Source organism: Podarcis liolepis (assembly GCF_965112155.1).
Source record: "Podarcis liolepis genome assembly, chromosome: 3".
Taxonomy (NCBI): domain Eukaryota; kingdom Metazoa; phylum Chordata; class Lepidosauria; order Squamata; family Lacertidae; genus Podarcis; species Podarcis liolepis.
Window position 1 is genome coordinate 90037378 of NC_139557.1, and position 1149789 is coordinate 91187166.

Consider the following 1149789-nt stretch of genomic DNA (forward strand, 5'->3'; position numbering starts at 1 on the left):
TAGCACAGATTCTGCAACCAGAAAAGTCACACTTATTGATCTGCCCACTTTTGCTTCTGGTCCTGCACACCTCTGGCCTTTGGAAGGATCTCCAGAATGGAACCATAGAATCACAGAATCGTAGAGTTGGAAGGGATCCTGAGGGTCAAGTGGTCCAACCCCCTGCAATGCAGGAATCTCAATTAAAACACCAATGACAGATGGCCATCCAACCTCTGCTTAAAACCCTCCAGTAAAGGAGAGTCCATAACCTGCTGAGGGAGTCCATTCCACTGTCTTAACATCATAGCACAGCTCTTACCATCATAAAGTTCTTCCTGATGTTTAGCCGAATACATTTAGGGAAGATGGCCCTTGGGCTGATAAAAGTTCACCATCCTTGTCCTGACCCGCCCCCCTAAACTAGTATGTTAGCCACAGATTCAGTAGGAAGATGCTATCAGTGTTGAAGGAAGTTTAACTTCCTGTTTGGTCGGCTTTGGTATGTGGAACGGGGGTGGGCGAGGTCTGTGCCTTCTTCCCTTTTGCCTTGGGTTGACCCAGCCTCCCATAGTGGAAAACAGTGCAAGGCTCATAGGTCCTTGATATGCAATGTCTCAGTCCTAAATTAAGTGCTGCTATGGCATGGCTGACATGTTGCTACTGAGAAAAGCTGTGCTCCAGTGGTTCTGCTGATGTTGTGTTGGGAGGGGCAGTGCTCTGTTACCGAGATAAACACCCGAGATTACTTTACCTGTTGTCTTGGGAGACAGTAGTACAGAAATACTTAATAATTCATTGCTCGTTCCATGAGACAATGAACCTCAAGTAACACCGCAGCTTGTGGGCGGCCATAGGGCACCAGAAAGACACAGCTCAAGCAAAGGCGATGGTTTCGGTGCTTGACAAATCCTTACCATTTCCAAAGGAAGTGGGAAACCATGACGACATCAGGATTGTCACTCATGAGACTTGGTTGCAAACTCATAGGTGGGGAGAGACTACAGTCAATCGGTTTTTAGCTCATTTATTCGTTATTTTGACCATTCATATTGTCAAATTGTCTCTAAGCAGTGCACAATGAGCTTAATAAATACAATAGAGATGAAATCAACGAAAAAATCAGAAATGCCCTAAAATGCCTGTTGAAATAAAAAGGTCTTCACTAGGCGCTGGAAGTTCAACAGGGGGTGGGGGAGGAGGAGGAAGGTAGTACAAAAAGGCAGAGAAGGGGAGAAAGTAAAAAAGTGGGGAAAACTTGAAGGGGAAGAGATTAATGAAATCATGGGCAGTGAAGACTCCAACAGGTTTTCACCTTGTCAGTGGTAGTTCCCCATTTTTTTCAATTTGCTTCCTCAGGAAATAAGTATTCTTCCCGCACGCATGCACACACCCCATTGGTAGCTTTGTACAACTTTTTTTCTTCCTCTTTCCATTGTATTGGTGGTCTTATGCTGGCTTCATGTTTGAGTCACTACTATTTTAGTTCCCTTCTCAGACAAAACTGGGTGATCTAGGGCTTGTCACTGTTGCGCAGCCTGCTTTACAGGGTCTCTGTCATGGGGAGGGCCATGACAGAGACCCTGAGCTGCTTGGAGGATGAGCAGGATAGAAACGTAATAAATAAATAAATAATAGTTGTTTGGTTTACTGGCTTGATTTCGAAGTTTTTGTTGTTTTTGTATATTCCATTCATTCATTGCTGTATTTATTACTTGCAAGAGTAATATCCAAACAAGGCAAATTTATATATGGAGATAGATAGACAGACATAGATATAATAAACAATAAATGCTGAGAAGTGTCTGCCCTTACTGAATACCTGCCTGTCCTGCAGCTGCACAGAGGCCTCTACCATAAGCAAAAAATGAATTATCACTGGATGTTTCCAGGTTGGTGTGTGTTGTGGGATCGTGGCTCTAGATGCACCCAAGATTTCTGCAGCATACATACAACAACACTGACATCAAAATCTCAGCCTGTATTCCACCCACCAGCACCATTTAATCTGGATTTACATGACCCGGGGGAAATCTGATGAACTGAAAAGAAAACTGTAGTCCATGAGCAGCCTGCAATGTAAAGCACTTGTCTGGAGGCCCCATTTTGGTTTGCTATACACGTGGTGTTAACCTGAATGCCAAAGCTGAGTTCTCCAGGAAACACTTCAGCTGAGACAAATGAGGAAGTTCTCAAACACATTGAGCATGAATCTAAATATTTGTCAGGGGATTAAAGAAAAGCACTCTTTGTTCCAGCTCTGGCTAAGAAAAGAATAAGTGGCACCTGTTAATAACCAGCAATATTTAGAGTTTCAATAGACCTTTAAACTTTGAAATAGCTTTCTAGGCTTTTCTTTACTTGGAGGGCAAAGTGAGCAGCTGTTACGTTGCTCTTTGTATTCTTCTCCCTTCCATTAAAGCAGCTTCATGCTCAGGAAAACTCTAAGATGTGCCTTCTGCTACCTCCCTTCCAGACATGATACTCCCTTCATGTCCAATCTAGGAGGTACCTCTGGTGCCTTCCCTTGCCACACAAGATCAGGGGAGGCAGCTGGGAGGAGATCTGATGCTAAGTCCTGCCTCCAACACCTAAGCCATGTGGACACCAGCACTAGTGTGATACAAATGTCACCTAGCCAGCCCACCAGAAGGAGTGCTTGTTTGCACGCCCAGTCTCAGGACTCCAGCCATTTGCCGTGCTCAATAAGTGTGCCTACTCCCATCCTTCAAAAGGAACGTGAAGGGGGCATGTTGCTATGTCTTAGCTCATGCTTAGCTCATGTAGCCTCTGAACCTTGCAACCTCCGACCTGTCTTATGTACCACTCTATTCTGAAAACAAAAGCTTCTGCCAGAAGCAGAGTTGTGAGTTCCATTCCTCACCAGATAGGGAGAGCTGGGATGAGGGAAATATGGGCTGTCATTTTGACATCTTGTGGATGCTACTCAAAGATCCAGAAGGACATCATGGGTGCCGAAAAAAAGCTTGCATGCATGAAGTGTACCCATCCCATAATAAAGACCTATCTGGAAACACTGTCAAATTTGAAAGCCACCTAGAGGCTGCCAGTGCTGATCCAAATGTTAGAGCAGGATCTATGGCAGGATCATCACAGATATCATATGCCCAAAAAAATCCCCATGTCCAGTTTTTGAACCTTCACTAAATACCCAATGCTGAAATTGCCAGGTTTTTGTGGGAGAAGGCTCAGTGATGGCATGGCTGGAAGAGGGCAGCACGCCATAGGAACTAAGAGAATATCTCAGAGGCTTTTGCACCTTTGCTGGGTTTTCCGACACCTGTGGCACAAAAGGGGTTCAACATATCAGAAACTGTGGCCTCTCACTAGGCAAGGGTCTGTGTCAAATAAGAAACAAAATGGAGGCACTGGTTCTCATAAACAGGGCCCGGCAGCTGATCTGGGCCGGCCCAACAGGTGCTTGAGATTACCTGAAATTTTCAGGCATGATCTATGCTATACTTGGGTAGCAAACCCCCAAATATGCAGAGATCAAACAAGCATGGGCATAAGGACTCCTGCCTAATAGGAGCTTCCAACCTTATTGTTATATTATCCAGCCAATGGTACAACATATTGGTTCTTTTCATGCTGCCGGCAGATCCATGCAATATCATATTGCTATCAATCTCCATTGTGCAGTCTGACAAAAAAACAGAGCAGGTTCCGAAGCCAACCTGTATTTCCTTTCTTCATAGCATCTGCAGCTTGTTCCTATGCCTCAGGGTTATATCGTGCTACCATTTCTCACAATGAGTAATAACTGACTTCATAAATAGTGCCACTGAAATCAATAAGCATAGTAAGGTAGGAAATTAATGGTAGGAGAATCTGAGCATTAACACTCAGGCCCTTAATTTATTGTTGGCATTCTGCACATTGCAAAACAGGGTTATAATGCATGCGTTGCTTCATGAGAAAAGCAAGGCTAGATTTTGTAGGGAGTGGGAAAGTGGTGAGGGACTAGGGAGAGTCAAATAAGGGCACCCTTGAGTAGGAGTGAGTAAACCTTTCAGTTTCAGTTTCTCTCGGTTTCTTGTTTTTCCCATTTTAAGTTCAGTTCTCCACCTTTCCACAGCAGTTTGAGATGTATTAATTAATTAAAGGACTTCATGAAAGTTCATCAGCGATTTTTTCCTAATATACTGTATACATATCTAGGCAATTTTGCATAATATACACATTTTAAGCTATTTTCCTAATATGGTACATTTTAATGGTTATTTTTACTAATATATTATGAACAGCTTGCCTTAATAGATGCATGTTTATACAGATTGGCTAGACAACTGCGTTGCAAAATTCAAAGAAGTGTGACTTTTGATGGATAGATGTGTTTTGGTTCATGCATTATTTCAGAAAGTGGAAATTGGATTGGTTCACCTTTAAAGGTGAACTGAATCAAATTTCTCCCCTATCCCGAAGCCTGAGACATGAATCAGCATCATTCAGCATTTAGCCCATACAGATATTGTTGCCTCCAAACTGACTCTGAAGTCAGTTAACCTGAGTGAGCCACGGGGCCAGCCCAAAACATTTTTCTGCCTGAGGCAAAGGACAAAATGCCCCCTGTCCCCTCATTCCACACACTGGTTCCAACTGGAGTGGATCCAACTGGCAATTGGACAACATCCGCCACTGCACCTGAGTCAACAAGGCAGCTTAGAAGGAGCAGAGCAGTGTAGCTTGGGTGGGAAAGACTGAGGGACTGTAGCTGCTTTCCGCCTCCCCACCGCCAAGCATCTTCAGTCTGAGGCAGCTGCCTCACTCTGTCTAATAGTAGGGCCAGCCCTGGAGAACTATAGCCATGAAGATCACACTAATTTTGAAGTTTGATTGCAATTATTCCAGAATCTAGGTGCTTGAATCAGAAAAGCTGTCCAACTGGTTCCCCATTGTGAGTGCAGGGATTTCCTGGGAGTGGCAGGAGCACCCCTGTTTATTTTTCCCCTTCCAATTTGTCATATCCTCCCACCATGGTAGCTGAATGGCAGTGCGGAAAACCTTTAGACGTGCCCTATTCCATAGTATGGTTCTATAGCAAGCAAAGGATCCTGTTGCAAACCGAGGCAGCCAGACCAAAGTTGCAGTTGTTTGAAAGCAACCTATATCTTTGGATAGGGTGACTTGGGGTTAGAGGATTCCATTGGATAAGCCACTAGCTCCATTTTTCTTAGAGGTGATAACCGTGAGGCTGTTGGGGAAGGCCTTTGGGGCAGGAGGCCCATTCAGCAGCTCAAGCAGGAAGGCTGCCAAATGCTGCAGGGGATACACATTACCATCTAAAAGCCGCCCTGCCAAGCCAGAGTCTAAAATTGCCTTGTTGCGCAAATGGGTCGTAAGATAGTGCCGCTTGTCATCAGCATGACCATGCTAGATATTATTGTTATTCTGCTAGCGTACAGGTCTCTTCAAGATAAGCAGTGGATTTCTATGCATCTGCATGCACCTTAGACAGATACACGCAGCAACCACACAACGGCTGCTGGTCTGAAAGTATCCAGCAAGAAATTGTTTTTTCAAAGTTGATGGCAAGTTCAAAGTCATGTATGTTTTCCATCTAACCTTTTGAAGTGATTCATTCTCTGGTCCATTTGATCCCAATGAGAAAATATAGTCCTTAGGGTTTTTGTTTTTTCTTTTGTTACGCTGTTCAGATTTTGGGGAGCTGGACCTTGGATGATTGATTTTATTAGAACAATAAATGAAGAGAAAGCACCAAGTCATTCTCTTTCAGCAATGTTTCTTCTTGAGGTGACAGCACAGCAGATTACAGGCATATGGTAAATTCCTAAATGCAACCAGCCAGCTTGGCACACTTAGAACATAGCACTGATTCAGCGGTTGCTAATAAACTGAAGGCATACTTGCTTGGAAGAAAGCTTCGTGAAAATCACCCCAAAATATCTTAAGTTCAAGGGGATAATCAATGAAGGTGTGTGTATGTGGAAAGTGGGCGCAGATCCCTTAAAACAAATGGAACACTATTCCAATTTCAGGCAGCCTTTAACCAGAAGCATGCACACAAACAGCTGCCCTTTTTGCTCACAACCAGTTTAGGGGGTGCCATTGGTTGCAAGTGTCCTCCTCCTTAGCCTCAGTAGAACTTCAACAGGGAGGAGGATAGAGACAAAACTAGAACTGGCTGGTTCTAGTTTGTCATTCCCACCGGCTCCGCCTACCGTTTGTCTCCTGCCTTCTGCCCAATGAGTACCAGCCACCCTTGTCCTGATACCATAATTAGTTCCTGCCCTTTAGATCAAAGGGTTAAGATTAAAAAAGGATGTGTACAAAAAATGGAAAAGGGGGGAAACCACCAAAGAGGAATTCAAACAAATAGCCAGCACGTGTAGACACAAAGTCAGAAAAGCTAAAGCACAGAATGAACTCAGGCTTGCTAGAGAGGTTAAAAGCAACAAAAAAGGCTTTTATGGGTATGTTTGTAGCAAAAGGAAGAACAAAGAAACAGTGGGGTCACTCAGAGGAGAAGATGATGAAATGCAAACAGGGGACACAGAAAGGGCTGAACTCCTCAATGCCTTCTTTGCCTTAGTCTTCTCCGATAAAGAAAACAATGCCCGACCTGAAGAATTTGGAGCAAATGATTCAGCAAAGGAAACACAGCCCAGAATAACTAAGGAGATAGTACAAGAATACTTGGCTAGTTTAGATGTATTCAAGTCTCCAGGGCCAGATGAACTGCATCCAAGAGTATTAAAAGAACTGGCAGATGTGATCTCAGAACCACTGGCAGTCATCTTTGAGAATTCCTGGAGAACAGGCGAAGTCCCGGCAGACTGGAGGAGGGCAAATGTTGTCCCTTTTTTCAAAAAGGGGAAAAGAGAGGACCCAAATAATTACCGCCCAGTCAGTCTGACATCAATACCAGGGAAGATTCTGGAGCAGATCATTAAGCAAACAGTCTGTGAGCACCTAGAAAGGAATGCTGTGATCACCAATAGTCAGCATGGATTTCTCAAAAATAAGTCATGTCAGACTAACCTGATATCGTTTTTTGACAGAATTACAAGCCTGGTAGATGAAGGGAACGCAGTGGATGTAGCCTACCTTGATTTCAGCAAGGCATTTGACAAGGTGCCCCATGATATTCTTGTAAAGAAGCTGGTAAAATGCGGTCTTGACTATGCTACCACTCAGTGGATTTGTAACTGGCTGACTGACCGAACCCAAAGGGTGCTCATCAATGGTTCCTCTTCATCCTGGAGAAGAGTGACTAGTGGGGTGCCACAGGGTTCTGTCTTGGGCCCGGTCTTATTCAACATCTTTATCAACGACTTGGATGATGGACTCAAGGGCATCCTGATCAAATTTGCAGATGACACCAAACTGGGAGGGGTGGCTAACACCCCAGAGGACAGGATCACACTTCAAAACGACCTTGACAGATTAGAGAACTGGGCAAAAACAAACAAGATGAATTTTAACAGGGAGAAATGTAAAGTATTGCACTTGGGCAAAAAAAATGAGAGGCACAAATACAAGATGGGTGACACCTGGCTTGAGAGCAGTACATGTGAAAAGGATCTAGGAGTCTTGGTTGACCACAAACTTGACATGAGCCAACAGTGTGACGCGGCAGCTAAAAAAGCCAATGCAATTCTGGGCTGCATCAATAGGAGTATAGCATCTAGATCAAGGGAAGTAATAGTGCCACTGTATTCTGCTCTGGTCAGACCTCACCTGGAGTACTGTGTCCAGTTCTGGGCACCACAATTCAAGAAGGACACTGACAAACTGGAACGTGTCCAGAGGAGGACAACCAAAATGGTCAAAGGCCTGGAAACGCTGCCTTATGAGGAACGGCTAAGGGAGCTGGGCATGTTTAGCCTGGAGAAGAGGAGGTTAAGGGGTGATATGATAGCCATGTTCAAATATATAAAAGGATGTCACATAGAGGAGGGAGAAAGGTTGTTTTCTGCTGCTCCAGAGAAGCGGACACGGAGCAATGGATGCAAACTACAAGAAAGAAGATTCCACCTAAACATTAGGAAGAACTTCCTGACAGTAAGAGCTGTCCGACAGTGGAATTTGCTGCCAAGGAGTGTGGTGGAGTCTCCTACTTTGGAGGTCTTTAAGCAGAGGCTTGACAACCATATGTCAGGAGTGCTCTGATGGTGTTTCCTGCTTGGCAGGGGGTTGGACTCGATGGCCCTTGTGGTCTCTTCCAACTCTATGATTCTATGATTCTAAGATCAGAAGGGCTCAAGGACAAGAGTAGGCAGCTCTCCTTCCTCAGTGAAACTGAATTGCCCTATAAAAAGGGACCTTTTTATGGGCAGTAGGTAAAAGGCGGTGGAGGCAGTAGCATGGTGGTGGAGGAAAGATCTCTGTGTTTGATGACCAGCCCTTAAGAGAGCCTGCTTCCCCCAGGTGTAGTGGGAAGGCTCCACAGCCATCTGGTTAGCTACTGTACATGGAATAGAGAGGCATCAACTTGTCCTTCATCTCAGGCAGCAAAATGTATTGGGCTGGTTCTGATTAAGATCAGTCTCAAGTGCTGAGCTACAACTGTTTGGAGCAATGTTTTTCAGAGTTTTGATACTTGTGGTACAGCGTATTGCTTTTCTGAGTTCAACAGGAGCTGTACTTTGCTCTAGGGTCAAAAAGCTCTATAATCTTGTGGGAGCTGAGTGACTTTTATTTGTGAGGCAGATTGCTGGATAATTATCCTAAATTAATGGCTGGCTGTCCTTCGTTGATAGATGCTAATGCTTAGCTCCTGGTAGCAGAGATCTCCTGGTTGCGGAGAATCTTTCTGTGTTTTTAAAATGAGCTACTCATCAGAGTTCAATGAAGGTAGTAACTCTCTGCTAAAGGGATGGGAGAAGGTAAGCGTGTGTGTAAAAGAGGTTGGGGCAGAAGAAAGAGAGAGGACTTAGCACTTTTAAAGCGACACAGGCAGATGGATGTGAGAAAGTAGATCATTCCAGTTGAAACTAGCTAAAACTGGGTTACAGACTGGCCAAAGTTGTTCTCTGGAGGATCCTGCTTTGTAAGCCTCTAATGATGCAAATAAAAGAAATGGTATAAATATTCCATGTTGTTCTCTCATCTGAAGGAAACCGTACCCAGATTCTGCTGCTGGAACCTCTCACTCCTTGGGAATGGGAGAGTGTGCAACTTAAGGAACGAAGAAGAACTGTGTGCTGCTTCTGAAAAATGCAGAGGACTCCTGATCATATTGTAGGCTGTAAAATGTGACCTTTAAATGTGGGCCACAGGAAATCTGCTTAATGGATTAAATATTTTTGAAGCTTCTCTAGTAAATATATAGGGCTATACATTGTAAGCGTTGTACACGTTACCCTATACTCGAAGGCCATTGCTTTATATGGCTTGCTTTACTCTCTTTGCTCTTCTGCCTCTGGCCTTGCCCCCCCCCCGGCATGTGGTCCCCTGAAGTTTGCGGGGAAGGAGACCCAGTCCTCCAACTGAAAATTGTCCCCCCACTCCGGTTATACACCCTGTCCTGGGAGGGGAGGAGGTGCTGGAGGAGACTCTTGAGAGTCCCATGGACTGCAAGAAGATCAAACCTATCCATTCTTAAGGAAATCAGCCCTGAGTGCTCACTGGAAGGACAGATCCTCAAGCTGAGGCTCCAATACTTTGGCCACCTCATGAGAAGAGAAGACTCCCTGGAAAAGACCCTGATGTTGGGAAAGATTGAGGGCACAAGGAGAAGGGGACAACAGAGGACGAGATGAGGGGATGACAGAGGACGAGAACACAGAGGACAGTGTTCTCGAAGCTACCAGCATGAGCTTGACCAAACTGCGGGAGGCAGTGGAAGACAGAAGTGCCTGGCGTGCTCTGGTCCATGGGGTCACGAAGAGTCGGACATGACTAAACGACTAAACAACAACAACAAGGCCAAAAGACCACAAAATGCAAAGGGTTGTAGGGGTCTGTCAAGAAAAAGATGGCTTCTGAAGAGATTGCATTTGCAATGCAACATGGGATGGAATCTCAGCACGTACTTCACATCGGTTACAAGTACCATTTGATAATTGTGACCAGCAAATGCTCATGTAAACAGTGCATGAACAGGAGCGACTCGCATCAAGTTACAACAGTCTCTACCAAACATGGCTTGGTAAACGGCCTCTCTCCGTTCTCCTATTTATTATTTCTTTCTGCTTCAGTGCAGGGTAGACCGTCCTTGCCTTAGCATCTTCCCCAGCTTCCTTTTGCTTGGCACTCTGCCTCAGAGCTTAATAAATGCATTTGTCTCATTCAACCGAGTTAAGAATACTTGGCATCTGTGAAAATCACCCCAGCCCGGTTGCCCAAGATAAACATTCCAGAAAAGGAGAAATGCTATACTCAAGACCGTTTCGGAAAATGTTGCTGGGAACATTTGTTGAGGACATGAGAAGCATTCATCAAGGCTGGAAAACAGGCAAGGGACACAGGATGCAACCGAACCAGAATTTGTTGTTGCTGTTGTTTGACTAATAGAGATTGCTTTGTATAATTTTGTGCTAAGGGCAAGTCCTGCATTGAGCAAGAAATACAGCTAGTTTAAATGAAATGCAAATTACATGTAGATAGATAATTGCATGTAGGTAGATAAGTTGTTTTGCATGAAAAAAGGTCTCGGGTTCAATTGCCAGAATCTCCAAGCTGGAAAGGTGCTGTTGGTCATTGTAGGCGCTATTGAGCCAGGCAGCTCCCAATGTTCCTGAACTGCGAAGGTTTAGGCAGGGGTAGTTTTAGGGTAGCACAACTGGTGTACAGTGGTACCTCAGGTTACATACGCTTCAGGTTACAGACTCCGCTAACCCAGAAATCATGCTTCAGGTTAAGAACTTTGCTTCAGGATGAGAACAAAAATCGTGCTCTGGCGGCACGGCAGCAGCAGGAGGCTCCATTAGCTAAAGTAGTGTTTCAGGTTAAGAACAGTTTCAGGTTAAGTACGGACCTCCGGAATGAATTAAGTTCTTAACCCGAGGTACCACTGTATCTCCAACAGTCCTTTGCAATTCCACTTGTGGAAGAGCAATTATCATTAGCACTTGGAACCTCGCAGCCAGAAGCACCCTTTACACAGATGGTGTGTGTGCTCCTCTCTGCCTGCCACAAACGTTAGAGCATTCACACATGCAGCCAGCCACCCTCCTACAGTCAGAATGGGTGCAGCAAGCCAAAGTCTTAGCATATGATTTGCTTTCAGTGTTGGGTAGGCATATTCATTTAGCATCAGAAGAGTGGCATGAGGATGGATACTTCACGCAAAGTTGGGACAGCTTATTTGCACAGAACTCTGCCGTAGATAGCTCAACGCCTCACTGAAAGGTGCAAAAGAGAACTGATTGTGCATAAGGAAGGGCAAGAAATTAAATTCAGTTCACATTTAAAGGCGGCCCTACCTAATTTGCATTTTGTTAAACTATACGTGAACCGAAACACAGCCATCCTTTGACATTTGCACTGCTCTGAATTTTGCAGTGCTGGCTGTTCTCCAGCTAAGTAGTGTGTATAGAAATGCATGCACTGGAACAAAGTGTGTATAAAAATGCACATAATAGGGAAGATAACATACCAAAATTCATCATCTTAGGGGAAATTTGTTTTTCAAACATGGGCATATTATGCAAAATTGCATACAAACATGTATACTTGCAGAAAATCACACAAAAATGCTGGTGATTTTTCTTTTTTTAAAATGAAATAAAATTGCACAGTGATGTGGAACTGAACCTTAGATGGAAAGAATGAGAAATGCACAGAAACCGAAATTGACAGATTCACCCATTCCAAGTTCTGCATAATTGAGCCAACTAGTTTATTAAAAGAAATATGCCAAATGCTGCTTGGCACACTATTCTGCAGTGAAAAAGCTCAGAGGCTGTGAGATTTTTGCTTCCCTGTCTTCACCCTCCAAGACAGTAAAGAATGTGATGTGCTTTTGGAGATCACTGTTTCTTCTAGGAACAAACTATTGATTTTACTCAGTGGTATGGCTAGGTATCAGCAGCAAAGTCCTGTGTTCACAATAAGCTAACGTTCTTCAGAGCTCGGTTTGGCCAGAGCCTCATTTTAACCCACCTTTGGGAACTGGAACAAGCAACGTTTTGTTTTTATTTTCTGTGAGCACTGAAAAGCATGCAGCGGGGGGGGGGGGGTGTTGAAAAGCTAAGCTTGCCACCCACTATAGCAGAAAGGCACATTTATTTCTGCGCAGCCAGGACCTGTACACTCACAAAAGTCGGCTCTGTTTCTCTTTTTCATCTAATCTAGGTACTGCCTGTAATACAGTGGTGCCCCGCAAGACGAATGCCTCGCAATACAAAAAACTCGCTAGACGAAAGGTTTTTCCGTTCGCGATTTGCCTCGCAAGACGAATTTCCCCTATGGGCTTGCTTCGCAAGACGAAAACGTCTCGCGACTTTTTTTCTTTGACTAAAAACAAAGACATGTTTTGTTTATAAAGTTAATTTATTTTCCCTTAAATTTTTGAACTGCTCTTTACAGTATGTGTGACTTTAAAGAGCAGTTAATAAACTGTTGTTGTACCAAATTTGGCTTTGTTTGGACTTTTTTTGACCATAGGAACGCATTAATTGATTTTCAATGCATTCCTATGGGATTTCGTGCTTCGCAAGACGAAAAATTCGCTAGACGACAAAAATTGCGGAACGAATTAATTTCGTCTTGCGGGGCACCACTGTATTTGAAAGAAGCTGGATACTTATTGAAGATGAAAGTCACTTCTATCACTCATTCTCCCAACACACATGTAGGGAAGTGGTCGGTAGATGCAAATCTGAGACTTGGAATGTCAATGTTCCTCTCAAAATGAGTGATGCTCCCACAGTTTTGTTTTCTTTCTTGGGCAGATAAACAAACAATTAACATAATAATAATAATAATAATAATAATAATAATAAATTTTATTTATATCCCGCCCTCCCCAGCCGAAGCCGGGCTCAGGGCGGCTAACAACAATAAAACAGTATAAAAGTATAACATAAACAACACTCTAAAATCATTCATTGTAAAATTAATTAATTCAGGCCGCTGGCAACCATTGGGCCAGAGCTCCGCGAAGATTGCCGAGGGAGGGAGTCAGGCTGTGCCCTGGCCAAAGGCCTGGCGGAACAACTCTGTCTTGCAGGCCCTGCGGAAAGATGTCGAGTCCCGCAGGGCCCTGGTCTCTTGTGACAGAGTGTTCCACCAACATAGTGGTCCCATCCTCAAGTCACAACAGAATGACTTCTGAGAAACCCTGCACTGGCGCATTGTGCTGGTGGGGAAATAATTGAGGCTAGCTTAGCAATACAGGTAGGGTTGCCACCCATATGGCGGGAAGCCATATTGTCCTTCAACTCAGGCTGCAAAATGTCTTGAGCTGGCTCTGGAAGGGTGGAGCTAACATACTCATCCTCACTCTCCCTCATGTGCTTCTAACAATATGGGGCATTAGACTATTCCAAATAGGGCTTCAGACTTTCTGGATCCAGTTGCTACCATGTACCTCATGCCATTTCTTCTGATATGACCCCAACTTGAAATAATTATCTGGTGGGACAGTTGGTGGCTTTGTATTCACAGATCTTTCCTTGGTAAAAAAATCTGTTTTTCTGAGGACTGATCATTCTTCCCCGCAAATTTTCACAGCAGTGAATTGAGAAAGAGGAGCCATACTAAAATTCAGCTCAGGCAGCAGAGGTCAATGGCAACATGTGAGTTTGAACCAGCCCAACATTTTTCCTTCAATAATTGACGCAACACTGTCAAGGTTACATAATTTTGATCTTAATAGGTTACCTGACATTCCTTCCCTTTCCTGAATCTCTATCAACCTCACCCAGCTGTGTTGATTGGGTAACAATAAATCCAGTTCTTCTGGAATATGTATTTTTAAACAACTTAAATCCCGCCCTTCCTCTCAACGGAGCTTGACTACAATGTGTGGCCTACTATTTCATCAAGACAATAACACCACCTCAAAATTGTGTCATGATGCTGGCAGGTTGGGCAACCTGACCCAATAACATACGGCAAGGAGACTGCAACCTTTGATTTACCATTTCACTATGTAACTAAATCTGACGTTGAAATGAGGGAGTTTCATTCTGGGTCAAAAGGTGATGTCCCCAGGAACGTAGTGTAGTCCAGTGGGACACCTGTTCACAGGATAGTCTCAGGTGTCATGTTTCCCTTTATCAGCAATTCCTCACCTGTAAAATGGGAATAATTTGTTTCCAATTTACAGGGGTGCTGAGAGGACAACTGTGCATATATCTGTTGTTGGAAATGGTTGGAGAATAAAATAAATATAATCAGTATATTGCGGCTTCCTTTCCCTAGTTCTCATGGAGTGTTTTCTGACTTGGTCGTGGAGATGTTGCATTGTAACAGGAACTCACTTATATGCATTGTAACAGGAACTCACTTATATGCTTCTTCCCATTATGAATTTTCATTTCCCAGCATTAATGCTCACTTCTAATATTTACCTAAATGAACTTTAAAAAGAGCCAAACAGGTGTTTTCCTTCTTCTGCAGAAACTCTACAACCTCCGTTCTCACCTCCTCAAATCTAGACTCACTCTCCTATATTCCCATTTATGGGTTATTCATCTTAAGCTATGATAACAGTGAAGGAGAAATCACTCTAAATTGTTTTCTTTTGTACCTACCGTAACTCAGAGATACACCTTTCCAACAATTGTGCTTTCCCCAGACAATTCAAGACTAAGCAGGGCTTAGCCTGATGGAACAAAACAAATTTATTTTGCTTGAACCTAGATAAACAAATATTTTATTTTCTTATTCAGGCATGTGTTTATCTTCAGCTGAAAGTGTCATTGTTACAGGATATGAAATTAATGGTCAACAGTTATAACATTTCCCTCACTTTGAATGGATCTTTGCCTTATGTATAATGTAGCATAATCATGTACAAGATGTTAGGATATTTCCGTTCCACCTTAAAAGGGAGCAGGCTTTGTGAGTCACAGAGTCTGCGCATGTCCTGTTCACAGGATGTTTATGTTTCCTATTGCTTTCGTTTTCTCTCTCTGTCAAAGACGCTGATGCAGACAGTCATGTCTTTCTTTGTTCTGATCAACGCTGAATAAAAGCTTGTAAATAATGCTCTCCTGAGTGCGACTTCTGGCTGTGCATTATCTGCTGATAAGAGTGTGCATGAGCCCTGGAATGTGGCAAAGTATTTCCAGGAAACTCGTGTCGCTAATAGCTCATACTGCGTGACTACAGAGGTCGATGGATCGTCCGGCAGCCGGCTTGGGGGCCATGATGGACTTTATCTCCCTGGCAGTATCCCAACACAAAAGGCTAAGTTGACCTTTCCTTTTCCTGCCTCTTGACATTCAGCAGTACATAGACTGGGGAGGCCCATGTTCAGATCTAAGTTCAGCCATGAGGCTCACTGGGTGGCCTTGAGCTAGTCATATCTTCTTAGGCTAACCACCATCACAGGACTGTTGTGAAGATAAAAGTGTGTGGGACAGGGAGAACCATGTATCCGGCCTTGAAAAGAAAGGTGTGGTATTAATAAACTGATAAACGTAATATATAGATAGATATGAGCCATATGGAGAATTCAATGATGTTTGCACCATTTCATAAAGAAACATTTCCTTTCATTTTAACTCTGCCTGGGTTATTTGCTGATTTTTATTCAGTGTGGTGGTTTTAATATTGGTGTTGTTTAAATTGTTGCACACCATCTCAGGGCAAAAGTAGTAGGCGGTATAGAAATAAACGAATAATAAAACATTTCAACACCTCATACAGCCTAATTTCACCTAATTTTCTCTATGCTTTCCTATTTGTTCTCTTGAGGAAGGCCTTTCAATACCAGTATTAGTGAGATTCTCACACCACCCCCTCTGTGTGTTGGATGAATTCTTAGGGCAGCGGGGCTGGGGGAGCTACGTTTGCTCCCCCCCCCCAGCATATTACAAACCCACCCCCTTGCCATCAATGTGCACTACAGTCATGGCCTCCACTGTCCGCTGCTTTTTATATTTGCATATTTTGAATGAGTGTAGCGATCCAAAGACTATCGGATCATGACTTTACTAAATCACCTATTCATTCTAACTTTTAATTGCATTTAATTAATTGCAGTAATTTCCACTGTTGTGCAGAATGAAAAGGAAAAAATACTGCTGTGATTAGCAACGTGTCAAAGTAAGATTGGAGAACGCTTAATGTTCTCTCCTCTTTCACCAACAACCTGGTTATTATGCTAGTTATTATGTATTATGAGGATATTGCCAAACAACAGAAAGAATTATATACTTTTCCACAGCATTGCAATATTATCCAATTACAGGAGAGTTTGGAAAATGATGTACTGCGTGTGTCATATTTTAACAACATATACAGCTCCTTAGTGGGAATGGGGATGATTTATCGAACACCACAGTTTCCATAAACAACATCTCCATTGGATTACAAAATCAAACATTTATATAAAAATTCACTCCATAATATAATAAGGCTTTTCCAGTCTAATGGTGGTATGCATTCAGTTAAATAAGACATTACAATTAATTATGTTCTGATCTACCAAAGAGCAAAAAGTGTGACAGTTATAGATGTGGGAATACACTTTCATTTCCACATATAAAAACTATGAATTATTAAAAATAATGTGGTATACAGACAATGCCTACTGTACTCAAATAAGCTGAAAAGATTCAGAGGCCATAGAATATGGGACTAAGGGTATTCATGACAAAAGTAGTAATAATGATCATTACTGTAATTATTATCTGTGTCATACACCCTTAGTTTCATATTCTAATTACTGTAATTATCACACTTCAGATGTATTGTATTGTGCAGGTTCGTCAGGCTTATAATCCGAAAAGAAAAGAAAATAGGGAGCAGTTTTTCCTGTTTTACACAATAGCAAAAATTAATGGATGCCCAATTAAAATTAAACCCAAATGAAATGTAAATCAACATCATTATATATATATATATATATATATATGCACAGTACATCTTTGATCTTGGCAACTAACATTTCCAAATGTTAATGCTAATAATCAAAATGTGGTTTCCAGGAAGAAAAGCAAGAAAAAATAATGAAACAAGCACCATTAAATGGCTATTATCTAAGGGGTCAGTGTATGCATCCTCTTGCTGGTTGGATGGGCAAATATTAGACTAGTGGAAATGATTGATGGGGGTTGATGTGCACTGTTAGTGCCCTGTGCCATTACAAACCTTTTCTGTAAGAGTCAGGCTGTTCTCAGACAGCTGTTGCTCTAATCTTGTGTGGCTGCTGTTTTAGAAGCTTCTGTTGAAGTGAAATCCTGAGAAATGCATTATTATGAAAGGGATGGATTATTGAAAATTACAAAACATATCCCTCTGTCTCTTTATGAGACGGGTAAGAGAGGGAGAGGGAAAGAAAAGTATTTCTGCTATGGTGGCAGGAACTCATGGGCACAAAAAAGGAGGCAATTGTCCTGCAGTAATACCGATCAATACATGTTGCTTTGTCCCACAGTAGCCCAGCAAAATGGATTTTAAATAAGCAGTGCATGCAGAACTAACAATGTGTTGGATTTTTATTTTTCTTAATCTGAAAAGCGGGTGACTCAAGCAGGCAGGTAGGAAGCTGGGCATGCATGTTGTTAAAATAATTAAAATTCCAACTTTCTTTTCTGAAAAGGGTCTTTACTCCTTTCCTTCTGGTAGATATCCTGAGTAATTTAATAATTGTGTGAGGGACAGAATGTCCAAACATGCTGGAAAAGCTGTACTTGTTCAGTTTGAGCTTGCCATTAGGATGTTGAATGCCAGAAGAAAGAGGTGGCAATCTTAATGTAGAAAGCAGTTTTCTTAAGTAAAGTAAATATTTTAGTCGCTTCGGGAAGAGAGACACAAAACTATACATTTCAAGTACACACAGCTCTTATGTACCAACATCCTTTTCTGACCCGCGTGGCAGTGGTTTGGTAACAGTGTTCCTAGGCACCTCACACAAATTGTAGTAATAAAATCAAAAGCCAAAAACTAACTGCAAGAGATCAAAATACAACAAAACATTAAATAAAACATTAAAGCAGAAATATTGAACATTTGATCAGAAACTTAAGAGCTTGGCAGAACAAGCAAGCTTTCATGAGACTCAGTGCCACCACAAATAAGACCTGCCTTTGTGATATCAGGGGGTGATAATCTGCTGCTTGCTATATGGCCATGAAGGCCTCCTCTGAAGATCATTGGCACTTCACTGCTGGTAGGATCTGAGGTCTGAGTCAGTGATAGGCAGGTGAGATCCAACCTAGGAGCTCCCTCTTCAATATCAGAGAGGGAGAGCGGGATCTGGTGTATCCTATGACACTTGGGACAGTCTCCCGGGGCAGTGCCAGATTTACATATGCTAAACAAGCTATAATTTAGGGCCCCACTCTCTTGGGGGGCCCCAAAAAAATCAAAGGAAAAAACCCTAGATGTACATTTCCGAAATATAGCATAAAAAAACAAATAAAATAAAACCTACATACAGAAGCAGTGTTTTGTGTTGTGTAGGCTCCTATAATGTAAGTAATGGGCCCTGCCTGCTAGCCTGCTCCCTAAAATATCACTGGTTTGCTCACTTCTATATAGAGAGTGCCTGCATTCTGCATGTACAAACGGCTTTAGATGCCTATTAGGTCTATAAATTACCATATAGCATATATTCAGCAGCAAAAACAGTGATAGTTTGCTGTTGACAAAGGACAGCTGGACATATAAAGGGCCCTATTACCTTCAGTAGCTTAGGGGCCTCATCAAACCTAAATCCAGCCCTGTCCCAGGGTGTGGGTCGGACATAGGATTGCAGCCTATGTAATTGAAACATTATGTTATAGGAGCTTAAAGTGACCAGAGTTGGTAATTTGGCCACCAGCTAGCTGAAGTGAATAAAAATACTTGAGCGTGACTATATTGCTATGCAATACCCTGTTCCATTCTGCCTTATGAAGAGTTCTGTGTAAGACGAAGACTGGCTCTTGAGATCAGCTCAATTAAATTTTCACAATTCATTTTTCATATTGCTTATTCTGAGTAAAAATATGAAGGCATAGAATATCACTAAACTGGGAAGGAAGTTTGTTTGACTTCAGCTTCAATCACCTTTCAGTTCAGCTGCTTGCCTAGTCATTGTGGCTCATTACAGTGAATGTATCTCAGAGGAAAACACAGAAGGTGCTGGGTGCAATTTGTTAGTGTAAAAAGCCTTGCATTCCTGACATCATTAAATAAAATAGTGGCATGATGAATTTGGTGAAGTGGCTTCATTATGGCCCAATGTGGGGCACGCCAGAAAATAACTGTATTTTAATTTCATTGTAGCAATGAGTATTGAGAGGGGCAGAACGACTCTGGGGCTGAAAATATTGGGCTTTGTTAACATCCCCTCACCCAGGCAAAAAACTCACACCTAATTGGATTAGAAGAAGTGCTGTGCTAAAAGAAATCTCCTGCGTTTTCCTACCCATTCCTTATCCATTAATAAGAAAATAAATAACATGTGAACATTATCGAAGACGAGAAAACAAATTGGTGAAATTCTCATGGATAGGGTGCAGAATTTTTCTTGTGCTTAGCTTACTTTTAAGGTGGGTAAGGGGTGTTTGTCAATGTACTTTCTTTCATTCCATAAGTTCTGACTTCCCAGCTGTGGAATGTTCTTCACAGTGAAGTTTGCCTGGCACCTTCAGTGAAATCTTTTCAGCACCAGGTAAGGACTTATCTTGCCCCCACCCCCCACCCTTGCCCTGCCAGGACTTTGCTGAATGAGCTGATTTTGGTATACTGTCAGTGTGATTGTTATGGGACTTGTTTCTGTGTCTCTCTGTATGTAATATGTATGCGCGTCTTCCAGATGCACTGGAAGAAGCAAAGATCGCCAGTGTCGAAGCAATGATTCTTCAACATCAGCTTCATTGGACTTGTCATGTTGTGCGGATGCCTGATTATTGTCTTCCAAAGCAATTACTCTATTCCGAACTTAAAAATGGTGGTCAACAAAAGAGGTTTAAAGACTCTCTGAAGGCAAATCTTTAAAAATGTAGTATAAACACCGACAACTGGGAAACACTTGCCTGCAAGTGCTCCAATTGGAGAACAGCCTTTACCAAAGGTGTCATGGACTTTGAAGATACTCAAACTCAGGATGAAAGGGAGAAATGTGCTAAGAGGAAGGCATGTTTGGCAAATACACACCGTGATCAACTCCCGCCCAGAAATCTATGTCCTCACTGTGGAAGGACATGTGGATCCAGAAGTGGCCTCCACAGTCACTTATGGACTCACTGTTAAGACTGTGTTCATGGAAGACAAACTTACTCGGCTACGAGTGATCGCCAAAGAAGAAGAAGATTTATGTGCACATATATGAATTGTAGGTTTTGTATGAAAACGTTTATAATTTATATGATTCTTGCCCCCCCCCATTGTATAATGGATTTATGTAAGTCACTTGAGTATCTTTCAGGTAACAAATTACTAATAAATCCAAATAACAACAACGTCTCCAGTGGTCTGTACTCTTTAGCATTTTTAGGAACTGATGCTTCCTGGAAATCCAATAATGTCCTTGACTAGGGTTTCCTGTAAGTGCAGAAGGCAGGAATGCTCCCTACTGCTTGCATGGCCTTGTTAAATTATTTTTAATGTATTTTTATTTTTAAAGAAATCAATACAATTTTTTTAAAGGTAAAAAGCAAGACTTCCCTCAAAAACAAAATCAGCAAGCCCACCAATATCAGGCAATTAGTAGCCACCTTCCCTGGCTTCCTACACTTACCGGTACATCACGATACCTTCCCCAAGGTTTTAATTTAACTCCTGCCATGGGACTTTTTAAGATCAGGAAGTATAAGCAGCTCAGGAGGTTGCAGAGCAGTGAGGAAATTACTTTTAAGGGGGGCAAATATGAAAATGCCCAATTGCAGTGATAAAGAAAGCTCAATCTCGCACCCACTGAAATTCTAAAGCGTCTTGCAAGAAAAACACAAGGAAACCTTTGAGAAGTTGGAGGGCGGGTTTCCACACAGCACGAGTCCGAACTGTTCTTGGTTCTGCGTGTCTAGCAACTGCACTAGAGTTGCCCCTAAGAACAAAAAGCAAGCTTAAAATTATGATCAGTGGTACCAAATACATAGTGAAGCTAAAATTGGCATAGTTAAGGTACTCTAGTAATAACAGAAATGCAAGCATGTGTTAAGTGGGCTCTGAGACACAATTCGCTGAAGAATCAGCAGATGAAATCTACAAGCTATAACCTCTCAGCTATCAGATAAGAATGTAAGCCTAATCAGGGAAAAAAATGTTGGTTCCACAATGGTGACTTAGTGAGAAAGCAGTGACACAATAAGTTTTTGGGCAGCGGGGGAGGGGGAGTTGAGTGGTGTTAATAGCCTGCATTTCCTTATTTGAAACGGAGGGCCCCAAGAATGATGATCCTCCCCATCTCTGTGGGATAAGAAGCATCATATAACCAACATGCTTAAATCTAATTAATGCATGAAGGGGTTAATGCCATAGAATAAGCTGTCCCGCCAGGCTTAGCTAAGTCACTCCTTGTCAGCTTGGGAGGAAGGGTTATCAAGCCTTAGTTCTCCTATTCCACCATGTGAACTTTATCAGTAAGGAGGTGTGAGCTGGATGCTCCAAGCTTAGACCAAATGGCTTAAGCAAGCCATCTTTGTTTGTATACAAATAATTTAGAAACATTTACCACTTTGGAACCTAGGTTTTACTGCCTGTGTTTTCTTACCACTGTGTGGGGAAAGCACATGAATTTGACCTTTGAAGAGTTTGTAAGTAAACCATTTTAACTTACCAAGCATAGTCTCTTTCTGTGCTAAGGGAGGAGGGAACTTTGGAAGCAACTAAGAAGGGGATTTTTTAAATGTCTAACAGCCTGTATTTCCATGCTTTACTTTGCTGCATATTTTGTTATTTTAAATCTCTGCTGAAACTCTCTAATCAAAGAGTACTTGCCCCAAACCTGGATCTTGCCATCCAGAGAATTCTCTTTTTATCACATATCAGTGTATTTTTTTCCTTTAACCAAATATACAAAAACCAACAACCTCCACTTCTTAACATTTTATCCCCAGCATCATATTAAAATGTTTTAGGCAGAAGCAGATGCAAGGAAGAAAAAGCTGATTATGTCAAGAGTATTATTATTTTTTGCATTTGTAATATACTCTGTTTTGTGTGCAGTAGAAAAGAAAGGCATTATCCCTGTAATCCCCTGCTTCTCTTTGTCTTCACTAAAATCTAGGCTTTGCATGAAGCTCTGCCCTAGGAAAGCCATGAGCAAGCATGGAACAATTTGTGTTTCTTTGTTAGCCTTTCAATAACCCATTTCCATTTAGTGCCTGCCTGCCTGCCTCTCTTGCGCTCTCTGATACAAAACCATTCTAAATAGCATAATGAAACCCATCAACCCACTGCCAAAGGCTTTCCTAGGAAGATTAACAGTAATATTATAATTGTTCTTAATTGTATTATTTATAAAACTATTACAACAGCAAGAGCATAGTGTGTATCTCCTTTTCTTAAAAAAAATATTAAGTGACAAAGCTTATTTAAATTTTACTGGATTCTTTTTACACTATTGATGACACACTGTAGGGTTTTTCTTTAATTGCAATACATAAATTAGGACTCTGGGTAGTATGACAAAGTTAAGTACTTTGAGTTCCACTGAAATCAATTAGATTCATAAACAAGATATACCTTTGAGTTCAGTAGGGCTTAATCCCAGAAAAGTGCAGCCTTAGAACAGCACCATAAATAAATCCCACCAGTTTCAATGATAAGGTTAAACTCGCATTTGAACAGCTCACACTCAAATCGCAGGGACTTAAAGGGATTTAACTTTAGCCAGGTTATATTTAAAATTATTTGGCCCAGGACAGAACAAAACAAATGGCATTCTAAACACAGGCAACTGTAGCACACCAAATCAGGCAATTGGACAATCTAGCTCTGTGTTTCCAGCACCTGCTGCTACCTGATCCTTTTAACTGCACATACCAGGGACTGGATGTCGGGGTGGAGCTAGCTTGTACAGCCCTCTCACAATTGTACCTTCTTTTGAAGTATGGGGTTGTAGATCACCTGAACCCCGCTCCCTCCAAAGTAACTACCACACAGCCACATAACATGGCCTTTGACTTAAAAAAAGGGGTAAAACAGTTTCCATGCGTCACAAGATGGTAAGCGGAGACAGCTGAAGCACATGGAACTGCCATGAGCCCTGTGAAGACCTCTTGGTGGGACTGGTCAGAGGGAGAGGGAGAATGGAAGGGTCAAGCTGGGTGCTGGGGAGGGGAAGAATAATAATACTGAGAGTGTCGGGAAGGGGCACAGTAGTCTGGCAGGACTAGTACTCTCCCTGATGGTGTCAAACATCTCAGAAGAGAAGGCAGAGGTCCCACCACATCTCCTACTAGTGGGACCTAAGCAGTTGGGGAGGCGCCAGGACCCAAATTGGATAATGAACTGGTTGGGCAGACCCTGCCCCTGTCTCCAAGTTTGCCTCCATTTGCTTACCGAGTTCTGTTACTCACGAACCAAATCCTTCAAATGACTATGCCTGCCTTGCTCTTCAAAAGGAAGGCAAAGTGGGCATGTCAGGTGTGAAGATGTATTGGTTTGTGCCTAGTCATGTCTCCTGGAGCTCTGCTTTGAACCACTGAACCATGTAACCCAGGGATAGGCAAACTAAGGCCCAGGGCCGGATCTGGCCCAACCGCCTTATAAATCCGGCCAGCGGACGGTCCAGGAATCAGCATGTTTTTACATGAGTAGAATGTGTCCTTTTATTTAAAATGCATTTCTGGGTTATTTGTGGGGCATAGGAATTCGTTCATTCCCCCCCCCCCCCCATATAGTCCAGCCCACCACATGGTCTGAAGGACAGTGGACTGGCCCCCTGCTGAAAAAGATTGCTGACTCCTGGTGTAACCTGTAACCTGATCTATGTTTACGCTGCATAGTGATTTTTTGAATAAAGCCTTCAGTAATAATTGAACCAAGTGTCTGAGTTCTGTGCCTATAAGTTTGAGAGCCAGGAACTATGGTTATGTTTGGAGTGAAATAGTCAACTAGGATTTTCACTTGCAAAATTATTTATCTCCTGCTCCTCAATAGTGTTGTCTTTCTGTTTTATTCTCCATGATGAAAAAACAATAATAATCAAATTTCACACTATCTGTTTACTGCAGTTTCAGATGCATGATTGAAATTAGCTGCCAGCTTGTGGACCCACAGGAGTTTCGGCTAAAGACATATTTCTTAAATGTTAAATTTAGGCTAATCGGAGGTGCCATCCTTTAATTTAGCAGACTGGAGCTCCTAATACAGTTGATGAGATAAAGTGTGGCACTGGAGAAGATGAATACTAAGCCCCTAAGTGATATTATAACCTATAATTATGCAAGTTCTGCTAATGATGAATAATTCAAGTCTTAAGAGATTTTGGTAGTCTAGGGGGCTGCAGCTATTTCCAATTTACATTACCGTTGCTAGGTTTCATTGGCTCCCTAGTGTTGCAGCATAAAATAAATGCATGAAGTTAACAGACAGGATTCAAAATACAGAATTTATATTAAATGCAAGCAAACCCAGTGAACGCACCAAAATATAGACCCCTTGACTGATGTTGAGATGCCTGTAAGCACCTCCTCCTCATTAATAAACATGGACTTATTGCTCCGCCTTCTCAATAATAAATATAAGCGATGGATCTTGGCTACAGGGCATTGTCTTTTTCAGTTATGTCTGTTCAAGGCAAAGGTCACCACAGAATCAGGCAACACAGCACTACAATTGCTCTGTGTTTCTCCCTCCCATGCTACAAACTTGAGCTGAGCTGAAATTTCTCAAAGACATTTTTCTGAGAAAAAGTCTGATATTTTTACTTTTTAACCACTCCCCTCTAAGCACCACTTTGCAGACTTTTCTCCAAATTTTCTCTACGCAAAGCATAATTAAACTTCAAAATTCACTGCCGCACGATATAGTGAAAGCCATCAATCCAGATGGCTTTAACAGGTGGTTACACGTATTTGTGAAGATTCAAGCTATCAGTGGCTACTAGTCACGATGGTTATGTACAACTTCCAGTACCACTACTTTGTTTTTTTTATAATATTTTTTATTGCTTTTTTTCCAGGGTCAAATACATCGTCAGTAACTCACCAAAAGCGACTTTACAGAATAAAGAAAAAGATTAAAAAAGAAAATATTCATATTTTCCAAACAATTTTTCATGATCTACTGGACTTCCCCACATCCTCCACACCCTGCGTTCTTTACAATAAAAAATAACAGCAAATTGATACCTTGTTTCATGCGTTTTTGTACTTTCATCTAATTATATTTTAGATTTAGGGTACTTGTTGTTAGCTCACTTTTTCCCATCATCAATCCTAAAAAAAAAGAACATTACTCTAAACTTTGGTCTTTTCACGGTCATAACTTAGTTTCCACCATTTTCAAATTTAATTGCTGAAGCTTGTTTTCCCAAAACTTAGCAAATTCTCAACATTCATATAACTTATAATGTTTTTGTAAATAGTCCTTAAATTTTTTCCAGTCCTCTTCCACTGCCTCTTCTCCCAGATCTCGGATTCTGCCAGTCATTTCGGCCAATTCCATGTAGTCCATCAGTTGCGTATGCCACTCTTCCAGCGTGGGTAACTCCTGTGCCTTCCAATATTTGGCTATAAGAATTCTTGCTGCTGTAGTTGCATATAAGAACCAGTACCACTACTTTGAGAACAGGATGGGTCTGAACTAGAAGGGCCTTTAGTCTGATCCAGCTTCGCCCTTCTAATGATCTTTTGGCATAGATATACCTAAATATTTAATGGATTTGGAACAAATATGGAATTGTTCCGTATTTTCACCTACTGGCATCAATTCTGATCTGGACCAGTTAGTAGAGTATCCTGGTATTTTAGTAAAGCATCTATCATTTGCATCAACAAGGGAATAGTAATAAGAGGTTTAGAAATAAACAAAAGAATACCACTGGCAAATAAAACCAGTTTATATTTAACTGAATTATGTACTGCTCCATATGTTGTTTAATAGTGCAAGCCAAGGGTTCCATGCAAGTATTGAAAAGCAATACTATGCTACTGCAAACGAACCTCCAGATCATATTCCTTTCTTATTGCCTTCATCTTATTCCATTCCTCTTGTCACTGTTTCCAGAAACACCACCGCGGGGTCCCACCATGTGGGAACCTGTTAAAATAGCACACCTTTAAAAATCAACGTTGATACCAAGCGAGCCGACAAATTACCAAGAGAGCACACTGAGGAGTGGCACCTGCAACAAATAGTCAGTGTAGAGTTCAGTATTTTAGCCAACAAGACATAGCCTTTTCTAGGAGTTGGGGTATTTTATTCATATTATTATTATTATTATTATTATTATTATTATTATTATTATTAAATTTAATTTGCCCTTCCTCCCATAGAAGTCCAAGGTGGCAAACATCAAAACGTTAAAACAACACAATTTAAAATACAATAAGAAAATGTTTAAAATCTTTAAAAACAATTAAAAACCATTTTGAACATCTAACAACATTTCAAAGCAATTGTATACCCTCACAATTACTAATTTCAAGGTTGGGATGATCAGTATCTATCAGCCATTGAATCCCTGGCTAAACAAGAATATCTTTAAATTTCTCATGAAAGTTAATAATGAGGACGACAGATATACTTCATCAGGGGAGTATTTCAGAAAAAAAGTGAACCACCACCAAGAAGGCCCTGTTATGGGGCAGTGCTGACTGGGGAATATATAGAGGTGGCACCTCCAGCACATTCTCCACAAGATGTCTGATATTGTGGGAGCCACTCCCTTAAGTACTTGGGCCCCAAAACACTTAGGGTTGGACTTGGTATCATCACTCTGCACCCTGCATGCACCATCCTAAGATTATTTTCAAGTGGAATACCTACTTTGAAGTAGAGACAGTCAGTAGGGATCTGATACAGTGACGCAAATCCACAATAAATCCTCAGAGGCAGAGGCTTTTTCCTGACCTCAGAAGACCCAGAAGGAGAGGGTCAATCTTCCCCAGTGGAGCAGGTTTGTGATAATGTCCACCACATGGGCAGGACTGAGTTAATGGGATCTTTCACATCCAATCATTGCCCAGCCAGGAAACAGGGCAATGTATCCCATCTATGAGATCACTTCATTCACAGTCTCCAGCAGGATCTCAGTATGGGAGCCACGATCTCTGAAGAGTCTGTGCAAATGAAGTTATGCGTGCATGAAGTGTGCCATAATTGGGGCACTTTTGGATGGAGAGTTTCTTGAATGTCAAATGCCCTGGCTGCCACACATTCCTCAGTGTTTTATTCTGACTATCCCTGTGTTGATCCCTGCTAGTACAGAGGACAGCAATGTGAAGATTCATGGGGGAGCATTCTAAACTAGGTTGGCCTCTTAAACATTGTCAAAACAAGAAAATATTAGCAATAAAATTATGTACACACAAACAACGTATTTTTTTTAAAAAAAGGAATAGTTACCATAGTTAAATAAAAATACATCTCATCACAGTGGAGGAGACTGATCTGTGTCCCTGCTCTGTTTGTTGCTCAGATGCTAACTTTAATACCCCTGTTCTTCCTTTTTAGGGTTCTTCATTCTGAAATAGGTTTGGACTGGGCAGCCCTTCAAACAAACAAAGAACTGTCCTCTGGCAGTCCTTCTATTCGAGGAATATCATCTGCAAAGCTGGACACATGGTCACCCCAAACAGGGCCAATAAATCACATGATAATTGCTGTTTCTAGCTGAGGGTCTTCTCCCCTCCCTCAGGGCTCCCAGTTTAGATATATAGCTCCAGAGAGAGCATTTGCTGTTCCTGAATTGGACTGAATGAATGCCCTGTGTTGTTCATTGGTTTTTAGGACTGCTAGACTTTTGTTTTATCACTGTTTTTAATTGTTGTGTTATAACGTTTTATTGTATATTGTTTTGCAGATTGCAGATTAAGTTTTACTGGGAGCCATGTCAAGAGGATAAGAACTGAATGAGCAAATGAGATTAATAAAAAGGCTGGGATGGGAGAATCTGCTGCCTGGATACAGCTCTGATTTGGTTTGTAAGAAACAAGGAAACAGTAGTTCTCAATCTTTGCAAAATGGCCATTCTAGTCTCTCTCTCTCTCTCTCTCTCTCTCTCTCTCTCTCCCCCCCCCCCTATTTATATACCACCTTGAGGAGATTTCACCCCTCCCATATCCAAGAATCGCCTGAGGAGTCTGCTGATTCTCCAGAGAGGAGGAGGCGTGTTCTGCTCTCTACTTATTCTGCTCCAGCACCAAATCAGTCAGTCAGTCAGTGTGTCGGGGAGAGAGAGACTGAGTGTTAGATAGAGATCGTGTGTAGAGATAAGGTTGCTGCTAAGGGCAGCTGCAGACACTCAGTGCAGTGCAGCATTCATTTATGCTTAGACCTATTAAGCTCTGTATATAGTTTGTATAGTTGTAGATAGAATAAAGAAGATATTCTACAGAGCTGCTCTCCGAGTTGTTTATATACTCTGCTAGACTCTGCTATACTCTGCTGTGCGACGACTGTCTTCTTGTGGAAGTGAATCCGGTGCTCCCAACTCTAAGCTGTGAGTCCACAGCACTTTGACCTGTTCCTGTGCAGAAGGTGGTCTCTGGAAGTGCTACCCAGCTCGCCTAGCCCAGTCAGGGCTGAAGTGGATGAGTCCAGTTAGTGGCACTGGCTCAAGGGCGATGCTGACACACCTATCCTTCAAAGAACTCAAGGTGGCACACATGTTTCTCTCCCCCCCCCCATTTTATCTTCACAACAATCCTGTGAGGTAGGTAACTGGCCCAAGAAAAACCCAGTGAGTTTGATGGCTGGGCAGGGATTTGAACTCTGGTCTCCCAGGTCCTTGCCTGACACTTTAACAACTAGTCACACTGGCTCCCCCTTGGGCTCGATTGCCTGATCCTTGTGTGGCAAGCAGACACCACTGAAGCTTATCTGAAGCACATGCTTTCCCTCAAATAATTCTTTCAGGGGAAGAATGTGCATTGGATGTGCTTTAAAGGTACAGTGGTACCTCGGGTTACATACGCTTCAGGTTACAGACTCCACTAACCCAGAAATAGTACCTCGGGTTAAGAACTTTGCTTCAGGATGAGAACAGAAATCGTGCTCCAGCGGCGTGGTAGCAGCAGGAGGCCCCATTAGCTAAAGTGGTGCTTCAGGTTAAGAACAGTTTCAGGTTAAGAACGGACCTCCGGAACGAATTAAGTACTTAACCCGAGGTACCACTGTATCTTGTGTACACAGCCAAAGAGATCTCTCTCCTTCATTTCTTACCTGTCACCCCAAGGCAACCAGAATAATTTGGGTTTGTATGAGAAGCAGCTTTGGCTATAAAACCATCCATATGATTCCCCAAGCACACAATTGCAATGCCATTGCATTCGCTTTAGTAGGAGTGGGGACGAACCGATGCCTGATAAATCTGATGGGGAACATGATCTGCTAGTGTTAATTCTTTGGACCTTCCATCTGATGTCCAGCCTGTACCACTGGTGAACTTTGGGCTTTCAAATATCAGCGGCACCCTGTGTGATGCTAAAACTCAGCGCCGCCCCCTGCCTTCCATTGTTTGTCACTGTTGCAGCACCCCCTGAAGTCTTCCCCTAAATCCGCCTCTGCCTGTACATACAGTGGTACCTCAGGTTAAGTACTTAATTCGTTCCGGAGGTCTGTTCTTAACCTGAAACTGTTCTTAACCTGAAGTACCACTTTAGCTAATGGGGCTTCCTGCTGCCGCCATGCCACCAGAGCACGATTTCTGTTCTCATCCTGAAGCAAAGTTCTTAACCTGAAGCACTATTTCTGGGTTAGCGGAGTTTGTAACCTGAAGCGTATGTAACCTGAAGCGTATGTAACCTGAAGCGTATGTAACCTGAGGTACCACTGTACCTGGAAATGAAACCTTGAACCACAGAAGCACCATCAGTGGCTGTCATCCCAAGGAAACAGAACCCAAGATACATGCTGGGACACCTGAAGCCTCTCACCATTTGGATATTGGAGCATGCATAATGGTATATTTACCAATGCCAAATATGAATTTACTGTAGAGACAGATGTTAAGCCACACTTGGTAGAATACATATTGTTATGAAGTATAGAAGACATTTCCTAGTTTTTGTGTACGGTGGTTTCAGATACAAAGTTCCATTTGACATTGTAGGCTTATACACCAAGAAGTTGTCAGAGTCCTTAAACACTTCTGTATGTCAGTGGGCAGGCTGGTACAGAGCCACAAACAATGCACTCTGGTGGTGTTGGTGGGTTTTTTTTCTTCTTCTCCAAATAAGGAGACCTTGAACTTTGCAGTTTTGTATGCTGTAAATGCCCTCTTGAATGCAGAATTTAACAAAAGGATAGCATAACCAAATCCCCTGGGTTAAAGAACATAAAAGTGAGATAACCAGAATGTGTTAGCATTCACTTACATCTCTGCAAGAGTCGAGTTATTTGATTAATTTGTTGCTTTCATGTTGGGCTTTTAAAAATCCTTTTGATTTTATTTCAAAGTGTAACTTAAAATTTAAAGTTTATGGAGACAGAACACGTTTGTCAGAATTAAAAACCAAAACATGGTATAAAAATATTAGATATAGTGTCACCTACTTTATTCCAATGATTCATCTTCTTTATCTACATTCACCCTTTATCCTGCTTTTTGTGTGTTTTGTTTCAATTGTTGAATCTTAACGAAGCGTTTAATTTGCTCTATAAAAGCATAAAAAGTTATAAACGTTGTGATCTTCCAGTTTCAAAGCTTGTGGCAGTGTCACCTGCATACTAATTGATAGCCTCATTTGTTTTCAGACAAAATAGTTTTTCTTCGGTATTTTACGAATATACGTGCATTTTGCTTTTCCTAATTTTAAGCCTTACATACTGCTCTTTGACAAGTGACTGATTTTAGGATCAACAGCCTAAATTCCTGTGTCACAAACAGTTGATGCTCAATAGTTGCATATGCTGTAGCACTGCTGGTGTTAATCACTGTGCATCCTTGGGTAATGGACAAGTCATTTCAACATCTCTTGTTCAGTGTGATATGTATGAAAAAACTTGCCTCTTTTGACTGTAAGTCGTAATTAACTAATCATGCTTGCAAATCATCTCAGAGTTTCAAATGACTTGGGCCGGTGGAGTGATTATGTTATTAAAATCCATAATAATTCCATATTCCAATATTCATAGTCCAATTTGTTCATGCTTCCTATGTATTCATAGTGGGCTTTTTGTTTTGTTTTGTTTTTCAAGCATATCTTCAGTTCGGGTTTTTTAAAAATGCAAACCTTAGTTCCCAAAGTATTTGAGAAAATTAGGTGGGAGTGAAGAATTTTGGCTAAGCTGGAAGGATATGACCAGCCCAAGGTCACTCAGTAACCTTCAAAGGCTAAGTTGGGATTTGAACCCGGGTTTCCCTTGCCCACTCAAACCGCATCACATTGGCTCTTCAGAAGTGCACCCCTCTTCTTACTTGGGGAAGAAGTCATGGTATTGTTGGGCAAGAGATTGTATCATTCTCTATTAAAAACCCTCATCATACTTTTAAACAGCTTAGTCATGGCAAATTGAGAAGTCAATGATTTTCACAAATGTAAACAACTTACTTGAGAGCTTTTCATTGTTTATGAGGTCTCCTGGAGAGCTTTTTTTTACATTCCTGTGAAATTAGTACTACTTGTTATGCTCAGGAAACACAGAAACTGGAGAGTAGGGTTGTGACATCAAAAGCCTGACAAACAAGTGAGGCTTGGGAAACAAGAGGTATCATCCATTATTTTGTTAGGAATAATGAGGCTCTGAGTTAGGTCTCAAATTTTATCATGCAGAGGTTCCACAAGGCAAACATAGACACACAAGTTTAAGGCTTCCCAAGTGTGTCATGGTTTTTTACCTTTTACCATGGTTATTTCGTATTTAGCCTATTCATTTCACAGGACCCTTCTTGTCCTCAGTGTAAGGGTGAGCTGGTAATTAGAAAATGAAAGAAATGGGGAGCAAAGACAATAGGGAATTAAAAACACATTAAACCTGATAATTTACTATTTATAATTGTTTTTACCATCTATCAGCCAATCACCCATTCCCACCACCTCTCTGAGTAATACCCCTCCCCACCCTCTCACTATATATAAGGGTCTGGTGACTTCTGTTTCAGTGTATCTGAAGAAGTGTGTATGCACACGAAAGCTCATACCATTAACAAACTTAGTTGGTCTCTAAGGTGCTACTGGAAGGATTTTTTGTGTGTGTGCGTTACCATCTAACAGGTTGTGGTAGATGGCCCTGGGCTACTACAGCCAGTACTATTTTTCTAGAGGTGCCAGAATCTACCATGAACACCTCCCTTGTTCTCTTAGAATGCCAATGGTGCCCACATGAGAGGTGCTGTAATGGAGTTGCAGTGAGTTCCAGCTGAAAAAAACCCTGACTACAATTGCTGTGTCTTGTAGCTTCTGGCCTCTGACAACAGATGCAAGAGGCACTGGAGGAATAAAGATGCGTATAAGTCAGCCCCAGTCCTCAGGTGTTGATAATCAGTGTGGAATAGCTTCAACAAGTGATTCATGGGGTCATTTCTATGCCAACTCTTGTGATGGATAAAGAAGTAGTGAACCACGTCCTCCTTTGCTTTGTAACTTAACAGTTGTGTAGAAGATGGAACTTAATTAGGTGCAGCTTATCACGCAGAGGTGAGGAAAGCTGTGCCTTCTGAAATCCGTCCCTGCTACCCAATTATTTCAAGTCCAGAAACCCTGTCTTCTTGGTCATCCTATTAGCAGTATGCCAGCAATGTTATATCAAAAATGGCAATGTATAGGAAGCAGCAGGAGAACTGCAATGTCCTGGCCTAAGCAGTAACCAGGAACCTTTGCTTTCATCCATGACAAGCCAGGCTTAAGAGAAAGGGAAAGGATGATATTGGGGGGGAAGAACAAAGATGCAGAAGGAAAAGAAATAAGGAAAATCAGAGACAGCTGGGGTGTGTGTGTGCTAAATTATGGTCAGATGGCCAATTGCGTCAGCAGCACTCGCAGCAAGAGAAACAGACAGCACACAGCAACAGACCAAATATATTACAGGGGCTACTGGGGTTGGTAGAGCTGAGCCGAGCAGGGTGGGGGGAGTTCAGATTTTAGCTGCTTAGCATGGAGAGCAATACTTTTGTATAAGTGAAAGCCTGCAGTTCAAGGGACAAAATAAACCAACCATGTCAGGCACACCTTTACTCAAGTATACCTTGTGATCACTGCCCCATTTCATTTTCTTCTTCAACCTGCCTCTTCCTCAGCTTAGTTTATTTGGTAGTTTTCTTAAAGAAAAGCTTATTTGGCAGGCAGATAATTGGCAAATAGCACCTCTGGAGATGGTCATTGCCCCTGCTGAGAGATAAACGATGGTGGTGCTTTGTCCCCATAGTCCCTGCCTAACTGCACTACTGCAGGAGCAGTCAGAAGACAGATTAAGAATGGAGCCACTGTACTCTTCCAGCCCATGACATGTGGTCATTGGGACAATACAAACATAGGAAGCCTCTGTCTGCACTGCAGTTTCTATTCGCCTGTTCCATGTGCCCTGGCTTTGGTTCTGCAAGGAATAAAAAATCAAAATGTTTGGCTTGCAGTGGCAAGAAGTGGACTGGAGCGTTTGTATTCATAAAAAAATAATGGCCATGCTTCTCATTGCCTTCCCTGGTTATAATTGGAACTTACCAATTGAGAGCCAGTGTGGTGTAGTGGTTAAGAGCGATAGACTCGTAATCTGGGGAACTGGGTTCGTGTCTCCACTCCTCCACATGCAGCTGCTGGGTGACCTTGGGCTAGTCACACTTCTTTGAAGTCTCTCAGCCCCACTCACCTCACAGAGTGTTTGTTGTGGGGGAGGAAGGGAAAGGAGAATGTTAGCCGCTTTGAGACTCCTTAAAGGGAGTGAAAGGCGGGATATCAAATCCAAACTCTTCTTCTTCTTACCTGAAATTGGGAGCTTATAGCCACCCAGGTTACAATCTAGTTTACATATTTGCCAGGTATTTCCTCTGTGGTAGACATTGCTGCCACTTGTGACAAAAGAGAAGGTTGTTAAGCCAATACACAGAGGTGGGCAATCTTTTTGTGCGTGTATGGAGGACTGCATTTCCTCAGGGATAAACTGTTAGGTACCGCTCTGATGAAGAGTGGGACGGGAGAAAAAGGGGGGCAAGGGATACCCACTTTTCTCTGTTATGTTTCTGCTACTCCCTCCTCTCTCTTTCTGCCACTCCTTTCTCCCCATTTATCCCCTCCTTGTTACCTGCATGAAATAAGGCAAGAAACTGCACCAAATTTAATTTTTATGGCACCTCTATCTACATTACAGTACTCAGGATGGTTTATAACCCACAGAAATGTCACAAAATTCAGAAGAAATCACATTGTCATCCTGTAACAATCCAACCAAAATTAATTAACAAAATTCAAACATTTATTTCACACATAGCATTGCAACATAGTAAAGGTAAAGGTACCCCTGCCCGTATGGGCCAGTCGTGTCCGACTCTAGGGTTGTGCGCCCATCTCACTTAAGAGGCCGGGAGCCAGCGCTGTCCGAAAACACTTCCGGGTCACGTGGCCAGCGTGACGAAGCTGCTCTGGCGAGCCAGCACCAGCGCAGCGCACGGAAACGCCGTTACCTTCCCGCTATCAAGCGGTACCTATTTATCTACTTGCACTTAGGGATGCTTTCGAACTGCTAGGTGGGCAGGAGCTGGGACCGAACGACGGGAGCTCACCCCGCCGCGGGGATTCGAACCGCCGACCATACGATCGGCAAGTCCTAGGCACTGAGGCTTTACCCACAGCGCCACCCGCGTCCTCATTGCAACATAGTACCAACAAAATATCAACAAACAATAAAACAAAATGCATCAATTACAAAAAATAAAAATAAAAATAAACAGTTGTGAAACAGAGTTTTATTTCTCCAAGATATCATTTCATTTGGAAGTATTTGTAACCCTGCATCTTGGTTATATGTTTTGCAGATGACACAGGCTATTCTCGTTTTTTTTGTATCTGCTTTATGCTCTGGTATCTTATTTGTATCAGTGGCTTAATCTATGGTTCTGTTGAATTATGTCTTCAATTTTATTTTTTGTGGGGGAACAGTTGCACGAGCAGGAAGGCACTAACTTGAAGGTTGCACCCAGTGCACACTTTACTCAGAAGTAAACCCTCCTTAAGTCAATGGCCCTTGCTCTCTGGGGTAAACATGCATCATGCCCTGGAAATTGACAAGGTGGGAAAGAAACCAAGGAAAAGCAACTTGGCTGTGGCTGTGCTAAATTAAGAGCCTCACGTGAGTTTCTCAGCCACAGCAGCTGAAAGGCCACTCTTGGGGCACACAGGGAGAGCAGAGGGATGGAGGGCCAAGCAGCAGTGACTTCACAGGGAGACTGTTGCACAAAAATAACTGCCAGCCCCCCTGCCGGCGGACTTGGGAGGGGACAGGCCTCTGCAGGGCTGCTGTCATAGCCAAGGCACTAAAAGAGATGCAATTGGGGGGGGGGCACTGTTGAGGGGGCCTAGTCACCACCACACTTTTGGTGGTGGTGAAAGGGTTAAAAAACCTCACTCAGGACTGCAGCATATATCTATAGGCTTTCTGATATACCAGACTTACCCAAAAGAACACTCAAAATGAACTTTAAAATATGTATATTCCTCCAAGCCAAGCAAGTGTCTCTTGCATAAAAGGCTGGCACCTTTCTTCCCTTTTCCCCTTTTCAGCAACAAGCATGGCCAGCAACTAGGGATGATGGGAGCTGTCCTTCAGCAACACCTGGAGGGCCAAAGGTTCCCCACACCTGATTTATAGCTCAGTATTGTCTACATCTGACTAGCAGCAGCATCTCCAGGATCTCTGGCATCCTGCTTGGAAATGCCGGAGACGGAACTTGGGCCCTTCTGCATGCAAATCATAGGCTCTGAGCCACGGCCCTGTTCAAAGTACTCTGTTATTATAATTATATGAAATTATCTACAGAAGGTAGAAAACAATATGCACATTGACCGCACACCCCTTTTCACACTTGTCAATACCTTCCATTCCGACAGCAGGCTGCGCAAATACAGTGAACCCATGTGAACCCTAAGCAGAATTGCCAAATCCAGGCTGGGGAATACCTTTATTGGTACCAACAAAACCTGTCACAAAAATAGTAAGCAACTTTTGGAAATGAGAACTGGGAAACCTGGGACATGGCAACACCATACATTTAAACCACATTCAATGCACGTTCCCAAAGGATACTGGTCTCTGTAGCCTAGGGGTCGGCAAACTTTTTCAGCAGGGGGCCGGTCCACTGTCCCTCAGACCTTGTGGGGGGCCAGACTATATTGGAGGGGGGGAAATGAACGAATTCCTATGCCCCACAAATAACCTAGAGATGTATTTTAAATAAAAGCACACATTCTACTCATGTCAAAACACCAGGCAGGCCCCACAAATAACCCAGAGATGTATTTTAAATAAAAGGACACATTCTACTCATGTCAAAACATGCTGAATCCCTGGACCATCTGCGGGCCGGATTTAGAAGGCGATTGGGCTGGATCCAGCCCCTGGGCCTTAGTTTGCCTACCCATGCTGTAGCCTGTTAAAGGTGATGGGAATCACAGTTCTGTGCGGGGCGGGCTGTTGTAAACAAAAATTGCCCCTTTCCCTTATGGAGTATCCAAGAGCCCATATAGAGTCCTTACGTTAGGTTTCCTATTGGTAGGAGAAAATAACAGAGGCTAACCAGAGAATATTGAGAAGCAAAGCAGCTAGTAAGCTTGATCTTTATTGATCTGTTGCAACAGGGTGCTCCCCTCACCCACAGAAAAGGAGGAGGAACCCAGAACAATGGCACACAAGGCCTTATAAAGACTTTTGAAATTCCCACCCTGTAGATCAAGACCACCCCCAGAAACATCATACCTACATCACAGAAAAGGCGGTCTAAAACAGAAATTTGAATGTTGTTTTTCCTGTTTGCCAGGTTATCTGATTGCCTTTCCTGATAGTCTGTCACCCATTAAAATGTTGATTACTCAATTCCTGAAACAATGGGAAGGCTCCCTGACCCTCCTCCTTCCTTGCAGGGAAACATTTGCTCAGTTTGGGAATCAAAATGGTTTCAGGTCGGTCTTCCTGTGCTGATCTATCTACGTCCTTGGTTGGTACACTTATGAACATTACCAGATATCTAAGACCTCAAAATTCCTATCACGGGGGGACTACAATTCCCAGGATTCTTTTCGGGGAAGTCGTGTTCTTTAAATGCGTGGTGCAGCCCTTGCTTATTGTTCTGTGAATTTGGGAGGGTTTTCACTCCTCCCCCTTTAGGGAGCAACAAGGCTGCCTTTCCGCGCGAACTGAATCAGTAGATGAGAAAAGAGCAGAAATGAGTCTGGCCCTGTGGGGGCTTCTCTTTCCTATTATACGCAGCGCTCGAGGAAAGCTGCACGGTGTTCAGCGCGCAGCAGGCGTAGAGGCTCCACTTTGCATTTAAGCACTAGGCCCCAGCCCGGTTACCAGGAGACACAAGCGGGATGGAAAAGGGGAGGGGGGGAGAGAGAGAGAGAGCGAAGAGAAAGAAAGGCAGGCAGGGTGAAGCGCGTGCGCGCCCACGTGAGCGCCCGGGCGTACGAGCGAGAGGCTTCGCGAGCCCGTCGCGCCTGCGCGCTTGTTGCCTCGGCTGGCGCCGCTCCGCAGCCCTCTCTCAGAACCGAACCCGATACTCCCGCGCAGTTGTTGTTGGAGTATAAGCAACAGCGGCAAGAGGCGCGGGAGGAAGGATCGTGGAAAGGAACTCGCGGCGCATGCGCGGCGGGGCCTAAGGCAGGCAGGAGGGTGGGGAGGAGGAGGAGGATTGGCGGACTCGGTTTCGTGCCTCTTTCTCTCCCTCCCTCTTCAGCGGAGCCGGAAAGCGAGTGAGCGTTGAGGGAAGACCCCCTCCCTCCCCGCAACGCTCGCTGGGCCGGGCGCTTTGAGGTCCCGCGCTCGGGCGAGTTGCCGCCGGCGGCGGGAGGAGGGTCCTTGACGAGACGCTGTTGCTTTCGTTGCCGCCACCGCCTCCTCGCCGAAGCACCGTCTCTTTCCGTCCCCGCCCGGGACTGAGTCCATTAGCTACAAAATGGCGGACGGGGAGCTGAATGTGGATAGTCTTATCACCAGGCTGCTGGAAGGTGAGCGCGCAACCCTCCTCCTTGGAGGCAGCGGGGTGCGGAGGCCCGAGCGGGGAGGCCGGGGACAGGGGCATTTCTGAACCTGGGCGAGCGAAGTTTTTCCTCCTAAACGGGAGTCTTGCGGGCTTGGTGGGGCGGACTCCGCGGGCGCCTGAGAAAAGGGTGTATTGGGGCTCTCCTTTGGTCGTGTGAATCCCGTGTCGTGAAAACAGCCGCCTTCCTCCCTCTTCTGCCTCTCCCCCCCCCTCGCCGCCGCCGACTAATAACCTCATTTAATAAGCTCATTTAGGCGTTTGTTATCCTTGCCCTAATTGGGGGTGTGGAAGAAAGCGGTGGTAATCGCTGGGTACTTTAATTAAAGTTGGGTGCCTTTATCTTTTTCCTCCATATCCCACCCGCACCCGTCTCCCAAGGAATAAACGCTCTCGCCGCCAGTACCTCTCGCTCCCATAACTTACTACGGCGGGAGAGGCAGAAAAGCGTAGGTAGAAGTACGAGGTTTCCCTTTGCAGTCTCATCCTTCCCACCCCCATCGCTTCAGCCGCTGTCAGTCTCTTAGCACTCCCCTGCCCTTGTGGATATATATATGTACTATAACTTCAGATTTATAAACTACAGGTTAACCTAGAACCCGGGATTCTCATTCTAAGGCTGCTTTTTGTTTAAAAATTCCGCCTGACTTTACTGCTTGATGGACAAAGATAATCCAGTATCCTACGACTGCTTTCTGTCATAGTGTTAGTATGGGTTTGTTTGTTTTTTTTGTGCTTTGTCAGTGCTTTGTGATATTAAATGAGAGCTTGAATCTGAACTTTTTTCTTTCTCCTGCAGCTGTTGAGCTATATTTATAAATCAAATCCATGTGCCTTTCCTACTCCCCCCTCACAAAACACTCAAGCATTATCTAGTTCTGCCCCCCCTAAAATCTATCTTATTGTTTCTGTGGTTATAAAGATGTCTATGTAACTTGGTGGTTTTCACAGTGTGTGAAAGCACAAGCTTGGTTTCTGTAGATGAGAAGGAATTGTGTGCAGGACAGTGAGCAGGCTAGTCGGGGAGGGACTCTGTCCCTCCTAGGTGCCTTGCATAGAAATGCATTAGACTGCTGCAGGGAAGAAGGAATTATCTGTCCTCCTTGTGCCAGGCCTCACCAGTGTAGTAACTTTTGTGGGTATGTTTTCAAGACTGTAACATTAATTAAAATACTTTTTTAAACATATAGTGAAGAAACCTGCAGACATCCAATTCATTTTGTATTTTTATGTTGTGAACCTCCCTGTGATCTTTGGATGAAAGGCAATATACAAATTTAATACATAATAATAATCTAATAATAATCGGAATCCTGTTTGATGTATCTATGAAGTCATTTGTACAGTAAGTCAGTATTGTAGTTTAGTTTTAGTACAGATAAGCTGACACTATGTTGTGCTAATGTTACTGATACAGCAAAACTGAGAACTGTTGAAAATATAGTGTAACTATAGGATTGTGAAATGTAATGTCACTTTCCTACAGCCAGCTTTGTCTCACATCCACTGATGGTTATCTCCATGTGAAAAGAGTTTTCCACACATGTATCTACTCTAATGGTAGAGTGCCTGCTGCACAGGAGCAAAATCTTTGAAATCTGCAATGAGTGTTTAGCAGTGGGCAGCATCACTGTATTGGCACCACCCATATTTTTTTATTATTACAAGGGGCTCCGCTAAGAAGCCCATCACAACTGTTTGGTGTGCAAGCAGGGGCAAGACATGCAGGGGTAAGGCTCGCTGAGGTGAGACATTTTAATAATAAACTATAATGGGAAAGGGGAGTAGACAGAGGATGCCAGAACCAGGACTAACTCAAGACATACCATCTTGACAACTCTTGCCTGAGAACTTTGTGGGGTTGCAAAGGGTTTCTGCTCTTCAGCTCTGTGACTATACTACCAGACAGGCAGTGTTCTGAACACTTGCAATTTTCTGGATTGATGCCAGTATACTTATGATTTCGTTGCCAGTTGTATGTATCAGATAAACTGGAGGGTGACTATACTGACATTTCAGGTTTTGGATTTACTTGTGAGCTATAACTTCAAACTGTAGACAGTGCAGCCTTGCTTCAACATAGATACTGCTGTTTCAAAGCTTGGTTTTGATAGAACCATTTCTGAGTTTTCAAAATACTGGATGGGCTTCCTTTGTCTAAATTTTGTTTACTTTTCACATTTAACTTCATGTCTCGCTGATACACTATACTGTGAGGAGCAGCCTGGATAAAGAGGATTTTTAGTTTTAAGGATTTGCTTTATGTAATTCAGACTGGTTGATGGCATTTTAATTCATGTTATTTGACAATGCTGTTATGGTGAGTTGAGCTTCAAAGTAAGACGACTATGTTGATTATTAGCTGGAAAATGCATTTTCAGTATTTCTGAGGCATGGTTTCTGGCAACCAGAACTGTAAACTACCATATCTTAGAAAAGCTATTGTAGAGCAGGAAAAAGTGCAAGAAAAGGCCAGCCAAAACCTATAGAGAGGTTGGTTGGACATCATCTGTGAGGAAAAACTGAAGTGGGGCTTCTTAGTTTAGGAAAACAACTGAGCAGGATATGACTTGATTCTTGAGCAGCATCCAGACCTGAAACTGAATATTTCATTATATTGGAGGGGGTGTGTGCATGTGAGAGAGAATTTGTTATTGATTCAGTTCTAGAGAGTTGGAATAGGAAAATGGTTTATTCCTGGGGGGAGGGGGGAAGCTGCATAACACAGGAAGAAGAGTTCTTAACCTCATGGCAAACATTCTTCCTCCCTTCCCCCACCCAGTGATTCCCTACTATAAAAGTTAGGGGAGGGGCTTTTCTTTTACATATTATTTTGAGTTTTTAAAATGACAGTTTTAAAAAAATTGTTATACAGTCATACCTCGGGATAAATGTGCTTCAAGTTAAGTATTTTCGGGTTTCTCCGCGAGCGCATGCACAGACGGTAAAAATGACGTCACGTGCATGCGCAGAAGCAGCGAAATGTGTGGAGGCGGGTTGCGTTCGCTTCAGGATGCGAACGGGGCTCCAGAACGGATCCTGTTCGCATCCCGAGGTACCACTGTATAGCCTTGTGTTTAAACAGTAGCCTGGTAGCCATACTGCTACTGCTATAGTAGCAGCGGAATTATTTATTCATTCTCTGCCTTCGCCCCTAAAAGTTTGTGTAGCCTAGTAACTGTTGTAGGTTTATATACCTACAATTTATATACATAATTTATAGGTATATACCAAAATTCATAGGATTTTAATATTTCTATACAAGCTTTCTTGGCATTTCTATAAAGAAACTGCTGTAGCATTTCATCTCAAAATGAGGAGCAGAATATAAATTATTTTAATGATGATAATTAATAAAGAAGCATCAATAAAGCTGTTTCCCAATGTGGTATTGTAATTGTTACTATTAATACATTTTGTATACTGCCCTTCATCCAACGATGATAGATCAGTTTACAATATAAAAACACAGAAATACATACCATAGCCAAAAACAAAAAGAATACACCCCCTTACTGTTTAAAGGGCCATCGATTGGCTAATTAAAGAAAGGCCTGGGAGAGGAGGACTGGCATCTCAAGATATGTAAACAAAGGCACCAGGTGAGCCTCCTTGGGGGGAGAGCATTCCACAAGTGGGGAGGCACAGCTGAAAAGGCCCATTCTCGTGTTGTAGCTCTACAGACCTCTTGCAGAGCAAGCACAGGACACAGAGTATTGCATTCTGATAAAACTCTCACTTTATGCCAGGCACATGGAACCTTTCTTCAGCCTGAGGGCTGCATTCCCATCTGAGCAACCTTCTGGGCATCACATGCCAGTAGGCATTGGTTTCAATGTAAATTTTACTAGTTTCTACACACACTTGCCAGCATTTGAAACTCCCATTGTTCAAGGCACGTTTTGTGACGGAATTTCATAAATGTGGGCAGTTTCTGAGCTCTGGGAGCAGTACTGCGCCTAAGATTTCAGATTAAAATTCTCACTGTTACTTGGAAGTAAATTCCAACCAAGTTCAATGGGACTTCTCAAGTAAAACGTGCATGAATTGGGTACCTGAAAACTTCTTTTCCTTTTAAACCCAACATGTTATGCTTAGGTTTTAGTTGCCTTGTTTAATGTGCTTTTAATGTATGATGTGCTTTTCATTCAAAAAATACTAGCCAGTTAGTTATGATGGCTTTTTAAGTAGTGCATGTTAAAGTGTTATCTACCTCAGACTCACAGTGATGCTTAAAATCAAAACAAATTTTGAAGTGGGAGCATTGAAGGAGACTTAAATCTTAGGTTTGCAAACTTAACGGGTATCTTTGCCATCAGTTGTGTAGGCATTTAATATGTGTTAATTGTGGTGCCAACAAGATACATTTATATGAAGGAAAGGGGGTGTAGGGAAAATCCAGGGCCTGTTCAGAGTGGAAGGAAAGGGGGACCTTTTTCTGCCTCCACTTCTAACCACGCTCTGAAGACTGCAGAAGGGACCCTCTTAAGAATATGAGTGGGGGAGGCATGGCTGTTTTTTGAAGTCTTCAGACTAGACCACATGAAAAATGAACATAAGATTTTTAGCTGCAGTTCATTCATTTTCATCTTTGTATTCTTGTTATAAAAAGTGCGCCTAGACATTCCGATGTTGTGCGCATAACCTAGGTTTAATATGCTGTTTAGCTCCTAGCTTTCATATCTCAGTTTCTAACAATGACACTCACACACCTATCTCCATCCTCCATCCAGAAAAGCCAGAGTTCATAACTGAAATACTCAGTGAGGGTGCAAAGCAGGACCAGTGAGGGGTGTGGGCTGGAGAGAATAGTGGGGTGGTAGTGAGGCCTGGAGGGCTATGTTCTGCCCATGGGCTTGAGGTTCCCTATCCCTGATGTATACAAATGTGTCAAATCTATGCTGGGAATGTGGAAATATTAGAACAGCCTTCCCTACCCTGGTGTTTTCCAGAACAGTGTTGTACTGCAATTCCTGTCAGCCACGAGGAATGCTGAGAGATGTAGTCCAAAATATCCAGAGTACACCTAGTTGGGAAAGGCTGCATTAGAAGAACCATGGCTTACATAGGAATGTAGGGATCTTAAAAATGAATGGAAAATATTATTTAAAAATATTATTGTTGGCTTTAAGCTTTAATTGGCTCATTTAATTGTACTGGAGATTTGAAGGGAAAGCAAGTGAATATGACCCATTAGTAGTGATCCATATGTTAAGAGCTCAAATGTTGTTGGCAGAAACCTGGAGATTGGTTCAGTTTCTATCACGCTAATGAATAAACATTTATTATAAAAAAATGAGTCAGAAAGGTGAGGCAATAGACTTTTAGGAGAAAATGAACTAGGAATAGGAGACCTAGATAATTTGTAGTACATGATGTTTTGAATGTGGTTTGAAATATAAAGCTGTTTCAGCTTCAGGTGCCTAATTAACTGTCTCCCCTCCCACCCCCAACACCCAGTTTCCCTTTTCCCCTGAATTAAGTACCTTGACATTCTCTGTTTTAGTGTGTTTAACACACATGGTTGTTAATCTAAGTTCTACTTAGAGTAAACCAAAGTTTGACATAAACATTAACTTTAGGTGGTCTACTCTTAGCATGGCTAACATTGGATACCACTTTTTCTTTTAATTTACCAATTTATGTGCATCTGCATCCCTAGAAAGCCCCCATTGATGTAGAAGCTACTATCTTATTTCTCGTGGCTCCAAAATACTTTACAGCCTGATTTTTGTTTCTAGAGGAAATGATCTTAAAGTTTTCACAAGTAAAATATCCAGAACATTTTTTTAGTTTGAAATCACAGGTGTTTCCTTTACCATAGTGATAATTTCTCTCCCTCCCTCTCTGTGAGCTGAGCTAAAACTCATTTTCAGTTTTCAAGTTGTGTAATTTTTACCCTCTTACAAGTATCTATTTTACTCTCTTACAAGTATCTGTATGATGCAGCAAGAAGCCACTTGCCTGTACAATACTGAATATACATTGGATTTCCACATTCTGAGATGCAGTAACATGGTTTAATAATCATACTGGATTCTTAAAACTGTAACTAACAGAGTGAATCACTTCTAGGACGTGCTTATAACTTAACTACTATCTTTTAGTAATGTCTTCCTGTTAAAACATTATCTGAAGTCGTTGAAAACAGACATTGATGACCAAGTTACAGTACAATCCTTATACAATTCAGTATACCGAAGTATACCATGCATACACACACTCACTGGGACTTTCTTCTATGGGTTAGGATTGTGCTTTTAATCTCTTGAGTTCTGTTTCCAAGCAACTTTTCCTATCTGTCCTTCCTGCTGCTATGTCAGACTTGCTATCCTTAAGAAGTTGTAAAGCTGCCCTTACCAGTATTCACTCCATAAATTGTATCCTCTGCAACAGAACTGTGATAATCTCTGTGGTAAATAAATGAACAGGGGGCATAACTCTTGAAGACAAAAACAAGTTCAAGGTTCTAACCTTTGAATGCTTTTCTTATCCGGCCCAATCGCCTTCTAAATCTGGCCCATGGACGGTCCTGGAATCAGTGTGTTTTTATATGAGTAGAATGTGCCCTTTTATTTAAAATGCATCTCTGGGTTATTTGTGGGGCATAGGAATTCGTTCATATTCCCCCCCCCCAAAAAAAATATAGTCCGGCCCCCCACAAGGTCTGAGTGACAGTGGACTGGCCCCCTGCTGTGAAAAAGTTTGCTGACCCCTGGTTTAGAAGTTCTGCTGTCACTTCTGAGTATCCTTTCCTAGAGAACTTACCGGTAACTGTACAAAATAATAAGTTTCTTTCCTCAACCCAAGTTGGAAGCTAGCAGGGTGCCCAAGAGCTAGTATAGACTAGCAGCCGCTGGATGCAAGAGCTGTGAACCAGGAAGTCACCTGTTCACACGTTACCTCTCCAATAACTCTTGGCAAGCCACTCCTTTACCAGTTCATGACCACTTGTTTATTTTGAAGTATCCATACCCTAGCAGTTTGAAAGTACGTCAAAGTGCAAGTAGATAAATAGGTAGCGCTCCAGCGGGAAGGTAAACGGCATTTCCGTGTGCTGCTCTGGTTCGCCAGAAGTGGCTTAGTCATGCTGGCCACATAACCCGGAAGCTGTACGCCAGCTCCCTCAGCCAGTAAAGCAAGATGAGCTCCGCAACCCCAGAGTCGTCCGCGACTGGACCTAACGGTCAGGGGTCCCTTTACCTTTAGACCCTATCTACTAATTGAAGTATTCACAGTATATCTGTATATATTTTATTTGTATATGTTTGTGCTCTGTATTCAGTGTATTCTCTCTGTGTGTGTACAATAGAATAAGACAGTGATGCAAAAGCTAGTGGAATGGGACAAAGATGTGTATAATTTTCCAACAATTGCCATTTCGCCGTTGAATTTTCTGGCCTGAAACTGACTGTTGAAACAGCCAGATGTTAGTCGCTCGCATGCCAGGCCTTCTCAGTGGATTGCTGCTGCTGTCTCTCACAAGCTGGAGGAGTGAAATGTTAAAAGACAGTACAGTGGTACCTCCGGTTGCAGACAGGATCCGTTCCGGAGGTCCGGCCGGATACTGAGGTTTTCGCAACCGGAGGACCGTTTTTGCGTTTGTGTGCACGGCAAAACCTGGTAAAATACTTCCAGGTTTGCTGCTTTCACATCCCGAAGTTTACGTAACCAGAGGTACTACTGTAATTAGATTTTCCAACTGCCCTGCTCATATCAAGTTCAGTCACCCCTTGCCATTGGGTAGGATTGAGGCTTAATTACATCCTTGAATATTGTTCCTCTTAAAATCTGCTTGAGTACCTGCCATGAGTCAGCAGCCGTTTTGGATCCATGGCCATATTGTGGATTTTGAGTAAGTGCTATCACAAATGGCTGTCATGTGGGGCATGACATTCACAAAATGACAGCTGTAATGGTTCTGACCAGTCACAAAAACACAAATTTCCTTTTAGAAGGAATCATTCTCTCCTAGGACACAGAAAAGGAAACAAAAACAGAGACCCAGAGGAGGAAGAGAGGGAAATGCACAGCATAGACATAGCCAGGATTTATTGGGGTGGGGGGGGGACGATGGAACCAAGCTATCTGCGACTTGATTGGTCAGTTAGTTAAACATTTTTATTTATTTTCTTGATTTAGGGGGCAGCTGCCCCCCTCCTCCCTCCTGGCTATGCCCCTGATGCACAGTCAGAGAAATAAACATGCTCCTTCTTTCTCCCCCACCCCACTTCATAATACCTCCGTTTGGTCTCATTGCTCTCCCTTGCCCTTTTCTGTCTTTTACAAGATACACTCTATCTCAGTCTTTCTTTACTTTCTGCTTGGGTACTAAAGTCAGCCTAGAAAGGTTCATGGAGTTAAAAGAGGAAGTGAGCACTTCACCTCTATGCACACTTCCAGGCAGTGATTGCGAGCTCTAGGGAGTCATCTTGGGTGCAGTTGCATCTACAAACACCACATTGTGAATACCAAGTATGTACCAATATAAAGAGAGGAAGTAGTTATGGAGTGGGAGGGAATTCTTTGCACATGTGAAAGTATTCTATACCTGGGTCAGTTATTGACCTCCTGTGGTTAGGAAAGACATGGCTCTCTTGAGCATTTGAGGGAGGTCTTATTTGATGGTTCATTAATATGATTAATATGCTATTTTTCTGCTATTCTGTTTGCTTGTGTGTGTTTTTTTAAGTGGATTGTTTGCTGTATTGGGGTTTTCTTACAGACTAAATTATGAGGTACAGCTATTTTATTAAATACCTAAAGTACTGCTGCTTTAGTTCCATCTGGCATAATTTATCTGTCTCATAATAAATTACACTGGTCAACAACAAATTTGTTGTCTGCGTTTTTTCAGCTGATTTAGGATGAATCTGATGCGCTGAATCCAAAAATCACATTGGTTTTGCTCAATCAGGTCAAGTTTTTGAGCTATAGCCACATGTCTTTTTTTACGTTTTTGTTCACATGTACGCTTGTGTGGAGCATTTTAGAAGAAGTTGGTGGGGGTAAAATGCCTTGTCAAATAATTGTTTTGATTGGAAATGATTATTTTAATGACAAGAAGTATTCAGGTCCGATAGTTCTGGGTGATTATGTCGAAAAGGGATCAGTTTGAAGTTATAAAACCTCGAAATCTTCCATAAATTGGTCCGGCAAAGCATAAAGTTGGGGGATCAAAACTAAGTTAATGAGGCAGCCGCCCCACAAAGTATCCTGATCTTCAATCAGCACGTCGTCCTGTAGCTCATTGTGATGAAATTCCAGTGTCTATCTTCGGAGAACTTCCTGACATTAGTGACGAAGATGCCTCCAGTGTTGAAGGACATGAAGAAGAAGAAGTGGTTCTTGAAGATGATGCTGCACATCCATTTTCCCAAAAGGAGTTGAATGATCCAGTTCGCGACCTCAGCTTGTCAAAGGACTCTGCCGAACTGTTGGCATCCAGATTGAAGGAAAAAAACCTCCTCCCTGACAGTGCTCGCATCAGTTTCTTGCGCAACAGGCATCAAGAGTACCTCCGTTTTTTCTCGGAAGAGAAGGACTTGGTGTACTGTGCAGATATCGCACAGCTTCTGCTCAAGCTTGGGGTGCCACAGTACGAACCCAAAGATTGGAGACTGTTCATTGACAGCAGCAAGCGATCACTGAAATGTGTTCTGCTACACAACGGCAACCAGTTTGCCTCTATACCCCTGGCTCACTCAAGTACACTGAAGGAGAACTATGAAACGGTGAAGTATGTGCTGGAGAAAATTGGTTATGATCAGCATAAGTGGTTTATTTGTGTTGACCTGAAGATGGTGAACTTTTTGTTGGGACAACAGTCTGGCTTCACCAAGTACCCATCTTTTATGTGCATGTGGGATAGTAGGGACCGTGCTCAGCATTACACGAAGGAGGACTGGCCTGTGCGGGAGGAATTGGTGCTGTGCAAAGAAAGGAACGTCATCAACGACCCTCTGGTGGATAGAGACAGAATACTCTTGCCACCGCTGCACATCAAGCTCTGCTTAATCAAGCAGTTCACCAAGGCTCTGGACAAGGATGGTGACTGCTTCATTTACTTGTGCCAGGCTTTTCCAGGATTGACCATGGAGAAGTTGAAAGCTGGCATCTTTGACGGTCCTCAGATCCGTCAGCTCATCAGAGATCCAGAGTTCGGAAACTCAATGAACGAAGTGGAACTGGAAGCATGGAAGGCATTTGTTCTGGTAGTGAAGAACTTTCTTGGCAACAATAAGGCCAGAAACTACGCAGAACTTGTCAACAACATGCTGACTGCTTTCAGAAACCTGGGCTGCAACATGAGCGTCAAGATGCACTACCTATTTTCACATATGGACCGGTTTCCTGAGAACCTGGGTTCAATGAGTGACGAGCAGGGGGAGAGAGTCCATCAGGACATGAAAGAGATGGAGACCAGGTATCAGGGTCGCTGGGATGCAGTCATGATGGCTGACTACTGTTGGACTCTGAAGAGAGACCTCCGTGCTGCTGAGCATTCCAGGAGTTCCAAGAAACAGAAGTTCAAGCCTTGAAGTTTGAAAAATGGTGAAGCAACATGCAATTTACGTGTACTTAACTTTATCAATGCCCACCATTCAGTTTACAGAAAACCTGACCTGATGGAGAGAAACGGATGCCATTTCCTGATTCAGCAGTGCAAAAATACCCTAAATCAGTTGTAGAAATCTAGACAACATTCAAAAAGTAAAAAATTGTTGCCCAGTGTTATCGAACATCTAGCCTGTGAATCAGCAGCCATACTTGAGATGGTTCATTGAAGATGTCTGGTCACTTTTGTAAAGCTGGTTATTTGAGATTGGGATCTACAGTTTTATCTGACTTGGCTCTGACAAAATCTTCAGTTTTGAGGAAATATTTTAGAACTGTTACAAGTGAGCAATTGTTGGTTTTCATGAAGGAATCATTTTGTTTTTCAAAGAGAAACTCCATTGTGAAACTGCTGAATCACAACATATCAAAAAGTTACATTATGTTCATTTGGGGGATCTGAATAGAGTGGTGGTTCACTGAGACCAGCGGTCACCAACATGCTGCCGTTGGGTACTGTGGTGCTCTTGGGGTCATCACCTGGTGCCCACAAATCCTTGAGACCCGCCCCCTCTGCCCTTTCGGTCATGAGAAGATAAGGGTACAGTGGTACCTCGGGTTAAGAACTTAATTCGTTCTGGAGGTCTGTTTTTAACCTGAAACTGTTCTTAACCTGAAGCACCACTTTAGCTAATAGGGCCTGCCACGCTGCTGCTGCGCGATTTCTGTTCTCATCCTGAAGCAAAGTTCTTAACCTGAGGTACTATTTCTGGATTAGCAGAGTCTGTAACCTGAAGCATCTGTAACCCGAGGTACCCCGGTAGTTACCTTTTTTCTTCCTTGAAAATACCGGTACATAGAGCTGAAGGATGGAGTTGGAAGAAGCTTTCCCACTTCTTCTTTCAGCTCTATGAGCTTTTCAAAGCTAGATTACTTTCTCTGGATTTGACTTTTACCCAGATTGTGTGTGCATGAATCTCTTTGTGTCTGGAAGAAAGAAGGGAGTGGCGCCCATGACACTTGCTGGAGAATCCAAATGTGCCCACAGGCTTAAAATGTTGGTAACCTCTCCCAAGACAATTACTGGTGTTTTGAAGCATCATTTTGCATATTTTAAGTTGTCATTGTATTGTCAGTGTACTGTTGTATACAATTGCCATTTAACTTCAACCTTTACCTCGTAACAGCGAATCCCACTCCTTGTATCTGATGGAAATTTCAATTCTATAAAAGACATAGAAAGCTTATGCCATAATAAATTTTGTTACATTTGAAGATGTTACAAGATACTTTGTGTTATTTACTGCAGGAAAAAAACAACCAGATACTCATTTTGAAGTTGGTTTTTGTGCTTGTAGTTCAGAATCTGACCTTTTCCTTTGCGGTTTCATTTGTCCCACTGCAACTATTTATGCATCTGGAAGTATGAAAATCTTATGCCAATGTGCAAGATAAAGGAATCTATGTTTAGGTTATGTATAATTTTTACTAAAAGTTTTTACGATTTATTTTTTTGCTAACATTTACATGAGCGTGGATCTCAGAGGTGAATGGATGAGCTCCTGTTAGAGAGCACAGAGAAGCTCTTCAGCTTCCTCTGTTTTTGCTTCATCAGAGCCGGTCTATAGAGGGGCAAATGCAACACTGAGACTGTCTTGTCTATACTTTGGGAAGTTGGCAAAGATAGCAAAAACTCAAGCCGAGTTTCCTTCTGACCTGAGGTAGTAGAAATTAAATCCATTAATGCATGTAGAATGCATGCAGCCAGAATGCATGTAGAACTGTGTGTTTAGTCTTTAGTAGAAGAAGAAAGGCATCACAGTTTTTTGAGCTGTTGGAGATACAGGTTGAGGAACTAAAATAGTGTTCCTCAATTTGATGACCTTTAGATGTTTTAGTCTATAACCAGTGATGTGGGGTGGAAATTTTTCTGTACAATATATTCCATTTCTTAATTCGTAGCAATGAATGAACGCCAGTTGAATAAATATCAGTCAAGCATGGCAGCTCCAAAGTTTTTTGCTTAGTTTACTAAATACAAATAAAATGCTAAACTAGAGCATCAGAAAACTTTCTGGTACAAACTGAACATTTTCTGATGTGAATTAACTCCTATGCAAATTACCCTGATTTGCATAGGAACATTTTTCAATTCTAAATGTTCTGGAAAACCCACGTCACTAGCTACAACTCCGTCAGCTTTGGCTAACATGGCCATCTTAGTAAAAAGTAACTGGAAGGCACCAAGTTGGGATAGCCTAGTCTTTCAGATTAAATTGGGCTTCCCCACTTACTTGAGCTGCCTAAGAGGGCTGAAAGCAGATAAGTGCCTTCCTGGATGAGCTCCTGTGTGAGATTCTAGATTTACCTGGGAACAGGCTAGGCATCTTGCGCTTTAAAAGCAAGTAGCTCAGAAAATGTCCTCCAAGGGCCATAATCTAGCTTCTCCCATTTGCTTATAAAAGAGGATTTGCTAGGGCATTCATTTGCTAAGGGCACCTTGAAAAGCTATCATGACAAGTGCTGTTTCTGTTTCCTGATTTCCCTAAGGATGTTGTAGATTAGTGTTGTGGAATTTAGAGAACAAAAAGCCTTGGCCAAAGAGAAACTTGAGAATATTATTACAAGTGCCCCATGGTGTTACACATTGAAGATGGGGTTGCCAATCTGGTACTTTCTTTTAACATTTCTGGGCAAGGGCCCCAGACTCTTTGGTATCATCCATCCATCCTAGGAATTTGTGGAGCAAAATGTACCTGTAGCTTTCTAAACTATTTCTGTGAAATAAGCTAGCCTACCTGCTCCCACCTGTCAGTGTGAAGTAAAGTGAGTAAAGTCAGAGCTGTGATTGATAAGTGAGATGTTTGGACACAAAGCAATGGGAATCCCTGAGGATCCGAAAGAGCTTCTATTTTCCTTTTTTGCTTTAGTGTACTTTCCCAGCTTCTGGCTTATTTTCCAGTCCTTGGAATCTTTGTCTTTTGCCCTTCTCCCCCCAGGGTTCAAGATGCACCCTCTCTGTGGTGGGGTCCTCTGAGAACAAGTAGTCAGTAGAGGTTGGGTTTTTTTTTGTTTTTTGTTTTTTTGCAAATGCTGCTACATGATAAGTGTAGGTGGATGTAAACTAATCCCCCTGCTACCACAAAAGGCAAATGTGAAAACTTGGCAAAGAGGCTTAGGCATGTTTCCTGCTGTGCCGGAGCTAAAAACCAGGGACTTATTAAGAATTCACTGTATAGTTAACTTATACAATGTTACACATGTCCACTCAGAAGTAAATCTTTGTGTTTAATGGACTTTGGTTTACAGTTTGTCTTGGGGAAAAACAGAATTCTTGCACCTCTAATGATCATCTGTCAGGCAGAAATTCAACAGACTATGCTTTTTCTTGCATTGCTGCTGTGCTGGACGTTAAAAAGACTGGACGGTGTGTGTTTTGACAATAAATTTTAGACTTTTCAGTTCTATTCCCCTGTGTTGTTAAATGTTTTCCTGTGCTCTTTCTCTTAGTACCTGTGCTCCCTTCTAATCTTATTAGTGTGCTGCTATTTCATATCCTTGTCCTGGGCTAGTAGAGGAGACAGAGAGAGAATTTTGCACTGCCTTTAGGTCACTGCATAGCTTTGCTGTGGAAGCTGGGGCTTAAATGAGTATGAGAGCCTTTATGCTGTATTAAAACGGGGCAATATTAAAGCAATCTGTGTAACCGCTGTTATGTCAGTGGCAATAGAGATGAGCCACATCGTCACAAGTAGTCAGGTGAGAGATGTTTTTACAAGTTTAGAATATAGTTTAGCAATGAGAAGCTGATTCATTTGTGAGATTCCTATGATGGTTCATAGTAGAGTTAACAAACTGGCAAGTTTTGCCAAGACAGCAGTTTTCAATAAATACAGGGGGAGAGGTTCATACAGAATCTGGAGCATATTATGGTAATTCACAGAAACAAAAATGTACTATGTGGAGAAGTTGGTATTAGTTTCTTTTGATCAACATATAGACTAAACAGTATTGTTTTCTACACGTTGTTTTTATGAGACTTTTAACTGGGATCATTTTGTTAAGGAAACAGAATATAATTTGCTTAAAATTGTATTTCTGTACCCACTTTTTTCCAGGTAAGTCCCACTGAACTCACTGGAGTTTACTGTTCAGAAGGATTTCACTGTAGATACTAGATTCATAGAACTGTAGAGTTGGAAAGACCACCAAGGGTCATCTAGTCCACCTCTTCAATGCAGGAATCTCAACTAAAGCATCCATGACGGATGGCCATCCAACCTATGCTTCAAAATCTCCAAGGAAGGAGAGTCCACCACCTCATTGGAATCTGTTCCACTGTCAAGCAGATCATTTCTTGGGAATTAAATAGTGGCCCTGAATTGCATATACAGTGGTGCCCCGCAAGACGAAAAACTCACTAGACGATAGGGTTTTCCGTTTTTGCGTTGCTTCGCTAGACGAATTTCCCTATGGGCTTGCTTCGCAAGACAAAAACGTCTTGCGCTTTTTTTAAAAAGCCGCTTGAAGAGGCGCAGTTGCGACGGACCGTGCTTCGCAAGACGAAAAGACTCGTGGAACGAATTCTTTTCGTCTTGCGAGGCACCACTGTATTTGGTAGTTAGTTTGTATTTTTTTTTCTTTCAAATTCAGATTTTAAACTTTTGAACAAATGACATGCCCTCCAACTTTCACTGTGACTTTGTACTCAGTGTGAAATGTTTTGGTTCAGTTTATGGGCTCTTGATCTTAGAAAATTGTGATAGATCATATATTGATCTTCAATGTGCTTACCAGGTTGCCATTGGCTAGTAATGGGGGATAGAAAATTTTCTGTTGGTACATTTTCCCATGGAAAACTGAAGAGTTTCTAAAAATGCATATAATAAATTACTGTAGTGCTAGTCAAAATGGATAGTTACATGGTTGTAATCAAGTTTTGGAGAGTGTGCATCCATATACGTGTAATGAATGTGCTCAAAATGTCATACTTGCATTTTCAGTGTCTTTATTCTTCCCCAAAATAAAAACAGTGTAAGGAAATGTAAGCTATTGATTTGACAAATCTTAAAATATTTGCATTAAAATACTGTATTACAACAACGGTTTTCCAGTTGAGTCTTTGATTTTTAAGATAACATTTAAACCACATAATATGTTATTCCCCCTGCCGTGAAATATTTCAGTTTAAATACCTCAGGTTATTAGAAACTTCTTGAGATATTGAGGAAGTCAAATTAATATGGAATACTTCTTAAAATTTTGTTTACAAAATAAAATGTAACCATGATCATTCAGATCCCAATCAACTTAGGAATTTAGTAAATCTAAACCAGAAATTTCTGGAAAATCCACACCATTGCTAGTAGTAACTGCATGCTGTGATCTGGCAAGTGCCTGCCCTTCTCATAAAGAGATGAGATGGGTGGGACTCTTCATTTCAGCTGTTTTGCTGGGCTGGCATTTGGAAGCACTGGTTCGGGCTAGGGAAGCAATTTACGGTAGATAGAACTGCATACAATAGTTCCCATAGGAAAATGTTCTGATGCACTAGATTGATTTGACTTAGCATTTACATTTTATATATGTTTAGTAAATTAAGCTAAAAACTTTGAAGTAGCCGAATTTGTTTCAAGTGGCATCCGTTTATTGTGAAATAATGGTAGACTGAACCTGGGTCCATGCGGCTCTTTTTTTTCTCCCCAGTGCTGATCTGTGATTAATGGGAATTTATTGTTACTACCAAACTTACAAAACTGACCATTTTCTAGAGAAAATTTTCTGCCCCACGTCACTGCTTGAAAGCAGTAAGAATTTCTTAAGAGGCCCCCTAGTTGTGGGTGCCTATTTAGAGGGATTGAATTTCATATCAAACTCACAGCCTGAAAGAACAGTTTATTTACTGTTTTGTAGCTACAGCCACCAGAGCTTTTGGTAACAGCCATGTCAAAGTTTTTCTGATTAATTATAAATACATAGTTGAGAAGGGGGGAGACTGCTGAACAACACACTATGGTAATGCTCCTTAAGAAAAGTCTTTTTTTTTCTACAAAAGCTGCAATTTCAGGGTCTCTGGATATGGCTGTGTAAACCCTTACCTTCCATTCTTTTGTGCAATTTTTCATGCCTATCACATCCATTATTCCCTAGTCAGCTGCGGCTGCTGCTTTAGGGGGTTGGGATGAGGGAATATATTGTAGTTGTCCAGGCAACCAGGCTGAAGCTCCTTGCCGCACTGGAAATTTCATTAACTGACATTGCCAGGTGGTAAGATTTTTGCCCTGTTCAGCAATGAACACATATAGTTACACGTGATTAGTTGGAGCTGGGTAGGGATTGGGATGTCAGTGTTACTATGAATGAGATCTGCTTTCCCATCCATGTTCTGCTGTATATAGTGAGTTTTACAGAACAGCAGCCAACTTGTTCCATCAGTGCAATGATTTTTCCTTGCACAATGCAACACCACCACCCCAGCAAAAAAAAAGAAAAAGAAAAAAGTACTCTGGTTTCCGTCACCCCTCTGAAGCATTTTTGCAGTGAGGAGAAAGGAGGAACTTCTGTTGTGCAAGTGGAAATCCTTGTGCTGATGGAATACCTACATTCTTTTGGGAAGGTGTGTGCATGACTTCTGCCAGGTGCGAAAAGTGCACCACATTTTTGCTTTAGTCTTTACAGACAAAAAAAAAGCCATGACATAAAACCCAGCTAGTTTACTGTGTTGAGCTTTTACAAAAAAGCAAGTTTCTTGGATACAACAGAAGTATTTACTTTTTTGATAAACTCTTTTTGTACTTGAGGCCCAATTCTTTTCTTAACTTAAAGAGTAAGCCACTCTATTTTGTTTTCCACGGATTAATATGGATATGTGACTCTTCATATTATGTAAAAGAAGAATTTGAAACTGGTAAAGTGAACTAAAGTGAATTAGTTTTAGGAGGGATCTTCCTCTTTTCAGTAAATGTTTTGTTACCTTGATCTAATGAATGGATGTGTAGCTCCTTAAAATAATAATAATTAATAGCAATAGTCATAATAGGTTTTTTATTTTCTTTCTGGTTCTTAGTAGGGAGGAAAATATGATTTATCTCTCACTGCCAAGAAAAAGAATGACTACTCTATGCCTCCCACCAACATGCTTGACTTGTGTTGTCTTTGCCATTTACGCTTATATCACCTGTAGCCTAGTATTGGATTTTTATGTAAATAATATTGAGCACAGGAGGGCCTATGTTCATACAGCTTTTCAGTAAATACTAGCTTTTGCTTCATATGATAATTTAGTAGCTTTAGCTTGCTTTCCACTATTACTGTTCTTACCCTTGGTTTGCCCTTAATTTTCTCTTGGTTTGCCCTTTGGGGATTGGCTTATTCATAGGTGTGGGTTTGTTTTTTTATATTGGTTTCTATTCTTGTTTGGGCATCCATTTCCTTATGGTGTTTTGTATTTTGAGAGACTGTGTGTGCCTGAATAAACTCTTGGTTTTTTTGTATCTTGTTGCATCTTGATATTCTCACTGTTTTGTGTGTGTGTGTTCTATAGCATCTTATATGGGATTTATATTCTTTGATTGTAATAGGCCAATATATTGTCCTTGCATGTGTTATTTCTATATTTTGCTCCGAATTCATTCCCTTTTGGTGGGCAGGGGGAGTAGGTGTGATTGTAGTTTTGTTGTTATGTTTATTCACCTGTGGTTTTTTTGAGCTGATTAACCCTATCTCTTTCGTTTCGGATGTCATTTATTTCTATCAACCATATGACTTCATGTGGAGTATGTTTTATTAGAACTTTTAACATCATTTTTATAGTTTGGGTTATTCCTTGACTAGGTGAGAACTCTTGGCAAATAAATGAAGTATTCAGAAGACAAAATGAGGTAGTTATTCCAGTAAAATTATAATCTCATGCAGGGCAGTCTGGTAGTGGTGCTGCTTGCCAGCATTGTCAAATATGTGAAGCAGTTATCAATAATTTATCACTTAAGTTCACTTCATATGACTGAACTACTGCTGTATTTCAGATGATAAGGACACGAATCTTGAATTGTGCCAGCTTTGAAGTGCTTATGATGCAAACAGAAATAATTTTAAAACTGCCTTTGTGATAGACAATTGGATTATTTTAACAGTTGAGATTACAGTATATCGGTTAAGTTAGCTATCCATTTAAGATGGGGACAGGCTTCACATGTATAAGTCTTTTTTGGAGGGGGGCGTCATTGATCTTCCCCATCAGTGATTTGAGATGCCATCTCACTGGGCCATGTCAAAGATAGCATGCTAGGATATTGAAGGTTAGGTGACCTAACATTTCTGATTTGATGGTAGTTTTTGGAATTAATGTGACAAGCTTCCTTTACTATACAGTTTTCCCCCTTATCTTGCATCTGTCTCCTCAGAATATGCTATGGGTAGTTTCCTAAGATTTTTTGCTAGCCAAATGAACATTTGTGGCAGCCAGGACCCTATTCCTCCCCTGCAGTGCAATCCTTGGAACATTTGCTATGCTTAGATGCAGTTATAGCATAGGATTGGGTTCTTGCTCCCAACGTGATGGATAATTCTCCCTCTCCTCTTCAGATTTAAAGCTGCAGTAGTTGATAACATCCTTACAGTTGGGCTTGGCATTTGAGAACATTGGAAGCCAGCACAGCTATGGGTTTCAAGTTCATGCAGAGCTTGTCTGAGACCCAGGATTGGGAGTCTTGTTAGAATAAAGTTATAAGCTTGAGCAGCATAAGTCTGGCAGGCTGCTCCCTGCCCAGCATGGGCCTAGTGGACATGACCCTTGCCTCCCTGCCAGCTCCAGACATGGAGCTTTTTTGGGGGGGGGGACAGGGACTTGTTTTAATTGTAGGCAATGTATCTGCTGCCCATTTCCCAAATGGCTAGCTACATCTTACTTTCCAGCTTGGCCCCTCAGAGGTAAATAGATATACTGTATACAAAGAAGAACTTACTATTTTCCCTCCTCCCTCCACCCCTCCCACAGATTTCATTCCCGACACTGGCAAGTGAAATAATGGTGCACAGAATATGTGTCCATGTGGCTCCATTTCATTTTTTTCTAGTGATGATCCCTTCTTCAGAGATATACGCAAGTAAACCAGCTGTCAGCTTTTGCTTGATGGCAGCAATTCTCTCCAATAGGTGGCCAATTCACTATCAGTTTGGAAGCGAAAAAGAGCCATCCAAAAGTAGTAGTTTCTACATAGGTGTTAAATATGTAGAAGAATATACCTTTGCAGATACTTAAAGTCTTACAGGGACCTGTAAACTTCTTCCAGCATATCCAGGAAGGGGAACGAAGGTTAGTCAAGAGGACATTTAGAATAGAAAAATTGTCTCCTAACAACTCTTAGTAAGTATTCAAGGGAAGGGACTTGAACCTGTGGTTGAGAGTGGATGCATGCCATGAGGTTTAAACAACAACAACATTTCACCACCACCACTAACTACATTTCCACCCTGCATTATACAGGGATGTTTTAGTAGGAATGAAAGGGGGGGAGATAATCTCCCCTTCCTCAATCTCCAGTGCCTCCCCCCAACTCTTCTGGATTACAGCTATTAAATATTCTGATTTGCAGGTGGCAGCCCCCAAGTTAAGCTTTTAACACTATAGGATGATGACTAGTGGCTCTTAGGTCTTGTCCAGAGAGTCGTCTGCTATCAGATCACTTTTAGCACATCGGGAGAAGGACTTTCTTTCCCTCCTGAATAATATATATAGGATTTACCAGTTCTTTTTTTTTCAAGCTGTCTGAAGTCCTGAGCTGGAAAGCTCGTCTTTGGAACTGGCACTACACTGCCAGCAAAAGAGAAATGTTTACACTTGCAACCATTAGTCCTAAAATACACTTCATAAGTATTTTTTTCTGATTTCAATGGTATTTCAAAGTGAGTGTTCTCCAGAGTGCCCGAGTAAACCTGTGAGTTTAAAGGATAGATATACAATTTCTGAAAAGTCTTGAAGCCAGAGTACAATATAATTTTTTTTACTCCTGTTGCAAAAAACAGAAATATCTGCAATGCTTAAAGTTTATTTAAGAATATATTATGCAGAACTTAAATTGTTAGTATTAAAGTTAAAAGTCTAAGTATCTGTTTTAAGTATAATGTATAAGTATAAGTATAATGTTAGATTAGAGATAATGCTGCAGTAGCTGTAAGGTACCTAAGAGTTTTGCCACTTGGAGAAATGGGGAAAAAAACCTTTTATCAATTAGGGATGCTTTAATTAATTAACATATATCTAACCTGTCCTTCATCAAAATCAATGTTATGCAACTTAAAACCATAAATATATAAAGTTCTGTACTCAATTTAAGTGCTGAAAGCACTTGCTACCTGCAGTTTTATCTTAGAGGCATTTGACCTTCAGGAATGTGCCTTCCGAAATAGTAGCTACAGCAACATGTGCATACTAAAAACATAGTATGTTTTTCTCTAGAAATATTATCATATGCAAATCTTTACAGATTCAAAACTTGAGATTTTCTGTTTAGTTCTTTGTTTGAACTATATGATGCTATAGGGAGCACTTAATTCATCAAAGCTGTTCATATTCATTTGTTAGTTCAGTCCTGCTTTTCCATTTTTTAAAAAAGCAACCAGTTGAAAACATAATTAAGTTTTCAGATTAAAATACAGAGTTGGCCATAGGACGCCCAAAATGGGTTACGAATAAGACATCATGATTCAAATCCAGGATTGGAAACAGTATCAACGTTATCCAGCCACCTAAGAAGAACCATACTGAATTGGATCAAAGGCCCATCTAGTCCTTTGCTCTGTTCTAACAGTGGTTAGCCAGATGCCTGTGAGAAGCACATAAGCAGGATATGAACAGCCGGTGCTTAGAGGCATCCTGCCATTGATCCTAGAGGGTTGTACGTTTCCATCATGACTAGCATCCATTGATAGCCTCCTCCTATATGAATGTGTATACCTGTTGAGTCTATGTGATGTGGTAGACATTGCTACATCTGGTGGTAGGAAATTCTGTGGCTCAGCTATGTGCCATGCGAAGAAGTACTTATTTTGTCATCAGCAAAAGTGTTTACCTTACTGTTCACCCTTAAGTCCAGATCATTTATGGACAAATTTAAAATGCTGGTCACAATACAGGCCTTGAAGGGACCCCGCTTCTTGTATCCCTCCATTGTTATTGCTGCCTTCTACTGCTTGCTCCTTAACCAGTTTCTAATCCTGAAGAGAACCTTTTCTCATATCCCAAGATTTTTAAACCTACTCAGGATTCTTTAGTGAAGTTCTAAGGATACAGTGTCTACTGGATCACCCCTATCCACATACTCATTGGCATCTCGGGATTGAGGAGCCCCCACTGATGTCATCTGTTGAAGTGATGAACAGGATTCTTTCACAATCCTTCAGATGTTGGTCCTGATAATTCCTCAACAAGCAAATCCCTTCCACATTTATGAGTAGATAGGTTCTCTGGTGGGAGACTCCTTAGCCTCCTTGCTCCATGAAGAAGATGAATTTTTTTGTCAAGTAAGTACCTGCAGCACTTACTTGACACAAAATTATGGACCCCTTAAAGCATTTGGGCCAACAAAGAGGGGTAGTATCAGCAGTTGGAGCTATGCAGAAAGGCCCCTTTCTCCATGTGAGATAAAGGTGGCTCAAACAGAACTTGCTCCCTGGTTCTTGGGTCATCAAGCAATCTAGTCAAGCTTGGAATGGAGAAGCATGCAAGGATGTTTCCTGTTCCATCACTCTCAATCTTTGCTTGCAGTGTTCTGATGCGGTTGCCAAAATGAAACCAGGGAAGCTCATTAGTATAACAGTTTTCAAACCAATAAGGTCATATGACAGAACTGTATTCTTAAAGCTTACTTTCTTTTATTTGGACACCCAGTAAGTTCTTGATGGCAAACATTGTACATTGAGCACATTTTTCTACCCTCCGCAGATAATAACAGAATGATGAACCATAGTGTGCATTAAAAGTTAATGCCTACTTTATTATGACTTTGTCGATCAATGGATATGGCACAATTCAGACAAATCATTTTACTATAAACTTAATATCTGGATAAATGTTAACCTGGGAAAGGTGCAGAGAGAAGAAATGGCATGGTGCATCTGAAACAGCACAACCGGACGCCTTCATCTGCCCCAGCTGCAGCAAGATATGTCTCTCCCATATCAGTCTTTACAGCTACAACAGGCACTGTAACCTTTGAACAGTTTGACTTCATCCCCAAAGGCACACTCCTCCATTGCCTCCCAAGATGGACGGATGCCAACCATATGCTTAAACACATTTTGGTTTAATGTGCTTTATAAATGCTGAGGAAGGCAAGGGCTTACTATTTGAAACACACTGTTTTCCTTGACAAATTTTCATAGACCTGAATTTATCATTTGTCTTTCAGTGCGAGGATGTCGTCCAGGAAAGATTGTGCAGATGACAGAGGCCGAAGTTCGGGGCTTGTGTATAAAATCACGAGAAATCTTTCTTAGCCAGCCCATACTTCTGGAGCTAGAGGCACCGCTGAAGATCTGTGGTATGTGGTGATTAATGTTGTATACTAAAGAAGCAAAGCTTTTAACCTGCAAAATAATATTTGCCGAATGTTGCTATGTATTCAAAATATGTAAACAGTAAAGAGAAGCAAAACCATTTAACATGAAAAGATAGCCTGCTTACCCTACTAAAATGTGGTAATTTGGTACACTTTTACTACATTGAGTGATTTATATCCTAAATACTCCTGCCAAGTCTTAAGCTAATTCAAAACCTGCTGTACAATGAAATACTGTATTTAATATATAGTAAATACTAATCTTGGGTTTAATTTAGTTCCTATATTATTAAAGTAATTTAGGAGACAAGACTTAAGTGCTAAAACACTTCATATTTTCACAGTTATTTTTCAGCCTACTTGTGCATTCTTTTTTGGGTAAGGCCCAAAAGGGGAGTGTCTTGCCTTTTGATGTGAAGGTCAAGAATGCTTGCTAAACAACTTTAGGCTTTGGGAGGAATGGCAACATGCCACTGCAGTTGCACTCTGAATGCCTTCATTTGCCTGAATCAGCATTCAGCAGGAAGAGTTCTGCCATCACTAGCTGAGCTTCAGCTCTTTGAGAGGCTAGAAGATTTCAGAGGGACAGTACAGACTAGAAAAGCAAATGCAGTTGCATCTGGGCTTAGTTTAGTTTAAATAGTACTTTATTAGCAGGTTTAAAAGCATTTGAGTGTTTCTGAGTGCATTCAAATGATAGGTTAAAAACATCTGTTTGTAACCTATCATTTGAATGCACTTAGAAACACTCACAAACTGATTTGTAATTGAAGTATTTTTTACTATTATTTGATATTTTTATCCTACCCTTCCTCCCTAAAAGAGCTCATCAAAATAATAACACAATAAAATTAAACATTACAATTAAACTGCTAAAACATTTTTTAAGAATATGTACAATTCCTAGTTCCTAAATGCATTTCAGGCCAGTGGTATGTTTGCTGTAGAGATAAGTCCTAGAAAAAGGCGTTGCCATTTATTTTTAAGGCACCAGCATGCTGCTCCTATTTCATTTATTTTAGTTGCTTATGATGCTGTTCTGTGAAGTATAAATCTATTTTTGTATTTCATTTTTAATATGTAATGCTTTTTATGTTTAAGAGAACATTTTGTTGTTCTGTTAATTATTCTGTTTTTAATGTGTACTTGGTATTAGATCTTAATTTGTAATATTTTATTTTGTAATGTTTTGGTTGATGCTATTAAGTTAGATTGTAGAGCACTTAGCGATTTAAAAAATTGGTATAAAAATGATTTTAAATAGTAATAAAGCCCTATTCTTTGCAAAATCTTGGTAATATTAAAGCCTGCAATATAGCAATAACTTTTTGTGTGCAGCATGATAAAAACTAGTAGTTAGTATGCAAAGATGTAGAAGCAATAACAGCTGTCCACATGGAGATTACAAGATAGTAGGAAGGCAGTACAATTTCCTGACTATTAGTAGCGGCATAGGAATGTGTGAGTGGTACTATTATAAACAGTGTCTACAACAAGCATATGAAAAATGTAGCATGCCTTGAGGCCAAGAAGGTATCTGTGATTTATTTAAATACTTCAGGTTGTATCCAACTAACTTCTACTTAGAATAGACCCATTGGAATCTATGGTCCTAAATTAGTCAAGTCCATTAATTTCAGTGGGCCTACTCTGAGTAGGCTATCCTTGGATACAATCGTTAAACTTCTTAAAGAGTGCAACAGTATAAAAGCTTCCATTTTCAAGGTGAAAAGTAAACTAGGAGAATGCTTGCCACCACCCAAAAAATGTGGCAGCAAGCCTGTTAAATGGTACATCTTTAATAACTGTATTGCACTGATCCTATAGGATCTGAACTGGCTTCCTGTACACAACTGGTTGGATTTCAGAGTGTTAATAATATCTTGCACAACCCTAAAAGTTTGGTGCGAGGGTATGTGAGAGAATGTTTTCCCCATTTTGTCCTGACTGATCATTAAAATCTACCTAGAAGTGTGTTTGGTGTCCATCCTCCCTGTCTCCCCTTTGGAAGCTGGTGGGGCTTTTTCACTACAGCACCTTAGTTATTGAACAGCTTCCCCTCAGAGGCTTGGGAGGTAATAGTGGCGGGGTCTTTTTGATGACCAGTTAAAACCTGACTGTTTGCATAGGTTTTTGGCTCATACTAATTTTAGCTTGCAGTGGGATCTGGTGGTTTACTTCACTGTTGATGGTGATTTTATTATTATTATTATTATTATTATTATTATTATTATTATTTTATTTTATTTTATCATATATTATATTGTATTAAAAGGTTTATGTAATGTATACTCTGCACTAAGAACTTAGAATAGAGGAGGAAAGAGAAATATTTTAATAAACTTAAATTGTCTCAAATGTTAGTCACATACAGTGGTACCCCGGGTTACAGACGCTTCTGGTTACAGACGCTTAAGGTTACAGACTCCGCTAACCCAGAAATAGTACCTCAGGTTAAGAACTTTGCTTCAGGATGCAAACAGAAATTGCACAGCAGCGGCGCGGTGGCAGCAGGAGGCCCCATTAGCTTAAGTGTTGCTTCAGGTTCAGAACAGTTTCAGGTTCAGAACAGACCTCCAGAATGAATTAAGTTATTAACCCGAGGTACCACTGTACAGAGTAGGCCTATTGAAATTAATGGACATAACGAAGTGGAATTGAGGAGGAAACAACCCCCTTAGTATTTTACCGCCAAAGCAGAGTATGTGTTTTGGTTTTTACTACCAAAAGTATATGTTTACTACCAGAGTATATGTTTTGGTTTTTACTAGATTTTCTTCTAATAATAATTTCTTCTAATAATTGTTTCATAAATATATCTGCAATCTTAATTTTTGTAGGTGACATCCACGGTCAATATACAGATTTGCTTCGATTGTTTGAGTATGGGGGATTTCCACCTGAAGCCAACTATCTATTTCTGGGGGATTATGTGGATAGAGGCAAACAATCCTTGGAAACCATCTGCTTATTACTTGCATATAAAATCAAATATCCAGAGAATTTTTTCCTCCTGAGGGGAAACCATGAGTGTGCTAGTATTAATCGCATCTATGGATTCTATGATGAATGTAAGTAGAGTCTTATATAAATGTTTCTAGTAGTTACCCTTATTATGACATGCTTTGAAACTTGTAGAAAAATTCACTTAACAATATTGAATTAATACTATTTTATGTTTCTCTTTAAACTTGTGAAATAACCTCTGAATTGCCTTTGCATTCAGCAGTTACTTAAATAAAGATGGCACTCTTTTTGAATGGTCAGACTACCGTATGTAATGTGATTAAATAAATTGCTGCTCTTCTAATCCCACCAGGTAAACGGCGGTTTAATATCAAGCTCTGGAAGACATTTACAGACTGTTTTAATTGCCTGCCTATTGCAGCCATTGTAGATGAGAAGATTTTCTGCTGCCATGGAGGTAAGCAGAACACATCTTTCATAACAGTTAAATTACTTGTTTCTTCAAAGTTTGGACAAAAGTCCAACCAATGAGTTTTCTTGTCCCTTACCTCTTAACTAATATCAAATAAAGTAAATTTGAAATGCATTATAATGCCAGCATCTAGAATATCATTGGTTTCCCAGAATCTAGCCAGAGAAATCTTGATGAATGAGCATATACAGCTTGCCAGCAGGGTATAGCAGTTTGATTAATTTTTTATAGTCCTGAAGAAGGCAGAGGTTATAGATTTGAAGTGATGGGTATGTTGACCTCTGGGTCTTTTGACTGATTTTAGTGTTCAGTTTTAAATACTGGTCCTTTATCATTTGGCCTTCCCTCATTCTTCAGGCTCATTACAAAGATTGTGGTGATCTTAGATAGCATTTTCAAGGCTACATCCGTACCTCTTGGCTATCATTAAGGACATCAGCATAGGAAAATAGCCTACAGAGGAATTGATGAAGGATGTGAGAAGCCGCAAGGAAGCAAAACTTCCTGCTGAGCAGGAATTTTAAGTTACTTAATTCCATCTCAGGGATTTGCAGCACCCACATGACCACATCACTAAGTGGTCCTGTCCTTCAAGAAGGAAGTGCATTTACTAGCCCAGCTCAACCGTATTGGAGCCTACTATGAGTAGTGCCTCTGGTCATCTTCCTGGGTCCTCAGAGGATTCTCAACCATTGGATAGAATGCAACGGCCATCTCTGAAAGTGAAACGGTATCCCTATTTCAGTCTGTTAACCGCAAAAATAGGACCATATCCTCAAGAGATCATGCTTCTATTCTGCTAGGTAGAAAGGTGCATCTCTTTGAGCTAATAATATATTGGTATGAACAATCAGGAAACCAGCTGGCTCAGAGGGAAATGAACTTTGAAGAGTAAACCATAGCCCAAATTTCATTCAGAGTTTGAGCATGTGGTCTCTGGTCAGGCCTCCACATTTGACCACCCAGGCCATTTTCAGAAAGCCAAACCCACATGAGCATTGGGCAAGGGTGGGATTCCAAAGGAACAAATCAGGAACTTAAAGGTCCCACTTGTTCTTTGGATCTAGTATGGCATGCTTCCACTCACCCATCAGCTGTGATGGGCAGATTATCGTGCACCTTCAGCCCCCTCACCCATGGTTCACTTGCTTTGAAATCCCAAGAATCGGGGCTTCAAAGAGAATCTTTAAAGGGAATAGTGACATCAGGTGATAGACAGGTGGGTGGCCTTGCCCACCTATCAACTTTGGTCCACCAGGCATGGGGAAGGTAAAGAACTGGCCCAATGGCCAGAAAAGATTCCCAGCCCTTTCTTCCTGAAAAGAGTGCTGATCAAGATGGGATAAATTGTGATATTCTTGGAATAAATTGCTGAAGTGTTGAAGAAGCCAAATTCAGAAGAAATTATCAGGATTCCCATCCTAGAAATAACCACAATGTGGATAAATCGGAACACTCAGCCATTATTGAAGCGCCTCACAAATACTTGGTTTGCTTCCTAATACATTTGCAAAATACATGTGTCACACGGTTGTTTCTGTTCTGTCTCTTTTTTAAAAAGTTGTACTAGCTTAAAGTCTTAAAAGAAATTAACCTTTTTAGTTTATGTGTTAAAATGATATGGATAGACTACTTGCAGGGATGTGCCTGATTATGTGCCCTTTGGATCCTTGCCCATTACAGCTGGTGAAATTGAGCCTGGGGGGAGGGTTATTTCCTGGTTGTGGGCGACAGCGTCATTATGTAAGTGAGTGGTGCCTGCCACTTTGGTGGTGCAATCATTAGCAGGGGGAAAGCCAGCCTGGTCACTAATACTCTCCATTGGAGGAAAGTGTTTGAGAGGGTCATGCTAGAACAACTACAGACACTTTTGGTTAAGACTGATTTATCTGGATCGATACTAGTCTAAATTCAGAAACAAATTAGTATTAGACATCATGATGACCTTTATGGCAATAGGAGCAGTGGAAGTGCAAGCCCACTCTTGCTGCTGTATCTCTTAGTGGTCTTTGATATTATTATTATTATTAGTAGTAGTAGTAGTAGTAGTAGTAGTAGTAGTAGTAGTAGTAATTATGTGTCCTTCACCAGCAGGTCCCAGGGCAGGTTAAAATAGTTATATTATTAAAATAGTTATTTATTCCTGCCCTGTGCAACTCCTTGCCAATAGAAGTTCAGCAGGAGTCACCCCTGCTTGCTTTCACATATCTTTTGAATACACTGTTGTTCAGACAGGCCTTCGTAACATGACTCTTGCTATCAGCCAGTTTTCATTGATATGTTGATGTTTTTGCTGTTATTGTAATGTTGTGTTTTTATGTTTGCACACTGCCTATGAAAGTGTAGTTTGTAAATATTTCACAAACTTGGCTCAGATATTTTCTCCACCATAGCTTAAGCTGGAGAACCACCCCTTAAAATAATTGGTTTAGTAAACTTTTGCAGCTTGGTATAGAATAAAAATAATTTTGTAACCTATATTAACAGAGGGAAATATCCAAGTAGAAGTCATCACTGAGGGAGGTGTCTCGGTATGCCTGCTACTTGAATTCAATTCTTTTTAGTGAAATAGGTATCTTGTCCTCAGATGTAAATTATTTTGCATTTGTTTAACAATCAAATTATTCCAAGTAAGGATCACTTAATTTTAAATTAAAGTTTCTTCATTATGAAGAATAAGTGTTCCTTAGGCATCTTGTACACCTTGAGCAATTTTATAAAAAGAAACAAACCCCACAGTCATGAAATGGAGAGCTCTTAATGCTTCCAATAAAGAATGGATGTTTTGTGCAGTTTATTCTTAAATGTTTAGAACACAATTGCATGCTCTCTGTTAGCAATTTTTGTGATAAAAATTAGTTTTATATCCATTTGCAAAATCTTAGAGATGGACCTGTCTCAGTGTAATAGCTATTGAGCCATGAGGTGGGGTATGAGCATAAAAAATCAAATGGATATGGCTACCAATTGGATGGCATTACATTGGAAAATAAAGGAATCTATTGTCTAAATTCTTTTCATTGACATCTTCTATGAACAATGAAAAAGAGTTTTCTCATTCATGTTGTCAGGACTGTCACCAGATCTGCAATCAATGGAACAGATTCGAAGAATTATGAGACCCACAGATGTTCCTGACACAGGTAAGGCCCACCTGCACAAATTGCTGCTCACTGTAAATAATTTTAAAATTGTATTGTGGCATATATCAGTAGTGTGTTCAAAGAGGTAGTGAAACTTCCCATCTGAAGGGTTTTGAGGAGCGCTATTATACTTGTGCTGCTTGGAAGCTAAAACTCCTTGTTTTCATCATTTGAGGTACAAATTGAAAAGAGCCATGTGGAAGTTACCTAGTTTTGAACATAAGGGATTAGATCCAGACTTAGTTGCACTATTATTCCCTTGGTTTCACCCAAACCTATATTAAATTGATTTTTGGATGCTGAAGAAGGTAGAGGGTGTGGGTGGGTGTGGGTGTGTAATAGAGAAGCAGCATAGCTTGTTAATTAGAACTTTTAAGTTCTCTCTTTTTAAATCCATATTGCATTCTAGAATGTGACTTGAAGCAATTTGGTTGTAAGACAGTAGTTGTAGGTAGTTGCCTTGGAAACTAAACTTAGTAAAGTAAAAATAAACATGTGTATTTGTATAGTACTTTATAGAAGCAGAGATTCAAATAGAGGATTTCCTAATTTTAAGTTAAACCTGAGTCCCTATGCAAGGTGGCTGAAATTTTGGCATATAGGAAAACCTTTGTCTTCTGCTGCAGCTCTAATGCTACTCCAGCATTAAACAGGAAACAGTAATTTTTGGAGAGTGAGGTTCATACTGAATCCATCAACATGAGGCATGCCTGAGCTACGATTTCAGGATTTTTTGGATCTATGGACATTTGTTGATTTGTTTTCATTCTAAACAACTTGATTTTTCTTGCTGGAAGAAAGTTAAAGATACTGGCTCAGTTTGCACATCATATAAAGCCATAGTTTAAAACAAGCTATGGTTTAATGTGATGTGCACATCAGACCACAGACCATAGAAAAAGTTTGCACTGTTGTCTCCAGTAGGAGTACATTGCAAATCTATAACTGTTACACTTGTATAGCCTCATGTGTACAAAGTATGCATACCAAAATCTCAATCATGAGAGGTAAATATTTTGTACCAAAAAGAACACATTAGGGTCCTGTTTGAGACTTGTGCTCTTACTTTCAAGGCTTGCTGTGTGACCTGCTGTGGTCTGATCCAGACAAGGATGTGCAGGGCTGGGGTGAAAATGATCGTGGTGTCTCCTTCACTTTTGGAGCTGATGTGGTCAGCAAGTTCTTGAATCGTCATGATTTGGATTTGATTTGTCGAGCTCATCAGGTATGAATTTGCTTCTTTCTAATTTGGGATCTTTACCTTCTAGTTTCCAGGGCTCTGTGTCATTTACAAATACAAATATGGTGACAAGTAGGTGAGCTAGTGCAGATCAGGCTACAAATTTAGCTATATATAGTCTTTAGAACTGCCCTGAGATCTACCGGTATAGGGCAGTATACAGATTTAATAAATAATCTTAAATAATATTGAACACAAAGCTGCCCGAGCTGTCACATCCTCTCTGCACACATATTTCTGGATTTTGAGTCCTTTGTTTCAAAAATGTTGCAGAAAAACTGGAGGTCTTTGTGTAACTAGTCTACAGCACAAATAATAATTTGCTTAAACTTGTTTGTATTCTGCACCTTCTGATTTCTGTACTTCAAATTACCTTTTTTACCTACTTCAAATTAGTTTCCTTCCCACCATGGAGCAGGCTTTCATTGGTGCAATTTACCTTGGTGCTCCTCTTGGAGCCCTCCATATACCCCTAAAATTGCTTTTGGGGAGGCAGTGGGGAGCTGAGAAGAAAGAGAATTCCCATTGTGTTTGGAGAAGCCAACTTGCATGATAATGGATCTTGCATGGAATCTTAAGTTGTGTTGCATTCATTTTGCTATGTGTTCTCTGAAAACTCTTAGACTGCAGGTTATGGGATAAACATTTTGGCTCAGATTACAGAAATATTTTAAGTTACATCAATATTGGTTATGTGTTTTTCCCACTGTCAGGTAGTTGAAGATGGCTATGAATTCTTTGCTAAACGACAGCTGGTTACCCTATTTTCTGCTCCTAATTACTGTGGAGAATTTGACAATGCTGGTGGCATGATGAGTGTGGATGAAACTTTGATGTGCTCTTTTCAGGTATGATAAACATGGATTATAACCTCTATATTGAGAGGATAGGTCAGAAAGTTACTATCATTGTACGGCTTGAATAAAACTAGAGTTAGCCGGGGCAACCCAGCCAATTAAGTGAGGTATAAATAATAAAATTATTTATTTATTTATTTATTTATTTACTTTTAAGGCGCACTGTTGCTTGTATCTCCCTTGTTGAAGGCTAGCATTCTCAGCAAATGTTATGATCTTCCTTTAGTTCAAAACTAATTTTCTAATAACTCATTGTCATAGTATTACTAAGCTAAGGTGAATATTTGCCTAAATAAAATGGGATCAAGCCACTCTGTTGATGGAGTCTCTTGAAAAATAATAAATAAAATGGATTACTCTGAACTGGCTAGGGGTGTCTGGTTCTCTGTGACTGCTTTGACGGAGTCAGACTATTGGTTCATCTAGCCCAGTATTTTCTACTGCAGCTGGTTAAAGTCTTCCCTAGATCTTTTAACTGGAAGTTGCTGGGGATTACTGTATTTACTCAAATCTAATGTGCACCCTAATTTTTGTGAGCGTTATTTGGCCAAGGAAGGTGCGCATTACATTTGAGTAAATATGGGACCATCTGTATGCAAAGTACTATGCTCTGGCAGTTTGCTTTCATCCCTACCTGGTTAGATGAGTCCACAGAATGGGTAGCCCTAGCTGTTAAATAATTCTTTTTGTACTTTGCAAATGCATATTCAACAGTTGTTGTAAATAGGAAGCCACCTCAAATGTAGACAGCAAGCTATCCATTCATTGTAAGGCTGGTTTAATGGATATGTTGTGTTGGTTTGAAGAGAAGTTTATTCATCTTCTTAATTCATCCTCTTAAGATTCTGAAACCATCTGAGAAGAAAGCAAAGTACCAGTATGGTGGACTGAACTCTGGACGTCCCGTCACTCCACCTCGCACAGCTAATCCTCCGAAGAAGAGGTGAAGAAAGGAATATCATAGAAAACCCATCAGATCTATTAAGGACAAAACTCCATATATACAGTATATAATAAGTGTGCACTGTAAAACCATCCAGCCATTTGACACCCTTTATGATGTCACATCTTTAACTTAAAGAGACGGGTAAAGGATCTTTAATATTTTCTAGTTGACAGATGTGCAACACTGTATTGTAACAAGTATACTCCAAGCTCTAATAACCAACATAGAGTAAAATCAAATCTAAACAAATTATTTTGGTTGCATATTCACATCACAGTTTTAAAGTTGACCAACATCCCAATTTAAGCTTGATGTAATAGTTAAATCAGATGAGAGCATGATGTTTCATTTGTGTAATGTGGTCTTACTGTTGCTTGATTGCTTTTATTTCTCTTATTTTGTAGCTAGAATGATGGCAAAGTATCTAGTCATGTTTCCTGGCTGAAAATGATTTGTGGAAGGGATTTTTGGGGCAGCTGCTGTTCTCCCTCTTCCCAGTATTCTTGCTAACTAAATGTGTGCCCCATAATAGGAGTTTAAAGACACAAACCAATCTCAAGCTCGTGACTCCAGTAATGCTCCTTATCCAGACAACCCAACAGTCAGTATTTCTCATGACAAAAAACTTATTACTTTTTATCTTAGATTGCCACAGGATGACTTTGTTCATTGCACCGTTTTAAACTAACATTACACTCACAATGACACTTCATTTAACTTAAATAGGGCAAGAATGGTATTACTTATTAGTCGATAACTTGATTATGTGGTACCTTGCATTAGATTTTATTAGCATGAAACACCTTTTGGCATGCTTAGCTTCCTGATAATGTCATATTTGCATTAAAGTGCATTCTGCATAGCTCACCAAACATGAAGATCCTTCTCTGATATGCCTGGAAAAGCTAGCTCTCTTCTTCCTCTCCTCTTCCCCGCCCAACTGTGCACTCTGCCCCACCCTCCAGGAGGGTATATTTAAATGGATGTTGATCATTGAGCAGTAGGTTAACTATGGCTAGTGGTGGTTGGACTGTCTAATATTGCCATGTGAATGTTCTACATGATTGTAAGGCTTATGTCACTAAAGATTTCTATCCTCTGGATTTTCATGACCAAGGTTCATATACTATTGTAGAAACTTCTGCTTTGTAGTGTACTATAGTAGCAATAATTTCTGTACATGATCAAGAGTTGATGCAGTATTTCTTTTCCTGTTTTCCTTAAAGGGTTCATATTGGCAAATGGCAAAGTGTAAAGAAATGTGCAAAGATTGTAAACAGATAAAAACTGAAAGGCAGCGACTTGATTGGAAATTAATACAATGGTTTTTTTATTGAACACAGTCAAATTTATAAGATTACTTAGTAGGGAAGCTTCCAATTTAAATTATTCTAAATGTGCAACAATGTAGAACTCTTTAATATTGTCTTTGCAAATGTTAAATCGAGAATTCTAGCAACTTGCATTTAATGAACTGACACGTATTATGCAAGGGATTTCTGGCAAAGTGAAAAGTTCTTACATGGATTTAAGTCTCTTTTCTAATTCCATTTTGTTTTAAAACACATATTAAATGTAGGATTTTTCATTTAGTAAAGTTGTTTAATTGATTTGAAGTCTGACTGGTTATTCCAATCTTTGTTATGAAATAATTTGCCTTTGGACACTAATATAGATTTGTGTTGGTGGATATTTAAAAATACAGCAGCTCTGTATGGAAAAAAATCACCTCAAAGAAGGTAAATGGAATGTGACAAGATGGAAGCAAAGCTTTGCCATATCCAGCTCTCTCTCTATTTTATTTTATTTTGTAAAGTGGGTAACTTTGTCATTTTTACACTGCAAGAGCACCTTCATTTCAGATAATATAAAGGAGCCCAAAATGTGTTTAAGGGCAGTAGTTCAATATGTATAATTGGGTTTAACAAATTATTTTGGGAAATTGCTTTTACAACATTGCCCATGTATGCAGGCGTGCATGTGAAGCCATCTTGAAAGACAGAAACATTTACTTGCGCTGTAATTTGTATTCTTTTTCTGTCCTCCACCTCACTTGTCACTACTTAACATCTGATAATATACTGCAAATTTTAAAATACCAGTGAAACCAACAAAGAATGTAATGGCTAAAACCACTAGTTATAATAATTACCTGTAAACAACTTTTCTGGAAGCGTATTCTTTGAAGCTGCTTAAGACTGCTCATGATCAGTTTTTAGATCCTGCCCATGAATACAAATGCTGGTCTCTGTAGGCTTGAGGGTGAGCTCTAGTCCTTACTAACAGATGCCACCGGGGGAATCAAGTGAGATGTGTCATTTTCTTGGCTTTGCGATTTGTGTTAAATATTTTGGCCAAGGGTGTGTAGCCTTTCTGTGTAACCAGAATGGAACTAGTGATGTATTTCAGCATGGTTCTAACTATTACTTTACTGTCCTCTCCCCCTTTTCTCTTTCCTTAATAAAAGGAAACAGACACCTTTTACTGCCCCCCTTAAAGCTTCTATGTCTTTTTTTTTGTAGCATTCTCCTATAATTTACTAGTAAGTAACCTTTATTTACCGTAGTAAGCTTTCATTCCTACCATTGTTCCGTCAGAATGTGTCATGTAAGCAGCTTATTCAAAGACAACCTTGTGCAAATGAGTCTAGGCTGCTGGATTCCTAAATAAAATTAGTTCACATGATAGTTTTTGAACAAATTTTACAACTGACCGGCTTTTTTCACATGTGTGACTGCACATAAATTGTTTGAAACCCATCGTGTGGATGCAAAACATGACATCTGAGTTGGTTGTGTCTTGCTGGCTTGGAAGGAAATTTGAGTTTTAGGAATAAACTTTACTAAACCTCTTGATTCTGTATTCAAGTCTTGTTTTGCACACTGTAGCTGACTCAATCTCAGACCACCACATTATTTTGTAGACTGTTTCCCCAGACAGTCATGTTCCCCAAATGGTTGCATGTACTATTTAAATCCATTATAGATTTCATGTTTCAAAACTGAAGGTTTCAATGCTGTTGATTTCATTAGGACTTCGTTGAGACATATTAAAACCATTTGAAGTATCTGGGGATGTGGAGAAGAGTTAGATAATGAAATGAGGGCAGGGACCCTGTGTCGTCATTTAGGAGGAGATACAAAAGTGCAACAGAACCTTAAAGAGATGTGCAAATGGTACTGTTGCTCTAGAAACTTGCAAGATGGTGCTAATGAAAAGAGATTATGTGTAGAAGTGTTTCTCCCCTGGAGATGAAAAATCCCTCTTGGAACCAAAACAACAAACATACATGAAAAAAGAGCCCCCCAGATTTAGGAAATTGTAGGACTGTTTTACAGATTGATATTGAGGTCCCCATTTGTGTATTGATAAAAATCTGTTGGAACATTTCATTTTTTGATTTCTTTCCCAACAGTACTAATGGATGAACTGTAACTGGTTGTTGTTTGAGGTCATAAAATTTACTTGATTATGCTGGGGAATCTTTTATGTAGCATCATCATGGTACATGGCCTTGGTTGCATTTAGCTCATCTACTTTCAGTTATCTCTGTGGAGCTAGTGGAAAAATCAATATGTTGCTCAGAGGTTTAACAAATTCTGTGACCAACCAGTTGAATGCTGTAATTTGTCTAAATTATGCAAATTTGCTTGCATAATTTAAGTGCTTTCTTGTTTTGCACAGTCTTGCTTTTGCTTGTCAACACCTCTTCCTCTCCTTTTCTTTTCTCCACTGGCCTCCTGTTAGGTATCTGTTTTCAGCCTTCTGTTATTCTCTTGCTACATACTGTAGCTGGGTGACCTTATCAGATCCCATGGCTTTAATGCCATTTATATGTTGATGACAACCAGCCCTACCTCTCTATTACCAGAACATATTCCTTTCTCCAATCTCGCATGTACCTGATATTTCTGCCCTGCCCTGCCCGATCAGATCCAGCATCCTGTTTTTCACAGTGGCCAACCACATGTCTTCATGCTCTGCTTTTAGGCTTTCTAAAAGCAACAGTCTTCTGCTATATCAGGTTACAAGCCATTGCTTCCAGTCTGCATGGCCTATGAGCTTACATGATGGGAGTTGTGCTCAGCATCTGGAGGCCATAATGTTGGCTACTCCAGTTCTATAAAATGGTCGTGATGAATAGACCACACACCATGAATTGGTCTGACTTCCTTTTAAAGGTATCTAAGCTGGAGGCCATCATAGTATCTTGTACCTATAAAGTTTGGTTTGCTTTGCTTGAAGTACTTCTTACAAGTTGTGAAACTAATGCCAATTACTGACATTGGGTGACCCAACACTTCTACACACGATGCATAATTTGATAAACATGCTATGACTTCTTTTGTGAACCACCCTGAAATCTGCAGATGAAGGACTGTATACAAATTTAACAATTTTTTTTAAAAAAATATTCTTTATTGGAAAATAAAAAGTACAAAATTACAAGTGCACAGAATAAGATAAGACACGAAAAAGAAGAAACAAGAAATAGTACCCATGTCGAAAACAAAACACAAAAAAGACATTGTGTACATTGTAAAAGGAGGGGGGGGGCTTGTAGTTAACCAGACCTTCATCTAATATAGTATTTATAAAAAATTCCAAATATCTTTAAATGTGTCTATTGCAAGTCTATGTTTGTACACAACTCATTCATGTGTAGTGAGTATGTACATATCTCCAATCATAGGGCGCCATTTTTTATTTTTCCAGTTCATCAATACCAGTCATCATCATCAATCATCATCATTGCTAAATGAAGAAAAACAAAGCAAAATGCTGTGGCCTTTCCATTGCCTTCTCTCCCTTGTTTTACTGTCAAATTCTGATACATTGCTGCCTATGATTTTCTTCTAACTGCCACCTTCATATATCATCCTTTAAACAATTGAATTACTGCTGTCATTTAAAACTTCCTCCTTTAGAATGACTGCTTAGTGGTGACTGCATCTTCAAATCCCTTCTCAAACCGACTGCTTCTAAGTTTTTAAGTCAAAGGCTGTATAGATCTCATTCCCCTAATTCAGAGGTTTTCAACCTTTTGGAGTCCACAGCTCCCTTGACCAACTACATTCTTTCTACGGCTCCCCTGTGGGGCTCAGGAGCCTAGTTATGTCACCTGCAGGGCTGGTAGCCCCTCACACCTTTTCGAACACCCTCCCTTGCGTAGTGTTCCCTCAGCCTCCTCTTCTCCTTGGGAGTCCTCTGGGCAGCTGCCATCCCTGGCCTCTGAGCTGCCCCCCTTGCCCCAAAGAGAGGTGCCTCCTCACACTGCCTCATTCCCTGGTCAGCCCCAGAGGCACAATTCCCTTGGGGAGCTTGTAGCCAGGGCTGCTGCAACAAACAGCTGTGCAAGCCTTTGGGAGGGAGAAATGTAACACGGCATCGAAGGAGGGAGGGAAGGAAAGAGGTACAGAGGCCAGTGTTCTCCGCAGCACCCCTGACCATTATTCAAAGCACCCTAGGGTGCCATGGCACCCTGGTTGAAAACCACTGCCCTAATGAAACAGTTACATTTCCTGAAAGCCTTGTCCTGATTTTTCCTCGCATCAAAATTTTGATTGTTCGCTTCTCAAGGCAGAGACCTATAAGGTGCAACACACCTTAATGGTGCTATTAGAATAACAAAATTAAAGCCTGCTACATGGACCACTGACACGGGTATCATTTTACTATACCTTCATTTTGAAACTTGTCTTCAAGTGGGAGAAACATGAGCCAGACCTATAAAAAATTATGTAGAGTAAACTGGGGGAGGCAGGCACCTGCTTGCTCCTTTAGGAATCATGCTATTTAAATATTAACACTTTTTTAAAAAGGGATTTCCTGCATTCTAATAATTAGCTACCAGGTTCCACCCATCTCACCCGGTGCTATGTATAGACCTGCTCCTTCAGTAGTGTTATAAAAGTACCTCTTCAAGTTTTCTGAGCTGAGTCAATTTTTAATGTTCTTAACCACAGACAGCCAGATTGTCTTAGATTGACTGTTAAAACCTGCTCAGTTTTGAACAGGAGTTGTAGCCATGTTGGCTTCATCCAGGGGCCGATTCCAAGTTAAGACGTGTGCAAAAGAATCCCCATTAAGCTATTAGGTACATCACCATTTACTTTTCTCTTTAACCTGCTACTGAGTTAGCGCAAGTAACAGTGTAGTTCAGGCATGGCCAAACTTGGCCCCCCAGATGTTTTGGGACTACAACTCCCATCATCCCTAGCTAGCAGGACCAGTGTAGTGCTTTCTGCATCTCAGGTGCTCCATGTATGTATGGTTGCAGCACCTGAGATATATAAGAGGGCTCAGTCCATCCCTGTTGCAGTGCATGTTGAGAACTACGGGATTGGAAGAAATGGCCAAAGTGCACCAGAAAAGGAATGATGGTGATGCTCTACTGGAAACCTGGGTTGACAACAAAGAATCGTGTGTTTGGGGTCAGATTGCCCTTTTTAAAAGATTCTGCCCCACAATGTTCTTCCAACACTTGACTTGCCAGTTTGCTTCTGGCATGAAAAGCTGATTAAGGGTTGTCTTGTCCTTGTGTTGGTTAGATGCACTTGAAAATTGTGATGGAATAAGCATTCTAAAGCTTCGGTGAACCATAGGGACATGTTCCTATCCTGCATCTACAACTTGGAAGAAAGGTGGGAGTTAGTCCCCATGATTGTGCTGAGCCTTGAAGGTGCTTCTCCCTGTGCGTCTTATTACCCCCAGAGCTTAGCAAGATGTCAGACAAGAGCCTTCCTTTTCCTGATCAGGGTCAGAGACAACTACATGCTTTGACAGTGCTAAGGCCAGACAAAAACTGAGGACCCCTGTTCTTTGCAGAACCAAGTGGACACCAGCAGCGGTACTTGGTAATAAATATTTCCAAGATACTGTATCTCATGGCTAAAAATATGGGCAAAGATCCAAGGAGCTCCATGCACGTACACCAAATATCTTTTGTGCAAAGGACGTTTTGCTTCTGGCTGTATGCTGTATCTGATGCCAGTTAGAAATGTTTAAGGGTTTTTTAGTCAAAGGCCTTGGCAAAATGAGCAATGCAGGGGAAAAAATGCAAAATATGAAGTTGTCCTGTGGGCAATTAAAAGGTGTCTCTAACGAAATAAATATCTTTTCACTGGTTTCTTAGCAGTAGTAATAAAGAGCTACACACTAAGTCATATATTTATCCATATCTATTAGCAACTCAAAGGTGGTGCTGTGGGTTAAACCACAGAGCCTAGGGCTTGCCGATCAGAAGGTCGGTGGTTTGAATCCCTGCGACGGGGTGAGCTCCCGTTGTTCGGTCCCTGCTACTGCCAACCTAGCAGTTCGAAAGCACATCAAAGTGCAAGTAGATAAATAGGTACCACTCCAGCGGGAAGGTAAACGGCGTTTCTGTGTGCTGCTCTGGTTCGCCAGAAGCAGCTTAGTCATGCTGGCCACATGACCCGGAAGCTGTACGCCGGCTCCCTTGGCCAATAAAGCGAGATGAGCACCGCAACCCCCGAGTCGGTCACGACTGGACCTAATGGTCAGGGGTCACTTTACCTTTACCTATTAGCAACTCAGAGGAGCAAAAAGCAGCTCCTTTAGTATTCTTCTACAAGTCACATTGTTAAACAATAAGGTCCTTATGGTAAGAGCAATCCCAAGCAGTATTGTGAAAAGTCCTGTTCAACACAAAATCTGCATCCATTTTTTGTGCTTGGTACTATCCCTTGAAAATGTCTCCACCACACCCTATTTAGATCATATACAGCCCTACTATTTTCAGTGGACTTGCACCACATCATTTTATAGATGTAGGAACTGAGGCTTGGTAATATTGCCTTGTCTGTTAGAATCCAGCAAATCCCTTTCTTCACTGAAATATTACTCTCTTTCCAGGATCACATTTATTTTCAAATTATTCTTCATCCCTTAAGTAAATAGAAAAAAATTATGCGTTAAAACATTAAACATTGCTTATGGCATAAAAATCGGCCTCTGTCTATAAATACAGAATGCTTAAAAGGGATCGAAAGCACAAATATCTGATCAGAGACAGAAGGATAAAAGTAATGCTAAAGCATCATGTTGGCAGTGCAAGCTAGCCATGCATTTTTTTGTGCTGTTAATGGGCATGATTGTGGGGAAAACATCTGTGAGGTCAACAGATAGTCAAGGCACCAAATTCCCCCTATATTTCACTTATTTTTACAATTTATATGCCACTTAATTATGATAGATGAGAGAGAGAGAGAGAGAGAGAGAGAGAGAGCCTGGAAGTGCCCTTGGTTTGTTTGGAATCAGGGCCTCAATACACTTAGGTTAAAGGGAAATGGAGTTAAGTTTCAGTCCACCTAGTTTAATCTGTGAAAACAGCTGAACTATCAAGGCTTGCCTTCAATGTTGACTGTGGTCTAATAGTGCCCCCTGGCGTACAGCTAACTGTCTAAAGTTCACCGCTAAGATCTTTATTTCTATTTAGTCTATTGAATTCTACAAACTAGATAGAAATACACATTCAGTAATAGATCAGTTGGGGACAAACTACACATTACATATATGAGTGCATTAAAATGATGGCAGCTGGGTTTTTTTTCTAAATAATAGCAGCTTGGGAGGTACTTCAAACAGAGAAGTGACCATGTAGAGTGAAAAGAGTGCTTAACCCATGCCAGTGGAGAGGGGAATCTGCAAAATCCCAATCCCACAGGGATACCACTCCAGGAACCATAAGTTTGAACCCTTGAGTTTTTTCTATCACTGCAAACCCTTCTCAGATCTCTCCTCCCTCCCTCCGTCTCAGTGCACCTCCAATCAATCAATCAATCAATCAATCAATCAATCTTTATTATGATCAGAGATTAGCCACAAAACAGAGCTTCTCTATTTTTACATTTTAAAATATGCGAGTCTAGCTGCTGTGGAAGATATATTTTACATACTGTCCTACTTTTGTGGTCAAATTCCTACATTCCAAATTATGTCTCACACAACCAGCTTTGGAATCGCTCCCCATTCTCCATATACACAACAACCTTTATTTTGCTTTAGAGCCAGTTAATTCCTTGCTAGACTTCATCAGTCCAGGAAAACTAAGGAACAGATACGTTCACTGCCTCTATGAGTCTATGGACCAAGTGAAGCACCGCAATAGGCAGAAGGAAGGGTTTTGTTTTGCTTTTAGTTGATGAACAAGCTTTCTTAAATTCCCTTTGCACTCATCCTCTTCCTGTGTATGAGACTTCAGATAATATTTGGGTTGCCATACCTCCAGAATTTCATGGACATAGCCAGGATTCAGTTGTTGGAAACCGTGTCTGGGCAGAAATTGCTGAAATGTCTGGGAAAATCCGGACGTATGGCAGCCCATGTCGGAAGTGTAGATTTTTGAGAAATTAATTAAAAATAGCTCAAAAACTTCATTTTTTTCATTTGATATTTTGCAAGAAAAGCTCAACAACTTTTGTGTCCAGATCTTCACTTTTTGAAAAATGGCAACCCTAGATAATCTAGTTTTAACTATTTTATCTGCAATCATTTTTTCTACTGTGTTTTTTCCCCTGTATTGTCATTACTGGTGTGGATTATTCATTTACATATTAAACTTATTAGTTGCTTGTCAACTAACATTCAGCCGTGTTGATCTGACACAGTCAAAATAAAAATAAAAAATAAAAATTGTCCAGTAGCGCCTTAGAGACCAACTAAGTTTGTTCTGGGTATAAGCTTTCATGTGCATGCGTATCTGAAGAAGTGTGCATGCACACAAAAGCTTATACCCAGAACAAACTTAGTTGGTCTCTAAGGTGCTACTGGACAATTTTTTTATTTATTGTCAACTAACAGGTCTCCAAGTGACATACAATGAAGAACGTATACATAAATACCTTATAAAACAGAGTAGAATGAATGCTGCTGGGCTAATGACATTGTGGTTTTTGGAATTCTATTCTTAATGTTGTAGTTACAGTGTCTTAGGGTTATTGCTGATTACTGTTATATACATTCAAAGTTTATATGCTGGAAGCCATCTTGAGAGGGGATGACCTGAAAGGTAGCCTCTAAATACTTCAAGTAAAAAACAACAGCACATTTATTACATATCAGTAGGATGGCTCTATGTGATTTCCAGACTTCCTCACTCACGTGTCTCCAGAAGGGAAGCTTTTGGGAGTCTTAGCAACAAGGCTCGCTTCCCCCTGATTGGCTGGTGCCTTTTCTCCCTCTGGCCTAGCGCTTTAGGGCATCCTTTCCTTACCAGGGCGGATTGTTCAGTCCCTTGCGTTCTAATTGGCCAAGGCTTCTTGTGCCTGCGTCCTGATTGGATGTAGTGGGGGTGGCTCCTTGCCCTGGGTGATGCTGAGATCCCTTCTTACGGCAAATGAAAATGTCAGTCTGAGGAGATTTTTTGATTGGTGGCGATTGGTTGTGATCCAGCCCGTTTTCTTTCCCCATGCAGGTTGCATATAACCTGAGGTAATTGTCGCGCTTTCCTGGTAGCTCATGTTTCCGGGTGCCACTAGCCGCAAATCCTAGTTCAGTCTTTGGCTCATGGATTTTCATGAAGGGAAACGAAAGGCCTGGACTGACTTTGTCAATCCTTTGTCTATGACAAATCCAGGTAGTTCTCTTGGGAATGCCACAATGATACTGCTTCTTTTCAGGGAGCAACAGGCCGCTCTTAAGTACTTTCTGTCCCTTCACAGCATTGCTGCCTCCGTCAACCGCAGCAGCAGAAGCAGCAAGGTGGCAGCAGGGATAATCTTTTATTTATAACAACAGATAGAGCTTCTTCAAACAAGCACAACATACAACAAGTTTCTTGTAGAGGAAATTCTGCAGTGATGCTGCTTTATAAATGGCACTGATATCCTTCGGCCAGAGGGAGAGAGCTGTGTCTAGCTCCACCCTCTGGGCCAAAGGATCCTGCTCCTGAAAATAAATTAAAAAAGCAAAATATATACCCTCAAAAAAGGAGGGCATTGAATCCACAGAAGTACTTATAAGCACTGAAGGATACAAGGTAACACCTTTGATATGTCCTTTATATGAAAGGATGTTTGTGGGTGGTTTTGCTTTTGTAAAAAAAACAAAAAACATGACCGCTATCACTATCCTCACAGCTCCTGGCAGCCATTTTAAATATAATCATAATAATATGAGTTTGCAGGTGGCTTACATAACACGGCTCTACCCCCCTTTTATTCCTCCCCCCCCCCCCCTGCTGAAAGGTCCTAAAGGTTGAATGGAGCTGCTTCATATAAAATGGTAAGGCCGGTATACAAATCACTGCCATATTCCCACTTGCACTCATGCAGTTCTCTGTTGGAGCACCATTAAGGGATGTTGTGCAGAAAGGGTGGAGATCTCCTTGTGAGGATTTTTATCTCCATGTGAGGCTCTGTTTGTGCTGTTGACAGACACTTGTGCCTACACCACTTCCTCGTTTCTAAGCTTTCCAAACATTTATTTTTGGAGGGGAGGAGGACAACCAGGTTTTGAATTTTTCAGATAGCAGGGTGTGGTTTTTTTCCAGGGGGGAGGCAATGGTGAAAATAAATAAATAATGAATTTCCCTGATAATCCCCAGCACTGAAAACTAGTACAAGGAGTGAGAGATACAGACTCCTGCTGCACACTGGCAAGGAATGTCCAGCTCCATCACACGAAAGGGTATGTGGGTGGAAAAAGGCTATATTTGGGCAAGAACACCTCAACTGAGTCAGGCAAGCTGAAATTCCTCCCCTTTTACCAGTCCTTAGAAATCTAAGGGAGAGGTGTGCAAGGTGGGGGGTGGGGGACGACCCACTGGAGTAATAGATTCAAATGCTATGCTATGGTTCATATTTACCAACTTCGCATGTCGTGAAACTGCTTTCAGGAGTTGCTGTTATGTGACATTTTTGCAGTGTGTGAATAACCGATTTAATCATTTTTCAAATGTGAATATTTAGATTCCATCCAATAAACATGGACATTCATTTTCACCCAGTTTAAATAGACTACCCTAGTGACTCTGCCCAGGAACAATCGGACCTTGTTCTGATCTGTCAGTCATGGCCACTCCATATTTATTTGCTGTGTAGGTTTGCAAAAGGGGCTGGGGCAAAATAGAGTGAAGCAGAAAGGAGAAACTCCGTAAAGAAGAGAAGGCAAATTGCGAAGTGCACAGGTTCCTGTCTTCCCATACTTAACCTCACAAACTGTCATGGGTGCTCGTTGTAAGAAATAAGAGTATTTTAAAGGCATTCCCTCTATAGGTAGAAAAGGGAAGCATGTGACATCAAAAGGGATGCAAGGCCTGGTTGTAAGAATGAAATCGTACCATTTACACTATTTTAGGGTTGCCATATTGCAGAAAGTAAAATTCCTGACACCCGCAAAGTTGTTGATAGCAAGTGCTTGGGAAAGTGGGGCTAATGCCTGTACAGTACTATTACACAGTACAACTTGCAGGAAGTAATATCAAAATTAATGGGAAAGAATATAAAAATCTATTAAATAACATTTTTCATAATAGTGAAAGTAAAACTGGAGAAGAGAGATTAATGCCTCTCTCATGCATTATCAATTCAGCTAATAATTTAATTTTTATTTTAACAGGTAACTTCATCTAGAAAAATGAAACATAATCAGAGCTGCTGTCAGACACCTCCCAGTGTCACTGTTCGTATAAAATCAAGTGCATCCAGATCTTATCAACAAAAAAAAGCTCTTAGCCTTAAACGACCGAAATTTAAAGATAGCCAGGAGACCTATGGGGAAAACATTAATAATAATAAGCCAAAACGGCCAAAAGGTTCATGTCTTGTAATTCAGCGTCAGGAAATGACAGCTTTCTTTAAGCTATTTGGTAGGTTCCTTTATAAATCATTTTGTAAAATGCACCAAGTATATGCGTGTAGAACTTCACATTCAAAAGCAGTTGTGTCCAAAATGCTTTTTTGTGAGACATTTCATAAAGACTAATCTGAAATTACCTTATAAGCTAGAAGGGGTATATGGGAACTTAAAACTGTATCTCACTGAGCCATACGCAAGGCTGACTTCACTACATCATGATGGTCATCATGAGATACTGGCATGCATAATGTACTATAAACTAGACTATTTGGGTAGTATCCAGTGGTGATTGCCTACAGATGTCTTTGTAGATGGAAGAAAAAGTCAGTAGAATGATGAGGAGACCATTTTTGGCACGCCCTTGCACTGCAGATTGACCCCCTTCTAAATCTGCTCCAGAAGGTTGGGAAACCCTTCACAGAACATTTAGGGGGAGCCTAGGGCACAGCAGGGGAGGGTGCAGAAAATCACCATTAGAGAATGGAGAGAGTGCTTCTATTGAATCTGTTAATTTAATATGCCTCCAGATGGGGTCTAAATATTGTAATAACACAAATGAGTCATTGGATTTAAAAAAAAAAACTTATTGGATTTTCCCCAGAAAGTACGGTAAATTTAGACTAAAGGTGTAGGACAGGGAATATGTGCTGACATGTTGCTACGATGTAAAACATTTGCATGCATGAGGAGTACCCATCACACAATAAACTCCCATCTGAAACCAGCCTGGTCAGAATAACCTCTGCGCTCAAATGTTCTGTCAAGTAATTCTCTAGGTCAGTAGTGAGAAACACTTCTGCTTCCATTTGCCTGGAAGGGGAAGAGCAAATTGTTTTAATTTGTTAAAGGATTGTCTTGAATTAATGCTTCTTGAGCTTTGCATTTAATTGTGTATGTCACAGCTGGCTTATTTTACAGATGATGACTTGATTCAAGATTTCTTGTGGATGGATTGTTGCTGTAAAATTTCAGACAAGGTAAAACTGGGTGTTGTCTTGAAAGTCTGTGAAACTTTAAGGGTGAGGAAATTGAGGATTTTGTTTCAATTACAGGCCAGTGCATTTGGGGTTGTATTCAGTCTTGTGCTCAGCAAATCATTCCCTCAGCATAACTTCTTCCTGCGCAATGGAATGACCTCCCTCTCTCCTCCCTTCACATGCTCTCTAATTTGTTCTGGGAGTTCCTCCAATCCTCCAGAGCAGATTTGTGGATGGCGTAGGGCACATGCGGAAGAGAAGGGGGAATCATTGAATACCACCCATTGTGGCTCTCTGAACTGTACATATCTTGCAAATGCAAATAGAAGTCCCTGTTTTTCCAGTCTGTGGCAGCCAAAACTAGAAGCTCCGGAGGCTGGGTTCCAGTTCACATATAATATGCAGGCTGTCCTTTGAAACATTTGTTTCAGATTAAACTCATGTTCCATTTATCTTAATGCCTATGCTCTTGTTTTAAACAACATGATTCACTTAAAGCTTTTTTGATTAGATAAAATTGTTTACTAGGAAGTTCCCAATGAATTCAGCGGGACCAGCTTCCTAGATGAGCAAGGCATTTTAAAAAACTCTGCTTGCAAAAATGTTTGATCACACTTAATCTGCTGAGACTGAGAGCTTCATGAATCTCTGCTGTTTTTCTGGTCAGATGTATGGAATACAAGGTGTACTAGAAAATGTTTTTGAAGGAATGACCCATTTCCCCTTGTTAAGAAGCCATTCACAGACCTTGGCTCGCCATTCTGCCTCTTTGTCAGAGGATACAACTATGCATTTTCTACTAGTTGTTATGCTCACAGTCCCGCTTTCACTGCACATTAATATATTGCAGCTAAAATATGAGGACCATACTGTTAATGCCAGATTCAGTTAATGAAAATGAAGTATATGCTTTTCCCTACTGGTGAAAAAATATTTTAGGGAAATGTTAAGTCATTTTAAGAAAAAATAATAGCCAGAAATTGATATTTTATCTTTTCCAACAGTACCTTTTGGCAATGACTTTTGTTTATTTCAAGCGAGCAGGCTACAGTATAAACGAACACACCAGGCTTAATTTCTTTGTAGCTCTGTAAGTATTTTCCAAATATTATGATTACAATTAAAATGTGTCAGAGGTTTCTTAAGAGTTTATTATTTGAGATAACAGTGAAGTTAGAAATAAACCTTACTGCACCATCAATTACTTATTTAGGATGGGGTCTTGACTCTTGAAGGGTTATAGCATGTTGGAGATTAATACGCGGGTGCCAAGACTATGGTGTTAAATTACCCGTTGAACCTAGTTTATTAGTTGTTAAACTGTCATTGATTTCTGCAGATAAAGACTTTTGTCTCCCAAAGCATCCTCCTTATTTGAAAAGCTCCCCCGTCCCCCAATAAAGGTTGCTGAGGGAGAAAAGCCCACCACAGCACAAAGCCTTCATAAGAATCAACTGGGCTTTTATTTCCCAGGTGCCACCTTTGAATGTATCCCCTATGCTTCTACTTTGGTGATCACTCGTAGCCAAGTAAGATTGTCTTCCATAAACACAATTTTCTTTTGATTTGCCTCATTTGCTCTGTTTCTGTTAGCCGTGAGGGACAAGAATCCCGCCCACTGCACAATAGAAAAAATGATACTCGGCATACACTCTGGCTTATGATACTTCATTAAGCACTGCCCCCACACTTTCAACCCTTTTAAGAAGTAGAAACATGCTTTCTATATGTTAAACTTGAGATTTTCAGCATTCTTAATTGTGTGCCCATCTTTTCATCTGGTGAAAAATCATTTGGTAACATTTGTCCAAACTAAATTTTCAGCACTTTGGAATGTATATAAATACCAAAGAAAAAGAGGAGGGAGAAAGTTAGCAGTATACAAATGAGATCAAAACCATATTTAAGTGAGTCATATTCCTCATCATTGTAGGTACCTGGCAAATACAGTTGAAGAAGATGATGAAGAGTCAAAATATGAGATTTTCCCATGGGCTTTAGGAAAATCCTGGAGAAAGCTTTTTCCTGATTTCTTAATTCGAAGGGATGAACTCTGGAGCAAGATGGATTATAGGGCTATTGTAAGCAGACGCTGCTGTGAGGAGGTAAGGCGGGTATATTTTATATGCATCAAGAAAGAGCAAATGCATTTTAATAGGCAGATTCTGTTTTGTAACAAGCCTCTTTCTGTTTTTTCACCAAGCTATATAAAGGAACTGTTTGTAAACATTATCCACCCAGTTATAATGAGTGGCTCAATTTAACTGCTGGTTGATACTTTGCTTTCAAAACATCCCAACAAATTATTTACCTTCAATGAAGGGGATTCCCTTATCAGAAATAATGACATTAGCAATTATTGGAAAATATGAAACCATTCACAGGGAATGTTTACACTGGTAAATTAAACAGAAAAAAATACATTAAAATTGACCAAGTCTGCAGTTGTATTCACACTTATTTGGGAGTAAGCACCTTTAGAATCAGTGAACTTACTTTTGGCTAACTATGCAAAGTGCAAGAAAGCAGTTATCAAACAGCATACTTTGCTTTTATTACTAACATGAATTAAGGATATAGTCAGACCATTGGTAAGGAAATGCTAATGCTGTTTCTCTTCCCGAAAAAGACCTTTATGGTACCATATAGCCAGCTTTCCCATTAATGGATTACCATCAAACTCAGGTGTAAAGGGTTGCTACTTAGTAGAATAATCAAGATTGTGAATAAAAAAATTAGTTTGGGGCAGGGCAGTGGTAAATACATTTACAAAAAAAAATCTTCCCGATTTTTATTCAGGAAAATGGGAGAAAATTAAAATAAAACCATAGAATGGACACTTTCATAGTACCAATGGAGGTAATTGCAATGCATCAGATCCCCTACAAAGAAAAGTTACAGTATTTGGGGTTCTCTGTGAATTTCCCAGAGATACCTAGCTGGCCAGTGTGGGAAACAGGAGGCTAGACCAAATAGGCCTTTGATCAGCAGGCCTGTTCTTTTGCCTGTCTGCTTTACCCATCATAAAACTAATTTCACCACTAAGAAATTGGCCTAGTACAGATGCAATGACAAACTGTAGTTTATTCTTACAACCATGGGCCTTGAGTTCACATGCTCCCCCCATCCTCTTTATATGTGAAGAGAGATTCTGGTTTTAAACCCATGGTTTTAAACCCATGTTTCCTAAGTTTGGACGAAACAATAAAAGTTTAAATGAACAAGGGATAGAAGCTTTAAATCTTCTTCCCTCATGCATAAACCTGAAGCCATAGACTTAGAAGCTTTACTATCTCAAATGAGATTTTCTATTACAGAATAGTTCACAGGTTTTTTGGATGTAAAGTAGTACAGTAGTCTGCTTTCCCCACAGTTCAAGACAGGAGCTGTGTTTCATTTTCATGGAAGTTAAATGCTAAAATACTAATGTATTAGTATTATCTATCAAATGTTACATTATTTATCAAGTCGCACATTGTTTACACATGTATTAAAATAGATAATCAAAATTTGAAAAAATTAACAGCTTTAATTATGTGTAATTTATTAGTCTTTTGTATATCTGGATAGCTGTTAGTAAATGAAAAAATGTGTTTTTGTTCTAAGTTAGGCCTAATTAACATTCCCAGGAGTGGAAAAGTGGTTTGTTCAGGATCTTAAAAAGTAGGCCAATAAATAGCAGCTCATTCCTGTTCCCTGCTCTGTAACTGTTTTACTAGCAATTAAGAAAGCTAACAACACCAACTAATGATCCTTTGTGATTTTTATGCATCATTTGCTTGTTCTGATAATAGCTCCATTTTGGATTTTTGGTTTTTTTAAACACAGGTAATGGCTATAGCTTCGACACATTATATATGGCAGCGGGAGCGTTCTATTCATCATAGTGGAGCTACAAGAAACAATAGCAGAGATGGAGTACAGTTTCCTCGAGGACCCAATGCCACACCTACAGACTGTTTGCTTTGTGGGAAAAAGACAAGATACATACGGCTGGGATTATCCTCCTCTTCCTCCAATGGCACACTGGAAATGATGGAACAACATATACCTCAGGGATTGCATGACTCTCTTCCAGCTGGTAAAATACCTGAGCCATCTCTGCACTGTTATTCACAAGGTATGGTATGGTAAACACTGAAGTAATTTTATTTATGCTACCTTCACAGCCCCATACTAGCTGTGTCATTCAGAAGTCAATACCCTTGATTTAATGAAACTTGCTTAGGTATACTCAATATTCTCAGCAATGTTATCGCTATTGGTGTATCGGTTGATTCTACATCCTTTAAGCCTCGTAGGTGGATCATAGTTACTTACAGCCTCCTTGACGGAGAAAAGCCATTGCCATATGTGCAACAGGTGCATAAAACACAGTTCTGGGCATAATGTTTTGATCACACCTGCATCCTTTGGTGGTGGTGTTCGCATTCCAGCTTTTTCCTGGATGGAAGCTTCTCTCTGTCCCTGGTCCTTATGATTGTTCTATCTCTCCTTCTCAGTCATTTATAGAATGCTTCCCTTCCCTTCTAAATTGTGAATTTGGTAAATGATAGATTTTGTAAAATGAACTACAAGAAAAATCTAAGCCTTTATAGCCCCTTCTCAAAGCCACTCAACTCAGTTTTCCAGCAAATTACATCAAATATGAGCTGAGTTTTGTAAGTTCAATTAAAAGCGAAACTGACTCTCCTACAAACATTAGTGCTGGGAAAGTGAAAAGAAATGTTAAAAGCATGTATGTGTTTTCTGCATATACTTTTTTAAAATAAAAAAATGATGAACACTGTCCCTGGAACCTAACTGCTTGGTAAGATATGTAGTAATCAAGACATGAAGTAATCAAGCAGTGTCTATCAAAAGTGATCAACTTTTTGCTTTAAAGCGATCCCCTCTAGTTCTAAGATAGCAATTCTATACTCCTCCTTGTTGACTTCTTGGTGACTCCTTTAATTCAGATTTATGTTTATAGTGCTAAACAAATGTAGGGTGACACCTTCTGTTGTTAGTATAAAAGCACTGCTGTAAAAGGATCCTGATTTGTCAGTTCTTTATGTACAAATGATGGGATGAACTCAGCAGTTGGCAATGAAGTAGCATCTGTCACTCACAGTGAGTATGTGGGGCAATACAGCAGGTACCGTAGTAAGTAAGGATTCAACTACCCAGCTGTAGGGAAGAACAACAGATGGCTCCCGAACAAGCGTAGCATTTCATTGGCAAGCCACTTTACAACCTTTTCTTTGTTTATAGATGGAGAACAGATATTTTTCATCCTACATTAATTATCCACTACTCCTATAAGTGTAACCCATCCTATAGAACACAATAAGCATGTCACGTTACCTGGGACAAACTGCACTGTAATCCCATATGCATTCAATGTGAATTTCTTCCCTAATTTTTCATAGATTGCAAACATCTGCCCAACAAAGGAAGAAAAAGTAGCTGCACATGTCAGGATAAAGCCATGGACTGGTTTACTGGAAATGAAGAATAAAAAAACCACACTTCAGCCAACAACTTAAGAAATTATCAGGAAGCCCAATTAATTGTCTGAATGAAATACATTTCACAATATATGATTTATTCTTTAAAGTTTTGTATTTCACTGAATCTTTTAGTATCAAAAATATTGTCAACATAAATCAAAGTTGTGGATTCCTAATTTGCATAAACAACAATGATATAATTTACAATTTTAATCCTGGTGAAGTGCAATCTTCAAATCAGCATATACCATTTGAAGTAGTATTTGGATATGCCGGGTTAAATTTCCGCAGCTTGACAAGAAAGGCTAGTTTGGAAGGAAAATAAAACATCAGCATTAGTGATACAACACATAAGTAGCCGGAAAGCAGAAATATTTATTAATTAATTCAATTTTTCTTTGAAAAAGTAATAGTGCTTATGAAAAAATAGTAGTAATAAATGTATATCTTATAAAATATTTGCCAAGCCATTCTTACCTGTGTGCCCAACTTGCCAAGGGTAAGGTCTAGCAATATATGGTGGTTTTGTCTCATCAGAAACGAGAGCTGTTAAAATAAAATTTAGAAAGTTGTTGTGCAACACTCTTAATTCCAATTTCTGCTATACATAATTCTACCTCAGGACATTCTTTTCCACGTTGAACCCATTTGTTGTTTCCTTCCCTCCCACTTCTGGAAAACCCCTTCTCTCTTTTCTCTAGATAGATCTTTGTTCTCTCATATGTCCTCACTCCTCAAAGACAATAGTGGTAAAGGTACTAGAAAGGTAGGCTAGAAATCTCAGTGGACAACATTCAGTTGTGCCCATTCATGAGTGAAACAGATTTCTACTCTCCTCCTTTCTGCAGCCCCCCAGATATGCTCCAGAGATCCGGGTGATTCCCTGGAGCAGATTTGGGGGGCCCATAGAGGCTGCAGGACAGAGGAGAGGAAGGGAAATTTCACTTGCTCAACACTGAATATCACCATCATAAATAAGAACCCAATACCAGGCCCTTACAGACAAAAATACAGTAGCAGATTGTGTACCCAGCAACAGTCTGCTGGTGGGCAGCTCAGGCTGCATTTTACATAAAGGTTCACATCTCGACACAGCATGTGGGACTGCAACATTCTAGTGACTGCCACAAAACAAGATCTCATTAGAACTTGGTCCATACCATCATCTTCTTTGTTCTGTTGAGCAGGAATCTCCTCATTTTCATCATGACAAGCTGATTCATTGTTCTTGTTCTGATTGGATTTCATATTGTGGAAAACGCCACCAATTTTCCAGGAAGCTGGGATTACTATCCAATCTCTGTGTGTCACCTCAACTATCCTTTCACAAAAAAGGTTTATCTTGCTGGTCCGGATGGCTTCCACCAGATCAATAACCTGGGTGATACTTTTAGAAGAATTCAAATAATATATATTGCCAGTGAATAAATCTACACATATGCATAAAATATAATAGTTTGTACAGTGGTACCTCGGGTTACATACGCTTCAGATTACAGACTCCGCTAACCCAGAAATAATACCTCGGGTTAAGAACTTTGCTTCAGGATAAGAACAGAAATGGCAGTGTGGCAGCAGTGGGAGGCCCCATTAGCTAAAGTGGTGCTTCAGGTTAAGAACAAACCTCCGGAACAAATTAAGTACGTAACCAGTGGTACCACTGTATTGTAAACCTATCCTATGCCTATTCACTCAGAGGTTAGTCCCACTTCCAAGTACGTGTGCATAGGACCGCAGTATTTCACTTGGTTAAAGAGCTATATTTAAATTTGACTGTAGCCAGCCCAAATGTTTTTACTAAACTAGCTCTCTTGCCTGAACTACAAGTTTGTTTATCCCAAAGAGCAACGAGACTATAAAACATGACAAACAGCCATCAGTTATCACTTATTAGGAACTAGGACACACTGATGATGTAACTGACTAGCCCCAATGCTATCTAAACATTAATATTTTGCCTTTCCCCTTCAGCTTAGAAGCACACAAGGCAGCATATCAAAAGTCTATTACAATAACATTTATACTAAAACCATATTAAATGCAATGATCTCAGTCAAAACAACTTTAAGAAAGAGCCTTAGATCTGTATTTTCCCTTCTTGGGTGCCTGGCTTAGAGGAATATATTGCAGTTTGTTAAGTCACAGTTTCCCCAGTTTGGATGCCACAGGAAGCTGTTTTAATAAACCACATTCTTTTCATTGAAGCTTGATATGCAAAGGGAGATAGGAAAAGGAGAGAGGACAAGGAGGAAGGTTCAATCTCAGTCCACTATAAATAACAGTATATCGGACCAAGAAAATTGTGTCTGTCAGTTATTATAGCTTTTTGGAAATCTGAAGTTAGGATAAATGTACTTTATAATAATCTTTAAGACCCTTTATAAACAAACTGCATGAAGCCATTGCAAGTTTAATGAAGCTATCACTCCATGTAGCAGAAAGGAGCATGTAAATAGGCAGGATCAATACTTACTTTGCAAGGTATACTGCACAAACGCCCCCCATTTTAAGATTTGGGATAGCCACAGATAAAACATTCTGGGGCACAAGCATATCCAAAGCTATCTATGGAAGAAACATACAGCTTTAAAAACTTTAAAGGAGAATATAAAGGATGTGTTTTCTGTGCAAATCTATGAGGATATTAGAATATTAATTTGGATAAATTATATTAAAAGGTGAAAAGAAAGTGATCAAGGTAATGGAAAAGTCATGGTGAGTTGCAATAATACAAAATAGCATCACCAATAATACTAACAGTAATAATAGTATTATTTTTATTTGCCTTCCAGCAAACACTGAAATCTCGATATACCTTCTCTGTGCTCACTAGAAGTAACTGCCCACCCACCACCACCAAAAAACCCCAGCTAAAAACTGAAGCAGAAATTATCAGGATTTCAATCAAAAACCCTCACAAGTTTCTTTCTAATGGAAGCCTTTTCTATTCACTGTTTCAAAGAATGAATTGGGTTGGAGAACAGAACTTACTCTGTTTTTAAACACTTTAAAGGAGAACATAAAATATGTGTTTTCTGTGCAAATCTATGAGGATATTAGACCAGCAGTAACACCACTGCTGAATAAAGTTTGAATCTAGTGTAACTTTTTACCACCTTAACTTAAAACTGGCTTCATTTACACCAGCTTTTTGCTCCCTAAATGTACCATTACTAAGTACTTGCTTTCTAGCTTTGGAAAAAGATCAATCCACTTTTCTCATATCTCTCTTTTCTCAGGGGGAGATGTGATAATTCCAGAAACAGGGTGCCCGTTTTGTTTCTTTGTTGCTGTTTTTTTAAATATACTTACTGCATCAAATGCTACATTTTTCAAAGCCTCAGCTGCTGTTAAAATGTCTTCATTAATGAAATCCACATTATCTGGCCACTCTAAAGGATGACTCATTTTCCATGCATCACGCCACCTCTTATAATTCTTTTTCGCCACTCTGTAGTGGTCTCTCCGGACTTCATAACTTACAACACGTCCCTGTGGCCCAACTGAAAACAAATAAAATTGAACCAAAATTAGTTACTGCTCTCTTCATTTATGCCAAGTTGAATAAATGACACAGGAAATGAAACACTAGCATACCAGATATTATAACTTATTTCCTAATATTACAACCACTCAGAGCATAATGGCTAACAGGGCTATAAAGCTTACATGGCAGTAGGGCTTTATTATTTATTTATTATTATTATTATTATTATTATTATTATTATTATTATTATTAATTATTAACATTTCTATACTGCCTTTTATCCAAGGATCACAGCACAGTTTACAATATAAAACTGCAATACTATTATGGCACTCACCTCCTAGAGTCATTGCTTATCCCCCACTGGTTGTTTTCAGGAGCTACCAAATTTTAAGCTGTAACATACAGCATTGCAATGTGCTTTAGTGGAAGGGCCATAGCTTGGTGGAGCATCTGCTTTGCATGCAGAAGCTCCCTGGCATCTCCAGTTAGGGCTGAGAAACACTCCTGTCTGAAACCCTCAAGGCCTGCTGCCTTGTAGTGTAGTAGAATACTGAGCTTATATGGCCCAAGGGTCTGACTTGGTATAAGGCAAATTCCTATGCACCTGCAGAGAAGGAAGAGACGTGTGGTGGTGGCAGGTGACTCCCTACGGAGTGGGACAGAGGCAGCAGTGTGTGGAAGAATGACTCGTGGTTTCAGTTGTTTCTACACAGATACACAGAGGATGGGAAACAAGCAAGAAGAAGTTGAGCTCTTAAGACAGGATGACAAATATGACCTAATAGATATTACTGTGGATATCTGCTATAGATCTCCAAGCCAGACTGAGGACTTGGATGTCTTCACCTGAAAGGAAAGCAGTGCTCAACTTGGCAATAACAGAATAAATAATGAAAGGCAGGAGCTGCACTTCAAGATAGCAGATTGTATTGGTCACAGAAGTATGCCTGCACATTTATGCAATTACCTTGTAATAACAGCTAGGTGTAATTACCAGAATGCTGGTCCTGGCCTGGGACAGGAAGGTAAAGGGACCCCTGACCATTAGGTCCAGTCGTGACCGACTCTGGGGTTGCGGCACTCATCTCACTTTATTGGCCGAGGGAGCCAGCATACAGCTTCTGGGTCATGTAGCCAGCACGACTAAGCCGCTTCTGGCAAACCAGAGCAGCACACGGAAACGCTGTTTACCTTCCCGCCGGAGCGGTACCTATTTATCTACTTGTACTTTGACGTGTTTTCGAACTGCTAGGTTGGCAGGAGCAGGGACCGAGCAACAGGAGCTCACCCTCTCGCGGGGATTCGAACCGCCGACCTTCTGATTGGCAAGTCCTAGGCTCTGTGGTTTAACCCACAACGCCACCCGCATCCCTGGGACAGGAAGGCCCATGATTAAATCTACAAGCAGCTATGATGCTGACTGGGCAACCTAAGACTAATCGAAAGCAATTCCTGGTCCCTTTGTGATGTTTTTGGATTACAACTCCCATCAGCCCCAACCAGCATGCAGTGATGACTGGGACTTGCAGTCCATCACCACCAGGGAGCTAGCACATTGGCTCCCCTGAGCTAATCACTCACTTAGTTCAATGAACTTTCCTGAATTGTTTGTGGTTTTTAAAAACAGCATAGCCCCATGTTTGAGACCTCCAGGTATAGGACAGTATATAAATTCAATAAATACAGTGGTGCCCCGCAAGACGAATGCCTCGCAAGACGGAAAACTCGCTAGACGAAAGAGTTTTCCGTTTTGGAGGTGCTTCGCAAAACGAATTTCCTATGGGCTTGCTTCGCAAGACGACAATGTCTTGCGAGTTCCTGCTGGTTTTTTTTCCCTTTCCCCCTCCTTTTCCTAAGCCGCTAAGCCGCTTATCAGCTGATCCGATCAGCAGATAAGCCGCTAAAAGCCGCTAATAGCGCTAATCCGCTAATCCTTCAATGGGCTTGCTTCGCAAGACGAAAAAACCGCTAGACGAAGAGAATCACAGAACGGATTCTTTTCGTCTTGCGAGGCACCACTGTAATAATAATGTACAGCACCCTGAACTTATTAGTGAAAGGCAGTATGTAATTTTAGAGGGGACAGTACACCAAGGCTTGATTCTCACATTTAGTGTCCAAAGTGTCAGTGTCAAGGTGCCTAAAGAGTGTTCCTATGCCCCAAAGTGCATCCATTCTCACATGCCAACATTTCCTCTGACTTCAGTCCTGTGTGATGAAATGAGAGCTCTGCCATTTTCTGGAAAGCAGCTAAAGTTCCCAGCACATAGGACTGAATTTGAATAAATTAGAGGAATTCAAGAGTAATTCAGGGCATGATAATGACAAGGGGGACAATGATAGAGCACATGTTTTGCATACAGAAAGTTTTGGGTTTAAATCCTAAGCATACCAATTAAAAGGGACATATAGCATAAGATGAAGAACCCTGGAAAGCCACTGCCAGTCAGAGTAAGCAATATTGGGCTAGGCAGGCAATCTGACCCAATACAAGGAAGCTTCCTGTGTTCTTAAAATGTGTGGGAGAGCTGGGATTCTGTCAACAGACAATATTTTACCTGCTCGTGATAGAAATAAACTCATACCACCAGACCCAGAACCTGCTTCCAGCACTGTGTCGCCTTGACTGACGTCCATTAGCAGCAGCATTGCATTAATATCCTACATGTTAAAAGAGCAAAGAACATAAATGTTTAGCTTAGCCCTTGTGCTTTATAGCATATTTGTGCTTTTTAAGCAAATTGATAACCGCTGGCTAAGACTTATGGGGAAATAAGAATACTACTCAGCACTTATATACCATTTTACAGTGTTCAAAGTGTTTCACTTATATATCTTAGTAAACCTTTCAAACAGTGAGGCTATTAGGTAATTTTAGATTCTGAACCTAATGGTGGTGGTGGCTTAAGACGGGAAATCTCCAGATTTACTGCTCTAAAACCAGGGCAATCAGTGTTTCAGGTTTCTCTCTCTCTCACTGGACTTTGTTCTGGGACCTGCCATCTGACCTGTAGCCCCATTCATCACTTAGATTTTGCAACTACTGTACTAGTAACCTTAATTCCGGGAGCCATCGGAGAAAAAGTGGTCCAAGCCATCATCAGGTTCCCCCTTAAGGCGCCTCCATCGCTATCGCTGGATCAACCCGGTTGTCCCTGGAATTACAACTCCCGCCATCCCTGCCCATTGGCCACGTCGACTGGGGTTGATGGGAGCGGGAGTCCAATGACAGCTTGGGGGCGGCGGCGGCAGCGGCAAAGCTCTCGCACCTTGGGATACGAGATGGTGGGTCCTCTCTCCATCAGCAACACAAACTCTTCCAGCGAAGGCCTCCGAATCAGGAAGGTGTGGTCCGTGGACGTCCGGAACATCTGCCCGGGCAGCTTGCCCACGATGTCGGCGTGCTTCACCGCCCCCCAGGTGCTCGTCAGCACTCCGTCGGCGGCGAGTTTACACAGCTTCTTGAACTCGGCGTCGCGCCTCCGTCGGCTCTCCGCTAGGAACAGATCCCCGACCTGGAAGGGCGCGTTTTTGGAAGGCGCGTCCCGGAGCTCCTCGGAGGGAGAGTCCCAATCCGGCTGGAGTTCCTCCTGGGGAACGACGTCGGCGAAAGGAGGGGAGGAGGATGCCTCTGCGACGTGCGGGGAAAGGTGCTCCCCGTGCTGGACCAGCTGGCTCAGCCTCTCCGAGGGAGAGAGGGACCTGTGCCACGCGCGCCTCCGAGCGACCGCCGGCCCCGGAGCCGCAGCAGAGCCGGCCGGCGGTCCCTGGGGCTCGTCCCGTCCATCCTTGTCCCCGGCGGAGCTAGAAAGCGCTCTCCGGCTGGAGCCGAGGGAGCCGATCCCCGCGCGCAGCAGCAGCGGCGCCCCTTGCAGCTCCCTCGGGTGGGCGCTGCAGGTCTCTGGAGCCGCAGCCTGGAAGCCCAGCGTGTCCCTCGACGGCGGCCGCGGCTGCTTGCCCGCGAGAGCAGCCCGACTCTCCCAGCTCGAAGCGCGCACCCCCAGCAGGCTCCCGAGGCGCCAGCACCTCATCGTCGCTTTTATACACGGCCGCCTCTTCCTGGACAAGGCGCCCCGCGGACCCTCCTCTCCTCTAGGTCTCTCCGACGGCCACCGCGGGGTTTGCACCGCTGCAGGTTCCCCCGGACCGGAGGGCGGCTTGCATCGCTACGCACGGCGGTGCAGGAGCCCCGTGGAGCCTGAGGCCGTCGGCGAAAGTGCGGACGTCTAGTAGGAACCTCGCAGGCACCCGGGCAGAACAGGGCAAGGAGGGGCCAAAGGGTTGGGGAAAGCAAACGGAACTCCGCGCGGCTCCCACCTCCGGTTCCGATTAGGCTCCTCGAGGGGCGGGGCCAGAGAGGGGACAGGCGTATTGTGAAAACGGAGCAGGCTGGGTTAGAAATGGTTGCAGAAAATGATTGTGCTCCCCTCACCTTTAAAAAGAAAAAATGAAGAGGCGCACTACTGCGTTTCCGTGATAGGGAAGACTGGACCTGTTGAACCTCGGCCCGCTGGTCTTGAAGGGTCCGTTCTCTTTCCCTGCCTTATTTCTTCTTTTTAAATGGAGAAAACAGTGTTAGCAACCCCCCGCAGCAAACAGAAGCTTGTCAATGGCACTCTTGCAGTCTTCCAAATCGAGGCAGCTTCGAGCGGCGCAGGCTCATTCCTGCATCTTCATCGAGTTCTGCCTTTCGTAGACAAAGCTGCCGTATCAGGAAAACAAAAAGTCATGGTCGCCTGGTTTCTTTTGTACCACCCCCCCTTTCTCTCCAAGAAAGGAGGCATGGTTCATTTAAAGCACCGCAATGGAAGAGAGCCTTTAAACTCTCTCGCTGTATTCATAAATGCACATATTTTAATTATTGCACTATTTTTTTATACCCCTCATGCCCCGCAAATGGAGGACTTTATCCGCTGCAAATGGAAAGCGGACGTTTTACTATAGGACAATGAGACTGTAGTCCCTTTGGGGAGAGGGAGCGCAAGCGTGACGTCAATGCCGTGCGCCCATCTAGCTCCACATGGTTGCCCACATGTCTCCCAGCGTCTGCAGCCTTTCTTCAGCTGTGGATGCTCAGAATACCTACTTATTAGGTGTAGCATGATAGAATTATAAGTTTCTAATGAAAGGGGCGGGGAGTTTGTACGGTTGTCACAATGCACAAGTGTCAATCGAGTAATCATTTACGGCAGCGAGCCTATGCACACTTATTCGGACACTTAACGAATAAGTGAGACTTCGGAGTGAATGGCTGGATTGCACTGTAAATCTCGATCAACTGACATACAGCTAAATCAATACTTCTAAAGGGCAAAGAACAGTTCTTCAAAGAGACAAGTGCATGGACTAGGAGTGTCCTTACTGAGATGGTGCAATGTTTGCAATGTTTTTTTTTAAAAAAAACAGATTATTGAATTAAAATACATTAAAAATAAAAAAGTTTTTCAGTCAACTACATACTGCAGCTCAAAAATCAATGGGGATAATATAAACAGTTTGTGAGCAATATTTTCTGTGTTTTGTTTCTTTTTTGTTCTAAACAATTAACTTTTTTTTAGTGGTATGGTGTACCAATCTATTCTTAATAATGGGTGAGAATTCATCAAGTGGAGGATAGGAGTCAGAAACAGGCAGCAGCCAAGTGGAGACAACCTTCTGACATGAATCCCAGTAGTTTGAGTCCTTCAACATAGCTTACTTGGTATGGCCGTACAGCAGCTGCTCCTTTTGCTGTCCCACATTGAGGTAATACAAAATTAGAAGCCACATGAAACATTATAAATGAGTTGGTTTAGATAAACTGGAGCATTCAGAGCAAATATAAGTGGAGAATACACCTCTGAGATGAAAAAATTATAAAATTAAATGGAAAAGGGGCTTTAGAAGGTAAAGGTACCCCTGACCATTAGGTCCAGTCATGGACGACTCTGCGGTTGCGGCGCTCATCTCGCTCTATAGGCCAAGGGAGCCGGTGTTTGTCCGCAGACAGCTTCTGGGTCATGAGGCCAGCGTGACTAAGCCACTTCTGGCGAACAGAGCAGTGCATGGAAACGCCGTTTTACCTTCCCGCTGGAGCAGTATCGATTTATCTACTTGCACTTTGATGTGCTTTCAAACTGCTAGGTGGGCAGGAGCTGGGACTGAACAACGGGAGCTCATCCCATTGCAGGGATTCGAACCGCCGACCTTCTGATCGGCAAGCCCAATCACAAGCAAAGCCTGGTTTTAAAGCTATCTTAATTTCAAATAACCTATTCAAATATGTTATTGGTACCCCAGTTAGATATTAAAAATCCCACCCATAAAGTTATAGGGGAACCGAGTATCTTTAGAGTTTGGAGCACAGCATTTCTTCGTTTTGGAGGTGTAATTCCACTTTAAGCCTGAATGTGGGGGGAAATGTTTCAGTGAGCATGTTAGCCATTTTGAAACAGTGTTCAGAATTTCCAATCTGTTTGTAGCAACCAAATCAGATAGCAGGGCAGGGACCCACCATGAACAGGTAAAAGTTCTCTGCCGCAGAACCTTTGTCCCCCATTTCAGAACACAGCCACTTCACATGTGATTAATGTCTATCCTGCTCCTACGAAGATGATAAAATGAGGTTTTTTTTCTCTGTCACTGAGCTCCTTAGAGGAAAGACGGGAGTACGTGAAGGATAAATAGGTGCAACAAGCACAGCCTCAGGCATGTCTACTCAGAGGCTAGTTGAGCGCCGCATCCCATAGTCGCCTTTGAATGGACTTCAACTAGCCAGAGGTCCTTTACTGCGTTCACTGAGGCTTACTCCCGGGTTGCAGCTTCAAGTCAGCCATAGCGATCGCCTAGCTTTCCTTTGTTCCACATTGCCGGCGCGTAACCGGTATGATGATGATGATTTTTTTTAATAACTGGGTGGAGACGACGAAGTGACGCTATGACAGAATAGCGGCGTGCCAAACATGACAACTAGTCAACTCCTAGCTCAACTCCTAAGCATTGGATTCCGCGTTGCAGATCCTGCTGTGGATCCCCACGGGCTTGCGAGCAAACCACACCAGAGCTGTCAACGTTTTCCTTTTTTTAAGGGAAATTCCCTTATTCCGAATAGGATTCCTTGCAAGAAAAGGGGAAAGTGGACAGCTATGAACCACACAGACGCTGGAGGAGACGAGCCACTGTGCCCGCCCCTCAACCGACTAAACGAAGCCCCTGCCTGCCTCTCTCTGTCTTCCTGCCTGCGCGCGCGCTTCCCCGGGCGAGAGGAGACGCCTTACACCCCGTCAGCGCATCCGAGACGCGCTAGGCAGGCCGAGGCTAGCGCGCCTGCGCGGGGAGGAAGGGGGGGTTCCGGACCACGTGGCTGCCGCGGGGCCGCCCGCTTGCCTGCTGGGAGCAGAGAGGGCCGGGCCTCGAGTGCGGGAGCGAGCGAGCGAGCGCCATGGCGTCGGCGTCAGCGGCAGGAGCATGCTCGAGAGAAGAGGCCTCGGCCGTGGCGGCGGCCCCCACCGGCGCGCTGCCGGTCTTCGCGGCGGCGGCCCCGTGCGCCTTCTCCCCCGGCGGGCGGCGCTTGGTGGCTCTGTCGGGGCCCGACGGGCGGCTCCGCGTGTGGGAGACGGGCAGCAGCCGCCTGCACCACGAGTACGTGCCCTCTGCCCACCTCAGCGCCGCCTGCACCTGCCTGGCCTGGGCGCCGCCGGGAGCAGGAGGAGGAGGCCGCCCGCCGCCCAGCAAGGTATCCCCGTCCTCTCGGGGCTGAAGGGGGTCAGAGCGGGACAGGAAGGGAAGGCTGGGCCTCCTTCGCCTCCCCCGACGGGAGGGAGCCTGTCAGTCTATGCAGGGGGGGGGGAACGAGGGGGGAGGCAGGAAAGTGGAGGCCTCTCCCACACCCCCCCCGAAAAAAACCGAAGCAGCAGCGAGCCTTCTTCCTCACGTGCGGCTGGGCCTCGGGTGCCCAGGAGGAAAAAGCAGGGCTTTCTGGCCTGGCCTCGTAGGGAGTGTAGTGGTTTAGCAATAGGGGGTGAGGGGGGGTTCCTCCTCTTTCCCCGATTCTTTTTTTTTGGGGGGGTTGAGGATTTCTGCTCTAGCGGGCCCCGTCCACCTCCACCACCACCAGGGCTCCCTTGGGCCTCAGCTGCAGCACATGTGTTCCGCTGTGGCTCCGCCCCGAGGCCGTCGCATGGTGGCTGGCAGAGAGGAGTTTGCGCCCCGTGCGAGTGGAATCTGCGCCACCAGGGCGAAACCGCATCCTGGCCTTGACTAGGTAGCCTAGCCTCGGTCTGTAAAGAAGCCCTGGGTGGTCGTTCTCCCTCCCACCCCCCAAGCTCTAAACAAGATCTCAAGTTAGGAACTCAGGGAGCTACTTTATTCCATTAAAAAAAACCACACCTATCATCTGCACTCTCTGGGAGTATAGTATCTTTTCAGGTTTCACACAGGAGGGCTGAATTTGGGGTGGTTTGCATAAAAAAGCAAGTAGTGGTACTACTGAGATATGGCCCCCCTCCCCTTTCCTAATCCAATTCCTGAGTCCAGAGATGATGCTGAGGACTCAGCCTTGGGTGGTGTGTGTAAGTTTCTCCCTCTCTGTGTATAGGAAGCCAGTCTCCATAATGCTATTCCACTCAAGTGATACTAAGAAATAAATCCCCACCCCTCAGATCAAGTTAGGAGTGGGCTGCATCCTTGATAACAGAGCATGTGGGGCAGCCCCCCCCCCCGGTTATGTTCTTCAGTGCACCCCTTTACTTCATCCTGTGCAAATGAATTCACTCCAGTGGGTGATCACTGTAGGGGTGTCAAACTAGTTCCTGTACATCTCAATTTCTTTAGTGAGAGTAAGGATAAATGGCAAGGGAGCCGTGTAAGAGATATAGAAGCTAATTGCCAAATGGCACCTTAAACCCAGGTTACAGTTGCCACAACAGAATGTCTAGGTACCTTTTTTTGGCAATGAGATTTCTTACTAATATTTTCATTCCTATACCGCTTTATATATTAAAGGAAAAAAGTCTCAAATCTCAAAACAATCCAGAATAAGACAAATTCATGCTTCAAGGAAAATATTTCAGATCCTTCTCTGACGTTTTGCTTTCCCCATATTTATTTATTTACCTACCTAATTTATATAGCTGCCCCATAGCAGAAGTACTTTAGGAAGCCAGTGTGGTGTAGTAGTTAAAGTGTCAGATTAGGACTTAGGAGATCAGGGTTCAAATCCCCATTCAGTCTTGAAGCTCACAGGGGGGACCTTTGGCCAGTCACAGCCTCTTAACCTACCTCACCTCACAGGGTTGTTGTAAGGATTGTTTCAAAGGTTGCTTTTGAAGACTGTAGCCTTGTGCTGCAACAGTTGTCCTCATTTGGCACATGGGTGTTTTTCAGCAAAATCCCATCCCTGTTTATTCAAATGTAAGTCCTATTAAATGTGTATAGAATGTAGCCTTGGTGTCCTAATTTACTATTTTATTTATAACCTGCTTTTTCTTTTAGTTCAGATATTTTCTGCACAGTCCATCAGTTGCTCAGTATTGATCCCAGTGGAACAGTGGCCTTGTGAGCTCTTTGTACTAAATCTGATATGTGAACAAATAAATAGTCAGCCTTTTCAATATCACCACATCATTCACAAACTTAGAAGGGTTTCCTTTTTATCTTGGTTTTCCAAGGAATGCAGCAAAGTTACTGCTAGTCTTGTAGCAAGTGGGAGTGCGATTTTGAAAGAAGAAATTTAGTGCACGTTTTTTCCTATGGTCACATATAAGTCAGTGTAGAGTACAGACATAAACTTTGTTTCCATAGGCACATTTGTTAGCCAATTCTGTTTTAAATGTTGCAGAACTAAAACACCCTTTCTTCATGTTGCTCATGTTATTTAATAATACATAAAAATCATTACAGTTGTATCTTGGATTCCGAACGCCTTGGTACTTGGACGTTTTGGCTCCCAAACACTGCAAACCTGGAAGTGAGTCTTCCTGTTTGTGAATGTTCTTTGGAACCCAAACATCCGACGGGGCTTCCGATTGATTGGCTGCACCCTGCAGCCAATCAAAAGCCGTACTTTGGTTTCCGAACGTTTTGGAAGTCAAATGCGTTTCCGGAACAGATTCCGTTCAACTTCCAGCGTAGGACTGTATTCTTGATCAGAATAATTCATGTGCCAAAACACCTCTGTTCACATGAAGCTTATCTATATATTGTAACACCACAGATTTCTCAACACCTTTTAATGTATTAAAAAGGGCTACACATTTTTGAGAGGGAAGGCTTGCTACCAAGACTAAGAATGTCCTGGAGATGAGTATAAAACAGAAAGCAGATTTCCTGGCAGCATTCAACGCAACCTGGGCAGTCTATATTTCAGGGTACTTTCTTTCTTCTGTCCATACCCAGTTTGAGCAGGAGTAAGCCCCCCCCCCCCGAGATCGTAATGCTGTATTGCTTCTTTGTGCTGAAATTTGAGACCTGTAAAAAAACCAGTGGTCTGCAGAGAGAAAGAAATGTAACTGTTTAGATAACATTGATTCCAAAAAGCCCTAACATCTCTAAAACTCACAGTGTTGGCTTTTGAAATCAGTACTTCATTCAATATGATTTACTTGTAACCTTAAAATTAAGAACCCAAATGCTTACTAAATTTGTTGACAAATCTGAATTTATGTGTGGAAAGGTATAATCACTTAGTGGAGAGTTTTGTGTGTAGGTGGTTTTTTTTTTGTATTAAATGAAATTATTGTAGCAATTGATACAATTGTTAAAGCTACACACACATACTCAGACCACACTCTCTTATTCCTTTCCTCACATCCTGATTCAGACATACTGTGATTCACTGCAGTGTCTGAAACAGGCAAAAATGGTTTGTATGAGTTGTAGTAAGATTCTAAAACAGAATCAGAAGCTGAGCTGTAAATATTTCCAATTCTGATTTGAAAGCAAACGACCATTTATGTCACAGATGGTCAATCTAGGCCCTCCAGATGTTGTGGATTAATCAGCCCCAACTGGGATGGCCAGTGGTCAGGGATCATGGGACTTGTAGTCCAACAAGCTTAGTGTGGTTGTAGATGTTAATTTACACACACACACACACACACACACACACACACGTACAGACATATAAGTGATTTGTATATGTTTTTGGTTCTCCTTTCTACTTTAGGTGCCAGAAACCAAAGTTTGTTCTTGTGGCTTGTGCAGAGCTTAATTCAAAACAGTACAAACCTAAAATAAGTTTAAGAAAGTAGACTTCAGGTTTTCATGCTAGCAGTTCAGAGAGAATCAGCTTAGTGAGTTTATAGGTGAGAAATCAAATATGCTCTTTGTGTGGTGGTCTAGTTCAGAGTATTGTCCAGACTGACACCTGCCAGTCATGCTGTGTGTCTTGCCTATGCCTGAGACTCCTTCACTGGTGTCACTTGTGGGAAGGGTGAAAATCTTGAGTAACATTACTGCCAAACCTGGAAGGCAGATGTTGGTCTGGGAGCGGGGGAGCTGGCCTGCAGAGAAACAGCAAAAGAGAAACTGAAAGCAGAGAGGAGGGAATTGCGATTTATGTGGAGCAAAATGGAAAAAAAATGGTTTAATATTATAAACAAATAGGGCATCAGAAGCCTTTGGGCAGGGAAATAGAAAAGAGAGGGGGTAATGGAGGGTGGGGCTCACATCCATGGTGGCAAGGAGTGAAACCCAGTTTGCAAGTAACACTAAACCAAATCTTGACTTACTGTGTGAGCATGTGGATTCCCAGTGAGGAGACCACAGCCGCTGCACTCATGCCCTTGTCCTGCTGCTGTGCTGCCCAGAGCTATGCCATGGTTTGGCTTAGTATGTTGTCAAAACTCACATTTGTGGTTTGTCTCATTCCAGGCAAATTGCAAGCTGTTTTTTTTTAATAAGGGGGAAAATCCTTGGTTATTGGTTACAAGCTTGTGGTTTGGATGATGAACTAAGTCACACCATGGCTTTACCCTGGGTAGCATGGTGGCAGCAGAATTCGGAGAGGAATGCAGCAGCGACAGTTTCCTCTCTGGGAAACACCACAGTAAGCCATGGTTTGGCTTAGTGTTATGAGCGAACTGAAGCAGAGAGGAAAGACTAGAGGCATACTACAAAGAGGATGGTGAGAGCAGAGCACACTGGGGGAGAGGATTAATAAAGAGATTCAGAGAAACAAGTTAAAAAAGAGAGGAGGGGTTCCTACAGGCTGCTGGAAGAAAAAGGAAGATAGAAAATCAGTTAAAATAATGAAACTATAGCAAAAATGGTTGTCCATTGTTTACTTAGTGAGACAATCCTCCCGAGTTAATAAAAGCATAACTGGATCGGAATGATTTGAGTTATGGCCCAATATTTTTTAAAGGTGGCAGTTAAGAACAACATTTTCTGTTAATTCATATTAGCTCTTTTTGTAGCCTTAGGTGAATAACATACTTTTGGCATAGTCTTTTTAAATGAATAAATTGAAGATGATGCCTTCCTCTTTATGTGGCTGGGAGAGAGATTTTGCAAAATATTTTTAGCTTGTTTTGGAGACGAGAAAAAAGAGAGCAAAATGTGTGCTTTTGAACTTGTTCTTGAATATGGCCCTTACTGGAATAAAGGCAATACTTAATATTGAGTATAGGTTGTCTCATTTGGGGAATAAAGCATTTAAAGCAGGAGCTTGGTTTTGTTCTGGGTTTTCTTTGAAATATACAACTAAGGCTCTAAGTTCATCCCCTTTAATGTGTGAATACACTTTGTTTTGTTTTGCCCAAGGATAGCAAACATGGAGCCCTCCAGGTGTTGAACTGCAACTCCCATTAGCCCAACCCAGTATGATCAGGAAAGATGCAAACTGGACTACAGCTTCACCTGGAGGGCACAATATTGGTTATCCCTGACCTTGCCTGTAAAACTGTAATTTAATATAGCCAACCAGACATTTCTTCTGTCTTCATTTGATCACTTTACAGGAAGGCCCTCAGAGAAAGAAGAGGAAATCTGAAGCTGCAGAAGCAGGTGAACAGTTAGATCTTTTGGCTATTGGTACTGCAGTTGGCAGCATTTTGTTATACAGCACAATAAGAGGAGAATTACAGAGTAAACTAGTAAGTATTACTTGCAACAACATTCAATGTTTTTCTACGACTAAAACAAATTGTATTTTTCTTAACATAGGTTTTATTAGACTAGCTTAATCATAACTCACATAAAATGGTTCAAGCATTGATGCAGTTAGAAACGGAATTTGTAAAACCTGCAAGGTATCATGGGAACCTGAAATGCCTGTGTTTTTGGTGAAATACATGAAAAGATAAGAGAATAAATTACCCAGATTTCATGCAGCTCTGACAGTGTGCTGCCTATATGAATTTTACTTGAAATTAACAAAGTTCTTCATAAGTAACTTATTTAGATTTTGTAAAAGAATGTACTTCCCTGTCTGTGACTGAAAAGGTGGGAAGTTAATATTTGGGTAAATTACAATGTGTCTGAAGGATCTCTCTTGGTGGACCTGTGGTTTTTTAACATGTATATTAGTGTCCAGGTAAGTGTACTTAAAGGAATAGCAAGATGTATAAAGAATTCAAGGGGGGATAATTCAAGTTAAGCCAGAAGCAGGCTGAAATGCCAGAAGGGTCTCATGACACAGATGGACAAATTTCGCTTCCTTGATATTCTGGAAGTATTCCCTGGTATTTGGGTAGTAAGTCAGTGGCTTGCATCATGCATTTCCGCTGGGCTGCAGTTACCAAAAGGTAAAAAATTTCGGAGGGTGATTAGAAATGTTATACAAATGCATAAAATATTCATACCTCCTCAATATGTCAGTAATAAGCAAGTTCAGGTACCCATAATGGGGAACCTTTGGCCTGCCGGGCTGTTTCTAGCAATCTTTGCCTGCATGCCAATGATGTGATGTAATTTGATGTTACCTGTTACTCGTTTTAATCTTCCCCACCACTTTTCACAGTTTTCCTAGGGTTACACTTGAAGTCACAGTTTGTAGTTCCTTGCTGTGGCTTTTATTGTACAATTTTTAAAGACACATTTGAAAATGGTACATATTCTGCATCTTCTGTCCAGTTGCTAGAGGGGTTTCTGCAGATTCTCATATCATCTATGGTAATGCTGTAGAGCCTCCTTCTTAAAATGATTCAGGGAGAACTTGAAAAGTAGAAGAGCATGAGAGAGTGCACACATCTCTTATATGACTAGATGTAGTGATTATGGGACAGCTCAGGAAAGAGGTACAATTAAAAACAAGGATATAGTCATGTTGGTCCATAAGAGAGGAAAAACCCCCTCCAACGCCCACTCTTAGATAGCACCTTTATTAGTACCAACCCAAAAAGTCAGAAGAATGTGGCAAGCTGTTGGGCTCTTCAGGATTTTTCATTGGGCATGGCGTTACCTGGGATGGAGACAGTAGTTGGATGAGGAAAATTAACTGCTTCTCAATCTAACCTGCCTCACAGGGTTATTGTGGGGAGTAAATTAGGAATGGGAGAACCATGTTTGTCACCTTGAGCTTCTTGGCGAGAAAGGTGAGATATAAATGCAACAACAACAAATGACAACAGTGATGCTACTACTAATAATAACAATCCATCTGTGTTCAAACATGGTCTGTCTGCTGCTACTATGTCTAGTTCAACCCTGGCTAACAAAGCCATGTGTTTTCCACTACTTTGTCCTGAAGACGTTTGTCCTAAGCATTAAGTTACTGGGTGTGAACAGAGTAATCCACAAGCACCCCAGTGACAAATGTTATTGCAAAAGTACTGAAGTGGCCACAGAAGGGATTGATCTAACCCCACTAGGGAAGTGATGTTACTTGCTAATAACCTTTTCTTTTTATCTAGAGTGGTCATGGCCGTAAAATAAACTGTGTACGGTGGCACCAGTACAATGGCTGCTTATATAGCTGTTCAGATGACAAACACATTGTGGAATGGAACACACAGACGTGCAAAGTGAAATGGTGAGTCTGGTTTTAAAAAACAACACAAAACAGCTACAGAGAATTTATTGCTGGAGTAGATGCCATACATGGAGGTTTAAGACATTTGGGGGGGGGGGGAAATGGCATATTTTCTGCAGCAAATTATTTCCTCTATATTATGATGTGCGTGCAGTAAGAATTCTCATTCAAGTTGGGGAGCTTAAGGCCTTTACTTTATGTAGCAATTAAATTGGTGGCTGCTATGTGGACGCTAGGTTGTTTTGCTGCTAAAAGGATTTATTTGTGAGTTATTTTAGTTGTAATCAGGGAGCACATTCAGTGTAGAGAACATGAGATAAAAATCATAGGTATATGAGAGATGAGATGTTGCAGGTGCCTGGAGGTGTTTATAGCTGTACAGTGATAATATCACTACTGATGTTATTACAGGAGTGAATCTGACTTTATTTCAGATAGGTGCATTTAAACTCTGTCTTTGGGAGTATTTCCTGGATTCAGAAGAAGCTCAGCATTTTAAAGTTTCTTAAAGGGGGGCGGCAGGAGAAAGCACAAGGTCTATTTATCTGTTTTGGTTATTAAAGCACATTTCCTGAATATTAAAGCATGCAAACTTAATAGGAGACTTCCTGTGTTGATCAAGTCCATTTGCAAAAAAGGGAATGTTTCTTCCTCACTTATTTTTTCTGGCTTCTCTGAAGTTATTGAGGTTCTGCAAGGAATGGCTAAACCAAAATATATATGATTTGGAATACCGGAAGCCTAATGCAGATTTACAGACCTTACACATAATTGCGTTGCCTTCCCTGCTCAGCCTAACATTTACATGTTGCACTTGGCATACAGGCAACAACCAGTTGATGTCCAATTGATGTGTGGCCATGCACCCGCGCATCATGGCAACTTGGAAGTGGCCAGAAAAGGGGGCGGGGCGGATTTATGCGCACTTCACCATCACACGATTACCTGGGATGCAACCCACATGCAAATTGGAGGTTGCCTGTATATGTTAGCATACAAATGCCCAGAGTACAGTTGTGTAGGTCTCTTAAGCTGTTACAAATGAGGTCAATATTTGAGTGGGCTGGGCTGGCACAGTTCTGATGAGCCCTGAAAAACTATATGCACATTTATATATTTAAAATATATATACTATTGTCAGATAAAACCCTTAACAGCTTGGGACCAGTTTACTTTCAGGATTACCATACCTTATACATGTCCACTCGACTGCTTTGATCTGTGGACCTGGTTGTGTTACAGGTGCCACATAATACTCATTCTACAGTTGTAAGATACTGTGGCAGCACCTACACTTTGGAACTCCCTGCCTGTTGATACCAGGCAGGTTCCTTCACTGTATTCTTTTTGATGCCTGCTTAAAATATTTTTGTTTAGGCAAGCCTGTCCAGATATATAGGTGCTGATGTGTTTTGATCTTTTAAATGTTTTAATTACTTGCTTTTAATTGTTTTTTTTTTGGGGGGGGGGGTAATTTTAATACTTCTTGCAAATCACTTCCCATGGCACATTAACACTCTTGAAACAAATGTTTTGAGGCTACAGAATTCTATTATTTTAAATGCTCCTCCTTTTATTTTTGCAATGGTACGTACTCTTGCCAGGGCTGTGCTCACTGTTCTTCCCATTCTTCTCAAACTTTCTAGCAAATGGAAAGGAGATAACAGTAGTGTGAGCTCACTATGCATCAGTCCTGATGGAAAGATGCTTCTTTCAGCTGGTCGATCTATCAAATTGTGGGACCTGGAGACCAAGGAAGTCTACAGAGTAAGTATTCACTTGGGGTAAATAAGAACATAGGGAAGATTGCTAACTTCTTATGGTGAACTGAGTTGCTTCACTTCATCCTGTTTAAGTAATATAATTTAAGATAGAGGTTTGCTGGAAGGTTTGCTGTGATGATACTGTCAATGTGGTTTCTACTGGCTGACAGTTGAATGAGGACATGAGATTCCTTGGCTGTGTCTGAGCACTGCCAGCAGCCTGTTCACCAAATTACATCTGCATTATGGAAAAGCATAGAGTTGTGTCCAGGGCTTTCCCTAAGCAGACAAAAGGCTCTTTGATCCAGAAGAAGACTCTTGTCTACTCTCAATCTCAGCTGTTACGTTTGCTTGATTATGTGGGGTCTCCCAACCTTTGGAAGAGTCTTTTTGGTGTGCTGCCATGGGAAAGAGTGGGCAGGGAAGTCTCCTTCCATCAGCCTCATCACACACACACTTTTCTAGATTTTTAGTTAAACATAACATAAGTGTAATGCTAGAGTAGACCAAAATCCTGTCTTGTCCAGGGTTCTGTTTCCCATAGAGACCAACCAGGTACCTATGGGAAGTTTATAAGCAGGAGATGAGAAAAATAGCCGTTGATTGCCTTATACAACAATAGTTTGTCTAAAGCTTTCTAAGGCGGTTCCCAGTCTAACACAACAATTTATGTTGTTGAGCTGATGAGCTCGAAGCCTTTTTTCCCACTTAGCTATGTCTTAGTTCCTAAGGTAGATTTGGATATATCCTTATCAAATGGCGGATATACCCAGACCTAGAAGTTTGTTTCTTTTGAAGCACACTGACCAATGATTACCCTGTGCTTATTTTTCCACTAACTCTGGAAAAATGATTCTGTTACGTGCAGAAATACAGTACCTTTGAGCACATGAGAATGACAAGCTGCCTGTCCCTCCCACCCCTAGACACTGTAATGCATTATTATGCAAAACTAATTTGTAATAGGTTTCCTGCTATTCTAAGGAGCCTCTTTGATTGTTGAACCTGACATTTTTTATATTACCTTTCTGGGAAGCTCTACAGAAAGATGGAATAGATTAACTCTTATGGAAAGAATAATGATTGGAGAAATAGAAAGCAATAACATCATGAGATAATGATCTAATGTACTGAAATGCATTCTTAAAATGACTTGCTCGAGCTCATCATTTCTTTTTTGGATAAAGAACATCGTTACCAGTTTACCTCTTCATTTATCCCAAACACAAGACTTACAACTTCTGCTGCAATGCATATAAGCTCATTGTTATTGGATTTAAAAGTGGTTTTCTTTAATACTTGCCTTTCATCCTAATCCTAAATTCATTTTCTCGTAAGAAAATGCCATTGATTTTGGTAGAACTGGTGTGTAGAACAGATCTTTTATCTTACATTTTTTAATTGGGTTTCATTTCTAAAATTTCTTCTCTAGCATTTCACAGGACATGCTACAGCAGTTTCAACTCTTATGTTCATCACAGTACGGCCTCCCAATGAAAATCAACCCTTCGATGGAATTACAGGGCTATATTTCTTATCTGGAGCAGTGCACGACCGGTTACTCAATGTTTGGTATGTAGCTTCCCCCCCAGCAATCAGTGTTGTCAGTTTGTACCCCAAAATATGAAATGTACTTAGAAACACAAAAAGCTCCATGATCAGAAATGTGGATTTTGGATAGTTGCTGTGAACAGATGTAATGAAAAACGTGGCTTCTACTCCTTCACAGTTCAGTGCAGAAATGAATTTCCAGGGTTCTCTGAGCATGTGCTTACGTTACACTATGGTGTCATTGCTTTGTTATTTTTGCCTCATTTTTGTCACTATTATATCTCAAGGCAGGTGAGATCAGACAGGAAAGAAAGGAATGCTGTAATGAGTTTCATGGCTACAGATGAGCCAATCCATATTGACCTGACAATGTCAGAAAGCAAAGAGGAGGTAAGGAATAATAATAATAATAATAATAATAATAATAATAATAATAATAATAATAATAATAATAAATTTATATCCCGCCCTCCCCAGCCGAAGCCGGGCTCAGGGCGGCTAACAACAATAAAATAATCCAACATTCTAAAAACATTCCATTATAAAAATTAATTAAAATCAAATTGATGGCAACCGTTAAGCAAAATTCTGTGCAGGTTGCCAGAGGAGGGAGTCAGGCTGTGCCCTGACCAAAGGCCTGGTGGAACAACTCTGTCTTGCAGGCCCTGCGGAAAGATGTCTCTTGTGACAGAGCGTTCCACCAGATTGGAGCCGCAGCCGAGAAAGCCCTGGCTCTGGTTGAGGCCAGCCTAACCTCCCTGTGGCCTGGGACCTTCAGGATGTTTTTATTTGCAGACCGTAGGTTCCTCTGTGGGGCATACCAGGAGAGGCGGTCCCGTAACTTACCTATTGATTTTCTGATGCCACTGTGTAGAAACTATTTTGGCTCAGTTCGGATCTATTTTGTATAACTGGAGAACTTAAAAAGCAGCCATTAAAAATAAACTTTGTGATTTTCGATAATTAAGTTGTATTTATAGTAAATGTGTCTGATGAACATTTCATAGAATCATAGAGTTGGAAATGGACCCTGAGGATCAACCCCCTGCAATGCAGGAATATGCAGCTGCCCCATACAGGGATCGACCTGCAACCTTCGCGTTATCAGCACTACACTCTAACCAACTAACCTATTTGACCACATTTATAGAAGTAGAGAACATATCTGAATTATTGATATGGTAGTTGTTTTGTGATCTGATTATGTATTATTATTTTTTAGCCAGTTAAACTAGCAGTTGTATGCAGAGATGGACAGTTGCACTTATTTGAACAAGTCTTGAATGGGTAAGTTGGTATTTAAACATACACACATCTCTATTTCAATAGTGTGTTACCAAAGCGTGGAAGAGAGTAGTGGGGCAAATCTTTGTTGGCAGCAAGGTTCAGTTTGGATGTAGCTGAAACACTGAATACTCTTTTTAATAAAGCGCAATATTTGTGTTTGTCTTATAATTTGATCCTTAATAGAAGTCCTTTCAGCTGTACTTTTTGAATTGTTTTAAATGACTGAGGCAGAGGACTGTGAAATTGAGGGGGGCGGCACTCAGGTTTGCAATTGATTATCACTTTAGGCAAATATAACTTGCCTTTGTTAACCTGTCAGCAAAATGGCAAACTTGAGGCTTATTCTCCTTGCCATCTTAGCACATGGTACCTGTAGTTCTGTAGAGCGGTAGTCTTGTAATCTGGGAAACCAGGTTCACGTCTCCGCTCCTCCACATGCAGCTGCTGGGTGACCTTGGGCTTCTTTGAAGTCTCTCAGCCCCACTCACCTCACAGAGTGCTTGTTGTGGGGGAGGAAGGGAGAGGAGAATGTTAGCCGCTTTGAGACTCCTTAAAGGGAGTGAAAGGCGGGATATCAAATCCAAACTCTTCTTCTCTTCTTCTACAGCCTTCAAACTCTAAGGTAGTTGCGTTGATGGCATACTACAAAGAATTTGATTGGCTACTTGATGGTCTTTGGTTGGTTCTGTCAAGGCAAACCAACCTGGGATAATTTTTTTTATGAAGGAGTGTATACAGATTAATGCCTAACTTCATTCATCATGGATCTTGAGCATTGATTGGCAGTAAAAAATAGCTTTGGAAGGTTGTGAGGCTTGCTCCCATGTTTGACTGTGAAGAGATTTTAAAACTGCGGAGACAGGTGTGCAGAATATAATATTTAACAGACTTATTTCCTTGCAGTTCCTGCAAAAAACCATTGACATCAAAATGTACAATCCAGGTAGCAACATCTGGAGAGGGAAGTGATGCCACGCCAAAGCCAATCCCTATTCTAGCAGCTGCATTTTGTTCCGATAAGGAATCGTTGCTACTTATGTATGGAAACTCCTTACAGCCTGTCATTGAGAGAGTGGTATGTGATGTCTTTTTGAAACTCAAAAGTTGATGCCTTGATACAAAATCTGAATCTAAATTGAGATTATTACTATTTCATGCTGAGTTTTATCTGATGCTCCTTGTAGTATTTCAGGAAAGCTTTGATTTTGCTTCATAATTAAAAATTCATTAATTAAAAGTTCATATAGCCTCTTGTTTTTGCAATTCAGTTACAATAAAAACTTTGTTAGCTTAGTTTATACATAGGTCACATGATTGGGGGAAGTGGACAACCTAAAAAGCTTTCATTCAAGAGTCTTCCCTGTTACTGAAACTACTTGGATACTGTGACTAAAAACTGTTACTGACCTGTGAAAGTATTGACATCTATTTTTGTGTCTCCCTCTGTTGTAGCCTGTGAATACTACAGAGTCACATATGTGCTTAGTAAGAGACATTCAGAAGACCTTGATGCTTAAAACAGAAATGGCTGTGACAAAGGTAAGATTGAAATCTATTTTTAAGTAATCCTTTTCATAATGGAGATGTTGGTTTCTTTGATATAATATATAGAGTAAAAAATAAATAAATGGCAAGTGCATGATGGCATCCCAGAATGTATTTTTAAATACACTGGCATTTTTGTCTATGAAGATGATTTGAACCTAGGATACATTTCATCCATTAGAATTGCTCTGGCACACATAGTTCAATTCTGCTATGCATATGTTTAAAATGAGGGATCTGTGTGTATTGTCATGATGATAAGAGTCTATGTTATCTTAACAGCGCCTACAAAACTGTTCTGTCTTCAGAGAGCCAGTGTGGTGTAGTGGTTAAGAGCGGTAGACTCATAATCTGGTGAACCGGGTTCGCGTCTCCGCTCCTCCACATGCAGCTGTTGGGTGACCTTGGGCCAGTCACACTTCTCTCTGAAGTCTCTCAGCCCCACTCACCTCACAGAGTGTTTGTTGTGGGGGAGGAAGGGAAAGGAGGATGTTAGCTTTGAGACTCCTTTGGGTAGTGATAAAGCGGGAGATCATATCCAAACTCTTCTTCTTTCTTGATAGTTTATCCACTTGCATATTGGCATAGATGGGCGAATGTAAGCTTTCTAACAGTGAACTTACAGGGCTTCTTCTGCTACGCTAGCCACAAAGGAAGGGAAAGTTTAAGGGTCCTCGGGTATGCTGTGATGACTTTGATCTTGGTTTCGCTTTTTGCTGAATTCCAATGACGACACATTTCTCTTGGCTGTCTGAGCATACCTAACAGATGAAAAGCAATTTGTATATCTCACAGGGGCATGCCTCTCTGTTCTAGGAGCCCTTATAATTAGTATCCAAACAAAGCCCACCAAAAGAGTAGACTCATTGTAAGCAGGATAGTTACTTAATGAGCCAAATGAGTGTTGCTTAGTGAGCCAAAATTATGCTGCAATCTAATCATCTTTGGGAATAAGCACCATGGAAATCAGTGTGGCTTACTTCTGAGTAGACATGCATAGAGCATTGTCCTGTAATTACTGAAAATATGTAAGTTCTGTTTTTGTCATGCATCTGGTGCTATTAGCTGTTGCTTATTTTGTTATTTATCCGTGTACAAATTGAGCATGGATGGTTCCAGTGGTTTAGTTTATGACCTTTGGCGAAAACTCAGATTTCCAAAATGCAGACTTTTCTTGCAAACAAATTCATGTTAAAGTAACCATATCTTTCAAAAGTTGTACCCAATTAAGTTCTACTCAAAGAAGGCCCACGGACCCACTGTTGTGCATAAGGATTTTAATTGCATAAGTGGGGGGACAGACACTTCCACAGGCAGAATAAAAGAAAACCTGGGAAGGCCATTTGAGCTTCTGCTGTCTTGCTGTAAGAATGCAAACGGAAATCCCATGGGAAATTGTCATGCTTTTGCTGACCTTTGATACCCTCCACCCACATATATGACTTAAGGAGTGATCAGTTTACCTACCTTGTATCTCCTGTTAATATGCTTCCTGGGAGGAGGGACTGGAGAGCTTGCCTTTCCCTAGCAGCTGCCCATTGAATCTTAGCAATCAGTATAGTTTAAGCCACTAATAAAGGTGTAAAAACAAAACAAAAAAACTGAGGCAACTGAGAACTGGCATATGGCGGCATTAGCTGTTCTGCCATTCCAGCAATAATGGGTTTCAGTTCCTAAGGCGCAAGAGATTTCAACAGGTTATTAGGAGGAGGTTTTTTTAAAGTGCATTTTAAAGATCATAAAATTTAAATTCTAGGTATTAACCCTGCAGTTCTGTTTGCTTAGTAAGTATCTTGTTTCTGTTATTTTTCTTACTGTTTAAATTGTTTAAATAACGAACTAGCTGCCAGATATGTTTTCTCTTAAAAGAACCGTTTTGGTTTCAAGTGAAATATCTGTTGTGCAAATTAAATTGGAACAAGATCAAAATTACTGTGTAAAATAGGGGGGCAGTTGTACTCGTACAAATGCAGATATCTTTTCTTCTTCTTTTTTAAAAGGTGAAAACTCCCATTATCAACTCAGAAGTCAAAACGCTAATGCCTGGACTTCCTGGACATAGTGCAGCTATCAAACCTTCATTTCGTGGAGAGAAAATGGAGACCAAAAGAAAGTCTACTGCAGCTGGTAGAGAGGTGAATTGATGTTTGGCCTAGAATAAATGCACAGCACAATCATCATGTATGACTGTACAGTACACACTGTGGAGGAGAATGCACTTTAGATATTTCTTCAGTACACTAACTTTCACGTTGTATTCTGGGATCCCTGTGGTTTCTCAACAAGAAGGCCAAATACAGTGGATAAGCCTCCTTGAAGTACAATTCTTTGCTTTCCCTTTTGCTTTTCTTTATAGTGTACACATTTGCGGGGCAGTGTTGGGGCACATTCTCAGTTCACATGGGGCAGTGTTGAGGCACAGTGTGTCTGGCCAGTATGCCATATCAATGGCATATATACCTGTGAAGCTACACGCTTTGTGTGTATATTTTGTGGTGGTGGTGGGGAAATGATTGCTATTTGTTTTTAAGTGATTATTCTAACCAGACAGTTCAGAGGTTCACATGAAGTGGTCAAAAGTTCAACCCAGGGAATTGAAACCAAATCATTTTATTTGTATGCTGCCTTTCCAAGGACGGCTTAGAATATACATATTTTAAAAAAACATATGTAACTACAAACATAAAAAGTCATAAACAATAAGCAAACATCAAAAAGTACACAAACAAATTGAACAATTTCCACATAAATCATAAGATACAAGCTAAAGATACAAAGAATTAACATCCACCACAGTAACAACACCCCCAAGCAAAAACTGATAAAGAATACCCCACTTTCCTGGTTATCCATTAACTCTTGATTTTGTTCTGTCCTTAAGCTTAATGAATGGCTGGTCTTTCCACATGCAACTGTAGTGCTGTGAAGAGGGATTTGGCTTATAGGTGGGAGGCATAAAAAGTACCACAAAGCTTAATTATGGGGATATTGTCCTGTATGTAGTGCCCCTTGCTGTGCAAAGAATGACCTTTTCCTTGCTGTATAGGAGAGCATTGAAGACCGCCTTGGTGCAATGGATATTGATGTGATGAAAATGAAACAGTCAACGGGAGGCCTTCCACAGACAGACAATTTTGCAGTGCTTTTAGTTCAGGGTTTGGAAAGCAGTGATCCTGAAATACTAAATGTAAGTATAAAGAGTGTTGTGGTTAGGGAAGACTCCCTCTTGTACCAAATAGCCATATTTAGTATTTTATTTATTAGGTTTTATGTATTGCTTATGTGTAAGTCACCCTGGAAGCTTTACTGAATGGTAGCATAGAAATAATTAAATGAGGGGTTTGCTTTGGTTACTGCATGCCTGTTCATGCAGCAGGCTACCCACACCCTAGGGTTGCATGTTCCACATGTTCCCTCTATTTTTGATGTTGCTGCTGTGAATTCTGTTGCTTAAATGGTAGCACATGTTTTCAAGAGGGGGGAGGAGACTGTAAACTTGGGGAACCCCAAAATTTGCAGAAGTACCAAAAGAAATCTTTGGGGGGGACAAGCCCAATGAGGTCTAATTTTGCTCAGTCAACACATAATGCTGTCATAGTGTTTCATCCAGTACTGTATTATGCACACGCAGAATGGAATTTCACTTGCACAAAGGGACCACTCTCCCTTGTGCACCATCAAAATCTGCTCGGGAGAGTTGGGAGATACTCCGGAGCAGATTTGGGGTGTGCCTGGGGGGAAGAGGGGAAGGTGGAGTCCTGTTGCGTGAGTGGAAGTACATTCATGCGGTAGCTGTTTGGAATGAACTGAAAACCTGGTGGGAGGGTGGCTGGAACTCAAGTGTTGTTGAGGAAAGCATGGCTGACAAGTTTAATAGTGAGCATGACCACTCCACGTTGAAACATTTTGTTTTTGTATTATATTCATAGTATTGTAGAGTTGGAAGGGACCACAAGGGTCATCTAGTCCAACCTTCTGCCCTGTATAGGGCTTGAATTCATGACCCTGAGATTAAGTCTCATGCTCTACCAAAAGAGCTGTGGTGTATGTGTGTGTGTGTGTGTGTGTGTGAGAGAGAGAGAGAGAGAGAGAGAGAGACTGACTGACTGACTGACTAGTCCAAGGCCATCTGATGAGTGGGACTTTGAACTTTGGCTTTACCAGTTGAATTACAGTGCACTACTCAATATGCCACACTGGCTTCTGATACAGGGCATTTTTGGTGCCAAGCATAAGCTAGTAACATGGTTCTTTCACTGATTTGCTTTTCCCTCTTTTAACAGAAAGTGCTTCAAACCAAGAAGGAAGCAATAATAAAGAAAACAGTAGCCAGAATGCCTGTGTACTCTGTCATTCCTCTGCTGCATGAGGTAAGAAATATTTTATTATAAGTCACTACAATACCAACATTACACCAGAGTCTTAGTTTAAGCAAGGCAGACACAAGCTTTGTCATAAACTGGAATGGTATGGCTCTTTCATATGAAATGGGGTGGCCTTTAGTTCTCAAGATTTTGTGCCTTGTCAAGCTGAAAGCCAGTTATGAAAACAAGTTAGTTTCTTGTCACATAAAACCTGATGCAGCACCAGAAGTGAAATAAATGGTTGTTCTGAAAAATGGAAACAGACAGCACTGTATCTTAGTAATATCTGCATAGAATGCATTTCACCACAAATGAACGTAGTTCATTGCATTATTCCAAGCGGAATGGCTGCCATGACATATTCAGAGGAGAATATTGCCGCTGTGCTACTTGACAGAAGTTACCCTGTTAAGACTATCCAAATATTTTTTTATTGGTTTTCATGTAAATACTAGAACTACATATAAAGAAAGAGACTTAGGGATCATAATTGCAGATAATAAATGGCAATCAATTTGGCACAACCCATCCCTATGAACCATCTCTGCTCGTTTGCAGGAGGCTTCTCTTTAAATTATATTTTGCTGTTCAGACTAGTAAACAGCTGTGTGTAGAAACCAAAGCGATTTGTACACAAACCACAGCATGTTGTCTTGAATTTGCCCATTGGCTTTTATTCTGATGGCAGCTGAATACGGAAACATCACATTATGTTGTAACTTGTGGTTAAAAATGAGTGCAGTGCATGATTTTGAATTTTATATCAAGTTCCATTCGGCTTTCTCAGTGTTCAACAGAGCTATCACACTATAATCAAACTTGCTGAATGATCACTGATTAAACCAAGGGCTCACTTTGTGCAGCCCTTTGTGTAAAAATAAAAAACCAAGTCTGAAACCAGCATTTAACCAATGGACCAATATTTCAATAAGCTGATATTGATAGATAAGGTTTTGCAATCTGGTTTGGCATGTAGTACAGTTTTCTGGGGTTTTTTGTGCTCCAGTAACAAAACTGTGCTATAAAAAATACTTTATGATGACGATGAATAAAATAGCAAATGGAACAGAAAGCTGAGTTACAAACCTATTTGGAAGCAAGGTTTTGAACACTTGAGAATTTATATTTGCCTTACTGAAGAAAACTGTTTATATCAGTCTTGTTATAGCTGTGCCTGCTTTCTCTATTCCATTTTAGCTCACAAAAAGGCTGCAAGGGCACCCATATAGGTAAGCAGAGATTACATATTTTTCTTCATTAAAATGTGAAAGCACAACTCAGGGCGTAGGTCAACATACATGACATAATTCTGCAAAAGAGTTACTATCAAAGGAGACATAACCAGCAGTTAATGATCATAAAAACATCTGAAACTGTACTAATCAGTATTTAAAAGGGAGGAAAGTTTCTTATAACAGCTCTGATACATCCTTCTGTTAGACTGTGATAAATGATAGTCTCCTGATCCAGCAGTAGTGGTGCTTAAAAGAGCATTAATGTTCAGTTAGTAGCACCAGATGTGCATTTTGAGTGTGTATCCATTTTAAAGGAATGCAGCATGGCAGGGTGACATCCGCAGACAGATGTGCATCTGATTTATTTATCTTTCAGGCAAACTGATAGTTATTGCTATTGCAAATTCATCAATTATTAAAGATGACGGAATGGCTAAATCTGTCATAATAGCTTAGAGCTGTCCTGGTTGATCTTTGCCTGACGCCCTGGGGAGCCAGGCGATTCTGGGTTAGATGGTCTTAATTCTGCATTGAGGTAGCTTTCTATGTGCACTCTCATCTGCTTTGGGGAAATGAGATGTGAGTGAGGCCGTGCTGCACTTTGGGCTGATGTAAATGCCACTGCTGTGAACTGTACTGCTTACACAGATGGTGCATTGTGCACATCATGATTTCTGACAGTTTCTTCATTTGCATCCCTTTGTGAAGTGGGCTGGGTTCTTCATCTTGAGATATGAAGCATGCTTTGTATTGTTTTTCTAACCCATGTCAGTAAATGCAGGTCACTCTCTTTACTCCTTGTTTTCCAGCGCCTCACAAATGGTTCGATGGCTAAAGGCTGTTTTAACTATACATGCATCTTACCTTTCAACAGTAAGTACTCTTAAACGCTCTCCTCTGTCCCAGCTTTGTGCTTCAACGATCCCATTTGTGTGACCTGAATTCTTTGCCTGTCCCAAAGCTCACTGATTCTTAATGCTAAGCCCCATTGCATGCAAGCAGAAGCTCTGCCCATGGTTCTGAATTGTGCTGATATTGAGACTATGGGCAGATCCACACCTTCGAAAATTGAAACCCCACTGCAGCAGTCCAGTGACAAATAACAATGGTGTCTCTCATGTGTGCCTATTCGGGCCTCCCTGTTTGGTCCAAATATGCCCACCTGCCCATCATCTAACATCAGGTGGGGAGAAAGGAAGAATTGGACACTAATTCTTAGTACCTGTAATACTTTTGCTTCGTGGGAGAAAACCATTACTGATGCTGCTGGTCTCATGCCCATGGAATGGAATTTCAAAACTGGGGAGTCACCACAGAGAAGGCCATATTCCAGAAGATGAGACCCAGTAATTGGTTGTCTCTTTGACATCTGATGGGAAGGCATTCCACAGGATGAGCGTCACTACCAAGAAAGCCCTCAGAGCTGGACCTCAGTGTCTGGGCTGAACAATGTGGGTGGAGACGCTCCTTCAGGTATACTGAGCATGAGGCCGTTTAGGGCTTTAAAAGTCAACACCGATACTTTGAATTGTGTTCGGAAACATACTGGGAGCCAATGTAGATATTTTAGGACAAGGAGTTACATGGTCCCAGCGGCTGCTCCCAGACACCAGTCTAGCTGCCGCATTCTGTATTAATTGTAGTTTCCAAGTCACCTTCAAAGGTAGCCCCACATAGAGCATATTGCAGTAATCAAAGTGGGAGATAACCATGTACCACTCTTATGTATATGTGTATATTTAATATTTATATTTAATATTTATAATATTGCAGCTGGCTTGGTGTTATAATAAAATGTTGACTATTCCCATGTATCTTGTTAAGAGACAAATGCTTTCTCCCTCTCCTCCTCCTCAGTTGCCAGATCTGGTCCCTCAGCTGGGAATGCTATATCAGTTAATGGAGAGCAGAGTGAAGACTTTGCAGAAGCTCTCTCGCTTACATGGGAAACTCTACCTTATTGTCACCCAGGTGAGTTGAAGTGGGTTGTAGGGCACAGGAAAACTATGAATGTAAGAATGGAGGGATGTTACATCTTACAAGAATCATGGCTTATATTCTCCTGGGTGTAATAATTGATTTTAATAGTACTGTACAGTATTTCTCACAGTCCTGTTGCTCCTTAAAAGCTAATAGTCGTGACATAAGCAGTTAAGAACTAAATCCTACATTGTCATCTTGATGACAATATATCCTGCAGTATATTGGTTCAGTCTACTGTGAAGAATACATCTGAGCAGCTAACAAAGTTCTAGCCCCTGGACGTTTTTGCCACAATAACGTTTTAAGTCTTTCAGATGCCAAAAGGCTCCTCATGATCTATTACAGAGAAACGAGGATATTTCTTTGGAAATATTTTGAAAGACGTATATGTCTCTGTGTGATTATTTTTATATTACAATAACATACTATTCTGGATAACTTTCTGGCATTCATTAAGTCTTACAATTTTCAAGAAGTGTTTCTGAGCATATGGGTAGAATCAGGTGTTAGAGATGCAAACATTTAATGTAACCGTCTGAAACATCCACATGCTTTTAGTTGTATTGTAAACTTTTCTCATCCAACAGGAACCCAACAAGCTCTCTGAGCAGCACTGCTTTTTAATTGCACGCAATTCATTTTACTTTCTATGAAGTAATGCAAGTTCTACACATGTGGTAGAATGGCATCGTTTTATAAAATATTGCTACAGCCCCTGTTAATGCCATACATTTATTTTCAGGTTGCTGCATTGGAACAGACTCAGGATGTGCCTGATGTCAACCAGACTGCAAAGCTGGTGTATGAAGAAGGTAAGGAAAGGGACTTAAGTGGAGGTGCCTTGGGAGCTATCAGGGAACAAGATGGGCTCTGTTAAGGCCATGGCCCCTTTGTTTCAGATTTAGATTTGTGCGTGTAGCATTTTGGTCTTATAGACTGCAATTGGTAAGGAAGAGAATGATCCCACATCGCTGAAATAAGCCTCAAATAGTTGAATCAGTTTTATTGCTGTGTTCATGTCAGGCTCTCAAAAGTTGCTTCCAGTATTAGTCTCTGCATGGAAGGAAGAGTTGGACTGAGCCTGCTGCCCCATGTTCAGCATTGCATGTCCAGTCCCCTATACTCAAGAGTTCAGCAAAACATCTGAAAAGGCCGTTTCCATCCAGGCATACAATTATAGCCATGTAGGGGCCCTTTTCAGGTGTCCCCTTGAACATGCAGATGTTTGGGCTAGTGGGGACAGGTGACATGGTATAGACAGGGGGAGGAGATGCTATATAAAGCCTTAAGACTGCATGTATATAGGCTTTATATAAAATCTATATAAAATGTATATATCCCATCAGAAATTGAAACGCTACTGCCGCAGTCCAGAGATCAAAAACAATGGTGTCATTGATTAACCTGATGGGGACTCAAGATGGCTTGCAGATAATAAAGAAGCAGCTAAAACCCCCCAACAACAATTAAACATTAATATAATTAAAACACGATCTCACTCGTATGCGTGTATGTTTGCATATATAAAATATCTATTTAAAAACATTATTAACCATGCAGCTTGCCTAATTGTAGTGCCAGAGTGTTTGGTCAGAATAATTCTAGAAGTTGGCTGGCTAGTTTATTGGTCCTGAATGACTAGAGGATTTGGTGAGGGTTAGAACCAAATGAGAAGCATAAAGGGGTTTTTGCTTCCATGTTAACCAGCTTGTTAGTCTTCTTTAAGAGGGCTTGGGGACTGCTGTTAAACTTTGAACCCTACTGAACCTGTTTTTTTCTGCCAGCAAAATTGCTTTGGATCTTCCCAACTAATATAACAATAGGTTAAATGAAAGAGTTTTTTAGCATATAGTAGTGCACGCTCTTAGTATCTCTTTGAAGAAAGGTCTGTCTCAAACCTCGTGCATTCTGTCCTGACAGAATCATCAGAGGAAGGTTCGGATGATGAGATGGCTGGAGAAAATGATTCAGATGTAAGTAAAAGCTCCCAGTTAGTTCCTTTCCCCACGCTTGGAGGTCAGGCTCTTAAAAGTGATCACAGTAGTCACGTGTCTTGTTACTTTCTCCTGCAGGAGAACTGGGATGAAGAGGATGAGAAAGAGAAAGAGGAAAGCGATGAGAACGATGAAAGAGATGAACTTTCAGGCGATGAACAAGAAATGGCTATAGAAAAAGAAATCAATGGGGAATCAGATTTGGATCCAGAAAATGAAAGTGAAGAAGAATAGCATATGCTTTAAAAGGGGGCGAAAACTCCTATTAACTGGCCTCCAAAACTTTCTGGACTGCCATGCTGAAAACCGCTTACAACACACAAGGGATACTTGGCCCCAACGGCTGTGATGGCATATTGGGACACTGTATTTCCAAGCCCAGAATGTGTAACAATGCCAGCCTTCTTATTCCTTTACCGCCTGTCCTATACTTCCTGGGATCACAGTGAAAGATTTTTCTTCTACATAGTAGGCAAAGATTGCTCCCCCATTTTCTGGACATTTCATTTTGCATCTTGAATGAAATAGTTTTACCAAGGCTCTTTGGATGATAAACTTGTTGCGGCTCAGTTTCAACAGTTCCAAATTCGGACGGAATGAAGACCACTTCTACCTTAGCCCTCTTTAGTTAAGTACTTTTCCAGTTGGCACCTTGCTGCATTTTTTGGAAGAGAATAAATATTTTTGTAAGACCTGAATGTTGATTGTTCTTCCTCTTCTCTCTCTCCGCCCATGTCCGTTCGCTCATAACCGAATTACTTAGGCCTTGGCAGTGGTACAACGCCAATCAGGCTGAGCAAAGCATTTTCTTTTTGAAACCAAACTTTTTATATGTGTGTGTGTGTGTGTGTGTGTAAAATCAGTCACTTTTCTTGTACTTCAGAAAAACAAAAGAAAATTAGGTTCATTGGTGGTTCCTGACCTCTTAATTTTAATTGAGCTTGTATATAAGTTTAATGCTGACCCAGAGACAAGAGTCCATCTTTGGAAGGATAAGGATAAAAAAAAAAAAATGAAAAGGGGGCAGATGCTTGTGAATAATGTAACACAACGCGTATACATTTATTAGGAATTTTTAATCTTCGGGGCAGAACAGGGGTTGCCATTAGTTCAATTAAACTGAAGTGGTATGAACAATTTTTGAGAGCAAGGTTGGGTAAAGGTTTTGAGCCATTAACCAGTATAATGTACAGTTATTTGTCTATAATTGGAGCTGTTGCAACCAAATACTGCCCTCCTTTGTAAAGTGAATAAATATACATTGCCTTTATCATGTACTAGTCCTGTCATGTGTTGGGTTATAGTTGAGTGCTTGCAAGTTGAATTTTGTACTAATGATGATTTATCAGTTCTGTAGATTTATCAGATTCTTCCACTAGTCTTCACTCTTAGGTTTGAAATTACTTTTACAGAGACTCCTTTTTATGAAGGTTCTTGCAGGGGTGGGATGCTCAGTAAGTTCTGCAGCTAATTGTTTATTATTTATTAAATTTGCATACTGCCCTTCACAGATCTCAGGGCAGTTCACAACAATAATGTGAATTATTGGCAATCTCAAGTATCACCTCTTTTTAAGTATATGGGTTGTATTAAAAGTTTTAGAGAGGCAGACATACCTAAAACAAATACTGTCCCACAACAATTACTATAGTCTGTATTTCCATATCAAGAATTTAAACGTTCTTATTACATTAAGTTTATTCTATAAATGTAAGCAACTCAGTCCAAGTATTTACATGTACCTTGCTTTGTTACTTCAATTTTGGTGGGACGTCTATTATATTTTTTTAAAGATTCATTACGGCACACTCCTTTTACCTCAAAATTAATTTAATATTATATAACAGAATTCTGACTCCAAGGGAGTTTAGGAGAATAGGTGTCAGGCACTATATGTGTTCACTGTGTCAGTCTGAACTACCTGCCATTTTAAAAACTGCAGTGAGAAGGCCACCTGTCAAAAACGAAAGAAAAAAGTTGCAAAATAGCAATTGCCCAAGCCACCACTACCACAGATAACAGTGCTTTCCACATAATGAAAGTATTGCACAACCATTATGGATCTTTTGGCAAATGACTGAGTTTTGGCAACAGGCAAAAAAGTGGTTTGAGGACTGCAATATTCCAGAGTTGCTATGAAATGGTAATGTCATGTGGAAGTATTCGGGGGCCGGGGGGGGGGGGGGAACAAAACAGGAACTTCCCTTGTTTCTGAGTCCAATACATTACTGGGTCCCATATCTGTATATGAACAACCAAGTGATTGAGGAAATCATGGAAGCAGTTTCTGGACCACATTGAAATGATGTTATTGAATTTGTATACTGCCCTTCATCTGTAATGGTTCACAATACAAAATGTTGATGGCAATTCCTTTCAAATATGTCATGGACGCTTTTGTGGAAGCTAATTTAGCCCATCCTCTACCACTGTATTGTGATTTTAAAAGTGTTTGAGTTATTCACACATGTCTTAATCATTCTGACCAAGAGGTGCTACCCCATCTGAAGGGCAAATTCCAGCCAGGCAAAAGCACTTGAGGGGACAGAACAGAAACCATTGGGGCAAGACCTAGGTACAGTCCCCAGGCATCACAATTTTTCTGATGGCACAATAAGCCTGCTTATTATTTTAAACATACTGCATGACACTCTGTTTACTTACTGTTTACTTGTTTATTCTTAACCTAAATAACACAAGAGCCTGCTGGATCAGGTCCATGGCCTATCAAGTCTAGCAAGCTGTTCTCACAGTGGCTAACTAGATGCCTGTGTGATTGTCAAAAGATCTAGCACTTTTATTTCATTGCTTCCTCAAACTTAGTTTAAATCTATCACAGTTTGTTTACTGCTATGTTTTGATGTTCATTTATCCCTGGCAAACCCCACATTATTTTGAGTTCGGTGCCAAAGTTTCTTGTTCTGTTTCTAGTTCCAAAGATGGCCAGTGGGTGTCAGATTAGTGCCACAAAATGGTGGGAAGTTTCTGGTCAGAAGTGATTGCAAGGTACTGTGGTGTACTTTGGAAAGACTTGCTTTTTAACATTTGAATTAGAGCTTTGTCTTATATTTCCATTACTGGTTACCTTCTGCAAAGTGCAAAGCCCATGGGAGAAACCGATAGGCTCTCTGCTGGAAGCCAGTGGTTAAGTGGTTAAGCCCTATCACTTGGAAGTTCTGATTTGTTAACATTAGTATCAGCCTGGAAGAATTCCACCACCATCCAAAGGCTTGCTGTGTAGACCTTGTACCTCTACTAGTACCATACAATGTTCATTCATTGAGGGCACCAGTCCAAAACTGGCATTAGAAGAGGAGCAGATCAGGGCATCTGAGCACCCAAGATTATGAAACTCCTTGCCTAGGGAGGGAGGGCTGTTTGGCACCTTCATTCTTGGCCTTCTCTCATGTACTCAACACACTGTCTGGCAGGCATTTATCCTGTTGCAGTGGTAATTTTTAGAGGACTAATATCTATTGCTAAATGTGTTTATCTGTTACTGCTTCTGTTACAAATGCAAATTGTTAGCCACGTATAGAAGAGCAGGGTAGTAAATTGAAGTGAAAAAAAAATCTCTTACCACGTCTTGTGTGGCTAATGGGCAGTTTAGCCTGAAATGTGGATCAGTAATATCTCTTGAGAGTCCCATGGACTGCAAGAAGATCAGACCTATCCATTCTTAAGGAAATCAGCCCTGAGTGCTCACTGGAAGGACAGATCGTGAAGCTGAGGCTCCAATACTTTGGCCACCTCATGAGAAGAGAAGACTCCCTGGAAAAGACCCTGATGTTGGGAAAGATGGAGGGCACAAGGAGAATGGGACGCCAGAGGACAAGATGGTTGGACAGTGTTCTCGAATCTACAAACATGAGGCTGACCGAACTGCGGGAGGCAGTGGAAGACAGGAATGCCTGGCGTGCTCTGGTCCATGGGGTCACTAAACAACAACAACAAGATCTCTTCCCTCCAGTTATTTTGGGATGAAGGCCGTCTTGTCTCTTCGCTGGAAGCACTGGTGAATGCAATGCTTAAAACTCAGCTCAGGGATGGGAACCTGTGGCCCTCCAGAAATTGATGGGCTTCAACTTCCATCAGGAACTTACTGCAGGGGAGAGCACCAAAAAGCCTCTTTAGCACACAGAAATTACCATTAGATCAACTTGGAAGCGACTGAGGCTATAGCTGACAAACCAGTTTTCTTGTGGCAGCATTTAATTGTGGCAGCCCTGATATTTGTTGCAATAATTTCACCCATTAGGCAATTTTTAAATCTTTTGCAGGGATGTCTGCAGTTTTTGTTACGTGTTCTGTTCAGTTAACCAATACATGTGGTAGCTGTGGGTTGAAGAACCTTAATTTTATCTAGTCTTTTCACAGGTAAGTTAATTTCTTCCGTGGTTTAGATCTCACCTGCTCTTAACAGTTCCAAAACTTTTCTCCTTCCACACCCAACAAAGCCACCGAACAAACAAAAACGTAGAGAGTAGCCTGGGTAACAAGCTTTGGCTTCTATTCCCAGCATCTGAATAGACATGGTACTTCATGCAACTGCCTAATTCCCCAGTGCTGCTCTTCACACCAGTAATACAAACAAGACTCCTGGGGGTGTGCATAGCTGGACCTCATGGGAGGTGCTGGTGCAGTGGAATCTGTGGTCAGATATGGAAACTTTTCACAGGTCTTCTAAACTTATGAGCTGAGGTCACACAGAACTGCTTTTGCTTAAACAGCAAGCAGCGTGAACAGTCATATTCTTAAACAGAGCAGTGTTGCCTTTTCCTAGGGAAAACCGTTCGCTTGAGCTGAAGGTTTACAATTCTCTGCGAATTATCCCAAATATTTGCAATTCACATTGAGATGTGTATGGTGCCCTTGCACAACGGAACTCTTTTTAGGAAGGGGGGAAGTGGCAAGTTAATACCTCTCAAACCTGCCCCACATCTGCCTGTCCCCTTGCCCATCCATCCACTGTAACATAAAGGGTGGTGTAGAGTTTGGTAGCATTGGGGTAGATAGCAAACGAGTAAGAATCAGGAGGATAAACAATCCACCCTCGGAGTACAGAAAGGCCAGGCTAGATCTGCTCTGATGTCTAAATCACTACCAGAAAGTACACATTTTAACAGTTTGTATGAAACATTAGATCTAGAAACTTTAAAAAATAATAATTAAATGTTTCATTTACTGGAACTTTGCTTCAATGGCATTCTGTTCTAGAAACAATATTTTCTTCTCTGTATTAGCTTCATATTATGCAAATATAAAACCTAATATGGACACCCTGAGAATCTCTCCTTTCTTTCCTGACAAAGTGCTTGGAAATGTCAATGTGCCTTTTTGTCATGTTTGTCTTACCATAATTTCCAGATGTTTTTTTTAAAGAAATCAGAGTCACAAAAGTGTATTTTTTTTAAAAAAAAGGTTTCAAAATATGAAAATATGTATTGCTTAATTTAGTCCTCCCAAAACCTCTCAGTAGAAGAAAAACAAACACAATTGAGCACAGAACACATATGCTCTGGCTGAGCTCCAGATCACAGCTTTCTGGGACCAGGGGGTCCATAGACAGTACTTTGCTTCTCTTCCACCTCTGTCCTTGCTATGATGCCTCTACATATATCCTATACCAGGGGTCTGCAACCTGCGGCTCCGGAGCCGCATGTGGCTCTTTTACATCTTTGCTGCGGCTCCGGGGCGGATACTAGCGAGGGGAAGAGGCGCATTGTGCACCCCGACACTCCTCACTGTGGCAGGCGCTGTACTGGCTGTGACGTCACATGGGGGCGGTATGCGCGTTAGTCACGCACCGTCCCGACGTCACCTTTCCGCCCGCTGTCAGATCGTGGCTCCGGAGATATATTTGTTTTAAATGTCGCAATGGTTTTGCGGCTCCCAGTTGTTGTTTTTTCTTCGGAAATGGGTCCATGTGGCTCTTTTTGTCTTAAAGGTTGCAGACCCCTGTCCTATACTCTCTCCCTCTCTCTTACTATAAGCCATTAGTTGCAATTACCATATAAGAGATGCAAGGGAGGCAGTAAGTTTGGCTGATGGGGTAATTGAAATTTTTTCTTAGTAATTGAAATTTTTGCATCTGTTTTTCAGAAAGTGCTATATCCCAAATTGCATTGTACAAATGCTTCTGATTGTGCATTTTTAAATTGATAATATACTGTATTTTATTTTGTTTTGTTTTAATGCACCATGGAAACCTGGTAAGAAATAAAATAACAACAACAACAACAACAACAACAACAACAACAACAACAACAACAACAATATAAAATAAAGTATGGTGTGAATTTATCCTGCTGATCACACAGCTGCCCAATTCACATATTGGTAGCAAAACAATCTATTCTGTACTTCATACAGAATGGCACTCATGCTTCCCACCCCTTCCTTTGCCTCAGAAAAAGAAAAAACCCACCCCATTTTCATTTGTACATGAATGTGGGAAGGTTGCTCTGTTTTAATCTCTCTGCTTGTGACTTTAAAAACTCTCATTATTATCTGGGTCTCATCCAGAGATTTCTCTCTCTAACCTGGCTTTCTGAAGTGCAGGCAATGAAACTGACAGCATCTATTGCTGGCTGGTATCACACTTCTGAGAGGGGAACCAGTCTCTGCACATTGGATTTGCTCCTACCTAGTAAGCCCATTCTTTATATTCTGTCGCTGACCATTGGGGGGCAAAAAGAAATGATTTATAACCATGGCAACAGTTGCTGCGAGAGACTGGGATCAACAAGAATCTCTTTCATGCCCACATCAATGAGTTGAAGATGAAGAGCCTCTCACATCCATTTGGACAAGACGACTAGTGCCACTTTTTAATTTTGATTGAGGTAAGTTCGCTTGAAATGTTAGACACACACACTCGGTAACTTGCTTAAGGGAACTTGTTGCTCTGACCTATTTTTCTGAATTGGAGTTGAGTATTCCCAAGGGACTATCTCACCCTCTTACCTGCTAACAGACCCTCTTCTCTCTTCCTCATCCCACCACCATAAGTGAACGGGCTTTTCTTCAAATGACTTAGAGTGCTTGCCAGAACCCATAGGAATCAATCTATGCTCTGGCTCTTAGCTTCAGAACTTTCTCTGCAACACAGGATGATTTTTAGGAAGAATGTTCCCTTAAGCTGTGCTTGTTTCATATCCAATAGTCATCCTGTGTATTCTGTCGCCTCTAGGGCACATGGAAAGCTTGGATTTGTTTAAATCTTTACATTTGAAAATACTTGCTGAGTACCCTTCACGTACTTCTCTAAAAATCATAGGAAATATATGTATATCAGTGTTGAGTGATAGTAAGGGAGAAAACAGGAAAAACTTATTCATGCTACCCTCCCCCCACCTTGAGCCCTTGAAAGAAGCTTTAATAGTTAATGGTTAATAACCTACAGTGTAGCAAGACAATTCACTGGCAAGGCTATGGTATTACTTGAGAAGTTTTACTTTCGCTTGCAGTTCATGTGCTAAGGGGTGAGGAGGGATGACCATGCTACCAAGTGACAGCTGTAGCTATCTCTAGGACAATGCACTCTTCCCAATAGTAATTAAATAGTACAGTGGTACCTCGGGTCACAGACGCTTCAGGTTACAGATGCTTCAGGTTAAAGACTCTGCTAACCCAGAAATAGTACCTCGGGTTAAGAACTTTGCTTCAGGATGAGAACAGAAATTGTGTGGCGGCAGCGTGGCAGCAGTGGGAGGTCTCATTAGCTAAATGGTACCTCAGGTTAAGAATGGACCTCCAGAACAAATTAAGTACTTAACCTGAGGTACCACTGTAGTAGCATTTTGTTCATTCATTTATATGAATATTTATATACAGTTGACTCCCCGTTTACACGGGGGATACATTCCGTACCCCCACATGCATATGCAAAAGCGCGTAAAATGGGGCACTCACCAGTATCAGCTCAGCTGATGGGTGGGGAAGAACCTTCTCTGCCCTTCAGCTGTGCCAATCCATGGAGCCATGCCATTCCTCCACTCATGAGAGCTGGAGGGACAGTGCGGGTTCGTGGACCGGCACAGCTGATGGGTCCACAGAGTCATGTTGGAGGGACAGCCCAGCGCTCACACAGCTGATGGGAGGGGTAGGGGCTGCTGTCTTGCTACTCTGCACACCAGCTGTTAGGTGGGAAGGCCTCCTGCTCACAAGGAGACCCTCTCCAGTGCATGAAGGGGACGCCCTTTTTGGGCTCTGGGAAGGGTCTCCTCGCGAGCCAGGACTCCTCCCCAGGGTGCTCCCCATTTCCAGGATCGTGGCACCGTGTGTGTGTTCGGTTGTGCACAAATATGGTGTGTATAAAAGACCTTCACCTTACAGTCACTTGTTGTTTGTACAACAAGTAGAAACTTAATAATGCAGACATGAAATTTAAAATTACAACACCAAAGAGCAACGCCATAAAACCGCAGAACAATAGACAGCCAGTGTGGTGTAGTGGTTAAGAGCGATAGACTCGTAATCTGGGGAACCGGGTTCGTGTCTCCGCTCCTCCACATGCAGCTGCTGGGTGACCTTGGGCCAGTCACACTTCTCTGAAGTCTCTCACCTTCACTCACCTCACAGAGTGTTTGTTGTGGGGGAGGAAGGGAAAGCCGCTTTGAGACTCCTTTGGGTAGTGATAAAGCGGGATATCAAATCCAAACTCCTCCTCATCTTCTTCTTCTTCTAATAGCTAACAAAGGCAAGCCTTTCTAACAGCACTGTTGTTCGCGATGGGGAACTTGTGACCCTCCAGATATTGCTGAACTAAAGCTCTCAGCATCTGTGACCACTAGCCATGCTGGCTGGGACTGATGCTGGTTGGTGTCTAACAACATTGGGAAGAGCCACAAGTTCCTGCTCTGTTTCAGGTGCTGTTTTGTTAGACAGGGTATCCAGGCTGCACCTCAAAATGATGGTTTGGCTGCTGCTTCCCAGTGCTGTTGGTACTATACCACTTTAACAGCCGTGGCTTTCCCCCAAAGAATCCTGGGATCCGTAGTCTGCTAAGAGGTGTTGAGAGTTGACAGGGGAGCCTGTATTGCCCTCACAGAACTACAATTCCCAGAGCTCTATGGGAACAAGGATTGATCATGAACAGTAGCTCTATGAAGGGAACAGGTGGCAGTGGAAGACAGGAGTGCCTGGCGTGCTCTGGTCCATGGGGTCACGAAGAGTCAGACACGACTAAACAACTAAACAACAACAACACTCAGCACCCTTAACAAACAGTGCAGACGAGGCCTTAATAGATTTAAGTTCCCCTTCCGCAATGCCCACTTCACCATCTCTGTATGGTGGAACATTTATTGGGTTTTCATTTCCTGATAATCTGCTAGTTCCCAAATATACACCATCATTGTTCTCAAGCCATAGACATTTTCACAGTCACCTGACACTTATTTGAACAATCAGGATGTACTTGATGAATTGAGCTATTTGTGTCTGTAAGAGCGGGAAAGCTTGGCAGAATGGACAGGAAATGAACCTGCTTTTCATCTCCTGAGCAGTTTTGCCATTTACATGTACAGCTCTCCCCCTGTGTTTCCCCTGTGTTTCCTCTGTAAATGTCCCCTCTTGGGTTGCTCCCACTCCCCACCCCCTCTATAGAAACCTATGCTCCTTTGTTTCCATTTTCCATCTCCTGTCATCTCCTGTGAACAGGTTCGGTCTTTCCACCCATTGTGGAAACCCAGAAAATGAAAACCTGAATAGGGCTAACACGTCTGTCACTTTAAGCAACGCAAACTCTTCTCACACAGGAAATGAATTTACAATAAAGCCGAATGAAAATGGCAGCCCAGAATTCTTCCTCTTATTTAGGGGCAGAAAAAGAAGGGTTTTTGTGTTTCATTTTGCCAAATATTATCCAGAGGGAGGAGAATTTCTTCAGCAGTTTCTTGGAGATGGGGATTAACATGAACACTGGCAGCAGAAACAACACAGCTTGTTGCTTTTTTTCCCCTTAGAGAGCTTTCCATTTTTTTGTGGTGGGCTCTTTTGTTTTGGTTTTATTGCTGCTACTCTTTGTATTGTCTGTGGTGGCGGCTGAAACTGTGGCATTCTCCCCAATGCCCTGGAATTAGTGTCATTATGAGGTATTGTGGGTAAAAAATGGCAGCAGCCAAACAAAGAAGGAGAAGGAGACTATTCTGCAAAATGGCTCTCATTACTAGACAAGGGTGAGCTGAATAAAATTATCTGATTCCCACCCCCTGAAAAAACCCCTCTCCTGAGGAATATAGGCTCAGCCCTACTTTTAAAGTATGATGCGTGACTCACTGTGCCTGTTCCGTTGACTTATTAGTATTTGAGGGAGCTAAAAGTGTCAGAATAGTTCTTCATGAGCAAAAGAAGAAAAAGCACTTCTGTATAGGAAGGAGAAGAAAAATGATACCTCACATACGAGTTCTAGAAAAACCTTGTAACCTCCCAACCACATTGTAATTTAAACTCTGTGTGCTGCCCATGTGTAAATTTCTACACATAATGCTTTGCTTGTAGATAGTTACTTGGTTTTCCAGGCCAGCCCTTGGCATTTTGCTGCCTGAGGTGAAGGAAAAGATGGTGCCCTCACATTCCACATACAAAATCTGACCAGGTGGGCAGTTGACTCCGCTTTAGTGCTGATGATGGGAAAACATCCTCCACTGCACCTGAGGGCAGCAAATGAGGGTAGGAGATGCAGAACAGGCTAGCTTGGGGGGCTCAGGGGGAATGGGGGCAGTGTTGGCACGCTATTGACACCTCCAGCATCTGCTACCTGAGACAGCTGCCTCACTCTGCCTAATGGTAGGGCCAGCCCTGGTGCTGTGTGAAGCATCCCTAGAAAGAGGTTTGTAGTCCTTCTTTCCTTTCCAATTAGTCCTTGAATAGTCTCTGCCCTGACATCTAATGTTTTACAGCTCTGGGAATGTAATGATTTGTGGAGACCTCCCTGTCTAATTCCTGGTTATATACTGTTGGGCCTGTCATTACTCGAGGTGTATTACTGATTGCCGCTGCAGCTGGAATGTATATCTACCCACGTCTGTGTTTGGGGTGTTTATCTGATCTTGGAGCTGCTCCTGCTATTACTTGTCAGCATTGTTTATGAAGCCTGGTGGAATTAAATGTTATTGATTACAAGGCCAGGAGTAACTGCGAGATCAGCAAGTGGAAATTTAGGTAGAGATTTGTCAAAGGATGGGACTGCAGCAGCTAAAACTTTTAATTGGCTGTGCCAGGAATCTTTCCCACTAAGGCCAGCCATCATGTGTTCCATTTTTGTGTGCAAGAATAATGGCCAAACATCGGGATTGTTTTCTCTGCCCCACCCCCCACCCCAAAAATGCTTTGAGTGTCAATCTTTTGTATGATTCAAATGGGCAAATCTGTCGGTTTTGGTTTCTTTTCCCCCCATTAATGAGTGCAGTTATTCACATTTCCACCTCAGTTTGCATTTGGTTATAAGTGTGTGTGTGTGTTCCACATGAATATTCATCAACATTTTTGTATGAATTTCTCCCAGTGTACATGCTCGCATTCAATTTTGTCTAATATAAAGCACCCTAAAATAGTGCATCTGTGTATGTTATTTTCATGAATATATGCATTTTTATGGTCACTTTACTGCACTATGTGCATTTTTTTAACCCATTACTTGGGAGGAGAACTGCATTGCAAAATTCAGAGATGTGTACAGTACATAGAATTGTACAGTTGGAAGGGTCCCTTCCACGATTATTAAATCAAGAACTGATGGAAAAAGAATCAGATTGCTTTCCCCTCCCCTTCAGTGTGTGCTGTGTCTTGCTTCTTCTTTTTATAACGTGGATGTGCATTTACTCTAGCTGTCCAAGGGTTGTGCAGGACAGTGGCCCCTACAGGAAGGAAAGCAGACCCCAATTTCCTATCACAATGTCTCATCAAAACTGCTGTTCCATGTGCAATTGATAATGTTTCTTTTTACTTTCCATCAATACTGGCCAGTACTGGTTAAAAAGCACTTCAGAAGGTGAGGAGGAAATTAAGAATGCTAGGAAGGAATTCATTTTCAGTGGTACAGAGGCACTAACGTGGTTTTCCCATGGAAAGGGGGGGGGAGCTTCTGCTTGTTGGTTTTATGGGCATCAGTGATCTGCCTTTTGACTGAAAATTCTTTAACACTCAGGAACTGGTGCTGACTTTCTTTCTCCTTTTTAAAGCTAGCATGTTGGCAGGTCGCCTGGTCTCCCCTGACACCCAGGTCCCACAGATCTGTTTGCATCCCATGTGCCAAATGCCTAAAAAAAGGAGCCAATCAAATCACGCCTGTCTTAATGCATTAATGAATCTCCTTATGTGCTGCTTGTAGGCTTAATTCCTTAGCAAATGGTAATGGTGCTTTCGTATCTAGCAAAACAAATCCAAGGAAGGGTCCAGAGGGGCAGGGGCAAATGATGTTTTGGGGAGTGCAGAACCCCAACATTAGACCTGCCTCACTGTGGAAATTCTGAAGCAATTCCTACAAGTGTTAATTCGGGGCATCTAGTTGAGAATGGAGGTAGGTTGCTTTTCTTTCTGTCATTGTTGCAGCAAATGTTCCCTTTGCTTTGTGGTTTCTGCCATTTGCCAAGTAGCTTTCAGCTGATTTGGGGGAAGCAGAGCTGAATAGGATTTATTTACTGCTCTAAAGTGAGCTGTTTCTTAGGGGACTCTTTAAGTGTTGTAAAAGCTAGTAGCCTGCTAGGCAGAGTGCACTCAAAATGCACAGCAATGCATTGCTACGATCTGTTCTGCAATGGCACTGAAAAAGTGTGGAGGCAGTAAATTTAAGCATCTCAGAGTTAAAAGGATCACTTTCTTTGTGGCAAGTATAGGAAAGTGGGCAGTTGAGGTTAGTGAGAAGCCAATCACAGTTCAGATAAAAAGTTGCTCTAGTCAAGAACGTCTCTCTCACTTTGTCTACCTTCCCTATCCTGGAGTATGTCTCTTTCTTGTGCTTCTCAGTTTGAACCAAATTTACCAAAGGAGTCATGAATAAAGACACTTTAAAATACTGCAATCAATTAAAAAACAACCCTAAGATGGCAGCAGGCTGGAAGACTAAAACAACAATAATTTAACAATTAAACCAACTAGTGTGCTGAGTTCTCATCATATAGCTGTTTGCCACTGAAGGTCTTAACTTGGCATCTAAAACTGAAGTTAAGAAGGCACCAGGTGAACCTCTCTGTGAAGGCAATTCTAGAAGCTGACGACCACCACCACTGGAAAGCCCATCTCCCTGGCTGCCACCCACTTGCCTCATTTCTGAAGGCGGAAGCAGCTGGAGAAGAACACCTCACCACAAACTGAAATTGTGGACAGGATTGGATGGGAGAAGGTTGCCCTTCAGATCAGTTTATGAAATTTAGAAGTAGAATTCAATTAAGTGTGGTTACACTGATCAGAGATGCCCTCCCCTTTATTTTTTAAACACACACAGTTTTATATTAATGGGCCAGATTTAAGACAACTCTGCCGATCTCTGAGGTCGGGTATTCTGGCCTATCTCCTTGTTCCTTGGCATTTAAACTGTGCTAATCTTATTTTTTTCATTCCACACATAGCAGAGTTATTTTGCCATTGAATATATTACCGGTTATGTGAGCAGACTGTTTGCTCTCCAGGTCCTGACCTGGCCATACATTGCTTGTGATTATGTCTTTTAGTGTTCCTGGTCTTGAATACTGTTCTCTTTTTGTAGCGCAGGGCACCCATTCCTTCTGCATATGAATGATGCTAATTAGTATATTAACCTTTTGCTTTATGCTGACTTGCTTGCTTTTGTATGGGAGAGGGGACTATTGAAGGGGTTTCTCAGTCTTTGGGTCATGACCTTAATGACACGAACTATTTTCTTTGCTAGTGCTGTTGATTTGGGTCATGACAAGCCCAGCAGAGTTTATATACAGGCCTTTGACTCCAAATGAGTCTGAATAGTCTTGATGCTTTCCCCTTTAAAATACATTGAAGCTGCCGTATATTTTTAAATGGAATGCTCTGTCACAAGAGACCAGGGCCCTGCGGGATCTGACATCTTTCTGCAGGGTCTGCAAGATGAAGCTGTTCCGCCAGGCCTTTGGCCGGGGTCCAGTCTGATCCACTTCCTTCTTTCCTCTTTCTATGGGACCCTGTATGTAAGTGGTCTCTTGGCTCCTTCTATTGGCCCACATGGGACCAGCACAGGTGGCCAGGCCTGGTGAACGTTTAATATTCCTTATGGTTGTGATTCGTGGGTTCCCACCTAATTTTATTTTGATTTTAAATGTGATTTTGAACTGTATTTTAATCAATGGTTTGATTTTGTGTTTTTAATGTATTATATATTTGGTGTTAGCCGCCCTGAGCCCGGTCTTGGCCGGGGAGGGCAGGGTATAAATTAAATATTATTATTATTATTATTATTATTATTATTATTATTATTATTATTATTATTGAAAAGCTCTGTGTGAATTTTGCAAGGATGTGCCCTTCATCACACATATGCCATACACACATAGATTTTTAGGAAGAGATTTTGGTGGAGATCTCTTGCTGTAGGAAATGAATGGATGCTTAGGGGCCTGTCTAATTCCAAGTCGAATCATTGGTCCATCTCAGTATTGCTTATACTGGCTTTTAGCTGGTCTCCAGTGTTTCAGGCATGAGTCTTCCCTAGCCCTACCTGGAGATGCAAGCAATTGAACCTGGATCCTTCTCTTGACCTACAACCCTTCCCGTGCCAGTTTATATTATAGTGGAGCTAATGAGGACCTCTCATTCCAGAGGGGCTTACAACAATTTCAGTAAAATTATCAGGAAGTACACAGTGTAATCATTAGACACCTTCCCCCACCCCCTTGCTGTATTGGACCATAGGGAGCCATATATCGGGTTTTTGAAACATAATATTTTGTTCTAGCTTTAGTAATATTTCTTTTTCTGAGTTTCTATGTAGCGGTAAATAATAAAATAATTTAATATTTTACGGATAAGTCTATATATCCATACAGTGGCGTAGCGTGGGGGGTGCAGGGGGGCGGCCGCACCGGGCGCAACATCTGGGGGTTAGGGGGCGCAAATCCACGGGTTAGGGGGCGCAAATCCATGGGTTAGGGGGCGCAAATTACTTGCCTTGCCCCGGGTGCTGACAAACCACGCTACGCCACTGTATCCATAGGAATAGTTCATGAATATTATAGAATGGTAGAAGGGCTAGGCACTGAATGCCCAGGGCTCAACCTGTTCACTCTGAGCCTTAAGACTCTCCTGCTTAGTGAGGAGTTAATCTCTGATTCTAAGCCATAGGAAGTGAAAGCTCTGTAGGAAGTTGGCTGCTGAGTCCAAGAGGAGAGTTGCACCTCTTCTCCTCCTTTATGGATTAGCATTGACTACAGCAGCAGCCAGTCTTTTCTGTCTAATTATCCTTGAGGAGGCTGAGGCTCAGGTCCTTCTTTCCTTCTGTACTGTTCTGAGGTTCTGGCCCTGCATGCAGATTGGATAGAAAAATTCTATCCCATAATTCTAGTCTCCCCCAATACCTTAACTTAAGAGAAGACAAGTTTCTTTTTCAATTTACTTTTCGTTCTTACTAAGAAAAAATCACCGGCATCCCTTGATTTTTCTCAGGATATAACGAAAGAGCATTAAGTGCTGCTCATGTTCCTCTTGCAATCAGGCAGCAGCATCTACTCAGAGTGATATGAAGGAGCCTGCCAAAGGCCATCAAAAGTGTGTTTTATTTTGTTAAAGCAGTTTGTCTTTCTAATGTTTCGCAAAACTTTGTAGCCCTAGAGCTGCTCAACTACTTCAGGGTGGATTGTTGCTGAACGAAACTTGGGTCCAGTATAATGAAGGACTGCTACTGCCTTGAAGAATTAAAATATCAAAGCTTCCCCACTATTAATTCTGCTGAGGAATACATCATGGGGCTTGCGGGGTACAGTGGTGCCCCGCAAGACGAACGCCTCGTGAGACGAAAAACTCGCAAAACGAATTTCCCTATGGGCTTGCTTCGCAAAACGAAGCTTGCCCCGCAAGCTCCGGGGACAGCGGGAAGCGCAGCGCGTCTTCCCCGCTGTCCCCGGACCTCTTTTGAAGCAAGGGACGGCGGGGAGAAGCGATCTTTTCCCCACAGCCCCTTGCTTCAAAAGAGGGGACAGAGCGGCGCTTCCCCTCTGTCCCCGGACGGTCTCCATAGGAACGCATTGATTGATTTTCAATGCATTCCTATGGGAAACCGTGCTTCGCAAGACGAAAAACTCGCAAGAAGAAAAAACTTGCGGAACGAATTAATTTCGTCTTGCGAGGCACCACTGTATTTTGCAAAATCCACAGCCTCCAACCCTGACTTCCTCTCACTAGCCACATTATGGTCCCACGTAGCATTCTTAAGAGAGCCAGTAAAACAGGTAAGAGAGTTGGGCCTGCTTCTGGCTCCTATAATTCAAGCACGGCCAACTTGACTTTCTCTCCTGCAAATTCTTCCCATTCAAAATATTTCTACTGACTTTAAGATATTCATCTGAAGCGTTGCTTTTTGACCTTCCAGTGAAAGCTGTTAAATTGGCAGGGCCAGGCTTTTGTGGTGGCGGCTGCAAACCTTTGGAACTCATTTCCTAGGGAAACATGCATGGTTTCATCGCTGCTAGCTTTTAAGGAAACTCTTAATTCAATCTGCATTTGGTTAATTTTTAACATGCTGTGCTTTTAAAACAGTTTATTGATGCTGCTCATAAATTGATGGGATTGATGGGGGTAGGTTGTTGTTATTTATTGTGTTGTATTTTAACTTTTTGTAAATTGCCTTGGGACTGCAGTGTGCCCTGAAACATGGGTTAGAAATCTTTTAAATCTTTTTCCTTCCTTTTTTTGCTGTGAGACACCAGTTTGCCCTGATTATAGCTTCTTAAAGAACAGAGAAGGAGAGTAACATTTAAGGAAGTGGAACATGTAATGATAGAGGCATCTTATTATTCTTTCTATCCCTCTATCATCTCTGAACACAGATTTTTCAGGGTTTTGGAATACAGTACAATGCAAACCTGTGGGATGTGTGTGCATGCCATGGGCGTGGAATGGAGTGGCCTCTCCTGTATAGCTCCTTCAGCTCTCTCTGCAATCTCTCTGCAAAAAATAAAATAAAAAATACACATACTACCACCATGCCAAGTAAAAGCTGATTGTAATGCATGTGCAATGTGTAATCTTCCTTTTCTCCTGCCTACAACTATATCCCCTAGTTAAAGTTTGGAACTCTTGGGACTATTACAGTTACAAATAATATCCTGCAAGTGTATATCACTTGCAGACGTCAAGCCTAAATTCAAGACAAGAGCATGTCTCTTGCCTTAAATTTGTTATTAGTGGAGGAAAGCCATTTCATGTTTCAATGTAATAAAGTGCTATATAAATGACTGTTTTAGGCCAAATCCTTGCAGCCACTCTAAAAAATTCATGTGGGAGTCCATTTTTTTAAATGTTTTATTCGCAGTCCCAACTTAACCCTGTTTAGAGCCCATTAAGAGCTTATGTTTTCTTGCCCTCATCTTTTCCTTAGCCGAAGGAGCTTCATCTGGAACTCTGGGGCAAAGTCAAAGTATACTGTTAAGCCACAAGAAGCCTAGCGAGGCTATCTTCAGATCACATGGTTCTCATGCACGTAAGCAGTTCATAAAGGTATAGCTGGAGGAGGATGCATGGGTTTATTTTACAAGCCTCCAAGTACAGCATTCCAGGAATTAGCTCCTACCACTGAGTTTCCCATACTGCATTTCTGCTGTTTAGTTTTCGGTCAATGCTCCACATGGAATAAGGCACGACAAGCACATTCTGTCACTAGCCTCATGTCTAAAAGTCACCTATACCAGGCTTCTTCAACCTCGGCCTTCCAGATGTTTTGAGACTACAGTTCCCATCATCCATGACCACTGGTCCTGCTAGCTAGGGATCATGGGAGTTGTAGGCCAAAAACATCTGGAGGGCCGAGGTTGAGGAAGCCTCACTATACATTAAAAATTCCCATTAACCTCCTCTTTTGTCCCTATGGCTCAGGTATTTGTTGTAGCTCAGGAGGCTTTCAAACGATGAATTGACTTTAGCTATTTGCCTTAATTCCTGCGCTGCTACGACCATGTCTGTTTACACTCCAGAGGGGGGTCTCTTTAATACTCAGGATGTGCTTTCCCCCAGAGCCAATTATTTGTCTCCTGGAGTATCTCCCTCTACCACTTTATAAATTCTTGATTAAGAATCAATGCCTCCTTCTTGGGAGAATGCACTATTATTGCTAGAGTTGCCTAACAAGTGGAAGAACAAATCTTCTGGAAGAATCAGCACGTATTCTGCAAAAGGAAGTCTTGCCGCATTCACTTATTAGTGAGCTGGAATTATCAGCATTAATTCAATGAAGGTCTTGTTCACTTGGACATCCATGAGTGACATCTGCGCCAGCAGCTGCTAACACCAGTTCGTGGTGGTTCTTAAGAAGAGCTTGCTGGATCAGGCCATTGTCCCATCTAGTCCAGCATCCTGTTCCCACAGTGGCCAACCAGATGCTTGTGAGAAACCCACAAGCAGGACCTCAGCACAAAGTACTCTCCTGTTATTTCCAGGAGCTGGTATACAGAAGCATTACCATCTCTGACTACAGAGGCAGAGCATAGTCATCATGGCCAGTCGCCACTGAGAGCCCTCACCTCCATGAATTTGTCTAATCCTCTTTTAAAGTCATCCAAGTTGGTGGCCAGCATTGCCTCCTGCCATGCCTTGCAACCAAAGAAAGAAAGAGAGCCAATGGCTTTGATTTCACTGAACGTTGTAATTAACATTTAGGTCACAAAGCTTAAACAAACTCCATTTGGGATTAATTTAGGCCACATCCACACCATACATTTAAAGAAATATTATACAGTGGTACCTCGGGTACTTAATTCATTCTGGAGGTCTGTTCTTAACCTGAAACTGTTCTTAACTTGAGGTACCACTTTAGCTAATGGGGCCTCCCGCTGCCGCCGCGCCGCCGCCACACTATTTCTGTTCTCATCCTGAAGCAAAGTTCTTAACCCGAGGTACTATTTCTGGGTTAGCAGAGTCTGTAACCTGAAGCGTATGTAACCCGAGGTACCACTGTCCCATTTTGACCATCCCAAACATCCTAGGAACTCTTAAGTGTGCTGAGAACTGTTAAGAGACCTTTATTGCTATCACAGAGCTACAATTTTTGGAGTTCTTTGGGTTCATTGTTTATTGAAGCACTCTTGGTATTGTAGCTCTATGCAGGGATGAGTGGCCTCCTTAACAGCTCTCAGCACCATTAGCAGACTACAATTCCCAGGATGTTTTGGGGGAGCTATAAGTGTTAAAGTGGCATCATAGTGCTTTTAAATGTAAGGGGGAGTTGTGGCCTCAAAATAAGAAGCAGAAGCAGAATTGGAACAGATTAACCAATCTGGCGCTATCTCTCATGGTTTATAAATGGACTGTGGCTACTTCTCCCACAGCAAAATAATATGCAATATTCATGCTTTGATTCTCCAGGACATACCAATTATATTTGGATTGCATGTTCTATCCATGCTTTACACTCCAGCTGTCAGAATGTAGTGTTTGCAGGTGCTCTGTGCCTGTGGGCAGATAGTGTGTGTGTGTGTGTGTATATATATATATATATATATATATATATATATATATATATATATATATATATAACCAAGCCCTGAAACTTCATAATACTGTAGGACAATTCTGCTTGTGGGGGGAGGAAGGAAGGAAATGAAAAACAGCATGGGGAGTTTTTGCAAATGAGTGACTATCATGTAATCATCTTTCCTAGAATCTTGCTTCTATCAATAGTTTATTTCATTTCTCTTTAGCACTGTAGGCTACTTTAGAAGTCAGCATGCTCTTGCAGCTAGGACTGCAGAGTTTGCCTTCCGTGTCTCTGCAGGACCCTGTTCAGATTTTTGGCGGTGAATTATTAATCCCCTTCTGTTGCTCTAGGTCGGGTAGTAAGTGGCAGTTCTGTATGAAAAGTGGCCCTCTTTGTTGGGCTCTAATTAATGCTTATGTAATCTCCCTCTCCCTCTCCCCCCCCATCTCTCTTGTGTGTGTGTGCACATCCTTCCTGGGTGCAGTTTGAATGGTGCAATCCTGTGCAGTGAGATTCCTTTTTTGCAGTGCACAAACTGGAAATTAAATAAACACAGGAATGGTTTCAAAGTGTGAGGAAAAAAGAAAGTAGACTGGTAAGTCAGTTATGGTAGCTTCTGGATGACCTGTTTGTTGAGCATTCACCCTGATTTGTCTGCACAAAGTTTGCAGGAAGGTTAGATGTGCGGGCTATTTATTGGCCATCGGTTCTGATTTATTTGGAGGATGTGTATACGTACAATGCATTAAATGAATGTTATTCCATCCTACACTTTCCAGTGCATTACCCTGTCACTTTACTTTTCACTTTATTTTTACCCTGTACAGTGTTTTTTTTGTTGGCCGGGGGCAGGTTTATTGCACAAGAAATGTGATTCTATCCCACCCCAAAATAGTGGTAGTCTGGGATCAAAATATGTTTGCTGGAGAAGAAGTAGAACAGTTATGGATTCACCTGAAAAGAAGTGCAAGCAAGGCCTTTTTTTTTCTTCAGCTGGAGCTCACCGGAGCTCAGTTCTGGCGCCTCTCAGGTGGGCACCTCTGCCATTCTAAGACAAGGGAAAAGTTCACGATGAGCTCCAGCACCTCCTTCTCTAGAAAAACAGCACTAAGTGTAAGCATCCTCTTTGATCACTGGTGGTGCCTACTTCACAAGGTTGTTTTGAGGATATATGGCATAAGAGTTGCAAGGCAGTTTGAACCCTCAATTGTATTATTCCTTCATGAAGGAAAACCCAATTTAGGGAAGGGTGTAACATGGATATTATATCCTGCTATCAACAGAAGTTTGTTTCCTCCTCTCATTCATAAATAGAGCTTTCAAAACATGTGTGTGCGGGTGTGGGGATGTTTGCTGTTTTGTGAATGCTTATCGGATCTGGTTACAGGTGTGTAGAATCCCAGAATATCCAACCCTTTTCCATTGTTGTTTGAAACCTGTGGCTTCCTAATTGTCTGGTTGCAGTCAAGGTCACTCAGCCAAACAGCCAGGGAGACGCCTACCAGGAAAACCTCTTCCTCACTCCTGCATCTTAATACTTCTTTAAAGAAGTTGTTGCTATGCAGCCTTGTTTGTTCACGGTATGTGACACTGTTTGCCTGCTCTGTATGTATAACTTGTTAAGTGTGAGTCAAGGGTTGGCCTGAGACAGAGATCCCTGCAGCTTTCCAAAACTGCCATCTGACCTACAGGTGAAGGCAAAATCGCTAAGGGGGAAGACCCTCACAGCCAAGTTCTGCGGCTGTCCCAAGAGATGGCAAATTTGAAAATGTGAGGATCTGGTTCCTGAAGTATAGAGGAGTTTGCAAAGCAGGTGAGTGACCAGAACTGCAGTCTCTTCTGGCTGCTCTCTGAGGACTAGGCTGTCCCTTAGAAGGCTGTTTACATTGACTGTGCAGGAAATACATGAGTCGGTTGCACAGTATTCTGCTAGGGAGTTTGTTATGTAACTGTCATGTCATTTGTTGTTCATCCTTGAATTAGAGAGGTATATTATGAGGAGAAAGGGGGGGGGGGACTCCAGAGAAGGTTTCCTACCAGCTGAAGCCCCAGTGATTGTCAACCAACCCTTGGAGAACTGAGAACAGGCTGTTCAAGTGACTTTTGTCCGAAATATGACAGGGGTGTTCAAATGTGATGAGGAAAATGTGAGGGGAAGGAGCTACTTGACTGGTTTCCCTACCTTTAATTATATATATATATATATATATATTTGCTTTCGTAGATTTTCACGGGTACAGGAATGCAGGTTTTGGTGTCTTCGGGTGTCTTCCCGTGTAAGAGTTGGGGTGTCTAGGCGACGTTTCGACGAGGTCTCACTCGTCATCTTCAGGCTGGTGCTTTCGGCTTCTTGTTACTGGAACAGAGCAGGATCTCAGTGTTTGAGTTCCTATAAATACTGTTGAGGGGGTGTGGTGTATAGCCTCCAACGTTCTGGGCAGAGAGGAAGTTCCCAGGTTAGTGTGCCTTTTCTTCTTTTGTTTTGCACAAAACCACAGCTCGCCCCTATACACGAAGCCAAGCCAGAGCACAACTAAGTGCAGTACAGCCATCTTCTCAGAAAAACTCTTCACAAGCTCAAGAGGTCAAGACACGAAAGCTTTAGCAACTAATCCACACCTAATGACCCACCTAAGTGGTACTCAGAATATCACTCAAGAAATCACTCAAGATATCCCTCAAGTAATTAAGGAACAAAAGAAGAAAAGGCACACTAACCTGGGAACTTCCTCTCTGCCCAGAACGTTGGAGGCTATACACCACACCCCCTCAACAGTATTTATAGGAACTCAAACACTGAGATCCTGCTCTGTTCCAGTAACAAGAAGCCGAAAGCACCAGCCTGAAGATGACGAGTGAGACCTCGTCGAAACGTCGCCTAGACACCCCAACTCTTACACGGGAAGACACCCGAAGACACCAAAACCTGCATATATATATATATATATATATATATATATATATATATATATCAAGGAGGAGTGAGGAGAAGAACCAGAGAACTACATTTACCTCAGTGAAAGTGAGGTAAAGTTGCAAGAAAACAACATCATTCATTCTTCAACCCTTCAACAAAGCCACACAGAGTTGTATACATGGTCTCTGCTTTATCTTCACAGCAACCCTGTGAGGGTAGGTTAAGCAGAAAGGCAGACAAGAGAAAGAGAGTATACTCTATCAACCTACCACACTGTAGCCATTGTGCCTTTTTGGAGGTGAGTGACAAAAGGTGCCGCAAGTACTGCTGTATGATTGTAGGCATTTCTTGCACAATGTTGAGTGAGCTGCATGGAAGCTTAATTCCACCATTAAGGATGAGCCTACACGGCCTGTCAAGTAGCCCAAACTGTACCATTTTTGACAGGCCTCGGAATTGTGATGTACCATTTCTGGACAGGCTTTGGAATTGTGAAGTGCAGTGTCAGGGGAAAAACAATCTAGTCGGGGCATTTTGGCACTGTGGTCTAAACCACTGAGCCTCTTGGGTTTGCCGATCAGAAGGTCAGGGGTTCGAATCTCCGCAACGGGGTGAGCTCCCGTTGCTCTGTCCTAGCTTCTACCAACCTAGCAGTTCAAAAACACACCAATGCAAGTAGATAAACAGGTACCGCTGTGGCAGGAAGGTAAACGGCATTTCCGTGTGCTCTGGTTTCCATCATGCTGCACCAGAAGTGGTTTAGTCATGCTGGCCACATTTTGCGGACAAACGCCAGCTCCCTCGGCCTGAAAAGTGAGATGAGCGGCTCACCCCATAGTCGCCTTTGATGGGACTTAACCGTCCAGGGGTTCCTTTACCTTTTACTTTTTGTGGTTAGTTAGCATAAGACAGATGAACACACATGCAGAGTAATGGTGGTTCCATTTGTTGTGTTCTATGCATTTGTTTTCTGTGAATAGTGTGCTCTTGTGAACCCAATGGCCACACCGCTTTACCCGGGGGGCGGGCGGTTGCGGCTCCTTGCTTTCTGCCTCCTTCCCTGGCAGCCAGAATACACAAGTGAAACAGGGATGGTTTTCCCGCCAAAATGGTCTGCTTCAAACGGCCAATGCCGAGGGCAGTGCCTTTCTCACATACATGCTGTATTGCAATTTGGGGTCCACCCCTTTCTAGGAGACATATGGCGGTGGCTGGAGTTATTTTACAGGGTGTATTTGGCGAGAGTGCATGTGTTTGTGTCTGCATACACCTCCCCACCCCCCACCCCCGAGCAGAACCTAAAGCTGTCTCAGCTGAAATGGTCTGTCCTAGCTGTGCAGCGTCAGTGGAGCTGTCACTGTCTTAGTTAGATGAGCTGAGGGTGAGGTGGCAATCCTGGGCAGACTCTTTAAAAAGAGGACAGTGTTATCTTCACAGAAGAAGGAGTTTTGCACATGTCTGAACCCTTCTATTGGAAATGTGTGTCTCTAGAAAAGGGAATTCTACACATGCTTGGGAGCACTCAGTCCAAGGTACCAAAATTCTTTAAAAAAAAGTTGACAACCTCGGCTCTGGGCGAGACACCCCCGACTTCAATTCTAGCATCCCAGAATCAGGCATATTAGCAAGATATGTTCAGTGACAATAATTCACTGAGAGTTAATAAGTAGGCGATTCCACTTTTCAGGTTATAATACAGCTCAGCTCATGCTTCTTTGGGGTACCAGAAACAGGAAGCACAGGTCTCCGTACACATTCAGCCCCAACTGAAGCCTTTATTTATTTGAATCTCCTTCAACTGAGTGAAAATAAAGCTTGGCCCTTGAACCCCTAACCAGTGGTACCTTGGGTTACAAACACCTTGGGTTATAAACACTTCGGGTTACAGACTCCGCTAACCTGGAAGCAGTACCTCAGGTTAAGAACTTTACCTGAGGATGAGAACAGAAATCGCATGCCGGCGACGCGGCAGCAGCATTAGCTAAAGTGGTACCTCAGGTTAAGAACACTTTCAGGTTAAGAATGGATCTCAGGAATGAATTAAGTTCACAACCAGAGGTACCACTATAGTAATTGCTCAACAGTTCCTGTTAAATGGTTCAGAAATTTCCCAAAATGGGTACCCATGACTACTCAAGCAGTAACTGTGGAGCCGTCAAAGAGCAATGGCTTTTTGATGGCCGTTTAATTAAAAGTGTAATTTTAAGTACTTTATAGGGAAAGGGGAAAGCAAATTCTGAATTTGAAGCTTAAAAAAAATAAATCTGGATGTTTACTCAGTATGCCTCATGCTACTGATTGAGAAAAGGTTTTTCAAAGACTTCCTAGCTATTCATGTAAATCTGTTTTATTGACAGGAACAGCCTTCATTATGCTGTTTTGGAAGCAAGCTGAAATATTTCCTGTTTCAGCGGGCCTATCGAGACACAGAAGAATAGAATCATTGTAGCATTGTAGGGACTGCAAGGGTCATCTAGTCCAACCCCCTGCAGTGCAGGAATCTTTCGCCTAATGTGGGTCTGTAACTTCCTGTTGAGCAACAACTGCTTTTTATACCACAAATGCTCTGGCTTACTTTTGTCCCACTTTTGTCCTACATCACTCTTCCTGACAGCAATAATATAGCAACCTTGATGGAGCATTGCAGAACAAGCATTGCATGCAGGGGGGTTGGACTAGATGACCCTTGGGGTACCTTCCAACTCTACAATTATATGATTCTATGAGCAAACTAAAGCAGAATTAATCTTATGAACAAACTAAAGCAGAATAAATTTGCCACTAATGCACTATTGATGTATCAAGAATGTGATGCAGAATACACTCGCAGGAAAACACCAGGAGGAGTCCTCTGTTTCCTCTTTGTTGAACGTTAGGACTGTAAGCTTTCCTAGGCAAGCACCAATCTTGTACTTGGTAATGAATTATGCAGAGTGAGGGAACTATATCAATCAATAAAAATTAGTGACTGGAGTGGGGAGCAGAGAGAGAATTCTAAGGTGTCATTGAGTAGATGGATCTTGGTCACCTTTGTACGCAGATGGCAAATCCCAAGACTGTGCAAGAGCTAGTTTGCTGAGATGTCATTTGCCTCTCCAAATGGCTACAGTCTCAAGAAGCAGAGCTCTGCGAAAGCACAACTGATGGGAACAACGAATGCTTGACACCGGCTCCTCCTGGCTTTTGAGAATTCCTGAGAATGTTTTCAGCGATGCCATCCTTCTGTCATTGACAAGCAGTTTCAGGGACTCTCAGCGCCTCTAAGGGATATGAGGCGGGCACTCCCTTAGCTCATTATTAGAGATGTTTGCTGGTTACTCTCTTCCCTCTCTAGAGAGGAATCGTTTTCTTGCTGTTACTTCGGGAGATGCTGTCTCATCTCTGACTCGGCAAGAGGAAACTTGCCGGGGGATGTAGAGAAGCTTCTTGGTGCTTGCAAAAAGGGTTTTGCTCTGAAAGTGTCAACAGGCAGGTAAGGATCTCATCCATCTTGCAGATAGCGTCAGGTGTGGTGCGAAAGAGTCGAAGTGACCCAAGAGTTGCAGCCTCCTATTTGGTGGCATGTGGAACTATAGAATTATCTGAGTCATTTAGCATTGCCAGCTTTGGCTTCCATGCCTTGTAGCATCTGTTTGTTTGCAGACAGTAGCAGCTCAAGAAATCTGCTTTAATCTGCTCAAGAAATTGGAATGACTCTGGAGAGTTTCTGGTCAGCTGTGGTTACCCTATAGTAATTTCTTCTGGCCTTATGATCTGTTTGGACTAAAGCTCCTTTCAGTTCCTGACACCCAGCAGTCAGATAAGGATCTGAAGAGGCGGAGGCAGGTGAATCTTTGGTGAAGTTCCAAAATGGGTGGATAATGTGGGGACAAGATACATATCCCCAAGGACCAGTTGCTCAAGTTCAGGAACCATGGCTGGAGCAGCAGTTAGATTGAGGCAGCCAAGTCCCCTGGTCCAACTGGGTTGATGAATGGCCATAGTAGCCCCTGATGAGCTGCAGGGACCAAGGCATTGGAGCCTGCCCCCGGAGTCCCCAGCTCATGGGGTGCCTTAGCAATGACATAGTGGAGGCCACCATTCATTTACTCTGCAATAGCATGTCCTGCACGGGCTGCTAAAATATAAGAATGTTAAAAAGAATGCCCAATCTCACAATGGATCTGATTGTAAGTCTTTCAAAAGAGCTGTAACTGGAGAACATTCAGCCGTGTGTACTATCCAGATACTACGTATCCAGAGTATACTAGTTATGAGGGCAGGAAGGATGGAAGAGAATCTGCTGCTCTCTGATGCTACACACATTAACATCTTTGTGAAAGCATCTTCCAAGTCTGGGATGGGGAACCTGTGATACTCTGGATGTTTTGGGGACCACAGCTCCCACAATCCAAGACCATTTGCCATGCTGGCTGGCTAATGGGAGCTAAAGTCCAACAACATGCAAGAGGGCCGTGGATTCCCCACTTCTGCTCCAAGTATTTCCAAGCAAAATAAGGATAGTGATTGGCTAGGTACCACAAAAAGAGAGAAATCGTATTGGGTAAACAGGGCAGATAGAACCAAGCACACAGTGGTTTTTATATCTAAACTTATTCACACATGCAAATCACCACTGGATGTTGCAGCTATAGTATCACAGAACTGTAGAGTTGGAAAGGGATCCTGAGGATCACCTGGTCCAATCTAGTGCTAAGAAGAAATCCTGCCCACAGCAGTCCCTGGGAGGGCTCACACCACCCGCCTTCTGGTTAACAGCTAGATACACTGAACCATTGTGCCACTCAAGTGATGAACATGCCTGTATGAATCAACCCTCTTTCTGATGAAGAACTGAAGAATTCTCACAGATTTGTTTTTGAATCCAGCAGCAACAGTACCTGCAGAGTGATTATCTGGAAACTATATCATTTCTGTTTTTAGCAACTTCTGCATAAGATCTAGAATTCATTGAAGTCAACAAGAAGTATTTTTGTTGACTTCGATGCCCACTAGGTCAGTCCCCCAGGAAGCACAAATGAAAAGAAACCTTCTGTTCTCTCCTCTTTGTTTTCCTTAAATTGTTCTGCAACTTTTTGCAGTCAATCAGCCAACCTTTCAGAAATTAGTGTATCTTGGCCACAACTGTAGTGGAGACTGTAACAATATGTACTCTGAAAACACTGGGCACAATGCTTGAATAATTTGTTGTGTCCGAGTCTTGGCACTCATTATTGGTGTTTAATTGCTCCTGAAGTTTGGATTCAGAATTAATCTTTCCTGCTCTCACTCTCGTTCCTACTCATGCTTCTGCTTGTGATCAAAGAGGCTGGTTACTTTGCGATGAATCTGATTTATGCAACCTTTTGACAAATTACTGCGGCCTCCATCCCGTTTGAAGAACCTTTTGGTAACAGAAGTGGCATATGAAGAGATGGCAACAACAGCAAGTTAGGGTTAGCATTGAGGGGGGCCCCAGAACTTTGACTACTATGGAAATGGCATTTATTTGCAGAAGTACAATTTCCCCCTAGAGTGGCTGGGGAAACCCTCTCAGATAGGCAGGGTATAAATAAATTATTATTATTATTATTATTATTATTATTATTATTATTAAAAACATATAACAAATGCACACACTCACCCAGTGAGAACTGAGCATGCTCAGTAGTCATGCAAAGAAGAGTAACCATTGAAAACAAAAAAATGAAACACATGGACGAGAAGTCGAATGTCCTGCTTGGAGGGATTGGCTGGCTGGAAGCTTGAACAGGAACATTCTTTTTAGGAGGGAGGAGACACTCATTCCCTGATTCTGTTGCAGGTTCTGCTTTATTATCTATCTCCAGTTTGAAGGGTGCTTTCAGATGGGTGTTCATTGCTGCATCAGTGCTCTGCATGCATGCAAGGTTTCTTTTTGTTGTGTCCACACAATGCTCACATAAAAATGTTAGTCCATACGCTCCTATTAGAAATCTGTTGGCTTTTATTTACTTTGCTGTTTTGAGATAATCACCAAATGGGGGCTGTTCTGGCATCAGCGTGAACCATTTTTTTCAGGAAGAGAAGAGAATGGAGCCAGGCACACTGTCCTTATTCCTTCCTGATCTCACTTGAAGACTAGAGCTTGTGCACGTACAACAAATATGCAGGCAGGGCTTTATCCACACAGCTGGGAAGTCTGCTCTTTCCACTGTTATCTGCATACAGTTATCTATGCATATGTTCTATTGAGCAGAATCTTTTCCAACATACAAATAGCCATGGGGAGGTTTGGAGCAGGGGCAGCAGATGGGATTGGGGATGTTGAATACTGTATACAGTGGTACCTCAGGTTAAGAACTTAATTCGTTCTGGAGGTCCGTTCTTAACCTGAAACTGTTCTTAACCTGAAGCACCACTTTAGCTAATAGGGTCTCCCACCGCCACACGATTTCTGTTCTCATTCTGAAGCAAAGTTCTGGGTTAGTGGAGTCTGTAACCTGAAGCATATGTAACCTGAAGCGTCTGTAACCCGAGGTACCACTGTATTTATAAAAAACACATAGGGTACAGAGGAGTGCATATGGAGAGGTCTGAAACCCAATGGCTCCTACCTTGACAGCCGTGCATTCAAGGGTCCTGCATACAAGCTTCTGTGTGTATGGTCTGGGGCCCTTGAGTATGTATAAATAGGAACCAAGTAATGTATGTGCATGTAGGCTCCTTGCAGACACGACCTTCTGAGTATGTGGAGATCAAGGCTGCCTGGAAAGCGCTTCTGTGACAGTATTTTTATAGCTGTTTTCATTGTGAGCTGAACACAGCCTTTCTGGAAGAAGTGGCAGGATATAAATTTTAAAAACAAATCATTCTAAGAAAGACTGAGTTCTCCTCTTCCTAGCAGCCTTATGCAAGGCTAGCGTGCCTCTTTGCTGCATCAGGGCAGATAAGCCAATGAAAGCCAGAACCGCTACGGTGACTTTAGAGCTGATTATCCATCAAGGAAGAGGTCAAGAGAGGAGAAGAGATTGTTAAGAATGAAAGGGGGGGGGGCGCAATCCACAGCTTCAACTCACTTAGCTAGTTCATAAAGATGCCCTTTATCTCATTCAGTCACAAGTTTTATCATACTGGAGAGAGAAAGGAATTCCTATGATTTTTCATCAGTGGCGTAGCGTGGGTTGTCAGCACCCAGGGCAAGGCAAGTAATTTGCGCCCCCTGCAGTGAGAGAGAGTGAGTGAGCCAGGTAGGGGCAGAGAGCTGCAAGCGCCCCCCCCCGATGTTGCGCCCGGTGCGGCCTGCACCCCCACGCTACACCACTGTTTTGCATGATAGAAACCCACAGCTATATGAATACAAAGGGAGCACAAGAGCTTATATATATATATATATATATATATATATATATATATATATATATGCAGGTTTTGGTGTCTTCGGGTGTCTTCCCGTGTAAGAGTTGGGGTGTCTAGGCGACGTTTCGACGAGGTCTCACTCGTCATCTTCAGGCTGGTGCTTTCGGCTTCTTGTTACTGGAACAGAGCAGGATCTCAGTGTTTGAGTTCCTATAAATACTGTTGAGGGGGTGTGGTGTATAGCCTCAAACGTTCTGGGCAGAGAGGAAGTTCCCAGGTTAGTGTGCCTTTTCTTCTTTTGTTCCTTAATTACTTGAGGGATATCTTGAGTGATTTCTTGAGTGATATTCTGAGTACCACTTAGGTGGGTCATTAGGTGTGGATTAGTTGCTAAAGCTTTCGTGTCTTGACCTCTTGAGCTTGTGAAGAGTTTTTCTGAGAAGATGGCTGTACTGCACTTAGTTGTGCTCTGGCTTGGCTTCGTGTATAGGGGCGAGCTGTGGTTTTGTGCCCTGTGCCAGCCAGATCTGTGTAGGGATTGCAGGGGGGTGCAGCATCCGGAGGTGCCACTATGGTTTGGCAACTGGATGGTGTCTGTAATTTATCTGTGGAGAGGGTCTGGGTTTGGGTCTGGTGTGGTTGATTGGTGATGGCGTTCTGTGTGCCTCTGGTTCTGGTGTCGGTTTTTGTGGGGAGGGCTAATTTCCAGATGTCTGGCAGGCGGGACGTGTCGTCACGCTTGTTCATGTTGTGAGGGTGTTTCTCTATCTCGATGGCTTCCATGATTATTCTCTTGTGGTGATGTTCCATGTTAAAGAGCAATTTGGAATCTGCAAAATTAATTTCGTGTCCTGTTTCTTTCATGTGTTGGAAAAGAGAGGAAGTTTTTTCTTCTTTTTTGACGGCATTCTTGTGTTCTGCGATACGTGCATTTATTCGTCTGTTTGTTTGTCCAATGTACGTGGCTGGGCAGACTTTGCAGGGTATTTCATAGACCCCTTGGTTTTCCAACTGGATTTTATCTTTGGGGTTTCTGAGGATATTGGCTATTTTTTGGTTGGTGCAAAAGGCTGTTTTGATATTGTGTTTATGGAGGATTTTGCTAATTTTATCTGTAGTGCCCTTGATATAAGGAAGGAGGGCCATGCCATTGTTTTCTTCTGTGTCTTGGTTTTTGGGGGGTGTTTCTTATTCCTTATGCCCAGCCACGTACATTGGACAAACAAACAGACGAATAAATGCACGTATCGCAGAACACAAGAATGCCGTCAAAAAAGAAGAAAAAACTTCCTCTCTTTTCCAACACATGAAAGAAACAGGACACGAAATTAATTTTGCAGATTCCAAATTGCTCTTTAACATGGAACATCACCACAAGAGAATAATCATGGAAGCCATCGAGATAGAGAAACACCCTCACAACATGAACAAGCGTGACGACACGTCCCGCCTGCCAGACATCTGGAAATTAGCCCTCCCCACAAAAACCGACACCAGAACCAGAGGCACACAGAACGCCATCACCAATCAACCACACCAGACCCAAACCCAGACCCTCTCCACAGATAAATTACAGACACCATCCAGTTGCCAAACCATAGTGGCACCTCCGGATGCTGCACCCCCCTGCAATCCCTACACAGATCTGGCTGGCACAGGGCACAAAACCACAGCTCGCCCCTATACACGAAGCCAAGCCAGAGCACAACTAAGTGCAGTACAGCCATCTTCTCAGAAAAACTCTTCACAAGCTCAAGAGGTCAAGACACGAAAGCTTTAGCAACTAATCCACACCTAATGACCCACCTAAGTGGTACTCAGAATATCACTCAAGAAATCACTCAAGATATCCCTCAAGTAATTAAGGAACAAAAGAAGAAAAGGCACACTAACCTGGGAACTTCCTCTCTGCCCAGAACGTTTGAGGCTATACACCACACCCCCTCAACAGTATTTATAGGAACTCAAACACTGAGATCCTGCTCTGTTCCAGTAACAAGAAGCCGAAAGCACCAGCCTGAAGATGACGAGTGAGACCTCGTCGAAACGTCGCCTAGACACCCCAACTCTTACACGGGAAGACACCCGAAGACACCAAAACCTGCATTCCTGTACCCGTGAAAATCTACGAAAGCAAATATATATATATATATATACACATATATATACACACACACACACACATATTGTTGTTTGACACACTTACTGCCAAATGGTTTTCCTACACTGCATGCTCTCCTTGCTAAGATGGGATTTTTGTTCAGCATGAAAAATCCAAATTGTCTCCGCTCTTGAAACTTTCCTGCACCTCCATGTGATTAAATTTAGGAATTCATGTAGCAGAGCACAATACCGAGGAGAAACAAATGTAAATATATTGCTGCAAGGGGAAGATGCCTGAGAAATGGTTGGCAGGCTGCAGGCGTGATAAATGGATCAATAAATTAATAAATGGTCAACTCATCTAAATTTACAGTTAATTGGCTAGTATTTTATCCTTGCACATTTATTTTGTGTTGAGGCGTATACAGAGGTATTCTCAATATTTCATTTTTATTGGAAGAATGAATAAATACTTCTGGCTCTTCCATCCTAGGCTCACGCTCTCATGTCTTATGGCTTAACCAAGCATGAGGCATCCAATTTCTCCCCCTCACAAATCAATCGCTCTGAGTCCTCACCACTGTTGGTTTATTATGGGGATGACTCTTCCCTCACTCAGATCCTGTCTGTGGAATTGTCAAAGGTGTTTATCATCATAATCGTGCTTGCCTGTCAGTGAAATTAATGTGAATTTTACCATAAGCTGCAATATCTGCAGACCTAGGTTAGGTGTTTACTGTAGGATAGCCAGGCTTTGCTCTCTTGAGCTACATGGTGTCGTCATCACCAGATGCTTGTTCTGTGCTTTCCTCAGAGTTCTTCCATCTCTTTGTTCAGATCACGGAAGATCTGAGTGGTGGTTTCTTTTGCCTTGCTTTGTTTTGCTAAGAGCGCAACAGTAGCACCATCTTCTCGGGTGACAATTGTGTTTCTGCTACTCTTAGGACTTGCTTAAAGAGATATTATTTTAACATATTTAGTGCCGGAATGGGAAATATGTAGGTCTCCAGATGTTGTGGTACTAGAACTTCTGTCCTCCCCAACCATTGGCCATGATGGGTGGTTCTGATGGGAGTTCATAGAATCAAAGAATTGTGGAGTTGGAAGGGACAACAAGGGCCATCTGCTCCAACTCCCTGCAATGCAGGAATATTTTGCCCAATAAAGAGCTCAAGTCCATGACCCTGAGATTAAGAGTCTCATGTTCTACCAACTGAGATATAACAGTGGCCCAGCAGCACTTAGAGCTCTACAGGTTCCCAATCCCTGTTTTGTGTTGAAAGGCTTATTCACAACACCTCGGAACTTTGGGACACCTTTAGTATGACCTTTTCCAGTGACACCATTTTAGCCACTTATTTTTTTAAGTGATCTTTTAATTTGTGTGCCTGTGTTGCCTTTTACAATATTTGTACATTAGTCCTTAACTAATAACTGTACATTTTTTGGGCCTCTTCATAAGGAAATGATCCATGCATCTGCTTACATCAGGCATTCGTGCCATTGTATTGCAAGTCTCCAATGTGCAAGCAGCTGCCAGTTATAGGTTGGGGCTTGGACAGGGGTCACTCTTCATAGGAAGCCATGGATTACTATTAACATCTTGGCATGCAACACCAGTACTCGTGGTGTTATGTTTGCTTTTCTTCCTCTTACGTGGAGATTATCTCTGTGTAGGGAATTGTTAATGTAAGTCCATTCACCCTCCTTTGTGGGCAGGTGGCTTTGTGGGTGGGCCCTGGGCCTCCCTGGAAAACTGTCCTATTGCTGGCCAGATCGTATTTCCGCCACCAATCGAGCCAATGGCAGCGGGAGGTAGTGGGTGCAGGGCCAACCAACCAACTGTGGCCCTTGGTGCCATTCCCAGGGTTTCCCCCACTTGGCTAATTGGCACCGCCATTTGGGTTTTCGCCTACCTTATAGCAATCATCACAACTTTGTGAGGCAGTTAGGCATTGGGTAAGCCTAGTTTTGTTTGGAGAGGAGGTTGTAGCCTCCGCCTGCCCCTCCATGGGTAAGGCTATCCTGTTAAAAGGATCTGGAAGGAGTGGCTCCTGTCCGACACCAGTCAGGGGCTAGGGCCATACCACTCCTCCAAAAGGAACCGCTTGGGGGGGTGCCCTGATTTGACGTAGGTCACAGGGCATCCCCCCACCACCTTAGCAACACTCCCTGTGGATGGGCAGAAGTGACACGCACTGTTGCTTACCACAATGCCTATGGCCAAACCTCAATCTGTAACCAATAAAGTTGTGGCCTTATTTGATCCCAAACCAATATCCTGTGTGGTGTCTACTTATTTACACTTTAGGCTATAGGGTGGTCCCGGGGCCTCAAGACACAAGAAGCAGCCCTTAGCCCATAGCTGAGAGTTCAGGAGTTGCATTAGCTGATAAAGTGTAAGAATGTAGAGAATGCATCACCTGGGTTGCTTTGTCTTTGTTGTTGTTTTGTGCAGACCTTTGGATGTTCTGGGAGAGAAACAACAGCAGCTGTGGAGCCAGTAACAAGAAAGCCAACCAGTAGCCTCTTAGTTGTAGAAGTATCCTGGGCCCTGCCTTACACACATGGCAACACATGATGAGTTCACAGCAGGTAAAGATCTTTCTTTCTATCTTCCCGTATTTGAAACTTTCTGCTAGGTTATCACATATCATGTGTCTGGAGAATGCTCTTGCTTAAGATTTGTGTCTGGCTTCATCAGTGTTCCAGAATATACCATGGAAATTTCTCCATAAATACTTTTACTGGTTACAATACACCAGGAATGGGTAACCTGATGTTGGCCTACAATCCCCATCATCCCTGACTGAGGCTGATTAGAGTTAAGCAGCATTTACAGGGTGCCACAAATAAGGACATAAGAATGCTGCAGCTTCTGTCCTGACATTCGTTCATTACAATCAGCTCTCTTTCTGTTACGCTGTACTTCCACCAAATATTGTGCTACTGCTGCCAGCTGTTTAAAATAGGTGATATAGTTTTTGTGTAACTTACTTAGCATGCAATCTTTTCAGTGTAAAGCAAATGCCAAATGTAAAGGAAATGCCAAAAAAATAAAGAAACATAAAAAACAACCCTGCCAGGAGGTACACACAATCTCAAGATGATTAGCTTCCATGCAAATTTGGAGGAGCAGAAGGCCACTCACACAATGGGATTTTCTCAATTCCTTCCCAGCTCATGTTGACCTAGAGTCTGAGTGTGTGCTGAACCACTCACAAGGATATAAAATATGTAGTTCAAGCAAAACAAAATAAAAAATGTATTTATCCAAAACCCCTGCCCAAATCAGCCATGTGAAACTAACCCTGAGTATGGAATAGCAGTTTCTTTAGCAAACTCTGGGCATATCCAGACTTGTGCTTGTCCCATGTCTAGAAAGCATGAGTTTCAGTGGTTTTTTTGCTTGTCCTGTGCTTTCTAGGCATGGGTCCAAGTGGTTCTGCCCTTGACATGCTGCTTTCCCTTCAGCGATAAATTGGAGCAAATGTTGATGTTTGCTCTGATTCAGCATGGGGTTTCCTTGGGTGAAAGTTGTGGGGCAAGGGCAAGAGTGGATGAGCCCTCTTTTGTTTATCTACTCTATACTTGGGTGTATTGTCCAACAAGAACATAAGACAGTAACAGGGGATGGATCTACTATGAAACTGATGAAGCTTCAGGGACCCTAATCTTGGAGGGCCCCAGAAGCGACTTTAGTCGACATTGCTTAAATTATTTGGGTCTAGTAGACCAAATTTGAGTCACACAACTCAAATTAATTATTTTGTTGTTGTATATATTTCAACAATTCCAAAGTCTGAGAGTCTTGGCCCCATAAACATGGTCCGCCACTGGACAGAAACTTTTTTTTTGGCACAGTTACAAACATATACATCTACTACTCTTTTGTTGTACACCTTCTTGCAGGGGGAGGATATTGCAACATGTTGGCATCGTACTGCATGAAGGTGGGACCTTAGGGTTATATTCTGCTTTTTCAATGGCTGCAAGTGCTCCATTCCTGCTGGTCATGAGACATTTGTGCTGGCCATTCCTCCTGCTAACACAGTCTTCCACTGTGTCCCCTTCTGTACCTCTGCTGAAATTAGACTTGAAATAAGCATTCTGTTGCAGCTAATTTAATAGGTTGATGTCTCTGTGTTTGTGTGGTGCCCTGTGCAAACGACAGTTTCTCCATTTTGCAAATGGGCCTTGAGGCCAAAAAGGTTGGTGACCTCTGCACTGCAGTCTGAACTTGAGTGAAACCCATTCTTCTTAAAGCAGGAGCATTTCCAAGAGGGAAGAGTGTCTGTGCAAGCAACTTAGGAAACAGCCACGCATTTGCTGCTTCATAGACTTACTAATCCTTTGAATAGGCCTTTAGACATGGAAGATTAGCAAATGATTGCTCTGACCCTCCTTTTTCATTTCATTTGTGTTGTTTTTGTTTTTAAAGCCAAGCACCGAGCTCCTGTTGCGATATATTGCGGGAGCGTTCCCAAAGCAAAGCCTGGATGCAGGTCGCTGAGAGGAGGGAGCATCGATTCCAATTTGCAGCTCTGTGGGAACGGATGGACGACAGCAGATGATGGTTAGGATGGGGAAGACTAGGTGGGATTTGTGACCTGGAGCCATTCCAGACATCCTCAACAGTGTGCATTCATGATAGTTTGTGTTCAGGGTGGTATTGGGGCAGCTATATGCAACCTTTCTTTCAGCACTGTTTGCCCCTGTAAGAGTTTCAGGGTGGGCATGCGGGTGGCGCTGTGGGTTAAACCACAGAGCCTAGGAATTGCCGATCAGAAGGTCGGCAGTTTGAATCCCCGCGATGGGGTGAGCTCCCGTTGCTCGGTCCCAACTCCTGCCAACCTAGCAGTTCGAAAGCATGTACGCTGGCTCCCTCAGCCAATAAAGCGAGATGAGCGCCACAACCCCAGAGACGGCCACAACTGGACATAATGGTCAGGGGTCCCTTTACCTTTACACTAATTTCCAGTTGGTGCATGTCCCATAATGTCTTGCTAAAATCCCGTAACTTTTGACACCCCAAAGTTTTTTCAGAGTTGTGGGGGTATTCATTTTGTTTTGGTTGCAGAAGAGTGCAGTAACTTGGTAACCTTGGGGGAGCATTGGGGAACAACTAATAAAGCAGAACAATGTATGGACTGTCCTGTCCACTACTGATGCACCATTATTGCATCAGTAGGGTGTTGCAGAATACAAACACAGAACTACACCAGTCTGGATGGGTCCTGTTCCTGTAAAAGTAAAGCCCAGCTTGCAAGTGGGAAAATGAGATGCAGGCTGAAATTGCCTAATATCTAGCCGAGATTTTTATTCGTCTTACAAGTGGTATATAGCTTTTACGAAATGAACAAATAAAATAAAATAAATATAGGAGTAAGTCCCATAGAGTTCACTGGCTTTTATGCTTGTGTAAGTGTCCAAGGGATAGGCACACTGCCTTTGGTCACTTTAGCAAGAATGACAATTTTTGAAGATCTCCAAGCATGGGGACCGTTTGACTTTTATAGTAGAGGAAGGTAATATTTGGCCAACGTGCTGCAAATGTGGGAAGAGAGACAGGCCTACTCTGCTTCACATTCATGGCTTTCAAATAAACCCCTAGTGAAACTCTGCCCATTCCTTCAAGCAGAGCTGGTCAAAGACATTTGCTGCCTAAGGTGAAGGATGTATAGCATACAAAAGCCCAGCCATTGGCTGTGGTCCTGTTTAGCCTTCCATTTGGCAACTAGCTGGTGAGGGAAGTTCTAGCCAAACCAGCTGGCCACTGTGACCTTCTTGTTCTCTGCAGAAATAAGCAGGAGGGCTAAACCTGATTCCCCAATATGGGGGCCTGGTTGAGTAACTGAATGCCTCTCATTAAATTCCCTTGCAGCTTCTCTTCATTCAGTTCTAAAGAAGCAGGCATGTTTGTGGGGAGGCAAAGGAGAATCTCTGGATATTAGGAATGGCCTTCTGAAGAAGAATACAGACAGAGCAGCCATGGCTGACCTTTCTAGCACTCTGCCAAGGAAAGATCCCAGTGAACTGGAGGTGAGCAGTGCAGCCGTGGAAACTGCACAAATCAAGGACAAGCTCAAGAAGAGGAGAATGTCTGAGGGGATCCATGCATCAAGCAAAGGTATGATGGATGCTTGCCTACTGATTCCGATAAGAAGCATTGGTCTTATTTGCAGTGATGTATAACAGCTCTTTGTGCGAAGCGTTTGAAGTTCTTACAGCTTTCAGCCTTGCAACAATCCCTTGAGACAGATTTGCCATTGTTCTCATTTTACAGATGGAGAATGGAGACTGAGCCATAGTAAATAGCCCAGTGAGACTTATGGGTTCTGTTCCATTCCTAGTTCTAAAGCTCAACACTTCGTTAAACCACAGTGTTGAAAGCTGAACAAATGAAGGGAGGGCAAAATCTGCCATTGACACACACACACAAAAAAAATGGGAACCAACCTGGCAACGCATGTCTGCAAAATGTTAGCACTGAAAACTGCAGTATGTTTGTTTAAAATAGAATAGTTAAAGTAAAAAAATAAAATAAAAATCTGTTCTTAATGAAATTGTTGTGGATAAACTTGGGTTACTTTGGGAGGAAGGGCAAGATAGAAATTGAATAAATAACAACTTATTTTATTTATTGATAGAAGTATTCATATACTGCCATTTTATACAATATTACAAGGTGGTACAGTGGTACCTCGGGTTAAGTACTTAATTCGTTCCGGAGGTCTGTTCTTAACCTGAAACTGTTCTTAACCTGAAGCACCACTTTAGCTAATGGGGCCTCCTGCTGCTGCTGCGCTGCTGGAGCACGATTTTTGTTCTCATCCTGAAGCAAAGTTCTTAACCTGAAGCACCATTTCTGGGTTAGCAGAGTGTGTAACCTGAAGCGTATGTAACCCGAGGTACCACTGTATACAGAAAGATGTACAATAATATATACAGCATTATAAGAACAATATAGGATGATAATTAAAGTGACTGGCTGATGGGGGAAAACCCCATAAAAAGTTGCAAAGGTCTTCAAGAGAAGCCTGAAAATCACAGGGTTGCAAAATGTATTCTGGAAGAGTGTCCCATAGCATGGGGCCAGTGACACTAGGTGCCTGACTTCTAGGGAAGGCCAGTTAGGCCTCTGTAACATGAAGGACAACTATTGCCTTTGAGCCATTTCCACTGTTCCACCCAACATCACCCAACAGCAACCATTTCCAAGCCCCACTCTTGGTACTGCTGCTCAATGATATGACAACAGATTCTTGTTTGCCCCTATTGGTGTCTGTCCTCTCTCTATCCAACAAGAGATAATGCCCACTTGGCACGTATTCCAGAGACTGAATATACTTGAGCCATGGTTCCAGCAGCCTACAATCACAGCAGCATTTGACCTGGTATCTTGTCCAATTGCATAGCTGTTGGACATCATTGCAGGGTGAGAATGTGGTGGTATACAATTTTCTAGAGAGGGAAAAGGTACCTGGCTTTTCTACTGACATTTTCAAGTTTTTCAGGCTGTTCCCAACAACACCAAGCTGCTGTACGAGGAGCTCATTGTCCTTTATGTGATGTACTGAGTGTATGCGCATACGTTCAGGGGGAAAATGTCACATCCATTGTGTTTTGCATTTCCAGGCTTATTGAACTCTGTGGGTCCTCAGGGACTTGCCCTGAAACCAACCATTTCCAGATCTGCCTCTCAAAGACTGCTGGTCGCTTCCAAGCCCATGCCTCCTATTCAGAGCATCCCCACTACCCCAGAGGCTGACGGAGCTCGTGAAAGACAGCAGAAAGTGTTGGGAAACTGCTTGGAAGTTAGAGCGGACAACCGGGAGTCAATAGCAGACACTCAAGAGGTACTGTCAAATGAAGATGCTGAAATGTGGTGGTATTTGTGCCTGAGAAGATTTATGCTTCTAGAAGCATTTGGGTTCGCTTTATTGTTTCTGTTATTAAAAACTGAGGAGCTAATGTTTGCTGGCATGGCGAGGTTATGATGTTGGGTCAATTGCACCAAATCACATTTGATTTAGTCTGCAGCTGAATTGCAGAGTCTGTTGCACAAGCATAATCAAATTGGTATGAATGCGCTGTCTGTTGTTCAAATTGTATTGCTTTGAAGAGGGGCAGAAAATTACATGCAAAGGGATAAAATGTGTACTAGGAAAGAAACTGAACCTATGAAGCTACCTTATACTGAATCAAATCAGTGATCCTGCCTACTCAGCTGGGCAAAGGAATCAAGAGGCCTATCTGTTGGCAGTCGAGGCCAACAAGCCCTCACTAGTTCCACAGTGACATTAAGGAAACATCAGTTCGGCAAGATACCTGGCATTAGAAATCTCTTCCTGATACGGGAAGATCCTCTGTGTTATACTGCACAGTCCGTGAGATATGAAGCGCCTCTGGAGTTAATAACTTGCAGTTAGATATGACAAATTGTTAAGTGGCATTTGCAGAGGACCAAGGATCCGGTGATCACACCTTATCATCCAGGAGCTGAGAAGCTGATGAGGGCCGGCAGGAGGAGCACTAATGTAAAAAATTAATAGACTTCTGAGAAGCAGATTTTGATGGAAGGTCGAAGGAGTTGCAAAATTGGCTGGAGCTCAAGGCTGTCTGGCAGGAATAATAGATACATCCTGGAGAGTGTGATCGAAATTTATTCCAGTAAAATATATAAGAACAGAAAAAGGAAATAGAGTGTTGAAATTCTCCTGCCAAAGACAGGAGGAGGACAAGCAGAGGGCGCTATCATACTGCAGGTGATGCAGAGAGCACCAAGATGTTGGAAAATGTACTTCAGCTGAAATAGTCTATCTTTCATCCACACAGAACTTCCCACATTTTTGCCCCTTGAAAAGTTCTGTGCAGCTCAAGTGCTTATTTTTCTGCATCAGTAGAATTTGGTTTAGAGAGTCTTCTTTTTTTAAAAAAGAGGGCTGATCTATCCCTCTCTTATTCTTAGAGATTGATGCAGCAACTGTTGTTTATAAAAATATGTGAAGGAAAATGAGGTTAGTATCAGGGCTTATCCACACTTCCACTGCTTACCCCCGGGGAAAACTACTCTTTAGTGCTCAGTCGGAGCAAATGGCAATTTGGGTTTTCTCCAGATTGACGTTTTCTCAGATTTAGAGCTAAAGAGTGGGTTTTCCCTGGGAAAGGAGTGGGGCAAGGGGAAAGCCTCTCAGGCAAGTGCTTTCTAAGCAAGGGACCAGCCAAAGTGTTGATGAGCCCTTAGTTTCCCCTGTACCACCTTGTCTCCACTGTGCCACATTATTCTTTACCACTTCCCAGGACTAATCCTAGTCCCACTTTATTTTTTGCTTAGAGGACTTCAGGTTTCCAAGGGCATGGAGGCTTTTTGTAGAACAGCAGAATTCACCTAGAAGTGCTACTGCCTCGCGTGTGTTTTTCTGATTGTTTTGACCAACCCTTAGTGAAGTGACTTTCTGTGTCACATCTTAGTTCATGCATTAAAGTGACATTGTTCAGGCAGTAACAGCCATGTCTGAGGACACATTGCTACCAGCAGGTCAAAGTAGATTACTTGGAAGTCCTGCTCAGGAGGTAGGAGCAAATTTTAAGTGATTTTATATATATAAAGGGGTCAAACCAGTTGCTGACTCTGGCACTCCATGAGCCTCAACACAGAGGTGTCTTTTGGCTACCTGCAAATACTGAGTGATAATGTCATTGTCCCGTGTCTTTTAAACCATGCTTTCCTGCAGATCTTACATAGCCATGGTGAGAATCTGAGGAGGTCTTTAGGTACTGCTTTGATCCCACCTATCCCCAAATCAGCAAAGGCACTTGAAGAAGAAAATTCTCAGAATTTTCAAGAACTCCTTCCAGGCTCATCACAGTTCCTGCTGGAATCTGCTCCTCTTGTTACAGAAGATTCCTCTGAAACAAGGTAGATGGCTCCTGCTTTCATTTCCTTTGTTTATCAGACCTCTTGCACTGCCTTTGTTTCCTCTCTCTTTCAAAGCCTCGCCTGCAGTATCCAGCTTCCCCGAAGCTCAGAGGATACAACTTTCCCCTTTTATGTGAGCTCCAGCTCTCCATTGCATGACTGTGGCTTTCTGAGGCAGCTCTGAACACAAAAAGACCCCTGTTGGGTCAGATCACTGGTACAGCTCTCCCAGCATCCTGTTTCCCATAATGGCCAATCAGATGTGTCTGGGAAGCCCCTAAGCAGACTAAAGGCAATAGCCACCCCTTGCTCTAGCTCTCAGCAGCTACTCAAAGCCATAGTGCCTCTGGTGTAGCATAGTGGCTGAGCTACGCGTCAGGAAGTACCTGGTTCAAACCTCAACTCTGCCCTGGATTTGTTAGGTAGTCTTAAGCCCGTCACTGGCCTCATTTACACAGAATGCTGGCCACAAGCCATAGCTACAGTAGTGAAATTAGCCTGTGCATGAGCTTTGTGCTAGTGCATACAGCTTGAGCTCTTCCCACTTTGCTCCTTCCTTCCTAAATCAGGGAAATGAGCCATGGACCATCTGGCATAGCATTAGGCGTGAGCCTCCATTCCAAACAAACAGGGAGCGGAAGCCAAGGTTTCTTCTTGACTATGCTTGCTATGCTTGATTTGGGGGAAAGAACCAGGAGTCCTGGCTTGTGTGTCATGTTAAAAAGGGGAGAGACAAAGCAGGAGAGCGCCTGAGATCCATGCAGCTTTGGTCACAGGCCAAGCTGACTAAGCATGGTTTGTGGTCAATTTTACATATGAGCATGGCCACTGTCTTCTAGCTGCATCTCTTCCCTCCTCCCCATTAATTTCCAATATGGGGGTGATACTGACCTACTTTTTCAGATTGTTGAAGGTAGTGTGTTTGTATGCATGTTGAATAATTTAAAGCACCATATAAGTGCTGTAATATTATCTCTCTGGCAGAAACCTGGGTTCCCTCCTCCCACTTTGTTATTTTCATATTTTCCTTTTTCTCCCAATTGTTTTAAGGTCGGAGACTGGGCCTTTCAATGCTGAGGACAGCACCCTCAAGACTCTGGGTAGGTACAGGTCACATATATGTTCTATCAGAAAATGTGGGTGTGACATTTGGGAGACATTAATGCTGAAAGCATCTTCCTAAAAAACAACAACAATCCACTAGGTGGTGGTGTTAGAGATGCTCATGATGCTACTTTTATTAGAGAAAGGTTTGTGCACCCATGTTTCAAGATGCATACAAGAAGGCTTGCAAATGCCTGTGCTTCCCAGCACAAAGCTGCAAACCAGTCTGGAGAGCACACATCTTGGCAGAGAAGCAGACAGGGTCCTCTTACCCTCTCAATGTGACATTTACATACATAGTAGCTTGGAGCAGCCTTTGGACAAGAAGGTGCTCAAGCAAAGCAAATGCATTCAGAAGTCTGAGAGAGCGATGTGGTCTTGCCGCTTGTCAGCAGGTAAGGCATATGAATTCATGTGCCCACAGAGAAAAAATGGAATTGAAAAGTTCATTGACGGGACCTCAGCAGCTCCTCATGATTAAAAAGGATCGCAAGGGCTGGCAGGGACTGTTCATGTTCATCAAACCTGATCTTGGCGTGTTGACACAGGAGTTGCTAGACCTAACCAACCCTGGCAGATGTTTACCCAGTGTAGGAAGAAAGTAATTTCTCTGAGACAGAATTTGGGGGCAGGCCAATGTCGGGGTAGCAAATAAAACCGGATGATCAATCACGAAGGAAAGCTGCAATGTGGCAGCAGAAGGGAGGGCAGAACCAGGAAGCAAACAGAAGCTTCTAGGCCAGGCTGTGAGTGGAGCAGAGATCTTGAACCAGAGGGGTCAGGATTAGAAAATGGGGAAATAAAGAGTACTTATTGGAATGAAAGCACCGGACAGTCTTCCTTGCAGATATATTTCAGTCAGAGTCATGGTAAGAAGCAGACAAGAGGCATGGGAGGGCACAGGGGGCAGTCACTGTGATGTACATGTCAATGCCACATTCCTATGTCAGCTGCAAAATAAAAAACACTGGAGAAAAATTCTACTAATGCAACTTCTCCCCACACCCAAAAATCCTCAGTCTGTCTAGCTTTTGGGAGCAAGAGGCAGCCTTGAGAGCATGCATGGTGTAGCTTGCAGTCAAAGTGCAGACTTGGGTTCAAATCTCTGCTCAGATATGAATTGCTCTCCCCCACCCCTCTCTCTGTGCCTAATCTACCTCAAAGGGATTTTGTGAGGCTATAATATAGCCACGTGTGCTGCCTTAAGCTCCTAGGGGGCACGGCAGGATGTAAACGTGATAAAAGCATAAAATAAATAATAAAATAGAAAGAACCTCTTTCTGTTGCCACCCTGCTGGGCTTTGTGGCGTTGGAGAAAGCAGCCATGTGAAGATGTATTGTTGATCTGCTGAGCAAGGAAGGTGATTGTTTTTGTGTGGCAGCTTTAGTAGTAAAAGCACTCAGTAGGCTGGTAAGAACAGAATAAGAGAAAACGCTATTGATTTTTAAGCAGCATTGTTGTGTAAATTCCGATTAGTTTCTGGAGTGACTTCATTGCTTTTTAAAGCATGGCCTCTCTTAGTTCCCTGTGCCACAAGAAGCTCATCTGGAGAGCAAGTCCTGGGTTGTGTGTTAAGATGGAGGCTTTCACATTCTGCTCTCTGGGGTGATTGCCTAGTCAAAGGTGCTAATATCAAGGTGGCTGAGCTGCTAGCTTTGGTAATTATCCCACTTCAGGGGATGTGTCAGGAAGGGATTTATTGAGGCAACCGCTTCAAAGAGCTGAATTCTGTTAAAGTACCTCTTAATTCCCTATCCAAGAGAAAGGGGCATTTCCCCTGGATCTTCTCACAGCACAAGAGAAAACATCATTTCATGAACAAAATCCTGACGCTCTCCAATGCATATTGTTATGTATGTAATACAAACCTGAAAAAGTAGGAGATGAAATAATATATTAAATAAGGTTGGAAGTGGGATGCTTCAGGCTACAGGGCCCAAAGCAGCCACCCCACTCTCTTTATTTTTCATCTGGGCCTTTGTGTTTTCCTTGTGGTCCTTGTTCGTTTTCCCACTTCCACTGACTCCTCCAAATCAGACTTTTTGAATGCACACTCTGCTCAGCAATCTCACACAGCCAGGTGCCCATGGACTCCTAGATATGTAAGCAGTGCTGGGTTCAAATGAGATTCCTGTGGAGTGTATCTTCATAAACAGGCAGAGATTCATTTAACACATTAAACCAAAGATGTTCCTGTATAGGAGATTCACTTCCTTTCCCATGGCCTACTCTAATTTGTCCATCCTTGTTCATGTCTATTATGCGGTTGGGTTGGGAGAGAGGGAATATCTTGGCTGGGTGGGAGAAATGGGATCTGGTTTATTAATTATTAAGGTGTGTGTGTGTGTGTGTGTGTGTGTGTGTGTGTGTGTGTGCATGTGCCTATCTGTATATATGTGAGAAGCATAATCTATATGGACATACCCTCCAACATTTCTCCAATGAAAATAGGGATGTCCTAAGGAAAAGTGGGATTAAATCAGAAACTGGGACAACTTCTGTAAATCCAGGACACTCCCTAGAAAACAGAGACACTTGAAAGGGCTGCATGAATGAGAGAAAAAGCTATTCATTTTGGCAGCGTGGCCATTAGAGCTTTCTCCATCTGACCTAAGCACTAAATATCCATATCAATTGTAAATTGTACACAGCACCTGCCACGGTGTCTATGTTAAATAAAAGGCTAACATGACCACCTCTGAACAGGGCCAACCCACCCATGAGTCAAGATGAGGCAACCACCACAGATGGCAGTGTCTACAGGGGTAGCAGATCCAACCTCCAAGAAGTGCATCACCTGTTGTTCCCTGGTAGCAGTGACAGCTATGGCACACTCCCTGGAGGCTGGATCTTCTGTCTCCTCAGCAGCCCCCTGCCCACTGCCTCTAAAGGTGCAATGGTCTGCTCCCATCTTTGTTCCTGATGTAGATCTTTATCCCCTTCCCTTGTTCTTGATGTAGACCTTCAATCATCCCTCCTTGCCTGGTTGAGGGGACACCATTTTGTGGTTTGCCTCAGGTGTCAAAATGCCTTGGGCCAGCCCTGCCTCTGAAAATAGTTTAAGTGAATATGGAGTCGTAGGGAAGTTAAGGAAGACTGCACGTATTAATACAAGACATATTATGGGCAATCACCATAACTCAATACAGCTGGCCCAGGCAAGGACTAGCCTGGTATCAAATTTTGACAGCTTTTGCCCTCCAGATGTTTTGGACTACAGCTCCCATCAGCTGCAGCCAGCACTGGCCGAGGCTGATTGGACTTGTGGTCCAAAATATCTAGAGGGCACCAGGTTGGTGAAGGCTTCTGCATACAATACAATTGAAGTGTTCTTGACAGGACAGAGGGAGAGGCTACTTGCAGTAGTTAGTCTGTGGGGATGGGCATCAAGAAAGAGCAAATACTTGAGGAAATGTAAGTAGGAGTATGACTGATATCTTCAAGGTACTGTCTCCTCAAAGGGATTATCTCAGGAGAGAGAGAGAGAGATAGTTGAAAGAAATAATTATCCCCAGGAACAAACAACTGAAAGGTGTGAGCTTGAGCTCTCTGCCTCAAAAAGGAAAATAACCAATTTACCTAAGCTGATGAATCACTATTCCTAAATGAAGGCTCATTTTAACTCCAGTTGATGGAATCAGAAGTAGCTCATATGGAACCAAGTTCAATCACAAAATCAGAGAAAGAGTGAAAGAAAAAGCCTGATGGATAAGTTCAAGGGTCCTTCTACCCTGGCATCCTTCTTCTCACAGCAGCCAGCCTCAGGGAGCTCATGATTAATGTGTGAAGGCAACAGCCTGTACCCAGTGTCTGTTGTTCAAAGTAAACAGCTTCTGAACATGGAGTTTACAATAGCCATGGAAAGCCCTGTCCTCAATCACCAGTAGTAGAGATTGATTCACACCACGTATTTAAAGTGCTTTTATGCCATTTTAGCAGCCACGGCTCCTCTGCCCCAAGGATTCCTGGTTTGTTAAGGGTGCTAAAAGGTGTTACAAGACACCTCCCTGAGCTATAATTCCCAGCACCCTTAACAAACCACATTTCCCATGATTACTTGGGGGGGGGGGGAATTGCATGGTGACCTAACATTTATGCTACACGAAGTGCTATCTTTTATACTGACAGTCAGTTTTATTCACGAATGTTATGAGTGAGTGCATACTAGTGAGCGAGTGACAACTGCTCCTCTCATCTTGTTGCCCGCTCTCCACACAATTAATAATTTTATAAACCTCTATCATGCGCCCACATCCTTCTCTCCCTCCCCCTGCAAGGTGACTCACACATGCACAAAAACTTTAGTCATTTCGTGCAGGGAAGCTGCTTCATCCTCTTGTTTGGATTGCCAGATAAACATCATGTCTTTTTTGAGATGGGGTGAGCGGAACTCTATGCACAACACCATCCCTCTGGTAGCAAACTCACGTGGTGAGTGCTGGTAGAAATGGAGTCAAATCAGGGCCATTGAGAAACAGCAGGTTGCTATGGGCCTGCTTGGGGACTCCTGAGGTTTTATAGTAAGCCCTTGCAAACTAAAGGGGATGGTGGATGCTCAGTGGCCACAGAATGCAGAGGGTTAGTTGGAAAAGAAAACCACGAAAACCAAGGTAGGGGAAGTGCCGTAGCTCAGTGGTAGAAGGTTCCCAGGTTCAATATCTGACATCTCCAGCAAGGACTAGGAGAGAACCCTGACTGTGAAATCCTGGGGACCTGCTGCCAGTCAGAACAGACAACACTGAGCTCGATAGATGAATGTTCTGACTTAGTGTAAAGCAGCTTCCTATGTTCTCTATGTTCCTAATGGCTTGCTGTAGGAGGGCATGGCTGGTTGATTGGCTGGAGCCCCGAAAAACGAACAGGCTTTTCCACAGGTGAGGATCCACTGCAACATATTTTGTTACAGGTCCCACTTGACTACTACAATTTATTTACAAAGGTAATACAGTGGTACATCTGGTTACATATGCTTCAGGTTACAGACTCCGCTAACCCAGAAATAGTACCTCGGGTTAAGAACTTTGCTTCAGGATGAGAACAGAAACCGTGCTCCGGCGGCGCGGCAGCAGCGGGAGGCCCCATTAGCTAAAGTGGTGCTTCAGGTTAAGAACAGTTTCAGGTTAAGAACGGACCTCTGGAACGAATTAAGTACGTAACCAGAGGTACCACTGTAATAGCATAACCCACAGCTGACAGGAAATGGGAACAAGGAGGACAGCTCTTTCATTTGGCCTCTCTCTCTCTCTCTCTCTCTCTCTCTCTCACACACACACACACACACACACACACCACACACCCCTCTCTGAGTCCATCTACACAGGGAGTGATTCAATCTAGTGGAGTATCTCCTTGGCACAGCCTCTCGATTTACATTAATACATTGTCTAATTTCTTGGCTCACGCTCTCCACAGTAACACTTGTTATTTCATACATGCTCGCTGCCCGTGCTAACGTGTTTCTTATGCTTTATTGGCTCATCAGAAACCAGTGCACCGGAACCCGCTTTCAGAAATGGCCTGTCTGCATCCTTGAAGGTTACTGGGTGTCCACTAGAATCCGTACTGCCATTAACCGCCTCCTCTCCCGGTCTGGCTAAGGAAGGGGGCCAGCTCTCAAGTCCTTACCTTTTGAAAGATGACGAGTGGAAGGAGAGCAATGGAAGGGTATGCGCCTTCTATCCCCTTTCTAGTTCTAATGAGGGCACGTTGGTGCGCGATGTGTATTTAACTAAGCCAAGGGAAAGGTATGGTAAGTTAGCAAGCAGTAGCGAGGGTGACTGTGAGTGACATTTGATTATTGCTTTCTAAACGATGCCACTGCAGTTAAGCATGCTGGTTTGGAATTGTAGGGATCAGACCCATCCTTCAATGACTTGAATTGTCAGGTACCTGGGGATGTTTTCCAGTGAGAATCCCTCATCTGTAATCACCTTTAGGGCCGCACAGACTCATGCAACAGAGCTCCGCAAGCCTGATAAATTAAAACTCCTATTGCCAGTGACCCATGTGTGATATCTCCATGACCCATTTGCAATATTAAGCACCTGCCTGGAAGCGCTAAACTCCATCTAAATTATCTCATGGGATTCCTCATAGGATTAAAAGTGAGAACCCTGTGCACATTGTCCTGAGTTCTTTGGAGGAAGGGTGGGAAACAAATGTAGTAAACCAAAAGAATACTCTGAAGGAAGATGTACAAATTGTATGCAGCTAGAAGAAATCAAGTGTGTTTTTATTGCATTAAGTTGATTTTGCAGAAAGAGCCTCGGACATTTCTTTAATTTCTTGCATGTTTTCTTGCAGTGACAAAATGATACATAAACCACAGAAGGGGCATTCAAAGTGAAGTTTAGGGATAAAGGAATTAATTAACGATTTCTGAGGATCTGGTCTCACGTAATACTGCCCTTCTACATTCCTGCTAATATAAATTGCTTGCCTTTTTTTTACATAGCTCAAGCCAGATTCTTTTATCATCTGTCCAGAATAGTGCTTGCTAAAACTTTTCTCTTTCTTGGACTGAAAAAGCCTTGGTTCAGCATTTTTTAAAATATCAGCCTGAAACTATATGTGAAATCAATTATATAAATAATATAAGGCCGCATGCCCTACTTTTTCTGAAAATTTCCTGCTTCTCATCTTATAGAATAGTCTCCAACCCCACCCCAAGACTTCTGCCTAATATCTGCCTACACTTGTACTTTCTCTTTCAGCTGCATCCAACAAATTACAAGCAATCCTTGTTTTGTGCAGGGGTTCCATTTTGGACCCCCACAAGCATTGGCAGAGCATGCAGAAGCTGCCCCGTTCCACCGCTTTTCGTAATGTTTTGGTGCTACTTCCAGATTCAGTGCTGTGCGTGTGTGCATGATCCTAAGTCATTCAGATGCACCTAAACTGGGACTTGCCTGTAGATGTTGTGTGGGAAATCTACAATCAGGTTCCCAATGCTGTTTCCTCCCTGCTAAATGCAGCTGGGGCTGGGGGGGGGGGGCAAACTACAAGGGGAAGAACTGTCGCTCAGCAGTAGAACATTTGATTTGCATGCAGAAGGTTCTGGGTTCAATTAATGACAATAAAAATGTGTGCAGAGGAGGGTGACCAAGATGGTCAAGGGTCTGGAAACCGAGCCTTATAAAGAATGGTTGAGAGTGTTGGGTATGTTTAGCCTGGATAAGAGGAGACTGAGAGGAACTATGATAGCCACCTTCAAATATCTGAAGGGATGTCACATGGAAGATGGAGCAAACTTGTTTTCTCCTGCTCTGGAGGGTAGGACCTGTACCAATGGATTCAAATAACAAGAAAGGAGATTCCAACTAAACACCAGGAAAAACTTTCTGGCAGTAAGAGCTGTTTGACAGTGGAATGGTCTCCCTTGGGAGGTTGTGGACTCTCCTTCCTTGGAGGTTTTTAAGCAGAGGTTGGATGGCCATCTATCATGGATGCTTTAGCTAAGATGCCTTCATTGCAGGGGGTTGGACTAGATGACCCTTGCGGTCCCTTCCAACTCTATGATTCTATGAAGTCATGTGCTTTAAATGCCCCAGGTGACCTGTGTGCCTGCAATGCCTGCTGCTCAGGTGCTCACAGTTGATGGTCAACTTCAAGACCCCTGCTTCTCTCCCTTCATATGGGTCTTTATCTCCTAACAGGTACCCCATGTAGCTCTCTGTGGCTAAAACCAGCTTCAGGAAGAGAGCTTTAAGTTGGGGGTGGAAGTATTTGGGGGAAATGGAGTTAAATGTCCCATCTCCAACATTGCATTTCTGATTCAATCTCCTGGCCACTGCAGGGGCAGCCACTTTTAAAGAAAGAAAACAATGTGAGATCTAATCTAGATGATCCTCAGGGTCCCTTCCAACTTTATGATTCTGTGATCTGTGACCTTCTGTGGACTAGCCAGGAGCTCATAAGGAGGGCATTATCTTTTTATTGGCCACACAGCTTGTCAAGCAAAGACATCTACTGAACACGTCAGACATGCTTTTATATTGACTATGTTTCTAGGTGAAACCCACAGCATTCCTATGTACTCAATTTAAGTAGCTACACTGAAGAAAAAACAAGAAAATTAGCACATCCTCCATTTTGATGAAATATTTATCTTACTTTCTAATAAATAAGGTTTCAAGAAAATGGAGAAGTTCTGTTTGGGTTTGTGGAATCACATTACGCCAAGCGATTCCTCATGTGTGTAGAGTAGGGATGGAATTTTATGAAATTCTTGGTGTTGAGCTTATCTGTGCAATATTATTTCCTGACTCCTGTCTTCTCCTTGATCTTGATCAGAAGTGAGGGGTTTTTTACTAGCTCCACTAAATAATACAAACAACACTCACATATTATACACATTATTATAAATTATTATAAATATAATATTACATGAATGTAATGTGTATACAGTCCAGGTTTCCTAAGGGAACCAACACATAAACAGATAAATTCAACTACTGATATTTCGTATCGAGAAACAAGTAAGAATACTTATACCATAATACAGCAAAAATCCAGTACTACATGAGGCTTGACTTTTTTATGAATGTTACATATACAATATATACATATTTTTGTTTATAAATTTAAATATAATTTTGTGTATAAATACGCAGGCTTTTTAGAAAAAGGAAAAGAAAAAGATAATGTGCAAGCAGCTCAGACATAAGCAAATGCTCAGTGTAAGAGGTGGTCCTTTGTGGTCAAAGCTTGATCAGGTTGGAAGCACCAAATTCCATGTTTAAAATAGAGTCCTCTTCCATCCCTAATGTAGAACAACACACGTGTCCCTTATTTTTCATGCACTGCGTTTTGCTTTTGTTGTGTCCAGATCCACGTGACCATATCAAAGTCGGCTCAGGAGAAACTGCGCCAGAAGCAGTTAAAGGAGATAGAGATTTTGCGCAAAGAAAGAGAAAAGGAAAGAGAGAGAGAGAAGGAAAGGCTGACAAAGTTCGAAGAGCATCTACAGAAAACTGCTCGCGAAGGTATGTGGCAACTTGAGAAATAAAAGGAGCTCGTTATGCAGATTTCATATGCATTTTGCATCACCCTGAATTTCATTTGCCTTCATTTAACGCGCCTTGCAGAGATCAGATGCACACTGTGTAAGTCAGGAGAAGAAGAAAAAGGTGACCTACAGGGTTGCTACCTTCCCCTGTCTATGACAGATGCCTGAACAGCTAACATCCCAGAGGCCCCCTGTGTGAGTGGAGGTTATGGAGGAGTATTCACATGTCTGCTCAGGAGTAAGTCCCACTGAGTTCAGTGGGGCTTATTCCCAGGGAAGTGTGCTGTTTAGATGTTGTTGGAAGACATCTCCCAGAACCCCTGACTGGGATGGCCGGGGTTGATGGGCGTTTGACTCTAAGAACCTCTGGAGTGTCTATGTTCTCCATCCCTGGTGTATAGAGTGGCAGTCATGTGAGCCTCCTCTGTCTTCCACTGCAGCCTGCAGTGATATAGTCTACATACAGACTTGCCTCCTCACCTCCTATGTGAGAACTGGGCCAATGCTGCAGCACTGGGTGAACTCTGAAATACTCCCACAATCCCGTTGTCTTCATTGAACATGACCCTTTTCTTAGAAAAAAGGTGAGATGTGTCCTTGTGTACTTTGGTAGACATGAACAATATTGGAATAATGCACTTATAATGCTGAACAATCTGTGACTTTGACACTTATACAGTGTATTTCATCAACGATTTCACTGCGCTTCACAAAAGGTACACTTAAAAAGGAAGCTATCCTAGCAACGGAGAAACTGTCTAAGAAGGCAGACTGTAATAATATTATTAAAAAATTCCTTTCAGTAGCACCTTAGAGACCAACTAAGTTTGTTATTGGTATGAGCTTTTGTGTGCATGCACACTTCTTCATAATCCTGGACCATGTTGAATGGAGATCTATTTTCATCACTATGAAACACACCCATATTTCAGTATACCTGCAGCAATTACAGTTAAGCAACGCAGATGCTCTTCGCCAAAATTTATAATTTTATTAAATAAACTATAGCCAGGAGGAAATTTTCATGCGCAGGAAGCACTTAGCCATACAGTAAGAATCTCCCTGATTTAAACACCCTCCACACCCTTGAGATGTGATGCTTTTCAGATGAAATATCCAAGCTGTTACAATAGGAGTGCATATTTAAGATGGGGGAGGAGGAAGGTTTATGGCAGAGCTCCCTAAGTGATCTGATTGCAACTGACATGCAGTGATTGTGCTGCAGTATAAACTCCACAAAGGTCTGCAGCAGCAGCAGAGAAAGTGGCAGAGTCAGCACTCTGCCGGAACAAGGCTCTGGTGCAAGGTCACTTGCTCTTGCTCTTCACTGTGGGTGGGGGATGGAGGAATGTCAGCCCCAGAGAGCTGGGTGTACGTGGTGGGGATTTTCTTGCATATCGTTCAAAGTCCCATAGTGCCTACTATTACTACTATTACAGCTGTAGGGACACGGGTGGTGCTGTGGTCTAAACCACTGAGCCTCTTGGGCTTGCTGATCGGAAGATTGGTGGTTCGAATCCCCGTGACGGGGTGAGCTCCCATCACTCTGTCCCAGGTTCTGCCAACCTAGCAGTTTGAAAGCACACCTGTGCAAGTTGATAAATAGGTGCTACTGTGGCGGAAAGGTAAACGGCATTTCCGTGCACTCTGGCTTCTGTCCTGGTGTTCCCTTGAGCCAGAAGCAGTTTAGTCCTGCTGGCCACATGACCTGGGAAGCTGTCTGTGGACAAACACAATCTTCCTCGGCCTGAAAGTGAGATGAGTGTCCCAACCCCATAGTCACCTTTGACTGGACTTAACAGTCCAGGGGTCCTTGTACTATTACTGCTACTACTTCTATTAGTACTTGAGCTCCTTGGAGAAAAAGGTGGGTCATAAATGCAATTACTATTACTATTATTATTTCTCCAAATTTGCAGAGCACACTTCACCATGTCAATATGATTCCAAGGCGGTTTCAAGCAATGCATTGAAATTGTTATTTGTGGAGTGCCCTCCTTCTTAGAAGAAACATAATCCCCATCAAGTGATGTGTTGTGGTTTACAGAAATACATAAAAATACTATGAGCAAATAATATATACAAATGTTAAAAACGCTCAGTTAACAAAAAACAGAGCAACAGCAGGAGGCCATGCAAACTCTTGTTCGGGAGGCACACAAAGAAGGACCTCCGATTATGATAGTTAACTCCAAAAGCCTGAAAGACTAAAAAAGTACTTACTTGCTGGTGGAAACCAATTGTAGCCTCCCCTGTCCAGGCTTTCAGGGGAATGAAGTTTAAACAGTGGGCTCCAGCCTCTCAGGATTTGCTTGGAGTCATGCTGCTGTTCATACTGCTACCAAGTAAGCCCACCAGAGGCCCACCACCAGAGAACGGGACCCACCTGAGTACACATTTTGCCTAGGCGCCTCTCATACCTGGAACTGGCCCTATGTTCTTTCAGCTGCTAGTTCCCTTCACTCTCTGCTGACTTCCCTGAATTACTTTCTGCAGGTTCTGGGCCACTTAAAAGCAATGGAACCACCCCTGTTGGCCTCAGTCTGAGCAATCCCTGCAGAGCTCCTGTTGGGACGTCCCTGAAGAAACGGGTGAACAGGCCCTCTCTGCCCAGCATCCCCGTCATCAACCACGACAGCAGCTTCCTCAGGCATGCTTCAGGTGAGGCACAAAACAGGCTAGCAACAAACGCAGCTTTTATGGTTGTCAACAGCACTGGATAGAAGTATGAGGCACAAGCAAGGGCTCCCCCATAACCACAATGCGTACTGGAAAAATAAATGGGAAAAGAAACTTCTTGCTTCAAGTATTATAATCTCAGCCAAGCTAGCAATATCACTTTTTCCTTTCACTGGCGTTTTTCAGATCATCTTTTCTTGAAACATTTTTTTAAAAATGAAAGTTGTATTGAGTTTTCCCCCAATATTCCATAAAACAGAATAAATAAATCACAAACAACAAATACAGGACTGGCCAGCTTGTGGAGGATTGTGGCTTGAAACTTTTTGGGTAGCTCAGAAGAACTTGGTGCATAAGATTCCAACCGTGGACGATAAAATGAGGTGCAAAATTATAAAACATTCCCTGTTGCTGAACCAACATGCATTGGTTCATGTTGCAAATATGGAAAACCGACAGGTTGCCTTAGGAACTCCCTATTACACTACTACAAAAAGCCAACAGGTTGATTGCAGCCACTTCTCTATTTGCACCCCCTCATTGTTTGTGGCCATTTCCTATTGGGAGCGTGTAAGGCATGGCCAGAGAAATTCTTTCAGCACGAGGGCCACATTTGCTTCTGGGCTACCTTCCAAGGGCCACAAGAGAGTCTTTGGCAGGGCCAAAGTGAATGCAAAATTTGCCTTTGTACAGTGGACTGCTTTGTACAGTGGACCATCTTCTACTGAGTCATCTGGTACTAAAGAAATAACTACCCTCTATTTATTTACCTCTGGAGTTCTCCCTGCTTCTCCTGCCCTTTCAAGGTCCCTGTGCAAATAGCATATGACTCAGCATTCTCCTCTGTCCATAGAAAGCTTTATAGTGATTATTATTGTTTTGCTTCGGCCTGCTGCTGTATCACCTTGTCTCGTGGAATGGTTTAGATTTTGCAGTCAAAGCAGGCTGCCAGGATGATTTGATATTAATGCCATGTCGGCACTTCAGTGGGTCCTCCTGGAAAGTTATACCTCTCTAAAAACAGATATGGTATTGTGTGGTATAATTGTTAGGTGAACAACGAGCCCAAATGTAAGATGCCTCTTCAATGTTGCAGATCAGCCAGATGTCACCAATAGGACATAGTGCAAAGGTGGGATGGTGCAGAGTGGGCTTCCACTGCCTGGTGTACCTCTGCCCCCACCAGAGAAGCCACTCATGGGACTCGGAGTAAATGGGATGTTCAGCCCAATACACACTTCGGTGAAAATGGTCTGTTCTCACTGCCGTCCTTTCAATGGAATGCAATTCAGATATGCATCTACAACTCCATGGGAACAGTAAAATGAAATATGACTCCTTATAACAACAACTTATTTGTAGCGTTAATTGTAATTTCCTGACTGCCAGTGTTAATTGCATTTATATGCCTGGCTGTTGTTGTTTCATACTTACAGCTAACTCCCTGCCAGCAAACCTCCAGGGTTCTCCGGAATGGGAAGAGGACTTCGTAAATAGAGATGCCTTAGAAATAAGACCCTTGTCTTACCCAGAGCAGGGGCTGGTCGATGCTCTGAAGTGGCTCAATAGCAACGATTGGTAAGGAAAGAGAAAACTGTACCTTCCCCTTGTGCCTCATGCCATAAAGTTAGGCGAGTGGCCTTGTGGCTGCATGAAGGCTACAGTATAAAGTGAGATTCAAATTCACTTCCTCTGGTTTCCAGACAGCACACACTCCATCTGTTTTTGTCTCATTCCTTCCCTCCCACAAACCCACAGAGGATACCAAATTGATGGTGGACTTTCACAAGTTTGGTGGACTTTCACAAGCCCAGTTTCAAAAGGTTGTGGGCAATGTCAAGGCAGTCCAACTTGGGCCTCCCCTCCTATTTTTTCACCCAGCCCCATTAAGCCCCACACCCTGAATTCAACACCATGGACGGTGTCCAGCTAAAAAGTTCTGCTAGGGAAACATGGTGTAGCTGGAACTTCTCTGTCCTCCTTGTGCTGCCCCTAACCCTGTTCCAGGGTCTTCCCCAATCCTTGGGAGCTGATCTATGGGTCTCGCAGGGGACATATGGGGAGAGGAGAGGGCAGGGAAATCCCATTGGGCAGCTGAAAGTCCTTGCAGTTGTGGAACTGTTCAGTCAAATACTGTCCCACGAGCTTCTTATAGCTGACACCCCTGTGGAGTTGTCCTGCTTTGAGTGGCTTTCTCGACAGCATGAAATCTATGTGTGAGACAAGAGCAATGCCAGCGTTTAGCTCTTGATTAGAATTTGGCTGCCAAGCAGCCACTTCCACTGAATAAACCTTTTTCAGAGACAGCTAACTGTAATTTCCCCTGATTTATCTGTACAGTACAATTTAGAGCACAGGACTTAGAAAACATGACCAAAAAGCCTTTTAAGACTTGAGTCTGGAATACGATAATAAGACCACATCATTAGCCAATAAAGTAAGACTCAATTGCCTCTGCTGTCAAGTTTTGGAGAGTGGTGTTAAGGGCATTGTCAAGTTCATTTAGATACAAAATAAACACCAAGGGGGCAAGAATACAATCTTGCCCAAGGCAGGTCCAAGAGATGTTGCTGCCTGAGGCAGAGTAGCACTAGTATTCCCACCTCATACACATTAAGCACAAGGGCAGGTAAGGTATATTGGCGCCTGAGGAAGAAACTCCCCAAAGCACCTCTCCTACGTGCAGGCAGTAAGTATCTAATACTAATTAAATAACAATTAGCTGCCATTTTGTGACACCCCAAATCAGTTACTTCAGGTGGTTTCCCCACTTTGTCTAATAGTAGTGTTGGCCATGACCCTGCTTAACACCCCCTAGCACACAGACATTGTAATAATGCCAGTGAGTTACACATGTTACCACATTTAATTTGAAATGTGTTATTCCCATAGATAATCCTACTTTTTAAAATATACAACTTGAAAAAAGCCTTTCCTAACACACACCATTAGTTTTCTATGGAACTATAAAAGCTGTGCTTTCAAAAAGATGTGGAAGATTCAGTCTTCATTGCCGCTGGACCTCACAGTTAACATGATTTTTTTCTTTTTCATTGGATATATCTGCCAACCAGTGACAACAATTCACACGTCTCATGATGTGAGCCGTCGTCCACAAAGCTTATGCTATAATCCATCTGTTAGTCTTTAAGGTGCCATGATATTGTTTCTTGTTGCTAAGAGTACAAACACATCTACCTTTCTGTCAGCTGTTGCTCTGGAATTTGTCACCTGTGCTCATTTTTGTCGCCAGATCACCTGCAGATGGTGCTGTTAATTCAGAAAGGCAGAGTTGTGAGGGATTATTGGCCTTAAAAAAAGAGGGGGGGGGGACTCCACAAGCTTCACCTCTTGAGCCTCGCAAGAGAAAAACTTGCCATGCAGGTTTCAGCCCTTTCCAAGGATGGAGCCTATGATGTGGAACTAGTAAATCAATCACACTCTTTTATTCAGCTTAATTCGTAGGAGATTCTGTCTAGCACACAGTGGAATGTATTTTCCCCCAATAGTAGTTTTAAAACCATAGTGTATAAGAGCTTCTGTTAAAATTCAGCATCTTTGCTTTTCTGTATTCCCAATGTGTGGCTTCTGTGACACATCTCATTTTCAGACTCTTTTACTGCAGTGAGAAATCCTGTTTCTGCAAAATGCCAGGCGAGACCAATAATTTCCCTTCTCTTCTCTCCCTCCATCTTTCTGATAATTGCCTCTCAGGCATCTGAAGGAGAAAGGACTCTTCAGCATCCGGTGCTTGGCTACCTGCCATTCAGAAGTTCTCCAGTGTAGACTTCATGATGTTTCCTTGGCAGCCACAAAGGAGGTGGGAAATGTGCATTTAACATATGTCCAATCTATCTTCTCTTGTGGCTTACCTGACACTTTCCAATCTGTTTTTATTTAGCCAATGGGTCTCTGAGCAGCTTTTATACCTGTCTATACCTATTGCTGCCCAATATGCTCCTTATCTCTACTGGAAAAATAAGCAATTAATAAGCTGGGTATAACCTGCACGGGGGAGGGGGGCATTCAGCACAAAATAAATCCATGCAAATTAATTAAATTTGCATGCATTTACTCACTTTCCACAAAGCTGTCTGCTTCTGAAACTTAAGCTTTCAGTGACTTTTTACTCTATTTTAGCAAGGAGAATGGAAATGGAGTGAAAGAATAAAAGTTGAGTTAGTATCCATGGAAGAGCTGAGGTCCCACTTTCCTGTTTCAATGGAAAATCCAATAAGTAAAAACAAAAAAGCAAAACCGTCAAAACAGCAAATCTGAATTATCGTATTTTTCACTCTATAAGATGCGCCTGACCATAAGACGCACCTAGTTTTTAGAGGAGGAAAACAAGAAACAAGAAAGCAATGCAAAGCCTCTTGAGCGAAGAGGCAGGAGCGCTCCGGCTGCGCCCAAGAGGCTTTACGTGGCTATCGCTGAAGGCAGGAGAGCAAGAGGGATCGGTGCGCACCGATCCCTCTTGCTCTCCTGGCTTCAGCGATAGCTGCACAGCCTGCATTCGCTCACACATTTCCCCTTACTTTTTAGGAGGGGAAAAGTGCGTCTTATGGAGCGAAAAATACGGTAAATGGAGGAAATATATGGGGTGGCCTTTTGAAGAGGACAGGCATCATGTGGACCTTCTGAGAAACTTGCATACATGAGCAATGCACTGATAATGCCGCTTGTGTGTCTGGATGGAGAATATAGAGATGTGTATGCAGAAACTATCCTCCTATTGCACAAAGGTAAATTTTACATCCATTGCTTCAAGTACTTTTGCCTCTGGCCCCTCACACTACCGTCATGAGGCCCTTGGAAAGTTTTTCAGAAGGGAATGCAGCCTTGGGCTGAAAAAGTTTCCTCATTCCTGAGCTATGGCCTCTGCATCTTGGAGTCTGCCATGGTTTTATATAATAAATATATTTTATGTATAAATGTAAGTGGCAAATATCTGTCTAAAATAAAGGAATGAAGAAGAAAGAGAAATGTATTTGGGTTCTTGTACGCAAATACCCGTGAAGCATGTCAGTTACTGAGGATCCAAATGTGTATACTTCACTTAAAGCAGTGATTAGGAAAGGACTAGGGCCTTTCTGATGTATATCGGAGGTGGGTTTAAAGATACAGTTTAGTCATATTATGTAGCTTTCGTATCTGACCTGATGTACATGCATTTTGTACTTAGTTGTTGAAACCCAAATTCAGCATGTCTCACAGAAGAACCTGCAAGTCCAACCATGTTGATTCTGTCTCTTCTATCAACTGCATCTCTTTGTCTGAAATGCTTCCTCTATTTCCACCCAGAAAAAGGGAGAACAAAAGCTGATCTGAGCTACCTACATTTCCCCAAACCCAAATACGTTATGTGCTGGACTCTGTGAGGCAGCCAATTCTTGGATTCTAGGGAGCTTATTTACCCAACGGTGGCTCTTAACAGCTTTGCTGTTTATTTGATCGCTTAATGGAGAGGTTTTTATTGTTCTCATTTTAAACCCTTCTAATAAAAAGCAGGAGGTAAAAGAAGCCACAGGGGCCATTTCTACACTTGCTCATTGTTTGATCAGCCGACTGGGCTGTTAACATAGCAAAGTTGGCAAGGCCATTAAGCCTTCTGTCATCTGCAGCAAATAATGGCTGGCCATTTGTGTAATTTGTGGTCTCTGGCTTCTCTCTGAAATTATCATGGATGTAGACTTGATTCCCTGTTAATGGGAAGGTTGGAGCATCTTCAAACTTTAATTATCTGAATGTGGGATTCAGTTCTGTGGGATTCAAACCCTCCCACTTTGCAAAACACAAGCAAAGTGTTGACGGCAGGGTGTCTGTTTATACACATAGAAAGAAAAATGGATGGCTTACTTCCCTTCCAGAAATCCCCCCTTTTTTCGGTTCATATTTTTAAAAAGTAATATAAAAAATTAGGACTGATAAATATTTACAGCTCTTTTCAGGCATTGGCAGCTCACCCCCCATCTGTCAGGACATTCAGCTCCTGTTAAGTATTTTGTGTGTAAAAGTGAGGAAAGCTGCCCAGAGTGGCTGGGGCAACCCCGTCAGATGGGTGGGGTACAAATAATGATTTTTTTGTTCTTGTCTCTCATGTGGAGCACAGCAGCAAAAAGTTTGTTAGTTGCTCAAACCAGTGAGCAAGCCTGACTGTATTATTTATTTTATTTATTAAGCATTGATGCATGCATATGTTTTAAATGATGGTTAGGAGCTCCAGATTTAGTACTCTCCTTCCTTAGGTTAGATCTGCAGGTCGTTGTGCCCATTCAGATGGAGCCATTATCAAAACTGAAACAATTCCATGTTTCTCCTATTCATGATAGGAAGGCAATGCAGATTTACACCACGAGTGACTCAACTTGATTGGCACATCCTGGTTTATTATCCACACTTTGATAAGAAGTGTGGCATTTTGTGGACAATTACAAATAAATTGTCCTGCCTTTGGTTGGTATGTCAGCATTTGCAGCAGCAAACAGGATCACATGAATGCGCAAACGTTTCAGCTTGTAATGTTTCCATTGCCAGGTTAGCAACCTCCGGTCAAAAGTATCTCGGTTTGCTATTGGGACCCTAGCTGACCTCTTCAAGGCCATGAAGAAGCATATGGACCAAGAGGTTGAAGAGATTTCTCGGGTCCTTCTCCAGAAGGCAGGCGATTCTAGTGAATTCATCCAGAAAGCAGCTGATCAATGCTTGGGCGTAATGGCGCAGAATGTGACTCCCTCACGAGCGATGGCTGCCCTCATGGCCAATGGAGTGAAGTACGTGAAGGGCATTTTCCTCTGCATGCTTGTACTTCCTCAGTTATATCTGGACCAATTTCCCTAGATTTTTTTTCTGGGCCCTCACACCTCTTCTTCTTACCCATGACTTGTTCTTTTGAAGTAGAGTAGGGCTGCAATCACACTGGATAATAAGGCACCAGGATCATGTCCCTGGGGGGTAAACTTTCAGGGGATGCATGACAATGATGGGTGGGGCTGGAGTCCAAAATGGGTGTGGTCACCCCATGCGCTCTCCCTCCCTCCCCCTCCCCCTCTCCATCTTCTTCCTTGCTTATGGTTTGCAGAGCTGAGGCAATATACTCTCGCCAGAGATCTGAACTGATGGCTTACAGAGGGCTGCTCCCCCTCCTTCAACCACTCCGTCTGTTTCAGCTGCCCCCTTTCCGTTTTCCTGCTCCCGTCCTCCTTTTCTGCCTGCATGAAGTTAAGCCAAGTGTCACATTCAGGTTTCCCACCCATGCAAGCCAGTTTGCCAGTTAGGGTCAGAACTAGCTGGGTTGGGGTATTTTGGCTGAGGCAAGCTGGGGTAGCTGCCAGGCGCCCAGCTCTTTTTTCCACTTTGCAGTATAAGAAAAGAAGAGGTCTCATTCTTAGGACCACTGTGTTTGCAGCCACCGTAACCCCCTCATCCGGAAATGTGCGGCTGAACACTTGCTGGCCATCGTGGAGCAGATTGGGGCAGAGAAACTGCTCTCGGGTAACCGGGAGAGTACAGAGCTTCTGGTGCAGACGCTGGTCAAACTTGCTCAAGACTGCAATCAAGACACAAGGTAAACTGCCAGCCAAACAGCTGAGAGTATTTGAATGCATTTCATTGCAAGCTGAAATGGACCAGTCTTTCTCAACCTATTGCCCTCCAAATGTTTTGGCCTTTCATTTCAATCAGCCCCAGCTAGCATGGCCAATAGCCAGGTATGGTGGGAGTGGTTTATTTATTCAGTCATTCATTCATTTCATGAAATTCATATGCCACTCGATTGTAAAAACAAAAACAAAAAAACAAAACCAACAACAGCAGCTACCCCAAAGAGGTTTGTGAAAAGAATCTGAACCCTGATCTCCCAGGTCTGATCTAGTCCAATACTCTCATCGCTAGAGCACAGTGGTACATTGGTACATACATTTATTTTTATTATGAATGAGCGCTGGCAATGAAAAGTGTTCTTGATGTCTTGAATTATGGTATACTTCCTTCAGAATCTGTGGTGGTTCTATTTTTCTGAATTATTTTGTGATTTATCTTTTGTAGACATTTATATTTTACTCATTAATTGTGTATTTAATTATATTAATTGTGTGTGTTAAATAATAGTAACTATATTGTGAACACTTTGATTTACAATATGGAAATTTAATTCAGTGTGTGGCTCATGGGTTCTGTATCGAAGTACTATCGTCGCCCACTTGGCCTAAGAGGTTGGACCACCCTGAACCAGACAAATGCCACTTTCTGAAACAGAGTCACAATTTTGCCATCAAATGTTCTTAATTAACTTTTACCTCCCTGTGCTAGATTTTATGGTCGGAAGATGCTGAACATCCTTATGTCCCATTCAAAATTTGATGGGTATTTGAAGCAGTGTCTACCGTCACATGACTTGCGTGATGTCATGGCTGCAATTAAGCACAAAGTGAGTATGGAGGGGCACAGAATGTGTTGGGAAGATTTGGTGTTTTATTTCCTCTTTCTCTTTCTCTCTCTGTTTTTGTTCTTATTTAGATTATTATTTTTTTATCTTACTGTATTATGAAAAAGCTTTAATAAAATCTCTTTATAAGAAATATTTGCGCTGAAAGTGGAATCAGAAGATCAAATATATTTCATTCTTTGGTAAATAAAAATTAAGGGCTGGATCCAAGCTCAATCATGTTCAGAGCAAGACATATGAAATCTCTCAGACTTGTTAGGACCAGCAGCAAAGCTCTGCAGAATGCCTCTTTTCTTACCAAGTTGGCAAGAGGGGAGGCATTCCACCACCCAGCTTTGCTACTAGGCAGGAAGGAAGCTTTGGAAACTGATTCTCCTTCAAGAGAAGTGCTTTCTAAAGCTCCCCTCCCCACTGTAGTCTGGTGGGCTGGCAAGGCTTGACGAAGCCTTCTCTGAACCTCATGCCCCTCTCCACTGTGGGGGTGGCAGGGGGTGTTTTGCCTCCAGTGCTGAAATGTCTCAGGCCACCCCTGTGCACTCACATCCTGCTTGCAGGCTTCCCACAGGCATCCGATTGGCCGCTGTGAGAAAACACGATGCTGGAATAGATAGGCCATTGGCATGATCCAACAAAGATTTTCTTAGGATCTTAAGCATATGTTTGTGCCCATACATCTCCTCTTCAAATGTTACAGGAAAAGTTTGAAAATACTGCAACTTGTCTATGTGGAATTTCACTCTTTGTTAAAATGCCTATATCAGGGGTCACACAACTTCCCAAGCACCCCTGATTTTGATGGCAGCCATAGTGAAACAAAAGCATATTTAAAGCAGGCACAGTGTGGGGTGGATTGCTCCCTCCCCAGTCATTAGTTTGATCGAGTGCAGAGGGGGCTATAATCCTCCCAATCCAGCTCCTTTCTATGGAGAAGAAGAAGAAGAGTTTGGATTTGATATCCCGCTTTATCACTACCTGAAGGAGTCAAAGCGGCTAACATTCTCCTTTCCCTTTCTCCCGCACAACAAACATTCTGTGAGGTGAGTGGGGCTGAGAGACTTCAGAGAAGTGTGACTGGCCCAAGGTCACCCAGCAGCTGCATGTGGAGGAGCGGAGACACGAAACCGGTTCCCCAGATTACGAGTCCACCGCTCTTAACCACTACACCACACTGGAGGGTGTGTGTGTGCCTGTGTGTTTGAATAAGAGAGCGGGGCCAGAAACAACCACTGGGGCCACACCAACCACTGGACTGTAGTGCTTGGAGGGTTGACCAAAGGCCAGTGTGGCCTTTGACTCAAGAAAGCTTAACCACTCCTGGCCTATGCATTTCTCTATGCAGGGATTAGAAGACCAATCTTCTCAAGCTCCTTCTGCCAAAAGCCACAGAGGGTCGAAGAGCAGCAGTCTGACAACCTCACTGGACAGCCTGCCTTCAGAGGAAAGGTATGGAGCACCCCTTGGCTCTACTAAACTACTCTGCATGCTCAGAGCTGTTTTTCTTTTTGCTATCTTTTAGCATGATATGTTTTCGTGGGATCCATTGTGGTTTCCTTCATTCAATAAAAATGTCTGCTGAAAAGGCCCTTGATTGTGTTACTGAATGAAATTACCAGAAGCATGTGCTGTCCATCCCCATGAATCCTAGCTCCTTGCTCTCTATACCTTAGACAGGACCTTCCTGATTTCCTCCACCTCAGCCTTCTTTCACTTTCCCCACTTCCATTTTTTTGCCAGTCATCTTCCAGTTTGGCACATCGATAACTTTACAGACAAAGTGAATTATGTGGGTTCAGTAAATTAAAACATTTTGCTTCAGTGCATTATACATTTTGAATTTCAAAAATTGTGTTGGTGCTGAGTTAGGGATGGAGGAAAAATTCATTTCAGCTTGCATTCAAAGGTGAACCTGCCCAATTGGCCCTTCCCAAAACAACTGAAGAACTGAAACACAGCTGTCTTTCAGCATATGCAGTTATTAATGTTTTGCAGGACAGTTCTCCAACTGAGTAATGTGTACCAAAAATGCAGATGCTAAAGTGTGTATAACATGCATATATTCAAGAAAATAACATACAAAAAGCCATTAAATTATGAAAATTGTGTACAAAAATATATAGCAGGCAAAACTGCATATAACAGTGTGTGTATTAGGACAAATTCACACTAAGACATGTGTGTATGAATTTTCATGAGGATTTTTTTTAAAAACAACCACAAACTGATGTGGAAACGTGGAAGAACAGAAGCTATGATTGAAAAAATGAGAAACAGAAACAGACAATTCCCCCACTCCTAGTCATGAGAGCAATGTAATTGGGCAATGAAGAAGAGTTTGGATTTGATATCCCGCCTTTCACTCCCTTTAAGGAGTCTCAAAGCGGCTAACATTTTCCTTTCCCTTCTTCCCCCACAACAAACACTCTGTGAGGTGAGTGAGGCTGAGAGACTTCAGAAAAGTGTGACTAGCCCAAGGTCACCCAGCAGCTGCATGTGGAGGAGCGGAGACACGAACCCGGTTCCCCAGATTACATGACTACCGCTCTTAACCACTACACCACACTTGAGTGCTGTCATTTAAGTACTATGAATGCATAACACAATGAATAAACCTTTGGTTCTCAATGCCAGCTCTGTCCCAGATGTCCTAAGCATCCCGCAGTCGGTGGCTCGCCGCTCGTCACTTCGCAGCATCGAAATGATGGAGCAGCTCAAGGAGCTGAACAAGATGCTGGTGGCGAAGGAATTCCAGATGCGAATGGAGGGAGTGGCGTTGCTAATGGAGCACTGCAAGAACAACCCCCAGCTTGTGTCCTCAAATATCATACAGGTACTTGGATGCCATACATTTGGGTGCCAGTAGCCTTAATACAGGTGACCCATTCGCTGAGATTAGGTTGGGCCATCTTAATCCTGATTCCCTACTCAGTTTAACTGATGGGTGAACTATGTATCATGTGAGATACATGGCTGTGCCTTTAAGCACAGATTGGTAATGTAATGGGGGAAGGGACTTTAATCCTTGGCCCTACTGTGGTTGTGATCCAGATTTGGGGGCTCTGCACCTGCAAGTACAATAAAAGAGATCCAAATGGAAAGATCCCCTCTCCCAATTCAAATGGCACAATTTGGATTATGGCTACAGTGGGGAGTCTCCCCCCGCCATGCTTAAATTCCATTTTGAGTTACAGCCCCATGCTAAGATCCCAGTGTGGATTGCTAGCGCTTAAATGCACAACTACATAGCTAATATAACATATATTTTGCCCTTATGTAAGGGCAATGTTCAGTGTGCTGCTGTTTCTGAAGAACCTTCGTAGCAGTTGCTGCTTCTTGGCCTCAGTCTCTCTGTAAACTGTGGAAAGAAGAGATCTTGGTTTCCAGGAACATAGTGTTTGTTTACAGGTTGTATAGAGGAGTTAAAAACAAAACAAAACTGGTTACATTCAAGAGGGCAAGGAGGCAGCTATAGAGTACCACACCCTATTAATGGCCCAAAGAATCAATCAATCAATCAATCAATCAATCAATCAATCAATCAATCAATGCCCTCCCTTAACTACATGTTGCTGATCCTGGCTTGATTATTCCTTCACCATCATAGAGCTAACTTTTGTAAAACTTCCTCAACATAACGCAGTAAATTAGACAAGGATATCACCCTATCTCAAACCAAAATTATCCCCAGTTTTTTGAGTTTGGTTTGTTAGGAGCTATCTCTCCACTATGAGAAATGGTAGTACGTACAAAAAGAGATTCTGATGGCTGTGAAGACACTATATTGAAATGTTTTGCTTCCATATGTAGACTTGTAACTGACTCTGTTTCTCCACTCTTCTGTGCTAACAGCGCAGTATGCTATTTACAGTAGGATTTACTTGTTCTTTTTTGTGTTAACAGATCTTTGATGCTTTTACTCCGAGACTTCAGGACTCGAACAAGAAAGTGAATCAGTATGCATTAGAGTCAGTTGCTTCCATGATCCCAATCCTCAAAGATGGTTTAAATCCAGTCCTGGTCTCTGTGGTGACTGCAGTCACTGACAACCTAAACTCAAAGAATTCTGGGATCTACAACGCTGCAGTGAAAGTGCTGGACAAAATGATTATTCATCTAGGTATTTATTAATTTATCTTTACCTTTCTATCACACCTTTATATTGCTTCCCACCAGAGATCAAGGCTGGACCCCATATGCCTCCATAGAAGGCTCTCTTATGAAGCTGCTTGTAGAGTAGACACTTCTAAAGCTAAAATGAAACATTTTAAAATAGTTTTTAAGTGTTTTAAAAATTATCTGAGATGAGGAGCAGCCATTGCTTGTTTATCTCAGAATCCAAATTGTGTAACTTGATATCTGAGTCTATAAGCTGACCTCATAGCTACAACCTAATTTGGTTTTGGGTTTTTTTCCCCCTTTTCTTCATCTGCCTTACCCAGAGTTGGCTCAATATATTTTGCTGCCTGAGGAAGAAATGGAATTCTGTGTGCCTCCCCCTTTCAGGATACATTGTACCCATGGCCAGCCATGTTCCTTTGGCATCTGATGCAGAAAATCCTACTCCCACAAGCATTCCCCTTCTGAAGAGAAAAAATATAGTAACAAACTCACAGAGCAACTCTAATGAAAGAAAACCGACATAATTTATGACAGCTTAAGTTTAATATTTTAGCCCTTTTGTTTGTTTACTGCTTATGGAGAGATGTGCTGGTTTTTGTTTTTTTTTTAAACTGTGCTACTTTGGTTCTACTTTTGTCTACACAGAGTAAACCTGTTACTGGAGCTGTAAATCTGCCACCTTTCCCCTGTGCTAAATTCTTACAAGAAAAGAAATGTTATGCATGTGGAATGACGGCAGACTTGGAGCTGAAATGAGAGATGACCTTTCAGTGAGGGTCACTAGGGGAAAATGTTGTGCTGCTGTCAGGGAATAACGCCTCATTAAAAGCTTGTACAGTGTGATTAAAGTGACTTGTCCTGGGTGATCTGTACAGTGGTACCTCAGGTTAAGTACTTAATTCGTTCCGGAGGTCCGTTCTTAACCTGAAACTGTTCTTAACCTGAAGCACCACTTTAGCTAATGGGGCCTCCTGCTGCTGCCGCACCGCCGGAGCACGATTTCTGTTCTCATCCTGAAGCAAAGTTCTTAACTCGAAGCGCTATTTCTGGGTTAGCGGAGTCTGTAACTTGAAGCGTATGTAACCTGAAGCGTATGTAACCCGAGATACCACTGTACTCAGTAGGAGCAGATACATTTGTGTATTGCTCTTGGTACTAGGGTGTTCAGAAAATATTGATTTCAAATAAAATTAGCTTTACGTTGAAGACTGGACCAACATATGCATTACAACTGTGTCTAAGATGGAAGAGTAAATGCTATAATTTCAGATTTCAGGTGTGGATCCACATTTTTCATTGTTCACCACATAAAAAATTCCATGCATGTAGAAATTTAGGATATCAAGGGGAGAGGTTCTGGTCCTGCCATCTCCCTGCCATGCTGGTTTTATACTTGCAGGAAATATGTTGGAGAATATTAAGAAATGTGATGTTTCACACCTGAGGTCTGAACCTGAACATTCTGCCACCACAATCCCATCTCATTCTGCAGCATGTGGAGAGATACAGCCTGAAAAGAGTCCTGAACATGTTTATTAGAGGCAGGACTAAAGCCAGGACAGAAGCAAAGTATGGAACACTATGTAACTTATTTCTGAGCAAACATGGATAGGTTTACATAGTTAGGAGACTTTGACCTGGACCAATGAGCATGTTTGAAAGGTAGAATCAAGTAGAACTATGGGCTGGGAGCGTGGGATGGGTTTAGAAGGTTAGAACAAACCAATGGGAAACACTTGAGACACATAGCTTGGGTTTCATCAGCATTTTTCATCACAGCAGCTCTTCATGTTAGCCTGCTAAACATGGATTGGCATTTCTGGTGGCTTTTAGCATGTCGAACCAGTCTTGTGAATGCTCTGCATGTGCTCAGATTGTAAGTTGCCATATCCTGGAAGTCCTTTCCAAAGCATGTTGGATGTGGAGAATGTTGAAATCCATGGAAATAGTTGACTTCTATGAATATTGTCATGAAGCAGTTTTATGTTATAAAGGTTAAGGGATCCCTGACCATTAGGTCCAGTTGCGGACAACTCTGGGGTTGTGGTGCTCATCTTGCTCAACTTGGTACCAAATCCGATTTCTAACAAATGTATAGCTGAGAACACTTAGAGTCAGAGGCATAAATAGATAATAATAATAATAATAATAATAATAATAATAATAATAATAATAATAAATTTTATTTATACCCCGCCCTCCCTAGCCAAGGCCGGGCACAACCAATAATAAAACAAGTTGAATGAATACAACTTAAAAACAAGATTAAAATACAACATTAAAACATTAAAACATTAAAATGCAGCCTTATCACAGGAGGAGAAAGGAAAAAAGAAAGAGGGGGAGGGAATCAAATTGACTCCAAGCCAAAGGCCAGGCAGAACAACTCTGTCTTACAGGCCCTGTGGAAAGAAATCCGATCCTGCAAGGCCCTGGTCTCATGAGGCAGAGCGTTCCACCAGGCTGGAGCCAGTGTTGAAAAAGCCCTGGCTCTGGTTGAGGCTAATCTACCTTCCTTAGGGCCCGGGACCTCTAGGGTGTTGCTATTTATGGACCTTAAGGTCCTCCGTGGGGCATACTGGGAGAGGCGGTCCCGTAGGTACGAGGGTCCTAGGACGTGAAGTGGCAACTTGTCACTTCAAGTATGAGCATGAAATGAATGAATGAATGAATGGGGATATCAATTGTTCATAGGAAGGTCACATGATGAGATTTGTTTACTAAGCCCCAGCATCTGGTGAAAAATATAGTGTACTAGGGTGATGACAGCACCTGGTCACATGACAAAGCTAGTTTCTATCAGTTTCCCACATTCTTCCACATACCCTTTGGTAATTGTACAAATGGACTTTTTCTGGTAAAAAGTCATGTGTCTCCATCCCCCAAAGTATTTTGTTCTTGTAGCTATCTGGACATCCTAGTGAGTTATTTTGCTCTTGATGTGGGCGATAGTCCCACAAATAAGCTTCTTCTGCGCAGGTTCCATGGGAAGCCTTAAGTTATGAGTCTCAGCTAGCTCCTTCTCCTGTCTGTAGTCCATAAATATTCCCAGGCTGCACTCTTCTTTTGCAAAGGAAATTTATGGTTTGCTGAGTTCATTTCTGAAGAACAAACAAGCATAAATCCAGGTCTAAATGACGGCTTGTTCCAAACGTTGTTCTCCGTAGGCTGAAATTGCTGTTGCCAATAACTACACAACCAAGGACTGCTATAAATCCCAGGCCACGTGGATTTATGTTGGCAGTGGAAATGCAGTGTTGGGTGGGTAGGCAAGACATACTATAGGGTGATCAAGAGTCAGGACTGAAGTTGGAGCTAGCATACATGTTTCCTAGTCGGTTTGCTAATTTTCTTATAGGACAGATTTTCGAAGGACAGATTGTATGTGTGTGAAGGAGAATGGCCACTGTGTCTGAGGTCAGAAATGAATTTACTCCATGTTCTGATTTCTTGGTGACGGTGAAGCATAGGGGCAGTCATCTAGACTCTTGAATTCTTTGCGTCCAGTCCAGACAAAGACAGTTCCAACCAACAGTCAGAGGCAATATGCTTTTGAATACCAGTACAAGTGGAGAGGGTGCTGTTGCACTCAGGATCTGCTTGTGGCCATCCCATGGCCATCAGGTTGGTCAGTGTTAAAACAGGATGCTGGACTAGATAGACCTTTGGGCTCCTCTTACATTCTTATGTTATGTTCTTAATTTCCACAGAAATTAAAAGGATTTAAGTGCAACATGTGTTGTCTTCACACATTACTCATGGGGAGAAGGTTAAAATGGTGACAGTGGCTATGGGGGCCATGCACCCCAAAGCCACGCTGTTCCTCCTGCCCCTCCTGCGTTTATCATGACTAGTGTAGTGAGGAGCCTTCCTTAACTTGAGGAGGCTCCCTGTGCAATTTAGAAAACGGAGTTCCCAAGGATTGGTTTTGGGACCTGTGCTTTTTAATTTGTTCATCATACATCTAGAGTTAGTGGCGAGCAGTGAAGGTGGCCATGTTTGCTGATGATACCAAAATGTTCTGGAAACCCAAAGCCAAAAAAAGATTGCAAAGAGCAACAAAAGGACCAAACTGAGTGAAAGGGCAATAAAATGGCAAATGCAATTCAGTGCAAACAAGTGTAAAGGGATGCATGTCAGGGCAAAATAATAATAATAATAATAATAATAATAATAATAATAATAATAATAATAATAATAATATCACCATGGAACTGTAGCAGATAGCTTGATATTGATGGTATTGATACTGATGGTTGAACCAGTGTGCAGCAGTTGTGAAAAAGGCAAATTCCATGTTTGGGATGATTAGAAAAGGAAGTGAAAAAAGAACTGCTAGTATCAAAACAAACAAAACTGTGGTACAACCACATTTGGAATTCTGTATACCATTCTGGTCAGCTCACTTTAAAAAAAGATATTGTGAAATTGGAAAAGTTCAGAAAAGGACAACCAGAATAATCAAGGGTAGATCAACTTCCCTATGTGGAAAGTTTACAGAGTTGGGGGCTTTTGTGTTTAGAGAAAATAAAGTAAGAGATGACATAAATTTACAAAATTATGCCTAGATGGAGAAAATGGATAAAGTTCTTCTCCCTGCCTCATAACACACCAGAGCATATTGATATCCAATGAAGCTGAACGCTGGAAGATTTAGGACAGAGAAAAGGAAGTACTTTTCCAAACAGTGAATAGTTAAACTGTGAAATTTGCTCTCACAAGAGGCAGTGATGGCCACCAAGTTGGATGGCTTTAAAAGAGGAACAGAAAGATTCATGGAGGAATAAGGCTATGAGTGGCTACTAACCTTCATGGATATGTTCTGCCTCCACAACTGGAGGTAACATGCTTCTGAATACCAGTTGCTGGAAACCGCAGGAAGGAAGGGTGTGGTCGCACTCAGATCCTGCTTGTAGGCTTCCCATAGGCATAGGTTGACCAATGTGAGAACAGGATGCTGGTCTAGACGAGTCACTTGCATGATCCGGTAGGCTGTTCTTAGGACAGCTGTTTCAGAAAAGTTACAGCTTCTGCGAAACTCAGCTGACATAAGATAGAAGGATGTCTCATACTGTCTCATACTGAGGTCCACTTAGAGCAGTATGGCTTATTCATTTCTGACCGTCGTCATCGGCTGTGAAGGTAACAGACAGAACGTATTTACCTGCCTCTTAATCAGAATCACCAGATTTTTAAAGCTGGGACCTTAAACTTGCAAATCATGTGCAATGCCATTGAGTTCTGGCTCATCCTCTCTAGAATGCCATCTTAATTGCTGCATGTGTCTGTCAAAATCAGTGAACAAGGACATACATAGTGACATGCAGTTATTGGGCTGCCTCTAGATTATGAATCTCCCTTCCGCCAGGCAGTCACTTTTACAGTATCTTTTGGAAGCAGTGTAAAGTATTTCTATTTGGACTAGCTTTTAACAGCCAGGGTGAGGCTTTTAGCACATTTTATAATGTGTTTCCTTTTGCTTGATGTTGATATTATTATTATTATGCAATTCTGGAATATATAGTTGTCCACTTGTCCTTTTTAATTTGCAATCCACTCAATGATGAGTATGATGGAGTTTTAAGTAAATACAAGAAGAATGTGGAAAGTTTTTGGTTTGTTTTTTTCAAAAAGAGTTTACCTCCCAGGTCCCTTAAACATTTGCCCCTTCACAATTCGTAGCAGTCAAGAATCAACTGGAAAAAAGGAAAGCTAAGAAAACAGAAAACAGAAAATCCATTTTCTGTTTGACACTCTCTGTTTTCTGATGGTGATGATGTGTGTGCAGAGCCAGACAACATTGTTATTTCAGTGATGAATGAAAAGAATAGTTGCTGGCTTCAGCGGGATGAAGAAGTGCTTTGAAATGCTAATATAAGAAATAGAAGAGATGTGCAAAGTATTCATTATTGATGATCATTCACTTATTAGTACAGTATCCATAAAGACTTTACTTCACCTTAAAAACTGCTTTTGAAATTCAATTTAAACTAAGCACAATACATGTGTACTCCCCCTTTTCACTTTGTCGTTCTGAAAAGAGCACCAACATATAATGGAAAGGTGTTTAACCAGATCTCTTTTCAGTAGAGGCAAAGAAAAGGGATGTGCTGTAGGGAAGCAAAGCTTACCTTTACCTGCACCTAGGGATGGGAGAGATATTTGATTCAATTCACATTTAAAGGCGAATCTACCCAATTCACAATTCCTGAAGCAATAAAACAAACTGAAACACATCTAGTTTGGGAGATCTGCTCATCTTGGGATTTTGCAGTACAATTCTACAGGCAAGTCATGTGTACAGTTATGCATATACTAGGGTAAAGTGTACATAAAAATGCATATAAGTGAAAATAGCATACAAACATGCATTATCAGGGAAAGCTGCATACAAAAATGTATTAGGAAAAATCCACAGTAAACTGCTAGTGAATTTTCATGAGGACTTAAAAAAAAAATGGGGGGAAGGTGGAGAACTGGATTTGAGTTTGAAAAAATGAGAATTTGAGAGATCCGCTTTTCTCTAGATACAGATAACTTTCTGTCTGTTTCTGAAGGCAGCCCTGTATAGGGAATATTTCATTGTTTGATGTTTGATGAATCTTTTATATTTGTTTGAAGCCCCATGGAGTAGCTGGGGCAACCCAGTCAGATGGGGGCGGGGGAGAAATATTAAAGTTGTTGTTGTTTATTTTCTTGGTTTATAACAATGTCCAAACAATGTGTTTCTGTCCCTTTCAGATAATCTGCTTCTGCTTCAAACATTTGCCAGCAGGGTGCGCTTCACCAGTGGTCGAGCTCTGCAGGGGATCACAGACCACCTGTCAGGTAACAAATGACTTCACTAAACTGGAGTACCCATGGCAATGAACAAAGCAATAGCTTGTATAACAGCAGGAGGCAAAGGGCTTCTTTCTTCACAGCACAATTTCTTTTATTGTCGTTTACACCCTTTTGAAGTGGAAGTGAGGGCTGCTTCTTGTCTTGTCTTTAGAGTGTGTGTGTGTGTGTGTGTGTGTGTGTGTGTGTGTGTGTAATCACTATACAGTTTACTGTTACATATGAAGCAGAAAACTGGTTTAATCATAAACTACCAACAAGGATATCAAATAACAATTTGTTTGCAAAGCCACATTAAACCACAGTTTCCTAGTTCAATTGTAATGAGAAACTGGTTTAACAAACTGGAAGTTTTCTATTGTGGGTTATGAGAGAGGTAAAAGGTAAAGGTAAAGGACCCATGGACAGTTAAGTCCAGACAAAGGTGACTATGGGGTGCAGGACTCATCTTGCTTCAGGTCGAGGGAGCCAGTGTTTGTCCACAGACAGCTTTCTGGGTCATGTGGCCAGCATGACTAAACCGCTTCTGGTGCAACAGGACAGCGTGACGAGTGCCAGAGCGCATGGAAATGCCTTTTACCTTCCTGCTACAGTGATACCTAGTTATCTACTTGTACTGGCATGCTTTCGAACTGCTAGGTTGGCAGGAGCTGGGAGAGAGCAAAGGGAGTTCACTCTGTTGCATGGATTTGAACCACTGACCTTCTGATCTACAAGCGCAAGAGGCTCAGTGGGTACCTTCATCCTCAGTCAAACAAACCATTGTTTATTAGTTTCTTACATTCAAACTGGGTCACTTTTATGCACACACATGAGAGAATAATCATTTCAGAAAGCACACCTGTGCCTTTTAAATGTAAACTACAAAGCCACTTGCCACAGCAGCAGAAATTGTGACCACATTCCCAATGAATTTCTGATACTAGACCTGAGATCAGACTTTTTGTATCGTGACCCCACAGAACAGACTCAAGCCCCCAGACATGAAAGCAGCTCTCCTAATATCAAAGGTTTCAGTAAATTTTCCATCAGACATTTTGATTTTTGCAATCAACCTTTGACTCAAAAACTTGTTAAATCATTCTTTGTGAGCCCCTGACCACATGGCAGGACTCATAGAGCGCTTGTCGCTTCCTCATCAGATATCACCCAAAGGTCATTGGTGTCATGGGAGTTTGACCCATCATGTACACGTTAAGAGTTGCAGTCTGTGAATTTGATATGGCCATTTTAGACAGCTCAATACACGAAATAAATAACCAAGCCATCTATCATGGCATAGGTCACTAAAACCCAACAGCGTTCTAGAGCTATATATTTCCTGAGGAAATGTAGCATCGAAGTCTCTGGTTTCTAAGAATGATGGTCACTTAAGACCAGGAGCTCTTCCATTTAGTAACATTTACCTAATGAGAAAAGTCATCTATTCTATCTATCATTTTCTGTACTCTGCTTCCAGAGACTATAGCCAAATGCATTTTTTATACAGTGAAAATGAACGGTAGTGGAAAAATTGAAGAGTTATCAGGCATTGGGGTGTAGGATGTATGTGTTTATGCTTACCTTCTTAATTGTGAGAGGTGGAAAAAGCATAATAAGAGTAGCACAATTCTCCATGCACACAGGTCAGTAAGGAATGCCCATGGGCCTATGCAATATTCTGGGGTCTCCTGGGTGTCCCAGGAAGTGTTGCTGGGCTAGAAACCTGCATGTAGAGAGCCTGGTGCTATCAGAAGGTGCAACCCCCTGACCTTCACTTCTGAAAAATTATTCTAAGTTTTCCTACCCCTGCCCTCTGGTGGGACATCTTTTATTTACCACCACCCCTCTCAAATGGCCAAAAATAGTTCTGACAAAAGGTTCACCCCTGCCCTAACTCCTTGCACAATATGGCTATGCTTCTTGGATAACTAAAACAACACTGGGACTGAGGCTCTTTGTATGTTTAGGACAGTTTTCAGTGGGTATGTGCAGAGTCAGCGTCAAACGTCAGCATGATTGAGCATTGGCCAAGAGTCTACATCACAGAAAGGGGTCCCACTAAGAAAAGCCCCCTGGATCCCCACTGAAAGAGGTGGCTTATGGAGGGTATCTTGCCCAAGGGCCCTCCCAAACCCAGAACCAATTCTGGACATGTGTGATGGGTTCCTTTGCATGTAGAGACACAGATTATTCTTCTTCTTAACAAACTTTTGCATCCTGATTGTGTGACTATGTTCAAAGAAGTGAGCAACTCGTTATCTTTCTTCTGCATTGCAGTTCTTGTGGCTTTTGCTTATCCACGGAAACCCCAGGCTGTGGAGCGTCATGTCCTTCCCATTCTCTGGTATTTCCTGAGCAACATGATTGGCAATGGTGTGCTACATGGAAAGAGTGGAAACGTCAGAGCAGTGGTCTCCAAACTTGCTAAGAGCCTGCACAAGCAAATGGGACCCAAGCTTGAGGAGTGTGCCTCCAGCCAACCACAAAACGTGATCAGAATCCTCCAGGACCTCCTAGATACGAAACTCCCATGAAGGAGACACAGTACGATCTCTGGGACAATCTACTGTTTGCCGCTTCAAGAGAGATCAGAAAAAGAAGTTGCGGACAATGATACAGTGCTTGCCATTATTTATGTTATTTTTGAATATAATAACTAACTATGAAGAGTTTATAGTAATATTCCACTATGGAAAGTGTATATAATATATTTTGCAGTAGAATTAAATCCCCTATTTTTCTAAATCTTAGTTTGCTCAACTTTTGTCTCGTAGAGACTTACAAGTTATTATTTTTAAAAATCTGTGTACAGTTGTAATTTTTATCTGTATAAAGCAAAGCACTTTATTTATGTAATAAATATGTGTCAAAGGAGGGAGCAAGGGTGACAGAGATGAACTTCAGTGGGCAACATGTTATACCATAGGGGGTTTGCCAATGCAATTGGGCATGGTTTTTTTCCTTTTGGATTACATAGTGATCTGTGATTGATGGCCTGGGTGTTTCCTGTTTGTGTTCCTATTGCACCAGGTGCACATCCACCCCATACATTTACAGCACATGGCTACCCTCAAAGAACACTGGGAACTGTGATTTACTCCCCCACAGAGCTACAGTTCCCAGCACTCACGTCAAACTACAGTTCCTAGGGGTGGAGCCTTGCTCAGCCAGATTTGTAGCCAAGTTCTGTGTGACAGAACTAGCTGGGAGCCAAAGAAACTAGGATGATCACAAGAATGCAGTGAGGGAAAAGAATTAAAAGCCAGGAGCTGAACCAACTGTTGGTTTCACCCAACTGCTGCTTCAAGTATTAGAGAGCTGAGGAATGTTAAATTCTGTCCAATAAGTTACCGTGATCTTGGTGGTGGCACCAGGGCAGCAGAATGAGCAGGAGGGCTTCCAAATGCAGTGGGGCCTGACTTACCACATAAAGCAAGTGATTTAATATATAATATTATATGTCCCTATAGGTAGAGTAGTGCCCGGTCTTGAAATCTCCCAATGACAGGATTCACACCCCATGAGCTCTCATAATTTGTGTGTTATGCCTGAGGCTTAGTTCCCTCTGTGGTGGTAAACCCATACTTTGCAGACGGCAGGAGAGGCCTCATATGACCAGATGTGTCTTCAAAGAAAAAATTACAGCAAATGAAGCAGTAAGAAGAAGTGCCTAGCCAGTTCTCCATGTGCATGTTTTTGGTTTTGGTATGGAGAACATTTCAGTCATGCGCTGTCAGGAGTGTGGGCAGGAGCCAGGCTCTGTGACTGGTAGGGCCTTGCAGGACTGGGGGCTTCCTGAGCTTGGCCTGGAAGGGCAAGGCGTGGCCGCACAGGTGAGGCTTGACAGAAGACTCGTAGCACCTGTGGCAAGGGCCAGGAGGGGTATATAAGACCAGCATTTCCCTCTGGCTCTTCGCCATGGCAACACACTACCCACCTAGCTGTGCTTTGGCTTCCTGACACCTGGTATCCTGACTCTTGGACCCTTGGCTTCCTGACCCCTGGACTGCTGGTTCCTGCTTCCCGACCTCTACCACGGTCCCAACGTACCAAGCCGGGACTCCAACTGTCCGTAACCCGGACCGTGACATGCGCGCTCTCCAGCCTGAAGTTTGAAATGGTACCAGTTTATCACCTTGGTGAGAACATGGCCTAAGATGGCCCCCTTTGGCAAGGAACTTGTGAAACCTTTACAATCCAATGCCTGTTGGGTAGAATATGTGGTGTCAGATGGCAGTTGACTTATTGTACTATTGAGACCAGATTCTCATACCTACTTCTGATAAGGTCTAATGGCCACAGACTATTCTTATTTTTATCCTTCAGGTACAGATTAGAAGCACTGTCACAATCCTAGTGTGGTTGACTGGTGGTGGAACCAGCAGCTCCATTCCTGTTCATCTCGTGATGCTCCAGTATGCAATTCATGTGTGATGTGAGGGGATGTTGGAAATTTTTTTGTAATACTACATTCACATGGCATAATGAAAAAACAGACACCAAGTCAATAAAACTGCTAGCACATTTGGAAATCTAAGCAGGGTCTGGTATGGTTTCAAACTGGATGGGGGATGAGATTCCTGCATTGCAGGGGGTTGGACTGGATAACCCTTGGAATCTCTCCCAACTATAAATTCAATGATTCTAAGTCCTGAAAATAAGTTCTGTGAACTAGGTAGTTCACTTGAAAAGTTTGCATTTGAAAGTGGTAGCTTTGCAGTGTAAGACCAAAGGAATAGCATTCCAGGAGCACTCTAGTCACATGAAACTGAGGAGCAGAAGCCACCTCATGGCGATGTTAACACCTCAGAAGGAGCTATTGCCACTAGGCCTCGCACGACTGTTTTGAGGTGGGTGTTGAAGTTCTGGCAAAGCTACTGCTAACTTCTTTATTTGTTTGATTATTTGTGTTGTGACCAGTTATACGACAGAGACTTTACCTCACCATGCCACTTCACCATGCCAAGCTGAGGTATTTAGCTGTCACTTCAAAGCAGTTCTGTCAGCCTTGGACAAAAACTGTCCAAAGAAATCATTCCTAAGTAGAGAGGAGGAAGGGAAATAAATTAGAGGGCTAGAGCATAGGAAGTCAGCTTATATCAAGTCAGGCAGTTACTCCATCAAGCTCAATATTGTTTACACCGACTGGCAGCTGGTCTCTAGGGTTTCAGTCAAAAGTCTTTTTCAGCCCTACTTGGGGATACTGGAGATTGAAAATGAGATCTTTTGCATGCAAAGTTTCTACTGTGACCCTTTCTTCAGGCTGTGATGCCCTATTTTCCCGAAAATAAGACAGTGTCTTATATTAATTTTTGCTCCCAAAGATGTGCTAGGTCTTATTTTCAGGGGATGTCTTATTTTTCCATGAAGAATACGGCACACATTTATTGTCTAATTGTGAGTCAGCCAGAGTGAGCAGAGTGAGCAGCAGGCGGCAGCTTGTCCTGGCGCAGGCTCTCTGATTTAAAGAGACCTCGCACTGCCAGAACAGCTCCGGCTGCGCTGCGGCCAATCAGTGAGCTGCGCAGTGGCGTCCGCCGCTATGGTCCAGAGGAGTCAGACGCCTTACGGCAGCTTCGGGGGCCTTATGTTCGGGGGAGGCCTTATTATTGGGGAGGTCTTATTTTGGGGGGATGCCTTATATTACAGTGAGAGGCAAAACTGGAAGTAGGTCTTATTTTCGAGGGATGTCTTACTTTCGGGGAAACAGAGTATGTATGGCCACCTGAAAATACAAAGAAATATATTTTAAAGAAGTATTTGGACCTAAAAATAGTCTGTGAGAAGAGAGAACCTGGAATATTATATTACACACACAGTGCTTTTTTCTGGGGGGCTGCAGGGGTACACATACCCCTAAACATTTTGTGAATCTTTGTATTTTTGTCCATTTACTGTATTTGTTTCCCCTGATTTGAACCATAAAATAGTGATTTTCTTGAGTCAAAAAGAGAGTACCCCTAAAGCACACACACAAATCAAGTCACTCAAAGACAAGCATGAGTCTCAATAGTTTTTGTTTTCATCTGAGATGATGCAGTATGTTGCTGTTTTCTTTGTAGTCCTCTGAATTCACCACTCCTCCATTAGCAGTGAAGTCATCATTGCATAACTTTCTTTGGTAATGTGGCAAAGAGGTTTGGAAAACATGGAATTCTCTGAGGTTCCCTCTGCCTTGAAACAGCAGCATTCTGCAAGGACTCTGGAACTTCCAGGGACTCATTCTGATACACTATTGTAAACAAGACCATTGTGGAGTATAGTGATTGTGGTGATTTTCCGAAATGCTCTGGAGCAGTATTTCCAGAACTCTTGCAATTGCTAGCACTAGAAAAAGTTTTGCATGCTGTATGAAAGTCCAAGCTGGTTGTATCCAAATATTTAAAATAATGGTTTATTCCCCTTTTGTTTAGCTTTCGATTTCTGATCCTCTTTAGAAGGTTGAGTTTGGAAGACATATTCTCTGGACATTAAAATAGGAGAGTGATAGGGGAAATGTAGTGTTAAATTGAGAGAGAGGTATGTCGGGGAATTATATAATATGTATGAAAAGCAGGGTCAGCCCAACACATTTTGGCACCTGACACAAACCACAATATGGAGTCTTCTCCCTCCCTGTCAGGGAAGAAGGGATGAGGGAAGATCTATATCAGGAGCAATACAGAGAGGAGATATGTTAGCCACCGTCAAATATCTTAAGGGCCATAACATGGAGGATGCAGCAAGCTTGTTTTCTCCTGCTCTGGAAGGTAGGACCCGAACCAATGGCTTCAAGTTACAAGAAAGGAGAACACCAGGAAGAACTTTCTGATAGTAAGAGCTGTGGAACGGTCTCCCTTGGGAAGTGGTGGACTTCTTCCTTGGAGGTTTTTAAGCAGAGGTTGGATGGCCACCTGCCATGGATGCTTTAGTTGAGATTCCTGTATTGCAGGGGGTTGGACTAGATTACCCTTGCGGTCCCTTCCAACTCTACAATTTTATGATTCTATGGTCTACATTGGGGTCTGCTGCCGCTGTGGATCCTGCTGCCTGAGATGGTTGCCTTACTTTGGAATGTGCCACGGGCTATATACATACCTTACTTTTAAAACACATCCCCTGCAGCAATCCCAGTAACTATAATTTACCTCTCACAGAGCTACCATTCTCAGCAACCTTAACAATCTACAGCTCCCATGATTCTTTTGTGTATGTGTGCACTTTAAACCTTTTCTGGAGTAATAATTATAATAATAAAAATAAAACAATTTATTTATATCCCACCCTTCCCGGCCAAAGCCGGGCTCAGAGCGGCTAACAACAAGTAAAAATAGCAGTGTACATAAAATCACACAGTCAATTAATTAAAATACATTCTAAAATCAATTCAGAATCAAATTAATGGCAACCATTGAGCTAGAGTCCTATGAAGATTACAGAAGCAGAAGGGGGGGGGGGAGATTAAGGAATGTGCCTTTCCTTAATTATTCTACAAAGCAGGGATGAGAAACCTGTGACCCTCCATATAATGTTTGACTACAGCTCCCTTCATCCCTGATCATTGCCCGTGCTGGCTGTGACTGATTGGAAATGGAGTCCACCAGCATTTGGAAAGATTGTTGAAATTACTGATTGGGGTATTAAAAAGCCGGCATGCAACCGAAGGAAGGGGGATAAATTTGGTTCATCTTGCATATCTACACCTCCCAAAGCAGCAAGGAGCCTCAGTTAAATCTGGTACACAGCCCTAATAAATGAGAACACTCTCATTATATCTCATTATAGTCATAGTACCAGAACTCAAGGAAAAAGAAAAGAGAGCAGGAAACTGGGATAAAAACTCAGCTGAGAGTTCTCATTTTAGGTTGTCGTATAAAATGAACCTTGGAGCTTCATGATAAACACAGAGGAGTATTTCACAGAGAAAGCACTTCTATTTTTCTCTTTAATTATATAGGCATGCTGGTGGCAAGAGCAGTATTTGCTAATTCCTGACCAGCTGACTCTGAATTTGGATACCTTAATCCAGGCATAGATGTCAGTTTGTTTGGGTCACAGCTTGGAAAAGGCCTACAAATAAAACGGCAGGTCGTTTGAATGTTTGGTACTTTGCCACATACTTGAAAAGTTCCCTATATTGGCAACATCACCTTTCTAGAGCCCTGAGGTAATCGGGTTAGAAATAAAGAACATTTCAAGTGCCTGAGCCTGATCTAATATACCTGTTCTGGGAATAATAAATTAAAGACTTTATTGTGCTCCATATACTTTAATGGATAGGCGTAGCTGTTGTTACATCATATCCTCAGGGATTTCCATACACCGTGTTAATAACTGCATTCCATCCTTTGAGAATATCTGGCAAGGCACGATCCAATACCCTTCCTCTTAAATTCAACATACATATGCAGTTCTACTTTTCTAGAAAAATTGGTGCTGGAACTCACCATGAACGCCTCCCCTGTTCTCTTATAATGGCAATGGCACCTGAGAGTTGCTGGAATGGAGTTCCAAGGAGTTCCAGCTGAAAAAAAGCTCTGCATATATGTACAGGTAGGAAGAAGCATGGGAGTCCACAGGAGCTTTTTTCCCCAGAGGGCTGCAATATACCGTATTTTTCGCTCCATAAGACGCACCAGACCATAAGACGCACCTAGTTTTTGGAGGAGGAAAACAAGAAAAAAAATATTCTGAATCTCAGAAGCCAGAACAGCAAGAGGGATCGCTGCGCAGCAAAAGCAGTGATCCTTCTTCCTGTTCTGGCTTCTGGGATAGCTGCGCAGCCTGCATTCGCTCCATAAGACGCACACACATTTCCCCTTACTTTTTAGGAGGGAAAAAGTGAGGCTTATAGAGCAAAAAATACGGTGAATATTCCAAATAAATAAACATACAAGGCATAGCAAGTCTACTATTTCTGGGTCACCTGGTGACAGAGCAGTAGCAAGGCCTAGGTAGACCTTACCTTTAAGAAACTTGTATTCCAGGTTTCTTCATCCATGGTTCCTCAGTGGGCAAAGCTGTTGTCTATTGGCAAGTAGACTTGGCCTCTAGATGTCCTTTCCTGCTAAAACCCTCAATTATTTCCCCCTGTCTCCCTTCATCAGCCACTGCAGCACTCTCAGAGAGAAGTTTATTTCCATCTCCCCTCTGTTCAGAATAGATGGGATGGCAGGTGTGTAAGCCTGGCATCCAGTTAAATGTGGGCATGTTGTTCAGTGTGGGAGAAGCTGAACCAGGGCTGACAGGAAATGAGCAGTTACAGCTAGGTAGCCGTGTTGGTCTGCCATAGTCAAAATAAAAAAATTCCTTCCAGTAGCACCTTAAAGACCAACTAAGTTAGTTCTTGGTATGAAATGAGCAGGAAGAGCAGGTCTTTAGTGCACCGTCAATTTCTGAGGCGATACGTATTGAGGTTTTTTGCAGGTGCCATAGGATGTACTGGTGGGTACACTACTGACTTCTGATTCTTATGATGGTTTGTAAGTAGCCATTAAATAATATATTCAGTGGTACCTCAGGTTACATACGCTTCAGGTTACATACGCTTCAGGTTACAGAATCCGCTAACCCAGAAATATTACCTCAGGTTAAGAACTTTGCTTCAGGATGAGAACAGAAATCATGCTCCGGCGGCGCAGCGGCAGCAGGAGGCCCCATTAGCTAAAGTGGTACCTCAGGTTAAGTACAGTTTCAGGTTAAGAACGGACCTCCGGAATGAATTAAGTACTTAACCCGAGGTACCACTGTAAATACAAGTGGGGCCTGTAATAAAATGGTGCAGTGTGAAGTGCTCCTGTTCAGGATGCCAGCCAGCCACCAGAGCTTCTTTAGAATACTCCATTCCATCCCTGCATTCCCCAACAAACACTCATTGTGGTCGCTGAGCAGTCTTTGGGCCAATTGGGTTCTTTTTTCAAAGTATTTTTTTCTACTTGTGCAAACTTTGGGGTTCTCCAGAGCGTAGGAGCCAACTCCCAAGGGACCATGTGGGCTTCAGCCCCCACAATAAAATATTTGATGGGACCACCCCCCAAGTTGATGGGCATTCCCATTCAAATGGTGTGTATGCACTCCGTCATGTGATTGATTATGCAGGACAGGGCTTACCTGGGCCCCCCACAATATTTTATTCAAGTTGGCACCCCTGTTCCAGATCATGCCTACATCCCTCTTGTTTCCCAGCGGCTTGTCACATCTCAACACCTGATATATATGGTGTTTTAATTTTGTTTGTCTAAAGTTCTATTATGCCTGCTTCAGTATCCATGGAAAAAAAGCATTGCTCGAAATTTGTGCAGGTTGGATTTTCAACTTTTTAAAAGTATAATAAATCCATGTATTTTAAAAAGGACTTTTGAAAACGTAGTCTTCCCTCCAACTTGCACCCATAAAATGCGCTCTCGCTCTCTCTCTCTCTCTCTCTCTCTCTCTCTCTCTCTCTCTCTCTCATTGTGCTTCTTTGACCTGGGTAGTCAGTTTAATATAGAGTCATAATCTACAGCTTCCTCTGCGGCAGACCCAGTATGACCCACGACCCCAGTTATCAAGCACTACCAGAAAAAGTTCAGTCAGTGACAGTCAGGGCAGTTGTTGGCTGGCAAGAGTTCTGAACCATCTCAGGTTGCATCTGCCTCTACTGGAGTCAAGGCTGTTGACAAACAGAGTGTTCTACTTTCCACTCCATCTCACTAGTTTGACCTTTGCGAGGCCAGAGGGAGCAGCACTTGGTATATATACACAGGACACAGAAAAATCCACTGTCGGAGAAGCTAAGAGACCCTTGAGTTTGTAGCCTGTCCTAAATTCTCCGAGGTTTTCTTCTTGTGCCACTACACCACTTGTTATTTTTGAATACAAGCGAAAGGGAATTAAACATGCCTTTACAATGAGCTCCCTAAAAATAGAACAGAACAGAACCTCCTGCGTAGTTTTAAATTGCCAGTACAAAGGACTTTGTGTGCTGTCTTGAATTCTATGCCTTGAATTCTGTGCATGGACGGTGGGATATGATTTATTTATTTTTAATGCAGATCATAAAGCTGTTGATAAATGTAGAGCAACGGTTGCCAATCACCCATTGGTGCCAGTGTGCCCACCAATAGCTCTTGTGGTACCCATGAAAGGTCTCAGTAAATGCCTCCTCAAAAACCCACGATGTAATGGAAACCTTTTGCTGTTTCTGCTCAGTTTCTGTTTTCACTGGCTCGGTATTGGATACCAGGATTTGACACTCACCCTCCATTGTGCTCTGAACAGAAGAGAGGTGCAAAAAGCTGATCTCTGAATGAGCATGGCAGTGGCTGATGCAGAGGCCTTTCCCCCCTAATCGCGGGGGGGGGGGCTGATATGAGCAAATGTCTGCACCATTTTAGGATCCTATTGCTTTCTGTCTTTCAAAAGATTGCAAAATTTATTTTAAAATAGCATCTCTTCCTTTGCAATACATTGTTGTTTTAAACAATGATACACAAGCAGCCATATCCAGCACCATCATAGATCTACAAATAAATTACAAACACCATTACTAATTCACTTGTTCTGTTGTCCAACATCTGACTGATTTTATCTTCTCACGTTTATTGTGACTATTAAATTAGAATTGCATACATAAAGGGGGGGGGGAGTTCATCTGAAAGAAAAAAACAACCAAATCCTGTTTGGGCTTGGGAAAGACAATGATTCTCATGGCAATATTGTATAAAGAGGGATCAACTTTCCCAGAATCCATTCCTTCTGACTTCTGATGCTTTTGCCCTTAAATAAGGACTAAATTTAGCCAGCTTTGCAAGGTGTCCCCCCCTTTTTTATTAAACCAATCTTTCTGCTCTTTTAGATGTCGCTGGTGCTCACAGCACTTTCTCAAAATTCCAGATTTGCCCACTGGGCAAAAGGTTGGAGACCCATGCTATGGAAGGCAGGTGCCTAGGATGAATTACACTGGAAGGCTGGCTAAGTGGACCATGTGAAGATCACAGGTGAGATTGATGCTAGCGAACAGGGATGGAGTTCATCATAACACACCCACTTACAGACACCCCAAATGCGCAAGGTAATGCTTTGTGTCGTAAGCGAAACAGCACTATTTGTTATTTGGACCCTGAGAAATTCAATTGAAATTGCATCATAATTTCTACAGTCCTTCACCTACACAGTCTGTTGATGTGGTTTGTTTTGAACCTTAAGAGCCCTTTTCAAATGCTCAATAACACATAGATGGGAGGCACATTGTTATGTATTGAAGTTCTCACCCTGGCCACCAGGAGTATCGTGTATATACGTAGTTTTCACTCAGGTCCACATCAGTTACTTTAGGCGGGAAACCCTGGGTTGTTGTTGCTACAATTTTGACAGCTGGCTGCCTATAAAAGCAGGCCGGCTGAACTGTTTGCTGTTCAGTTCTGTTCCAGCTTACAAATAAAGAGCTGCTTTGGAGAAATTGCTGCGTCGTCTGCTATGTCTACCCACTATTTAACACACATGGCTGTTGTTGTTCTGTTGTGAGTGCTGTGCAGGAAGGAGCAGACACACACTCTGAGGTTGCTGAGTAACAAAGAATATTTTGCTTGTACAGCGCTGTTATTGCTGGCACCAACTAGAGGCATTAACTGTAACCGACTTTACAGCGACTATATCAGTGATGACTGTGTTCTACTTTCTCTTTGGAGGTACGGTAGTTTGCCTCTGAATACCATTTGCTGGGAATCACAGGTGGAGCGAGTACTGTTGCGCTCAGGCTTGTGGGCTTCCCATAGATGTTTGTGGTTGCCCACTGTGAGAACAGGATGGTAAACTAGATAGGCCATTGACCTGATACAGCATGCTCTTCTTAAATCCTCTTGGAAATTAACTCTACATAGATTTAACGTCTGAAAAACAGCTGTTTGCACCATCAGCTTTGTCCATGTGCTCGTGTGAGGAAAGGCTGCTCTGTGGACTGCTCACCTGGGGAGCTGTTTCTCTGATCACAGATGCTGGAAAAAGTTCTGTGACTATTATAAATATGGCTGTCATCTCCCCAAGCGTACAGTTAGGGTTTTACATGCCCGGCTATGTCCTTTCAGAATTCAAGAATGGGAACCGGCTCAGATATGTCTCCCTCCTGTTTGCGGGATGTGACTGCCGAGGTTCGTGAAATTCTGCTCATGTGATTAATTTTTGCCATGTTGGTGTTTTGATAAGTTTTGTAGTTCTTTGGTTGACAACATGAGACTGTCAAGGCATATTTGGACACTAGCAGCATGGCATCACATTGCAGATGCTTACTGTTTCAAGATAAAGCTGACCTCACACCAGCGAAAACAAGGGATTCGCTAAACTAGCAAAGGTTTATGTCGTGCCTTTCCCTCTTTCTATTCCTTTATACCAGCTGAGAAAAAGATTCAAACATGCCATTCCACCCGCCTCTCAGTCAATATTAATGGGTAAGTGTTGCCAATGCATAAGATGAGAGGCATTACAAATGTCTAACCTTGTTCTCCCTGCAGCCAGAGAAAGCAGCCATTCCTGCAGAATTAATCTCTGAGCTCTTGCTGTTCACACCACGTCTGCCTTGCCACCCTTTGAAGATGATAATAAAACTCAGCAGCAGGCTTAAAACTCCTGCAAATGTAAATATCTACTAGCAGAGTTCTCTGAATCAGATGCCTTCCCCATTCACATCAGAGGGAAACAAATGCAGTACATTTTGATCCTATCCTTAGCTCAGAAATGTAAAATAAAACCTCAAAGGATCAACAGTTAGCAGTATTTTATTATTATTGTTTTCCTTTCTAGCTCCGAAGATGTCAATTCAACCTCAACAGAAAGGTATGGCCAGGAAAGGAATTACTAGCTCAGCTCTACCCATGATCTGAGCTAAGCAGCCACTTGAGAAGGTGATAGATATTTATAGATCCAAACAATCCTTCTCCAGCTGTTGCCAAACACACAGCCAACTCTCAGTTTAGGGTGTCCATACTGTGGATGGGGGAAGAAATTCAGTTCAGTGTGTGTTTTAAATGTGAGCTTACCTAATTCACGCTTCCTGCAACAAGGAGTGAACTGAAACACAGCTATCCTTCACAATTTCCTGAATTTTGCGACAAACGTCTCCACTCCGAGACATGCATGCATTAGTGGAAAGTGTGCATTTAAAAAAGCTTGGACCCAAGTTTGCTGAAGCTATGAGAGGGGCAATGAGAGACACTATTGGGGCATAATCTTCCGCACCCACTCCATTCTGCAGACTTCCAGGTGTAAATATGACCCTTTGGCTGATTTAGAGTTTCAGCATTGAAATTTCACACTGTCCAGAGTTTAAGGTTTAAGCTGTGCACATGCCAGCACAGCTGTTGTTCAGGTAATGGGCTGCAAATGAAAGGCTACATGAAGTCCTTGCCTTATGGCTGCGCCAATGGCAGCTCCTGGCTGGGAAGCTGACACCGCTGGAACTTTCTTGCAAGGTAAGTGAAATGTGGGGAGAAGCACACAGGAAACTTCGCTGTGCCTTAAGCTTCCCACCAGGCCACTATCTGTGCGTGTAGAAACTAAGCCGGTTAGCCTTGCAAAGTGGATCTGCTCATGATAATCCAGGTTTAACCCTTGGGCTGAGGCCATGACAGTAGCAATAGTGAATCCAGGGCAGTACGTGTTCAATCAAGGAAATATTTTTGAAAAGGCAGTTTAAAAATAAAAGACAATCTCTTAAAAACAACAACACAGGTATAAAATGAGATTGACTGCTGCTAATTCTTGGGAATTTAACTTCAACACACGGTCACATCCCCAGCTGATTGATATCTAGCAGGAGGGGGTAGCACACTAGTATATATAAACCTGCAAACATAGATCTGCCAGGGGGCAGTGGGTGCTTCGGCACCCACAATAATATATTTGGGGGGCTGGGCCCCCTCAAAGTCAATGGGCAAAGTTGAAGCCCTTTGTTGCGGGCACCTAGTCTTTGGTGTGAGATGGCACCTGTGGATCTCCTAATGAGGCAGAGAATATTCTGATTCACGACTTTGTCTCCCAGCACCCTGACTAATGTGTCCGTCTTTCCCTGGCCTGTTGATCCTACTTTGCCTCCTCACCTCTGTCCAGCACTCTGCTGCTTGAATCATCCAGCATTCACATGGCTCAGACCGCGTGATTGTCATTCAATCCCTGTGCTGGCTTCCTGCCTACTCCCAGAAACAGTACAGGATCCTTGCTTTAAATCCCAGTGTATCTTTGCCTCAGTTGCCTGTGGCGATTGCTTACCTGGTTGCAACGCTCTCAGCCAGCAGTGGCCCCAGAGTCATGGTGGCACTACAGGACGGGGATGGGGTAGGGCAGGAGAAGGGAGTGGTGAGGTCAGGGCAGTTCTGCCTTGCCTGCATCGGTACCCTGCAAGTGTACACACAACCATGGAACCCCAATGCCACCAACTTGGAGCTCCCCTACTCTTGCCATGCCCTACCTTATCCTGATGAACATGGGCAGCTGCCTCCAAGAGAGTACTACTGCTTTTTGATCACCCCTTACATCCTACTGCTGCCCTCAGTCATATGAAGTTCTCTTCTCCATCAATAAATTTCACCTGTCCTCCTTTGCCGCTCCTTATGCTTTCAGCCTGCACCTATCTACACAGGCTCACCTCTCTGGCTTAAAAAATGTTGCCCTGTTTTCTGATTCTTGGTAACACAACAGCGTGATGATAGGGATGTGACCGAAACATGGGAAATTGCTTTTCAGTATATTGTTGCTCCATTTAGTAGCACATATAGGAGTTGACAGAAATCTGACCAACATAGGGCCACTGAGAAACACAAGGAAGTTATTGGCATGTTTGGTGAACCGCAAGATTTGCAGGTGTACAAAGATCTATTATGAAACCCAAGGAGTCAAATCTTTCCAAAATCAGGTCAATGAATAAGACCCATGTTCAGCTATCTCCAGGAGTTTGCAACTGGAGACTATATACAACTAAACAGTTGCACTAGCAGAAGTTAGAGCAACAATTCCAGCTAGTGCAAAGGGACTTCCCCCCCTCTTTTCCCCACTATGCACCCTCCCCAAATCTGAGACCCCCAGAGCAGTGCACAATGGGGTGAGAGAGGAGATTGTTCCATCAGTGCAAGCAATCTTCTTAACACTACTTTGAATATAACCCTATGATTTTAACTTCAAGGTTACATTTATTTTAACAATTTATTGGTGGAAAACCACAAAAGTGCAATATAAAACTCCGCAACTAAAAAAAAGCGAGAGATATAATTTATTCCACGGCAAGGTTTCTCACCGTGGCTTATAAAGCAAAGAAATGTAAGTTTTGAATATACATCACTGTGTAATTCATATTCACAAATATACAGACTTGGTGAAAAATGGAAATGGTATTTACACAAATATACATAGCAGTGTAACATAACTTTAAAAAAATACAGAAACTTTTAAAAAGCCAATAACCAATACAGAGTCATATAAAGCTGGTTGGTAGCAGAAATGTGGAATTTATGTGCTTATGTAATTATTCTTTAAAAAATACTTCATAAATAAATTGATGGTCTGCCTTCAATCTCAAGTGTAGCCTTACATTTAAGCCAGCCTTCTCCTACCTGCTGTCTGCCAGACTTTTTGAACTACATCTCCCATCAGCCCACCAGAACGCATGTGATTGGGGACGGGGAATGGGAGTTGTAGCCAAAAACATCTGTACAGCAGCCGGCTGGGGAGAGCCATTTTAATCCATATTAATGCAGGAGTGAATAAAGGACTCCTTTCTCTGGTGCCACCTTATGAACCAAATGAACATTATCACAATGAGAGAAATACTTGGTTGATTGGGCCCATGATCCCGTTCCATGAAATATGCAGATGCTTTCTGAGTGCTTCTAAGACCTGATTGGGCATGACACATTTGCTCTCATCAGGAATCAAGATGAAGCTTTTCTGTGATACAGAAGCAATGAGATTAAACAGTGGCTAAGGCTACATCATCTGGTGGGGGGGGGGGAAACCCCTAGACCTTGGAAAGAGAGCCTTATCTAAATCATTATTAAATTTCATAGATATTATTGTGCATAGATATTATTGGCTGGCTGCCTTTTGTTCTATTTTTGAGTGAGCCCATGCAAAACTGAAATTCAGAATTCATTAGATTTCCCTGAGATGCCACCTAGTTTTATAGTCTACCTGCACTGTCCAAACACGGAGTGGCTAGCAGGTGCAATATCTGCTCCAGGTTTACTACTGCAAGGCATTTCTCAGTGCAGCTGCCTATGCCATACCTTCTGCTCTGTTATGCTCATTTGCACTCTAGACAGAAGTTATTCCAGATATTGAGAGATAGTCCATACTGGGGCAGGAATAAAGTGGGCTACCTTTTTTTTACTGGTCCGGGAAGATTAGTTCTTCATGCATCCATTTCCTTCTAGGCGTGAAAGAGTGGGAATTCTTATGGTGCAAACATGCCTTTTAGTGTGTTCCTATACCTGTGGGATGTGGGTGGTGCTGTGGTCTAAACAACTGAGCCTCTTGGGCTTGCCGATAGGAAGGTCAGCAGTTTGAATCCCTGCGACAGGGTGAGCTCCTGTTGCTCTGTCCCAGCTCTTCCCAACCTAGGAGTTTGAAAGCACGCCAGTGCAAAGTAGATAAATAGGTACCACTGCGGAGGGTGGGAAGGTAAATGGCGTTTCCGTGCACTCTAGCACTCATCCCGGTGTCCCGCTGCACTAGAAGCGTTTTAGTCAGGCTGGCCACATGACCCGGAAAGCTGTCTGTGGACAAATGCCAGCTCCCTCAGCCTGAAAGCGAGATGAGCACTGCAACCCCATGGTCGCCTTTGACAGAACTTAACCGTCCAGGGGGGCTTTACCTTTAACTTTTTATACCTGTGTACTTGGAAGTAAGGCCTATTGAACTCAACGGGACTTACTTTCAGGAGAGTGTTATAGGGGTAGCCTGCTGTACAGAGGTAAAAATCACATTCATTGCTCTGACTGTGCTTGTTTTTGCCTCTGGCCCCACCCAATGCTGGCATGTGGCGCCCAGGAAGGTGGCCTTGGAATGATCTGCCACTATCTGCTCTGTAAGTACTTCCTTGCAGTTCTCACACACTCTGTAGCTCACAGTGGTCCGGACTGTGACCATGCAGCTTGGCAGATGATCTCTTGGAGGGGAAAGCTGGTCAGGATGACCTTCAGAACTCAAGTTCCAAAGATCTGTGATGCTAAACCAGGAACCAGTATTCATTCTTCTTTGACATGGTGAAGAAAGTAAAACATTGCAGCTTGGGGCTACACATGAAAAGATTCTTGGTCCTGGGCCACAGCTTTCTAGATGCCAGAATAATCACTTCCACTCAGTCCTTCTGGAGTCCTTGGCCCACAACGTAGAGTTCAGGGTGGGAAGATGACTTGCCTGCTTTTCTGCCCTCAGAGGAACATGGACTGTTCCAATAGTCCACCTCTTTCCTATGGCTCTCTTCCATTCTGCAAATAGAGAAGATGTTTAAGTCCAAAGGCTAATGACATATGACCTTTTAAAAGCGAAAGAATGGATATAACATGTAAACTCATGATGGAACACCCTCAGCAGCTATTTAGGTGTTTATTATTCTGTACAATCCAGTTTTAAATTCTTATTGCCTAACACCAAAATGAAGCTCCATTACATAAAAATCTATCACCATTTGGGAGCTAAGAATTATTAGCACAAGTCGTCAAAGGTAACGCAAATTCTGCATCAAGAAAAGTACACTTCTGTCATCTGTATAAAGTATGCAAATAAAAAAATTAAAGCGAGGAGGACTATTGGTTTGTTTTAATTTTTGTTTTATCGTGTATTTTGTGTTCTCATTTTGTATTTTTATGTTGTGAAGGAAAGTATATAAATTTAATAAATAATAACAGTAATACTTATAAAAATTAAGCAAATGTGCACATGGTTTCATAACTATGAAAGCTGAGGTTTTCAGAATGCTGAATATTCACATGAAATTCACATTCGCATGTGTTTCTTCATAGGTATATGTTTTATCACAGACTTTACCAACTTGGCACCCTCCAGATGATTTGGACTACATCTCCCATAAGCCCCAGGAAGCACCTCTGGGTAAAGGACCAGTGCTTCTCACACTGATGTAACATATATCTGACTACTTCCCATAAATTAAGTAATTGCTGGATAAGGTAAAAAATAGATTGCGCTATCTGCATCAATATTTCATGTTCAAACAATAAAAGATAACATGATCTGGTACAAATACATTTAATGAAAGAGCACCAATATACATATTGTTATGAGTTGTGGGTGGCCAGGGTTTGCAGGTGCCAGTTTCCCCTAAATTCCTGGGTCTGATAGGTGTTAGAATTTAATCAATGCTTGGAGTGTTAAAATGGGCTACCAGACAGTTCTATGATTCTGTATTACGTAAAGAGGTGGGCCATTAACAGAAAATAAAGACTGTGCAACCTGGCAAATAGGTGGAGCCCCTCCTTGAGCTCTGAGATAGTTAGCAAAGATAAAGCAGAGTAGAGTTTAGGATTTCAGTGATAGGAGAAAATAGTGGCTGTCTGTAAAGCACAGCAGGCTGGGGAGAGGGGCAGAGAGCACATTTGAGAGCAATGGTTGGGGTCAGCTTAAATCCAAGGCTGCTGTGGCTACTGGAGCAGCCAGAACCTCTTGGGGTATTGATGCTGTGAACCCCTCCATTGTAGGCTCAGGATGTGCAAATATGTGCAAATAAACCATATATCATAAAGACACCTGTGCCTCATTTTCCAAAAGGAAACACAGACCCTGGTTAAACATGCCTGGAAACCGTGGCATCTTGCACCTTTCAGAGTTTGGGGTAGCGTTTATCAACAGAGAGTTAGATTTAAGTACTTGAATATACAAAATCTGCACCTGGAGTTTGTGTGTGTCCTTGATCTTATCCACTTTTAAATTTTGTCCTCTATTTCTGTGTATGTTATGTGGCTCCGTTAATGGAAAAATAATGTGGAGCGTTTGATACACCTTACAATCCTACACATGCCTACTCACACTTAAGTACCAGGGAGTTCAGTGGGTATAGGGTTGCTGTCTTACACCCTTAAAAGAAGCGTTAGAATAATATCCTGATGAGGTCCTGATCCGATACAAATTTACCCTGTATCTGGAAAGATGACCCAAGGCTTTGCTTGGGGTCTGAGTCAAAAAACCAGCTTTGTGGCCCTAAGTTAAGTGGAATATTTGAACAGTATTTGTTCAAAGCTCCTCTCCCAGCTGTTACCCCATGGAAAGGCCTTTAATCTGATAGCCATCACTGGACTAAAATAAACTTTTTTTTCCTATTACACATGCACAAATCCTATTATGGATTAGCAGGATTTGTACGGGCAGAGCATCCGTGCTGTGAAAACGTGCCCCTCAGCTAAATTCCAGCAAAAGGCCAGCCTCATAAGAGCAAAGTAACTCACTAACCCCCTCCTATTACGTGAGCAGATGGTTTCTGGTTCCCATAGCTTAAAACACCGACAGGCCATTCCCCTGGTACTTATGAAGCTACAACAGATGCCAGAGCTCTCTAATTGGGGCCAGTGACACATCTCTCTCAAGAGAGAGCCCAGAGTAAAGGGAAAGAGCAAACGCTTCATTGGAAACTGATCCTAGGCCTGCGTTTACATAATCAGTTATTCTGGGATAACAACCCCCGGGCACTCTTCTGCCTCATTATTGTTTTGTTTACAAGTTGAAAGGCGGAACCCAAGGTTGAAGAGAGCTGGTTAAACACAGAAACAAAACAAGGGATTAGAAGATCAGAGGTGCTCGGATAGCTTCTTTTTCTTCCCAGAATACATATTCCTGTGGTAAATCAGCAGGACTGGTTTGAGGACTTAACTGGACTCTCGCAGAAGGCTTAATGTTGCAGGACAGGAAAGCAACAGTCCCATACCACTTCTTTCTCTTTTCTTTGTAATGCAAGGAAAATAAAATTATTCCAGGAAAGGTAAATGATGCCTTTGGCATTACGGATCCTGCAACGTCAAGTTAAAACCTGAGAAATGTTGGACAAATGTCTCAAACTGTCCCCAAGTTGCAATGCACCATGGCATGTTCATAACAACCTGAGAAACAGAATGTACCGTCCTGTCAAGTGGTGAGGGGGGGATCTACCATTTGGTATGCAGTTGTGGTAAAATTCTTCCCACCAGGAAGGCCTCCGTGCAAAAGGTCGTAGATTCAATCTCTGGCATCTCTAGGTGGGTTTGGAAGTGTCTCCATTCTGAAATCCCATGCTCGGTCAACGTACAGGATACTGACTTAGATGGACCAATGGTCTCACTCAGTATAGGATAGCTTCCTATATCCCTGGCCGATACATGTAAGTTTTAAAAACTTTTTTAAAAATATAATATTGTATTTACGGTTGCCAGATTCTGCGCACAGATTTGCAGGCACATGCCACCCCCGAAATAATTTAGTTCACTAGTAAAACAGCAAAGTCGGCCTCCAGGGTGTCAGGGCCAATTTGTATAGTAGTCCAAATTTTTAGGTCTTTATGTGTTTATGCGCTTATCTTAGATTTCAATCATTAAGCTGTTGTTGTACACTGCTTTAAATGTATATTTTATTCTTTTGAAAGCTGTCCCAGTTGTGCTTTTCGAGCTGGTCTTTGACCGTAATAAATTATTATGATGACATTGTATTTTAAATTGTTGTAACCTGCCCTGGAATCATAGGGTGAAGGGCAAGTAATAAATTTAATAATAATAATAATAATATTCTGTCAAAACACCCAGTGTATGAAGCTATCTCCAGGACACAACTGAAAACTGAAGGATGCTTCTGAATTCTCATACTTCATGCTATGAGCTAGTTCTATAAACGATTCATTGCAGCAGGTAATTCATGGAAAGGCACATAGGCTTTTAAACTGCAGTGTGAAAAGTAACCCATCATGCATTTCTTACATCAGCATCCTACGCTTGGCAGGGTGGGAAAAGGTCGCCGTTCAGTATCAGAGGACCTGGGCAGAAAGTCCCAGGTTCCATCCCTGGCATCTCCAGGTGGGGCTGGTAGAAACACCTGCCTGAAACCCTGGAGAGTTCAGAGAGCCTGATAGCTTCACTGCAACTTTGTGAAATAAGATATTCGAGGCATAAAGGCATAAAGGTGTCACAGGTGAGCAGGGATTTAGAATCCCAGGTTTCCCACACCCACGCCCAGCATGGACTCTCATAATAGTACTACGTGGAAAGCCAGTCAAGTTGGCAGCATGGCTGGTGGTGCTGATGTTGGGGTGGTTCCCCAGCTGTCATATGGGCAAATATGGGCAAGAGAGGAATCGGGGAAGGATTTGCTTCACTTCACTGTGCATTTTCAAAACCCATGTGCAGATGTAACACAAGGGAACAGGTGGTTTTGTTTTTTTTACCTATTCCTCACTCACACAAATCCTACTTGTAGGAAAGAGATATTAGTGACAGATATGGGTGCAACGAAGTTACTTGCCTGGACTATAAGGCTGACTATACATCTAAATGCAACTTAAAGGCTTTGAAATTACTGGCTCTTACCTTGTTTGAATTAGCACAGGTTCACTACCAGATGTGGCAAAGAATGGCAGCGGACGCTGAAATCCTGGCCTGCGATCAGAGGAACTCCTCCGCACAAAAGGTTGGGGATTGGCAGCACTGAGGGATACCCTCCTCTGTTGATCCCCACATTGCCTGAGATGTTTGCTGCTCCTCTGCGCAAATGCTGACCCTTCGGGATGGTCCGCCGTAGCCTCTGTTGTGGAGCTGTTAGGTGGCAACACCGGTTTGGCTTCAAATAACGAGGAAGTGGCTGGACAAAATATTGAGCGTGTATTGCTGACAATCTTCAGGATGGGAGTCTGCTGCTCATTCCCAGAGTCCAGGTGATTTCGTAATCCTTTGTGCAACCAAGATGGGGAAGTCGGTGGGGATGGGGTTGTTGAGAAAGGAGGTGGGCTTGCTTCTCTGCGGAGTGCTGGTGGGCTGGACACTTTCCGGTGGGTTGGTGGGCTCTGCTGCTTGCGTCCCAACGGTGGGCTAGACAGGTTTTGTTGGGTTGGTGGGGAAGGCTGCTTCCTTTGTGTTGGAGAGCTTGATGCCCTGGGATTAGCAGGGGGGCTTGGCTGCCGGTGGGTAGTGGGGGAAGAAGCTTGGTTTATGTGCCTGTGATGTAGTGGTGGGCTTGGGAGCCTTTTCTCACTGGGGGGTGATGAAGGTGGTGTTCTTGCGGGGGACACCCGTTTGGTAAAGGCAGTCATTTTCTCACTTCCACTGGGTGAATCAGGAGAGCCTCGCTTTTGAGCTGAAGCTGAAGGTGTGCTACAGTCTTTATTTCCTGGCTCAGGTGCATCCTGTTCTGGCATTTCTTTAGGATTTTGAAGAGGTATGAGCTTACATGTCTGCTTATACAGATCCGTAGTTTCTTCCACTTCATGTTCCTCTGGGGATGCTGATGGCATGTCTTGGTGGTTATCAGACACATAGCTGGAATTCAACTCCAGGGAATATTTTCTTGGTCTGAAGTCCATCCTAGCGCTTTTTGTTGCTTTGTTAGTAATGAGACTGGGACTGTTCAGATTCTTACTCGGTAACAAGTCAATTGAACACAGAGAAGCTTTCATTCGCTGAGAAATGTGAGTAACTTTTTTAGCGGTGAAATGCTCATTTGTTTTAGCAATTTCTGAATAGTTTTCTCCTGTTGTTGCATCTTTTGGATATGTAGCTGAATCAGGTGAGATGTCCATCAACATGTCAGGAGGTGGTGGGGGCAGGTCTTCCATGTCATCACTGTCATCGCCATCATCATCAGAATCCCCATTTGTGCCACTTCCGCTTGCAAATACAGGTGACCCAGTGGTACCCAAGGTACAGTGTGCTGGATTGATGTTTCGACAATTTATGTCTCCTATTGGTGAAACTCTATGTTTGTGATTTAAAGGCGCAAGTCCTCTAGGAAGTGGGAGACTGGGAGTGATGCTTGGAAGTCCAAACTTTCTGACGCATTTTATTGGGCCCAAAATTCTTAAACTTGGAGGTTTCACAAGACTTTCAGCGGTGCTGAATGTTTCAATTAACTTCTTTACAGATTTGCGGGGTGGAGCACAACCAACACTGTTCAGCTTCTGTGTTCCAGGAAGCTCATTTTCTTTCTTAGATGTTGAATCCATTGGGGTGGTGGTGCTTGTGACAGGCTTTCGACATTTCCTTTCACCAGTCTGTTGACCGATAGCATTTTGATCATGCCTAAACAAAGGGACTTTATCTTGATTAGGCAATATGCTGAAGTTTTTAGCAAGAGATGCTTTTAGTTTCTTAGTGGAAGATCTATGAATAACATGCTCAGAATCTTGCAAGTTAGATGGCTCTTTGGGGTTCAGTGATGCTGTCTTATCGTTTAGATCCTTGTTTCCATTAAGTGTGTAAAACATTTCCAGCCTTTTGTCAAGCCCCTTCTGAGTCCTTTGAAGTTCTAAAAGGGTTGGGTCTTCAGCATGACTTTTCAGAGACTCCTCTGACCTAGACCTTTTCTTTTTAACTGGTGCCTTCTGGCTTCCAGCTGCTGTGCTAGGCCGCCGCAGCATCTTCCCATTTTCATCTTCCACCCAATCCCTCTTCCCAGATTTAGCAGGGACAAACTTGATCTTTTCACTAATGGCATCTTTCATCTTGAGTGTAATTTCCTCATTCTCTGGGCTCTCTATCCGTTTGGTGGAAGGCCTCCGTTTACTGTAGGTTGCTGCAGGCGAAGATGTGGGCTGTTCTTTAGTTCCCTTTTCAGACAGACTTAAATTGTCACCTTCTTCAGAAAAGCTACTATCATCACTGTCTTCATTTGCGGTTGATTCACAGTCTTTGAAACAACCGCCCTCATGAATGACGCCACAATTCATAGAGTTAGGAGAAGAGGTTTTGGAGATGTTTTGATATTGCAGAACAGTGCTTCCTGGAGCTACAGCTGAAGAAGGCATTACACCCTTGGTGGGTGCAGGTGGGTAAAATATATCCTTAAATTGTCTTTCCAGGGCACAGTCGTGGGATCTGCCTGTGGCATGTAATGAAGTGCATGACCACGGGATTTCACCTGATGGCCTGGCTGGATTTAAGGATGGGTGGTCATGTGAAGAAGAATCACAATTTTTTTGTATTCCCTGTTTATCAAGAAGGTTCAGGTCTTTGACTGATTCGCTGTCAATCCCAATCCCACTGTCTTCAGAATAAAGAGTCATATCATCAGGATGAGAGTGAGAGGGTTTGACTGCAGATGCTTCAAGGAGTTTTATTGTCCTGAGCAAGCGCTCATCAAAAGCTTGTTTTGCTTTCAGTTTTTCCTCCAAGCTGCTACCTGCAGACTGTAGAAAGCTACAGGACTCCTGCAGGGCATCAGATGTTAAAGAGGCCACAGTGCCATTTAACAGCTGCATCTTATTGACTGTGTACTGTAGTAACTGCTGCAAGAGATCTGGCTGTTCTTTCAGGTTCCCTTTGCCAGCTGGCCAAGCAAGATTCCCTCCCACATCTCTTAGTAGGCCTTCTCCATCTTGGGCAATTTCTCCCAAAAGATGGTTGATTTCATCAAAACGAAGGAGTAAAAAGCTCACCATCTGCTGCATAATTAGTTGCGTTTCCGTGGCCTGGTTGGCCATGCACAAGATAACCTCGTATTTGGAGAGGTTGGGGTTTAAATAGGCATAAGCATTTTGATGGGCTTTAACAAGCAACTCTGGGAAATCCACCTTCTCCTCTGCCTTGCATTCGGGTGGGGTGGGTTTTTCTTTAATTTTGCAATGACGGCCTTGTTTTCTCTGCCTGATGCTCTTTTGCTTTTTCCCTTTCTTTGGATTTTGCTTTTCATTGTTTGCATCGTTGTCTTCCAAAGCAAAGCCAATTTCTTCCGATGCAGAAGAGTTTTGCTTTCTGACCTTAATATCCTCAACCATATGGGTGGGAGACACCGTCAGTTCAGATATGGCTATCTCAGTCTCTGAGATTACCCTTTCCATTTCCTTCTCTTCCTGGTCAATCTCAGGCAGAGAAGGATCCTCAGAGGAGGAGCGGAAATTAACATTTTTGTCCTCATCTGATGAATTTTCAAAGAAGTGATCTTTAATTTGAGTCTCTCTCTGGCACAACTCCTCAAGATCATATGAAGAGGAGCATTTGATCAGCATTGGGAGCTGGGAACCTTCGCCCTCGGGATCAACTGGCAGGATACCCCTGTTCAGTGACTTGATTCCATGGGTCACATTATGGTTAGCAATATCACTGTGTGAAGGAGTGCAGCCCATTATGCTCCTCTTCCTATCCTTCTTTACTCCTGAAAAATATCCAACTGATCTAGGAAGGAATAAAAAGGCAGAAAAAACTTACAAGTTCAGTTGATGTTAGGATCTTATGCTTCTGATGAAGCTTTCATCTTGAACAGCCCACAGTTTGGTAGGTTGCCTTCTTAGCTATTACAAACTTCAGCGTTCCCAGTGCATCTCTCCACAAATGTGCACAGTGTATTCTTCGCCTTTGCAATTTCCCCTTTGGATGCAAAGCAGCAGCGCACAAGCTCCATCGCCTTTAGCCTGAGCTAGTGGATTAAGCGTGCTTGTGTTGTGTGTATCTTGCTTTTGCCTTGACAGATGTCTACAAGAAATAAGATTTTAAGCTTATTAGGCTAAGTAGCCCTCAGCTAGTTTGTTGCATTTATAAAAGGACTTTCTTGTTACATGCTGCATTTGACAAATTAGGTGCTTACACATTACAATACATTTCCCCACGATGTCTCATCACTAAGGGGCACTTGCTGCTTTTGCAATCCTAAAAAATAAAAGGGTCAGTTGTAAGGCAGTTCTTCCAGAAAATATCCATTTGAATGGCAAAGTACCACTGCATGGACACGTGCAAGGGCAAAGCATGACGTTGGGAGGATAATGTCAATCAGGAAGAAAGCACAGCACTCCAAGTCAAAAGAGGTAAGAGATGGAAATGCCTATTTAGGCCATGCATTCGAGAGTGTCTCCAACTTTTCTGACCTGCAACGTCAAAACAGTTTTCCTTCTGATGCGTCTCACACGTGCTTCAGCCACCCTTTCCTTCCCCAAACCTATGGTGCTACATTGCACGATATTGTAAATGTCAAGAGTTAATTAAGTTTGATTCAGAGAAGATCTCTTGAAATTAGTGTACCAAAGGTAGTCATGCCTGTGTGAGCCCACTCACAGTAGGAATAACATTAGATGCAACCCTAAATGATTATTCAAAAGCAGTACCCAACTGAAGTTATAAAATTATATGGTAAGTAACAGAATCTTGTTGTGCTAATGTGGCATTGATTTCAAGTTTTAGGTGGTGCAGCAGCCCACTTCACACCGTTGCTTGGCTGTGGCCAAGTCATTGTCGCTCAGTCTAACCAACCCCACATGACTGCTGTAAGATTAAAATAAAACAACTAATGGTTTAGGATACTGTTGTGATGATTAAAGGCTAAAGCTTTGTTGCAGCAAACAGAGGAGCAGACAGAAGAATGGAAATTTTGAAGGAGGGCTGAAGTGGTGCAGAAATTTTAAAGGAGAGGATGAAATGGTGCAGAAGGAAATGAAATGTTTGTTTGCTCACCTGTGCAAAAAAATACAAGAACATATTTATGCAGCAGATCTTCTCCTTGTTTTTCAGATTAAATTTTGATGAGTTTATAACTTCGCATCTACTGAGAGATGCACTGATGAGTTCTTTGAATGATACATGGATGACAGTTTGTCTGTCTGAATACTAATGAGGAAGATGACGAGGCTATATTTTTCAAGGAAAATTTGGAATAGCCATGGTTATCCACAGGCAGTTAGTATCTGCTTAATGCAAATATGACTTTTGCACATGTCATGCTGCCTTTTTTAGCGCCATTGAACATAATTTGGAAGGATGTTATTAATTTCAAAACAGTGGGGAATGCTCTGGTGAAGCTGATCCCTTCCCACAGGTCAACTCTGACAGATGGGTGGGATCACTCACTTTTCAGTCACATGGCATCATCATGACATCAGATGATTGACAGATGGGTAGGGCCAATGAATTGTCAATTCCGTTGCTACCCCCGATGGCAGCCTCATTTCGTGACACGGTGTTTCCCGAGTCTCAGATGGAAGCGAGCGTTTAATGTGTGAAGTAGGAGTTGGAAGTAGGAGGGAAGTGTACACAACCTCATGCCAATGTGGAAGTTACTGTAAGCTGTCAGCTATGTAATATAAGGTAATGCATGTTCTTTGTATTTTTGTCCATTTACTGTATTTATTTTTCCTGATTTGAACTATAAAATGGTGGTTTTCTTGAGTCAAAAGGAGAGTACCCCTAAACATTTTTTTAAAAGAAAAAAAGCAATGGGTAGGGCTACCTACCAGTCAAAGTTGACTTACAGGGTGGGAGGAGATAAGAATATAGACCATTGGGCCAGAAATATTTCCCGCCTTTGGTCTAGAGCACTGCATCTTCCCAACACAAACTTAATATGAATGTTTGTCAAATACCTGACATCCTCAAAAATAAAAAGTTATGCAACAGCAAAGCAATATTTTGTTTAATCCTTTAATCTTCTTTTTGTCTTCTTGCCTCCTATAGTCTGGCTACAATATCTTCTTTTTGCCTTTAACTTTGACTTGGCGTACAAGAATACCTGCAGCAGTTCTTGGGTGGCCTATGAATTATTCACCAGAGTTGCATATCTCGGCATCGTGGTTGCATTTACTAATCTGTTCTGTGCCAAGAGCTGGATGAAGACAAGCTGGTGCAGCTGATTAGTCTAATGAAAATGCCCTTTAGGTAATTTTGGATGGGTTCCATCTACTTTACATCCAATACAATCCAGAAATGTAATCTGTTTGCATACTCTAGTCTCATGAACATTTTCACAGGGCATGGGAGATTTGGTATTGTGTTTGTTTATAACATTTATATGCCACCTTTATGAATTATGTATCTATTACTTTTTCAACGTATGCATTATTTTTTACAGTTCTCTTCCCATGTACCCTTACAATAACCTTGTGAGGAAAATTTCCAGTGTGAGAAGAGTATATTATCAAACACTTACTGGGTTGGAAAAGAATCCACAGCTCATATATCTAATCTAAGTCCCCATTTGCACTATATATAAAGCAGTAGGGCTTTTAACCGTCAGGGCTCTCCCCAAGGAATTCTGGAAACTGTAGTTTTTAAGAGTGCTGAGAGTTGTTAGGAGATCCCTATTCCTCTCACAGAGCTACAGTTCCCAGAATTCCCTGGGAAGAGGGATTGGCTGAGGAGAATAAGGGTTTCATATCAACTCTCAGCTCCCTTAACAAACCACAGTTCCCAGGATTGTTTAAGGAAAGTCATCCTTGTTTAAAAGTGTATGTTTAAATGTGTAGTTCAGATGGGGTCTAACACACTTATGTGGTGTGCAAAATAGCATTCTCAAACGGAGAGGCAGGTATCTTTCTGGTGCAGTATGCAGGCAGTTGTTAAGGAGAGAACAACTTTCCTGACCACTCTCTCCCTATGCAGGTTGTGTCTTTGTGTTGATATGAGGCATCAGGCATAAGCCTGCATTTTATTAATGTTTGATCAGGACTTGTATATTAAAAAGAGGGCTTAGATTTTCAAATGTTTCATGCCAGGCAGAGAAAACCTTGGCCATTCTCCTAAGACAAGGGCCCCTTTGATTGATAGCAGAAAACAATTCTCAAAGTCGTAAAAGCTGAAATTACAGACTGAGTAATGACACTGACCCTACATGTTACAGAAGATAACAAAGGCAGAGATAAATATAATTAAGAATGGGCAAATAGTAAAATGATACCATGGGCCTCTTTTAAACCTTGAGCTGTATTTTCTAAGGCCAGAGGCAAATGGGAGAAAAAACATCTAGCTGGGAAGTCTTTTTAAAGCATCTAGCTGGGAAGTCTTTTTAAAGCTGTTTCTTCCTTAAACAGATAATGGGAAAAGCAGCTTGCTGAAGGGGGGGGATGTAAACTGAAGAGCCTTCTTCTGAAACTGTTTTAAACTGAGTTCTTTTTTTTTCTTTCTCTCTCTGCTTTAAAAAGGCCTTATTCCTTTTAAAAGGTTACCTATGATAATGTATGAAATATATTAGCTTAAATATATTGGCTTAAATGTAATTATGCAAAGGATTTAACAAATGCTAGAAGAGTTGTATTTATCCTGGAATTAAGTCAGCCAGCAGTTTAGCCCCCCTGCCAGACAAGAAGACGCCATCAAATGCTGTCCTGATATATTAGCTGTCAGACATTTGTTTAGAAACCTTCAAATGAAGGATATCTTTCAATGTTGATGTGAAACTCAAGATCCTTGACATATGTTTAAGATAAAAATTTAAGATTAACCATTTGTTTTAGAAGGCAATAGGGCAGGGAGGGCAAGAGGTGAGCTGGTAATTAAGATTCCTTGTTGAGACACATGTAAGATATATTACTACTTATTTGTCATTTATAGATGTAACAATATATAGCTGTTTGTGTTCCATATAAGGACAGGAGGATGTGGGTGTATCTTTTAGGATTGGATATAGCAATCAGCCAATAGGAAATCCAACCAGGCTGATTGGACAGAGGCAGCCCAAGGAGGAGCAAAGGGGGCTGGATTAAGGGAATATAAGTGCTGGCCATAATGGCAGGAGGCCAGGCCAGAGCTTGGTAACCATATACCACTGTGCCTCTCATTTATTTGTCTGACAAATAAATAATTATTTTAAATTCTCTATTGCTGCGTTGAATATTTCATTCCAGCTAAGCGTTAACCACAAGCAGGGTGCTACATTTTATGGTGCCCTGTGACTCGGATAAGTGGTCTGCTGGAACGCAGCCCCTTCGCTCTACTGAGCAGGGTACAAGAGAGAGGATCTCTAAACTGCTTACCCAAGCGCGCACTGGTAAATTTTTCCAGGGGGAACGCAGAAGTCTCGTCTGTCTGATACCCTGCTCACTGGCGGCGACGGACCGGGGGGAAACGGAACCAACCAGGGGTAAGTGCACAAAGGGATTTTTGGCCCTCCAATTAATTGGGAGGAAGAGAAGTCTTGATCAAACTTCTGCGTCTCAGTAAGTGGGAACTGAGTACGCTAGGTGGTTGGATATATCAGATGGTGGTCTGGTGGGGGAAAAGGGAAGAATGGGAGGTAGTGTGTGGTGAAGTATCCAGCGCATTGTATGTGTGAGAAAGTACAGAGCAATCTGTAGCTGACCTGAGTGTGGAGTGGGTAGTACTTCGGTTCCCAGTGAGGCGACTCCATCTGGGCAAGGAAACCCACGAAGCGTGTGTGTGAGTGACTGAGTGGATACTTCACAGGGCCATACAATGGGAGTTGGGGGTTCAAAAGGGGAAAATACACCTCTTGAATGTATGTTAAATAATTTTAAGAAAGCCTTCTCAGGGGCGTATGGAGTCAAAATGACGCCAGAGCGCTTGAGAACGTTATGTGAATTAGAGTGGCCGAAGCAAAATACTGAATGGCCATCTCAAGGAACCTTTGATATAAATTTAGTAAGCAAACTTTGGTCTAACATCGCCAAAGAAATTGGAGGGTGCCCAGAACAATTTTCATATATAGATTCCTGGCTGAGCACATTAAATAAAAATCCTCCATGGATAAGGGAATGCAAAGTCCAACGATGCAAATTATTGGCTGTAAAAGCCGAAGCTAGAAAAGGAATCTTGCCAAATAAACTCAAACCCATTTTTGAGGGACCAGAGGAAGAGCTGCTTCCACCTCCACCTTATGCTCCACATCAAAGGGAGCCTAATCCAAACCCTCCACCAGTTGTAACCCCAAGGCAAGAAAGTGGAATGAATAATGGGGCTGGAGTCACAGAACTTGATTCCTTGATAGATTATGATAAATATCTTCAGGAGGCATTGGAGGCCTATAATAAAGCCCAAGCAGAAGTGGTTATTCCATCTGTGAGTCCCAGTAGAACTCCATCTACAGTCTCTTTTAGTGAAACAACTGATTGCCTACCCCAAACCCCTGTACATCCAAATCCTAGAGAATTATTACAGAAGTTACAGGGAGACCTTAATCGGTCAGCAAGCAATACAGCCAGGCGTATAAAGCTGCTAAAAGAACGCCTTGGGACAAATACCATCCCCTATGATTTGAGGCCCTTAGAGCAAAGCGAAGAGAAAGATCACGTAGTAGCCCCTCTCAGAAGAGTATTTGATGCACTTGAGGAGCCTGTGCTGGTTAACGGGCAACTCGGACCACGGCCACCTCGAACTTTGACCCTCCAGTACATTCCATTCACAACTACGGATCTGATGAATTGGAAAACACACACCCCATCTTTCGCAGAAAAACCTCAGGCTATGATGGACTTGGTGACTTCAATAATAAATACTCATAGTCCTACTTGGACAGATTGCCGCCAGCTCCTGAATACTCTGTTCACCACTGAGGAAAGGAGAGACATAATTGAAAAGGCACAGATATATTTGCGTGAGCAGGCCAGAGTGGGAAATATTTTTAATATTGACCGTCATCTCCAAGACAACTTTCCCTTGGAAGATCCTAATTGGGATCCAAACAATGTAATTCACCTGGCCAGACTTACCACCTACCGCCAGACGCTTGTGCAAGGTATCCGCAGGGCATGCCAGAAGCCCACTAATATGTCTAAAGTCTCAGAAGTAGAACAGAAACCAAATGAGAGTCCAGGAGACTTTTTAGAGAGGCTGCAAGAAGCCTATCGTATATGGACTCCTTTTGACCCTGAAGCCCCTGAAAACAGCAGAATGATTACTGCTACATTTGTGGCCCAGTGCGCTTCTGACATTCGTAAGAAAATTCAGAAATCAGAAGGATGGGAAGGGATGCTGATGAGCCAAATTATGGCCATTGCACGCCGAGTTTATCGGAATAGGGATGAGGCTGAGAAACAAGAGAAGAAGAAGTGGCAGAAGGAAAAGATGGTAATGCTAGCCACAGCAGTAAAGCAAGACTACCGCCCCTTAAATGGAGGAAGAGGGCGGGGAAGGAATCCACCACTGGGAAGGAATCAATGTGCAAATTGCAAGAAGGAGGGTCATTGGAAGCGGGAGTGTCCTGAACCCCTGAGGTTGGAAGAAGTACGCCCAGGCCCAGGCCCAGGCCCAGGCCCAGGCTCCGGCCCAAGAAACCAGGGACGGGGACGGGGAATGATCCGAGATGGAAGATATCAGAGACCTGGACAAGGACGGAGTAGGGACAATGTCATTGGACTGGCAGAGGAGGATTTTACCCAAGACTAGGAAAGACCGGACTCCATAAAGTTAGGCTTCCAGGAGCCCACGGTCACGATCCAATTAGGAAGCCATTTAATAGACTTTATGATTGATACTGGGGCTGAATACTCAGTACTCCCAGAACTATTGCAGAAAAAGGCATCCAAAAGTGTAGTCATTAAAAGTGCCACTGGTCAGTCAGCTAAGAGGTCTTTCCTCCAACCTTTGGAATGCCAGATTGGGGGACATCGTTTAACCCATCAGTTTTTGTATATACCTGAGTGTCCAATACCTCTCTTAGGTAGAGATATGCTGTCCAAATTGCAGGCCCAAATCACCTTCACTCCTCGAGGTCCAGAAATGAAATTGCCATCAAAGGCAGCAGGAATAATTTCCCTCTCAGTACCTAAGGAACAATCATGGCGCCTAATGTCAGCCCTGCAAGTCCAACCCACATTGGATACAGAGTTAAACAAGCTCCTCCGAACTCTACAGGTGCCACCAGGAGTATGGGCCGAAAATAGCCCACCAGGAATGGCCAAGAACATAGCTCCAATTGTAGTAACCTTAAAACCTATGGCTACCCCTGTATCTGTAAAGCAATATCCTTTACCCCGGCGAGCAGCAGAGGGCATCCAGAAACATTTGGACCGCCTATTAAAATATGGTCTGCTTAAGCCCTGCCAATCAGAATGGAACACACCCCTTTTGCCTGTTCGAAAACCTGGGACAGATGAATACAGGCCAGTGCAGGACTTGAGGCTCGTAAACCAGGCTATCGAGACCTTGCACCCAAATGTACCAAACCCATACACCCTGCTGAGTTTGATCCCACCAGAAGCAACATTTTTTACTGTATTGGACTTGAAAGATGCATTCTTCTGTTGCCGGCTGGCACCACAGAGCCAACCTATATTTGCCTTCCAGTGGGAAGACCCTTTGACAGGAACAAAAGGCCAGCTAACCTGGATGAGATTGCCCCAGGGATTCAAAAATTCCCCAACTTTATTTGGCACTGCCTTGGCGAAGGATCTAACAAGTTACCCCTCAATACCTGGAGAGAAGGTGGTTCTGCAATATGTAGATGACCTTATACTAGCAGCAAAGGATTTTGATACCTGTAAAGAAGGGACAGAGGAACTGCTCCACTTGCTCTGGCAAGCTGGCTACCGAGTTTCCCAGAAAAAGGCACAGTTATGTTTAGAAAAGGTCAAATATTTGGGCTTTGACATCTCACACCAACAACGAGCATTGAGACCAGAGAGGAAAGAAGCTATTTGCCTTATCAAGGAACCTACCACAAGGAAACAACTCAGAGGATTCCTGGGAACAGCAGGGTTTTGTAGACTATGGATACCTGATTTCAGCAGTCTGGCCAAGCCCTTACATGAAAGCACTCGAGGTGCAGAAAAGGACCCATTCGTATGGGGACCTGAGCAGCAACAAGCCTTTTTAGTTATCAAACAACGACTTATGGAGGCCCCAGCCCTTGGACTGCCTAATTCGGAAAAACCCTTTCAGCTGTATGTACATGAACAGAATGGGATTGCAGCGGCAGTCCTGACCCAGAGATTAGGAAGTTGGAATCGTCCAGTAGCTTATTTGTCAAAACAATTGGACTCAGTAGCAAAAGGATGGCCTCCATGCCTAAGGGCAGTAGCGGCCACTGCAAGCCTTGTCAAAGAAGCTGATAAATTTACCTTCGGCCAGACGATGTATGTGAATGTACCTCATGCTGTTCTGACACTCATGGAATATAAGGGTAGTTATTGGCTAACGAACCCAAGGATGGCTAGGTACCAAGGCCTATTGTGTGAAAATCCCAGGATTCATTTACGAGTAGTGAATATGCTCAATCCAGCGACTTTGCTGCCCCTACCAGAGGTAGATGATGAAGAATCACATGATTGTCTCCAAATAATGGATGAAGTTTATTCCAGTAGACCCGATCTGAAAGATGAACCATTGAAAAATCCAGATGTTGTATATTATACTGATGGTAGCAGTTACCTGCATGAAGGTGCCAGACGAGCAGGATATGCTGTGGTCACCAATGAGGAAGTTGTGGAAGCTGAAGCTTTGCCTGCTGGCACCTCAGCACAAAAAGCTGAACTTATAGGTTTAACTAGAGCTCTGCAATTGGCAGCCGGATGTAAGGCAAACATCTATACTGATTCTAAATATGCCTTCTTAACCCTGCATGCACATGGTGCTCTATGGAAAGAAAGAGGTCTAATAGGAGCCCACGGGAAGGCCTTGAAATATGGACCTGAAGTAGGAATCCTGTTAGAAGCAGTATGGGCTCCAGAACAGATTGCTGTAATGCACTGCAAAGGTCATGGACGAGGAAGGGATCCAATAACCAGAGGAAATCATGCTGCTGACAAAGCAGCCCGAGAGGCAGCCCAAAAGCCTGTGGGAGGATTTATAGCAGCCCTCATACCAGAGGTAGTTCCAGAAGAAGTTAAACCTCACTATACCCCAGAAGAGAGGAAGTGGGCTGAACTGGAAGGAGCAGTTGTGAAGGACGGTTGGATGATCCTGCCAGACAATAGGATTTATGTACCTCATCATCTAGCAGGCACAATTGTAAGAAATTATCATGAATCTACTCACCTTGGCGGTACTGCAACCAGAGAGAGTCTCAGTCGGAAGTTGTATATTATTAACCTATCACAATTAGCAACTTGCATTTCACAGAAATGTGTTCTTTGTGCTAAAAACAATCCCAGGCAGGGACCGGTACAACCTCCTGGAATCCAACATGTGGGATATGTCCCCATGGAAAGCCTAATTGTGGACTTCACAGAGCTGGTCCCTTCTAAGGGATTCAAGTATCTCCTTGTGTTTGTAGATACTCTTACCGGATGGGTTGAAGCTTTTCCCACCCGAACTGAAAAGGCACGAGAGGTAACTAAGAGACTCCTCACTGAATTGATCCCGAGGTTTGGATTACCTAGATGCATTGGAAGTGACAATGGGCCAGCGTTCATTGATCAAGTAGTACAAGAAGTATGTCGAGTCTTACAAGTGAAATGGAGACTGCATGCAGCCTATAGGCCTCAGAGTTCAGGGAAAACTGAAAGAATGAATCGGACTCTGAAAACCCAATTGGCAAAATTAACCCAGGAAACGGGATTGGGATGGGTAGATGTGTTACCCATAACACTGTTTCGTGTTCGGTGTGCACCCACAAAAAGACTTAAGTTGTCACCTTTTGAGCTCCTGTATGGGAGACCGCCCTCCTTTGTTCAGGATATTCCAGCTGATCTTAAACAAATAGGAGACCATGTGACACAGGGACAAGTGCAATCTCTCTCCCGTGTTTTTGTTTCTCTTAACAGGTGGGTCCTCGAGCGCACGCCGTGCAGCATTGCCGAGCCGATTCATCAGTTCCAGGCTGGCGATAGCGTATGGGTGAAAGAGTGGAAACGTGATCCACTTGCACCTAAGTGGCGTGGACCTTACACCGTCTTGCTCTCTACTCCAACAGCGGTGAAGGTAGCTGAGGTGACCCCCTGGATTCATCACTCCCGTTTGAAGAAGTCCGAAGGCAGTTGGACGTGCAAAGGTGACCCCTCTAATCCTCTTAAACTGACTCTCTCCAAAAACCCCTGTATCTAGCCCTACCGGGAACGGGCTAGGTCACGGGCAACATTAGACGACCGGCCTGCTGCAGCCACAACCTGGAAGCTGGCTGACCTGCGCACGCCTGAAGCTTGAGGAGCATCTGAACCAGCGATTGTGAAAGGACAGATTCTCTTATACAATTAATTGACTGCCCACCCCTTTGTGGAACAATTATCAGAGATATTACTCATTGGGGATCCTCGGGATATATGTTTTGGTCTTGGTGGTTCCCCATTCCTGTCACTGGGGGAATTATATTGGGACTAATATTTATTTGCTATCACAATAAGGTAATCTTTTGTGGAAGGAATGCATATGCTAGACATCAACATGATTCTATTATTAATCCTGATCCCTTGGGAAGGGGAAGGGTCCTTGAATCTGGCCAAATTGACTAAATATGGATTCCACCATGACCACAATATGTGGGTAGGGTTAGCTGAAATGGTAGCCAATGTTGCAAATAGGACCAATTGCCTTGTTTGCTCTCTTGGGCCAGATGATTCAGAGGGAGGTATGCCCTTATTACCGATACCATTAGATGCCATTGGTATGGTAAGCGAAATACCACACCAGACAGAAGTACAGAATTTCCCCGGATGGAACTCAACTAAACCATTACGAGTTATACCTGTACAAGGGGAATTCTGTGTACATAAATCATCAGATGCAGCTGATTCTACCATGATAGGCTCTTCTCATTGTCACTATACTTGGGATAATATTAAGAATACCTGGGCACACGATACTACCTATCGAACTCGGGATGCCTTGCCCTGTGCACCTCCTTTTATTCATGCATGGAAAGTGGTATGGAACATAACTGTGACAGAAAAAGGCAATCTAACATACTGCACTGTGAACTCTCTACCTCTTTTGCTATTTCGCCTTCTGTACTCCACGTACCAAAGACCTCAGACACGATGGTTGTGGTGGATATGTGGAGAATGGGCATACAAGAAACTCCCCTCCAAATGGAGTGGGACTTGTTTCCTGGGATGGGTATTACCACCAATGTGGATTATGCCTACTAATTTGGCCAAGCGTACACGAAGAAACGCTGATATTTCTCATATAGCAGGAGGAAGTACCCAAAGTTGGAGTGGTACTGATGATTGGCCACCAGAGCGCATTATAGCCTATTATGATCCTGCCTCCTGGAATCCGGGTGAGCTCATACAAGGGGCACGGGATCCTATTTATAATCTAAACAGAATAATTCGATTGCAAGCAGTAGTGGAACTTGTAACCAATGCAACGGCCCGGAGTTTGAGACTTATTGCACAACAATTGGATGAAAGTAGAGCCGCCATTTTGCAGCTGAAAATGGGAATGGATTATGTACTTGCCAAGCAGGGAGGCCTATGTGGAGTCTTGAACTTGACAGGGAATGCCTGTTGCTTTAACATTTCAGATAATGGTGAGGCAATCCGTGTGTTGGCCACAAAGATGGAGAATATAGCACATGTCCCAGTACAAACATGGGAAGGATGGGATATGGGATGGCTCACCAATTGGTTACCTAATGTCACAGGACTCAAAGGGATACTATTGTCTTGCTTGTTTTTCTTGACAGTAGTGGTAATGGTTTTATGTATGATGCCATGTATCATTTCATGTTTTAGAAGTACAATTAGCAAGATGGTTTCAAATGAAACTCTACCTCATATCATGGCCCTATACAGAGCTTTACCTCAGGAATATGATGAAGGTCAAGCTATCAAGGACACTTGGGACGAAGGTCCTTGAGCTTGAAAGGGGGGAATGAGGCATCAGGCATAAGCCTGCATTTTATTAATGTTTGATCAGGACTTGTATATTAAAAAGAGGGCTTAGATTTTCAAATGTTTCATGCCAGGCAGAGAAAACCTTGGCCATTCTCCTAAGACAAGGGCCCCTTTGATTGATAGCAGAAAACAATTCTCAAAGTCGTAAAAGCTGAAATTACAGACTGAGTAATGACACTGACCCTACATGTTACAGAAGATAACAAAGGCAGAGATAAATATAATTAAGAATGGGCAAATAGTAAAATGATACCATGGGCCTCTTTTAAACCTTGAGCTGTATTTTCTAAGGCCAGAGGCAAATGGGAGAAAAAACATCTAGCTGGGAAGTCTTTTTAAAGCATCTAGCTGGGAAGTCTTTTTAAAGCTGTTTCTTCCTTAAACAGATAATGGGAAAAGCAGCTTGCTGAAGGGGGGGGATGTAAACTGAAGAGCCTTCTTCTGAAACTGTTTTAAACTGAGTTCTTTTTTTTTCTTTCTCTCTCTGCTTTAAAAAGGCCTTATTCCTTTTAAAAGGTTACCTATGATAATGTATGAAATATATTAGCTTAAATATATTGGCTTAAATGTAATTATGCAAAGGATTTAACAAATGCTAGAAGAGTTGTATTTATCCTGGAATTAAGTCAGCCAGCAGTTTAGCCCCCCTGCCAGACAAGAAGACGCCATCAAATGCTGTCCTGATATATTAGCTGTCAGACATTTGTTTAGAAACCTTCAAATGAAGGATATCTTTCAATGTTGATGTGAAACTCAAGATCCTTGACATATGTTTAAGATAAAAATTTAAGATTAACCATTTGTTTTAGAAGGCAATAGGGCAGGGAGGGCAAGAGGTGAGCTGGTAATTAAGATTCCTTGTTGAGACACATGTAAGATATATTACTACTTATTTGTCATTTATAGATGTAACAATATATAGCTGTTTGTGTTCCATATAAGGACAGGAGGATGTGGGTGTATCTTTTAGGATTGGATATAGCAATCAGCCAATAGGAAATCCAACCAGGCTGATTGGACAGAGGCAGCCCAAGGAGGAGCAAAGGGGGCTGGATTAAGGGAATATAAGTGCTGGCCATAATGGCAGGAGGCCAGGCCAGAGCTTGGTAACCATATACCACTGTGCCTCTCATTTATTTGTCTGACAAATAAATAATTATTTTAAATTCTCTATTGCTGCGTTGAATATTTCATTCCAGCTAAGCGTTAACCACAAGCAGGGTGCTACAGATACACAATATCCACTTTTTCCTATTTTGTACAGGACAATGATAGTTGGTGTTGAAGCAAATTTTACACACCCTACTTTCTTAGGATCTCTCCCTTTTGGACCTTAAAACATACTTCAGAATCAAATCAGATGGAGTCTCTTTCCTCCTTATCTGCTTTCTCTGTGCCTTCCAATATAATTGGGTCACTTTTGTCCGCCCCATTACAGGTACACCGCTTGTCTGCAGTACGAAGTGAAATAGATTATCTATAAAACCCCCTGAGATGAAGACTATTAGAATGGTGATACGTTTTAGTAGTGCTATAAAGTGTGCTGAAAGCAGTAGGAGCCTCATGTTCTCTTCATGGAGGTCAGTAAAGGTCTGCAATACTAGTCTTTAACTAGACAAAATCGAATGAGGTATGCTGAGATGTTTTACTGTGAAACACCTTCACGGTGTGTACAAGTACACATTTAGAGGCTGATTCAGGGCATCCAGCCAATTAATTCGGCGATCCCACTTCCATTAGTTTTGCATGGAATGGAAGCGATAGGAATTTAGCAGCTGCAAGCTCATGTACAAGAGTTTGTTTCACTTAAAAGCAAATCAGCAAATCAATGTCAATGTAGATTGCGTGGAACAAGGAAAACAGCTGTGTTTTTTTCTATTTCTCATGTGTTAAACCCGTAATTATCTGATGATTCATCACAGCACAAAAGAGCCTCCCTGACAATGGAACTTTAGCAATATCTTGAACACTAAATTTGCCGCTTTTTACATAAATAAAGGGTGAATCACAGCTGAGTGACAATCTGGTTAGGGGGCTTAGTGGGACACCCAGCTTTATACATTACACCAGTGTTGAGATCTACACTGGCTGCCTCTTAGCCACCGAGCCAAGTTCAAGGTGTTGTTGTTGACATTGAAAGCCCTGAACAACTTAAGGCTTGGACATCTAGCAGACCACCTCCCTGGGCAGAGACCAGGATGATCTTTAGAATCTCCCAAGGAGACCTTGCTGGTAAACCACAACCAACAGACTGTCATTTGGTGACAATGCAGAAGCAAGCCTTCTCAGTGATAGCACCCACCCTCTGGAAAGACCTTCCTCATGAGGCTGAGACAGCAATTACCTTTAGATGCCTCTTTGAAAAGTATATCTTTACCGAAGCTTTCCTGGATTTCAGTTTTTAACTTTTAATTATCTGTTTTGTACGCTGCTCGATTTTCTTTGTGAAGTAGAGTTTCGATCTCGTTTTTAGGAAATTTTACAGAATGTCACTGTTGTGTTTTTATTGCTTTTTTGTAAACTATTAGATATTTGTATTACATTAAACTTTTTTAAAAATAAATAAATACTCTAGTGTGATGTAAGTATTCAGATTACAGAATCCTACCATTAGCCTCCAAGTATTTTAAAATTCTCTCATGTTCCTTAGTCTGGTGCTACTGCTTGTTTAGCTGTTCATGTCTAAACACCCTACCATAAAGCTTAGTTTCAGAATTAGCAGTAGATTTGCTAAGTGTGGGGGCCCAACCCTTGTTTTCTTACAAAACAGTGCAATCAGAAGTCAACACTATTTCCAAACACTGTTCTGCTCCAACAAGCTATGCAAGTTACCAGTCTCATCTTGCCTTTCTTGGGGCGCCCAATAAAAAAATCTTGGCTGGGCAGGTAATTTTATAATAACTACCTGGCATTAAGGCTTCATTCTCATGGGTGAGATGGTAAAATCTGTCTGACTATACCACTTCAGACTAAGATTGGAGCTCCTGCTGTTAATTATTACGTTTTTATCTCACCCTTTTCTCCAAAGAATTCCAAACAGTTCCCTGAACACAGAAAACTTGAACGTCAGGGTGTTCTTTTAAAAACTCAGCTGCCTCCCTGTGATGGTGGTGTCTCAGCTGGAGGTATTCAATCATACGATGTCCGTGCTTACAATCTGCGGTGGTGCGTTCAAGACCCAGGGTTGCCATTCCCATCTGCTGTACTCGTGCAAAGTATTACTTCTGGCATAGGCTTCATTTATTTTTTATTTTTTATTTTTATAATATTTTTATTGCATTTTTTTCCAGATACAGATACTAAGTCAGATATATAAAGAAATAACAGAAAAAGAAAAGAAGAAAGAAAAAAAAAGAATCATCCTTCCAAAACATTTTTCCATAACCAACCAGACTTCCCCACGTCTCCCTCACCATGCATTCTTTTCAATAAAAGTATCAGCAAATTATAACCTTGTTTCGTACGTTCTTTTGTTATTTCAAATAATTATATTTTAGGTTTAAAATACTTCAATTTACTTTTACTCTAAAAACAAATGTAATGTTGTTTTAAACATTAGTCCTTTCATTAATATAACTTAATTCCCCATACCACCAAATCTTATTGCTGAAGCTAGATTTTCCAAATCATGCAAATTCTTAACATTCATATAGCTTATAAAATTTTTGTAAATAATCCTTAAATTTTTTCCAATCCTCCTCCATTGTTTCGTCTCCCAAATCTCGGATTCTGCCAGTCATTTCAGCCAGTTCCATATAGTCCATCAATTGCGTCTGTCACTCTTCCAGTGTGGGTAAATCTTGTGTCTTCCAGTATTTTGCGATGAGAATTCTTGCTGCTGTCATTGCATACATAAAAAAAGTTCTGTCCTTCTTTGACACCTTCTGGCCGACAATGCCCAGGAGGAAGGCCTCTGGTTTCTTGGGAAAGGTGTACTTAAACATCTTTTTTAACTCATTATAAATCATTTCCCAGAAGGCCTTCACTTTTGGACAGGTCCACCAGAGGTGAAAGAATGTCCCTTCAGCCTCCTTACATTTCCAACATTTATTATCAGACAGATGATATATCTTAGCAAGCTTGACTGGGGTCATGTACCACCTGTATATCATTTTCATAATATTCTCTTTCAAGGCATTACATGCCGTAAATTTCATACCAGTGGTCCATAACCTTTCCCAGTCTTCAAACATAATGTTGTACCCAATGTCCTGAGCCCATTTTATCATGGCTGATTTGACTATCTCATCCTGAGTGTTCCATTTAAGCAGCAAGTTATACATTCTCGAAAGTACCTTAGTCTTTGGTTCTAACAGTTCTGTCTCTAGTTTCGATTTTTCCACCTGGAAACCTGTTTTTTTGTCCAACTTAAAAACCTCTTGAATTTGAGCATAATGAAACCAATCTTGCACCTTACTCTTTAGTTTTTCGTAGCTCTGCAACCTCCAATTGTCTCCAATTTTTTCTATTATTTCCCCATATTTTGGCCAGCCGGCCTCCATATTGGGTTTTTTTCGAGCCTTGGCCTCCGCTGGTGATAACCACCTCGGGGTCTTACCTTCTAATAAGTCTTTGTATTTTATCCAGACCATAAATATTGCTTTTCTGACAATATGGTTTTTGAACATTTTATGAGTTTTTACCTTGTCGTACCACAAATATGCATGCCATCCTAAAGAATTATTAAACCCCTCCAGATCTAGGACATCAGTGTTCTCTAAGAGTAACCAATCCTTCATCCAGCAGAAGGCTGCAGCTTCATAATATAACCTTAAGTCTGGCAGGGCAAACCCCCCTCTTTCTTTTGCATCAGTTAGTATTTTAAATTTTATTCGGGGCTTTTTGCCCTGCCAAACAAACTTAGAAATATCCTTCGACCATTTACCAAAACATTCCACTCTGTCCACAATCTGTAGGGTTTGAAACAAAAACAACATCTTTGGCAATACATTCATCTTTATAGCTGCAATTCGACCCAACAAGGAAAGTTTCAATCTTGACCAAGTTTCTAAGTCCTTTTTTACTTCTTTTTTTTTATAATAATTTTTTTATTGCTTTTTTTCCAAGGTCAGAATACATCATCGATGACACAACAAAAGCGATTTTACAGAAAAGAAGAAAAGATTATAAAAGAAAATTCACTTTTTCAAATCTATTTTCATAATCAACTGGACTTCCCCACGTCTTCCATCCCCTGCTTTCTTTACAATAAAAATAAACAGCAAATTGATACCTTATTTTATGTGTTTTTGTGCTTTCATTAATTTGTATAATCTGTAATTTATACTTTTCAAAATCATAACTTAATTTCCATCATATTAACAATCTCAATACTGAAGCATGTTTTCCCCAAAAGCTTAGCAAATTCTCAACATTCATATAACTTATAGTATTTTTGTAAATAGTCCTTGAATTTTTTCCAGTCCTCTAAGTCCTTTTTTACTTCTGACCAACATTTTTCATAATTATCTTTAAATAAATTCAAGTTTTTGGAAGACAAATTAACCCCCAGGTATTTCACTTTGGCATAGGCTTCATTTAAATCTAACATAGTCTGATTCTTAACCTCAGTTTTGTTTGTGCACACACCCCTTATCAAATGTGAATAGATACCTTGGTACTGCAACACTCAGGAGGTTGTGGACTCTCCTTCATCAGAGGTTTTTAAGCAAATGTTGGGCGGCCACCTGTCATGGATGCTTTAGATGATATTTCTAAATTGCAGGTGGTTGGACTAGATGACCCTCGGGATCCCTTCTAACTCTACAATCCTATGCACATTTACCCATAAATACCAATGTTGTCAAGGTACTTAGATCCACACCACACATTTAAAGCAAATGTCCTTTCCCAAAGAATCCTGGGAACTGTAGTTTAAGGGTGCTGGGGACAGCAGCCCTACTAGGGGAAAGCCAAAGTTCCTAGGATTATTTTAGGGAAGTAATGTACTTAGACCTAACTTCTGAAACTCACATCATGCATATAAAGCACAACCAATGCACATTTGGTTTCAGAAGTTAGGTCTTACTGAATTTATCTTATTGAAGATTCTTACTCCCAGGGAAGTTGGGATGTAGCCTGTTTGCATATATGGCTGTAGTTCAAGGATAAAAATTTAAAATTAGCTGAGAGAAAGCACCATTAATCTGAATAAATATGCACATGCACTATGGAAACTTACTCATTTTTTTGTATTGTTTGTAGCTTTCAAGGCCAGTATTTTACTTTTCATTGCAATTCTACACTTACTAGGGAGCAAGATCCAATGGCAGATTCTGCTAGAAAGGTGTACCGCAGCACCAACACTGATATGCGTAATTTAATAATGGAAAGTCAAAATGACTTGCTTTAAAATCAGTTTGTTTTTCAGAAAAAGACACTGCAGTATTATGTAAACATTCCACTGTCAGCTTTTTAGGCCACAAGTGCTGGGCACCACGAACAACTGCGGACATTTCCTGAATTAAAACTTACACACCGCTGCCTGCTTTGAGCAAATGAACCATTACTTGCAGCGTTCTAAGGGACTGTTAGTGAACACACACAACACACACCTATACTGCTTTTTGTATTTGTTGCACAGGATGTCATTCTCTCTTGCCGGTTTTATCTGCGTTAGATTTTAAGTTTTCCTTTCGGTATGACTAATTGAACAAATAAATAAATAATTTGCGGTGCTTCAAGGTGCTTTTTGCACTGCTTCTGTGACTGCGACCCTGTGCACTTTGTGACGTTTGTGACGCCTTTGAAGCGGTTTCCAAGCCAGGCTTGCTGCTTTCACCCAACCCGCCGCATTGTCATTTTTGCAAAAAACCACCAAACTGCGGAGAACGGTGGTCGCGCGAAGCGGCGCGCGCTGAGCTCCGAGCCACTGCGGGATGCGCGAGACTCCCGCCCCCACTCGCCTCTCATCCGCTTCATTAGCGAGGAGAAGCGGAGGAAGAAGAAGAGAGGTGATGCGCGCAGGCGCAGGCGCACGAGGCCCGCGTGGGGAGGGAAGGGGGAAAAGAGAGCCAAAGACCACACACACACCGAATGTGGGCGTGGCCTGACGCGCCGTTTCCTAGGAGCCGAAAGTGGAAGAAGGTCGAGTATGTAAAGCGGAGGGGCGGAGCCAAGGCCGCTCACTGGCTGAGAGCGAGGGTGAAGGGGCGGGGCCTAACGCCTCAACCTCTTGCTGCGCCTCAGGGATGGCGGATGATGGTGATCGACGGTGGGGGGGGCGGGGCATGGGAGGCGAGCGAGGGCGGGGGCGGCGCCTGGAGGGAACGGGGATTCATCCTTCCCCTCACTCCTCTCCCTTGTCTCAGGGAGCCTCCGTTGGGCGGAGAGGACAGGTAAAGGCGCGGGGGGGGGGCGTTTGAAGGAGCCGCTGTCACCTTGGCTTGCTTTCCTTTCCGGCTGTCTCTGGGGAGGGGGGAGGCCGGTGTGTTGCTGAGGGGGGGGGGAAGGGGGCTGGGCAGGCGGTGCTGCTGCTCAGCCCCAAAGGCGAGGGGGGGGGGAGATGCCGGAGGGGGCGGCCTAGGTAAGCCTACCTTTGTGATGTGATGTGGGCGTGGCGTGGCGCGGTGAGGGGGCCGGGGAACGTCTGAACGGCACGCCCACGTGGAGTTTGTAGGCATGGTCCTAGGTGGGGGAAAATAGCGCTGCCGGTGGATTTGTGGAGAGGTTTTTTGGGGGGTGGGGAGTCAAGCGGCTCTGAAAAGGTGACTTCTAGTGGGGGGAGAAATGAAGGGCAAAGGTGTGTGGGTTGCAGGTGACGGGAAGGACGCGGGAATCCTCCGAGAAGAGTGGGGTCAAATGCAGAGAGAGGGGCTTGCGTTGCTGTGCGCGTGGGCTCCGGAGGGACCCATTGGGGCCTGAGCTTGCAAAAAAGGCATTGGCATAAGATACACACGCTTAGGGAGAGGGGTGGTTGAAATGCATCCCTTGCTCTAAGGGAGGTCACCCCCCCAATCTCTGTATTTTTTGTCGCATAGAACTGCTGCATTCTTTTGGTGAACGTTCCCCTTCAGAGTCTTCCCCCCCTTCCACCTTCCTCAAAGCAATTTTGCAGGCAGTGTTACTTGTTTTGACTTAGTTAATTGTGAGCTTGGAGTAATGCCAGTTTGTATGTGTCAGGTCTCTCTCTCTTTCGACCCCCCCCCCCCAACCTCTTGTTCTTTGCAGCAGCAGGGATAAAAGTCACACTTTCGCATAAGAGGCTGGCTTGCATAGAGGGGCTTGCATTTAAGCACCACTTTAAAAAACCACACCAGCTTTTCTCAGAACTTCTGAATTGGAATGGAAGTACTGTAAGAGGAAAAGAGTGACACTGCAGTTGCTTGTAGTTTACTATTGAAGGGAAGTAGACTAGGTGGGAATGTTACTATTTGTATTAAAAAATAAAAACAAAATAAGGCAGCAATAACAATTTTTAGCATGAATGGCTAGGATTTCAGGGAGATACTATCCAGATATTCACAATATAATCCCAATACCAGTTAGTTTCTCTCATGGACTACCAAGTTTGGCTAATTATTCCGGAACACAACAGTTTTCAGTCGGTAGTATCTCTAACTCTTTTCTATACTATAAAATCACTTTACTTACTGTGTATGCTTTTACTGTGGTACGACTGCTCTCTAAACATGCACAAATATCACATGTTCATTAGTAGAACAAGAAGCCTCCTTTAATCTGTCAGGTGAAAACTAATTAACACTTTCCATGTCAAATTAGACTTCTAATTTTAAAGGACATATTAATCTGTGCTGCTCATGGCTCTGTAGATTACATGTGGTTGCCTTCTCGTGTTTACCTAGATTACTATGCAGTGTAATGTAAGTTCTATTTAGTTTTGATATTAAATCACATTTGGCAGATACATTTGACATTTGAAACTGTAGTGCTGAAACTTCTATGCAGAAAAGTTCGTTGTGGGTTGTACTGCATTCAGTGGTACATAATAACCCAATGTTTTTCTTTCATAATTTATTCAGAAAGCTAAGTTTTTGTTTCTAATAGCATTGACTTCTGCAGTCACCAAGTCATAGAAATTGATTCAGGCTACGTAGTTTGAGGGAATCCAGAAAATGGAATCTGTGATCACCACTTATTGAGCAAGCCAAATAATTGAAACTCATCCAGTAAGTGCTGGCTATATGCTTGCTTACTTTTTCGGCATCTTCAATAACATGCTTTCAGGTGGTGATTGTGAAAATCAAAACTTATTCTAAAAGATGGCCAAGGGATTGGGGAGCAGGACTGGCTGTTACTTACTTGTCTTTGAGATTCAATACAGTTATCTTCAGTTCATCTTATGGATCCAAAGTAAGCAGTTCTGTACTGAGAGAAAAAAAGGGAGCTTCAGATCCCCTTTGAAGTTTCTCTGTGATATAGTCAATTTCCAATCTCGCCATCATTTTTCTTAATTTGTAAAATATGTAAATTGTTAGCATAGCACCTCTTGATAATGAATGTTCTTATTGCAATTACTTCATGCTTTATGCTCAGGTAACTTTCTGTTCATGAATTTCATGGCTGAATAATGTTCCATGGCCTTTTAAATGTGTTCGTGGGACAGGGATTATTTGTTTGTTTTTGTTTTATTATGTATTTTGTGTGCTCATTTTGTATTTTATGTTGGGAACTACACTGTGATCTTCAGATGAAGGGCAGTTATTTCCAGATAAATAAATGTGGTGCTTTTTCAAGAATTCTGAAAATGATGGAAGACCTATGTGTAGGCATGCTATACCACAGTCTATAGCTGGCCGGATACTCCAATCGCGAAATATATGAAGTCCTTCCCATTCTATTCATAATCAGTTGGTAATAAATCAAGCTCCTTCTACTATAGTAAATGGAAACAAAAATTCCTGCGAGGTAGTTGTGTCTGCAGTGAGGATGGGGTTTACTGGCAGAAATAAATGAGGCCATCAGACATGTCTATCCTTTCCCTACTGAGTGATGGTATAGGTAGTATCACAAGGTGAAGCAAGTGAGAACTTTATGGCCTACCCTGCCTCTTCATGGCTGAATTATCCATTTCCACTATGCTTGTGGCAACATTTTTCTGTAGGTTGTTCTAGCCACTCCTTAGGACCTCTCTTTAGTTGTTCCCATATCTAGGTGAAAGATGCCAATGAGACAGCAAAGCTTATACAGTTGTACCTTGGGTTAAGTACTTAATTCGTTCCGGAGGTCTGTTCTTAACCTGAAACTGTTCTTAATCTGAAGCACCACTTTAGCTAATGGGGCCTCCTGCTGCCGCCGTGCTGCCGGAGCCCGATTTCTGTTCTTATCCTGAAGCAAAGTTCTTAACCTGAAGCACTATTTCTGGGTTAGCAGAGTGTGTAACCTGAAGTGTATGTAACCTGAAGCGTATGTAACCCGAGGTACCACTGTAGTTGTCATAAAAAGTATTTAATTTTGTTTTAGCATTTTCACTCTTTGCATGTTTTGCAAATGTTTGCAAGATATACAGTGGTACCTTGGGTTACAAACGCTTCGGGTTACAAACTCCGCTAACCCGGAAGTAGTACCTTGGGTTGAGAACTTTGCCCCAAGATGAGAACGGAAATCGTGCGGTGGCAGCGGGAGGCCCCATTAGCGAAAGCGTGCCTCAGGTTAAGGACAGTTTTGGGTTAAGAATGGACCTCCAGAACAAATTAAGTTCATAACCCGAAGTACCATTGTACTTTATATTTCATAGCTGATGTACCGTTGACCTCATTTTCCTTAAATGCTATTTACTTTCCTGTCCTTTTTTCTTACAAGTTCACAAGTTCCTCACTGTTTTCTACATGCATGTCTTTCTGATGTTCTTAATGAATAGGTTGTTGGGTTCCTTCCAGCATTGAATGTGATTTCATTTGACATGATACTTCCTAATTGGGGAATGATTTGTGGATGAGGGTACTGACTAGAGACAGGGGCTACCTATAGGCTGCTGAATACGCTCCTCATTATGACAACACTTAATTTGCTTCCTCAAGCTTTGTCCTAAGCAGTGAAGTAGCAATGACAAGTTCTGTAACAGCTTCTGCTATAATATCAAATTTCCCCTCTCACTTTTTCAGTAGTACAGTAGTAAGGTAAAGGGACCCCTGACCATTAGGTCCAGTCGTGGACAACTCTGGGGTTGTGGCTCTCATCTCACTTTATTGGCCAAGGGAGCTGGCACCCATGGGCAGCATGACTAAGCCGCTTCTGGCAAACCAGAGCAGTGCACAGAAACACCGTTTACCTTCCTGCTGGAACAGTACCTATTTATCTACTTGCAGTTGGTGCTTTTGAACTGCTAGGTTGGCAGGAGCAGGGACTGAGCAACGGGAGCTCACCCTGTCGCAGGGATTTGAACTGCCGACCTTCAGATCGGCAAGCCCTAGGTTCTGTGGTTTAACCCACAGCGCCACCCGTGTCCCACTACTTGTTCTTACTGCTCATTTGGGTTTGAGGGTTAATGATACTGAATATATATAGTACAGTGTTAATCTGTGGCCATGACATTTGCAGCATGATGCTAAAGCTGAAAAGTGCGTTTTAAAAAGATAATTATTGCATATTTCCCATGTCCATCTTCAAGAGGTCAGGATAGTTGGACACTATTAAAAATCAGCCCAAAATTTGTAGAATAAATACAAAAGCAAAATCAATCACTCTAAAACCAATATCTCATTAGGAAAAAAAAAGTAAGAACAATTCAGCCCAGTTTCAAGGTTTCTCCACCCAGGCAAGTAAAAGCAGTTCTAAAAATGGTATACATATTTAAAGTCTTCAAAGATAGATTCTGGAAGCCTACCTTTGGTTCCATCCACATGGGGCTACCACTGTGTGTTGGAGATCAGTGTTCTTTCTTTCTGACTTAACCTGGCTAGCATATGATAATTTGATAAAACGTTCCAATAATTCCTTATGATACTTCAGATTGCACATGAGAAGAACCATGCAAAGTATGCAGGACTCAAGCCATTTAGAGTTTTAAAGGGACAATAGTCACCAGTTGCCTTGCAGAATTCCAAAACACATTCAGGCTGTGAGCCTGAGTGACAGGCAAGCCCTTTTCAGTTTAACTATTATTTTGAATTTGAAGGGGTGGCTAAAGTAGGCTAGAAATAAATGGAATAATAAGGGCAAATATGCCCTGAAGTTAAATGCAAACCAGGGAGAAACAATTTTCAAAGTCAATATCTCACAAAGTGTGCCCTCCAGTCAACCTTCAGCTACGTGCGCTGAAATAGCTTAGTTTTTGCATGGGTTTACCTTCTGAGCTATGTGGTATAAATAATTGTGCACACACATTCTTAATTAAAGAATTGTGACCTTCTATATTCTTCCAGTGGGAACTTGACCCAAATAAGTTATGTAAGAGCTGATTTGTCTTCCTCAAATTTCAAAGTGTTACTGGGAGCCAAATCTACCAAAAATAGTAAGATGAAGACTAGCTTATATGTGTTTAATGGAAATTTTACAGGAATTTTAGGGGCTTGATTACTATGCTCAGTAGTAAACAGTGATTCTTGGTAACCCTACTAGATAATGTGTGAAGCTGTGCCATTCATTTACATGAGAACTTCAGGTTGTGTTCTGAATTTTTACATACATATTCAACCCCCCCATCCTAGAATGGCAAAACCACCTGCTATATATTAACGAAAAATTCCCATAGGCTACTTTGCTTCAGAACATTTTCTGATACAAAGCTAAAAACTTTGAAATTGCCAGGCTTTGAAATGGTAATGTATTTACAATTGATTACCAATTAACGTACGAAATGTTTTTTTTTTCCTTTTGCAGGCAAAAAATGGCTTAGAAAATTTGGAATATTTTCCACCCATCCCTAGTTAGTCAATTAAGACTGCTTTCTGGAAACACAGAGAACATACATCCTAGTATGTTTTCCATGCTTAGTTGGCATTACTTTGAGCAAGTGCTGCTCAAATGCACTGAAATTCTCTGGCTTTGTAAGACCTAATGCAGCTTTTGTGTTTAAAGGGAAAGAATTGCAAGTAAACCAATTTAACACCAGGCGTATATCAATGTGTGGACATACTGAATAAGGTTAAAAAACCACACCTGTCTGCTGATGGTTCTGCAGTACCATTATTTCAATTATTCCTATCCTACTTCACTGCCCCCTTTTCTGTCTCCTCACAAATTTTGTTGCAGAATTCTAGTGACCTAGATCACACCTGCACCGTCCATTTGAAATGCTATTATACCACTTGAACAGTCAAGGACAATAATGGGAACTCTAGTTTGAGGGTGACCCCACAGAGCTGCAGTTCTCAGCACTCCTAACAAACTAGCATTCTGAGGATTCTCCATGACTATTGAAGAGGTATCATAGTGCTTTAAATGTATGGTGTAGGTGTGACCTTGGAGTGGTGAAATAATTCCTGAGCTGATACAATTACTTTGGAGTTCAGATTATTTTCCATATATGTGGAATGTCTCAATTTTGGCAACCCCTGAGATCATGGGGGGCGGGGGGAGGGGACCTGAAAAGGGGACCTTTCCCACTGTTGTCCTGCATTCTGGAATGTGCTTTTTCCTTTCCATACCTGAAATTTCAGGTGTTTTAGTGTTTTGGGGTTTTGTATTGCTATATAGGGCTTGGAGATTTTAAAAATTATATGTGGTTTAAACAAATAATAAATTGTACTCAGTATTTTAGCAAGTAGTAGTAGTTAGTGCTGTATAGCTAGAGAGTCTTTAGTGATTACAGTCTTGTGCATATTTGGCAATAGAAGTATAAACTGCATTGTTGAATAGACGTTATAACACACCGTTGAGGGAACTCCCCTTTTTGTTTGTTTGTTAAAGGTGGCTTTCTAGAAGATGACCATAGAGGATCTTCCTGACCCTTCCATAGAAGGAGATCCATTGACTAAAAGATACCAGTATCTTATTCCGGGTTCTGAAGATTCAATCACCTATTCTGTTTCTGCAGCACCAATGCCTTCTGAATGTGGTAAGTATATTTATAAAAAGGAATAACTTGTAACAACTGTTTTCAGAATGTTAAGTTGAGGAAGATGCATGCAGATGGATTTCGGAATGATGCACTCAACTCGGAAAACAAAGTTCATTTCGAAATGGTCTCATCTGTCTCCCGTATTTAAAATGTGTCAAATCAGCATCAAATCAATGTGCTAGATGCTGTAGAATACAATCAATTTTACAGTCTCCCCAAGCAATCAATTTATTATGCAAATAATGCATAAACAACGCAGATTTCTTCTCTCAAAGTAACACACTTATTCCAAAATGACGTTTTCCCAGCACTCAGACAGCAATATTTTGGTGTGAGGCATCTATATTATTTGGAGTGCTGTGTGAAATATTTGTGGAAATGTCACAGGAGCCTATTGGCTAGCGTTCATGACACTGTATGTGTGAAGGAGTTGTGTGATATAGTGAACAGAGAGACTAGGGAGATGCCTGCTCAGAAAAAAGTGCAGTGGGGTGACTGCATTCAGAGCCCATTCATTAAGTTAAAATTTGAGTAGGGGCACATTGGAAACTGCATATGCCTCGACATTTTACAGATGGGGCACTTTTGTACAGTGGTACCTCGGGTTACAGATGCTTCAGGTTACAGACGCTTCAGGTTACAGACTCTGCTAACCCAGAAATAGTACCTTGGGTTAAGAACTTTGCTTCAGGATAAGAACAGAAATTGTGCGGCACGGCGGCAGCGGGAGGCCCCATTAGCTAAAGTGGTGCTTCAGATTAAGAACAGTTTCAGGTTAAGAACGGACCTCCGGAACAAATTAAGTACTTAACCCGAGGTACCACTGTATACTTATTGGCTAGTCATAGCCTGCATTAAGGGTCTGTTTGTGTTTTTCATGTGAGCGCACATGAATTAAGAGTGCTTCAAGCTGGCCCTGTATGTGTTCATTTTAATCCTTACCACAAATACAGCTCTGTGATAGCCTGAGGAAAAACAGAAGTTCACTGACCTTCAGTTTCCATCACTTGGCCAAGTGAGGCATCTAGTTTCCATGCCTTCTAAAAATAGCCCCAGCAGGCTTTATTTCCCCCCGCCTTCCCCCTATTTCCCAAGGTTTTGTTAGTATTCTCTTAATGGGGAGGACGCCATTGGTGCCTTCTGTGTCATTGTCCTAGTCGTATTTTTCTCTTCTCCAGCTTCTGCATCCTTGTCTACCCACATCAAAGTGAAATGTGCACACAGGGCCTCAACCCTTTTCTTATGCACACATCCCTTCCCGCAATGCAAGTTATGTACATGTTTGTACCTGCGTGTCACAGGTTCATGCCCAAACATACATTTCCTTTTCCTAGGTGCTACAGGAGACACAATATTATCATTTGGGCCAGCCCCATTTCAAGCAGGGTTGATGATGCGGTGTTATTTGAATTGCCCATGAGCACAACAGCTATCTTTGCAGTATGCTGCTAAATTTTAATCCCTTAAACCCACCACTTGGGAAGAATGTGTTCAGTCCCCACTGGGAATGCTTGTTTGCTGCCTGGATTTCTTTAGAATTAAATCTCTCCTGTAGCGACAGAAACTATGGCCGGTAACATTGCTTTAGTAATGAACTCTCCTTCATGTTAGGCTAGGTGGCCTCCTAGGACTTGCTACCTCCTTACCCAGCTTTCGTGGGCTATGATTGCTGTATATGACAGCAGCAACTGCATTATGATCCATACCTCAGCAATTATGGTATGACTTTTACAGGTGGCTCCAGTTCACAAGGCTGTATGGGAAAACAATAAGTATGATACGGACCTCTCTGGTGTAAAGAAAGCTGCTCTCAGGCACCGATGTTTACTTTAAAACTTCTTGCAAAGATCTCTGACTGTGCGTGGTATTAAATTTTTGGATTTGGAAGAAATAGTAATTCTTGGAATCCATTGCTAATGCAGTCCTCAACATGCTTGCACAGACATGAGCTTGAGTTCCCACAGGCTGTGCTTCAGTCACATTGAAATTCAGCATACATTGTCTCTACTTAGCTAGAGACTTTATTATAGAGTTGCCTTATTTTTTTTGTCAGTTCCTGAATATGTTTCAGTGAACTGACAGACCAGCCTGACAAGATGGCGAACCACCTTGACAATTCATCACACAAAGATCTTGTTTAGTGATTTTACCCTGTTCTTCAAAATCTTAATTGATGGCTGTATAGCAAGAACTGTGGGGAGGCCAGATCACTTAACATGCTCAGACTAATATTTCATGCATGGCCAAATTCATCCATCAAGAACTTGCAAGCCAAAAGTTTTCATGGCTTGGTTAAGGATTGTACCCACCTGAAATAAATAGCATGCTGCCAGGTAGATTTTCACTTTGAAAAGTACAAGCGTTAATCAGCGGTGACAAAGTGATGTGTTAGAACAAGTGATCCAGCTCTTAATTACTGTAGAAATCTCAAGTAGTGACTAAAAAACAAAACAACAAAAAAACCTTTCTCCAAATTATATACATTGTGCTTGCCTGACAGTTGAATAGCCTGTTTGCTTTCAAGTGAATGTTTGTAATGCCCCCTCTTTTCTGTGTTGTGCAGTCACTCCACAATTCTAAGAACTCTCCAGTGCAAGGCTCTCTGTGAGAGGCAGTTCGACTCTAGCTCATCCTGAAGGAGATGTCTTACTCATGAGCACATTAACGGTAGAATGCCTTTAGTCAGGGTAGTAAGAGAAACTATATAAAAGGGCTTGTCAGTCAGCTCAGTATTTATTTCACTGATCCTTTGCAGTGTGCAGGGCTTTCCCAGTAGGCACAGCAGTATATCTCAATGCTGTTTCAATTCAGCATATGTTCCTTGAATGTCAATTTTTTTGAAACATCAATTTCTCCCCAAAAGCTCGCTTGATCTTCAGCATATGAACCTGCTTTCGTTTGCTGGCAAATACACTGATTGGCACACTTTAATGCATTTTTAAAGCTAATTCTCCTTCAAGTTCTTGTGGGAATAAATGCCTTAGTCCTGAAAAGAAAGTTGGGCATCCTGAGTTTACCCTGATTTGCTTGCACAGTGGTTGTATGTTGCCTTGTTAATCATTCATCCCATACTTTTCAGTGCATTTCCCTGTCATCTCCCTACCTGTGGAGAGTCCTAGTTTTTTTATAAAGTATATTTGTTGTAGCAGGGTGACAGAGTGCTTTGATACACTTTCATTGTGCAAATCTTAATTTCCGGTATGTGCCTGAATGCGTCCCACAAAATTCTGCCCGTTTGGAGGCAACCTCTTCCTTCACAAGTAGCATGGAAATGCAGTGGGCCAGCAGAGAGCCGATCCTTCTTGCACCAGTCTGCTTAGTGGAAGGCTTTCCACCCTCTCAGCCTGTATTTCCATTCTGCCCATTTTAGAAGGAGACTCCCCCCTTGTGGGAATCATGGAAGTGCAAGCTACTAATAGAGACACGTTGAAAAATGAAAGAGAAGCAGGCTAGTACCGTATTTTTCCGATCCTTTTTGCTAAAAAAAGTTAAGCAAAAATGGGGTGTCATCTTATACACGGATAGTGAATGCAGAGGGGGGGGGCATGTGATTAATGGCAGCAGCAAGCAGGAGATTGGCAGTGGCAATTGGGGAGGTGATTGGCAGCTGCGGCAAGTGGGCGGATGGGCTGTTGGTGGTGGCGAGCAAGCAAACAATTGGCTGCAGCGAGGTGTGTGATCAGCAGTGACTGGCAAGCAATCAGCAGTGGCGGGCAGGCGGGTGAGCGATTGGTGGAAGTGACCTCCACCCCCCCCCCCAAAAAAAGCTAAACAACTTAATTTCTTAATTTTGGGTTAAAAAAAATTAGGGGTTGTCTTATGCATGGGGGCGTGTTATAGAAAAATACGATAATTTTCATAGACTTATTTACAAGGCTGTTATATATGTGAGTTTTCACCTGCCAAAGACAGAATTGGGCAAACCAGAGCCTGAATCAAAGTGGTCAACCTGCCACTGCTCCACACAAATCCTCATCTGCTTGGCTGCCCATGTCAACCAGGAACATGTGCTCTTTTCTGTAATGCAGATGCATATACCCCATATTGCTCATCATTCCTGGTCTTGTCACTGCTTGGTCTGTCCTCATGCTTGCAAAGAGATTTTAATATGAGCCAGCAGCTGCTGTTTTCTCCTCTTCTCTGTTATTGCTCATGCCCCTCTTCTTTTCTATTTCTTCTTCCCTAAGCTGACCACATTTGGGAAACTGCATATTATAAACGGGTCGTTCTTTCTCTTCTTGTATCCTCAGCACCTTACCGATGTATGAAGCTCTGGTTCATGTTGGGAAGAAGGCAATTGTCAAAGCTAATCTGTTTTAATTAGAAAAACCTTCCTTGCGTGGCCAAGGATAAGGGTGGTTAGCTCTCAAACGTTACCTGTTAATAGCCTTCCTGATGACTGACCTAACTGTGCAGTCACTAAAAATGTTTAATTGTGCCATAAATAAAACCAATTCCAACTGTACAGCTCTCTTAGTGCCAATAAATTGATCTGTTTATCCACTCCAGCGTTGCATACATCAATAGGTTTTTATTTAAACCACATCCTTAAATTTTCTTAACTGACAAACAAATGCAATTAACTAAGAAGTAAGGAACTGCTACTACTTATTCCTTATGCAAACTCTGTAAATTCTCAATAGCTAGCAAAATGTTGATTAATTAGGCTAAGCTAGGTTTCTGATGAGTGGCTTTATTTCTGATGCTAATTATTCTGGGTTATGTAAGTTAACTTTGTGTGTTAGATTTCCTCCCTAACCCCCTCTCCCCTCTCTGCTGCTGTAGCCCAGTATTCCTGAATGATTGCTGAATTAAACTTCACATTTTGCAGAGAGGCACACAACTCTTAGGAGGACCAAACTACTTGTTACATGCAATTTCATATATATATTTTCCTGAAAAGATTCAAAACAAAACAGCTGCTTGAGACTAAAGCCCAGAGCAAAAAAAAATGGGAGTAGTTCTTAACGCTTTCACTGCAAATTATATTTCATCTTAGAACTGCCTACCCCAAAACTTTTTGCTTTTCTTCCTACATAGGAGGAACTACTTTGAGGGCTATTTTTAGAGGAAATAATGTCCACAAGAGACATCATCATTGCCTCAAACAGTTACTTTTTCATTAAGCAAAAATCTGTTCAAGGGAATATTACACAGAACTCTTTCCAACAGTAGTTTGGTCCAGAGTTTATTCTTCCTGTGAAGTAATTTCTTTTTTCTTGAAGTATGCTGTATAGAACAATTGTGTGTTGATATGTGAGGGTTCTATTTAGTGGATATTATTTATATTTTGTCTTTTCAATAATAAAGCTACAGTGTTTGCCATCAAGTCAGAGAATTCTCTTTGTTTATATGTATATCATGTTCACAAATTTGTTGGGCATTTCTTACTGCAAAGTACTTTAGAAACTCAACCTACTTTTTCTTATTCCCATAGAGTTCTCCTTTTTTGATCCTAATGATGCGGCATGTCAGGAGATTCTGTTCAACCCCAAGACATCTGTGTCTGAACTATTTGCTATCTTAAGGCAATGGGTCCCCCAAGTTCAACAGAACATTGATGTCATTGGGAGCGAGGTGAGAAATATATGGTGATTTATAAAGAAAGGTATTTTTTGTGTCTGTGCCTTGACCTCTTTGTGGAACTAACTCACTCACTCTGCTTTTATTTGAGAGCTAACGTTATCAAAATAGCATCACCTCTGCGGGGCTTTGGGCTTAGAAACTCAGCTGTTAAAATAAAAACTTGAATTCTTGGTATCATATTAAAAGTGAGTGAGCACCACAAAAGTTGATTTTATCTTGTATTTTTATGCTGTGAACTGTCCCGAGATCTACAGAGATCTACAGATTTCATAAAAAATAAAATAAAAAGTGTATTGGTTGTTGGCATATATTCCTAGGCTTTCATAAGCTTAGCAGATAACAAAGTTCCCTGCTGAAACCCTGGAGAGCTACTGCTATTCAGTATAGACAATGCTGAACTTGATGGACCCAAGGGTTTGTGATTGTGTAAAGCAGCTTTCTGTTCCCGAGATAGTGCTAACAGAAGCATAATGTGAATGCATTAAAGGAGAGTATTTTGTTAATGTTGATGTTGTGAACCACCCTGTGATCTTTGGATGAAGGGCAATATAGAAATGTAATAAATGATAATAATGACAACAATATGGCAATAAGCCATTAGTTATCCCTTTGTTGCTGTGAAATGTATCACCAAATTGCTCTGATAATATACTAAGATGAAATTTGTTGGCAGGCATTGCCATGAGACTGGGATCTTTTTAGGTTAAATAGCTGCATCATATATGGTCCTGTTTTATCGTTTCTGCAGATCATTAAGAGAGGCTGCAATGTGAATGACAGAGATGGATTGACTGACATGACTCTCTTGCATTACACATGCAAGTCAGGGGCTCATGGTATTGGTGAGTGAATCAATTTGAGACCTTCACTGCCAGCTGTCTTTCTAGCAGAAGGAGAGGTTTCTCTACCTTTTCCACTGGCTGTGCTGCCACTGTGCTTAGATTGACTGGTTGAGGAGGGCTGTATCCTTGAAGCTATCCATGTACCCAGTGGGAATACAGTGGTGCCCCGCAAGACGAAAAGAATCCGTTCTGTGATTCTCTTCATCTAGCGGTTTTTTCGTCTTGCAAAGCAAGCCCATTGACGGATTAAAGGATTAGCGCTATTAGCGGCTTTTAGCGGCTTATCTGCTGATCGGATCAGCTGATAAGCGGCTTAGCGGCTTAGAAAAAGGGGGGGGGGAGGGAAAAAAACCAACAGGAACTCACAAGGCATTGTCGTCTTGCGAAGCAAGCCCATAGGAAATTCGTTTTGCGAAGCACCTCCAAAACGGAAAACTCTTTCGTCTAGTGAGTTTTCCGTCTTGCGAGGCATTCGTCTTGCGGGGCACCACTGTATTATTTAGCTATATTAAAACTGCTAAGCTGCTTCTTGATCACAGAAGAGTTCTCAAAGATGCATAAGAAGTACAGTCTCATGAACTTGTCAAGTAACGGTTAAGCAATAACCTTTTAGCAGCTGAGAAAAGCATGTACTGAATCGGCAGGAAGTCCAAGCAACAGCCTTTTGAAAGCGGCAACGAACAACGCTGTTGAAGGCTTGCCATAAAAGGGATGGTTTTCACTAGTTAATGAAAGATTATTAAGGAAATGTGCCTGATTCCTCTTCCCATTCCCAAATCTCTGGAGATTCTTGAGTATCTGCATAATCACCCAATCTTCCATAAAAGTGGAGCCTGGAAGCTATATGGTCACGTCTCTTTGATTGTACTCAGTAGTGTGCTTGTTTGTGGTTTCTTCTTGCCAAGTCTTCCAAAGATAGCATACTCTAAGATGAAAGCATCAGATTTTCACTTCTAGGGTTGTTGTTTTTTGCCTATTCTATGTCTCTGTAAGTTTTGTGACCTTCTACATGGCACTTTTTGATACACGTTTTCCCCTAGCAACACCGTGCAGGTGATTAAACGCAATGCAGGTGATATTATTTGAATTGGAATTTGATTCTTTATCTTGAAACATGATTAATAAAACTATTGGAAGGACGCAGTGTGGACACATGCTTTCTAAAACGAATGCTTTAAATTCTAACCCGGTCTCTGTTGGCTTTGTGTATGTGTGTCTATACATGCTTTAGAGCTGCGACTCATGATCCACTTGAGGTAGAGCATTTGCTTTAAACCTGTCTTACTCATATTCAAGCCAACAAGCATATCTCCCTTGGCACAAGTGTTCTGGTTTGATGTGCTTTGGCATTGTGCCGCTGAGTAAATGACCCACTCTGCCTGGGGTGGTTGTGCATCAGCCCTGTGCCATCATACCCAGTGCAGGGTAGGGAATATGATTCACTGTGAGTCAGCTCATGTCCCATCATTCCTGTTTTAAGATACAAAGGATATTTCAGCCCCTTCTCTTACTTCTGCAAACCAAGACTTAATTAAGCCTTAAATCAAAGCATTTTGAGCTGCCTGACGTATCATAAAAATCCTACAGAGAAGCCACTTCTATGTAGAACTGAATGCAAAAGCCACATATAGGCTTTCCCCATGCAAGTGCACATAGGAAGTCCTGTAAAGTTTACTTTCACTTTATTTTCCTAACTGTGTTCAAAGGCAATAACTGCCTGACTAGTGCTTAAATCTGTCTTATCAAGGAACATCTTGCTTCGAATGCCTTGGCTTCATAACTGTTGCTGTAAAGTTGCCAACAATCTTTGGACATGATGTCCAATTATCTAACATATTGATACAGCCTATTAAATAACCACAAAGCCAGTTATAAAGTGCCATTTTTAAAAATCTGCTTTGCAGGGGATGTTGAGACTGCCGCCAAATTTGCCTCCCAACTTATTGACTTGGGTGCAGATATCAATTTGAGGAGCCGTTGGACAAACATGAATGCTTTGCACTATGCTGCCTACTTTGATGTTCCAGAACTCATTAGCGTCATTTTGAAAAATGCAAAGTCAAAAGGTAAATATTGCCAAATGCAATAGCAATAGATGCTGTATTTCTTACCTGTGTTGATACCTTCAGTGTCACAAAACAGTTTTCCCCCATGTTATTTTTCTTGACACATGTATGAAACTACTGAAAAATGGGGAGCGATTTGCATCTTAAGGCATTTGTTGTGAGAACAAGGTCCAACAGTCCAAAATGGCATTGCAGGTCCAGTTTGTCTCTTTCCCATCTGTGCTGTGCAGTGAATCTTAGCTGTTTCTTGATGCAGCTCTGTCTTTTCCAACTTTGGTTCATCATCATTGACTGTTACATCATTGGTTGTGGGTAGGGGCATGGAGAACTTTACATGTCCACAGTTTGTCCTTTACAGTGTCCAGATAGTCAGATGCATATTTACCACCCATGCCCATCTGAATATGCTGATATTGTTAAAAAGCACATTTCTGCCATTCAAAGCTGCATATTTTGAACCTTACAAAGGTAATGCATCTTATGACAAAGTATGGAAAGCAACGTCAGAAGTGAACATATATGATGTGCAAACTTTTCTCTAATCTAAATTTTTGTATCTTTGTTTGGAATTCTTCTTTCACTTTGTCATTTTTTGTAACTCAGTAGTAACATTCCATGTCAATTGCATTCCACGTTTTAATATTTTGTTGGAAGCCGGCTTGAGTGGCTGGGGCAACCCAGTCAGATAGTTGGATGCTATTGTTAATCTTTTTTTTTTTAGCCAAGTAATATTTAAGAGAGCGAAGCCTTTATAAATTGCTACTGGGATGGGTGGGAAAATGCACATGTTTTGACTTGGTTCTCTGAGAATGCTGATTAAGTAATGGAAGAGTGAACAAACAAAGACAAACTTGTTTCAGTCACTGTTTCCTGACTTTTTGATCCCTCTTATTGGAGAAGTAGTGTTGGAAAATCTAGCAAATTCACTCTGGAGAAGGTGGGAAAAGTTGTAGCACTTTTCATCTTGTCCTTTGGAGCAGAATCAGAGAATTTGAGGCTATAACTAAATACTGTCACTAAAAAGGGTGTTTCTTATAATGGTGTTCCTGTGTTGAGTTGTCTGTCTTTCCCTTATAATGCATCAATTACCCCTTTTGTGACACCCCCCCCAATTGTGTGCATTTCCTTGTTCACATTCCATATTGTTGCCAGCTGCTGGCTGGAAAATAGAGTGTAATGCAGGCAGGAGAAGGAAACACCTGGCATCTCTCCCCCCCCCCCAGCATCCTTGTATTGCATGCAATGTTTAGTTCTTGCTTGAATATAAATGAACACATTTCTTCACTGGTACTGTTCCTATGACTTGCTGCTGACAAGCAACTCTATTTGAGTCAGGAGAGGCTGTGCAGGTTGTGGATCAGAGTCTGGGTGCAGTAGAGGGATGAATGAAGGCCAATATGCTGATGCTGAATTGTAACAAGATGGAGGCTTGGTGGTTCCTTTGACTGGGAAATGGAGAGAGAGCATGTTTTTTATGGTGTTGTATTCCCCCTTAAGCACTGGCTTTGTAGTCTGTGCGTACTCTTTGAACCATTTGTAACAATGGAGCAACTCCTCTATGAAAAAAGGCTGCAGCGTTTAGCTCTTTTTAATTTATAGAAAAGGCGCATAAGAGATGACGTGCTAGAAGTTTATAAAATGATGTATGGTGTGGAAAGAGCCCCTCCACCCAATAACACTAGAAATCATGGATATCCAATGAAGGTGAGTGTTGGAAGATTCTGAAGAACGTCCTTCACGCAGTGGATTGTTAAATCATGGAACTCTCTCCCACATGAGGCAGTGATGGCCATCAACCGAACTGGCTTTAAAAGCGGATTAGAGAAATTTGTGGAGGAGAGGGTTATTGATGGCGACTAACCATGATGGCAAAGGACGCGATTGGCGCTGTGGGTTAAACCACAGAGCCTAGGACTTGCCGATCAGAAGGTCGGCGGTTCGAATCCCTGTGACGGGGTGAGCTCCTGTTGCTCGGTCCCTGCTCCTGCCAACCTATCAGTTTGAAAGCACGTCAAAGTGCAAGTAGATAAATAGGTACCGCTCCAGTGGGAAGGTAAACGGCGTTTCCATGTGCTGCTCTGGTTTCGCCAGAAGCAGCTTAGTCATGCTGTCCATGTGACCCGGAAGCTGTACGCCGGCTCCCTCGGCCAATAAAGCGAGATGAGTGCCGCAACCCCAAAGTCGGCCACCCCTGGACCTAATGGTCAGGGGTCCCTTTACCTTTACCTAACCATGATGGCTATGCTCTGCCTCCAAAGAAGGGGCAATGTATCTGAACGCCAGTGGTTAGAAAGCACAGGACGATATTTAGTGTTCTTGGACTTGTATCCTGCTGACGGGTTTCCCACAGGCATCTGGTTGGCCACTGTGAGAACAGGATGCTGGACTAGACAACCCATTGTCCTGATCCAACTGGCTCTTCTCACATTCTTATGACCATTCTGACAGGACAGAATCCTCTTCTTCCCTTACCCTCGTTTTGATTTCAGTGTGACAGGTGAAAGGCATGTTTCTGTTTCAAAACAAGTTCCCAGAGAGGTTTCTCCACCCACGCTGATCCTGATCCAGGGATGGCAGCTGTTTGCCTGCTTATCTGCAGGGTGCAGTGATTTATGTAGTTAGCTTCTCATAGCGCATTTCACCAGTTTGACGGGCAGGGGTGTGATGAGGACTCGAGAGGCTTTCTGTCCCTCCCTCAATGGGCGATCAGAAATTCTTTCCCCCTCTGGAAACAGATGAGCTGGACAGTGAGAGGCTGACAGCATGAGTCAACCATGAGATGGCACTCACATAATTCAGGAATACTGCACATGATACTTGACTGCTGGACATTCTAACCTTGTTGCTAGCATCTCTCCCCCCCCCCCCCGAAACATCTTTATGCATATAGAGATAATCAGGGTGATTGCCAAAAAGATGGACAAACAGCTTCTGTTCAGATTGGCAGTCTAATGTTATATGATACTCCGAGCCATTAGGATCTGCAGCAACATGTTCTGTTCTCTTTGGTGCTAGGTAAACTTGTCTGCAGCTTGTTGGATATTACACGCCCGTTGTAATCTACTTCAGGAAAGTGAAGGGTTTACATAACCCTGAAAGGGAACTTTACTTGGTTGACTCCCAGAAGACTGAAACTCTCAGTTAAGGAAACTGAGATCAGGACAATGTTGCAACAGCTGATTTGATTTGGCTCATGGCATGTATTCCAAAATTTTCAGGGGTTTGATCTACAAATGGAATGCAGTTTGTGGAGCAACATCTCTCTCTGCTACCGTATTTTTCGCCCTATAGGACGCACTTTTCCCCCTCCAAAAATGAAGGGGAAATGTTTGTGCGTCCTATGGGGCAAATGCAGGCTTTCGCTGAAGCCTGGAGAGCGAGAGGCGTCGGTGGGCACCCACCCCTCTTGCTCTACAGGCTTCAGGAAGCTATCCACAAGCCTTGCGCGCCCGGCGGGAGGTCCCGCCGGGCGCGCGAGGCTTGGGGCGGCAGCCAGAAGCCAGAAGCACGGGGCGTCCTCCGGAGGATGCCCCGTGCTTCGGGGAGGTGCGCGCAAGGCTTGGGGCGGCAGCCTGTTCTGGGGGCTGGGGTCGGGGGAAGCTCAGGCTTCCCCAGCCCCGCGGCTGGGGGGGGGAATAATTTTTTTTAATTCATTTCCCCCCCAAAAATGAGGTGCGTCCTATGGGCCAGTGCGCCTTATGGGGCGAAAAATACGGTAATTAATCCATTGGAGTGCAGTTGTCAAGTTGCGTTGCTGCTTACAGGCAGGGATTTGCAACTGTCAGCTATATGGAATCATATTCGATAAATCTTCTTGGGGGACTCTGGATACCTTATTTTGTTTATTAATTTACATGTGTGTCAAGGTGACTTGCAAACATATAACAAAAACAGCTGAAAAACAGTTTTTTAAAAATGTAACAGAAAATAACTGGTAATAAATAGGTGTTTATTTTCTATTGTTTTAAAATCCTAAGACAGAAACCTTCTCATCCAGCTGGAAAAGCTTGTTAAAATGAAATGTCTTCAATTGTTTCAGGAAAGTACAAATAGTGGTCGCTTGTCATATCTCAACAGGCACCTTGATTATTTTTTTTTAATTTGCTTTCATAATTGCATCCAATTTGGAATGCAAGTTGTAGATGTGGGAATTGACATTTGGATATGTAAATCCTTGGGTTGTTTCACCAGATGTCCAAGGGCTCTGTTCTTTCAATGTAGGCTAACATTTCCCTATATAGAAGCATCTGGAAGCTGGCCAGTACTGGAAGCAAAACAAACCGCTCGTCCTCACTGGAAAATTGGTACCTCAGTATGTGGTAAAACAATTCATCAGTTTCTGCCCAGACGTCTGCACACTCTTATCCTGTTTTGTAGCACATTTTCAAGTCCAGCTGAACTGGCCTTAAGAAAGAAAGGGTCTGGGTTGGTTTATACTTTTCTTTAATCAAAAAATGCTGTTTTGATTTTCAAAGCACTTAATTTAAATATTGTCAAGTGTGTCTTTTTATAAAATCTGGTTATTTGTGTTGGTACAGGTATACATTCACTTGTGCATTAAACCATTGAGATAGTTGAAGCACATGATATAGCTGAGAAGGGCCAAACTAGATGTAACTCTAATTGCGTACAGGCATACATATGTGTAAATAGCAGCTATAGCAGAGCCTGAATAGCATTGAGGTAACAAGGGTGGGGAGGGAAAGTTTAACCCTTTGCCCTGCCATAGTCCCAGTGAAAGTCCCTTTCATCAAAGCTGCTTCTGCACTTTCCTCCTAACGCAAATAGCCACTTGGGGTTTTTACCCTGCTTGGAACCAAGGTAGGGGAGAAAGGGTTAAACTCTCTCCACCCCCCCCCCAGCACCATGATGCTGCTTTAAGTCCCTGTGGCTGCTATTTTGTATTTTAAAGCACATGTTAATTGCCTTCATGCATCAAATTGTTGCATCAAATTTGGCTATAAGCATTGATACTCTGGGACTGGTCAGTGCCTGCATGGGAGAATGAATCCTATGTGTACTCCTTGACTTCTAACACAGAAGAAACATGGGATATAAATTATGCAGTTACTACTACTATAGCATTGACTGTATCTTAAATTTAAAATCTGACATTAAGACTAATTATTGTATTTATCATTGGAATTCAGATTCTGAATGAAAACGAAACATGGTACCAGTCTAGAGTGTTCAAAATGGACAAATGTTTCTCGATGCTCATATCTATCTGGTGCTTAATTATAGATGTGGATGCCACCTGCAGTGACTTTGATTTTGGAACAGCCTTGCATATTGCTGCCTTCAACTTGTGTACAGGAGCTGTAAAGCGTTTATTGGAACACGGAGCCAACCCGGCCTTTAGGGTGAGGTTTTGATTTGCAACCAGTTTTGGTTCATCTGACTATATTTAACTCTCTCGTTCTATAGTTAGATACTGACAAGTGAAAACTGCTTTTTTTTTGCATAGGGGTTGGGTGGGGGGACAAATACTCTTATCTCTCACTCCATTTTAGGCTTGAACATATATTAGTTAGTCTTCAGGAACAATTCAGATTCCTAGATGCCAGCATTGACTTTTTCTGAGCTGCATGACCAATTGCCTTTTATTTTTAAGTTTCCTGTGCTTTAGACATTTAGCTAGAAAACTATTTAACTCTTGACCTTGGGTTATTTAATACCCAATTATCAATGTCACAGCTCTGTTTTTGAATCCTGTTCATCCTGTATCTCATTATCATAATCAAACTTGTTCATATCCTGCTTTTCCAGTTAATGCTCCAAGTAGCTTATATTGTAAGCTGCCCCTGTAATTCCCAGATAAAGGGTGGTATAGAAATCTAATAAATAATAATTATTATATGTCAGAAAAACAGTTAATCAATATATAGACACAACAAAGCCAGTAATAAATATATCAAACACATTACATAAATGTTGGTTGATATCCGGCATTGAATTATGCAAGTGGAAGAAATGGGAATTCCTCTCCCCGCACCTGGGCGCTCCTCCATGTGCTCCGCAAATCTCTTCTGGAGGGTTGCCCAAACATCTGCAGCGGATTTGGAAGCTGCAGAGGAGAAAGGAAGGAGAAATCCTTTGCAAGTATACCTATATTAGGTATACCTATATTAGGTATAAAATAATAATAGGTATATTAGGTATACCTATATTAAGTATACCTATATTAGGTATGAAATACCTAATAAAATAAGAAAATGTTCACATTAACATTCCCTTAAGCACCTAAATACACTCCCTTCCTGGTATGTGTTTTGTTCTACAGAATGACAAGGGACAGACTCCAGCAGATGTGGTTCCTGACCCGGTGGACATGCCACTAGAGATGGCAGATGCAGCAGCCAGTGCTAAAGAAATTAAGCAGATGCTCTTAGATGCAGTGCCTCTGTCTTGTGACATTTCCAAGGCCCTGCTTCCAAACTATGATAATGTCACTGGCAAAGATATGCTTGGATCCCTTGGCCTGAAGCTTGGAGATCGGGTTGTCATTGCAGGACAGAAGGTATGTCGAAAAACAAGCTGCAGAAGGGAAGCAGTACAATGGGTATGAGGAAGGGCCTATTGTAGATAGCAGTACTGGCATGGTATCTATCTATAGTGGGAAGCTTGCAGAAATGTTCAGTAGCAAAGGGTTCTGCAGGTTTTAACTCAGGGGCCTTATTCAGCTTGTTAGGTATATTGTCCTTATTATATCTTGGCCCACAGTTATTGCTCTTCACAGTTGTTGTAACTCATATATATATATATATATATATATATATATATATATATATATATGCTTTCGTAGATTTTCACGGGTACAGGAATGCAGGTTTTGGTGTCCTCGGGTGTCTTCCCGTGTAAAAGTTGGGGTGTCTAGGCGACGTTTCGACGAGGTCTCACTCGTCATCTTCAGGCTGGTGCTTTCGGCTTCTTGTTACTGGAACATGGGTTATACATATATATAACACATATAACACATTTGTTTTAGTGCCAGTAAGATTCACAGTAATTCTGTGCAAGTGGGATTTTTAGATGATGACAAACTCTGCTTCTGCTCTGAAATGTAATAACGTATAAAGTCATTTCCACAGCTGTCTAAGCAAACAGGAAATGAAAGTTGTACATAAAGCTTTGTTTCCATTGTGAATCTTCTCCACACATGATGCAGGAGGAAAAATCAACACTGGTTAGTGAAGTCTACATTTGATTCTGGAAAAGTTTCTCAGCCATTTGCTGTAATGAGCCAGTGGAGATTAGTTTTTAAAGGGCATTCATAACTCTGCTTCCCGTGGATAGGTCAGCGGATCACACCCACATATAAAAGTCATAAGCCTTGCCTACACAAGGGAGATGCAGCTGTTCTGTGTCCTAAAACCAATCAACAGAACACTGTCGGAGTGACTTACTGGGGCTTTCAAAAAGTTGTTTTCCCACATTGTTGCTCATGTAAAACTGAAGAACTCTTTGCATTTCGAGAATTTTACAGACTATATGGATCTACCCTTGCTAGCAGAAACTTCCTGAAATTCAGTTAAATGACTAATACTGGAATATGGGAATCTGCAAGTTACAAGTGCAATTGGTTTATTACATTTTTAATATAAAAAATGGAGTGGAATGTCCTGTGTGATTTTGCTCTTTTGTGATTTGTTGGAAAATACCTGTGTCGCATAACTGCTCCGGTTCATATTTTCACAAATGAGTAAAAGACAGATTAATTCTTAGCCTCTCAATATGTTAACTACTTTCAAAGTAGCACAGTTAGTTTTTATTGGAGGAAAATAAATCTTTAGCTTTTTACTAATTAAGAGTGTTACATTTCCGATCATTTGTAAGTGGGTTTTTTATAGTTGATGCAATTTTTGTAAAATAACTAATAAATGTTCAGAAATCTCTGGTTTGTGTCTTACATTCTTTACAAGTATGCTTACTTTAGCAGGAAGTTTGAATGAGTAAGGATTGCATTTGGGAAGCTGGGTATCTCTACATCTTAGACTCTGGATGTTAAAACATTGTAAGCATCCATCTCTACATAGAATCAGAGTTCAAGGGGTCTTAAAGGCCATTTGGTCTGTGACCTGCTCAGTATAGGTGTATCCCCAACAAATTGCTGCCTAGCCTGTGCTTGAAGTCCTTCTGTGACAGAGAATCCACCATCCTCTTGATATCTGGTTCCACTGTTGAGCTGTTCTTATGAATGTTCAACCAAAAACCTACCCTCCTGTGATGCAAGCCCATTGGAGTAGCAGCAGACAAGTCTTTGCCGTGTTCAAATATCTGAAGGGTTGTCACTTAGAAGAGTGATGTGTTAGGGAGGGACAGATCCATGACATAAAAAATACTGCACTTGAACTCTTCCCCTCCCCCAGATACCTGTATTCAGTCTTCACACTGCTGCACCTTTTTTCTTTTGAAAATAACCCATTACAAAGGTTGATGCATACTTTTTTACTCCCTCCCCTCTTAGGTTGGCACATTAAGATTTTGTGGCACAACAGAGTTTGCCAGTGGACAGTGGGCTGGCATAGAATTGGATGAACCTGAAGGAAAAAACAATGGAAGTGTTGGCAAAGTACAGTACTTCAAGTGTGCACCAAAACATGGTATAACTTTTTTTTTATTTGAGATGCATTGCCTTGCAGATGCTTTAATGGAATGCCTTTTTATTTGGCCATATATATATCATGTTAAGCAATTTTCCCCCACTTGCTGGATGTTTCTCTGATTGGAAGTTGGACTTTTGGGCTTAAAATAAAATGCATGGTTCTTGTCAACAATTTTCAACAACTATAGTTTTGCTAAGTTCTTAGTTATCAGTAGCATCCCCTTCTTTGCTTGCCATAGAGATAGTAATTTAGATGGATGTTTGCTGTGGATGTTACTAGTGATAATGTAAGCAGTATGCTCTATCCCTCTCTTAGCTGTGATAGCCCTATTTCTTAAGAAAGATAATTGAAGGCTATAGTTAGGAAAGATGGCAGCGATGGCAAAATGGCTAGGACACAAGTCGTGAGGCCAGTTCTCATCTCAGTCACAAGCTCGTTTGTGCAAAAGCTTAAGTATTTGTTTTAGTGTGCTTCAACTTGTATCCATAAGAGGAAAGTAGAATACTTGAAGCATCATTTAAGACTGCCTACAAAAGTGTCAGGTACTTGGCCGTTATTTAAATACTTGAACAGTCATAAATACTTGAATAAGGTTATCAAGGAGTAGCTGAGCTCTGCAATTAATAGCTTTTATTTCTCTTGTGTGTCTTCTCTGCCAGGTATCTTTGCACCTCTCTCTAAAATAAGTAAAGCTTCAGAACACAAAAAGAATGCAAAGGTTTCTTCCCCGCGACCTTCTCCCGCTGTCAAGTCCAAGAAAATTGATGTAACGCACATAACGTCCAAAGTGAATTCAGGTAAGCATGATAGCATTAAAGCCAAAGAACATGTTCGGAAGATGACCTATTTTTCGGTCCAAAATCACAACCCATTGTAGGCAAGTGCTGTGTTGTGTCAGAGGCTAAATAATTAAAAAATGTATAATATTTGGTTTAGGTCAGATCAGGGATAAACTTGCTTTCCCAAGATGGTTTTTAACCTCTTTTCCACATGTTGTTGTTTTGAGTGTGTGTATTGTGGTACTTGTTTTACTTTGGGAAACCGCCTTGAAATCTAGTTATACTTACCTTTGTTAAACCTGCGAGCCCGTTGATGTACCTGGGCTCCTGTGCTGAGGGAAGAGTCAGCCCTAGCCCCCCACCTGCTGGAGCAAACAGGCCTTGCAGATGAGGAGGAGATGCAGCTGCACTGGCCTCTGTGGATTTGAGAAGGCAGGAATTGTGACTCCTCCCCTGAAGTGCCAGCAGCATCTTTTGTTGTGGTTGGCTCTTGGTTGTGAGCTGCGAAATCCTTTATAGATCATGTCCTCATAGAACGTAGACAGCTGCCTTATACCAAGTCAAAGGTTTGGACATGTGGCTTAGTGCTGTCTGCACTATCAATGGCTTTCCATTATTCCAGGTAGGAGTCTTGGAGTTACCATGGACTCAGTTGATGTGCATTGCATGTGCTTCACTCACTGAGCTAGGATCCCATCCTTCTCATACGGTTCTGTACACCCTCTTCTGTTTTGCTATTCTGTTAGTGGTGCAGATTTTAAAAGATTTTTTTTTACATTTAAATTGTGGATTCCTCATCTCAACCTCTCACCACCTGTTCAACACTGTCCTTTAAAATTTCCATAAAACCTGTCCCCTCTTACAAAGACTTTGGCTCTAGGACTCTAATAGTTAAGCCTGTCCAGCTCTCAGGAGGTGGGGTTTTTGTTGTTTTGTTTAATGGGGAAACTGTTCCCCACCTTCCCTTGACTCAGTGGAGCCACTGGTGAGAGAGACTGTTCTAATAGATGTGGCAACTAAGTGTAGCTTTTAAAAATACTGTTTTTTCCCCTGTTGATACTCTTTTTAAAAGGAATGACATGGTTTGGGGCATTGGGTTAAATTTTAAAATTCAAATTCTCTGAGTAATGGCTGCTTTGTCAGATTTTTTTCCGGAAAAGTATTCATAAATTGATATGTAAACATGTTTGTTCTTGCTTGTCATGCTGGTCTTATTGAGGCTGGCCTGATAAACATCTAATAATAGAGTACATTCATGAATTAGTACAAAATGCAGCCCAGCAGCCAGATGAAGCCAATAGATATGCATTTAGTTGATAAATAATAAAGTTCTGCCCTTTATGTTTTCTGCCAAAAAAATCAGCTGCAGACTTGTTCTCTGATATTAGTGGCATGTCTATCAATGTGGAATAGAAGACCCATGGAACATTACTAAGGCTGATTATTATTTTCCATGCATAGATTATGAGGGATGCTACTGTTCTGACATAGGCTATTCTCTTAGGAAAACAACTGATTCTATTGTAAAATACTTCTATAGGTAAATGTATTTACCTATGTAAATGTAAAATACTTCTATAGGTAAATGTATTTTAAGTGCTTCAAAAGTTTTGAGTGCTTCAAAAGTTGATGGTGCTAGTACAAATAAATTTAGGGGCATAACTTTATGCGATGTGGGAAATCTGTGATTAGAATACCTTTGTGATTGAATAAATAGTAGTCATTCTGTTTGGGGGTATTTTCACATCCTTTGGTCTCACAAGTCTGGCATGTCAGCTTTTCAGCCAGCACTGTTGTCCATGCTCTGGAGGTACCTTGGTTCCATGTTCAAGCCCAAGGCAGTGTGCCCTTGCGTGGCTATTTCCGTACATGCTGATGTGAAGAGGAATGTTAAAAGTTCTTTAGGAGCAATTGGTGGAGTAGACAGGTGCTTTGTTCCAAGTAAAGCAAGTTGAGGACCGGGTTGTAGGTCTGCTTTGTATATTAAACTGAATTCTTTAAATGCCAAAACCCAAAATGGGTAAAGAGATTCGCAAAACCACCACATATGTATGTAATATCTAGTCTCCCCACATCCGTTCCAGCAGGTTGATGTTGCTCCTGGTATCATGTGGGATATTTGCACATGCATAGCATTTTAAAGAAGTTCTGTAACCCTATTGATGGGTGATAAAGAAACTAAATAAAAAAAAAGCAATTAAGTACTTTTTTTCAATCCTGTGCTGAAAGGGGGCAAGAAATAAGAAAGACACCTTAGTTCTGAATATTCATGTTTGTTCAGATTGTGATTGTTTAAATCAGGGCTGCTGAGCCCACAGTCCACATCGGGCCCACAAAACAGTTTCTAGTAGCCTAATAGCCCACTGCCCAAAATAGGCACTACTTCTTCCCATAGAAAAGTGCCTCTTCTCCCTCTGGTGCAGTGCCATTTGAATCAATGTCTTCTGAGTTTCCGTCAGAGGTTTTCTCAAAGTCTGATGCCTGAGATCGCTTAACTGGGAATGAACTTGGGAATCCTCTCATCCATTCAAGGCATAAGTTGTACTACTGAGCTTTTCAGTATTTTGTCTTCTTGTGGGGGAAATAAGACTTGGTATTCTTGTTTTACTCATAGGTGTAAAAGGATGAGGGAAATCTCTTGATAAGACTCACACATTTTGTAGTAGTTAGATTTTTAGGTGCTCTTGTCCTGCTGCATGTTTGCTCTTTGGAAGGTAGAAGAATTATTACTAGACTACGATGGTTTTATTGATTTGGTTTGGCTCACAGGCTTATCTGCATTGAAAAAAGACAGCACCCCAGATTCCACATTTTTGGGCAGCAAAGAAGGAATGAAAACTCCACCTGGTAAAGAAGGTATGTGTTCTTTAGATATTTTTGGCTTCTGTACTTGGTGTGACTTAAGGGAAATCCCATAACAGTCTCTCCCAAAGAGAACCATAGAACTATGCCACTCAAAACTATTTTGTGCCTGTATTCTGGCTCCATAAAGCCCTGTGATCACTTCACTAAGGTCTTATCCACACTTACCTTTCCTCCACTCTTTCTAGGCATGGTCTGTAATTTAAACTTCCATGTCCGAGTGCCCCCTCCCTGGAGCTTTAGCAGAATAAACCCCCAAATCAGAGCAAACGTCAATCTGCGCAAAAACCCCGAATTGACATTTGCTCTGATCCAGCTTTGGAGAGTGGGTTTTCACAGAGAAAGCTCTGGCAGGGGTGGGCTGGGGAGCCTGCTCTGCCTGGAAAGAGCGGGGCAAAAAGTAAATGTGGATCAACCCTAACAAGGAGGAATGTGGTGCATATATGGGGTGTATGGAATGGAATAGAGCAGAACTAGGTGGAAAAGCTCAACTCCTTTGATGCTTAGTCCCTCTCTGCTGGCCACCCTTCCAGGTCACATCTCTAGATGCTGCATCCCACAGACCACATTGCATTCCATAATAGGGGAGTCTCATTTTTATTGGCCGGAAGGGGATTTTTTATAATGAAGATGTTCAATCCTTCTTTGCAAGTTGCACTGCTTATGGCAATCTTGATAGGCCTTGCAAAATTCAAGGGCTTTCCTCCCCATATGATAGCCATGAACACTCTAAGGTCACACATTGTAAGATGCTGTAGCAATTTAGGAGCTCTTTGATAATGTCATCCCGCAAGGATACAGGTCCGTGCTAAAGCTTAGTACATGCAGCTGCCCCCCAGCAGTTTCTAATACAGGTAAAAGGCTGCAATCCAACCTCCTCCCCTCCGCTGCTGTGGCTTTGCAGAGCAATAGCTCCACTGTCGCACCTGCAGCATGTGATGGGTGCAGTCAAAGATGTTGGAGGCTACGCCATCCTGGAGCTGGTGCAGTGATTGGATCTGATGCTTTCATGTGATAAGCAGTGAGACAGGCTTGGGGTCAGACTCAGGCCAGGCTGGATCAGTCCTTCTGTGTGGCTGGAGCAGCCCATTTCTGGGGCCTTCCAGTGGCTGTGACCTGCTAGCATCCCACCAGTAGCACTCCCACTTGCAGGTTTAGTGGGTGGAGGGGGAGGGCAGCACTGATGGAGTGATGCTTGTGCTGGCTGGTGGGAGGTCAGCTTAGATGGGAGATCTGAGCAGAGCAATATCTTCGCCCAATCCAGCCCTCTCCCTCGCCTGCCAGCCTGGCACAAGGGGGATTTGGACTGCTCTGTTGCCAACATATCCAGTTTCATGGTTGAGATACACCAAGGGTCAAGATCTTAACTTAGAATAGGGCAGGAGAGGAAGCTATATGAAGAGAAAAGCTAGAGATAAATCTCTTTAGGCAGCTTGAACATCAAGATTTCACAAATTGAAATGAAAGTGATTTACCTCCCAATCTTATTTTATAGACTGGATTTTAATATTAATACGGTGCATAATAGTAGGCACTAATCCACGCACTTCATAATTCACCCGCAAAATGTCACACTCCCTGTTTCTCATCAAAGATTTAATAGATTGGCTATCAAAAGCAAAAGGCTGATGTCTTTTATTACTTGAGGCGGCATTATTTTTACAATTATGCTCCCTGCTTACAAGTATTACACAATATTAAAGTGGGTTTGAAAGACTGTTAAGTGGTGACCATCATGAAAAGTTAGCTTTATGCAGATGGTTTCTTTTCTTCTCTTACTTGGGTGAATGACATCTTTGACATCTCCTGTCTTGTATGCATCTTTTTCTTTATTTTGTGTGTCTGAATAATTCTTTGGTTTCTTCTTCTTCTTTTTTAGAAAAAGCAACTTCCCTTGGATCCAACAGCTCTTCCTCTTCCACTACATCTTTAGACAGCAAGCAGAATTGCTCAAAGAAGTGGAATACCGCAAGGAAAAATAAGAAGGAAGACATGAAAAGCCATTCTGCTGCAACGAAAGGTATGCTTTCTCCGCAGTTGCTTTTTAAATAGTAATGTGAAGACAGTGGTGGCACTAAGAGGTCCATTTCCTTTAAGTGTAAATCTGGTCTTTTCTTTCTGCAGCTATTAAGATAAAAACAAGTCATCTGCAGACTTCTAGATGAGTTTTTTGTAGTTGGAGTATGGGTGGGATTACAAGGCTGAATTAACCGTTTTGGTAAGTGCCACCTTGTGGACAGCATGAACCGGTCCTGTGGTGGCCAGATCTTCCTAATGTGGAAACTGCCTCTCCTGTTCATGCCTCATCACATGGTGGTAGGAGAGGCCATGTTCCTACCTGTATGTGTTTTCATAGCTCCAGGATGCTCAGATACTTGCCACTCATAAAACTACTATGATGTGACTCTCTATAGTACTTATTTAAGCAGGCTAACACCTTTCATACAGTTCTTAAGGTGTGTGTATAGACATGCCTAAAAATGAGAAGGGAAGCTGCTGTGGAAGTGGACCTGCAGTGTTTAGGTCAGATACAGACTTCTCTCCAGCATTCAGCCTAGGGGAAGCCACCTCTACCACTTGTCAGAAGAAACCAGCTGTACACAGCACTGATTGGCTAGCATTTGTGTCAGTAAGAACTGCCTCTCACAACTATCCCTGGAATACTTTTTCAACTTTTAGAAACACTGGCTTGATTTTCTATAATAGAAAGTGCTGAATGAACTTTTCAATACCCATATATGTGGCATTTTAAACAGTTGGTTAGAAAGGTAGACAGCCCAGCTCAGCCACTGAGTGTGAGTGAAAAATGCACACTTGAGAGTAAGCCCCATTTAATTCAGTGGGACTTATTTCTAAGTAAACATGCATATGTTTGGCTGTCTATTAATTAAAAATCCAAAGCAAGTGCATCTGTCATTTGCAGTGGGAAGCTGAACTCACCCTGCAGGAGAAAAAAAAATTGCATCATCTTCTTGATTTGAAGTAATGTCTATACTTGGCCGTGAGTACTCCATGTAGCTTTCTAAATTATTATTCAGTCTTCCCCTGTATTATACTAAAATTAATTTAGAAACTCCCTTTTTCCAAGATGCTAGCCTTTTGTGGCTTCATGAATTAACCCCACAAGTGAAAGAAGGAAATAAATTTCCCATTGCAAATGGGAGCAGAGATCTGATTCCCATAGCCTGCTACAATTTTGCTCCTAGTTGCTCCATCTTGATTCCATATAATTTGTGTATTTTAACTTAGCCTGGAGACTGCATAGGCATATTTGATTAGCTCTCTGGACTTGCTGCTGAGATCTTCTTTAGTTTTATTTGAGGCACCGACTATATTGGTTCAATATACGAATAAATATTAATGGTCCTTTTCTCTTACATTATTCAAATATCTTCTCCATTTCCTTAAATCTGGTTGAACAGGAAGAAACAACACTTTTCCATCTTCAAGAAGAAATCCTTTTGATGAAGGGGAGATTCAGATTGGAGACAGAGTACTGGTGGTAGGACAGAGAACTGGAATAGTTAGATTTTATGGGACAACTAAGTTTGCACCAGGTAAGCTTTCTGCTGTGAACATTTTGGGCAGAACTAGGATTGCCTAGTGTATTTTAGATCTGTGACTGAAGCTAAGACTTTTGCCAGAGAAAATAAAGCATTTAATTTGTTTCCTGGGCTTCATTTTTCAGAATAATTCACATTATAGCTTCCAGTAAGAAACAATGTAAAATGTTGGTTAAATACTATAAAATACAAATTCAAAACAAATAAAGTGAACAATCCATGTAAAATAAAATCTTAAAGCAGATTCTTGTAAACAGAGATGGCAGAGATGAAGTTGGAATTTGAACCTGGAACCATCTGCATGCAAAGCATTGCTGAGCTATGCGTCCTTTCAAAAGCAGTTGTGTTGGCATCATAAAAATATCAGCCAGCATAAAACCAAAGATTTCATTTTTTGCTGAAGAAGTGTGACCTCTGATAACTACATACACAAATTCAACTGCATTTGTTCAGCCCACTCAGTCAAGTGTATAGTGCTTGCAGATAAATAATCTGAGTAATTTCAAAACTGTATTTTAGTATGCAAGGAGCAGGAAGCATAAGTGATCTTCACTTCCTGTTTTGGATATTTCCAAGCTGAACTACCAGTCAACAGATGGTGCAAAGCTCATTAACTATTGTATGCGACTCTAAAAACGGAACACATTTTACTTGTCCACAGGGCATTTAGGGACTATTAAACTTTGCCTCTGCACACTGCTCTGCACACACACACATACCCCAATTATCACCCTAAACTTGCTTGGATTCAGGGGTGGGTGTGTGGCATTTATAGTTTATACAGAACTGAAAACAATTATCCAAATAGCACCACTATTTGACACTGGGATTATAGGTATAGTGCTTATTTTGGTGTGTGAGACTTACCTTTACTACGTATGGTGCTTATTCTGTTAAAATAAATGATATGGGTGGCTGGGGAGGGAGGAATCTATCTCAGAAAACCTCTGATGTGTGTTTTGACCTCAGGGAAAGCTTGCTCTTTTGCAGAAAAACTCCTCCCTGTAGCATCTTACTTCAGATGACAGCTTTCAGTAGTGAGCCAAGGCATATTTAGTTGCATAAGTGTTGCTGCTGATAAACTGGCAGAGAATCTGTCGCTATTTCTTTTGAAGGCAGGAAGAAAACAACTCTTCCCCAGCCGAGCCTTTTAAATGCATGATGGAGTTCTGGCTGCTTCAGCTTGTAATTAGCATTGCCCTTAAAAACTGCACCCTAAGCGCCAAATGACTTGAATTTTAATGTTGAGTCTTAATGGAGTTGGATAGCATGAGAAATAGGGCATTATGGAACTTTCTTCAGAATTAGCAAATGCAACACATACTGTAGTGTTTAAATGAAAGTGTTGCTGTCTGATGACTTTCTCGGTGCCCTGTGAGGAAATAACTTTTCAAGAAAGCTCCATCAAACAATTTATTTGCTTCTTACAGTGCACACTAGAAGGTTCTTATATCTTGGAAGACAAGTGAATGAAAGCAGCAGCAGTTCAAAGTATTGCTTGCATACTTTTGGATCAGGACGAAGAAGGCAGCCTTGACCGTGTACATTTAGAGGCCCACAGTTCTGAAAGCTTTATTGCACTGTCTTACTTGGATGCACGGGACGCGGGTGGCGCTGTGGGTTAAACCACAGAGCCTAGGACTTGCTGATCAGAAGGTCGGTGGTTCAAATCCCCATGACGGGGTGAGATCCCGTTGCTCGGTCCCTGCTCCTGCCAACCTAGCAGTTCAAAAGCACGTCAAAGTGCAAGTAGATAAATAGGTACGGCTCTGGTGGGAAGGTAAATGGCGTTTCCGTGTGCTGCTCTGGTTCGCCAGAAGCGGCTTAGTCATTCTGGCCACATGACCTGGAAGCTGTACGCCGGCTTCCTCGGCCAATAAAGCGAGATGAGCGCCGCAACCCCAGAGTCATCTGAGACTGGACTTAACTGTCAGGGGTCCCTTTACCTTTACCTTACTTGGATGCACAACACTTTAGAAGCCTCTCCTCCCCCGCTTTCCTTGCCTTTCTAAAATCTTTATACAGAGGAATGAGATTAAGTGCTACTTCAAAAGTTGAAGCAACATTTGGAGAGAATGCTTATTCATCTTGATAGCTTCTTCAAGCTGATCTATTTAAGAGGCGTTCTTTTTTCTCTGCTCTCAATTCCTACTCCTTATTTGCTAATTGTAGATTTAAATTTGCCAAGAGCAGAATGCTTCTGTGGCATACAGGTAAGATATCTGTAGTGAGCAACAGCAAAGCTGAAAAGAGTGCATCTTTGCCCTACCCGTGACTCTCTTAAAACATCTGGTTTTGCAGGGGTTTGGTGTGGAATAGAACTGGACAAACCTCATGGCAAGAATGATGGTTCAGTTGCAGGAATGCAGTACTTCAGCTGCCTCCCCAGATACGGTGTCTTTGCACCACCATCGAGAGTGCAGAGGTAAGTGCAGAGTTCATGACAGCGGGACAAAACGGGTTTGGCTTCACAGTTTGACCCAGACTACTTCCATCCATTTGGAGGGAAACCCAGAGGAGTGCCAGCACAAGTCTGCTACCAAATTATAGATCATCTCTGTTCTTTGACTAGATTAGTTGAGGGGAGCAATCTGTCTTTGGAAGGCAAAACAACATATATGCAAAGGAGATTAGATGAGAGCACACAGGCCAGAGGAAATAGGAAGCTGAATTACAGCAGGTGGTGTGTGGGGAGTGTCCTGGAGATTGTGAAGTGGAAAGAAAATGAGCTGGAAGCTGATGGGGAGAAGCATAGAAGAGTGGCACGATCGTAGCAGAAGAAATGGAAGGAGACTTTGGCAGTGTGTTCTAAATTTCCAGAGCAGGGAATGGAACAAAGGGAGAAATGACACTAAATAAGCATTGGACTGTTCTTTTTCTTCTTCTTCGCCGCCTTGAGAGAGAGAAGTGTTAAACATATTATTTCATTTGCAGGCTAGTGGGATCGCTAGACTCCCTCACAGATGTTTCATCAAGTAAAATGAATCATTCTCTCCCCGGTAAGAATTTGACAAGTACCTGATTTCATTGCTTCATATTACCTGTGCAAATTGCAGCAACTGTAGTTACTTGGGGATGGTGGGAGTGAAATGGGAAGGCCTCAATGCAGGAGCTTTTTCCATTTCTCTCTTCCCTCCCATTTCACCTTGTTTTTCTTTAAAGTCTGTAACCCCTCCTTTTTGAAGCAAATACAGAATGATATTTTAAAAGGCATTTTATTATTATTTTCAATATTCCTGCTCTGTTCTCAGAACTTCGTAGTGTGATTGCAGGGGGTTGGTCTAGGTGGTCAGGAGCCAAAATTCTATGATCTTTCTCAGTGAAATATGGGCATAACCTTGCCTACCTGTTGTGTGGTTTTACTGCTGTGTTAAGTTGCCTTTGTTTGTGGACTTGTTTCCTAAGACCCAGGCTCTGGGGCTGCCTTGGCAAGATTTTGAACTAGTCATTCTAGACACAGCTCAGCAATGCTGTGCAGTGTCCATTACTTTCAGTGGGACAGATCACAGCTGAATGGAGCCTGAGAAAACAGCACTGTAAAAAAGGAACGGAATAAATGAGTGTTGAGGAAAGGTGAAAGACTTTGATTTTTGTGTTCTCTATGGATATTGAGGGGAAATAGGCTTAGATATTTATGTATGTATGCCACTTAATAGACTGAATTGAAGTTTGTTTTTCTTATCATGTTCAGGTTTCCGACGAAGTTTTAGCACAACCTCTGCGTCTTCCCAAAAGGAATTAAACAGGAGAAACTCCTTTGTCAAGTGAGTGGCTCTTAGAAAAGGGAATACATGTCTGCTATGATTAGATGAATTCAGCACTCTTTTTGTCTCTGGAGGCATGCATCTTAGTGATTAACAGTGCAATCCTATGCATGTTTACCCAGAGTTATGTCTACTGTGTTCACTGGAGATTACTCCCTTTCCAGTGTCTTTAGGGTCGTAGTCCACAGAGTCATTTTGATATTGTTGAATAACTCCCAACACTAATCCTGAATGGTTATAGGAAGTCTCAATGGCAGTGATGCTTTTTTGCTTGCCTGCAAGTCTTGTTCCTGCACAGTGATGGCTGTCAGGAAAAGCTGGCTGTACATTTTAGAATTAATAACTGAAATCAGAATGGTAAAGAAATAGGCCTGCGCCAGGATCTCACTTCTGAGAATTATCGTGCACATTCCTTGCCAGCTCAACAGCTAGGCCAAAACGCTCCAGCTGATACACACACACCAATTTCCCCACTACCTTTTAACAGGAGCTGGCTTAGGGCCAAACTAGACAGGACATCAAATGTGTTTTTGCATTTAACATACATGCTTTTAAAAATGAAAATGGTAGGTGAGTTGGGTTAATAATTATTGGGATCACAGCAGGCAAAGAGGAGACACTTAACCCTTTCTTCCCATGCTGCACCCCTGCCAAAAATAGCTTTCGGAGCTGCTGTTTGCATTGGTAGGAAAACTTCACCATCCTTTTGAAAAGCTTGTTGACCTTGTGGTACAGGGATACACAGGCTTTTCTGTTGGGTTGATGATGAGCGTGTTGCGTGGCCTTTAACTGAAGGCATGTTTTACTGCCATTGCCAGATCAGAAGCAATCTGGTCCATATCAGGAGGCCCTGAAGTCTTTATCTTAGTAAGTCAGTGGCAGATTTCCTCTGTGTGCATATGCAATCTTAGTATCTTGTGCATTTAACAAATGGTCCACCTGTTGCCTCCTTTTATCTGCCCAGGTCAAAAAATGCTTCCCTGCGACGCAGCTGGAGCAGCACCACTACGGCCAGCGCGGAGGGGCCCGTCAAGCTTCATGAAGGCTCCCAGGTCCTCCTGAGCAGCTCCAGTGAGATGGGCATCATTCGCTACATTGGGCCCACAGACTTTGCTCCAGGCATCTGGCTTGGCCTGGAACTCCGAAGTGCCAAAGGCAAGAATGACGGCTCCGTGGGCGACAAGCGGTACTTTACTTGCAAGCCAAATTATGGAGTCTTGGTGCGTCCGAGCCGAGTCACTTACCGAGGGATCAACGGTGCAAAACTTGTGGATGATATCTGCTGAAAGCAAACTCCTCTAGCTCTTGAGATGAGGGCATAAGAAATAAAGCACACAAGACAATCCTGCCATCGCCTGCATGAAGTTCTGCCTTACCCAAAGTCCTAAAACTGCATTTGTATAACACTTGCACAGCTCTAGCCAGATTGGAGTTGCATTATGACTCTTGAGGAATGAAATCTTAATAGCTTCCCCTACAGAACGGTCCTCACCCGAAAGCTGCTTACATACTAAAAAAACAACTTGGGGTTGAGCAGTCCTGTTATTTGAATAATCTGTTTTTTATCTGGCTCCATGTTGACATGCTTTGCTGCTTTACAAATGATGTTTCCATCCCACATTCTAATGAAGCTGTAAAGTGACTTGAGATCGCCGAGCTTGTTAAACAAGCAGCAGGATTTGTCAACCTGCTAAACAGTCTTCACTTTCTTTGGGGAAAAAATAGCAATAAAGAGGGAGGGAAGTGACAGTATTTAGGGGGAAAATGTTGTGAGACAGGTAGCTTATTATCCAGACAGATCCTCCAAGCACAAAGCAACCAGTTGAAAAGAGAAAAAAATGTGCTTCTTCCATGCTACATACAGAAGCATCCTGAATAGAAGAAAGGGAAAAAAGAATAAAGCAGCACAAATATTTTCAGGTAAATAGTAAAAGCACTTTTTGTTACAGTATATAGAGATATACTGTATAATGGACATGCGTGTGTATTTTAAAGGCAGCAGCATGCCAGAAGCACTTTCCAAAAATGCCATTGGAACAAGTATTAATGCACTTTTATTTCTCCTTTCTGAAGAGTTTCCCCACTCAAGTTCTGGAGAAATTATTTTGTTAGTCAAGACTGAAGCCTGTAACACTGCAACGTTTTGCATGCATCAAATGCCCTTCAGCAAAGCTCTCCAGCCAGCAATCAGATTGGCCAACGGGTCATTTTAAGGTGAGGTAGCAGTATTGGGTTTAAGATAATGTGTGCATGGATTTGCACCACCTCCTCCTCTAGGAAACGTGCCCACTCATGGGTAGGTGATGAGGGAGCCTTTCTGCCTTCTGATTTTTGACAGTGTTCTTAACCTTGGTTAAAACACCCTAGTTTTGTCTTCTGGGAGGAGAAGCTTGTAGAAAGCCTATGGGAGATTCCATGATTGTTGCAGGTTCAAGTTTTCTCTTCCTCTAAAACCGTCACCTGGTTGACCTGGAACTTTTAGCTTGCCTTACTATGCCAAGCCACTGCAGGTTGAGTTAGGCCATATGGCAGCTGACCATCTTGCCCACAGGCCACCACTTCCTGGCTCTGGGCAGAACATTTAAGAGAGACCTATATTTCGGTGCTTGAATCCCAAATATCCCATGTGCAATAAGAATTCTGTATCACTGTAGACGCCAACCTTAGGAAAAGCTTGTCACAGTGCTAGGTGTTGAAGCCCTTGCCATTTTTATATAATGTAGTTGCTGCATTGTTGCCTAGAAGCATGATGTACCTTGAAATAAAAAAAAAAACTTTAAAAACATGATTATTTTACTGCACTATGCTTCTCTTTAAATAAGTGATTATAAATTTATAAATTGTATTGTTAAAAAATATATCTTATTTTAATTGTTATGACATATTTTGAACCCTTATTAAATGGATTCAGATAATTTAAAAGCCACAGAAGTCACTAAGCGGCTTCATCCTTGAAAATAAGGGGAAGAATTCAGTGTAGTGTTATGGTAACTGCCTCCCTTGTGCTAACAGCAGTCCTTGCACAGCCTTCCACTAGTGGGACTCATTAGTTGAATCCTGGCCAAGGTATCTTGTCAAATTGCACTCAAAAGTAAAACTACATTCTAGCTGTCTATAAAAGTGTATAGATAATATTTTTAAACATTGCTAGAACCATTTCCCCCTGATCTACATTAAGCATGACGAAGCTGCAATATTGCTTTATAGCTAATGGGTATTTTAAAACTAAGGGCAATGGTTGTAAACTGTGATTATAAACTTGTTCTTAATTAAAAGCCATCTGAAAACTGCAGAAATGCATTTGAGGACCCAGATGCACCTTGATGCACTGAATCTTGCCATGTCTGACATCTGTTTCCTTGGGTGTTTAAATGTATTTTTAAATGAGAGTGCTGTTAATGGTCGTTTGGTTTTAACGATGCCTGTTGCTTTTAAGAAAACTGAGCTATCACTGACCGAGTATCCTTTTTCTGAATCGCTTTCTTATAATGTTAACTTGCACATTATGCATTTAGGATAGAAAGCAGCAGCTGTAATATAACAAAACAGATGTTTTAAACACCTTTTATGTTTGTAATATGTTGATGTACTCTACAGACATGCTGATTTTGAACATAAAAATGTTTTGTGCATTCCCTATGTATTGGTCGGATGGTATCTTTCTTTTGCCCTCCTCTTCCTCTAGGGATTGTGACTTACAAGGTAAACATTGGTACCATTGAAAGAAAAATTATTGCGCTAATATGAACTGCCTCATTTTCCTATTTGCTCTTGCAGATCATGTCTGCCCAAACTATCAGCATAAAATCTACATGGCTTCAGTATTAAGAAGGACTGCTTGCAGAATGAGTTCTGCTGTATATTAGAAAGGAAATGAATATACCAGTAGGCCATGCATAGTCACCAAGGGATAAAATGAACTGAATATAGAAAAAGGAAACTACTTTATTAACCCAGTAACCCGGTGCCAGTATAATGTAGGGCTCTTTGTTGACAGGGCCCTCTCAGTGGCAGCTCCCCGTTTGCGGAATGCCATCCCTAGTGAGGTGTGTTCTCCCTGATAATTAACTTTCAGGATGATCTTAAAAACACCCCTGTTCACCCAGGTATTTGATGGGTGAAAGATACTGTTCCTGGCAACCTTGAAATTATTGCCTGTGAAGCTATGTGGCTTTTTAAATGTTTTTAGATAACAGTGTTTTATTTTTGATTGAATTCCTTTACCACTTTGGGGGTTGATGTGCTGGGCTCATTTATTAGGAAGGGTGGACAGAAATATTAACAAGAAGAGCTTCTCTGGAGTGAAATCCAACTTACCCTAATGATCAGCCAGGCCTTAAAAGGACATTAGTGGTGCATTTAGAAGAGCTGTACCTCCCCATCTCAATTAATTGTTCTGTAACCAGTATAGGAAATTTGTCACCTCCGCCAGGTAGCCTGGGTAACTTTCATTCTAGTTCAACAAGAACTTTGCATGACTTTGGGAGTCAAAATGGGACTTTAGTTAATCTTGTCGTGCTAAATGATCACTTGCATTTTACCCCCTGGCCAAGCTTAGCAGTTCATGTGCTGAATTAAAAGCCTCCTTGGTTTGGTGAGCCATTGTAAAGAGAATACACAGCCAGGCGCATGCTTTCCTTTACAGTCATTTTATTTTGTCTTCATGCCTTTAGCTTCACTACACTTGATTACAATACAAATACAATACAAAATACTTAATGATCATATATTAGCATTTTATCTTGAGAAGGATCCCTGAAACGCATAGGCCCTTGATTTATGAGCAATGTTGCATAAGCTTCTGTACAGATGTGACACACATTCCTAATGACAAAGCCTTGATACAGAAGGAGAGGCTGGGTACAGAAGGTTCAGACATAACTCCGTTGAGACTTCCGTGGGTGAGGTGACGGAGCTGTGAAAGGACACTGAAAAGGTAGTACTTGCTCAAGGTTTAGACGTATCTGGTGGCCTCACCTATATGAGCAGACACATAAAAGGAAAGTCTTGGCATACAGCTGCCGTACCTAGTCATGCACTGAAAAATGACTGGGAAATGCTCCACCAAAACCACTTCATTTTGAACTTCTGCATCCTTATGGGGAAAGGAAGCAAGTGTGAGGGACGTTCGATGGTGCTGCACTCCTATGCTCACTTGGAGGCAAGCCCCACAAAAGCTGAGCTGGGGGTTGCTTTTGAGTCCTCCTGCACTGGATTGGGTGAGAAAATGCACTCATTGGCTACTCAAATCAACGGACTGTATTTTGCACTTGAGCATATGGGACTCTTCCCACATTTCTAACGTCACAGGAAGCAGAGTCAATTCTTAGATGAGAGTTGGCCTAAAACCTCTAAGAGAAAATAATTTTCTGACAGGTTTGTGGAGAGTTGTCTTTTGCAGACTCCCCTAAACCATGACGCTTGAAGGAAGTAATGGGCTGTCTTCCAGTCCTCCTCTTTTAGGGTTAGGGTTAGGTGAGTGAACCAAACCAAACCTTTTCCTTGCATACCCTTTGATACCTCCTGGGCCAGTTCTACCCCCCTGCCCCAATTGCTTTAGGATAAATGACCTTCCTACATTTGCTGCCCACAAATAGGGTAAATAACTTTGGGAGGCAGTTTTTGCTCATAGTTTTCTTGTCTCAAAAGCTCCATTGTGTCTCCTGGCTAATCTCTGGTGCTATAAAAGGCCAAACACAGACGCTGAAGTGAACATTGCACTGGAACTGCTGAAAGCCCGTGATTTTGCTCTCCTGTATAGTCTCTATTTAGATTTTAATGTTGTGGAATCAATGTGAGTCTCTGATCAGGCACTGGGAAATAAAAATACATTTAGAAAGCAGCGATGGTGCTCCAGCTGTTTCATACTCCTTGCTGCCTAACTCATGGTAAAGTCATGGAACCGGCTTCTGCCTAGGTGGTGTCGTTTAAGGAGCAAAGCCCGCCTCTGCCAGTGTTTCCATTTATTTCTGGTGATACGGAAACCTCCGTCTGTGCCTCAGCTAACAAAGCATATGTGTTGGTAAGCTTTATCTCACCAAGTATAAATACTACGAGCTATTTTACAGTATTGTGACTGAAATCCTTTATTGCACACCTCTGCTGGGTGTGTAACAGGATTTAGTTTCATTTCCCTAATGAAAGACCCTGGATAAGTAGCTCTGCTGCTGAGAGTTGTGACATGCTACAAATGTGGCGTAGAACCTTCACAAACAAGTAATGGTATAAGACATAGCTCATTCTATGCTTCTAAGGTTGCCATTCATATTCCTCTACTTTGGGTGGTGGTGATGCCGGGGGGGGGGGGAGGGAGGTCTGTTTTTAAGGAAGCTTTTCATGAGCTTTCCCCCACAGTTGTAACACAAAAGGATGCTGAACTGGAGAAGCTCCTGGCTAGTGCTTTTTCTTCCAGGAGTGGGTTGGACTGCGAGGCTCTGCAGTGTGCCTTGATGTTAATCACGCACATGAACCAGCCAATCTGCAGTGGATTGTAATAACAGCACAGGAACTTGGCTGTTTTAGCAGATGACCATTCTTTTAAGCTCAGGTATCTTACAGCGTGTTAAGTTGTACTTTTGAATTGCCCCTTGGGGTCATCAGAGACAGTATAACATGCTCCCTGCTGTGAGCAAGTGGGACTTTCAGGCACAGCATCCACCAAACTATAATGAACTGAACACTGCCTCTGATTCGGTGAGCAGGCACACTTTTTTCAAATGAAGCATTTTTTATAGCTGCCTTATGAACTCAAGAAAAAATATACAAATACCTTCAGTGGCTGTGACGGCTGGAAGTAGGCCCAATACTTTTATCTGTTTGAGCTGCACTTCAAAGTTCTTGGTTGTCCCGTGATGGGAGCAAGACACATTACTGTACAATGGGGATCCATGATTAGATTTGTCCAACTGTAATTTGCAGCTAAGGATTCAAGACCATTCCCCATTGATTTACTGCTCCTCCAGAAAACAAGTATCTGTGGAAAGTGGATCTCTTTTCCCTATCACTCAGGAAGGTCAGATTTCTTCATTTATACATCAATTCCAATTGAATCGATGAGCCTTATGCAGTGCAATCGTGCACAGGATTGCACCTGCATTTATTTAGTAGCTATAAGTTCTTGAGCGAGGCAAGAGATACAAACCAAGCTTCCTCCTCGTTTGCTCTGCTCATGGGAACAAATGTGAGCACGAGGTTTGTATGCCCATATATACAGCTTCCATAGGGGTGATCTATTGCCTCAAAGTGTCAGTGGGGAAACAAGGATTATTAGTGGTCAACTGCAATAGTGGTGTGGTCTCCTAATTTGTAGCACCATGGTTATGCAATAGAATCACAGGCATTACCCTCTCCACTAATGCCTTTCTTTCTGCTGCCTGTGCTCAAGCAAGAGCAATTCTGGGCCCCAGTTCATTGCAGGATATTTTGACAGACTGTTTCAGTTCTGATAGCATGATAAGCTAAGCTGTGAAATATGCTGAAGCATGGATTGATGGTATGTTTGAGTCTGAGAATGCACTGAAGTTGGCAAGTAATTTTTACATCATATGCTCAAGTCCTGATTTTTCTCTGTGTGGATATTGACTCTTGTCAAAACAATGACTTAGAGTTGGCTACTGTGGTTGTTCTAAAACGTTTGTTAAAACACACTTGCTTTGGCGCATCTCCTACAGTGCCATGTTCGGCAATGCAATTCTAATACTAAATAAAATCATATCCTTATTCACTGGAAAAAAATGGGAGTCAGCACACACCACGGCAATCGACTACTTTCTGTTTGTCTAAACTCTGCCCCATAGTATTAACTGAAGCATAATAGCGGTGATTTCATTGTTGAACAACCTGACTCTTACCACCTTGATAATCTTATCCTCTAGCATGTGGCATAACCAACTACAACACGGAGGATTAAGTATTTGACCCTTGGCGTCCCACAACCACAACAGAGAAAAGGGGGAGAGGGCATCACCTTTTCAATCAAACTAAATCACTGACTTTCACCATGCTCCTTAAATTCCTGCAGTTTCCATCTTGTAGACCAAAGGCGTGGAAGCAAATGTGTTTCTGCTACCCTTAAGAGTACCACAATAGTTGTGCATGCTTGTGGAAGGGCCATGTTGGAGCTGAGTTACTGTTTGGGTACATGCCCCTTGGGAGTCCACGTTTATCTGATTTTGAAATTCAGCGAGAGTGCAACATTTCCCCATCCTCTCCTCAAATCTCTGGCAGCAAGAGGGATTTCCCTGACGCTGCATCTGGCAGTACAGGGAAATCCCCGGACATTAAACTCTCTGACAGTGAGTCTTGAAACGGCACATAAACAACAGAGAAGGAAGCAGCGCACAGGGAAGGGCACAGAGAACAACCATGCAGATGACTTTATGCAACTGAGAGTGGGGCCTTGCAGATAATACTGACTGTTGTCCTCGGGTGTTTCGAGTGTGTGTGTAAGGGGTGCGCGCGCTCTGACAAACGGAAGCTTCTTGCAGGTTCGAAAAGCAGAGCTTCCAAGGGTGGCACTTCAGAGCGCACTGGCACATTACAGAAGGGCATCTCGTTCTGCGCTCGTGCTTGTTTGGGTGACGCCGATGTTTGCACCAAGGCTTACGAGTCCCACAGGAAGAGAGCCAAAAGGATGGGATGTTTTCCGGGGGCCCTGGTGGGGCGAGTTGGCCTTGTTCCTAAGGGGAGGGCCCTCGCAGCTGCTGGCACAAGGGTGGGGCCGAAGTTTCCAAGGGCAATCCCTGCTGTTGGTATCCATAGTTAACGTTTCCACAGGGGAAATGGCGGAGCCTGAACAGAGGCACTTCCTTAACGCTGGCTGTCAGCGAAGATGGTTCTAGAAGAAGGGAGGAACTTGGCAGCCTTCCAGTCACAATGCTGGGCCCCAAAGTACAGTTCCCTTCATGCCCTGGACCTTCCCTCTCAGTTGCCTCTTTCTCCGCCTGTGAAGTGTTTTTGACTATGGGCTTCTCTGAAAACCAGGAGCCGTAGGTCGGGTTCCAGAGGTTGGTAGGCTTGTTTCTGGACCCTCGGCCTTTGTGGAGCTCAGTGGCGGGATTGGACTGAGTGTACGCCATGTTGACATGTCCCCCTTCCAGGGGGGCCTGTGTAGTAGCACAGACTGATGGATCGACACTAGCTGCTTTCACCAGAGCCTTCCCTGTAGCGATGGCTAAGGCCAAGGATGGTGGGGAAGGCAGGAGCTGCTGAACACCTTTTTTCTCTTGCTGCGGCAAGACTAGCAATGGAGGGATTGCTTCGGGGTCTTCAGGGCGCACGGGGACCTTTTCGTCCTCCTCAATGCAGGGGCCATATTCCACTGGCAGAACTGTGTTGATCACATCAGGATCCTACAGTAAAAAAACAAAGGATTCAAAACATGCTGCTGCTTTCTTTAACTGCTTGACGCAACAGAGTGCTGCTGGAGAAATCTACCATTGCTTCGTGAAAAGATTTTTTCTCTCCTAATGGACGCGTGCCCAATCACCCAATAAAATTGACTTTCAGGACAGCTCTGAGGAACAACTACTTCCACACAGCGTGCAATTAATTTATGGAATTCACTGCCAGAAAGCAATTGGACAAATCTATAGAGGGCAAGCGCATCTATATACCTGTTAGGCCAGGTAACCTCCATACTTGGGTAGAGATGGTTGAATCGATCAGTTTTGGTTTCTCTCAATTTCTCATTTCTCCAATCTTAAGTTCAGCTTGCCACATTTTCAGTTTGCAGTTTTCTTAAAACCCTCATGAAATTTCACCAGCATTTAACACTCTTTGGGGCAGGAGTCAGCTATTGAGTCCTGTCAACAGCAGCCTTGTGTCTGCTTCCTCCCCCTTCCTTCCTCCCATGTGCCTTCATGCCTCCAAAAAGGGGCTCTGGGGAGGTTGGGAGAACCCCCAGAATAGCGTACAGGGTGAGAAGAGAGGAGGAAAGCAATTGGAAATGCTTTCCATGACAAAATGTTTCTAACAGCAAGCCACCGAATTCCACCCTTGAATGCAATCTTGCCTAGCAAAGCAATTTCTCCTAAAAAACTATGCACTAAAAAACCCAAGAATATATGCATTTTTATTGACATTTTATCCCAGTATATGAATCTTGATGCACATTACTTACCTGGAGAACTACATTACAAAATTCAGAGAAGTGCACATTTAAAAGGATATATGTGTTTCAGTTCTCTTATTGTTTGGGAAACTGTGAATTAGGTACGTTCACCTTTAAATGTGGACTGAATTGAATCTCAGTGGCTCCAGTTGTTAGAGGGCCGGTGCAGGAGGGGGCAATTGCCTTCATGCTCTGCTTGTGGTTTCCCATAGGCTTCTGGTTAGCCACTGTGGAAAAGAGGTAGCTGGACTAGGTGGACTCATGGCCTGATCCAGCAAGCCTCTTTGAATGGTCTTATAACAAACCTACTATTGAATAATATATGTAATTATGCAGTAGAACACTTAAATGTCTTGCAGATCTGGTGAAAAATGATGACCTCATTCAGACATGTTAGGGTGGGGCAAAATATAAATTTCTTGAGAGCAAAATTATTTTTTGCTCCCAGTAGCAGTGGACAAAGAGGTAAGGAGCTACTATCAACTCATACTTAGATGAATCTTACAATTCAACAATTCTGGCATTATTGCATTGATTGCTTTTCTGTTGGCCACTTTGACTTTCGTTTAGGGAAGAAAAGTGGGTTATAAATATTAAATGAGCGCAATATTTCTTCATGCATCTGATTCTGGGATGTATTCCTTCAATGCAGGGTATTCTAAAGAAGTGTGGATTTACTGGACAGCACTAATGGCCAAGAGATCGGTTTTGAAAGCACTGAAGGCTCTGCTGCCCCTGGATTTTCTGCAATAAATCACAGAGCTGTGTCACTGGATGTGCGTAGAAAGGATAGATTAGAAGGATAGGAACAGCACCAGCAGTGAGGATCATGGGGCACTTCCTATTGCCACAACAATGCAGCAGGCACACAGCTTATTTGGCTACCTGTGTTGTTGCTGTTGCTCCTTCTCTTTGCTGTTGCTGCCTATTCAGCTACCCTCTAAGCATGCAGACAGTAACCAGATCGAGGAGGCAGAAGAACACAGCCTCTTCCCCTTGCCTTCCTTGCACTCTCTCCTTCTGGATGATCATGTGGATTGGACCCAGAAGAAGAGGGCAAGCAAATGGGCACTGTAAAGATAAAGGGACCCCTGACCATTAGGTCCAGTTGTGACCGACTCTGGGGTTGCGGCGCTCATCTCGCTTTATTGGCCGAGGGAACCGGCGTACAGCTTCCGGGTCAAGTGGCCAGCATGACTAAGCTGCTTCTGGTGAACCAGAGCAGCACATGGAAACGCCATTTAACTTCCCACTGGAGCGGTACCTATTTATCTACTTGCACTTTGACGTGCTTTCATAGATATTGACAAAAAGGAGATGCTGTCCCACCAGTTTGGTCATTGGACCTGTTGGCACGTGGCTTTCCTCTTCCTTTCCCTCTAGTGGGGAAAGAGAGCAAGCAGATGAGCCTGGAGCAGCTAATGTGTGGTTTCTTGCTGCCATGCACTTTGCACAGAGCAGAGCAAGATCCCCTGAAAGCAACGGGACTTAAGATCATTCCACCACTCTCAAAGGGAACTGCACGGGGGAGAGCAAGGATATTTCACCAAGTCCCATGTGCCAGCCAAGCCAGGCTTTGGGTGTCTGGAAAACCCAACTTCTTCAACGGAAATAATAATAAAAAAATTATCAGAGCAGAAGCCCTCAGACTCCTTGTAGCAAGGACTGCAGCTTTTGAAATGGATTCATGATCTGATCCAATTCAGAATCTACCTGGATCAAATCAGGTGAGGAGTCCGCTTTGCAATCCAACATATGGATCCACACACACACAGACACCCATCCCTAATCACCATCACACCCTGCCTCAAGGCAAGTTTTGAAAGGAACACTGGCTTGTTTTCTTGCTGGGCACTTCACATTTGATCCATAATGACTCCCATATATAGTTTGCATTGCTACTGAATTCACCTCTTCAGGTGGTCTGGGGAAGGGGTTAGGCAAGAGTCAGAGACATTGGCACCAGGTTGTGCTCTGGTTGTCTTGGCTCACCCATTGTTTCTTTTCCATGTGCTCCTTCTGGCATTTCTTAGAAGAAACAGCATAAAATAATTGCCCTGAGATGTTATAGATACCTGAGTGCAGTATTCAATCCTCTCCAATATTATGGCAAAGTTTGGCCGGTCTTCAGGCTGGTGTTGCCAGCATTGCGTCATTATTCGATACCTGCAATGAGAGCAGAAGACCAAATGGTGAATGGCAGGAGAGTGGGTTAGGACGCTGTCTTATTTATTATACAGAATCAAACCGACTGGTCTAGTAGCTCAGTATTCTTGACACTGACTGGCAGCAGCTCTTCAGGGTTTCAAGCAACAGTCCTTTCTGTAGATGGCGGGGCTTGAATCTGCAAGCCCTTTCATGCAAGACGTGCACTCAGCCACTGAGCTATGGCCCTTCCCAGGCTAAGGGACTAAGGCAAACAAGACTAAGCTGCTATAGGGCACTCCTGGCCACAGAGGACACTATTGTGAGTTAGCAGTGGGACAGGCATTGCTAAACATAGAATGTCTGAAGCTGGTGTTTTCTCAATTATTATTTTATCTCACTATCAAATCAAAAGTAACATTGGAGGGAGGGGGCTTAGTTCATAAATAGAGTTCTGATTGTGTCCCTGGGAATAACATAGCTGAAATTTGGCCAAACTTAGTTCAACCGAGCCACACCAAAAATTGGCTAAAAGTGCTTGAGATGGAGCAGGTTACCTAGTAGCTTGTTACTCAAATACAGTGGTACCTCAGGTTACATACGCTTCAGGTTACATACGCTTCAGGTTACAGACTTGGCTAACCCAGAAATAGTGCTTCAGGTTAAGAACTTTGCTTCAGGATGAGAACAGAAATTGTGTTCTGGCGGCGTGGCAGCAGCAGAAGGCCCCATTAGCTAAAGCAGTGCTTCAGGTTAAGAACAGTTTCAGGTTAAGTACGGACCTCTGGAACGAATTAGGTACTTAACCTGAGGCACCACTGTAATGCCTACCTACGTAAGGGGGAAACACAGCAGGGACCTTGATGATTCATTTCCTGGAAGCATCAGGACATATATTGTTATGTGAATTAAATTTAATTTGAGGCTCTTAGGCCATTTGTAAGAGAAGCGAAGGTGAAGACTCCTGAATTATTACAAGAGGATGAGGACTCTGAACATGGCATCAACTGGTAGTTAGTACCCACCAAAATGACAGTGACTGCAAAGTTAAACCATTACAGCTAATGAAAGAATTTATCCTACAGAAAATAGTGAAGCAAATTTTTATGAGGCTAATGGCACCGTCCATGAAAAAGAGGGACATATCAGAGGCTTGGGGGGACTTCAGGGTTTGCAGAACTCTCCCACTCTCCAAAACAATCCTCAGGGAAAAAAACTGAGAAGCATGGTCAGTGGTTATAGAATGCTGCTGGTTTGTTGTGGGTTGTGGTGTGCAAGATGGAATACAGGGATGGGGGGCGGCAGGATGCAATGGAATGGCACATCCTGGAAAACAACTTGGCTGGCTGGAACTCTGAATATGCTGCTCTGCAGCATTTCGTTGCAGGTTCCAGTCGTTATAGCAGATTGGTGAAATATATTATACTGGAAAACAATCTTTGCAGAGTAAACAGGATGAGAAGAGATGCCAGAACATGACAAGTTGAACCCATGGAGCAAGCAGATCCTTAAAAGTTTCCTACACAGGGCCGGGGCAGTTTTTGGGTGGATCCATCCTTCCTCCACTTGTTACGAACTCCAAGACCTCCTGGTTACTTTTGCTGGGATAGGGCATATACCCGAGAGAGAATATTTCCCACAGCAACACCCCAAATGACCTGGAGACGAAAGAGAAAGAAATATGGTCACAGATAGATACACTGAAAACTACGCAGATATACTTGGATTGGGGCCAGTACTGGCAAAAAGCCTGTCATGTGGTACACCCATTCACGACTGATTTTGTTGACTGCGAGGTCCTTCGGCAGCATCAGAGTTATTATGCTGTCTCTTCTTTCCACATAGGATCAGAAGTCTCAGGTCACATGAGAAGCGTTTGCAACACGCCGTGATTGCTGTCTAAGTGCTTCAATTCCTGGGAAGGGCAATGCTGGCATTGGAAAGGAGTCATTATATGGTGTCCTTCCATATGACTTCTGATCCTACTTAGCACTGCAGGAAAGCACTGCAGATCCTACATGGCTAAATGTAACGTCGGAAGGATCCTTGTGTTCTTGAAGAAAGGACATAGGTTGCTGCAGAAGAAACGTGGTTGCTACAGTACATTTAACCAACTGGCAGCAGGTGGCTTGAAAATTGGATGGAAAATACGGAGCAGGCTCACCAGGTATCCGTTTTGGATGTAAATATCCCTTCCATGAAGGCCTCGGGGGGCATCCATTTGACAGGGAGCATTGCACACCCTCCTTTTCTGTAGTAACTGGCTCTGTTGAGAAAGCAGGGGGAATTTAGAAGATGAAATCAGACATGAGTGCACAGTCATGTGACCATGGAGGCTGACCCTCATTGTTGTGGAATTGACTGACTGGGTGAACTTATATGCCACTTCTCCACAACGAGCTATGCTCAAAGTGGCTTACAGCAAACATTTAAAACATCTAAACGTATGAATTACAGAGCATGGCAGTAAATTAAAAAATATTTACAAAATAATCTCAGCAATCTAGGTTTAAATACAAGGCACAAAACTAGAGTAAACTGACATTAAAGTTTCTGATACCGGTCCTTCCTGCACTCCAAGGAGCCTGGCTTAAATACAGTTCAGAGGGCAGGAATTTCCTCACCAGGCTAAATGACATACAGTTGGCTCCCATATCCTTTCTCCAGAGGAGGCTGGCAACAGCCAAAGGCAGTGATGGTCAGTGATCCCAGCCTCCTGGAAGCACCAAGTGCTGATGCAGGGATGTTTGGGGTAAGGTGATCCCGCAAGTAAACTGGTTCCCACCCCGTTTGCAGTTTTTAAAAAGGCAGTGCCCCCCCCAAATGTTTAGAGGCACTCTCATTTTCCTACTCAGATTGAAGTATTGCGCCTCAATGAGGCCAAGCTTAGATTCACAACATGTTAACAACATGCATACCCCTGTGTCCCCCCCCCAGAAAAAAGCACTGTATAAAGGTATGAACTGTTCCAATCTTATGCCACATTTTTACTATAATGAATAATGTTCTTAAACAGCTAAGTTAAGTAAAAGGGTAAGTCATCTGTCAAAACTGTTGAGTGGCCCTTCATTGCGTCATGTGATGAAGCAGTTCTCCAGCCTGACATTAGAGGGCACTGTGAGTGTTGCTTTTCAGATGAGATGTAAGCAGAAATCCTGACCACACACACAGTCACTAAAGTCTTCCTGGCACTTTCTGTAACTGCAGAATCATTAATCCAAACCGCCCTGGATAAATTCCAGATTGGGTAATTACATTTTCCTGACCTTTCCCCCTCTTTTATATGCTGTAAACTAGAGAGATTTACTAATGACACTGACATAGAGACTGAAAGTGACAGGGTCAACACCAAGGAGTATAAAACAGAACACAAGAGTGGAGGGGGGGAAAGGGAGAAATGGGAGCGTGGCTGAGGATGCACTCACAACAGAATGCAGGATGATGGACTCCGAACGTGAATTGTGGAAGTTGGGGTTAGTCTCCAGTGTCACAGCAAATGCTAATACTGTCTGCAAGTTGGATCTGGAAACACTACAAGTCCAGGGCAAAAATATAAGATCCTGGAAAGAAGTTAAGCCAGATAAACCAACCCCTTTTTATGGAGTAGGCTTCCACTCGATGGAGCTAATAATAAGCTGTGTTCTCTTACCTGTATATGTCCCGGGCCATCCCAAAATCTCCAATTTTAGCTATTCTCCCAGGGCCTTTACATGTAAGGAGGCAATTTCGAGCAGCGATGTCTCTAAGAAACAAAAAGGAAAGGAGAAAAAGCATGTGAAACTGCCCTTGGAGGAGCAACGGCTCAACTTATTGGGAAAACTAAGGACAAAACTAATTGACTATTGAACATTTTCATTCTTCTTATTTTTTTTTGAGAAAACCAGTACGGGAGACTCAGCAGCACAAGATTTAAAGCTCCACAAATCACTCCAGTTGATGAATTTGAGAGCCAGTGGGGCTAGCTTTAAAACACACACACACACACACACACCTCAGTAGTGCATCATCATCATCATCATCATCATAATCAATGTATTAGTTCTACCCCACCCATCTGGCTAGGCTTCCACAGCCACTCTGGGCAGCTTTCAGCAGAACATTAAAAACAATAAAACGTCTAACGTTAAAAACTTCACTAAACAGGGCTGTCTTCAGATGTCTTATAAAAGTCAGATAGTTGTTTATTTCCTTGACATCTGATGGGAGGGTGTTCCACAGGGCAGGCACCACTACCGAGAAGGCCCTCTTCCTGGTTTCCTGAGACCTCACCGCCAGAAGGCCCTCAGCACTAAGACCCTGGTCTTAATGGTCTGATGGGGGACAGGCTGACACCTTCAGACAACCATGTATATTGCTCCTTTTGTGAAGCACACAACTAACATTTCTCCCTCTCTCTCTCCCCCCCCCCCCACATCAGAGGCATCCCTCTGCTCACTTCTGCTGGCTCAGCCACCGTCACTCCACCAGTACAGACCTCCCCTTTCTGCCTGTTGGTGGTACCTCTGCCAGCAGAGCCTGATGGATACTGACCGAGGTACTGACCAAGGCATCAAAGGGTCGGGAGGGGCTGACCCAGCCCAGGGTCTGCTGCATCCCAAGCCAGCTTTGATCCAAGCCCGATTGCCACACAAGCCTAAAGCTAGCACAGGGATTGGGCACCCAATCTGCCTGCCCCTCCCACCTTCTGCCATGCAAGTGGCCAGGCTGTGGATGCGGTGGTAGCTCCACTGCTTTGCAAAGCCTGAAGTCTAACTTGGGACTAAGCATCGTTTTGTATGCAGAGAAGGACAATGTATATTTAAACCGAAGACCTGTAACCATGCCCTTGCCTGGCCAGCTTATGTTCCCAGCTTTTTTTTTTATTATTTATAAAAAAAGGATACTGTGCCAATCAGCATCAGCCCTAGTGACCCCCAATGTCCCCATATTAGCATAGGTCTGATGTTGGGCCTGTCTGATACCACCTCTATCGTCCGCTGTTCTCTGTGGGGGCATTTGGTCAACTCCTTGGAATTGGACCCCACCTGCACCTCTTTGACTTTAGCTGCACCACTGACCCCAGAAGCTGAAGTAGAAGGAATGGCTTTGTCCGTTCTTCTCCACCAACTGGTTTAAACACACACAGACACACAGAGCCCACCTTGGCTGGGCTCTACCCTCCCACCTTGGCTGAACAGCGAGATTAGAGCGACAGTTATTCAAACAGTGCTGGAAATGCCATATATGAAAATGCTTTCAAAAGCTTGTTATGCCGCAGCGAAAATATAATACCTAATTTGCTCCTCAAACTTCCCTTTTATATATATATATATAAAATGTTCTGAACCTCTAGGGGGCAGTGGTGCACAACCATCCTCGCCCGTTTCCTGCTCCTATTCTCCCGTTAGTCCTTTCGCAAGCTAAGTCAGTCACACAGGGCGTTTGGAAGTGGTCCCTCAGCAACAAATGCTTCTGCTACTTACCTGTGAATGAAGTGATTTTCTTCCAGATACTGACAGCCGCAAGCAATGTCGCGAGCCACATGTAGCAAGTCCAGCATGCCTAGAGAAGAGGGCTGGCTCTAAAGAAATAATGCAAAGTATGACGCTTCAGAGGATTATCTTCAAAACCTGATCACTTTAAGCAAAGAGCTGCGTGGCTACAATAATAGGTGCTGAATCTGTTTCCTAACCCTTTTGGAAACTCCAGTTTGCATTTATTTTAAAGGCACACATTGAAGCTCGCACTGCTGCAAAGATAGTGCTGCTTTTTCACTAGCTGGAGCACGATCACACTGCCCTCAGCACCTCCACAGACCATCCTCTTGTGTCCTGGGCACCCATTTCACACCCGTTTAAACCTTTTCTCCACCATCCCTCACCATCTGCAACCTGCATGAAAAGCATTTTTAAAGAGGGAAGTTATCCTAATTGAGACAATTCATATCAAATGTACTAATAATGGCACTATGCTGGAACTAAGCGTGAAAGTGAACGAGGGCTGCTATTCTCCGATTCTGCTTCTGGGCATCTTACAGGCATCTGTTTGGCCTTTGTATGAACAGGATGTTGGACTAGATGTAAGGATGTCAGAGAATTCTGACAAAAAGTTTCAAGTGTTTGTCTATGACCAGGAACAGAAATCAGTCAAGTGAATACGATCAGTATTCAATCACATAGTTTGTGCTTAAATCAGCAAACATGACTTTTCATCACTGTTTTAATGTTTCCTTTACACTGAAATGAATGTAAGTTGCATAAAGTATGTAGAATAGTGGGCAGCAAGTATTGGGTGGAAACCAAATTGCAGTGGAACAGAAACAGCACTGATTGTGGTGAACACAGGCCAGAACAGAAACTGCTGTCCAGCTGAGGTGGGCCTCTGGCCTGTTCCAGCAGGACTTTTCTTGTTTTCTAAGTTGGTGAGAGGGAGATTTGAAGTGCATATTGTCTTCTAGTCTGCGTTTATGTCCAGGAGAGAGAGACCGCACTGATTACAGCGAAAATCAGGTAAAACAGGCTTCTAAGAACCTAATCCCAATCTAGTGCAGCAGCAGAGATATATTGTACAGGCACTTCTGTAAGAAGTCAGAAAGCTTTGTGCCAAACATTGGCTTTCCCTTCCAAAGTGCTTGAGAGGGAAACTCTATACCTCAAAGTTGTAACAATCCCCAGCTTCGTCCAACTATTGATACCCAAGAAAAGCAAAATATGAACAGATGTGACACAACACTCCTGTCATAAGCACCCTCTTTTGCTCTTCTTCCTTACCTGCCCTACTCTTTGAGTATGTAAGATTGGAGAGAGCAGCATCAATGTACCTGTGTAAATCTTTGTGCTGTCCCTTCGTGGATCTCTCTGCAATCTTGGTACAACAGACCCAGGTGATGACATTAGGATTGCCCTCACCAGGTAGGCAAGGCTACTGCTAAGTTTTATGTAAAACTCTTAGTTGAAGCAGAAAAGCGCCTCTGCTGCCTTTTATTTGGTCTCCGCTAAAGTAGAGGCTCTTCTTTTGCCAAGGGCAATTTAGCAGGGTAATTTGTTTGAGACATGAAGCGTTTGGGCCCATTTTGTACAGAGATGCAGCACACTGGAGTAGCCTTGAAATGCCAAGGAAATTCACTTTGCAGCTCCTTGCTGCTCTTGCTCCCCAGATGAAGGGATGATGCAGCCAGCTGGAAACTGTGTGGTTGTGGCTTGGAGGGAGGGAAGGGCTGGGAGCATTAAAGCAACGCATCCCCTTGTTAGGTCAAACCTTCCGAAAGGTGACCGCAAAACAAACTGACTCCATTGTTCAGCATAATCACTGCTTTGAGCAACATGCTGCAGGACACAAAGAAGGGAAATTACTGCTTATCTACCAAAAACCTCTCCTGATTGCTTTTCTATGTGAAAAACCCTTGAGCAGAGAAGTCTTTTAACACCTTAGGAGTTTGTTATGTTCAGAGTATTTGCACATTTCAATTTCAAGAATCTGGACAGCTTTGGGTCTCTGCCTTTATCAGTCTTATGTCATATTGGAGAAATAATGACCTTCCAACAGAGAATTTTCTGAATTAAGGTGAAATGCAAGTGAAGGAAATCATATTCAGTGAATATAAAATATAATAAAACATAAAATAAAATACAGTCTTAGCAGACTGTTGATTCAGATTGCTGGTGCAAGTTTACACAGTCAAAGAAGTCTCTCTTATCTGTATTCCACAAGGGTCTGTGTTTGTATTAAAACCCACATGGATGCACATTTTTCCTGCCAGAGCTTTGAGGTCTCATTTATTTCTCCAAAGATCCTGTCATGTGTTTGGTTTTTCCCTAGTTTTCTCCATGGTGCTTGCTTTTGTACATTATAGTAGGAACTGCTGTGGTCTGACTTACCCTATCATATTTGTGTTAAGAGAGCTAATGCAGTGCTCTATGACTAGCCACCGCTCTTCGTAGCTCAGGTTGGCTAATGCTATGTTCTGTCACTATGTGTCCCTGTTTTCTGCCACGTGTTTAGCTGTAAGGACTCATGCACTGTGTTGTGACGCGCAACAACCAACAATACAAAGCATCTTGCGCTCCTAGCTAGAGAGCATCAACGTTTAAAAATGACATCTACAGGCCTGCTTCTCAATCCAAGAAACCAACCACAGAAAAACAGCCACATATTGATTGTGTAAACTCACTATGAATAATTCTAGAGGGATAACTGTGTTAGTTTGCTGCAGAAAAAACACTGTGGCTTTTTTCTTGCGTGGGAAGGGATTGGACAAGGTGACCTATGAGCCCACTTTCAACTCTGATTCTATGGCCCTGTTTTTGTGTAACATTAAACCACGGTTTATCACTACACGTATGAGTGTTGGACCCTCATCTTTCTACCTCCCCTTCTTCTGCCCAGGAGGGCTTCTGCCGAGTTTAGTTTTGCTGTCAAACAATCTTCGTCTAGCGTTACGTACAAGCCAGGAATCCTGGTTTACAACAAACAATAGTTGTTAAACAAGCCAACTTCAAGCTACGGTTTGTGAAGCTGGCTTATTTAACTAACTGTTGCAAACCAGGATTCCTGGTTCTTTTGGCCATGTAGGAGGAGGAACACGCAAGCCCTATACTTTGCTCAGGCCTACGGAGGTTCATCTCCATCTCCCTAGCTGCTAATCATACATAATCAATGTTTTATGCAGATGTCACCAACAAGTCCTTGAAAGCTAGCACATTTGTTGAGCCACAAGCTTCCGTGGGCCAGATCTCTCTTTTTCAGATGCACAAAGTATCATCGTCAGTTGTTATGCGGACCATGAAAGCTCATTTTGAGCAGCCACAGGGATAGCTTTGAGTAGCCAAATGTTAAAAAGCAGAATATTGGGTGACATTTTGTACTCAGTGTTGGAAACAACAACAACAATACATCAAATATAATACTGTAAGCATTCATAAGAAAAAAATAAAATACTATACACAGCCTTGATTCCCTATGGTGTGCATTGGTTGACTTAATCTGAGGTGGCTAATTTTGCTGGTGGCACCAATTATTCAGGGTGGTAAAAACAAAACAAAAAGGGATTGCTAGTAGATTAAAAAGGATGTCTCTAAAGTGAGTGAATGGGGATTAAAATGGCAAATGCAAGCAAGTGCAAAGTGATACATGCTGGGGCGAAAAATATACATTAATTGAGATAAATAACTGGCAGGGAGAGAGGGCTCATGGAGAATAGCTTAGTGAAAAGGTTGACCCAATATGCAGCAGCTGTAAAAAAGAGCTGAATTTCATGTCCAGGACTGTTAAGAGAGGGATTGAAAATAATATTTCCAATATTGTAATGCCTTTTTACAAATCTAAAAAATGACCACATTTGGGGTACCTTGTTCAATTCTGGTTACTGCACCCCAAAAATGATAGTTGTGCAACTGGGAAAAGTGCAAACAAAGCAAGCAGATTGAGGAAATGTTCCAATATTTGGGGTGTTTTGTTTTGTTTTTAAAAATGTGAGTTTGTGTGGGGATGTAATACAGTTATACAAAATTGTGCTTGGTGTGGAGGAAGTGGAGACAAAGAGGTTTTCCTCACATATTAGCACCTAAGGTCATAAAATGAAGCTGAAGATTGGGAGATCCAGGAGAGGTAAAAAGAAGTAATTCTTCAAATAGTGCAAATCACTGGTTTGACATCAACTGATGGGAAGTGCCTACAGAGGGTGGTGAATGCAGCACAAGATATTATGGGCTGTCCCGTGAATCCGCTGGATGAAATAGCGGAAGAGCATTGCCTCAGGAGAGTGAGGAAAATTCTCAGGGATGATTCACACCCTGGCCGGCACTTTCTTGATCTCCTGCCCTCAGGCAGAAGATATAGAAGCATGATTAGTTGCACCAACAGGGTAAAGAACAGCTTCTATCCGTGGGCTGTTAGGCTGCTGAATGAAAAGATAACAACAGGGCAACTGACTTTCGGGTTTGGTAGGTGTGCGTCAGTAAACAAGGGGAATTAAGACTAAGAGAGCTGAGGGGGGGGGTGCTCGTCTAATCTCACTGTATACAAGTTGTACAAGTGACAATAAAGTATTTCAACATTTCAAGTTAAACTACGGAATTTGCTTCCACAAGATGTAATGATGGAGGCCACCAACTTTAAAGGGGGATTTAAAGATTGATGGAGGATATCAGTGTGTGCTACAAATGGTGGCTACATTACTTCCAGTAACAGAGGCAGCATGCCTCAGAATGGCATCATGCGCAGGAGAGAGCTATTGTGCTCAGTCCGGCTTGGGAGCTTAGCAAAGCAGAATGCTGAACTAGATGGCATTCATCTGATCAGGCAAGCCTCTTCTTATATTCTTCAGTTCCTTTAAATCAGCTTTTATTTAAAACGGATTGTGTCTTTAATAATAATAATAATAATTTCAGCTTCCCTAAAGTTGGGTGCTATGTGAGTTCATTACACCCTGGATCTGTTCTGACATGACAGTCACTATTTAGCAGTGGCTGCAATTTCTCTGCATGACAGGAGAAAAAGCAATTATACGAAGTTATCTTTTTCATGAAGTCGGTGCTGGTCAGTAATGGGAAGACTCTCTAGTAATTTGAAAAACACGTTTTAAAATGAAAGAACTACGTATGCTGATACCTGAGTGTCATTACTGGGGAACCCAGGGGAATGAGACTCACTGGGGTCAACACAGCAGACAGGCATTTCTGAACATACATTGCTTTCACAGCACTATTATTTCTGGTTTGAGTCAGTTTCTACTGAACAATAGCTTACACTCCGCTATTAGCAGCTAGCAGGACACCAAGGAGAGGTTTTGCCGATTAGAAACGCAGGAGAACTGCCAAGTTCCTTCAGGCTTGCTGGAAGGTGAAGTACAGAATACCCCTATACTGACATGTTCTCACCCTGTGTCACAGAACATGTTTCTGATACGCAGCTGACCTCAGCCGGCTAAGTGCTGAGCCTGCATTAACATGTTCTCAGTCACAACCACAATGTATCTGTGCCATTGTTCTGCATAAAAGTATATACCTAGCTAAGCAGAGATTTTTAATGCACCTCAACCTGTCTTTTTGCTAATAAGCAGGGTGTCGCTTATCAGCTTCACATACCAGAAAGGCGAAGTGGCCTTGAAGAGACTAGAAGCTCCAAACTGACCACTTCATGTAACAGACTACCAAAAATGCAACATTTTGCATGAGACAGATGAAGAGTGAATTTATAAACTATCTGATGCCATGGTACAGATAGTAGACAGAGCGTATTTTTTGCAGACCAATTAGAAGTGAACATGGGGAGCCCACAAGCTGTACACACATTCTGTTATCCAATCATGTCGCTGAAAGGGATCGTTCATGAGCTAGCCATGTAAACAGAATGTTATAAAAGTTTCTTGAATTTTGTATTCAGGGTCCAGAATTTGGAGAATTTCTTTGGATCATTTATTCTTAATGCAGTCTGCAATAAATGTGAACTCTTTCCATGACGCTGCTGTCTTTCTTTGGCCAAAGGGAACCGACATATTTCCAGACCACCTTTATAGGGTAACAATGCTATTAGCATCCTCAAACAAAGACTCAGACTCCTTGGTGCCCTTTTCAAACATTTTCTTCCTGTAACACCAGAAGAGTTTGGATTTGATATCTCGCTTTATCACTACCAGAAGGAGTCTCAAAGCAGCTAACATTCTCCTTTCCCTTCCTCCCCCACAACAAACACTCTGTGAGGTGAGTGGGGCTGAGAGACTTCAGAGAAGTGTGACTAGCCCAAGGTCACCCAGCAGCTGCATGTGGAGGAGCGGAGATGCGAACCCGGTTCCCCAGATTATGAGTCCACCGCTCTTAACCACTACACTACACCAGTTCCTTGTTCAATATTTCTAGCAAGATTTCTATTCTCAAAATTATGCAGCAGCACTTCAAAAAATGAATGCATAAATGTTATTTATTCATGAGTGAGGTAGAGTGCTATATACCTTGAAAACTTGCAAATTTTGAAACAGTAGGAACAGTCTGATCTGTACCTTTCATCCAGTCCAGAACTGAGAAACCGGTAGAGTAACAACTGCAGCTTTATCATGCTGATATTTAGAATGGTGGTAGATTCTCTCTTAATGCACACTCCCCTACGTTCAAGTGAGGCAGAAGATCACTTCAAAGATCTCGCTAGGAGTGCCAGCTTGGCCCCGTGACCGTGGGTGCCGGGGGCCATGGGTGCCATGCAGCATGCATGGCCCTGGCACCAAAATTTGTGCTTGCCCAGCCCCTTCATGGGGAATTTTGTGGGTGATCGGGCACCCAGGGGCCCAGGGAGTTGGCACCTATGGATCCTGGTGCAAGCTGGTTGCATGGTGAAGTGTTGCTCAGCTACCCCATCAGCACAAGACCTGCTTTGTGTTCATATATCTCCCCTAACAGCTCTAAAGTTCAAGAAAGGGTGGGAGAGGAAGAGCCACAAAACCCCCACAAAGATTCTTTTAAAGGAAGCAGTTGAGATATGTGAAGAAAATTAAGCTACATTTAACCAAGGGAGACCTACTTGGAGACAAGGGACCAGCATTAAGCAACTGTTTCCTCCTTACCGGCCTAGGCCGCGTCTCCCTCAGAAAAGATTTCAAGTCTCCTCCAGCCATGAGTTCCAGCAGAATAAAGCGTGGCAGAGCCTGCAAGCTCACCCCAATGCAGCGCACAATATTCTGATGGTTGAACTTGCTGAAAAGGAGATGAAGAAACAGCTTTTAAATCAAACGGTAAATACTTGCTGGGCAGACTTGAGATCCTGATAGCTTCAGTTATTGATCTAGCCCAGACACCCCCAAACTCATTCCTCCAGATATTTTGGGACTACACCTCCCATCATCCCTAGCTAACAGGAGCAGTGGTCAGGGATGATGGGAATTGTAGTCCCAAAACATCTGGAGGGCTGAGTTTGGGGATGCATTTGCTTTGGAAAATGTTATTCCTTTTGAAGTGGTGTCATTCTTGTAAAACAAGGTAAAAACATGATTGTGTAGACAAGCCTACCCAGATACTTAGAAAGCTGGTGTGAATTTTAACCTGTTTTAATATTGTAACTTTCTGAATGCTTCAAGCTATTGCTGTAATTTTTTTCCTTGATTTTCTTCTTTTATCTTTTTGTGAACTGCTTTGTTTGTTTGTTTGTTTACAGTCAAGCATGTATAAATTTTATGAACTAAATAAGCCTAGCGGCCAAAGAGACACTGTGGGAGAATCTTGTTCCTGCTATAAACTCACCGGCTAGGCAACCCAGTCAGATGGGTAGGGTACAAATAAAACAACAACAACAACAATTCCTAGGCAATGCCCTCTTTCTCTCAGCTTCAGTCCCACCTCAGGTAATTTGGGGAAAATAATGCTGACCTATCTTAAAAAGTTGTTGTAAGAAATACAACAAGAAAAACCACTTTGAACGCTCTTAAAGCATTATATAAATGTTATGTATTATTGAGATGATTTTCACCTGCATAAAAGCAGTCCAACATTTTCCCCCACCCACTGCTTTTAATTCTGCTGAGGTTGAAAGGCCATTGATCAACTTGAATTAACACACCTGATTATTAGAGCTTCCATGAGGAAATCCAGCTCGTCTTGCTCTGAACAAACCTCTGGCAAAGTCTAGACAAGAAAGAAGCAAGAGGAAAAACGTGAACAAACTGTCCTTCTCATGGACCTGCACGGACCTATTATAGACTCCATTCCTCTCACAAGGAAACTTTACAGTTGCTGCCTTTCTTATTGACAGAGGCACTCTGTATTTAAGAGCTGTAAAACAGGCAGAAACCTGTTTTCCCATCACTCTGTCTCCAAGCAAGAAAAAAACTCCAGTTGTCTGTTGATGGAACCACCCACAAGAACGGCTGTAAACCTAGAAAGCATCAGAATGCAGAAGGGGAAGGGGCTGGAAGGCAACAGGAAATCATGCTATCGCTTAGAGCAGGCATGGCCAAACTTGCCCTCCAGATGTTTTGAAACTACAATTCCCATCATCCCTGACCACTGGTCCTGTTAGCTAGGGATGATGGAAGTTGTAGTCCCAAAACATCTGGAAGGCCAAGTTTGGCCATGCCTGGCTTAGAGGATCCTTTCTAACACCCAGATATTCTTCAACTAACTGGAGTTTTTAAAGATGTGCCTGGGAATTAAAAATCTACCATTGTGTTGAACTAAAAGTGATAATGATTTCTGAAGAGACATTCTAGATTCTTCAGTTTCCCCAACCTGCCATAATCAGGAGAAACCAAGATAGTGAACTCAGACATGTTGCTTTCATTTGATGAAATATGGCACCTAACCACCACCACGGACACTGGTCACTGGTTTTTCCACTTACTTTTACAGCCACTTGCAAGGGACTGGGGTCGCTGGGGATCCCAACCACCTGACCTTCGTACACCTCCCCAAAGGCTCCATGGCCTAAACCCCTAGACAAATCAGAAAATGGAAGGAGGATTAAAATACCACACATATCTCAATATGTCAATTTCATACAAAACAGAGAAAGGTTAGGCCTACGTAAATCCCTTGAATGCACACTGTCAAATGTTCATTTAGGGAAAATTCATTTAGGGAAAGAGAAAGAAGTTCTGCACCCCTGAGATTTTGTGTTGCTCATGCCTGCTTCCCGCTTTATGGCATGTTACAAACTGGTTACATGGAGTACTGTTAATGTAATGTTACCATTGGCACTAATAGACACTCCGCAGAGGAACTTGCCACTAGCAACACCCTCAACTCCCTTGTTAAGTGGCACAGATGCTGATGAAATATTCAGAATTTGTATTTATGCATAAATTTGTGGTGTTCCAACACCCTGAAGTCCACCCCAGAACTAAATCGCATTGTATATGTTTTCACTGTGAATTAATCATTTTTGGCTCCTAGAAAAAGGAAAGTTTTTTAAAAAAACAAAAAGAATAATCGCATAATGACACATTATACATTATGTTGACTTGCTGCTTCCAGACAACATCTCTGACCATTAGCTACTATGGCAATAAATCACCTGTACTTGGCCAACCCCTTAGTTACGCAAAGGCCTCATTAGTGCAACTTACCCATAATATATTGCTGCTTAAAAACAAACAAACCCCAAACCCCAACCATCTCTAACTATGGTATCTACTATGGCAGCTGATCACTTATACTTGAGTTATGGGAAGGTCCATTCTCCCAACAAAAAGGGAATATGCTGGGCTGCCTTGACTAAGATTAAAATAGCCACGGCTTGATCAGGATTCTGTAATGAAACTGTAATGTTGTGGGCAAGATTCCTGCATTGCAGGGGATTGGACTGGATGACCCCTGGGGTCCCATTCAACTGACTCTAAATGTAAGCAAGATGAACTGTTCCCCCCATCCCCACTGCTATAATACATTGTGCAGGGAGCAGGGAAGCAATATGGGCAAAATCCTATTTTCATATGCAGTATAGGACAAAGTGAGGGAAATTTGTAACAGCCCTGCTGGATCAGCCAAAGGCCTATGCTATTCTAAGGTCCTGTTCTCAAAGTGACCAGCCTATGGGAAGCCAGCAAGCAGGACTTGAGTGATCTCCCCACTTGTGAGTCCCAGCAATTGGCAGTCTGAGGCGTTCTTCCTCTGACAGTAGAGGTAGAAGACAAGTCATCAACTTCCGACAACTACTCTTCCCAGTCTTCCTCTTTTCCCTCTGACCACTCACTGTTGCCCCACCACCACTCCCATTCTTCCATTGGCGATTCCCCAGCTGGCTCCTCCCACCATTCCTCTCCATCCAACCAGTCCATGACACTGGTTGACTGCTTCTACTGCCCATTAGAATGAGATGAAAAGGGGAGGCAGAGTTGGGTACCACCTCAGTCCGCATCTTCAGATGATCTCATTCAACAGCTTCAAGTAGATGTTGACAAGCATGGCAGACAAGATGGAATTATTCTAGGGGCCCCAATAGCACAAACGTTGCAGCCCTTTCTGGAACTGGCCATCCAGCATGGTGCTCCCAGTTCCCAACCCACATAGCCCAATCAGAAGGGTTTTATGGTTGGTAGATGGACTCATAAGGATAACATGGATGATGGCATCAAAGGATGCTGAATGGTCCAAAAGAATCAACAATATCACACCCCTCCATCTTTATTGTGGCATAAGTCATCTACTGGGGATATTAAGGTGGTTTGCAACTGCTGACTACAGACCGTGGCCTTAGCATGTTGGAAGTGTACAATGGGAGTAACAAATTCTGCATGGCACCCCAGACTCACAGCAGAGTAATTGTGTGCCAAAGCTAAGCATGATTACTGTAGATGTTGAACAATTTTTATAAAGTGGGTTTTGGGATTAATTATTTAAAAGAATACAGAAAACGAGCAAATAAATAAATCATGCACCCTGTTAAGATAGATTTTCTCCTGTGTGCTCATTACACAAGTTTTGTGTCACTGCTCATTCCAGCCTTTGATTAATAAAAATATAAAAACGTTGTACGTGCAGCAGAGAAGCAGGCAAATCTCAGGAGGGCTTTGGGGGTCCAGAGGCAGAACACGGCCACTGGGGCTCATTGAGTTGAAGGCTCAGCGTGTTTGTATGTGGAGGTAGGTAGAGGAAGAAGGGGAGGAATGGAGCTATCACCCAATGTCTCACATGCACAGAGAGTTGCAACTGATTGGGTATATTTGTGCAGAAAGGAAAATATTGAAAGCAGGCTTGAAACACCACAGGAAACAGCAAGAAAAATAGGCAATAAACACAAAGCACAGAACAATGCAGGCAGGCTTCTCCTAGGGAAAAGACTGCATCAATAAAACAAATTTCATCTCAAAGAACATCGCCAATTACTATTCCAGAAATCAACATAAAAAAGTAACTAAGAGATGGATTTTATTTTTATTTTTTTGCACCTTAAGGGGCCATTAGGAGGAGATGACAGATTTCTGACAAGTGTGATGGACTGACTGTCTCAGAAGGAGGGGCCTTGCAAAACCTGTCTAGCTGAGTTTTATACTGATAACTTAAAAACCAATACTGTACACAATAGTGGAGTCATCAAATTGCCAACAGACTTGCTTAGGACTTTTCCAGGAAGCTAATTTAAAACCATAGGTAGGTTTTGCACAGGATTTTCTTTCAATAGCAATACTTGGGTCCTGGAATATTATGTTTTCCCAGGACCCAAACCATGATGAGTAAAGAAAGACAACACCCTGCCAATTGCTCTTGCAACAGCTGGTTGCAAACCCATAATACACAGAACAACTGTCCGGGTTGGTGGTCTGATGGAAATCAACGACGGGGAGCCTCATGCAGAGAAGCCAGGGAGAGGACAGCAACCTTATAGAATCAGCTTGAACCATACAAGCCTCTTGCTTTGCCTAATCCTTATAGGACTGATAGCAGGAATGCCTCCTGCAAGTCATCACCTGTGGTGGTGTCTCTGTAGAGACAAAAGTTCTCTTCTCCATGAAGCTTCTAGGGCAGCACAGGCAATAAGAGTCAAGCAGACATGGCGTGGGAGACAGGTGGTTGCATCCCCCCTGAGTTTTTCTTTTTACCTCTGTTTTCTCATGGTCTAAAATGCACAATTCCAGCTGGGACTAGCCTGGTAAGAGCTTGGCACTTGGATCCTGCCACATCATTAGACCTTTGGTGCCTGTGCAGCAGCAGCACATCTAAGCCAACAATCGTTGCTATAAATTTTATTTTTTGGCTCTTTGATGGATATTGACTGGTTCTAGTAAATGCTAGATGGCCTGTATTCTGTTCAATTGGTGGCTTTATTTCAAGAGTGCCACAGCATGTGCTGTGAGGAAGGCTGCCTCACACTAGGGAATCTGAACCGACAATTTAGAGATTTGCCCCCTCAAACATGGGAACAAGATCCACTGCAAAGCTGTTTCTCCCCCCCCCCCATGTTCCATCTGCGCAGATATAATAAATTAGGAGCTGTTTCTACCTTGTGTTTTTCAGATGTTTGATTAAGGCTCCTAGCTAGTTCCTTGGCTTTTTGTACTGCGCTATAATTTCTTACTACAGTAGGATCACACAGCATGTCATGCTCTCCAGTGAACAGGCATCACCACCTCACAGCTTTACAAGCTGAAATGACATTGTCATGATAGCAGCTACCAATTACTCTTGACACAGGAAAGTCATTCTTACTGGCACAGGGCCACCATTTTTTAAAAAGCCAAATGTAAAGTGCAGCACTCAATACCCTCCCCATTACTTCCTTCTTTCACTTCCCTGGGTTCTCTGTCATGCTCCAGATGGATTAAAACTTGGTGATTTCCTCACTGCCAGTGTAGGGCAATGTCAGAATGCAGTGCTCCCTGGGGCCCATCTGGGCCTAAGATTCCTTATTGCAGATGGTGTACTCTTGTTATTATTTTTATGTTATTTATTGAATTTATATACCACCCTATACTAAGAAATTTCAGGGCGGTTCACAGAACAAAATCAAAATATCAAACCACAATATAATCAAAATAAAAACAACAACCCAGTAACACCCTCCTCATCAAAGGGCTGGGTGCAACACATGCTTCCAACTTCAGACTTTTTCTTTGTTGCTCCTGTGGGTAGGGCTGGAAGCAGTGGGTGAAAATTGCAGGGAAGCAGACTTTGCCCAAACGTTAGGAGAAACTTCCAAACAGTAAGAGTTCTTTGACCTTGGAACAGAGTGCCTCTGGGGGTGGTGTGGGCTCCCCTATGATGTATCCTGAAAGGCCATTTATCAGAAATGCTACAGTGGCATCCTGCATTGCAGATGCTGCCCTGAGCAACCTTGGGCTAGGCGAAGTCCAGTATCCCTTCCAACTTCCAACTCTAGAATTCAATGAATGTACAAGCCCTCTCTGATCAACCTTTGGCATCTTCAGAACAAAGACGCTCAGATATCAGAACCGGCGAAGATCATCCACTGCTAGTTCCGATGGCATGATGCTGGATGGACTAGGTCTCTGCCTAAGAAAGTACCATTGTGTACCCACCTGAAGGGTAGATTTGCTTGCCCAGTGTAGCCTCACTAGGTTGGGCTTACTTGCACCTCCATTGGATGAAGGCAGGAGTAGCTTTTACAGGAAATAGACTGGGCCCTCTTCAGTTTGGCATGCTCACCGAGCATGAACAGTCCGGAGCTAAAACTCAAAACAGTGTGAACCTATTTCCTACAACAAACCATTAACTGAAAGCCAACCGTGCAAACAGTGGCAAGTGAAATTTAGGCACCCCCATCCTCGAGGTTGGAACACCATTTGAGCATTTTAATTAGTTAGACCCAATTAATTCACAGTTCAAACATATGTGTTGGACACATAAAGCTTCATTAAGGATTGTTATTTATAACTGAGATAGTTATAAGAGAGATAGTGTACCCATAGACTGTAATGACTCTCATGTAAAAGCATAAAGTTCAGAAATCTTTCTTCCCCACCTTCCCTGGCCTCCCCTGCCACTCAAATCCTTTGGGATGTGTGTATTAAAATGTTAACAACTTTTAATTCTAACTGCTTAATTGGTATGAATCAGCTGTTGTATTAAGTGTGAAATCTGACCATATTTGAGATTTTTTCGACCCCAACATATTTGACGGGCTTAATTTTTCTGCCTCTCAGTGAGGAATAGCCTTTTAGTGAAATCTTCAATTTGCATGTGTATTATTATTATTATTATTTAATGTACACAGGGGTTTGAGCATATGAAGCAACAACTGAATGTGAGGGGGCACACAAAGTTAGGGGGGGGAATATAACCCTCTTTTCTATACCCTTATAGGGTCAGCTACAAATCTAAATACACAGATAAGGGTTAAAATTGACTTTCTCCTATTGGAATTTACCTTAACTTGCTAATGCTTTCCATCTAAATCCAGATCCATGTTAGACTGGCACTGCTATATCTGGGTTTTCTAGTGCCTGGCAGAGCAGATGCCTTTGCTGGTGTCACTTTTATTGTCAGAGACCCAGTCACAAGCACTGGCAGAACCTCCAAAAGGTCACTGCGCCAGATGTCAGTGCTGTCTAAGCGAGCCTGGGCAAATTATAGCCAGTGCCTGAGGAATTACTGAGCTTTATATATGATAGCTCTTTGGATCATCCATAGGAAGCAGGTGCCAAACTTTTCTCCCTACCTGTCAGGCTGAACAACCTGAGGGGAGGGCAGAGATCCAGCTTCCATCCATTCTCCACTATCTTTACACCCAGAAGACCATTGCCACAGCAGCAGTGGTCTTGCATGCTTGTGAATAAAGATGAGTGTGTGATACTGCCAAACAAAAGGAGAAGGCGCATGTGTGGATCTGCTCATGCACATTTGCCGCAGAGCGCATCTGAGCATAAAGGAGTCAGAGAGGCTGGTTTACCTTATCAAAGAGATATTTTTCCGGGGCACCTCTTTGAGGTCACTAATGGATGTAGTCTTCCCTGCAAAGCAGTAATTGGGGTTGTAGTCAGTCATAATGGTGGAGGTTCGCAGCTTGCTCAGTTTATACTCGGGGCTCTGTAACTCCATCTGCATAGCTTGAAGTTCCTGGTGCTTCCGACGGTACACTAGAAACAGAGCACAGTAAGTTAGGGGTGTGGGCTTTCATCCGAGTGTACCTTGAAAAGCAATTTGCACTAAGAGCTCTGGTTACTTCTACGCCGCTCAGTCTGAAGCTGGGGTTTCTTTTCAGCTTTGAAATTAAGATAGGAGGCGATGTAATACTTGTAGTTCATATGAGGCAGACAATCAAGTGCTGATGGATAGTTAGGGCCCATGGAGTTCTGTGCTGTGCTGCTTAGGGAGACCACCACAGAGTGACTGCCAAGGCAAGGTGTATGGGAGGGGTGCTGTGGACACACCAACAGTCGGTGATTAGCCAAGTGTCAGTCAGGCTGGAATCCACTCTCCAGGCCGGCACGAGGCCAATTTGGTGTTGCGCTGGCCTGGGGAAATACATGCCGGATGTCCCATGTCAGATCATGGGGCACAGCAGGCACCATCCCACAAAGGCGCCCAACCTCAGAGATAAGTGGGGTTGAATGTTGAATGATATCACAGCATGCCACAACTAGAGGCATCCATTCATGTGGTGCCCGCCCTGTGGAAGATTGGAACTGCCTCACTCCTTGGTGCACCATCATGGATGTTATTTGCAACCACATTTATTTTGGAATGCATGTGGTACTTCTTCCTCATGTCTCTCTCTATCCACACACACACACACACACACACACACACGCCCAGTGTCAGCACCCAACTTTCTCAGAGAGCTGCCAGGGCCACAGCAGGGCCCACACTAGTGCCAACCCTGGGTGCTGGGTCTGAGAGCCTCCCAGCATGTAAAACTTCCTCTAGTACCCCAGAGTGCATGATGGCCCATTTAGTTGTGAAAGATTTTAAATTTCAACCAGGAGCCCATGGATGTAGGTAGTGGCGCCTGCCCTGTGGAACGCCCTCCCGTCAGATGTCAAGCAACTATTTTACTTTTAAAAGACATCTGAAGGCAGACCTGTTTAGGAAAGCTTTTAATGTTTAATGCTGTATTATGTTTTTAATATTCAGTTGGGAGCCGCCCAGAGTGGCTGGGGAAACCCAGCCAAATAGGCGGGGTATAAATAATAAATTATTATTATTATTATTATAGGTACCAAAAAAAGAAAAGAAAAGAAGAAGTAACCATCACAAATACTCTTACAATGCATTTCTTTTTATACCCCACAGGGCCAAAGCAGATGTGGCATTTGTCAGGTACTTTGGGCTTCATGTAAAGCTGTTGTTTGCTATACAAATGAGTGGTATATCCCCTCCCCTGAGCTGGATCAGAACCATAACATGGAAGGAGGAGAGGGCTTTAACCCTTTCCCCCTGCAATGGACCTGATTCGATTCAGCCCTCCCTTGAAGTTTGCAAGTGAAGGAAAGGCCTCATTAGTGTCAATAAGGGATTTCCTCCCATTGAAAATACCAGGTGCAAGGCTATAGACTCAGGTCCCTATCAGACTCAGGGTGTGGGGTAGGGTTTTTGCCAGCTATTTGCAAAAGAAAACAACAACAACAAGAACAAGAACAACAACAGTGCAGGACCAAACTGCGTGAAAGTTGTGTCTAGCTCTTAATTTGCCTTCCACAGAAATGCCTTAGTTCTCCCCAGTGTAGAAAACTGAAACGGGGCTCTTGCAGAAAGTGTGTGGACTCTAGTGCCCATCAATATTAGTGACGCATGTGATCTGATTCACATGGAGCACAGAATAAATAAATATTTGGGAGAAGAATTTTGGAAGGGTTTTAGACCTAGTTTTCTTTACTAATTTTCTGGTCCTTTCCTGCCCTTGAGAGTGTTTTAAAGGGGGCAACTAACATTTTGTGGATTCCAAACTCATCCATCAAGTCCTTGTTTTAACCTTTCAAGTTCCTGTGGGAGCATTACATGCCTAGGGGGGAAAGTACAAGACTAGAATTAATTGGAAAGGCAAAAAGTTACTTTGAAAAAGTAATTGGAGCTGGGCATGAGAGTTCCCACAGCATGTTCTTGACTCTGGGCAGATTAACACAGTACTGCAGTACTTGTACTGTAGTTTCAGCTCTATATCTATTCCAACAGATAAGTTACTTTGCTGTGTGCAAGGGGTGGAGGGAAAACTGATGGAGTGAACCTGTTGTAGTAATAGGAGCAGGGATTTGAGAGCCTATTATCACGCCTCCACATTTCTCCTATCGCAAGACTCTTGCTTTTAAGAACTATGCAAAAGACTCCTTCAGGATTCCAAGGCAGAAGTGCAAGATGTGTATGTCCAAGAGGGGAAATTAGTCCTGCAACACAAACATGCAGCTTCTTTGTAATTTTTAACAAAGTAATGAAATTTAATGTGTGCTTGATTAGTTGGTTTGTTAAGATGAGGAATGGCCATTTGGTTGCTTGTGGGCCTGATCTAGTCCTTGTTGTTGTTTAGTTGTTTAGTTGTGTCCAACTCTTCGTGACTCCATGGACCAGAGCACGCCAGGCACCCCTGTCTTCCACTGCCTCCCGCAGTTTGGTCAAACTCATGCTGGTAGCTTCGAGAACCCTATCCAACCACCTCGTCCTCTGTCGTTCCCTTCTCCTTGTGCCCTCCATCTTTCCCAACATCAGGGTCTTTTCCAGGGAGTCTTCTCTTCTCATGAGGTGGCCAAAGTATTGGAGCATTAGCTTCAGGATCTGTCCTTCCAGTGAGCACTCAGGGCTGATTTCCTTTAGAATGGAGAGGTTTGATTTTCTTGCAGTCCATGGGACTCTCAAGAGTCTCCTCCAACACCATAATTCAAAAGCATCAATTCTTCGGCGATCAGCCTTCTTTTATGGTCCAGCTCTCACTTCCATACATCACTACTGGGAAAACCATAGCTTTAACTATACGGACCTTTGTTGGCAAGGTGATGTCTCTGATTTTTAAGATGCTATCTAGGTCCTAGGTCCTAGATCTAGTCCTAGAGGTTCCTTATCTAGTCCCTAGAAGCAAGACCAAATTTCATTACTGTGATGAACTCAACTAGATGGCCTTAGGCCAGATACTCTCTCTCACCCTCAGCTCCCCATCTATAATAGTAATAATAATAATAACTTTATTGTACTCAGCCCATCTGATTGGGTTGCCCCAGCCACTCTGGGTGGCTTCCAACAGAATATAAAAAACATATGATGCATCAGACTTTAAAAGCTTCCCGGTACAGGGCTGCCTTCAATTGTCTATGGAAGGTCGGATACTTGTTTATCTCTTTGACATCTGGCAGGATGGTGTTCCACAGGGCGGGTGCCACTACCAAGAAGGCCCTCTGCCTGGTTCCATGTAACTTCACTTCTTGCAATGAGGGAACTGCCAGAAGGCCCTTGGAGCTGGACCTCAGGCTGAAGCCCTGTATACAATACAGTGTACTATAGTGCTGGCCTTCTTTGCAGGGTTATTTTTTAAAGATTACAAACAGCACAATGTATTTGAAGGATGTATTTGTTGTTGTTTTTGCACTTTTAACTGTGAGGAAAACTGGCATCACCCGCCAGCTAGCATCACCCAGGGGTATGATTTGAACATACACACCAATATCTTTGAAGTAATGATAATGATAGAGATTATGATCGCACCATCAATGTTCATGGCACTTCACAGAATGCAGAAGGAATGGTCCATAACCAAGAATGTTTAGTCGTCTATAATTTGACCCAGACAGACAAAAGAGAGCCTTTTAGGGAAGCAGAGGCAGGGATAAACCGGATGGGGTGGGAGAATTATAGCAATTTGCTAAAGCCTGCTCAAGTGATTTTCTAGCTGAAGCGGGATTTTAACACAGGTCATATACAAACAGCCTACTTAACTAATCTATAAGGAGACAGCCAGAACACAACATGTGTGCTATTAATAACTTTTAAAAAACCTGAGGACTGCAATAAATCACTCCATCAGTCAATAAGCCAACCAATCGATACATTTCTCACTCCTTTAATTTAGTCCATTCCCTTAATTCAGCCCACTATGTGCTGCGTTGGTTGTATGTGAAACTAGGATATTCTGCAGCTCAGATAAAGCTCAGTTCTATAACTGGGCTCCTCTGCTGTATCAACAGCCATTTACAATGGTCACAACGGCAATAATTCTTGCTATGCCATTCAGGTGATTAAGGCCGGAGGATGCACCACATTCAGTGAGTATTGCTGATTTCAGCATGTTTTGGGTCAAGAAGGAACTCACCTATCATGATCCCAGAAAAGGCTAGAATCAGAGCAGCAACGAGGGCAGATGTCACTACAGACAAGACCAAGGAGAGGGAAGGATTCTTCGTAGGCAGTACAGGCTCAGCTGGAACAGATGTGCAAAGACAGAAGGCATTAAGTTGTTCTCAGCAGCCTGCGGTAGTTGCAAAATACCTTAAAAGAGATATAGACTATTAAGGTCTCTTCATACATTACATTTTTGGAGTGTAACAAGGAGGTTTTTGGTTTTTTAAAAAGAAGCTTACACCTAAAAATGCAATGTGCAACAAACAGGTGTTTGAAAACACACAATTCATGCAAGAATGGGGACTGGCTGCAGCGCCTACTGAGTGCACATTCAGTTGCAAATCCAGCTTTGTTATTGTATCATGCATGAAATTGTTTGGTTAAGCCAAACCATGGCTCAGTGCAGGTACACAAGCATGCATACTGCTGGGGAGAAGATCGCCGCTGCTTCACTCCTGCCTGGTCGTTCTGCTGTTGAGCCACATTGAGCTAGACCATGGTTTGGCTTGGTGTGCCATCCAAATCAAAGCTCAAGGTTGGCCCGCTCAGGAAATGAAGTGGTCAACTCAGGTGGCGGATCTGGGCCCCAGGAGTGTGCTGCTCATCACTGCTGCCTTCCTACATGAGTGTGCCCCCACCTCCTCCTCTTCTGCCATGGGTGCCCCCCACTGCTGCTGCTGCAAATACACTCTGCTGCAGACACCCCCCCCTATGGTGGTGGTGGGCAGTGCCAGATTTAGGTATAAGCTAAACAAGCTATAGCTTAGGGCCCCACTCTCTTGGGGCCCCCCAAAAAAATTTAAAGGAAAAAACAACTGTATGTACATTTCCAAAATATAAGATAAAAGACAAATAAAATAAAACCTACATACAGCAACAGTGGCAAATGGCTTTAGATATATATATATCAGGTCCATAAATTACCGTATAGCATATATTCAACACAAAAAACAGCGACAATATGTTGTTGACAAAGGACAGCTGGACATATAAAGGGCCCCATTACCTTCAGTAGCTTAGGGCCTCATCAAACCTAAATCTAGTCCTGGTGGTGGGTATGTGCCTACAGCAGAGGCAGCAGTGGCAGCGGTGATGGGACATTTTGCCTCAAGTCTGCTGTTATTGTTGCTATTGTGTTATTTTGTATTTAAATTGTTTTACATTTCTTTATTGCAAACCGCCCTGGGAACTTTATGTGATGGGATGGTACACAAATATCAATCAATCAATCAATCAATCAATCAATCAATCAGAAGGATTTTTTTTAAAAAATAAAAAATAGTGAACAATCTTCCACTTCCACTGCTGTATTATCTAATTTAACTCAGAGCTGAAACTGGCAGCTGCTTTGCATTTTGGGCCTGCCAATTTAACATTTTCTCCCTCTCAGCTTTTATGGCTTTTCTTTCATATCCATTGAGTGCCAATGTTAATTTCCTGGTAGAAAACCATCTGTTTCAATGGCTTGATCTTAATTGAGGCAAGTGGAACAATGGGCCATTGGAGGGTCACAGTTCCAGGAGAGCTGATTGCAGCAGAGGTTCACCCTGCTTTCTGCACAATGTAAAGATAGCAGATGGAATGAATGGGAGGGGCGGAGACAAAATACAGAGCCATGTGGCGGGAAGGCAAAGTTTGCTGTGGTATCTTAGGAGCTTCTTGGTTTATTATGCAGTGTTGGGAACACAAGCAGGGTTATTTTTCATCCAGAACTCACTGGAACTCAGTTCCTTCACCTCTCAGGTGGGCACCAAGGCCATTACAAGAAAATAAGGGAGGCATTCATGGTGAGTTCCAGCACCTCTTTTTCAAGAAAACTAGCACTGAGCACAAGAGTTCAGAAGCAGAGGCTGATTTCACTGGACAGCACTGATGAAATGAAGTGAAATTTTAGCAAGTGGCATATAGGCTGTGAGGGGATATAATATTCTGACAGGTAGAGAATTTTAAAGGAACCCACTGCAGGAAGCAGAATAGGTACACTCTCATACTGAGATATTTTCAAATAATGTCAAATAATTGCACCACAGTAGAGGTAGCATACTTAGTACGATGGTTAATCTAACCTTCTTGAGGATTTTTTGATGATTTGCAGCCCAGCTGCAGATTGAAGAGTCTTATAGAACAAGTATACATTTGAAAACGTAACCCCCGCCCCCACATTGACCACATGCAACAGGTTCATATTACAAAAGGGATATGGGGCTGTGCTGCTGGTCCTGCCTCCAACGACATGCCCACCCACTCCCCTCTCAGCTCCACTCCTCTGCAATGAGAATAGGTCTGAAGGGGGAAATGTCTCATGGAGGCTCCTCCACGGAATCACCAATGGGTGCAGAGCTCCCAGTCACATAGAGGAACCTTCACAGGCACAGCTGCCTCCCTCTTCAAACTTCTGCTCAACACACAAGAGAAGGAATGGTGAGGAAGCCCAGAAGATTGTGCGAAATCAGTGCGGCAGCCAGTAGCACAACCCTGCTTCCCATCTGAGCTAAAGTAGGCCTTTCCTGTCCGGCTTCTTACCTATGCAAGAGACACCATCATCAGCCAACACATACCCGAAAACACATATGCAAATAACCTCCTGTGTCTTCATATCAATGTGGCACATATCGTGATCACAGTGGCTACAGTTCACATGCACTTTGATTTCGACTTCACCGTGCCCATCTGTCACTAGGGAATGGATGAAAGAAATATTACTAATTTGTGATCTAAGTCAAACGCTCACCCAAAACAGGGCACAGGCACACCCATAAAAGATTTGTAAGCAAGACAATGGTAGACTACCAGCTGACCTGAGGTGGAATGAGCTGAGGGGCCTTTGCTATTGTGTATTAGGCAGCCTATTATCAAGATGTTCGTACAAATATTATTACCCCGTTGCTTAGAAGAATGCCCAGTACTTCTAGTTTGGAATCGTCCAGTTTATTAGAAGGCGGAAAACTAGAGATTATAGCAATAGTCGCAAAATTTTGCATGACAGTCTTCAAAATACACCAGTCGTGTTTACCCATTGGATCTATATAGCCTTTTCATCTTTCCTTTAAATTACTTTCCAGTTAAAAAACAATTCTCTGTCCTGGCTGCCTTCCGGACGAGTTCCCCTGAGGTAATTGGGGGGGGGGGGGCTGAAAGCAAGTGACTACCCCAATATGATCTCTATTACAGCAGCCTCCTCACTCTGAATCTCTTCCCTCATCATCATTGCAGAGTAAGATGGGGGTGTCTGTAAAGGGAAGACAGCTTCACATACAAACTTCTGGACTCACTGATTCAAGAAAAGAAACCCTATGTTATGTCAGGAGCAAGATTTGCTGTTGTTTGGCCTGAGGTATGTACAAGTTATTGTCTTCTTTAAAGGCTTTCGCCATGCCCAATTTAGCACCTTAAGAACTTTCAGATTATTCCAGACATATTGCCCATATTCAATCTAATATAGCCCTTCAAAAGTATTCAGATATTTTACAAACACATAACAATCACTCTCGCTGGCTGATTAAAATACCTTTTAATGCAGGGGTGTACAATGAACCATAATAATTATTAATAAAAGATACACCATCTTCTCCATCCATCTCAGGGTCATTGTTTTCTGCTGCATTGCCACCTACAGAAAACATGAAAACACCTTAAAATATCATTGTGATGCCAAGGTTTTAGAAGAAAAAAAATAACACAACACATATAAAAGAACAACAAAGAGTCTTGTGGCACCTTAAAGACTAACTAATATATAGCAGCATAAGCTTTTGTGGGCCCCAGATTCCACTTCATCAGATGTGGGTTAAGTAGATATATATACCCTGAGTACAGAGAGAAGAAAAATACATACACCACATTTTAGCAAACTGTAGCCCCCAAAGCCAAGCAATACGAGAGACTGTCGCAGATCTATCACAGTTGCACACAGAGGACAAAAGAATACAGAATCAAATACATGGCTGTGATCCATTCCTGACTGTCCCACTCTCATTTAATCTCTTTTCTATGCAAGAGAATGGGCACAAACAACATTTCTAAAATGACAGAGAGTCTTGTTGCACTTGACAAGGTTTACATATTTTGTTATGGTATGGCATAAGCTTTTGTGGGCTATAGCCCACACCATCAGATCAGTGTGATTTTTTTCTTTCGGAAGGCACCATATTTAGTCACATGGAAAGGAAATAATAGAATTGTCAAATCACAGAATTGTAGAGTTGGAAGGGACCCTGTGGGAAATCTCTCCATATATTTAGGATCCTACCCCATGCATCTGACGAACTGGGCTCTAGTCCACAAAAGTACACGTCGTAAGAAAATGTGTTAGACTTTAAAGTAGCACAAGGCTCTTTGTTTTTGCAGCAACAGATTAACACAGCTAAGCCTCTGAAAATTTAAAAAATGGGAACACTCAGAAAAGAGTAGGGGCCCATTTTTATGTCTCAGGACATTCAATAGTAAGATGTCAGAGCTGCCTTTTTCCAAATACTTTTCAAAGATGGATTCCAGCAATAATATGCTGAGCTGGAATTCATTAGTAAATCTCACTCTGCAGAATTTCAGCTGTACACTATGGAAAGTCGCTGCCATTTTTAGGCATCTTTTTTACCCAGTTGATTGTGCTATGCCAATTGCTTACCAGTGGGACTGCATCTCATGAAGTGGGCTCTAACCCCAAAAGTTTGTGCCACAATATTTGTGTTCCTTTAAGGTGCTACAAAACCCTTTGGGACAGAGCCAGATTAAGTTAGTTGAACTTTGGTTCCACTGAAATCACTGGGCAAATTGATCATGCCTAAAGCCCCCGTTGATTTCAATGGGAATGAAGTTAAACTAATTTAGTCAGGATATAAGACATGGTTGTTGTTTTCTGCAGCAGACTAGCACAGCTACCCTTCTGGTATTTGTCACTACAGCAGGTAAAGGAAAAATACTAATTACCAACTCTACAAAATAAAGAACATCTGGCAGAAAAAGGACAATCATCTGGCAAAATATTAAGTGACTACTGGGTCATTTTAAAGAATTTCAGTTTAATAAGTGGTTTGAATGAAGCAAATGAGTATTTCAGCACAATCCTGGGGAGATCCATTGAGCAAAAAGATTACAGTTGTGGGGGGTGGTAAACTGCTTTCAGGTTGTTGCTTTGTGACAATCAAGCGGTGTATAGTTTTAATGAAATAAATAAAAATCTTCACCAAGTTGTTTGAGTGACAGATTGAAAATGCTGGCATGTGCAAAAGTCAAACTGCTGTTCAAGGCATAGCAATAATCAGGTAAGTTTTCTCTTTTATCATGTTGAGTCTATGGTAGCTCATCTTTGGCAGATGCCATACATCAGGTATAGCCAAGGTGATGCTCTCTAAAGATGGTTGGGCTCCAACTCCCATCAGCCCCAGCAAGAATGACCAGTGATCAGGGATGATTGGAGCTAAAGTACGACATCTGGAATGCACCACATTTGCTATTCTTGTCATGCAGATCCGGGGTTATTACTATGTACAGTACAGATTCCTTTCTTGTTACCCATTCTTAAGCCTGCCTAAACCAAATAATCAATCTACCAGTACCAAGAGTGCTATTTAATTTTAATCTCCTCTGAAGAAAGGCAGGAAATGAAGAGGAAAACACATCTGAAAATTTAAATAATCGTACAAGGTTATTTTCAATTCTATTTTTCAGAAGCAGCATATATAATACACATGCAGTTCAGTAAGATTTTGAAATCATTTGCTTCCTCCAGTGTTCTCACATATATAGGTGGGTTCCCCCCCAACCATTTTGAAGTGGCAAACAATAGGATGGAGTCACTACAAGATGATTTTTGTTCTTGCATGAGGGATCATCTGAATGCTTCAGTACCTCTCAGCCATGTGTCGAGAGCAAGACATGCCACATTCTGGTCTAAACAACATTTCGCGTTTCCCAGGATTTAGCACATCCAACATGTATCTGAGATGTGCCAGCATTCAAATAACCAACCAGCATGCATAAAACAAAATTACCTCATGGTGATTTCTCCACAGCTGACACCACATCCATCACATGTTGTTCCCAAATAGGAAACTAGGGACCACCACAGATGAGAAGATTCAGGATGGCCCAGAAGATTGGAAGACAGGTAGTGAAAATTATTGTCCACCCAGTGATTTGAATTTTAGGCTCTGACAGCTGTCATAATAGGCCTTCAATACTGCTGTTGCAATTGACTTCTCTGGCAACTGGCAACCATCTGCAATGGAGTCAAGGACTGATTGTGAAGACTGAATTACTTGCCTTGTCTAGAGATCAAAGCCAATGCATATTTGTGGCACAACAGTCTTCAGGCAAAAGTACCTTGATGCCATAAAGCACAGCAAATGCCTCCTGCTACTATTTCATCATTCATAAACACAAAACATCAAGAGGACACCATCATTAGTCAAAATTCACAGCAAGACCTTGAAGGTTGATGGCATGTCCTTTTGAAAGAACTTCCCACCATTCAGGACTGGTGCTTTTGGTTGCTTTTGCCAAGAGTTATTCAACATACACTATGCGACCAGCACTAACTGGTGCATAGGCTAATAAGTACCAGAGCAGTTTGGCACAGCTGCAGTGTAAATTGCAGGGACTTGATGCCAAGTCAATCAATGCCAAGCCAAATACCATACCCCCCCCCCAAAATGGATAGGGGCGCCCCTGTCATTGTGCAACTCCCTTTGGCTCTGCATGTGTCCAGGGCAAATGTATGCAGCTGGAAGTGTGCTGTACTCATGCAAGTTCTCTGTGTGATCTAGAACCCTGTATGATCAGGGTTCTAAATCGTGTTGGGAGCCTGCGCTAGTGCAGCAGGAAGCCCACTTGCCCTGAATAGGTAGGAAGCCAGAAGGATTTGTGCAATAGCAGGGTGGAGCCAAAAGCATGGTCCTACAGCCCCTTTGTCCTCGTGTTGACCGTCTAGGCAAGTAACACCTGAATAGAGCTTGCATCATGTTAATGTTCATCTAGCATTAAAAGGCAACATATACACAGGGGGTCAAGAATGCTACACAAGCCTCCCGCCTCATCAGCATCTATAGCTGGAAATACTAAACTTCATATTCTAAATAAACGAGACCAAAATGGATAAGTTGTGCAATTCAATGCTGCACAACTCGATTCCATGGAATAATTTGCTTTTTCAAAAAAAGTAAAAACAACAACACCCAGACCAAACAACAAGGAGTGAAAAGAACACCAGGGGCATTGTGCAGGGAAATTAAGTGTGCTCATAATGAGGTCTGAAAGCTGCAGAGGCACCTTCCATGTAACCAGCTGAAGCCCTTCAGACTACCTCCTCTCTGCCCTCTGATCCTTTAGCACACCTTTAAACTCTTTTTCTATAGGTATGAGGGTGATAAACTTTGGGGAAGAGGGCACATATGAATCGGGATGCCCAGAATTCCAAAAAGGGACCCCATTATAGCAATGAATAGATTGGTACAACCTTGGCCATGCAGATTCTTAGACCCCCCGTGCGTTAACACTTAGCACTACATGACATTCAAATATACAGATAGCTATCGATGCAAATAGAGATATGCCAGGTATAGGGAAATTTTGTTTCAGCAAAATTTTGCTAAGCATTAGCACTAAGGGAGGGGAAGGGACACCTTGAACACGAAGCCACTTTACCTATATATCCTCCGCCTCCTCCACCTGAGGAGCACCCCCCTCCACCCCCTCCGAAACCCCCTCTTGTCTCCCACCCCCACTTCTTCATGGCCTGGGGGCAGGATTTTCCTCCGGTAGCGCCTTCCAGCAAGGATTTTCCCGACCAGAGGAAGGAAGTGTTATCATTCCAGCCACCTCCACCACCTGCAGTTTAAAAAAGAAGAAGAAGAAGAGTTTGGATTTGATATTTATCACTATCTGAAGGAGTCTCAAAGCAGCTAACATTCTCCTTTCCCTTCCTCCCCCACAACAAACACTCTGTGAGGTGAGTGGGGCTGAGAGACTTCAAAGAAGTGTGACTAGCCCAAGGTCACCCAGCAGCTGCATGTGGAGGAGTGGAGACGTGAACCCGGTTCCCCAGATTACGAGTCTACCGCTCTTAACCACTACACCACACTGGCTCTCCAAAAGGGAAAATGGTTTCAGTAAGTTCCCGTTGCATCCATAAAGGAGAAACTCAGCTAGGGTATAGGTTCCTTACAAGAAAGTACAGAATTTGTGGAGCACAAGTCTCATCTACACTATGTATATACTTTTTTAAAAAAGCGTTTAAGTGCTATAACAATAATTTATTTCTTTTACTCCTCTCCCCCATATGACTGGGTTGGCCCAGCCACTCTGGGTGGCTTCCACAAAAATACAGAGGGAAAGGTGCACGGCAGGGAGGGAAGAACCACATCAAACATTAAAAGCTTCTCAAAACAGGGCTGCTTCAGATGACTACAATTTTTTTTATAGTTGTTTAACTCTTTGCCACAGGGTGGGTGTGACTACCAAAAAGACCTTCTGCCTGGTTCCCTGTAATTTCACTTCTCACAGTAAGGGAACCACTAGAAGACTCTCGGAGCTGGACTTCAGTGTCTGAGCTGAACGATAGAGGTGGAGATGCTCTTTCAGGTACACAGGGCTGAAGCTGCAGCTTCCTCTGAAGTAGTATGTATCAGAATGAACGAGCGGGGGAGTTAGTTGCTGAAAATTCATTGCCTCTCTTTCAATGGAGGCTCAATGGAAACCTGACACACTTAAACCTGTTTTTGTGCAGTATCAGTCAAAGTGTACACATGCCTTTGATGCTGGATTGTGGAAGGTCAACATGACATTATGGTGCCAATAGGACTGGACCTGCCATGTACCAGGATGACGAGGAAACAGATGAAAGCAGAAATTGTGCCTGAATGCTGCACCAAGACTTTTAAAGTGTCAAATCTAGTGTATCTTTTGCTTTAGGTAGCAAAATGTCTTGGTCCAACACTGGCCAACAAAGGCTTTCTTTATATCATAACAGTAATATGGGAACACATATAGTATCCTCTCCGCAAATGACAGGTTAATCCAGAAGTTGGGCTAACAAGGGGAGAAACTAAAGCTTACTTGCAAAGCACATGCTTTTGTGTTTAGAAAGTGCCAGGTTTGAGCCCTGCCACCTACAATGAAAAGGATTGGGATACATCCCTCTGAGACTGGTGAGCTGCTACCAGTCAGAGTAGACAATACTAGGCTAGATAGTATAATAACCTGACCTTCTAAAGGGCAGCTTTCTATATTCCTGATTATTGTTTTTGCACTGGGTCTTTTGGAAAAGCAGCACAGAAATGGATCTATGAAACACAAAATTCACCTAGAAAACAGGATCTCAAAGAAGGCATTTACTTGAGAGTTTCAGACCCTAGGTCAGCAATGAAAGGACAGGGGCTGTTACAATGAACCCTATGTTGGAGTTTGACATTCCTTTGGTTTCTGTGTCACACTCCATTTCCTGCCTGAACTCTTTGAGGCATATTGTCAGGAGCTGGACTGAGGAGGAATGGTGAGGACCCCCCCCCCTGAACCTTCCCGAGAACAGGAGAACAGTATAGATTTATAGCAGTGGTTTGCAGAAGGTCATAGTTCAGAGGCTGCATAGAGAAGAAGCTGGGAAATATTGGGAGAAGAGCAGCAGGAAGAAGAAACACCAGGGGAGAGACAGCTGACAGATTCAGTGTCTTTAGAAAGTATTCCTGATCCTCCCCAGGACCAGGCAGGCATTGAGAGTAGTAGAATAGAAAGCTCAGAGGCAGAAAACTCAGATCAGCTGATGCAGGGATGACATAGAATAGGAGAGATGGAGGGGGTGGGACTTTACTCGGAGCAACGCCATTATCTAAGAGAGACTGCATTCCTTTCTCTCTCTCTCTCTCTCTCTCTCTCTCTCTCTCTCTCTCTGTGTGTGTGTGAATATTGAATAAAGTACTTGGTAAGAACTCTTCTTGTTCATCTGCTTCTTGGCTGCCACCGTGGCAGGGATCAGATTCCATGAAGCCTCATATATAGTGAGGCAGATGTTCTGATACTAGATATTCTCTTTTCCCTATCTCAGCAACCCCCAGCTGGAATCCACTACAGTGGTATCTCGCGTTAAGAACTTAATTCGTTCTGGAGGCCCGTTCTTAACCTGAAACTGTTCTTAACCTGAGGTACCACTTTAGCTAATGGGGCCTCCTGCTGCCACCGCACCACCGCCGCGCAATTTCTGTTCTCATCCTGAAGCAAAGTTCTTAACCTGAAGTACTATTTCTGGGTTAGCAGAGTCTGTAACCTGAAGCGTTTGTAACCTGAGGTACCACTGTATACAGTTGAGAGAGACTAGGCCCAGTTCACTCTAGAGAGAGCCTTTGTGTGGTTGGAAGAGGGTGTGGGCACCCTCTGTTTTGGACCACATAGATCATGGATGCAGACACCCTGTGCTACTGCATAATTGGCGCTCTATCTGAGCAATCTCTCTCCCTTTTAAGGATGGAGAATCACATAAATCAGGTGGGGCATCCACATCACATGTGACATTACCTGTGATGTGTGGGGGAGGAGTCTACTTCTGCTTCTGATCCATTTGGGGACACTGATTGGCTCAGTGTTTGAACTGGGCCAACAGTCATTCTCCTCCACCAGTGTTTTAAAATTTCCAATGGCTAGGCTAAAGAGAGTGCAGGAAGCAGTCTATCATTGTGAAAGGCTGCTTGTTCTACAAAAATGACAGAGATCTTCCGTTTTTGATTCCATCTCATCAAGAGGTCTGTTCCATGGGATGGATGAATCAAGCCTTTGGGAATTCAAAAGCTGTTTTGGCTGGATTAATATAATTTAGTTTGGGTTGGTAAATAACTACATAAATATATTGACTTTTTAACATTTTGGGGAAATTTCCAATAAACTTATTAAAAGAAAGAGAAAAGTTGTATTATAATAATTAAAAATGATTGCCAAGTACTTGCAGTAATATAATAATAATATAATATAATATAATATAATATAATATAATATAATATAATATAATATAATATAATATAATATAATATAATATAATATAATATAATATAATATAATATAATACTGTAACCAGTGGGAATTGACCTACAATGGCTTCTAAAAAGAGAACAAGAGCTGGAGACATTCATGCACATTAGCAAACTAATTGGAACTGGCAGAGAGTTGCTGCCCTTTGAACTCCCAACTCTGTGAGACATTCCTGGGTATGGGCTGCTGCTAAGAGAACAAAGTGATGAGGATGTCAGAAACTACCTAGCAGACAGTCTTGCAATAGACATTTACTCTGAAGTGCTTGAAAAGTGGGAACGAGCAAACAGTTCTTTTGTTGCCCCCCTTGTAAATTCACAAGCCACAATCTTACAGAAAATCAAAGAGAACCGGGAGAAGGCCAAAAACATATGTCTTGATAGAGGAAAACTAGATATTGAAGAGGTTTCCACTTTAAAACTTGACAAGCTTTGTGACATCCTCAAATGCAAGTGTATCCCCGCTGCTGCTGCCCTGAATTTGGCTGCCCTGCAGATGCTAATTGCAAAGAGGAAGCTCACAGTTAGTACATGCCCTAAGGAGATGAAGATCCCTGTGAAGGAACTTGCTTTCAAAGGTCAGAGAGAGAAGACTGGACCACATCTATTGGACTACATCAGACTGGCTTGCCAGATCTGCCTCAGCATAACAGACAAGTTAAATAGCGGAAGTGGCAAGATGAGAGAAGGAGGCTTGCTGATTATAAGCAAAGAAGAAAGCAGAATGCTTCAATACCATCAAATGAAATTATTTTCTCTGCTGATGAAAATGAAGAACAAATAGCTGCTGCCCAAGATGGAAATGATGGAAGTTAGGAATTAGGAAAACCAAGCAGGCCTTCCACTTCTAATAAAAAGACAGATTAGAAGTACATAATGTTGCTATGGAGAGCATCAGATATAATGTTGGCCTGTGTGCCACAGTTGCAATCCCCATTGCTTCCTTTATGGATGGTGTAGTTGATCACAATAAAGTCAAGAAGGGCCAAAGAAAAAGTTATGATAACCCTGTATCAGGAATTTGATTATCTTTGTCCGAAGGGTGAAATTGACTGCATCTTCTTGGACGGCTGTAAAGAGACAACTAAAGGTTGAAAGCATACATTTCAGATCAACAGTTCCCCATCAACACCACAGAACAGCATTATTCTGTGTGCAGTGAACCGGATGAAAGGTCTCTACTGCTTCACTCAAAGAGAGAAAAACCAGCAGAAGCTACTGCCAATAATCTTGTAGATTTCACGAAGAAGTGCAAGGATAAGAGCCTGCAGGCCATTGGAGGTGATTCTACAAAAGTTAACACTGGCTGGGAGGGTGGTGACATGCATTGGGTAGAGGTCAAGCTTGGTTGTAAGCTGATCTGGTTGGTTTGTGCCCTCCACACCAATGAGTTACCCTGCAACACTTGATCACAGCACTTGATGTGAAGACCTTGTCTGACAGCAAGTGGACAGGTAACACTGGCAAGATGCTAGACACAGTGGCAGAACTCGAAGCTGATCTTTCATTCACCAAACTCTCCATTGAGGAGCCTCTTACTTCATGGAGTGACAATGTCATAAAGGATACGTCTACTGATCAAGTGTACAGGTATCAGATCACACACGCCATAAGGTCAGGTAAACTTCCCACCAATCTGGCCCAGTGAGCCTTTCAAGGTGGTTAACAACAGCAAACAGGCTATGTCGCATATGAATGTAGACACATGAGAGATGTGAGGGCTGCATCAGTGGCCAAGGAACAAATTGGCAGCTGATGTCCATGAGCCATTCTGAGCAAGACTTAATGAAACTTCTTGTTTAAATTTCTTATTAACTGATGTCATTACTTTCTAATGTTGTTTTATGATTACAAGGTAATGTTGTATGCTTAGTAGGACATGTTTTATGCAGAGAAACTAAATTATTAATAGGCATTACCTGACCTTTTCAGAAGGTAAAATTAAAATTCTGTGGTTTTTCCTAGAGCAGCGTATGTGCTTTTTAATCAAACATAGATTTACCAAGCCAAATGTTGTCCAGTCACAAATAATAATAGCAGATTTGAATTCATCACACTGAAAAACATATTTTTAAGACCCCTCACTGAATAAATGTTTAAAAATTAAACGCCCTGCCCTAAAATGACATGTCCTAGTGTGGTGGTATCTACTCTTCAGAACCACTATCTTTTTGATGCTTATTGAAGACCTTCTTTTTTTCCAACTAACATTTTAGGTGGAGATTTTTATCCCAGTCTGTATCTCTATTGGAGCTAAATGGCTTTTAAATAGGTTCTTATTGTTGATGTTTTTATTGTTAAGTAGCCTCGGGACGTTTTATGGGAAGCGATTCATAAATGAATCAATCAAACAAACAAATAAACAAACAAACTATGGTTTATTAAGCTGGGAGAACCGTGTCTGAAAAGGATATAGAAGGATAAAAACATCAGAATTTTTAAAAAAGGAAACAGAACTGAAAAGACGCCTCTGTGGTAAATATCGGTGCATATGGGTATATGCAAAATAAGACTGCAGAAAAAGTTAATGATCTGTGTGGAGGAAGAAAAAGTGCCTCAGCAATGGCCAGAATGGGAAGCATCCATAAAATGTTTTTTTTTTTTCAAAGGAGCCCTGCTGGTGCTAACAGGTATTGTACTAAGTAAGGTGGGCGTCTACTTTTTGAGGTAGTACTTTTAGCAATTAAGAGAGACTGAGAAAGAGGGAACACTGGCCAGAATAGGGCAAGCATTGGGTATACCCTGTGTTAATAAAAAGCAGCAGATACTAGAAAATTGAACTATGCATAAATGGCATCTCAAAACTCTCCATCATATTTTCAGGTAGAGAAATCAGAGATACTACTTCCATGAATTATCTGACAGTTTCTGGAGTGGGGAGGCTGTGCTCACCATTAGCAAATGGCAGCAACCAAATTTCTCTCCCTCTCTCTCTCTCTCGGGGTGAGGGGGATGTTTGCATTGTCCACAACAGCCAGACTTTGTCATGTACTGCGTCTTTGGTAGGAATAAATGGTGGCTGCTGCAATGAATGAATAAATACTAGAGAATATTATGGGAAAATAAAGCGGCCTTCTTTTTCTAGCAGGCTGAGAAAGAAAAATATCCGATGTTTTCCTCAGAAAAATGTATTCTCTTCAGCTCTACTCAAAATAAACCACATAAAAATTGGATGAACATTTGGAAGTGTTCATAAATCCATTCTCCTTCAGTCTAGAATGATGTAGAACAAATACTGCATCTTGGTTCTACTCTCACAATCAGTACTGGACAGCATAATAATGGATCTTAAAACCACACAGATAAACGCACCAGCAACGTGTTATAACTAACCTTTGTAATTTATAATAACACTTGTTAAAATAATAAAAGGGATAGATTTCCCAATGTATGTAATGAATGTTTACAGAAATATTCTGTATGAAATCTCCAGGGGCAAATAAAAAACAATTTTATTGTATTTTGGATTGGCATCAGTCTGCAAAAGCTACCATTTTCTGATTTCATAGAAAATACGGCATTAAAATAATTTCCCCAAACTACTAATTGCAAGTACAAAAGATGGTTATATGTTATATAAGAGGTCGCTAATCTGGGTTAAGTGATCTCAACTTTATGTCTTGTCTGAGATTAATTTATATTCAAGAGTTCTGAGAAGCAGCAGATTATGCAGCAGAATTCCCAGTCCACTCGTTAAAAAATAATTATTTGGTGCGGGGGGTGGGGAGAATAGATGATGGGTGAACTGGTCAAACAGTTGTACCTTTTCTACTTCTTAATCACCATTTCAACATAAATGTTTTAAGGGGTAAATAGCTCACTTTTAATAAATGTCATGAACATTTGTGATCTGGTCAAGGTAATACAGGCCCTCTGGTTCAGCAGGGAAATAAAGTGACAGCTGTGGGCTCTAAGCTAACACCCATAACTCCTGAGCTATTCTTCTTTGCTAATGATAATGGCTGTGATCCAAAGAAGTTATATGAATGTACAGGGGAGAACCATATGGGCAGCCGGAGCTTTGTGTGATAAATTGTCACTGCAGCAGTTCCCAGGCTGAAGAGACAAGCTGCTGCTTTTTAAACTATACAACTGCTTGTTTCTCTGGCGGGAGATGCTGATGCGGCAAATGCGTCAAACAATGCTCTAGCCCATTGGGTGCTGCTTCTTTGGCTCAGAACCAAATGGCTTTTGCCAACCATCTTTGTTATGCCTGGCAAGGCGCTTGGAGTGAGTTAGTGGACGTTCCTTACCTGCGGCTCCTGGTTTCCCACTGAGCCCTGGAACAGATGTGTCATTCTCCAGTTTTTCTTGGTGAAATGTATATGCTTTGTCCCTGTAGGCCTTGCCACCACCTCCTGCTGCAACAATCAAGGGGACTGGCTTTCCATTTTCCATCTTGACAGGTGAAATCGAGAAACAAAGCTGGATTTTAGATGTGTCAGACATGTAAATAACAAGTTCGTTGCACTAAGCCAGCAACCCCCAGGCTTGTGGAGTAGCCCAGATTACTGCTGCATTATTTATCTGCCTGCATCCCAAAGATTAATTGTGACCATTAGGTTTCTCATGCACTGTAGGAGTAAAGAGCATTTGGCAATGGCATGCACACAGGGATGCCAACAGCACTGGGAATATACCACATTTTTTGTAGTAGAACACAGCGGACCTTCTATGAAGGGTTCTGTCACAATACGCTGCTATCACTTGTTAAACTGTGTGATCTGGCATGTACAGCATGGAGTTTTAAAAATAAATAAATCTCTTTTTAATTCCAATAAAAGTCCCTAGACATCTTTCAAGTGGACATAGCCTTCAGAAGGACAAGCAGACATTAATAGGGGCGTCACTCCATCACCTTGTTCATGTCTGCTGCCTTCTTCTGAACCATTTCCAACTCTACAATATCCCTTTTTGAGGTGTCATGACCAGAATTATACAGAGTTTTCCAAATGCGGTCACAGCAGAAATTTCCATTCTTGATTAACCACAGCTTGTTGTTTCAGTTGACCTTGAGAAGCTTTTTAATAATCTTAGCTGTGGTTTGTTTGAAACAGGGCAACTTCAAATACTGGTTTATGAAAACTCTGGGCTTTTTCAACCAATCACAGCTAGGATTAACTAAAGTTTGTATTTTGGAAGTTTGGGGTTAATAGAGAATGAAAATGAAAGCTTCCAATCTTATTGCAGCCACATTGGAAGGCAAGGGGAGAAGGAGATGATACATGAACTCAAAGGTCACTGGTTTAGCACAATATTTAATCTGGCCCACAAACGTAAGCATATGTGTTATTTTCACACTAGCCAGCTCCTTTACCCAACTGTGAATTCCTGAAGCTTAGGATAAAGGTTGTAATAGTGGCAGAGAACACACTCTGCAGGTAGAGCTAGAAAAAGCCTCTGCTTGGGACCCTGGGGAGCCACCACCAGTCAGTGAAACAATGAGCTAGACAGACCATTGGTATTTTCTATGTTTCTGTGGTCTGACTGTCACATAAGAAAAAGTGAGTTGGTGTGATGTCATCAAACAGATATGAGATAATTAAACAGCAACCTATATAAGTGCATGTGTTGCAATTACCAGGCTCATTTGAGGACAGGGGAGATCATACTTCCCCTAGTTCAGGCTGAAAAGGACCAAAAGGAAGGAAGCATAAGTAAACAGAGTGCCTCAAGCTGAAAGGACAAAGCTTAATATTTGTATGGATGGTGGATATTTGCGTACCTTAAATATATAAGTTGCTCCTCCACCTCCACCACCACCTCCAGCCCATTCATAGACACTCTTATTTACTTTAATTTCATCTTCAACGACATTATTCTCTCCAATGCAGACCTTCTGTATAACTTGGTTGGTCAGAGTCTGTAAATAAAAATGTCCAGAATTATACTCTTCCCATGGACCTGACATAAGACTTCACCTATCAAAAGCACCTCTGATTATGCCTCTACTGACTCTTACCCTTATTTAATATTCACAAAGCAATGGGCATCAGAGCAGATGTAAGTGTGGCCATGTCAATATAAGGGTTAGCCTACGCATGGCAGCAGAATGAGGGGGTAATGCAGAGGAAGAGCCCTGTGGGGGTAAAGTGGGCTGTATCATTCCAGACTGTACATGGGGAGGATCCCATTACTGAATGCTCTCCTACACAGAAAACACACAGAGAATGGGATGGGAAGAGAACCTTTCTCACTGATGTGCTAGCTAATGCTGCTGTTTCACTTGTAGGATGTTGGTTACATGAGAGAGGAGTGAAAAGTGACAACTCCACTTGCTGATTGAAGTGGAACAGTCCACTCTAGCTCACTGGGACTCTGTCACTTCATTCTGCTCCATGTGTAGATCAGGTCCTGGTCAATTGGCAAGGAACTGATAATGAGGCTAAAGATTCTGTGAAGAAGAACCTATTCTCTTGCCTATCTTAATTTGCTGCTTAATGCAATCATAAAAAAGTGTTAGGCAGCCCCATAAAGTGATAGCATTTTTTTTTATCTGCAAAGAGATTATCGGAAAAGAACCCTTTCTTCCTGCCAATAATTAGGACATTTGGCCTTCATGTATATTTCAAGGGATTCTTCAATGAAGATTAATGATTGGAACCACCTGACAAGCAGGAAGAAACAAAGGCACTCAATTTGGAGAAAAGGTCAGTGGTAGAATGAAGAATACAGAATCTGCTCCCAGCCCACCTAGAAGATCTTCCTACAGTGTGTTTCAGCTCAGCTTCAGAAATATGTAACGGGATGGGCAGACCCACTAAAGTGTCGTCCATCCCAGTTCTGCACAGGGATGGATCTAAGCCCCCCTCATTTTGTTTAAAATCTGAACAAAAACACAAAAGCAAAAAAACCAACCAACATTAGAATAAAATAAAAGCGCTTAAGATGCGCGTAAGGGCTGCCTTAATTTGGTAAGTTGGTAACATTTTTTTCCTTCCTTCAAAGAAGCTCAGTTATCTAGGTGTCCACAGCCTGGAAAGGCTAGTGTGTGAGAGGCTTTGAATAGAGAAGATCAAAGGGAGTGCCAGGACCTGATGTGGATTCATGATCTGATCTAGGTCATGATCTACTGAGATTGAATCAGGTAAGTCTGCTTTGGAATTCGACTTCTGTACATTCCTCCTCCATCAACTACGTGCAACAGAAATTGCACAGCAGCATCTGCTCCCCTGTACTGAGTACAGAACAATGTATTTATTATGAGAAGTGGATAAATGCACATAAATGCAAAATCTGAATTATGCTGCCCTAGGTCCTGTAGACTGCCAGAGAAGACGCAAAGGGAGGAAAAGGAAAGGCTCTGAGATACATTGCAGAAGGTGTTGACTCCACTTGCTCCAGAGACTACTCAGATGCTGACATAAAATGAGGTTGCTTCAGAAGACAAGAGTTGCATTGCTGTATTACTTACTTATTTATTGCATTTATAACCCACAATGTCTCCAAGGAGTCTGGTGGGTTTACATGGTTGACTCCCTTTCTATTTTATTCTCACAGCATGCCTGTGAGGTAGGTTAGCTTGAGAAACAGCAGCCCAAGGTCAACCAGTGAGCTGAATGGGAAGTCGAACCAGTTCTCTCCCACTGATGGTTCAATACTTTAGTCACTGTGCTATGCTGGATTAGACCAAAGGTCAATGCAGTCCTTCAGTCTGGTGCTAAATAGTGGCCAGCCATCGGAGATGGAACTTTTAGTTTAATATTAGCTCAAATGCAATGTTTTTCAATAGGCCACTTCAGACATTCATCATTGTCTGCTGTACACATGGATATCTTATGATTTCTCAGCAGTTGTCTGCGGTATACTACACTTGATGGTTGGCAACTGAGTGTGTAAACCAACTCCACTGAAAACCATTTTATGTGAAACGTGGAAAGATGTTGAATTTCTTGCGATGGCTTTGTATCTGTTTTGGCACCCCACTGATGCTGTAATTTCCAAGTGATATGCATGCAGGCCAAGGCTTGGCCCTCCTCCCCATGTTGTTCAGATCAATTTGACCTACAATACTGAAATAGGAGGGAAGGTGGCCTTGGTCCCTCTCATGATTTATAGGCCAAAGCTCAGCCAAGGGACATGAAAAACAACATAGGCCTAGAAAGAAACTATGTTTACAAAATTGCACATGCTGATGATTAACCAAATACAGCCTTGCTTTGAGGTGCTTTACCTTCATACGGAAATACTTTGCGAGGGAAACAGAAGCTGATCTACAGCAACTTAATCTTAAATTTATGCCTCTAAAGTTAAGCTTGTTGATCAATAGCAGGCTCTCAGAGCTGGTCCACAGAAGGCTGTGGGTGCTATAAAAATCCCAACACCTGCTAACTCTAATTCACAGTTGGAGAAGGGATGGTTAATCAAATGACTTAGTGCAATGACCCAGAGAAACCAATAGATCACAATTGGATTTTTTATTTTTTTAAAAAAAGAAAGACGACTTCATGGCAAAGACATAACTGATTACAATCCAATCAAGTTAAAGCCACTTCCACAAGTCAATGCAATCTCTTTGCCTCGATGAAAGAATTACATTAGCACTCAATAAATCTTTGCTAAGATTACAGTGCCCTGTAATTTAATGACTTCGTATATTATCGTGTGCTGCAATGCTCAGATTATGGATACAAAATAGGAGACTGAATCTAGATAGACCACAATCCAAAAAATATTAACCTCTTGCATTTATGTGCATGGTGAGCATGGATGTGAAAGGGGATGCACTATCCCCACCTAAGGAATTTTTTCTGGTATTGCTTGGACCTTTGTAATGGAGTCCCCCACTTTCTTTCTTCATCCTGTAATAACAGCATAAGAATCTGGTGTCCAGACCTAGTCATCTGAAATATACTCAAGCAAAGAACACTGCTGAATTCTTAATGCTCAGTGGAAACAGCACTGTGCAGTTCCAAAAAGAATCACTTGTCTTGGAGTTTTCACGTAAGGGACACAAGCTAAGCTAAAAAAAAATGTATTAGGAAAAAAAGGAACACACAACCTGAATTCACCCCCCCCCAACTCAGTAACATGAGAACTTAATTCAATGGTCTTGCGATCCCTTTCTTCCATTCCATTAATGTTCACTGAGTGTTATGACACAGAGAAGTGGAAACCACTGAAAGCAGCTCCCAGATTATTTAAATTCCTCTTCACAGAGATGCTACCACCTTCTAAAATTTCACCTCTGTGTTAAGTTCCCATGTACCATGTAGGAACACTCACCTCACGATGTAACATCATCACATTGTGTATTTCTCTACCTCTGGCAGTAGCAGCCAATCATACACAGGGGGGGGGGGGAACCCAGGAAGTGATGATGCCACACTGGTGGTTGAATGTTTTTACATGTAGCTCAGTGTTAGACCATGTGTTTTGCATACAAAAGGTCCCAAACTGAGCTAGATGAACCAATGGCCAGTCTTGGTATTAAGCAACTTCTTATGGTCCTAACTCCATCTAGGGATGCCATTTTGGTCCTGCCTCTGACTACTGTCCTGCATGTAGATTCTAGCCTCATTGCCAGGGCCATCTTGAATTTAAATGTATTTTGTTTAAGATGCACAGCCTTCCCTCATTGGCTCCTCAAAATGATCCCTGCTTAAGACTTTTGTTTTTCAGCTTCCTCTGCTTCAGCTGAAAGCCTCCAATTGATTAAGGAATCTTTAGTTGAGTAACCATCTGCTTCTCACTGATTAATTTATAACATGTACATAAAAACAGCAAATTACAAAAAAAAACTTCTTAGTGGTCTATCTAAATCTGAGCCTAAATCTCTCCACTAGGGATGGAGGGGGATGGGGAGAAATTTGATTCAGTTTGCATTTAAAGGTATCAGCCCTGAGTGCTCACTGGAAGGACAGATCCTGAAGCTGAGGCTCCAATACTTTGGCCACCTCATGAGAAGAGAAGACTCCCTGGAAAAGACCCTGATGTTGAGAAAGATGGAGGGCACAAAAAGAAGGGGACGACAGAGAATGAGATGGTTGGATGGTGTTCTTGAAGCTACCAGCATGAGTTTGATCAAACTGCGGGAGGCAGTGGAGGACAGAAGTGCCTGGCGTGCTCTGGTCCATGGGGTCATGAAGAGTCGGACACGACTAAACCACTAAACAACAACAACAAAACCAAAGCAATTCACTTTTCTGAAACAATATGAGAACGGGAACAAGCTGTCCTTCAAAATCTGCACTTATCTGAAATTTGTGATGCAGTTTCCAACTGGTGTTCACAAAAATGTATATATTAGAGGAAAGGCTGCATAAAAATGTATATAGATATGAAAACAACATAGAAAAATGCAGTATATTAGGGGAAATTGCTTGCAAAAAATGTGTATATTAGCCAAAACTACATACAAATGTGCTTATTAGGAGAAATTTGCACTGAAATACTGATGAATTATCATCAGCATTTAAAATAAAATAAAAATCAATATTGCAAATTGCTGTAGAAATGTGGAAAACTGAATTTGAGGTAGGAAAAGTGAGAAACTGAGAGAACTGAAATTGACGGATCTGTCCATTCCTAATCCACTCTTAATAAATGTGTGCCTTAACTCTCAAGGCCCAGATATTTCAATCCAAACAGACTGTTTCAATGTGTTCATGGATGGGGGTGGGGGGATGGCCTTCATCAGGATGAATGATAACTTACACTAGGGCAGGCATCTTCTCCTTGTTGTCCCACCAAAATATACAAGTTATCGTTCTTCTGGAGTTTAAATATTCCAACCACAGAAACGCCATGTGACCTCATGATACTGTTCTTCCCTTTGCCACCAGACGCCCCATAGCCTGAGACTCTGCAAGTAAAAGAAGAGAAGGAATAAGCCAAGGAGTGCCAATGGAATAAAATCTGCACATCACGTACCATTGGTATCATTTATTCTGAGCACAGAATAACCTGGGCTTCCCCTGGGGCAGAAGTAGGATTTTTCAGATTTTTCCTCCCCACAACTTTCCCTTTTCCAACTTAGTCGTTCATCTTGGCTCTGCTGCAGTGAGGATACCTAGACTCTATGCTCTTTCCAAAACAGACAGATACAAGCAAAGGCTTGGCTGTCAGACTGAATACAGAGCTCCAAGCAGATCACAAAGCAGAGGGGATTCTTGGACTCTGACCCAATGATGTTCGTGTCACTTTCTGCGACCCAAGCAATCATTCTTCCATAAGTCAGGAATGGACGCAAGAGAGAAAGCGATGGCCACAGGATAGGGTCCCCTGAACAGATGCTACGAGGAACAGGAATCATTGAGCTGATTTTTAGCAGGAAGCTATAATGGCTAATGAGGTGCACTATTGAGCAAGGCAAGCTGGCAGGGCTAATTGGCTGCAATTAGGAGCCATATTTTTCTGTGTATGAGTAGATTTTGCATATAAGCAATAAAGCCGGGAACCCAGAGAGACACGGTTAGTGCCTCATTCACCAGCTGTGAAGGATGAGGAGCGGCAAACCCTGGGTCACGGTTACTCCAGATTTGTCAAAGCCAATGGCTACAAAGAGGTTATTGGCCCGGCCATTGGTAATAGGCTGCAAATTTGCAGAGCTCCTATGAATGCCAATGACCATCTTGTCAGAATGAGTAAAAGTTGCTAAAGTAATAGAAATGCATGAAAGATCACCAGAGTCAGAAATAGGGACTCACTTTTGCAAAACAGACATCCACTTCTCTATTATTGTTGCTATGCTTAACACTGAACCTGGCTATAAAAAGCAGGGAGAAATTTTCAAACATATTGTGTTATTAGGAGTGTTGAAGGTTGGGGGGAGAAATCAAAGTGAAGCCTGCTGATTCTTTTTCAAACTTCTGTTAATAGCAAAAGAGAGTTCCTTTTGTTTAAAACAGAACACCATTGCATTTGCAGAAGGCTGAAGATCTGAGGCGAGTATGTAGGTAAGTGAGTTTCTTTTTCTTTTTTCTTAAAGTTTTTTATTGATACAACAAGAAAAAAGGAAAAAAAAAACCAAAGTGAAAGTGAATTTCTTACATGACATTTGTACTTGCTCCAATACGCAAATACAAAATACACGCATAACGGGTCAGTTATGAAGTGCTCACACATATTCCTTAGAAACATACGGACGGGACAAACATAGGGAGGAACAGATTGTTTCTCCCATGTAGTTTGGCAGAACGAAACCACACAGAATAATTGACAGGATAAGAATGCATTTTTGTTTTCTGGAAATGGAAGCAGAATTAAACATTTTCTAAGAAGGAACCTTTTAAAGGAGCTATTGTGTTTTTAGCAGCAGGAGCAGGAGCACTGCTTGCATGTATGTAGATTCTGTCTCTCTCTCTCTCTCTCTCTTTCTCTCTCTCTCCTCCTCTGGGATACAACAGAGGGGAGAAAATGGTTTTGCACACTGAAGCTAAAAGGCAAGAGATGATGTGCAACGATTCACTTGGACCTGAAGATGCACAATCTCCACTTGCCCTTTTCTTGCAATTGCTGCTGTCTTCTCCTCTCCCTCACCAGCCTCCAGCCAGTTAAGACAAGTAAACCTCTGGAACCAAAGAGAACTTTGGTCCCACTTCACAGTAGATGAGGGAGAAAGCTGCAATCCTAAACCTACTCACATGAAAACAGTGGGACTTTTGAGTGGACATGCATACGATTGCACTATACAGCAATGGAATGGGGGCCGCTGTTTTAAAATACTTGCTGTTCCAGTTTCTGGGTCTGCTGGCAACAGTGCACAGGACTAGACACTGCGACTAGACACTTTCACTAGGCCTAAGTCAGGACAGGGCAATTTTGCTGCAACAGTAGAAGCAGCTTAGCACCCTACACCAGAGCTTCAACATCAGAGTGGTCTTACTGCTCTGACAAAAAGGAGAAACCTCATCAGGTCTCGGTACTGTACAAGGGGCAAGTGGTGGTCATGGGCTGGCAAAATAGGGTATGTAGTAAGGATTTTTAAGGGTTTTGGAGGCATGGCAGGCAGAATGGCACGAGGGTAGCAACAATCAATGGTCAAATTGGCCTAGGCCCCTGTGGATGCCAACCATTTTAAGCAGTAGGCATTTCTGGAATTTTGAGAACGTGCTATGGGTGCCAGTCAAAACAATGGCTGCCATATCCACAATAAACAGCAACACACAGTGGCCCAGACAGACTAACATCTTTTGTGGACATGCTAAGAGGTACTGATGGCACCCACAGGCACTCAGCTAGAGACCCCCGCAGGGAAACCCCTTTGCAATACTGAAATAAGACATTCATAGTGGCTGCTTTCAGAACAGGGATGTCAACTCAAATTATTGTGCCTGCCTGATGTCCCAAGTAAGCTTGTGTTACTGGAACTGCGCAACGGGTTGTTATGTCTCGCCGGCGCTGAGGATCTTGTGAATGACCCACCACAACTTTTAAATGACTGGCACTAATTATTCAAACATGGACATACAATGCACAACATCCCATAAAAATCAGTCAGTGTATCAATGGCCTGCAACTTTTGATCTGCTTGCGAATGTATCATAGAACAAAGTCAGCCCAGGGTTGCTGGTGAATTTTGCTTCTTCCCCAGGCATTAACATTAAAGAAATGAGACTTCTGTGCATATAATTTACTGCTCCTCTATTTTGCTTCAGGGTTATATTTTAGATGCTTACATACTATATGCCAGTCTTGAAAAATTCTTCTCACCCGTTCCCCCACAGGCAAGTCATTCTTTTCTGGATGGCTGAGTGAAACATCATTAGTTTTTTCATTATCATCAATCGCCCTGAAAATGGGTAGGCGAGCAGATTTGGAACCTCTCTTAGTCCATTTTCCTAGACTCTTGCTCTTTGTTATTTTGTATGGCTGCAATACTGAGTCAAGGAGGGTGGTTCAGAACCCAACATTTCTTTTTATTATTATTAAAAATGTTATTAGCTTTCAATTACAAAAATCCAATATATACCACATTGTACCAATACCACATTACCCCACACATTACTCATTAACATCAAAAAATAACCAAAAACACACACATTTTTACCCCCCCCCCGCCCAAATCCCCGGACTTCCCTCCACCCCCTCTTCTGGTTCTTTAAATAAACCAAATCACCTTACATTCCAGATCCCTTTACCCAATTTTCCAACTACTAAACAATTAAACTTGTCGACCCCTCCACACAAACCAAAACAGAAAAAGCACACAAAGGCAACACAAGCTCTCAATCATACCTCAGATATTTTAAGCCATCGCTATGGTTTTTCAGCAAGGACTTCTGCATTAAAATCAGTAGCACACTCAAAGGGTTTCAATTTAAAATGTATGGAATTCAGTGCCTGGGCTTCTCAGTGGCAGTGGAGAAAGTTATTGCTTCAACAGGGATATTTGTGTGAATGGCTATTGGCTGATTAACATCCTATATCCTTTTAAATGTCATTGTGGGTGGGCTGGGTTTATTGGGTTTATTTTTGTTCTTGTTTTCATTATTTATTTTGTGTTTCTATATTGTATTTTTATGCTGTGAACTGCCCTGAGATTTTGAAGAGTGGTACACAAATTTAATACAAAATAAATAAATAAAATAAGGTACAAATTATTCAGGTACAAAATGTTATCGGTAACATACCCATTTCATTTAACATAATCATGTGGATTCTGATTAAAATTAAGATTCTCAGGCGGTAATGCCTTGACTAAATTCTGGTTTCATAACATGTGATATGATCATGTGATTGGTTTTTGGAGTCCAAAATTCAGCACTGTTTAGTGCTTCAGATATATCAGAAAATTCTGTCTCAAAGTAATAACATATTAGGTACTAAAGTTGGCATATAAGAGGGGAAGAGGAGCGATGGGGAGCTTGTAGGTTTAAGGCTTATTAAGTTGGAATTGTTACATCTGAACAAGGTATTAGTGATCCTTTTGAACTACTTTGGGTAAGATTTCTATTTCTGAATGAATCCTACTAGCATTTTAAAGTTTCTCAACTTGACCAAATTCTTTGTCTTTTTGGTACCTATCAATTCGGGATATGCTTGTGTGTGCAAAATGTGTCCCAAAGTGACTTACAGCAAAACCAACCAAACAAACAAACATTAAAACCCCATATAAAATGACAATACAGCATACTTAAACACGTTCATCCATGAACATATAGAAAAAGAGAAATCCAACCCATCCCACTAAAAATGAGAGGTGACCCCCACCCTTAAAAACATAACTCACTACCCTCTAAATTACATCCCAGTTAAACATCTATCATTGTGGTTTTAAACTGCCTCCAAACATCTTGAAAATATTTGACCTTCCTGGTTCTCCCTTTCAACTTCCTTTTAAAAACTTCATTCGTTTTTCTCTCTTTTAAAATCAATTGCAGCCATGCTGACCTGTCTTGGCAACTTTCTAATTACATATATATTGAATTTGATGGTACTGTGGTCATTCCATCTCAAGCCTTATGATTGTCAGGGGAGGCCCTACTGGTGGTGGTGCTAATACTGGGTGCTGTGTGGTTGGCATTGACCCATGACATGGCCTTCTTGGTGGTTGTTCCCCATCTATGGACTCCCCTCCCTGGTGAGGTGCACCTGTCTCTTTCATTACAGTCGTACCTTGGATTTCAAATGCCTTGGCTCCCGAACAAATCAGATCCCGAACGATCGAAACCCAGAAGTTAGTGTTCTGGTTTTCAAACTATTTTTGGAAGCCGAATGTCCGACGGGGCTTCCATGGCTTCCGATTGGCTGCAGGAGATTCCTGCAGCTAATCAGAAGCCACACTTTGGTTTCTGAACGTTTTGGAAGTCAAACGGACTTCTGGAATGGATTCTGTTCAACTTCCAAGGTACGACTGTATTTACGTCCAGGAGGAACTTACAAATTTGACAGCTTAAATATACTCATCCTGACATACTTGCCATTATTAGGTATGAGGGTATGGAGATATTTTTAGATGTTTTTGATTTCTTTTCTAAAAACAGTTTTTAAATTTCTAAATGTGTCTTTTATTATGTTTTCAATTGCCTTGTTTTACCACTTTGGTGTTTGCTGTCCCGGGCAACTTTGAGAAAGGGAGGAATAGAAATTGAATAAACACACATATGCATCTCAATCCAGAGCCTGGGCACCACTCAATATTATTCTCTCCTTTGTCCATTTTTATGACCAAGTATTCTGATGGACAATCATTTGGTACATCTAGGAATATTCCAGGCAGGCAATCTTTATTGAATTCCTTGAGCAATTGCATGCCCTCAAGCCAGTCACTGCAGCAGGCACAATATGGTATAGATTGCAGATGTGTGCCTCTTTAAAACTTGGCAAACTCTAGCTCCAGTCCTTGGTGATAATGGGAAGGCAGTTTAGACACACTCCTTGACACTCTCTTCATTACTACTTTTCATGCTCAAGAGATGAGCCCAGGCTTGGATAATAGGTTTCAGAGAAAAGGCTTGGAAAGTCCTCTGGAACTAATGAAAATAATAGAACTCTTACCTGTAAGTATTGGTTGCAGGCACTCTCCACACTTGTACACCTGGAAAATTATCCTCCGTCCCTACCACTACACTGAGATTGGAGTTCCTATAGGCATCATTGCATTGGGTCTGGGTGGGCCCTTGAGGTCCATTGGCACCACAAGTATTGAAGAGCCAATGATCTGAAAGAGACATGGAAATATACACTGAGTAGCAAATACAATCTTCCCTGATTGTTGGTTCCTTTGCCTCACATTAACGGCAGTGAAGTGGAGAATCTGCCACGGTGAGGAAATACACCACGGCCATCTTTTCCAGTTCAATCCAGATCTGGATCCATAATTCTGAATCTTGTACTCTCATGGCCATGAACAGTGTACTGGACTCTGTGCAATGTACTCACAAGGCTTACACCCACACCCACACACCAAAATACCAATAAAGATGGATATAGAAACAGACACAGCTGTAAATCAAATGCAAACCTAAGCTTAAAAACCAGGGCCAAAATTGGGGGCAGAAGGAATAAGGGAAAGTAACACTGCCTATGTAATAATGGCTAAGACACAGAAAACAAACTTTTTTTTTTTTTTTTTGGTAAAAGGATGGGGCTGGGATTGAATTGGAAAAGATGGGAAACAAACAGGTATAAGCCCAGATAGGGAACTGAACAAATGCTACCAAACTATTTCAGAGAGACGGTATTTACAAAAGTGTAGGGGAAGTGTGAGTTTGCTGCATCTTGAAACTATGCCTTCGCTCTTCCTCAACACTGTGTTTGAGAGTATTGAATGAAATTCTACAACTCTACAATGAGCCAATTCCTGTCTTTGCCTAACCCTGGTGTTCTCCTTAAATGGTGTTATAATTAATTGAAACATCTTGGAGACAGTCTTTGCGGCTTTAGAGAGGCTGGTGTTTTGTTTCTGTTTTTAGTTCTGGATCGGCACAAATCAGCACAAATTGATTTGAAACCGCCCCCCCCCCCCCCGCTCTGTAGCAATTTGTAGCTGCCACAACCTAATCCAGATCTGGCACAAATCGGCTACACAGCCCTAATTATTAGCTACTATTTGTAGAGATGAAGAGAGTGGATGCAATTAAACCTAATGACAATTGAGATTTATTAGCTGTTATTGCTTTTAGCTCCGCTTGGGCTTATGTTTTTCAGTGCAATCCAATGCATATTTATTTAAAACTAACTCATGCTGCATACAATGGGGCTTACTCCCTGGAAAGTAAGTGTGCACAGGTTTGCAGTCTTCACTTGCTCTTATTCTGGGTATTTTTATGCTGTTTTAATTGCTTCTGAAATGCTCCTTGTGAGCTTTTATAGCAGAAAGACAGAGTGTAAAATGCCTTCATTCCCTTAAATTGCAATCAAATAATGTCTACTCAGAAGAAAATCCCTTTGAGGACAATGGGACTTATTCCTAGGTAATGAGCAAAGGGTTACAATATAACATGTTAATGGCAAACATTCCACCATGTGCATGTACAGCACAATCATATATAAATATATACATTCAACAGAAATAAACATTCAATCGGTCTACTTCCAAGTAAGTGGGTACAGGATGGGTGACAGCCATTTTACATCAAAGCTCACCATATACATTTAGCAGACACTGAAGACAAAAAGGTGGGCAATCCAAAATGTTACCAACCAGAACAGTTATTATTATTAAAATCTCTTTCTCAATGGAACACATGAAAAATTCTAACATTTATAGAAATCTTTATATGGCATAATAGCTTTGCCAGATTTTTTCTGAAACACCTTTCTTCAAATAATGGAAAAGGCTAACGTACTGTAATATAAATCACTAGTGTTCATAAATCATGAAATGAGTATTATCACTCAGTAGAAGCTTAGCCTTAATAGATATTGGCTGCGACCCAAGCAAAGACATGGAGGTAGCATTATGTTGCAACCTTGCTAAAAGGATGCAGGCCTGAGTTTGATCATTGTCTTAGAACCACCTGTATGTCATATTGGGTGAAAGCAGCCTATAAACATAATAATTTGAATTTTTTATTATTTTGAGAAAGACTTTGTAGACAGTTAACCACGTCTGTTCTGCAAGACAGTTGGTTTTGATGTGAAACCCTGGAGCAAAGGCAGACAGAATCTCCTGATTCTGCCCTAGATGGACCTACATGTTCCAGCATATGCCTGCTAAATTTATGTGCCTCTTCTGGAATTTGTTTTGTATTCTGGAATCTATAGTTCCATTAAACATTCTGGAATCTAATGGGGTGGTTGCAGTTTAGATGGTCCTTGGGCAAACCTATCCATAAATGCTCAGAGGCCTTCTGCGGTGGCTTGGCGAGATAACATCGTTAGTAAGGTACGGTGTGTCACAGAAGTACCTGAAACGGCAACTGACCCTTGGGGTCCCTTTCAACTCTACAGTTCTATTATTCTATATTTCCAGCCCCTGTATAGACCTGTAAGCTCACTTTAATCATTTGGGGAAATTCCAGGCACTGCACCCTACAAAATATTATAGTGGGATGGCATTTTCTGCTGTTTCCTCTGTACTGCAGAGTGCTCTTTCCTTTGCCATATGTGAAGCAGCAACCATCAGCTGCTTCAGGTGTCTCGTTAAGACTTATCCTTTTTCTCAGGCCTTCCCTGATACGTAAGACTGGACATTGTTTTACATGTCTGAAGCTTCTGGATTTGCTTTATTAGCTTTTGTAAATATTGTTATTTTCCTGGTTTTAGGTTGTATTTTCGTTTTAACATTATATTGTTTCTTTGTTTTTAGACTGTACACTGCTTAAAGATTTTTTTTTTTTGAAATATTGAGTAGCATATTAAAAAATGCTCTTAAATAAATAACATTCATACAGTACAGTTCCTGTTAAGTCCAATCTGCTTTGGTGTGGTTTTGCCAGCAGCAGAACCACAGGCTCAACAACCTCTCTCCCCTGAATTTTTTTTGGGCAAAAAAAAAATGAGAGGCACAAATACAAGATGGGTGACACCTGGCTTGAGAGCAGTACATGTGAAAAGGATCTAGGAGTCCTGGTTGACCACAAACTTGACATAAGCCAACAGTGTGACACGGCAGGTAAAAAAGCCAATGCAATTCTGGGCTGCATCAATAGGAATATAGCATCTAGATCAAGGGAAGTAATAGTGCCACTGTATTCTGCTCTGGTCAGACCTCACCTGGAGTACTGTGTCCAGTTCTGGGCACCACAGTTCAAGAAGGACACTGACAAACTGGAACGTGTCCAGAGGAGGGCAACCAAAATGGTCAAAGGCCTGGAAACGATGCCTTATGAGGAACGGCTAAGGGAGCTAGGCATGTTTAGCCTGGAGAAGAGGAGGTTAAGGGGTGATATGATAGCCATATAAAAGGATGTCATATAGAGGAGGGAGAAAGGTTGTTTTCTGCTGCTCCCGAGAAGCGGACATGGAGCAATGGATCCAAACTACAAGAAAGAAGATTCTACCTAAACATTAGGAAGAACTTCCTGACAGTAAGACCTGTTTGACAGTGCAATTTGCTGCCAAGGAGTGTGGTGGAGTCTCCTACTTTGGAGGTCTTTAAGCAGAGGCTTGACAACCATATGTCAGGAGTGCTCTGATGGTGTTTCCTGCTTGGCAGGGGGTTGGACTCGATGGCCCTTGTGGTCTATTCCAACTCTATGATTCTATGAATACAGCTCAGCATTCCACAACACAGTGACCACTGGAGCCCTAGAGCAGGAGTGGCTAACCTTTGACCCTCCAGAAGTTGCTGGGCCACATCTCCTATCCCTCTTGGCTACTGGCCATACTGACTGGAGCTGGAGGGAGTTGCAGTCCAGCAATGTCAGGAGGGCGATGGGTTAGCCTCCCCCACCCTAGGGGCAATTAGTAATGCCACAGAGTAGCCGATCTTGTTTTAGTAATTCATCTCTAAAGTAGGTGCTAGGACTGAAGGGAACGAGTTATCCCTTTGTTCTGATGTTAGCCAGGTAGCTCATAACGCCAAGCCATAAAGGATGTAATCCCAATCTATAATATAAATGGCAGATTCACATTAACTTTAGTGGGATGTCAAGGTGCTCATATAGTTCCTATTTTCACAATGCCTTGAGGAAAAGAAGTGTGAAACCATACATGAGAATCCACAGAATTTCAAACTGATGGCGTAAAGGTTTCTAAATAGAGTGCTGCATAGGCTTCCAACATAAACCATTCCTGAGCCATTTTGATCGTTCTGAAAATGATGGATCTTGCACAGAAATTGATGTTCATCAGCTTAATTGCTAATAAGAAAACAGAGGGCCATCTTGCCGGCAGTCTTGGTGTCTTAACACTTTGTGATCCCAGTAGGCCTGGGCCAGATGCAACGGAGCATATGTTGAATAAAATGAGCAGGCAAAACCTTATACCAGGAATAATAAGACACACTTCTGATATCTCTGGTGAAAAATTAAATGTACTCCTGCAGGTGGGAGCAGGCGACCTTGAAAGAAGTAAAAAGAAAGAGAGAGAGGGGGGGGGGAGGGAAGAGAAAAAAACACCACATAGCAATGGAGAAGATTAAAACAGGAAAAATGAAGGCATGAAGAAAAATCCCCATATCTGGTTGAAAAATAATGGCAATTTAGTAGTTGTTTCATATACCAAGTATACCAAACTATTTTCTATATCAAGAGCCCATCCTTCATGTTGATTTCATTTCTGGCATTGATGAAAACCGTCTCTGGACAAAGGAGGCATAAAGTGCATTTGGGTGCACATTAATGAGATAATAGGTGCACAGTGACCTCCATATTCATGAACCTGTATTGATCAAGAGGCACATGACCTTCAGACTGAGAAAGCTTAAGCTTCTTTCCAGCCAAGGTTATGAAGGTGAAAATTACAAGGAACCTGACAATCTTTGACCTCTTTGGAGGATGATGGAGAAACCAGCAACAGCAGCCCTATCCCTCTACCCACCCAGATTGAATAAGAGGTGGGCTGCTTCTATTTGAGTGTTGGGTCTGGCGTATGACCAGGTCCTGGTGTCAGAGCATTATCCCCTTGTACCACTGCTGGAACAGTACCTCCTTATCTAATTAGCTGCTGCAGTATTTCTAACCCCTTTGACTTGCCATTGTGCAACAGCCTATGTTGTTGTTTTTTCCTTCTGAAGATGTCACTTAAGCAATGTAATATGAGAAAAATGCCCATTCTTCTTGACTCTGTTTTTACCTCCCCGCCACCTCCTGCCAAAAGGCAGATGATATTCAACATTTAACAAGCTAAACATCATGAATATAATAGAGAAGCGGGAGGAGATGGCAGGATCACACATATACTTAAGAACAGGCTGGCATACTTGAAAAGGGGAAAAGACAGGAAGAAAATAGTGTTTTGGGTAACTGCACTTTTAGAAAAAGGCAGCAAAGTTCAGATTGCCAAAATTAATCTAGGTGTAACAAAGAATTCACTTCTGTTTTTCCAGATGCATCAGGTTTCGATGGCGTATTTTATATAATCTCTCTCTAATATATATTTGTGTATGACTGTCATCATGCTGCAGTTTGTGTGGCAGCCTATAGGTGGCCATGCCAACTGCAGCATAGCAATGGACCAGCAGGCAGCCAAGTGAGCAAGTGACAGGGGTAGAGGGCAGCCCAGTTGAGCTGTTGAGGAAGGAGAAAAGTTTAAGTGATGTGGAAGATGCTTTGCACAACGATTTAGCAAATGGGTCTCTGAATCACAGCCTCCTCCCATCAAATGTTGCTGGAGGAGCATTTAAAGCAAGGTGGGAAGCACTTCAGAAAATGGTCTGGCAAAGTGCTCCCTGAAGCATCTCCCACCCTCCTCTAAAAGGGTTTGGGCTGGGCCAGCTAGGTGAGTGAGTGGGTGGGTAAGGTGTAAAGAGTAGGGAGGGTTGGCGAGATGAAAAGAGAGCGGGTTGGCCAGGTGTGGGAGAAGGGGGCTTGCAAAGGAGTGCAGATTTGGCAGGAAGGCACATTGGTGAGAGAAGAGAGCAGGGGTGGCATATATTTTTACATTCATAGCCCCTGCCAAGGAGTCAAAGGTGACATACTTGCTTCTTCCTCCCTCTCTATTTGATCCCCACAAAAACGCAGTGAAGTAACTTATTCTGAGAGACCGGCGGCCCCAACGTCACCCAATGAGCTTCATAGCTTCAGTATGGGGAGGAGTTTGATCCCTAGTCTCCCAAGTCCTAAATCAACACGGTAGGCAGTACACTATATATATGTAGGGCAGGGATGGCCAACAGGTAGATCACAATCTACTGGTAGATCGCGGGGTGCCTGTGGTAGATCTTGGGACCCCTCCCACCCACCCCTAGAGACAACTTTGATCTCCCCAAAAAAGCTTTGGTCAACCCAGTGGGTAATCACCACCAGTCTTTTTAATAGTGGGAGTAGATCGCAGTCACTTGGAAGTTGGACAAGCTAGTGTATAACCCTCATAAGGTACATAGTTGTTGACATTCAAGTCCTGTTCATTTCAACCCAACTAAACTGTGCGACAAAGTAAATGTGATGTTAATGATTTGGCAGTGCTATCGCAGTCTGTGAAAAAGAAGCTAGTCAAAAGAAGAAGAAAGAAGAAGCAGCTAGCTGAGAAAGATGATGCATTACAATGTGAGCGGTACAGGCTAATCCTAGTAACAGTAGCTTGAGCCAAGAAAGGGGAGCAGTGAAAACAATTCAAAATGTTGTTAATGTGAACCATTTGCAGGGTGTGGTAACGTCACTTAGTAAAGAACTGCAAGTGGAGGGAGCTTCATTACCTTATCCAGTCAGAGTTATATGCAAAGGTTATCTTGTGGTGACTGTTGTGGGTGGGTTAAAATGTCTGCCTTGTTACATCCCTGCATCGGAGCAAACATGGTTAGGATTGCGCTGCCATATCAAAAGTGGCAACGAGAACTCTAGAATCTGAAGTTAAGAATGTAAAAAAAGCCTGCTGGCCTATCTTGTCCAGCATCCTGTTCTCACAGTGGCTGAACAGTTGCCTCTGGAAAACCACCAAGGAGGATTCGAACACAGGAGCACTCTCCCCTCCTGTGGTTTCCAGAAACTGGTATTATGAAGGATTGCAGCCTCTTAACTGTGGAGGCAGAGCATAGCTATCGTGACCAGTAGTCATCAATAGCCCTCAACTCTATGAAATAAAATAATGATTTTTTAAAAAAATAATTGGGTGTGATTCAGACATAAGGATGAAAGAATCTGGAAGCCAGTGTGCTGTGGTGGTTACAGCTACCTTCGTGTGTGTGTGTGTGTGTGTGTGAGAGAGAGAGAGAGAGAGAGAGAGAGAGATTGCATCTAGATTCCTTGTGGGTATGTTACTGGTGGTATTTTAATGATGTGCAAATTCAAATCCTGCACATTGCTAAAAGTCCTGCACACTGATAAACTCTAGGCGAACGCACAAAATAGCAATCTTAATACAATCATGATATGCTTGATCACACTGAAACAGGCACAAGCACTGCCAAAACAAAACAAAAGCAATTTGTACATGTAGCTTTGTTTATGTAGAAAAGTGTGCGTGTGTGTGGAGATGCAAATGAAGGGACTGACGGAGGTGGCAAACTGCATCCAAAATTCAGCAATATAAAATGGAAGGAGAAATGATTCTGTACGCTGTGTTTTCACTTTAGAAGCAAAATCAGGGTAACTCACAACACCCAGAATGGGGAATAACTTCCAGGAAGGTGATTAGGGGTACATAGAAGTACCCCTAATCAGAAAGGGAATTAGGAATAAACATTGGAGCCAAGAGCTGGCCTTTTGGGTAGGTGGCATTATTCTCCACTCCAATTTTCCATCCCCTTAGTTTATTACACCACTAAATGTATATGAAGATGCCATTTATATAGTCTGAATCTGAATATAAATATGAAAGAAGTGAGTCACAGACTGATCTAATTCCCTTACCCACCCTGGGTAATTTCCATGAAACTCACATTGATCTAAAATCTCTATGTAACATTTGCCCGAAGCCTTAAGAATATCAAAACAGGTATTCAAAGCTCTTTTAAACACTGACTACATTGCCTCAGAGGAGGTCATTTCCATAAAAAAAACGAATGTTTCTCCTTTGTATATTATTGATTCCCCCTCCCCTCTCCTCCCTCCATGGACCGAGGAAAAGAAATCTTCCGGGTGTCACACATATGCCATTAAAACGTCATACAGATTGGTTTCTACAGGTTGCCACATGTTATGGTAGTTTTGAGTAATTCAATTTGGAGCACAGCTTTTGATCTCCACAGATGAAAGTAGCGGCGCTGAAATGGAACCCCTTTAACTAGCTCGAGAGACTGCAGTGTAGCATTTTCCATCTGCAAACAACCGTAATGCTGTTGTGCATTGTGCTGGCAAATGCATGGCTCTCTCTTTGTTCTGCAGTGCAGAACACAGAGATACAACATTGGTTGGATAATCTTATTACCCAGAGCACGCCGCATGCTGCAAGCCCCAGTCTTGGTTTTTTTAACAAAGTTGCTGAACAAAATCTCAGTTGCTCAAATTTTCAAAAGCAGCAAACTATTCTCTGAACTACTGGCATCGTGGCTGAGCTCTTAACTCTGAAAAATCAGGGTACAGACTGGGCCAGAGTTAGACCAGAAGGCAACCTCAGGCAAGGCACATCTTCAGCTTCCCCACTATTGTTTCCAACTTCTAAATACCTTGTTTTTATTGCACTTGCATTGCATTTTATGACTTTGAATTATATACAGTAGAGATGGGCAAATATACCAGTTTTGGTTTCTCTCAGTTTCTCTTTTTCCAGAAGGTTCAGTTCTCCACATTTTCACATCGTTTTGTGTGTGCCTTTTTGAAGTGCACATGAAGATATTTCAGCATGATTTTCTCCCAATATACAACTTTTGTGTGAAATTCCACTTAAAATACACATCTTTGCAAAGCAATTTCCCCTAATATAATGCATTTTTAATGTTATTTGCACTATTGAAATGCATTCATATACACACATTACACGATCATGTGCATTACTGTTCACACCACTGCTAAATTTGGAGAAGTCCACGTTCTGTACTATGTGTTTTTGTTTCGGAAACTGAAAATTAGGTAAGTTCACATTTAATTGTGAACTGATCCCAATATCTCCCCTGCCCCATAGTCTACTTCAAACTGTAGGTGAAGATTCACAAGAATGAGTGCTCTGCAGGAGTCAGAGCATTATATATTGGTTAGCTAATTTGATGGTAAATAATGTACAGTGGTGCCTCACAAGATGAAATTAATTCGTTCCGCAAGTCTCTTCGTCTTGCGGTTTTTTTGTCTTGCGGTTTTTTCGTCTAGCGATGCACGGTTTCCCATAGGAATGCATTGAAAATCAATTAATGCGTTCCTAGGGAAACCGCCTTCAGACCAGGTCCGGGGACAGTCTGTCCCCGGACCTCTTCTGAAGGCTGGGGGGGGGGACAAGGGCTTTTCTTCCCACCCCCAGCATTTTAAAAAACCCCGGGACAGCGGAGGACTTCTCCGCTGTCCGGGCGATCTTAAAATGCTGGCGGGCGGCATTTTAAAATCGCCCCGGGACAGTGGAGGACTTCTCCGCTGTCCGGGGCGATTTAAAAGCCCCTGGGAAGGCAGGCAGGGGGGACAAAGACTTTCGCCCCCCGCCCACCTTCAGAAGGTGTTCCCGCCCCCCGCCCTGCTTCGGAGCACCGGGAGAAGCGATCTCCCCGCAGCCCCTTGCTTCAAAAGAGGTCCGGGGGCAGCGCGAAGCGCTTCCCGCTGTCCCCGGACCTCTTTTGAAGCAAGGGGCGGTGGGGAGAAGCGATCTCCCCGCAGCCCCTTGCTTCAAAAGAGGTCCGGGGGCAGCGGGAAGCGCTTCCCGCTGTCCCCGGACCTGGGGCTGCGGGGAGAAGATCGCTTCTCCCCGCCGCCCCTTGCTTCAAAAGAGAAGACCCGCTGTCCCCGGGGCAAGCTTCGTTTTACGAAGCAAGCCCATAGGGAAATTCGTCTTGCGAGGCAACTCGAAAACGAAAAAACCTTTCGTTTTGCGAGTTTTTCGTCTCGCGAGGCGTTCGTCTTGCGGGGTACCACTGTACTGACTGAGAATTGTAAAATAACTAAAGGAACGGGACAAGGCTGCCCGTTGTCACCCTTGTTGTTTATATTAGTTTTAGAAGTATTGGTGCAAAGAATAAGATGTAATCAAGAAATTAAAGGTATAAGAGTGGGACAGACACAATATAAACTGAAAACATTCACAGATGACATGGTGATATCTGTAGAACCAATAGAGTCAATCTCAAAAGTATTACAAGAGATAATTTTTTTGGGAGATGTAGCAGGTCTTAAGATTAATAAAGATAAAACCAAACTCTTGGTAAAAATATGAATGATGAGAGTAAAAATAAATTACAAGATGTGTCAGGTCTAAAGACTGAAAGGAAGGTCAAGTATCTAGGTGTATGGTTAACAGCAAATAATATAAATCTATATAAAGATAATTATTTAAAAACCTGTGGAGATATTAAAATAAATCTGCAAATTTGGAGTAGAATGAAACTTTCACAGTTAGGCAGAGTGTTTACTATAAAAATGAATATTGCCAAGAATGTTATTGTTGTTTCAATCAGTTCCGTTGATTGGCAAGACAGATTGTTTCAAGGTATGGCAAAAATATATTTCTAAATATATCTGGCAAGGAAAAAACCTGAGAATAAAATGTAAAATATTGATAGACGCAAAAGAGAAAGGAGGTTTCTCCCTGCCAGATATGAGATTATATTACGAAGCATTTTGTTTTTGTTGATTGAAGGAATGGATGACACAGGAAAATCCAGGTATCTTAGATTTAGAAGGTCATGATAATATTTTGGGTTGCCACGCCTATCTGGGGTAGAAAAGGTGAAAGTAAAGGAAGGTTTTACAAATCATATAATCAGGAAAAATTGTATAGAATATGGGAGAAATATAAAAACTTATTGGAGACAAAAACTTTGGCTCTCACCATTGCAAGCCAAAGCAGTAAAGAAAAGGAATAAGATAGAAGTTTGGGCAACTTATAGAACTTTATTAAAGCAAGAGCAAAGTAAGTTTAAATTGAAAGAATTTAAGGATTTATAAGGAAAGTTAACAACATGGATACAATATCATCAACTGAATGAAGCATTTAAGAAAGATAAGAAACTAGGGTTTGGGGAACAAATATCAGAAATGGAGAGATCTGTTGGAATGTAATGTTAAAGTGCTGTCTAAAATGTATAAGATATTATTAGACTGTCAAACAAAGAATGAGCAAGTAAAATCTTCAGTGATACATTGGGCAATAGAGATTGGTTAAGAAAGATATGGAAGCATGGAAAAGATCGTGGAATACAGATATAAAATTTACAGCATGTTATGCTTTAAGAGACACTATGTGAAAATGTTATATAGATGGTATCTAACACCGAGTAAACTAGCAAAAATGTATAAATCAAAATTGAATAAGTGTTGGAAATGCAAAGAGAAAGAAGGTACTTTCTATCATATGTGGTGGTCTTATAGTAAGATTAAAGCTTACTGGGAAATGATATACAATGAATTGAAAAAGATATTTAAAATAACATTTGTAAAAAAACCCAGAAGCTTTCCTTCTGGGAATTTTAGGGGTATACCTAAATAGTATAGAAATTAATTCATGCATGTGACTACAGCAGCAAGAATATTATTGGCTCAAAAATGGACAGACGAAGTCCCGACAAAAGAAGACTGGATACAAAAACTCATGGATTATGCAGAAATCTTGAAACTTAACAGAAAAATAAGAAATCAAGGCAACAAACTTTTTATAAAAGAATAGAAATGGTTTATTGAATATTGTCAGAGCTGCTTGAAGATCCTAGCTCACAGAGGATCACGCTAGCCAGCGATCATTAAGTAAAAGTCTTTATTGAATTACAGTTTCCATTCTCACGCTGCTGTGCGCAACTCTACGTCTAGTAGCTAGATCGGCGAAGCTCCGTCTGAGTCTCCGCCCCGTGTGCACCAACTTAATATCCTAGCCTTGCTCCACCTTTTCCGCCTGACTGTCCTCCTCTGGGTCCCTCTACCCCCCGGGGCTTCTTCCTTCCGGGATTCTTCTGACGCTGACCCGGACCCTCCTGCCTCCTTGCGCCGGGCTTTAGGACCTGGTTCCCTTTCGGGGCTGCTTACTGCGCCGCCTTCCTCTGCATTTGAACTTGGCGCGCGCGCCCAACCTTCCACTTTCCTCTTAACCGTTTCTTCGCTCCCCGATGGAGGTGTGGCCACTCCTGACTCATGCCCTCCCTCCTGTGGTGAGCTGCCAGCGCTTCCCCCCTGGCTCCTTTCCTCTTCCCTGCTTCCTGGCGGTGACGCTGGTCCCGATTTCCAGCTGCTCCCCCCTGAGTCCCCTCTGGCTCTATCTTCCTGGGGTGCCCCCCTAGACTCCCCCCTTGCCCTGGCCACTGGTGCTCCTTTCTGTGAATCCTCTGATTCACTGGAAAGACTAGGAGATCTCGGGTCGTCGTCATCACTCATCTTTTCTTCTGCCTCCTCCCCTTCGCTCTCTGTTTCCTCCCTTGCCCGTGCCTCTGCTCCTAAACCCCTGACATCCATCCCCCCCTCGAAGCCCCCCATTCCCCCCTCCCCTCCTTCCGGTGCTGGAGCTGGGGGCTGCTGTTGCAAAGGGACGAACGTCGGATATCGGTCGCTTCCCGTGGCGGGTCTCCATCTGAAGTCTCGCGGGTCTTCCTCCCTGCTCTCGTCGACAACGGTCACCTCCGCTTCCATCTCTGTGCCGCCGTGCTCGAAACCAGGGTCGTCCCCGAAAACGTCCATGTCCGTCTCTCCCTCACTTCCTCCTGGCGGTGTTGCTCGTCCTGGGCCTTCCAGCCACCGTCTGCGGAACTGCTCCTCTGGTCTATCGTCCCACCAATACGAGGGTTCTGATGCAGATCCCGAGGGTGACCCCTCCGGGGAACGGACGTCTTGTGTCGGGTCCTCGTCCGAGTCGAACCCCCGGAAAGTGCTGGCCGAAAGCGTGGGCGTGAAAAGCCAGTCGTCGAAAAAGTCTGCTGGCATAGGTCTATGGGGGAAGAGGGCATGAAACTCGTCTTTGAGGAGAGGTTCGTCCAAGGCGTAGCCCGGCACCCAGCTGTTCGCACTGGCCGGGGTGCCCTCCTTGGCGAGAAAGTATTCTACCCCCTCTTCCCCCCATCTGGAGTCCAAAATCTCCGTGACTTCGTTGATGCGCTCCTTCTGTGCCACTCCCGCGTGCCCTGTTCTGTCTCTGACCGGACTCGGCGCCGTTCCGGGTTCCTGGAACCTGTGCGGTGCCCTGTAGGGAGTGAGCACCGATCTGTGGAATACCGGATGCATTCTGGAACCCTCCGGAAGTGCCAGTCTGAACGCTACCGGGTTGACCTGCTCTTCGACTTGGTAGGGCCCCAGTTGTTTATGCCCTAGTTTCTTCTTGGCCAACGACCTGGCCGGCACTGCGTGGGCTGCTAACCAAACCCAGTCTCCCACGTGGAGCTCTTCGCCAACCCTTCTGTGCTTGTCCGCTTGTACCTTGTATGCGTGCTTGGCCAGCTCCAGGTGGCGCCTCAGCTGATCGTGGACTTCCTGCAGCTCCGACGCGAACGCATCTGCTGTCTGCGGCTCCCCCTCTCCCATTCTTTCCAGTCCCGGGAAGGTTCTGGGGTGCCTCCCGTTGTTGGCGAAGAACGGCGTGACCCCCGTGGACACGTGCTTCGTGTTGTTGTAGGCGAACTCGGCAAGCGGCAGGTAATCCACCCACGTCGCAGGCTGTTGATTTGCATAACATCTCAGGTACTGCTGCATGATGGCATTGACCCGCTCCGCTTGCCCGTTGGTCTGCGGGTGTCTCGCCGACGCCAGGTTGATCTTGACGTTCAGGAAGCCCATCAGCTTCTGCCAGAAATTCGAGATGAACTGCCGCCCCCGGTCGGACAGAATAGACCGTGGCAGACCGTGAACCTTGAACACGTGGTCTATGAACAGTTTGGCGGTTTGCTCCGCCGTGGCCACCTTAGCACACGGAATGAAATGCGCCATCTTGGAAAACAGGTCTACCACCACCAGCACTGCCGTCTTGCCCCTCGAGCTGGGCAGATCCGTGACAAAGTCCAGGGCCACCCTTTCCCATGGTTCGACCGGAGTTTGCAGCGGTTCCAACAGTCCGGCCGGCGGTTTGTGCACTGGTTTGGCCCTCTGGCAGGTGTCACACCTCGCCACGTAGTCTGCGACCTCCCCTCTCATCCCAGGCCACCAGAAATCCCTGGCTACTAATTCCACCGTCTTCTCCTTGCCAAAGTGCCCGGCCGTGGGCGCGTCGTGCAGCTGCTGCAGCACCTTGGCGCGAAGGTCGTCTCCCGGCACGTAGATGGCCCCTTTACGGATGAGCAATCCATCTCGTAGCTGGAAACCGTCGGCCGCAGCCGTGCCCCTTTGCACCTCTGCCATCTTTGCTTGCGCGAAGGAGTCATCCTGCAACGCTCGTCGCACCGCCTCCAGGTCCACGGTGGCCGCGGCGCACGCCCATACTGTTGGTGCGAAGATGTGCATGGCGGCCGCTGGCGTTGCGTCCTCCAGATACTGTGGCTTACGGGAGAGGGCGTCCGCCATGATGTTAGTGTCCCCCGGGACATACTCTATGCGGAAGTCGAAGTTCGCAAAAAACTCAGCCCAACGTATCTGCCTCTGGTTTAGGAACTGTGCCGTGCGCCAGTGCTCCAGATTCTTGTGGTCCGTGCAAACCTGCACCGTGTGCTTGGCGCCGATCAGGAAGTGCCTCCACGCTTTGAACGCTGCATGAATGGCCAGCAACTCCCTGTCCCAGATGGTGTAGTTCTGCTCGGACTTGCTGAGCTTCCTGGAGTAGAACGCTGCCGGTCGCCACACCCCCTGCTGGTCCTTTTGCAGCAGGACCGCCCCCACGGCTCTGTCCGAGGCGTCTGTCTCCACCCTCATCGGCCTGCTGGGGTTGACGTGAAGCAGCTGCTCTTCCGACGCGAAGAGACGCTTGAGTGCCTGAAAGGACTGCTCCGCCTCCTCTGTCCAAACGAACTTCTTTTTCTTGGAGCTAAGCGTGTCTGTGATGGCCGCTGTCTGCATAGCGAAGCCCTTGATAAACTTGCGATAGAAGTTCGCAAAGCCGACAAACCTCTGGACCTCCTTCCGGTTGCGTGGACTCTTCCAATCCAATACCGCGCGAACCTTGGCGCTGTCCATGGCGAGCCCCTTGTCAGACAACTTGTAGCCCAGAAAATCCACCTCCGTCACGTCAAATTGGCACTTCTCCAGCTTGGCGTAGAGCCTATGTTGCTTTAGTCTGGTCAGCACTTCCTTGACGTGTCTGTCATGCTCCTGCTGCGATTCCGAAAAGATCAGGATGTCATCTAAGAAACAGACGCACGTCTTGTAGAGAAGTCCCGCCAACACGTGATGCATGAAAGCTTGAAAAACGTGGGAGCCATTTTGCAATCCAAAGGGCATAACTCTGTATTCGTAGGTACCCAGTGGCGTGAACATGGCCGTCTTCCACTCATCTCCCTCCCGCATACGAATGAGGTTGTACGCCCCTCGCAGGTCTAACTTGGTGAACACTTTCCCCTTCCGCACCTTCGCCAGGAGGTCGTCGATTCGGGGCATGGGGAAGTCCGACGGCTTGGTCCCATTGTTTAAAATGCGATAGTCCACGACCAGTCTTTTTTGGGGCGTGTCTCGCTTTTTAACAAAGAATACTGGACTGCCCCCCGCTGCCTTGGACTCTCGGATGAAACCGCGCTCCAAATTATGATCTATGAACTGTTTGAGTTCCTGCAGCTCGTCCTCTGACATGGAATACAGTTTCCCCTTAGGCAGCGCCACCCCCGGCAGCAGGTCAATCTTGCAGTCATATGGTCTGTGAGGGGGTAGCCTGTCTGCCTCCTTCTCGCAGAAAACTTCCAAAAATTCTGCGTACTTGTGGGGAATCGCTTGCAGCGTGCCTAGCAGCAGCTGTGACTCCTCTTCCTCTCCTTCCTGCCGGGGCACGATGCAGTGTTCAGCACAAAAGGAAGAGCCGAAGATCAGCTGCCTCTGGTACCAAGCCAGCGTTGGGCTGTGCTTGTCCAGCCAACTCATTCCCAATACAATGGGCGTATCCGATAGTTGATTGACATTGAAGCTGATGATTTCTTTGTGATTTCCAAGTCGCATCGCCATGGGCGGCGTCTGCTTCACCACTTGCCCCCCTAGCAACTCCCTGCCATCCACCGTGACAACCTGCAGGGGCAGTGTGGCCGGCAGCAACTGTATAGCGTGCTTGTCGACAAAGTCCTGCCCTATAAAGTCCGCGTTGCTGCCCGAGTCAACTGTGATGGGCACGTCAATGGTGATTCCATTGGGCAGCTGGAGAGATGCGGTGAGCCTCACCACTGGTTTGGGCGGGAGGGGGTTCACGGGCTGTAAAACCTCTGGGGACTGCGTCACTAACACGTCTGGCTGGGCCCCAGGGCCTCTTCCTCCAGCCAGACTGCGTCGTTTCCCTGCTGTGGTCCCCCTTGCTGCGTTGCTGCAGTCACCATTGCCGAGGCTGCAGTAAGCTTGTGGAGCCTCTGGGGACACTCTTTTGCCATATGCCCTGGCTCCTCACAGACGTAACACTTCCTGTTCCCTCTAGGAGGTTTCGCTTTCACTGCTGCCGGTGCTAGGGCTCTGGTTGCTGACTGAGCCCTTGCACCTCCAACCTCCATAGGTTCGGCTCCTCCTCCTGGCGGAGGCGTGGATTGCGCCCGCGCTGCTTCTCTGGGAAGGAAGGAGGGGCCCCTGGCTGGTTCGCGCCCTCCACGCCCTTCGTCCCTGCTCCACGGACGTCCTTCCAGCCTCACCCCCACTGCCAGTGCCCTCTGAACGACCTCCTGGGTGGTTCGGGGTCTCTCCCCCCTCGCGATCTCATCTTTAATCGAGTTGTGCAGCCCCTCCCAAAAGAGGTCTCTTACAGGAGCCGAATCTCTGTCCCATTCCAGGGCACTGACCAAGGCGAAAAAGCGGGCATGATACTGCCTGACGCTGGCCCCCCCTTGTCTCAGCCCATGCACCTCCTTCCGTGCAAGATCCACGTCAATACTTGATAAAAAACACCCATCCATCGCTTTAATAAAGGCATCTGCATTCTGGAGCGCCGGATCCTTATCTCTCCATAAATTGCGTAGCCATGCTCTAGCATCCCCATGCAAATGGGACATGATGAATCCCACTCTCTCTTGCTCATCTCTAAAGTCTTTATGCAGCAGTTGCAGTGCGCACAGTACGTCGGCTCTAAAGTTGGGATACTGTTGCAGGTTCCCATCGAAGTGAGAGACCAGCCCGCCTGTCCGTCTCGCCAACCCAATTCCCTCCTGCCGGAGTGTCTGCTTTGTCAGCACGTCTAACCTGACCTGGAGATTCCTGCAGGCGGCAGCTGCCTCCTCCTCTCTCTTCCTGGATGCGAGAGCCTCGGCATTCAGTTGTGCCACTGCTTTTCTGAGTTCCTCTATCTGCTGCTCAGCCGTCATGTCGTCTGCCGTTCGTGAGCTCGCTAGTAGGCACCTGTTTCTCTCCCCTCCTCGAGGCTGTAGATGCCCACAATCGTGAGACGGAGCTTACTGTCAGAGCTGCTTGAAGATCCTAGCTCACAGAGGATCACGCTAGCCAGCGATCATTAAGTAAAAGTCTTTATTGAATTACAGTTTCCATTCTCACGCTGCTGTGCGCAACTCTACGTCTAGTAGCTAGATCGGCGAAGCTCCGTCTGAGTCTCCGCCCCGTGTGCACCAACTTAATATCCTAGTCTTGCTCCACCTTTTCCGCCTGACTGTCCTCCTCTGGGTCCCTCTACCCCCCGGGGCTTCTTCCTTCCGGGATTCTTCTGACGCTGACCCGGACCCTCCTGCCTCCTTGCGCCGGGCTTTAGGACCTGGTTCCCTTTCGGGGCTGCTTACTGCGCCACCTTCCTCTGCATTTGAACTTGGCGGCGCGCCCAACCTTCCACTTTCCTCTTAACCGTTTCTTCGCTCCCCGATGGAGGTGTGGCCACTCCTGACTCATGCCCTCCCTCCTGTGGTGAGCTGCCAGCGCTTCCCCCCTGGCTCCTTTCCTCTTCCCTGCTTCCTGGCGGTGACGCTGGTCCCGATTTCCAGCTGCTCCCCCCTGAGTCCCCTCTGGCTCTATCTTCCTGGGGTGCCCCCCTAGACTCCCCCCTTGCCCTGGCCACTGGTGCTCCTTTCTGTGAATCCTCTGATTCACTGGAAAGACTAGGAGATCTCGGGTCGTCGTCATCACTCATCTTTTCTTCTGCCTCCTCCCCTTCGCTCTCTGTTTCCTCCCTTGCCCGTGCCTCTGCTCCTAAACCCCTGACAAATATGTACATATAAATCGTAAACAGATAAGGACATTAGCAAGATTATTGTAATAACCTGTAGTTTCTTAAGAGTAAATAATTAAGTAGATGAATAAAAGAATAAGTTAAGTAAATTCAGAATACGCAGGAAATGATAAGTATAAATTTAAGGAACTGCAGAAAGAGGAGGAAGGAAGTCAAGTTTTGAAATGTTAAAATGATTGTAAAAGTATTGAAATGTATATAACTGAAAATTACAAAAAAGAGAGCATCTGAGTAGTAACAAGTGACCCCCCTGCTTCAGTACCGGGTTTACGTATAAGCTAAACAAGCTATCGCTTAGGGCCCCACTCTCTTGGGCCCCCCAAAAAATTTAAAGGAAAAAACACCTGGGTGTACATTTCCAAAATATAAGATAAAAGACAAATAAAATAAAACCTACATACAACAACAGTGGCAAATGGCTTTAGATACCTATTAGGTCCATAAATTACCATATAGCATATATTCAACACAAAAAAACAGTGACAATTTGTTGTTGACAAAGGACAGCGGGACATATAAAGGGCCCCATTACCTTCAGTAGCTTAGGGCCTCATCAAACCTAAATCTGGCCCTACCCTGCTTCTTAGCTTCCCTGCTTTCTGCAGTGGTGTCTTTGTTCTCATTCAGCCTGCCCACCTTGCCAGCACATCTCATTTTGTCCCTAAGTTTTAGTCCCAGCCAAACTGATATTTTGCTTCCCTCAGAGGAGACTATGCCAAACATTCCAAGCTCCCTGATTCAGTCTCTCACAATTAAGCGTGTTTATGGTCATTCTATAAACATCCCAACAGCTCAGCTGATAAAATCCAAAAGCTGTGTTGCCTCCATTACAAAAAGAGAAAAGAATGCCTAAATGATTTATAGTATATATAACAGAATGACTGCATCTGGTTTGCAGAATTTGCTCTCCTCATTTCAGAGGCTGGAATAAAGAATTCATAAGACCCTGAACATAGTGACTCGCACATCCCTACGCGGCGAGGAACATTGTCAGTGTGAGTCATTCTGAAGCTGAACTTTTCTGCTCTTGTATAGCCAAAGTTCAGTCTGTAGGTCTTCCATAGCCACGGTAAAGAATAGCCTATGCAACTGTGAGCATCTCAGAGGTAATTTTAGAAAACTCAGTCAGGTCTGCAGAGAGAAAAGGCACACATATTCTGCTGGAATGGAAAGCAATTTTGCAGTTCACAAATGCGAGCAAGCAAGTGTAAGGAGAATGGCAACAAGCATGTTAGCTGTGCCTCACAGGTCTAAGTGCATTAACATAAGTAGTTCTGAGCCAATGCTTAATTAAGCAGATTTGCTCAAGAAAAGCTTTTATTAAGATTGGAGAAGATAAAAGCATCACAACCTTACATGCACCATAAAAGTAGCCGTAACTGGCATAAAATATTCTCTCCACACACCGAGCAATGCGTAATATAACTTTGGAACTTTCCCCCCAAAGAAGTAGCTGTAATAGTTGTTGGTTTTTTTGTGGGGGGAGGGGACATGCAAGAGTATTGTGGCACTTTAAGGACAGATTTATTATGCCATAAGCTCTCGTGGAGTAGAGCCATGGTCATCAGATGCATGAAGCGTGATCCTCAATCGGCAGGTATCCATCCCATCTCATCTTTCCATCACTTTTGCACTGAACTTGGATGATCCAATGCCTATCCGTCTGGAAATAGAATGGGGCCACCCAAAAATAAGGTAGTGATATTGACATACTTTGGAGACTCCCTGGATATGCAGAAGTATATTAAATCAAAAGAAATAAGCAACAAGAACATGTGCTCAGGGAACTTTCAGGATCTGTTTGGCATACTGAGAAGAAGTAAGCCATGGGATGTTGAGAGTTCCTGGTTAAAAGAAAAAAGAAAGGGGGAAATTGGCTTGCTTGAGTCCCTAGCAGCTTAAAGGGGATATATGAGGTTGATGCAATAAGACTATAAAATAACAGTCAGCCCATCCCCACATACAGAGAAGTATCTGGAGTGAGGAAAAGGGCACCTCCCCCATTTCCCACTCTTCAGAAACTTCTGCCCCCTATCTAGTAATGTTACCAGAGTTGAGGATGCATCATTCTAACAAGTTTGTGAATATTAGAAATTACTGAATGCTAGAAACTACCAAATGCTTGGAGTCTTCTCCTGGGATAGAAGTTGTTAAGCATGACAAAGGTGTTGATGGCCCATCAAAGAAAGATGCTTGGGTCTGTGAAATGGAGGGTAATGTGGGTATGATACACACAGGAAAAATGTTGTCCTTTGCACCATCTTTTCAGTGTTTTTGCCTGGCTAGAATGTATCCTCAAATTCTGATAAGGACTCTTATCTACCTGGATGGAGGGCAGGGAGAGGGATGTGAGTGTGTGGACTAGCCTACTGTACAAAGGTAAAATGTACATTAATCAACTTACTTTTTCCTCTGTCCCTATATACCTCTGGACTTTTTTGGTTGCCAAGACAGGAGTGCAGTGTATCAATCCTGCCCTATAGTCCTGAGCAGGGTCAGGCAACCTAAGGCCTGTGGGCCGGATGCAGCCCAATCGCCTTCACAATCCGGCCCACGGATGGTCTGGGAATCAGCGTATTTTTACATGAGTAGAATGTATCCTTTTATTTAAAATGCATCTCTGGGTTATTTGTGGGACCTGCCTGGTGTTTTTACATGAGTAGAATGTGTGCTTTTATTTAAAATGCATCTCTGGGCTATTTGTGGGGCAGAGGAATTCGTTCACCCCCCCCCCATATAGTCTGGCCCACCACATGGTCTGAGGGATGATGGACCGGCCAACGGCTGAAAAAGGTTGCTGACCCCTGGTCCTGAGGCTGCAAAGTCAGTGGTTGCTAATACAAAACAAAGAACACATACATTTAAACTATGCATAGCTTTGGTCTCGGTTTGAGTCTGTTAGCTTGTTTGCTTGGTCTCTTAATCCCTATTTTGATGCCAGAGATGACATAATACAAGGAGGTTATATATTTGCCACTCAATTTCAGGGAAGGAAGAATGATTCAAATTCACTATCCCAAATGTGCACTGAAGGCAGCCAGACAAAACACACCACCAATATCTTCCAAGAAACAGTAAGGAAGGAAACTTTTCATTTCTGTTGTTTCTGCTTAATAGTGTCCCTGTGTGCAATGGAGTGGGACCTATACCCATTACCTCCCTCAGCAATGAGAGGGACAAAGGTTAATGGTGGAGGGAAATGTGAAAGATGGCCTTCAAGCTAGCAGTGGATCTTCACAGAATCCAGGCTGTATATATATACGCAGCTAAGTACAGAAACTGAAAGGATGTAGAATAATGAAAGGGGTAATGGGCCTTTCTGCTCTGTGGAAATTATTAAATGGCCTTCCCAGCAGTGCAAAAGGAGTACTGAAGGAAGACAGGGAAATTGCAGAGAAGCTAAATGAATCATGCATGGCAGCTTTCACTGTGCAGGATATTAGAGACACCCACATCTGAGCCGTTGTTTGAGGGGGAATGAAATCTAGACCACTCTGTTAGGGAGAAGTGACAATTGGATTAAAATTCTGGATGCCAAACTAAAAAGAAACAGCCAAGGAAAGGAGCATGTGAAAGCTTGCTTCTACGTGTGCGGCTGAAAGGGTTGGAGGCTGCATTGAACCAGCTGGGGACAGCCATGCCAACTGTGTGTGTGTGTGTGTGTGTGTGTGTGTGTGTGTGAGTGAGTGTGTGGGTGTGTGCCTGAACTCCCTCCCTCCTTGCTCTGCTCAAATAGGTTCCTACTCCTCTGACCTCAGTGGCCTCAGTGACCTGCTATACAACCTCTGTAGTGGCCATAATGGTTGCAGGCCCTTGTGCAAAATAAATTTTGCTCCTCTCCTAATTTACTTCCATAGCACAGCTGTATCCTTCTGAGTGAAGATGAAACATTGACCCATTAACATACAGTGGTGCCCCGCAAGACGAATGCCTCGCAAGACGGAAAACTCGCTAGACGAAAGAGTTTTCCGTTTTGGAGGTGCTTCGCAAAACGAATCTCCTATGGGCTTGCTTCGCAAGACAACAATGCTTTGCGAGTTCCTGCGGGTTTTTTCCCCTCCCCCCCTTTTCTAAGCCGCTAAGCCGCTTATCAGCTGATCCGATCAGCAGATAAGCCGCTAAAAGCCGCTAATAGCGCTAATCTGCTAATCCGTCAATGGGCTTGCTTCGCAAGATGAAAAAACCGCTAGACGAAGAGAATCACAGAACGGATTCTTTTCGTCTTGCGAGGCACCACTGTAATGTTAAGCCAAACCACAGTTCAGTGTGAATGTACTAGTGTGAATGCTCCCAGACAGAGATTGTGGCCATTCTGCTCCTTCTCCAGTCCTGTTCCTGGACCATGGTGAGCTAAGCCATGGTTTGACTTAGCATGTTGTTGCAACCTAGGCTTGCGGTTTGCTCACTTCAGACAACCATAAGCTCTAGCCATTGTTTGCTCTATGGTTTACTGCTTGTGCTTTGCGGGGGGGAGGGGAGGAGGTGCCTAGGGAAGTGCAGCTCCAGAACCATTTTTTAAAGCAGCAGAAAGGACTTAGACCATCAGGGCTATTGATAGAACTCCCTTTCTCCAGCAAGTGAATAAAATAATGAGGTTTTAATGTTTAATTATTATTGCATATTTGTATGATCTTAGAATTGGCTTGGCCGTGAGGGTGAGTGGCTGTGACTATCATGAAGGGACCCTGCACTCCTTGAATTTGCTACTTGCCTTGGCCCAGTATACCTGAAGGAGCATCTCCACCCCCATTGTTCAGCCCGGACACTGAGGTTCAGCTCCGAGGGTCTTCTGGAAGTTCCCTCACTGCGAGATGTGAGATTACAGGGAACTAGGCAGAGGGCCTTCTCGGTAGTGGCACCCACCCTGTGGAACGCCCTCCCATCAGATGTCAAGGAAATAAACAACTATATGACTTTTAGAAGACATCTGAAGGCAGCCCTGCTTAGGGAAGTTTTCATACTTGATGCTTTATTCTGTTTTTAATCTGTTGGGAGCCACCCAGAGTGGATGGGGAAACCCAGCCGGATGGGTGAGGTATTAATAATAATAATAATAATAATAATAATAATAGTAGTAGTAGTAGTAGTAGTAATACACCCAACGTGAGAGGCAGTTGGGAGACTGGGATGGTACAAATGTACTGGCAGGAGTATAGTCTTCTGACTATACTCTCCTATTCACTCTTGTGAACAGGGTGTGGAGTGTTGTTCTTGAGGATATTATAGCAGCAAGGGCAAAACCTGCCTTCCACTGGGTAGCCCAGCCAAGGACCTACAGTATGTGTCCACGAAGAGCAGGCAGAGATGTACCACACATATGCACACCCAAGGCCCTTGAAATGCAAGAGCTGCCTCTTCTTGCAGAGAGACTTTGCTCATTACAATTACGGGCATTTTGCAGACAATAAATATTGACAAAACACTCTTCTTTACTTCGGCAGTCACCATAGAGGCTATCCAATCCCATCACCTATCCCAGCACATCCGCCGTGAATGTATGGGAAACCAATCTTTTCGGGGTTGGAGCTGTTCACTCAGTGAGTTAACTGCCACTTAATATAGAAATACTATTCTGCAGACATCTTTATTGCATTATGCCAACAGTTCAGTTAGTATAATTGCATGTGAAGAGCCAACAAATGTAATTTTCTTGTACTTAGTATTTGCTCCACTGTTCCTTTCAGCTCCTTCATCTGATTAACTAACGTGACTCAGAGGCCTTCCGAGAATCAGCCACATGGCCCTTGAAGCAGGACCTCCTCTAGCGCTAGACTCTAAAGGGCCTGTGAAAACCAGCTGTCATGGAGAGGGCAGAAGATGGAGCTGGGGTGGATGGGTGGGGAGAGAAACAACAGACGGTCCCATCTGAAACACAAAGCAATGTGTCAAAATCTGATGTTGGCCACAGGAGGAAAATGGATTAATGAAGATGATGCAGACGTTGACAAGTTGACAAGAGATTTGAGAGAGAACTGGGGACAGGGGGAGGAGGAGAAGTTACTTCTTAACTGCTTAATGAGACAGGTCTTTTATCAACAGAGTTTGGAACTAGCAGGGTGCAATTCAGAGAAAAAAAATGAGGCTTAAGCATTGAATATTTGAGAGCTATATTTACGAATATGACTAGGTGAGCTAGGAACCTACCAATGTTACATACAGCCTTTCTTATTTGTCGTGTATGTAAGAACGTCCCGCATTACAACTGGAGGGCGAGGTTTGCCCACAGTGGTCCTGCATCCATGAATTTGATTGTGTACAAGGGAAATCCAAACTGGGAGTCCAGGAAAAGCCAGAGATCAGAGGATGAGCCAAGAAACTGGTCTAGGTAGAGTACAAAGGGGCACAGGACAGAAACAATGTCTGGGAGAGGTGGAAGTAACAAACCACACAAGCTACAAGAAGGCCATATGATGGGGGAGATACTGACAGCAATAGACTAAACTCTCAACCACAGAATAACCTTGTTGCTCAAACTGCTGAGCAGAATTGCAATTAAATTATCAACATTCCTGGGTCTCATGCCTCATTGGTCACCACACAAACACCATTCTTGCAACATTTTGAAGCAAGTGGTTCTCAGTGCCTTTTTAGCACCCTGGGAGTGAAGGTTGTATTTTTTTAACAGCACTTGAAGCAGTACAATAGCAAAAATTACACAAAGTAGTATTCAAAAGGAGTGCCTACAACAGCACAGGGGAAAAAGAATGCAGCTATATTTACATTTGAGTAAGTAGGCAGTGGATTTCACCTCAGAATACGTGATATGTAGCCTAGTTGATTTCACAGCCATGTGTGATAAGAGAACCCTATCTAGTGAGTTACACAACCAGGTAGAAAACTTGTCTGCTTCATTTTTCCTTCTAGTGCTACTGTAAAGGTAAAGGGACCCCTGACTGTTAGGTCCAGTCGTGGACGACTCTGGGGTTGCGGCGCTCATCTCGCTTTACTGGCCGAGGGAGCTGGCGTTTGTCCGCAGACAGCTTCTGGGTCATGTGGCCAGCATGACTAACAGCATAACTGTGGCAAACCAGAGCAGCGCACAGAAAAGCCGTTTAATTTCCCACCGGAGCGGTACCTATTTATCTACGTGCACTTTGACATGCTTTCGAACTGCTAGGTTGGCAGGAGCAGGGACCAAGCAACGGGAGCTCACCTCGTCACAGGGATTCGAACCTCCGACCTTCTGATCGGCAAGCCCTAGGCTCTGTGGTTTAACCCACAGCACCACCTGAATCCCTGTTGTGCTACTGTACCATAGTGCAATTGTGAAAGAAAAAAAAGTGTCCATAGAAAAGGGCCTGAGGATTTCAGCTTTACAGGATTACAGCCAGAATATGCACAGATTTAAGCACTGCTATTTTTAATGTAATCTGCTGATTAAACAGCTAATTAAAGTATGCTTTTTGAGGAAACCTCACTCCTGGAAGCAAGTAATTTCGGTTACATGTACACAGTATGTTTAAAACACATCTATACCACTTCAACAGTCATGGCTTCTCCCCAAAGTTTCCTGGGAACTGTAAGTTTACTCATCACAGAGCTACATTTCTCAGAACCCTTAAATAGTGTCCTCCCTAAAAGAGGGCATGTGTTGTGGTGAGACCTGGAGACTGACCACCAAGAGGGGGTTGTACCCATGCCTGAGTCCAGGGGGGCATCTGGGAGGTGAACATAGTCTGTTCCCGGCTTTTTGCCTACCCAGGTGTTCACCCTTGGATGACCTATGCTGGTGCCCTGGGTCAGCGCTGCCTGCAAGGGTGCAGACAGCTAGTAAAACCAGAGCCTATGCAACCACTCACCTACTGTAATCAATAAAGTTGTGGCCTAAATTCTGCCAAAAACCAAAACTAAAATTTGAGTCAAGTGTGACTTTATTTAGGGGGGAGGTCTCTGGGTCTGAACATGCAAAAACAACAGTTCCAACGATACTTTGGGGGAAGCCGTGTGCTTTAAAAGCATGATGTGGATGCAAGAAGGGCGAGAGCCAGTAGATTCAGGAAAAGGACTTGCAGTGCAGGACATGAAGTGGGCCTGAGACCAGAAGCTCTGCTGGTAAACAACAGAGAATGGAAGGCATCCCCAACACATGGTGCCCTTTCCTCACTGTGCCTCAATAAGGCATTTTTGTATCCACCTCTGCAAATAGACTGTTCTGCTGTGCTTCTCTTTCACTCCTTAATGGAGTTTCTGTGGCAAGAAAAAAGATAGAAGCAGTACTGGGGTGGCTGTGTTTACCGTACACCACTTGGTCCATTGTAAAATTGTGCAAAGGGGGCAATTTTAATGGTGATTGCATATTGACAACCTTATCTGGGAGCCAAGTGTCAGAAGTCCCAAGTTCAATCCCTGATGTATCCAGTAGGACTGGGCTTGGGACTTGTTTGAAACCCTGGAAAAAATGCTGCCTTCTAGTGTAAACACTAATGAGTCAGATGGACTTGTGGTTTGGATTTCTGTAAGGTAGCTCCCTATGTTCTCATGTAAGAGGAAAAGTGAGTTGAATGGAAAGTACTTACTACAAGACAGATCTATCTGGACAAAGGAGATGTGCAGCAAAGGAAGAGAAATGGTTGCAAATACCAAGGATGACACATATTAAAACTATTCTTATAGTCCTGTTTTTCACATTCCAACCTTTATCAGGTGCATTGGGGGTATTTATGACCAAGTCTACATGCTCTCAGAAAGTTGTCACCTGTCTGCCTCATGGTCCTTTGTTCCCAAAGTCATGTCTTTCCCTGCTTCACACTTTTATAGATCCTTAGTTGTCATAACTGTCTTTTACTTCTCTCATGCTGAACATCTCTGCCTTCTCCTGTGCTTCTTTTCCTTTCTCCCTCATTTATTTTCAGGAAACACACTTTCCCTCTCAAACCACTCAGCAAAGGAGCTACCAAATTATAAAAGCATGCACTACCATGCTTCTTTTTATGGTGAAATCTCTACAGGATCTGCTGCCTCAGGGTAGGTTAGCGTAGGCTACAGAGAGTACTTTCAGTACCAGAAGTAGATTGATTTGGGTACTGGCAGGGAGGAAAGTGGGAATTTCCAGAGAAGACTCACTGGCATTTGAGGATGCTAGAAGAGAAATCATTACAGGGCTTGTTGATAGCAGAGATTTCAGGGCTGACTATCCAGGTTCCTACTCAAGACATGCAGACAGAGGCTGTTATGTAGAAGTAAGAAAGAGATCTTTATTCAAACAAGTAAAGGTGCAGGTTGGGAAGCAGACATAATGTTCAGGCGTCACAATTCATAGTTCAGGAACAAGGCAAGAAGTTTTGAACTGGACAGAAGCAATGGAGATGTCCCAACAGTTTTCACGCCCTGCCCATCAAGTTTTTAAAGATGAGATGCAACACACTCACAAGCCTCACTTTGTGGGTATGTCCGGAAAATCCTCCTGATTTCTCCAGCCCTCCTGATACAGCCTCTTGCATGGATGCTAACTTACAAATATATCATGAGGTTCACAAGAGGGCAGTATCTCCTATGAATCTGGGGTTTATAAGTGGAATGTCAAATATTGACATGAGCCACCTCCAGCAAGTAAGTCAACCAAGCTACACAGATGCATGTGTTAAGTTGTCCTTTGTCACAGTGTTCTGCACACATTCTCAGTATCATCTCAATGCTCAGTCATTATGAAGCTCTGGGAATTTAATTAGTGAATATGATGTAGAAAAGCAACACCATTCAGTGGAAGAACTAGTATGTTTTCCTGTGTGGACCAATCACTAAAGAAGAGTTCATATATTAAGCATTTGTTAGAAAGTGCAAGTGCAGAATCACACCCTCAGCTAGTTCCAGAGTCCAATATATAGAGGTATTCTCGGCACAATTAAAAGGAGCAGTGCTAAAAAGGGGTTTGCTCTGAACTGGTCTGAAAATAGATGAGTCTGAAAAGAATGAATATTCAACACTTTTTCTGGAATTAGCTGACCTACCCATTAGGGAGATCAACAGGAGACTGCCAATCCCAAGCTGGTCATAGATATAGCATAAATTCCATGGAGGAACAATTAAGACAATGGAACTTCTCCAGATGTATGCCTACATCATCTAATGTGGCGCATTTTAGCTGGTTCTTCAGTTGTGTGGGCTTTCAGGTCAGTTCAGGGACTCAGCAGAGGGAAGCAAGATTTTATCACTCTCTCTCAGTTGCAACAGAAACTGTGGCTCTTTGTTTTAATCTGATTTGCTAAGAAGGAAATGCTACAGCCTGTGAGCTATCAAAGAAGCCAAAGATCACATTAGTTGTAATTACTTTTTGCTGGCTCCGATTGATCATTGCCCTCCAAAGGATTTCACCGTGGTGCTGATGTTGCCAGTTCACCTGCCAGAAGTATATAGACAGCCATGAAACTTTCAACCCTGGCAGGATCAGGCCTTTGCTTCTTGAACTTGTAGCTGGGACTCAAAAAGGACAAGATTTAGTCATGCCTTATCTAAGGTTCAGGAACATACTTCTCATATTTATTTATGCCTTATTTTCTGGCGTGTCCTTTTGTACATTGCACTTTTGTTCCAAGGACTTTGAGGTGGCTTACAAGGTGTGTGTCCCCCCCCTCCCCCATTTTATCCCCACAAGAACCCTGTGATGTAGCTTTGGCTATGACCCACTAAGCTTCATGGCTGTGCAGTGGGGATGAGAACCCTGCTCTCCCTAGTCTTATTGCAACATTGTCACATTATGACTTGTGACTGAACGCTGGGCTTCAAGCGCAGAAAGGGTTAAAGAAAACAAGTAGGTTAAAGTGGTGATGAGTGACGGAGCTGAGCATTTAATTTAATTATAAAAAAATATTTATGTACTACTGTGACATTTAAAATATCAAAGTGGTTTACAACAAGGAGGTTTATATGCAATTAAAACCGTGTGAGCATTGAAAATCAGAGATCATCAACCGACACTTATGAAAAGACGCTTTCTTAATTGCCTGCAGAAGCTTTGCAGTATAGAAAAGTTTTCAGCAATCATTTAGAGGTAAAACTGAAGGTGGTTTCTGAATCTCTATTGGCAGAGCATCCTACAGATCTGGGCCAATGACATTGAAGGCTCGGCTTCTTGTTGCTGTCAAATTAGCCTCGCTAACTTGGGGGAGGACCAACAACAATCTCCACGATCAAATTGTAACATAAGCATTTAGGAAGTATTTACAGCACCCTGGACCTAAGTTGTTTGGGGCTTTGTAAATTAATACAAAGACCTTGAACCTGTCTTGGCTGTAGATGAGCAGCTGCCGCAGATGCTTTAACAGCAGTGTCCCAATGTGGACCATCCCATTTTGCCCCCTGAGGCAAAATTTGAAGATGGCGTTGCCGTTGCCCACCTCCCAAAGCCTTGCTTACTGGGATCACATGGCTGTGACTTCACTGGAACCCAGAAGCAGCTTTTCCAGTAGTGGCAACAGCAGGACAGGTGGGTGAGGTGCTCCCTGCCATGGGGAAGGTTAGGAAAAGCTGTGGCGGCAGTGAGATCTCACATGAGCTCCACAAGATCCCACCAGAAGCTATCACTTCTCCCCCTTCTCTGGTGGCGGGGGCAGAAGAGGGGTCCACAGGGGTGCCACCCCCTGGGATTCGGCTAACTGACTCCACTTCATAGACTCTGATGGTGTCATATCATGATCCCCAACAAGCAGTTTATGCACTTAAATTAATACACTTAGGATTTGGTTGAACTACTGAACTCAGATATTCAAATTAGACTCAAAGTCAGTAACATACACCAATTTACATTTTAATCATCATAAAAAAGAGAGGGATTTCATTATAGGGGTTAGAGAGATGGATTAATATCAAAGACGTCCAGCTTCTAATCTACACTCAGCCATGAAGTTTACTGAGTGTGTTTGTGACCTTGGCCAGCCACTCAGCCTAACCTGCTTATCAGGATTGTTGTGAGAATAAAATGGGGGTGGGGGGGAACCCTGTACACCCTGTTGAAGTCAGCGGAGGAGAGGTGGGCTTAAAAGGTAATAAAATAAACTTTAAAATGCATTGTGAGAATTTGAAATTTCTGCCTCAGTACACTTTGAAATTAAACTCAAAGTGCATTTAATTTTGAGCTGATGGTGCAGGATATTTCAGGTTGATGATGCACAACATACAGATTGCATCATTTGTATCACAGATTACAGTAACTTGGGGCCCATACATAAAGTACTGTAGTGGAAATTTAGGGGGGAACTATGGACCTTTGTAAGAAATCAAAGAAAATTTCTCTAAGCTTCAGCTGTGCTTTTAAAATAGGTATTCCTAATACTGATGCAGCAACTCAGAGCATGGTATAAAGTTGATTGTCTGTAAGGTGCTTTTGGTTATAGCACCGGGCATCTCTATTCATCGCACCCAGCAATGACAGTAGTGCTGGGTGCCTTATTGAAGAGGTACTTTTGATACCTTCTATACTGATCCTGCTAGCTGACATGGATTAGTTGTTTGGCAGGTGGATCACCGCTTCCCCTCCAGAGCAGGCATGGGCAAACTCGGCCCTCTAGATGTTTTGGGATTACAATTCCCTTCATCCCTGACCACTGGTTCTGTTAGCTAGGGATGAGGGGAGTTGTAGTCCCAAAACATCTGGAGGGCCGAGCTTGCCCATGCCTGCTCCAGAGCACCAATGAAATGCAAAAATCTGGTACTAGAGATTAGAAGGTTCAGTTAAGGCCAGTACACATGAGGCAATACTAGGTCCTGCTTGACAAGTGGTGGGGAGGACTAGGGAGGAGTGACAGGGACTTCTTTCTCTTGCAAATGATGTTGGGTATGGAACTGGAAGGAGTGTTGGGTTAATACACAGAGGGGGTCAAGTGAAGCTCTCCTGTGATTGGGAACCTATGCAAACAGCTCTTATGCAGTGAATGCATGCCAGGGGAAGGAGTGCAGCCTCCAGCCCTCCCTCCATAGATGCTTATTTATTTAATACATAAGCTGAATGCTTGCTTGGGACTATTCTCATTCCTATAACACATAACAAGCCCTAACACAAGAAAAGAAAAGAAGTCTGAATCAATATTTTCAGCCAATTTCTTTTTCTGTTTTGGACATTCATTTGTGGGAGGTGGGTGGGAATTGGTTCAGTTCGCATTTTGCTGTGAAACTACCTAATGAGTGCTGTCTGAAGCAACTTGCAAAATGATCCTTCAGAATTCACATTTCTCTGAATTTTAGGGTGCAGTTTTACAGCCAAAGAAACTGTGAGCGTAAAGAGTGTGCATAGAGATGAACAGTAAAAAAAAAGAGGTAAACATAGCATACACTTTTTGCAATATTGGAATTTATTCAGTGTTTGCCAAATTCTTTTATTTTTGTCATTTCTGAATTCACTGACACATTCTGTATACTGCATATTTGTATTTCCAAAAATCTGCATTTTGATGTTTTGAATGTTTGCTGTAAGCTGCTTTGGGCACTGCTCACTGTAGAAAAGCAGCAGTCAGCCAATCAATCAATCAATCAATCAATACCAAAATGCATAATATTAGATGTAATTGCTCTGTGTGAAAGGCAACACTGAATGCAAAAAATGTGTAAATTCATAGAAATGTGCATTTAAATGCTGACAAACTCTTGTGGAGACTTTTTTTAAAAAAGCAAACTCGTGCAGAAATGTTGTCCATCCCTACGGCGTTGTTGGGTTAATTGTGAGGACTTTTATGTGGTGTTTACATTTATAACATGATGAGGTTGAATGCTGTTCTTCATTTTAACTTCCAGCCCTGCATGCTGCCTGGAATGCCCATTGAAATATGTCCTATCGTGTTGTCTTCCCATGGACATTCTTAAACGTGTGGCCAGACAGGGAGGCTGCCTACAGAGCACCAGAGAGCAGCATGAGCATTACTTTTTAATTAGGAAAAACCAAAACTTCACACCAGTCCCTTACAACCCAAAGTCAGACTCCCTTCAATCTGTACTTCCTGGAAGACATTCTAAAAAGCGTGGAAGTCTGTGGAAGTCTGTAAAGCAGCACAAAGCTTTAAAGAATTTTAAGAAAGAGAACAGAACTTGACCAAGTTAGTAATGCCATCAATGTATACTTCAAGGGAAAAGCCAACCCCTTGCAACCTCTGAATTTCTCCTAAGATTGCATAAGCTGCAGGGGAGAAAAAAGCTCCATTCTTTCATATGGAACAAAGAGGTCCATGAAACTGGGTGTGGGGATCTGGCACAATTCTAAAAGATATTTAGAAAGCTGATGAAATACTGCACACCGTGGTTTTATTATTAACATTACTAGGGGCAGGAGGGACCTAAGAACAGGACAGAAGGCAATGGGAAAGACGAGGAGGGAAAAAGAAATCATTTGCAGAAATGTTCAGAGTGGAACACTTTCCAATTCAAAGGCCGATATTGATGTGCAAAGTTGTTCAGGTACCAAGCAAGAGAAATCAGAGCCCTGGTCTGCAGCCCAGCTGGTAGACTCGTAAACGCACAACGGGGTACTTTCACTTATTTCTGGTGGTTGTGTTCTCTTCCTTGATGGCTGGATACCCCTCATCATAGAAGTGACAGTTCTGCATTCCTGCCGGGGAGCAAGGGAATCGGATTCTGCTACCACTCTGCAGGGGTTGTCTGCCTCTGGTTTGAAAATAAAGCTAAAAGGGACGACAGGGGGTGGACCGTTTCTTCAGCATGGAATGATCAGGTATTTACTTCCTCAGCACAGCCTAATTACGCACCTGAAGCACAACACCAGACACCAACAAGAAGATGTAAGGAGCAAAGCGACACCAGTTATTTTGTGTTTATTTATACAAGTGATTTACTAGTTGCTCTTCAGCCCAAGATGCCAGTTTTTCAGAAGGATTAAAAATAAAAAGTACAGCGTAACAGATATCAAAGCAGACACACCACAAGCAGAATAGATCAAATTCCAGTATAATCTAATTAAAAACAAATTAAAGATCCTACAAGGCTAGGACAAATAGAGATGGTTTCACTTGGTGCTAAGGGAAAACAAAAACAGTGCCAGATGAACTGCCACAGGAAGGGAATTCCAAATATGAGGTGCCACTGGTGAGAAGGCCCTGACTCCAGCCACCACCTGCCTTACCTCAAGCACTAGGATGACTCAGAACAGAACTTTAGATGCCAGTTTCAGTATCTGGGCAGATTCATACAGGAGAAGGTGATCCTTCAGGTGCCCTCATCCCAAGCTATTTAGGGCTTTAGGTCAAAATTGGAACTTTGCATTGCGCTTGGAAACCACCTGGAAGCAAGTGTGTTTCAAAACTGGCATAGCATCCAGTCCCAGTTATAAACATGCTGCTTTGCTTTGCATTAGTTTCCAAACAGTTCTCAAACTCAGCCCAATGCTCACATTGAAATAGGCTAAGTGAGGTGAAACCAGTGCATGGATAATTGTGAGCAGGCGATCTCTGTACAGGATTAGCCAGAACAGGAGAATTAGACTCAGCTAGTGGAATATGTCTTGAGCCCCAGAATCTTTTGGCACCTCTGCAGATGGGGCCAGTTATTGCCATTGTTATCAATGGACACTGGTTCTAATCCTTCCACAACACACAAAGACCTGATTGTGCTGCTCCTGGCAGCAGCTAGGCTCGGAATTAACAAGTGCTGGAAGTCAGCCAATGGGCCGCTCCAATGGGTGTGTGTCTGAATAATATTCAGAATGTAGACTTTTCTGAGCATATTACGAAACATCAGAGAATAATAAAGGATGAAACAAAACATGACTGATTTGACAGAGTATGGTTCCCGTTGCTTTGCTACATGAATAAGAAAAGAGAAGGTCACCCAATAAAGTTAACGCTTTAGAGAGGTAATCTGACTGTGGTTTGCTCTATAATGCTGGGTATCAATGTAGTCTGCATTTTCCTGAGTCAGTGTTTTTACACACTGTTGAACTGATCTGTCCAGAACAGGTGGCACACCACATGCCAGTCCAGGCAAAGCACCCACCCACCCATTTCTGTGTAATTTGTATGGAGCGTTAATTTATTGGCTCCTATTCAAGCCATTACTGACTACTGAAACAAATCTACACTTCCACAGTTTCAACTGAATTTGATGAAAAGAGGAAACAGCTAGGTGTCATCAGCATACTGATGACAACTCATCCAAATCTTTCAGTAACCTCACTTAGTGAGTTTAATACAACAATAGTTCTCCAGCCCACCTTAATAAAAGAGTTAAAAAAACCCCACAAGAATGGAATCACTGCATAACCCTTATGGAGTCTCATTGGAATGATTGTTATGTCCATCCAGATTCCATCTTAAGAGTTTTAATAGATGCACACCATATGGCTTTAACGCCAGCCAACTTTTCCCTCTCTTCCCTGCCCCTTCTTAGTTTTGCTTATTATCAAAAGATGGTAAACATTTTATGATATTTTAGATGGCCTAATAAAGGCATTGTCCTAATATGGAGGTGGAGGGACACGTGGTGATCTATGGAGTGAAGCTATTGGTGAGTTTTGCTTATCATGAAACCAACTGAAATACTAAGTGAAGCTGAATTCTCTTTGTCTGCCCACTCATTTGTGAACTCTATGCCCTCCTGTGGAAGCCAATAAATTAAGAAAATGCCAGCCAGTTTTGATTTGGCTACAAAGTTTGGTATATATTTGCATATAGTTAATCTGCAGCAGCCTTCCATCAATTACCACACAACTGAGATTGCAAATGTTTGAATGCCAGACTAGATGGGATATTAATTGCATGATGACAATTAACATGTCTAGTTTTTAAAATTTAACAACAGGAGCAGCCAAAAGCAGGGGATGGGGCAGCAGCAATCAGACGAGGATCAGGAATATGATACGCAGGGAGGGGAGTTAACACTTTCCTGCACATCACAGCTTCCCAGCTGCTATTCACCAAGGAGAGAAGTTTCCATTAGCATCAGATCCAACGTTACTAGCTCCTTGGATCACCTTCTCTTTCTACATCCTCTAGACATCTGCAGCAGTGGAGTTATAAAGGAGCAGAGTTCAGAGAAGCAGATATGTCTATCTGCAATCTGTCTGCTGCAACAAGGAATAAGATACCTGAGACCAGCTGTCATGAGAGTCCCTTGTTCAAAACAGTACTTTACTGATCCGGCTCATGGTAAGTCAGGCATAAATTAAACTATGATTGTCACAAAATGGTTCCCTGATATTCATGCTACATCAATTCCCACCACCAACACTACTAAACATTCAGGGTCAATTCTTATGACCTTTTCTGAGTGCGACACCCACAGCTTTTGACAGTAAGGGCTGGTTAGAAACTGCATCTTCTGGCTACAGTTGTGAGAATCAGCTCTCCAGAGAGCCAATAAACCATTCTTGCAAGTTTTCCAAGGTAGCTTGCCTTCCTCCCCCCCTCCATTTCCCCGATGTTTGGCACAGTAAATATAAATAAATTTGAGCACTTTAGGAACGAATAATGCCCTGACCTGCTTTATTGCCTCTCGTATTGGGGAATGGCAACTCAAGTGCAAGCTTTCTTGCTGCACTATGCATGTTTTATACAGGACACGTTATAAAACCCACTCAGTGCAAGATGTACGGCTGTTGTGAGCTAATGTCAGAAAATCAAGCGCAGGACCAGGAATCTCCCTTCTTGTCAGCTCCATTGCAAACTGATTCATGGAACAACATTTCAGAAGTGCTTTTTATCTTTGAAAGTGCTGTACAAACACTCTAACTAATGAAAACAGCAGTGGGTGTTGTTAATATCTATGTTTACAGCATTTATCATGGCATTAATACATTTCCTCTGATATGCTAGGTCTATTTTAAAAATAAAAATAAAAGATGTGGAGTGCAGCCTGGCTACAGTAGGTCTACAAATTACTGGCAGCCCTCATCAGTCACCTGTATCTGCAGCCATCAGTTGCTTTCAGAAGCATCATAGAACATCAGAAAAGCCACTACTACTATCACCACCCATCGGCACTGCAACGTTTCCATATAAAAGACCCAGATGAGTCACCTTTGGACACAAGCCTGGCCAGCTCTTTCTGGGTGTCAAAGAAAACCAAGCCTTCACATTGTGATTAGGGTAAAAGTCTGCTCAACACTCCATTGATTAAGGCAAGGCAATTGCATAGGCGAAGACCGCATCAGCCAGACTCTCATAGAATAGAATCATAGAGTTGGAATAGACCACAAGGGCCATCGAGTCCAACCCCCTGCCAAGCAGGAAACACCATCAGAGCACTCCTGACATATGGTTGTCAAGCCTCTGCTTAAAGACCTCCAAAGAAGGAGACTCCACCACACTCCTTGGCAGCAAATTCCACTGTCGAACAGCTCTTACTGTCAGGAAGTTCTTCCTAATGTTTAGGTGGAATCTTCTTTCTTGTAGTTTGGATCCATTGCTCCGCGTCTGCTTCTCTGGAGCAGGAGAAAACAACCTTTCTCCCTCCTCTATATGACATCCTTTTATATATTTGAACATGGCTATCATATCACCCCTTAACCTCCTCTTCTCCAGGCTAAACATGCCCAGCTCCCTTAGCCGTTCCTCATAAGGCATCGTTTCCAGGCCTTTGACCATTTTGGTTGCCCTCCTCTGGACACGGTCTCATCTGAGCTGATCCAATAAGGTGTTCTGCTTACAGATATAACTTAACAGTTTTTATAGGAAAAACAAAGTTATCAGAACCCGGTTAATATGAAACAACAAGAAACTGGTTTTGCAGGAAAACGGCATTGTCAAAAACACTCAAAGGTTCCATGCTTCATCTTTTCACATTTCGCCTACCTTCATGCTGACTCTGTTTTTCCATGCTAAGGGAGATGTGACCTCAGAGTGAAAACTCGAGCCCTGCAGACTCCAGGTCCATGCATTCTGCTTCCACATGGGAAAAATACTGGGAAACTCCCAGTGGCTGACAGCAAGGGGATGGACTACTGTACCACACACCAGAACAGGCAATAAATAAAGGGAAAGCACATGTGCCTTTCAGAGGCATTATGGGTTAGAGAAATGTATGCCAAGTCCATGGCAGCTTCGATTAGTTATAGCAAGGATACAGACTTTTGATTTGCCATTGACTTTCCCACAGTGATCAGTTTGCCTTCCTTCGATGCATTCTTTTAATAATAGTAATAATAATAATAATAATTGGCATTAGGACACTTTTTTCTAATCATTTATTTTCCAAAACGGCAACATTCCTGGTTTTGTGAAAAGCCTTGCCCTAGCTGTCCAAATAAATACAAGAGACATTTCACAGCCCAAACATGCCAAATTTGCACGTTCTCATTTGCTGAAAAAAAGTCACATTGTTTCTCTTTTCATCACACAATAATCAATAAAGCACTTTACTGTATTTAATGGAAGCTTGCACTTGTGAAGACTTCTGTCCACTTGGAATGATGATTCTCAGCAAGAAACCATTTCCCTACCTCCAAGGCCAACTGGGGCAGGATCCTGTGTTGGCCTTTCTGTAATCTGCCCTTCCCCCCTGCCTCTTTCAGTGAGCAGATTGCCTGCGTCCGGGCTGTTGTCTCGAGATGTCTTCTCTTCATTGACTGGAACACACAAAAAAACAGCCTGGTTTATGACTGTGCAGATATGGCGTGTTAGCCTGGCACAGGGAGGACAACAACAGCTGGTGGTGGATCAAACTGGGCCAAAGGGCTTGCAACCATAACGGGTGATGGCGTTAAAAGGAAGGGCAGGCTGGCATCCATTGCTGCTGTGGGATCTGAAACAAATGGAGAGGAAAAAACAGGAGGGAAGCAGGGAAGAAAGAATGCTTAAGATGCTAACAAGGTGAAAGGACATCAGCATGATTGGGGGTGGGCGGCGAATACAGTGGCTGCTGTTTAATTGTCAACTTCCAACATGCATATTTAGCCTTTAAAACAGTGGAGTGCAATTCTTCTGCAGTTACAATGCAACAGCTACAAATAATTAAAAAATATATTCCCTTGTAGCTGCAGAAGCTCAAATTCAACTGTAGAGGCATTTGGCATTAGGACACTAGCAAATGGAATGCATTAGAAATAAGGGGTAGATTCACAGATGGCAAACACTATAGAGAGTGGTTGTAAAACAGCGAAAGAGATACAGTGAGTTTACATCAGAGGAGAAACTGGATAAAGGGATATTTAACACACAGCATTACTGATTATCTCAATGGTTGGAAGATCAGGGGCAAGAAAAGAGAGCTTAAGCCTAATGTCCAAGAACAAGGAAATGAGACAAAAGCACAGTAGTTCATGCACTGCTGTCACTAAACAGCCATAAATGTTTAAATATGGTAGCAATACAAGTAATATGATAACCCCAGTGCAAAAGGCAGTGGAGTATTTCAACTTTACAAACGTGCTTAGCGTAGTGCAACATTTCTGATAGGAAGCAGCTCCCAAAGATTCATAAAAGCAATGGTCTTTCCAGTCTGGAGGCAAAGGATCTTAGTAAGGTGCCGAGCCTGAAAGCCTTGAAGGTTAATCCTAGAGTTAAACTACCCTGGCCAGAGAGGGGTAGGATTTGGTGCAAGTCCCAGTGCTAATGGCTATTGGAGATAAATCACTCTTGGGGATACGACACCAGTGTAATAATGCCAGGTATATGCAGGCACAGTGTTACACTGCTGTATTTTTTATTTATTAGATTTATTAGATTTTTATACCGCCCTTCATCAAAAGATCTCAGGGCAGTTCACAAGATAAATCATAAATAATCTGGAGTAACCGCAGATCAGGTTCCAAAGGGCTCTTGTAAAACTGCCCAGCACTGCTGTACAAAAAGGCAACTCATTAAGGTTCCCATTTTACAGATGAAAGGCACTGAGGCTGAGATCATTAGACCTAAGTAGCAAGGGACAACAAAACTGTTGCCTGAGTGACCACTTCAATTTATTGAGAAAGCACGGCAGCGGCATCAGAGCCCAGAAGAGCATAGCTGTCAACTTACAGATTTGAAAATAAGGGACCAGCAGCCTCAAAAATAAGGGACCAGCAGCCAAAATAAGGGATTTTCCAAGCACAGGTATGTTCAACTTCTGAGCCCCTCCAAGCCAAAGGCAGAAAGCCCACCCAGCAGCCAAACGAAGCCTCAAGCTTCCCACAGCACAGCAACCCGGCAAAAGGGATGAAGCAAGGAAAACCACCGTCACCTCTCTGCTGGGAAGCACTGAGCAAAGGCGAGTCCCCAGGCAACACAGCCAATTTGATCGGCGCAAGGCATGCAAGCTCCACACCCCAGTCATTCTTAGACTCCTTACTGGGTGAGCAATGCAGCCAAGCAACACAGTTGAAGCCTCCCTCCTCCCTGGCGGGAGGGAGGGAGAGGAGCTGCTTCCTTTGAAACCCGGGAAATTTAAGGGACAGCATCAATAAGGGACAGCAGTGGGACACGGTGCTGGGATAAGGGACTTTCCCACCAAATAAGGGACGGTTGACAGCTATGCAGAAGAGTCATCGGCTGGAAGAGACAAGCCATTGCCCTGACCTAAGGCGATGCAGACAAACTGAGATGGGAGTGTCAGACTCTAGGCAGCAGCTTCTGAAATGTATGTGTCTCTTCTGCTGCAAGTACAGAGTAAAATGGCACCAGCCTACACCCACCTATATTATTATTTGCACTACTGATTCAACTCTAATGGCAATGAGGCCAAAGTAGTATCAGGGGTGTGGGACAGGAAGAGAAATCTAACAGTGCAATCCTATATAAGCATACACAGAAGCAAGCCCACTGAGTTCAATGAGCTTTACTCCCAGATAACTATGTATAGGATTGCAACAATTCTCTGAATTCTAAATCCTTTCCCGCCACTCCTCTCCTGGCTCCCAAACTAGCATTGCACTGCACTGGCAAAACAGATGGTGTAGATTAAACACTCCCATTGAATTAAACACCCCACCTTTGCCTGCTTTGCCCACACTGCAGCAATATTCTGCCTAACTCTGCTCTCAATCAAAACACAACCAGAGTGGTATATAATCTCCTGGGAAAATCACAGCAAGAATACATACGGCGCTACTGAAATTTCATAAATGCATGTTCATGATATCAGATTAACATTTGGCAAAACGGACATATATTTTCCTTAAATACAATGAAAAACTTCACTGCATGACATTCTATATATACTGAAATCTCCATTCTGTGATGAGCTAAGATAAAACTTCTTTGGAAACGTTTTGTCTGGATTAACAGTTATCAGGATGGTTGGTATAGGAAGGAGACTTCTAGGCAGATGAGAGCTTCCAGACTGCTATTTTGTGAGTAAAGATTCAATCACATCCCAACAAAAACACTAAGATTTATTTATTTATTAGCAAGGAAAGCGACAGGAAGATACACAGGAAAGTATGGGAGAACAATTGTTTGTCATGACATTATATAACCTCCCTGCAAACAAATCAGAATAAATTTTCAGAAAATAACTGACCCTGTATAATCTCCCTGCAAACGTTGTACAAACAGTTCAACAAACAGGTAACCAGGAAGGGACCAACAGCTCTTTTTTAGTTTAGTTGATGTTGGGATTTTAAAATGTTGGTTCTGGTTTAAAAACCTTTCTTTTTTCATTGTAGCTTGCGTAATGGAAATTTTATATTGAATTTTTTGCCTGACAGCTGCCAAGGCTGAAGGCTAGTATAATAAAGTTGATGACTGACTGATACAGTGCTAGACATTTTGGGGGCAACACCATGACTTGTACTGCTCTCACCTTGACCTGCTTTTCTCAGGGCCTCTTTGCACATGGTGTAGAAGTGCCAAAACAGGAAGCATGAGTGAGCTGCACCTACTTTCACACTTCTAGTGTAACAAGTGAAGACTTTAGTCAAAAAGGTATGTATTTGCAGTACCCATTGTACTGCGGTAGGCTACACATTAAAAAGTTAATCATAGGCTCGCTCACTTGTAAGATAGCAGTCCAGGCTGAGTGACACATTATCAAAAGCAATGATGGCTTCCGATCCAACTTTCCAGGATGTAACAATCTGAAGCCAAAACCTGTAAAGAAGAAGAGAAGTTATCAAATTCCGGCAGATGGAAATACCGCTTACCACAAACGCATTTGCTTTTGATATACCCAGCCCAACCTTTCAAAGACAGGGAAACAGTATTGACGCATAATGGGTATCCTGGTGTCAAACCAACCAACTGCTCCAAGGGGAGAGGAGAAGGAACATTCATCCAAACATGATATATCAAAATAAGCAGTGGCATTATGTGGAAGTATGATGGGCAAAGAGTTCTTCATGGCGATATCCCTCAAACCAGCAGCGCAACAGGTGCTCTAACTCTGAGTGCAATGGTGATAAATTGCTAATTTGCCAATTTTCCTGGTGGACTACTGCTTCACTGGGAACTTTCACAGTGTAAAGAAAAGTATTTCAAAGCCAAGTTTGGGGCAGGCAAAATTACATCATGTTGGTCTCTGTAGTCTGTAAGCCTCACTTATTTATAGTAGGAAACAGTTAGATTGAGAATTGTGGTCTGACTGAGTGGTTCTTGGATCAATTAAAATGCCACTGATTAATCGGGCAGCAGTCTTTTTAAATAAGAAGTGTAACTAGTTTTTAATGCAAGTACTTACAAAACCACAGCTACTTTGTTTCTGCTGTAATATGCCTCCCCCAAAGCATGGAATAATTGCTTGATGTTGGAATTAAATATGGGTCACAAAGACTAGAAGGAGACCATGGAAATGATGCTCCGGGCAGTGATCAATCAGGATGAATCTATGAAACAACTCTTTATGGTCAAAGGCACAACTCAGATGGAATATATAGCTGCTGAGGGTAAGCTTTGTGCGCTCATTAAAAGAATATGCAACCTTTGAGCTGAAAGGGAATGGTAGGATAGCCAATGTTTGCATAAGTGCTTAAAAATGGTGCCAACAAATTTAATCCTGATGAACAATGACCTATAGAAAGATCATGACACTTTCTTTTATCCACAGAAAATATGGAGCCTTTATACTGGTGATAAGCCAAAGACATGAAGTTGTAAGATTATAGATAGACAGAGCCATATATTTCAGGTCTGCGTCAATTTCACGTGTTCCATTTTTATTTAAATAATGGTTTTTATTAAGCATGTGTGTGTGTGTGTGTGTGTGTGTGTGTGTCTGTAGAACTTTTTTCTGGGGGTACACAAGGGTACACATATCCCTAAACATTCTGTGAATCTTTGTACTTCTGTCCATTTACTGTACAGTGGTACCTTGGGTTAAGTACTTGATGCGTTCTGGAGGTCTGTACTTAACCTGAAACTGTTCTTAACCTGAAGCACCACTTTAGCTAATGGGGCCTCCTGCCTGATGTTGGAATTAAATATGGGTCACAATTTCTGTTCTCATCCTGAAGCAAAGTACTTAACCTGAAGCACTATTTCTGGGTTAGCGGCGTCTGTAACCTGAAGCGTATGTAACCTGAGGTACCACTGTATTTATTTTTCCCAATTTGAACTATAAAATGGTGATTTTCTTGAGTCAAAATGAGAGTACCCTAAACATTTTTTTAAAGAAAAAAGCACTGTATGTGCCTGTGTGCCTTAATGTACTGATTTATAAAAGCATTTTATCAAAAAATATATTTTAATGCATTTTGATAAACCCTTTTTGAACTGAAAAGTGCACTGCAAAAATTCAGAGAAGTGCAAAATCCAAAGCATAAATACATTCTGAATCACACATTAGTTCAGGAGGTCTTGATCAGGTCAAATCCATTCAGAATTCAAAGAAAATGGATTTCTCAAGCAGCCCTAGTAAGGATATGCATTCATCTCATGATGCAAGTCTAACATCTCTGATACCAGAGCCAATTAAGATCCATCAGAATATTACCTTTGTAAAGGAGAGTTTGTTCAAAACAGAAATCCATGCCATTGGACATACTGGATAGTCCCCACCCCCACCCCTTGCCAATTTGCATGCCAATTTGGCACAGTGGAGAGCTTCCAAGATCCCAAATATGCTTAAGAATCTTGGAGTAACTCCTGCAACTTATTCTTAGCTGTGTACTATTGGTGATTTTTTTCCTCTTCTGCGCTGTTTTAATCCATCCATCTTCCCTGTTGTTGCAAGACTGATCCCCTTATGAGAAGTCAAGAGGCGCATAGGACTGGGGAGGGGAGGACCAGAAGCATAACAATCCTGCTAAATGATAAATGGAGGCAAGCTTAAGAAAAGCTGGTCATACAAATTGCCTGCTAAATGTGATGGGTTAATACCTGCCCTCTGTTATATCTCTACAATCCCCATCAAACTGATGGACTAGCCTCATTAATTCCAGCTGAGCAGCTGAGATGTAGCAGATTGCACAATTTGTTCATCTTGTATTTAGCAGATTTCTTATGTGGTCAATTGGAGAGCAATGCAAGGGACTCTGGCTTTCATTCATCAAGACAGAAGCACAGGGTTCCTTTTCTATTCTTGCTTTGGACTGAAAGATCCAAAAACCACATGGAGCTGTGGGAAATCGATAAGTATAAATCTGCACCACTGATTTCAAATGGGACTCCATTTTTCCTCAACGGGACTACTAGACCAAACTAAGCATGGCATTAAAGACGCTTGTGCTTGAAATGTGTACATTTTTTAAAAATGCGAGCAGCTACCTCATGAAAGTAAAAGCAAGGTCATCGCCATGTTGGGTGGAGAGGGAGACCTTAACCAATTCCTCTTTGCCATGATCTCAATGAATACCCCCTTCATATCAGAAACCTCCTTCCAAATGCTGCTACTTGCACTGAGCAGAACATTCTTATTGGCACCAATGGAATATTTCCTCTTAGTGCAAATAACAGCACCCAGGGGGCCATTTTCACCAAGGGTTAACCACCCATCCCCAGCTACCATGCCCCCAGTCTTGCTCAGGCCTTCCTGGTGGTGGCTACCTGCATTTCAAAAATATACACATTAACTGCAAAGTCACATTTAACATCACATTTAGTTTGGCCATCGGGCTTAAGTTACATCCCCACCCCCAAAGAATCAGAGCTTCATATTACAGGGGCTACTAGGACTAAGTGCAGCTGTAGCATATAGAACAAGACTGAAACCAGTTTCCAACAGTATTCTACTTTTGCATGAGACCTTTCAAACTTTATCTTGCAGCAGCTGCGTGCCCTTCAAGTCCTCCAAGGACAGGGGCCTTACAATAAGCAGCTCTTGAGACACATGAGGCTAGTGTTAGAAGGAAACACCCCCACCCCCACCCCAGGTTTGGCGTTGCCAAATTTAAAATTATACTATGAAGCAGAATGCCTTGTATGGCTGAAAGAATGGATCACTTTGGAAAAAGCAGATTTATTAGAACTGGAGGGCTATAATAACAGGTATGGATGGCACTCCTACCTTGCATATGATAAGATCAAAGTCCATAAAGACTTCAATAGCCACCTAATTAGAAACACGTTATTTAAAGTCTGGAGCAAATACAAAACGAGACTGGAGCCAATGACACCATGGTGGCTCTTACCTTTAGAAGCCCATGCCATGAAAAAATAAAACATGAATAAGGAATGGACAACATATAGAGATTTGATAAGGGAAGATAAAGGTAAACTTAGAATAAGACCATATGAGGAAATAAGGCATTATGTCTCCGACAGATGGCAATATATACAACTTGGAAGTGTCTTTAATTCGGACTCGAAGAAAGGCTTTGCTAAAGAGAATTCATTAATGCATGAAACATTATTTAAAAAACAACAAAAATTATTATCTAAAATGTATAACCTTCTGCTAGATTTGGATATGATTGATGAGGAAGTGAAAGAGACAATGATTAAATGGGAGCGAGACTTCGGCCACACAATATATTTAGAGCAAGGGGAGAAACTTTGGCAGGAAGATATAAGGTTTACCGCCTTTAGTACATAAAATAAAATTTCATCAAAATGTTCTACAGGTGGTATTTAACACCAGTCAAGTTAGCAAAAATCTATAAACTGAAATCCAACCTCTGTTGGAAATGCAACAAGGAAGCTGGTACAACAATGCATATGTGGTGGAGTTGCACTCCGATTAAGTACTTCTGGGGAGCAATACATGAGGAGTTGAAAAAAAATGCTTAAAATCCCATTAATGAAAAAACCAGAGGCTTACCCACTGGGCCTTTTAGAAGAAATACTGAAATCGGAAAAAATAATTTTCTTATATGTGACCACCACAACTAAGATCTAAATGGAAAGCTAAAGAACTACCTACCAAGGAGGAACGGATTCTCAAATTAAATGCATATTTAAAATTGGCTAAATTAAACAGCATCCATACGACAGCAGTGAAATATAAAACTAAAAAACAATGGCAATGCTATGATGATTATATGACAAAATATTGCTCTAAAAAAGACATGCTAATATGCTTAGATTAAGAATGTAAATGCATCAAAACAATAAATTATCAATGACATATGTATGTATATAGAGAAAATAAAAACAATCAGAATGCAATGATGAGGGTAAAATTGATTCTAGAGAAGACGAGTAGCGGTGGAGGGAAGTTAAACAGGGTGGTGGGTTTATTTTATTTTGTTTATGTTTTTTCTTTTTCTTTTTTTGGATATTGTATAATGATTTAATGTATAATGATTTAATGTTTCTTTTCTGTTATGTATAATTTCTTTTTTAAAATTAATTTGTATGATGGAAAATTTAAATAGAAATACAAAAAAGTAAAAAAAAAGTAATACACCCCTTCCCCCGTGCAATACTTGCACACTGAGTGGGGTTGGGATCTCTGGCCCATTTTTTTTCTATTTAATTTGTATGTGTGTCTGCATCCATTCTTTAAAATCACATTAATTTTTTTAAAATTACAAATCTTTGGATTTCACTGAAGCAAGTCAATCAAATTGCTAGTAACTAGCTTCAGTAGTTTTCTCTTACGGGGCTGATCTAAGAAATTTGTAATTATGTTTATCATGTGCAGGGGGTGGGGAAGTGTAGCTTCAGTATAACACAGAGCAGCTGAATTTCTCCTGATCCACTCACTAAGGATGCCCTTAAGACTTCCAGATAGTGTTACCTGGCCTCACCCGGAGTCGCAGCCTATATTTTGAAATGTACTGAGGCTCGGTCTCCAAGGCCTCTAATCTGTCTGATCTGTTACCAAATGATGATAGGATGGGATAAGAATTCTGGCCATTAAAAAAATTATTATATTAAAATCAGCAAGAAAAAGCACAGTACCGAAATCCCTACATGGGACAGAAAAGAAGGCAGGTAATTTCAACAGCCAACGCCCCTACCCTCAGCTTTTGCTCATAAAACAAAAAAGCATGGAGGGGGCTGTACTGCGCTCTCTCTCTTGGTGAAGAGTTCCAGAACAGTGGGGCCACTGATGAGAAGTCCCTGGTAGAAGCTAACTTAGCCTTCTCCTGAGAAGGATTTGGAACAGGAGCTAATCTGTGGATCTTAGATGTGTGCATGTATTTGGAGGGATCATGGGACTGGAAGGGGAGGAACATGGGTGAGAGGAAGTTCTGGAACAGGACAGGAACCCCAGTAATTAGACTGTAGCCTTTGCTTAGAGCTTTGATGCAATTGTAAGCATAGGCACAATCTCCATGAAATAACTTTGCCTCTTGGGAAAGGAGGGATAAAGCCTGCAACCCTGGTTTTCTCACTCTCACTCATTCAGGGAGTGTTTGCATGCCTTTTTGGTACAGTATTGTCATAGGGTACCAGAGTGTTCGGAAATGGAGGCAATAAACAGTAGTATTTAGATCGTATTGGGGATATGAAGGGAAAATGCAAGCTGCAGAACTGTGCCAGACAATAAATGGGTTTATTTATGTAAACCGCCTGGTTTAATTTATGTAAACCACCATGGCAGGCTAGCTAAGCACAGTACCATTAAGGAATAATTGGCAACCAAGTACTGAGCCATTAAGGGCCATTGGCGATGCAAAAGAACTGTCCTTCCTAGTCCCCGTCCCCCACTGAGGAGTGGACAGAGACAGGAGAATTGGCGGGTTGCCAAGGTGAAGGGGGCATGATGTCACAGGAAAATGCGTCCTTTTTGAAATCTAAAGGTTGTTCTGGGAACAAGAAGAAGGAAGTAGACAGAACCATATTGGCAATGGCTGGAGGAGGCTGCATCAAGAGCCATGACTGACTGCTGCTTTGGACCTGAGCTTACTGAAGTTATGAGAGGGTGATGAGAAACACTCTTGGGGTATACTGTTCTGTATCACCTCCATGGAAAACTCTATGTGTAAATATGAGTACAATAAACCATATTTCTTAAAGCCTCTGCTGTGCCTCAATTTTCCCAATGGAAACAACCCTGGGGGAGTGCTCAGAATCCCCTGGAATCCTACTACCGCCTGGCAGAGATGGGTGTGTGCGTCTGTGTGCAATCTTTGTAACAATATGCATGAAAAGTGAGGATTCCGCAGGCATAATAGCTCCCAGGATAAATAAATAAATAAAAAATCAGTGACGAAGAATGCTGAATGATAAGCTGTTACGTAGCTCTGGAGCGCTGCCAGTTTATAAAATGGCAGTGTGGTTCCTTGCGTTCTGTAGATTCTGGGAAGTGAGACGCTGAGCTGCTCAGGCTGTCACTTTGGGGATCCCACCATCGTCAGCTGTTAAGTTGGCAGCCTAACAGGGAGGATTTGGAAGCTGTGGTGAGCGCTGGAAGTGCTGAGAGATAAGGCAGGAGTGGCAGAGTTACAAAACATACATGGCAGCACTTTGGAAGGGAGCCTTTCCATTCAACATTGATAGTTCAGTGTGAGTGCATGCAGGAAAACGTAATCCTGGAGGCTACAGAAACTCATTTCCCCTCTACCCACAGTGCATCAATGTCCTTGGATCTGACTTTCATTGTTTTTATTGAAATGGCTCCTAAGAATGAAAAGGGAGTTGTGCCCCAAAGGCCCAGAATCAGCATAGCTTCATGTGATCAGTAGTGTAATGACAGGGCTCCTGCAGGGATTTGCTTTCTTTCTAGGCAGACAGCAAATGTCTTACTAGGCAGAAAAGGGAAAAAGGAGGGGGGAGAATATTCAAACTACCTGCTGAATAATTGTAGAACCGGGGAAAGCTTAATATTTAAGCTTGAAATTGGCCTTGGGTGAAACCCGGCAACTGTTCAAATACTGAAGAGCAAAGGATGAATAAAACCAGTTCGTGTTTTTCCCTCCCTTCCTTTTTTGCTGTTGCTTGTTCAGCATCAAATCAGAACTTCCTCAAGCAGTCAGGGAGCCTTATCAGGAATACTTTCTGTTTGGCCTGTTATTTAAAGAGGTTTCCATCCATGAGCTTTGTGTACAGGTTTGTAACTTCCTTTAATCTCGGTTTATTTTAGGTGTCTATGTTGAAAGGTCAATTTGCAAGGTTTTGCAATGTGCTAACGGCTGAATTCAAATTTTACATGCATCTAAAATTTCAAAATTTGAACAAAAGCGTGTTTTTTTAAGCCCATAACTCTATGCCCACTTATCTAGGAGTAAATGGCATTGCACTGAATAGGACTTAATTCTGAGTAGACATATATAGGATTGCACAGTATGCTAGTCAATCCAAGTGGTAGTAAAAAAAAGTTTTTAATTACCCTAATGGCGCCTAATTAAAATACTTAAAATTTAAAAAAAATACCAAAAGCTAAAAACATATCCTCTATCAGTATAACTCCCTGCTGCTAAATGTCAATACATGATATGAATTTCAGTGCTGAAACTCATACTGCTCCCATCATATGGTCTGAAGGCACATGCAACCACCACCTTGCTGAAACTAAGCAAGTCTGGATCTGGCAGGTGCCTGGATGGGTATCTGCCTGGGAGCCACATTTATGCTACCTTGGGTCCCATGATGAAAGAAAGATGGGGTGCAAATGCAATAAAACAAATAAAAGCATTTCCCAAATCACCAGTCTGGGTCAAGAACTGGAGTCACCACAACGACTGCCATAGCTGAGATTCTGTTTAGCAATCAGAATTTCAGAAAGTAGTGCTGAGACAGCCATCGTGTTTGTGCATGGATGTTTCTGCATGCAAGAGAGAGAAACCAAGGCTCTCTCCCCAAACTGCCAGTTTGCCAAGATGCTGGAGGGGACAACAATGTTGTGTGTGTGATGTTGCGATGTCCCAACATCACATGCATGACATAAGGATGATGGGAGGAGCCAGGGGTGGAGCTGAACACAGTGGCCGCATGGTTTCAGTGGGCAGTGGCACCTCCACCTCCTCCTCTTTCTCTTGGTGCTGCCACCAGAGGGAGGCTTCTTTATCCCTCCTTCCCCTCCATGGTAGCAGGAGCAGAAGAAGGAGACAGTCACTGCAGCAGCATGGTAGATTCTGTACTTTGCCTTCACACTCTCTGGACATTGGGGGGAGGGCAAAATGGCTCAAGCCCGCTGAAGCTGACACCCCTGCCTCCACAAAATACAGTGGAACCTCGGTTCTTGAACCTCTCTGTTCCTGAATGTTTCAGCTCCCGAACATCGAAAACCCAGAAGTGTTCTGGTTTTCGAACGTTCCTTGGAACCCGAACCCTGACGTGGCTTCCGATCTACAAAAAGCCTAGCTGTCAGCTAGTCAGAAGCAGTGCCTCGAAATTCAAACGTTTTGGAAGTTCCACTGTACATAGAACCATAGAATCGTAAACTTGGTAGGGACCCCAAAGGTCATCTGGTGTAACCCCCTCTGCAAGGCAGGAATCTCAACTAAACATGCACATGTTCCCCATGTGTCTACCTGTTCCATTCATTTCAAGAGAAGGGACGGCAATGTATTCACAAAGGAATGCTTATGTGGAGCTGTCTGATAAATGACGAAGCTCTTGCATATATGGGTTGGGGTTCAAAGAGACACTTTGGCTCATGTAAGGGGTTTAGTGTAATTTCTGATTCCCCCCTCCTGAACAGTCAACACTTTCCTCTGTCCCATCCCATGCTGTCTTACAAAACAGGGTCTTCTGTTTTCAGAAAAGAAAGTTTTGAGAACCACAGAATTCACCAAGTATGCTTCACGATTCTCTGAATCCTGGCCTCAGTGCATACCGAGACCCAGTGCTCAGGGGAGGTTGCTGAATTTGGCTGGTGGAAGTCTGTAACACTAAAGAAACATATGAATTTTATTTTAGAACTGTTGTTTACAGTCTGTATTTAGTAGTTCATTTGCTCCTAGCTGTGGGCTGGCAGGGAACTTTTCCTCCAGAGTGGAGACCTCAGCTGGTAGTTTTTTGTGTGTGTATAACCTTTTGGCACCTTTCCTTTAATAACAGTTTAGGCCCTGAGGCTTAGGGTATCTTTTGAGCAATTTAATGCTGGCTTGCAGGCACATCAGTCAGGATCATGCAGCTCTCCTTAAACTACAACCCAAGAATGGCTCCATAATCATTACAATCAAAAATCCATTAAAGTCAAGGATGGCTATCAAAAGGGAAACATGAGAGTCACTCACATACACTCAGAGTGAGATAATCAAGAGTGACTCAGAGACCTACAGAGATAAACAGAGAGTCCTGCACATACTGTTCCCCAACTTTTAAATGATATTTCCCTGAATGACAAGGACTGTTGCTATCTTGTGTGATTATTCTCAGCCTAGCTCTGGCCTAAAGTGCCTTGGCTTGAACAACAAACTTTATGAGCTCTGACTGCAGTCTGGCTGGAAATTCCTATTTGCTACTGAAGCACACATACAAATGAGAAGTGACACCCGTATAGCTAGCTGAAGTGAATACAGTGAATAGAGATGTCAGAGTCAAGTTCTGTCACAGATGGAGGGCTTTCATTCAGAAGTGAAATTCAGTAGGCCTTTACAATCCTAACAAGCTTAGAGTTAAGGCCAAGCCAAAAGAGGGAGGCTGAGTGATTCCCAAAAAACTTCATACCCCACCTCCCATGAAACAAAATGTAACCCCAAGTTCAGCAACTGGGGTAGGCCCATCTAGACAGGGAAGCTGGGTACATTTGCCCTGGGCCCCAGAAGGCTAAGTCGGCCAGCGGAGACGCACCAGGGGCCTGCCAGACTTACACTGCTATGCCAAGAACAAGACTGCCACCCCAGGCCTCACGCGGGCCTGAATTGGGGGCTGTAAAACAAGGCAATGCTTCTTATTGATTCAAAGTAAGGCCAGAAGGGATTAAATTCAGCGATTTAAAACCACCTCACTTTTTCACCTGACTAAATTGACTCTAGTCAAAGCAGAGACTGGACCAACCCAGAGTAGGTCTAGGCAACACCTGCCTTGATGCCCAGCAGTTTGCCTGCCTGAGCTGAAAGAGCTGGTCTCATAGGTGGTGCTGAAGACTCCCATACTGCTTATTTTAAGGGACTTCAAAATCCATGCCAAGGTGACTGGTTCAGGGGTGGATCAGGACTTCATGGCTGCAATGATGACCATGGGGCTATCCCAACACGTCACTGGCCCAACACATGTGGCAGGCCACACTCTGGACTTTATTTTCTCAACTGAGCAAGAGAGGATGATCTGAAAGTGGGGGATATTGACATAAGTACCTTGTCATGGTCAGATCCTGTTAAGATCTGTGGGGGAGGGAGACAGTGCTCCTGAAGGTAGGAGTCTATCAATTGATGAAGATGATCATCCAAATGTCATAGACCAAATGGAGCAAACAGCACGCGGACCTAGTGGTGGGAGGAAAAAATCCTTAAATAAGAGACACGGGGGAATGATTAATGGACTTCAATGTCTGTACACTAATGCGCAAAGCATGGGAAATAAACAAGATGAGCTTGAGCTCTTGGTACAGCAAACTAAATATGACATAATAGGCATCACTGAAACCTGGTGGGATAAGTCCCACGATTGGAATGTAATAATGGGGGGATACAATCTATTTCAGAGAAACAGACCAGACAAGAAAGGAGGAGGAGTGGCGTTATATGTCAGGGATGTGTATACCTGTGAAGAGATCCAAGATTTAGAACCTCAAAGCCAAAGTGAGAGCATTTGGGTCAAAATTAAGGGAGAGAAGAATAACAGTGACCTCATTGTGGGAGTTTACTATAGATCCCCAAGCCAAACGGAGGACATAGATGATGCCTTCCTGGAACAGATGGCCAAGCATGCAAAAGGAAGGGAGATAGTAGTAATGGGGGACTTCAATTACCCAGATATTTGTTGGACGTCAAACTCAGCCAAGAGCATAAGGTCAAACAGATTCCTCACTGGCCTTGCAGACAACTTCATTGTCCAGAAAGTGGGAGAAGCAACAAGAGGAACAGCCATTTTAGATCTGGTCCTAACCAATGTTGATGACCTGGTTAGTGGGGTAGATGTGGAAGGATCATTAGGCGCGAGTGATCATGCTCTTCTGAAGTTTACTATACAGCGGAAAGGAGCAGCCAAGCATACTAGGACTCAATTTCTTGACTTTAAGAAAGCCGACTTCATAAAACTTAGGGAAGTGCTGGGCGAGATCCCATGGACAGCAATACTAAAAGGAAAGGGAGTTCATGATGGCTGGGAGTTTGTTAAGAGGGAGATAGTAAAAGCACAACGTCAGGCAATACCAATGAGACGGAAACATGGAAGGTGCCTAAAGAAGCCAGGGTGGCTATCTAAAGAACTTTTAACTGAATTAAGATTAAAAAAGGATGTGTACAAAAAATGGAAAAGGGGGGAAACCACCAAAGAGGAATTCAAACAAATAGCCAGTACGTGTAGACACAAAGTCAGAAAAGCTAAAGCACAGAATGAACTGAGGCTTGCTAGAGAGGTTAAAAGCAACAAAAAAGGCTTTTATGGGTATGTTCGTAGCAAAAGGAAGAACAAAGAAACAGTGGGGTCACTCAGAGGAGAAGATGGTGAAATGCAAACAGGGGACACAGAAAGGGCTGAACTCCTCAATGCCTTCTTTGCCTCAGTCTTCTCCGATAAAGAAAACAATGCCCGACCTGAAGAATTTGGAGCAAATGATTCAGCAAAGGAAACACAGCCCAGAATAACTAAGGAGATAGTACAAGAATACTTGGCTAGTTTAGATGTATTCAAGTCTCCAGGGCCAGATGAACTGCATCCAAGAGTATTAAAAGAACTGGCAGATGTGATCTCAGAACCACTGGCAGTCATCTTTGAGAATTCCTGGAGAACAGGCGAAGTCCCGGCAGACTGGAGGAGGGCAAATGTTGTCCCTATTTTCAAAAAGGGGAAAAGAGAGGACCCAAATAATTACCGCCCAGTCAGTCTGACATCAATACCAGGGAAGATTCTGGAGCAGATCATTAAGCAAACAGTCTGTGAGCACCTAGAAAGGAATGCTGTGATCACCAATAGTCAGCATGGATTTCTGAAAAATAAGTCATGTCAGACTAACCTGATCTCGTTTTTTGACAGAATTACAAGCCTGGTAGATGAAGGGAACTCAGTGGATATAGCCTACCTTGATTTCAGTAAGGCATTTGACAAGGTGCCCCATGATATTCTTGTAAAGAAGCTGGTAAAATGCGGTCTTGACTATGCTACCACTCAGTGGATTTGTAACTGGCTGGCTGACCGAACCCAAAGGGTGCTCATCAATGGTTCCTCTTCATCCTGGAGAAGAGTGACTAGTGGGGTGCCACAGGGTTCTGTCTTGGGCCCGGTCTTATTCAACATCTTTATCAACGACTTGGATGATGGACTCAAGGGCATCCTGATCAAATTTGCAGATGACACCAAACTGGGAGGGGTGGCTAACACCCCAGAGGACAGGATCACACTTCAAAATGACCTTGACAGATTAGAGAACTGGGCAAAAACAAACAAGATGAATTTTAACAGGGAGAAATGTAAAGTATTGCACTTGGGCAAAAAAAATGAGAGGCACAAATACAAGATGGGTGACACCTGGCTTGAGAGCAGTACATGTGAAAAGGATCTAGGAGTCTTGGTTGACCACAAACTTGACATGAGCCAACAGTGTGACGCGGCAGCTAAAAAAGCCAATGCAATTCTGGGCTGCATCAATAGGAGTATAGCATCTAGATCAAGGGAAGTAATAGTGCCACTGTATTCTGCTCTGGTCAGACCACACCTGGAGTACTGTGTCCAGTTCTGGGCACCACAATTCAAGAAGGACACTGACAAACTGGAACGTGTCCAGAGGAGGGCAACCAAAATGGTCAAAGGCCTGGAAACGATGCCTTATGAGGAACGGCTAAGGGAGCTGGGCATGTTTAGCCTGGAGAAGAGGAGGTTAAGGGGTGATATGATAGCCATGTTCAAATATATAAAAGGATGTCACATAGAGGAGGGAGAAAGGTTGTTTTCTGCTGCTCCAGAGAAGCGGACACGGAGCAATGGAGCCAAACTACAAGAAAGAAGATTCCACCTAAACATTAGGAAGAACTTCCTGACAGTAAGAGCTGTTCGACAGTGGAATTTGCTGCCAAGGAGTGTGGTGGAGTCTCCTACTTTGGAGGTCTTTAAGCAGAGGCTTGACAACCATATGTCAGGAGTGCTCTGATGGTGTTTCCTGCTTGGCAGGGGGTTGGACTCGATGGCCCTTGTGGTCTTTTCCAACTCTATGATTCTATGATTCTATGATTCTATGATTCTAAGATTGAGTACATACCACCTAGTATTTCTCTGTCTCGCCACCATTCCCCAGGATTTCAAATCTAATGTAAGCTACCTTGTAGAGTCAATGAGGTATCTGTACATATACAATGTCAGTATATATATAATGTGTTCATCAGTTTGTATGTGTGTCTCCAAGTCCACCTTCTCCATAGCCCCTGGAACTGTGTACCCTCTTATCCGGTTCCTCCCTTTCATCTTCAGCTTGCTTTATCTTAGCCCAGCTAAGCTTCAGACACATTTCTAAGAGTGATCAATCCAGTAAATTCCCAGATCCAAGGACCATCTAAAGTTTCCCCTCTAAAGACCAAGTAGACTTACCTTCCCACACAACAAAGACAACCTGATACAATACAAAACCCCCTAAAATCACACACATCAAACTTCACAACCACAATGTTGCAATTATCTTAGAAATGCCAGTGATAAAAAAAATAATGCAGGAGTTTGAAACAGACTAGCCATATGGGAATTTTGTGGTTCAGAGCCATGTCTCACTTTTATAGGCTTTCTTTAATTCCAGCTATAGGAAATGATTCCATTTGAATTCCATTTGCCTTAAGGGTAATGAGTGGCGATATGCCCCAGTTCCTGCTAGTTTCATGCTACGCTAGGCTATTAATGGAAAGCATTAAACAATGACTTTTATTTCTCCTCACTTCTGAGCAAAATGTGAGTCTAGAAAAGCTGCTGTTGCTGTTGCTGCTGCTGCTGCAGCACTAATGCTCACCAGGAATAGAAGTAAAAGAGCATTAGTGATGCGCCTGCATGCAATGGAATCAATTCCAACTGGACTGCTGTCACTGATGTGGGAAATAAGCCCATTAAAAACAAAGGAAGCCCATCAATTTTGCACATATATTGTTTTTGCCTTGATAAAAAGGATGCAGATATTGCCAATGTGTATTCCCCTGGGTTTGCTCCGTGGGAATCTGCATTGAAACTGAATTCAGGGAACTGCTTCACTTGTTATGATTTTCACAGAGAGTAATGTGATTCTATGCAGGAAAAAGCAACAGCTACTATGAAGAAAAGGGGAATCTGTCTGATTCCAAGAGGCTCTGCATGTTGAAATAGACAGAGTGTAAGGAAGACAACTAATCCACTCATCCTCCTTGCCCCAACGAGACTGCTGTTATGCTAGGGGGAGAGCAGGGACAAGGCTGTTGGCCCTGCCTCCATCTGCCACATGCCCCTCTCACTGCTTCAGCAGACCCCCATGCACTGGGGGCCAAATGCCTGCAGCAGGAAGGCTGCTCTACTTGAGTTGGCTCCCCAAACTCTGATCTTCCAGGATCTTCATGGTGGAAGCCTACCAGAGTTCTGAGCTGCAGGAATGGAGAAAGAGATATGCAGCAGGGGATGGGAACAATGGACTCCTCCTGGCTCTACCACTCATGTAATAGTAATCACATGGGAGTGGGAGGGGTGCAAGTAAATAGGACTCATAAATCTCCAGTGCTATCCTCCATCTCTCTCCTCCAAAGCAAAGGAAGCACCATAGCCTTGCCCTGGACTTCTCACCAGGGACAATGGCTTAATAGCAGTGTGCCTTAGTTTCCCAAACTAATTGAATGTCCCCATATTAGCCAAAATGAATGCAACAACTGAAACCTAAGGAAGAAATGAATGTATGTGGGCACCTTCATTTCAGTTCTTTCATTTTTGTTTTAGCTTTCACTGAGGTGGTTGTTTCAAGTACAAAGCCTTGCATCACAAATAGATACACCAATACAATAGCTCTTATTCAGGCATTAAAGACCCCAAATAATTAGAATCATGGGGGGGGAGGGGTGGTGCTAGCTGGCCCACTCTCTCTGACTCATCTCTGTCATCCAGCTCCACTGACCCCATGGGTTGGAGGAGAAGGTCTGCAGTGGAGAGCTTTGGGGTTAGGGTTTTTAATTACATGATGCAAACTTGAGGATTAAAACTTGCATATCCAAGATACTTTCCTCTAATCTTCTATTCAGATACCAACGTGTATATAATTTATTGCGATGTGACAAAACCACCCTTATCTAAACTTATTTTAGTTCAATTTTGTATCTTTAGTAAATTGCAAGACTTGACCTGTGCTGGTATTTTCAGTGTGATTCCTAGAAGACCAAAATCTAAGCTGCTTCTGCAGTAGGTCAATTTAATTAAAGTGTAATTTAATTAACTTTGGCATGGGTAAATAATTTACTTTATTTCAGAGCAGCCAAGTGAGAAGTTCCCAAATGTTAATGTGTGTATCACATGAAGTCCATCTCTCTCTCTCTCTCTTTCTGCAACCAGATGTCCATAGAAAGATAGCATGTGGCTATCTACTGCATATATTGTTTTTCTGTATATCTACATATAGAAAATCACAGCAACCTACATTATAGCTTCCCAGTTCTATTGTGATATGCACTTACAACAACCCTAAGCAGTGGTGCCTTTGGATAGGAGATTAAGAGAGGCATAATTGCATGTTTGCAATGTTTGTTTGATTCACAAATATTGAACCAGGGCCTATTGAAAGCAAGCTGACTTCTGAAAACAAGCAGCAAAACCTCTGATCTTTCATCAGATGTCCAGATAACCACTGTGTCCAATCCTCCAAAAATGGACCAGGTTTTTCCTGCATCCAGCTACAATTCTTTGCCTGATGCTCTCAGAATCCAAATTTAAAACTGGCTCCAAATTTGTCTACTTCTCCCACTAGCCGGAAGATGTTACATTTCCAAACTTTGCTGGGTGTTACATTCCAAAAGGCTAGAAAGAGATTCCTAGTTATTAAGGGACATTACTTTGTTAAAGTCAGTTCCTGGCAACTATCTGTTTCTCTTCAAAGTCATCAAGACAGAATGATCTCATAGCAACACTTACGATCATTAATTCAGATTAAGCACCATACTTCACCAGTAAGAATGTACCAAATGCAGTGCTTGGAATGAACCAATTCACTGAATTAATAAAAAAAAATTTAATACATGTGAAAGTAGTTCCTATAATTTCTAGGTGAGTAGAATGTAGTAGTAGTAGTAATAATAATTTTATTATTTATAGCCTGCCCATCTAGCTGGGTTTCCCCAGCCACTCTGGGCGGCTCACAGCACATATCAGAACATACTAAAACATCAAACACTAAAAACTTCCCTAAACAGGACTGCCTTCAGATGTCTTCTAAAACTCAGATAGTTGTTTATTTCCTTGACATCTGAAGGGAGGGTGTTCCATAGGGAGGGTGCCACAACCTCTGCCTGGTTCCCTGTAACCTCACTTCTCTCAGTGAGGGAACCAGCAGAAGACCCTCGGAGGAGGAACTCAGGGCTGAACGATGGGGGAGGAGATGCTGCTTCAGGTATAATGGGCCGAGGTCGTTTGGTTCTGTTGTGGAGGAACTTTGGGTTATTTTAAAAATTCAATTCCATTTTAATTCAATAATTTTTATATATAGGCGTTTCACTGCACTTAACTCAGTTTGATTGTGGCCATTGCACTTACCATTTTTATCTGTCTGAAAAGTGATGCTTCTGTTTAAGCTTAAAGGTCATAATTGTTGGGGGGAATTAATAAAATGATTATTCCTATTATACCGTGTGATGTTTTCTTAGTTCTTAAGTATATTTTACACTTTAGCAAAGCAGCTTGTAAAATTGTGAAGGCTGGAAAAAATGCTGAGGACCACATGAATCAATTGTGTGTGAGAGAGAGAATCTTCTATTTTAACTACAGTCGTATCTTGGAAGTCAAATGAAATCTGTTCCGGAAGTCCGTTCGACTTCCAAAACGTTTGGAAACCAAAGTGCGGCTTCTGATTGGCTGCAGGAAGCTCCTGCAGCCAACCAGAAGCCGCAGAAGCCCCATCAGATGTCCAGCGTCCAAAAATAGTTTGCAAACCGGAACAGTCACTTCTGGGTTTGCAGTGTTCGGGAGCCAAAATGTTCAAGAACTAAGCTGTTCAAAAACCAAGGTACGACTGTATTCTGATATAGGAATGTCTATAGTATAGTTAAAAGTTACGGGGTAGTTAATCCACATTAAGGAATCCTGAATATACATTAATGATAGGCAAAATCCCCTAAGCTTGATTTGAAATCAGTTCAGTGCTTGTGAACTTCTTTGCTTTGAAAACTTAGAAAAAGCTTGCCTATTTTTCTAAGAGTTTGTTTCGAGCTCCTAACGTTGGCTCTTAATGACTTGTTCACACTTCCATTTGTCCCATGCTTTGTAGGCATGAGTCTGAGCCGTTTTCTGTTTGCCCTGCTGCTTTTCCTGGGAAATCAGCTCTTTACAACTGAATCAGAGAAAACATCAACCTGAGGAAAACCCAAGTGATGTTTGCTCCAGTTCAGTGGTAAAGAGAGAGGAGAATTATTTACCACTGACCTGGAGGCAGTGGCATAGCGTGGGTTGCCAGTGTCCAGGGCTACACGGAAGGATGGAAACATTCTTCTTCCTGGGGAGAAGCGGTGGGACAAGTGGAAGTCTGGATGAGCCTGTTTTGCTTTCACTTTTGCTATTATAAAACACTTTTTAGTGAATTATCAACTGCCTCTAGAAATCATCTATTTTTCATCCACATTCCGGATAATAATAATAATAATAATAATAATAATAATAATAATAATTTATTTATTATTTATACCCCGCCCATCTGGCTGGGCCTCCCCAGCCACTCTGGGCGGCTTCCATAGAAACCAAAAATACAGTAAATACTAATCACAGTTCAGATAGAGATATGCAAAAGCTTCCAAAGGGTGGTTTTTCAGGCTCAAGAGAACTACATTTAGAACTTCCCAGCCTAAATATGGATTGTAAGTGACTTGAGGCAGAGATTTGTGTTTTGCTTACGTTACTCTGTAAATAACTATTTCACACACCATATTTCTTATAGACTAAATATTGGACTTTGCACAACCTGATCTCTCTCTCTCTCTCTCTCTCTCTCTCTCTCTCTCTCTCTCCACCATATGTGTGTATACATTTTAGAGCCATTTTTGTTATAAACCTTTACCATTTAATTTCTTTAGCACATACCTAAGGGAACAGGATATGACTTTAGCTCTTCCACATACTTTTGTTTTTGAACATATTTCTAAAGCACTCCTGATTAACTGAATGCACTGACTGCTTCCATATATTGTTTTATTTCCCCTGAGATCACACAGAGTATATACATTATAGGAACAGGGTAAGTGCGCCATCCGAGGAAAACGTCAATGTGATTATCATTCACAAACGTGCACAGATGTGCACCTGACCATATAAAAAAGAAAGCAGTAAAATTATGTGTAGAAAGTTAATGTTAAGACAAGCTATGCAAGCATATACCACACGTATACAAGCATGGATGCAGTTAAAGGGGGAAATGTTACCATGGCAACACATAAATAAATTATTACTCCTAAATGATGCTAGCAAAATACTAAAGCTGTCTTCAAAGGAGAGCATAGATAAATGGAACACAGCTAAATGGAATGAAGCAACTATGTCTTCCTATGGAGAGAGGAATGGCTAAATAAGACAAATGTTGATATTTTTATCTTATATATTAATTATGCATCCCATGTCAGTGTCCCCTTTGTATTAGCAGCCTTTGTGTTCCTTCAAGAGTCAGAAAGATGAAAGACACTTTCTGCATAATATCCCAGGAGACAAGGTAGCCCATATAATGAAATCCATTTTTTTCCTAGGGCTTTAAGTTGAACAAAGAGATAAGGCTTGGGTCCTAACAATGCAACAAACAGTACATGTATCCTTTGCAACAAGGGCTTATCAAGACTGCGACCTCCCATATTTCTATATCAGGCACAACCAGGAGTGTGGGAAAGGCCCTGAGATGAATAGAAACTCTCGTGGCTTCCAGCCAAGTCTTTCTTTATTAGACAGATTTCCAGTTAATAGTCCCAAATGGTTAGATGATGCATTCTGTCAATGAAAGCAGTAAGGTGAACGTTCTCTGATAGGTAAGGAAAGCTATGTGTTTGAATGCTACACTCATCAGAGTGTGGAAAAACTGGTGAGACTGTTTTAGAGGGGCACCTGTTTTTGTGTGTGTGTGTGAGTGAGAGAGAGAGAGAGAGAGAGAGAGAGAGAGGGAGAGAGAGAGACAGAAAGTTTGCTAAAGGTGAAGTCACTGGGATAGTGGTTCCACTGACCTGGAGGCAGTGGCATAGGGCCACATGGAGGGATGGAAACAGATGGAGTAGGCATGCACATTCAACTGCCTAATGGCATCCGCATCACCCAGGAAATCATAAGCACATAGATTAGAAGAGTCGTTCTGTTATCTGGAGAGGTCACTTCCTGGTTCGCATGGAGAAGCCATTTTCAATGGAGCCCAGCAACGGAAGCAAGCAGCCGTATTGAGGCAGCATTGGGTGTTGAAATTTGGCAACCTTAACAATTCGTTTTTTAATATTCTTTATTGAGTTTTGCATTGATTAATTATATACATTTTCCATTCTTTCTTTAAAATAAGTTAACTTATACGTGAATATAAACCAAAATAAATCAATACTTCTTCGCAAGTGACTCCTCTCCACCTTATTGCGGCTTCTTATTTCTTATCTTTTTAACTGTGTTGTTTTCCTTATTTCACTTCTCTTACATAATATATGTTATCTATCTGTTATTTATGGATAATTAACTCAATGGGTATGGTAAACCTGTTGACGACTGTTAAAGACTGCAATTAATCCTATAGGACTAATTTGTTCTCCCACTATATATAAGGGTCTGGTGACTTCTTTTTCAGCATATCTGAAGAAGTGCGAATGCACACAAAAGCTTATACCCAGAACATTCTCATGTTGTTGCCTTTCAATATTTTCTTTAACCTGTTTGCCATCACATCTGCAAATAGTTTATAATCATTGTTCAAGAGTGATATAGGTCTATAGTTTTTGATTGATGTCAAATCTGTTCCCTGCTTTGGGATCAACGTTATAAAGGCTTCTTGCCATGACTCTGGTATCATCCCCTCCTTTAGGATCTTATTTATGACTGTCTTAAGTGGTGCTGAAAGCACATCTTCCAACTTCTTATAGTAAATTGTTGAGAGTCCGTCCAGTCTGGGAGATTTTCCTACCTTCAACTTTGTAATTGTTTGATAAATTTCCATAATTGTTATGGGAGAGTTTAAATATTCAGTTTTATCATTTGTGATTTTTGGAAATTTACTTTATAATTATAATAATAATTTATTATTTGTACCCCGCCCATCTGGCTGTGTTTCCCCAGCCACTCTGGGCGGCTTCCATAGAAACCAAAAATACAGTAAAATATCACAGATTAAAAACTTCCCTGAAGATGTCTTCTGAATGTCAGGTAGTTATTTATCACTTTGACATCTGATGGGAGGGCGTTCCACAGGGTGGGCGCCACTGCTGAGAAGGCCCTCTGCCTGGTTCCCTGTAGCTTTGCTTCTCACAATGAGGGAACTGCCAGAAGGCCCTTGGCGCTGGACCTCAGCGTCCAGGCAGAACGATGGGGGTGGAGACACTCCTTCAGGTATACTGGGCTGAGGCCGTTTAGGGCTTTAAAGGTCAACACCAGCACTTTGAATTGTGCCCGGAAACGTACTGGGAGCCAATGTAGGTCTTTCAAGACCGGTGTTATGTGGTCTCGGCGGCCGCCCCCAGTCACCAGTCTAGCTGCCGCATTCTGGATTAGTTGTAGTTTCCGAGTCACCTTCAAAGGTAGCCCCACGTTGAGCGCATTGCAGTAGTCCAAGCGGGAGATAACTAGAGCATGCACCAGTCTGGCGAGACAGTCCGCGGGCAGGTAGGGTCTCAGCCTGCGTACCAGGTGGAGTTGGTAGACAGCTGCCCTGGATACAGAATTGACCTGCGCCTCCATGGACAGCTGTGAGTTCAAAATGACTCCCAGGCTGTGCACCTGGTCCTTCAGGCGCACAGTTACCCTATTCAGGACCAGGGAGTCCTCCACACCAGCCCGCCCCCTGTCCCCCCAAAACAGCACTTCTGTCTTGTCAGGATTCAACTTCAATCCATTAGCTGCCATCCATCCTCCAACCGCCTCCAGGCACTCACACAGGACCTTCACCACCTTTACTGGTTCTGATTTGAAAGAGAGGTAGAGCTGGGTATCATCTGCATATTGATGGACACCCAGTCCAAACCCCCTGATGATCTCTCCCAGCGGCTTCATATAGATGTTAAAAAGCATGGGGGAGAGGACGGAACCCTGAGGCACCCCACAAGTTAGGGCCCAGGGGTCTGAACACTCATCCCCCACCACCACTTTCTGAACACGGCCCAGGAGGAAGGAGCGAAACCACTGCATAACAGTGCCCCCAGCTCCCAGCCCCTTTAGACGGTCCAGAAGGATGTTATGGTCGATTGTATCAAAGGCCGCTGAGGGATCCAGCAGAACCAGGAAACAACTCTCACCTTTATCCCTAGCTCACCGGAGATCATCAACCAGCACGACCAAGGCAGTTTCAGTCCCATGGTGAGGCCTGAATCCCGATTGGAAGGGATCCAAATGGTCCGCATCCTCCAGGCATGCCTGGAGTTGTTCAGCAACCACGCGCTCAATCACCTTGCCCAAGAATGGAAGATTTGAGACTGGGCGATAGTTGGCCATACTGGCCGGGTCTAAAGATGGTTTTTAAAGAAGCGGTTTAATGACCGCCTCTTTCAGCGGATCTGGGAATGTTCCCTCACAGAGGGAAGCATTCACCACCCCGCAGAGCCCATCGCCCAGCCCTTCCCAGCTTGCTTTTATTAGCCAGGATGGGCAAGGATCAAGGAGACAGGTGGTTGGTTTCACTCGTCCAAGCAGCCTGTCCACATCCTCGGGGGGTAACGGATTGAAATTGATTCCATGCAACTTGACCAGACAGAGCTCTAGCACTCTCCCGCCCCAGCCTTGCTCCCGCGGTGGTGTCTAGCTCCTTCCGAATATGAGTGATTTTATCTGCAAAAAACTTTGCAAAATCGTTGCAGGAGATCTTGGGGTCTTTACAAGGCCCCGGTGGTAAAGGTGGTTCCGTTAAATTGCGAACCACCTGAAAGAGTCTCCTGCTACTATTTTCTGCAGATGCAATAGAGGTGGTGAAGAAAGTCTTCTTCGCCGTTGCTATCGCCACTTGGTAGGCTCGACGTTGAGCTCTAACCTGTGTCCGGTCAGATTTGGAGTGAGTTTTCTGTCACCGATGCTCTAGCCGTCTCAGCGATTGTTTCATCACCCTCAGCTGCGAAGAAAACCACGGGGCTGTCCGGGCTCCATGCAATCGGAGAGGGCGCTTTGGAGCCAGACAGTTGATAGCCCTGGTTAACTCCGCATTCCAGCGGGCCACCAGGGAATCAGCTGAAAGGCCATCAACATGGGATAAAGCATCCCCTACCACTCTCTGGAAACCATTTGGATCCATTAAGTGGCGGGGCGGACCATCCGAATTGGTCCCACCTCCCTGCAGAGGGGAAGGGTCGCGGAGAAGTCCAGTTGAACCAGGAAGTGATCTGACCATGGCACTTCTTTTGTTTCACTTTTACTTAGTGTCAGATCACCCACGTCACTAGAGGTGAACACCAGGTCTAAGGCATGTCCATGACTATGAGTTGGGCCAAACTTATTCAGGGACAGCCCCATGGAGGCCATGCTTTCCACGAAGTCCCGAGCAGCCCCTTGTAAGGTCGTGTCGGCATGGATGTTAAAATCCCCTAGGACAACCAAACTAGGTGTCTCCAGGAGAAAATCCGCCACGACCTGAAGCAGCTCGGACAGGGAATCCTTGGTGCAGTGGGGAGGTCGGTACACCAAAAGGAATCCTGTACTGCCCCTATTGCCCAACTTCCAGAACATGCACTCAGAGAACTGGATCTTCCCAGTAGGACGCCTGGTGCAAGCTAGTGACTTCCTAAAAATCACTGCAACCCGCCCCTCCCCGCCCACATGACCTGGGTTGCTGTGCGTAAGAGAAACCTGGTGGGCAAGCAGCAGCAAGGACAGGCCCATCTGCTTCCTCCAACCAGGTCTCTGTCACACATGCCAGGTCAAATCCTCTATCCACAATCAAGTCGTGGATGGCAGTGGTTTTATTCATCATTGACCTGGCATTGCACAGCAACACTTTCAGGTCATGTGGGTTTCCCCTGTTGATTCCAGTATCCATCCGGTCAAGGCCAGACCCGGAGGCAGGGATAGTCTTCAAACAACGACTAAACCTGCCTCCTTGGTAATGACATGGTCTGGTCTTAGCGTAACTCCGCCTCCTGCCCATGATCACCGAGATCGGATGTCCCAGTGCTTCCCCCCCTGTGGAACTTGTCCCAGCCATCGTGTTGGCTGGGGACCCACTCCCAGGCAGCCCTGATCCCGCCCCTTAAAAACAAAACACAAACTATACAGAACCAATAAAACAACAACAAAAAAGGAACAGAACAATTATACTAAAATTAATCCCCAACCAACTATCGATCCCACCCACCCACCCCCAACAAAGGAAAAAAGGAAAAAAAGGAATAAAAATTTAAATTGACTTAAGTATTTTTCTATTTTCTCATCATCTTCCTTACCTGCTTGGTAGAGATCTTTAAAATATTTTGGAAAACTTTTGCTTATTTCCTTGGGTTCATCAATTGTTTCCCCTCCTTCTATGAGTTTTCCTATCATCTTTTCTTTTTGTTTCTTCTTTCATTGTCAAGCCAGCATTCTATCTGATTTGTTAGCAAATTCAAAACTTTTGTTTTAGCCATTTTAATTTATGTTCAATTTCATGGTTTAAAAATATGGAGAATTGGGTTTGCAACATTTTGATATTTTGTTCTGCGGTCTCGTTTTTTGGGTTTTTCAGCCTTTCTCATTTGTACTTTTCTCTTTCCTAATTTGCTACATTTTGTTTTCTCTAATTTTCTTCTGGATGGCACTTTGTTGGATACAGAAACCTCTCATAACAGCCTTGCTAGCATCCCATATTACTTTGATGTCAGTTTCCCGATTTATATTAATTTCAAAAAATTATTTTAAGGCCTCTTGTGCTTTAAAAAAAAAAATTATTGTTGGAAATATTTTCATTTATTCTCCATCTTCATCTTAATTTTCTACTGTTTCTCAGCTCTAAGGTGACTGGATTGTGGTCCGAGATCTGTCATAGTTGGATTTCTGCTTTTTTTGTTCTCAATACTAGGTTACTTGACATCCATATTGCATTACTTCTCTCTGCTGACTGTTTTGCATCTGAGAAGTGAGTAAATTCTTTCTCGTTTGGGTGTTTATGTCTCCATACATCCTGTAGATTGAAGTTCTCCACTAGTTGGAAGGTCATTGGTAATCTTCCTCCTTTAGATTCTTTTTCTCTAACCCTTAACAATTTTGTGCCCGGGGCAATAACTCCTGAGGCTCCCCACACACTATGCCACTGCCTGGAGGGTATCTTTTATGTCTCATTTATACTCTGCTTGGAAATGTGCAAATGAAGTACATATTACCAGCAGTGTAGTGGTTCACTCTGAAGTGCCAAAGCACATCATGACAGCTTCCATGCCTACAAGCTTTTGCCATGACCTCCAGCACAGCCCATAAATACAGGGAGTTGTGCTGAACATATAGGAAGAATTCATTTTTGTGCTAATGCAAATGTTATGTCAGTGCAAGAATTTCAGTTTACCAGATGGAAAGACCCACCTCCTCCCAAAACATGCTGTTCTGTGGATTCTCTTGATTCCCACTAGATAATTTTAGGGGGCGCAGGAGGTGCATGAGGAAAGAGAGGGGGGAAATCCCCAATGCATAAGCACAGGGCCTCTGCTGACAGTGCCAATTCGGTGAATCCCACCCTGTATCTATAGAAGTAACACAGCTGACTACAGTCATTTCCTTGTTTCCTGCAAGTATGTTCCACTGAATGCATGGGTGCTTTTGCCTGCATAGGTTCCCCGTACAAAACACAATGAGCTTTAACAAATAAATCATTAGCCAACTGAAATGTCATCATTTAGTTTTAAATTGCTAGTGCAAAGTAGGAACCCTGTTAAAAAAAAACCCACACAGCCCTGCTTTATTATTTCCTTTACTCTACAAATTCCCAGAGCTGCAGTCCTCCTCCACTTCACCAATGACACATTTTCTCCTAGAATGCCAAGTGTAGGTATCTAGCCTTGCTGACTGATCAGCAAGCAGTCTTTCGTAGTCATGTGGAAGTACAAGAGGAGAAGAGAGTAGTATGTAGGTTACCAGATGAAAGTTAATTCTCTGCACACAATGTTTGGTGAAAGCAAGTGAGGAGAAAAGGGGTGTTCAGCTGGCTCAGGCTTTCAATACCTCCCCCAGAAAAGAAATATGTGGTGGCTGCTCTGCCCACAAGTTAAAAGCAAGTTAAAATTGAGAAGGGGGTTTGGCACTTGTTGGTTGCCCCAGTATGGGAAATTTTCTGTCCTTCTCTCAAGAAATCCAGACATCCATTAAATTGAAAGAGGCAAAGAATGAAAAAGAAGCATGATGTCTCCTACCTGTCTGATACATCCGTGAGAGGCCTGAGCATCTTCTGCCACACCCCCAATCCTTTTCTATTTTCCAAGTGCCAGAGTTTCCTGCTCTGTTCCTTCCCAGTCTTGTTCTCGACAAGGACCAGGGAAACATCTCCAAGAAAGATGCCTTGGAGGAGCCACGACAACCGGAGCTACAAGTAAAAGATTGGTACAAAGCAAATTAAAACAGGGTAATCACAACCAACAACCTCCTTTCTTCCACTTCCACCCATGTGGCCACCAAATTCCTTCTTTCTACCGTTCTCCTTAAGGATGAATCGCACTGCAATACGCTGGCAGTGGGAAACTTATGGTCCATGGAGTTCCCCCACTGCAGAAAATATTTTACTCACTCTCTCCTTAGCAAGTGCTGTGCAGGTTTGTTTCCACATAGCAGCAGCTTGGGACTGCATAGAACATAAGAAGAGCCTGCTGGCTCAGGCCCATGACCCAGCAACCTGATCTCAACCAGATGCTTATGGGAAGCCCCAAAGGAGGAGTTGAACACAACAGTACTCTCCCTGCTTGTAATTTCCCTGCAACCGGCAACCAGAAGCATATTGACTCTGACAGTGGAAATAGAACATAGCCATTGTAGCTGGTAGCCTTATCCTCAATCAGTTTGTCTAATCCTCTTATAAAGCCATGCAAGTTGGTGGCCATCAATACTTCTTTCAGGAGCAAATTCTACAGTTTAACTATGTGCTGTTAGAAGACAATATTTGCTGCCTGGATGTTGCCTGTGGACATCACCTCTCCTTGCCATGCCATATACACCATGCAGTGTTCTACAGGAGCTGCTGTGCAAAACAATGGATATGGCAGAGATATTTAGGGGACCATTTCAGAGAAGGGGCTTTTAGCCCGTCTTTAAGCATTGGCCTCACCCCTTGAGTTCCACTGTCACCCCCTTTGCTTACGACAGAGTGCTTTGCTTTCTGTATAACGTAAGTGGTCCAGGAACAAAAGTCCTGAATTTCCTTCAGTGCAGCACAAGCATTTGTTCATCTTATTCCAACTTGTCTTATGATCACTTCCCACATTATATTGTTTACATAAATATTTAACAGGGCACTATTCATTCAAGTGTCATAGTGGTTTACAACACTAAAATAATACAATACAAACTTCTTCTTTTAAGATCCGAACTCCAAAAAGCAATGACAGTGAGCGGAAGTGAAGCTAAAAAGAAACCAAAGAAGTGCAAAACAGCAATTAATGCCCCCAAACCAACTGATACAGAAAGCATTTCACTTGTTTGCACAAGAGGCTATCCAAATTGCGCTTGAAACAGAATTCTATAATCTTGTAGCTGCTGCAGAAAATGTCTGTTTCTGGTGGAGATTTCTGTAGTCTCTCCATGAGATAGAATACAGAGAAAGGCCTTAAGTGTTGGGGAGAGGGTCATATGGGAGGAGACTTTCCTAAGATCAGTGCTTTTTTCCAGGGGGACGCAAGGGTATGCATACCCCTAAACATTCTGTGAATCTAACGGGAGAAGAAACTACAGTGGTGCCTCACATGATGAAATTAATAATAATAATAATAATAATAATAATAATAATAATAATAATAATAATTTATTATTTATACCCCGCCCATCTGGCTGAGTTTCCCCAGCCACTCTGGGCGGCTCCCAATCAGTGTTAAAAACAGTACAGCGTTACATATTAAAAACTTCCCTGAACAGGACTGCCTTAAGATGTCTTCTGAATGTTAGGTAATTATTTATCTCTTTGACATCTGATGAGAGGGCGTTCCACAGGGTGGGCGCCACTACCGAGAAGGCCCTCTGTCTGGTTCCCTGTAGCCTCACTTCTCGCAATGAGGGAACCGCCAGAAGGCCCTCGGCGCTGGATCTCAGTGTCCGGGCTGAACGATGGGGGTGGAGACGCTCCTTCAGGTATACAGGACCGAGGCCGTTTAGGGCTTTAAAGGTCAGCACCAACACTTTGAATCGTGCTCGGAAACGTACTGGGAGCCAATGCAGATCTCTCAGAACCGGTGTTATGTGGTCCTGGCGGCCACTCCCAGTCACCAGTCTAGCTGCCGCATTCTGGATTAATTGCAGTTTCCGGGTCACCTTCAAAGGTAGCCCCACGTAGAGCGCATTGCAGTAGTCCAAGCGTGAGATAACTAGAGCATGCACCACTCTGGCGAGACAGTTCACGGGCAGGTAGGGTCTTAGCCTGCGTACCAGGTGGAGCTGGTAGACAGCTGCCCTGGACACAGAGTTAATCTGTGCCTCCATGGACAGCTGTGAGTCCAAAATGACTCCCAGGCTGCGCACCTGGTCCTTCAGGGGCACAGTTACCCCATTCAAGACCAGGGAATCCTCCACACCAACCCGCTCCCTGTCCCCCAAAAACAGTACTTCTGTCTTGTCAGGATTCAACCTCAATCTGTTAGCCGCCATCCATCCTCCAACCGCCTCCAGGCACTCACACAGGACCTTCACCGCCTTCACTGGTTCTGATTTAAAGGAGAGGTAGAGCTGGGTGTCATCTGCATACTGATGAACACCCAGTCCAAACCCCCTGATGATCTCTCCCAGCGGCTTCATATAGATATTAAAAAGTATGGGGGAGAGGACAGAACCCTGAGGCACCCCACAAGTGAGAGCCCAGGGGTCTGAACACTCATCCCCCCCCACCACTTTCTGGACATGGCCCAGGAGGAAGGAGCGGAACCACTGTATGACAGTGCCCCCAGCACTTCGTTCCGCGAGTTTTTTCGTCTAGCGAATTTTTCGTCTTGCGAAGCACGGTGTCGGAAAAGCTTTGGAAAAGCTTCAAAAATCACCAAAAACCTCAAAAAAGGCTACCACACTGCGTTCTATGAGTTGCTCCTCGAAGTCAAGTTGCAACTGTATTAACGGTGTGAAGAAAAAGGAAACAAACTTGCAAGACGTTTTCGTCTTGCGAAGCAAGCCCATAGGGAAATTCGTCTTGCGAAGCAGCTCATAAACCGCAAAACCCTTTCGTCTAGTGAGTTTTTCATCTTGTGAGGCATTCGTCTTGCGGGGCACCACTGTATTTTTTAAAAAAATAGTTTCTTCTCTAGCATGGTGAATCGTCAGTTTCATTGCTACCCCCGATAGTGGCCTCATTTCCTGTCATGGTGTTTCCTGAGTCTGAAGAGAAAGCGAGCGTTTAATGTGTGAAGCAGGAATTGGAACCTAGCATGGTGACTGGTCAGTTTCTTTATATTTACTGCAACTGCCCCCCCCCCCCGATTTGAACTATAAAATGGTGGTTTTCTTGGGTTAAAATGAGAATACCCCTAAACACTTTTTAAAGAAAAAAAGCACTGCCTAAGATAATCCATTTAGGGCTTTAAAGGTAGGAATGAACACTTTTACGCAGCACCCACCATGCCACAGTACAGACCCCTGTGCTTCCCCCTCCCCCAGGCTAGCTATGCTACTGCTTTTAGCTCTCCCAGAAACAAATTTGCAGCCTGTGCAAGATAGGTATTTGGTCTCATTCAGCATGAACCTCTTTGTATTATGTTCTTCAAAACAGGTGATAGATAGGAATGCCAAACTGCACCTGTAAACAGGCAGCCTACCACGTTCTATATTAGTTGAAGTTTCCAAACTGTCTTCCAAATGGGCCCCACACAGAGTATGCCATAACAGACTGACACAAAAGAAGCCCAAGCACGAATGACAGTGCTTTAGCCTCTATCCTCAAGCAGCAGGCAAAACCAGCATGTTAGCCAAACTTGATAACAGGGACTCCGGGTGCCACCTGCCACCTGGGACTCCAGGCACCCCCAGCCTGCAAAACTGGTCCTTACAGGAGAGTCTGACTCTGTTCAGAACAGGCATATCCCTAGGCAGCCAATTCCGTTTATTCCCCTCTACAATCAGTTTCATTTTATCTGGATGGATCTTAACTTTATTCCTCTTCATCCAGTTCACCACTGATTGCAGGTGAGCATTGAAGCACTGCAGTGCTTCAGCTGGATTTGATGAAAAGGAAAAACAGAGGTGGGTTTCATCAGCATACCGATGCCACTATACTTCCTATCCCCTGGCAACCTTTCCCAGTGTTTTCATGGTGTTGGGCAGCATGGGAGACATTACTGAACTCTTAGAGCAGCGGTGGGAAAGCTCTGGCCCACAGGCCTAATTAGCAGCACAGTTTTTTCAAATGCCCATCAGCCCCACACCTAACATCAGGTGTGACTTCAGTCAGGTAAATATGCAGCTGCAAAAGAACAAATGGGTGCCTAAAGAACACTCCCAACTATTTCTTGGGAAGCAGAGCTTGCTGACAGCACCTATCATAGAACCATAGAGTTGTAGAGTTTTAAGGGACTCAAAGGGTAATCTAATCCAAGCACCTGCAATGCAGGAATCTCAATGAGATCATACATGACAGGTGGCCACCCAACCTCTGCTTAAAAACCTCCAAGAAAGGAGAGTCCACAACCTCCCAAAGCAGGGGTGAAATGAGGCTTTAATCCACCAAGGTCAAAGACCACTCAAGTGCATTTGCACACATAAAGGCTGGGAGCCTCAATGGTGTCCCTCTGGAGGCCTCACCCGGGGCAAAAAACCCAGCTAGGTCCCCCTCTCAGCTGCAGCTCTGCCTAAAGGAGACTGTTCCACTGTTGAACAGTTCTTACTGTCATGAAGTTCTTCCTGATGTTTAGTTGGAATCTCCTTTCTTGTAACTTTAATCCATTGGTTCGAGTCCTACCCTCCTGAGCTGGAGAAAGCAAGTTTGTTCCATCTTCCATGTGACAGCCCTTGAGATATTTGAAGATGATTGGTGATGACAACAAACCTCTCTGAAGCTGCCCACCTTCAAGTATGGTTTAGGTTCAAACTGTGCTTGCAAATGGACATTTTCCTTCTGCAGACCAGCTTTGAATGCTGCTTTGTTGCTCTGTGTTGGAAAAATATATCCATTTGCAGGCACGGTTTGAATCCAAACTGTATCTGCAGATGGATAGAGCAAGAGTTCACTGTCAACCACCAATAAATTGATCAGCTCTAACAGTGACCCTCTTTTATTGTGGAAAAGCAATAAAATGTTTTGTTTTTTTCTTTTTAAAAAGAAAATAATAATCAACTGACATCATAATGCCACCAAGTGATGGACAGGTGGGTCGCCCCATCCACCAATCTAAAAAGGTCCCTGGAGGTCCCTAAAAAGGTCAGTTCTGGATCCAGTCCTCAGGATGAAAAATATTCCCTACACTTGTCCAGAATGTTAGTTGTTGGCAAGTCCAGGTTATATATAATTTACAATTCTGAGGGCTTATAGAACAACCAATTTGTCACTTTTATTAATTTATTTTTGCCTAGAGGGCTGGGTGCACTGAGAAATCCTATCAATTATGCTTATTTTCATGGCTGAAACTAGTCTACTGATCTTTCTCTTGTCCCCAGTCCCAACTTTCAGTTTCCATTACAGGTTTTTGCTGTTGCGATTCCCTCCCCCTTTTCTTCCTGTGATCACATGCATTGCCAAAAAGCCAGGTATTGAATATTTAGCAGTTCTTATTCCCCATTAAATACTTTGCCAGAGTTGTCCACTCAGTTCCCCCTTAAATGCACATCCTCCTATAAAATGGGAGAATGTTAATGCCTGTGTTATCCAAAAGAGCAAGAATCCCTCTCTCCCTTTAGACATGGCCTAATAGATACAAGTTAAAATTGACAGCCTTTTCAGTAATGAACTCTTTTATATTCAGGCAAGCAGTAGAGATGAGCGGAAAGTCTGCAATAAGAGGGTGTTGCCAGCAATTACACCATCATCCCCCTTGATATTCCTTTCAAAAATTAGGTTTTTTCCACTCCTCTCTGCAGGTTATTATAGACTTTCCAATTATGATCCGGTGGTATTTGGATTTTTATTAATTAAAGTACCATACCCCAAAGTGGTCCCAAGGATTTCACTTGGGTTTAGTATAACCAAGTCCCTCTGTGACCCTTTATTCCTGCATAGAAAATTATTTCCTGGTGTTTTCTCATTTTAGAACTTGCTGGCTCTCATTGTCAGGTACAAAATGTAATCCTTTACAGTTTGGGCCAGTCTCAACACCTCTGCATTATGAACACTGCAGTGTACAGCTTAAAAAGCAGCAAAGTCTCTGCTAATAAGAAACAGCAAATGAGGTGTGGGTGAGCACACAGATTTAAGCAACTTCAAACTAAATACAACTTGAGAATACTGAAAGGAGTAACTTACTGAGGCTACAATAAATAATAGACTTTTTGGCATTGAGCGGATAATAAGAGAACTGAGACTTTTATCAAAGCAGTAGTTGTGTTGTTTTTTAATCTCTATTTTGAATTGTTTCATATGCAATTACTATCTCTTAGAGAAGCTTTTGCCAGATATTTTGGGTCAACCTCAGCTCCAGCTATCACAGCTGTGCTGGCTGGGGTTGATAAACACTCTAATCTAAAACATCTGAAGGACATCAGGTTGGTGAAGCCTGCATTATGTACAGGATCAGTCCTGCTACCCACTGACTTCTACTTGGCATTTTTGTGTGGCGTGTGTGTAAAAATGAGGTGCTGGTGCTCGTATCTTCATAAAAGTACCATGGATGCCAGCACAAAATGGCTGCCATGGGCAACACAAAATGGCTGCCAAGGCCAGCAACAAAAATGGTGCTGGTACTGCATACTGTTGATGACCATCATACACAAAAAGCACTGCTGCTACTTTCCCCCAGAAGTCTCTGGTGAGGAATTTGTTCTTTTCTGGTATAATAGTAAGGCCATGTGAATACATAGACCAAGAAAAGGACACCTCTCTAATTTGACAGTATAGCTTTTGATATTAAGTCCTTTTCAGATGTTATAGAAACCCTATAACTATGCATGGAAAATGTGGGAATGGAATTGCAACAGCAGGCTCCTTCCCTGACCCACATGTTCATTATAACATGTAAAGCTATGCATGGAGTTATCTACACTTGTTCTATTTATTCTTGGCCGGTTATGGGACAGGCTGGCTGTTGCGATTCCACTCCCACCTTCCCATGCACTTTCAGATGTTTTAAAAAAAGGACAAACGTTGAAAGCTTTTTAAAAGCACAAGGAGACATGTGACCTTCCTGACCATTGTGGCATGACATAGTACAGCAACTTTTCCCGACTCCTAGGCTGTCTCTCACCATTCAGACACATGATACCACTGCCATCAGCAACATGAGAATTGATATGTTATGGTTTGGCAGGACTCATGGTAAGATCTCAAGAAGAACAATGACCCAAACTGTACATTACACAGAAACATATAAACATACCTGGACAGCTGAAAAGCTGCTTTGGGATGCTATTCTTTGGCGCAGAATATTGCCCAACCTTTGGAGTGAGCAATGAATGCTGATGCACCTTGTGCTCCTGTGCATTAGTGCACAAAGAGTAGTTCGACCCCAATTCATCTTACATCTTAGTACTATAAATATGTCACTTAAATCTACCCTGAATACCTTGATTGATTTCCCATCTTCCTACAATCAATCATGGTAAAAAATCAAATCAACTTGGACCATCCACATCAATGCTTTTAAAACCACAGCTTCTGAAAGTGTAGCTTGGGCTAAAGGGGTACAAGCGGCATGAAGAGAGTCAGGGTCTCAGATTTGTTTGTTTTGTTTCTTTTAATTCAGAAAGCAGTGAGCTGACCAACTCCTGCCAACTGAGCACAATGTAGGTGGCCTCTCAAATTATGCTGGCTGATAGTACCGAAGGCAAATGATGCCAATTGCCTTTTGTTCACCCTGCACACAACCAAATGAGTATTTTACTCTCTCTGTGTGTGTTTGCTGTCAACAGGAAGAATGTAGAAATTATTGCTAGGGTAGGTCAGTTTGCACAACCAAATGAAGTAATCCCCCCTCCCACCATCAAGTAGTTACCAAAGTGCCAGATAATAATAATAATAATAATAATAATAATAATAATAATAGTAATACCTTTATTGTCAATGTACAACCTGTGTACAATGAAATTAACCAAAATTAATCTAGCAACCCCAGAGAGGTTAAACTCCTTAAACTGATAGGCCAGAATTGGGTCAGGAGCAACTCCTTAATCCCTACAAAACCTTCTATGTCAGACTTGCTCAGTCATCTGAACAACTAGGAGACCTGTTCCTCCTGTCTATTTGGGCCCCGTCCTGATCTCAACAAGAGCCCCATGGGGTGTGGTGAAGCAAGGTAGTGCTATGAGAAGGTCGGGGGAATAACTTGCTTCAAGATTTAAGAAAGGTCTGAAGCCTTTTGGTCTCAACCAGGGCCAAATCATTATTTCCTGGCTCAGCCCCTTCGTGGGAGGTCTTAAATAGGCAGGACTCTGGCTTGGAGGCTAGTCCTCCTCCTCCTCTTGGACAATTCCCTCCAGGACTGTTGCCTGAATTGATGGGGAAGGGTATAAACTTCTGGTGAACATGCATCTCAGAGGTTATGATTCAGAAGCTTCTGTCTCAAGAGTTCACCCAATCTGATGGGTCTGGACTCTGGCCCAGTCACAATGTTGGCACTTGGATTGATTTCCACCTCCTTTGCCTCTAGTGCTGTTGCTTCTACAAATTTGGTTATCCCTTCTTTAGTTGAGTCACAGCCCAGGCTGCTGCATGGGGTGGGAGTCTTCACAACCTTGTCCTTAGTCGCCCAGGAGCCAACATTAGACAACAGAGATGTCTGTATATCCCGAACCTGCCTGTATATCCTGAAGCTGTGCCATAAGCCTGCCTCTCGAAGCTTGTTATCAAACATATTAGACTGAAAGCATTTGGTAAATTGGAATGGATGCCACAGTTTGCACACACGTCAGCTGCTTGGATGAAAGGAGTTATTGGCATCATACATGGGAGCTCAGCATATCTGCAAAGAGTAAATACACAGGCTGTAATGAACTGGCTCAGATTGAATTAGCTGGCATGCTGCCTGAATGGATGCCTTTGGCTTTCATTTCCACAGTTCCTAAGCTCTGTAGTAGGACATTCCAAGGCCTTTAACACCTGCTGAAGTGAACACGAGCAGGCAATGATCTGGATGCCCCAAGCCATGACGCTCCAATGAGACTGGCGTTCATTTTGCAGATGATGGCAGATGGCACTCTCTGTGTGCAATGGAGCCTAAAGCAGACTCTGGGCATGTTTAAAAAGATATGACTCTAGGATCTCATTGTTATTGTTTCTGGGTTTCCCCCTCCCCTCCCAACCACTCCCTTGATATACATTTCCAGTAGCTTATTCAGAAGCCAGAAACACCATTAAAGAATGTAATCAACCATCCTGGTCTGACATTGTCTCATCAGTGCTTTGAAAGCCTTACTGATTCACTAAACAGAAAGCTGTACAATGAATTAGGAGAACTCTCTTGTTGGTTTAGTCCAGGGGTTAAAATAAATTGCACTCAGGCATAACTAGAGCAGCAACGATGCCTGTGTTGAACTGTGATTACCTCCCTGGGCAGCCTATCAGGCATGAGATGCTCCTAAACATCACTCTAAACTACAAGATCAGATGGGTTCTTGATCCTATCGGTTCCTTTGAAATTGCATAGAATGAATCAGAGTTCATTTCCAGGGCATGCAGTAATAATTACTCAAGACAAGCATGCAAGTTGCTGGCATCTTTCAGATGGAAGAAATAAGGACATAAGCTATCACTGGACATTCCATATCCTTGGGATGAAGTTTGAGTCCTTTGCTTGAATGAGAACAAGCTCTGTATGACTGTAAGAGCCAGAGCTCTGCTTTTATAACACCGGAGCTCTGAAGAGTAAAATATGAGTAACCTTGGATGGATACATTATATTTTCATCCATCAGATATCGCTGGCATAATTAATCCTAGTGTAGGGGAAATCCAGCAACAAAAGTGGTTCAGGCAGTTCACAAGATTAGAGTCACCACCTGGACCATTTGAAACCTTTCTGTCAGATTTCTGCTACCTGGTCTGACACTCTTTCTCGGCTATGCATAATCTGAAGCCCGCACTCCTGTGTACTTAACATATGCAAAAGAGCAATGGCCTTATTCTTCCTACTCTAGTAGAGGTGGCAACCTAAGCAGGAAGGTCGCCTATGACAGCTGCTTAGTAATTAAAGTTTTATCATGCTGGAGGCTTCTGACTTCTCCATTATCTATTGCATGGCTCAGGCAGGCAGATTGAAGAAGAGATTTGTGAGTAGAGAAGTTTGAAATTTTGTCCTCTAATGTGAATGCCCTGATTTGGCAAACGGAAGCTCCATATTCAGAAAACTCAGAGGAAACTTAATCATACAGTAGCTGCATGGAAGGGGAGATAGCAGCTGCAGAAGAATATATTTCAACACTGATCTAGCAAAGATTTAGATGGGTCTAATCCTCCTGTGACTTGTGACATCTCTACAAGGTCAAAACATGTTTTATGGGTGGATAGATGGATACATCATTAGGGGCATGTAGTTTACTATCACTTGCAATGGAAACAACTTTTGCCTGCTGGAGTAGAGGGAGACTCTTTAAAAGAGGGATATATAAAATATGAAGGTTTGACATGCAGGGAAGTGCTTATCTGAAATATTCACACCTCTGCACAAATTGGGTTGGGGCTCCTTTGAGTTAGGGAAGTCTCTGAACATTTTATTTTCAGAAAGGACGAGCAGCGCTATGAGAACAGTATTTTAACACCCTGCTTCTGGTCACAGGAGCAAAGTGAATAATGGAAATCTAATCCCTTCTGGTCTTTCCAATGAAAAGACATGAATCTGCATAGGGCAGGAGTGGCCAACATTTTGGGCAAATGGATCACAAGTCCAAGGTATCAGACAGGGCTTCTATACTGCCTGCTAACTAGTGTGTGTGTGTGGGGGGGGGAGGCATACATATAAGGTTAAAGGACTGGTACAGTTATCAAAAGTCAAGAGTATAGTGTGGATTGTGGCACTTGTCCTTTTGCCTATAAGATCTAAACTGCAATAATGTGCCACAACAAAAAGCATCACCATGTTGCCTGCATCATAGGTACTTCCAGGTAGCTAGGACACATGATTTGCATGCAGAAGGTCCCAGGCTCAATCCTTGGCATGCCTAGGTTTTTCCCCCCCAATGAACAGGTGATGGGAAAGGCCTCTGTCTGAGAACTTGGAAAGCTGCTGCAAGTCAAAAGTATGTAAAACCAGGTTAGATGGACAAACAGCTTCCTGTGCTTCTCATGGTGCAGGTGGAGACATCATTTCTCAAAACCCCATACTATCGTATCAGTAGACATTAGGATTGTCCACACTAGAGCAAAATCTGGATTTGCACCAGCCTGTCTCCCCATCAGTGTTGGCCATCCACAAGATGCCCTCCCCATCTCAGTGTCGTCTTGGACTCTTCTCCCTTTAAGTGTGAGGTTCTTCAATCCTTGGAAAGTCTGAAATGGCAAGGATGTTAAAAAATATAATGGGGGGGGCAGCACTAGGATGGGGTCTACATTTTGCTCCATGGTGGACAAGTCCATAGTGTTTTGGGGCAAAGCTACTTTCCCAATCTCATATATATTGGTTAGCTACATTCTGAACATGAAGCAAACTTTATCTGCTGAGGTAATGACATGGAAGCCCAGCTGTGGTAGCTCCTGTTTAAAAGAGTGCTGGACAGGTGAGGACTCACCTTACACACTTAGGCATACACAAGAACCCACATCCCTGGAAGTCATTGAGGGTTAGGGGGCATAGAGGGCTCCTACATACATACACAGGACCAGGATCTGAAGTTTTCCCCACTCATATCCTTACAGGAAAAGTGAAGGGGTTTATGTGGGAGACTTGGTGAGACAGGGCTCCAAGGTGAAAGCTTCACTGAGACACTGAGTTCAGTTCAACAACATCTTTCTGAAATCTACTGTAAAATTCCAATTGCTGGCCTGATTGTGAAATGCCCATTTGAGCTGTCAAAGCTAAAAGAGGTTGAGGGGAGGAGAGGAATTTTAACACGTAAATCCAAGCCAGTCCGACTGGGAAATGCTGGAGAGGAAATAAATATGGGAAAGCAGAATTTTAATTTCACCATCCTATTTTCCAGCTATGGCTCCATTATGAGGATGATCACTTGCTCCTATCCTCCGGGATAATTAGGGGGCAAGGACTTGCTCCTCTCCTTGCAATAGGCTTGGAATGATGTTGAATTATTCTGGTCACATAGATTGATTGCTCCAGTAAAATAGTCTTCGAAGCCTCAAGCCAGGGCTTGTTCAGAGCCGAGGCTTCTGCACAGTGTGAAAAGGAAGAAGCAAGAACCATTGCCAAAATCTGTTGAGTCTTTATTACCAACAGCTGCAATGCTGCATCTGCATGGGCGACTTTTAAGTGTCACCGGGAGTGACAGAGGTGGGGCAGTAATAGATTGCAACTTTCTCTTCCACTCCCCAATGCACTTTCAAATGCAAGTTTAATTATTCACCCTGTTTATGGACGGGGGGGGGGGGGGGACGAACACACCTTGGGAAATTATTCACCCGGCTTCTGACAGCAGGCAGATTATGAGAAATATTCACACTTGCTGGTCTGTGACAAAATGGAGTTTTAAAATATTTACATCTTGCATGTGCTGCAGGCATGAAGGAAGGAAAGGAGAGACTCTGGTAAAGGAAGAAGCAATGGTAGGCGAGGAAATTGAATAGGAGTGTGTCAATATGTCAATCGAAATTGAGGTAGCAAGTGTCTAATTGTCTGAAGAAAGATGTCCACTAGGAATAAATGCAATCAAATAATACAACATAAAAGTCTCCTAACCTAAGCTCAGGAAGAAAAATCACTATAGCAGAGGGATGTTGTCAGAGAAAAGGGGAGCCAAGGGATGACCCAGACATTGTGGGCATGCATTAAACACAGGGTTACTAGTTTGGATAAAGTGCGGGTGTGGGGAAAGGGTTACCTTTTTCAACATGAAGTGCGCAGAGGATGGGAACAAAACCTGCTTCCTCCCCTGCTATATGTTCCTGCTTTAAGGTATTCTCCCCCCACCCAGCCTGGCTCCAATACTGAAAGTAAGCAAGTCTCAGGAAAAAGGTCTTAAGGAAGTGTATCATGGGAAGTTTTGAAGGAGGGGAGGGAAAAGTTTCACTCCTCCCTGGGTTTTATTTATTTTGGAATGGGAAGGTGTAGGTGTGTTGCCTGTTTGGGGAATGGTGGCCTGAGCATCATCAATGTGCCTTCTGTGAAATGGGCATTTTGTGCTACCTCTTTGATTTTCAAAGGCCAAGGCCAAAGAACCCCTGGCTCATGCTCATTTTGCCCTTTTCCATTACGACTATTCCGTTCTTTTCATCCTGTTTTCTTCCATTAACTTCTCTAGTTATAGAGATTCCCCCAGCTGTCTGGAGCAGATTGGGGGAGGCTATGAGGCATGGAGGGACATGGGTGGCACTGTGGGTTAAACCACAGAGCCTAGGACTTGACGATCAGAAGGTCGGTGGTTCGAATCCCCATGACGGGGTGAGCTCCCGTTGCTCGGTCCCTGCTCCTGCCAACCTAGCAGTTTGAAAGCATGTCAAAGTGCAAGTAAATAAATAGGTACCACTCCAGTGGGAAGTTAAACGGCGTTTCCGTGCGCTGCTCTGGTTCGCCAGAAGTGGCTTAGTCCTGCTGGCCACATGACCTGGAAGCTGTACGCCGGCTCCTTCGGCCAATAAAGTGAGATGAGCGCTGCAAACCCAGAGTCGGCCATGACTGGACCTAATGGACAGGGGTCCCTTTATCTTTTTATGAGGCATGGAGGGGGGAGGAGTCCTACTACACCAGCAGAAGTCTTTCCCTGTGCACAAGGAATTAGCTGAATAGTTCCCTATGTATTCTCTCTGCTCTCATAGCAAGATGTTAACCTCAAGGTGACAGCTGAGGGAAGTAGGGTTCACCTAGAAACACAGGAAGCTGCTGTGATCAGACCATTGGTCCATCTAGCTCAGCATCGTCCGCACTAACAGCTGATGACTCTCCAGGGTTTCAGACAGGAATCTCTCCCACAGCTACCAAGAGACACCAGAGACCAAAACTGGAACTCCTTGAATGCAAAGCAGATGCAGTATCGCTGAGCTTTCTCACCTCAGCTGGAATAACTGAGGACAGTGGGCACACCATCAAGCTAGTCTATTGAGCAAGTTCATCTTATGTTGAGTTACACTGCAAGAATTGGATTTGCCACCCTTCCATAAATACTTGTTTCCATTCATATCTCTGGCGAATGTTGCACAAACACTTGATCCTGACAACAATTACTGTGGCCATTCATCCTGTGTGTATGCCTGGGTTTTGCAATTATGCACCTAAAACAGCAAGAGAAGAAACTCTGCAAACCAGGTCAACTCCACCCCCAAACAAACCCTATTCTTATTAGAGTTTCTTATTAGAGAGTCTCTTCTGAAATCTGAAATGTTGTTTTCCAGGAGTGGGGAAAGGGAGGGTACAAGGATACAGGTGCCTTTGCTTGCCTGTTGCAGCACTGTTTTTACATGGATTTCACTCCCAACACATAGTTGCCTGTATTTGTCCTCAACAATCTTCCTTTACCACAACCTTCACCAACCTGGGGTGCTCCAGATGTTTTTTTGACTACAGTTCACATCAGCCCCAATGTGAACTGGATGCAGCTGGGGGACTTGGAGTCTAAAGCATCTGTAGGGCACCAGGATGGCAAAGGCTGCTTTACAGAGTTTGCACTGAGACTTAAGTCTCTCAGAACTGTGGCTCTAAATGGGCATCTACAAGAATTCACTGAGTGCCAATTTCTTTTTGAAAATGTAGAAAATGTTAGCATTACTAATAAAGCATAGAAAATGTTGGTTTCTATTTCCCTCACTGAGCAGCAACTGCAGTCACATGACATTGTTTTGCATTCCACAGTCAGAGTTACTGTTGGATTCCCACAGGAATGGGAGACTGGATGTGACGTACACTGTTTCCTGTTTTTCACTGTTCTCTTGGTTTCTTTGTTAGAGAGACGGTTGCTTCTCTGCTCTCACAGAGGCAAGATGCATGTTTGTATTCTCTCAGCATAGAGTGGAAATAAAGTTAAGAATGTAGCACATACTGCTTATCCTTCTGCTGTGTGACGACGCTCTGCGTGGGCTCAAGATGAGACGAGGCTTTATCAGCTTCAGAAGGGCCTTCCGAAGCTGGTCAAAATCTCACAGAAAAATCAAACTTCAGATATATGGATGCAATGAATCTGAACTCTTTGGGTACTTATCCAGGATGCTTTTGTATGACCTAGCAGTTCCTATTTGCACAATTCTGCTGTAATTATTCCTACGCACTCTGCAGCACTAGTGGCAAAGCGGTTTCCAATTTTAATTTTATACGCCTCTTGGGTATGTAATTTTCCTGCCGCTGCTAAAGAGCACCAGTGATTTACATCAGCGATGTTAATTACTTCTAAAGGCCAAACATGACAGTTTTCATTCCCTCCTTACTTGAGTGAATTTATCATTCACAGAAGTACAATAGTCGTTCAAAGGAATGGGCAGTTCTGGCTGTCCCCTAACCTACGATGCTCCTGTCCCTGTACAAATTAAAAAAGAAATCTTAAGGGGAGCTTTAAGTCTGGCACACATTGATCTATCTTCCTTTCCCATTGGTCTAGGGATGAGTGAATGTGTCAATTTGGTTTCTCTCCATTTTTCACTTTTTCTAGCCTTAAGTTCAGTTCTTTACATTTCCATATTCATCTGCGTGTCTTTTTTAATAAAAAAAACTTTATGAAAATGAATTAGCATTTTAATGTGAATTTTGCCCAATATACATATTTTTGCAAGCTATTTCCCTAATATAATGCATTATTTCTGTTATTTTTTTACTAATATATGCTTTTTTATGCATATTTTATCCTAGTACAAACATTTTTGTCAACATTACTTAGCTGGAAAACAACATTTCAGAAAACTGCAAATTTTGAAGTTGTGCTTCAGTTCATCTATTATTTGAGGAAGTGTGATTAGGTAGGTCTGCATTTAAATGTGAACTGAACCCAATTATTTCACCGAGTTTCTTACACAGGACCCAGTTTTGAATGGCGCTTTTTGTGAGTCTTCTTTTTCTTTAGTCAATAACTCCAGTTCACCAGTGGAGGCGCTATTTCTCACAGCTGGTTTCGAACTCAGGGTCCCAAAGATCAGATTCTAAAGGTGAGAGAAGAGTGGAGATAATGGGTCCTCCACTCTTTGCTTGATAAACACAATTGCTGTGTATTTCACTGGGTTCCTTGCACGTACACATTCACAAAGGAATTCACCATGCTGTCCACAGTACAGAGAAACATTGGTGAACATGTAGTAACGATTGTCTTTGCTACTTAGAGTGCAGAGATGCTCTACACCACTGAAAGCAGCAGCCCTTGGAATGGAATACCCGACACTGCCCAAGCCATTCGTCTTTGTATCTCATGTCATTCAAATAAAAGGGTGATGTGAAGGGCCTTATAACAGCCAGACATACATCTTTTTTGACAATCTAAGCACCTTGCACACTTTTCCAGTTCGCAGCTAAGCAAGTATACTTACCTCACATGGTGAGTTTTTCATGGGAGCTGGAAACACAGCACTAGAAACCACAACTGTTTCTGCAGCTGGCATCTCACTGGTGTTAAGCAAAAGTGCACATTCTGGGAGGGGGCAAAAGGAGGGGAGAGAAGAAGGGGAGGTAACTTTGTTACTACTTTGATGAAACATTTCTGCAGCCGAACAGACTATTTGGTTGTGTGTGGGTGTGCACACACAGACATGCAAATGTCAGGTAGACCCTTATTATAGAGGGATAACACAACTGAAGTCATTTTTCAGTATTCTTTGGATGTAGTAATGCAGTTTCATATACCCCAGGGCCTCACCTTCAGAATTATACGCAAGCGCCCTGCCAGCTTCTCACAAACAATGTCTATCCCTGGCTTGGGATTTGTTTTCTTCACTTGCTCCGAATCAAAATGCATCCCACTTTTTTAAAAATTTGATTTGGAGTGAACCTCTGCCGTTATGAAATATGCAAAAGTAATATTTCACTGAAGCTTGAGGCTGAAGGTCACTTCTACCATCATCACGGCAACATGAAGAGAACTCCAAAAGAACGGAAATCTTGGTGCTGTGAATTGCTCAGGGCCAGCCTGACACATTTTGCTGCCTGAGGTGAAAGACAAGATGCCTCTCGTCCTCCTGCATTCCATCTCCTGGAGCTGACTGGACGGGCAATTCAGTCTTACTTCAATCCTGGTGATGGGGCTAGTGCCTTGCCACCACTTCCTGCCGTCAACATCTGCCATGTCAGACAGCCACCTCACTCTCCCTAATGGCAGGGTATTGGAAATAAATAAACCTTGGAAATTTTATTCTCTTTTCAATGACCTAAGACAGTGGTTCCCAATTAGCTAAGAACTGCGGACCCCCAATTTTTCAAAAGCGTAGCCATGGACCCTGACTTTTGAATTTTTTTTTATTTCTCTATGAAGTGCTATTTTTCTAGAAAAAGAGGTGCCAGAACTCACCGTGAACACCACCCTTGCTCTCTTATAATGGCAACAGCACCCACCTGAGAGGTGCCACAACTTGGTTCCGGTGAGTTCTGTCTGAAAAAAAGCACTGTCTCTATAGAAGTTTTTGTTTTGTGAATGGTGCCACAGGTGGGTTATGTGGACCTCCTGTGGTCCGTGGACCACTGATTAGGAACCACTGTCCTAAGACAATTAAATTAGGTCTATCCCCTTCCCCCTGTAGTATGGTACAACTCTGACATACCTTTCAAACAAAAATGGCTATGTTGTGGATTTCCAATATGCCACAGATGGGCTTCTTGGGAAGTTGATGAACTTTGAGTCCAGCCACAGTCTTCATCTTCAAAGGAGCAGTAGAAGCCAGAGGGAAGTTTTTCTGCAAGGAAAATTGCAGGAGACAAAGATCTGACCAGCAATTCCTGAGCACGGAATAAAGGGAAGTGTTTCTATGGTTCTTCTTGGGTGAGCAGATTGTTCCTTCACAGTGCTGCACCAGCAATGATGTATAGTGCTTTTCCCAAGGACTCCAAGAGGTTCAACAGCCATTATTTAGATTACCCTGAAAGGTAGGGTAATGCTATTGTTATCTATAGGTTATAGATGGAATCAGGGCTCAGGTTGAGAGATAGTGCCATTCTCTGAATTTTGCAGTGCAGTGCTCCAGCCAAGTGGACAAAAATTCATATACCATGGTAAAATATGCATCAAATGTATATTTCACACCCAAATTTACATTATGTTAGGAAAAATCACCTTCCAAAAACATATTAGGCAAAAATGTGTGCATTACCAAAAAAAAAAAAAAAAATCACGCTACAATGCTTATTAATTTTTATAATTATAAAAACCCACAAATTTCTGCAGAAATGCGGAGAACTGAATTCAGGTTTGGAAAAATGAGAAACTGGGAGAATGGAAAGTGACAGGGCAATCTATCTCTGTACGTAAAGTTCTCTGTTACTGTGTGTGTTGAAATTAATGCGGAGCAATTCCTGATATCGACAGCACTTCTTGACTACGCGCCATCACTCTATGGGGGAATTTTTACACATTTAATGTATTTTACATACTTCAAGGTGGAACTGAATGTAAAATATGTAAAATGTACATAAAATATATTGAATACTTAAAATTCCCCAGGATAGTGACAGCACATCATCACGATCCACAGCACCCGGTGGGACTTGCAACATTAATTACAACACGCTTAATGGCACTTGTAGGAATCTGGAAGTACTTTTAAAAACAGCAGCAGCAACAACAAAAAAGCTAAAATAGTTACGGGAAACATGGTAATGCTCAGCCAAGCTTATACTCTGAGTTTCTGTAAATAACAAGGGAAATTATGAGCTCAAACACAGCCAGTTTGTGAACCCCTAGTTTATTTCAGGTGATGTAGATTGCATACGAGAGCAGCTTCATTCACCTGGCCAAACAAGACTGCTTCTGTACCAGTCATGAAAGCCAGATTAGAATGCATATATGACCGTTTATCATTTCTCTATCCTGAACAATCAGTTTACTTTTAAGAGGAATTTTCAGCTTCCCATAAATATTTAATGTACCTAGCACAATCACACACATATTTTTTTCCTTTAAAGGGATGTCATTGTATTGATAACTGAGGGTAACTTACAGTACAATGATATTCCATGCGAAATAGAAAACTGACATACATAATTTTATTTTTGGAAGCTGAATTCATTTTCACAATCAGCATATTCTTAGTGCATTTAAGATCTTTTGCCCAGTTCTTGTTCCTCATTCTTGGTTTTCAATCTGTATTCATTCTGATACAGGTTTTATTCCATTTCAGATTTTATGTCGATATTTTATTGCAATTTTAGGTTTGGTTTGGTTTGGTTTGGTTTTGCTTGTTTTAGTGTAAATCATCCAGAGAATTTTTGTTACTTGAGTGGTATATAAACAAACACATATGAGGGTAACAAAGATGAGACCTTATCCAGTCGAGTCAACCATTTGCTATGGGTGCAAGCGCTTGATAAAGGCCCTGTCTACACAGACATCTTTATTCACTGCAATGAAGCCAGTCGTCCATATTGAAGTAAGTTTATATATATGTTGATCCATTGACATGAATGGCAGAGATGGATGGATCTGTCGATTTCAGTTTTTCTCATTTTCTCATTTTTCTAGTCAACTAAAGTTCTCCACATTTCCACATAAGCTTGCAATCTCCCCCCCCCCCCAAAAAAAAGCCACCATCAGGATTTTTGTGTGGTTTTTTTCCTTAACACATGCATTTGGGTATGCAATGTTGCCTAATATACTTTTAGGTAAAGGTAAAGCACCCCTTGACAGTTAAGTCTAGTCAAAGGTGACTATGGGGTTGCAACGCTCATCTTGTTTTCAGGCCAAGCGAGCTGGCATTTGTCCACAGACAGCTTTCTGGGTCATGTGACCCACATAACTAAACCACTTCTGGTGGTGATGTGGTCTAAACCACTGAGCCTCTTGGGCTTGCCGATCAGAAGGTTGGCGGTTTGAATCGCCACGACAGAGTGAGCTTCCATTGCTCTGTCCCAGCTCCTGCCAACCTAGCAGTTCTAAAGCATGCCAATGCAAGTAGATAAATAGGTACCGCTGTGGCGGGAAGGTAAACAGTGTTTCCATGCGCTCTGGTTTCTGTCATGGTGTCCCATTGTGCCAGAAGCGGTTTAGTCATGCTGGCCACATGACCTGGAAAGCTGTCTGTGAACAAATGCCCACCGCAACCCCATAGTTGCCTTTGATTGGACTTAACCGCCCAGGGGTCCTTTACTTTTTTAATATACTTTTATTACTTCAAAATAATTACCCCAAATATAATGCATTTTTGCATGTTATTTGCACTAAAAAGAGGATTTTATGCATGCTTTGCCCCTGTGTGTGCATTTCTCTACACATCACTTCGCTGGAGAACTGCATTGCAAAATTTGGAGACATGCACATTTTGAAAGATGGCTTTGTTTCGGTCCGTGTATTGTTTCAGGAAGTGTCAGTTATGTAGGTTTACCTTTACATGTGAACTGAACTGAATTTCTTCCCCCATCCTTAATGAATGAGCCACTCTCATAGTAAGGCAGCCTTCACCAAACCAGTGTCATCCAGTGGCTTTGGGCTGCAACTCTCACCAGACCCAGCCAGCATTGTGGAGAGCGCCAGCCTGTCAAATATTTCAGTAGGACCTCCCAGTTTGCACACACAGGGCTGTGAATCAGAGCGGCCGCATTCATCGTTGCTACTGCATACCCTTGTACTTTTATTCTTTCTTCTGTAGAGACTCTGTTACTTCTAAAATTCTGCTTTGGTAAGAATCATGTGACACATTCAACCTTTTTTTAGACCTGGAGGTATTTCTTTTTTTAAAAAAAAATCAATGTGTTTTACTGCTTGCAATTTTGAAACTCATATTTATTCAATTACTGTCTTGTCATATTAAGAAAGCTTCTATGCAGAAAGTAATATGGATTTTTTTAAGACATTGGATTCCTCACTAAATCAATATTAAGTCTAATATACTCATGCTCAAAGTGTTAGAGAGGTTTGTGGCTCTGCAAAACTCCTCTCTTCTTCTTTTTTACACTGTTTCCTCTCATTCTTGCCATGGTCCTGTTAAATGAACATTTTATTGTAGCCTGCCCTATTCTTAAAGCTCAGAGTGGGAAACAAGATTTCCTTATGTTTCTGTTGTTAATTTGTTTAACATGAAAACATTTACCTTTCTAACAAGTGTCCAAAGTCACTTCAAATTTAAAACAATAAAATTAACCAACTATAGTACTAATCGTTTGGTTGCTTGCTGCTGTTCCCATTTTCACCTTTGCAGACAATGAGATTGACATGACAGTACTCAATCAAACTCATGAGTGGCGATGAACTGATTTGTTTACACCAGAGGCTACCTATATATTTGCCTATCCATCTACCCTAACGTTCAAGTTGTCTGCCCCTGAAGTTTTGCTGAGCATTCCTTCTCCTCAGTCCAGACAGCCATCTGCACTCAGCTGCACACAGGGATCTCTTGCACAACAATTCCAGCGGGGGGAGGGAGAGTTATTCTGCATGCACAAACAGAAGTGTGTACAAATCAGCTATGCTAACAGAAATGAATGGAGAAAGCAATCAGGCCAGACACCTCCATGAGCACATCAGAGCAATTGCACATGGAGGGAGTTTTCAAATTAGGGCAGATGTGGTTTTGTTGCTAGATACAGTACTTGCAGGCTTATTCTTCTAAAATAAAGAATTCACATTCCTTCTCCACTCTACTCCATTCAGAGAAAGCAAGGGCAATGAAAAGCCACTGCCCTCAGTGATGTGAACTCTCAATGGCAATGAAGTGCCACATCACAACCACGCTGGGAACGTGATCTCTTGTTGTCTTGAGATTTTTTAGTAGGAAGAAGACATGGTTTTAAATGATCTGAAGCAGCTCATTTTGAGGTTCACCAACCACCCCTCTTCTGCCAAATGGTTTGCCTGCAAAATTTTGCATAGTTCTAGAAAAGTATTTTATTATAAAGTTCTTCCATATTGTCCCTTTATATAAATAAAATGGCACATTCATTCTACTTCCATTGGGATTTTGAACTCCGAAACACAGAAGATTCCGTCCCCACCTTGTGATTATTTTTACTTCCCCTCCTCAGGCTAAGTTCTGAATAAAATGTCACAAGTAAGTATACCCAGAATTCTCCTTGAAACAGCTCAGCATGCGGTCCAGCTGAATTCACTTTAGTGCCTGCTATACAGTATACAGAATGGTGTAAACAAGCCAGAGCAGTCAGAAGGAGACATCTAAGCATCAAACACTGCCTAGGGCCTGGGAGGTGGGGAAGCGGCAGGAAAGCTTATTGTGGAGCGAGAAATAGTGATGTATAAAAAGAGCAATTGCTAGCCCAGTGTACCACTTTCTTCTGTCATAAATATGTCTTTATGAACCTCTGGCTGTCTTGTACTATGAATGCACAGACTTCTTCACTTATTGTAATGCCTCCTACATGTGGCAAACCAATGACAGCTATTTATTGCAATTCCACTGCAAGCTTTGTAGTTTCTAGCTCATGTGTCAGATTACATTGTCCAGATTCTTTTTTTGGTTTGCACAGATTAGACTCTTATTAGCACAATCCTGATTAGCAAAGGCCTTGCACAGAGCTCACAAAAACACTTTCTGTGGTTATCATTTACATGTCTTGGTATGTTCGTATGTGCATTAAATATCAGATGCATGAAAGAACCACCATGACTCCATTGCTACAGACCATGACCTTATTCTGTTGAGAATAAACAAAGACTATAAATATAGTGATGACCATAACACCAAGGTTAGTTGCTAATTATGTTTGCAATTCTAGCAATGAGCATAATTTTGGATGAATCCTTTCTAATGTGACTTTTACCTTTTTTTGCTTCATTTATGGATTTCTTTTGGTCATCTGTGGATTTTTATCCAATTGATTGCAACATTCATATTTGCTGCACGTAATGAATCTACAAACTCCAAGTCACATTCCTTCACCTTCCTCTATAAATCACATAAGTAGCTAAGTCAAAGCTGCTAAAAGATCCTCAGAAAGTTCATATCCAGCAGTATATTTTAAGAATGAAATTAATCCCCCATACATTTGGGTAGAACCACCAAAAGTGAATAAAACTTGATAGATTTGCTCCATGCCCCCAGAAGGTTAAGTGGTCCTCCTTATTATACATCCTCTCAGAACCAGCCAACCAATGATGTGAGCTGAGGCAGCTGCTTCAGGCAGCACTTGAGAGAAGAGGCACCAAGGATGAAGAAGAAGCTGCTGTCCTGCTGCTGCTTTGCTTAGCAGGGTTGCCATAGCTACTGTGTATGGCAGCAGTGGCAGCGGCTTCTCTTCCTCTTCTTCCAGGTACCACCTTTCACTGGGCAGCCTGGGCGAACAGGCATGCTGCTTTCATAGTCTATGTACTAGAGCAGAAAACCTATTCACTGTGTGCCCAGAAAGCAGCAAGGGACTGCCTCACTGCTGCCATCCCTTCAAACAGTGACTATGAGGACTCTGCCTTGTAAAGCAGCAGCGGGGCAAAGGCTTCCCCTTCCACCTTTTCACCCTCCTTCTCCTTCCTTGCTCACTCATTTCCTCGCTAACTTGCCCTCCCTCTATGTGGTAAAAGGTAAAGGGACCCCTGACCGTTAGGTCCAGTCGTGGCCGACTCTGGGGTTGCAGCGCTCATCTCGCTTTATTGGCCGAGGGAGCTGGCGTACAGCTTCCGGGTCATGTGGCCAGCATGACTAAGCCGCTTCTGGCGAACCAGAGCAGCGCACGGAAACGCCGTTTACCCTCCCGCCGGAGCGGTACCTATTTATCTACTTGCACTTTGACGTGCTTTCAAACAGCTAGGTTGGCAGGAGCAGGGACCGAGCAACAGGAGCTCACCCCGTCGTGGGGATTTGAACTGCTGACCTTCTGATCAGCAAGTCCTAGGCTCTGTAGTTTAACCCACAGCACCACCTGCGTCCCTCTATGTGGTGGTACACACACTTAATTACTTATAACTGATACAATGCAATACACATTCAGGGGCAGGGGTGCGAACTAAAAATATTTTGGGGGGGTGGCAGGTAAGCCACACCCTGCATAATCAATCACAAGACATGGTGCATGCACACCATTTGAATGGCAATGCCCATCAACTTGGGGGGGGGGGTAGGTACCCTCAAATATTTTAGGGGGAGCCTGAAGGGGCCTCAGCCCCTAGGAGTTGGCTTCTATGTTCAGGGGCTATATATGAAGTTGTGAACTAGTCTTAGACAAATTTCACACTCTGGCTAAAAGATGGGAACTGTCTGTCGACACTATGGGAGGTACCCTGGCTTGAAGCTTGTAGTCTTGCTGTGTGTGTTGGTGATGATGAAGTAGATTTCTGACATACCCTTCACCATAAGGTCTCGCCGCAGATTACAACAACAAAACCAGCACAATTTAAAACAAAACCAATCAACCATGCACAACAATCAGCAGGTTAATTTACAGTTTTGTGGCATGTCACAAAACATTTCAGCTGTCAAAGGCCAGAGCAATGGTGCAGATGAATAATGATGATGTTAGGCACACTTCTGCAGGGAGGGAGTTCCACAGTTTTAAGGCTACCACAGAGGAAGCTCTCTCCCATGTGATTACTCAGACTTCTAAGGGTGATGGTGATGATCTTTGTGCAGGCCTCTGCACTTTTAAGGTTGGAGAGCAGAAGTCTTGAGATATGAAAGAAAACCCCAAGTCTCTAAATATCACCCTGCCCATATTCTAGGCTGTTCTTGTCCCTCTGGGCAAGGTACTGGTCTCAAATTTCCTCCACCCAATAGAGTTTTCTCACAGATGTGTTTTCAGGCACATTAGTGACACATTTTGAGAAAGTGGGGGAATACAGCCAGCCAATCATGAAATTGCCGCAGGAGAAAGAATACCTGCTTTGCACATTATATCCAGCAGCACTTTGAGTAATCCAGAAATGACTGTGCAGATAAGTCCTCAATTTGCAGAAAACTTTTTGTATTTATGTGGAGGAAGAACACTGCACTATTACAGAAATGTTATATTGCTATTTCCTTTGTGGGTAGTTTTGTGCTGGTTCGCATCTACCAGCAAAGTTCAAATGAATCAGCCTTTTTCATCATAAAATGGCCTCCACAGAACTGTCAGGAGAACGTTGCAGTCACCTGCTCGTGTTTCATCTAAAACTCACACTACTCATTTCCTGTCTCAACAAGAGGATACGGCAGGAAAACTCATTCCCTAAATCTCATTCTGCACACTTCCACCTCCCACACACAGTGAGTGAAGCTTGAATCACCATGTTTGATGGTGTTTCAGCTGCACAATTCATGTTTGCTGTGCCGATTTGTGTTATAACCTGGGCATGTCTATCCTTCTTTCCATTCCCTTTTTGTCACAGTAACTTTTCCAGATGTCAGAGTGCTCCCATTTGCAACCCTTGGACAAACTTTTAATTGACAAAAGCCTATTTCTATGAAATGCCACCCCCTTTCCACAGGCTGTCCATGTACAGCTCTGATGTCATCCCCTCCAACATTTCTCTCATGAAAATAGGGATACCCTATTCAGTTGTTGTTGTTGTTGTTGTTGTTGTTGTTGTTGTTGTTGTTGTTTTATTTATACCCTGCCCATCTGACTGGGCTGCCCCAGCCACTCTGGGTGGCTTCCAACATATATAAAAGCATAATAAACATTAAACATTAAAAAACCTTCCCTATACAGGGCTGCCTTCCATTGTCTTCTAGAGGCTGTAGAATCATACCCTCCATACCCTCCAACATTTCTCTGATGAAAATGGGACGTCCTAAGGGAAAGTGGGATATTCCAGGATCAAATCAGAAACTAGGACAGCTTCTGTTAAGATGGGACTGTCCCTGAAAAATAGGGACACTTGGAGGGTCAGTTACATGTCCTTGTACCTTCCCCCTCTTATTCATCATGAGCTTGATTGCCTTGTGTCCCCACCCCAAAGTGACTGATTTGCCTCTCATTTTACACCTACTACCTATATGTTGCACTTTAGCACCAGAAATTATAGGTATGCACTGGAGTTTTGAGTACTTCCCCAGTTACGAGGCAAATGGTGTCATTGGGGCGGGGCTTTTACATTCCAGAGTCAGATTTGTTTTTTTTATTTGTTTTATTTATTAAATGAATACACCACCTTTCATCCGAGGATCACAGGGGGATTTACGGTAGAACAGTAGAGATTGTATTATTGATGAGGTGCCTCAGGTAATGATCAGGAGTTTCCAAGTCACTCTGTAGATTCGAGTTTCCCCAAAATACTGCTGTTTTACCCTATCTGTTTATTTATTCATTCATTCATTCATGTATTTCTGAAGCAAAACTAAGCCGACTAGGGAAACAGCATGAGCAAAAAGGGTGGAGAGGCATATGCCTTGTCAGGGTGGATTCTTTCAGTGTGACAGGCAGGTCTAGGCTTTAATCACAGTGAATTATTTTCTCAGTGGACTCCAATTCCTGTACATATTGTTAAAGCATATTTCTGCAGTTCCATGCTGGGGTTTCCCTCCCCCCCCCCACATTACTCTTCCCCTATGCAAGTTGAAGGAGAGAAGAGGCAGTATCACAAAAAAAACCCACAACTGGTTGCAGCAGCCTGTTCCCATCAACAACCCTTGAGGTAACAAGACCTGAGTCAGGAGGCTGACATATACCTCATTGTTTCCTGGGGATCCATGTTATCCTCCACCCCATGATTCCTGTTATACCCACCCCAAAATGTTGAACTTTGCCCATATGGAAGAACCATTGACACCTGACAGGCTTCATCCCTTTACAAGGGGTGACTATGCTTACAAATTGCATCTAAGCCTGCCGAAAGCAAAACACACTTTCTTATTTTTTAAAGAAAGATTCCCTGCACAAAAGACCCCTGGATGTATCTCCCTACAATTGGGATTAACCTTCGATTAATCATGAAAATTCCACCCACTTCTGGATGGGGTGGGAATTATAGCTATTGTTAAAATCCTCATTATAGTGAATGGGAGGCGGGCAGAGATTTGTTTTTATCCAGATCTAAGCAGTTCCGAAACAGGCTGGGCTGCTGCTCAGAGCTACAGATACAAAGAAAATCTAATGACTGGTGTACACCGCTACTAGAGGTACAGCTAGAGCAAAATGAACACCTGGAAATTCTCAGATCTTGATGCACTGCTTGGGTAAAATGGCATAACCCGTACTGAGCCACAGGTCATTGATTTCAGCTTCTAGCCAAAAGACTACAGGAACATCGACTGGCCTTCTATGCTTTCAGAAGTTATCTTAGTTCTTGCCCATATTCCTTTGCACTAGGAAATATTATCCAGAATGTACAAGACAGCCAAGAATATTCCTTTTTTAAGGAGACACTCAATGGCTGAGCTTTGCTTCCCCCACAGGGACAAAGCTAGATATCACATTTGAGGCTAGAGGGGGGGAACATCCTAAGTCGGACAAGGTAGTGACCTTCATTTATTTGAATGCAGTGATGGAGCTTAGTTCCATGTATGGCATGTGCAAGCATTCTAAGCATCAATTCAGGTTCCCTGATGTGTTTAGGAAGGCATTATGTCGTTCCCATTGGTTTAAAGTAAGGGGGATATTAGGAAACAGTGTTGAATTTTAATTTACTTACTGCACAGCTGTCCCTCGTCCTCTCCCTCTGTACAGTCTCTGATGAAGTCACACACCTGTCCCAGCTTGATCACAGTTCCATTCCAGCAGCTGAAGGAACTCTGCAGAGCCATTTTAGGACCAGAAGGAGAACCTGTGTAAAAGAAGAGAGATCCGCTGAAATTTCTCCACAGCAATTTGTGATGCAGTATGCTATGCAGCTCCACGAAACAGGCCACAATAATCCAGAAAACTCTAGGGCCAGTTTAGGAAGGGCAAAAATTCGACCTACATCTCCTATACTCCCAAACTAACAAAATAACTAAAGTGATCAAGGTGCTGTTGTTCTTTGATTTGGGAGAAAGGGTAGGATAGAAATTCAATAAATAAATAAGATCAAAACTTAAGACAAACCTAGATGTTAAATATGTCTTATCATTTAATATGCAATTTTCATAGAGTAACCAATGGGGCAACAGGGAAGGTGGATAGGGTACATATAACTCTTTCCTTCCATACTGTGTATAAGAATGTGATAAATTAACAAAAGGGGACATAAAGCATTTAATAAGAATTTGGATAATACGTATTATAAAGTGGATAGGCGTTAAGCTCATTGTTTGCAACAAGCATTTAATTCATTTGCAATCAATTAAGATTTGAAATTAGTTAATTTATCAATTGCTTCCCATGAGGCAATTCAAAGCAGTTCAAAATACACTGACACATGTAAGGCAGTTAAAAATAATTGCACATAAAAACCATTTAGGAAACAACTATAAATGTTAAAAAGTTTTTAAAAGCATCACATACATGAAATCAATTGAAAATTGAAGCCGGATATCAACTGGGATAAGGTTTATAGAAGGTTTGTTGATAGAGGAATGCCTTTAGCAGGTGCCGATAAGGCAACAGAGAAGGTGTTTGTCTGGTTTGCCATGGGAGGGAGTTCCAAATGGTTGATGCCACCATACCAAAGGCCCAATTCTGACATTGTACCTGCAGGATGCCCTCTCCTGCAGAACATAGTGATTGATTGGGTATGAGGTGAGCTTTTAGGTATCCTGGTCTCTATCCAATGCTAGCACCTTGAATCTAGTCCAGTAGCTAACTGGAAGCCAGTGGAATTATTGCACCAGCAACATAACATGCTGTCAATATTCTTCCCTGATGAGCAGCTGAGCAGCTGCATTTTGCACTAGCTGCAGCTTTTGGGTCAGCTCGGCTTACAGCCATTGCAGTAAACCAGTTCTTTTCTAGAATGAACTTTCCGTGCCTGAATGGGAACTTTTGGGTCTCACTGCAGCTCCCCCATCCATCTCACAACCTCACTGCTATTGTAGTCCAAGACAGGTAGCCAAACAGATCTAAAAAGCACCTGGTGGGCCACCATGCCAGGTTATTAGGGTTGCATTCAGCTTGATATGTCACATATTTTGGAATCCTGCTTTGAAGCAGATCATGAGAAGGAACAAATATACCCCAGCCCAAATGGCGTAGTGCCAGTGTATGAGCCACTGGGTTTATGTTCCTTCCTTTTATGAAATCAGTCACCTCAGGGTCCAGTTAGCAGTCTGTGAGTGCTGCAGAATTACCAGAGCTAAATAGGCATTGATTGACTGGCAACCTGCACTGCCACCCCCCCCCCACTGCTTTATCTCTGGACATGCTGGCTCCGAACATGCGAGAAATGTTGGATGTGGCTTCCAGAGGAAGGCAAAGGGAAATGCTGCTGCTTCACATAAAGAAACCCCAATAAACACATGGAAGAAGTGAACTTCAAGTGGTTCCATAAATCGCAACCTAATAATGCATTTCCTTCACCACCTCCGGGATTCTTGCACTATTGAGGGAACTCATTGTTTTGAAAGAAAGAAAAAAGCTGGTGTGCTACTGTTTTCTTTGTTCTTGCTTTTATGTGGATGAATAGAGTTCAATCAGCAACATAGTCTCTTTTCATGAAAACTACTAAATCCCTTAAAATTCTTCTAGAAAGTTAAACGAATGGGAGATGCCAAAAGTAAGCCATGAGCTCCATAGAATTGTAAACGTATATAAATAAAATATTTTGATAGACTTGGCCCTTCTCCAGACGTTCAACCCTTTCCCCCCAGTGCTTCCCCTAGAGAAAGAGATACAGTGGTGCCCCGCAAGACGAATGCCTCGCAAGACGGAAAACTCGCTAGACGAAAGAGTTTTCCGTTTTGGAGGTGCTTCGCAAAACGAATTTCCTATGGGCTTGCTTCGCAGGACGACAATGCCTTGCGAGTTCCTGCGGGGTTTTTTTCCTTCCCCCCCTTTTCTAAGCCACTAAGCTGCTTATCAGCTGATCCGATCAGCAGATAAGCCGCTAAAAGCCGCTAATAGCACTAATAGCGCTAATCCGTCAATGGGCTTGCTTTGCAAGACGAAAAAACCGCTAGACGAAGAGAATCACAGAACGGATTCTTTTCGTCTTGCGAGGCACCACTGTAGAGAGATGCATAAATGTAACCCTATGGCTGGATCTGGCCAATGTAAGAAATAAAGAAAATGAGTTCTGTGATTAATAGTAGCAGAGGATAATTCGCACATGCATTTTCTCTATACATAGGCAGGTGTTTTCAGGCCTGCTAAAAACTTTTTTTAAAATGTATTTTTATTAAAGATTTTCTTGGTTTACAAAAGTATGTGCAATGTCTCTTTTTTAAGTAATATTTTTACAGATCAGTTTCATTTGTTGAGATATTAGTGTTACATTAGGAAGAAAAGTGGGAAAGAAAGGGAGGAAAGAGGTAGAGGGCGGAATGGTGAGTGTGGTTGGGGCTGGGTGGCAATGTTTCAATTTTACTTAAATTGAATTGGGGGGGTTTGTGTCAGTGTCGCTTGTGCTGGTTCTCTGCTATTCACTTGTGTTCGTTTGGTGGTGAGAGAGGTTGGGGTTGGCCTAGGGTGCGGTTGTTCATTTGTGATGAGCTTTGTTTTCATGTGTGAGTGGGGTGGGTGAGTGTTTTGGATCAGGTTAGCCATATTGATTCATATGTTGTTGGTGGATTCTTGTCATTGTCTTGTTGGGCTGTGTATGTGATAAAGGGAAGCCATAGCGGAGTGAAAGCATCTTCTATTTGTCCCTACCCAGACATGTAAAGCCAATATATTCTAATGTATGTCTTAAACTGTTAGTTTTATTTATATTCTGATTTTTTTAAATAAAAGTTACTTTTAATTTTGACATTTGCTGAAAATATATGTTTTATAGCTTTGCAAACTGCTTAAGGTTTTATTTACAATTAAGCAGCATACAAATTCTGTTAAATAAAAACTTGATCATTATACAGTTGAGCCCTTTTCATACATGCACATGATGTACAGAATGAATACATCATAGAGAAAGAGCAAGATTCTGCCTGTTGTCCATACACTCAACATCTGTACATCCATCGCCTCCTCTGTGCACAAAGCCTAAGTGCACACAAAATGGGTGGACATTTGAATGTCAACGGCAGCCAGCTACCTTTCCACACATAATCATTTTGCTTATTTTGCTTATTTGGTAAACATGTGCAAAGGGCTTGGAATGGCTGGAAGCTAAATGTGTGAGCTGACTTGCTTGAAAACTATTAGACTAGAACCAGAGAGCTCCTTATGGAGCAGAAAGCACTTCCAATCATGCAAGAGAACTGTCTCTAGTCTCAGCTGATTTCTGCCCCACCACATCATCAAATGCCCTTCCACAAGGTTTTGGGGAAAGGGACAAGGGGCTGCAGTGGAAAGGTGAAGGCAGGCATGGTCCATTGCACAAGCAGAACTTTCCTCATGGTTCTCTGGATCTAAGTCATTGTGTTGGAGGTGATGCAAGGAAATATGGTTGAGAGTCCTGGAAGACCTGCTCTCTGCCTTGAAAGCCTTTTCCAACCTGGCCTGGGTGAGTGGGGCCCTGACTGACTCCAACTACAAAAGCTGAGGCTGCTGAAAAGAATCTTGGGCTGGGGTATTGTTTGGGGGATTCTTTTGTCTGTAGGATTGTTGTTACTTTTTAAAAAAATCTTTATTTTGGATCTTATGGTTTATGTGGAACTTGTTCAGTTTGGTTGTGTACATTTTGATGTTTTGTTTATTGTTTAGGACTACTTTTGTTAGTTATGTACTTTTTTGTTAGTTGTAAGCTGCACTGAGGTTTTAACTTTGAGAAGGTGCCATGCAAATAAAATGATTGAGTGATTGATTCTGACTATGACGTTACATCTTTAATGACCCATTTAGTAATACAGATCTTCCCCTGATCTTGCACGCTGTATGTGCACAGCATACTTTCAAGACAACGCTGACACAAGCAATGAAGACAGATACTTAGCACTCCTGTTTTTAACTATTGGGAATATGGCATAAGGCAGCACAGGACTGAGACAAATATAGACACTAGGAAAGAAGAAGAAGAAGAGTTTGGATTTGATATCCTGCCTTTCACTCCCCTTCAGGAGTCTCAAAGTGGCCAACATTCTCCTTTCCCTTCCTCCCCCACAACAAACACTCTGTGAGGTGAGTGGGGCTGAGAGACTTCAAAGAAGTGTGACTGGCCCAAGGTCACCCAGCAGCTGCATGTGGAGGAGCAGAGACGCGAACCCGGTTCCCCAGATTACGAGACTACCACTCTTAACCACTACACCACACTGGCTCTCAGAACATGAAAGAAAGAACATGGCCCACCTGGGGGAAGCGTTTCTGTTCCATTACACATGGGCTACCTCATATGTTTCATATGTTTCACTGTATGGATGTCCTATGAGGAGGGAGGGATGGTTCTACATATATACCAGCATTTTTGTACCCAGAGATTTGGGGCAGTCTATTATGTGCAGGTTCAAGGTATATGAGAATGGGCTGAGAGGCTGGGCATATTTGCCGCTTAAGAACTTCCTTCATATATAATGATCATTCACATTATAGATATCTATGTCATGAAAAAGTAATGTAGGAATAACAGGGATGTTGGAAGATTCTAACAGAAATGGAAGTGGAAATTACTGCTGTTTGCATTTCCCTCTGTGGTCAGGAATGGAAATAAGTCTAGCAAACACAAACAGTATTTGTTGTGGTTGTTTTTTAAGTCCACAAATGATATATAATTAATTAGTTTTTTACATTGTTTTTTTATTGGGGTAACAGAGTCAATTGCTTACTGAAACCCTTTAGTATGTGGAGCAAGCAGAATTTGGTTACTTGTGCCAATCACACAAAGAGAGATTCTTGTAGAGTAAGAAAAATAACAACATAGTTTATTGTAGGAAGTACATAACTTGGATAGAAAAGTTTCTTGTTCTCACCTAATTAACTAATCTAGAGAAGAACAGGGCAGCTATGCTCTCAGAGGATAGCTCCAACAAGACCTCTTATCTTGAAGTCTAAGAGTGAAGTGTGAGGACGAGGAAGCTGTAAACTAAAAACTATGGTTTACTTTGAATGAGCAGTGTGCTGGTGCACACTGTTGAAAAGCTCTTGCTACACTCCTCTCCTGCTCCACAGAAAAAATAAATCAAAATATTTACATGACAACTTAACTCTGGCTCATTGTTTGTTTCTTGCCAAACAAACCACAAGTGGTAACAAAGCTTTGTTCTTGGCCTATTGCTCATGGATTGTTCAAGGGAAACAAATCACAAGCCCAGGTTCCAACTTCATGAAAAAAACCAGATTCTGGCTTGTCCCTTGCTGTGTGGTGGGACCTGTGGAGTGAGAACTGTTCAGCAGCATGCACTGTCATGCCTCCTCCTCATTAATCTGTAGTATGCAAACTGGGCCATTATAAGTTAGTATCTGTATTACAAGGTACTAACCATAGCCTGTGGGTTAAACCACAGGGCCTAGGGCTTGCCGATCAGAAGGTCGGCGGTTCAAATCCCTGCAACGGGGTGAGCTCCTGTTGCTCGGTCCCAGCTCCTGCCAACCTAGCAGTTCTAAAGCACGTCAAAGTGCAAGTAGATAAACAGGTACCGCTCCGGCGGGAAGGTAAACGGCGTTTCCGTGCGCTGCTCTGGTTCGCCAGAAGTGGCTTAGTCATGCTGGCCACATGACCCAGAAGCTGTATGCCAGCTCCCTTGGCCAATAAAGAGAGATGAGCGCCGAAACCCCAGAGTCGGCCACGACTGGACCTAATGGTCAGGGGTTCCTTTAAATTTTAACCACAGCCCTAAATAACCAGAAAACAGGCTGTTTTTATCAGAACAGGGCACAGGATTTGCTGCAGATTGGATTTTTTACTGGAACAAAAAATACCCTGTGCACCTTCGGAAACCTTAGGGAGAAACACTTATTCTTGGTCACACTGTGCTAACTATCCAATTACAAATTTCTCTCAGTTGAAAAACAGCAATGAAATCATATTCCTTAAAATGTTGCCTCAATCAAGGGGGTTGATTTGTGTACTGTACCATTCCATCAGAAGATCAATGTAAACCACCAAAGTTGCATTTCAAGTGGGGTCAAATAAAGGCACTAATTTGCTGATAAGGACTTCCAGCCTCCAGAGAGATCTATCACACTTGCAAGCAACAGTGACAACTGAAGCTCCATTAATTGTAATAGAAAGAGGTGCCAGTACAGTGGTGCCTCGCAAGACGAAATTAATTCGTTCCGCAAGTCTCTTCGTCTTGCGGTTTTTTCGTCTTGCGATGCACGGTTTCTGGCGTGCGGCATTTTAAAATCGCCCCGGACAGCGGAGGACTTCTCCACTGTCCGGGGCGATTTAAAAGCCCCTGGGAAGGCAGGCAGGGGGGACAAAGACTTTCGCCCCCTGCCCGCCTTCAGAAGGTGTTCCCGCCCCCCGCCCCGCTTCGGAACAGCTTTCCGAAGTGGGGCGGCTGGGGCAGGTGTCCCCGCCCCCCCTCCCCGCTTCGGAACAGCGTTCCGAAGTGGGGCGGCTGGGGCAGGTGTCCCCGCCCCCCCTCCCCACTTCGGAACAGCTTTCCGAAGTGGGGCGGCTGGGGCAGGTGTCCCCGCCCCCCCTCCCCACTTCGGAACAACGTTCCGAAGTGGGGCGGCTGGGGCAGGTGTCCCCGCCCCCCCTCCCCACTTCGGAACAGCTTTCCGAAGTGGGGCGGCCGGGGCAGGTGTCCCCGACCCCCCTCCCCACTTCTGAACAGCGTTCCGAAGTGGGGCGGCTGGGGCAGGTGTCTCCGCCACCCCTCCCCACTTCGGAACAGCTTTCCGAAGTGGGGCGGCTGGGGCAGGTGTCCCCGCCCCCCTCCCCACTTCGGAACAGCTTTCCGAAGTGGGGCGGCTGGGGCAGGTGTCCCTGCCCCCCCCTCCCCGCTTCGGAACAGCTTTCCGAAGTGGGGCGCCTGGGGCAGGTGTCCCCGCCCCCCCTCCCCGCTTCGAAACAACGTTCCGAAGTGGGGCGGCTGGGGCAGGTGTCCCCGCCCCCCCCTTCGGAACAGCGTTGCGAAGCGCTGCCGACCCCCAGCATTTTAAAATCTCCCCGGGACAGAGACTTCTCTGCTGTCCCTTGGAGATTTTAAAATGCTGGGGGTCGGCAGCGAACACTTCGCTCCCGCCCGCCAGCATTTTAAGATCGCCCGGGGCAGGCGGGGGGGGGGGGAGGCAGGCGGGGGGGAGCAAAGACTTTTGCCCCCCGCCGGCCTTCAGAAGAGGTCCTCTTCTGAAGGCCGGCTGTGGGCAAAAGTCTTTGCTCCCGACCGCCAGCATTTCCCTATGGGCTTTCGTCTTGCGATGCAAGCCCATAGGGAAATTCGTCTTGCGAAGCGCCTCCAAAACAGAAAACCCTTTCGTCTTGCGGGTTTTCCGTGTTGCGAGGCATTCGTCTTGCGGGGTACCACTGTACTAGGATAATAAAACTATCAAGAGAGTATAAAAGCCACCATGTTGGAGAAATCCATTCTTGAGAAAGAAGAACAGGGCAACTTACAGTGCAATTTTATACCTGCCAACTCAGAAGGAGGTCCCAATGAATTTGGAGGCTTACTCCCAAGTAAGCAAGCACAGGATTGCAACCTTCGGCAGCTGAATTGAACAGGACTTACTTAGTTCTATTTTCCCTCATTCTCTTAGAACGGTAATGTCACCCAACTGAGAGGTGCCGGAACTGAGTTGCAAAAAGGCCCTGGTCTTACTGTTGATTAGACATGTACGAGATTGTATTGTTAATGTACATGTTCTCACCACTCAGAGAAGGATGTACAAAGTATGAAAGGCACGATGTCCTTGCCTCCTTGTTTCCCACTTGCAGCTCTGCTTCTCCCTGGGCTCTTTCCTTGTACGAAACTGTGTTTGAATGATGCCACATCAGTAGCCCATCAGGGCTGCAAATCCTTCACGATGACAACTCTGATTTCTGTTTATACAATAAAAGATAAAACACAGAGGCAGTACCTGAACCCCCCTTGGCAGAATGAGCCATTGTTTGCCTGACTCATCCAACCTTGCTAAACAACACAGCTACATCATGTTTCCTCAGTACTACAGGGAGTCGGGAATCACTAGTGATTCAATTAGAGGTGCACTTGATACTTTTATTTATATTGCCTGACAAAACTAAAAATTAATGAAGCGTGAGGGAAAACAACCACTATTTTTCCCCAAGATGATTTTGCAGTGTAAATCAGTTCAGGAGGGGGCTTTTTTAAAAAATAAAGGGCTCTGGTTTCTAAACAGGGTACTCTGGATTACAGGCAGCTTTTTTATATTTATTTATTTATTTTCTGCAAGTTGCTCTGTTTCACTGAGCACTGCCCTTGTGTTTTGATCAGGGTCACTCACATCATCGCTTAAAAGATCTGATCTGAAAGCTGCAGGAGGGGAAGGGAGCTGTGAATTGCCCCACCTACTGTTCTTTAGTGGTTGACATATACAATTTAGGAGGCTGCAACACTATACATTCATGGGAGTGTCCATTACATAAATCTGGGAAATATACACTTATGTAAACAGATGTATACAGTGGAACCTTGAGTTGCGCACGTAATCCGTCCTGAAGGCATGTCCGCAATCTGACGCGTTCGCATCTACACACGCATGGCGCAATTTAGTGCTTCTGCGCATGTGCGAGCGGCGAAACCCAGAAGTAACCCTTCTGGAACTTCTGGGATGCTGCGGGACGTAACCTGAAGCGGACCCAACATGAGGTATGACTGTACTGCAGAATGGGAAAGCAACCACCAAGTCCAAAAGGATGTCAGTGTGGTTTATGAGCAGAATCGAGGAAACTCTTGGAAACAAGGTTTCTTTCAGAAAATGGAAGTCTTGCTGAAATGTGGAGGACAATAAGAATCACGAACTCGCAAAAGAAAAGATAGAGTGCAAGAAAGAAAGAAAAGGATTTGAGGAGCATGTTACTATAAACATAAAAAATGTGTAAGCATGAAATTAACTAGGAAATTGATTGGGCCTTTGGATGACAGGGCAATTAAGGGTGTGATAATGGAGGAAAAAATGGAGCTTCCAGAAAGACTGAATAAATTATTTCAGCTGTTTTCACCACGGAAGAAGTAGAACGTAACCTTGGACCTGAACTAACTTTCTCAGGAAGGGAGCCTGAAGAACTGAAGCAAATAGTAGTGAAAGGAAATTATATTCTAGGTCTCATTAACAAATTAAAAACACTAGGTTATCGTGGTATACACCCAAGTTCTTAAAGATCTCAAATGTGCAGATATTCTAGGAAAAATATTTACCATATACCTAAGATAGGCCTCCATATCTGAGGACTGAAAAGAGGCCAATGAAATACCTTTTTAAAAAGTATCCAAGAAAATCTGGAAATTTACAGGCCAATTAATTTAATGGCTCTTTCTGGGAGAAAGAATGGTTAAATATATAATTGCCAAGCACATAGCATAACAAGTTTTCCTGAAGAAGAATAAGCAGAGTTCCTATAATGGTAAAAAGGTAAAGGGACCCCTGACCATTAGGTCCAGTCGTGGCCGCCTCTGGGGTTGCGGCGCTCATCTTGCTTTATTGGCCGAGGGAGCCGGCGTACAGCTTCCGGGTCATGTGGCCAGCATGATTAAGCTGCTTCTGGTGAACCAGAGCAGCGCATGGAAACACCGTTTAACTTCCTGCCGGAGCGGTACCTATTGATCTACTTGCACTTTGACATGCTTTCAAACTGCTAGGTTGGCAGGAGCAGGGACCGAGCAACGGGAGCTCACCCTGTCACGGGGATTTGAACCTTCTGATCAGCAAGTCCTAGGCTCTGTGGTTTAACCAACAGCGCCACCCACGTCCCTTCCTCTAATGGTAAGTTCCATCTAATTAACCATTGAGAGTTCTTTGACAGTATCAATAACCATAACTTCACATATACACTAATGGGGTCTGAACTGGTGGTGGCTGACAAGAAAACACATCTGGAGTTCATGGTGCTGCATACTGACTCAATTAAAATGTTGGCCATGAAGGCCCACTGGTGTTTACCATGTTTTTTGTGGTGGCTATCATGCGTTCTCTGCCTGGGTAATTTTAGAGTTAAGAACATGTTGGCTGGGCAGCCAGGGGCAGACTTAGAATCATAGAATAAAATCATAGAATCATAGAGTTGGAATAGACCACAAGGGCCATCGAGTCCAACCCCCTGCCAAGCAGGAAACACTATCAGAGCACTCCTGAAATATGGTTGTCAAGCCTCTGCTTAAAGACCTCCAAAGAAGGAGACTCCACCACACTCCTTGGCAGCAAATTCCACTGTCAAACAGCTCTTACTGTCAGGAAGTTCTTCCTAATGTTTAGGTGGAATCTTCTTTCTTGTAGTTTGGATCCATTGCTCCGTGTCCGCTTCTCTGGAGCAGCAGAAAACAACCTTTCTCCCTCCTCTATGTGACATCCTTTTATATATTTGAACATGGCTATCATATCACCCCTTAACCTCCTCTTCTCCAGGCTAAACATGCCCAGCTCCCTGTGCTGTGGTAAAAAATGGAAGCAGTGTCGTCCATCAACCTTGCTGAAAGGAAGCCTCTGATAAACAGAAACCTATGAGGCTGCCTTATACAGAGTCAGACCTCTGGCCTAACTCAGTAGTGTCTGCTCTAATTATCTCCCCAGGCTTTCAGATGGGACCCTTTCCCCGTCTTAGCTGGAGAAGCCAGGGAGTGAACCTGGGACCTGTTGCATACAACATATGTGCTCTATCTCTCAACTCATTGGTGAAATGAGCACAGGGGAAAAAAAGCTAAATTCACTCTCCCACTTCCACAAGGATGCATGAAGTGGCTGACAGTAAAACGCTTCAACAAAATAGCAATTATTGTCAGAATAGTTCATGACCGCAGCAAATGGAGCCACATCTAAAACAGTAATTTGAAACAAAACAAAACAAAACAGCACAGCAAATGCTAGAAACCCAAGGGCCAGAGGCTTGCAGCAACAAAGTAAGTTTCCAGTAAACACCTGAAAGTTAAGAGATACTTGGGCTGAGCACACAATACCAGCACAAAAATGCAGCCAGGCTGTTCTTTTTCTTTAGTTTGCAGGAAAACTCTGCACAATACAGCATTCCATTATAAATGACTGGATAGGCACAAGACAGGATATGGATTGTGGATAATGGCATTATCCAGCAGTGGGAGCACACTGGATGCAGAGAAAATGGGAGCATGTACAGAGCCTTAAACAAAGAAACTTCACATCCATTTGACCAATGAAAATACTGTATTTCATGCAATGCTGAACTTGGAGCAGACTGCTCTTTCAATAAGAGAGTTACTCTAACACAGGACTATCCTCTGGTAGTCCTTCCTATACTGGACTGCTCTCTGTTAAGTAGGGCACAGGGCCACACTAGCACTGAACGAATCCCCATGTACACAGATGCTACCTAACTAGAGGAACACTAGCCCTGCTCATTCTTCTCATGCAATGAAGGGAAGGGAACAGGGGTCAACTAGCTTGCTCTGCTCTCCCTCCATCTTGGCCTCACTGCTGCTTCCATTGCTCTCCTCTTGTTGCTCTGTAACAGAGGTCTGCTGTACTCGTAGAGGCTCCCTGTCCAGTTTAGAACCCCAATGGTGCAGGGCTCTCTGTTATTCTGGGAAGCTCTGAAAGTTCAGCAGGATCCCTGCTGCGAATATTTGTCTTCCAATGCAAGGAGAGCGACAGCGATGGGCGATGGGCGATGTGGATGGGAGTGAACCATCAGGTTTGGCCAGGGTGCCCCCCACCCTCCCTCATGCCAGGGTGCCCCCCACCCTCCCTCATGCAATTCTAATCATGTGGGGGAATTAAATGCCTGAATTTGGTTGTGGAACAGACAATCCAGAGCCTCCTTTGCTTTCTGCACTTCCCTCCTGGAATGCAGAGCTTTTGAGTCTCCCAATGGCCATTGATCGCAATCATTTAAAAACCATCATTCTCAATCAGCCGTCAGGAAATTTCTACCAGCTACTGCTGTGAAACAACATACTGCATTTGTCTGCTCATTTATCACAGTTGACAAGGAGCTTGAATGAGCTTAGATATGCATTACACACACATACACACTTGTATTATATAGGTCAGTGTACACAAGCAGCAGCAACGTACACTGTGTGAGTTATTGGGGGTTTATGTCACCAGATAAATTGCTGTTCGGCTCTCCTGGTTACATATTCAGAGCATGCCTGCAGAAGGGGTGATTCAGACAGAAAAAGATTAGATGGCAAAATATGTATGAAAGGAAAAGCTCAAAACAAATTCCACTTTGTTTTAAACAATTGAACGTTCAAATAAATGCATTTGTATTCTAGCTCAGAGGCTGGGGCATTTAATTAATTTTAATTAGAATGATTTATTTGATATTAAAAAATGGACATTTAATTTTCCATTCCCAACTAGCAGTGCCTACAAGACAAAAACTGTGTGCTCTCGTCCAGATCCTGTCACATGCAAAAATAGACAATGGAGAAAGGGGTTGGGGGTGGGAGGATGAATTATTTTGAATAAGGATCAAAGTAAAAATTTGTGGGAGACATCCTTTATATTTACAACTGTGTTTACATAGCCTGTGGTATCCATAAATTGCATCAGTCATTAAGCTGTAGAATGGCTGGCTAGCTGTCTTATAAATTATTATTTAAACAGTAGCATTAAACAAATGGCACTTCAAGCTGCAACTTGACAGCAGAAACAAACTACTGCATGGAGGCCCTACCGGTATTTATTAAGAATCCATTCCTTGATCCTAGCCAAGATTCTAGAAGACCGCAGCTGTAAGCTAGTCTTTGACTGGATTAGCAGGATGGAAAGCAGACTGGGAGGAACAACCAGAGAATACTTTAATAAGAATAATAATAATTTATTATTTATACCCCAGCCACTCTGGGCAGCTCCCACCCAAATATTAAAAACACAACACAGCATTAAACATTAAAAATTTCCCTAAACAGGGCTGCCTTCAGATGTCGTTTAAAAGTAAGATAGTTGTTTATTGCTTTGACATCTGATGGGACGGTGTTCCACAGGACAGGCGCCACAACCAAGAAGGCCCTCTGCCTGGTTTCCTGTAACCTCCCTTCTTGCAGTGAGGGAACCACCAGAAGGCCCTCGGTACTTACAGCTGTGTGCGTCTCTGTATGTTAACGGGATATATTAAAAATGTCATTCTGCAGGAATTTCTCCCTTGTCCCTCATTCTCTGCAGAAGGTCCAGGATGTTTCCTATATCCCTGCTTCTCCAAACAAAATCTGATCATATCGTTGCACACCATCCCAATCTCTGAGAAGTGTAATATTCAAGGTGCGCTTAACCGAGGTACTGTGATGACAATGCAGTTAGGACCCTAATCTGCCTCACAAAACTGCTGCACCATGGATATGAGAGTGAACTTCTGAAGTCCTGAGCAAGCAGATGAGAAACAGCTCTAAACTATGGTTTGTATGTTGCAAAGCTGGAACCTCAAACTATGGTGTGAGCTCTTCTCTTATTAGCACATAAAGCATGGTTTTATGTTATGTCTGAACCCAGCCAGCAGTAATCGCAAGCCAGAGCTATTGTGAGAGTAAGAAGTTTTTGGATTTTCAAAAAAATGATTATTAGTTTAAGGGAAATGCTAGGATCCTTCCGCAAAAGCCAGCACAGTGCAGAGTATTGCAGAACAAATGAACGTGGAATACAGTGGGTGAAGAAGAGATTTCAGCAATGTGTTCCATCTAATGGGAGGGGTGCTGTTCTTGGTGCTGTGGTAAGTATGCAAGTGACCCTAGTTTAATATAGTAAATTTTGGAGTATGTATTTGCATGCCCCTTGCTACATTTACCAGGATTGATATTCAATTAATTTTAACACAAAGTAGACCCACTGAATAATAGTTGAATACTATCCTAGGGGCAAAGCCAACCTGACTGCCTGCCATGTTAACCCCCTAGAACTTCCTCTTCTCACCCCCATACAACTATCAAACTTCCTTTTCACCTTCCCAACTCCATTTCTGAAGCCACTTCTCTTTTCTATCCTGCAGCTCCACTTTGCACCCATTTTTAGCTGCTCCTTCCTCTTCCCACACATTTCAAAACATGCTCCTTGATCTCAGGAAACATGTTAAATTTGGCTAGGATACCTTAAGAGGTTTCCAAATGTATAGCGAACAAACTACCTTCTAAAGTATACTGTAGGTTTAAACAGCCTGGGTGAATTGGTACCAGCTGGCACACACACAAAGCTAAAGGCAACTGGGAAGGCTATTCCACAACATGGGTGCCACTACTGGCTATACAGAATGAATGGTCTTATTTACACTAAGTAATCACTTGAGTGACATTCCACAACAAGAATGCACAAGATGGCGAATAAGATGGTGAATAACACAGATTTTTCATAAGACACAGGCTCTAATCAGGTATCCTGTAACATTCCAGGGAAAAAAAACCCAATTTATTTACATATTTCTCTCTTATCACTGAACACTGACCAACCAAACAGAAGAAAGCATCTAATAAAGAACAAATAATTGAGAAGCCCCTGATTGCTAGGATAACGTAACAAAATGCGGTATCAGCAGAAACTCTTTAGCTTGCCCTTCTTGTGATAACTTTCTGTGTGGCCTTCCTAGTGTTTTAGGGCCTGTCATTGATAATGCTCTGCCTCCAGTTACCTTAAGCTACTTTTATTACCATCCCCCTTGAAAAGATTTGGGGAATGGGAAGTGCAGAGTGATAAAAGAGGTCTGCTCAAGGTCATCCCATGAGTCAATAGCACCACCTGGTAATAGAAAAACAAGAGCCTTAACTCCCAAGTCACTCTAAGCACCATGTTTAATAGAACCAATAAAATCTCTTTGTGCTCAGTCTTTAAACACCTCTGATTCAGAGACACCTGGATGCTGACAACAAAACGGAACAAATGAAATTGAACAACAGTAATGAATCCCCCCTGAGATACAAGGAGGATCAAGGAGGGCTTCACTTTTAATTACCAGATTATGGGTTTCCAGGATCCAGGTTATCTTTTTAATGCCACATTTTGGCCAAGGCGATGCAAATTAGAGCACAGCGCCAGGCTCCGAGACACCTTAATTAATTAAATATTGTAGAAATACGCCTTTGTTTTGAAAGAATACAGGGAGGGCTCATGAGGCAAAGCTTCGTGAACAGCTATTTCCGGCGGCTACTTGTATACAAATATAATTAAAACGCTATTCTCAGTGCATGCTAATGCCAAATGCCACACTGGGGGCTAATTTCGCTTCTACTGGAGCTCTTTCTGCTTTAATGATGGGAGTGGGCTCCATGCTCGGCAGAATGAGTTATAGAGGCATGGAATGGGGAGAGAGGAAGGGAGGCGATCTCTTTTTATTGGACCCAACAATTGTTAGGAGGTGCCGCAAGGTCTTGAGCTTCACTGAACTCTTCAGCAGAGCATAAAAAGCAGAGGATTCTGAGAACAAAAGTGTCCCAAAACCTTAAACTGCTCGTTTTGTGTTTCAGAGACAACAGAGAAAAAACCCTCCCTTCTTGCTTGCCTCCTGTCTTCTTATGTACTAGGTCTACTGGCTTAGGTGGCAGCACCAGCGGCAGTAACTGAGAGGTTTTTTGAGGGTGGTTCTAGCAAGAGCTCCCTGCATCTGTTATGGATGTTGCTTCCACAAAGTGAAGTAGGAGGGAAGTGACATGGCAGGCTACAGGTTGTTAGTAGGCACTGGGGGCTTATGGGTAGGTTGGGTGCAAGTTCTGGGTCCTATTTTGCTCCCTCTGATGATTCAGGCAAATGAAGATGTTGGAACTGGTTGCTGGAGGCAAGGGGAGTGAAGATAGAAAGCTTCCTGGTTACTATTCTGCTCCATGCTTGGTATAATCTGGCTGAAGAACAGAAAATGACACACAGCTGCTATGTGGTTGTGTGAACGGAGCCAAAGAGAAGCCCTGTTTGAAATGTCACACAATCCCTCGCTTTCTAAAATGACTTGCTTTCTAATGCTGAACCTCACCCCTAGTATTTGGAATATGGATCCAAATCGTGCAGTTTGATTGTATCGGTAATGTGAACCACTAAGATAAAACATTCGGAGAATTTTGCAAAGGTACCTCCTAATAAGGTGTGGAAATTGTTGGCAGCATGATATTACACTGCAGATAACTCCCTTAAAACTATAATTAAATAAAGATTTAGAGCACAAAGCTGCCCATGTTTCACTCTCTCCCTTTTTTCAATTATAATAGTTGATATTGGATTAATATTTATCTTCATTGTTCTATGAGAAAAACAAACAGGGGGAAAAATAACTGTTTGGTTGTAACAAACTACCTTGAAACGCTATTCCCTATTAATCTTGCACAGAAATGAGGTGGATTTTACTGTTTTTTGCTAGGGTACCCATAAAACGTGTCATTTTCTCCTGTGATTTGCTTAGTAATCAATGAACAGCTCCTAACAACACATTGTTGAATTAACAGCAATCAGCAGCGGAAGGAGAGCTCTGCACTGAAAGTAAGGAGACCCTCTAGCATACATTATAAATCACTTACACAGATTGCAGATCTGGGAAAACTTGTTCTCTCACCTTCACCCCTGTCCCCCACACTGGGAAAAATGGGACACATGAATCATAAATTTCATTCTGTGATGATCACCTCCCCATCCCACCCGTGCCAGGAATTCATCAAATATTTTACATCTTACTACTGCAGATACTATCCAGGTAAGAGGATAGCAACTATTGCATTATATGGAGTGGGGAGTGCTCCTGTGGGAGAGCCATTGAGAAGGGAAATGTGACTCTGTGTGGTTTACACTACGAAACAGGCTTGCAATTCCTTTCATATTGTGCAAGTAACAATGGGACTATTGTCATGTGTCCCATGGAAATATCATGGAGGGGATAACTGGATCATGAGGAGGGAGCTTGGGAAGCTGCAGCTGGATGACCATAGCAGGATGGGGGAGGTGAAAGTGGGACCCTAATAAGTGTCTGAGTCCAGGGACAGGGCCAGAAGTCCAGGGAGTGAACAGCTGGAGCCAGGGAAGGGACCAAATGGGTTGGCAGAAGAGTGTTTCACCCCTGGGATATTGGCTACCCCTGGTCAGATACCTCCTCCTGTCAAAGATAAGACTTCTCTTTCTAGGGAGGTGACAGAGATTAAACCAATGCCAGCATGAACAAATCTTGTAGACCCAACTCACTTGAAGGAGTACCAAGTTGCTTGCCTAGTCCTGGAACTCTGGCCACTTCTTGTACTAAGAGCTGTGCCTGCCCCATTCTTCAAAAGTAAGGTACAGAGAGCCTGTTGCTTGTTGGATCAACATCTTAGCTTATACTTAGCCATGTATCTATACTTTTTATGTACTTGCTGCATCTTGTAACCTGTGGCCTGCCTATGCATTAACAACATTAACGCCTTTGGCAGAAAGAGAGCTGGAAGTTGCAAGTTCTTCATTCAGCAGTAAGGACCAGGATGATGATCCATTAGAGTGGCTGAACCAAAATGCTCTACCTACTGCATGCCAGCTTCAGTCCACTGTCTTAAATTTAAATTAACCTATTGAATTGGTTAATTTAATCTGATGTCATAGTCACACTTATTTCGGAAACAAAGTCATGACTCTTCTGGCTGCGGAATGAACCAACATCTCAAAATCAACGGTGCTTCCAAACATATTTTAAACAGTTTAGAAGATGAAAATCTTCTCTAGCTCAGATTAAAATTCAAGATGGTGAGAAATTTAAGCCTTTCCTTCATTCCTTCTCCCACTTTCCTTGCCTCACAACCATCTACAGATACACTTCCAAATTTACCCTGGACTCATTGGGTGGTATCCAGTAAATCTGTCCAGTCTGTGAACAGATTTCCACTTGTGCAATAGTACAGGTGCCTTGCACCCTGCCCAAATCTTCTCTGGAGGGTTGGGAAACCCCAAAACAAATTTTGGGGGTTCACAGTGGGGGAGGAGACAATAATTACATTGTACAAGTGGAAGTAATTGCACTGATGGAACAAGTTAGTGGGATCCTGCCTATAGAGAGGGACAGAACCTTGTAGTGCCCACACTGACATCACTGAGAGGGAAAGGGTGTGAAACAGGCTTGGCATTGGATTTAAACCACTGAGCTGTTTCCCAAATTAGGGAGAAATTGTGTGTGCGTGTGTGCGTGTGCTTTTTAAAGAGCCTAATTCTGAGCCTGATTTGGGGTGGGGATTTACCTATCACTAGTTAATATCTGTATTTTGATCATCCTATGTGAAATTAAACTTCTTTCATCCATAGCAATAGCCAATGGCTTTGATGTTGTTTCATGGGGCTGATCTGTCGAATAGTATGGGGATTTTGTCAGAAAGTCCTTAGCATAGGGACATAAATGGAAAACGAATACACAAATGAATTCTGGAGGCAGCCTGAAAGACATCTGTGACAAGCCTCTCACTGCAACACTCAAAACTCTGCTTCTCCTATCCCACACTTGTTAAGAGTAAACACAAATGAACAAGAACAGGTGTGAATAAAATTCCCAGTTCCAGCTGCATCTGCATAACAGCAAACTGTATGAGATTAAAGCAGGAGAGCTAAGGTATAACCTACAGAGGATTGCAAACCTGTCTTCTGTTTCCCCATGTACTTACTGTGGGATTATTATTATTATTTTTCTATTCTAAGGTATAGCTATGACATGACATGAATGTTTTCTTTTAAAATAAGGCACTCGTAACAGTGAGTGCCTCTGATCATGGATAGATGTGGATTGTGCAGGGCCTTGCTGCCAACAAATTGAGCAGGCCTACCCACATAGAGTAGCACCCTTGATTTGAATTACCATGGCACACTGGGCTGAAAGTGGGAGGAACATATTGCTACCAATATGTATATAAGCTTTGTTTGCATGCCATGGAAGGCTAAACTATGGCTTTGTACATGGGCAGGCTCCCAGAGAGAAGCTCACAGCCATATTGCTTCTTCCCAGTATGTTTACTCTTGTGCTAGGCTAAACCAATCCAAAAGCAGAGACATCACCTTGCCAACAAAGGTCCGTAAAGTAAAAGCTATGGTTTTCCCAGTAGTGATGTATGGAAGTGAGAGCTGGACCACAAAGAAGGCCGATTGCCGAAGAATTGATGCTTTTGAATTATGGTGCTGGAGGAGACTCTTGAGAGTCCCATGGACTGCAAGAAGATCAAACCTATCCATTCTTAAGGAAATCAGCCCTGAGTGCTCACTGGAAGGACAGATCGTGAAGCTGAGGCTCCAATACTTTGGCCACCTCATGAGAAGAGAAGACTCCCTGGAAAAGACCCTGATGTTGGGAAAGATAAAAGGCACAAGGAGAAGGGGGCGACAGAGGACGAGATGGTTGGACAGTGTTCTCAAGGCTACCAGCATGAGTTTGACCAAACTGCAGGAGGCAGTGGAAGACAGAAGTGCCTGGCGTGCTCTGGTCCATGGGGTCACGAAGAGTCGGACACGACTAAACAACAACAACAACAAACCAATCCTTGGCTTTTGTGGTTATAAACTGTCTCCTCACAAACCATGAGCGGCAGCCAAGAACAAACCTCTCCTCTCTGGAAACCCCCACATTCATGTGGTCCTAAAATCATTAGTTTGGCTTACCATTTCAGGTGAAATATGGATACAGAATGGGAATGTGGTCCCAGACTCCCCTATTTTCATTTAATGCAGTCCATCCCTTAGCTCTATAATCTATACTTGCAGTCACTTCGTGGGTAGTTTGCTTGAAGCCTGTAGCTGTTGTTTCAGCTGCAACTGCCACAGAAGCCCTTGCTACTGCAATGAGAGGTACACCACTTCCAACTTGATGAAACTCTGGGAAATGTAGGAACCTAACTTTGCTCACTATCTCGGTCACTTCTTGCTTGCAATTCATCTGGCATTCCCTTTGTAACAGTAACCATCATATTTTATACAGGCAATAACGGAGCACAGCTAGATTAAAGTTAAAAATCCTATGCACATTTCTCCCTGGGAGTAAGACTCATTGAACACAATGGGGCTTCCGAGTAAAAAATACATAGGGCTGCGCTATGAAACTCCCTGCTTAAACTTTCTATGCTGTTTACTCACATCAGCCTCTATATTAATTGTGCAAACTAGTTGTGCAAACAAACCACAAGGCTTCCCCCTCCTCGTTTCCCCCAATATTTGATTCCCATCTCCAATACCAATATCCGCCTTGTCAAGAAAGCAGCCTCAATGTCTCCACACTGGGCCAATTTATGGCATAGCAAATGTGTCTAAAACTCAGGAGGAAACAAGGCAGTGACTGCTACTGCCTTTGGTTCCTGGAAAGCGTGTTTAAGTTTGTAATGAATGTGGTTTCTGGAGGTCGCATACTACTAACATGACAGCCTAACACAGCAATGGGAGTCCCAATACCAACAATAAAAAGTAATAAAACTTTGTGTGCTTTTGAAGATTTTCTTCCAAAGCTCTGACAGGGAGGCAGTGCACAGGCATGTGATGTGATTTCCCTCCTGCTGTGCTTTGAGATGGCAGAAGAAAAAAGAACAGAACCCTGGTATCCACATTAGCAGTCTCATGGATCCAGCCACAGATCCAGGTTTTATCCCCTTACAGGTCTTAAGCAGAAAGTTACAGAGAAAGCTGCTTTATTTAATCCAGGGGATCTATGCTGGACATAACTTATTAATGAATCCTGTAGCAAAGCAAGCAAGCCAGGCATCCCTTGAGAATACACACTGTAGTAGAAAAGAGCTTCACTTATTTTAAAGGTGCAAAGCAGGGAAATTATGGGTGCATAGCAAGTGTGACGCTTGCTAAGTAAACAGTGGATAAGAAGGTAAATATGAAGAAGATTAGCCTACTTATTGGAAGAAAATGGCTTCTTATGTCTTTTACCTTGAAGGAAAGTGGCACATGTGTGCATCATGGGTTGAACCTATACATTAAACTGCTTTGCATGATGCTCTTGCACAGAGTAGAAGCAATGGTATGATAAGTAAGACCCAGAACATACAATGGAATAATAGCCAGCAATCTGTCTTTCTGCCATTGGTTGTATTTGTTGTGGGTTGTTGTTTTTTTTACAGATTTTTTTTTTTAAATTACAGTACAATTATAGTAACATACAAACCAAAAATAAAAAGGCAAGTAAAAACAGAAATGGAGGACATGGTGTTTTGACACACTGCATTACAGTTCATGATGCCTAAGTCTCAGGGAAAGCTGACCAAACACATTCCCTTGTATTTTTCTTCTTTATCATGTTCACATTAATATACAATCTCAAATAAGACCAGAGAGTGCAAAATTACTAATCCGTTGTTGTATGGAAGATGATGATTTCTCCTTCCAATGCTGAAGCACCAAGAGCTTGGCTGACCCTCGTACCAGTATCACCTACAGCTTCCAAATAGTGGGGATGAGGTTCAGAAAAACATGTGCATATTTGAAATATAGTGAAATTTCCACGGCTAAAATTAAAATTTATCAAGATTTCTGCCCCCCCCCCCCGCAAAGGTGCTTTCCTTTGGACACCTCTGCACCATGTTGATAAGGGATCGGATTTATGTCCCACATCATCAGCACCTCAGGTATTAGTTATTTGAAGAACTGCTCTGCACCAATCTGCCTTGCATATGCGCCCTTGTAAACAGCTTATCCAGAGCCACCAAGCAGATGAATGTGGGAGGCACAGGCTACCTAAAACAAGGGAGAAGGCATGGAACAAGCAAAACAGGAGCCAGTGGAACACGACAGAGGCTGAATGGGTGAGTTATTTACCTTCTGAGCCGGAATGAGTAACGTATATGCACACGCACACACACACTTTCTTGCATAATAATAATAATAATAATAATAATAATAATAATAATAAATTTTATTTATATTCCACCCTCCCTGGCCAGAGCCAGGCTCAAGGCGGCTAACATCAAAATATATAATACATTAAAACAAAAATTCAGCAATCAACTGAAATACAGCTTAAAATTGGATTAAAATTAAAATAAGATCAGATGGCTACCCACAAATTATAACTATAGGGGTTGGGAACCTTAAGTACTCACCGGGCTATTGTATGAGCTGGTGAGAATAGTTAAAGAGGCCACATATGCAGGGTCTTGTAAGAAGGGGGGGGTATCAGACTGGGCCCGGACCAAAGGCCTGGTGGAACAGCTCCTTCTTGCAGGCCCTGCGGAAAGATGTCAAGTCCCCCAGGGCCCTGGTCTCTTGCGACAGAGCGTTTCACCAGATCGGGGCCACGGCCGAAAAAGCCCTGAATCTGGTCGAGGCCAGTCTAACCTACTTGAGGCCTGGGACCTCCAAGATGTTATTGTTTGCAGACTGTAAGGTCCTCCATGGGGCATACCAGGAGAGGCGGTCCCATAGATACAAGGGTCCCAGGTTGTATAGGGCTTTAAAGGTTAGAACCAGCACCTTAAACCTGACCCTGTACTCTACCAGGAGCCAGTGCAGCTGGTATAGCACTGGATGGATGTGGTTCTATAGTGAAGACCCCATAAGTAGCCGTGCCGCGGCATTCTGCACCCGCTGGAGTTTCTGGGTGAATTCACCTGTAAAAATGTGGGAGGGGAGGTAACCATAAACTTGAAAAAATTAGCTCTCTTGCCTAATCCCCAGGGTTCTCAGTAGACTACAATAAATCTTTATATCTTTTAAAGCACAGCAACCTAGCAGTCTTGCATGCAGAAGGCCCCAGGTTCAATCCCTAGGCAGGACTGGGACAGACCCGTCCATCAATGTAGACAATATTGAGCTAGATGGACTTATGGTCTAAGGGAGCTCCCTATGTTCCTGTTAAGTTGAACTGAACTGAAGGGTTCAGCCAGCCTGCTTATATAGAGCTCCACTACAACGCAACAGTAACCACTTTCTGTAACTATCCAATCACTGAACGTCACTTTCCATCCCTTATTTGCATATGTGGACCTGAGTGAAAACTATCTACAGTATCTCCCTGCTGGCCCAGGGTGAAAACTTCAGTACATAACAGTTCCAACTTGCCCAGGGCCACTCTGTACATTTTAATAGGGAAGAAAGGATTTTACCCAGGTTTCCTACAGCCAGAACTCAAAACCACTGTGTACTGTATTGCCACACTAGCCGGCTTAACATTACCTTGGGGGGTGGGCTAGTCTAGGGTGGCTGTAGTTAATACTATAGTGGCTTAAGCACAATGAGGGGAACAAATCGCTTTCACCTTGGACCCAATTTCAGTGTCACATATAATGGAGTGGCAGCTACCAGAAAGACTCAAACATGAGTGGAATGAAATTGCGCATGAATGTTTTCTGGCAGGGGGAATAGATCTGCACCAGCCATGCATGGTGGGTTTGCTGCCAGATGGATTTATGGCTGTTGTTGCAGAATGCCCGGCTTTCAGCTTGGTTTGTGAGAAAGAAAATCAGTGCTGGCCCACCCTGGCTTGAGAGCATGCTGCCATCGGTGAGCATAACGGTGCACTATTTATGCTTCCAGCCAAGTGCTCTGAGCACTGATTATACCTTTGCGCTCCCAAGGGAGATGCTGCTTGTCAACCTTACACACCATGTTGAGCTCCAGGGGCTTATTGTGCACGACCCTGAACATCTAAGAAGTGAGGCTGCTGAATGCTGGTGACCTCATCCATCAGTCCAAAGCCATTTTTCTACCTGTGCACTGACTGAGACAACCTGCCATATGTGCTGAGTGAACTTGACGGCACCTCAAACCGTGAGTCTCAAGGGTTAGAAAAAGCTATTAAAGCACAACTTGTGGTTTGGGCTATATATAATTAGGAGCTTCTGAGAAACTTCCTATATTGAGCTAGGATTCCACATGTGCAGAAATGGAAGGAAGAAGAAGTTCCAACAAAAGAAGAATGGGTAAATAAGATAATGGACTATGCAGAACTTGCAAAATTAAGAGAATCTAATGATGAGTGTTTTATGGAAGAATGGATGCCTTTTTCAGACGACTTAAAGAAATATTATAGTATGATGAACTTGCGAGCAGGGTTTGAGCTATGAACAACAGAAGCTTATAATTGTACAATATTATAACTATAACCACCATTATAATATTCTGGTTATGATTAGATAGCTAGAAGATAGGGTGCAGCCGAAGGGGAGAAACAACAACACCATAGAAAAAGGGGTCGACAAATATAAGAGAAAAAAAGATGAAATTGTGTTTAAAACGTTGAATCATATTTTTTTTAAAAAGAAACTTCAAATGTTAAATTTGAAACACAATGTAGGGGGAAAAGAAGGGACACACACGCATTATATAAAAACAACCCTGTGGCCGACCTCTGTATATTTGCAAGTCCTTTATATGTAAAAGGAACAGAACTTCAGTAAGAATTCAGTGAAAATTCACATTACCTAATGATTGTACAAAGAAAGCGAACAAAGAACAGTCCAAACACTTGGGATTTCTTACCTACTTACACAAGATGTGTTTTTTTAAAAAAAGGATAACAGCTGCCTCTGAATATCTCTGATCATGTAAAAAGTTATTTTAAACAATCTAGCACTTTGTGTAACCTGTCTTGAGGGATAGAATGAACTGGAATTGCCCTCGTATAAGTACTGACTAATTGCCTCATTAATAACATATTGCCAAGCACACATATTTTGAGCAATGAACAATGAAGATTTATGAGAGGAAACGAAGAAACACAGAACTGGAGCATTCAAAACAGCTCCCTTACATTCCTAAGGCTGAGAATGGAAGAGTGGGCATCCCATTAATAATAATATAATAATAATAATTTATTATTTATACCCCCACCCATCTGGCTGGGTTTCCCCAGCCACTCTGGGCGGCTTCCAACAGAACACTAAAATACAATAACCATTGCATGGACCAATCTAGGAACAAATCCTAGAGAACAGACTGCTTCACCAAAAGCCATAGAGTTGGACAGGGTTTAATGCACTCTTCCCCAAGCTGGTGGCCTCCAGGTGTTTTGGACTACAGCTCCAAACAGTTGGCTGGGGCTGAAAAGAGTTGTAGTCCAAAACATCTGGTGGGTACCTGGTAGGGGAAGGCAGGTTTAATAGGTCAATCAAACCAAATTTGGCTTTTGACACTTGAGATGTATATTTTTAGGACCTACCTTCTCCTTTTTTCCGTAATTTTAAGTTGTTTAAAATTGTTTTTAATATTGTGTAGTGCAGTCATAACTCGGGTTACAGACGCTTCGGGTTGCGTGATTTCGGGTTGCAAACCGCGCCAAACCCAGAAATACTGGAATGGGTTACTTCTGGGTTTCGGCGCTTGCACATGCGCAGAAGTGCCGAATCGCAACCCGTGCGTGCGCAGACATGGCGCTGCAGGTTGTGGGCGCTGTGGGTTGCAGACGTGCTTCCCACACAGATCACTTTGGCAACCCGAATGTCCACTGTATTGTATTTTAATATTAATGACCTGAGGGTGAAGGGAAGGTAATAAAATGTTAATAATAATAATAATAATAATAATAATAATAATAATAATAATAATACTTTTACAGAATTTGGGTAACAGAGCTTAGCGGTGCAAGAGGAACGCAAAACTGCTAGAGTTAGCCAATGTTATAAAACAGTCAAATGGTAGGATTTAGATAATACTGGAAGGGAAGGAAGCAGCCAGAATACATTCCAGATATCATGATATATTAGCATATCTTGGTATTCAACCGCTGATATCACAATGTTGAAAACCAGATATCGCCCAGCCCTACTAATGATCTTCTGTTGCCCTCCTCTGTGAAGTCACTGTAATTTGTCTACTTCTTGAACCGTGGTGCTCAGAACTGGACACAGTACTTCAGATGAAGTTTGATTAATGCAGAATAAAGTGGAAGAACTATTACTCATTTCTTGGCAACTATGGTTCTATTAATGCAGTCATGTTTGTCTTTTTTGGAGCCACAAAAAATATATATTTTGAGATGTATGATGGAGGGGACATGTGCCTGCTTCCTATTTCACCACCGAGGCCGGAGATGTGTGGAAAGTGGAGGAGGGAGGGAGGGGAAGGGCATGCATCAGGGATGCTGGTGGGGTAAGAGATTGTTCCACAGTTCAGTGATGTGCTTCAGACTCTAGCTGCCAAAACGTTCACTGAAGGTCTAATAGTTCTTAAGGTAACTGAACTATTTGGATAGATCCATCACTTCTCTTGGCTGCACTCAACTCCCCCCCCCCCCAAACTGCAAAGCAACAACAAAAAGTTTATTGAGATTGTAGTGTTATGGATGTGCATATTTCTGATAATGTTCAGGTAATTTATGCTGGAGGGAAGCTGTCAAAGTGCTGACACTATTTTTGGGAACTGTCTCATGATAGATTGGATGAAGAGCTTAGTCAAAGCTGAAGATACAACCCTAGCATTCAATTGTTACCTCTCTTTTAGCAGCTGATGAAACCCGTGTAGCAACGAAATGGAAAACTCCAATTTCTCTTCTGTGTTAGACTGAATACGGGCAATAGCTGATGTGTGTAAATAGAATATAAAATGTAAATGCAAGTGTGTGTAAATAGACAAAAAAGAAGAAAGAAAGGAAAAGCTAGAACAACAGATATTTGTGGGAAATTGGATTTTGTTTACAGTATTCATTACTCATATTTGCAAGATAACATGCATCGATATACTTTGTTCTCCCTTCTTTGTGCTTTATGCCATTTTATATATTGATAAGTAGTCAACTTTTATCTTCTTACTCTTTGCATTTTGTAAATCTATTTTCTTTTCTTTTCGTACAAGTACAAAAAGGCTGCTAACAATGCCTCTTTCATACCACGTGCAACTATTTGCAACAACTACCAACCGTCTCCAGGCATTGATCTACACAGTTGAACGAGTCCAATATGAATCCACAATGAAGTATACAATCTGAAGAGATGGAAATGTCCAGGTAAAGAGATGTGCCTCTCCTGCAAAATATCTATGTCAGGAACCACAGCTTCAAAGTGTGACTCTACAAGCTTGTACTTGTTTGACCTCAAGCTGCTTAAATTTCTTCCTGTGCCAGTTCCCTTTCCTGTACATTTTCGCTTGGCTTTCCTGGCCGAGAAGCAGTCACCAACTGTGTGTGTGTGACTTAGTTTCCTGAGGCTTAGCCTCATCTCCCAGTGCCGTGCTCACTTAACACAAAGTGGAAGCACTGCACCAACTATAATGAATGTCTCTAGACCAATATTAACACACCTGCTGCATCTCAGAGCCGCAGTCCTTAATCCATAATGCATAGAAAATCTACATTTAGAAAGTTCAGTGAAATAGCAGCGGCAAAAATTAACTGCCCTGAAATCTGTACCTAAACCAAAGAAATGACTCTTAAATTGGCCATCCAACTTTGCAAAGTGTTTCTTTGAGCAGCAGCAAGAGGCAGGTTTCCATGCGGTGGCATTTGCACTCAATGCCCTGAGCTCCACTTTGATGGAATCTTCCCTAACCTCCTCCCTCCAGATGTAATTACTGCTGTTTTTTAGTGAGCCATATAATTTTGAAGAGCCTGTCACCGAGGTGTCGCAAAAATGATAGAAGTGCCTTGCCCCAGCATCTAATAGGGATGGAATCAATGAGCCCCCGTCCCAGAGGCAGCAACACATCACAAAACGTGGGGCCCACTGAGATTCAATACTAGCAAGTTCTTCACGGATAATAGTCATTATGTTAGCAAAAGTGACAGGACTGCAGCAGACCTTTGCAAAAAGTTAAGGGGTTTTTTAAGAACCAGCAGAAAAGGCATATTGGATTTATAATCTTGTGGACCAGAGTCTCACAACTAGAAGGCAGCCACAGAGCAGGCAGCTGCAGAAGAATAAGCCCTGAAGCTTCTTGCTTGAAATTAATAGCAGATCAACACTACTAGAGGCAGTGGGAGATTGAAGAACCCTGTGTGTACAGGGGCTTTCTTGTCACTCACACAGAAGCACACTGCATGCGCAGTGGGGAATGCCTCTGACAAGGCATCATATAATCAAAGTGCCCTGTGCAAATGCATCATTCCAGACCTGCTTACCTTCCCTTAACGGTATCACAAAGCATATGGGAAGAGCTCAGAGTAACTCGGTGGCTGGGTGCTTATTGCTTTTTATTGTATCCCCTGGATAATCGAACTGGAGATGGATGCAGGTAGAGACAGGATTTGGGACTGTAGCACTACATGGGTGGTAGGGCACATGCTTTGCATACAAAAGGTCCCAGGTCCAGTCTCTGGGTTGGGAAAGACTCCTGTAGAGATGCTTGAAGATTTTGATTTTTTTGTGATGAACTGACCTGATCTGACCCGGGAGAGTTCTGTTGCGCAAGTAGAAGTCTGCTGCACAAGCAGAATGGCAGCACTGGATACAACCCCTATGTTCATAAGTTTCAATTGAAGCAAACTGGGTCAATTGGGGTGTGTGTTTGTGTGTGACGATAATGAAGACTTATGGCAGTTTACATTCTTATGTTAACTGCAGTTTTTGACCATTTGCACCACTTAACATAAAACACTTCTCCCCTTAAACCGATTTCTGCAGCAACTTAAATGACTACTTAATGTTTGTTAAGCACTACACAAGTGGTAAGTTGATGTTGCTTTCTCAACTGTTAATGGTATGGAAATTAAAGTTAATGCCAAGTTTACATTAAAAATTACATTGGCTATTAAGCTGACAAATTAATCTGATTTACATGCATTTGCAAACTGATTTGATGCTCACTGATTAATGCAGTAAATTAGATGCTTACAAATCCCATGAGTGACAATATAAATCACAAAGTCCCATATTCCATGTCAAGCGTTGGATGCAATAAGAGTGAGACTTTCATACTTTCAGATCTCATGGACCAGAGAATCTCAGTGTGGGATCAGAATTAGGTTCTGCACTGATGAGAGAGGGCTTTGAGACATCAAAATCGCTTTCCCATATCAAACACCCCAATACCATATGCCCAAACTTTCTGAACTCTATTCAGGTCTATGTTACACCATTTTACTGATTTAGGGAAATGACAATTCATTCTTCTGAACATTTCACAAATGGAAATAGTGATCACACTCCTCTCACACCCAGGATTACTGCCTTTTACTATTACATAGAGGCTCAGTATCTGCAGTTGGAACCCTTGGTCAACCACCAAGACACCCGGAGCACTGACAGGGCCCACAGATGACTAGGCACTCATACAATTTCCTCAGTGCAGGTATTGTAAGCAATATTTAATGGCAGCTTGTAGCCATCTGACCTTGGCTGGTGTGGCCAGGTAAGGCTACATATACACTGCAACTTTAAAGCACACACAAAACACATTTACCCCCTCAAAGAACATGCTTTAAAGGTACACCCTAATTGGGGTTGGTGCTGTCATTAGCCCAGCCAGGCAGCTGCCTAGGGAGCAGACCTGAAAGGGGCTCAGTATTGACCTTTGAGGGGCACAGTTTTATACAGATAATTGTTTGTTCTATCTTGTAAATTGATAATATAGTCATACCTCGAGTTGAATGTGCTTCGGGTTGAGCATGTTCGAATTGCCCTCCACGGCAACCCAGAAGTAACGGAGCGCGTTACTTCTGGGTTTCGCAGCTCGCGCATGTGCAGACGCTTAAAACGCCGTCACGCGCATGCGCGGAAGCGGTGAAACACGACCTGCGCATGCGCAGATGCACTATTACGTCTTGCGTTCAGGATGCGAACGGGGCTCCAGAACAGAACCCATTCGCATCCCGAGGTAACACTGTATTTTACTTCTATATTTTGATTTTGTCATTTTTGAAGTAATTCATACTTTTTTATGTCTATATGAAATAGGCTGTAGAGTTGATTGGAGGTTATGTAACATACACAGAATGAGAGAAGGGGGAAATGTGCTTAATTTAAAATCTTCCAGTAACATTTTAATCTTATTTAGAAAATATATTCAGTTTTCTAACGAGCTATGGCTGAACATCTGGAGCTCAGTACTGCAAATGAAAGGCAGAAAAAGCTTAGGGGCAAGAAAGCAAGGTGGGTTCTTCACGAAATACCTTTGTACACAGAAAGCATTTGAAGAACAGGACTATGACTATACTCTTGTTGGAACTAGAACTGAGGGAGCTGGATGTGGTGCTTCTACTTCAAATGATATAAACTAAGATAGAAGTTTTACAAACTGAATTGGAGTTATTTCTGGAAAACACACAGAGGAGAAAGAGGGTGCAGTTAGAGTATTGCAAAGTCTGCAAAAGATGGTACTGTGCCTGACTTGAATTACAGTGACCCTGCTAGCTGGCCTATTGCAATGATAATTTGCAACAACTTATAACAAAATATGAATGACAGCAGGTTGTATCACATGCTTTTCCCAGAGACTAAAAAGAAGAGTTTCTCCTATACATTACAAAATATGGTGCACCAACCCTACAAGAAGAAGGTTCAAAAGACTGGAAGAACACTCGAGCAATTCTGTCTTCACATGAGAGGAATACTGACCATTTAGAAAGCTATCAGACCTGAACCGAACTTGAATTGCACATCTGAAAACAGTATTGGCAACAAATCTTGGAACACCTGATTGGTTTGGTCAGAGTTCTTGGCATGCAAAACTTGACATTCTGTGGAACAAGTGAAAGGTTGTACAGTGCTAGCAATTGATTTTCTTAAAAAACTGCAGAATATCCAGCCCTTTTTGAGTCTCTCATAAATGAACATTTGCAGAGATGTAAAGTTCAAGAAACAATGGGGGAAATATCCAAAACGAGCTTGCACAGCTTCTGACAGGTGCTGTAAAGCAGAAAATTTTACCGCATACAAACTCAGCCAAATACTACTCAATTATTCTGCATTGCACACCTGATGTTAGTCATATTGAACAAATGACCATGATTGTATGTTACGTTGATGTAATCAAACTGTCAAATTAATGAGATGTTTGAGCCTGAGGTTATCATAATAGAACATTTCTTGGGATTTGTTCCACTAAAGGTAGCTTTATGACAGAAACTCTTCTTGGACCCTTGAGCAAATTGGATTACCAATTGAGAATCTGCATGGTCAGGGTTATGCTAATAGGAGCAACATGGAAAGCAAAGAAAAGGGTGTACAAAAGAGTCCTGGACATAAACCCACTTGTCTTCTTGTGCCCTGCCATATAGAAACTACAATGATACCACTAAGAGTTGTCTAGAAGCAATTAGTTGCTTCAGTTTGGTTCAACAGATCTATAATTATTTCTCTGCATCGACTCAGCATCGGCAAATTCTAACTAGCCATGTATCAGACAGACATAACTGTTAAGCCATTGAGCATAACAAGATGGGATTGTCGGATCAATGCTTCGAAACCACCGAGATATCACCTTGGTAGTATATATGATGCTTTAATATAGATCTTTGATGACACATATCAAAGAGATGACACATAGCTAAAAGGTTTATCTGGAAATATTTCTTGAACTGACGCCAAAGCCCTTACCGATGCATTTGTAAGTTCAAGTTTGTGGTATCCCTCGTTACATCCTTTTCGAAGTCATCTTGCAAGCAAGCCACTACAAAATAAGGAAGCTAACTGAAATTCAACCACAAGCAAATTGCAAGTGACCAAGATTTACACCTTGTGGACTGCAGGTGTGATGACGGTTTTCATCAAGTTTCAATAGATGCTACTAAGATTGCAAGCAGCTAGAAATGCTACAAAACTTTGAGACAGAACAAGCTGGGAAAAGGAGAAAAAAATAGCAGTTTAAGTATGAGGGCCAAGAAGAAGCACCACAAGATCTAAAGCAGAAATTCAAAGCGGCGACTCAGCTACACTAGTAAAGATGAAGCGCTTTATATGCATTGTGGCACTTTGGTGTCCTGTTTTTTGCCAACGGGATTTCCCTGTATGAAGTTTACAATGCGTTTAACTGAATCACTTCTTTGATGTATCTAGATCCAGCCCAGGTTTCTACTATATGTCTTAGACATGCTGTTCAATCTGTTGAAGAGCAATTCCAACAGCTACAACAATATAATTACCTATCTGGTTTGATGTATCAAGATATATATATCTACTGTATATCTACTGAAGATCAACACATCAACACTTGACCTGAAGGAATCGGTGACAAAATTTGCAAAGGAAAAAGAATGCAAAGTGAGATTTTGATGTGCTCGAAATTGAAACTTTTAAGAGACTAACATTTTTGCAATTCACAAGATCATTCAAAATGATTTGTGTGCTAAAACAATCTCTTTTGCATTCGAGAATGATAATCAAAGATTGTTGTATTACTTACTCTTGCAGTTTAAAATAATTTAGCAGCTTCAAGTTTTGTGCTTTCCATTTTTTCTACAAGACATCTGTTTCCGAAATTCCAAGTTAGCATTTTTTGGGCAGGGGGTTCAAGTAGTTAGCTTTGTATAGGGTGCAAAATAGCCTGGAATCTGTATTGAGCCTAAGTGTGGGAAGTCCACTAATAGAGGATGGGGTCCACCTCTGTTCATTTTGACAAGGACTCCCTCAAACCTCAAGCTTGACCTGATTGTGCATTATTACAATCTCTTCTCTTCCCACTTCACGTGATATTGATTTACTCCATCTGTTCTGCACTGTTTTAGAAGCATAAGAAGGCATTTGCTCCACAAAACAGAGTTGCCCTATTGTAATGTGTTAACACCAGCTCAAAATAAAAACTGTTAGGCTATATACTTCACTGTTGCCTTGGTGATCATGCTTAAGATTTTACATGGCTGTGTACTAGACCTAGGATGTGTCTTCCCACTACCCCTCAGGGTATTCTTCCAAATTCCCTCAGGGCAAAGGAGGTGGGGTAGAAACCTGAAGAACAAAAATTCTAGCAACTTTCAATAAAACATTAAAAGTCATACCCCAAATCTTTGTCAAATGGAAATAGAAACAATGATCCACCAGTGACAGGTATAGAAAAATCAGCGATTATCTGAAATAACACACCCCTCGTGTGTGCGCAAGATAGAGACTGGCTAGCTTATCTGAGAGCATGCTGATGGCATTATATTCCTTCAGATTTTGTTCTGGATTTCAGGGTTCCAGATTATCTGATCTTTCTTCCAGAGCAACACCAAAAATGAAAGAATGGTGGGTTGCTAATGTTTTGATTTTCAGACTTTTTAAAGATTGCTGCTTGTAATTTGCTGCAAGCTTCCATACAGACTACAGATTGACACTGACACACGTGCACATTGGTAATATCCAATGTTAGTCTAAGACAGAGTAGACCCACTGAAATTGAAAGTCTTAAAGTATTTAGGCGATTCCAGTGGTTTACTCCGAGTCTTACTAATATAGACTATGAGTAGGAGTGAATGAATCTGTCAGTTTCGATTTCTCAGTTTCTCATTCTTCCAGACTTAAATTTGGTTCTCCACATTTCCACAAGCTTTTTATTATTATTTTTTAAAAAGTTTCTTATGAAAATTTTGCAGCATTTTTGTGTGAATTTCTCCCGATTCACTCATTTTTGTGTGCAGTATTGCATATCTTCTCTAACATAATGCATTTTTAATGCATTACTATGTCCATGTTATGCACATTTTACTTTGTTATATATATTTTTGTATGCAATACCTGGCTGGAGAACTACATCAAACTTTGGAAAGTTGGCTGTGCTTCAGTTCACATATTGTTTCAGAAAGGGCAAATTAGCTATTTTCATATTTAAATGCGAGCAAAAACAAATTTCTTCCCCGCACCTAGCTTTCACCCATTGTTTAAATCACAGCACCAAAATCCTGATCTGATTACAACAATATTCCTTTTATAAAAATTGATTAAAAGTGATTTAATCAGTGTTCATATGCACTACAGTTGATGAGCTAAGTTGTAAATGGGGAAGGTGAAACTTAAAACTGCAGATATGTACCTCTTCTAAAAATAATTATAGAAATCCTTTCAATTAAACTGGAGGGCATGTGGAGAAGAATGCAAGCCTGAGTGCATCCAGGGAACAACAGAAACATACCACCATGCCCTTGAACACCAGCCACTGGAAAACAACAGCAGGAGAAGGCTATGGTGCTCATATCCTGCTTTTGGGCTTCTAAACCACAGAGCCTAGGGCTTGCCGATTAGAAGGTCAGTTGTTTGAATCCTTGTGATGGGGTGAGCTTCTGTTGCTCGGTCCCTGCTCCTGCCAATCTAGCAGTTAGAAAGCACGTCAAAGTGCAAATAGATAAATAGGTACCGCTTCTGGTAGGAAGCTAAATGGTGATTCCGTGCACTGCTCTGGTTCGCCAGAGGTGGCTTAGTCATGCTGGCCACATGACCTGGAAGCTGTCTACGGACAAATGCCGGCTCCCTCGGCCAGTAAAGCGAGATGAACACCGCAATCTCAGAGTCGTCCACGACTGGACTTAACGGTCAGAGGTCCCTTTACCTAGGCACCAGGTTGTGTATCATAAGAACATACTGCTGGCACTATACAGGTCTTTGGACAGATCCAGAAAGCCTCTTCCTTTATTCTTAAAAGGATGGAAGAAATCTGCTTAGTAATTTTGTGTTACTAACCAAACAAAATCAAGTGTCAAGGGAAATGTTGGAGTAGATGACCATCCTTCATGTGAAAAATTCAAGCATCCGCTCACACAAAATTATCACTTTGGTTTGGTTTAACAGCACTAAGCAGAAGAATGTAAGACCAACTGGAGTTAAACCAATACTACAGACGGCATTGCAGTAAACCCTAATAGCAGCCATAACAATAAAAAAGTCATTACAAGTACCTACTTACGTTGCAGAAATATACTAACTTACATGGGTGCAAGTCACTTCTGAGTAGGCATACACAGAACCCACTGTTAATCTATGAGCTAATGAATCTACAGTAGTTGCACACTGCAGATCAGAGGTGTGTTGCAATCTGGGGAAAGTCTCCTCCTAAGATGCCACCTGCTCACAACACATCTGTGAACAGGTTTGGTTATTTCATTGCCAAATGGTCCCATTCAGGAGGAGTTACCCAATCGTAAAAAAGCAGCTAGGTCAGATTCAGAGTAGACCCACTGAAATCAGTGGAATTAAGTCACAGAATCATAGAATTGGAAGGGACCCCAAGAGACATCGAGCCAACCCCCTGCAATGCAGGAATCTCAGCTAAAGCATCCATGACAGGTGGCCATCCCACTTTGTTTAAAAACCTCCAAGGAAAGAGAGTCCACCACCTCTCGTGGGATGGAAAGTGGAGAGGCAGTGATGGCTTTGGGGAGCCATATACAATATTGGTTGCTGAGTGAGAGGTTGGATCAGTAAGGTGGTTGTGCAGGGAGTCTGGGGGCAAATTTACCCCAAACCTGCTGCCAGAGGCAATTATCTCATTTTACTTAACAATAGAACGAGTTCTGTGCTTGGTTTTTGTTTCATTTGCTTTAAAATGTATTCTTCCTCTCCCAATCTCAGTTCAAACTTTTCAACTACAAGAGTAAAATAAACTCACTCTCCTTCCAAAGAAAATGCAAATTGAGATTTGTAGGATTCTGAGAATGAAGCCAGTTCTACCTTGGAATTCCATCTGGCGTGCTTTATACATACCTATTCCAGACCTCAAGGCTTCCTACAGTACATATATTATGCCACTATTTTATATAAATAAACTGTCAAAAAGTATCATGATTTTCTGATCCTCTAAAATGACTTTTTTTGATCTGGAGTCGAATATGGATGCAAATCGCATACACTACTGGTCTAATGCTGTCCTGAACCCCAGCCTACCTGGAAGCAAATCAGTATGTCAAATCCCCATTTTAGGGTCATTCCACATGTCCAAAGTCCCACAGAGATCCTAGGGCATCTAAGCTGAGATCCCTCAACATGGGCAGTTGAGCAGACACAGCCCCTCACCTCTGCTGCCCTTTTATACTTTCCATGTTGACTGCCACATCTGGGCTTGATGAGGCAGCTGAGGAATCACCTGCCTCTTCCCAGAGCTAGTGAGCCCCACCTGGCCAGCTGGAGAGCTGGGCTGTGGGCCCTTGCCTCCTGGAATGGCCCTCCCTCTGCTCCCTATACCTCAGAGCCCGCTGTGTTTGTAGAGACAGGGGCCCTTCTGGCTCTGGTGATAGGTCCTGCTGCTCTGGTTCTTGTGCACTGAACCCCATTCCCTCGTCCTCCTTTGTCACCCCATGAGTCCCCAGCTTGACCCGGTGTGTCCCAGTCCTGGCTACACCCCTCGCTGGGGTCCTCTTCCTCCTCCCCATTGTCCTGCCAGTTCCTGACAAATGTAGGCTCAGCTGAAAGAAGGTCATAAAAAAACACCATGATAATGCCATGTCTCATATACAAATATGATGCAGGAAATGTCTGGTGTGCAGCGAGACTGTGGGAGTTTGGCAAGTTTCCATGGCTAATCTCATGCTTTCCCACAATCCACCTTAGGACATGTTGGGGCCAAGCCATCCTTGCGGATGGCTACCAAGCGATAACTGCTAAAGTTTACCTAACAGTTAGTAGAAGCAATTGTGTGACTGCCCCATAAGTGACAGCCATTGCATCATAATTGCTAGATGTGCGGTAGAAGGTGTATCACTTGCCCGTTTGGCTTTTATTGTTGGGCCTCATGCTATAAAAAGCAACATCCATGACAAATTCCTAACATGTAAACAGATTACAGCAGCTTCAAAAGTTCAAAGTATCAAGTGATAACTGCAATTAGCATACAAATAACATAACAGATGATCTCGCTGTAAATTAGAACATCGCAAACTAAGGGCCATTTCTAATTAAAGCTGGACATAATGAAAGATGTGCATAGCAAATTCTAGCAGCATTTCTCCAATTAGCTGTTTAAAATTATTAAAGTGTGACAAGCCTATAACCAAGAAACTCGCACTGATTTTATATTTAGATAAACAACATTTAGTGTTAACTGCTTCTAATAAAGATGACATATTGACTTACATAATGTAAGAAAATACCATTTGGCTGCTGTTGCTCTTAGGAGCTTATTGCATGTAAAACATCCTGCCCGTTAAAAACCACACTAACACTGGGTGATCTTAAACAACTGGATTTGAAATGAGACTTAACTGTAAGTGGATATGCAGACATGAATCAAAGACCAGGGCAAAGGCTGAGATTAGTATAGATCTTAACACTATTTCCATCAATGCAGCCTACGGAATACACAGTGAAGTCAGAACTACAGACAGATGGCTTTCTAAAGATATTAGGCAAACCCACCAGCCTCTTTCCTTGGGTAAACTCCATTAAAATGAATTATCTTATGCAACCTCCGTTCCTCTCAAATCCTTTTAAATCACAGCAGAGGCTCCTGGGGGATGGTGTCCATTGTTACTTATGTATGTATGTGTTGTATGCAATGTTGCACTTGCAGTGATTTAACAAAATGATACAGCTCATACTCATGGATACAGAAAACAAAGCAAAGTAAGATAAATGTGTGAATCATGCTTGTTAAGGGAATAACTAGACTGTGACATAGCTGTTAGTGCACTTACAATAGGAGAGTTGGAGCTAATATTTAAAGACAACTCGATTTGTTTCTCCCCCCTCCCCCCGATAAAAGCTTTGACAAAGCATTTCCCCTGAAGCAACTAGAGGGGTGGTGTTGAAGAATAAAAATGAATTGGGATCTAGGAGAAGATGCAGAGACTCTAGAATTAGAATTTCTCTTGGAATTTCAAGGAAACAGCCTGGTAGGAATCTAGTTCCACTAATAGCTCAGCTACATTTTGGGCTAAGATTTCCAAATGCCACCCCAAAATCTGCTTGATCTATGGAAATCTGGCAGAAAAACGCTTTCCCCTGGCATAGGTACTGTATATATGCAATGTCACTTGCTAACCCCTGCAGATTAAGCTATGGCAAAAGGGACACACATAAGCGCTACTAAAATCTTTGTTACTGAAGATCCATCGACAGTGGTACCTCGAGTTACAGACGCTTCAGGTAACAGACTCTGCTAACCAGAAATAGTACCTCGGGTTAAGAACTTTGCTTCAGGATAAGAACAGAAATCGTGCGGCGGCAGCAGGAGGCCCCATTAGCTAAAGTGGTACCTCAGGTTAAGAACAGTTTCAGGTTAAGAACAGAGCTCCAGAACAAATTAAGTTCTTAACCCGAGGTAAAGATAAAGGTAAAGATAAAGGGACCCCTGACCATTAGGTCCAGTCGTGACCAACTCTGGGGTTGCGGTGCTCATATCGCTTTATTGGCTGAGGGAGCCGGCGTACAGCTTCCGGGTCATGTGGCCAGCATGACTAAGCCACTTCTGGCAAACCAGAGCAGCGCACGGAAACGCCGTTTACCTTCCTGCCGGAGCGGTACCTATTTATCTACTTGCACTTTGACGTGCTTTCGAACTGCTAGGTTGGCAGGAGCAGGAACCGAGCAACGGGAGCTCACCCCGTCGCGGGGATTCGAACCACCGACCTTCTGGTTGGCAAGTCCTGAGCTCTGTGGTTTAACCCACAGTGCCACCCGTGTCCCTAACCCAAGGTACCGCTGTACATAAATCTTCCAACCTCTAAACAATAAGGCTATAGGTTCCACACCACTTATGCCCAGAACAATTCTACAGTACTCCATGGCACTTTCAATTAATTAAGGACTTGCATTTGCTAGTTGCCTTACAGCATGCCTCTAGGTGGCATTCAATAATTAAGGTTTAAACGAATATAAAACATATCACTGAATGTTCTAAGCAATTCAATGAAAAGAACTCACTGCAAACAAACAGAATAAAGTTGCACACCTGCACTAAAATATCCTGATCACATAAAAAGAGATATGCCAAAGCCGAGTTAAGCCGGCCAAAGATGAGCAAAGCCTTTGCTGCAAATTTGTGCAAAGCTTTGCAGCTAAGAAAAAATATAGAGGTAGGTGGAATGTGCAAGTCGTGTCTCAATCAGATGCTGAAAAGTCATAATTTGAACTAAACTATGAAAGGCTCTGCAGAGATGTCGTAGCAGGAAGCACTGCAGTTGTTGGGCAAAGATCAGGAGAATGGTGGAAGGGTATTCCACCTGGCTAGTTAAGTAAGATGAGCGCCACACCCCATAGTCACCTTTGGACTTAACCATCCAGGGGTCCTTTACCTTTTACTTTTATTAGAGAAGTAGGTTCAACAGCCATAACTTTGTTGCATATTTTAGGGAAACCTCCCAGATGCTTTCAAGTACATTTTCTGCAAGTATCAAGTCACTAAAGAAATAATGTAGGGATATTATGAGATCACCAGGCAATTTTTGAAAACACAAGGGATGGAAAATTCGAGCATAAAGGAGAGGGTGAGATTTATAAACAGGAGAAAGAAAAAGTAAAAGGTAGGTATCCAACTTTGATAAGAAAAGGATTTGAAGAATTACTCCCTGGAAAACACTTGTAGGCACTGGTAGCCTTTTTTTTTTTTTAATGAGTTTGGCTTCACAAATCCTATCCATGAAATCTAAGATAGTGGCTGCCACCATATCTAAAGGCATTTAACTCTATAATTTAATTATGGACTGTGTGAATAAGTACTTTATTTTGTACATCCAGTTCTGGAGTATTTAGTAATTTTGGCAATCTAGATGACAAAAACTCACACGTCTACCATCTAGATGTGTGCAAGGGGGCAGAAAGAATACAAAAGTGACTGCCAAATATCCAGAGATTTGCTATCCGTCACTGGAGACCTTTTCCTCCTGATATTTGGACTACAAGTTCCATGAGCTCCAGCAAGCACATCTCATCAGGGATGATGGGAATTATAGTGCAAAACATCTGCAGGGAATCAGGCAAGGGACTTTGCTACAGATATCCTATCATAACACTGAGGAATCGTTAATGAAGAGCCAATAGGAGTAAATAAAAGAAGAGAAGGCAAGATGAGGAAGGGGAAAACACAGTCAGATGTATAATATGAGGGAGCTACCTGCATGAGATTATTAGGGCTGCAATCCTATGAACTTGAGTTGAGTAGGATTTATTTCCAAGGAGATAGAATTGCAGTGCAAGATAGCAAAGCAAGGTAGAGGAATCTATTTCCTCTACCTTGTTTTGCTCACTGGAGAAAAATCTGTTTTATTTTCACTTGTTGTCTCTTCCACACAGATGACATGAACATCTGTAGCTATAAAAGTAAGTGCAGATCTAGACAGATGCCTTGGAAAAAAATAGTGCTACCTGCTGCAGACCAGCTTTTCTGCTCAGATGAGCAACTGGAACATTGAGAGAATTTTAAAGGAAAGAAAAGCCAAGGACAGAAGACCCCGGTTATATTTAAAACACTGCTGACCCACTCAAGCCTTACTATTGAGCCAAAAAACCCCCTCCTATTTTCCTTCCCTCCTCTTGAATTGAGTCCCCGAATTCATATTTTTTCTATATATACCAAGCATGCCTGGTATGTAATTTCACTACTGAAATCTCATATGTTTCTGGACTGGTTTCATTAGTTTTCTCCAAAACAGATGGCAAGTGAATACTGAACAGTCAAAATAAATTTGTGCTTGCCTTTTTCATTATCTGTATCCCTTATCAGTACGGATACGGAATCTTCCTTTCATAGAATCATAAAATTGTATTGTTGGAAGGGGCCCCAGGGTCAGCTAATCCAACCCCCTGCAATGCAGGCATCTTAGCTAAAGCATCCATGACAGATGGCCATCCACCCTCTGCTTAAAGAACTCCGATGAAGGAGAGTCCACAACCTCCCAAGAGAGTCCATTCCACTGATGAACAGCTTTTAAAGACACTACCCTCTAGCTTCTCCTGCTTTTTCCTGTTATGATAGGGACGACTCCTGAGCCCCAGGTGGAACTGAGTCAAAATTCTTTCTGATGGTTTAACAACAGTGATTCAGGGCCCTTAGCAATGGTGCTATCTACAGAGTGCTGAAACAACAGAGCTGCCTTCATGCTTTGCGCTCTTTCTTCAGGAATGTCCGACTGACTTACTTTTTAAAATTAAAGCTAAGAGTCTGGGGGCCCTGCTGTCCCTGTTCTCCTGCAAACCCGGTCCGTCTAGTCATCTGTCTGCAGCTTAGGCTGGAACCCATGCACAAATCTCATGCATCCTCAGTGGGCCACTTTCCACAGACGTTTTCTTGGTGGGCCACACATAACTGAAGAACCACCTATTGAGAGCCTTCCACACGTACCTGCACATACACTCAGTTCACCATCAAAGGCTCTGCTCTGTGTTTCCCTGCCAACAGGACCTTTTCAGTCATGGCACCTAAACTGCAGAACAGCCTTCTGCAAGAGGTCCAGCTGTTTCTCTTTCCGTGAATTGGGGGAAAGTGGCTATTTCAGCAGGCATTTAGGATATATGTTTATTGATACAGGAGTCGGTTTTCTATTGTTGTGGGTTTTGTTGTCCACAATTGCTGTTTTGTGGTGGCTTTGTTGTTTTGTTGTTGTGTTAGTGACTTTTAAAGTCTTTAAACAAATAAATACATGTTGCAATCCCCAGGAGACAACAAAGACAGGCAAGTGGAGCTACCTTTTTCCTAGAGGCTGCAAATTATACCAACCTGGTTTACACACCTTCCCCACAGCATGCACATGAGAACTTCATTTTTGACTACTTTCCCTGTGGCACAATCCTCTTCCCTTTGTTCAGATGAAAGAGAACCTACATACAGGCCTTTCTTTTATTGTTTTCTTGGATAACAGACCTCGATCAATAAGCAGAAGGTAGCCACTGGCTTAGGTTTCATCTTCAACCCCAAGGTACATTTTGGCTGCCACTCATTTGTTGCATTCATGAATTCTACATGTTTCAGGAACTGTGCCCATAATAAACAGAACTCTTAGTCCCATCCATCCAGCTTTCAAGGTGTTGGAATGACAAATAACTTTGGAAACAGCAAAGAGAAACAACAAGAATGTTTTCCCCTCCCCATTTGAACACCCTAATAATGTTAAGTCGCTTTGCTGAAATATATTTCCTAATGCTATATTATTTATCATACGTGCACTGAAAACTCAAATTGCAATGCAGAACAAACAAAATGTAATAATGGTCATTAGGCATGTGACAAGTTTCCAACTCAGTAATATTAATTAAGCACAGTTCCAGTTCCACATTGGAAAAACACTACCTCTGAGTTTTGTTTTTTCAATGTTTAGCCCCCTTCTCCCCCCCCCCAAAAAAAATTAAGAGCGATTTTGCCAGAGCCAACACTGGAAAATTCCATAGTCTTCTTTGGTGAATCTACAGTGCCAATGCTGAATGGATGGAAATGTCTTTAAAGCACCGACTTGCCAAATTTATCAGTGAAAAGTCCTGCCTTGTTCTAGAGCAAATCAAATCCCTCCAACAAGCCCCCTCTTAATCCTTGACTAAGGATCTTACCCAATGTCTTATACACCAAAGTTGTGACGATTGCTATGAGGTAGGCGAAACCTTTAGGCAGGACCATTTAGTCTGAAGGAGAAATTCCTCCCTGGCCCCAAATATGGCGAATGAAAGCTCCATAGCAAGGTTCCATACCAAAGGAACCAACCCCTCCGGTGGGTGGGTGTGAGCCATGCAACAAGAGAGGGTGGGTGGGAGATACAAAGGCGACTACTGTGCCCGGGTGAGGAAACTGACCTTATTTAAGCCAAAGAAGCAGACCTGCTTGAAGACTCTGGCAGGAGTCCCAGACAGCTCCACCCAACCAAGGCTAGCCTCCAGGGGCGCTTGCGATTGGCCGTTTCGCAGACAGGCCAAATTCAAATCCTTATGGATGGTAGAAGATGATGTGATGTCTCCTGCTGGCCATTGAGAACCGCCCCGAGGAGCTTGGCAATGGCGGAGTGGCATTGCCGTGTCACACAACTGCTGTGTCATGTAGGAGGGGGAGCAGACTTAGTTGAAGTCTAAGCACACACTTTAGGGGATAAGCCCCACTAAAAACCACAGGCAACTCATTTCTGAGTAAACATATTTAGTACCTTTGTGGGATTCTAATGGAGAATATAGCACTGTACTGTATTAAGTTCGCTGTGCAACCATTGTTCACTCCACTGCCAGCTAATTCAAGAATAAATTGTAGAGTAATTCAAGAGTAATTCAAGAGTAAAGTGTGGAAAGGAGTTGCATACGAAGCACTGCTACTCTTCTGCTAATTAAATTGCTATTTTCTCTTTACATGTAAGAAGATAGCAGAGACAAATCCATCCAAGCTGCTATTTTGAAGGGTGCTTTGTGATGTAGTCAGACCTTCAAAAGCCAATAAATAGGAGAGAGAGGGGCTGCGTTGCAGCAATGTATGGTTGCCTTGAGGGATCTGTGATGTGATTAGGACAGTCAATGGAGTTTTATGACTAACAACAAAAAGGAAGGGTGCCCATCATGAGCAAGAACAACAGCCTGACCCAAAGTAAGATGGAATGAGCAAAAGACAGCATCTGCCAAAGAGAATAAGCCACTGTGAGACCACAAAAGCTACGTAGGTTCCTCGAGGCAAACTTCAGTATAAATGAGGTCAAGTTTGCTGAGAGAGCAATACAGCATAGAAAAGCATATCATTGTGGAATCCTTCTGTTAATTTATAGCTCAGGAAGTACTAAAATAAATTGCCATAGTACATGTTCTGCATAGTTAGCCTTTATGAATTGTGAATGCATTATTAAGATTGGAGCTTTTTGATCTGTATTGATATTTCTGGAGCAACACCACTCTTTACTCCATGCAAAAAAAGAAAGAAAGAAGTCTTTAGTGCTTACCAAAGTCAGCACTGCACAGAGAAGCATGCACTGATCATCTGCAGAGAGACCACATTTTATCACCATTCATTAACCATCCCAAATGTGAGACCAAATGGATGGTTGGAGAGGTGTGTTAAAAGTAATTAATCCATGCTAAATGATTTGGATGTGTGCACCATTGGGAATGTTCAGCCATGGAATGAAGATATTTGCATGGCTACCCAATTTGGTAGAGTAGCTACCAATCACAAGTTTGTTTTAGCCAAATAGCAACTGCAAATTTGCAACTAGACAAGCAGTGCCTTCATCTTATTCAAGCTTGCACACTGCTGAAACACTATCCTAGTTCCCTGCCTTGTTCTTTAATAGTTGGCAATTTCCCTAAAGGGGGAACGCAATGAATACTATGGCAGTTGCTTAAGTGTGCTCTTTTCTCTCTCTTATTCTTTAATAGTAGGAGACACAGGATGAACTTCAAAAGCAGTGGTCGCAGTAAGCGTTTGGACTTGATACCCCGCCTTTCACTCCCCTTAAGGAGTCTCAAAACGGCTCACAATCTCCTTTCCCTTCCTCCCCCACAACAAACACTCTGTGAGAAGAGTGAGGCTGAGAGACTTCAGAGAAGTGTGACTAGCCCAAGGTCACCCAGCAGCTGCATGTAGAGGAGTGGGGAAGCGAACCCGGTTCACCAGATTATGAATCCACCACTCTTAACCACTACACCACACTGGCTCTCCATCCATGACCACATGAGACTCTGCAATCTTCTTAGCTGCCAGACTCTGCTGCCTTCTGGAAGGGATGCTGAATCCCACTTCCCAATTCAGCAGCACTCAGTGGTAGTCACCTAGCAAACTATTGCTGCCAGCAAACCATTGCACAAACCACCATTGTGCTGCACACTAGCCAAGATGCCTGTCCTGGGATATTAAAGCTGGGAACTGCATAGCAACTGGAATGGCATAGGTTCATTGCCATACTCTTTCCCCCAAGGATAAGGGACAGCTGCATATACTGTCAACATAGTTCCATCCTATAGCAGATGCCTGTCTGAGGTTCAAAAAAAGTATGTCTAAAAAAATAATAATAGAAGAGCAGTGAAGATGGAAAGCAAGTGCCAGAGATAAACAGTGTAGGAGCCACTACCAGAAAGTCAATTAAATTGTTGAGGAGCTGGTAGAGGAGGAGCATTTAGTATGCTTCTAAACAGGTATGTTTCCAACTCCAGAATAATAACATGAGTACTGCACTCTCACTAGCTAAGCAAAAGAAAGCTAATCATTTTTGTAGGGCACTTGACAACCATTTTAAAGAGTAGGCTACTATATTATAGTATGTTACTAAAGGGCATTACAGGAAATATGAGCTGTTTGACTCCATGATAGAAATTTAATGCCTTAGATTTCCCTGATCTTTCAGAGCTCAAATTCTCTGGCTTAATGTTTCATTAATGCAAGTACATGAACATAATGCACATTTTCTTATTCTACACCTCAGGGGTTACTAGTGGCTACATATAAATCAATAACAGCAGTAATGGTAACACTACAGGAGCAATGAACTTGAATATTCCATTACAGTTCTTCTTATTTATCTGCGTAGTAAGGGTAACAGAATCAATACATGAAACCATGAATACAGTTGGAAAGGTTCGGGGGTGGGGGGAGAGAATAGAGTAGTGAAGAACATAAGAAGAGGCTGCTGGATCAGGCCAATGGCCCATCTAGTCCAGCATCCTGTTCTCAGATGCCAATCAGATGCCTGTGGGTTCAGACATATTCATCGTAACGATGGGAACCCCACAAATAGGTCCTGAGCTTCTTGCCTCTCATAGCTTCTTTGACTCTGCTCAACTATGCTTCCACGCTTTTGGTCCTGACAGTACCTCTCTTGATCTGAGGTATATATAATATTGTAGTTTTAAACAAGTCCTGGGCATTGGGAAGAGAACTCGCTCTCTTGTCTTTACTATTCAACTTCCTTTTTACCAATCGTCTCATTTGGGGAAAGTGTATTAACTTATGGTCTGTGTGTGTGGTTTGGGAACTCCACAGTCTGGGAAAAAACAATACTGTCCAGGGTTGTGAAGACTGCGGAAAGAATAATTGGGTGTACTCTTCCCACCTTGGATCAAATCTATGCTTCCAGGAGTCATAAGAAAGCTGCAGAGATAGAGCAGGATAGTGCGCAGCCCGGAAATGATCTCTTTCAGCTTCTGCCTTCTGGAAGAAGGTAAAGGTAAAGTAAAGGGACCCCTGACCATTAGGTCCAGTCATGACTGACTCTGGGGTAGTGGCGCTCATCTCACTTTACTGGCCAAGGGAACTGGCATACAGTTTCCAGGTCATGTGGCCAGCATGACTAAGCCGCTTCTGGAGAACCAGAGTAGCGCACGGAAACGCCGTTTACCTTCCCGCCGGAGCAGTACCTATTTATCTACTTGCACTTTGACATGCTTTTGAACTGCTAGGTTGGCAGGAGCAGGGACCGAGCAATGGGAGCTCACCCCGTTGCAGGGATTCAAACCGCAGACCTTCTGATCGGCAAGTCCTAGGCTCTGTGGTTTAACCCACAGTGCCACCGGCGTCCCTTCCTCTGGAAGAGGGTACAGGGTTATAAAGACTAGGACTAGCCGCCTGAGAAACATTTTCTATCCAAATAAGATTTTGGTTTTAAACGCAGTGTAAGGTAGTCTCTATGGGAGTATATTGTATTTAATTATGGGGTATCAGAGTTTTTAGGGGGCTAACCAGGCTGGGATAGCTAGGATTGCAGGCTTGTTGGTTTTGAATGGCTGATGTAGATTTCAATTTTGTTGTTCTGTATGGGACAATGACAATAAAGTTTATCGTATCATATCTTTCTCTTTGTTCTACAACCAATGCTGCTTTGTTCCTCCACAATCATTCTAGTAATCACCACCACCCCTTACATTTATAGGGCTTATTCGATCTTTCTGCCATTGCTCTTTGTAATGACCCTCATTCACTCTACTATAATTTAAGTGAACTGTTCCAAACATAATGGACCAATTTTCATCTGATCATCAAGTTCCTCTGTCTTTGTATTTAGTCTTTCATTTAATCATTTTTATGAACTGATTGATTGCCATTGTATTTAATCATTTTACTTAATTAACCAAGAGAACTATTTGTTTTCGTGGGCTCTCTGTCTGTTCAATCAGCTACGTATTTGTTTATGAATTCTTCCTTGGGCTTGCCTATTTGATTATCCCCAGTCACTTAGTTAAATTTACTTCATTAATAAATATAATTATTGCCTACCTTAAAACCCACTAACTTGTCCACCTTTCACATGTAACTGTTCTGCAATTACTTGATTCTCATAGCTCATTTTTACTTTCCCCCTCCTCCTTGTTTATTTCTATCTCAACCCAATTCTTCACGTGCCTTGATTTTATATTCCCAATTAATCCATTCAGTTCTCCTCTTCTTTTCCTTTCCATATTGCAAGCATTTATTATCGAGGGTGTAGTAGAAATTTGTATGACTGCATATATGGGAGGGAGTATATATGCTGACTCCTACAAATTTGCAATTCTTAAAATTAGGATCTGGAGCACCACAGGGGATGCCATTTACAAAGCATTGTTGGAGAAGATTAAAGAACATAGGAGCTGTGGAGACAGAGTCAGTATTATTCCTAAGCTGCCCTCTTTTCAAGGATTTCTTTGGGAAAATGTTTTGGGATAATATGCTTTTGAAAGAAAATAGTCTGGAATTATAATGCTGGTCTTGGACTATTAGGTAAAGGTAAAAGGTAAATGACCCCTGGATGATTAAACCCAGACAAAGGCGACTATGGAGTGCGACGCTCATCTTGCTTTCAGGCCAAGGGAGCCGGTGTTTGTCCACAGACAGCTTTCCAGGTCATGCGGCCAGCATGACTGAACCGCTTCTGGCACAATGGAGCACCGCGATGGGAGCCAGAATGCACGGAAATGTCATGGAATATTACTGCTCCCTTTTCCCTCCTCATACCCTTCCTTAGTTTTCCCTTTCTTGCTTTGATCTTTCTATTTCTTCTTTATTGTGGTTGTTATTGCTTCATGTGTATTAGAAAATAAAGAAATTATATAAAAAAGTATTAATAACTCAACCAGACTTTAGAAGATGTGTCTTTTTGGGTCATCTACTACGCTTTCATAACATTTTAGGGATATTTCCATAAATAAATCTGAGCGCTTAAGTCTGACAACTACTCTGGATTTTGTTTTGTTAAAAGTAAAATTTGGATCCAAAACAGGCTCATGAGGAGAAGAGTTTATTTTTTTGGGGGGTCATTTTTCACAAATGCTCAGATGTGGAAATAACATGTCTGACTGTTATGAATATGGAAAGAGCATATTGGACTTATGCCCTGCTTTTGGGCTTCCCATTGGTAGCTGTTTGGCCACTGTGGGAACAGAATGCTGGTCTGATCCTGAAAATCCCATCTTACTTTCTTACAGTTTGGATTCTAAGTCACTTCTTTATGTGACATTATGTTTAAAGTACACCAGTTTTGCTGAACATGATTCCAGCTGAAATCCTGTTTTGTAGGAGTATATATCTCTCAGCTCCGCATACCTGGAAATATTCGATTCAGTGGGACATACAGTCATGCATAGGACTGCACTGCTGTAAATTAGGATCCTAGTCTACTATGTAAAACTATTAGTTTTCAGACACACAAAAACTGAGACCAGACTGCAATCCACTAACAAACTGGTTTAGTGCACAGAGCTCTCTCATTAAGTTAGAGAAATATTTGGGTCTTAAAATAGCCTCTCTTTTTTTGTGAGGTATTACTGCTCTACAATTTCAGTAAATCCGAGCAGTTAAAATGCCGCAGAAACTAAATGACCCCAATTAATGGTAATAAAAATAAATTTGATGCCGAGAAAGAAGATAACGGAGTTCATCTCCTTACACTGAATCAACAGCTTTTCTCTTAGGATTGGCTTTAATTTAAGGGCAAGGGCAAAATTAAAATCATATGTAGTGATTTTAAAAAAGGATACTTTATGGCTCTGATCACTCTCCATTTCCAGCTGTGGCAAAGTAGGAGTGGAAGAATTCTCTTAGTACCTCATAGATTCAAGACTGCTGTGGGTCATTAATATTTTGAATTTTAAGTAGTATTTTATTTGAATCCATGCACTGATGTAACATAGATATGTCAATTATCACCTCTCCTTTTAATGACACGGATACACCCCTGTGAGCCACATTTATGTTTAAAGAAGAACAGTGCAAATATAATGATGGGGTTACAATGCATGTTTCAAAAACTCATAAAGTAGCCTTAAATGAAATTCAGATTTATTATACCTAAAGAAAATGATGGTTCTCTTCAGTTACCATGTTTCCACATTTCAGCACCATTTTGGATTTCGTTTTTTGTAGTCCTCATGGAAAATTTGTCATCATTTTAGTGCAGATTCTTTCCTACTAAACACATTTTTTCTATGCAACTATGCCTAACGCATTTGTTGTTGTTGTTTAGTCGTTTAGTTGTGTCCGACTCTTCATGACCCTATGGACCAGAGCACTCCAGACATTCCTGTCTTCCACTGCCTCCTGCAGTTTGGTCAAACTGATGTTGGTAGCTTCAGGAACACTGTCCAACCATCTCATCCTCTGCCATCCCCTTTTCCTCTTGCCCTTAATCTTTCCCAGCATCAGGGTCTTTTCCAGGGAGTCTTCTCTTCTCACGAGGTGGCCAAAGTATTGGAGCCTCAGCTTCAGGATCTGTCCTTCCAGTGAGCACTCAGGGCTGATTTTCTTCAGAATGGAGAGGTTTGATCTTCTTGCAGTCCATGGGACTCTCAAGAGTCTCCTCCAGCACCATAATTCAAAAGCATCAATTCTTCAGTGATCAGCCTTCTTTATGGTCCAGCTCTCACTTCCATACATCACTAGTGGGAAAACCATAGCTTTAACTATATGGACTACCGCACAATTGCACTCATTTCACACACTAGCAAGGTTATGCTTAAAATTATACAAGGCAGGCTTAAGCAGTATGTGGACCAAGAACTCCCAGAAGTGCAAGCTGGATTTCGAAGGGGCAGAGGAACCAGAGACCAAATTGCAAACATATGCTGTGTGGGAGTCATAAAGCCATGGCAGAGGCTTGTAATTGCTGCGTGGTGCCTCGCTGACCTCGGTGACCGGCATGTCTGTGCCTTGCAGTGTGTTGTGTATTGACCTTATATGGAGTTGTGTTCCCTCTGGGCAGTAATTACCTTATATGGTGATGGGTGTTGTAAAGCCATGATTGGGCATGTAACGTGAGACATTGGCAGACGGCCATGCAGGCGGGGAGACAAAGGATAATAAAAAATATACCGGAGAGGAGAGAAGTTCGAATGAGCTGCCCTCCACCCTGAAAATACTGCTGTCTCTCTGTGTGTTTTTTCTATGCTGTGCACCACCATTTGTGACGGCTGGTTTCCGTCAATGCTGGATTATGGAGAAAGCTAGAGAGTTCCAGAAAAACATCCACATCTGCTTCATTGACTATACAAAAGCCTTTGACTGTGTCGACCACAGCAAACTATGGCAAGTTCTTAAAGAAATGGGAGTGCCTGATCACCTCATCTGTCTCCTGAGAAATCTCTATGTGGGACAAGAAGCTACAGTTAGAACGGGATATGGAACAACTGATTGGTTCAAAATTGGGAAAGGAGTACGACAAGGCTGTAGATTGTCTCCCTGTTTATTTAATTTATATGCAGAATTCATCATGCAAAAGGCTGGGCTGGAAGAATCCCTAGACGGAATTAAGATTGCCAGAAGAAATATCAACAACCTCAGATATGCAGATGACACAACCTTGATGGCAGAAAGTGAGGAGGAATTAAAGAACATTTTAATGAGGGTGAAAACGGAGAGCTCAAAATATGGTCTGAAGCTCAACATCAAAAAACCTAAGATCATGGCCACTGGTCCCATCACCTCTTGGCAAATAGAAGGGAAAGAAATGGAGGCAGTGAGAGATTTTACTTTTTTGGGCTCCATGATCACTGCAGATGGTGACAGCAGCGACGAAATTAAAAGACCCCTGCTTCTTGGGAGAAAAGCAATGACAAACTAAGACAGCATCTTAAAAAGCAAAGACATCACCTCGCCTAACACATACATTTATGCAAAGCAATGTTCCTAAAGGTGCATTTTTGTAATTCTTTTTTACCTAATATATTCATTTTTTGTATACTTTACTTGGCTGGGAAAACTGCACTGAAAATTCAGCTAAGTGCACTTTTCAAAGGGTGGACTGTGTGTTTCAATTTACACAGGGTTTCGAAAAGTAAAAATTAGGTGGGTTCACCTTCAAATGTGAACTGAGTCAAATTTTTTCCCCATCTGCACTCAAGGTGCACCGACAGACTAAAGGGTTGAGGAATCTAATGGGATATAAAAGCATAACCCACCTACCTCATGCTGCACAACAAGCATTGAACTGACCTATAAAAGCTCCTTCAAAGCCATTTTAGTGGCACTTATTGAACAAATGGCTTATATTATTGTAACTAAAATGACGTCCCATGCATGACAAGCATTGGGGACTACATAGTACAGAAGAAAACACACACACACACACACACACACACACACACACAAATGGGGCACAGGATCCTCAGTGGCTATGTAGGGGGCTGTTAAAGGCTTCCCCGGCTCCATATGCTGTGCTGATGTGAGACTCTTCCAACAAAACAACCCTGACAGCTGCTGCTGAGCTTCTGGAGAGAGCTTTGCTTGCTCGCAGATACCTTGAAAGCAATTAATAGGATCACTGCTGAGGAACTTCAGATGTTAACTTTTTTAAAAAAAACAACCTCAAAAATATGCCTTTCCAGTTACACTTCTAAGCGTGAGATCCTAAAGCTAATCGCTTCCTCTCAGGCCTGCTGAGCTTGAGAAAAGATGCTTTTATCAGACATGCCATACCATAAACGCTCACATATTTTAAAAGCATTGTGCTCTTTTCTCCATTCTTAGACGAAAAAATCCCCTGCTTAGCCACGTTCAATTTACTGATGTTAACTAAAAACAATTACTTGTCACTTAGTTGTGCTTATTACTGAGTGCTTTAATTTAATTAAGTTTTTTTGTGAAATGATTTAGTAAATTAATTACTCAAAAATGAAAGAAAGTATTAGTAAGAAAACCATTAAATGCCATTAATAAGTCAATACATTACTCAGGAAATGAACTCAGCTTTTATTACTAGGAATTGCCATCAATTACTAAATATTGCTGTACCAATTACTGTACTTGTGGAATGGAAAAATTATTGGGTGACTGTTAATAATGTCACTTACAAATTACAATGGCAGAAAAGTGGTTAGTAAATTCTTTGCTCTGGGTTCACATATTAGTGGGTAACTTGTCACAAAACAATTATTCCTTTTAAAAAGAACCATGAAGTGAATAATGTCATGCATTTTACTGGGCTCCCGTCCGCCAGAGCAAAAGGATGAAAGCTTATCCTTTTTAAGAAAAACGGAAATCGGAATGGGCAATGAATTAAGAAACTTAAAGCTACTGATATCTGGCCGCAGTTTATGCTTGTAGAAGACTCTTATGAGACCTGCATGCAATAGCTACCATTGGTTCAGTAAAACATATTGTACTTTTGACGCTACATTACTGATACCACATAGTGCTTTTTAAAAAGGATAAATTTTAGTTCTGGCCTTACAAAGACAAAAACCATAGCTCGTAGAAGTCCAGGCTAGCTTTTGAGCTGATGTCAGTGGGCTACTTACAAAATTCACAAATGCTATTAAATCATAGCAACATCCCATGAGGCACAGTCAGTTCAGACACAACCGCTTACAGGTCTGCCACCCACCTCTGGAAAGTGGTGTTGTGAGTAAATAAAGTGTGATACAGTGTGCATTCAGGGCAGGTGCCCAAATTACTATTATTAAGGCAGCTTTGCATGGAAACTTCTTGTAGTAAAGCAGCTGTTTGCAGTTGGCTCTTTCAACAAAAAGCAGAAAAGCTGTAATGACAGGAAGCAGCCAATCTGATACTTGCATCACCAAGACCCTTTAGGATGCAAAGAAGGATGAGGAAATGGTCTGAAACACGCCAGAGGTCCAAAGCATTGGGCCAGATGGAACAAGCAAATGGCAAATCCTAAAGTAGACCACTCGTCCAATCCAGGGAAGGAATGCAAAGCCAGGGGGCAGGGGACACAGAGGAGCACGGACAGCTCCAATGAGCCTCCCAACAGGGTGGGCATTATTATTGATATAGATATTATTGGGAGCCTTAGATCAAGTTAGATGGATCATGACTTACTCCGGTTATCATAACTATCCTTCCCACACAGGCATAAATGGAAGATCTGACCAGAAAGCAGTCCTTAGTCTCTTGTGTTTCCCAAGAGTCTGGTCTTCCTAGCAGCCTGTTCTTATGAATTCCTGGTCCCTTAGGCTGTGTGCACACCATACATTTAAAGCACCCCTTAAAGAATCCTTGGAACTGCAGTTTGTTAAGGATACTGGGAACTGCAATTCTATTAAAGGTAAACTATAACTGCCATGATTCTTGGGGTGGTGGTGGATGTGCCTTAAATGTGTCCGTTCAGCATTAGACAGATTACCGAGGAATCAACGTACGCTGAAGCACAGATATTATGCAGTTTGTTGAAGGAATATTTCCTATCTGTGGTAGAAAGGAAATAAAAAAATGAGCAAAGAAAATCATAATTTTAGAGGAAGTAACTGCAAAGCAAAATTCCAGCAAAGGATCCAGAGACTTTAGCTGTGTTCACACGCCCATTTATTCAGCATTCACTGTGTTTCTAGTGCTGGGTTTTCAATCTGTGTTCACATGGCATTAGGCAAGACCATGAGTAGGCAAACTAAGGCCCGGGGCTGGATCTGGCCCAATCGGCTTCTAAATCCGGCCTGCGGAATCAGCGTGTTTTTACATGAGTAGAATGTGTCATTTTATTTAAAAGGCATCTCTGAGTTATTTGTGGGAATTCGATCATATATTTTTTTCAAAATATAGTCTGGCCCCCCACAAGGTCTGAGGGACAGTGGACCGGCCCCCTGCTGAAAAAGTTTGCTGACCCCTGGGCAGGACACTATGTATCCTGTACTTTTTTGTAAGATTCTACTGTTTCATGTGTTGTTTCTCAAACCAGCTTCACACGGATTGGAGTCCTTAAGCTGTTCTTAATTTATCTCTAGCCTTTGCATAGGATAATTGCATCCCTACTGGTCAAATCTTCCCGGTGTGTGTGTGTGTGTGTGTGTGTGTGTGTGTGTAGAACTGAACTGAAGCTGTGCTGATGTGAACAAATAGGGAAATAGGTGAACTCATCTTTAATTTAATTACATAGGTGGGACTCCATTTTAAGAACTTTTAAATGGTGGTCTTGTCTCCCCCTCTTGCTTGTTATTCCCCTCCTCCGTTTCTGAAAAGGCAGCATTTGAAAGCAACATAGAGATTCATTTGTTCCTTTATTGCCCTTTTGTTGAAATTTTGATGGCCCAAAATGAGACATCACTTGAACACCACACACCTCCATTTCAAAAGGTCAGTGCCTGGGTTGTATCCAGTGAAATAATGGTGCACATAGGATGACTTCTGTGAGCCCAGTGGATTTTTCCCTCCCCATAAGTGCTGCTCACAATAACCCCATATCTTCTCTGGAAGGTTGGAGGAGAAACCCCAAAGCAGATCCGAGTGGGTGGGTTTCTACCTACAAAATTCATTTAGGCTGTGTTCACACTCTTGTTTGCTGTGCACTCACTGCATTTCCAGTGCTGAGTTTTTAATCTGTGTCTGCACAATGCTATGCAAAATGCATATGTATCCTGTACTTTGTTGTGAAATACTACTGTTAGAGAATGTTGTTTCTCAAACCAGCTTCACGCCAGTTGGTCCTTAAGCCTTTCCTGATTCATCTCCAGCCTAGGTGTGACAAACTGATACACACCAGACATTAATTGCTCTGTTGTTGTGAGCAGCTAGGGGAAAGTGCTATGAAATGCAAGGGGGGGGGGGGAGGACAACTTCACTGAGCTCTAAAGACTGTAATATGAACACCCCCGTAGTTTAATTCAGCTCTCTGCTCCAGGCTCTGCTTCCTAGAAGGTGGGTTCCTACAGCTCTGCTTCTTTAGCTATTTAGACAGCATTACTGGCAGGCACTGAGTCATTCTTCTGCCAGGCAAAGGAACAGAACCTACTAGTCTTTTAATACTTTTATGTTTCTCCTTATACATTTCCATTCTAGATTTAAGTTGTTGCCAGCAGAAATTGCAAAACTGTCCATCTGGCCCTTCACAGCGCCCATAGATATGAATTAAGTTACCTAAACACAGCTGGATAACAACTCCCACTAGGCTTTAAAGTACATCATACTTCACAGATTGCTTTTACAGTTTTTAATTTATCCTAAAACCACCACAGTGGTGGAAAGAAGTATTGTTATTTTTCTTTGAAAAGGAGAAACCTAGAGTAAAAAAAAATAAAGCCTTGTTCTAGCAAACGGCATCAAAAGAAATTGGAAACAACTTCAAATGATTTATTCAGAGTTAGAACTGCAACTTCGGCAACTGTCTTAATATCACGTAACAAATATGTGGTACAACAGGAATATAGAGCCTCTTAAGTTCCTAAACCAAGGTTACCTCTTATCCTCTCACACACATACATTCTGTGTAATAAGAAGAATGCCTCTCTATAAGGCGTGAAACATACTGTGGTAACTATAGAGTTAAACATTATCTCCAGGTACTATGAGTTGGAGCTATCTTGCTTCATATGAAATCAGTAAGAACTTAGCACATACCTACTGCAAGTTTTGAAATTACAGCAACTAGTCAGTGTTGAAACCTGTTAACATGCTTCCCCCCTGCTAGAGTTCCACCAGGTTCTCCTTGTATTGTGTACCTGTTCATTCTTACCACATTCACATTAGTCCCAGGGTCAGATTACAACCTGCTGAGATTTGAAAATATAAATAATCCATAGTCTGTCCTAGCCACCCATCTTCAGATACACACACCTGAACCCAGCAGACTTGAACCCAGCAGACTGTAGGAGAGGGCACCGGGTCAAGGGGATGCAATCACAATAGACCACTGCAACTCTGCCTTGCACAACCCTCCCAGAGCCTGGCAAGCAAGGTGGAAGTGCTTAAAAAGTTGCGGTTGTGGAAGTGAAGTCTGTGTAAGATGCGTTTCAACCTGTACAATTTTGGCGGCTCCCTAAAAGAAGCTCAACAACCTAGGGAGTTTTTGCACCAGTTTTTCTAGCAAAAAAGCACTGGTTACTGAAAGACCAAAACCCAAGCCTTGCAGTATCCAGAATGCCAAATTTTTCACATTCATCATGAGCCAAGAAATATTACGCACAAGTAATTCAGATCACCAAATCAATCAACTTTGATTGATTAGAGACAACATTCAATTTCATTTGACATCAGTAAGAGTAACAACCTATTCAAAACAGAGTCATAGACTGCTGTGTTAAATACTGAATACTAATGACAGAACAGGGCAGAAAAGAAGAAGAAAGACTCATTGGATATCACTAGGTTGTAGGCAAAAGTAGGGGACTGGGATTCAAGAAGAGAGATGGAGCTTTAGATAGATAGAAAGTGGAAAGACTCCCAGTTCTAAATATGGCAGGCATTGGTTTCATTCATTTAAAATTTCACTGAAGGTAAAATCATAACTATTCTTGACTTATCGATTTGCAGACCCTTTTGAGAAACTTTTCTTGTCTTCAATAGGCTTTTTCTCAAACAGACCCCCAGATATGATTTGGATTTCTATGCAGGCAGCATTTTGGTGTCATCTCCACCTCCAACCCATCTGAAACCTTTTCTTATGTGTTTCTTATTTTGCTTATATCCCACCCTTCATTTAGGGAGTCAAAATGGTCTCTTGCTTTATCCTTGCAATAGCTCTGTAAGGTAGAACAGGCAGAGGCACACAGAGTGGGTATGACTGGCCCGAGATCCCTCACAGTATATTATGAATGAGATGAGATTTGGACAAATATCTCTTTGGAATCCAGTATGCTAAGCACTACACTGCGTTGGCTTGGGAACACCTACCATGGGAGTGAGTTGACAACAGCAGCATATTGCCATAAAGAGACAGACCATGCAGTTCTTTACATATCTACTCAGACGTAAACTTCATTATGTTCAGTGGGACCCTGAGCCCCTACTCCTTGATCACTGAGGATAAGACTGGAACCTGAGACTCCAATCTCGCACACACTTGCCAGAGAACACACCCCACTGAACACAGTAGGGCTTGCTTCTGAGTCAATATGCATATAATTGCACTGCATGTATAAGAAATAAACATAAAATTCTATCCAATTTTTGTAGAAAACAACAACTGAGCTGCTTTATTTACTCTATTATGAGTACTTGAACAAAACAATTGGTCATGCCATTAATAGTTTTCTTTTCTATTCAGTGCCCAAAGCAGCACCGTCTTTCTATTACAGTGGTGCCCCGCAAGACGAATGCCTCGCAAGACGGAAAACTCGCTAGACGAAAGAGTTTTCCGTTTTGGAGGTGCTTCGCAAAACGAATTTCCTATGGGCTTGCTTCGCAAGACGACAATGTCTTGCGAGTTCCTGCTGGTTTTTCCCCCTCCCCCCCTTTTTCTAAGCCGCTAAGCCGCTTATCAGCTGATCCAATCAGCAGATAAGCCGCTAAAAGCCGCTAATAGCGCTAATCCGCTAATCCGTCAATGGGCTTGCTTCGCAAGACGAAAAAACCGCTAGACGAAGAGAATCACAGAACAGATTCTTTTCGTCTTGCGAGGCACCACTGTAGTGCAGACACTAGTGGATTTGAGATTAGGATGAAAGCACTGAATGGAAAAAATATATTCCCCAAAGCATTTCCATAGGCAGAATTTTTACAAAACAAAGCATATATGTGTATGTGTGCTACTGTGCCCACAACCTTGTAAGTGGAATACATTAGAATTAGGGTGGGGAGAAAGACAGAATCTTTACCTGTGCTGCAGTTCTTCATTGCAAAGGAATCAATGACAGCTACACTTCTGTTCCCACTAGCAATATATTCCAAGGAGATCCGAAAAGGTTTCTCGAGGTGTCCCACTCTTTCCTGGAGAAGCACCCATCTGTTTTCGTTGCACACCAAGAAGAAAGAACAGAAGAAAATCATGGTAAGGAAAAGAGCTAGCTTGCAAGAAGTGCAGATGAAAAAGCAACTGTTCCACATCTGCCTCATCATATTGGCTCTCTACTAGGCAGCTTTTCTATTACTTTTCCCCAACACAAGCCCTTGCTTTGTTCCTTTTTTTTAAAAAAAATAGAATTTAAAGAGCAAAGACTTCTGGAGAGCCAAGATGTTACTAGTAGTATTCAGCTAATGACACTCCCCCCCACCCCCCCTTCTGATCTGTCACAGTTCTGTGCTTGGAGATCTCTTGCAGATGTCTATGCATGCTTTAAAAGAAACACAACTTTTGTGTGTATGTTTGCCCCCCCCTTCCCTGCGTGAATGAAGCTGTGAAATATGTAACACACAGGAATGCTTTAAATACCATCTCCCCATCTCAGTCTGTTATTCAGATTGAGAGCAGTAAGTTTCTCTCAAGGGGTTGTTGAGTAGCTGTAATTCCCAGCCTTACATCTCTAAAGTATTTTGCTTCACTCCGTCAAAATGCATCTCCTTCCCAACACTACTATAAGCTTTAAAATTAAAGCAGGCCATTTCCCCTTTTGGTTTTATTCTGCCTTTGGTGGTTTTTTAGAAGGGGAATTAATGGGTTTGGAAACCAAGGTCATGAACCAAGGCACCACACTCTACACAGGTAAGCATCACTTTTCTGAAGCTGCTTAAAGGCTATCTGTTGATCTCAATGGCATGGCAGAAATAATAGCAGGAAGTTTGGAAAACTCAGCAGTGGCCAGAGGATTGGAGAAGATCAGTCTACATCCCAATCCCAAAGAAAGGCAGTGCCAAAGAATGCTCCAACTACCGCACAATTTCACTCATTTCACATGCTAGCAAGGTTATGCTTAAAATTCTACAAGGAAGGCTCAAGCAGTATGTGGACCGAGAACTCCCAGAAGTGCAAGCTGGATTTAGAAGAGGCAGAGGAACCAGAGACCAAATTGCAAACATGCGATGGATTATGGAGAAAGCTAGAGAGTTCCAGAAAGACATCTACTTCTGCTTCATTGACTATGCAAAAGCCTTTGACTGTGTTGACCACAGCAAACTATGGCAAGTTCTTAAAGAAATGGGAGTGCCTGATCACCTCATCTGTCTCCTGCGAAATCTCTATGTGGGACAAGAAGCTACAGTTAGAACTGGATATGGAACAACTGATTGGTTCCAAATTGGGAAAGGAGTACGGCAAGGCTGTATATTGTCTCCCTGCTTATTTAACTTATATGCAGAATTCATCATGCGAAAGGCTGGGTTGGATGAATCCCAAGCCGGAATTAAGATTGCCGGAAGAAATATCAACAACCTCAGATATGCAGATGACACAACCTTGATGGCAGAAAGTGAAGAGGAATTAAAGAACCTTTTAATGAGGGTGAAAGAGGAGAGCGCAAAATATGGTCTGAAGCTCAACATCAAAAAAACGAAGATCATGGCCACTGGGCCCATCACCTCCTGGCAAATAGATGGGGAAGAAATGGAGGCAGTGAGAGATTTTACTTTCTTGGGCTCCATGATCAGTGCAGATGGTGACAGCAGTCACGAAATTAAAAGACGCCTGCTCCTTGGGAGAAAGGCGATGGCAAACCTAGACAACATCTTAAAAAGCAGAGACATCACCTTGCCAACAAAGGTCCGTATAGTAAAAGCCATGGTTTTCCCAGTAGTGATGTATGGAAGTGAGAGCTGGACCATAAAGAAGGCTGACCGCCGAAGAATTGATGCTTTTGAATTATGGTGCTGGAGGAGACTCTTGAGAGTCCCATGGACTGCAAGAAGATCAAACCTCTCCATTCTGAAGGAAATCAGCCCTGAGCGCTCACTGGAAGGACAGATCGTGAAGCTGAGGCTCCAATACTTTGGCCACCTCATGAGAAGAGAAGACTCCCTGGAAAAGACCCTGATGTTGGGAAAGATGGAGGGCACAAGGAGAAGGGGACGACAGAGAATGAGATGGTTGGATGGTGTTCTTGAAGCTACTAGCATGAGTTTGATCAAACTGCGGGAGGCAGTGGAGGACAGAAGTGCCTGGCGTGCTCTGGTCCATGGGGTCACGAAGAGTCGGACACGACTAAACGACTAAACAACAACAACAACAGGCTTGTCCATGTCACTGTAAATCAATCCACATAGTGGAGGGCTCAACTACACAGGAGTTTAATGTGTATTTGTAGCTGCCTCAGGTTTCTTTGGCATTGCCCACAAGATGTCTTCTTCATCCAACTGGCAGCCTGCACTTTTGTCCCATTAAATCAAGATTTTCCCAGTCCAGGTTAAATCTGGAAAACTTTTTTTTCTAAAAACAGTGCACATGCACAGGTAGACAAATACCTGTGCACATCCCACAATACAGGCCTCAAGTTTCTGGGACTTGCAGGGTGTGGGGGAGTATTAAATGAGGGGAGGGGACGACAACACAGAGCACAGATACACCCCAGCAAGCTCCACCCACTAATATGGATGGAAAATGTCAAGAGAGATTGCAGAGGCATTAAACCAAAAGCACTGTTGCGTGGGCAACAGCACACAAACATACATACACACTGGAAAAATGCCCATGTATGCATTAGCGCCCTTGTGCAGACACAGTCTGGGTTGTCCATGTGCAGCATTTTAATATATTTGTAACATGTTATCGTTGGTGGTGTTGTTGTTTTAAAAAACAATATAAGACTAGAGATAATTGCTTTGCATGGAAATCAGATCAGTTTGAAAGCAAGCCTGGGAAAGTTGTGGCCCTCCAGATATTACACTACAACTCCCATCAGCCCCAGCCACCATGGTCAGTGATCAGAGATGAAGGGAGTTGTAGTCCATGTTTCCACCCCATACTTTAAGCCCTCTCATGAAGTGCTTGTCTCCAGATAGCAGAACTGTAGCATACAGTTGCGTCTGTAAGAAAGATTGCTTAGGGTTAATTCATACCCATTTCTGTGGCTGCGTTTAGAGCACTCTTATAATAGCAATGGATAATCCTGGGAACTATCGTTTGTGGAGGGTCCAGGGAACTGCAGGCTTGTGAGTTCAGCACCCTTAACAAGCTACAGGATTGTCTAGGGGAAGCCATGACTGTTACAAGTGGTCCAAAAGAGTTTTAAACATACAGTGCGGATGAGACTGTGGTTACATGATGATGCAATATGGCCAGAACGGACTTGCGGTAACTTCTTATTGTCTCCAGTTCCTTAAGCAGCTCTTTCCTGCCTCTTTCTTTCTGTATACTGGCAAATGAACCCCTGTTCCCAGCATGTTAGCATCACAAATGAGATGCAACCTTGTCTTGCTGCATTTTACTTATTTATTGGGGGTTTTTACGCTACCTTTCAGCCAAAAACAACAACATCAAAGCTAAACTGAGCCAAACAAGGCAGTCCCTGCTCTCAAGTTTATAATATAAAAAATACCAAAGTCTTAAAGCACATGAGGCCACCATGGTTGGGTGTGGTTGGAAGGTGGTTTGTTTGGTTGTTGCTGTTGTTTTGCTTTTGTTTTTAAGGGATGGCATCCAATTTCGTTGCACTGGTGCAATGTTGCACTAGTGTAATGACAATAAAGAATCTATCTATCTATCTATCTATCTATCTATCTATCTATCTATCTTACTCCAGCTAAGTAGCTCTGAGTCCGGCCAGTGCTTGGATGGGATACTAGCTGGGAGCTATGTGTACTCAGTCTGGGACCCTGTGAAATAATAAAGGTAGGATATAAATGTAATAAAATAAATATAAATAAATGTGTGTGTGTGTGTGTGTGTGTGTGTGTGTGTGTGAGTGAGAGAGAGAGAGAGAGATGGATTGGGAGGGGGAGGAAATCAATGCTTCCTAAGTTATATACAGTGGACCCCCTGGATACAAATTAAATTCATTTTGGGGGTCCGTCCACAACCCCAAAAGTCTGTAGGCAGAGGCACCACTTCTGTGCGCATGTGCAGCAAAACCTGGAATTATACATTTCCAGCTTTGCCACATTCGTAACCCGAAGGTTACGTATCCAGAGTGGTACGTAACTAAAGGGTCCACTGTAATAGGGGTAACTAAACTACACTTCATTCAATTGGAGGAGAAGAGGTTCATTTCAATACTGAATATTTTCATATGCAGGTGGCAGCTGTTACCAACCCCCCATTTTTTTAACGTATTATGTAACAGAATTTTTATACCTCTTATACCATCATCAAAGCCTCTAAATGGTTTACATAAAATATAAATAAAAATGATTGATAAAATACAATGTTAAGAATTTGGTCTAATTTAAACAATAAAATTAGGTTTTAAAATATTCTATTCTATTAAAAGTATATTGCCACATGTCTCTTGAAATAGTGGGACCATTATTCTATAAATGTCTAAATACTGCTGTTTTTGTGGAAAACACAATTGAGTTTTTTGTTCTCTTCTGTTTTAATTGCAGCTAGAGTTGTTTTGAGAATGTTTCTAATGGGCCTTTTCAGGCACCTGTTCTTTTGTTTCCTTACTGATGACCAATTGCAATAAAGCTAAACAAGAAAATCTTACTAGCTTTTATGTGGTTTTCTTTTCTCTTTTTGGTAACCCAGCAGAATCTGTGAAGAGAAATTAAAAGTGCCCAAAGAAGAGGCCTGAAAAAAAAGTTCCAAAACTTCACCAACAAATATTTCTCCCCATTTCTCGCCATTACAAAATAGTCATGTTTCCTGTTCCTTAGCCACTTATTAAGCCAGTACTGTCATATGGCTAGAACAGAGGGACGGAGGGATACAGGAGCCCCTACAGGAGTTTCTCAGCTGAGAAGCTAGACTCCTCCCTCCGCCATCTTGTTCACTATTCCATCAGGCTGAGAAGGGATGCAGGGTCACTCCATTTGTGTAGCTGAGGGACTAGAAACATTGGGCTCTTCCTCTCCCATGTGGTCATTTGCAAAAGCTGTTGTTAGCCAAGCCACTTATATAACACAAACAGAGTTCAGAGAGAAAAGGTCTCGTAAAACTGTACTGGGGAAGATGGGGTGGGGGAAACAGTGTATACAGTAATTTGAGAGGAAAGGAGCAGGGAGGATTTGTCGTCTTTTGGTCAGGCCTTGTACCTAAGCTGGAAGACATTACATTAAACATACAGAGGAAAGCTTCTGCAGAACTACACAACCAATCAGAGCACATGCTGCCTCAGCAACAATCATGCCACTTTGCCTGGTTGCTAAGCAACATCTACACACACACACACACACACACACACACACGCCTTGGCTAATGTTAACAGAAATAACTCTTTAAATTGCAAACTAAATGATCCCTGCTGTTGCACTACCAACACATAGCTATGTCTGACATCACTAGATATCAGTGTTCTTAGTTATCCAGAAAAAAACCCTCTGAAATATTTTAACCCCATTTTGCAGACTTAATAACATTAAGTTTGCAAAAAAGTGGGACCTGTAACAAAATGTTGCAGCGAGGAATGTGCTCAGGGTGCCATGCATTCTTCAAGGAAACTCTGTTGCATCCATTCCCCCTTTCCATGGTTTTCTTGTGCCTGAATTCTGCTTGCTTGATGAGAACAGGATGCTGGAATAGAGAGGCCCTTGGCAGATCCAGCAGGCTCTTCTCGTACAGTGGTACCTCGGGTTAAGTACTTAATTCGTTCCGGAGGTCCGTTCTTAACCTGAAACTGTTCTCAACCTGAAGCACCACTTTAGCTAATGGGGCCTCCTGCTGCTGCTGCGCCACCGGAGCACGATTTCTGTTCTCATCCTGAAGCAAAGTTCTTAACCTTAAACACTATTTCTGCCTTATTTCTGTCTGTAACCTGAAGCGTATGTAACCTGAAGCGTATGTAACCTGAGGTACCACTGTATTCCCTAATTTGCACTATCATTAGTTGCCATTTGGACTGGGGAGTTTCATTTTGCTCTATGATTCCTATTCCTTCAAGAGTAATACGACTACCCTGTCGAGTGGTGTTCTCTAAATCTTCAATGACATTCAGTTTCTCGAAGCTTCTAATCCTGTGCAAACCCAGGACCAGATTTAACAACTCTGGTGCATAGCACTAAGAATTTAAAATAAATTAAAGAACAAAGATAAAGAAGAATGACAAACTGTAAGCATTTAAAAGATGTATTTTTAAAAAATGAACATAAGAGTCAAGAAGGCAGGGCAAGGAAACCAAAAGACATTATCATATTTATGAGCCTGAAAAATGAGAGAAAACGAAGATACCATTCTTTGTATTTTTATGAATCAAGGAAGACCAATGAGCAGCTAATTGCAATCATCAGACCTGCATACAGTAAGAGAATTAATGAGAATTTTAGTGGTATCTTCAGAAAGAGGGGAAATAATTCAGAAATATTTAGAAGTCAATAATAGCATGATTTTGAAAGGGCCTGAACATGCAATAAAGAAGACAAACTTTTATCCTTGTTACAAGACTGGGAAGTAAAAGATCCAACCCCAACTGCAGCAAAATTTGCAATGCAGTATTCTCTAAATCATTACCAATAACAGAATGTGAAACTTATCCAGCAACACTGATTTCCACAAGCTGGAAGCCTCTCTGTGTGCAGATGTGCTAGCAGATATAAGAGTGTGATTTACAGGCAAGAGACATGAGGAGTCCCAAATACAGTTCAGCATGAGGCTTCCCCATGTTCTTTACCCCAGTCTTGCCTGAGTCTCTTAAAACTCTGGCATCAAAAACAGCTGGACCTATGTCACATGAAGCCCTCATAGAGAATTATTCCTTCAGAAGCACGGGGATATGATTTACACTGAAATGCGGGAGCATCTGTGTGTCATGCAAAACATTCCTTACTGTTTCCAAGACAGATGGTTTTTAATTCCAGGTACATGGCAGCCCTCAACAAAATGATTTCTGTTTCTCTGCTACTACTAACCCCCTGGCTAAAAGTGTCATGAGTTTTAGGAATTGCTTCTCTGAGTTACTAGTGCAATAAACTTTACTTTCAAATTCTCCGGTCTCCCATAGTTTACCGCGGAAACTATATTAAATTTTCGGTGCTGATGCTGGGCAGGTATTTTATGCTGCTGGAATTCAAGACGGTGGAAGGCTCATTTGGGGCCAGATTAATTTAAAAATCTGCAACCTGAGTGCCTTGAAACTGCTTTGTTTCTGAAGTGAGTGATTCACATGAGGAAGGTGGCAGTGGGGTGGGGTGGAGTTCAGGCCAGTTATTGCAAAGTAGTTTCCCCGCATTGGAAACGAAAACCCCTGAAGCACAAATGCATCACTAATTGCCTTTTTTCTTTTTAAAGCAGCTGTCTTGGCAGAGGTGACACAGACTGAAAACCCCACAGAGAACGATTTGTCTTCGATCCTAGCAATGAGGCTCGGCTTATCCACATTTCAGCATTATGTAGCTGTTAATGCACTCTTTTGCCACTTGAATTGCCACTTGAGTGTGGAGTAGTCCGCACTCACACATATTAAAATTTGTATATGAAGAGCAACTTTGGTCTTTCCCATTCCTACCAGTAGGTATTCCTTTTTGTGCATTATGTCATTGCTTCTGTTGTGCATTATGTCACTGGTCCTGTTATGCTATCTATTCTGTTATGACACGGCACGCGCACAGCTTGTTGCATGCTCACCTTGCTGTTATTGCTTTTTAAATCCCACTTAGGAGTATGAAAAGGCAATTGTGAAGTTGTTAGTACAGTTTTCTGGTTTTGTGCAAAACCGAGGGAAAAAAGAAATATATACACTATAGCCTAAGCTCCTGACAAAATTGTAAATTCTGAGCACACATTTTTCAGATTGCTGCCCAATGTATATAGTGTATAATTTTTAATGTACCGTATTTTTCGCTCTATAACACGCACCCGACCATAACACACACGTAGTTTTTAGAGGAGGAAAATCTGTAGGCATGCCACCCGTAGGCATTTTCCCCATAAGACGCGCAGACATTTCCCCTTACTTTCTAGGAGGAAAAAAGTGAGTGTTATGGTGCAAAAAAATACGGTAATCTGCACATGCAGTTTTCTGGTTTTGTGCAAATAACAGGATGATGATGATGATGATGATGATTTAAACACATTCAGGTGTGTACTGGAAATAGCTGTGAGCACAGGCAGAAAAGAAATGAAAGCATTGGGGAAGTGGTGGGCATGGAAGAGGCAGTAGAAGAAAGTAGAAGAAAGGAAGGACTGAGCCTAAAACACTGAAACAGATTGTCTGTGCTATGGAATGGTCTGGAGTCAGATTTTCTCCAATTTATCTCCATATTTGAAATATACTCAGAGTCGAGAGTGAATTTCATGCTCTTTATTCAGCTCATAGTGGTGAGGAGGGAATGAATATTTCCCCGAAGTATCTGCTTTATATACATTATTTACACAATGGGCTGCACGTGATTGGTTAATTCCAGAATTCTCCTGTAGGCCAATCAGGTTGTGGATTCACTTCCATCTGGAGCTGGATTGGGTGGTTCCCTCAGACCAATCAGACTGCTGCATTGTTCTAGGACCAATCAGACTGCTGCATTCTGAATCCTATTGTTCTAGGACCAATCAGACTGCTGCATTTTGGATCCTATTCAACTCAGTACATAACAATATTGGATAAATCCAAATTTACAGGCTGGTGTTTGAGGGTAATATCATATAGACTACACAAATTAAATAGTTATTTATTTATGCCAACTATGACAAACATACAGCAAACACCTACCATGTTTTGTTTTTAAGGATAGAAGGGCTTCACTTCATAGCTCAGAAAACCTGGCACTTTTGACTTCGAAACTAGAATGCCAAAGGAATGGAAAACACCTTGTCTTGTAGCTTCATGTGGTACAGGACAATTTTTTCAGCTGCTGTGTTAACTATTCATATTTCCATCAGATTTCTATTAGACATATTTCACCACTTTTGATGGGATAATTTGTTTTATAAAATACCCTGCTGCTGAGCTGTGGCAAAGGGTTTTAAAACACTGTATTATATATTCAGTTAGTTTATATCCTACTTTCCTTCCATGGAACTCGAATTGAAGTAGTGCACATAAACATCTCTGGACATGTTGAAACAATTGGAGGTGTGAGGGAATTACGTATTAATATATCTTTTTTGCTGCAAGACAGTTCTACATACAGACTATACTTCCAATGACAAGAGAGGGAGTAAAATTTATTCCAGTGGTTTACCTTTGATATGTGCATTTTATGTTTACTTCTAAGTTATATGTCTCTTAAGTGCTAGCTCCGAGAGTACAATTTTATATACATGTTTACTCAGATCCAGTGAGTTTAGTGGGACTTCTCCCAGGTAAGAGTGCATAGGTTCTGCTAGGATGTGATATAATTTGTGTGGGGTTTCTTTCTTGCAAGACCTGAACCAGCTTTTCATTATTCATTCCCTCTCTTCTCTCCTTGAACTAAAATGTGGGCAAAGAGAAAGTTGAATCTATTTGCTCTTAATCTAGAACTGATTGATGTTCATCTCCAAAGGTATAAGAAAAAAGTTATTACTTTGAGTATTTCTAGAAGTCGACCTAAGAATGGGTTTCCATTAAAGGTTCCAAAAGGCAAATATCCTGTATCTCAGGCCTAACACATGGGAATGGGAACCCCAATGCATATTTATAAGACTCTTGAACTCTCATATACTCCAATTTTGCTTAAGGTTCCCATAAACATTTATTTTAAGACATCCACTTATTATTTAAAGCCTGAATCTTATTTCTAAGTGCTATGGGCTTTCCATAAGTTTTTGCTAAATCGAAAATGTCAAAAGCCTTATACAGTTACCATCTGCTGCAAACACTATCATGAAGAAAGACTCAGCTAGGAATCTGCCCCAGTGACAGAAACCACTTGATTATAGCTCCAAAGCCTAAGAGGTACAACAGAATATAGTATTTCTTTTTATTTAAAATATTTGTTATATCCTGGCTTTTGGCTACAAGAGTCTCCAGAATGGCTTCTCAGAGGTGTGGAATGCCCTCCCATCAGATGTCAAGGAGATAAAGAACTGCACGTACAAAACTTTTAGAAGACATCTGAAGGCAGTCCTGTATTGGGAAGTTTTTAAGGTTTGATGTTTTATTATGTTTTTATATGTGCTGGAAGCTGCCCAGGGTGGCTGGGGAAATCCAGCCAGATAGGCAGGGTATAAATACAACAACAACAACAACAACAACAACAACAACAACAACAACAACGATTTAAAACAAATGAAATAAACGAACAATAATAGCACAATAAAATACAGAAGAAATGAAAGTTTAAAAACAGACCTATCCTGTAAGACCTATTGCAGTCGTTAAGAGTCGTCAACAGGCTCATCTCAGCTATCTGCCAATCACCCATTCCCACCACCCTTCTGAGTAATACCCCTCCCCACCTTCTCACTATATAGAAGGATCTGGCAACTTCTGTTTCAGTGTATCTGAAGAAGTGTACATGCACACGAAAGCTCATACCAAGAACTAACTTAGTTGGTCTTTAAGGTGCTACTGGAAGGAATTTTTTTATTTTGACTATGGCAGACCAACACGGCTACCTATCTGTAACTTTAAAAACAGAGCAATTCTTGAAACCATGCGCAGCAACAGGATGCAAAATTAAAACAACCCAAAATCTTGGTCAAGTAAGACTGTCTTGACCACTTGCCCAAAGACTACAAGAAGGAGCCAGTGGCTGTGGCTATGAAGGAAATAAGATGGGCACTTAAACTCTAAGCTGTGCTCCAGGCCCAGAAAAACTGCTTGGAGCTAAAGCCATTGCTGCCTTAAAAAATTCAAAAGAATTCAAAAAATTCAAAGAAAGGAGAGAGGAATGCAAAAGCACTCAGAAAAGCTGAAAATGAAAGTCTTCACTCAATTCTTCCTGCCCAGTGATAGAAGACTCACTTCAATAAGGACATTAATGCAGGCAACAGCCAAAGATGGCACCACTCTCAAAAGAGGACTCTTCCTTGCTGGAGAAAGAAAATGCTAACAATATCTTAAGAGTTTGCAGCACAACAAGAAACCATAAAGGAGCTTATTAAAAATACTTGGAAAGAGCTAATGCTTATAGTGGGAACAAAACTGACAGAACTTAGCACGATGCTTGACTCTTTAATAGAAATAACTACAGCAACAAAAGAATTAAGCCAAATCCATGACAAAAAGATCAAAGAATTACAAAAAAGGGAAATATACAGATATACACAACAAGCTGGAAGATGAAGAAAATCGACAAAGAATAATTAATTTACATTTCTTATTCTTTTGAAGAAAGAGCAGAAGAAATTGATGCTGTACAATTCATTGCCTCATGGCTTGAATCACTGCTGGCAGACCTGATTTTCAATGGTCCAACAGAGTACAGTGGATGCTCGGGTTGCGAACATGATCTGTGCGGGATGTACGTCTGCACACGCGCGGGTTGCAATTCGGCGCTTCTGTGCATGCACAACTGCTGAAACCCGGAAGTAACCCGTTCCTGTACCTCTGGGTTTCAGCGATCCATAACCCGAAAAAACACAACATGAAGCAGCTGTAACCCGAGGTATGACTGTACTTGGACCCAAACAGAGAGGGAGCAACCCTTTGATATAATTGTCTGCTTTGCTCGTTGCAAAAAGGAGGAGGAAGTGTAGAACAAACTGAGGAACCTAATATATTCATAACTTATAAAAACAGCCCAGTTATGGTGATGCAGGATCTGGCTTCTGAAACACTGGAGAAACCAGAGCGCACAGAAACACCATTTATCTTCCCGCCACAGCGGTACCTATTTATCTACTTGCACTGGTGTGCTTGCTCTGGGTTCTGGCATGGTCCTCTGTGTGCCAGAAGTGGTTTAGTCATGCTGGCCACATGACCCAGAAAGCTGTCTGTGAACAAACGCCGGCTCCCTTGGCCTGAAAGTGAGAGGAGTGCAGCAACCCCATAGCTGCCTTTGTCTGGACTTAACCGTCCAGGAGTCCTTTACCTTTACCTTTTTTACCTACAATAGTACAAGCAAAGATATTGCTCTGTGCCAGAGGGCAAATGGGTAGGACTCCCACACCCCCACCTCACCTGCCTAGAAGTTAGAAGGACAATAGTCAAGGTGGCCTTTTGCGAGCTGAGCTGAAAAGCAGGCTGAGAAAGAGACATGATTGATTTGGACCTGGATCCAAAGCTGTGATTTAACGGAGGAGCAGGACCTTTTGGGGGCAGTAATGCTGTGAGCTGCTCCATCCTAGGCTCAGGTTGTATATACTGTATGTGTAAATAACCCACATATCAAAAAGAAAGAATTGCTAAAAGTCCTGACCTTTAGGGGCTGCAATCCACAAGATCTGAAGGAGACTATATTGGCTACTTTTGTGACATGGAGTATGTTCCAGTGATCCAGCCTGGATGTGTCTAAGGCGTGTGTGAATGTGCTTTTCCCAGGAGAGTGCACATATTATTATTATTTCCATTTATATCTTGTCTTTCATCTCAAAGGAGCACATGAGCTGAAGCTGTGCAAAGGCACTCCTGGCCATAGAAGCAACCTAGCTTGAAACGTGGAATCCTTATTTCCACATCTAGCTGATATAAAAATACTGGGGAAATCAACACAGATTTTTGTGGGTGGTTGTGTTCTTTTTTTACCTTGTGTAGAGATGGTAAAGAGCCTATTGCAATGTTCCATGAAGGGCTCAGATGTCAATTAGTTTAATTAGTTAGATTAATGATCTTTTGGAAGCATTTGCAGCACCTGGACCTACTGCGGAGCATTCAGATAACGACCACGCGTTCTGTATTCTACCTTGGTCTTACAAATCAAAGCACTCACGATGCATGGGAAATAAGTCCAAAAAGGAACTGAGTGAATTTCTCCAAAATAAGATCATATGAAGGGGTTTTATCCAGGGAATTAATAAATGAGTTTGTTCTGAATTCAGTTTCTCTTGAAACAGAGTCCCCTGCATTACCTTGCTCACAAGTTCTTTTTGTAAAATAGACTTCCTAAAATAGAATTCTGTGTGTGGGAGGTAACATTTGGACTTGTTTACAGACATAGAACAAAAACCAAAGGAATGATAATCATTTCACACCTTTGCTGCACGAAGAACATCACAGCCATTATCGTGTTCACTCTGTGACACTCATGTATGATCCTACTATTTAATCCCAATTTTACACATTGAGAAAGCTGCTTACTCACAACTACACAGCGGGTTAATGCTCATCTATGATTTAAACCCCAGACCAAAGGTATAGCTAGGAGGGGTGGGGGGCACTGGGCGCCACACCGGAGGCAGTGGCACTTATCAGCATGCAGTGCACCCAACCCAGGCATCTCTCCTGGGACCTGCAGGCTCCGCCCCATGGGTGGCTCACCCCGCCCTTCGGTGCAGGACAGGTGTGCTACCCCAGGTGCCCAAGCAGCTAGCCATGCTGCTGTCCCAGTTCCCAACAAGATACTTTAACTCATTAAGAGTGATGAATACCTTGAAAAAGACTGTCCATCTCTCGGTACACAAAAGGCCTGCTATAAATGTTATACCAGGTAGATAAAAATCTCTGACAAGTTAGATGTACATTATCCACACAGCTGATAACACATTTAAACCAAGTCACAGGTACATGTCAGGGGTGTACCACTAATGCTGGTCATGCATAGGCTTCAGTGACCCATTTTAATTTTAATGTCTGCACAAAGTCGCACGTGACTGAAGTTTTTACCCTAGTACTCAGATTTAATGAAATCTACAAGCCATTCCACACACCCCTCCCCATTTTAGCTTTAATATTATGGCCCGCATTGTAGCGACACAATCAGTAGCTAGTCTAAGTGGGACATCATAAAATGTCCAGTTTGTAATATTTCTTTTCAATTCTTTTATGTATGGGACAGAGCCCCCTGCAGTTAGTCACTGTTATTTTTTTTTACAGTTTGTGTAATCTTTACACCAGGCCTTAAAGATTCACTTGAATTGGGGTGGTGTGGGGACCAGCAACAGTTGCTTGAGCCTCTTAATTAATTTTGAATATAAAATTGTGTAATGTCCACTTGTCAAGCTGAAAAAGAATGGCACAACAAACAAAAATAATAATATCCAGGCTGAGGAAAAAGAAAAGAGAAATGACAACTAAGCGACCTCCTTATCATTCTACCCATGACTCAAGAGTGTGTCCTTGTCACAAATGCATTCAAGTGTGTGAATGGGGACCTCACATCTATCCCTAATGCTCTCTTGCTTATAAATGTGTGGCGACAATAGTTGTGTCAAAGTACTTCAGATCAGCCCTCCCACTCCCCCTTTAATTCCCTGCAATTCCAAAGAAATGAAGAAAGGATGAAAGCCGGTTTCATAGAAAAGGCAACGTGTTAATGAGAGATAAAAAAATGGGTGGGGTGGGGTGGGGGAGAGGAATATTGTCAGGATTCTGACAGACTTCTTTGCTCTCAGACTAAGGAATGGATCTGTGATGGAAAATCCAAAGATAATCCCTCTCTCTCCACAGATATTGTTCTGTATTTACAGCTGGCGAAACGGCTCCTCCATAACAATGCTGCGCGATCAAGTCGAGCAGAAGGAACGATCAACAGATGCTTCTATGAGGTGTGAACAAATGACATCCATTCCTAGTTGCAGCAACAAGGAAATGGAAATGGGGGTGGGGGGAAATACTTGCCTCGGCTGGCCATCACTGCTGAGGGAAAAGAGGGGAGGGGGAGTGTGAAATGAGCCATAGGAAGGCTGTCAGGTCCTTTCCTCATTAGATCAGATAGTATGCATGTGGCATTTCACTATGATTATTTTTAATTATCCTTGTTAAGTTTATTGCTCTTTATTGATCTTCAAATTACTAGGAAGGAATGATAGCAGTTGTGTTGTGTTATTGAGGCTGGTTATCTGCTTTTTTTTGACAGGATCTATTTTTGACAGAAGCTAATTAAACTTTAAATTAGTTTGTTTCAGTGGTCCTCAAGGCGTGAGCTAGGGCACCCTAGTGAGGAAATGATGGTAGCCAAGAGAAGTCTAGCTTTTATCTGATGTTTTCCAGTGCACACTCTAACAACAGACAGAGTGCCTCAGTTCTTATGTCATCAAGGCTGCAGTCCTGTGCTAACTAAACTGGGAGTAAGTCCCAGTGGGACTCACTTCAGAATAGATATGCATAAGATTACTCAGTAAGGAGTGTTTTCAAGCCTCAATTTTTCACAATATGCTTGCTTTTGTGCATAAGGCCCTTCAAGGGCTTCAAGCTTGCAAGGGGCCCATGAAACAGTGGGTGACTTCCGCAAGATTAGAATCAGGATTCTTTAGTACCACAGAATCTTCCACCAGCCTGAAAGAAATCAGAACAAATACCCAATTCTGCACAGTCCATTATAAGCCTCTTAATAGAAACTGCCTCTCCTGCCTTTTCCAACTGCAAATGCAATTCATTCTTACCTGTTTCTTATCATACTGATAAAACTGCTTCATCAGTTTTTTTTATTGGCAGGTTCTGTTCACCCAATGTATGAAATTAGATTTGGTCTGCCCTGCCTGTGATCTCACCTGGCTACAAGCCCATCTGGTAGGGGAATTTCTGCCTCTCAGCCTAACTCCTTCCTGACAAGCAATCTGTATTTTGTTCTGATTATGTTTGGTAAGGATTAAATAGCTATTACCTTGACTTATCCATTGACATAGATAGTTTAATTGACAAATATATTTTAAGTGTTAACATAATGGGATATCCACTGTATATAAATCTGTTTTAACACTTTAACTTTTGTATGTTATAAAGTATGGTTGCGTCCATAAGTTTTTGGAGGATTGGGGAAAATTTAGAGAGTATTTGAAAACTATATGTGAGGAGAATACAACGCTAGTGTGTTTTAAAGAGGCTTTGTGAAAAGTGAGGAATATCGCAAAAATGTAAATAAGGATATAAAGAAATTACTTAAAGGTGATACTATATATTAAGAAATGTGTAAATAGGAGAATTATTATGGATGACTGTCAGAGGAGTGGAGGGAGGTTCAACAAACTAAAATACGTGATGTGGAAAATGGAAAGATGGAAGTTTTTATAGAAAATGTAATAAAAAATATTTGCAAAAAAAAACAACTTTTGTATGTTATAAAGTATGGTTGCGTCCCCCCCCTTGATTTTACTGTTTTATCTTCTGTAAACCACTTTGAGGTTTAATTGGGGGGGGGGGTTACGATCAAGCAGTGTGTACATTTTACAAAATAAAGAAACAAAATAAATAGATATATCAGAAAGCACTTCTGTTCTTACATTTGGCACTTTTAAGAGTCCAAAACACTTGCTGTGCATTGAGGTTGGTCCATGTTAATGCCTCCATAATCGCAAATGGAGACTGAGTCTGAATATGTAAAAACTTGTGAAAAGTGAATTCATGGCAAAGGTGATCTTTGAACCAGGGGATTTCTGGTTCACAACTCATTTTGCGTGATATACTATCCCTTTACATGCCACACTAGGGAAGACTATGTAGTAGAGGCTGTAACACAACCTCTTTACCCCAGGCTTAATTCAAAGAGCTAGCTAAATGGTTTGAGTCCAGAATCCCTGGCAACTGCCTACACTCCTATCATCCTTCTGGCTCCTTAATGTATGTTGGAGAGGTTATTATCCAGGTCTGGTTGGTTGGAATGTGGGTGTGATTGGTTGGGATGCAATGAATCATTCTCCAGGTTTGCTTGGTTGGTTGCACTTAGGTTATGGAACGTCCTATCCTGAGAGGTTCATTTGGTCTCTTCCCTCTTGTTCTTCTGTCATCACCTTAATATATTTTTTTTCCAGCACGCATTTGGCCTGCAATGGAATAATGAAATGTACTGATCTGTTTTAAGTAATTTTAATGTGTCTGCTCTCTCCCCTTCATCAATATTCCTTTGCAGTTTTACAAATATTTATGCTTTTTCTCTCTCTCTCTCTGTTGTAAGCTTGGTGCTATAGTAGTGGAAGAGCAGGGTATAAATACATAAGCAAATAGTAGTCTGTAGACTTTATTTTCTAGCTGGTTTCTCCTAACATCCAAGGATGCTCCAACAGTGCATGGAACAACTTATAAGACAGAAAAATCAAGGCTGTGATCCATAGGTGCCAACTCCCTAGGGCCCTGGGTGCCCAAACACATACAAAATTCCCCATGAAGGGGCTGGGCCATGGCACCCACGGCCCCGGGCATTCATGGTCATGGGGCCAAGTTGGCACTCCTGCCATGATCTATATAGTCTCTTATCATAGAATCACAGAACAGTAGACTTGGAAGGGACCCCAATGGTCATCTTTCTAGCGTAATCCACTGCAATGTAGGAATCTCAACTAAAACTTCCATGACAGACGGCCTTCCAAACTCTGCTTAAAAACCTCCAAAGGAGAGTCCACCACCTTTCAAGGGAGTCTGTCCCACTGTCAAACACCTCTTCCTACCAGTAAGTTTTTTCAAATGATTAGTTGGAATCTCTTTTCTTGTAAATTGGAATTGATTGATTTGAGTCGTACCCTCCAGGACAGGAGAAAACAAGCTTGTTCCCTCTTCTACATGACAGCCCTTTAGATCATGGTAGGCAAACTAAGGCCCGGGGGCTGGATCCGGCCCAATCGCCTTCTAAATCCGGCCCACGGACAGTCCAGGAACCAGCGTGTTTTTACATGAGTAGAATGTGTCCTTTTATTTAAAATGCATCTCTGGGTTATTTGTGGGGCATAGGAATTTGTTCATACCCCCCCCCCAATATAGTCTGGCCCCCCACAAGGTTTGAGGGACAGTGGACTGCCCCCCTGCTGAAAAAGTTTGCTGACCCCTGCTTTATATATTATATCTTATCTAAGTCTCCTTTTTTCCAGGTCCATCCCTAATTCAGTCAACTGTTCTTCCTAAGGCTTTCCAGTCCCTTGATCTTCTTGGTTGCCCTCCTCTGCACACATTCCAGCTTGTCAATATCCCTCTTAAATTGTTTTAAGAACAGATCCTTCTCAACAAAAAATACAGTTGGAAATAATTTCAGTTTAAACTCTGATGAAAAGAAGAAGCCATTTTACGGCTTCCAGTTGCCTACCTATTTAATTCTACCGTGGGAATCTTGTATTATGAGATTTTGCAACTTCTTCAGAGCTTTAGTTAGTGCTGCTCTAAAGCCAATGCAATTTTGTCGATTGGCTTCAATCGTTTCCCTTCAGAACTTTAATTTCTATATTAACCGCTGATCCAATTACCGCCATCTCTGCCCTGACCCTGTAAAGGCTTTATTCTATGAGCAGATTTGATGGAATCAAGTTCAGAAGGCCTGATGCAATGCTCATTAAAGTATAGTGAAGTCTTGTAACGAAGATTAATGACAGTTGGACAAGATCCTGAATGGGATCAAAGAGTACCTGAATGGCCTTGAAGGGATGACGGGATGCACACGGAATGATGGGTCATCTGTCAATATAAGATCAGCTTTACTGAGCTACAATGAAAGACCATCAATCCAAATGTCCTGTATCCTACAATGGCCAATAAGGGAATCTACCAAAGAAGAATGAGTCATGCCCTTATTTACTGCCAACTTCAATTTCATCATTTATTGGCACCCTTGGCCAGCAGAAATTGATAACCTATAGATAGTTATTTTGCTCGTGGATGCCTAGTGTGGTGTGTGTCTATGCATAAGAGAAAGAGAAAATTAGTGACTGACAAGACAAACAGAGGCTTCACATTTAGCTAAATGTTTTACTTTCCACCTAAGTCAAAACAACAGACACTAGGAGCCAAAGTGATAATTCCAGGAATTATAAAGAGGAAAAAGAAAATCATGATCAAAGCTGGCCTTCAATCCTTTTTAAATCCTTGCTTATACAGTGGTACCTCAGGTTACATATGCTTCTGGTTAAGATGCTTCAGGTTACAGACTCTGCTAACCCAGAAATAGTACCTTGGGTTAAGACCTTTGCTTCAGGATGAGAACAGAAATCGTGCTCTGGTGGCGTGGTAGCAGCAGGAGGCCCCATTAGCTAAAGTGGTGCTTCACGTTAAGAACAGTTTCAGGTTAAGAACGGACCTCCGGAACGAATTAAGTACTTAACCCGAGGTACCACTGTACATACTTATATGGCAGATATCACCATCCGCAGAATACTCTTCATCCACAGAATTCCTTGGCTCCCAAAGTCTGATTTAAAATCTGTCTTTGTCACTGAAAAAGGCAAAGCTGTGACGCAGTTCTGCCCATCCACAAGCCCCGTGCACATCAGCCTAAGCAATTCCTAACCACATTGTACCATAAGCAGAGAACAAACACATTGCTGAAAGATTATGTCTGGCTGACTGTTCCAGACAACTCATGTCTTTGCTTAAGTGAGCTGCATGGTTCTTCTGCAATGGCTCATTTCAAGATCGTGTGTGTGTGTGCGCGTGTGTGTGTAAGGTAAACCCCTGGATGGTTAAGTCAAAGGCGACTATGGGGTTGCGGCGCTCATCTCGCTTTCAGGCCAAGGGAGCCGGTGTTTGTCCCCAGACATATATATATATGGGACGCGGGTGGCACTGTGGTCTAAACCACTGAGCCACTTGGGCTTGCTGATCGGAAGGTCAGCGGTTCGAATCCCCACGATGGGTGAGCTCCCGCTGCTCTGTCCCAGCTCCTGCCAACCTAGCAGTTTGAAAGCATGCCACTGCAAGTAGATAAATAGGTACCACTGCGGTGGGAAGGTAAATGGCATTTCTGTGTACTCTGGCACTCATCACAGTCCTCTGTGCACCAGTAGTGGTTTAGTCATGCTGGCCACATGACCTGGAAAACTGTCTGTGGACAAACGCCGGCTCCCTTGGCCTGAAAGTGAGATGAGTGCCGCAACCCCATAGTTGCCTTTGACTGAACTTAACTGTCCAGGGGTCCTTTACCTTTACCTATATATACACACACACACAAGAGAGAGAGAGAGAGAGAGTACCAAATGCCTTCCTAGCATTCTATCTCCCACCATTCATATATGATGAGATATTTCACTAGGCAAAAGTTAAACCATATTGTTTCTAGTGGCTAACCATTCTTGCTTTACAGAAGTGTTACATAACATAGACTTTGTTCTTGAGACACACCAGTGCACAGATTAGTCAGTTGCCTCCACTGGAAACTAAACTAAAGACAGTAACATTTACTATCATATTTTGTGGAATATTTCCTTTTTTGCCATTCTGTACCAGAGAATGTCTACCAAGATAACCCTCTGTGCAACTAATCTTGTGATTTACACTTTTTGCACATAAGAGTTTGGTCTACGAGCTAGTCCATATGCCTCCAGAAGTAAAGCTGTAGAAGATGGAAAACATGTTCCTTTCATTTCATGTTGGAGATGGATACCAACAGTGCAATTCATGCTGATGCATTTTGTAATTATGCTGTAGGTGGAGTTTCACATCTCTGATGTACAAATAAATTAGATTTTTTTGTATAAGACTTCCTTAATGCCTGATTGCTTTTCAGTTTCACCTCCTTCACACTCCTCTTTTTCTTGTATATACACGAGCCTAATTACAATTAATTTTACTAAGTGAACTTCACTAGAAATGAAATTGTATTCTATGAAATCAGAAAGCAACAAGCTGCTAGGAGAATAACAAGTAAAATCTTTACTTCCAGAATGCTTTCAAATGTAAGAGCATTGTGATGATATGAGGCAGCTAATACTCCAGACAATGCTACAAAGAAAACCATTCTTATTTCATTTTGCCAACGGGAAGAACTGCAACACAGAGAGTTAACGTGACTTGCTCAAGACTGGACAGAAGAGTCTACTTGCATGCAACACTAAAGGCATGGTTTGCAATCACACCAATGGCTTTTTCAAATTAAAATTAAATACCAGGTGTGTAGGGAAGAATACTCCTAGACAAATGTAGAGCTGCTGGACATGTTACCAACCCAAACCAAGACAGTGACTATTCCAGCTAGCAATAACTCTGATTCTTCTGAATGTCCAGGTTCTCCCAAGTGGATTTTCATTATAATCCATTTTGGTCCCCTACATTTCTCTGCATTTGGTTTTATTGTTAGCTGCATAGCAGAGCCTCTTTGGTTCAAAAGCCTGGATAAAAATATTTGTACAACCAAGCAACAACTTGAGGATAGATTCAATTGAGAGATCATTTTATTTTGTACAAAGAACAATTTGGAATTGCATTGTTTATGCAAAATGTGAGTCATAAGAAAAAAGCCCTCTACATAAAAGAAACATTAAGGCTGCAATCCTAACCCCACTTACATGGGAGTAAGCCCCAATGAATTTAACAGAACTTGTTTCTGAGTAGACATGGTTAGGATTGCTCTCTAGCGCTGCAATTCTATACCCACTTACCTAAGCCTTATGGAACTCAGCGGGTACTGTAAAGTATAGGATTGCACTATCTGACTAAGGTGACATGAACAACAGAGATTCCTGTGGGGGAAAGGCTAATCAAACAATTACACAAAGAAGAATGTAGAGTAGTCACCACAAAGTCTGAAAACGGGAACATTTTGAATTAATTGAACTGTTTAATGGCATTATCAAGGAGACCCACTGAAATTAAATTGCTATTACAGAGTGCAGAGGTAACGATTCACAGTAAGGCTGAAGAGGACAGTAAATGTCAAATTAGCTTTGCATTTATGGTCCAACTAACTATGTTGGTAAAAAACAACAACCACCCCCCAAACACCAACCCCTTTTAATGTTACAAAGAGGAGATACTGCATGATGTTTATTTCACAGTTCTTTGAAATACTATTCTTAATATAGCCTGGTGGGTTTTATGATAACATATTTCAGAACAGCATGTCAATTAATTAGATTAGTGATTAATTGAAGTACACTTTGGGTCAGAGAATAGTTAAAAGGATCTGTATGTGTCTTCTGGAGCAATGACTCTAATCCTACCTGACTCTGAAACTATGTGAAAATGCGCAGTTAAGAAATGAAGGGCAGCTTTATATGACCTACAATTTCTTGTTTGAATTTGGAAAACCTCAGCTCACATTTTAGTGCAACTGAGGGCTGAGCCAAGTCACCTGATGTTTTGCCCTGTGCATGCAGCAAAATTAATGGGTACAATGGGTGCATGGTTCACTGGTGTCAGAAAAGTGTTTCCTCCACTGCATTACTTTAGTTGTATTGAAACTTCTGAAACAAGAAACTATGTGAATGTCTAATCATTGATATGATGCACTTTTCATCTAGTTCAGAGCATTTCATTTTAGCAGCAAAAAAGAAAAGAAAAGAAAAGAAAAGAAAAGAAAAGAAAAGAAAAGAAAAGAAAAGAAAAGAAAAGAAAAGAAAAGAAAAGAAAGAGCTCTCTGTTGGCACTTTAAAGCAGTGCACATTTTCAACATTTCTGCATCCCCTCCTAAATATTTTATTTTTATGCATATGAACGTTTTTATCCCACTCTTCTAGAGCCTACACATCACTCAGGGCAACCAACAATTAAAAGCAACCATAAAATATAATAAAATTTTTAAAATACAATATAATAAAAACAGAGATAATTGCAACAGATAAAGTAGAGGCACCACATAAAAATGTATCAGATAAAACCAACAAATGCCTAAACAGTTTTGCTACGTGGCGAAAAATGTATTTTGCAAAAGATGTTGCGTGCATGTATTCACATCCACATAGAGAGACACACACCATTTCAGCTTAGCCCTAGTATTAGTCCATGTTTTAGTAATTCCCAAGCTTCTAAGTAAGGGATGAGGAAGCTGTGGGTCTCCACACGTTGGTGGAATACCATCCCTGACCATTGGCCATGCTGGCTGGGACTGTTAGGGATTGTAGTACATAACATCTGGAAAGGCACTAAGCTGGCTTTGGCTGCTCCAACAGAGTTTTAGGTGACTTGTTCCATTAGCACAAATATTTACACTTATGCAGTAGAACTCGCCTTCCACAATTTCCTCCCTCTGTGTGTCTTCTATATTAGTAATGGGCTTCCCTTCAACTCTGCGGATCAAATTTTGGGCAGGGCATGGGGGGGGGGGAAGAAAGTTCCAGTGCACAAGCACATATCCTTGCACTAACAGAACAAGTGTACTGGATAGGGCCCTTAGTGTTTAAGAGTGAACAGCAGCAATTCCATAGAGCTATAGGAGAGGGAGAGAGATAGGACTCCATCAGCTCTGCCGAAATACCTACTTCATCTAGTTCTCCCCTCAGCAGTCATCTACAGTAGGCATTCATCAAGCTACAGGAGAGGAATCTCTCCATCAGCTTCATCTGGCTCCTCCCCCCCCCCTTTGAAATCTTCCCATTTCAGCTGTAGCTTTGTGGCCAAATTCGCTCCCCCCCCCCTTCTCCCTCTCAATCTATTTTCCTTTCGTGTTGCAATCTTCCAAATTATGAGCCTAAGGATAGGGACTTTCTTATCACCAGCATTTATGAACTGCTTTGGATGCCTTTTTGCAGGGAAGGCGCTAAAGAGTGGTATAAACATATTTCAAACAAACATAGTTTGTGTGGGCTGACATGTTCATTCTCTGTGTGTTCACTGAATTGCACTGCGATGTGATCAGTGTCATGATGACCCAAGGAGGTCTGATGCCCACAGGTGCCCCAAGGAGATATTTACACCTTTTGTCTAGACTACCCAAGCAATATGCTCTTCCCTCTTTCTTAGACTCTGGGAGCTTCACTTCCAAACATTTGACAGAGGACATTCCTTAGCAATTCACACACAATGCCTGAATAATTGACCATTGCCTAATATCTTTCTTGGGTGGCACTGTGATCTTCAGCTTATTTAAACCCTTAGTCAGTTACAGGTCTTTGCATTTTTTCATTCTTTGTAGATCTCATTTTGAATATCCCTTCGAACCTATTACATCAGCAAGGTCTGGATGACATCATCTGCCCATCTGAAACTGCAGTATAGCATTCCGGTTGCTTTTGTGATCTGGTTAATATATCCTGGGCATGGAGGACTTCAGCAACACCAACCTTACAGGGGGTTTTTTCCTTTTGTTTTTCAGGAAGCTCTTGAGCACATGCACTTTGCCTTTTTCATCAAAATTAAGATTTATTGACTTTTAAGGCCTCTTGCTCTGACTTCAAAGTTTTTTTAACAAATGTGCCAAAAAAGCTACCAGATTGTGTGTGTCTGCCAGGAAGATCAATCAATACTGCTGAATAAAATTTCACCTGTGGATCACAGCTACCTTTGTATCTACCCAGCTCAAAGGTTTTGTGAGTTTTCAGCTTGTTACTCGGCGTTCAAACTCCTGGATGATAGAAAGTTCAGAAGTGCCTGCACTAGCACTAATACATTTTGCATGAATGTATAGTGTTGGGAAATAGGAAATCCCAGCTATAGGGGGAGAAAAAAAAACCTGGATGCTGATGGAGTCAGCATAGTGTAGCAGCCAGAAGAAAGATGCATGAAGAGAGAGGCCCCTGGGCCATGTCTACATCGCCACAGTTGATTGTGTTTGTCAGCTACTCTGCCTCCGCAGAATGGAGAACTCGCTATTCAGAGTCTCTGCATCCCTCAAGTGCCCTGAGATTATGGTTTTGCCAGGCATCCTAATTAAAGGTACTGTTGCACGCCACCCCAGCCTCCAAGTGGCGAGAGATTCCAGGCACTTACACAGGGTCCGTGTTTACTTTTGGGAATGAGGCACAGCATTCATGGTTTATTTACAAATGTATAGAACATGAGCCTGCTACGGAGGGGTTCACAGCATTAACACCCAATGAGGGTCTTGCTTCTCCCATAGCTGCAGCCGTGGATCCAAATAGACATCAGCCGTCAGGATCTGACCCTCTCTCCAGCTTGCTGCCTTTCATAGCCTGAAACCTTTCCCCCCTCTAGGTCAAATCACAGCTAACTTGAAAGCTCTAATTCAAAATTTGCCTTTGTCTTCTAACTAAAATAATAATAATAATTCCTTCCAGTAGCACCTTAGAGACCAACTAAGTTTGTTGTCAACTTTCAATAGTGTATATCTAAGAAAGGGGAATATATATATCTATTTTTGGAACATCCATCCATCTATCAACTTTATTCAATACTTCTCTCCCACACTTTTCTGTATTTTACTGATATGCCACCCACATTTTGTGTGTCTGCTGAAACACAAATTAATTAAGCATGAATAAGTGTGAGGCCATTGGAAGCAGGGAAACTATTTTTAATGTATATTAGCATCACAAATCCTAAGTATTCAGTAGCAGGAAGCAGCCACAGGTAATGAGGAATCAAGCCATATCAGTAAATTACAAATAATTGGACAGCAGGTTTAGAAGAAAGGACACGGGCAAATCTTAGGGCTGAACGCTGTCCTTTTGGCGTTACAGAGTTCCGGACATAAATTTTGCTTGCAGACATGAATGAGCAAGTCCTTAGCCAGTGGATGCCTAATGGTAATAATTACCCCAGTGGTGAATTTGGCTGTGTTCCTATGGAGATTCATGACCTTCTGTTTAGCAAAGGAGCTTTTAAACATCTACTCCTCTTACTGAGAGGACTTGGCATCCTGATGCGATAAGTGGACATAAAACAACCATATGTAGTAGGTAATGCCCCATTTAAACAGTCACATTGTCACAGCTAGAGAAACCATGAGTGCCTGGAGTTAATGGCATATGTTACATTTCTTGCTTACTGAAGTGGACCGTGGCAATTCCAGAATTTGTCTAGTAAATTTGGGATCTGCAAGGGATCAAAGATTTTCAGCAAGAAACAATACGCAGGAAAATAAATGGACTTCTTGAGGGTTCATAAGGACATGATGATATAAAACAACAGGCACGTCAACAGAAAATCTAGCAGATTAGTGAACTTGGTTGCATTCAATCAGTCAGTCATTTAGTTGCATTCAGTCAGATTGTGTTGATAAGCTTATTCAGCATAATGAAGTTGCTTTTATTTTATTAGTCCTAGTTAACACTGTTTCCCCCCATAAATCAGTCTCAACCAGTAAGCAAAATCACTGAAACAGCAAAGACAAAAATGCTGTAATAACCCAAACAGCAGGTATCGATCCTGTACAACCTACATTAATAATTTAAGCGGTGGTTTCCCTCAGTGGTAGTAAAATCAGCCTTACAGATGTTTGTCACTTCATAGCAAAGTCATAAATTAACCTATAGAGTTTGAGTAACATCACCAATCCATAGTAGCTCTTAGGTGTTTTCTTGTTTTCCGTATCTTCTTTGTTTTCTGTAAATAAGAATGAACCTGGAGAACATTTCTCGTTTAGGCTTAGCAAGAGGAGATGTGGTAAAACCTAGGGGTTATATCCAGTGGTGACTTCTGCTACGTCCAGATGGGACACCTGCTTTTTGTGTGGACACCCCAGCTACCCCCTTAAAAGTTGCTCCCCAGAATGGAAGGATCCTCTGAAACTGTATTAGGTATGATACAAAAGAGGGTGGTAGGTAAGGAAAATGGGGGGGGGGGGCAGGATATTAGTGTGTGAGAAGTATTTTCAACTAGTACAAACCCACCACTGGATAAAAGTCTTTGTGGGTGTATGTGGGATGACCACAACCTGGGGGAGAAAAGCATCCAGGTATGCCTTTCCCACTGCTGCCTTCTTCTTATGACCTGCCTTACTACTGCTCCTTTGTTGCCTATGCAAGCCTGAGATGTGAGCGGTATTGGCTTAGGCACTGGAACTGAACCGACTATATCTGACTCCTGCCCATCATATCCTCTCGGGGAAGTCTTTGACGCGAGCACCTAGTCCCCATACTCTACTGTAATGATGCCTAACAATGTGTAGCTAAAATAACCTAATATTATAAGAATAGTGTTGAAAATTAAAACATTATATGCAGTTGCCTCCAGCAAAAAGGTAAATCGTATGACCATAACAAAGTTACAATCTTATTTAGACTGCAACATATGAAATCATTTACAAATATTTGTTTGTGTTTTGTCTTTCAAAAATAAGTTCCATCTCTTGCTCAACAAATTCGTATTTGATTTAACCTCTTTAAGTCAACCTCAGGATGCTAACTTGGATGAAACTGCTGAATGCTATAATTTAGCTTGCCAGACACCATACAATTTTATACTTTCAGCCCCAACACATAAATTCAATAGCATCCAGTTTTGTTTTTTGTTTTTAAAAAAATATACATTCTCCCCCCCCAAAAAAAAAAATTGAAGCAACATCCTGAGAACTCCTGAAAACCAGTTTCCTTTGCTAAATGTATCAATATAAAAATACTAGATGCACCAATATTTTAATTACTAGAATTAAACAATTTGGCGATAGAAAGTGTTATGTGGAAACAGACTAGTTCTACCGTATATTATTTCTTTGAGTACCTGTTCCTCTATTAGTTTATTTTTCCATGCTCAAAGCTGAATTATTGATAATTCTGGATCAATGATAGCAAAAGCTCAGCTCTATCCCTTTGTCACCCCACATGAATGAACATCTCTTAGAGATGAAAATATCAAGTCTATTTCTGTCCCATGTCAGTTTGGCAGGTGCTCGTTCATAAATCAGTTCTGTTCCATTTCTACAATTAATCTGAGATTTATTTATTTATTTTTGAAAAACTGAATTAATATTTGTAATTACATAGTATTTTATTACAAAACACATATTGAAAGATAGTTGGTGTTGTTGCTGCTGTTATTAAATTTATTACCTGTCTTCCCAAGGTGGGTTACAACAATTTCAAATTCTAGAGATGGAGATGGGAGACTGAACATCTTCTTGCGACAGTTTGTCAACAGAGATAATTATGTGCGGGTTAATGATAGCCAAGTCATAATCCGTGGTTATCAAATCGCTCTGGATAAATAGACTGAACAAGGGATCAACCACTGATGCTCCAAAAAAGCTGCTTTCTGTGCCAGGAGACCGAGGGGGCTTGGGACATTTGGTTATTGGCCTAGAGAGGGGAGCTATCTGTAAGACTTGGAGGCCTGCCACCTATGCCTTCATCGGCCAGGTGGACCGATGAGAGGTTCTGGCCAAACTGAGGTATGCTGATTTTTGTATTACTACTACTACCACCACCACCACTACTAGCCTTTATTGGCATAAATTAAAACAGTCATAAAATCATACAAAGTCATCCAAAGACATCAATAATCTAAACACATACAATAGATAAAATACTAGATAGCCACCACTGAATAAATCAGGCAACTTTAGATTTAGCTTTAAAGATCTGGGCTAAGTACCCCAAAACAATCTTGGTAGTTTTGGGAGTATCATCCCTCAGCAAATATCGGATCACAGACTCTTTGTAAATCAATAATTTGAGCTGTAAGGGAGTCACTAGGAGATCTCTGCGATGGGTGTCAAGAAGAGGGCAACCTAAAATTATGTGATGTATTGTATCTGGTGTTTACTTATTACAGGAACAGAATCTGTTCTGGAAGGGGATTTTTTTGAAACCTTCCAAACAATACAGATGAGGGGAATGCATTTAGATGAGCTAGCATAAAAGCTCTGCGATGTGATAGAGCAGGGATGTCCAAGTCCCAAGAGACTGTGATCTATTCCTGGAAAAAAATTAGCAGTGATCTATCCATTTTTGGGGGGGCACAAAGTTGTTGAGTTTTTTTTAGGGGGCAGCGATAACTCCATCTTCGAAATGAAGGACAGAGAGAGGGGACGGGGACGGATGATTTTTTCCCCCACTGCTAACACCAGGGGATCAACCTGTTGATCGCGGTTGACTGGTTGACATCCCTGCAATAGAGTAATTAGCCACTACTCCATGGTGGTGCCCACCTAGCAGTTCGAAAGCACCCTTAAGTGCAAGTAGATAAATAGGTACCGCTTTCTAGCGGGAAGGTAAACAGCATTCCGTGTGCTGCTCTGGTGCCGGTTCGCCAGAGCAGCTTCGTCACGCTGGCCACGTGACCCGGAAGTGTCTGTGAACAGCACTGGTTCCCGGCCTCTAGAGTGAGATGAGCGCACAACCCTAGAGTCTGTCAAGACTGGCCCGTACGGGCAGGGGTACCTTTACCTTTACCTTACCATGGTGGGGCTGCAATCCTGAGTAAGCAGATGAATACACAAAAGGCTGGGAGGGGTAGAGTTTTTGGATTTCATGCTCTAGCAGCCTCTGCTTGATGAGGGAGAAGATTTGTGACTCATCCCATAGAAGAAGGGAATCTATTGCAATCCCTATTTGCCTGAGTTTGAGGGGTAATATCAGAAAACCATGTAGAATTATGTGTATCTCTCAATAAAGAAGTTAGCAAACTTTCCAGGTCTGTATTAAAATGGTTTTTTAGCTAGTATTTGAAAGTCAAAATCCAGCCCCTAGATTCTAGGAGATGCTGGCCTAACTCTGCACACAGAGCCAGATAGGAGACACATTGTGGAGCTCCTAGAATTTGTCGGAAGAAGGATGCCTGTATGTCCTTGACTTTGTTGTTAAAGTCAGTTATCCATAAGGGAATCCCATAAAGCAGAGTTGTGAAAGTTTTTGAGCTATAGGCCCTAACTGCTGCAGGCACATTCTGATTACCATCAAGAAAATAGAATCATTTCATTCATGCTGCAGAGCATTTAGCTAAGTTGATTATCCTGTTACGATGGGTCTCCCATTTTAGATAGTAATAAAAGGTGATCCCTAAGTATTTAAAGCTTTTAGATTTCTTGAACACCAATACACCATTTAGATGGATGCCAACTCTTTGAAAAGACCAAGATCTTGGATTTTGAGTAATTAATTGCTAGGTGATTTCCTTGACAGTAATGAAAGAATGCTTTTAGACACCTTTGGAGCCCAACATTTTCCTGGGTGTGGACAAGTCAAGATCAACGTTTGCTGTGTGGGTGTCCGTCCTGGGTCTGTAACAGCGGCAAAGCTCTGTAGGCTATATTGTAAATTTGTACTTTCTTCCAATAAAGCACAAGAATTGGCCATTCTGTCATTTTTTACTTCCTTCTTTGGTATCCCTGCAACAAACCACTCACACATGGATCAGGACGGTCATCTGTATCTGGGTCATTCTCAAATGTTCATCTGCTTTGTTTCCAAATATCAGAATATGTGTTTGTAGCTGGTTACTGCGTTTTCAGTCCAATTGCTATTATATTTATTATAGTTGTATCCCCTGGGAGCCTCAATCGTAGACCAAGCCCCCTTTCTGATCAGTACAGTGCAAAATACTGTTTTCCCCTCCAAAGGGCTTGTAAACTTACAGGATATGTAAACCTTTGCTGTCAGTCAGAAAAAGAAAGAACTAAATGTGCTGAACACTGTAATAAAGAATGTGGGATCCTTTAGAATTTTCCCAGAGGCTGACCTAGTAGATGCACATTGCTGATTCTATGTTGTTGGCTTGGCTTGTACTTAGGTTTAGCACTGCAAAACTCTACTTTTTGTTAACAGAAAGAAGGAGGAAAACTCATGGATTTAAAAGATAACCAAAAAACATCACTCAAGTGTTGGGAAGTTGATTTATCACTTGAAACAAAAATCCTCCTTTCTGTTATTGGCTCTCTGGAGACAATGCCAAGTATTTTTATTTTAAAGCAAGAGTAAACTTGAAATACCAAGTAAGTAAAATAATATGACCCAGGATAGGGTGGGAAAAGCAAGAGACAGACAGAGTATTCATATTTACATAGGGCACAAAGCAGAATAGTAAGAGGGCCTGCCATTTTTCACAGTTCTCTCTAATTTGGCGGCTTGTGGTATGTAAACATATTGCATACAAAATGGCATGGTAGTAGAACTGGGACTGACTGAAGAGGGAATAAGGCTGGGAAACAGCAGGAACTCCCGATTCCTGAAAACTTACATTACTCGTTAATGGAGCAACTGGCTTTATTTACTGGTCCATTTATTCTTATTTTGCTTTTCCAGTTACTGTTCAAGTGGCTACATGAGGCCATTGCCATTTGTTTCTTAACTCAGAAGTTTCTTATGTGTTGGGTTCAGAAAGGAGAATGGGGGGGAATGGCTGGTCCCTTCTTCTATTCCCCCCCAACCGCCTTTAGAAAGGAAGTTCTGAATTCTTTGCTTTGAAAAATCAAACCATGCAACAAGGGAGCACCAACACTGTAAGTGCAATCATTCACACAAAGTATAATTTGCACAAAGCACGTGCACCAATTTCCTTTCATTTTCCTGATATATTTCAGCCAGCAGTCTTCCTCCATCTGTTCCAGACCATCATGCCCCACAGTGCATCTGGGGAAGGAAGGAAGAATCCTTATATGCACTGTGGGATACAATGAAAGAGACAGAGGATTATTGCTGTGGTGTGGCCACAGGAAACTGGTGTAGAATAACTGTTTAAACATGAGAGAAGGGAAAGGATTGGAAAGGAGAAGCTGATAGTGTGTCTCATAGGTTGTTGTTTATTTTAAGGTAAATCTGCTGCCTGCTGAAAAGTGGCAGAACTTTATCTATGCCCATTTCTCTGTGCCCATTTTATCTCTCTCCCAATGGGCCAAAATAGATCTCAGAAATTCATTTTGCATGACCCTAAGAAAAATGGTGATTTCCATATTCGATATGGTATAAAATGATTCATAATTACTCCTTGACTACTGAAAGTCCCACTTTCAACTACCTCTGGTTTAGACTTTGGCAAGATCTGTCTGGGTTTGCCTTCTTCGTCTTGAAGTCTAGAAATAAGCTTTCCTCCTTGGTGTTTTTTGCTTTTTAAATGAGATGGCTCCTAGGATTCAATGGGAGCTCCCAGGCTGAATGTTAAAAGTCCATATTCTGCAAATTGCCAAAGACCTTTTGCCTGCACGGACTCAAACATACTGCTTCTCCCCACCTCTGTGCATCAGATCCCATCTGTTAAGTGAAGATAACAGCCATTCCCTGTCTCTCAGGGATGAGGATAATCACATTACCGTTTGCAAGGTACTGCTATAATCAGTATTTTATTACCAGAAAGGTAAGAGGGCACAATATGAACAAATGGGTCCAAGGCACTGAAGCAGGGAGAGAGAAACAAATTGCTCTGGGTTGATTTTCTCTACACCTTTCAACTCTCCACTCACCTTTCTCTGACACTCAATCCTACAGCATTTCAGCCGTAGCAAGTCCAGAACTGGAGACAGTCCTGTTTCGTTTGCATTCAGGAAAAAGCACTAACACATCTGTGAAGTTGATCATCATGAATGATGTCACCAGGAGTGGGGGGAAAGAGGCACAGGAACCCGTCTGTGTGGGTGTACAGCCAAGCTGTATAAATGACCAACCAGAGGAGATGGCAGCTCCTCTTCTGCTTAATCAGTCTTGATGATCTGCCTTACATTTCCCCGTAACCTTCAGAAGAAGTCCCACCCATTTTGTACCATAGAGGGAAAACATCCATGGAGTTTGTTTCTTCTTCACTTGTCCTTTAAACACACCATCCAATAGGGAAATGTTTTAAAAGGCTGATACCATGACACTTAAGGAAAACTCCCTAAATGATGTTCATTTACATAGGTAAAAGAAGAATACTGAGCAAGAATAAGTTCACAGCACACGGCTTCTTCCAAAGAATCCTACAAACTCTAGTTTGTTAAGGGTGCTGGGAATTGTGTGTAGTATTCTTGAGACCTTAGTTGTTCTGCATGCTAATTCCTTGGTCAGAAATGAGAAGCGCTTCAAAAGGGGTGGGGGGCTCTCCAAAGAACTGCAAGAATGGACAACTGTTCAGTGAATGTTTGATTTCAATGGCCATTTATTTTGATTTAATGTATTTGTAACTTTTCTATCCCACCGCTCATCGCACATGATTTAGGGGTGGATCAGAATTTTTTTAAACAACAACAACAACAAAATAAAATAAATATATTTTAAAATGCAACCACCCTCCCATCTGTTCAGTATTTCAGCCAAAGTAATCAAATGACTCGATGCACAAAATAAACATCTCAAAGGCATATAATGGCCAGTGACCTTGAGAGACAGTCAGTTCAGAGGAGAGTGATTTGTAGCTGGGAGATTACTGCAAGGAAGTCCTCCTGGCAAGCCACAAATCTAACCTCAAGGAGTGATGAAACTACCAGAAGAATCTCTTCAGGTGACCTCAAGGCCTGGGCAATAGTATATGGGGTGAGATGCTCCTTCAGGTATCCAGACATTTAGGGCTTTGCTCTAACACCTTGAATTAGACCTGGCACCCAGAACAAATCACTGAGCAATGGTGTCATATGTTTCCACACCCACGTCCACTAGCTCACATATATGCACATCAGTGTTCATCTGTATGCCATAAAAGCTTCTGTGTTGTCCTATAGCCAGCAATGCTAAATCTTCCAAGATTTGGTTTTGCTTACGACGTTCAGTAAATGAAACAATTGTTCTATGTTTGGTGTGATGCATAAGGAAAAATGTATGCCCATACTTAATTAAAGGTCGGAGACAAAGTAGGTAGGAGCTTCAAGAGAGATAGGAAACAAATGAAGCAAATTATAGTTAACAACTTACACTGTATGAAAACAGATTTAGCCCAGGGACACTCTCCTACTTTTTGCTACTGAAAATGAAATTAATATTGATTACAGTTCTGATAAATGATTTAATTGACCGAAAACTATGAAAACTCATAATTTAAACGGTATTTCTAATGCATTTTCTTTCTTGCTTGGTGCATATAAGCATGTAAGTGACTTGAAAGCAGCACAGCACTGACGCATCATAAATATTACAAATGTGAATGGTTATGACCTGTCTTTTTGGCTCAGCTCTAAATCACGGAAAAAGTAATAACAAAGGGGTTTAAAGCTTTAAAGTTTGCAGAATGCTGGTGAAAAACATGATTAAAAGTCTAAAATGGGTATTTATCAAAATACCACTTAGAATATGAGGAAATGCATTGATTTGAGTCTGCTATTGCACATTAAACTTTGCCTCAAAGGCACTTGTACAGCCTCAAAGGTGCTAAACAGACATTTCAAATGGAGCTGAAAACCTTAACAGCATGGAACATGCATTAGGGAGCGAAAAACACATACCTAGGCAGGTGCTGAGCTGGGACTGAACTTCGGCTGAGCACTATAGGTACTCCTAAACATGACCACCACTGCAAGCTGTGCAAGAAATAGCCATTAAAAACAACTCCAGAACACCCCTTGGGTGAAGGCACTGGTGGAGGAAGAGGAATGCAGGGGGAGCGCACCACCCCTGGCAGCACGATCCCATTGGGGTGCCATCGCGGCTGCCCCCCTGCCTGCGCTGGGTACCATGCCCCCGCAGACAGCACGTCATGCCCCCAGGATGCACGCCACATCCCTGTGGGCGGCGCGCCCCACCCTGGGAACGTGCGCCATCCCTGCCCCCGCCTGCTCTCTGCCCCCCCAGTGCCGGAGCATGAAGCTCCGCCACTGGGTGGAGGTGGGAAAATGTGTTATTTGCTCTTTGCACTGTCCAGGAAGGTATATGTATTTTTATTTATTTTAAAATGGATATAATTCATGGGTGGAGCCAAGATTTATGTTGGGGGGGCAGGACACCCACCTGTCATCATCTTCTGTCTGGATGTGTCTAGCAGATTCAGAATGAAATGTCTCAACAACAGTTGCTTTAAATCACCATATTTTTCGCTCTATAAGATGCACCAGACCACAAGACGCACCTAGTTTTTGGAGGAGGAAAACAAGAAAAATAATATCTGAATCTCAGAAGGCAGAACAGCAAGAGGGATCGCTGTGCAGCAATCCCTCTTGCTGTTCTGGCTTCTGGGATAGCTGTGCAGCCTGCATTTGCTCCATAAGACGCACACACATTTCCCCTTACTTTTTAGGAGGGGAAAAGTGAGTCTTATAGAGCAAAAAATACGGTACTTTCTTTTGAACCCAAGCGCTCAGAAAAATCTCAAAATCTTTACTCATTTGAAAACTAGGAAGTTAAATTAAAAAATTAACATCAAGGAGTACGTTTCATGTAGTTAACAAGTATATTTTGCAAATTAGAAAGAACATGTCTTATTTCATCTTTTTTTTTTTTAATCTAAACTAAAATAAATTTTAGTTGGATTTGCTGAAATAGGATTTGCTCCCATCCTTCTGTGAAATGTGCATTTGGCCCATATCATTCCTTTATTGGCAGTGCTTGGCCTTCCTGCACATGTAAACATTACTGGTTATTAAGAGGACTGTATTATAAACTTTATTAAAGCATAAAAAATATTTATACTGGAAACCTCTTTCAGAAATCTGCTAGGTCTCTTAGGCTAGAAGTAAGAAGTTACAAGAGAACAAAATAACTTTGAGTCACACTGCATGGCATTGGCACAAATCACTTCTAAACAAGCTAAATTAGGCCTAATTGAGCAGCAGATGTCCAATCCCTTGTCTGGAGCTGCTTTACGCTCATTATTCTAATCATTTAAGTCATCGTTAAAGAGCCACTTCAAAGTCCTCTAGAACTAGCCCTGTGTTATACTTTGACTGTCAATAGGGGGATGAGCACAAGCACTCCCTGTGGAACAAAAATTAACAATTTATCTTTTTTTTCTCTTTTATGAAGGAGACCACCTGTGGGGGGGAGTGATTCAAGTGGCTGAGCCCCTGTGCCCTATGAAGCTTCAGGTGCTAATCAGGGCAGATTATCAAAGCCTTTGTTGATTTCATTCCCCTGGGCGAACAAAGACAATGCATGCTCTCACTGAAATTCAGGTGGTGCTACATCAAAATGTAGCACCACCTGAATAAGAAGGGAGGGGAGGTGTACAAATTTGCATTTCCAAAGAGGAAGAGGATAAAAATGTTTGGGAGAAAACACCTTTATGAAAAGGATCAGCATGGTATATATTTGTTCTGCTGTTTGATGCAATGAGCGCTCACACTTTACATTGTGGGTGCCCTTTGCGGGATCGCGCGCGGTGCTACAGTTCCCAGGGAACTTACTGGCAAACAGGGACTGGCATGCCTCTCAGTGTTAATTTGTGGAGGTTCACGCCCAGCCCCAGTAGTCAAGTTTCATTGCTGGGAGGTGGGACCAGTCCCATATATATATAAGTGGGTGGAGCTGACAGTATCCAGGCAGTTGGCTCTGGAGATTCACCCTCCTTTAATTTAATGTTTTCTTGTTTGCAGGTTAACGGTTTTTTTCCTGTTTAGCAGGAGCTGCTACGGTCTATGACTGGTTGCTGTTGAAGGACCAGGAAGAAATGTTTCTGCATTGGCAGGTTTTATCTTCCCTGTAGCAATTCATCACAACTTTGACGGTTATGGCCGGCTTGGGTGGAATCCTTTAGTCTTTTCTTCCCTATAATGGGGGGTGGGGTGAAGTGGTGACTCACCCCCCTGCGGCGACGATTCCAGGGTCCCCTCTGAAAGGGGTTATATATAATGGGTGTCACTGGCCATACACCGAAAGGTAGTCAATGAACTACCCTTTGTGCAGGGATGTGGGCTGGGCTGGCTGCATACACTTGCATCTCACAGAGCACCCCCATATCCCATTTACCCTGATGTGCCCCAGTTCCCCTGGCTGGGGGGCTGGGAGGGATACATGCCCAAGGCCTAAGCCAAGGTCTTCCTACATTCAGAAGTTTAATAAAGTTGTGGCCTAATTTTAATTCCATATAACATTGTCAGAGACTTTATTCCTTCCTTATGATCCCTGGGGGCTGGGGCTGTCGCCGCCTGGGCACGCAATTACTAGAGTCTGTTTTTGTTTTTGTTTTGTTTTTCTATTAAAGATTTCTTAGTTTACAAAAATATGTGCATTGTCTCTTTTTTCAAGTTGTGTTTTCTACAGATCAGTTTCATTTGTTGCGAGACATTAGTGTTGCATGCAGTATTTGTTGAAGGTTAGGCAAATGGAAGCTGTTGTGATTATAGCCTGAGGAATCACAGTCGGAGCTGAAGGAGACAGGTCAGGCAGACTGTAGCTTGAGACATCCTGGCTGATATTGGCTGTGACTAAGACTCAGGTCCCCTGGATTTGTTGTGAACACTTATAGGTCTTTCAATCAACAAGATGACCCTTCAAAACTTACTTAGTGCGTTGAAAAGATCATTAGGTTTGAAATGATTACAGGGTGTTTTTTTTAAAAAATGATAATCTCTAGAGAGCAGAGATGAGAACTTCAAGAAAATACAGACTTCTGGCACATTTAATGATAGCAACAACAAAAAAGTCTTATGGCACTGTAAAGAATAATATATATATATTATGGCATAAGCTTTAAAGCCTACTTCATCAGACGAATGACGTATTTACCTGCGTTGCTGGTATACAGGTTGTATGTAACCTGTAATCAAGGGGCTACAGCCCATCCTAGACAATGATACGTCCCTTTCACAGGCCTTGAGTGGTAAGCCACTGCTGGCTTAAACAGCCCCCTAACCTGGAACAGCTACTCACTAGCAACAATAAGCTACAGGAAACAAAGACAGTACCCTGCAACAGACCCAGATGCCAACTTTGTCTCCCATATCTACTGAGGAAACACTAATACAGGTCCTGATGATGCCAGCCCCAATGCCAAGGATTCGATCACCTGTGCATCTTCCAATAGGGTGGCTGTGTGTACTACTACTTTGCCAAGGACAGCCCTCTATTTGACAGGCTGTCGGAAGACAATTCTCTGAAGGAGTCCACAATCTGAAGGTCTTTCTGTGTGATGTGTGGCTTAAATATTTTTGAAAAAGCAACAGAGAGAGATAGAGACCTTGAAGTTAGCACCTGGGTGGCTGAGTGAGGAGATACACAGGGCACCCAGTCACAGCCTTTCCCACTACAGTGAGTTGTGCTGCACTTCTTTTACAGTCCAGAAATTGTTATTAATTTGCATCATGCACACCTTACCCTATGTTGTGTTTTATGCTAATCATGTCCTCTGTTGTGTTAGGTTGATGCATGGCAGAATTGGCCAGCAATGCCCTTCTTCACTCAACACAGGTCAAACAGGCCAGCTTCTATTCAAAAGGATAACTGGACACAAATCCGACATTAGAAATGGAAATATTCAACAACCAGTGGGGGAAACATTGGAGTTCTCCCGGACACTGCACCACTGACCTTCAAGCAGCTAATCTTGAACAAAGGAACTTAAATGGAAGCCACTGAATGACAATTTTTCAAGAAGTTCAGTCTTAACACTTGTGGCTTGCATCAGGGTCATGATTTTTAATCACAGTACATGTGTTAACTAACTTGACAACCCCTGCATGTTTGTGCTATCACCTGCAAATACCTTTTTGCTGCAGCAGGCTAAAATGGGTACCCTCCACTGGAAATCTGATGATAGGTTAATTGTAAAATGTGTAAAACATTTGTAAAACATTATATTTCCTAGATTTGAGAAGGCTAATAGATAGACCAAGGCACTATCTCTGGATAGACCAAGGCACTGTGAAAATACTGCCCACCCCCCTTTCTAGTAGTATTTAAGTGTTTGGGCAAGGATGACAGTTTTACATTTCTTTCCAAGATATATACTGAATATACAGATAGTTATTTAAAGATGTGCTGCTTAGAAAAATACAAATCTTTTTCCTAGGTTTTTTTTAAAAAACACACAAAAGAATAAAAATGAAGAACTAGAAAAGAATGCCAAGAAAAGAATACATATTTTCTAAAACTGGGAGGGAGAAACCCATCCTGGGAACATAAAAGAGAAAAATAAAATTGGATATTATTGGCTTTTTAAGAATGTGGGAGCAGATGCTGTAATTTAATGCTGAGTATCTTTTCCTGTGGCTGCTAAAATTTGTCGGGTGGATGCTGAATTGTCTTTGACTGTGAAAGGATGAGAACAAGTACAAAGTGTGCACCAAATATGTAACAAATAGTTGCTTCTAGGGAGAGGCAGCTGCTTTGAAAAACAAATAGCTTAGATTTTTCAGAAAGTTACTGGAAGTATAGGAACACCTGTTGTCTGTAGAACAAATTTAAAACCAAAGCATATTTTACACAGTTGGACATGCTGGGACATTGGTGTGATGGGAACGGCTCAACTGTCAGAAAAGACTAAGAAATGGTGCTGTGATACAACTCAGAGCTTGCTGAATGAGTGCTTGCTATTGTCTTCCATAGTGGTGGTGGTTTGAATGATTTTCCCTGTAATTTTTGGGTGTCTTTTTAAAGATAAAGCATCTTAAGAGCCATTTGTCTGAATATCAGTATAGCAATATTTCTACACCTGCATTATGAATTGTTGCTAGATTTGGTAGTGGAAGGAAATTATTATACAGGAAGGTGTGATGTGGAATGTGAGAGACCCATGCTGATGTCTCCCCTGAAACAAAACATCCTGCATTCACAATGCTGGCATTGAAATTGTCCCTGAATACAAACAGCATCTGCAGGTGAATTTTAGATCTCTTATTTATTTTTCCCACTGGTGATCCGATTTATGACATAATGGCATTATTGTCTCTATTTATCATGCTATCATCGGATTGCTCGCAACACTTTGAGGCAGAATGGCCCCAGGTGGGTGAAAGAAGGAGTCACCAAAGGTGCAATTTTCAAAGAGGTTTGGAAAGTTCAGTACATAGACTTTCTGAAGATGGAATGAAACCAAACAGTACCATACATAATAAGAAAGCAATTTAGTGTGTGTCATAAATCTGGAAAAAAGCATAGATAAGAAGCTGTACTTTATACCTGTGAGCTTTGTTATGGCAGCAGGTGAGGAAGAAAAGTGGAGCAGATAAAGGTAGTGCATAATATACCGTAATAATAAAAGTAATAGTAATATTTATAGGGTTGTATTCAGTGGTAGCTTTCACTCGTGAAGAGCACTTTGGCTCATGCAAGATTTTGTTGAGCCCTTCGTATTTGCTGGAGGCCCCTGCACTCATCCTGAATAATAGTATGTGTCGGGCTATAGCTGCTGCTGCTGCTGCTGCTGCTGCTGCTGCTGCTGCTGCTGTTTAGTTGTTTAGTTGTGTCCGACTCTTCGTGACCCCATGGACCAGAGCACGCCAGGCACTCCTGTCTTCCACTGGCTCCCGCAGTTTGGTCAAACTCATGCTGGTAGCTTCGAGAACACTGTCTAACTATCTCATCCTCTGTTGTCCCCTTCTCCTTTTGCCTTCAATCTTTCCCAACATCAGGGTCTTTTCCAGGGAGTCTTCTCTTCTTGTGAGGTGGCCAAAGTACTGGAGCCTCAGCTTCACGATCTGTCCTTCGAGTGAGCACTCAGGGCTGATTTCCTTAAGAATGGATAGGTTTGATCTTCTTGCAGTCCATGGGACTCTCAAGAGTCTCCTCCAGCACCATAATTCAAATGCATCAATTCTCACTTCCATACATCACTACTGGGAAAACCACAGCTTTAACTATATGGACCTTTGTCGGCAAGTGATGTCTCTACTATAGTAGCTAGGCAGGATTAACAAAAACTGGGAGATACATCTTGTATCAGCCAAAGTACTTTCCACTAGTGAAATCCACCACTGGATACAGTCCATTATATCCAAACACCTTATTCAACAGCACACTATGACAAATGTTCTGCCCATGTAAGCATTTCAGCTTGTCAGATGGAATTATTCCCCTCTCCCCCCCCCCCTGCATGCAGCTTGGGGTGTGTGTCTCCTGACCTTCCTTGAGCTATTTCGGGGTGGGGGGCAGGGAAGAGAGGATGGAAAGTCCTGTTGCACAAGTGGAAGTCCTTGTGCAGGGTTTCCACTGACAGGACTCCTTAGGTGAATCTCTTTCCAGGTGCTGTACAGAACAGGCTTTTGAAAATGGCACATCCTGCCCACAAATCTGCTGTCTAAGGAGCAGGGAATGGGCACAGGAGAGAATAAGAGATGCAGAGATTGTTGTGAGTTGCATAATTCATTCATTACATATCCCTTTGCCAAGTAAGAATATACCTCAACCTCCCAAAAATCAATATTTCTGTGTGTCCAGGGCAGGATGGGTGTGGTTAGGGAATGCAAATGTGATCACATTATCAGACCACTCATTTGGCTATTCAAAATGTTTCTTTGGGATTCAAAGTTTTATAAGTGGGCATACAAAACAGCTGCATAATGTACAGGTACCCTATCTTCCCAGCACTTCTCTCTTGCAGTTCTTTCCCTTTTCTCTTTCATACTCATCTTTAGTGGGATTTTAACAATCTGACAAGGGAGTTTGGTCCCACTGTTTTTACATGTCTACTGAAAACTCAGATTATTTTTAAAACAAACAAGATGCAGACATGCAGAGAAATAGTGTTCTTTGTTGACATCTGGAGGGCAGACTATGGGACAAACCACATGTGAAATTAAAGGCATGTAAGTGTCTCTCCCTAGGGCTAATAGCATCTTTGGGGGATGTTTGGCAGTGTTTTGGTGTGCAAGGCAAGGGTTAGCCCCCCTGTCTCCATGCTCTGGTCCCAATACTGCCCCTCCATGGCTGCTATTTAAACTAAGGAAAGCAAATAACAATGACCTGTATACTGTAGTTCAGCTCTACATTAAGGTGACCCGCTAAGGATAGCAAAAAAGAAGTGCTTTTTCCCAATTATTGTACCTGATTGCCTGGGATACTTAGGGGTACATTCAAACTGGCCCCTAGAAGCAGCATTGTATTGAGACACATTGCAAAGAGAACAAGAAGAGGACTGCAAAGAGGAGGGGTTTAATAATTGCAAAAGAAGTGATTGACAAGGAAGACTCATGTCACCTGCCAAGTTGTCAATTGTGGTGATTAAAATTCATGAGACACAAAATTATTAATGAAATCTCCCAAGTGTTTCCTATATGAAAAGGCATCCATTATATATATAAAAATACTGTGTAGTGCTAACTGCTAAGGTACTTAAGCGGGTCAGACACATCAATCATCTTAGCAGACTGAAGCTGGCAAGCAGCAGTAATACTGCCCTAGCTGGCAGTAGTAGCCAGTATGGTGGGGAAAGAGCTGTAGAGTTACCCTACTGAAACGTAAATCCCTGCAGCTCACCTAGACAACATACCTGGTTCCACCCCACTAAACCAGCCACTACTGCTGGCTAGACCGGCAATAAGGCATCCTCTTTCTTCATTTAACATTCAGATGTAGTTTGTTCTTAGTATGACATGTGGCTGTCATTTTCTGTCCTGTTTCCAGTCCCAGCCCATCATTAATTTGTATGCCATGGAATATAAGAACAATACACAAACACAGGAAGATTCCTGCTGGATCAGACTGAAAGCTTCTTTCGTCCATCTGTTTTTCACAGGTGCCTATGGGAAGCCCACAAGCAGAACTGGAGTGCAACAGCCTCACCTGATGCTGTTTCCCAGAGACTGATGCCATTGTACCTGGCATCATGACTGGAATAGTACAACCTTCCAGCTCTGCTGCAGTGATGGGGCAATTTGGATCAACTCATGGTGCATGTTGTTCCAAGCTCCAAGCAGTGCAAGATTCCAGGGATTCCAGGCACACTTACCCAGGCTAAGCTTCTCAGTTTTCTCTCCTAAGCCTTGGCTTTCTCTGTAGAGTGAAGGGGGCCCCACCAGTTTGCCACATCACACCTTGGCTTATCCCCCCAGGCTATCACCTCCCAAGGAAGTTAACCTTGCTTTATTAGCTTTCAACACTTCTGGGGGTTAGCATTGTCTAGCACACAGCTTAATACTCATGGGCCTGGCTTAATACGCAGAAGTCTTACACCCAGTTTTAACACTCCAAGCATTGATTAAATTCTGACCTTCCCTTGATCTGGAGATTATGGTGGTCTAGCACCCACAAACTCAGAACAGTATTATCTCTTCAGTCATCTTCCTTTTGCAGGCCTGAATAGTTGGAGGAGACAAGATGGTTGATGACTGCAATGCTCAGATAGTGACAGCTTTGATTCTCTTTGAGTGCCTTTACAGCTTAAATGATACTCATTATTTCAGCATTTCCTCACGTTTGTATTGATTTTCTTGTTCTCTTTGTTGTTGTCTTACTAAAAGGCATGCAGGGCAAATTCAAGTATTCATTTTCCTGTGGCCTTGGAACAATATCACATTGTAAGTGTTGAACTTAAGATAATTTTTCCATGATCCACAGGCACACAATGCAGAAGGGACAGAATCTCTCTTAATTTAATATAGTTTATTTGTGCTGACTTTGCACAGTGAGCTGTTCCCAGCATTGCGCCTTTTAAGAGGTTTGGATTCCTTTTCATTTGCTAAGTGCACTCTGTTGTTTAAATAAAGAAAAAAATCCAGATTGCATGCTTCTGTATCCAGAACAAAATACATTTCTGGCATGGCTTATTGCAGGATGCTAACATGAATTATACAGGATACAGTGGAACCTCGGTTTTCGAACGTAATCTGTTCCGTAAGACTGTTCAACTTCCGAAACAGTCGAAAACCAAGGCACAAAGGGTGGTCTGCCAATTCAATAGAGAAAATTGTCAAAAACAGCAGATACACACAGCAAAAGTTGTTCAACTTCTGAGGCACGTTCGAAAACAGAAGCATTTACTTCTGGGTTTTCAGCATTCAAAAACCAAAATGTTCGGCAATGGAGACGTCCAAAAACCGACGTACCACTGTATTAAGCATGTTGAACATATAAGAGTTAGAATTGTATGCGCTCCTTTTGTATGTCTGCTCTCTCATCAGAGCATCTGTTCTTTGGTTTCAAAGGCAAAATCTGAGATCAGTCTGAATGAGGGCTGATTCATATAGGCACCTGAGTACATGTGGGTCTCAAATTGTGCACCGCACATTGGATCTTACCATAGCGAACCAATCAATGTGCAAAGATATGTTGCCCACCCCCATGGATCTACATGATTATGTGAACTGCATTGGAGTTTGAGAAAAAAAGTAAACAAACTTCTTTCCTTCTTCGGCAATCACTCGGAGCCAAATAAGAGTGACTTCCATGAACACAGTCTTAATGGTGTGTCTGTAGATGACTGTGGAGGCCACAGTGGGGACAGAGGATTATGGGCAGGAGTTGACCATGGTGAGGGTTTGCCAAGCATGCCTTCATCTTAGCACATTTCTCCCCAACGAGGAAGCCATTTACAAACCAGCCTGTCTTTGCTGAGTGCTGATGTGAGAGCAGACCCTATTAGGGCAACAAGCCTGAGTACAGCCAATGACTGATTGGTGTGCATCCGATTAATGCATGATCATGCAAATGCACACAGTGCTAAACCTGGAAGTGACCTGAAAACATCACTAAAATATGGGTGGAACGGGGGTGGAGTGGAATGCTTTCCACGGGCTCTACCAATGTGCAGAGGGATCAGGAATGTAACCCCTGCGCAAAACGAGGACTTCCTGTACTCTAGTCCTGGGGCCCACAGCAAAAAGGAATTATTATTGCAAGGTTCAATACAGTCCCAGGTGTGCATTCTATTTTTAAAAACTAGGGACACATGAATATAATAGCTTTCAGGGTGCAAGGAGCCATATCTGTAAATGAGGGACTGGAAATATCAGTTTTGAGGGCTTAATGTCGCCTTCTTGCCTGGTTCTCAGAACTCGCACTAGGCCACTTCCTCACTGGCTCAAGTGTTTCTGCCTGGCTGGAATGCATCCTTGGTTTATGACAATTTGTCTGGCTTGTCTGGATGGAAGATAGAGAGGTGTGTGAGAGTGCATGTAGAAACTAGCAATGCAAGGAGTGGAGAGCAAGGACCGGCCTTAGGGCTACACTTAGAATGGGGTTACATATGAAGGAAGTAGAGAGCATGAAGCAGAACCGCAGAGGCAGATACCTGCACTGCTGGATGGAGGTAGAGAAGGTTGATCTTCCCCAGTGCAGACTTGTACATAACTGAAAAAGTTGTGTCTGTTTATTTAAATCCACATATAGTGTCTTACATCACCATTCCTGGTTGGCAGGGTGTCAATGAGATGACTGCAGATTTGTAGCTATGTAAATGAATGCAGAGTTTTACCCAAATGTCATTATTCTCTTCCTCTCCAAAGCACACATTTACTGATGTCAAAAACTATAGTGCAAAGAAAACTGTAATTGCAAAGCTATCTTTGTCCTTTGAAACACAAACTTCAAATTAAACATCTTTAATTTTCTGTCAGTTTTCTTTGTTTAGCCAATGCAATTGTTTACCTGAGAAGAATTTATAAAACAGCCGAAGGTAGATTTCCTTCACTCAGGAAAGTGTCAGCAGATCCCTATGAGACATCAACCTCTAATGGGGTTAAAACAGGTGTTATGCCTGGATGGGAACTACAGTATTTGGGGCCATATTTTTTTATTTAAAAGGGGGGGGGGTAAATAAAACATAGCCCTTTGGGTATCCTGAGGGACAGTTCTTGTTGCTTGTGACATTATGAAATAAAAGGTTAAAGCCTATTTGCATGACCTACAGTAGCAAAAGAAATAAGAAAGCAGCTGTACATAATTGTCAAAAGGCTGACATTTTCAGATTGTACAAAAACCTCAGGTAGTACACTTTTCTTCCCACTTTAATCCCAAGCATCTGTTTCAGAACAAAATAGCCTTTTCTAGTCTACTGCAGATGGAAGGTTTTCATCAAGTAAGAGTCAGTAAATTCTCTCTCTGTGTGTGTTCTACATACATTATATCTCCGTGACAGTGTGGTCACATTACAAAGGGTTATTTTAAGAGTTTTTTTCAGGAACATTATTTTCAGGAACATTATTTATCCGCTTTTTTTTTTTTGCCACTTGACACAAATCACAACTTACAATTAAAACAGCATACAACAATACAAAGTACCATTTTTAAAAACACATCAATCAAGTACAACAAAAACCATTTTAAACAAGAAGGCTAAAGAAACACAAAATCCCTATTCAAAATATTAAAACCACCAGCTGAGAAGGATGATGCTCTAAAATCTGTTACTACTCCAGCTAAAACTGGTAAAATACTTAAAAACAACAACAACAAAAACTGATGAAAAGGAGGACTCCCCTGCGTGAGTGCCTGAGGACCCCGCTCCTGCCACTCACCACCTGGCCCAGGGTGGGGCCTGACAGCAGTGGTGTAGCGTGGGGGGTGCAGGGGGGGCCGGCCGCAACACCTGGGGGTTAGGGTTAGGGGGCGCAAATCCACGGTTTAGAGGGCGCAAATCCACGGGTTGGGGGCGCAAATTACTTGCCTTGCCCCGGGTGCTGACAACCCACGCTACGCCACTGCCTGACAGGCCTCATAAGAACGGTTGCTGCTGCTGCTGTTGCTGGCCAGGAGGATTCGGAGCGGTGTAGTGTTCTTTTTAAAATTCTATTTTTTCCCTTTTGAATTTTTTTTTATGTGGTGGGTGGGTGTGGGATGGATGTTTGGTTGGGTTCAGGAATTTGTTTTGATTTGGATGTGTTTGTAATTTTTACAGTTTTTTGTTCGTATTGTTTTATTGTGGTTTTTTAAAGGTTTTATTTTGCTCTTAAGGGGAGGGGTCAGCGCTGCCGGAGAGTGGGTCCCAGCCAACAGAATGGTTGGGGCAGGTTCCACAGGGGGGGATGCACTGGGACAACTGATCTCAGTGATCACGGGTAGGAGAAGGAGTTACGCTAAGACCAGACCATGTCATTACCAAGGGGGCAGGTTTAGTCATTGTCTGAGGACTATCCCTGCCTCCGGGTCTGGTCCTGACCGGACGGATACTAGAATCAGCAAGGGATACCCACATGACCTGAAGGTGCTGCTGTGCAATGCCAGGTCAATGATTCATAAGACCACTGCCATCCATGACTTGATTTGGGAAGAGGTAGACTCCACCGTGGGAGCAGGGCTGGGGCGGGAGAGTGCTAGAGTCCTGTCTAGTCAAGTTGTGTGGGATCAATTCCAATCTGTTACCTCCGAGGATGTGGATAGGCTGCTTGGACGAGTGAAACCAACCACCTGTCTCCTTTATCCTTCCCATCCTGGTTTATAAAAGCTAGCCGGGAAGGGCTGGGTGATGGGCTTCGCGGGGTGGTGAATGCTTCTCTCTGTGAGGGAGCCTTCCCAGACCCGCTGAAAGAGGCGGTTATCAAACTGCTTCTTAGAAAACCATCTTTAGATGCAACCATTATGGCCAACTATCGCCCAGTCTCAAATCTTCCATTCTTGGGCAAGGTGATTGAGCTGAACAACTCCAAGCACGCCTGGAAGAAGCGGACCATTTTGATTCCTTCCAGTCGGGATTCAGGCCTCATCATGGGACTGAAACTGCCTTGATCTGGTCGAAACTGGTTGATGATCTCTGGCGGGCTAGGGACAAAGGTGAGAGCTGTTTCCTAGTTCTGCTGGATCTCTCAGTGGCTTTTGACACCATCGACCATAACATCCTTCTGGACCGTGTAGAGGGGCTGGGAGCTGAGGGCACTGTTATACGGTGGTTCCGCTCCTTCCTCCTGGGCCATGTTAGAAAGTGGTGGTGGGGGATGAGTGTTCAGACTCCTGGGCTCTCACCTGTGGAGTGCGTCAGGGTTCTGTGCTCTTCCCCATGCTTTCAACGTCTACATGAAGCCGCTGGGAGAGATCACCAGGGGGTTTGGGCTGGGTTCACCAGTATGCGGATGATACCCAGCTCTACCTCTCTTTCAAATTGGAACCAGTGAAGGCGGTGAAGGTCCTGTGCGAGTGTCTGGGGACGGTTGGAGGATGGATGGCGGCTAACAGATTGAGGTTGAATCCTGACAAGACAGAAGTACTGATTTTGGGGGACAGGAGACGGGTGGGTGTGGAGGACTCCATGGTCCTGAATGGGGTAACTGTGCCCCTGAAGGACCAGGTGCGCAGCCTGGGAGTCATTCGGGACTCACAGCTGTCCATGGAGGCACAGGTCAATTCTGTGTCCAGGGCAGCTGTTTATCAGCTCCATCTGGTACACAGGCTGAGACCCTACTTGCCCACAGACTGTCTCACCAGAGTGGTGCATGCTCTAGTTATCTCTCGCTTGGACTACTGCAATGCGCTCTATGTGGGGCTACCTTTGAAGGTGACCCGGAAACCACAACTAATCCAGAATGCGGCAGCTAGACTGGTGACTGGGAGCGGCTGCCGAGACCATATAACACCGGTCTTGAAATACCTATACAGGCTCCCAGTATGTTTCCGAGCACATTTCAAAGTGTTGGTGCTGAACTTTAAAGCCCTAAACGGCCTCAGTCCGTCTCCACCTCCATCGTTCTGCCCGGACACTGAGGTCCAGCATTGAGGGCCTTCTGGCGGTTTCCTCGCTGCGAGAAGCCAAGTTACAGGGAACCAGGCAGAGGGCTTTCTCGGTAGTGGCACCCGCCCTGTGGAACACCCTCCCACCAGATGTCAAAGACAAAAATAACTACCAAACTTTTAGAAGACATCTGAAGGCAGCCCTGTTTAGGGAAGCTTTTAGTGGTTAATAGGTTATTGTATTTTAGTATTTTGTTGGAAGGCGCCCAGAGTGGCTGGGGAAACCCAGCCAAATGGGCAGGGTATAAATAAATAAATAAATAAATAAATAATTAATAATAATAATAATAGTAATAATTATATCACCTGATGCCAAGACCATTGGCCCATCTGTATCATTGCCTGACAGCCCAATCTCTGAGTGGTGTGAGATTCCAGGGGTTCCAGGCACTCAGCCAGGATCTGTGTTTTCTTTTGGAAATGTGGCACAGTAGAGACGGTGTTGTCCTTATGATATATGGTTTATTTACACATATATACAACCAGAGCCTGTGTTTGAGGGGTTCATAGCATTAACACCCCAAGAGGGTCTTATTTCGTCCAGAGCCACAGCCTTGGATTCCAACAGAAAACAACCACTGTGCTCTGACCTTCTCTCTAGCTTGCTGCCAATACCAGTCTGCAACCTTATCTTTCCTCCCCCTTCTAGTTCACATCACAGCCAGTTCTCGACTATGAACTCTGGCTTTTGTTGTTCTGTCTCAGACATGGAGAAGGGCTCCACCCATTTGCCTTCTGTCACAGAGCCCTGTCTGCTTGGCTTCAGTAATGGCTCATTATCTTTCTTTTGTTTTCTTAATGGTTCATCTCCCAGGTGATTACCTCATGAGGAAACTGTACTGGCTTATATTTTAACCCTTGCTGGATCCAAGGGTTCAGGAGGCTTGATTACCGTAAATTCTAATACTTATTGGGTCCAGTAATTTAGAAGTGCCTAGCACCCACAACCTCGTAACATTATTCTCTGGCAATGACTCTCTAGGTGGTCCTATCTAGCCGTATCTGGAGATGTCCCAGATTTAACTTGGAACTGAACCTGGAACTTTCTGCAAGCAGAACATGCACTCTACCACTGAGCTATGGCTCTCCCCCTATTTTGATGCCAATTAAAAAGAAAATCTTCCAAGTTTTTATATCAAGGAAACAAACACTGTGCATTCAAAATAAATTATGCAAGTCAGTATGAATAATCTTGCCTTGGGCTTTCATTCCCGCCAGTGTAAATAAATGCAAAGACAAACAAACAAATCAGACAACTGAAGAAATCTGTAATAACCAAAATGATTACAAACAATTGCTTCACATTTTGATTCCAGTTTGTGACTACTATGTTGCTGTATGTCCAAGTATCATACTAGAACTACACGTCTTTAAGGTGGTGCAATCCCCCAGTCAGTCAGTCGGCTGTGCAGCCTGCCACTGAGTCATCACGCTCAATTTAAAATATCAACCTGATACACATTTGCCACGGCAGATAAATGGCAACAGTAGGATATCCATTCCTACAGGACCACAGAACACTGGCAAGACTTTTCCTGTCTGTTGATTCACTGCAGTAACTAAAAATCAATTCATTCTGTAATAGTTGGGTCATACTGCAGAGAAAAATACCTGCTTGTTCTTAATTAGGAATGGAACCCACTTTCAAAAGAAAGATGCTTAGAATGCCATATGATGAAGGATAGTAAATAAAAAATTACTTACTTTCTATAACAACGTTTTCTGTTCCCCCCAAATCCCTGAGTGGCTTAAATGCAGCTTTCCCCCCCGAATTACGTTTTCTGTCACTGATTCACATCAGCCCTTTTGCACAAGTAATTCTACATAAAATACCTTTAAAGAAGGGGTGGCTAACCTGTGCACTTCTAGATGCAGTTGGACTACAACTCCTACCACCCCTGACTACTGGCCGTGCTAACTGGGGCTGATGGGTATTGTAGTTCAAGAGCATATGAGAGCTATTAGGTTTGGCATTCTGCTTTGAAGGAAGTGAGAGGCAAGTTCTTTAATTATAGTCCCGTGATGCTTTGCAATTATTGAGCAAGGAATTGAGTCATGAGGTCATTAGATAATGTGAAGAACAGCAAGATTAGGAAGGTAAGCTACCAGACAGTTGGGCTTGATACCTCAGGAATGGAACATCAAAGTGCTGAAATAGATATTTAGCAGCAGACATGTATGGGAAGTCCTATTCACAGCTGAAAGGCAGTATGGAAGAATGGTTACATTTGCAGGGGAGAGGCAAAGCTTTTCTCTGTTATGTAAATACATATCTGGGGCAGATAACTGGGGAAAGAGTTTCAGGGGAAAGCAATCACTAGGCGTCATAGCAACCTTACATAAGGAAGTATCTCTTCCTTTGTCCAGTTTCTTTTCTGCAAATTCCCTATTGTGTTGCAGTGACCATGATCCCAAATACTGTGTATGCAACTCCTAGACTTAGATTGTATTTTTGTTTAAATATATATTTGTTTATATAAAATATCACAGGGCAAGATATAGCCTAAAAACACATATTACAGTAAAAATGTCTAACACATTTGGCTGGCAAAGAATCTCAGGTTTTAAAGGCCTGGCTGAATAATACAGTTTTTAGAAGATGCTGAAAAATAAGCAGAGATGATTTCTGCCAAACTTCTATTCCACAGGCCTGCCACACTAAAGGGCTAGCCCTGGTAAAGTCTAGCAAACCCCAGGGACATGTGGGACCACCAAAAGTGCTCCAGCAGAAGACCTTAGCCATCAAGGTGGAGTGTAAGAAATCAGGTGGTCATTAAGGTAATTTGGGGCCTTGGGCCCAAGTTGTTTCGGGCTTTGGGAATTAACTCAAGAACCTTGAACCTGGCCCAGAGGAAAATTGGTAACCAGTGCAGCCATGGTAGCATAGTCTAGACCAGAGATCTCAAACCTTTCCAGACCCAGGACTCACTTTTGGCCCAAGAATGCATTTGGGGACCCATTTCTTAATCTTTTACCATATATTTGCATGGTGGGAGTGTTCCTGTTGTGACCCACCTTGATCAGGCTGCAACCCATGAGGCAGTCCCAGTCCACCAGCTGAAGACCAATGGGTCAAGGGTCAAATCCAAGGAAGCAGTTCAGTAGTTAGTAAGCAACAGCTAGTAAACAAATTGGACCGAGATATCTGAGAGATCTCCTTGCCCCTATAAATCTGCCTGTTCATTGCAGTCATCTACAGGGGCCCTCACTGTGGTGATGCTTGTTCCACAAGTTCATGCCATGGCAGGTTGCAGTATGTTCTTCAGTGCAGTATCACATGCCTTGTGGAACACATTGCCACTAGACAGGCTTTGCAGTTGTGCACATCTTGTTGGATGCTTTAAAACTCTACAGCAGAGCTTTCCAAATTGTGTGTTGCGACACGTTAGCATGTCAGCTGCAGTGTGTAGGTGTGTTGTGTGAAGGCTCCCCAAATTCCTCCTGGGGCTGGAAAGGGGTTAGTTTAACCTCTGGTTTGCTAGTAAAACTGAATTACTGTGTCACAAAATGATGCATGTCTAAAATGTGTGTCACCAACATAAAAAGTTTTGAAAACTAAAAATTTTATAAAAAAAAAAAATAAAAAGTTTTGAAAACTATGCTCTACAGGCTTTTTCCAGAAGGATGAGCTGATGTGGGCAGTATCGGATTTCTCTTTGGAAAACTGTTTTTATTTGTTGCACTTTTATTGCAATGATATTTATAATAATAATAATAATAATAATTTATTATTTGTACCCCGCCCATCTGGCTGGGTTTCCCCAGCCACTCTGGGCGGCTTCCATAGAAACAAAAAATACAGTAAAATATCACAGATTAAAAGCTTCCCTGAACTTAAGGCTGCCTTAAGATGTCTTCTAAATGTCAGGTAGTTATTCATCGCTTTGACACCTGATGGGAGGGCGTTCCACAGGGCGGGCGCCACTACCGAGAAGGCCCTCTGCCTGGTTCCCTGTAGCTTTGCTTCTCGCAATGAGGGAACCGCCAGAAGGCCCTCGGCGCTGGACCTCAGCGTCCGGGCAGAACGATGGGGGTGGAGACGCTCCTTCAGGTATACTGGGCCGAGGCCATTTAGGGCTTTAAAGGTCAACACCAGCACTTTGAATTGTGCTCGGAAATGTACTGGGAGCCAATGTAGGTCTTTCAAGACTGGTGTTATGTGGTCTCAGCGGCCGCCCCCAGTCACCAGTCTAGCTGCCGCATTCTGGATTAGCTGTAGTTTCCGAGTCACCTTCAAAGGTAGCCCACGTAGAGCGCATTGCAGTAGTCCAAGCGGGAGATAACTAGAGCATGCACCACTCTGGCGAGACAGTCCGTGGACAGGTAGGGTCTCAGCCTGCGTACCAGGTGGAGTTGGTAGACAGCTGCCCTGGATACAGAATTGACCTGCGCCTCCATGGACAGCTGTGAGTCCAAAATGACTCCCAGGCTGCGCATCTGGTCCTTCAGGGGCACAGTTACCCTATTCAGGACCAGGGAGTCCTCCACACCAGCCCGCCCCCTGTCCCCCCAAAATAATACTTCTGTCTTGTCAGGATTCAACTTCAATCCATTAGCCGCCATCCATCCTCCAACCGCCTCCATATAATTATATATATATAATTATGCATATATAATTATGCATATAATTATGCAAACCTGCCATAGGCAGAATACAGAACTGCTGCAACGGTCAAGCAGCCTTCCTGCTTCCTTGTGTAGGGTTGCCGGAAAACAGGGATTCAGTCAGATACAACAAAGCTGAATGCCATGCCAGTCCTCCTAGCACAGGTGTAAGCTAGCCAGAATAAAACTGAAAATAAGTCTTCCTAGTAGCAGATCTCACCTTGCTTCCCCCATATGTGCATACAAATCGACATCTAGATTTCAGACACACCAAGAAACCCAAACTGACCTGGTTACCCTGGTAATTGTTATGACTGCTGGCCAACCTTCCTTTATTAGCAACATCACTTGTTAATAGCCTCGATAGTTGATTGATGTTTCCTTAATGGGAGTTAATGTTTGGGAGATAGTGGAAACCAATCTGTGTGTCTAAATGAGATACCTATCAAAACCTTGAAGAGCTGAGGGGAGGGGGCTGATGAAAAAGCAGGGCTGGCAGTTTTGAGTGAGTGAATGAAAGTGTTGACTGAAGGCACTCTGGGATGCAGGATCAATCTCTCTCTCTGTCTCTCCCCCCCCTCCCCGGGGATCTGGTATGAGAAGCAGACAGTGGCGTAGCGTGGGGGGTGCCAGGGGTGCCAGCCGCACCGGGCGCAACATCTGCGGGGGGCGCGAGTCCAGAGGGAAGGGACAAGTTCCTTCCTCCGCCGGGCTCCCCGCCGCCACCGCCAGCCTTGCGCTCCTAGCGCGCGCGCGCCCCCCGCCGCCGCTGCAGCTGCGCTCCACTCACTGCTCGCAGGAGGAGCAGCTGCTGCAGCAGCGCCGAAGCTGCCACCGACGCCTGGCCGGGCACGGGCAGCCTCCGCACCCCGACGCCACCGCCATCCCCTCGGCCCAGCCACAGGCGGCAGCTGCTTCTGCCGACTGGGAGGGAGGAGAGCTCCAAGGGGCCTCGTTGCGCCTAAACCCTCCGAGAGGAAGCCGGCGGGCGGGCGAGGGTCTCCTGGCAGAAGGGGGCGCCGCTGGCTCCGGCTCTCAGCGCTGGCTCTCCGGCTCTCTCTTGACTCATGGCTTCCCGGGGCTGAGAGAAGCAGGCTCAGCCTGGAATAATATTGAGTTGGATAATGACTGGTGGGAAAGGGGTTAGGCAGGGACCCTCTCCTCTACGCTCTGCTGCCCCCCCCCGCCCTTCAGACTGCTCAGGCCAGGTAGAAACCTCCTTCTACTAAGTAAGACGTAGGAAATGCTACTAAAACAATTTTGCTTTATCCCAAAGCTGTGGAAACTTTAAAGATATTGTACACTTTATCCAAAAACGGTGTTTTTCTTGACTGAAAGTTACTCTGGCTGCTACTTCGTTCTGCAGCTCTAGCAGCACTTCTTGCAAAGAAACAGCAACGTCTTTTTCTTGTTTATTTCTCTAGGTCACTTCTGTTTTCTCCACTTCTCACTTCTCTCTCTGCCCCCCCCCCCAGTCTCGTGCCGTACCCGCCCCATTTACACAATTTTCATCTGTGGCCCCCTTGGAATATCCTGGGGGGAGGGCCCAGGGAGCCATATGGCTCCCAGTTGAGAAACACTGTGCTAAAAGATGGCCAGAATGCAGAAGCCTAATACAAAAAAGTCATAAAAATCCAAATCTGTCAGGAGACCCATCCCTCTGCCCTTCAGCCTCACTGGAGGCACCTGGCGCACAGAGGGAATAGACACCCCCCTGCGCAAAGCCCGGGTCTGGGGTCTCTCCTCGGTAGTCAGCGGGCATCGTGGGGAGCGTGGAAAGACCCGGTGCAGGATGTGAACGGCCATGTTTATGCTGTGAAGCGCCCTGAGATATATGGATGAAGGGCGGTATACAAATGTAATTCACCGCCACCATCATCTTCGAGGGTGGGGGCTGGGAAAAGAGAGGGGGGTTCTCCCTTTCTAGACCTCTTTAAAATATGCTCGCGATGACTCCTGGCCACAAAGGCTAAGCGTGGCACTCAGTGGCGTAGCGTGGGGTGCAGGGGGGGTGGCCGCACCTGGCGCAACATCTGGGGGCGCGCTCCACGGGTTAGGGGGCGCAAAATCCACGGGTTAGGGGGCGCAAATTACTTGCCTTGCCCTGGGTGCTGACAACCCACGCTACGCCACTGGAAGCAGATCAGCTGCCTGGAAAGAGTGCATGCTGCCTGTCTCCTATTATGCTAAGCAGAAACTACAAAAATACCATTAAGTCTTCCTCACCACTTCCTTTAGCCGTGTTGAGTTGCGTTGTCCCTGGAATTTGTTATAACCCCATAGTTCGTATTTAATGGGGCCTTGTAAGCATGCAGAATAAATAAACAAACAAAAGACACGATCCTTGAATACTTTATTTCAGTTGCTGTCTCTTCTTCCACTTTAGAGATTTCTCATAAAACCACAGAATGGTACAGCTGGAAGGGACCCAGAGGGTTATCTAGTCCAACTCCCTGCAATGCAAGAATCCTGCCCACAGCCATCCCTGCGTGGGCTCAAACCACCAACCTTCTGGTTAACCACCAGATACACTGACCCACTGCGCCACAGAAAGCTATAACTTTTCAACTGCACCTCAGGTCAAGTTGTACTCCTGATTGTGTTCCACAGATGTGGGGCCACCACTGAGCTGGTCCTGTCCCTGGTAAACACCAGGTGACTTTTAATGGTGTGCAAGGAAGAGAACGCTGCCTTTGAGACCAATCTTAAGATCATAGCTGTCAACTTTTCCCTTTTCTTGCAAGGAATCCTATTTGGAATAAGGGAATTTCCTTTTAAAAAAGGGAAACATTGACAGCTATGCTTAAGATCAAGTAGGCTCATAAGGGTGTAGATAACCCTTCAAATACCCTCACCCTAACTATTAGGGGCTTTAAGGATTAAAAACCAGAACTCTGAAATGAGCTTGTGTTATATGTGCAGGCTACCTGGTTTCCATAAGCAGTCTGGGAGCTCCCTGCATACTACAGCAGCTAAAGCTTCTGGGCTATCTACAAAGGCAGCCCAAGATCTTGATTCAATGTGAAACAAAACTAAATCCTTTCCATAAGGGAAAATAAACATTCCTGTTCCCCTTCTCAGAAAAGAAAGATTCTAGTCCGAGCAGGGTCACTGCCATTGTTCTTAATCGCAGAGTCACCAAAACCAGTTCCCGCTGCACCAGATACCTAAATTAAATTTCATGTCCAGGGGGCATGACTTCAAGGCTAGCTTGATCCCAGACAACTCTACCAGAAGAATCAAAGGAAGGAACAGAAAAAGGAACAAGGTATGCGAATGAAGCACTTGTGCAGAGTATGGGATTTTAAATGCCAGATGAAGAGAGATCTGGCATTCATTTGAAGACGGGGGTCATGGGGGTTATGTTGCTTTCAATTTGGCTTCATAGCACCTTTGGAGAAGTTAGTGACTTTCACAATACTCTAGGGATAAAGTGAACTCTTTCCCAACCTCTATATCACAGCCTCTGGTTACTATAATTGTAAGGGTTTGTGAGATGTGATGGTTTTTCTAGCTGCTCGGTAGACATTTGAGTTGGTTTTATAAAGCGTACCTTAGCTGTGTAGCATTTAAAAAAATTATTTCTAATGGAAAGCTTCAGTGTTGTGTGACCTGTGGCTAACGATACTTGCATGAAGATACAGCTCTGTAAGGAGGAGAGTGATAAGGTGGGAATCTGAGATGAGAAGCTATTGCTTTGACCATGTGTGACCAGAAGATAACGGATAGCCCTACCATTAGGCAGAATCAGGCAGCTGATTTTTTTTGGGCAGAGGTGGTCATGAAAGGACAGCAAATAGTCTGTTATTTAATGTACTGTATTATTATAGTTATTAGGCAAAAGATTCATCCCCTTTCCAAGAATGGAAGCATGCCTTCCAATGATCAGGCCTGGGCAGATTTTTAAACAAACAAGTCCTTTTAATATCACCTCATGTTAGGACAGTTACTGCTTTTTCTTCTTGTGGTCAGCTTGTCTGTAACCTGTGGCCCCTGCTAATTTTTAGGCTAAGTTCTCGGGGTAGAACTAAATGTTAAGCCTTTTCCACCGAGCCCTCTCATTGTGTAAAACAGCTATGAAGGATCAGAAGGGTGTGTGATGCGGTGTAACCCCTTCCTTCCTTTACCTGCTCAAAATTCCTGCCCCCACCTACAAGCTTCTCATTTCACAACATGTAAAAGCTATTGTTATAGTAAAGGTAAAGGACCCCTGGACGGTTAACTATGGGATTGCAGTATTCATCTTGCTTTCAGGCCGAGAAAGCCGGCGTTTGTCCACAGACAGCTTTCCAGGTCTCATGTGGCCAGCATGACCACAGCGCCACCCACGTCCCTACATATTGTTATAGATTGGGAGGGGGAACCCCCTAAATCCTATAAATTAATAAATGGTAGGATTTTGATTATTAGGGATGTGAAGGGAGAAATACAAGCTGCAGAGGAATTGTTAAACTACCCTATGCAGTGCGGCAAAACTAGGGCCAGTAAGAAACAATATAGGGCCATCAAGGGCCATTGGCAGTACAAGACAATTGTCTTCCTGCCTTGCACCAAGGTGTGAACAGAGACTGGGTATATAGATGGTTGCCAGTGTAACTGGGTGTGAGGTGACAGGAAAAGAGACTTTTTAGCATGGTGTTAGAAGAAGATGAGAGATGGGGATCCATCTTGGGCAGGTTGGCTGAAGGCTGGCTGGGACTCCAGGGCTGCACTGCTGTGGGGTACAAGCCCCTCTTGAAATGACCATGCGGTAAGATCTGGACTTCCTCCATTCAGAATGAAGGTGTAAGTATGTAAATAAATCATATTTCTTAAAGCCATGACAGTATCTGCTGTGTCTTAATTCTCCAAAGGAACACAGACCCTGGGCAAAGGCCTGGAACTCTTGCTACCATTTGGCAGAGATTGGAGGGGGGAGGGCAGCCAACTTTTGTAACAATATATTCCAGTATATTTTATCTCAAGAGGAGAAAAGCAGCTGGGCGTTTTGTATGTGGAATTTTGAGTAAACAACAGCTGAGAAGGAAAGGTTTAGACAGCTGCTTTCTTCCCTCGCCCTACTGGTCCTCAGCTCAACCTTAAGCTACTGCTTTACATAATAAAAGAAAGGCTTCAGGAAAAAACAATAATGGAATTGCAATTAACTTATAGTTCCATTTGCAGGCTGCAGGGGGTGGGAGTTATGAGTGACTGAATGCCGACTGAAGTGGTAGTGCAGCCCTGACATAGCTTTACTACCTCAATGAGCAATAGGACGTGTGCGTGTGTATAAAGTTTTAATTTAGGGAACAACTATCACATGTTATTGTAAATGTGACTGCAATTCAGAGATAATAAGGACACTTAACATTTCCATAGTGCATTAGAATATTCAAAGCACTTTAGCTGGAGCTGAACTAATAGGAAAATGGGAGGAAGTTAATGTTTGACAGTATATGGGGGGAAATCCTTTAAATTTGGAGGCTGAAAGGCTGTGCAGGCTTTAATTTGATAGGCTTGTTTGTTCTTGGTTTTGTTGTTGCTGTTTTGTGGGTCCCATGCAGAATCATGCAAATTGAAAAGAATCTCTTTTGCTTCTACTGGATTCAACTTTTACACAGTTGAAAAGCAAAGAATGTGTGTGGTTTTTTTTCTTTCTTTCTTTCTAATCGTCTGGGGGGTGAGGCTGACGCATGGGAGGGTGGAGTGGAGAAACCACTGCAAGAGGTACCTGCAGGGCCGGTCCAATACATTTTCACACCCGAGGCAAACCATAAAATGGTACCCTCTGTCCCCACCAGGGATGAAAGGGTAAGTGAAGAGTTACATCAGGAAGAAGGGGGGTGATGAAGATCAACATTGAGATCTCATGCCCCAGTGGATCCTGCTGCTTGGGGTGCTTGCCTCACCTTGTCTCATGGGTGGGCCGGCATGAGCTGCCTGCGACACACTCTCAAGATTCAGTCTATGACCAAAGAGCCCAGGAAGTGGGTGAGCCAATTTCCATTATGATGGAACACTAATTTGCTGGAGAAGTCCATCTGCAAAACCTAGTCAGAGGCAAAAATGTAGCAATGGTGCCTTTCAATAACTCAACCATGGTGATTTGTAGTCATAGGCAGAAACAAATTAATTATGACTACTGAGCTTTTGCATATATGCAACTATGTACTGTAAAAGACTTTCTAATCCAGGATACATCTTTTTTCTGTCATAAAAATAATAATATTTAATTATCCATATTCTGACTTAGTGAAAACAAAAGATTTTCCCCTTCAATTTGCAATTCCATAGCACCACAGTCCTAAAACTAATCCCGTTGTGGAATATCCCGAAGAGAGTTCATACATTTGTAATTGCTTAAATTGCTCTTATTGCCTTGGGATTCTTGTATGATTGAAAATGGATGTCCAAAAACACAGCAGACGATGAAGCAAAAGTCCAGTCCAATTTGGCTTCATTTATTTTATAGCAAAAGGGCTCCAGTAAGCTAGTTCCATCGGTATTAATAATACCCCCAAAGAAATTTAGAAATGCAATGACTCATTTTTTTCTTAATGTTGAAAACATTTATTATTATTATTATTATTATTATTTGCAGGGGCTGCAAATAATAATAATATCAGTCTTCATCAAACCTTTTCTGAATATGTGTTATACTGAAGTAACTAAAATGTGCCAGTTTGGTTATTCATATAATAGTTCCACAGCCTCACTTCCTTTAATAATAATTTAACAACAAAAGTTTCCGAAGTCTGGATGGGCTATAAGAGTAAAGTAGACACTGACTGAATCTCTACTCTGCAGAACCATGAAGAATTTTTTATGAGAGAAAGCTCTCTGAGGATTTTGAATAGTTCAGGTTTGGGGTTTTTTAAAGTTAAGAAAAAACATGCTTTTTTTAACAAGGCCTAGAGGGAAGGAACCATATTTAATAAATAAATAAATTTGATGGCGGGAGAGAATATTGAATCAAACTTTTGACAAGTCACCCAAAAATATTTTGGTGTGAAACTGAGATGCAGTTTTGAAGAAAGGTCAAATGTGTCCAAACATTCTGATCAAGTCACGGCTCCCAGTAATACTCAACTCAAGCCATCTCATTATTATAGAGTCCAGTGTCTTTAGTGAAAGTAAACAGAGTTGCACAAGAAGTTCCCATCCTTAACTGGTGAAGGCTTGTGAAGGTAGGCAAACAGAACTTCTAGTTGAAGCATCAGGAAGTTGTCACTTCAGAGCTCTCTTTTCACCCCCTCCTAGCTAAATGGAAAAAATGTAAATGAGAAATACAGGACACAGAGCACTCTGATATCCTGCCATAAATCCATTTTGCCATTTTACGATTCTGCTAAGATATATTATACAAATAATGCATTTGCATTTCCTCTGGGCTCCATCACACGTTTTAAGTCACGGCTCTTTTGTATATCATGTCCCAGCAGGTGAAGATCAGCATTACGTAGTAGAAAGAGTCAATTTTTCTGCTGCAAAAACTGATGTTTTCTAGATCAGAAAAAAGAGGGGCCTGTTTAAAGCTATACAGCCAGTGAAATGGAAACCCTGATTTAATAGAATTATAGAATCACCGAATTGTAGCGTTGGAAGAGACCCTGAGGGTCAGCTATTCTGACCCCACTGTACTTCTGTAGAATAGCATTAGTGGGGTCCCCCCCCCCAGTTGCATCACACTGTTGACTCATGTTAAGCTTGTGTTCCATCCCTAGATCATTTTCACATGTACAGTGGTACCTCGGGTTACAGACACTTCAGGTTACAGACTCCGCTAACTCAGAAATAGTACTTCAGGTTAAGAACTTTGCTTCAGGATGAGAACAGAAATTGCGCGGCGGTGCGGTGGCAGCAGGAGGCCCCATTAGCTAAAGTGGTACCTCAGGTTAAGAACAGTTTCAGGTTAAGAACGGAACTCCAGAATGAATTAAGTTCTTAACCCGAGGTACCACTGTACTGAAGGTAACCCTGGTGTCCTCTAACTTATATTTGTGCAGCTAGTTCTTCTTGCCTATGTGCAGAACCTCAAATTTGTTCCTATTGAAAGTATTCCCAGTATGGATATGTAATGATGGGCAGATTACAAAAAAGTCAAAGTTGGCAAATTGGCTTCATGTTGGCATTATCAGTAATATGGCTGAAGGTTGGCCAGACGTGGCCAGGCGGTGGTGTTGCCTCTGCTCCTATGGCCAGAATGCGAAAAAGCTGCCACGCTAAGATGGTAACGCCCATGAGATATCCTTTCTCTCCCAAGAGATTTTTTTTTGGGGGGGGGGTTTCCTCCCCCTGGAGGGTGTGTGTGTCATCATCTGAGCTCTTTTCCTTTCTGTTCAGGAGCAGACAGAGTTGGGGTGGGGCTCCGATTCCAGTCCAGGTTTTCCTTCCCACTACTGCAAACCACTGTTTCAATGTGTAGCACATTTCTCGTAAAACCATAGAGCTGAATAGCTAGAAGGGACCCCGCTGCATCTTGTTTCATCCACATCTGTTTTCCAGCACTTGGAATGTTTGTTATGCATTAATGTGCATGTGACTCATGCACATTATCTCATGTCATTGACTCACCTTTCAGCATTTGGAATGCTATCTATGTCTTAAATAATACCCACCAATTCATTCACCTTCCTGTTTTTGGATGGTATTGCCCTCCCCGTAAATCAGAAACAGGTTCTTAGTTTGGAGGTATTTCTGGATTTGCTGCTGCTCTTGGGTGGAGGTGGTCAGGAGTGGTTTTATCAATGAGTGCAAGTGCCAGGAAAGTCCCTTTGCAGAAAACATTGCAAAGGCATGGCGCCATAGCTGAAAGGGCACTGTCCCCATTCACCAACTACCTCACCTCCCAGGAAACAGAACATAGTTCCCATTCACTCAGTCCTTGATAGCCAGTCACAGTTAGGATGTGAAAGGCTGAAGTTCTCTCTTGCATTTCCCCCATAGCCAGCACTAGGCTCAAGGGAGAGCTTGACCCTGAGATGCTTTATGGTCTGCAAACAGTGGTGCCCTGGTGTCTCCTGCCAGCAAGCTTCTTAGGATATGGCAGAGTGGATGGCAGAGCAATGGCAGGGATGGATGGCTACACTCTGTACTCCTTAATCCCCCCAGAATGCTTCTAGGCTTTAATTCAGGGCCCAGAGGCATTTTAGGGAAGTGGTGAATTCTTTTCAGAATGCTAGGCCACATTTCTGAATAAATGAATAAAGACAGGCACCTCCAGTGGTGGGCCTTAAACTTTGCTGCACCCTGCCAGATGATGATGGCAGGCCTGATCCTCCCTGCACCACTGAAGGGGGAAGCTGGGAGTCCACCCTTGTTATGCTATTTCTACTTTATATTCCCCACTATTTACGTTCACCATCATTCTCTAGCACAGGGATGGAGCACCGGTGACCCTCCAGATGGATCCCAACTCCCATAAGACCAAGCCAGCAAGGTCAATGGCTCTCATGAATTGTGGGAGCAGCAGCCCATCAACATCTGGACAACCCCAGGTTCCCCATCTCTGCTCTCGCATGACCACATTGTCCTTGTTGAAAATATGGGACAAAGTGTTCAGTAAATAAGTACAATACATGGACCGTCTCGAGTCTCTTATCTGTTATTTATGCAATTATAAAATTGCTTGTCGTTTTTCTTTAGGCGTTTTGGGGTTGTTTTGTGGTATCTGATAACACCCATAAGCACTGCAATGCAAATTCTCTACCCAGAGATCTCATATCACTTTGGGGCTCAACTCAGCCAAGTCCTAATTTGTAGAGCTTGGCCCAGTCTTGTGCTTATTAATGACTCTGGAATAGCCAAGATGCTTGAAAGTTAAGACCACAGTCTCTAAGGGGCAATTAAAATCACTGTGCTTCTAAGCCTTGTTACAGGGTGGTCCAGTTCAGTAAAGCACATAGTTTTCACACTGAAAAATTATAGCAGCTTTGCCTTGGGGATAATTAAACTCATATCGTACCCGAAAGTTACAGCACTTGGAAGCCTTTGTATATCAAGCACTGTTTTAATTAGAAGGCAGCTTGCATATTTCTTTACCTCAAACAATTTACTCCCTTGAGCATCCGGGGTGGGGTGTGTGTGAACCTGGTTAAAATGCCCAATTCAGTTTGTTTCCCTACCCTGTACATTACCCACTTGTACAATAATATGGTGAAGTTGGACAACTTTGTGGCTTGCAAGGTGCTTTGTCAGCTTTAATGAGTTATTTCTGTGACCCTCAGAGGAGAGAATTATCTCCATTTCCCTGGTGGTGATATCTTAGATACACCAAGATTATTTAGTAGCCCAAGGTCACTTCCATAAAAATCAATGGCTGAGCCACAAACAGAACATAGGTTGTGACTTCTGCTCCTTTGCTCTCACTGCAGTTTAGTTAGGAAGGACTCCATATAATTTCACACAGCCATACAATACGTTCAAAGCACATGGCTTCCCCCAAAGAACCCTAGGAGCTGTCATTTACCCCACACAGAGCTACCATTTCCAGCACTCTTAGCAAGCTACAGGACCTACAAGTTAAGTGTTTGCCAAATACTATTTTCAGTGTTTATTACGCTGTCATTGGATAAAGGAACTAAATGCTTCCACAATCCTCAATCTAGGTCTACGGTTCCTGAATCTATAGTAACACAAAAATACACACCACAATAACAAACAAGCCCCTGCCGCCGCCCCCCCCCCATTTAAAAGGCCATAGTTTGTTTAATTAGCCAAAGGCCTGGGCAAAGAGGAATGTTTCTGCCTGGTGTCTAAAGATATGTAATGAAGGTGCCAGGTGAGTCTCCCTGGGGAGAGCATTCCACAAGCGGGGAGCTACTGCAGAAAAGGCCTATTCTCATGCTGCCACTCTCCAGACCTCTGGCAGTGAGGGCCTCAGATAATGATTGCAAAGTCCGGGGTGGTTCATATGGGGAGAGGCGGTCCTTGAGGTATTGCAGACCTGAGCCATTTAAGGCTTTACGGTGGTACCTCTGGTTACGTACTTAATTTGTTTCGGAGGTCCGTTCTTAACCTGAAACTGTTCTTAACCTGAAGCACCACTTTAGCTAATGGGGCCTCCCACTGCTGCCGTGCCACCGCAGCACAATTTCTGTTCTCATCCTGAAGCAAAGTTCTTAACCCGAGGTACTGTTTCTGGGTTAGGGGAGTCTGTAACCTGAAGCATCTGTAACCCGAGGTACCACTGTATAGGTGAAAACCAGCATGGGCCCGGAAACTAATTGTTAAATAGTGGGTAGACATAGCAGACGACACAGCGATTTCTCCAAAACAGCTCTTTATTCGTAAGCTGGAACAGAACTGAACTGAACAGCAAACAGCTCAGCCGGCCTGCTTTTATAGGCAGCCGGCTGTAACATTGTAGCAACAACAACCCAGGGTTTCCCGCCTAAAGTAACTGATGTGGACCTGAGTGAAAACTACATACACGATACTCCTGGTAGCCAGGGTGAGAACTTCAATACATAACACTAATTGGTAGCCAGTGCAATTGGGTCAGGATTGGCTTTATATGTTCTGGTGAGCAACCTGCCTATCTGACTGGGTTGCCACCCTGAGATCCTTGGAGGTGAAGTGGACTATAAATGTAATTTTATTGATAAACAAATAAAATTTGTGAGTGGACAGGATGGACATTTTATTTACATTTTGGAGGATTCTATGTTTAGGTGACAAGAGGAATGAGATACCTTTGTGGTTTCTTCTGGCCTACTTATTCTGTGACTTAAAAAGCATTCTTTAACCATATTCTCCACCACTTTCCTAACTTAACTGAGCATGAGTCATATGAGTTGTACGTAACCTGTGCTGTTGCAAAAAGATACTGCAGAGGCAATTTAATCCCGCAGCGTGGAAGCCTCAGACAGCTTCATTGATGAACGATCCAAATTGCATATTAAAACCACCAGGCACAGATCTATAAATGCCTCCAAACGAATATCCAAATGATATTGTATCTTGGCAAATGTATGAATGTTATTTACTGTGGAGAATTTACTGTACTTAATACAGGTCAGCAGTTTGCAGGCCAGTACTATATGGCACATACTATAGTCAGGCATAATAGACTTTGGCATTTAATTAAAAAAGTAAAGAGCTGTTTTCAAGGACCAAATAATAAACTTCATCTTATTCCCATTGAAGGTTAACAGAAATTAAACTTAAAATCAGTTGAACACAGAAGAGGGGATAGTATATATGCCTTCCTATATTAAACACAGAGCAAGCACCATCACTAAATAAATTCAAGGTTTTCCTATTTCAGGTACCTACTTCTCTCTACTGCTTCCCATTCTGTTCTACTAAAGGTTTTCTAGGCTTTGCTTTGGTTGTGCTTTGAAGCAGGCTAACTGGGAATTAGGAAGAATGCTCCCTGAGCAAGACATAGCTCAGTGGCAGAGAACATGTTTTGCATGCAAAAGGTCCCAGGTTCAAGACCCAGTATCACCAGGTAGGGCAGAGATAAATCTTCTCTGAAAAGCTAGCCAATAAGGGTGCCTTTGGACATGGAGTCTATTTTCCCAGTTATAATGCTAGCGCTTCCATAATGCTAGTGTTTTCTAACATTCATTTCACACTGCAATAACTGCTGCAGTATGGAACTATGCTTTTTTTTGGTCCACAGACTGACATGCCACATTAAATTTCATTCACACCAGTGGGCATGGTGTCATTGGACAACATCACTGGACAAGCCCCCACCTTTTCTGCATGTGTGTGTGTTCAGTTGCCCCATGATCTACTATGAAAACAACAGGAAATAAACTGTATGCCAGTATACCACCCCAAATTTCATCACTTTACTCCTGTGATTTTCTGGGTTAATGAGGTTGAAAGCAGGTCTCCCCTCTTTCTGGAATCAATTAACACAGGAATGAGCACAAAACTTTCACCATATAGATTTCCAGAAGTGGCTTTTCTGACATGTGAAAGCTCAAATGCAACAGAGAAATTAAGTTAGGGAAACGCTGGGAAAACATAATGAACTGCTGTGTGAATGCAGCCTCTGTATATAGCGGGTGGGGGCGCGCACACATAATTCTGGCTTTTACTAGAACCCTGGGGTCCACCAATAAGAACCTGGTGCAAAATGTAATGATTAAAAGAGCACACAAATTCACATAAAATCAGCATATGCTGTGTGCCGCATGCCGTTTGCACATTTGTGTCCATTTTTGTGGGTGGGTTGGAGGACCCAAAAACAAATCAGTAATAAGATGCTTCACAGATGACATGTTGACAGATGAAGCTTTTCCTTTCATTATGGTTCCATACTAGAAAAACCTGCCACATAGCTGTTAGAGGCAAAAGAGCCCTACTACGCTCCCCTAATGCCAACCCTAAACCCTGCAAAAAAACAAACCCAAAACAAAAAAACCCTCAAGTTTCATGAGATGTAAATCACCTATGCTATTGTCTCTCTTTCACGAATTGATCCTTCCTGGAAATACTACATTCAGTGTGATACGTGGTGTGATATTTCTTTTTTTATATATATATAAACTTTATTACAAGCACATAAGCTTACACATACATAAAATCAGACACATACACCTGAGAAAGAAAAAAAAAACCAAACAAAGAAGAAAGAAAAAAAAACCAATCACACCCTTACACACATTTGACTTCCAATAACCTCAGCTTTGGATTAAGTGTTCTACATATATCATCTGCAGTTATTTTCATTTATCTTTCCACGTCGTAGGAGTTAAACATCATCTACTGTTAAATTATTGATTCCCAAATCAATCTCAAGGTAACTTAAAAATTTGGACCAATCCTCTGTCTTTTTGGGGTTGTCCCGCCTAATATATTGTGTAAGTCTCGCCAATTCCAAATATTGATACAATTTCACCCGCCACTCTCTCATTGTTGGTATTTCGGGGGATTTCCATTTCTTTGCTATTAAAATCCTTGCAGCAGTAGTAGCATACTGAAAGAAGGTCTGATCTGGTTTTTTTATTTCCTCCCCAATCATCCCTAAGAGGAAAGCTTCCGGATTCTTGGGGAAATTATACTTCAAAATTTTCTTTAACTCCTCGTAAATTTGTCCCCAGAAACCTTTCACTTCCCCACAGGTCCACCAAATATGAATGAAGGTCCCCACCTTATCTTTGCACCTCCAACAAGTATTATCTGCTGTTCTATACATTCTCCCTAGTCTGGCCGGGGTCAGGTACCGTGGTGTGATATTTCAGGTGTTGTGGGATAGGATGGGGTGAAAAGGAGATTTGACATTTACAGCAGCCAAGGTTCAGATGCCCAAGCTAGGATAAATTGAAGGCAAGTTGTCAAAAGAAAGCACAGTGTATTCTAAGAGCATTTGGAGTGGTTGTTGGTCTAGACCTCATAATGACAATTGCAGTGTTTCCCACACAGGTCAGACAATCCTTTTTCTTTCTTTCTTTCTTTGAGCAAAGCAGATTTGGGCCTTTGACATTTAAGGGTCTACACCCAGCAGCAACAACAATCTAGCCCTAAGGATCCTACTATATTCCTCCACACCCATGGATGGGAAATCAATTCATCATACTCTCCCCTGTCAACTTCACAGCCCCCTCCCAACTGCATTTCCTTTTTGAAAAAGGCACCCCATGGCAAGAAAATGGATAGCAACTCTGGACTTCAGTGCCATGCTGTGCTACAGAACTTTCTCTCAGCCTTCTCCCCCAGCATCACGAGTATAACACCACTTTGCAGGGTTAACATAACCATGCTCCCCAACCACAGTGCACCCCCTGCAATAGGAATATGCTAGTAAAAGCTTTTATTTGCATTAGCATGCTAATTATGGCAATGTTTACACACTCAGTAAAAAGCAACATAAAACTAAAATAAAATGCCTGAAATGATAAAGCCTTAGAAAAACATGCTTTAAATTAGATCTAAGTTAGAAAGAGCATGAACTTTACAGCTACCGAGTGCTTTTGGGTGGACACACTACCACACAGCAATGGCTATAGTAAAATCCTTATTAGTTGTTTTCTCTGGGCATCAATCAGTTTTCTATAAGGGAAAATGCAAGGAAAGCTTAGTCATGAACCAGAAGTCCTTCAAAATGAACCAGGCATTATCTTCTCCATTGGCTGAGTGACAGAGAAATATCTAAACTCGTATGTGCACCTTGGAGAGGTCCAAAAATGGCTTCAGATTGAAGCAGGAAGTCTTGTCTCCATTTTCTCCCCATCTACCCGATTCATTATAAGGTGTTATGAGCTTCTGGGAACTGAATTGGGAACGCGTGCTTAGCACATGGCAAGCTACTGAACTGCATATAGCAGCATCTGCCTGTGCAACTGAATACCCCCAGCTCCTTTCTGGATTGACCTCCATCTCTCTCCCAGCACTGGACACTGAATTTCCCGGGAAAGAAAAGTCACAGGAGTGCTTACTGTTCCTTCATCCTGAGGCTGAGGAATGTGTGACCCTCCAGAAGTTGTTAGACTCAAACTCCCATATGTCTCAGCCAACATGGCCAATGGTCAGGGAGGATCAGAGCTGTAGTCCATCCAGTAGTTTCTGGAAGGCCCACAGGTTCTGCATCCCACTTTACTTTTTTGTCTGTCCATTTGCTCCTGCCTCTTGGTTTGTCCTGTAGACATGATAGGCTGCCCATAGCCCAGCCCCACTGGTTCATAATTAGTATGCATCAGTGCCAGCCATTTCTGCTGTTCGCTATTTCCCTTTCTCAAAGATATCTTGTGAGAGGGTGGAGGTGGGAGAGAAGAAGGAAACTAGTAGCTGAGAAGGTTGGGAATGGTAAAGGACTGCCTTGAATCTCCCTGGGCCACTTTCTCAGCATTCAAAAAAACTCATGGGGAAAACTGAGTTGCCCTAAAAGATTGGCAAGACTGGGTCCATTCTGAAAAAAATGTGGGGTGGGTAGGGTGTTCTCTACTACAGTAAAGTTATTGGGATACTGGGCTAGGTTTTGCATGCAGAATGCAAATAACAAACTTAACAAGAAACAATTACTTTAGCAAAGTGAAGCAAGTTAGAACTTTCTTTTTTCTTTTTTTGCTTAGAAAACCCTCAATGCCAATTAACCTCAGATTCAAATGTGCACACTGAGCAATAGCAAACGCTGCTGGGATAGATTTAAAACTGAAAGAAAGGCAGGGGGAAGCCGTTATGTAAAGATCAATAACAAACTTAATGAAAATTAGAACACATTTTGTGCCCCCTTGGAAATTGTTCGAGGATTAATAGCGTGCTTGTCTTTATTTCCCTTCCATCAGCTCTGTCATTCTATGGCACGCCTGCCCTGATGCAATATAGCTGTGAAACCGATAGTTTTCAACGATCCAGAGCCATGCTAATCCTCTGACATATGACATGGTTTACATACATAAGTTGTTTGAAGGAAAGAGATGGAGGGCAAAAGATTACACGATCAAGTCAGCTGTTTACACATGGATGTGTGTGTTGTCCAAGTCAATGGAATTACATTTATACTAGTCTTCTCTGGGCAATGCTAGCTGAATTCAAGTGTAAGCCAATAATGACTCTGTTTGATCTACTGTTGAAAATTGATCAAAACGAGCACAAGAGCTTTCTTTATTTCTCTGTTTAGTTGTAACATTTATATATCCCCCTCAAAGTGGGTTTTTTTTTGGGGGGGGGAGTTCAAGTGCTTCAGTTTCATTTGGAGGAAGAGATAACAGGAGACTTATGGCATTTCTGCAGTATTTGAGTCTATTTATAAATAAACTGGTTGAGCATAGATGGAGGAGGCACAACCTAATCAACACCAGCAAATCCACAGCCCCACATTAAATCCCCAGAAAGGCACCCCTGCATCTCCAGACAGCTCACAACCCAGTCCCCCCCCCCCAATTTCTGTCCTGAAATCATAGTTCCTATACAACAGCCTTCCTCAAGCTGGTGCCCTCCAGATGCTTAGAATTCCTAACATGAACATTCAAACCTCAACAGACCATGTGAAAGATCAACTATGGTTTGTTTGAAACAAACAGTCAAACCACAGTTTAGAAACCTGCCTCACTTCAACTCACCATAGTTAAGACTAACCATAGGTTAGAGCATAAAACACAATTTAGGGTTTAGAGTAACCAAACTGTGGTTAATCTAAAACCAAGGCAGAGGCTTCTGATCTCCTTGTTGCTGTGCTGGAGGAGGACGAATGTGAGGGCACAAACCCAAGGTTTGCTGAAGCTTATTCTTGTAATACTAAATTATGGTGTAGCACTGCATCCAAACGCAGCTGCTGAGAAACAAACTACAAAATCACCTATTTGATAACACAAACATAATTAAACAATAAGCTGTCTGAAATATACTAACACTGCACAAAACCACTCCCCAAGACAGTAATGCTCATTGCCAACAAACTCTCCTAAATAGATTAGGATTGCTGTGGAAATACCATAAACAACTACAGTGCTTAATTAGATATTATCATTTGTTCCTGTCTCAAAGAACCAGGGCAAAACCAAGGCTAGTGAAATAAAAATAAAGGCTTTATTGTCTTTCTAACGTAACTGATTCACTTTGTCCTTAATATGATGATCATGCAGTAATTCACCAATGCCTGAAAGTAGTGGGAATGCAAAAGTTTCAAAAGTCATTGAGTGGCATTTGTCTATTTCTTACATAAAGTAGACCTGCTGAAATTAATGTGCCTGACTTAGTCACAGCCATTCATTTCAATGGGTCTGCTGTGAGTAAAACATAGCTAAATGCCATTCCTTGAACACAGGAATGGCCTTTTGAATGAATCACAGTGCCGTAAATCCTTAAGGCTGAAAAAACCGCACATCCAGTATGACACAATGCATGCATTGCTTAACAACGGGAAAGCAAGGAACATATTACAATAGCAAATGCAACTGAGGGAGATAATGATTCCACAATTAAAACTGCCCCCACTGAGAGTGCCTTCTCACTCAGATTCTGCATGTGTGTGTTCTGCTATCTGTTTAGAAGCCTAATAATGTTGAGTTTGGCCTACTGGTGATGCTGGCTTGTGCTTTCTTTGTATTTAGCTGCGGCGGCAATGCTTCCCTCTCAGTCTTTTCACCTTTACTTTTTGTTTATTTCCTTTTTGTTCATTGTTTTCATTGATTTCCAAGCATACAACTGTGACTTCTTCAATCTGTATCCACATGACACAATGTATAAGAATGAGCAATAACAAGTTCAAAAAAGGCAACAAAGAAAACCAAAACCAAAAACCAAAAACAAAATCCACATGATATTTACCACCCACCCCAAGTTACTGCACGTGGAAACTACAGTCAATAAGACTGTTAAAGTCATGGGTGACAAAACCATAAATAGCTGTTTGAAATATTAACATGAGAATTCCAGGTTTAGACAGTATTTCAAAATTGTGCTTTATTGTTGCCGGCTGCTTGCTTTCTTCCCTGTTGTTTTCCTCTCCTGAAACCTTTCCTCTGAGCAGCAGAGGGGGGGATGCATATGCTTTAAATGAAAAATAACTTTAAAATATATAATGTATTTTTCATCTGCTATGTTGGCTTGTTTTACTTTTGTAAGCCCCCTGGGAACCAGTTTTGGTTGAAAGGCAGGGTATAAATAGAATCAACAGGTATTCTGACTGAACTAAAAGATCCTCCAGCACGTTGAAACATGGCGGATCTGATTATACTTATAGGTAAGGGAAAGACCACTATTAAAAGGCCCCAGTTTCTACCTGTATCAGCTTCTCCTCTCTGTCAGTCAATCTTTATTACAGTCAAAGACCAGACAACAGAAATCTACCTCAGCATAAAAGTGCAAAAGCAGTACACAAAACTGAAAATTTCATATATACTTATTTACATTAGAAGTAAAACTTCATCAACTACAAACTGTGATACCGTGTCTAAATTCAGTATTCATTCACCAACCGTCACTGTCACCACAGCCTGTCTTGTCTTCGTTGCCATAAAACAGAATTTCACAACAGGCTTGGTGACATTTGGGTCTTTGTCAGCAAGAAGGTATTTAACAGAAGTTTCCTCTGAGTGGCCAGGTAGGAAAAGTTGAATTAACTCTCTTTGGATAGCGCAGTATAATGGGCATATAAGAGAACGTGGCTAATTGTTTTGACTGGGATGTTGTGATATCCGCCCTCTAATAGTGGAGGGCATTAAAGTGGGCTCATTTCTCTTCTCAAAGGAATGGGACTCTAAGTAAAACTACTACTGTACTTCAGCTGTAAAAAGGTGAGTGGGAAGGAGGCTGGAGGATAGGGGTGAGGGGAAAGAATCCACAGAGATTGAGAAGCAGTTTTTACTTGAGGTGGATTGGAATAAGTCTTTCTTTTCTTTTCTGGTGAATAGCTAATGGTATTGAGAACTCGGATGGGGTATGGGTTATCACTAACTTCTGCATTGCAACCTCAGAATCCTAACAGCTGGGCATGTTTAGCCTGGAGAAGAGGAGGTTAAGGGGTGATATGATAGCCATGTTCAAATATATAAAAGGATGTCACATAGAGGAGGGAGAAAGGTTGTTTTCTGCTGCTCCAGAGAAGCGGACACGGAGCAATGGATCCAAACTACAAGAAAGAAGATTCCACCTAAACATTAGGAAGAACTTCCTGACAGTAAGAGCTGTTCGACAGTGGAATTTGCTGCCAAGGAGTGTGGTGGCGTCTCCTTCTTTGGAGGTCTTTAAGCAGAGGCTTGACAACCATATGTCAGGAGTGCTCTGATGGTGTTTCCTGCTTGGCATGGGGTTGGACTCAATGGCCCTTGTGGTCTATTCCAACTCTATGATTCTATGATTCTAACAGCGTATAACAAAAATCACCCCTATATTCTACAGGCAAAATGATTACTAACTGGGAACGAAAGGATCTCCCACTGAATTAGAGCACAGCATTAGAGCACATTTAGCTAGCGAGAGATAGGAAGCCATTATATCACAACAACACACTCATATACATATCTATTCAGGTGTAATCCCCATTGAGTGCCCTGGGACTAATTCCCATATGTGAATTTAGAAAAAAGTGGGTACTACCTTGTCTTCTGTTTATGTACGGATGTCTTCTCCTGTTTATGTACTGAAACATTGCAAACTGAGTTAATGGTAAATTAAGTGACTATTGACTGGGAGCCTGCACAGTGTAAAAGCTAACTCCTGCAGCAGCCAGGCCACACCTTGCAGTCCTCTCTCTGGGAGCTGGCCTACTGGATCATAGCTGTTTCTCTTAAAGGAGCCACATAACAGATACTTAATTGATAATACTGCAAGTATAGGAATGTAGTCCAAATGGTGCATATTTGCATATTCTCGCATTGCCAATTTATAACCCACAAGGTCATTGGAGAACCCCATCTGTTTCCATCTTATTGGACACATGATGCTATTGTTTGCAGAGCACAAGCCTACTTTATTGCAAACACCTGCCACACTTCTTGTCAGCATGAAATCACGGGAATATGAAGAAGGCTTGTCTCATACCAGGTACGCAATATGCTTCTTGGCTGCAAGCCAGGGATTAGTTCTGAATTTCTAAAAACCCTCAGTTGATACTCTGCTTGATTTATTAATGTTGGTAAAATACAGAACACCAGCAAACAGAGCTTTGGATTTTCTTGTTAGGACCCACCTCTTCTGAACACCATTATGTGCTTGACAGAGGCTGTTATTTTTACCTGGTCTTACATCATACAACAATGTGTCTAATGGACCACATCCTCCCTTTTCTTCAATTACAACCAAGAATATCTCTCAGACATGCTTGCCAAGGCCAAGAATTGATACAAGAAACAGTATTAATGTTTGATGCATAGCAATTCACCACACTCGAAGGCCTTTGGACCAATGCCTACACTTGAGGTTTAGCATAAGGTAGCAGCTATTCACAATGTGGTAAAAAATAATAATCAAGCATAGAAAAAAATAGCAGAAATCAAGTATGAAATGTTGAAACAGATACAAAGAGGGGGCCAGAGACATCAGCAATACATTTTAGATTTTGATATAATAGAAATTATAAGAAGTCTATAAAAAAAAATAAAAACACATGACTATCCATTATTTTCCAGGGGGATGAGCTGCATTTCCAGTGAACCTTAGTCTGTAAAATGCTGCACATATTCCTACTTTTTTTGTATTATCCACAGCCATTTATAGATTGGGGTGGCAGGGCGGGAGACTGGTTATGTTTTGCATTATTAACATAAACAATACAAATTCACATATTCACAACATGTTAGTCATATGGTTTGATGTTAAATGTATACAAATAGTCAGCAGAGGAATGCCAGTTCAGACTAGGATCCTGCTGGGAGGGGGTCCTTAACCATTTGCCCACACTGCAGTGCAACCCTGATATCATCCAACTGTATTATGGTTGGGAAAGTTCCCCCTGCCCCAGCAATAGATTGGGATTGTAGTGGAGAACAAAGGTGTTAAAGACCCCAAACCCCACCCACAAGGGTTCCATTCTGAACCAGGCTCCCTGTACCTGGCTGTAAGATAACCACTGCATGTGAGGGGAAACCATGAGATTGGCATGATGCATAGCTTAACACCACAGAGTCACGGAGTTATGGTCTAGGCTAGGGCAGTCCAACACATGGCTTGAAGTCCACTTGCAGCCCTCAAAGCCCTTTTTGCTGGTCCTCAGCAACATTTGATGCCCCCCCCCAGACCACAGGCTGCCTTCCCAAAGCTGGGTAAGCGAGGTTCTTGAGCTTTGGAAAGGAGGCATGAGGGCTCTGAAAGGGTCCTTAAATCCCCCAGCCTCCTTCCCAAAGCTTAATTAGTGCTTTCCCAGCTTTGGGAAGGAGGTGGGAGAGTTCTAGGACCTTGCCAGAGCCTTGCACTCCTTCCCAAAGCCCGTTGCCTTGCTTATTTAGCTTTAGTAGGGATATGTACAGCCCACTTGGCATGCAAAGCTAGACTGCCCTAGTCTAGGTTAAATAGGAAATAAATGACGCAGTAAAGAAAGGAAAGCGTGATTTGCTGTGCTAATTTCCCCCCAAAAATGTTCTGAGGATAAAAATTAAAATGAGAGAGTATTCATTAGTGCTCTGAGCTAATCATATTTAATTTAATTACCATACAGGTGAATTTTTGCATGCTGAGATCATTTACATAACAGTTGTACTAATATTTGCAAATGGCAGCCAGTTAAAAATCACCTGGAAGTATAATGTCTAAACAACTATACTTTCTGAATATGATTAACCATTAGCGTGTAGCACAAAGGAAAAACAATCCTTAATCAAACTGGAAAAAAAATAATCTCATCTCCATTTCCAAAACTTAGAAGCTTTCAAGCGGAATAATGAGTTGACACACGAAGTTGATAGCATTTAAACTTTATACTCTGCGGTAGAGCATCAGCCTTGCAAGTAGAAGATCATGGGTTCAGTGACCACTGGAATCTGCAGGCAGGGTAGGTAAAGACTCTCGCCTGAAACCCTGGAGAGCTGTTGTCAATCAGTGAAGACAGAACTGAGCTAGAAGGACCAACAGTTTGCCTTGGTATGAGGAAGCTGTTCCTATGCTCCTGTGCTTCTAAGGTGGAGGAAAAATACCTGCTGAAGTGTGGGCCAAATTCAGAACATGGTTGCATCTCTTTTCAGAAAGGTAACGTCAATGGATTACAAAGAAATTTGGCACAAATAAGGCATGCCAGAAATAGGCCCACTAGTTAATATGAGTACACACACACAGACCCCTTCTAATGCTTTGAGCAATATTAACTATGCAGTAAATGGATATGAGAAAAGGCTTCAAGACATCTGCAAGATATCCATTTCCTTTTCAGAAGCCTGATATTTTAAAGTGACATCAGACATAATCTGTTAAGGTGCCTTGAGAGACCAACTTCTATGGAATCAGATATAAAGCTGTAGCCAAGGTTAAGATTTACGAAGGCTAATAATGATATGAAATGGAGTTTTGATCTCAAATTTCCCGAAGTGGAAAGAAATGTTGGCTTCAGCCCACGCCATTTAGAAACAGAGTTGCAGTCAACATAGTGGCTCAGAAGCTGCTATGCCTTCATGGCCCAGAACCTCAGCATGTTTTACTCAAAAGCAAGAATCCTGCTCTTAGAATTTTAGCCTTCTAAGGGTGGATGGAACTGGATATATATTTCATCTTCTGCTGGAGAGCTGGAGTCATCAGATTAATTGTTCTTTCCCTTGTGAATTATTATTATTTATTAAATTTATATGCCACTCTTTGTTTGAGGTATTAAGGTAGGTAGTGCAGTGGTCAGTGTTTGCGTAGTATAGGAGACTGCATTCACTGCAAGAGAAACAGAAATAGCAACCATATTCCTCCATATACACTTATTCCAGATAACTGCTCTGCACAGTGGTAATCATTTGGCATAGACAGCAACAACAACAGATGCTGCTTATGCCAGATACCTGTTTAATCCAACTGGAAAAAAGCAAGAATTTGCACCAGCATATCCAGAAGTAGGGGGTGGGGAAGGAGCATATTTTATTAAGAAAGGGGATGTTATGATAAGGTATTATAGAAAAGACCTGAGTGCCATAATAACACTTTACATATTTCCATAAAACGCTATGCAACAGTGTAGCTGAGAATGGCACTCAGGGGTGTTATATTGTCTGCATTAGGCCTGGCGTTTAATTGAGCCCCTGCTTTATAAACAAACACCACAAGCTGAGAAGTGGTTTTCAGTCAATTAGTAAAGCGTTAACAAGCTAGAAAAGATACCTGAGCATAATCCAGTGTGTTACAACAAACACACACACACACACACACACACACAGTGAAGAGGGCCTTGGGGGAATTAAAATATCTGTCATGGGAAAGCTGGACGGTTTCAGTAGTTGACAAATTAACTGTGGAACAGACAGCACATAATGCAGGGACCAATTCTGATATGGGGAGTATGAGGTCGCTTATGCCAATGTTAATCAGGCAGGCTACAGAGGGAAGAGGAACTGGCAGGATAGAGGATATAGCTGAAAATGCCTTTTCCCTCTGTTCAGATTGGTCTGCATAATCAATCTGTCAACGTGAACCAGGGATGGAGAACCACCATCAGCAGAAGGGCCACATTCCCCCATCAACATCCTTTTGAGGTTCGCATGCTAGTGGTAGATGGGGGCAGAGGTGAAAGTGGGTGGGGGGCAGAGCCAAACATGGGAAGGGCGTTGGATGTGTGACTCTGCTCAGTTGGTAGAATATGAGACTCTTAATCTCAGGGTCGTGGGTCTGAGGCCCATGTTGGGCAAAAAGAAAAGAAGAAGAAGAGTTTGGATTTGATATTCCGCTTTATCACTACCGGAAGGAGTCTCAAAGCGGCTAACATTCTCCTTTCCCTACCTTCCCCACAACAAACACTCTGTGAGGTGAGTGGGGCTGAGAGACTTCAGAGAAGTGTGACTAACCCAAGGCCACCCATCAGCTGCATGTGGAGGAGCGGAGACGCGAACCCAGTTCCCCAGATTACGAGACTACTACTCTTAACCACTACACCACACTGGCTGTCAAAAAGATTCTTGCATTACCGTGGACTAGACTAGATTGTCCTTTCCAACTCTACAATTCTATGATTCTTACCTTTGCCTTACTGGCTGCATTTCAGCCACGCAAAATCCAGTTATTTCCACATGCACACACTCCATATGCATCTCCCTCCTTTCTCCACTCGGGCAAGCAAGAGAGGGCACATCTGAGACAGACAAAAGCACTCAAAGAAGGAGTGGTGGAGGGCTGGTAGGAAGTGTGGCCTGGGGCACAGGGAGGCTTGGGACTAATCTACACTGGTCAGTTATAACGTTAGAAATGTTACCACCTGTCAGAGCTGCTTGAAGATCCTAGCTCACAGAGGATCACGCTAGCCAGCGGTCATTAAGTAAAAGTCTTTATTGAATTACAGTTTCCATTCTCACGCTGCTGCGCGCAACTCTACGCCTAGTAGCTAGGTCGGCGAAGCTCCGTCTGAGTCTCCGCCCTGTGTGCACCAACTTAATATCCTAGCCTTGCTCCACCTTTTCCTCCTGACTGTCCTCCTCTGGGTCCCTCTACCCCCCGGGGCTTCTTCCTTCCGGGATTCTTCTGACGCTGACCCAGACCCTCCTGCCTCCTTGCGCCGGGCTTTAGGACCTGGCTCTCTTTCGGGGCTGCTTACTGCGCCGCCTTCCTCTGCATTTGAACTTGGCGCGCGCGCCCAACCTTCCACTTTCCTCTCAACCGTTTCTTCGCTCCCCGATGGAGGTGTGGCCATCCCCGACTCATGTCCTCCCTCCTGTGGAGGTGTGGCCACTCCTGACTCATGTCCTCCCTCCTGTGGTGAGCTGCCAGCGCTTCCCCCCTGGCTCCCTTCCTCTTCCCTGCTTCCTGGCGGTGACGCTGGTCCCGATTTCCAGCTGCTCCCCCCTGAGTCCTCTCTGGCTCTGTCTTCCTGGGGTGCCCCCCTAGACTCCCCCCTTGCCCTCGCCACTGGTGCTCCTTTCTGTGAATCCTCTGATTCACTGGAAAGACTAGGAGATCTCGGGTCGTCGTCGTCACTCATCTTTTCTTCTGCCTCCTCCCCTTCACTCTCTGTTTCCTCCCTTGCCCGTGCTTCTGCTCCTAAACCCCTGACATCCATCCCCCCCTCGAAGCCCCCCATTCCCCCCTCCCCTCCTTCCGGTGCTGGAGCTGGGGGCTGCTGTTGCAAAGGGACGAACGTCGGGTATCGGTCGCTTCCCGTGGCAGGCCTCCATCTGAAGTCTCCCGGGTCTTCCTCCCCGCTCTCGTCGACGACAGTCACCTCCGCTTCCATCTCTGTGCCGCCGTGCTCGAAACCAGGGTCGTCCCCGAAAACGTCCATGTCCGTCTCTCCCTCACTTCCTCCTGTCGGTGTTGCTCGTCCTGGGCCTTCCAGCCACCGTCTGCGCCACTGCTCCTCTGGCCTATCGTCCCACCAATACGAGGGTTCTGATGCAGATCCCGAGGGTGACCCCTCCGGGGAACGGACGTCTTGTGTCGGGTCCTCGTCCGAGTCGAACCCCCGGAAAGTGCTGGCCGAAAGTGTGGGCGTGAAAAGCCAGTCGTCAAAATATTCTGCTGGCATAGGTCTATGGGGAAAGAGGGCATGAAACTCGTCTTTGAGGAGAGGTTCGTCCAAGGCGTAGCCCGGCACCCAGCTGTTCGCACTGGCCGGGGTGCCCTCCTTGGCGAGAAAGTATTCTACCCCCTCTTCCCCCCATCTGGAGTCCAAAATCTCAGTGACTTCGTTGATGCGCTCCTTCTGTGCCACTTCCGCGTGCCCTGTTCTGTCTCTGACCGGACTCGGCGCTGTTCCGGGTTCCTGGAACCTGTGCGGTGCCTTGTAGGGAGTGAGCACCGATCTGTGGAATACCGGATGCATTCTGGAACCCTCCGGAAGTGCCAGTCTGAAAGCTACCGGGTTGACCTGCTCTTCGACTTGGTAGGGCCCCAGTTGCTTATGCCCTAGTTTCTTCTTGGCCAACGACCTGGCCGGCACTGCGTGGGCTGCTAACCAAACCCAGTCTCCCACGTGGAGCTCTTCTCCAACCCTTCTGTGCTTGTCTGCTTGTACCTTGTATGCGTGCTTGGCCAGCTCCAGGTGGCGCCTCAGCTGATCGTGGACCTCCTGCAGCTCCGACGCGAACGCATCTGCTGTCTGCGGCTCCCCCTCCCCCATTCTTTCCAGTCCCGGGAAGGTTCTGGGGTGCCTCCCGTTGTTGGCGAAGAACGGCGTGACCCCCGTGGACACGTGCTTCGTGTTGTTGTAGGCGAACTCGGCAAGCGGTAGGTAATCCACCCACGTCGCAGGCTGTTGATTTGCATAACATCTCAGGTACTGCTGCATGATGGCATTGACCCGCTCCGCTTGCCCGTTGGTCTGCGGGTGTCTCGCCGACGCCAGGTTGATCTTGACGTTCAGGAAGCCCATCAGCTTCTGCCAGAAATTCGAGATGAACTGCCGCCCCCGGTCGGACAGAATAGACCGTGGCAGACCATGAACCTTGAACACGTGGTCTATGAACAGTTTGGCGGTTTGCTCCGCCGTGGCCACCTTCGCACACGGAATGAAATGCGCCATCTTGGAAAACAGGTCCACCACCACCAGCACTGCCGTCTTGCCCCTTGAGCTGGGCAGATCCGTGACAAAGTCCAGAGCCACCCTTTCCCAAGGTTCGACCGGAGTTTGCAGCGGTTCCAACAGTCCGGCCGGCGGTTTGTGCACTGGTTTGGCCCTCTGGCAGGTGTCGCACCTCGCCACGTAGTCTGCGACCTCCCCTCTCATTCCAGGCCACCAGAAATCCCTGGCTACTAATTCCACCGTCTTCTCCTTGCCAAAGTGCCCGGCCGTGGGCGCGTCGTGCAGCTGCTGCAGCACCTTGGCTCGAAGTTCGTCTCCCGGCACGTAGATGGCCCCTTTTCGGATGAGCAATCCATCTCGTAGCCGGAAACCGTCGGCCGCTGCCTTGCCCCTTTGCACCTCTGCCATCTTTGCTTGTGCGAAGGAGTCCTCCTGCAACGCACGTCGCACCGCCTCTAGGTCCACGGTCGCCGCGGCGCACGCCCACACTGCTGGTGCGAAGATGTGCATGGCGGCCGCTGGCGTTGCGTCCTCCAGATACTGTGGCTTACGGGAGAGAGCGTCTGCCATGATGTTGGTGTCCCCCGGGACATACTCTATTCGGAAGTCGAAGTTTGCAAAGAACTCAGCCCAACGTATCTGCCTCTGGTTCAGGAACTGTGCCGTGCGCCAGTGCTCTAGATTCTTGTGGTCCGTGCAAACCTGCACCGTGTGCTTGGCGCCGATCAGAAAGTGCCTCCACGCCTTGAACGCTGCGTGAATGGCCAGCAACTCCCTGTCCCAGATGGTGTAGTTCTGTTCGGACTTGCTGAGCTTCCTGGAGTAAAACGCTCCCGGTCGCCACACCCCCTGCGGGTCTTTCTGCAACAGGACCGCCCCCACGGCTCTGTCCGAGGCGTCTGTCTCCACCCTCATCGGCTTGCTGGGGTTGACATGAAGCAGCTGCTCTTCCGACGCGAAGAGACGCTTGAGCGCCTGAAAGGACTGCTCCGCCTGCGCTGTCCAAACGAACTTCTTCTTCTTGGAGCTAAGCGTGTCAGTGATGGCCGCTGTCTGCATCGCGAAGCCCTTGATAAACTTGCGATAGAAGTTCGCAAAGCCGACAAACCGTTGGACCTCCTTCCGGTTGCGCGGACTCTTCCAATCCAACACCGCTCGAACCTTGGTGCTGTCCATGGCGAGCCCCTTGTCAGACAGCTTGTAGCCCAGAAAATCCACCTCCGGCACGTCAAATTGGCACTTCTCCAGCTTGGCGTAGAGCCTATGTTGCTTTAGCCTGCTCAGCACTTCCTTGACGTGTCCGTCATGCTCCTGCTGCGACTCCGAAAAGATCAGGATGTCATCTAAGAAACAGACGCACGTCTTGTAGAGAAGTCCCGCCAACACGTGATGCATAAACGCTTGAAAAACGTGGGAGCCATTTTGCAATCCAAAAGGCATAACTCTATATTCGTAGGTCCCCAGTGGCGTGAACATGGCTGTCTTCCACTCATCTCCTTCCCGCATGCGAATGAGGTTGTACGCCCCCCGCAGGTCCAACTTGGTGAACACTCTGCCCTTCCGTACCTTTGCGAGGAGGTCGTCAATACGGGGCATGGGGAAGTCCGATGGCCTAGTCAGACTGTTCAAAATCCTGTAATCCACTACCAGTCTTTTCTGGGGCGTGTCCCGCTTCTTAACAAAGAATACGGGACTGCCCCCCACTGCCCCGGACTCCCGGATGAAGCCGCGTTGCAAATTATGGTCAATGAACTCTTTGAGTTCCTGCAGTTCGTCCTCTGACATGGAATACAGTTTCCCTTTAGGCAGCGCCGCCCCCGGCAGCAGGTCAATTTTGCAGTCATATGGTCTGTGAGGGGGTAGCCTGTCTGCCTCCTTCTCGCAGAAAACTTCCAAAAATTCAGCGTACTTGTGTGGAATCGCTTGCAGCGTGCCTAGCAGCAGCTGTGACTCCTCTTCCTCTCCTTCCTGCCTGGGCACGATGCAGTGTTCAGCACAAAAGGAAGAGCCGAAGGTCAGCTGCCTCTGGTACCAAGCCATCGCTGGGCTGTGCTTGTCCAGCCAACTCATGCCCAATACAATGGGCGTGTCAGATAGTCGAGTGACGTTGAAGCTGATGATTTCTCTGTGATTCCCAAGTCGCATCACCATTGGTGGCGTCTGCTTCACCACTTGCCCCCCGAGCAGCTCCCTGCCATCCACCGTGACAACCTGCAGGGGCAGTGTGGCCGGCAGCAACTGCACAGCGTGCCTGTCGACAAAGTCCTGCCCTATAAAGTCCGCATTGCTGCCTGAGTCAATGGTGATTGGCACGTCCATGGTGATTCCATTGGGCAGTTGGAGAGACGCTGTGAGCCTCACTACTGGTTTGGGCGGGAGGGGGTTCACGGGCTGTAAAATCGCTGGGGACTGCGTCACTAACACGTCTGGCTGGGCCCCAGTGCCTCTTCCTCCAGCCAGACAGCCTCGTTTCCCTGCTGTGGTCCTCCTTGCTGTGTTGCTGCAGTCACCATTGCTGAGGCTGCAGTGAGCTTGTGGGGCCTCTGGGGACACTCTTTCGCCATATGCCCTGGCTCCTCACAGACGTAACACTTCCTGTTCCCTCTAGGAGGCTTCGCTTTCACTGCTGCTGGTGCTAGGGCTCTGGTTGCTGACTGAGCCCTTGCACCTCCCACCTCCATAGGTTCGGCTCCTCCTCCTGGCGGAGGCGTGGATTGCGCCCGCGCTGCTTCCCTGGGAAAGAAGGAGGGGCCCCCGGCTGGTTCGCGCCCTCCACGCCCTTCGTCCCTGTTCCACGGACGTCCTTCCAGCCTCACCCCCACTGCCAGTGCCCTCTGAACGATCTCCTGGGTGGTTCGGGGTCTCTCCCCCCTGGCGATCTCATCTTTAATCGAGTTATGCAGCCCCTCCCAAAAGAGGTCTCTTACAGGAGCCGAATCTCTGTCCCATTCCAGGGCACTGACCAAGGCGAAAAAGCGGGCATGGTACTGCCTGACGCTGGCCCTCCCTTGTCTCAGCCCATGCACCTCCTTCCGTGCAAGATCCACGTCAATACTTGATAAAAAACACCCATCCATTGCTTTAATAAAGGCATCTGCATTCTGTAGCGCCGGATCCTTATCTCTCCATAAATTGCGTAGCCATGCTCTCGCATCCCCATGCAGATGGGACATGATGAACCCCACTCTCTCTTGTTCATCTCTAAAGTCTTTATGCAGCAGTTGCAGTGCGCACAGTACGTCGGCTCTAAAGTTGGGATACTGTTGCAGGTTCCCATCGAAGTGAGAGACCAGCCCGCCTGTCCGTCTCGCCAACCCAATGCCCTCCTGCCGGGGTGTCTGCTTTGTCAGCACGTCTAACCTGACCTGGAGATCCCTGCAGGCTGCGGCTGCTTCCTCCTCCCTCTTCCTGGATGCTAGAGCCTCGGCGTTCAGTTGTGCCACCGCGTTTCTGAGTTCCTCTATCTGCTGCTCAGCCGTCATGTCGTCTGCCGTTCGTGAGCTTGCTAGTAGGCACCTGTGTCTCTCCCCTCCTCGAGGCTGTAGATGCCCACAAGTAGAGACGGAGCTTACTGTCAGAGCTGCTTGAAGATCCTAGCTCACAGAGGATCACGCTAGCCAGCGGTCATTAAGTAAAAGTCTTTATTGAATTACAGTTTCCATTCTCACGCTGCTGCGCGCAACTCTACGCCTAGTAGCTAGGTCGGCGAAGCTCCGTCTGAGTCTCCGCCCTGTGTGCACCAACTTAATATCCTAGCCTTGCTCCACCTTTTCCTCCTGACTGTCCTCCTCTGGGTCCCTCTACCCCCCGGGGCTTCTTCCTTCCGGGATTCTTCTGACGCTGACCCAGACCCTCCTGCCTCCTTGCGCCGGGCTTTAGGACCTGGCTCTCTTTCGGGGCTGCTTACTGCGCCGCCTTCCTCTGCATTTGAACTTGGCGCGCGCGCCCAACCTTCCACTTTCCTCTCAACCGTTTCTTCGCTCCCCGATGGAGGTGTGGCCATCCCCGACTCATGTCCTCCCTCCTGTGGAGGTGTGGCCACTCCTGACTCATGTCCTCCCTCCTGTGGTGAGCTGCCAGCGCTTCCCCCCTGGCTCCCTTCCTCTTCCCTGCTTCCTGGCGGTGACGCTGGTCCCGATTTCCAGCTGCTCCCCCCTGAGTCCTCTCTGGCTCTGTCTTCCTGGGGTGCCCCCCTAGACTCCCCCCTTGCCCTCGCCACTGGTGCTCCTTTCTGTGAATCCTCTGATTCACTGGAAAGACTAGGAGATCTCGGGTCGTCGTCGTCACTCATCTTTTCTTCTGCCTCCTCCCCTTCGCTCTCTGTTTCCTCCCTTGCCCGTGCTTCTGCTCCTAAACCCCTGACACCACCAGAAATTAAAAAAGAAATAAGAACATTGTTTATGTATGGTCTAACAGCAACTAGAATCCTTGTAGCAAGGAACTGGAAGAATGACATGCTTCCAGAGATTACTGACTGGCAGATACTCATGTTAGAATATCTACAATTAGCAAAACTGACAGGATCAGAGGAACATCAAAACAAAAAACAACTAGAGAATGGATAATATTCAAGAACTATGTATAACTTTATTGTACAAATAATTCCATATTAGCAGAAATTGAGTGATATTTGTAAAGAAAACGATTAGAGGAATATATACAAAGTAGAAATAAATTATATTATACAACACAAATCTGTGTTAAAAAAGAATGTTTATATTACAGTATACAGTGGTACCTCGGGTTAAGTACTTAATTCGTTCTGGAGGTCCGTTCTTAACCTGAAACTGTTCTTAACCTGAGGTACCACTTTAGCTAATGGGGCCTCTTGCTGCTGCTGTGCTGCCGGAGCACAATTTCTGTTCTTATCCTGAAACAAAGTTCTTAACCCGAGGTACTATTTCTTGGTTAGTGGAGTCTGTAACCTGAAGCGTATGTAACCTGAAGTGTATGTAACCCGAGGTATCACTGTAATGAGAAGGATGGGAAGGATGAGCACTTTTATTGTGTGTAAATAATGTTGTCTTGTCTTTTCTTTTCCTCTTTTGATTTTTTTATACTTCGTATCTTTGTTATTTCTTTATTTTTTTTCTTTTCCTCTTTTTTGTTCCTTTAGAAATTTTCTATTCTCTACATAATTTTCTTTTTCTTCATATGTAAAGAGATGGCATATAATGTTTGTATAGATATGTAAATTTTTAATCAATAAAGAATTAATTTTTTTTAAAAAAAAGTGACACCAGAGGGCATTGCAGAGCTGCGAGTCACTGGCAATGGAAAAATGCATTGAGCAGTATATAATGATGGATAACATTATTTTCAATAGCGTTTTTACAGATCAATGTAGATCCAGCCTTAGTCTAGGCAGAGTGCTGAAGTCTGGATAGAGAAGGCTGCATTTGGCACCTTGGCCTGAGCATTCCCCACCCCTGCTGTTCACATGGTGTCTAAACCTTAGCTTGCCGCCATTTGCAAATTAAAATAAGTCAAATGGCTACACATGAACTGAGAAAGTAACAAGATTGGGAACAGTTGGTTTGGGAAGAAAAGCTCTTTCATGAAAAGATAAATTTCCTTGCAATCAAAACACCCACTCTTGCATTTAGACATCAAGTCTGGCAGGTGCTGGGCCTTCAATGCACATCTGCAACTGCTTTGTTCACAAAACATCCTCCATTCACTTCAGTGATGAACAGAGGCCAACAGATGTGCACCTGTACTGTTGTAAGCAGGAAGGTAACCTACAGCCCCTGACCTCACCCCAAATCTTAAGGTGTCCCAATTGTGCATCCTGCCAGGTGTTTTCCACCTCTTTCTGTGTAGCTTCAAAAAGAAGCAGTATTTTTATTTCATCAAAATAAATTGCTGTATGAGGCCCCCCCCCGCCCCGCCGCTGCATGATTTAAGAACTTAAGAAGAGTTCTGTGGCCAGTGGCCCCCCATCTAGTCTAGTATCCTGTTCTCACAATGACCAACCAGATGCCCGAGGGAAGATCCTCAGGCAGGATCTGAGCGCAACAGCGCTCTCCTCACCTGCGATTCCCAGGTATAATGTGGAAGGAAAACATCACCATCATAACAGACACTGAGAAGCTTATCCTCCATGGATTTGCCTTATTCACAAATTTGTCTGATTCCCCTGACAATCAGTTTTACAGCTGCTCTGCCAACTTTCAGATTCTAAGTGACAACAGTCTGGTGGACCCATCCCTTGTTTGTACAAATCCAGCATGTCTCAAAATATCCCCCGGTTTATAACAGATTCAGAAGCCTCATCTCACCCATGCGCTGAGACTGCACAGCTGTTCCTGTCTTCCTAGCTCTGCACATGAAATGTGTAGCACTAGAAACTAGAATACATAGGCTAAATTTAAACCTTTTCCCATGGCTTCCTAAGCTAGGATTTACAAGCCACAGATGACTGCTTTGGCCATGCATTCCTTCCTCGCCACAGCCGTGCTCAGCTCTGGTACAGCGTAATCCTATGTCTACTTGGAAGTAAGCCCCATTGAGTTTAATGAGACTTCGTTCCAGGCAATTATGTACAGGATTTCAGCCTAATAGTGTATTCATGCCTTACGTAGTACTCTGGCCTGGCCTACAATCAACTTCCCTTTCCATTTTTGGAGCAATTTTCTGAAACAGACATCTTCTGCAAAAAAAAAAATCACATCTGCCCATGATTTAGTGATCTCTGTATAACTGTTGAAAATTTACATGATAAAATTTACCTTCTGGTATATCATTTAGCAAAGCAGGAGAAAGGAGTGGGGTGTTAAAACTGAATAGAAATTGCACTTAGCCTGGGGAGAGATGGACATCAGCGTCTCATGTTTCTCTTCCAGACTGAAGGGGGGAAAGCGGGCTTGTATTAGGTGAAATAGCTCTACATTAGTTTCCACACTCAACCCTCCATCTGCCACATGCTGTTTACATTAAGGCTGCAGGATGTGAAAATGCTCGGCCCACACAGTCCCTGGTTCCGCATATTTCACAGCACATTAGGAAAATGAAATATCTGAAAGGATGACTGCACTTTTGGCTGGTAGCTCAGGGCCAGATCCAGGGCCTACTGAAAACTTCTGGCAGACTCCTCTTGCTTTTAACACACAATGAAGCAGACCCCTCAAGACTACCAGTGTGACTAGTCACATCTGCATAAATCCTCCTGGGGTCAATGAGACTTGCACAAGGGGCACACGATGCAGGGTTGCTACCTTAATGAGCAGTTGAAACTTTTTTGGGGTGGAAAGTGGTATAAAGCAGCAGGGTTGTTTCCTGACACCCGGCCCAATTCATTTCAGGGTTTTGACAGCTTTTTGCATGCTTTGGGTGGAATATATCATGTCAGCAAGGCAACAGCCATTGCACCTGGGTGAATGAGCTACAGAAAACCAGCTATACAGGCTATGCCATCTGCACTGATCCTGACGGGGGCTAGTGCAGGCTGGAGCCTCTAGTGCAAAAGGAGTCAAGATATGCAACATATGTGACTACCTGCACACTGTCAAGCACTGTGCAGATGCGCTTTCAGACATGTTGTACACACTTGCTTGGGAATGAGTCATTATAATCAACAGGATTTACTCCTTAAGAACGTATGTGGAAGTTGCTAGGCTCAATATAGTACCTATGAGGACACTGCAAACAATTTGCATCCACACTTCTCAAAGATCCCTTGGGGATGCTTTGTGCATTATGATTTTCATTCAGGTGAGTGCGCTTGCATATGGGAATAATCTGTACCTCTGTTTATGTGCAAATTAGCAATAGTCATGCTTGCCTTGTGGGAGCACTGCTCTGACTAAAAATTGCTGGATGGGAAGTATGAAGAACACTGTGCATTTAATAGAATTGCATCAGCATGTTTGCCTTCGCATTTGATATAGAAAGGCTCTCCCAAAAGCCCTGCGGGCATAATATTTGAAAGCTCCTTATTGCATCTCTCAGGTCAATTGCACAAATTTAGTCTCTTTACCAATCCCAGATACTACTGCGGGAAAATGGGCCTTTGAAAAATATTTTTCTTTAAAATATGCATAGCCTGTTCTTCATAACCAAAAAGGCATCCCATAGCAGGTTGCAACGTTAAAGCATTTAACACACACACACACGCGCGCGCGCACACACACACACACACACACACTATAAAAAGTAAACGGCAATAAAAGTTGTCAAATTTCATTAGCAGCAACCACACATCCAAACACCTGGACAAATAGGTAGATTTTAAACTGGCAGTCAATACACATGATAGTCAGTGCCATTCTTATTTGAGAGGGGAGGAAATTCTAAACTTGCAGCACTTTAGCTGAGAAAGCGCTCTCCCACATTGCCACAGGAAGATGTGGCAACGCCAAAAGATATAAAATAATAGGCAGCTCTATAAGGGAGCAGGCACTCTGCCAAGCAGCTAGGCCCTAAGCTGTTGAGAGCTTTCTGTGTCAATACAAGAAGCTCAGATCTGGCTCAGCAGCCAACAGGCAGATAGTGAAGTCATCTCAGTACAGGTGGGAAGTGTTCCTGGCAGGCTACACCACACAACAACTGTGCTACCACGTTTTGTACCACCTGTAGCTTCCAGACCAGCCTCCAAGGCAGCCCCATACAGAGTGCATTGTAGCACTCCAGCCTTGAGGTTACCAATGTACAGTGATACCTCTGGTTACGAATGCTTTGGGTTATGAGCTACGCTCACCCAGAAGTAGTTGCTCCCGGTTGCAAACTTTGTGTGCGCGCACAGCAGGAGGCACCATTACTGAAAGTGCGCCTCAGGATAAGAACGGTTTCAACTTAAGAACGGACCTCCGGAACGAATTAAGTTTGTAACCAGAGGTGCCACTGTATGAATCACTGTAAATCACAGTATTTACAGTACTTCCTTGTGCAGGGCAGAGTCAATAAACATTATGTGTGTGTGTTGTGTGTGTGTGTGTGTGTGTGTGTGTGTGCGCGCGCACGCATGTGTGCGTGTGCATGCGTGTGTCTGAATAACCGCTCAATTTTCCATGAGTAATTTCACAACGTGACACTTCTCACACAAATAGATTGCTCATGATAGCAGATATTTTTGCACAAGTAAACTCTGAGACAGAACGTTAGTACTAATTGTAATATGCAACCAACTTTCGACCTGAAAAGTATGCTGCATGCTACTGCCCCCTAGTGGAAGGGATTAAACAACACAAGATGGCCATAGAGTTGGCAGGGAGCTATTCATTCATTCAGTCAGTCAGTCATTCCATCCTTCTACTAAGATATCAAAATGCTGTACATATTGGTGGATATTATCTTATCCACCCTGTGAGATAGGGTACTCTGAAATTTTGTGAGTGGCCAAGGCTGTACCTGCCCTGCAAGAGCTGTACTAGTTAAGTTTCTAGACACAATACAAAATGTTGGAGAAGTCATTTAACACCTTAGATAGCTTAGGTCAAGCATCAGTTAGGGGCACCCTCATCTCTCTGCCCCAGTTATGATGGAAACTTGGCTGACGAAGACTAGAAAAAGGACATTCTGCAGCCAACGAGGTGTGGTTAGCCCCTTCCTTTTATGGCGTGTCAACATTGGTTAATTGTTGTTAGTCACCCTGAGTGGTGTGCGGGCACCAGAAGTCCATACATGTTTCTATAAATACATACATAAAGTGTCAAGTGGGGATTTGAACCCAGTTCTCTCAAGCGGAAGAGCAATGTTCTAACCACTAGACCGCCCTGACTCTCTGGTCCAACTCTCTCTCAGATGGTATAAGTAAGCATTCACCAGGCACCCAGAGGTCAAGCTGCACAAAATGGAAACGTCAACGCATCTCACGATAACTAGAGAAGTGAAATCAGAGCTTAGAGCGCCACATGGCTCAAGTTAGTGAACCATCCCAACAAGCTGCATGGGAAGGCAATATAACTGAACACTTTCTCCCCTAGATATAAAACCTTTGTGAACCCCAAACGTTGCCATCAGTTAGGTTCAGAATACTGGAAAAATACATTCACACTAAGTAGTCCCAAAGTTGATTTTATTGGAGGCACAATTTCACAACGTCAATATTAGGCCCATTTGTCAACAGATGGGGGGAGTCTTTTAGGTCAGATACAGCAGCCATTTTGAATAACTGCATTCCCTGTGACATAAGAAATCATTCTGGAGCCTCTAATAGATTTCACCAAGATGGTTAAAAAGTCAGACAACATCTCTACCTAATCTTTATACAGGGCTTCCCAGCAAAGTGTAGTCCTGGAATTCCATATTGCGAGAGATACTTTATAATCTATGCACACAGAAGAAATGAGGGAGATTTATACTCCTGTTGTTGGAATTAATGACAATTACACATGTACCCCAAGGACAATGGACTCCTCCATCTGTAAAAGCACGAAATAAAATTTATAGTTCAGCCTTGATATCAAGCGCATAAAACCTTAATTACACTTACAGAGGAAACACTAAATACATCATTTCAGCGCTTTATGTATACAATGATCATTTGAAATAATTGCTAATGTGTGATAATAATAATGTGAAATTTGAAATACAGTTAATGCCTTTAACTCTGGTATTTTCCCTACCCCAAGAACAGTAAGTGGTAGGGAGGTAGTTTTATTACTTGAATTTTTCATTAAAGGAACAAAGCAATACATATCTCTCTTTGATCCCAGGAGTACCATGCCACTGAGCATAGCAGGATAACTATATCTGTTCCCCTCCTTCCTGCACTAATACTAAAACAGATTTACTTTTAGTATTCAGTAGTGGACATCTGGAAAAAACCTCCTTTCATTTCTCATTTGCAGCCTGATTAATGGGTCTTCACTCTATAGCTGCACTATCTTGCAGTGGAACGAGACGTGGAATATCTGTGCACAGGACGCCCACCAACTTTTTGTATACTTAACTAGGAGCCCCAGAACAGCTTCTTGTAGGAGAACTGGGGAAGTGGTGTCCTGAGAGAGGGAGTTTAATACAGTGGTACCTGTTTAAGAGCAGTCCTGTTTAAGAACAATTCAGTATACAAACTCCGCAAAACCGTCCCAGTTTGAGAACTTTGCCTCGGTCTAGTAACGGAATCCGAATGGTAGAAGGGCACCGGCGGTGGGAGGCCTCGTTAGGGAAAGCGCACCTTGGTTTAAGAACGGTTTCAGTTTCAGAACGGACTTCTGGAACAGATTTAAGTTCGTAAACCGAGGTACCATTGTAAATGCTGTTCCTGTATTTTTATGCCGAGATCTTTTATTAGTGGGCTGGACTTTTCTTTTCTTTTTAATGGTAGAGGAGGTAATTTACACTGGAGAAAGTCCATAGGAGGAACGGAATTAAAATCCCTCTTTCCTGATCTACCTACTCATCTTACAAAGCAGGAACTGTTCCATTAAGCCAAAAGTGTTGGAAGGAGGAGCAGGATTAGAGAAGTGAGTGCATGTGCACACAATGTGTTCCCTGTTCTCCAAACTATGGTTTGGAGGATCATAGAACATTGCATCTGAATACAACCATAGTGCATGGTCCTCGGGGACCTGTAAATTAAACAAGGTGTAAGATCCTGCAAAACCCTGACCACATGTTGGCTAGCATGACTTGGGAGAGAGAATATCGTCAATTGAAGCTCAATTGTGCCATTGTAAAACTACTGCAGGATTGCAAAGTAAGGGAATATCCCAGAAGAGAGGTTTATGCTTTTCTCCAAAAATTGATCTGTTAACTGAGAATGTGCTTTGTAAACAATAAATCAGAGAAACTGGAAGCAATCTAATTGTTCGTCTTGTCCAGCACCCTTGCTTCATGACATGACAGAATGGGAAATAATAGAATTAATCCTGAGAAGCCTTTGCTGTGCCACAACAGTATTGTTATCCCTGCTAGCACTCCCACTTTCGAGGAAAATCATCTAATTGTAAGGCTAATCTGTACACTCCAACTATAATTTTCAGATTCTGCCTTTATTTAGCCAGTTTCACCATTATCCCAGCTTCCTAAGCAATGCTACTACTCATATGCACGGGCCAGTTTTTCAGAGGCATGAAAAGGACTGAGGGCTACAGATGGATGAATCTGTAAATCTGTTTCTCTCAGTTTCTAATTTTACCTTTAGTTCTCCACATTTCTACATCAGTTTGCAGGTGTTTGTTTGTTAGTTTGAAAAATAAAGTCTTCATGAAAATTCACCAGCATTTTCATCCAAAATTCTCCCAATAAGCACAATTTTGTGTGTAATTTTGCCGAATATACCGAATCTTACCATTTCCCCTAATATAAAGCTTGTTTTCACTAATAGCTGCATCATTATGTACACTCTGATATCTGCATTTTTGTACATGTTATTTGAATGGAGAATGGCACTGAAAAGTTCGGATCAGTGGGAATTCTGAAGGATGTCTGTATTTTGGTTTGCAGATTGATTCAGAAAGTGCAAATTGGATAGGTTTCCCTTTATATGTGAACTGAATTTGTCTCCCATTCCTGGAGGACCCAACTCTGTCTCCTGCAGATTTCTGCAAGCTGGTTTGCTTATTAATTAATACAACTGTCGCTGGCGGAGGAAGGCGGGTGTCGGGTTGTGGTGTGTACCGGGTGTCAGCCGTGAGAGCGGGTGACATCGCCGTGCTGCCGCCCTGCTTGCTGTGTGGGCGGTGTCCCGGGATGCTCCCTGTGTGGGTGGGAGGCCGCTAGGGACAATGCTGCCATGGGTGGCTAGCGGAGCCCCCCCCCTCAATGCTTGTTGCATGGGCGGCTAGCAGTGCCCCTCCTGACGCTCACCGTGCAGGCAGCAAGGGAAGCTTGCTGCACAGGCGGCAAGCAGCGCCCCCATGCTTGTGGGAGTCGGCTAGGGACGCTCCCCGCATGGGCAGCTAGCAGCGCCCCCCCCCCATGTTCGCCGCACGGGCGGCGGGCGGCTAAGGACGCTCACAAGGTGGGCAGCTAGCCGAGCCCCTGCAGGTAGCTCTGCCCCTGACAACTGTGCCATATCTGAGCTGCTAGATATGCTAGATCTAATGTCTACCAGCTGACATTGGAAGACTTTTAGATCTGGGGTACCTACCTTCTTGGATTTAGCAAACACCCTTAACTGCTAACTTACATTTTCATTCAGCATGACTATTGACAAAGCGCTGCCTGAAAGGACTCCTGCTTTCTCGCTGCCCTCTTTGAACTGTGCTAACTTAGTGGAAATGAGGGGCTGCCAGGATGTCACTATTTTATATTTCCCTGGGCATTGTGGGGAATGTTAAATGGCTGCTCACTGCTCCTGTTTGGTACACCCATGTGTGACCGCAAGTGCACCCTACCAAAGTGCTGGGGGGCCATGGCAACTGCTGAAAGGCTCATTTTTGACACTGGGGTTGCCCAAGAAGATTAGAATTTACAAGTGAGGCACTGTACACATACACCAATGTGAAATGGGGCATTATAAATGGGTTTTGTTTTGAGCATCTGCTTAAAAACAGGATTTGAACAAGTATGAGTACCAGAATATCCAATCTCATTCTCTGGGACCTAATCTATGTTTTCTGGGAATTAATACCAGAGTCCCAGGGTATGGTCATAACAATTGGACCATAAAAAGGCTGATTTTTTTAAAAAAAGGAGAAATTGGCACTAAGATATTGGTGAATTTTCATAGGGACGCAAAAAATAAATGCAAAATTATGTGGAAATGTAGAGAATTTAATATTAGAATAATAAAAATCAGAGAGAAACCAAAATGGACAGATTTATCCATCCTAGCACATAGCAACTAAGACCCTGCAACTCTTCCACTGAATCTTGTCTGGAAATGGAGTGTTTCATGGTGAAAGATTTCTCCCTGCTCCCCATAGTGGTCCTTTAAGACAGGGATAGTGATTTTCTGGAAATGAAAAAAAAAAGAGTTTAAAATCTCCTAAAGGGGTGCTTAAAATGATTTTATAAGTAGCGTTCAAACCCATGGGAAAATTTAAATAGAACTGACCTCACCATAGAAAGCTTGGCTAAGTCAGATTCTACAACAATGTCATTTAGCCTAATTTGAATTAAGCCTTATCCCCATATGGTTTACTTCCATTAAACCAAACTAACAGAAAGCCATAAGATTGAATTAACTGCTCCATCTTAAAGGACTAGGTGTCCTTTAATGATAACCCCTTAGCTATTTGCTCCTACAAACACAATTTGGACTGCCTGATTTCTTCCTTACATTCGATTTTAATCCAATAGTTGAAAATGTGAACTCTTAACTGCAAAGACACTTATTGCAGACTGAAGAAGAATAAAATATAGTATATATAAGGTACCTCAAATGAATCTAAGCATTTTGTTATGAAGCCTTTTCCATCCTTATATCACCACATTTCAGCACCGAATCAAATCTGCAGGTACAAGTGTAGCTTCATTGTTTTTTAGTTCAAAAATATGAGGAAATCTTGTTTATGCCAAAAGCTTAAGTAACCCATTTGCTGCTTGCTCTGCTTCAGTCTAATTGATTGTAAATTACCCCTCCAGTTTCCAGTTTTAGAAAATGCATTCCCCAGATATGACTTGTCCAGTTCGGTGGTCATTAATTTTCCAAGCATGTTACCACTTCCAACACCCCCAACAGGTCAAACAACAATGTTAATTCCAACTTTCAGGGGAGTAAAACAGGTCTGCATTTGGATCGCCTTTTAATTGTTATATTAATGAAGTTACAACCTTATGAAATGGTGTCAAGTCCGCCGCTCTTATTGTCAATGTGAATAAATTATCTATTTCCTTATATACAGGCAACCCAGTTCTCTAGTGTGCAGGTGAGCTTGGGAGAGTTGTTGGTAGCGTAATGAAGTTTGGTAAAAATGGGTTGCTGACAATAAACTACGAAAACAAGGACTAAATTCCACTGCCTGCCAACTTCAAAACCCATAAAATAAAATTCCGTTGAATGCCAAATATAAAATGCAATATGCCATTGCTTGTCAGTTGTGAAATACCATTGAAAGTGCAGTGAAATTTCAGCAAATATGAAGATAATGTCCAGAGAATAATGGCTGCAGCCAATTGCAAAATATGAGTTTGGAGATCAGGTGTGTACCTGAACGCCACAGTGTACCCAAAAAGTGTTTCACCTGTATTTATGGAATACCTATGTATTTATGGAATACCTATGTACAGTACTAACTGCGCACAGTGGCTCCAGTTATAGAATGGAGATGGACTTTCCTGTTAATATTGGGCTACTTACTGTGGAAAAAAGCTAATATGAATGGATGCATCTCCTATACACAGTCTCTTACGAACCTGCAGTAGCTTTCTATCAACTACTGAGCCAACTTTTAAGGTCTTGTTACTTACATACAGCCCTGAACAACTCTGCATCAGATTACCTGAATCTGATAATCAGCACCAGATTCCTTCTGTTGTCCAATAAGGGTATTAGTATCTGCAAATATCTACAAATGGATATTGACATGGTAGTCCTACCATAGCCTGTTGACAATCAGCTTCTGGTGAAGCCAAGGAAGACTTTATCACTGGTGGCACCAGAGCTGTCGAATGCACTCGCTGCTGAAATATGAGAGGCCTCATCTGTATTGTAGGGTGGTGCTGTGGTCTAAACCACTGAGCCTAGGGCTTGCTGATTGGAAGGTTGGTGGTTCAAATCCCTGCGATGGGGTGAGCTCCCATTGTTCAGTCCCAGCTCCTGCCCACCTAGCAGTTCGAAAGCACGTCAAAGTGCAAGTAGATAAATAGGTACCGCTCCGGCGGGAAGGTAAACAGCGTTTCCGTGTGCTGCTTTGGTTCGCCAGAAGAGGCTTAGTCATGCTGGCCACATGACCTGGAAGCTGTCTGCAGACAAACACCAGCTCCCTCGGCCTATAGAGTGAGATGAGCGCTGCAACCCCAGTCGTCCACGACTGGACCTAAAGGTCAGGGGTACCTTTACCTTTACAACTGTATTAGCATTCCTGCAACTCTTGAAGACACACCTGTTCATTCAGGCATTCCCTTCAACTCTTGAACTGAGACTCTTGTTTTCATTGCTATATTTTAATGGAATTATTTTATTGTACATCTTAACTAATGCTTTAATTAATTTGTTTTATTGTGTGTTTCATTTAGGGTGCATTTTAACAATACAGAGTAATTGCTTTCTATATTTTGTAAACTGCTTAGAAACCTATTTAAGCCCCATAAATAATAACAATAATAAGTTCTATGCTGGATATTTATTTTTATTGTTGTGAAAGAGGAGAAAGGGGGAGGGACTTCAAACTGGAGCTTGTATAACCATATCTCCAGGTTTGTCTTGTTAAAATTTATTAAAGCACCTACTACTATTTTTTTTTTTACAGGAAGACTGAAAGCTACTAGCTAAACCTTGTCCGATCCTAAGTATTATAAAAGTCTACAAAGCTGACTTCTCACTTCTACAAAGATCTTTTGTGAAAATGTATGCAACAATTCTAGCGGTAAAGAAAACAACAACACAGAAATTGATTCTCCAGTAAATATAGAAGGGCCTCTGCAGGAAAAAGCACCATTTATTTATTTATTTTCCTTTAGCTTCAGAAATCCTTTCAGAAGCAGAAGAGATTTGAAATAATGTTGGACTTGTCACCCTTAAATTAAAAACGTTTTCACTGTATCTGTGATTATTACAAATAATTAATAGTAGGTCCATCAAGCGGTTACAAAAAAATTGTAGATCACTTAATTGTGTTGCTTTAACTGACAGATCAAGTCAATTAATAGATTAAGAAACACAGAAGGCAAAATCCCAGGATAACTCCAAAGCCTTCTTTAATCAGATCAGGTTGTATCACCCAAAAGAGTTTTTGTTTTTGTTTTGCTTTGTTTTTGCTTCTCTCTGCACCACCAGTTATGGATTCTTTATCCCTAGAACGGAGTTGACGCCACAAAATTACATCCCTTTGCACCCCTGGGAAATTATGCTGTTTCCTCAAAAGCCAGCGGTACCACATTACAGATGCAACCAGGAATTGTAATGTGCAATCAGGAAAATCAAATGCAATGCAGCCTTGTCCCTAATTTCATGTATGCAGGGGGGCTTTTTCCATAGGTGGGTGGAACCTACATGTGACAGCTCTCTCTCCCTGCTATGAAGTGGTACAGCCACTTCATAATTTGTTATAGAAATGAATTCTAAAAGTTGCTTCATGTGACTGGTTTATATAAGTACATAGGAGCCCTGCTGGATCAAACCAAAGGCCCATCTATTCCAGCATTCTGCTATCACAGTGCACAACCAGATCCCTTGGGAATCCCATAATCAGGCCATGAGCTTGAGAAAACTGCTGTTCTGCACATGTACTGCTTTGTGGACTTTCCCAAGAAATCTAGTTGGCCACTGTGAGAGCAGAGAGTATGATTGTATCTACCTGACGCTTTGTTTTCCATTCCCAATGAAAGGTCAATTTTGCCTCTGCCCACAGATTGAAGACCGGCAGCAATGCTTTGGGATGTTAAGGCTCCCAAGATTCAGTCTGCAAACTCACCAAGCTCGAAAGGTTAACCCAAGTTATAGAAGGAAAAATCAAACCCTATGTCCCAGACATATAGAGGGAAAAGAAGAAAATAGAATGAAATACAAATGTGCTGCAACTGGTCATAAGGGCAGGGCTTTCTTTAGCACAGAAACAGCAGGCAGCCATCCTTTGGAATTCACACTACTCAAAATTTTGCAACGAAGTTCTCCAGCCAAATAATGTGCTAAGGCAAACTGTGCATAAAAATACATATACAGTTGTACCTTGGAAGTCAAATGGAATGCATTCTGGAAGTCCGTTTGACTTCCAAAACATTTGGAAACCAAAGTTTGGCTTCTGAATGGCTGCAGCAAGCTCCTGCAGCCAATCAGAAGCCCCTTCGGACATTCAGGTTCCAAATGAACGTTTGCAAACCGGGTTTTTTGCATTCAGGAGCAAAAATGTCCGAGTTCCAGGATGTTCAGGTTCCAAGGTACGACTGTATTAGTGAAGATAGCATACAGAAAGTGGTATATTAGGGGAAATTTACATTAAAATGCCAATGCATTTCCATAAGGCCTAAAAAAAACCAACCTCAACATGATGTGGAAATGTAAAGAACTGAATTTAAGATTGGGAGAATAAGAAACTGACAAACTGAAACTGACAGACTTGCTGTTCCCCCTGATTTGCTAAAACCTACTGCTCAAGCTGCTGTCAAAAGCACAGGAGCAGAAGCCAGTAAAAAGATTTGGCAACTCTACAATTAGTGCATTTTTGGTAAGTGATAAATACATAGTACAGGTTATTTTCTTAAGTTACCAATGTCATACCCATTTGTAACAAATCTTGCTTGCTGTACAGGTATCAGCTCCCTTCCCATTTGGCCTCAGAGAAATTTGTGCAATCTCATCCCGCATAATTTGTGATTCTCTGCCTGGACACAGCCCACTAGCCACATGTGATGTCATCGATAAATCTCCTGGTTTTGCTGGCTGCTGGAGACTTCAAAAGCACGCAGCAGGCCGCTGGGTACAGGAGAGTTACATTCAGCTTAGTGGGTCAGTTGTGCAGGACTGGTATTCAGCCAGAAAGCTTATGCGCTTTGACAAGACTTCAACAATACAAAACATTACCTCCATATGTTTGTGAGTGGTTCTTAATCTCTACAGTTGACAATACTGATTGATAGAACAGGTTAGAAAGAAAGGCTTTTAAAAAATAAAAGATTATTGTATGTGTGTTTTGTCTTTCTCTGCATTTTTATCTGCTTGCATGACTGATAAAAGTTCAAACCCAGCAAGATTAGGCAGAACTCCGCTTACTCTCAACAGAGTCAACCTTTACTGCTGTTTTTTCAGCTGGAAAATTAGGTTTGGTAAACCTATTAAACAAGGGGCAAGAAAGCAGCTGCATTTGAGAGTTCTGTTTTCATACAGAAAAATAGTCATGTGGCTTCTAGATGCTTTTTGTAAATAACTGGCAACTATGTTCAGTGACTCAGAGAGTTAAATGGTATAGAAAAGAGGCCGCTGAAGACTCTTGCAAACTGTCAGCAAGGGAGCAAGAGCCTTTGAATGCTACTCTGGTGGGTCTGAAGCATCCACTGAGCCTGTTTTGCTGAGCAGTAAATCAAAATACTGTGTGCAAGATGTGAAAATCAAGATTGTTGCACTGACCCATTTCTGAACCACTATAAAGCAAACTGCTAAACAGCTGGGGGGGGGGGGCTCCAGTCTTGTGGGGATGAGACAATCTCGGGGCAGTGTGTTGTTGGTTTTGACTACACTATCTCAGATTAAGGGAGATTCTGCCAGATTGCCTTGATTTTGTCCCCAAACTGTTGGACTAGCCTCCACTGAAATGAAAAAGAGAGTGGCCAAGCCCCTGTGCTCTGGGCTGTGCTAAGCCAGCCTCTCCTTCATCCTAACACAATCTGGGCAACACGCTAATGCAGTAATACCTCATATTACGTCTGCTTCATGTTACGTTCTTTCAGGTTACATGCTGCGGCGACCCGGAAGTACTGGAAAGGCTTACTTCTGGGTTTCGTCGCTCGCGCAGACGGACAAAATGACGTCACACGCATGGACAGAAGCAGCGAATCGCAACCCGCGTGTGCGCAGACACGCCGCTGCGGGTTGTGCTCTTTTCATGTTGCGAAGGGGCCTCGGGAACGGATCCCATTCGCAACCAGAGGTACCACTGTATTCATTAATGAACAGTAAATAAAATCTTTGAGGACCTTTGCCACCTTAACTCTAGTATCAAACACAACTCTCCCCTTTATTCCTTTAAAAAAGTTGGTCCCAGATTCTCAGAACCTTCCAGCATATGGTCCAGCAGACCACGCTCGTTTGTCTTGTACTATTGTATTATGGCTGGGTTTTTTTGCCTTGTCCTTCCAGCAACTCCTGCAGCCACACTGGTGCCAAACGTATTGCTCTGCTTTCCTTTGGATCACATCAGTGAGGCCGGGGGGTGCGGGTCTTGTCATCTGGGCAGCACAGGACCTCCATGCACACTGCCCAGGCTTGCCTCCCCGCTCCCAGGGGAGGTCAATTCACTGCTGTTAACACAGCAGTTTGGCTTCACCCCCAGAAGTGCACTCCATTCTCTCTCGTGCAGATGGATGCCAACAATATTTCCAACCTCTGAACTACCTACACTACACTACACTACCTACACTGCCTCATTTGATTCTGGATGACCCCACCCTGGTCCTATACTTTTGCATCTAGCATTCCTGCCTGGTAAGAGTTCTAATGTGGCCTAGGACTTCCTGATCTCTGCACCTTTATGGATAGGGAAAAGCTATTCCTCCCTTCTTTCTTTTCTCATGTCTGATCCTTTAGCTCATTTCCCCCCACTTCTCCACCCACCTCAGTTTGCTCTCTCTGTCTCCTTTTCTCTTTCCCGCTGTCCCTGTCTAGGCGCAGCCGTGCACAACTCATTTCCTTTTCTCCTTCCTTTCGTTTCTAGGGTAGCTTTCAAATAACTAGACTGTGATTTTGTATCACAGCCTTTTAATAAAACTCATTTCCGTCTTTGTTCTGTTTTGTCTCCCTGGAACTCTACGGGGAGTTCCATTATCTGCACCAAAGACCCTAAGTTGCCCGTGCTGTGCACCAGTTAAATCGGCAGTTGTGCCACTTTCTGTGCCAACTCTATTGAACTGACAGCAGCCTGACTTTTGTCAAGAAATGAGCCTGGGGCTGCAGATGGAGGAGTTTTCCCAGCACCAGACTTAATTTTCCATTCATCTATCTGTTGTTGCTCCTGGGGAGCTTACTCCCTGAACACAGAAAATAGGCTCAGAAGTCTGTCCATGCCTGCTACATCATATTACATTCAAGTCACCTACAAACTATGGAAAGCCTCCAATCTTGCTTTCTAACAGATCCTCCATATTATTGGCACTTTCTTAACATAGGGTGATGGGGATATCTGGAAAAAATGCAAGTATCAGAACCAATTCTTAGAAAATTCAGCTACCTGGATTTTACACACACACTCCTTGACCCTCAACACCTATTGTAGCAAGAGCTCCTGTAAATTTCCCATGCCTGATCTTCGCAAGAAAACACCTTAGTCAGCTTCTCTGACAAAATGCAATAAGAAAGCACGGCTATCTCTCCACTCCTGGCCCATATGAGCACCCTTGGCACTGCTGATGAATTTATCCTCTTCTGCAATATAAAACCTCTTTGTTCATCACGGTTCTTTTTAAAAACACTGATCTTATCAAAATCTTGACCCTGGATTCAGTCAAGAATAGAACTGAATCCATAGTCAATGAAATGTCTGCCAGACTTACATGCTTGTTTATTTCAGTTCTAGGAGTGATTATTTCACAGCTTTCCCAGAGGTTTTTTAATCAATTGGGGTCTTTCAAAATCATTAGATATAAACACTATGGTATGATCTACTTTTAAAAAAAATGTTTGGACACCTTGTGCATATGTACACATGACAAAACATAATGTTTTTGCTTTTTGTGATTTATTGTATTTTGGTAATAATGCTTTTACTGTGAATTGTATTTTATACAGTATTTGATGTTTATGTAAACCACCCAGAGAACTTGGCTGGATGAGTTATCTACAAATGGAATGGAATGATTAAGTGTGGACAAATTTAACACTGGAGAACTACTTGAGCCCTCTTTATAAGATTCTATTTAATATCGGGGGAAAAGTTATTACATCTTCTCAATGTACTAAAACTAAACTAGGCCAATTAATCTCATTTCTTCTCAGCCATCTTGCTTTCTAAAGCATTCATTTCCGTGATATTATCAAATTCATCTGAAGCTTGCTTACGTTCTTTAAAAATAGTCATGACTGCAACTTTGGTTGATGTCAAGGACAATATGCTTCTGCTCTTACAACCTAATATAGAATTGGCCTTTAAAAAAGAATAGCTATCCTGTAGCTCACTTTTCGTTTCTGAACTAGTGCACTTTCCTTATACGCAATTTACTATTTCCTTTTATTTTTTAAAAATAAAAAACAACAACACAAAGGAATGGCATTGAGGGAAGGACACAGAAGCATGAAATATCAGAGCTATATCCTTTTCTGGTACATTACCAAACCAGGATGCCCAGGCAGACGCTCCTAATGCCTGTTGGTGTTGTCGCTGAATAGTAAGACTCTAACTTCCATGATTTAATGTGGTTGACGGGGCTGACTTGGTGTGTATTATCAAAGTAGATGAGATGGGAGGCATTTATCTCACTTAGTTTTATTCATTCAGGTATTCAGTGCAGAACCAACCTAGATCAGAAGGCTGGGGAGTGGGAGTGGCTGTCATCCGATTACATCTCCCTCCCTTGCCAGATCAATATTCAGAAATAGAATTTGGACCTGGTTTTCAGTTGCAGATTACGACCTGAGGTGTCTGAGGTGGTCTCTGAGGTTTCTAGAGACCCCCACCCCACCCCAGGTGTTGGTGCTGTAGGACCTCAACATCCATGCTGGGGCTCCCTCAGGATGGCCTCTGAGAGGCTATATCTGACAATTATCAGGCTGTCTCTAGCAGCATGGGACTGGGTGGGTCCAGGAGATGGTGAATTCCTCTGAGTGGCCCTTTAAGATACTTCAGAAGCTTCCATTAGTGCAGATCATGAGTGCAAGAATGTTGACTGGGCCAGCCACCTGGGATCACATAATATTAAACATGGAAGATCTCATTGGCTGCCTCTTTATTCCCAGGATGTATTCATTTTGCTGTTATTGACCTATAAAGCCCTTAATGACTTGGGTCCTAGGTGACTGAAGGAACACTTCTTCCAGTGTCAGAAGTGTTCTCCAGTTCTTGGAGGTGGCACTGAGATAACAGAGTGTCTTCCCCCTTGATGTATGCCAGATGCAAATTATTGTGACATCCTGGCACCAGGCAAATACCTGTCTTTTTGTCTTTATGGGATAGTAGTCTGCTACTAGGTTTTAAGCTGTAATTTTAATTTTGTTATTTTTTTAGCTGATCTATTCATTTATTTGAATGTATTGTTGTTGGAGATTTTTGGATGCAAGGCAAGCTAAAAATAAAGACTCATCTCTTCCTTCAGATCTTTGGTGGATGATCTTTGGTGGATGATCTTTGGACAGGGATTTCCAAGCTTTTGAGCCATGGGTATATTCACAGATTGCTGTGGGCACCACGCACACCCATGTCTATTGGCTATAACAGAATGCTTCTTTCAAGGCAAATTTCAACAGTGCAAAGGGACTCTGTGGGCACCAGGGAAAGCTTCTGATGGTACATATTATAGGGAGTAGATTAAACTCAATGCAGTTTGTGCTGGTTTAATGCTACATTGAGGAATTGCATTAAGTACATTTCTTCTTCTTCCATGGACTGCAAGAAGATCAAACCTTTCCATTCTTAAGGAAATCAGCCCTGAGTGCTCACTGGAAGGACAGATCGTGAAGCTGAGGCTCCAATACTTTGGCCACCTCATGAGAAGAGAAGACTCCCTGGAAAACACCCTGATGTTGGGAAAGATGGAGGGCACAAGGAGAAGGGGATGACAGAGGACGAGATGGTTGGACAGTGTTCTCGAAGCTACCAGCATGACTTTGATCAAGCTGTGGGAGGCAGTGGAAGACAGGACTGCCTGGCGTGCTCTGGTCCATGGGGTCACGAAGAGTCGGACATGACTAAACGACTAATCAACAACAACAACATTTCTTTATTTGAATGTGACCCACCCTGAGACCATTTGTGGCCAATGCCTGGATACATTCATACATGCAATAAAGGAATATGATAAAACGGTTTTTTGGTTTTTTTTATAAGTAAGAATTCAAGGTTATAATAATCCAAGAGGTTGAAGAGAAAATAAGGTGTTTTCTTGGTCTTTTTTTCTTTTCTTTTAAGCTGTAATGCTTTGAGATAAGGATTTGCTGCACAAATAATTCGAACTGGATATACAAGAAGGGGCGGTATGAGGAGGTCAGGGAAATATGTTATGGGAAAATAAGTTATGAAATTTATGTGTTTTTAATTTTTTTATGTTTGCTTTTTTCTTTTTGTTTGTAAAAAAAATGGAAACCTTAATAAATATTTTTTTTTTTAAGAAAAAAAAGGATACATGCATACATACAATGAGAGAACAACAGGGACTGGACGTATTAGAGCATGTACAGCCATGCACTTCATTGAAACTGTAGAATGGAAGTATGGGTGTGTGTCTTGATAATATTTATTGATAGTTGGCCATATAATATAAATAAGTAAATACATTCCCTTGTCTCTTTTTGAAGCCATCACTCAGAAGGGAAAAAATGGGGGGTGGGGGTGGGAGAGACAGAGAGATAGAAAGAACAGTAAGTTCTTCAAGTGTGCTTCAAGAAACAACATTCAAGTCTATGTAGCCACAGCTGGCAGAAGGCCCTTCATTTATTTTTCTTGGCATCTGTCAATGAAATCAAAGTGAGTGAGTTGTGCATGCCACAAAACCACCGTATATCATGTTTAGCAGTAACCTTCAAAACTCAAGTGCTGTTCTGCTGTTTAACATGCCAAGTACAGTATTGCCTTGGTATCTAATAAATATGAGTCCTGCAGACATTTCATCTTCAGCCTACCAGTCTGCATATTTATGCTGCAGTTTTGCATTCTGGGCTTAGGAACACCATTTTTATTTTTTATTTTTTGCTATACGGCAAAATATTCAAATAATGTCTGAAGAATATACTCTGAGCAAAAAGTACAAATTGATACTGTTATTAGGAAAGGCTTATAAACAGCAAGACTTGCCTCTGCTGAACCAGGCAGAAGGCCAAGGGAGATTGGGATGAATCAGCCCTGACGTAACCCATCATGTGGAAGGGAGGGAGTGGGCAAAACTCTCCCACCACCACCTGATCACCTTCCTCACCTCCATCATACATGCATGGGCAGAGCGTCTGGATGTCACCTACGCATGTACAGTTCAACACACAGAAGCAAATATCACTGTTAATTTCCTCTGGAAACAGATTGTCCAGAACAGTCCTCTGTGGTGCTCAACTGCATGTAGGCTTTCTCCTAAATACACCCCCATCCTTCGGCAGGGGGGAGGTTGCAATCCGCAGCAGAAGACTGCCATGGGAGCAGGGATGGGGAGCACAGGCTCCTTAATACTTCCCCTGCCAGCAGTTTTCATGTTAAAATTGCCCATTCCAGGTCTAGATTTATTGTGGTTTGGCCTATGAAAGGCTTTGTAAGCTGGGAGAGAATGGGCTCTGCTTTCTGTTCATTGCCACCCATGTACCACAAACAAAAAACCTGAGTGTGTGTAAGGAAGTGGACTAATAAACATTCTTTCGTGGGCTAGAAGCTTTTGTGGACTTAGCTGCAAGGCTGTACTTGAATTACCATAATATAAAAAGTTTATGCAATGGTTACCCCAGTCCAGAACTTTTGTACACTACAGAAAATTAGAAGCCTGCACAGCGACTGTAGGATTGTCTCCAACTGGTGCAGAGAGAGCATAGGTCTTGACTGAAGTATGGAAGGAAAGAGTCAGTCAGTGTCTTCTTCCTTGAGACTCATTTTTTCTCTCAAGAGATCAAAGAATGCATATTTTTTATGCGAGAGAGAAGAGGCTTGGGTAATTTAACTGACATGGACAATCCTACATCAGTTGCAGTGCTTTCTGCTTATTTCTGCCTCCCAGACAATGTTCAAGCCACACAATTGCAGTTACAATAATAGATTATGAAAAAATAATTGCCTTGCTCTTGCCTCTCTCTCTCTCTCTCTCCTCCCCCCTCCTTAGCAAAGTGATTTATAGGAACAGATTGCCCAAAGCATTCTTTAAGCAGCACAATAATACAATGCAGGAGCTATGTGACTAGTACCATTAGGGAATAATCTGACACTATTATGTACCCCGGGAGTAATTATATCAGCTCTTTTAGCAGCCAGATGGAATAATTGATTTCTTTATTACAAAAGGATCAATAAGAGTGCAGAGCCTGCCTATCATTTGCTGCAGCTTTACCTACGGAGAGACAAAGAAAACTGCAGTAGATGACAGAAGCGACCAACAGGATCAGAATGCAACGGTGGTGCTGGTTCCCCTTTGCAGTTCCGTCTTCTTGCAATAAATTCAATTTCAGTCACTTGCATTATCCCAATGAAAAAGTTTTGTGGAATTCAATAGGAATTAAATCAATGCAGCTCTACAGCTAGAAGTTTTGCCCACCATCTATAGAATGTAATACAGCAACCTACAGAATTCGAAAGCAGGGAGGCAGCCTTCTGTTTTAAAAAAGCCACATTTCAGTGGAGAAGCTTGCTTGCTTGCTTGCTTGTGTAGGTGGAAATGAGTGAAGTGCCCTAGCTGAGGGTCCTTACAGGTCCTCAGAATTAACAGTTATTTGAAGTGTACTACAGTGCATTAAATGCCATTGACAAACACCGTCAGTGAGCTAGTCGATGAGAAGCAAGTACAAGATAGGGCTGCACTGAATATTTGCTCATTTCATTTTTCAAGGCAAATGTACAACTTTGATGGTGTGTGAAATGTTTCCTGAAAACACAACACTTGTACCTTCCATGTGGCAATATCAGCAGCAGCTTTTTTCAGCCACTGGTTCTGTTCTCTGTGGCTGCTTTGGGACTATTTTCTATCCTTTCTCCTTCCAAAGTTGATCCCAAACAATTGGGCACCATTAAATGAGAAGTGTCATAACGATACTGCATTACCCATTTGATTTGGCTCTGTGATTATCCCCTTTTGTTCTCTGCAAAGCTAAGGGGACTTCTCTGTGACCCTTCCCCTCTGCAGGGAGGTGGGACCAATTCGGATGGTCCGCCCCCGACACTTAATGGATCCAAATGGTTTCCAGAGAGTGGTAGGGGATGCTTTTTCCCATGTTGATGGCCTTTCAGCTGATTCCCTGGTGGCCTGCTGGAATGTGGAATTAACCAGGGCTATTGACTGTTTGGCTCCGATGCGCCCTCACCGATTGCATGGAGCCAGGACAGCCCCATGGTTTTCCATGGATCTGAGGGCAATGAAACAACTGCTGAGATGGCTAGAGTGCTGGTGGCGGATAACTCATTCTGAAGCTGACTGGACACGAGTTAGAGCTCAATGTTGAGCCTACCAAGTGGCGGTAGCGACGGCGAAGAAGAGTTTCTTCACCGTCTCTATTGCATCTGCAGAAAACAGCAGCAGGAGACTCTTTCAGGTTGTTCACAATTTAGCAGAACCACCTGCTCCACCGGGGCCCAGTATGGGCCACATGATCTCCTGCAATGATTTTGCAAAGTTTTTTTTGCAGATAAAGTCGTTCATATTCGGGAAGAGATAGACTCCACCGTGGGAGCTGGGGCGGGAGAGTGCTAGAGTCCTGTCTAGTCAAGTTGTGTGGGATCAATTCCAATCTGTTACCTCCGAGGATGTGGACAGGCTACTTGGACAAGTGAAACCAACCACCTGTCTCCTTGATCCTTGCCCATTCTGGCTTTGCGGGGTGGTGAATGCTTCTCTCTGTGAGGGAGCCTTCCCAGACCCTCTGAAAGAGGCGGTTATCAAGCTGTTTCTTAGAAAACCATCTTTAGATGCAGCCAATATGGCCAACTATCGCCAAGTCTCAAGTCTTCCATTCTTGGGCAAGGTGATTGAGCGAGTGGTTGTTGAACAACTCCAAGCACACCTGGACGAGGCAGACTATTTGGATCCCTTCCAGTCAGGATTCAGGCCTCATCATGGGACTGAAACTGCCTTGGTCGCACTGGTCGATGATCTCTGGCGGGCTAGGGACAAAGGTGAGAGCTGTTTCCTAGTTCTGCTGGATCTCTCAGTGGCTTTTGACATCAGCGACCATAAAATCCTTCTGGACCATCTAGAGGGGCTGGGAGCTTTGGGCACTGTTATACAGTGGTTCCGCTCCTTCCTCCTGGGCCGTGTTCAGAAAGTGGTGGGGGGGGATGAGTGTTCAGACCCCTGGGCTCTCACTTGTGGGGTGCCTCAGGGTTTTGTCCTCTCCCCCATGCTTTTCAACAGCTACATGCAGCCGCTGGGAGAGATCATCAGGGGGTTTAGCTGGGTGTTCATCACTATGCAGATGATACTCAGCTCTACCTCTCTTTCAAATCAGAACCAGTGAAGGTGGTGAAGGTCCTGTGTGAGTGTCTGGAGGTGGTTGGAGGATGGATGGTGGCTAACAGATTGAGGTTGAATCCTGACAAGACAGAAGTACTGTTTTGGGGGGACAGGAGGTGGGCAGGTGTGGAGGACTCCCTGGTCCTGAATGGGGTAACTGTGCCCCTGAAGGACCAGGTATGCAGCCTGGGAGTCATTTTGGACTCATAGCTATCCATGGAGGTGCAGGTCAATTCTGTGTCCAGGGCAGCTGTTTATCAGCTCCATCTGGTACGCAGGCTGAGACCCTACCTGCCCACAGACTGACTTGCCAGAGTGGTGCATGCTCTAGTTATCTCTCATTTGGACAACTGTAATGCGCTCTATGTGGGGCTACCTTTGAAGGTGACCCAGAAACTACAACTAATCCTGAATGAGGCAGCTAGACTGGGAGCGGCCACCGTGACCACATAACACCAGTCTTGAAAGACCTACACTGGCTCCCAGTACGTTTCCGAGCATAATTCAAAGTGTTGGTGCTGAACTTTAAAGCCCTAAATGGCCTCGGTCCAGTATACCTGAAGGGGCATCTCCACCCCCACTGTTCTGCCCGGACACTGAGGTCCAGTGCTGAGGGCCTTCTGGTGGTTCCCTCACTGCGAGAAGCCAAGTTACAGGGAACCACGTAGAGGGCCTTCTCGGTAGTGGCGCCCACCCTGTGGAATGCCCTCCCACCAGATGTCAAAGAGAAAAACAACTACCAGACTTTTAGAAGACATCTGAAGGCAGCCTTGTTTAGAGAAGCTTTTAATGTTTAATAGATTATTGTATTTTGATATTTTGTTGGAAGTCGCCCAGAGTGACTGAGGAAACCCAGCCAGATGGGCGGGGTATTAATAATAAATTACTACTACTGCTGCTGCTGCTGCTACTATATTGCATTATGCTGCCTTTGCTCTGAATGGGCAAACACATGCACATCCATTTCCATGTGATCACTGGAAGATTGCTGAAGGGGGGAGCTTATTTGTTGAACCTTTTTGTGAATCAAGTAGCACTCCGTGAAGCCTGCAAGTGGTGAACCTTCTTCAGCCCAAGGGCAACATTATCTCATGGGTAAACTTCTGGGAATGGCCAGAGCCAAAGTGTGTGGTCTTAATGCAGTGGACAGAGTAACACAGAAGGGCTCATGAGGGGTGTGGTTTGGGGTGTGCTGTGAGGCCTAGAGGGCCACTTCCAGCCCACAAGCAGAAAGTTCCTGACTCCTGGTCTGCATTAAATTTGGAAGGATGGTCTAGTTCTGCTTTTATAAATGGGAATGCTGGCATTCCCCTTCTTGCCTTACTAATATGAAGGGTTGGAGTGTGTTAAAAAGTTTGCCGAGCCATACCTCTGGCCCCTGCCAGCATCTACCCAGGGTTCCCACCAGCCATAAATTTATGTGGATAGCGGAAGAAGGCAAGCATTTGCACACAGACCTCTAGCTACACTATTACATTTCTCCAGTTCCAGGAATCCTGTTTGATCAGCATTTCAGAACACAAGGAAGCTCCCATACATTGAGGTCCATCTACAAACTCTTTGGGACCTCAGACCTCCATGCAGAACACGTGGACAGCAAAGCCAGGAGAAGCCATGCAATTGTTGAGGGCAGGACCAGAGGCTTGTCTTACGTGGTGAGCCATGAAAACACATATTGTAGCATCTGTCTATGCAGGTAACTTTATTCAGCCATAAACTGACTCTTTCCACTGAAGTTGACCACTGCACTGTCCTGCACAGGAAAGACTATAAAAGTGCTTTCTGTTTGAGTTAGCTGCCAGAGATGATCTGTCGGCAGCCATAAGAATTGAACTGTGATGTGGGAATTTAAGCAAAGGAGCATGTCAGAGACCTGGGCCAAGAAACAAGCAGGAATCAGAATGGAGGAGCAAGCAGAAGTCAGATCAGTGAACAAGCAGAAACCAGCACAAAAGGCAAAGGCAGATGTTGAAGCAAGAGCCAGTGCCAAAGAACAGTTCACAAGTGTTCTGTTTCAGGAAACAGCCTCAGCCAGATGGGTTCGTAGCCAAGCATGGGGCTGCGGGCATGAGTACAGATTCCAGCAAGCAAAGTAAAACAAAATCAATCACAATCCAAGTTCAAGTAATAACAATAACAATTTTATTATTTATACCTCACCCATCTGGCTGGGTTTCCCCAGCCACTCTGGGCGGCACGCAACAGAACACTAAAAACAGAATAAAACTTCAAACATTAAAAACTTCCCTAAACAGGGCTGCCTCCAGATGTCTTCTAAAAGTCAGGTAGTTGTTGATTTCCTTGACATCTGATGGGAGGGCATTCCACAGGGAGGGCGCCACTACTGAGAAGGTCCTCTGCCTGGTTCCCTGTAACCTCACTTCTCACAGTGAGGGAGCTGCAAGAAGGCCCTCAGAGCTGGACCTCAATGTCTGGGCTGAACGATGGGGTGGAGATGCTCCTTCAAGTTATGTTATGATAAAGCAAGGTAATGTTCAGGTTCTAATAAGATGAAGTCAAGCAGAAGCAGGTAGTCCCAAGGATAGCTCCACATGGAGCTCTCATAGTCGGCAATATTCAGCAGTGTACCACAATAAGCTGAATTGCCATATTCAGTAATAAGTAAACCCAGACTGAGACTTAGAGCGAGCTACAGCTCCATCTCAACAGCAACCTCTGTTTCTAGTAAGTTAATCCTTTTTTATTTCAAGGGGCCTTGCCCATCAACTTTTACAGTACAGGGGAGATTGTGGTTCTGCTGGGGTTTTTTAATTGGAGTCCTCAGAATCTAACAACATAATCTCTTCAGGATGGAAAACTGTTGGCAAAATGGGCTTTGGAGACATCCTCTGAATCTACCTCCACATCCTGCAAAGATGAGAAATTGGACCCAGAAGAACTTAACAGCGAAGCCAGAAGGCAGAACTGAAGATCAAGGAAAGGGATGTGTCAGAGCTAAGAATATCTTGTTACTCAGGAAAGCCTTTTTACAGTCCTTCCTGTCCAGCAGCAGCTGATTGGCTACTTAACTGTTTTGGTACCTCAATTTTGCACCAAATTGGTGACAACAGAAATTCCTTATGTGCCCATGGGAGGCTTGTCAAAAGAAATACTGTAGGACTGCCATCATACTGCTCTTATCATATTGTCAAATTACTTTGTTATGCTTTATGGAAAGTGATCTACTGTATAAATGAAATAAACAAATTATTAAATAGGATTCAAAATCAAGATACCTTTACTAGATCAAAACTGCTGGTGAGAAAACCTCTTGGAAGAAGAATTTATGCTCCACAACAGAAATGTTTCGTGAATAATGATATCATATGAAACATTTTAGAACTTATCTTTGAGACTTTTCTCCTACAGTCTACCCTAGATTCACAGTTATTGGAGTCTTCAGAAAAAGGTTGCAATCATGTACACACTTAGGAGAAAGAGCATATGAAGATCACTGCTGGATCAGGTCCACCTGGCCTAACAACCTGTGCTCACAGTGGCCAACCATATGCCTATAGGAAGAATGCCAGCTAGACCCAAACACAAGAGTACTCTACTCTCCTCTAGTTTACAGCCACTTGTATTTATGTTGCACCCAACAGTGGATCTAGAACATAACTACCATAGTAGAGAATTGATCGCCTTATCCTCTATGAATTTGTCTAATCCTCTTTATAGCTTTCCAAGCTGGTAGCCATCCCTGCATCTGGTGGGAGAAAATGCCATAGTTTAACTGGGTTTTGTGAATAAATATTTTCTTTTGTCCGTCTGGAACCTTCCAACATTCTGCTTCATTGGATCACCCTGGGTTCTAGTATTTTGAAAGAAGGAGTACTCAAATAATGCTTATTTTTCAGGAGACCTGGCTAGACAGACATGGATAGTGTAAATGTCATGTCCAGCTGGTCTCATGTCAAAGTGACCCTCTGAAAAACACTGAACCCATTTGTCCTGGTTTTCTTTTTTTAAAGTGCCCAGTGTTTCTGGTGTCCCCCACAGCTCACGACAAATCTAATTAGATGGAGCCAATCAGTTGTAGAGTACAATCATGACTGTAACATTTTCAGGCATTTCAGAAACATGTATATTAATGACAGAGGCAAGAAGAGCACCCTCTTCTGTGTTCTGCTGTCTCCACACATGCAGATTATTTTATCAATTGTGTGAGAGAAGCAAGCTGGATGTTTTTCTTCTTAAAGTGCCCATTGACACAGCAAGGAGCACAGTTTCTCTTATATGGTCTTAATACTGGCTCCTGCTTTGTCGCATTACAGTTTAATCCCCCCTCCACAAGGTGCAAGCAAAAATCTTTGCTTGGCTGGCTTAACCCCAATCAAAGAGTAGTGCCTGACAGCTCTTGCTTTTTCTTCCTCCTGTAAATGGACATGAACTGTGAAGACCTTATCAGATATTAATACATGTTATTCGGGCTAACGGGGGAGAAAAAGACACTTGCTGACACAATGAGCAACTTGAGATATGAGAAAATCCGACCTGAAATTAATTTATCGCCATACTGCCTTTCAAGTGCATTAATTTCGGTGAAACACATTTTCTGCTTCCATTATGGAACCTGATTGTCAGAGGTGTCAAGTAGCCACCTCTTCCCTTTAGAAATTAGTGGGATTTGAGAATGTTCATCTCTTCTGGCAACCAGACTCATGCGCGAATGAAAATAGACTAACGCTACCCCAAAGCCTCATGTTCTAAGTTCAGGTTTCAGTGCAAGTACCTGAAACCCTTTTATTTTCTCTTTCTGCTACAGAGGGAACTGGCTTGTATTCATAAGTCTGGATCTTACAGGGTCAAAGAACACTGATAGCAAGAAATGAGCCAACCTGCCAGGACAGGTGAGAAGTAGGCAATTAGATATTTGAACTGTTGTCTAGGTTAGGGATGCTAAATCTGGCCATGGGATGGGATGGAACACACAGCCGCAGGCTGGAGACCAGCCAGCTTTCATGTACCCAGAGTAAGCAGGAGAAGGATTAAGAGCCTTGGCAACATATTCTCTACACCAGCCTTTACCAACCTGGTGCCCTCCGGATGTTATGGACTACAATTCTCATCTGTCACAATGGAGGGCACCAGGTTGGCAAAGGATTTTCTACAAATGGTTCTAGGACAAGGACAAGTAAAGTTCATTGAGGCAAAAACTAGAATGAATATTAAGCCAGCAGAATTTTGTAAGCCAGCAGTGGGGAATCTTTGCAGGCCAAGAGCTGCATTACCCTAGTGGAAATATTTTGGGAGCCACATTTCATTAGTGAGCAGGCCCAGACACACAGACAACCACACACCCTCACCACAGAGCACCACACATCCACAGAATCACACCCACAATGCTGTCTGCCTCTGATCCTTGCTCATCTTATCTGTGCAAATCAGCCGAGGGGGGAATGATAAGTGAAAACAGTCAAAAAGTTGTTTTATTTATCCAAAACTGTTCACATGGGCTATTTCCCCTCTAAACATCTTGAATCCTGAGAGAACACAGCTTGCTTTTCAGTCACCCGGCAAGCAGAAAGGATCCTTTATTTTGCTAACTTAATTAGTAGTGATAAGCCATCCTTGATCCACGGCAATAATGCTACCTGTGATTGCAATTTGTTTTAATTTGACATACAGTGGTACCTCAGGTTACAAACACCTCGGGTTACGAACACTTGAGGTTACAGACTCTACTAACCTCAGGTTAAGAACTTTACCTCAGGATGAGAACAGAAATTGTGTGGTGGCAGCAGGAGCCCCATTAGCTAAAATGGTACCTCAGGTTAAGAATGGACCTCTGGAACGAATTAAGTTTGTAACCAGAGGTACCACTGCATACACTAATGGGGTCTGAACTGGAGCTGACTGACCAGGAACAAGATAATGGGGTCATAGTAGATAGTCCTAAGAAGACATGTTTCAGTTGTCAAGATCTTTCTAAAAATGTTGCATGAGCATGGCTCTAGATGTGGTCACAATGTTCCAGAGATGACCTGACCATACATTAAAATAATAGCACAGGCATGGGCTACAGTTCTTTGGATATCAGCCCTTCCCTCGGCTATGTAAAAGTTTGTTTCATTGGAGATACATCTCCAGAACATTTAAAGAAATCAAAAAACCTAATGTACACTGATGTCTCAGCTGCTCATTTCCATAGTCACATTAAGAATTCTCTTTGAAGGCTTCCCATTCTCTATTAAATTATTTATAGTTTCTCATGGACACTGTATCCCAAAGACCAAAGTATTTTCACACAGAGGCAGCAATTCACATGAGGAGGGCTTTATGCAAGGGGAACAGCCCCAACCAATCAAAATTTATACTCCAGAAAAAAGGCAGCAAAATCCTCATTATGCATGCTAGAAGGCCATTCATTTTTCTGTCCTGTAAATAACTGTGGGGACGGATAATGGACACTTGACACCTGCTTAGATCATCAGCTGGTGTAGTCAAAGGGATAGTCATTTATCTGCCAGATTTAACATCCATGCAAAGCAGTGTTCAACTTTAATAAGTGGTTGAGGAGAAGAGAGTGATACCCCCTCCCCACTGTGGCAACCAATCATTCGTTTGAGTGAAATCCCAGCTCATGGAAGGCAAAAGGGGATTCTCTTCATGCAGCTGGGCATTTGAATCCCAGAATACTAAAGGCCTTGAGAACCACCTTCTGGATTGCAGACTACAACCTCTGAGTTGGACATTGGAAACACTGATATTGGTCAACAGTATTTCCAATGTTCAACTCGGAGGTTGTAGTCTGTAGTCCAGAGTTAAGATTTAATGCAGTGGCAAGTGCAGAAAGAAGCTTGCTAGCAAACCAAGCAAACATTTGTGGACTGATCTGCCTCCTTGCACTGGTCCTGGCCAAAGTTGGCACTTTCCACCACCACTGCTCCATTTAGCACTACTCACAAGTGGGCAAATGAGAGTATTTTTTGGGGTGGGGAGCTCACCACTGAGCAGGCAAAATTTCTGTTTTGGAAAACAGGTCTGTTTTCTTTACCTTCGACATCTGCATTTTCAAAATGTGGGAAAGATCCAGGAAAACAAGATGGGCTTGATGGGTCTTATGATTCAGGATGTTGGCCTAAGTGGTGTCAATGGAAGCTTCAGCTCTGGGGCTAATAGCAGCTGGGGGGAGGTGTGTGGAACAATGTTCATCAGGACTGCCGTGGGGAAGGGTAGAAATCTGCCTCCCACTACACTACAGGTGGAGAATTGGATCTCAGCAGCAGGACAGATGGTTATCTACCCCACCAATTGTTGGCCATGTTTGACAGGTAGGCAGCTCAATCAACTGACATCACAATGCCTCCCCCCCCTTTTTAATTATCTGCAGGGATCTTCAGAAGCCCTTTTCAAAGAACTACCTTGAGCTGATTGTCAGATCTTCAGAAGCCCCTTTCAATGTGCTGGGTAAGATAGTCTAAACTGTGGTCCTATTCCTGATAGAAACACCAGCTCCTGGTACTTTTTTTTGTTTTAAAGAAACATGCGCACAACTCCATATGATATGTTTAGCATCAGGCGTAGATTTCCCCTCTGAATTCAGTTTCTACTACTTTGTTTGGAGTACCTGGTATCCTTGTTTAGTGACACACACACCCTCCAATCAGTTAATCAGTTGTGTCTTCCCATACAAGAATAAGCCAGCATGGCTTACTGCTATAATCATTATCTCTGCAGCCTGCCATGTTAAACAAAACAAAAATATATGATGACTGGTTTGAATTATTGTTCGCAGTGTGTATTCTGCAGCCATGAAGGTAAACTTGGTAATCAGAACACCAGGAATTTATATTGAACATATATTCAAATTGAATTCTAAATTGAACAAAAAACATTACTTTAAAAGCATCCAGAATGAGTTTGCTCAACTGTGCCCCTGCTGTTTTGCTGCTAACCACAATCTAAGAGAACACACAGAGAGTCTGACAAATTGAGACATCACTGGCAATTAATCTTAATTACACAACTGGAAGGGGATATTTCGGCTGGCCAGAGCCCAGAAACAGCAAAACGCTTTCACTTGATAGAAAACCTGAGCATTCTTCTTGATACATACAACCTAATACTATTTAAAAAATGCTGGCAGCAATAAAACTCCTCATTGATTAGGAGCCCATCGGGGGGCTGAATTAATGCTTTTCTACATGAACTAGATTGACAGATGAGTTTCTGATTTCTTTACATTTCAGAACAGATATGGTTCAGTAGAACATATCCTTAGAAAAAGGCAGCTAATTTTCCTAGAAAAGAACCTGATGTTGGGAAAGATTGAGGGCACAAGGAGAAGGGGATGACAGAGGATGAGATGCTTGGACAGTGTTCTCGAAGCTACCAGCATGAGTTTACTTTAACCAAACTGCGGGAGGCAGTGGAAGACAGGAGTGCCTGGCGTGCTCTGGTCCATGGGGTCACAAAGAGTCGGACACGACTAAACAACAACAATTTCCCAGATCTTGGAGTAAGATTTGTGTAAAAGGACATAGTCAGACATCAAGGTAGAGCTACAGTTTGCACCCAAACCTTTCACTGGGGGATAACATGGATATCAGGATATTGACAAGGTTTGCTACACTCCATTCAAGACAATATTCCTCTCCCTTTTAAGAGATTGCAAATGAGCCAGTATTCATCAGATGTAGCTTTTACCATCACTGCATCAGTATGATGAGGAAAACTGTCCTTACAGGGTTTGTTTTTCCCTGCAGAGCACTTAAAAGAAAAATTAAGCCCTGTCCCAGATGGATAGACTTTGCCAATGCTATTTACTACTACCTTTTAAAGATATGAGGCTGTTAAGTAGTAAGAGGTGAAAGACCACCTGTGTCTCTCAGGGCCAATCTGCATATTGTACTAACAGGACATAAACTCCAGGCACTGTGCCAACAGAGGACACTGTACAGACAGTTTTGGACTGCACACTTAAGCTCCCCTTTGGTCTTACAGCTGTACTTTCTCTCCAGTCAGTTACTATCCAGGGACCAGGAAAGGAGGAGAGCTTCCTTTATTGGGTTATCCAGCTTGATGCTAAAGCAAAACTTTTCATAAGGAGTGGGATAAAATGCAGCCCCCTTAATTTGGATCTCCTTTAGTTTGTTTGTTTCATTTAAACACATGAATCACAGAATTGTAGAGTTGGAAAGAGCCACAAGGATCATCTAGTCCAAGTCCCTGTATTGCAGGAACCTTTTGCCCCATATGGAACTCGAACCCACAACCCCAAGATTAAGAGGCTCTTTGTTTACATAGTTTGCACACTTCCATAGATATATGTATGTCTTCTTGGACCTATGCGAAATGCTGCAGCTCTGTACTGAAGCATCAGCTTTGCATACAGAAGCCCCCAGGTCCAATCCAATTGGGACCTCTCAAGTGGAACTAATCCTAGCGAGGATTGTATCTGGTGCTGAATACAAGCTGCATTTGCAAAGGAACAAATCAGGAGTGTGTTTTAAGGCCCCCAATCGTTCCTTTCCAACTGCATCTTTACCTTCTCCATGCCTGACATAATAGATAATGTCAGGTTTGGGTTAGGTGGGCATGGCTTGGCAAAAACAGCATCACAGGCCAAATTATGACCCTGGCCAGGCCTAGTTGGATGTGTAGCCCAGATTTTTCCCACAGCTGCTATACAGGACTCAACCATGATACCTCCCAATGGAGATGGGTGAGCCCATCAAACACCAAAAGATGGCAGACCACATCAGGCAGCACTTCCTGAATGTAATTTGTTGACAAGAGACACATCGTGCAAACTGCTGTGATTGATTTCTAAAATGTGGGACAAATCCTGGCTAAATCCATCTCTTGGGATGGCATAGGGGAAATGATTTTAGATATCACTCTCCCAGTACAATGTAAAAAAAATTCCCCGTGAGATATGAGGCTGCTTCACCTCAACACCTCTAGTTGTTGGGTTTTAGTTTTTGCTGTTTTGATTGTGTTTGTGTATGCTGCAACCCACCCTGGGGACCTCTGCTGAAGGGGGGTAAGAAATGCAATAAATAACCATAATACTCCTCAGCATCGCCTAGTAGGGCTAGGAAATAATCCCACCTGTAGTCAGTATATGCAATACTGAGCTAGATGGATCAATGGTCTGACTCAGAGTAGGGCAGCTTCCTGTAACCTCATGGAGCAAATGCATGAGGAAGAGGTGGGATCATGTCTTTCCTTCAGCAACACTGCATCCCAGTGGCCCAGCCCTGACCTCCATGCACATAGCTGAAGGTCTGAAAGAAGGCCTTATTTATGGAAAGCATTATGAATCAGCTTTCTACCTTCAAAGGTGCCAAGGTAACATGCAATAAGGAAAACAGTACAACAATAAAAAACATTTTATAAAAAGGAACAAAATCAAACAGCAGAATTTTAAAAACCATCAAAACCAAATGAAACAAAACAGCTCATCTAGCACTAGGCAAAGATGGAGCCAAACTGGCCTTCCTAAGAAGAGAGTTTCACACTCAGGATGCTTCTGTAGAGAAGGCCTTGCCCCAGGTACTCACCAACCTAGCCTCTCTTGGTTGTACATACAAATCAGACCTCTGGTGAAGATGAAAAAAATTGTGCAGGCTCACATGGGAGGAGCTCTTTCAGATAGTTTGGCTCCAAATCATCTAGGGCTTTATCAGTAAGAACCAGCACCTTGAATTGTGGTCAGCAACAAATTGGAAGCCAATGCAGTTGAAACAAGACCAGTTTGACAATTTTCACACTGGTTGCTATTTCTAAATACTCGTCCACAGCAGTCCTCACTCTTTAAGCTTTATGCATGCAGGTGCTTCATGTGATCTAAATACCTTGCACAAACATGGTTCCCACAGACACCCAGCTTACATATGTAGGCAGCATATCCCATGAACACACCCAGCTTACATATATATATGGGCAGCAGAAAGGGGCAGTGGGAACCACACTGATATCGATAGAACCCAAAGTGCATTCACATCTTCTGGAGTGGAGGGTGAGCCTGTGTTGTGGCTGGTGGAAGGAGGTTTCCCTAGGACTCCTGACTGAGACTCCAACCCAGACAACACTGGAAATACTGGGCTGTCCATCATGAAAGGAGACACCTGGGCAGGTTAATTCAAATCAATGTACTATATCACTCACACAATTGCTGGTCTTTAAGGTGCTACTGGAAGGAATTTTTTATTTTGACAATTGCTGAAGACAGCACAAACACTTGAATGGCAAATTGCAACATTTGTACATTTCTCGTGCTATTGTTTGATGATTAAGATTTCAGACAGGAAAGCAACCAGCAGAACAATGTGAAAGAATTACCACTGCTAATCAGAAATAATCAAAATATAGGCATGGATAAAAAGGAAAGTGAATTATCTGAAAGTAGGATTGGATATAAAGAGTGGGTGGTGGGAGTAAGTATGAGCGCACTGAAAGATATTAAGAACAGCTGGCATAATCATAAAAGCCCAATTTGAACTACAACTGACAGAATGGAAGTTACTTTATTGTTGCAGCAGCATTCCTTCTCCCACTTAATCCATCTAAGCTGAAGCATTTGCACAATGAAAGGTGGAGCTAGGAAACAGTCTACAGATGCCCCCACTCCTACAGATTCCAATTCTTAATTCGTTAAAAAAACACACTAATCCTCTTAAAGCTAAATTCAAGTGTTATGCATATTAAAATATTATATAGTATTTATGTTGGACCTACCCGTGCTTTTCTCTGCTCGGTATCAATGGGATTTTGTTGTGGCTTTCATCAGCATGGATAACCTGAGCGACATACTCCCCACTTTGCTGGAAGTATCTGTAGACAGCCACTTGCACAGTGCAGTCTTCACTAGTGCTTTTCAGCCAAGGGCTCAAAATGAGGAAGTTCGTGCTTTCTGATGTACTGAGGTATAGGAACGAACCTGCAATGAAAGAGAAGAGAAGAAGCTGATTACCCTCCCCAAAAGTGTAAATGATAGCAAGGATTGTTGTACAAACTAGGGCTAGCAGCTTCCTTTACCTTGAAAAACAACTGTTCATTCTAGAGTCAGTCTGGTGTTATTGGGTTGTTCATCTAAAATGCCACTAAAGTTCTAAAGTTTGGCAATCTGCACACAAAACCTGAATCCACATTCCAGGCCCTGATATGGAGCCAAGAAGAGCTACTGGGTCTTGGCATGTATGAGGAAAGCTGATGGTGCCATAAACCCAAATCAGTAAGAAATCTCAGTGCCAAGACATGCTCTTGGGGCTCAGGCACAGAATACCTGGCATATACTTGGAAAGGCATTTCTGGAACCATAGCCAGATTCTCATTAGTCCTCCTGATTGTAACAAGGAATATGCCAAGGTTGTAGCTATTGTCAAATTATCTTTCTTTTCTCTTTTCTTTTCTTTTCTTTTCTTTTTTTTCCTTTTCTTTTCTTTTCTTTTCTTTTCTTTTTTCTTTGGTCCTGGAACTGACCCTAGGAATTCGGAGTCATGTGTTTACTTAAACATTTGCCTTACTTGCTGACTGAGAAATGTGAACAACCCTAACCCATGTCTACTCGGAAGGTACTCCTATTGAACCCATTGGGATTTATTACCAGGTTAGTGGGATTAGGATTGCAGCCCTAGTTTCCATTAGAAGAAGATCAGTGGAGGATTGTGTAGTATTTTGGTTTGTTTAAAAACATGTAAGTTCAGCAGACAGCTTAAACATTCTAACAGACAGGAAGATGTGCTGCCTCACATCAGTTCTCCAAATGCAGTCAGTCTCCAAGATGCTAACACAGCCCTAATAAGGTTGCCATATTTTGAAGAGCAAAAAAGGGGACACATATGCTGACTTCTACTTTTAACTAGGGATCACTATGATGACTCTACCCATGAAAAAGGGGACTTGTCCTGGAAGAAGAAGAAGAAGAAGAGGAGGAGGAGGAGGAGGAGGAGTTTGTATTTGATATCTCGCTTTATTACTACCCTAAGGAGTCTCAAAGCGGCTAACATTCTCCTTTCCCTTCCTCCCCCACAACAAATACTCTGTGAGGTGAGTGAGGCTGAGAGACTTCAGAGAAGTGTGACTGGCCCAAGGTCACCCAGCAGCTGCAGGTGGAGGAGCGGAGACACGAACCCGGTTCCCCAGATTACGAGACTACCGCTCTTAACCACTACACCACACTGGACAAATGGCAACCCTACAACTCACTTCCCTTCCTTTTTCTCTGTATCTACCGGTAACTCAAACTGCAGTCTCTCTGTCTCTCTGGTTCGTTTCATACACACTTTGCTTAGCTCATCCATACCTAGTGAGGGAAACCCCCTCCCTCAAACCCAGCTTTGAGAATACATAGGCTGTGTACCAGCTTAAAATGCAGAGAATTTCTTCTTTTTCACAGCACAGTATTTCAAATGGCATTTGCACATTAGCATGGCTTGATTTTTACGAAAGTCCCCTGCTGTATGACCACCCCAGTGGGCAGAGACCAGACGGGCAGTTCCCAATTCGGAATGAAGCTGTTTGGGGGCAGGGAAAATGCATCAAAACACAGTATTTCACAAGAAACTACAGGCTGAGAATTGTGACTAGTTGTGTGTACATGGCTTCCCAAACAGTAATAGGTGTGTGCAGCACATATCGTTAGGATGTGCACCCAGGGATTTTTATTCATTAGTTATTTCAATGAAGAATGGGGTGGGTGGGACAACAAGACAAACAAATAAGGACAATGAAGAGGCAAAAATCTAGCAAAACAACCCCAACAAGAGTGGTCAGGAAGCCAAAAGAGGGAATTTTTCTTGCAGAGAAAAGGGCCCATGCCAAGCTGACTAGAGGCAGGGCTGCTTGTTTTTTGTTACTCATTTTGGAAAATGTTGTCTGTCAATGACAAGGCAGCCCTAATTTGCAGTAAAAGGCATTTTATATGCTATAGGCATTTAAATATATATATCCGGGACCTTTAGCATACATATGACATCCAAGGAAGAAGTGGTGGTGGTTTCATACCAAAGTGACAAACTGTGTTGTGGGGCAGTTTGACAAGGTTATTAAAGCTGTAATCTATTCATACATTGCCCAGAAGTAAGTATTACTGAATTAAATATTGCTAACTTCTGAGAAGACATTATATGTGCTGCAAAAGTGTTGCATACTATATGGACAGCCCCAGAGAGAAAAATACAATATTAACGCTAATAGAAGAAAAGAAGGAATTTTACTATTATACACAAACACAGAGTCTAACATTTCTACAATATTTGGTTCAGGATGAGTGCTTAATGTAATTTCATTACTACAGCAGTTTGTTCTGACATTGTTATTTTACATGCACCTAATCCATATTAAAGAGTTTTGTCATTATCTGGTACATCAGTTCTCTTGGAACTGACTTATTCAAATAAGGTGGCAGAGATTTATCTGAAGGATAGAAATAAATTTAAAAAAATATTTATATATATTTCAAGTTGTGTTTAAGTTCAACATTTTAGTCCTCTATATATTAAAAAAAACAAAGCTGTGTGTGACACAAAACAAACAAAAGATATATACTTACTAATCCAATATATAGAAGGAATATAACTACTTCAACCATTCTATAAATTGCCTGCTTGTAGTGAGTATACCAGATGCATCTTGGGATGAAATAAGCTCTTGCCTATAAAAACTCATGCCACAATACAGTTGTTAATTGAGGGACCATGCTGCTTTAAGTTCTAGAAAATACTAGAAGGCAAACACCACAAAGAGACTGCATGAATATTACTTAAGGCAAGGATAGGGAACTTTGGGCTTTCAAGATGTTGATGGACTCCAACTCCAGACAACCCAAGCCAGCATGGCCAATGACCTGAGGTTTTGGGAGCTGTATTCCAAAACCACATGATGGTTTGCCTGCTTTCTTTGCCAGCCCATGCCCTAGGAGCTCTGTCTGCCTGCAGCCATTCAGAGGAGGCTCTTGGCAGCTTCCCCTCTCATGGTCATGGAGAACTCAAACAGGACTCTGTATCATGCATTGAAGATTACATTAGTTTCCCCAGTATCTTTGAGAAAGGTTTGGCTTCTTGGACTATGGCCTCTGCTCCTTTGAGGAAGGACTTCTGGAGAAGGATGGGTAGTAGCTCATAGCGGCTGGAAAGAATAAGTTTGCTAAGAGTTGCATGAACCTGATCAGGAGAGCTTTAAACTAAATCCTGAGGGGAAGGGAGACAAGATTACAAAAGACAGGAGAACACCCAGTACTGAGGATAATAGCTTCAACTGATGTACAGGAAACTAAGGTGGTGCTTCAGAAACTGCCAAAGGGCAGGAAACTACAAGAAGGAAGCAGCTAGAGAAAATGACTCATGATTTCAGTTGTCTCTATAATAATGCACAGCCTGTAGGAAACAAGCAAGACGAACTTAAGCTCTTGATACAGGATGACAAATATGACCTGAAAGGCATTGCCGAAACCTGGTAGGATGAGACTCATGATAGGAATGTAAAAATTGAGAGTCATAACCTATTCTAAAGAAGAAGAGGAGGAGGAGGAGGAGGAGGAGGAGTTTGGATTTGATATCCTGCTTTATCCCTACCCTAAGGAGTCTCAAAGTGGCTAACAATCTCCAGGAATAGACCAAACAGGAAGGAAGGAGTAGGAGCATTATGCGTAAAGGATGAGTACACTTATGAAGAGCAGCATGGAAGGCAGATTGAGAGTATATGGGCAAAAACTGTAGGAGAGGGAAGTAACAGTGACTTTATTGTGGGTGCCTGATATAAAACTCCAAGCCAGATTGAAGACTTGGATGATCCTTTCCTAGAGCAGATTACCAAACATTCAAAAATAGGAGGCATAGCAGTCTTCTGAATAATCACTTTTCTATATGAAAAAAAGTATTATCATTTGGATTGCTATGTTTTCCTATTGTGCAGAGGTAAAAACAGCCTCTGGCCACCCAAGGGGCTTTTCCAGAATGCCCATCTCATGTGTGATGGGAAGGGCCTTCATATGTCAGAATGTCAGAAAATACATTTTCATTTCTGCAGAATTTACCACCAGTCAATAGCATGTTTTACAATCGTGTCTTTCAACCTTCTACCGAAAACCACAAGAATTAGAGCTCTAAATCATGTAGATTTAATCATGTATCTCTCAGAGGAATGCAGAAATCACTGAGATGAGAGAGAACAAACTGATCTCAGCTGCTCGCAGACATATTTCTGAAGGCTGAAGTAATTGCAAATTATAACCTTGCTGATTCACAGGATGTTTGATCATTTTTTTGTTTCTTACAAAGAAGGGTTTCTTATATAATAAAAAACTGAAAAGAAGCTAGGCTGTTTCTTGCTCAGGTTGGGCAAAGCTATGCAACAGAATGTTACTGAACGTATCTGACCCCCTAATAGTTTGATGCCAGCTAGCTAGCATAGCACAGATTGGGCCCTCCCTGCTAATAATAATAATAATAATAATAATAATAATAATAATAATGTGGCAAATAGTTGGAGTCAAGGGTGAGTCCAGATGTTTTGGTGGTCCACGGGCAGAGTTCAATGGCTCTGGAAAGCCAAGGGATGGATCCTGTAACAAACACTCCAGACTCAAGTGTCATTGCTGCTTACCTGGGTAATGGTCCCTGTAGCTCCGATTTCACTATCACCCTACCCCACCATGTCCTGGTAAGTGCTGGTGCTGGGAGGTTAACTCTGTGCTCCCACTCCACCTCCTGTGTTCTGCTGGATGGTGCTAATAGTCCCGCTAAACCAGCCTTCACAAACCTGGTATCCTCCAAACGTTTTGGACTACAACTCCCATAAAGTCCCATCAAGCACAGCCATACTTGATAGGTTCTTATATTCTATTATCCCACCAGGCCTGGCAAGCACAGCCACAGTTGTCATCCCAAAAATATGGAGGGCACAAGTTCTTGAAGGCTGAGGTATATCTTCCCCAACAATGATGGAACATCTCAGTATTAGAAAGAAAAAACCCTGAAGATGCTACCAGTGGAGCACAGAGCCTGAAAGATGATTTTTATAGATCCCATAGAACAGGGGTGGCCAACTCCCAAGAGACTGCGATCTACTCACAGAGTTAAAAACTGGCAGTGATCTACCCCCTTTTGGGGAGTTCAGGTTGAAGTTGTTGAGTTTTTTCAGGGAGGAGGTAAAATATTGAGCTTTTTTGTGGGGGGAGCCATAGTTGTTTGGCTTCTTTGCAGGGAGCCAATGATCTACCAGTGATCTACCGCAGACGTCCAGTGATCTACTGGTAGATCACGATCTGCCTGTTGGACATGCCTGCCACAGAACAAGAGATGGAACAGCTCCTTTATGAAAGCCTGACACAACAATGTCACTAAAACTTTCTCCTGTGCTCTCTGCAGTTCCAGCTGAGGGCAGCAATCTCCAGGGCTTTTGTTTGGGGTGTGGTACTCCTGGGGTCCTTTTATGAAGATAATTACTAGAGTTTTGCCCTGAAAACCCACTTTAGATTCTTATTGCCAAGGCTGCACATTCAGATTGTTTCTCATAATGCTGGTTCAAAAGAATCCTGCACAAAACTGCTCTATTTCACAATCCAGTTGTTATTCCATTGAGGATCCTTGATAATAAATCTCTTGTAATAAATACCCTGTTCTCTAAAATAATTCATTCAAGTCAGCCAGAACTCCTGCTAAATATACATGCACTGGGGCATCTAAATCTTCCTTATTTTCCCATTGTAAAAAGTATGACGTTGGCGATCTAACTGAGAAATCCATGTAAGAATATGAGTTCTTTCCCCCCCTAAGAACCAGACAGGCTATCAACAACAACAATACTAATAATTTTATTTATGCCCCACTCATCTGGCTGGGTTGCCCCATATCTAACATATGAGCCACTGAGCCTCTTGGGCTTGCTGATTGGAAGGTCGTGGTTCGAATCCGGAAAGCTGTCTGTGGACAAACACCGGCTCCCTCAGCCTGAAGTGAAATGAGTGTCGCACCCCATAGTCGCCTTTGACTGGACTTAACCATCCAGGGGTCCTTTACCATTTTACCATACAGGAAGGAAGCAATAGCAATAGCAAGGTACAGTAGACAGGGTATTTTTTTCTAGTGCTACATGCATAAGATATAGAATTAGATAAAGCACTATTCTGCCCAAATAGTCTCTATTTTTTCTGGGTTACCAGTTAACAACAACAACAAAAATTCAACTTTTTACCAGCCCCTCACCATAAGGTCCCAGGACCTTTGTTTTTAGAGAGCTATTCAAATGGCAAATGACCAACATTAAATTTTTAAATAATCATTCTCTATGGAATTTCCAGTCTTTATATTGTCCTCTTGGCAATCCCATAGTAGTAGTAGTATTCTGTCATTTTAATATAACACATGAAAAACTCAGACAGAGAATATGGAACTTGACCAAGGCTATTCTGGGGGACTATGGCTTAAACACAGATCTTGGAAATCCAAATCCAATGATCTCACCTACTGGACCACACTTCTACACAATTCACTTGTTAGCACAGTGATGTGGGAGCTACATTTGCTGGATTCCAAAGTCCTTCAGGAACATCTGTGTGTAATTGATGAGCCTGCTACTTATTCCACCCTGGCTTGGTAATATATGAACATGGTCACCAAACTGTGTTGACCCACTTCACATGAAAATATGCTTTGCTTAGGCGAAATTATTTTCTATAAGGACTTCTAATGATTACTGGAAAATCAACAGAGGCTTCCAATTTGGAGATGAGACAGACATAATTCCTCTTATATCATCACCATCCTTCTTGTTGTTGTAAATTCTAATGTTAACTACTCAGCATGGACTATAATTCTTATCTCAGTCATCTTCAGACCCCTCTGCAATGACTGCCAGTACTCCTGATCAGTTCACAGCTTAGCTGGGATTTGGCTGAGTCCAAGTCCAGTGCAATGGACAGCCTTAGTTTAATGTGTCTGGAATGCATTATCTGCCACCCCTTTGAAAATCTACCCAAAGATAAAAAGGCTCTGGAAAGACAAAGTATCAATTTCTATGTGTTTTAGTTGTGACTCACAAGAAAAATTGGCAGCATTTTTCTGAGAACCTAGACAGCATGTTACCGTTGTTTAGCAACAACATAAAAAATACGACCCGTTTATCTTTCATGGGTAAACCAGCAGACCAAATTAGAAGCTGGCTCCTAATCTCTTCAACAGTTTTTGATTTTCTTCCAGAAATATAGCCTGTGTGGAACGTTGACTGGGAGATAGTCGCATAAGTCTTTACTACAGATTTTTTAAAGCTTCATATTTAACTTCCTTGGACTTCATTATTTTTTATCTTAACTGGATACAGCTCTAATGAGGCCCTTGGGGATAATCCAGGGTGAATGAATAAGAGAGATAGAACACTACAGCTTCAAACAGATTCCCCCCCTCTCCTGATACCTGAGCACCTTGAGAATAAAACCTAAGATGAAAGGAGCCTTCACGGAATGTGTTGCTAGCATCATGTTCTACCATGGGCACAATTAAAATGAAATTCAAACACCAGGGCACTGCAGCAGCCCATGGTAAAGGCCCCAAGGTAATGCAGACTGTGCAGCTGGTGAATCTGATTAACACGCTGAACCGGTCATCACAGGCAGAATATTTACCATGTGAGGCACTGCAAGGTTTTGCCATAATCACCTCTTTAATTAAAGTGGGTATGAACCAATGTTATGCCTCCACAGCACCTGTATGAAAGAGATGAACACTGGGAATGATTATGCAATCAATTGGTTTAATTTTAAATTAATTAAAGACACACTACTGGCATAGTAAAAAATCTGTTGTCAGAAAGCACTGGATGCTTTTTCAGAATGCCATTCACAATGGTCATTCAATCTATCTGCAAGCAAAGCTGAGTAAGACTAGTGGTTAACCCAGCTCAGCATTCAATTTTCCTCTAGATATAATGAGGAAATTTACAAGCAGGGCGCAGAGGTGATGTGCATTGCCCATCAGTCTTAAGTATCTGCTAGTCAGGTCTTGTCATGGGCATAACTTAGCAGCTATCTTGTTCCGACATATAAAGAAACATAGAGCAAATATGAGAATGGTGGTGGTTAAAGGAACAGCCAGTTTTTAACCTTGGCTGGCTGTGGGAAACTGGGGTTCCCATGATAGGCTACCATTGTTTCCCCACCATTGCCCCATTTCAATATCACTTGAGAAAGCAAGGAAACTTGGGTCTCAATGATGTCGTATCTGTTACGGAAAAGGAGCAATGCGGCAGCGAGCTGCAGCTGGCTGGAAAGCAAAACATGATGGGAATGTTTGGGACTGTACCGTGAGAACAAAGGGGCAGTCTATTCACTGTGCTGAGCACCGGATTTAGCTCAGAGTGTAATTTGACCTGTACAGGAAGTACAGGAGGTGGAGTTTGTCTCTCTACTGTTGGAGTCTGAAGAGAGCAGACGTGTTTCTCTGTAATGCTGCAAAGACAGAAATAAAGGCATGTAAATAAATTTCTGTCTATCTCTTTCCCCTCCCTGGGGGGGAGCAGGGAGCAGGGAAGAGTGGTGTGTCCTTCTCACGCTGGGGAGGATCACCAATCGCGACCTAGCCTGTATCCTGCCGGGAAACGCAGACATGGAGGTCAACAAGGAGATCAAGCCGGGTGCCTGGAGAGTGGCCAGTTTCTTCTGAAAAGGCTTGAATCCGACATGCTATGTTTTGTTTTTCTACACTTTACTGTAGAGGAAAGATTACACTCCAACAAGTGGTAGAAGAAGAGTACTTTGAAATGGAACCCATGGGCCACACACTGCTTTGTTGTGTGGGGTGTGGGGAATGAAGCCAAAATTTGGTGCACACACCCCATTCTGCTTTCCCAAAGCCAAATGAGCAAGGTACCAGGCTTTGGAAAGGAAGCACAAGACTCTGGCAGGATCCTATAGTGGTCCCACCTGCTTCCCAAAGCTGGGAAAGCATTAACTAGGCTTTAGGAAGGAGGATGGAGGAATCTAGGACCCTAGAACCCTGTCAGAGCCCTTATACCTCCTTCCTGAAGCTCAGTGCCTCCTTGCTTGACTTTGGGAAGGCAATGCAAGGACTGAAGGGGGGGCGTGTCAAATGCTGTCAAGGGCTGCCAAAAAAATGCCCCAAGGGCCGCATGCAGCCTTTAGGTCATATGTTGGACTGCCCTGATGTAGAAGAACCTCACACATTGGTTGTATCCCTGAACTAACTGTGAGTAAGTCATAAAGGTAGATGCTTCTTTGGGCATAACTGCTCCTTGGGAGAAATTGGGACACTCTGGATTAAATTTATTTGTATACTGCTTCCTAGATTGTCAATCTCTTGTTGATCCACTGTTGTTAACTGAATAAATATCACTGGTTGCACATACTTTAGGAATGAGTATGTATGGTGGGAAGGCTGCTATATAAATACTAAGACAGATCTGAAAAGAGAAGACAGCCCAGTCAGTAGAGCATGAGACTCAATCTCAGGTTCATGGGTTCAAGCCCCACATTGGGCAAAAGATTCCTGCATTGCAGGGGGCTGGACTAGATAACCCTCATGGTCCCTTCCAACTTTAAAATTCTATGAATCTATGAGACATATTTGCAACACTGTTGTTGCATTTAACCATTATTTAAACGCACCCACTTACAGAAGGAGAGCAAATGGATGTGAATTTGCTGGCAGTGTTACACAGCAGGGGTTTTACTTCAATTCACTTTTTATTTAAACACCAATGGCCTTGGTCAATAACCCTAACACAATTTCTTTCAGAACAAATAATGAGAATCCTAAATAATGCTTTTCCTAGGCCATTTATGCTTAAATCAGAAGAATTTCCCTACAATTATTTTCTTTACAATCAGCTCATAATGCTTTTCTTCATGAATGAGTTAGTTATATTGTAAGTTGCTGTTTATTAATTTGCTGTTACTCCAAGCCAGATGCAGAAAAACATATTTAATCAAAAGCTCAATGGAATTAATATAGCTGACACTAAAATATATTTAGTGGTCTCTAATTGCAGTAGCGTTCAGTAGGAGACAAATGAATTAATCTTGCACTCAAGGTTTTTCTCTAATAGTTGCCAGACTGTTGGCAGCATTTCAAAATTAATGGCATGAAAGTAAATGGATGTTTTAGAAAATGAGTGACAAGGCAGGATCACTCGACATCAAAAGATGTATTCTTGTTGCTATTATAGTCAATTTCATGGGGAATGTACAAGAAAAGACTAACGCAAGGTATTTAAATATCCAAGCTTTCACTGCCTGTCTTTAGAGATGGAGAAGAAATTTGATTCAGTATGCATTTAAAGATATATCTATCAAATCTGCACTCTCTGAAACAATATGCAAACCAAAACACAGCTATCCTTTGAAATTCACACTTATGTGAATTTTGCAATACAATTCAACATTCAAATTTTACAAAAATGCATATATTAGAGGGAAGTGCCTAAAATGATATTAGTGAAAATAACACAGAGAAGTGCATTATATTGAGGAAAATTGCTTGCAAAAATGTGTCCATTAGTCGAAGTTGTATGTAAAAATGTATTTATTAGGAGAAACTCATATTAAAATGCTGGTGAATTTTCATGAGGGTTTTTTTAAAAAACAAAATCGCAAATGGCTGCAAAATGTGGGAAACATAATTTAAGATTGAAAACATGAGAAACTGAAAGAACCAAAACTGACAAATCCTGATTTGTGGGCTTCCCTGCAGGACACTGGCAGCCCACCTCAGAGCTGATTTGGGCCTCTCCTCTCAAGCAGCCAGAATTGATCTAGCCTATCTGAGATACTGGAGCAGGCTAAATGCCGTTGAGGATCATATCCTTACTAAGCTCTGCTGCTTAGAACAACTAAGGACAGGGGGCTGGGCACAAAAGCGCCAAGATAAGCTTAGGCCTTATAATCTCCAAATGGAGAACTACTTAGTCCTTAGCCCACATGACTGTAGAAACTGGATTTTTGATCAGGATGCCAACCTGACAGAGCATCCACCATTACTCTACTTGGTGCACTCTGGTACTCATCATGGTGTCCCGTTGCACCAGAAGCAGTTTAGTCATGCTGGCCACATGACCCAGAAAGCTGTCTGTGGACAAACACCAGCTCCCTCGGCCTGAAGTGAGATGAGTGCTGCACCTCATAGTTGGCTTTGACTGGACTTAACCATCCAGGGGTGTTTTACTTTGTCTTTTTACCTTTTACTTGGTGTATTGTATCTTTGAGATGACAAGAATCCCAAGAGCATGCCTGCCAGTTAGGTTGTTCAGTTAAAGAAGCTTAAGTCTAATTGATGGATGTTGGGACAGATGTAGGTGCTTCGTCAGTGTGTACCCAATGGGTTTCGCCGTACTAGATTCATCAGGTACCGTTTGGTACACACTGACCAAGCTTCTAGCTGTGGGACTACTCAGGAGCTATGAGGACATTACCGCTGCTCAGGTTGTTTAGCCTGTCCCTTTGCTTTGCCTGTGAAGGAGTTTTCTGACATCAACACTGGCTTCAGGATTCAATTAAAGGGTTTTTTGAATTGTGCCACCAAAAATATTATTTATGTGGTCCAGTGCCCTTGTAATTTACTGTATGTGGGCAAATGTTCTAGATCTTTAAGGACTAGGATAGGGAAGCATAGATCTTGTATGAGAAATGCTGTGACAAGTGCCCCTCTGGTGGAACATTATTTCCAGGAAAAGCACAGCAACACTGATATACAATTTTTTGCCATTTGGCAACTGAAGTCTGACCCATACAATAGAATTAATACTGAGAAGGTACTCTTGAGACAAGGAATTTCATTTAGTCATCTTCTTAATACAATCACACCGCATGGGTTGAATATATCTTTATTTGGGGCTTTTTCCTTGTAGTACTTTTAAAAGAAACCCTCGGTGTTTCACAGTCTCTACTCTTAAAGGTACACTAGTGAGCTCCCTCTGTGCTCTGCTCACCAGCAAGCAGCAGTTGCCTCTACTTATACCCAATGTGGGACCTTGTTCACTTCACAGGTGAGTCAGCCTCCTCATGGTCTGGAAGAGTTTACATTATATTGTTTGGCTTGGGTTGCTACCATTTTATTTTATGTTGTCAGCTGAGGAAGGAGTTTCTCTTTGAAACTGGGATCACTGGACTTCAGTCTTGTTTGCTACCACCGCTCCACTGCTCCCAAGAATCCCCTTGCACCGGAGATAATGAAAATATATTATTAATTGTAATACTGTACTTATTTTGGTGATTCTGGAGTACTGCTTACATGTACTGCATGCCTTGTAATAGCGGGTACATTGTGACGAATACATTCCTTATACTTTGCTTGCCATATATTGTGTCTTTGTATGCCGGCCTGAACCCCTGTTTTTTTCTATTTGTGTATGTTGCTATACAGTGGGTTCCTTATTTTTGTGCTAGAAGCTTGAGCAAAGCAGGGGTGGTTCAACCCTGAGAAATGGGAAATGGTGGTTTTAATGGAGGTTTTAGTCATGCAGGGGTGGAGGAACACTGGAGTTTCTTTACAAAATAAAAAATCAAACTGGTTAGAACATGGAGAAATAGCAGGAATGGGTACAACACAGAAGCTAACCCCAAAAAGCTAACACAACAGAGCCTTTCCAAACCCCCTTCTTGCTGTACTCAAACCTTGGTTTGAACTCACCCCCTGCTCAGGCCAATCAAACCTCTGCCATTGTTTAAAAGGGTGTGGGGATCGTCTCAGTATCCTATCTTCTCAGTTGACTGTCCTAAGTTGTCATTGAGTATTATCCACACCAGTAAAAGTTATTATTTTAAACATCTTTGAAGTGTGACATATATCCCTGAATCCAGACACGGTAAAATGAAAAGTAAAAATGAGGACATGGCACAAGAGTTTGCAGCGCAGGTGGGCACATATTGCTGGACTACAACTTCTATTATCCCTGACTGCTGGCTATGCTGTCTGGAATGATGGGAGTTAGAGTCCAGTAACACCTGAAGAGCCACAGTCCCCCCACCTCCGGTTTACAGTGATATAACTCATGTTGATTGTTTGAAATAGCATCAGTCTAACACATGGCAGGACCACCTAAGTATCAAGCACAGACATTTGATCTCTAATTGCTGGAGTTTCATATTTTCTGTTAACATTGCCCAGAAAACCAAACTCAGAAACAAAGCAAGCCTAGCTACTTCAGTTGACCATACTTAGAATGTAGAGCAGGCTTCCTCAACTTAGGCCCTCCAGATGTTGTGAGACTACAATTCCCATCATCCCTGACCACTGGTCCTGCTAGCTAGGGATCATGGGAGTTGTAGGCCAAAAGCATCTGGAGGGCCAAGGTTGAGGAAGCCTGATGTAGAATTTTAACAGTCAACAGCAAAATAGTTATTCTAAATATGAACTTCATCTTAACACTGCAGGGGAGATGGGTTTATAGGTTGTTTGTTTTTTGTAAGAGTAAACAGCTCCGACAGATTAGAGCTGTAAAGCTCCTTAAAAGGCAACATACACTGGGGGCCTCATGAAGAATAAATAAAGCAAACTATTTCATGTTACTGACTTTGATGAACAAGGGAAAGCATTTTCATCAGGGTTACAAAATAAAAAGCTATTAAGATGTAGTACACTTCACATTCTGCTAACAACACTTGAGGCCAAGGGTCAAACTCAAAGTGACTGTGATATGAGCTCTATGTCTCCTCTTTGAGGAAAAAATACCAGCTGTCAGAGGAAATAGGTATCCCCCCCCAGCAGAAGCTTTTTTGGAATAATGCTAGGTCATAATATAGTCACTACATTGCATGTTGTTCCAAGGACATTCTGGGGATCAAATGCTGGCCTCCAGCTACCAAGAAGAGCAGCAATAAGTTTAAAAAGAGAGAAATCAATGCTAGTGACCCACACCACCAAGTGCACCCGTGAAACTTTTTTTGGGGGGAGGGGAGATCATTCTCCTGAAAAATCTATGTAATTTGACCTCCTTCTGCCATTTTCACCAATCATCATATTGGGGTAGGCCATTTCATCTCAGCTCTACCTCTCCTATGTCAGATGTTCCTTGTAAAGTCACATGCCTTCATGTTCCTCAAAGCACCAGGCACATGGATTGCCATATACAGTGGTACCTCTAGTTATGAACTTAATTTGTTCTGGAGGTCCGTTCTTAACCTGAAACTGTTCTTAACTAGAGGCGTGCTTTTGCTAATGGGGCCTCTTGCTGCCACTGTGCCCCTGGCACACCAATTTCCATTCTCATCCTTGGGCAAAGTTCTTAACTCGAGGTAACTCTTCCAGGTTAGCAGAGTTTGTAACCTGAGGCGTTTGTAACCTGAGGCGTTTGTAACTGGAGGTACCACTGTACTTTACAATGTTCATCTCAGGGAGATTCACCTGCTCTCATAAACATTTGCATTTCATTGTCTAGAATCATTATTGGTACAAATATTTATATATATAAATTCTGTCAATGAGACACTTTCAGAAGGTACGTGGCAGCTGATTGCTTTTTAAGAAAGCTCCCTATGGCTGATATGGAATTTAGCTTGTTGCTGCTTCTATGTAATTTCTATGTCAAAACAACCACACTGGTGGCTACTTTATTTCTGGGCCCAGTTCAAGGTGCACACATGAAAGCTTTCAACTACTTACAGCCCAAATATCTGACTATCCTTCCCCACTGACCCTCTCAGGTGTTAAAACCAATAGAGGGGGCCCTCTTGGTAGTCCTACCACCCTCAAAAGTTCACCTTGTGGTGGCCTGGAAGAGGGATTTTTCTTTTGCAGCTATTAGGTTGTGGGATTGCTTTCCAACAAAAGTGCACCTGGCACCTTCATTATATGGTTTCCACCATATGCTGAAAACACACTTCTTTACTCAGACTTTTGACACCTGAGAAGTGTGTTTTCAGGACACTCCCCATTCTGGTGAATGCAATTTGCGTTAAATTGTTGTAACCTGCCTTGATGGTGAAGGACAGGTAAATTGGAAATAATAATAATAATAATAATAATAATAATAATAATAATAATAATAATTATTATTATTATTATTTGATCATTTATTATTATTATTGATGATGGAACCATTGAACTGCAAGGGACCTCTAAGGTCATCCATGCAGGACAGCTAATATTACAGTATCATGATGGGTAGCAACCCAGCCTCTGTTTATAGCAAGATGGAGTCATCCACCTTCCACCTTTGTTCCACTGTCAAGCAACTCACAGCGTTAGAAAGGTTTTCCCAAACAATCTTAATGACACTTTAACTTTTGTGCTGTTGCTGCCTTGAATTTTCTTGTGAAAAAAGGTAGGATATAAGATTTACAAATCGGTATCACAACAGCACCATGGTATCTGGAGAGAGAGGAAATTATTTTAACACAGTGGAATGATAAACCACATATGATGGTAATTACATTTTACTTGCTTTGCCCTTTTCACAAAGTTAATTTCATACTTGCGCACTGTCTTTTAATATGATGAGTGTACTGTCAGCTGTGCACTTTTCCCTCTGTGTGCCGGATTAATTAGCTGCTTGGAATGTTGGTTGCCTTTTCTTCCTCAGCAAAATACTTACATTATGATAGAGAGTTGGTGGCTGAGTATGTTTTGATTACAGTAGCCCAATGGTAATTAAGATTATAGATGTTGATTTTATGTTGGTTTTGTTAATTTCACTCTCTCTGACAGTTTCATTCCAGGCCTTCTTCTGGAGGTTTTGCTGCCACTGAAATACTGTTTAAAGTAAGCAGAGAGGTACATGGATTCCTCTTGGAAACAGAGGGTGTCTGCTGCCATGTGAACAGTACCAGAAGGGGATCTGTCTAGTGGAATCACAAGGACTTGGAAATCAGAACAGAGGAGAATTTTGGGGTGGTTATTTGTTACTGTTTAGTCGTTTAGTCATGTCCAACTCTTTGTGACCCCATGGACCAGAGCACACCAAGCACTCCTGTCTTTCACTGCCTCCTGCAGTTTGGTCAAACTCATGTTGGTAGCTTCGAGAGCACTGTCCAACCATCTCACCCTCTATCGCCCCCTTCTCCTGTGCCTTCAGCCTTTCCCAACACCAGGGTCTTTTCCAGGGAGTCTTCTCTTCTCATGAGGTGGCCAAAGAATTGGAGCCTCAGCTTCAGGATCTGTTCTTCCAGTGAGCACTCAGGGCTGATTTCCTTCAGAATGGATAGGTTTGATCTTGCAGTCCATGGGACTCTCAACAGTCTCCTCCAGCACCATAATTCAAAAGCATCAATTCTTTGGCGATCAGCCTTCTTTATGGTCCAGCTCTCACTTCCATACATCACTACTGGGAAAACCATAGCTTTTACTATACGGACCTTTGTTGGCAGGGGTGGTTATTTAACAACATGTATTAAACCCTGAAGTAGTTTAGTCTCACAACTTCCCCACAAGGTGGGCCACAACCTGTGAGAATGTGGAGACTTTTCTTTATATATTCCTGTATGTCATTCAGGAGGCCCTTGAGGAAGCAATAATTTTCTGACAGTAAGAACTGTTTGATAGTGGAACGGACTACCTCAGAAGGTGGTGGAGTCTTCTTCAATGAAGGTGTCTAAGTGGAAGTTGGGTGGCCATCTGTCAGAGATTCTTTAGCTGTGGTTCCTGCATTGTAGGGGGTTGGACTAAGTGACTCTACAATTCTATGATTCTAAGAGGAGTGTCATCCCTGTCACATGTGGACATAAAGTTATGAAAAGAGAAACACTGCTGCCCTTTTGGCAATGGCACCCTCCAATGCCCCCCAAATTCCCCTTTCAGCCCCCATCCTGGCTGAAAGTAGGACCCTTGATCAGCACGATATCTCTGAGAAATTGCACCTCCTCCCACCAACCTGATCTGGGGCCTGATCCAAGACTTTGGATTAGTCCCAACCTGGATCTGCCCCTGAACTGATTTGGATATAGTGTTTTAAAACCACGATTAAATAAAGGGGGACAGAGAAAGGGGGAGGCATTGTGCATCTTTCCCTGCTTCCAACCACACTGCCGAGAGCACAACTGAGTCTTCCACTCACCATCTGGGGAACCAGCAGGAGAACACAGCCAAAATTAGCAGGACTGAATTTGCTGCTAACCAGTTGGTGAGCAGAGGATTCAGAGGATTCAGTCTTCCTTTACCAGGGAATGTGCTGGCAAAGCAAACCCTGGCAGCCAGCGGGATTGAATTCTCCCTTCACCAGCTCATGAGTGGATGGTTCAGTCCTGCTCATTTTGGCTCTGTGTGCATGTTTCCCTGCTGGGAACAGGTGCGCTTAGCCCAAAAACACGGCACAACTACTTCCCAGCACTCTTGCAAACAGCTGCACTTGGTTCTTTGCAGAGGCTGCCTGCTCTTCCAGCCCTATTTTTAGAAACCTAGCTGATTTGGAAATTAAAAAAATTAAAAAAAAAAACGGATCCATTTCAGGCATGCACCAGGTATCTTGTTAGCTGCACAATTTTAAACAGGTAATTTCACAATCATATGTGGGAGTGGGATTGCCCATCTTGACCAACAGAGCAACCAATATTTGTGAGAGGAAGACAGCACAATTAAGAAACTGCATTTATCTTTGTTTGTTTTTTTGTGGGTCCCAGGTAGGGATGTGCATTAAAAAAGACAAATGAGAAATTTTATCACTCTTATCAAAACTGTTTGCTTCCCTCTGAATTCTTTGGATGTTTCCTCCAAGCTGAAGGCCCCATATGCACCTCAAAGTTTTGCTTTTAATAAATTAATATTTTAAACACTTGGTTTGTCAGGTACCAGCAAAATGCCTTCATTAGCACCCTAAGTAGGGGCAGGCTTGGGTAATCTTTTGTAACATGGCACTTGTGCAAGGCCAAAATTTGGTGTCCCCAAATGAATCTTCCCAATTGTGGATCTTCTCAATTTTGTGCTCCCTCAGCTCAGCACCCTTTGCAGGGGAACTGCCCAAACCACCTTAACTCCAACTCTGCTGTAAACCAAGCACCTTTCTATTTCTGCCTCCTCCATGTAGTCCAGTTCTGTGCAGCTGTATGATATGGTGTATCATATGCACCATAACACACTGTGCTCCAACTGTTGGCTAATATTAGGCTGGAGGAAAAAACAACAATCCCAGCAGTTGCTCTTTACAGAGGTGTGTATTCAAATCGTGCACCTCCATACGTAGGTGTGCTTTGTACTCTGCAAGCAGTGTTATCATTGCTTTATTTGGCAAGTTGCAATTATACCCAGGGAAGAAGCATCAGAACCTCAGGTACCAGAAACACAACAAAGAGCAATATGAAAGGCATGGTTTTTAGACCGTAAGCATAAAGGCAGAACTTTGTTGTTTTTTTATATGGTACAACACCTTGAGAGTTATTATTATTATTATAAAGGCACATAGGAAATGATAAATATTATTATTACTCTGTTAGGGAAATTTTTCTATGAAAATCTTATTTTGTTCTAGCAAGATTTGTATTATATGTACTGATCAAATCACTGGGGGTGGGCGGAATGGATATAAAGATTCCAATATTGTATTCTCTTAGAACTATATGTCGTCTTAACTCAATTCCTAAATGACTCAACGGTGGTTTATAGCCCGGCTGATACTCATTGAACTGAAGTTAATTAAAACTTAAAATGCAGCAGTGAAATTAAAGCTTTACCGCTGAATTTAAATAATCCAGCACAGTTGATCAGTCAAGTTCAACGCAGCAGGACCTCAACAAAATTGTGTTTCTTCTCTACAGTACTGCGTAATGTTGTGTGCACTTTGTGTGGAAGGCCCCAATCCTGCTTCCTTCCGCAAGGTTTATTCCTCTGAGCACAGTAGGTCTTGCTTCTTCCTTAACCATAAAATAACCTCCATATACTGGGAGAATTAAAATATCAGCAGACTTGAGCTTTATTCAACTAAATAATTATGTGAGCAGAATAGCTTACACTTGTGCAATGGGACTTCCCTTCTTTGAGCACCCAAATCTGTTCCAAAGGTTTGGAACAAGCCCCAGAACCGATTTAAGGGCACATGGGGAGAGGGGAAATCCCAATGCACAAGTAGAAGTAATTCTGTTCATGCAAGGAACTTATCTGGTTCTGAATTAGTGGGATAGAACTGGCAATTTAACCTCTGGCACAATTTACCTGAAAGGCGTGCTAAAACATTCCTGTGGAGCAAACATTTGTCCCTCTTTTCCACAGGCTGCCCACTGCCTGAATAGCAGCAGCTTTGGCATAACATCACTCAGAAACTGGGCTGCTCTATCTGGGAAGTGACCCCACTTACTCAGGGATCACTCAGTAAACATGATTTATGTCACAACACCACACAGCCAATCACATTTGTGTATGTGATGGTGAAGTCATGAAGTCCATACAGTGTAAGTAGAATTCCTGGATCAGTATTGGCTTTGCTGTGAACAAACCATTTGTCCCCTTCTGCAATGTCGAAAAATGAAAACAAAAAAAAAAAACTGCTGTGTGGAGGATGCTTTTTGGAGCTGATAAAAGTTTAGGGAAAAGCAACTCCCCTTTCAACTCAGCCCTAGTAACTAGTTGTTATGTTTAAGCCAATATAAATGTATGAGAACAAAATGTATATGAATAATACAAAAGAGACAGAACAGTTCTTTTTGGCTTTTATTCAGAGCACTTTGCATAGCCCAGTACAGTCACAAAAACTGGAAAAACCAAAGCACAATATTTAAATTTGTGAGTGTTTCTGACAGCATAACAGAAAAACGTGTCTGGTACATAGTTTGAATATAGGGGCCCAAAATATAAGGCCCCTATTTAATCTAGTGCTGGAAACCAGAATAAATATGCTCACATTTGTTCCCTAGTGCTGTTGATTTTTTTTAACTCATTAGTGTCATGTTTTTTCTTCCTGGTTAGCTATTTGATTTCTGAAAAGCTGTGCACACTAATTCTCTTTTAAGTGAGTTCCCCCATTATGGAAATCCTGACTATCTGTTTGAATGCTATGTCCTCTATTAATCTTCCTATTCCAGTTAATAGCCTCTTAGCGCTGTGTTTGAATTAATCCACCACTTGCACAGCAGCTTGGTTGTAGAAAACTGAGCCCTGGAAGTAAAGTTGACAGATTCAAAGAAGTGCCGGGGATGTTGTATCATTAACAGTTGATTGAAAGGAGAATTCTGGCTGGCACAGTGTCTCCCGTCAAAGTTATGCATTGTGGGCCAGTATGGGCATAACACTACTGTTATGTACTGAGTTGACTAGGATCCAAAATGCAGCAGTCTGATTGGTCCTAGAACAATAGGACCCAAAATGCAGCAGTCTGATTGGTCCTAGAACAATAAGAATCAGAATGCAGCAGTATGATTGGTCCGCAGGAGCCACCCAATCCAGCTCCAGATGGAAGTGAATCCACAAACTGATTGGCCTACAGGAGAATCCTGGAATTAGCCAATCACATGCAGCCCATTGTGTAAATAATGTATATAAAGCAGATATTTTGGGGGAACTTCCATTTCCTCCTCACCACTATGAGCTGAATAAGGAGCATGAAATCCACCCTCGACTCCGAGTATATTTCAACTACCAAGTTCAGAAACTGTGGCAAGCTTCCCTAAACTATCTGGGTCATGGATACATATAGAATTGGGAGAAAGGGCTGTGGGCACCACCAAAAAATGGCTACCATGTGGGTGTGTCCCATCTTAAAATGAGAAGACACACTGGATCTTCTTCGCATTATATTTATACAGTGGTACCTCAGGTTACATACACTTCAGGTTACATACGCTTCAGGTTACAGACTCCGCTAACCCAGAAACAGTGCTTCAGGTTAAGAACTTTGCTTCAGGATGAGAACAGAAATCGTGCTCCGGCAGCGCAGCGGCAGCAGGAGGCCCCATTAGCTAAAGTGGTGCTTCAAGTTAAGAACAGTTTCAGGTTAAGTACGGACCTCCGGAACGAATTAAGTACTTAAACCGAGGTACCACTGTACAGGATTCCCTGCAAACCACGACCTAATTAAACCTTATAATGGCATCTATAGACTGCTCAGTAAGGTTAACTGATCCAGGGCTTGCTAGCAACACCATGACAAAAAAGGGGTGGGGGTATCAAAAGCACTATCACAGATCTTCATGATTTTATCAGGGCATGCCCCCCAAACAGCCATCAAACTGCTGGATGTATCTGTAGATACAAGCACCATCATGAAGCTCCTTTAGGATCTATGTGTCAGTGCAAGGTTTTTGTACAACCTCGGTACTGATAACCTCCATATTTGTTATGGTCCAGTCAGTGGAGACAGAGGCAATCTGTAATTTGATGGTGGCTTGAGAGATCCTCTACTAACCCCTCAGAACAGCAGACTAGTTTAGAAGGTGGAGCCCTGGCTGCATAGGGCAAAACAAGTCTGTTTTCTCACACCTCACCCCCTCCCACCCCCACAGGTCTCTGCCACTTGAGGTTCTTTCCACCTGATATTAAAAGACCCACCCCACAGAGTGAGAACTTTAATGCCAACGCAGAAAAAATGATTCTAGAAATCATGTCAAAATGTTTACCGTATAGTGTCATTGTCAACTCTGCAACTCTAACCTCTCCCACCCGAGTCTCCTTTTTATTCTTCTTCACGGTGTACATCTGTATACTCTTTTAGTACTGCAGGGCAAACTGATTTGATCTGGTAAATTAATTTCATGTTTGCACTGCTTTTTACAATTCAATAAATAAACAAATGGAAAGTGATTTCCAGGGCTTCATTTATGCATTGCAACTGGTATCAAGTTTGCCAGCAACAAGAACTTCGAGTTGCTTGTTTACTGCCTTTTAAAAGCAAGGCTAATACAAAATTAATTTCCCAAATCAAATAAAAGATAACAGCCAGGACACATTTCCTACATGTCAGGCTTTAATCTCACTTATGCATTTGTTGTTATTTTCAGTAATGTTGTATCACATATAATTAGAAAACGGAATCCTTTGGAGAGAAAAGGTTTTCTGATAAATTGGACTAGTTCACAGTGTACAGGGCTGTGAGATCCCAAGCTGTGTTTCTTGATATCTGAATGCCTTTGTGAGGATATACAATATTCATTTTGTCTTGCATCCACCTTTAGGGTGACCAAAGACCAAGGAGGACCTTTTGTAAAAGAGGTGTTGCATGCTATCATACAGAGGGAAAAACTGCACCTTTTGAAATTCCTCTGTTTTTAAGGTACAAAATTGTCCTCTTGACCTCCTATTGCATCTGTTTATCCTACCTACTGCCTACCTACTTACTGCCAATGAGGTGCAGGTTTATAGGCTGTCTATTCTATCACAGTTAGATGTCACTCCTGTCTTTGTGTCTATTCTGGCAATACCATGACAGGACCTAATAATATGATCCACAACATCAGCGGCTTTTTCACCTGGTCATCCTCCAATGTGATATCTGTCATCACTATCTTCCAGTGACACCCTTCTGCATTCTACATTGGACAATCAGGCTAGGCCCTATGCAAATTATTCAGTTTATTAATTATTTAGTTAAATTTATATACCACCCTTCATCTAAGGATCACAGGGTGGTTTGCATAACATAATAACAACAGTTCAAAAGGCCATAGATAGTTTAATTAGTCGCCTGGGAGAAAAGGAAAGTTTTCACCTGGTGCCTAAATATATGTAATGAAGGCACCAGGGAGGCCTTCATTAATAATGGGCACTAATCTGACAACAGAAATGGCAATGTTTCCAAATGTGGGGGGAGGTATTTCAACTTCCGTGGATGCTCTATCCTAGTCCTAAAGTGGACATTTTTGACCAAAGAAACTTCAAAGAGATGAATCCCTTAATTAGCATTCATCAACAGGTTTAATTATATCACCTGTGGCATGAATCAGGATAAAGGTTTTATTGCTCTATGTATGTTAATTAGCTCACCTATGCCAACATATCTCTGTGCTAACCCCCAACAACTGGTTTGTGAATGGCCACTGTTAATAAAATCATTGTTATGGTCTGTACCTCGTGTATTCAATTTCCCTCTGACCTTACGAGTAACAAACCCACTCAACTGTGTGTTTATATGTGTATCTGTATCTCAGGATAACACTTCATACACCTACTTCACGAAAGCATTTGCTGTGGCAAATTTGTTAGTATTTAAGCTGCCACGTGGCTCTTTTTTAGTTGTTTTATATAAAGTCAAACACTTGGCACTAGTACAGAATCAAAATTTGAGACTTGAGATGCCAGTGGATATAAGTATGGTCATGGCCAGCGCTGGCAGAGATGTTGGGGTTTTGCTGTTTTAAGATCAGACTTCTGTGAAGATGTGAATGCAAAGCTCTTTATGAATTCTATCTCATACAAATGTTCTCCTTGATAGTTGATAAGCTGAAAAAATTGTGTGTGTGAAATAGGACATACAACGAATCTTTTCTTTTCCTTTTTACCGTTTACCCTTTTAAAAACAATAAATCTATGGTTAAACTAGACTATAAACTCATGCAGCATCTCCATATTACTTGCTAGCCCAGTATATCATCACATTGATTATTTACCCATACAAACATCATGGGAAGCCTGAAAATAAAAAGGAAGATCTCCCATTTAATAGGACTCATTGTTCCATTTCCCTCAACCTATAATCCAGCCTACAACATGACCAGAATTCCTATTAACCTACCTGCTTAGGCTTTCTCCAAAGCAACTCCATTTCTACAATAGTGTTTTTAAAATATGCATTTAACATATTTTAGACAGCAAGCCAGTACACTGTAGAGCTGTAGTAACTCATCATGATTTTAAATCCATAAACAGAATATGAAATATGTCATTATAGAAATCCCCCTACACCAAAGCTATGATTTCTATTTTAGAATACGAATGGGAAAGCAATGTGCATTATTATGTTGATTTTAAAGCTACTCAGTCTTCTAACTATCTTCAGTCACTTTCCAATCTTACTTAAATTATCTAATGAGAGACAGATTTGGACACTCTGACTTCTCATCATTCCACTAGCTCTCTGAACAAATTATCTTTAGTTCACTGACATTCTAATTTGCCAGAGAGAGACAGAATTGTACAAGGAAGTTTCTGATCTATAATATTTATCTTGCTTGGCTACAATTATTCCTGCCTCCATTTCAACCATTCACCACTGTACAACATGAATGAGGAAATACAATTCAATTTGTTCTGAGCTGGCTGAAGATAGCAAGGTCTTATTTAAAGGCAATCCTGTAAGGCATTAAAACTGCATTCCAAACAATGTTAATTCTAACCAGAAGCATATAACAGAACTGTCAAAAGAATTGACTGGACAGCTGAGAAGAATGGAAATGAACTAGGAAGTAAAAGTCTGACAACTTACTCTGAAAAACAGTATGATTCATTTCAACAGAGTTTGCTACAAAAGGGATTTTATTCAGGCAATGTTTTGGGGAGTGACCATAGGAGTGGGATACCCATATCAGCTTTGGTGATCTTTGCAATTTCTCTGGGGGATGATTGAGCAGGAATGGCCAATAATTTTAACTGACAGACCATGAGTTTAAGAAATAACACAACACATGCCAAACTTCATGTCGAAAGAATCCCAAGGTGGGAATTTACCACACCTGGAAGAAATGCTGCACATTTGTGGCTATACTTTTAAAATAGAAGGTGGGCCTGATTCTCACAGTGGCCGACTGGATGCTTATGGGAAGCCCAAAAGCAGGACATGAAGGCAATCTCCTGCTGCTGTTCTCCAGTGACTGGTATTTGGTCATGGAGGTTATATATAGGCATCATGACTAGAAGCCATTGATAGCTTTATCCTTAATAAATTTGTTTAACCCCCGTTTAAAGCTATCTAAGTTGCTGGCCACCTTGAAATTCCAGTGCTTAGCTGTACACTGTGCAAATAAGTACTTCCCTTTGTAAACTCATCCTCATCCTCTCCAGCATGCATTCACTACTTGGTTAGGAAAGGAAATATTCAGTGGAGTGAGTTTGTTCTGTGGGATGTTCAAGCTCTGTGGGATGTTCTGTGGGATTATTCAGCTCTGGAGAGCTGAATAATATTTCATGCTCTTATCACCTTGTATAAGGTAATTGATTTGATACATGGTTAATTAGCAAGAAGGTACAGAATCAATATTTGTATATCAGGGACTATTTATTTTATTTGTATTTTTATTACAGGGCTATATCCTTCACAGGAGCAATTTATCGATGTGTCATTTGCTGTTGCCCTGTTGCCCTGGGACGGACTAAAGCGAAGAATTGATGCTTTTGAATTATGGTGCTGGAGGAGACTCTTGAGAGTCCCATGGACTGCAAGAAGACCAAACCTATCCATTCTGAAGGAAATCAGCCCTGAGTGCTCACTGGAAGGACAGATCTTGAAACTGAGGCTCCAATACTTTGGCCACCTCATGAGAAGAAAAGACTCCCTGGAAAAGACCCTGATGTTGGGAAAGATGGAGGGCACAAGGAGAAGGGGACGGCAGAGGACGAGATGGTTGGACAGTGTTCTCAAAGCTACTAACATGAATTTGACCAAACTGTGGGAGGCAGTGGAAGACAGGAGTGCCTGGTGTGCTCTGGTCCATGGAGTCATGAAGAGTCGGACACGACTAAACGACAACAACAAAACTTTCAAATGTCCAACACCTTGGCAGATTAGAGCAGGGATAGGGAGCAGATGACATTATACTCCAGTTCCCATCATCCCTGATCACTGACCATGCTGGCTAGGATTCCTGGGAGTTAGATTCCAATAAGATCTGGAAATCCATGAGTTTCCCATTGCTGGGTTAGCAGAACACTGGAGCAGCTGACTCGAAAGTTTGCAAGCAAGAATTATGTATTTCTACTGTAGACTCAGAGGACTATTAGATGCATTGTTTTTTGTTTGAAAGACAAACAACGCATTTAAGCTCTATGTTGGCAATTTCTCTGTTGTTCTGTATTTTATGTTTCCAACTAAAGAATTAAAGTGATTCTGTAGGTTACGTTACCATTATCACTGTCAACAGATGGGTAAAATTATGACCATGGGTGGAGAGTTATTGATCTGCAGTACCTGTTGCCTGAACCTATGAAATTCCTTGGTGTCCCAGGTCTAATCAGACTGTGTAGTGGGTGGTGTGGCAGACCTGCACTCACAACATTTGCGTCATTGCTGTTTACTTGAATGGTGCAAGGGCAGGGCAGGTTAGTGGTGAAATAAAGGCTGTGCAGATGCATTGGCTAAGCCAGTCTTCCACTCCCACTGGAAGATACCTGTGATGACGGAGCCAGGAGGGCTGCACTGCCCTACAATGCCAGCTACTCCTATGTAATCCAAAGCCAATGGCCCATACATAGAGCAATGGCGCAATTTTGATTATATTGAAAGTCAAAGCAAATATTCAATGCATTGTAATGCAACAAAGAATTGCACTTTTTCATTCTTTCCCCCTTTTTTGCAATCCGCTTTACTGGTCTGTCACTTAAAACTTTGACTATTTGGCTTTCTTAGTTTGTTGCTTGGGAAAGACAATGATAAATTTGATCAAACCTCTGTTGTTACTGTCCTTCAAAAGAAAAGAAAAACACCCTCACAGCAACCTTTCTATTGATCCCTGGGTTCAGTAAAAACGTGTTTTTACAAAGCCTTATTTCTGGGGCTAAATCGAACTGACAGGAACCCTTTATGGGAGAAAAACAAACTCCCTAAGGAATAAATGAGGAAAAAGCAGCAGGGATCTAAACTGTAATGCAGCAATGAATTGTAAACACTAGATTCTCCCACTTTTTCTGAAACACTCAACCTTTTGGGATTTGCCTCCACTGCCAATCAGCAGCTTCCCGTTTGTTCAATTACAGTTACTGTGCCATGAGCTATTAGTGGGGCTGAATCTGGAAAGATTTCACAAGACGTTCACAGCCCCCTCTTTTGCCCCCTACCTTTTCTTTAAGGAAAAAAAAGTTCTATGGTCTACTGAAAAGAGTAACTGCATACTGGCAACATATGACCACTGAGCCATAAACTACCCCAAGGGAACGGTTCAAATTTGCTGTCCATCAGCATCAATATTTAAAAGTTGCAAGTGTCACTCTGTGGCAACTGGTAGATTTTAGATTACATTCCTTTCCAGTTTTCTTTTTTTTTTTTATAATAATTTTTTTATTTGCTTTTTTCCAGGGTAAAAATACAACATCAATGACACTACAAAAGCAGTTTTTACAGAAAAGAGAAAAAGTTATAAAAAGAAAAAAGAAAGAAAGAAAAAGAGATTCACTTTTTCAAATCAGTTTTCATAATCAACCAGACTTCCCCGCGTCCCCCGTCCCCTGCTTTCTTTACAATAAAATAAACAGCAAATTAATACCTTATTTCAGTTGTTTTTGTGTTTTCATTTAGTTATATTATCCATGATTTATGCATTTCTAAATCTTAAACTTAAATTCTCTCATTTACCAATTTCAATACTGAGGCATATTTTTCCAAAGTACTTAGCAAACTGTCAACATTCATATAACTTATAGTGTTTTTGTAAATAGTCCTTAAATTTTTTCCAGTCCTCTTCCACTGCCTCTTCTCCCAGATCTCGGATTCTGCCTGTCATTTCGGCTAATTCCATGTAGTCGATCAGCTGCGAATGCCATTCTTCCAGCGTGGGTAACTCCTGTGTCTTCCAATATTTGGCTATAAGAATTCTTGCTGCTGTGGTTGCATATAAAAAGAAGGTTCTATCTTTTTTTGGCACTCTCTGGCCCACAATGCCCAGGAGGAAGGCCTCTGGTTTCTTGTGAAAGGTGTATTTCAGCACCTTTTTCAATTCGTTATAAATCATTTCCCAAAAAGCCTTCACCCTCGGGCATGTCCACCAGAGGTGAAAGAAAGTTCCTTCAACCTCCTTACATTTCCAACATTTATTGTCAGACAAATGATATATCTTTGCAAGCTTGACTGGGGTCATGTACCACCTGTATACCATTTTCATAATGTTTTCCTTTAAGGCACTACATGCCGTGAATTTCATACTGGTGGTCCACAACCTTTCCCAGTCTTCAGACATAATGTTGTACCCTATGTCCTGTGCCCATTTTATCATTGCTGATTTGACTATCTCATCTTGGGTATTCCACTTAAGCAGCAAGTTATACATTCTTGAAAGCACTTTCGTCTTAGGTTCAAGTAGTTCTGTTTCTAATTTTGATTTTTCCACCTGGAAACCAATTCTTTTATCTTTTTTAAAAATCTCTAAGATTTGGGCATAGTGAAACCAGTCTCGCACCTTTCCTCTCAATTTTTCAAAACTCTGCAACCTCCAGGTATCACCATCTCTTTCAATTATCTCACAATATTTCAACCAGCCACTCTCCATATTACGTAATTTTATAGCCTTAGCCTCAACCGGTGATAACCACCTCGGGGTCTTACTTTCAAGTAAGTCCTTGTATTTAGTCCAGACAATAAATAGAGCTTTCCTGACAATATGGTTTTTAAACAGTTTATGAGACTTTGCCTTGTCATACCAAAGATATGCATGCCACCCAAAAGCATTGCTAAACCCTTCCAGATCTAGGACATCTGTGTTTTCTAGCAGGAACCAATCTTTCATCCAGCAGAGAGATGCAGCTTCATAATACAGTCTTAGATCCGGCAGGGCAAACCCCCCTCTTTCTTTTGCATCTGTTAAAATCTTAAATTTTATTCGGGGCTTTTTGCCCTGCCAGACAAACTTCGTGATATCTCTCTGCCACTTTCCAAAACATTCCACCCTGTCCACAATCTGAAGGGTTTGAAACAAAAACAGCATTCTTGGCAATACATTCATTTTTACTGCAGCAATTCTTCCTGTCAAGGTAAGTTTCAATCTTGACCAAATTTCCAAATCCTTTTTAATTTCTGACCAGCATTTTTCATAATTATCCTTAAACAAATTCAAGTTTCTCCCAGTCAAGTTAACCCCCAGGTATTTCACTTTTGTAACCACATTTAATTCTGTTTCCTTCTGAAACCCCTCTATTTCTAAAGATGTCAGTTTTTTTGCTAAAACCTTAGTTTTTTGTTTGTTCAACTTGAATCCCGCCACCCGACCAAACTCAGAAATTAGTTCTAGAGCTCTTTTTGTACTGGTTTCTGGCTCCTGTAGTGTCAAAACCAAATCGTCTGCGAAAGCCTTAAGTTTATATTGCTTTTCTCCGACCTGTATTCCTTCCACCAGCTGATCCCTCCTAATCAAGTTCAGCAACACCTCCAGGACAGAAATAAATAGCAAGGGTGATAAGGGGCACCCCTGTCGTGTCCCTTTTTCAATTTTGAACTCCTCTGTCACCACGCTGTTTACTATCAATTTGGCCTTTTGTTCTGAATAAATTGCTTCAATACCGTTTTGAAACGCCCTTCCCACTCCCATCCCTTCCAAGTTTTTCTTCATAAATTTCCAAGATATATTATCAAAGGCCTTCTCCGCATCTATAAAGATCAAAACTGCTTTCGTATTCATATTTGTCTGTAGTAACTCCAAAACATCTATAATGTTCCTAGTGTTGTCAGACAAATGCCTACCAGGGAGAAAGCCTGCTTGGTCCTTATGAATTACTTCATTCAAAACTTTTTTCAGTCTATTTGCTAAGATATCAGCAAAAATTTTATAATCCACATTTAGGAGTGAGATGGGACGATAATTTTTAAGTTGGGTCTTTTCAGATTCCAATTTTGGTATCAGGGTGATGAATGCTTCTTTCCACGATTCTGGTGCCCCCTTCCCTTCCATAATCTGATTGCAAACCTCCATTAATGGCTGTATCAAATAATCCATCAATGTCTTATAGTATTTGGAGGTAAGCCCGTCTGGGCCTGGGGATTTGCCTATTTGCATATTCTGAATGGCTCTTTCAATTTCCTGTTGTGTTATTCTACAGTTCAGGGCTGTTTGTTTGTCTTGTGTTAACTTTTGCAGGCCATTACTCTTTAAAAAATTATTTATTTCCATCTCTGCTTGTGGTCCTTGAGTATATAGCTTTTTAAAGTATCTCTGGAAACACTTTCTAATTTCTTCTGGTTTCTGAATACATTCTCCTTCAACCTCCAGATTGGTAACAAAGTTCAATTTTTGCCTCTTCTTCAGCTGCCATGCCAGCAGCTTCCCACATTTATTTGCCGATTCAAATGATCTTTGCTTCATCTGTTTAATTTTCCATTCAATTTCTTGATTTATCAATTTTGTATATTGTATTTGATAGAATTTTATTTCTCTTAAGACTTCTTTTGATTTTGGGTTTAGTCTCAATCTTTTTTCTCCGTCTCTTATTTTATCCAAAATCTTGTCCTTTTTACCATTCCAGAGTTTCTTCTTAATAGTGTTCTGTTGTATCAGGAACCCTCTCATAACGGCTTTGCTCGCGTCCCAGACTGTTTTCTTTTCCACTGAAGTGTTCAAATTTATTTCAAAGTAGTCCTTCAACGTTTTTTGGGCCTTCTTCACAATCTCCTGATCTCTAAGCAAATGGTCATTCATTCTCCATCTGAAGGATCCAGCTGGTGTAAGTCTCAAATCCATTTTTAGAGCATTATGGTCGGAGCAGGTTTTGGGGCAGATCTCAGCTTTTTTTGTCTTGGGTGCCAATCCTCTTGATACCCAGATTTGGTCTATTCTTGTCCATGATAGGTGGGCCTCAGAAAAGAAAGTTCCCTCCATGCCTAGAGGGTTCTTTGTTCTCCAAATGTCTATCAAGTCCATGTTGTCTGTAAGTTCAAAAAAAGTCTTTGGAAGTCTGCCATCTTTGTTCAGATTTTGGTTTTGTGACTTATCCATATAGGTAGAGACTACCCCATTCATGTCTCCCATCAAAATGATATTTGTATAGTCAATATGGTCCAGCATTGTCTCCTGCAGCCTCTTGAAAAATTCCGACTTCCCATCATTTGGTGCATATATTCCAACTATCAAAAATTTTTCTCCTTGTGACTGTATTTCAATCGCCAAAATTCTTCCTTGTTCATCTTTAAAAACCAATTTTGGTGACAGGCTCTCCTTTGCATAGATCACTACTCCTCTTTTTTTTACCTTGTCTGATGAAATAAACTCTTGGCCTAGTCTCTTGTTAATTAGTACTCTCCTGTGGAGCCTGGTCACATGTGTTTCTTGAAGGCAAATAACGTCCAATTGTTCTTTTCTTAATATATGAAAAATCTTCTTCCTCCTTTCAGGAGAATTTGCGCCATTAATATTCCAACTAAGAAGCTGCAGAGACATCCTGAGTCAATTTATTTGTCAGCAGGGGGATCTTTTTTATCTTCTTCACCTGGAGGTGGAACCGGATTGAAGCCAAACGAAGGAGGTGGCCAGGGTCCTGCTACTCCTTTCCGAAGATCCTCCCCGTGGTCGTTTAGGAACTTTTCTTGCTCCTCCGCTGTTCTGATTCTTACCTTCCTCTCTTTCAAGGTAAAAGATAGTCCTTGAGGGAATTCCCACCTATAAGGGATTTTATTGTTTCTCAGTAGACTTGCTAAATCCTTATACGTAATTCTTAAATCCAGAAGCTGTTTTGGTATATCTCTGAAGATTTCTGCCGTCTTCCCCTGAATCACCAGTGGATTTTTGAAATGTAGGCCGAGTATGTTGTCTTTTTCTTGCTTAGATCTCAAAATGATCAAGCAATCTCTTGATTTATCCTTCTTGACCACTCTTCCTAGTCTGAAAGCGGTGACTATTTTAAAGTCCTTCTCTTCTGTCAATCCCCAAAATTTGGAGATTTCTGTTGTCAAAAAGCCAATCAGGTCCTCCTTCTCAAATTCTGGGATATTTCTCAATCTGAGATTATTTTCCCTGTTTTTCAATTCTGCCAGGGCCAGGTATGCTTGCTGTTCCGTTACCTGTCTACTGAGTGGCCTCACCTCCCCTCTTAATTCCTCTATCCTCTTTTTATTTTCATCTGCTTTAGTATTCACTTCTTCAACTAATTTCCGGTTTTCTGTTGTGACCTTTTCAATACCACTTATTGCCTGTGTATTTTTAGTGACCTGGTCTGTCAATTTATTAATGGAAGCTGTCACCTGGTCAAATTTAGCAGATTGTTCATCAAATCTAGCTGCCTGTTCGTCAGCTTTCTTATTCAGTGCTGCCAGTTGATCCAATATTTCTTTAGAGACAGGATCTATCCCTCCAGCAGCCATCTCCCCAAAAGATGGTTGTGTAAATTGTCCTTCTTGCAGACCTGTCACAATTGGGACAGACGATCTGCGTAACTGCCCAGGCAGAGTTGTTTGCACAAGTTCAGAATGTTTTGCTTTCCTTCCAGCCCTTGTTTTTGATGCGCCACTCATTCCACAGCTGTCCCGGCTTCAAGGTCAAACTGTAAATCCCATGGGAAACAGTCCTGAAGGAGTAAACATCCAGAAAAAGCAACAAAAGGAAAACCGGCAGTTCTCAGAGACTGTTAGTTCTATAATCCAGTAGAGGGAGCTCCCAAAAGCAAACTTAGAGGAGAGGATAGAAAGATTCCGCCATTAAATTCCCACAAAGGAGGAGAAAGAAAAGAAAATAAGAATTAAATAGCATCCAAAACAGGGGATCTTGCATTCAATTTTAACTGCAGAGAGAAGTAGTTCTTAACGAAGGTGCATGCAACAGTTCCCTTTTCTTTTCCAGATACAAAATAGCCCAATCTAGTTTTGCGATTTATATACAGTTACCGCAGTCCGATACAACTTATATCCAGGCAGATCGGGAGCCGGGTTTCGAAACTTTGTAATCCACAGATAGGGAAGAGGAGAGACCACAGCTTTAATCCAGATACGAAGCTGTTATAACTTCTTTTTAAAAATCAGAGCAGTCTAAATCAGGTTTGCAAAGTAAATTCCAATTTCTTTTGAACTCCTTTCAATGCTTCCGCTTTAGAAAAGTCTTTGCTTGATACTTTAGGCAGAGCCGGAAGACTGACTTCCTTTTTAACGTCTCCCGCTTTCAGCCGAATTTCACCAAATTTAGTTCTGATTTAAAGCTTTAGTTTTCTTACTCACGAGTAAGTTGTTTCGATCCAATTGTTGAAGGAAGAAAGGTCAGCGCTAGTCAGCAGCAGCCGCGCGGCTTCGCTTCCGCGGAAAGAGCGATGGATTCACAGCACCGCTACCCCCTCCACGTTCCGATACCCCTTACGGGGTCTCTTCTGCGTATCCGAGGTCGCTTCTGGTGCCCGCCGAACCCCACGGCCACGAGCTCACTCTACCCGTGGTTTATCTGGATGGGTCGTCGCTGTGCCGCAGCGCACGACCCTTTTCCGCGGAGCCCCTCTTCAGCAGCTGAAGAGGACCGCCATTGCTGAGCGCGCCGCCTCCGGAAGTCCCATTCCTTTCCAGTTTTCTTTAGGACTACAGCCCTTATGGTTGCTTCTTAGAGTTGCTTTTTTTTAAATGAAATTGTATTAAGATTTTTCACAATACAATAAAAAAAAACTAATCTAAACAAGAGAAAGAGAGAGAGAGAGAGAGGAGAATGTAAAGTCCTCTCTTACAGGTACATATCTTAACTTTTGTCCCAGACAGAAAAAGGTGAGCCCTCCCAGCTCTCACCTGGGAGCTTCCCTTTCTTACCCTAGCCTGTCACCCTTGGAGATCTCTCCTTCCCTGTCTCTCACACAAGGTCCTTCACCAACTCTCCATCAACTTCATCTGCATGCAATCCAATAGCTTTACTATTCTGTGTTTCATTTATTTTTTGATAAACAATTTTGTATTCCATCTTTCTAGTGCAGACAGCTTACTGTAAAACCATATTATCATAACATACATTAGAAATACAATACAAGCACAACATTAAAAATAAAGCAAAGGAAGAGACTACTGACAAAAACCTGACTTTTACAGCAAATACTTAGCAAGCAAAAGCCCATAGGACTAGATTAATCTATCCACTAGTATGCACTAATTTGCCTTCAGTATTGTGCACTCCTAGAATCAGCATTACTTATTTGAGCAAGAAAGGTTTGCCAATAGTGCTAAACAGCATTCATAATAAGGTAGATGTGCTTTCTATGACTGAATCATTGTAGCTAAGCATTAGTAGAAAAATCTCAAAGACTTTTGTCTAAGATCATGCTCTCTTTAATGCTTATCAGCAGTTGATGTACTAGAATATGTGTCCTAGACGCAATCTCATCCAATTCAGAAGTTATGTTGCTTGTCCTTTGACCTGCTAATTTCCCTTCTCAGGGGGAAGAAACTGCTACTCTGATGGTTTAGAGGGACCATCATAGAGCAATGGATGGAAGTCTAAGAGCACAGGCTGTGTAAAATGAAATAACGCTGAAGTACGGGGTGGGGAGAAAACCTCTGCAAAGATTGCTCTCTATTATTCTCTTTACAAAAAACAACCAACCAATAATCTATAAATCTAGAGTTGTCTCCAATCTGGGTTTATTCTGAGTATGGCTGATCTTAGGCAAAAAAAGCACTGGTTTCTTCCCAAATGTTTGCCTTGAGGGTAAGTGGGAGAACCTCACACCCAATACCAAAATTCAGCACTGAAATCTAGGAAGCACACGGCAAACAAAGCAAATTAATCTATCTAGACAGCCATGACTCCTGGCATTTTTGTAAGAGATTAGGCAAGCACAAAGAGAGTGTGGCAGATGGAGACAATCTAAGGGCTAGCACAACATAAAAGGCCAGTCTATGTGAACAGGTTTGCACAGTTCACAATTGTATTTGGACTGAGAATGTGGACAAAACAAAAGCCAAGAGTTTTATGGATGTCATGAAGGAAGTAGTAATCTGGCTGGAATCCTAGTAATCCCCACTGAAAAACTGGCAGAGGAAGAAATCGAAACTGTTCTAAAAGCCAAGAAAGCAATGAAGAGGGACTAGTTCTAGCTATCATGGGGATTCCCCAGACTGCAAATCATAACTGTAGTTAGAAAGCTTCCACTATATATCTGCTGCTATCTTTGCAGTAAGAGACAAGAAAAGGCATTTAAATGGACAGCCAGTTCTCTCCATTTGGCACTTGAAACCCTCTTGGCAATGTCAGCAGAAAAGTAAAGGACAGAATTTGTCATGGAGGCAAGATAGCATTCTTCTGGTATAGATGTTGGCAGGACAACATACAGGAGCTTAAATGCAGATTTCCATACTAGGGCTGCATACAGACTAACCCATTTGTAGCACAAAAATGTATTCTTTCTCTCTCCCCCCCCCCGCCCCCATCTGGATTGATTCATGCTCATCCTCAACATACTGCTTTCAAACTAGATTAATGCTAGATTTTGCTGTCCACAAGAATGGGTGCGGTTAATTGATATACATTTGAAACCCTCCCCTTGATTAGCTTATCCACACACCTTTTCCTCTCTGCACATGCCCTGACAAATGAAGAAGGAAGTGGTGGTTGTGATCTTGGTCTACACTGGTCTGGTTTGAATACACACATCCCTTGCCAGGACTACCTGCACCTGTTTTAATCTGTTTTCAAATGGACACACTGAGGGGTAATGCAGAATCTACCTGCAATGAGTATTTATTATTATTATTATTATTGGGAATGAAGCCAATTTCTCAAGAAGAGCTTTTCAGAGGCAAATAAAAATATTAGTTCTAGATTGTGTGTGGACTAGATGGGGGGGGGGTGACAAGCACTCTGATCTCCATTGATTCTAGAATAAATGTCATGTGTGTGCAGCCTAGATATATCCAGTGGTACCTCGAGTTAAGAACTTAATTCATTCTGGAGGTCCGCCGTTCTTAACCTGAAACTGTTCTTAACCTGAAGCACTATTAGGATATTTCCGTTCCACCTTAAAAGGGAGCAGGATGTTTGTGTCACAGCCTGCGTATTTCCTGTTTTCACAGGATGTTTCTGTTGTGTCTTTGCTTTCGTTTTCTCTCTGTGCTGGAGACACTGACACAGACAGTCATGTCTTTCTTTGTTCTGATCAATGCTGAATAAAACTTGTAAATAATGCTCTCCTGAGTGCAACTTTTGCTGTGCATTATCTGCTGCTAGAGTGTGCATGAGCTCTGGAATGTGGCAATATATTTTCTAGAAACTCATGTTGCTAATTGCTGATACTGCGTGCCTATGGGAGATCAATGGATCGTCCGGCAGACGGCTTGGGGCCATGATGGACTTTGTCTCCCTGGCAGTATCCCAACAAGCACCACTTTAGTTAATGGGGCCTCCTGCTGCCGCTGCACCGCCACCACGCAATTTCTGTTCTCATCCTGAAGCAAAGTTCTTAACCCGAGGTACTATTTCTGGGTTAGTGGAGTCTGTAACCTGAAGCGTCTGTAACCTGAAGTGTCTGTAACCCGAGGTACCACTGTATAACACAAGAAGATTAAAACAGGAAAAGATAACATCTTCATGTTCTGTCAAAAACAACCTGGTAAAGTAAAAATTAAATGAGATTTTTGGGGGACAGAACTAATGAACTGTACTATAGATGGATTCACTTCATGGCAGACATACATGAGACTAGTATTAAACAGTTCCCAAAAGATGGACAAATCTATCAATTTCAGTTTTTCAGTTTCCCAATCCTTAAAGGATAGTTTGCCATATTTCCAGTGTGCCCTGTTTTTAATTTTAAGAAAAGCTTATCAAAAATTGTCAGCATTTTAGTCTGCATTTTTCCTCATGTATGCATTTTTGCAATCCATTTCCACTAATATAATGCATTTTTATGTTCTTTTTCACTGATATATGCATTTTAATGCACATTTCCCATAATATATGCATTTTTGTACATAGTTTTCAATTGACATAGTGAATCCTAAAATTCAGATAAATGTGCATTTTGAAGATGGTTTGCATGTGATAATTAGGTTGGTTCACATTAAAATGTGTATCAAACAAAATCATCCCCATTCCTACCCATAAAGCCAAAAACAGATAAGCAATACATGAATACATGTTGCACTCTTCTCCTTAGAAATCTAAGTTGAATATGAGAAATCACTCTGTTTTCAACATTAACTTGAGCTATTTTTTGGCTCTGTGGGCATTGTGTAGGCAAGCCTCAAGGACTGAACACAATAATATAAACAAGCCACTCTGTTGTCAAATATGAATTGACCCCAACTACATACACTCAAGCAGTTGCTTGCCTGCACAGTTTGGCAATCGAACAAACACTATTCTCTGGAACTTGTGCAGGGCTATCCATCAATGTGCCCTGAACTATTGATTTTATTAAACACCTACCAAGATCAATTTGTGCGTGTGTATAGCTTTTGTCTTGCTAGCCAGCTCCAATCTTATTATGTCTGCAGTACTTATGCCAGCAGACAATTATTTTGCGCTACCTAGATAACAAGCTGATAATCCAAGACTCTGGAAGAAAAGAAGCCAGCTTTTCGTACAAGTACACTGCAGTTAATAAAGCACAGGTGCTTCTGCCTAAAGTAGGGAGACCATGAGCAAAACCACACAGTCCTGGCTGCCATGCTGTGCTGGTATCTGTCTGAGAGCATGAAAGCAGAGGAATGAAGTCGATCCCAGAAATTACAAGTGTCTACTCCAACGGCCGGGAAGTGGCTTCCACCGAAGCCAGCTCAAATCCAATAAGCCTTTCTGAAACTTTGATTATAAGCAGAATTATAACTCCATTACTGTAATCACTGTGGGGAGGGAAAATAAGCCAAACCGTGCACCAGGCAACACTAATTGGGAATTAGAAGACAAAGGGAGAACATATGGCTGTTCACGTAGGTGCAAAAGACTTTCTAATTTCTAAATTAAATTAAAGGAGGGGAAAGAACCAACAAAGATATTGCCATTGCTTTGAGGTATTGGGAATTCTCAAGCCTGAAAGAAAAAAAGCCTTCACATTACCCGTAAGTACTATTCAGGTTTGCTAGCTTTTTGCTCACCTGTACTGCTCCTGTACTTTTAATAGCAGCCTGAAAAAGGTGCTGGTTTCTTCAGCATTTTTTCATGCCATGAAAAATCTTTGAAGCCTAAATTTCTGAATGTCAAGCTGCTGTTAAAGACAGAGGAGCAGGGCCACTAAAAATATCTGGCACCCCTACTACTGTTATCCTGCATTAATTTAACACCAATAGCAGAGCTCTGATGTGTTGGTGTAATTTGGAAAAAAATAATGGGTGAAATTGCTTGGGTCATGTCTTGAGCAGTCCGTCCCCCTCGTCTGGATTCTGTTTAGAGGAAGACTCAGCTGCACTGAGTGGTTAGAAATAATTCAAGGCTAGAGATGGAAGGGAGAGACAACCCTGACCAAAGAAGAATGGCAAATCAAGTTGATGGACTATGCTGAGATGGCAAAATTAACTGGGAAGCTCAGGAATCAAGAAGACAAGAAATTCAAAAAAGAATGGGAAATGTTTATAATGTATATACAAAATTATTGCAAATGGGTCAAAACGTTAGCAGGATTTTAAACACACTTGTAATGTAATAGAAAGTACAGGTAAGTCAAGAAGATGAAAATTTGGAGAAGTATTGATATACAGTTGAAAACAGAATGAAAAGGACCCATGGATGGGATGGAGGGTGTAGTGATCAGATCATCTGATCACTACAGAGGGAAGACAGGAGATTCAGAGTATTCTCTGTATTTGGATTTTGTACTTTTTTATGTATGATTATTATTATTTTCTTTTTTCTTTTTCTTCTTTCTTTAACTTTGAAAATAAAAAAAAATTGAAATAAATAAATAAATAATTCAAAGCAAAATGCCTAAAACATAACTCATCCATCCTCCTTTTCTCTAAGCAATGTGTGTATGTGCAGTGGGAGATATGAAGCCAAGGCTGGATTCAGAAGCAGTTTACAAGTGTGAGGTATTGGCAGGTATTTGCTCAGTGCAAGTTATCAGTGGTGAAGCTGAGGATTACATGCTAGTATAGAATGGTGAGTTAGCATGATAAAATGATAGTGGGTATCTCTGTAAGCTTCTAGCTTAACCAGGTTTAATTCTAAGACCAGAAGAACTACATTATAGTAGATTAGGTCATGATGTACCAGTATCTCTTACTGTTTATATAGCTAGTGTATTTATGCTTGTCTTGTGCCATGAGACAATAAACATTTCATACTTTGAACTAAACTGAGTGGGCAAGGAGTTTTCTTAACCAGGAACTCTGGAAAAGTCTGACTAATGGAAAGCAAAGGAAGACTCTGGTGTTCTGCTGGAAGACGGTGCATACTCTGCTGATCACATTGGTCAAAGTTTGGTATAGTACCAACATCAGATGGTGGGCCCAAGTCAAACAGCTTATGGGCCAACTGATTTCTGCAAGCGTTATATGATGTTGCTTCAGCAATCATCAAACCGAGACACAGTCCTATATAGTGTAGTAGTATCAGCTGCAGTTCCATTGTTAGCTCTTGCCATGAGTCCTGTGGTGAGGCTGGTCCAATCAGGACAGGAAGTAGGAGGAGTTAGAGCCTGGTGACCCCATGAAGGGGCCAAGTCAAGTGGGATGGGTTTCAGAGTCAGCCAAGGAAGAGGATGCCAACCACGATGCAGACCTAGGGAGGAATCTTGGGAAAGGGTGCCAGCCCAACAATGCCTGGGGTTCCTGTCTTGCCCCCTCTTCCACAGAGCTCCTCTGGGCTCAAAGCTCCTGTCCATGGAGATATCAGAAGCCATGGCAGACATAGAGCTACCAGTGCCAGGGTAACAGACCTCTCAGGTCCAATCCTCTAGAAGGAGTGCTCACTTGATGGCTCAATCCAAAGACACTTCATGCTTGCCTCATTAATGCTGAACCCACATCCACATAGCATGGGCTCAAGAGTCATGTCAGCTAATGAGTAAATTTCTTAGCTTGCTAGTCATGCATTGCACTTGCTATGCATTTAACCCTTCCCTTCCTTTTGTACCCTACTGATTTAGTCAAAACCACAACCTGAGTTCCAGTTCTTCATCCAGTGGGAGCCAGGGCAGCCCTTCCTTCACTGAAAAGTGCCTTTTCACTTAAAGGGCCTAGTCTACTCCATTAGTCTTCCATCCTGGTCTCACTGGGGCCTCTGCAGTAGAGTCCTCCAAGTCTGAAGACAACAGCACTGCGCCTTCAGTCTGGAGTAGTACTTGCACCACAACTCCTCTGGGGTTCTAGGGCTGACCCTGCATGCCATTTCCCTTCTGCTTCAGAGTCCTCACCCTCACACCCTGAAGAAGGGGAATCTGACTCCAGGATCATATGTACTTATTTGCATGTACACCATGGGTAGGCAAACTAAGGCCTGGGGGCCAGATCCAGCCTTCAAAATGCGGCCTGTGGACAGTCCAGGAAACAGTGAGTTTTTAAATGAGTAGAATGTGTCCTTCTATTTAAAATGCATCTCTGGGTTATTTGTGGGGCATAGGAATTTGTTCATTCCCCCCCAAAATATATATATATATAGTCTGGCCCCCCACAAGGTCTGAGGGACAGTGGACCAGCCCCCTGTTGAAAAAGTTTGCTGGCCCCTGATGTACACAGTGGAAATTCTTATTGGTCACCAGTAATTTTGTTTATTTGAATTCTTTTGATCACCTTCTGCAGTTGGGAAAGAAAGAAAGAAAGAAAGAAAGAAAGAAAGAAAGAAAGAAAGAAAGAAAGAAAGAAAGAAGCAAGCAAGCTATGGCACATGTTAGGTTTTGAAAATATATTTCTAGCACTCTGAGTTTTGTCAGTGCAATCCTACGCTTGTTAATTCAGAAGAAAGTAGTCAATAAAATATCTTCCCCATTCCCCGCAAATCTCCTGAAAATTTCACACACTACATGATGTGAAAAACTCAACACTCATAATTGCTTCGAGCGTAGTAAAAAAATTGTCACCTGTTCAGACAGTGGGCAATTAGGTGCCAATTTAAAGAATGCATTTCCAAACCTGTAATCTTTCCTCTCCCCACCCTGCAGCAACCTGGATTAATTTGAACAAAATTCAAGTAAGTTTTATATTGGCTATTAACTTTCCACCATCATTGTGGGAAGTTTACAAATAAATATGAAAGTCTCAGTGTACTTAAAGACTATTGGAAACCAAATCACAAACACTGAAGATCTGCACACCATGGAGCTCTCCTACTGATAAGTCCTGTTTTGATTTGCTTTAAATTACATTCACATAAATAAATAGCTAAATAAATGCTGAATCTTGATGAAGCAAAACTGAGGTTATTAACAGGCTAATCGTTAAGCATGCCTCTAGGGCAGCAGGCTGCCTCTAGTCAAAACTTCATTATCTTTCCAAATTCTGTTAACTAAGTAAATGAGATGACCTATTTACTTAAGATATAAATTTAATTAGGAGGCTGATTTATTTATTCACCTCTCATCAATAACATCCTTCATCAATGTAGTTGCAGTCGTGAAGAGGTAAAGAGGGAGTGATAACTACACACTGCAGGTACCAGATTATACAGTGTCTTTTTTTGCAGCTGAATGAACTGTCTGCCGCAGTTATGACATTTCTTGGGCTTTATTGAACCAGGTATCATATTCAGGGCCTGTTTGTAACTCCTGGAAACTGCCTCATAAAGTGCAAAGGAGGAACAAGATACCCCTGGAGAAGACCTGATAACATGTATAAGTCATTTGCAGCGGTGTAGCGTGGGTTGTCAGCACCCGGGGCAATGCAAGTAATTTGCGCCCCCTAACCTGGGGCAAGGCAAGTAATTTGCACCCCCTAACCCCGGGGCAAGGCAAGTAATTTGCGCCCCCTAACCTGCCGCCACTGCCAGCTTCTTCTTGCTGCTGCCTGGTCTGGTCTGGTGTGGTTCTCTCCCGCGCTCAGCGCTGCGCTGGGCGGCCGCTGCACTGTCCCTCCCCCAGATAGTCCCTCGCTCTCTCTCTGCACCGCACGCCTGGCACCCACCCCCTCCACAGTGGGCGGCGACCCAGCGGCTCGGATTGGATTCGCACAGCCAGCACTGCAGTGAGAGAGAGTGAGTGAGCCAGGTAGGGGCAGAGAGCTGCGAGTGCGAGCGCCCCCCCCAGATGTTGCACCCGGTGCGGCCGGCCCCCCCTGCACCCCCCATGCTACGCCACTGGTCATTTGCTTCATACAACTGGAACTACAAGGATTGACTTCTGTTCCTTCACACTCCGAGCAAGGCACCTCCAATTAAACCACCATACTCTCACTTTGTACACGCCTCTCCTGATCCCTAGCTGATAGTGATGGTCAGGCAGTGGGGAATACCTTTAAGCCAAGCAACAGGTAGATCAGCAAACAAATCCAAAACTAAAGCTGAACAGGAAATGCCTTAAACAGTCCTTCAAGCGCTAGCCAGAAACCTACTAAGGTTGAAATATTGCTGCAGAGAGATGCATAGACTTAGCCCTGCCTTCCTAGAGGTTTTTTAGCTCTTGGGTTAAAAGGATTACACCTCTATTACCTGGGGTTGCATGGGGGCAATAAGGCTCATGGCATATGTACTACTGCAGGTGGTGGCTGGTGCCCATTAGGACTTGTGGAGCAGAGGACAGGGAGACCAACAGTTACGTGGAGTCAAAGCAAGTGACAGGTGGAGCTTGTGACAAGCAGATTGGTTGCAAGCAAAAAGGCAGGCTGACCTTGCTGCAGCAGAGACCCATTTGCCCTTATAAACCAGCCTCCACTGACTACTGTGTCTGGACTAGTACGCTCAAGGCAGGATGAGGCGGTTGTCCAGAAGCTGCTTCTGAGATGGTCCAGGCAAAAGGTCTCAATCAGTGGCAGAACCCTCAGTCTCTGTGAATTACTCTTCTGAGCCAGAGGATGAGTCTCGGTCTTGGGCCATGGCACCTCATTCAACATGCCTACCCAGTCATGATTTCAACCCCCTCCATTGCTCTTCACCTTTCTGCAGCTTTTCACCTGCTAGATGCTAATCTTCCTAGTCAAACACAATATTCTTCTCCAGAGCTTCTGACCCAACCATTCCCTGCCTCTGACGTTCATTTCACCCCTTTCATCATTTGGTTTCAATGTAAGTCTTTTTTCTAAACTGTCATGCTGTGGAGCTTTGGAAAAGCTGCCATTGCCTGACTCACATCTTCCTCTTTTGTTTTCCCTTTTGGAAAGGGGGGGGGGGGAGAATGTCTTTAAGGCAGCTTGTATAGATGACGGGTGGTATTCAACAAAATTTAACTCAAGCCCATTGAAATTAATGAGCATGGCTAAGTTAGATCCATTAATTTCAATGGTCTCCTCTGAGTAAAATCTAACTGAATACCATCTTTTATATTTAAAATATGAGGTTATCTACAAATAAGCAATATCAGCTTAAAGGAAATGGAGTGGGATCAAATATGCTATGATGTTAAAAAGTGATGACCACCCTTGTTTGCTCGCTTGGATGTATAATGTGGAACATCTTAGAGTAAGGTGCAAGAAGAGAACAGCAAAGGCACACTACAATCAGAGTAAGGAAAGGACGTGAAATGTTGGCCTATATCAGCATGTACATCAATGAATTGGATTTAATCACTTGAAGCGGATTTAATTTGTTTTCAAAATGGGAAGATGATGAACAGGGAAATCATTCTTGGAGAAAATTAAGCCACAGTCAAATTAAGCCCAATTGAGCCACAGTCCAGAAGTCTGCACTATAATGAACTCCTCAGTCTTAATCAGAAACAAGACTCTCCTTTGCTTATAAAAGCGTGGCTTTTAAAAATTGTAGGAAATTGTGACAGCATAACCAAAAGGATCAAAACGGCTACAGATGCAACAAAAAGTCGGCAGCTATAAGATTCCCCATCCATGCCATTACCACAGTAGGTTTGTTCATCTTCCTACACCAGCTCCTTCTCGGGAGGAGGTGCATGAGAGTACTGAATACTCTGAGGAGGAAGGGGGGAGTGAGCGCCCCGCAGGAGGAGGGGCAATTCTTGGAAACACTACCTCCATCCCCTCAATCAAGAAGGAGTGAGAAAAGCAGGCAGCGGAGGGGACAACAGCCAGTAAGGAGGAACAAATGCCCGAGATAACGCTCCTTCAATATTTAGGGCTGAGACAGAAGAACACACAGTGGCGTAGCGTGGGTTGTCAGCACCCAGGGCAAGGCAAGTAATTTGCACCCCCAACCCGTGGATTTGCGCCCCCTAACCCCCAGATGTTGCGCCCGGTGCAGCCGCCCCCCCCTGCACCCCCCACGCTACGCCACTGGGAACACACAAGATTTATTAAACTTTCCTAATGCTAGAGCACAGCTTGAAAGTCAGTGTAGTAAAAGGGGGGATTAGCAAAGCCTGCATTGTGTAGCAAAGAACAGAGGTTTATCTATGTGCATCATCCGAAGTGCCTCAGGGGGCTAATGTACCAAAGCTTTCTTTCAAGAAAAGTGAATGGGATAACCTCTAGGAGTTGCAGCTCAGTTCCTGGAGGGCAGGACACCCTGCCTTATATTAAATAAGAATTTAACAGTTATCCTCTGCTAATCTTAATATATCCTGCTGTCATTTATCTGGTATGTATCATCAAGGGCCATATGTTTTAGCATCCCACATATTTGATTTTCAGAAGCATTCCTTAAGGATGCTGACCTTAAAAATAAAAAATAAAAAAGATTCCTCCTACTTGTAAAGCAAGTAAGGTGTCAACAAAAGGGTTTTCGCTTGCATGCATGTATTGGACTTCACTTAAATAGCTAATGTCAACCTTGTAGGAGGGGGAGATACAAGATGAAACACTTGTTCTAAGAGCCAGTACTTCTTCTGCACTTCAAAATCTGGAAAGAATATAAATCAAGGCATGATATAAACTGACAAAGCTAATTTACTGCTTGGCGCTTTCATTTCAGTTGCGTCTTTCTCAATATCCTCAGCAACTTAACACGGGCCTTTCCTTGAAAGCCATATAACCACACACACAAAAAACCCCCCACACATGGAAATTTATGACTGCCTAAAAGGAAAGGTGACTCATAGGAATGTTGCGTTAACAAAATGGTGGATGAGAGAGAGAGAGAGAGACACCAAGTGCTTGCTCTGAACTGGTTCTAATGATCTAATGACTAATACCATCCATTAAGGAAAGAAGGTTAAGAACTCCCTAGTTGATTAACGTCGTTCCCTTATCTGTGTTTTTAATAAAAGTTTTAATATATATCACTCCTTGGCCATCTATGTGGTTAATTAAAACTCTAAAAGCTCCCCAAGTGTTCATTTCACTCGGTCGTAAGAAATATTAAACTAATACTTAAGCCAGGGAAGGGTGCTGAAGTGAAGCCAAAAAGAAAGGAAGAAAAAATGATGATGCTGTGTCTGTTTACCAAAACACATTTGCTTAGTGTAGTGAGCAAGTGATGGGGCTGCCCACGGAACTTGAAATTGTTTTGTTTTGTTTTAATATATATCATTTATGTCTTGCCCTTCATCACGTGACCGCAGGGTGGCCTGCAGTAATTAATTAAAGTACGTGCAGACCACATGTATGCAAACACATCAATCCATACAATGGTAGGCAGGGACCTGAACAGGTGGCAGGTTTGTTCACAAGATCAAACTGCACATGGATCCAGCCAAGGAGTGTTTTGCTGAGGATTGAACCTGAGACATTCTGCATGCAAAGCAGATGTTCTGCTACTGACCCTTCCCCGATTTCTCCCTCAATTTGTGTGTGTTCAGAGCATACTTCTGGAAATATTTGCCCTAGCACTGTGAAACTTCTGCTGTTGTTTGAAACAGCCACTTTTCCCATTTCAATGTCTTCCCTTCTCGCTTTACTCAAACATCTCCCTCTTCCATTCCTCTGCTGCCTCATGTAAGAGAGATAAGGCATGCAGAGCCCTCAAATAGTCTATAGTACCCTCACACAATGTACAGTGGTGCCTCGCAAGACGAAAAGAATCCGTTCCGCGAGTCTCTTTGTCTTGCGTTTTTTTTGTCTTGCGAAGCAAGCCCATTAGCGGATTAGCGCTATTAGCGGCTTAGCGGGCTTAGCGGATCAGCTGATAAGCGGCTTAGCGGATCAGCTGTTAAGCGGCTTTGCGGATCAGCTGATAAGCGGCTTAGCGGATCAGCTGTTAAGCGGCTTAGGGGATCAGCAGATAAGCGGCTTAGCGGATCAGCTGTTAAGTGGCTTAGCGGCTTAGGATCAGCTGATAAGCGGCTTAGCGGCTGGGGGAAAAGGGGGAGGAGGAAAAAACCCCTGCAGGAACTCACAAGGCATTTTCGTCTTGCAAAGCAAGCCCATAGGAAATTCGTTTTGTGAAGCACCTCCAAAACGGAAAACCCTTTCGTCTAGCGGGTTTTCCGTCTTGCGAGGCATTCGTCTTGCGGGGCACCACTGTATTTCACTTCTGGTATGAAACACTGTCCTCAACCCCTAGTAAGTACGTATTTTGAGAAGTTTAAACTGCTGAGAATTGTGTTGTAACATTCAGGCAAGTGTGAAATATGTGATAATATGTATTTACAAGTGTATTCTCTCTCAAAGTATGTATTTAAATGTGTATCTTATCTCAAAATACTTATAATATGCATTCTGATACATCTGCAGTGCTACGAACTGCATTGCACGTCTAGAGAAGTGTGAAATCTGGTGCATAGCTAAAATTCCAATCTGCACATTAGTCCAAGAGGTGTAGAGCAGGTCACTTCATATAGCAATTCACAAAGATTGAATTCCTGTAGCATCCCTAATGACACATGCAAAGGACCAGGCTGTGAGTCTGATAAATGTTTGCCTTCAGCTCTTACCTGATGACTAGCAGGAGGAGACCAGGAAAAATGTCTGCTTAAGGAAGGAATGTATCTGAGCTAAAATGTTTTGGTTTAATGTTTACCTCGTCTGATTTATTATGCAGTAGTAATGGCTGCTTTTTCATTTACATCATGAACTGCTTTTCAGGGAAGCTGATGTAAATAAGCTTTTATTTCTTCCACAGTATATTTTAAGGTCTTCAGATTAAATACACTTGCACACAAGCGTAGTGTGCATACTTAAAGTGCTACTAGTGTAAGCCCGGGGTGTATTTAAAATGACCGAGAAGCTTTGAATATCTAGCACACCGTTAATTTTTTGTTGAACGTTTTCCAAGCAACAGAAAATACAACAACCCCTTTCCTGTTATGGTATGGTATGGAACAGTATAGTAATCACAAATCCCTGATGATTTGGATGCAATTTCTTTCTTTCTTTCTTTCTTTCTTTCTTTCTTTCTTTCTTTCTTTCTTTCTTTGCAGACATCTTCCCTTAGAAAGCATCCAGTTGTTTCATACAAGTTACAATGTATAAAAAAACTGGAAAAGCAAGCAGCTTTGCCAAGGAAATAAATACTTGCAACTGTGCGTGGGAGTAAACTCCATTTAACACAATGGGACTTACCCTCCAAGCTAACATGCATTGGTTTCTGCTGCTAATTGTTATGTCTCTGCATGGAGGCGCCATCACATGTAAGTATTTCTCAGCAGTCTCCACGTTGCTGCTGTAATGAATAAAGCAACTCTGATTCAGGAAAGCGTTCATGAGAATCAACGAGGTCTTTGATAGGTATGGAATTCATTTGTAATAATTCTCTTCTCCTGGCTGTTTGCCTGGCTTCTGCTTACACTGGCCTGCTGCAATTCTACACAAAATGTGTTAATTTAGATTTGCTGTGCCTATCACAATCTCTAGGTGTTTAAAGCCTTGGATGTTAAATCAAAACTGTCAGAGACAGACAGAATCTCCTCCCTCAAAGCACCTTCCCTGTCCTAAAGCAAAACAACCAACTGTCAGATTGAAACATACCTAATAATACATCTTGGGCATTCTGCAATTAATCTCCCCAGCCATAAAGCATAAGCTTAGCTCCTTCCCTACATATAGCTCAGATATTCCCATAACAACCCCCCTGCGCTGGAAATAATTATTTGTGGCAGATATGTTTATTACGGAAATACGTCTTAGGCAACGCAGCCAAGGCATGCTTGCTGAAAGCTAGGAGTGAAAATGGGACAATAAGGGTGTCACAAGGCGACAGGTTTTCTCTGTAGACATAAAAGGGAAGCATGTGTATTGCATTGGTTTTGTACTTCAGTGCCTCTAAGCATCTGCACTTACCCTGCTAGACCATTTGGGCTAACCATCAGCACCACTGTAGTATAAAATTATATGTGACTGCCATCTACAAAAGACTAGATAGCTCAGAAGGAAACTCTAAAGTGCAGATTGTTTCCCCAAGGGCTCCATTTCTTATTTACCAAATTCTAATAATGTATATAGCTTTCTTCTTCTTCTTTGGTGATCACTCGTAGCTGAGTAACATTGTCTTCCATGAACACAGTCTTAACGGTGTGACTGTGGAGGCCAATTCTGGATCCACACATCCTTCCACAGTGGGGCATAGGTTTCTGGGTGGGAGTTTATCATAGTGAGGGTTTGCCAAACATGCCTTCCTCTTAGCTTGTTTCTCCCTTTCATCCTGAGTTTAAGCGTCTTCAAAGTCCATGACACCTTTGGTAAAGGCTGTTCTCCAACTGGAATGCTTGCAGGCCAGTGTTTCCCAATTGTCGGTGTTTATACTACATTTTTAAAGATTTGCCTTGAGAGAGTCTTCGAACCTCTTTTGTTAACCACCAGCATTACGCTTTCCATTTTTAAGTTCAGAAAAGAGTAGTTGCTTTGGAAGATAATCAGGCATCCGAACAACATGACCAGTCCAATGAAGCTGATGTTGAAGAATCATTGCTTTGACACTGGTGATCTTTGCTTCTTCCAGTACACTGACATTAGTTCACCTGTCTTCCCAAGTTGGAGTTGGAGATAGCATTTATAAGTGGTCCATGTTTCACAAGCATACAGTAAGGTTGGTAGTAGTATAGCTTTGTAAACAAGTATTTCTATTTCCCTGCAAATGTCCCAGTCCTCAAACACTCTTTACTTCAGTCAGAAGAAAGCTGCACTTGCAGAGCTGAGGTGATGCTGGATTTCGGCATCAATGTCTGCCCTTGTGGGATAACTGCCCAGGCAGGAAAAGTGATAGACATTTTCCAACATTACATGGTTAAGTTGGATTTGTGGTGCTGCAAAGGGGTTGCTTTGTGCTTGTTGGTGCAGCACTTTGGTTTTCTGGATATTGAGCGATAGGCCAAGCTTTTCATAAGCTTCTGCAGAGATATTTAGGATAGTTTGGAGGTCATCCTCTGAGTGTGCACACACTACATTGTCATCAGCATATTGAAACTCTGTGACAGAAGTTATGGTAACCTTATTCTTTGCTTTCTGCCTGCTCAAGTTAAAGAGCTTTCCATCTGTTTGATATATGATTTCTACCCTGGTGGGGAGTTTCCCTTTGACAATGTGTAGGATCATGGCAATGAGAATAATAGAGATGGGGTGATAATACTTGCAGTAGCCACATACTTGCAGTAGTGTGGCCGTTGCTGAAAGGTGCTTCCATGTGTTCATGGCTCCACACAGCCACAGGGAAGGGTAAAATCCACCTTTGGCTGTAGTGTAATAAGCTACAGTGGTGCTGATTTGGTTGCTTAACACATGATATAACCAACCCATGTTGGACTCCAGTTCACTCATATCCATAGCCACACTAAATTCCAACTATTCTAAGAAGTGCTCTCTCCTAATCATTAATCATTTATTCAGCACCAGGTTAAGATATTCCTCTACTCTAAGGCTTTTGATGGGATATGATGGATGGGTCAATTTTTAGAAGCATCAGTCTTATGCTGCTTGGCAGTTCCTGATTATTTTGTCTCTTTGTGGGAAGTCTTTTTTATTATTTAATGGAATTTATTTTTTGTATTATTTTTGCTTTTAATTTTTGTATATCTCAATTTGTTGTACAATGCCTTTAGTCATTTTTTAAAAAAAAAAAACTGTCTAGGAAATTTAATGAACTAAACTCTGCTGAAGCAATTTTCAGCAGCAATTATATTGCTGTAGGTATATGAGTTTGCCCAGTGACTCCACAGCTGGCAAGACTCAAACCAATGTCTCTTGGATCAAAGTGCAGCTGCTTAGACCTTGAACCAAACTAGCTACAATTGCTTTCTAAAGTATCAGTACTGGCCATGGTCAAACAAATGGGGGGAGGCATTCCCAGGAGCTATTGCAAGAGATTTATAACTTTGGTTTTGCCTAGTATAGAAGAATGTCCTGGTTCTACAAAGAGTGGGGATGGAGGATATGAAGGACAGAACAGGGAGTGCTTCTCCATATCATTTCCATCTGCTCCTGTCTTCTGCCATGACTTGCTGTTCTGAACACACAAGGCAGGTGCTTCAGTTTACTTTGCCTTTAAGAGGGTCCATTAACCTTCAGCAACTTCAGTTCCTTCAGAGTCCTATGTCTCAGGGTTTTAGGAGAGATTGGGTGAGGCTGTTCTCCCTTTGGGAAGTCCCAGCCTCTTCTCATAATCAGGAACTTAAGTTCCAAATAATATTGTTTAGCCACTTCATTCAGTCAATTCTCCTACAATTCCAAAGTTTATTTATGCTTTTATTCTCTCCGCATACACGCGCGCACACAGTTCATGCAATTGTAACGCCAGAGAGAACTAAAGGCTGGAGTCATCTGTCAACAGTTCTTTAAAATAAGTAAATCAGGTTTCAGAGCTAGAGGACCCACAAGAGGCACAGACCTCTGCCTAGCAACGCCACAGCTGCTTCAACATGTCTAAGTATATTATACCTAGGATGGTAGCTAATTCTGTATTATCTAATCAAAATTGAAATGGTGTGACCTTGTATGTTTCTGATCATGATCTATTGGCTTTTATTTGTTTCCAGGTCCTTTAACTAGGGATGGGGAGAAATTAGATCAGATATATACAGAGCTGCTTTACTGACATCACCCTGCTAATCAAAAAGCAGCATAAAAAGATGGGACCGTAGTCAGTGTTGCATGCCCTCTTTCTTTAAATCAACATGGTTTTGCAAACATCCCTGCTTACAGCAAATAGGCTTAAGCAAAAGGTTTTATGATGAAATGTAAAATGTTATTGAACATATATTAGAAGAAAATGAGGCTTTACGATGCTTATATTCCAAGGGCTTACATTTCAGGCTTTAGTATTCATAGAGGAAGAGGATGAAGACAGAAGAATAAAATGCAAAGCCAGCTGAATGGCATATATGTTTATAACCATTCCAGTATGAGTCGTTCAGAATCTTGCTTCTGGGATAAGGCCTTATTGGCCACGACAGGTGTTGCCTTTCGGTCCTCCTTATTGTTTCCCAGAAGCATCTGGCCAACCGCTTTTAGAAATAGGCTGCTGAATTAGATGAACCGCTAGCCTGCTCTTTTAGTTCTCTGATTTACATCTTTAAGCTATAAACCTTAGCTGAAGAACAGAGAGCATTTGCACAGGTCTCTACCCCAGTACCTGCCCCAAACAGCTGGGCTCTACCCCAGACTAACTCTGGAATAAAATCAGTAGTCTGCCCAGATTATTTCTAAATTTTTATTTCATGAGATTGCCCACACAGAGAGCCTCAGGTTCTATTAAGTAATGTAATCCTCCCATCCTTCATTTTCTCTTTACGCCTTTTTGTTTTCCTACAGATTTTTTCCCCTCTCCCATTGTCTTATCTTTACCTTCCCTTCATTTCTGCCTTTGCTGGCTTCATCTCACATCTTCGTACTCCTAACTTTGAAAGTTTTGAAATTTTCAAACTTTGCCCTTTAAAAATTGGAGAGACTAACTAGGGCATATGACCCAAGATCAGGTTTGTGATGGAAGTTATAGACAGTTTTATACTCTAGAGGCAGATTTGAATATGTTAATGTAGATTTAACAAAGAGTTTTCCTCCAGCTAGAGAAAGCTGCACAGAGTATGGAAATGGTTGTTCTCAGGTAAGTTGCTCAGGAGTTCTCCACAAGGAAAAGTAAATAAAAGAAGATTTGGTGGAGCAAATCAAGCTAGCTGAATGCAGATTTTGCTACTTCAATATATTTCTCCTACATCAAAGATAAATCAAACACGCTGACTGCACTGTTTTTGTGACTCCAGCGAAGAATTTATTAGACGTTTCTGCCACTCCATATTGATTTTACATAAAGTCATTTAGAATCTCTCACTTGCTCGGTTGGTAAGAAAAAGTGGGAAAAGATGGGGATGAATATTAAGGTTTTGGGGTTTGTAAAGGAATATGAAAAATGCAAACTATATTTTTCATTAATGAAGGTTTTTTTTAAAAAACAGCTATGTTTTAAAAAATTTCCTTAAAAGCAGCATTTAGTAAGCATATGCATTTATATTTTATCTCTCTTGGAGCAATATTTAAATCTTCCTGTTTACCTCAGTGTTGTAAGCAAAACTCATCTGAATTTTTTACCTGAAGCTGTCAACTTCTGCCCCCAAATGTCCATTTCTCCAGGACCTGAACAAAAAAAACACTCTCTCCTCTCGTGGTCTCGAGCAACTGGTATTTAGAACCATACTGCCATTGACTGTTAAGGCAGAACATATCTAAGTTTGGGTCCAGTTCATACTGTGCCATAAGTCCTGTATACATAGATTTCAATGCACAAAGGAGTTCCAGATTTCATTCTGTGAAACAATGGCTGCCTGAGTTGGGGAGAAAGAGCAAGGGGAATGATATCTGGGTATATGTAAAGCCATAACACACAGTGTATGTTCAAAGTTAGTTTTCAGATCATTTTGAGGGCGGCATGCAAACTCACCTTATGAGCAATGGCTATTTTCTTCCTCCGTTCTGCAAAGCAGCACGTCTCTGAATACCAGTTTCTACAAGTGGGGAGGAGGGCTATTGTGCTCATGTCCTGTTTGTGGACATCTGGTTGACCACTGTGAAAATGAGATGCTGAACTAGGTGGACCTTTGGCCTATTCTGGCAGGCTCTCCTTACATTCTTATTCTATTCTTTCAAACGTAGTTTACTGAAGCTTTCTCATTCATATGCCCACAAAACAAAGCATGTGCACATGAGCGCGACCACGCACACACTGGAGGATGTGATTCAATCTGACATTATTTGTTATATGAGACAAATGCAGTTTTGTCTGTAGAGGGTGGAAAACCTAACAGATAAGGATTTATACATCAACCTGTAGTCTGTTTAATACTTAGCTTATCTAGATCATTGTTTAAAATAGTGTTAGGCTATTCATCTTTCTGTCAGCTAGCAGTAGATCATTCGGTAGTAGCACTGCGGGAAACAAATGCTCCTTGTTTTTTGAATTAAAGTTTGTTTTGTTCCCGTTTGTGACATGTTCGAGCCCTTAAGTCACAACTCAGATGCTGCGCATGCACAAAACAGACCTTACTCTGGCAAAATGGATATTTGCACAGCTGAACTTAAGAGAGCTACAGAATTCAACTTAAAAATCCCCCCCCCCCTTCTTCAACTTTATAGGGATGGGGAACCTGTGGCCATTCGGAAGTTGTGGGACTCCACCTCCCATAAACAGCACGACCATTGGTGGGGGCTGATGGTAGCTGGAGTCCCAACAATATCCAAATGGGAAAAAGCAAAATTTAAATTTAATTGAGCTTACTCTAGGATTGTACTGTGTATTAGAGAATATTTAGATTCACTGAGCTGAAGCTTCAGCAAAGATACAGGATAAATTCTTAATAATAATAATAATAATAATAATAATAATAATAATAATAATGCTTTGCCTGTATAAAAACTCTGTATAATTTTAAAGCCCAGTAGTTTCAACATTAGCTCAATAAACAAAAGTTATAATATTGGTTGATTTGCTGTAATGGGTAATTATGGTACCGCAACCAGTCCTGTTTAAAGCCTATGTAGGCCTCTAATCTGATGGTAATCTTAGATTTATAGTTGTGTAAATTCACTGATGCCTCCCACGCACAATGTAACTCTACCAATGCAACCTCACACAAAGAGCACCCCAGCCTCTTTCTTCAATGCTAAGCAAATAAATCAAGTTGGATTACACACTTGTAGATTTGCAGTTTGTTCTACATGCAGGACTGAGCCTTTAACTCAGCACAATGAATCAGACTACTTTAGGAGGTGGAATTTAGAGGGATACTGATTGCTGAATCATCAGTAGAAATTGACATGGTGGAGAAAGACTTTAGAAACATTGGCCCTAGAACAGAAGGTGACTGGTACTTGGAGTTGTGCCTCAGGCAGAAAATTTCTTGGGCCAGCAACACTGTTCACTTGAGGTACAATATGCATTTTTTGTGTTTAATAATTTGATCATCAAAAATCCCCACAATTAAACTCATTAATAAATCAAATCAAACCATCAAGGCTATTTCTAATCATAGAACTATTTACAGCTCCTATAAGACTGATACTGTCTCTATCAGTATGTCTCTATTCCATGCAACTGGTCAGGCAGTTAGAACACAACATTTTTTTAAAGCTGCGGTATTACCAAAAGCAAACTGCACATTACATACTACAACATTGTTTAGAGAGGGGACATAAAAACAATATCACTGGAGTCCATTTTAGTACACTGGTTACACTTTGGCACAGCAGTAGGATAACATAAGATGGCCCTTCATTTTGAAGCTAGTAAAAGCAACATACATTTCCAGGGGAAGTGCTCTACAATGAGTCCATGAAACTGTTCAAAAGACATAAATCACCATAAGGGGATTTGAAAGATACTGTAACACCCCACTCCCAATCTCCAAGCAGTGAGAGATTTCAGCTAGCACATACCTCAGGTTTGCTTTCTTTAGAATGAAGGTCACTGGAGTCTTTGTGATATATGCATTCATTTATGCATATATACAGGCTGGGCGTAAGATGGAAGGGCTCATAACATTAAGTCTCCAGAATATCCTGCTCCCCCATTAGCATTTGATTAAGCACAGAAAGCAAGTCAACCTGCTGTGACTCTTCCCAGCCCAGTCCATTACAGACCTCATCCTGGGTGGAAGACTTGTCCCTTATAGCTACCTTTAGGAAGCAACCCCAGCAGGTAGTTTCCATGGTACCCAGTCACTTGTACTCTTTAGTCATGCAAAGAAATGCTTAAGAGACTTGGCTATGGCCTTTAACTAAACCAATAGACTGGTTTGACTACTTTAGCAACATTTATCTACTTACAGATTTAAAACCATAGGGTTGGAAGGAACCATAAAGAAGGCATCCAGGCTAAATTGTGTGTGTTTGAATCAATACAATAATTCATGCTCTTCTGATTTTCCATTTGTATGTGTGTTTTTATATTTATTTATTTTTCTTTCGATTCTATTCCAAATGTTAAGAGCACTTGATACCTATAAAAGCACCCAGCATTAGGATGCTGTCTCTGTAATACTGAGCAACCTATAGAATTCATGAAGGGACTATACAGACATAGGGCTACGGAGAGAAGGCCAGTCTCTATTTGCAGTGGCTCTTGCAGAATTCTTCAACATAAAGGGAAAGCAATCTAGACACAGTACGAGTCTGAAACCTGCTTCTTCTGGAGTCAACCACTAACAATGGATGCCATTCATAAACATTATTGGTTCTGGGCAGGATTGCCAACTGACACCCCCCCCCCCAAAAAAAAACCCACATCTGCCCTGATTGTTGTAGAGATGAGCAATAATAAGAAAGCACTTTGTACGATGAAAATTATAACAATTCCTCTCACAGAAACTTACTTTTGGAAAGGGCATTAAGCATATTGCAACTTACACCATAAAAAAATGAAATTGCATGTAATAAAATGAAAGTGTTCACAAAGGGCATTTGTATCTCTGCACAAGCTGCTCTTTCTAGACATCTTTGTACATGTTATTGTGACTGATACCCTAGAAACACAAGCAGCAAGTAATGACTTTATTTGCCTCTGTCTTTCCTTGAATCCTGAGAGGATTAATAGCTGTAGTAATTATGCCCTGCTCTGGAGAGAGGCCGTGATATAGGAGGCAGTTATAAAAGAACCATGGCTGACATTACGAATTATCAAAAGCTGGGATCAGTTGTTGCATTTGATGTACACTTTGTGCAAACTATTTTTTAAAAATCACATTTGCAACAATAGTGCCCATTCTGTAAGAGCAACTGAGTTACAAGATAACTCAAGTAGTTTGCATTCATTTAGCAGCATTGCCTATTATTTGTATGACTTTGGCAAATTGCTTCAGTTCTATACCTCTAACTTTAAATAGTATTTATTAAAAATAATCATTTATATAGCATGTGTTTATTGGGGATTAGTGGCCCTTGCGAAATCACATCATGACAGTGAGCTCATAATACACATGTGAAAGGTCACTTATTTTGGTAAGTTTTAATACACTTGCTAACATTGCTCCAATAGTTTAAGACTACAATCCTATATCCATCTGAGTGTAAATTCCATTTAATTCAGTGGAATTTACTTCTATATACAGCCCAACTGGGGAACCCATGATGCTCCAGATGTTACTATACTAAAACTTCCACCATCCCTGACCATTAATCAGGACAAGAGTTAGGGGTCAACATCTGGAGGCCCCACAGGTTCCCCACCCCGATGTACTGGATGAAGTTGCATATTTTCTGCTCCATGAAAGAAATGTACTGCTTTTCTAGGTCACAGATAAATTTGACTATTGATTAAAGCCGTTTTATAAAATAGACTTGCCAGGCCTTTATAACAGAATTAAAGTCCCTGCATTTACATCAACAAAAGACAAATCTAGACTAAACCTTGCCTCTTATACATCCTATGTAAAAGCAGTGGGTGGAATCCAACATAGGGCTAAGTGAACGTTCCATCACTTCTCTTCCATTGCAAGTGTAATAGAATGTCTCCCTCCTCTCCTCCCTCTGCACGCCTTTAAATCTGTTCTAATGGTTCCCTCGTTGAATACTATTCAATCTCAATAACTTACGAGGAACAAATTCATCACCAATGGCAATTGCCAGACCTGCAATGATTATACAGGCATCCCCTGCACTTATGCAGGGGCTACGTTCCGGGGCTCTGCGTACATAAGTGAAATTCCTCTCTCTCTCCAATCCAGACCAAAATATCTAGAGTTGAAGCTTTGGGGCCAGCTGGAGGCCACACAGGAAAGCAACTGCTGCTGCTGCTGCTGCTGCTGCTGCTGCGCTACCCTGCACGTCAGCTGTTAGGTGGGGAGGCTGAGCTCGCCTAAACAAAGCCCTGCTGCACCTCAGATCTCTTCAAGGCTTCCTCCACCCTCATTGACATCCTCTTCAGGTTTTGGGGAGGGTCTCCTTGCAAGCCACAAGGACTCTCCAGCGCTCTCCCACCATTTCATGATATGATCCTATTTACTTCGCAGTGGTTGAGTGCGAGTTGATCACATGTAATTGGGGTGACGCCTGTATATCATTTCAGCAGGTAGAATGAACCATTCAATACAGCAGAGGAAATAAGGATTTGTCTATTACCTGGCAAGCTGCAGTACATGGTTGTTTGGCTGCTTTCGGCTTGGTGTATTACGAGCTTCCGGCGAGTCTAAATGAGGATGTGGAACAAGATTGCCTAGTAGGCTGTGCTATATTATTTCTCATCCCAAACATGTATTTGTATAACAGAGGTAGGGGGGAGTTGTAGCTCCATTTTTTAAAAAAATTAACAGTAACATAATAAATAGTCAACTCCTTGCATCCGTCACAAGTTTCAGTTTAGCAGAACTGAAATTTCTCTACTTTTTGAAAACAAAAAGGTAAACCGTATGGTAATACAGAGACCGCAAAATACTACAAGGTGCTGTAAAGAAAGTAAATCTCATCCAGGATTGTGCTGGTTCATAAAACACACACAGGAAAATAAATTTAAACCCTGTCAAATTTATGAAAAATATTTTCAAGGTATAATAAACAGTGATATTCAATTCTAACATTACATAAATTTAGCTAGTTTGAACGTCCACTATTTACTGGGGAAGGATTCAAATTTCCACTTTTTAAAGAAAACAGACTATGCTTATTGAATTCTGAAAATATTGATGCAAATTCCAGTATAGAAAGAGGACGATATATTGTGGGGGTTTTCCCCCTCTTTCTACATTTCGATTTACAGCTCACCTTAGCTCAATAATTCATGGTAGGTAACCATTCACAAAACATCAGTAGTTAGTTAGATGGATGACTCCCACTCCTCAAATAGTTCATAACCTAATATGTGAGGAAAACTAAGGAGATGAAATACTATAAAAAGCACAAAACTGTATATAAAATATTTACCCTACTCACCTATAGATCCTTTTTCATGCAACACTCCATGATTAAATCTCAATTCAGCCTTCCTCTGGAGGTGAAACTGTTCCTTAATCCAAAACCTTCCTGCAGCCAACAAACATTCTTCTGCGAAAATTGCAGCTAGACCTACTTTTCATTCTCTGTCTGCTATCCTGTACACCAGGCTATCTAGGGCCTCTATGTTAATCATAACCATCTATGAAGAATGGTGAGCAGTTTTTGTCTATATTCAGCATAATATATATGCTCCTATTTGTTTAACTGAAAAGAGTTGAAAATAAAAGCACCCCTATCATAATGCCCTGGCGCATTTAGAATACTGTGTGCCATTCTGGTTGTATCTTATTATAACAGAGAACAGGATTTCCAAAATCCCAAGAGGTTTACATTCAAAAAATCAGATAAACAACAGAAGAAGTAAGGGAAATGGAGACAGGAGCAAATGGGAAGAATGTATGATTATTTTTGTTACACTTAGATACCATCAGGTAATATACTAATGCTAATACTAATAATTCCTTATTCCTTGTCCATCTGACTTGGTTGTCCCAGCCACTCTGGGACTAGGATGTTGTTCCAAGGACTCTTTCTGGAGGTTCATCAACATGTATGTCCTGTTTGTTGATTTAAAGCAGAGTCTCGTGCCCAGCGGAAGGATGAGGAGTACGTGCTGCATACTCTATATTGCTTTATTTATAGTTCAAAGCAGGTATATTACAGAAAGACATCTTGCCTCTGCCGGAGCAGAGAAAATGCATCCTCTCTCCTCAGCAGCTCGGAGAGAATCACACAGAGAAAAACAGGAAACCAGTGTACGTCACATCCAGCCTCCCTTTCCCGTGAGAAACTCCAACAGTACAGACTGTGGAATGTAAACACCTGTCTCGTGACAAGCCCTTTCGCTGCACAGTGAAGGAAAGCAGAAACCAACATCCTCCCCCTTTCTGTGAACATCACTGGGCAGCGTGTTCGTACAATATCAGTACAAACCCAACTTCTGCACATAGGTACAGTGTTGATCCCTTGATATAATCTTGGACAATACATCAGCAGGAATTTCATTACCTGGCATATAGGACACCGTTACGAGTCCCTTCTGAATACATTCCCTAGCATGCTGCAACTTTAATTGCAAGTGCTTCGTGCTTTGCTTACAACCTTCAGATTTCAGCAAAGCCAAACATGCTTTGTTGTCCTGGTAAACCTGGATTGGACATTTGACAGGAATTTTCATATCTTTGCACAATTGTACTAACCATTCACAATCCTTAAGTGAATAAGACAGTGCGTTCAGTTCAGCTTCACAAGTACTTAAGCTAACTGTTGTTTGCTTCTTGCATGACCAATCAAAAAGACCCTGATTGTACATGTAGCAAACTCCAGATGTACTTTTCCTGTCTGTAGTGTCACTTCCAAAACTTGCATCTGCAAATATCTCAAGACCACCAGACTTCTGATTGTTAAGTCTCAGTCTGTAATGCATAGTGCCTTTCAAATACCGCGCTATGCGTTTCAGAGCTTTCCAATCCTTGACACTAGGATTGTTGACTTGTCTGCTTAGCAAATTACAGCTAACAGCAATTTCTGGTCTTGAACATCTGGAAATGAAGTTTAGCTTGCCTAGCACACTTCTGTACAGTGTAGTGTCAGAAAATGCTTCTTCAGTGTCATCTACCTGATAACCTGTTGTCATTGGTGTGTCTACAGGGTTAGCATCCATCAGGTTTAGTTTACTTAACACATCAGCAATTTTCCGTGACTGGTGTACTAGAATGTTACCATCTTGATCTTTCTCTATTTCCAGAGATAGGTAGTTGTTTACCTCACCAAGATCTTTCATGTCAAAGTGCTCTTTCAGTTGAGCTAGGGCGTTATTGTACATTGCGACATCTTTCCAAAAGAATAATAAATCATCAACATAAAACAAACAGTACAGTTTCTTTTGCCCCTCCTCTTTGACAAATACACATGGATCAGCTTTCCCTTGCTGAAAACCTAGAGAAAACAATACTTCAGTGAGTTTTGTGTGCCAACACCGTGCACTTTGTTTGAGACCATAAAGGGATTTCTTCAGAGCACAAACAAATCCCTGTTTTACCTGTACGCCATCAGGTGGAAGCATATAAAGTGATTCATCCAGAGATCCGTACAGAAAAGCTGTATTAATATCATGGTGACTTATGTGTAGATTTTCCTCTGCAGCTAGCTTGAGCATAAGCCTAATGCTCTCATATCTCACTGTGGGTGAGTAGGTCTCGTGATAGTCTTCACCTGGTACCTGTGCAAAACCTCTGGCTACCAATCTGGCTTTGTGTCTGACTATCTTGCCATTTTGATCTGTCTTCGCTTTGAAGACCCATTTGCTTCCAAGTAGTTTCATTCCTGGAACTACTGGAACTAGTTCCCATGTTTTGTTCCTTTCTAAGGAATCAAGCTCAGCCTTCATGGCATTTAACCATGGCTCAGCTTCCTTTGAATCCAAACCCTGGATTTCTTGGAAACTTGAAGGTTCAAATACCTTCTTGGAGCTTTTAACAGCTGTTACTGCTATCGTAGCAAATTCATCAGCAAATCTCTTTGGAGGTTTGCCTTTTGTGGCTCTCTGTGACCTACGAATTAGCCTTAAGTCTTCAACACTCTCCTCTTCCTTCTTAGGAGAAAAGCGACCTATCGTGAACAATGGTTCCTCCAATTCTTGATCAGAGCTTTCAGAGGGTCGCATAGAGGCTTTCGCACTCTTGAAATCCTCTGAATCACCCGATTCAGTTTCAGATTCAGACTCAGAACCTTCATCAGTGGGTTGTTGTGGTTGCTTTTGACTATCCTCAGTCTCATCACCGTCATCAGGATAACATTGGAAAATTCCCACATTCTCCCCCCACTTTGCATTGTTCTCAACACTTCTCGTGAGCTTAATTGTCTTAGAGTCAGTCATCATTATTCTGTAAGACCCTTTCTGATAACCTAGAAAGATACCATGCAATCCACGCTTGTCTAACTTGGAGTTTTGTGGTGAGTGAACCCACATGTCAGAACCAAAAATCTTCATGTGTTTGATGTATGGCTTCTTGCCAAACATCTTCTCATAGGGGGTACAACCAATCGCTGAAGATAACCTGCGATTGTAACTGTAAACAAAACATGAGAGAGCTTCGGCCCAATAACTCTCTGGAAGATTGGCATCATGCAGCAAGGTTTTTAACCCTTGAAGCAATGTCTGATTTGCCCGTTCCGCAAGTCCATTCTGCCATGGCGAGCGAGGACTAGACAAATCGTGTTGAATTCCTTTCTCAGTCAGAAAAGCTTCAAACTGCTGAGAAGTGAATTCTCCCCCGCGATCACTGAAAAGAGTCTTTATCTTCTTACCATGCACATTTTCCAACCAAGCACAGAATTCCTTGAACCTAGGAAAAGCCTCTGATTTCTGCTTGAGATTATACACAAAAATATATCTAGAAAATGCATCAATGAGAACCATGAAGTACCTATTGCCACCCAAAGAGGGCGCTAGTGGTCCAACCAAATCTGCATGAACAACCTGGTATGGTTCTGTAGCTTGCCTACTAGACACCTTACCTTTCGCAGCCATTTTCACCTTGTTTGCTGCGCATGCTTTGCACTTCATGTGGTACCTGCAGGGTTTAATAGTCATACCTTCAACCAAGGCAGGCATTTTAGATACTGCCTCAAAATGCAAATGACCAAATTTTCGGTGAAAATCATGAATACATTCTGCATGCAAACTTTTGTTAGAACCTGCAATGCAACAAGTGTCATCCTGCACAACATCATCATAATACAAAACAAACAAACGATCAACATATTCAGCATGCAATACATAATCATTTTTCTTTGTGATGATGCACTTCTTGTTCTTGAAGGACACGTCAATGTTCCGCTCATTCAGCTGTCCAACACTGAGGAGATTATGTTTGGCGTCTGGCACGTAAAGCACATTCTGTATCGATAAGTCCAAACTGTGAAGAACAACAGTTCCGTAGCCTTTACTGGGAATAGTGTGGTCATCCGCCTGGTGAATCGCACCTTCCTGCGGTGTAAAAGACACAAACAGTCTCTTATCGTTGCACATATGGTGGGTTGCTGCTGAATCAACAACGAAGAAAGATCTAGACGTCTTCTGGACCTCTGCAACCTTTGGAGTGAAGCGTGAAACCATAGCCTTGTGCTGCGTTGTCCTAGACACCGGACCTTTGCCTTTGCCTCGGCCTTTTCCACGCGATGAGCTTTCGCTGCGCTGCTCTGTCTTGGCCCTGGGATATCTGCATTCCCTCTTCATATGGCCTAGACGTCCACACGAGTAGCATTTCACTGCCTTCAAAGCTTTGGCGCCATCTGGTGGTTCCATTGCACTATGGGATGACGTCTGTGAAGACTCCCCCTTGCCCATGCAGCTAGCACCCCGGCGATCTGCTTCATTCAATATCACGGCAGTTACATAGTCCACTGTCAGCTGAGCGGTTGGCTGCACAGCAATCTGGGTTGCAACAGACTCCCAACCTGAACCCAAAGATTGTAGTATCATGAAAGAATACACAGCCTCTGGAAAGTTGAGTCCTCTCTGTTGCAGCTCATGTCTCAGATTTTGCATCTCCATCAGATGTAAACGCACATCTCCACCTTCAGCAAGAGCCATATTATGCAGCTTGTTAAAGTAAAACATAGTAGACCCAGCTTCTGTCCTTAAGTGAGCCTCTCTCAAAGCGTCCCAAATTTCTCTGGCTGAGGTCTTATCACGCAATAGACAGAGCTCTTCTGGGGATACTATCAATGTAAGAGTTCCCCTTGCTTTGGAATCTTTAGCTTCCCATGCATCTGTAACTGGAACTGGGGGGGTGTCTGTAATCACCTCAAACAAACCCTCTTTCCGCAGAATTGCCTCTGCATATAGAACCCAGTCGTGGTAGTTTTTCTTGTTGAGCTTAGGAATCCCACAAGCATCCTGAAGGGCCATCATGACTCTGGCATTAGCCTTCAGCATCATATATGCTGCTTTAAATCTTGCTGCGTCACTGCTGCAGCTGCTTTATTCCAAAAGCGCACTTAAAAGTTACTTTCGATTTCCCCAGCATAGTGACTTGTGCCTGGGAGCCTTTTGCCTGTTCCCGGCAAAACGGCTTTAAAAGTTCAAAGTCCAGCCATAAAGCAATTAACTAGAAGCTGGCAGGCTGCCCGGAGCAGTAGCACATACCTCATCAATCACTTTTACGCGCAGAGCAGATTCCGATCTGATCTGTCCCTCTGCTTTCCGATCCTTTGCCGGCACTCCGATTCGACTTCTGGAGCCCATAACCACATGTTGATTTAAAGCAGAGTCTCGTGCCCAGCGGAAGGATGAGGAGTACGTGCTGCATACTCTATATTGCTTTATTTATAGTTCAAAGCAGGTATATTACAGAAAGACATCTTGCCTCTGCCGGAGCAGAGAAAATGCATCCTCTCTCCTCAGCAGCTCGGAGAGAATCACACAGAGAAAAACAGGAAACCAGTGTACGTCACATCCAGCCTCCCTTTCCCGTGAGAAACTCCAACAGTACAGACTGTGGAATGTAAACACCTGTCTCGTGACAAGCCCTTTCGCTGCACAGTGAAGGAAAGCAGAAACCAACACTGTTCCACCAATGTACTGGCTGGGAAGCTGGGTGGACGAACCTGGGGGTAGGATACTGACCCCATTCAGTGAACTCCTTTGCACTGTAGGAGGTTGGGCTAGATGATCCTCGGGGCACCTTCCAACTCTACAGTTCTATTATTCAAACTGCTAGGGAGATGGGAAGAGTCTGGAAAGGAAGAGCACCTCTTCTGTGAACCAGCACCAGAGAAGGCCAGACAAGGAACTACTGAACAATATTTTGAGTACTAAAAGTACTATTGAGTGGGACCACTGGGTGGACAGTCAAAAAACCTAATCCATGGAGGTTGCCTTAATGCCTAGGGAGAGAGACGTCTGGCATTGTTGGAGGTAACTATTAGGGTGTGCTGTTAGCACTTAATCCCTAATAAAAGTTGTGAACTGAACATTTCAGTGGCTGTGGCCGTCAGTGCAAGAAAATAAGAGGTCTGTGGCAATGGACACAGGGCTATGGAAGCCCAAGGCTAAGGGAGAAAGGGTGGTGATGGAACCACAGCATGGCAAGCAGCAGTTTTGAATATTAGATGTTCACATCTGTCAGCTTCTCTGCACGGATCCTTCAATACACACTAAGACAAAAATGTGGACTTGGGCCACAATATCAGCCATAAGGGCAAACTGAAATGTTTTGCTATCAATTCCACCTGCCAGGTTCTCTGCCTGCCATGTTCCACCCACCAACGTGTTCTTGAATCATCTCTGGCTCTACCCAAGTACCAGACTATTTTAAATGAGAGGTAGCGCACATGTTTTGTATACTGAAAGTCCCAGGTTACACTTAAAAGTAGCAAATGGTATGAAACCCTAAGGAGCTGTTACCAGTCAGAGTAGACCATACTGGGCTAGTTGGACCAATGGCATCAGTCAGTATCCTCTGTTCCCAGGTTGGTCCCCCTTGAGTTGTCTGATTTGTCAGATTGTATCTCTGGGGTCTATACAAACAGTCCATTTTGGATGCCTACATATAGGCAGAGAATCCACCAGTCTAATGATTCTGAAACCCCCCAGCCATCTCTGAGTCCAAAACATCCAAAAATGGTGTGTTTGCAGAGCTGAGCCCATAAAGCACACCCGTCTCATATGGATCTTAAAGGCCCTCTTATAATACATTAAGCTTAATGTACTCAATATTGGCACCATAAATAATATACAGCACTCCCTCCAAAGTTCATATGACATCCCAAATCAGGTTTCTGAGCATTCATCTGTCGCCTAAGGATGACAGGGGAGTACTTGACACTGACAAAGCTTTTCTACTCTTCTCTTTGCTACAGCAAGCATTTATAATTATTGTACAACTAACCTTGCCTGTCAACAGTTTCCACATCATCAAGCCTAACTGACTCTGACATTTCTGCATTAGCCTTTGTATTGCGACATGCCTATCTTTCTCTCAATTTAAATTCTTGTCAATGTATTTACTGTGAATTAGAGGGGTCTGCAGTGAGACAGGTGCCATACAAACCCAGCTTGCTGACTCTTTCCCACTCAGTAGCCAGAGATCTGGAAATAAGAAGTGAAAGTTGAGTCCTCCAGAACTGAGCCGGGTTTCAATAACTTTCCGAAGTGCATTGTAACTGGGTTACTCTTAATCTGTTCAGCAACAATTAGCTCTCTAAGCCGCAACAGCTGCATGATGCTGAGGCTTTCCAGATGCAAGCAAAGGAATTAAATCAAGAGCTAATTCAATTGGAAAATTGGGTGTAATTATGGAGAATGTGGAGTCTGTTAGGCTCCTTGTGGCAATTGCTCACTATTTTAAAAATAGCATAGTGGTCTTCTGCACAGTGTGTGCTGCATACAGATAGGTAGCCATGTTTGGAGAAATCTCATTTAGTTTCATGAAGATAAAGATTTAATGTTATTAGAAATGTACTTGACGGCATGAATATGAACCTCTGCTCACTACCCGTTTATTGGCAAGAAAAAGAATAATCCAATATCACTTGTGCATAGCATAATAATACTTTGCACTTATAGCAGCTTCCATCTGGAGAAACTCAAATTACTTTGCTTACAACAACAGAGCAATTCTCTTCAGAAGCCAGCAATGGAATTGTGAGCAGTGTCTATCCTTAAACTAAACAGGTCCTTCTTATCAGTCTGGTGATGGGTTCATTAGGTATATTGACTAACGGTGGGTTTTGTTTTGTGTTTGGCTCATTCTGCGAAACCAAATAAACACAAGAAGATCCTCAGTATATCTGGATATCTTCTGTTGACAATTAGTGAAGTTTATTTGCAAGTAAGGATGTTTAAGAATGGAATGTAAGCAAAAATGATCAAATTATATTTTGCAATTGCTTGGTATATTTTAATATTAGGAAACAGAAAGAACAAAAGGCCAAGTATGGGCAAACTTGAGGACTTCAGTCTAGAGCAATTTAATTGCACTTAATTGTTACTGAAATGAAGATAAAAATTGATGTAGTGATGATTTATTAATTCACTTGTATTTATCAAATTTATACCCTGCCTTTCCCCCCAAGGGAGAATTTAAAATATAAGGATTTTCAAAGGAGAAAGGAGTGAGGAGGGTATTAATTGTTTAGCCAGCCTACCAGAACAAAAAGCAACAAGTTTGAACCATTGTAAGGCATTTATGTAAATATTAGCTATGAGAACAACTAAGGAAGGGAATAAACTTGCTAAGTAGGTTGTAAAGTTGCTCCAAGGAAGCTCCAAGTTAAAGATCTCAGGTGGTATCAAACTAAGTCATACAGTAAATTTATTTAAATCAATGGATTTCAATGAATGGTCTCCAGTTTTTCAAAAGCTGACTCTGTGAAAGAGGCTTGTAGTTTTCTGCCTCATTTTCAGGGCAACTGAGAATTTATTTAGCATTTCTGTGGTTATTGAGTTTGTGTTTAATTTGTTGTGAGGTGAAGGAGGGTGGTGTGTATGTTCTTCTTTCCAACAAACATTTCTCTGGTGCTCTGGAGCCTTCTCAGCTGGAAAAACTCAAGATAGGGAATAAAAAGAAGAATATGGAACTTTAAGAAAGACCATTACTAGACATCACTGTCAAAATAAAAAAATTCCTTCCAGTAGCACCTTAAAGACCAACTAAGTTAGTTCTTGGTATGAGTTTTCGTGTGCATGCACACTTCTTCAGATACACTGAAACAGAAGTTGCCAGATCCTTCTATATAGTGAGAAGGTGGGGAGGGGTATTACTCAGAAGGGTGGTGGGAATGGGAGATAGGCAGATAGCTGAGATGAGCCTGTTGACGACTCTTAACGACTGTAATAGGTCTTACAGGAAAAGGCAAGGGGTGAGAAGGTGAGAAATGGCTTAGTCATGTATAATGAGATAAGAATCCAATGTCTCTGTTCAGACCAGGTCTCTCCATGGTTTTAAGTTTGGTAATGAGTTGCAATTCAGCAGCTTCTCTTTCCAGTCTATTTCTGAAATTCCTTTGTAGTAAAACAGCTACTTTGAGATCTTGTATAGAATCTCCTGGGAGATTGAAGTGTTCTCCTACTGGTTTCTCTGTTTTGTGATTCTTGATGTCAGATTTATGTCCATTTATAGAAGAATCTGGCAACTTCTGTTTCAGTGTATCTGAAGAAGTGTGCATGCACACGAAAGCTCATACCAAGAACTAACTTAGTTGGTCTTTAAGGTGCTACTGGAAGGAATTTTTTTATTTTGACTATGGCAGACCAACACGGCTACCTATCTGTAACTAGACATCACTGTTTCAACCTCTAAGCAAAAATTTGTATCTCTCTGCTTTCTGTTATTTTTAAAGTTTGTTTTTTATGTAACTTTCATTATTTAATAATAAAAATGGTTGCTTTGTATATATAAAAAGTGTAAAATCCGTTATTTTTTAAATAAAAAATTCAGCTCAGAGTTCTCTCATGTCATTGTCCACTGGGATTTAAGTGAAATGTGATTACCTGAGAAGGCTGTAGGGCACCTGCCATTAATTAGATGATTTGTAGAATGAAAGACACAAATATCCTTTGGCCACCTCAAAGGTAAAATAAGCACAGCACAAACCCTGCACCCCACCCACGAGAATTTCACACACACACAAATCTCTGGTGTTCAACAGCATGGGTGGGCAGTAGTGCCCTAACACACTCTGCATCAGTGTTGCCAAGGGGCTAAGACATAGTCCTCCATTGCTAGCACCCTAAAACTGTAGTTCCAGCACCCAATTCACCAACTAAGCCAATCCAGGAGAATACTGCAGTCAATGGTATCAAAAACTGCTGTAAGTTGATGTAAAAGCAACAGGATCAGAAATCCCCAGCCCTTCTCCCAAATAAGAGTCCATTGGGATGACCGAAGACCAAGACTGAAATAGGTACAGATACTCGGTTTCTTTCAATGGAGTCACAGCTGAACTGCTACTATGTTTTTGAGCACCTTGCCCAGAAAGGGAATTTAAGCGACCAGGTGTAAATGTCTAATACCTTGGGTCCAGGGAAGACTCTTCTGGATGAGGATGCACCACCACTCTGCTATTTAAAGGAGTGGATGCAGCAGGCACCATTCCCTTGCACAAAGATGCATCAACCTGGACCCACCTGGTCAAGCTCTCCCTGCCCTGACTAGTTCAAATCAGGACAAGGGTTGAGAGAGCAGGTTGTAGGCAGAAGTAAACATCTTGTCCATTTTTCCAGGACTCTGAAACTGATTTCACAAAATTGGACAAGCTGTTGCATCTGACACTGAGTTTTACAATAACAGGGGCATACAGGTTTACAATAACAGGGGAAAACAATAGTGGCATAGGAAGAAATTCAGGTTTTAGTCACAATTTCCCCCAGGGCTGGGAACCTCAGGCCCAGTGCAAATGCAGCCCTTCGGGCCTCTATATATGGCCTTTGGGAATCTCTCCAGGTCATGTCTTGTCTCCTCAGGCTACATGCCTCATTTGCTCTACATTATCCACCCCTTCCTACTTGCAGGGTGTACTTGGATTCTGATAATGCTTCTTGGATGGAAGACAGAGAGGGGTGTGTAAGCAATATGTTGACACTAGTCAGCTCTAAAAAGGTAAAATTGGAATTTATTGCTCTACCCAATTTTGCCTCTGGTCTAGTAAACCTCTGATATAGACCCCAAAAAGCTGCCCCAAAGTGAATACAGTCCTTGGTCAAAAAGATTCCTTTTGCACAATTTACATGCTTTAAGGTTGAGCAACATTGTGGGAAGAAGGGATCCTTTGACAGCTTATCCCTTCCTTTCCCCATTAGACACATTTCCAAAATCTACTGAGTTGGCATTTAAAACAATAACCCTTTTTAAAATAATTCAGTCCCATTCCCAAGAAAAAACAAGAGAACCTCCACAAAAAGCTATTTTAATTCACTGCAAAAGTTCACGGTGGTATAATGTGGCCTCTTAACTTCCTGTTTAATATTCATACAGACTATAATACTTTTAATAGTAGTGATTACATAATTAATAATTATAGCAATTATAATAATAGGCATAAATCATTTTCCAAACTAGACAAGCAGGGTGCTGGAACTGCCTTCTTTCTCAGAGGTTTTGGAGTCAGCCTTTCATAAGGTCAGTGGGCAGTTTATAGCAGTGTTTCCCAACCACTGTTCCGCGGCACACTAGTGTGCCGCGAGATGTTGCCTGGTGTGCCGCAGGAAAAATTAAAAAATTCAAAAGATTTTTTTTTAAAAAGTCAAATTTTCGATTGGGGCGCCGTCACTAGATGACCCCTGGGGTTCCCTCCCTCCCTCCCGCTCTGCGCCTCCCTCCTCCTCCTCCTCCGGGGAGGCCCTTCCTGGCTCTCGGCCAAGGCTTGGCGGCTGCCACTCACTCACTCACTCGCCCACCCGTCCCTCCATCCCTGCACCCGGCCTCTCCCCCTCCGTCCCCGGCGCGGGGGCTGCCGGGATCCTAGTCCCCTCGCCCTTGGGCTCCGCGCCTGCGCGGGGTGCGCGAACTACGTTTCCCAGCGTGGCCTGGCGGGCCGGGCGTTTTGTTTGAAGCGCTCTTCTCCCGGCCATGGAATGAGCGCAGCGGCGGCGGCCGGGCGGGCAGGGGCTCTTCCGCGCAGACCCCGCGCAGCCTGCCTGTGCCCCCGCGGAGATCGGGCGGCAGGATGGAGCCCGGGGATCCCCGCGGAGGCGGAGCGGCGGAGGCGGAGGCTGCCCCCCAGGTAGGGCTGCGTCGGGGTTTTTTTTATTTTTGCAATGCTGCATCCGTGCCGGAGGGGACGCATCGGACCGCGGGGAGACCCCTTGGCGGGCGTGCAAGGCAATGCATGCGTGCAGGCGTTGCATGGAGTGCAGTGCAATGCAATGGCAACGCGGCGCCCTGCATGCATGCATGCAACTTCCACCGGCGCTCCGGACTTGGCAGGTGAGGGGGGGTCCCCAGTGGGCGGCAGAGAGAGCCGGGAGGGCGAAGGGGAGCCGGGGGGAGCAGCGCTGCTCCCCGAGCCGAGCCCGGGGGGAAACTTCGGCGTCGTTGCGCCGGGTGTTGGAAGCGGAGGCTGGCGGGGGCCCTTCACCTGCAAAACCTGGTCGCCTCTCATATATTTCGAGCATTGCATTCATCGCCCGCTTTCTCCTCCAAGGAGCTCCCGGGGGCGCGCGTGGTTCTCCCCGTGTTATCCTCGCAACAACAGCCCTGCGAGGTGGGTCAGGCAAGTAGCCAAAGGGAGCACCCAGGGATTGTCCTGGCCAGGTGGGGTGATTTGAACCCTGCTCTCTGCCCGGTCTTCGTCCTCATTTAGCCCCCACATGTGCATGACTGTGCATGACTGAGGTTTTCCCCCCTCGTCTTGGCTATGGTGTGAGTCTGTGCTGTTAATTAATGGGGTTCTGCCTTCGGAGAAGATGAGCCAGCCCTCAAGGAGGTGATTATGTAATTTGCTAGCAATTCATGTCCCTCCCGGCGTGACGCTGCGCGCTGACGTCACGGGGCTGTAATGGTGGTGTGCCTCGAGATTTTTTTCATGAAACAAGTGTGCCTTTGCCCAAAAAAGGTTGGGAAACACTGGTTTATAGGACTGCAAGGTGCCTGGGCTCTTTATTCAAGAAGGCATTTGCAATGTGATGGCCCTGCTCACAAGATCTGCAATCCTACACACAATTATTAGAGACTAAGGCTTGCCAACAAAGGTCCGTATAGTAAAAGCTATGGTTTTCCCAGTAGTGATGTATGGAAGTGAGAGCTGGACCATAAAGAAGGCTGATCGCCGAAGAATTGATGCTTTTGAATTATGAAGAGGAAGAGTTTGGATTTGATATCCCGCCTTTCACTCCCTTTAAGGAGTCTCAAAGCGGCTAACATTCTCCTTTCCCTTCCTCCCCCACAACAAACACTCTGTGAGGTGAGTGGGGCTGAGAGACTTCAAAGAAGTGTGACTGGCCCAAGGTCACCCAGCAGCTGCATGTGGAGGAGCGGAGACGCGAACCCGGTTCCCCAGATTACGAGTCTACCACTCTTAACCACTACACCACACTGGCACTCTTATGGTGCTGGAGGAGACTGTTGAGAGTCCCATGGACTGCAAGAAGATCAAACCTATCCATTCTTAAGGAAATCAGCCCTGAGTGCTCACTGGAAGGACAGATCGTGAAGCTGAGGCTCCAATACTTTGGCCACCTTATGAGAAGAGAAGACTCCCTGGAAAAGACCCTGATGTTAGGAAATATTGAGGGCACAAGGAGAAGGGGACGACAGAGGACGAGATGGTTGGATAGTGTTCTCAAAGCTACAGGCATGTGTTTGACCAAACTGTGGGAGGCAGTGGAAGACAGAAGTGCCTGGCGTGCTCTGGTCCATGGGGTCACGAAGAGTCGGACACAACTAAACGACTAAACAACAACAAGGCCCATGGAACATAGTGGAGGCTCATTTCCCCTCCTCTTCCTACAATTTGTAAATCTGTGGAAGGAGGATGTGGGTAAAGAAGAAAAGTGACAACTTTGGTGATGGTAGAGGGGGTTAAACTGAGCTGGGCCTTTCCAACCTGTGGAGATTTCTCAGAAAAAGCCAGAGCTTTCCCCAATGTTTCTTTCTGAAGGCTCACAAAGAGTTTGCCTATTACAAACTGTTAAGTTTTCCCCATTTCTAGATGGATGAGAAGGTTAGTGGAGAATAAGTCACTGTGAGGGAAAAAAGAAAAATAGAGCATATTTTTAAACGTGAAAGAGGAAGAGGAATAAGTAGTAAGGTCGTTTGAGCCAGAGAAAGGAAGAGTAGTGATTTGTTGTCTTCTACACTTACCACGGTGTGTACTGTGACTAATAAGGTTATTTTAGCTACAGAGAAGTGCTCAATAACTCAGCACCATCATGAGAAACTGTTTGGCTAGGGTGATAAAAATGGCTTATTATCAATTACACAGCAAGTTAATTAATTTTTGCCAGTCAACCTCCTCATCAAGTCTTTCTCACTATAATGTGCATTTGTTTTTCAATTAACTGAGTATTTAGTGGGGGCGGGAGGGGCACTGCATCTTCTTTAACCACATACTGAGATGAAAATAAGATGAGTACCTGGAGGACATTCCATTAGCACTGAACAACAAGCACTGTCATGTCCGGCCTTACTCACTCAACCACCTTTATCCAGAGGCAACGCCAACTGGTAGCCCTCCCTACCCAGGTGTGGAGGGGCAGACTGAACCACAGTGGCTATGGGAAGTACAGTTATTTCTCCTGACACAGTGCAGCAATGCACAGTGGCCTCCATCTACCAAACACATTGGTTACTGAAGGTAATGAGGAGGAACAAAAGAGACCTGACCCTACTTACTCCATGGCTAGAGAACACTAGGGATTATTATTATTAAATAATAATAATAATTCTGGCATCCCAAATTAAGTGTTCCACATAAAGTATTATGCTTTCCAACAGTTAACATTGATCTGCAGAGAGGGGAACATAATGACTTGTTTTGCAATTAAGCCTAAGTTCACCAAATAGATATGTACAACAACACCATGAAATGTAGCATGTTGGCCAGTAATTTAAGTGGGAAACAATGCATAATTAAGTGCCGTGTCCTAATCACTTGAGAGATCTGTGATAAAACTCATTTTCCAAGAGAAGGATGTTTGTAGACCCACATGCATGTGTTGGGACTGCAAGACCCAACTGCCACAACATTTGCTGCTACCAGCTTGGTTTAAGGAAAGGCAAAAATGGGACAGCTGCTTAAACTGTCCACCATAATCTAATACAGAAAAGTGTGGTTTTCATTCCAGCCTTGAGTCTAGTGCTTCTCAAGTACAGATCTCAAAACAGTTTGCAAAAAGCCAGATCCATCTCTTAAATGGACCACTGTACAGAAAAACAATCACATCTATCTGCCTCACTTAGCTGAAACTGAAGCTGGTGCTACGTGGCAGAAAATTGAGGTGGGTATCAGCTTATGCTCTCCTGAAGGGACAGAATGGAGAATATTAACTCCACAGTCCTACACCCTTACATGACTCCATAGTTGCTGCCCTATATGCAGGAACACACTCTCAAAATGTGTTTGTGATTGTGCCTTTCTTTCTTCAAATCCCTCAGTTTTTTTGTTTTGTTTTTGCTACTGCATTTAAGTTGGATGCATATTAAGCAAATAAGAAAGGCCTGCTGGATCAGGCCAATGGCCCACCCAGTCCAGCATGCATTTTCCACAGAATCCAGACAGATGCCTGTAAGCAACCTTCAGGCACAAGAGCACTCTTCCCCCTGTGGTTTGCAGCAACTGGTATTCAGAAACATTACTGCCTCTGGCCATGGAAACAGAGCGTAGTCATCATGGTCAATAGCAAATCGCTAGCCTTATCCTCCATGAATTTGTCCAGTCCTCTTTTACAGCCTTCCAAGTTGGCCATCACTGCCTCCTGTGGGTATTTTTCTATTGTGAAATGTTTAGATTATAGACTCCCCAGGGCAGAGACCTTTTACCTTATCGTGGCAACACTATAATATGCCGCACATACTTGATGACACTATATAAATGCATTAATAAGATAATAACAACACAGTCCCAGACTGCAGGTAAGAAACACATTTCTGAAATGTTCCCCTACATTGAAAAACCATCTTTTTTATATAGAAAGAAGAGAGATGGCTGGTCAAGAGGCCCTCTCCCTGATGTGCTAGCTTTCTTCTTGCACCAAATTTTGTAAATTTAAACTCAGGAAGCTTTAACCCTTCACCCCATGCTAGAGTTATTATCTGATTGGAAGGGACTACATTGGCAATGTATGTGAAAACAGAAACCAACACACTACACTTAAAAGTACAGTAGCTAACTGGTTATCCAGGTGGGGGCTGTTCACATTGCCTCCATGGTGTGCATGAGCACTGCATCCCCTTTTTTGAGACACCAAAAGCAGACAAATTGCAGAAGCTGCCTGAAAGCAGATGCAGGAACTGGTTCTTTAAACAGCAGGTGTAGGAGGAGTACTTCTGGGGCTACAACTCCCTTATTCCAGGCGATTAAAAAGGTTGATTTTGGAAAGAAAAAACAACAACCTCACACAAGTCTAGAGGAAGACTGTTCTGGCAGATCTTGGCATTTGTTTATAAATGGGATCATTTATCATGTTCATTTACTAAGCTGTTTTTAAATAGGACCTCTGGCCTTGTTTAACAGACATTTACTTTATTATACGAGCTAAAAAGGAAAGTCATTAATTTTTAAAGAAGCCACAGCTTTTAAACAGAAACATCTGGCAACTCATTGTATTTGCTGAGCCCATCAGAATAAACTGAAAAACCAGTTTCCTGAGCTGTTAAACCACTTGTTTGGGATTCATTTGAATGAAAAGCAGCATAGAAATATAATAAATCAAATCAAATCACTTATATACATACATTACATGAAGGTCTCTCACTTGACTACTTGCCATTAATTATGTTTGAGGCAGGACAGGCATCAGCATTCTGGAGCAACTGCCCAAGTTTGCAGTTTTCCACAAAAAATATTATATTATATGTTTGTTTTTCTTCTTTAGCTAGCTAGCTTAGCACCAAGGTATCACAAATCACCATCTATTTACAAGAGTCAGATGGCTCTAAGTCCATCTCAACTAGGGATAAGGGAGAAATTCATTTCAGTTTGCTTTTATAGGTGCACCCACCTAATTTACACTTTCAAAAACAATATGTGAAGCAAAACATAGCCATCCTTCTAAATTGCACTTCTCTGAATTTTGCAGTGCAATTCTGCAACCAAGCCATGTGTACAAAAATGTATATACTAGGTTAAAGTGTGCATAAGAATGCATATGTTAGTGAAAACAGCATACAAGATGCATATGCGGAACACTGATTTGCAAAGAAGAAGAAGGAGGAGGAGAAGGAGAGTATATTAGGCAAAATTGCATAGCACGTTGTGTGTATGAGATTTTGACAGGAGCAACCCACAGTAAATCACACTGAGCAAATGGATATGCACAGGATCTGTCAGGCTTAATGAGCACAGTGACTCAAATCTTGCCCACACAAAGCAGTTGCCGAAACTAAAGGTCCCCACTTCCCTACAGCTAGCTAGGTCTCCTCCTGTCCAGGATGTGTTCCAAGCAATCAGAGACTGCACCTGCATGTCTGCCTTTGCTCCTCCTACTTCATGCCTCTCCTGGTTCTGGGAGACCAGAGGGGAGGGGAGCTTTTTGCAGCAGGAGGGGTAGACACCCGTGACTCTTCACCAGCCTGGCTCATCTCTGCCTCTTGGCCTCTCTCCTCTCCTGCTTTAGCTTCTGTCTCTGATTCCAGACTTCTCTCTGCCACAAACTCTCCCCACTGTTCACTTTTTGACATGTTCCCAGTCTTCTCCCTCTGACCATTCATAGCCATCCTACCACCAATCGCCAGGCTCTGAGCCTTCTTCCCTTGGGGGTTCCCCAGCTGGTTCCTCCCACCATTCTTCTGCATTCAACCACTAAATGCACTAAAATGCTGCTGAAGTTTAATGGAATTTGGCTGGGTTTTTTTAAAAAAATATTATTTGTAAACTTATGAGGAAAAGTGGGAAAATGAAGAGCAGGAAACCGAGAAAAACAAAAAACGACAGATTTGTCCATCCCTAATTTCAACCCACCTCCAAGTGCCTCCTTCAGCAAACTGACACCAGGTCTTGGTGCTGAAATGGCACATTGGCAATTGGATACCAAGCTAAATTCAATGCACTGGTACTGGTGCACAAAGCCCTAGACAGCTTGAGACCAGAATACTTTTAAAAGTTTCCCTCCTTACATATCCAATCAATCACTGCAGATAACATCTTATCCAGAAGTCCATTCTATACAATATAGGAATTGGGTCTTTAGCAACTACCCTTTGGGATTCCCTCCTGTTCCATATTAGACAGGTCCTATCTCTGTGTGTTTCTTTGGCACCTTCCTCTTTCTAAACAAGCATTTAAAGTTGCAATCTTTATCCCAGTCTGTTTTGTATGTGGAATTATTGTTTTATGAGTGTAACTGTTTTGGGGTTCTAGAACTGTACAGTGGTACCTCGAGTTACAGACACTTCAGGTTATAGACGCTTCAGGTTACATACTCTGCTAACCCAGAAGTAGTACCTCGGGTTAAGAACTTTGCTTCAGGATGAGAACAGAAATCGTGCTCCGGCAGCGTGGTTGCAGCAGGAGGCCCCATTAGCTAAAGTGGTACCTCAGGTTAAGAACGGACCTCCAGAATGAATTAAGTTCTTAACCCAAGGTACCACTGTATATTTTATTGCTGTAACCTATCCTGGGACCATGTGGTAAACAGCAGGTAAGAAATACAATAGAGTACACTTAAACCCAATGATCACAACAGGGCTACAATGCTCTAATCCAGCCAAGCTTTGACAACCAGGTTCAATCATGCCGACGCAGTGTTCTATTATTTTCATTATCATTCATTGCTTGTTAATTCCAGTAAGTGAAATGAATATCTCAATGGAGTAGTCTGATTCATCAGAGTCAGATGAATAGAAACTGTTTGGCCCTCTGCCTACATAAACTCCAATTAGCTAGTGCTTTGTAAAATAAGACCAGCCAGCACTGTTTCTAAATCATAATTTTTATGATAATTATATTCTTAAGATCCTATGGAAATGACTCAGTGATGTAGCACGCCATACACATAATAGAAAGATATCGAAGAAGACATAGGCAAACAGCTAGACATAGTTTCTTGTCGTTTCATTGTGGAGGGGAGAGCACTCCTTGCTGATCACTTTAACTGAATTAAAGCAAACGTAATAATTATCTGCCTTCAAATTGAAATAAACTCTCAGAATTGAATACTGGGATGGCATCTCTCTTATCTTCTTAAATTAGAAAGCTGCCCAGCTGATGATGTCAGCCATTAGTTCATCACCCCTTCCCCTGAGGATTGTTTAACTACAGCAGGAGTTCCATGGCGATTCAATACTTTCAAGATGCATTTACAATGTAATAATAATAATAATAATAATAATAATAATAATAATAATAATAATAAATTTTATTTATATCCCGCCCTCCCCAGCCGAAGCCGGGCTCAGGGCGGCTAACAGCAATCAATTAATCAAACAGTAAAATAGTTACACAATCTAAAAATATTTCATTATAAAAATTAATTAAATCAAATTGATGGCAACCAATTAAGCAAAATTCTGTGCAGGTTGCCAGAGGAGGGAGTCAGGCTGCGCCCTGACCAAAGGCCTGGCGGAACAACTCTGTCTTGCAGGCCCTGCGGAAAGATGTCAGGTCCCGCAGGTTACTATACAACTTCTAAGCATTATGCAGCATCAATATATGCAACACAGGGGCATTTTAGAAGTAGCACTTACCTGGTAATGAAACGTGGTATGTAAGAATATTCACAGACTACATCTGTGGTCCACGTATCATATTAATGACTTTTAAAAACCCAACCTCTTTCCCTATGGCATAAAGCGTTTTGCTAACATTACAGGTGACTTGGCACACATTTCAAAAGTCAGAACAGCTATGGAACCTAACAGATGTGGCAAGCACAGTGACAAGGTCCCTTGCTGGAACAAAGCCAGGAACTTTATGGAGAGAACCTTAATAGATAACATCCTTTTGTTTACTCCTGTGTCCTCACTGCTACCCCTTTCCTTCTCAACCCATAATGGACTAAGGAGCAATCCTAACTCCTGCCTGACAGCAGTGGAGCTGAATAGAGCCCCCGCCTCATCTGAAGCCCACAACGAACAGAGCAAGAGTGTGTGTGTTTCATCTCATTTTTTCAATGCCAGGTTCAGGCTGCTGCAGCAGAGACTCCTGGATCAGGTTCATTGCCTGTACCTGGACCACTTTTTGATCTTGACCTATTTAATGGTTTTTTTTGTTTGCTTGCGTGCTTGCTTTGCTGACTACTGGTGGCAGAAATACCACAGGTGGCAGCTTCAACCCACCAATGCAGTGCAGTGATGACCTCCGAACTAGTGGATGCCCATGCCAGCAGAGCTTTGTCAAGCTCAGCCAAGCAGAGACACATACACTATAGCCACACACACACACACACACACACACACACACACACTGTGGCAAATTGGAGGTTTGGATTGGAATTGGGATGCTGGTATGGAAAATACATCAAGAGACATGGAAGGGGCAGATTTGGCAGCTTGGTTTTCTAACCTAGATGCACAGACTGGTTTTTGTTTTTGTTTTAAATTACTAAAGTTCTGACATCAGTCATTGTCCATTTTAAAAAATGTTGCTAATTGTGCCCTAACATGCTTTAGGGTTTGCAGTCCATCTTTAATATCTATGCTATAGATTCTATGGCTTGGATTCTAAGTTCTAAGTCCTTCATGTAACAGTAGTGTTGACCCCTGCCAGTTCCCCCTCCATTCCCAAGTGTCCTCCAACTCCCAGGAACAGATTTTTAAGTGGGAAGACAAGAAAACTTTTGTTTCATGACTGAGAACTCTGTTCTGCTTATGGAGTAAAACTTAGAATCCAAGCCTGCATCTTCACGTACTTGTCTTGCAACCAATTACCATGGCTTTATTTTCCAGTTTTGAAGTGTTTCACTGAAACCCTTTCCCCCATACTCAGTGCATATATGAAGGTGTGTTGTATAAATTATGATCATGCCCTAGGAATGTCACTGATAAGACAGAGTGGTAGCAAGTATTAGAAGGCAGAGCATGAGGTCTTTGTGCTGCTAGGACAACATCCAAAGAAAGGCTCAGGGTGCCAGTGTATCCAGGAATGGCCCAACATGTGCATCATGAAAAGGTGGAATTTCAGGGCTAGCTATAGTTGACTGGACTTTGCTGATGAAATGCCTTTTCCCACCATCTCATTATATCTGATCCCAAATTCTACCTACCTAGTTGGACAAGCCCCCTACTGTGTCCAGAAACTTGTTCTAGAACCTGCTACTTGCCCTACTGGCCTGCCAGTAGATTGAGAACCTGAATATCATTGTCCTAGCATTGGTTGGAACCAAAGAAAATAGAGAAACAGGTTATAGGATGCATCTGGTTACTTGATGCATATATCACAGGTTTTGTGAATTTATGTAGACAAGGGCATTTTACTAAGCTGCAAAGCATAATATTATACATATACTAAACCACTACTATTAGTGCCTGGGATAGGAGCAGGTTTTAACTTGAAATATATCCTCACTTGAAATACCTTTACAATCTCCAAAAGATTCCATGAAGTTATATAGGAGAGAGTTATGGGTTACAGATAAGGGACGCTGTTGAATTGAGGAAAAACCTCCTTCCTCCTTTGAAAGCAGTGGTCCAAATGTCTGAGTTATTTACATTTATGGCAGAAAGTATAGGGTGTGCAATTTGTGATGCTGCTAAAGTTCATGCAACACATTGCCCTGTCCTGGACATGGGTGATCAAAGCATCAAGAGAAGAGGGGAGTGCTGTTGTTGTTGTTGTTGTTGTTGTTGTTGTTGTTTCTATCTCTTTGCATTGTTCTCTTCCCTATAAATCTATGGAAGCCACTCACTTATTTAAGAGACAGTAATAACTGATTCATACTGAAGGGCACATAAGTAATTATTTATACATACTTATGACATACTAGACATACTAAATATTTTCATTTCATTCTATATAAGAAGCCATTCAGTTCACAAAAATTCTAGGTAATTAAGTAACACACACACACACACACACACACCCTCTCAAGAAGATTAGCAGACTAACCCACACATATCCCAGTTCTGTATTTTAAATAAACATAAACCTATTGCAAAATTAGCAGGCATATGCAAAATTAAACATGTTAATCTACGGGTACTGCCTTTTTGGAGAAAGCTCATTAGAGCATAAAGGCTGTACTAACAAAGCTTCCACTGTGTCACTAATGAGGCTAATGCCCCTGAATTAGCTAGTTTAAGAGTGAATATTTTCTTTAAGCTATAAAGGAAGTTCCTCAGTACTTTACTTCAAAAAGTCAGGTACAATTGCCATGTGTTAACACCTCTGTTATGTCCTTATTGGAGAAGCTAGTATCCTTTCAGATTTTCTTTATATAAGCTGTATTGTTACATTTCTTTCTAGGTGGTCTATACTGATGTGCTGAAACATAGAAAAGACCATGAGACCATGGAGAAATCACTGGATGGGGTTCCCAGAGCAAACAATGTGACAAATGCCAAGGTAAAATTTAAAACCCAGCTCTTCTGCATTTTTCTGATGCAGCTGTCCTGATTGTGTGCTATGAAGAAGAAGAAGAAGAGAAGAGTTTGGATTTGATATCCCGCCTTCCACTCCCTTTAAGGAGTCTCAAAGCGGCTAACATTCTCCTTTCCCTTCCTCCCCCACAACAAACACTCTGTGAGGTGAGTGGGGCTGAGAGACTGCAAAGAAGTGTGACTGGCCCAAGGTCACCCAGCAGCTGCATGTGGAGGAGCGGAGACGCGAACCTGGTTCCCCAGATTACGAGACTACCGCTCTTAACCACTACACCACACTGGCTCACTATGAAGACAAAGCAGAAGTGTTCAGTCCTGAACAGTCTTTACTGCTAAGCAAGGCTGGCCTATCCATGAGGCACGGTGAGGCGACCATCTCGGGCAGCAGAATCCATGGGGCAGCAAGACCCATGGCCTCCAAGAAGTGCATTGCCCACTGCTGCCACAGTGACAGCAACAGTTATGGTGTGCTCCTTGGACGTCAGATCTGCTGCTTCCTCAGCAGCTTGCCCCACAATGCAGCCTCTTGGAGAATAGTCTCCTCCCACTCTTGTTCTCACTGTAGAGCCTTACTCCCTGCCACTTGTTCCTGATGCAGACTGTCACTCACCCTTTCTTCTATGGTAGGGGAGGGACATTTTGTGGTTCATCTCAGATGCCAAAATGTCTTGGGTCAGTCTTGCTGCTAAGGCATCTCAGTGACATAGGAAAGAGTCACTTTCAAAGTCACTTAAAGCACATTCCAACACACCATTAAAGTGCATGGCTTCCCCCAAAGATTCATGGGAACTGTAGTTTCCCACTCCCAGAGCTGCAATTCAAAGTATGCTTAACAAACTAAAGTACCCAGGATTCTTTCAGTATTCCAAGAATGGTCACATCGTAGAGGTGTATAACCACCGTGTGATCTTCGGCTGAAGGACGGTATAGAAATTTAATTAATATAACAACAACAACAATAATAATAATAATAATAATTAATAACAATAAGCCATTATTATATTTGTGGTTTTATTTTTGGTCCCTTTCCTAATTAGCTTTTGCATAGCTGTTTCACACACTGGCACACTGCCCATTCCTTATTTTAGCATCTTACATATCAGGGGGAATAGTCCTGAGAACGACATCTGAAAATATAGTGAGAGCTATGCAAAACTGGTTCTCAGATATGTGGCTACTGCCTTCAGCATTGTTTCTTTTCTTTGCACTGAATACAATCAATGTTACTCATCTGACTTGAACTATCCAACTTCTATGTACCCTTTTATCTTTCTATCTGGGTATTTCTTACTATATTCACTCTAGGAAGTTTGATGTTTCTTTGTTGCTTATTTTCTTGCAAGCCAATGCCTTGATTTATTCTCTCTAGTTACGTTAATATATAATATTTTGTTCAGGATTATCGCTTTATTATCCTGTAGTGTCTCCCTCATCCTTCTCTGTCAAAAGGACCATAAATTAAAGTCAGCAAGCATTTACAGTCCAATAATTCATTGTCTCTGAATGCTAATATTCTCACTGCCTAGCTAGGTCCCAGAACATTTTGTCCTGTGACCTTTTCGTCTCAGTACCTCTGTGAGAAACAAAAAGGAAGCATCTAACTAACAAAGCATGTAATTATTTTACATTTATTGTAACTTCATCAGATTTGGAGAGCTTCAACCCCTCAAAATAAATTTACATCTTAGAGAGAAAGACAATCACTATTTAGACGAAGTATATATTTTTTCTGCTGCTCATACCAACAATATTTATATCATACAGTTACGATATGATGGCTCAGGAAATGTCCAAAACATTTGACTAATTAGAAAGTTATCACACTTTCCGCATAGCAAGTTAGTTACAAATGGTTACCCACAGAGATCCGCATACATGGAGAAGGGGCAATAAATCTGGAGAACATTCCTTCTAAATAAAATTCAGTGAACGGATTTGTACAAGAGTCACATGAAGTCACATTCATCAATTTAACTGAATTCATTTAAAGCCACTAGAGATACATATCTGACTGAGGCCTGAATCCAGAGCCAAATCAGGATCCATGCCTCATTCGAGTCAGGATGAGACAGTAGCAGGTGTTATCCTATTCTAGGAATGTCTCCCACCAGGATCTTCAAACAGAAATAGATGGTGGGACAAATTTACTCCTCCTACTCACCATCTATGAATGGAGTTGAAACGGGAGGCAGCTAATTGGAATCACATTTTCAGGAAACAAACAGTAGGGGTTGAAATTACTATGCCTAATTATTTAAGATAGAAGCAGACCACACACAATACTTCTGTGCCAAACAGCTGTAAGCAAAATGATTTAAAACTGAATGGAAAATGCTCACTGAAAGAGCAAATTTTTCAAGTCATCATCTACAGACAGAGAAGGAAACAGCTAGCTGCGAATCACAAGAGTACAGTTCTCCTGAAGAGGCTCTGTCAGGGTTCACCTGGAATTTTAATGGTTACTCCCAGCCTGCTTATCTGACTCCACAGCCTTCATGCAGCACTCCTAAAGCAACCCTTTTAGGGCCATTCCCCTTTTGGGGTCATCACAGCATTTTGATGACCCCTTTTGGGGTCATCACAGCATAACCTGCTAATGAAATGTTAGTGAGAGCAATCTTAAACCACAGTGCTCTAATTATTTACAACTTAGAGATAGTTCACAAATGTAGTCTCCTCACCAAATTCCATCCTCAGGATCAAATTTCAACTTGCGTGTAATGTGAGTAGATACTTATTCCACAGTGGATTACAGCAAAATATCAACAAAATACAGATCAGGTCAATACCAACATTTCTTTTTTTAAAAAAAAAAAATTTGAACACAGTAGGTGATACACCACAGTGGTAACATTACCTAACCTCTTCCAAATGCTTGCACAAAATGGTTGACTTAAACTGACACTGAAATCCAAGTAAAATTGGTGGCAGCCACACTTCTGAGGGGCAGGCTTTACAGAAGCCAAGCACTACTAATCCAAAGACTTCTTTTCTTGTCATGACACCATGTACTTCCCCTGGTGGTGAAACAACAAGAAGGGCCTCCCCCAGAGACAGGCTGGTAAAGAAAAAGGTGTTCCCTCAAGTGAAAAGAGATAAATAGAAATGCTTAGTGTGAATTTCTATTCCCAGGAGTTCCTAGAGGGCAGCCCTGATACTTGGGATAGTGCCTTCTCCTGGTGCGCGCGGGGGGGGGGGGAGAGCTAGAAGAGCAAGGATAACCACTTAATCCCCATAATGACACATGGCTCAACAATCCCACCACTTCCCCAAGGAGCTATCTGAAGTTTACGAAACTGAAAACAACCCAAGTGAACACCAAAGCTCCAAAGGCAGCTGTCTGTGCTTCAAAATCTCTGCATAATACCACTTTCACATGCTTCTCACAGGCATTCCTTTGGGTCCCTCTCTCCTTCTGAAGGGAAGACCACAGAGGAAGAAAACACAGCCATGGGAGAATCCACTGCTAGAGTTTTCACAGTTCATTGCCCTTCTAGGGAAGTAGTAATTTTAATGTCTGCTGACCAGCTTGTTGATCTCTCCTGTCTGAATAGGTGTGAACCACCTCTGGGGATGGGATGGGGAAAAGATGAAGCAAAGATGACATGAGGAGGAGAATGGAGAGGTAAAGAAATTTAAGAGCGAGAGGGAGAAAGATGTGAAGAGGAAAAGCTGAACTCTTAAGCAGTACAGCTAAGTCCCAACCTTCAAAGTGGAAGGGCTGGTTTGGAGAATGGGATGGCTCCTCCCTCTAGATGAGGTCATGTGAAGAAGGACCTTGCCTGCATGCCAGGAGGAGGCACCGTCCTAAGTTCTAAGACTGCCCTCTAGGATCCTCTGGGAAATAATTGGCAGTTTAATTAAGGAGCTTTTGTCAGAAGTTACAAGAAGTTTGAATGCTATTTGCATGAAAGCCCTGCAACTGAATTCAGAACACACACTTGCATGGAAATAGCATTGTTACACCATGGCCTGGTGTTGATCCTGAAGACATTTGAACAAAGAGGTTATAGCAAAATCTTAGGGTAGATTTCAATGTCTATGCTGTTTGTTCGGTGGTTGCCATTATCACACAATAGCCTGTTTGCTTAAAGTTTCACCACATATTCGCCTTGTCACTTTCTAAAAGGAAAGTCCTCACATGTGTATCACGGCTTGTTAAGAGATTTTTTTGAATCTACCAATTAACATATCAGTTCTGGTTTGGGTTGTACAAGTTGTACAGGTAACATTTCCAGAGACTAATTGACTTAAAATGTTGTTCATAAGATTGCATGTCCTTCTTATTAGTCATGTAATATTTTTTCTTGTAACCTTTCATAGCAAACATTTTACATCTGCCCCAACACCTGCTGAGAAACAGACCATAAGCTCAAAATAAAATCCTATTCCTCCTGGAGTAATAAGACTTCGACCATCGTGTTCAGTGAATACAGATTGTTATTCTCACCTTCTGCTGAATTTTCAGAGTAATCCCTCTCTGGGCCATCCAAAAGATGGAGCCGTGAGAATTCATCTGCACTCACTCGGTGCCAGGATCTGTTATGTCCCTCCTTCATCGGTGGGGAATATTCTAGATCACAGTGCGATTCAAAATTGCAGTCAAAAACTGGAAAAAGGAAAGGAAAACAGAAAGTGAACATTCTAAAATAAATAATACAACTAACTCTGCCAACAGACAACAGATATTTCATTGCCATTGTTATAATTATTTTGCCCATTCCACAGTTAGGAAAACAGACCATATCACCATATGTTGAGGATATGTATTTTCTCACTGTGATTCAACTTCAGTCTGTACTGGGAAAGAAAATAGATCTCTACACCTAGGAATAAGATTTAGGAAAAGAAGCACATATGGCTATGCCTGTGCCATCAGAGCTCCTGCTCCAATACATCTATTTCTATTTTTGTTTTATTCCTTGTTGAGATGGGCAGTCCATCTGCAGAAAGAGCAGCACAGAAACAATAAGAGGAGCAAACCAAATTAACGGCACCATTTCAAACATAGCATGTTGCTCTCCTTACTCCTTTTTCTTCTTTTATTTTATTTTCTTAAAGAAGCACTAAATGAGGTGTGCTTTTCCTTGAAATTGTGGTAGTAGTGTTTTAGTTCTGCTTAAATCTTCCCCGCCCCCTTTTTTGTGACTCGAATTATGTTTGCCCTCAGTCTACAGTTGGCCTAGAAATTTCAGAACTTTGGGGATGGAAAACTGCTGCTCTTGGGAGATTTTCATTAACATCTATTCTTCTCGTCCCAGGATAAGATTAACCCAAATAATTGAAGTTGACACTAGCCAAACCAGCCAAGACATTTTTTAAACTTCAATTAGATTCTCTATTAAACATCTCATTTCTTCCCAGCCTGCATAGATTTATGATCTTCACCCCATTCTCTTGGAGGCATCATACCTTTTAATCCTAAGGTTAATACCCTCGCCCTTTCTCTGATCTATTTCAGATAATTCACCTGTTTAATGACAAAGTGAAATGAATGAGCCTTTTTACATTTTTCATTCTACTTTCTTTACCATATGTGCTACTACTTTTGTGACATTGCTAGCACCTTGTTCACTCCAGGTACCCAGCAATAACACACCACCAAGCAGCACATCAACGAGGAGAGAGATTAGCTCTTTTCAAAGCAGGTGGGCTAAATGTGTGGCAGCAGTGTGAGATGCCCTCCATGCCTACTCTGAACCTCCATGTATTTATCAGCTTCATGTGCATGCAGCCCTGTTATGTGTACAACCTGCACAAGTTCTCTCCACATAAATGGGGAAAACTGGGTTCTTAGTTGCTTAGGGAGAGCCTGTGCATGCAATAAAATTATATTTGCATAGTCTCTGTGCACACAGAACTGATAGACACCCAGAAGTCACAACTGAGGAAAGTAGAAACAATCCTGCACACACACACACACACACACACACACACACACACACACACACTCAGTCTACACAGTTTCTAACAGTGTGGGCTGGGTTTTCCTTAATATCAGAATTACTTCTTATGCCCTAAGCTATGGTGTCATGCTCACATTTGACTGTCTCCTTAGTCTGTGATATGTAGGAACCAGCATGTGGACAGTCCTGCTTTTGGGTGGCCTCAGGGTCCCTTCCAGCTCTATGATTCTAGGAACTGGGAGGAGGTGAAGCTAAGCAGGTAAATGAGCCCAACAAATAAATGAGTCAACAAGTAACAAAGCAGCTAGGCTGATAAGTTTGAAAGGAGATGAGCAGAGAGGCAATGAAGCATGGAAAGAAAGGGGCGGTGTTAGGGAATACCTGGGGGGGCCAGGGCCCCAGATCTTTTGTTCCAGGCCCCAAATCTCCTGCCCTTCCCCTGACTCCCCTGGTTTGTTTGTTTTTTTAATGTGTCTATAGGCTAGCCAGTCACAAAACATAGTGTTGGTGAGACTGCAGCCACCCACCATATTAATTTGTATTTTACCTTTAAGCCGCAGTCCTTTTCAACAGATTTTGGGCTGAGGGCCGACTTTTTCCCAAGCTGACTGCCACATAAAAGACCCTCCTCTAGATCAGCCATAGGCAAACTCGGCCCTCCAGATGTTTTGAGACTACAACTCCCATCATCCCTAGCTAACAGGACCGGTGGTCAGGGATGATGGGAGTTGTAGTCCCAAAACATCTGGAGGGCCCGAGTTTGCCTATGGCTGATCTAGATCGTTGCAAGACTTCAGCAGACTGCGACACAACTAGGAGGGCCTCATGAAAATATCTTAATAAGTGGAAAGGTTCATAAAAGGGAAAGTGTTTGTTCAGGGACCATCCATTCCACTCTTACCAACCACCTACTAAACCTGTTTAAATAGCAGCTGTTGGGGAGGGCACTAGCTTCTCTTCCCACCCCCATCAAGGCCATGCCACAGGGGAAGAAGACGTTCAAACTCATTCCACACCCAATGAAAATTGCCACCCCTGCACATGCATATGTTATTCACCCCAGCAGAGAAGCCTCAATTGGCTTTGTATAAAAATAACAGGCACTTAAGTTGTACTTGGTATCCATAAAATTGATGTTTCTAGGCAGGCTGCAGTAAGACAGGCTTTAATTTGGTCATGTTAGTCTTTCTCGACAGTGCTTTCAATTAATGTTCGGGTCTATACTGGAAAATCAAAAGAAGGAATGACAAAATCACTACTGCCTAATGTCTGGTACATAGTATCTCATTATTCTCATAAGATTAATACTCCATATTCCTGGTCTAGTCTATCCTCAATACATGTAACTTTGAAAGGGATTTCAAACAGGACACATTTTCCTTTGAAAGGCACTGTATTTACTTTATGTAGCTTAAAGGTACACTCTTAATTAAAAGCTCAGATGAAGCTAAGATTAGGAACCCATTTCAGCCAAAGTGCACATTATACATACTGTATATAACCTCATTTGTAAGCTGCCCATTCTTTTGTTCCTACCATTTTTTTAGTTTGCTGTCACAAAAATGTACTGTAGAAAACATATGATTTCTTTTAGCACTTGTGAGTGGTGAGTTGTTCATAATTAGAATTACTATTTATACAAGTTGAGGAACATTTCTAATGCAACACCACAATGGCCTGTTTCAGTGTATGCCAAATACTTGCTATTTAGCTTGGGTGTGGTGCGAGGTGCACTCAGCCTTTTGAAGCTCTTCATGTTTAAATAAAAGCCACCTTTTCCTCCAAGCTGGGGAAAGAAAATATGTAAGGGAAAGTAAATAAATTTAATAGAAAAACCAGGAGAGTTTTCCTTTTTATGCCACCTCTAAAAGACATGACTAGATATGGAATTTTAGGAAGTAGCTACAGTGCATACTCAGTAGCTTTGTGCAGTGAGATTTCCAAAAGATTTATATCAGTATATGTTTATGCAGCAGCTGTATGAAATCCACAGATCGTAAAGCCTTGGGAGGAATTGCTATGGTCCGGTGAATCACAAATCCAGATTTTCCATTTACACTAAAACATAAGGCTTTCCTTTTCAAGTCTTTTGACAAAGACACCAAAAGTTTAGGAAACTACAAAAAAGAGACAATTTATCACAAACTGTCTACCAGCACAATTCACCAGAAATCATTTTTTTGGTCTTCACTATAGTTGTTCTTCAGAAATGAATATATCTCTATAGCAAACTGAGGCTGCAATCTTTAGCATAAGTCTAAGGCGTAAACCTTGTTGTTTGTTTGATTAAATTTGCGTACCACTCTTCATCTGAGATCGCAGGATGGTTCACACCATAGAAATACAAAATGAAAACACCCACCCCAAAACTCAAGAACAAAAAATGTTGAGGTCTGTGGGATTTACTAAACACGTTCAGGACTCTACTGCCATGGTTAATATTGTGCAGGGGAGAGAAAAGGCGAATCTCTTAAAAGAGAAATGGGTGCATAGCACAGAATGAGAAACGACACGCACAATGCTCAAATCATCTAGTCCAGCGGTTCCTAATTAGTGGTCTGCAGATCTCAGGGGGTCTGCATAACCCACCCAGGGGTCCATGGTACTTACCCATCAACTGTCCAGGACATCCCGTTTGAGGGGGGCCTGTACTCGCACCCAAAAAACATACATTTTGGGGAACCATGCTCTTGCACAAGTCATGCGACATGTTGGAAGGCAATGTGGCTAAATTCACATAACAAAAACTACCACAGAGATACCAGTATTTTCAAAAGTAGGGGTCCATGGTTTGACTTTTGAAAAACCAGAAGTCTATAGTACTTAGCTAAAACCACTGATCTAATCCTTCTGACCTAATAAAATGCCAAGATCTGACACTTTAGTTCTGTGGTGTTTTGAATGGAGAGGCCTCTGAGCATACTGATGTGCCCATGTTCTGGCATGCTGTTTGGTCAGCATGTCTGGACTCCAAGTATCAGGCTGTGATTTCATTTCATTTGCATTTTTATTGGCTGTTCTGGGGTATGAAGAGTTTGCTGGGAAACCACAAGCATGTGACCCATGATCAACCTCATGCTCCCATTCCAGGGGAATTCATATACTCCCTTTCAATATATAGCCCATGTTCACTACTGCAAGGAGCAAAACTAGGCCTATAATTCACACTGGCCTGGGCAAGTGTAATCCACAAATACAAGCAGTATGGACAATGCTGAGACATTTTTACTACAGTAAGTCCTGCTAAATAAATATTCAAGGATATGCAATAGGGAGGAGACAGTGTTTAAATTGCTTTCTTGGGAGAAGTACTGTTTGGTGAGCCCTGGGGACCTCTATTAACACTGGCTAACCTCTATATACTTAATTTATAATGCCCATAAGCTTTTAATTCATGACAGGGAAGTGACATATTGATTTTCCAGTTACTAATTTCAAAAGCAAAGCCAGTTTGAAAGCTTCCCTCTTGGCCTTTTGACAATACCTCTCCCACCTCCCTAAGAAGGTGCATGGAGGTGGTATCAGAGGTGCATCCTGCTCCCTGACACTTCCCATTCTGGTAATTGAATGTATCTTCAGAGACCTAGAATGGGAAGGGAGGGATCCACACATCTGGGAAGGGTGATCCAACTTCTAGCATTGATTTCGGTGTGGGATAATTGATACGTTTGCTCTTGGGGTCAAGGAGTAATCCTGGGTTGGGAGCTGCATGGGCAAGCTGAATGCATACAGCAAGGAATTCAGAGATGCATCTGAAGATTCACTAGGAATGGAGTTGGGGTGATCTCTTCCTAGTCCCTTTCAGGTAGAGGGGTTAATTTGCCCTGGCTCTAACATACACTGAGACCAGAGGTTTTCACAAATGACTATTTAGGATTTAAATTTAATTGAAATTCCTGCATTGTAAGGAGTTGGACTAGATGACACTTGGGGTCCCTTCCAGCTGTACAATTCTGTGATTCTGTGTCTGTGCTTTTCATTGAGATGTTGCTAAACTAGTCCAAATAAAACACCTGCAGCCTGGTGTATCTTTGGCCAGGGTTCTTTTTCATCCTAGAATCACATTCTAATCAAGATCAGGAATTCTGATCCAGGGTACTTTTGAGAAGGCTAAAAATTACTTAGGTTCACTGGTCACAAAGTGGTAGTGCAAGGGCAAAGGCAGTAGAAAAAAATAAATGAAATGAAATGAAATTGTGACAGATGAAAGTGGAGATTAGAATAATCAGCTGCCAATTACTGACATCATTTTCTATAGATATCTAATCTTTATTTAAAAATGGCTAAATTCTTTGCCACAGTAATTTTTTTTTGTGGCAGGGAGTTCCAGAGTTCAGCTTTAATTTTATAGATCTTTAAAGCTGCAATGGAAGATGCTCAATAGCTTTTGTGGAGGAAAACAGCCTTAAAGTCTAAAGAGGAGCTCAGCCTTTAAAAAACCTGCACTCAATCTTTTGGGTATTAACTGAAAATTCGAAGGTCTGGGTTGTCTGAGCACATGAGATGAACACGTCTGAAATCCTGGAAAACTGCTGTCAGTCAGTGCTGGCTTTGAAGGACCAATGCCCTAATTTGATATAAGACAGTTTTCTGGTGTGTGTCACTTTTGCATGGGTTCACAGTGAGTCTACTCTATCCTGTTCCTTCCTTAACTTGTAATTTTCTTTTTAAATCCACATGTAAATTCAGTTATTTGCATATTTTCTCTCAAAATATGCTTCTCTAAACACATTGCTTCTAAATATTCCTTTTTAAAAAATGCACGTTGATACTTTCCCTTTAGCTGAGAACTATATCAGAACATTTGAGAAGTACAAAAGCTGGTGGATAACTATCTGCACATTAGTCTGTGATATGTAGATCAATTCAGTACCTATAGGAATTCAAAAATATTGAGTTGCTCAACCATTCCTACATGTACTAGAGTGGATATTGGCTACAGGCCTAAAAGAGCAGGAAAGGGATTACTGCTTCTGTTTGCCTCAGTGAGTACAGGAGGGCATGAGAGTACAGTCACTGAGTCAGCTAAGCCAGGCACTATCTCTCAGATGAACCTTTTTTTTTATTTAAAAAAAGGGATAAACTTTTAAGGATAAGGATAAACTGTGATATTCTCATGTGTTCCTTCTTAGGCTCTTTGAAGGTAGGATAGGATATAAGATGTTGTGAACTGCCTTGAGATCTATGAGCCTCTTGGGCTTGCCAATTGGAAGGTCGGCGATTCGAATCCCCGCAACGGAGTGAGCTCCTGTTGCCCTGTCCCAGCTCCTGCCAACCTAGCAATTCGAAAGCATGTCAGTGCAAGTAGATAAATAGGTACTGCTGTGGCAGGAAGGTAACTGGTGTTTACGTGCACTCTGGTTTCTGTCACGGTGTTCCGCTGCGCCAGAGCAGTTTAGTCATGCTGGCCACATGACCCGGAATGCTGTCTATGGACAAACACTGGTTCCCTCGGCCTGAAAGCGAGATGAGAGCCGCAACCCCAGAGTCACCTTTGACTGGAGTTAACTGTCCAGGGGTCCTTTACCTTTACCTTATAGGGCGGTATATAAATTTAATAAATAAAAATGACAAACAAACAAATACAATATCAATTAAAAACAGCAATAAACCACAAAAAATGGCAATAGTAAATTAATAGTAACGCATTCTAAAAACAAATCAAATTGAGTGATAAGGTCAACCCGTGTCATGCAGTGCAAAGTTCACCACAGTTGCAGAACACAGATATGAGAAAAGTGGCGGATGCATTCAGAAAGAAACAAATTTCACAATCTTCTCAAAAGGTTTCTCAGTACTGGGCATTGGTCCACATGTAGATACCTGAACTTGGATCATATATATGGAATGGTCAATTTGTCTTAGCTATACTAAGCACTGGCATAGCATTGCATCATTTATCATTTTATGAATAATTTTACAGCAGAGTGGATTAATAATTACCTCAGCTGAGCCAAGAAGTAAAATACAAGGCTGGGTGCTGAGCATCATGTAAGCCTCAAGTTAGAGTACTATCAGCAATGGAAACTGGAGATGCAACATTAAGTCAATACTGAGAGAATGTTTAAGAAGCTCTTGGCTTCAAGATCTCAAGCACTTGCCAATATGAGAGGGAGTAAGTGCAACAGGCCGGTGAGGAAATCATTCTAAGAACTGGGAACCTGGCCGTAAGCCAACTGAAATTAATTGAGTGCCTTTAATGACCTCAATGGAATTTGGATTGGCTTTGAAAGAAGGGGTAGGCAATAGTGGAAAACTTACTGACTATATGTTGCCTTGCCTTGAGTAAAACAAAGTGCATCCGTTATAATCTTGGGGAACGGCGCAGTTTGGTCAGTCTAGATGATGCCATCACATCTCAAGTCCTAAGTATACTTGCAGCAGGGTTTTCCCAGCCTTTTCATGTTGGTGAACACCTTTTAGACTGGCATCATTTTGCAACACAGTAATTCAGTTTTACTAGCACACCGGAGGTTAAACTAACCCCTTTACAGCCCCAGGAGTGTTTGTGCGACACACGCACGTACACACTGCCACGACACACAGTTTGGAAAGCTCTGACTTACAGGCAAGTTATGTGCCTAGCCCTATATTTCTACTGGCAGTGCTTTTCTTCTAGAAAAAAAGGTGCCAGTATACACCATGAAGTTGTTACAGTAATTGCCACATTTTTAAACAGTGCTTTTCTTCTAGAAAAAAAGGTGTTCTGCGTGCCCTTGAGTACCACCAGAAAAAGAAGAAGAAGAGTTTGGATTTGATATCCCACTTTATCACTACCCTGAGGAGTCTCAAAGCAAGTAACAATCTCCTTTTCCCTTCCTCCCCCACAACAAACACTCTGTGAGGTGAGTGAGGCTGAGAGACTTCAGAGAAGTGTGACTGGCCCAAGGTCACCCAGCAGCTGCATGTGGAGGAGTTGAGACGTGAACCCAGTTCACCAGATTATGAGTCCACTGCTCTTAACCACTACACCATACTGGCTGCTGGGCTGGGGTACACTTCTGAAGTGGTAAAGATTTTTCCCTCTCTCTTCCTGAAAGCTCCCCTCAAAAGCTCTGACCAATGCCATAAGACTCCTGTTCCAGACTGGTTTGGGAGGAGTGTTTTTTAACTTCATGTCACACAGACCCTTGAACATAAACTTGTCCTCAAGTTTGCTTATTTCTTCTTTCCTCCTAATCCATTTTCTTTTTGTGCTGTGTATTTTTATATTGTAAGCCAGACCAGAGAAGAAGATTTTTTAAAAAAACTTTCTGTAAACTGCTCTGGGTGGGCGTGGGGGGGGGGAATATTTAAATAAATAAAATAAAAGCAATCCTCCCTGTAGGCTTCTATAACATCTTAGGGGCTCAGACAGGCTAGTTCTCTCAACCCTCCATCCTTGCCCTCGAAATTCTCAGTGTTTGATGGCTCAATCATTCTCACCATTCAGATTCTGGAACTCATAGCTCTTTCCTGCTCCTTCTTCCTTTTAACTTCTAAACTGATATGCTTCTGTAGAGCTACAGGCGCTACTGCATATGCATAAACCACTACTTTAACTTTTGCACAGCCCTATTTCACTTCCAAACTGATAGACAATGGGCTGTTCAAGTCTGGCATTAGAAGGAAGGTGATACTGAATAAAGAAACTGTGTTCTGACTGACATGACCAGTAATCAACATCAGTTATTCATCCACTAATGGAAATAGGTGGTATTAACAATAAACAGTGAGGAGTGCCTAAACACCTGTTACTATATCATTCCTGCTGCAGTTTCAAAGAAGCTGATGACTTTCTCTTGTGACTATAATATGCAGTTTTAGAAATGCAGTCAAGACTCAAGCATTCAAGGTTTCCCTTCTCTGTGTATGTGTGTGTGTGTGTGTGTGTGTGCGTGTTGCAGGGGAGGGGGAATACTATAAAAATAATTTATTTCAGCTTTCAATCAATTAAAAAAACAAGGAAAAAATAATTAAGAAGACTAATATTTCCTCACTTCAGCAGTGCCAGTCACTTAATTAGAAGGGTCCCATCAGACTATTAGGCAAACAAAGTTTTAATAGAAGTTTTTATTAACACACACTTGTAATCTTAATCAGGCAACAAGGCTGTGAACTGTTAGGAAATGATTTATTCATTCCTTATATGGGAGTGGAGAGATCTTTAGAAAAAGAGGCCTGTGAGGTTTGAAAGGCCTTAAACAAATAGTTTAGCTGCACTTTAGCTCAGTTTTAAAATCTGCAAAATGGCAATGTGTGTGCATTAATGGGGCAATATTCATTTATGTACATGCTAATACAACAAATGGAGTTATGTTAGGGTTTAAACTTTATTTAAACTTCTAAACCAAATGTTTTCTGCTGGATGAAATGATTAATATATTAGAAGGCACAAGAAGAAGAAAAATCTGTTAGCCTAAGACGAAACTAGAGGGTTCTCATTGTTCAGGTTGATACAAAAGCAGGGAGCAGATATTCTCTGCCATTTGAACAAATGTGTACTGTACAACATAAAAGGCTAAGGCATAAATTTAGAGAAATATGTGATGCCTTCACACACGTAGGTCAAACTTTTTCCTCAAGCAGATAATTAGAGGCTTGGGGTGAGTAAATCTTATTAGCCTTTTTCCACCTCATCTGTTCCCACAAGAGGCTGGCAATAGATTCATCCTCCTTCATCTTCCAAAAGGAATGCTGAATATAGCCTTTCCAGAAGCTACAAGGACTGCAAGAATGCCTATGCAGGACCCATATTACTCTGAAAGAAACCATTATAATAAAGTCCATACTGACTCCATAGTCAGACGCCAAACATCAGTTAAAAGATGGCGCCAGTGACTCACATGCCCTTTTGCAGTTGGCTACCAGACTGGTGTTTTCAACAAACCAGTGATGGCAGGTTTTGCAATAATTACATCATCATCATCCTACCATTTGAAGTGTCTGCAATTTCTCCTGCTTTGTCCATTACAATTATGTCAGTGCAGGAACCAAGGATGCTGCCTTGTACAGAGTCAGGCAACTGGTGCATCTGCTCTGTGTTGTCTACACTGATGGGGATTTCTCTCCCAGTTCCACCAGGAGTTGCCAGGGATTGAACCTAAGACTTTCTATGTGCAAAGCAGATGCTCAACCACTGAGCTATGGCCTTCCTTTAAACACAGACAAGTGGTACCCGACCCACAAACAGACCTATCTATATTGCCATTTGAATATGCTGTTCATTAGGGTTGCCTGTCCTAACACAAGATATATTTGTTTTAATTTTTATTGATTTAAAATGCTTTCATACCACCCTTTGCAAACATCTTAAGGTAATTTCCAACATTCGGTATTTTAGTTATTTTTTATGAATATACTGTAATGCCTTCAATATGGTACTTTGAGAGTCCCCTTCCCTAAGGATCTTACAGTCTAATAATAGACATTTAAAAAGTAACAAAGGAAGGGGAGGGAATCGGAGGTAGGATATGGGATTGTTTCAGCTACCTATACTTACAGCAGTAGCTAGGGACGGAAAGGTTGTTCTCTCTATATATATTTATCCCACCTTTCCAGCTAACAACAAGCTTCCAAAATGGCTCACTATCAACAAAAAATAATACATAATAGGATTCTTTTTAAGGCAGTGAAGACTAATGAAAATTCTGAAGGGAACAATTATGTGAAATGTCCATTTCCAATATTGCCATATGGGAAGCCAGGAAACCTCACAGAACGGTGAGCCAGAAAGACATTGGTTTAGAACACATCAGTCCCACTGCTAATTGCTGGTAGCCCAAATGTCCTCTCAGAATCAGTCTAATGGTACAATTCAGATTCATGATTCACAATTTAGTGGCAAAAGCAGAAAACCACTGTGTTGGTTTATACTTCGGCTATGTCATGCTTTCCACACTATAATTCCTGGGGATCTTGCCATGGCCTAATTTGATATAAACTGTCAAAAGTGTGCCCCCCTCCATTTTTTAAATTTTATTTTGATACCTAGTATTCCTTCTACAATGTGCTAATATTGTACTGCAGTAGTAATTCTCCCAAGAAGAAACTGCAGTGAAATTAAATCACTGTATAAATCAGCAAAGGGGAACCTGTGACCCTCCAGATGCTGTTGGACCCCCAACTCCCAGCCAGCATGATGAGTGGTCAGGTATGATGGGACTGTTAGGAGTGTCCTATTCTCGTGTAGGACCCAGGCAGAGACACATGCGCGGCTGGCATGTTCTCTCCCTCCTGGTTGGTCGTTCGGGAGCTTCAAAAGCTTTCCTCTGCCCGAACATCACAGCGACTGATGCCAAAAGGCATTAGCACACTCAGGGATCCACAGAGTATTCGCATTTTGCGTAACAGAACTCAGTAGCCCAGCATTTGGCTAATCTACGTTTATTTACATATAATACACTTGGAACATTCTGGCTTAGCTCCTTCCGCTTTATCATCAGACAGCAAAGAGAAAAAGAACAAAGGACAATAGTCCCACTTCACGGAACCCAGTAACATCAAAACATCCTGTCTCCACCACTTCCCACACTGTGGAATGGAAACATACACAGACAACAATTCCATGACTGCAGACACGGAGAATGAATCTCCAACAGGGACTTGTAGACCAGCAAGATATAAAAGGTCAGAAATTGCCCATCCTGATCTAAAGCAAAACAAGGAAGGATGTGTGTTTTGCTAACATTACCCCTTTTCTCAATGCATACAAATTCAGGTTGGGCATTGATGGATGATTGTTAGTGTATGATAAGGTCAATCCTCTCACAATGGGGCTCCCATTTTTGAGACTGGTTTAGGGTTATGGAAGAAATGGTACAAAACGACTCATCATGGAATTGTAGAGTTAGAAGGTACATCTAGTTCAACCCCCTACAATGCAGGAATAACATATGACCAGTTTCAGCCATATAAACTTCCCTGTGCCTAAAGAACTGCAACTGAACCCTTGCTCATTTATCTATTTGCCAGCTGAAATCAGTAGTGCTCAGAGTAGGGCATTTTGTGGGATATCTTTTTGAAAGATGATTTCCAGGTAGAGTCACTACTTGTCTTTTGCTGGATGGTTAAGACTCTTCTATTTGTCAAGGCATTTTCAACACACTACTTTGGTCACTAACTCATTTGAAGCAGCTATTTTCATGCTACTATCTTTGTGTATTTTTAAAAAAGTTTTTAAAACATATTAAACTTATTTGTTTATCATTAGGGCTATGTGTTACTTGAAACTGTTAATGTTGTAATGCACAATTTCTGTATGTTACCATGCCAAAAATCTTTTGCTAATAAATTCTACAAACAAACAAATAAAATGCCAGTTTTTCATATGAGTGATTAACAAGGTTATCAAATAAATACACTAACGTGTGAGCTCATCTTTAAGTTAACAGAACACTGGATGATCACCTGAAATCATTTATGATATGGCATTATTTTAGGAAACACCATATTTGAAAACTTATCTAGGTGGTCATTTGTTTTAACATAGGATCATTTACTGGGAATGTAAGATGAATGTACTTACAGTGCCGCCCTCTGGGAACAAAGGAAGGGTAGGAATCTCTCATGACCCAGGACAAATTCCAAGCAGTAAAATCCAAAGAACGTGGAGGAATATTTGTTGGAGATTCTGGAATGTTGACACCTACCAATAAAAGAAAGAGATCATGATGCAAAAAAGTTGATATATTAATATAAGAATAGCATATGCCAACCAGAAATTTAAAAAAACATTCTGTTTAGTACATCTATTTAAAATTATCCTTGCAAGTGAGCATGAATAGCAATTAACCAACATTACCCAATAGTAGCAGTTCAGAGAAACTGATATGCAACCGCGAGCTACACATTCAGTGCCACATGCAAGACCAAATTACTGCTGATCACCTGTGGGGAGAGGGGTTAGCAGTGCTGTCAAACCTGACAGCAATGCCCCAACGGTTCAGTGGTGTGCATAAAAGCAAAGACACCCCAGGCACACTGGGCAGTAGTTGCCAGCTTCCTCCCATACGAAACTTTCCCAGAAGTGAATTGGGGGGGAAGTCATGCTTGTTGGAACAGAGCAATTACAATTGTTGGAAACCTGGTCAGCTTTGTAAATGCAAGTTTAATTAGCAGCACAAACTTTTCACCAATCTAGAATGTGAAATGGAAACCATATCTAACCAGAGAAAATGCCAACCTATGATTCTGTACTCGCAATTGCTATTGTGGGTTAAAATCAGAACTGAGTCAAAGTGAAGTGGGCATGTTTTTCATGATGACTTTCATCCATGCCTATGGTGTTGTGAAATTGTTTTCAAACTTCTTTAGTTGGGTGCTCTCATCACCACATCCTAGGGAAGGGTTTGCTATAAGGGCTTTATTCTCTATCCTGCTATGAAGGCTATCATCACAGAACAGACATGCAATCTAAGCGTATGGCTCTCAATATGATAAAGGCTGAAGCATACATGAGTGCTGACGTACAGGCACCTGTTCGTGGTAGGAAAGTGAAACACAGCAATCAAGACAAGTCACATAACACACACACATCTGCACAGATGTTTAGTGGCAAATATAATTCCTACTGTTAACCACTGACTTGAATTAATAGGTAAAATACTGGAAGCCCAGATTTGCAAAATATAATTGCCAAAGCATGAAATAATATTATTTCCAGCGCCATCCACAGCCAGGACTGTAAAGTTAAAAGTAATATTTACTTTTTTTCTTTCCATAGGGAAGGAAAACTAACTCCAGCACAGAACTGCAGGCAATATCATCTGGCTGAAGTAGCAGATTCTTGGCATGAGGTCTGACCTCGGAGCATTTCTCACTTTATTTTTAGCCTCTGGAGAGTTGGCTCATAGAGCAGGTACCTTCACACCCTGCTGAATTTCAGTGTCACAAATTAGAATGTTCGGTATAAGCCTTTGGGGATTATCATGTCCCAATGACCCCACATCAGCTGCAATGGTATATTTTCATCTCTATCCACTCCAAACACCTGCCAGGCCAGCATGATTCTGAAAGTGTGAGATTAGCACTTCTGCTGCTCTGATCAGGGAAGCAGGTAAACTCAACAGAAAACAGGGGCACAGAACGCAGGCCGTGTCATGGAGGCCTTTTACTCTTAGCTCCTACATTTTAATAGCTTGTGTTTGACAGCTTAATTTTTTCTTTTCATGTGTAAGAAGGAAAATGAAACCGGTAGAAAACCAGCCTGATTGCAACAGAAGGCTAGTCCTCACATTCTCACATAACTCCTATTGGCTTCATGAGGAAAATTGCAGCAGTCTGCCATCAGAACAATTCAACTTAAAATTGTACTTTGGTCTTTCACTTCTAATCTCTTGTGTCTCCTGCTAAGCTGTTCTCTGTGCTTGGAATGACCCCTATCGAAACTGCTCTGCCTTAATATTGGTTCAGTCAGCTACCAATGTACACATACGCCCCTTACATGCAATAAAACCAGGTATAGATATATAACACAAATGTCATGTACAGCAATGCCAGCCAACCACATGGCAAACCCAAAACTCCCACACCCCACCTCACTCCCAGTGCTAATACTTGCTGATATATTCTGCCTAGAAAGCAGGCAAGCTGTCATAACACAGAGAGGTACAGTGATAGCATGGACTCAGAAGCCCAAGGAGCAGCAATTCTTCCCCAAACACCCACGGCCTGTGTTATCATTAAGCCAACTAGGCAGCCACCTAGAACAGACCTCAGAGGAGTGCAGCATAGGGGCATAGTTTCATATAGATTCGTTTTTGTTATATCTTATAACTTTCTGATAATGTGGTTGTGAATTTATGGGCAGGGTTAGGCTGTATGATATCTGAGCCCCCTCTAATTCCTTGATCCAGGAAAGGTTAAAATATTATATTAAAACCTTATCCTACTGTTCCAAGTAGCCAGGCAAGAGCCATAATGGCCCCTAAGCATGGGGGGGGGGGAATGTGCAGAAGTCATTTGCAACTAGGAATGGCAACTGTCACAGCAAATAACAACCTTCATGAAGATTACATGACAATATTACTCCCAGATATTCCAGGGCTTCATTGCAATAGTCCTATAAGACTGAAAGAAAATGCCTCTGAGTGCTCCCAAAATAATCCAATGCAAAATTATTTTTTTGGATATTCTGTGGTTGGAAAAACGCTTTCCCTTTTCCCCCTCATTGTGTATCCTCTGGAGATGCAGGACTCAAAGTCAAAATATACCGAGGAACTTTAACTCTGGTTGGAACATGCAACTACCCTTCCTGGCTCCCTGGTTAAAGGTACTTTATCACTTTTCTGCAGCCATACTAACCTTTTAAATAAATGAATGAATTACAACGGGAGGCTGACGGCTCAAATTTTAGTAGCCGGGAGTTTGGCAGGGCACATTAAACCATGAAGAGAAGGCATGCTGAACCTCTCCAAGCTTTTTCATTTAAATTCTGCTTTACTAACTATGGCCATTTTTGACATTCCTGCCTAAAGGACAACTTAGAGCCAAATACTGCTCTCAGATACTCAGAGACTAGTACTAGTAGTCTGGAGTTGGTATGCTTATATGATGCAACATATAAGCAAGGGATGTCTAAACAACAATACAGGATTGCCTGCAGAATTATCTATGTCCTTTAGCTGTTACACCACCATCCAACTGCAGCTCCTTTTCTCCTCCCCCTCATCACAGCCCACTTCATTTGTCCCCTAAATTGAGTATGAAAAAGTCACTGCTTTGTTTTTTCAGAGTTCTTCATGCTAAGAAATCGGAGGTCCTTGTAACATCTCTGGTCAGTTTTGGGCACTGGGCCAGGTCAAGGAGCTTTGACAAGTCCCAGCCCCTGCTGCTGACCACAAGACAATTAATTCAGCCCAGAGTTTCCCAAACTTTCTGAAGGAAGGCAATTTTCACTCTTCTGGCTCAAAAGGTTTGGTGTAAAGATTAAAAGAAACCTACCTATGTTTCTGGGAGAGTTCTGAGCATGTCTGCTTCATGGGAAGCTAATTGTGCTGTATCCTTGCACTGAAAGTCTTTATGTTACCTCATCACATCTAATGCAAAGATGTGGTAGAGCTACCTAGCCCCAGCAGGGAATGACAGGGACATAGGCAAAGCCTGAGCACAAAACTGTGCAGAGATGCAGTGGGCAAAAGCTCCTCTGAAGGCCTATGTACTTTAGGAACTCAGATGCCTTCATTTTAAAAAGAAAAAATCATTTCTCACAGCACAACAGCAGTCTCCTTATGGTGCACTGGTGTGCTTTGGCCTGCGGTCTAAGATTTACTGATGAGGCCTAATCCTGAATTCTAAATGTGCAAGTAATTTGCATTTTCCTCAAGAACGCAAGTGCCTTTGGAGCACAGATCCCATGCCACCAACATCAACATGGGGATATTTCTGTGATTAAATGATAAAACTTCAGGGGATGCAAAGCTGCCCTGAATGACAGGGGTTTGGGAATGCAGAACATTTAAATAATTCAAACCTATTGTTAAAGACTTTTGCATATTCACACGAATGGGTGCCTAGAATATGATGAAACTTTTCAAATGAATACTGTCAAAGAAGGAGGCGATATAAGAACATGTTTCGAAAAAATTCAGTGGTGGTTGCTGCTAGCAACCCACCAACTCCCATTGTTTCCAGAAAATGCAGGTAGTGGATACCTGTCATATCTCGACTGGAATGCAGAAAAGGGGCAGTCACAGTCAAGGTCCCGTTCCAAGTTACTGTGATGCTCTTGATCTTATCTCAAACACTAGATTCACTAGATCAGTGTTTCCCAACCACTGTTCCGCGGCACACTAGTGTGCCGCGAGATGTTGCCTGGTGTGCCGCGGGAAAAATTAAAAAATTCGACAGATTTTTTTTTTTTTTAAGTCAAATTTTCGATTGGGGCGCCGTCACTAGATGACCCCTGGGGTTCCCTCCCTCCCTCCCGCTCTGCGCCTCCCTCCTCCTCCTCCGGGGAGGCCCTTCCTAGCTCTCGGCCAAGGCTTGGCGGCTGCCACTCACTCACTCGCTCGCCCACCCGTCCCTCCATCCCTGCACCCGGCCTCTCCCCCTCCGTCCCCGGCGCGGGGGCTGCCGGGATCTGTAGTCCCCTCGCCCTTGGGCTCCGCGCCCGCGCGGGGTGCACGAACTATGTTTCCCAGCGTGGCCTGGCGGGCTGGGCGTTTTGTTTGAAGCGCTCTTCTCCCGGCCATGGAATGAGCGCGGCGGCGGCGGCCGGGCGGGCAGGGGCTCTTCCGCGCAGACCCCGCGCAGCCTGCCTGCGCCCCCGCGGAGATCGGGCGGCAGGATGGAGCCCGGGGATCCCCGCGGAGGCGGAGCGGCGGAGGCGGAGGCTGCCCCCCAGGTAGGGCTGCGTCGGCGGGGTTTTATTTTTGCAATGCTGCATCCGTGCCGGAGGGGACGCATCGGACCGCGGGGAGACCCCTTGGCGGGCGTGCAAGGCAATGCATGCGTGCAGGCGTTGCATGGAGTGCAGTGCAATGCAATGGCAACGCGGCGCCCTGCATGCATGCATGCAACTTCCACCGCCGCTCCGGACTTGGCAGGTGAGGGGGGTCCCCAGTGGGCGGCAGAGAGAGCCGGGAGGGCGAAGGGGAGCCGGGGGGGAGCAGCGCTGCTCCCCGAGCCGAGCCCGGGGGGAAACTTTGGCGTCGTTGCGCCGGGTGTTGGAAGCGGAGGCTGGCGGGGGCCCCTCACCTGCAAAACCTGGTCGCCTCTCATATATTTCGTGCATTGCATTCATCGCCCGCTTTCTCCTCCAAGGAGCTCCCGGGGGCGCGCGTGGTTCTCCCCGTGTTATCCTCGCAACAACAGCCCTGTGAGGTGGGTCAGGCGAGTGGCCCAAGGGAGCACCCAGGGATTGTCCTGGCCAGGTGGGGTGATTTGAACCCTGCTCTCTGCCCGGTCTTCGTCCTCATTTAGCCCCCACATGTGCATGACTGTGCATGACTGAGGTTTTCCCCCCTCGTCTTGGCTATGGTGTGAGTCTGTGCTGTTAATTAATGGGGTTCTGCCTTCGGAGAAGATGAGCCAGCCCTCAAGGAGGTGATTATGTAATTTGCTAGCAATTCATGTCCCTCCTGGCGTGACGCTGCGCGCTGACGTCACGGGGCTGTAATGGTGGTGTGCCTCGCGATTTTTTTCATGAAACAAGTGTGCCTTTGCCCAAAAAAGGTTGGGAAACACTGCACTAGATGCACAGATATTGAAACAATTTAAGGGTTTGATTCTCAACACCAATGATCATAGAAGCAAACTCTGGCAGATTTTGAAATGTGGAGACACTTTATTATATGCTGTAGGTCAGAGCTCAAAACATTTTTCTATATCAAAACAAAAGGTCACTGGGAAGTCCCAATGAAATGAATGGCAAGGTTCTGGGTGTGCTATTGTATTTACATACAGGTGAACATGCACACATGAAGTTCTCTAGCAGAAAATGTACTATACTGCAACTTTATCTTACTACTGCACTCTAAGAACTGCCTTAGATGTTTGTATGATAAAGATAAAAAAGAGCATAGCATGTTGAGTCCTTGGATATGAAAAGCAATTTATCCAGAATGTAGCTGCTAGACTGGTGACTGGGAGCAGCCACTGAGACTACATAACACTGGTCCTAGAAGATCAACATTGGCTTCCAGTATGTTTCCAAGCACAATTCAAAGTGTTGGTGTTGACTTTAAAAGCCCTATATGGCTTCTGCCCTGCATACCTGAAGGAGTGTCTCCACCCACGTTGTTCAGCCCAGACACTGAGGGCCTTCTGGCAGTTCCCTCACTATGAGAACCAGGGAGAACTACAGGGAACCAGGCAGAAGACTTTTTTGGAAGTCATATCCTCCCTGTGGAACGCCCTCCAGGCATATGTCAAAGAGTTAAACTATATACATTTTTGGAAACATTTGAAGGCAGCCCGGTTTCAGGAAGCTTTTTATGTTTGATGTTGTTGTTGTTTCCTGTATTTTGTGGTTTTCTATTTTGATTTTAATCTGTGAATCACCCTGAGACCTCCAGTATAGGGCAGTATATAAATTCAATAAACAGCAGCAACAACAACAACATTTCTGCTGGAAGTTGCCCAGAGCGACTGGGCAAACCTGGTCAGATTGACGGGGTATAAAAATAAATTATTAGCAGGAGTAGGAGTATCATGAGTATTATGAGTATCCTTGGCTCTCTGGAGAATAGCAAAAATACTTTAAGTAATAATGCTTTAGTGTACAAAGTGATCACTTACATTATCTTGGTATTTCTTACAACAACCCTGTAAGGCGGGTGCGTGTTATTCACCTCATATTGAATTATGAGAGCTGAAGCTCAGAGAAAGTTCCTTCTCCAAGGCCACCTGCTGGAGTCTGAGATGAAACGAAGGTGTGGATCAGAGATAACAATAGCAGCCGATGGCGAACTCCACAGTCAAACCACACTTATGAATAAAGTATTTTTGTTTGCTTGTTCTGCAAGTTTAGAGAACATGTAGACAACATTTTGAAACATTATATTCGGGAGGATGCCTATTCCCAGCTACTGAAGACCAAGAACAAAACTTTTGTAAAACAGCAAATTTGGCCAGAGCAAAACTTCATCTTATTTCTAGGCACTGCTGCAGGTTCATCCTTTGGGTAATGTGTTTCTGCCAGGTAGGATACCAAGGCAGCAGGCATTTTTCAAAGCTCTAAAGTGCCATAATAGAATTGTAGTTTCAAGATTGTAGGTCAAATTCCACTTGGTTACATACTGAGCTTGGGGGATATATTGCAAAATTACTCTCAAACAGTTGTTTGAATAAAAGCCAGGAATTCATCGTAGTAGTAATTCAGGGCCTCTTTATTCATTTTCCACACGAGCGACTCTAAGAATGGATGCAGAAAGCAGAACTCTTACAAGTATACTTCAAAAAGCTCAATTACAAGAGTCTAAGTAGGTCAGGGGTACAGAGTTTCTGCCTTTGGAAGAAAAAATGAGAGCCTCTAATTATTTCCTTACAAACACCCTATGGGCCATATTTAATTTAGCTCCACTGCGATTTTGGTACGACTCAGGCCCATCTCCTTGGCTAGACCTGCTATGCCAAATCCATAGATTCCTTCTCAGAAGCAGTTTTCATAAGGCCCCTGATTAAGCAACAGCCCAGTTACTTCCCAAATAGTTTGCTTAAAGGAGAAAGGTCTAATCCAGGAGGGAGGAACAGGCTACAGTGGTACCTCAGGTTAAGTACTTAATTCGTTCCGGAGGTCTGTTCTTAACCTGAAACTGTTCTTAACCTGAAGCACCACTTTAGCTAATGGGGCCTCCTGCTGCCGCCGCTGCACTATTTCTGTTCTCATCCTGAAGCAAAGTTCTTAACCCGAAGCACTATTTCTGGGTTAGCGGAGTCTGTAACCTGAAGCGTATGTAACCCGAGGTACCACTGTATTCCTGGCTTGTATTTTACTTTTTCCTACCTTGTGCTCCATTTTGTCACTACTTGCTGAGAAATAATGACTCTGTGAGCCCATTTTACAGTAAGCGTGCATCTCTGTGCATGCAGCAAATAAACGCCTGTATCAACACTCGGGCCCTTCTCTGATAGCCAATGGTGTAATATGCATGGAGGTGAGGGAGAGAACTGCATTCAGCAGACCATGAGAACAGACACTAGAAATGCTCCTACTGTGTACACACGCAAGCCCAGTATTAGCTGACTCTCTGATCCTTTGCATGCATACCCATGTATGGTATGTTCTCAAAGTCTCCTGTGAGCACAGAAGGAAGGAGACAGAGGCTTGTGGAGACACATAGAGCATGATAGGGGATGTACTTCTCTTTCCCAGCCTAGTTTTTCCTGCCCCTGCAGCCAAAAGAAGAGCCTTGCTGTTGGTTCAGACCAAAGACCCATTTAGTCCAGCACTGTGTTGTCACAGTGGCCAACCAGATCTCAGAATCATAGAACTGTAGAGTTGGAAGGTATCCCGAGGTTCATCCAGTCCAACCCTCTGCAATGCTTATAGAAATCTCCATGGATGCCCATGGAAAGTCCCACAAGCATAAGATGAGCACAACAGCACTCTCCAGCTGGTCAAACTGGTAAGAGTAGCCATTGGTACTCTAATCTTATATGAACCTCTTTATATAGCTCCCTGAAAATTTTGCAGGCTGTGTGTGTGTGTGTATGTGTTTCAGTTTTACAAGTTTCAGACTGGCTCCCCAATATGTTCCATGCTTTTTCTACTCTTTACCCCCTGAAGACCTTGGGTCCTTTCTGAGTTAATCTCAGGGGAGCTTGGGAGAGCTCATCCATCTCAATAGTCACCTGACAAACAAGCTGGCTACATGGTTGGCCTTGTCTACGAATTGGTCTTAACTCCCAATGGAAAGTCACAATTCAGCCACATTTCCCCCCACTTATTTCAATGAGAGGGGTAAAAAGCATGCTTAATTCTGCTATGTTGAAATAAATGGGGCAGAAAAGTGCTGGATTTTCCTCTAGTTTGGTTGATTCTTGTACTAGTTTAGCTTTGCCCACTGTCCTAGCAGGGTGCATAGCCTCAGACCAAATATTCTCTTTTCCTTTTCCAAAATGCTCAGTGACAACCCATCACTTCATCTTTTCCAGTTGGAAAACATGTTAAATAATGTATTACGTTACAATGATTTTATGTCACACTCTGAAAGCTTGATGAGTGCAAATAAACAGTATTCTGGGTGTCAGAAAATCTGTACCGAACTCTTGCCGAGAAGGAGGGATACAGGTAGCAATTAGTAGGTGGTAGTAGATGCCAAGATGTTTCTTGAGGCTTGAATGGAATGTACTTTTGGAAACATTTACAGTGACTGACACTGTTGACTGACTATGATCAGCCTGAAAAATTATTTCGTTAGGCCTCGTAATGCTTAGGAGCATGCTCTCCCCTCCAGACCCCCAAGAGAATTAAACATAAATTCTAACAGCTTGTAAATGCTTTAATATTCCACTTGCCCAAACCCCAGTTCTTGCCAAAGCCTGGACTTCACATAAGGGAGCATGAAACACCTTTGCTCCTCTTTTTCACCATTTGTGCTGTGCTAATGTTGTTAATAATGCCAGCTACTACGTGGAAGAGACAGCCATATCTACATTCCCACCAATGTCAGCTTGATATTTTCATTACAGATGACTATAGAAAATCCAGATTAAAGGCTTTGAATCTGCTTTTAGTTTCCTTTAAAAATGGAGGAGGGAACTGAAAGCATCAGATAGTATCAGCAGTAATTTGGAAATGTTGTAAAAGTGCATAACTATTTCCTTCCCACGCTTTTCTCCAGTCTAACTTTCCCCCAGAGACATTACTATTTGCCCTACGGAGGGAAAATAACCATAGATGCATATTTTTCCCCAAGGGGGGATAGGAATAGGATCTGGGGGAACCATTTAAAATGGTTCCAGTTACAGATAGGTAGCCGTGTTGGTCTGCCATAGTCAAAATAAAAAAAATCCTTCCAGTAGCACCTTAAAGACCAACTAAGTTAGTTCTTGGTATGAGCTTTCGTGTGCATGCACACTTCTTCAGATACACTGAAACAGAAGTTGCCAGATCCTTCTATATAGTGAGAAGGTGGGGAGGGGTATTACTCAGAAGGGTGGTGGGAATGGGAGATTGCCAGATAGCTGAGATGAGCCTGTTGACGACTCTTAACGACTGTAATAGGTCTTACAGGAAAAGGCAAGGGGTGAGAGGGTGAGAAATGGCTTAGTCATGTGTAATGGGATAAGAATCCAATGTCTTTGTTCAAACCAGGTCTCTCCGTGGTTTTAAGTTTGGTAATGAGTTGCAATTCAGCAGCTTCTCTTTCCAGTTTTCAGAAGCTGCTGAATCATCAACAGGCTCATCTCAGCTATCTGCCAATCTCCCATTCCCACCACCCTTCTGAGTAATACCCCTCCCCACCTTCTCACTATATAGAAGGATCTGGCAACTTCTGTTTCAGTGTATCTGAAGAAGTGTGCATGCACACGAAAGCTCATACCAAGAACTAACTTAGTTGGTCTTTAAGGTGCTACTGGAAGGAATTTTTTCATTTAAAATGGGGAAATGATACAGGGCTAAAGGATTTACCAGCTCATCCTGGCACCATAATGTCAATCCAGTTTGAGATGTTAAACAGCATAGGATTTAAAGATAAGGAATGTTAAGAAGAGAGTGCTTGGACACTGAAGTTGTCCATCAACAATTAACACCTGGGCAGCAGAACAAGCAGGCACAATGGTCAACATTCCCCCACTATGGCAAGATGTATTGCATTTATATCTAAATTAATGAAATTGGGCAGATTCAACTAGCCTGTTCTGTCAGCGGGAGCACTGTGCAAGGTCTCCCACTTGCGGAACAGGGCTTCCCCCATAGGTTCTGGAGGATCAGTGCAAGGTAATTCCACCCAGCGAGCCAAAATGCTTGGGTTGATGGAACAATTGCCTTGGAATGACATCGAATTCCATCCATTATTTCTAAATTTGCATCCATACAAACAAAAAGCAGGTGTAAAAAAAGTACGCAGCCCTTGGTTCCTTTGGAGGAAGGGTGGGGTATAAAACAACAACAACAACTCATGCAAATCTTTATCCTGTCTGTGATGATGCATAAGTGGCTACACTTAATTCTTCTTCTTCTTCTTCTTCTTCTTCTTATTATTATTATTATTATTATAATGCTGGGAGGGTTTTAAAAAATATAGATTATTCCCACAGCTGCCATTAATCTACAGTTTGAATTGTACAATCCCCAAAATTGCACCTCATACTTCCCATATCGTGTGTTTTAGCTCTCAGTGATGTCTCCACTGGAGAATAAGCAGCTGAGGGGTGAAAGATTTCCAGGCTTCCAGGAAATATGATGGCTGCCGATGTAAAAGAAAAGCAGCCATGGGACCTTTAGAAATCAGAACAAAAATGTATCAGGCATGAACTCTAGCGCTCTCTCTCTCTTTCTCTCTCTCTCTCTATATATATTTGTGCACAGCAGATCAAAACAAATCTGAACTTTTAAAAAATCCTTCCGTAGGCCCATTAAACCTAGTAGAAAGTTTAAAATGACCACCATATATATTTATTTCATATATGAGAGAGATGTTTTCTTTTATTAGCTCTGCTCCAGCACAGATCCAAAAGGGGGATTTCAGAAACTTCGGGCCTGGTCTGAGTCAGTTTATTAGGAAAGAGGGGTTTTTTATTGCACTACTCATTGTCTCCCTGTGGATATATAGATTGATGCTGTTTTTGTCTCTTTTGTTTTCTTCCTCAGATGCAATGTATTCCGTGCTCTTATGGTGTGTGTTTTTAATCTCCAAAGTCAAAATAGCTAACACCCCCCCATGCTCATCCTGCCCCCATGTGAAAATAGTGCACATCTTTTTACAATCAACAATGAATGCAGCCCATCAAGCACTGCAATGGCGGGCCCCTATGGATTCCAGGCATGTGGAACTTACCCAGAAGCCATGCTTGCTGGATTGATTCCAACATATGTCTCGTTCTTTGTTGTGGAATTGTAATCACAAAAAGGTATCAGACAGTATTCCAGAAATCCATGAGCTTTCTATTTACTACAACACTCTTGAGTGTGCTTTAACAATTACATCTGCAAAGCAGCCCAGGTGGTTATGTACAAGGGAGCCACACAGGATGCGGGACATGGGAAACTCCAGGGAGATTAATGCACTATTGTTAATTATTATCATCATCACTTTAAGAGGTGGGACTTGTTACGGACAGCGGCTGGAATCAGCATGATCAGCAATATTGTGATAGCTCTTTTGACCCAATACACACAAGGGGGAATGCAGTGGTACTTTTTCTGTTTTCACTTTTGGATGCTAGAGGAAGATTGGGAGGGATGAAGCACTATGGGAAAATTAAACTTAAAACTCAGAAACAGTTTTGCGATGACTCTGCCAAAAGAGCATGGATACAGTGAGCACATGCACATGTTCATAATGTACGCCATGAATGCCTTGGGCCAAGGGAATATTTATGTGTTAATACAGATATGGTATATGTGGATGTCAGGGAACTGCCATCGGCTCAGAGGTGAGGAATAGAAGGGCAGTTGTGTTACAGGGAGCCTCCGAAAATCTTGCGAAGCACTTCCTCTTCCGGGGAGGAGGAAAACCCCACCTCCAGTGGGGAAGAGATGCAAGGACCAGAGGATGCTGGTGGGAGCCTTAACACCGCTCCTGGGCAAGCTGGACAGGAGGGAAACACGCCCTTGCCATCGCCCATCCTGTGCAGTAGCCTAAGGCTCAAAGAGGGAAGGAGAAGGTTGGGGGTAACGAAACTCTTATGTTGGGGGAGGTCCAAAAAAAGATGACTCCCGGATTCTGCTAGCGATTGAGCCAGACATGAGCTTTGGAGCTCTTCATTGTAAATAGTTTGCACCAAAATAAAACCTGTAAAACACAGGTTTGGAGTCCTGCCTGGTTACTCTCGAGCAACCGCAACAGCCATCTGACAATGGAGAAATTTGATATGATCACTCACAAGTGCCCTGTCCTGCAACGCACAGCCTGGTCAGCTCCCTGGTTTCCTGTAGTGCTGTGGGCTATAAAGCAAGCAGGGTGATGGGTAATACCAAGTGGCAAGTTAAACAGCAACCATGACTTAACTCTAGCAAGGAAACATTTTTGCTTCTACTTTTTGGCAATGATGGCAGCAAAGCAAGCTCACTTTTCTGCCACCACTGAATGCTCAGAGAGCTGTCCAGCAGAGCTTTTTTTTTGAGTGGTGAATGAGTTTTTAAGAATAGACACAGGAAAGGGTGGAACCCTTGGAAGCCTGCTGTGACAAATTTGAAAGGCGCTGTGAGGATAAAGTTGCTCATATGCCTTCTGAACTTGATGCAGATAGTGATGGTGATACAGATCCAGTGGAGGTGTCCAGAATATCACCTAGTCATTTTGCTTGGGAATGGTTTCAGTCAATGCAGCCCAAAGATGTGGATACTGTCCTTGATGGACTCTCTGCCAGCTACCTGAATTCTTAACCCTTGCATTTCTTTCTTTATCTCTGTGACTTTTGGTGCATTGACCATGGAATCTTGCTGGACCAGCTTGGTGAGGTGAGAGTTGGGGGAACTTTGATAGGGTTGGTTTCAGAAAAGGGCGTTGGGTGTCTTCTGTTTGGCTTCATAGCACTTGTGCTGTGAGGTCCCACAAGATTCCATCTTGTCCCCCATGTCCTTTGACTTCTAAGGTCAGAAGCTGGCTGCTTCTTGCAGCAGAGGATTTGAAGTAATAGGCCATCAATATATTAATGGCACTCAGCTCTATTCCTCATTGTCCTTTGAGTCAGGTGAGGTTATGCAAGAGCTGAACTGGTGCTTGGATTTAATAACAGGCTGGATGGGACCAATACACTGAGGCTGAATCCTAACAAAGCAGAGGTGTTGGGGGTGATTGGTTTCCATTCCCAGGAATTAGTTGTGCAGCCTGTTGTGCATGGAGTTGAACTTCCCTTGAAGCTTGGAGTTCCTCTGGTTGCAGCAGTGTCACGCAAGGCCATTGTGCCCTCAGTGATGAGGAGTGCTTCCTGCATCAGACCAAAGTCCCAACTGGTCCAGCATTCTATTCCCACAGTGGCCAGCTAGATGCTTACGGGAAGTCTGCAAGCAGGATATGAGCACAATAGCACTTCCCTTCTTATGTTCTCTAGCAACCGGCATTCAGCAGCATAGTTCCTCTGATGCTCAAAGTACTGCATAGTCATAACAACTAGTAGCAATTGGTAGCTAATCCTCTTTTGAAGCTGTTGAAGCTGGTGACCATCTCTACATCTCGTAGGTACAAAACTCAAATCTCTTTCCTTTTTCCCTGGCCAAGTTTAAACAGCAAAGATGTCCTTGCAACTCTCCTTGTCACAGTGGCTTTATTACAAACCCCATACTGGCAGATGAGTGGGACATATTCCAGAAGTCTGAAGTAGCTGCCTAATGGTCAGCTTAACGAGCCATTGTTGCCACTGTGAATGATCCAGCTACCAAGTCTACTTACTGCAGGGGCTACGTGATTAAGAAAGCATGTCAGGAATGCTATCTGCAACCTGTTTAATTTCTAAAAACTGAAAACATTCAGGCCATTAAAGCTAATGCCACAGAATGCTCCGAAGTTCCATTATATATGCACAATGGAAACAAATTATGATAGCTGTAGGGTACTGTACTTTTGAATTTCTTGCCTTTTGTGTGTATTGCCATTTATTAGAGTCATTAGGGTTTGGGGCTGAGAAATACCTTGGCACAAAGATAATGAACTTACAAGATGTTTCTAATGCAGAAAGAATACTGGGCATTTGTTAGCAGGAAAGCTGTATTACCCCTAGAAACAGCCAAAGAATGAGATTACTATTTCCATCTAAAATCCAGCTGTCTTGGCAGTAACAATAAAACCTTGTTCATATTCCCTTGACTGGGAAGGATGCCAGTGTGCTTATGTTGTCTGTTTTCACTGCAATATTTCTGCTTTGCTTAAGGTAAAGGATATCATCTCTGGCTACAACCATAGGAAATTTAAATACATAGGAGCATTTCTCATGAAAGTTTTGTAAGTGTTCCTGAAATGAAGGCCATAAAACACCTGAGTAAAACATGAAAAGCTCTTATCTTCACACAGATAGGCACCTCGGAACTGACTGCAAATGGAAGCTGTAGACGAGAAAATTACAGTACCTCATCATTTTGTTTTCAAACTGAAAAAGGGGGTTTATAGGAGAGAGATAGGAAATATTGGGAGATCTCTCTTAGATACACTACAAAATGCAGGCCACAACATTCCTTTTCCTCAGCTTGCAGGCTGCTGCTGCCAACCCATCTTCGTGGCTCTCCAAAGATAAATCTCTGCACCGGGCTTTCTTAGGGGATTAGACAGCCTCACTCATTTATCCAATTCTCATACTTCTTATACCTGGCATCTCAACCCAATACCTGCCCGGTTAAGGTAACAGTGAGGCTGGTGTTGGCAACATGCTGTGCTCATAATTCATATGGTTTTGACTGTACCTATGGTCCTTTTCTTTCTTTCTTGCATATCTCTGCCAACCTTAGATGTGGAAAAGACTCCTGTGTAGTGATGTCATAAAGGCAACACCTCACCATGTGCAACATGTGTGTACACAATCATGTAAAACAGAGGTGGGGAACCTAGTACCCCCCAAATTTTCTTGGGCAACACATCTCATCATTTCTTAACATTGGTAATACTGCTGGAGGTTGATGGGAATGGGACAGAATCTGGAGTACAAAATGGTTCTTCTTCCCTCCAGCAGAGTGCATTGGGGATTGTTTTCAGGGCTACTCTACCAGGTATTATTCTGCCCCTTGTCAAATATTCTTATTTGGTTTCATTGACACTTACAGCTCTCCCAGAACACCAACAAAGTTTCAAGCATCTGTTGTTGTTTTTTAAAGCAAATTTTAAAACACATTTTGTTGTTTCAAAAAGCAGGCGTACTTTATGTGGGCTTCCTTTAAAGACAATTCAGAAACTTCAGTTAGTACAGAATAGAGATGCCAAATGATTGATTGGGTTGGGGCTAAGCATTCAGAGAATTCTATGCTGATATTACATCAGCTCTATTGGATACTTGGTTGCTTCCATGTCCAATTTAAATACTGCTGTTAAAGCACTAAACTGTTTTGGACTTTTTGAATGGCAGTCATATGAACCTTATTAGGTCTTGAGATGAAGAGGCCAGGCCCACAGGACCATGGGGACAAGGGACAGGGCCTTTTCACCGATGGCCTCAAATCATGAAATGCCTTCTCAAGGGATGTATGTTTAGCTCCGTCAATGCTTGCTTTTAAATGAGCCTTACAATGCAATTCTAAGTGGGAGGGGGAGTGAAAGTGGGGAATGAAGTGCTGGACAATCTGGCCCCTCAAAAGTTCTACCCACTTCTGAAAGCCAGCAGGACATGGGAGCAGGGGAAACATGCTTCTTTCCATTCACAAATAGTTGTTTTTTCCTTAATTTTCCCTACCTCAAGTGAAACCAGTGGGGGAATCATCTACAGCAGCTCAAGTCTGTTGTTAGTAACAAGCCTGATCCTGAGGACCCTCAGAAGAATGAAGGAGCTTTGGATCCAAGAAATCCAAAGTCCCTCTTGCCCTGCCTTCATCTGACCCCGTGAATGCACTGTTTTGGAATCTAATCCTATCACTGGAAAACTATCACTGGTGGTTAGGGATGGGAGCAGTGGTGTATTTACAGGTAAGTGCAATATGCACAGAACTAAGTTCCAATTGGCTGAGGGCCCTCCAAGGATACCTTTGAAATATGACTACAAACAATGAACCGCCATTGCTGAATTTTAGTATTTTCAATTGTTGCATTGTTTATACTCTTTGCTGACCGGATTCTCTTTACAGATTCCCATTAAAGTGATTACTATCTGTTGATGCTACAGCCACTCCCCACCCCCTTTACATTTTGGTGGAAGAATAGCTGTGAATTGATGTATCATATGGCTGACTGGCAATGAAGCATTGTTAGCCCTACTCAGACTATAGCAATTGAAATTAATGGGCCTAAATTAGTAATGTTCATTAATTTCAATGGGTCTACACTGAGTAAGACTAGCTTTGGATGCAAACCAATGAGTTTGTGTTTCAAACTGAAGTTACTATTAAGGGAGCTTCTTTTGAAATACAAAGAATCCTCACGGGGTAGGCAAATGCACTCTGTGCATGCTCATGCCATTTATTTCTGGGGCTCTGTTCTGCCAAGGCTAGGTGGTTCTGGCAAGCAAGGTGGTTCTTTTATGGATTCAGAGGCGATTAGCATGCTTATGGGTAAGAGATACAAAATTGATTAATGCACAGCAAGCATAAACATAACAAGGCACAAAGGCATCTAATCAAACAGACACATAAAGCATATTGCTATGTAGTTAGGCAAAACTAAAAGAAACACAGTGAACAGCATACCTCATGTCCTTTCTGTTGCTGCCAGGGAAAATAAACCCTTACTGCTGAATTTAGTGTAGAATATACATAACTATGCATTTAGATCATTTTGTGCAACAACTGTAATTCTCACAGCTTTGAATTTACTCGTTGGCCATTTTTGTGACTTGAAGCTAAGCATTTGATCTGCTTTACTGGAGACAAAATCTGTGTGATTAGAAAGGCAATCTTTATTTCATATTGCTACTGACAAAAGAAGAATACTGAGCCTAGATAGGATGAAGAGATAATACATTTTTTTTATTAAAAAAAACAAACCCCACCATTTCTATTGATTCCTTTCTTCTGTTGGTATTTACTTCATAATATTTTTAATCATTTTCACTGAGGTAGCTTGAAGCATGAAGCCATTAGTCCTATTGAAGACAACAGGATAGTTGGCTTAAAATTCTGTTTGGTTTGTGAATCTAGGTGGTAGATCTCTGAGTCTTATAAAGGGCCTACACCTAAGCTATGACTCCAGTGGGGGGCACGGGCAAAGCCTTCTTCATGTAATAATAATCATACATAAACTGTGCATTTGGAGGGGATATAAACAACCCCATATTTTAACATGGTGATAAGCAATTTTAACATACTACAGTAGTTCTAAACTGCATGGAAAAAGTCTATGCACATAGGGCTGGAATTACATAGCCTGTTTTCACACCTTCAATGGCAAGTGTGGATTACGGGAGTTGAGTACAATCCTGATTCCATTTCTTATTACCTCTCCCTGCCCCTACCCCAAAGAAACATAGTTCAACCACAATATTAAATCTCCCCATCCGTAAAATGGGATCAGTAAACTTCTGAAGTTAATGTGGTAGTCAAAGAAACTGATGGACATTTGGTGTCTCATGGGACTCCAGATTACCAAATGTTAATCAAAATATGGTAAAAACTTTGCCCAGAGTTTCACTCATCAGAACAATAAGAAAGTTAACAAGGATCACATACAGAAGTTGGACATCTCTGAGTTTCAGTTTTTCACTTGCACCTGTGGCTCCAGGTTCAAGTCCCTGCTTAACCACAGAGCTGATGGCCTCTGGTATGTTGCTGTTTCCCACTCGAAGTGACCTCGCAGTTATGAGGCTAAAGAAGATAATGCACTTTGTGCTTTAGAAATGATTAATGATGCACCGGGGAATGTATGAGGCATGGAGTTGTGTCGATGGAATTATCTTCACTTTTATGGGTCAGCGAGGCTGCATGCAGTTGATTGACCATGCAACTCAATTTTGTACCTGCCCTGTTCAGCAGCCATTCTTCACATGTGGGTGCCTTTGATCTGTTCCCTTGAAAAAGAGCTTTAAATGAATCACTACACAAGCACTTTGACCACTAGATGCAGGAAGTAAATAGCTTTTAGCTTTGAGAAATGTGGGCCCCGCTTAGGAAAACAACTAACCAGTGTACTATTGGCAGCTGGCAGAGATTTCCTTGAGATTATTGCTTAAGAACCGTTATTTGCAAGCACCTTCCCTCATGAGGATTAGCTAGAGGAACAGCCAAGGGAGGAAGTCTCCTTAAAGAGGTTTCATCTGTCATGACAAGTTGCCTGTCCTGAAGAGACTTGTGCTGAGGCCGCATTATGATGACTGATGAGGCCGTCTGGAGCAGTTAACTCAGCCATTTGTAATCATTTCTCTTTCAGGCCTTTTGGTAATCACTTTGGGAAATTCTTTTCGAACAGCACAGAATCTAGGCGGCGGAAATGGGAGTGAAGTTATTTCACTTTTGGAGGAAGGGATTTAGACAGTCATAAACTCAAGGGGGTGAGGAAAGCAAGCTGGTTTAAAACATCCAGATATTTTGGCAAGGCCATTTATTCTCGAACTAAGTGAATGCTTTTTCCCCCCATGCGATGGGTAGAGAGATTAGGAGGACAAATTTCATTATTATAGATTGGAAGCATGGAGCATGGATTACGTGGTGGGTTGCTGAGGCATTCCGACTAGTAGTTTTAAACCAGCCTTCCTCAACCTCGGCCCTCAAGATGTTTTGAGACTACAAGCCCCAGCATCCCTGACTACTGGTCCTGCTAGCTAGGGATCATGGGAGTTGTAGGCTAAAAACATCTGGAGGGCCGAGGTTGAGGAAGCCTGTTTTAAACTATATTCTCCATGTTCACTCTCCTCACCTGACTGTTAGTGTCAACTTCCTTAGTTCACATCTTCCTTTGGTTGGTTCGCTACCAACTTCCACCCTTCCCATGGCCATAGCCCAGTTATTCTCAGCATGGTCAGTCCTACCATTAGGCAAAGTGAAGTGGCTACCTCAAAGAGCTGTTTTTGTGTGCCATAAAAGGGCAAAACATTGTTAACTGTTAAATTTAGTTTTACTGCCAAGGAGGGGGAGAAGCACTTGTGAGATTTTCTGTCTCATTTGCCAAAGTAACTTTGGCATCCTTGAAAACTACAGACCTGGACTCAGGAGGGGCGGGGGTGGGATTTGCAGTTCCACCTCAGACAGCAAAATGTCTTTGCCTGGGTCTGGTGCCCAGTTTCTTTCCCAGTCATCTTGTTCTTGGTTCCTGTCTGTGAAATGACCCTCCCCACTCCCTTCAGATATATCCGATACAAAAGAATCCAGCTTTGCATTGGTTGTATGACAGAAACAAGAGTTGTGATCTAAGGAAGCAAAGCATTCGAATGGCAGAACTGTACACTCAGGATGGAGCCATGTTTGATGTTGCCACTGTAGGATGTATCACCACCAAAGATGAGCAAGTCACCAGCATTACTGACTAGATATTAGCTGAAATTACTCTTTGTATTTCCTTAGTGCTGAAACTGGGGGTGGGGGTGTATCTTTTTGGAAAATGGTTTCCTTTCCCTTTCCCCCCTCCCTTGACTTTTTGACAGGCACTACCTTTATGAAACAAAAAAAGGTTTTCCATGCAATAGATACTTTTAATACAACAGAAACCTAAACTTTCAACAGAGTATCTTCCTCAGAATATTTTTCTCAAGGACAGCAAGTTAGAACTTCTTTTCTGCAAGCTTCAAAAGGATCTAATAACATTACCTATACAGGTCATAAGGTAGATATACCTACCAGAGAAACATATTTTTCTTACATTGTTTGGGATGACCGGTGTAAATAAAGATGCATGTGGGAGTGTCATGTAATAATCTTTTAAGCAGCATAACATACCAAATCCAGTGTAAAACTTCTAGTTTGTTATAAATCAATTTCACATAATATTGCATTTATTAATTAAAAAAACAAAGAAATAAAATGATGATTCAGGTTCATTATTTCAACTGAAGCTCTCTTCTAGTGTCTCAAGGCACCACTTAAAATCTTCTGTGTTAATCAATTTGCATACTGCTGCTGTATCGGCCTGTATCTAGTGTGCCGCCAATATAGCATGCTGTATCTGGTGTGGTAAGATGCTGTTTGTCATCACTTAGAGCTGGAAAGATGCTTTGAAAATCTATTTATTTGCTGCTTCTGTTCAGAAGCGTGCCAGACAATCTCTTTCTTGACCTTCAGATGCACACAGGAAATAGAATTTAGACCCAAAAACAGCTGGTTCAATTCCATTCTCTTGCCAGCACTAGGCCTAGCAGTGCAGCTGGCTGCCTTCTTTTTCTTGTGTTCAGCTGGAAGCCACAGCAGCACCTCAGGCTTACTACTGATGGAAATGAATACACGGTCCACATCCCTTCCAGTTTTGGTCAAGTAACCTAAAGTGAGGAAGGTGCTAAGGCCAGGCTACAGCTTCATTTCTATGGATTCAGGTGAAAAGAGCAAAGTGACAGAAAACTTGTTGCCCAATCAGAAGAAATACAAGCACATAAAACAAATATCAATGCAGGCAGGGGGCATAATAATAATAATAATAATAATAATAATAATAATAATAAATATGTTGTGGGTACCCTGCCATTCTGAAGGCTAAAAAGAAGCAGGCAGGCCTGGTCTACAAACACAATATAGGAGGTGGTAGTCTCCTGAGGTGGCGGAATGGACTGCTTCATTTCAGATGGGGATGCCGTTTTTAAATGTTTCCTTTCATTATTATTATTTTTAAAACCCCACTTCCTACAAATATATACCATATAACCAACTTTTACTTCACACTTTTCCCAGCAATTGCTTACCATCACTGTTCTGAAGTCTACAGCAATTATGTAGCCTCTGGGCTAATCTATGTGGTTTCTCACCCCAATTGAACTGTTTAATAAGCATTTATGTGGCCAATTCAAACTTGCTATATTGTTTTGCAGCACACTAATACATTTGGTTACATGTCATGATGTTCTCATTAGAAGACAACATATACTTCCTGAGGAGATAATTGCAACAATGCTAAACATAAAAAAACCCTCAGCTCTTTCAATTTAGAAACCACTAACGTCAGGTAATGTCGTTCTATGAAAGAGAAGAATCCCTCACACTGCTACTGAAGCAAAAAATAGCCCAGTCCAAAATAAGACATTTATTAAATGAGATCTTGGCAGAGGAAACAATATGATGTATATTATGATCCCCACGATAATTTGATAACTATAGAAGGAATGTTGTTTTTCAAGTAAAAAAGCTTTAACAAAGCTTTTTTGATAAAAACCGAAGGAACACAGAAATAAACTGAAGGCACACTAATAACTAGGCTTTTAATAAGTCTGCTGCTTGCTTAAATTAAAGAGGTGGGGAATAAGAGCTAGGATTTTTTATGGACGCTTTTAAAGCTATATAGCTAAGATTAATCAGGATACTCTGAAGAACACTGAATAGGTTATAAATTCCCCCACCAATCCTCAATAATTCAAATAAAGTTTCTTAATGGAGTGTAGTCATTTTGAATCTGTAGCCAGGACCAGTTTGAGGTTTGAGGGGGCCCAGACCACCAATGTCTTCAGGTGGGGCGCCTCATATCAGTGGGGGCTTGCCTGGCAGTGGTTGCAGGGTCCTGAGCAACGCTGGGCAGTTGGATCAACTTTTAAATTTTTGCATAGTTCTCCAGAGTGAGAATAGACTCAGAAAGTTAAAATGGGGGCTAGATTCAACCACCTGCAGTTGCACAGTGTGTGGGGGGAGTTAAGAGGGACTCAGGGCAGGCCCAAAGATTCCAGGTATACTTGTATTTTTTTACATGGGGGCTGATGGAAGTGCAGTTGTTACACTGAAGGGTGCACATGCATAGCCCTGTTGTGGAGGTGCTGGCCTTTACAAACACTTAGCACCCCTTAAAACACCTAATTTAATTAATTACTTTTAACTTCAAAAAAACCCAACAACACTCATGCCTCATCTGAAAAATTCAACGCAACTAACTAGTTAATATTCCAGAGGAATGTTTAAATATAAAACAATCTCCAAGTTGAACTCAGTCACAAAACTTGGGAGATTTATTTAACACATTTTTTAACTTAATGAAACCAACTTTTAAAACACTGGAACCCTCCATAAATATTTAAATTCCAGATGATAAAAGAAAATTTAAATTATTTACACAATTCCCTAATTTTGAGTTAGAATAAAATACAAAAATAAAACCTGTCATTTTATTTCAGCAGCAGATATAATAGTTTCAAAAGGAAGAGCCATCTTACACCTCTGCATTGGAAAAATATTAATTTTAGGTGGGGTTTCAAGGGGTTATGAGGTTCTATCTGTATTGGGCCATATGACTGATACAGTCATACACCTACTAGCAAACTTATTTACTGCCCCTGCTCCTAAACCTGTAGCTAGCTCCCACCGAATATCCATGCAAGTTTTGTGATGGGTAACACATATTTGGAAACAGAGGTTTTGACAGCCTTTGCCAACCTGGTGTCCTCAATATGTTTTGGACTACAACTCCCATCAGCCTCAGCTAGCATTTAGAAATGATTTAAGGTGAAGAAAGGGTCAAGCATTCTCCCTGCTGCTTTTTCCACTATAAATCTTTCCTTCCCCCAGCAAAGCTGCTTTTTTCTAGACTTGCTCCTGTTTGTTTGCTTGTGTGTAATGTGTAGTTAAGCCCTTACTCTGAGCAGCAACTTTGTAGGGTGCTCCAAGGGCAATTATGCTTGGACTGATGATGTAGAGAGCTGGTTTTACTTCTTTTTTATTATTAATTTAGCAATAGCAGGGCTTCAGATCCAGTTTTCAGGCTCTTTGGAAATCTATATCAAGGCTTGTGGTTTGGAGAATGCAAAACAAGGCAGACAGGTAAGCTGTAATGAGGAGACAGGGACTAATGACCACTTGCATAACCAGGCAATAGTTAGAGACTTTGTAGGCCCAAATGAAGCATAATTGATCCCTTACCATTAGTTCTTACTGAGCTAATAGCAAAATTAAGGCATTTTGATCGTCTGTGTGGTAGTCAACTGAACAAATGCTGCAGTTCCCAAAATATAGTGACACAGAGGATAGGATTGGATGCTAGAGTTTCTGACAATTTGCCCCATATCATAAAAACCTTTATTTATGGCACCCCTGCTTTTGCCTACAATTACTTATGAGGAATCAGCTAGACACCCATGAAGGCTGGGCTGCTTTTGTCTTTTATACAGTGGTGCCCCGCAAGACGAATGCCTCGCAAGACGGAAAACTCGCTAGACGAAAGAGTTTTTCGTTTTGGAGGTGCTTCGCAAAACGAATCTCCTATGGGCTTGCTTCGCAAGACGAAAATGTCTTGCGAGTTCCTGCGGGGTTTTTTCCCTTTCCCCCCCTTTTTCTAAGCCGCTTATCAGCTGATCCGATAAACTGATAAGCCGCTAAAAGCCGCTAATAGCGCTAATAGCGCTAATCCGCTAATCCGTCAATGGGCTTGCTTCGCAAGACGAAAAAACCGCTAGACGAAGAGAATCACAGAACGGATTCTTTTCGTCTTGCGAGGCACCACTGTAATTGCAATAGTACAAAACTGAATGAGGACAGTGAGAAAACCCAAGATTGAAGTGCCTGGTAGGAAAATCTGGCACTTGCATCCAGCCATGCTAGAGCTACTCCACAAAATAAAAGAAGCCATCAGTCTGCAGTGTCTATCAGACACACACCTTTCACCATGTTTTAAATTTAGTTACAGGAAATAAGTTTCTTTCAAGGAAGATTCAGCTCTGAGATGGCAGCTTTTAATCTCAAACTTTGCAGTAGTGGGCAAGTCAGAGAAGATTTCAGCTCACGAGAAAGAATAAAAATCCACCCATTTCCTTCTCAAAAGCTCCCAGTATCAACCATTACAGTGCTATCTACAGCAGCATTGAAGGCCAGTTCAATTTCTTCTTGTGTCATCCTGAAATATATGAGACCTAGTTTTTTTGTCTGTTACTATCTCAGAAGCACACCTGTTCACCAAAGATATGTTGATCAGAAATCCACTTCTGTGGTCGTAAGAACCCTCATTATCAGTAGCCACAGCCTGCTTGGATCACAAAAGCAACTCAATGTACTGTCTCATACATTTCCACTCAGAAGTAAGTCCCATTAAGTTTCAAAGCACTTACTTGCAGGTCAGTGGGTATAGGATCGCCTGACACAATCCTGCGGTATTTGCATTGCCTTTCTCACCCATTTTCTCTGAAGTGTGTATATTAACAGAAGGTAAACACAGATGTTCTATTAGCTAACCATTCCACCTCCACAGTATCAGTGCCCTGCCTAAATTGCTTGCTCATCTGAACATACTTTTTCTGCTTAGATCTACAGCAGCTTTTCATATTCTGCAGGATATTCAGCAAAATGAAGTTGAACCCACTGGCCACCACCACTACTGGATTTTGAGATGTCAGAAATTGTAAATCTGGATCAGATATGCAAGCTGACAACTTGTGTCAGTAGCATTCTACAAATTACTCAGGAGTAGAGTGAATCAACATTTCGCTTAGTACCATTTTGCACAACTCAGACCTTAAGCCAGCATCCTATGTGCTTCCTTTGCGAAATAAACTTTTCAATTTATCTCTGTAAGTATTGATTTATCTTTTTAGATACACAAATGGGACCTGCAACAAAATGCTGCCGTGTGAAATGCTGCTGTTTAGTATTCCAAAGGCACCATTCCATCCCCATTTCCCCTGCAGTCCATTTACTATTCCCCTACCCAGTGGCAGAGCTTCATGCCCTGGCATCGGGGGGCGGAGAGCAGGCGGGGGCATGGCTGGCATGCATCCCAGGGGCATGGCGCCGCCTGCGGGGGCATGGCACCCAGCGTGGGCGGGGGGCAGCCACAATGGCACCCCACTGGGATCATGCTGCTGGGGGCGGTGTGTTCCCCCCCCACTCCTCTTCCTCCACCAGTGTCCCTACCCCAACTCAGCATTCAATGGCCACTAAACAAACTCAGTCCTCCTTTGGGAGCGGGTTCCTTTTGATGGGTTTCTGCTTAAAGAGCAATTGATATTAAGCAGCCAATAAGTTCAGCATTTTAAAATATTGTTATTATTATATTTCTGGAAACTCTGGGGTTCCCTCTAGCCTGCTGACACCTCTTAGGGATGTGTTGTGTTGCTGTTTTAGCTACGAAAATGCAAAGACACTCGCAGCCTGAACATTGGGAATAACAGGATGGGCTCCATGACAAGCAGATTGGCTTGAAGCTCTTTAAACTTGTAGTATACACATTCCTCATTGCTCTTCTCTTTGAATTAAATTCTTTCAAAAATCTCCAGAGTTAAACAAAGAAAAGAAAAGAAAACATGACTGTTTCTTCATCCCACTAGACCCAGCTGCACTGGAGTTGTCTGTTCTTTCTGCACAAAGAGCAGAAGACCAAAGTCTTTTCATATTGTTGAGTTTAAGCACAGATTGAGAGCCAAACAGGAACACACAAATACACACACATCACACGCCAAAAGTATTTTTAACCCGCCTCTAGAAAAAGGAAGGAAAAAGCATTTGATCTTCCCAGTTGTATTAAAACAGTCAGTTATTATGGCCAAAATAACGGCTGCCTAGAGCAACTAGAGGGAAATAAGCCAAAATCTTTCTAATGAATAAAAGTCTTAATGGTTTGGCAAAACATCAGAAAGATACTTTGCTAAATAAATAAAAAAATCCTTGGTAATTTAAGTAACGTTTCTGCCAATATAACATCAGTGGCTGGGTTCCAGGCAATATTGATTAAGTATAAAAACCCATATTACGGAGATATACTCCAATACTTCCATCTCCTAACAGATTCAGAAAAGGGTAATTTCTGTGTTCTATATTGACTTTCAGACTCCAGGTTCTGGTTAGACCTAGTAACGTTAAACAAAATTAACAACAGCAAAAAATTTCATTTCAGCTTTTTAAGTTCCTTAATGTTCCAACATCACTTACTTTGAAACTTACTTCAGCAATTGTAAATCTCAAAGCTTCCCCTAACTTCTTTTATGTATTCTTGCAACAGCAACGAAAAGACTCAATCTTCCTACTCACAAATAGGATTAGAATATCAAAAAGGAAATTGGGTTCCTGGATCAGCATTGTTATTTTGGCCAGGTAATTTAAGGAAGTGCAGTCCTTCGGCAGGTGTGCTCTCTGCCTTCACTGCCACTGTGGCAAAACCTCCTCCATCGTGAGGCCTCAGCTGAGGCCTGTCATGGCCGCTGGTGTACTTATGGAAGCTGGTGGCATGCTTCCAGAAGCACACTTCCAGAAGTGTGGCCCAATTTCCAGAAGAATATCAGTGGCCTCAGCAGGCCTAGGCAGAGGCCTCACTGTGGAGGCCTCATGGTGGCAGCCAAAGTTGGACACCCAGGATTTCAAACAGAAGCCAGGACAGCTTCTGTAGATCCGGGACGTCCCACTCAAAGCAGGGCAGTTGGTGGGTATGCCATTCTCACGCCACAAGAGCCATATATTGAAGCATGGTTCCTTTGTGTCAGTCCCAATACTTCCATACTTCCACCACTTTCATAAGTAGTATCTATTCATAAGGCTTGTAGTCAAGAACATGGACTGGAGGATGTTGGATTCCCTCAACAAATCTTATGCAGAAATGTGCCCTACTTTCAATGACACTTACTCTCAAGTATGCAGCCAACTGTAGCCTTGGAGGACAATGTAGATAGATTTATTCAATCATCATGCCTTGCTTTTCCACATGAACGTGTCCTTTAGATAGTTTACATATTTTGCTTAGGGAACAGGGAACAGTAAATATATTAAAGGTGGGGGGAACTGTAAATAACATGCTAGGCAGAAAAACAGTGCCACTTTGGTGGGACATTATTGCAGTCAAACCAACAATTCATGTTTTGCTAGATAGGTACATAAAGGGGCTAAGGCTCACAGAGCTTTCCTGTAAAATTTGCTACAGATAAATCTGTGAGATCACTTCCCTTGTCTGCCTTGGAAGGAAGCTGTAATTCTACCTACTTCTTTCTTCATCATGCTTCCAAGCTAACCACATGTGCGTGTCTGTGCTCTGCAGCTCAAACAAAATTTTTGAGCTTACATGTTCTACTTTTGTAACTAGGGTAGTAGTTGTAAACCTAACAGAATAGAGACATATACATATATAAAATAAATGTCCAGTAGCACCTTAGAGACCAACTAAATTTGTGCTTGGTATGAGCTTTTGTGTGCATGCACACTTCTTGGTATCTTGGGCATGCACACTTCTTGGTATCTTGGTAGGACCAACACAGCTACCTACCTGAATCTAGAATAGAGACAGTATTGCTGCTGGTTGTTTGCTTCTTTAAAAATTGCTAAGCTGATTGACGGTTACTGATGTGGACGCTTTTGGATGTTACCCTTGACATCCTTGCACTTAATTTTGATTAAGCTACTGTATTAGCGTCATCCAATAAACAAAGCAGCCAAACAACAATTAGGCAGCTATAAATTAAGTATGTTTGACACCCAGGTATAAATAAAAATGCCAGCAATTCAAGCAAACTACATTAAAAACAATTTAATTTTGAGTGAAAGAGTCACCTGTTTTTTAAAAAGAAATCAGATACTGTGCAGTTCTGAAGACAATTACAGCTGTTGCCTGGTCTGATATTCAGTGCTTAGGCTCTGCTTTTAATAGACTTGCTTTGTGTTGATTTTTATTATTAAATAAAAGATGGTGACCCTGATACCAACGGACTGAGGATTCTTAGCCAAATCATTCACTGGTCAGTATGTTTGATTGATTATATTCTCTGCAGCCAAAGAGGGAGATGCTGTATACAGTCAGCAAAAACAAGACCTGGAGCTGACTGTGGCTCAGATCATCAGCTTCTTATAGCAAAATCCCAGCTTAAACTGAAGAAAGTAGGAAAAACCACTGGGACAGTAAGACACAATATAAATTTAATCCCTTATGAATACACAGTGGAAGTGAGAAACAGGTTTAAGGATTTAGATTTGGTGGACAGAGTGCCTGAAGAACATTATACAGGAGGCAGCAACGAAAACCATCCCAATGAAAAGGAAATGCAAGAAAGCAAGGTGGCTGTCCAACGAGGCCTTACAAATAGTGGGGGAGAGAAGGCAAGCAAAATGCGAGGGAGATAGTGAAAGAAAATTGAATGCAGATTTCCAAAAAATAGCAAGGAGAGACAAGAGGGCCTTCTTAAACGACCAATGCAAAGAAATAGAGGAAAACAATAGAATAGGTAAAACCAGAGATTTGTTCAAGAAAATTGGAGATATGAAAGGAACATTTGGTAAAAAATTAGGACAAAAGTGGTAAGGAACTAACAGAAGCAGAAGACATCAAGAAGAGGTGGCAAGAATACACAGAGGAATTATACCAGAAAGATATGGAGGTCTTGTACACCCCAGGTAGTGTGGTTGCTGACCTTGAGCCAGACATCTTGGAGAGTGAAGTCAAATGGGCCTTAGAAAGCACTGCTAATAACAAGGCCAGTGGAAGTGATGATATTCCAGCTGAACTATTTAAAATTTTAAAAGATGATGCTGTTAAGGGGCTACACTCAATATGCCAGCAAGTTGGGAAAACTCAGCAGTGGCCAGCGGATTGGAGAAGATCAGTCTACTTCCCAATCCCAAAGAAGGGCAGTGCCAAACAATGCTCCAACTACCGCACAATTACGCTCATTTCACACGCTAGCAAGGTTATGCTTAAAATTCTACAAGGAAGGCTCAAGCAGTATGTGAACCAAGAACTCCCAGAAGTGCAAGCTGGATTTCGAAGGGGCAGAGGAACCAGAGATCAAATTGCAAACATGCACTGGATTATGGAGAAAGCTAGAGAGTTCCAGAGAAACATCTACTTCTGCTTCATTGACTATGCAAAAGCCTTTGACTGTGTCGACCACAACAAACTATGGCAAGTTCTTAAAGAAATGGGAGTGTCTGATCACCTCATCTGTCTCCTGAGAAATCGCTATGTGGGACAAGAAGCTACAGTTAGAACTGGATATGGAATAACTGATTGGTTCCAAATTGGGAAAGGAGTACGGCAAGGCTGTATATTGTCTCCCTGCTTATTTAACTTATATGCAGAATTCATCATGCAAAAGGCTGGACTGGATGAATCCCAAACTGGAATTAAGATTGCCAGAATATCAACAACCTCAGATATGCAGATGGCACAACCTTGATGGCAGAAAGTGAGGAGGAATTAAAGAACCTTTTAATGAGGGTGAAAGAGGAGAGCGCAAAATATGGTCTGAAGCTCAACATCCAAAAAACCCCGAAGATCATGGCCACTGGGCCCATCACCTCCTGGCAAATAGAAGGGGAAGAAATGGAGGCAGTGAGAGATTTTACTTTCTTGGGCTCCATGATCACTGCAGATGGTGACAGCAGTCATGAAATTAGAAGATGCTTCTTGGGAGAAAAGTGATGACAAACCTAGGCAGTATCTTAAAAAGTAGAGACATCACCTTGCCTACAAAGGTCCATATAGTTAAAGCTATGGTTTTCCCAGTGGTGATGTATGGAAGTGAGAGCTGGACCATAAAGAAGGCTGATCGCTGAAGAATTGATGCTTTTGAATTATGGTGCTGGAGGAGACTCTTGAGAGTCCCATGGACTGCAAGAAGATCAAACCTATCCATTCTTAAAGAAATCAGCCCTGAGTGCTCACTGGAAGGACAGATCCTGAAGCTGAGGCTCCAATACTTTGGCCACCTCATGAGAAGAGAAGACTCCCTGGAAAAGACCCTGATGTCAGGAAAGATTGAGGGCACAAGGAGAAGGGGATGACAGAGGACAAGATGGTTGGACAGTGTTCTCGAAGCTACCAACAACCAAACTGCGGGAGGCAAAAGGATTTGCTGAATTAACTAACTGAACTGGAATACAAAAAAGGGAGGTGTGAGGAGGTCAGGGAAACAACTAAATGAAAGACAAGACATGGAAAGATTGATTTGTTTTTAAGTGTTTTTATTTTTCTGTATTTTGTATTTTTTCTTTTTTTCTCTTTTTCTTATTTTTGTAACCTTTTTTTGAAACTTTAATAAATATCATTAAAAAAAAAAACAACTGCGGGAGGCAGTAGAAGACAGGAGTGCCTGGCGTGCTCTAGTCCATGGGGTCACGAAGAGTTGGACATGACTAAACGACAACATGTCAGTTTGGCATTGTTCCACAACTAGAGAATAATTCTGGTCCAGCACAGAGCATTATTAACAATATGGCTTATCAACCACCTTAATAAGGTATCCATTATACTTATAAACATGACAGTAAACAAGTATTACTACTAATATTAACAGAAATATCAGAGGAATCCCAGAGGTCCACTAGTTCAACAGCTGATGTGTCCAAGTGTTGGTGAGCTTTGCCATGGCTCTCATGAGTTTTATGGTAGATAAACCGTTCCAAGCAACTGTTCTATTTTTGCTTGGAAATACATAAAGCCATTCCATTTGGAATGGCTTTATGTATTTTATAATTATAATGGTTTTATGTTTTTATAACTGTTTTATAACAGTTTTATAACTGTTGCTTTAAACTTGTGGTGAAGGGTAGGTAAGAAATTGTATAAATAAATGAATAAATATGCCACTTTCTGTTGGGACTTTGGCACCATCCTACTTTCTCTTTGCCTGCACAGTATTTTTCCAAAACTGAAAATGGTAGGAGATAGAGTGGGGAGAGAGCCTGAGCATAAATCCAGCTCCACATGCCAGAATAGGGCTCTCTCCTCCAGTTCTTGTCTTCTCACACAAAGAGGATAGGTGGAGAGTAAGTGGATTGCTATCCTTGCTTTACTCAAAGTAAAAGAAGCTGAGGCTTTTGCTTCCATGTTTTGATTCATGTTTCACTCAAAATCAGGATAGCAGTTATGCAGATCATTGCTAAACCAAAAGGCAACAAGTAGTAGCCTGTCTGTTATGAGTCCAATGCTGCTATACAGTGGTACCTCAGGTTAAGTACTTAATTCCTTCCGGAGGTCCGTACGTAACCTGAAACTGTTCTTAACCTGAAGCACCACTTTAGCTAATGGGGCCTCCTGCTTCTGCCGTGCCGCCGGAGCCCGATTTCTGTTCTCATCCTGAAGCAAAGTTCTTAACCTGAAGCACTATTTCTGGGGTAGCAGAGTCTGTAACCTGAAGCGTATGTAACCTGAAGTGTATGTAACCTGAGGTACCACTGTATATTTTCTTTAATTTGCTGGATGAAGGAGACATTTGCAGTAAGTTGCTAGATAGGAAAGAGTTGTAGCCCTATGACCATTAATGAGCTCTGTCTGGCACCATGCACACACAACCACATGTGAATAAACGTCTGAAGCTGACATGGACGGCTGACTTGGAAATCTAGTTTACTGAGACAGGATGGAAAGCCATGTGGGTTAAATCCTATCTATAAACCACTTCAGTGACAATTCAGGAAACCATGTTCAGTTTCCTGAACACGCTGATGTTATATTCTTATATGTGCTGATGAGGCTTAGAACTTTGTGTCAAACCACTGTAAGAGCATTTTGCTTCTTACAGTGTGTAAACCAGCTCCACTTAAGTTAACAACAAGACTTCCCACTGGCTTCCCACATTCTTTAATATTCTGCACTACATAGCTTCCAAATTTATCAAATGCAAACTATTATATTATCTCTAAGCAGGCATTTCATATCAATACAGTATCTCCTAAGTTTCTCTGATTAGCTTTAATAAATACAATGCAGTACATTCATTTTTCAGGACAAGAACCCAGAAACTTCATAACAGAGTGAGCTTAATGCAAGAATCTGCTGGGTTTGTTTTGTTTTCTGCTTTTATTGCTTTCCCATTATCAGTCTGAACCCAAAAAATCAAGAGTAATTCTCTACCTGGAGCTTAATCTTAAACAATAATGAGTAAACAGCTTTCATTTGATCTGTGCAAACCTGCAGTGAGCTTGAGAAAAGCGCTAGGGGCCTCTGGCAGTATTGAGATATTGGCAGAGACTTTTCTTTGAGTTATAGAACAGAGAGAAAAGACCCCTCTTAGCAAAGGTTGTTACAGCAGATTAGGTTTAGATCAATGATGTGCTTGATTATCTAACTTTATTCTACAAATCCCTTTTCAGGTTTTGGTGTTGCCAACCATGAAAATTAAGATAGTTTACAAAGCATCAGCAGCTCCCCTTCCAGTGTTTACCTTAGGAACAATGCAACTGATTCTTAGCTTTGAGTGTCTCTTACTCAACTACTGTGGCTGAACTACTAAGGAGTGACAGATGAGATAAAAGCTCCTACTCTTGACTCAGGACAAAGAATCCCAATATTGCAAGCTGTTGTAAATCAAGGGGGAACTGAGCAGTTCTTAGCATAACTTCCAAGCAAATGTGTTATTATTTTACAACCATTGCATTCATTTTGATATTTCAAAAACATTGCATAATAAAGTGAGTTAAAGGCAATAGGGACAGGAAGTCAGATGATATTAAGTGGTTGATGGTTGTTAATAAAGGTGCATGAGAGCAGCTGACAGGTCATGAATGGAGCCCGGTAATCTGAGAAAGAATCAACTGCAAGTACGTAAATCATTGCTGAATGGGCTCTGATGTTTACTAGGGTTTTTTTCAGAGGAAAGGGCAGGTTCTTAGCTCTTAGAGCTGTCATCACCCACTTTTGGGGTCACTTACAGCCACAGAAGAAAAAGGGGAAATGTGGATGTTCAATTAATGGCTAAATCCTGGGATCCCAGACTAGCACACCTTGCACCTCCAGCAAAATCCTTTCAATTTGCATAGCTCTCCAGTTCTCTGCTTTCCCCTGAAAACAGAGCAAATTCCTGGCTGTGCCAACTGGTCTTAGACCCCCCAATAGTGTGAAACCCAAAGTGATCTATGCACATGGGGATTTCCAGATTCTGAGACTGGCAAACACAGGCAGCCTCCAGTTTTGAAACTTTATCAAGAATATAGGCAAGAGGACAACAAAGTTCAGCAGAAATATTGAAAGCAAAAGGAACCCAACAAACCCAAAATTCAGCTATCCTATTTATTAACAGCCCAATGATCTCAGTCTACTCAGGAACAAGCAGAAAAGGGGATCATCTCCTCTGAGCGGTACATAGGAAGATCAGACCTGGACCTCAGATGGAGGAATGGGCCAAATGACCTAGGGCAGCCTAGCTTTAAACATTTTCTCTCCTTTCTTTGGTGGAGAATGGCCCCTAGCTCCTTCTTACAAACAAGAGCCACAGTCACATCAGTCAGGGCTGACTGCTGTTCATCTGACATAGACAATGATGAAGGAACAGACCACTGAGCAATCTAACAGCATTTATCAGCTAATCGATCTATACTGATCCATGTACTGTCAATGATCAGGAGATCATGAAGTTAACATACTTTGGCTGAATGTTGTTTGATACATAGGAATGAGATTTTTCCTGAATTTTTCCTCCTCTCCAAATGCAATTTGTGCGCCTTAATTGGCACAAAAATCAGACATAGATTAAAAATCTAATTAAATAAATTAGAAATGAAATGTTTCCCTAATCAGCCCTGTACAGTCTGTAAAATATGAACAGTTGTGTGTATACATAAACACACACGCACACGCTACACTGATTGACAATCACAAGGGCTATCATTTGCATGCTTACACTCCCCAGGAGTTGCTCCCTCAGAGGCACTTTGCAGGATTTGATCCCTGCTTAAAGAAGATGTCAAACCAGTGCATGACAACTGTGAAAAGCTGTGAAAAAGATATTTTATGCTCTTATCTTTCATAAACTGAATTGCATTCATTGGTCTTCTGCTGACATATTTAAAATAAATATTTCCATTTCATCCTCTCCGTTCCTGTTTGGTCACCATCTTCTCGCCCATTGATGGAAATTAGGGACCTCATTTTCAGGGGTAGGTCAAATTTAAGAGGCAAAAGAGTGAGGGGAACTGAATTATTCTCCTCCCACAACCGCTCTTCCTAGATCTGAGCACACTTCCAATACTAGAGTGCTGACAGGGAGAAAGGTTTAAGGGGAGAAGGGCATCAGAGAAGTAAGCAGTGGGAGTAGTAAGTTATTATCTCTTTACATATGCATCCATCCCTTTTGCCCTTTAGCTGCTCCTGCCCCAGGCCAGTTCTAAGTTATTATAGCAAGCCCATCTTTATACATTTGGATCTTCCACTACCACATTGTGTTTGGTTCTTGGTATTTTGTCAGGTAGTCTTAAAACACATTCCTGTTCTCCTGTGTTTAACAGTTCTTCACTTAATTTCATCCACTGAGTAGCACAGTTTGCCACTCAGCAGACCCTGTGACAGAGTTTGGAAAATACATTTGCCTCTGCATGTTGGAGAGAAGATGCATTTAGGTTTTCTAAAACCAAGAACTGGGTCTGCATTCCATGCTGGTTAATCCTGTCCCTGAACTGCCTGCCAAACATTTACATAAACACTATGCCTTTTCCCTTTTCAGTTTTTCAAAACATTCATTATGCTCTTGAGCATATACAGGATAACTGAATTACCAAGCTAAAATACGATCACTAGCGCCCTTTCTCAAGAGCAGCTATTACCTTTACTTTAGAGACAGCTAGAACTAAAATTATAACTAAATTAACCAATTGGGCAGAGGGCAATTTGATTTGCACATGGCACAAATCCTCATTTCCAGCTAGAGTGCTGTCTGTTTACGCATGACTCATGGAGATCTTTATTGTCTAAGACAGCCCGCATTTGATTTTGGTTCAGGTTCTGGAACATAGCTGTGACTGTTCTCCCTTTCTTTTTCTTTTTTTTAGACTGTAATAAGCAACCAAGTCCATAGCTGTATAAAAGCATTAGAGAATATGATGAACAGTTCTCCATATTTGTTGAACAACTCTACAAGTGAAGATCATAATATTTTATTGCCTTGTGACTAAGAGACCATTGCTACATTCATTTGGCTTCTATGACGCACTGCATGCCCGTTGCTCCTCAGGGTGCAAATAAAAAGTTTACTCAGCCATTAAAAGCAATTAGGTACAAGCAGCTGTTATCAACAACATTTTAAAGAAATAAAAAAGGGCAAAAGTAATGGTACGTGACACAAAACAGAATATCTAGATTTTAAACCAAGATGAAAATGTTAACCTTCTGTCCAACTACCAGTCTGCAAACTTTAAGGGAAGTCAAAGAGTGGTGGCATCTCTCCCATTCTATAGTACATCCTCCCACGTCGTTCTTTGTCATGAATTAGCTGAAGAGGAACAGAGGATTATGGGTTGAGATAAAAGGAAGAGCGTGATAGGAGCAACTACTAATCATCGGCCATTAGTCATGATGGATATGTTCTACCACCGCTGTTGGAGGAAGTATGCCTCTGAATGTCTGCTGCTGGGAATCACAAGTGGGTAGAGTCAATAGGAGTATAGCATCTAGATCAAGGAAAGTAATAGTGCCACTGTATTCTGCTCTGGTCAGACCTCACCTGGAGTACTGTGTCCAGTTCTGGGCACCACAGTTCAAGAAGGACACTGACAAACTGGAACGTGTCCAGAGGAGGGCAACCAAAATGGTCAAAGGCCTGGAAACGATGCCTTATGAGGAAAGGCTAAGGGAGCTGGGCATGTTTAGCCTGGAGAAGAGGAGGTTAAGGGGTGATATGATAGCCATGTTCAAATATATAAAAGGATGTCACATAGAGGAGGGAGAAAGGTTGTTTTCTGCTGCTCCAGAGAAGTGGACACGGAGCAATGGATCCAAACTACAAGAAAGAAGATTCCACCTAAACATTAGGAAGAACTTCCTGACAGTAAGAGCTGTTCGACAGTGGAATTTGCTGCCAAGGAGTATGGTGGAGTCTCCTACTTTGGAGGTCTTTAAGCAGAGGCTTGACAACCATATGTCAGGAGTGCTCTGATGGTGTTTCCTGCTTGGCAGGGGGTTGGACTCGATGGCCCTTGGGGTCTCTTCCAACTCTATGATTCTATGATTCTATGAGTGTTGTCATGCTCAAGTCCTGCTTTTTGGCTTCCCACGAGCATCTGTTTGGCCACTGAGGAAGCAGGATGCTGCACTTGGTGGTCCATTTGCCTGATCCAACAGGCTGTTCTCAGGTTCTTAGAATGAGCTTTGTCAACCGAGACGTCTGTCATTCCCCTATGTATGTGAATAACTTACTCTGAACAGGAACTTACCAGTTCTGAATCTTTGCTTGTAGCATACACTCACTAGGTGGCTTAAGGCAAGCTACCATCCATTTCATTACATTTCAAGTCTGGTGTGTGTATGTGTGTATTTTGTTATATTTACATTTTTGTGAACAAATTTTCTCCATGTGCCTGCTGGAAGAGAAGGGCACATGATTGATGTGCAGGAGGCATACGACACATGGCTCATTGTAAGGTCCTCATGTCATTCCATTACCACAATTTTGCTCCCTCGTGTCATCACTGTATGAGCTGTGCAATCGGTCTGTGGAATTATGTCTTATGAATGCTCCATTACCAAGATACTGTATGGATTCAGCCACAGAGTCAACAAGTTTTCTCATTGCACTACCCATTGCTCAGATGATCTTTTTCCACCTCCCTCTACACAATTCAGCCCTTCCATTTGAGAGAATAATATCCGCTAAGATAACATCATGCATAAAGAGCTGGATGGTTTTATGCCTCCCTCTGTTGACAAATACATTATTTATGAGTACATTCCTCCAGTGTATCCTCTGGTCTTAAAGATCGTCTAAGAAACATACATCAAATACATTATTCACAATTTTTTTTAAATTCTTCATCAGCAAATGTGGTCTTTGTGAATATTTTTCACCCCATAAAATCAATCTGTTTTTACTCAGAGGACAGAATATTTCTCACAATATTTCCTTGTCATGTTTTAAAAAAACCCAAAATCAATGCAACTTAGTCAAGAGAAGATATGGATAAATCACAGTCCTATGGATACTGTTTTCCCCTATATAACTATCAAAATCTGTAGGTGTTAGCTTATTAGTAAAAATAGCCCCTTGGCATTTCATAGATATAGGTGTCCTCAGCCCTACAGAACTGTGGCTCAGATATATACACATTCATTAAAAATAAAAAGTGCAACTTAAAATTGACACAATAGATGGAGTGTTTCGGGCTGTACACACAGTTACAGAAACAATGCAAAATCCACTGCAAAATTCTCCCCATGTGAGCAACCAAAGCCCCATCAATAAATAAATGGATTCAGGATATGCTGGCTTTGGCAGTACATGAAAACAAAAATCTATTACATCAAATTATGAAAAGAAGACAAATTGTAGGGATTCCTCAATTTCTCTATAGACTAACATGAAAACAAAGGAGCTTTTTTTATATAAAGGAATACCACAGGAACCTGTGCACTAAGCATATATATTAGGTGAACATTTATTTTTCTCTCCCCCTTTCCCCCTCCCCATTTCCTTTCCTTTCTTGTTCTGTCTTCCTTCTGGTTCTATCCTGGTTAGCCAATCATTTCTCCTAGTTGGTTTTTTAATTTGAAGCCTACATATACAGGGGTTCGACAGACTGGGGTGGTTCTATTGTGTGTTCATTTTCTGCAAAAAAAGAAATTACACTATAATGGTGCATTTGTGGTGAATTTATACTCAACTGTCCACACATGTCATTCTGTTTTGTTAGTAGTTATGTTTCCTCATTGTTACTGCATTCATTATTGTCATCTGCAGGGGCACTCTTGTGCTACATCTGGACAAGAAAAAACCCAAAAACCCAGAACATCTGTAGTATAAAAACTTACAGGAGTTTAGCAGGAAGCTACTTGACATGCACCAAATGGAAAGGAAGCAATGTGACTGCCCTGAAACTTGCAGGCACAAAAGGTATAAATGGGATTATGTATAACTGCCCTGATACCATCATGAGAAACGAATCATCATAACTACACAGTAAAAAGGATGTCTGGAGGGGCTCATAGTGTGAAAGGGATAGATCAAAGAAATGCAGTGGGGGACCAGTTATGGAGGATGCGGATGGGGATGACGGATGGGCATGGTAACATGGGCACTGTTATTTACTGAATATTAGCACAACACTGGAAATCTCCAAATTTTATGCGTTGGGTGCAGGGGGAAGGGGCAATTGGGTAACTGGAAATTGTGTATAAAAATAAAAAATAATCAATGAAATGCTTAAGAATACGAAGTCTGCTCTTTTATTAATTTCAATGAAGCCTGGGTGGGAAAACATTATGATGCAAGTGCGTACATACAGAGCCACATTGGCCTGATGAATCAAGCATATTTCATTTCCTACAAGCATGAAGAATGCTTATTTTGAGCTGGGAGTTGCCAGGGGTTAGTCCAGAGGCCTGTTTTCATTGACAAGAAATCAGCCACCAGAGGTATGAAATACTAGTAAAGAAGAGAGTGGAATTGTACTTTCACTTACCACTGAATAGGTATAATCAGCCTCTACCCATATGTGCAGTGAAGCAGTTGTACTCAATTCATTGCAGTGGGCATCAGACAGTGAAACTAGATTGACTAGTTCTATAACTCAAGCACAACGAAGCATAGGAATCAAGGACGGCAGAAACATTGCCATGAAAATGAGATTCACAAGATGCATTTCATACGTAGTAATGTAAGGTGCCTTATTTATATATACCAGGCTGGAAATTCAATGAGGTTCATTTGCAGCAAATTCTGCATCCAGAAGCAGTGGGGACTTGCTTATTGGTGTCAAAGAAAGCTGCATCAATATTTGCCATTCGAGATGAGCCTTACTAGATTTGTTCAGATTTTGAGTATGTGTGCAGCTGCGACAATCTTGCAAAATATCTCACTTCGTGGAGTATCTCTACTGCATATGTGGCTGCAGGGAGAAAACTACTTGAAAATTGAACTAAACATAAGTTATTATAGAAATAGGAACTTTTGTGTCCTCCTCTCACTCCATCTCTTTCTGCTGCTCAGGAACCCCTCAAGGAGTCAAGGTTATAACACTCAGGTAGCTCTCTTGATAGTTCCTCCACCCTCAGAAGTTTGGTGGGGATGGTAGTAACCTGGCAGAGGGCATTCTATGTGGCAATCCCTAAGTTGTGGGATTCTCTCACTGCAGAGGTGTGTCCGTCACTTATAGAACGTCATCATATTTTTACGACCCATTCAAGTTGTGATTATAATTTGTTCTCAACTGCTTTTAATGTTGTATTTTACACTGTTGTGACCCACTCTCTGGGACCTTATGGGCAGAGGTGCCGGAACTTGTTGACCTTTTTTTAAGGGGAGCACCCAGCTTTTTTTAGTATCTTCTTCGCACACTTGCGCCATAATCGTCCTCCACCGCGATGAACTATAGTATAAGAACAAAAGAAGAAGCTGTTGGATCAATCCAACATCCTGTTGTGGTCAGTTTCCTGTGGGAAACTCACAAGCAGGATTTGAGTGCAAGAGCACTCTCCCCTCCTGTGGTTTCCAGCAATGGGCATTCAGAGGCATTGCTTCCTCAAATTGCGGAGGCACAATGGATCTACATTGGGATTTGCTGCGCCTGTGGAACCAGCTGCCTGTGGTGGTCGCCTCACCTTGCCTCATGGGTGGGCTGGACCTGATAGCTATCATGGGTGGTAGCCATCAATAACCATTTCCCGCTGGCCTGTCTTGTTGTGCAAACCTGTCTTCCACAAAGCAAGAGGGAATGCTTTATGCTGGCACAAACTGATACAACCTCTGGTTGATTTGCTTATCTCTCTCTATTAATATTAAAATGTCAGTATCATTCTAAGGCTTTTTATATGAAGAACAGGTAGGCATCTTTTTAAACCTCATTTGTGATTGCTGCTAATCAGAATCTTATTCCGAGATGCATTCAGCTCCCCATGGTGCTCTCTGTCCCATTCTGCAAGGGGACCAAAAAGTCCAGGAACAAGAAAGCCTTTGTATCTTCTTGATTGCTGGTTCTGTTCCAACACTCAAACGATTCATCTTCTTCGTGGTGCTGCTTTGTGACTCCAGCTGACAATTGCAAGCAAAAGCTCATCAGAGAGCTGGCAGTCATTGTGAAAAAGGGCATTTTGCATCCAAAAGAATAACAATGATAGTGCCTGCACACAATAATGTAGTACTACTCTGTTTCTTCTCTCTGGCATCATGGAATAGCTACAACATCTTCCTCTAGCTATCCACTATGACTCCAGTGTATCATTCCTGGTGAGTCACTGCCATTAGTGTACAGGTGTACCTCAGAAATATTGTGGGTTTGGTTCCAGACCACCGTAGAAAAGCAAGTCACACATTATCATTTTTTGTTTCCCAGTGCATATAAAAGTTATGTCCAGTGGTTCCCAATTAGCAAAATACTGCAGACTCCCTATTTTTCCAATGCCAAGCTATGGACCTCCTACTTTTGGAACTTTTGATATCTCTATGGTAGTTTTCGTTGTGTGAATGGTACCACAGACTCCCCCCTGGGTGGGTTATGCAGACCCCCAGGGTTCTTGGACCACCAATTGGGAATCACAATCTATTAAATGGGCAATATCATTATGCTTAAAAAACAACAACAATGTGCATACCTTAATTAAGCAATATTTTATTGCTTAAAAATGCTAACCATCACCTGATCTTTCAGCGAGTTGTAATCTTTTTCCTGATGGAGGATCTTGCTTTGATGTTGATGGCTGCTGACTGATCAGGGTGGTATCTGCTGATGGTTGCGGCGGCTGTGGCAATTTCTTAAAAGAAGATAACAATGGAAGTGCTGCATTGATGGACTCTTCCTTTCATGAAATATTTCTCTGTAGCATGCGAGAGTCAAACCTCTCAAGCCCTGCTACAGCTTTATCAAATAAGTTTATGTAATATTCTAAATCCTTCGTTGTTATTTCAACAATGTTAACAGCATCGTAACCAAGAGCAGGTTCCATATCAAGAAACCATTTCCTTTGCTCTTCCATAAGAAGCAACTCCTCATCCATTAAAATTTTATTATGAGATTGCAGTAGTTGGGTCTCATCTTTAGGCGCCACTTCTAATTCTGGTTCTCTTTTTATTTCCACCACACCTGCAGTTACTTCTTCCACTGAAATCTTAAGGGCTGGAATCAACTTCTTCCAAAAACTTGTTTCGAAACGTCTCCTGTGGAAGAGCAGCAGTAGCTAAGCCAGTCTGGCTCCTCTCTACCTTTCTGGCTCCCTCCCTCCCCTGCCACATTACTTTTTCAAAACGCCCTGCCTCAATCTCCCATGGAAAGGTTGGAAGGAAGCTCAATGCCCAATCCTGAGAAAGCATGCTTAGCCCACCCCAGGCCCACCTGGTTGGAGGAGGGAAACCTGGCTCCAGCCCTGGCCAGCTCTACTCCTGTGGCCAGAAGAGGGGCTGTGGCAGTAATGGGCTTCCTTCCTGTGGCTGGGCTGCCTGCAGCTGCACCAATGTCCTCATAAGGACAAGCAGGAGCCACTGCTTGGAGGAGACAGGTTCTTGTTTCTAACCCAGCAGCAGCAGCTCCTCCAGTCCTTCTGTTATCATTTTTAAAAGCAATATGTGCAAAGTGCAATAAAGCAAAGATATGTTAGTTTAGGACATTTTGCCCCAATGGCTTACTTGCTTGTTTGGCATTAAGTAAACAACTTGCTCATAGTCCAGGTACAGAACAAAACAAGTCAGACACTCCTAGAATGTTATTGAAGCCAGGTGTTGTCTCTGACGGACAGCAACAGCAACCCAGTGAGAAGTCTCTGGCCTGTCAGGGACTTAGCATTCAGCTGTTTGGGCAGCCATATTTAGGGCAAGATTTTTTTCATGGGAGCTCTGCTGTGGCACAGCACCTCAGCAGCTGAGTAGCAGTTGCAGCATCTGAAGACTGGATGCAGCTCCCCCAGGGCCTCCTGTATCTGCCACCAGATCTAGGAGCTGTGAGGGACATCAGGAGAAGCCCAGTGAGGAAGCCCTGGCCCAGGTGGGACTTCATGTGCAACTGTATTGGCAGCCATTTCTGGGCTGGGTGAAGTTTCTGTATACTTTCCCCCTGCTTGAGTAAACCCTATCCATTTATTCTATTTAAAACACATTGTAAGCACCTTAAAAACATCAGTTATATAAGTAGTACTCCAGATAAATAAATGTCCATGAGACGTTGCAGCATGGGTTGCCAAAATAATGTTTAGCTTTCAAAAACACATTTCATCAGGAAACTCTACATTATAACCCCAAAAGTCAATATTCACATCTCAAGTTGATAAAATTAGACTTGTTGTCATACAAAATCTCACCTTACTACAATTTTTGGTGTTTCGAAATTCAGGTCATGCTAACAAAGCTGTCAGTTCAGTTCTCAAATAGTTCAGAAAGTATTATGCCAATGAAGCATGTACAATCTGCGGGGGGGGGGGGGAGAGACTTTTGTCTCAAATAAAAAATCAGAATACATAGTGGGTGGAATGCAATGCCAAGGCAATTGTTCCATCAGCCCAAACAGTTTCGCTTGTCACATGGAATGATCTTCTCTCTCCTCTGACCATATGCTGTTCTAAGGGTTCCCCCAACCTTCTAGAGCAGCTTTGGGGGCCCAGGGGAGCACATGGGGAGATGCTTGTGTAGGGCTTGTGTTGGCAAGACAGGCTAGTTGAATCTCAGCCACAGGATATATTTGGATTGCAAACTTGTATTGGTTTTATACCAGTTTAATTTTCATGGCTAACTAATTAGGGATCTGTTAACAGTCAACTCGAAGCATCCTCAAAAGAGCAACAGTTCCAAGATTCTTAAGGGAAAATCATGGCAGTTAAATTAGTATAAAACCAATGCATAAGTGAAATCCTGCTAAATTTATGTTTGTTGGGATAGTATGCAAGACAGGTAGTATGCAAGTATACACCTCTGTAGATACCGGTAGGAAGGCTAGTTGTTGTAGAGTTGGGATGCCATTCAAAAATTTCCATGCTGGTGGCCTGAGTGAATAGGAAGATACGTATCATCTTCAGAATTTTAACTTATTTATCTAATTTTTCTATTAACTTCTAATGATAAAAAATACATTGCAGAATACTCAATAACAATTACCTATTTTTCTGTGTATAGGACGCCCCCTTGTATAAGACCCCCCCCCCCTATTTTGGGGGACTCAATTTTAGGAAAATGAGGAGAGATAGTGCAAAGTTGTTGAGCCTCTCCCCCCATGCAGCTGCGGGCAGGAAACTCTCCCCACGCACATTGGCATCGGGGGAAGTGGTGCTCCTGGGTGTTAAAGATTCCTGCTCCGTATTTGCAGTCATTGGATTGTTGTCTATCACATGACGGTGTATGTTTTCATTCCACATAGTGGGATGTGACGGAGACAGGCTGTTTTGGTATTACTGTGTTCTGTGAAGTGGGACTATTGTCCTTTGTTTTTTTCCTCTCTGCTGTCTGATGAGAAAGAGGAAGGAGCTAAGGCAGAATGCTCCGAGTGTATTATATGTAAATAAACGTAGATTAGCCAAAATGCTGTGCTATTGGTTCTGTTATGCAAGCTGCGAATACTCTGTGGATCCCTGAGTGTGCTAATGCCTTTTGGTATCAGTTGCTGTGATGTTCGGGCAGAAGAAAGCTTTTGAAGCTCCCGAACAATCAACCAGGAGGGAGAGAACATGCCAGCTGGGCATGTGTCTCTGCCAGGGTCCTACAAGAGAGTAGGAGGCACCTAACACTGGGAGCACAACCTCCTCTGATGCCGTCATGCAGGAAACGATCCTGGGAGCGCCCGCCATGCGCAGCAGCATTGGGAGAATTTGCGCCCCCGCCAACGAGCTGGCTGGCAGCACACAGCTTCTCCCCCTCCCCCCATGCAGCTGTGGGCAGGAAACACCCCCAGGTCACTCCTGGCTCGCTGCGGCATCAAGGGAAGCTGCACTCTTGCCAACGAGCTGGCTGGCGGTACACCGCTTCTCCCCCCCCCCCCCATGCCACTATCCATGTATTGGACGACCCTAGTTTTTTGACGTGATTTTTGAGTCAAAAAACCTTGTCTAATACACAGAAAAATACGGTAAAACCGAGCTAAAAAGAGCTATGAAATAATACACCCATAGCAAGAAGGAAACAAGAAAAGCTCACCAGAGTCCGAAAGCAAGACAAAATAAATGCTTTTACAATTCACTGGACAAACATTCTGTGGTCATATTGGTTTTATATCAGTTTAACTATTCCAAAGAGTTCTGGAAATTGCAGTTTAGATGCTGTGAATTCTCTGACAAAGAGTCTCCCCTGAGAGGAAGAGAATGACTGTCTGCAGCCCATAGTGACAATACACATACCAAACCAATTAAACTTGTATTGTCAAACAATGTGGTTACCGGTAACTAACAAATGACTCAACTTTTAAAGAGTTTAAGGACAAGAAGGAAAGAGACTGTGGGAGGAAAAGGTAAATGAAAAGAGGAAATGAGAGAGGGAGAGATTACTGAGGAAATATGATTTTAGCTGCCTAAACTGAATTTGAGCTAGTATGACACATTCCAAAACCCACATGAAATTAAGCCAGTGATGAAAAAATCATGGCCACACCATCTCTGGTGATCAATAAACTTCAACTTTTATTCATGCTAATAGAGATGTGAATTTATAGAGCTATCTGTGATGAAATTATGTAGAATGACCTTTGAAATATTTTTCCCTGAAGGGACCAATTGAAATGTATTATACTGTTGCATGTCACCCCAATCTCTGAGCAGTGAGAGATTCTAGGGGTTCCAGACGTTTACCCAGGTTTTGTGTTTCCTTTGGAAATGAGGCACAGTGGTGTGTTTGCGATATATGGTTTATTTACAAATATATACAACTTGAGCCTAAGATGGAGGGGTTCATAGCATTAATATCCCAAGACGGTCTTGCTTCTCCATAGCCACAGCCTTAGATTCTAGCAGAAATCAGGTATGTCTCTCTCTCTCTCTCTCTCTCTCTCTCTCTCTCTCTCTCTCCAACCAATTTAGCCTCTGGCACAGAGCCACTCCCTTTTTTCCATTAATGACCCATACTTAGCAGGCTATTACCAGACTGGCCAGGCTATTTCAATAATTAGAAGGGGGTGCAGGTGTTAGAAGGGTCTCGGCCTACAACCTGATCCCCTCCCCCACCCTGAAACTCATAACAATATTTTGCAGTTGGGTGGTGGATGCCTTGGTGCAATTTCGGATGGGATATAATATTGTAAACAAGCAAGCGTCAATCAAAGATTTAGAAGCAGGTCCCCCTCAGAGGCAGCAGAAATGGCTTGTCTGCCATGTTCTGCCTATCTTAACCATGTCTACTCAGAAGTAATCCCCATTGAATGGGTCTTAATTCAAGGTAAACAGGGTAAGGATTACATCCAATCTCCGTATGGTAGGGCCATAAGAGCAGGTTATACTACCCAAAGAACATTTGTAAGATTTATATATATATATATACTAGTGATGATTTCCCTGATTCTGGTTCACGCTGTCCTCCACTGAGCTCCTCTTGAGTTCTGACCTATATCGGATAATTTTGAAAATTAATGCCAGAACTGAGGCAATAATGGTGAGTGCCAGTTCCAGGTTCCTGGGACTCTGGGGCATTGACACTCCCATCAGGCCCCCTCAGCAAGTCTAACCCTTCTCAGTCACTGCTGCCAGCTGCTGCTGTTTCTCTTCCATCATTAACACCACTCACTGGTTTTATTACAAGATAGATATCAACAAACAAGTGAGAGGGTCCAACTGATCTTTTAATCCCTGATTGACCTTTAAAACAACAACAACACAACCCTCCCATGCACTTGCTCAGTGTGGCTCTTATCTCAAAGTCTTACATGCCAGTAGCATTTCCTATATTGGTCATGTGATGTCAGGACAGTGACGTCAGTCACTGAATGAGGATACACTGGAAGCTTTGTAAAACTGAAGCAAGGATCTACCTTGGGCCCAGAGCAAAATGGGTCTTGCTTGTGAAGCAGCCTCCTACCCTAGGAGCAAAAGTAGGTTCCAAATCACAACATGTGATTTCTAAGCAAACACCTAAAAAATGTAGGTGTGAGAATGTAGGCAAAGTACCAAGATAATCTTGATAGGATAAATGGCCATCAAACAAAGGGGAGGGAGAGAAATAACAACAACAACAACAACAACAACAACAACAACAACAACAACAACAACAACAACAACAATAATAATTTATACCCCGCCCTCCCCAGCCAAGACCGGGCTCACGGCAGTGAACACCAGGTATAAAAACAATTGATTGAAATACAACTTTAAAAACAAGATTAAAATACAACATTAAAATGCAGCCTCATTTCAGTAGAAACTCAAATCAAAACCTTTTTTGGGGATGAAAACGTCAAGCCTTCACCAAGGCTAATGAAAATGAAAAGAAACTGAAATGAAACTAAGTTTCTTTGTAAAGTGGTTTTGGAAGATAAATAGGTAAGGAATGTGGGACTGGTGTTTGTACAAAAAGCTGTTAGGTAAGGCAAAGTTATCCTAATATATGTATCTAGAGGAATAGTAACTCAGACTTTAGAAATAAAATTCAATAATGCAGGCAGCTCAGTAGCTGCAGAAATTCTGGCCACATTACAATATGAAATGATGATCCTTATGCAATATTAAATGATGACTGACAAATGAATCACTGTGAACACAGGCTGAAATCCTCCACTCACTTACTTGTTCAATGATAAGGTCAAGCAATTCAATTCATTTGTACTGCTTTTAAGCATTTTATGTTGTTGTACACCTTCCTGACATTTTGTGAGAGGGCAGTATATAATTTTTTTTTATAAAAAAACAAAAACAAATAATGCCACTTTTGAAGTGAAAGAATCCTAATGGCCATTCTGCACCCGCCCCCATATTTTGAAATGGTGTTTTGTTTTGTTTTTTGTATTTTTATGTAAGGTACCCTGCGTGGTAAAATTGCCTTTAGTCACAACCAGGAATCTTCTCTAGGATGTGATAAATAAAATCTTAATCTATGTGCTCTCAGATCATCCCTTCAAAACTGAAGGGAAGAATTAACTTTTCCAGCTCAAAATCATTTCTCTGAATTGGTGCTCCAAGTCATTAACATCAATTAGATTTTTTTCAAAATCCACTGTGCAGATTATTGTAGCCAATGCAAAGATTACAGTATCCTATACATGTCAACTCAGAAGTCAACTGAGGACAATGGGTTTGATCTCAGTTAGGTAGGTCTAGCACTGCACCTTTGGTTCTCATCAAGGTAGTAAACCTGTGTCAGAGTTGTCTCACTTCATGCTGCAGGTGAAGCTGACATGACAATTCTTCCTTGAACAGAAACAGGTAAAATTAACTGCAGATAAAAAATTGCATTTCTAGTTATGCTTTCCCCTTGCCAACTAGCTTTCTAGGTGCAGGATTCCCCCCCCCCAAGTGATGAGCATTCAGTCCCAATCTGTACAGCTTCCACCTATGCGACTTTGACAGAACAAGGCCCCAGAGAAAGTGAATAAAAGCAGCCTGTCCGCTGACCTCTCAGCCCTTGTCTTAAGAATATAGCCAATCTATGCAATATTTCTAAGAAGCATGCTTGTGAATTAAAATTCATAACCATGCTGAATCCAAAGGACATTGAGTTAAATGGAAATCTTAAAGAGTCTTGGATCATTACTTGCAATTTCCTGCTGGCCAATGTATCATTCATGTTTTAAATGATAAAATGTGCTGTGGTTCAGCCACTATCCCACTTAGAATATTTGCACTTGTATCGAACTTTGTCCTACATACTGCAGAAAATAAAACTGCCATGCTGTTTTGCCCATTGAAGAGCTTTGTGTAACTTGAGGACCTGCAGTTTCATACTCCCACGTGAACAATAAGTTGTGTTAAGACCTGGCTATATAGCACTGTGCAAGATAAGCTGACCCAGTAAAAAGCTACAGTCTTAACTTAATTGTCACTTGCTCTCTGGGACCGATTTGGCAGCAGGTCTATACAAAGCAATATTTAACTCATTGGCTTACTCCTGGGTTCCGGGAGAAATGAAAGGTGGCCTCTCCACTCTGGGCTCCCATCTGCAACTGTTAAAAGCACAATAGCAGTCTAATTGTCTTGGTCTATCAATGGTTGTTGGTCTTAACAGCATGATAAAACTTCCATGTTCAAAGTCAGTATACATTTGAGCACTAAATGAACCCATTTCTGCTGCCCTGGACATGATGGCATGCCACAGTTGAATTGTGAGAAATCAAAATGGTGGGCAGCTCCCAGTCCCAGTAACTCAGCAAAGCCCCACAGCCTTCTTCCAGGCCAGGCGGTGGCATGGCAGCAGATGCTGCTAGGTTCCTGGAGCTGCCTGAACATGTCATGTGCCTTCTTTCAGTTCAGCCCTAAAGTGAAGATCAGTTAATGACAGGCAAGCTTCCAAGGAAAGCAGCTTGACCACTGCTACTAATTTTCCTCTGCAATGAGCACAGCAATAGGGAAAGAATTGGGTATGATCTAATATACATTCTCACTTTAACAAGGGACACAGATGAAATTGAAGAGCTTTGACTAGAACTCTCCATGAACTGACTATGCACCCTCAAATGTGCCCCCGAATCCTTTGTACTTCACAGGACTCACTGTGGCAGACAAGCCAAAATACAAATGATTTTCCAAAGGTAGGACATTTGAAAGGCATTGCTTTAGCTAAAGCAGCTTGCTTTTTAAAGAAATTTGCACAATGCAACATTAATAGCTCCTACTCAGTCCACCACTTTAGGTCAAAATTATGCTTGAGGAAAGCTATGTACAATAAAGATTTAGTGCACGCACATAAGAAATTCAAAATAATTTGGCATTTGACCATACAGTCGTACCTTGGAAGTCAAACAGCTTAGTTCCCAAATGTTTTGGCTCCCAAACGTCGCAAATCTGGAAGTGACTGTTCCGGTTTGTGAACTATTTTTGGAAGCTGAACGTCCAGCCGTTGGCTGCAGCCAAGCGGAAGCCGCACTTTGGTTATGGAACATTTTGGAAGTCAAACAGACTTCTGGAATGGATTCTGTTTGACTTCCGAAGTACGACTGTAATGTATTTTTAACACCCCCACCCCCATATGTTTATACATGTCTATACTTCATATTCATCCTTTGAGGGGGGGCGGACAAATCAGAACTCTTTGGTTGAGAGAAAAAAATAGTTGTGTTCAATAGCTCATACTTTCCACACCACCTCCTGGCAATGCTGAATAACTCTGTTAAAGTGAAAGTTATTTTTGCTGCTATTATTGTCAGCATTAAGAGATTCCTTTGAAAACTTGTCCCATTGTTCAAATAAACCACCCTCAGCACCAATTGACCTTAACGCTGCCTAGCTGTCTGACAGTCAATTATCTACTCATCTCCCTTCCACAGAGCCCCCTATGTTGAAATTACTAATCCATCAGTCAGGCAGGTTGGTTTAATAGCATTTCTTCTGTACGTAAAGTGTGTCTATAGCCAGAAAATGAGTCAAAGAAATGCTTTGCTCTCCCTGCTATGAAATATCAGCGAATGATTGTACCTGTTTAAACTAGGAATTACTTTGATCGGGGATCATTTCCAATCTAACTTCTTTATAAAAAGAAGAAGAAGAAGCTTGCATGAGCACTCTTTAAACATTTTTCTGTTTGCCCCAGGTGCTTGATGGTAGTAACTTCCTTTTATGGTGCTAGCTTCCTATTATACACATTTGTGTGTATGGAACCCTGATACTATTTTGTTCTTAAAACGCAGCTTCAGGAAGCTGAGAAACTTTGAATGGAAAAGTAGGAGGAGGAAGGAGTGCTTAACTATTTCCCTATGACAAATTGCCTCCCTCTGACTCTCCCCATGGAATTAGAATATGGTCAGCCCACATTTCAAAAGGGGTGTTATGGGAAGAGCAGTACCTCTGGTGGGGGGGGGGCAGGTCATGATCCTTTTGGGGTAGTTTGGTCCCCACTCTGCATTCAGCTCTCACCTGTGGCTCCTAGAAGTTGTCCGCATGCAACAGTGGCCACACCCTGGGAAACAGCTTTGACCAGCCAGCTAAACCAGGTGAGGGTAGTCAATGGGTCTCAGACCCTTGGTGAGTTAGAGACTTCCCCTGCATGCAAAGGCAGGCTCTGGTGGATGGAGTGGACAAGACCCCAATAGTGGGTCCAATGGTCAAGAAGGCAGTTACTGACCATGCTGCAGCCAAGCTGGTGTCAGATGTATTGCTCTGCTTTTCTTTGGACCACATTAGCGAGGCTTGTCTTGTCGTTTGGGCAGCCCAGGACATCCATATGCACTGCCCAGGTTTGTACCCCAGAGACGTCACTTCAGTGCTGCTAATGCAGCAAAAGCAACATGGGAGGCAGCAGTTGCAAGTTGCCAGTCTCTGCAGCCACAGCTGCAGTTTGACTTCAACCCCGCAGGCACACTTCATTGTCTCTTGAGACAGACGGATGCCAACAACATTTCAAATGGATGTTGTGGGGAAAATCAGCTGAGGTGCAGAAGTTGGAGTGCAGAAGTTACAGGCACAGAAAGAGTTGTGTGGCTTCTTCACTTTTCCAAATTGCCCCCAAGTTATTATTCTAAAAATATATTTAATATACATGTAGCTACCCTCTACTAATCCCCCTTAGTCAACTCCTACTAGAACCCACATTTTGCCCAAAATTTTGATCAAGTTGTCTATGATCTTGGAAACTCTATTGATCCCTTGAGATTTCTGTACTATTTCGATCATCTCCTTTCCCTAAAGCTTCATTCGGGGAATAGTGGGGGTTGTTCTTTATCTGGTTCTTCTGGCAGTAGGAAGGATCAAAGTCTTAGCAATACAGGCTTTCCAACACTTCAGTCTGTGTGACAAAACTGGTTTCAGGCTACAAAGCCTGATGACAAGCTTATGCCATCTTCATAGAGCTTTGGTTTGAACTTGTGAGCTCAGCCTTCAGCTAATTCGCCTTAACTGATAAAAATTGATTTGGAAACTCAGTTAAGATGAACATCACTTGTACTTTGGCAGGTTAAAACAGTTGCATCTGAAAGTGGGAAAGACAAACTTGCCCTGGCTCAATGTAGAATTGGCTTTGTACTTATGAGCTGTCTTAGCAAGTATTCAATCAGGTAATTATAAACTTTGTTGAAATCAGTATGGGTGAGTTAGATGGTCACATTTTCCTTGGTATATGCACAACTAGTTGTGATTTTTGCCCCCCAAGCATACTGTCCATATTTTGCTAATATGGCACCAGTAGAAAGGTATGCTAAGAGAGAAAATGTTGTCCATCTCCTGAAAAAAGCTAGGTTACATTGCACTCTTTCCACTTGGTTGCAGTGAACATGAAAGTAGCTTCATGTTACTTTCCATTTGCATCTTATTAAGCTAAAACTGATGGAATCATTAAGTTCTGAAATCTTCCAATTTGCCATGGTTCCCAGGCCTGTTTAAGGAATGAGCCTTGTCTGCCACAATGTTTATTCATACCATAAATAACATAAATATCAGAGTACTTCTTTAGACAGACTTGACTTTTGGACAAACTGATTCTTCTTTGTCAATCCAAATTCCAATTAGGAAGGAGCTATGATGTGTGTCTCCATTGGAATACTAACAGTTCTGCTGTTAGGTGCCTATCTACCCTTGAACAAAGTGGCCATCATGAAGAGACAACAAGATTGAGAACAAACAGAATGACAACAGCTATCTCTAGACATAGAGTTAGGGTGCTGGGTAAAATGCAAGGTGTGATATGAAGGTACATCAAGAAAGTTGTACCTTGCAGCAGCACAAACAGGTCCCTTCATCTGCCTCAGATGCAACAAAACATGTCTCTCCCATATAGGTCTCTACAGCCACAGCAGGTGCTATAACCTTGCAACAATTTGACTTCACCCACAAGGCACACTCTTCCGTTGTCTTCCAAGACAGACCAATGCTAACAACATACATTAAAAAATGGCAACTCTTTCAAGAGATGTACCCCTAGAAGCCTCCAGCTCAATGCTTCACTGCCCATTCAGCACTTTAGCACTTACTGAAGAAAGCAGTAGATGAAAACCACTCCAGATAGGTGTGGGTATGGAGTGGGGTTTCCACAAAATTCATGTTTGGATTGCACCCTCAGATCTGACTCATGAGACTGCATACCCTCCAACATTTCTCTGCTGAAAATAGAGACCCCACACATCTTACTGGGTTGCCCCAGACACTCTGGGTAGCTTCCAACATATATAAAAACATAATAAAACATTAAACATTTTTTTTTAAAAAAACTTCTCTATACAGGATTGCCTTCAGATGGCTTGGAGATTGGATGACTCCATAACCTCCAACATTTTTCCAATGAAAATAAGGACATCCTAAGGAAAAGTGGGACATTCTGAGATCAAATTAAAAACCGGGACGGCTTCTCTAAATCAGGGATGTCCCTGGAAAATAGGGACACTTGGAGGGTCTGAGATTCCACAGATTAGCATGAGGCTTGGTAGATCCAATCTCTATGCTGTATGTGAGGACTGGATCTGCTGAATCAGGCCACAAGAAGCCTCTTGAAGGCATGCGTGAAGTGAGTCTACTTTGCTAATCTGTAAAGTTAGTCTAAACCCTATTCCTCAAAAGCATCTAACTTTCCCTGCACTGCACTTTTGTTTTACCTTTGAAGCGTGCAGGGCAAGTGATGCTGCTTTATTCAAATCAACCTCGACAGTACTTTTTTACCCTATGAAAATGAATGCAGACAGTACATTTTCACTTTCTTCAGTTGCTCTCAGTCATGTCCTCCTTAACAGTCTTGGCTTGCTACACGCTTCTGACAACAGCAGACTTGATGAAAAGATATGGGCCTCCACTAAGATATCTCTGTTCCATCATAAAGGCCTGAGCTAAACTCTTCTATTATGCAGGAAGCTGCAGTACATGAGGCTGTGCCCAGAAAGGAAAAAGATGTCCTCCAAATGGCTTGCAACATGTTGCCAACAAATCAAAAGCAAGTTCAATAAATGTCAACCAGTCTTGCTGTTAAAAGAATATATATCTTAAAGGACTCACAGGCGCGCACAGAGTTACATCAAAGGCCCACTGCAGTTAATTTGTTAGGCTGCCTACACTGAATTATTCCATGTAGGAAGTTTCACACACAGCCATAGGTGCAGCAGTAGCTTTTACACACACACACAGACACACACACACACACACACACACACAAACCCCTATAAATCTATGCCAAAAGACACATAGTTTTATCACCTTGGATCTATAAGCATTTGAATTGCTGGCAAGAAGGAAACCAGATGTGATTCCAATGCATACAGATTAAACCCCAAAGAGTTGAGAGCAACCTAAGGCCTACCCTTTGAAATCATATCTAGTCAGTCCCTTGACTTCAGAAAGATTTGGATTAAAGCCTTGGTGAAAGCAGATAACTCAGGGGATGCATAATGATTTCACTTCTGTTAGGTGATTGCCCCGTGTCTGCTTCAGGTGGATCGAGGCAAAGTCACTGTGTTCCAACAACGTTTCTGTCTTTATAGGCATTCAGCACAAATCATGGAACCACAAAATGGCCTATGAAAGTAGCATATGAACGTATGCAGCTTGCCTTATAATCAGAACACTGGCCCATCTAGCCCATCAACAACAGTGTATATTCCAATTGTCAAGTGCCCTCTGGGGTCTCAAACAGAGAGGTGCTTGGAAGTCCTGCTTTCTGAGACCTTCTCTTCTCCTTGCTAGGGACCAAACTGAGAATCTTCTGCAGGTAAGAGCAAGTGTGGTGTAATGGACTAGAAGATGGAATATCAGGATTCAATCCCTACTCAGCCATGAAGCTCACTAGAACATCTTGGACCAATTTGTCTTTCTGTCTGCCTGTCCCTGTCTCTCCCACACACAGCCCAGCTTACCTCCCAGGGCTATTGTGGTGATTAAATGAGGAAAGGGAGAGTCATGTGCATCATCATGTGCCCCTGGATTAATATATGTATAATCCATTACTTGCAGGGTTCAGTGGAATGAATATCTTCCTTAATCCAGTCACACAGATAAAGGCCTGGGTGCATTTTTAAAAAAGAAAAAGATTCAAAGCACAATGGAAAAAGAATTGGTAGCTCAACAATGCTAATTTGATAATGCATGAACATGCAAAATGACCAGCATCTTTATAATGATGTGAACAACTGGGCATCCTCTCAAAAAGATAATAGAACAAGCTTTAGACCAACTCATACGAGATGATCAGATGATTGTGGGGGTGAGCAGGAAGAACTGAGAGGCAGGAGATGGGAAGAGAGAGAACTGAAGCATCCCGCAGAGATCTGATAATTTTAGTACCCAATTTCACTCTGGGAGGCAAAATTACTGAACATATAAACTGATGCAGAGGACAGGCCTCTTCATTCAGTATACCAAAAGCCAATTTTTAGCACAACACCACTGCATCAAAGCAAACAGCAAGATCACAATCATAAAATTATAATAAGAGTGGAATTGATTTTGTGTCACTCTTCCCCTATGGTTTCATTATGGCCTTTGACGAAAGAATGGATTAATTTAGTGCCATTTCCTTTTTAGCAGCTGAGATGTTTCTTTCTCCTCCTCTTTTTGTCAAGAGAATTAACTGTCAAGGGTGGACAATTTTTTGTTCTTCTCATGTATACCTCAAGCACTGCTGAAGCTAAGGAATTTACTTTCGGTGTGCAAGACCCTCAATCTGTGTTTTTCTTGCCATTCTGTCAGAATGTGCTGTAAAAATGGCCAGAAGCAGAAGCCATATAGCCATATGGAGAATAATATGGCTATGTTGACCAGAGAATAGTTGAGATCTCAGCAGCAGCCACTGGTGGCTTTTCTCTATAGCACCCAACAGACTTGTCCAATAGCTGGAATTCAACAGGCTTAAACTTTATAAATGGGAAATGGTCCATATTGCTAAAGCTATGGTTTTCCCAGTAGTGATGTATGGAAGTGAGAGCTGGACCATAAAGAAGGCTGATCGCCGAAGAATTGATGCTTTTGAGTTATGGTCCTGGAGGAGACTCTTAAGAGCCCCATGGACTGCAAGAAGATCAAACCTATCCATTTTGAAGGAAATCAGCCCTGAGTGCTCACTGGAAGGACAGATCCTGAAGCTGAGGCTCCAATACTTTGGCCACCTCATGAGAAGAGAAGACTCCGTGGAAAAGACCCTGATATTGGGAAAGATGGAAGGCACAAGGAGAAGGGGCCAAAAGAGGATGAGATGGTTGGACAGTGTTCTTGAAGCTACGAACATGAGTTTGACCAAACTGCGGGAGGCAGTAGAAGACAGGAGTGCCTGGAGTGCTCTGGTCCATGGGGTCACAAAGAGTCGGACACAACTAAATGACTAAACAACAACAACAATTAAGATCCATGTGGAGGGATGATTAGAACATTTCCTGTTTGGTTTCCCAGGGATGCTTGCATGGACAGTCAGCTGAGACGCCGCCACAACATAACCCAGTTCAACCTTAAGATAATTTTGATAAATCAAACTAATTTCCTATGTTGGGAGAGGTACACATGAGGTATACTATCCTATTGGAGCAGCTTGCAACACCTGCTTGCAATTCCTTCACAGGTTGCCACAGACAACAGGACCACTTGTAGGATGCTCAGCCTCCTGGGAGTCATGTTATTCCCCATCCCAGTAGAGAGGTCCCATTCCTCACACTGCCAATATTTTTTCCACATGCATACTGGCCCTTCTTCAAAAAGGCATGGCAAATGGACAAAACAAGTAACTGCAAGCCAAAATAAACAAACAAAGCCAAACAAGCTGAAATCAAGAAATTATCACATCACAATTAAAGCAGGCAAGCACTGCAGGCTGGGAGGGAAACAAACAATAGAAGAGGCTTCCCTGGTGAACATCCCCCAGGTGCCTGCATGGTGATGGAACACTGCTTAACCTGCATCAGGTTGATCAATTGAGGAGGGAGCATCCTTTTGGTCCTGGAAACCACTTCCAAATGCTAGAAAGGGATGGAGTAATCAGGTGCCCCTCAGCTCACCTTTGGACAACCAGACAAGAAAGGGCATGGAACAGTAAACTTACTGATTTGATGCCTGCAGCCAGGATGATGTCACTCACATGGGAGGCTGGGGAGAATTTCCAATTAGCCTCCCCAAGGATGGATTGAGCTACATGGATTGAGTCTGCTATGGATCCTTGTTTGTTATAGTTAATTTAAGATGTGGTTATTTGCCCAAATCTCGATCTCCTGTTTTCTTTCTTTGGTTGTGGGGATAGGGAAGAGGTTTGGGAAGGGGTTATCACTGTGACAAGCCCTGCCTCTGACTAATGCACATTCAACAGACTGTGTGAACAAAGAACCCCCCTACAAACTGCACACAATTGGAATTCCTGCAAAAAAAACCTCAGTTCCCAAGTGTATAGACAAGCCTATGCGCTTAGAGTTTGTATTCATGTAGGGTCTGTTCATACAGCTTGCACAATATGTATAAGTCAAGGGAAGGGTTGCAGCCCTGCTTCTACTACTCATTTCACATTCACCTGCCATGAATTGGTTACCTGAAAAAGGCCATAGATATGGATCTCTGAAATAAAAACCTCAATGGCCTTTTATAAACTGTTGGAGTCACCCAGTCCTCTGAGTCTAGGACTTAGACACACATCTTTTTTCTGGATTCTAATATCCTTCTGATTTATTCAGCAATTGGGGTTGTTTTATTTCTCTCCTCTCTCATTTACTGGTAGGAAGTTATCCTGCTGTTATCAAATTGCAAATAAAGCCAGGATATTGGATAACACTCTGCAGAATCCATCAGACGTTACAATTCCAGAACAATGATTACAAATGCATCAAACAGACCCCAGGAGCAAAATTGGTTGTGCGCTATAGTACCATACATTTTGGACGCATTTAGAAGAACACAGTCTGAAGGGAATTGAGACACGGCACAACCTTATCCAGCCGTTCACAAGCCCAGAGATCACAAAAATGTATTCACTCCATATATCTTTCACCATGGCAGGTGTTTGTAAGGCTGAATCCCTTTGCTACCCTTCTTCCATTTTTATTTCTGGGGCCAGATGGATACTGGTACCTAGTAAGACGGGGGGGGGGAATGCTCCTCCTATCATTTCCTCCACTTTTTTTGGTGTTGCTTCTTCAAAACTTGGGGTGGGGGCAGAGGAAATTTAAGCCTGATGAAGCTGAGCTGCCCTGGCAATAATCAGGGCATGAGGGAGAGCAAGGGAAGACTGTTGCTACTCCATAATCAACTGCTTCAGTTCATCACGCAAAGAGCTTGCCTGCTCTGCAAGGACTCAGGCTAAAATAAAAGGGACAGGTAATAGTGGCAATCAAATGGAGGCATGATTACACATAGAACACGAGGTCACCCTAAATGTACACCACCTGAAGTGTTGGCTATTGGGGGAGAAGAGAAATTCCTGTCCAACATTCCACATTCCACTTCCTGAATACAGAAAAATACATTACTAGCTCCTGAGCACAGAAAAGAGTTAAGCCATTCTTACATGCCAACTCTTGAACAAAACTTAACACAAGACATTCCTCTTCCCTGATAAATGAATCTTTTAGGCTGGCAACTAGATCACTTTGTTAGAATACTTACAATCTCTGTTTCCTAAACAAGCAACTGCAATCCTCTGGATAGAATAAACTTCCCCAAAACCCATAGCTGTGTGGCAATATACCAAGAGTGCTCAATGCTTCTGCCCGTGACTTGCATGGGTGAATGGACCATCAATCAATTAATAACCACTGAAATAATGTTTCTATCACCCATGACACATTAAGTTCCATCACATCAAATGCTGACTAATCAAGTGATGAAAAAACAAATGATGAACATGGCTATGTGAACCTGAGAAAAGACTTAATGGAAAGAAGAGTGTTTCTGGAGAGGGCAGGCTAAAAGCCCCTTCTGGCATCACCCCACAAGAAGCTTGAGAGCTGCTGTTTCATGAATCACTTGCAGTAGCTAATGACAGGAGCAAAAAGCCACATGGGGAAAATCATTTCAATGCAAGTTCTGCATTTCCTGAAAACAATGGCCAAGTTGCCTTGGGAAAGAGATGTGGTGGTAGATCCCATGTCACTCAGCAACTCGAGAGGCCCACCTATGAGACAAGGTAAGGTGACAGGATCCACAGGGGAAGCAAGTCCAGCCCGTTGCTGTTGCTGCTGCCGCTACCCCCATAGTGGCAGTGAGGCTGTGGCATGCTTCTTTGAGGCTGGATCAGCCTCTTCCTTGGCAAACCCCCATGCTTCCTCTACAGCAGCCTCTTGGTGAATAGCAGACATTGCTATTCCCACCTTTGTTTCCAATGTACATCTTCCTCTCTTGTCCCGAATGTAGATCTTCACTCATTTCCTTCTTCCCCGATGGAGGCAGGGGAACACCATTTTGTGATTCATCTAAGGTGCCAGTATGTATTGGGCTGGCCCTGCACAGCAAACACCCTAAAGGGCTTTTTGTCTGTGTTGCTGCTGGGATACTGAGTACATGAGAGCCAAGTGTACAAACTAAAGCAATATCATAGCCCTCAGATAAGGATGTTAATGTTGGTTTTTCTTGATTTCTAATTTTCCAATCTTAACTTCAATTCTCCACACTCCTACATCAGTTTGGGGGGGAAAGCATTCACAAAAATAGTATTTTAGTAGGCATTTCTCCTAATATATGAAATGTGGCTAATATATTTGTTTTTACAAATATTTTTCCTGAATATTAAGTATTCCATACATTACTTTCACTAGTACAGGCAATTTTGTACAGACATTCCCCTAATATACAATTTTTTATACACATATGTTGGATGGAGAATTGCATCACAGTTTGGAGGAGAATTAATTTTGAAGGGCAAGTGTGTTTTGGTTCATTATTGAGGAGGAGGTGTGAATTAGATTCAAGGTAAAGGTAAAGGGACCCCTGACCATTAGGTCCAGTCATGACCGACTCTGGGGTTGCGGTGCTCATCGCTTTATTGGCCAAGGGAGCCAGCGTACAGCTTCTGGGTCATGTGGCCAGCATGACTAAGCCGCTTCTGGCGAACCAGAGCAGTGCACAGAAACGCCGTTTACCTTCCCACCGGAGCGGTACCTATTTATCTACTTGCACTTTGACATGCTTTCGAACTGCTAGGTTAGCAGGAGCAGGGACCGAGCAACGGGAGCTCACCCCGTTGCGGGGATTTGAACCACTGACCTTCTGATCAGCAAATCCTAGGCTCTGTGGTTTAACCCACAGCACCACATGAATTAGATTAGGTCTGACCAAACTGAAATTCTCCCCCACACCTGTGCTCAGATAAAGGGGCTGGATCAGGACCTCCAGCAGCGCTGAAGCCGGGTTCATGTGCATTGACCTCCGGGAAGCCTAAGTGTTTTACATTATCATGTTGTAATGTGACTACAATATGTTAACTATCACCATTTTATTATTTTATAATGGTGAAAGTAACAAAATAAATGCACTAGACAACTGACTGCTTTAGTAACGCTTTAACTATGTCCACATGGCTGAACTCTATAAGCTAAGTTACATCAAGCTGAAAAAGCTTATTAGGAAAAGCACAAAATGTTCTTATACAAGCCAAAGTTCCATTGTCAAGAAATCTCTCAAATGCAAAATATATATAAAAAAATCAGAGATAACAAACTTTCTAGAACAGTGCCAGGACTCTGAAGAATTGGTAACGACATCCAACATTTGCATTCCTTCCGGATAAATACAAAATATTCTGATATGCCCATGAGGAATATATTAGGCTCTCATCTTTTGCAAGCTCGTTGCAGTTCAGGGCAGAACACTCTATGGGGGAGTAGCTTTTTCATTACCATGTACTTCTATTTTATAGTGTGTGTGAAGCAGAACAGTGAAACCTGCTCTGTGAATTAATACTTTAACCCACACACTTCAAGTTTCCCTCCATTTGCCTTGCTATGAAACTTTAAGGACCAAAGGCTAGTTTTAGTTTAAAACAAAACAAAACACCTCAAGTGACTACAGTACAGTGGTACATCGGGTTACATACGCTTCAGGTTACAGACTCTGCTAACCCAGAAATAGTACCTCAGGTTAAGAACTTTGCTTCAGGATGAGAACAGAAATCGTGCTCCGGCGGTGCGGCGGCAGCAGGAGGCCCCATTAGCTAAAGTGGTGCTTCAGGTTAAGAACAGTTTCAGGTTAAGAATGGACCTCCGGAATGAATTAAGTACTTAACCCGAGGTACCACTGTACTGCCTTTTGCAAACACAATGGTTACACTAATCTACACAACACACATGAAGTTCCTGAACCTATGAGAAGTATTTGAATATACAGGCCCTGACAGTAAGTCCGCTGCAATGGGCTGCGCTACAGAGTTCTCAACAGGGAATTCCTCATAGGGAAATCTGTAGCACAGCCGATCCCTGCCCAAAACAGTTTTGCTGCAAACACCAATCTGCTAACTGGTATTTACAACAAGCCCACTGGGATCAGTGCTTACAGCAAGTCCCGAAATGGGCTTGAAGTAAGCACAAATACTCCTTTGCACCAGTGGGCAATGCAAAGGTTCTTCCTCTGCAGGTTGGGCTTGAGCTGCACCCACAATGGGGGGGGGGAATACTTTAGTCACCTGATGTTATTGCGACAGATGGGTGGCCTTGCCCACCAGCCAAAATGACCTTCAAGACTGGGGAGTATTCAGGAGCTGGCCCACTGGGTGGAAAAGATTCCCCTCTCCTGGTATAGATGATACTGAAGTATGTGAATCAGTGGCCTGACTGAGTAAGGCAGCTTCTCCTGTGGGACATTGTCCAACCCCTCAAAGTGTCCCTATTTTCCAGTGACAGTCCCAGATTTACAGAAGCCATCCCGGTTTCTGATTTGAACCTAGAATGTCTCACTTTTATTAAGGACCACCTTGTTTTCATTGGAGAAATGTTGGAGGGTATGGAGTAGGATGTCCCCATTTTCATTGGACCCTTCTTGGTGGGCGGTGTTGCGTCCAGGCCCCAGACTTCACCAGGGATACGGCAAATAGCAGGCCAGATTGCCTGGCTGCTGGCTACTGGCCAATGCCAGCAGCCCATCAAATTCATATTCTGACTGCTGCTTTTGCTCAACCCAAAAGAGAATAAGCCAATTTAAAAAGCTGGAAAAGGCAGGACCTACTTTGTTTATATATTTATTAGCGGGAAACAGTATCTCTTGGTAAGAACAATAATTTTATTGATGGAACGAATTGGATGATTTTACTTAACCAAAAGAAAAGCATAAATAAGCTTTGAAAAACATGTATTGTTCAATAACCCGCAGTGTGATTTTAGTATCTCCTCAAGTATATATTATCTCCATCCTGACAGGGTTTTCTTTAACAGCACAGATGAGAATGGCATGGGGCATGGGAAATGAAGAGTAACCTCAGCAAAGTGAAATTAGCCTGGGTTAAATAAGTAATAATTGCAAATACATATGTGCTCATCTGAATGTGTAATAAATGTATTCAGCAGAAATAGAAGAGGAACAAAGCAGATCATATTTCAAGGGAGAGAGAATTAGAGAATAAAGAAGAGGACAGCTGGGGAGCAATACAATGATTTTTTATTTTTTATTTTACTACAGGACAAAGCCTTCAGGCAGTATATCAATGAAGGCAGCAGTTAGGGTTTTACAGAATGGAAATAAAATCTGTAAAATATATTCAACATTGCTCAGATATATTTTCAAGAAGACTATTAACGGCATGCCTTCTAGCAGGAGCCACACAGCCATGATTTAGGCAACCTTAGGACTGATGAGACAAGCCTGGAAGTCACAAGGGGGGAAAGACAGAAAGCAACTGACAGGTTGTATGTCTCAATGAGGAAATTCTTCAAAGCTCATAGATATTTCACTGAGCTCAACATCTGAGAGCTTTTTGCCACAGTAAATATAGTAGTACTGCCCTACATCACCACCAGAGGGTGGTTACTGTGCCTACCATCCCAACATAGATCAGGTGGCAAAAGAACCAGCATGGTCCCACCTCAGCATTAGAAGAACAGCTTGCTTGGCTCCATAATTCATTAGGGAGAGAGTTCAGGGAACAACAAACTCCCATAGGTGACAGGTGGTTAGCAGCCACGCCAGTAGGCGGAACCTAAGGGCCCTGGGAGCATAAAAGAGTTCAGTCCAGACTCCTGAAAATCCTGGCTCCAACTGCCCATGATTTTTGTAAATCTGGACTGAGGCTGTATTTTGCCAGACCAGAATTCTCCTGATCCACCCAGTCCACCCATGGATTCAGAGGCATCAGGGCTGGAAGGGACTATGTGTGTATGAGGCTGATACCATAAGGACACCTTAATCCACACCCAGCAACATGACCTCTGGAGATTTTAGAGGCAGGTTCCACCAGGAACTATATGGAGAAGGAGCACAGCAGACAAGGAGAGCATGAGGAGGACTTTACTAAGGAGGAGGAAAGAGGTGTAGACAGAGGGAAAAGAAGGAGGTTGCCCTAGCAAGGGCAGATGAACTGGAAGGGAAAGAGAACCAAGGAAGAAAGAAGGAAGGGTCAGCCAAGACAAGAGAAAAGGGCAGGAGGAAGGATATAACATAAGGAAACTATATTTATGTACATAGAAAGAGATTGTATAATGAAAGGGTGCAGAAATTTTTGAGCCAAGTGCCCTGTCTTGGTGTCTCTGAATGTAAGAGACGACTTGGAATCCTGAGGATCCTTAGGACCTAAGGATCAGACATTAATGAACCTCAGTTAGACATGCCTATTAATTTCAGTGGGTCTACTCTGACTAAAACGTAGTTGAATACAACCCATAGGCAGGACAACTATGACACTTTTACAGGCAAAGGCCCCCTTCTGAGATAATCTGAGGGCAGGTTTTAGCACAACACTAGATGATGTGGCATGGCTCTGGCAGCTGCACATGTTGAAGCTGTAAAGTAATGATTGGAGCAACTACAGGAATAGTATGATGTGTGAATGCCCCCTTCAGGGCACAACAAGCCAGCATGTAAGTGCTTCAGAAGGGGAGTACTAGCACAATGGCACGAAACAGAGCAGCATTCCAAAATGCAAGCCACTTTGTTCAACTGGGGCTACTCTCCTTCCTCCACTGTTTAATGTTTATCTGCTGTCAGCTTCTGCTCACTGAGTTGTTTCATTTGTCAGTATGCCGAATAAAAATGCTACTACTATATATTTATCTAAGGCAGACCAGCTTCATTAATATGAGAGCATTATGAATTTTCTGAACAAAAAGTGTTGACACATATTTGAAGGATGCCAGTACAAAGGAACCAACCTGAGTACAATTATATCTGAAGAGATTCATATAGCCTTATGACTCTTCCCACTTGCAGAAGTTATGGTGCAAGACAGTCTCTCATAGCAACTGAGCACCCATCCCTGTGAAAATCGAATCCTCCCATTTGTCACCTAACTAGAAATGATAAGAAGCAATTCCCTAAGCAACAGAACAGTTGAAGACCACCTGGAGTTGCTACTGAATCTGACAGCAGGACAAAGCTTCCAGGAAAATAGTCAAAAAATAAAATAAAAGGAAATGTACCTCTCAGAGTGAAAGTGAAGAACATTACCTACAAACTCAAAATATTAAATGTCTGGAGATAGATGAGGGAAGTAAGATTGCTTCTACAACACCTACTATAGCTAGGTGTTACACATGAATACAATAAAGACTAGCCTTGCCCACTAGTTTACAAACAAAAGTCTAAAACAGACACAGTGTTAAGCTTGCTTAAGCCCACTGAAATCAACAGCTGTAAGCGTGCCTAACTTTGTGTTGGAATTAGGCCTAAGTCATGGGATGCAAGTAGGGATGCTTGCCAAATTATCTTTCCATATTCCAATATTAATTGACCTAATCCCCACCTTCCTTGGAACCAATGGGGAGGAATTACTGGTACCCCACACAAGGGATCCACACAGAGGAAGAACAAGATACACCCACCACTCCATCTCTTGCCCCAGGTAGTGCAAGCCAGTAGGACTTCCTAAGTCCACTAGTCACTTACTTTGGATTGCACTGTCAAACAACAGGTGTATAAATAAAAGTTTTTAAAGAACTACAGAACAACAAAATTTAAAGGGTCTAGGAAATATAAAATATTCACCTGGTACTGTATAGATATTAAACTGGGTGCCAGGTGAGCCCGTTGGAAGACGATTCCAAACCTAGGGTACCACACCTAGGGTACGATTCCAAACCTAGGGTACCACAGTTAAAAAGGTCCTCCCCCTGGTAGCCTCTAGGATGAAACCAGAGAGGGGTATCTGATGAGAATCTCAAAGTAAAGACAGGCACATATGATGGGGACAGGTGATCTAAATCCCCTTGCCCCAAACCATGAAGGGCTTTAAACATCAGGTCCAGCCCTTTGAACTGAACCTAGGTATGTTCTGAATTACATGTTTAAGTGCAAATTTCCATGCAGGAAAAAGCCTGCTGGTTAGTATGGAACTGGGATGGAACTCACACATGTGAATGTGCCACAGACTGATTCACCCATTGCTAGACACAAGAGGGAAGGAGAAGAAGAGGAGATGCAGAGAAGAAAAGAAAAGGGAAATCCACTTGGGAGCCACAAGAAAGAAGTGAGTACTATGAAAGCATGCCCCCTCATGGGCTCACCTCCTCTTTTATAAACCAATATTTATGCATTTGGAATAACTTGTCTGAAAACTCATAACCATTATTTAAAACATTCTTGATTATGTTCATTCTTAAAAATATGAACTGAATTGTTCTGAGGTTTCCTCCCACTCCGAGAAATATGAGATTTAAAGAAACTTATTGAAATTTATTGTGATTATGATTAATGTTTGTTATTGTTCACATTCATTGTCATCATTGTTAATCCATGCACTGCTTTTTTATTCAATGAGAGCTTGTTGATGTCATTGTAGCTTTCCCCTGTGTGTTTGGGTGGTTGTTTTTTCCTCCCTCCCTCCTGCCACTCATTCTGCCAGTCTGTTGTTTTTCTACAGTACAGGTACTGTCTCAACATGAAGTTGGCTTCAATAATAGAAAGCCAGGAAATAAGTACTGTATATGTGATCTTTAGAGGTCTTCAAAGGTGTAATGAAACACTGCAGATTTTGAACATTTTAAAAACAGGACGCTTTGAGTACATTGGTCCAGCTGAGGGCTATGATATTGTGACACATACTCTACACATACTGAATATTTTCTATTCGCACATTATATTTACAGTCAGCCATGCCAACTAATTTGAGAGCTTCCCATATAACAACACCATTTGGCTTTCAACAATCCATGTCTAGGAATGTAAGCCAGCAGTGATTTCTGTCCCAGTCAGCACCTCTTGCAATCAGTCCTGTTTCTGTTTTGCTAAAATCTACATTGTTCATCTTGTTACCTACTATAGTCAAAACTAACCTAACGGATTATGTAATTAATTATATAATCAGCTTCAATGCATTTCAATGGAAGGGAAACATCAAAAACAATATTTTTAAAATGTAATTATTTATGTATTATTCGTGGAACTAATCAACAACAGCAATAATGACTACTGCTCATATTTACTTGCGTGATTTCCATTCCTGACCATGGGCAAGCCTGCAAATTGTAACAATTCCCTTTCCCATTTCCATTTTAACCAGAATTCTCTGACATCCATGGCTATGAAATTTATATCAGCTTTAGATTCAGCTATTGGAACACCTCCTTTTAGCCTATGCAATAAAACCATAGGACTGAAGGTGCCTCATTGAACATTTTGTGTTCTTTTCCTGGCCAGATTGAGAGTCCACATCCATTTAGCACCACTGTCTTTGCTCCCATTTCCTGCCACAGCCTCTCTTTACTCCGTATCATCACAACAGTGTTCAAGGGAAAGCAAGAAAAATATGTAATTTTGAAGCCATTTCTTTGAGGTCATAATGACAGGCATCACAGGTGTTGCATCTACATTAGAGATAGGGTCACAGACTTTTCATATGATACAGTTAATGAGAAGCTGCCACTACACCCACAAGAACCAGGTATATCAACTAATCAGGAATCACCACAAAATTGCAAATGTGAGCAGTCAGAGGAGGTCAACCTCTCCATTTCTTGTAGAAGTGAAGTCCTTGATGGTGGAGTTTTCTTACTTTGTAGTTCCACTGCATCAATTTTCCCATCAACCACAAATAACTCTGTTCCCAGGAATTACCAGCCATATCCCATGAGTCTTGTCTACCCAGTTTCAGTTGGCTATTCTGCATCCAGTTCCCAGACACAACCAGACACCATGTCTTTCTGCAGCCTTACACTACACACCTAGGCTCTGCATGCAGACATTAAGTGGAATGCTCCACCACCACACTACCATTGCAGAGTGTGGATGTTACTATTGTATAAGAACTGAGACTGCAAGGTGCACGTTGGATGAAAATGATAAATGCAATTGGTTTAGGAGAAGTGGAGTGTAAAAGCTGCCATGTAAGAAGCAGTGACAAGCAATATCAGTCTGGATTCTGAACCTTTTATTATGTCAGCCTCAACATTGTGTTGCAATGACGACTTTTCAAAGAATAATAAGCTAGTGTGTCTTAGCAGATTTCTACCTACATACCCTTAAGGTGTCTCATTCTACTTGAAAACATATCTAGACTAGATTGGAATTTTAAAAAATATACTGGAAACTATATTCTAGAGATAGCCCTGCTGTGCTCAAACATTAAAAAAATATTATCAGTTGACCTCCACTTGCTTTCAAACAAGATTTTTTGTTTTGTTTTGTTTTTGTTTAATAAAGGCAGACTTTTATAACTGACACCAGTCTTCCCTTCTTAGGCTTAGTTTTGATGACTGACCCAGCAACCCTAACCACACTTACTAAGGAGGGGTCTTACAGCTGAATAAACATAGATACAATTACATTGTGAATAAATTTTCTGATTTAAGACGAGTCTCTTTAAGGATTGCCTGTCTCCACATATGTGCACCCACAAGGTTAACATCTTCTGTAGGTATCCATAATGTGTTAGTTAAGGCAGGTGGCAACCAGGAAGAGGATCTCCTTAGCAGTGATGTGCCAATTATGAAATGATTTCTCAAGATCTACTTTGTTGCCCTTTCAGCACCAGGCAAAGGTGCTGTTTCCCTTGGTCCTTCAGCCTGTTTTCATTTGGCTGTTAAGATATTGCTTCCTTTTTAGTCTTCAGTTTCGAGTATTCTGGTTTGTTTCACCAATATGTTTTCATATTTTCAAAGGAACGTAAGAGAAGCCTGCTGGAACAAGCCAATGGCCCATCTAGTCCAGTATGCTGATCTAGAGAGACCAACCAGCTGCCGATGAGAAGCACATGAATAGGACCTGAGCACAACAGCACTCTTTCCTTTTATGTAAACCACCCTGGAAATTTCTATTGCACTGTGGTATAGAAATTTGTATCATTAGACCTTATGCTGCAACCTGACAATACCTGTTTGGCTGTCATAAGGCTGATCTGGATTCTATATTGTTTGTTTGTTTAATAAAATTTATACACCTCAAAGTGGCTTACAAAAGATAATTCTATGGATTTTAAAACAGTAAAGCATGTAAGAAATAGACCTTGCCTTCTATTTGGCCATCTTTAGGGGGAAGCATTTCTAGCTATTATACATGATTTTGGTATTTTCTTTCTTAGGCAAATGCTCACATTGTGTTGTGCATTCTACATTTATGTGTGTAATTAAACCAATGGTATTTGCTCTGGTTTGATTCTGCTGAGTTCCGTCAAAATACTGCCACCTGCTTGGTCAAACTACTCATTATGTTTTTGCTACAGACACTGGAAAGTTGATAGGAATATCAACTCAGTAGTCAGACCCAAGTCAGATATCTAATGTACATTTTCACCCACATCTCTCCATCTGGAAAAGCAACAAGCTATTCCTCCCCCCACCATGGTGTTGGTAACTTCATTATTATGTATCTAGTAACCTATCCCCACCATTATTTACTTAGATGTTCCCATAAACTTCACTTTTGCTACCATGACTGATTCATTAATTAATTAACTTTATTTATATCCCTCCTTTTCCCCAGAACCAAAACTTAAGGCTGCTCAAAAATATAAAATAAAACTCACATAGCTTTAAAACATATAAAAGGTTATTCTTTAAAAAATGAATGGTAGATTATTGTGTTCATAGTAGAGACAATTTTATAGTCACAAACACAGCATGGTTCAATTCAGTATTCTTAGTACAGAAGACATTTGGTAGGTTTCTAATATATGGAAGGACAAACAATATGTCTTGATTATCTCTTCCAACCTTAAGGTCTTCAAAGCCATTAAAATGTTAACAGTGTTGCTGATGCACAATAGGGAAACATGACATTTGGAGATCAACAAGAAGATGCACACCTATTTGCAAACGGAGAACGTAACAGCCAGTGACCCATCTTGCTTAGCGTCATGTTCTCGCAATGGACAACCAGTTGCCTATGGGAAGCACACAAGCAGAACCTGAGCTCAACAGCACTTCTCCCTCCTGTGGTTTCTAGCAACTGGTATTCAGAAGCATACTGCCTCTGACAGTGGTAGTAAGTGTCAAGCTTGACACCTTTAAAGGGGGGGGGGAAGAGTCTGTGAGAGGAACTGACCCTGTAAAAGTCCTCTGTGCTACTTGCCCAAGGGCAGCTTTAGGGCAAAGCAGCTTTTTACATAATTTAAAATAAGAATTCAGAAAGCTGTTAAAAAAATAAACTCATGAAAATATTTTCTTCCTAAGAACTTCACCACTGCACACTGTGAATAAAGAGCAACAGCTAGAGATAATAGATCTATTCAAAACCCATCACCTGAAGTTTAAAGAGATACTGCTTTCTGTAAGTATATTACCTGGAATATCAATTACTGAATTTTTAAACAGCATCTGCAGCTTGGGATAATATATATACATATACTGTTTGGCCTAACCCTTTTGTCTTTCCTTCTCCCAAGCAACAGTTTTTCAGGGGGATTATAATTTTGGTTGCCCTGTTTTTGTCTCCCACTATTGCTCTTTGTTTCCCTCCTGCCCTACTAGCACTGCGATCACAAAGCTTAGAGAATATTGTTCACGTACCAGTTCCAACTTGAATATAGAAAGCAACAACATGTTTTTTTTACAAGGCACTTGTCTTCGTGAGATTTATGGTACTATTGTGTACCACCGAAATTCTCGCCTCCATATTGGGCTTACACTGCGAAAAGTGCTCATAAAAATGCATTCACATTTTAAGATGAACTTGCTATGAAGGCTGATTCACACCTCTTTTCTATTTGTTTCCTATGAATAGTCTAGCAAGCATATTTACTAGCAGGAATATTTGCTGAGACAGTAAATTTAAAATATATTTGGCTAGGCAGTTGAATTGATGATCCCCGGTATTTACAGTGATCAGAAGACTTAATGCCCTTCATTCAGTTAACAGGGACTATTCTACCTGGGGCAGATGTTTTACTTATGCATTGTCCCAGTACATAAGTTGGGGCACCTTGAGTAGGCACACACCATACATTCATGTGTAGCGGGTAGCCCCTACTCTTGGCATTTGCACGCACAGTGTGAATGTCTGCATAGGAAGCCTTTACATACAGTATACACCTTGCATAATGAGTGGGTAAATGGCTGTGTAGAGCTTCTGTCAAGATCACTTTCAACATTATGGCAACAATATAGAAAAAAATGGGAAGGCACAAAACACGGGGGGGGGGGGTTGAAATGATGGAATGACAACTCTGGGTGCCCAAGAGAACTTCTTTTTTTACCGACCCCAGCATGTTTCAAACTGAATTCCTCCTCAGGGGCTCTGTTGCACAGCCAGTTTTAGTTGAAGTCTCTTCACACTGTTGCAAAACAATTCTGATAGAATTGGACTTGGGAAAACAAACAGAGAATTCTCTTGTGTACCCATAAGACTTCCCCCAAAGAAGCCTGGGAACAGTATTTTCCCCCTCACAAAGCTACAATTTTCATCACCTTTAATAAATTACAGAATTACAAAATAAATTACAGAATGCTCCCAGAATTCTTGTTGTGTGCTTTAAATGTATGGTGTGGGCAGCCCACTAGTGAACTCCAGGGGAAAGGACTCTGTTGGAATCTCCTGGAACATCAAATGTGGTCCACAGCAGTCGGATAATGGGCCACAGAAATACCTCAGTTGCCTTTTCTAGACCCTCACTTGAGGTTCATTCATACAATAAAGACAACTTATTTCCATTAATATTTCAATATCTCTTTATATTTCAGCCTTTAGCTGGTCACTGTAATCATTTCAAGTTTGTGAATCTATTATCAAGTTTGCGAATGTTTTCAAAAATTTCACTAAAACTTAGTCTTATTCCTTACATGCTCCACATGTGTCTTTTAAACTTATTTTATCTGCTTGGCATGGTGTCCAAATAGTTGGTTGCCAACAAGCCCATTAAAGCCAGTGTGTGCACATGCATGTCCTATGTCAATCCTTCCTTCCTTCCTTCCTTCCTTCCTTCCTTCCTTCCTTCCTTCCTTCCTTCCTTTTTCTTTCTCTCTCTCTCTCTCCACACACACACCCCATAACCAGGTTCAGATTCTAACATATTTACCATTAGTCATGACAGGGATGATTAATGGGGAGAAACAGCTTCATTTTCCAATAGCAGATTATGCTAGGTTTACTAGGAGTTAGAAAATTCCAGTTTTGATTTGTTAAGTGGAAAAGACTGATAGCAAAGCCACAGGCTTAGAATTGATCCAGGACTGTTATGAGCTATTAAATAATATATACCAGTATTCAGAAGCCCAGCCTATTTTCAAGGAGGATTCTTTAAAAACAAAACAAAACAGAAAATGCAGGCAATGTTAGCCCCAATGTTTCCATTCATCATAATAAATATTCTGAAGGTTTTGAGATACATTTTGCAAAGCACAGAAGGCAGTTATGTAACGTATACTTCTGACACTTCTTCACATAAAGGGTCTCTGTCTTTGCAAACTGGTCTTTCTCATCTAGAGCTGAGGCATACCAGAGCACCTCAACATCACTTCGGGCTACTGTGACATTACACACACACACACACACAGAGAGAGAGAGAGAGAGAGAGAGAGAGAGAGAGAGAGAGAGAGCGCTTTGGCACAGGAGCAAAGTTCACTTCATGTTGCTGTCTGAACTCCAACCTTTCCTTTATTTCATTTCTTCTATGATACTGCCATGGAAAACAGTAGCACTAGTTTCCCTATCCCCCCATAACCTGTAGGGTTACATACCCTCAGCCCTGATGTCATCATATCATGCATTTCTCTGCCCACTCCACATCAATGGCTACCACTGGCCAGAAGAAGAAAAAATCACATTGATATTATTTTTAAACGGTGAGTCAGTGATTCTACGCATTATGGGTGAGAAAGGGAAAAGCCAGCAGGCAATGCTGTTTTAGGAAACATCCCTGTTTCAAGTGTAACATGTAGTTCTGATTTTCCATAAGCTTTGGTGGGCCTTCTTAAAATTCTTGGGTAACACTGTTTCTAGAAGGGAGACTTTTTTAAAAAACAGTCACTTGAAGATCAGTCAGCTGGTGCTGCAAGCAGGTTCAAAAACATATTGTGGCACATAAGGGGGGCACTACAATTGGGGGGGGGTGCACTGGGGACACTTTTGTCCCCATTTAAGTGCCTACCTTTAAAAAGTGGCAAAAAAACAACACTAGTGTTCTTCCATGGTGGCTCTGCACAACTTGGGAAATGTAGCAGAGTGGTGTTTCATTCAAAGAAAAAGAAAAGAATTAAATTCCACTGAGCTAGCAGAAGATTTTGCAAGTGCCAAACTGATTCTTTGGACCCTGACCACTGTTTTTTATTGTTATGCGTTCCAAGGTTAACTCTTGGAACAAGGTTCAGCCCTGGCTCAAGCTAAGCCTCTGTTTTCTCCAACATAATCGGCTGCCTACAGGAGCCTACATGTTTGGGAGGTAACTGTACCATTATACCAGTTTCCATTCAAGTGGGTAAAGCTGTAAATTCTAAAGAGAGGATAAAAGCTGAGCAGTAGGCTTCCAGCAAAGATGATGCCAAGACTATGCCTCTAGCCTCAGCAGCATCTTATATGCAAACCAAGTACAGGAATCAGCAAAGAATTCCAAATGGGATTCAGCTGCATGAGCAACTTTTTTCCTTCCTTGCTTATTGCTCCTGACCTTTGCTCCAAGCAAAACCACCGGCAGTAGAGAATGCACATGATTCTGCCTTCCAACAAGTAAAATGAAAATCCATTGCCATATCCCACTCTGCTATCTCCTGCTTTCACCCCAATTACCACACTACCCAGACACTTTCTGTTCTCAAAAACGCCCAGGCCTGATTACATTCCTGCATGTTAACAGACACAAGACAGATAAGTCTCTTCCTCTTCCTCTTCCTCCTCACATGCTTCATAGTTTTGCTCCATACAGCCAGATTGCAGCTAGCAGGATTTAAGATGACCTTTCGGAATCAAGACTTAAAAGCATCATTATTACACATTATGTTTTGTGGCATGTTTTGTGCTGAGTTGCCTGACTGAGCTAACTTAAAAAATAATTAAATAATATGAAAGCACATCTGTAAAACCTTTTTTTCCCCCTGACACACATTATTTCTTCAGAAAGCCTCCACAAAGTAAATAAAATAATGAGCTAGTTGTCGATGAAACAAAAGGAAAGTTTGCACTTTGTAAATTGGATGAAACAGACTGAAAGGCTTATGAGATTTTTCGGAAGCATATAGTGTTTTGCTGCTTAGGATCAAAGCACTTAGCAAAGTGGTCTAGTGTGACCTTCTAGTTAAGTGCAAAGAAGGCACAGATTGTTCACCCAGTCATAGTATTGTGCAGGACTGTTCACCAGTTTCATTTGGGTAAGGATTGTGAAAGTAATGCTTGCAGAAAGTGAAATATTACATGAATCCACCCAATTATTGATGTGAATCTTCACTTCTCCCCACTGCCATTGCTTCCTCATTCTGCTGCTACTGTTTCAGCAGCATGAAAAACCTGGTTCTTCATTTATTTATTTTTTTGGAGAATAGTCATATGGATGATGCCAGCCAGCCAGAGACCACAGAGTGAACAAGATGAAGCTATCCTAAGATTTGCCACATAATGAATATAACTCCCCATTATTTCTGATCTCCAGTACAGGCTCATCTTTTCCCTCATCTCTCTTCAGTTATTCTGTGAAGAGAATCCATTGCTTCATCTACTTCTCCCTGTGAAACAAAACTGGTATTTATGTGCCGTGTCCACCTTAACACATCATTTCATAGGGGAAAATGTCACATAACATTACTCTTTTATTCTTGTAATACAGGAAGTTTTGTGTTTATGGGCAAAGAAGAGCTAAATTTAGAGCAGGGGAATGGATGGAAATCCTTCAGAAGAAGTGATGAGGTGATAAATGTTGTGGGTCAGATTAGGGCGGGTATAAAAGAGACAAGACATAAAAAGAAAAGGTAGCTGGGATGATCCTGGGATGGAGAAGATTAGTGATGAGCAAATCTCCTCTCATCTCTCTTCCCATCACAGGTTCAATTAAGAAATGTACTCAGCAAACCAAGCTATTTTCCCCAAAAGTAAGAAAACAGCTCAATTATTCCTCACACAATTGGACTCCATAATCACGCAGAAACCCTACCCATCTTTCTTCCATTGAATTGCCTTAACCTGGCAGTGGCAAGGAAGAAAGCCAGGTTGGGGGGGGGGTAGGGAGGTGCCCCTCTCCCCAAACCCATCCCCACTGAGACTTGATTCACTGCTATGCTGGTAACCCAGGCAACAGGTGTCTGGGGGAAATGTAATCTTCCAAAGGCATCTTATTGACCTCAGGCACTTTCAGAGAATTATATTGCCCTGGACTCCTGGCACCTGCGTCACTGTTCCAGATTCTGGGGGAGGTGGAGAAAGTAGAGAAACCTTCCTTCCACCTGCCAACTGTCACCAGAGCAGCAACCAGATAAGTGGGTAGGAAGGAATGGTTCTCTGGTTCAAACTGAAATCCAAGGCAGAGAACATTCTGAACCTAAATGAAGTTTGGAATGCAATGTTCACTTTGTATTAAGGTGGGCATTGCAACCAAGGTTCAGAGTTGCATGGGTCATAGAGCCACAGAATCATGATTTTCAGAGAGGTCATTAGACAGAAGGCATCGGAACAGCAATGCAAGATTAGCAATGCACAAAGCATAGAAGAAGGACCTACTGTAGCCTCTCAAGGCTTCTTTTGATTTTAAAAAGTGGGAGAAAGATATACGTAACTGCATGAGCCTAATGTTTATTGGATTTATTGGGTGTTTAAAAATGTGAATGGCCTCCCCTCCCTCTGCAAAACTATTCCTTCACAGAATGAACTATGAAAAACACCAGCCGCACTCTACCGTTCACACTGCCATGAAGAGAGCGACTTCTGCTCCCTTCTGAAACAATTTAACCTATAGTAGTTTATTTTTAATAGCTTTTATGCTGCAAGTCCCCAAAAGCTACTTAATCTTAGACGCACCTGTATAATTCATAGCGAGGGCTAATGGAGTTTTAGCAAATTGGATTCCATCCATCAAAAACTGTGACTCAACATAAATAATGAACACCTGAATGAAAAGGGACAGACCAAACTGTTTTCATGAAACTATGGCAAAACAGACACTTGTTCTTGATTCTGCAATATCCCTGAATGACAATATTGAAATCGGTGGGAAAATTTATGACCACAGCAGTTTCTACAATTTCTGCTGCTGATGCCACCCTAGTTATGGTGAACAGAATAGGCTCTATTGCTATGATTGGGCTAGCAAGGAGTCAGTGATCAACAGAAAATTAAATAAAACAGTGGTATCACATTCCTGTAAATGATTAATATTGCCTCAGTATTATTTTAGTAGTGATAGGTAGCCTTCCCCCATGGCTCAGCTCAAAATGAAGGGTGGGTTTGTTTGTTTTTACCTTTCATGGAAAAAGCTTTGGTCTTTCTGAGTCCCCCCCCCCACCCCCCAAGGAAGCTTAGAAAAAATAAACATTGTGGAGAGGAGGAATCACACTCCAGTCTTCTCTGCCAGAACTCTACCCTATCAAACAAGGAAGACAGAATTGGCAGTCAAAAGGGCTCCCAGAAGTCATAGAATCATAGAATTGTAGAGTTGGAACTCTGTGCCTGTGTACACACCATACTTTTAAAACAGCACATTTACACCTTGCCAATGATCTAGGAAATTTCCATATATGTTTTTGATGGTGGTTTTGGAAAACGATCCCTAAACCATGTTCCATAACTTATTCAACATATGTTTTAACACACCTGTTCTCATACCTGCAGCTCTTGCCGAAAGGTGGTTTGGCAATGAACTCTTGGCTGGAAACTGATCCCCTGACCCTTGGCATACAGGGAAGTGCATGAAAGATCCAAGGTCAGCCCAGTTTAAAAAGCATATTTGGTAGCAAGGCTGGGAATATCCCTTTGCTATCTCCACTGTTAGAGGCAGTGTAATTCTCAATGCCAGCTGCTGGGAACCACAGGAGGGGACGGTGCTGTTGCACTTAGGTTGCACTTGCAGACTTTCCAGAGGCATCTGATTGGCTACTGCAGGAACAGGAAGCTGGATAAGATGGGCCACTGGGTTGCCAGGCTCTTCTTCTGTTCTTAGCTTAGCTAGTGCACCTCTCTCTTGTCTATCTCCACAAATGCTGTTATTGCATTTCTCTCATGTACCCACTAATATGCCTTTTCTATTCCTGAAAACTTGGGTTTTGAATGAGTGCCAATAGGCCTCCCTTTGCCCTCAACCAGTTTTCCACCAGTTGCTACGGAAAGTATAAGAAAAACTGTCTCTGTCTCTCAGCCTCTGCTTCCCTTTTAAGCTGTTGTTTAAGCATCTATCCTATAACCACATTTCTGTACATTGGTTTTTACATACATATATTGTTTGCATAAGGTCATAGATTCCGACAGGTTGGGGAGGGTGGGGAAGGGTAAGGCAGAAGCTTCAATTGCTTCATTTAAAAAACAACAACAACACCTGAGCTATGGTCAAATGCCTTATACCTGCTAAGAAACAGCTGAGCAGCAAAATCTAGCACACAGGTTAAGATTTTAGCTCATTAGTAGACTAAGAAGCGCTTTGTTTTGTAGCCCACAAGGAACAATTAAAAAGAAAAAGAGAGAACAACATGCAGAATCAATGCTCATGTAAACAATATCAGGATAGTTCTTTAAGATGTGTGGAATTACAGTTTCGTGGAGACTAATTAAATGGGCTTCACACCAAGACAAATATCTTGCATAAAAGTCACCTCCATGTAAATAACTGCATATGTACCATGTGCAAACTCTTGTGTGTTATAGGATAAAAGTCTATTTTGCAGTGCCAAGATAAAGAGCAATTTGGCACAGCTGAGACACCTCAGTGTTTCTTTTTTGGTATCAAAAGGAGTTATCCTATACAGTCACCTGTTATTCAGCACCAAAGCTGTCCTGAGTCACGCACACTTTTAAGGACATAAGACTCCTACCCAGCCTAGCATTTGCGGAGCATCTCATTAAAATCTCAGGCATTATAAGAGTTGCACATCTACTTCAACAGACATCATTAATTCCAAAAGGTCTTCAGCAGAAGGACTTGGAAGTAGCTGGACTGCTCTCATGGTCTGCCTAATATGTAGAAATAGAGGTATAATGGGAATGAGAGAGCCAAGATAAATTCTCCAATAAAATAAAGTTTGTTTTAAAGCACTTTCTTCAAACTTGCCTGTGCCTTTCCTCCCCAATGTTGAAAGCAATGAAAGGTACAAGGCTTTAGCTCTATTTTTATATTCCTTTTAAAGTAGCACAGAAAAATGTGGCTGTCACTGATTGAATGCTGTTGTTAAAATGAACTGCTGTAAATTGAAGAAAAAGCACAAGAGGATTTTTTTAAAAAGACCCCGGTTGTTCATTAAAGCACTTTAGTACACTCTGTTCTGATGGTCTGATCCATTTTTAATTAGCTGGGGTGCTAAGCATCCTTTGTCATGGTCTACTAAAATTGCAAGTCTGTACCACGGAAGTGACACCTGAATGTAGCTTGCACCTCTTTTGGTGTCACAACTGTGCCGGCAAACTCTATGCTAATTGCACCTCAGTGTCCCATAATGTTGCTTTAGCAACTGCCAGCTTTCAGAAGTCTAGCTGTGGTGCCAACTTCGGGTAGAACTTGAATCCATGCTGACACTGTGCTATCACACAGTGGTGTTTGATGCGTATTTTACAATGGTTGTACACAACCTCAAGACAGATGTGGGAGGTGGCATAGAAATGTTTTAATAAATGGAATGGAATAAAATAAACCCATGATCAGACAGACTCTACAAGAAGCAAGGAAGAGCAGATGCAAAAGTGCTTCAGGCCACAGGTTTTTTTGTAAATAACATTTTATTGTATTTTCAATAGTGAGAGTATACAAAAATGAAAACAAGAACACAACAAAAGAGAAGAGCAAAACAGGAAAAGGGAAAAAGGGAAAAAACCATATAAAGCACATTATAAAATTCAAAGTAAAGAAGCAAAGATACGGATCACCACAATTTCAGCAAACATGAAGAAAAAGAAGCATGCAGAGAACATATGACAGTTGAGTGTAATTTAGCATATGCTTTTTGAGCTTTCGTTGTTATCATAAATTACACTTTCATCCCACCAATCAACATGGTGTACATTTTGTTCTCCCATTTTATCTTGAGGACTTTAACTCAGGTCTCAGTGGTCCATATGCACACTTTATCAGCCACATTGCAATGAGATCTTCCCTGTACAAGTTCCCCCTTGGAGACAAAAGTTGAAGTACAAAAATGGCAGTGCAATGTAATCACTTTCAGAGCTGTTGAAAACACAGCACCCCATCCCTCATAGCAGCGTGTATGGTTGTTCTGCAGGCCCACCCATGAGGCAAGGTGAGGCAATTGCCTCAGATGGCAGGATCCACAGGGCAGTAGATCCCAATGCCAACTTTTCTTCCCGCTTTGTTCCTGGCGTAGACCTTACTTCACCTCTTCATCCCAGGCACCATTTTGAGGTAGGCCTCAGGTGCTAAAATGGTATGTGTCCAAACTTAATTGGTTGTGAAGAACCAGAGAAACCATTTGCTTGAGAAAGGCTTCCTACGGAAGGGTTTTTGTTTGTTTGTTTTACTTAGACCCTTAAGACATGGGATATTGCTTGGTCATAGGAAGAGCAAAGCAAAAGAAAAATGTCCTTCCTAAAGAAGGAACATTATCCAAAGAGAGGCCTTCTTAAAAGCAACACTCTCCATGCAGCAAAGCAAAGAGCTCAACCATTCTGTGGGTGACGGGAGATCAAGGAATCAAAGTCCAAATTGACATGTGCAGGCTCTCAGCTTTCATGAATAAACTCCCTGGATTGTAGACAAGGTGTGTCACCTTGAGATCACTTTGAAGCCCTGGCATAGTTCTGAACTGCCACATTTATGTCCCTAATGAATTAGAAGAAACACTGCATTCTTTACTGTGAATTTTTCCATTTTGCAAAAAGAAAAGTTGTGTGTGTGTGTGTGTGTGTGTGTGTGTGTGTGTGTGTGTTGGAAAGTATAAGTATTGACTACTCAAATATATACACAAGATGTTCCTTGACTTCACTCCTCTGACTTGATGTGATTGCTTGGAGGTACCTGATAGCCTAGTCTATTTTCACTCTCCTTATTTCTCAAGGCAGCAGAAAAAGCTTTCTATAATTGGACAACTTTGCTAAATGTTTGATCATCTTGATGGATGAAAGGTGCTGTAGAAATGACAGGTAATTACTACTGCAGTGTTAATAAAGTAGGAAAATGCAGGTTTTCAGAAAGGCAATGCTTCAAGATAGGATTCTGAACTGATACGGAGATTAGAGATGACAGAGAAAATCTCTGCTTTCCAGTTTGGTACCAAAATCTCCCACAGTTCATCCCTGTTGTGCCCCACTAAAGCAGTCATGGCTTCAATGAATGATGGTGACAGTTCATTGGATTTTCTATACCTTGGTTCATATTTAAAATAAACAAACTCAAAATTCCATTGCTGAACTCACCAACAAACAAACAAACAAACAAACAAACACCATGGTCCTCCTAACTCCTGGCTGCTTTTCATAGCCTAGCTACTTTTTGTAGACTTTCTATGGTGTTACTTTGAAGAAGCATGAACTCAGGGCAAAAAGGAGAAACGAGCTAAGAGGAGGCACATTTGGCAAACCCTCACCATGATCAACTCCCACCCAGAAACCTATTTCCCCACTGTGGAAGTATGTGTGGATCCAGAATTGGCCTCCGCAGTCACTTACGGACTCACTGTTAAGACCAAGTTCATGGAAGACAATCTTACTCGGCTACAAGTGATCGTTCGTATTTGAAGCACTACTGAAATGTCTTTGAAATTCTCAGTGGGGTGCTTAACAAACAATGTAATCTACAAGTATGTTGCCTATGGCAAACAGTTTTAGTCACTGTAATGCTGCCCCCTGTCACTAGAAGCACAGATGAGTTGGACAGTGGAGAGGGAGGGGAGATGGAAGGAAATTTATTTGTTACCAAATCAGATCAATACTGTGTGGATGGCTGCTTCTCCACCAGTGATGGAGGCAGCAGGGCAGGCAGCGTGCCAAAGGGCCCCACCTCTGAGGCTTCTGCCATCTGAGGTGGCAGCTTCACCCCACCTAATGGTGCCAACCACTCTTCCTCATCCAGCCAGTCCCTGACAAGTGGCTATTCCATCACTCCCCACTCTACTTTGCCCCCATGGACAAGGAATAACATTTCATGGTAAGCACAGAGATGCTCAAACACCCCTAATGAACACCTAAGTTTCTCCTTTTTCAAAAAATAACCACTGCATTTTGTGGGTGCTGAGATTTAGGATGATATTTCAGTAGTAGACATTTATACTCCATCTCTGCTTTTTGTTCTTTTGCTTAACTGATTGCCACATATTTCCTAGAATTGCATCTATTTGCTTGATGCTAATAGCATAGTTTGTCAGCAGCTCCATTTACCTTGCAAGATAATCAGTTATGCTATTTCTCTAGGTCTAAAGTTATGGCTCTATATCTGCAGATGTGTTGGAACTTTAATGGAAAGAAGTGCCCCAAGGCAAAATATGCTCCTTTTAACATGGTATGGGACAATTCATTGCCTGCACTGTGCTAACCAGCAGGGCAGGCAGAGGTACTGGAGCTAGATATGTCCATTTGTAGTTTGTGCAGAAATACTGCATCTCTTGTGTGGAACAGGTGCCTGGATCAACACAGATGTGTGTCAGTTGGGTGCTGACACATCTAATACACATAAAACCCATGGGTTTGTGTGAACGCCACCACAGCCTCAGATGCCCTAACCACAATGACCCCATACAATGCACAACAGATAAATAACCGTTGGATGCTACTGGAATAATAATCTTCAAAATAACCACATTTGTTGAGTGCACTGAAAACTGAGTGTGTGTGTGTGGAGTAGTGTTATCTGAAATGAGATGTGACAGGGGAGAGAATGGCTAGAATATTGCTAACATTCCTTTCCTGCTACTCCTTTATTCAGAAGAACATGCAAAGAGCCCCATGTGATGAAAGTGGGCAATGCAGGGTGGTTGACCTTTGGACTCAGGAATAGTTTGTGCTCAGGAAATGGACTAAAGAGCTACATTATTCATTAGATGCTAGCCTTTCCTGCCAGTCTCTGTCATGGGTATTCTGCCAGCAGGAATTATTGAAAATGTGATCAAAGCAACATTGTTTTTAGGCAAAACAAGACAGGGCATTATCAGACTGAAGTAATTAGAGGCCTGATCTTGTGAGGTGCCCATGAACATAAAAATTTGTGGCATAAGCGTTAAAGCTGGCAGCCCAAGCTCTGCCCTGCTTGTTACCGTAAGGACACTGCTTTACCTTTAGCTGTGCTACCGTGTGTATGCAATCCCATTTAAAACGAACCTAGCACTGTACCACCAAGGAGTCTCACTCTGACAAGCATTAGGGACCCCGGCAGTCCAAGGCTCAAGCATTTTAGGAGAGTGAAGTTATTAAAATAAGACTGAAATGTAAAAAGCAAAACAAGTAAGACTGAGTCTGAACGAACCTTTAGTTAATATCTGGTCATTTTACCCAGCCTGATCCTGCGAATTTAATAGCCAAAAGCTTTGTAATCGAGAATACTGTTAACAGGGAGGAAATCTGGTTACCCACAGATCTTGCAGTGATGTACTAAGAAATTTATCTTCCTTTCACAATTTTCTCCTGCACTCCAATTGTTGCCTTTAGGAAAGCATAATTTTACACATTGGTGTTGTATTCACTGTCAGCTAGCATTCCCACAGGGAAGCCGCTGGCCAAGATCAGGTTTTTGTGAAACATGGGGTTTTGTAAAACAATAAATAAATCCACCTCTTCCTTGCTAGTGATGGGGGATAAATACATTCAGTTTGCATTTTAATGCGAATCAATCTAATTCACACTTCTCTTCTTTTTCTTTCTTTTTTTAGTTTCAGAAGCTTACAGATTTATTCAACCAACAGAAATACAGGAAAACACCAGGAAGCTAGTCTGTACTAATGCAGTCTACCCTTATGTCTATCCTGCTTTTGGCCCTTCAAGGCTTTGGGTTGTTTCTGCCCTCTCTGGGAAGGCTGACAACCAGGTACATCTTGCTTACAGCATCCCTTTTACCTTCTTTTTTAATAAATAAATAAATATTTATTTCCTAATTTCTTTTGTAAAATGCAAAAAGGCTTCACTTAAAAAAACAAAACAAAACAAAAATGAACAGTTGTCAGATGCATGGCAGTCAGCCTCTCTCACTTCCTGGGCAACCTAGCTGAGCAGGGTACAAGAACCTCAGGCACCCAGGAAGGCTGCAGAGAGATGATTTGTAGAATGAAAGGGAAACTCTATGGCCACTTTGACATTAAGGTAAGCTTAACAAAAAGTCCACACCCCATCCATGTCAATATACAGTATTCATTCCCCCTTTGATAATTGCTTTTAAAAACAAAAACAGAACTTGAGAATTTGGAAAAGTACAAAAGAAAAACAAAATAACCAAAAGAAGGGTTGTAGGTACAGGAAAGCCCATGGGAAATAACAGAGCATAAAACAGAAATACACAGTTTCTTGCAGATGGATTTTACAGCATCATAGAAAAATACAAATCAGGGGAGGTTTGCCAGTGGGTATAGGGATGGAAAGGTAGGTTACATATACCTCCAAACAAAAGCTAAATGGTTAATATGAGCTCTATGGGTTTCAGACATTTGGATGGCAAACAGACCACCAGACAGCTGAAAAGTCCTCAGGACAAGCTATGCCTCTTTGAACTTTTAAATGATGTGTGTGGTTTTTTTCTAGGGCTGTCATTAATAAAGGGTTTCTTTAATGCCACATTTCCAGATCCAAGTTCTTAGTTTATTTCCAATTTTGAGTTATGAGTAGATTTTCTGCCGCTAGCATGAAAACAATTGATTCTTTCAGGCAGAGAAAGGCATGTTGATTAGGAAAGAGTGATAGTAGATGGATCATAGGGAATATTTGTCTGTAATATTATACCCATTTCCTTCAACATCTGAGTCCTTTTTTTAATGTCCAGGCAGAACCACTGAAGATGGATGGATTTGCCCTGTTTCCCACAGCCTCTCCAGGAAAGGGAAACAGGTCTTTTAAAGATCTGGAACATCTGCACTGTGGGGGCACAGTACCATCAATGAATTTTCCCTTATGCTGAAGGAAGCTGAAAAAGAAGGGTTTGGAGGTCCCAGAACAGCTTGTTGCTCAATGGCCCTTTCATGATTGTTGAATGCAATTTGTTTGCTCATTAATTGATGAGGAATGGTTAAAAATAACTGAAGTACATTTTCATCGCAGCAGTAGTTTATGTGGGAAGCGAAATGGAGAATGTTTCTAGTCTGCTAGATTGTTGCTGGAAGCTGACATTCAGAAGCTGGGATCTCAGATGATGTGAAAGGTCCATGAGTATTGGTTTCTCTCTAGGGGGCTCCTTGTATGCCAAGACTTTAACATTTGCATGATCATTCAAGCTTAGACAAGCCTCATGCAATATTAAAATGTTTACGCAAGTCCTTTCTGTGCTTGGAGCAGCAGCAGCAGCAGCAGCAAGGGTTGAGGACCAGAATCTCAGGAGGAAACTACACCATGCTTCTAAGTTGGCTTCCAAGCCAGCTCCTCCATAATCAACACAATAAATCCCAGAGTGGTTAACTTTGCTTGCGCTGTACAAATCCCACTCTTTGCCACTGCATTTGGGAACTTCTTTAGCATGTAAGTTCTTCAATCATGGCGGAGAGCATACTTCTTCTTTTTTTTAATAAAAAAAAGATTATTCCATTTAATGTGATCCATTACTAAAGTGAGGCTGATACTCCTGTATTTCAGGGCTTTTTCACACAGCAAAAGAAGAAGCTTGGCTTGTGCTTTCTCTTTCCATGTTTCTCTACTACTTCGTGCTAAGAAAGCAGAATGGTGGGGTGGACACACCGTCCTGTTACCTGCATCACTGGTGCTTATCTGGCCAGGGCTGAAGTGAGATGGTGGCCAGGTTGTTGCACTAGCAGGATTACTGCCAGTCCAACAGTCCTGCTGGTGTAGAAGAAGAAGAAGAGTTTGGATTTGATATCCCGCCTTTCACTCCCCTTCAGGAGTCTCAAAGCGGCTAACATTCTCCTTTCCCTTCCTCCCCCACAGTCTTGTCACTGCCCCCAGCCCCATTCAGGTATGCCACATTGATGCTGGTTTTGGGGGTTGCCTGTGCAGCTCTGCCTCACTTCATACACCCCTAATGCAAAGGGAAACTTGGACATCTCTGCGGGGAGATTCATGAGCTGTTTCTGGAATCAACGCTCACATATCTCCTCAAAGGACTTCCTCCTTCATGTTTTATATAATGAAAGTATGTAGAGAGAAGATATAAGCCACGGCACTGCAGAACAAATATTCAGACATCTAAAAACTCCTGTGTGAAGTGGCACAGGCTGAATTCAAGATATTGGCAGTGAACCATAAAACTATACATGCCCCCAATGAGCTGAAGGAGCACCTCTCCCTGTCCCAAGATTGGCAGCAGAGACCCTTCTCAAACCTACACTGTTGGGAGCTGCACATTATGCAGAAATTCAGGAAATTGTCTTCTTTCCAGAGGTGTTTTGTCTATGGAATACCCTCCCCTTGGAAGCATGTATGGCATCAATGCTTCTTTGTTTCGCCATCAGGTAAAGACCCATTTGTTTTGTCCCAGCATTTGCAGGAAACTAGATTCTGGATACAGCTTCAAATCTGTAGAAGTTTCAGGTAAACAGAATAGGCAACTGCAATACGCTTTACTATACCTAGGTAGATACGTTTCAGGATACCAGACCCTACTGAGGTTGAATTCTCACTGCCTAGAACTAGAGTGAAATGCATTTTCTGTTCAACCAGTTCAGTTGAATAGTAGCTCCTCTAGATAGCAGCATGGTTTATTTGTATTACTAACAGAGGTCTAGACAATATAATTGCAAAAAATGAATAAATAATCTGAAACTCATGCGGGATCTGTCTCAACATCAGTTATTTTTAAAATGTTCTCCCCCCCCCCCGTTAACTCTTAAATCAAACAATTTGACATGCATGATTCATTAAAGATTTAGCCCACAAATAAACCAAACTTGAAAAATTCATTTCAAATGCTCAGTGTGATGAGCACACTCAGTCAATGTCTCTGTGCATTGAATCCATGTGGGTGTTGGAAACAACACACTAGCAGAATGTACTTCCTTTGGGAGCCTCATGTACAATTAAGAATGAAAAGGATAATCTCATTTTTAAACTAGCTCCGAATACATCCAGATACCATACATATAAGCTAACTGATTTCCCAGTCTCTCCAAACATTCTTAGCACATATTCCATGTCACATTGGTTAAACATTGCAAAAATTTCATAAGCTAGGCTATGGAAACTTTACTTTCTCACTTCCAGCCACTCAGCTGATGAAGTACAGCCAACCCACGAGTTGATACTGCAAGTAGAATCCAAGCCAGGAGAAAACAGTAGAGGGAGGAGACATCACAGCTGGCCTGATAAAAATCCACAGTTCTCAGCAGGTGTGTAGCCCCTGTTCACAACACTGGCCTATACCTGCATGGGAGCTGTTGCCAGACAACAATTGTGCATTTAAACACTGCTGACTCTGACACAGTCTACTTCCATTGCCATCCCCTGATGCTGATAGATAAAAGTGGGAATTCTCTATCCGCAAACTGTTTCAACAACCATTGCTGCTCCTGGGCCAAAGCTTTCAGAACTACCTGGCTTGAACAGTATCACACACACACAGTTGGTAACATTGCTGTAAATGGGATCAACCAAATGTTGTTGGTAGAAAGCTGTTGCAGGGACTACAAAGAGAACACAATTGCTGCTTATCAAAAGCAGTGCTGGATCCAGGACAAGGGTGGTGCTATGAGTGGGACCATATGGAATGGGCCCTGAACCTTTTTCTAAGAGCCTAAAGTGGTTCTGGGTGGGTAATGAATGAAGTGGTGTGTGTGTGTTACTGGATATTAATTTGGAGAAATGCATTGATTTAAGACGACTTTTTTTAGACATGATTTGGGGGAAGAATTGTGAGATAATGAAGGGAATTGAACTGATTTGTGTAAACTGTGGGTGAATGAATTGAAGAGGAACTGATCTGAAGTGATACGGGGTGGGGTGCAAATAATTTGAAGACTTTACAAGGAATGGATGGGAAATTCATTGGCTTGCCTTCTGTGACATTTAAATTCTAAATGTGCATCTAGAGCTAGACAAGGGGTCAGCAAACTTTTTCAGCAGTGGGCCGGTCCACTGTCCCTCAGACCCTGTGGGGGGTCGGATTATTCTTTTGGGGGAAAATATGAATGAATTCCTATGCCCCACAAATAACCCAGAGATGAATTTTAAATAAAAAGACACATTCTACTCATGTAAAAACACACTGATTACCTGTCCATCCACAGCCTGGATTTAGAAGGCAATTGGGCCGGATCCGGCCCCCAGGCCTTAGTTTGCCTACCCATGATCTAGACATATAAATTTACATATGCAATCTTTAATGCACATTTATATCTATGGGACTGTGTCCTGGATGTTTTAAGTACCTAACAAAGCCCCTAGTCCAGAAGAGAGTTGACAGGTGTCAACCATCCCAATACTTATTGGCATTTTGTTGTTGTTGTTTAGTCGTTTAGTCATGTCCAACTCTTCATGACCCTATGGACCAACTTATTGGCATAGTTAACCCCTTTGGGCCACAAGGACTTTCTTCCAGGAATAGAAACTAACCTGTGTGGAATAAGTTTTGATGTTTTCAACTTCATCCATTTGACCAAATCTTCTTAACTTTGGTTAGGGATATGTATGACTGTCCCTTCTACTGATATTTTAAATTCACGTTTAGGTTTTGTAATGGCTTTGTGCTAACCTGACACATACAAACAAATAAATGTTTGACTGACTGAAGGACAGCTATATGAACCCCAGATTTATTTTGAAACAACTTTTAAAATTTTTGCTGCATGCCCAGAAAACTTGAGAATGACACTGCAAGTGGCCCTAAAGTTAAGGAAACCAATACACTGAATGCTTCTATGTTTTATTATTTTTAATCTGGCAATTTGTTCTAGCATAAGCTGAGTTCTTGTAAATGCTTGGAGCTGACCATTTTCTTTCCACTTTCCAGAAAAAAGAAATCTTACATAGCATTTGTAAAAGTAAATGCATATTTTGGAGAAATGTAAATGAATAAACATACTAACAGTGTATTTCTAATATAAGTATACCATTATTGGATAAGATCAAGAGGTTAATTATCTGGTAATATATCACCTTGCAGGCCTAGAACATATTGGATCATTTTCAGTATTGTCCACTATGCTGCTTCTGCATTTTCATTGTGGCTGTTCTGTTTCGTATTAATTGTCTTGATAGCGTGCAATTGTTCCCAGAGGCTGTTGACAAATGCCTGTCTATAAATATCCGATACAGTTTTGTTCACACCTAAGTATTTATTTTATATTTGTAAGACAAGTGCAAAGTGGTGGAAGGATGCCTCCTCACTTGCTGCATGAATATGACAATTTTGGAATTCCAGATATTTATAGTTACAAAGGACATTAACATTTCATTTGCTGTATGATGCCGTTCTCTCTTTTAAATAGCTTTGCAATAAAATAAAATTGTGCATAGTTCCCCCCCCATTGAAATTTGCAAACATTTATATTGGGGCAGGGGCTATTTTTTTTAAGCTCTTTTGTGCAGGCATACTGTCCAGATCTCATAAATTCATGTACTGAATCTATATTCAGCTGTATTGCCAACTAAAGCATAGGCTTTGTTCTACAGCAGCATTGCCCCATTCCAAGGGTACATGAATATTCCAATGTGCAGCCATTGTTCCCGTGGTTGCAGCATTTCCCATACATTGCAGCAGAAGAGCCATTTAATCACATTGAAGTAAATGGAATAGACTCTGTGTGTGCTCAAAGATCTTCATGTCCTCAAGTGATTACTGGATCAGGGTACATCTGTGAAGACAGTGTACAACATTTCTTTACACGCTGCCTCAGTTCGCATGTTAACTATGCCAAACCATGGCTTAGTACATGTGTTCCTGGAAAGGAGATCATGGCTGATTTGCTCTCCTTCTGGTCCTGCTGCTGCTGTGCTACTGTGAGCTAAACCATGGTTTGGGTTCAGCATGCTATCCAGACTCAGATTCATGGTTTGTTTCCTCCAGACTGACATAAGCAAGACAAACACAGGCACAATGTGACATCAGAACATCCAAGGGCACTGAGATATACAGCAGGCATAAAGAGCTCAATAGCCTAGGCTGATGGGAATTACTATCCAAAACAGATGAAGAGCACCAGAGTGGCTTGAGACAGTGACATTTTCATTTTTGTAGTGGGCCACCTGAGCTCCTGCTGCTGACATCCTGGCTCTAGGGGAGAGAGTGGATAGCTGCCACACCCAACAAGTTAGCAAGCAGGAGAACAGTGAGGGTGGTATGGGGTGCCCCAACAGAGCAACATGGCAGCCCTACTCTTTAACACACAACTCTCTATGGGCCACTCAACCTCTACTATATGCATTTTAGAATGCATTTTTTTCTCCAATTCAGGTAATGTAATTCTGGTTAATAATAACTTTTCTGTTTTCTTTTAACCTGCATTGGATGCATTCTTTATAGATTTGTAGCAGTAACAGTGGTGTATACAATAGAAGTATCTTTTCATAAATCATCATTTGGACAGTTAATTTGCTGCTGAATGAGATGGTGTTAAAAGCAGCATGACTGAATATATTGGGTATAAAGTAGAAATAAACAGATAGAAACAAGAAGCATCTGATGCCTGTAAAAAGCAAGGGCTATCTGATTTGTTTAGTTACCTTTGGGAAGTTGAATAAAGTAGAAATATGTTTTGAACCAAGTAGGATATGCAGCATTGACTTTGTGGGTGTCTTTACTGATCGTATATTGTGCAATCACTTATGGTACAGAAACCATTGTACTCATCTGTCCTCTGATAATTCTTCATAGCTGCAAAACCTGGAGAGTGTGCTTGGCAAGTGGAGCAAGCTTCTCAGTTCTTCTTCCTGCCTTTGACTGTAACCCAACTATAAAAGCTTACTGTCAATCACAGATGAGGTTCCAATGGTACGTGGTGGCCAAAATGTCATTGACAGAATTCAGAACCATAGAATTGTAGAGTCAGAAGTGACCATGAGAGTCATCTAGTCTAACCACCTGCAATGCAGAAATCTTTTTGCCCAATGTGGGGCTCAATCCCACGACCCTGAGATGAAGAGTCAAATGCTCTACTGGCTGAGCTAATTTGTATATTTGTATACTACTTTATTATAAACGCCCCTAAGCAGATGGCATAAAATATAAAAGATACATAAAAATTATTGGTAAAAGTCAGACGTTAGAATCAAAACAAATCAAAATATAAATAAAACCAACAGGTAAAATTACATTATAAATTATAATTATATGTCTACATATTTGGGTAGGTCTGCCTAAACTAAAAGGTTTTCAACATATGTTGAAGACAATACAATGACGATGGGGTGCCTATTGTCAATGGGCAGGGATTTCCAGAGTGTAGGTGCAAGTGCAGAATGAAAATCATGTAGCATTGAAAAGTCCCGGTTTTGAAAACTGAATAGGTCGAGTGGGCATATATGGAGTTAAAAAAGGAGGGTCCTACTGGGTGGCTGCATCTTCACTGGGAAAGACAGAGTGAATTTCCTACCAGGCCACTCCTTCTTCCTGCCAGACTTTCCCCATCCCTGTCCTCTGAAGCAGCACTGCACAGAATCAGATCCTCTCACTGCACTACTGCTTAGCCATGGCAGTCTCTGCTCCTGCATGCAGGGAAGTCACTCTCAAAGGAGCAGCACTGTGCAAGATTACATCCTCCTGCTCATGAGGTGGGCTGAGGCAGCCACGCTAGGCATGGAAGCCCTAGTGATGCTGTCCCTGCAGGCACCCTTCCCACCCTGCTGCCTTCGCTGCCAGCGGAGCAGCACTGCCAAGATCTTGTGAAACCTCACTGAAATATCACAAGATCACTCGTGAGAGCTCACAAGAGAGCTGCCATCATCACTGCCGCTTCACAGGCGCTGCCGTGCAACCCAGATAAAAGAGGCTTTGGTGTGGGTGGGGCAGCAGTGGCAACAGAGTGGCTGCAGCTTCCCATTCTGCCTCAGAATGTGCCACCCCTGAAAGAACACTACTGCACAGGATTTGATGCTAAAATAGGGTTTCTAAAACCCTCAGCCCTCCCCCTTGGCAGCACAGGACAAATCAGCTTCATCCATAGGCCACAGATCAGGGCCATAGGGAAGATGGGCGAGGCTTTATAAGTAACATTTTGAATTTGACTTGGTAATGAATTGGCAGATAATTCTTTATTTATAGCATATCTGGCTAGGATGCCTCCATCAACATTGTTTCTCAGTTGCCTCTGGGCTTCAATAATAATAAGAGAATATTTGAGGAGACTAAAAGCATGAGACAGCGGCAATCAGTTATTTCAGTTATGTCCACTTTTGTCCCCCAAGCTGCTTCCAGTGGCAGAAACACTGTGTATAAATTATCCTGTTGTCAATAAACCAAGTGATAAACTTCAGTGAACACACTAATATACTTATGGCATTTTTTTGGTAGCCTTCAGTACTCTAAAGATGTGTTTTTCACAAGAGATTGTTGATTAATGGCCAACATGTAACCTTTGATTAATTAGCTGATATCCTAGGATAACATCCTTGAACTTTCAGGTGAATTAGTATAAAGAGCCCCTAGAAATTAATTACCGTACATCAAAATCAGACATGACAAGAGTACGTGCAGATAAAAGAAGTGGTGCCTTGAAGAGGGAATGAGATATTTATCCCTACTCTGTTCAAGAGGAACTGATGCAACAAGCAGTCTAGTTAAGGCTTCATTTCATTATACCATCCTTAGATAATCTGTGGCCTTGAATTTGACCTTAATGGGCCACTAATATGCTAGTAATATCTGAATCCTGGTAGAGCTTGCAACAGTGTATATCTCCTTGACCTCTCTTGCTCCAATCTTTGCCAAAACAGAATTCTGTGAAAATACCTATTGCCAGCAGAGAGAGGAGTTGCAGTGTAATTCAAACTCCTCACTCTGTGCTGTTGGATGGGGTTAGGATGAGGTGAAGGTGACCCTTCGGTAAATTCTACTGGCAATGAGGGGACTCGACTCAACTTCCATGGAATACGGCAGAGTGCATGTTACTGTTTGCTGTGTCCCTGCTAGCACTAGCCATTGGAAGGTTCTGAAACAGTGTGTTATGGGGAAGGGTTGGAGTGGAGCAGGCCTAGCAACAGAACTGCTTGTATCCCAAGCTAGTCCATTTCCTAGAGAGGGCTTCATCCAGTACCCTCTGCTGCACCAGCCTAGAGCTGGCAGAACACCACAGGCCTCCATCACACACACACACACACACACACACACACACACACACACACACCTTTTGCCCTGGTGAGCACAGTGCCAGGGCTTCAGATGCAATGTTACATCTGCTGCACCCCACTGCTCCCCACTTTGGATTGATTCCTTATATATGCTTGTGAATGATGTATTAGGAACATAGGAACACAGGAAGCTGCCTTTGGTCCACCTAACTCAGTACTGCTTATGCTGGCTGGCAGCATGTCTGCAGGGTTTTAGGTATGTCTTTCTCAGTTGTACCTGCAGATGACGGGATTGACCTTCTACATGCAAGGGAAGTGCTTTACCAATGAGCCACAGCCCTTCTCCAAGGGCCGCCGTACGTATTATAACTTCAGGTTCTTGATACGGAATTAGGTTTTTTTTATCAGTTGCTTCATATGCTGTGTAGTGCACACAGTACTGTGATGATAAAGATCACAATATCCTGAGATTTGTTATGTATGTATATGTTTTGCACCTCTGGCCATTAGTTAATCTATTTGGAAATATTTGAGAAACTTTTTATAGAGCCTTCCTGTAGGTGTATTATCAGGAATTTCAAGTTGTACAAATAAAGCAGGGGGTGGGAGGGAGAAAGAAATGCTAACATTATTTTTTTTTCCTAAGCAGCAGTATCTATCAGAAGGGTGAATGTAAGATGAAAGATTAAATAAAAAGTTATTGGCATTTTAAAATCTCCACAGATTCCATTTGAGTAAATATTTGAGCCTTAACTTATTTAACAGCAGATGGCACATATAAGCAAGGAAACCTCTGTGACAAATTGTTCATTTCTGATTATAATGGTTGCAATTATTCTTGTTATCTGTAGATATGGAAAATAATAGGCGTCACCAGAGTCATGTGAGGGGACAATGCCTCTTAACTACATATAGATTGTGTTTCCAACTCACCTACTCTCTTTCCATAGCAAAGGCAGACATGGAGGCCCTTGGCCCAGGTTGGAAGCACAACAAATTTTATCCTTGTTGTTGTTGTGAACTGCCTTCCATGTGAAGAAACTTATCTGTTTGAGGCCTCTCTGATATAGAGACCTATACTCAGATCTTCTGCTGTATCCTACCTAGAAGACTGGCCATGATGGAAAGCGAGTATTGCTGAATTCTTGAATTGCTGCAAGAAATAAACTCTGTGCCCAAGCAACAGCATTGATAGGCCCTCACTGTCAAGTTGGGCTATTTCTCTTACAGTGGTGAAAATCAGAATGGAAAACAAAAAACATGAAAAGAGGATGAAAGACAAGGCAGAATGTTCAACCATCTGTTACAATCACTCAATAAAAAATTACGATACTGATTATTTGTTCCCTTCAGTATCTCCAGAGAGCTCATCTAAATTAAATGGGAAAGGCAGCAATAATGACTTGTGAGGAAGCACTAATTTCCAGATCATGCAGTATTAGTACTAAGCCCTAAAACGAGGTTAGTAATTTTACATAGGTGATCTAGTCTACATCCCATAGGAGAGCTGCTACATCCCATAGGAGGGCTGCTATATTATGTATCGAGTTCATGAATTCATGTGCTGAATCTTACAATTAAGACCTAAATAGCTGTTAGAATAATTACTTTATGGGAAAGTTGTGGTGGGATCACTGATATAATAGGTTATGAGCCAATTCAATAGATATTGTGACATCTCTAGAAATATTGGCTAAGATCCAAACCTCCAATTGTGTGTGCAGACATGAAGATCACCAATTATTATTTTAAAAACACATTTATTAGTTTTTTTCCAAAAAGCACAGAAGTAACAAACAATATTCCGTCTTTCCTCCAAGGAGCTCACAGTGATGTACATGGTTCTTCCCCTCTCCAATTTATTTATAAAACAACTCTGTGAGACAGATTAGCCTGAGAAATGGTGACTGGGTTAAGGTCCCACAGTGAGCTTCTTGGCTAAGTGGGGATTTGAACTCTGGTCTGAAATCCGCCACCCCCCAACCTGCCAAAATCCCTTGTACCACATTGCATGCCACTATTAAGCATCCCTTGACCCTCTTGAGTGGCTTTTGTTGAGACGACTGAGGTAGTGCAGCTTGGGGAAATCAGTGATTCCCCACCATGTGTGAGCATTAATTCTGCTCATGTAAGTGGAGGTTGGTAAAAACCAAGTTCAGAGAGAGAAAGAGCACTACTGAGATGTTGGAAGAGGTCATAGATCTCACTGCTTTTCAGTTTTGTTTTGTTTTGTTTTGTAAAAAGAAAGAAAGAAAGATTGGTGGGAATATATATTTCATGGATAAAAATGGCTTTGTCGTCCCTGCTCAAGGTTTTCTTTGATAGCATATACCACAGCACAGAGACTACAATTTCAGTATATGATAAAAGTGCATTTCTGTAAATGATAGAGTAGCAAATGAGCCTGAAACCATCAGGTTGGACTTAAAACATGATCCAAGTTTTAGGACTGCTCTAAAGGATCACGGAGAGAGTTCTCATCCTGCTTTCTCAAGAAAAATCCCAAATTATTAGTGCACAAATTAAAACAACAAACTCTCAAAAATAGAATCGACTCTTTTTTAAAAAAGTTGATCACAAATGTTTGAGCATAAACAGATCAGAAATGAATCTAAATTATTTTATAATTATTACGTACAAAAAAACTTGAATCTGGACTCCGTCCAACAATATATGTATAGAAATTAATATGACTGAGAAGATCACAAGGAAAAAAAATCTCCAGTGACTGGAGGATATAATTAAAGTAATTAAGAAACTCAAACCCCACAAAGCACTAAGCATAGATGGTCTAACAGGATATTTTTATTTTAAAAATATTAAAAATTATCTGAGGCATGCAAAGTTTATTTAATAGCTTATTGCTTGGCAAGACAGTGCTTAAGTCCTGTAAAGATTCTAGAATTGTTGTGAGATTGAAACCAGGTAAAAATCCAGAGAATTCAGAATCATATAGGCTTAACTCATTAATAGGACACGATGCAAAAAATTTCACTGACATATTGGTGGAAAGAATAGCAAATATATTACCAAACGTGATTCATGCTAATCAGAACTTGTTACACATGGACATTTTATGAACCCTATACACAAAATGCTGAATGCAGTGCACTGTGGAAAAACCTCAGAAGAACCCTGTGTCATAGCTTCCCTAGACACCCACAAGGTGGGTGAATGGACAAGGCTAAAATACAAAGTGGCATCAAACAAGGATGCCCCTTGCGTGTTCAAACCCAGAAACCTCCCCCCGAAATAAATTCACACATGACTCAAAATTTTGGTTTGGTTTTTGGCAGAATTTAGGCCACAACTTTATTGATTACAGAAAGTGACTGGTTGCATAGGCTCTGGTTCGACTAGCTCCCTGCCATGCAGGTAGCGCTGACCCAGGGTTCCAGCATAGGTCAGCCAAGAGTGAACACCTGGATAAGCTGAAAGCCGGGAATGGGCTATCTCCACCACCCAAATGTCCCCCTGGACTCAGGCACGGGCACAACCCCCTCACAGGGGTTGACCAAACCATCGAGTCCCTGGATTCCTTTAACGGAATACCATTCACACAGGGATGGCGAGAGCGTTCCTCCATCCCTATCACCTGAACGAGAGCCTATCCGCAACCTTACAAGTTGTGACAATTTGCTACGCAGCAGGCAAAACCCAAATGGCAACAGCCAATCAGCCAAGTGGGGGAAATTCTTGCTGTGCCCCTGTCCCAATGACAGACAACTCACGATGGCATAGCAAGGTCAAGCGAAAAGCCCTAAAAGTAGGGAGAGGTGGGCGGGTGTTCCGAATGCACATGCCGAAAAAGGAAGCTCTGGGTCATGTGCATGGGCATAAATAGGTCATTTGAACCATTTGGACTGCATCCCATTGACCAGATTGTACCCAGCTTTGAGGGACCTACCAATTGGGTGTTGGGCTGACCAAACGTACCCACCCACAACACAGGGTGTCGGTTTTCCAGGTCTCATCGCAATACGTGCCCTCTTTAAGGGAGGACCCAATTTATCACTGTCAACAGATCCATTCTCTAGTGCTATCCAAAACAACCAGAAAATAAAAGGAATATTAAGACATTTTAACTCTTTTAAGTTAATACTTAGAAGACATTTGACACCTGTAAGGGTCAGCTATATAGACAAAACATCCTCTTGAGCATGCAAGTTAACTGGTACAATTTTCCATATGTAGTGGACATGAGCATTAGTGCACAACCATTTTGGGAATAAGCAAGAACATGAACCAGGACATACAATGTAATCCATGTCTAGGTTTATTTAGTCTTCAAAGAGACGCAGACTATTACACAAGGAACTTACCACTTTTCTTCTGCTAGTGGCATGATTACTTATAGCAAAGAACTTGATCACCTACACGTCACACAATGGAAACAGAACATAAGGACAATGGCTTTATCTGACAAACTAGCTAAGAGAGTATCCTATATGGACAATTTAGCTTAAATATGGCACCCCTTTATAAAATGGTCAAATGAACATCCTAACGACTGGCACCCACCAAATATGCACATAGACTTACGGAAAATTTTGATGCATTGGTCTTCTATTCTGCAGGAAGAGGTGAGAAGCGGGGGGGAGCCAATTGTTTTGATAATGTTTGTGTTCCATGTTCATAGTCTTAACAAAAAATCAATAAAATATTTGAAAATGAAGAAAAATGAGGAAATGGTTCTATTCCATCATTTTACAATAACGATAAACAAGCAAAGAAATCATATTGATAACCTATTAAGGGTAAACCTGCTTCTGAAAGTAAAGCTATTTGATACATTTGTTTGTCAGTAAATGTAATGATCTGGCAATGTCCTTGGTCTAAGACATAATTTTTATTTCCTATAAATCATGTCCTTACCAGGACCAAGAATGTGCCATAACTTGATTAAACTGATGCTGTTGAATTGGTTGGCGAATTTCTCCAAAGTGATGTCACAATAAATCCGTATCAATCATTGGAGTGCAATGATTTAGCAATCACTCTGTGATGGAGAAATATGATGCCACTTAAAGATCAGTGGTGAGAATTACTTGCTCAATAAATTATTATAATAATTATTTATATAGCACCTACTTCTATATAAACAGAAGTAAACACAAAGGAACCCTGCCAGAAGGCTCACAGAGTAAAAGATACAGAAACAGAAATTGAATTCAGCAGAAAGATCAACAGTAAAAAAATAAATTTTAAAAAAAGGTTGTCAGAGAAAGGCAGAGTAAAGGAAGAGGTCTTCAAAAGTTATTTAAATAAAAGCAAAGAAGGAGCAAAACAAATATCTGTAGGAACAAAACTCTAAACATAAAGGACAAAATAATAGCTAACAGAAGAACCAGTATAAGAGATAAGAGGACTGAGCTGTGGTTTAACAAAGAGAGAACAAAGAGAATGAGGAGGAATGCACAACTGAAAAGAAGATGAAAGATGTCTGTGAGCAAGGAAATTATTGCCTCCCCTGCTCATTCACTGCCCAGTGGTAAAGCTAGGACTGGACTTTGGGGCTGTAGTCCAGAGCCCTGCAGACTGAGGGGTAGGGGGGTGGAATGTGTACATAGAGAGTGGCAGATGGTGCACCGAGTGGTATATAGGCCCAATGTCAGCACCTGGGGCATGCCAGAACCTGCATGAGCTGATGCTTGTGACCAATAATAATAATAATAATAATAATAATAATAATATTTTATTTGTATTCCGCCCACCCCGGGCTCAGAGTGGCTAACAGCAAGTAAAAATAGCACAGTGTACATAAAATCACACAGTCAATTAAGTAAAATACATTCTAAAATTAATTTAGAATCAAATTAATGGCAACCATTGGGTTAGAGTTCTATGAGGATTACAGAAGGAGAGAAGGGGTCAGACTGTGCCTTGGTCAAAGGCCTGGTGGAACAGCTCCATCTTGCAGGCCTTGCAGAAAGATGTCAAGTCCTGCAGGGCCCTAGTCTCTTGTGACAGCATTCCACCAGATTAGGGCCACGGTCGAAAAAGCCCTGGCTCTGGTCAACACCAGTCTAACCTCCCTGTGGCCCAGGATCTCCAAGATGTTTTTATTTGAAGACTGTAATGTCCTCAGTGGGACATATCAGGAGAGGCAGTCCCATGGGTACATAGGCCGTATAGGGCTTTAAAGGTTAAAACTAGCACCTTAAACCTGATCCTGTACTCCACCGAGAGCCAGTGCAGCTGGTGAATGTGATCCTGTGATGAGGACCCCATAAGGAGTCTCGTCCCAGCATTCTGCACCCGCTGGAGTTTCTGGGTCAGTCTCAAGGGTAGCCCCAAGTAGAGTGAGTTACAATAATCAAGCCTGGAGGTGACCGTCACGTGGATCACAGTGGCTAGGTCAGGGCGAGAGAGGTAAGGAGCTTCTCTAAGGCATTTAATCTCCTTGTGTTAATCTCATTTTATGAGCTACTGATGCAAGGCATGGGTCAACTCATAGGAGGATTCCTCTAGCAATACAGTAAGGCTCAGATGCTTCTTAAGGCAATACAAGTCCAGGGCAAAATCCACTGTTCCTTGAGCACTTCTTTCATTCTGCTTGTCTGTGTTTATGTCTGAAAGGCCAAGGAAAAGCATGGGTACATGGAGGAGATAAGTCATCAGCAAGCACAGTTTGTGACTTTTCACAGTACAGTGCAATTTGTGATCATGGGGCACATTCGTTAAGGCATTAGCCTTGGTTTCCAGGTTCATGGCTTTGTGGAACCTGAGCCAACATGAGGTAGCCTTAACTCTGATCTTCAACCAGGAAGGTATTTTTTTTAATCACTAGCATTTGAGGGATTGGATACAAGCATATAGATGAAACCACAGGCTTCTGGCATTAAAATGTGAAATCTACAACCAAATAGAGGAAGGATATGGAGATATAAGCTGATAAGCTACAGGTTGCTTATAGATAACAATGAAAACACAACAAGAAATATATTTGAATATGAACAAATGATGAAAGAGTCAAAGGAAAGCCACTTCCGACTTAGAAAGGACGTGGGGTTGTGGGCTTCACCCTCCCACCATGTGCATGGGGGCTGGCTCTCAGCTCAGCCTCCGCGTGATTGAGGGAATCCCCAACCGTGTCATCCCCTGGCTGGCCGGGGGGCGTGGCCTGCTCCATTTAACGCAGGCGATCTCCCTCTTTGCCGCTTCCAGCTGCTCCAGTTCCCCATCCTCCCGCCCTTTAAGGTTTTTGTCTCTGACCTTGCTATGGACCTTGGTTGGTCACTATTAAGGGGCCTGGTAGGAATTTTTTCCACTTGGCAAATTGGCACCAGCCACTTGGTTTTTCACCTACCTCGTAACAAATTGTCAAAACTTCCTTGGTACTGGCGGTTAGGCATTGGTATTGGTATTGTTATGTAGATGGAAGGGGGGAGGAAGCGCCATCACCTCCCCCGCATATTGAAGGGTAGTCTGATAAAGGATTCCGGGGGGCGTGGCCCTGTCCGAAGCCTATGGAGGTGAGGGCCTAAGGCACGCCCCTGAGCGGTAACCCCGGCGAGTTCCTAGTTGATGTGCATCAGCAGGACTCCCCCTACTGGTGGTTAACCCTTCCCGGACTTCAAGCGAACAGGCTGAAGCTGGATAATTGGTTAGGACCAATGCCTAAGCCAATACCGCTCATCACCTGTAACCAATAAAGTTGTGGCCATATTTAGCCCATTAACCTTAAATATCTGTGTCATGTGTCTTTATTTCCACTGGGGGGGGGAGGGAACTTGCCATGCAACAAAAGAAACCAAGAAATAGGAATAAACAGGATCCAAGTGGCAGATTATGGCTAATTTCTACCAATTTGCCTCTGAATACCAGTTGCTGGGAATCACAAGTGAGAAGAGTCATGTTGTGCTCGGGTCCTGTTTGCTAGCTTTTCATAGGCACTTGGGCTGTTCTCGCAGCTCTTAAGCACTTATGTTCTTCTAGCATTATTTATTTATTTATTTAGAACATTTGTACCCTGGCCTTCAGCCAAGAAGGCTCCCAGGCTCCTTGTTTGTTTGTTTGTTTGTTTGTTTGTTTGTTTGTTTGTTTGTTTTTGTTTGTTTGTTTGTTTGTTTGTTTGAAATAACACACAAGAGGAAAGGGAAAGGGAGGTAAGAGGAAAAAGGCAAACTCAGACAGCAATTCTTAAATTGCATTTCTCATAATAACCAGCTGGCCCAAAAACAGCTCACAGGTAAGCAGGTACCTGACAGAGCTGGTTTTTCCGCAAAGCTGGTGGGATAAGCCCTGGTTCTCATCTATCCCACTGAGGCAGCCTGATGAAATGGCTGCTGCCAGGAGAGGAGGCACAATTTGGAAGAGTAATGAAATGAGAGAAACATCCAAAGGGGAGATATCTCCCTTTAGGAGATGGTGACAAGCGGAGGAAGGATAGGAGAGAATGAAAAAGAATCCAGACTGATAGCAAAATAAACAAAGGTTTAGAATGAATAGCAGGCTTCCAGAAAGCCCAATAAGTAAGATGGCAGATGACCTCAGATGCCCTGTGCACAAGGCCCTATGGTGTGAATTCTCCTCGGCACCATTTTTCCAAAATAGTGTAGCTCTCATCCAGCTCTGGTGAGATGCCAACTGAGTACAATGGACGCTCGGGTTGCGAACATGATCTGTGCAGGATGCACGTTCGCAACCCGCAGCATTTACAACCTGCATCTGCACATCTGCGCACACACGGGTTGTGATTCAGTGCTTCTGCACATGCGCACGTGCGACCGCCAAAACCCGGAAGTAACCTGTTCCAGTACTTCCGGTTTCAGCAGTCCTCAACCTGAAAAAACGCAACCTGAAGCGTCTGTAACTCGAGGTATGACTGTACTGGTTACAGAATATCTCTCCAAGCGCACAGTCTGCATGTAAGGCACAAGAAGAAACACCTTTGCTATTCTAAACCACTGTTACAAAATGGAGGTTAAACCCACTTCCCCAAGTGGTAGGAAAGGCAGCTTGGGATCAGGATTTGGATCTGGACTGCCCCACTGGGGGAGGTTAATTTAACCCTTCCCATCCAGACTGCATTTCCTTGACTGAAATCCTCCTGCGCAGTTGCTAAGATATGGGGAAGGGGTACAACATATTTGTCTTTCACTCCATCCATGGCTAATAACATCTTGGGGTGGGGCACTTTAAATTAGGCAGTGTTGCTGCCTTCTCTCTCCCAGCCTGCACCCCATTTTGGCTGTATAATTTTATTAGTTATGGCTGTTTTGACCAAAGTAATCAGAAGAAGAAGAAGAATAGAAAAACCTCTTGATCTACCTGTGTGAAATTTGGCATGGTTAATCCCCTCTTGGGGTGCTACTGTGTCTGCAGGTTACATGCACTTCCGTGCGTGGGGGAAACCCAAAACATTGTGGCCATTTTGGTTTCTCAATGAAAACCAATGGGAGGACTTCAGCTGCAGTTTGGATTTGGTGTCTAGGGCAACACTGCCTCCCCGCAACCAAAAAAGAAAACCAACAACATGTCAAACAGTCCCCAAAGCACAATGACAAGGTGGGGTGCTTGCACAGCACTAGTTCAAACAACCTGCTGCAGGGTTTGACTTGATTCACATTTAACTGGTTTTAATATTATTAAAAATAACAATAATAATAAATAATAGTAAGTAGAATCTCTACCATGTCCCTGCCAGTCTAGCTATGCAAGAGGGGATCTCCTGGGTTAACTGAACAATCCAAGCTGTTCAAACATCCATTCGCTGCCTTGAACCAAAAACAATTTTCAGAGCTGTGTCAATCACATAGTTAAATATTTTCCATAAACCTAGACAAGACCTAAACAAGTGTGGCGTTTTCTGCCCATGCTCAAATGCAAACTTACTACTCTTTTTTCTGTCGCTTCTGTTGCTCATGACTCATGAGTGTTGTCTTCCAAAGGCAGAGGAGAGGGATTTCCAGCCATCAAGGTACATTAATATTTCGATAAGAATATGACTAGGCTTAAAATATTAGTAATATTCTCTGATGGCTGGCAACTATTTGTCTAGAGATAGGCCCATTCACAGTAATGAAGATAAGACAAACTCAACACACAAACAGACACACAACCCTGTTAACTGTTTGTAATGCTTCATTATGTCAGGGAAGGGGCATAAATGTATTTCATATTTGTAATTATGCTGTACAGTATCATTAATCTTTGGTGTGATTCTGTACTTGTCTAGCAAGGGAGCACATAGTCCCATCTATCTAAAAAGACCCATTTGTGTGCAAAAATTCTGCCTTTGGAACCATTAGAAGTCATTAAATAGCAATTGGAAGGAGGGAAAAGGCATATAAGAGCCAAAACGTGCTGAGTTTAATGAATACCACAGTCAACACTCCCCCACACCTGCTTATATGTGACTGTACGCTTTGCCTATATCCTAGTTAAAGATTCTACTGCGATTGCAAGGGTACTTACAGAAAACTGAATGCAGCACCCAGAAGCTGATATGAGAGAGCAAAGCGGAAGTGAATTGTAATCAAGCTTGCATTATATATGGTTTTGATCCCTTTCAGTTGGAATTCCTTTTCTTTTTCCCAATCTCTGCAAGTTCGGGCATTTTAGATTTGACTCAATCAGTCTTAAGGGCTGAACATTTCAAAGCAGATTTGAAATGAGAGCCAATCTACATGTTACATACAAATTCACATATTTTTAAATCTGGAGCTTTAGGAATTTGGAGTGCAGACAAGTTGAAAGCAGTGCTTAGCCCAAGGCTTTCCCCATACAAGTCTACCTCCACCATCCCTGTCCACTTATCCTCTCCTATCAGTTGTTATGTGTGTGTTTGTCAATAAAAGCCTGGAACCTAATTGGCGGGGGAATAGCTTGGGGACAGGAGTGGCAAAAGCAATGGGTTAAGCACCATATCCCCACTTAACATTTCTAAACTCCAGGTGTGTCTGGAGTATTTATTTCCTACCTGAAAAAGTCAAAGCATAAAATAATTTGTGGGTATATTGGATTCAGGTAGCGGCTGGAGCTCAGGACGTCAGACATGGCAGGGGAAACTGTGCTTTGATATTGATTGATTGATTGATTGATTGATTGATTTAATATTTAGATCTCAACACAGAACTGTCTGATATGCAACAGGAGGAAGTCCAAAAGAACTCCATAGCACTAGATATTGGTACTAGTGTCTAAATCTCATTTTTATGTATGTTTTGTCTTCAACTAATAGGATTGAAATATATATAAAATTAAAGACACTTATAATACACACACCTTATGTCTATGTTTTAATACACAAATGGACAAACCTGCTTGAGGAAAATATATTTTTTTTCTCCAGCTAACGGATGACAAATGTTAAGGTTTCTGCTATATATGTAGGCATATGTGTACTATTCTGAAAATAAGTAATTCCTTTCTAACTTTAATGTGATGTACTCATTCCAGAATAGTATCTGTATTGCTCTGCTGAATAACAACAAAAAAATTCCCTGTACATTTATTTGAGAGGAGCCCAATCGAATCCAGTGGGATGCACTTCTAAGTAAACCTTCATAGGATTGGAAAATCTAATCTGAGGCAGCCATGAAAATTGAAACTGAATGCTCTTTCTACTGGATCACCCAGAACACATTTCTCTTTAGCTTCACCCATGGCCCCCATGCAGCCCAAGATGGTTACCCCTGGGGGAATGCAGCCCTCAGCAGAAAGCAGGTTGCCTATTCTTGCTTGAATATATTATTGCTATTATTTTTAAAATTCTGTAATATAAAAACAAAATAAGAATAAAACTCTTCACTCCTGGCAATGCCTTAGAAGGCAACATTGCACTGCTTATCTTTAACCCCCCATTTTAGGTCTCTGTTTCAAGCCCAAAGAGGTTCAGACCTCTGAAACTTCATGATGTTTCTAAATTTCTAGACCCTGCTGCTTAAAAGGAGCAAGAAATAGCTTATTACTACAAATCTAGTGCCAGAGAGTGCTGTGCAACCAACCATAAACATTTTAAATTCAATTGCCCTTATGCAAGGAAAGTGTAGGAGACAATTAAATAAAAATCAATGGTCATACTTGGCGTGGTATTTTCCCCACAGGGTTTTGATTATAAAATGCAGCCCCGACTAAGCAAATGTGCACCTTTGTGCTTTGTCCCCACCTCCTCCATGTTGCTGTTTTCCACTGATCTCCCTCAGATCTACTGCAATTGTGGAATAGAGCCACATGGAAGCACGTGGGCTGGAATCTGAATGACAGCATGAGTTTCTTTAGCAGTGCCCGCACAACTATCTATGCAGAATAATAAGCTGGTAGGAAGGGGGTAAAGGTAAAGGTAAAGGGACCCCTGACCATTAGGTCCAGTTGTGACCGACTCTGGGTTGCGGTGCTCATCTCGCTTTACTGGCTGAGGGAGCCAGTGTACAGCTTCCGGGTCATGTGGCCAGCATGACTAAGCTGCTTCTGGCAAACCAGAGCAGTGCATGGAAATGCCGTTTACCTTCCCGCTGGAGCGGTACCTGTTTATCTACTTGCACTTTGACGTGCTTTTGAACTGCTAGGTTGGCAGGAGCAGGGACCGAGCAACAGGAGCTCACCCCGTCACGGGGATTCGAACCGCCAACCTTCTGATCGGCAAGTCCTAGGCTCTGTGGTTTCAGCCACAGCACCACCCACGTCCCATGGAAGCAGGTGGTTATTTTAAAAAGAAAAGAGGATGGGAGAATGGAAGACTTGCTTCTCATACATAGACCTGAATGCAGCACATAGCATTTCTTACAGAGTTCCATACCTTGTAGGCAATCCAGTACAACTTTCTTCACTACACCTTTTGTGGAAATATTAATATGGACAACAGTAATCAGAATCCAGATAATATATATTTAGGAATATAGGTTGCTGATTTATACTGAGTCCAACTATTGGTCCTTCTAGCTTAGTACTGTCTGTGCCAACTGACAGTAGCTCTCTAGGATTTGAGGGAGGGTTCCCTCCCAGCCCTACCAGGAGACGCTGGGGATTGAAACTGGGACCATCGGCTTGCAAAGCAGATGCTCTGCCAAAGGGCTGTGGTCCTTAACTTGTTTTGTGCACACATGCTGATCTACCCATGTTGCAGGCTATTTCCTACCTGGAAGTGCTTTCAGTGCAAAACCTACCCCAACCTATTGCTTCCAGGTGTTTGGGACCAAAATGTGTGTAACTATGTAACTTTGCAACTATCTGTCTGCAGGAATTTTCTGGGAAGTAACAAAATGGTAGGTACCTCAAAAGTTGAGGACAGCCAGAGGAGAGCCTCATATACAAGAGATGATGGCTTAGCAGATATCTGGATCCTAACCCTTTGGGGCTTTAATGATCAACCAGAAATGATTCGGGAGCCACTGCAGATGTTTCATAACAAGCAAGACATCTTGCAGTCTGGCTCTGTTTGGCAACCAAGTTGCCACATTCTAGACAAGCTGAACTTTTCCTCAAATAATGTTCAATAATTTCATCAGGTCCGGGGAATATGACCTAACCAGTTACTGCCAACTTTTAAATTTCTCAAAAAGCAGAGGATCCTCTCAGTTCCAATCAAGACCACAGCACTGGGGAATTAATTCTTTCTCCCCCCACCCCTGCCCTGCCCTGTTTACCTTATTTAAAAAACCTGTTCTTACCCATCCCAAAGCACTTATTAAAACATTTAAGTTTTTAGTTTTTCCTAATGGGCCAAATACTAGCTTTGAGGGGAAATTTTCATTTGGAAAACAGTGACATGAGAAAGTGCTTAAGTCCTCCTCTGATCTGCATTCCCATTCTAAACAGGGATGGTAGGGGCTGCAGCTGCTTTTTTGCAAATATGTTAAGAGACCAGGGCAATCACAGATCTCCAGTGTATAATTTAGTTTGGCCCACATTCCATCTTAAAGAAGAAGAAGAAGAAGAAGAAGAGTTTGGATTTGATATCCCGCCTTTCACTCCCCTTCAGGAGTCTCAAAGCGGCTAACATTCTCCTTTCCCTTCCTCCCCCACAACAAACACTCTGTGAGGTGAGTGGGGCTGAGAGACTTCACAGAAGTGTGACTGGCCCAAGGTCACCCAGCAGCTGCAGGTGGAGGAGCGGGGAAGCGAACCCGGTTCCCCAGATTACATGACTACCGCTCTTAACCACTACACCACACTGGCTCTTAAAAACAATACCCATATCACAAGCCAGCAAGGAATGTTTCATTCGCAGATGTTTGTTTCTGCAACTCCCATTCATTTCAACAGGGATTGTACATGAGATTCTCTATGGTAAGTTTTGCCTTAAATCTGATGGAAGTCCAACAACATCTGGAGGGTATCATATTGGTTCCTTGCCATGGTTTCTGAAAAAACCTGATCACAATATGCTAATACTTCCTAAATATCAAGTCAATTTTTTTAGTAGCACAGAATATCAAAAATAAGATCTTTTGCATAATTCTGCTCCAATTGCTCCAATTATGCCTCTTTAATTATGTAAGCAGGCAGCACTGTTTTGAAAGATGCCATTGCATTCAGATTACAAGCACCCTGGATACCTGTCACTCCATGTGTCAGACCTACTGCACTCCCTGCAAGCCAGCTGTGAAGCAGAAGAGGAAACGACTAAAAATGAACACTAAAGCTCCTCACCAGTTGGTATCCCTCCACATTTTGTTAGATTGCTCCAGCTTTGTGCTTCCCCCCTGTGACATCAACTGTGAATTCACATTGTTTTCAAAATTGGAAACTAATTAGCACTCCATTGTGGCAGTAGGCAAGTTACCTCATTCATTACCGTACTAAATGGCTTATTGCCAAGGGAACATTCAGAAGGGAGCCTTTCACATACAGTCCTGCTTGCACTCCTGCAGACATAAGACTGGAAGGGGTGGGTGTCAGGCAGAAAGGCTAAACAATAAATTAGGTTGCTTTGGCTCAGATTGAATGGATCAAAGGTGAACTGTAACCAAACTAGGTGCAAGTAGGAGAACCTCTAATTCCAATGGGACACAAACACATCCCTTGTCAGTGTGGTTAGGTCACAGGCTTTGGGCATGAGAACTCCTTCTTCCCTCTCCTTACTTGTGAGGAGTTGATAGAGGAATAAAAATGCCTTCCTATTCTGGGCAATGGCTTGTGGACATGACTAGAAGAAAGGGAGGAAGCCCCCCATGGCTCTCTGATCCCAGCACATGAGCTTCCACAGAGAAGCTATATCATGGGCCTTCATGTGATTCATGTGATTTTCTCAGGAACATTCGCATTAACAGAATTTTCCATTTCTACTGAATTCTCTAATCTGTCTCATATCGGTCACTACAGCCACAGCAGGCGCTGTAACTCTCCAACAGATTGATTTTGCACGCAAAGGGGTCCCCTGGGGCAGATGGATGCCAACAACAATCTCAAATCTCATCTGCATGCCTATGTGATCACTAGACAAAAACAAAAACACCTCCTCTCATTGCTGCCAGACTTTCAGAGCAATCCTATGTATTATTGCATATGACCTCCATCTCTCATCAGTGCGACATTCCAGGGGTTCTAGGGGATTTACCCAGGGCCTGGTTTCCATGGAATGAGGGACAGCAGAGACTGTGGAGTCTTTATGACATATGGTTTATTTAAACATATATACAACATGAGCTTCTGGGATGCGGGTGGCGCTGTGGGTTAAACCACAGAGCCTAGGACTTGCCGATCAGAAGGTTGGTGGTTCGAATCCCCACGATGGGGTGAGCTCCCGTTGCTCAGTCCCTGCTCCTGCCAACCTAACAGTTTGAAAGCACGGCGTTTCCGTGCGCTGCTCTGGTTCACCAGAAGCGGCTTAGTCATGCTGGCCACATGACCCGGAAGCTGTACGCCAGCTCCCTTGGCCAATAAAGCGAGATGAGCGCCACAACCCTGGAGTCGGTCATGACTGGACCTAATGGTCAAGGGCCCCTTTACCTTTACCTTTACAACACGAGCCTATGATTAATATCTTGCTTTTCCCATAACCACACCCTTGGATTCCAGCAGAAATCAGTCATGGCTCTTTCTGCATTCCCAGCCTGCTGCCTTGCTGCCAGCTTCTAGGTTAAATACCGTATTTTTCGCCCTATAAGACGCACTTTTTCCCCTCCAAAAATGAAGGGGAAATGTGGGTGCGTCTTATGGGGCGAATGCAGGCTTTCGCTGAAGCCTGGAGAGCGAGAGCGGTAGGTGCGCACCGACCCCTCTCGCTCTCCAGGCTTCGCGGACCTCTCGGCAAGCTCCCGCTGCTTGGGGAGAGTTGCAGGCATCCTGAAGCCTGCGCGCGCTGATCTCAGCGCGTGCAGGCTTCGCGGATCTCTCCTCAAGCAGCGGGAACGCTCCCGCTGCTTAGGGAGAGTTGCCGGCATCCCAAAGCCTGCGCGCGCTGATCTCAGCGCGTGCAGGCTTCGCGGATCTCTCCTCAAGCAGCGGGAACGTTCCCGCTGCTTGGGGAGAGTTGCAGACATCCCGAAGCCTGCGCGCGCTGATCTCAGCGCGTGCAGGCTTCGCGGATCTCTCCTCAAGCAGCGGGAACGCTCCCGCTGCTTGGGGAGAGTTGCAGGCATCCCGAAGCCTGCGCGCGCTGATCTCAGCGCGTGCAGGCTTCGCGGATCTCTCCTCAAGCAGCGGGAATGTTCCCGCTGCTTGGGGAGAGCTGCAGGCATCCCGAAGCCTGCGCGCGCTGATCTCAGCGCGTGCAGGCTTCGCGGATCTCTCCTCAAGCAGCGGGAACGTTCCCGCTGCTTGGGGAGAGTTGCAGGCATCCCGAAGCCTGCGCGCGCTGATCTCAGCGCGTGCAGGCTTCACGGATCTCTCCTCAAGCAGCGGGAACGCTCCCGCTGCTTGGGGAGAGTTGCAGGCATCCCGAAGCCTGCGCGCGCTGATCTCAGCGCGTGCAGGCTTCGCGGATCTCTCCTCAAGCAGCGGGAACGTTCCCGCTGCTTGGGGAGAGCTGCAGGCATCCCGAAGCCTGCGCGCGCTGAGATCAGCGCGTGCAGGCTTCGCGGATCTCTCCTCAAGCAGCGGGAATGTTCCCGCTGCTTGGGGAGAGCTGCAGGCATCCCGAAGCCTGCGCGCGCTGATCTCAGCGCGTGCAGGCTTCGCGGATCTCTCCTCAAGCAGCGGGAACGCTCCTGCTGCTTGGGGAGAGTTGCAGGCATCCCGAAGCCTGCGCGCGCTGATCTCAGCGCGTGCAGGCTTCGCGGATCTCTCCTCAAGCAGCGGGAACGTTCCCGCTGCTTGGGGAGAGTTGCAGGCATCCCGAAGCCTGCGCGCGCTGATCTCAGCGCGTGCAGGCTTCACGGATCTCTCCTCAAGCAGCGGGAACGCTCCCGCTGCTTGGGGAGAGTTGCAGGCATCCCGAAGCCTGCGCGCGTTGATCTCAGCGCGTGCAGGCTTCGCGGATCTCTCCTCAAGCAGCGGGAACGCTCCCGCTGCTTGGGGAGAGTTGCAGGCACCCCGAAGCCTGCGCGCGCTGATCTCAGCGCGTGCAGGCTTCGCGGATCTCTCCTCAAGTAGCGGGTACGCTCCCGCTGCTTGGGGAGAGTTGCAGGCATCCTGAAGCCTGCGCGCGCTGATCTCAGCGTGTCCAGGCTTCGCGGACCTCTTCTCAAGCAGCGGGAGCCACCGCTGGGCTCCCACGGCTTGCAGAGAGCTGCCTGTTTGGGGGCTGGGGTCGGGGGAAGCTCGGGCTGCCCCAGCCCCGCGCCTGGGGGGAAATAATTTTTTTCCCTTTATTTCCCCCCAAAAAAACTAGGTGCGTCTTATGGGACGGTGCGTCCTATAGGGCGAAAAATACGGTAACTCAACTATCAATTCTACCTTCGTCTTTCTAACTACCAGTGAGTTGAGGAACGGGGAAGCATCCATCTGCCCTCTGACATCTGCTACCAAAATGACCCATACAGTGATACCTCGGGTTACAGACACTTCAGGTTCCAGACGCTTCAGGTTACAGACTCTGCTAACCCAGAAATAGTACCTTGGGTTAAGAACTTTGTTTCAGGATAAGAACAGAAATCGTGCTCTGGCGGTGCAGCGGCAGCAGTGGGAGACCCCATTAGCTAAAGTGGTACCTCAGGTTAAGATCAGTTTCAGGTTAAGAACGGACCTCCAGAACGAATTAAGTTCTTAACCCGAGGTACCACTGTACTTGGAGCCATTACCTCACCAGGAAACTAGCCTGGCTATTCCAGGAATTTTAATTCTTGCTTAGATTTTAGCACTTGCTGGATCCAAGAATTTGAAGTGTCTCGGCATACAATCTATGCACGCCCCCCCCCCGCAAAAAAACACAACTCATAACACTGTGTTGACTCATAAGTCCCACTGTGTTCAGTGGGGATTCCTTCCAAGTTAGTGTGTGCAGGGTTGAAGTGGTAATGTCACAAAAGGGCCCAAAAGTTGGTTTGTAGTTCATGTGTGATATTTTGTGCTGACATAGCTCCACTGAATTCAATTTCCAAGATAATATCTACCCAGGTCCCAAAGGCTCAAACCACCAATGTTTTACTCATTCAGAAATTTGTGCCAGAAATGCCTCCAAACAATGACATTTTTACTTTCACCACAGTATTCATTATGTTGTCCCTACCACTTTAGTGTAGCAATGACAAAATATAGTTTTTCTATTTGGATACCAATTTCCGTTCTCACTGCTTCCTTATGGCTTCAGGCAGAATGAAAGGTATAAGTCAAGCAGCAGCACAAGCACTAATATGATCAGGGTTCCAACTCCATACACGGGAAAATTATGAAGGCTGCTTTTAGACACCAGACTGAATTATTCCCCAAGAAATTCATTGCCACCCTCTCTCTGTCCTTTGTCCCATGGTGGTATAACCCTGTACTTTTATTCAAGTACAGATTATTCTGAAATGTATTGCTTTTCATAAGAGTGACTGATTGTCAGAGGTCTTTACATTCATTGACAGTCTTTCCTTGAATTTCTTTTTCTCCATCCATCCACAACCCCATTTTCTCTAGGTGTTTAAGAAGCTCTCTTTCTAACACTCCGTCTGTTTCAATCAGCTTTTTGGTGAAACTGTCCTCTAATTTTATATTCGTATGCCTGCCTGTCTGCTTTTTTTCAACTTTCAGTTGCCGTTTTTTGTGCAGTTCTCTGGCTGTGATACTATCCAAAGACCCACACCCAATGACCATGTGGGGGCAGGACCAGGATACTGCCCACTGGTCCACTTCTGTGTGCTATCTTTTGAATAAAGTGTACATGGCATAGACTTTGTTCAGAGCTCCAGGAGAGCTTGCAAGGGTCAAGTATAGTCCATACCTACACAAGCATACACACAGTAGTAGATAGGTAGCCGTGTTGGTCTGCCATAGTCAAAATAAAAAATTCCTTCCAGTAGCACCTTAAAGACCAACTAAGTTAGTTCTTGGTATGAGCTTTCGTGTGCATGCACACTTCTTCAGATACACTGAAATAGAAGTTGCCAGATCCTTCTATATAGTGAGAAGGTGGGGAGGGGTGTTACTCAGAAGGATGGTGGGAATGGGAGATAGGCAGATAGCTGGGAGAGCCTGTTGACGACTCTTAACGACTGTAATAGGTCTTACAGGAAAAGGCAAGGGGTGGGAAGGTGAGAAATGGTTTAGTTATGTATAGTGAGATAAGAATCCAATGTCTTTGTTAAGCCCAGGTCTTTTCATGGTTTTAAGTTTGGTAATGAGTTGTAATTCAGCAGCTTCTCTTTCCAGTCTATTTCTGAAATTCCTTTGTAGTAAAACAGCTACTTTGAGATCTTGTATAGAATGCCCTGGGAGATTGAAGTGTTCTCCTACTGGTTTCTCTGTTCTGTGATTCTTGATGTCAGATTTATGTCCGTTTATTCTTTGGCGTAAGGTTTGGCCTGTTTGTCCAATATAGAGAGCTGAAGGACACTGTTGGCATTTGATGGCATACACAATGTTAGACGATGAGCAATTAAATAGTCCCGAGATGGTATGTGTGATGTTGTTGGGGCCAGTAATGGTGTTGTCCGGGTGTATGTGGCAGCAAAGTTGGCATCTGGGTTTATTGCAGGCTCTGGTGCCAGTGTCTGTGTTAAGTCTGGTTGTAGTATTATTGTGGGTTAGGAGTTGTTTAAGATTGGGTGGCTGTCTGTAGGCAATGAAAGGTCTTCCTCCCAGAGCTTGAGAAAGAGAATTGTCATTGTCCAGGAGAGGTTGTAGATCTCTGATGATGCGTTGTACTGTTTTAACTTGGGAGCTGTATGTGATGACTAGAGGTGTTCTGTTATTTTCTTTTTTGGGTCTGTCTTGCAGCAAGTTCTCTCTGGGTATCAGTCTGGCTCTGTTGATCTGTTGTCTAACTTCATCTGCTGGGTATTTTAGTTCTGAGAAGGTTTGCTGTAGATCCCTTAGGTGAGAGTCTCTGTCTGTAGAATTGGAACAGATGCGGCTGTAACGTAGTGCCTGGCTATATACAATGGACTGTTTGGTATGTTTGGGATGGTAGCTAGAGGCATGTAGATATGTTTGTCGGTCAGTTGGTTTGCGGTATAAGGTGGTGTCTATGCGCCCATCCTGTATTTTTATAGTAGTGTCCAAAAAATGTATTTCTTGCATAGATTGATTCATTGTAAGGTTGATTGTGGGGTGAAAATCATTAAATTTCTGGTGAAAGGTGTCCAGGGTCTGTTGACCATGTGTCCAGATGATAAAAATATCATCAATGTATCGCAGGTACAAGAGAGGTTTGAGTGGGTAGGAGTTCAGGAAACGTTGTTCTAAATCTGCCATGAAGATGTTGGCATACTGTGGGGCCATGCGGGTGCCCATTGCTGTGCCGCTGATCTGAAGAAACAGGTCATCACCGAATTTGAAGTTGTTGTGGGTAAGCTCTCCCAGCTATCTGCCTATCTCCCATTCCCACCATCCTTCTGAGTAACACCCCTCCCCACCTTCTCACTATATAGAAGGATCTGGCAACTTCTATTTCAGTGTATCTGAAGAAGTGTGCATGCACACGAAAGCTCATACCAAGAACTAACTTAGTTGGTCTTTAAGGTGCTACTGGAAGGAATTTTTTATTTTAAGCATACACACATTCATTGAACAGAGACAAACAGTGTTATCCATTATCAGGAGCCCAACCATGCCCAATTTCTTCCTTGCTCTCAGATGGTGCCCAAATGCCACACCTCCCCATGTTTACAAATGGAAGACATACCATGAGAGCCAATCCAACTATAGTTTTAGTCAGGCCCAAACGCAGCACCTGTTATGGTGGAGCAAATGTCAGAGCCCATTGCTACTGACACTGGCCAACTTTTAGATGAATAAAATTGCCTTTTTTCCAACAGCCCAGCACCACAAAGAGAAGCAAATGGGTTACCCCAAAGCCATTCTCATAGAATCGCTTGATGCTTCTCTTTTCAGCATTGGACTGCTAGCCGCATCTTGTCCCTGCTGCTGCCTGATGTGGCAGCAACATCCGCTCTGCTACACCCTGGTGAGCAGCTTGTTCACACCTGGATTCTCTTCAGTGTGAAGCCTCATTCATGGAACAGGCAAAATGTCAGATAAGAGAGTGCAGATGAGCATGAACAACATAAACTCAGTGAGGAGTTTCAGCAGCCATCTAGATTAGGGTACACGGATCAGAAAGTACAGCTTCCAGGATGACTTGTCACTTATCCCACCCTTCTTCCCCCCACCCCCGCCAACCAAAGAAAAAAAAAGTTAACCAGTTCCCAACGCCTTGATATAAAATGTTCTATGTTTAAAGTATCCAAGCCAGAGAAATGGTTGTCCAAGCTTTTATCCTCTAAAAGAGGATATTCTGCATCAAGCTGATCTCTAGGAACTCAGGCGGCTCCCACCCTCTATTCAGATTGGCTTTTTCAGGATGTTGTTGTCTGATTCTAGTGCAGCAGACTTAGACCTTCTGAGATACAGGGAGCATACCTATCAGGCATGAATATATTCAGTTAGCATGGAATTTCTGGTTCCTCGTGTCAAACCCAGCTTTTAACATTATTCTTCTTCACTTCAAACTGCATCTGATACTTTCTTTTTTGAACCTTCAGCATGTTCTGCCTTAGGGTTTTGAACTCCAGAGCCCCCTTGAGGTGTGAGCCTTTGAGCCATTCCTTATATCAGTACTGGAGACTACTGAGGCTTCCTACAATCTCTGCTTGGTAGCCCCCTGCCTTGCCTAATCCTGTCTAGTCCTAATTCCAGGCCTCGTTTTATCTTAAACTCATAGGTCCTGATCTTGGCTACTTCCTTTTCCTCAGCCCTGATCATAATCCTATGTATCTGCTCCAATTGTAATTTCTTTATTAAAAAGCCTTTTTAATGTTCCTTTGCGAGCTTTCTTTGCAAAGGCTCATATTCCTTAAGCCAGCTTTGTCTTATGGATCCTTGCCAGACAGTCCCTTCCGGGAATACATATATTATTTAGCATAGGCAACAACGTCATTCCTATACTTTCCAAGTGGACAAGGTAGCTCCAAGGCTTGAAACTACACTCCGCTACATCTGATGCTCTCAGTGGCATCAGATACAGCCCCACACCATGGGGGCTACAAGATTGAAAACATGTCTGGGCAACAAGTACATACTGTATATTCTGTCTTATTATTTTATATTGTGTAGCACAGGAGTCACCAGTGCGGTAGCCTCAAGAAGTTGCTTGACTCCAGCTTCCATCATCCCTGATCACTGGCCATGCTGGCTAGGGCTGATAGGAGATGGAGTCCAGCAACTTCTGGAGGGTATTGTATTGACAACCCCTGGTGTAGTAGATAGATATTCACTAGGAAAATCAAGATTCAATCAAGATTCTTAAATGAGAAAGCCCAGTGGCTGAGTGTTGGCTAGTCATTATCTCTCAGCCCAGTCTATCTCTCAGAGTTGCTGTTAAGTATAAAAGTTGTATTGCTCTTACCTCCTTGAAGCAAGGGCAAGATAAAATTAAAATAAATATTTTGTTGTAAGCTGCCTTATGGGCCATTTTTAAAGCTGGGAATGAAAATGATAATGGCAATAACAGAACAATTTGCTGTGGCTCTTCACCATTCCCATTGGTGACATCTGCATAACATCAGAACACTACCATTCTTCCTGAGCAGTCAGACATGAAACAAGATATTAACAACTGGTGGCTGCTCTGGTAAAGCATGTACATATGAGAACGATGGCGAATATATATATATATATAAGCTGAAAGAGATAGTTGAAGATTCAGCACCACCCATCTAAAACATTTTTGAGCTAGAAAGCATAGTAATAAGGTAGTTTGTATGGATTACGCCCTACCTCCAGAGCTGATGCAGTTGCTTTCACTCAAACATTTGACAGAGTGCTGAAGTCAATCATCCCAGCAAATAACCTTTTTTTCTGAATATATATGCATGTGTATAAATAGTAAGGTGGGGTTATCTACGTGCTTATATTGTTTGGTTTTGATGTATATGAGATTTTACTTGTTTATTTATTTCGGTCCAGTGTCTATCCCAAACAAGCATAACAGATTGGAATAGGTGACAACAAACGAAAAACCTGTCCTGAGCACACACAACCCAAGAAGGACAAATGGTCAGTTGTTTAATTCTTTATTGACAAAGCACACACTGACAGTAGCTCCTAAGATGCACTAAACATGCACACACATGCTTCCGGCAACTAAATATCTGGCATCCCCTCCCCAGGCCTGTGCTCCAAGCTGCACTGTTGGAGCAACAGCAGGACTATATCTCCCTACAAATTTAAGTACCCTTGTCTGACAGGGTGCATGCAAGCAATTCGTGACTTCTCTTACAAGGAGGGTGTCACTGTGTCTGCCTCTTCAAGTCCCTCCTGGTCTTGGGGGACAGTGGGGAAGGGGACGAAGGCAATTCTACTGCACCCTCTCTCAGGCACAGTCTTCCTCTGCTCCTGGTGTGTCCTGCCCTTCTTTCAGGCCTGGCTTCTGCCCCGCATACTGCACCCCCACCCCCGTCCCCGACTGCTCAGACTCTTCCAGCCCTGGCTCCTGCTTCACAGGAGGCACAAAAGCCCTTAAATCACCATTCCCTTCCTCTGGATCAATCTTTGGCCTTTACCACATACTCTTAGAAGCCCTGCCAGTCCCTGGCTACACTAGGCTATTCCAAACCAGTTCTACTCCAACAGAAACCTCTCATAATTGGATGTCTTCTTACAGTATTTTGGACTTTTCAGGCCTCTGTAAGAAAGGAGCTCTACAGCCGTGGGTTCAGCCACTAATAATACATCCATTTCAGGGCTCTCTGCGATGGGAGGTTTTCATGTTTCATCAGAGTGGGCCTATTACACGAAAAAGAAAAATTGGTTTCCCCATGCAACCAAGGAAAAGCAAATAAAGATCCTTTGCCTTGTCATGTCCATAGCTGCACAAGGCAGCAGGCTGACTAAATATTTAAAAGGGAGAGAGAGCAGGATCACATGGACACTGACATCCCCTAACATAAAATATTCAGAAAGAAGTGTATAGGAAAGAGGCCGTTACCAGCATGCATGCAAAAATCCAAGAGTAGAGTTCTCATCTCTCCCAGCAACACTTCTCACCTCTTTACATCAGGGGTGAGGAACGTGTGGCCTCCAGATGTTGTTCAGATCCCATTAGCCCAGCCAGCACAGTCAATGGTCAGGGATTATGGGAATTGTTGTCTAACAGCATCTTAAGGGCCACAGGTTCCATAGCCTTGCTTTAAGGAGATGAGTCTCATGCTTTGATGACTTTATGGAGTTATCATATATGCATGTTAGACCTTGAGTTATAATCTATTTTTTTTTCCCTTCATTTTTTTAATAAATATTTTTATTACATTTTCAAAAACATAGTCGGGTATATAAAAATCATAAATAGAAAATTATATAAACAAAGAAAAAGAAAAAAATTAAGAAAAAGAAATCCACTTTTCAAAACATTTTTGCATAACCAACCGGACTCCCTCACATCTCCCCACCAAGCGTTCTTTGCAATAAAGATATCAGCAAATTATTACCTTATTTCATATCTTAATTTGTACTTTTCAAATATTATACTTTTAGATTTAAAATACCTTTTTTCAGTTACTTATACTTTAAATCAACCATAGTATTATTTTGAATTTCCACCTTTTCTTACTTATAACTTGTTTTCCGGTTCAATAAATCTAATCGCTGAAGCTAAAATTCCCAAATCGTGCAGTTATTAACATTCATACAATTTATAATGTTTTTGTAGATAGTCCTTAAATTTTTTCCAGTCCTCTTCCATTGTTTCTTCTCCCAAATCTCAGATTCTGCCAGTCATTTCAGCCAATTCCATGTTGTCCATCAATTGCGTCTGCCACTCTTCCAGTGTGGGTAGATCTTGTGTCTTCCAGTGTTTCGCAATGAGAATTCTTGCTGCTGTAGATGCATACATAAAAAAGGTTCTATCCTTTTTTAACACTTTCTGGCCGACGATGCCCAGGAGGAAGGCCTCTGGTTTCTTAGGAAAGGTATACCTAAATACCTTTTTTAACTCATTATAGATCATTTCCCAGAAGGCCTTCACTTTTGGGCAGGTCCACCAGAGGTGAAAGAATGTCCCTTCAGCCTCCTTACATTTCCAACATTTATTATCAGACAGGTAATATATCTTAGCAAGCTTGACTGGGGTCATGTACCACCTATATATCATTTTCATAATGTTCTCTTTCAAGGCATTACATGCCGTGAATTTTATTCCGGTAGGACCTTGAGTTATAATCTAGACCAGATTTAGACAATGTGGTGTCTTCCAAATGTTGTGAACTACAATGGCTATAATCCTCATCCATTGGTCATGCTAGTTGGAGCGAATGGGAATTACAGTTTGGAATATTAGTAGGTAAAGTAATTATGAGATGTTTTTAAGTGAGAGTGAAGCACTTGCTGCAAGATACAGATCCAAATCTATTTTTTCTTCTGTTGCTTGTGCAAATAAAGCCAAGTCCATTCTGATCTCTGGTTGCAAATCAAAACAGAAAAATTTGAAACTTTTACTGATTTGCACATCCATGCAAAAGGACTGATCCCATTCTTATTCAAATAGACACACCATGGGAATCACTGGATTTACTTCTGCTATATTGACATTTTATGGATGATCAGATTCAGATTGGCTATCACAAACCTTTATCTCCTGATTTCATGGAAGGAAATGAAATCCAAGCTCTTGATTCCCAACTGGTAACATCTTATGATGCAGCCATGTTGCTGGGCCAGCACACAAATCTTTTTTAAAGTAAACTGTTGACTGATCTACAGACTTGACCTCTTTAAGGAAAAGGTGTTTTGTGAGAGCTGATCTCACAAAACACCTTTTTTGTGGTCCTGATCTCAAAGTGCAGAAGTAGCTTTGGAGATAGTTTCATTGCAACTACCACCTTCCCCTTCCCGCTATGGCTACAGCCAGAAGCAGCAAAAGAGAAGGAGGTGTATAGTCTGCATGCAAATCACATTTATAAAGTGAACAAAATGTGTTCATTTGTGCCCTTTGGTATTTGAAACTGGATGTATTCTCAGGAACCCCACTGTTCAAACTAGTTCCACCTTTAAGACAGTTCACTATGGACAAAGGTGATTGAACAGTTTACTGAAAAAGCAGAGGCACACCCTAACCAGGAAATCCCACATACTTTCTGTAGTGTACAGTGGTGCTAAACTGCAATCACAGGCAATTGTCCCAGATATGGCTGTGATGCTCCAGTTGCTATCCAGGCTGATTCCTATGGAGCTGTCCACAGTGCTGAACATGCAGCTTGCAATAAATACTTGTGGTGTTGCATCCACAGCTGTGTGAAGCTAGTGATATAATGTAATAATGGCATTGCTGCTTTGAGAGTGTCCCTTTTACCACTGTATGTCTATGGCAAATCAGGAGCAGCTGAGAAAACAAAACATGATTTTGCATGTAATCAGGAGTCAAAATAAAATAGTCATTCTGGTATGCACAACAGGGCAATAAGTGATAACTGTGCCAACCTGGGCAAATCAATCTATTTCCAGTCTCTGACACTTTCACATATGAAGGTGTGGATGAGATCAGTTCATATCAGAATTTTCAAGGACTGGATTCCATATGGAAACCTTACTGTATTTACAGGTCACTGAGCACACCCTGTAAGTTGACTGTACAGCCCTAGCAGGCAACACGTTTCAAAAGGTATTTTGAACTGATCCAGGGCTGAAAGGCAGAAACACTGGCTCCAGCCACTGGCACACTAATCAATACACAAGCAAAAGACTCTTAACCCTCTTCTTTTCCTGCATGGACAGAAACAGAGGCCTTGGTCAGGGACCTTCCTGCGTTATTCAGTCCAGTCATTCTTTTCAGGACTGAATTCATGTCCAGTTCTTATGTGGACAGCAGACAGCAACAAGGGTATTTCCCAAGTTCTTCACTTATGTGTCAATCCTGTTTTCTTGAAATAATAATAAAAAAGAATCTTTTTTCAAGCATTTTCCACTTTTGCTCACAATAATCAGCCCAAGCCCAAATCAAGTCTGGGGAAGTTTTCACACCTCTAGTTTAAATACTGAGCTCAGGGCCAGAGATAAGCATTGATAAGCACCTGCTAAGGCCCATGCCCCTAAAGCCCCCCCCCCACTATTTCTGTCTCCAACCTCATGGCCCTCTTGCTTCTCTTCCTTAAAATCACCACCTGTTCACCTACCATCTCCAAGCATACAAACTTGAACACAGGCAAGGAGATAGAGCAGCATTCTCCACTTCCCTTATGCTCCTCCCCCCAAAAAAAGAGTTGTGTAGATTGGGTTAGAGGGAGAGACAGGGCAAATGAGTGGACTGTGCTGCCTTGGAGAAGAAGAAGACATCCCACAAGAGAGGGACCTCAATGACCACACCTTGTCTAAGGGTCCTTCAAAACTTGTAGTTTGTACAGTGGCGCTGGCTGAGTCTGATGAAATTTTAGTATAAAGCATCAGGATGACAACAAGTTGGTGAAGGCTGGTTTGTGGCTTTGCATACAGTTATGAATCCATTGCTCTATACACATCCAATGTAAATAATGTATGACATATGAAACATGAACATTTTGAACTATAAGCCAACTATGTTGATCCACTGAATAGGCTACAAGCCATGGAGAAGCTCATATAAAAGGAAATGTTGCACGTCAGGCTTGATGGTCACTTGAGTGTTGATTGCTACCTGACAGCCAAAATGGAGCAATGAAAGATGTCAAATTAGGTTGTGTCAGGTGCTGCTGGTGGTTGCGTGTGAGTAACCAGGCAGGACTCCGACCTGTCTTTTACAGGTTTTATTGGTGCAAACCATGTACAGTGCAGAAACCCAAAGTTCATGTCTGTCTTAGTCACTTGCAGATTCTGGGGAGTGCCCCTTTCCAGTTTCTCCCCCAGCATAAGAACTTGGACACCCCAAATCTCCGCCTCCCCTCCTTACGTTTCAACCCTCTGCGCATCAGGGTGACGGAAGTAGTGTGTGTGCCTCCTGGCTGGCTGGGCTAGGTGAGGTGCTGGGGCTCTCAGAAGCATCTTCGAGCTTTCCCTTCACTCGGCTATCCCCTCCCCCCCCCTGCTTCACTGGAGGTGTGGCCTTCTCCACTGCCGGACGAGGAGCTGCTTCTCAGAAGCTTCAGAAGCTTTCGGTATTCCCCTGCTTCCCTCCCCCGTTCTGATGGCAGTCCCCTGACAGGTTGGTCCAACATGTAGAGTGCTGTGTTTGAAATCTCTTGAGGGTGACACACCACCACAAACTATGAGCATTACAGAGTCCCTCTTAAACTATGTCTTTGAAGATAGGGCAATCCCCTCCTCTGAAGTAATTCTTAATACATTAACAATTTTATATAGGTCTAGCTAAACATAAATACAGTGGTACCTCGGTTTTCGAACGTAATCCATTCTGGAAGACTGTTCAGGTTCTGAAACATTCGGAGACCAAAAACTCAATAGCCGACAGCTAGGCCTAAGGATCTTGTGCTCAGCGGATGGCATGTTCGACTTTTGAGGTGTGTTTGAAAACCAAAGCATTTACTTCCAGGTTTTGGAGTTGGAAATCGAAATGCTCATCAATGAAGACGTTCAAAAACCTAGGTACCACTATTCCATTTTTTTATTGTCAAATTTTTCTTTATTTGTCTCCCTGTCATCAATAATGCAAAAATGTGGCCAATGAATTAATTAAATAAGAATGATTGAATTTATCCAGCTGTACTCTTCCACAAATGGAAGGAGTGCTTCCAATTTCCTAAGAGTTTTTGATCTAATAGATACCACGACTAACAGGAGAAGGGGCTGATTCTCACCAATTCCCTCTTCCCCTTGCATCCCCCAGTGCCACCCTGTTCTGGAGTTTTACCTTGTTATCATCAAGAGTAGATTTTCAGGGGCCACTACAGACTCCAAGAGGAAGAGAAAATCTGAAAAATCAGATCCTCTTCCATTAACAGGGGCTTTTACTGAACCAAAAGCTCTACTGTGAATGGAAGAATGCAACTGGATCTTATCCAACAGTTCTTAAGGAAGAAACATACTTCTTTGTTTTTTAGATGAACAGGGCCGTCTTTAGCATATGCACCAATGGGGTACAAAGATCCAGCGCCCCAAAATTTTGACACGACTGATCTCCTGACTAACTACTTCCCACATTCCTGGGAAAGGCAAGCGCCAGGCAAGCTCTGCACGTGCCCTGGGTGAAAACTGTGTTGCATGCCGGATGGAGCCATGGAAAAGCCATGTGGAGTGCAGCTCTGCATGCCGGGCTCCAAAGCCCGGACCAGACCAGCCTGGGGCTGCATGGCGGGGCTCCTTACATTTCTCCTTCCTCTCTGGCTGCCTGTTTGGAGCAGCAGGTCAAGCTTGGTCATGCTGGGGGCAGCGCAGAGCCTTCTCCTCTGGCGCGCCTGGTGCATATGGACAGTGGCGGCGGCCCACAGATTGGCTGTGCCAGACGGAGGAGTGTTGCAAAGGTGGAGCGAGGCAAATCACCGCCGGGCCCCATGGCTGAGCAGCCCAGGGAAAGCGCCGGGGGTGGGAGTGGCCTTGCACCGCCTTCTCTGCCAAATCCGGCCAATGCAAATTTGGAGCGATGCCGGAGTCCAGCCACACAGCCATCGGGGTACGGTAGGAGGCAGCCTGGAATCCCCCAGAATTTGGTGCCTGGGTGCCCCACACCCCTTGCACCCCCGGGTAAAGATGGCCCTGTAGCAGTGGCGTAGCGTGGGGGGTGCAGGGGGGGCCGGCCGCACCGGGCACAACATCTGGGGGTTAGGGTTAGGGGGCACAAATCCACGGGTTAGGGGGCGCAAATCCACGGGTTAGGGGGCGCAAATTACTTGCCTTGCCCCGGGTGCTGACAACCCACGCTACGCCACTGCCCTGTAGATGAAATACACAGCAGGCATCATCCATGAAGAGGCATGTTGTGGAAGAAAGAAGACGGAATGCACCTACACCACCCACTCTTTTAAAAACACATTCATTTTTATACACAAAAAAATAGAAGCCTGGAGCCAATAAATCAGGGTCAGTTTTTAATAAAACTGCTAACGCTAAGGGAGCAGCAAGGGATAAGAAGCTGCCCTTGTGAATGCACCCATTACTGGTTGTGTTTAGGAGCCAAACCCTTGAGACCGTTCTTCTGAGGCATTAAGAGACCTCATATGTAACTCAGAACTCAATGATCTTGTCAAGAGCTTTCCAGGACTAACTTAACAAGTCCTTGGATTTGAAAGTCATTTTATTCTGCTGACCCACATGAAGAGCAATCGCGTGTACAAGACGCAATAAATCTGAGCATCACATTCCAAGTGACAGAGGATTTTGAAAGGGGCCATGCTGCACAAAAACCGGCATTACAGAGCAAGCAGTCACTGCAGGGAAACAGCTTGCAACGTTGACCGCCCTGGGAAGCAAGCCTAAGGAATTTATTGAAGAAGCGCAAAGGCTGGGCTTATTACAGTCTTCAGTGGAGCTGGAAATTGTGTTGTGGCCTCTTTAAATTAAAGCGCACCACTATGGGAAAAAGTTATATTGCAGTAACGTGCTACAGCAGCACTCATTGCAGTTTGAAGGAAATAGATTGTGAGGAGTGAAAAGAGCAGCCATCTGAGCAACCTTCTGGCCCTGGCTGCAACGTAAACTGTAGCCATTTGGAACCGTCTTGCAATGGCAGAAATTATCGCTGTAAATGCCTAACACTATACAGAAGCCTTCTTTGAAGTAAAAGCCTTTGTGGCAGGAGAATCCTCTGCTTGGGCCCACTGAGAGGCCTATACCTTTGGTTATTACAAGGTGTAAACAGAGAATGACAGCATATTACCTTAAAATACACTCACATATTTACAGTCTGGAGGATGGAGCGTATGTATATATGTATGTATGTACTGCATTTACTGGGCTACAAGGCTCTGAGAGCAACTTACAGTAATAGTATAAAATTGTTTACATGTCAAATTGAAAATAAAGGAACCCTTGGGGAACTCTTGTATACACAACTGACAGATAGTTGGAAGTCACTTTTACTTATAAATCTCTCTCTTTCTTTATTCTGTCATTATTTTTATCTTCATGTATGTGTGTTTTCACTTTTCTTTTCCTTTTCCTTTCTTCCTTTTCTTTTGTTTCTGTCTTGGTCATTTAGTGTCTTTTGAAAAGCCTTAATAAAACTAGCCAGATGGGCGGGGTACAAATTAATAATAATAATAATAATAATAATATTAAAGAAAAAGAAAATCAAAACAGCCAACAGTGATCCATAACCTATTGGGGGCACGGGGAAGAATGAGAAGGGTGCTGGACAAAGCAACTAGTTTTACCAGCAGAACACTACCTGGGGAAGGGACCGTCAGTGTGCTGGACTGGTTAAAGTGTCAGACAAGGGCTGGGGAGAACCCAGGTTCACACACACCCCCCGACATAAAGCTCAGAGGGGTGGCTTTTGGCCAGCCACCATATTGCAACCTAATCTACCTTATGGGGTTGTTGTTAGGGGCAAATGTGGGAGAAGAACCATATATGCCAACTAGAGCTCACTGGTGAAAATGCAGGATGTAAATATAATAAAAACAAAACAAACATTTAAAAACTAAGGTTCTCTCTCTTCTTCAGAGTGGCCCTCTGGCACAGCTGGTGGCTGACCAGTGTTGTATAGCAAGAACACATAATGTTAGATACATAATTTAGATATACAGCTAAATTCTATGTGTGGGATCCTGCCTCAAGGGAGGATGTTGGACAATTGCTGTGACCCTCTGGCTATGCAGTTCTGTTTCTTTGTGGTTCTATTTCATCATTTTCCAAAATGTAAAATAAAAAGGCTGTTGTGTGTAAACATATCAAATTTTTGAAAATCATCAATATTGGCTCAATACCTTTAGTGGCAATTTATTTCTCTTTTAGGTAGTTCAGAAATACATTTTGTTGCTATTGAGGCTTGATTCTTCAGGCGCTGATGCTCATCTAGCACAAATCAAATGCTGCCAGAATCATCATCCCCTTATAGAGAGCAACAAGTTAACAACCCATTACATCGCTGCTGAACCTCTTTTCACTCAATGATTTGTCATACATTTATAACCAAAGAGTAGGCACAGCATGATAGCTTTCCTAAGGCAGGCATTTTCATCAAAAGTGAAATAATACAAAATTGCATTTTTCTTGTCATATCAGAACTGCATAGACAGGGACTGATTAGAACATCACTAAACAACAAGAGGAGACTATTATACCACATGAAACCACATTAAAATCCTCACCCCATCTGCCACCCCTTAGTCAACTCATAGAATAAATTATCACCCTGCAGAAGTAAAGGAAACCAATTCTGGCCTTTGACTTGCTGAAAGAAGCTAGGATTTTAACAAAATGACTCTAGTTTTGCACACTGCAGGAAACATCACAAAAGCATTTGACCTGCTTTTTGCATTTATGAGACAAAGTGGAGATAGGGAGTTCACATATCCCCACCCCAAGGATAAGGTGCATGAACTGAATCACAACTAGAATTTATGTGCCTCCCTTAAGGGAAGGTGGCTGCATTGCTCTTCACTGCAACACCCCAGAATGGCAAAACAAGGAAGCAAACCTAGTGGCTGTTTTTTTACCACTCCTTGAAATGTGGCTGGCTGGATCATTTGCAATCGAAAGCTTGGCTTTAGACACCAGACTGAACACCCTTTAAAAAAAAATCTATCAGCTTATGCAGAAGATCAACCCTCACAAAGATCAAGGAGGGAAAGGAAATGAATATTGACATCCATTAGTGAAAGTATCAAAAAGGAATATGGTGTGAAATGAGATTGGGGTGAGGGAGGCTGAGAAATGAATGCTTGAATCCAATTGTCTTTCACTGACACTTATAGTTGTAATGCTCAGAAAACTTGTGAGAAAGAGGGGAATGATCCAGGCCTCCTCGGGGGCAGAGTAAGCAGCAGCAATGAAGGCATTGTTGCCTAAACCTCCAATGGATAAAATCAGATCCTAGCCCCTAATTTATTTTGAAGGCTGGGTACCAAAGGTCACTTTTGAAATCTGACCTTGTGGTCAAGGCTCTAAAGCTCTGATGAGAAGCATGCACCCCATGAGTCATGTCTTCACTGAGGCTCATAAGAGTGGCTCCCTAGGCTGTTGTTAGACAATTCTAAATCCCAGCCACCCCCACTCCTCACTTTCTGCATCTCAGAATTCCTGCAAAGATGCAGTGTAACACTGTGGAGATGTGTAAATATGAAAAACAGTAAGCCTAGTGTGGTGCCCTGTAAATGAGCGTTTGAAGCCCTGCCTTCACCAGCAGACTCCTCCACAGCCTAGCACAGGAGTAGGGTCCTCCCAGAGCTACTGAACTACAACTCAGTTGTTTCCTTGAAAGACGCACCCAACCCATCCCAGAGCCTTAAAATTGTCTCCTGGAATGTTAACGGCTGGGCGACAAAGCAAATGGATCCTGAAGCAATGAATTTCATCTCTTCTTTCGACATTGTGTGCCTCCAAGAGACCTGGTCCCAACAAAGTATCGTTCTCCCAAATTATTGCTCCTTTAGCTCCTGTGCTCGTAAACTAACCAACAGGGGTCGCCCCCAAGTTGGCCTCGCCTGTCTTATTTCAACCAGCTTATCCCTCACTATTTGCGAGGAAATTAAATATTCCCCTTACTTTCTCACCATAAAGATCCATCTCCCAAAGACCAAAAGCCCATGGTTGATAACTACAGTATATCTGCCCCCAGTAACCAATGATTTCGACCGCAATGAAAGGTGGTCTGAACTTTCGTCTTGGCTCCATGATCTTCAAACAACTAACCCAGGACTTCCTCAAATCCTCTTAGGCAACTTTAATGCAAGAATAGGTCCCAACGACGATGATATAATATCTCACGCAGCACTCCTGGACAATCCCCTGCAGCCCCCCTGGGGAAACAGATGCTCTCTTGATCCTATAACAAATGCGTCGGGGAGGCTGATGGCCCAACTGGCCATGGAAAACGATCTCTGCATCGCAAATGGTAACATTACTCCCTTGTCCTCGCAGCAATTAACGTGCATCACTTCCCGGGGAACCAGTGTTGTCGACTACATTTTATTGACGCCGGAGCTATTCTCAATTTCTACAAAAATGGAAGTGGCTGAATATTTTGGTGGTGACCACCTTCCATTGACTCTAATGTTAAACCTAATAGAGCCACTTCCAGTCCCCTCAAACTATAGAACCATGGTACAAAGCCACCCTGTATACAAAACAAAGAAATGGACAAGCCTCAGCTCCTCTCTTGCCCTGGACATACAAAAATCATTTGATATGTCTGCAGTTCCCTCTGATCCAATCCTGCCCGCTGACCAATACCGGAAATTACTTGATGCTTTCTCAACAACTTACATAACCACCACCTCGCCTACTTACCAATGCCTCTTCTCTGAATCGCCCTGGTTTGACAAGGAATGTAAAGCCCTAAGAAGGCGAATTAGGAAAATGGTCAGAATCATCAAATTTCCCAACGACCCCCAAACCCGTGCAAAGCTCATAGATACAACTCCCATCAGCCCTAGCAAGCATGGGCCAGGGATGGTGTTGTAGTTCAGCAACATCTGGAGTACCAAAGGTTCTCCATGCCTGGACTAGCCACAGAAAATATTGGTCTCAGCAGGAGGGGGCAGAGCTAAAGCTGGACCCTCCCCAGTTGTCACCTAGCCACCTCGCACTGTCACCTTAGCTAAATTCAGAAACATCCTTTTCAGATAATGCTAGAGCCCCACACCATAGAGTCAGAGAATGACTTGAGCTCCCCTGTATCCTAATGCTGCTTCTGTGTGCCATCACCCATGGGGTGGAGAGGAGCTCCCAGTCTGGTTGGCAGTCCCCAGCTGCACCCACAAGCACTGAATAATTTGTTTGCATCTACTTTAGATTTCAGTTCTGCCCAGTTCGAACACCCAACTCACACAAACAAACAGGCCAGTAGTGGTCTTTAAATCCAAATTCTGTTGAGGCTGGTGCACATAGTGAAGCAGCTGCCTAGGGTGGTGGAATCCTGCAGGGTGACAACTTTTGACTAACTGAATGTTCTATGGCTTTTTAAAAGTGATTTTGGGAGGGGAGTTATTAGTTTCATTTTTTCCTGGTGTATATTGTGTTCTTATTTCATATTTTTATGTTGTGAACTGCCCTGTGATCTTCAGATGAAGGGTGGTATACAAATTTAATTAATGATGATGATGATGATGGCATGAAACATATTTTGAGGCTCCAGGAAGGGCAAAACACCTGTCAGAGTTTCAATATGACTACCAAAGCTCATCAGGAGAATTTTGTACTCTTAAGTTGTCATGCAAAATGAAATTTTGGAAGACCCCAAATGTGCTCTATGGGGTCCAAAAGACACATAGGCAACTTCCTCTTTTTTAAAATACAGTGGTACCTAGGGTTAAGTACTTAATTTGTTCTGGGGGTCCGTTCTTAACCTGAAACTGTTCTTAACCTGAAGCACCACTTTAGCTAATGGGGCCTCCTGCTGCCGCCATGCCGCCAGAGCACGATTTCTGTTCTCATCCTGAAGCAAAGTTCTTAACCCGAGGTACTATTTCTAGGTTAGCAGAGTCTGTAACCTGAAGCATATGTAACCCGAGGTACCCACTGTACAGTGGTACCTCGGGTTAAGAACTTAATTCCTTCTGGAGGTCCATTCTTAACCTGAAATTGTTCTTAACCTCAGATACCACTTTAGTTAATGGGGCCTCCCGCTGTTGCCACACCACCACCACGCGATTTCTGTTCTCATCCTGAAGCAAAGTTCTTAACCCGAGGTACTATTTCTGGGTTAGCGGAGTCTGTAACCTGAAGCGTCTATAACTTGAGGTACCACTGTACAGCAAGCAAGCTTTCAAGTTATGCAGAAGTCTTCTTCAAATTTTGTTAGAGTGAAATAATTGCCATATAACCAAGGTCATGTTAACCTAGCCAAGTCTGCTCCTTTTTCAAAACTTTAGTGCAAGAGATTGGAGCAGACTCTTAAGTTAATTAGATTACAAAGAGACAGGCTGTACCGTAAGGGATTCAATTTGCAAAAATATCTGGAAGCAAAGTAGTAAATAAGAAATTTATATATATTGCCTCTGAGAATACAACCACAAAATATAAATAGGGTACTTTTGCATTTCCAGTACTGTTTGGGCCACACAAAATCCTTAGAAAGTAAAGAGCAGGTAAGCAAAGCATAGTAGTCATTATATCAAAAAAGCTGGAGATTGCTTTTAGAAAGCACACAAGGGTAGAGAGTCAAGTGAAGTCAAATTTGATGGCGCTTACACAGTATTACCCAGAAAGCTGGTGGAAATGAACACTGCTCTCCTCAAGCACTTCACTCACCTGGACCTCACAAAATTGCATCCCATTCTTTAGCCACTTGTGCAGTAGGATGCTTAGAGACATACTGTTCTTGTTCAATTAGGCCCAGGGAGTTCTTTTGACTACAGTAAAGATTGATTCTGGAATTGTGTGTTAGCTGAGACTCCCTAATTCACTTTGGCCTCTTTTGTCCACTGGTATTATACCACTATTTGGACATTAGTATGGCTTGATCCCTAACAGCTCTTCCCACTTTTCACAAACTAAATCTTTGATTCCTGTGCTCAACCAGCTTTATAGCTGTCTGCCTTTTGAAGTGTTCTGGGAACACAGATGAGGCAATCTAATTCCTTATCTTCATGGGAGCCTTGACTCTCACCTCTGGCTTCCCGTTGAATGATTTTGGAGCAGCTAAAATATGTTATTTTCAGTCTAGTCATGAGCAGAGATGGAAAAGTTCTCTGTTTGGCCAAAGATCCTGAGTTCATTATCTTTTCTTTCTTAACAAGGTCTCATTTTGTTTCCTTCAAGTTTGAATTTCTTCAGGTCATTAATATAAAAAAAACCTCACATCTTTTTACAAATAATATACTGAAAATGAATTCATTATCCTGGACAGGGACAATTTTAAACAGTGTCAGCACCAGTTACACCTCAGTTAAAATCTTCTAAAATATATTTTAAAGTATGATTCTCTGGTGCAGTGTAAAGCATGCTACATTTACACACATATGCCCCCTTTTCTATATACTCCAATTTTGCTGGCAAGGAAAATCTGAAAAAAACAGAAGACCCTTAAAAAGATTTGTAGCATGACATGTCTGTAAAATCTGGTATGTTAGGTATATATACATTAGGTAATATATTTATTGTGGACGCAGGTGGCGCTGTGGGTAAAAGCCTCAGCGCCTAGGGCTTGCCGATCGAAAGGTCGGCGGTTCGAATCCCTGCGGCGGGGTGCGCTCCCATCGTTCGGTCCCAGCGCCTGCCAACCTAGCAGTTCGAAAGCACCTCCGGGTGCAAGTAGATAAATAGGGACCGCTTACCAGCGGGAAGGTAAACGGCATTTCCGTGTGCGGCTCTGGCTCGCCGGAAGTGCCCTCGGACAGCGCTGGCCCACGGCCTCTTGAGTGAGATGGGCGCACAACCCTAGAGTCTGGCAAGACTGGCCCGTACGGGCAGGGGTACCTTTACCTTTACCTTTAATATATTTATTAGGAAGCAAAATCAGGAGAGGTGAGAAACTGAAGCTGAAAGGGGAGTTGGGGTTCTATAAATGTTTCTGAAATTTGTTCTCTGAAAAGTTGCAATGGCCATTGGTCGAAAGCAATGAAAGCTTACTACACTGTACAGTGAATATTGATGAACATGTGCACTATCCAATTAAAACCACTGATAAAAAAGTTTAAAATTGTCATAATGGTAAAGCAGAGAAACAAAACATTAGCCACAATCCAACTAGACCTGACATCAAATGTGTGAATGCATTAAATAGGTTTCCCCCCTCCATCCCAAGTAACAGTTGCATGGGGGAGAACAGGATTGAGACCATGGTGCACAGGTAGGGATATTTGCCCTTCCCTCTGTAGTTTCAGTGAAAAGCCCCACCCATGCCCCAGAGCTGCTATCACCCCCCAGATGGAAAGCTTCCATTGGCACCAATTGGTTCTTTGTGGATCTAATAGCATCTTCAGGGAGGGAACATTTTAATCAGAACCACAGTGAGAGAAAGGGTTAACCCCTGTGCTCTTAGCACACCACAGTCCTAATTCTCATCCCATCTCAGTAGGTTCCATGGGACACATGACAATGTGTCCATTGAAATTAACTTTGCATTGAGTTATTGCCAATAGCTGGCTTTGAATAAGCTGTGGATGATGATGATGATGATTAACCAAATTAGAGCTCAGCCAAAATTTCTTCAAATACATTTTCCTTAGAAACTTTCTCGGGTTTTTCTTGCTCTCATCCAGACCACTGCCTGGACAAGAAGGTCACTAACTGAATATTCTCTGAGTACTCCACACAGTCGCTGCTGCCGCCACTTGTAGTGACAACCAAAACAAAACAAAACCCTTAGAATGGTGCTGCATTACTGCCACTGCTAATAATAAGTCACACCCCAGAAAAGCTGTTTTGGAATTTCTTCCCCTGGATAAATTTGGAAAAAATGTTCCACCCCCACTCCACTCCATTTCCCTGTCCGTAAATAGCATGGAAAAGTTTGAGAGGTCATTCGTACATAGCTCTAGTCCAAATTATATACAATTTACAACTTGTCATGCTGGTTGGTTTGCAGATAGGCATTTTGAGAAATATGACCATTAAAGCTATAAAAAAGGGCTTGCCAATGAAGCACAATCAGTACATGACTTTGTACAGTCTACACAGCATGTATTAGAACAAATCATGTGAAAATTAGCTGACATATCTTTAAAGAGAGGAGTGAGCTGATAAAGATGAAAACTATAAAGAGAACTAATAGTGATGCCTGAATTCACATTGCACAACATTTTCCATCATAATAAATTTCTATAGGCTTTTAATGCAAATTAGTTGCTCGTAATGACAGGATGGCCATGAACAATACTAGCACCCTCTACAGATTTCCAGTAGCTATTGCAGAAGGAACAAAAAGAATAGGTATAAGGCCACAAGAGAAAATGGGGAAGTCTAGCAATCAGACCTTACTTAAACAAAAAGCAAATACATTTCCAGAATAGCACTAAAGTTGACTTCCAGCAGAGAAGGAATGAGGAATACTGCACCTCTTTCCATTCAATAAAACATTTTTCATAGGTCAAAATCATAAATAGCAGTTGATCATGAAGTCGAAAGAGCTTTAAGCTGTTCGCTAAGGACAGCAATCTATCCACTTAACTTTGGGCAACTAGTTCCTCAAACTTCCATCTGTTCGTTCTTTTTCTATTATCTAAAACCAATTCCAGTTTCTCCTGCCACACATGCCTCTATTGACAGCATCCATCTTTACTAGAGCCCCACAGAAGCCACCACCTGACCTAGTGATTTATAGTATCCCTCATGGCAAAGTAAAACACGCAATCATTATGCATCAAGGCTTCCCACAATGAGAAAGAACTGCCAAGCACCAAAGGGGGAAAAGCACAAATGCAGGTGGAGGAATTCCTAAAGTCCCGGAAAAAATTGCCTGCTGATTGCAACTAGCTTTGGTTTGACTTGCCAATAGTTCTGTCCTCTTAAGCGTAAAATTGAAATAATGTGGCAGAGTATACTAAAATAGATCTTAACAATAGTGTAAAAGAGCAGAAATCCTATTTAGTTAAAGCAACATAATATGGCCAACTCTGTCCCTTCGATCTCTGTGCGTCGCAAGGATAGCTTCAACTTTCTCCAACACACTTTACACGTTCATATTAAGGTGAAGAGCCTTCAAGTGGGAATAATGTTACCTTCTTTGATTTATCTCTCGTATCAGTGCAGGCAAGGCCCTGACGCAATCTCACTTTCAGCTGCTGTAGGTGTCTTTCTCAAGCAATAATTCCTGCATTTCTTCACATGGGTCTTGTGCTCCAGCTCTTTACTATTTAGAGGATATTGCTCTATTCATCCTTAGCTTCATAGCCTCTTTTATGTTTATCTACCACCATTGCCATATTTCAGGCTGTGCTACTTAAAGATAAGACATTCTGCATCTGATTACCACCCTGCTATTTATTTGCTGGCATCTATCCCTCTTGCCATTTGGAAATATTTTGCCTGTTTGCTGACAGCTTTCACTACTCTATTATACCAATTGCTGTCACAGAATTAAAAACAGGAACATATCAATGACTCTTGAAGCATAAGCATCTAGCCATAGCCAATAGTAGTTTATTTATCTACCAATCTGTTCAGAATTAATACACTGTCAACCATAAAGGTACAGAATAACTCCTGTTATATAGAATGTGTTGGTGGAAGCTGTGGGTAAATCTACCAGTTCCTTTCAACATATGTGACATTTTAAAGTCTCCTAGCATTGGAAGGAGGATCATATAATCATAGAGTGGGAAGCCCAACCTCCTGCAATGCTAAAGCATCCATGACAGATGGCCATCCAACTTCTGCCCAAAAACTTTCAATAAAGAAGAGTCCACAACCTCTCAAGGGAGTCCATTCCACTGTCAAACAGCTCTTACTGTCAGAAAGTTCTTCCCGATATTAAGTCAGAATCTCCTTCTTTGTAACTTGAAACCATTGGTTTGTTTCAGGAGAAAACAAGCTTGCTCCATCTTCCATGTGACAGCCCTTAAGATATTTGAAGATGGCTATCCTATCTCCTCTCACTCTCCTCCTTTTCAGGCTAAACGTACCCAGTTCCTTCAACTGGTCCTCATAAGGCTTGGTTTCCACATCCTTGATCATCTTGGTTGCCCTCCTCTGCATATGTTCCAGCTTGCCAACATCCTTCTTAAATTGTGGCACTCAGAACTGGACACAGTATTCCAGATGTGGTCTGACCAAGGCATAATAGTGGTACTATGACTTCCCTTGATCTGGACACTATACTTATGTTGATGCAGCCTAGAATAGCATTAGGGGGTTACTTCCGGGTCAGCGCCATTGGTGAATGGCGGAGTTCCTACGACTGGAGGAACGGGCTCCGTGGAAACTGGGTCTTCCCGCCACGGTGAAGGTGGGGACCTGCTAGAAATCCCAGGCGGAGGAAGCCTGGGAACGTGGGGTTCAGCAGGGCACCAGAAGTGCCCCCCTACTCGCAGGGAATCCCATTCAGGGGCTCCGGAGCGAAGTGGGGTGAGAAGTGCGGTGCTACGAACTGATTGCTACTTTCACGGAGTGAAGCCGCACAGCCATTGCCAGAGAGTGCTGACTTTTTCCTGTGGACAATTGGATTTAAAACAAGTGCCCCTGAGTAGAAATGGAAAACTAGATCAAGAAATTGTTTAATTTGGTATCGAAGCGGGAAGGTGCAAACAGGAAGTCCGCCTTCCACTTTTTTGTATATAGACTAAAGCAAAACTTTGCAAGCTAAAGCCGGGAGCTGTCAAAAAAGACTAAAGTTCCTTCATTCAGAACTACTGAAACCCCCCTTGGAAGTAGGGGAAAAGGGGGGAGAACTCTGTTTAACATTGGCAAGAGAGGGAGTGAAGAAGGATAAGTTTCCACCGTCTCTAACCTGGGAATGGGGTGTCAGAGACAGAAACTGTTGGAGAGGTTCATTGACTGTGAACATAATAATTTGACAGATAGCTAATGAAGAGAAACAAGTGGATTCTAATGTTGCCTTTTGCATTTTAAAGTAACAAAATATCTGAAAAATATCTGAAATATCTGGAAAACGAAAGTAACTTTCCTTTGTCTTCAAAAAAAATGGATACAAATAGTTTGTCTCCTCTAGAGGGAGCTTGCTAAATTGTTGCTGTAGGATATTTGAGACCCAACATCTGTGAGATTAAGACTGTGGGAACAGTCTTTTCTGACCTTGAACAAAGATGAGCTGGGAGGGAAACTGGGTGCTTGCTCTATGCAAGACAAATGCTTTGCTGGAACAGATGCATGAGAAGATGGACTTGATGAATGAGAAAATGGATTTGACTGTTGTGGTTGATAACTGTGGACAAACAGGGAACACTGATACAGAAATCAGCCAGGAACCAACCTATGAATTTGTACTGACTGGGCAAGTGCAGCTGACAATGGAGGAGGATGCGGCTGCACCTCAAATGGTACAAATGGAGAGATCCGAGGCCCTACAGGAGCATAAGCCACTGTTATTGAAGATTGAAATTGGAGTGGGCCAAGGGGAGTCTGGAGATGAGGAGATTCCTAGCTTTGGAGAGATCTTGAAATTTGATTTTAAATACATCTTGGACTATATAGAGGATTGTGGGGAGTGGGACTGTGGGGAATGGGCGAGCTGGATGAAGGGTGATGGAGACAATTTTGGGTTGGAATCCCCCAGAGAACTACTCCTCAATGAGAAAGGAAAGAAACTAAGACAGAGACCAACAAAAGACAAGGAAAAGGGCAAGCACCAACAAGATGAAGAAGAATTGCAGAAGGGACATGGAAGAGACTTAAGGGCCTCGGACATAAGGCTTCCAGGTTGATGGACTAGATGGAATAGACAGTAAGGACTGACACGACCCGAGACCGGGAAGAAGAAACACTGGATGATGATTGAAAGAGAATTTATAATGGAAATTTTGCATTTTAGAATCAGCTTAATGAATATTAGGGAAAATGTGGGAATGAAACTATACGACTTTAGCAGAAATGTTATGAGGAGCTATGTATATTTGAAAACTAAGATTTAAGTCTTAAGCTACATAGGGGTAAGATAAGGCTAAATAAATTAAGATAATTTGAATAACAGAATATGGGGAAAGATGGAAAGGATTTGTTGAGTTAATTATTAGGTCAAATTGTTAAGATAAATTCTATAACAAAAATTGAGAAAGATGGAAAGAATTTGCTGGAAAAATTATTAAACTAGAATACAAAAAGGGAGGTGTGAGGAGGTCAATGAAACAAGCAAATGGAAATTATTGATATGCAATTTGGGATTTGTGGGGTTTTTTCCCCTCTCCTTTTCTTTCTTTTCTTCTTTTTATTTTCTTTTGCTGTATTGTTGTATATTTTGTGTTTTTCTCTTTTTTATTCCTTTTTTTCCTTTTTCTTTTTTCGTATTGTAGTGTTTTTGTTTTTTATTTTTGTTTTTCTTGTAATCTTGAAACGATCAATAAATATTATTTTTTAAAAAAATAGAATAGCATTAGGGTTTTTTTGCTGCTGCATCGCACTATTGACTCATGTTAAGCCTGTGGTCCACTAAGACTCCTAGATCCTTTTCACATATACTACTGACAATCCAGGTGTCCCCCATCGTATATTTGTGCATCTGTTTCTTCCTGCCTAAGTGCAGAACCTTACATTTGTCCCTACTGAAATTCATTTTGTTAGATTGGAAAACTGGGCCTAAACTATTAAGGTCATTTTGAATCCTGATTCTGTCTTCTGCAGCATTAGCTACCCCTCCTAGTTTGGTGTCATCTGCAAATCTGATGAGCAGCCCCTCAATTCCTTCATCCAAGTGATTTAGAAAGATGTTGAACAAGCCTGCTTGTCACTTTTTCCAGGATGATGAGGAACCATTAATGAGTGCTCTTTGGGTTTGGTCAGTCAACCAGCTACAAGAAATGAGATTCGTCTGGCATGACTTGTTTTTGAGAAACCCATGCTGGGTTTTAGTAATCATAGCATCCTTTTTTTAAGTCTCTCAGACCAACTGTTCTAGGACTTTTCCTGGTATCAATGTCAAACTCTCCAGTCGGTAATCACCTGGGCCTTCTCCCCACCCCACCCCACCCCTTTTGATGATGGCAGAACATTTGCCTACCTCCAGTCTGGAGGGACCGCTGATCAAATGAGGAAAGGGAGAGTCATGTATGTCACCTTGAGTTCCTTAGAAGAAAAGGTGGGATATAAATGCAATAAAATAACACAGGCACCCAGTGATCTTCAAGGACAAATGTAAATTTGAACCCACCCTTCAATGAGAAGATGTGCAGTGGCAAGTTTCCATGAAAGACAAGATGTCCATCAATCATCATCACCAATCTTGTCTTAAAATGCACAGCTACACAGAACATTGGGTGTGATCTAGACAGCATGGATTTCTCACTGTCTGATTTGAGCCTTGCTCACATAAATGTCAGGATATATTCTTATTCTTATTATTTGGTGGTGTAACAATAACCAAAAATAATAATAATCCATCTTATTACAATGGATTCAAAAACATGTGCAGTAGTACATTTTCTTAAACTTTGCTTCACCAATACATAGTATAGGAAATCTTTTCAAATCTCCAAAGAAAGTGTTGTTTTTAATAAATATGATCATCTACAGGAGACACAGCTTTCAATTTTTTTGTGTCTCTCCAGTACTTTAGCCAATTTCTCACGCCTTATATCCCAGCCAACCTTGTATATTTTCATTAGAATAAAAGTTTCCCTCACCATTAATCTTGCTGAACAACTAGGCTTTGGGTTGTTTTTTTACTGCCAGGCTCTATTGCCTATAATTTGGGGTCCCTAATTCCTGAATATCCATCACATGTAAATTGATTCTAAGCACTCCCATTACTCACATATTTGGACATGTCAAAGCAAGGCCACAAAAGAGCTGTGGTACCTCTTAGAATTCCCTTTGCTTTTCACACCAGAGAAGCCAAGGAGATACAAGTGAACAGTAGATTATTAAGGAAACTATTATTCAGGCAAGGCAGAGTGGGGGGCAGGAAAACTCATTCAGAAAAAATGGGTAAGTCAAAACAACAAAACTCCAGTTTCAGATGCGGAAATGTTTCTGAATACCATATGCTGGAAACTGCAGAAGGGGAGAATGTTCTTATGCTCAGGTCTTGTTTGCAGGTTTCCCACGGGCATCTTTCTGGCCAGCATGAGAACAGGATGCTGGACTAGGTGGGCCATTGGCCTGATCCAGCAAGGTTCTTCTTAAGTTCTTACAAATAACAAGTGTTTCCAATTGAATACATACCTAGGGTTGTATCTGACTAAGTACTACTCAGAGTAGATCTGCTGAAATTAATGAACCTAAGTTAGTCATGTCCATTAACTCAATGGGTGCACTCAGAGTAGGACTAGCATTGGATACCATCCACTGAAATTAGGGGTCTTAAAAATTAGTCATGCCAATTTATTTCAGATGGGGAGCCTGTGGCTCTCCAGTTGTCCTTGGACTCCAATCAGCCACAGGCAACATGGCCTGGTCAGGGCTGATGCGAACTGCAATCAAGCAACATCTGGATCGCCACAGGTTCTTCACCCATGGTGAAGCTGCTACATTGCACTGGTTAGGTTCTGGTAGTTACTCCAAGTTGGCTTGACATAACAAGTATGGATAGACTGATGGCTACAAACGGACAGTGATATAAGCATAAACCACCCTGTACTTCAAGATTCTCTTTCCACTTTCAGTAAGTAGCCAGCTGCACTGAGTCTTCCAAGAAGGTTTATGAAGTGTAGCTAATAGCTTTTTCATGTGGTGCAAATTCCCCAAATGATGGCATGGCTGGTGCCTGCTTGGAATACATTTCCTTTACATTTTATCTCTTTGGAATCCGTGTGTCAGTCATTGTTTTACAATCCCACCAAAACAAAACTCAAATAGGTTAGCTAGATTGGTAATAAACTTCAATACATTAAGTCATTCATAAGCTGGCTTTTGAAGACTTAATATCAGCCATAATAATCATCCATAAAGTGTTATTGAATCAGGTCTTAAAACTTAATGCTGCTTTCATTACCCAAGGAGGAAAAGGGTTTCAGATTGGCAGGCGCTGGGAAGAAACGTCAGGCCCCCATGACTGATCAAAATTTGTTCGTGTGATTTAAAACCTTAATCACTCCCAGAAAGTTTGCTATTCAAAATGTTATCATTTGCACTCCACAACGAACTCGTGTCAGTGAGCCTAATCTGTGCATACTGAGAGAAATAAGCAACCAACATTGCACCAATAGAAAAATAACAAATTCATTTCCACTTAGAGATGATGTCATTAGGATTAGCATGAGGAGGTTATATGTGCCAGTGGTGGAAAAAGGCAAACCAATGGAACCAAAGATGACCAACCACTCCTGAAAGAGCCTACCCTGCTTTGTGACAACTAGCACCCAATCACAAATACCCACCTTTTAGGGGAAGGTTGAAGAGAGGGTTGTGGCACAACAACTGTATGTACTCTTAGATGAAACAGCCTTGATTAAGGACTTAATTGGCCTTGATCGCACTGATGTGCACTGAGAAGGAAAGATGGAGTGTGACCCTGTTATTCTTTCTTGATCTCTCAGTGGTTTTTTATTCCATTGACCATCTGAACCAGCTTAGTGGGACAAGTATTGGAGGCACTGTTTTACAGTGGCTCTGATCCTTTCTCCATGGTAGGTTTCAGAGAACAGCATTTGGTGATTGAATTTTGGGACCCTGGCACTCTCACTCCTTTAGTTCTTTGCCCGGCTTTCTGTTATTATTTACATCAACTTCAAACTGCTAGTGCTCATGTTTAAAGTTATCACATCTCTGGTCCAACTATCAAATTACAAGTTCTGCACAAGCTCATCTTTCACTGTTTTGTTCTTGCAGTTTTTAAAATATAAATTTACCTGTTTTTTAATCATTTTATTGTATGCTGTTCTATAGATATAGCTATAGATATAGATGACTTATTATAATAAGAAAATAAACAACAAAAGATTTACAGTTTCCATCACACTGTCGCATAGATAGTGAACACATTTGGGCACAAGATATGGGACATAATATCCAGATGGTGGAATGGGAAAAACTATGGAAGAATGATATAAAGTTTACAGCATCTGTAGCGATTAAAGAAAATTATATGAAAATGATGTCTAAATGGTACCTAACTCCTGTGAAAATAGCAAAAATGTATAAATATAAGGAAAGCAAATGTTGGAAATGTAAAATTACAGAAGAGACATTTTTCCATATGTGGTGGGATTGTAAAATCATAAAGAAACATTGGGAAAGGATTTATAATGAGATGATGTTTAAAATAACATTTGTTAAAAAACCAGAAGCTTTCTTATTATGTATTATAGGAGGGAATCTACCAAAATTACAAAATAATTTATTTATGTATGCAACTACGGCTACAGGGACGTTATTAGCACAATTTGGAAAGAAGAATGTGTCCCAGCCAAAGAAGATTGGCAAGTTAAACTAATGGAATATGCTGAAATGTCAAAACTTACAATGAAATTAAGAGGAAGAGACAACAACGAATTTAAGGATGAATGGAAGATGTTTATTGCATATATATTAGCAGGGTTTTAGAACTACTTGTAATTTTGTTATGAATGGATAGTAAGTGATTTAAATAAGATTTTAAATTAAGCAATGGACATGTAGTACATTGATAAATAATGGAACCAAGGAAGGGACTAAAAGGGAAGTCAATTTGTTTTGTTTTGTTTTTGTATTGTTGTTATTCTTTTTAATTTTTGCTATCTTTGGAAAATCAATAAATTGCTATTTAAAAAAAGATTGTGAACACATGTGTCACTCAGCAACAACGAAGATTGTAGATAGAAAGCAAAATTGAAGTGCAATACAGATCCAACCATTGTATGCTGTTCTGAGAAGCTTTTGTCCTGAAGTGTGGCATAGAAATCTTAATAAATAAATAAATAGATACTACTATTGGTCCCATTTATCTCTTTTCACACCTATCTCTGAGATAGCTTACATGACTAGAACACATGAAAACACAATTTTAAACATAAAGATTTGTTGAAATATACATTACTGCAGGGAATATATTTCAGTATTGTGCCATGAACTCTTCTGCATGTCTGTTCATAAGTAAGTCCTACTGAGCACAATGGGAATTACTCCAGATACGGGTATATAAAAATGCAGTGCCCCCCTTATTTATACATTTATATACCCAACAGAGAGCTCCCACAAGAAAATCGATAAAATCAATAAAAGCAACAATAAAATCAGAACAAAATTAGACACATACAATATACAATAAAGGATTGTAATTTAAAAACAACAGTTTCAATAGATTATTGCTGCTATTATCCAGAATTTATTTATTTATTTATTTATTTATTTATTTATTTATTCATTCATTTATCCTGTCCCTCCTTCCCAAAGCAGCTTTGCATTGCAAACAACTGTTAAAATGATTTTAAAAAACCTGAAAAATAGTTTTTAATACCGATGCAAACTGGGAAAGACAGGGTGCCAGGGAATGACTCTGTGGGTCCATAGGTGCCCATGGGTGCCACATTGCTGACCCCTGAATTAAACCAATAAGCATCAATATGTAACATCACCAGACCAGTGTCCCCCCCCCCCCCCAAGACCTGACATGGCTTTCACTGTGTTTGACTTCAAGGGCCGGCTCAGAACTGAGCTCCTCCAATCAGGGAACGTCTGTCCAACCTCAGGATGAATAAGGTGACAGTGAAAACAATAGTTGTTCAAACACCGCCAACTCAGCCAGTACTTCTCCTCATCCCTAATGCAATGGCAGTCTCTGGAGGTGCCCTAATCTAACTATCATCTATCTGAGATGATAGCTGCATGCCAAAACTGACCCCTAGCAAAAGGCAGGGGTGACTCAGATACTCTGGTTTCCTGCCTTTCACAGAGAAGATTGGTGCCCACCATCTCGATGGTGCAGCCTGTAGGTGTCTGCTCTTTAACGCCAACACAAGCTATCCCCATCTTTCAAGCTATGCTGCAGTTCTTCATAACTTCAAAAGCTATGCTGTCTCCTCCTTTCAGTGCTTTCCTCTTGATATTTTGTTCACCGTATGGCTTTAGTCCCAGAATTTGTATTCTGTCTGTCTGGTGGCAACTAGGGGTTGTAGAAGGTTTTCGTTTTATTATTGAGACTTAGTCTAGATTTATTTATTTATTTGTTTTACTTTTATGCCACCTATTTAACTGCATTCTCTAGGCAGTTCATAGCATGTAAAAATCAATAAACCAATAAAAAACCCAACAAAACAAAACAGTTTTGCACCAGCACAGGCCGCAGGGGCAACTTCAATTCAAGAACCAAAGGAGAGAGAAAATACAGTTTAAAAGTTATTTTTAAAGGCCTGGGAGAACAGAAAGTTTTTATCTGGTATCTAAAAGAAAATAACACAGGTGCCAGGCAGTAGCAGGTCACATGATGTGGTGGCGGCACTCACCTGACTGCTGGCTGGTTGTGTTGCTACTACTTACCAGGAGTTTAAAGGAGAAGACACAGGCAGTGGCAAGGTTGGTGCAGTGCAAATACAGCAGCAGAACCAGCAGTGTGTTTGCCCTTTACCAACTTTACCATCAGCTCGCCCCTCCCCTTGTATATCCAATTAAACTGCAGTGGTGCAACTGACTGGAGGTCAGGTGAGTGCTGCCACTCCACCAGTCTGGTACTTACTATTAAATTGGAAACGTTCCCATATGTCTGTCTATCTATTTTTATTTTGTACTTATTTGAGCTGTGTGAGAGTGGGCACAGACTATATTCAGGAGAAGGCATATCAAAAGAAGGAGAATGACACAGATCAAGTGGATCCACAACATATGGTGAAGTCTGGCATAAGTGCAATTAATCAGAGATACATGAAAGTAACCTTTGGAAATAATAGATGGTTGCACCATTGATATAAAGAGCTGACAAGCCACACAAGGGCTGGCAGTTGCTTTCTAGCCTAATCAAAATTAGTTCTGGGAAATCACTTGTGCCTCTCCTGGCAACTGGCCACACCTCCCTGGGATGACCTGCCTTGCACTTGAGAATCACTGGATTTGCATACTCAGCTTCTGTATACAGAAATATCTCTACCAGTTGATTGTGCTGTACACTTGCCATTTGACAGCTAAGCAGCTGAATCGCTTATTGTTCTGTGGTCGGGTCATCTGGGTGATGGTATAGTGGAAGAAATTATTAATTTATAAAAGCTGTGGATGATTACAGTCAGTATTTAAATAAAATATTATTGAAGTTCCATCTGCAGGTATTCTATTTTCCCTAAAGGATTCTACGAACATCTGGAGAATTTGTAGGATAACATTTTATGCAGGCTGTTTAAAAAAAACCACAACCTGTTTATTTGATTATGCTAATAGCTAATTAATTCATACACCTGAGTCAATAGTTGAGAGAAAAACTGACTTCTCTAAAAATGGAAACCTCCCTGCCTTTTCCTAAGTGTTTTAAAAATGTACTGTATACAACCTAGGCTTCAAAAATGAGCTTAGTTCACCAACACGCTCATTCAGGTCTGCTGAGTAAGAAAGCACAGCAGAGGAATAAAGGGCTGCGTGTGGACAGGGGCAACCTCTTCTCTCTTGTGAACTTGGAGTTGGCTTCCTGTTTAGGAAACTAACTCCCCATCCCCTATAGTGATCGATAACCTGGCAGGTGCTGAAAGTCTAAGCATTGCTCAGATAGAAAAAGCAGAGGAAAAGGAAAGGAGAACAACTACCACATACAGAAGATGTACGTGTGAACCTTTTGCAGCTTTCTTGGTGTTCTCTCAAGACTCCTTTGATAAGATCATTAAAGAATCAGGGACACTGTAAGCATTAGGCATGGTTGGTGTGAACCCACTCACTATTAAAACAGTATACTTAACAAGTAAGCTGTAGACATGGATGAAGGTGTTCTTTCAGTTCTGAAGCTGTCAACTAGCAATATTCAACCATTGTTAAATGACTCCACCACGATAATTTAACTTGTGAAAATCTGTTGCATGTAAATTCACCATCAGAGTTTATCCTCCATGCTAAACACGCATGCCAATAAACGTTTTAAAGCACATCATTTTCTATATTTTGCTTTTTAAAAAGTGATCAGGACTCTCTTCCTGAATGAATATTCCCATCCATGAACCAGGGCTCATCCAAGACAGTTTGAGAAGGACAACATGGTGCCTCCCCCATTCCATGTCTAAAGGCCAAATAGAATTATATTTCAAACAACCTTGATAGGACAGTATCCTCTGCAGCATCTGAGGGGGAAAGGGCACTTTAGGAGGGTGCAGGGAAAGCGGTCTGCTCCCTGACTCTCAGCATTTGCCACCTGAGGCAGCTGCCTTACCCTACCCAATAGTAGGGCCAGCCCGGCTATGAACCAGAAACATAGTACACAGAAGGAACCATGAAATTCTAAGCAGCTCTACCACATGGTTACAAAGCAGCACCTGATAGTTTTCTTATTTGTTCAATTTTTTTTTAAAAAGAAATGTCCAGCCAGCTGAGTAAAGCAACCACCCTGGTGCCTGGGACAGGTAACAGCATCCTTTAATGGGTCACTGGGTGACCTTGGGCCAACCACTGCCTCTCAGCCTAACCTACCTCACAGAATTGTTTTGGGGATTAAATGAAGAGCAAGAGAACCATGTGGCCACATTTTGCTCCCCAAAGAAAATGGTGGGATATACCAGTGTATACCTGTCATATTTGCCAGGTCAATTTCCGTTCCAGACATGGGATGGACAAGCAAATACTGGCAATTCCCACTCTTGTCTACGTATTTGTTGGAATTATCTTACCTCCCTAGCTGTCACCTGTCTCTGGAAATCATTGGGGGTGGGGTCACAGGCTAGAAGGCCCTGGACAAGAGCTTTGAAAACTGACCCCAGTGATGTCATTGCATTGTGCAGAAGGACCAGCAAAAACCACCTCACACTCAAGCTTTGTGTATTATACAGAATGCAAGTAGTGAAGGTGCCATGAACCTTTTTGAAACCATTAGTGCTGGCTTGAAGCATTCTGCCATTAAAGCCTCTGTTGAAATATGCAGCAAAACAAAGCATCTAGCCCGGAAGTTGAATCAGGATAATGCTGCCCTCACCAGTACTGCTCTTTATAAGCAGGTATGGATGTACTCAGTGTTTTGCTACCTTTTTATTATTTAAAGTTTACCTACTGATAAGAGAAGCACAGGTGCCATTTTGGGTGAGCAGCAGGGTATGTAACGGGCTCTCTTAAGGGATTAAATAATTGACAATTTCCCAGCTGTGCTGACACCAGGCCTGACTCATAACAAATTCATCCAATTGTTTATTTTATTTATTAAATTTACATACAGCTCTTCATCTGAGGATCACAGGGCATTTTGCGGCACAGAAACACAAAAATACATAACATAACTAAACAGTACCCCCTCCCAAGACACACAGAGTTTTAAAAAGGCCATAGATGATATAATACGCCAAAGCCTTGGGTGACGAAGTGTGTTTTTGCTTGACACCTAAATATATGTGTGAGGGTTTGATTAGCTGCTTGTGCGTGAAAACGTGCTCCCTCAGAGTTTGTGCGACCCCACAAACCTCCGTGTGTGACGGAGCTCCTCAGACATGTCTGCTCTAGTCACTAGTAGAGTCCGACAGTGGCTGTCTGCGGAAGCGTTTCCAGCAAAGAAGTTCCTTAACGGAAACGCGTCTCCTGGACTCACGGCGTGACAGTTTCCTGCGAGGTGTGGGTCTCCCTATGGGAGACTCCGATACCTCTCCACTGTTCTCGCTGGAAGCCTCCCTGAGCCCTCCCTCCTGCTCGCATTCCCTCAGAGACCCACTCCTCCCCCTGCTGGTTCCTGCTTCAGCAGTTGAGTCTCTTTCATCCTGCCTGAGTCCCTCCACCACCTGATGCTCTGATGGCAGTTCCCTGACATCCACCTTCCCTCCAGGGCCCCCCTCACCCCCTCCCAATTCCTCCCCCCTGGGAGGTGAAGGGCTAAAACCCCGAAACGAATCTTCCTCATCTTCTGACGTCTCGAACAATTCTCTCCATCGATCGTCGTCCTGGCCAGCTGAATCCTCCTCCTCTTCAGAATCTGGGAACCCCTCCAACTCCTCTTCCTCGTCGGTGGTGGCAAAGTATTCCCTTCGGAACCTCGCTACAGGCTGAGGTTTACGTGGGAACCTCTGATGAAAAGTCTCTATTAAAACCTCGTCATTGACATCCTCTGCCCTAACCCAGGTGTTTTCCGACTCCGGTTCCCCTTCCCACATTACCAAGTACTCTACTTGATCTCCCTTCCACCTGGAATCGAGGATCTCCGCTACATGGTAGCTGTGTTCCTTCTCCTCCATTGCTGGTCCCCTATTGACCCTCCCCTCACTGTCTCCTCTATACGGTGACAGCAACGACCTGTGAAAAACTGGGTGCAGCTTCATGTGGTTCGGTAACCGGAGCCTGAAAGCCACTGGATTGACCTGCTGTATGACTTCAAACGGACCCAGCCTTTTGGGTCTTAATTTCTTACAACCTCCTTTGAATGGCAACCCTTGGGTTGACAGCCACACCTGGTCCCCCACCCTGATGCTTTCACCTTCCCTTCTGTTTTTGTCTGCCTGCCTCTTATATTCCTCCTTAGCCCTGTTTAAGTTGAGTTGAAGCTGGCGATGGATCGCTTCCATTTCTTCCACGAACTGTTCTGCAGCTGGAACGCTCCAGTTCTCCCCCTCCCCCCCCTGGGAAGGCTCTGGGATGGCACCCGTGATTAGCCAAAAAGGGACTCATCCCCGTGGACACGTTCTCTGCATTGTTGTAGGCAAATTCTGCCAACGCCAACTTCTCCACCCAATCATTCTCTCTGTCATTAACATAACACCTCAAATATTGTTGGAGAACCCCATTTGCTCTTTCCGCCTGCCCGTTGGTTTCAGGATGACGGGCCGTCGAGAAATTAACCTCTACATGCAGTAAGCTCATGAGCTTCCTCCAGAACCTGGAAGTAAATTGTTTCCCTCGGTCTGAAACCACCCTCAAGGGGGCGCCATGCAACCTAAACACATTCTCTACAAACAATTTGGCGGTTTCTTCTGCTGTAACCGCATGTGAGCAGGCTATGAAGTGGGCCATTTTAGTTAACAGGTCTACTACAACCATGATGGCTGTTTTCCCTCTAGACCTTGGCAGATCAGTCATGAAATCTATTGCCACTGCTTCCCACGGTCTCTCAGGTGTGGGCAGCGGTTCTAATAAACCAGCCGGCGCCTGCCTCTCCCCCTTGGCTCTTTGGCATTGTTCACACCCTCTCACATACTCCCGCACATCTTCCCTGACCTTGGGCCACCAAAATTCCCTGGTAACCAGCCACATGGTTTTGTGTTGCCCAAAGTGCCCTGCTGTGGGGCTATCGTGCAGCTGCTTGAGTACCTTCTCCCTCAATTCCCCTTCAGGTATATATAACGCTCCCTTATAATACAATGCCCCATTTCTCTCCTCAAAACCACCGGATTTGTCTTCCTCCCCTCTGAGATCCCTGAGTTTCCCCTGGGCGTATGCATCCTGCACCGTACCCTCTACCAATTCCCTTTGCCCCACCAAAGTCGCCCCACACACCCAGCGGTCCTCTGGAATGATATGGGTTTCTTCGGGTGCTCCCTCCCCCTCCAAATATTCAGGTTTGCGTGAGAGAGCGTCCGCCCTAACATTCTCTGGGCCTGGCACATAACAAATCTCAAAGTTAAATTTGGAGAACTCTTGGGCCCATCTCAACTGCCTTTGGTTGAGCACTCGCGCCGTTCTCCAGTACTCTAGATTTTTATGGTCCGTGCACACTTGCACTTTATGTTGTGCACCAACTAGCAGATGCCTCCATCTCCGGAACGCCTCATGAATAGCAAGCAGTTCTCGGTCGTACACCGTGTAGTTCCTCTCGGATTTGTTCAGCTTCCGCGAGAAGAAGGCGCACGGACGCCACTCTGACTCCTCCTTCCCCGGCTGCAGAAGAAGCACCGCCCCTATGGCTCTGTCAGATGCGTCTGTTTCAACCCTTAGCTTCTTTCGTAAATCCACATGCAGAAGTTGTTCTTCAGAGGCGAAGGCCCTTTTCAGTTCCTCAAACGCTCGCTCAGCCTCCGCCATCCATACAAACTTCTTTTTACTGCTGAGACAGTCAGTGATGGGCGCCGTCAGATGGGCGAAGTTGCGGATGAACTTACGATAAAAGTTTCCAAACCCTAGGAACCTCTGCACATCCTTCTTGGTTTTGGGTGTTTTCCATTCCAGCACTGCCTGTACCTTGCCGGGATCCATGGCCAATCCCTTGTCTGACAGGCGGTACCCCAGGAATTCCACCTCCTTGGTATGGAACCGACACTTCTCCAGTTTGACCCACAGCCTGTTGGCTTGCAGTCTGCTCAACACTTCTCTGACGTCTCTCACATGTTGCTCCTCATTCTCAGAATACACCAACACATCATCTAGAAAGGCAACGCAATTCTTGTAGAGCAAAGGGCCCAGCACGTGGTTCATAAAAGATTGAAAACACGCGGAGCCTGCTTGTAATCCAAATGGCATAACGAGGTATTCAAACGCCCCCAAAGGGGTAAACATGGTGGTTTTCCATTCATCCCCTTTCCTTATGCGTATCAGGTTGTACGCCCCCCTTAGATCCAGCTTTGTGAAAATCTTTCCCTTCCTCACCCTGGTCAAAATATCATCAATTCTGGGCATAGGGAACGCCACCGGTTCAGTCACTGCATTCAGCCGCCTAAAATCACATACAAGTCTCGGCTTGTCCGCATTTTTTTTGTCCACAAAGAACACTGGGCTCCCCCCTGCTGCTTTGGACTCTCTGATGAAGCCTCTCTTCAGGTTCTTGTCAATGAACCCTCGCAACTCCTGCATTTCCCTGTCTGACATGGCATACAACTTGCCCACGGGAAGCTGTGCTCCTGGGAGTAAATTGATCTGACAATCAAAGGGTCTATGAGGTGGTAGTTGGTCAGCTTCCTTCTCGCTGAACACGTCGCTGAGATCTGCATACTGTGGTGGTACCTTCACCTTCCCCATTACTTCAGTCCCTGCTAGGGTGGCTTGGGCCCCTGCTGAACCCTTCTCCCCTTTGCAGTGTTCTAGGCAATGTGCTGAACCAAAGGACACCACTCTTTGATGCCAGCCAACCAGCGGATCATGTAGAGCTAGCCAGCTCATTCCCAAAATAATGGGAGCGCCTCCCAGGGTGGCCACATTAAACGCTATCAGTTCTGTGTGCCTTGCCACCCTCATTATCATTGGGACAGTCTGCAAGCGGACTCCTCCTCCCAACAACTCCCTGCCATCAATCGTGGTCACCTGCAGGGGGTTGCTTAAAGGGATGGTCTGTATCTGGTGTTCAGCAGCAAACTCCTTGCTCATAAAATTGCAGGAGCTGCCTGAGTCCAATAGCGCCTTTATTTTTAGGGGGTGCCCATTCTGCAGCTCTAGCGACACTTCAATCACTAGAGCAGGTCGAGGAGCTTCTGGCACGGGCACTTTCACTGCTCTTTGGCCTGGCTGCAGTGCCCCAATTGTGGCAACCAGGCGTTGGCTTTTACCTGCTCCGCTCCCCCTTCTTCTCCCCCCTCAACAGCTCCCACCATCCCTTGCCATTCCTTCCTCTGGGGGCAGACTCTGGCAAAGTGGCCTGGCTGTTGGCAGAGATAGCATTTCCGGGGGCCCTTTCCCTCCTTCTTAGCTCCCTCGCTGGTTTTTGAAAATGCGCGCGCGCGCGCTGTTCCGATTTCCATCGGCTCTGCCGGCGGGAAAGCTGGCTCAGGAATGTCTGGAATGCGGAATTCCTTCCAACGTTCCCCTCTCCCTTCCCGCCTCTCCAAGGCTCTTGCCTCCTGCCGCGCTCCTATGGTCAGCGCAGATTTGGTCAGCTGATCCATAGACTCCGCCCTGGGGCTCCGTGCCAGCTCGTCTTTCACCCCCGAAGAAAGACCTTCTTCAAATAGCATTTGAACGGGTGCCGCCGATAAATCCCAACTCAGTCTGTGAATCAGCATGGTAAACTCAGTCCAATATTCACGGACAGATCGACTTCCCTGCTTACAAGCCATTAGCTGTCTGCGCACCACCCCTTCCTCAATATCGCTGGAAAACATGAGATCCATTGCACGAAAGAACTTCATTGTGTCCTTTAGTATGTCATTGTGCGTTGCCATTAGGGGTCGAACCCAGTCTCTAGCCCCTTTCTCAAGATGCCCAATTACAAAAGCAACTCGCGATTCCTCATCAGGGAACTCATCGAACTGCACATTAAGGGCATATTGCATCTCTGTCCTAAAAGCATGGTAGTCCTTGGGGTCCCCCCCAAATTTCTGCACCAATCCTGGTACCTTTCTGGGGAATTGCGTGGCTCTCCCCTTCTTGTCTGCATCCTGAGCCCTTCTCTCCTCCAACCTCGCCGTCTGCAGGGCCAGTTGAACCTCCAACGCTCGGTATCTATCTTCCAAGCTTGGACCAGCTCCAGCCCCTGCTCCTCCGGTTCCGGTTGGTTCGCTCATGATGCCTTCTCTTGCACAGGCAGCGTACAAAGACTGTCGGACTGCTGTGAGGGTTTGATTAGCTGCTTGTGCGTGAAAACGTGCTCCCTCAGAGTTTGTGCGACCCCACAAACCTCCGTGTGTGACGGAGCTCCTCAGACATGTCTGCTCTAGTCACTAGTAGAGTCCGACAGTGGCTGTCTGCGGAAGCGTTTCCAGCAAAGAAGTTCCTTAACGGAAACGCGTCTCCTGGACTCACGGCGTGACAGTTTCCTGCGAGGTGTGGGTCTCCCTATGGGAGACTCCGATACCTCTCCACTGTTCTCGCTGGAAGCCTCCCTGAGCCCTCCCTCCTGCTCGCATTCCCTCAGAGACCCACTCCTCCCCCTGCTGGTTCCTGCTTCAGCAGTTGAGTCTCTTTCATCCTGCCTGAGTCCCTCCACCACCTGATGCTCTGATGGCAGTTCCCTGACAATATGTAATGAAGGCACCGGGTGAGCGTCCCTGGGGAAAGCATTCCACAAATGGGGAGCCGCTACAGAAAAGGCCTGCTCTCATGCTTCCACACTCTGAACCTCTCACAGAAAAGGCACAAAAAGAAGGACCTCAAGTTATGATCACAGCGTCCGGGTCAGTTCATATGGGGAAAGGCAGTCCTTGAAGTATTGCGGTCCTGAGCTGTTTAAAGCCTTAGAGAATCCTGCCCCCTGCCTTCTTTTAAAAGGTATCTGAAGCTAGATTTAGGATACCACAGAGGATTTATCATAGTAAAATTGTCATCATCTTTTACTTCAAGAGATATATGAGTTCTGAAAGCTTTTTGAGGAGGAGTGGATCAGGGAGGAAAAATCTTTTTTTCCCTTCCTATAATCATAAGGGCTACAGCCTTACTTGGTTGTAAATGAAAACTGAAGAGGGCCACCCAAATTATGGGTGCCTGAACAACTACCGCAAACCTAACACACCCTACTGTTATCTGTTCTAAATAATACACATAGGCCAGCTGTAGAGACTGACATTCATTATACTTTCTTGAACAGTGATATCACAGCATAAATGATAACTTTTAAAAATAAATCACATACAACCATATATGCAAATACTGGAATTTTTTTGGGGGGGGTTTAGAATCATGGAAAATTCAGCATTGCTCTGTAAACAGGTTAGAGAAGATAGCTTATAAATGTTTTAAAATAATTTCACACTTACACAAACATTTGAGATTGAACTCAGAGTTTAATTGGGGATTTGAACTCTATTTGAAAGTATTAAGACAACCTGAATTACAGATTCCTTATAAATGTATTATTTTCTTCTTATGGTAGTACAAAAATTAACTGTTTCACTTCTGCATTTTTAGAAGGTTTGCATTTTTCAGAGTTAAAAGGTACACTGAGAAAGGCTTATGGGAAATATCTGCAGGGCAGACTATTATGTATTCACCATATGCACAGCATTTCTTTCCTTAAACATTTTATTAACCTTCTGCTGATGCAAAATGATTGCTGATCAAGCAATAGATGGGGGGTCAGTCCTGCAATTATGTTTTGAATTCTATTCAAACATATCTCACCCAGCATGAAAGGGTGGGGATGGGAGTTGATAAAATGAGTTGTTCTTGAAATGGGGTCTTTTAGAAGAACAATTAACCTACAATAACTGTTCTGGCCTCCTCTTAAGCCCCTGAATAGTAATCCTTCCTCATTAACTTCAAGTCTAATTAGCACCAGTAATGAAAACTGCTTCTGAAATAATCATAAGGTCATGCTCCCTTCATCTACAAAGTCTAATAATACCAATTAGTGCACTGGCCATTTTGATTTAACCACATGGCCATCCAGCTAGTCAACAGACATGGGCTGGAGGAACCTGTGCACCTGGGATAAGTCACAGCTTGGAATTAGTGAGTAGACTCGAGTCAAACCACAGGTATGGCCACATTTTGGCTGGATCTAGACACATCAAAGAAGCATTTCTGTTTTGTCTTTCTTCCCTTCTCCTTCCCATCTGTTTTTTCCTCTGTTAATGCTCACAGCATTTCTTCTGTGTCGTCCTAAGCATGGCATACAACTTTTCTCAAACTATACACAGCAAGTGGTCTTAGGGAGCAGTGGGTAGGACAGGTGTAGCCTATTTGGGGTGTTGTTTTTGTACCAAGCATTTTATGACTGTCAGATATACCTAAAATTTAGCACCTGCACTATTACTTATCTGAGATTCTTGTACTCAAAAATCCATAAATAAATGTGCCTGTTTTATTTTATTTTTAAAGAAAGCTGTTGGGGGCTACTAGAATAACAGCAGAACTGGAGGCCTGAGTTCTTCTTGAGAATGTTATTTGATTTTCTAAAAGATACAGGGCAGGCATAAGCAAACTCAGCCCTCCAGATGTTTTGGGACTACAATTCCCAACATCCCTGACCACTGGTCCTGTTAGTTAGGAATCATTGGAGTTGTAGTCCCAAAACATCAGGATGGCCAAGTTTGCCTATGCCTGATATAGGGCCTGAGGAGGTCTCCTTTGTTGAAGTGTGAGCTCATGAAGAGCTTCTATTTTCTGCTGGTCTAATACTCCAAGTGAAGAGATTTCAACTAGGTGAAATGTGATCCATTGATTGGATCGACTAATAATTTGTTGCAAGCTTCAGATTTGCAAGTTTTTCTTCAGGTATAGGCAATCAGGGTGGAAAAAAGAAACCCTACAAATGCAGCTAAACTGGAAGATACCTGGCTGAGGCTAGTGCTCCATGAACAAAGAATTATAAAATCATATTGTAGTAATTAATAAGATTACACTCAGTTAGACTTTGCCCAGAGGAACAGTTATTTCTGCCTTATGGAGAATATGTGATGGAAATTTTCAATATTGCAATCACTTAGTTTGATAAAAGATATAATTTAATTTACTACATATCTCTCAGTATACGGGATACAATAGTGCTGCTGACATTTCATAGCAGACTTGAGCAGATACTAACTGAATGGTGCTGAAGGCCAGCTCAGGAAAAGTGTGCACAGGATCGTATCCTTGGAGATGTTGGCACTGGACCTTGGATGGGCAGATCTGTCTATTCTTATTTCTATTAATTCCCTCAGTTTTCCCATCTTTCAGTACTCCACAGTTCAGTACTCCACATTTCTGCATCAGTTTGCAATTTAATTGTTTATTTAAGAAGCTCTTGTGAAAATTCATCGGCATTTCATTACAGATTTCTCCTAGTATAACACATTTTTGTATGTTAGTTTCGCTAATATGGGTTTGTTTTTTTTGCATACTTTACCCTGGTATATGCATTTTTGTACACATTACTTGGCTTACATGGCTGGAGGACTGCACTGCAAAATTTGGAGATGTGCAAATTTGGAAGGATCACTGTGCTTCAGGTTTAGTTCAAGTATTGTTTCAAAAGGTGTGGATTAGGTAGGTTTACCTTTAAATGCGAACTGAATCAGATTTATTCCCAATGTTTTATTTTTGTAACTAAAAGCAGCTTCCTGGAAAGAAATTATGGAGGGGAGATGCAGCTTAACTCTTCCCCTTCCAGACATTTTTGTGCATTCAAAAGCCATATACGCATTCTTCAGTATGCTTTTTATTTCACAGGGATAAATATATAGGTACCTGTCTCTTACCTGCTGCAGGACAAAAAGCAGCAGGAAGTTACCAATTTTCGGTAGAAAATGTCTGGAAGGAAAAAGATTTCCTACCACCACCACCACCTGCTCATCCTTCACCGCTATTCACAGCTTCTTGTCACTGCTTTCAGTTAAAACAAGGACATTTCTGAGAAAATACACACATAGTAACATGTAATTTGGCTCTAAAATGTAGACAGTAAAAGCTACACTTTCAGTTGACACCAGCAATCTGTACACACAAATTGAATTCTATGGGATTATGCCCATGGTTTGTTTGTTAAAAGAATAAAAGAAAAAACATAATTACCTAGGTCACATTTGTAGTCTAGGTGCATGCTAGTGCCATCTTCTGGATGTAGCCAGAACTACTCAATTAAAAGGAATGAATAAACTTGTACGGTCATTTATCAGTTTCTGTCAGCGCCTCCTTTCTGTTTTATCCCAATTTAGAGAATTACCTCTTTCTTGAACTCTCTGTTCCCAGCAATGTGTTTGTATAAGAGGTTCACCTTTCACACATACAGAAGTTTACGAGTATATGGAGTATTTAGCCAACTCATGTATTTCGGAGAAAAGTGTTTAAATAATAAGATTTTAAAGCCCCACTATCATTCAAAGCTGGTTTAGAGGAAGGCAGCATCCTGTGATATTATGAACTGATTCTGATTGCTTCCAGAGGCATGCTGTGGCGCAGTGCTGCATCTGTGAACTGTTTTGCATTAGGGACAAGGGTCCCTTTCTTTGCACTTCATAATGATGAATGTGATTCCTGAAGAGTGGTTCTCCGGTTCCAACCTCAGCATTGATGTATTAGCTGCCTTCTGTGCTCTCACAACTCCACTTCAGCCCCCCGAGGAAAAGGATGTGGCAAACAAAACGTCTGCACTGTTCTGAAGGTGCCTTGCTCTACCAGACCTGGCGAAACCTATGTATATATCTAGGGTGTGGTCACCACACTGTGTAGAAGCTAACTCAGCTGCTGTGACTGAGGAGCAAAAAAACCACCTCAGAGCAGGAGCTGCCAGCCTCTTGTGTCCTGTCACTGGAAAGGAGCTGTTGCATTGCCCCCAACCAATTGCAAGTTCATTATAAGGTAATAAATTGCAAGGACGTAACAATGTAAGCGAGGCCTGCTGTATCAAGCCCAAGTCCCGCCTAGACCAGCATTCTGCTCTCACAGTGGCCAACCAGATGCCTCTTAAATGAGGTAAAGGTAGAGGGACCCCTGACCATTAGGCCCAGTTTTGACCAACTCTGGGGTTGCAGCGCTCATCTCGCTTTATTGGCCAAGGGAGCTGGCGTACAGCTTCCGAGTCATGTGGCCAGCATGACTAAGCTGCTTCTGGAGAACCAGAACAGTGCACAGAAATGCCGTTTACCTTCCCACCGGAGTGGTACCTATTTATCTACTTGCACTTTGACGTGCTTTCGAACTGCTAGGTTGGCAGGAGCAGGGACCGAGCAATGGGAGCTCACCCCGTCACGGGGATTCGAACCGCCGACCTTTTGACCGGCAAGTCCTAGGCTCTGTGGTTTAACCCACAGCGCCACCCACGTCCCATCTTAAATAAGGTACTAGCTTTCAAATGAAGTAACTAAGAAGTGGAGTGCCAATCAGATAGCTTTAAGAAAATGGGCTGAACCAGAGTTCCTTAACCCACTTTGAACTCATCAGCAGACAGCTGCCTAACATAAATCAGACATTCCCTTTGAATTAACAGTGGATCTTTATCAACTCTAGGAGCAGTGTGCTTTCAACATACTGTGCTGAGTCTCATCAAAAAGACTGTGTGTGTGTGTGTGTGTATTTGATTGGTTTTGTTTATTTACTTTGGCCAGTGCAGGTGAAATAAAATGGTGAGCATACAACATAGCTCAGCATATCTTTAAAAGGACTACAGGTGCATCCAAAATATTCAGATAATCATACATCAAGAGAAAAAGAAGTGCTACTTCCCTAGGATTACATGTGGGTATAGTCATTACCTGGATGGAACCCTGTATAAGCTGCATTGTCTAGGAGTTCTATATATGCTACATTGTGTTCTACTGAAGAAAGGCAGGATATAAATGTAAATCTATGCAGTTAGGAATATTGTGTAGTGGCTTGTTCACTCAACAGGTTGTAGTGGTGTAGCAGGCATTTTGCTTACATACTCTGGGCCATGCCCCTGCCTCAGCCTAGAAAAGCTCCCACCATGTAGTAGTGAAGCACGGCCACCATTGTCATGGACTTGCCATGGACCATCATGAGCCTTCTTTGTGGATGTGAGGTTAGGACATTGCTTTCCGTTTAGCCCTGCCTCTTCTCCCTTTTTGCATCTCAACTTTTACCAGTTGGTCACCTTTCCATCCAGTTTACATCATGGTCCACTGTAAACTTATTGGTGTAGGGTGCATCATGGTGCTTAACTATGTGTCTGCTGTTCCTTACAAAACCTGTGTTACTCTCACACAGACATCCACCCAAACACACTGTGTGCAATGCTATGTCCCATTTTTTGTGTGGCATCTCAGTGGGACTTAAACACTTTCCCAATGTGTGTGTGTGTGTGTGTGTGTGTGTGTGTGTCCTCTCTCTCTCTCTCTCTCTCTCTCTCTGTGTGTGTGTGTGTGTGTGTGTGAGAGAGAGAGAGAGAGAGAGAGAGAGAGAGAGAGATGTGTGCACTGTCACCATATGGAATACATGTGCAGGCCTTTTACCTATGGGGGTGACTTGGATGTTGAGACTGGAATGGCTGGACTGCAAGGGAAATTAAACTCTTTTCTGAGAGGAAGCCTTGAGGTTGGTGGCTTCATGCATCACTTCAGTCGCTGCCCTTCTCACTGCTAGTCACTGGCGCCTCTGATAAGGGAGGCACTGTGGACTCTTCTTGGCAGCATTTTGGCAGCATCCTTCTGTATTGTGTGTGGGAGGTGGTGAGGACCAGGCTCCATAATATCATCATAGCCTCCTTACTGCTTCTGCATGTTGATTGATGCCCTCCATGCATGAATATGATGTGCTATTGTCAATACACAATGCCGTTATTGACTGGTGCTGCTGTAGTTGCCACTGTGGGAATGTCTGTCGGTGGTGCTACATTATTTCTTGTATGCTACTGTTCATGGTTGGTTTTCGGCTTTTGCTGCTGTGGGTACGTATGATTGAGACTAGAGGAGGTGCGCCTATAGTGTAGTGGATTGGCCTGTTATTCTCAAAATGCATTTCTTGCCTAAATATTTAAAGACATAAATAACCTCCAGCTATTCCACCTTGTCATTTTAAGCTTTCTGACATTTATTGTTGTGAAGAGAAGAAAGGTCAAACTTATCAAATCTGCATTTATGCTTCCATGACATTTTTCTCCAACCAAATTTTTCTGAATTACAGAGGCAAGACAAATGTAGCTCATTTCAGAAAGGACCTTTTTCATCTATGCATGGCCGCCTATGCCGTAGCACACATTTCTGAATATTCTTTGTATAAGGGAAGAGTAATAATTCAATCAGTTCAAGAGAAATTTGGGGAACAGTCTTGTGAGGTAGAGATTGCATTCCAGTTCTGCCACTGACCCATTAACAGTGTAGTTCTATACATGTGTACTCAGAAGTAAGCCAGGGTGAGTCAATGGGATTTACACTCAGATCCGTGTGTACAGTGCATAGGGTTGTAGCCGAAATACCTTGGGGAAAGGAATTTAGACCTCATTTTCCAAACATAATGACTAGTTTTAGAGTGCCTTCCTTTCAGGTAAACAAACATACAAAGTGGTTTGAATGCAGCATTCAGATGCTTTGAGCAGTAGGTATGCATGAAGAGTTGTTGCCTCCTGTTGATTTCTAGCTATAATTATATTTCTGCTAAATATTTACATAACGCAGTGTCCCTTGAGGGACTGCAAATTTTCAGAAACAGATGTACAAAATAGCCCCAGCTAAAGTAATCACTTGAAAAGAAATCTTGTATATTTTCCTATATATTAAACACTGTTCTGACTTGGCTGGTACATTGTGCAATATATTTTTACCTATCAATATTTTAGCAGGTTGGGTTACTGTTAAGAATTCTAACAAAAGGCAGCCGAATGAAAAGCAAATGTAAAATTATACTTCAGGAAGCAAACTTCAGATTCCTTGGCACAAGTCTATGTTTCCAAGTGTGATGCTCAGAGCCAGAGACAAATCCATATCACTGGCCTTCAAACAGGAGCTTGAACTTTGAATATCAAATATACGTAGTGACCTTCGCATAAGCAAGTTGCAGACCGAAAAACGTTTGCTGAAATTAGGTGGCAAATAACTCTGACAAGCCAGAGACATCCATAAGCTACAGATAGGCAGCGTGCAAACAGGGAACAAGGCTACGGTTTGTCAAATAAATTGTTTTTCATGAAAACTGCTCAGGAAGGGACGGCAGTGGGGAGGAGGGGTATAACTCACTACGTTTCAAAAGGACATTTTATTGAACAGATCAGAGAAAATTCAGGCATACTGGCTGCTGAATCTACTTGTTCTCCTAACTAAACAAGACGGAAGCATGTATTAACTGGAAACTTCTCCAGAGCCAAGTCTATTTATATGAAACAGAATTCCAACTTTTGGAAAAGTCTTGGAGGGATCATGGATGAGAACCTGCTCAGGCCAGGTCTCTCTTTGGAACTGAAGTATAATAAACAACATGCCAGCAGCAGTGCATATTATAGGTAATGACAATGGGGAAAATAATCCAGTGGTCATAGTGCTGCCTTGGGAGCTTCCTTGTCTTCTGAAGACACTTTGCCTCCATGAAAACAAAGCTTTTCTCTGCCACGTTTCCCCAAATGTAAATGTGAATAACCGCATCTCTTTACCATAAAGGAATACAGCCTGTACCAACATTTTGGTACACCTGTGACTTAAATGTCATGTTTAACTATTCTAGCAGTTTAGAGGGAGACGGATATACAAATACTTATGATAGACACCAAGATAAGTCAGAAATAGAGGGCTATACAGTTCTGCACTGCTTAGAAATTCCACCAAGCTCAGGTTATGCAGAAACTGCTCTTCATTCATAGTTCATAGTGCAGTTAAATTGTTCTCTGAACCTTACTTCTGTGGAGACCATTGAAAACCAATGTGGTCCACTGGGTAGTTGTTGTTTCTATAATTTAAACTTGGGTTCAAATCCAAGTTGAACTCATCTGTAAATTGAGAATGTTAATTACTGAGAAAAATGGGCTATGTAGAAAATGAACCAACTAATGGTAGAAATACAGAGACACACTGCAATTGTATACACTAACATCCTGTGGAAGTCAGTGGGAACTGAGCAGTTTTGAAGGCAATAGTTGCAAAAGTCATTTGCATATTCATATGCAGGTGATTAATAACTGGGCCAACTGAGAATTTTCACACTTTAAACATTAAGCATGCCTACACATTAGACTGACATCAATGAGAATCAATGGGGGAAATATTCCTTTTGAACTACAGGAAGATTACCAACTGAGGTTGCATTGCATCTGAAGTTACACCCCATTCAAATGAGGCAAATACAACAGAATTAAACACAAGCAAAATAATTGCACAGAGTTGATTTGTAAGAGCCATAGTGAGACAGCAGAATGAGGTAGCTATTGCCAGTAGCTTTCAGCATCTCACTCACAGTTTAAATATCTCACTCTTAGCATAATTTCTGTTGTCAGGATTACAAAATCAAACAAAAAGAATAACAATAAATTAATTATCCATCATGATTATTATCATATGATCCAAGCCAGGGGTGGGAAATGGCCAGCCTGTTGAGACCACGGAGGGTCATGGAGCCTCACCAACTGAACTGCAGCTTCTACTTCTTAGCCCCCCATCCTACCCCATCATTTAGGTTTGAAAACCTAATTCACACCTATAGAAGACTACCTTCAAGCATAATTCCAGCACAGGAACATTTTCAGTGGACCTGCAGCTGGGGAAGGAGTTAACATTTAATAATGACTTTGCACTAGATATAAACTGATTTGATAGTTGTTTCTGTTCTCCAGGGCAGGGAATGCTGGGGAGCTCTAGCAGAGAATTCTGAGCACCTTAATCAAACTATAGTTCACTGGCTTTTTTGTGGGAGGCCATGCTAGTTAAACTGGTATAAGACCAATATATGTGGGTAAAATACATAGCTATAGCATTAGTATCTAAAGATTTGTATACACACCACCTGTTGCAGCATTACTCTAGTGCAATTGCTATCAGCCCCAAATTGTACTGGAAGTTGGCTGAATTTACTTCCTAACAGAGTCATTTGCTCCCACCCTCTACCAGGGTGTCATAAAAATGGCCTATCCATAGCATATAGGACATAAAGATACCTAACCACAAACTAAGAGTGTCTGGTGGCTTCCAGGATTGTGTATGTTTCCTGATCCATGGGGGTCCCACCCACAAGGACAGATGATGGTCCAAGCAAGGTGGTGGTCTGTAGCCCCAAGATTCAAAGCAAACAGGAAGGCAAGGAAAGGAAAGTTCAGCACCTTGGAGAGGGACCAGTGTGTGGGTTTGAGGACCACTGTTAGTGAACCTGCAGAACATCTAAGTCAGGCATAGGCAAACTCGGCCCTCCAGGTGTTTTGGGACTACAACTCCCATCATCCCTAGCTAACAGAACCAGTGGTCAGGGATGATGGGAGTTGTAGTCCCAAAAACATTTGGAGGGTCGAGTTTGCCTATGCCTGAGCTAAGTTGTCTAAGCAATGCCCTGAAGCATTGGGCTAGGTTGAGGCTTCATTCCCTGAGTGCTACATATGGTCAGTTAAAGGGCCCTTTACGGCAGAAGCTGATGTCTTCTAGACCATCATATTTCAGTTTGTGGGGATCTCAGAGCTCTCTTGATCTCCCAAGGAGTCTGTGGTCCAAACATCAGGGTCTGATTCAGAGGAAGAGATGCAGACTCCAGTGTCCATGACTCCACGTGGCATAGAAAAGAGAGTTGATCCATCTCATCCTTGGGACTGCCATTGTCAGAAGACTTTATCTCCAAGGATTCCTAGATTCTACATGGTATGGAAGAAATACTACCACCTGCCACAGTGTTAACTTTCTGGCAGCTTGTCCATACTGAATTTTAACTGTGCTATACTTCGCACTGAATATTATTGAAGGAATATAATGTTAACAAATCCTAAGGCTAAACCCTAATGGGTAGGGCTATTGTGGAGTCTGCCAGCAGCTATTCAGAATCAGCAAGGCCTAGACGTAGGAGGGCTCCTACACAGGTACAACACAAAAACATGGACATAAGGAGGAGCCCATCCTTCTAAAACTGATTACCAGGGTGGTGCCAAGCACAGAGATATGGAGAGGGAGCAGGGGGGCACGCAAAACCACCCTCTTTTTTCAGAATTAAAGACCATGGAGGGGGTAGCACCTGAAGGCAGTGTGGAAGACAGGGCATCAAAGGATGATTCGGGAACAAAGCATTCTGAGAGTTACTGCATAGTGAGCCACAGTGACCTACCTCAAGCTACCTAGGAGAACATTCAGGCAGAGAATTTTCTTGGTGTCAGGAGAACTGTCAACATATTCTATTTCTAGAAGTCAATTACTGTGCCTGTCCCTCTGCTTTACCCCACTAGCCCAAATAACAGTCAGCACTGGCAGCAAAGTCCAAATGGAAGATTGCTGGGCAGCAGAGGAAGGTCATTTCACAACACCATGCAAAATTTCATGCTTTTTCTTTGTAAGTACAGTAGTACCTCTGGTTGCGAATGGGATCCGTTCCAGAGGCCCATTCACAACATGAAAAGCCCGCAACCTGAAGCGCCATATCTGCGCAGGTGTGTGGTGCAATTTAGCGCTTCTGCGCATGTGTGAGCTGCGAAACCCAGAAGTAACCGTTTCCAGTACTTCCAGGATTGACGGTACTACTTTTGGTTTAGCACTAAATTGAGCAACCTAAATACCCAAGAACTTGCCATGGGTGTAAGATGGAAGTACTTATACATCCATGCAACTAATTCCAGCCATCCCATTTGAAGTAGTTGAATTTCATATACTTTTCATTAATATTACATTTTCTCCAAGTGTCAGATCTTGAACGTAAGGTTGATATATTTATTTACTATGTTGCGCAAGGGTGTTTTAACATACACATTTGTTTTTTTCTTCTAATATGGCTATTTTAGCATCGGCAGTATCAAAAAGACAGATGAATCCTGCTCATGGAAGTATAAGCAATGCCCTTTCATTCCAATTTGGAAAGTTTCAGCAGGGCTTGATGTAGAATGAAAACCATCTGCTAATACCCATGTCTGCTTGCATTCTCCAATCCACTCTATCTGAGATGAAAGTATGAGCCTACAGACATTCCCAGGCCATGCAAGACCTATCAGCATATGTTTTATAGCTTCCAGGATGTGAAAAGTCTGATGACATCATGAACTACTTGATGTGCCAAAGACCTGCTTCCAGATCTCTCTGGACATCTCCAGGTTATGTTAAACCTTACATTGCAAATTGTTTCAGACCAAAACCCACCAAAATGCAATAGGTTCTAAGTCAGAAATCACTCTGCACTAGTTGGCATCCTGGCCCGAAAATCTAGTTGTAAACTAGACCATCTATATACTGGTCTCCAACCATTTCCCACTGTTTACTTTGTTCAGGTTGGTATATGTCTCCACCATATTTTCTTATTTCCATGCTGAAATCTAGTGGCCAGTTCTGACTACTTAAAACCTGAGGAACTTTGCTATTCGTGGTATGTAGAAAGTCTAAATAGGAACCAAAAGCTAGACTGAGGGAATCCTCCAGCACAACATTCCAGGTGCTTTTGAGGTGTGAGCGTAGCAGTAACTCTAACAAAAATGCAATTACACTCCCATGGCGCCAGAACAGCTTCAGACATAACCCCATATTAAATTAGTATTAGTCTACATGTGTGCTATAGATTAGGAAGAAATGTACCCTGAAGTCTCAAATGGACATACTATGCATTCCTATTAGGAACACTGTTCAACATCTCAATCTGTCTCATACATCAAAGTGGCATGACCTTCTGAATTGTCTCTAGACTGGCTTGCACTGTCTGTGCTTTAATATGCATCCCTATACACATACACTTTTGAATATATTGGTAACAATTCATCATCAATAAAAGTTAAATCCTCCTTACTATCTACAGATTACTGAAACATCCTAACAAACTTGCTTCAAGGAGCAAATGAAAACATTTCTGGCACTATAACAAGCAGATTTGTCTACAGTATAGATGAAATACGTGGACCAGTGGTTTATAGATCATTGCCTGATATAGATCATACATTCACTGGTGCTGGGCTAGAGCTGTCCTTCCAAGGTGGAGGAGCATGCTCACCCACTCCCCTCCACCACGCAGATAACATCTAATGTGAGCAGGGCACTCCATTCACAAAAATGCCCTATCACACAGGCAGGCCTAGTCCAGGTTGTCCTTTCTCCCGAACAGTGTGTGTTCATGAGTGAGGAAGGAGACTGTGTGAACTTGACAGCCATACGAATAGATGTTTGTGTGGAGCACGTGACTCACACGTGATGCCATTTGCATGGTGGAGGAATTAGAGCTAGCCCCCTCTTCCACCTTGCAAGAGCAGAAATGTCCCTGGCAAATGTAAGAACCAGGACTTCGTTACTAGAATTATCTAAGGTTATAATGTTTTCTGCATCTTCAGAGTTTGCCATTGCTAAATCTTAAGGACCTCCTGGCTGTAAACTGGCCCTGTAAAGCAGGAGTCAGCAAACTTTTTCAGCAGGGGGCCGGTCCACTGTCCCTCAGATCTTATGGGGGGGGGCAGACTATATTTTGGGGGGGGAAATAAAAATGAACGAATTCCTATGCCCCACAAATAACCCAGAGATGCATTTTAAATAAAAGCACACATTCTACTCATGTAAAAAGATGCTGATTTCCGGACTGTCCACGGGCTGGATTTAGAAGGCGATTGGGCCAGATCTGGCTCCCAGGCCGTAGTTTGCCTACCCATCCTGTAAACTGAGAACATTACTGAAAGCTGCAAACACCCTTAGAAAAAGTCACCATGGCAAAGGTTGCGAACCCCAGCACAGAACCCCCATAACACAAGGGATGTTATGCTTAACTGTTGAGAACTGAGCATTTCATCTAAGGACTTTTGTTGACACATTCTGTGGGGTGTTCCATAGAGCTTTTGCAGCCATCCTTTAAGATGGCTTTTCTTGAAATCTTTCACTGTCTTCTTAATAATACTTCCCACACACGCTGAGGATTATCCTTCATAGAAATCTCTTCCAGAGTGATTTGTTAAATAGGGAAAGGATATAGGCTTTAGCTAAGCAATTTTTTAAAATAACCTTCAGTGGGTTCTGAGTAGAGGTTGGAGTGACAGTTGAGGCAACAAGAACATTTACTGGAACTTCTTGCTCATTTGAGAGGCAGAGTTCAGCTACACTTTGCTTCCCAGACCATCAATATTTTAATCTCAATCTACAAAAAGAACAACTTTGCCAGCCTAAATAAATAAATAAAGTCAGGTTAATTATTAATCTCAACTTCTGGCAATTGTGAACTACTCACTAAACACGCAATAAGGAAAAGTCTACTGTTTACCAATGAGAGTGTAAAGGCTTTGCATTGTTGACATTAGGATTGCATTGTTTGCAACATGTTTCCTATTAAGATGAACAAATGCTTACATCTTTTGCAAGGAAGATCTCAGCTATGCCCTTTCTGCAACAACTTGGCTCCTGCAAACAACATTGGTAGCTCTTGTGTGTAGATGAGCTGCTGCTTGTAGATTGTGTTATTAACAAAGTATCAATTAAATATGCCTTCAAACTAAATGCATGGTCATACTTAATAATGGAGCAAATATAATATATTTGAAGCTATAACTAACAGCAGGTCTGAACTACTGTGAATCCCAGCAACAGAACCACTCAGAAAAATGGTAGGTAGCATATGGAAAGAATATTACCCACAGGTGTCCCAAATAGTAACCAGAAGGATCTGTGGGATCTGTTTCTCTGAAAATCACATCTTTGATTGTTCTGGAATTGAGGGCAGAGCTTCAGCAACATATTTTTTTTAAGTGTCCACAGGAGGTCCATCACCATAGCTCAAAAAACTGAGTATAAGCCCTGCTTGTCCAATTTTTATTTCGGTTAGAATGCTTTCAATCTTGATTGTGCCCACTGAAGTCCTATCAGCAATTTTAAACTTTCTGGACCATTTATTCCTATATAAGACAGAAGGTGGATGCTTCAGCTTTCATTTCCAAACCAATCAGAATATACAACTCTCTTGAAAGATGTATTTAAGACTGCTCTGCAGGCCATTAACTATGGGGTTACTAACACTCCGCTGATTAGGGTTCTGCATTATAAAATACTAGCTTATGTCCTTATGGCACATTATAAGGGATATGAGGTTAATTTATACCATAATTTTACTTAAATGACAGGGAAAAGAAAGAGCTGCCGTCTAGATCGTATCAGCACTCAACATATGGGGAGAAGAAGGGATCTGTTGTTGTTTTTTATCAGGAAATTCAACAGGGAATGATTGGAACAAGGGGGCATGCAATTCAGTGATCTCTTGCACTGGTCTAACCTTACAGGAGTTAATGAGACTGAATCAATATATATGGTCATCAGTCAATCTCTCAGAGGAGGGACAGGCAGTTTCTTCAGTCAGAAGAGACAGGCCCTGCCTGGTCAAGCTATTCATGGCCTAGAGAAATTTGGGAAATGATAGCATTGCAGCCACCAGGATATCTTGCCTATGCTTCCCTGAACAGAAGATCTCAGCAAGTGCCAATCTCATTCCAAAACAGAAGGACATGTGATGGACTTTCATACTGATTTCATCCTGGTAGTGGGAGTATCAAAGTATAGGCTGAATGCAGCCTGAAGGCTGTCAACTGGCCACTACTGTCATAGAATATAGAAGCATTCCCTTTGGATACAAAAATGTCATTAAAAGAAGAATGATACTAAGAGGTTTCCCCATGTGTATGCTTCTCTTCCAAGAATGTGTCTCTTGTCCCTGTGCATTGACTTTATGCACTGTCTAGGCATTTTTCCTTAAGAAATAAATTCTGGGACTTCTCAGTATACTCCGCTTGTGCATAACACACAGTACAGTCTTCACTCCATTTACTCTAAAGTAGCCCAAGGGAGCTCAGAACTACTCTGGAATCAGTAAACTGAAAACTGGCAGTCTGGTATACAATTTAATTAAACCTAAATGCTTCTACTTTACAGCAGTTTAGTCTACTTCAATTCATTGGCTGCATAAACTTAAATCAGTAGTTCAACAAAATTGAGGAGTTAGCTGTTATCCTACTTTATATCCCCATGGTAATCCATAATGTAATTTCTGTAACCTTACAAGCAAGCTATGGAGACAAACTTTCATCTGTTTCACTGAATTAATGTGTCATACATTAAATACAAGGAATTTAAATTACACTGTATCTTACAGAAAACTTTTTAAGGCATGCTGATAACAGTCAGTAGGAATCTATTGATTGAAGGAATGTGTTTAAGACACACATACTGGAATGCAGAGATATTGATTTTAATCCAGTAATTAATGGAAGAAGAGATAAATTGAAATGAAGACTGGTCACTGGTCATTAATCAGTTGACAGCTTTAGCAGTTATAGACTTACGTGAGACTAGAGAGACCAGAGAGACTTGTGAACCACAGCTAAAGAAATACATCCTGCTTATCAACCAACCACTTCATAAAGTCTTTTTTTCTAGGCTACAGTTCCTTGAAACTCAAACCACACACAATTTTTCACAAACATGCTTGATCCAATCAAAACTTCATTTTGTATCTCTCTTTTTCCAGGGCCAAGACATTCAAGACCCTCTCTACTCTCTGTCTTGAATAATCCTGTAAAATGTGGTTTACTTTTACTGGGTACATTTAACTGGAAATAATTCCCACTGAAATCAGTGGAACTTTCTTCTGGGTAACCAGGCACAACAGTGATTTGTTAGCCAATGTCACAGAAATTCAATGAACCACTTGCATCTCCCGAGATAAAATAAACATCTAGAACCAGAGCAGTCCACAGCCCAATTGCTTCTTAGTAGACTAACCGAAGTGCTTTGGAACCAAACTAGATGCTTTTTAGACCATAGTGATAATGATTACTCGTTTATTATTTTCTACAAGAGGGAGAGGGCAGCTTCCTGGTCAAGGGAAGGAAGAACTTTGCCTTTGATAACAACCCTTTATGCCACTAAGTGAGAATCAAGGTTCCCAAATAGAGTGCTGCAGAGCCTTATGCCCATCAGCCTGCAGTACAATATTTTTGCACTGGACACCACAAGGCCAAGCAATTAAGGGAGAAGAGGAATTTAGACAAGCACAACAGGCATGTAGTTTCCATGTAACTCTTTCAGTTCCATTCAGAAATACACACCCTTTCCTGCAGTGGTGACTGGTTATTTTAAGATCTGTGCAGAAATTTCAGAGCAGATGACAAACTCTTTCCAGTGGTTTCTTGTGATAAGCTACATAACCTCTCTACAAGAAGTAGAGTCGACTTTAGAGCCAGCAGGAAAATACCTCCTAGAGGTTTCTGAGATTAGGTTTCCTAATCCAAATCATCCTAGACCGAAGGGGTGGACTCTGGGAAGGCAAAGACACCTCTGCCCGCCCGCCCCCCCCCCCACTATTTCATTCCTGGTAGAGTTCCCAAACTTTCTCCAGGGACAGATTTGACTCCCATCCCGCTAGTAAGGGAGAAGCCCTGCATCTTGTCCGGATGCAGAAGTCGCTAAGCAGCTGCTCACCTCTGGTGGCCATCTGCAAGAACAGACGGGGCTGGGAGGCTCTGATCGCCGCTGATAAACTGCCTTCTCTGCCCTGGAAGGACGCCTTCCTCTCGGGCATCAGCCGGATCCTCAGCCTGCCTTCTCCAGAGCGGATCCACCAGCTGAATTCCTCGGTCAGGGTGAACTCGATCTGGCGTGCCTCTGCCTGGGCTCCTTCCCCGGCAGGATGCCACGCGCAGTCCTCCCGCAGGTTGGCTTCTCCCACTTCCAGCACCAGCTGCTTGGCGCGGCGCAGCTTCCTCACCGAGCCGCCTTTCAGCACCTTGGACGGGGCTCTGGCGCGGCCAGCAGGCGCCGCCGACCCGCTCCTGGGGAGCCAAGAGCTGACCGCGCGCAGCAGCGGCTGGCAGGCGAGCACCAGGCTGCAGCGCGCCTTGAACCCGCCCAAGGGTTCCCCGCCGCCCAGCACCAGCTCCCGCAGGTAGGTCCGGAACAGAGAAGGCACGATGAAATCCATGGCCAGGCTTTTCCTCTGCTGCCGGGAGAAACTCGGCGCATCCCGCTGCGGCGGGCGGGAGCCCGGAGGGGAGCTCCCCGCTTCCCGGGGCACCGCTTGGGCGGCCAAAGCGGCCAGAACGGCCAGAAAGAAGAACCGCGGCAGACCGGCGGCGTTCATCTTGCCATGGAATGGAGCGGGCGGGGAAGAGGCGAGAGTCCGAAAAGTAAGCTTCCTCCCGCTTCAGGCACCAGCGGGAACCAACTGGCCGCTGAGGCGGATCCTCCTGAAGCGGAGCCACCAGCCGCACACGAGGCGGATTCGCGCTCCAATCACCGCCGCCACCAGACGCGCCCGAGACGGTCTAAACGTCCCGCCACATCCTTGTGGCAACCTCTTCCCTGAAGAGGCAGGAGGAAGGTGGAGGCGGGGGCGCTTGCCTCGACCTCGCGCCCAGCCGCTTGCAGGCGGCGACAGGAACGCGCGCGCGCGCCCCTGACCGCCGGAGATTCGTTTTTGTTTTTGAAACAAGGGAACGGACCGCGCGTTTTCCCTCGCGCTTCGCCAAGTCTGTGGAGAAAGCCAAACGCCGCCGTCCGCTTGGTGTCTATGGGGGGGGGGGGGCGGAACCTTCCCCTGAGCGGGTTCCTGGGGGCCAGAGAACCGCCTCTCTCCGGATTCCTCCCGCCTCTGCCCGGCTTTGAGAGTTGCAAGGGGGCGGCGCGCAGCGTCTCTTCAAGTCCCGCGTCGTCCAGACGTCTCGGGAAGCGACGGGGCCCCCGCGCCTGGCCCGCTGGCGCGACTCTCCCAGACCCCGGCGAGCGCTCTCCTTTCCCTCCTCGCCGGGTTCTCCGGCGCAGGCTCCTTCCGAGTCGTTTGGCTCCGAGTCGCCGGAGCAGGCACTGAGCTCCCTTCGCAGCCTGGGCTCTTCTTCGACTTCCCTACTCCCTGGCAGGTGACGGAGGAGCTCCTTTTTGGCGGGAACAGCGGGCCTTTCGAATTACCTCAGGACTCGCCGTCGCTTTCTTCAGACGGGCCGGTCGCCGTGGCAGGTGAGACGCTCATTCTCTCCCGGTTGCCTACCCGCTCACCCTTCCCTCTCTCGCTGCTTTTTCTGAAGGAAAGGGGAAGAGCGTGGTGGTTTCGCGGTTTCGCTTCCAGCCGGAAAGGCAACTGCTACTTCTACTATTGCCGCCGCCGCCGCCACTACTAGTAGTCGAGACTCCTACTCCACGTTTGCTTGGCGCTTCAGCCTCGCTCTCTTCTATCTGCGGGCACCACCGCTGCGAAGATTTTTCACAGGCTCCAACTACCCGCCACAACCCTGGCATTACCCTGTGAGCGCTGACATCACGCACGAGCGCGGCTGCTGGCAGCCAATGGCCATTTCGGAGGAATTCATTATGCAAATGAACAGAGGTAGTGGGAGGGAGGCGCGAGCTGGAGAACAGCCGGCCATTGAGAAAAGCAATGAGATACACGCTCGCTCGCTCGCTCTCGTTCTCCTCTCATTCGCTCTCTCTCTCTCTCCCTCGTTCATTTCGCTGATGGCAGAACAGGCTGGCTGTTTTAGGCAAATGAGAGAGCCCTGCCTTGAAGGGAAATTTGCAACTGTGCACTTTCCCTAATTATGCATTAAAAGATTAAGCGGATCAAGCGAAAGAAAAAAGAGGGGGACAAGTCCCTATGAAATAGTACAGGATGTGCATAGGAGGGCTTTAACTCAAGGCTTCTCTTGGTGCCCTAACAAGATATAAATCACCGTCTTCTAGGGAACACGGATGGGGGAATAGAGAAGACTGTGAGGTCTAGTGTACTGGCACAGCATTGTATTATTAACTATCTCACAAACAGAGGCAGTAAGCAGACCTTCTGCTAAGTAGTGGTGGAGGTGAGCACATGCAGTTCAGAATGTGTCACGCCAATGTAAGGCAAGTCTAGATCATGCCAAATGTGCCCCTGAACTCATTTTCTCCACTCGCAGGGCAGGGGACACCAAATTCTTGAGACCTGAGGGCACATTTTAAATTGTATTTGTTTATTAGATTTATATACCACCCTTCAACATAAGATCTCAGGGTGGTTCACAGAATAAAATAGAGGATAGGTAAAGGTAAAGGTACCCCTGCCCGTACGGGCCAGTCGTGTCCGACTCGGGTTGTGTGCTCATCTCACTTAAGAGGCCGGGAGCCAGCGCTGTCCAGAGACACTTCCAACTTAGATGGCTTCAAAACATTGTTTAAATAGATCAAAATTAGCTATAGAGGCCCAGGGATCAATCATACTTTGGTCTGATGCAGCAGGGTGCTTCTAATGAATGTTCTTCAGTGCTATTCTCTAGAGACCACCTAATTGATTTGCTTTTGTGATGTTCTGTGAGCATTCAAGAAGACTGGGGTCAAAGCCAAAGGCACTTAACCCATCACTAGCCCTGAGCTGAGCTTGAGTTCCTGTAGCTCAGTGGTAGAGCATCCACTTTTCATTCAAGAAGGCCCTGGTTCAATCCCCAGCATTTCCAGGTAGGGCTAGGAATGTCCTGAAATTCTGGAGAGCCACTGAGAATCAGGAGAGACAATACTGAGCTATGTGGGCCAATGGTCTGATTTGGTTTAAGACAGCTCCCATTGATCTTTTCTTTAAAAAAAACCCCCACAAAATCTATATTTGATGAAGTCTAGTTCCCTATGAATGTCTCCTGGGAAACAGGGCTGTCTCTACCATAGACACACAGCTGCCTAGGTCCCGAGGATGTAGAATTTAGGGAGTGCCTGTTATGTGGAAGCATCCAGTGCTCTTCACTGCTTCTGATATGGCCAGCTCTCCACACAATTTGGGGCGTGCCTCAAGCCATGGACAGCACAAGAGGTTCTGCAGCACATGCTCAACACAAGCTCTCACTTACCTCTATACTAAAGTGCAAACAACAAACAAAACCACTTGCACCGGCCCTGTAAGCCAATGAGTTCAATAAGGCTATCTCAGAGAATCATTGGAATAAATTATGGTTTCATACAAGTCTTTTCCAAGAAAAGAAAAGAAATAAGTTCAGGTGGACCACCCACTCCCACCAAACTACTTGTGAGGCTCTCTGACCTTCCTTCTGACCCAATAAAACTCCCCTTCCCACCCACTTCTGGTGACAGAGGATGAGAGGAACTAAGGGAAAGGAGTGATCTCCCATGCCTTGCCCACTTCTTCACCAGCACCCTTTAAGCCACTACGCTCTATACCAGGTGCAACTAATCTGGGGAATGCAATTTTCCCATGGGCAACTGACATCCATCATTGTCTTTGGGTCTTGTTCTTGGCACACTTGTTCTTGGGTGCTGCAGGAGAAAATACCCTTCTTTTATCTCTCTGTGCCACCAGAACATTAGCAGATCCTTGCTAAGTGGTAGGCTGGAGGGTTTTTGGTAGGTGAGATATAGCAGGAGTTCAGTTGGGAAGGGGAAAGCATTTGTATTATTTTCTTTTGCTTGAATAAAAATTTGAGACCAGCATTACATGCCCCTACAATGCCACGTAACAGAAAACATAAGTTTTCACTAGTTACAAAAAGGAAAAAGAAAAGAAAATGATGGAACCTCTACACTTGCATTTAAAGCTTTCTATTGAGCAAAACGTTCCTGACCTTTCCCCTTTGCAAAAACTAGTTGATCTAATCGAATCTCACAGGGCCAATGCCTGAGACTACCAGATCACTATTAGGTTTAAAATTCTGAACTTCTTGAAAAATTCTGTCTATGACTTGTGTGCACACATCCATTTTCTCTGCACCAAGTGTGCTCCCACTGTTGGTTTGGGAAGCAGTGTACAAACAGCATTAGCCACAATCTACACCTATCCTGCCATTTGTATGAAATACAGTGTTTTTATGCATTCCCACCCCACCGCCCAAACAGCTTCAGTCCAAATTGGGGAAAAGAATGACCTAGCTACAAAAAAAGCTGGTGGTTGTGTACACAGCCACCTCTGTTCGAAAGACCGAAGTGTAATTTTTTTCCACCTCTGTTTGGCAGAGGGTTTCATGGAAGGTCACGTATGTGTGGCTTTTCCTGCCAGGTGAAGATTAATCGCCTCTGCACTGGGGTGACTTTCACACTAACATGTATTTATTCCTTTGACTTTATAAATAATAAAAAGGTGAGCATCGTTTGTAAAGCATTTCCAGTGTAGGAGGTACAATGCAAGTCAATATATCTGTGTTATTTCCAGTCTTTGGAGAAGGTTGCCCAACTTGCTAGTCAAACACCTGGTGAGCAGCATCAACACCCAGCTTTCTGTTTCAATTAATAAAGAAAATAAAAGATGAGGGCTTTACAAGTAAATGCCTTTTACCACTGAGGCATTGCCATAACCACCAGCCACCTTTGAAGGCAACAGTTTTCTAGATAAGGCATGAACCCTGATCTAGAAAACTGTTGCCTTCAAAAGTGGCTGGTGGTTATGGCAATGCCTCAATAGTAAAAGGAAGAGCACTCATACTATTCGCTCCCTTTCTGACATAAGGCTGATTTTTTTCAGGTATCTTTTGGAGTATGATGACTCCTTAACTGACAAACGAATGCTGCTGCTTTTATTAGTTTGCTGCCTTGGGTTTTATGCAATGGTTTTAATTTCTGCTCTTTTTAGTTATGTACTTTAAGCTGCCTTGGAGATTTTCAATCAAAAGGCAGCATAGATCTGTTTTAATAAACAAACTAAAACATGTGCTCAGAGGCAGTATACTTTTCATGTCTAGACAAAAACAATAGAGGTTGCTGAGAAGTTGAGATTTCATCTGACACCAGCTCTGAAAATTGATTCCATCCTTGGGATTGTCAGCATGATTTTTCCTCTTCCTCAATGGGCTCCTGTACCTGTAACACCTGGGTGACATGCAAACATACAGCAACTGTAGGAATTGGGAATTCAGCTTGTGGTGGTTGCTATTGATTAGATGTTTCCTTGTGTATATAGTGCCATTGATGTACACAGTGTATGCATGCCAGTAACAGAGGGAGTAATATGAAATATCAACTTATTTTTTAATGCACACCAACAGCAGCACAAGGTACATGAGTCCTGCTTGTTTGCCCAGAGGTATAATGTGGTAAAAATGAGATGGGAAAGAGATTGGGGCTGTAAGATTATTCAGAGTTATTGCAAATGCATTCATATCATAGCATGCTTTCTGGAACCAAACCCTGGCCACCCCTGGCTCAACCTACCAATTTATTTATTAATGATATTTATTCCATTTATACCCTGTCTTTCTTCCATGATGGAAAGGCAAGGCAGTGTACATGGTATTCTTCAGCACTCTCCCAGGCTGGATGACTGCAACAGACTAAATGTGGGGTTGTCCTCAAAAGTGATCCAGAAACTTCACTGAGTCAAAAATGCAATTCAAGTTATTGCCATTTAGAACATACATAACCCCAGTTTTAAAACAGCAGCATTGGTTTGTCTCCAGGCCCAATTCAAGGTGCAGCTTGAATTGATCAAAGCAATAAACAACTGAGGTCCAAAATATCTGAAAGACTGGCTCCTTCCCTACAGACCCTCTGAGGTATGAACGGGACCCTCTTGGTAGTTCCACCACCCTCAGAAATTTGGGGAGCCATGGCCCAGAATAGGGCATTCTCTGCACCTGCGCCTAAACTGTGCAATTCCCTCCCTACAGGTGCATCTGGTACCTTCATTATGTAGTTTCTCCCATTAGCTGAAGATGCACCTTTTTACCCTGGCTGTGTGCTTTAGGACTCATCTTATTTTCTTGATTATAATTTGTTTTTAACAGTTCTTAATATTGTAGCAGTGTGAGAGAGCCAGTGTGGTGTAGTGGTTAAGAGCGGTAGTCTCGTAATCTGGGGAACCGGGTTCGCGTCTCCGCTCCTCCACATGCAGCTGCTGGGTGACCTTGGGCCAGTCACACTTCTCTGAAGTCTCTCAGCCTCACTCACCTCACAGAGTGTTTGTTGTGGGGGAGGAAGGGAAAGGAGAATGTTAGCCGCTTTGAGACTCCTTCGGGTAGTGATAAAGCGGGATATCAAATCCAAACTCTTCTTCTACTACTACTACTTCTAAATTGTTGTAACCTGCCCTGGGACTTCATACTGAAGGGTGGGTAAGAAATCTAAAGAGCAACAACCATAGCCTATTGAGTTTTGTACTTCTGCACATACCGAGGACACAGGTGACCGGTGGTAGGAATGCTTATGAATACCAGTTGTTTGAAACCACAGGAGGGGAGAATGAATGTGCTTGGGTTCTGCTTTCAGGTTTCTCACAGTCATCTAGTTTGCATGAACAGGATGCTGGACTACATGGGCCATTAACCTGATCCAGCGGACTCTTCTTAGTTTTCATTACAACCCACAGTGTGCTGTTTGCTTAAAAAACACACCCAACAACCTGAAATGCTGGTACTAAAAGCCTCAAAAGCTTTCTAATCTATCCAATCCCTTTTTAATTATTCCTTTAAAAAAACCTTTTAACTCCCCAAGAGATAAGACATTTGAAAAATTAAATAACACCATAACAACACCGGCAACTCCCCCCATAGATATTCATGTTTATTACATATCCAGATGGCACACCTGTGAACAGTGATTATCTTCCAACTGCATTTTTGTTCAGTGCTTAGGGTTGTAGTCCTAATCAGGGTACACCCACTGAAGTTAACAGACATGACTAATTACTGGTAGGTAGCCGTGTTGGTCTGCCATAGTAGAAACAAGATTTTAAAAATCCTTCCAGTAGCACCTTAGAGACCAACTAAGTTTGTTATTGGTATGAGCTTTCGTGTGCATGCATGGTCTCTGAAGAAGTGTGCATGCACACGAAAGCTCATACCAATAGGAAACTTAGTTGGTCTCTAAGGTGCTACTGGAAGGAATTTTTTAAAATTTTGTTTAGACATGACTAACTTAGGTTCATTATTTCAGTTCATTTACTCTGAAAAGAACTTAGCTAGAGCCAACCCTTAGTAGTTCTAAGGGACTTAAAAACAACCACCTACAATTATAAACACAATATAATGCTTCTTTTTAAAAGTTCATGACGGAATGGAGCGGATATGATCCCTCATTCATGAGTAGCTAAATTATTTACTTACATAAACCACCTTGAGCATCATAGAATCATAGAATCATAGACTCATAGAATCATAGAGTTGGAAGAGACCACAAGGGCCATCGAGTCCAACCCCATGCCAAGCAGGAAACACCATCAGAGCACTCCTGACATATGGTTGTCAAGCCTCTGCTTAAAGACCTCCAAAGTAGGAGACTCCACCACACTCCTTGGCAGCAAATTCCACTGTCGAACAGCTCTTACTGTCAGGAAGTTCTTCCGAATGTTTAGGTGGAATCTTCTTTCTTGTAGTTTGGATCCATTGCTCCGTGTCCGCTTCTCTGGAGCAGCAGAAAACAACCTTTCTCCCTCCTCTATGTGACATCCTTTTATATATTTGAACATGGCTATCATATCACCCCTTAACCTCCTCTTCTCCAGGCTAAACATGCCCAGCTCCCTTAACCGTTCCTCATAAGGCATCGTTTCCAGGCCTTTGACCATTTTGGTTGCCCTCCTCTGGACACGTTCCAGTTTGTCAGTGTCCTTCTTGAATTGTGGTGCCCAGAACTGGACACAGTACTCCAGGTGAGGTCTGACCAGAGCAGAATACAGTGGCACTATTACTTCCCTTGATCTAGATGCTATACTCCTATTGAGTATAGGAGTAACCGTTCCTCATAAGGCATCATTTGAGGGAAAGTTGTGCCACAAATTTTACAATTCAATTAACACATGAATTAAAGCTTTGGGTGATGTTGGCGACACCATATCAGTAATGGTATCCAGTAACTGAGGCAGAACCAAGACACAAAACACTTTATTTTAAAAGTATAAAAGATAACAACAGCAAGAGGATTAAGCACCTGGGTCTGAGTTGCCCCGCATTGCTACTTCCTTTCATAGTAGGGGTAAGGGGCCTATGGCCCTCCAGATACTGGACTCCAACTTGAATCAACCTCAGCCAGAATAGCAAATAGCCAGATATCATTGGAGTTCCTGCTCAGTAATATCTGGAGTTTATAGTCCCATCTGTCATAAAGGTATACTACCTACAAAATGTCTAATTCAGTGGTGGTCCTGACACCATCACCTAGCATGGCCAGCAAATTCTGAGGCTCACAGACTCCAGTGAGCCAACTGACACCTTTTCGTGTCCACATTCCCCTCCCCCTTTTGTCTGAATCTTGGGATTCAGCTATACAGCTGCAAATAAAATGTTTTAAGTGTGTTGTAAAGTGCAATATACAAATGTGACACTAGATGGCAACAGTGAGCTATGGCAAAATTGATGTGTTTTTCAAAACTTTTTTAAAAAAGCATTTTCACAGTGTTTTTTTTAATATGTGTGTACATTCCACCTTGGAGTATTTGGTGCAACTTATCCTTCCGCACAGAGCAACACAACACTGTCAGTGGTGCCATGATGATCTGCTACTAGTCCAATTTTGCAGACCTGGGGATCCAGCAGAAATGGCAGAATTCACGTGACTGTAAGGTCTTCAACACACAAGTTGTAGTGCTAGCTGCAGGAAAACTCAGATTATAGTTTTAGCATATAATTATGTTGTGGAACACTGTGCAGGGAGACATGTGTCAGGAGCTGGAGTTAAGAGCAGGCCAGCAATTAAAAAAACACTGGTGTAGGTGAAATTAACTCTTTAGTCAAGGAAACCAAAACCATGCAGGCCTACTGATCCCAGCAACTCTTCCCAGTAGACCTTTCCCCAGTGAGGCAGTTGCAAGGCTCCTCCCCCAGGATCTTCCCAAGCAATCTGAGACTTCTTCACTGTGTCTATCTTTGCTCCTCCCTCTTCATACGTCCTCTGGTTCTGGGATACCAGGTGGGAGGGGAGTTGGTCACAGCAGGAGGGGGAGACTCCCTGGCTTATTCAGAAGCCTGCCTCATCTCTCCTCTCCTGCCTCTGAGTCTGGACTGCTCTGTGCCACAGCCTGCTCTCTGTCATAGCCTCTTCCTGCTCACTAAACGCAGTTGCCTCTTCTGCTTCTGACACCTCCCTCCTCTCCTCCTCCTCCCCTTAGTATGCTCCCTCTTCGCCCCCTGACCACACATTGTCATCCCACCAACAATCCCCTGGCTCTGAGCCTTCTTCCTCTGGGAGTTCCCTTGGGGGTTCCCCAGCTGCTGCCTCCCACCACTCCTCTGTATCCAGCCAGTCCATGACAACAGGACACTTTGAGCAAGGGGATAATATTCATCTTATCATGGGGTCTGGGTTAAGTCTAGATCACTTGAAGTAGTGCTGTTCTCATCAAAGTAGAACAAGACATTCTTGGGCACACGTGCTCTTAGTGGCCACAATGGGGAAATATAGACTTACTACTTACTGTGTAATATAAGCAAATTATAAATTATTCTGTCTGTGTAGTTCCCATGAAATCATTGGGACTACACTGCTAGATGTGTGAGGGAATTGTTCCCTAAAGAATTGGCACTACATTAATTGAAGACAATGACACCGTTGCCTTTAACCTTAATGGTTCAGAATCTGAATAAACTTAAGCAGTGCAATTACACTGTGGATGAGAACTAATTGCCTCCTGGTGCTGGTGCTGCCGATTTAAATAAATTAATGCCCCTTAGTATGTGTATTTTTTTACCATGCAGGTATGCTGACTACATAGCAATTCCAGCGACATTACTCTGTTGTGTACATTACCATATCATTATGGAAAATTAGCAGTAATTACAAGTGTACAAACACAAATCAATTTTTGTTTTTATACAACTATGCATTACGCTGAATATATGGTATAATTACAGCCAGCACATCCAAATGTATATCCAAGCATTTTTTATCTCCCTATGTTATAAAAAAATTAGAATGCTCATATTATTATAACGACACATCATGTACCATTAATATATACTGTATATTGGACAAGATTGTAAAAGTTTATAGGACAAGGCTTCTACCAGCACATGCACACGCACACACACTCTACAATATTATACTATATACACTTGTATTACCTTTTGTTTTTGTATTGTACATTGCCTTGTGCACTTTTTGTAGAATTATTATTATTATTATTATTATTCCAACAGAATGGTAGCTCATAAAAACAATATAAAAACACAAAACAGACCCATGCCTGGAACCAGGTACAGGCAGTCTGTATCTGCTCAAAGAGAATACTCTTTTTATTGCGGTTATAAAAATGAATGTATTGCCAAAAATGTTATTTTTGTTTCAAACATTACAAATTGTGGATAAGATGGATTGTTTCAAGAGGTGGAGGAGAAATATCTAGATTTGTCTGGCAGGGCAAAAAGCCCAGAATAAAATTTAAAATATTAACCGACGCTAAGGAAAGAGGAGGGTTTGCCCTGCCAGACCTCAAGCTTTATTATGAATCAGCAGCATTCTGCTGGTTGAAAGACTGGCTGCTTCTTGAGAACACAGACATATTAGACTTAGAAGGGTTTAATAATGTATTTGGATGGCATGCAAGGTAAAAGCTCATAAAGGATTCAAAAACCATATTGTCAGGAAAGCTTTGTTTAATGTCTGGATAAGATATAAAGACCTACTGGAAAATAAGACCCCAAGGTGGCTCTCACCAATGGAGGCAATGGCTCTGAAAAAACTTAATATGGAGGCCAGTTGGCCGAAATATTGGGAAATTTTAGAGCAAGAAGGAGACAAACTAAAATTGCAGAGTTTTGAGAAACTAAAAGACAAAGTGCGAGACTGGTTACATTATTTTCAAATAAGAGAGGCTTATAATCTGGATAAAAAAATTGGCTTCCAGGTGGAGAAATCCAAATTGGAAACGGAACTGCTAGATCCAAATGCTAAAATATTATCAAGAATGTATAACTTGCTGTTAGAATGGAACACGCAGGATGAAATGGTTAAGTCAGCTATGATTAAATGGGCACAAGACATTAGACATAACATTATGGCGGCGGACTGGGAGCAGTTGTGGACCACCGGTTTGAAATTTACGGCATGTAATGCCCTAAGAGAGAATATTATGAAAATGGTATACAGGTGGTACATGACCCCAGTCAAGCTTGCAAAAATCTATCATCTGCCCGATAACAAATGTTGGAAATGTAAAGAGACTGAAGGTACCTTCTTTCACCTTTGGTGGACATGCCCAAAGATCAAGGCCTTTTGGGAAATGATATATAATGAAATGAAGAAGGTATTTAAATATACTTTTTTGAAGAAACCAGAGGCCTTTCTTCTGGGCATAGTCGGCCAATTGGTGTTAAAAAAGGATAGAACCTTTTTTATGTATGCAACAGCAGCAGCAAGAATACTTATCGCAAAGCATTGGAGGACGCAAGATCTACCCACCGTGGAAGAATGGCAGATGCAAGTAATTGACTATATGGAGATGGCAGAAATGACTGGCAGAATCCGTGACCAGGGAGAAGACTTGGTGGAAAAGGACTGGAAGAAATTTAAAGACTACCTGCAGAAACATTGTAAAATCCATGAATGTTAAAATGATGTGAGATATAAAATAATATGGCATTAGTGAATAAGTTATGACTATGCAATAAGGAATTCAATTGGGAGGAAAGTTTGGAAACAAGATTTATTTAAATATTTTAATAGGGATCGAGATTTGAAAGAGGATAGGGATTTGCTGAATTGGATGGTAAACAGGAATACAAGGAAGGGAGGTGTGGGGAAGTCAAGAAATAGGGTTAAGAAACTTAGAACTTTAAATTAGTTGTTTTGTTCTTTTTTTTCTCCTCTTTTTATGTATTTTTTTCTTTTTTTGTTTTATGTTTTGTATTCTGTTATATTTGATGTATGTTTTTGTGTATCTCTTTAAAAAATCTTAATAAAATATCATATATAAAAAAAGAGAATACTCTTTTTATTTTGCGTGCTTCACAGTTGTGCCATGCATTGTTCCCTGCTATGCTGCTTTTTTCCCAGAGCAGTAAGTGCAACTGCAATGTGAAGCTCCTCCTGCAATATATAGCCCTGAACCAATGAGTCAGGCTGCCCTGTCTCAGTTCTGCATCCTACAAGTGTTCAATGTACCACTTTGTCTGCTTGCAGTCCGGGGGTCAGATCTACTATAACTCCCCTATTATAACCTTTCAGCTGCGCAGAGTTTCAGGCTCAATACAAGATGCTGGTTTACTTGTCCCAAACAGTTTTTGACTAGATTATCTGAAGGATAAACTACATGAACCTACTTGCATGCTAAGATCATTGGGGGAAACCCTGTTTCCCATCTGTTTACCTTGGAAAGCGCAAAAGTTGGAGGATCGTGATTAGGCTTTATCAGTGGTGGCTCCCAAACTGTGGAACCTTGTATCCCGGAGGCTCAGCTTGCACCATATGTTTTCATTTCAGATGGAGAGTAAAAACCATTCCAATTACAGTCTAATGCTATACATGTCTATCCGAAGTAAGCTCCCAGGTAAGTGCTGTTTTGCTGGGTAATTTATGTATATTTTTTATGTGGGGGGCATTACAGGTAATACAGCAACTGATATTTTACAATGTTATTTTGTGTAACTGTACTCTGGGAACCGTTGAGGTCAACAATTCTTATAAATATATAAATTAAATCCCTCAATGGTAACTTAATGTCCAGTCTTCTCAAACATCTTTACTGCTGCTTCTACATCTCACTAGAAAGGTTCCATCCTCTTCAGTACACAAGTGACCCATTCAACTCAGTGGTGCCACCAGAGCAGAAAAAGAAGAGTTTGGATTTGATATCCCACTTTATCACTACCCCAAGGAGTCTCAAAGCGGCTAACATTCTCTTTTCCCTTCCTCCCCCACAACAAACACTCTGTGAGGTGAGTGGGGCTGAGAGACTTCAGAGGAGTGTGACTAGCCCAAGGTCACCCAGCAGCTGCATGTGGAGGAGCGGAGACGCGAACCCGGTTCCCCAGATTACGAGTCTATCGCTCTTAACCACTACACCACACTGGATCTCGCAGGGCATCTGGGCAAAAGTCTGGGTCTCCACTAAAACAGAATGAGCAGGACAGCCTCCATATTTTGAAGTAAGCAAAGTAATACGCATGGCCATATAAAGAACCCTTGAATTTTAAGACCCTTAAGTTAGGGTGAGCCACAGCTCAGTGGGAGAGAATTTTCCTTGCATACCTAAAGTCCCATGTTCAATCCAGGTACGGCTGGGAGAGACCCATGTTTGTCATCCTGGAGAGCCACTGCAAGCCAGAGCAGACAGTACTCAACTAGATGGAACAATGGTATGACTTCATATAAGGCAGCCTCCTATGTTCCTATGTTCCCGAGTCTAAAATTACCTAACTGCATCATTTGACTATCACCCATTTGGCTCCTCTTAGAGACATCCTTTAAGGAGGGCTGGGGATGGGCATATTTCAGACTATATGTCTCTATTTCTGAGACATAAACAGCTGTACAGTAGCTATCTTAGCTTTCTAGTTATAACAAACAAGAGATAGAGAGATGCTAGAATTATTTCATATTTTATGTAAAGTACCTTAAACAATAGGTAGGTAGGTATTGGTATTCAAAAGTAAGCACAACAAAGAGCCTTGAGGTATTGAGGCCTTTGGCCTTGTTTTCTGGAGAACCAGTGTGGTGTTATGGTTAGTGTGTCAGCCTAGCACCTGGGAGACCAGGGTTCAAATCCCCATTGGGTGACCTTGGGCCAGTCACTGTCTCTCAGTCTAATATACCTCACAGGCTTGCTGTAGGGATATTATTATTATTATTAGAATTAGAATTTATATACTGCCCTATACCCAGGGGTTTCAGGGGGGAGGACACTGCATTGCACCTTGAGCTCCTTGGAGGAAAAAGGTGGAATATATATGCAATAAATAAATAAAAGCTTTCCCTCCGTTGAGTTTCTTTTACCTCTCCATAGAAATCTGAAAGGACACTCTGGGGATTCCCTAGTATATGTGGCCACCCACACTTCTTTCCCCTGCACACATCCCTGCTGCCGTCTCTGTGGGTCAATTATTTGTTCACTTTTCTAGCTGGATTAAAAAAGGTGCCCTTTCTTGACCCATCTAAAATTCACAGGCACAGCACAACAGCCAAAAACAAATTATACTTCTTCTGCACAATCCCCAAACAGCCCCCAAATGGCAAATACTCAAATCTTTCCCATAGTTACTTTGGACCTGTAAAACAGTGAAAACAATCTCTCACTCTCTCTTTTTTTTATTTTCCTCTTGACCCAAGAGCCCCCTTTGCAAAATAGAAGAACAATAAGTTACGGACTTAGCTATGGCCCACTACTCATGGTATTCTCTGTCCTGCAATACTAAAGCAAACCAGTGTCTGCTTTCATGGGGATCAAGAGTTCATTGCCCAGATTGCTTCTGCATCAAATTCTTTAGGACTACTCCCTTGCTCATGCAAAGCAATTTCTTTTCTAGTCAGCCTCTTACAAAAATGACATTTATTGGAGAGAATGAATTGGTGGGAACGGCAAGAAATTATTTTGAGTATTCTCTTTGAGGAACTGATTACAAGATGTTTGGCTGCTCGGTCAAATCTGATTTGCATCTATTTAAAGCAGCACTGGGGGGCTTCTTTTATGAGTTTCATTAATCTCTATTTCCAGATGTATTTCCGATGCATTAAATATGGAACATCATAGTCCTTGTTTTTGTGGGATAACCAGCCTCATATAACCTACATGCTTTAATTAATGCATGAAGGAGTTAATGCCATAGAGAAAGCTGTCCCATCAGGCTTAGCTAGGCCATTCCCCCTCAGCTTGACTTGAGGGCAATCAAGTTTTTGTCCTTTGGTCTACCATGTGAACACCAGCAAAGCCATCCTTGTGTTTGTATAGCAACACAAAGCTATCCTTGTGTTGCTATACAAATAATTTAGGAACACTTTAACAACTTTGGAATTAACCTAAGTCTTACCGCCTGTGTTTTCTGAATGCCATATAGAAAAGCACATGAATCTGACCTTTGAAAAGTTTGTAAGTAAACCATTTTTTGCGTACCAAAGATGTAGTCTTCTTCTATGCTAGGGAAAGTGGAAAACTTTGGAAGGAACTCGCAAGGGCATATTTTAAAGGTTTAAACAGCCTACGCTTTGCTGTACTGCATTTTTTGTGATTTAAAATCTCTGCTGGGGTTCTCTCACCCAAGAGTAGTAGCACCAAACCTGGATCTTGGCATCCATGGAATTTTTATACCTAAATTTTTCATTGCCAACCAACAGTTTTTAGTAATGGTCTGCTGTAGAAGGAGAAGCAGGAGAGCAAAAACTCAAGGTTGCATTTGTATTTAATGGCTTGTGGGTGCAAAGAGTAGGAAAAGCTGTGAGGGGGATTGCTCTCTTAGACAGTTATTTCTTTCCCCATGTAACCACTTTGTCTTGGAATATGATTTTGTTGATGTTGTTGTTAATAATGCTACAATCTGGACCTCAATTGCTGCCTTAGCCACTGATGCACATTTGCTTTAAATGTTTTGGGGACATTCACTGTGCATACTTGGAGCTATGAAATAATACAGGTTCTCCAGGCAGAAAAAGCAAGCTAAGTAAGCCAAAGTATTATAAAAACTGCATTATGCCAAAATTCATATGTGGTCTGATTTTCAGTGTGAAAGTTGCTGGGGCTTAGCAAAAAATCAGAGACTCCTTTCCACTTTCAATGCATGTTATTGCACCTGTTCACAGCTCCCATCAACTGCTTCTTCAGCACCATTCTCCCCCACTTGAGGTATAATCCCAGCCAATCAAGGACTAAATGGTGGACCTGACAATGTCACAGTGCCATATAACAATCAGATTAGGCTTTGTGATAAGCTCTCTGAGGGCAAATAAAATCCTTCCGTGGATTTAATTCTAAATGGAGAGGGAAAGGGGGTGCATGTCCCTTGCATAGGTAATCAGGCCATTGTCCTATGTCTTGCCAAGCTGGGCCTCCATTATCTGCAAGCGCTGTGTTCCAAGACTTTAACCCTAAACTCTAATCATACATAGATATTGTGTCACTAGTTGAGTCAGAATGTGGGTTGCACATTCAGACATCCATGTCACCTATACACACTGTATTCAGGAGTTCATTCAAATGTGCATCCTCACTGAAGTATGTGACTGGATTAGGGTAAGAGGAGCATTTTTTCTTCCCTTGACGCTTCCCTTTGTGAATAATTTCATACCCTTTTCACAAAAGGGTGCAAAAATGGATGAAAAGGAAGGGCATGTTTCACAGGCGTAAATGTTCGTGAAATACACTTTCCATATTGGCTCAGCCAAAAGTAAGCTGTAAAACTGGGATAAGAATACAGTTGATGATTGACCATGTAGGTAAAGGTAAATGACCCCTGGACAGTTAAGTCCAGTCAAAGGCAACTATGGGGTGCAGCACTCATCTTGCTTCAGGCAAAGGACCTCTGGATGGTTAAGTCCAGTCCAATTTGCCTAGGTCATCATATCTGTCAGCACACTTTGAGTCAGTCATATGTGTGTGTGTGTGTGTGTGTGAGAGAGAGAGAGAGAGAGAGAGAGAGCACCCTAGCTGTTCTCTGTCCCTCTCTTCTCCCCAGTCCTGTCTAAAAATATATGTGATAAAGGGAAACTTCCTGAGAACTGCAGCAAAACTTATTTGACCTTATTGTGACAGACAGGTCACATCTGCACCTTACGTTTGAAGCACATTTAAACCCATGTCTTCTCCCAAAGAATCCTGGGAACTGTAGCTTACCCCCCACAGAGCTACAATTACTAGCACCCTTAACAAACTTGAGTTCTCAGTATTCTTTGGGAGGTGCCATGTGCCCAAAATGTGCTTTGAATGTATGGTGTGGCTGTATGCTGTGTTGGTGTGGTAAACAATGAAGGTAAGAGCAAAGAGTGGCTCTGACACTCCTTCGTGATGTCACAGAAAAGCACTGAATGGATGCTTGCTGTGAGAACATGAAAACTTGCACATAATTGGAAGGAAATGTAGATGGTCCTACTCAATGACAGCTCTAGGATTTGGGGTGCAGTCCAGGTTTTCCCCCAGAAGCTGGGAGAGGCAGGGCATGAAAACCAATGACTATATTGCCTGACTTCCTGCAGAGTGAGAATGACGAGACCATTGGGGCAGTAGGCCATTTGCCTGGCTCAACATTGCCACCCTCTGGACCCAGCTTTGCTTCTACAACTGCAAATGAAGGGAAAAAAACTATATGTGTTAGCATTGAAGAGGAAGCACCATGACAAAGACAAGATGCAACTTCATTTCATATTATAGCACAGAATGGAGAAACTTATTCAGTCTAAGAGCCACATTGCCTTCTGGGCATGCCAGTGATTGGTAGGGCCAGAGGCAAAAGTTGGTGGAGCAGCAAATGTTGAGTTTTACTTTTGCACAGTAGACTCTCTCACTCATGCACACATCTTTATCCTATATCCAGACAAGCAAGAAGAATTAGCAGAGTTCAAGGATGCATTCCAGCTAAGCAAAAATGTTCAATATGTGCAGTAGGGCCAAGAAGGGGTTGGGCACTGAGAGAATTCTGAAGGCTAGATGGGGAGGTGTGGAAGTCTGTCTCTCACCTTCAGGCTCAAGGTTTCCCATAGCTCTTTCAGGGGAGGAAAAACACTGGCAGACTGTTGTGACTGGGTTGCTGAGATATTTCCAGTGGGTTACTGACAACAGTTTTCTTTGCAACTTGTTGGAATTTTCCTGGATAAATTCAGGGTAAATTCAGATGAAATGGCATTTTTATGACAATGGCATGATGTGGACACGGCAAAGAGCTCACATGCTTAAAGAGCACAGATCTCACAATAAACACATGTCTAGAAACACCCTCTGTGTGAGAGACAGACAGAACAAGCCCTACAGGGTAATAGGCTTGTTGATGGAAGAGGAGGTGCCTATATACCTTTCAATAGCAGAGACCACATAAAATGTCAGTTTTAGAAGAGAAGAAGAAGAGTTTGGACTTGATATCCCACCTTTCACTCCCCTTAAGGAGTCTCAAAGCGGCTAACAATCTCCTTTCCCTTCCTCCCCCGCAGCAAACACTCCGTGAGGTGAGTGAAGATGAGAGACTTCAGAGAAGTGTGACTAGGAGCAGGGAAGCGAACCCAGTTCACCAGATTACGAGTCCACCACTCTTAACCACTACCATGCACCATGCTGGAACAAAGGAACAAAAAAAAACCCCAAGTGTTTCCTTTGGGCAGAGGATGGACAATATAAATGCTTATTATACAAGGAGCCACTATAAAAGGACAGAAAATGTGCTTCTCTGCGTACTTATGAATACCATAATACCAAGAGAACATGTACAAAGGATGACAGCTGCAGCACCCTTTCCATCCACAGCCTGCATAGCTAAGATGTAATGCTCCAAGATCAGAAAAGTCATAGGAAGAGCTTTTGGAGGAAACAGTAAATCAAAGGGGTTCATATCTTAGGAAGCCTTGAATCGTAGACCCATTAATAAATAAAGAAGGAGGCAAATTTCAGATTTTGACGAATAATCTCCAGCGGCTGAGCTGCTGAACTATTTATTTGGTTGTTTTAATTATCTTTACTAAGGAAAGTAATAATAACTGATATGAACAACCAAACTAAGGTAACATTTAGCAAAGTGAATGCTAGTAAGGAAATATGGGGGGGGGGGCAAGATGATGGTTGTGGGACTATACAAGCCCACTTTAAAAAAAAAGTAATAAATTCATATTCTCTGACACTGGAGTACAGAAGTGAAGGAAAGCAAAAAGAGAACACTTAAAAGATTCTAGGAAAGGATGGGTGAAGCCTAAGAATAAAATGCAGATTCTTTGTAACTCTACACTTTGGCCCCCGTAGTAAATAAATGATGAGAGGAACAGCAATGTATCAGATTGTTGGGCTGGAGTCCTATGCATATTTACCTGGGAGTAAGTTCCATTGGACCGAATGGGAGTTATGTACTTCTGAGTGGACATGTACAGGATAACACTGTTGGTGTCATGAACTACAGAATATTTGCAGTGTGACTCAATACATGTTCAGACATATACATATATATATATATTTGCTTTCGTAGATTTTCACGGGTACAGGAATGCAGGTTTTGGTGTCTTCGGGTGTCTTCCCGTGTAAGAGTTGGGGTGTCTAGGCGACGTTTCGACGAGGTCTCACTCGTCATCTTCAGGCTGGTGCTTTCGGCTTCTTGTTACTGGAACAAGTGCCCATTAATGAAGCCTTGACAGCCATTCAAAACAAATACAATCCCCCCGAATACATCCTGGACCTGACCAACCACTGCCTAACCAACACGTACTTCATCCACAATGGACAAAGATACAAACAGATAGAAGGAGCACCTATGGGATCACCCCTCTCACCGGTCATCGCAAATTTGTACATGGAACACTTTGAAACCAATGCTTTAGACAAGTCAGAACACAAACCCAAACTTTGGCTCAGATATGTTGACGACACCTTTGTAATTTGGCCACACGGGAAAGAAAAACTAGATAGCTTCCTCACACATCTCAACAGCCTACACCCCAAAATACAATTCACTATGGAAATAGAAGCCAACAACCAACTTCCCTTCCTTGACGTCCTAATCTACAAAAAACCTGATGGCTCCCTAGGACACACTATCTACCGGAAAAAAACACACACCAACCGCTACTTACATGCACAATCACACCACCACCCTGCACAAATAAACTCCGTAGCCAAGACTCTCATCTCCAGAACCAAACGCCTGGCTGACAAAGACCACTTGACAACTGAGTTACAGAATCTCTCAAATGTGTTAATCGCCAATGGATACCAGCAAAACAGGGTTACGAAGCTAATCCAAAAAGAAACACCCCCCAAAAACCAAGACACAGAAGAAAACAATGGCATGGCCCTCCTTCCTTATATCAAGGGCACTACAGATAAAATTAGCAAAATCCTCCATAAACACAATATCAAAACAGCCTTTTGCACCAACCAAAAAATAGCCAATATCCTCAGAAACCCCAAAGATAAAATCCAGTTGGAAAACCAAGGGGTCTATGAAATACCCTGCAAAGTCTGCCCAGCCACGTACATTGGACAAACAAACAGACGAATAAATGCACGTATCGCAGAACACAAGAATGCCGTCAAAAAAGAAGAAAAAACTTCCTCTCTTTTCCAACACATGAAAGAAACAGGACACGAAATTAATTTTGCAGATTCCAAATTGCTCTTTAACATGGAACATCACCACAAGAGAATAATCATGGAAGCCATCGAGATAGAGAAACACCCTCACAACATGAACAAGCGTGACGACACGTCCCGCCTGCCAGACATCTGGAAATTAGCCCTCCCCACAAAAACCGACACCAGAACCAGAGGCACACAGAACGCCATCACCAATCAACCACACCAGACCCAAACCCAGACCCTCTCCACAGATAAATTACAGACACCATCCAGTAGCCAAACCATAGTGGCACCTCCGGATGCTGCACCCCCCTGCAATCCCTACACAGATCTGGCTGGCACAGGGCACAAAACCACAGCTCGCCCCTATACACGAAGCCAAGCCAGAGCACAACTAAGTGCAGTACAGCCATCTTCTCAGAAAAACTCTTCACAAGCTCAAGAGGTCAAGACACGAAAGCTTTAGCAACTAATCCACACTTAATGACCCACCTAAGTGGTACTCAGAATATCACTCAAGAAATCACTCAAGATATCCCTCAAGTAATTAAGGAACAAAAGAAGAAAAGGCACACTAACCTGGGAACTTCCTCTCTGCCCAGAACGTTGGAGGCTATACACCACACCCCCTCAACAGTATTTATAGGAACTCAAACACTGAGATCCTGCTCTGTTCCAGTAACAAGAAGCCGAAAGCACCAGCCTGAAGATGACGAGTGAGACCTCGTCGAAACGTCGCCTAGACACCCCAACTCTTACACGGGAAGACACCCGAAGACACCAAAACCTGCATTCCTGTACCCGTGAAAATCTACGAAAGCATATATATATATATATATAGCCTTTATGCAAAGAAGGTTGGGAAAGGTAGTATGGGTGAGAGATTCTCTTTTTTTACTGTTTTAGTTGTGTTTTTATATATTGCAAGCTGCCCTGGGACCTTCTAGTAAATGTTGGGTAAGAAATACTGTTGTTGTTGTTGTTGATGATGATGATGATGATGATAGTAGTAGTAGTAGTAGAGCAGGAAGAGGTTTACAAACCAGCACCAGATGTCCATGACTGGGCTTAGGAATCAAATTAGAAAAGAGAATGCAATGAGACTGGATGAATTAAATGCCTTAGATTTAATAGTTTGATTGCTATGTTGATCCCAGACAATTAGAGGTCCAAAAAAAGCATTTTGATATCTATGATTGGATCAGCTTCTGTGGGTGAATGAGACTGCAAGAGCTGAAGGTTAACAAACATCTTGTACAAGCAAATGGAAAGGTAGACTAGAAGCACACTAGACATTTTGCTTGCGGTGGTTTCCTTAATTTCATTTTGACGTAGTTCTATTCCTATTTACGTAGCTTGAATTGCCATTTTGAGAGTTCGACCATGGCTCCAGAGCGTGACTAAGAATGGGATGACAAACCTTCTGAGGGGTGTCAGTAATGACACATCCAGCCGTTATCTGAGTTCCCACAGTAGCCATCTCACGAACCTGTTTCATTGCAGTTAGAATGCAATCATCATGAGCAATTAAACAAACAGTCCAATATGGAATAAAAGAATTTGTGACCATCAGCCCTAATTCTTCACTCTCTGCAAAACAGGCCTCTGACATGTGCAGACAGTTCAGCCATAGCTGGTCAAAAGGCACCAAATCACTGGGTCAGTCTCCCGCAATCTGGCTAAAGCTGGTATTATTCATGAAGCATATGCTGGGTGCAGCTAAGTTTGTCCATTGGCTTTTATGGGTCTTAAGCGCAACTAACTCTAGCTGGCTCAGGGCCCAGTTGCTTACCCTTCTACTCCGGCTGCTTCTTTTAAAGATGCCACAGGCACAGGTGGCAGAAAGTTGTGGCCAAGGAAAAGCCAGTCACAAACATGGGGAAAGGGTGGAGAGGCAAGAGGACCTGTGTCCTGTAATGGGACATGTGCAGTGCATCAACATACTGAACATAAGAAGGCTCTGCTGCATCAGGCCAATGGCCCATCTAGCCTAGCATCCTGTTTTCACAGTGGCCACCCAGATGCTTGTGGAAATCTTGCAAGCAGGACCCAAGCACAAGAGCACCCTCTCCTCCAGTGGCTTCCAGCAACTGGTATTCAGAAGCATTGCTACCTCTGATCACCTGTGTCCTCAGTATCTGGAGAAGTGCAAACCTTGCATGGCTCTTTAAAACTTGTTTGTAGAGTAGGACCGAGACCTGAATAACAAGGAATTGGTTTCACATGTTATGACAGTGGTCCGGGCCACAATTGCCACATTTTGGATATCGGCAGCTTCATTTTCAGTTCCTTTTCTAATGATCCCCAGCATGAAATCTCCTTTTTTGCCGCAGCTGTCACACATTGGGTTCCTTCTTATCTCTTAAAAGGAGGGCTGGCGCTACGCAGTGTCATGGGTAGAGGGCAGGTTTTTCCCTCAACACAACAGTGCTCCCAACTGCATGACTTTGCTTTACCTCATAAAAAAATGAAAAGCAGCTCTAATAAATGTGCAATGCTATCCGTAGGCATCACAGTTGTTCGTGGCCAAATAACAAGTTTAAGGCGCATTGTAACTGGCAGAGCAGCAATGTGATCATCTGATTGCTCTGTTGTCTAGCCAGATCAATTTTCAATGTGTGTGAGGAGGCAAGTTTCCACTCCTTCACTGCAGGCTGAAAATTAATCTGGCGCCACGAGATGACCACTCTGCTGCATAGGCAGCTGCAAGGCACTTTGGATTCAACATGCAGCCTGTACTGCTGCTCAGCCATGAAAATTGGCCTACATACCCACATCAGATATAGAAAAGTAACAAAGCACTTTTTCATAGTCTCCGGTCATGTTAGGAACCTGCTTGCTCTTTGCATACTGCACATTTCATACACCTCCTCCTCTTATTAACCTGGGGTTTGTTGCTCCTTTCATTCATCACATCATGGTAATTAGTGTTTTCCATTTTGAACAGTGATCCTGCCTCAGAGCAATCTGGCCACTAATGTGGCACAATTAGTCTCTTGTTTTGTTGGACCAATTACAGATGCTAATGTTACAATTTGACAATGTTTATGTTCTAATTAAGAGTATGGCAGCATAGAAGGCATACCCAGCCCAGCCAAACCCTTGATCCTTTGTTTGGCATTCACACCTTACTCGCAGTTATTTCTATATGCTCCTGGCACTGTACTCAGGAAATAAAAATAGATGGGTCACTGTCTGGCTTGTTTTCAAGCGAATTCATCTCCTCGAGTCCTCAGTAGCCAATGTGATCTTGTGAGGTCGACTTGCTGGCCGAGGACTGAGTACACTAGGGATATCAGCAGGACAGAGACTCTAAGTAACTTAATTTAATCCATTTTTCATATGGAAATTCTCCGGTCACAGTACCAAAGCACTAAGAAATCACTCTGCAGCAAGTCACTCCAACATAAAAGGTTTTGACCACCGTGGGAAAAAAAAAAAAAGAAACAATAACCACATCAGGTCACAAAATAAGATGAAACTGCCATATTTACTTGAATGTAATGCATACCTTTTTTTTTTCCAAATTATGTTGTGCAAATTAGGGTGTGCATTAGATTTGATGGTGCACTGGATTTGCATAAATACAATATCTGTCGGCAAAAATTGTGATTTTGATACATACATCCATAGTCAGATAATGTTCTTGGTGATTAGAGAATAAGATTTGTGTGAGATCTTATTCTTATATAATATGACAATTTCCCCCCACCCCTCTCCTCTCTCCACATGCTTCCCATAGAGTTCCCCAGCTCTCTGGAGCAGATGCTGAGGGTGTGTAGGAACTTCAGAGGAGGGGAGAAGAGGGGGAAAGTCCATTGTGCAAGCAGAAATATGTTGTGCATATAGAATGGCAGTGTTGGATACAACCCTATGTTTCTAACTGAGTGTGCATCTGAGAACACTCTCCAGAATCCAGCACAGGGTTCTGTGGTATATGGTTAGTAGGCATGTCAATTAGAAAGTGTACACAATTTGGTCTGTATACACATTTCTCAGCAGATGTGTGCTGCCAGTGTTGACTGTACAGGTCTTATTTTAGATAGAAATTTGTTGTGGGGGGAGAGAATCTAGGCTTTCTTCCCCTACCCTTCCCCTACCCACCTCCAAACAGGTCAGACTCAGAGCTAACTACACTGACCATATATTTGGCAAGTAGACATACAAAGGACCTTGTGTGCAGCCATACTTGGGCAGCTGTCTTTTCATTGGGTGGATACAATACTTTTTGAACCATGTCCAGTCTGTGAATAAAAGTGACAAATCTCATGATGTTTTTAGGAAGCTCCATGAACCCTATATTTCTCCCACATTCTTGGGTATTTGTTTGGCAGTAATGCGGCCATGATGTGTATTCCTCCCGAACCATTCCACAGTTAGATTATTGGTTTTTTGCTGGACCTTCAGTTTCATTTTCATTAACCCTCCCTCCCTTACAGAGAGGAGTTGTCTGTGTAGCCACCTCTCCTCTGTTGTTACAGAGACACATTCCTCGGCAGCATTAGCTGTGCACCATCACACCTACTTGAAAAATCAGCCAAAACACTAGAAAGTAATATGGAAGAAATTGGTTCTCCTTCTTCAGCTCATCAAATGCTATGTTTGTGGCCAGCTTTAAGAGCCCTGAATCAGCTATCAAATGCAGACTGACTAACCGTAGTAAGCTTCTCTTCCTACATGATTAAATATCTCTTGCTAAAATAGACAGGTAAGCTTTTGTGTTGTGACACCTGCTGATTGCAATGACTGCTTCTGCTTGTTCACCACTGGAATCCATCAATAGTGAGGACTAAAGTCTCCTGGCTGTTAATTTTAATACAGATAGAAGAGGGTCACAGGCTTGGAAAATCAAGATGGAACATCAGCATATATTGCTGGTAACAGTTGCTTATTTTCTTGCCTAAATTAGCTGAGCAAGATTCTCAGACTTGGCTCTGGCCAATTAAACTTCTTTGCCTGTGGCCTGATCCTCACAAACACTAACCTTGAAGCTCAGTGATTTCAGTGGCAGCTTGGAGTTCCCATTATCCCTGTGGATGAGTGCATCTTTAAATCTGTATTCCTTAAAGTGTTGTACTTAAGTAGAAAGAGCTTGATTTTCCCCCTCCCAAATATAGAGTGTGGACACCTTCATTACCATTTCCTTAATTCCATGAGTGCCTAGATGCTTGATGCCTTTACAGATCACATTATTCTTTTCATGGCATCACAAAATCATTGGACTATGAGGCAGTTTAAGAACATGTGGTTCATTCCTGTCTTAATGCGGTAGCTTTCATATCCAACACTGCAGCATAGATTCACCTCTACCATCCAGACTATGGGAGAAACCTGGGTCCACCACACCAAGATAATGAATTTTAGCCAAAACACATTCAACTGCTATGGTCTGCTGCACCAGCTCCTTAGGGAAAAGTGGCCTCTTGGTAGCTTATCCAACCAGGTGTCTTATTACATCTTTATTATGAAGCATTCCTAAGCTTATACCAGTCAACTATTGCTCATATTCACTGTTGTGGTTGCTGCTGCTGCTGTTTATGTGCTGCCCATATGACTGGGTTGCCCCAGCCACTCCAGGAGGCTCCCAACAAAGTATTAAAAACACAATAAAACATTAAAAATTCGGCTCAGTGAGCTTTGGCCATCCCTGCCTCACTGCCCTGTCTTATAACTGACTTTGACTAATTTTCTATATTCCACTACTTTCTGTGGTCCTTTCACTTCCACCTCCTGTGTAACATACAGAATATGGGAAGAAGCAACAGTAGCTATTAATTTTAGACAACAGGCTTGCAAATAGACTGTACAAATATAAGAAGAGCCCTGCTGGATTAGTCCAAAGTCATTTCTATTCCAGCATCCTGTTTTTAATAGCGACCAACTGGATGCCTATGGGAAGTTCTGGATTCTCTCTAGATATGCTAACCAGAAACAAACAGAAACACACAATTTCTCAAGTACCACATGCAAATTGACACTTATGAACAAAGCATGAATGCATTGTTAACTGCTTTTCCCTTCCAAATACTCATGAGCACAGACCCCAACTGCTGCCCATCACATTTGCTTAAAGAGGAAAGTGGAGACATGCATACAGAATTCACACGCCACATGATCCACGTGCATATACAGGAATACAAAAAGTTGTGTGGGAATCAGTCCTGAACCCTCATAAAAAATTGAATGTTGAGGACATATGTTGAATGGAGCTATACATAATTTGGCATGTGTAATGTATTCACCATATGCCACACTGACAACTCAGCTCCTGTTTGCCAAGTTATTGCCATTGCCCAACTTACAATTGGTTCCTCTGCAATGAATGACAAGCAGTACAGTGGTACCTCTGGTTAAGAACTTAATTCATTCTGGAGGTCTGTTCTTAAACTGAAACTGTTCTTAACCTGAAGCCTTTAGCCTATGGGGCCTCCTGCTGCTGCTGTGCCGCCGGAGCACGATTTCTGTTCCCATCCTGAAGCAAAGTTCTTAACCCGAGGTAATATTTCTGGGTTAGCTGAGTTTGTAACCTGAAGCATATGTAACCTGAAGCGTATGTAACCTGAGGTACCACTGTATGTCAGTTGTGAGGATGGAATGAAGCAACCATACATCATCTGCCAAGCAGCATGGATCAGTTCAATTCTATGCACCCCTGCCTGGAATTAGGCTTCATTAAACACAATGGGTCTCACTTGTAAACAAACATGCATAAGACTGCATTGTACGACATGTTCTCCAGCCTTCAAGCTCCTAAGTCTCATGGGCTTGCATATTTTACAGTGCATTATAAACTATGCATGGTTCGTGTTTCATTTGTACCATGAAATTTAATGGTTACCAAGGTCATTTTAGATGATGGAACTCATTCTAATCCAAGTTTCCAACTGTTGTGGAATAATAATAATCAATGCCGCTTTGTGTTTGAAAAGACTACTTCACAGGATACTGGGAGGCGAAAAAGAATGTGAAGACCATTTCTCACAGGTACTGTGTTCAGCAGCCTTTTGAAAGCATGTGCTTGGGGTGTCACAATGAAGGATTCCTATGTGTGGTGATGCATAGTCGCCACAGGCTTAGCCACAGGAAAAGTGTGTTAGTTCCTAGTTCATGATAATATATGCCCATTGAGCATTCTTCTGTCCACCACATTTATACCCAACTTCTGTGGATCTCAGAGTCATGTCTTTTTCCTCATTTTATCCTCAAATGATCCTGGGAGGAAAGTTGCCCTGAGAGACACAACCAGCAGCTTGCTCATGATGACCAAAGTGCTTCATGGCTGAGTGAGGATTTGAATCCAGGTCTCCTTGGTCGAAGTCCAACATAATCTCCATCACATCACGCAGGCGCAGATGAATAGTTTCCTCTCATTGACTTCCCTTTCATTATCAGTGCCCTTTAGCACCTTCAGCCAGCAATTAATCTTTCAGCGATATGCTGCTACTGACATCTACAGTAACAAATAGATGAGTGTCCATTATAAACTCTGGCATCACATTACCGTTAATGCAGTCCCATCCACTGCCACATCAGCCCTTGTCTCTCCAGGAAGGCAATTAGGGTTGTTTTTCCCCGATTAAACAAGCTCTAATGGTTGCAGCCAATGGGCTATCTATTATCATGAATGAGTGCAATTACTATCCCAGTCACAATCAATATTTGCTTACATGAAGTTAAGAGAGATATTGAAAGCTTACAGTGTGTTTAAATGGCTGTTGACACCAGGACAATGCAGGAGCTCAAGAACGCAGAAGAATGTTACTTTAAACAAGGATAGCCTCTGACAATATTATTGAAGTCATCCGTGAAATGAACATTGGAAAGCATCGTATCTGGCATGGGCCCCCTCACATTGCACCAAGGGGAGAAGAGATTCAGAGAAAAGGAAAGGATTGTCAAGGGAGGAAGTTAATTGACCATTTCTGAAATATCACTAACTTTGGAAATTGGACCACTGCCCTACCCTCTTCCCCCATCCTATCTCATTCCCACACAAACTACCACATAGACTAAAATAGTTGGATCATTACACATTATCTGGGTTGGCCTCTGATTTGATAATCATTGTGAAGGGACTGATATCTCAATACTGATATCCTCAACTGTCATCCACAAATATTCCATAGGCATAAGGGAAGTGATTACTGCAGTGGATGATAGATTACATTAAACACATCTCTTATGAGGCAAAAAATCTGGGGGAGGTTGGGCGGGAGAACCTATACTAACTCATATAACAGTGTCTAAATCTGGAGTAAACAGTTTGCATGACTTTATGCCCTCTTGGTAATTTGCTTCTATCCCAGATTCTTTGTAGGGCTGCAATAGTGATAGTAAATCCACACATTCCAAAGACACCTGGTTGCATGGTCTAGGTAAGTTTGTGACAAAGTTAGTCGGACCAGTATTTGGCAAGATATAAAATTGGAAAGCGGAAGACAGGAGTGCCTGGCGTGCTCTGGTTCATGGGGTCACAAAGAGTCAGACACGACTAAACGACAACAAAATTGGAAAGTCGCCCACTGTGGCTGGCAGGGAACAAATGGAAGTTTTTCTTTTCTTTGTTAGAGAACCTATTGTGTCACACTTGGAAGGCATCAGAGACCATAAAAATAGAGGAAAGGAACCTGCAGAAGTGGGTAGGCTAACAAGGATTTGGAATTCTGTCAAGAAGTGTGAATGAGAACTGAAAAGCATATAGAACAAGGGAACCCAACATGGTGCCCTCCAGATATTGGATGTGTCGTCCCAGATATATCTCTGTATCTTTCACATCTAGAAAGAATCAAGGGCCCCTTCTGAGCCACTGGTATTTTTCTGGTCAAATCTGACTCTGGCCAGACATTGCCTTAAGGTCTCACCCCAATAACCAGATAGTAATCCTGTAACAATGTTGTTTTGCGTTGATGGTGAAGCCTCCAACATGGATTGGCTGAGCTGGTGTACCATATAATTGTTGAGAATCGGATAACAACTCTGAGCCTCAGAATATTCAGTTGCTCAGGGAACAAGGCAGCTTGCAGTCCAGAACTTATATGGGATAGGAAAATTGTCTATATGGCTGGGATTGAAACCTCACATGGGGACATCTGGGGATTAGAAACAGGTCCTGGGAGTTAGGGGAGCTAAGGAAGTCAAGAGAGACAAGGAGACTGAAGAAAGAGTGCAGTGAGAGAGGAGTCTAAGAGAAACAGTAAGTAAAGGAAGAGGCTTTATTATAGGCTGCTCTGAAGAAGAAGCCTCACAGCACTTGAGGTTAGTAGGGCTGTATATTTTGATGGGGGTGGGAGGAGTATTGCAGGGGTGAGGGCTGGTCAAGAGACAGAGCTAAAGAAATGGGGAGGGGAGGCAGGATCCTGAAAACCAGGAACTGAGAGAAGCGGTCAGTGGTGGAATGAAAATGAAGAAAGGAGGAAATAGTGAGGCCTGGAGGCAGGAGGGTTTTTGTTTGTTTCTTTCACTAGTGGCATGAATGAAACCAAGATTCCTTGTCCATTGCTGTATGGATCCTGACAGGGGAAGTCTGAGAGTACTGGAAGGGCACTTGTTCCAGTACTGAAAGTCTCAAAAATACATGATTTGGAAAAGGGATTGATATTGCCAAGCCACTTAAAATGGCATAATCTTGGAAATGGATGTACTCAAAACTGATATAACTGAAACTACACAGATGGTACAGGAAAATTTGATGCTTGGTACAAATGACAAGATCCCCTACAGCCTGGCCAATTCCACCTACAGACATCAACTTTATTTGCAGCTAACTCTTACTCCAGCTGAAGACAAGGTAGTGCTATCCATCCACCAAACCTGAGGGCAGGAGGCAAGCTTTGAGGGTGCAGGGCAGGGCATGTGGCACAAACAAATCTGTCTTCTAGTATCTTGCTGCTTCTCCCATGCATCAGCCGCCTCACTCTGCCAAATGATAGGGCCATTATGGTTTTGAGAGGCATATGGTCCCAATTTGACCTGAACACACACTATCTACATTGCCTGATTTTAATGGAGAAAATTGCTTGACTTCCACTAAAGAAGTTAATGGAAGAAAATTATAAATAAATAGCAAGTCACTTTTCAGTGCAAAGCCGGTCAATGGAAGTAAAATGAAATGCCACTCCTGGTGAAACACAGTGGAAGGAATGCTGTCACTGGCTAAAAAGAACCTGTATTGCATCCTTATTACTGCTAACCCCTCTGATCATGCTGTTCCCTTGTGTGAATCCAGTGTGCACAACCCACTGAGAAGTAGATGTTTTTTAGAAAGCCTGAGTAAGTTGGAGGCTTAAGCAAAGTACATTCAGTAGAAATGCAAATTTTGCTGAGAGAAAATCCATAATAATTTACAGAGCCCAATTAATTCTATTAGCACCTATTAGCTTGATTTTCTTAGGTAGCAATGCATTGTTGTTCCTGTCAATGGTTCAGCTAAATGCACAGTTTGTTTGAAATATGGTGGGTCGCAAGTCTTGTTGGATTGCAAGGTGGTCTTACATCCTTAAAAAGAAAGCAACACAGGCATATTTCATCCTAAAGAGTGAGCATATGGGCAAAGTGAACATGCAAACACTATAATGCCCCTTTCCACTTCCAAATAAGTCAAGTAGGATGGTAATAAACATAGAGAGAGAGAGTTGTTTTACCCCAAGGCAGGACTTTCTGAGACCATGGAGAAACAGCTAAGCAAAGAGATCATAAGTGACTATAGCAAAATCAATATAATATTTTGGAACATTGCCATGTCGTAAGCCAAGTGCTGCCTTAGCATTTATTCAATCATTCGTCAATAATAAGTCAGGATAAATGAAAACAGAATTTAATCAGGAAAAAAGTGTTGACACATGTTTCATCCTAAGTATAGGAAACCTAGAAGAATCTGAAATCATCTGTATTTCTCAAATAATTGTAGCCATTATTATCCCTCCAAAACAGAAATGTTGGGTTTCCTTGGTTAACTCACAATACGATCTGAATTACTGAATGTACAGTAGTTTGCACCAGCTTTGAGTGTGATACAAGGAAAGCAAGTTAATTACTGTATGTTGCATAGGCTACTTGCTGTTGTTCTCTGAGAAGTGTCTGAAGAAATCAATAAAGCCCTATTTTCTTTCCTTTTGTTGGACTGTGAGCGATCCTGATAGCATGCATGAGAGTACATCGAGTGAACAGATTCAGATTTATTGGATCTCTGAGGAACAGTTGAAATAGATTAAATCAGAAGCCGCCTTCTCCGACCTGGTGCCCTCCGTATGTTTTAGACTACAACGATCATTCGCAGCCAGCAAGGTCAATGCTCAGAAATGATAGGAATTGTGTAGTTCACAACATCTAGAACAGGGATAGGTAATCTGTGGCCCTCCACAGATGTTGTAGTCCAACAGCATATGGAAGGATAGAGGCTCCCTAGCAGAAGGAGGAATAGCTGGATACTATCCTGGAGTGAATACTTTGAATAATCTTTATAAATATAACTGACAGATGGAGAATTAGATGCTGTTTTGATTTATCTCTCATTTCAGAGAGCCAGTGTGGTGTAGTGGTTAAGAGTGGTAGTCTCGCAATCTGGGGAACCAGGTTCGCGTCTCCGCTCCTCCACATGCAGCTGCTGGGCGACCTTGGGCCAGTCACACTTCTTTGAAGTCTCTCAGCCCCGCTCACCTCACAGAGTGTTTGTTGTGGGGGAGGAAGGGAAAGGAGAATGTTAGCCGCTTTGAGACTCCTGAAGGGGAGTGAAAGGCAGGATATCAAATCCAAACTCTTCTTCTTCTTCTTCTTCTTCATTTCTTTTTCATTCTTTTATTATTTTTATCATCCTCTTTCTTTTTCTTCTTTTCCCCTTGCTGATTTGTTTCTTTTGGTGTCCTCTACTTTGGGTTACTGAGGGGATTGTGCGCACATGAAGGGGATGGATGGATGGATAGATGGATAATGAAGAACCCTGTGTGAGAGGCAGGGAAGATCTCCCAGGACAGGAGACTGGAAAAAGAAAGAGAAGCTCCCAGGTGAGAGCTGGGAGGGTCCTGCCCAGATCATGCCACACGATATTGACCAATAGCATCACCTCTTCAGATCAAGCCAGGTTAGGAAGGGGAACAATCCCTTCTCAATATGAAGTCATCCTTAACCTACAGTGTAAGGGCTTCATTTTTGAAATTTCCTTTCTTCTGAAGTGAGATTTTAGTATTACAGCTATTTTTTTCTATCCATTTAGCTGTCCAATCTTTCATCGATTAATATGCTAAAGCAATTTCTGCATATGCTAATTCAAATAACTTTCTGAATTCTAGACACATATAAAGGAAAATCTACCTTGAGTTTAGTAATCACCAGAAAGTGATAGGATATTTAAGGCTCAAGTGTTTCTTTCTCTTCATCCCTTCCTAATTGCAATACTTTCCCGCAGAGCCCAAAATTACTCCCTTTACTCACAGAGGTCAGAACATCAAGCTCTGGAAAAGCAACCTCAGAGAGCCCTTCCTTGTGTGGAAGGATTTTCATTGATCTTGATGAGAGGTCAAAATCAATATTCAAGTCAGAACAAAATGGATCAAGCAAGTATTTGCTTACATTTAGAAACTTCAGTGGTGCTATTCATGAAGATGATTACTGGAGGAAAGAAGAAATAACAGAACAGTCATATTCAATAGTTCATTATTCATTTATTCATCAATACATATTTTGCCAATTTATCCAATGATTGGTTTACGTTGGCTGTAAATGTATGGGTGGTAAGTAATGATGTTACATCATTCTTGTCACTATGTAGTAATAATCAGGAACAAGCACCAACCTCAAGATTTGGTTCAGTCCCTGATTTGGCACATTGAAAAACAGCCCACCTTGGCCTTAGATGCTTCATAGACTGCCCAGTTTGGCTTAGAGTCTGTCCAGTTCCATATTGCTTCTTCCCCCATTCATTATAGGGAATGAAAATTAATATAACGTCTTAATCTTTTGACAGAAGTGGATGGAATTTGCAAGCCTAATTGCTCTGCCATAGTGGATAAAGCCTGGCATATTACAAAAAAATAGGTCCAGGGGCTTTTGTGTTAGGCACATTTAAAGTTTTATTATTTTTTAAAAGGGGATGTCTATAACTTTTTTTTAATAGAATTCGATGAAATTTGCAGGCTCTGTCAACCCCTTTGAAGTAATGAATGCTGCCAGATTTCAGAAGGATGGCTACAGTGGTTTTCTTGCAAGGACAGCCATTAAGATTTTGGAATGGGTGAAATTAGGAATCAATTTCCCCATGTGTTTTGTGGGCCATTGGCCGTAACATTGCAGACATGAGAGAGCTGAGACTGGGTAAGAAAGCCTGCCAAATTGCAGACAAATAGGTTTCGGTGCTATTGTGTTAGACTCCTTTAAAGCTAATTTTGAAAATAAGAAGAACTTAAAGACATTCCATCTGATTTCAAGCTTGCCTTGTTGATTAAAACAGAACTCTCTCTTCATCTTCTCTCATCATCTGTGTATCTTCCTTAAGCTTAGAGTCACAAGTGCTGCTGCTGCTACTAAACTGCTCCTTCCTCCACAGCACTAGAATTGGAGAGCACTAGTAAAATCATTCCCTCTGACCATAAGCTACAGCTGTTGGTTGTGAAAGAACTCACCCTCCCTGATTCTGGTGTTTTCCCTAAGCTACAGACATAAGTTTCAATTCTGTTCCCTCCCCTCCATATTATTTTTCTTGTATTGTAGGCTTAAAGACATAATAGATGTTTGCCTGCAACATTTTTTTTCACTCTTTGGCTCCCTGGATTGCTTTAGAGTTCCTTGCTATGACATGTGCAACCTTGTACAGACCCTACTTCACCTTGGACAAACCCAACATCCACCTGAGGCAGCCTGCCTTGGCTTGGATTCATCCAAATACACCAATAATACAAGCAAACAATACAGGAATGGGTGGACTGGTCCTGCGCCATCCTTACTGTGGGCTAAATCATATGTACCTTGAGCCATTCCTGCAGGTGGAAGAATGGGCCTCTGGTTTCCCTTTACAATTCCAGTTGTAAATTACATGTTGTAAAGTATTCTTTGTAACACGCCAAAGGGCATTAACTTTTTTAAAAAAAACAAGAAAAAACATTTTATGCATGTGCAATTAATAGTTACAGTGGTACCTCTAGTTACGAACTTAATTCATTCCAGAGATCTGTTCTTAACCTGAAACTGTTCTTAACTAGAGGCATGCTTTCGCTAATGGGGCCTCTTGCTGCCGCTGCACTACCAGCACACAATTTCCATTCTCATCCTGGGGCAAAATTCTCAACTCAAGGTAACTCTTCCAGGTTAGTGGAGTTTGTAACCTGAAGCGTTTGTAACCTGAGACGTTTGTAACTCGAGGTACCACTGTAATGCCTCCCCCCCCCCACCCGCATCTCTTTACTTTGAAGCTTCTGGGGAACTTGAAACCTTGCACACTATTTTGTGGTGCTAGGTTGGCCTAGAAAAGATACTGCTCTAATGCATATTTTGGAATTTTGCATATAGGCCAATGCAGCTATCTTTAATTCAGGATACTGCTACAGAGCATTGATTGCTTTGCCTGGGACAAATGCCGAAGCCGTTGTGAACAGGGAGAAAGTACAATCTTGCTTACGCTGACATGCTATTACAACTCACTTGCAGAATTTAGCAATGATCAATAGATGCATATTTTAAAGATGCTTGTTTAGGAGAATTATCAATAACCGCACAGTTGTAGTAGCAATGAAATGTATCTGGGGGAAAGATATGGACGAACATCGAGCATAAGTAACTTCGCAGCTTGAACAAGCCATTACTGAAACCTAGACTAGTAGAATGATTTGTACTTGTATGCATACATAGGCTACAGGCCGCTTGTCCCATAACTTTAGTTACCAGTATAGAGATTGAGAGTGGTAATGAGAGGTGGAGAAGAGTTGCTGAATGAGAACCCGGAAGGGGAGAAATTCAGATGCAAAGCAGCAGGGAAGCTACTCTTGCAAGAGTGGGAAATGGGCGATATTATAGCAATAATAGGAAAGATGGAAAGTTGTAGGAGAGGAAACATGAGGTACTGTAGCTCTCTGCTGCGAATGCGGGTGATGTGAAAGAAGTCTACAGAAGCAGGTCACCATAACACATTAGTCTCCTGTCACACATGTAGCCTATGCTTTGATACACCCACTTCAATTAGGCAATTCTAAGAGGTTGGAATAATCTGCCCATGTGTCAGTATAGTTGGCAGTGTCCTGACATATTGGAAACTCTTGACTTGTGCCTGATGTGATAAATATGATGACAAGGGAGGAATCCAAAACCAGACACTACTACTTTATAAAACAAAGTTTTTTTTATTATTATTCCAAGTCCATCGTAGGAATACAGCAAAAACAGTTTCAGAGTCAAGGCTGGAGCTCAGGGGTATGATCAGAGCCAGTCCAGCCATTAGGCAGGGTGAGTCTACTGCTTCAAGTGGCAGAAGACCACCCAGGAGGCAGGCCATGTGTGCCCTGCCTTCTCTGGTGCCTCCACCAGTGGAGGAAAAGCACTACCACTATCAGTGTCGATTTTGAGCAAGATCGTGTGCATTTTGTATGAGATCTCACCCAAAATCAGCATCACCTTGCTCAGAATCAGTGCCAATGGAAGTGACACTTACTTGCCAGTGGCAGATGCAGCAGGGTGCAAGGTGGCAGCAGCGTGGGCAGCAGCAGTGGTGGTGGGAGCGGCTGCAGCAGCATCAGGGCAAAACTGCACTTCCTGTTTCACCTCAAGCGGCAAAATGAGATGTGCCGCCCCAGGTATGATACAAAGCAAAGGATAGTAACTGAGGATTGGGCAGGGTTACTTCAAATGTTTTGGTCAACCCAATGATATATGTGATATGAAACATACTGCTAGAGGGGAACACTCTGACTTCCCTCTGATGACCTCTGAAATACAATATACTAGGGCTCACAAGTGGGGAGAGTGCTGTTGCACTCAGGTTGTGCTTATGGGTAGCAGTGGAGCAAGCCGATCAGGCACATAGGGCAGTGCGCATGCCCTGTGCCCAGGGGTGGGGCCAGCCACCCGCAGGGTGGGACAAGCTGGGGCAGGACGCTCCACTGGGCCTCTGAGGAGTCTGCCTGCCTCTTCCCACTCAGCCGCCCTACAGCAGAGGGAGGGGAAGGCCGCGGGCGGACCGTTTGGGGCAGCACAGAGCCTGCGGGCGCCCCAAGCCACCGTGTCACTCTCAGGAGAGACGCATGGCTCGGGCACACTGCAGGCCCCACAGTGAGTGCTGCCCGGCACACCCGGGGCAACTCACCCCCACCGCACCCTCCCTTCCTCCACCCCTGCTTATGGGCTTCCCATGGGCACTTGGGAATGAAAATCCTGAGAGATGTACACCAGACAGTAGACCGGAGAAAGGAAATCACATTAGGTCATGCAGGAAAACAGCACTGACTACATGAACTTAGGTGAACTAATATGTATGTGTTTGCATATGCAGCTGAGCTGGAAGAAGATCAGTGATCACAACAGCAGCAGCAGACAGTGGCAGAGGCAAACAAGTCTGGCAATTCATATGTAATCATATGCATTTACAAGCAACATTATGAGCAGATGTATGTTTCAAGAATACCATATAATAGCCTGGCACAAAAATAGCGGAAATAATAAAAGAGGGGTGTGTTTGGTCTGGGTAGGATTTCAGGGTGACAACAACAACAGAAATCTACGCATTTCTGTGAATTTAGCAAATTTCCCTTACATGCTATAAAAATAACAATAGTGGGTAGTACTCAGCTAAATTATTGTGCTAGTGCAATTACGAGCATAAGTGCAATGAGATCTCCCCCCTTCCTCTTCCTGTTCACCCCCCTTGCTGTCCCCCAATCTGCTTTGTGGGGTTGGGGGAAAAAAACCCAGAACAGATTTAGTAGGTGCGGGAGGGGGAGGGGGGCAGAGAGGAGGGAGGAGAGAACATTCCGTTGCGCAATCCGAAATCCTTCCACTCACAGAACTTTCACAGGGATGGTATAATTTTTACTGGGAGGCTTTTCAAGCTGAAAAGCAGGGTATAAATAATTTAAATAAATAAATAAATGGCTGTGACGGAGGCTCGTAAATTGGGCACAAGGCTGTCGCATAAATTAGGTCCAAAAATCTGGCACCGCACTTTTACTAGACTGCAAATTTTGTTGACGTTTATGTTCTTTCAGGGCACCCAGGATTCTGAACACCATCTTCCCTCGCGGAGTTGCATGCTCAAAACCAAAACATTTGAGAGGCAATTTAAAACAAACCGAGTCAATCCATATATGTTGATAGGCGAGGTTTGCCTTTCATGCTGTTGGTAACCTCCCCACCATTATGGGGGGGGGAGTATTTTATTTTATAGAGCATCTACTATTTAGCAACTACCTGAAAGTTTATCAAAATGAGAAAAAGCAAGAACTGTGGTTATCTTCTTTAAGCTTCCTGGCTCCATCAGGTTCTGGAATGCTAAACCAATAGGCTCCTTTGAAGTTTCTCAGTATCTGGTTTTCCTGGGTATAAAAGAGCAATTGATAAAGTCCCAGTCTGAAAAGTTCAACAGAAGCAGAAAGTTGCGGAGAGAAGGAGGAGGGAGAGAAAGAAGCCGTTCTGAGCCTGCAGTCTGAACCCAAATTGCACTGTTCAGTCTCACTGTGCTCTTATTTTCATGTTTATCTTCAAGGACTGGATACAAATTTAGATTTTATCCTTTTAAAAAAGAAAGAAAGAAAATGCTGCTGAGCAGCAGTTTGTTTTGTTGCAATTAATATGTAGTTAGGGTAATGTAACATAGGATAATGGAGTCAGAATCCAAAGTAAAGTACACTTCCTGATTACTTTATCACATTCTTCTTAAAACCTGCATCACCTCTGAAATGTCTCTAGAGCAGAAATCTCTAGAGACAAAATCTCAAAGCGACTTACAAGTTAAGAATGGAAAGGTACCTTTGAACAGCCAAAAAGGTAATAAAGCCATACATTGTAATAGAAGTGTTCACACACACCCGAGCAATAATGCCAAGGAAAATATCCCTCCCTACCACACGAAGAACAGGCCCGAACTCAAACCACATCAGGATCTGAATGCCTGAGAAAACAACTGCCTTAAAGCCAATAATGTTGGTACCAGGCAAACCTCCTGGAGGAGAACATTCCACAGGTGAGGGGCCACCACTAACTGTGCTTCAGCCTTACCTGGGTTGAGCTTCAGTTTCTTAGCTCTCATCCTGTTCATTACATTACTGAAACTAGGCTCTGGTTCAGCACATTTCCCCACCAAACCTGCCTGAGATGCTGAGATGCATGTCACCATTACATTTATGGGAATTCATTCCAAGTATCTGGATAGTTCCCCTCGGTGGTTTCATGTAGATATTAAATGTAGATCAGATTGAACAACTCAGAACCCTGAACAATACCCTCTAAGAACCACGGCTCCAAAAGATGGCTGGCAAAACTGAACAAGAAGGAGATGGCTAATTGGGCCAGGGTGGTGATTTATGCCTCACTGAGAGAAGATGTGGTCCTGGGCTGCCTGAAAGACGACTCCTTAAGAAAGCCTCCCTGGGACAACCATAAGATCAGAACAACTACAGACCTGTCACTCATGTCCACTTCCTGGACAAGGTTCTCCATTGGGTGGTCACTGACCAGCTCTAGGTATTCTTAGATAAGATTGATTTTCTGAGTCCATTTCAACAAGGTAGTTCAGCCCAGTTTTGGCACAGAGACTACCTTGGTTGCCTTGTATTATGGATTACCTGTGTCAGAAAATAGGTGGGGGAGTGAGTCACTGTCAATATTCTTTGACATCTTAGAAGCTCTTGATACCATTGATCATCATCTCCTTTTTTGGAGAAGCTGCCCATGAGTTGGGAGAGGCGAAGTGATAGTGGGAACTTTTTTCCTGGACCATCTTAGGAAGAACTACTGGGGAACTGTTTCTTGCATAAAGACCACCACAGGTTATTAGAAAAGTCACAGGGCAACTTTTCCCAACCTAGTATCTTCCAGATCTTTGGCCCACAACTCCCATCAACCCTGATCACTGCCTATAGTGGCTGGAGCTGATCGGAATCACAGTCCAAAGTATATGGAGGGCACCAGGTTGGCTTGGGGACTGTGCATCTTTCATCATTTATTCTTGGAATTGTCTGTCTCTACAGATAAGTACAGATAATTCCAGTCCCTGAATCTTCTTACCATGTGACTTTGCAATTATACCATTCCTAGATGTAAGAGACCTATTAGATTCACTGGAGGCCACAACTTAGAACTAGAGTTTTACCACTTAACTAGGGAGAGCAGGCTAAGCTGGTAATCATCCTTCCTGACCACTGCTGGAGGACTACTTAATCTGTAATGAATGCTGGTGCTAATTGGCCAGCTATACTTTTTGATGACCCCCAAAATAAGCAGTGAAACTTAATAAAACAAGTTTGGCTAGCTATTCATTTCCTTCAGAAAATCTGAAAATGTTCAATTTTTTTAGCAGTGAGACATTGGTGATAAAAAAACATGCAGATTCTAAAGCTGAGTAGATGCCTTTGTGGAGAAAAAGGCCTTTTCTGTGTTGGCACCCAAATTATGGATCTCTCCCCAGATGTGCATGCCTGATGCCAATTCTCTTATCCTTTAAGCACCAGGTGAAACAAATCCTCTTTTTTCTCTGTTACAGATAATCTTCTGGTGTTTTATCTTCTCTTTTTAAATGTTTATCTTTTTACAGATGTGTTTTTCTCTTTTACCTGGTGTTCTTAGCATTGCACTTATTGGGTTTTATTACCCACCTTGTAGCTATTTTATAGGCATTTTATGTAAAAAAAAAAAAAAGTTGAGGCATGCTACTAGTACAGTGGTACCTCTGGATGCGAACGGGATCCGTTCCGGAGCCCCTTTTGCATCCTGAAGCGAACGCAACCTGTGTCTGCGCATGTGTGCATGCACAGGTCGCGATTCGCCGCTTCCACGCATGTGCATGACGTCATTTTGAGTGTTTGCGCATGCACGAGCGGCGAAACCTGGGGGTAACGCGCTCCGTTACTTCTGGGTCACCGCAGAGCATAACCTAAAAATGCTCAACCTGAAGCACGTTTAACCCGAGGTATGACTGTACCTACCAAAAAGTATACTTCAAAGTGAACAAATTGCTAAAATTGTTTAGCAGAATATGCCTACTGCATCAGACCCCCTGGTCCATGGATTTGCTTGCGCATTGCCAATTGACCTGAAAAACAAGTATAATCAATGGAGTTAAATCCTGGAAGGTATGGATATGGTGTTTTTCATTTGCCACTCTGGGTCAGTTTTTGGCTGATCCTTCCATATTCTACTAAGGGAGCAGAGCATTTTGAGTGATGGCCTAAGCATTTTTCTTCATTTGGCTCTAATGCAAAGCACTTGTGGATCCCTCGCAGTGAAAAGGCATTATACAAGCATTATTGGTATATTATTACCCAGTCATAGACAATGTCATATTGTTTCATGACTTGTTCAACAGGCATCAACATTTCAAAAATACCAGACAAATGTCTTTTTATTTGACCTTTTTAATGCACCACTGTAGATCATTTGTGGGCTTAACAGCTTTCAAAACACTGATGTGGGTGTGCTTGCGAAACAGATATGTCCGCGCTCTCCCCCACCCTTCCTCAAATGCCATGAGAAATTATTTAAGGAAGTCTTAATGAAATGCATCTGTCACTTATGAAGATAAATGGCCAGAGTATGGCTTTCCATTACTGGAAATGGCAGAATTAAATTAGAAAATTACAATCCTCAGCATCTTCCCTGACTTGTTTTTGCATAATGTGTTAGAAAATATGCCCACATAGGCAGAATGCTGCAGTACCAGCGGAGCATGTCATAAAACAAGACTTTTTAAAATAGATGTTTTGTTAATTTGCAATGGAGGAATTTTCTCCTGGGGGTAATTCTGACGTTCTCCTGGCCATTCAAATTCCCAATTAGCAAAAGAGGAAGAACTAAATTAGGATTTGAAAGGGGGGGGGACCCCAATCTCAAGTGATAATCTCTTATAAAAATCGAATCATTGGTAGCAGGGGAAAGTATTAAATGTGCTAATTTACTTAGCTGTGAGTGAGGGTGGTGTTTGGGAAAGGGAGGAAGGAAAAAAGTAAAAGCGTGTGTCCCTCAATCTGGTGTGAGGAGGGATGTGTGCTATCGTTCCCCCAAACTGTGGTGGCCCCATAAAATTACAGAGGAGGTCTGTGAAAACTGAGAAGTGGAAACTTGAAAATGAGATAATTTCTGTTCTCCTGTTGCTTGAATTATCAAGTTGGTTGTTTTTAATTGTGTTTAATAAACGTGTTTGTTATAACAGCAAATGTTGTTGACTATATCTTTATGGTTGTGTTAGTTAATTTGTTTTGTTTTGAAAAGTAATACAAAATTAGTAGCTGTTATAGTAGTAGTAGTAATAATAATAATAGACGATTACTAGCAGATGATATTGCTAGTAATAGAGCTTGTGGTGGCTGTTGTCATAAATAGGGCTGCCATCCCAAGCACTTTTGCACCAGGCTGGGGGTTTGGTTGGGCAGAGGGAGCCCTGCAGACCTCTGCTTTCCTCTGCCCACAGAGTGATGTCAGTGCCACTCTGATTAGTTCCCCATTCTGCCTGCCAAATGTGTGGGCAGAAATACTGCTTACAGGATGCCTGCCTGCTGCAGCCTGCAAAAAGACTCGAAACAAGGTGTTCCAGGGAGAGGTAGGGGTTGAGCTGACCTAGGATCTGCTAGATCCTGAGCTGGCCCCTCTGCCATCACATGACAGCACCTGGCTAAGCTGCTGTACCTCCCCTGCTGCCCTGCCAGGGTGAGCAGCAGCCCCTGCACACAGTTAAGCCTCACTGCCCTCCAGCCACTGTTTGAATTATAGCCTAAGCATGTTAGCTGCAAATCTCATTATTTGGCATCCCCTCAAAACCTATGCCAATGGACTTGTTTGTTGGTTTTGCTTTCTTGTGACATTTGGACGATGAAAAACAATACACCTGATGAGCTGGACTGCAGCTCACAAACCATAGTAACTCTGTTAGTCCTTAAGGTGCCACAAGGTTTTACCAGTAGTGGTGTATGGAAGTGAGAGCCACAAGGTTTTCCCAGTAGTGATGTATGGAAGTGAGATCTGGTCCATAAAGAAGGCTGATCGCTGAAGAATTGATGCTTTTGAATTATGGTGCTGGAGGAGACTCTTGAGAGTGCCATGGACTGCAAGAAGATCAAACCTATCCATTCTGAAGGAAATCAGCCCTGAGTGCTCACTGGAAGGACAGATCCTGAAGCTGAGATTCCAATACTTTGGCCACCTCATGAGAAGAGAAGACTCCCTGGAAAAGACCATGATGTTGGGAAAGATTGAGGGCAAAAGAAGAAGGGGACGACAGAGGAAGAGATGGTTGGACAGTGTTCTCGAAGCTACAAACATGAGTCTGACCAAACTGCGGGAGGCAGTGGAAGACAGGAGTGCCTGGCGTGCTCTGGTCCATGGGGTCACGAAGAGTCGGACATGACTAAACAACTAAACAACAACAAAGGTGCCACAAAGCTCTGGTTTTGATGGTGACTTTTGAATAAAACTAGTTTGCTGTGTGTGGTTTAAGAAGGGTTGCTTTTGTGTCCTCCACCCCCACTCCCTGCCCACCACTGCCAATAACACATATCCTAGGAATTCCCTCCCTTGCCACCCAATATAAGCATAACCTTCTCCACTTGCCCAGCAAGTGCACTGTCTTTTAAAAAGTCATTTACCAAACTACATCCAAGCAAACTAAAGGTACGAAGGGGAAATGGCTTACAGCTTCTCAGTGGTCAGGAAAAAAAGTGTTCAAAGAGGTAATTAAAGTGATTTGCATTTGGGAGTTTGCAGAGAAGATAAAAGGTCTATCATTGCTTTGGGTTTCTTTCCCTCCCCCCAATTCTGCCCAAGCTGTCTTTCCCAGTAATACCAAGAGATCCCTTCAAAGGGGAGGCTTGAAATGAAAGGGGAGAAGATTGACAGGACGCTTTGTTTGTTTTGAAGTCTTTTCCACATTGCCTCTGATTCATAGAGGAGATTGCAATGCGATGCAATGAAATAGACTTTAAGGAGGTTGAGCAATCTCCCAAATTCCCTTCAATTTGATTCGAAGATCCTTTTAGCAGCATGCAAAGTGTACAGGTATTACCAGAGTATATGACAGGAGCAAACGTGAAGACCTGATTCTCATGCTAATGTTCACCATAGGGGTGGCAAGCGTAAAGGTGGCTTTTGTTCTGTAATGCAATTCATTTAAGTGTATGCATAAAGACATACTTGTAAAGAGTATCTTACATATTGTAGTTTTCAGAGATGTAGCTGTGTTAGCCTGTTGAAGCAAGAACAACCAAGACTCTTACGGCACCTTAAAGTTGAACAAATTTATTGTGGCATAGGCTACAGGTGTACCTGTCTTTCTTTCTATTGTTACAGATATAGTTACAGGAGGAGACTCTTGAGAGTCCCATGGACTGCAAGAAGATCAAACCTCTCCATCAGCCCTGAGTGCTCACTGGAAGGACAGATCGTGAAGCTGAGGCTCCAATACTTTGGCCACCTCATGAGAAGAGAAGACTCCCTGGAAAAGACCCTGATGTTGGGAAAGATGGAGGGCACAAGGAGAAGGGGACGACAGAGGATGAGATGGTTGGACAGTGTTCTTGCAGCTACAAACATGAGTTTGACCAAACTGCAGGAGGCAGTGGAAGACAGGAGTGCCTGGCGTGCTCTAGTCCATGGGGTCACGAAGAGTCGGACACGACTAAACAAATGTAATAGAAAGTGTGATCAGAAGTAAATGAAATGCCAGAAGTACAGGTGGTGATAATTGCAGTATTAATAGTGGCTGATGACAAAAACAGTTGTTGATAGCACAGGCATCCTGGCATTAGTGAGCCAATTAACACATGTAATGTGATTTTTTTATTTAAAAAAATGTACCAATGCAATCCACAAGTGATAGCACTGAATCTCTTGGTGAATTGCAATGCAGGAGTTTCATGTTGCACTTTCCATTTCAAGTCCTTTTGTTCCAGGCTACTGCTTTAAGATCACAGTCTCTCACAGCCCCTTAAAGACTTTCAAAGTTACTATGCCATAAGCTTTTGTGGACGCTGGCTTGTTTGTCCTATGTAGTATGTGGAATGCATAGCTCACATTGGAATGTGAAATTCCAGGATGTCTACATAATATAGCTGCCAACATCACTTGGAAGCTGGTCATGCATTTAGCTGTACAGTATATAAACCAACACATTGTCGCTGTCGCTGTCATTGTCATTGTCGTGAAACTGTAGGCTACCTGCCTTTTCCTTCTGAAAATTTTTGCCACCATGGGCTGCAGGAGAGGGACCATCTGAAAACTGAGAGGAAGGACAAGGTAATTAGGGTGGCTACTTATGCATCACCCCCAAAAAGAGGAAGAATGAGGACACAGAGCTGCATAAAATTTGTGTAAGCTACTTTACATGCAAAGATCCAAATTGATAAATTACTGCTCTAGTTCACGTAGAAATACCATAGTGAAGAAGGCAGTGACCAGGTGATCTGTGGAACTGCTCAGTCTGTTGCCTAGGTGCTCACTGATAATGGGCAATTTCCAAGGCCCCTAATCTCCCTTCTTGGGGTTCCTTAACTTTAAACCCTGCTAGAGCTTCAAATAGAGCCCCATTTCAAACAGAGGACTGCCCTCTGAGAAACCTTTGTGGCTGATTATGATTAGACAACTTTCTGTAGCCTTCCACCTGGGAGACGGCACCCTTCTCTTTCAGGGTCACGTCTCTCTTATCTGCAAGTTTCAGACCAACTGCACACAAAAACATGAGAGGAGATTAAGTTATTTCTACTTCACTCACACCAACACTTTAATGGCTGCCCCACAGCTATCTTTCTGAAATTTGCCAGCAAATTTTATCCTATTCTGCCCCAAAGTAAAAAAACTTATAGACATTTCCTTTCAAAAAACAAACTTTAAAGGTGTCCAGCACAAAACCCTAAGACATATTTGCCTGAAATTTGGCAAGCTTTATCTACTGCCCCCCCCAAAAGTTCTAGCATTTATATTAAAAAATCACAATAGTGAAGGGGAGGGAATAAAACCAAATTGAACAAACCCTGAGCTGAACTAGAACCTCAGAATAAGGTGGATAATTTTCCAAAGTGCTGGAATGGGGTGTTAACTAAATCTTGTGGTTGGCTCATACTCCTAATAATTATGTTCAGATCTGCACTTTCATTCAGGAGGTGAGAATCAGGTCAGTTCACATCAGAATTCACAAATAATGAATTCCTCAAGCATCCCTGTTGGGGATAAGTAACAGCTGGCTCAGCTACTGCCAAGAAGGACAGCTGAGTGGCAGTGAGGACTGGTAAGGATCTTAAGAGCCAAAGAGAAGGAGGAAACATCTGCCAAGAGAAGCTAAGTTTGGCAAAGCAAGCTTGAAAGAGAAGCTGGAGCTGGCACTCAGAAGAAAAAGAAGAAGGGTTTGGATTTGATATCCCGCTTTATCACTACCCGAAGGAGTCTCAAAGCGGCTAACATTCTCCTTTCCCTTCCTCCCCCACAACAAACACTCTGTGAGGTGAGTGGGGCTGAGAGACTTCAGAGAAGTGTGACTGGCCCAAGGTCACCCAGCAGCTGCATGTGGAGGAGCGGAGACGCGAACCCGGTTCCCCAGATTACGAATCTACCGCTCTTACCCACTACACCACACTGGCTCTCATATTCTCAGGTCTCATAAGCAGAATAAGCAGAATATTCAAAGCTTGTGCAATATCCTATTAGCCTAAGGCCTACTATGTGAAAATAATAAGAGCTGCCATAAGTGTGACTAGCCCAAGGTCACCCAGCAGCTGCATGTGGAGGAGCGGAGACGCGAACCCAGTTCCCCAGAATACAAGACTACCGCTCTTAACCACTACACCACACTGGCTCTCACACTACACACACTCAGCCATCTATGGAGCTAGAACTCAACAGTACAGTGGTACCTCGGGTCACGTACGCCTCAGGTTACAGACGCTTCAGGTTACAGACTCCGCTAACCCAGAAATAGTGCTTCAGGTTAAGAACTTTGCTTCAGGATGAGAACAGAAATCGTGCAGTGGCAGCGCAGCGGCAGCAGGAGGCCCCATTGGCTAAAGTGGTGCTTCAGGTTAAGAACAGTTTCAGGTTAAGTACGGACCTCCGGAATGAATTAAGTACTTAACCTGCGGTACCAATGTCTGGCTAAGTGTTCAAACTTATTCCCACCCCCCTGAGTGACACCTCGGGTTGTATTCAATGTAGCACTAAGGTGAATGTTCTAACAGCGCAAAGATTTCGTCTTGCGTGAGTGAATGTTCTCTTCTTCCCTTGCACATTCACTAAATCTGTTCTAGGTTTCCCCGTAACCCTCCAGAGCAATTTGGAGGGCCGTGCAGGGCACATGTAGGGGAAAGAGGAGTGGGGGAAAACCTTCTGGCACTAACTTTAATCCTTCCACTAGTACAAAATGTGAGTTGAATGCCACCACGGGTTACTTATATAGCATTACCACTCACATCAAATAATAATAATAATAATAATAATAATAATAATAATAATAATAATTTATTATTTGTACCCCGCCCATCTGGCTGGGTTTCCCCAGCCACTCTGGGCGGCTTCCATAGAAACCAAAAATACACTAAAATATCACACATTAAAAACTTCCCTGAACAGGGCTGCCTTAAGATGTCTTCTGAATGTCAGGTAGTTGTTTATCGCTTTGACATCTGATGGGAGGGCGTTCCACAGGGCGGGCGCCACTACCGAGAAGGCCCTCTGCCTGGTTCCCTGTAGCCTCACTTCTCGCAATGAGGGAACTGCCAGAAGGCCCTCGGCGCTGGACCTCAGTGTCTGGGCAGAACGATGGGGGTGGAGACGCTCCTTCAGGTATACTGGGCCGAGGCCATTTAGGGCTTTAAAGGTCAACACCAGCACTTTGAATTGTGCTCGGAAACGTACTGGGAGCCAATGTAGGTCTTTCAAGACCAGTGTTATGTGGTCTCGGCGTCCGCCCCCAGTCACCAGTCTAGCTGCCGCATTCTGGATTAGTTGTAGTTTCCGAGTCACCTTCAAAGGTAGCCCCACGTAGAGCGCATTGCAGTAGTCCAAGCGAGAGATAACTACAGCATGCACCACTCTGGCGAGACAGTCCGCAGGCAGGTAGGGTCTCAGCCTGCGTACCAGGTGGAGTTGGTAGACAGCTGCCCTGGATACAGAATTGACCTGCGCCTCCATGGACAGCTGTGAGTCCAAAATGACTCCCAGGCTGCGAACCTGGTCCTTCAGGGGCACAGTTACCCTATTCAGGACCAGGGAGTCCTCCACACCAGCCCGCCCCCTGTCCCCCAAAAACAGTACTTCTGTCTTGTCAGGATTCAACTTCAATCCATTAGGAACTTCAATCACAGGCAATGGATCACATGTACTATTCAAACATCTATTTATTCTACAGTATTATGAATTGTTTCCACTGATGTCATAACATTTAGATGGTGGAACGAAGCCCTCATTGATTCGAAATATGAAATTTTATTCCTCTCCATTAAAGTCCACTGTTTTTGACAGTCATGCATCGACTGATGGAAGAGAGTCACTGCTCTGTTTTCTGATGATATTATTCCTATCATCCATCAACAACTTGCCCATTAAATTGTAATATTCATCGGTGGGGGAGTCGGCAGGGGAGTCTATTCCATTTTTTAAAATCCAGAAAAAAAGCGGTGAAAGAAATCAATTTAATAGAACATCTCACTATCATATACACCATGCCATTTAAGATCTTAGTTATGTCTTTCCAACTTGGGTTTCATTTTTATTTTTTTATAGCTCCAGAACAAAAACTTTTCCCATTACCTAATCCTAACAAACCCTTTTGGCTCAGAAAAAAAAATGCCCCAAAGTATAACATTTTATAAGCAGGTTATTTTCAAATTACAAGGGGTGGTATCCAATTCTGTCCATCCATGAGTAGTAGTAGTAGTAGTAGTAGTAGTAGTAGTAATAATAATAATAATAATAATAATAATAATATCTTTATTGTCATTGCCCCCCTTCGGGGACAACGAAATTACTTGACTGCTCCATAAAAACACTAATTAAACAACACAGTATAATACAGCAAGGGAGATTAGATGACTTTCAAAGTCCGGGCTTCCCATTCAGAGCCGAGATCGCTCTGGAGAAGAAGCTGTTCTTAAGACGGCTCGTTCTTGTCTTCATCGTCCTGTATCTCCGTCCCGACGGCAAGAGCTTGAAGAGACAGTGACCAGGATGCGATGGATCTTTTACTATGTCCAGTGCCTTCCTATGGCACCTTGTGGCATAAATAGTAGAAGGAATCTGTCAGCAGAGGAGGAAAAAGAAATTTTTCTTAGCCATTTAGAGACTTGGGGAGCCTTCCAAAGCAGGCTTACAGGACTTGAGGAAGGATAGGAAACCGGATGCTTAGTTACCTACTGTTGGGCTAAAAGGCAGAGAAGGATGGGAGAGAGGCAGTTTGTTGTCTAGCACACCTGCCCTCCCAGCTCCCAGTAACCTTGTTCGCTTAAAGAAGAAACACCTCCAGCAAAAACCAGCTTATTGGGAAGCTGGCAAGGAAGTTCTCAGTAGCAGTGACTCTTTTTAGAACTAAGTCTATTGAGCTGTAAAACATGCAGCTCACCTTGATGGGGAAATGGAGAAGGGACACCACCAATAAGAACTGGCCCTTTGGGGTTGTCATTTTTTTGCTTTTATTTTGTTGACTGTTGTTTTAAGCTAGGCTGTTACGTAGCAGTATGGAATTGTTCTCCGTACTGCTGGTGGGGACACTAGCAGAGGAACCATGGAAGTTTCATTCTCCAGGGTGCTAGCCTGTGGTTGTGGATCTTCCCTGCTTGGTCTCCACCCCCATTGTTCAGCCCGGACACTGAGATCCAGCGCCAAGGGCCTTCTGGCGGTTCCCTCATTGCGAGAAGTGAGGTTACAGGGAACCAGACAGAGGGCCTTCTCGGTAGTGGTGCCCGCCCTGTGGAACGCCCTCCCTTCAGATGTGAAGGAAATAAGTAGCTATCTTATCTTTAAAAGACATCTGAAGGCAGCCCTGTTTAGGGAGGTTTTTAATATTTAATGCTGTATTGTTTTTAATACTCAATTGGAAGCCGCCCAGAGTGGCTGGGGAAACTCAGCCAGATGGGCGGGGTATTAATAAATTATTATTATTATTATTATTATTATTATTATTATTATTATTATTATGTGGGAGCATAGCTGTCAACTTTTCCCTTTTCTTGCGAGGAATCCTATTTGGAATAAGGGAATTTCCCTTTAAAAAAGGGAAACGTTGACAGCTATGGGTGGGAGACAGAAGCGGGTGAGTGTTGCATGCCACGTTTGTAGGGTTTCAACCCCGTCTTTTTTATTATAATTATTCAAACCGTGGCTATTACAATATGGGCTTCGTAAGTGCTTAGTCTGCTGATTTGTCGGTTTCAGTGAAAGAGGAGATTGATTTCTGTCCCAGGGTGAGAGGCTGTTTATGGACCCTCTGCCCATGAGGGAGAGACAGGCGAGGGTTAGAGAAGGGTGTCCCGGAAAGACACAGGAAAACAGATGGACTGATAAATACCCCTCCCAAGGAATGGAGGAGTGGGTTTCCTAAGTCATACTGACTTCAGAGACTAACCATAGCTATAAACTGAGGTCAGCAGTGGCCTGTGTGGTGGGGCCACCTTCCCAACATCAGAATGGGTGCCGTTTACCTGGATGGGGATAGAGTGAGGCAAGCAGGCATGGATCCACCACCAAAAAAACACCAAAACCCTGGATAGACACTGCTGGTGCATCTGTGTAATCACACCTCGCTATCACCCTGTCCAACCCAGGTAAGCTGCAGCACTGCTGATGTTAGGTCAGCTCTGCCCTGCCACACAACTGCTACTGATTGGTGCTGAGCTTGTGCTTGTGTTGGCATTTGATGAAAGGATCAAAAACAGAACTGGGCATTAGCGCCTGCCTTTCCCAGTTACTGTGGGCAAGTTTGTCTCCTATTAATGAAGCTACTTAGTTTACAACAAGACCCACTTTCTCTGTGATGCTTTTCAGAGACTCCTGCTTTGCCCAGCCATCTGTTGAGTGAAGCTAAACAAGCCATGGAATTTAGTGACATGCTCAGGGGACAGCCAGATTCTGCATTTGGATAACACTTCCAACAGGTAATAAGATTCCAAGGTCTTGCCGAAACACCAGTTGATCCTTGCAACAGTTGGTGCCAATAGTAACACCTTGAACTGGTAACCTGTGCAGGTCTCTGAGCAGAGGTGTCATATGCTGGTAGGATCTCACTCCTGCCAGCAGCTGAGCTGCAGCCTTCTGTAGCTAGCTGTGGTTTCCATGCCAAGCGCAAGGGAAGCCTCACATACAGTGCATAGCAGTAATCCAGTCTTGAAATCACCAGTGTTTAAACTACTGTGGATCAAGCACTCCTGTTCCAGGACATGCAACTGGCAGATTCCTTGAACATGGGAACCACTCACCCACAGTGCCTCTGCTTTGCTTATTTTCCCTCATCCATCCCAGCACTGTGTCCAAGAGCTGGTCCAGGGCTATGCAGCTTCTGATTCATATGTTACATTCAACAGTGTCAACAGTGTACCAAGGGCACCTTGCCCCCAGACGTCAAATGACCCCTCCCAGTGGCTTCATTTGGATATTAAATGGCATTGGGGATGAAATAATGCCCTGTGGCATCCCACAGCACAGCTGCCGGGGGGGGGGCAAAAAGCACTCTTCCAATGCTACTGTCTGGACCCATTCTTGAAGCACAGTGCCCCCAACTCACTTTCCAAGGAGCTGGTTCAGGAGGATACAATGACCAATGGTATCAAAAGCCAGAGAGAGAGCAAGAAGCAGGAGCAAGGTTGCACTCCTTTTGTCCCGCTCTCTGTAAAGGGCAACCGTCAGTTTCTGATAATGCAGACATTCTGGCACTGGTAAGCCAATTCACACAAGCAGTGTGATCAAACTGATGGATTGCAATCCAGCCACTTCACTTCGTAGTCTTCCTTTGAAATTATTTTGTTCCAATATGGGCATCTTAAGGTTAGCTACAGAATACTCTGGCAGGCTGAAGTGTTCCCCGCTGTGTTTTTGTTTTTGTTTCCAATATTGCCATTTCCAATGTCAGGTTTTGTATCCATTTAGTCTTCTGCATCAAGACTGCCCTGTTTGTCCTATATATAATGCAGGAGGGCATTGCCAGATGATGGCCTATATCACCTTGGAAGATCAGCAGAACCCTTGATGCTGTGGATGATAGTATTAGATCCTGTGCGGATGTTGCCAGAGTGAAGATGGGGACAGAGCTGGCATTTGGGTCTGTTCAGTTGCCTTCTAAATTTTAGCCACCCCCTAAGCTTGTAAGACTTAATCGTGAGAAAGTTGAAAATGCACAGTTGCTTTCCATTTGCTGTCCCAAGGAAATGTAAGCAGTTATTAAATTCCGCACATTCTTCTTACTTTTGCCAAAGTGTGAAACTAGGCTATGCATTGCATTTCCTCCATGTGTCCTTGCATTGTACATAGTGACCTTTCATATACTTCCATTTGGATCACCAGCTTCAGCCATTACATTAGCAACACACAATTACCCCCTCAAGGTAGGCTCAAGTGCAGATCCTAACTCGACATAAATACCTTAATGAGATGAAAGTAATGCAAAACTTCTCAGTCATTCAAAGAAAGACGTTGATGTATTGCACAGGAATGTTTTCAGTTCACGTAATCAAGTAAAAAAAAAAAAAAGACCTTCGAGATGGATTAGTGACTGCAGTCAGCACAAACGTTATCAGAATGTTTGCGTTCCTTTCCATCTGAGTCATTAGGGGCTGTTTTCTGTGCAACTGCATATTGCTTCCCATTTTTTAACAAAATGATATGGCAAAGCTTCAAATTTATGCCTAGATTAATGCTCATGCAACGCACGCAAGACAACATTTGAGCACAGAAATCAACTTCACGGGGGAAACAGTCATTATATATCTTTAAAACACAGGTTTCTAGTCCTTATGCCTGCAGGGGAGGGAATATTAAAAATATGTGGGGCAGCATTTCCCAGGATCATGTTTCTCAGATGTTGGGCACTTGGAACTATTCGGTATGGAATATACAAAAGTTGGAATTCACCTTTCCCAATGTTCTTTCAACCTTCCCTGTAAATTAAAGTTAAGAAAAGTCACTCTACTAGCTCCTAGTCATGGACACCTGCTGTCAGGGACTAGCAGGGCTCTGAAGAGCGTGGGGCAGAAGCAGGGGGGTGACCCTGGAGAGGGGACCAGCAATAAATGGGGTATGGCACCACCTTCAAGGAAGGAGCCAGGACAGGGGGAGAAGGAAGAGTCAGGGCTGTCCAAGAAGTAGGAAGGAGTGCAGGATGAGACGGAAGAGGCGGCTGTTCTGGTGACAGATGGGTCAATAGACTCCATCCCCTCACAGGCTCCTAGAACTAGGAGGGGCTTGAAGTGGGAAGAGCAGTGGCAACTTCTGTGGAGGAGAAGTCTCAGGTTACAAGCACACAACCCATTGGGAAAGGATATATAAGCCAGCAGAAAGGCAGAGTCTCACTGTTGCTGCAACTACCCCACAACATGCAGATCTGAGGGGCAGCACATTCAGAGCACTGCGGGAGTTGCTGTAAGTGCTTCTTTTGTCAATAAAGACTTAGCTATCAGGTGTGTGCCTACCTTAGCCGGGGTGGGCCAGGACACTTGCTAGTCCAAACTCTTCTCCTTGAACCTATACTACCACTCTGTCACTACTTTCTGTTATTCTGGGGGCTGGGGGTGGGGAGAGATTATGCCCAGCTGTGGTCTTGTGTTGTTACTCACCAGTAACCAACTTTCCTCTTCAAGTTGAAAGAGAGTTTCAGAAGACATAAGATGAAAGCCCACAAAATCAAAAAGGCGCTGACAAGTTGAGAAGAAAGCTTAATGTATAGGGGTGCTTTTTTTAAGAATGCAAATAAGCATCACCTGAAGGAGCTGATAATTTTATTCTCTGCTATGATCCTGGGGGGAAATTCTCCTCTGAATGTGCTATTTGCATTAGGAGAAATTTATTGGAGAGGGGGGTAGGTGCTGTGTTTGGATTTTAAAAAACATGCATATTAAATGCAACAATGCATTTAGCAGAATGCTTCCTTTGGCCCTTAGTCAAGTGGTGGGGAACCTGTGGCCATCTAGGTGTTGTTGGACCAGAGGTCCCTTCATCCATGACCATTGGCCATGCTTGCTGGGGCTCATGGAAGTTTGAGTCCAGAAGAATCTGGAAGGCCATGCAGGTTCTCCATCCTTGCCTTAGATGGTTGTGGAAAGTTGGCATCACAACTGGAGGTGACTATTTTAACACCATAATCTCTGCTGGGGGGTGGGGTTCATGGTTGGAATGAAGATGTTAAATCTGCGAAATAGAGCAATCTGACATGGTGCTATTTTCTAATAAGCACATAAGGTTGGTACTTCTTCCTATATGGAATATCCAGTGTTCTTTCAGTTTTCCCTCTAAGTGGTAGTTAAGAAAAATCTTCGGTCTGCCAGCAAAGCTTCATTACATCTGGTTTCACAGCCCACTAGCACAATATATGGTAATACTGCCCTGGAGAACCATAACATTTGAAAAACTATGTTCAATCAGCTGAGAATTCTATGGAATAATAGTTGACAACCTGAAATATAGAAATATGGCTGCATTGAACAGCAAAGCCATAACCATCTTGAATGCAAAAGCTTCCATCTTGGGTCAAAGAGGTCAGGCTTTACAGCCATCACAAGCCTGCAGGATGAACAATTCTGTTTAGTAAACAAAGAAGCCAACATGTTGCTAGGATATGATTTTCACTGATTTAAATGGAACTTTCTTCCAAGTCATGTACTTGGGATACGAATCCTTGGGCTTTTGTGAGATGAATGTGCATTTCCCTCCCAGAATGGAGTTCATCATATTACTGGGCAATTTCTGAGACTGGCAGTCAGATTCACAAATTCAATCAATGCTGGCTCAAGGGGTGTCATGCCACTCAGCACAGTGGTTAATTCATCACCTTATGTATTAGTTCAGGGGTAAGGAATCTTTTTTTCCAGCCAAGGGCTACACAACCCTGATGGAGAGCTTTGGGGGCATTGGATTGCAGTAGTGTGCCACACAATCACACCTCCTTAATGCATAGACAATCATGTGTGTTGGCGTGCACACACTTGCACAATCCTCTACAAAGTATAGAAACACGGAAATCTTTTCCCCATGGAATCATAGAATTGTGCAGTTGGATGGGACCCCCAGAGTCAATGCAGGAAATTCAGCTAAAGCATCCATGACAGATGGCTATCCAACCTCTGCTCAAAAACCTGCAAGGAAGGAGAGTCTACAGAGGCATATAGTTCATCCTTAGTAACTCCACTCAAGTTTCATCTTCCATTTTTCTCCATACATTGTGTAGAAAGAGAAGGAGCTCTTCAACACCCTTTATCTGTCAGTTTTGTCCAGATATCTGAGCTGGAGTAGCCATCCCTTATATGGATCTGCTTCAAATGATTTCAACCATTTGATTCTAGAAAGGCAGCAGAAATCTTGAACCAAAGTCTAGTATCAGTGAGTAAACAAACTGAAGTTCAATTTAGACAAGATGGAGGTCCTGCTATCTGGGGATTCTTGTGTTCCTGGATTCAGTGCCTTTAAATAGTACAGGAACAGATGAGGCCAAATCTGCTTTTCCAGAACCAAGATGGAAGACCTGTGCTGATTGTTGGGAATTTCATTCCTCCGTGCTGCAGATGTGTGGGATTGTTACATATCACATGTCTGTGTTTGCATTCCAGCGCTGATGGTTGGAGTCTTGTGAACGGAAGTTCCGTTCTGTGTTGCTCTTGCAATTTCTTGTCTCTCCGAGGAAGAAAGAGAGAGAGGAGCCATATTTTCTTTGTTCTGTTACGTTTGATTTTGTACATAATAAATTAGGCTTAGATGTCACACCTCAAGGCTCAGCTTCTCTTTGGACTCTGCTAGTGTCGTGTGCCCATGTCCTTGGATATGGGTCACATCAGCGCAACGGGACACAGGAGTGATAAATCATCCCAGGTGGTGCTGCGCTGGGGGAGAGGCCTTGGCATTTCCCAACAGTGATGAGGGCAGAAATTGGGGTTTCTGATGGGGTGAGGGTGGGAGAAAGATAATGGGAGAGTAAGGTTTGGGGAGTCTTAAAAAAGAAAACCCACCTCCACAACACAGCCACTCATAAAATTTCACAAGGCATTATTTTGTTAATATTGTATCACACCTTCACCTGCCGCAGCTGCAACAAAACATGTCTCTCCCATATCAGTCTCTACAGCTACAGCAGGCGGTGTAACTCTCCAAAGCTTTGACCACCCCTGAATGCTGATGCTTCCATTGTCTCCTGAGGCAGATGGATGCCAACCAACCAACCAACAATCACCCAGTGGGACATAGCTGTTGCATAAAATGCTTCCTCTTATCTCCTTTTGTCCTACAGAGGTGGACCACTGCTTTTGCAGTGCCAACCTGCCCTTCGTCTCCATGCATAAGTGCAGAACGTGCCCTTTGAAGTAGTCTGTGGCTAGCAACCTCACGCTATTAGCCTGAAATTCCTTTCATTCTGCTTCTCTGCATAACTGTGACTGACGGTTGACAGTCACTTCTTTCAAACGTCTGTGGAGCGTGACCTCAGGTTAATATGCTGAATAATGAAAGAAAGCAGATGCATTTAGCATGAGAATTCTGCGCTGGGAGAATTCTTTCTGGCGGAAGTGGTGAGCACATACGAATTGCTAGATCGCGGTCAGCAAGTGCAGGGCTTCTTTGCACATTTAAATAACCCAGCCACTCCAAGCCATCGCCCTTTGAACATCAACAAATATTTAGGGAAATGGAAGAGCCCCAAAGCAGCCCCCTGAGGATTGGACATGGGAGGCACAAAATGCTGGCTGACTTTTGTTGTTGAGGGTGGGCAGGCGGGACTAATGGAGTGGCTAGAATCATAGGAAGAACATAGGAAGCTTCCATATACAGACCATTGGTCTACTGAGCTCAGTGTTGTTTACACTGACTGGAACAGCTTTGCAGGGTTTCAGGCAGGAATCTCTTCCAGTCCTGCCTGGAGATGCTGGGGATTGAACCTGGAGCTACCATGAACCCGGAGCTGGTTCTTTATTTGTCCCCACCTGCGCAAGCCAACTCTGATGGGTAGGTGAGGCATATGACATTGGGTGTGGGGCAGGTGCGCATGGTTTGTGAGGAATAGCCCCTTGCCATGAAGGGACGCGGGTGGCGCTGTGGGTTAAACCACAGAGCCTAGGACTTGCTGATCAGAAGGTCAGTGGTTCGAATCCCTGCAACGGGGTGAGCTCCCGTTGCTCGGTCCCTGCTCCTGCCAACCTAGCAGTTTGAAAGCACGTCAAAGTGCAAGTAGATAAATAGGTGCCACTCCGGCGGGAAGGTACCGGAAGTGGCTTAGTCATGCTGGCCACATGACCTGGAAGCTGTACGCCGGCTCCCTTGGCCAATAAAGCGAGATGAGCGCCGCAACCCCAGAGTTGGCCACGACTGGACCTAATGGTCAGGGGTCCCTTTACCTTTTTATGCCAAATTTAGCCCGTGGGCTGGAGGTGCCCCTCCCCAGCCACGCTGCAACTTTTTGCTCAGTTGCTAAGTCCAGAGGTTTGAGCCTTAAACGTGCACATCCTAACCTAGGGATCAAGGTCTGTCTGGTTGTGGACAGCAGACTGCTCTCTTGGGGTAGAATCAAATGTGCCAGGTCTGTCATTCATGCACCCACCCATTTCATATATGGAGTGAGGAAGGCATGTGATTGGGCAGAGCAACAAATGTAAATTTTACCTTTGCACAGAAAACCAGTTTCAGCACACATTCACATTCCTCCATCCAGACGAAAAAGGAAACGTTACAGCCACACAAAAGACATGGGAGGTGTCTTCGTCCAGGGATGGGGCCAGAAGTTTGGGGAATGGAGAGTTGGATCCAAGAAAGGCACCTAGTAGGAGAGTTCCACACTTTTGACATTGGACAACCCTAGACAGACACCTCCTGTTGGGTGCCTCCTTATATCAGTGCAGAGCCGCTTCTTTTGAGAGAGATGGCTGACAGTAAATTGGATGCTGAGCTTCTCCTCCTCCGCCAATAACACAGAGACTCCAAGGTGAGCATGAACACACTTCGTAAGCCCAGCCCTCTCAAAGGACTGCCTGCTTGCTTGACTAATCACAGGACTCCATCTGCTGGCCATGCTAAGTGATATGTCTGCCCCATCCTTCAAAAAGTTGGTGCAGGGGGCAATTGCTTGTTGGATCAACATCTTAGTTTGTGCTTAGTTGTGCCTCTCTACTTACCTAGTACCTGTTGTTCTGTGTAATCTGAGCCTCGCCTAGGCACTGTTTTGATTTATGCATTAAAACCCTTGGGAGGAAACAGAGTTCATAGTTCCAGTGCTTCATCCAGCAGTGAGGGTCAGGACAGTAACCCTGAGAGTAGAGGGTCGGCACATGCCAGTGGTGGGTGGGGCCAGAGGCAAAAGTGGGTGGAGCAAGAAGTATGGTTCTTAGGTTTCTACAGTCAGTCAAAAGTTCCTATATGGGCACAACTTTTTCAATCCAGGCAAGCAACGGTCACTATCCCCGTTCAAGATCAAGCAAGAACTCTCAAAGAGGGTATGGGAAAGGGCCAGATAGTAGGGAGGCTGTGTGCCTAGGCTGATTCCCAAGGGCCAATTAAAGAGACTTGGGGGCCACATGTGGCCTCTTGAGCCTGAAATTCACCACCCTTGATCTTCAGGATGCACTCCTATTTATCCAACCACTTTTTGTTATTCATATGTCTAGCTATGAGCCAAGCTATTAAGAGAATTGGAGGCACTGGGGTGGGAGGTGGAGCTTTTGATGGGCTCCAGCAGCCAAAAATGGGAGCACATCATTTGCACATGCAAGGCGTCATCAACAGATTGCATCCATTACGCCACATGCTATGTTTATAGGAGCCGTAAAAATCGTCCACGTCACTCTGTGGCCCATTGGAGATGAATAAATGTAGTGATGCGTGATGCATTAAATTGTCGTTGGGACCTGGGAGCAGGAAGCCTGCATCATCTCTTTGTGACAGGCTGTGTAGACTCAACCTCCTACCACTCACGAATCAGAAATGTCTCATCAGGGTCACATTAAATGCTCCAAATACCAAAGCAAACTGACACACTCTTCGTACCTTGTGGGGCTATGCGATCGTAAACCGAGAGCCAGAGAACAGAAGAGGCAGGAGAGGCCTTCCTAGGGCAACCAGTGATGCTGGTGGGATCTTTTTAGTTTTTCTGCCACTAATAAAAAGAGCTTGTGCGGTGAGGGCAGAATTTAGCAGGGAGAAATAGGAAACCGAAATGGCACACACTCAGCAATAAAGCGATCCAGCAGTGCCATCTCCTGGCTTTTCTCACCATTGCAAATCCCTCCTTGTCTCTCGGAATTGTTGGGTCCTAAAGCAGAGAGTCCCTTTTTTAGGGACGCGGGTGGCGCTGTCGGTTAAACCAAAGAGCCTAGGACTTGCCAATCAGAAGGTCGGCGGTTTGAAACCCCGCGATGGGGTGAGCTCCCGTTGCTCGGTCCCTGCTCCTGCCAACCTAGCAGTTCGAAAGCACGTCAAAGTGCAAGTAGATAAATAGGTACCACTCCGGCAGGAAAGTAAACGGCATTTCCATGCGCTGCTCTGGTTTGCCACAAGTGGCTCAGTCATGCTGGCCACATGACCCGGAAGCTGTACGCTGGCTGCCTCAGCCAATAAAGCAAGATGAGCACCGCAACCCCAGAGTCGGTCACGACTGGACCTAATGGTCAGGGGTCCCCTTTACCTGGGGAACCTGTGGCCCTCCAGATATTCCTGAACTACAACTCCCATAATCCTTGGTTATTGGTCATGCTGCCTTAAAATGATAGGGGTCGGAGATCAGCAAGTTCTGGAGCTTGCCTGTTCCTAACATCAGGCATATGCTGTGCCAGGATACTAGATCTGGGGCATGTTCGGGTGTGGAGATTAATTCCCCCTCAAGCCTTTCACTGGTGTTACCGCTGCTGGTTCAGGATTATTGCAAACCAATTACTGGTTAATATAACTAAGGATGGTTGATTGCGGGTTCATCAATGCATGAATATGAGTTAGCCTGCTAAATGGAGATCTCTTTCTCTCTCTCTCTCCAGTCTGTTGTTTAGGAGATGCCCATGAGGGCTTACAGAAAAGGTAACTCCACCCCTATGAATATTTTTGTAAACAAAAGAAATAGTCAGTGTTGTGCTAAGCACACCGAAATGTACCTGGCTATCCCTAGTACAGTGGTACCTTGGGTTACAGATGCTTCAGGTTACAGATGCTTCAGGTTACAGACTCCGCTAACCCAGAAATAGTACCTCGGGTTAAGAACTTTGATTCAGGATGAGAACAGAAATCGTGGTGTGGCAGCACAACAGTGGCAGCAGGAGGCCCCATTAGCTAAAGTGGTGCTTCAGGTTAAGAACAGTTTCAGGTTAAGAACAGACCTCCAGAACGAATTAAGTACTTAACCCGAGGTACCACTGTAATCTGAGGACCACCAGCCTCTTAGTTGCCTTCACCTGAGAGCCTGGAGAGCAGCAGGACAATATCTTCCATGCATGCAAATGTGGTCCAGGATTCAGCAACACATTCTGCACGGCAGCAAGGCACTCGGCTGAAGGGTGGCATCAGAAAAGGAAGGGGTGGTGATTACAACATATTCTCTGAGAAGAAACACCACAGTACACTGGCATCAGCACAACCGGATGCCTTCACCTGCCCCCCAGCTGCAACAATACATCTCTCTCACGTATGGGTTTCTACAGCCACAGCAGGTGCTCTAACCTTCTAATAGTTTGACTTCGCTGTGGAGGGCCCTCTTCCATTGTCTCCCAAAATAGACAAATGCCAATGAATCTATGAGTGCCGTTGTACACTCTGCTCCCTTTACAGGGATTGACCTGCACCATTCCTTCAGGGTTTGGGCTGTGTGTTTGTTTTTAAATAACTCTGCATGCTAGAGGGAAGGCAGGTCTCACGCTGTTCATATTCTTCGCTGGGAACATAAGGTCACAGAACAGCAAAGGCTGAGCACCAATTGTTTATATTCTACTTCTTCCCCCAGTTTAGCTTGTTCAGTTGTATTCTGTACCACGGCGGTGGCTAGGAGGAAACCTAATATTTACTTTCACCTGTGTACACTCGTTTGAGTTTATACTGCTCTGTAATCTGCTCCAAGATAATAATAAGGCAGTGTGATGTAATTTATAACAACTGTTTTAAATTCTGACAGTTCTGACAGTTTCCAAAGTGTATTTGCTTTTAGGATTTGCTTATCTGAATGGCATTTCGTGGGGAAATATTTGCACATTCTTCAGTGTATTATATAGCCAAAAATGATGTGGTTGGGAATATGCAACAGGGACAGAACGGAGGAAATCACAGTGGCCTGCCTTTTCTAAGCCACATGAACTTTGGCTGAAAGCCTATGGAAGGGAGAGAAAAATGGCGGAATCAAAACTAATGGCAGGAGACTTGGATAAATTCTGCTAAGGCTGCGAAGGTGGGTCTCTCCATCCCATAGGAATCTCATGAGGTGTCTTTTGTTGTAATACTCAGGGAAATCTACTGGCTTTATCACATATCCATTTGTGTATTTTTGTATTTTTTTGTTTTTTGTAACATTTATCAAGTAGCTATAAACTCCTGCACTGGAGCTAGAACAACGTGCCACATGTTTTTGTACTGTTTCAATACTTAGTACTGAGTTCTGTTTCTGTACTGAATAAAGTTTGCTTGTTGGAATCTTGAGTAGCTGGAAATGCAATCAAGTAACGACTCCCTGGAGTCATAGAATCATAGAGTTGGAATAGACCACAAGGGCCATCGAGTCCAACCCCCTGCCAAGCAGGAAACACCATCAGAGCACTCCTGACATATGGTTGTCAAGCCTCTGCTTAAAGACCTCCAAAGAAGGAGTCTGGAAGCAACTGGAGAGGCCACAGCAAAGAAACATTTTGCAGAAAAGAAAGCTTTCATTAAGAAGCATAGCAAAAGATAACAAATGATATATGGGAGTCAAGCATAAAATCAACAGAAATAGCCTCTATGGATCTAAGACTTAAGACTTATTCAACAGAAAATAATATTCAGAGTCCACTGGACTCCAGCAAAACTATACTAAAAGAAAATAACAAGTGCAGACAACTGCTGGAGATGTGGGAGTAAAAATGCGAACTTAGTACATATGTTGATTAACTTCCCGATGATAAGATCATCTTGGTGTGAGGTGAGGATATTTATAGCAAGAGTAATAAAAAGCAATTGTTATTTAGGGGAAATGAATTTAATTCTAAATTCTATTCCAGAAACGTGGGAGATTTCAAGGGGTCAAAAAAAATGGATGTACCATGCTATATTAAAAGCAAAAAAACTTGTTTTGATGAATTGGAAGAGCACATGGATTGATAATATGGACAGATTAGCTACATATGAATGAATTGCATGTCGATGCAAAATAAGAATGGATAAATATGAAGAAATATGGAATGAATATTTAAATGATAAGGCGGATAGTGGTGGGAAGCAGGCGGAGGAGAGAGATGTGGGAGCCATGAAGTCATGGCAAAGGTTTGTAGCGCCACCTGGTGCCTCGCTGACCTCGGTGACCTGCATGTCCGTGCCTTGCAGTGTATTAAGTGCATAACCTTATATGGAGTTATATCACCCCTCTGGGCAGTAATTACCTGATATGGATGGGTGGGTTAAAGCCATGACCGGATGTAGGTAACGTGAGACATTGGCAAACAGCCATGTGACAGGAGAGAACAAAGGATAATAAAAGATACCGGAGAGGAGAGAAGTTCGAAAGGAGCTGCTCATACCATCCTGAAAATATTGCTGGCTCTCTGTGTCTTTATTTTATGCTAAACTGCACCATTTGTGATGGCTGGCTTCCGTCAGAGAGAGGTGGGAAAATATTGTTTAAACAGGTGTAGTTATAGGTATATCAGTGTATTCAAATCTGAATTGTCAAATTGTGTTATTATTGTTATTATGGTTTTGTTGTATGTGTCTTTTGCAGTTGATGTTTGTATCTAAAAAATGATTAAATAGGTTTTTTTTAAAAAAAGAAGCATAGCAAAAGCAAACACACACACACACACACAATCTCAGAAACATCTGGCTGCCTTGGGCATGATGACACTGAACTGAAAATAGCACCCAAGTCCCTATGTCTGGAAAACAAGGTAATTTATCATTGTTAATGAGTGGGGGAAACCGTGGGGTTGGGGAAATGAGACAACACATCCTTTCTTGGAAAGAGGAGAAAGACAGTCAAGCACACTCAGAATATGGAAGTTGCCCACTCTTCCAAGGATGCAGAAATGGAAATATAGGAAGACTAGCAGGGAGGCACACTTCAATAGACAATGCAGCTCTGCTGTACATGGAACAGGATGAGGTAGCAGAAGGCTGATATGGCAGGTTGGACTGTACCACTTCAGATTCTAGGGCTGGATCTCTAGACACATCAAAGAAGCGCTTCAGTTTAAAGAAAGCATTGTAAATTTAAACAGGAAAAACAGGCTGAGAAAAATGGGATTCTGCATCGCCATGTGGTGGCACAATGCTATATTGCATATACAACACACATAAAACGCTTTTTCTTTACCAGTTTAGCTGAGTCGCCAGCTCCCTCGGCCAATAAAGCGAGATGAGCGCCGCAACCCCAGAGTCGGTCATGACTGGACCTAATGGTCAGGGGTCCCTTTACCTTTACCTTTAAGTAGGTAATGAATTTGTTTTAAATTCTCCCCATTGTTTTTTAAAAAACAAAAACAAATATGGATTTGCTGCAGGAAACCCTACAAATAGACTTACCATAAATGGAGGTACTCAAATACATACTGCAACAGATAATACACAAATAGATAAATATATACCATATAAATAGATAAAACATACTGCAGATATATAGATGGTGCATAAATAGAAATACCCAAGTAAATTTGTTGTAGGAAACCCTACAGATAGAAAGCCAGCAGCAGGCAAAGGATTGAGGTAGAGCTTTTTCCCTGATGTGCGTTTATTGTATTCTGAGAGCATTTTGCTTTTTCTTCTGTTTTTAAGGTGTCTGACTTGAGGAAACCACCTCAGTATTCTCCCATGGCATTGCCATCTGATTTACTTGCATATGTAGTCTAGACCAGGGAGGCCTTGTCCCCTGAAGAGGCCTATATGGATTTGTCTGTTTCAGTAATTCTGATATTACAGAGACCTACAGCTTCCCTGACCCCAGTCTTCTTTCTGTGACATATTTCTGCAGCTGGCAAAAAGCAGAAGAAATGTTAGGGCAGTAAGGCACGAGAGGGATCTCATTGCATGTGTTGCATCTCCTATGCCAGCATAAGCTGGAGAGGAGGTGTGATGGAGATGTAGGAAATTACCTTATACCCAGCTGGGCTAGTAAATAAGTTCCAGAGTTTCAAGGGCAGAGGGAGAATAAAGTACCATCCATGAGGGCAGCAGGGTATAAGCTTCCTCACCCTTTCAGGCCCATCTGCACTATATATTTAAAGCTGCATCATAACACTTTAAACAACCATGGCTTCCCCCCAAAGAATCCTGGTCGCTGTAGTTTGTACAGGCTGATGAGAGTTATTAGGAGAGTCCTTTTCTCTTCACGGGGCTACCATTCCCAGAGTGGTCTGACAATCAGCCCCAACTTTGGACTTGTGCCTCTGAGAAGAATAGGCGTCTCCTAACAGAAAGACATCTACTTCTGCTTCATTGACTATGTCAAAGCCTTTGACTGTGTCGACCACAGCAAACTATGGCAAGTTCTTAAAGAAATGGGAGGGCCTGATCACCTCATCTGTCTCCTGAGAAATCTCTATGTGGGACCAGAAGCTACAGTTATAACGGGATATGGAACAACTGATTGGTTCAAAATTGGGAAAGGAGTACGGCAAGGCTGTATATTGTCTCCATGCTTATTTAACTTATATGCAGAATTCATCGTACGAAAGGCGGGGCTGGTTGAATCCCTAGCCAGAATTAAGATAGCCGGAAGAAATATCAACAACCTCAGATATGCAGATGACACAACCTTGATGGCAGAAAGTGAGGAGAAACCTTTTAATGAGGGTGAAAGAGGAGAGCGCAAAATATGGTTTGAAGCTCAACATCAAAAAAACGAAGATCATGGCCACTGGTCCCAACACATCCTGGCAAATAGAAGGGGAAGAAATGGAGGCAGTGAGAGATTTTACTTTCTTGGGTTCTATGATTACTGCAAATGGTGACAGCAGCCACAAAAATTAAAAGACGCCTGCTGCAATGACAAACCTAGACAGCATCTTAAAAAGCAGAGACATCACCTTGCCAACCAAGGTCCGTATAGTTAAAGCTATGGTTTTCCCAGTAGTGACGTATGGAAGTGAGAGCTGGACCATAAAGAAGGCTGATCGCCGAAGAATTGATGATTTTGAATTATGGTGCTGGAGGAGACTCTTGAGAGTGCCATGGACTGCAAGAAGATAAAACCTATCTGTTCTTAAGGAAATCAGCCCTGATGGGCAGAAGGACAGATCCTGAAGCTGCGACTCCAATACTTTGGCCACCTCATGAGAAGAGAAGACTGCCTGGAAAAGACCCTTGTGTTGGGAAAGATGGAGGGCACAAGGAGAAGGGGACGGCAGAGGACAAGATGGTTGGACAGTGTTCTCAAAGCTACCAACATGAATTTGACCAAACTGCGGGAGGCAGTGGAAGACAGGAGTGCCTGGTGTGCTCTGGTCCATGGGGTCATGAAGAGTCGGACACGACTAAACAATTAAACAACAACAGCCCTCAGCACCCTTAACAAAATTCAGGTCCCAGGATTCTTGGCAGGAAGCTGTGGCTGTTTAAAATGGTATGACACTGCTTTAAATGCACAGTGCAAATGGGGCCTACAGCGAAGACTACCATAGCATCACTCCAGGTCAGACTATACCTAGCTTAGTATTTTCTATTCAGCTTTGACTGGCAACAGCTCTACAGTGTCTCAGAAAGTGACCTTTCCTATTTATCTGCTACCTGGCCCGTCAAACTGAAGGTGCCAGGGATTAATCCTGGAACCTTCTGCCTGCAAGGAACATGCCCCATCACTGAGCTACAGTTTCTTCCCATGGCTCTCTGTGTGCTGTAATTTTGCATGAATCTAGTCTGTTAAGGTGACCTGCTCCTCCTCAAGAATTGCTGGCTTGAGATGTCTGTGTTCTCCTTTGTTATGGGGAGCTGAATGACACAGCTTGTTTCAAAAGTATGTTTAGATGCTTCGCTTGGACTTCCATCCTTAATTACCTATGATTCAATTTAATTAAGGCCTTCAACTTTGAGAACACAATCTGGAATTTTAAGTTGGGTATTGCTTCACATATATATATGCTTCCCCCCCCCCCTCCTAGCATGTGTTTATTTTATTTTTTTGCGTGAAGGATGACTGTGACTGAGTCATGTGCAATCAAACTCCAGAAGGACTCAACAGTTTGTGTGGGCTGGTAGTGGCAAGTCATTTGTTTGAAAATACATGCTTATTTTTTGTTTGCGTTTCACCTTTCTTAGAAAATGACAGAACAAACATTGTATTCCCCATTACGCAGTAACTCAGCACTCTCTTCCACTGCCTCCTCTCCAGTGTGCTCAAAATGAACATCCCAAAGTGGCCCAATTCATTATTTCATTTGTGCCCAGATTGGATACTGAGGGTTTTCAAACAAAGCATTTGCCGAAAATAACCAGCAGCAAATAAAAAGATTTCATGTGTGGGTAATTAAGAAACTCCCAGCTTACAAGTAAATGGGCCTTTATTGCTAGTCCTAATTTGTTTAATTGGAACTGCAAAAAGGCATCCAGCGAAGGTTGTTGGAATGTTGCTGATAGAAAACTGTGCTGCAAGGAAAATATGTTTTCTGTACAGTGAAAAACAAGAATCCGTAAGAGCCATCTGGGAGACATCCTTCAAAATCTGATGCAACTCCGAGATTTGTTCCAGATATGAATATGGATTTGAGTGCTTTAGAAACTCTGTTCAAAAAAAAAAGTTCAGTGCTGCAGAGAATCTGTTTATTCCCTCGATTCTATTATATTTTGAACAATTGCTTTTCTTTTCAAGAAGCTAAGATAAAGAACAAATCTCATGGAAATCAGCCAGTTTAGGAATACCAACTGTCCCCTGTGTGATGATTTCTTGCAAGCATTCTCGAAATGAATGAGGTCCAGAGGGGTGTCCACATGCAGAGCTTGGTGGACTGTGCCCAATTACCTTATTTATAGATTTTATTGTATCTTGTTTATGGCATTTGTGTGCCACTCCATAACATAAATTTGTCTGGGAAGCAAAACCATAACATCAAAAGCAATGCAACAAAAATACAACTCCCACACTGCACTCCCAAAGTTAAAATAGAAATTCGAAACAGAAAAGCCCAGATTACATGAATTATTTAAAAACCCTGGTGTAGCAGGAAGGTCTTCACTTGGTGCTGAAAATACTGCAAAGATGGCACAAGTTGGCCAAGTTATGGGGAGCCTGTCCCATAACTGGGGTGCCACTACTGAAAATTCCCTCTCTCTGGCCATGCTTATGTGCCTCAGTTCATAGTGCAGGGGGACTCTGAAGGGTCTTGTATACCTGTATAAAGGTATATAAGCACTTAGAGGATATTAAGCTATAATTCTGGAGGTATGTATGACCAAACGTATAGTCACTGAAGCATTGACATACCAGTTGGATACTCAACCTCAGCAACGATATGGAGCTACAGAACGAGAAACAACTCCTAGTTGCTTACAGTCTGGAAGTTCACAGCCTCAGTGGGAGCAGGACTTATATCCAATGCCATCTGTAATTCAGTGAATGAAAGGCCTCTGGCAGCAGTGCAATGGGAAGAAGAAACCAGAATATAAGAGCTCTCTTGTGCCCAAGACAAATAGGAACTTCTAGGAGCTTGGGGAATTTTTAAGAGGTGATCATTAAGGAGGGATCAGCAACAAAATGTTCCAATGTGGAGTGCTGCTTTTCAGGATTCATAGAATTGTAGAGGTGAAAGGGACCTGGAGGACCATCTAATCCAAGCCCTGAAGTATACCTGAAGGAGCGTCTCCACCCCCATCACTCAGGCTAGACACTGGGGTCCTCCTCTGAGGGTCTTCTGCTGGTTCCCTCACTATGAGAAGTGAAGTTACAGGGAACCAGGCAGAGGGCCTTCTCGGTAGTGGCGCCCTTCCTGTGGAACACCCTCCCTTCAGATGTCAAGGAGATAAAGAACTAAGCAACTTTTAGAAGACATAGAAAGGCAGCCCTGTTTAGGGAAGTTTTTAGTGCTTGATTATATGCTGTAAGTTGCCCAGATGGATGGAATAATAATAATAATAATAATAATAATAATAATAATAATAATGATAATCCCCAGGAATATGCAGCTGCCCCATATGAGGATCGAACCTGCAAGCTTGGCATTATCAGCACCAGCATTGGATTTAGCCTTGCTTTCTTTCAGGATACTCCATTTCCCCTCCCACAGTAGTCATCCCCCGCTCCCTCAGTGGGCACCCTGAGCTCCTTTGGGAGCAAGGATTGAATAGAAATTTAATGAAACTAATTTTTTTAAAATAGTAACAATCAGTCAGCATGGTCTGGGAAGAGTTCCCAGGGCCAGATGGAGATGACATGAAGTCCCCAGGCCTGAAGTTCCCCACCTGGACCAGGTGAAACATCCAGAATATATGCGAAACACAGAGAGGCTATATTCAACTTGAGATAAGACCTCATTGACTGCACTCCCTTTCATTTGGGGCACCACATTTGAGGAAATGATTCCCTATAGATGTAAGTAATGCAACTCGACTGCACTTCGAATGAACTCTGAATCAAGGTGACTGTGGGTTTTTTTTCCTTCTGTGGGGAAGCCGCTCAGCAGAACTCCAAACATCTGCTATGACTTGGCAAGGAAGCATCAGACTTATTATTGCATTATAGAAAATTGGCTAAGTACTGTTGAACAAGAGCATCATTAAAAGTATTGTATGCATTAGGGAAGTGGCTGGTCTGAATAGCCAGATGCTTTCTAATTAGCAGCTTTCATTATCCTTGACCTTTTCACTCACTCGCATATATACACACAGAGAGAGAAAAGAAATTATCTTCTCCTTTTGTATTATAAGAGTCAGATGCCTGTGATTAGTGGCGTGTGCTGTCAAGGGAGGAACTGACTATTGCATGCCTGCAATGGAGGAAGATATGCATCTCAGTGGCTCTGACACAATGCTAGCCCTGTGTGAACAGCAAATGATGAGAGGAGAATGAATACATGGAAGGGGAGGGGAAATGGCTTCCCTGGACCCACCATGTACTGATCAGGTCCTTTGCACAGAGCCTCTGTGAATTCAAGCTGCATTTATTCATTCTGGGGCTTGTTTGTTTGTTTGTTTGTTTGTTTGCTTGCTTGCTTGTTTTAATCAATTTGTGAACCACCCTCCAACCAATTGGTTCCCAATGCAGTTACCAACAATACAAAATTATATAAAACAGGATAAAAACAGATGGCTCAAAGCACACGCACACAATGAGGCCAGCAAGCGAAACCAGCAGATTAAAACAATTAAAGCTCATGGCTCAAAAGCTTAAAAAGGCTGGGAGGAGATTGAAGTCCCTGCCTGCTGACAAACTGGTAGCCAATGGGTGTCAGGAGATCCTTTCTAGGAAGGGAACTCCACAAATGGGGCGCCACCACTGAAAAGACCCTCACTCCAGTCCCTGTCTCAGATGGGGAGGAAATCCAGAGGAAGGCTTCAGTTATGGACCTCAGTAAATGGGTAGTTTCATGTGGAAACATTTGTTCAAGTATTTGGGTGTCCCAAGCCGTGTAGAGGTTTGAAGGCCAGCACTAAGACCTTGGACTGTTGTCTTTGTGGTCCGGACTCTGCCAAAATGCCTGAATGGGGCTCCAGGCAGCCAGTTAAGATGTTGCCAGGAGTGGAGAGGGCAGATCCGTGGCTATTTGCCTAGAGCGAGCACACCTGCAATATCAGTGTAGTAGGTAAAAGGGTAATACTGGTCTATGTTCCACAGGGATTGTAAGGCAGGAGTGGGAAAACTGGCCCTCCGGACATTGCTGGACTGCAGCTCCCATCATCTTTGACTATTGGCTAGGGCTGATGGGAATTGGAGTTCTCCCTCCTTGTTGTAAAGCAGGTGTGGCTGGGCTGTTTATCAGCCAGAACTCACCGGAACTCAGTTCCAGCACCTCTCAGGTGAGCGCCATTGGCATTATAAGAGAACAAGGGAGGCATACATGGTGAATTCTGGCATGTCTTTTTCTTAAAAATGGCACTGGGTGTGGCGAACCTTTGGCCTTCCATATATTGCTGAACTAAGTGCCAGCAAGCATGGTCAATGGCTAGGGGTAATGGGAGATTACTGAGAGTGCTTTGAAGTGTGTTGAATCCTGAAATGCCCTATATCGAAGCAAAATGATGTGATAGTATTGCCTTAACAATTGTTCCTTCACATAAGACTCTGAGAATGTCCCCTTGAATTTTCATGCTTGGGCCCAGGGCATTTCCTGGAACCCCTTTGACGCAGCACCCCTGTGCCTGTCAAATAGACTACAAGGGGGCCATCGGCAGGCCATCTTGAAGACAAGACAGAAATGTAATAATTGGAAGGTTTTGCCCTCCCCACTTTAAAAAGCTCTCTTACCCTAGAAGTTCAAGAAAGCTTTTCTACACCTTGCATTTAAGCCTGTTTTGTCCGGTGGTGATAATTTGGGAAAGGGTATTATCTAAGATAGCCATGATGTTTCAGTCTTTGAGTCTGAAAATCTAAATGGTGCTGCAGGCTCAGGTTCTTAGTTGTGTGTTGGCCACTGAAATTAACAAGTAATTAAATAGCATCGTCTTAATATTTCCATTCCATAACACAGGAAATGATGCGATGGGGACTTGCATCTGAGATGGTGTCAGAATTGGCTTTCATTCCCACATTACGAATTCTAGAACAGGCAATAATACCCAGTTACCAGTACTGAAAGGGTAACTTTGAAAGTTCCTCAAGTACCAATTTCAGTGCATATATTGGGAATGGCTGCATTGGGTATTATGGAAGTAGGTTTTCCCCAAAATAAATCTGCCTAAGTTTAAAACAAGGGTGACATCTAGTGGTTAAAGTATAACCCATCTTCCCGTTGAGCCTTTATTTTTGCGCCATGAAGCAAGATGAAGGGCACAGCTACTCAAGTAAGAGATTCACAAAAGGGCATCGCTTTCTTCCCTGCTGCCCCTTTTATTCTTTGTGGACACTCACTGTTGTTTGCTGTGAGGAGCAAGGATCTGTAATTGTCACAAGTACTGGATTCCGGGTGTCAATTGTTGGGCACAATTAGGGCTTTGTAAAGGGGGGGGCATTCCCCCCCCCCAGTGTGCTTTATACACAGTGGTTTGCAGTTGTGCACACATTCACACAGTAATGTCATCTGAAGCTGCTGTTGTCCATACATGCAGGTGGGCATGTTTCGAACTAGTGTGCAACGTTGTTCTCTAGTACCCTCTCCTCCGTTAGCGTTTCCACAAACCTACTTTTTTAAAAAATATGTATATTTGCAGTCTTCCGAAAGAGAGGAGCTGGAAGCTGGTGTGTTGATATACAGAGGATATATAGATATATATAGGTGTGCAGAGGTGACTTGACTGTGCTGCTTCCTATTTTTGCCCATTTCATTCATAGACATGTTAAACATGGCAAAGGGCGAGTGGCACAGTGCATATTAGGAGCTAGAGTTGCTAGTTTTCTAGACTCCCCATCCAGTCTCTCTCATGCTCTCTCTGTGCCATCACACTAAAACTTGGAGGGGTGATCTTATTCCGAAAAATAAAAACCTTCCGTTATTGTCTATATTCTAGAACTTAATCCACAGTTGTGCACAGGGTGCAAGTTTGGTAACAAGGATACATTTGTAAACTCTGGGGTTTTATCTATTGTTATTTGATCCTATCACAAATTTAGGATAGGCAGTATAAGACAGTGGGTATGATAATGAACCATGATTTATTAACTCCAATTTCCCTGTTGATAAACTCTGGTTTATAGGAGACATTAAGCTAGGTGTGGCATCTAAGCTCTGCTCCTATTCCATCAGGAGAAGCTGTACTGGTGGGAAGGGATTGGTAGTTTTGGAGGCGTCATAGATATACTATCCCTGCTAAAGAGCACATTTTTGTTTGTGGACTTTTTCAGGGAGAAGGGCAGCCCACATCTGTTTTTGCCACCATTATTCCTCCATTCTGCAGTTGCTGCCGCGCCATTCAAAGCAAGAACACAGACTCAGTGAAGCTTCTTCTTTCTTATTCATGGCATGTCCCCAGCCAAGCAGGAATGATGTGAACTCCACAATATCTGAGAGGGGGGAAAAAGGTGGGGAGGAGGTAACTGAGTTTTTTTTCTTTAATTTACATGGAGGCTGGATGTCCCACCAACCTGTTTAATTGAACAATAGCCTCTCTCCCACGGACGTCATCAACTGAAGGGGAAGCAGCAGCAACAGTTTAGTCCATAACTCACCTGCGTGCACTTGTTTTTCATGTCCAAAGGGTGCATTGGAATGTGAATCTCAACACTAGTAAAGGTAATGGGACCCCTGACCATTAGGTCCAGTTGTGACTGACTCTGGGGTTGCGGCGCTCATCTTGCTTTATTGGCTGAGGGAGCCAGCGTACAGCTTCTGGGTCATGTGGCCAGCATGACTAAGCCACTTCTGGAGAACCAGAGCAGCGCATGGAAACGCCGTTTACCTCCCCCCCCCCCCCGAGCGGTACCTGTTTATCTACTTGCACTTTTGATGTGCTTTCAAACTGCTAGGTTGGCAGGAGCAGGGACCAAGCAACGGGAACTTACCCCGTCGCGGGGATTTGAACCGCCGACCTTCTGATTGGCAAGTCCTAGGCTCTGTGGTTTAACCCACAGCGCCACCCGCGTCAGGGCTCTTAAAAGCAGTGCTGGAAGACCTGCAAATGCCAAATAATGCCCAGGTGTAGGCAGGTAGAAACGAGGCTCAAAAATTTAAAATAGAGCTCTAAACAGCAGTTCTGGAAGACTTACCAATGCCCAGGTGTAATACTGACACCTAAGCAGTTACTAATACTAATACTAATACTAATACTAATGGAATAGAGCTCAGGAAAACATGTAGAATTGTGCCTGCTGGTTTGCTCATGTGTCTAAAGGAAGTAGAGGAACGTTGGGGTGGAAAGGCAGAACCACCAACATGAATTGTCATCTGAAGGCAGAGAAGCAGGTCACAGGTCATGTGTCTCAAGATCATCCCCACTGCCAAATGATGAGACATTGTTGTGCTTTAAACATTCATTTTTGCACCAAAGGGTGACCTTTGTGTTGGTACACATTTGCCTTGCTTTGTATGGACAAGAGGAAACAAACATCCCATAAGCTCATGAAGAACCTTCCATAGCCAGTGAGAACTGTTGGGTCAGTTCTGGGGCTGCCCTCAGGGAAGGCAGAGGTCAAGGAGTCTGGGCCAGGGAGCACACGTACCATCAGCTCCCAGCTGGCCTGAGAGGACTCCGTCCCTCTGCATTTTATATAATGTGTTTGTTTTCGTGTTTCAGAATTGTAAATCACTTGGCAGAAAGACAGCATAGAAATCTAATAAATAAGTGGACCGAGTCAGGAAGCACAGCGAAGGCACTCCAAAGTGTAGTATGTCCACAGTTTATGGCAGCGCTTATTATTTTCACATAGTAGGCCTTAGGCTAAGAGGAGATTGCACAAGCTTTGAATATTCTGCTTATGAGACCTGAGAATATGAGAGCCAGTGTGTTGTAGTGGTTAAGAGCGGTAGATTCGTAATCTGGGGAACCGGGTTCGCGTCTCTGCTCCTCCACATGCAGCTGCTGGGTGACCTTGGGCTAGTCACACTTCTTTGAAGTCTCTCAGCCCCACTCACCTCACAGAGTGTTTGTTGTGGGGGAGGAAGGGAAAGGAGAATGTTAGCCGCTTTGAGACTCCTTCGGGTAGTGATAAAGCGGGATATCAAATCCAAACTCCTCCTGAGACAAATCTTTGTCCTCTTGGGAGTGAATCTGTTTTTCTTCTGTGAAGCTAACAGGTGTATTCCCGGGATAATTTCGCATTTTTTGAACAACGGGGAAGTGTAATGTGACCCTAAGCATGTGGATCAAGAAGAAATTCCCAAAAGATGTGGCAAATGCATTAAAAACTAGGGATAAGAGGATTTCCTCAGTTCCGTTCTGTAATTGATCTGAGATTAGCCTTGCTTTGTTTCTCTTCCAGCTGAATTTCAGTTAGAGATTGGGATTTGGGGGTAGTGGCAGAACTGGCGCTGCACCTGGTATTCAATTTTTTTTAATTAAAAAACACAGAGACACACAAAATTCCAGAGTTTGGTAAAAATAAAATAAATGCAGAGCATACAACAGTTGCCTTGCTCTCCCTCTCTTCCAACCAGTGTGTTGAACTCAGTGCAGTGCAGGATAAAAGAGGGACTGGAAAGTCTAGAACAATTATGGAAATAAAATTATTATTTCTTTATTTAAAATGAATGCTGTTCATTAAAAATCCCAAGCCAGTTTTACAACACATAAGAACCAATACAATAAAAAGTCCAATATAAACTTAATATGTACAGTAAATAATTAAAACACAGCAGCTAAATCAAATCAAATCACAGTAGCTGAAATATTATCAGTGGCTTGATATGAGTGACCAGCAAAAGCCTGAGTGAACCAGTACAGGAAGTGCTGAAAACTCAACAAGGTCATTTGCCTCCCCCCCCCAGTGGTGGGAGCCATGATGGAAAGGTCTCCACTCACTTGTAGCTGCCAGGTGGAGTTCCATAGGCAGTGGCTTGTTCTGAGATCTCAGCAACTGGGCAGAGGTGTTGGGTCAGGTAACTGGGTCCCAAGTTATTCATGGCTTCAAAGGTCCAGACCGGTAGCAAATATACTGGAAGGAAAACAAGTTCCAAAGATTTGAGTTCTGCTCCAGAAAACATTTCTAGTAGAGCAGAACCTTAAAGTCTCTGGTGGAATACAACAGAGGCAAATTCTGCAGCCATCCCTTATTTAAATGCCACGGATAAAGTCCTTAACTGTGCTCCATGTCATGTATAAATGAATTTGCCCTGTTTGCCTTTCTCCAGTTTTGCAGAGGATTTCACACGTTCTTCTTCACCTCCCCTTGGAAACAGATGGGGCTAAAAAAACAATGGAATGAATCAATTGGAAGCTGGGGGTAATCATGCCCATGGCAAAGATCCTTGGACCCAATTTTCTTGTTCCACCTTGACAGGCAATGTCCAGTTTTTGAGGAGGCATCTTTTCTTCTTGCTCCAAAATGTAGGGTTGCCATATTTCAAAAAGTGAAAATCCAGAGCTATTTTTTAGGAAAATCAGCAAAAACAACACTGCTGGCATGGCTTGGCATACATCCCGATTTTTCTGGACATTTTGCCAATTTTTTCTAGGACACTGTTTCAGACTACAGATGGGAGATGGCAACCCTACTTGGACCTACATTGGTCTGTCTAGCTTTGTTTATTGCACACTAAAAAGTCGGGGTGCAGAGTGGGCTCCCCAGGCACAGATACACTTCCAGCCGTACCTGGAGATTCTGGGCACTGAGCCCTTCCAGAGATCTAAAAACGTTAAATTGGAGCACTCATCTCTGTGGTATGAGTGAAAATAATAATTCCGAAACTCAAATATGTTTTTTCCGGTAATGAACATATGCAGTTTAAAACAAAGGGGAAAGCAATTAACCCAGCACTTTAAATCCAACTGATAATAAAACCCACAACCAACTCAACAGGCAATAAAAAAGACTAATCCAATTTACGTTGGAGGTTTATTATGGTTCATTACAATCTGATAAAATAATTTTGCAATCGGCATAATCAGCATATCTTTTAAATTTTGCAATATATACTACAATCTTTGTCTTTCAGCATGCAGAGGGTAAAAGTACAATCACATGGATAAAAGGTTTTTCCATTGTAAAACTGAAGGGATGGGGGAGAGGCAGAGTCTAAATTACAAAATATGGCTTTACTTGATAAGTGGTAAAATGGATTTATCAAGATTTCATGTTATTCAGCAAATGGCAGCATGTGCCCATTTAGGCAAATATTTAATACAAAGCGGTAGAATGTATAGCTGAAACAAAGAATTGCAAATGTATGAAAATGAGCAATTTTCCCAGTTTCACTAGTCATTCTTTGCAAATTTGCAAAATTTCAAAGCCAAATTTAAATGTGTGCTTCTAATGTGATCTTTTTTCTTTTAGCTCAGAATTAAAAAGCAGAATTAAATCCCTTGATCTTGGTTGGGTTGGGAACTCTATTTCTCCAGCTTCCAAGCAGCAACAGATTCTTCTGAGCATGCTCTGAACCACATCAAACATTACAATAGCCTTGTAATGTCAATCAGTATTATTAATATCATACTACAGACTGCAGGGGGGGCGGTGAGATTTGAGGGAAACGGTTATTCGCCTAAAGCAACCTAGTGGCTGAGTTAAGGCTTGAACTAGCGGCTGCCTGGGCTAGAGCTCCTTCTCTCAGACTCTACACTTTGCCAGTGCGGGCACCAATTATGCCTCAGGTAAGCGTGACAAATGCACAATCATGGTCCTACAATATTAACACAATGGCGACCAACGAGTTCTCTGGGAGAGGTGCCCCATTTTCCTAGTTACAGAATACTGAAAGAGAGATGTCACTGCAACAGTAGATCCTGACAGAAGATTTTAGGACTCTCTGCCACAGATGAAAAACATATGTGCATTATTACCAAATTCTTTCTGGAGGAATCTAGCAGTTCAGTCTTTTGCAATGTTTCATAGACTTGACATCAAATTTAAAAAAATTGAGATTTCTTATTCATGTATACAAATACATTCTTCCTTCCTCCCTCCTTCCCTCTCCCTCCCCTTGAAATTATTTCAAGAGTCCAATATGCCACAGGACATCTGCCGTCGACATTCATTCTGTTTGGTTACTATATTAATATTTGTCACCATGCAAATGCATGGACTTCCCTGCTTCTGGGTAAGCCCAAAGAAATGGACAGAAAGGCTTGAAGGTTGCTTTCTCTAGGTGCCTTCCAGATGCTATGGACTCATCCCCAGATGCTATGGACTCATCCCCTGTCTCCATGGCCAGTTGTTACAGATGGTGGGAGTTGCAGTCCGAAACATCTCATGAAAATCATAATGCGAAAGGGTGATGGAATGGTTGTTGTTGTTGTTATTATTATTATTATTATTATTATTATTATTATTATTATTATTATTAAAAGCTGTCTGTGATGAGCAAGCTTTAAATCAGAGGTGACTAACCTGTGGCCCTCAAGGTGTTGTTGGACCACAACTCCCAGCAGTCTTGATTCCTGACCATGCTGGCTGGGAATGATTGGAGATGGTGTCCAACAACATTAGAATAACTACACCCCTGCTTGAGTGAAACATTCACCAAATTAAATGCCAATAGACCTGAGGTAGACTTGGCTGTAGAATGACTACATTATGGTACAGAAGACTTGCAAGGCATCAGGCCAGGGTTTCCCAAACTTGGGTGGCTAGCTATTTCTGGACTACAATTCCCATCATCCCTGACCGCTGGTCCTGCTAGCTAAGGATGATGGGAGTTGTAGTCCAAAAACAGCTGGAGACTCAAGGTTGGCAAACTCTGAATTAGGCAAATATATCATTCCTAAGGGCAGGTTAAAATACTCTCCTGTGACTTCATTCATACATAGTCTGGTGTGCCAGCGAAGCCTGAATACCATTGTATTCTTACCGCTTAAACTGTGGTGCAGTCATCTGAGCAGGTAGCCTGTTCCCTACCTTGTTTTCGGAGGGAAAGTGTATCAGCGGCCATCTGGTATGCCATACCTTGTGCAGCAGGCATGGTGCCTGTATAGAAACCAGGCCTATGATTGCTAATGAAGCAGATGTAACCCTAATGGTATCACCACCCATTAATGCACGATATGCAGCAAAGATTCAGAAATAATGAGCCAAAATAGACCAGTGGTCTGACGTAAGAACATAAGAAGAGCCTAAAGCCCCATCTAGTTTAGCATCCTGCTCTCACAGTGGTTGACCAGATACCCATGGGAAGCCCACAATCAAATCCTGAGCACTGCAGCATTCTCTCCATCTGTGATATCCCGGAAGCTGATATTCAGAGGCATATAGTGGGAAACAGCCATCATGACTAGCAGCCATTTGGAAATGCCTTGGACCAATATTTTAGATTTTTGTCAAGCTGATGATGGCAGCATTGTATACTATGCTGAGCTGAGCCAAAATTTCTCATCAGGCTTTTTTCCCCATGTAAAAATAAAATAAAATCTATGGCTTTTTTCCTTAACCCCCTAGGAAAAGGAGGCAGTTTTGCAGACTTTCCTCCCAACATTCTCCATCATATTTGTGGTGGTCACCACCTCACCTCTAGTCACACACCCCCCACCAAAACACACACACACACACATACACAATTCCAGGGGCATTGTAGGGATGCAAAATGGTGGCTGGGCTGTCAACACAGCTGCTGCTGTTGTGACTTGCAGTGGCTGTGAAAGGGGGGAAACTCCCGGGGGGAGGGAGCTACTGCCTCTGTGAAATGTGAGAAAAAATTGATGAAATATTTGCCCTTCCCCTGCAGAAATTCAATTGAATTCCCTCCAGTTTCTGTGCCGAGGGTGGAGAATGTTGACAGGCTATTTGTGTACACAGCTCTAATAAAAAGTGACAGAGAATTACAGACTTGCAGCAAGTGACCTTTGGCTCCTCCAGTCCAACCGACTGCTCCAGGCAGGAGCTGCAATGCAGGATTCCTAGCAGATGGCTGGCCAGACTCTGCTTAAAGACCTTGAGGGGCAAGGGTTGGGTTAGCAATAATAACAGGCAGTGTTGCAAAACATTTACAGGTTGACTGGAAGTAGTACGTACTGAAAGCCTATCCCGTGCCCTTGTAGTGGGAGAATGGGCAACTGTGCCACAAGTAAGGAAATGCTAAGCTACTTCCCATGTCTTAATACAGGCTTGCCATACATCAGAAATATTCCTGACAATGTCCTGTTTTTTGGCTGAAAAAAATGATGTCGGGGGTAATTTTGCTGAAGTGGAAAAAGCAGCAGAAACAGCTCCAAAAAGCTTAAAATCGCTATTTTTCAGGGAGGCTTCAAAAAAAGAAAAAGAAAAAAAGAAAGCTCCAAAATTTTGGGGTCTTCCAAAAAAAAGCTCAACAGGAATTTTAGCTTTTGAAACATGGCAACCCTACTTAATAAAAGCAAGTATATGTGCATTTGCAAAATATGCATTGCAGAAAACTGCAATTTAGTTTTTTAAATGCTGAGCTCATAGCCCGCTATGGTTTATAAAGTAGGCACTGTAGCTGTGATTTAACGACAGCATAATGTACAGATACTAGGTAATGATGTTTGCTGTCGTGCTGCACTTAATAAGCTGCTATTAAACGCACAAAGCCCTCCTTCCTCTGCCCCCTATCAATTGGTAATCTCATTGGCAAGACCCATAGGAAATTGATCAAGTAGTAGCCCTTAAAATGGATTATTTTTTCCACGATGCAGAGGGACCTGCAGAATCCCTGAGTACCATTGAAACAAGTTGCCGAGAGGTTTTTCTTAGCCATGAGCTAGCTAGAATTTTTCTTTTGGGATCTCAGGGATACAGGGTCATTAGATACCCCATACTGGATTCTGGGGATGGGTGGAGATTCAAATGGATTGGTACTGTTATTTTATGTCAGTTTCATCTCACGAGTAATAATGAACGACCCATTCTCTCAAAGTGTCCCTATTTTCCAGGGACAGTCCCAGATTTACATAAGCCGACCTGGTTTCTGATTTGATCCTGGAATGTCCCGATTTTCCTTTAGGACATCCCTATTTTCACTGGAGAAATGTTGACGGGTATGGAGTTATGCGACCCCCGAACCAAGGAGATAAATAACCATACAACCTTTAGAAGACCTCTGAAGGCAACACTGTATAGCGAGGTTTTTCAATGTTTAAAGTTTTATTATGTTTTTATATATGTTGGGAGCTGCCCACAGTGGCTGGGGCAACACAGTCAGGTGGGCAAGATATAAATATTATTATTGAATATGATGTCCCTATTTTCATCGGAGAAATATTGAAGGGTTTCCAGAATATTCTAACCCTAAAGTTCTGGTGTTTCACTCTGTCCACTCTGGAAAGCAAACCCCTACAAATTTTATCACCAGTGATATCCCTGTCCAGTTCTGATGTAGCTTTCGCAGGCTGCTGACTTGTGCCTGAAAGCAAACAGTGGCCTCTATTCTGTAACTTTGCAATCTTCCATTCTCTTCCCGGTCTAAAAGTACGCTTCATCTCCTCTCATCAATGCCTATCAGTGACCATGGATTTCACCCTGAACCTCCTTCAGTTTCATCCTTGACCTTTAAATTCTGTTTGAATTTGGATTGGATTTTTTAAGGTTTGGTTCATTCAGGGAGATTTTATCCGGTCGAAAACAGTGTGCAGATATCTCCCTTGTGGGATTATTCCTAAATAGCGCTTGCTTAAAGAGTGCCACCCTTGTTCCCATCTTTGCTGACATCCAAATTAGAAGCTGCAGCTGCAAGAGGAATGAAAATAACACCAGACCCAGCCCTTTCCCCACAGATTCCAACAGCTGGTGTCTCTTTGGCACAGGCTGGGGTCCAGTCCCAACAACCCCTCTATTGTTCTGTAGATCAGTCACAGTGGATAGCGGTTCCTTTGTTCTTAGCCTGACTTTGGAGGCTGCTGCAAAGATATGGTTAGACACACCTCTAAATCTTCTGTGAGACTGGCTTAGGGAGCGTATAATACTACCCTAATCATTCTCCCTTCTGTAAGAAGGAAGGAAACTCCGAGCAGCGACAAGACTGCAAAGTGAACAGCCTTCACAGTTCAGGGAATTGCTGCCAAATTTGTCTGCTGTGGCTAATACAATATGGGGCGAGGGGGACAACAATTTAAAGGATGTGTCATTTTCCAATGATTAAAGAGGGTCTTGTTTTTGAAATGTTTGCTAGGATAGGGTGCATATAATATAAAGCAAGATAATTGCTAGTATTGCATGGGGATATTTCAGATACATTTTCCCTTATCATTTTTCACCAAAATGAGATTTATTAGATTGCCTGCTGCAACATGGTTAGCTTTATTGATGTGGGCTTTATTTGCAATTTGATTATTATTTTAGCATTGCTTGATTCAAGTGTACACACACACACACACACACACACACACGTGTGTGCGTTTGTTGCCTAGTTCATTTAAAACATTCTTTACTCTGGGTGGCATTTAGTTGTGTTGTCTGTGTGGCTGGTTGGCTAGAAACTGGTTCTGTTTTGCTGTATCAGAAATGTACTGCAAAAGTTTCCTAGATGCCTCTCCTTTATGTCCTCACATAGGTGGGGTAAGGCTAAGGCAACCCTGTGAACTTCAAAATGCTGGAGGGAGGGTCCTGAGGATTTAATCATGGAAAGGAAGAGGGATACTGAACTGTCTGTTTTTTGTTTGTTAGTTTTTTAAGGTGCTCTTGCGCCCTTAAGAGCTATATGGCAGAAGTTCAGCAGGCACAAATTCTCAGTTTGCTGCAGGATTATGTCACAGAGCTGGCGGGGGGCAGGTGCTGCTCTGCTCATGTCCTCTAGACAGGCTTCCCATAGGCATTTGGCTGGCTTTGAGAACAAAATGCTGGGCTAGATTGCGGCATTTGGTCTGATTTGTTAAGTACCTGTGGGGAGTTGCCAATACCAGAACATAATAGGAGATTCTTGCGAATCATGTAGATCTGTTCAAACCCACTGGCTCTAACAGAACACATAGCTTACATTTTGTTGCAGAGGTAAATTTCAGAGACTGAGATAGTATCCTCAAGATGCCTGGCGTATGGTAGGGCACCAGCTCCTAGGCATCTAATAGACACAGCAAAGACCTGTTCATTTGTTCACAAGGATGAAATTGCACTGACTATTATCAAATTCTCAAATTCTGAGTCTTCTTAGGCATTTACATTAAAGGGACAGCTTCGCATTGCCCACCATCACGGAATTTGGACCTATCTGTGAAAAACAGGTCAGCTTTATACAGAGCAATGGTTATTATCAAGCCAAGTTGCCTTAAGAAAAATGCTTTAGCCCCGTTTCCATAGGATCCTACGAAGCTGCCAGATGCTTAATCAGACCACTCGGTCCATATAGCTCAGCACTGTACTCACAGACTGGCAGGGGCTATCTAGGGTTTTAGAACTTGCTTCTAAGCCTGTTCAGGAGGAAGCAGCTCCCCTCGATTTCCATACGAGTTGCTTCCCAGGAAACATGCTTAGGGCCAGGCTCTCACTCAGGACTGGCCCCACCATAAGGCAGAGTGAGACAGGTGCCTCAGGCAGAGGGGGGGCGGCAGCTACACAACCCACCCTGCAACCCCTAAGCCAGCCTGCTGCCTCCAAGTGCAGTGGCGGCTGCTCGCCTGGCACCTGTGTTGAGGTAAGGTTCATCTGCCAGTCTGCTTGGCTTTTCTTTGTGGAATTCTGGGGTTGTGGATGGGGGGGGGAGGGAGAGAGAGCCTCTCGTTCTTCTCTTTCCAGGAAAGCATCAAGGCCCACCCCTTGATGTTCAGTGTTCTTCTGGTCAGAGATGCCTTGCTGAAAACAGCATGCGATCCAAAATCAGAGGCGCAAACATGTGTTGCCCATCTACAGTGTGGGCATGTAGGGAACACAATCCTTTCTGGCAGAGGTAAAATGAACAAATGAACAAACAAAAAACAGAAACCATGCACCTGGAGCTACAGAGATTGTGCACCTTGAAGGAATGCTGATAAGTCGTTATTTAGGCAGGTTACATCAGTGGTCATGGTTGGGTGGGGGAGATAAGTTGGGATGGGCAGAGAGGCAGGAGCAGCCTGTCTATAGGCAAACAGGCCAAACTCTTTGGGTGATGATGGTGACCTCCTTATATTCACTCACAAGGTCTCATCCTCTAAGGTGGGCAGGGTCCCTTTTTCCTAAGTCAAAAGCCTTCACACTGGCTGGGACCGATGGGAGATGTAACCCAAGACTTATTGGAGGGCGAAGGCCGCCAGCATTCTTTCTCAGCAACTGCAAGGATCGCACTGCATTTCTTGCAGGGAGGGGGGGGCATCAGGTGTCTAATATTGCATTGCTTCTTGCAGTGAAAAAAATACAAGTAGCCACTGTAGGTCTCTAGCATTAAGGACCATGCCATATCTTCCTTTGTAGGTATGCTCACTCTTGAAACTTCTGTGAGCAGAGAGGAATGGGGAGGGGAAGGGTATGTCTGGCACATTGTGATGCGCCGTGGAAATTGGTCTTTCCCCTACCACTCAGCTTTGAAAAGGAATTCCATCTATGTAGGTTTCATTGGGTCCTTTCCACCACACTACCAACCTACCTAGCTTTTGCTAGAAAGGCTCAATGTTTTAAGGTGACACAACAGTATCCTGCAGCCAGAGGGACTCCTCACCACTGCAGGAGCACTGAAGGCCAAGACATTTATGATCATAACTGCTGATTCATTATGCAGCACTTGAGAAAACTTAAAAAGAGTTCCTCCTTTAACCCCCACCACACGCTCCCCTAACAGCACAGTGATCTGGTAGGCTACAATCCTGCATAGAGTTATGATCCTTAAAACTCAGTGATGTTAATAGAAGTTAAGGCATCAAGCAATGTACAGGATTGGGACCCTGGTCCATATAATGCCTTGTGAAAACAGTGCCTTTTAAATAATAACAACAATGCAAAACCTGGATAATTTACATAAAATACAAACAATAAATCAGGAGTGCTGCTACACTGATTTCAGTGAGCAAAATGTACATTCAGTTCAATGTAATATTTTCACATGCACAGAATGGGAGGGGTTTTTTAATCTGAAAAAAATAGAGAGATTTCATTTGACAACATATACTAAGGCTGGGATTTTCAGCGGCATCAAACAGTAGCCCAGATTTTGATACCAATTCAGTAATAACTGGGCAGCAAATCCCCCTAAGGCAGCAATCCTACTTGAGAGTAGTCCTATTTAGCTCAAGTAGAAGTGCGCTGGGGGTTTGGTTTGCAGCCTGAAGCACCTTTGAAAACCCCACCTGAACAAATTATACAATTTGAATGTGACATTTTTTTAAAAAAGCATAACATCATGGAAAAACATTTACCATATTTTTTGTTGGGTGCTGCTTGCCGAAGTGAGGCAGAGGCTTTAATGCCTGAGGTATAGGAAGTTCCTGGATGCTTTTAGGGAAATGGGAGGGCGGGAGAGTCTGAAGGATGGTTTGCATAGCTTGCAGGTATAAAGATGCAGGCATGTTCCCCACCAGGCTATTGAACTTGTCCTCCCCTAGCAGAACTGCCCAGTGTTCTGGGTGCTCTTGCAGCACCTTCCTCATCTTGAACCGGGGGCTGGGCATGAAAAGCAAGAGGTAATCGAGGCAGAGCTTTTTGGACGCCACGTTGACTTTCGAGTCCCACATCTGCTCCAAGATGACATCCAGCGGTGTCAGTCCTTTGCTGTCCTCTATCCTGGGAGAAGCCCCGTTCCCCAGGAGGATCAGAACCGTCTCTGACCTCAGGAGCTCGCAGGCGAGATGCAGAGGGGTCTTCCCATCTTCCAGGTGGAAGCAGCCGGTTCGGTTGATGTAGGAGTTCAGGCTGGGCAGCTTGTGGGAGATGCTGATGATCAGCCCCAGAATGTCTCTCCTGTCGTAGGTGACAGCCATGGCCAAGTGAGGAGCAGAGGAAGGGCAATAGCAGAAATGTTCCCCAGGGACTTTGAGAGCCTCCTCCGGAAAATGAGACAGCAGGTACTGGGCATAAGGCAGGTGGTTGTGCACCACGGCGTAGAGCAGGGCTTCGGAAGGGGAATACGTCCTCAGGCTGGCATTTTCTTCCCAGTAGAAATACTCCATAGTCCTCATGTCTTCCAGCATCCAGACAGGTTTGTGATCTCTGACAGCTTGGTAAAACATATAGGATAAGAACTTGCAATGCCTGCTCTGGTCATCCTGTAAGCTGGCCTGGTTACTGGCCATGTCTCGGAAGTCCCAATGGTGAACAAGCCCTTTTGTGCCAAAAAGAAAGGGGGGGGGCTCCACTTGCAAGCGAAGGCTGATGTTCAGTTTGAATGCAGATTCCAGAGGCTGCTACAACCTTCAGACTGTCATTGCAGCAGCCTGGACTGCACTAGCCGGAATGCATAGCTCTTTCTCTGACGGGCTGTTCATCTCCACCCATTCATTGTTTTCCCTTTCTCACTGCGGCTGGTTTTGTTGAGGTAAGCAGAATCTCGCCAGCTCAGTTAACCATTGCCATGCAAGCACGCAGTAAATGCAGTCGGTTCTCTGTTCGGCGCAGGTTAATGGAATACAGATAGCTGTGATTTAACAGCCGAAGAGGACTATAATTAGCTTTGCAAAAGGAGCAATTTTCTGCCTGCAGTCAGGGCGCAATCAAAGCTACAATAACTATTGCAACAGAGTGTGTGTGCATCCTGATGTTTATGTGCTCCTAGACCTGTTAGGGGCATGTGTGTGTGATGTCACTTATACGCATTCTCCATACAGATGCAGTCCCTCAATGGATTAATCTAGTGTAGTTATTTTATATTTTAAAAAGTATACAGTATAATACCATATTCATGAAAAGTATCATTGTGGTTTACAACAGTTATGCATAAAACCATGCGACAAAAAACAAAAATGTTAAAATCAGAAATCAGCTATTGTGGAAATGTGCAGTCTTAATTGCCTGCAGAAACCTGGCAGAAAAGTTTTCAGCAGGCATTTAAAAATTAAAACAGAATGCGCCTGCTAAATCTTTAATGAAAGAGTAATCCATAAAACTGAGCTGACAACACGAAAGGCTCAGTTTCTTGCTGCTGTCAAATGAATCTCGACAGTTTGGAGGACGACCAACAACACTCCTGCAGATGTTCTCAGGGATCCAGCTGGGATATAAGGCTTCAGGTGGTTCCTAAGACAGCTTGGACCCAAGTTGTTCAGGGTTTTGTAAATACAAGGACCTTGAATCTGGCTTGCTAGTAGATTGACAGATTGTATGCAGGCTGAGACCCTACTTACCCGCAGTCTGTCTCGCCAGAGTGGTGCATGCTCTGGTTATCTCCCGCTTGGACTATTGCAACACGCTCTATGTGGGGCAACCTTTGAAGGTGACCCGAAACTACAACTAATCCCGAATGCAGCAGCTAGACTGGTGACTGGGAGCGGCTGCCGAGACCACATAACACTGGTCTTCAAAGACCTCCTAAATGGCCTCAGCCCAGTATACCTGACGGAGCATCTCCACCCCCATCGTTCAACCCAGACACTGAGGTCCAGCTTCAAGGGCCTTCTGGCCCTCACTGCAAGAAGTGAGGACACAGGGAACCAGGCAGAGGCACTGGCAGAGGAAGAGGAGTGTGGGGGGAGCACACCGCCCCCAGCAGCGCGATCTCGGTGGGGTGCCATTGCAGCTACCCCCGCCCGCACTGGGCACCACACCCCCAGGACGAGTACCACGCCCCTGCAGGTGGTGTGCCATGCCCCCGGGACACACACCAGCCCCGCCCTGCCCCTGCCTGCTCTCCACCCCCCCCCCGTGCCGGAGCATGAAGCTCCGCCGCTGGGCAGAGGGCCTCTTTGGTAGTGGCGCCTGTCCTGTGGAACGCCCTCCTATCAGATGTCAAAGAAATAAACAACTATCTGATGTTTAGAAGACATCTGAAACAGCTGTTTAGGGAAGTTTTTAATGACTGATGTTTTAATGTATTTTTAATATTTTGTTGGAAGCCAGCCAGATGGGCGGGGTATAAATTTTATTATTATTAATTATTATTATTATTATTATTATTACTAGATTTTCAAAAAATAGTGGCACAAGTTGTCAGCCCGGGGCCCACATCATCATCATCCTCATTTTTTATTTGTATACTGTCTTTCTATCTTACAATAATCAAGGCGGTTTACAAGCTGACGAAGTCTCTCCCCTCACTGTTCTTTCTCCAGGAACAGCTCCCTCATGAGGAGTCCCAGGGCCAGGGGGTGGGGCAAGGCAGGTAGAAAGATATGTTTTTCACCAAAAATAGCAGCTTTGAGGTGCCACAAGACTTCCTGTTCTGCAAGACTAACAAGAATACTACTCTGGAAACCCTCAAGATTGTTATTTACAGTTATTTTTCAGTGCAGATCCAAAGGAAGCATCCCACTGCTGTCTTGTCTTATAAGCATGCAGAGAAATATGGCACTGCATCTTACTGCGGAGTGCTGAAGCTGCTCCAAAATGTTGGCATGGAGTATTTCCTCTAATGAGCTATTATATACAGGCCTGAGAACAGAAATCCATTAAGTGGATTTCCTCTGCTTTAGCTGTGCAGTACAGAAATGAATCAGCTTTCCAAGCCCTAATGTATGCCACATCCAAGGGCTCCTTCCTTTTATTAGCATTATTTTCAATCTTCCCTAAGTGGACATAACAATTCAATCAAATCTTTTTTTAAAAAAACAACAACAGCTGGTTGATTTGGCACAATCTGTTGTTTTTCCAGCTATCTATCCCTGCACTATCTCACTCTTGGATCAGGGGTTCCAGCTGATATTTTTTGTTCCCAAACATTTATTTGCTGGGTAAGATGTTTATCCCTGTTGGGCTCTTGTATTCTGGCCTTGAGCAGATGTACTGCTTCCCCATTGCTACATTATAAAGCCAAAGAAACAGGACAGCCTCGGGTACCAATCAGCTAGTGCTGTGCCTTGCAGCCCTGGATGCATTAGTTGGGTTATGCTCTGGAAAACTTTGTAGCAGACCCACAACAACTCTTTCTGTCTCTCCCCACCAAACCCCCAGAGTATATGATGGAAACAGGAACAACAAATGCTGCAATCCACTCAAAGCACCATCTAGGTCTCGTTTATATTTTATATGGTTTTACATTATTATACATGTAGCAAACCACTGTGAGGGGGCAGGATATTGCATTTTGAATAGTGATTGAGACACTTATGAAACAAATAAATAAAAGTTAAAAGTAATGGCCACCACCTTGGATGGCATAAAGAGGATTAGAAAAACTCATAGTGTATAAGGCTGCCACTGGTTTCCCCAGTGTACCTCTCTGGTTGTCTGACTTCCAAGGAATAAGTGCATCTGCATTACCTTGGCTAGGGAATGTAGTGTTACACTTAGCAACTCTCTGTTGTGTCTTTGTCCCTGACTTAGACACAGCTTCAACCTGTCTTGAGTTGACAACTAAGTCAAACAGAACAGCTGATCATCCTACAGTATCCGATTCTGAGGAGGAGCGGAAGGTGGACAATTTTAACAGATGCATGTTTGTAGTCAAAAAGGTATGTACTGTCTAAATAGAAATGAATCTGCTATGCACCCTACTCCATTGAAAACAGCAATCCATGTTGCTTTACCTACTTGTAATAACTCACCCTTTAAAAAACAAAATAAATTTTTGCTGTGATAGCTCGCACCTGAGAAGGAAGGTTTTATTTTGGCCTGGAGAGAACAAAAAGAGATTCCATTACAGGAAGCCAGGCAGACTGTTCCAACCAAGCTGTGTTGCAATATACAACAACAGCTATCTCCTTCCACTGTAAATATCTGCCATTCCTTATTCCTTCCTTACATTTGTATATTTAAAACAAGCAAAAAAAAAAAAGTCTCAAGAAGTGTTCTTGCCAGTGAAGCATAGAGCTGGAGACCACGCAGGACAAAACATACTTTATTGTACTGCAACATCAAAAATACATGTAGAGTACATCAAGGACTGCCAATCACAAGTTGCCAGTTAAGTTACTAAAATAATCGGGAATAACTGAAATCAATAGTAAAGTTTACTCATCTGAGGCACAAGTACACTATTGTTTAAGTATCCTGATTTGACTTAGCTCCAGTACACAAATCTACATGTTGCCCCTCTAAGTTGCATATTAGAGCTACTTATCAAGCTAAGAGGGGTGCCCAAACTACAGCTCAATGGCCAGAATGCCACATGTGGAGTGCAAGATACAACTCCTCATCCAGTCTGCAAGTTATATATGGGAGGCATGGCTCATGGAACAGTATTCCTAAAGGCACTTGCAAAGGCAACCCCTCACCCCAGCCTGTGCAAGTGTGGTTAGGACTGAAGTAAGGACTACTGATCCTCCAGATATATGGATGCTTTATTTGCATTCCTTGCTCAGTGGCAGAACTTAACAGGTGCTATCTGATTGCTGAGGATCAATTACAGTAAGGCAAAAACCTTGTCTAGGAAGTAACTGGTACTGACAAGGAGAGTACAAAATTGTGATTAATATTTTTAAGATGCAGGTCTTGGACTTCCAAGAAATGTAGCTTGGCAGGCCATGCTGGCAGCAACATTTGGGCACCCCTGAGTAAAGAGTCTACAGAAAGGTTTTTCGGGTGAGCAAGATCCAGTATTGCAACACAAGTAACTGCTACAGGAAGCAACAGATAACCTGTGACTAAGTACAGCCAGATGAACTTCTGCTGGTGAAAGCAGTAAAGGTGCAGCACCACAATGGAAAGATGCAACTAAGAGTAAGAGCTTTGATATCAGAAGCAGCATTTGAAGACAAGTTGTTAGCCACTTAAACAGATTTAGATCAGATGCCTAGTTGTATGCATGGCTGTACATGCTGGCATGCCCTTCTTCCTTATAGTTAGGTTTCTAATGCAAAGCTATGGATTAAAAAGGAGGGAAATTCTCAGATTAGGAGTTGCAACTTTTCTATTTAAGGAAGTCAGCCAAGAAAGAAACAAATAAACAAACAAACAAAAAAGCTGCAGCAACTGCTCAAGTCCCACCCATCACTACCTACATAGTTCTGAAGCAACACAAGACTGGACAGCTATTTGTCTATATAATTAGGTAAGTTACATCAGGAAACTGAGAAGACAAGCAGTTTTGCCCTATTAAAAAAAAAGTCAACACCAGCCTTATGGTGGAAGGGGTGCTTAGGTAAATGAGGAATGGAAAAAAAATTGGGTTACAAAAAAAAAAAGGTACAGACAAGCACAGGCTCTGTACTACCAATGAACCCCAACAAGAATATGAATCAACGGCCAGCACAAACTGGACTAAACACTGAACCTTTAGCACTTATCATAAATTCGGACCTCTTAAGCCAGCAGATCGGGTGAAAAGTCTGGCTAAAATCGAATTAAAAGGAAGGACAAAAAATTGAAATAAATTAAAAGATTGCTACACTTAAAATTTTCCTTTTGATGTAACAGGTTTTACAAGCTAAAATCCAACTGTATTCTCTCAAATTAAAGAAATATTCCAAATTGCTTTCAGAGGATTTGTAACTTCAAATGCTTACATATCTGAGACTTTAAGAGAAAAAGCATAGTTACAACATCCATTCAACATTCCCTATGAACTGAAAGGGATAAAAAAGGAGAAAGAAATAAAGGAAAGTTCCGTCTGAAATTCTCTCACAATCTTTCCCACTCTCTAGTTCATGAATCCAACGCTGATGCTAAGGTGACAGTGTATGTAAGTATATTTTTTGTTGTTGATTTTTCTCTTTTTAAAGTTTCAACAGAGAAAGCCTGGAGACAACTGAGATGTTCATTCATGAGTTATCAGATGGAACATGCTCCTCAAACCCCTCGCTCTCTCGGACTAGAGCTCTTTCCAAGATAACACGGCCCTCCTTATACCGCTGGCTGTCTTCAGTGGCAAATTCATAGATCCAGCCTAGCTTGCTGTTGCAGTTCTTGCAGCTCACATCACGAACCATGTGGCGTCCAGTGAGCATGACCCGATCCTGGACTTCACTGTACTGCAGATTTACTACCTGTAGCAGATAAAAGGGATAGAAAGAATTTGAGATGTCGTTAATCTACAGAGGAATTGCTTAGAGCCTTCATCTCTAACTGCAGGGACACATTAACAGTAATGACCTTCCTGGGGCACTCTCTGAAAGAAGCACTCTGGCTGCATCCAGACCAATACAGCTGCTGCCAAAGCTGACAGTGCCAGGTTTTAAAACTGCCCCAGCCTAATACAGCAAACCACTGATTTTGGGGAAATTTGAAAGGAGCTCTACAAAGAAAAAAGTAGACAACACTCAGTGTATTATATTAATTAATTAATTAATTAATTAATTAATTGAATCAATACAGTTGCCTAGTGTTTTATAATGAACTATGGATTATAGGCCTCTGATAATCCCTCTCACCCGTTGGTTCCCTATAAATGTGACTTTGATTTTCAGACGATGATAAGAGGATTTCACAAGTTGGCTTTGCTTACTTTCTTGTTTCCAGTGCTTCGGCATTTATTACTTTCCCATTTCAAATCTGGAACTGACTTTTTTCCAGAAAGGTCCAGCTACGCATTTTGTTAACCACTTAGCATGCAGTCCACAACCTCAGCCACTGTTAACATCAAATTGTTCTCCAGCGTGCAATTCTGTTTCACCATAACAGGCACTGCAGGAACAGAGTGTGGTGGCACTTAAGGAGTTGCAGGTCTCTTTAACTAACCTTGTTAAATAGGAAGGCTCGACCAGTAGCCCCTGTGAAGCGAGTAGATATGAGTTCTGAGCGGTTGGTCAAGATTGTGTCACAATTTGCACAGGAAAACAGGCGAGTACCACCAATATGATCCAAGAAAATCCGGCCCATTTTTAAAGAATGCTACAGCCCTAAAAGAAGAGAGAAAGAGCAAAGCTGAAAATGTCACCAATTTATGTCAACACCTTTGAAAAAAGCTGGGATGGAATACATGTTTTTATGTTAGAGATTTCCAGTAAGAGCTGTTGAGTAAATATCCAGCAGTGCTACATTTAGAATACAAAATCTGTGTATTCTCCTCTACACACACACACACACACACACACACACACACACACACCTGATAGAAAAGCAGTGGGGAGCAAAATCAATTTTGTGCAGCAGCCCCTTATCCCAGCTAATCCTCTGCTGAAACTTGCAGCAACCAAAATTGCTTTTCTTTGACAAGGAGTCAGAATATTGTCACATGTGACTGGCTATAGCAGAGGAAGAATTGGGACAGAAGGGCTTCTCCATTATCTCTGTTGAGAAGCCTGCAACTTTTGGCTCCTCCTGGCCTTGAACAATTTCCATTCTAGTTTATCATTTCAAGAACTCTAAGAACTAATGTCCATTTGCTTTTTCTTCTCCCCTTTCAATCCTTTTTCCTTCTTGCCTTTTAGATTGTAAGCCTGAGGACAGGGACTGTTTTACTACTGAACTTTGCAAGCTATTCTGGGAGGCCTTTTTAACTGAAGAGCAGGGTAAAAATCCTTTAAATATCTAGTTTAGCCCATAGGTTCTGTGCCAAGTATAGCAAACAGAGATGCTGAAAGAAGACTATGGATGGGCCCAAGGAGAAAGAGTAGCTGGGGAAAGGGCTATGTTGTAATGATATAGAACATGTCTGCATGCAAAGTCCCAAGTTTAATCCCTGATATCAAGTTGTCAGGGACTAGTTGGATGCAGAGGAATGGTGGGAGGAACCAGCTGAATCTCCTCCTGTGTATGACTTAACACTGGATATCATCCATTATCCTGAAGCTTAAGAAGCTCAAGTATACCATGAAAAATACTCTTAAGAACAGAAGCTGTCACTTACATTAGGGAAGTCAAATATTCCCAGTGCTGTCCTAGTTCAATAAATAATAATAATAATAATAATAATAATAATAATAATAATAATAATATCTTTATACCCTGCCCACTCTAGGCAGCTCCCAACCAAATATTTAAAACACAATACAGCATTAAACATTAAAAACCACCCTAAACAGGGCTGCCTTCAGATGTCTTCTAAAAAGGGTTTATCAACAACCCTAAGCCTGAAAGTTTATGAGAAACTAGTTAATAAGCAAGAGTTTTCCATTACTGGCTTAAAATGGAACACAATAAATTTATGTGAAAGCAAGCTTGTCTGACCAACATATTGGCTATAGCCAGGGATGGGGTGCCTATAAACTTATAACCATACATCCTGAATGCATATTATAAAACAACAAATACTACTAATGGCTCACAAGAATGATGCAAGCTGAACAACAAAAAGCCATCAAAACCGACCCAGGAGAAGTGATTAACCGGGAGGGGGGGGCAGGATAAAAGAAAAGAGGGAGCGCGCTAGAGAGAAGAGAAATCCAAACACACTGTGACTTTCCTTTTGTTTTATATTATCACTTCTGTTCTTGTGTGGGCTATATGTAGAATTTGGATAAACAACCTATTATTAAAATGAACAATTTGAGCACAAAGATCTGAGTATTCATGTTAGGGACTAAATTTAGAAAATCATAGCCTCAGAGCAACCAATCATTAAACTTTTCAACATTTTCTTCCTTTTATACAGTTGCACTTTTCCATGAATTGAAACGGGTTCAAGTACTTAAGTTATTCTTGAAACTGGAGCCACCACTCATTCTAACTGGGCATTCCTTTTTTCTTTACTGCTGTAAGGCAATTCCTACCACTACTTGAATAGGTTTAAACAAGAAGTTAGCATTGACTACATGTAATTATTGTGCTCAGTTAAAAGGCTAGTTTACACCCTATCCCCCCCCCATGCTGATATTTATATTCTAAATCTGGCACCACTTTCTAATGAGCTGGTGCAAATTTTAAAGGCACATAACTTATTCAGATTAGGAAGCAAACATCTAAATACATGAACTTACTAGAAGGCAAATCTAGGTAAAGGAACCTTAGGTCACAATGCTGGGAAATACCTCTCCAACCAAGATCCTGGGAAGCCACAACCAGTTAAAGAAGACATTAGATAGCTAGACAATGCAGCAAGCCTAATTATGGTATTTTCCCTTTCAAGAAGCCTAATGCATTGTCCCAGAACACTGGAGAATCCAAATCCAGCCATCTTACTAATGGCAAAGGCACTCCCCAATCAAGTGTTCAAAATTACCCAGGTGCATTTTGCACCTGGCTATCGACCACTTACAACCAAGTGAAGATACCTGGGTGCCAGGATGGCGCCCGGCAATCTTCACCATCTGGAGGTACATGCCTGGGGATCATTGGATCTGGACTGTTTTCAGACACCAATACCCCAAAATGGCAACTAGACATTCCATTTTGCCGACTGTAACCTTAGTGTAACACAAAGTGTCCAGGATTCTGGCTGTACAGTATTCTACTTTCCTGCAAAATGGAAACCTAGAAGACCCAGGCCTCCTTCCAAGCAGCATGCACGTGCAGGTTTTACTTATGACTGAGATGCTTTCCTTCCCACATTCTTATAGACACCATTCAGCAATGCATTAAAATTCTCATGCTTGTTTTAGATAAAGTAATCGATTATTTTTTAAAAAAATTAAGCAAATAATGGATATTTTACACTCATATTTATTCAATTTACACAATATTTAAATTTCTAAAATGAGATCCTCTACACTTAAATGCCACCAATATACATAACTGTTTGGAAACTTATACATGTAAAGTGCACTGAACTTTTCACTAGATGTCAATGGAAATGATGTACTACAACTAATTTCATAGGGTTGGAGATGGCAACTTACCATATTTTTTGCTCTATAAGACTCACTTTTGACCCTCCTAAAAATTAAGGAGAAATGTATGTGCGTCTTATGGAGCGAATGCAGGCTGCGCAGCTACCCCAGAAGCCAGAACAGCAAGAGGGATTGCTGCTTTCACTGTGCAGCGATCCCTCTTGCTGTTCTGGCTTCTGAGATTCAGAATATTTTTTTTCTTGTTTTATTCCTCCAAAAACTAGGTGCGCCTTGTGGTCTTATAGAGCGAAAAATACGGTATATGTAAACACACTAAGCAACTCATTTTAAAATGTCACAAAATTGCTTCCCAGTTATTAACACTATCTGTCTTTGATGAGAAAATGAAACAGAGATTCAGAGTTAACTCTAACAACAAAGAATTCAAAATTAAATATAGTCACAAGTTTCTAAACAACCCCTTGCATGGAATACAGTGTTGCCCCGCAAGACGAATGCCTCGCAAGACGGAAAACTTGCTAGACGAAAGAGTTTTCCGTTTTGGAGGTGCTTCGCAAGACAATTTTCCTATGGGCTTGCTTCGCAAGACGACAATGCCTTGCGAGTTCCTGCGGGGTTTTTTCCTCCCCCCCCCCTTTTTCTAAGCCGCTAATCCGCTTATCAGCTGATCCGATCAGCAGATAAGCCGCTAAAAGCCGCTAATAGCGCTAATCCATCAATGGGCTTGCTTCGCAAGACGAAAAAACCGCTAGACGAAGAGAATCACAGAACAGATTCTTTTTGTCTTGCGAGGCACCACTGTACAGCTGACTCAACTAATGTAGGGTTATGTTCTAGGGATAGTGTATAAAGCCAAAATCATGTACAGTGGTATCTCGGTTCCCGAACGGCTTAGTTGACAAACAAATCGGCTCCCAAACACCACAAACCCAGAAGTAAGTGTTCTGGTTTGTGAATGTTTTTCAGAAGTCGAACATCCATTTCGGCTGTTGCCATTGTTTCTGGGGCCAATCAGCCAATCAGAAGCCATGGTTTTCGAACGTTTTGGAAGTTGAATGGACTTCCAGAACGGATTGGGTTCGAGAACCAAGGTACCACTGTATAGTCTCTGCACGTCTGAACACTCTCCCAAGAGGAGTGTGATGGAGGGATTGCCAATTATTTTCCTGCCTGAAACCCCCCCCCCCTTTTTACTCCCCCCCCCCCGGCTAAACATGTAAAGTTGAATTCACACAAGTTAAATAAATGCACATAAGTTGGGGGGCAACTTATAAAAGACTTGATTCCACCAAGAAGATAACTGGTTCTTCTTTTAAAGCAATCAGTGTCACAAATGACTAACATACTATTTTCAGGTCTATGGTGTAGTATTTTTTGTTAAGAATTTTATTGACTTTTTAAAAGCTAAACATGGTTAAAAGTATCCTCCTGCACTGCTACATTGAAACAATGGCATATACGATGAAGCTCAAGAGATCCCAAATGTATTTGGTGTCCGTGCATTGGGACTAACCCAATTCTACCACCACTGCTCAGCCATTTATGGGCAACTGCACTAGTATTCTAGCAGCAGAAAAGCATGGTTGATTTTTGTAAATATTATTTCATTTTCAATAGGTATAAAATAAGAAAAATAGCTATAACAGGGCATCAGAAAATGAAGAAAACAAAACAAGATACAAAGGCATGTAAAATAAGTACAGTTGTTTGTGGAGTATCAGAGTCCAGATCCAGAATAAGATGAAAATTGTTTTTCTGTAAATAAAATACATTGGTTGTATGTGTCCTTTAAGTACAATTTCAAAAGACGCATGCTTGAGATAACTTGCAACTTATTTAAGCTATGGGAGCTCTAATGTAGGGTTTCCCCTACTTCGGAATTCCAAGAACTCTGGGAAATCCTTAACACAGAGCACTGACTTTCTATAATTTTGTTATCATTGAGGTTATTGTCTTACACGTAGGCTTCCCCTGGTCCACAGGTTCCAGAGTTCAGAAAAAAATTAAGGAAATTCCTTTCTCATTTCCCTTACCTTTTTTCATCCATTATGGAATAATAAGTCTGCACAAGTCACTTCCCAGGAAGTCTCCCACCCAGACACCGATCACATCTAGAGCTGCAGCAAAGTGATTGCATCTTGTGCCTTCAGAGAATGCCCTGGCCACGAATGAGGGTACAAAACAGTGGTATACATGTTTCCTCTTCCTCTCAATATCATGGGAGAAGAGCTGTTTGCATTGTGGCATTTCAGACTGGTGCTATATACTGGCATAGAGAAGCAAGAAACTGATAATAAAAATTAGGTAGTATCTGATTCATATTTCACTCCTTCCACTACCTCATGACAAATGTTTCTCTGCCTCACATATACCTGTCTTATAGGATTGCTGTAAAGAGAATCAAAATAAAGTACTTCAAACACTTTACTGTTACTTAACTTTATATGACGCTTTCAGTATGTTTGCAAAATGTACCTTGTTGCACAACAGTAAGCTGAACAACATGAGGTAAACTCTGTTTGAACCAGCCATTGATTTCAATGAGATGCTGAGTACTAAATGTTATCAACACTACATCCTAAATTAATTTTTTTAAGTTTGAGCTCAGTGTAATATATATAAAATAAAGCCCCTAAATATCCATAATTATATGGTGACCCTTAAGACATTTTAGAAGGTGATACATCACCAGGAAGGGGAGGTAGGAAGGATCTGAAAAAGAATTAAATCACTATTCAACAGTAAAATAAAAAAATTCCACCCTTTATAACGAATGCAGAAATCATTGCGAGTCATATACAACTATACTTGGGGATAAAGAACTAAAACATTAGAAGGGAAGGGAAGCAGAGCCTGTTCCGCTCTGATAATGTTTTAATCACTTGGGCAGCTGCTCTATTTGGTAGACAGTAAAGCTAGACGAGAGCAGTTAACAGCAGCAGCACCCCCACTGCAGCAGGATCCTTCTCTTTCAACAGCCACTGCAGAGCACCGCAAGAGGAGTGTGTTTCTGCCGCCTCCCCCAGAAGACCCAGAACATACAGTCCTGCTCTTATTATCCAAAACAGTAATTACACACAAAGAAGGTGGTGGAGGAAGGGAGCGCACCCTGATTCTGGTCACATGGCGTACGACATCCAATCAGCAAAGGTTCTGCCCATGTCTGGTTTGAGAATGAGACTTTCCCAGAAGCACAGGCGATTTGACAACAAATAAGAGGAAACAGCTGACAAGGGAGACCTGTGGGCCCCAAGTCACTGGTACCACACAGTCAGAAAAGCAAATCAACAGTCTCTCCCCCCAAAAAAAACTTCCTATCAACACTCTGCTCCGGGAAATACTGATCCCATGCATTTATAAATTATGGAAAGAGCGCTGAGGCTGCTTACAGGATTATAAATCAAGGAAGTGAGCATACTAATCCAAAACTAGAGCATTTGGAACAACGAAGTGACGGGGGCACTAATAATTCTGAGCAGGTGTCCTCCTGGAATTGAAAAGCAAGGTGCCAATATCTGTTTAAGGCAAAACGAGAGAAAAAAGTTATTGTCCCTGGCCTGTTTTGGATCACAGAATGCAGCAGCCAGGGTAGGAGAAAGAAGCAAAGCAGGAAAAGACCGGAAGCAGAGCCTGACCTGTTTTCCAACATATGTAATTTACAGTTGTTAAGTGTTTGAGGCTATAGTAATTGATCTATTTGTGAACATCTCGGCCGTCCGGACACGAAAAGCAGCTTTCCGAGAAGGTAAAGAAAGGGGGAAGAAAACAAAGAAAGTCTTTTTAACACGACAAAGAACTTGCTAGTCATGCAACAGCTACATAAGACACTACAAGAAGACAGTAACAGCAGCGGAACAAGGCCCCCAATAAAATCGGCAAGCCTTCCAAGCGCGACAGGACGCTTTACTGTTTTTGGCTGAGGTTAGGGATCCATTGGTGGCGAGAGAAAAAGAAAGAAAAAGAGAAAGAGCTTACAGTTTCTACGCGGCTGAGGCTGCACAAAGGGCGTTGTGGTGTTGTTGTCGTCGTTGTTGTTGCGGCCGACGTTGCCTTTTGCGCTCTCGGGGAGGGACAGGGCTGGCGGAGGAGGAGGAGGCTGGGCCGCCCAAGCTCCAGCAGAAGGGCTTGTTATTGCGCTCGAGGATGTGGAGGAGGATGAGGAGTTGGCGGGGGGGGGGTGCGGCCGCCGCGGGATGATGCAAAGGGACAAGGGGGTGGGGGAGAAGAGGAGGGCGAGGACGTTATTGTGACAACGCGAAGGAGGGGGCCTGCTTTTGGGGGGAGGGGAGGCTGTTATTGTTTATTCCTCAAGCGAAGTAAGGAGGGGGGGAAACGGGGGGAGGGGGAGCGTTTTGCGCGTGGGTTAAGAAAACACGCAGGGAAAACACCACACCTACACGCACAAGGGTCTTCGTCGAAGCAGGGAGGGGGGAGAGACGGGAAGGAAGCAGCCAGGTAGCCCCCACCTCCTCAGCGACCCGCCTCCCCGACCGACCTCCTCCCCGCCCCCCCCCCCCCCCGGCGCGAGCAACAGCCGTTACCTGCGGGCGGACGCAGCGACTGACTGGCCACGCGACGGCCTCAACCAACTGACCGACTGTGGGGGGGGTGTCGCGTCTCCTTCCCCTGCCGCTGCTTAAACAGCGCCGGCCTCTCTCTCTCTCTTTCTCAACTCAGCTGGCTGGGTGAGACTCACTCTCCGGCCCTTCTCCTTCGCCCTGGCTCCGCCTCTTCCCCGCTCGAAGCCACGCCCCACCCCAACGGCGCCTCGCCTCCGCCGCCATGCTGGCTCGGTGGCCACGCCCCTCCCGGCACGTGCCGCGCCTCCCCGCTCTCCTCTTTGCCGGCGACAGGCGGACGCCGAGGTGGGGCGGGGCGCAAAGCGGGAGAGAGGCGGGGCCTCCTTAAAGAGCCAGGCGCCGAGCAGCTGAATGCCTTTATTTGGTCTCTGTTGGCGGCTCTTAGAGGCGGCCGGCGCTATAAAGTGGCTTAGTTTGGGGTGGTTGTTTTTGCTTTTGCTGAGCCCAGGTACTGGTCGTTTATTTGCCTCAGAACCTTGACTTAATTTTTACCTGATACCTGTAGCAGCGCTTGGTTCAGGCTTACCCCAGTGCGCAGTCTCCGCCTTGGAAATGGGTCTTTAAAGCTGATTTTTATGGCTTGCAATCACCACCAGCTTCGTTTTTGTATTTTTTCCCGCATCCCCAACCGCCAGCCTTGCACAGAGGTGGCTAGCCATCTCTGAAGGCCAAAAAATGGCGAACCAATCCTGTGTGCACTAGTGTAAAGTGATTCAAGGAGGTGCAAAAAAATATATCTTAATTTCACATATAAAGTCATGGGCTATTATTAGGGAGCTGCCTAGGGTGCAGACCTTAAAAGGAAGCAGTACTGAGCTTTGGTGGGCACAGTTTTATACAGATTAGCTTTTGCTATACAGTATCTTGTAAATTCCTGATATTTTACTTTTATATTTTGAACGCAGTACAGTATCTCAAAGCTCAAAATTGTTTTTTAAAAATTACATACGGTTCAGCAATGCTGCAAAAGAGACTAGTTGTCTTGGCAACAAGATCCATTGGACATGCCCAAGCATCAGCACTTTTAAGAGACTTGAATTTTACCATCACATGTCAGGAGATTATTCAAAATGATTGGTGTGCTAAAGCATTTTCTTTTGTATTTGAGGGTTGTTACTTATTCTTGTGATTTAAAATAAATGTAGCAGTTTCAACTTTTGTGCTTTTCAAGTTTTATACAAGACATCTGTTTTCAAAAGCTGAAGTTAGCAATTTTTACCTTGGTTTCTTTCTGTCTCCCTGCTGCCTGTTGCTAGGTGCTCTGCAGCTCCCTCTGGTGTCACATTTTAATAATGCATTAAGAATCCCTGAGTTGTGGGTGCAGGGGCACCCATAATTTCTGGAATTGGTAGAATAATTATTCAAGATTTGGTTACAACTCTGCCAAACACTGCTGGGTTAAGTTTAGGATAATTCTTTATTGGGTGGCCTACATACCCATCCAGGGGAATTTTTACCTCTTAAAGCAAATTTCTGGGCGGCTTGGGCTCAGTGGTGGCGGCTGACCTTGGGCAAGTGGGTGATCACACCCAAAAAGCTATTGTGCAAAAAAAAAGCCAAAGTTAGCCCACCTTGACAGAGCTGACTGGGGATAAGCCATTAAGAAACAAAGGCTGACATGACCAGTCATTAACCCATCAATAGAAACCATCAACAAGGTGGGAGATTGTTGGATTACGACTCCTATCATCCCTGCCCATTGGCCATTCAGGCTGGGTCTGATGCTAATTATAGTCCAAAAACATCTGCAGAGCTCCATGTTGGCCACCTCTGGTTTATGCTGTTTAAAAATCTGTTGGCTACCACAAGGCTCTTTGGTCCTTGAAGTGTATTATTGATTCTTTAGTACTGGTGTTTCACTGTTTTGGCTCTGTAACTGATTTTTCAAAGTGGTGGAAATATATTTTGATGCACCAGGGTTGTTTATTTTGAACTTATTAAGCTTTCTTACAAATGCTGTGTATATTTATGCTTGCATTTCTTATGCCACCTTGGGTCAACTCAACCCAGAAAGGCAGCTTATAAGTATTTAAATAAATGTATGTGAATAAACAATTCTCTTTTTAAATGTTATTTTATGTTCTTGCCTCCATTGGAAACTCACTTAGCAAAAACTTTCCTGGATGTTCCTTTCTTATCTCAATTGTCTGGAACATTGCTATAAATCTTGAGAGGTTGTCCTATTAACTTCCTGTGACTGCCAGAGAATGTAAGTGGCTGGAGCTACCTTGTAATTAACTGATATGGATGAACCCATATTATTGTGCCTCCAATTATACATAGATATGAGCTTTATTGTTCCTAGAGTGGTAGACAGACGGAGGCAAGAGCTATACTGAGATTCTGCCTTTGATCAGCAAAATCAGGTACAAAAGCCTGAGGTAACTCTGCCCTACCCTTGGACAGTTTCCACACATATTGATGAAAAGTAGGCTTGTTTTTTAAGGAAGGGGCTGATGTAGCACAAAGAGTACTGAGAGCACTCTCACAATGGGAGGAGATAATTAGGTTCTTATTCATAAGCAATATTCTTCCATTCCTGTCAACAGGATTCTAAGGCTACTCCCAGAACTGCCCTGAGAAAGCTAATTAATCTTCCTGCGTCTTCCTTTTCCAGAAATATTCCAATGCTGCTTATCGCAGTCCTTGAAAAAAAAATGCTGTGAGGTAGGACTAAATATCTTACTATGGCCTTGTTCACGGTATAGCGCAGACTGCAAACACTCTTTGGTGATGAAAACACAGACCAAACAAAGTCTCTAACTTTTCTTCTGGCAGGGCTCCTCTGCTTTTAACAGTTTAGGTTTCCAATATCAGCTTGAAGTTGCTCTATAGTGACTGTTCTTTCATTCTTGTAAACTCCCAACAGCTTAAAATGCCACTCATTCTTTCAGGACAATGTTGTTCATTTAGGAGCATCATTTTGAATTGATGGATGGTGAATAATAGGTAATAAAGAGGTGAGATGCCATGTCAGGGATTTTTTCTGTATAGAGAAGGTATTTTTGATTAAGAGGTTTTGAATGTCAGCTAAGTTTATTTTTTAAGCGAGGGTTGTACCCATATGCATTTCTCTATAAACAAATTACTTCTATATTGATCCATGTTTAGGTGTCTTTGTAAGGATGCTGATAATGATGCAGAGCTGAAAAAATGCATAGTATATAAGACCAAGCTTAGGAGCCCCTATGCCCCTCCAGCTGGTTCAACATACAGATGTTTCAGTGGGAGCCTAGGCTTTTTACCTTGAAATACATAGTCATTTAGAATGTTCTGCTATTGCTTCAGCTGCACCAACCAGAGCACGATGTAGAGAACATGGCATAGGTAGAGATATTTTTGTATGACCTTCATCTGGACTGCAGCAAGCCACCCAAGGAGTTGTAAGTTCCTGTTTTTCCATTGTTTAATCAGTTTCTTTGTTCACTGTATCAGCAAGGGAGGAATTTAGGTCATATGATTTGCTCAACTTTCATGGTATATTTAGTCCCAAGCTTTGAAAGGACCGGGGATGAATTCAACTACTCAATAATTTCTGAAGATGTACCATATTTTTCGCTCTATAACACACACCCGACCATAACACACACGTAGTTTTTAGAGGAGGGAAATCCGTAGGCATGCCACCCGTACGCATTCCCTCCATAACATGCACAGACATTTCCCCTTACTTTTTAGGAGGAAAAAAGTGAGTGTTATGGTGCAAAAAATACGGTAATTGATCTCTTGGTTTGATACTGAAAACATAATATTGGAGTTTTCAAAGTTAATTTTTAAGCCAACTATTTTCTCATCTGTCTTTAAATGTGATGTAGCTCGCAATGGTCACTCAGCCTAATGGCAATGTTGTCTGCATAGAGCCTTATATGATTATGTTCTTAACCTTCAGTCTGTTGGCCTTGGATATACATAATACCATGCAATGAAATTGCCAGTGTTTCCAGAGTGGGGTGAAGTGGGGATGGCCTGTTTAGTCTCCCTGACCAGCTTTATGGGTTGAGAATCATATGAACGAGTGCGGAGTACAGCATAGTTCTCTTGATATGATTTACCGTAGTAGTGATGGTTTGTATGAACTTTTCTCCCATTTGGTATTTTCACGAAACTTCAGGGATAAAGTCCCAATCCTTGGGGGGGGGGGGGGCAAAGGCCTTGTAGGCACCTAGAGACAGTAGGGTGAATGCTTTTGGTGTATGTACACAATCACAAAAATAGGGTCACCTACATAGGCATCGCTAAGGGGAGGCAGGGGGCAGCTGCCCCTCCTAAAATCAAGTAAATGAATAAAAATACCTAACTAACTGCCCTCCAATAACATAAAGCCTCTCCCCTCCAACATAAATCCTGGCTACGCCCGTGGTCACCTATGTGATATAAAGTCTCAAAACCCTTGTACCATTTCATGAGCAGATCTTCATGGAGCCTTATGATTTAGACTGCTACAGGGTATGGCTAGTTAGCAGCAGAGAAGATAGATGGTGCTTCACTTTCAGGCCTTTGGGCATGCTCCAGGCTGCCATTTTTTTTGGGGGGGGGAATACAGCCTACACTGTCCTTCATTTGCAGGCCGGTGAGTAAAGGAAAGAATTAAGCCAGGTTATTTTTGTTCACTGGGTTTATATCTGGTGCATGCATCACAGATCCTCCAGTTCAGAAAATTTTTAGAGGTGGGGGATGGGCAGAGATCAATAAAGTTGGGAGGTAGATGACTCTGGCATTAAGCTGCTGCTGCTTCTCCCACATGTATGTGCCCTCCCTACTTCTTGTTCTTTGATGTGCTCTGAGGGAGGCATGAAAAAGATTTAAAACAGGAGTCAGCAACCCTTTTCAGCCATGAGCCGGCCCACCGTCCCTCAGACCATATGTGGTGGGTCGGATTATATTGGGGGGGGGGATGAACTAATTCCCATGCCCCACAAATAACCCAGAGATGCATTTTAAATAAAAGGACACATTCTACTCATGTAAAAACACGCTGATTCCCAGAAAGACCACGGGCCCGATTTAGAAGGCAATTGGATCGCATCCGGCCCACGGGCCTTAGGTTGCCTACCCCTGATTTAAAACATTCAACGGAATACACTGGATCCAGTGGCGGTATCTGCTAACAAAGAGATGAGGAGATTATTTTTTGCCAATCCCTCTCCTCCTAAAACTCCCCACATCACTTCCCAGCCTATTCTGGCAGGTCCTCCAACACCAGAACTGATTTTCAGACCTGTGTTTTGGTTAGTGCAGGTTTATGATAAACCTGTGTTCCTTCAGAAGTCATTGGATCCCTGCCTACTGGCCATGCCTACAGAAGGGCAAAAGTTCCACATGAGTGCAAGGGCACCAATTGGATTCCACCCATAGGGGGCAGGTTTATTCCAATGAACTCCCCCCCCTCTCTCTCTCCCCCCCCCCCCTCTCTCTCTTCCCTGCCTTCATAATTAAGCCAGCCCAAGACATTTTGCTGTCTGAGATGGAGCAAGTTAATTTGGCAGTGGAGGCATAGAATCCCATAAGCACCTCCCAAGCTGTAGTATTAATAGAAATAGTAGTAGTAATAGCTACTAACAATTTGTTGCCTGTTTATGACACTCCAGATCTACTGCCTGAGGTAGCAGCCTCACTCTGCCTAACAGGTGGGCTGGTCCATCCACTATCCCTCAGCCAGGGCTTTGTGCCTTTGAACGGGTGCACATGAAACAGATATTTAACAGACGAAACTTTCAAGAAGCTCCAGTCATGACTGTTCATTGGGCATAAAGCCATTCTTCTAAGAAAGTTGTAAGAGAAAGGAACAGCAATTCAGCCCCAAATATGACAAATGCTTCCTCTCAGATGAACTGCTGCTGTTGATAGTACATCTTAGTCATGCACCACAAAATCTGTTGATATGATACACATGCTGAAGACATGACTAGTAACGTCTTAATCACTACTACAGTATCTGCCAACTCACATTTTGCATTTTGATATGCGAGGCTGTCCCCACAGTCAGTTCAGTACATACCATCACCGTAGCAAGGTTGCCAGGTTATGTGTAGATAAGATGTTGGGAGGACTTCCTGCGGTCAAAGACAGCTAATTAAAGGCAGGAAACAATCATTGCATCAGGAAGGATCTGGATAAAAAATATGTTTTGTTCACGAGATGCCCTTTCAGTGGAACAAAAATAATGTGGAAGTATAGCTTCGAAATTATGCATGACCGTGGCATTATCAGCACCAGACTCTAACCAACTGAGCTATCCAGGCTTGATATTGTAGGGCTGCAACTCTTAACATCCCTGACCATTGGCTGTGCCAGCCGGGACTGATGGGACTTCAACACATCTGGAGGGTCTTTCTTTGGCTCCCCTGATGTACATGGTGCTTTGCAGAGTAACATGACTCCTCTCTCACCCACTCCAGAAAAGCTGGGCTTCTGCCTTGAGGAGTTGACAAGCTACATTTGAGCATGATCTCTGTAAGATTGTGTTAAGTGGACATCTGGAGTCCTGGGTTTCTTCTGAACCATGCTTAATGTGCATCTATAATTGGAAGTGTTTTCATATTCTGTGTAGAAGGACCAGCCATTATTATTAGAACTGCATCTAAGAAAGCCTTTGCTGGATCAGACCAAAGCTCCATCTAATTCAGCATCCACTTCTGCACAATGATTCATCATATGACTTCCAGTTTGTTTCCCTGGGTCCAGGAACCTGGATGTCTAAAGCCTGACCTGCTGCTACAGCCTGACAGACCATACTGTCTTTGCAGATGAAAGTTTAAACTAGTTTTCACAGCTAGAGAAGCTCTCAATCTCTGGAACAAAGGAGGGCTAAGTAGCTTTGGATTTCATTTAGCAATGCCCACATAACCTTTCCTGTTCCTGGCACCTTGCCTGCCTCCCCTTACACTATAGCCTGGCCAAAAAGTAAAGCAATCATTGCAGAAGATGACTCCAAGCAACTGGTCACCAAGCTGATTCTCATGCCTTGTCCTCAATGCACTTGTGCTTATACTTGGAGAATATACAGTGCTGTGCTGTGGCTTATACTGTTGTTGCATGGACAAAGTCTCATGCTGAAAGAGGGAAGAAGATTACATGAGTCTATGAGCCACCGTGGGAAGTCAATTGGAGGAGGAAATGAAATTGGCTTTAGGATGATCGTGGCTCCAAAGAGAAGTCATCACCTTAGGGGACTCAGAATCTAAATTCTGCACACTGAATGGCTGATACCACACAGGAAGAACCAATTCAAGTGACCGTTGAGAGGCAATTTACTCCTTACGCTTGTTCAAGTCATCTGTTGCTGACTACTACAGGAACCTAGCTCAGTGGGCAACCCAAGTTATTGGTGTTTTGTTTTGTATAAAGAATTGGAAGCAGTTTTCAAGGTAGCTCAACATCTCCTTCTGCTGCTCAGAAAGAAAAGCACATAAACAGTTGGGATAATTTTCGTCAGTGCACTCCTTTTTAAGAAGCAACCCTTGTATTCTTATGCAGGCACCTGGTGCAAAACACCTTCATTGAAAAGAAACAAAATGAATGCTTTCTCTGTTCTGCTGTGCTTTCTGGGGTGCCCACATTTTGTAACACTTGCATTGATAAATCCTCCCCTGTGAATTTGAACTCCGTTTCCTTAGCAATAATTTATATGGAAGATTTCAATACAGTATACAGACTAGTTTATTTATTTATTTATAAAAATATGTATATTGCTAAACCATAAAAATAGAGCAGTTTTCAGCAATAAAAATATTTTTAAAACCATACAATAAAAGCACAAAAAACCAACTTAAAAGCAAGGTAATTAGCACATGCTGGGGCATTTATCCATTGTCAGCACCCATGTATTTCATGTTTTTATCTGACCAGCTTAACAAGGCCATCATTGCCAGCATGCACTAGCTATGGTCATTCTTGGACAGAGATTGCCTACCAATAGTAACCCAGGCGCTGGTAACCTCCATACTGGGTTTCTGTAATGCATGCTTCATGGGGCTGCCTTTGGAGACAGTTCAGAAGTGGCAACTCTTGCAGAATGCAGCTGTTAAGAAGTTGTATGGTCCAACTTCTGGGGCACGTTTGCTGGCTGCATATACGTTTTTGAGCCCAGTTCAAGGTGCTGATGTTGACGCAGAAAATTCTAAACTGCTTGTGGGCCAAATATCAGAAGGAATGCATCTCCCTATATCAGGAGTGGGGAACTGGATCCTTATTTCCTCTACTTCCAGTGGGCCAGTTTTGACAGGTGTGCAGCAGTGCCGCTTGTCAGTCGCTAAGAAGTCACAATAATGTCAGATGATTGAAAGCTGTTGAAGGAGGTCATTGTAACCATTGATCAGCTGATCAGCAGTTACAGCAACCTCCTCTGAGAGCATGCTTTCAAAGGAGCTTGCTGTAGCCACTGATCAACCTTGTCTTCCATGCATTTGTCTAATCCTCTTTTAAAGTCATCCAATATCCGTAGGGAAGAGCCCACAGTTCAGTAATATACCACGTGTAAGCTCAGTCAGCAGAGCATCAAACAATCTCACGGTCATGGGTTTGAGCTCTACATTGGGCAAAAGATTCCTGCGTTGCAGGGGTTGGACTAGATGACCCTCGTGGTCCCTTCCAATTCTTTGTTTGTGTGCAACAGATCTTAGGTTGAATCCTGACAAGACAGAAGTACTGTTTTTGGGGGACAGGGAGCGGGTTGGTGTGGGGGATTCCCTGGTCCTGAATAGGGTAACTGTGCCCCTGAAGGACCAGGTGCGCAGCCTGGGAGTCATTTTGGGCTCACAGCTGTCCATGGAGGCACAGGTTAACTCTGTGTCCAGGGCAGCTGTCTACCAGCTCCACCTGGTACGCAGGCTAAGACCCTACCTGCCCGCGAACTGTCTCGCCAGAGTGGTGCATGCTCTAGTTATCTCACGCTTGGACTACTGCAACACGCTCTACGTGGGGCTACCTTTGAAGGTGACCCGGAAACTGCAATTAATCCAGAATGCGGCAGCTAGACTGGTGACTGGGGGCGGCCGCCGGGACCACATAACACCGGTTCTGAGAGATCTGCATTGGCTCCCAGTACGTTTCCGAGCACGATTCAAAGTGTTGGTGCTGACCTTTAAAGCCCTAAACGGCCTCAGTCCTGTATACCTGAAGGAGCGTCTCCACCCCCATCGTTCAGCCTGGACACTGAGATCCAGTGCCGAGGGCCTTCTGGTGGTTCCCTCATTGCGAGAAGTGAGGCTACAGGGAACCAGACAGAGGGCCTTCTCGGTAGTGGCGCCCGCCCTGTGGAACGCCCTCCCATCAGATGTCAAAGAGATAAATAATTACCTGACATTCAGAAGACATCTTAAGGCAGCCCTGTTCAGAGAAGTTTTTAATATGTAATGCTGTACTGTTTTTAACACTGATTGGGAGCCGCCCAGAGTGGCTGGGGAAACTCAGCCAGATGGGTGGGGTATAAATAATAAATTATTATTATTATTATTGTTGTTGTTGTTATTATTATTATTATTATGTAAAGGGACCCCTGACCATTAGGTCCAGTCATGGCCGACTCTGGGGTTGCGGCGCTCATCTCGCTGTACTGGCCAAGGGAGACGGCATTTGTCTGCAGACAGTTTTTCCGGGTCATGTGGTCAGCCTGACTAAGCCGCTTCTGGTGAAACCAGAGCAGCGCATGGAAACACCGTTTACCTTTCCGCCAGAGTGGTACCTATTTATCTACTTGCACATTGACGTGCTTTTGAACTGCTAGGTTGGCAGGAACTGAGACCGAGCAACAGGAGCTCACCCCATCATGTGGATTCGAACCGCCGACCTTTGGGTCGGCAAGCCCATGAGGCACAGTGGTTTAGACCACAGCGCCACCCGCGTCTCATAGCTAAAAAGATCTCTGTTGTAGACCTTTGAAAGATTCATAAAGAGGAGATTATACTGGACTAGAATGGATCAATATCGTGTGTTGCTATCCAAGCTTCAGGGCTAGCGCTTAATTCAGTCCTAGTCCTAGTAATAGCCTCTACTCCTTGTAGAGACAGGAGCTGACAAGGAAGCCAAGGGGAGTCTTTCTGATCTTTTCCCCAAGGCTTTCTGTGCTAATCAAGTCTTGCCCCAACAATGTATTTCTTGCGTCTCTCACATTGTCAATTTGGCTTAGCTGTCCTTATCTTAGCACAACCATGTTTCCAAATAGCTTCCTGGACTTGGGTTATCAACAATACCTGGATAACCAGTAGTTTAAATTAATATTTATTCAGGATTGTGTTGAGGCAACATGGGAAAGGTGGACAGTTGGGATGCAGAGTAAAACAAATGACATCACCTTGCCAACAAAGGTCTGTATAGTTAAAGTGAGAGTTGGACCATAAAGAAGGCTGATTGCCGAAGAATTGATGCTTTTGAATTATGGTGCTGGAGGAGAGTCTTGAGAGCCCCATGGACTGCAGGAAGATCAAACCTCTCCATTCTGAAGGAAATCAGCCCTGAGGGCTCACTGGAAGGACAGATCCTGAAGCTGAGGCTCCAATACTTTGGCCACCTCATGAGAAGAGAAGACTCTTTGGAAAAGACCCTGATGTTGGGAAAGATGGAGGGCACAAGGATAAGGGGACGAGAGAGGATGAGATGGTTGGACAGTGTTCTCGAAGCTACAAACACGAGTTTGACCAAACTGCAGGAGGCAGTGGAAGACAGGAGTGCCTGGCATGCTCTGGTCCATGGGGTCATGAAGAGTCGGACACGACTAAACGACAAACAACAACAACAAACACTGTTAGTGTTGCTGTAGGTGTGGCGATCTGGCTGTGTTATGGTTGAGGATGTTAAGAGAGGAGGGAGAGGCTTCAGCTTCAAGATAAAAGGGGGAAATGTGTGTTTGGGACACAGGGTTAAGCCCCGCCTGCCTTTGTTTCATATTCAACATGGTAATAGAGACCAATAGGGTTAGGTTCATCCTTGCGCATAAGATTATCGTCATCATCATAATCAATTTGCAACTCTAAAGTGCAAAGAAGAGAATTAAGAAAAGAAATTATTGCATGTGAGAATTTGAGTCCCACTACACATTACATTTTGATATATGGCATATTTCTCTCAATATGCAGAAAACTCCTTTATCTTGCAGTGGATGTGAGTTTCCCTAAGAAGAGCTCTGCTGCATCAGTCCAAGGGTCTATATCTAATCCAGCACCCCATTTCCTGTAGTTGACAACCACATGCCTCTGATGAACCCCAAGCAGCCCTTTCTGGCTGCAGTTCCCCAGCAGCTGGCAATCAGTGGCATGGTACCTTGATCCTGCAGCGATGGTGAGGCTGTGGTCCTCCAGATGTTGCTGGTCTTCAACTCCCACCAGATCTGATCATTGGCTAATGGGAGTTGGAGTCCAACCACATCTGGAGTGCCACAAAAATGCCCCATCCCTTGTATAAATGGTCGTCAAATTTCTGAAAGACCATCTCCTTCCCTACTGCCCTTCCCAGGTGTTAAGGCCAGTGGAGAGGGCCTTCTTGATAGTTCCACCTCCCACAGAAGTTCAGGTGGACGACCTAGAAGAGGAGAATCTCTGTGGCAGCCCCCAAGTTGTGGAATTCCCTCCCCACAAAGGTGTGGCTTCTTCATTGTACAACTTTAAGTGACCGTTGAAGACATACCACTTTACCTTTTACCGCTGAGATGTGTGTTTTCTAGGTCCACTCTATTCCTGTGACTGTGATGTTTTGCCTGTCCTTAATTAACAATTTTAAATTGCCATCACCTACACTGCGACCTGCTTGGTGAAGGACAGGTAATAAATTTAATCATCACCATCATCATATCTTGCAGCCATGAAGTCTGCCAGCAAAAAGCATGCCTGCCATTTGATCTTCTACAGTGAACACATTTTATCATTCTAACCCAATTCCTTGCGGCTTGTTGTTCTGCTGGGTTGCTTCCAACCAGGCCAGGTTTCCTGTGCGTATAAGCTTACATGCTGCCGGAATGTGATCTGGATGACAGCCCTACCGAGGAAAGGGGGCAGGAGCTACTGTTAACTCAGCCAGGTCATGCCTCTGCAAGCTGGAATTAGCCAATATCGCTCCAAGATGACTTACTAAGGCTCTTAGAAGCAAATATTGCACAGGTGGAACTCCACTGGAGGCAAAGGAGATCACATCAAGAAACGATCTAGGGTCACTCACGATCCCATTAAGACTTCCTAGCTTGCGGAAGGCTCTGCTGCTGACGTACATCTTTCTAATTATAACTAATACCGTATTGTGAATCTTCTTCCTTCAGTATTTATGGGAATAAGAGTGCTTTAAGGAAACAGCTCCAGAACTTCACCAGAAAAGAGCAGAGTTCCATGCAGAAGTGATTTCATGAGTCTTGATGCTGTAGGATGGGCACTTTATAAAGTGGTAATTTGCTCATTCTGTCGCTGATATTTGGGGGGGGGCACTATATAAATGTTCAAGGTCAGAATTCTGGATGAGCTAGTATCAATCCCTGATAAACACTGCCCCTATTTTGCCTCTTAGGGAGCAGCATAGAAGCCAGTTCCTAGGGGCCTAGGCGTTTTTGCCCCCCAATAAAATATTTGAGGGGGCCGCCCCCCCCAGGTTGATGGACACTGTGCATCCACCACATCATGTGATTATGTGGGGTGGGGCTTACCTGGGCCCCTCCAATATTTGATTCAAGTTGGCACCCCTGGGGAGCAGCACCATTTGACCCAAGCACAGGTCCATAGGTGTTGTGGAAACCTGAGCATGACTACTAAGAGACCATTCTGTACATAGCTTGACCATTTTACTTTGAAATGATAGCTGGCATCATGTTACAGTGGTAGCTCAAGTTAAGAACTTAATTCATTCTGGAGGTCCGTTCTTAACCTGAAACTGTTCTTAACCTGAGGTACCACTGTATAGGACTCTTAAGTGATTGCAGAAGTAATGCCCTCTTGCTTTTAAAACAATGCAGAACAGGGAAAGTCCATGGATACAACTGACAGAAAAGGGGTTAATAGTTCGCTGTAATAGAGGAATGGGCAATGGTGGTGGTTGTTTTCCTAAGAGGCCCAAATGACTACCTGTAATTTTGATGTGAAATATACCGTATTTTTCGCTCTATAACACGCACCCGACCATAACACGCACGTAGTTTTTAGAGGAGGAAAATCCGTAGGCATGCCACCCGTAGGCATTCCCTCCATAACACGTACAGACATTTTCCCTTACTTTTTAGGAGGAAAAAAGTGAGTGTTATGGTGCAAAAAATACGGTAATTCTGCTGCTTTTGCCGGTTCATTCTCTTACCAGAAGGGGGAGCATGTTTTCCATTAAACAGTGCTGTATGCATAGACTCAAATGTGGGAACAGCTACAAGGAGGGGGGAAAGGCAGAAGCAGGCAGTGAATAGCTGTAGTTGGCAATTTGTTTGGTGGTGTTTTTTTTAAGGGACAATTTTCAAGTTGAACAAAAGCTGAAAGGCTGGCTCTCCCTATTGCCTCACTTTTGCGTCAGTGCTGAGTAACAGTTTATTCTACTCGGTTTGAGTCCTCCCCATATGACTTAGGCAGGGAATCAGCCCCCGAGATGCACATTTTCAGAACGCCGGCAGAGCCATTTCTGCTATTCACATTGAGGGCAGGAGGGCTGCTTTCATCCACATGGGGAGCATGAACATGAATAATAAGGAAGGGCATTGCCAACAGTACAAGGGTGGAAAAACTCTTTGTGTGGTTCTTGGAAGAAATCAGGTCCAATCCACTCATTACTTGCACAGCATGGCAGTCACTGTGGCATAGCTGTTCCTACATCACTCCGGTCTTGTTTGAAGTGAAGAAGTCATATGCCTGAGACTGGTGCAGTGGTTACTTCCCACACCAACAATTCTAGCATCCTGAGGTGAGTGTACACCAATATAGCAATAGAGATGGGTGGTTCTCAATTTCAGTTTCTCTTGATTTCCACATTTCCACATCTTTTTAAAAAAAGTTTATCAGCATTTTACTGCAAATTTCTCCTAATATATTCATTTTCCTGTACAATTTTGCCTAATATACACATTTTTGCAAAGCAGTCCCCCCACATTTAACACATTCTGGTACATTGTTTTTGGTAATAATCTGCATTTTACCCTGGTATACACATTTTAACTTGGCTGGAGAACTGCGCTGCAAAATCCAGAGAAGAATGGCTTTTCAAACATGAGCTCCAGTACTTAATTTCTGCTTATAATGGCTTCACCATGTCAGGCACACTGAGCTTTAACAAAAGACCCTGAGCCAACCTAAATGCAGGTTTTATCTCTTAACTGGAAATGCAAACAACTTACTTTGCAAAGAGGCAGTTTACCATTGGAACTGCTTGCATGAAAAAACAAAAACCAATCTTGGGAAAAGGCCATGAAGCCTTAGCTTTAATCCTTTCCTCATTCTCCAAATGTGCCCTTTATCATCCATCACAAACAAACTTGAAAGCCTTGTTATCACCTTATTTGCTTACCAGAGGAAAGGTGTGTGTGTGGGGGGGGGTTTCTGAGGTACCCTGAGATGACATCAGCACTCCTGCTCTGAAGGGGAGAGGAAGGTGAAGAGCTGTGCTTCTCCACTACCTCGTTGCCTTCAAATACAAATAGATCTCATCTTACGCAGGGGTTACAGTCCTGGCTATCATGCATATATGCAAAAGTCGCACAAAGTTAGATGATCCCTAGAATGGACCTGCATCCCAACCTGTCCAAAGCCAGCACTGAGTGGGTCTTCTCCACACACCACACACCCCCAGCACAAGGCAGAGAGCTTTTTGAAGAAGAAGAAGAGTTTGGATTTGATATCCCGCTTTATCACTACCCGAAGGAGTCTCAAAGCAGCTAACATTCTCCTTTCCCTTCCTGCCCCCCAACAAACACTCTGTGAGGTGAGTGGGGGCTGAGAGACTTCAAAGAAGTGTGACTGGCCCAAGGTCACCCAGCAGCTGCATGTGGAGGAGCGGAGACATGAACCGGTTTCCCAGATTACGAGACTACCGCTCTAGGAAAGTCACAAGGGTTCCCACGAGATCTCAGACTGCCGATCCAGGTTTCTTTCCCTGCCCTCCCACCCCTTTTATTATTATTATTATTGTTTATGGCAATCTGCATAAAGCTGTAATCACCTAAGTGGAATCAGTGTAATATGTCACCTACCTGTAACCTGATTGAGATGCATAATAAAGAGTGAATTATTGGGATTCAGGGCTATGATGGAGGCCTGGTGTGAAGCCCAAAAGGACTGACCCACACACACACCCCTGGTCTCCCTAGTGTGAAGATAGTGGAGGCAGAATTTTCTTTGTGTTTTATTTCTATGGTTACATCAGGCCGGAAGAGACTGCAACTTAGCATCCACCTTGATTAGCCTGGCTACAGAATAACTTTATATACGTTAAATCCGGGGTGCTCAGCCTGAGCTTGTCTACATCCCTGTGAACCCAGAAGACTAAAGCTGCTGATGTTGGTTGAACACTTACTCTTCAATGGTTTAAAAATTGGGTTGTCAATCTCTAAATATTAACATGAAAGAATCATGCCCTCTTCCTTTCCCAGGAAACTTAATCCTCCCTCTTGTCTCACATTAGTCCATGCTAATCTGAAATGTCTACCAGTTCCTCCTTCAGTTCTCAACACAAATTAGAATCCCCGCATCACCCACAAGCACATAATGAAAAGAAATGTGTGTGTGTGTTTGTGTAACCACCTTTTAATTCAATAGCTGACTTGGTTTTGCCAGGGATTTTGGATATATATGTGTATGCTCTTGGAGTAAATCAGGAATCTTTCCTTTAAAGCCCATGGAGCTATGTGCTTATCAATGTGAGTGTGACACTCTAGCTAGATGTAATGGGGGGGGGATCCATATTTGGCTCACTTAGTCCAAAATATGCTTTGTTGGCCATCATGGCTGAGAAACAAACAGAGAAGAATGTGATGGTCCCTTTGCAACAGAGGGGATCAGCAGTAAAGCTGAGCAAGAAACTGATTTATATATTAACACAGCTCAGAGCAGTGGAGAAGGATCTGTGCAGACTATTGCCAATGTAAAAGTTCTGACAAGGTGGGGGGCGGAGAAAATTACCGTATTTTTTGCTCTATAGGACGCACTGGACCATAGGACGCACCTTGTTTTAGAGGGGGAGAACAAGAAAAAAAATCTCCCCCTCTCTACTCAGCGCCCCTTCAGCGAAGCGGCAGGAGAAATGGAGCCCCTTCCATTTCTCCTCCCGCTTCGCTGAAGGGGCGCTGCACAGCTCTTCCTCTCTGCTGAAGCCAGGAGAGTCTTGCTCTCCCGGCTTCAGCAAAAGGAACCCGAAGCCTCCGGAGCGCAGCGCGAGTTCCCCCTGCGCTCCAAAGGCTTCAGGCGGCTATCCCTTCAGGCAGAGAAGGCTTCTGGCTATCCCAGATGGGTGGGGTATAAATAAATTATTATTATTATTATTATTATTATTATTATTATTATTATTATTATAACAATCCACATACAAAATAAGGCATAAAACCATCACATCATAAGCAACAGAAATGCATGCATACACCATCCATAAAGTACTCCCAGAGATAAAAACACTGATTTAAGAACTGAGAGGCCCAAACGATATCAGTTTTTTTCAGAGGGTATGGGTAAACAGAAAGGTTTCCCCCCTGGCACCAAAAAGACTACATATAATTCAGGGAGCAGGTTTCAGGTTTAAAAACAACATTTTGACTTAGTCCCTGATGGTCTAAATAAATAAAATTATTATTATTATTCTTTCCAATCATTTTTGGAGCAGCGAAGGGCTGGAGGATGCCCATGTGTTACAATTACAGTTAAGGTTGAAGAATGAGGAATTAAGACAGAGTTTCCTAAGAATTGGGAGAGCATCTGATCGCTATCAAGGGAGGTATATAATCTATTTTTAATAGAGAATACAGTAGATACTAAACCAATACTAGACAAGCCTCAGGCTGAAAAAAAGGAAGAGCACTATTGGGAATGCTATTCTGTTGGGAATGCTTGTTTTACTGGGTGGTGGGGAGAAAGTACAATTAAAACCTGGCTGTAGCTTAATGGCAAAATGCCTGTGGAAAAGAGATCTGAAATGAGCTCAGCTGGGTAACTGTTTCATAAGGCCGTGAACCTATGGTTTTACTGTATGTCAGGCAACATAACATTATGTACTTACCCAGTAATTAAAGTAAGAAGACACACAGAGAAGCGACAAAAAACAGAGAAAGAAAGACAACCTCATCTTTATGAATAAAAATACTGATTCACCAGAGATAGCTGCCCATCGCTACCTGTGACAGCCATATCTGCTACATGTCCAATTTCTTGCTGCCATAAAGCTATTTTAAAAAATGAAGTGGGTAGCCCAACTTCTGATCACATGAATGAGCCCTGACAGGACGAGTGTTTTTGTCAAAAAGTATTTTTTTGAGCGTTTATTTACAGTATATTGTAAATTTATCATTTTGGTACCCATCATCATCATCATCATCATTTTTTAAGTAAGGTGTCTTCCAACATCACCCTACAATAATAGCTATTCTTCACAATTAAAACAATTAAAAATGAATTCCCATTTGGATCAGGAATTCTCTCTCTCTCTCTCTCTCTCTCTCTCTCTCTCTCTCACATACACACACACACACACACACACACACTGCAGTTTGTTAAGGGTGCTGGAAATTGCAGCTCTGGGAGGGGTCTCCTAACAACTCTCAACACCCTTAACAAACCAAACTAGCAAGATGAAATGCCAACAAATAAATTCAATTAAAAAAAAAATCTTATGAGGAACAGAAGCCAAGCCTTATGAGGAACAGTTGAGAGAGTTAGGTATCTTTAGTCTGGAAAAGAGGAGACCGAGAGGAGATGGGATAGCCCCTGTAACAGCAACGAAATAGAAACCATCGGGCATGTCATCTTATATTGCCCATTATATCGAGACTCAAGAAAAGAGCTGATCGAGCCGATTCTGAGGAAAATACCTCGTAGTACAGACGACATCTATATCAGACACCTTTTAGCTGACGAAGACCCTGAAATCAACAGGCCTGTGGCGAAGTACTGTTACATTGCAACAAGAATAAGATGAGCAATGATGACAGCAATGGAGTTCAAATTGCAAACATCGAAGGAACGATAATAAACAGTAGTAACATTTGAATTGAATCCTCAAAACCTTAAAAGTCGAAACCTGGTCATAAACATAAGTACCAATCTTGTGATTTGGCCATATCTCCACTGTTATCTGTAGTACAATAGTACTTATATTGCCATATTTTATTTTATAAATTGCTTGTTGGTCATTGACCGTATTAAAGATATTTGAATTTGATGGGATAGCCATCTAAAGGGCTGTCACAGGCTTGCTTTCTCCTGCTTTGGAGGGTAGGTCTTGAGCCAATGGCTTAAAGTTACAAGAAAGGAGATTCCAGCTAAACCTCAGGAAAAACTTTATGACGCTAAGAGCTGTTCGACAGTGGGGCAGACTCCCTTGGAAGGTGGTGGCATCTCCTTCAATGGAGGATTTTAAGGTGAGGTTAGATGGCCATCTGCCATGGATGCTTGAGTTGAGATTCCTGCATTGCAGGGGGTTGGACTACAGACCCTTGGGGTCCCTTCCAGCTCTACTCTTCTAGGATTCTATGACAATTAAAAAATGTACACTCTAAAATTCCTAAAAATGCACAATCCCAAAAGACGGGTTTGGTTGCTATGAAAGGCAAAGGACCAGAGACTTGCCTTACCAAATACAAAACAATAAAAATGGCAACCCTAACTGCACCTCACTTTAGGAAATTCTGTTCTAATGAGGATGGTAGCCATGGTTAGATACTTCAAAGCATTGCTCCTGTAAGTGTTAATATGTTCCACTTAGAATTCTCAGGATCAGATATCTTGAGCTATGCAGTCCAAGCTGTGTTGCTGATAGGGATTGCAAAATGCAGTGAGGATTGTACTCTCTGATTCTGTAGCTGTCAATCAGGCACTGCAGAGGCTATATACTAGGGCTAAGCATTGTGCTCCCTGCCATCTGAAGTGCTGAAATGTTGCCTTTCCGAGCAACTGACTTTCTATTACTCATCTAGTGCTGCAGTGCTTTTTTTTTTTTTTTAAGAGTTAAAAAAGAGTGAGTGTGAACCTCAAAGATGCCCTGCGATGCAAACTCCTTGCTAAAGGAATAAATTTCACCTGACTGCTGGAGCAAAATCACAGCGAAACGCCGTGATCTGCTAAAATATTTTCCATGTAACAAACCTAAGTCAAACTCATTTCACTTATCTAAACATGAGGGCAGCAGGTGCTCTCTGTTTGTTCTGCAGCATGTTCCTTTGCTTGCATGTTCAGAACCTGATCCTAAGCCTGAACCTTTCTCTTCCTGTGGAAAGTGCTTTGACTCATGCACCTTATAGATAATCCAAATAAGGTAGTTGCTGCTACTGAAAGCACAGTTGCAGTTTGGCCCTGTGTCGAGTTAGGCTCGATTAAACCCACTGCAGTATGTGGGTTTTATGTGTGCCCCATTTCTCATATACTCAGGAGTACTATATACAGTCCTATATGCACTTAATTGGGAGTAAAGCTGTGTACACACCATGCATTTAAAGCACATTTTCCCCGGTATCCTGGGAACTATAGTGTAGTCCCCCCCACGGAGTTACAATTCCTAGCACCATTAACAAACTACAGTTCCCATGATTCTTTAATGAGAGAGGATGTGCTTTAAATGTGCTTTGAATGGTGTGTATGCAGCCTTTGTTTCATCTTAGTGGGACTTCTGTTAAATAAACTTGCATATCATCAGGGTGAACATGACAGTATTTCTATAGAACAAATATAACCTTTGGTATAATCTCTGAATCCTCATCCCCAACGGTAAACATGTTTAAGCATAAATAACTACATTTACTCATATCCATTCCTGGCTACCGTCCTCCTTTCTTCCCCTCCTTTCCCTATATTGCTCAGTTATTTCAATGATAAGTTCCTTCAGAGCAGGAAAGAGTGCTTTCTTTGGTTTTGCTCAGAAAACTCTTTAGGTTACCATGTCAATTGATGCTGCTGTAAACACATTTCAGATGTCCAAACTAAGCACTTTATATCAATGACTCTCACAACAGCCTTGTCATATTAAATAAATATCATCCCCACAATGCAGCTGGAATAAGAATAGTTTCCTTCTGTGGCTACGTAATGAGTTTGTGGATAAGGTGAGATCTCAACCCAGGACTTCCCAGCTTCTAGATCTTAGCCGTTGTGGCACCACTTGCTTTCTCTAGCTCTGTTCTTGCCTTTATTCTTACGCATTAATTAGAAGTATTTTTTAGCGCAAAAAGCTCTTAGAACAGGAAGGAGAAGAGGAAGACGACATCCCTGTCCTCAGGCTTACAATCTAAAAGATGTGGCACAAAACGAAAGCGGGATGGAGAAGGAGAAGGGGGGAAATCATGACCTGCCATCAATTTTTTGCATTGCAAATTTATTATACAGTGGTACCTCAGGTTAAGAACTTAATTCGTTCTGGAGGTCCGTTCTTAACCTGAAACTGTTCTTAACCTGAGGTACCACTTTAGCTAACGTTCTCATCCTGAAGCAAAGTTCTTAACCCGAGGTACTATTTCTGGGTCAGCGGAGTCTGTAACCTGAAGCGTCTGTAACCTGAAGCATCTGTAACCCGAGGTTACAGACTGTAATGGAATTAGTTCAAAGAGAGGAGGAGCCAAAAGGCGCTCTTCTCTCAGCAGAGCCAGTGGATGGAGAGCCACTGAATACAGTGGTACCTTGGGTTACAGACGCTTCAGGTTACAGACTCCGCTAACCCAGAAATAGGATGTAAACAGAAATCGTGCTCCGGCGGTGCAGTGGCAGCCAGAGGCCCCATTAGCTAAAGTGGTGCTTCAGGTTAAGGACAGTTTCAGGTTAAGAACGGACCTATGGAACAAATTAAGTACTTAACCCGAGGTACCACTGTATCTGGAGTGGGGAGCAGAATAGCACTTTCTAGCCTTCCCTTTTACAGTCAGTGGAGTGTGGGAACAGGACCACACCCTTTCTACTGTCTGCACATAGGCTCTTCCATGGAATCAGGAAATGCTTGTCTATTCTACTGCTGACCACTCCATGCATTTGGAAAATCTAGTTCTTGAAAGTGGTAACGGGGCACCTGTCAACTTTTGACAAAAGCTATGGAAATATGCTTTAACTTAGGACATGCCTAGGGTTTCTTCCTCCCAAGCCCCTCTAGCAAGGCTGCTGTACCTTTTAATTAGGTGCAATGTCGGATATAAAAGGTCCTTCCTTTCATTGCATCTCTGTGCTAGGAAGAACTTCACTTGCTGAGCTTAGCTGGCATGAGCCCTGGAGAATTATCTCCAGGTACTGTCCTGCATTTGCCTCTAATAATATCAGCCTTTTGTGGTCCCCCTTTCCTTACTGAAATGGTGTCTCTTTCCCAGCACAATCGCCAGGTCTTTAACACAGCTGCACGGCAGGCAGAAATTCAGCAAGTCCAGCTGTCCCCATCACCACTTCACCTTCGCAGAGATGTCAACCCAGAAGAAAAGTAGCAAGCCTTTCTCATACGCAGCTTGCGAGGTGCATTTCCCAGTCACTGTGACATCTTTCATCCTAAGTTCACTCTGTTCCACTTGTACCTCTTCGCTTCCACTGACTCCACGAAGGAGAGGGAAGCCTTGATTGGCCATTTCTTTTCCACAGGCGGCAGTGAAATTCAAGCACCACCTGGAAGCCACTGTGAAATGCGATCGGTTTAAAGAGGTTCTGCGGAAAGTAACTGGAAAGAATGACACCATGAGACCCCTTCCCCCCCACCCCCAAGTGAAATAAATAAACTGATACACTCCGTAACTAGGAGAGCATTTGGTAAGGCGGAGTGGCTACCTTGGGACAGGCGCAGGTAAGGCAATGCACAGTGGGGTGGATAAAGTTGCTAGGGGGTTGTTCAGGTACAATCGGCCTTGCTGAGCTGTAGGAGAGCAGACTAGGTCCATGTCTTTCCTACCGGGGTAACCAAGGGCGTGAGCTGCCTTTGTGTGACCCCCATCTCAGGCAGCTCAGGCAGAGCAATGAAGCTGCAGCTAGCAACAAATTAAAGAACCTCTTAGGGACCAGACACATCTTGTTCTCCAGCTGCAAACACACCATACATGTAAAAAGCACACCCAAAGTATTCTGGGAACTGTAGTTTGTTAAGGGTTCTGTTAACTGGAGCTCTGTGTAGGGTTACACTACAGTTCCCAGCATTTTTGAGGGGAAGTGCTTTAAATGTATGGTGCGTCCCACAGGTTTCACTTCAGGGCTACCAGATGCGGAAGGAAGGCGTTGAAGGGAGGTGAGCATGTTATGGAAAGGAGGACAGCAATGAGCACCACCACCAAACTGAGACTCTGTATGGGAGAGAAGATGTTTGTATACTTGTGAGTGAGATAACATACATACACATGCATGTGTCGTCGCTATTACAAAATTGCTATTCCGCGATTTGCTGTGATGTGGTTTTAAAGGATCGTGTTGTTTTTATGGGCTTTATGTATTTGCTTTCTTGTAAGCTGCCGTGCAGCTTGTGCAAAGGGCAGAACTTAAACCATTCAAATAAACCAAGAAATGCAACTGGTAGGGGCTATTGTACCCCAGCAGCTGGGGAAGAAACTTCCTGCATGTTGCAGACAAATAACGAACATTTATGGCTCATAATGTCTCAAAAGGCAGGATATACTGAGCAAGGCTCTACTGTTCTTTCCCATTCAGCATTTACCTCACAATGGGATTTGATGGTGTCTACTGGTCTGGGAATCCAAAAGAAATGAAGCAGGAGGGTGGGGGGGAAGTAAGAGGTTACTCAAAACCCCATGTCTTCCAGTCCCTCTTAAGGCATATCTGCGTCTACAATGTTGGCTTCCCTTTCTTCCATCAGCCACCTCTATTTCAGTTGTGATGCCAGAAGTTGTGCCACTTCCCACATCAGCACTGCTCTCTATCTTCACATGGCAATCCCTGCATCAGTGCTGTTTCCAAGTGATGGCTCTGCTACCTCTATTGGGAGAACAAGGACATACTTCTGTTATTTCCAAGGGATTGTGCCTGACTTGCCCTACCTGACACCCTCCTGATGTTTTAGACTACAACTCCCATCAGTCCCCCAATCATCTGGAAGATGAGGAAGGCAAGATTATTCCCTGCATGGTTAGCATGAGGTGTTCAGCCCCATGTGTAGAGAGGTGCTTCACACTGTATATTTTTATTACTCGGGAATGTTCCCTAAAATCACTTTCTGCACTATAAGAATGTTGACTGCTTCCTTCACAAGGGTAAAGTCTATTGGTCCAAATAGCACTTTACTCCTATGTACCTGTATGGAAGATTACAGTTACCATGTACATAGTTAAATTTGGGGGATTTGTTACCAAAAGACGTATTGATGGCCATCAGCTTGGATGGCTTCAAAAGGGGGTAGGCACATTCCTGAAGAATGAGGCTGCATATGGCTATTGAGCATGACAGCTATTGATGCTCCTGAATTCCACTTGCTAAGAATCACAACTGGGGGAGAGTGGGGTAGCACTCATGTCCTGTTTGCAGCTTCCCATAAGCTAGTGTGAGAACAGGATGCTGGATCAGGTGGGCCTTTGGTCTCATCCAGCAGGACTCTTCTTACATGGGAAGAGTTCATGTAAAATTACTGGACCATAAAGAAGGCTGATCGCCGAAGAATTGATGCTTTTGAATTATGGTGCTGGAGGAGACTCTTGAGAGTCCCATGGACTGCAAGAAGATCAAACGTAACCATTCTTAAGGAAATCAGCCCTCAGTGCTCACTGGAAGGACAGATCGTGAAGCTGAGGCTCCAATGCTTTGGCCACCTCGTGAAAAGAGAAGACTCCCTGGAAAAGACCCTGATGCTGGGAAAGATGGAGGGCACAAGGAGAAGGGGACAACAGAGGACAAGATGGTTGGATGGTGTTCTCGAAGCTACAAAGATGAGTCTGACCAAACTGCGGGAGGCAGTGGAAGACAGGAGTGCCTGGCGTGCTCTGGTCCATGGGGTCACGAAGAGTCGGACACGACTAAACGACTAAACAACAACAAGGTTGTACTTGCCACTGGAAGCAACCAAAAGAGTCCTTCACCTGGCAAGTGAGCCTCTTCTTGCTATAGAGCAGGGTTTCCCAAACTTGAGTTGCCAGCTATTTTTTTAAGACTACAAATCCCATCATCCTTAGCTAGCAGGACCAATGGTTAGGGATGATGGGAATTGTAGTCCCAAGTTTGGGAAACCCTGCTATAGAGCAGGGGTTAGCAACCTTTTTCAGCTGTGGGCTGGTCCACCATCCCTCAGACCATGTGGTGGGCCGGACTATATTTTTTGGGGGTGGTGGTGGAAATGAACGAATTCCTATGCCCCACAAATAGCCCAGAGATGCATTTTAAATAACAGCACACATTCTATTCCTGTAAACACACCAGGCAGGCCTCACAAATAACCCAGAGATGCATTTTAAATAAAAGGACACATTCTACTTATGTAAAAACATGCTGATTCCCGGACCGTTCGTGGGCCGGATTGAGAAGGCCCTTAGGTTGCCTACCCTGATATAGAGCACCCTAGCCATGTTGCTGGAAGCAGGAGTAGAAAGCTGAGAGGGCTGAGTGTCTCACAGCCCAAAGGCGGCATTATACTTGGCAAGTAGCTCTGTACGTTATGGCCTGGAACATGATTACTTGCCCCAAAAATGATGCATTTCATGGTCTGCATGTGGCAAGCGCAATTTGCTTTCTGGTTCCCGCTTTCATAAAGACATAGGTCCTGCTGAGCCCTTTCCAGAGTCGTTTTATACGTCTTTCTTGCTTGCAGCAATGTGCGGTCAATGTATGGCGAAAAATATAGCAGCACAAGAATCAGGAAATGCCTGCTGCGAGTCTTCTGTAAGAATGAAACTCTAGATAATTTAAATGCTGTGATGCGCTGCCAGCAAAATGAGTAGCTACTTGTATTATTTTATATCTGAAAGTTATGAATTGCCTTTGAAAAAGATTCCAATACAATAAATCCAGGGAGTTAAAATGCTTTAGCTATCTGCACTTTCATTCTTACAAAAGGCTCAAAGGCATATTCACACAACCACATTACTCTGTTGATATGTGAAAATAGACTTCCAGTTACCTTGGCTTGTGCAGAGATGCAAATTGTGTGTGCGGAGTTGGGGTTTTTGTCTTCTGGAATTCCACTGCAAAACTATCCTAAATGCCGCACACTGAAAAAGCAATGAGAATGGGCTCTCATCAACTGGAAGCTTTCCCCAGCATCTTTCTTGGAGTATTTTGGGATGGCTACCTGCAAATGTGTGTTACTATTCCCAAATCGTAACCCAGAAAATTATACTTAAGCAAGTGTTGGAACCTATTTGTGTGGGATACAGACCAATAGCGAAATATATATGGGGGGGGGATTTATATGGTATTCATGGATGGGCTCTTTTATGATGTTGGCAGGGCAGATACAAAATGCATTTGCATATGAAGCAAAACAGTTGTGCAATTGCTTCACCATGCTCCAAAGTGCAGGTTTTATCATTCCTACTCTGCCATCTGAAAAGAGCTATTGATGAAAAAAGCATGACAAGATGGCTCTTCCATTCCCTTAATTGGAGCCACGTTGGTGCTTAGGTTGCCCATTGGTGATCACAACTCACTATCCTCTCCTGTCAAGGTGTGTATGTCAAGGTTACAATGTACGATATAGCACTTTGCTTACAAGAAGGGCTGCAAGGGATCAACAGGCAGAGATACCAAAGCAGCAATTCGAGACCTACAGAGACAAGACCAAAGATTGGCTTTTAGCCAGACATAGACCTTTCCCTGACCTGGGACTTTTGAAACCCAGGTCAGGAGGAACTAATGGGCTGCCTGGGAGGTGATGCCATGCTGAACCCTAGAGAGACAGTCCTGCCTCTTCTTTCTCCAGAGCCAGTGTGGTGTAGTGGTTAAGAGCGATGGACTCGTAATCTGCTGAACCGGGTTCGCGTCTCCGCTCCTCCACATGCAGCTGCTGGGTGACCTTGGGCCAGTCACACTTCTCTGAAGTCTCTCAGCCCCACTCACCTCACAGAGTGTTTGTGGTGGGGGAGGAAGGGAAAGGAGAATGTTAGCCGCTTTGAGACTCCTTCGGGTAGTGATAAAGCGGGATATCAAATCCAAACTCCTCCTCCTCCTCCTCCTCCTCTTCTTCTTCTTCTTCTCCCTGTTGTAGTCTTGAATGGCTCAACTCAAAGGGGATCACATACAGGCCAGTGCACAGATTCCAGGGTCCCTAGAGGATAAGACCCCCTTTTCATCAATCCTATCATAATGGTGGCCACTTTTTACTAGCATTGTATAAGAATGAATTTCTTTCTAACTTTTTAACCATCCAATTTAAATATGAAATTCTTATCTGCTCTTGCTGTCTTTCTAAGAAGCTCAAAATGTTGTCCAATCTTTTATAAGGTGAAAACATATGTGTAAATTTGAATTTGTTTGGTGGCTGAGTTGTTCAACTATTCTGCACATGGCCAGGCATTTTAGTACTATTGCTGAGCAGTCTGGATTGCCCTGGTGCCTAGAAAATAATAATAATAATAATAATAATAATAATAATAATAATAATAATAATAATAATAATAATAATATTATTATTTTAATATTATTTATATGTCGCCCATCTGGCTGGGTTATTAGCACATACTATGGTAGGTCATCCTTTGCCAACTTTCCTAGTATGTTTAGGTGAAACATAGCAAAATAATAAATGGGATATGTGGCCATGGAAGCAGGTGACCCATTCACCAAGTGTACAATGGGTTCTAGAAAAACAGATGATTTATAGATGAGTCAGCCCTGACTCTGTGGCATCATAAATAAGAGTATTTGTCTTAGATCAGAGAGATTTCCATTTGTGTCATAAATAGTTTCACAGGTTCCACAACTCGTGGGAATGCCCCTCCCTGTCTTACAAAACTCCACTTTTAACAAATATTCTGCTATTAGGGAGCAAAACTGTTCCCTACAGTGTGGGAGTTAACTTGAAATAGCTGTTCCAGCTTTTCACTCTCTTTGGTCTCAGTCAGTCAGATTAATCACTCAGCAGCCTTCATTCAGTGTAGTACTTGAAAAATCAAGAACAAAGGATCCCAATCAGATCCCAGACTCAAAGGAAACGGCCCAGGCTGATAAAGAGAAAAACGCAGAATTCTAGCGCTGCTGAATACAGAACAGTTTTCATGCACAAAGTGTCAGGTTTCGGTGGGACATAAAATGTCAATTTTGTTTCGTTTTCGTTTTGTTTTATGCTTTTTGGCGGGGGCAACTTTTAAAACCTGAATAAGACAAATATGGATGTTTGTAAATTGTGCTTTATAGGCATATGTTTTATTTATCGAAAAGAAGGGTAAATAATATGTACTTTGTGAAAACTAAAATATTATCTGTGGCTTCAGCCTATGGCGATGGACCATCTTGAAGGGTTATTAGCTACTGTTGAGGGTGAGGTGGAGCTGTGACCAATTGACTTTTGACAGGCAGTGCAATGAGTCAAGTAAAAAGAGGCAGCATAACAGCATGGCAACTGGTAGTCTAAATAACAACAACTTAGGGCATGGGTGAGGATCCTGCTGCCTTCCAGCTGTTGTTGGACTCCAGTTCTTGTCAGCTCCAGCCAATGGACAGAGATAAGTTGGAAGGGGTCCCAAGAGTAATCTAGTCCAACCGCCTGCCACGCAGGAATTTCAGCTAAAGAATCCATGACAGATGATGAGAGCCTACTTACATCTAGAGGGACAGAGGTGCCCCATTCCTGACTTAGGGGGTGGGGATTCTTTTTTGTATAGATCTCCTTTGGTTGATATGCGTAGAGCAGGCATAGGCAAACTCGGCCCTCCAACTGTTTTGAGACTACAGTTCCCACTATCCCTGACCACTGGTCCTGTTAGCTAGGGATGATGGGAGTTGTAGTTCCAAAACAGCTGGAGGGCCGAGTTTGCCTTTGCCTGGCCTAGAGGAACAGGGATGACCAATCAGGAGTTGAATCTGTGATTGGTAAAGGCTCGTTAGGAGAAACCAGGATCTCTAGGGGAGTCACAACTGTCTCTTTTATACAGTGGTACCTCAGGTTAAGAACTTAATTCATTCTGGAGGTCCATTCTTAACTGAACTGAAACTGTTCTTAACCTGAGGTACCACTTTAGCTAATGGGGCCTCCCGCTGCCGCTGCGCCGCAGCCTCACAATTTCTGTTCTCATCCTGAGGTAAAGTTCTTAACCTGAGGTACTATTTCTGGGTTAGTGGAGTCTGTAACCTGAAGCATCTGTAACCTGAAGCATCTGTAACCTGAAGCATCTGTAACCCGAGGCACCACTGTACTGCAGTCCCATACATAGCAACTCAAAAGTAAGCCTCAGTGTGACTAGAGCTATCAAAGACATTTTGCTGCCTGAGACAAAGGACAAGATGGGTGCCACTTCTCCAAATATACAGAAGTTGACAAGATTGGCAGCAGAATCTTATTTTGGCTCTGGTGACGGAACAGCCGCTGCCACCACACCTGAGGCTAGCAGGCTCTCTTAGTAGGCGCAGTGTAGGCCATGTGACACACACAGCTGTGTCCTCTGACACAGTGGCATAGCGTGGGGGGTGCAGGGGGGGCCGGCCGCACCGGGCGCAACATCTGGGGGTTAGGGTTAGGGGGCGCAAATCCACGGGTTAGGGGGCGCAAATTACTTGCCTTGCCCCGGGTGCTGACAACCCACGCTACGCCACTGCTCTGACATATTGCTGTTGTTCCCCGACCCTTGACCTCTGCCACCCAAGGCAACAGCCTCACTCTGTCTGCCTAATGGTAGGGCCAGCCCTGAATGCAATTTATTCCCATGCAAATGCTCATAGGATTTCAACCTTAGGAAGAGCAGTGTGCAGAGGAGCCTCCAAGCTCATTTTATAAAATCTTCATCGGGAGCAATTCAAGGTGATGGTTTGACTCATAAATTGCTTAAGACTGGCACACTTTAAAGGCAATCCCAATCCCTGCCGGGCAGCAGTAACTTTTAAGAGAGTGCTGGACAACTGCTGCATCCACAGCCTCACCCCTCAGACCACCTAAGGAGGAAGAATAGCGGAGGAAAAGTCTGTATGTTTGCTGCACCAGTTTCACATCAGCCCCCTTCCCCACAACTTGCCAGTAGCTGGATTGGCTTAGGATCTCCGCTTTGCCACATTTCAGGGGTTTACACTGGCAACCGCTGGCAGTGGCAGAGGCTCTTGAGCAGAAGGACACCTCTGCCTTATTCCAAGTTACTTCCAGAAGTGCATAAGGAAACCTCTGCCTTATTCCAAGCCACTTCCAGAAGTGCAGGTTGAAAGTTTGGATTGCTTGGCCCAATGTAATAGATTTGCTCTTTTTCTCTCCCTCTTAAGATTAGCCAAAATCTAAGTCTACATATGCTAGAGGCAGAGATACAAGCTTGCACCCATAGTAAAACAAAAGCAGGTGTCTTCACTTTTTTATGTTCATATTTCTCCATGTTTTAGAGAAATCCAAACTGTTTTGCAGCTATTTTTACTAAGAATTTTTAGGGAAGGTGGAATATAAATTTAATTGCTAGTTACGCACTCAATATTTCACTCACCTTGATTTATCGAAGTGCCTGATCTTAGGGGACATCCATGCTTGGAAAGCTGAAGCTTGTGGTTGTTTGATTTAGCCAAGGAAACAAACATTTTTTAAAAAAAAAAACCTCTGTTGCTATAAACTGCACTGTTGCCCTTCAGGGAACCACTGCACACACAAAATTATCCTTTGTGGTAAAAAGAGGGTATCATAAGGCTTATTCAATACTTAATTATTTTAAGACATCTGATGTCCCTGAGCTGAAGGGTCTCATTGTTAACCATTAAAATTAAGTGTACTCAGAATTTTTATTAGTGTGCACAGAAAGAGGGCTGCTGGATGCCACAAATTCCGACTGTCCAACATACATACATCCAGAATAAAGAGAATTTCCCATTTACATCACAACAATATTTATATTAAAGGGTGATAGGATGTATTTAGAGACATGGACTTTAGATTTCTGGATTTTGAAGCAGTTTCCCCTCCGTTGTATTTTCTCTGTTCATTGAATTCCATATTGCATGCACATTCACACACATATACGTATGCTTGTGTATCCCTCCCTGCTCTCAACCCCCCCCCCCAATGTTTTCAACTCCTGGTAATCAAAGGGACATGGCCAAGAGATAATTGGACATTGGCTATCCCCCAGATCCTCCCACCACTGTTCCACATGGGCTCTCAATTCTGACTAGTGCATCGTATTTCCAGTAAAAACAAATCTGAAACTGTGGCCATTGCTTAAGAAAACTCTTTCATGCCCATTCTTACTGGCTGAAAAGGTGAGTGTGGTAGTTTGTTCAGTGAGTGTTTTGTGTTCATAATCTGTGCCACTGGACAGAATGCTAGGAGAACCCAGTTTGCTAAAAAGAACCCCGATGATGGCAAATCAGCCTTTTGCATGCTTGCTTTGTTTACAAGCAAAGGCAATGGGAATAATTGTCTAATTCTCCCAAATACATTTTCCAAATGTGGAGAGAGCCTAGGTGGAAGGCTGACACTGAATCATGCACGTGCAACCCTAAGGATAGCATAACTGCCCCAGAATAACCTAAGGAAAGAGGCTGAATTTTCATGGCTGTACTTCTAACATGGGAACACTGGAAGGAGCAGGTGAGCAGGCAAACAGATGCATTACACACAAAAGAACCAAAACTACACTGGATAGAAGTGCTGTAACTTCCACTGCAAACATCAGCGTAGAGATCCTGAGAAAAGGCCATAGACTCCAGGCATTAAGGAATTTCTTAGACCACATCTGTGCTGCTTTCTACATGCTTGCACTGTTTTGAATGTGCTCCAGGGAGCCTTTCTACATAGATACTGTTGCATAGCAGCCACTTTTTGCTGCAAAAAAGGGGGGGTCTTTATTGGCCAGCTTGTTTTTGGGATGCAGGTGGCGCTGTGGGTTAAACCACAGAGCCTAGGACTTGCCGATCAGAAGGTCGGTGGTTCGAATCCCCGCGAAGGGGGTGAGCTCCCGTTGCTCGGTCCCTGCTCCTACCAACCTAGCAGTTTGAAAGCACGTCAAAGTGCAAGTAGATCAATAGATACCGCTCCAGTGGGAAGGTAACCAGCATTTCCGTGCGCTGCTCTGGTTCGCCAGAAGCAGCTTAGTCATGCTGGCAACATGACCTGGAAGCTATACGCCAATAAAGCGAGATGAGCGCCACAATCCCAGAGTTGGCCACAACTGGACCTAATGGTTAGGGGTCCTTTACCTTTTACCTCTGTTTTTTAAACGGTCTTTCTGATATATGGTTGTGCATTGTCTGTCCACCTGTCTCAGTGTTTTCTGCCATTTAAATATTAATCTGTCACTCAGGGTATATGACATCAATCATATTTGACATGCTGTTATCAGTTTTTCACAAGGTCCTGCTTCCTTCCCTCTTGTACAATGGTGATTGGGTTCATGCCAACAAGAAGGGACCGAGGTATGAATAGTTGCCCTCCTGATTGCCCCAAAATTGCTCAGGGTTTTTTGAAACATTTCCCCCAAAAAGCTTTGAATGGCTTTTCAAACATTTGATTTGAACATTCAAAGAAACTCCAGGAATCCCACACTTTTAACAGCTCCATGATGCACATGCAATTCAACAGGCGGAGCTCTGTATCGCTGTGTCTTCATGGCAGGAAAAAGCTTCCACAACTGAATTTCTATCATGCAAAGGAAGTTAGAAGAATTTTTTCCTGGAGGATCTTGTCCATAAGTTGCTTTGAGAGCCTCTTGGGATTATAGAGCTGGTCATCTATCTTACTTAAATAAACAAATCTTTTCACCAGCATGGCCTACAGCTTTGATCAGCTGCAAGCTAGACAAACAGGGGCTTCCAAATGCAGATTTTTAAAAGGCTTATTCTTCTTTGATCACCTGTAGACTGCTGCTAACTAAATCTAGAAAGAGGAGGGAAAATATTATTTTCATTAGGGCAGAAATTGTTAACATACATGCTTGCATGTGAACGTTATTTAAATATGTGCAACATAACCTATTAGACTAAGTTATTAGACTCACTGAATCAACCTATTGAAATTAATGGGCATGACTGAGTATGATTTATTTGGATGCAACCCAGCATATTTAGGATGGGAAATACAGAAATGCTTCTGTTTGGAAATGTTTAATATGTGAACTGGAGATTGCCCCCCCTCAAGATCTACTTTGCCCCCATATGTATTTATTTCTGGCACTATCATTTTGCAGTAGCCAAGAAATGTGAGGACAAGGGGTGCTGTTAGAAAAAAAGGGGGGAGGGAGAAATCCATTGGATGCAAGAAAATAAAGGAGTGCATGGGGCTCAAAACACACATTTCTGTGCACCTGGAGACCTCATTGCTTCTTTTCCAGGTGTGCTGATAGCCATTTCTATGATTCCTATAACTGCCCAGGGAGCACTAACTTGCTGCTGAATGATCTACCTGCCCCATGTTAACTGCTGGAGCGTACATGGCAGGCAGCAAAGGGAATCCATTGCAGTGTCACTATATGCAGTAGAAATTGCAGAAGCTGTGGCCACAGCCCCAGAGGTAGGTGGGTGAGTAGAAAGAAAATCAAACTGGCACAGCTGCAGCCAGGTGATGATAGGAGGGCAAGCAGCAAGGAATTCAGAGGCATGTCAGAGGACTCATCACCAAGTAGAACAGTAAACATGAATGTTGCAGGCCTGAAGGCAAATGCCAAATTTCCACAGCTCTCCTTTATGCCAATTGCTGCATTTTTCCTGATGGGGCCAAGAAGACACAGAGGCAAGGGCTGTTGGGACTGATGGTTTATTTTGGCTTCATGGTGCCTCTTCATTTGCAAACAGACATTCTAGAGCTAACCACAAACTTACATAAGGGCTTCTGTGCTGCAGTTCCTTCCTGTGGCACTGCAGAAAAGCTTCAGAGCCAAACAACAGCACACAGCCTTCAAGGGCTTCTCACAACACATATGTAAACCGTAGGCACCTTGGCCTTGCTGTGATCTTCTGTTCTATGGCGACCCACAATGAAATGATGTGCTAAGGCAGCTCATTCCTACATTCAGCTGGGATATCTTCACAACAACACAGCTGTGTGGCTGTTCTGGGTACCAGGAAGCAGGTGCTGTTTACTTACTGGTGGAAAATAAAGGATTTGACCTCAAACTTTCGTGTCTGTGAGCTGGGGGAGAAAGGCAGTAGCTCAGAGGTAGATTTAGGGTGCATGTTTCCAGATTTGATCCCCAGCATCTCTTGCTGGAGCTGGGAAGGATTGTTCTCTTAAACCTTGGAGAGTCACTGCCAGTCCGTGTAGGTATAAGGAACTTGCTGCCCTCCAGGGGTTGATGGAGCCCAGCTCTCATCAGCCACAGCTGAGCTAGACAGGCTAATGATCAAACTGATAGCTTTGTGGGTTCCTCAGAGATTCAATCTCGTGGGAAAACTGAGGAACAACATCGAAAACTATTTCTTACTCCCACATATTGTAAGCATATTAAAAATAAATCCCATTCTTGGGGGGGGGGGAGAGCAAGGCAGAGGAGAAAGCAGTTCAGCCCAGTAAATTTATGATCCTGCAAAGCCACTGCCTCCTTTCACGTTCCCATGGATTATTTTAAAAATCAATCTTAGGCAGAGTAGGAAAACCAAAAATAGCACCCATCTTTTCACTCCCACTCCTTACTACACAGTTCGAGGCAAAAGGGTAATATCACTTGCGTATTTCCAGCTGGTTGCTGTTCAAATCCTTCGCCTATTGTCATTGTTGAAAGTAATTATAACCGGACAGTAGGTGTAGCTAGAACGCATAGCTAGATTTCACTTCTGTGCTGGCGAAGCGACTGCCTTTCCAAGCGCAGTGAAGACAGACATACCGTGTTTGTCGCCCCCATTGTTATGAATGAAAAGCTACCTTAAATGAACCTCGCGGCTATTTTCTTAGCAACTGCATCCTACTTAAGAACTCTTGCGTTGGCAGATCCTCTGACCTCTTCGGAAACGCTTCATTTCTCAGCGGAGACAGAGGCTTTTATTATTTTATTTTTTAAGGGAGGCGGGGGGGGGGGGTTGGCAAGCGCGTGCCCAGAGCCATGCAACACAGGAAGAAAAGCTAAAGGAGTGGTTTTACATATACCCAAACTTGGCTTGATTGACTGCGATGTGGGTTAGGTAACAACAGACATCAGCAGCAAGGCGCGCTCGTACCGAAGATGATGCCATAGGAGCCAGCCAATAGGAGAGCTCGGCATCCCGCTCCTTTCTTCCGAGACGCGGCTTTGCTACAGGCTGAGCGCAAGAAACCATTCATGATTTTGGTGACATCATCGGAGCGGGTGGGCGGGCCTTGCGGGCCGAGGCACGCCTCCCTCGTCTATAAAAGGAGCTGCCCACTTTCTTTGCGCGAGTCAGCCTTGCAGAAAAAGTCGAGCGTAGTTTCCTCTTGTGCGCGCGGGTTACCAGCGCTACTCAGCTGTTCCTACCCCCTTCCTTGTCCAAGTGGGCGCTTTCCTCTCGGTGCAAATCGTCTGGTGGTGGCCGCTCTTCCTTAGCGAGGCCAGCCCGTTCCTCCTTTCCGGCTCTGCCCCCCTGTGCTCAGATACAAAGGACGTTGGGTCAGCCTCTTTGTTAAGACTTCATGTCTGTATTTTTTCCCATTCACTGGTGAGTACCTCGTTTGCTGGTCTTTACTACTGTACTCGTGGGTCGCAAATGTAGATTACCAGATCCGGGTTGCAGGCTGGGGAGAGGGGGGATCAACTTTTTCCAGGAAGGCTCGAGAAACCCAACTAGTCAGACTTGGGAACTTGAGAGAAGCAAGTTCAAGGTTGCGCAGGGGATTGGCGAGGAACAAAAGGAGACGCTCGGTGGAAGAGGCTTCGGGGAAGCTTAGGTCAAGAAACGTGGAGACTTGGAAAAAGGCAGCCTGGGTCTAATTCTGCCCCCCACTCGCCCGCCCCCTATTCAAAAAAGCAAAGCCCCCTGCAGCCCGACTTTGTGCACGCTTTACACGGAAGCAAGTCCCGCCAAGTTGCACGGAGCTTTCGCCCGAGTAAACGCGCCGGGGATTGCAGCCTGCTATTGCTCGGCGGTGTAGCTACGCCGTTTTGAATGCGAAGCCTCTTTAGCAGTCGGTGCACGCTCTGCTGCTGGGGGGGGGGCGCCGGTTAAGCGGTTATTCATCCGGCGTTTGTCCTCCATTTCACCCCGCCGGGCGAAGCGGCTCGGCGGAGCTGGGGTTGCTGCAACAGGAGGCGGCGGCGGCGGCAGCAGTAGTTTGCACGGCGAGGCGGCCGCCGCCGCTGCTCTTCGCTTGAGCATCTTGAATGGGCGCTGCTCGCTTGCTTAGAGCGCTTGCTCTGCAGCCAGGGCTTTGCAGACGCTGCACCCCGAGCAACGGATTTTAGAGGGGCATTTGGGGGGCGGGGGCTCAATAATGACGGCTAAATAGAGACTGTCTGTGTTTGAAAAGTCGCTTGTCAGCTTTGATGTTCGATCTGCAAAGACAACACCCCCCCCCCGGCCCCAAACAAAATATCACCCGAGAGAGTGGAGGGGCGCAGTCCTGCAACCCGGAGGGGAAACTTAATCGCGTGAGGAAGTTTGCTGCTGGGCAGCTGCTTCTCTGCAAGCCTGCAACAAAGGCAGTAGTGATCCGAGCAGCCGGCTGCTGACAAGGGGCGGGGGGTAGTCGCCGCAGCAGCCGCTTTTGGCTTGGCAAAGTAACCCACACATCCCTTCTAATGGGTGCGGGATTACGGGGAAACAGATTTTGCCAGGGGCTAATATCTAAAGGTGGTGTAAGGACTGTAGGCAAATCGGAAGCCTTGACCCTTAATCCCAGATGTGTGAGCTGGCTGTGTTTAGTAGTGCTGGAAGGTCACTCTGCATATGTCCAGAAGCTCTGTTAATTGTTATTCATTGTCTTAGGGACCTGAGCTTGGAAAATGGTTCCAGGGCAGAACTGTGGCTCTGAAGAACTCCTGGAATTTTTGCTTGAGGCTATGATGATGGGGTTGCATTCAAATGATGCCTTGAGGTGGTGCATTTTAGCCCGCCCGAATCTACCCTTACGTATTTGCGTCTTTCCGCTGTATTCTCTACAGCCTTGTAACTGCTAGGAAAGGCGTGAGCTGCCCAGAGAAGTTGTGTAACCATCTTCCTTGGGCTGCTTTCAGAGAAAGGCTGGTCAGGCATCTGCGAGGCAGGCTTCAGGGAATTGTGCTTTTCTGGCACAGAGACGGGATTAAAAACTGGATGGCAATTCAGAATCGGATTCTTTGGCCTCGCAAACACATACACCACACACAAATACGAAACACTGGGTGCCTCTCATGATGAATACCAAAAGCAGTATGAATATCCCTTGGCACAAGGGATGCTCTACCTGTGGTAAATATCTGAGTGGTTTAGATAGAACTGGCAGGGATAAAGCAAGTGAGTTGTTGGTCTTTTTGCAAAGGTTGCACAGCTTTCTGAAAAGCAAGTGAGGGGAGAATGGCACTAAAGCAAACTCTGCTCTCTAGACCTGCAAGCTGTGTGGAGATGTTTGGCAAGTAGTGTGCTTTGCCTCCCTAGTGTATTTTTGTCTGGAAACCATGCTCTTGCTTGGTGGGGCGCTTCTGATGCTTAATATTCAGTTATACTTGCCAGATAGCACAGTTTGGGTTGTGCACCATCCAGCTGTTAGCCGGTGGGGCAAGCTAACTGCTGACCAGCATGCAGCTACCCAGCAAGCTAATTTCCTGCTAAGCCTCAGCTTTTCTCTTCTCCCCAGCTTGAAATTGAAAAAAGAAGGTAGCTGTTTACTTGACCTCCGCTGGTTGCTGTTATTTTTATATTCAAGTTTTCTTGCAAAGCAGACTATAGAGTTTGGCAGACTACAACCCACTCCTTGGCTTTAGTAACCTTTGAATAACTCTAGCAGGGAGTTCCTAAGCAGCTGGTTGTCTCTGCACTTACTTAAAGCATTTTACAGAGCAAAGTCCAGTTTCACTTCCTTTTTCTAGAAGCACTGTAAAGAGATAGTCCATAGACCCCAATATAGAGGGCAGGAGGGCCACAGCAAGGTGGGTAAATGAACAGATTAGTTTCCTCCCTGTTCCAGTGTAGTCCTGGAGATACAGAGCTGAGCTGATCTTGATGTAGCTCTCACTTATGCATAGAGCTAAGATGCAGCAGTAGCAGCAGCAAATAAGTTGATTCGCGTCAGGGAGGCTCTTTCAATGACTTCTCTCTGTGGCCTTGTAAGACTGCATGCTCCTTGGAGCAGAGACCTGGCTTTATTGTTATTGTAATATATTTGAGTTCTGTATGCATTGATGTCACTAATATCTGTTATCTGCACAACTGATTTCCTAGCATGAGCTGTTTGCATTTTGTATTATGCATAAGTGTCAAAGCTTAAACTCGGTATTCTGTATGAATCTATAAGAAGAGCTGTTGCCACTTGGCAAGGGTATAAAGTATGTACAGTGAAGAGCGCTCCCTTCTGTTGCCTCCTGCTGTCCTCCAAAGATTGAGCACTGGTGACTAGTGGGCAAGCATTTCTGTTGCTATTTTATAGTGCCATTGCATTTTATTATCTGGGGTACGTCTGAAGCTGATTCAGAGCAGCTTCCAAACTGCAACAGTTCTTTTATGGCAACATGAATGGATGCAGGCAAGCTTTATAAAGTGCTGTGCCTGGAAATTGAAAATGGTTAAGCACACACCAAAATGCAGAAGTTACTGGATGTGTATGCAAATCTACTTTTGCTTTCAGAATTCATTACACAGGAAAATATGAGTGCATCTTTAACCCCCGGCGTAGCAGTTCCTGAAACCAAAGTTACAGAATTAATCAGAATTAAAGCCTTTGGAACTGCATAAGTGCTCCATTTGACAAGGTTCTTTACCATTGTTTTGAGGAGGTTATGGAATCAATAGGCTTTCAACACAGGGTTGGGGTAGGCATTAGAAAGTCTCAGATTGACTTGTTTCTAGGAGGGGTTTGGCCTTAAGCCAGGTGGGTTAGGACCCACAACTGAATCATGTGCTCCATCCTTATGGCTGGTTGCTGCCCTAACAGTAACATTATTTTTTTAAAGGTCTATGTAAGGAGAATAGCAGAGTGGGAAAGAAGAGGACTTGTTCAGTGTTGTCTGGATTAAAGACCCCAGGTCTGTAAAGACTTGACTGCTGCTTCCAGCTGGTGTTCTAAACTTGGCTAAAACTTGTACAAGATCTTCCTTTGAGTGAGGGGTTGAACTTTGAAATCAAAGGAGTCGAGAGGCCCAAAGTGACTTGGAGTGTTCCAATCTGTTTAAAAACAAAAAACAAAACCAAGGCCCTTTCCTAAACTGGAAAGGTTGAAAGGCTTTACTATGTTGATCAACATCTGAATGGTTCTTCAACAACATGAAGCCTTAGTAATAATTCCACTTGGTCCAGTGATTGTGTTCATTTAATGGAACTCTCAACAGCTGAAGCTCTTTCTCTTTCTGCCTCTGTTTCCAGCTCTGATTATCTGAGATCAGCTGACATGACTGAGGTGATGAGCGCTCCATCTATGGACGAGATTGGCTTAAGCCCCCGCAAGGATGGCCTGTCATACCAGGTATGTTTCCTCTGCTTCGTAGAACACTGTTAACCAGCAGAATCCGTTGGGAGTAGATGATGACGCCTTTTCAACAGGCTGACCTACCAGCCTGATTTCTCTGCATGCTTACTTAGGAGTAAAACCTCATTGACTTATTTTCAAGCTAGGGATGTGGAACACTTGGCTGGGGTGGAAATAAAACGTTTGAGGCTCAAGTAACACCTTGGGCAGCCTGGAATAAAGTCACTACACCTAAGATCTTAATCCAACACAGGTTACAGAATGCTTAGATTGCATTGAAATGAATGGACTTTAAGCACAATGCTTAGCTCTCCACTGTACTGTGGCACCTTTTCACACAATTCATGTCCTATTATCTATGTTAAGTTGTCTCAAGTTTTCATCTAAATCAGGCACCCCCAAACTCTGCCCTCTAGCTGTTTTGGGACTACAATTCCCATCATCCCTGACCACTAGTCCTGTTAGCTAGGGATGATGGGAGTTGTATTCCCAAAACATCTGGAGGGCCGAGTTTGGGGGTGGCTGAGCTAAATGATCCACTCTTCTGGCAGCTCACACTTGAACACACGGCTTAGGCAGCACCTGAAGTTAACACGTATGTCTTGCAAGGCCACAATGGGAAACACAGCAAGGTTTGCCTTAATTTTGTAAGAGAAGTCTGGGAAGGTCTTGTCACAGTACAGATACCCTACTTGCTTTGTTTTTGATGCATCAAGCTAGATTTTTAACTTGCCAGTGCCAGAAGGCAAACTGTTCACAATGAGGCTGAGGAGCAATGGTGATGAGTCACATAATATCACAGAGATCTCATTTATGGTGTGTTTGCAAAACCCACCAACTAAAATGATAATTGGAAGTCACAACAAATGTTACAAATGCTTGCTTTGGTTACACACATGCTATGGCTAGACCCTTTGGGTTCTTTCAGGGTGCCTAAACCACTGTCTGTGCTTATCCTACTTAACTGCCTACAGCTTTGCAAACAAACAAGCAAACAGAAACATGGGCTGCTGGCAGCATTGAGTGTAAGAAAAGCCACATTGAAACATTGCTTGCATTTACTTATTTTAGCATCCCTTTGGTTTTGCATAAGGGCAAGCTTGGATTCTTTCCAAGCTCACCCGTCAGCTGGACATGAAGGAGAAGCCAGATGTGAACTCACTGCTGATACAGATGAGCTTAAAAGTGGCATTGGATATGGGTTGCCATGTGATGCTGTGAAGGAATGATGACTCCGCATCCTCCTTAGGTCAAGGGCAATTTTTCTTCATTGTAAGAGGAGCCAAGCGGCAGCATTTCAGCAGGCGTTGAGAATCTTGGCCCTCCAGATGTGGACAGACTACAACTCCCATCAGCCCCAGCAAGCATGGCCAGTTATCAGTGATGATGGGTGTTTTAGTTCAGCAACATCTGGAGGGCCAAAGATTCCCCACTTTGCAGCATTTCAGTCTCATGTAGGTTTGCTGCTATTATCTTTTCATATGTTGGGATTCTAATGAAGAAACTAGACAGGCTTTGAGTGCTTGAATTATAATCCTCCCAACACGAGGCTGGTTTGTGTTTGTGGGGGAGGGGAGCATTGTCCCACTCATTGTAAAAAAGAAAAGAAAAGAAGGTTACAACCAAGAAACAAATATTTACATTGCATAGGGCAGTTGCAGATGTCATCATTCCCTGGAATGACAGCTGCAAACCCAAAAGCAAAACAGGAAGTAGCTGTCGGACGAAGCACCTGTTGTCCTGGGGCTTTGGAGTTACCATTACTTTTGGAGTAGCAGCACTCGGAGTGCCACAGTGGACATGTAGGCTTCTGGCATGCCAGTTGCTAACAGAAATCTTAGGAATGCCCTGTCCAGGGAGGCTCACCTGGCACCAACCCGGGCCTTTTTGGTACTAGGCATAAAACTTTTTCTTTGCCCCAGGCACTTCTAAATTCTTTTTAAACAGGCATGTTTTTGTCTTTGCATTTTATTTCTGTATACAACGGTACCTCAGGTTACATACGCTTCAGGTCACAGACTCTGCTAACCCAGAAATAGTGCTTCAGGTTAATAACTTTGCTTCAGGATGAGAACAGAAATCGTGCTCTGGTGGCGCAGCGGCAGCAGGAGGCCCCATTAGCTCAAGTGGTGCTTCAGGTTAAGAACAGTTTCAGGTTAAGAACGGACCTCCGGGACGAATTAAGTACTTAACCTTGAGGTACCACTGTAGTCCGCTTTTAAAGATGCAAATACTCTCAGGGCGGCTTCAAAGTAGCGTAGGAAGCTGTCTTTTGCCGAGTCAGAATCAGACCTACTTTGGTTTTGTCTACACGGACCGGCAGTTGCTCTCCAGGGTTTCAGACAAGAGGTCTTTCCCAGCCCTGCCGGAAAACACCAGGGACTGAAACTTGGGCCCTTCTGCACTCAAAGCAGTTGCTCTACCCCTTTCCTGAATTGTTTACTTGGAAGTAAATTGGAAATAAAATACTAAAATGATATCAAAAGAATTCATTAGGAATGAATTCCCAGGGCAGCTGGAAGGTAGTATATTGTCCTGAGGGGTGAAGGGAGGCCCTTATACCTACTTTGCTTGCCTCCCTCATTCTTTTACCTGGCTCTAATTTGATTTTCAGTTTTAAATATCCACAGAACTGTCTTTACTGCCTTTTAATTTATGGTAACCGGGGGATGAAGGGTAGAGCCTAAAACTTGCGTATGAATGAATAAAGTCACTATGATAAGCTGCCCCCTGGAAAATGGTAGGCCTGCATTTTCTCCAGCCTACCTTCTCCACTCACCAAGAAGTCAAAAGCGAAAATCCCCTACTAAGCTACTTAAGATTAAATGGCTTTGACTGGCCTTCTCCAAGTTGGTGCCCTCCAGATGGTTGCTGGACAACCATTCCAGCTGGGGCAGGTGGGAGTTGTAGTCCCAACAACCACCTGAAAGGCACAAGGTTGGGGAGGGCTGATGGTTTTTTTGAGGGTTATGGCCAAAGTTTGCATGTGGACGAAACGAGAACCTGCTCTCATCTTTTCCTGGCAGCTGTCCTCAGTCTTTGATAATCTATTTGGAGGGTCAATATGTACCTTGGGGCGTATCCAGATGGCTCAAACCTCTGTAATTGGTGGCACCTTTCCAGTGCCAACATGTACAGTGCTTAAGTTCTCAAGTGCTGTTTGGCTGCCAGTGAACTGGATCAGAATAGGACCACAGTGGTCTGTGCAGGCTTCACCTGGCCGCTGATGTCCTGTGGGGGAATATACTCAACCCCACTCCCAGCTTGCGTGCTGCAGTGCCCCCAGGAAGTAGCTAAATCTCCCATTTGGACATTTCTTCAGTTTTCACACTTGACTTAGTGCAGTCTTTGCATTGCTAACTATGACTTCTCACAATGTCCCACATACAGACATTGACAAATCTGCACTTTTCCTTTTCCATTTTTAAAGACTTTGGCTTCTCCTGGGCTGTTTTGGGGTTGTGGGTTTTTTTTTTTTTTTTTTTTTTTGCATTTTTCAACTCAGAAACTCTGCTCAAAACTTTTTGGGACGTTTTCACTGCAATTCTAAAGATTGCTGTAAGGTTCTTTCTGGTTTCTCTGTTTAGTAAACTAGAAAGTCACATGTTCTCCCACTCACCCAAATAGAAGTGGATATTCTTTCTCTTTTGGGTAACAGATGGGATGGTGAACCCTGTGACCCTCCCTCCTATTGGACCATTGGCTGAGGCTGATGGGAGTTGGGGGCCAATGACACACCTGCAAGGCATCCCATTGGCTTCCCTTTGCAGTAAAGCAATAATTCCTGTTTTTGCTATCTCAGTTTACTTGTGGAAGCACCAACATTGATCATTAAAGCTTCCTATTAATCCAGACTTGCTAAAATCCATATCTTGTGTGCCCACAAACCAGAAGGGCCCAAATATTGTCGTACTTGTACCTTTTTTTTAAAAAAAAACCCTACAGTATACGCAGCATCTCTGGCCAAATCCATTGAAATGGCTTGTGGTGCAATTAGTGCTTATAGTAATTTTCTCCCATTTATATCCTGCCTCTTTTTCTGTCATGGTGTTGGGGAGAAGGGTTTGGCACAGCTTTCTTCCAAACATGCTGTATTTCTAAATTCAGGGGTTGTTTTTAAACTGGGGAACATACAAATGTGCAGTGGCCGCCTAATGGCAGTCTGGATTAACAGGGTCTGCTACTACCAGGGAAAAGGAGTAAAGGTGTCAGTCTAGCTGCACAGTTGACCACCATTGACCATTTTTGCACATTACCTGCACGTAGGGCATAATGGTGCTTATGTGGAGCAGGGCTGTGCTTTTACCCCTCAAGTCTCCTTCCAACAGCCACGCATTACCCAAGGTGTTTGGGACAAAAACATAAGTAGGTCTATTGTCTATTTAAAAGAATCTCCAGCCCTCCTGCAAAATAAGTAGCAAGTAAACATGGGGTTCCAGGAAGGGTATTTGCACTCCCTTGAGCTTTGATCATGCCTCAGAATGCATCTGGGAGAGTGGCAAAAGGGAACGTCTATTTTTTTGGAATGATTTCAGATGTCCCCTAATTCCTGCAGGAATAATAAAACCGCAAGTCTTCTATGTCATCCACTAAACGGATTGATGTCCAGACGAAGGCTTGGTTTGTTTTCAGCCTGTTGAACGTTGAGCAGCCTAGTTTGGTCTTCTGAGTCTGCCTCCCCCTTTGACTGTGTTGTGCTTTCTTACTCCTTGGAAATGCTTAATCACCACTTTGCATGTTCACTCTGTTAATGTCATTTGACTGCAGAGCTAATAACTGTCTGAAACTGAGGCTGGTTAAGAACTAAATTAATCATTTTACTAGCCTGCTGTCAAAACAATGCCTTGACTTCAAACTTTTTTTAAAAAAAAATCCTGCTGGAATGGAATTTGAACTAAGGGCCATTGAAAGAAATCTCAAGTTGTGTCAGCTGTGCCCGGCAAACAATATGACTAACTTTAGAGGCAAGTGTTCTGTTTTTTGTGCTCGGATTGCCTTGAACAGCTGGTTAACTAAATCCACTGACTCTGCAGGGAATGAGCATTCATGATCGGCTGATGGCACAAGCGACCCAAGTGGTGGTTTGGAGCAGCCATTAAGGGTGGTGATTGCATGAGCAGGAGTCGTGCCCCAAAATAATATCCTGTTTTGCAGAGCATGTTGGAGTCATTCCTCTTCTGTGTGCTGTGCAAGGAGCAAGAGCATTCCTTCAATGTGGAAGTAACCCTGGGATGGACACCCTGGTTGGATTGCATGGTGCATTTGTTTGGGAGCAGTACATTCCTTGGGTTGGCCTTGTGGCTGTTTCTAAATGGTGTGTAAGGCTGGCTTGCACAACTAGGGTTCCACCATGCCCAAACCTTTCACCTGCCAAGTGCTTGATAACCACCATGTGCTTGCCATCTCAGCCAAGTGGCAAAATCTCAAGCTTTTTTCCCAAGCTCTGATGGGCTGTTGCATTTGGCTTGGTGGATCATAGGCCTGATGTTGGGGCCCCAGCTATACTGCCAGCATTTAGGAATGGGAATCCTGTGGGCCACAAAACCTGGTTGGACTACAACCCCCATCATCCTTGACTGCTGGCCATGCTGGCTGGGGTTGATGGGAGTTGTGGTCCAACAGCCTCTGGACCAGGCATAGGCAAATTCCTGCCCTCCAGATGTTTGGGACTACAATTCCCATCATCCCTGACCTCTGGTCCTGTTAGCTAGGGATGGTGGGAATTGTAGTCCCAAAACATATGGAGGGCCGGAGTTTGCCTATGCCTGCTCTGGGAGATCACAGGTTCCCTACCCCTGTGACGGCTGTGCAAAATGTGCTCCCATGCCGCCCTGCTGAAGGACTTGCTGGTTACACAGACAATGAAGTCGGTGGTGCAGTTCGTTAGATGCCTTTTAAATTCTCTCCGGGTGTTTTGGATTCCTTATTAGCATAGCTTGTTTCCTTGCACTGCAGTTTTGCACTGCAGCTGAGCTCTTTTGGTTTGCACTCGAGCAAGCTCGCGTATAGCAAGCCTTTTTGTGGTTGTTAAAACATTTTCCACTCTTGGTGCCAAGTTCAGTCAACTCTAGAGGAAGCAGCAGGGGGGTGGGGCTGGGGGAGAGGAGGAGGGTGTCACCTGGCACAGAAGAAGCAGATGATCTTCAAGTTTAGAGCTTCAAGTTCAGTTTGATTTTGAGGCATTGGGCAAGAAAATAAAGTAGTTTTGTGTTTGCCTGAGTTGAGTTTTAGGCCAAAGCAAACTGTTGTTCCATCAATGAAGATCTTTTCAGTCTTTGGCTAGGTAGCTAACTTATTGGAGTGCTCTTGTAGCTGAAAAGCAGGATATAAATAACTGAATCGGAGAACTGTGAAGCTGTCAGGGACCTCAGGGGCCATCTAGTCCAAAGCCTTGCAATGCAGGATTCACAGGCAAAGAATCCCTGACCGATGGCCACCTAATCTGTTTAAAAACTTCCAGCAAATGAGAGTTTACCACCTTCTGAGGTAGCCCATTCCACTGTCGAATGGCTCTTAACGTCATATATTCCTAATGCTTGGTTGAAATCTTCTAAATAATCTTTTCAAAACAGTAGCATCCTGCTACTGTTTTTGAGATGCGAAATGGTTTTCTACATATTGGGCTCCATTTGTTTATCACTGCAGCAATAAGATACCCAAGAGACATTTCCTCTGTCCTTATTGGTGCTTTACGCATGTGTAGATAGTTCTGGGTGGTGTAATGGTTAGAGTATCAAACTGGGGCTTGGGAGGACCAGGGTTCAAATCCCCACTCGGCCAAGCGGCTCACTTGGGGCCAGTCACTGCTTTTCAGCCTTACCTACCTCACACGGTTATAGTAGGGATTAAATGAGAACACCTTTATGCCACCTTGAGCTTCTGGGGGAAGACGGTAGGATATAAATGAAATAAATACATAAGTGAGAAGGGTGACTGAGCAGACATGGAAGTACAATGAGGTTGACCAGGGCAAGCCTTATATGATCCTAGCTTCCATATGTTGGAGCCGTTTTTGGCAACTGTCACAAGAGCACAGTAAAAGTCCCAGGTGAGCGTTTGGTACCGAAATGACTTGTTTCTGTGTTGTGTCAAAGAAAATGAAAAACTACCTGAAATGCAGTTCAAGAAAGGAATCCTCTTCTGCTTTATCTGGCTCCTAGCTGGTAGTAGCTGGATGTTCCATTTGCAGTCAAACGCCTTTCATGGCTTAAGGATTTCCTTGCTAGATGAGATCAAAGGTCCTCCTGCCCCATTCAGTCTCCAGAAGTGGCAAGCCAGGGGCTGCTGGAAGCTCAGAGTTGGGTCACCACAAAGGTGCTGCCCATCTCGTCTTTATTTCTAGTGTTGCTGCTTCTGAACAAGATTCCATTTAGCTTTCGCAGCCAACAGACACTGGTGGATCTGCCTTCTGTGGCTTAGTTCAGTGTTTCCCAAACTTGGGTCTCCAGCTGTTTTTGGACTACAGTTCCCGTCTTTGACCACTGGCCTTGCTAGATAGGGATGATGGGAGTTGTAGTCCAAAAACAGCTGGAGACCCCAAGCTGTGTGGAAAGCTGTGGCCATCAAAGAAACTGCTTAGGCTCATAATCCCATCGCCAGTTGACTCCAGATGCAGTTTGGCCTGTAAAGAATATAGTCTGAACATAGATAGTCTGGCTTCTATACCAAATAAATATTTGCACACCAAGTCCCACATGCTATGTAAATAGCTGTGATGCAAACCTGAAATGGATAGCATGAATGCAGGCTTTGAGTTCAAGGATCTGCTCAGCTAGCCTTGTAAATAAGCCCAGAAAAGTTAACATTCTGCAGTATTTTTACTGGCCTGACAAGAGGAGAATCAAAAGTTGCGTTTCTATGCTGGGCACCAAGTGGGAGGGTGGTTCCCCTCTTTTCGAAGCCTGCTTGGTTTCTATGCTGGGTGCAGTGGAGGGACGAAGGCCTCCTCTTTCTCCTCCTCCTTCAGCATGCTCACTCGCCTGCACAGAATTCCATGCACACACCTGCATGCAATTTATGGGTGCCTGTGGCTACCAGGCTAGCACTTAAATACAAGGCTGTGCTCAGCTGCAGGATCGTGTGTCTCTCCATCCCGCCCTGAGATACTCTTTCACCTCTGGCATTCCAAAGGATAACACATTATTTCTCTACTGATACCATGGAAAAGTCTCCCTTGCCAGGCTGCTATTCAGTCACTGGCTTGCATTTATTCTCTGATGAGCTTGTTCGATAGCCCAAGAGGCTGTTGTGTATTGGGACAGCTGTAAGTGTGCCTGAGTCCCCAGGGATGGAAATCTACCTCTTGTGTAAAGAGGAGAGAGCAGATAGCATCTCGTGGATGTGGATAAAAGTGTCCTCATGCAAAGCCTCTCTCTTGTTCCTTTGTTCCCACAGACAACCTTGTCTCGTTTCCTTGTCTGTCATGTGCTGGGAAATGTGACTTCACTTATTTTCCATTGGGCCATCCCTAATCCTTGAGTGTAATTGCAACAACTCATTTTTATGCTGCCTTGATTATTTTTAAAAAAGCATGAGTTAGTGGAAAAATCCCAACCTCCTCTATTGCAGCTGCTTGGAGATAAGATAGTTCATTCTATTTAAAAAGGAGGGAGGAAAAGCACACTAAGCACAACACGTTTAAGGGATGTTTATTTAAGGAAATCATTTATTCCTTAGTTTTCAAGGGGGTGGGCGGAAGCAGACAGTTTATTTCCAAAACAGCTATTCTGACTTGACCTAATGTACCTAACATGACAGTGAATGCTTATTGCTCTGGTGTTTCCTGCACTGCTGTTAACTATAAGCATCAGCTTGGAATACGTTTGTTTCCCCCCATGGATGCGCTAAATCAGTGCCAAAGCTCTTTGCCGAATTTTAAGACTGCAGTCGGTTACTATTGCAAGTCCTGCATGACCCACAAGACACATACTGTCTTGTGTATGGGGGAAGATTTTCTAAAGGGGTGGGGACCTCCTGGTGTTGCTGGACTATGATTCCCATCACTCCTGACCACTGTCCATGTTGGCTGGCGCCCGTAGGAGTTGGAGCCCAACCACATCTGAAAGACCACAGATTCCCCATCCATGCTGTGCAGCTGCACAATATTATTGTTTATTTATGAACTTCCTTTCACGAGTGTGTCAAGGTGATTTACAAACACACCATGGAAATGGCTAAGAGTAATTTTTGAAAACAGTACCAGAAACAGCTGACTACAGTGGTACCTCGGGTTAAGTACTTAATTCGTTCTGGAGGTCTGTTCTTAACCTGAAACTGTTCTTAACCTGAAGCACCACTTTAGCTAATGGGGCCTCCTGCTGCCGCCGCTCTGCTGGAACACGATTTCTGTTCTCATCCTGAAGCAAAGTTCTTAACCCGAGGTACTATTTCTGGGTTAGCAGAGTCTGTAACCCGAAGCGTATGTAACCCGAGGTACCACTGTATAGGCTTAAAAACCATGGAAAATGAACACCCGGAGAAACCTTTTTATCTATGCAGAAAAGCTTGTCAACACAAAAGTGCCTCCAGTTAATTTTGCTAAATGCAGGTAGTGGGCGCCAGTCTTAAGCCCCACCAGGAGGGCAGCCTTGCCAAAGACCCTGCCTGGAGTTTCTGTTGAGGGAACTTCTGATAATTTTGGGGACTTGAAGGCGAATTTCCTGTAGAATGCGAGGACCTACTGGGTACACAAGGGATAAGGTGGGCTCTCAAGTAACCTGGTCCTGAGTTCTATAGGGTCTAGTAGCAAAACCTTGAACGTGGCCTGGATTGGCAGCCACAGAAAATCCCTCAGACAAGGTGTTATGTGCTAGCAAGTGGTTTGGAAGCACATTGCTGGGTGCATACTCACAAGCACTGTGTCAATAGGCTGCAAAAACTTGACTGATTCCACAAAGCACAGCTTGATGGAGCGCTGGTAAAGCCCACTTGGAGCTGCATCAGCTGTGGCGCCTGGCTCACTGATGGAGGCAAACAACTGTGTCTTTAAGGTGCCCATCAAGTGAATCCCCACCATCTCCAGGAGAGCTGCTACTGATACTAAGCTCTTGTCTGACTGGGCAAGGCAGCTTTCTATCTTCCTATGACTTTGACTGCAGGCTGGCACTCTTCATTTCGCAGCCCAGAGTCTGCTGCTTTCTCCCCAGGAGTCCTGGAGTTTTGTAATTGGCCAGCATCCTTGTGCAATGAAGAAAAGGGGGGCTCTGTTGATGGAGCCTCCTTTGTCTTAGGCCGCATGTAGGAATCTTGTTGTTGGACTGCAGCCCCCATCAGCCTGATGGTACCCAGGCCAAATACCTCCTCCAAATTGCAGACAGGGAAGTTTTGGCTGGCTCTGGGAGCAGCAAGCAGGTCATTCAGCTTAGGAAGTCCACCATCCACTTTCCTTGTACCTTGACTATTCTCCTGCTGATAACAGGCAGCAGGATCCAAGGGGAAAGAACCGAGTGAGGTCTTGTATTTTGAGTTGCCATAGCAAAGATACAAAAAATAGAAAGCCCTGAAGCCCTGCGATGGGGCAGAGTAGAACAGGTTTGTTCTGAAGGAAAAGAAATGGGTACGGTTCTGTTGTGTTGCGGGATGAGGCAAATTGCCTTGACATCTGGGAAATGCTAACTGGAGCAGAGGAAAGTTGGATCAGCTTCCTTGTAGCACAGCTGGAAAGACGTGTTCATCATGGGACTGGCCACAGGCAAGAATGCAACACATTGGAAAGGAGGGTGGCACAAACTGCTTAGAAGGAAAACTTATTCCTAGCTTGTATTCCTACTTGTAGATGTTAGAGGCTTCAGACTATCACTACTACCTGCTGAAAGAATGCGTGAGGGAGCTGTGTGGGCCAGTCTCTTGTGCAAGCACACATGCAGGCGGCAAGAGCAGATGGGAATACTCTGTATTCTTGAGCTTGTAGCAAGTACCAGAGTTGAGTGGTGAACTTTTCACACTACTTGGTCTCTAGGTGTTCTTAGGCCAAATTTTTAAGATTCTTCTGGAAGCTTTAGGTCAGCATTTGAAATTTGCCAGGCGCATTTTGCACCTGGCTATCAGTCACTTCTGATGAAGTGAAGATGCCCGGGGACCAGGATGACACCTGACATCTTCCTCCATCTGAAAGTGCAATCCTGGGATCTTGCCTGTTTTCACACATAGGCAACATATATTGTAGAATTGTATCTGTGTTGTTTTATTGCACAATCGGAACGAATTTCAGGAACCAAAAAGTTGTATTGAAAAGTACCACTAGCTTGTGTATCTGTTTAGGGCCCAATGTAGAGCTGCTTTCACCAGGTGCGTTTAAGAGAAGGGGCACCCCATGCAAGCTGGTCCTTCACCAGAAAACCTGTTTTGGGGCTATGCTAATAGAGTTTGGTCAGAGGCAGCCTCTAAATTGCATCAGCCCAGTTCGGGATAGCTTAGTTCTGTATATGAATGCAATATTAACCATTCCATATGAGCAACAAATCATTAAACAAAGCCTTTAAAAATTAGAAAATGTTCAAAAAACAAACCATAATTTGGGTGTGTGTTCACACATGCAAATCATCATTGGAAGCTATAGTCAAAAGTCATGAACACGCATGTTTCCATGGGACCATCAGAACTTTGATACTATTCCATATTACCAAGAACACAAATGTTTTTCAGTGGCGTCCATTCAGTCATAATATACATCTTTTACGTATTGGAATATTTCAGACAAGTTGTGTGTAGGACACATGTTGGATTTCAATCTAATTAAGATCAGGTTCGGTACTGATTTGTAGGCATCGGCAATCTCCCTATCTCAACTGTTCAATGTGGGAAGAAGTTTAAAAGAAGATGATTCTATTCACTGAACATGCATTGCAGCTGGCCACATTACGAGCTAGCCAGTAGCTTGAAGCCAGGTTTCACCCAAACAACACTTGCAGGAAATATCGGCTTGCCTTATATCATATGTGTGGTTTACTGATCAGATAGTTGGCTTTTGATGTGGCAGACCTAGGTTCAAAATCTTGTTCAGCCATGATGCTCACAGTTGGAACCCTGGACCAAGGCACTGCCTACCTCCAGTTATGATAAAAAGAGATGAGAATGTCAAGCATACCTCACAATACTACAGAATTGCTGACTATTGTAAATCTTTTCGTTTTCAGATTTTCCCTGACCCTTCAGACTACGATCGTTATTGCAAGCTGAAGGACCGTCTCCCTTCCATTGTAGTTGAGCCAACAGAAGGGGATGTGGAGAGCGGAGAGCTAAGATGGCCGCCTGAGGAGTTCCTGGTCCAGGAACAAGAGGAAGAAAACTGTGACGAAGCAAAGAAAGAGAGCAAGGAGCAATAGAGTCTTCTGTACGACTTAAGATGCCACATCATCTTGAGGGGGGAAGAGAACCACAACTGTTTTGAAAAGTCTTTTTTTCTACAAAAGACATTCAAATTTTGCACCTGCAAAAAGATCTTAGTTTTTTCATATTCTCTATTGAGAACTGAAGCGCTTGACATGACAATCTCCAAATGAAAGCAAGGAAGGCAGTTGTGCCGTAGTGGAAGGGGGACGGCTGCTCTTCTCAAGATGGCTGTTGAATTTTGTTAAGGTTATCTGGGGGTAGCCGTGAAATTGCAGGGCGCTTTGGTGGAGGATCAGACGGGCAGGAAACACGCTTTTTTTCTGAAGTGTGTGGGGTGGAAGAAATGACTGCAGATGTGTAAAATGCAGCTGCCTCTGGCTATAAAAGCATGAGACTAGTATTCATCTCTCAAAACTTTGCCTTCTTATAGTGCTTTGGTTTTTGGTTTTTTGGTGTGTATGTGTGTGTGTGTGTGTTGTGGGTTGAGAGGTATGATAACATGCCACTGAAATGCTCCGATGACAGTAGAGTATGGCAGGTCTTTCCTGCTGAACATCGAGGAGCAACGGATCAATAACGTTACCCCGTTCAGTATCTTTTCTCTCTAAGTCGCACACCCTGTTGGGAATGTTGGTGTTTGGCACTTGCTAGCCCAGCCCGTTGCAGACAAAAGCCATCTTCGCCTTCTCCCCCCCCCCCAGCCCCCTCTTAAAATATGCATTTAAATTCTAACCCGAATGGGTCTTGTAACCATGATAAAGATATTGACTGACGTACATTTAAATCTTACAGGAGTGAATCTTCTTTTCATTGGCACGGTGCTGATGACTTTACAAAATGATCCTTTGCCACTTTTCTGCAATAGCATTGTTTATCCTGCACATGGTAACGAAACAGGTTGAGTTTGATTTTCCTTTCTTTTTCTCAAAAACAAAACAAAACAAACAAACTTCAATAGATTTTTGCCATAAAATTATTTTCCGGGCACCAAAGCTGTTGTTAAGTCTCCCATCCAGAAGTACATCTAGTTGGGTATGAGATGCCAGCTTTTCTAGTGGCATTGAGGGATGTGTGTAGTTTAACCATTTGCAAAAGCTGGATGAAGAGCTCACTTTATGACAGCGCATAATCTAACTTTGTCCAACAGATGCAGTGAACCCTAACAGAGCTTTGGAGATGATCTGAAGTTAGTTTTAACAGAAGTAATAATTGAAGGAAAGCAGGTCTTCTCTTCAAAGAAACAAACAAAAAAAAAAGTATTATGGTCTCTCAGTATTCTGGAGAAGATAATATGCTTTTTGAACATATCTGAGATTTTATTGATGGGCAGAAGCTTGTTCCCAAGATCTAAATTCCTAGCAACAGCTGCCACTATTTTTGTCCGACCTATCCTCTTAGGATGTGGAGAACAAATTGCAGGATAAGGTAAACTTGCTGCTTTCTAAGAAAGCAGAAGTCTTGACCACTTGATGGAAGTCCTTCCTGAGACTTCACAGTATAAAAGGACCACTCTTGAGAAATGAAAAGCCAATCGTTTCCATGTTTAATTCTGGAGACACTAAAAAGATGTAATAAACACGCATCATGGCCTTAACAAGATATTCAAAACAACCCCTAGTCTCGCATGTCCCTTGTTTATCGCCTCCGTTCCTTCTTTCTTAAGAAATCTGTTGGGACTTTGTGTATATATTTGTATTTGATACCTCATGAGTAGTAAAAACGCTGGTAAGGAGTTAGGGAATTTGCTTGTTTAAAATCAGCAGGATTAATCCCTCCCACCCCCAGTCTTTGTCTTGCTTGTGTTTTCAACATAATGGCAATAACTTTTTAACAGCTGTGAGTCATTGTTACATGTGGGCGTGAGGTTGCCTGAGTGTTTTTTATTATTGTTGTTGTTATTATTATTATTATTTTAAGCATAATATAGGGATGTAGTTGGTGTTCCTCTGTATTCTTTTGGCAGCCAAGAACTTGTCACACATGTACTACCTATCTTGGTTAACAGTTTTGTCATCGCTGAAACCTGTCTTGCATCATTTCCTAGTCCAAGGTTGCTTTAAAACCAATGGATCCAGATGTTTTTTGGTCTTGTATGCTGGACATCTGTTCTCGTCTTGCTGTTCAGTAGAATGAGCTGTGATACCTGCACACCAGCCTGAACTCCCTAGTTTTATCTCTAAAAAGTTATTTCTCGTTTTGTTTGCAGATTTTGATCCCAAGTTTTGAAGCTGTCAAATGTAAACCACTCAAGACGAGCAAAAATCCTTAATGCTTAAAAGATCAGAGTGGAAATGCTGTTTGTCTTTAAATATTAGCATATCCTTTTTGCGCCTCTCTTTTTTTAATTGTTGCTTGTATTTCTGTCATTTTTGAATGTGTCTGAAGAACAAAGCACTCCAGTTGAATTTCTCCTGTTGTATATTACATTCTATATTTCTGTAAAGTTCTTTTTTGAGCCTCAGGGAAAAAAAGCTTGCATTTTTTTCAGACTACTTTTGTCACTGTGACAGTTGTAAATAAAGTTTGAAAATGCTTTCCAAACCTCTTGCATTCATATTTGCTCTCTTATTTCGTTTCCTTTCCCACAATCCAAGAAGGGTGGGGGTGGGTGATCTCTAGATGTTTGAAATGGGTATGTGAATCCTTGTCCAAACCCAAGTGTACCTATCCAATCCCTATCCAAACCCAAGTGTAATGCAAGCATTAAAGAGGATGGTAAAGGTAAAGGGACCCCTGACCATTAGGGCAAGTCGTGACCAACTCTGGGGTTGCGGCGCTCATCTCGCTTTATTGGCCGAGGGAGCCGGCGTGTAGCTTCCGGGTCATGTGGCCAGCATGACTTCTGGCGAACCAGAGCAGTGCACAGAAACGCCGTTTACCTTCCCGCTGGAGCGGTACCTATTTATCTACTTGCACTTGGACGTGCTTTCGAACCGCTAGGTTGGCAGGAGCAGGGACCGAGCAACGGGAGCTCACCCCGTAATGGGGATTCGAACCGCCGACCTGATCGGCAAGTCCTAGGCTCTGTGGTTTAACCCACAGCACCACCCACGTCCCATACAGCGCCACCTGCGTCCCATAAAGAGGATAGTACTGCATTGCAAATCTACAGCAGGAAAACACTTGATCAGTTTGGGTTATTCAAATGAATTAAACGAGAAAGCAGAAAAACCTCCCATGTTTTCTGAATTGTGGGATGGAGGATTCTATTAGCTTAATACAAATGGGGCGAGGCATCTGCTAGCTCTCCCCAAGAATTAACTGTATGCTTCTAGTGCAAATCTTTCCCATCTAATGACCAGCATTTGGAAAGATACAACAGATCTGTGCTTGAAAGGATCGCAGCTCGGTGTTACTGCATCTGTTTCTCATGCCAAAGGTACCATGTTCAGTTCCTGGTATATCTAGATAAAAAAAATCCTTCCAGTAGCACCTTTAAGACCAACTAAGTTGGTTCTTGGTATGAGCTTTCGTGTGCAAGCACACTTCTTCAGATACCTATCTGAAGAAGTGTGCTTGCACACGAAAGCTCATACCAAGAACTAACTTAGTTGGTCTTAAAGGTGCTACTGGAAGGATTTTTTTTATTTTGACTATGGCAGACCAACACGGCTACCTATCTGTAACTGGTATATCTAGGTAGGGCTAGGAATCTCCGCTGTCTGAAACCCCAGAAAGCTGTTGCCACCTAGCGTGTAGATATTACTAAGCTGGATGGGACAGTATAAGGCATCTTCCTAAAACAAGTTACCCTGATTTGAGAGAGATTTACACTTGAGCACATGTGCATAAAATTGTAGCTTGAGGCTCCGTCTAATTCTAAGGTAAGCCACTAAACTTAGGCCTCATTCACACCCTGCATTTATAGTGCTGTGATACCACTTGAAACTGTCGTGGCTCCCCCAAAGAATTCTGGGAACTGGTATTAAGCTACTAAGAGCTGTTAAAAGGCTCTTATTCCTCTCAGTTACAATTCCCAAAGTTCCCTGTGAAGAGGGATTGATCGTTAAACCGCCCTGGGAGGGGAATATGGTTCTCCAAATAACTTTTGGCACCCTTAACATCCTACAGCTCCCAGAATTATTTGGGGAAGCCATGACTGGTATCGTAAAGCTTTAAATGTATGGTGTGAATGTGGCCTTAGACTACTTATCAAAAAGAAAGCATGTTTTGAACATTTGCTTTGTGTGTCTCCATGACAGCTGCCTTATACTGTTGGTCTATCTACCTTGGTTTGTTCTACACTGACTGGCAGCTACAGGAGTCTGGCAGCATTAAGGGTTGCTGCTAAGGAAAACCATGCTGGAAGAGTCCTGTTGGACCAAGCCCAAGGCCCATCTGGTCTGGCATCCTGTCACTGTACATATGTATGTGTACTGGGAAGCAAAGCCAGCCCTACCATTAGGCTGAATGAAGCAATGGCCACATTGGGGGAAGAGTTCCTCCTCTTGTGGAGGATAGAGCGATTTGTGTCATATAGATTGCCTTGCACTGCCTCAACTATCCTGCTTCCCTCAAGCGCTGGTGGAAGACGCCATGCCATTGCTAGTGTTGAGGCAACGTTCAGCTAGCAGTCTACGTGGCTTCTGTATGAGCTCCACCATGTCCTTTGCCTCAGGCGTGTCTTGGACTGGCCTGTACCACTTGAACTTCTACCGGTCAAGCAACTATGACAGGGCAGGCGTCACTGGAGGGGAACCAACCCATTTGATTGCAAAATATCTGGACATTCTCATAAAAACAGATAAAATCAAGAACACCCAAGTAACTATAAAAGGGAACATGAAGCATTAAAGCAACCATTTCAAAGCAATAACCTATTAAAAAAAAACATGTTCCACATGTTTGCACTCCACATGTGCCCATTTGACTTCTTAGATCTGTAGAACCAACGCTTTTACAGATATCACATAATACTTAATTTGTTCTTGCAGGCAATGAATCCTTTACTGTGACAGCACCTACACTTTGGAATGCCCTGACCACTGATATGAGGCAGGTGCCTTCACTGTGTCATCATTTTACTGCACTATATCCCACCTACCTTCTAAGGAGGTCAAGGTAGCAAACATGGCTTTCATCCTCCCCATTTTATCCTCGCAGCAACTCTGAGATACAGTTGGGCTGAGAGTGAGCAACTGGGTCCAAGGTTGTCCAGTGCGCTTCATGGCTGACTGGGGACTGGTCTCCCAGGTCCTAGTCCAACACTCTATGCCACACTGGCTTTCAGTGCTAGCTAAAACAAGGAGGAGGAGGTGTGACTCTAGCAGGTAATATGTAAGCACCATGATGACCACAGGCATTTATAACATTATCCTCCATGGTTGTAATACAGAAGGAAACAGCAACAGAAGAGACCGAAAATGAGAACTTGGTGACTCTGAATCAGCAACCCTTTGCAGGTGTGTGGCGTTTTCTTGAGGACATATTTTATGTCCACTGAGGAGGCCTCTCCATGTGAGCAAACATGAGCCACTATTCATATTAGTGAATAATATGAGAAAGCCACTATTCATACTAGTTAGCAGGGTGGCCTGCAGGTGGTGTTTATGTCCCCACACGCAATTGTGCTTTGGGAAAGAAGCCCACTTAGACGCGTTTCCTTCAGCGTATACTGCAGCTGAAAACACAATTAATTTGTCTCTTGTTCTTCAAATGCAGGAGGGGGGGATAAAAATGAAGGAGAGCGCCCGGTTCATGTGCTCTTTCTTCTTCTGAGACGCAAGGGGACGGGGGAGAGAGAGTAAAGGAAAAAGAGTGGGGAGGGGGGAAGCCACAAATAAAGCTTGTGCTGAACGTTCAGTCTCTCGAAGAGGCCCCTGACTGCAAGGTTACCACGAAAGCAGCCAGAAGCCATCAACTTCATCTGATAAACACAAGCAAGGAAGTAAAGTGTGCATGAAGAAAAGGATGTCATAAGCCAAGCCTGAAAATATCACAAGCCCTTGGTTTTACTCTGCTGTACTTCCTCATGCAGCTTGTGTGCTTTAATAGGTCCTGTTGGCGTGGCATTGCGTGCTGTTAATAGGCACTGTGCAGGCCCCATTGTTCTCCCCTGTAAGTCTGTCCCTTGTGGTGTTTCACTACTCACACACACACACACACACAGAGAGAGAGAGAGAGAGAGAGAGAGAGAGAGCGCGCGCGCGCAGGGGTGTGAACACCACAATACCAATCCTTCCACTGAGGCATATCTTTTAACAACAACAACAACAACAACAACAACAACAACAACAACAACAACAAATTTATTATTTATACCCTGCCCATCTGGCTGAGTTTCCCCAGCCACTCTGGGCAGCTCCCAATCAAGTGTTAAAAACAGTACAGTGTTAAATATTAAAAACTTCCCTGAATAGGGCTGCCTTCAGATGTCTTTTAAAGATAGGATAGCTGCTTATTTCCTTCACATCTGAAGGGAGGGTGTTCCACAAGGTGGGCGCCACTACCGAGAAGGCCCTCTGTCTGGTTCCCTGTAACCTCACTTCTCGCAATGAGGGAACCGCCAGAAGGCCCTCGGCGCTGGATCTCAGTGTCCGGGCTAAACTATGGATTAAAATTGAATATCGTTTAATTCAAGTTTAGTTTAGTTTAATTCTAAACATCTCAAGCTAAACTGTGTATAAAAATGTGTATACTGGTGAAAATTGCATACAAAAACGCAATGTTGGGGGAAATTGCTTTTCAAAAGTGGCATACAAAAATCTCACTAAAATGCAAATAAATTTTCATGAGGACTTAAAAATAAAATCAACTGATGTGGAAATGTTGGGAACTAAATTTAAGACTGGAAAATTTGGGAGCCCAGGGAAACTGAAATTAACAGATTTACCAATCCCTAAACCCTGGTAAGGCCTCTGAAACTGAAATGGACTGTAGTACACATCAGTACAGTAGTGAATTGTTTTATTGTTGAAAATAAGTTGGAGTAAAGATAGATGTGTGTGAGGGAGAACAATTGAAAGAGCAACTAGTATTTCTTATTCCATTTGATGCAGATATCTTTTCATCACCTTATGTTATAAATGTATCTGAAAGCATCCTAGATTTTTTTTTTTTTTTGCCATTAATCATCCATGCTCACCAATAAAATTGAATTGCTTCATGGCACTCTTCATGTGGTTGGTTGCAGATTTTGTCCTGCAAAGAACATTTCGTTTGCACAGTGTAGCGTGCCAAACATTTGGGGGGCAAAGATTAAAGATGAATCAGCACGAGTGGTTACTTTGTTTTTGTTTAAAACGAATAAGGATTTGCATCGAGCCATTTTGTCTACTGTACTGAAATTGCCCCCAGAACTTACAAAGACCTGGCTGCAACTGCGTTCATGAATCACTTTAAGTACCTGTGGGTGATGTGTGCTCTCTTATTCTGGATTCATTGTTACTTACGTAATAACTAATCCAAAATAAACACTACCACTTGTCAAGACTTGTCAGCTTCTCTGTTTATTTCTTTTAAATCTTGCAGGGCTCTTTTTGCATCCTTTACCGTGTCAAGTAGAAGCTCAACAGGTATCGGTATACCTCTCTATGCTTTGAGAAAGTTTGCCAACTGCTAGGCATTTGGCTACTGAAAGGGCAGGAGCCATGGCAGAAAAAAATCCTGGACAAACCCACCTGGTTTTGCTATTACATGCACCGCCTTTTCCAGTGCTTTATTTCCTTAAACAAAAAACAAAAAAAACAGTTTAGGGGTACTGTCATTTTGACTCAAGAAAATCACCATTTTATAGTTCAAATCGGGGAAAATAAATACAGTAAGTGGACAAAAGTACAAAGATTCACAAAATGTTTAGGGGTATGCGTCCCCCCCTGAAAAAAGCACTGGCTGTTATAAGAAAAAACTGCTCCTTTTCCCTTATGGGGTACCCATGAGCCCACATAGAAACCTTTTGAAGGTTCTCTATCAGTAGGAGAAAATAACAGAGGCCAACCAGAGAATATTGAGAAGCAAAGCAGCTAGTAAGCTTGATCTTTATTAGCTGTTGCAACAGGATGCTCACAACCACATGCTGGAGGCAGGAGGGACCCAGGGCAAAGGTGTGCAAGCCCTTTATACAGACTTTTGAACTGCCCACTCTGGAGCCCAAGACCGCCCCTCCATACATCATACGTACATCACAGAAGGGGTGGACTACAACAGAAATCTGAGTGCGTTGTTTTTATCCTGGTCTGCCAGGTTACGTGATTGGATTACCTGGGCATCCTGGCCATGCTTTTGTTATGATAACTATTCAGTTCCTGAATCCAGGTCACAGGTCACAAGCTCACCCTATTCATATCTTAAATGTGGCCTTGAAACAGGATTTGTGAGCAAAGAGACAATGAGGAGGACTTTTTTCTGTGGGGTTTCAGACATGTGGTTTATACATGTATGCGTGTGCTTGCTTGGTACATTTATGAACATTTATTATATATATATATACACACACACAACCTTAAAATCCTTATAACACTGGCCTTTTCCATTAAGGCACCATGCGTACTTTCCATATCAAAATCGGCACCACGATGAAGCTGCATGCATTGCCATTGAAAACTGCTTAACAGACCAAGAGGCTCCGTGCCTTTAATAGCTGATGAGAGACAGGACTCAACAAGTTCAAGTTCAGTTTAAGATGGAGAAGAAGCGCAGGGGCTGTTGATTTACCTGATGCCTGGGCAGTAGGCTCACAGGTCACCGTTTTCCCCACTGTGGTGAGATATATTGGATTTCTGTTTAAATTCTAGTCATTATTTTAAAATGTGCATCTATAAATGCAAATTTTGGGCAAATCTGTGATACCTTTTGCCTATTTTTTTTTTTACAGCAATTCATTTTCTCTTCCTTTTTGACGATACGTAAGTGTCCACCCAATGGCATCGACATGCTAGGGAAAAATTAAGAGCTGTATTCAATGTTAGTTCAGCTTAGTGTGGACCTGTTGAAATTAATAGCATTCGCATTTTATTTCCATTGATTTCAGTGGGTGAATGTAAGTAAGTGGATGCAACCCTAGGCTGTTATGTTCTGTCTGTCAGGTAGCTTTTGAAAGCACAGAGCCTTTTAGACTTCCAGCAATAAAAACCTCGAAACTAAGCTGCAACAAAATCTAATTATAAAAGAATCAAGATTGCAACAGAAGTCCGAACTCACATTCGACCAGTGTTTCAAAGGGTTGTCAAGATACACTAAGCTGTGGCATGAAGGCATGCAGAGCTATTCAGATGGACATGCAAACCCACTTGTTGTTTAGTCATTTAGTCATGTTTGACTCTTCGTGACCCCATGGACCAGAGCACGCCAGGCACTTCTGTCTTCCACTGCCTCCCGCAGTTTGGTCAAACTCATGCTGGTAGCTTCGAGAACACTGTCCAACCATCTCGTCCTCTGTTGTCCCCTTCTCCTTGTGCCCTCCATCTTTCCCAACATCAGGGTCTTTTCCAGGGAGTCTTCTCTTCTCATGAGGTGGCCAAAGTATTAGAGCCTCAGCTTCAGGATCTGTCCTTCCAGTGAGCACTCAGGGCTGATTTCCTTAAGAATGGAGAGGTTTGCTCTTCTTGCTGTCCACGGGACTCTCAAGAGTGTCCTCCAACACCATAATTCAAACCTAGCAAACCCACTGCTAGGAGTCAAATTTTGAACCTTGGGGGGAAATTGCATGTGGGTTCTTTCACATTCTGGAGGGTAGTTAACACAGGTTACTAAACATGCTGTGCAAAAGCCAAGTATCCTTTCCATCTATCAAAGAGCCAAGCTGCCAGATATTGCAGCCTCCCCATTTCTTTTAACAGAATCATAGCAGATAGAATACGTCTCTTCCCCTCCCTCTGCCTGCCAGTGTATATTTAGTGGATTTATTTTCATGGTCCTTTGTTAATCCTTCCAAACAAATTGGCCTTGGTACTCCCTAGTCTTAATCACAGACCTTAATCGCAGACCAATGAGCAGCAGTTTTGGTTATAGTGTTGAAGACAAGTATCTCTATTTTTCAGGGACAGCCCCGCAATTACAAAAGCCTCATTTGATCCCGGAATGTCCCTATTCTCCCCATCAGTGCCACAGCCACCAAGCTTAGGGAAGAGAATGAGATGGCCCTCTCCTCCAGGAATTTGTCTAATCCTCTTTTAAAGCCATTCAAGTTACTGGCCATCACTGCCTCCTGTGGGAGTGAATTCCATAGTTTAACTTTGCACTGCATGCAGAAGTACTTTCTTTTATCCACCCTGAATCTTCTAACATTCTGCTTCATTGGTTTCCCACAAGTTCTAGTGTTAAGAGAGAACGAGAAGAACTTTTCTCTAACTTGAGCAATATATATAGGACACAATATACCGTATTTTTCTCTCCATAAGGCGCACCGGACCATAAGGCGCACCTAGTTTTTAGAGGGGGCAATCAAGAAAAAGAATCTTATTTCCCCAGCCCCAAAGAGCAAAGAAGCCAAAACAGCGAGCAGGATCCATCCCACTCGCTATCTTGTCTTCCTCTTTAGCCGTGAGCAACCACTCCAGCCGGGAGAGGCTGTGCGTGGCTATGGCAATATCCCCACCTCCCTCAAAAGCCGACAGGAGCCGCACACCCTTTAAGGAGCGCACAGCTCCTGTGGGCTTTTCTATGAGGAGGGAGAAGGGACTGACTGGCCACGTCAATCCCTTCTCCCTTCTGGGGAAAAGCCCACAAGAGCCGCGCGGAGCTTGTGTGCGGCTCTTGGGGGCTTTTCCTGCCTGCCTCCCCCTGCATTTGCTCCATAAGACGCACACACATTTCCCCTTACTTTTTAGGAGGGGAAAAGTGTGTCTTATGGAGCAAAAAATATGATAGATTTTAACCTCTGGAAAAAACTTGACTTAAAGTTTACAGCATGTTATTCTTTGAAGGAGAACTACTGTACCTGCAAATGATTCACAGATGGTATTTCACTCTGAATAGGCTTGCTAAGATGTATAAGACTGAATCAGATAAGTGCTGGAGATGCAAAGAGGTGGTGGGAACAGTCTTCCATCTTGCAAAAAAGGTAAAGGAGTATTGGGAAATGATCCATAATGAATTGAAAAAATGTTTAAAAGTACTCCCCCCCCAAAAAAAAAACAACAACCCCAGAGTCTTTTCTATTGGGGATAATCCAGACTGAAATTCCCAGGTGTCAAAAAAGGCTATTTATGTATGCTATTACTGCAGCCCATGTTTTGTTAGCCCAAAAATGGAAAACGAGTGAAGTCCCAACTAAGAAGAATGGCAACTTAAGTTGACAGAATATGCACAGCTTGCGCATCTAACATATAGAATAAGAGAACAAAAGGAACACACGTTTAAAGAAGATTTGAAAATGTTTATTGAATATATGGGAAATAATTGTGTACAGCTGAAAACGCTGGCAGCATTAAGATAAATTCAGGAGTGTAAATAAGTTTTGATGGATGCAATAGTGGAATACCGAATGGTATGGTTTTTGTAAAATATGCAGGGATTTATGATATGTGAAATGAACCATGGGAAGAGAAGAAGGGAAGTCATTGAAATCTTAAGGATGTAAAACGAGTATCTTAAATTGTAAAACAAAAAAAATAATGATATACAAAAAAGGAACTTTTCTCGAACTACTTTCTCAATGCCATGCATACGTTTATCAACTTCCATCAAGAGACAAGAGGCAATCTCACATTTTAGCTAACATTTCTAAGGTGAAGTCAATATCCCCTGCATTCGAGTTTGTGACACAGTAGCCTCTGCATAATTTTTCGTATGATTTCAGAGGCAAACTGAAGGAGTCAAGCTTCCTAGATTTTTTGCCTGTGACCAAGAACAGTGGGTGCCTTGTAAGGGGAAAGGTTACTGACAAACTCTGATAACATGCTGACTCCTCTAATTATTGTTTCTAAAGTCCAAAGTCATAGGAAAAAATGATGAAAATTACATTTCACACAAACATCAACATGAAAGAGATTACTGGAACTTCTGAGTCATCACTTGGAACATCTTAATTATATATTGTATATTACATATAAAATGACTCCCATTGTAAAAATGCAGCCCTGTTTGGATGAGCTCAGTTCCTCGATTGTTTTATTATAGGCATTTTCTCGCCATGTGACTTTCGGTTTGCTGGGAAGACCCAACTGCCTTGATTGTTCAGTGGAAACGAGGTTTCCATCAAACTGATCCTGGAGCATGCTGTGATAAATTGAGTCCTTACTACAAAGACCTACTGTCATGTGTTTCCCCCCAGAAAACAAAGTACAGAATATATACGCGGATGCCTTTAACTGGTTCAAAGAGAAGAGGGAATCTCTCATTGTAAATATGTAGGACTTAATTTGTGCTTAATTTGTACAGATTGTGCCCTCCCATTATGCACACATGCTACTTAGAAATACGTATATTTTCCTTACATAGACCACCTGCAACATTTCCTTTTTTTATCGTTTCATGACATTATGCAACATACCGGTGTAAAATAAAGATTTTGAAATGTGTGCTGCCCCCTAGAGGCAAGGGAGTGAACAAGGGTATTGAAATTTTCGGCGAAGTGACTTAGAATCATAGAATTGTAGAGTTGGAAGGGACCCTGAGGATCATCTAGTCCAACCCCCTCCCCTGCAAGGCACGAATACGCAGCTGTAATGTATGGGGATCAAACATGCAACTTTGGCATTACAGTGGTACCTCGGGTTACAGACGCTTCAGGTTACAGACTCCGCTAACTCAGAAATAGTACCTCGGGTTAAGAACTTTGCTTCAGGATGAGAACAGAAATCGTGCGGTGGCAGCAAGGAGGCCCCATTAGCTAAAGTGGTGCTTCAGGTTAAGAACAGTTTCAGGTTAAGAACAGACTTCCGGAACGAATTAAGTACTTAACCTGAGGTACTACTGTATCAGCGCCACACTCTAATCAGCTGAGCTATCTTAACTACAAAACTAAAGGGCTAGAAATCTGCAAACACCACAGTGAAGTCCAGTGCTATTTTTCTAGAAAAAGAGGTGCCAGAACTCATCATGAACACCTCCCTTGTTCTCTTAGAAACCTTCAAAGGGCCAGAACTAAGTTCCAGCTGGGGAAAAAGAGCCCTCGCGTAGATTGATATACAGTGGTACCTTGGGTTACAGATGCTTCAGGTTACAGACTCTGCTAACCCAGAAATAGTACCTCGGGTTAAGAACTTTGCTTCAGGATAAGAACAAAAATTGGGTGGCGGCAGCGGGAGGCCTCATTAGCTAAAGTGGTGCTTCAGGTTAAGAACAGTTTCAGGTTAAGAACGGACCTCCAGAACGAATTAAGTTCTTAACCTGAGGTACCACTATACAGTACAGGTGATTTCAGCAAGTATGGAGCCACAATGTTTATCAATGTTGCAGTCAATAAGGTGCTATGAATGTTTGTAGCAAGAAATCTGATGTGTGTTGCAAGGCCTAAAGTCAGGGCTATGTACACTTCAGTAGCTTGAAAAGCAGCAAGGTCATTTCCCCCTCCCTGCATTTCACGTCATATTCTTATGCTGTTATACAGAACAGAGAGGGGAAGAGGATGTCTTCCCATTACCTGATTTGTTTCCCCACCCCAAACACCAATTCTCTGACGCTGTCATCTGCGCATGTACATCTGTCGTGTACACACCTCGGCTTAACCCCAGCTTCTGCTTTCAAATAGGATGGAAGTTGCTTCGAAGGGAAGCACATCCAAAAGGAGTATTTCTCGTGATGCTACAGGATAACATAAAAAGAGCCTGCTGGATCAAGGCAGTGGCCCATTCTAGCCCAGCATCCTGTTCTCACAGGGATCAACCAGATGCATGTAGTAAACTCACAAGCAGGACCTGAGCACAAGAGCAGGCTCCCTGCTGTGGTTTTCAGCAATTGGTATTCAGAGGCATTGCTGTTTCTAACTGTCGAGGCAGAGCATAGCCCCAATTAACTATCTATTCCTTGAGGGAGCCAGTGTGGTGTAGTGGTTAAGAGCGGTAGACTCGTAATCTGGTGAACCAGGTTTGATTCCCCGCTCCTCCACATGCAGCTGCTGGGTGACCTTGGGCCAGTCACACTTCTCTGAAGTCTCTCAGCCTCACTCACCTCACAGAGTGTTTGTTGTGGGGGAGGAAGGGAAAGGAGAATGCTAGCTGTTTTGAGACTCCTTCAGGTAGTGATAAAGCGGGATATCAAATCCAAACTCTTCTTCTAACATCATGCGGAAAGGTAAAGGTACCCCTGACCGTTAGGTCCAGTTGCAGACGACTCTGGGGTTGCAGCACTCATCTCGCTCTATAGGCTGAGGGAGCCAGCGTTTGTTCACAGACAGCTTCTGGGTCATGTGGCCAGCATGATTAAGCCACTTCTGGTGAACCAGAACAGTGCACAGAAATGCTGTTTACCTTCCCACCAGAGCGATACCTATTTATCTACTTGCCCTTGACGTGCTTTTGAACTGCTAGGTGGGCAGGAGCAGGGCCCGAACAATGGGAGCTCTCCCCGTCGCAGGGATTCGAACCACTGATCTTCTGATCAGCAAGCCCTAGGCTCTGTGGTTTAGACCACAGCACCACCTGTGTCCCTAACACCATGCGTATTTGGCTTCAAACTCCAGCGGTGGGAGCACATTGGCAATGTGGACAATGGACATAGCCTGAGAGAGGAGGCCCAGAGGAGATGACAGAAATGAAGAGGGGCTGTAAGGAAGCAATTTCCTGCAAGTGACTTCAAATGCCAATGGGCTGTTTGTTTGCCTGCCATTTACTTAAACAGCCGTAATCAGGATGTCATTTTCCAAATTATGTGAACACACTTTGGCAAGATCTCATGATATACCCATTAAGGGATCTGGAGGGCTTTGCCATTTTACAAGCTGGAAATGCCACTAATTAAGGGGCAATTTGCATGGCCATTGTTCACGGACATAAGTCAACCAAGTGGACTTCTGTGGGGGGATTGATTTGTGCATTCTGTGCCTTGAATGGGTATTCCAAAGGCTCCAACTTCTTGAGAACCCAAGATGTGGTGGTTCATAAACAGGTTCAGCTCGCTCAAGTCTACTGAAGCCATCAGCTGTGTGAGATCTAACAATTCTTAAACAGGGAATACAATGATTATGTTGTTGTTTTTCATGGGCAAGGAGTCTGCCTCATCAGATGCATGAAGCGTCATCTTCTGCTGCAGGTATATTCATGTGGTTGAGAGAAGAAATGTAAACAGTGAGCTCAAGGGGAAATGAAACACGGAGACTATGGACAGTAATAATTACGTTAGCTCAGTTCTCCTTCCTGTGGTTGGAATTGGAATAATTCCCATCCCACTACAAGTCTTAATCATCTTACCAATACCAGGATGTTTGTGTTATTGTCATCAATGCTGTTTTGTGAATATTGAAGGCAGGCTGCTTCCAGGCTTCAGTATTTTGCAGGAGGGATTCAAGCATATACTGTAAATTTACACAAATAAAGTGGATTAAAGTGCTCTGGAGCAACAAAACCAGTTCGCCTGTCTTCCCAAGTGATGTGTAAAAATTGAGAACAATACAGTAATAGAATCATATAGTTGTAGAGTTGGAAGCGACCCTGAAGATCATCTGGTCCAACCCCCTGCAATTTGTCCTGCACGGGGATAGAACTTGTAACGTTGCCATTCTCAGCACCACACTCTAACCAGCTGAGTTATCAAGGCTGACAATAGACCAGCGGACGTCCTCCTTGATGCCAAGCACCTTCTTATAACCTCAGTAAAGTGCCAGGTGTTCATTTTGTCCACGTGAGTGCCACAGACATGTGAAGCGTACCAGCTCTCAGCATGGATCTAAGAAACCAGGGTTCCAGTCCCCATCCAGGCATGAAGGTGACTGGGTGGCCTTGGGCCAGTTGCTACCTCTCAGCTGAATCTGCCTCACAAGATTGTTGAGGGGAGTAAACAAGGAGGGGGAGAACCATGTGCACTCCTTGGAGGAAAAGGTGGGATATAAGTGCAATAAACAAATAGTAATGCTGGACAAAAAGTAACACAAAAACCACACATCCAAGCAAATCCAGACTGTGCAATTAAAGGTGATTTGAAGCTCTTGTGGAACAAATGTGCTTCTCCAAAAGATAGGACTTCTTGCAATACGGAAAGCGATGAAAAAATGCCCTGGGAAGCAGGAGACAGCAGTTGCTTTGATGCAACATTATCTAACTTCCCCACAAAGAAATTGGGATGAATGCTCAAGAAATGGATGATATCGTCTAATCTCTCTGCTAACCAATCAGGCTGAATGCTTATTAAGCAGGTTGTTTCGAAATGAACCCACTTTTCAAACAAACAAACAAACAAACAAACAAAAATGGCTATTTAAAACTTTCAAAAAAACCTTAAAATCGACGATAAGTTGCAAACCTAAACAAAATTTTAGCAGGTGCCGAAAAGAGTACAGTGAATGTCAATAGGCAGGGAGTTCCAAAGTGCGGGCCCTGCCACAGTAAAAGATCATTTTTTTTACAATTGATGCACACATTATGTAGCAACTGTAACAGTGCTAGTTCTGCAGACTGAAGCAGTTGAATCAGCATATATGAGGTAAGGCGATACTGTATTGTAGGTAATCTAATCCCAAATTGTTAAGGCCTGGCTTGGTAGCAAATCAGCGACCAGTGCAGGTCTCTGAGCAAAGGTGTTACATGGCCTCACTCCTGTCAGCAATTGTGCTGCAGCATTCTGCACTAACTGCAGTTTCTGGCTCAAGCGCAAGGGAAGTCCTACAGAGAGCACCCTTTTCTTGTCTCCTCTAGTCCAGATGTGGGCAGCTTTCTTTGGTGTGTGTGGGGTGGGGGTACATCCTATTCTCCCGACAGTGGCCTGGGAGGGGCAGGAATTTATTCTGCCCCCCAACCTGACTCCTTCATGGGTGGTCAGTCTCTTCCATAAAGCAGGAATTTTGCTTTGTAACTCAGCCATGGCTGAAACATTCCATGTTTAAGATAAAGGATGGGATTTCTTACTCACTTTCACATGGACAACTTTCGAAAAGGAGTTCATTTCCTTTAAGGGCAAACTTTAAAAAATAAAAATTCCTTGATTAAACTTTGGTACAGATGCCAGGAGCCAGATTGAATTGCTTTCAGAGCCAGATTTGGTCCCTTGGGCCAGCAGTTGACAGCCGTGATGGAGCCACTTGGTAATGATGTGTCCCAACCATCCCACAGGAGGTCACGTTCAGATATAATGGATTGCAAGGGGGGCATTAACTGGCTGAAGGGGGAATAGCTGTGCTGCATCAGTGCAGGGGGATTTTGATCAGCACATTGGGGGGGGGGGAGAGTGGGAGGTGCTCAGCGCACCAGAGGGACAGCACACAGCTTGGCGACAAAAAGCGAAGTGGTGTGTGTGTGTGTGTGTGTGTGTGTGTAGGGGAGGTCCAGAAGGCAGACCTTGCTGCTGTTTTTAATTTGATTTTTCTCCCTCTTTGTTTTGTTTTGAAAGGAAATACATGAGTTGCTTCCAAGATCAGGAACTGTGACTTATCAGCTTCATCTCAAAGTATAAGCCTTAATTAAAGGGAAGCTTGCTTATTTCAAAATAAGGGTGCTTCCTGATCGATGTTGGTTGCGGGATCAGTGCTGTTCATGTGTGCAAGGTTTTATTTTTGCAGCGTCCGCACAGCATTCTTAGCCTCAAATGGCAGCTTGTATTCTCTACCTCCACCCTGTTTAATCCAAATTTATCCTTTCTGCAGACAATTCACTCCCCCCCCCCTGCAGAAACCTGCAGAAGCCAGCTGTTTGAAATATTAAGCCTTCGATTAAGCCTGGTCTGGAATCCCCCATGGAACGTGAAGGTAGTGATGGAGATAATTATGGGATTGGACGCTGGAAACTTGGGTTCAAATCTCCGCTCAGCCATGAAACCTAACTTGGGGTAGGCAATATGGCGTCCGTCGCATGTTATTGGACCACAACTCCCATCAGCCCCAGCCAGCATGACTGATGGCCACCGACGAAGGGACTCGTAGTGTATCCAATAACTGGAGGGTGCTGCATTGACTACCTGTTCCAACAAAACATAGTTTTGATTTGGTTTATATCACAGCCTGTCTCATGAGACTGAGGTTGGTGGGGTAGTGCCCCCATTTGCCCTAATGGGGCAGCCTCCACTGCCATTGAACACTGTGGGACTTTACCTCAGCGTAAACATACACAGGGTTAGGCTGCACCCCTCTTTTCCTCCTGATGGCTATAGGGCAGCTATTAGACTATTTAAGCAGTCCCCATGTTCTGGAGAGACCGTGCTATTTCTGGTCTCTGTAGCCACGGTTGCTCTGATGCCTTACTATTCCCTGAGATCATCCACGTGACTGTGCTCTCTTTTTAAAAGAAGGCCAGACGTCTGCTAAGAAAAGAGCTGTGTGTGTGTGTTGCACCTATTGCCTTGAGAGCCCAATTACCTGACAAAGCTGCTAGGCGGAAAGAGATGGAAAACTCTGGGATAGAAAGGGTTACGGGCGGCTCCAGTTGCATAATTCTTTTAATGGGTTGTTGTTTTGTCATAGGCCTTTCATAAATAGGCAGGTGCTGGGGGTGGGGGGGGGGAGGGCGGGGAAAGGTGGATGGAAGTTTCTTCGGAGTCATGGCAGGCCTACAGCTGTAATTTGCGACAGGGTGACTAACTTAATTACCAGCTTCACAGGTTCCACTCGCTCCCTGCTACCTCCAGGAGATTATATTCATTTACATGTGGGCTCCTCATTCTTCTTTTGTTGGAACTACCACTGCTGTCCTTCTTCCTGATTACATACTGGTGGAGGGGGCAAACACCGTCAACCCCCCCCCCCAATAATTATCCCAGGCTATTTTTTGCAAAGCAGACAAAGGACAGTGGTCAGTAAACAATGTGCTGCTGTCTGTGCTGGGAGTGTCTTTCAGCTGGCTCCGCACCTGTGCCTTTAACTAGAGCTCAGCCAAAAATGCATATGCGTGGGTGGGGTGGGGGTGAGGGTGGGGTGTCAGGGAATGATTTATTATATTTTTTGGAAAGCTACTCTCAGCTACTCTAAATTTTTGCCTTGTTCTTGGAGGAGTAGTGATGGGGCTCTCGGAGTCACAGTGGTGGGCAGGCGCCATTATTCTTCACCCCAACAGGCCCTGCACTGTGTTGCGGCACGTATTAGAGTGGTTGTGGGTTGTTTTTTTTAAGAACAGCTTTCCCTCATGACGTTCTCCCAGGTAAAAATATCCTCCCCTGTTACAGTGGTACCTCGGGTTACAGATGCTTCAGGTTACAGACGCTTCAGGTTACAGACTCCGCTAACCCAGAAATAGTACCTCAGGTTAAGAATTTGCTTCAGGATGAGAACAGAAATTGTGCTCTGGTGGCGCAGCGGCAGCAGGAGGCCCCATTAGCTGGTGGTGCTTCAGGTTAAGAACAGTTTCAGGTTAACAGCGGACTTCCGGAACGAATTAAGTTCTTAATCCGAGGTACCACTGTATTTGGCTGATGAGGCAAAATGCATGCCTCTCCTATAGAACATGTTGCAACAAAGCTGTGGTCCTTGCCTCCCACCCAACCCACCTATTTTCTACACTTCCTTCAATAATACTGTACATGCACTTTTCTGGCCACTTTTCTTCCTTAGCCTCCCCACCTATGGGAGTTTGCAATTTTGTTTAGTTCATGCTGACGGACAGCTAACGGTGGGTGAAGTTTTCATGGGCTTGCACTCTTGTTTTAAATTTTGTGAAACTGCCTGGTGATTGTATATCGAAGTCTAGAGCACTATATATATATGAGATAGATATGCTAGGTAAAATTGCTGCCACAAACGCTGCTAACAAGCAGCACCAGATTTAGTGCAAGTTTGGCACTTGGCACACCATGGCAGGAGCAGCTTTTTGAACGCTTGCGACGGCATGCCCAAAGCCAGCCTGTCCCAATGTTTGACATTTGCCACCATGTTATAGGAAAATCCTTGGGCTCACTTGGATTACCAAACAAAGACAACAGCCAGGAATATAGGAGCAAAACAGCAGCCAGTAGGCCTGGTCTTTATTTAAAAGACACTTGCAACAAGACTTCCACCCACCACATGGGAGAAGCAGGAAGACGCCCTGAACAAAGGAAGGTTCTTACTTTTATCAGTTTCCAAAAGTTACTAGTAACACCCCTAAAACTATATCACATTAACATGATAAGTACATCACACATTGGGAGGGTGTAGTAACCTGAGCATCAGGGCTTGTCCCCACCCTTCCCTTCACCTCCACCCATCAAGTGATACAAAAGAGATATTTACATTTCTGTTTCCCAGCCAGGTTTGTTGTTCTTTAATCATTTAGTCGTGTCCGACTCTTTGTGACCCCATGGACCAGAGCACGCCAGGCACTCCTGTCTTCCACTGCCTCCCACAGTTTGGTCAAACTCATGCTGGTAGCTTCGAGAACACTGTCCAATCATCTCGTCCTCTGTTGTCCCCTTCTCCTTATGCCCTCAATCTTTCCCAACATTAGGGTCTTCTACAGGGAGTCTTCTCTTCTCATGAGGTGGCCAAAGTACTGGAGCCTCAGCTTCACAATCTGTCCTTCCAGTGAGCACTCAGGACTGATTTCCTTAAGAATGGATAGGTTTTTGCAGTCTATGGGACTCTTAAGAGTCTCCTCCAGCACCATAATTCAAAAGCATCAATTCTTTGGCGATCAGCCTTCTTTATGGTCCAGCTCTCACTTCCATACATCACTGTTGGGAAAACCATAGCTTGGCAAGGTCACACCCTTTTGTCTTCATCTGGGTCTGTTATTGTTTCTGGAATAGCTACCTGTCTGGCACCTAGGTATCAGGATGCCAGAGATTATCACTCAGGCAGAGGGATGGCTGCCCTCACTCATGCCCCAAGCTCTCCTCTCAGTAGCCATTTCCTTCCTGAACAGAACAACATTGGAATGGCGTAAATCCGACACTGGAGTGTTTTTATATGAATTTCTGAAGATTTCCCAGTGAGCCAGTACATAGATACATTTATCAGTGAATTGTTGCATTTGGTAATGTGCAGCAGAGGCCCTTTGAATAGATAGGAAAAACTGTGATGAAGTGTTTTGTGGGGACATTTGCAGAAGTGATTGTGTTGATTTTGGTAGTCATGGTGTGTGTGTGTGTATGATGTCTGCTGGAGGGGCAACCCCCCCCCCCATCTTTACATAAATCCCTGCAACAACGGATATGCTGTCCCGTCAGCCTGTGGCAGCTAGAAACTCACCATGGGCTGACTGGAAAATGCGGCTGGTGCATGCGAAGAAGCCCAGGAGACTTTGCCCCACGTTGTTTGTGCTTTGGAAGTTTCCATAGTCTGGTCTTTAAACTGAAGTTCCCACGGGGCAATTTAGCAGGAGCAGGAGAGATGAACAAATGGAAGGAAGGAAGGGGAAATTAGATCCAAGCAAGGCATGGGAAAATAAAGTTCCTCTGCATCTTTCTTACCAAGATGCAACATGTTATTTTCTGCTTAAACGACATTGATTTTTTTTACTGTAAACCAGGCTGGTCCATAATAAGTCACTTTTTATTTATTCATTAGACCAGACTTTGCCCAGCTGGCATTCTCCAGATGTTTTAGACTAAATACCCCATCAGCCCCAGCCCAAGCATGGCTGTTGGGAGATTCAATGCTTCTGGAGGGCCTCTGGTTACTGAATACCTTTTTCATCCTGCCCTCTAACCTGAAGGTTTCCAGGGTGATACACAAAGGACAAAGAAATGCACAAAATCCACAGAATAACAGCACAAACTAAGCAAAGAAAAGCAAAGCAAAAGCATTAAAACAAGAAGATTCAGAAACTGCAAACAGTCCGGCAGCCTGTCCTAAACCATGAGAAAGCAGGTGTGCTGGCCCTCGCTGCTGGATGATGACCTCAGTTCTCATTCTGCCAAAGGCTTTAATGTTTAATTCTGATCAGTACATAGGCAAAATACATGCTAAAAGATGCAGCATGTACAAAAGAGGCACAGAGGAATGGTTAAGGTCAAGCTAAGACATTGGTCCAACAAGTGATATGCCCCTTGCACGTTTCTTTTGAAGGACAAGGTGGGCACAGCTCTAGTGCGGGACTGGGCAAGCCAACGGCCACTCCTTCAAGTGGGTAGGGCCTATGAGATTTTTCTGTGCCAGTGCTGACATCTCTGTGTCCTCAATTTACTCTCAGTCACTTCCCCAGAACAGGAGGGTTCCTCACTGATAGGAGGTGGCACCTAAGGCAGCTCCCCAACAGGAGGTATCTGGTCAGGGGTATCCAATGTCCCAGAGGTGCAACACTCCTTGGTCAGCCTGCTTGGACCCTGCCCTGAATCCAGCTGTTCACCCTCTAGACAGGGCTCAGACACTTCTTGGGCCACCAAGAATCCCAAGAATTTTACCTCCCCCATCCTGCTAGGACCCTTCCCAGGGTCCCCCAGCTCCAACCACCTGAGCTCCTCCCATTCCTCCTCCAGATCTGACCATCCCCTCCAGCCATCAAACCAGCAAATTCAACCACAAAAATCATCAGACATCATCAGACTTGTCCACACCATGCTTTACTGGTTTTGTGGCTCATAGCTTGCTGTTTTGACTCCAGGTGTTTTTTTGTGTGGATGGGGTTGTTCTTTGATGGGGGAGAGGCACGGCAGGTGGGTCCACCTGCTAGCGATTGTCACCACTCTCCAGTTGCTCACTCTCCTCCTGTGGGCCTAAGCTGGACCACGACCCAGGAGAGATCAAGGTGCGCCCAGGTTGGAACTCCTCTGACTGCTCAGTTGCCTGGGGAGGGTAGGTTGGTGAGGCAGGTAGAGGAGGAGGCTAAGGGGCTCTGTACCCCCTGCTGGGGTGTGGATCTTGGCAGGTGCCTATCAGCACCAACCTCTGGTGCCAACCAAGAACATGCATAAGATTTGGCTGAGGTTCTGTGTGTGACATACTTGGAACATTTACATTCTTTCCAAATGAATACTAAGACCAGGAAAAGAAAAGAAGAAAAAAAAGAAAGGTTGCAGTTGCTCCTGAAACAATAAATAATAATTAATGCTTTAGCATCACAGGCTGATACTAGTTGCCACGCCAAATAAAGGGGGGGGGGAGTAGGAATCTTTCGTAAGTGTGTGACATTTCTGAGTTCTGCCTTGTAGTAAATTAACATTCCTTCCACTGACTGTATTTTACTTTCAGTCCAGACGGAATTCTACGCAGGCCCTGAGCTGAGCATCACATACTTCTGAGTTTTGTGTCAGGGTTTTGTTTTTTTATGCCGGGAGGGGGGTGGTAAGGGGGGTAGGTTGTAATAGCTAGAGGCAGCTTTGCTCCAATGTTACCCATGTTGCTGGAAGTCAAGTTGGGTGGCTCTGTCTTGGCTGCAGAGCACGAAGATGGTATCAGTGTCATAGGTGGGAAGTACGAAGAATGAGTTGAGGTCATGCGGAATGTGGGTTGGAATGCGGGGGGGGGGGAGTGTTTCCTTTGAAGAGGCAAGAGAAATTAGCATGTGGCCACGAAAGGAGAGATGTAGGATTCTGTGCTGATGGACGCACAAGGAAGAATCCTTCACGCAAGTGTGGAGTGAGCAACCCTCATGACTAATGCCGCCTGCGAGTGAGGTTTTTGTGCCTGGAATTTTAACAGGCCTCTCTCTCTCCATGTGTGCAGGTCAGAGTAAAGTATGAGCTGTTCTCCTCCACTCTAGCTCTAGTATATAGTAAATAAAGCATCATCCAAAGCACAGCTTGTTTATTGTTCCCTAGCGACTTCATTACTTACAAAGACGATCATTGAGAAGAAAGGGGAAAAGGTATTATCTGGAATTTGGTAAATTTTGCAGTTTGCATTCCAAAAGAAGACCGGTTTACTACCCAGAATATGCAGCCTTGCAGTCCAGTCTTGTGCATGTTTACCAGAAGCAAGTCATGGTGAATTCAATGGGGTGCCTATTTCTAGCATAATTTTTCTATTTCTGACAGGGAACCAATTTTGTTTAGCTGTTTAAAAAAATACTGAGAATGCTTTTGACGTGTGTGTGTGTGTGTGTAGCAGGTGGGTTTGCCAGCCCAATGACACCTTTCACTCTTCCTCACGTTCATATCTGTGCTCTTTGCAGTTGCTTGGGGAGGGAATGAGTCCCTGTTTCTGAGGCAAGCAGCTTCTCCTCCTTCAGACTGAGAGGTGCATCTGACTGAAAGCCTCACTTAAAACACTGCACTGCAGAGGGAGTGGCATGTGCATTCGGTGGCACGTTTGGATGTTATGTTCCAATGCGAACAAACATTGCTTTTTTGTCTCTGTGTTATTTGCCTGCACTGCATTGTCTCCAATAGGATGCACATGACATGTATATAATAACACCAGGGAATATTTCTCCCCTCCCTACCCCCCACCTTCCCAACATCTGATGTTATGAGCAGTTTCATGCCCTTCTCAAACCACTTCATGGCTTTAAATGAGGACTGAAAAAGTTAATGGAGGTGATGAATGGTAACGAGCAACCATGGCTATGTTGCACCTCCACTTTCAGAGACATTATGTTGCTGCCAGACACATTATATACCAGTTGCCGGGAATCACAGATGAGCTGAGTGTTGTTGTGCTCCATGAAGGCTTCCCACCAGCCACTGTGAGCAGTGGCGTAGTGTGGGGGGTGCAGGGGGTGCCGGCGGCACCGGGCGCAACATCTGGGGGTTAGGGGGCGCGAATCCATGGGTTAGGGTGCACAAATCCACGGGTTAGGGGGGCGCAAATTACTTGCCTTGCCCCGGGTGCTGACAACCCACGCTACGCCACTGACTGTGAGAACAGGATGTTGGACTAGATTGGACATTGGCCTGATCCAGGAGGCTGTTCTTCTGTTATGTGCTTCAAGAAAGGAGTGCAAATAGTGCCAAAATACAGGACTCCTTACTCACATCCCGTGTGTGTGTGTGTGTGTGTGTGTGTGTGTGTGTGTTGGAGAGTAAAATTGTCCACACAATGTTCCCCTCTTTTTAAAACTCTCCTATTGAAGAGTTTGCAATGTCCAGTTCCGGTGCATGGAAAGCTCTTTGGCATGCGGAAGAACCCAAATTCAGTCTCTGCTATTTGCTGGTAAGGAAAGTCAGGGAGCCAGTAATAGGAAGGCCCCTTCTCTGCACGAGGCCCTGGAGAGCTGCTGCCACTCAGGCAGCAATGCTGGGGCAGATGGACAAGTACCCTGGCCTGGTACAAGGCAGCTTCCCGTGTCTTCATTTTGGGGGAAGGTGCAATAGCTCTGTGGTAGGACACATGTTTTGCACACACAAGGTCCCAGGTTTAATTCCCTCCAAGTCCAGCTAAAAGCCTCCGGGAACAGGTGGTGGGAAAGAGCCAGTGTGGTGTAGTGGTTAAGAGTGGTAGTCTCCTAATCTGGGGAACCGGGTTCGCGTCTCCGCTCCTCCACATGCAGCTGCTGGGTGACCTTGGGCCAGCCACACTTCTTTGAAGTCTCTCAGCCCCACTCCCCTCACAGAGTGTTTGTTGTGGGGGAGGAAGGGAAAGGAGATTGTGAACCGCTTTGAGACTCCTTCGGGTAGTAATAAAGCGGGATATCAAATCCAAACTCTTCTTCTTCTTCTTCTTCTTCTTCTTCTTCTTCTTCTTCTTCTTCTTGCCAGAGCCTCTGAGGAACCACAGACTTTCACAACAGACCACCACTGGGGCTCAGTGGACAAATAGCCAGATTTGTTATAAGGCTGCTTCCTAGGTAAATCAGAGTTAGACGTATAGGACAGACTTTCATGGGCACACCTAGTTCAGCACATAAGTTCAGCACACCTAGTTCAGCACATAAGGTGCCTTCATCCTGAGTTCCATTGTAATATTGGCATGTCATAAGCTCTTCTGCCAGCCATCTCATATCTGGGCAAAAATTTCCCAGCACTAACTAGTTTCCACTTAGCAATTCTCATGAGCACAGTCCCAAAGCACCAGCCAGCCAGTGCCAATTGGCTCACATTGTCCCTCTTCCTTTCTTTTGAGTTCTGCACAAGGTGCTCTTGGCAGCTTCCTCTACATGGCAAATGGACCATCTGACTCATTTACCTTTCATTATAAACAATTCATGCGCACCGAGACTGCACACATACATGAATAAATTCACGCAAGTGGATTTTCCTCCATTGCCACAATCTTTTCTAATTGCCTTCTGATGGCATGCATCCTAGCTGAACAAATGGTCCAGCATACATCCTGATGGCTGGACAACTTGCTTCAGCCATCTGAATACCTGAGGACTTCCACGCAGGAGTGCTGCTGTCCATTATATGATCACACACATACATGGCAGCACTTGATTCATATTGTGCTCAGGGAAGAGCATAAGAAGAGTGTGCTGGATCAGGCCAATGGCCCATCTAGTCCAGCATCCTGCTACCCTAGTGGCTGGCCAGATGCCTGTGGGAAACCTGCAAGCAGGATTTGAGCACAAGAGCGCTCTCCCCTCCTGTGGTTTCCAGCAACTTCTCTGCCAGCTCACTCATGCTTGTCACCCATAGCTATCAGGCTAGTGCTTAGTTGCAAGGCTCTATTAAACCACTCACAAGAAAAAGGGATATACAGTACAGATGATCATCTGTGGAAAGGGCAGAGTTACATCACCAGCCCAGCTCCAAAGCCTGAATGCTCAGCGGAAGGTGCAAAAGAGCATATAAGTCAGGAACATAGGATGCTACAGAGTCAGACCTTTGGTCCATCCAACTCAGTACTGTCTACATTGAATGACAGTGGCTCTCCAGGGTTTCAGACAATTCTCTCCCCAATCCTACAATGCCAGTATAGGGAAGTTTTTAATGTTTGATGTTTTGCTGTAGTTTTATAATTTGTTGGAAGCTGCCCAGAGTGGCTGGCACAACCCAGTCAGAAGATGGGCGACATATGATATAAATATATTATTATTATTGTCAAGGGCTGCCTCAGGTCTCAGCTCACAAAAGACCAACGCCAAGTTCTTCTTATATACAAGGATGTTTATTGCAGTTCATTATTGGTTTCACAACCGAGGCGCGCAGCCCCGCATCTCTTAACCCTAGACGTTAGAAGTCCCCTCTGAATCGGTCCCTCCCCTACACCAGTTTAATAAGCTAACGCTGCTCCACCTCTTTCTCTCTTTCCTTTTCCGCAGGGTCTTTCTGCCTGCCGGGCTTCCTCTCCTCCTGCTTTCTCCTGAAGCGGAATCTCCAGACTGCTCTTCCCCCCTCCTGCGGGCTTTGGGACCTGGCTCCTCCTCCCGGCTCCCTGTTCTTCCGCGCGCCTCCTCATTTGAACTTGGCGCGCGCGCCCAACCTCTGACCTTCCTTTTGACAGTTATGCTACTCCCCTCACTGCCCTCCTCCCCTTCCAGGAGAACGGCTTGCTCTGATCCCTCCCCTTTCTCTGTCACCGGAGCTGCTCCCTCTGACACACTGGAACCTCCCCCTCCTTCGCTGCGCTCTGGTGGGGAGGCTGGCCCTGATTCCCAGCTGCCGCTTTGGGGTTCCCTGCTGGCCCCCCGCTCCTGACACTTTCCCCCTGGGGCTCCCCTTGCCCTTACCACAGGCGCCCCCTTCTGGGAATCTTCTGATTCGCTTGAAAGACTCATGGAATCCCCTGCGTCATTGCTATCCTCTTCCTCGCTGTCCTGGGATTCCTCTCCATCGCTCTCCATCTCTTGCCTTCCCTGTGCCTCTGTCCCTGTACCCCTGACAATTATTATTATTATTATTATTATTATTATTATTATTATTATTCCAGGGCATCAGCTTGGCACCTTCTGCATGCAAAGCATTTGCTCTACCCATAGAGCGCTGGCCCTTCCCCATACAAGTTGCATGTTTATTTAATACTTATTTAATTTTAAAAACAAACCAAAACCAAATACTCATAGAGCTGCAATTCTCACAGTAGTTTAACAACCAATCCCTCCCACCAGGCAACTTGGGAATCTGTAGCTCTGTGAGGCAGATAACAAGTCTCAGCACCCTTAATAACCTACAGTTCCCAGGATTTTTTTTTTGGGGGGGGGGAAACAATGACTGTTTAAAACGGCTCCATACTGCTTTAAATGCCTAGTGCAGATGAAGGCCAAGTGTGACTGAAGCTAAAGAGCCATCAGAAGAGAGAGCAGCAGGGCCCTTGAAGCTGCTCACCTAGATAGCAGACTAAGCTGTCACCTGGACACATTCTTGCCCACTATGCTTTGATGCAGCATATTTCTATTTAGGTTAATTAGTTCTACATTTTTAAAATGCATTTTACATCTCTTAATACATCACTTATACAGTTGTCATTGTTTATCTTACACTGTTTGACTTCCACACACATCCCTCTGTCCGGTCTTATTTAGTCCTTGTTAAGCTGCATCTCCTTAATTACCACCCCTCTTCTACTTATTTTAACTGCTGCTCATAAATCTAACCCATCTTGGAAGCTTATCTGATTGTTATATTTCATTAAATATTCACCAAAATACCCCCACTCTTCTTTTATATCTGACTCGTCTTAATTTCTTCTCTTTGCAGTCAACATTGCTAGCTCTGCGTATTCTGTTAGCTTATTCTGCCAGTCTATTCTGCCAGCGACTATTGTTGTCCTTTTACCTTTGGGCATAAATTATTTTAACTGCTGTTATTGCATAGAGGAAAAGACTAAGTACTTTCTTGGGTACTTCCCCCTCTGCTATACTCAATAAGAACATCTCTGGTTTCTTGGGAAATGAGACCCTTAACATCTTTTTTAGTTCTGAGTATATCATCTCCCAATACCCTTTGGCTTTCTTGCAACCCCAACACATGTGTATAAATGTCCCTTCAATCTCTTCACATTTCCAACATAAATTGTAATTAGTTCTACATTTATAGCTGTACATATAAGCGAGCATGTTCAAGTTTTATGCGATACCATTTCTTTTGTCCTTTCTTTGGATGCTGCATTTCCTTGGTGATGGGGCCGTAGCCTGTGTCATTCAACTACAAGCAAAAAAGGACCCAAAGACCTTCTCATCCTTTTCTTTCCCATTTTCTGCACTGTGTCAAATCTGCGACATAGCTGGGAACAAGCCACTCAGTGGGTTGGAGCCAGACTAAGTCCTGTTAACATCAGTGGGGCAACTGAGCCATGATTTAACACATTCTACTAATTTCAGTATACCTGAAGGAGCGTCTTCACCCCCATTGTTCAGCCCGGACACAGAGGTCCAGCACAGAGGGCCTTCTCAGTAGTGGTGCCCACCCTGTGGAACGCCCTCCCATCAGATGTCAAGGAAATAAACAACTACCTGACTTTTAGAAGACACCTGAAGGCAGCCCTGTTTAGGGAAGTTTTTAATGTTTGAAGTTTGAAGTTTTATTCTGTTTAATATTCTGTTGCGAGCCATGCAGAGTGCCTGGGGAAACCCAGCCAGATAGGCAAGCTATAAATAATAATGAATTATTATTATTATTATTATTATTATTATTATTATTATTATTATTCTATGTACATCCAAGTTAGTCAGGATCCAGCCCACCCAACCCAAATGCCAGCCATGTTTTCAAACATCTGGCAAACATGTTTCAAATAGAAGCATTCTTATCAATGAAGACAATGAGCTAGTTAAAATTAATCAAGGATAAGAGGACAGGGGAACTGCTGTCAAACAGTGTGGCATTGCATATAAAGGTTTTGCAATGCCTATAAGGTGGCTGCTGGACCCTGCCTTGGCTACTGAGGTTACTGTGCTCTCTTCTTGACTATGGAAAAAAAAGAGGCTCTCAAGGGGTTACAAGCTGACTATGGCAGTGGAAAAGACAGGCAATTAGTGCCTGTGTTGCAGGCAGCCTAACCTCAGTGAACTTGTTGGATTAAGTTCCCAGGGCACTTGGTGCAGACACTTTGGGTTTGGCTTTCTCCCAAGGCTTTTTAAAAGATATCATTCATATTTTCCATCGGAGACTAGGGCAGGGTAGGGCAGGTCATGATTGCTGGCTCTGCTTCTCCTGCTACCAGCATAATTGCCCTGAGTGAGAGAAAGAGATAAACACTATATACCACCGGTGCAAAGGTACATCTGCCTGGCTGCAGTGTTTGTGGTTTCCAGGAAGTTGGCTGAAAAGCACCTGCTCCAACACAGCCAGCGCAGTGTAGTGTAGTGGTTAGAGTGCTGGCGTAGGACCTGGGATACCAGGGTTCAAATTTTGTGTGAAGCTCACTGTGAAACCTTTGGGCAAGTCACTGTCTCTCAGGCTAACCTACCTCACAGGATTCTAGCATTTGTATAGTGCTTCCAAGTGTTCAAAGAGTGTCACATGCAACATGTTAGACTCATAGGATTGTAGAGTTGGAAGGAACCCAAAGAGTCAGCTAATCTCAACCTTTTTCTGTTTGTTTTTTTTTAATATAATTTTTATTATCTCAACCTTTTTCTGACTGTGGCCCCTTCCGACATTGTTTCCTTCCTGTGGCCCCCAGGGCTAGGGGGGGAAGGGAGGCAACTGCCCCCCCAATAAGTAAAAATCAATACAAATCTGAGGTTCTGTCCCCTCTAACAAAAGCCTGCCCCTAACAAAAATCCTGGCTATGCCCATGCCCCCCCCCATCCTACCAATAGAAAGGTAGGTATTAAAATGTTTTGTTTGTAAATAGAACATGTTTTATTTTATTTTATTATAATTTATGCAAAATACAATTAAATAAAATGATGGGATAATAATTAAATATTGTTGAAGCAGAAAAACACAGAATCATGGCGCTGGAAGGGACCCCAATGGTCATCTTTCTAGTGCAACCCACTGCAATGTAGGAATCTCAGCTAAAGCATCCATGACAGATGACCACCCAACCTCTGCTTAAAAACCTCCAAGGAAGGAGAGTCCACCACTATCTGAGGAGGCCTGTTCAACTGTTGAACAGCTCTTCCTGAGCAGTTGCAAAAACCCTGTAAAATAACCAATTATTATTAGCCCCCATATTGCAGATAGGAGGGGGTGGGGCTGAGGCTGGGAGACAATAGCTTGCCTAAGGCCACCAAGTGAATCCACAGCAAAGGCAAGATTCGAACCAGGGACTTCCTGATTTGCAGCTCAGATGATATGGTCACTGTGCTACATTCTGTTCTTGTGCCTTTACACAATACAGTGGTACCTCGGGTTACATACGCTTCAGGTTACAGACTCCGCTAACCCAGAAATAGTACCTCAGGTTAAGAACTTTGCTTCAGGATGAGAACAGAAATCGTGCAGTGGCTGGGGGAGGCCCCATTAGCTAAAGTGGTGCTTCAGGTTAAGAACAGTTTCAGGTTAAGAATGGACCTCCGGAACGAATTAAGTACATAACCAGAGGTACCACTGTAGTCAGAAGACAGTGATGGCAGAGGATTGTGGTGATTTCTTACCTGACATCCTCAATAAAGTCCCAGGGAGACTCACAGTGATTTAAAAACGCAACATTAGGAACAGTTTAAAAAAAATTATGTTCACTAGAATAAGAGGGGTAAACGAACACACATGCACACTGGGTATCAAAAGCCAGGATAAAGAAATGTGTCTCCAACATATGATGGAAAATAAACAATGAAGGTGCCTGTTGCACTTTGTGGGAAGGGAATTCCATAAACAATGCCCTCTCCTAGGCTGCCACTCCCCAGATTCTGAGGGTGATGCAACTACCAACAGGACCCCCTTTGTCAGTCTGAGAAGCACTGTAGGGAAGGAGAAGCTCTTTCGGAAATTGTTGTTTAGTCGTGTCCGACTCTTTGTGACCCCATGGACCAGAGCACGCCAGGCACTTCTGTCTTCCACTGCCTCCCACAGTTTGGTCAAACTCATGCTGGTAGCTTCGAGAACACTGTCCAACCATCTCGTCCTCTGTCATCCCCTTCTCCTTATGCCCTCCATCTTTCCCAACATCAGGGTCTTCTCCAGGGAGTCTTCTCTTCTCATGAGGTGGCCAAAGTATTGGAGCCTCAGCTTCAGGATCTGTCCTTCCAGTGAGCCCTCAGGGCTGATTTCCTTAAGAATGGATCGGTTTGATCTTCTTGCAGTCCATGGGACTCTCAAGAGTCTCCTCCAGCACCATAATTCAAAAGCATCAATTCTTCGGCGATCAGCCTTCTTTGTGGTCCAGCTCTCACTTCCATACATCACTACTGGGAAAACCATAGCTTTAATTATACAGACCTTTGTCGGCAAGGTGATGTCTCTGCTTTTTAGGTTTGTCATTGCTTTCATTAGGATTGTCATCTGCTGTCTAGGTTTGTCATTGCTTTTCTCCCAAGAAGCAGGCATCTTTTAATTTCGTGACTGCTGTCACCATCTGCAGTGATCATGGAGCCCAAGAAAGTAAAATCTCTCACTGCCTCCATTTCTTCCCCTTCTATTTTCCAGGAGGTGATGGGAGCAGTGGCCATGGACCTAAGTTGTTTAGCAGATGAAGCCTTTCCTATCTCTTTGTCAATAATTACTTTCTACATGCAAGGTTGTTGTTAACATCACAGGAGCAGGGCCAGTAAGAGCAGTGGGGAATCCCATGTGGAAATAACAGCTCTTTCTGAAGGCTTGCCCAGTAATCCAAGAAACATTTTGAATCCATGCCTGACACCTTCTGGGTCCTGCAGCCCAGAAACTGTGCTGTCCAGTTTTCTCTTTGTCCCTGCTAGTCCTCTGTGTCCCTTAACAGGATGGGAAGCTGTTGTTTAGCAGTTTTGTTTTGTTTCTCTTGGTTGAAACTTGGTGGTACTGACGAGCAAAGGTTATCCATATCTTCTCACTAAAATCGCACTTCCGCAACCTTACTCTAAAGTTGCACAGATGCAGCCAAGTCTGCTTCAATATTTGATTATGAATCAGGTGATTGCAGTTCTTAAATGAGATTAATCATCTCCAGCAGCTCAGACCTCAGTCTGTCCCTTTCTCATTTCACTTCTTAGCAGCCAGTTGTTCTGAAACCAAAATACGGCTTCATTTCCCGACTTTTGCAAGCCATAGCACAGCTGTTAGAGGTGCAGGAACCTGACCAGGAAAAAAAATGGATCTAGAGACCATATGTGTGATCATAGCCACCCGCTGGGTCAGCCAAGGTTAGGGAAAGGTAAAAAGAACCATTTTGTGGTTCAACAGCATATGCAACAGCAGCTGACATCATTGGCACTTCCAGCTGGTGATCCTCTTGCATGCAATTACACATCATGGGCATGTCAGTTTGTATCACCACACCCACAATTTAAGCTGGCTTTGGCCTTTCCAGGAAAAATCTGATTATATTTAAAAACAACAACAACAACCAAACCCCAACCCTGCCAATGACCTATTTGTGGTACCTGAATGACCCATTTACAACATTAGGCCCCCGTATGGAAGCATTGCATTTCAACCCCTAGATCAGGGATGGGAGAAACAGACGGCCCTCCAATTTTGCTGGACTCCAGCTCCCATCATGCTGGGGATGAGAGATGATGGGAGCTGTAGTCCAGTAAAATCTGTAAGAGCCACGAGTCATGTCTCATTCTGGTCTAGATACAATGAAGAAAAGACACAAGAGGTGGGACAATTGTGTGTGACAAATGCAGAACCATCAGGGGCGTTTGTTTTAGGCAGAAGCTATAAAGCAACCAACAATTGCAAAAGGAGAAGGTAGTTGTCATCATTCCCCCCCCCCCCCGCTGGGACAAATTTCCTGGTGTGCAAACGTATTAAGTTTGTGACTGAAATACGACAGGTGTGGCCTTCTCCGACACGAAGGTGTGGTGATGCGGAAACTACATTCCTGCTGGTCATGCAACTGTTAAAAGCATAAGCCCTGCAGCAAAAGGGAGGAAGCCTTAACTGTAGGGAGACGAAATACTTTAATTTCACCTGGCTGCTGAAGAAAGAGGGAGAGGAGGGCCCCCACCCCAAGCTCCGTATGTCCAGGAGGCTTTTTCCATCTCTTATCCGCATCTTGTACTAAATGACACTGCGATGCCAAGAGGCAGATGGAAAAAGGTATGAAAAATGAACAGGGAGATTCTTGAGATTCTTTCCGATGGAAAAAAAAAAGAAGTCTCCACTTATCACTCAGTGTCAACAATAACAGCCACCTGCATTTAAACAGCAAAGAAAGCGAGGCAGAACAAGAGGTCGCTTGAGGTCTCCTCTTACACCTAGACAGGTTTCTCTTGTGGCTCACGCAAAGCAAACAGGATACCTCCCTTGAAATCACGTACGGCCAATCTGAAATGGAACAAAATATCCAAACCCTTTCCCTATGTTTGTGCATTCAAGCTTAGTAACTCGGCAGCGCCAGTTCAATCTGACTGATCATCATATGGATCCCAGCCCAGTGGTTGAAAATACAGGCGAGGAAAATCATCCCTCTCGCCCTCACCCCTTTTGTCATTGACACTGTGGCCTTTTCCATGTATTCAAATCCCACAGAGAGTGAATGCATGGGTGTGGGGCATAAATTCAGCAGATGAAACTTCCACATCTCAGCATCTCCACTGCATCTCTTAGCAGGTTTCTTGCAGTCACCAGTCTGTGATGTCCTTTTTTGGGCAGACAGATGGTGGAAGGTGCTCTGCAAGCATTGGAGGAGATTGGCTTCCCCTCTCCTCTGATGCTTGCGATGCTCTGCTTGGTTTCGAGACCCCTCACAACCATGGTCACTCTCCTCAGGATACCCTCTGGTTATTCATTCCTCAGATGTGATGCCCAGAAACGGACTCATGGCACAAGGAGGAACAGGGCTAGCCCAAAATACTTTGCTGCCTGAGGTGAACAAAGATGGCTTCCCTTCCCCTTACCGAAGCCAACTGGACTGGCAGTTGAATCTTATACCAACACTGGAGACAGGCCCTTCTCCTGCATTTCACCAGAGGCAGAGAACCAGATTAGGGTGTGACGTTAACATATGAGAATGCTGGAGGTGAAATAGTTAAACAAGTTACCCAATCAGGGCCCAGGGGGGGTGGAGTCAGAGGGACTATAAAACCAGTTCTGGGAGGGGCGAAGGGGGAGTTTGTTGGGAGTTGGGTGGTTGGCTGGAGTGGGAGTGAATTGGGATAGAGTCTGTGGGTAGGTTGAGTTAGTATAGCGAAATAAGCTGAGTCAGGAACAGTTAGGGGCCAGGAAGACAAGTAAATATCTGAGAGGTGGTTTAGTGAGTGAAAGCAGGTAGTTGAAGTTATAGGTCTGGATAGGCACCCCATTATTGTAATTGACCGACACCGTTTATGAAACCACACGCTTGTTAAACTGCAATAAATAAACAGAAGTTAATGTTCCAATTTAACCCTGATTGGACTCAATATTGTACCAGGTAGGGCCTGGGTGGTGGCAGCAAGAAATAAAGTGATGGCACAGGGATCAATAGACAGTGAAACGTCCAGGGACCCTGTGTGATCGCCACATAGGGTTCCTAGGGCAGGCCTGAGAAGAATGGCTGAGGTACTCAAACAATACCCAGGGACTGCTGCCCGCCCCACCAGCATCTGCCACCTGAGGTGGTTGCCTCAGTCTGTCTTATGGTAGGGCCTTCCCTGAGGAGGAAAAAGAGAAATGAGATCACGAACCCTGGCGGGCCTCTCTGCCTCTCTTCCGTCTCGCAGCACCTCCAGTGTGGTCCTAATTGCTGCTGTGCCTTCAGGCCCTGTGATAACACATGTGCAGTTTCATAATAATAATTCTATATTTGAAGCAGAGTTAATGTAGCATTAGACTGACAGGCTCTCAGAAGGCTCGAGGCGCTGTTTGCATTTCCACCCTTATCTCTTCTTGCCCAGCCGCGGGGACTTCATAAAAGTGGAAGGCTCTATATTAACATTTCCCATTCTCCTTCCTGAGCAGCTGCCACCTTTCCATTGTTTAAACGTCTTCCCGGTTTTTTGTTTTTTTAGAAAAAGAAATATATAAAAATAATTAGCTGCCTCGCGTTCCCCCAGCCAATCAACTGAACAGCTCCTGTTAAAAGCCGCTGCGTAATTCAGCATCATTTGCTTCCTGTAATGTTACCATTACTCTTCAAGGCTCATTTGCCTCAAGACCGTTTAAAGCCGTAAAGCCCATGAGGGCTGTTGCCTGGTCTTTGGGAATGTTTGTCAGAGGAAAGGAAAAGATGGGGAACCAAAAGTAAATGGAAGCAAATGTAATTATATGTGCGCTGGCATCGCACATGCTGTTCACGTGAGTTAGAGCCACTCCAATTTTTTTAATAATTGACATCCCTTTGCATGGGGCTGTGAGCTTGCCAGATTTTCTTCTCTTTATAATTTCTGGCATCTGCTGTGCCTTTCGCAAACGCACGACAAGCAGGAACTCAGCAGGTGGAGTAGAGTCACCACCTTGGGTTCCAAGCTTTCCAAGGTTTGTCTATGGGTTGAGAGGGAGTGTGGAGAGAAAAAAGACTGGCCAGTGCATGATTGGCCAGCTTCCCTGACTGAGGCTGGTGTCATGATAAATTTTGAAGTGCAGGGGCTCATCATGAGAGCCACGCCTCCAATTTTGCAAAGAAATGTTTCCTTTTAAACTGCTAGCATGAAGGAGGAACCATAACAAAGGAAATGAAAGATGTGCCAAGCCTCAGCTTAATTATTTCCCTCATGCTCAGATTTTCTCTATCTTCGGCCATCACATACAGCAGCAAAACTCTGAAAGCCTAGTTTATTACTTCACTGACATGGCAGAGCACTGAGGCTCTATCAATCACACCGGTCTTCCTGTAAATGGGGGAACATTGCTTCTGGGCTGAGAACAAAAGTCCTGGAGCTTCACTTCCCTGCATTCCCTCTCCACTAGAGGTTGCTTGGTTGTTTTTGTTATTATTTGTTGTTGTTGTTACATTATTTATGTTTCTTGTCTTATACCAATAAATGTGCTTCAACAGTATGGTGTAAATGTGCTTTAAATGTATAGTGTGTCCACAGCTTCAATCAGTATGCAGGCATTATTATCATTATTAATTTCTCTACAAAATTTATTATTTTTCTTCACACCACCACCCAATCACTTGTGTATCATCTTACCTGTTGTTCTGGAGAACTTCAAAGCTTGCCAAAATTTGTAATTTTTCACTTGGTCCTAATAAAAGCATAATATCCAACTGTGGACTTTGGAGTTTCGTATTCTTCCCGGTCCCCTCCCTTCCCCTCCATTTACCTATGTCGTTATTCACATGGATTTTCAGGACTTCAACAAACTCTTTCCAGATTAAAATTCTTTCCTAGCCACTTCTGGTTAAGAAGAAGTGAATTTTCTATTCCACGGGCATTCCAGCCTGCTGTTTGGAAGATAATTTGCAAAAAGAAAAGAGAAAGAGAGAAGAAAGGGAGAAAAGGAATGATTATTTTGGTGTGGCAGAGGCTGTCACCTCATTTCATTGTACTAATTCCATTCAGAAGCCTAAAAGAAAAGAGATGAAAAGAATGCCAGGTGCCCCTTGTGCTGTGCTGCCTTGCGCTGCGGGCCAAGGAAGGCGGGATGCCGGGGAGATAAACCCTGACAGAGCCATCGCTGCTGCTTCAACTTCTGCCCAACTCCCCAGGGCTCAAGAATAGATAAGGATCTTAACAAATCCTCCAAGGTTTTATCTCAGGGCCAAACTAGACTTGACAGCTGAGCTGCCTCTTTAAAGGCCTGTGTGTGTGTGTGTGTGTGTGTGTGTGTGTGTGTGTGTATCTGGAGAGGAGTTTGAGTTACAGAAACAGGGACCTAGGAAGCTGCCTGAGTCAGACCATTGGTCCATCTGGCTCTGCCTTGTCTATTAACACTGGTCCTCAACTAGTGGACCTCGACCTGATACAAGGTGGGCGGCAGCAGAAGCACTGCCCCCATGCCAATATCCAGTAAAAGATCAAGATATATATTCTTTCATAAGTGGTGGACCTGTAAAAGGGTAAAAGAGTATTGGGAAATAATTTATAATGAATTGGAAAAAAATGTTTTAAAGTACTTTTCCAAAAACAAAAAAACAGAGTCCTTTTTGTTGGGGGTAATTCAGACTGAAATTCCCAGGTGTCAAAAAAGGCTATTTATGTATGCCACTACTGCGGCCCGTGTTTTATTAGCCACAAAATGAAAAACGAGCAAGGTCTCAACTAAAGAAGAATGGCAACTTAAGTTGACAGAATATGCACAGCTTGCGCATCTAACATATAGAATACGAGAACAAGAGGAACATATGTTTAAAGAAGATTGGAAAACGTTTATTGAATATATGGGAAATAATTGTGTACAGCTGAAAACGCTGGCAGCATTAAGATAAATTCGACAGTGTAAAGAAGTTTTGATGGACGCAATAATGGAATACCGAATGGTATAGTTTTTGTAAAATATGCAGGGATTAATGATATGTGAAATGAACCATGGAAAGAGAAGAAGGGAAGTCATTGATATCTTAAGGATGAAAAATGAGTATCTTAAATTGTAAAACAAAAAACTTAATTAAAATTATTTTAAAAAGAAAAAGGTCAAAAGTAGGTCCTGGGCCTGAAAGGTTGAAGATACTTGGTCTATAACTTCTCCTGGCCCTACTTGGAGAGAGTGGGAGCTAAACCTGGATGCTTTGCATGCGAAGCAGAATCACTGCTACTGAACTCTGGCCCTTCCCCAAAAGGGCAGGTGGGCGAGGGGAACCAAATCTTCCCCCCCCCCGCCTACAAGTAATCTTCCTATTCCCACAAGCCTTCTCCACAGTGGATGATGAGAGAAAAATTTCATTCTATTTGCATTTAACGGTGAACCTACCTATTCCATAATTTCTGACACGATACACAAACCGGAACACAGCCATCATTTGGAACCGGCACTTCTCTGAATTTTGCAACACAGTCCTCCAGCCAAGTAATGTGTCCAAAAATGAACATATTGGTGAAAATAACATATCAAAGTTAGGAGAAATCCACAGTAGAATAGTAATGAATTTTCACAGACTTTTTTTTTGGGGGGGGGTCGCAAACTGATGCAGAAATGTGGAGAATTGAACATAAGTTTGGAAAAATGAAAAACCGAGAAAAACTGAAATGGGTGGATTTGCCCATCCCTACTACACAGCCCCCTTCATGGATCACTGCCTTGCCTTGGCGAAGGGGCTTGAATAACTCAGAGAAGCTATGAGCTATGCCGTGCAGGGCCACCCAAGACGGACAAGTCATAGCCGAGAGTTTAGACTAAATGTGATCTACCTGGAGAAGGAATTGGCAAACCACTCCAGTATTTTGCCAAGAAAACTCCATGGACATAAAAAAGGGGATGCTTTGAGAAGAAAGTGAGAGTTTCCAAGGTATGCTTTGGTTCATGGGGTCACGGAGAGTCAAACACAACTAAGATGACTAAACAACAACTACACAGCCACGTATCTCTAAGCTACGTTCAGTTGGCAAAGAAGGGGGAAGGCGTTGGGTGCATAGACTCTAAGGAGGTAAGCTACATAGAGATGGTGGAGGGAGAGAAATTCAGCACCCCTCACCTAGCCTCCTCTTTTGTTGTTTAGTCGTTTAGTCATGTCTGACTCTTCGTGACCCCATGGACCAGAGCACGCCAGGCACTCCCGTCTTCCAGTGCCTCCTGCAGTTTGGTCAAACTCATGCTGGTAGCTTCGAGAACACTGTCCAACCATCTCGTCCTCTGTCGTCCCCTTCTCCTTGTGCCCTCCATCTTTCCCAACATCAGGGTCTTTTCCAGGGAGTCTCTTCTCTTCTCAAAATATTGGAGCCTCAGCTTCATGATCTGTCCTTCCAGTGAGCACTCAGGGCTGATTTCCTTCAGAATGGATAGGTTTGATCTTCTTGCAGTCCATGGGACTCTCAAGAGTCTCCTCCAGCACCATAATTCAAAAGCATCAATTCTTTGGCGATCAGCCTTCTGTATGGTCCAGCTCTCACTTCCATACATCACCACTGGGAAAACCATAGCTTTAACCATATTGACCTTTGTTTGTATCCTCCTCTATTGCTCATTAAATTGGAGGGCATTCCCATTTTGTATGGAATAGGAGCAGACCCATATTCAAAATAGGGCTGGAACTTTCCTGTTAAATTCCTTTCTCCTTAAACTACTTAATTTTCCATACTGCTGTGACAAATACAAAAGGGTCACTGGGAGGCTGCTTCCCCATTATGGCATGGGCTCCCCTATCCATCACTCAGAGAAGAAGTAGCTTGCTTTGGCCCCACTGATGGAAAGGACACCTGTAAGAACTCTGTAACCAGGAATGACTGCCTGAGATTGCTCTTTCCCCCCTCTCCCTCCCAGTCACTTTGATGCCTTGCTTTTTAAATTGTAAACCTGAGGGCAGGGGCCTTCTTGCTGCTGGTTATTGTAAACCTTTGTAAACCACTCTGAGTCTCTTTTTGATGGAAGAGAAGCGATGGAGCTACTAAGTGCCCTCTTTAGACCATCCCAGTCAAAGCGGAAAAGTTAGGGGATTCAGTGACTGCATATGTATTCCTCGACCCCAGTGTTTACCAAACTTGGGTTTCCAGCTGTTTTTGGACTACAACTCCTATCATCCCTAGCTAGCAAGTCTAAACAACAACAATGACTAAACAACAGATAATGGGAACTGTGGTTAGAAAACAGCTGCAGAGCCAAGTGTGGGAAACACTGCTCTCTCTACCCTCTTGTTTTTGAACACCTGAAAAGAGCTATGAAAATTAGTTTCTGTAAAAATAACATGGAAACACCCTGAAGACTGATTAAGGCTTGTTATGTACTGAGTTGAATAGGATCCAAAATGCAGCAGTCTGATTGGTCCTAGAACAATAGGATCCAAAATGCAGCAGTCTGATTGGTCCTAGAACAATGCAGCAGTATGATTGGTCTGCAGGAGCCACCCAATCCGGCTCCAGATGGAAGTGAATCCACAACCTGATTGGCCTACAGGAGAATTCCAGAATTAGCCAATCACGTGCAGCCCATTGTGTAAATAATGTATATAAAGCAGATACTTTGAGGGGACTTTCATTCCTCCTCACCACTATGAGCTGAATAAAGAGCATGAAATCCACTCTCGACTCTGAGTATATTTCAAGGGTGCAGTCCTGGACCCACTTACCTTATTCTAAGCTCCCTTCAACTCAATGGAACTAACTTCTGAGTGAGCATGCATGGTGCTTTAATTACATTTACTGTACCCTGAATTTAAAAGTACCAAGCCCATTGATGGTGTTCAACAATCTTATTAGTATTCAAGCTTGAAACAATCCCCAATGTGTCCTACGACCTTTACCAGCAATTTGCAATATTTGATCACAAGCAAAACACGGTGGGATTAGAAAGGACACCTGAAGGCTTAAGTGCTAATGAGACGGATAAAAGAAAGGGAACTCAAGCTGCACCACTATGTTTCCCTTCATGCAGAATGGCTCAAGTCGGCTACAGAGATGAAAAAGGAGAAACAACAAGGATGTCACAATAGCACAGTCCGTTCCATGGCCAAGGCAGCAAATTGTGCAGAAAGCAGGGCCCAAGAGGGCACACTGTTTCCACTGTGCCAAGGATGGAAAACGAAGACCTTTCTCATTGTGGCATTATCTACCTTTATAGCATGGCTCTCTTCCAGGGTAGACTCGGGACAGCAGGTCTGATATCTTTAATTCATGGAAAGTTTTAAGCACATTGAGCCCTTATTCTAGAAATGGGGAATCTGCGATGGCCTGCCTGGCAGTGTATCTAGTGCACATCCCACGGAGGACATCTATATATTTGGAAGGGGTGGGGGAGAAGAGGGAAGCCTGTTTGGCATGCTTTGGCTGCCGCCTGCCAAAAGACCTTCAGATAAAAAAGCATGGCTACAATGTGCAATGCGGTAATTTATCAAAAGCAGTGGCAGCTGGGAACTACGACACTCGGGGGATTGAATTAATAGGCTACATAAAGTCCTTCATCTCCCTGCCACCAATGCATTTCCGGCTTAGCTGGGAACACTGTTGCCATATGGAATTTGTTGTGCGGCGTCTGTGCAAAGCACTGAAAGGGCTATTGGCTGGCTTCAAACAGGCAAGTAGCAGCATAACTAAGTGCAGCTGTGTCAACGACGTTCATCCTGACAGTTCCATCCGAATTGTCCATTTATAGTGACCAAATCAATCAAGTTCTTCCCAAGATCCTCAGCTCCCAACTGCTTGGTTAAGAGGGTCTGCCAATGGATGTATTCCTTTGTTGTGGGCCTTCTTGTTGAACCCAACATCACCCAGGAGATACTATTTCATCAGAACCTTGTATTGTTCTGCATCTTGAAGGTCCAAGTCGCTTGACACCCAACCATGAAACTTTTCATGCTAAACTGGTGTGTTCAAAAATGTTGGTTCCTTAGAAGGTTTATGCCTTACCTTCAGCACAGGTTCAAGTTTACTAAAAGTAAATTAAAATACATAGATCAGATATAATAAACAATGTTTATTTCAGCCCACCTTCTTACTTACATCTAGATTTCCCATACTTCAAAAAGTGAAAATACAGACACAAAAGTTGTTGAGCTCTTTTAAAGGAATTCCCCAGATGTTTGTACTGATTATCCTCCCAGACACAATTTTTGACGGGCGAATCCCGGATATGTATGGCAGCCCTATTATATCCAGCCCAGGGGGTGGCACTGGCTGTGTGCTTCCTCCTCCTTAATCTCAGTGCTTCCCTTGTAGAACTCAGCGGGGAGGGAGGCAGAACTAGAATAGGTTGGCTCTGCCTGTCATTGGCTCTGGCGCCACCTACTGTTGACCTCCTTGCCTTCCGCCCCACGTGTCACATGGCGCTAGCTGCCACAGGAGGCACTGACTTCCAGTGTGATTGAGAAGGGAAGGGGAAGAGAAAGATGTGGCTGTTTGTGTCCCACTACTAAGCCATTTGTAGCACTTCCTCAATCTGGAATAATTCATGCTTGCCTTCAACATGCTGCTTTTCAATCTAGACTTCAATCTAGATTATTCTAAATAAAAAAATTCCTTCCAGTAGCACCTTAAAGACCAACTAAGTTTTAGTTGGTCTTTAAGGTGCTACTGGAAGGAATTTTTTTATTTTGACTATGGCAGACCAACACGGCTACCTATCTACTACTAGATTATTCTAGATGCTGCTACTCACAGGGGTGGGTGCAGTTACTTGATATATGCTTGAAAACCCTCCCCTTGATTAGATTATCCATGCCTTTTCCTCCTGCACATGCCCCATGTAAATAAAAAAGGGAGTGGTGATTGCTATCTTGGTACAGTATATGCATGTCCACCCACAATGTCAGCCCCTTACAACAGTTTACAAAGGGCACACTATGGGGTGATCCAGAATCAATCAGCAATGAGCTTTTACTGTATTTTTTGGAATTAAACCAGTTTCTCAAGAAGTGCTTTTCAGGGGCATAAAATATGCAACATATCTAGTTTGTGGGTGGACTACATAGGAAAAAAACAAACAGACAAGTGCCTGGTCTCCATTGATTCCAGAACAAAACGGCATGCGTGTATAGCCAAAAAGGGCTCATGCGGTGTGTGTTTTCCAAGCGCTTTAAGGAGAAATCACAAAAAGTGAGTGGAAGCTGAGGTAAGCCAAGGGAGTTCACCCTTCACTACTACCCCTGGGAAACGTTGCTAATCATATCAAAAGTGTTTGATCTTCCCTCAACCATTTTATTGATGTTTTGCCTGAGTGAGACTTCCAAGTTTGCTTTCAATTTCACTTCAGGCAAAATTCAATGGCAACTCTAAACAAGAGAAAACATTTGCTTGAGGAATGTTGAGGGCAGCCTGGTCTTCATTAGCGGAACCACGAGCATTCACATGAATTTGGGCTTAACAGGGACCCGAAAGCAAGCCACATGCCCAGGAGGAAGCCATGACCTGGGTCAAGGCTGGGATCAGTACCTGCTATGATCACTGTTGCCTGCTCTGAGGTCCCCCCTTAAACAAAAATTCATGACCCACAAGCCCAAACAGCGCAGGATGGCTGAGTCTGGCCATCATTTAAATTCCACATAATGCTCCAAAGCACAGCTATGACAGGGGCATTGTGGGAAACCCCGGAATGCTACATGGATAGCAAAGTCTGTAGAGCATGAGACTCTTAACCTCATGGTCATGGGTTCGAATCCCACACTGGGCAAAAAGATTTCTGCATTGCAGGGAGTTGGATTAGATAACCCTTGGGGTCCCTTCCAAACTCTTCAGTTTTATCAATCTATGTCCCCCACTCCTGTGTTAAGGAGCCAAACACTAACAGAAACAGGACAAATCCTGCAGAATATTCTTATTATTTATTAAATTCTATACCGGCCTTCACCCAAAGATCACAGGGTGGTTTAGAATAAGAAAATGGTATGCCAATGGCTTGACTTGCATAACTGGAGCCAGTTGCAGAACTCTTCCTTCTGAACAGAATACTGTACAGTGGTACCTCCGATTAAGAACTTAATTCATTCTGGAGGTCCGTTCTTAACCTGAAACTGTTCTTAACCTGAAACACCACTTTAGCTAATGGGGCCTCCTGCTGCTGCTGCGCTGCCACCATGCAATTTCTGTTCTCATCCTGAAGCAAAGTTCTTAACCTGAGGTACTGTTTCTGGGTTAGCGGAGTCTGTAACCTGAAGTGTCTGTAACCAGAAGTGTCTGTAACCCGAGGTACCACTGTACTTCATTTTTTTTCCCCTTAGCAGAGTGCACAGCACAGAACAAATGGAACTGTCTGCCTGATAACCTTGCTCATCTCCAACTCTCTGCTTTGTTAACTCATGCTGGAGGGAACATGGACCTCCCCCTCCTTCTTTGTTATGTGAGCAGTTAGCAATACCAGAAGCAAGCTGCTGCTGCTGTTATCTTTCTTTGCTTCAGAGGTATTAACGTCAGAAATATCCCTGGGGAGGCGGCGGCGGCAGGTGGGGGGGTGGAACTAGGCTTAAACAACCAAAGTCTTGTGAAAAGAGAGCCCTGGGGAGGGACAGGTCTGAGTGGAAGGGGTGGCAGAGATAGAAAATAAAAATGGAGAATGCAAAGTGCCGCAGGCAATGCCTTTCTCTGCCCTGGAAGAAAATGTTCTCTCCTTACAAAAGGCACCTTCCTGGTACCAGCCTCTCTCTTACAGCTTCCTTCTCCCCTTCCACCCCCTCTCATTCAGGACAGCACCCAGCGCCCTCACTGGGCCAGTGTCCCTTACACAGTCAAGGCCGAGGGGGGAAAAACTGAAACAGAAGCTGCCTCCAGATCCCCTTTCTGTTCTTTGTAAATAAGCCTGGCAGCGATATTTCGGAGGCCTTTAATCTGGGGGATCTCAAAGCAGCGGGAAACACTAATTGATTGCACCATCAAAATTGCATACGAAGCAGCCTGCTCAAGGTCACGCAGCAGGCATTTCGGAGGCGGCAGCGGCAGGAGCCAAAGCCGCAACACAACGAGGTGTTCATTTTGCTCATCATTCATCTTTCCTCCCTTGGCCATCTCTTGCCTAGTTATCGGCTCCAGATGCATCTTAGGAAGAAGCTATTTAGGGATCAGGACAGGGTTCTGAATGGCCTTGTCAAATTTTAAATGCCCATGCATCCTTCCCCCACCTTAGTGCCCAGCTTTACAGCATTTCGGGGGTGGGGGCGTGTAGAGTCAATCCCAATTGCTGCCCCCTCACATCACCACTAGGGCAGTCCGACTTTGCTGGAGTTTAAGCTCCAGCCGTCATATACAGTGGTACCTCAGGTTACAGGCGCTTCAGGTTACAGACGCTTCAGGTTACAGACTCCGCTAACCCAGAAATAGTACCTCGAGTTAAGAACTTTGCTTCAGGATGAGAACAGAAATTGTGTGGCAGAGGCTCGGGAGGCCCTATTAGCTAAAGTGGTACCTCAAGTTAAGAACAGTTTCAGGTTAAGACTGGACCTCCAGAACGAATTAAGTTCTTAACTCGAGGTACCACTGTATGTGGGTGTTGACCTCTTGTGCTGGGTAGCAGTGCTGGCAACAGATGGCGTCATCTGCCATACAAAGGTAAACATGACATTCGTTGCATTTATCACTTTTTCTGTTCAAGGGCCTCATTCCCTTCTGGGCAACCCTTGGGGGTTGCAGGCAAAAGTGAAAAAAGCAGTGAGTGTAATTTTTACCTTTGTGCAGTAGGCTTGTTTCGACACCCCCACCCCCACACCATCCCCCATCCAGGCAAGTGCAAGGACACATTCCAGCAAGGCAAAAACACTTGAGGATGCAAGGGTTGTTAAGGGGTGTGGCTGGTGAGGAAGCATAGCCTGGAGAGCCAGAGAGAGAGGCCTGGATGGCTGCAAAAGCTCCCATCTGGCCCATTGTGAAACATGATAAATAAGACTTGTATCCTTTCCTCTTGCACACTTTTAATTTAAAAAGGTGCATGCGTGTTCAAATACAGAAATGCCAGTGCATAGGCCCAGAGGAGAGAAAAGGCCGTGGAGGGTGAGGGGAGTGATTATGTTATACATCACCAGAAGTATAGTGTGAGATCAGTGGAAGTAATAGTACCACTCTACTCTGCCTTGGTCAGACCACACCTGGAGTACTGTGTCAAGTTCTGGGGCACCACAGTTTAAGAAGGATATTGCTGAGTTTAAACACGTAAAGAGGAGGGCAATCAAGACAATAAAGGATATGGAAACCAACCCTTATGAGAAATGGTTGAGGGAGCTGGGTATGTTCAGTTTAGAGAATAGAAGACAGAGGTGAAATGATGGCCACCTTCAAATATCTGAAGGGCTGTCACAAGGAAGATGGAGTTACAGATAGGTAGCCGTGTTGGTCTGCCATAGTCAAAATAAAAAAATTCCTTCCAGTAGCACCTTAAAGACCAACTAAGTTAGTTCTTGGTATGAGCTTTCGTGTGCATGCACACTTCTGTGTATCTGAAGAAGTGTGCATGCACACGAAAGCTCATACCAAGAACTAACTTAGTTGGTCTTTAAGGTGCTGAAGGAAGATGGAATAAGCTTTTCTGCTGCTCCAGAGGGTGGGACCTGAATCAATGGATCCAACTTACAAGAGAGGAGATTCCGACCAAACATCAGGAAGAACTTTGTGATGGTAAGAGCTGTTTGACAGTGGAGGAGACTCCCTTAGAAAGTGGTAGACTCTCCTTCATTGGAGGTTTTTAAGCAGAGGTCGGATGACCATCTGTGAGGGATTCATTAGTGTGATACCTGCACTGCAGAGGAGTGGAGGTCCTCTCCAACCTTACAATTCCATGATTTATGATTGCAGAGACATACAACCACCCCCTCTCAGGATACATTCCATCAAATTCTGTCAACTGGTGTGGATGGAAAATGGTGGAATAGCAATGAATATACATGACTGGGCGGGAAATGGAATATGTGGAAGCTAAGATATCAAAGAGGTACAGTGAAACATTGGAATGGAAGAACTCAGTTGTGATATAAGACCCACATCTGGATGAACCATGATAGCAAGTACAGTGGTACCTCGGGTTAAGGACGCTTCAGGTTCCAGACTATGCTAACCCAGAAATAGTACCTCGGTTTAAGAACTTTGCTTCAGGATGAGAACAGAAATTGCATGGTGGCAGCGTGGTGGCAGCGGGAGGTCCCATTAGCTAAAGTGGTACCTCAGGTTAAGAACAGACCTCCAGAACGAATTAAGTTCTTAACCTGAGGTACTACTGTATTTGGTAAACACTTGTCAGTGTAAGCCAAAATAAGCCAGCTGGTCCCAGACTTGTGGTCAGTCAGTGGTAAATGAATTCTGTGGTGAGGGGGGGAAATGAAGCGAAAACACTTCTGCAAACAGCACCTTTTAATTTTGCACCACAATGCTACATGTACTATTTGCCATGAATAGTTTTTCTCCCTTAACTTCATTACGTCCTCCACAATGTAGAGTCTACATAAACAGACCATTTCTCTTCTCCCTTCTTAAGCTGCTCTTTCTGTTGGAAAACCTCATTTTTCTTGCTCCCCCCCCCTTAAAGTGATTAAGCAAGAGAACTCATTGTCCCCATTACCCCCATCCCCATCTCATAGAGGGAATAATAAGTTTGAGAGTTCGCCAAAGAGTACCCAGAGTTACTGAACCACAACAGTGCATTCAAATTGGAGCCAGCTCCCAAATGAAATAAAAGCAGGCCATGTTTTCCTAAATGGTCCAAACAGAAAGGCTGATGAGGTGCATGGAAGTAGTGATCCGGTTTGACAACCACTCTCATAAAACGTTCCACCTTTCCTAGAGCCAAGCCCTGATAGGAACTCCAGCCAAGAATAGGCTTAGTGCACTGCCAGTTTCAGGGGCCTAGAAGCAAAACCTTTCAGGAGGGAGCAGTGTCAAGGTCATGGCAAAGAAGCAGTATTGCCTTAGCTCCAGTGTAAGTCCAAAAGCTTTGTTTGTTTGTTTTTAACCCTTGTATATTTTATGGGTGCGCATGGGCCCCAAAATTGGTTTTGCATTTGCATCTTTCTTTCTTTTTAATCCATTTGGTCTCTGAATTGCTCTCTGCTGCAGTCTGTGCTTTGTGCTCCAAGCTATGAAGCTCTGTTTCCATTCACTGTAATGGGATATCTAAAAACAACTACTGTCTAACGCCTCTCCTGTTGATTAAAGTGGAATTAATTTACATGCATAGGAACCCCTCCAGAGTGGATTAAATTTTGCAGAAAAATAGGGCCAGGGGCTTTTTATGGGAGAAGTAAAAGGATTAACTTTCCTACATAATCCATGTTAGGGCAATACTAACTTTATTAGGCCAACAATAACTCCAAAATCTATAATAGTTGTATATTTTTGAAGGGGGGGGGAGCAAGGCGTTATTTCTTGCTGTTCCTTAAAATAATTAAGAGGTTGTTGAGTGTTCTTGTTTTATATTTTTAAAAACTTTGCAGCTTGACATGAGACCTCAAGTTGGCCTTACAAGGAGGAGCTGTCCAAAATACGGCCTGCAGATTTCTGAAGTGTTCAAGTGTTTGTTTGTTTTTGTTAAAACAGAGCAGTGTAAGGTTCTGCCCGGACACTGAGGTCCAGCGCCGAGGACCTTCTGGCGGTTCCCTCGCTACGAGAAGCCAAGTTACAGGGAACCAGGCAGAGGGCCTTATCGGTAGCGGCACCCGCCCTGTGGAACGCCCTCCCACCAGATGTCAAAGAGAAAAATAACTACCAAACTTTTAGAAGACATCTGGAGGCAGCCCTGTTTAGGGAAGCTTTTAATGTTTCATAGGTTATTGTATTTTACAATGCAATTGGAAGCCGCCCAGAGTGGCTGGGGAAACCCAGCCAGATGGGTGGGGTATAAATAAATAAATAAATTATTATTATTATTATTATTATTATTATTATTATTATTATTAAATAAATAAGCAGATAGAGTGGCCTCAAAAGTCCAGCCTGGTCTGTGGGTCCCCAGTTAGAACTTGCAGAGGGTCATGTGTTAATCCGCACCCTGCTAGGCCTACACAACCAGCAGTTACTGTCAGTTTAATGCACACAGTTAGAGCAGCCATGATTGATTAAGATGGATGGCCCCATTTTATGCCTCGCATTGTTTTTGTGCAAGCTGCTTGGAACGCCATGCTAGATTTTGCCAATCGCCAGAATGTTGGCATCCTGAAGGATGATAAGAGCAGCAGAAAAGCAGTCATTAAGCAACAAAGGTGAAGGCATAACATGTTTTGGCAAGGAAGTGCTGAAGTCTGTCAGAGTGCCACGCGTAGAGAGCTGCTGATGAAGCAGGGGTCCTGGGCACTCTTGCCCCCCTTCAGGATAGACTATGGTTACTCATAGTCCATGTCTTATGTGGGTTGTCTTCCCAAGGAAGTAATAAAATTAAAGCAACATTAATGGAAAGGTCCAGCCCCTGAGTCCACTTACTCAGCAATATAAAATGTGTACAGTGGTACCTCGGGTTAAGAACTTACTTCGTTCCGGAGGTCAGTTCTTAACCTGAAACTGTTTATAACCTGAGGTACCACTTTAGCTCATGGGGCCTCCCGCTGCCACCACGCCGCTGCCGCATGATTTCTGTTCTCATCCTGAAGCAAAGTTCTTAACCCGAGGTAATATTTCTGGGTTAGCGGAGTCTGTAACCTGAAGCGTCTGTAACCTGAAGTATATGTAACCCGAGATACCACTGTATTTAGTTTTTTGAGCTATTTCTTATTGGAGAGGAATAACATGGTTTTTCTTTTGTCTTCTTTCTTGCTACCTGCCTTGCTGCACCCAGCTGAAGACAAGGCCCAGCCGATTAGCTTGGATTGGTAACTATGAATTTCAGTGATCTCATATTATAGGTAACTTAGAATTGTTTCCCAACTAGATGGGCTGCAGGGAGTTAGGTAAAGGTAAAGGGACCCCTGACCATTAGGTCCAGTCGTGACCGACTCTGGGGTTGCGGCGCTCATCTCGCTTTATTGGCCGAGGGAGCCAGCGTTTGTCCGCAGACAGCTTCCGGGTCATGTGGCCAGCACGACTAAGCCGCTTCTGGTGAACCAGAGCAGCGCACGGAAACTCCGTTTACCTATTTATCTACTTGCACTTTGATATGCTTTCGAATTGCTAGGTTGGCAGGAGCAGGGACCGAGCAACAGGAGCTCACCCCGTTGCGGGGATTCGAACCGCCAACCTTCTGATCAGCAAGTCCTAGGCTCTGTGCTTTAACCCACAGCGCCACCCCTGTCCCTAAAGTTAGGAGGAGGTTAATTACTTCATACAAATGGTATCAAATTGCTTTAAGTTGCTTAATATTTCATCATATGTCAGTTGCTTTATTTTCAATTTTTTAATGTAACTTATTTTATTTTCTATAAACTCTGAAAGCTTTCATAACACTATTAAGCTTTGTACACTAATACACTGGGTGATCAGTTCCAGTTGTAACCTTGAGTTTGTGGTTTTCACTTTTTAGGCCTAACTGGGTTGCTGCTGAGCAAATTTGAACCTTGAACGAGGGATCCCATGGGTGTTAGTACATTGGTCAGGATTTGGCATGGTAAGTGCTGGTCTTGATTGGATCTTCAAATTAGCATTGTGCAGTTAATAAATCTATCCAGGTTTAAAGGTAAAGGTAAAGGGACCCCTGACCATTAGGTCCAGTCGTGACCGACTCTGGGGTTGCGGTGCTCATCTCGATTTATTGGCCGAGGGAGCCGGCATACAGCTTCCGGGTCATGTGGTCAGCATGTCTAAGCCGCTTCTGGTGAACCAGAGCAGCGCACGGAAACGCCGTTTACCTTCCTGCCGGAGCCGTACCTATTTATCTACTTGCACTTTGACATGCTAGGTTGGCAGGAGCTGGAACCAAGCAATGGGAGTTCACCCCGTCACGGGGATTCGAACCACCGACCTTCTGATCGGCAAGCCCTAGGCTCAGTGGTTTAACCCACAGCGCCACCCGCATCCCTTAGTCAGACATTAATTGGTATCGATAGGGCTGACTTCTAGGCAGGTAGATTTGCAGCCTAACAGCGCAATTCTAAAAAGGAAGTTCCACTGTACCCAATGGGGCTTACTCCCTAGTCAGTGTATATAGGATTCCAACCTTACTCTAGCACAGGAATGGGGCACTGGTGGCCCCAGCCAGCATGATCAATGGTTTAGGATAAACCAGGTTGTAGTTTAACACCATTTGGATGGCCACAGGTCCACCACCTCTAGCAGTTACCCTGTTCTGTTTTCTTTTGGCACCATAAATGAATCCTGATTCCCCCCCAGCCTTCTCGTATGACTGTACCTTAAGGTTTTTATATTTTAAAAAAAGATTAAAGCAAGAAAGAAACCCGCAAAGGACTCTTTAGACAGCAAAGTCCCCATCCTGGGAAAAGGAGCTCGTTGGAGCTCTGGAGAGTATTTAAAGCACCATTCCCAAGGGTGCTGTTCTTTATAGCTCTGCGTTGACATTTCTTTGCTAACAACCTCCTGAACTTGCTGCTTATAGAGTCAGCTACAAGTGTGTAATCTGGCATGCGAGTTTCCATTCGCTTTATCTGCTGTTATCAGCAGCAAGGAAAGGATGTGGGCTTGTTGTGGCTTCTCCCTCAAGAGCCAGCGTGATAATCCCTAGCTGAAAGTCAATATTCCTGAGGCCACCTTGACCTTTGCCATGGTCTTGACCATGCTCCAATTGTTTCCTTTGTGATATGATAGCGCTTCTGTAACTCCACATACTGCACTTTCCTTTTGGCCAATCGATATTTTGGCAGGTCTGCTGAGTCCCTATTTATATCACATACACATTGAGGCCGTGACTTCCACGCATTCAAGTTGTTAACAGAGCCTACACGTGTTACAATAGGAAGGTTGAGATGGTAATCATCCCCTGCATGTAAAGAACACATAACCAGCACTGCAATGCCTAATTAGGATCCAAGGATCTATGTTCTGTGTGCATAAGTCCAATACGCACATAGAGACCCTTCAGACTGAATGCACAGAAGCATGGCCTCCAGTCACAACATTAGCAGGGGAAATACTAGCCCACATGGCCCCACAACTCCCTCATGCTTTTAAATGTGTATGTGTTACCGAAGCATCACCCCACTGCATAAATTAATGAATTAAACTATTAATGAATTAAACTAAACACCACCTCCAATAAACCTTTCCACTGAACCTCTGGTGGCAACAAAGAGCAGAGCCTCTGAAACAACTCCCAGATCTTGGGCCTGTTTGTAAAGGAAGAATGCAGTTCCTGAGGTATCCCAGGTCTAGGCCAATTAGGGCTTCATGAAAAGTTAGCTTCTTTGCACCTGGAAACCAATAGCTGAATCTCTGGGCTCCATCCAGCATGCTGGCAGCAGCCTTTTGAAGTACATGAAGTTTCCAAAATGTGTTTTAAGGTGGGCCCAGATGAGCTCCACAGGCAATCTGTAGCCCTTTGAAATGCAGGACAGTGCAACATTGCTACACATTGGATGGGCCCATTTTGCAGCCCCAGGAGCACGGAAGTTACCCTCAATTTGGCTGGTTTCATGACATTGCCCTGCTCATGGCTACTAACAGTGGATCCAGCCATTCCACCATAAAGCAGAAGTACAGTGGTACCTCGGGTTAAGAACTTAATTCGTTCCGGAGGTCTGTTCTTAACCTGAAACTGTTCTTAACCTGAAGCACCACTTTAGGTAATGGGGCCTCCTGCTGCCGCGCCGCCAGAGCACGATTTCTGTTCTCATCCTGAAGCAAAGTACTTAACTCGAGGTACTATTTCTGGGTAAGCGGAGTCTGTAACCTGAAGCATATGTAACCTGAAGCGTATGTAACCCGAGGTACCACTGTACTGAAAAAGACACTCAGACACAATGTAGCATGTGCATCCAAGCAGCAGGGAGTGGCTCATGGTAAAATATGTGGGGCACATGGGGCTGTGGTGTGGCAGGAAAAAAACCCTTACAACATGGAATTCTTGTGCATGAACATGCTCACAATGACTTTTCTGGTTTGAACCCCCATTGAGTTACTTTGAGTCACTCCAAGTGAAAGCATGAGGGAATGGGATCTGCTTACTGAGATGCGGGTGGCGCTGTGGTCGAAACCACTGAGCCACTTGGGCTTGCCGGTCAGAAGTTCGGCAGTTCGAAAACCCCGTGATGGAATGAGCTCCCATTGCTCTGTCCCAGCTCCTGCCAACCTAGCAGTTCGAAAGCACGCAAGTCCCAGTAGATAAATAGGCACCGCTGCGGCAGGAAGGTAAACGGCATTTCCATGTACTCTTGTTTCTGTTACGGTGTTCTGTTGTGCAGGAAGCGGTTTAGTCATGCTGGCCACATGACCCGGAAAGCTGTCTGTGGACCAGAGGTCAGGAAACTTTTTCAGCAGGGGACGGGTCCACTGTCCATGAGACCTTAGAATCATAGAATCATAGAGTTGGAAGAGACCACAAGGGCCATCGAGTCCAACCCCCTGCCAAGCAGGAAACACCATCAGAGCACTCCTGACATATGGTTGTCAAGCCTCTGCTTAAAGACCTCCAGAGAAGGAGACTCCACCACACTCCTTGGCAGCAAATTCCACTGTCGAACAGCTCTTACTGTCAGGAAGTTCTTCCTAATGTTTAGGTGGAATCTTCTTTCTTGTAGTTTGGATCCATTGCTCCGTGTCCGCTTCTCTGGAGCAGCAGAAAACAACCTTTCTCCCTCCTCTATGTGACATCCTTGTGGGGGGCCGGACTACATTTTGAAGAAGAAAAAAAAGAACGAATTCCTATGCCCCACAAATAACCCACAGATGTGTTTTAAATAAAAGGGCACATTCTACCCATGTAAAAACACACTGATTCCCGGACTGTCCACGGGTTGGATTTAGAAGGCGATTGGGCCAGTTCTGGCCCCCGGGGCTTAGTTTGCCTATCCATGCTGTGGACAAACACTGGCTCCCTCGGCCTGAAATCAAGATGAGCGTTGCAGCTCCATAGTCACCTTTGACTGGACTTAACCGTCCAGGGGCCCTTTACCTTTTACCTTTAATGAGAGGCCCATAACATAGTGTGGCCTAAGAATGTAAGAAGAGCCCTGCTTGATCAGGCCAATGGCCTGTCTAGTCCAGCATCACAGTGGCTACCAAGATGTTCAAGCGGGAGCCAAGCACAAGACCCCTCTCTTTTCCTGTAGACTTGACAGTCAAAAGCATCGCTGTCTCGAACTGTGGAGGCAGAGTACAGCCATTGTGGCTGGTAGCTGCTTATCCTCCACAAATTTGTCAGACTATCTGGGGCCGGTGACTCCCACTCCCAAAAGAGAGCCTGCACAATGTGTTCCCAAGTTCTTGGTAAAAGCTGAATGAAATTATTTGGCCATAGCTTGGGAATTTATTGCAGAGATTAGATAAGCTGAAATAAATGGGGGGAGATAATAGATATTTACACAAAGGAACAAGAAGTGTTTCTTTCCTCCAAAATAGCTTCTTGTGTTTTATTTATAGCTTCGTATCCCTTTTGAGATGGAGCGGGGCATTTGCATAAGGAGGCGACTGGCCGGGGTGGGGAGGAGGAGAGAGAAGCGATGATGATAAATAACCATTCCTTGTACAGACTGAAATCATCATTATACCTGCCACTGTGGATAGATGTTTCTACCGAAGGGAGCACCAGAATTAGAAAGGATCATTTCAAATGGCTGAGATTTTTAACCAGCAATGGGTGAACCTCATTTAAGTTCATTTCCAAACACCACAAAGGCTAGGAGATAGGAGCTTTCTGCAATTTATATTTAGCCCCTGAAAAAATGGCAGGCAGACAAAAGAACGGAGCGTTAAGGGGTCAAATCAGTCTATGGTCTGTTCTGGAAGCTAGAAAAAGTATACAAGGTCCACAGCATAATTATGGAGCAGCATGAGAGAAGCTTCCCACATTATGTTTATGTGACATAGGAATGACCCCACATGGCACTCCTATAACTGAAATAGATGTGTGCACTAACTATTTCCAGGCTGTTTTCAGACCTGGGAATGACATACAGAAACAGCCCCTAGTCACTTGAAAGCCTTAAGGGTGGACATACCTTCTGGACAGCCTTGGGCTGTGTATCCTCAACAACTTTCCACAAACGAACCTTCTTTTTCCACGTTACTGGCAAAAATACTTAGGGTGGTGGTAAACACCCAGCTTGTTATTTTATTTGAGTATGCCTTCTGAAAATTCACCTCCTACCCCTTAAGACCAAGTGGTTAATACAGGCTAAAATTCGAGAAGATGTCACGACATGCAAAACTTCCATTGCCGATAGTTATTGTCTTTTATTTAGCAGTGTGCTAAAAGAAAAACAACCTTGAAAAATCTGATATGTTTAATGAAATTAATAATGACTAATATTCCAAGATGCTTCACTAAGTTTGTAACTGAATAGCTCACAGTTTCCCCAACAAAGCATATGGATTTAAATTTCCTTGTACCTCATCATACATGATAAAAAGGTCAAATTTTCAACAAAACAGTCAAATCTGTCTATCCTCTCAGATCCAGAACACACTGGTCAACTTAACCACACAGGCAATGACTCAAATATTGGTCAGCCAGTTCTCCAAAATTGGAGGTCTGATTTTATTCCATACTCTTCAACATGCCTCAGAGGAAAATCAGGCTGTGTGTCTTTCGGGGCTGTGATCTTGTGGGAGGTAGCCAACTTTGAGACTCCACAGCCTCTTCCCCCAACAGGTGTCTTTTGTGGCTGTCATCTCACAGGAGCCAGGGAACTTGTGCAAGAGCACAGCCCCCAAAATGGCTTCCTTTCAGGTCCACCATCTTGCAGGAGCCAGGCGACTCACGTGAGAGCACACCCCACCCCCCGCAATGTGCATCTTTTGGGACTGTGCTCTCACAGTAGTCAAAATGAGACATTCCAGCATTCCAGCCAGAAGCCGCAATGGCTTCTGTAATTCTGGGATGTCCCACTCAAAGCAGGGCAGTTAGTCCAGTTATAGGCAATGGTTACATTGACTGCACTTGATAAACAGAAGACCATCTCCCTATCACTGAATAGTACTACTTGGGATAATTTCCTACATAGCCAACAGGTATTCTGGAAATAAACTTATTTGCTCTATATTATCCCCAAAGTAGATTGTGGGGAGTTAGAGAGCCAGCGTGGTGTAGTGGTTAAGAGCGGTGGACTCATAATCTGGTGAACCGGGTTCGCTTCCCCGCTCCTCCACATGCAGCTGCTGGGTGACCTTGGGCTAGTCATACTTCTCTGAAGTCTCTCAGCCTCACTCACCTCACAGTGTTTGTTGTGGGGGAGGAAGGGAAAGGAGATTGTTAGCCGCTTTGAGACTCCTGAAGGGGAGTGAAAGGCAGGATATCAAGTCCAAACTCTTCTTCTTCTCGCCTCTAACATTTGTTCTAGCTTTTATATTACATTTCAGCTTCAGAGCTGAATGAAGCCTTTGGACAAGGCAACATCTCTGCAACCTCAATGTCTCTTATCGTGCAAAGGCAACTGAGGAAAAAATGATGATTTTTTTCCACGGTTGATGTATACGAGCCTTGAGAACTGTCACTTCTGCTCCCTGTGTTGCAACCATCCTGTCTGTGAGATGGAGATCTAAGATAATTGCCATCCCAATTAGGGTGTGGTGGCAAGTGTTTAGCTTATGTTTCCAAAACCTTAAAATTAAGACTCACCCTTCCATTTTCCATCATGGATGCTCAACATTGCCATCTGCCTGTGTACCAAGGTAACTCCACTGGGATCAATATTCTATGTAAGGGTTCCACTTGTACTAACCGTGGGAGGGGAGAGTACTCTTGCCCTTGGGTCCTGACTGTGGGTTCCCCATTGGCACCTGAGTCTCTACTGTGTGAACAGGATGCTTGAAACGACAGAACAGTGACATGATCTAGCAGGTTCTTCTTCTGCTCCTGATGCTTCCTAACTGGGTTCTGGAAAAGATTACTCAAGTTCTGTGGTGCATTAAGACAGTCTGCAAGCTTTAATTTCCCTTTCCTCTTGTAGGCTTCAGCAGGGTGTCTTTCTCTGAATTGGGGTGGAGTGGTGTTTCTGCTACTTACCAGGGAGGGGGGGGGGTCCTGTGTGAGTGCACCAGTAGGAGCACCAGATTGACTCAGCCCCAATCTTCTTGCTGCATCTCTTCTGATTCAGACCTTGGAGTTGAGGCAGCGTGCTTGTGGCTCCTCAGGTGCTAGAATCTTCTCGTGGTTGGTTGTAATAAAGAGCCCTGTTGTGAAGGTTCCCAAGTCTCCTGTGTATTACAGAAGCTGGGGGGTAGGCTGCAAACTGAGTAAGCAAGCTCTCTCTCACACCCGCCCATGCCAACGACACCTAGGGGACATTATCAGTGCAACAATGTCCTTTTCTGGAGCTGCAGGCATATTAGTGGTAATCAGGAAAAGAGGGTCTCATCTCCACATCTCTTTTGAGTGTGGGAAGGATGACTCACCTCCCCTTTGGAATGCCCATCAACTGGAAATCCAACTGGCCTCTGCTCTGGCTGGTTTTCAGCATCGGCTAAAAGCTTACTTCTTCTGCCAGGCTTTGGAGGCTATCATGGGTATGAAGTTTCCAACCAGTGATTGTGGGGAATGAGGAGTAGTGGAGGGAATCGAAGGAGGGAATTAGCCAGCATTTTGAGGGAGGAGATTGACAGACACAGGAGAAGTTAAACAGCCCTTCCGATTTTGCCTTGAAGCACACACTTCCTGCATTAGTGGCTTAGCAAATGAAGGTCCAGTAACTTACTTTTGTGAAAATGACCATATTTTAAAAAGATTCTTAAGGGGATATGGTATGGTCTGAAGGCACATCAGATCACCTCCTTGCTGAAGCTAAGCAGATCTGGGTCTGGTCAGTGCCTGGATGGGCAACCAGATGGGGACCACATGCATCCAAGCTTTGGGTTCCATGATGGAAGAAAGGATGGAATGTCAATGTAGGAAAACAAATAAACAAAAGGCATCTAATGAATTTATTAATGATATTTGTATCTCACCCCATATCATGGCATTCTCCGGGTGGCTGAAAATAAATTAGTAAAGAAAATACAAAGAAAAATAAAAAAACCACCCTCAAAACCATTAAAAAGTTGAAGCTATGCAAATAAAACTCACCATCATCTCAAAATAAACAAACAGGGCCTGGCTGAATAAAAAAGGTGTTGAAAAGGCCACAAATATGGTGCCAGGTGAGCCTCTCTTGGAAGGCTGTTGCATCACAGGGGTGTCCCTATTGAAAAGGCCTCTCCTGGCGGCCTCTCCACCTCACCATATTGCAGGGGGTACCTGGAGAGCAGGGCCTTCAAAGTGGGTCTTAAGATTCAAATAGGCACATGTCTTGTGCCTCAGCCTGGTCCTGAGTTGTCTATGAAGTTGTTCATCCATGTGATCAACCGGCCTGTTTGAGATGGTTGGGAATAATCTGCAACGCTTCCACTTGTATTACGTAGCCCTGTATATCTTACCTTCCCTCAGTTTCATGCCACCGCGGATCATAGAGATGCAAGTTTCTAGAGTGTCACAAGTTCAGGACTTTGAAGTCAGAAATGACTGCAAGAAAAAGTGAGGAGGAGCTTCCCTTGTTTTCTTTAGTAAATATAAACTCTTTGGTCAATCACTGCTGATGGGAAAGGAAGTACAGAAGAAAGTACATGGCAAGTTAATGGGGCTTGAGAGCAGGGAAATGTGTGTTTTCTTAACTTTTTAGTTATGTATTTTTAGTTCTACAAAACACATCACTAAACCTTGAACAAAAATAGCAAGTCACTTACATAAGAATCTAGCTCACTTAATAAAAAAATCTCCAGGGTCTACAGGCTCTTCATCGGATTCGGACATTAGGTTAAGATGGAAACAAATATTTGTCTTGCTTTTCACAGACTCTTGCGAAATAGCCTGGGGGCAGGCAGAGGATTGCAGCCAGAGGTGGTGAAAGCCCTCCCTCTCCAATGCTCTTTCCCAAGTAACTCCAGTGATGGGGTCTCTTTCATATGTGGTGCCTTGTCATTCCTGAAGACTGGCTACAAAGTTATGGTGATGCCGATGGTCGTAGTGATGGCAGTGGGAAGTCGGCAGCACAGAGCTTAAAGAAGGTGGAATATGAAGGCAAAAAGGAAGCAAGGGGCAAAAGGAGGGAGGAAGTGGAGAAGGAAGGGTGAATCTAAACTGTCTGCTATCTGAGATGGAGGAAAGGATTGACTCCTAGTCTGAGGGGACTCTTGCAAAATTCATCTCCTATGCTGATGTCCTGCTGATGTGGGCTTATCTGATAGCAGAGGTGGGGCTTCCAGCAACTCTTTCATACCTAGAATTCCTGGCCTAGCTAGCATCACTCTCCAACATTGTGGGAAATTCAAAATGGCTGCCCGTAGCTGCCTGGCATGGTGGGCCTAGGGCAGTGGAGGCTAGTTTATTAGGGAGAATAATGTGCTGCCCTTAGCCAGTCCCCACCTGCCTTTCTCCTTAGTCTCAGTGTTGCCATTACAGAACACTGTAGAGAGGAGGATGGGGATAAAACTCAATGAAGGCCCCACCTCAGGTGGTGGAAACCCTCAAGGTGGCTCCTCCACAGGAGAAATAGAATGGAGGTCTCCTGGAATTGAGAAGAACTGACTGATTGAAAGAGTGAACCCTACAACATTTGTTTCAGGGCCCAATTGCTTTTTACATAATTGGTTTTTAGGAGCCTACAAGACGTCCTGAGGCCATGGGATAGGGTGGCACATGAATATAACTCATTAGTAACAATAATGAAATAATTGTCTCATTTTCTCTGAGTTATTGTATAGACAAGCCTGGGCAGGCTGGGCTGAGCCACTCTGTTGACGAATGTGTAACTCTCATGTTACAGTAACACAGCAGGCTGGTTGTTGTGTGATGGAGAGGATTTGCCATGGCTCTTTATTGCCTGTACACACCACAAGGTTGAACTAAGGACATGTAAAGAATTAGCAGAGGCCTCCCTGAAATTGAGCTGCCCCTATGAACATCTTCCACGGAAACACGATGCGTTGTGCACACAGAGCCATCAGGTACAATAATTGCAGGAGGAGTTCCGAGTTCACCATTGTCATGATATGAGCCAGATTCTTTCCTCACTCTGTGCCATTTGCTTGCAAAGTTTGCCTCAGTGGGGCCATCAGAAGGGGACTTAGGGGCAGAAGTCAAGGGACTTGCACAACAGAATGAGCAGGGGTGCTTCCCAAACACCAAGGCTGGTAAACTGTTTTTGGCCCATGGTCAGGGCCAGTTCTCCAATCTGTTAAGGTCAACTTGAATCTCGATTCTGTTATCTGCAGCATTAACTACCCCTCCCAGTTTGGTGTCATCTGCAAATCAAATGAGCATCCCCTCAATTCTTTCATCCAAGACGTTTATAAAGATGTTGAACAGTGGACCCAGGACAGAACCCTGCAGCACTCCACTTGTCACCTTATTCCAGGATGATGAGGAACCATTAGTGAGTTAGTAAACCAGCTACAAATCCACCTAACAGTTACCTTGTCCAGCCCACATTTTACCAGCTTCTCTGCAAAAATATCATGGGGGACTTTGTTAAAAGCCTTACTGAAATCAAGACACACTATGTCCATAGCATTCCCCTCATCCACCAACCTTGAAAGTCTATAAAAACAAAAGGAATGGGATTTGTCTTGTAAGAGTTTGACTGCCATGTAATGAAGCAAGATAGCACAAACGAATTTGTATCTAATTTGAAGAGAGTAATATTTTAAGACACATTTTGAAAACAAATTATTTGGTGAGTTGGAAAGCAGTCTACATTGCTTTACAGATAAGGTTTTAAATATAATTTTGGAATTTCTCTCTTTCTGCTTGGCTCCACAGATCCCCTAAGACAGCTAACAATAATGTCATAAAATAATAAATACAACAGTGAAACACATCATTATAAAAACAGCAGAGCTGAAATCAAATATTCTGAACTACCCTATAAGGCAGCAAATATTACAACAACATATAAAGCTAAATGAAAAAGAAAGTTTTTATCATGTTGGTGACCTACCAAATCCCAGAATGCCTTTGAGGCTAGATTTGAGACATATTTTTTTCAAGTCTGAGGTAGCTATATCTCAGCAGGCAGTTCCATAGGATCATCCATTCCATTCATATTCAGTTGTTCATGATAATGAGACTTCTTTCTCCAGGGATTAGTCTATCACCTGTTACAACCACTTTTGCATCAAATGCAATCTCAATGGCCATGACTAATGTAGCACCATTAATTTCAGTGGATCAGCTCTGAATAAAAGTTGAATACAACTTGCTGTGTTCTTGCTGATTTTTTTAAAAAATGAACAAATTGATGGCACAAAACCCCATTGGCTTCATAGTATCAAATAAATGTATGAATTATTTTTTAAAAAAACTGGAGAAGTTGCAAAAATGTTTTAGCATCATGACATCATAGTGCAGCACTCATAGTTTGTAAGTGTACTGGAATTTCCCCCCAATGTTTCGCTTTTTTGTTTATGCGTCTGATATCCTGGGCTCCTTTGGGAGGACGGGAGAGCTATACATTTCATTGTTTTTAATCATCATCATCATAGGAACAGAAAAATAACATTTAATTGGGAGTATCTCAGGGGGCTGTGAGTTAGAATACACACATGTGATAGACCACCAGAGAAGCGACGTTCTGCTGAGTCGTTGATTAATTTTGAATAAGCCGATGTGAGTAGATGAGTTTCCATAGACCTAATGGAAACAAACAGGCCAGCCAACAATGACCCTGAAATCTGTGACAGTGATCCACAGCCCTTTAAAAGCACATGCATTCATATGTAATCTAAATTCAAGTCTCTCGGTTCTGAAGACTTCAGAGCCACAAAGAGACCAAGCAGTAAACAGCTTGGAGCTGCATTTCCAATAGCAAGTTAAATGGAGATATTGTACTCGGAGAGCCTAAGAATAATTCTATTAGGACTCTTCTGCCTCAGGAGAATACAGTGGTGCATTTATGGGGATTTTTAAAAAAGAAAATCTTAGTGATACAGAGAGCAACGTGACTGGCTGAAGCACCAGGCATGAAATGAGAGATGAAAGTTGCAGACAAGAAAGGTTTTAAAATTCATTGGAATGTTAACAGGTCTATTATTATTATTATTATTTATTTATTTATTACTTATACTCCGCCCACCTGGCGGTCAACTCTGCATGTGATCAGTTGCAAAGGAATGGAGAATATGCAGTTGAAATGTGTGTGTGTGTGTGTGTGTGTGTTTCTGTCTTTTTGTGTCTGTGCATGTATTCAGCAGAATCTCAGGAGAGACAGGTATTCAACAGGTGTCCTCCACTCTCACGACCTGCCACACTGCGACCCACCCAGCTTTCTTACCCCATTTGTCAAATCCTGTCTGACCATTACTAGCTGGCCAATCAGCAGAAGAATCCCCTCTGACACCCCTATACTGTGGGAGTCAACCCGGCAACCCAGCAGTAGCAACAGCACCAAGAGCATATAATGTGACAAGACATTCTCACCAGCTCTTATATACTTCTGTTTGGGATAATCAAGCCCTAAAGCTAGTATGTTATGCACTTAGCCAATGTGCTCCTGCAGTCCTCACCCCCAAAGCTTCTCCTGTGTCTTTCATTTCTTTAATTTATATAAGCACTTCAATCACACTCGCCCGGTGCCTATGTTCAACTTAGTGGAGTTTACAACACTTTAAAACCACAATATGGTATAAAACAATGCATTAAATAAGAAGCTTTTTTAAAAAAAAACAAAACAAAAAACAAAGCAGAGACAGGGAATGCAATCAAACCACAACCTGTAAATAAAACATTAAGTACTCAGCAAGGCAAAAGTCTGCACGGGAGGGAGGGGGGCAATATTTTCACAAACTGGCCAGAGACATTCAAAGAGGGGTCCATCTACATTTCCTGGGCAAACTGTTCCACCATATAGATGCAGTCACTGAGAAGACTTTTGTCTCCACCAGCTGTGCTTTCACCCTCCACACGACCAAAGAAGGGTCCCTCATTACGATCTTAGAGAGAAGCCAGGTAGGTTGGTGCAGGAGGAGGAGATCCTTCAAAGATCTGGGAAGCCATAGGAATGGGTGGGGGGCAGTGGCATAGCATAGGTTGCCAGTGCCTGGGGCAAGAATAGTATCCTTGGCACTGCCCACTGATAGGCTGGAACAAAGGGGCAATAGTTTGGCGACCTACCCGAGTGGCAGCAGTGAGCATCAAGTATGGCGAACAGGACGGAGGATTGGTCGGGAGCAGGTTTCTTTCCATGCAGACTGCAACCAGCTGTCACCCAAATCCATTCCTCAGCCCACCCCCAAAACACTGGGAGCTTTTCTGTATGAGGGGGAGGGTGCGCTATTGCTTATTTATTATTTCTACTTTCTCATTTTTTTCTTTCGGAATTTTGTGCCCCTAAGAATTTTGTGCCCAGGGCAACTGCCCCTGTGGCCCCACCCATGCTACGCCACTGGTGGTGGGAACTATAACTCATTGGTAGGGCACATGCCCTCAGCTACGTCTGAGAGTGCTTCCTACCTGAAGCCCTGAAGAGCTGCTACCAGTCAGTACAGACAGAACTGAGATAGATGGATCAAGAATGTGACTCAGTGTTACACCGTTTCCTATGTTTCCAAGCCTTAAAAGAAGCAAATTGGTGACCAATGCGTAGGCATTGCAGGATCGAGTCAGCAACATGATCCCACTAACAGTGTTGCTACTGCATTCTGGACCAGCTGCACCTTTGGGAAACTCTTTAAAGGTAGCTCTGTGTACAGCAACTGTTCACTGCTTGACGCTGGTTATTTAGCAGGCAAGGATTTCCCCATCACTTTATTTCCATACCAGGAAAAGCTCTCCTCTTGCATTTCTACCTCCAAAGCAGACGTTCAAAGACACAGGAGTGCTGTTGAGGGAAAAGTTGGCAACCAGCTGGCCTTGTGCATCTATCATAGCCTATGTTGAGTAGATTATCCAGCCCAAATTTGTCTCACTTGACAAGTGAGGAGCAGGCATCACTGAGCATCCACCGAGGTCCATGCACTCCTGCTTGGGCTTCACTAGCCCTCTGGGCAAACTTGTCCCTGTTCCTTACCCTCTTGGCCAGTGTTCCCTGCATATACCTACTGTCTCCAAGCATGCACACAATGACAAGAGTAAGAAGATGCTGGAGTACCCTCCATCTGCTTTGGGGTCCCTCCTGGGTGGTTTTATGGATTGAGCCCAGAGGAAGAGAGCAAGTGAGTGGGTAAAGGTGTTTGGAGAGGAGGACGAGCAACAGACATGTCCCACCTCACTGAAGACACCTTGCCCAAGATTCTCCCCCACCCACCCCCTTTCAAAACATGGAGCTTTTACAACTGAAACAAAGAAACCAGTGTTCAGCCAAAGTCCTTTTTCTACCCACACTGCACTGCAGATTTTTAACTTTTTATAGAAGCATTCTTGATTTCCTGGAGAGGGTTGGGGGTTTTTTTTTTGGGGGGGGGTTGATATTTTCTTTTAATCTCATCTTTATCCCACCAGTTGGTCTAATCAGCCCCTGAAACTGAGCGATTACAGGAAGCAAGGCAGAGAAAATAACTCGTGAGAACCAAAAAAAGAAAGAAAAATGCTTGGGCATGTAGGCTATTAATAAAATCATGTTCCGCAAACCCTTGCAGTTTGTTCCATGCAGCACTGAGCAGAGAAAAGTAGCTCATCAATTTGGGTCAAGCCCATTGGAACAATGGCATTGATTTGCAAGCCTTCCCTTCCCTGAAGTGTCCCTTTGGACCCTAGGTATCCAGAAACAGCTTAAAAGGTTGCTGGAATAACCTCATTTTCGTAGGAACTTGGTAGGGCTGTCATACCCTATTGTCTTTCAGCCAACCCCAGCAATACTAGTTTAGGACTGATGCTTTCTCAGCCACAACATGCTGCCTCTCCCTGGGGAAACCCACCCAGATGGGTGGGATATACATAGTGTTGTTGTTGTTGTTGTTGTTGTTGTTGTTGTTGTTGTTGTTGTTGTTACAACAGCCCTCAATGCAATATGGATATACTGTATTGGCCTGAATATAAACCTCATTTCCTCCCCAAATTCCAACTGTGAAAAGTTAAAGTGCAGCTTATATTCACGACCTTACAGTATGCAGCCAGGAACGCAGGGCAAACAGCGCTAGGAGCACTGCAAAGCGGTCCCTGCCCCATGCATAGTCCCCTGTCTTCTCCCCCAAGCCAGGAAGGGAGAGAGCAAGGCAGGGGAAAGGCCGACGGCAATGGAGCGCAGCTCATCCCCACCCCCCAGTATGAAACCAGGAGCAGCAAGGAATGGAGTGGCTTATATTCGGGTATTTTTTCCCCTCCCCCCCCATCAATTTTAAAGGTGTGGCTTATATTCGGGTGCAGCTTATATTTGGGGCAATATGGTACTAATGAGGGTTTTATGTGCATTTGCTTTGGCAGGATAAATTCTACAGCTTTAAAAAAAAGGCTAACTGTTGAGTCAGCATGCACAGTTTACCTGATGGGGTCTACAAAAGTGTCCAATTTCAAAGTGATCTGATAAAAATGCCACAGGTATGGCAAGTTTAAATGTGCTAAAAACTGATACTCCAACTGTTTCCAGTTTTTATCTGAAGCAGCTCATTAGGTGCAGTAGAGTTTCTATGCTACTTTCCTGGGAGTTGGGTCACTGCTGCTTACCATGCTGAGGTGGTGTTGAGGTCATTGTGGTGCAAACATATGGACACTGGAGTGACTCTGCCCATGTGTTTGCACTGTGCCAACCTCTCCCCTCTCCCAGCTGCTAAGCAACAGTGATCTACTTGCCTGGAAGCTAGCAAGCTGCTTCTGGGTTTTATCCAGTCATATCAGTTATTTCTTTCCAATATCGGTGAAAACTGCTGATATACTTTACTTTACTCAGGCTTGCTGCAAATGTTGATATGGTATGGTATCCTAGCCAGTGATTAGTGCCAACTTCACTGCTACCTTAGAGCTGGGTGGCTGTCAATGGCTGAGTGTGGACCTAAGTCGCAAGATTTGTCTGTTCCTGGGAACAGAAACATAGACACTGAAGCTATCGTGCACTTGAAGCCAGACACTACCAAGCTAGATGGACAAACAGTCTGACTCAATATATGATGCAGCTTCCTATGACATCCAATCTCTATAGGATCCTTTCTGTTCACATGTTGCTCTTTTTAAAAAAAATCAAAAGGTTTAGTGAGCCCAGACATCCCTGTGAATAGGTTCTGCCCAACCTCATCCCCTCCAACATTTCTCCAATGAAAATATGGATGTCCTATTCCATCCACTCCAACATTTCTCTGATGAAAACAGGAACACCCTATTGAAAAGCGGGACAGTCTGGAATCAGATACCAGGACAGCTTCTATAAATCTGGGACAGTCCCTGGAAAATTGGGGCACGTGGAGGGTTTGCAACCTTCTTCATCTGGGGCTTACTTTTCTATGTGGTTAAGCTTATCCATGCTTTGCAACATTTTTTCTGGGGCAGACATTAGTCTGGTAGGTTGGTGTCACACAAGTACCTTCCAGTCCTTTGTTAGTGAGGTTGGCTTTAATGCTTCCACGTTTTAATTAAACAATTTCACATATGAGATCCTTAAAAAAAGTCTGCAGTGTGTCTCTTGATTTGTGGCCTGTTTTCCCCACTAAGCTCTTTGTATTTCTCCCTGCTGAAATCCTTTTTGCTGCTTCCCAACCAATGAATGTCACACGGTAGCTATTCTGAAGATTGTTTTGCAATGTTTGAAAGTATAGCAGAAGCAATAAACCATCAAGCCAAACTCCTCCGGCAACAGGCAAGTGCATAAGCAACATTTCTTTGCAAACTGAAGCTACAACATAGACAAGCTGTCTCTTACAGAGTGAATCTTTCTGGAAGTTAAACACACAACAGATATTGTTCACACAACAAAAGCAGAGGATTTTGGGAGGAGAGGTGTCCTTGAGACTCTCCAGGCTGACCCCATGCAACGGGCCATCACCCAGCAAAGGAGAGACCATCACCTCCCGAGGCAGTCTGCTCCATGGGCAAACAGCTCTTACCAGCAAGAGATTCAATGATTTTTCCATCACGGAGAATAAGGGATTAACCTGAATGGGGTAACTGTGCTAAAACTAAAAACTAAAAGTACCAGACTTTTAGAAGACATCTGAAGGCAGCCCTGTTTAGGGAAGCTTTTAATGTTTGATGCACTATTGTATTTTAATATTTTGTTGGAAGCCGCCCAGACCGTCCATGACCCCCCACAAAAAGCCGCCCCCCCCCAGCAATCAAAGAAATTGCACATGAAAATTTGTGTGTAAGTACATTTTTCTGGAGAGGGAGGAATAGCTTTTATCAGATTCTCAAAGGGGTCCTTGATTTTTTTTTAAAAAAAGCTTAAGAGCCACTGGTGTAGATAATACTGAACTTGACAGACCAATGGATCTAAGACTGGATCTAAGGCAGTTTCCACTAATTCACAGTGATCTGAAATTAAGGGGTTATCATTAAAGAACCTTGGCTCTTCCACCTTGAAATCCCAAATGCTGAATGTATGGAACAGCTAGAGGAGCAGAAGAGTCGGTGGAAGAAGATTGGAAGAAATTTAAAGACTATTTACAGAAATATTGCAAAATTAATGAATGTTAGAATGATGTCAGAATGAAGTTAAGTGGTTTAAGCAGTAATGTTTTAAAGGTGTATGAAAAATGGATTATTAACAGGTGAGAACTTAAAGTTATATTATATTAAGTTAAAGGATTAAAATAAAAACAAAGAGGGAAAGAAATTGCTGAATCAACTAACTAAATTGGAATACAAAAAAGGGAGGTGTGAGGAGGTCAGGGAAGCAAGCATATGAATATATGACATGGAAAGATTGATGTGTTTTCTTTTTAAATGTTTTTTATCTTTTTTCTGTATTTTGTTTTTTTCTTTTTGTCTTTTTTCTATTCTTTTTACTTATGTAATTTTTTTTTCCTTTGAAAACTTAATAAATATCATATAAAAAAAAGGAACAGCTAGAGGAGCAGCTAGGGCCAGAGGTGCCAGGTTGCAGGGGGTGGGTGGGGCTGACATCACACCTGTGACATCCCAATGTCCTGATGTCCCAATGTCATGCACATCAGCATCGTGCCTCCCCTGCTCAGCCAGCCAGAAGCTTCCCAGGCTTTGGGAAGGAGGCACTAGGCTTTAATACTCTAATTTACCAGGAACACTTAGGAAACTAGATTAGTCCCCCTAGTCTAGTCCCACTGATGGAATCTCATTTTTACATTGTGAACAGAGAAAAACTCCTGGGAGTAATTGTGCTCGATTCGTAATGCACCTGAACTTTAGAAGCTGGACAAATTTGTATTCCAGTTCAGATGGTTATGAAGAGCAACATTTTGAAGGTCAGCCCACCAGGGCACAATAGTTGTGGGTTCGCTACTGGCTTGCAGTTGTCAGGCAGCTGGCAGGCCACAATATAGGGCTGGCAGGCTGTGTTTGGATTATGAGTCACCCGTCTGCAGGCCTGCTTTAAGTTGGGAGTGAGGAACATTTGGCCCTCCAGATGTTGCTGAACTACAACTCCCATCAAAGCTGGCCATTGGCCATGCTTGCTAGGGGTGATGGGAGTTGTAGTTCAGTGACATCTGGAGGGCCAAAGGTTCCCTCTTCTGCTTTAATTGATGCAGAATTTAGGGTCATTTAAACAGCAATGAGTGTTCTCACATGACAGACTACATAAGGGATCAATTACTGATAAAATGTGTGACAATTGTTATTTATTATCATTTATTAAACATATTAGCTGCTCTTTTTTGCCATTGCAACCCAAAGTGACTGACAAAACTAAATTAATAACATACATAAAAAACCATCCTAAAACAAAGCGTGGAAAAATCTAAGACACATTTATATTTTTAAAGGGCAGGATTCCTTGATTGCTCATGAATATTGCCAATTAACTAAAACAATATTTTTCCACGCACCAGTTGCATATATATATTTTTGTCCACCCCAGTCTTTGAGGAAGCCTAATTGTGAGTTTACATATTTGATTGATCATGTGGCTCCTGGAGAAATGGATGATGTGAATTTGTGAAAGTTGTGGAACTGGAAGCATCAGTCATCATGCAATAATACACCACAGAACACTGCCTTTGTCCGCCACAGGCGAATGCTCCCAAATTAGGAACCAGACTAGGATTTTAACAGGATCTACCACAGCTCGCCACCTGGTAATTGGTGCTAGCAAATTGAATGTGTGAACTCACCCCTATCCCCAACAAACAGAGGGATGCCCTCTGGGCATCTGGCAATGCCTCGATTTCTCATGTATCTATTTGTCAAAAACAGATTTAAATCCATAGGCTGAGCAATATAGTAAAGGTGTGGGGGGGGGAGCAGGTTTATTGCTAGGAAATGCGAATTACATGGCATTCGGACGTCAAAGAAAATATTTCAAACTCTGCTTGAAAAAAATAAACTTTGGGAAGCATGATAGAGCAAGAATCATTACATTTTTTAGATGCCAAGTTTCTAAAAGTCTTTGTTTGGCTCATTTCAGTAGTCTAAGATGGTGTCAAGCACGTGTTTCCTGGGCTGTCTGAAGCAATTCCAATCCCATGTGTCCATTTGCTAGCATCATAGAATGGTAGAACTGGAAGAGAACCAAAGGGCCATCTAATGCAACCCCCTGCAGTGCAAGTGTAAGAAGAGAAGGGAGAACGGAATGTCCCGGGAGAATGATGTCATATGCTTCCATAGAGAAAACATTCAAGATGGAGCAGATAGTATCCACTCCCCTGGCAATGTGTACCAATTGATATTTTATTATTTATTTCATTTATAGCTCACTCACCCTCCAAACTACTGAGGAGATATTAGGCCCCTGTACTTTTTTCATCATCCACAAAAACCCTGTGAGGTAGTTTAGGCTGAGAGATCTTGACTCCCCCAGTAAGCTTTATGGCTGAGTGGAGATTTGACTAGGTCAGGCATAGGCAAACTCAGCCCTCCAGATGTTTTGGGACTACAACTCCCATCACCCCTGACCACTGGTCCTGTTAACTAGGGATGATGGGACTTGTAGTCCCAAAACATCTGGAAGGACGAGTTTGCCTATGCCTGGACTAGGTCTTCCCACTAGGAGCAGGTGGCGCTGTGGTCTAAACCACTGAGCCTCTTGGGCTTGCTGATCAGAAAGTTTGAATCCACACTACAGGGTGAGCTCCCATTGCTCTGCCCCAGCTCCAGCCAACCTAGCAGATTGAAAGTACACCAGTGCAAGTAGATAAATAGGTACTGCTGTGGCAGGAAAGTAAACAGTGTTTCTGTGTGCTCTGGCTCCCATCACAGTATTCCACTGTTCCAGAAGCGGTTTAGTCATGCTGGCCACATCACCCCGAAAGCTGTCTGTGGACAAACACCAGCTCCCTCGGCCTGAAGCGAGATGAGTGCTGCAACCCCAGAGTCACCTTTGACTGGACTTAACCTTTTGTCAATTATGTAGGGCTGGGTTTGCCACCTTTTCAGCACTAGGGTGGGAGAAACAGGCTTGTGAAGCCGGTCAGGGAAACTCATGCTTATAAGCAAATAGGCCACCCCAGTACTGAAGTATAATTAGAACTTTACTTAAGCACACCCTCCAACATTTCTCCAGTGAAAATAGGGACGTCCCATTCCATAATGATAATTTTACTATTTGTACCCCACACATCTTATTGAGTTGCCCCAGCACTCTGGGCAGTTTCCAACATACTGTGTATAAAAACATTATAAAACATTTATATATATATTTTTTAAAAAACCTTTGCCTATACAGGATTGCCTTCAGACAGCTTGGGAGTTGGATAACTCCATATCCTCCAACATTTCTCCAATGAAAATAGGGACATCCTAAGGAAAATCAAGATACTCCGGGATCAAATCAGAAACCAGGACAGCTTCTCTAAATCAGGGATGTCCCTTGAAAATAGGAACACTGCTTAAGTGTCTGCTTAAGTGATTAAGGGTCTGCTTAAGTGATTAGATTAATTAGAAAATAGGGAATCACTACTTGACATCCTACAGAGTAGCTTGAACGGGAACTTCAGTAGCATTTACAGGCTGCTCAAGGGTTAAGTGGCAAAAAAATCTAAAGTCAGGAAGAAAGAAAGGAAAAGAACTGAGCTCTTATTGTTATAGCAATGATGATTTGCTCATTACTAGCTTGGGCCACAGACTCCCCTTTGGGGAGCATCATGTGAAAATGTCTCAAAGCAACTGGCAAACAGTGGAGTTTGCAGCCCAGGAGGAGTTTGCAGCCCAGGAAAGTATTGCTTGCTCCAGTTTATTGTTTTTGGTTTGCAGAGAGAGAGATAATGGCTGATAGTAGCTTCAAGAGCCAGCTGATGCTACTAAATCACCAGACTGATCCCACTTTGCAACAGCTTTAAACATTTCTGAGTCACAAAAACTGGCTTCTTTGCAAGATGCGTTCGTGGGACAGAATGTCTGGAATTAGCTTTACAGAAGAGCCGTGTTTGCTTAAGGATTTTGTTTCCTTTCCATATTTACAGCCTAAACCCCACTGAGACTCATACCAGCTGCTGGAACTATGAAAGCTCTGAACAACTGCTGGGGCCTGGCTGCACACCGCAAAACACAAACACGTGTCCCCGGATGCGGTCGATGATCATCCCTGCAGCGGAAGAAGACAACGACAACTGGACATTTTTAGTTGTTGGGATCAACCTGCCAGGTTACTAACGTGTGTGCCCATGTCCTGAAATTGCCCACTGATCTCAGCTTTCTGACAGATGAACAATGGAAATTAGCACTTGCACTTATAACTTCAGTTAATCCGAAAGCCCCAGTGTCACGTAAGTGGCTAGGCTTGTATACTGGATGTGGAAGTTCCTTACGGATGTTTGGGATAAAACACCATGGATCTGATGTTACAAAGGGTAGTTGTAGCATAAAGACTTTTGAACATAAGAAGCTGTTAGCAATGTCTACTGGCAGGAGTTGTCTGGGATTTCCAACAGGCTTTGGAAAGGAAGGGAACTGTAGGGTTGGAAGGGATGGGTCATCAAGTCCAATCATTTGCAATGCAGGAAGAATTAGTGCTAATATTGATTTTGACAAATGCTGTGAAAACATTGGTTGTTGTTCTTCCCCTTTCCTTCCTAGGCTTACTGGAGAAGGTACTAGGACCATGGTTTCCTGTGACCCTACTGTGACAGTATCCATGCTGACTGCACCCAATTGCATTAATGTCTGGGTCAAACTCATGGCATGTTCATAACGTTTCACTTTTAGCTGAAGCAGACTTGATGCTGATCCTGAACAACCTGCCAAAGAAGCCATGCAGGGGATGCGACAGAGACGCCACGTGGGCGTTTGGCATCAATGACTATTATGCAACGTGGGTCGCAAAACGGTGACCCAGTGAGATGCAATTAGTGCCACCGCTACACAGGAAGGGAACATGTTTGTGCAGATGCGTTCCGATTTTCATTGACACCTGCTTGCTTGCCTGAACCAGATTACTCAAGAAGCAGCTAATTAGCACTTTCTTGGAAATGTGGCTCTCTCTAGGCAGAACTTTGGCACGGCATTTCCTTGGGGAGAAGTCTTGCTAATTACTATATAAGGAGAGCGCTGTTAAAAAGCAAGGAGTGCTTTCATAATAATTAAGGGCGGACTCAAAGCTCACCTTCATATGCCTGTTTCACCCATCCATAGGTCAGCCAGAACGACAGTGTAAATTAATGTCCTCTTTTGCTTTCTGCTCCTGTATACCATGATTATTCCTTAATGTTATCTTAAGTCTTCATGGAGCTCTCTTTTGATGAATATGGCTGCATATACACCATGAATTTAAAGCATACAACTTCTCTCAAAGAATTCTGGGAACTCTGGTTTGCTAAGGGTGCTGGGAACTATAGCTGTGTGAGGGGCAAACTACAGTTCCCATGATTCTTGGTGCTTTACATGTATGGCTTTGCCTCACATTTAAATTGTGCCACAGTTTCTCTTTAGCAGGGCAGGGTGGGGGGAGAGTGTTTCTGATTAAATCTTCATGAATTTTATGTGGTTTTGGTGGGGAGTACCTTTCTACTGTATAAATCATGCCTTTGCCTAACTACAAAATGTGTGTGAACAAAACAGACTGCGTAATATTTGTCTTTAGGGCAGGACTGGGGAACCAGTGGCCCTTCAGAAGGTGTTGGATTCCAACTCCCATCTGTCACAGACCCCAAACAACACGTAGCACAACAAGAATGGGAAGATCACCAGTTCCCCACCTCTGTCTCACAATTTCATGGGTGACCTAAGTTACAGGACTTTGTTGTCCTGTGGCTACAACAGTGAGCTGAGTGTGGAAAGAACAATCTGGCCCAATTCACTGTGACTAGTTACCCTCAGGCATGAAATGCTGTTCTCAGAAGTACCACCATTTCAATAAGCTGATTTGGAGATGATCACAAGATAGTTTGTGAAATTCGATATAATAGCATCGTGACTTCCTGATCCTGTTCCCCAACACCCAGGGAAGCAAGTTTGTTGTACAAGAGCTCCAAATCAACTTTCATTGCACAGCCTGAAGTTGCTGGTATGTGACTGACTCTCATGCAAAAATAGCAGCAGCCAGGAAATGTCCGCCAAGTTGCCCTTGTAGAACTCAACAGGAAACAGAATGGTGACAAAACTGGAATTAGCTGTCTCCACTTGCCACTGACTCTGGCTCCAGCTGCTGCTTGTCTCCCTGCTTTTTTGCCCTACCAATCCCAATGGCCACTGGTCAACACTGCTCAAACTAGTCTTCCTTGTGTGTAGACACACACACACAGTGGATGAGGTTAGAGAATAACCTTCCATGTGGTATAACACAGGAACATAGCAAGCTGCCTTATACTGAGCCATTGGTCCATTTAGCTCAGTATTGTCTACACCAGCTGGCAGCAGCCTTCCAGGGTTTCAGGCAGTGTTCTCTCCCAGCCTTATCTGGAACTGCCGGGGATAGATTCTGCATCCTTCTGCATTCAAGGCAGATGCTCAACCACTGAGCTACAGCCCTTCCCTCGACATTACTTGCTTTCATACACATGGGCACCTCTGCATGGTAACAGAGGAGAACTAATGGAGAATTAGTTCTGTTGAATTTGGAAGTCCCCACGGAAGCAAAACATCTGCGGAATTTTGAGGGCAGCTAAAAGAATTCCAATAAAAAGAGCAAAATTCTACACGACTGCTTTGCACCTTAGGCCGCTTGCCACTAAATTCTGCCCGCAGCAAAATTGGAGGGGGAACTCAAGCATCACTACTTGGGTGAAACATTTGATGAATTTCAAGGGAACATTTGGAGTACTGACACAGCTAGGAACATTTCCCAATAGTGGGGAAGCTGTCACAAATCCCCATGTTTTTATGGAATAGTGCTGAATGGGTGAAGAAAGAAGCAATTCCTTGAAGAAGTGGTCCTCGATGAAAAGACACCCAGTGTGGCCAAGTAGGAGCAGCGGAGCATTCCACACAAGAACTTCTCTGGTCACAAAAAGCTTTCTGTCCCACTTGACTTATTTTTCTGGGGCTTGTTGCTTTGATGCACAAATGCCAGATGAGAAATGTGATCAATTTCAAGCAGGCTATATTAATGATCCTCAGTGAAGCAAATGTGATTGCATTAATAATCCATGCTCCAGCATGAGGTAACCTTTAATTACTCAGGGAAGCTTGTTCTACTCATTTCTATTACAGATCTTCCTTTATGTTTCTTATTACCTTAGCGGGCTGTCATTCCGTGCAGAAACTTGGAAAAAGGGAAATTAGGCTTGCCGGTTCTGAATGAAGCAATTCTTCTTGAAAGCCCTGGACGAGCCCCCAACCCTTTGATGGCTATTGTCTTTGCCTCTCCCATTTAGACAAGGAAGGAAGGAAACCCCTGGCACAAAGGGACATGGACAGATTTCAGTACGGAGCATCTGTGTCTGAATGTGTCTGCAAAATAAAAATATTTGTGGCTACAAGTGGGGAAAGAACACTTTTATTGAAATGTTCTGTGCATGAGAGAATAAGTTAACATCTGGAGGAAACCAGACCTCCCCCCTTCTCTAATGATATTTCTAAACTGAAACAGGAATGATGGATTTTATAATATTTTATATAGATAGATAAAAGCTCTGAGTTGCTATCAGCTAGCTTTATTATTCAGTTTATACAGTGGTACCTCGGGTTACAGACACTTCAGGTTACAGACTCCACTAACCCAGAAATAGTACCTAAGGTTAAGAAGTTTGCTTCAGGATGAGAACAGAAATTGCATGGCGGTGGCACGGCGGCAGCGGGAGGCCCCATTAGCTAAAGTGGTACCTCAGGTTAAGAATAGTTTCAGGTTAAGAACGGACCTCTAGAATGAATTAAGTTCTTAACCCGAGGTACCACTGTAGTTGTTGTTTTTAATCTGCAGGGAGCCTTAGGACAGCCCTGCTAGGTCTGGTGTCATTCTCCCTCTTTTATAGATAGGGAGAGGGCAGTTTCCTCCAAACCAAGCAGAGCAAAACCATGGGAGAAGTGGCTAATTGTACCACCCTGTGTAATGGATATGCCAAAGACCTTTGTATTGTGAGCAGTTAGTGGTGCACAGCAATTGCTCCTCTTGTGCCCAGACTTCCTTTGGGGGGGGCCGGCATGGATGGGACTCTTTAATTAGCCATCTGCATTTCTTATCTTGTGATCAGACACCTGCTGACTAATTTCTTACCTGTGACTTAATCCCAGGCAGGGATGGCAGGGCTCCAGGGTCCGTCACCTGTTAAAGGAACACTCAGGTCTAGTCATTCAGTTGCTGAGAATGCTTACATTTGTAAGATATAAAAGCGGTTTGCATAATCTTCCCCACAAACCTTAATGTAGACTAGGACCATGGAAGGTGCTATGAACAAGCCACTCCAGGAATCCTCCATTGCTGTTCTGAGGGAGTTCTCGGTGACCAGTGCTTTGCTCTTCATTCCTTGTTTTGCTTTCCCATTCTTCCTGTAAATAAAATCTGTTTATAAAGGAACAGAACCAGTGGGCTCTTTGCCTTGTCTGCCTTGTTTTTAAAGAACCTCTGTAGAATATCCGGCCTCTCAAACAATTTTTGCACTTGTCATAATAATAATAATAATAATAATAATAATAATAATAATAATAATAATATATTTATTATTCCCCAGCCACTTTGGGCGGCTTCCAACAAAATATTAAAATACAACAATGCATCAAACATCAAAATCTTCCCGAAACAGGGCTGCCTTCAGATGTCTTCTAAAAGTCTGGTAGTTGTTGTTCTCTTTGACATCTGGTGGGAGGGTGTTCCACAGGGCGGGTGCCACTACCTGCTCGGATGCCATCCTCCTGCTCAGCTTCCTTGCATCACCTGCCTAAAGTGGGGCAGAAATGTAGGTGTGGTTTCCTACATGCCACGGCCCAAGGCCACTTGAAAAATTGCTGAGGGTTTTGGCGAGCCACTTAATTATTGTTCCTCTGGTTGTAGCAACTCTGCTAGATGCTGCATGGTTTTTAAATGAATTTTTTACGAACATACCATGGACCATGCAAGTGAAGTTCACAGACCCCTAGTGGTCCATTGTTTGGGAATTGCCAACCTATGTTAAGCTGCTCCTCTTTAATTCCGCTAGGCCTCCAGCAAGGAAGGAAGTAAAACTCTGGAGTCTGGTTAGAGTATTGAGCCTTTAGTTCTGCAGGTATGGCTCTCTGACATCTGGCTCTCACCTTATGCCAGCTTAGGTGCCATCTAATTAGATATACAGTGGTACCTCTGGTTGCGAACGGGATCCATTCTGGAGGCCCGTTCACAACATGAAAAGAGCGCAACCTGAAGTGCCGTATCTGTACAGGTGCGCAGCGTGATTTGGTGCTTGTGCTTGTGCGCAAAGCGTGATTTCCGGTACTTCCGGGTCGCCACAGGACATAACCTGAAAGAACATAACATGAAGCAAACGTAACATGAGGTATGACTGTATGTTGATTCACCAGCACATATGCTAATGAGTTCCTCTGCTGTAATTTGCAGCGCTTCCATTACTAGGGGTGAAGGGTGGGGACTGACATTGTGAAAAACTGTTCTTCAAAGCCCATCCCCAAATGTTCTTCTGGGGGTGGAAGTGGAATAAAGCATTGGCAGAGGTGAGCAAGGAAGAATATGAAAGGAGAGAAGGGACAGTAACACCAACATACTGTCCAACTGCAATTCAGATTAGTGAATGCGCTCCCCCACCCCCTGCAAAGGAAGATTTTATCCGTGTCGTTCCAATTTGGCTACAAGGTTGCCTTGAGCCACTCTAATCCTTTAATGGTAAAAAAAGCTAACTTGAGGAAAAACAGACTCCCTCCATTTCACAGGAATGTGAAATATGGGGTTGGAAAAAGGACAAGCCTGGAGAATTTGAGACCGATTGAGCATTTCTCCAGCTTTCAGTCATGTGGGGTTCCGCCATGCTCCGCTTCTGGCTTATAAGAAGACAGATGCTCCAGATGTTCTCCCAAACAGCAAAGCATTAGAAGAGGTGGTCCAGTACCAATTCCTGGGGCTGGGAGCTTGCTTGCTTGGCTTTAAACATTCCTTAATAAAACACACTTGCCTAGTATAGATTTAATTTGGAGTCGACATGCCTAACATGCAGTTTAGATGCCAGTCCAGAAAACAAGACATCAATAAAACTTTAAATGAAATTTGTGTTTGTTTGCTGGTTAGACCATTTATATCCTGATACTAGCAATAAGCACTGCAATGCCATTCTGATTGGGTGGGCAGACATCAGTACAAGCTTATTGTTGTTGTTTTTTTAAAAGTTTAGGGTAACTATTATTTATTATTATTAGTTATTAGTTATTAAATCTATATACCGCCCCTTCATCTGGAGATCTCAGGGTGGTTCACAAGATGAAAAATACAGGATAAAAGCACAAAATAAATAAATAGTTAAAACCAAAACAAAACAACAACTCTCTTCCTCCCACAAACACATTAAAAAAGCTGTAGTCTACCAAAAAATATTCACCAGCCAAAGGCCTGGTTAATCAGCCAAAGGCCTGGCTAGGCGTGGGCTTTTGTGTTGTAGTAGTGAACATTTGTTTATTATACTGATACCCCAACTTTCTTCCAATGAGTTCAAGGTGGTTCTTCCCCATCTACATATGACCCTCACTCTACTGTGGTTAAGCTGAGAGTTGATGACTGGACCAAGATCACCCAGTGAGGTTCATGGCTGAGAGGGGATTTGAACCCTTGTCGCCCAGGTCCTAGTCTGACATTGGCTCCATAACATCCTAAGCCTGTAATCTGCTCAAAAACATCCTGTTCTAGCAGTATGCCTTTTGCACCTGGCTGGGGCTGGAAGACCTTGGGGTTCTAGTAAAAACAGAAGTAGGTCCAAACAAGCCTTCTCACTCCTGCTATAAAGTTTCCAGCTTCCAGTGGCAGAGACCACCAGCGCCAGACCAGAGAAGAAGCCCACATGGGTCTCCTGCATCAAACAAGGCCTTCTTTTCCACTGCATCACTAATAGCACTTCCTTATGCCCTAAAAGGTTTCCTGCCTGAATTATGATCAAGCAAGATGATCCTTTGGCAGGAAGCGGGGAAAATACAGCTTATGCAGCTAGTAAGATGGCACAGCCTGGATATTTCTGTGGGAGGCAGTAACCCTAGTTTTCATTGTGGAATCTGAAACCGGACGTGTTGTAGTCTGTTACTCTGGTTACTTAAGCAGACAGGCGCATGGAGTTTTGCTCAATGGCCTGTTATTAAACAGAAGAGGATAATGTTACCTCCGAGATCAGGTTATAAGCTTAGGACTTAACAGCCTGTCTCAGAAGCCAGGGCCCCTTATTTCCATGCCTTGCTGCTTGGTGGTTTGCATGAGGGTTAAAGAGATGATGTTGCATTCACCCCCCCCCAATGCCCCCCAAGATTGACTGGCAGGATGGGTCAGCTAGGGGACAGTTGCTCTGCAGATCCTATTTCCTTAAGGTCTATATGGAAAATAGCGTTGGGGGGTGATGATGGGAGAGGTGTGTTCTGCAAGAGCACTTGAATTATCTGAGAAGCCTATGTATCAATTAGCTAAGATGGGAAGGCAAAATAAAGGGATATGGTTGAGGTCCTGCTTTTATCTCTTGGCTGAGAGGTGGGTGGCACAGCAACTGTGCTACAAAGGATGGATTCACTGGGACCCATGTAGGTCACTCAGCAGCTACAATTTTGACTAGAGATGGCAGACAAATTTGATCCAGTTCCCATATAAGAATAGATTTATCAAATTTGTACTTTCAAAAACAACACAGCCATTCTTCAAAATTCGCACTCCTCCAAATTTTGCAATGCAGTTTTCCAGTCTACCAATGTTGGCCAAACATGCATCTGTTAGGTAAAAGTGTACATAAAGATGAATATATAAATGAAAATAACATACATAAATGCATTTTATTGGGATGTAAAAATGTGTACATGAGTGAAAACTGCATGCACACATGTATTTATTAGGAGAAATTCAGACTGATAAAATGCTGGTGACTTTCCATAAAGATTAAAAAGAAATCACAAACTGCTGCAAAATGTGGCATGATATGAGCTAGAAGCTAGCGGTGGGAAAGCAACATGCTGGCAGTCAGAATGATGTTTTCTGTAGTTATGGGAGAAGTAGGACCCTCTTGGGGTGTTAATGCTGCAAACCTCTCCATTGCAGACTCAGGTTGTATATAAGTGTAAATAAACCATATATCATAAGGACTCCACAGTCTCCGCTGTGCCTCATTCTGATGGAAACACAAATCCTGAGTAAGTGCCTCAAACCCCTGGTATCTTGCACCACTCAGAGATTGGGGTGGTGTGCAACAATACTTTATAAGATCACTGCCTCTGAAAGTAACCAATTCTGCTCTTTTGGTTGCAGAACTCTTCAAAAGTAATTATTTGAATGTATATATATATATATATATATGCAGGTTTTGGTGTCCTCGGGTGTCTTCCCGTGTAAAAGTTGGGGTGTCTAGGCGACGTTTCGACGAGGTCTCACTCGTCATCTTCAGGCTGGTGCTTTCGGCTTCTTGTTACTGGAACAGAGCGGGATCTCAGTGTTTGAGTTCCTATAAATACTGTAGAGGGGTGTGGTGTATTGCCTCAAAAGTTCTGGGCAGAGGGGAAGTTCCCAGGCTAGTGTTCTTTTCTTCTTTTGTTCCTTAATTACTTGAGGGATATCTTGAGTGATTTCTTGAGTGATATTCTGAGTACCACTTAGGTGGGTCATTAGGTGTGGATTAGTTGCTAAAGCCTTCGTGTCTTGACCTCTTGAATTTGTGAAGAGTTTTTCTGGGAAGATGGCTGTACTGCACTTAGTTGTGCTTTGGCTTGGCTTCGTGTATAGGGGCGGGCTGTGGTTTTGTGCCCTGTGCCAGCCAGATCTGTGTAGGGATTGCAGGGGGGTGCAGCATCCGGAGTTGCCACTATGGTTTGGTTACTGGATGGTGTCTGTAATTTATCTGTGGAGAGGGTCTGGGTTTGGGTCTGGTGTGGTTGATTGGTGGTGGCGTTCTGTGTGCCTCTGGATCTGGTGTCGGTTTTTGTGGGGAGGGCTAATTTCCAGATGTCTGGCAGGCGGGACGTGTCGTCACGCTTGTTCATGTTGTGAGGGTGTTTCTCTATCTCGATGGCTTCCATGATTATTCTCTTGTGGTGATGTTCCATGTTAAAGAGCAATTTGGAATCTGCAAAATTAATTTCGTGTCCTGTTTCTTTCATGTGTTGGAAAAGAGAGGAAGATTTTTCTTCTTTTTTGACGGCATTCTTGTGTTCTGCGATACGTGCATTTATTCGTCTGTTTGTTTGTCCAATGTACGTGGCTGGGCAGACTTTGCAGGGTATTTCATAGACCCCTTGGTTTTCCAACTGGATTTTATCTTTGGGGTTTCTGAGGATATTGGCTATTTTTTGGTTGGTGCAAAAGGCTGTTTTGATATTGTGTTTATGGAGGATTTTGCTAATTTTATCTGTAGTGCCCTTGATATAAGGAAGGAGGGCCATGCCATTGTTTTCTTCCGTGTCTTGGTTTTTGGGGGGTGTTTCTTTTTGGATTAGCTTCTTAACCCTGTTTTGCTGGTATCCATTGGCGATTAACACATTTGAGAGATTCTGTAACTCAGTTGTCAAGTGGTCTTTGTCAGCCAGGCGTTTGGTTCTGGAGATGAGGGTCTTGGCTACGGAGTTTATTTGTGCAGGGTGGTGGTGTGATTGAGCATGTAAGTAGCGGTTGGTGTGTGTTTTTTTCCGGTAGATAGTGTGTCCTAGGGAGCCATCAGGTTTTTTGTAGATTAGGACGTCAAGGAAGGGAAGCTGGTTGTTGGCTTCTATTTCCATAGTGAATTGTATTTTGGGGTGTAGGCTGTTGAGATGTGTGAGGAAGCTATCTAGTTTTTCTTTCCCGTGTGGCCAAATTACAAAGGTGTCGTCAACATATCTGAGCCAAAGTTTGGGTTTGTGTTCTGACTTGTCTAAAGCATTGGTTTCAAAGTGTTCCATGTACAGATTTGCGATGACCGGTGAGAGGGGTGATCCCATAGGTGCTCCTTCTATCTGTTTGTATCTTTGTCCATTGTGGATGAAGTACGTGTTGGTTAGGCAGTGGTTGGTCAGGTCCAGGATGTATTCGGGGGGATTGTATTTGTTTTGAATGGCTGTCAAGGCTTCATTAATGGGCACTTGTGTGAAGAGAGATACAACATCGAAGCTCACAAGTAGGTCATCGGGATGTAGGTTTTGCTTCTTTATTGTTTCTATGAACTGGAAGGAGTTTGTAACGTGTGAAGAGATGGATTCTGCATAGGGCTGAAGTTGCTTAGCGAGAAATTTAGCGAGATTTTGTAGAGGTGAGCCTATGGAGCTGACTATTGGTCTGAGTGGTGTTCCTTCTTTGTGTATCTTGGGGAGGCCGTAGAGTTTGGGGCATCTGGATGATTTTTCTCTGGGGATGATTCTTAGCTGGATTTCTTCACTAATAGGAGAGGCTTTTATTTTGGATTTGGTGGTTTTTTCCAGATAGGTGGTGGGATCTGTTTTTATAGGTTGGTAGGTAGGGTCTTGGAGTAGATTTGATAGTTTTGCTTGGTAGTCCGATGTGTTCATCACAACAGTGGCATTACCTTTGTCTGCTGGGAGAATGATTATGTTGTTGTCTTTCCTCAGGTTGGTGAGTGCTTTCTGTTCTTCTTTGTGTAAATTGCTTCTGGGTGGTTTGCTGGAGCAGAGGATGTTGGTGACTTCAAGTCTGATTTTATTGGCTTCATCTGGGTTGATTTTGGTTAGGCTAGCTTCGACTCCGCATATGATGTTTTCCGTGGGGATGCGTCTCGGGGTAACTGCAAAGTTGAAACCTTTGGAGAGTACTTTGGTTTCAGTTGAGGTGAGGATCCTGTCTGATATGTTATGTACTGTTTGTTTCATGGGTTGTTGTGGAGGGTGGCTGGGCTTCTGGCGTCTCTCTAGTTTGTGGAGTTTGTTGGTGTGTGTGTCTGTCTTATGTGAGGTCTCAGTTTCAGCTCTCCAGACGGCTAGTTGTTTGCATACTCTGTAACAAAATCCACCCTGCACTCTGGGACAAATGCAAACAACTAGCCGTCTGGAGAGCTGAAACTGAGACCTCACATAAGACAGACACACACACCAACAAACTCCACAAACTAGAGAGACGCCAGAAGCCCAGCCACCCTCCACAACAACCCATGAAACAAACAGTACATAACATATCAGACAGGATCCTCACCTCAACTGAAACCAAAGTACTCTCCAAAGGTTTCAACTTTGCAGTTACCCCGAGACGCATCCCCACGGAAAACATCATATGCGGAGTCGAAGCTAGCCTAACCAAAATCAACCCAGATGAAGCCAATAAAATCAGACTTGAAGTCACCAACATCCTCTGCTCCAGCAAACCACCCAGAAGCAATTTACACAAAGAAGAACAGAAAGCACTCACCAACCTGAGGAAAGACAACAACATAATCATTCTCCCAGCAGACAAAGGTAATGCCACTGTTGTGATGAACACATCGGACTACCAAGCAAAACTATCAAATCTACTCCAAGACCCTACCTACCAACCTATAAAAACAGATCCCACCACCTATCTGGAAAAAACCACCAAATCCAAAATAAAAGCCTCTCCTATTAGTGAAGAAATCCAGCTAAGAATCATCCCCAGAGAAAAATCATCCAGATGCCCCAAACTCTACGGCCTCCCCAAGATACACAAAGAAGGAACACCACTCAGACCAATAGTCAGCTCCATAGGCTCACCTCTACAAAATCTCGCTAAATCTCTCGCTAAGCAACTTCAGCCCTATGCAGAATCCATCTCTTCACACGTTACAAACTCCTTCCAGTTCATAGAAACAATAAAGAAGCAAAACCTACATCCCGATGACCTACTTGTGAGCTTCGATGTTGTATCTCTCTTCACACAAGTGCCCATTAATGAAGCCTTGACAGCCATTCAAAACAAATACAATCCCCCCGAATACATCCTGGACCTGACCAACCACTGCCTAACCAACACGTACTTCATCCACAATGGACAAAGATACAAACAGATAGAAGGAGCACCTATGGGATCACCCCTCTCACCGGTCATCGCAAATCTGTACATGGAACACTTTGAAACCAATGCTTTAGACAAGTCAGAACACAAACCCAAACTTTGGCTCAGATATGTTGACGACACCTTTGTAATTTGGCCACACGGGAAAGAAAAACTAGATAGCTTCCTCACACATCTCAACAGCCTACACCCCAAAATACAATTCACTATGGAAATAGAAGCCAACAACCAGCTTCCCTTCCTTGACGTCCTAATCTACAAAAAACCTGATGGCTCCCTAGGACACACTATCTACCGGAAAAAAACACACACCAACCGCTACTTACATGCTCAATCACACCACCACCCTGCACAAATAAACTCCGTAGCCAAGACCCTCATCTCCAGAACCAAACGCCTGGCTGACAAAGACCACTTGACAACTGAGTTACAGAATCTCTCAAATGTGTTAATCGCCAATGGATACCAGCAAAACAGGGTTAAGAAGCTAATCCAAAAAGAAACACCCCCCAAAAACCAAGACACGGAAGAAAACAATGGCATGGCCCTCCTTCCTTATATCAAGGGCACTACAGATAAAATTAGCAAAATCCTCCATAAACACAATATCAAAACAGCCTTTTGCACCAACCAAAAAATAGCCAATATCCTCAGAAACCCCAAAGATAAAATCCAGTTGGAAAACCAAGGGGTCTATGAAATACCCTGCAAAGTCTGCCCAGCCACGTACATTGGACAAACAAACAGACGAATAAATGCACGTATCGCAGAACACAAGAATGCCGTCAAAAAAGAAGAAAAATCTTCCTCTCTTTTCCAACACATGAAAGAAACAGGACACGAAATTAATTTTGCAGATTCCAAATTGCTCTTTAACATGGAACATCACCACAAGAGAATAATCATGGAAGCCATCGAGATAGAGAAACACCCTCACAACATGAACAAGCGTGACGACACGTCCCGCCTGCCAGACATCTGGAAATTAGCCCTCCCCACAAAAACCGACACCAGATCCAGAGGCACACAGAACGCCACCACCAATCAACCACACCAGACCCAAACCCAGACCCTCTCCACAGATAAATTACAGACACCATCCAGTAACCAAACCATAGTGGCAACTCCGGATGCTGCACCCCCCTGCAATCCCTACACAGATCTGGCTGGCACAGGGCACAAAACCACAGCTCGCCCCTATACACGAAGCCAAGCCAAAGCACAACTAAGTGCAGTACAGCCATCTTCCCAGAAAAACTCTTCACAAATTCAAGAGGTCAAGACACGAAGGCTTTAGCAACTAATCCACACCTAATGACCCACCTAAGTGGTACTCAGAATATCACTCAAGAAATCACTCAAGATATCCCTCAAGTAATTAAGGAACAAAAGAAGAAAAGAACACTAGCCTGGGAACTTCCCCTCTGCCCAGAACTTTTGAGGCAATACACCACACCCCTCTACAGTATTTATAGGAACTCAAACACTGAGATCCCGCTCTGTTCCAGTAACAAGAAGCCGAAAGCACCAGCCTGAAGATGACGAGTGAGACCTCGTCGAAACGTCGCCTAGACACCCCAACTTTTACACGGGAAGACACCCGAGGACACCAAAACCTGCATTCCTGTACCCGTGAAAATCTACGAAAACATATATATATATATATATATATATATGCAGGTTTTGGTGTCTTCGGGTGTCTTCCCGTGTAAGAGTTGGGGTGTCTAGGCGACGTTTCGACGAGGTCTCACTCGTCATCTTCAGGCTGGTGCTTTCGGCTTCTTGTTACTGGAACAGAGCAGGATCTCAGTGTTTGAGTTCCTATAAATACTGTTGAGGGGGTGTGGTGTATAGCCTCCAACGTTCTGGGCAGAGAGGAAGTTCCCAGGTTAGTGTGCCTTTTCTTCTTTTGTTCCTTAATTACTTGAGGGATATCTTGAGTGATTTCTTGAGTGATATTCTGAGTACCACTTAGGTGGGTCATTAAGTGTGGATTAGTTGCTAAAGCTTTCGTGTCTTGACCTCTTGAGTTTGTGAAGAGTTTTTCTGAGAAGATGGCTGTACTGCACTTAGTTGTGCTCTGGCTTGGCAGAATATCACTCAAGAAATCACTCAAGATATCCCTCAAGTAATTAAGGAACAAAAGAAGAAAAGGCACACTAACCTGGGAACTTCCTCTCTGCCCAGAACGTTGGAGGCTATACACCACACCCCCTCAACAGTATTTATAGGAACTCAAACACTGAGATCCTGCTCTGTTCCAGTAACAAGAAGCCGAAAGCACCAGCCTGAAGATGACGAGTGAGACCTCGTCGAAACGTCGCCTAGACCAGTGTTTCCCAAACGTTTTTGGGCAACGGCACACCTGTTTACCGGGAAAAAATCTCGCGGCACACCACCATTAAAGCCCCGCCCCGTGACGTCAGCGCGCAGCGTCACGCCGGGAGGGACGCACAAAAGTTAAAGTTTTTTCCCTTCCCCTTGCCGGGGTGGGAGGAGGCAGCAGAGCGAGGGATTGAGGGACGGCGGCAGCGGCTGTTGTGGTGGTGGCGGCGATAGCGGGCGGAGGAGGAGCCGTCGCCGGGAGTTGCTGCTGCTGCTGCTGCTGCCCGGACATGCCGGCCTCCTCCTCCTCCGCTGTCTCGCGCTCCTCCCTTTTGCGCGCGCTGCCCCGCCGCTCGGCACCAGCACCGCGGAGCCGCCCCCGGCTCGACGCGGATCCTCGCCGCCGCCCCGCCTCTCGCCGCCCGACTCGCCCGCCTCCCTCCCACGGCACACCAGCCGGTGTCTCACGGCACACTAGTGTGCCGCGGAACACCGGTTGGGAAACACTGGCCTAGACACCCCAACTCTTACACGGGAAGACACCCGAAGACACCAAAACCTGCATTCCTGTACCCGTGAAAATCTACGAAAGCAAATATATATATATATATATATATGTGTGTGTGTGTGTGTGTGTGTGTGTGTGTGTGTGTTATAGACTGGTGTATAGATGGTTTCTAGTAATTTTCATTGTTGTATACTCTATCTTTTTCTGTCTTTAAATAACTTTGCTCACAGTTAAAATAAATAAGCAAAGTAAGTAAGCAGTTCAGTATACATTTCTGCCCTTGAGAGTCCAATTCATTTCAATTACAATATTTTTCCATGTATAACACAACCTCATGTATAAGACGACCCTTATTTGGGGGGGGGACGGGACCAAAATTAAGAAATTTAAAAATTAAGGATGTTGCTGAGCTTTTTTTAAAAGAAATTACAAAAACAGTTGCTGAGCTTCTTTTGTAAGTTCACTGAGCTGTTCAGCTGTTTTTTGATGATCCCCCGCTCTGGCTGGCGGAACTGGTGCCGTAATTCACCGTGTACTGGCACTCAACATGTACTCTTCCTAAGAGCGGGCAAGCACCTGTGGCTCCACTCCTCACTTACTTGCCGTATTAACCCGTGTATAAGACGACCCCCAATTTATCACTAAAAATTTTCAGAAAAAAGTTATACATGGAAAAAATTCAGTAAATGCTTTCCCCGCCCAATCAGTTTTCATAGCTGTTCCCCCCTCCTTCTTTCAATAAGTTAATGTAATACTTTACACAGGCAATGAGCATTTCTCATATTTCAGCCTATCATGACCTGTAATAGAGATGGGGGGACTGGACCCACAGTAGAAAACAACTAAATATTAAATATAATGTTTTAAAGGCCAAATATATGTGTGTGTGTTCCCACTATTGGAACACTCGGTATCCAAAATCCCAGTTATCTGAACAAAAATCATTATACCCAAATACTGCTACATGAATGGCTGATTCAACTATCTGAACAGCCAGAGTTTGCCCACTTCCTTACCTGTTTGTATTTTGCTGGTCAGCCACCACCATTTTGGATGGAAAGCATGGAGGAAGAGAGAAAGATTGAACAAATCGGGGATCAGGAGATATCAGGCAAATCCGTTTTTCCTTTGTTTTGCTTTTGATGATTAGCTGCAGCAGTTTCGGGCAGAAACCATGGGGAAGGGATGGGGGAGGGAGAACAGACAAATCATGGATTAGAAATGTTCTCATAGGAACTAATGGAAATCATAAGCTAATTATGTGAAGGTGCACCTAACAAACGATCCCTGGGAATGCATTGAATTTGGAAAGGGAGGCCTCTCCTTCTGTGTGTGTATGCACACACACACACATGCACACACACACACACACACACACACACACAAACAGGTGCAATTCCACATATTCCCAGTGTAAGAGGGTACATTTTTTAAAATGTGGGAATTTGTTTCTTTATTGTCCCAATGCCTTTTTGTAATCAGGGTTAAGTTTACTGTATGTAACAAGAAGAAATACAGGTTGTGCAATATGGGAACCCATGTTACGAAGTTATATTACCTCTGTATAAACCTCCAATGTTCTGATTGCAGTGTTTGAGGCCAGAGGGAAATGTAGAATCTGGAATTGTAATCTGTCACATTTGGGGAGTGGCAAATTGAAAGAAAGAGAGCTAAAGTGTGAGGATGGAAAGGGAGGCCTAGGAGCTGTTGGAAAAGGTCCCTGACATCTGCTCCCCTGACCACTGAAGGTCCTGCTTTGAGACATCAGCAGACACTGTGCAATCATATTAGAAACTTGTTTCTTCTTTTAATGGAAATATAAAAATCCAAAGGAGGTCAAGTCCTGAATCATGCTCCATTTGTGGCCTTCCCACAGACACCTGGTTGGCCACTGTGAGAACATGATGCTGGACTAGATGGGCCATTGGCCTGATCCCTCAGGCTCCTCTTAAATTCTTCATTGCACAAATGTTAATCTATTTGCATGTCACTGTGTCAATGGCTGGTGTGGTTGGCCACCTGCCTAGGTCCATGCCCTAATAAGCAGCCCATAGCTGAAGGTAGGAGTTATGGGCCAGCAATAAATGGAGGTCCACAGATTAGCTAGCACCACAGTGAGACCACTGCAGAGGTGAGCCTCAAACCAAGGCCTCCAACCTCCAAGTCTGTCCATTGGGCCACATATAGAACTGCAGTATATGTCAGGCAGCTGCCTTAGCACTTGCACAATATAAATTTCCCATTCTCCATAGCAACCTCAGAGTGAAGAAGTCTGTGCTGAGCTTCCAGACCCGACTTAGATTCCATTGTTGACCCTCTTCCTCCTCTAAACCCTACCAAGACAACCCTTCTTTTCACGCCACTGACAGCTGGGACTGAAGAAGAGAGTTTTACGGGCACAGTAGATGGAAACACTCACCTTAGGAATTCTCATTCTGTCTATTAAGTTTAGACTCTCTGGTGCCTCTTTCATACCTTTCCTTTTTTATTAGCTTCTCCTCAAGGTCATAAAAGAGCTGGTCTGAGAAACACATGGAGGCATTATCTGAAGGGAGTGTTTTTCTTAGGCACGTCATACACCTCAATATTTCCAAGTACCTCATCAGTTGTGGATCTGGGCCTGTGCATGCATGTCCCTAATTTGCTTCCTCTTTGATCATACATCAACATACTTGCGTATTCTGCCATGGAGAAAGGCGCAACCATGAGCTAGATGATCTTTATCTCCTGCACTAACATCACAACTCTTCGGGCTGAGCGCCAACTTTTCTCATACTGGTAACAAGCTGAGTGACAGCGATTGGTTTTAATTGAGAAATGGGATCCAGCAGCTATCATTACTGCTTACATCTCAAAATTATGTGCTGATGTGGGACATAGGAAGCTCTTAGGTCCGCACAATTAAAGAATACTGTGAACTGTAGTTTGTTAAGGGTGCTGGGAATTGTAGCTCTGCAGGGGGATAAACTTACAGAGTTATATCCCATTCCCAGGATTCTTTGGGGGAAACCATGTGCTTTAAGTGTAGGGTGTGGATGCGACCTCATTTTGAGGCAGACCATTGGCCCTTCTAGCTCAGCCTTTGCAGACAAGCAGTGGTTGTTCCTAGTTTCCTGCGGAGGCATTTCCTAGACCTACCTGGGGTGCAAAAGACTTTGGATTTTTTGCATGCAAAACATGTGCTCTACCACTAAGTTTTGACCCATCCCAGAGCATGCAGAAGCAAGGCCCATTTCAAGCAAAACACTTGGGATTGCTGAGATGTAAGCTCTAACTGAGTCATTTATTCATATTCCCTCACCACCCCTCGTTCATGTCCAAGAAGCTTATGATGGAATAGATAGGGTTTTCTTCATTTTATCCCCTCAGCAACCCTTTGAGGTAAGTTAGGGAGAGAGAGAGAGAGAGAGAGAGAGAGAGAGAGAGAGAGAGAGAGAGATCTTGCGAGCTTTATGGCTATGCAGGAATCTGAATCCAACTCCAATATTCTGTCCAGTACAGCACCCTGTTGTAATGAGATTAAAGCTTAACGAAAGAGGTGGAAAAGCTTTATTCTTTTAAGGTCAGTGTGCTTCATTGTCCTTCTGTCAGAGGCAATATGGTGGACTGGTCCAAAGCCAGTCATGGATGAAGCCAGAGCCCTTCAGTCAGGTTGACCATCCCCTCTTTTGAACATTTTAAAGGTGCATCAGATAATTAGACAAGCAACTGGAACGTTCCTAGACAGTAGGCTGGTCACTTGCACACTACACGCAGAAAAAGAGGATGAAAGAGGATATGGATCTGCTTTATTTTTTCATATGCTAATTTGTCAGCATAGGTGCAGATTTAGAAATAATAGCTATAAATAAAATAGAAACACACCTCAGCTTAGTAGCGAGAACTGAGAGAAGGTGATCTGTGTGCCTGCTCAGTCTGTTGTCTCGATGCTCCCTGTCAATGAGGCAACTTCATGCCCCTTCTCTGCTCTCTCTTCTGATGGTTCTTTATCTTTAAACTGAATTTAGGCCTTCAAACAGAGGCCTGTCCTCTACGGAGTATGACACATGGCCATCCTACCAAAGAGTTCCTTAGCTAGAGCAAGGAAATGTAGAGTTTAGCAATGAAAGTGTCACGCATCTCACCAGTACGCTTCAGTGCCTTATGAAAGGGCATTCACTGTACATTTCTTTGCTCCTCTAAACCCAGTCAACATTGCAGCAGAGGTGGTATGCGGTGCGCACAAATATTATGGCATAACAACCCTGTGCAAATGATTCTGTCCATTAACAGAGATGGAATTCAACCGGGGGGAGGGTTGCTTGCAGAGGTACCCTCCATCTTTTGAGTAACGTGCAGTTCTGTCCTCAATCAAAATCTTTTCAGCTTCAACGGGCTTTATGTGTGTAAGCTATTATTAATAGCAACTATTTGTCATTATAAAGCACTGATATTCTTCTTGTTGTTTAAAATATGCTGCACCCCAGATCAAATGCCTGCAAGGCAGCTCTATGGGTCCCATTATCAGTACTTCTCACATAGCGATGGTGGTGTATAATGCCGAGGAAGATGCCTGAAATTCTTTCCAAACCACAAAACACTCTCCAACCCATCACAAAGATATCGTCTGTTGCTCCAGTCTCTGGAACTCTTGAAAATGCAATTAAAATTAAAAAGTTGGAGGCTGAAATATCTCCACTTCAGTCGGTTTCTCTGCCTATAAAACATTCATTAACAAAGCCAGCCTTATATGACATTGATTCAATAGAGGCAGCTGTCAGCCTCTATCCCAGATCATCAAAAGTTCATTAGAGCTCAGTTCCAAAACAGAACCCGGCTCAGAATTAAGACCGCTTTCCCAGAGGTTGTGGGGAAAGCTCATTTAATGGTTTAATGACCTTGAAATTGCCAGTTACTGAGCTGATGACACACTTCAGCGCCACGCCACAAACTCAGTGTTCGGCTGTGCAAGTTGCAGATGCAATCAAGAAAATGTGGGTCAGAGAAGGCTTGCACAACTCACTTGCTAACAATGTAGCATGCATGTGCCACACATGGTCCACATGGAATGCATTAGTACCATTCAAACTATTCAAACCATTCAAATGGTCCTCCAGACATTGCTGAACACCAGGTCCCATCTTCCCTGGCCATTGCCCAGGCTCACTGGGGCCGATGAGAGTTGTAGTTCAGCAAACTATCCATTCTTAAGGAAATCAGCCCTGAGTGCTCACTGGAAGGACAGATCCTGAAGCTGAGGCTCCTATACTTTGGCCACTTCATGAGAAGAGAAGACTCCCTAGAAAAGACCCTGATGTTGGGAAAGATTGAGGGCACAAGGAGAAGGGGACGACAGAGGACGAGATGGTTGGATAGTGTTCTCGAAGCTACGAACATGAGTTTGACCAAACTGCGGGAGGCAGTGGAAGACAGGAGTGCCTGGTGTGCTCTGGTCCATGGGGTCACGAAGAGTCAGACATGACTAAATGACTAAACAACAACAACATCTGGAGGGCCAAAGTCTCAAACCTGCAATGGGCAGACTCACATCATTTCAGGCTGTGTACTAAACATGATTTGGGAGGTCTTGGCCCCAAAGGCCAAATCTGTTCCTCTGATCATCTTTTTTTTTTACAATTCCCCCTTTGCCTTATTAGCTTGACCCCCCAAGTCCATATACAGCTTTGCCTTCAAAGGCCATGGATGCCATTTCTAATAACACAGGCAAGATCTCCCCGCTTTTTACTAAGAATGTATATTTCTAGTGAGATAAATATGGGAATGATTTATTTGTGGGAACACGTGGTATCAGGAGCCACCTCAGAACATTCATCTGTTCCAGCTGTCCCTCAGTCACTGCTTCCTCATACCTGTCTCAGGTAAATCACATGGATACAGAAGGCCATTTTGCTGTTTCCCTTCTATGACTCCCTCTGCCCCCATAACCACTTAGTCAGAAAATGAGTGTTGATAAATACATGTTTGTCATGGGCAAGGCTTTTTTTCAGGGGGAATTCACAGGAACTCAGTTCTGGCACCTCTCAGGTGGGCCCATTACCATTCTAAGCAAGGGAGAGAGGTGTTCAGGGTGAGTTGCGGCACCTCTTTTTCTAGAAAAATAGTGACCATGGGCATTCTCTAAATACAACCAGATCCATTGTAAGATATGCCTCCTCCATGTTTCTCTAACAGTTCTCTAACAGTTCTAGTAGACGAGAATCTAGAGCAGTTCCAACCTAGGTTTAATTTAACAGTTCAGCTGAAAATCTGCCTCTCTATTCACAAACTAGGCCTGGTATGGTAACAATGAAAGGTTTGAGTAAGCATCGTAAGAACATAAGAAAATAGGAGTTGTGGGATGTCAGAAGCTACAGAAAATGTTGTAGAATCTTCCCATGTAGTTACAGGGTAATAAATAAATAAATAAATTTCAACCCGTGTTAAGTTAAAGGCCATTATTTAGTCTTTAGCTGGAGTCAGAAAAAGGAGTCAGAAGCACAAGCCATCTGTCAGGACTCCTTCCTGCCCAGAAGGATCCAATGATCAGCTGGGGTGGGTAGAGTCAATCTGGAAGGTTCTTTGTCAAGAAACTGCTTCCTGCAACTCATTAGTTCACCACATGGAGGAGCTGCACACAGGTACAGCAACTGTCGACAATATGGCATCCCCTGTTCCTTTGAATAGGTACTTGCACCCTTTACTATCTCTCAAATAGATTGCATTGATGGATCTTTTCAATAGAGACAAATGTAAGGTTCTACACGTAGGCAGGAAGAACCAGATGCACAATTTTAAGATGGGGGACACCTGGCTTGCCAGTAGCATGTGTGAAAAGGATCTAGGGGTCTTAGTAGACCACAAGCTTAACATGAGTCAACAGTGTGATGTGGCAGCAAAAAACCCTAATGCTATTCTAGGTTGCATCAACAGAAGTATAATGTCCAAATCAAGTGTGTCCAGTTCTGGGTGCCACAATTTAAGAATGATATTGACAAGCTGGAATGTGTGCAGAGGAGGGCAACCAGGGTGAACAAGGGTCTGGGAACCAAGTCTTATGAGGAGCAGTTGAGGGAACTGGGTATGTTTAGCCTGAAAAAGAGAAGACCTAGAGGGTAGCCATCTTCAAATATCTAAAGGGCTGTCACGTGGAAGATGGAGCAAGCTTGTTTTCTCCTGCTCCGGAGGGTAGGACCTGAACCAATGGATTCAAGTTACAAGAAAGGAGATTCCAACTAAACACCAGGAAGAACTTTCTGATGGTAAGAGCTGCTTGTGGAATGGACTCCCATGGAAGGTGGTGGTCTCTCCTTCACTGGAGGTTTTTAAGCAGAGGTTGGATGGTCACCTGTCATGGATGCTTAGGGGGTTGGACTAGATGACTCTCAGGGCCTCTTCCAACTCTACAATTCTACAATTATATGAAATAGAAGTTGCCTTCAAATAAAGCGCTGTTCTCTGCAACATAGGGCATGTGGCCACCCACTCATATACATGGTGCTTTAGGGTGCATTCAGACAAGTGGAACACTGCATTAGTGTTGTTGTTTTTCATTATAATGCTAACATTTCTCTCTTGTTTTCTAGCATTCCTTTCACACTGCAATACCCATTGCATTATATAACTGTGACTTTTTGACAGATATACGGGCATGCTGTGCTCAGTTTCATGACATAACAATGAACATCATTGGACAACATGGCTACTCTCCTACCGTTTCCCCACATGTGTGCTTCTGTTCCCTCATGATTCACAGCAGGGAAATGGCAAGAAAAAGGCGTATGCCAGTATACCATCTCAAATTTCATCACTTAACTCCCACAGTTTTCTAGGTTAATGAGTTTTGGGGAATTTTTTTTTTTTTCTGGAAGCAATCAACACAAAAATAAGCACCAAACCTCTACTGTATTCCACAGAGTTCCAGAAGTGGCTCTTACATTGTGTGGAAATTCAAATTAACAGTTGGGGAGCCAGAATAAACTGCTGTGTGAATGCGGCCTTGCAGAGCACCAGAAGAAAGGAGATAGCAAGCAGACTGTCCCAGAATATCCAAGAAAATAGGTCGCCTTGGTCCAAAGTTTTTCAATGAGAAGTTAAACTTCAGATGTGAGAATTCTTTACCAACTCCCTTTATGATAATTTCAGCAGTGGACCCAGCCTTCTGTTTCTTTCACAGAACTGAGTGTTTCTGAGGCACCCCATTCTTTACAGAGGGAATAAGATTAAAGTGAGCTACACGGTGTGCACAGTCTAAATGGCTCCTCCAGGGCACAGGATGTTGAAGTGAAGCTTGGGTCAACTTGAACCAGGCTGCCATGGTCTGGAAAGAACATTGTTATGTAACTTTGCTGCCTGGAGACATTTATACCCTGCAAAATTTCACAAAGGAATTGAGATGTGAGAGTTTTATGTTACAGGTTCAAGGGATTCATAAGAAGAACCAGCAGGCTGCTGTGGTTAGGGTGTTGAACTAGGACCCAGGAGACCCAGATTTGGTTGCTACCTCAGCCATAAAGCTCTCTGGGTAACCTTGAGCCAGTCACAATTTTCCAGCCTAACTTACCCCACAGGGCTGTTATGAGGATAAAACTGGGAAGGGAGGAGCCTCAAGCAACTCGGAGAAAAAAGTGGGGTAGAAATCTAATATATCATTAAATACCGTGTTAGTAAGCGATAGTTGATTGAGTTCTGTGGGAATTTGATTTCATACTTTTGAAAGGAAGGAAGCCACTGTGTATACTCAGCAAACAGCCCTTCCACCCTGGCACATATGTGTATCTTTAACACATATTTGTGTTAAAAATATAATGAGTGCATTAATAACACAAAGTGACCAACAGATGTAGTTTTTAAGGGCCCTAAGGGTTGTTAGGAAATGCCTATTCCTCTCAGAGCTACAGTTCTCAGACTTCCCTGAGAGGATTTGACTGTTCATCCACTCTGAGAATCATAGCTCTGTGTGCACTCAGTATCCCTAACTAACTATAATTCCCAGGATTCTTTGGGAAAACCATGACAGTTTAAAGTGGTTTGATACTGCTTTCAATGTGTAGCACCGATGAGGCCTTGTTTTCCTCAGCGTCATGATCACCAGAGATGCTACACTTTCACAGCATTCCTCCACTTATATTTTTATATGCAGACACAGCTCTTCAAATAATATTTAAATGTCGACTCTGATACTCTGGGAAAAGTAACAATTCGAGTCAGTGATGGACCCTGGTCAAGCCATTTCCCATGATCCTCTTCTCCCTACTACTCCTCACATCGTATTTTAGAGATCGGGGAGCAGCAAAGTGTCGTCAAGCTGCCCTCTGGAATAACATTTGTCGAGAAACATGCCGGATAATCTGGAAAATGCATGAGTAATAGGGACTTCTGAAGAAACCTTTCCACAAAAATATTATCAGCATGAGAGTCTGAGCCAAAAGGGGAATGATTCATATTAAAAATGAGTGTGCCAAAAGAACCGAAGAAGGGGATAGGATAGCGCAGGATCCCATCATCCGACCCTCGCCAGAGGAAAGGAAATGATAAAGCAATGACTCTTTCAACAGCCATATAAAGCTATCTCAATGGCTTGTGGATGACGGATGCTCTTGGAAAGAATGTAGGAGAGAAAGGAGACGTAATGCTTGGCAGAGAGGCATCCTGGAGGTAGGAAAACTTGGTGCTGAGATTGACAAGTAACCGCCAAAAGAGTTATATGGTGTTTGCAGGCCTTCTGCGATTTCTTTGGCAACGCCAGGCAAAATCACTTATCCTCTTTGAACCTGATCCTTTCAGAAAAAGGAAGAAAGAGAAGGGGGAAAGAACAAAATACTTCTCTCTCAGGAAGATTGTCTCATGCACTGAAGGTACTGCTTTTGCTATACAGCAGGAATGGGGGACATTTCCAGCCCAAGAGTCATGTTCCCTTTCGGACCACCTTCTGAGAGCTGCATGCCAGTGAACTGTGAGGGGGACTAGAGGCAAATGTAAATGTTAACTTGGTTCTGTAGGCTAGTTTCCACACACACACTCACACACCCCTTTGTGTCTTCTGTTAAGATAAGCAAGAGGCATTATCAGAACTCAAGGCAAAAAACACTCCAGGAGCTTGTGAAGCAGGGCTGGCAAGGAATATGGCCTAGGGAGAGGAGATATGGCCTAGGGAGGGGTGTGTGGCCTGGGAAGAGTCCCAAGGGCCAGATTCACCCTCCCCTCAGATCTAAGGTTCCCCAGCCATGTTATCTGGGAAACTGAAGCTGCTAGCTCAGGGTGGACATGTGTGTCCTAATATCAGGAAGTAAAGGCCAGAAATGATTCCTTGTGCCCAAGAGGGAGAAAAACACTTCTTTCTCCACTTTCTCTGTGCCATGCCTAATTGGTGGAGACCACTTCTACCGTCCCTCCTCTTATCTGACTTTTCTCGAAACTAAAAAGCCAAAATGTTGTAACCTTCCTTCATAGGGGAGTCGCTCCATCTCCTTGATACACTTTTGAGAACCCTTTCCAACTCCGCAATATCCTTCTTGAGGTGAGATGATCAAATACGGTACACAGTATTCTAAGCACGGCCACACCATCGATTTGCATAACAACATTATGATGCTGGTACTTTTATTTTCAATTCTTTTCCTAATGGTTCCTAGCATGGAATTTGCCTTTTTCACAGTTTCTGCACACTGGGCTGACATCTTCACTGAGATATCCACTTTGCCCCCTACGGCCTCTTTCCAGGTCGGTCAACACCATTCAGAGCGTATATGTGAAATTTTGAATTTTTTTTTTTTGCCCTAGCGTGCGTCACTTTCCACTTGCTTACACTGAATTGCATTTGCCATTTTACTGCCCACTCATCCAGTTTGGAGACATCCTTTCAGAGCTCTTCACAATCCCTTTTTGTCTTACACACCCTGAACAATTTGATATCAGCACACTTGGCAGCCTCCTACAGCCATGCTGGCACACTACTTTCCATTAACTATGAACATGTCAGTCTGGAGAATGCATTATATTCTGTACTGATATTCTTGTTATCCACAATATGTGAAAGGAGAAAAATTGGGGCTTCTTCTCTACACAACTCCCAAAAGTCATTCTTGTGACTACAGAAATCTGCAAACATCTTGTCTGAATGACTAATGCAGGTGGCTAGTTGGACTCATAAGGCATAACCTTCAGGAAGTGGCTGAGCAGTTTACAGGTCTGGCTGGGAAACAAGATGTTCAGAATCAGACATATCTTTGCAGATTCTAGATGCAGGAGCAACTCTTGGGAGTATTCATTGACAATGGGTCAGAATCAACACGAAAAAGAAAAAGCTGGTTAGTAGAAGATTTAACTGATTCAGCTCAATCATTGGCTGATTGAGTTTGCTGAGCAGGATGTCAATAAATAGGGGGGGAACCCTTTGTAGGGGCTGGCAGAACAGAAAGGAAAGTCACAATACTTTTGTGTGTTTATTATGGCGCGGCACATTCAGGTTTTATACTGTGTGTTGTATAATATTTTATGGGGTAAAAGTTTCTGCCCTCACTTTGCCCCTACAAAACGCATGCCATAGATTGCTGTAAAACTTAACTAGCCAAGCACTAACTGCAAATGTTTAAATATCTGGAAGGTGGTGCTTTTTTTGTTTTTAACTCGCTGAGGTTAGTTAAGCTTAGAGGGGGCACAGCTGGGAAGACTTCCTACTTAGCCATTAGCAGAACACAGAATTGTAAGCAGGGAGAACAGCACTGGCACTTTCTGGTTATCTTTTAGAAGAAGAACAAGAGATGCAAACATGCTGGAACAATATTTACTTATTAACCTACAACTGCCACCCCCCACCCCCCCACTCCTCAGCCATGCACAGTACTGTATAGGGAGGTGAAGCACATTTTAAGAACAGCTCCTCCTGAACTCTTTGTACAACACAATAAATAAAATGCTGACTGCTCTGAACTTAAATAAACTCTCATGAGAGCCAGAGCCCTGAAGAATGCAGCCAGGGAACTTGGAGTCTGGGAAGAATTTCAAAAGGGGGAAAGCTTTGCTCGACGTCCGGAGAGCGAGACTGACTGCAACAATCCCAGATGGTGCTATTTGGTAGGTGGGAGCTCTTTTTGAATTTAGCAGGAGGACACTTTCACATCCAAGCCTTGCCACTTCGTCCTAAAACATCCAAAGCGATCATAAAAGAAGAGAGCACTTGAGGAATCCAGCCCCAGCACATTTGAGACTAGGGAGAAATGCCACCTAGGCAGCCCTGTTTCCAATGGTTGAGCCCAGTCAGGGGTGAACCCTAGCATATCTCACAGGGACCAGCAGAGCTTTGGCTTGTCAGATCTACTTTTTGTTGTTGTTTTTAAACTAGAACTTCAAGTTCTGCTAACCAGACCCAGGTTAGACATTCCAGCACTGATGTGAACCAGGAGAGGAAGTATGCTTTCCACTTGCCTTGTCTCTCATTTTGTTTCCACACAATGGCCATCCTATTCACAAAATGGTGCTTGATGTGAACATTCAGGCTCAGTGGTAGCTGGTGTCCCTTCAGACTGGTGGAGCGGAAAGTGCCAAGAGGAGGTGGAGTGAGAGGCAATAATAGGCAGAACCAGAGCAAGTTGCAGGCAGAGCCGACTAATTTCAGTTGCGTCCCCAACCTTGGCCCCGCCTGTTGGTTTCCACAAGGGGCAACACTGAGAAGGAGGAGGAGGAGGAGACTGGCAGGCAGCCACCTCCCTGGCCTGGATGAAAGAAAGATGGCAGGCAGGCAAGTAGGACCTGTCGGAGGGCAGAATCATCTAGGTAGGGCAGTGCCCCGCCTGCCCTCTTGAGCCAACATCCACTACTCATGCTGTAATATTTTTATACTGTAACTTTTATGAAGTGACAACACTCTACTAGGTATAATATGCAGCAGGGATGGGCAATGATTTATAAGCTGGCAACTGTACGTCTAAATTACTGCTTGCAAAATCTATGCAGAGTGTGTCTTCTTTCCTCCTCAGTTTTGGCAATGCGTAAGTGAAGAAACCTTAACATTGAGATTTCATTTAGACACCAAGGCTATGAGGTCTTGATAGAGCTCCCTTTTGGCAAGTGCAAACTAAGGGTAGTTTTCTTGTGAAAACATGTGACTTTGTCTTAATTTATTTCCACAAGGTGTATTTCTTTTCTTAAAAAAAAAGAAAAGGAAAAGGAAAGTCAGGGTGACAAAATGGAAACCAACCAACATAACACAGAAAGAGTCTAAAAATACATAGCTATTGTTCCTTTATTTATGACCCAGATGAGGTGAATTGTTTTGGAGAGGAAGCTGGAAGATAAACAATTCCAACAGGCTGAGGGTTTTATTCCAACCAGATCCATGAATAAGAACTTGAGACTCTTTGCCACTGATGGTAACCTGCTAGCTGAGTCTCTAGCTGGGCTGAGCCAACAACTCAGGCTGCAGCCCACTCCTAAATGCAGGAGAGCAGGGACACTATTGGGGGAGCACAGCTCCCCCCCCCATAATAAGTCAAAGCTTGCATTGTTTATTTACCCCACCCCCACTTTTCCCGCCTTTCCTCCAAGGTTCAGAATTTTAAGAAAGTTATAAAACCTCATCTGTTATCCCAACCATTTAATTGCAAGTTTTATTGTACCTGCTTCTTCTAACACAGTCCTTAACAGCATTTTTATACTCAGTCTTGTTTTAATTTTATTTATTGCTTTATGATCGGTTCTGTTTTATGTCATTACATCTGCTGTACACCGCCGAGGTATCCTTTGAAAGAGGAGCAGAACGGAAAGGTGTTAAATGAAGGTGCTCAGGCGACAACCACAGTGTCACTCAGCCACGGTTCATGGCTAAGCAAGGATTTGAACCCGGGCTATTTTGGTTCCATTCTAAGACTCTGTTCACATACTGACTTTCCACTTGAGGTCCTTGTGGACCAACTCAGCCACACCAAGGAAGAGGGGAAATATTGTGTTTGCTTTATCCTGGCCTAACATATGAGCTGAGCTTTGAAGGGAAAAGCACACGGCCGTACAGGGAACTGGAGGAATGGATACTCTCTGGAAAGTCTGGTTGGCTTAACAAGCTCTGCGTCACCACTAATGTTTTGTGGGGGAGAAAGCTGGCTTCTTCTATGCCAGCTTGCATGCTTGGGCAAGCAATTCCTCACATACTGAAAATAAGCTATAATTACCATTGCTTTCAGCAGCTTTTACTTTTCTAGGCCTAGCCCAGTAATTACCAAAACAGTAATTGCAACTTTGCTTGGTCAGATTGTCCAACGTCTGAAATGCTCCCCGCCCCGCCCTTTGTCTCTCATCTTGTTGTGTGGCCCGTTCAAATTCCTGTTGGAGGCTTAAAGGCCGACACAAATCAAAGAGGCCCCATTGCATTTCACTCTGGCTTCTTAAGGGAAGTTCAAGCAGGATGGGTGAATCTGTCAGTTTTGGTTTCTCTGTTTCAATTTTTTTACAATCTTAAATTAAATTCCTCACATTTCCCCTTCAGACTGATTTTTTTTTTAAAGTCACCATGAAGAGTCATCAGCATTTTAGTGCAAAGCTCCTCATTTTATGTACTTTTGTCAAACACCCACACATTTTTGCAAGCGGTTTCCTCTAATATAATGCATTTGTGTAAGTTGTTTTCGCCAATATGTGCATTTTTATGCACATCCCCACCCCACCCCCACCCCCAGTTAATGCATTTTTGTGCGTTACTCGGTTGGAGAACTGCATTGCAAAATTCAGAGTAGTGTGAATGTTGAAGATGGCTGTGTTTTGGTTCACATTTTGCTTCAGAAAGTGCAAATTGCATAGGTTTACTTTTAAATGCAGTATGAACTGAGCTTCTTCCCCGCACCCCAAGCCAGAGAGGAAGATTCCTTCTGACAATATGGCCAGCTGCTGTGTTAAGTTCCTCTGAGGAAAGAATGCCTCTTACCCAAAAGCCCTTCCATCTAACTAGGGTGTATGGGGTGGTAAAGGCCCTTTATTCAGGTTTAGTACCAAAACGTATCACAAGGAAGAGCCACACTGAGGATGCATCCACAAAACAACTTTAGACAAATGGCTTATGGAGGGGAAAACCATGTGGAACAGGAACTAAAAGAACAATGCCCGTGAGCCAACTGAGGTAGTTCTGGTATGGCAACTTAGAAAGGCCATTATACTACAGAAACCACTCTACATGTTATTGTTTCACATGTTCTGAGACTGGTCCAGGATCTGAGGCTAACTTTGTTTTGGTTTTGGTTTGTAAGTTTTTATTTATAATTTTCATTTATATAAAAACAATTATTCAATCATAATTTCAAACTCTGGCTCCATTCCCCCTCTTTCTGTGGTTCTTTACATTTCTTTTCATCTTCCTACATACTCCAAATTATCTCAACATATTCTTTTATATATCTGTTCCTGCATATATCCCATACATATTTTGAAACTGCAGGTTTTTACATTAATCCTGGCAATGTCTTAATCTGTTTACAGTTTGATTGTAAATTCTCAATAAACCATTTCCATTCCTTCCTTTTCTCAGCTGTGGTTGCATAAATTTCTATACTGTTTAGGTTGTTCTGACCCCACAATTTCCAAAAGAAAGCTTCTGGGGTTTGTTTTTTTAAAAAATAAGTGTTATCTTAAACATCTTTTTCAGTTCATTATATATCATTTCCCAGTACAGTCAGTTTTAACCTTATGGATCTGAGGCTAACTTTGAATCAGACTAAACTATGGATGGGGAACTTGAAGCCCCTCCAGATATTGTTGAACTCTATCTCCCATCAACCCCAGCCAGCATGGCGAGCAGTCAGGTATGAATCGAGCTGTCATCCAGCCGGATCTGGAGGGCTGGGTTAAATGCGGCGTATATGGGCATTCAAATCTGGTTCAGCACAACCATTACAAACTTGCCACAAGAGCATTGCCTGAACTTTCAACTTGCCTCAACCTGATCTGTCTCCCTCTTGCTTTGCTCTGTGTGGAAGCATCCCTAGTGTTTGACATTTTGAGAGGGCTGCCAGGGATCCTCATGAATTTTGAAACAAATTGCCTGTATGTGATGGGTGACAGCTTTTGTAAACATTTCAGAGGTGGCTCCGGAAGGCCCCCTGACTCTCTTTCTCCCTACCTCCGCCAAGGCGGTGCCTCCCAGGTCCCTCATTTTCTTCTCATCAAGCTGCGGTCCAGAGACAAGCAACTTCTCTCGCAGCTGGAAGCGGCTGACTAATGAAGATCTGAGAACATTCATCAGCTCCTGTATTATGCAGCGAGGCTCTAAAAATAGCGAGTGGTGCAGGTCTGAGTCCAACTTTGTCAAGAGAGATTCATACGCCAGATTCAAAAAATGATTAATCACTTGGTGGCCATGGCAACAGCCATCGCTGAGAGAGATAAAGGGGTCTTGGTGGAAGGGGCAAAGGCATGATAACCATCTCTGAGTCCAGAGCTGCACTCCCTTATCCCGGTGTCTGCAAACCATGAGTCCTATTCAATGCTAAGAAGCAGGCTTCTAAAATGGATGAGTGTCGGTACCTTTTGTGCACAGACACATTGACTCTCCCAAGTCACTGAGGAACCAGAATATACAGGCCCTTCCTATACGCGCACACAAAACGATGCGTTTCTGTAACTGCAGCTCTGTGACACAGGTAACTGTTATAACTGCTTTGCAGATGGAGAACAAAGGTATTTCCAAATGAAGCCTCTTACCTGGAAGGGGGAAATGCTGGTTGCTGTGGTTCCGCCCTAAATCAATATTTCCATCTCCACATAACGGAAAGAGCAGGCCTGACTTGCTGTGTGTGTGTGTGTCGTGCTCTGGGTGTAATAGCAATGGCTCAGTGGTTTTTTGGTTTTTTTGTTTAAGTGTCTACTGGCAATGTCTCATTTACATGTGTTCAAGGCGCATGCGAACGCACATGCGCATATCACCGCAAACCCACAAGTGGCATGAAAAGGGGGGAAATGGCCCTTGAAAGAGCATGAAAATGGCAAAAAGTATGCAAGAACAGCGTCTAGCAATCCCAAGAGCCTTTCCAAGTGCAATACCAGGAGCCCTTGCACCAACCTTTGAGGCCTGTGGAGAGTTGGAGCTTGAATGAGGCAGTTGGGAGGGAGCGACTGCTATGTTTGCAGGCTTTTCCAATGGTGTTCCCAATACAGTGGTACCTCGGGTTGCATACGCTTCAGGTTACATACGCTTCAGGTTACACACTCCACTAAGCCAGAAATAGTGCTTCAGATTAAGAACTTTGCTTCAGGATAAGAACAGAAATCGTGCTCCAGCAGCGCAGCAGCAGCAGGAGGCCCCATTAGCTAAAGTGGTGCTTCAGGTTAAGAACAGTTTCAGGTTAAGAACGGACCTCCGGAACGAATTAAGTAAGTACCCAAGGTACCACTGTATAGGCAATTTAACTTAAATGTGCAGTGCCTCGGAAAGCAACCCCTGCATAAATGGGGAGTTGCCTGTAAAGAACGAGTACACACATGATCAATGAAGGAAAAGGGAGAAGGATAAAAAATGGGGGGGGGATTCAGCATGGTGTGGAAGGAGGAAGTGTGTTAAGAATCTTTCTGTGATGTCACAGACATTTAACGAAAGGCATTCACAGCAGCAGGACAGCCATATTCCACATAGCAACAGCAGTGTAATAATTACCCTTTACCCTGGCCTTTGTCACTTAAGAGTTTTGTGGTTTTCGTGAGACCACCTCAATTGCCTGATGTATTTTCTTTGATTAGTTTTCCATTGTATTATTGGATTTTAATATTGCATGATTGTAACCCACCCTGAGACCTTGTGGTGAAGGGTGGGTAAGAAATCTCTTAATTAATAAATCATGCTTTTTTAGAGCAAGCGTTGCAACTTGAACAACAAGAGTTAGCAGTCTGAGTGCTGGTTCAATTATGACCGTACAGCCTTCTCGAGTAAATGTCAGTCTTCTTTGCTGCGAAATGAAATAGAAAGTTAAGACTGGCCATTATGGACAGCAATTGCTCTATTCTGTGCTTACACGGGAGGTCAAACAGGGTCAATTCCATTCTCATGAGAGATGGAGGTCATTTTGCTGTCACTAGAAAATCAAGACAAACCTCAGAAAAGAAAGGCTAAAGAGCATTTGATTCAGCTTGTTCTAAAGATAGGTTCAAAATGAAAAAATCCACCTTCAGGTTTTCAGTTTCAAGAACTTCAGCTTTTTGGTTTATGTTGGGGGTTCACTTTGCTGTGTTTGTCCACACACACTGACAGCTGAACATTTCTTCTTCTGCCAGCTTGTTTTGTGTGGCAATGACAGTTATAACCTTTTCAGAATTCTTTCTCGGTGCTTTCTTTCTTTCCGAAGCTGGGTGAGAATGGGCCGATCAGTGGAAGGAGGGGAGCGGAATAGAAAACATTCAAGTTAAAAGTAATTGTGAGACAGCTGTTCCATGTACCTTTTACAGGTTGGGCATTCTCTCCTTGCCCCCCTCGGATGCCGGAGTGGCTTGAACAATGCAGATGAAATTACCAGCTCCTGGAAATGAAAGGTTCCCGTCTCCTGTAAAATGAGCACTTCAAGCCACAGTGTGTGCAGCGGGGACCAGACACACAGAGAATTCAAATAGGCCCCGGCTGCTCAATCCTATTAAACCATAATGAAATATAGTGTATCCCGGGGAAGTTGTTGACAGGAAGCGCCGTACGTGACTGGGAGCCACGGAGCACACATTAGCCCCAACAGGAGTAGAAAGCGTGAAGAGCAGGAAGGGAGAGCGAGGGAGAAATGGGAAATGAGGGCGGCAAGAAGGCAAGATGCTAATGAGAAGGTGGAGAGGAAGGCAGAAGGGACGTTGCTAACAGGAGGTGGCAGGGCTGAGATAAAAGGACATAAGAAGAACAGCTGTTCTGGACATGCCACCCATCAGTTCTATCTGGTCTCCTGTCTCCAAGGGAAGGGAGGGCATGCGCAGGAAAAGAGAGCTCTTCTGCCTTTAATATACAGTGGTACCTCGGGTTAAGAACTTAATTCGTTCTGGAGGTCCATTCTTAACCTGAAACTGTTCTTAACCTGAGGTATCACTTTAGCTAATGGGGCCTCCTGCTGCCACTGTGCGATTTCTGTTCTCATCCTGAAGCAAAGTTCTTAACCTGAGGTACTATTTCTGGGTTAGTGGAGTCTGTAACCTGAAGCATCTGTAATCCGAGGCACCACTGTACAGGGATAGCCAACATGGTGCAGTCCATATATTGTTGGAGTGCAGCTCCATTAATTCCTTACCACTGGCCTTGCTTTTGCGGTACCTGTGTGTGTGTGAGAGAGTGTATATATATCCTATATTTATTACTATGTAGTGCTTATTGTTATGAATTGTATTTATATGATGGTTTGGGTTTGCTTGTATTTTATGGATATTACTGTATGTATGTATGTATGTCTGTACACACACACACACACACACACACACACACACACACACAGTTTATTATGTCAACTGCCCTGTGGTATTTTGATGAATGGTGGTATATAAGCTTTTAAATTAACAAATAGTAACATCTGGGTGGCGCCATATTGGCTATCCCTGCTTTTAAAATTACAGGTGACTAATAGAGGTGTTAGAGGGATATGGGTGGTGCTGTGGTCTAAACCACAGAGCCTCTTGGGCTTGCCGATCGGAAGGTCGGCGGTTCGAATCCCTGCAACGGGGTGAGCTCCCGTTGCTCGGTCCCAGCTCCTGCCAACCTAGAAGTTCGAAAGCACATCAAAGTGCAAGTAGATAAATAGGTACTGCTCTGGCAGGAAGGTAAATGGTGTTTCTGTGCACTGCTCTGGGTTTGCCAGAAGCAGCTCAGTCACATGACCCGGAAAAACTGCAGACAAACGCCAGCTCCCTTGGCCAGTAAAGCGAGATGAGCGCCGCAACCCCAGAGTCGTTCAGGACTGGACTTAACTGTCAGGAGTCTTTTATCTTTAATAGATGTGTTGCTCTTCTATATTCTGTCTCTATATGACCGCCTGCAAACATTCCTTCTGCTTCACAGAATTGAAAGTTTGGGAGTCCTGTCCTCCTCTGCATTTGATGAACATTCACAATATTCATCACAAGGATCAGTATGCCTATGGCAAATTTCCTACCACCACTGCAGCCAAATTGTCACTGGTAAATTGAGCGGCCTACGTAATTTTGTTGAGGACACTACACTTGATGTCATGGACGACCATATACAAAATAATGTGGGTTGATGCTGCGGCCAGTCAGATTCAATGGCAGTGAGGGCAACTAGGGTGAAAAGAAAAAGATTTATGCAAAAAAGAATCACTACTCAGAGGAACAAAAGGGCATGCTAAATTTTTATTCTACTGGTAATCTGTTCAGATTTTTATGGTTCGTAGCCGGTAGCCATTACAATATAATCTGTTCGGCTTTGTTGAACATGCAGATTCTGCAGTGGGCATCAAAAATTAAAGACTATTTGGTAGGGCTTCTAGTCATAACAGCACAGGCTCCTAAAAAGAGTCAGTGTTGCGGATCTCAGAGCATGGGAAGCAAGCAGCACGTGAGAATGCATGGGAATTCTGCATTCTAAGTACACGTGATGTCCTTCACATCCAAGGTGTGAAGGGGTTGTGGGTTCGCACCACCCAGCCCCTCCACCAGCCACATGTTTGACCTGTGAGAAATGGCCACTGTGAGAATGGGTCTTATGCACATACAAATGTACAGCTATAGAGCTACAGATATACAAATGTACAGATATACAAATGTACAGAGTACAGATATACAGATATAAATGTACAAATGTACAGATATATACATCTCTATGTACACAGGGCCCCTTAATACGGTGGCTGAACATGTGGTTGTTGTGGGGCGGGCGGGCTGGTGTGCATGTTGGTGATGTGGGTGTGCCTGTGCCAGGCATAGGCAAACTTGGCCCTCCAGATGCTTTGGGACTACAACTCCCATCATCCCTAGCTAACAGGACCAGTGGTCAGGGATGATGGGAATTGTAGTCTCAAAACATCTGGAGGTCCAAGTTTGACTATGCCTGGCCTATGCTGTGCAACCTCATAACACCTTGCAATAGGAGCCCTGCTATTGACTAACAGATCAGATGTAGGGAACCTGTGATGCATCAGATGTAGCTGGACTATAGCTCTATTAATCCCTGGCCATGGGCCATGCTGATTTGGCCGACAGGAGTTGAAGTTCAATAATGTCTGGAGGGCCGCAGGTCCCCCTGGAATAGTTTACTAAATTTATCTTTGTTGAAAATATAGACCAATTCCAGACCATTGCTATTTTGTGGGTGGATTTCAGTTAGATACTAGCAAATTCTGTTTGCGCAATTAAAGTGTGGAGTCTATACTTTTGTGCAATAAGCCCACTTCCAATCTAAATCAGACTTTTTGCAGTAAGGAAGCTGATGGGAAAATTCACTGGGATAACAATTGCCTGCTGTGACATCACATCACTTCCCCACAAGAAAATCAGAATGCATGCTGAATAAACAGCAGACATTGTATATAACCTCCGCACAAACTTTGTGCAAATGAATCAGGATGAATGCTCAATAAAAAGGTCACCTCAAAGAGACCCGAGGCCCAGCATATAGTACTTGCTTTAAAAGTTATTGTTTGTGTCATTGGTGATCATTATTCTCATGAAATATTGTAAAGGCAATAAACATAATCAGAGCTGTCTTTCCCATAGGGTTTAGTGGTGTGTTGCGCCAGGGCGCCGGCCTCTCAGGGGCACCCCAGCAAGTGGGGGAGCTGTGCGGCTTTGCCTCTCCTTTCCCTGCACGCCGCCAGCTTCCCCCCCAAGCCTCCTCGAGAGGAGAGCAATCCCTGCAGAGGCTTAGGATGGAAGCTGCGCCCCACCAACCATATGGCTGGGGGAGGGGACGCACAGCTTCATTCCCAAGCCTCTGCAGGGATCACTCTCCTGCAGCTGCATGGGGGAGAAATTGCACACCCCCCCCCCCAGATGGCTGGCAGCGCGCAGCTACAGCCACCCCAGCATTATCCGTGGTAATTTGGGGGCGCTGGGCTGATATTTGACCCTGGTGTCGCATCTGCTAAAGACAGCCCCTGAACATAATAAATAGGTCGTGAAATGAAGTACTTCTTTTCTGCAACTGAGCCTTGAATATATCAGACAGTGAGTCTTTGACTCTTGTCTCCCCCCCCCCCCCCGCCGCCCCATTTTCTCAGGGCAATCTAAAGTGGCACACTTGGATAATAACAATCATCACAGCCAGACTTCTGCTTCGGAGAATATATTCAGCTACTTTTTCAATTGGGCTTATTCAATTTAATTTTACCTCACTCATTCAAAATGAGGGAAAGACCAAAACAAATTATTATTTTTTAATAACGCTGGATGGAAAGTGAAGTCCAAGCGATGGCAAATATATCAAAAACAAATGGGTTCCGTTTACATCCTGTAGGCAATAAACAAACACGGGTTAAATTTTTATGGCCTTTTAAAGGGAACTTTATGAGCTTTTAGGGAGCAGCAGTATAATTTTAAGCCAGTGGTGGTGGTGACAATATAATATGAAACATGTGTACCTGGAACACGCTGCTAACATTGTAATATATTATTATATAAAACAGAGAGAGGGGAGCACAGAGTTGTATCCCACACTGCGTGCTCCAGGTTCCATTCCTACAATGGGACCTCTCCTTCTCCTTCCTCCCATCACCTGGCATGCCCTTGAAATCTGCCCCTCAACCCCTCTGGAGCAGATTTTGAGAGTTCCCAGAGGGCTTCAGGGGAGAGGAGAGGAATGGGAATTTCTGTTGTGGAAATGTGCTTCACTAGCAGAACAGCAACATTGGATACTGCCGAATATTTCGTCCCGTTTGATGGTTCCATGTGCCCCTTATTTTCTCAGTCACGTTTCTTCACTGGCCTTACCTTTATGAGTTTATCCAGTAGGGAGAAGTTATCAGAGTGGCTGCTCCCTCGGGAAGAGATTGGCTAGTAATCAGACAGAATGGGCTGCATGTGGGAAAAGGTGGGGCTGATGAAAGGCTTGCAAGGCTCCTCCTGAAGCAGGGTTTCTTTTTAAGCCAGAACTCACCGGAACTCAGTGCCAGCACCTCTCAGTGGGTGCCACTGCCATTATAAGAGAATTCATATTGATTTATATATATTTGTTACTTTGTATTAATGTAACATTTCTATATGTAACTGCATTTTTGTAATATTAAGAATAAGTTGTCTGTTGCTGCTTCCGTTTTTCTGCACATTTTCTGCACATTAAATGGTATGTTGTTGTTGTTGTCATCCATCTTTCCTGAGAGTCAATGGAGTGTGCCTCTGGGGGTGAAGCCAAACCACTGTGTTAGCAGCAGTGAAGTGACTTCCCCAGGGTGCGAGTCTGGGGAGTGTGTATGGAGGTCCTGGTGCTATGGAGATTAAATAATCAATCAATCAATCAATCAATTCAGGGGGGAAAGCTCATCTGTTATCTGAGAGTCCACTCCTGAATAGTGGGACGATGAGGTTTAGAAACTTGCATTCTGGAAACATTTAGAAATCTAAATTCTGCTTTAGTTACCAGATTTCCTGTGCAGTCCAGTGTAGTTTAGGGGTGGAGATGAATAGCTCAGCTCACATTTGCTTTGCATGTTTTTCATTTCTGCAGCAAAATTCTCATGAGATCCACAGAGCTGATCACTGAGCCCTGAATTCTAAATATGGCTGTCCTGGATGAGAACAGCATGCATTGTCCCAAAGAAATACCTACAATGTTACTAACAATAGCAGGCTTTGGCTCAAAGGTCATCATGCCCAATGTCTCCCACAATGATGATAGGAGAGGTTGGCCACTGTCCATGACATTGAACCATGTGCCCGATGAGAAAGAGAGATTGGACAAGATTATCTCAGAGGCAATCTTCAAGTCCTTCATTTGCATGCAGACTAAGTCTAGCTTTTCCTAATGCACCTACTCAGCTTATTCTGCAATTATAGAAAGATCGTGTTTAATGCTAGATCACTGTTAAAAAAGAAAAAAGAAAAAGCACTCCTGAATAATCTGTCCATTGCCTAGTGTCCAGCTTTTCTAGCCATAAATGACCTTGAGCTGTGGGTTTCAGTTATTAGTTTTCCAAATGTATTAATAAAGGACACAGAGTGGAAAAATATCTCCACATGACTGCAGCATTGTTTGCTGATGATGATATATTTGGCAGATTCCTGCTCTGCTAGAGGTTCATAAAATAGCCACTGTTGCTGTTGTTTTCTTTCCCCCTCTGTGGCAGAGATTGTAGCATGGAGAAGTCAAAAAATGCTACTTAGAAATTCACGTTAGTAGTACCCACCCATCTGCATGTACTCTAACTGGGACATTGGTTTTCCATGCTGTGCAAAAAGCCTCTGGCCAATGTAACTTACAGCTGTGCAAGTCAATCCTATGTAAGTTTCCCCAAAAGTATTCAGTGGGGTTGTCTCCTTAGTAAGCATGTTTAGTATTGCAGACTTCCTTTCAATATACACTCAATGGCTTAGCATTTTCTCTACAAGAACACCCCCCTTCTATTGATTTGATCATCTCAGAAACCTCATGAATTGCTTGTGAACCCAAGACCAGAGTAACAGGATTTGCTAAGGCCGTCAGAGTCTTTTTTCTCCAGCTATTCCTGACTTGGGCAGATGGTGACTGGGAATAAGACCTTTTGCAAAATCTCATTCTTGCATCCCCTAATGCATTGAGGGTGAAGCCTCCTAACCAAAGCCTGACATCCTTCACTGTGTTGGCCCCACCCCTCATCAACCACATGTTGAACACAAAATTCTGCAAAGGGAGGCCCATGTATTTGCTGCTGTTCTCTTCCAAGTGACAGTCTGAACATGACAGGGGTCCTGATCCAAGGAAATAATTCAGGTTTGAGCAAGCAGAGGCTAAACAGAGCAAGATCTAGGCTGAGGCAAGGGCTTCTGATTTAGAGACACCCTGGACACCTTCATGTTATACATGTAAGTGCCCTTCTACTACCTCTTTAACAGTCATTTCCCCAAAGATTCCTGGGAACTGTGTTAAAAAGGGGTGTGTGTAAATGGATATATTGATTGATAATCTGGCTGTTAAAATTTCTCTCTCTCTCTCTCTCTATATATATATATGAACAACTCTGGCTTACAGTCCCTGCGGAAAGATGTCAAATCCCGCAGGGTCCTGATCTCTTGTGGCAGAGCATTCCACCAGGCCAGGGCCAAGGTCGAAAAGGCACTTTGAGAACTGCTGGGTGGAGCAGTGTGCACCGCTACTGGAGAATATATGTGTATTACTATGCAGATGTGGGCAAAGAGGCATGGTAACAGCATGAATAACGTAGCCAAAGCTGCAATCCTGCACATAATTGCCTGTGAATAACTCCCATTTGGTCTCAACAGCTCTTATGTCTGAGTAGTAGATATGCACCATTAGAATGACTTACTGTAGTCCTAATTTTTAGAACTATACACACTGCTTCTCGTGAGCATTTCCAGCTGTCCCAAAATATGCTCCCCTTTCTCAGAATATCATTTTTTAAAATCGCTATCGTTTAAATGGCCTTCATGAGTTCTCATTCCCTGTCACCCTCAGTTACCATATTTTTCCATGTATAAGATGCCCATATGTATAAGACAACCCCTATTATTTTGAACCAAAAATTAAGAAATCAATATTTTAAACAGAGCATGCCCCACCAAGCATGTCAAGCTTTTTTGGCAGTTCCAGCAGTTTCTTCATGAAAGCCACAGCAAGGTAATTTAAAAAAAACATTGTCTTAAACATGGAAAAATACAGTATATTGTGACGTAACTATATCTGATTGATTGTATCAACCAAAATGATCCTAGATAGGAGGGTGGAGGTTGTTGGACACTAGTAAGCAGGAATGTGTGCCCATTCTTTAAACAAAAGAGTATTAAGCATTTTCTACCTCTGGCCAGCAACAAATCAAAACAGAACCAGGATGGTTTGCCAGAGCTCTGATCCCACCGACAAATGGCCCAGGACCAAATCCCATTGCTGTGGATGCTGTTCACCAACATCACCCTCTACTTTGGATGTTGTTGACAGCACTGAAGCCGGAAGATACCCCATAGGGTGGGTGGAAAGTAGACCTGGAAATACTGGTAGATCGGAGTGATTTGCAGTAGGTTGCAAAGGCTTCCTGACTCCCGATTGTTTAACAACAACAGCAACAAAGTGACCCTTCTCCTACCCTAAATTATACTGCTGAAATGGAAAGAGGGGGGGAAACACCTTGGGCAACAAAGCTTGCGCGAAAGGATTATGAGCTCCATTGAATTCCAAAACTCAAAACAAACTCCTGGGCTCAGAAATCTTTAATTCTATGACTTTGGTAGATCTTGAGATTCTTGTAAAAACAAGTGAAAGAAGCCTGAAGTCTGCCCACGGATGGTGTAAGGGACTGGATTTAATCCAGGGACCACCAGCTGCTGGTGTACCTGCATTTCCTTGCAAATACTGAAAGATTCACTATTCAACCAGGAAATTGCTCATATGTTGATCCTTTGTCATTTCATTATGGACCATTTGTTATTCTCCCACCAAGTTTCAGTCATCTAGTCAATGATATCCCACAGCCTCCACACGCAATGAGCAACAAACAGCAGAAACCAACTGTTAGCCAGGAAATCCAAATTAGTCCGGATTCTACTGTTAGTCTGAATATAGAATGTGTTTGAAGCTGATATGAGTAGTTTGGGAGTGATTCATTAAGTGCTGGTGAGTCCAGAGCACTTTGTGTAGGGTAACAATGAAGGAAAAACAACCCCACTCTGCAAAGAGTTATTAACCACTATGATGGAATCAAACAGGCTTGAATGGAGCTGAGTAATTTTCAGCATATCCGCACAGAAAAGAATTCTTCTGTTTGTTTTCTTACCATCTAACCTACCGGAGGATACAGACAGAATGCAAGGAATGAAAAATAGGATCTGTGGCTAAGGCACAGCTGTTGTGCTGTTCTTCTTCTTATTTTTGCCACAAACTTGGGACAAGTTCACACATGAAAGCTCATCGTACGATGACTGCATGTGTGAATGGGCCATCAAAAACAACACATAACTTATTTTATGTTATGTCATATACAGCATTGTGATATATCAAACACAATGGCAATTCCGTGCAATCGGTTCATGCATTCAACTGCCTTCAGGGGGGTGGTAATCAAATGATACGTCCATATGTCAACTGTCCCTTTTTTGCAGGCAATCATCTCTTGTAACCAGTATTTATTTATACCATAAACACACACACACACCTTTGGGTGTTGTCTGTTTTGCTTTAAAAAAATTTTTTTTTAATGTTATTATTGAAAGAAATGGGATATAGAAAAGAACACAGGTGCTGCAGGAGATATGAAATCACGTAGGCATGATTTTGGAACTTTCTACAAAGCTATGTGCATATGAATATCTGAACAGTTGCTGAGAAGAAGAGGAAAGAAAAAGGAAGATGGATCCATCTTGGGCAGGCTGGCTGCAGGCTGGCTGGGAGAGATGCCTTGGACTCCAGGGCTGCACTGCTGTGGGGTAAAAGCCCCTCTTGAAATGACCATGCAGTAAGATCTGGACTCCCTCCATGCAGACTGAAGGTGTAAATAGGTGAGGAAACCAAATTTCTTAAAGCTACGGCAGTCTGCAATGTGTCTCAATTCTCCAAAGTACCACAGACCCTGGAACCCCATGGATTTTTGCCACTGCACCCAACTTTTGTAACAGTAACTGCCAAAAGTGAAGAACAGAGATGCAAAGACTTTGGGGGATAATAGGCTTATGCTATCACATCCATTGACCTACATTTCTGGACTGAGCTAAAACCATTCTGAAAATCAAGCGGCGTCTGGCAGAACTTTGGGTTGAGGCCACTCTCTGCATCTTCTTCGCCAGTTCCTGTTCAACCTAGCTGCTTGCGCACTGTGTTGTGAATCACATCAGGTGACACAGACGCTGTGACACACATACACACACTGCAGCTCACAGAAAAGTGCTAATATGAGTAATTATTGCAGTATGTCACTGTGCTATTTAAAGGCTGCTCACCGTGTGCCAGAAAGTGCTCTGTGCAGGGTTTTCATTGCAAGTGTCTGCCAAAGCACTTCCCAAGGGGATAGTGATAAATATAGATAGCAGAGAGCCAGTCTGAAGCCACTGGAGTGAAGAACGGCTAAGCACATGCCTCGGGGTCTGCAGAGCTCATAACCCAAGAGATAGTTAATGTGCCTGGCTCGACTCCCTGAAATGTTTCGGAAGAGTCTGGCAAACTCAAGTGATGGATTTTTCAGGTAGCCTTTTGATATCCTGTAATACCTCAATCTGGAGAGTCAGCTCTCATAGGCATTGCTACCTTTGCCTCTAGTCCCTGATTAATCATTTCTTTCGGAGCCATGAAAATAATATTTTCGTAGCTTTTTCTTATGCCATGGCTCATTGCATTCCATTGTCACAGGCAAACATATGACAAAGAAAGCTGACCAATTAAATGCACCCTTGCTAGCACTGTGGGGGAGGGCCAGCAGTGCAGTAGCAGGATACCATATAACACTGGTCCTGAAAGATCTTCATTGGCTCCCAGTATGTTTCCGAGCACAATTCAAAGTGTTGGTGCTGACCTTTAAAGCCCAAAACGGCCTCAGTCCTGTATACCTGAAGGAGTGTCTCCATCCCCATCACCCAGCCTGGACACTGAGGTCCAGAGCTGAGGGCCTTCTGGCGGTTCCCTCATTGCGAGAAGTGAGGTTACAGGGAACCAGGCAGAGGGCCTTCTCAGTAGTGGCACCCACCCTGTGGAACGCCCTCCCAGCAGATGTCAAGGCAATAAACAACTATTTTTAGTTTTAAAAGACAACTGAAGTTTTTAATGTCTGATGCTGTATTGTTTTTAATATTCAGTTGGAAGCTGCCCAGAGTGGCTGAGGAAACCCAGCCAGATGGGTGGGGTATTATTATTAATAATAATAATAATAATAATAATAATAATAATAATAATAATAATAATTTCTTGTACTGCATGCAAAAAGTCCCAGGTTCAATACCAGGTATATTCAAGTAGCACTGGGGGAAATCCCTTGCCTGTAACCCTGGAGAGCTACCACACAGCAGTAGAGAAAACTCACAGCACAGAGCTAGATGGAGCAATGATTTGACTTGATATGAGGCAGTCTTCCATTCCAATCCATCTAAGCAGGAATGATCCTGATTTGCACATAACACCTCAGTCCTGGTGGATTGCTGGTTTTGACTGACTAAGCATATCAAGTACAATGCTTCAGCACCAGTGTTTTGTCTCGAGGAAGGCTATTGCTCCCACATGAATACCAGGCAGTAAGACGGTTGCACTATATTGATTAAAACAATCACTTAAGGATATTAGGTGGAAAGAAAGAATGATAAAGTAATGACCTAGAGAGATCACCTGTGCCTCTTCTGGTTTGTCTAAGTGACTTATTGGGGTCATCCAATGAAACGGATTGGCAGGAGATTCAGGACAGACAGAAGGCAAAAGAGAGTTGGTGATGCCACTGATTTAAATGGCTTTAAAGAAGAATTAGGCAGGTTCATGGAGGGTATGTCTAGCAAAGCCAAAAAGTCATGATTGCTTTATGTACCTCCAGGATCAGTGGTAGCTTTCCATAAAGTTACTGGAGAAGAGAGGACTGTGACCTTCGTGCCTTATTTGTGAGCTTCCCAAAGGCCAGGGGTTGCCAGCAGTTTTGAAACAGGGAGATCAATTGGAATTTTGAAATAGTGCTGTGGCTCCATATAGGTGTAACATAACACAAAATGGCAACCGCGTCTAAAACAGCCAAAAGAGAGAAATGTGTGAGCATGGCCTCACCCTCCATCAGTGGGGGAAAGAACCTAGATCAACCACCACCAACAGGGAATACTCTTTGCACCCTTCTCTGTTCAGAATGGGACAGTGGATGTCCAATCCTGGCACCCAATGGAACGTTGGCGTGCTTAAGTGGATGTATTCAACATAAGAGAGACTGAATCAGTGCAAACAGGCACTGAGCAGGAAGAGCAAATGGTCTCTCATGCACTGTTGATTTTTGATGGGATATATACTGAGACCTTTTGCAGGCACCATAGGAGGAGCAGGGCTCTTCTTATGTTCTCGTATGTCACACAAGAGCACCCATCCTTGATGAGTTTTTCCATCAACAATAAATATTAAAGGCACATGACTGGAGTTCTCTTCAAACCAAAGCATTAGAAAATACATAAGGTTCAGTCTTTAAAATGCAGTGAGTATATATTAACAGCATTCCTGGGAGCATTTAGAACTAAGCAAACACACAAGCACACACCCATTATTAGAAAAACTGTCTGCTGTTGCAGTTTTTTGTTCCCTTATGAAGGACCCTTCTCACCTGTTGACAAACTCCCATGGGAGGCTGACTGGTTGTTACTGCTTGTTTTATTTAATCATCCACTTCTGTGAGATGGGAAACAGGAAGAACAACTGATTTTAGGGCCTTCTTCCTTTCTCGTGACCTCTAGAGGGACCATTTCCACCATTCATTCCAGAGAGAGTCCTGCTGTAGGTAATGGAAATGGGCAATGAGAAGAGATAGCCATAAAAGTCTTGAATTGGGGTTACAAGTTGGCGTTGCAGGTGTAGAAGACATGGAAAGTTCCACTGCAGACAGCAGGGTGATGCTCCTCAGACCCATGTTAAATATAGCTCCCTTGAGTTCCATTTTAGGAAACGCATTGATTTAAATCAAGGCCACTGTCAGGGGTCAGCAGCCTGTTATGGGGCCCATTAACAACAACACACCCTTGAACGACTGTGGTGAGAGAGGCGCACTGAGGGATGGGGTTTCATGCAGTGTGTCTTGACTCTAAAACCTGGAGATGACACTGAGCAAAATTTTAATTTTTCACTCCTGTCTTACAGATGAAAGACACTGGTTTCATGTTACTTTTATCATATATTTAATTTGTGTGGGGCTGTTGTTGCTATACAGTGGTACCTCGGGTTAAGTACTTAATTCGTTCCAGAGGTCTGTACTTAACCTGAAACTGTTCTTAACCTGAAGCACCACTTTAGCTAATGGGGCCTCCTGCTGCCACGCCGCCAGAGCATGATTTCTGTTCTCATCCTGAAGCAAAGTTCTTAACCCGAGGTACTATTTCTGGGTTAGCGGAGACTGTAACCTGAAGCGTATGTAACCTGAAGCATATGTAACCCAAGGTACTACTGTAAATAGGGAATGTTGCTGGGCTCCCATCAGTATAGTGAATGGTTAGGGTTGATGGGAGTTTCAGTTCAACAACATCTGGAAGCCACAGGTTCCCAACCCCATATTAGGGAACCAAGGTGTTTCCTTTTGTCCTTGAAATATAACAGCATGTGTTTAACATATAATCATCAGGATGCCCACCGAGTTGTGGAATGCACATGGCAAACACAAGTGCTTGTATGATTAGCAGAACTTGGGTTTTGCTTTTTGCTTGGTCCCAACCCTCAGAAAATGTGCCTCTACCCCCTCAATGCCCTGCACAAAACTGAGCTTCCAGGCCCTGGTTTTTCTAGTTGTTGCTCACTCTAGGGTCACAAAACAGGCCAGTCTTTCCTCCTAAAGAACACAAGAAGAGCTCTGCTGGATCAGGTGAAAGTCTCATTTGGTCCCGCACTCTGTTCTCACAGTGGCCAAGTATATGCCTTTTGGAAAACCTATAAACAAGGCCTGCTCTTTCCTTACTCCTGAGGTACAGGGGCATACAGATTGGTACCATAGCCAATGATGACACATGCAGTTCCTGGGACTAAGGGAGAGCTTTCTCTTTTGGGGGAAAGGTCCTAATTCGCTCAGACATCGCCCATTTGCCTTATCTTCCATCTCCGCTTTCACGCGGCTCTTTCCCCACCCAATGCTGGCAAAGCAATTCCAGAGGAAAAGGCAAGCAGGCAGATATGTGGAAACATTATTATGTAAAATGACACAAGGGCACAGGGGGATTAACACAGTTCAGTAATGTATTATAGTGTTTGGTATGTGGGAAGCAAACTACAGAAAATTTATTACCCAGATTTTCCTGCTTACTCAAACTTTTCCTACAGAAGGCAGTTTTGGGCAAAAGACCAAGAAGCAGAGAGGCCTGAAGCTGAATCTTGTTCCAGGTTTCTCTGAAACAATCAAAAACATGACATCCCCTTCAAACCACTCAACTTTGTTTGTGTTTTCACTCCCCCCTCAACAATTATGGTATAATTATGGGTCCTTATAAACCGGAGGTGGGGAACCTGTGGCCCTCTAAATGTTGTTGGACTCCAGCACCCATCAGCCCTAGTCCAAGGTCAAGGATGATGGGAGCTGTAGTCCAAACTGCATCTGGTTGGTGGCATTTCCCTTGCCACTGCCTTGTGAAAAAGCAACACTCTAGACACGGGTGATTGATTCTTTGGTCTCATTTCTGCAGTGCTATTTTTCTAGAAAAAGAGGTGTCGGGACTCACCATAAACACCTCCCTCATTCTCTTAGAATAGCAATGAAGGTGCCAGAACTGCATTCATGTGAGTTCCCCCGGGGGGGGGGGGGAAGCAG

General features: G+C 42.9%; 12 protein-coding genes and 2 long non-coding RNA genes across 44 annotated transcripts; 9 read left to right on the forward strand and 5 right to left on the reverse strand.

The window, feature by feature from the left end:
- Window positions 1-37504: 37504 nt before the first annotated feature.
- On the forward strand, window positions 37505-73959 carry PPP1CB (protein phosphatase 1 catalytic subunit beta). 2 transcript variants are annotated; one of them, XM_083496162.1, is made up of 8 exons: window positions 37505-38333; window positions 61330-61461; window positions 64320-64550; window positions 64799-64903; window positions 67990-68061; window positions 69135-69286; window positions 70015-70149; window positions 71001-73959. In XM_083496162.1, the coding sequence occupies exons 1-8, from the start codon at window positions 38282-38284 to the stop codon at window positions 71103-71105; spliced, it is 984 nt and encodes a 327-aa protein (XP_083352288.1). In that variant the 5' UTR covers window positions 37505-38281; the 3' UTR covers window positions 71106-73959. The 2 variants fall into 2 exon arrangements, with proteins under 2 accessions (XP_083352288.1, XP_083352289.1); XM_083496163.1 differs by lacking the exon at window positions 37505-38333 and adding an exon at window positions 40059-40110.
- Window positions 47179-49099, forward strand: LOC310703671 (uncharacterized protein). The gene is made up of 2 exons (XM_083496166.1): window positions 47179-47576; window positions 47965-49099. The coding sequence occupies exons 1-2, from the start codon at window positions 47556-47558 to the stop codon at window positions 48904-48906; spliced, it is 963 nt and encodes a 320-aa protein (XP_083352292.1). The 5' UTR covers window positions 47179-47555; the 3' UTR covers window positions 48907-49099.
- Window positions 73960-81007: 7048 nt separating the features above from the next.
- On the forward strand, window positions 81008-90981 carry SPDYA (speedy/RINGO cell cycle regulator family member A). 5 transcript variants are annotated; one of them, XM_083496149.1, is made up of 8 exons: window positions 81008-81556; window positions 82671-82753; window positions 83684-83933; window positions 84842-84900; window positions 85905-85990; window positions 86834-87005; window positions 88729-89020; window positions 90312-90981. In XM_083496149.1, exons 3-8 carry the CDS (start codon window positions 83702-83704, stop codon window positions 90398-90400), a joined length of 930 nt encoding a protein of 309 aa, XP_083352275.1. In that variant the 5' UTR covers window positions 81008-81556; window positions 82671-82753; window positions 83684-83701; the 3' UTR covers window positions 90401-90981. The 5 variants fall into 5 exon arrangements, with proteins under 5 accessions (XP_083352275.1, XP_083352274.1, XP_083352276.1 ...); XM_083496148.1 differs by lacking the exon at window positions 82671-82753 and having other exon boundaries at window positions 81238-81556; XM_083496150.1 differs by lacking the exons at window positions 81008-81556; window positions 82671-82753 and adding an exon at window positions 81574-82103.
- On the reverse strand, window positions 90486-98169 carry TRMT61B (tRNA methyltransferase 61B). Its single transcript, XM_083496114.1, has 7 exons — window positions 97152-98169; window positions 96441-96543; window positions 93705-93895; window positions 92866-92957; window positions 91553-91779; window positions 90870-90938; window positions 90486-90697 (listed from the first exon to the last, which is right to left on the reverse strand). Exons 1-7 carry the CDS (start codon window positions 97911-97913, stop codon window positions 90630-90632), a joined length of 1512 nt encoding a protein of 503 aa, XP_083352240.1. The 5' UTR covers window positions 97914-98169; the 3' UTR covers window positions 90486-90629.
- Window positions 98170-101173: 3004 nt separating this feature from the next.
- On the forward strand, window positions 101174-125824 carry WDR43 (WD repeat domain 43). The gene is made up of 18 exons (XM_083496093.1): window positions 101174-101596; window positions 106821-106955; window positions 108714-108832; window positions 110479-110599; window positions 112028-112167; window positions 112434-112536; window positions 113369-113433; window positions 114337-114508; window positions 114886-114972; window positions 116979-117113; window positions 118025-118165; window positions 119262-119348; window positions 120540-120571; window positions 121387-121450; window positions 122435-122548; window positions 123303-123372; window positions 124481-124533; window positions 124633-125824. Exons 1-18 carry the CDS (start codon window positions 101303-101305, stop codon window positions 124786-124788), a joined length of 2088 nt encoding a protein of 695 aa, XP_083352219.1. The 5' UTR covers window positions 101174-101302; the 3' UTR covers window positions 124789-125824.
- A 5503-nt stretch (window positions 125825-131327) lies between these two features.
- On the forward strand, window positions 131328-201608 carry TOGARAM2 (TOG array regulator of axonemal microtubules 2). 8 transcript variants are annotated; one of them, XM_083496046.1, is made up of 21 exons: window positions 144747-144782; window positions 145879-146000; window positions 158983-159119; window positions 160966-161100; window positions 162409-162654; window positions 164163-164383; window positions 166262-166446; window positions 167497-167546; window positions 173034-173215; window positions 176379-176535; window positions 179055-179219; window positions 180674-180815; window positions 182952-183057; window positions 185775-186010; window positions 186646-186804; window positions 187548-187665; window positions 189023-189126; window positions 190312-190510; window positions 191581-191797; window positions 198541-198627; window positions 200899-201608. In XM_083496046.1, the coding sequence occupies exons 3-21, from the start codon at window positions 159092-159094 to the stop codon at window positions 201153-201155; spliced, it is 2994 nt and encodes a 997-aa protein (XP_083352172.1). In that variant the 5' UTR covers window positions 144747-144782; window positions 145879-146000; window positions 158983-159091; the 3' UTR covers window positions 201156-201608. The 8 variants fall into 8 exon arrangements, with proteins under 8 accessions (XP_083352170.1, XP_083352167.1, XP_083352174.1 ...); XM_083496043.1 differs by lacking the exon at window positions 144747-144782 and adding an exon at window positions 147307-147402 and having other exon boundaries at window positions 145819-146000; XM_083496045.1 differs by lacking the exons at window positions 144747-144782; window positions 145879-146000 and adding exons at window positions 147336-147402; window positions 150439-150576.
- A 2486-nt stretch (window positions 201609-204094) lies between these two features.
- LOC310703691 lies at window positions 204095-211690 on the forward strand. The gene is made up of 3 exons (XR_014524314.1): window positions 204095-204332; window positions 210437-210578; window positions 211665-211690. It is a non-coding gene; the product is annotated as an uncharacterized lncRNA (long non-coding RNA).
- LOC310703694 lies at window positions 211687-217697 on the forward strand. 2 transcript variants are annotated; one of them, XR_014524318.1, is made up of 3 exons: window positions 211687-211727; window positions 212377-212409; window positions 217587-217697. It is a non-coding gene; the product is annotated as an uncharacterized lncRNA (long non-coding RNA). The 2 variants fall into 2 exon arrangements; XR_014524319.1 differs by lacking the exon at window positions 217587-217697 and adding an exon at window positions 211970-212024 and having other exon boundaries at window positions 212377-213410.
- On the reverse strand, window positions 214826-249881 carry PCARE (photoreceptor cilium actin regulator). Of its 2 annotated transcripts, XM_083496034.1 has the most exons (5): window positions 249021-249881; window positions 246497-246562; window positions 225328-225389; window positions 221124-225215; window positions 214826-217052 (listed from the first exon to the last, which is right to left on the reverse strand). In XM_083496034.1, exons 4-5 carry the CDS (start codon window positions 224867-224869, stop codon window positions 216923-216925), a joined length of 3876 nt encoding a protein of 1291 aa, XP_083352160.1. In that variant the 5' UTR covers window positions 224870-225215; window positions 225328-225389; window positions 246497-246562; window positions 249021-249881; the 3' UTR covers window positions 214826-216922. The 2 variants fall into 2 exon arrangements, with proteins under 2 accessions (XP_083352160.1, XP_083352161.1); XM_083496035.1 differs by lacking the exons at window positions 246497-246562; window positions 249021-249881 and having other exon boundaries at window positions 214861-217052; window positions 221124-227163.
- CLIP4 (CAP-Gly domain containing linker protein family member 4) lies at window positions 243970-282902 on the forward strand. 7 transcript variants are annotated; one of them, XR_014524293.1, is made up of 17 exons: window positions 244362-244572; window positions 251045-251192; window positions 256633-256772; window positions 257530-257623; window positions 259528-259689; window positions 264934-265052; window positions 265973-266209; window positions 268157-268292; window positions 268955-269092; window positions 271844-271930; window positions 273816-273956; window positions 275359-275493; window positions 277801-277924; window positions 278434-278498; window positions 279191-279263; window positions 280228-281183; window positions 281337-282902. XR_014524293.1 is itself a non-coding variant. In XM_083496087.1 (16 exons), the coding sequence occupies exons 2-16, from the start codon at window positions 251060-251062 to the stop codon at window positions 280547-280549; spliced, it is 2106 nt and encodes a 701-aa protein (XP_083352213.1). In that variant the 5' UTR covers window positions 243970-244188; window positions 251045-251059; the 3' UTR covers window positions 280550-282902. The 7 variants fall into 7 exon arrangements, 6 of the variants coding, with proteins under 6 accessions (XP_083352213.1, XP_083352212.1, XP_083352214.1 ...); XM_083496087.1 differs by lacking the exon at window positions 244362-244572 and adding an exon at window positions 243970-244188 and having other exon boundaries at window positions 280228-282902; XM_083496086.1 differs by having other exon boundaries at window positions 280228-282902.
- A 994-nt stretch (window positions 282903-283896) lies between these two features.
- Window positions 283897-883053, reverse strand: ALK (ALK receptor tyrosine kinase). Of its 3 annotated transcripts, XM_083496014.1 has the most exons (29): window positions 880545-883053; window positions 713913-714032; window positions 700951-701109; window positions 616045-616246; window positions 496600-496727; window positions 438621-438752; window positions 428683-428814; window positions 427459-427559; window positions 410943-411112; window positions 384860-384954; window positions 381390-381515; window positions 343643-343805; window positions 337859-338006; window positions 332928-333065; window positions 331456-331600; window positions 323835-324017; window positions 319702-319803; window positions 318717-318869; window positions 316165-316272; window positions 311824-312010; window positions 305821-305911; window positions 305041-305105; window positions 304052-304181; window positions 296982-297079; window positions 295169-295261; window positions 293684-293785; window positions 293043-293177; window positions 291450-291540; window positions 283897-288613 (listed from the first exon to the last, which is right to left on the reverse strand). In XM_083496014.1, the coding sequence occupies exons 1-29, from the start codon at window positions 881200-881202 to the stop codon at window positions 287942-287944; spliced, it is 4827 nt and encodes a 1608-aa protein (XP_083352140.1). In that variant the 5' UTR covers window positions 881203-883053; the 3' UTR covers window positions 283897-287941. The 3 variants fall into 3 exon arrangements, with proteins under 3 accessions (XP_083352140.1, XP_083352141.1, XP_083352142.1); XM_083496015.1 differs by lacking the exons at window positions 331456-331600; window positions 332928-333065; window positions 337859-338006; ... (10 more) ...; window positions 713913-714032; window positions 880545-883053 and having other exon boundaries at window positions 323909-324002; XM_083496016.1 differs by lacking the exons at window positions 331456-331600; window positions 332928-333065; window positions 337859-338006; ... (10 more) ...; window positions 713913-714032; window positions 880545-883053 and having other exon boundaries at window positions 323915-323937.
- Window positions 883054-954930: 71877 nt separating this feature from the next.
- Window positions 954931-966207, reverse strand: LOC310704180 (ankyrin repeat domain-containing protein 9-like). Of its 2 annotated transcripts, none has more exons than XM_083497247.1 (2): window positions 964636-966206; window positions 954931-955363 (listed from the first exon to the last, which is right to left on the reverse strand). In XM_083497247.1, exons 1-2 carry the CDS (start codon window positions 965506-965508, stop codon window positions 955328-955330), a joined length of 909 nt encoding a protein of 302 aa, XP_083353373.1. In that variant the 5' UTR covers window positions 965509-966206; the 3' UTR covers window positions 954931-955327. The 2 variants fall into 2 exon arrangements, with proteins under 2 accessions (XP_083353373.1, XP_083353372.1); XM_083497246.1 differs by lacking the exon at window positions 954931-955363 and adding an exon at window positions 956687-957613 and having other exon boundaries at window positions 964636-966207.
- A 2980-nt stretch (window positions 966208-969187) lies between these two features.
- On the reverse strand, window positions 969188-979849 carry YPEL5 (yippee like 5). Of its 8 annotated transcripts, none has more exons than XM_083496185.1 (4): window positions 979512-979702; window positions 978360-978485; window positions 971981-972141; window positions 969188-971289 (listed from the first exon to the last, which is right to left on the reverse strand). In XM_083496185.1, the coding sequence occupies exons 3-4, from the start codon at window positions 972119-972121 to the stop codon at window positions 971065-971067; spliced, it is 366 nt and encodes a 121-aa protein (XP_083352311.1). In that variant the 5' UTR covers window positions 972122-972141; window positions 978360-978485; window positions 979512-979702; the 3' UTR covers window positions 969188-971064. The 8 variants fall into 8 exon arrangements, with proteins under 8 accessions (XP_083352311.1, XP_083352310.1, XP_083352313.1 ...); XM_083496184.1 differs by lacking the exon at window positions 979512-979702 and adding an exon at window positions 978946-979485; XM_083496187.1 differs by lacking the exon at window positions 979512-979702 and adding an exon at window positions 979368-979478.
- A 34184-nt stretch (window positions 979850-1014033) lies between these two features.
- Window positions 1014034-1033118, forward strand: LBH (LBH regulator of WNT signaling pathway). Its single transcript, XM_083496190.1, has 3 exons — window positions 1014034-1014310; window positions 1018145-1018244; window positions 1030382-1033118. The coding sequence occupies exons 1-3, from the start codon at window positions 1014285-1014287 to the stop codon at window positions 1030568-1030570; spliced, it is 315 nt and encodes a 104-aa protein (XP_083352316.1). The 5' UTR covers window positions 1014034-1014284; the 3' UTR covers window positions 1030571-1033118.
- Window positions 1033119-1149789: the final 116671 nt, after the last annotated feature.

What these genes read in the sequence shown, in the direction of transcription:
- PPP1CB (XM_083496162.1), top strand. Translation starts at nt 38,282, where the DNA reads ATGGCGGACGGGGAGCTGAATGTGGATAGTCTTATCACCAGGCTGCTG. An exon ending in TATCACCAGGCTGCTGGAAG is followed by an intron (nt 38,334 to 61,329) that starts GTGAGCGCGCAA and finishes TTTGTCTTTCAG; the next exon opens with TGCGAGGATGTCGTCCAGGA. An exon ending in GGCACCGCTGAAGATCTGTG is followed by an intron (nt 61,462 to 64,319) that starts GTATGTGGTGAT and finishes TAATTTTTGTAG; the next exon opens with GTGACATCCACGGTCAATAT.
- LOC310703671 (XM_083496166.1), top strand. Translation starts at nt 47,556, where the DNA reads ATGAGGCAGCCGCCCCACAAA. An exon ending in TGAGGCAGCCGCCCCACAAA is followed by an intron (nt 47,577 to 47,964) that starts GTATCCTGATCT and finishes GGGGTGCCACAG; the next exon opens with TACGAACCCAAAGATTGGAG.
- SPDYA (XM_083496146.1), top strand. Translation starts at nt 82,393, where the DNA reads ATGCAGTTCTCTGTTGGAGCACCATTAAGGGATGTTGTGCAGAAAGGG. An exon ending in GTGAGGATTTTTATCTCCAT is followed by an intron (nt 82,474 to 83,683) that starts GTGAGGCTCTGT and finishes TTATTTTAACAG; the next exon opens with GTAACTTCATCTAGAAAAAT. An exon ending in GCAGACGCTGCTGTGAGGAG is followed by an intron (nt 87,006 to 88,728) that starts GTAAGGCGGGTA and finishes TTTTAAACACAG; the next exon opens with GTAATGGCTATAGCTTCGAC.
- TRMT61B (XM_083496114.1), bottom strand. Translation starts at nt 97,913, where the DNA reads ATGAGGTGCTGGCGCCTCGGGAGCCTGCTGGGGGTGCGCGCTTCGAGC. An exon ending in TGTGCAGTATACCTTGCAAA is followed by an intron (nt 91,780 to 92,865) that starts GTAAGTATTGAT and finishes TTCTTCTAAAAG; the next exon opens with TATCACCCAGGTTATTGATC. An exon ending in TTGGCAAGTTGGGCACACAG is followed by an intron (nt 90,698 to 90,869) that starts GTAAGAATGGCT and finishes CTTCCAAACTAG; the next exon opens with CCTTTCTTGTCAAGCTGCGG.
- WDR43 (XM_083496093.1), top strand. Translation starts at nt 101,303, where the DNA reads ATGGCGTCGGCGTCAGCGGCAGGAGCATGCTCGAGAGAAGAGGCCTCG. An exon ending in CAGAAATGGCTGTGACAAAG is followed by an intron (nt 114,973 to 116,978) that starts GTAAGATTGAAA and finishes CTTTTTTAAAAG; the next exon opens with GTGAAAACTCCCATTATCAA. An exon ending in CTACTGCAGCTGGTAGAGAG is followed by an intron (nt 117,114 to 118,024) that starts GTGAATTGATGT and finishes CTTGCTGTATAG; the next exon opens with GAGAGCATTGAAGACCGCCT.
- TOGARAM2 (XM_083496044.1), top strand. Translation starts at nt 159,092, where the DNA reads ATGGCAACACATGATGAGTTCACAGCAG. An exon ending in CTCATGGCCAATGGAGTGAA is followed by an intron (nt 186,011 to 186,645) that starts GTACGTGAAGGG and finishes CTGTGTTTGCAG; the next exon opens with CCACCGTAACCCCCTCATCC. An exon ending in TGGCTGCAATTAAGCACAAA is followed by an intron (nt 187,666 to 189,022) that starts GTGAGTATGGAG and finishes TTCTCTATGCAG; the next exon opens with GGATTAGAAGACCAATCTTC.
- PCARE (XM_083496034.1), bottom strand. Translation starts at nt 224,869, where the DNA reads ATGGGCTGCACTCCTTCACACAGTGATATTGCTAACCATAATGTGACC. An exon ending in CCTGTGCTAATTCAAACAAG is followed by an intron (nt 217,053 to 221,123) that starts GTAAGAGCCAGT and finishes CTCTATTTGCAG; the next exon opens with AATGGAAGAGAGCCATAGGA.
- CLIP4 (XM_083496087.1), top strand. Translation starts at nt 251,060, where the DNA reads ATGACCATAGAGGATCTTCCTGACCCTTCCATAGAAGGAGATCCATTG. An exon ending in CCACCATCGAGAGTGCAGAG is followed by an intron (nt 277,925 to 278,433) that starts GTAAGTGCAGAG and finishes TTTCATTTGCAG; the next exon opens with GCTAGTGGGATCGCTAGACT. An exon ending in AATGAATCATTCTCTCCCCG is followed by an intron (nt 278,499 to 279,190) that starts GTAAGAATTTGA and finishes TATCATGTTCAG; the next exon opens with GTTTCCGACGAAGTTTTAGC.
- ALK (XM_083496014.1), bottom strand. Translation starts at nt 881,202, where the DNA reads ATGAACGCCGCCGGTCTGCCGCGGTTCTTCTTTCTGGCCGTTCTGGCC. An exon ending in AATGAAGAACTGCAGCACAG is followed by an intron (nt 438,753 to 496,599) that starts GTAAAGATTCTG and finishes TCTTTTACACAG; the next exon opens with GTTCTCCTTCTGGTCCTAAA. An exon ending in GAGCAACTTATATATTTAAG is followed by an intron (nt 331,601 to 332,927) that starts GTACGCAAATAT and finishes TCACCTGTCAAG; the next exon opens with ATGGAAAATGGAAAGCCAGT.
- LOC310704180 (XM_083497246.1), bottom strand. Translation starts at nt 965,508, where the DNA reads ATGGCCAGTAACCAGGCCAGCTTACAGGATGACCAGAGCAGGCATTGC. An exon ending in AGCACCCAACAAAAAATATG is followed by an intron (nt 957,614 to 964,635) that starts GTAAATGTTTTT and finishes GATTTTCATGAG; the next exon opens with ATGTTTCGGACTGCAACTCC.
- YPEL5 (XM_083496183.1), bottom strand. Translation starts at nt 972,121, where the DNA reads ATGGGCCGGATTTTCTTGGATCATATTGGTGGTACTCGCCTGTTTTCC. An exon ending in GAGCCTTCCTATTTAACAAG is followed by an intron (nt 971,290 to 971,980) that starts GTTAGTTAAAGA and finishes TATCTGCTACAG; the next exon opens with GTAGTAAATCTGCAGTACAG.
- LBH (XM_083496190.1), top strand. Translation starts at nt 1,014,285, where the DNA reads ATGTCTGTATTTTTTCCCATTCACTG. An exon ending in GTATTTTTTCCCATTCACTG is followed by an intron (nt 1,014,311 to 1,018,144) that starts GTGAGTACCTCG and finishes CTCTGTTTCCAG; the next exon opens with CTCTGATTATCTGAGATCAG. An exon ending in AGGATGGCCTGTCATACCAG is followed by an intron (nt 1,018,245 to 1,030,381) that starts GTATGTTTCCTC and finishes TTTCGTTTTCAG; the next exon opens with ATTTTCCCTGACCCTTCAGA.